Below are 1,153,433 nucleotides of genomic sequence, written 5' to 3' on the forward strand. Positions count from 1 at the left end.
CTCAGGAGAGCCCCTAGTGTGCACCCTTCTCGTTCGGGCACAGAGATCTAACTGAGGCTTGGAGGAGGGTCATAGGGGGAGGAGCCAGTGCACACCAGATAGTCCTAAAGCTTTCTTTAGATGTGCCCAGTCTCCTGCGGAGCCGCTATTCCCCATGGTCCTTACGGAGTCCCCAGCATCCACTTAGGACGTTAGAGAAATACGTATTAAAGTATATCTTTGTGAAAATCCTATATCAATATAAAACCTGACGCACCAAGCCCCCTCAGGTTATAGAATATAGGAATAGCAAGTTGAGTGAAAGACACGAAATGGACACCACTCAGCTATCTAATGCACACACACACAGATAGTCACAGTATGTACAATGCAGAGGTTATTACTAACAATAATACTGCACTGGTCTAGCTTATATATATAGCTATATAGTCAATAGATATAACACTACACAGTAAGAACTGGATGTATATCACAGGGTAATTGTACTAGAAAACCCTGACTAAATGCACTCTTTCTTAACTAGCACTGTCTAAAAGGCAGTTAGAATACTAAAGTGTCATGTAAAGTCACAGCACTGACAACCAGGCGGCTTTACACAGGAGGATTTGCCCAAGCAGTCCCAGGAACAGTGAAGCTGGGAGATGATGGCGCCCAGACACTGACAGGGAGTGAGGGAGAGACAGATATGCAGCTCCAGGGCGGGAACATTTGCGGGAAATGGCACCCAGGGGCTGGGGGAGGGGCTTCAGGTCTAAGCCTTATCCCCCTGCTGGCAAAACCACCAGGTACTGTGGGCTACTGAAAATGGTTTAGAGAGAAAACCTGACCTGCACCCATGCCCTGGTGATCTAGTGGGATCGCCAGTACTGCCACAGTGTCCACCGCCAGTGCGCGCGGCCCGCCTCCCGCCGGATCACGATAAAGACCGGGTCCCGCAAGCCGGACCCACTCACCACCTCCCGAAGCGCGGCCACGCGATCCCGGAGAGCCCCCATCGTGTGTGACTGACGTGAAGAAAACCGGAGCCTCCTGCTGTAGTTACCCAGCAACCAGGGCTCGGGAGTGTACAGCGCCGTTGGGAAGAGCTGGAGCTGCAGCAGTGAATGTCTTCTGACATTTACCACCGCTGCTGCCCTTGAAGTCTTCACAATTTTCTTCAAAAAAAGCTCTTCTTAGGGCTGCCTGGAGCAGCCCCTCTGTTATGTGCCTGCTTACTGCAGCACCAACTACAAAACTGAGCTCCTGTGCAGGGAGGTGGGGTTATAGAGCAGGCGGCGCTGTGCATTCTGGAAACAGTCAAAGCTTAGAGCCTGTTGGTGCCTCGGATCAAGATCCTACTCTACACCGCAATGTCTATCCTTGTGGAGCCCAGTGTACCCCGCAGCAGAAAGTTAAATAAAATGAAACAATGTTTTTTTTATTATGTTTCAAATACAGAAAAAGGAAATGTACACATAACAGGGACCATACAAAGAAAAAACAATGTTGAGTGTATCAAAGAATCGTGAATATCGCAATAATTCTTGATCAAAACACCCAATTCGCCAACAGTGTACATAGATCATTAAGTCACACATAGACATAAACATTCTTGGAAAAGAAAAGAAACGGAAAAGGAAAGGGAGGGGGAGAAGAAAGACAGTACAGTACAAAGACACACAAGCGGAAACATATAGACAAAAGGTATGACAACATATATGTCCAGGGGGGCATTATATACAGGTATTGAGACCTAAAAACAGAAGAAGAGTATCTATTACAGCAGGTTAGTTTCAGAGCATGGAGAATTTAAAATCGACATGTCAATGGGAACACTAAAGATTACGGAATGACCCTGCCTCTCCCGAAATTCACTCCATTTAAACCATCTCACATGAATGGAAGAAGGCGATGAAGAGTACACACAACCTGCTGTTTCGAACAGGAAATGTTTATGGGTATTATTATTATTAATAGTCTGAATACTAGGTATTAACTGCGATTTCCAGTTGACGTATTGCCGCCTTAGTAGACCTAAAGATATGGCCAACAATGTAGCTATCGCAGCTTGGTAAAGCATGTGGTGAGTAATGAAACAGGGCAAACACTGGGTCAAATGGCACAACCGCTCCCAGCACTTCCCGCAGAAGAGAGAACACTTCCATCCACAGCGGCCTCAGGACTGGGCATCCTCAGAAGAGATGACAAATGGTACCTATACGACCACAATTTCTCCAGCATACGTTTGATGTCGATGGCCAGATACGATGGAGCCGCTGCGGATTGAAGTACGCTCTATTACTTAGTTTATAAAACATTTCCGAATGCTGGAGATATTTAGAGATTTTAAAGAAATGGAAATAAAGTCCCAATCCTCCTCCTGGAGGACTACCGAAAGGTCCTTCTCCCACTTAATCTGCAAAGGTAATTTACCCGTTTTATGCATAAGAACAATATACTGATACCATCTAGATACTCCACCTCTATGACCGGGTGAAGACAGTCTAGAGAGTAAAAAAGCAGGCAGAGGAGAGGGACTACTAAACTTGTCAATGCAAGAGTATAGCCAGTGATGTAATTGTAAGTTCTTAAAGAAATCATGTTTCGATATACCAAAATGCGATTGAAGTTGAGAAAAAGGGGCCAAACCACCTTCAGGGAAAAGGTCTTTCAATTTCACAACACCAACAGCGATCCAGGCATCTAAGGTGAGATTAGGGATAATACAGGCTATGGTTCCAATAGGAAGCTCAGCTGGTAGCTTAACCGTAGAGTCAGACGCTATCACTGAATGCCAGAGTTTTAATGTACATATAACAGCGTCCCCCGAACAAGGCTACTTCGGGACGCTATGTACAGGTAGCAAAAATAGATCCATAAGATTTATTGATCCCAAGAAGGATTTTTCAAAAAGTAGCCATGGTTTGGGGGAATGTGCAACAAACCAATCCCGAGCCTGACTAAAGAGACAGGCAGAGTGATAAGCGTCTAAGTTGGGATAAGCCACCCCACCAAACCTCTTGGGCAGAGACAAAATGTGCTTAGCAATACGGGGTCTAGATCCTTCCAGATAAAATGTGAGAGAATTTTATTAGCTCTAATACTAAGAAGTTTGGGGAAATTGCGGGGGATGGCCCGGAACAAGTATAGAAGTTTGGGTAACAGAACCATCTTAAGTGCTGAAATATGTCCCAACCAAGAAATTTTGTGAAGAGACCACTCCTTAATTAACTTTTCAAAGGCACTTAACAAAAAGTACATAATTAGTCATAAAGGTCTTGGTCTAGCGATAGGTGTATACCTAAATAATTAATGGATCTCGTTTGCCAAGCATATCTATATCTGTCTTTAAGTAAAGCCAGGGTATGCAAAGGGATATGAAGTGGGAAAGCCTCAGTTTTGGAAGTGTTTAATTTGTAATATGAAATTTTGGAATATGCATCTAAAATAGTGTGGAGGCCAGGAAGGGAGTACACTGGATGGTTCAAACATAGCAAAATATCATCCGCGAAAAGGCTGACTTTATGACTTCACACTCCTATCTCAGGTCCTAAAACTACTGAATCAGTTCTAATAGTCTCGGCCAGGGACTCGATAGCTAAGGCAAATATAAGGGGAGACAGAGGGCACCCCTGTCTGGTGCCATTGAAAACCCCCGGACAGACAACCATTAATATACACCTTTGCGGAGGGAGAGGAGTATAAAGCAAAAATAGAGTCCAAAAACCTCCCCTGAAAGCCAAATTTACACAGAGCAGATCTCAGATACCCCCAATGGAGTCTGTCAAATGCCTTTTCAGCATCCAATGATAGAACCAAAAGAGGCGTTTTATGAAAATTACAGTATTCCATAACATTGTAAACTCTCCGGGTGTTGTCCGGGGCCTGCCTGCCTGGAACAAAGCCAACCTGATCAGCCGCTATAAGGGAAGGCAATAGTGGGCAAAGGCGATTGGCGATAAGCTTAGCAGAAAGCTTAACATCTGTATTCAACAGAGCGATCGGACAATAATTTTGGACTGATGTGGGAGGCTTACCCGGCTTAGGGATAGCAACTATTTGCGCTTCACGCATCTCCTTCGGGAACCTCCCAATGTCAGATGCCTCGTTAAAAACTGCCAACAGCACCGGCGCTACATCAGCTTTATAATGTTTATAGAAATTAGATGGAAATCCATCAGGGCCCGGTGCCTTATCTCGCGGGGGGCCATCAATAGCAGCTTCCAGTTCGACAAGAGACCAAGGGAAACTGAGGGACAGGCAGGCCTCGGAATACAGCGTAGGGAGGGACAAGTTATTTAGAAAAGACTGGATTTCAGCCTCCAGAGGTTGAGGGGTAGTAGGATCTGACTGCAAGTTATAGAGTTGAGAATAATACTCTGCAACATCGTATGTGTCAGAGACTCGAGCCCGTAGAAGAATATATAAAGTGAAGTCTGGCTTTAGCGCGTCGAACTTGCAGCTTCCGGGCCAAAAGGCGACCAGCCTTATTTCCAAAGACATAGAATCTCTGATTTAGACGAGCAATATTGCGTTGTACTTCCCGAAGAGAAAAAGCGTTCACCTTTTCCCTGGCGGCAAGCAAAAGCTTAAAGATAGAACCATTTTGCGAATCCGCCTTGTGTGCTAATTCTAATTTCGCAACCTCACGTTCAGCTAATATGCGTTCGGAGTGTTGGGAACGTTTAAGCCGCGCTGCCACCTGAATGGCTGACCCCTGCAGCACCGCCTTAAAAGAACACCAGTGATTAAAAACCGAAGTATCTTCGGGTTTGTTAGTCTCTGGGTACAACTCAAAAGTTTCACGTATAGCTGAAGAAGCTTCTTGATGACATAATAGGAAATTCCCTAGCCTCCAAGGGCCTGGAGATATTCTACGGGCCCCGGATTCACAAGCTAACATAAGCGGAGAGTGGTCTGACCAGGTTATTGGAAAAATATCAAATGTCTTAATAGCCGAGATCGACTCTTTATCGGTCGAGACAAGGTCTATTCTAGAATACGAGGAATGGACATGCGAATAAAAGGAATATCTAGCTGTAGGATGCTTAGTCCGCCACACATCGTAGATATCATATTCTCTGAGTAGCTGGCGAAAGCCATGGGTTTTATCAAAGGGAATCCTAGGCCTAGCCAAGGGATTTCTAGTGGGGAGAGACCTATCCATAGAGGGGTCAACAACTAAGTTGAAATCCCCCAGTATCATTATGGCACCCTTTGCATGCTTCTGTATCAGGGAGCATAGTTTCCTACAAATTGAAAGTTGACCAGAGTTAGGAGCATAACACGAAACCAAAGTAACAATACTATTGTCAATATGTCCTATTAACATTAAATACCGACCTTCTGGGTGTATGATTTGTAATTCTAAAGTGAAAGGGCAGTTATGGGAAATAAGTACAGCAACACCGGCTTTTTTCGTGGGACCATTCGCCATATAACAGGTGGGAAAGTGGTCATCATAAAATCTAGGAGGGTCTGATTTCATAAAATGAGTTTCCTGTATAGCCACTACATTCGCCTTCATTTTATAAAAGGAGGACAGGGCCAATCTATGCTTCTGAGGGGAATTCAACCCCTTAACATTCAATGATACCAAAATGACCATAACAATATAAAGAGAAAGAGAACCTTCCGCACAGACAAACTATTGCAAGTAGGAGAAATACTGCTCCCTGGACACACCCAGACATAAAAGATGAGAACATGGGGAGGACAAGACACACAGGGGAAACAGACAAGTAGAAAAGGAAAGAGGGGGGAAAAAACACTAAAAAAATAAATAAAAAAAAGACTCCGTACAGAGACAGAGTCACAGTAAGGCGCCAAGACATACAGCACCTCATGCAACAAAGTAAAGAGAGGTTACTGGTCAACCTCCCTGCAATCAAACAACTATAAACTGCAAACATTCGTACATGGCACAGCAGGTAAATAAAGTCAAACACCACCGCAATAGGCGAGATTGAAAGAGGAGGAAAAAAAAGGCATTTGTTTCCCCCAGCACCCTGAATAACCGTAACCAAATATAAATTCCACATAATAATAGAATTCAGAGATCTTCATTACACATATTTGCGCAAATGTGTGAATAAGCCCCAAAGCCGCATCAAGGCGTCTCTGTATATTTGGGGTCCCTAGCGCTATATCTAGGTGCAGGATGTGAGATTGAAAGAGGACACAGATTCTTAAATCCATCAAAAGGCAACACTGTAAATGGAGCAAGGAAGCAAAAACGAGTCATACAATGCAAATTGAGCTTCTGTGAATCCACTATAATCGGCATGTAAAACAGTCATTGCAAAACAACCTCTCAATAAACATTAATTATGAAGATATGTGACTATAACATAATCTCATCTAAGTAAACTTAAAGAGAACTTTATGAAAATCAGCATTAAGCCAAGAAAGGGCCATCCTAGACAATGAGGCTACGTCAGGAGCTAGGCCCTACTCCCCAACCGTCGACCAGTCCTGCTGAAGTCGGCGATCAGGAGAGCCGGTCTGTTGATCTCCAGAAATGTTCCATTTGTGAAGAAGTCTTGTACCGTCCTCCACAGTAGACACGGCAATAGTAGAGCCCTCATGCGAAATTAGTAAGCGCGTGGGGAAACCCCACCTATAGAGGATACCAGCTTTCCGAAGAAACGTAACAGGTTGGAAAGAACGTCTCTTGGTAAGGGTATGCTGTGATAGGTCTCCAAAAAGTTGAAGCGAGCCCAGAGCGTCTACCGTGTCGGAGGAAGGTCTAGCCGCTTTAAGCAAGGATTCCTTGATATGAAAAAAATGCACTCATTAAAACATCTCTCGACGCCCCTGCAGGGGCATTACGGGCTTTCTGAAGTCTGTGAATACGATCCAACAACAGATCTGATATGAGGTAGCAGAAGGCAGCAGCCGTTGAAGGATCTCGATAGTATAATCGTGCAGGCTGCTGTTGGAGACATCAGGAAACCCCCCCGCCCCCCCTTCCCGAAGCTTGAGATTATTCCTGCGCGAGCGGTCCTCTAAATCTGCTATTTTATGAGGCAGAGCTACCACTTCACCTTCAAGGACATCCTGAGAGTCCATAATGGTATTATGGGAGCCCACCACTTCACCCATCTTCGTTTCCAGATGTCCAGTCCTCTCACCGAGATCAAAAGAGCTTTGGCACGACTGCAGCATAACACGAAACTCAGAGGCCACTTCATCTTTACACTGGTGTAACAAAAGCTTCACTGTGCCCACCGTTAAGGCTTCGCTATCCTCCAAGCGTGGCAAAGAGGGGAGGGTATGGGATGAAGATAAGGCATAGAGGAGGAAGTAGTGGGCTGTGGGCCCGTTTCGATAGGAGTGACCCTATGCCCTTGAGACATATTACGATAAGGAGAAGGCTTAAAAAAAGCGACTTGAGAAATCGATTTGGAGGCTTTATTTTATTTCGGAGGCATGATGCATCACCGTCTAGACAAAAATAACACTAGTAAAAATGGAGAGTTCCGTATGAGCCCAGAAACGAAAGGTATCCTCTATGACACGTGTACAAATGTGTCGGCTAAGATGATTGCGGGGGGTTATGGAGAGGAGACATTATCAATATGTACTACATCCCGTCAAAAAAAAAGCAGCTCAGGTGACTACAGGAATGGAATAACATCCACGTCTCAACGTTAAAGGCTCAATAGGAATGTTGAGGAAGCAGCGCTGAGGGCAGGTGTAACAAAAGTCAGGCAGCTTAGTTAATAGGCTACCGTTCAGTGGAGAAAGCAGGCTGCCATGCAGAGGTTAAATGGCACCGAAACGGAGACCTATATACCAGGTGTAAATGCATTAAGGGATTGGGTGTACCCCAATTGTGGACTCACCACTTTCTAATAAGTGCCTCCAGGTATTTGTGTTGGGGCCAGAGTGTGCCAGTAGCCCGAGGTCCAGAGCCTGCAGGAGGTCAATTGCAATTGGAGAACAGCAGGCAAGCTGTATGAGGCAGAGCGCAGGAGTAGAGTTTCCCGTCCAGGTGTCAGCAGCGGGTCCCTGACTGCACAGAGACGAGTGCACCAGGTCCGGGGAGCGCTCCCCCCCCTCCCCCCGCGCGCTTAGGACCAGGGCGCCGGGGAGGTAAGATGGCCGCCGCACACAGAGATCCGCAGGCAAGGCCGGGAGAGACAGCCGCCGTCCAGAAGCCCGTCAGCGGAGCTCCCACCAGCGGAGGTCGCGGCTGTGGTCCAGGTCAGCGATCAGAGGCCAGGAGTCGCGGGAGAGCAGCGCCCAGGATCCGGCTCGGATGTCGCAAAAACGGAGGCCGCGGCTTCAAGACGGGTAGGCCGCAATCCGCGGGAGCTCCAGGAGTGCTCCCCGATTCCGCGAACCGCACCAGTCTATAGCAGAGATGATCAGTGAGAAGGGGCTTAGTAGGGACAGCGGGTAAAGCACCCGCAACATCTATAATTAGAGCCTGTAGTGTGCGGTAGGGCAAGAGCCCATGACAAGCACGTCCACTTCCCTGTGTATTACAGACCACGTCCCTATTTTATTTAACTTTTAATTTAATTCAGTTTTTTTTTTTTTTTATATATACACACACATTGTTTTGCCCTTTTCAGTGCAATTGTTTAATAGAATGCAGTATCCTTAGATTGCTTACAGACACATGGCAAAGCTACAACTGTGACAACTTTAGCACAATTGCTTTAAATCAAACCTGACATTTCCAGCCAGCAAATCTGCTTTTTTTTTTTTTTTTTTTCAGGAACTACTAGCTTAGGACTAAACTATTAAACTAAACAAACAACAAAAATTAGCACTAAAAACACCCCAAACAAATTAATACACAAGACACAAGAACTAGAAGTATTACATTTCCTCACTACACAAACTAGAAACATAGGGTGCGATGTAATGAAGTCCGAGTTCGACGGCCATGAGGGACGCCGGACGAACTCTGACCTTTTTTTAAAGGGATAATCATGTACAAGGCATCCCGCACAGCGCTGAACTTAGATTCATTACATCCCGGCCATAATATATAACCAAACAACTATCATTTGGATGCCAACATAAAAAAAACAAAAAAAAAAACAAGTTGGCTAACAAAGTATATTTCTAACAACAACTTCATAAGAGCATCAGAGGTGCAACACACATGGGGTCATCGAAGACAAGGCGGCACTACTTACTCTGGAAGTGTGGGCGTTGGTAATGGTGTAGGGGTACAGGGTGGGAGGGGGCTTTGATCCCCTGCTGTCTGTTCAGAGAGAGAGTATTTGATATTCGTATATTCATGTCCTTTCCTCTTACTTTTCTGAAAAAAAAAACCCAACAATGAATATAAATTTAAAAATTAACATATTGTGTAATTTATCCAATAAAACAGTACATATCTTGGGCACTTAATAATAACTGATCTTTATGTACATGCTGCAAAAAGGCAGCATACCCTTTCCCCATAGTGCATAATCTGTAAAGATAAATGCTTATTTTTTTTTCACAATGGCTGTGCAGGCATCCCCTCATATACACAACATTGCCATAAACAGACAATCATTTGTTTTCACATCAGTTATTCTGAATTGTAACACATCCAGCAAGTGTAACACCTTTTGACTACATATATTGATATTAACCCGATTCACCTGTCTGGTAGTTTTTCACGGAATCAGTATAATATCCCGGCTGTCGAGATCCCGGCGGTCAACAGACCGACGCCGGAATCCCGATAGCCAGAATACAGACAGCGAGCGCAGAGTGTCCGCTCGCCCTGCTTCGGGCCCGGTGGCAACCTTTAGACACACAGTAATCTTTTCCCCCTCAGATTGTGGCGTGGACCACCACCCAAGTGGGAGATCCGGGCGGTGGTTGGGATTCCGACCGTCGAAATTTCACTGGGTGTTGGGATTATGGCGTCGGTATCCTGGCTGCCGGCAACGTGATTGCCTCCTGTTTTTCACATCTACATACTACCTAAATAACTGGCAGTTCAGCGCAGAACAGGTTGTTAAAATACACACTGAATTTTTAGAGACTAATAGGAAAGTATTATGAACTATTCTTAACTGACACTTCTTTTTCTAGCCGACACCAAACATATATCGAAAACACTGATGAAGCGTGCGAAAATCATGAAGAGTAAGTGCACCTGGTATTTAATCTCACTCACGAGGCAACGTGGATTAAAGCCTTACTTCCTTTTCCAGCACAGTGATTTATATTGGGTTAGACAACTCATCATTTAATATTCTGGCCTTAAGAGGGCATCCCATGACTGTGTGTTAAGTGATCATGTGATCACTGGCACTCACTCACGCACCAAACGTGTCAACTAAGAATGACCGCACCTTCTGTCTCTCCTGATCGTCGTTGACGCAATGGGCCTAGTGTCACATTTTCTCCATGTGGCTCTCAACAACTGTCATGCCTTCTGAAACTAGGCCCTCTTATAACCTACAATACTTCTACAAAATATAGGTAACGTTTCTGTGACCTAGAAGAAAGTGGGTACAGGGACCTATAAGCTCATCTACTATACAGTTTGTCAATTTACCAGTCACAAGTGCACAATGAAAATACGTTACAGTCTTAAATGCTGGTTCAGCTCTCAAAAAGGCCTCCTTTAACAGTTACAGATAATGTAACTATGAAAATATGCTAAAGTTCTGTGCCTGTTTGACATATTGATTTATCTTCTGCTCCACTTTCTACTAGAGATGAGCGGGTTCGGTTCGTCGAGATCCGAACCCCCCCCCCCCGAACTTCACGTATTTTACACGGGTCCGAGGCAGCCTCGGATCTTCCCGCCTTGCTCGGTTAACCCGAACGAGGCCGAACGTCATCATCCCGCTGTCGGATTCTCGCGAGATTCGCATTCCATATAAAGAGTCGCACGTCGCCGCCATTTTCACTCGTGCATTGGAGATTGAAAGGAGAGGACGTGGCTACGTTCTCTCCCTGAAAAGCTCCATATCTGTGCTCAGTGTGCTGAAAATATCTGTGCTCAGTGTGCTGAAAATATCTGTGCTCAGTGTGCTGCATTGTGGGGACCACCAGTATATAATAGTAGTACAGTACAGTAGGCCATTGCTGTATCTTGCAGCTGTCAGACTCAGTTCTAGACAGTATCCTGATCAGTGCTCAATATCTGCTGCATTATTGTGTAACCAGTATACTATATAGTAGTACAGTGCAGCATTTTGGTGACCACCAGTATAGTACAGTACAGTAGGCCATTGCTGTATCTAGCAGCTCCGTGTCACTTCAAGTATCCATTCCATATCTGTGCTGCATTGTTGTGAGCAGTATATATATAGTAGTACAGTGCAGCATTTTGGTGACCAACAGTATATAGTTGTACAGTACAGTAGGCCATTGCTGTATCTTGCAGCTCTGTGTCACTGCAAGTATCCATATCTGTGCTGGTTTGTTGTGAGCAGTATATAGTAGTACAGTGCAGCATTGTGGTGACCAGTGTACTACAGTACAATAGTTCAGTGCTGTTCTCGCTGCTCAGTGTCAGTTCTCCATAGTATCATCAGTGCTCAGTAAAATCAGTGCTCAGTATAATCCATGATTGATCAGTATAATCAGTGCGCTGTTAGACGTGCGCCCGTTTTCCGCCATTAGTGTATTGGGATTTAGACAATTGATGAAGTTAGTGTGTCCCCGGTACAAAATCCCATCTAGATTCCACTTCACTAGGCAGGCGATAGCGAGATTTTACCAATTAATATCAGTGATTTATAATTAATTATTAATTACAGTGATCTTGCCAAATGATTCCAGTGATTTTGTCATTTTCTTCCAGTGATTTGGACCAATAATACCATTGATTAGAACAAATAATTCCTGTGATTTTGTCATTTTCTTCCAGTGATTTGGACCAATAATACCATTGATTAGAACTAATAATTCCTGTGATTTTGTCATTTTCTTCCAGTGATTTGAACCAATAATACAATTGATTAGAACGAATAATTCCTGTGATATTGAGGTGTTTGTGTCGCTTAGCTTAGCCGTACAGCGACCACAGTGCACCTCTTTTTATCTTTTCTTTGCATCATGTGCTGTTTGAGGCCAATTTTTTTTTAAGTGCCATCCTGTCTGACACTGCAGTGCCACTCCCAGATGGGCCAGGTGTTTGTGCCGGCCACTTGGGTCGCTTAGCTTAGCCATCCAGCGACCTCGGTGCAAATTTTAGGACTAAAAATAATACTGTGAGGTGTTCAGAATAGACTGGAAATGAGTGGAAATTATGGTTATGGAGGTTAATAATACTATAGGATCAAAATTACCCCCAAATTCTATGATTTAAGCTGTTTTTGAGGGTTTTTTGAAAAAAAACAAAAAACACCCGAATCAAAATCACACTTGAATCCAACAAAAAATATTAAGGGAGGTTTTGCCAAAACGCGTCCGAATCCAAAACACGGCCGCGGAACCGAATCCAAAACCCGAAAAATTGCCGGTGCACATCTCTACTTTCTACTATCCCTTTGTGCGTGCATGGAAACAATCATATAAAATTATTTGTTTTAGTGAGTTTTAATAAATGAGCAATGCTTCAGTGAGACAGTAGTTAGTACTGCTGCCGTACAGAGGTCACAAATTCAATTCCGACCAGGGCCCCATCTGTGTAAAGTTTGCACGGGTTTCCCAACTTCATCCCACACTCAGAAACATACCGGTAAGTTAACTGGCTCTAGAAAAAAATAGGATTTTAATACCCAACGGTAAATCCTTTTCTCGTAGTCCATAAGGGATATTAGGGGAAACTAATACAATGGGGTATAGAAGGGGTCCAAAGGAGCCAGTGCACTTTAAATTTCTTCACTGGGTGTGCTGGATCCTCCCCTCTATGCCCACTCCCACAGGCAGTTATAGGTTCAAAAACGTGCCCGAAGGAGAAAGGAATAGACATATACGAGAGAAGAAACATGATAACAGAAAGGGTGGGGACATTTATACACCAGCACACCACAAACATATAACAACCAGCAACGGCTGGTAACAACAACAACAACAACAACTGAACAGGTAACTAGAAAACAAGAACCTGTAGAAGAGTCCACGCACTGAGGTGGGCGCCCAATATCCCTTATGGACTACGAGAAAAGGATTCACCGGTTGGTATTAAAATTCTATTTTCTCTAGCATCCATAAGGGATATTGAGGGGAAACTAGTACGATGGGGATGTCACAAATCTTCCAGAACGGGAGGGAACGTGTGGAGACTGCTGCAGCACCACCTGCCCAAACTGGGTATCCTCTTTGGCCAGGTTATCAAACTTGTAGAACTTCACAAAGGTGTTCTTCCCCGACCAGGTAGCAGCTCGGCATAGCTGCAAGGCTGGGACTCCACAGGCAGCCACCCAGGAAGAGCCCACTGATCTTGTAGAGTAGGCCTTCAGAGATCTAGGAACAGATGAGGCTGCCGACACATACGCCTATTGTATAGTAAGCCTAATCCAACGAGCAATGGACTGCTTTGAAGCAGGGCAACCCTTCTTCTGCGCATCACAGAGAACGAACAAGGAATTAGTCTTTCTGACCCGAGCAGTGCGCTTGACATAAATCTTCAAGGCATTAACAGCATCAAATGCCTCCAGAGGAGCAGAAGCGTGAGAACTGGAAGGAATTACAATAGGTTGATTCAGGTGAAACGCGGAGACAACCTTCAGCAGGAACTGCTGTCTAGTACGGAGCTCTGCTCTATCCTCGTAAAAGACCAAGTACGGACTTTTACACGATAAGGCCTCCAATTCCGAGACACGTCGAGCAGAAGCCAGGGCCAGTAACATCACCGTCTTCCACGTGAGGTACTTGACTTCTACCGTCATCAGAGGTTAACACCAGGAGGACTGTAGAAATTTCAACACTACTGTACATCCAAATCCCAGGGCGCTGTAGGCGACACAAAGGGAGGTTGTATATGAAGTACCCCTTGCAAGAAGGTCTGAACTTTCGGCAACACCGCCAATTTCTTCTGAAAGAAAATTGAGAGAGCTGAAATCTGGACATTAATGGAACGCAGACATAAGCCCTTATCCACACCAGCCTGCCGGAAACGCAGGAAACGTCCCAAGTGAAACTCCGCAGGTGGATACGTGCGTTCCTCACACCAAGAGAAATATCTCCTCCAGATATGAGGATAGTGTTTTGACGTCACAGGATTCCGGGCCTTAACCATGGTAGCAATAACCTTCTTGGAAAGGCCCTTGTGAGCTAGGATATTCCGTTCAACCTCCATGCCGTCAAACGAAGTCGCCGTAAGGCCTGAATATCTCTTTTGAGTGGTAGAGGCCAAGGGTCTTCTATGGACATGTCCAGAAGATCCGCGTACCACGCCCTCCGAGGCCAATCCGGGGCAATGAGAATTGCCTGGACACCTTGATTCCTGATTCGCTTTAGCACTCTTGGGTGCAACGGAATCTGAGGAAACAGGTAGACCAGCTGGTAAGGCCAATGCGACGGCAATGCATCCACTGCCCTCGCCCGAGGGTCCCTGGTCCGCGAGCAATACCAGGGAAGTTTCTTGTTGAGACGAGAAGCCATCATGTCTATTTGTGGGCAACCCCACTGGTCGATGATCTGCTGGAACACCAGATGGTGGAGTCCCCACTCCCCCGGGTGGAGATCGTGACGACTCAGGAAGTCCTTGTCCCAGTTGTCCACACCCGGAATGAAGATTGCTAACATGGCTCTTGAGTTTCTTTCCGCCCAGAGGAGTATCTTTGACACATCTCGCATGCAGGCTCTGCTTTTTGTCCCTCCTTGTCGACTGATATACGCCACCACCGTGGCGTTGTCCGACCGTACCTGGATCACGTGATCCTGGAGCAGAGGAGACGCCTGAACCAAAGCATTGTAGATCGCCCGAAGTTCCAGAATATTGAATGGAAGGAGGCTTTCGTGGGATGACCACCTGCCCTGGAACTGGGCCCCTTGGGAGACAGCTCTCCATCCTCGAAGACTCGCATACGTCGTGAGGAGGGTCCATTCCTGAATTCCAAAACTCCTGCCCTCCAGGAGATCAGAGGACTGAAGCCACCACAGGAAGGAAATCCTGGCCTGAGGTGACAGCCGAATCATCCGGTGCATCTGGAGATGTGATCCAGACCATTTTCACAGGAGATCCAATTGAAATGTTCTGGCATGGAACCTCCCATATTGGATCACCTCGTATGAGGCGACCATCTTCCCCAACAATCTGATGCAAAGATGGACAGATACTCGAGCAGGTCGGAGCACCATGCGGACCATCTCCTGGAGTGTTCCAGCCTTGTCCTCTGCTAGAAACACCTTCTGTGACACAGTATCCAGCAACATCCCCAGGAACAGGAGCCTTTGAGTTGGCTCCAGGTGGGACTTCTGTAAGTTGAGGATCCACCCATGGTCGGACAGAAGACAATAGTGCGGTCGATATGGAACAACAAAAGTTCCCTGGATCTTGCCTTTATCAGAAGATCGTCTAGATAAGGCAACATATTGATCCCTTGGATCCGGAGCTGAAGCATCATCTCTGCCATCACCTTCGTGAGTACCCTCGGTGCTGTTGACAGGCCAAAGGTTAGTGCCTGGAATTGGAAGTGATCGTCCAGTAGGGCAAATCGCAAGTGCTCCTGGTGAGGAGACCAAATCGGAATATGGAGATAGGCGTCTCCCAGGCCCGCAATTACTTCTTGAACTTGAACACTTCCAGGACCGATTAATACGTTTGCGAACGCTGAGGGGATCCAGACACTACTAGTGTACACTGCCGCTCCATGTACCTATAGTGAACACAGACGCTCAGTGAACAGACGCACCAGTCACACAGCAGTCTATGCTGCGACTGGGTACCCTTCGTGTACAGCGTCTGAGACGGCAGCGGGAAACAGTTCATGGCGGGAGACTCGGAGGAAACTGGTCATGAACCAGGGGGAAGGGGCGACCAGGAGAGCATCTGACTCCCCACTGCTGACATCAACCCTAGGGATCGCGGCCTCATACTATTCCTGGAGCCTCTGATCCCTAAGGCCTAGCACTGGTGAACCCGAGGTGGCAGCCGCATCAGCGACTGTTTGTTAGTCTCCTCCCAAAACAGTGCAGCCGTGTCCGTATTACCCTTCTAAGCGGAACCGATGCCTTACCTTCTCACCGTGCTCCGGCCACAGCCTGGTAACATCTGCTGGACCTGCTAGTATATCCGACACATATGCCCGCCAAAACAGCACTGTACTCGTGGGTAAGCGTTGTCGTGACCCGACGGAGAGATGTTGGAACGACTCTTTCTAAAGTACATATAAGACGCTTTTTAGAAAGATCATTCAAGAAAAAAAAAAACTGATTTGTCTGAGCCAGGAAGCGGGGATATATGGACGGGTCCGTTGCATGCTGGGAGGCCGAAAAGCTTTGACCGATTGGTGCAAAACCGCTGTCGCTTCATCATATTCCAATGCTATCCTGTGGATAACCTGTGGACCCACCGGAGAAATAAGGATTTAAGGATTTCAGATTCAGAATGGGTCTGACCGAACAGTCTGGCTTCGGCACCACAAACAGGTTTGAGTAAAACCCCTTGGTACAATGATGTGGGACTGGACCAATTTTCGGATAGCCTGCTGTAACGTAACTTGCATATCCTCCAAAGCTGGTAAGCTTGATTTGAAAAATCATTGAGGGAGTGGGGGGTATTGTCGAACTCCAGCTTGTAGCCCCGAGAAACAAGCTCGATGACCCAGACATCCTGGCAGGAGGACTCCCAGACGCAGCTGAAGTGACCCAGTCGATCTCCCACTACGGGATCCCCTCGGGGTGGGTTGACACAGTCATGCTGAGGCGTTAGTGGAAGCAGAACTGGTGGACTGTTCCTGAGGACTGGTACTTGCAGGTTTCCTGGAGTTACCTCTTGTACCTCTAGCCGCATTGGAGGCACCTCTGGCCTTTGATCGAAATGTGCGAGACCGAAAGGACTGAACAGATGGTCCCGATAGGAACGTCTCGGCGGCGGGGCCCCAGAGGGGAGAAACGTGGATTTCCCAGCAGTAACCAGGCATCCAGCTCAAACCCAAAAAGCCATTCCCCAGAAGAGGGGAGGGACTCCACAGTACATTTGGATTCTGCGTCCGCAAGGCCCTGTGCACCGACACCACCATGGCCGACATCCGAGCATTGATGTTCCCCATCTCCTTGAGGGAATCACAGACGACACGAGTAGTGTCATGAATGTGTTTCAGGAGGGTAACCATGGTAACTAAGGGAATATCCCCAGAGAGGACCCCCTGAATTTGCATGGCCCAAGAATGAATGGCATGGGTCATCCAGCAACCCGCAATGACTGGTCTTTGTGGAAGGCCAGCTGCTTTGTATATAGATTTTAGAGTAGTCTCTATCTTTCTATCCCCAGGATCCTTCATGGTAAAGGAGCCTGGGGCTGGCAGCACCGCCTTTTTAGACAGGCGAGAGACAGACATCCACCCCAGGGGGTTCCTCCCCAAATTTTCTACCTTGAGGAGCAAATGGGAAAGCGCGCAAAAACTTTTTGGACACTTGGAATTTTTTGTTTGGATTCTTCCAGGCCTGTTTGAATAAGTCATCTAACTCTGGAGATTCAGGGAAAGTGACATTGGGCTTGTTTTGTACAAAGAAAAACGACTGCTATGACGAAGCGTCCTCTAGAGTAGGGGTGGGCAAAATGAGGCCCGCGGGCCGGATGCGGCCCGTGACCCGTTCCTGCCCGGCCCACTGCTTCCTCTTACCAGTGCGCAACAACAAGCAGCCCAATCGGCTGAGCCGCTAGTCATTGCGCTGTAGTACCTGCAAGTCACTGGTGCCGCTGAGGAGATCCTAGCTGCGTCGCGTCATGTGACACATAACGTCAGCCGGCAGCGGCGTAACTACCCCTTGGCCAAGGAAGGGGCGTCGCATGACAGTGCCACTCGCGGCCAGGGAGTTAGACAGCTGTAAGCCTGTAACTATGATGCTGCGAGCGGAACCCGCTATTGTCACCCGCCGCCGCTCAACTCCCTATTGCCGGGCCAATAGCAGAGCACTCGGCTCCTTTAATGTATGGGACATGTGCACTTGGGAGTCAGGAAGTAGACGGAGGAGGAGGAGCGCCCACTGACAGGCATTGCAGGCTCCTCCCACCATGCAGTACTCACATATCGGCCGGGATCCATCACTGACACCTCTCTCCAGCCCGGGCCGCAGTTGCACAGGAGGAGGCCGGAAGCATTTGGTATCCGCTCACCCCCAGCGCTGTCTGTCAGCAGCATTCACCTAATTCCTGGCTGTGGTGTGTGCACTACCCTAGCCTGGATGACAAAATAATGGGGGTGGGGGGGATGATAGTATATGTACATGGAAAAGTGATGACAGATGTATAGTGTTTTGTACTGGGGGGGGGGGGGGGGGGGGTGATGATAAGTGTTTAGTGTTATATGCACTGGGGGGGTGATAGATATATCTGCAGAGGTATTGTTTATACAAGATATTTTTGTGTGGCCCTCGAATAGTCACTAGAAAGTATTAAGTGGCCCCCCAGCTGAAATAATTGCCCACCCCTGCTCTAGAGGGAGCTGCAACACATCCCTTATAGCCAAAATGAGGCGTTCAATACCCTGAGTAGAATCGGGATCCTCACTAACGGGATCCGGGTCATCCCCATCATCCTGGACATCATCATCGGTATCAGAAAGCAGAGCAGGTAAACCATGCTTCTGGGGACCTGCATGAAAGAGAGGGGGGCTGTGCATCGGCCCTAGCAGCTAAATCTGCAACATTTTGATGCAGTAGTTGAGTCTTCTGCACATTAGCAGTGAGCTGGGATTACATATCTGACATTATAGTTTTAAGAGTGGGGCTCTGTACCCTCTCCCCCAGCCTCTTCACTAATTTGTGAAGATTGACTACATTGCTCACAAGAAACAGAGTCATTAGACAATGGAGAGAATCTGGTGTGACAGACACTGTGAAATATGGATAAGCACAAGATGTGCAGTAAGTACATACACTTACACACAGACAGTTATAATGCAAGCCTGCTTTTCCTACTGTATGTGAGAGGAGATACACAGAGAGGGAGAAATACCATACACCCAGAGCTGAACAGACCCAGTGAGACTGTCAGCTCTGTAATCACAATAACACTATTAAATGCAGTTCTGAATAGGCTCAGAATAGTGTACAACAGCAACTCTCCCACTTTAGCTACACCTTGTACCAGTTTCCAGCATGTCTGTGAGGCAGGAAGCGCTGAGTGTGTGCTGCTGTAAGCAGAGGAAGGCACCAAACGCCGCTGGTCCCGCTCTGAGAAAGCTCCACCCCCTCCATTGGCGCCGGAGCTGTACATCTTATTTATACTGGCAAAGTCTCCAATAAGCTGATAACCTAACACAAGTGCTTAGTTAAGCATGTTTGTGCCAGTGTGGTCACGGGGGATCCTAGGAGGACATCACGCCCGTGATCAGCCGCACTTTGAACCGGGGATTCCCCTAACAGGGCCCCCGGTGTGTAATCACCACCAATGTCACCTACAGGCAGCGTTAGGGGTGTGCGGCGTGCTGCAGCTGCGACAGCCAAGCCGCATTGCCCCGCTGAACAAACAGTCCCTCAGGAGGGTGGTCCTGCAGAGGGGAAGCGGCTCTGCACCTCGCAAGGCCGGTGACCGTCCCCCTCCCTAACTCCCACGGCGCAGGTATGCTGTTGCCCAGACAGCATATCGAAAAAAATAAAAGATTTAAATGAAATTGAAGAAAACTCTCTGGAGCTGCAGAAATGTGCATCCTCTCCTGAGGGCACTTGTTTCTAAACTGCCTGTGGGAGGGGACAGAGGGGAGGAGCACTGGCTCCTTTGGACCCAGTCTATACCCATCGTACTAGATTCCCCAATATCCCTTATGGATGCTAGAGAAAAAGTGATACCCAATGGTGCATGAATGAGCATTATATAAATTCTAATAATTATAAAATTCCATTCTCCGCTATTTTACACTTTGCTGTGTATTAGCTGGAAATGGCAGGAAGGCTTGAATAATAGTAGGCACTTGTAATTTGTTGCTTCTTTGGCTCATTTTTAGCAACAAGGTGGCTGTTTCCTAAATATATCATTTTTGGTGGATGTTCTGTCCTTTCAGCACTGAAATGTTAGGATGTCAGAGAAGGGCACAATTTACACAATATAAACAATTTACAACGTTGTAAGCCATGTTAAAAATGATTACATTTAGTCTATAGCTGCATTTGCATGTACAAAAAAAAAAAAGTTCTACTTTTCAACAATTTGGGCTTTATGGTGGGGGCCAAGAACCTAAAAAGATGTATGTGTTGGGCCCCTTCCCTGTATACATGTGTGCAATAGCCATACGCGGAACTTGGGACACTGTGCATGCTTTATTTAAAAACCACTCCTGAAAGATTTCAGAAAAATATCTATATACTGTATCTCTCTCTCTCATATTATATATATATATATATATATATATATATATATATATATATATATATATATATATATATATATATATATAATGAGAGGCCAGAAAGTGGGACACTTCTGTAAAGTAAATAAAATGTGCAATGAGGCAAAAGGGTGAGGCCAGAGTCCTGGAGAATAAATTTCCCAGGAGAGAAATGCTTTGGATATAGCCGTTAAATAACTTGGCTCCCTGTGGTTTAAAAGATTTTTTTTTTTTATCCTTTAGGTCTTATTATTTATATGTTGTATGTGGTATATGTTTCATGCTCATATAATATTGTTTTTATTCTGTGTATTGTTATAATATTGCATTTAAAGTTAGTGGCATGTATTACAGTTTATATTATGTGTAAACATAAAATGATCAAAATGAGGCAAAATGGCCTCCTTGATATAACATTTACTTCAAGAAAATTGGCGACTAACTTCATAGAAATGGCTGATCTTTTGGAGGGAAAAAAAGACTCCAATATTGTAGGTTGAGGTCCAATGATCTTAGATTACATTTTTTTGCAATGGATTTGATAGATGATTTGCCCACTATGGGACTAATTCAAGCCTGATGTTCACAAAATGGAGCGATTATCAGCAGATGCGCATGCATCAAGGTGGCAAGCGATCTCGCTCATAATGAGGTTTTAATTGACGGTGCTTGACGGTAAGTTACCGTTTAGAGGTGTTAACATGGAGTGGTTGTAAAAATTCAGGCATCTTGGACGTTTTTGGGGAATGATTTGCAGTCAACGGCAAACACGTATGTGCAAAAACATGGAGCCTGCGTCACTACTGCTGTGTCTAGTCTGCGTAGCTGTAGGCCTACCATTAACCTTGATGTTCCTTGTTTTAGTGTATAAGCCGCAAATGTGTACGTTATTGCGAATAAGATTACGATGGTGGGCATCTCATTTCATTTCTGGGCAACAGCTTCACTTGTATACATTAGCAGTTCCATAGCCAAGAAAATCTCAATTGCATCTGCATACAAACATGAATTAGGCACCATATACTGCGATTCACAAACGACATACACATTAAAAACATACATAAAGCACAAAATCATTAAGATCCCATACATACCTGCTCTTCTTCAATTCTTCGTTGCAAGGTTTCTATATAATGCTGTACAGCCATGTATATAAACCTGTATTGTGCTTCTGTCTGAACCATTCCTGATCTCTGAGATCTTACCATCTGAATAGTTTTGGGTACATCAATGTCACAGTCAACACCTAAATACCAGAATTTACAGTGAAATTAAGAAAGCTGACATTTTATTATCCAAATCCATAAAAGTTATTTATATAATTACAAGTAGAATATGTTAGATCTATTTTCAATTATTAACACATAAAATTATTAAAGAAAAATGGTTCAAGCTAATTTACGTATATTATATCCCAGCCAATGGTTGCAACGTGAGCGTCTGGGGTGGTAGCGCAGAACTAATCTGCACAAAACTGCTTGCCTGCCATATTTAACAGGGGTCTGGGACTCCAGGTCGACACCAAAAAGGTCGACACGCCTTAGGTTGACTCCAATTGGTCGACACCTTATGTCGACATGGACAAAAGGTCGACATGAGTTTTTAATGTATTTTTTTGGTGTCGTTTTCTTCGTAGAGTGACCGGGAACCACAAATAGTGCACTGCTTCGCTAAGCCATGCTTCGGGAGAGGTGCCTCACTGCACTCGGCACAGGTTACCGTTCCCAATTGTAGTCCATGTGGATCGTTAAGTATGAAAGCTCAAAAAATGGGGGGGGGATTGAAAAACTCATGTCGACCTTTTATCCATGTCGACCTAAGGTGTGAAAAACTCATGTCGACCCTTTTCCATGTCGACCTTTTGGCCATGGTGACCTAAGGTGTGTCAACCAATTGGTGTCGACCTAAGGTGTGTCGACCTGGAGTCCGGATACCGTGTGGCATACACTGCACAGCTTGTGTTTACCCATGTTTCAAGGTAAGCACAATGCCATACACACAGACAGTAATATATTGCAAGCCTGCCCTACTGTATGTGAGAGGAGACACAGAGGACACCAGCACACCCCTAGCTGTATAGCCCCAGTGAGTCTGTCAGCTAACTTTATCACAGTAAACACTAAAATTCTGTCATGTAGAGGACCCAGATAGTGTACAATAGCGTCTCTCCCCCTTTACCACACCCTGTACCAGATATCCAGCGTGTCTGAGGAGTCAGGAAGCGATGTGTGTGCTGTTCATAGCTGCAGTAAGCAGAGGAAGGCACCAAAATGCCTCTGGTCCAGCTCTGAGTTAGCTCCGCCCCCTCCAACGGCACCGGAGTTAGTTATTATTTATACTGGCAATGTCTTTCAGCTTAAAAACATCACAACAAGTCCTAGTCTAAGCGATTGTGAGCTAGTCTACACGTGGGATCTTAGCGGGACCCCCCCAAGAGGGTCTCGTACGCCGCGACCGCGTTCAGCTGCACAGTGCACCGGTTTGTACTCGCTACAGATGTCACCTTCAGGCAGTGTTAGGGGTGTGCGGCGTGCTGCGGCTGTGACAGCCAAGGCGCAGTGCCCCGCTGAACAACAACCCCTCAGGACGGTGGTCCTGCAGCGGGGAAGCGGCTATGCACCTCGCAAGGCCGGTGACCATCCCACTCTAACTCCCACGGTGCAGGTATGCCCAAACAGCATACCGAAAATAACAGACATTAAAAATAAATTGAAGAAAACTCTCTGGAGCTCAGAGATGTGCATCCTCTCCTGAGGGCACTTTTTCCTAAACTGCCTGTGGAAGGGGGCAGAGAGGGGAGGAGCCAGCACACCTAGTGAAGAAATTTAAAGTGCACTGGCTCCTTTGGACCCCGTCTATACCCATCGTACTAGATTCCCCAATATCCCTTATGGATGCTACAGAAAAGGGCAATATTTAGAGAGAGAGACTTGGTCAAGAGATGGGAAGTCAAAGAATAACTATAAGGATTAGGAGTTTAAGATTTCCTTGGCCAGCTTACTTATAAGATCAGTTCTGTTTTAGGACAAGCTTATTTCAGACAGTCTATCCAACTTATTGATAGTAGCAGGAGTGCACATAACTGCATACAAATAGTACTGTGCAAAATGATTTACTGCAATATTTTCCAATTTTTTTAGCTAGCTCCAAAACAGTTCTACAGCGGTTCCCTACTGTACCAGGAACCTTTTAATAAGAACTTTAGATAGCAGTAGGAATCCTAAACGTCCCATGGGTCTGCGCTGACTGAGCAAAGATGTAAATAAAATAATGTAATAGACTGCAATAATCAACTTTTCAAGGGTGCAATAGAAAGTAGTGGTCTTAATCGCCATTATATGCCTACTATTTTCAACAAACAATGCATCAAATTTGGGAGACAGCAAGGAATATACAGCTGGCAATCATCTCGAGTTTCCTGGTAGCAGCAGATGGTTGGAAATGACAAACTCACCTTTTTCTCGGATGACATCGATGAGAATATCAATCACAATAAAAGTGCCCGTACGTCCTATCCCTGCACTGTTAATAAAGAAAACAACAACGCAGTAAGCAAGACAGTCGTGTCCAGACAGACTTATTGTTTAGACTGAATACCAAACTGAAGCTGGCAGCACATAAATCCCTGTAAAGAATACAGTAATATGCCAACATGATAGTTTGCCACTATTGTATTAGAAGTGTCAGGTACTCCAAGAAATTTCTAAAAATCAACTCCAGCAAAGAAGGAACTATTCACAGCGCTGGATGCACTGCTATCACATTTACAGGACTTACAATATAGCAAAATAAGGATCAGAATCATCTCGCTATAGGAGAAGAAAATAAGAATTTACTTACCGATAATTCTATTTCTCATAGTCCGTAGTGGATGCTGGGAACTCCGTAAGGACCATGGGGAATAGCGGCTCCGCAGGAGACTGGGCACAAAAAGTAAAAGCTTTAGACTAGCTGGTGTGCACTGGCTCCTCCCCCTATGACCCTCCTCCAAGCCTCAGTTAAGATACTGTGCCCGGACGAGCGTACATAATAAGGAAGGATCTTGAATCCCGGGTAAGACTCATACCAGCCACACCAATCACACCGTACAACTCGTGATCTGAACCCAGTTAACAGTATGATAACCGTAGGAGCCTCTGAAAAGATGTCTTCCAACAATAAACAACCCGATTTGTTTGTAACAATAACTATATACAAGTATTGCAGACAATCCGCACTTGAGATGGGCGCCCAGCATCCACTACGGACCATGAGAAATAGAATTATCGGGAAAGGAAATTCTTATTTTCTCTGACGTCCTAGTGGATGCTGGGAACTCCGTAAGGACCATGGGGATTATACCAAAGCTCCCAAACGGGCGGGAGAGTGCGGATAACTCTGCAGCACCGAATGAGAGAACTCCAGGTCCTCCTCAGCCAGGGTATCAAATTTGTAGAATTTAGCAAACGTGTTTGCCCCTGACCAAGTAGCTGCTCGGCAAAGTTGTAAAGCCGAGACCCCTCGGGCAGCCGCCCAAGATGAGCCCACCTTCCTTGTGGAATGGGCTTTTACAGATTTTGGCTGTGGCAGGCCTACCACAGAATGTGCGAGTTGAATTGTACTACAAATCCAACGAGCAATCGTCTGCTTAGAAGCAGGAGCACCCAGCTTGTTGGGTGCATACAGTATAAACAGCGAGTCAGATTTTCTGACTCCAGCCGTCCTGGAAACATATATTTTCAGGGCCCTGACTACGTCCAGCAACTTGGAGTCCTCCAAGTCCCTAGTAGCCACAGGTACCACAATAGGTTGATTCATGTGAAACGCTGAAACCACCTTAGGGAGAAATTGAGGACGAGTCCTCAATTCCGCCCTATCCGAATGAAATATCAGGTAAGGGCTTTTATAGGATAAAGCCGCCAATTCTGATACGCGCCTGGCTGAAGCCAGGGCCAACAGCATTACCACTTTCCATGTGAGATATTTCAAATCCGCTGTGGCAAGTGGTTCAAACCAATGTGATTTTAGGAACCCTAAAACTACATTGAGATCCCAAGGTGCCACTGGAGGCACAAAAGGAGGCTGTATATGCAGTACCCCCTTGACAAACGTCTGAACTTCAGGCACTGAAGCCAGTTCTTTCTGGAAGAAGATCGACAGGGACGAAATTTGAACCTTAATGGATCCTAATTTTAGGCCCATAGACAATCCTGCTTGCAGGAAATGTAGGAAACGACCCAGTTGAAATTCCTCCGTAGGGGCTTTCTTGGCCTCACACCACGCAACATATTTTCGCCAAATGCGATGATAATGTTTTGCAGTTACATCCTTCCTGGCCTTGATCAGGGTAGGAATGACTTCATCTGGAATGCCTTTTTCCTTCAGGATCCGGCGTTCAACCGCCATGCCGTCAAACGCAGCCGCGGTAAGTCTTGGAACAGACAAGGTCCCTGCTGGAGCAGGTCCTTCCTTAGAGGTAGAGGCCACGGGTCCTCCGTGAGCATCTCTTGCAGCTCCGGGTACCAAGTTCTTCTTGGCCAATCCGGAGCCACGAGTATCGTTCTTACTCCTCTCCTTCTTATGATTCTCAGTACTTTTGGTATGAGAGGAAGAGGAGGGAACACATATACCGACTGGAACACCCACGGAGTTACCAGAGCGTCCACCGCTATTGCCTGAGGGTCCCTTGACCTGGCGCAATATCTGTCCAGTTTCTTGTTGAGACGGGACGCCATCATGTCCACCTTTGGTTTTTCCCAACGGTTTACAATCACTTGGAAGACTTCTGGATGAAGTCCCCACTCCCCCGGGTGGAGGTCGTGTCTGCTGAGGAAGTCTGCTTCCCAGTTGTCCACTCCCGGAATGAACACTGCTGACAGTGCTATCACATGATTTTCCGCCCAACGGAGAATCCTTGCAGCTTCTGCCATTGCCCTCCTGCTTCTTGTGCCGCCCTGTCTGTTTACGTGGGCGACAGCCGTGATGTTGTCCGACTGGATCAATACCGGTTGACCCTGAAGCAGAGGCCTTGCTTGACTTAGGGCATTGTAAATGGCCCTTAGCTCTAGGATATTTATGTGAAGAGACGTTTCCATGCTTGACCACAAGCCCTGGAAATTTCTTCCCTGTGTGACTGCTCCCCAGCCTCTCAGGCTGGCATCCGTGGTTACCAGCATCCAATCCTGAATGCCGAATCTGCGGCCCTCTAGAAGATGAGCCTTCTGTAACCACCACAGGAGAGATACCTTTGTCCTTGGAGATAGGGTTATCCGCTGATGCATCTGAAGATGCGATCCGGACCATTTGTCCAGCAGATCCCACTGAAAAGTTCTTGCATGGAATCTTCCGAATGGAATCGCTTCGTAAGAAGCCACCATTTTTCCCAGGACTCTCGTGCACTGATGCACTGACACTTGTCCTGGTTTCAGGAGGTTCCTGACTAGCTCGGATAACTCCCTGGCCTTCTCCTCCGGGAGAAACACCTTTTTCTGGACTGTGTCCAGAATCATCCCTAGGAACAGTAGACGTGTTGTTGGAATCAGCTGTGATTTTGGGATATTTAGAATCCACCCGTGCTGACGTAGCACTACCTGAGATAGTGCTACTCCGACCTCTAACTGTTCCCTGGACCTTGCCCTTATCAGGAGATCGTCCAAGTAAGGGATAATTAATACGCCTTTTCTTCGAAGAAGAATCATAATTTCGGCCATTACCTTGGTAAAGACCCGTGGTGCCGTGGACAATCCAAACGGCAGCGTCTGAAACTGATAATGACAGTTTTGTATCACAAACCTGAGGTACCCTTGGTGAGAAGGGTAGATTGGGACATGGAGATAAGCATCCTTGATGTCTAGAGATACCATATAGTCCCCTTCTTCCAGGTTCGCTATCACTGCTCTGAGTGACTCCATCTTGAATTTGAACCTTTTTATGTAAGTGTTCAAAGATTTTAGATTTAAAATTGGTCTCACCGAGCCGTCCGGCTTCGGTACCACAAACAGCGTGGAATAATACCCCTTTCCCTGTTGTAGGAGGGGTACCTTGATTATCACCTGCTGGGAATACAGCTTGTGAATAGCTTCCAATACTGCCTCCCTGTCGGAGGGAGACGTTGGTAGAGCAGACTTCAGGAACCGGCGAGGGGGAGACGTCTCGAATTCCAATTTGTACCCCTGTGATACTACCTGCAGGATCCAGGGGTCCACTTGCGAGTGAGCCCACTGCGCGCTGAAATTCTTGAGACGGCCCCCCACCGTGCCCGAGTCTGCTTGCAGAGCCCCAGCGTCATGCTGAGGACTTGGCAGAAGCGGGGGAGGGCTTCTGCTCCTGGGAAGAGGCTGCATGGTGCAGTCTTTTTCCCCTTCCTCTGCCCCGGGGCAGGAACGAGCGGCCTTTTTCCCTCTTGCCCTTATAGGGACGAAAGGACTGGGTTTGAAAAGACGGTGTCTTTTTCTGCTGAGAGGTGACCTGGGGTAAAAAGGTGGATTTTCCAGCCGTTGCTGTGGCCACCAGGTCCGATAGACCGACCCCAAATAACTCCTCCCCTTTATACGGCAATACTTCCATATGTCGTTTGGAATCCGCATCACCTGACCACTGTCGCGTCCATAACGTTCTTCTGGCAGAAATGGACATCGCACTTACTCTAGATGCCAGGGTGCAAATATCCCTCTGTGCATCTCGCATATATAGTAATGCATCCTTTAAATGCTCTATAGTTAATAATATACTGTCCCTATCCAGGGTATCAATATTTTCAGTCAGGGAATCCGACCAAGCCACTCCAGCGCTGCACATCCAGGCTGAGGCGATCGCTGGTCGCAGTATAACACCGGTATGTGTGTATATACCTTTTAAGATATTTTCCAGCCTTCTATCAGCTGGTTCCTTGAGAGCGGCCGTATCAGGAGACGGTAACGCCACTTGTTTTGATAAGCGTGTGAGCGCCTTATCTACCCTAGGGGGTGTTTCCCAACGTGCCCTAACCTCTGGCGGGAAAGGGTATAGTGCCAATAATTTATTAGAAATCAGCAGTTTTTTATCGGGGGAAACCCACGCTTTATCACACACCTCATTTAATTCATCTGACTGAGGAAAAACCACTGGTAGTTTTTTCACACCCCACATAATACCCTTTTTTGTGGTACTTGTAGTGTCAGAAATGTTCAATGCCTCCTTCATTGCCGTGATCATGTAACGTGTGGCCCTACTGGACATTACGTTTGTCTCGTCACCGTCGACACTGGATTCAGTATCCGTGTCAGGGTCTGTGTCGACCATCTGAGGAAACGGGCGTTTTAGCGCCCCTGACGGTGTCTGAGACGCCTGAACAGGCACTAATTGATTTATCGGCTGTTTTTTTTTTTTTTTTTTGCAAAGTGCTGACATTGTCACGTAATTCTTTAATTACTACCATCCAGTCAGGTGTCGACTCCCTAGGGGGTGACATCACTAACACAGGCAATTGCTCTGCTTCCACATCATTTTCCTCCTCATACATGTCGACACAATCGTACCGACACCCAGCACACACACACAGGGAATGCTCTGATAGAGGACAGGACCCCACTAGCCCTTTGGGGAGACAGAGGGAGAGTTTGCCAGCACACACCAGAGCGCTATATATATACAGGGATAACCTTATATAAGTGTTACTCCCTGTTATAGCTGCTGTATTTATATATTAGCTGCCAATAGTGCCCCCCTCTCTGTTTTACCCTGTTTCTGTAGTGCAGGACTGCAGGGGAGAGTCAGGGAGCCGTCCTTCCAGCGGAGCTGTGAAAGAAAATGGCGCTTGTGTGCTGAGGAGAAAGGCTCCGCCCCCTTCACGGCGGCCTTTTCTCCCGCTTTTTTCAGGAAACTGGCAGGGGATAAATGCATCCATATAGCCCAGGAGCTATATGTGATGCATTTTTTTTAGCCATATAAGGTTTTTATATCGTTTTTATTGCGTCTCAGGGCGCTCCCCCCCAGCGCCCTGCACCCTCAGTGACCGGAGTGTGAAGTGTGCTGAGAGCAATGGCGCACAGCTGCAGTGCTGTGCGCTACCTTATTTGAAGACAGGAACGTCTTCTGCCGCCGCTTTCTCCGGACCTCTTCGCTCTTCTGGCTCTGTAAGGGGGCCGGCGGCGCGGCTCCGGGACCCATCCAGGCTGAACCTGTGATCGTCCCTCTGGAGCTAATGTCCAGTAGCCAAGAAGCCCAATCCACTCTGCAGTCAGGTGAGTTCGCTTCTTCTCCCCTTAGTCCCACGATGCAGTGAGCCTGTTGCCAGCAGGACTCACTGAAAATAAAAAACCTATTTAAACTTTTACTTCTAAGCAGCTCAGGAGAGCCACCTAGCTTGCACCCTTCTCGTTCGGGCACAAAAATCTAACTGAGGCTTGGAGGAGGGTCATAGGGGGAGGAGCCAGTGCACACCAGCTAGTCTAAAGCTTTTACTTTTTGTGCCCAGTCTCCTGCGGAGCCGCTATTCCCCATGGTCCTTACGGAGTTCCCAGCATCCACTAGGACGTCAGAGAAAATAGCTTTATCCATTAAATAATACAGATCAATGCACATTTCCAAATATAACATTGAATATGTAGTAATGTGTAAGTTACCTGCAGTGAACGACTACAGGGCCAGGTTCAGTTATACTATCCTGCTTGTGATGAACCTCTTCTAAAAAGTCCAGGACACCACCAGGATCAGTAGGAACTCCGTGATCCGGCCAAGTTTTGAAATGGTATTGCCATACAGTTCTTTCAGTGTTCCCCTAGTCAATTAAAAACATATGTACAGTACATATCCATTAAGTTTGGAATGCTCTCCATTAGAACAGAAGTAAAAATAATTCGTTTTGGCCTTGATATACTAGTAATATCCGGAAAGTGACTGAGTGACAGCTCATATCTAAAGAAAGAAAAATAGATAGTCATACTCCTCATTTGGCAGCTCCATCTAAAGAACTTTATTCCCTTTCTGTGCAATAATTTGTCTTTTGTGACCGTCCTCTTTGGGTTTCACAGATGGTATGTAATCAGCATCTGTATACTAAGTGTAGTATAAGCAGGCAAGCCCCTCCAAAAGTACCACTAACATTTACTTACTTGTCCTACTTGTGAAAGTTTGAGCTCTCTTAATATATAGTCGTGTGCTGGTGTTTCTTTGACATTTCTCACACGCATAACCCCATATTCCTTTAGGGCAAACTCCTCTGGCCAGTATTTCACACATTTACTCTGCAAAATAGATAAAACTAGCTGTAAAATGTAATCAACAACAATTTGTAATAAAAAAACATGGTGATATTACCTATAAAAACTATTAGCTACACTTATACACACAGCAACCAATTCAGCCACTATGGTCAAATATACTTAAAACTACAAAGAAAAGTACCAAAAATATACGTTATGGTAAGAACTTACAGTTGATAACGGTATTTCTCCTAGGTCCACAGGTTTCCACAGGATAACAATGGGATATGATGGAGCGACAGCGGATTGGCACCAAACGATCACATGCTTTCAGTCCTCCCATATATCCACGCCCACTGGCTCAGGCAAATCAGTTGTATTCCAAAGCATTTAAGCAGGAGCATTATGTAGAACCCTATTCAGGCGAGAAGAACACACATGCACACCCTTTCATGCAAAAGGGAAGAGTTTAGTGAGTATAAAGATTCTCAAATCAGGTGCGTCAGGGTGAGATCCCTGTAGAAACCTGTGGACATAGGAGAAATACCGTTATCAACGGTAAGTTCTTACCACAACGTATATTTCTCTGGCACTGTCCACAGGTTATCCACAGGATAACAATAGGATTTCCCAAAGCAATTTTTAGTGGTGGGGACGCTCCTGATTGGACAGGAGAACCTTTTCGCCCAAAATCAGCATCATGAGATGCAAAAGTATCCAAGGCATAATGTCTATGAGTGAGTTAATGGAAGACCATATGGCTGCCTTACCTATCTGCTCTGTTGAAGCACCATGCTGTGCTGCCCATGAAGGACCTACCTTATGAGTAGAGTGAACAGAGACATTTGCCGGAACAGGGAGATCAGCTTGAGAATATGCTTCTGAAATAGTCATTCAAAGCCATCTTGCCAGCGTCTGTTTAGTAGCAGGCCATCCTCTCTTGTGAAATCCGTAGAGAATGAAGAGAGAATCTGTCTGACGGCACTGGGTTAATGGCCGGACTACGTCCAGCGACGCATCTCCCGAAGAAAGTCCCGGATACCTGGAAAAACCGGGACTACCATTTCTTCATTAAGGTGGTATTTAGACCCCACCTTAGGAAGATACCCAGATCTAGTTCTGAGAACTACTCTATCTGGATAATATCAGAAAAGGAGATTAACAGGATAGTGCTCCTAAATCGGATACTCTTCTAGCTGATGCTATAGTCAGCATAAAGAGAACTTTAGCTGTTAACCATTTAAGAACCACTTTTTTTTTTTTTTTTTAAGTGGTTCTTATGGAGCAACTTAAAGGGCTTTGAGGAATAGACTATAGTCCCAATGCACCGTAGGCGGAAAAAAAGGAAGGCTGAACACGCAGCATTCCCTGAAAAAAGTGTGCACATCCTGAAAACTTGCCATTTTCTTTCGGAACCATGCAGTCATTGCTGACACTAGCACTTTCAAGGAAGCCATCCTTAACCTTTATCCACTCCCGCCTGAAGGAATGCTAGAACCCTGGAAATTCTGAAAGATTTTGGGTCCATAATTCTTCCATTATACCAATGATTATAGACTTGCTATATTCGGTGGTAAATATGAGCCGAGGAAGTCTTTCCTGCTCTGAACATTGTTTGATTTACCTGTGAGAATCCTCTTGACTTCAAATATAGATTTCAAGAGCCATACCGTAAAAGACAGTTGATCCAGATGTCTTGTGATAACAAGGACCCTGCATTAGCAAATCTGGGCATTTGAGGAATCAGAAATGGAGCATCCATCGACATTCTCTGCGGATCTGTGTATCAACGCCTTCTGGCCAAGCCAAAGCTATTAGAATCAAGGCACCCTTAACTTCTTTTATCTTCCTCACTACCCTGTAGCAGGATGATTGGAGGAAAAAGATAAGGCACTTTTGTTGTATTTTTCCTCACCATCCTGTGGTGGCAGGATGATCTGAGGATACACACAAGTGAAATGAAATTCCCACTTTATCGAAAGACGTACACAAAGATCACTACCGGATTCCTTGTTCCTGACCCTTGTATGGGTCTTTTGCCGGTGGGACCTCCTGAGATCCATCTCTGACAAACCCCACTTGTCTACCAGAGTCTGAAATGACTTTTGGGTGTAGAGCCCATTCGCTTAACTGAATGGCGTGTCAACTGTGAAAGTCTACTCTCCAGTTTAGGACTGCTGGAACGAATCCTGTGGAAAAGGCTGGAAGATGGAGTTCTGCACACTTAGTATGTGACTTACCTCCTTCCTTCTTGTTTTAGCTGCATGTTACTCTCTGAAGGTTGAGGTACACTATTGACATTGCCTTGTCCTGCGGATCTGGACTAGTTTTCCTTTAGGAACGTCCCTTGCCCGACCATGATCATGTATGTGGCCCGAAATGCTAATAGGTTAATTAGCAGGCAAGTTTCTTCTGTGATTCATAGTCCCAGAATATTAATCTTTCGGACAATGGCCTTCCCCAGCCCGAAGACTGACATTTGTTATCAGGAACTGCCAACCTGATATCCAACAAAGCTGTCCCCTTGTTTAAATGGGATGTCTGTAGCCACCAGGTTAATGACTTTCTTACCTTCTGTGACAGTACCACTTTTGTTCGTTTAATGTCCATCTGGCCCACATACAACACTTGGTATTCACAGGTGGTCTGCTATCAGAGATTTTTAATCAGGCACAATACTGGTTGACTTCCAGCATCAGATGAGATTGGACCCAACAGGTGTGATGTGGCTGTAGACAGAAGCTGCAGAAGTCTTGAGTGGAATTGTTCATACTCCACCTATGTTGACACCATCAAACCCATCATTCGCATGCTGCGTGAATTGATATTGTTCGACTATGTATCACCTCCTGAGTTCTTGACTGTACCTTGGATATCTTATCCCGAGGTAAATACTTTCTACAGACTTTGATTCAGTTCAGCCTCCCCGTGAGTCATCCGTTGTGACGGAACCAGGGATGACCTTGCCCCATCTATGAACCACCCGTACCCCTACAGACAAGTTATTGTCTGTTCGGGATGACACAGAAACCTTTCCTGTATTTGTTCCAGAAAAAGGGTGGTCGAGGTATGGCAATTTTTCTTATCCCCTGCTTGCAGAGATAAACTGCCATAATTTATTTTAGAACATACTCTGAGGCTGTGGTTACTCAACGGGTAAGACCTAAAACTGAATGTTGCCAAAGGATGGTAAACATTGAAATAACACTGATGGACAATGCTATAGGAACCTGTAGTTAAGCATCCTGACTATCCAGGGATACTATGTAATATACTGGCTCCTTACCCAACTATGGAGTGCTTCCATGTGAACCGTGGTAACCAAAACTATCTGTTTAGGATTTTAGAGATTGATAATGGAGTAAATAATCCTTCTGAATCAACCCCAGGTTAAAGTAAACCCCCTGTCCCCATTGCATTGGTTACCAGGATTACTTCTCCTGACAAAAGCCATTTCTGAACTGCCTGCAATCCCCTTATCTTCACCTTTGCCCGGAACAGGCTGGAGCTGAAGAATCTTCGAGAAAAAGCATAAACTAGAGCTACAGCTTCTTGCACCCCAGCATCTGTTACCAGATCTGTGCAACATAAGAGGTCGGCCCTCTTCCCTGGGATCCCCCAGAAAAAGGCCTGTACCATCATGCTGATGGATTATCCTCTGGGTTGGAAGATGGCCCTCTGGTCGCTGTTACGAACCTATTGCTTTTCCTTTATGACCGAAAAAAGGCCTAAACCATACCCCTAACTAAGGGTTATATGTGGAAGGAAACGTGACCTTCTTGGAGTCTGCTTCTGACTCCCCACTATCTGCTTACTCAACAGAGACTTTAAACCAAAGTCAAGATCCCAGAACCTCCTTTGATTCTGAATCAGCTTTGCCTGTATTAAGCAAATTGATCTGTTAGCAGAAATTGTTAAGGTTGATGCCCCAAAAGCATAACCCATATTTGTAAACTTATATGGGATTCCTGCTCCCTTGCAGGTACAGAAAAACAGTCTTCCAGTACCTCAGCCCAGGCAGCTATTTGCTTTCATGCCAACTGAAGTCATGGCTGGCCTTATGACTGCCCAAAACAGAGACATTATGGGGTTTTTTGGGGGTTTTTTTGAAAACCATTACTCTATCGATGTTGACGGCAGAGGCCATATAGGTTTTTGCACTATCCAGTATGCATACCTATTTTAGGAGGCACTTTTTTTTTTTTCTCAGTCCCCAGCTGGAAAAAGATATTGGAACGTAGCCCAAACATTTTCCCGATTCTCAGCTGTTCGTGTTTTGGGACGTTTAAATAAGGGTGCCTTATTTTTAACCCAGGCTCTGCTGCCTCTATGAACAGACTAGCCTTTACTGCTCTTATTTTTTCAGTTTATTTACTGAGCTGATACCCTTTTATCTGTTCTTCGTGTGCCGAAGTAGAGCATATAGAGCTTTCATCGACTGATGAATTATCCTGTGTAGTCTGTGAAGTGATGATTTATTTTAACTCGGTTTATCAGCTTGACTTATTTGGAGAAGCTGTTGGGGATATACCGTAGGTAAGGAGCTGCATATATGGGTAAACAGTGAACCCTATTCCTGGTATTGAAGCTGTAAGAATTAACTTTCCAACTAAACTGGACAAGGTCTGTGTAAACATCGTATCTACACCTGATGTAGATCAGGGATGTATTATGGTGAACAGCAAACCATTTTACATATAAACCATGTACCAGATCATAGAGGATAATACAAAACAACATGATATGAATGTTGGTACTTACCGCCCCTGGTTTCCCAGGTGGTTTTCAAAAACGAACCAGGCCCGCCACTGCTTAGCTTCCAACATCAGATGATTGGAGATATCCAGTGTGACACAGCTGTAGCTTTTAGACATGATAATTAATCAGTACTTTCACAGTATACTACACCATTTGTGACTGTAACACTTTTATCTCTCTAAGGTGATATCAATCCGACCCTACTCATGCATTGAGGATCAGAAGATCAACTGAAAAACATATATAAAGTCAGTAATCACACTAGCAGTCAGTCACATTTATATATTAGTCATATGAGCATAATATCAACTACAAACACATTGTGAAGTATGTAGGAGTACATATTACTGATTTCTGTTTTATACAGATCTTAACGTATTCAGACGCATAGCGAAGAAAACCACAGTAATGTACACAGACTCATATGCAATAGGCAATAAATTTAACTATTCATACTAACTAAAGTAGATCAAAACTTAGTGCTGTATAACCCGTACTCAGTAGAGTGGGATACAGGGAGACTCACCTCACTTCAAAGATCGATCAATACGTTAGCGAACGCTGAGTGGATCCAGACGCTACTAGTGTACACTGCCGCTCCGGGAATTTTTAGTGAACACAGACGTTCAGTGAACGGACTTGTGCATGCAGACACACAGGTCTGCGACCCGGTCTCCTCGCGGTAACGCTTAGTGTACACAGACGCAGCGGCCTATGCTGCGACCGAGACCCCTCGTGGTAGCGTCTGAGACGGAAGTGAGGCAACAGTTCATTGCGGGAGACGCGTGGAAACTGGTCATGAACTGGGGGGAGGGGCGACCAGGAGAGCGTCTGACTCCCCACTGCTGACATCAACCCTAGGGATCGCAGCCTCAAACTAATGTTGGTGCTTTATGATCCCTAAGGCCTAGCGCTGGAGCACCAGTGGTGGCAGCACGCCAGCTACTGTTTGGTAGTCTCCTCCCAATACAGTGCGGCTGTGTCTGTATTCCCCTTCTAAGTGGAACCGATGCCTTACCTTCTGCCCGTGCTCGGCCACAGCCTGGTAACGTCTGCTGCCCCTGCTAGTATATCCGACACAGACGCCCGTCGAGACAGCACTTGTACCGTGGGTAAGCGTTGTTGCGACCCGGCGGAGAGTTGTTGGAGCGACTCTTTCCAATATGCGTGTAAGACGCTGTTAGGAAAGATCACTCAGAAAACATAGTAAGACTACAAAAATAAATTAATAAAGCTTAGGGCTGCCAAAGAACAGCAGCCCTGTGACCATGGTTCGGCTCCTGCCGCACCAAACAAAAAACGGATTCATCTGAGCCAGTGGGCGGGGATATATGGACGAGCCCGTTGCATTCTGGGAGGACTGAAATCTTGTGATCGTTTGGTGCCAATCCGCTGTCGCTCCATCATATCCCATTGTTATCCTGTGGATAACCTGTGGACCCTGCCAGAGCAATACCAAATATAATATATTTATTTATTTTTTGAGACAAGCCACACCCACTTCAAAGTCCAGTCACATGGAGCGCAGGTCTTGTAAATGTAATGTTTGTAAGCCAGCAATACCCAAATACATACATTTTTTAATCACCAAAAGAGCATAAATGCAAAAAGTGTTAAAATCCATAACAGCAACAAGATGGAGACTGGCCACATGCATATAAGCAGCAAAAGCATGGAAAAGCACTTATCCATAATGTCAAGAGTATAGTCAAAGCCAAAGTCATCCTGGCAAAACCCTTAACATCCACAATATATACTTAGTATAAATTGTGGAAGTGAAAAGTGTTTTGCTGAAAAATATCACTAGGCGATATTTTAAATAAGAATTTACTCACCGGTAATTCTATTTCTCGTAGTCCGTAGTGGATGCTGGGAACTCCGAAAGGACCATGGGGAATAGCGGGCTCCGAAGGAGGCTGGGCACTCTAGAAAGATTTATGACTACCTGGTGTGCACTGGCTCCTCCCACCATGACCCTCCTCCAAGCCTCAGTTAGGACACTGTGCCCGGACGAGCGTACACAATAAGGAAGGATTTTGAATCCCGGGTAAGACTCATACCAGCCACACCAATCACACCGTATAACTCGTGATATTATACCCAGTTAACAGTATGAAACAATTGAGCCTCTCAACAGATGGCTCAACAATAACCCGATTTAGTTAACAATAACTATGTACAAGTATTGCAGATAAACCGCACTTGGGATGGGCGCCCAGCATCCACTACGGACTACGAGAAATAGAATTACCGGTGAGTAAATTCTTATTTTCTCTGACGTCCTAGTGGATGCTGGGAACTCCGAAAGGACCATGGGGATTATACCAAAGCTCCCAAACGGGCGGGAGAGTGCGGATGACTCTGCAGCACCGAATGAGAGAACTCCAGGTCCTCCTTAGCCAGGGTATCAAATTTGTAGAATTTTGCAAACGTGTTTGCCCCTGACCAAGTAGCAGCTCGGCAAAGTTGTAAAGCAGAGACCCCTCGGGCAGCCGCCCAAGATGAGCCCACCTTCCTTGTGGAATGGGCATTGACAGATTTTGGCTGTGACAGGCCTGCCACAGAATGTGCAAGCTGAATTGTACTACAAATCCAATGAGCAATAGTCTGCTTAGAAGCAGGAGCACCCAGCTTGTTGGGTGCATATAAACTAAACAGCGAGTCAGATTTTCTGACTCAAGCTGTCCTGGAAACATATATTTTCAGGGCCCTGACAACGTCTAGCAACTTGGAGTCCTCCAAGTCCTTAGTAGCCGTAGGCACCACAATAGGCTGGTTCAGGTGAAACGCTGACACCACCTTAGGGAGAAACTGGGGACGAGTCCTCAATTCTGCCCTATCCGTATGGAAAATTAGATAAGGGCTTTTACATGATAAAGCCACCAATTCCGATACTCGCCTGGCCGAAGCCAAGGCCAATAACATGACCACTTTCCACGTGAGATATTTCAGATTCACGGTCTTTAGTGGCTCAAACCAATGTGATTTTAAGAAACTCAACACCATGTTGAGATCCCAAGGTGCCACAGGAGGCACAAATGGGGGCTGAATATGCAGCACTCCTTTTACAAATGTCTGAACTTCAGGTACTGAAGCTAGTTCTTTTTGAAAGAAAATCGACAGAGCCGAGATCTGTACCTTAATGGAACCTAATTTTAGGCCCATATTCACTCCTGCTTGCAGGAAATGCAGAAATCGACCTAGTTGAAATTCCTCTGTTGGGGCCCTTTCGGCCTCACACCATGCAACATATTTCCGCTATATGCGGTGATAATGATTTGCTGTAACCTCTTTCCTGGCTTTAATAAGCGTAGGAATGACTTCTTCCGGAATGTCCTTTTCCTTTAGGATCCGGCGTTCAACCGCCATGCCGTCAAACGCAGCCGCGGTAAGTCTTGGAAAAGACAGGGCCCTTGCTGTAGCAGGTCTTGTCTGAGCGGCAGAGGCCACGGGTCCTCTGAGATCATCTCTTGAAGTTCCGGGTACCACGCTCGTCTTGGCCAATCCGGAACCACGAGAATTGTGTTTACTCCTCGCCTTCTTATTATTCTCAATACCTTTGGTATGAGAGGCAGAGGAGGAAACACATAAACTGACTGATACACCTCCGGTGTCACTAGAGCGTCCCCAACTATTGCCTGAGGGTCTCTTGACCTGGCGCAATACCTCTCTAGTTTTTTGTTTAGGCAGGACGCCATCATGTCCACCTGTGGACAATCCCACTGATTTACAATCATTTGGAAGACTTCTGGATGAAGTCCCCACTCTCCCGGGTGGAGGTCGTGCCTGCTGAGAAAGTCTGCTTCCCAGTTGTCCACTCCAGGAATGAACACTGCTGACAGTGCTAGTAGATGATTTTCCGCCCATCGGAGAATTCTTGTGGCTTCTGCCATTGTCATCCTGCTTCTTGTGCCGCCCTGTCGATTCACATGGGCGACTGCCGTGATGTTGTCTGACTGGATCAGCACCGGCTGGTGTAGGAGCAGGGATTTTGCTTGACTTAAGGCATTGTACATGGCCCTTAGTTCCAGAATATTTATGTGAAGGGAAGTCTCCTGACTTGACCATAGTCCTTGGAAGTTTCTTCCCCTTGTGACTGTCCCCCAGCCTCAAAGGCTGGCATCCGTGGTCACCAGGACCCAGTCCTGTATGCCGAATCTGCGGCCCTCCAGAAGATGAGCACTCTGCAGCCACCACAGAAGAGACACCCTGGTTCTTGGAGACGGGGTTATTAAACGATGCATCTGAATATGCGATCCGGACCACTTGTCCAACAGGTCCCACTGAAAGGTTCTGGCATGGAACCTGCCGAATGGAATTGCCTCGTAAGAAGCTACCATCTTTCCCAGGACCCGCGTGCAGTGATGCACCGATACCTGTTTTGGTTTCAGGAGGTCTCTGACTCGAGAAGACAACTCCCTGGCTTTCTCCTCCGGGAGAAACACTTTTTTCTGGACTGTGTCCAGAATCATACCCAGGAACAGTAGATGTGTAGTCGGAACCAGCTGTGACTTTGGGATATTCAGAATCCAGCCGTGCTGACGCAGCACTTCCTGAGATAGTGCTACTCCCACCAACAACTGTTCCTTGGACCGTGCCTTTATTAGGAGATCGTCCAAGTACGGGATAGTTAAAAACTCCCTCTTTTCGAAGGAGTATCATTATTTCGGCCATTACCTTGGTAAACACCCTCGGTGCCATGTACAGTTTAAACGGCCGTGTCTGGACTTGGTAATGGCAAACCTGTACCACAAATCTGAGGTACTCCTGGCGAGGATGGTAAATGTGGACAAGCAGGTAAGCATCCTTGATGTCCCGGGATACCATGTAATCCCCCTCGTCCAGGCTTGCAATAACCGCCCTGAGCGATTCCATCTTGAACTTGAATTTTTTTTATGTATGCGTTCAAGGATTTTAAATATAAAATGGGTCACACCGAACCATGCGGTTTCGGTATCCCAAACCGTGTGGAATAGTAACCCAGTCCTTGTTGAAGTAGGGGCACCTTGAGTATTACCTGCTGGGAATACCGCTTATTAATTGCCTCTAGCACAGCCTCCCTGCCTGAGGGAGTTGTCGGCAAGGCATATTTGAAGAAACGGCGGGGGGGAGACATCTCGAATTCCAGCTTGTACCCCTGAAATACTATTTGAAAGAAACAGGGATCCACCTGTGAGCGAGCCCACTAATTGCTAAAATTTTTGAGACGGCCCCCCACCGTACCTGGCTACACCTGTGGAGCCCCCGCGTCATGCTGTGGACTCGCAGGAAGCGGGGGAAGAATTTTGATTCTGGGAACTGGCTGACTGGTGCAGCTTTTTCCCTCTTCCATTGTCTCTGTACAGAAAGGAAGCGCCATTTGACCCGCTTGCTTTTCTGAAGCCGAAAGGACTGTACCTGATAATACAGTGCTTTCTTAGTCTGTGAGGAAACCTGAGGTAAAAATATTTCTTCCCAGCAGTTGCTGTGGATACGAGGTCCCAGAGACCATCCCCAAATCATTCCTCACCCTTATAAGGCAGAATCTCTATGCGCCTTTTAAGTCAGCATCACCTGTCCAGTGACAGGTCTCTAATACCCTCCTGAGAGAATGGACATTACATTCATTTTGGATGCCAGCCGGCAAAATATCCCTCTGTGCATCCCTCATATATAAGACGACGTCTTTAATATGTTCTCATATTAGCAAACTAGTATGCTTGACAGGGTCACCGACCACGCTGCAGCAGCACGATCTGCAGGTCTCAGTCTAGTACCTGAGTGTGTAAATACAGACTTCAGGATAGCCTCCTGCTTTTTATCAACAGGTACCTTCAAAGTGGCCGTTCCTAAAACGGCAGTGCCACCTTTTTTGACAACCGTGTGAGCGCCTTATCCACCCTAGGGGATATCTCCCAGCGTAACTTATCCTCCTGGCGGGAAAGGGTACGCCATCAGTAACTTTTTTTAAAATTACCAGTTTCTTAACGGGGGAACCCACGCTTTTCACACACTTCATTTATTCATCTGATGGGGGAACAAAACACTGCCTGTTTTTTCTCCCCAACCTAAAACCCATTTTTAGAGGTGCTTGGGTTAATGTCAGAAATGTATAACACATGTATTATTTGCCGGGATCAAGTCACGGATGTTCCTAGTGGATTGTGTATATGTCTCAACCTTGTCGACACTGGAGTCAGACTCCGTGTCGACATCTGTGTCTGCCATCTGAGAGAGCGGGCGTTTTTGAGCCCCTGATGGCCTTTGAGACGCCTGGGCAGGCGCGGGCTGAGAAGCCGGCTGTCCCACAGTTGTTACGTCATCCACCCTTTTATGTAAGGAGTTGACACTGTCGGTTAATACCTTTCACCTATCCATCCACTCTGGTGTCGGCCCCACAGGGGGCGACATCACATATATCGGCCTCTGCTCCGTCACCATATAAGCCTCCTCATTCAACATGTCGACACAGCCGTACCGACACACCGCAAACACACAGGGAATGCTCTAAACGAGGACAGGACCCACAAAAGCCCTTTGGAGGGACAGAGTGAGAGTATGCCAGCACACACCAGAGCGCTATATAATGCAGGGACTAACTGAGTTATGTCCCCTATAGCTGCTGTTTCTATATAATGTATACTGCGCCTAAATTTAGTGCCCCCCCTCTCTTTTTTTAACCCTTTTCTGTAGTGTAGACTGCAGGGGAGAGCTAGGGAGCTTCCTTCCAGCGGAGCTGTGAGGGAAAAATGGCGCCAGTGTGCTGAGGGAGATAGCTCCGCCCCTTTTCCGCGGCCTATTCTCCCGCTTTTTTATGGAATCTGGCAGGGGTATTTACCTCATATATAGCCCCTGGGGCTATATATTGAGGTATTTTTGCCAGCCAAAGTGTTTTTATTGCTGCCTCAGGGCGCCCCCCCCCAGCGCCCTGCACCCTCAGTGACCGGAGTGTGAAGTGTGTGAGAGGAGCAATGGCGCACAGCTGCAGTGCTGTGCGCTACCTTGGTGAAGACTGATGTCTTCATGCCGCCGATTTTCCGTACCATCTTCTTGCTTCTGGCTCTGTAAGGGGGACGGCGGCGCGGCTCCGGGACCGAACATGAAGGCTGGGCCTGCGGTCGATCCCTCTGGAGCTAATGGTGTCCAGTAGCCTAAGAAGCCCAATCCGGCTGCAAGCAGGCGAGTTCGCTTCTTCTCCCCTTAGTCCCTCGCTGCAGTGAGCCTGTTGCCAGCAGGTCTCACTGAAAATAAAAAACCTAAGTCTATCTTTCTTTCTAAGAGCTCAGGAGAGCCCCTAGTGTGCATCCAACCTCGGCCGGGCACGAAATCTAACTGAGGCTTGGAGGAGGGTCATGGTGGGAGGAGCCAGTGCACACCAGGTAGTCATAAATCTTTCTAGAGTGCCCAGCCTCCTTCGGAGCCCGCTATTCCCCATGGTCCTTTTGGAGTTCCCAGCATCCACTAGGACGTCAGAGAAAATAATATTGCTTATTTTCACCCTTTTGAGCGCTATCGTTTGTAATATCGTCCAGTGTGTACACACAATATCATTAACAATGCGCGCTCTCGCAAGTCGTTACCAAGGGCTTCTGTCGTCTGTACATGCAGATCAATTTTGGCTATGTCAATGACGATGCACGTACAGGACAGAGGCAGGATGACATCCCTGAACGATATCGTTAGAAAGAGCGTACAGTGTATATGCACTAATTCATTTGCCCGGGATGTCAAGGGGAAACACTGATGTTATCGCTCATGGAGAGTATCGTCTAGTGTGTACCCAGCTTTTGTTCTATGCCTACATGTAGAGCAGGCATTCCCAACCACTTATCAAGACACACTAACAGTCCAGGTTTTAGAGATATCCATACTTGAACACAGGGGACTTAATTAGTACGTCAGTTATTTTAATTTAACCATGAGTTGAAGCCTGGATATCACTAAAACCTGCACTGTTAGGGAGGTATTCAATAAGTGACTTTTTTTCGACTGGTCAAAAAGCATTTTCGCCCTTTTTGTATTTACATTCGACTTATTGAATACCGCCCTTAGTGTGCCTTGAGGACAGAGGTTGGGAATGCCTGATCTAGATGGGCCCCAGCTGCAAAAAATAAAAAAGAGAAAAACATTAAAGGCGTATTCAATATTTGGGGCGCTTCAATTAGTGGTAGGGTTCTATCACAACATCTTGCGCTACTAGAACATGGGTTCCAGAAACAGAATAACCTTACTTATTCTTGCTCGCACCTAAAAGGGAGGGGAAGAAAAAAAAAACTTCTCCCTGGTCATATCTGAATTCATCAAGATCCACTACAAGCAGTTTTCACAGTACATACTGTACAAATGTGGCTGAAACTTATCAAAGCGATCAATAATCTCTACCATAACAGCATTTTTCATCCAGTATTGAAGTGATCCGCTTGTAATAAAAAAAGTTACTGTAAGCAAAATGCAGAAGGTTAGTTAAAGCCCTTAGGCAGGTCCCACGTTATTTATTTTTTTAAGCGCCAGTGTATGACAAACATGTGGTGCGCAGATTTCATTTGACACACATAATCACCATATAAGAACTAGTATATAGGACAAGGTCAATTTTCAGACCCCCTGCAGTGTGGTAGTTGTTGGCAGAGAATGGTGGGGGTCACAAGTGCCTCCATTCACACTGTGCATATCGATCTCGGGACATCCATGATTATTATATAGATGACACTCACCTTCCCTCGTTCTACTTCCTTTGTAGTCATGACGATGACCCTGGAGTTCTCTTGGAAAACCATTCTCCAGAAATCATTCACTGTATTTTGCAGGCAGCCCTGAGTAGCAATATAACGTTTCTTGGGTTTCAAATTGTTGCATTTTGTTTCAAATTCAGGCTGAAAAAAAGAGTGTTTGAAAGAAAAGAAAAAAAATTACAAATGACCGGCTACAGTTTTCCACCTTTGCTTTACAATTATACAGAGCTGTATTTAAACAGAAGGGCTGATCTCACCATTATGGTATTGGCATTGATGTAATCAGAGACCTGCTCGTTAGGGTCTCCATCATGAAGAACTACCCTTGTGTGATCAACTGTATTGAAAGAAAATCAGGAGTAAGGTTATAAATATTCTGAGGGAATATTCCTAGGACTACGGGGCATATTCAATTAGCCGTAGGGCTTACCGCAGGAGGATAACTTTAATGCTCAGGACTATTATATTTTCATTTCCTCCCACGGTAAACCCAGGGTTAACACTTATTACCCTATAGGTTCCAGGTTAAGTGCCCAAAGGGTTAATGAGCTCGCGGCCGACCCAGTAATGGCAAAAAGCTCTAATTACTGTGTATTTCTGTTTGGAGGGTACGAGCAGGAACCCAAGGCAAGTTCAGCCTCCGGGCTGCAATTGAATAGCTCCGGGCACTGCAACCAGCCTGTGGTAAACCCCATGGCTAATTGATTATGTCCCTACATGTTTGAAGCACTTGAGGCAGTAGCTGCAAGAAATATGCAGGTTTGTTCTAGGATAAATTACCTCTACCAGCTCCCGTAGGTACCTATTGTATGGAAGGACCTAGGCAAACAAATATATATTTGAAGAGTCACATTTTTCCATTAAAGAAAGAAATCTGAAATAAATTATCACCAGGTACAAACTATAAAACTTGACTGCAAGGCCTGCAATAGCTTCCCCTTCCCCTGCATTTTAATGTTCATTGCCCCCATACATCAGCAATCAATAGGGGCAATTTGCAAATGACTGGTTAAATAAATATGCAATGTATGGGATTCACAGATCGCAGATTCAGACCAAAAATTTATTGGAATTGTTAAATCAGGTTGTCTGGTATGGTGGATTTCACAGATCAATTGTGGCTGTAGATTGCTAATGTATGGTAACAATCAGACTTGCAGACCGTTTCTAGTAAACCGGTGAGCCTTTCAAGATTGGCAGATCTGTATTTGCTGAAAATTATCTGCAAATCACTGAAAAATATCTGTTAATCTGGGCATACACTGTACAATTATCTGCCAGATAATCTGTTAAATCTGTGATTTAACCAATTTGTCTGAACAAAAGATTTTGTCCATTTTCCAGTGTTTGGGAGCAAATAGTTGATTGTCATTTGCGGTCATCCATTACCAGATTTCCATTCCAACCTGCCAAATCTGGCAGATAATTGAATAGTGTATGCTTAGTTTTATGTATAGGCGCAGATTTATGGATTGGGGAATCTTTGAATCCAGTAAAAAAAAAAAATCATCTCAGAATCTGCAGATTGTTTTTTGTGATTTCTGATGTATGGGGGTCTTAAGGGTTGCCCGCATGTTGTAAAGTCACAACGTGCAAGCTCACCTGGTGTCATTCTGCAGCATTATAAGAATACTCACTGATCTCAGTGTACTGCAGTTAATCTTTTTATGAAGGATATGAAAATTAGTCACGGTTTTTACAAAGTATTGGCTATTTTACATAGAAATAAAATAAAAAAATGCAATAGAAATAAACAAAATCATTACATTAAGCAGCTGGAATAAACATAATTCAGATTTTTCCACATGCAAGCCCTTTCCAGCCAAGTCATTACTGGAGTATCTAGTAAGCCTGGAAGTCAGTGAAACCCATACAGAAGCACCCGGACACTATACTCACAAGGTAAAATATTCTTATAGCGATTTTTGTTCTTGTTTTCAGGTCTCTGTCCTTCTTTACGACTGTACAGTAGTTTGCATTCCTGTTGTTGCAAAGTCTGAAAAAGAAAAAAAAATGAATAGAACTGATTTTACAATAAACATTTATCTTTGTCATTTATAGCAGATGCTTTCCGCTTTCTCTCCACCTGCTGCAGCTACTTCTCCAGACTGAGCAATTACCTGTCAGTCAGAGCACAATGAGGTCTGTTTTCAACGTGTTCTTAAAATATACATCCCTCTTGAGGATGGTATCACCTTACACATGGATATGAAGTGAAAATAGCAGCAGCACCTCATTAACATCAGCATTTTGTTTCAAGGCCACTCACATCACTGAAAATATATATATATTTTTTTTGATCCGCATTCATTATAATATTCATTTTCAATTTGTTCTTGGGTGTACCACACTATGAAAGTTATAGAAAACACTTGAGATGAGTGCAAGATTTAATTAAAACAAAAACACTGCTATCAATCCTGCAAGGATAATGTTAAGAGACCTAGAAATAACTTTTAAAAGGTCTCCAAACAAACTTTCTAGCGTTACCAAGCAACAAAAGTAGTGATGCAAGTGCACAATTTCTGACAGTATGAGGTCTCCACAAAGTAACAGACAAGTACCTGTTTGCATACAGGATATTTTTAGTGTCTTCCATCTATTAAATGCTGAAAGATTGCACACAGCATGGAATAACCTTCAGATTGTATTTGTCAAGGGACCAGGCAATCAGAATAGGGAAACGGTGCATGGTGTGCTCTTGGCAATATACTAGATGCCATTTTTAATAGACTGATTAATTCTACAGCAGGACAGAATTTAGGATCCTCCAGCTTCTGTACTTTACATTGGAGGAAAATGTTCTAGAATAGATGGCAGAAAATAGAATAGTTCCCTGCAGAGCCACAATCAATAACCATTTCCATCTTCAATCAAAGTATGTAGTACAATGAATAACAGCAAAATACAACCACAATATAACATGCGAATCTACCAGTTCCTTTAAATAAAAAAGGTATTAAGCCCACACATGCAGATTGAAACCAGAATGAAACAAGCTAAATTGTAGTATGCGGAAAGTATGACCTGCAACCCCAATTCAACATCTGACAGGGATCAAACGTCATGTTGGCTAATAACTGTAATCTGTCTGTGTGAAACGATCAGGTGAGCACACTACCTGGGCCTCAAGTGACTCGATCACTCAACCAAGACTGCATCTGTTCAATCTGTATTCTGTATGTGGCCTAATTTTACATGGATAGGTTTGTTCAATGTACAGGCTGCTTTAGATAGTGCATGCCAATTTAAGATAATGTTATTTTTATGCCAATGTTTTCCAAAGCCATACTCCATAGTAAGAGGGATACAGTCAAATATATAACCAGTCACTCCAAGAGATCAATAAACCATTTGCTATGCTCAACATAAGCACTACCAATATACAACCAAGTGTTTACAGATGTTAAAAAAAAAAAAAAAAAAAAAAAAAAAAAAAAGGGAGAATTTCTGATTTGGATTATAAATCATTAAGCCTTGTTTTACCCTCAATAAGCAACTGGTTTCGTTATCCTATGTGGAAATGCACTATAAAATATTACATAGAAGTTATTATACACCCCACCCCCCTTCACCCAGACCTTCGTTATTTAACACTATCTCTGATAACTCTGTTGTAAATGCTCTTCCCCCTGACGCAGACATTATTCAATGTATGTGGGACTGCATTGTAGTCTATTTCTGGATGGAGGTGCAATCCTTCATTACCAATGACCTGCAGAGTTCGCTTGTTACTGATTAGAATTACAGTAGCAGCTAAACAGACTACCTTATCTAGTGGATTCAGTCGGACCCCATTTCTTTAATCGATCATATTGCGGAAACTTGCCTATCAAACCGACTGGGTGGAGTGCTCCTTAGATGTTGAATCTAAAGCACAAAATATTTTTTCAATCTGGCTTCCGTACTTGGCTACCTTATCGCCACTAACTAGGGAAATTATCAGGAAGGCTGTATGTTTGACCATATGGTATAATATGGAAGTACTTGATAGGGGATGCAGTCAATTTGTCGGCTGTTGGAATACCAGCGGTCAGGATACAGATGCCGAAATCCCGACAGCCGGCTATGCCGCCAACCAGTGCCGTAACTAGGCATTTTAGCGCTGTGTGCAAGAAACGGCATTGGTGCCCCCCACCCATATGCAAGATAGGAGCAGTGCGCGTCGTAGGCGCGCGAAAACTATATAGGGGCGTGGCTTCATGGGGAAGGGGAGTGGCCACAAAATAATATTAATTCATACTACAGTGCACAGTAGTCTCCATTATTCAAATTACGCTGCACACTAGCGCCACTACACCAGGTAGAGCACTTATACACATACACATGTAGGAATACGCTGATAAGAGATTAAACAAAAAAAAGAGTTACACGGCTTATATTGGGAGAAGATTGGCATATACCCATTAGTAGGCAACCAATGACTTCACATCTGAACCTAAAAGTTCCAGAGGCTGACATTTATTGTATCATCATGAGGCCTGCATATAATGGGACTTATGGTCCAATCACCCCTGTTGGGACATCATGCTGGGACTTTTGGTCCCCTCACACCCCCTAGCACGTCATGCTGGGACTTTTGGTCCCCTCACACGTCATGCTGGGACTTTTGGTCCCCTCACACCCCCTAGTGGAACAGTCTTAGCAGACAGACAGGAGCGTCCCCTCATTGAGCAGAGGGCTCAGGGTCACTTACTTGCTAGTGAGTTCGTCTCCGGCCCAGATGAGCTGCAGCGCTGAAAGACGATCATCTACTACACAGCAGGTGCCCCCGCTGATCAGGTAATCCGCCAGGCCCAGGAGAGCAGTTACACCATGAGGACCGGGCTCCTTCCTCTCCCGGCGGCTGCTAGGACGCTGTCACGGCAACGGCAGCGCGCCAGAAGACATGTGCCCGAGGAGCCGGGGGTTACCTCAGTTTATGTTATGACAAGCGCGGTCCCTGTATAAGTATAGACGGCTGGCGCCACAGCCCCCAAGTAAATCCGGCCGGGTCCCGTGCGGAGCGGAGGGAGAGGGAAGAGAAGGGAGGGAGATCACATGCTCCATGGTCTCCTCCCCTTCCTCTGCAGTTGGAGAGCAGAACTGATTGACGGCACAGGACAGCGCTGCTGATTGGTCAGAGCGCGTCCTGAGGGACCCAGCGGCAATTACAATTACTCGTTATATCATAGCACGTATTGGCGAACACTGGCCCGGCGCTACTCTCTCCGCTCCAGAGGCGGCATGTAATGAGTCAATTTGACTCATTACATGCCGCTGGCCGTTGCGCCCTCAGGGCAACTGCGCTGTGTGCAAGGCCCACCTGGCACACACGTAGTTACGGCCCTGCCGCCAGCCCAAATCCCGGCGCAGCAGGGCTATTCCCCCTCGTGGGTGTCGACAGCAGCCATAGAGTGGGAAAAGATCCTGCAAGGGGACTCTTAGCGCTCGCCCCGCTGCCGGCATACTGGCAGGAGAGATATGGACAGCTGGTATCCCGTCCACCCGGTTTTAATACCACTTGCTATGTGTATTCGTCATTGTGTTCTCCATTCATTTACTAATATGGCTTCCTCCTCATCAAATCACTGTATTGCAATGTTTTTGTCTCTTTGCCCTATTTGGGTTCTCTATGTATTGCTCTATTGGGCCATGTCGACCCTACACCATGTCTTTAGATGTCCAAGTATGCTGTATTTTCCTTGAATACATTTTTCTTTTCAAGTACATCTCTTGAAGTACGGGCTTCAATACAACCTATTTGCAAATGGTGCCTTTATCACTATAAAGCAATCATATGTTGCAGTAATAACCGACAACATGCCGATGTGGGGTGTGGGCGTGTGACCAAGAAAGAGATGTGTAGGTCTGTTGTGTCACATCATATATCTTCACTTCATAACATATATATATATATACACACACACACACACACACACACACACACACACACACATATATACACATATATACATATATACACTGCTCAAAAAAATAAAGGGAACACTAAAATAACACATCCTAGATCTGAATGAATGAAATAATAAGAATTTACTTACCGATAATTCTATTTCTCATAGTCCGTAGTGGATGCTGGGAACTCCGTAAGGACCATGGGGAATAGCGGCTCCGCAGGAGACTGGGCACAAAAGTAAAAGCTTTTAGGTCACCTGGTGTGCACTGGCTCCTCCCCCTATGACCCTCCTCCAAGCCTCAGTTAGGATACTGTGCCCGGACGAGCGTACATAATAAGGAAGGATCTTGAATCCCGGGTAAGACTCATACCAGCCACACCAATCACACCGTACAACTTGTGATCTGAACCCAGTTAACAGTATGATAAACGTAGGAGCCTCTGAAAAGATGGCTCACAACAATAAACAACCCGATTTTTGTAACAATAACTATATACAAGTATTGCAGACAATCCGCACTTGGGATGGGCGCCCAGCATCCACTACGGACTATGAGAAATAGAATTATCGGTAAGTAAATTCTTATTTTCTCTGACGTCCTAGTGGATGCTGGGAACTCCGTAAGGACCATGGGGATTATACCAAAGCTCCCAAACGGGCGGGAGAGTGCGGATGACTCTGCAGCACCGAATGAGAGAACTCCACCCTCAGCCAGGGTATCGAATTTGTAAAATTTTGCAAACGTGTTTGCCCCTGACCAAGTAGCTGCTCGGCAAAGTTGTAAAGCCGAGACCCCTCGGGCAGCCGCCCAAGATGAGCCCACTTTCCTTGTGGAATGGGCTTTTACAGATTTTGGCTGTGGCAGGCCTGCCACAGAATGTGCAAGCTGAATTATACTACAAATCCAACGAGCAATCGTCTGCTTAGAAGCAGAAGCACCCAGCTTGTTGGGTGCATACAGGATAAACAGCGAGTCAGATTTTCTGACTCCAGCCGTCCTGGAAACATATTTTCAGGGCCCTGACTACGTCCAGCAACTTGGAGTCCTCCAAGTCCCTAGTAGCCGCAGGTACCACAATAGGCTGGTTCATGTGAAACGCTGAAACCACCTTAGGGAGAAATTGAGGGCGAGTCCTCAGTTCTGCCCTGTCTAAATGAAAAATTAGGTAAGGGCTTTTATATGATAAAGCCGCCAATTCAGAGACACGCCTGGCTGAAGCCAGGGCTAACAGCATGACCACTTTCCATGTGAGATATTTCAATTCCACAGTGGTGAGTGGTTCAAACCAATGTGATTTTAGGAGACTCAACACTACATTGAGATCCCAAGGTGCCACTGGAGGCACAAAAGGAGGCTGTATATGCAGTACCCCTTTGACAAACGTCTGAACTTCAGGCACTGAAGCCAGTTCTTTTTGGAAGAAGATTGACAGGGCCGAAATTTGAACCTTAATGGACCCTAATTTTAGGCCCATAGATAGTCCTGTTTGCAGGAAATGCAGGAAACGACCCAGTTGAAATTCCTCTGTAGGGGCCTTCTTGGCCTCACACCACGCAACATATTTCCGCCAAATGCGGTGATAATGTTTTGCGGTTACATCCTTTCTGGCCTTGACCAGGGTAGGGATGACTTCATCTGGAATGCCTTTTTCCTTCAGGATCCAGCGTTCAACCTCCATGCCGTCAAACGCAGCCGCGGTAAGTCTTGGAACAGACAAGGTCCCTGCTGGAGCAGGTCCTTTCTGAGAGGTAGAGGCCACGGGTCCTCCGTGAGCATCTCTTGAAGTTCCGGGTACCAAGTCCTTCTTGGCCAATCCGGAGCCACGAGTATAGTTCTTACTCCTCTCCTTCTTATGATTCTCAGTACTTTGGGTATGAGAGGCAGAGGAGGGAACACATACACTGACTGGTACACCCACGGTGTTACCAGAGCGTCCACCGCTATTGCCTGAGGGTCCCTTGACCTGGCGCAATATCTGTCTAGTTTCTTGTTGAGACGAGACGCCATCATGTCCACCTTTGGTTTTTCCCAACGGTTTACAATCACGTGGAAGACTTCTGGGTGAAGTCCCCACTCCCCCGGGTGGAGGTCGTGTCTGCTGAGGAAGTCTGCTTCCCAGTTGTCCACTCCCGGAATGAACACCGCTGACAGTGCTGTCACATGATTTTCCGCCCAGCGAAGAATTCTTGCAGCTTCTGCCATTGCCCTCCTGCTTCTTGTGCCGCCCTGTCTGTTTACGTGGGCGACTGCCGTGATGTTGTCCGATTGGATCAAAACCGACTGACCCTGAAGCAGAGGCCTTGCTTGACTTAGGGCATTGTAAATTGCCCTTAGTTCCAGGATATTTATGTGAAGAGACGTTTCCATGCTTGACCACAAGCCCTGGAAGTTTCTTCCCTGTGTGACTGCTCCCCAGCCTCTCAGGCTGGCATCCGTGGTCACCAGAATCCAGTCCTGAATGCCGAATCTGCGGCCCTCTAGAAGATGAGCACTCTGCAACCACCACAGGAGAGACACCCTTGTCCTTGGAGATAGGGTTATCCGCTGATGCATCTGAAGATGCGATCCGGACCATTTGTCCAGCAGATCCCACTGAAACGTTCTTGCATGGAATCTTCCGAATGGAATCGCTACGTAAGAAGCCACCATCTTTCCCAGGACCCTTGTGCATTGATGCACTGACACTTGTCCTGGTTTCAGGAGGTTCCTGACTAGCTCGGATAACTCCCTGGCCTTCTCCTCCGGGAGAAACACCTTTTTCTGGACTGTGCCCAGAATCATCCCTAGGAACAGCAGACGTGTTGTTGGAATCAGCTGCGATTTTGGAATATTTAGAATCCACCCGTGCTGACGTAGCACCACCTGAGATAGTGCTACTCCGACCTCTAACTGTTCCCTGGACCTTGCCCTTATCAGGAGATCGTCCAAGTAAGGGATAATTAAGACGCCTTTTCTTCGAAGAAGAATCATCATTTCGGCCATTACCTTGGTAAAGACCCGTGGTGCCGTGGACAACCCAAACGGCAGCGTCTGAAACTGATAATGACAGTTCTGTACCACAAACCTGAGGTACCCTTGGTGAGAAGGGTAGATTGGGACATGGAGATAAGCATCTTTGATGTCCAGAGACACCATATAGTCCCCTTCTTCCAGGTTCGCTATCACTGCTCTGAGTGATTCCATCTTGAATTTGAACCTTTTTATGTAAGTGTTCAATGATTTCAGATTTAAAATCGGTCTCACCGAGCCGTCCGGCTTCGGTACCACAAACAGCGTGGAATAATACCCCTTTCCCTGTTGTAGGAGGGGTACCTTGATTATCACCTGCTGGGAATACAGCTTGTGAATAGCTTCCAATACTGCCTCCCTGTCGGAGGGAGACGTTGGTAGAGCAGACTTCAGGAACCGGCGAGGGGGAGACGTCTCGAATTCCAGTTTGTACCCCTGTGATACTACCTGCAGGATCCAGGGGTCCACTTGCGAGTGAGCCCACTGCGCGTTGAAATTTTTGAGACGGGCCCCCACAGTGCCTGAGTCCGCTTGTAAGGCCCCAGCGTCATGCTGAAGACTTGGCAGAAGCGGGGGAGGGCTTCTGATCCTGGGAAGAGGCTGCTTGCTGCAGTCGTCTTTTTCCCCTTCCTCTGCCCCGGGGCAGAAATGAGTGACCTTTTGCCCGCTTGCCCTTATGGGGATGAAAGGACTGAGTTTGAAAAGACGGTGTCTTTTTCTGCTGAGAGGTGACCTGGGGTAAAAAGGTGGATTTCCCAGCCGTCGCCGTGGCCACCAGGTCTGATAGACCGACCCCAAATAACTCCTCCCCTTTATACGGCAAAACTTCCATATGCCGTTTTGAATCCGCATCACCTGACCACTGTCGTGTCCATAAACTTCTTCTGGCAGAAATGGACAACGCACTTACTCTTGATGCCAGGGTGCAAATATCCCTCTGTGCATCTCGCATATATAGTAATGCATCCTTTAAATGCTCTATAGTCAATAATATACTGTCCCTATCTAGGGTATCAATATTTTCAGTCAGGGAATCCGACCAAGCCACTCCAGCACTGCACATCCAGGCTGAGGCGATTGCTGGTCGTAGTATAACACCAGTATGTGTGTATATACCTTTTAGGATATTTTCCAGCTTTCTATCAGCTGGTTCCTTGAGGGCGGCCGTATCAGGAGACGGTAACGCCACTTGTTTTGATAAGCGTGTGAGCGCCTTATCTACCCTAGGGGGTGTTTCCCAACGCGCCCTAACCTCTGGCGGGAAAGGGTATAATGCCAATAATTTATTAGAAATCAGCCGTTTTTTATCGGGGGAAACCCACGCTTTGTCACACACCTCATTTAATTCATCTGATTCAGGAAAAACTATGGGTAGTTTTTTCACACCCCACATAATACCCTTTTCTGTGGTACTTGTAGTATCAGAAATGTTCAAAGCCTCCTTCATTGCCGTGATCATGTAACGTGTGGCCCTACTGGACATTACGTTTGTCTCGTCACCGTCGACACTGGAGTCAGTATCCGTGTCTGGGTCTGTGTCGACCATCTGAGGTAACGGGCGCTTTAGAGCCCCTGACGGTGTTTGAGACGCCTGGACAGGCACTAACTGATTTGCCGGCTGTCTCATGTCGTCAACAGTTTTTTGCAAAGTGCTGACACTGTCACGTAATTCCTTCCATACGACCATCCAGTCAGGTGTCGACTCCCTAGGGGGTGACATCACTATTACAGGCAATTGCTCCGCCTCCACATCATTTTCCTCCTCATACATGTCGACACAATCGTACCGACACACAGCACACACACAGGGAATGCTCTGATAGAGGACAGGACCCCACGAGCCCTTTGGGGAGACAGAGGGAGAGTTTGCCAGCACACACCAGAGCGCTATATATATGCAGGGATAACCTTATATAAGTGTTTCTCCCTTCTATAGCTGCTGTATATGTATTTTCTGCAAATTAGTGCCCCCCCTCTCTTGTTTTACCCTGATTCTGTAGCAGGACTGCAGGGGAGAGTCAGGGAGCCTTCCTTCCAGCGGAACTGTGAGGGAAAATGGCGCTTGTGTGCTGAGGAGATAGGCTCCGCCCCCTTCACGGCGGCCTTTTCTCCCGCTTTTTTTAGGAAAACTGGCAGGGGTGAAATGCATCCATATAGCCCAGGAGCTATATGTGATGTATTTCTTTAGCCATATAAGGTTTAAACATGTTTTATTGCGTCTCAGGGCGCTCCCCCCCAGCGCCCTGCACCCTCAGTGACCGGAGTGTGAAGTGTGCTGAGAGCAATGGCGCACAGCTGCAGTGCTGTGCGCTACCTTATTGAAGACAGGAACGTCTTCTGCCGCCGATTTTTCCGGACCTCTTCGCTCTTCTGGCTCTGTAAGGGGGCCGGCGGCGCGGCTCCGGGACCCATCCAGGCTGAACCTGTGATCGTCCCTCTGGAGCTAATGTCCAGTAGCCAAGAAGCCCAATCCACTCTGCAGTCAGGTGAGTTCGCTTCTTCTCCCCTTAGTCCCACGATGCAGTGAGCCTGTTGCCAGCAGGTCTCACTGAAAATAAAAAACCTATTTAAAACTTTTACTCTAAGCAGCTCTGGAGAGCTACCTAGCATGCACCCTTCTCGGCCGGGCACAAAAATCTAACTGAGGCTTGGAGGAGGGTCATAGGGGGAGGAGCCAGTGCACACCAGGTGACCTAAAAGCTTTTACTTTTGTGCCCAGTCTCCTGCGGAGCCGCTATTCCCCATGGTTCTTACGGAGTTCCCAGCATCCACTAGGACGTCAGAGAAATTCTTATTAAATACTTTGTTCTTTACATAGTTGAATGTGCTGACATCAAAATCACACAAATATTATCAAAGGAAATCAAATTTATTAACACATGGAGGTCTGGATTTGGAGTCACACTCAAAATTAAAGTGGAAAAACACACTACAGGCTGATCCAACTTTGATGTAATGTCCTTAAAACAAGTCAAAATGAGGCTCAGTAGTGTGTGTGTGGCCTCCACGTGCCTGTATGACCTCCCTACAACCCACACAAGTGGCTCAGGTAGTGCAGCTCATCCAGGATGGCACATCAATGCGAGCTGTGGCAAGAAGGTTTGCTGTGTCTGTCAGCGTAGTGTCCAGAGCATTGAGGCGCTACCAGGAGAAAGGCCAGTACATCAGGAGACGTGGAGGAGGCCATAGGAGATCAACAACCCAGCAGCAGGACCGCCTTTGTGCAAGGAGGAACAGGAGGAGCACTGCCAGAGCCCTGCAAAATGACCTCCAGCAAGCCACAAACGTGCATGTGTCTACTCAAACGATCAGAAACAGACTCCATGAGGGTGGTATGAGGCCCGACGTCCACAGGTGGGGGTTGTGCTTACAGCCCAACACCGTGCAGGACGTTTGGCATTTCCCAGAGAACACCAAGATTGGCAAATTCGCCACTAGCGCCATGTGCTTTTCACAGATGAAAGCAGGTTCTCACTGAGCACATGTGACAGACGTGACAGAGTCTGGAGACGCCAAGGAGAACGTTCTGCTGCCTGCAACATCCTCCAGCATGACCGGTTTGGCAGTGGGTCAGTAATGGTGTGGGGTGGCATTTCTTTGGGGGGCCGCACAGCCCTCCATATGCTCGCCAGAGGTAGCCTGACTGCCATTAGGTACCGAGAAGAGATCCTCAGACCCCTTGTGAGACCATATGCTGGTGCGGTTGGCCCTGGGTTCCTCCTAATGCAAGACAATGCTAGACCTCATGTGGCTGGAGTGTGTCAGCAGTTCCTGCAAGACGAAGGCATTGATGCCATGGACTGGCCCGCCTGTTCCCCAGACCTGAATCCAATTGAGCACATCTGAGACATCATGTCTCGCTCCATCCACCAATGCCACGTTGCACCACAAACTGTCCAGGAGTTGGCGGATGCTTTAATCCAGGTCTGGGAGGAGATCCCTCAGGAGACCATCCGCCACCTCATCAGGAGCATGCCCAGGCGTTGTAGAGAGGTCATACAGGCACGTGGAGACCACACACACTACTGAGCCACACTACTTGTTTTAAGGACATTACATCAAAGTTGGATCAGCCTGTAGTGTGTTTTTCCACTTTAATTTTGAGTGTGACTCCAAATCCAGACCTCCATGGGTTAATAAATTTGATTTCCATTGATAATTTGTGCGTGATTTTGTTGTCAGCACATTCAACTATGTAAAGAACAAAGTATTTAATAAGAATATTTCATTCACTCAGATCTAGTATGTGTTATTTTAGTGTTCCCTTTATTTTTTTGAGCTGTGTATGTATGTATGTATGTATGTATGTATGTATGTATGTATGTATGTATGTATGTATGTATGTATATATATATATATATATATATATATATATATATATAGTGCATCCAGAAAGTATTCACAGCACTTAAATTTTTCCACATTTTGTTATGTTACAGCCTTATTTCAAAATGGAATAAATTCATTTTTTTCCTCAAAATACACATAATACCCCATAATCACAACGATTTTTGCAAATTTATTAAAAGTAAAAAAACTAAGAAAATCACATGTATATAAGTATTCACAGCCTTTGCCATGAAGCTCAAAATTGAGCTCATGTGCATCCTGTTTCCACTGATCATCCTTGAGATGTCCCTACAGCTTAATTGGAGTCAACCTGTGGTAAAGTCAGTTGATTGGACATGATTTGGGAAGGCACACACCTGTCTATATAAGGTCCCACACTTGACAGTGCATGTCTTCGCATAAGCCAAGCATGAAGTCAAAGGAATTGTCTGTAGACCACCGAGGCAGGATTGTCTCGAGGCACAAATCTGGGGAAGGGTACAGAAAAATATCTGCTATGTTGAAGGTCACAATAAGCACAGTGAACTCCATCATCCGTAAATGGAAGAAGTTCGGAACCACCAGGACTCTTCCAAGAGCTGGCCGGCTGTCTAAACTGAGCGATCGTGGAAGAAGGGCCCTGGTCAAGGAGGTGACCAAGAACCCGATGGTCACTCTTTCAGAGCTACAACATTCTTATGTGGAGAGAAGAGTACCTTCCAGAAGGACAACCATCTCTGCAGCAATCCATCAATCAGGCCTGTATGGTAGAGTGGCCATACAGAAGCCACTCCTTAGTAAAAAGTGCATAGCAGCCCACCTAAAGGACTCTCAGACCATAAGAAACAAAATTCTCTGGTCTGATGAGACAAAGATTGAACTCTTTGGCGTGAATGTCAAGCGTCATGTTTGGAGGAAACCAGGCACCGCTCATCACCAGGCCAATACCATCCCTACAGTGAAGCATGGTGGTGGCAGCATCATGCTGTGGGGAGGTTTTTCAGCGGCAGGAACTGGGAGACTAGTCAGGATAGAGGAAAGGATGAATGCAGCAATGTACAGAGACAACCTGGATGAAAACCTGCTCCAGAGCGCTCTTGACCTCAGACTGGGGCGACGGTTCATGTTTCAGCAGGACAACAATCCTAAGCACACAGCTAAGATATCAAAGGAGTGACTTCAGGACAACTCCGTGAATGTCCTTGAGTGGCCCAGACTTGAATCCGATTGAACATCTCTGGAGAGATCTGAAAATGGCTGTGCAGCGATGCTTCCCATCCAACCTGATGAAGTTTGAGAGGTGCTGCAGAGAGGAATGGGCGAAGCTGCACAAAGATAGGTGTGCCAAGCTTGTGGCATCATATTCAAAAAGACTTGAGGCTGTAATTGCTGCCAAAGGTGCATCAACAAAGTATTGAGCAAAGGCTTTGAATACTTATGTACATGTGATTTCTCAGTTTATTTTTAATAAATTTGCAAAAAATCTCAAAAAAACCTTTTTCACGTTGTCATTATGGGGTATTGTGTGTATAATTTTGAGGGGGGAAAAAATGAATTTATTCCAGTTTGGAATAAGGATGTAACATAACAAAATGTGGAAAAAGTGAAGCGCTGTGAATACTTTACGGATACACTGTATCTTTATATTTATCTATATATCAATCAATTATTACAGTGTTTGTATGGTATGTATACTAATCTAATAATAGTCAGAGCTTTATTTCCTTTCCTAAACACCAACTTTTTGCCACATGGAATTAGCAAGTCACAATGCTTCACATTCCAAATTTACCATTAATGGAAAGTACAATGAATAGGAATTAATAGTAAATTGGTCTGATGGCCAGGCTGTCGGGTTGTAGTGAATAATTGTGTACAAAACATAGGCCTGACCACTGAGTACTAGTCACAGGATCTCTTTATGCAGCACTACAGCCTGTATCAGACACTGCAGTAATAGCCTTTATAGCACAGGCAGTGCAGTGCTTTCTTGAATAGACTACTGCAATGCCACAAAGGGAGGAAAGAGTAAAAGGGGAGAAACAAATTGTGACTATCCCAACAATCTGAAGTGATTTTCATACAATTTACAACTAAAAACATACATCTTTTTGCGGGTAATGGACAGGAAAATACTTGTTTCTCATTAATTTCCATCACTAATTTGCAACGCACATGAAGTAGCAGAATAAAGGTTAGCTATTGCCAAACTACTGTCGACAGTCAGCATTTATGACTTGATGAGAAATTATGTCTACATCATTTGTTACAGAACATTTCAGGGCCAAAAAAAGTAAACCATGAAAACATATGTTCAAACGATATTTCACCTTGCTTACTGTAGCTTTGCCATTACGAAGAAAAAAACAATACACAAGTGGGGCAAATGTTATATGTGTAAGTAGATGTGCTATCTTTACGCAATATTATAATAACTGTTAAGCAAGTGCTTGTTATGTAACTGCTGGGAGAGTTCAGTGTTTCAGCTACTTAATCAGTGATACTAGCCTGGCCATAATCAGAGAGCTTCAACAAGCTGCAGATTCAATTATGTACGGAAGGCCGTGGAGCAGGTCTTGGCGGCTTCCACGCGTTAACTGCAGAAGGCAGACTTTTCTTGCAGCCTATGGAGGTGTTGGTGGAATCAGCCTACTGTAATAGCGCAAAACGTGCAATGTGGCTACATACATACCTCAAATTCTTCCCAAAATCCCTGCTTAAATTTATCAGCAGTTTCAGCAGGTTTACTCAGCTCCTTTACTCGACTCTCAATTTCTGCTGCATTTATACGTGTTGTATTTAGAGGCTGTAAACAAAAAACAAATGATGGGTTAAATTTGGATGTAGTTAATATCCCGGCGGTCGGGATCCGTTACATATACACTACTGGTTATGACTGCTTCTCAATGCTTTCTTTTTGTACCTGTTTGAGCTGTAGAACGGTCCCTAGCGTCTCTACCATTGGGTTCTTCTTATAGTGTTCAACCAGATCGGTCAGGGAGTCAAACTTCTCTCCACCTCCAACATCATATTTCAGTTCCTGGAGAGAAAAAACTAAATACATGACTAAAGAATCATATTGATACATTTGTTTCACAATTTTGCTGAATAACTGACTTTCGTGGGTTTTCTAGGAGAGAACTCCGTGACAAGATCTTTAGAACATGTTTGGCATAAAGACACAGTTTTGACAACAGACAATCTGCAGCTGTTGTTGAACGTTTGACTTGCGCCATTGGCAGCCTGTTTCTGGATTTTAATTTATTACTGAAAACGGCAGCAAAAAAATGCCAAGGTCAAGTAACTTTTTCCAGTGTTCCAAAGTTTTCAGGCAGTTTAAAGAGGAAAACAGAACCTGATACTATAACAAGCTAAGAAGCAAGAAAACTACATAAAATGCAGGAACTGGCCTGTACAGAAGTGTCTCGCTACAAGTAACCATGGTGGAAATTTACTAAGCTCCCGAATCCATTCTAGTTTCTCGGGTCTCATCTCGGGAACTTACTAAACACAAATATCGGCAGTGTTGGTGCTATTCGTATTGAGATACACTGACGTCCATAAAAATACGAATCAATAGACCATCGATCAAACACGGCTGTTATTTTATACAACAGGGGAATTTACTAAGAATTTGTAGTCTCAATCACTGCCGACAATAGCCAAACACTGCCGGGAAAGCATAGAATTCGTACAGAAATGCAGCTTTCAAATAGACCTTTTTGCTGCCGTGTTTTGATAGTCATGCATGGATCAGTGAGATCTGTGCATGCTTCTCTGTGTAAAAGTGTCTAAAAGTGTTAACATTTTTAAAAAGAATTGCGCGGGGGTCCCCCCTCCTAAGCATAACCAGCACCAGGTCCTTTGAGCCGGTCCTGGTTGTTAAAATACTGCGGAAAAATTGCATAGGGTTCCCCAGTATTTATAAAACCAGCACCGGGCTCTTGGGCCGGTCCTGGTTCCAAAAATACGGGGGACAAAAGATTTTTATTTTTAAAACCAGCACCGGGCTCCACTAGCTAGGGCGATAATGCCAAAGCGGGGGACACATTTATGTAGGTCCCTGCGGCTGTGGCATTTCCCACCCCCACCGACCCCATAAGGCACCAAAGGGCCAGGGGTGAAGCCCGAGGCTGTGCCCCCATCCATGGACAGTTTATTTTTTTTTTAACCCATGGAAGCCTCCAGGGAAAGAAGAGGACAGAGCTACACAAGATTTTTGTAAGTCTATATTTTTTATTTTAACAGGTACCCGACTGGATTCTACATGGACAAGTGGACGTGAATGGCGGCGTAGGATGTAGGTAAGTATATACGAGTGTGTAAGTGTGTTTTATTAAAATGTTATTGTCACAGTGTCTTGTGTTCTTATTTGGGTATTTCCTTTGTTGTGAAACTACAGGTACCAGCAGACCCGTTAACAGGTGCCTGGAGGGGGGGGGGGGGCACACCTTGATATTTTTGGGGTCCCCACTACCCCAGGAAACCCTGGACAGGGGTGACTAATTGGGGTGGTAATGCCATGGCCACAGGGACCTACATAAATGTGTACCCCGGCTGTGGTATTATCTCCCTGGCTAGTAAAGCCCGGTGCTGGTTTTAAAAATACATCTTTTGTTCCCCGTATTTTTTGAACCAGGACCGGTCCAATAGCCCGGTCGGTGCTGGTTGAATAAATACTGGGGAACCCTACTAAATTTTCCCCCTGGTATTTTAACAACCAGGACCAGCTCAAAAAGCCCGGGGCTGGTTATACTTAGGAGGGGGGACCCACAAACAATTTATTTTTTTTTTACTTGTGCCTATTGCACATACTGTACACAATGCAGCCCTGCACTGATCCGGCCGGGCTTCATTGTGTTAAATCCGGCAGTGTTTTACTATTCTCTCCCGTAAAACACTGTCAGCAATACGAGTTACATCGACATCGGTGAACTCGAATTGGAAAAACATGGTAGTTTTGTAAATTATCGTGTTTTTTCTCAAAATATTGCAATCACATACTGCTGATGTCAGCAGAGATTGATCTCGGCTGACATCTGCAGAAATACGGATTTTAGTAAATATACCCCCATGTCTTCTGTTAAACTTCTCTTTTTGCTGCTTAGTAAAACATCTAAAGTATGCTGTTATTCTCAGAACAGTCCCGTGTATATTCTATGTATGTACACATTTTATTAAAGTGGCCTTTCGACCTACATTTACATCTGCTTGGATCTTCTTCCAAGAATCTAGTATTCTACTATCAATAACTTGGAAGCGTTACTCAATTACACCTAGATACTATTTGTGGGAAAAACACAAAATACTTGTGTTAATACTATAAACTATGGTCTTCAACCTTGGCCCTCCAGCTGCTGTGGAACTACACATTCCAGCATGTCCTGTCACAGTTTTGCTATTAAGGCATGCTAAAACTGAGGCAGGGCATGCTGGGATGTGTACTTCTACAGCAGCTGGGAGGGCCGGGGTATAAAACCCATGCTATAAACGATGTAACAAATTCGAAATTCCAAACGTCAGTACTCACCAACGAGCACATTCATCAAAATAATTTTTCTAAAGTTATGTGTAAAAATAAGAATTTACTCACCGGTAATTCTATTTCTCGTAGTCCGTAGTGGATGCTGGGAACTCCGTAAGGGCCATGGGGAATAGCGGGCTCCGAAGGAGGCTGGGCACTCTAGAAAGATTTTGGACTACCTGGTGTGCACTGGCTCCTCCCACTATGACCTTCCTCCAAGCCTCAGTTAGGACACCGTGCCCGGACGAGCAGACATAATAAGGAAGGATTTAGAATCCCGGGTAAGACTCTTACCAGCCACACCAATCACACCGTACAACTCGTGATACTATATCCAGTTTGACAGTATGAAAAACAACTGAGCCTCTCAACAGATGGCTCAACAATAACCCTTTAGTTAACAATAACTATTTACAAGTATTGCAGACAATCCGCACTTGGGATGGGCGCCCAGCATCCACTACGAACTACGAGAAATAGAATTACCGGTGAGTAAATTCTTATTTTCTCTAACGTCCTAGTGGATGCTGGGAACTCCGTAAGGACCATGGGGATTATACCAAAGCTCCCAAACGGGCGGGAGAGTGCGGATGACTCTGTAGCACCGAATGAGAGAACTCCAGGTCCTCCTCAGCCAGGGTATCAAATTTGTAGAATTTTGCAAATGTGTTTGCCCCTGACCAAGTAGCTGCTCGGCAAAGTTGTAAAGCCGAGACGCCTCGGGCAGCCGCCCAAGATGAGCCCACCTTCCTTGTGGAATGGGCATTTACAGATTTTGGCTGTGGCATGCTTGCCACAGAATGTGCAAGCTGAATTGTACTACAAATCCAGCGAGCAATAGACTGCTTAGAAGCAGGAGCACCCAGCTTGTTGGGTGCATACAGGATAAACAGCGAGTCAGATTTTCTGACTCCAGCCGTCCTGGAAACATATATTTTCAGGGCCCTGACAACGTCTAGCAACTTGGAGTCCTCCAAATCCTTAGTAGCCGCAGGCACCACAATAGGCTGGTTCAGGTGAAACGCTGACACCACCTTAGGGAGAAACTGGGGACGAGTCCTCAATTCTGCCCTATCCATATGGAAAATCAGATAAGGGCTTTTACATGATAAAGCCGCCAATTCTGACACTCGCCTGGCTGAAGCCAAGGCCAATAACATGACCACTTTCCACGTGAGATATTTCAGATCCACGGTTTTTAGTGGCTCAAACCAATGTGATTTTAAGAAACTCAACATCACGTTGAGATCCCAAGGTGCCACAGGAGGCACAAATGGGGGCTGAATATGCAGCACTCCTTTCACAAATGTCTGAACTTCAGGTACTGAAGCTAGTTCTTTTTGAAAGAAAATCGACAGAGCCGAGATCTGTACTTTAATGGAGCCTAGTTTTAGGCCCATATTCACTCCTGCTTGCAGGAAATGCAGAAATCGACCTAGTTGAAATTCCTCTATTGGGGCCTTTTTGGCCTCGCACCATGCAACATATTTCCGCCATATGCGGTGATAATGCTTTGCCGTAACATCTTTCCTGGCCTTAATAAGCGTAGGAATGACTTCTTCCGGAATACCCTTTTCCTTTAGGATCCGGTGTTCAACCGCCATGCCGTCAAACGCAGCCGCGGTAAGTCTTGGAACAGACAGGGCCCCTGTTGTAGCAGGTCCTGTCTGAGCGGTAGAGGCCACGGGTCCTCTGAGAGCATCTCTTGAAGTTCCGGGTACCACGCTCGTCTTGGCCAATCCGGATCCACGAGAATGGTGTTTACTCCTCGCTTTCTTATTATTCTCAATACCTTTGGTATGAGAGGCAGAGGAGGGAACACATAAACCGACTGGTACACCCACGGTGTCACTAGAGCGTCCACAGCTATCGCCTGAGGGTCCCTTGACCTGGCGCAATATCTTTTTAACTTTTTGTTGAGGCGGGACGCCATCATGTCTACCTGTGGTTTTTCCCAACGGTTTACCAGCATCTGGAAGACTTCTGGATGAAGTCCCCACTCTCCCGGGTGGAGGTCGTGTCTGCTGAGGAAGTCTGCTTCCAGTTGTCCACTCCCGGAATGAACACTGCTGACAGTGCTAGTACATGATTCTCCGCCCATCGGAGAATTCTTGTGGCTTCCGCCATCGCCATCCTGCTTCTTGTGCCGCCCTGTCGATTTACATGGGCGACTGCCGTGATGTTGTCTGACTGGATCAGCACCGGCTGGTGTAGGAGCAGGGATTTTGCTTGACTTAGGGCATTGTAGATGGCCCTTAGTTCCAGAATATTTATGTGAAGGGAAGTCTCCTGACTCGACCATAGTCCTTGGAAGTTTCTTCCCTGTGTGACTGCCCCCCAGCCTCGAAGGCTGGCATCCGTGGTCACCAGGACCCAGTCCTGTATGCCGAACCTGCGGCCCTCTAGAAGATGGGCACTCTGCAGCCACCACAGTAGCGACACCCTGGTTCTTGGAGACAGGGTTATGAAGCGATGCATCTGAAGATGCGATCCGGACCACTGGTCCAACAGGTCCCACTGAAAGATTCTGGCATGGAACCTGCCGAAGGGAATTGCTTCGTAAGAAGCCACCATCTTTCCCAGGACCCGCGTGCAGCGATGCACTGATACCTGTTTTGGTTTCAGGAGGTCTCTGACTAGAGATGACAACTCCCTGGCTTTCTCCTCCGGGAGAAACACTTTTTTCTGGACTGTATCCAGAATCATACCCAGGAACAGTAGTCGTGTCGTCGGAACCAGCTGTGACTTTGGGATATTCAGAATCCAGCCGTGCTGGTGCAGCACCTCCTGAGATAGTGCTACTCCCACCAACAACTGTTCCTTGGACCTCGCTTTTATTAGGAGATCGTCCAAGTACGGGATAATTAAAACTCCCTTTTTTCGAAGGAGTATCATCATTTCCGCCATCACCTTGGTAAATACCCTCGGTGCCGTGGACAGTCCAAACGGCAGCGTCTAGAATTGGTAATGGCAATCCTGTACCACAAATCTGAGGTACTCCTGGTGAGGATGGTAAATGGGGACATGCAAGTAAGCATCCTTGATGTCCAGGGATACCATGTAATCCCCCTCGTCCAGGCTCGCAATAACCGCCCTGAGCGATTCCATCTTGAACTTGAATTTTTTTATGTATGTGTTCAAGGATTTCAAATTTAAAATGGGTCTCACCGAACCGCCCGGTTTCGGTACCACAAATAGTGTGGAATAGTAACCCCGGCCTTGTTGAAGTAGGGGTACCTTGATTATCACCTGCTGGGAATACAGCTTGTGAATTGCCGCTAGCACCGCCTCCCTGTCTGAGGGAGCAATCGGCAAGGCAGATTTTAGGAACCGGTGGGGTGGAGACGCCTCGAATTCCAGTTTGTACCCCTGAGATACTATTTGAAGGATCCAGGGATCCACCTGTGAGCGAGCCCACTGATCGCTGAAATTCTTGAGGCGGCCCCCCACCGTACCTGGCTCCGCCTGTAGAGCCCCACCGTCATGCGGCGGACTTGGAAGAAGAAGCGGGGGAGGACTTTTGCTCCTGGGAACCTGCTGTTTGTTGCAGTCTTTTTCCCCTACCTCTGCCTCTGGACAGAAAGGACCCGCCTTTTCCACGCCTGTTTTTCTGGGTCCGAAAGGACTGAACCTGATAAAACGGCGCCTTCTTAGGCTGTGAGGGGACATGGGGTAAAAATGCTGACTTCCCAGACGTTGCTGTGGAAACTAGGTCCGAGAGACCATCCCCAAATAATTCCTCACCCTTATATGGTAACACTTCCATGTGCTTTTTTGAATCTGCATCTCCTGTCCACTGGCGAGTCCATAAGCCTCTCCTAGCAGAAATGGACAATGCACTTACTTTAGATGCCAATCGGCAGATTTCCCTTTGTGCATCTCTCATATATAAGACTGAGTCTTTTATATGGTCTATGGTTAACAGGATCGTGTCTCTGTCTAATGTGTCAATATTTTCTGACAGTTTATCTGACCACGCAGCGGCAGCACTGCACATCCAAGCTGACGCAATAGCTGGCCTAAGTATAATGCCTGTGTGTGTATATACAGACTTCAGGATCGCCTCCTGCTTTCTATCAGCAGGTTCCTTGAGGGCGGCCGTATCCGGAGACGGTAGTGCCACCTTTTTAGACAAACGTGTGAGCGCTTTATCCACTCTAGGGGGTGTTTCCCAACGTGACCTATCCTCTGGCGGGAAAGGGAACGCCATTAGTACCTTCTTAGGAATTACCAATTTTTTATCAGGGAAAGCCCACGCTTCTTCACACACATCATTTAATTCATCTGATGGGGGAAAAACTACGGGTAGTTTTTTCTCTCCAAACATAATACCCTTTTTAGTGGTACCAGTAGTTATATCAGAAATGTTTAACACCTCTTTCATTGCCTCAATCATACAGTGAATGGCCTTAGTGGGCATCAGGTTTGACTCATCGTCGTCGACACTGGTGTCAGTATCAGTGTCGACATCTGGGTCTGCTTGAGGTAGCTGGCGTTTTAGAGCCCCTGACGACCCATGCGACGCCTGGGCAGGCACGAGCTGAGAAGTCTGGATTTTCTTATATAAGGAGTCTATACGTGCACTCATTACTTTCCATAAGCCCATCCACTCAGGTGTCTGCTCCGCAAGGGGTGACATCCCTTCTAAAGGCATCTGCTCCGCCTCCACATCATTATCCTCATCAAACATGTCGACACAGCCGTACCGACACACCGCACACACACAAGGAATGCTCCGAATGAGGACAGGACCCACAAAAGCCCTTTGGGGGGACAGAGTGAGAGTATGCCAGCACACACCAGAGCGCTATATAATGCAGGGACTAACTAAGTTATGTCCCCTATAGCTGCTTTTTATATTATATATGTATTGCGCCCAAATTTAGTGCCCCCCCTCTCTGTTTTTACCCTGTTCTGAAGTGTAGACTGCAGGGGAGAGCCAGGGAGCTTCCTTCCAGCGGATCTGTGAAGGAGAAATGGCGCCAGTGTGTCTGAGGGAGATAGCTCCGCCCCTTTTCCGCTGCCTATTCTCCCGCTTTTTTCTGGATTCTGGCAGGGGAATTTACCACATATATAGCCTCTAGGGCTATATATTGTGGTATTTTTGCCAGCCAAGGTGTTTTTATTGCAGCTCAGGGCGCCCCCCCCCAAGCGCCCTGCACCCTCAGTGACCGGAGTGTGAAGTGTGCATGAGGAGCAATGGCGCACAGCTGCAGTGCTGTGCGCTACCTTGGTGAAGACTGATGTCTTCTGCCGCCGTTTTTCCGGACCTCTTCTTGCTTCTGGCTCTGTAAGGGGGACGGCGGCGCGGCTCCGGGACCGAACACCAAGGACTGGGCCTGCGGTCGATCCCTCTGGAGCTAATGGTGTCCAGTAGCCTAAGAAGCCCAATCCGGCTGCAAGCAGGCGAGTTCGCTTCTTCTCCCCTTAGTCCCTCGCTGCAGTGAGCCTGTTGCCAGCAGGTCTCACTGAAAATAAAAAACCTAAAATTATACTTTCTTTCTAAGGGCTCAGGAGAGCCCCTAGTGTGCATCCAACCTCGGCCGGGCACGAAATCTAACTGAGGCTTGGAGGAGGGTCATAGTGGGAGGAGCCAGTGCACACCAGGTAGTCCTAAATCTTTCTAGAGTGCCCAGCCTCCTTCGGAGCCCGCTATTCCCCATGGTCCTTACGGAGTTCCCAGCATCCACTAGGACGTTAGAGAAAGGGTGTTTTCACACCCTTTTCACATTATTTTAGTATCACCAGAATGTACTTGTCATTTTTAGAGTTTGTTATGTATATGGTTTAGGACAGAGGTTCTCAAATTTGGTCCTCGTGGGCCCACACAGTGCATGTTTTGCAGGTAACCCAGCAGGTGCACAGGTGTATTAATTACTGACACATTTTAAAAGGTCCGCAGGTGGATCTAATTATTTCACTTGTGATTCTGTGAGGAGACCTGCAAAACATGCACTGTGTGGGCCCACGAGGACCAAGTTTGAGAACCTCTGGTTTAGGATCTTGGCTTGAAACTGGAACTGGAATCTGGAAAGCAGCTGGCTTGATGTACTGTTTGCTCATGAACTGGAGTTATTACTAAAGATAATACCAGGGGGCCCGGAGTAGAACACACCAGGAGTATTCGCCAGAGACCCCTGCAAGGGAATTTGGGCTGCGTTGCATTGAACGTGCAGGTTCGGGCCCCCTGTCTGGGTCACCTGATATAAGCACTGGACAATTATTGATGACAATCTGCAAACGTGGACATAGGGGTGTATTCAATTATAGTCGTAACTGCCATCTTGTTGGAAAGACATCAGTTTTCGACTTTTTTAGGTCGAATCGTGATTTGCCCTATTCAATGAGGTTGCCGTTTTTCCAACAGGTCAGCAATTCCGACTTGTCAGAAAACATGTGGATCGGCAGATTAGCCGCGGATCCACGTTTTGACGAATTTAGCGGCCAAATCAGTCAGGTTTTAACCCCATTTCCGACAATGTCAATCTGATTTTAAAAAAAGTCGGACTGGCATTGTCGGTAACTGCCAAAGCCAGTCAGATTTGGCCGTTAATTGAATAGTGAACTGTCGGAGAGGATCCAACAGCAATTGAATACACCCTTAAGAATAGTACTGAACCGGCTTGCTGGGCAGACTGGACTAATCCGGACTTGCGGAACTGAGAGAACTGGAGCGGACTAGTTGACCAGACGAACGGGACCAGATTTACTGAGCAGACAAACTGAACCGGACTTGCTGACCAGAGCGAACTGGTACGGACTTATTGACCAGATAACTGGACCGGAAACCCACTAAAGCAACAGATCAGGTTCTTATAAAGCACAATGGGGAGCTCAGAAAATTCACACACAGACTAGCTGTGAATAACGTTGCACTGGCAACTTGATACTCCTGGACTGTCCCCTAAATACCTGCTGGGAAGCAGGGATTGGTTTCTGAGGTCAGCTGCATGGGCAGTGGCCCTGTATAGGCCAGATCACATGATACACAATGGCGACACCCATGACCCAGTCCCGCCGAGCACCGGAACACTGCGATCAGCCTGCACACGGAGACCCTCTGCAATCTAATTTGCAGTGTAAAAATAAAGCAGCCAGTATTTACCATGCACAGAAACAAAAATAAGAATTTACTTACCGATAATTCTATTTCTCATAGTCCGTAGTGGATGCTGGGGACTCCGAAAGGACCATGGGGAATAGCGGCTCCGCAGGAGACTGGGCACAAAGTAAAAGCTTTAGGACTAGCTGGTGTGCACTGGCTCCTCCCCCTATGACCCTCCTCCAAGCCTCAGTTAGGATACTGTGCCCGGACGTGCGTACACAATAAGGAAGGATTTTGAATCTCGGGTAAGACTCATACCAGCCACACCAATCACACCGTACAACTTGTGATCTGAACCCAGTTAACAGCATGATAACAGAAGGAGCCTCTGAAAAGATGGCTCACAACAACAATAACCCGATTTTTGTAACAATAACTATGTACAAGTAATGCAGACAATCCGCACTTGGGATGGGCGCCCAGCATCCACTACGGACTATGAGAAATAGAATTATCGGTAAGTAAATTCTTATTTTCTCTAACGTCCTAGTGGATGCTGGGGACTCCGAAAGGACCATGGGGATTATACCAAAGCTCCCAAACGGGCGGGAGAGTGCGGATGACTCTGCAGCACCGAATGAGAGAACTCCAGGTCCTCCTCAGCCAGGGTATCAAATTTGTAGAATTTAGCAAACGTGTTTGCCCCTGACCAAGTAGCTGCTCGGCAAAGTTGTAAAGCCGAGACCACTCGGGCAGCCGCCCAAGATGAGCCCACTTTCCGTGTGGAATGGGCTTTTACAGATTTTGGCTGTGGCAGGCCTGCCACAGAATGGTCAAGCTGAATTGTACTACAAATCCAACGAGCAATCGTCTGCTTAGAAGCAGGAGCACCCAGCTTGTTGGGTGCATACAGGATAAACAGCAAATCAGATTTTCTGACACCAGCCGTCCTGGAAACATATATTTTCAGGGCCCTGACTACGTCCAGCAACTTGGAATCCTCCAAGTCCCTAGTAGCCGCAGGCACCACAATAAGCTGGTTTAAGTGAAATGCTGAAACCACCTTAGGAAGAAATTGAGGACGAGTCCTCAATTCTGCCCTATCCGTATGAAAAATTAGGTAAGGGCTTTTATAGGATAAAGCCGCCAATTCTGAGACACGCCTGGCTGAAGCCAGGGCTAACAGCATTACCACTTTCCATGTGAGATATTTTAAGTCCACAGTGGTGAGTGGTTCAAACCAATGTGATTTTAGGAATCCCAAAACTACATTGAGATCCCAAGGTGCCACTGGAGGCACAAAAGGAGGCTGTATATGCAGTACTCCCTTGACAAACGTCTGAACTTCAGGAACAGAAGCCAGTTCTTTTTGGAAGAATATTGACAGGGCCGAAATATGAACCTTAATGGACCCTAATTTGAGGCCCATAGACAGTCCTGTTTGCAGGAAATGCAGGAAACGACCCAGTTGAAATTCCTCTGTAGGGGCCTTCCTGGCCTCGCACCACGCAACATATTTACGCCAAATACGGTGATAATGTTGTATGGTTACATCCTTCCTGGCTTTGATCAGGGTAGGGATGACTTCATCCGGAATGCCTTTTTCCTTCAGGATCCGGCGTTCAACCGCCATGCCACAAACGCAGCCGCGGTAAGTCTTGGAACAGACATGGTCCCTGCTGGAGCAGGTCCTTTCTTAGAGGTAGAGGCCACGGGTCTTCCGTGAGCATCTCTTGAATTTCCGGGTACCAAGTCCTTCTTGGCCAATCCGGAGCCACGAGTATAGTCTTTACTCCTCTCCTTCTTATGATTCTCAGTACTTTTGGTATGAGAGGAAGAGGAGGGAACACATACACTGACTGGTACACCCACGGTGTTACCAGAGCGTCCACAGCTATTGCCTGAGGGTCCCTTGACCTGGCGCAATATCTGTCCAGTTTTTTGTTGAGGCGGGACGCCATCATGTCCACCTTTGGTTTTTCCCAACGGTTCACAATCATGTGGAAGACTTCTGGGTGAAGTCCCCACTCCCCCGGGTGAAGATCGTGTCTGCTGAGGAAGTCTGCTTCCCAGTTGTCCACTCCCGGAATGAACACTGCTGACAGTGCTATCACATGATTCTCCGCCCAGCGAAGAATCCTTGCCACTTCCATCATTGCCCTCCTGCTTCTTGTGCCGCCCTGTCTCTTTACGTGGGCGACTGCCGTGATGTTGTCCGACTGGATCAACACCGGCTGACCCTGAAGCAGAGGTCTTGCCTGACTTAGGGCATTGTAAATGGCCCTTAGATCCAGGATATTTATGTGAAGTGACGTTTCCATGCTTGACCACAAGCCCTGGAAATTTCTTCCCTGTGTGACTGCTCCCCAGCCTCTCAGGCTGGCATCCGTGGTCACCAGGACCCAATCCTGAATGCAGAATCTGCGGCCCTCTAGGAGATGAGCACTCTGTAACCACCACAGGAGAGACACCCTTGTCCTTGGAGACAGAGTTATCCGCTGATGCATTTGAAGATGCGATCCGGACCATTTGTCCAGCAGATCCCACTGAAAAGTTCTTGCGTGGAATCTGCCGAATGGAATCGCTTCGTAAGAAGCCACCATCTTTCCCAGGACCCTTGTGCATTGATGTACTGACACTTGGCCTGGTCTTAGGAGGTTCCTGACTAGATCGGATAACTCCTTGGCTTTCTCCTCCGGGAGAAACACCTTTTTCTGTACTCCAGAATCATCCCTAGGAACAGCAGACGTGTCGTCGGAATCAGCTGCGATTTTGGAATATTTAGAATCCATCCGTGCTGTCGTAGTACTACTTGAGATAGTGCTACTCCGACCTCTAACTGTTCTCTGGACCTTGCCCTTATCAGGAGATCGTCCAAGTAAGGGATAATTAAGACGCCTTTTCTTCGAAGAAGAATCATCATTTCGGCCATTACCTTGGTAAAGACCCGGGGTGCCGTGGACAATCCAAACGGCAGCGTCTGAAACGGATAGTGACAGTTCTGTACCACAAACCTGAGGTACCCTTGGTGAGAAGGGCAAATTGGGACATGGAGGTAAGCATCCTTGATGTCCAGAGACACCATATAGTCCCCTTCTTCCAGGTTCGCTATCACTGCTCTGAGTGACTCCATCTTGAACTTGAACCTTTTTATGTAAGTGTTCAAGGATTTCAGATTTAAAATGGGTCTCACCGAGCCGTCCGGCTTCGGTACCACAAACAGCGTGGAATAATACCCCTTTCCCTGTTGTAGGAGGGGTACCTTGATTATCACCTGCTGGGAATACAGTTTGTGAATGGCTTCCAATACCGCCTCCCTGTCGGGGGGAGACGTTGGTAAAGCAGACTTCAGGAACCGGCGAGGGGGAGACGTCTCGAATTCCAATTTGTACCCCTGAGATACTACCTGCAGGATCCAGGGGTACACTTGCGAGTGAGCCCACTGCGCGCTGAAATTCTTGAGACGGGCCCCCACCGTGCCTGAGTCCGCTTGTAAGGCCCCAGCGTCATGCTGAGGACATGGCAGAAGCGGGGGAGGGCTTCTGTTCGTGGGAAGAGGCTGTTTGCTGCAGTCTTTTTCCCCTTCCTCTGCCCCGGGGCAGATATGAGTGGCCTTTTGCCCGCTTGCCCTTATGGGGACGAAAGGACTGAGCCTGAAAAGACAGTATCTTTTTCTGCTGCGAGGTGACTTGGGGTAAAAAGGTGGATTTTCCAGCCGTTGCCGTGGCCACCAGGTCCGATAGACCGACCCCAAATAACTCCTCCCCTTTATACGGCAATACTTCCATATGCCGTTTGGAATCCGCATCCCCTGACCACTGTCGCGTCCATAATCCTCTTCTGGCAGAAATGGACATCGCACTTACTCTTGATGCCAGAGTGCAAATATCCCTCTGTGCATCTCGCATATATAGAAATGCATCCTTTAAATGCTCTATAGTCAATAATATATTGTCCCTGTCCAGGGTATCAATATTTTCAGTCAGGGAATCCGACCAAGCCACCCCAACACTGCACATCCAGGCTGAGGCGATTGCTGGTCGCAGTATAATACCAGTATGTGTGTATATACTTTTAAGGATATTTTCCAGCTTCCTATCAGCTGGTTCCTTGAGGGCGGCCGTATCAGGAGACGGTAACGCCACTTGTTTTGATAAGCGTGTGAGCGCCTTATCTACGCTAGGGGGTGTTTCCCAAAGCGCCCTAACCTCTGGCGGGAAAGGGTATAATGCCAATAATTTTTTAGAAATTAGCAGTTTTTTATCGGGGGAAACCCACGCTTCATCACACACCTCATTTAATTCATCTGATTCAGGAAAAACTACGGGTAGTTTTTTCACACCCCACATAATACCCTTTTTTGTGGTACTTGTAGTATCAGAAATGTTCAAAACCTCCTTCATTGCCGTGATCATGTAACGTGTGGCCCTACTGGAAAATACGTTTGTTTCCTCACCGTCGACACTGGAGTCAGTGTCCGTGTCAGTGTCTGTATCGACCTGAGGTAACGGGCGTTTTATAGCCCCTGACGGTGTTTGAGACGCCTGTACAGGTATTAACTGATTTGCCGGCTGTCTCATGTCGTCAACAGTCTTTTGTAAAGTGCCGACACTATCACGTAATTCTTTCCATAAGACCATCCAGTCAGGTGTCGACTCCCTAGGGGGTGACATCACTAACACAGGCAATTGCTCCGCCTCCACACCATTTTCCTCCTCATACATGTCGACACAGCGTACCAACACACAGCACACACACAGGGAATGCTCTGATAGAGGACAGGACCCCACTAGCCCTTTGGGGAGACAGAGGGAGAGTTTGCCAGCACACACCAGAGCGCTATATATATATATACAGGGATAACCTTATATAAGTGTTTTTCCCTAATATAGCTGCTGTATATATTAATATGCCAATTTAGTGCCCCCCCCTCTCTTGTTTTACCCTGTTTCTGTAGTGCAGGACTGCAGGGGAGAGTCAGGGAGCCTTCCTCCAACGGAGCTGTGAGGAAAAAATGGCGCTTGTGTGCTGAGGAGATAGGCTCCGCCCCTTTTTCGGCGGCCTTTCTCCCACTTTTTTGTGGAAAACTGGCAGGGGTTAAATACATCCATATAGCCCAGGAGCTATATGTGATGTATTTTTAGCCATTTAAGGTATTTTCATTGCGTCCCAGGGCGCCCCCCCCCCAGCGCCCTGCACCCTCAGTGACCGGAGTGTGAAGTGTGCTGAGAGCAATGGCGCACAGCTGCGGTGCTGTGCGCTACCTTATTGAAGACAGGACGTCTTCTGCCGCTGATTTTCCGGACCTCTTCACTCTTCTGGCTCTGTAAGGGGGCCGGCGGCGCGGCTCCGGGACCCATCCATGGCTGGGCCTGTGATCGTCCCTCTGGAGCTAATGTCCAGTAGCCTAAGAAGCCCAATCCACTCTGCACGCAGGTGAGTTCGCTTCTTCTCCCCTTAGTCCCTCGATGCAGTGAGCCTGTTGCCAGCAGGTCTCACTGAAAATAAAAAAACCTATTTAAACTTTTACTCTAAGCAGCTCAGGAGAGCCACCTAGATTGCACCCTTCTCGTTCGGGCACAAAATCCTAACTGAGGCTTGGAGGAGGGTCATAGGGGGAGGAGCCAGTGCACACCAGCTAGTCCTAAAGCTTTTACTTTGTGCCCAGTCTCCTGCGGAGCCGCTATTCCCCATGGTCCTTTCGGAGTCCCCAGCATCCACTAGGACGTTAGAGAAATAACCCACCCAAATCTAACTCTTTCTGCACATGTTATATCTGCCTCCCCTGCAGTGCACATGGTTTTGCCCAACTGCTAATAAAATTCCTGCTGCGATCAACTTGGAATTACCCCCTTTGTTTCTTTGTGTCCATTACTTTTTAATAGAGCCGAGCAAAAGGAATTTTGTTTTGTTTAATTTTTTGTTTGTTTTTGTCCTGAACACATTTCGGAGCATATACTGCAACAAAATACATATTTTACATTGTAATATAATAGGGAAACATTTGTTGCTAAAGATTACTTCACAACAAAATAGGGAAAGCATCTAAATTTACCAAGTTTTCCACAGCTAGGCTGCTCATAGTAAGGCGATGTGAATTATCGGCGTTCAAACAGGGCATGATAGCGAGTGACCGATGGATGGTACATTCCATTTCCGAAGTTGTGATGACATTCAACATTCCTTGATCTCTGGTATCAAGTGTGTACTGGGAATACTTCATGGAATGCATTATCACCCATGAATGGCACAGTGGTCGACCACAGGTGCTTTACGATCGTGATCAGTGGTAACTGGCCAGAATTGTCTGTAGTAACAGACAAGTAACAATGGCTCAAATCACATCCACATTCAATGCAGGAGGAACCAGATTCATATCCAGAAGGTCAGTGCAGTGTTCTATAGCTGCCAAGGGATATTGTACTATGGCCGCAGAAGACCCACCATAGTGTCTCAGTTAACCTTATGACACCGGACACATCGCCTCACCTGGGTTTGTGATGTCGCTAATTGTACTGGCAACATGTGGCGTGGTCCGATGTATCAGGGTTCCAGTTGTTTCAGGCTGATGGTAGTGCTTGGGTGTGGCACAAACCCCATAAGGTCATGTACCTCAGTTGTCAACAAGTCCCCGTGCAAGCTAGTGGTGGTTCCATAATGATGTGTTCACGTGGCATGGGTAGGGTGTGCTGGTCAGGCTGAACATGTGATTGACAGATAAACACTACGTGGCTGTCCCAAGTTGTACAGAATTGGTTCGAAGAACATTCTGGAGAGTTCCAATGAATGGCGTTGCCACAACGTTCACCTGACATGAACTCAATAGAGCATTTATGGGACGTGGTGGAGAGGTCCACTCGCACCCAAGATACTGCACCTACCAGTATCAGGTAGCTGTGGGAAGCTATTCAGACAGCATAGGTCAACATCTCTCCAGAGGTCTTCCATTCCCATGTGGAATAGATGCCACATCAAGTTGCTGCACTTCACCAAACTAGAGGGGGTCCTACAATATACTAGTCCTATGACTTTTAGCAGTTGGATCAGGATCAAGAGGCAATCATGGTTAAATCTAGAAGTGTTGAACTAAATGAAAATTAAACTATTCACAAAATGGAAAAGAAAAAACAACTTTCTTTCAAGATCTTTTTTTTTCACTGTTATTTGTAGAACAATATCCACCAATTTGTCCCAGATAAAGACACACTGGGACAGTAACCTAAAATGTTTCAACGTTTAAGGATTCATTGGCCAGCAAGGCAAAATGTATCGAAATGGACAGATCAGTCCTTCTTGGGACATCTATCAGATTAGCTTTGAAAAGCACAGTGCATGCTGTAAAGAGATTTCTTTAGATGTCCTTACAGCACACTATTGTAGAAGAGCTTGAAATAAATAAAATGTTTTTCAAGACAGATTACCTGGCACCGTATCATGACGTGTGTTACTTTGGATTTGCTATCATTGCTCTCTACTTTGTCATCACCAGTGCGAACAGACAAGACAAAATCTCCAGGATGACTTTGGCTTTCGCGCACCAGAAAGCTTCCATGTTTGCCTTTCTCGGTTAGCAACTTCTCAGCTTCTTTACCCGAAAGATGACCATGGAACCACCTTAAAGCCAATATAATACATACTTATGGTTAAGGAATTATATTCAGAATGCCCATTTACAAATGAATCAAGTACTCTTATTTCTCTCTGGCAGAAATAGAATTTTCATACTTTCCAAATATAATTATTTCCAAATATACAGGATTTTGCTCCCTTCATTAATATACACAATAATAGAGGAACATTTCAGCAATTAGCACCCAGCTGCTCAGAAAACTTCTCTCTAGGACAATGTATCTTTGGACATATACTAGGACATTGGCCCTCATTCCGAGTTGTTCGCTCGCAAGCTGCTTTTAGCAGCTTTGCACACGCTAAGCCGCCGCCTACTGGGAGTGAATCTTAGCTTATAAAAATTGCGAACGAAAAATTCGCAATATTGCGAAAAGACTTCTCTGTGCAGTTTCTGAGTAGCTCGAGACTTACTCTGCCAGTGCGATCAGTTCAGTGCTTGTCGTTCCTGGTTTGACGTCACAAACACACCCAGCGTTCGCCCAGACACTCCTCCGTTTCTCCAGCCACTCCCGCGTTTTTCCCAGAAACGGTAGCGTTTTTTCACACACTCCCATAAAACGGCCAGTTTCCGCCCAGAAACACCCACTTCCTGTCAATCACATTACGATCACCAAAACGAAGAAAAAACCAAGCAATGCCGTGAGTAAAATACCTAACTGCATAGCAAATTTACTTGGCGCAGTCGCTCTGCGGACATTGAGCATGCGCATTAGCGACTAATCGCTCCGTTGCGAGAAAAAAATAACGAGCTAACAACTCGGAATGACCCCCATTATTGTATATGTTTTATATTGTATAAAACAAATGGTCTTCACTGGCATAAAAGCGGAGATGCCTCATCTTATATAAAATGAGTTGTAGAAAAACAGTATACTGTACATAAAGGCATGTCCTGACATTTATCCGGCGCTGTGATCTGTGGATCCGCCAGGGTAATACAGGTCAGGCTCACTTCCGGAGTATTATTGGTTATATTCGGATAATATGCAGGCAAAGAAAAAGGGTTTATATAGTGAAGTACAGTAAAAACACCTTTTTAATTTACATATTAATACATATACAAAATCCTGCTCCACATAAAACAAATAAACAGCGAATTCATCCAGCACAGGTATAGTGAGTGCAATGACCAGAGTCTTGGTTCAAAACAGCATAAATATAGGTGACTCCCGGGCACCCTCGATGTTAAGAAATGCTGCAGCCAGTTGTCCGGTATCGCCGTCACACATCCGTCCTGGGTGGCCTCTGCTGTCACCTCCGACGCGTTTCCACCCCAGTCTGGGGTCTTTTTCAAGGAGTATATTTATGCTGTGTTGAACCAAGACTCTGGTAATTGCACTCACTATACCTGTGCTGGATGAATTCGCTGTTTATTTGTTTTATGTGGAGCAGGATTTTGTATATGTATTAATATGTAAATTAAAAAAGTGTTTTTACTGTACTTCACTATATAAACCCTTTTTCTTTGCCTGCATATTATCCGAATATAACCAATAATACTCCGGAAGTGAGCCTGACCTGTATTACCCTGGCGGATCCACAGATCACAGCGCCGGATAAGTGATACCTATTGTTGTTCTTTGCATATTGTGGTGGAGGTTGGAGGAATCCTCCTTATTTGGTATTCACATATTTTGGCTGCATAGTGATATTTTTAGCGCACCATACCTTAGTGTCACACCTTTTTCAGTATACATGTCCTGACATTTGACACAAGCCAGCTAAAACAATGCTATACAACGGTTTCTATTGTGTTTTCAATTGAACTCATAACATAAACCACTCACTCACCTCTCAGATGTAGGGTCAGCACAGTTTAATGGATATTTCAGCTCAATAACATCACCATTTTTTTCCTTAAGTTGCCCATGATGTTCCATGTAATACTGAACCAGTTCAGCCAGTGTAGCAAACTTCTCCCCTCCGTACAAATCATAGTAATCTCCAGTGTTCTGGATCTTTATGTGTGTCACTGCTCCATTCCTCCTGAAATGTAAGAAAAAAAACCCTTCAGTGTACCATCCTTCATTTCTAGGTATCCTCTGCAACATACCCCTCAGCTAGCTATAATCTCTACATAGTATAAAAAATGGTCACTGGCAGGCATCTGTCTGATTGTACAGGATATTCTAGAGAAACACTGGACGGATTTTGATGCAGTTTGCACAATTCTATAGAGCATTTGTCCAGGAACATGTAAGTGTATGAAACATTAATCTATGACAAAAGTGATACAAGCAGTGACAATTTTAGTGAAGCAAAGAACAACAATGGACTTTATTTTTTATCGCCAAAGGTGCGAGATGCTGGCCGATCGCAGACGTTTTTTTTTTTGTTTGTTTTTTAACAGGACAAGCACTTAAAAAGGTAAAATCTCCGGCGATCTCGGGCATCATTTACATCCGGCCCTATGTAGAGATTGATACATAATCCTATTCCATTTATGTGAAAAAAACTATTCATTTTCCTCAAAGTAACACGGATTTAGAATGTTTGTTCTTTTGTAAAATTTTTGTACACGTTTCAGCTAATGTCAGTAGAAACAGAAGTCAACAAGTGAAGGCCAAACCGATAGAAGACAGGAGATTGAACAATCGGAAGGTCACGCGCAGCCGGCCAGTGTGAAAGCATAAATGGAACTCACCCATAGTAAATCAATCTATTGTTGAGTCACATCTCTGAGGAGATCTTAAGAACACACATGCACACCCTTCCGTACAAGAAGGAAGAGGTTAGTAAGTGAAAGGATCCTCAAATCAGGTGCGTCAGGGTGGGATCCCTGTGGACTTAGGAGAAATAGAGTTATCAGCAGTAAGTCTACCATAACGATTATTTCTCCTGCAGGATCCACAGGTTATCCACAAGATAACATTGGGATTTCCCAAAGCAATTTAGTAGTGAGGACGCTCCTGATTGGACAGGAGAATCCTTCGCCCGAATTCAGCATTCTGAGAGGCAAAGGTATCAAAGGCATAATGTCTAATTAATGTGTTAACGGAAGACTATGTGGCTGCCTTACATATCTGTTCTGCTGAAGCACCATGTTGTGCTGCCAATGATGGACCTACCTTACGAGTAGAGTGAGCAAAGACATTAGCCGGAACAGGGAGATCAGCTTGAAAATATACTTCTGAAATAGTCATTCAAAGACATCTCACCTGTGTCTGCTTGTCAGCAGGCCACCCTCTCTTGTGAAATCCCTAGTGAACAAAGAGAGTGTCTGTTTCTGTGATGGCACTGGTACGATCCACATAGATCCTTAAAGCACGGACTACGTCCAACGATGCATGTCTCGCAGAAAGGTCCAGCCCTTGGAAGGCCGGGACTACAATTTCTACGTTAAGGTGGAATTTAGACATAGATATATATATATATATATATATATATATATATATATATATATATATATATATATCTATCTCAGAAAAGGAGGGCATAACATAACAATGTGCCTAACTCTGAAACTCTTCTAGCTGAAGCAATAGCCAGTAGGAAGAGAACTTTAGCTGTCAACTATTTAAAATCCACTCATTTTAGTGGTTCAAATGGGGCAACTTGAAGGGCCATTAGGACTAAACTTAAGTCCCACGGCACTGTAGGAGGAACAAAGGGAGGTTGAATGTGTAGCCTTCCCTGGAAAAAAGTGTACATATCCTGTAGGTTTGCAATTTTCTTTTGGAACCATACACTCAATGCTGACACTTGCACTCTCAAGGAAGCCACCCTTAGACTTTTGTCCATTCCTAACTGAAGGAATGCTAGGACTCTGGAACCTCTGAAAGACCTAGGATCAAATTTCCGGTCACTGCACCATTGTATATAGGCTTGCCATATTCGGTGATAAATGCGAGCTGAGGAAGGTTTCCTTGCTCTGAGCATTGTTTGAATAACCTGTTGTGAGAATACTCTTGCTTTCAGGATGAAAGTCAAGAGCCACGCCATCAAAGACAGTCAATCCAGGTGCTTGTGATAGCAAGGACCCTGAGACAGTAGATCTGGACATTGAGGGAGTAGGAATGGAGCATCTATCAACCACCTCTGCAGATCTGTGTACCAATGTCTTCTGGGCCAAGCCGGAGCTATTAGTATCACGGCGCCCCTTCCTTGTTTTGCCTTTCGCATCACCAACTGTAACCGGGCGATTGGTGGAAACACATAGACCAGATGAAAGTCCCATCTCACTGACAGGGCATCCACAAAGATCTCTTTGGGATCCTTTGTTCTTGACCCGTATGCGGGAACTTTGCTGTTCTGACGGGACGCCATGAGATCTATCTCCGGTAAACCCCACTTGTCTACCAGAATTTGGAAGACCTTAGGGTGTAAAGCCCATTTGTTTGCATGAATGGCGTGTCGACTGAGAAAAACCGCTTCCCGGTTTAGGACTCCCAGAATGAACACTGTGGACAAGGAAGGATGATGAAGTTTTGCTCACTTTAACGTGCGACTTACGTCCTTCATTGCATTTTGGCTGCGAGTTCCTCCCTGATTGTTGAGGTACACTACTGCCGTTGCATTGTCCGAGCGGATTTGGACTGGTTTCCCCTGAAGGATGTCCTTTGCCTGAATAAATGCCATATATATGGCCTGAAGTTCCAATACATTTATTGGCAGGCAACTCTCTTCCTTGTTCCACTGCCCCTGGAAGCAACTCCTTCCTGACACTGCTCCCCAGCCCTGAAGGCTGGCATTCTTTGTCAGAATATCCCGATCTGATATCCAAAAGGGTCTCCATTTGTCCAGGTGGGATGTCTGTAGCCACCAGGCTAATGACCTCCTTACTTCCAGAGGATGGTTGTCTGATGAAAACCATTCCATTTGGAAAGGATCAGACGTTGCAGAGGTCTCGAGTGGAACAGAGCATACTACACCATGTCAAATGTCGACACCACCAACCCCATCACACTCATTGCTGCGTGAATGGATACCCTTTGACTATGTATCAGCTCCTGAATTCTTGACTGAATTTTGGATATTTTGATCAGATGTAAAATTACTCTCTGAAGACTCGAAACCAACACAGCCCCCAAGTGAGTCATCTGTTGTGATGGAACCATGGATGACTTTGCCCAATTTATGAGTCAACCGTGTCTCTGCAAACAGGCTATTGGCTGCCGCAGATGAAACTGAAGCAATTCCTGAGATTGTGCAAGGATTAATAAATCGTCGAGGTATGGAAAAATCCTTATCCCCTGCTGACGGAGATAAAATGCCATTACCACCATAATTTTGGTGAACACTCTGGTAGCTGTGGCCAGTCCAAATAGTAGAGCCTGAAACTGAAAATGTTACTGGAGGATAGCAAAACGGAGATAGTGATGATGGGACAGTGCTATAGGAACATGAAGGTAAGCATCCTGGATATCCAGGCATACCATAAAATCCTCCACCTCCATGGCCAAAATAATGGAATGTAAAGTCTCCATATGAAACAGAGGCACCCAAATGTACTTATTCAGCACACTGAGATTGAGCATGGGCCGGAACGACCCATTTGGCTTCTGGACATAAAAACCTTGTCCACGTTGTACAGGGGAACAGGAATTATCAATCCTGACTGAAGCAACTTCTGAACTGCCTCTTGCAAAGGCCTGGCCTTCATTTCCACTGAAGACGGACTGGAACCAAAAAACCTTTGAAGAGGATGTTTCTTGAAGGCAAACGCATAACCGTGAGATACTGCTTCTTGCACCCAGGCATCTGTAGTAGACTGCTGCCAGATCTGTGCAAACTGAAGAAGTCGGCCTCCCAACCTGGGGACTCCCAGGTGGAGGCCTGCACCATCAGGATGATGGTTCATATACTGATTTGGAAGCCAGCCGTCTGGTAGCTCAATGCTTTTTAGTCTTACCAGACTTGTCAGATTGAAACGGTTTGCCATAACCCTTCCCTTTTGCTTTCCCTTGAGTCTGAAAGGGAGGAAAAAGCTGGAACTCTATGCTTGGATTTGTGTGGTAGGAAACTTCACTTTCTTGGAGTCTGCTTATGACTCCAAAATACTGTTTAATTCTTTACCAAAAAGAATATCTCCAGTAAAAGGCAAAGATTCCAGAACTTCTTAGATTCTGAGTCAGCTTTCCAAGTACGTAGCCAAACCGCTCTGCGAGCTGCTACTGCTGGGGCTGATGCCTGAGAAGCAATTGTGCCCATATCCAAGGCTACTTCTTCCATAAAAATAGCTGCCTAATTGATATGTGCAACATGGGATTTTTGATCTCTAGATGCCATTGAAAGGTCATCCTCCAATGCATCAGCCCAGGCCGCCACTGCTTTTGCCATCCAAGACGAAGCCATGGCTGGTCTTATGATTGCCCCAGACAAGGAGAAAATGGTTTTAAGAAAACCATCTATTTTCCTATCCGTGACATCATTTAATGATGTTAAAAGCAGACGTAATAGAGATTTTCGCACCAATCGGATAACATGATTATCTACTTTGGGAGCCACCTCCCTTTTTAAACAGTGCCCAGTCAGAAGATATTAATGGGAATTCCTTTTCCTTGGAATTCTAAACTTCTTACTGGGTGTAACCCAAGCCTCTTGCATAATTTCCGTTAGCTGTTCTGACCCAGGAAACTCCGTTCTAACTATTTTGGGACGTTTAAACACAGGTGCCTTAGATCTTAACAAAGGCTCTGCTGCCTCCTCTAAGGATGAAATGGCTTTCATAGCACTAATTAGCTCAGGAATGTCCACTGAGCTGAGGCCTTCCTCCTCATCTCTGTATGCAGACCCGGAGTGCAATGAGTCCTCATCCTCAGAAGAGTCCTCATCTGAAAGATGTGTGGACTGTGAAGATGTTGTTTCATGTCTATGTGATTTACTTACCACCGGCCTTTCAGACTGTTTCTGTTGAGAGGCTATCGATTCCTGTACTGGATGTGTTAACCCCCAAGGTGGAATGTTGCATGTAAGGGTTAATAGGGTAACCTATCCCTGGTATAGGAGCTGACATTGGGCCTAATTCAGAGTTGATCGCAGCAGCAAATGTGTTAGCAGTTGGGCAAAACCATGAGCACTGTAGGAGGGGCAGATATAACAACGGCTGGGTCTGGAGAGCGCCTAGAAAAGATACCTTGATAGGAGCAGCAGTCCACTTCAGAGTGTGAGTCAGGGTACGAGATATATGTGGATATTGTACATGCTAAAGATACCGTGATGTGTTTGATCTCTGCACCGTTTCTGTGAGTGTTGTGGTACGCATCCTTTAGTGATCAGTTTTCTTCTGGGGCTCTCATTTCGGTTTTTACATCTGCTAGGATAAGAACATCTAAAGATACCATTCCCTATTTGTGTGAGAGGGGGTACGCTTCGATCTGAATATTGTTGTTAAGTTTACCATCTTATTCCAGAACCTACTACACATTTTGTTCTTTTCCCTTTTTTCCCCATTTCTGAGCATATTAAGTTGTAAGATCGGAGACGTATGGATGTGAATAAACAGTGTTTGAAAGAAACCTTTATAGGAGTCACCGTACATCCTCCAGTGTGAGTTCGGGTACGCTGTACAATTTACCCCAAAGATACCTAGATGTGTTTACCAGCTGCATTCTTTCTGTGAGTTTTGGGGTACACATCCTACTCAGCTCTCTCTTTTTTGGATAAAACTCCCCTCTATTTTTTCCTCCACACTTTGTGGTGTATTTTCATTACACAAAGGAGTTAAAAGGAAGGACACACAAAAATCTTTTTGGCACATGTTATTTTTGGTGTGTAGGTACGAGTTGGTCCAAACTGCTTTTGTTGAATTTAAAAATTGACCCATGAGAACGTACCACACATTATTGTATATTTTGTTTTTCACGCTAACACTGAACACACAAGACATCTGGTTGGAGAAAGGACCGACTGATTACAACTCCTGAAAGATACCTTTATGGGAGTCATCTTGCATCGTGCATTGTGAGTTTGGGTACGCAGTGTGCTATACCCCAAAGATACCTAGATGTGTTTACAGCTTCCATCCTCTGTGTGAGTTTTAGGGTACGCTCCCAACCAGACTATCCTTCACCTAAATATTTCACTTCTACTTTCACATTCTTTGGTGAATTGAACACTGGATGATTGAAAAGAGAGGATAAAGATACCTTTAGGAGCACATATTAACCTTGATTTGTGTGAGTCTTGGTACGCTGGAGTTAAAAATCTCGATATAGAGATAACTGACATAGAGACTATTTACAAATAAGAAAGAACTACACATTGGTGGTTGTTATTCCTGTTTTTATTTTCACATTCTGGAGTCAACGGAATAGAGATTAGCTGTCAGAAGATCTGAAAGAAGGAGTCACCAACGTCCAAGGAAGAAAACAAAGGGACGTATATTTTTATGTTGCGCTGAGTGTGTAGAAAGGGTTGTTGTTGTTGTTTTTTTACACTGTGATCAGCTTGTGTCCATCGGACACACAGAGCTGATCACTGGAGCCGGGTCCCACTCAGCTTTCCCTGGCAGGGGAGAAAGCTGGGAAAATGCCTCCCTATAAGCAATGCCACCCTGTGATCTGGCGAGATTATCACAGGGCACACTGCGGTATTTTTTCACATTTTTTTTTAGTAAATTAGGCCATATCACATTTCCCTTTATAAGTATGGGAAATGCGATGTGGCTTACTAAAAAGAAGTGAATTAAAGGGTTTGGAGCAGTTTTACATGAAACAGTATTAACTACACAAATTGTGACTGCAATCACTTTCAAATTTGTTAAAGTGACATACAATCCGATCCCTCCCTGCTTTGCTTCCTCCTCACACCAGCATTGAGGATCGGAATACACAGAAACTGCCAAAAAATAGTAAAGTCAGCAATCACACTAGCAATCAGTCACAGGTAATACTTTAGTATAATAAGCAATATGAGCACTTGATCAACTACAGATACGTTTCAAGTATGTAGGAGAAACATATTACTGCATTAGCTTATATAGGAGTTTAAACGTATTCAGTCACACAGTGAAATAAAACAGCAATAATTTACAGACTCATAAGCATCAGACATCTATCCAACAATTCGTACCAAAGGTAGATAGAGACTTAGCGCTGTATCACCCAGCTCAGCAGAGTGAGATACAGGGAGACTTCACCCCGCTTCCAGGATCGATCAATACGTTAGTGAACACTGAGTGGATCCAGACGCTATTAGTGTACACAATCGCCCCGTGAACCTACAGTGAACACAGACGCCCAAGTGAACACCAATGCACCAGTCATACAGCTGCATATGCAGCGACAGGGTCCTTTTAGATACACAGCATCTCAGACGGAAGCGGGAACTCAGTTCATGGCTGGAAACTTGGAGGAAACTGGTCATGAACCGGGGGGAGGGGTGACCAAGGGAGCATCTTACTCCCACTGCTGACATCAATCCTAGGGACTGCGGCCTCATACTACCCCCCTGGAGCCTATGAACCCTGAGGCCTAGCGCTGGTGTACCCGAGGTGGCAGCTGCATCAGTGACTGTTCGGTAGTCTCCATCCTGAAACAGTGCGGCTGTGTCTCGCGTTTCCCCTACTAAGTGGAACCAATGCCTTACCTTCTCCCCGTGCTCCGGCCACAGCCTGGTAACGTCTGCTGGACTTGCTAGTACATCCTAAACAGACGCCCGCCGAAACAGTACTGTACATGTGGGTAAGCTTTGTCACAACCCGGCGGGGAGTTGTTGGAGCGACTCTAAGGTAGGTATAAGACACTTTTTAGAAAGATCGATCAAAAAATATAGTAAGATTATAAAAATGAAATAAAAAAAGCTTATGGCTGCTAAAAAAACAGCAGCCCATTGACCATGGCCCGGCTCCTGCCTCACCAAAACAAAAAACTGAATTGCCTGAGCCAGGAGGCAGGGATATAGATAACGGGCCCGTTGCATTCTGGGAGGCCAAAAGCTTTGATTGTGTGGTGCCAATCCGCTGTCGCTACCTTATATCCCAATGTTATCCTGTGGACAGCTGGTGGACCCTGCAGTAGAAAACAAAACATTTTTCGTGAGAAAAAGAGCAAAAAACAGGGATTAAGTTGCCCGATGCTAATCATTGGACAAAAATAGTGATAAATACCCATTTATTCCTCCCGAAATATCAGGGTTGAAAAAACAAAAAAGGTTTTATAAAAAAAAAAATTGGGTTTAAAGTAAACCAGTTTAAGTTTTTTTGCACGCATGCTTTAATTACAGTATTTTTCGGACCATAAGACGCACTTTTTCTCCCCAAAAATGTGGGGGGAAAAGTATGTGCGTCTTATGGAGCGAATAAGACGAGTTTGCGGGTAGCGCGGGCGGCCGGCGGGTAGCGGCGGGTCCTGGATGCTGCTGCGCCGTCTTCAGCAGAGCGCCCGCATCTCAGAGCCCATCTCGGCAGCAGAGCCGGCATCATGTGACTCCCCCGCTCCCCCCCACCTCCTCCCTCCTCAGGAGTGCACCGCGGGCAGCGTTAGCTGAGAGCCTGGACGCGGGGAACCACTGGTACTGTCAGTGTGTGTGTGTGTGTGTGTGTGTGTGTGTGTGTGTGTGTGTCTGTCTATGTGTATGCTGGCTCTGATGTGTGTGTCTATGTTGGCTCTGACAAAAGGCTGCACTGTACAGAATCCTTGTAGGAGTCTGAGAAAACACACAGAAATATCTCTTAGAGGTTGGTGAAAACTAGGGAGGCAGCGCAAGGATGATAAAGCAGAAATGGTTCAGAATATTTTTTTTTTCCAGTTTTCCTACTCTAAAAACTAGGTGCGTCTTATGGTCAGGTGCGTCTTATGGTCAGGTGCGTCTTATGGTCCTAAAAATACGGTACATTTTTTTTTTTTTTAAACATGTATTAGAAACCTTGATTAACCATGTTTTAATGCTTTCTAACATTAATAATGTTATTAGATGTAAAGATATAGGGGGGGCTAATACTGTATTTGTGGTGTTTCAATCTGTATAGCGTTTAATGTACTTTTTATTCCTTCTGTTCCCATGTCTCTCTGGCTTGTGTCACTATTACCCCATGTGTGTGTTCATCCATTACCCTATATATTCTGTACTATAATCTTACCCAGGTAAATACAGGTGTGCTGTGACCTGGCACCTAGTGCTGTCATGTTATGTTCTTGTAGGAGAATGCCAGTCTGGTATGAGGTTACTACAGGTTATCATTGCCATGCCTATTGAGTCCATCTATGATCCTTATATGGTCACACAGGAAATACATTTGAGGACCAGGTAATGTCTCTTTGAAGCTTCTCCTCCACAGGGGACAATCAGGACTTAAACCAATTTCCCTGTCATTGTTCCTTCTGTTTACTGTCCCCTGTCCCATCCTGGTCTCTCACAGACAACTCGGAGCCTGACCCAGCATGTGGTCAGCAGGAGAAGGCCAGCTGTGGGAGGGAGTAGGGAAATACCGGAGGTGGGGTCCCACCAATCAGGAACCTGCGTCTCCTCCCCAGGTGAGTGCGGCATGATGGGCATTTGGAAGGTTTTAAAAGAGGTTGCGCAGGTCAGCTCCTCATGTTAGTCGCAGGACTTTGGCTAAGGGGTGATTCTCTGCCAGGGTACCTTGTGGAACGCATCAACAGTGCTGTGTGGAGTTATATGTACTTACTACTACTGCATGGACTAATCTGCTATCACTGCTGTGTGGACTCAGTGATAGTTCTGCTGTATGGACTTGTTTATCTGGAACTTCTGCACGGAATTGCTGTGGACCTAAATCCTCTACTGGGACTTACTATCTGGACTGCTACCTGTATACTGTTTCTGGGCTATATTTACTTCTGCTTCCTGTGAATTATCTATTCCTGTGTGCTGTGAGAAATAAACCATCACTCTGGTTTCATCGGCTCTGTGTCTGAGTGATTAGAAGAACCCCGTATCTTCACATTTGGCGGCAGCGGTGGGATCATTCAGACACCAAACAACGACCGCAGGAAGCGTGAAGGCCCAGCAGAGAACAGAGGATCAGGCCATATGTAATGCAAGAGGATCTGCAGTGAGGTGGTAACAAGTGAGCAGGTGTCAGTCCTGTGCAAAATAAAATGTTTCCAAGGAAAGAAAATGAACGCCTCATGTCGCCCAGGGCAGTGGAGCTCGTGGATGGAGGTGTGTCGGTGTATCGGCAGGCTGGTAAGACGGATCTGTTATTGATTGCTATAAAGATGCAGTACATTTGGGAGTACTGGAACGAAGCTATGCGGATGATCAGTGGCTGGAGAGTATCCAGCATACAGGACAAGTTGTGTTACCTGGGGGATGCATTCCTGCACTGTAAAAGTGAGGCAGCCTCATGGAATCTGATGGGGGAGCCAGAGTTTGTAGAATTCACAGAGGAAGTGATTGCTACAGTGACCCAAATGATGCAGAGAAGTCAATATTCTGAGGCTGAAGGGCAAGTCCAGAATCAATTATCTTCTGGGCTAGAGCCAGAGGAAATATCCAAAATGGGGCCGCTGCAACCCAGGCAGATGACTGAGGGGTCCGCCTTGCAAGTGCCTGTTACCAAGGGAGCAAAGTCCTTGTCAGCGGGGCCCATAACCACATTGGAAGAAATGAGCATGGAGGAGCTGATAGCAGAATGCCAGCTGCGAGGCATCCCTTTCCAATTCTGCACTCGCAGGGAAATCCTCCAGCTTATTCTCCAGAATCAGCGGGATCCAACAAAAGCGTTCACCGATTACCGGACGTGGATCCTTCGTCTCGGCCCAGGGATGAGTGTGTTGGAACAGCTGGAGTGTCTGGAGGAGTGCTTCATTGTGGCAGAGGAAGAGGCAATGGATCGGGGGCTCCTGGATACCCCAGCATGGCTAGACCAGTGTTGCAGGGTGGATGCAGAAAGGCACCGTCTGCAACAGCTTCTCCCACACCCAAGGGAAGCAGTTGCCCGGTGTACTATGCTGGGAGAGGCTAGCGCTGAAGTGAAGGCTATGCCCACAATACAGACATCCCAGGAGGAGCTGTGCTACACCTTCCCTTTTGCTGAGGTGGAAGATGTAGACCTAGTAACCAGCTGCCAGGGAATCAATGAAGACTGTGCCCAAGAGATCACCATGGATGGGGGAGTATTGTTCCACTCCCCGACTACAAACATACCAGTCACGGATGGCCTCTTGCTCCAGGATGCCCAGCTTATTCAGCTGGGGGAGGCTCATCGCGACGGATTGGCAATGGCAGCCCCATTCATTTCACTGAGGAAGGCTGATGAGAACATGCCCTGTGTATCTCCTGCTACCCTAACTCCACAAGAAGTTTATGAAGGATTATTCCATTTTAACGATTTGGGGAATGAGGAGCTGCGATGTGAATACTGGTACGTACCCTGTGATTCAACAGTGACATTGGTAGCAGAGACTGGTAACATAATATCAGAGCAGGAACCAGAAAAGGATGTGTTGCACCACCGTAATACCTGTGACAGTGTGGACTGTAACTATGTGCCGAGGGATGTGCCTGCCATAAGCCAGATCCAAGCAACTACAGATCAAGTGGAGGTTGGGAGATGCCGCTTGCTATCTCGTCTCCTTTACCAGGGTGAAGGCACAGTGCCACCCACACCCCTTCCATCTGCAGAGCAAGAGCAAGTTGTGGAGATAATTGTGGAAGCTTCAGTTGTTAAAACCCTGACTGGTACCCCACCAGCTACCAAGCGCACAGGACTGGCGGGGGAGGAGGTTATCCAGGAGGAGGTGTGCGCAGAAGGAGCTGCAGGTGAGATACTGGCTTTTGAGGGGGGAGCGCGGGCACAGGACCAGCCTGTGCTGGTGACTCCCCTGCAGCCACCAGCTGAATTGTTTCTGATGAAGGGTCCATCCTCAGCACTAGGTATTGAGACCACGTGCTGTACGGAAATTTGCTAGCCCCCTAGTTGGGGTTTGAGGAAGGAAGGACTGGACAGAGTTGCGGAAGTGCTGGGGGCAGAACCCCAACATTGGCCTGCCTTTAGGCAGCTGTTCCTTGTGCAAGGGGGGGAGGTGGAAGGTACTCCCTGCCCCGTTGTGCCAGAGGCACAGGTATTAGTACACCCACTAGGTGGGCCGGGTGTAAAAGTTTGCAATGTTGCGGAGTGGGAATACCCAACATCTGAATTGCTAAATCCCCTGCTGGTGAAAATGAATGTGTCATATTGTAATATTGTCCTTGCTGGTTGTCTAACACTACTGCCTCTTACCACATAGGTCTGGTGTGACATCACCCTGTGGGACTCAGGTGGTACACACACATGATATTCTCTCACCTGCACCCACCGCTCCTTGGTGGTAATGTTTCCTCAACACTTAAGAACAGAAATAAAAAGTAGAGGAAGGAATGTAAAGATATAGGGGGGGCTAATACTGTATTTGTGGTGTTTCAATCTGTATAGCGTTTAATGTACTTTTTATTCCTTCTGTTCCCATGTCTCTCTGGCTTGTGTCACTATTACCCCATGTGTGTGTTCATCCATTACCCTATATATTCTGTACTATAATCTTACCCAGGTAAATACAGGTGTGCTGTGACCTGGCACCTAGTGCTGTCATGTTATGTTCTTGTAGGAGAATGCCAGTCTGGTATGAGGTTACTACAGGTTATCATTGCCATGCCTATTGAGTCCATCTATGATCCTTATATGGTCACACAGGAAATACATTTGAGGACCAGGTAATGTCTCTTTGAAGCTTCTCCTCCACAGGGGACAATCAGGACTTAAACCAATTTCCCTGTCATTGTTCCTTCTGTTTACTGTCCCCTGTCCCATCCTGGTCTCTCACAGACAACTCGGAGCCTGACCCAGCATGTGGTCAGCAGGAGAAGGCCAGCTGTGGGAGGGAGTAGGGAAATACCTGAGGTGGGGTCCCACCAATCAGGAACCTGCGTCTCCTCCCCAGGTGAGTGCGGCATGATGGGCATTTGGAAAGTTTTAAAAGAGGTTGCGCAGGTCAGCTCCTCATGTTAGTCGCAGGACTTTGGCTAAGGGGTGATTCTCTGCCAGGGTACCTTGTGGAACGCATCAACAGTGCTGTGTGGAGTTATATGTACTTACTACTACTGCATGGACTAATCTGCTATCACTGCTGTGTGGACTCAGTGATAGTTCTGCTGTATGGACTTGTTTATCTGGAACTTCTGCACGGAATTGCTGTGGACCTAAATCCTCTACTGGGACTTACTATCTGGACTGCTACCTGTATACTGTTTCTGGGCTATATTTACTTCTGCTTCCTGTGAATTATCTATTCCTGTGTGCTGTGAGAAATAAACCATCACTCTGGTTTCATCGGCTCTGTGTCTGAGTGATTAGAAGAACCCCGTATCTTCACATTAGACTTTGATTTATTTTACATATTTCAATAAAAACAAGTTTCTTATTTCTATTACATCTGAATATATGTAAATAGACCAAACATATTAATACATACAAAGAACACTCAGAGATTGAAACATGGAATCTTTCTGGTGCGTGAAATTGAAAATAAAAACAAGTTAATGTTAAGCATTTAGTCCTACTTATTACAATGAAATAATTCTGGATAGTAATACAAATTGGAAAAAACAAAAGCACTTTTTAGAGAAAGATACACACACAATGGAGCAGTTAGCATTAGCACTGGGTATGCCACTGGCATTAAACATTTTTAATAAAAACACTAGGTTTTTTTTTAGCATAATAGCCTTTTTAAGACGTTACTGCATTGTGCCAGTAGTCACAGCATAATAAAAAAAAAAAAAAAAACATTTGGTTTAAACCTGTGAAAAATGATTGGTGCCAATTGAATATCCCTACTAGTATAAGCGATATGTATAAATAAATATAATATAAAAATATCAACAAATGCTAGACAGTGATTACAATAAAAAAAGTCAACATTTAATCATTCTAAACATGAATATAGCACTGCATCCTACACTGAAGTCTCAAGCTGTAATTAAGGTGTTCAATTATAGAATATTGAGAAATTAATTGTGATCTAATAAGAAATTAGAAATGAAATGTGATCTAATAAGAAATTCCAAAATTATACTCTCTAATCCAAACCTTTTCTATGGACATTTGGCGGATTCCAATTTACATACTGAAGGGATCGAATTATATTGCTGTTCATAAACAATTTAACATAATACAAATGTTGAAAGGAAAAGAAAATAAATAAAAAAGTAACTTATCAGCTGAAAATCTGTGGAATATCTTTTATTCAGTATTCCATATTTCATAGACAAGAAACAGTATAAAAGTACATATGAACTCTTACCTTACAGAAAGTGTAAAATCGCCTGGATTACTCTTGCTGGGACGAGCCAAAAAACTACCGTCCACACCACGGGTCAACAAAAGATTTTCTGCCTCAACACCTGTGATATTCGGGTGGAACCATCTGTACCAGAAGGGAAGGGAATTCAACAGCATGAAACAGAACACTTAATTTTAGCAAACTTTGAGATGGACAAAAAACGAAACCGTGTACGCAATAAAAATATTTGGCAGCAAATTAAAATACAGGTTGAGTATCCCATATCCAAATATTCCGAAATACGGAATATTCCAAAATACGGAATTTTTTGAGTGAGAGTGAGATAGTGAAACTTTTGTTTTTTGATGGCTCAATGTACACAAACTTTGTTTAATACACAGTTATTAAAAATATTGTATTAAATGACCTTTAGGCTGTGTGTATAAGGTGTATAGGAAACATAAATTAATTGTGTGAATGTAGACACACTTTGTTTAATGCACAAATTGATAAAAAATATTGGCTAAAATTGACTTCAGGCTGTGTGTATAAGGTGTATATGAAACATAAATGCACTCTGTGCCTAGATTTAGGTCCCATCATGATGATATCTCATTATGGCATGCAATTATTCCAAAATACGGAAAAATCCGATATCCAAAATACCTCTGGTCCCAAGCATTTTGGATAAGGGATACTCAACCTGTAACAGATTTCCTTTAAACAAAAAAAGAGGGGGAGGAGATTTTAAACTAGGAGCCAGGGGGGAGGGTTTAGCTAGAAACTACGGGTCATGCAGTGAGAATAGTGGGGATGGTGGTAGTAAACGAAATGGGGGAGAAGTTGAGGGGAGGGTAAGAGCAGGCGGTAAGGTTACTAACATGGGTACTAAAAGAGATTTTACCAAAGCACTAACCAATGACGATTACAGGTCATCATTGCCACATAAGGTGAAAGATGTCCCTAACGCAAGGGAAAATACTTATCTTAGTTGTATGTATGTAAACGCCAGAAGCATTACTGGTAAAAAGGGTCAACTAGAAATACTTGCAGCAAGCAAACAGTATGATATTATAGGCATTACTGAAACTTGGTGGGACGAATCTCATGATTGGACAGTCAATCTAGAGGGCTATATACTGTTTAGGAGAGACAGACTAAATAAAAAGGGTGGAGGGGTGTGTCTTTACGTAAAGCCGTTTTTAAAACCTGATATACGGGAAGATATTCAGGAGGGGACTGTAGACACTGTCGAGACATTATGGGTAGAAATTGCATGCGGGGAAAAAGGAATAAAAAAGTTAGTATTGGGTGTATGCTATGGACCGCCTGGTATCAACGCATCTGATGATGAATTGTTACTAAAGCAAATTGAAAGAGCAGCAGGAGTAGGAGACATAGTAGTGATGGGAGATTTTAACTATCCAGAGATAAACTAGAAAAACGATTCATGTGATACTGCTAGGGGCAATATGTTTTTAAACACACTTAATGATAACTACTTAGTTCAACTAATTGAGGAACCAACTAGGTACAATGCAATCTTAGACCTGGTATTAACAAACAATGTGGATTTGGTATCAGGTATTATAGTAGGAGAACCCATAGGAAACAGCGACCACAATATGGTCACATTCAATATCAGTTTCCATAAACAGCCCTATACTGGCTCTAAACTTTAGCAAAGCAAATTTTGAAAAGATGAGGGTATTTTTCAGGGATATTGAATGGGAAGGTTCGTTTTTAGGAAAAAATACTACGGAGAAATGGGAGGTACTAAAATTCCTGCTAGCTAAAAATACACTCAAATTTATTCCTACGAGCAGCAAAAAAAGGAATAAAAATCATAAACCGATGTGGCTTAATAAAAAGATTAAGCAACTTATGGGCAAGAAAAGGCGAGCATTTAAAAAATACAAATCTGACGGGGAAGCAGAGTCATTTCAGCACTATAAGGAATGTAACAAAATATGCAAAAAGGAAATAAGAGCGGCTAAAGTAGAAACTGAAAAACTAGTAGCAAAGGAAAGCAAAGCAAATCCCAAAAAATTATTTAAATACATTAATAGCAAGAGATTAAAGAAGGATAGTATAGGCCCTTTAAAAGACAAGTTGGGAGCCTTAAGCAAAAATGATAATGACATAGCGGACACACTAAATGAGTTTTTTTTCAACAGTATTTACTAGAGAGGACCCAATTCAGGGACTAACATATAATCTCAATAATGAGAATATCCCACTGATAGGTACTTATTTAAGCGAGGAAGTAGTCTGTGACCGATTAAAACATTTAAAGATTAATAAGTCACCAGGTCCCGATGGTATTCACCCAAGGGTTCTAATGGAGCTTCATTCTGAACTTGCAAAACCGCTATTTTTGATCTTTAAGGATTCAGTAATATCAGGTATGGTTCCAAAAGACTGGCGTATAGCGGAAGTAGTGCCTATATTCAAAAAGGGAAGTAAAGCTGAACCAGGTAATTATAGACCAGTTAGTCTTACATCTATAGTGGGGAAAGTATTGGAAGGTATTCTAAGAGATAGTATTCAGAAGTTCCTTGAAGTCAATAAGGTCATTAAAAGGAATCAACATGGGTTTATGAAGGACAGATCCTGTCAAACCAACTTACTTGGCTTTTATGAAACAGTAAGCGCAAACCTAGACCAGGGTAAAGAGGTGGATGTAATCTTTTTAGATTTTGCCAAAGCGTTCGATACTGTACCACACATGAGACTTATCTACAAGCTACAAGAATCAGGGCTAGGAAGCACAATATGCACTTGGGTCAAAAACTGGTTAGATAATAGGGAGCAGCGCGTTGTGGTTAATGGATCTTTTTCAATTTGGACTGAAATGCTAAGTGGTGTGCTGCAAGGCTCAGTATTAGGACCGTGGTAACAAGAACAAAAATAACACCTACCTACTAAATGGGGTAAAATTAGGGGATTCTGTACTGGAAAAATAAGAATTTATTCACCGGTAATTCTATTTCTCGTAGTCCGTAGTGGATGCTGGGTACTCCGTAAGGACCATGGGGAATAGACGGGCTCCGCAGGAGACTGGGCACTCTTAAAAGAAAGATTAGGTACTATATCTGGTGTGCACTGGCTCCTCCCTCTATGCCCCTCCTCCAGACCTCAGTTAGGGAAACTGTGCCCGGAAGAGCTGACATTACAAGGAAAGGATTTGAAATCCAGGGTAAGACTCATACCAGCCACACTAATCACACCGTACAACTCGTGATAACTATACCCAGTTAACAGTATAAACAACAACTGAGCCTCATTCAACAGATGGCTCATAACAATAACCCTTTAGTTAAGCAATAACTATATACATGTATTGCAGAGAGTCCGCACTTGGGACGGGCTCCCAGCATCCACTACGGACTACGAGAAATAGAATTACCGGTGAGTAAATTCTTATTTTCTCTGACGTCCTAGTGGATGCTGGGGACTCCGTAAGGACCATGGGGATTATACCAAAGCTCCCAAACGGGCGGGAGAGTGCGGATGACTCTGCAGCACCGAATGAGCAAACTCAAGGTCCTCCTCAGCCAGGGTATCAAACTTGTAGAATTTTGCAAATGTGTTTGAACCCGACCAAGTAGCAGCTCGGCAAAGTTGTAAAGCCGAGACCCCTCGGGCAGCCACCCAAGAAGAGCCCACCTTCCTCGTGGAATGGGCTTTTACTGATTTAGGATGCGGCAGTCTAGCCGCAGAATGTGCAAGCTGAATCGTGCTACAGATCCAGCGAGCAATAGTCTGCTTTGAAGCAGGAGCACCCAGCTTGTTGGGTGCATGCAGGATAAATAGCGAGTCAGTTTTTCTGACTCTAGCCGTCCTGGAAACATAGATTTTCAGGGCCCGGACTACGTCCAGCAACTTGGAATCCTCCAAGTCCCGAGTAGCCGCAGGCACCACAATAGGTTGGTTCAAATGAAACGCTGATACCACCTTTGGGAGAAATTGAGGACGAGTCCTCAATTCTGCCCTGTCCATATGGAAAATCAGATATGGGCTTTTACATGACAAAACCGCCAATTCTGACACACGCCTAGCTGAAGCCAAGGCCAACAGCATGACCACCTTCCACGTGAGATATTTTAGCTCCACGGTCTTAAGTGGCTCAAACCAATGTGATTTCAGGAAATCCAACACAACGTTGAGATCCCAAAGTGCCACTGGAGGCACAAAAGGGGGCTGAATATGCAGCACTCCCTTAACAAACATCTGAACTTCAGGCAGTGAAGCCAGTTCTTTTTGAAAGAAAATAGACAGGGCCGAAATCTGGACTTTTATGGATCCCAATTTTAGGCCCATAGTCACTCCTGACTGTAGGAAGTGCAGAAATCGACCCAGCTGGAATTCCTCTGTTGGGGCCTTCCTGGCCTCACACCAAGCAACATATTTTCGCCATATGCGGTGATAATGTTTTGCTGTCACATCCTTCCTAGCTTTTATCAGCGTAGGAATCACTTCATCTGGAATGCCCTTATCCGTTAGGATCCGGCGTTCAACCGCCATGCCGTCAAACGCAGCCGCGGTAAGTCTTGGAACAGACAGGGCCCCTGCTGTAGCAGGTCCTGTCGGAGCGGCAGAGGCCATGGGTCCTCTGAGATCATTTCTTGTAGTTCTGGGTACTAAGTTCTTCTTGGCCAATCCGGAACGATGAGTATAGTTCTTACTCCTCTCTTTCTTATTATCCCCAGTACCTTGGGTATGAGAGGAAGAGGAGGGAACACATAAACCGACTGGTACACCCACGGTGTCACTATGGCGTCCACAGCTATCGCCTGAGGGTCCCTTGACCTGGCGCAATATGTTTTTAGCTTTGTGTTGAGGCGGGACGCCATCATGTCCACCTGTGGCCGTTCCCAACGATTTACAATCAGCTTGAAGACTTCTGGATGAAGTCCCCACTCTCCCGGGTGGAGGTCGTGCCTGCTGAGGAAGTCTGCTTCCCAGTTGTCCACTCCCGGAATGAACACTGCTGACAGTGCTAGCACGTGATTCTCCGCCCATCGAAGAATCCTTGTGGCTTCTGCCATTGCCATCCTGCTTCTTGTGCCGCCCTGGCGGTTTACATGGGCGACCGCCGTGATGTTGTCTGATTGAATCAGCACCGGTTGGTTTTGAAGCAGGGGTTCTGCTTGACTCAGGGCGTTGTAAATGGCCCTTTGTTCCAGAATATTTATGTGTAGGGAAGTCTCCTGACCTGACCACTGTCCTTTGAAGTTCCTTCCCTGAGTGACTGCCCCCCAACCTCGGAGGCTTGCAGTCCTGTATGCCGAATCTGCGGCCCTCGAGAAGAGGAGCACTCTGCAGCAACCACAGCAGAGACACCCTGGCCCTCGGGGACAGGGTGATCAACCGATGCATCTGAAGATGCGATCCGGACCATTTTTCTAACAGATCCCACTGAAAGATCCTTGCATGGAACCTGCCGAAAGGAATTGCTTCGTAAGAAGCTACCATCTTTCCCAGGACTCGCGTGCAGTGATGCACCGACACCTGTTTTGGTTTCAGGAGGTCCCTGACCAGAGATGACAATTCCTGGGCCTTCTCCACCGGGAGAAATACCTTCTTCTGTTCTGTGTCCAGAATCATGCCCAAGAACAGCAGACGCGTCGTAGGAATCAGCTGCGACTTTGGGATATTCAGAATCCAGCCGTGCTGTTGAAGCACTTCTCGAGATAGTGCTACGCTGACTAACAACTGCTCCTTGGACCTCGCCTTTATAAGGAGATCGTCCAAGTACGGGATAATTATAACTCCCTTCTTCCGAAGGAGTATCATCATTTCGGCCATTACCTTGGTAAATACCCTCGGTGCCGTGGACAGACCAAACGGCAACGTCTGGAATTGGTAATGACAGTCCTGTACCACAAACATGAGGTACTCCTGGTGAGGTGGGTAAATGGGGACATGCAGGTAAGCATCCTTGATGTCCAGCGACACCATAAAATCCCCCTCTTCCAGGCTTGCAATAACCGCCCTGAGCGATTCCATCTTGAACTTGAACTGCCTTACATAAGTGTTCAAGGATTTCAAATTTAGAATGGGTCTCACCGAACCGTCTGGTTTCGGTACCACAAACATTGTGGAATAGTAACCCCGTCCCTGTTGAAGGAGGGGAACCTTGATTATCACCTGCTGAAGGTACAGCTTGTGAATAGCCGCCAGTATTACCTCCCTTTCCCTGGGAGCAGCTGGCAAGGCTGATTTGAGGTAACGGCGAGGGGGAGTCGCCTCGAACTCCAGCTTGTATCCCTGAGATACCACTTGCAGAACCCAGAGATCCACCTGTGAGCGAACCCACTGGTCGCTGAAGTGCCGGAGACGCGCCCCCACCGCACCTGGCTCCACCTGTGGAGCCCCAGCGTCATGCGGTGGACTTAGTGGAAGCAGGGCAGGATTTTTGCTCCTGGGAACTGGCTGCCTGGTGCAGCTTTTTTCCTCTACCCCTGCCTCTGGGCTGAAAGGATGCGCCTCTGACCCGCTTGCCTTTCTGAGGCCGAAAGGACTGTACTTGATAATACAGTGCTTTCTTATGCTGTGAAGGAACCTGAGATAAAAAAGTCGACTTCCCAGCTGTTGCTGTGGATACGAGGTCCGAGAGACCATCCCCAAACAATTCCTCACCCTTATAAGGCAAAACCTCCATGTGCCTTTTAGAATCAGCATCACCTGTCCACTGCCGAGTCCATAATACTCTCCTGGCAGAAATGGACATTGCATTAATTCTAGATGCCAGCCAGCAAATGTCCCTCTGTGCATCCCTCATATATAAGACGACGTCCTTTATATGCTCTATGGTTAGCAAAATAGTATCCCTGTCGAGGGAATCAATGTTGTCTGACAGGGTATCAGACCATGCTGCTGCAGCACTACACATCCATGCTGAAGCAATTGCAGGTCTCAGTATAGTACCTGAGTGTGTACATACAGACTTCAGGATAGCCTCCTGCTTTCTATCTGCAGGCTCCTTTAGGGCGGCCGTATCCTGAGACGGCAGTGCCACCCTTTTAGATAAGCGTGTGAGCGCCTTGTCCACCCTAGGGGATGTCTCCCAACGTAAACTATCCGTTGGCGGGAAAGGATATGCCATCAGTAACCTCTTAGAAATCACTAGTTTCTTATCAGGGAAACACCACGCTTCTTCACACAAATCATTTAACTCATCAGATGGGGGAAAAGTCACTGGCTGCTTTTTCTCCCCAAACATAATACCCTTTTTAGTGGTAACCGGGTTAATGTCAGAAATGTGCAACACATTTTTCATTGCCGTAATCATGCATCGGATGGCCCTTGTGGACTGTACATTTGTCTCATCCTCGTCTACACTGGAGTCAGACTCCGTGTCGACATCTGTGTCTGCCATCTGAGGTAGCGGGCGTTTTTGAGCCCCTGATGGCCTCTGAGACGCCTGGGCAGGCGCGGGCTGAGATGCCGGCTGTCCCAAAGCTGTTACGTCATCGAACCTTTTATGTAAGGAGTTGACACTGTCGGTTAATACCTTCCACATATCCATCCACTCTGGTGTCGGCCCCGTAGGGGGCGACATCACACTTATCGGCTCCTGCTCCGCCTCCACGTAAGCCTCCTCATCAAACATGTTGACACAGCCGTACCGACACACCGCGCACACACAGGGAATGCTCTGACTGAGGACAGGACCCCACAAAGTCCTTTGGGGAGACAGAGAGAGAGTATGCCAGCACACACCAGAGCGCTATATAACAGAGGGATTTACACTAACACAGAGTGAATTTTCCCCAATAGCTGCTTATATCACCTTTTGTGCCTAAATTTATGTGCCCCCCCTCTCTTTTTTACCCTTCTTGTAGTGTATACTGCAGGGGAGAGCCTGGGGAGCGTCCTTCCAGCGGAGCTGTGAAGAGAAAATGGCGCCGGTGTGCTGAGGGAGAAAGCCCCGCCCCCTCCGCGTCGGGCTTCTCCCGCTTTTTTAATAATGTTAATGGCGGGGGATTAGGCCCATATACAGTTTATAACTGTATTATGTGCAGTTTTGCCAAAAGGTATACTTATTGCAGCCCAGGGCGCCCCCCCCCCCCAGCGCCCTGCACCCACCAGTGACCGGAGCGTGTGGTGTGCTGTGGGAGCAATGGCGCACAGCTGCAGTGCTGTGCGCTACCTTAATGAAGACCGGAGTCTTCAGCCGCCGTTTTTCTTCTGATTCTTCCGTCTTCTGGCTCTGCAAGGGGGACGGCGGCGCGGCTCTGGGAACGGACGATCGAGGTCGGGCCCTGTGTTCGATCCCGCTGGAGCTAATGGTGTCCAGTAGCCTAAGAAGCACAAGCTAGCTGCAAGCAGGTAGGTTTGCTTCTATCCCCTCAGTCCCTCATAGCAGTGAGTCTGTTGCCAGCAGATCTCACTGAAAATAAAAAACCTAACAAATACTTTCTTTTCTAGTAAGCTCAGGAGAGCCCACTAGGTGCATCCAGCTCTGGCCGGGCACAAATTCTAACTGAGGTCTGGAGGAGGGGCATAGAGGGAGGAGCCAGTGCACACCAGATATAGTACCTAATCTTTCTTTTAAGAGTGCTGTTATGAGCCACGGCTGTGGCTCATTCCTGTTTTGCATGTCAGTTATGTATTTTATGTTTATAAGTTGTCTTGCAGGCCAGGATTTCCCGTTGCTCTGTTTTAGAATACTCTTGGTTGCTGCCGCTGGTGAGTCTGTGTAATTGCAGCTTGTTCCCATGTGTTCAGCCTCACCTGGCTGCTAATTGCATCTCGTCAGTTTGGAGTCATGCAACAGGGCAGCTGCATGAAATTATTAATTAGGCCTCTCTGTTATATGCTGGCTCAGTGCAGTTCACAGACGCTGGTGATATTTCTAGGTTTTCAGTCTGCTTGAGTTCTGAGCTTGGTTCCTGCTCATTCCTGAGCTCCTGTGTAGCAGTGTCAGTCGAGCTGCTTCCTGTGTCGAATCCTGTGTCAGTCCCTGTGTCGATTCCTGTGTCTGATCCCGTGTCCTGCCGTGAGGCGTTCCTGTCCTGAGGTCCAGTGGCTTTGCCTGTGCCTGGTCAAGTTTCTGGCTTCTTGGTGTCCACCGGTCTGTCGTTTGGGATTCTGCCTGTCCTCCAGTTCTGAGAGTCTGTGTCAGCAGCATTGGGCGTTCCTGTCCGTTTGCCAGTATTCGTACCGGTTCCGTGAGTGCGGCTCTGCCGTGTCCGTCGGCCTAGGCCGCTGTATTCCGTTATTATTTCTGTCACTGGTGTTTTGCAGAGGGTTCTGCTTATGCTGTCACCGCCGGTACACAAAAGTATTGTGTCGGCGTGTGGTCAGCATTTCCTTTGTTGTTCTTTTCCTTTGGCGGCAAGCCGCACATACATTTAGTTTTTGGCTAGTTAGTAGCCCCTGGCTTTGGTTGTTTCAGCTAGAGGGCCCCTTGTTATCACCCTGTCTCGGTACACTCTTTGTCTCTCATTAAGACCTGAGGGGGCATCGAAGTTGGGCAGACGTAATCCGCCCTTCAAACGCGGCTGCCATGGGCTCAAGCAACCATAGTCTCGCAAGAGTGTACTGACAGCACGGGCGAGACAACGGAGATAGGGCGCCAGGGGCTATTCCCTTTCCATTCCCCTTTCCCAGCGTTACGTCCTGGTGCTCTGGACTCACTTCATAACATCTCCCTTGTTCTGAGCACCAGGAACCTAACATTATCACCAGCCATACCACAAAAAAGAAATAAAACTTTTTTTCCTTTTTTGGCCCAGTCCAGTGTCTAGTCTAGAATCCAGTCTTGTCTAGAATTCAGTGTGCAGAATCCAATCCGGTGTTTAGAATCCAGTCCGGTTTAGAATTCAGTGTGCAGAATCCAGTCCGGTGTTTAGAATCCAGTCCTGTTTAGAATTCCGTGTGCAGAATCCAGTCCGGTATTTAAAAAAAAAAAAAAAAAAGTCTTGTTTTGTCTAGTTTAAAAATTCAGTCTTGCCTTGTCTAGTCTTGCCTTGTCTAGTTTTAAATCCTCCTATGTCTACTATGCAAGCCCTGCAGGCATCTCTCTCAGCCCTGAACTCTGCTTTCAGTGCTTTGAGACCAGAGCGACTAGAAGTTTTGCAGCAATCCCTAAAGCAACTGCAAAACCTGACTAAAATCTTGCTCATCTTGCCAGAAGTCGTTGAGAGTACATCTATCTCTAAAGAGACTCTTGTTCACAGTATGGTGACAAGAGAATCCTCTGGTTTAATTGAAGAGAAAAGGTTTAAAAGTTTTCTGCGGCCCAGGCTCTCAGAAGAGGAGCGTCTGCATCGCAGAAATTTAAACTTATGCCTATATTGTGGGGGTTTAGGTCACTATCTGCAGACCTGTGAGTTGCGCAAGCCAAAGTGTGGTGACGAGTCTTGCCCTCTGGCCAAGGGGAGTCAGAATACTAGACCTACTCCTGTCTCTACTGTGGCAGAGGTACTTGTCACACAACCCACACTAAAAAGCTCTCTGTCCTATAATTGGGGTCCTTGGGCAAGGGAGCCCCATTATAGATTCAGGAATCAAAAGAGAATGTTTCTTTCCTCTCTTGAGGTTCCTGTTGAAGCAGAGTTGCAAGCCCCCGGAGTGGTGCCCGATGCTCAGGATCTTGGTGCGGTGCCCGATGCCCAGAGTGCTGGAGCGGTATCCGATGCCCAGAGTGCTGGAGCGGTACCCGATGCCCTAGCTTATAGAGGGACATCAAATATTATAGCTCAGGTTTCCATACCAGAAGGGGTCTCAGAAGCTGTTACCCCAGGTAGGGACTTGAAGAGCGCAACCCCAGAAAGGGTATCTAAAACCATAGTTCTTGAAGGGAACTCGAGAAGCAAAACCCCAGAAGGGATCTTTGAAGTAATATCCCCAAGTGGGGTCTTGAGAGACGCAGCCTCTAAGAAGGGTCTAGAGGTCGCTTTCCCAGGAAAGAACTTAAGAGGCGTAGCATTAGTGGAGGTGCTGAAGGTTATAACTTCAGCAAAAGTCCCGGAAGTCATAGTCCCGGGAGAAGTTTCGATAATTATCGACTCAGAGAGGGAGGCCAATGGGTCAGTCCCAGTGAAGGAAGTCGATGGCTCGGTCCCAGTTAGGGAGGTCGATGGCTCGGGCCCAGTGGGGGAGGCTGACGGCTCGGTCCCAGTAAAAGAATCCGAGGTGCTGACCCCAGCGGGGTTCCCGGAGGCCACTGCCCCAGCGGGGTTCCCGGAGGCCACTGCCCCGGGTGGGGTTCAGAAAGTCAGTGCCCCGGGTGGGGTTCAGAAAGTCACTGCCCCGGGTGGGGTTCAGTAAGTCACTGCCCCGTGTGGGGTTCAGAAAGTCACTGCCCCAGGTGGGGTTCAGAGAGTCTCAGCCTCGAGTAAGGTCAATAGTGACCAGGTCCTAGCAAAGCACTCCAGTCAGTCAGATGGGAAGGAAACAGATCCTGACTGTTGATATCTCAACATCCATAATCTTTGATGGGGACTTAGCCCAATTTCTGGCGCTTTACAAACACTATTACATTATTATGTTGTCTAGACCATTTCTGGGCATCACTTCAGAGAACATTGTGCTCTATCTGATTTATTCTTTTAGAGGAGAGCCTTTTGAGTGGGGGACCAGCCTAATGAAAGCTGAAGATCCCATTCTTCAGGATCCCCCAGCATTCAGTGATGCAATTATTAAAAGATATGGTTCCAAAGAAATTGGTTCAGGTTCCTCTAAGTCACCCGTCTTGTCTGTTGAGAGTCCACCAAATACTGTAAACTCGGCACAAGAGTCCCAGCCCGTGGTTTTGACTGCAGGATGTGCTTTTCTGACTTCTTCTTCTAATAATAGTACTTTGCCAGAAAGTTCAGCTCCCAAGGGTAAGAAACCTGTCTCTGATTTGAACGCAGCCTTGCTGGGTGGTACCATCAGTTCAGACAATGTTTGGGGAATTACCTTGGTCAGACCTAAAGAGCTTTGTAAAAAGAAGAAAAATAAATAATTTTTTACTCTTGCCTTCATATATAAAAAAAAAAAAAAAATCCCTTGTCTTGTGTCCAGTGGCCACCGTCAGGGGGAGGGCACTGTTACAAGCTGTGGTTGCAGCTTGTTTCTGTTTTCGTGTCTGTTAGACCAGTGTGTCAGGGTTTTTTTTTATTCCTTTTTCTTGGATAGTCTGTATTTTGGGGTCCTTTGACCCCTACTCAAGGGGGGGGTACTGTTATGAGCCACGGCTGTGGCTCATTCCTGTTTTGCATGTCAGTTATGTATTTTATGTTTATAAGTTGTCTTGCAGGCCAGGATTTCCCGTTGCTCTGTTTTAGAATACTATTGGTTGCTGCCGCTGGTGAGTCTGTGTAATTGCAGCTTGTTCCCATGTGTTCAGCCTCACCTGGCTGCTAATTGCATCTTGTCAGTTTGGAGTCATGCAACAGGGCAGCTGCATGAAATTATTAATTAGGCCTCTCTGTTATATGCTGGCTCAGTGCAGTTCACAGACGCTGGTGATATTTCTAGGTTTTCAGTCTGCTTGAGTTCTGAGCTTGGTTCCTGCTCATTCCTGAGCTCCTGTGTAGCAGTGTCAGTCGAGCTGCTTCCTGTGTCGATTCCTGTGTCGATTCCTGTGTCTGATCCTGTGTCCTGCCGTGAGGCGTTCCTGTCCTGAGGTCCAGTGGCTTTGCCTGTGCCTGGTCAAGTTTCTGGCTTCTTGGTGTCCACCGGACTGTCGTTTGGGATTCTGCCTGTCCTCCAGTTCTGAGAGTCTGTGTCAGCAGCATTGGGAGTTCCTGTCCGTTTGCCAGTATTCGTACCGGTTCCGTGAGTAGCGGCTCTGCCGTGTCCGTCGGCCTAGGCCGATGTATTCCGTTATTATTTCTGTCACTGGTGTTTTGCAGAGGGTTCTGCTTATGCTGTCACCGCCGGTACACAAAAGTATTGTGTCGGCGTGTGGTCAGCATTTCCTTTGTTGTTCTTTTCCTTTGGCGGCAAGCCGCACATACATTTAGTTTTTGGCTAGTTAGTAGCCCCTGGCTTTGGTTGTTTCAGCTAGAGGGCCCCTTGTTATCACCCTGTCGCGGTACACTCTTTGTCTCTCATTAAGACCTGAGGGGGCATCGAAGTTGGGCAGACGTAATCCGCCCTTCAAACGCGGCTGCCATGGGCTCAAGCAACCATAGTCTCGCAAGAGTGTACTGACAGCACGGGCGAGACAACGGAGATAGGGCGCCAGGGGCTATTCCCTTTCCATTCCCCTTTCCCAGCGTTACGTCCTGGTGCTCTGGACTCACTTCATATCATCTCCCTTGTTCTGAGCACCAGGAACCTAACAAGTGCCCAGTCTCCTGCGGATCCCGTCTATTCCCCATGGTCCTTACGGAGTACCCAGCATCCACTAGGACGTCAGAGAAAGGACTTAGGTGTCCTCATAGATAGCAAATTAAGCAGTAGTACCTAAGTAGGACTGCAGCAAAGAAGGCTAATAAAATATTAGCATGCATAAAACGGGGGAATTGATGCTAGGGACGAGAGTATTATACTCCCGTTATATAAATCACTTGTGAGGCCCCCCTTGAATACTGTGTACAATTCTGGGCACCTTACTACAAAAAGGATATCCTGGAGCTAGAAAAGGTTCAAAGGCGGGCGACCAAACTAATTAAGGGTATGGAGACGTGGAATACGAGGAAAGGCTTGCAAGATTAGGCATGTTTACACTGGAAAAGAGGAGATTAAGAGGGGACATGATCAACATTTACAAATATATAAGGGGACAATATACAGATCTTGTGCAGGACCTGTTTTTGGTTAGATCAATACAGAGAACTCGTGGACACTCGCTCAGGTTAGAGGAGAGGAGATTCCACACAATACGGCGTAAAGGCTTTTTTACGGTAAGGACGATACGTGTTTGGAATTCCCTGCCTGAGGGAGTTGTAATGGCCAACTCAGTCAACACCTTTAAGAATGGGTTAGATAAATTCCTAATGGATAAGGATATCCAGGGTTACGGGGCATAGTCACGCACTATGGTTATTATAAAAAAAGAGGGGTTAATCGGAACGGCAGTCAGCAACTTCAGTCAAAATTTTATACAAAATAATCGTGCATAGGAGACCACAAATAGGTTGAACCCGATGGACAATTGTCTTTTTTCAACCTTAGATACTATGTTAAAATGAAATAAGCCGAAAAGCCTCAGAACTTCCCTTAACCATAGCACAAGATAAAACGGTATCTGGTCTATAGGTCGACAACACCTACGTTGACACTCATTAGGTCGACCACTACTGGTCGACATGGTCATTAGGTCGACACATGAAAGGTCAACATGAGTTTTTCACCTTTTTTTTTCTTTCATTTTTTGAACTTTTTCATACTTTACGATCCACGTGGACTACGATTGAGAATTGTGACCTGTGCCGAAGCGCGAGCCATGCGAGGGAAGACAGTGCACTAATTGGGGTTCCTGGTCACTTTACGAAGAAAACGGCACCAATTTTTTTTTTTAAACTCGTGTCTACCTTTTTCCATGTCAATTTAATGATCGTGTCGACAAATAGTGGTTGACCTAGTTACACCTGATAAAACACCTATATTAAATATTCTACAGGTGTACTATTTTGTCGTGGATGATGTTCAAAGAAGTGATACTCTGATAGCAACATACCTGAAACGGAAATTAAAGAATTTTTGCAACATGCTCTGCAATTAGACAAAACCCATTACTAAAATGGTCAGATAAGAATAAGTAGCTGATGTTACTCCCATATATTTATAACCTGCCCCTTTTAATGAATCCACCAATACCCACAGAGCATTTCAGCAGACTGTTGCTGTCTGACATGCTGCTGCAGAAGGGTTAAAGAAAGCAGTGGGCACAGTGTTGTATAAATAATCCTGTTATATTATGGAGCTCTGTAATATGCAGATTGTAGTTTATAAATGACTGATTTGTTGATGTGCTCTGTAACTTGCTGCAGGAAGTGTAATTAGCAAAATGTTCTTAATTGCATCCCTTACACTGAAAACATGTGCAGACTGTCTCAGACATAGGGGCCGACTCAATTGTCGTGCGCACCACCTGCTGGCCGTTTATACTAATGGCCACCTATTGGAGCTATTCAATTGTTTCTCTAGCAGACACCCATTAGCAGCGGCAGTCACATTTTGTCTTGCAGGGTGATAAAAAAAAAAAAAAAGGTGTTAAAAAGTCTGTAGTTTGGACAACCAAACCATCCAAACCCGGACTTTGGAAGACCATTCATCCACTTTAGGTGAGTTTAGCAGATTTGCATGGCTAAACCCGGAGCTGTCAGGAGCCTTAACTGGTAATGGGAGTCTGATCTGAGAAACAATTGAATAGCTCTGACAGACATCAAATGCTAAAGACGGGCAGCAGGGGTGCGCAGTGAACAACTGAATCGGCCCCATAGATTCCTTCCTGACCTTTCGGTGGCCTTTACTATGCCACATACATTGTTGTAATTGTCAATGAAAATTATATCAACAATCTACCAAGAGAAAAATCTGGGTGTTTGACAGAGAATTAAGACTGTAAAATTTAATTTTTAGCTTATTAAAGAGTTATTTTTTATTTAAAGTTGGCAAATAGTGTTATAGCAGCACCATCTGTTTTGTATCCTATTGGGTTTTTGTTTTAGAGGACTTGCCCACCTCTACTCAGTTTGGCTGCCACACCTGCACTTAATTCCACACATTATTATGTACTATTGCTTGGTGCTAGGACCAGATTAACAACCATTGTAAGATGCAATGTGGCAGGGACTTATGTGAATGACAGACCCATCTAATAAACTATAACGATAAATAAACTATAGACCCATCTCTCACCTTCAAACTCCTTGAACGTATTATCTACAACCGCCTTACTGCCTTTCTTTATTCCTACTCACTGCTTGACCCATTTCCATCTGGCTTCCGTCCTCTCCGTTCCACTGAAACTGCCCTCACGAAAGTTGGCAATAACCTCCTTTCTGTTAAATACAAGGGCCACTACTCTGACCTCTCTGCTGCTTTTGACACTGTGAACCAGGACCACCCACTCCTTCACTCCCTTGGTCTGTGTGATACTGCCCCTCTCTTGGCTATCCTTCTACCTCTCTGACCGTTCCTTCCCAGTCTCCTCTCATGACTCACCTCCACCCCACTTCCACTAACAAAACTTCTTTCTCTACAAAACAAACGGGCTCTCAAAACCCACTTCTTCACTGAACCCAGCAGTCTCTCATCCTAAGCCATCTGTCCCACACTCACTTTCGACCCCATCTGTGTTGGGTGTAGTTCATAGGTTCGACCACACTTAGGTCGAAACTGTCTAGGTCGATCACTATTGGTCGACAGTTACTAAGTCGACAACCAAAATAGGTCGACACATGCTTTGGGTCGAAGTGAGCAAGGTCGACATGACAAAAGGTCGACATGAGGTTTTTGTATTTTTTGTGTAGTTTTCCTCGTAGAGTGACCAGGAACCCCAATTAGTGCACCGTGTCACCTCGCAGGTTTCAGGTTACCATTGCCAATTGTAGTCCACGTGGATCGTAAAGTATGAAAAAGTTCAAAAAATGGAAACAAATTGTGAAAAACTCATGTCGACCTAGTAACCATGTTGACCTAATGACAGTCAACCTAGAGACCAGATACCTCTGTGTCACCCCTGTCTGTGTGCCACTCTCCTTTAGAATGTAAGCATTCACAAGCAGGGTCATCTTCCATCTCTGACTTAACCTATCTTTTCAATAATCCATTCGACGGCACCAAATCCCCCAGTTTTCTGCCACCCTGATATTTATTTCAGTGTCGTCTGCTGATGCAGCTATGATTATATACCCTGTACTTGTCCTATACTGTCTTGGTCTGTAAGTCACTGTTTTCTTGTTTTGCCTGTTTGTTTATGTACTCTGTACCTGGGCACTGCGGATCCCATATGGCGCCATATAAATAAAGGATAATAATAATAATAATAATAATAATTAGATATTGTGCCGGATTGAAAGGATAGCGAACCCACTATCTCCCGTTTAAAGTGACAGGAGTTAGAGGGGTGATATTCAAATGTGCCCAGTTATCGCGCTTATCAGTCTGGTTTAGGCTTCACGACCGTGAAGAGACCCGTTTGGGCACACGCATTTCAGCTCGCTACCTCCTGGGGGTAGCGAGCTGAAATGAAGTTGTCGCGCCCGTTGGCAGTAACATTAGAATACTGCCGGTGGGCGCGATAGGGGGCGGCAGGGACAGACCAACATTTGAATCCTGCCTATTATCGATATATCGCAGCATAATATGGTGATACTATATGTTAAAATCCTGCAACCCTTACGTTGTAACGTTTCCTTTTACTAGGTCTGATTTACACTTGTGCTCTATATCCAGGTTGAAATGCATGCATCCAATAAAACCCTATGTATAATGACCAAGTCCCCCTATGTTGTGCTTTGTTATGATGAACGTGGGATTCGTAAGCATACGCAAGTTCTTATTAGGACCCTTTGTTACTTGCAACTGAACAAAACACCATGGAGGGAGATTAAATACAGTGCGATACTGTGTCGCAATGTGCGCACTACTGTATACTATGGTTTACTAGCAACTCCAACTTTCTGCACACCTCTATGGGTGCGAGACATAACTGGAGATGCTGTTTGCGATGTGCTGTTCTGGGACACAAACTGCAGTCATCGTACAGAATTAAATCACCCCCTATATCTGAAGTTTTAAATTAATAGAGGTTAGATGTGATTGGTCACTGCTATACTTCTATAACAGACAGCGATCAGAGCGAGGCAAACAAAACCTAACAGTAAATTGTAAACACAGGTCCACTAATAACACTTTGCAAGAGGTGACAGTTATATTATATTATTAATTATTATTATTATCCTTTATTTATATGGCGCCACAAGGGTTCCGCAGCGCCCAATTACAGAGTACATATGCACATAATCAAAGCAGGAAAACAGTGACTTACAGTTGAAGACAATTTAGGACAAGTACAGGGTAACTAAGCATAACTACACCAGTAAATGACAGAGATCAGTTCCAGGTGGCCAAAAAACTGCGTGATTTGGGCAGTTGAGGATTATTAAAGTAAAAAAAGGATAAGCACATAAGGGAAGAGGGCCCTACTCGTGAGAGCGTACATTCTAAGGGATATTATTAATATCATAGTGCACTTTGATTTTGGCTAGAACTCAAAGCACAGATAAATAGTTTGCCTTTTGCTGCAAACATTTGGTGATTTTGCAAGTATACTTTTAACATTTATAAACAAGTATAACACAAAGAACTGAAATAGATACAGTTCACTTTAAAAGTAATTAAGACTAATTTATTTGCTCACTTTCTTACACAAAACTTACTCAAGTCTCGATTCCTTCAAAGTAAAAACTGCTGAAGTACTACAAAGAATGCTCTCAAGGCAGGATAAAAAAAAAAAAAAAAAGAGACCTGCCTTTGGCCGAGCTTTACACAAACGCAGGTTTTTCTGTTGAATGAGGTTTGTACTGCAGACAGAATGGAGCAATTCTTTCCTTGACTGATCACCTGAACTACCAGAAATTGGGCGGTATTGATTCTGCAGATGATGAAAGGTAACAACTTTACTTGTCATGTTTTAGACAGAGCCCTGCAAATGCTTACATGCTCAACCACAGAAAATATAATAGGCCATTTTTATATTGTGTTTTGGAATGACAGACAAAACAGCATTTTGCACTACTAGTTCCATGTACAAACAGGTACTAGGCAGATGCAGGGGGGAGAAGGGGTCTAAGGCATAACACACCAGATCCACTTCATTCTCCAAACTCCAAGTAGAAAGTCACAGCAGTGAATAATAATATTGAAGGATGGTTCCCCTTTGTTCTGCAGTAGTTATACATTCAGTGGAACCTTCAGGGCTTGTACATACATGTGCGCTGGGAAGAGAAACAATTTTAGTGATGCTTTTTATTAACATATATTTCCAAACTCAGCTCCTTATTTGATGGCCGAAGCACAGCGTACCTATGTGGATAAGCCTGAGGGCCAGGCTGCGAATTATCAGCAATTACAGACCGTGATTTTGGAGCAGATAGGGGTGAAAGGGACTGGGAAGCCACAATGGCTTTATCACTGGCAATTTAGGCCGGGGTCTACAATGCGTGCTGAAATGGCTGACCTGGTGAAGCCAATCAAGAGCTGGTTAGAGCCCAACCAAAATCCTGTGCCAAGAAATAGTACTCGACCGAAACTGGCCGGACTTGCGAGCAACTGAATCACCAGCTGGACGACCGATCCTACATGATCCTGTTACTCACATCCCGAAACCGGAGGGAGAAGTTAGAAGCATCAATATCTGGAGCCTGCATACCAGGCTTTGGCTACAATTCCAAACCAGCATCACGTTCCAGAAGATGTGGGGAAGAAGGCCTGGTCAGAGAAGGATGGAATGAAATAGAAACCTTGCCAGCTGTTGAAGATTGGTCTCCTGTGTCGAGAACGGTAAAATTTTGTTTTGTGCATTGGAGTAAGCCTACAGATATGTTATGAGAGTGAATAGAATACGGAAAGCTGAGAGACCGACTAAGAGAAAACCATACTTTATAATGGAAAGGAACTTGCTACATAGGGTAGCAGTGATACAAGAGAAAAAAGAGAAAAAAAAAAATTCATTAGCTCTTGGTGCAACAAGTACATGTTCCTTTGGCAGCAGTCGAGAGATACTTGGACAGTCTGCCAACGACCTGTCTCTAAACCTGATTAAAGAGTTTCCTAGGTACCTATTCCTATAACCCCAGGTCCGTTAATAAAGCAACACTTAAAGGAAGCAGCAAAAGAGGATCCATACACACCTTCAATCCAAGTGACAAGGTGTTTGTCCAGGTCCCTCCTCCATCCCATGAGGACAAATTGTATGCACATGGGCACGAGGCTCGTATGAAGTAATAGAGGCCGTAGAACCAGTAAATCATTCAGCATGGCAGCTGGGCAGTCGATAAATAGAGTAAGTCTTTCATATCAACTGGTTAAACTTCAGCACCAGTTCAACCACCCTTCTTCCAGCTTTGCAATGGAATATAGAGCTGGTACTCTCCATAATAATCACGAGACCTTATCACGGAAGTTTGCACTTCACAGGACAGCCGTTTCACCAAAGTTGGTGAAGCTAAGAGAGGGGGAGTTGGGAAAAGGAAAATCTTTTCACCGTAAAGAGTCTGCTTCACTAAGTATGGCAAAGCTAAGCGGAAGGGTATGTGGCAAAAAGGGTACTTTGCCATGTTCTGATGTTCAGAGCAGCACTTGCTCCCTAGGACAAGGGAAAGACAGCATTAAGGATCCTGCAGTTTCCTACAGGAAAGGTTTTAAACACAGCTGAACTACTTGGGTGTGATTGCTATGGAGTGTGTTAAGGATAAAAGAAATGTGAGTTTCCAGTGGGCGGGGCTTTAGATGCCAACTAGAAGCCAAACGATAGCTAGGGCCTGGTCAAAGTCAACCTGTGTGAAATCACTCATTTGCAAGCAGATTCTTACTAGAGAGTGTGTGTGTGTGAGAGAGAGAGAGAGAGAGAGATTTATGGTAAGATTTACCATTGTTAAATCTTTCTGCGAGGTACACCGATTCCACGGGGAATAACATCGGGGGGTGTAGAGTTGGATCTTGATCCGAGGCACCAACAGGCTAAAGCTTTAACTGTTCCCAGGATGCACTGCACCGCCTCCTCTATACCCCCGCCTCCAGGCACTGGAGCTCAGTTTTGTTAACCAGTCCAATGCAGTAGCAGGTAAGAGAGACGACAGTAGTTAGTAGCCACAGATTACTACATTCTCACGACAGGAGAAGGTAGCAGCGGCTAATGCCATACAAACCCAAAGAAGCTAAGTGCGTCAGGTTGGGCGCCCTGTGGAATCCAGTGACCTCGCAGAAATATTTAACAATGGTAAGTCTTACCATAAATCTCCTTTTCTGCAGCGGGGTACACTGGTATTCCACAGGGAACAACATCGGGGATGTCCTAAAGCAGTTCCTCATGGGAGGGGATGCACTGTAGCGGGCACAAGAACCCGGCGTCCAAAAGGAAGCATCCTGGGAGGCAGAAGTATCAGAGGCATAGAACCTGATGAACGTGTTCACGGAGGATCACGTAGCTGCCTTGCACAATTGTTCCAGGGACACGCCACGGCTGGCCGCCCAAGGTCCAACAGACCGAGTAGAATGGGCCTTGATAGTAGAAGGAGCTGGAAGTTCAGACTGTACATAAGCTTGTGCAATCACCATTCTAATCCATCTGGCCAAGGTTTGCTTATTCGCAGGCCAGCCACGTTTGTGAAAACCAAAAAGGACAAAACAGAGAATCAGACCTCCTTAGAGAGGCAGTTCTCTTCACATTTATATGGAGAGCCCGTACCACATCCAAAGACCGTTCTTTGGAGGACAAACCAGGAGAGATAAAAGCCGAAACCACAATCTCTTTGTAAAGGTGGAAAGACGACACCTCCTTAGGTAGATAACCAGAGGGAGATCTAAGAACCGCACGGTCACAGTGAAAAATCAGAACGTGAGACCGACAAAGGCACCAAACTCTTCTAGCAGAGGCAATAGCCAGCAAAAATAAGACCTTAAGTGTAAGCCATTTAAGGTCCACAGACTCAAGAGGTTCAAACACAGACTCTTGTAGGGCATCCAGAACAACCAGCAAATCCCAAGGAGCCACAGGAGGAAAATAGGGAGGTTGAATCCGTAAAACGCCCTGAGTGAAAGTATGAACGTCAGGCAGAGTCACAATTTTTCTCTGAATCCACACAGACAAGGCCGAAATATGAACCTTGAGGGAGGCCAGACGAAGGCCTAAGTACAGGCCCTGTTGCAGAAAACTGAACTTGTATGCATCATAATTCTTAGCCGCACACCAGGTGAAGTAAGAATTCCAGACCCTATATTAAATCCGAGCCGAAGCCGGTTTACGGGCTTTCAACATAGTTTGAATGACCGCCTCAGAACTGAAGCTTCATGAGCCACGCCGTCAAAGCCAGCCGGGCCAGATCCTGGTAGACACAAGGGCCCTGAACGAGGAGGTCTGAGCATTGCAGAAGTAGAAGAGAACAATCTATCGAGAGACCCTGCAGGTCTGACAACTAATGCCATCTGGGCTACGCTGGAGTAATTAGAAGTAGTAATCCTCCTTCTTGCTTGAACTTCCTTATTACCCTGGACAGGAGTGACACTGGAGGGAACACGTATGGCAGCCGATAGTTCCATGGAATTGCCAGGGCGTCCACAAACGCTGCTTGAGGATCCCTTGTCGTTGCTCCGAAGACCTGAACCTTGTGATTGTGTCGAGACGCCATCAGGTCTACATCTGGTAGGCCCCACTTGTCCACTAGAAGTTGAAAGACTTCCAGATGAAGGGTCCACTCTCCGGCGTGTACGTCCTGATGACTGAGGAAGTCCGCTTCCCAGTTGAGGACCCCCGGAACAAACACTGCCGATATGGCTGGCAGATGGCGTTCCGCCCATAGAAGAATCCTTGACCCTTCCATCAATGCCATGCGGCTTCGAGTGCCGCCTTGATGATTTATGTACGCCACCATGGTGGCGTTGTCAGACTGTACTTGAACAGGCCTGTTCTGTACCAGAGGCAGGGCCAGTTTCAAGGCATTGAACACTGCCCGCAACTCCAGAATGTTTATCGGAAGGAGAGATTCCTCCCTGGTCCACCGACCCTGAAGAGAATGTTGCTCCAACACCGCGCCCCAACCCCGCAGACTGGCATCCGTTGTTAGAAGGACCCAGTTGGAGATCCAGAAGGGACGACCCCTGCTCAATTGTTAGTCCTGTAGCCAACAGCTCAGTGACAGACGGACCTCCAGAGTCAAGGAGATCATTTGAGACCTGATCCGGTGAGACAGGCCGTCCCACATGCAAAGGATTAACCTCTGTAGAGGGCGGGAATGAAATGGAGCGTACTCCACCATGTCGAAAGCCGATACCATGAGGCCTAGTACTTGCATCGCCGAGTGTATCGACACTCTGGGACGAGAGAGGAAGCATCTGATTCTGTCCTGAAGTTTTAGGACCTTCTCTGGGGCCAAGAACAAACGTTGGTTGTGTGTGTCTAGTAATGACCCCCTGGTGCACCATGCTCTGAGCAGGGACCGGCGAGAATTTCTTCCAGTTGATGAGTCAACTGTGGGCTTGTAGGAATTGGACCGTCAGTTCCAGATGACAGAGCAGAACCTCTGGAGAGTTCGCCAGGATCAACAAGTCGTCCAGATACGGCAGGATCCTGATACCTTGACGGCGGAGAAGGGCAGTCATGACCGCCATGACCTTGGTGAAGATTCGCGGAGCCGTGGTCAGTCCAAAAGGCAAGCCCTGGAATTGATAATGTAGCTTGCCAATAGCAAACCGCAGATATAGCTGAAGCGACATGGCAATAGGTATATGTAGGTAAGCATCCTGTATGTCCAGGGATACCATATAGTTCTTGGGCTCCAAGGCCAGAACAACAGAGCGAAGAGTTTCCATACGGAATTTGGATACCTTCACAAAGTTGTTCAAAGACTTGAGGTTGCGAATGGGCCATGAGGATGCATTCGGTTTCAGAGCTAGGAACAGCGTTGAATAGTACCCCCTGCCTCTCTGAGACAGAGGCACCGGCACTATCACTCCTGTGACCAGGAGGGACTGTACCACCAAATGTAGAGTTTTTGCCTTCCAAAAGGATATTTGTCAAGCAAAACTGGCGAGGGGGACGTTTCTTGAAAGAGATGGCATATCAGTGAGTGACGACTTCCCTCACCCAGGCGTCTGAAGTGGTCTGTAACCATACCTGGGCGAACCGCAGAAGACGGCCTCTCACCCTGGGGTCCTCCAGAGGGAGGCCCGCCCCATCATGCAGCAGGCTTGTCTGGTTTGGAAGCAGGCTGACGGGCAGCCCAGGAACGTTTAGGTTTGGGCTTAGATGTTTTGGAAGTGCGAGCCTGTTTCGGGTACGCCTGACCCTTTGCTTTACTTGGAGGTCAAAAGTTACGAAAGGTGGTACTTTTAGCCTTCGAAGACGAAGGATTAGTACACGGCAGACATGCAGTTTTAGCAGACGCTAAGGCAGCAACAATCTTGTTCAGATCTTCCTCAAAAAGGAGGTTTCCCTTAAAAGGGATCACCTCCAAGGTCTTTTTAGAGTCCAGATCCACAGACCAGGACCATAACCACAAAATCCGTCAAGCCAGAATGGACGTAGTAGACGCTTTGGCTGCCAGGACACCGGCATCAGAGGCCGCCTCCTGAATGTAATGAGAGGGCTGTGGCAATATATGAAAGACACTGTCTGGCATTATCAGAAAAATTAGTAGGTAGCTCCGCTTCAACTTCTTGAACCAAGTCTTCAATAGCTTTTGCAGCCCAATAAGCCGCTATAGTAGGTCTATGCACAGCACCCGCAATAGTGTAAATAGACTTCAAGCAACCCTCCACACGCTTATCAGTCGGTTACTTCAGAGAGGTGACGGTAGTGAGAGGCAGAGTAGATGACACCACCAGACATGCAACATGCGAGTCCACCGGAGGTGGTGTTTGCCAATTTTTACTTAACTCTGCAGCGAGGGGATAAACAGCTAGCATCTTTTTAGACAGGGAGAATTTCTTTCCTGGAGACTCCCAGGATTCCTGACATATGTCAACTAAATGGTCAGAATGTGGCAAAACTAATTTAGTAACCTTCTGACGTTTGAACTTATCAGATTTCTAAGACGTATCTGGAGGTTCAGTTTCATCACCGATCTGACGAATCAGTTTGATAGCCTCCAAGAGGTCAGGAACATCCACCTGTGTTGTAGATTCCCCATCAGAAGCATCTGCCTCTGATGAAACCGCCCCCTTTCGAGGCGGAGAAACGCGTCAGGTGACTCACACGCTGATGGAACGCAGGTGGAACGCAGCCGGAAGCACCGAACCCGGAAGTAGCGGAACGCGACGAGCGAGCGTCCCCTGTAGCTACAGACTTGCTTTCAACTGTAGCCACCTCGCGGCTGTGGCGGACACACGCTAGCCGAGCCCCAGGACACAACATTGGGGCACCGCCGCTGAGGGGCCACTACAAATCGGTCAGTGAGTAAGTGACCATATTACATGCACATGGGACTATATTATACACGTGGACACTATTCATTGAGAGGATATATGTGCATCTACATGTAACTGGATTATAGGATTGGCTTTACACTGGTAAACAGGCTTTGATAATACAAGAACTGCCGTGCCTACTAACATCTTATTTGAGCTCAAAGTGCAATATTAACCAGTGGTTACTAATTCCTAGTGCATGCATGCAATTTATGTTTATTTAACCAGCAATAATATGCTAAATTAGCAAGTTTTTAGCTTTAGGACACGTGTCCAAATCTATCACAGTTGTTCTTAAGTAGTGTTGTGAAGGATCGAAAGTTTTATCAATTATTGTATGTTTTAAGAATAAATTGTGTCTACAAAACCAGCAGCTGCCACTAAAGTATTTTCTATAGTGCGCCCACATTATTTTATTTTGCATCTGCATCAGTGTCTGATGGGTCAGTATATACGCCATCTTCATCGTATGAAGTATCCAAAGCATGCGTGGACTGTGAGGAAGAAATTACCCACTTAGAGGACCCTTTGGTCCTAGGGGGGGCGAGGGTCAGGCTTTTGTTTAACCAAAAAGACTGATTTAACTGCTGTAACTTTGACAACAGAGAATCCACCCATGGTGGATTTACAACAGGGACAATATGTGGTTGTACAGGAACAGAAGGTCCCACAGGGGGCGCATGTCTCGTTACTAGCGTAGTCAGTAGATTAGAAAAAAGCAGCCCAAGGTGGGTCTTGGTGTGCCACTGGTGCTGCAGGCTGACCGAGGGGTACAAAACCCCCAATACCTGGACCCTCAGCTGGAATATTTTCCTCAAATACGCGGCGTCAGCACTGCATGATGCAGGATCAGCCACAGATCTCCCGCCCTGTGACACAGACCTTATTGGAGAATGTAGCTCTAGGGCGTAACAGTACAATATAGCCAGACACAGTACCTGACAAAAAAAAACTGTGGAGTGCGATTGCAATGCAGAACACCAACAGAGGATATAAAGTGGTATAAAGTGACTGAAATACACAGAGAAAAATACCAAAGAGTATATCCTGTGAAACACTATAATACACTGCTCAAAAAAAATAAAGGGAACACTAAAATAACACATCCTAGATCTGAATGAATGAAATATTCTTATTAAATACTTTGTTCTTTACATAGTTGAATGTGCTGACAACAAAATCTCACAAAAATGATCAATGGAAATCAAATTTATTAACCCATGGAGGTCTGGATTTGGAGTCACACAAAATTAAAGTGGAAAAACACACTACAGGCTGGTCCAACTTTGATGTAATGTCCTTAAAACAAGTCAAAATGAGGCTCAGTAGTGTGTGTGGCTTCCACGTGCCTGTATGACCTCCCTGACCACAGCTTGAAGAAGTCAGCTGTGACGAAACGCGTTGGGCTCCCTGTGGTGACCCCCCTGTGCCTATTTTAAAAGTTAAGTTATAATTCCATATTATTATTTTTACTGAGATTTTTTACTGAGACATTTGTAACCTCTGGATTTTACTAGTAGTTTTATGGTGTAAACCTACCTTTATGTGATTAATAAAACTTGTTTGTATCATTTTATAGTTTTTTGGCTTTTAAATCAATCTTTTAACAATTGCATTTTAAATTACACCAGTCGCCGGTACCCTTATTCCCCCCTTTTTAAGTTTTCCCAGCAGTCCTGTACCAGTACTGCATTTTTAAGGGTTGGCAGACACCTTTGGTAAGGTCGCGTGTTTTTTAATAGCAATTTATTTACTTCATTTTTACATTTTACTGAGAACCCACCTCACAAGTGGCGCTGTGTCAATTCCCTTCTCTATATATATATATATATATATATATATATATATATATATATATATATATATATATATATATATATATATATATAGCGCTCTGTTGTGTGCTGGCATACTCTCCCTCTGTCTCCCCAAAGGGCTAGTGGGGTCCTGTCCTCTATCAGAGCATTCCCTGTGTGTGTGCTGTGTGTCGGTACGTTGTGTCGACATGTATGAGGAGGAAAATGAGGTGGAGGCGGAGCAATTGCCTGTAACAGAGATGTCACCCCCTAGGGAGTCGACACCTGAGTGGATGAGCTTATGGAAGGAATTATGTGACAGTGTCAGCTCTTTACAAAAGATTGATGACATGAGACAGCCGGCGACTCAGCCTGTGCCTGTCCAGGTGTCTCAAAAGCCATCTGGGGCTCTAAAACGCCCATTACCGCAGATGGCAGATACAGACGCCGACACGGATACTGACTCCAGTGTCGACGATTAAGAGACGAATGTGACTTCCAGTAGGGCCACACGTTACATGATTGAGGCTATGGAAAATGTTTTTACACATTTCTGATAATACCAGTACCACTAAAAAGGGTATTATGTTGGGTGAGAAAAAACTGCCTGTAGTTTTTCCTGCATCTGAGGAATTAAATGAAGTGTGTGATGATGCGTGGGTTTCCCCCGATAAAAACTGTTAATTCCTAAAAAGTTATTAGCATCATACCCCTTCCCGCCAGAGGATAGGGCACGTTGGTGGCACTACCGTCCCCGGATACGGCCGCCCATAAGGAACCTGCTGACAGAAAGCAGTAAAATATCCTAAAATGTATATACACTCACACGGGTGTGATACTGCGACCAGCAATCGCCTCAGCCTGGATGTGCAGTGCTGGGGTGGCTTGGTCGGATTCCCTGACTGACAATATTGATACCCTAGATAGGGACAGTATATTACTAACTATAGAGCATTTAAAAGATGCATTTCTATATATGCGTGATGCACAGAGGGATATTTGCCGACTGGCATCAAGAGTAAGTGCGCTGTCCATTTCTGCCAGAAAGGGTTATGGACAAGACAGTGGTCAGGTGATGCTGATTCCAAAAGGCATATGGAAGTATCGCCTTATAAAAGGGAGGAGTTATTTGGGGTAGGTCTAACAGACCTGGTGGCCACGGCAACGGCTGGAAAATCCACATTTTTATCCCAGGTAGCTTCTCAACCTAAGAAGACGCCGTATTATCAGGCGCAGTCCTTTCGGCCCCATAAGGGCAAGCGGGCAAAAGGCGCCTCATTTCTGCCCCGTGGCAGAGGGAGAGGAAAAAGGCTGCAGCAAACAGCCAATTCCCAGGAACAAAAGCCCTCTCCCGCCTCCGCAAAGTCCTCAGCATGACGCTGGGGCTTTACAAGCGGTCTCAGGCACGGTGGGGGCCCGTCTCAAGAAATTCGAGACGTCTCCCCCTCGCCGTTTCATAAAGTCTGCTTTACCGACGTCTCCCTCAGACAGGGAGACAGTATTGCAAGCCATTCACAGGCTGTATTCCCAGCAGGTGATAATCAAGGTACCCCTCCTGCAACAGGGAAAGGGGTATTATTCCACACTGTTTGTGGTACCGAAACCGGACGGCTCGGCGAGACCAATTTTAAATCTAAAATCCTTGAACACTTACATACAAAGGTTCAAATTCAAGATGGAGTCACTCAGAGCAGTGATTCCAAACCTGGAAGAAGGGGACTATATGGTCTCTCTGGACATCAAAGATGCTTACCTACATGTCCCAATTTACCCTTCTCCAAGGGTACCTCAGGTTTGTGGTACAGAACTGTCACTATCAGTTTCAGACGCTGCCGTTTGGATTGTCCACGGCACCCCGGGTCTTTACCAAGGTAATGGCCGAAATGATGATACTCCTTCGAAAGAAGGGAGTTTTAGTTATCCCTTACTTGGACGATCTCCTGATAAGGGCAAGATCCAGGGAACAGTTGGAAGTCGGGGTAGCACTATCTCAGATAGTGCTGCGGCAGCACGGTTGGATTCTCAATATTCCAAAATCGCAGCTGATCCCGACGACATCAGTGCATCAGTGCACAAGGGTCCTGGGAAAAATGGTGGCTTCCTACGAAGCAATTCCATTCGGCAGATTCCACGCAAGAACTTTCCAGAACTTTTTTGCTGGACAAATGGTCCGGATCGCATCTTCAGATGCATCAGCGGATAACCCTGTCACCAAAGACAAGGGTGTCTCTCCTGTGGTGGTTGCAGAGTGCTCATCTTCTAGAGGGCAGCAGATTCGGCATTCAGGACTGGGTCCTGGTGACCACGGATGCCAGCCTGCGAGGCTGGGGAGCAGTCACACAGGGAAGAAATTTCCAGGGCTTGTGGTCAAGCCTGGAGACATCACTTCACATAAATATTTTGGAGCTAAGGGCCATTTACAATGACCTAAGCCAAGCAAGACCTCTGCTTCAAGGTCAGCCGGTGCTGATCCAGTCGGACAACATCACGGCAGTCGCCCACGTAAACAGACAGGGCGGCACAAGAAGCAGGAGGGCAATGGCAGAAGCTGCAAGGATTTTTCGCTGGGCGGAAAATCATGTGATAGCACTGTCAGCAGTGTTCATTCCGGGAGTGGACAACTGGGAAGCAGACTTCCTCAGCAGGCACGACCTCCACCCGGGAGAGTGGGGACTTCACCCAGAAGTCTTCCACATGATTGTAAACCATTGGGAAAAACCAAAGGTGGACATGATGGCGTCCCGCCTAAACAAAAAATTGGACAGGTATTGCGCCAGGTCAAGGGACCCTCAGGCAATAGCTGTGGACGCTCTGGTAACACCGTGGGTGTACCAGTCAGTGTATGTGTTCCCTCCTCTTCCTCTCATACCAAAAGTACTGAGACTTATAAGACGGAGGGGAGTTAGAACTATACTCGTGGCTCCGGATTGGCCAAGAAGGACTTGGTACCCGGAACTTCAAGAGATGCTCACGGAGGACCCGTGGCCTCTACCTCTAAGAAGGGACCTGCTCCAGCAAGGACCCTGTCTATTTCAAGACTTACCGCGGCTGCGTTTGACGGCAGGGCGGTTGAACGCCGGATCCTGAAGGAAAAAGGCATTCCGGATGAAGTCATCCCTACCCTGGTCAAGCCAGGAAGGATGTAACCGCAAAGCATTATCACCGCATTTGGCGAAAATATGTTGCGTGGTGCGAGGCCAGTAAGGCCCCGATGGAGGAATTTCAACTAGGTCGATTCCTGCATTTCCTGTAAACAGGAGTGTCTATGGGCCTAAAATTGGGGTCCATTAAGGTTCAAATTTCGGCACTGTCAATTTTCTTCCAGAAAGAACTAGCTTCACTACCTGAAGTTCAGACGTCTGTAAAAGGGGTACTGCATATACAGCCTCCTTTTGTGCCTCCAGTGGCACCTTGGGATCTTAATGTAGTTTTGGGGTTCCTAAAGTCACATTGGTTTGAACCACTTGAATCTGTGGAGTAAAATATCTCACATGGAAAGTGGTCATGTTGTTGGCCCTGGCCTCGGCCAGGCATGTGTCAGAATTGGCGGGCTTTATCCTGTAAAAGCCCTTATCTGATCTTCCATTCAGACAGGGCGGAATTGAGGACTCGTCCTCATTTTCTCCCTAAGGTGGTTTCAGTGTTTTATCTGAACCAACCTATTGTGGTACCTGCGGCTACTAGTGACTTGGAGGACTCCAAGTTGTTGGACGTAGTCAGGGCCTTGAAAATATATGTTTCCAGGACGGCTGGAGTCAGGAAATCTGACTCGCTGTTTATCCTGTATGCACCCAACAAGCTGGGTGCTCCTGCTTCTAAGCAGACTATTGCTCGTTGGATTTGTAGTACAATTCAGCTTGCACATTCTGTGGCAGGCCTGCCACAGCCAAAATCTGTAAAAGCCCATTCCACAAGGAAGGTGGGCTCATCCTGGGCGGCTGCCCGAGGGGTCTCGGCGTTACAACTTTGCCGAGCAGCTACTTGGTCAGGGGCAAACACGTTTGCTAAATTCTACAAATTTGATACCCTGGCTGAGGAGGACCTGGAGTTCTCTCATTCGGTGCTGCAGAGTCATCCGCACTCTCCCGCCCGTTTGGGAGCTTTGGTATAATCCCCATGGTCCTTACGGAGTTCCCAGCATCCACTAGGACGTCAGAGAAAATAAGAATTTACTTACCGATAATTCTATTTCTCGTAGTCCGTAGTGGATGCTGGGCGCCCATCCCAAGTGCGGATTGTCTGCAATACTTGTACATAGTTATTGTTACAAAAATCGGGTTATTATTGTTGTGAGCCATCTTTTCAGAGGCTCCTCTGTTATCATGCTGTTAACTGGGTTCAGATCACAGGTTGTACGGTGTGATTGGTGTGGCTGGTATGAGTCTTACCCGGGATTCAAAATCCTTCCTTATTGTGTACGCTCGTCCGGGCACAGTATCCTAACTGAGGCTTGGAGGAGGGTCATAGGGGGAGGAGCCAGTGCACACCAGGTAGTCCTAAAGCTTTACTTTTGTGCCCAGTCTCCTGCGGAGCCGCTATTCCCCATGGTCCTTACGGAGTTCCCAGCATCCACTACGGACTACGAGAAATAGAATTATCGGTAAGTAAATTCTTATTATATATATATATATATATATATATATATATATATATATATATATATATATATATATATATATATATATATATATATATATCCAAAACTGTCCACAAAGTGGGGATGCACTCTCGCAGTTGAAGGAAAAAACTCAATTTTGAAAGGTCGAATATTCACCGTGGTTTATTGTCAACGTTTCGGCCTGTAAACAGGCCTTTCTCAAGACAGGTGAACCAGCAGATCAAGTATTCAATTGCATTATTCAATTCATACAATCTGTAGGAACAATGATTACAGTTAAAATCACATGCCTCACCGGTCCCCGAAGTACCAACACCAAACACTGTGCAAATATATAAAACTAAGTCCAGTGCAAATTAATGCTAACTGGGCAATAGGAAAACCCATGTGTATCCTCCACCTAGAAGTCAAAAGGTGAATCATACCTGAGACGCCTAATCCTTCACATAATGACACATAGTATCAGCACCACACCATGTAAACGAACAACCGGCAATCCAATGTATATCACACTGTAATAATAACAGGAATACATGACCTCATTATAAAACATACCACACAATGTGGAAGTATTGCTCAATTTCCATGGGCAACTACTTAGGCACAATAGACATTACCTACTGCGTGGTGTATAATCAATAAAGTCCCTGGATGCAGACACATCTGTTGCTGATAACAGGGCTGCAAAGGGAAAGCATCTGGTTTCAACATCAATTACAGACAAAAAGGGAAGCTATCTACACACAGAGACACATAAATCAAACAGTCAGTCACTTACTCTGGTCTGGAGGCGTCCTGCTTGTGTCTGCATGACCCTCCTGTTCCCAGAGTGGATTTAAATACCGCGCTTACCGGAAGTGACGTAATCGGCAATTAATCTTAACACACAAAGCGTTCTCAAGTCAAAAAGTGTCCATATCATCATAACTCGATGTTCATTATGGCCACCATCTACCTAGACTTGGCATATACCTGAACATATGGTGTTAGTGCTTCAAGCCGCCAGTCTTGTCCCTGCAAGCGCCGTAAGTATTAGTCAAAGCCGCAGTGCGTTCCAACAAGGCGGAAGTGACTCGTGCGCTGCATCATGTGTTGCGTTCCAAAGGGCGGAAGTGCCAATATGCGTTCCACACCATCACAGTGCGTTCCACTGGACGGCGTGCTCTGTGTGAATGTGGTATCAAAAACCAATCAAACTCTCGATATATCTAAAAAATTCAACTATATTGTGATACACAAGGATGGGCATATTCAATATGTCAAAGACAAACAATATGTGCATATCAAACAGTATGCACAGATAAAATGAGGTAAGACCTAATTGGCCATTTCCTCAAGAGGCCGTATTAATTATCGTAGTCAATATCAATAATACTAACCTTACGCCCCCCATAAATGCTGGCAATCCGCCACCAATAGGGAGGTGAACGGGTGTTGAACAACACCCATTCCACCAATATTTTCAGTGGGTCACTATGAACGAATGTAATAATATATATTCGATGTATGGTAAGACAGAGACCGGTGAGTTCACAGAGAGCGCAAACTATTACAGCTGTAAAATCATATTACCCACCATACATACTCATAATATAACTACAAAACATAAATTAAAACCCCAACCAATAACACACAAAAAAACACATAAAAAAACAACAAAAAAATTTATCCAAACAATCAGTGGGACGTTAATCCACTACAACTAATGAAGGCTACCACCACAGGTTTTGCCAACAATATATGCATGTCGCTTACCTGTTCTAGTGTCACAGACATAATCTCAAAATAAGAATTTACTTACCGATAATTCTATTTCTCGGAGTCCGTAGTGGATGCTGGGGTTCCTGAAAGGACCATGGGGAATAGCGGCTCCGCAGGAGACAGGGCACAAAAAGTAAAGCTTTTACAGGTCAGGTGGTGTGCACTGGCTCCTCCCCCTATGACCCTCCTCCAGACTCCAGTTAGGTACTGTGCCCGGACGAGCGTACACAATAAGGGAGGATTTTGAATCCCGGGTAAGACTCATACCAGCCACACCAATCACACCGTACAACTTGTGATCTAAACCCAGTTAACAGTATGATAACAGAGGAGCCTCTGAAAGATGGCTCCCTAAACAATAACCCGAATTAGTTAACAATAACTATGTACAAGTATTGCAGATAATCCGCACTTGGGATGGGCGCCCAGCATCCACTACGGACTCCGAGAAATAGAATTATCGGTAAGTAAATTCTTATTTTCTCTATCGTCCTAGTGGATGCTGGGGTTCCTGAAAGGACCATGGGGATTATACCAAAGCTCCCAAACGGGCGGGAGAGTGCGGATGACTCTGCAGCACCGAATGAGAGAACTCCAGGTCCTCTTTTGCCAGGGTATCCAATTTGTAAAATTTTACAAACGTGTTCTCCCCTGACCACGTAGCTGCTCGGCAGAGTTGTAATGCCGAGACCCCTCGGGCAGCCGCCCAGGATGAGCCCACCTTCCTTGTGGAATGGGCCTTAACAGAATTAGGCTGTGGCAGGCCTGCCACAGAATGTGCAAGTTGAATCGTGTTACAAATCCAACGAGCAATCGACTGCTTAGAAGCAGGTGCACCCAACTTGTTGGGTGCATACAGTATAAACAGCGAGTCAGATTTTCTGACTCCAGCCGTCCTTGAAATGTATATCTTTAAAGCTCTGACAACGTCCAACAACTTGGAGCCTTCCAAGTCGTTTGTAGCCGCAGGCACTACAATAGGCTGGTTCAGGTGAAACGCTGACACCACCTTCGGGAGAAAATGCGGACGCGTCCGCAGCTCTGCCCTATCTAAATGGAAAATTAAATAAGGACTTTTATAAGATAAAGCCGCCAGTTCTGATACTCTCCTGGCCGAAGCCAGGGCCAGTAACATAGTCACTTTCCATGTGAGATATTTCAAATCCACCTTCTTAAGTGGTTCAAACCAATGGGATTTGAGGAAATCTAAAACTACATTTAGATCCCACGGTGCCACCGGAGGCACCACAGGAGGCTGTATATGCAGTACTCCTTTGACAAAAGTCTGGACCTCAGGAACTGAGGCCAATTCTTTTTGGAAGAATATAGACAGGGCCGAAATTTGAACCTTAATAGATCCCAATTTGAGACCCATAGACAATCCTGATTGCAGGAAATGTAGGAAACGACCCAGTTGAAATTCCTCCGTCGGAACATTCCGACCCTCGCACCATGCCACATATTTCCGCCAAATGCGGTGATAATGCTTTGCGGTGACTTCTTTCCTTGCCTTAATCAAGGTAGGAATGACTTCTTCAGGAATGCCTTTTTCTTTTAGAATCTGGCGTTCAACCGCCATGCCGTCAAACGCAGCCGCGGTAAGTCTTGAAAAGACAAGGACCCTGCAGAGGCAGGTCCCTTCTCAGAGGTAGAGGCCACGGATCGTCCGTGACCATCTCTTGAAGTTCCGGGTACCAAGTCCTTCTTGGCCAATCCGGAGCCACTAGTATCGTTCTTACTCCTCTTTGCCGTATAATCCTCAATACCTTTGGTATGAGAGGCAGAGGAGGAAACACATATACCGACTGGTACACCCAAGGTGTTACCAGCGCATCCACAGCTATTGCCTGCGGATCTCTTGACCTGGCGCAATACCTGTCCAGTTTTTTGTTGAGGCGAGACGCCATCATGTCCACCATTGGTTTTTCCCAACGGTTTATTATCATGAGGAAAACTTCTGAATGAAGTCCCCACTCTCCCGGGTGAAGATCGTGTCTGCTGAGGAAGTCTGCTTCCCAGTTGTCCACGCCCGGGATGAATAGTGCTGACAATGCTATCACGTGATTCTCCGCCCAGCGAAGGATCCTGGCAGCTTCTGCCATTGCACTCCTGCTTCTTGTTCCGCCCTGTCTGTTTACATGGGCGACTGCCGTGATGTTGTCCGACTGGATCAACACCGGTCTTCCTTGAAGCAGAGGTTCCGCCTGGTTTAGAGCATTGTAGATTGCTCTTAGTTCCAGAATGTTTATGTGAAGAGACTTTTCCAGGCTCGTCCACACTCCCTGGAAGTTTCTTCCCTGTGTGACTGCTCCCCAGCCTCTCAGGCTGGCGTCCATGGTCACCAGGATCCAATCCTGTATGCCGAATCTGCGGCCCTCCAGTAGATGAGCCTCCTGCAACCACCACAGAAGAGATACCCTTGTCCTTGGAGACAGGGCTATCCGCTGATGCATCTGAAGATGCGATCCGGACCATTCGTCCAGCAAATCTCCCTGAAAATGTTTTGCGTGAGATCTGCCGAATGGAATCGCTTCGTAAGAAGCCACCATTTTTCCCAGGCCTCCTGTGCATTAATGCACTGATACTTGGCCTGGTTTTAGGAGGTTTCTGACTAGGTCGGATAACTCCCTGGCTTTCCCCTCCAGGAGAAATACCTTTTTCTGGACTATGCCCAGAATCATTCCTGGGAACAGCCGACGTATCATCGGAAAAACAGCTGCGAATTTTGGAATATTTAGAATCCACTCGTGCTATCGTAGAACTACTTTAGATAGTTCTTTTCCGACCTCCAACTGTTCTCTGGAACTTGCCCCTTTCAGGATATCGTCCAAGTAAGGGATAATTAAGATGCCCTTTTCTTTGAAGAGAGTCATCTTTTCGGCCATTACCTTGGTAAAGGCCCGGGGTGCCGTGGATAATTCAACGGCAACTTTTGAAACTGATATTGACAGTTCTGTATCACGAACCCGATGTACCCTTGTTGAGAAGGGCAAATTTGGACATGGAGGTAATCCTTGATGTCCCGGGACACCATATAGTCCCCTTCTTTCCGGTTCGCTATCACTGCTCTGAGTGACTCCATCTTGATTTGAACCTTTATGTAAGTGTTCAAAGATTTCAGATTTAGACTATGTCTCACCAAGCCGTCTGGCTTCAGTACCACCATATAGTGTGGAAGACTAATACCCTTTTCCTTGTTGTAGGAGGGGTACTTTGATTATCACCTGCTGGAAATACAGCTTGTGAATTTTTCCCAATACTGCCTCCCTGTTGGAGGGAGCCGTTGGTAACGCAGACTTCAGGAACCTGCGAGGAAAAGATGTCTCGACTCTCCAATCTGTACCCCTGGGATAATACTAGTACGATCCAGGGGTCAACTTGCGAGTGATCCCACTGCGCGTTGAGACTCTTGAGACTACACCCCCACCTAACCTGAGTCCGCTTACACGGCCCCAGCGTCATGCTGGGGACTTGGCAGACGCGGTGGAAGGCTTCCTTTCCTGGGAAGGAGCTGTCTGCTGCAGTCTACTTCCCTTTCCTCTATGTCTGGGCAGATATGACTGGCCTTTTGCCCGCTTGCCCTCATGGTAACGGAAGGATTGAGGCTGAAAAGACGGTGTCTGTTTCTGCTGAGATGTAACTTGGGGTAAAAAGGTTGGATTTCCAGCTGTTGCCGAGACCCCCAGGTCCGTTGGACCGACCCCAAATAACTCTTTCCCTTTATACGGCCATACTTCCATGTGTCGTATGGGATATGTATCACCTGACCACTGTCGTGTCCATGACATCTTCTGGGAGATATGGATCACGTACTTATTTTGATGCCAGAGTGCACATATCCCTCTGTGCATCTCGCATACATAAATATATAATGCATCCTATTAAATGCTCTATATTTTCAGTCAGGGAAACCGACCAAGCCAACCCAGCACTGCATCTCCAGGCTGATGGCGATCGCTGGTCGCAGTATAACCACCTTATGTGTGTATATACTTTTTAGGATATTTTTCCAGCTGCCTATCAGCTGGCTCCTTGAGGGCGGCCGTATCTGGAGACGGTAACGCCACTTGATAAGCGTGTGAGCGCCTTATTCATTCCCAACGCGCCCTAACTTCTGGCGGGAAATGGTATAACGCCAATATTTGCTATCGGGGTAAACCCACGCATCATCACACACTTTATTTTATTTTATCTGATTCAGGAAAAACTACAGGTAGTTTTTTCACTCCCACATAATACCCTTTTTTGTGGTACTTGTAGTATCAGAAATATGTAACACCTCCTTCATTGCCCTTAACGTGTGGCCCTAATAAGGAATACGTTTGTTTATTCACCGTCGACACTGGATTCAGTGTCGGTGTCTGTGTCTGTGTCGACCGACTGAGGTAAATGGGCGTTATTAAAAACCCCTGACGGTGTTTCTGAGACGCCTGGACCGGTACTAATTGTTTGTCGGCCGTCTCATGTCGTCAACCGACCTTGCAGCGTGTTGACATTCTCACGTAATTCCCTAAATAAGCCATCCATACCGGTGTCGACTCCCTAGAGAGTGACATCACCATCATAGGCAATTGCTCCGCCTCCTCCAACATCGTCCTCATACATGTCGACACACACGTACCGACACACAGCACACACACCGGGAATGCTCTGACAGAGGACAGGACCCCACCAGCCCTTTGGAGAGACAGAGGGAGAGTTTGCCAGCACACACCAAAAAAACGCTATAATTACATAGGGACAACCTTATATAAGTGTTTCTCCCTTATAGCATCTTTAATATATTTATATCGCCAATTTAGTGCCCCCCCTCTCTGTTTAAACCCTGTTTCTGTAGTGCAGTACAGGGGAGAGCCTGGGAGCCTTCTCTCCAGCCTTTCTGTGAGAGAAAATGGCGCTGTGTGCTGAGGAGATAGGCCCCGCCCCTTTTTCGGCGGGCTCGTCTCCCGCTATTTATTGTATTTAGGCAGGGGTTAAATATCTCCATATAGCCTCTGGGGGCTATATGTGAGGTATTTTTAGCCTTATATAGGTTTACATTTGCCTCCCAGGGCGCCCCCCCCCAGCGCCCTGCACCCTCAGTGACTGCCGTGTGAAGTGTGCTGAGAGGAAAATGGCGCACAGCTGCAGTGCTGTGCGCTACCTTTAGAAGACTGCAGGAGTCTTCAGCCGCCGATTCTGGACCTCTTCTTGCTTCAGCATCTGCAAGGGGGCCGGCGGCGAGGCTCCGGTGACCATCCAGGCTGTACCTGTGATCGTCCCTCTGGAGCTTCATGTCCAGTAGCCAAGAAGCCAATCCATCCTGCACGCAGGTGAGTTCACTTCTTCTCCCCTCTGTCCCTCGTTGCAGTGATCCTGTTGCCAGCAGGAATCACTGTAAAATAAAAAACCTAAGCTAAACTTCTCTAAGCAGCTCTTTATGAGAGCCACCTAGAATTGCACCCTTCTCGGCCGGGCACAAAAATCTAACTGGAGTCTGGAGGAGGGTCATAGGGGGAGGAGCCAGTGCACACCACCTGACCTGTAAAAGCTTTACTTTTTGTGCCCTGTCTCCTGCGGAGCCGCTATTCCCCATGGTCCTTTCAGGAACCCCAGCATCCACTAGGACGATAGAGAAATCAAGTTTACTAATACCAGGGAATTGACCTACAAGAATACATTGAGGGGGTTACCCTCATTAAGTCCTCTTGGGGTCACAGTATCTAATGTATGAATCCAATAGCACTCCCGACGCCTGAGGGCAAGTGCTCTATCGCCCCCTGTAGGTATCGGTGGTACCCAGTCTATAAGTCTGCATTTAAGGCTTGCTACCTGGTGTCGTGCCTGTACAAAATGTCGGGCCACCGGCTTGTCCGTCTGTCCCGTCTGTATTGCTGTATGAATCGAGGATCGATGGTTTGCCATCCGGTCCCTAAAGGTCCGTGTGGTAAGCCCCACATAACATAACCCACATGGGCATTTAAGCAAATAGACAACATGGTCAAGTCTGCAATGCAGATGGTACCTGATCCTAATCTTCCTGCCCGTATGTGGGTGATTAAAGAAAGGGCCAGTTTGCATAGACCGACATGTGGTACAATTACCACAGGAGAAACAGCCTGGCCTGGCCTGCATCAATGTGTTCGAAGTAGATTGCCCCGTGGACATGCCCGGGAATGTTGTAGGACGCATCAATAATTGCTTCAAGTTGGCTCCCTTCCGATACGCCATCATTGGTGCTCGAGTGTGTTTAAATGGGAGATCATCATCCGTTGATATAATCGGCCAGTGACGGTGTATAATTTTATTGATCGTAGAAGAATTCCCATCATATTGAATGGGAAAAATCATCCTACCATCCGTTTTCTTTTTCGGGATAGCACCAGAAAATATGCCCTGAGCTCTTTCAAGACATTTACGAAGTGTACCTGCTGCATACCCTCTCTCTAGAAAGCGAGATGTGATTTCGGCGCATTGTACTTGTCTAAGGTCCGCCTCTGAATTTATTCTCATTGCTCTTAAATACTGGGAGACAGGTAGACTGTCTTTCAATGCAGGTGGATGGAAACTAGTGGCTTGCAGCATAGTATTCCGATCCGTTATTTTACGGAAAAGTGTTGTTGTTAATCTGGAACCCGACACGAGTATTGTCACATCTAGAAAATTAATCTCGGAAGCAGAACACGTGGCTGTAAAACGGATGGGACTGGTTAAAGCATTAAGTTCCTTCACCATATCTTCAAATTCCCTTTGCGTCCCCCGCCATACCATGAAGATGTCATCAATAAATCTACGAAAGAATACAATCTTCTGTCCATAACGTGGTGTTATATGGAACTTCTCATACCAGGCCATATATAAATTGGCATACGATGGGGCCAAATTCGACCCCATCGCCGTGCCTGACAGTTGCATATAATAATCCTCCTTATACAAAAAATGGTTATTAGAAAGTACCAACTCTATAAGCTCTAACAAGAACTCAGTGGGAAACTCGGAACATGGATTTGCTTCAAATGCCTGTCTTAATACACGGAGTCCTTCTCCGTGTGGGATCACCGTATATAGTGAACACACATCCATAGTTGCCAAAAGCATGTCACTAGACATGTGGATGGTGTTCAAACTTTGTAGAAAATGCCCAGTGTCACGTAGGTAACTAGGAATCTGTGACACTAATGGTTGTAGCTGGCTATCCAGAAATTTTGCTAGTGGCTGAAGTAGTGAGCCCTCGGCCGATATTATCGGTCGCCCTGGTGGTTGTACTAATGATTTATGAATTTTGGGTAATAGGTAAATCACTGGACATCTTGGATGGTCAACTGTAAGGTATGCTTTAAGGTCGTCTGTGATCCAGCGGCGATCATGACCAAGATTGATAACACTATCAATTTTCTTCTTAATCCTAGGTACGGGGTTATGATCTAATTTTTCATATGTGGAAAGATCAGACAGTTGTCTAATGACCTCCCGGTCATAGTCGGCCCAATCTAAAACCACAACGGCACCCCCCTTATCAGCTGGTCTAAACACTAAATGTTGAGCGTCACGCAACTGTCGTAGTGCCTGACGCTCGGGTGCTGATAGGTTATCGTACATACGCTTAGTGGGTATAGTCTTGGTCTCTTGTTGTACTCGGCGCAGAAAGGTACGTATACTGGAGTTTGATGAAGGGGGGTCAAAACTAGACCTTGCCCTGAATGGAGATCTAACAGTACTAGGGGGTTGGTCGGAGAAGAACTCACGTAAACGGAGGGTTCTCCCGAATTTATATTGGTCAACGGCCTGTTGAAATGGGTTAGATTGACAGGTTGGTACAAATGATAAACCCCTGGAAAGCAACTTTAATTGTGCTTCATCTAAGGGGGTACTGGAAAGATTGAATACCAAATCTAATTGCGTCTGCGACGCCCTCTCCTTCGGTTTGTACCCCCCTCTCCTCGCATTCGGTCGGTGCCGCTTCTTAACAGGCGACTGTGTATTGTGTGACCATCTGCGCCCCGTTCTAAAAAAATTTTTTGTGTATCAGCCGCACCCTCATAGTAATCCGTATCTGATGTGGATGCTGAAGAGCCATAGTCCCTGGGGTATGGGGTAGTTCTCTGTCTTCTCCCTGGGCGCCCTTGTCTGTCGTGCATGGTGTTACCTAATAGCCACCTGTATACTGCATGATTCTGATAGTCATTGTTAACTGTGGCCAATTTTTTACGCTTAAAGGATATTAATTCCTTACGATACGTGTCAATTTGGGTGGTAAGACGCTCATTCCAATTTTGGGACTTATCGTCCCTAAGAGACGCCGTTAAGACCGCAATCGTGGTTTCAGATTCTACTTGAATTTTCTTCAATTCCTGACCTTATTGTGTACGCTCGTCCGGGCACAGTATCCTAACTGAGGCTTGGAGGAGGGTCATAGGGGGAGGAGCCAGTGCACACCAGGTAGTCCTAAAGCTTTACTTTTGTGCCCAGTCTCCTGCGGAGCCGCTATTCCCCATGGTCCTTACGGAGTTCCCAGCATCCACTACGGACTACGAGAAATAGAATTATCGGTAAGTAAATTCTTATTATATATATATATATATATATATATATATATATATATATATATATATATATATACACACACACATATATATATATATATATATATATATATATATATATATATATATATATATATATATATATATATATATATATATATATATATATATATATATATATATATATATACACACACACACACACACAAACTGAGCTCCAGTGCCTGGAGGCAGGGATATAGAGGAGACGGTGCAGTGCATCCTGGGGGGGGGGGGGGGGGGGGAATAGTCAAAGATTTAGCCTGTTGGTGCCTTGGATCAAGATCCAATTCTACACCCCGATGTTATTCCCTGTGGAATACCAGTGTACCCCGCTGTAGAAATTATATATATCCACACAGACAGACTATTCATAAAGAGGGCACTCACCAATTTCATTAAAAGCATCATAGGTCGTTTAATAGAATATCAGCTTACAGTTTTGAGTGAAGTCGACGTTTTCGATCAAATATAATGATCTTTTACAAGACATCCTTACAGAGTACAAGGAACAAGTCACCAGGAGCAGCATATCTCTATCTCTAGTAGGGCATACACACTAGCAGATCTGAACAAAATAGTTAACAATATCTATAGATCTGCCTGTAAGATCTGAAGATGCGATGAAAGACGCATGTGAGTGTGCAATAGTGTGTACACACATGATGATGTGGACGATTTGACGTTCCAGTACGGCTCAAAACAACAAATCGTCCAATATAACATTGAATGTGTACCCAGCGCTAGGGAAGTCTTTGGTGGCTTTAAGGAGCCCCTAAGGCCAGGAAGCTGATGCACCATGTTAGATAATGGGGCTTGAAGCCTGACTTGTGACACTAATAAAGTGTCCCCAATATTCCAAACCAAGTCTTTACCCTAATTATCACTTCACTTAAACTATTCAAAACACACATTATTTCTGTTATAGCAGTTTCTTTGCTCTCTGCATAATAAGCATTTCTTTTTTTGTGGATTTGGCTACCCTTTAAAGAACCAGACTACTGTACATCTCAAAGAACATCCCATGATAACTGAACAAAGCAAGAAATGTCATCCTCTAAATCAGGGGTGGGGAACCTTTTTTCTACAGAGGGCCATTTGGATATTTATAAAATCCTTCGGGGGCCATACAAAAATTCTCAACTTAAAAAATTACCCTGCCCCCCAGTAGGTCTGCCCCTTAGAGGCACTGTGTGTGCGCGCCGGAGGCGCATGCGCCAAAAAAATGGGTGTGGCCAGTTAAAATGGGACGTGATAAACATATGCCCCCAATAGTGCAGTGCCAGATCCACAATTGCCCCCACAGTGCCAGGTATACAAATGCCCCTCACAGTGCCAGGTATACAAATGCCCCTCACAGTGCCAGGCATACAAATGCCCCTCAACAGTGCAAGGTGTACAAATGCCCCCCCACAGTGCCAGGTCTACAGATGCCCCCCACAGTGCCAGGTATACAGATGCCCCCCCACAGTGCCAGGTATACAAATGCCCCCCCACAGTGCCAGGTATACAAATGCCCCCCCACAGTGCCAGGTGTACAAATGCCCCCCACAGTGCCAGGTGTACAGATGCCCCCCCACAGTGCCAGGTGTACAGATGCCCCCCCACAGTGCCAGGTGTACAGATGCCCCCCCACAGTGCCAGGTGTACAGATGCCCCCACAGTGCCAGGTATACAGATGCCCCCACAGTGCCAGGTACACAGATGCCCCCACAGTGCCAGGTATACAGATGCCCCCACAGTGCCAGGTATACAGATGCCCCCATGTTGGGCGGCGGCGTGTAGGACTTGAAACCAGCCGCCGGTTCGAGAGCCAATCAGAGCTCGCGGACCGGCAGCCGCGGCTCCTGATTGGCTCACGAACCGGCGGCTGGTTTCAAGTTCTACACGCCGCCCCCGCGCTCTCCTCCCTGTCCTGACACTGACAGCTGAGACACGCTGCCGCCGGACTGAGCGGCGGCGTGTCTCACTGAGAGAAGCGGGTGGGCCGGAGCAAACGGCTTTGCGGGCCTTATACGGCACGCGGGTCGGAGGTTCCCCACCCCTGCTCTAAATACTGTAAGGAGCTGACAAGTCTCTTGAAGAGCAATTTGGACTTGTGCTAAACAAAAAAAAACAAAAAAAAAACATACATATTAGAGCCTATTTTATTTAGGCATCCCATAGTTAAAAGCTACTTTACACATGATCTTGTTCCTTTAACATTTTTCACAGGCAACTGAATAGCCTACTGGGGCAGGGAGTGTCACATAAATGTCTCCTTATGTACACTGTTCATATTCTTTCTTTCTTTCTTTCTTTCTTTGCAGAGTACAATCATCCCTATTTTTAAGTTTAAAAATACTGACAAACAATATCTTAAAACGTAGAAAAAAAATACATATACTCATTTAAATACTGTGGATAGCCATTAGGCATCCACTACGGACTACGAGAAATAGATTTACCGGTAAGTAAAATCTTATTTTCTCTAACGTCCTAGTGGATGCTGAGGACTCAGTAAGGACCATGGGGATTATACCCAAGCACCCAAACGGGCGGGAGAGTGCGGATGACTCTGCAGCACCGAATGAGCAAACTCAAGGTCCTCCTCAGCCAGGGTATCAAACTTGTAGAACTTTGCAAAGGTGTTTGAACCCAACCAAGTAGCCGCTCGGCAAAGCTGTAATGCCGAGACCCCTCGGGCAGCCGCCCAAGAAGAGCCCACCTTCCTTGTGGAATGGGCTTTTACTGATTTTGGAGGCGGCAAGCCAGCCGCAGAATGAGCTTGCTGAATCGTGTTACAGATCCAGCGAGCAATAGTTTGCTTTGAAGCAGGAGCACCCAGCTTGTTGGATGCATACAGGATAAACAGCGACTCAGTTTTCCTGACTCTAGCCGTTCTGGCTACATAAACCTTCAAAGCCCTGACTACGTCCAGTAACTCTGAATCCTCCAAATCACAAGTAGCCACAGGCACCACAATAAATTGGTTCATATGAAAAGATGACACCACTTTTGGCAGAAATTGCGGACGAGTCCGCAATTCTGCCCTATCCATATGGAAAACCAGATAGGGGCTTTTATGTGACAAAGCCGCCAATTCTGACACACGCCTCGCCGAAGCCAAGGCTAATAGCATGACCACCTTCCACGTGAGATATTTTAACTCCACGGTTTTAAGTGGCTCAAACCCAGTGGGATTTCAGGAAACTCAACACCACGTTAAGATCCCAAGGTGCCACTGGAGGCAAAAACGGGGGCTGAATATGCAAGCACTCCCTTTACAAACGTCTGAACTTCAGGCAGAGAAGCCAGTTCTTTTTGAAAGAAAATTGATAGGGCCGAAATCTGGACCTTAATGGACCCCAATTTTAGGCCCAAAGTTACTCCCGACTGTAGGAAGTGAAGGAAACGGCCCAGCTGGAATTCCTCTGTAGGGGCATTCCTGGCCTCACACCAAGCAACATATTTTCGCCATATACGGTGATAATGTTTAGCCGTCACGTCTTTCCTAGCCTTTATTAGCGTAGGAATAACCTCATCCGGAATCCCTTTTTCTGCTAGGATCCGGCGTTCAACCGCCATGCCGTCAAACGCAGCCGCGGTAAGTCTTGGAACAGACAGGGCCCCTGCTGCAACAGATCCTGCCTTAGAGGCAGAGGCCATGGGTCCTCTGTGAGCATTTCTTGCAGCTCTGGATACCAAGTCCTTCTTGGCCAATCCGGAACAATGAGTATTGTTCTCACTCCTCTTTTTCTTATGATTCTCAGTACCTTGGTTATGAGAGGAAGAGGAGGAAAAACATAAACCGACTGGAACACCCACGGTGTCACTAGTGCGTCTACAGCTATCGCCTGAGGGTCTCTTGACCTGGCGCAATACCGCTGTAGCTTTTTGTGGAGGCGGGATGCCATCATGTCCACCTGTGGCAGCTCCCACCGACTGGCAATCTGCGCGAAGACTTCTTGATGAAGTCCCCACTCTCCCGGATGGAGGTCGTGCCTGCTGAGGAAGTGTGCCTCCCAGTTGTCCACTCCCGGAATGAACACTGCTGACAGTGCTCTCACGTGATTCTCTGCCCAGCGAAGAATTCTGGTGGCTTCCGCCATCGCCACCCTGCTCCTTGTGCCGCCTTGGCGGTTTACATGAGCCACTGCGGTGATGTTGTCTGATTGAATCAGCACCGATTGGTCGCGAAGCAGGGTCTCCGCTTGACTTAGAGCGGGTCTCCTGACTTGACCACAGACCCTGGAAATTTCTTCCCAGTGTGACTGCCCCCCACCCTCTGAGGCTTGCATCCGTGGTCACCAGGACCCAGTCCTGAATGCCGAATCTGCGACCCTCGAGAAGGTGAGCACTCTGCAGCCACCACAGAAGAGACACCCTGGCCCTGGGGGATAGGGTGATCAGCCGATGCATCTGTAGACGTGATCCGGACCACTTGTCCAACAGATCCCATTGAAAGGTCCTCGCATGGAACCTGCCGAAGGGAATGGCCTCGTATGATGCCACCATCTTCCCCAGGACTCGCGTGCAGTGATGCACTGACACCCGTTTTGGCTTTAAGAGGTCTCTGACCAGTGTCATGAGTTCCTGAGCCTTCTCCGTCGGGAGAAAAACCTTCTTCTGTTCTGTGTCCAGAATCATGCCCAGGAAGGACAGACGCATCGTAGGAATCAGCTGCGACTTTGGAATATTCAGAATCCAGCCGTGCTGTTGTAACACTTCCCGAGAGCGTGCTACGCTGATCAGTAACTGCTCTCTGGACCTCGCCTTTATGAGGAGATCGTCCAAGTATGGGATAATTGTGACTCCTTGCTTTCGCAGGAGCACCATCATTTCCGCCATTACCTTGGTAAATATTCTCGGTGCCATGGAGAGACCAAACGGCAACGTCTGGGATTGGTAATGACAAACCTGTACCACGAATCTGAGGTACTCCTGATGAGGTGGATAAATGGGGACATGCAGGTAAGCATCCTTTATGTCCAGAGACACCATAAAATCCCCCTCTTCCAGGCTTCCAATGACCGCTCTGAGCGATTCCATCTTGAACTTGAACCTTTTCAGGTAAATGTTCAGGGATTTTAAATTCAAAATGGGTCTGACCGAACCGTCCGGTTTCGGTACCACAAACATTGTGGAATAGTAACCCCTTCCCTGTTGAAGGAGGGGAACCTTCACCACCACCTGCTGGAGATATAATTGCCGCTAACACTATTTCCCTCTCCAAGGGGGAAGCTGGCAGAGCCGATTTGAGGTAACGGTGAGGGGGCATCACTTCGAATTCCAGCTTGTATCCCTGAGATACAATCTGTATAGCCCAGGGATCCACCTGTGAGCGAACCCACTGGTGGCTGAAATGTCGGAGACGCGCCCCCACCGATCCTGGCTCCACCTGTGGAGCCCCAGCGTCATGCGGTGGATTTAGTGGAAGCCGGGGAGGACTTCTGTTCCTGGGAACTAGCTGTATTGTGCAGCTTCTATCCTCTACCCCTGCCTCTGGCAAGAAAGGACGCACCTCGGACTTTCTTGTCTCTTTGTGATCGAAAGGACTGCATTTGGTAATACGGTGCTTTCTTAGGTTGTGAGGGAATATATGGCAAAAAATTTGACTTCCCAGCCGTAGCTGTGGAAACTAGGTCCGAGAGACCGTCCCCAAACAATTCCTCACCCTTATAAGGTAAAACCTCCATGTGCAGTTTTGAGTCGGCATCACCTGTCCATTGCCGAGTCCACAGGACCCTTCTGGCCGAAATCGACATTGCATTTATTCTAGAGCCCAGTAGGGTAATATCTCTCTGGGCATCTCTCATATATAGGACAGCGTCTTTTATATGCCCCAGGGTCAGTAATATAGTATCCTTGTCCAAGGTATCAAGTTCCTCAGATAAAGTATCTGTCCATGCTGCGACAGCACTACACATCCAGGCCGACGCAATTGCCGGCCTTAGCAGAGTACCTGAATGTGTATAAATGGACTTCAGGATCCCTTCCTGCTTCCTATCCGCAGGATCTTTTAGGGTGGCCGTATCCTGTGACGGCAGGGCTACCTTCTTAGATAAGGGTGTCAAAGCTTTGTCTACCCTAGGGGAGGATTCCCAACGTAACCTGTCCGTTGGCGAGAAAGGATACGCCATAAGCAACCGTTTGGAAATCTGCACTTTTCTATCTGGAGATTCCCAAGCTTTTTCACATAACTCATTTAATTCATGTGAAGGGGGAAAAGTCACCTCATGCCTTTTTCCCCCAAACATATAAACCCTCTTGTCAGGGACTGGGTTTTCCTCTGAGATGTGTAATACATCCTTCATTGCTATAATCATGTAGCGGATGGCTTTAGCCATTTTAGGCTGCAACTTTGCATCATCGCCACCGACACTGGAGTCAGAATCCGTGTCGATATCTGTGTCAACTATTTGGGATAGTGGACGCTTCTGAGACCCTGACGGCCTCTGCGTTGTAGGGTCAGGCATGGGTTGAGACCATGACTGTCCCAAGGCTTCAGCTTTATCCAACCTTTTATGCAAGGAATTAACATTATCATTTAAAACCTTCCACATATCCATCCAATCGGGTGTCGGCGCCGATACCACATTCATCTGCACCTGCTCTGCTTCCACAAAGCCTTCCTCGTCAAACATGTCGCAAGAAGCGTACCGACACACCACACACACAGGGGATGCTCTATTTGAGGACAGAACCCCCACAAGGCCCTTTGGAGAGACAGAGAGAGAGTATGCCAGCACACACCCCAGCGCTATATGACCCAGGAATCACACAGTAACTTAGTGTTTACCCAGTAGCTGCTGTATACACTGATTTTGTGCTAAATTTATGTGCCCCCCCTCTCTTTTTACCCTCTTTCTACCGTGATTCTGCAGAGGAGAGCCTGGGGAGCTTCCTCTCAGCTGAGCTGTGGAGAGAAAATGGCGCTGGTGAGTGCTGAGGAAGAAGCCCCGCCCCCTCAGCGGCGGGCTTCTGTCCCGCGATTTGTGTAAAATAATGGCGGGGCTCATACATATATACAGTGCCCAACTGTATATATGCTCTTTTATGCCAAGAGGTACTTAATTGCTGCCCAGGGTGCCCCCCCCTGCGCCCTGCACCCTACAGTGACCGGAGTGTGCAGGTGTAATGTGGGAGCAATGGCGCACAGCTGCAGTGCTGTGCGCTACCTCATATGAAGACTGGAGTCTACTGCCGCCGCTTTCGAAGTCTTCTTGTTTCTCACGCCGGCTTCTGGCTCTGCGAGGGGGACGGCGGCGCGGCTCTGGGATCGGACGACCAAGGGTGCGTTCCTGTGTTCGATCCCTCTGGAGCTAATGGTGTCCAGTAGCCTAAGAAGCATGACCTATCCACAGTGAGTAGGTCTGCTTCTCTCCCCTCAGTCCCACGTAGCAGAGTCTGTTGCCAGCAGATCTCTCTGAAAAAAAAAAAAAAAAACCTAACAAAATACTTTCTATTCAGCAAGCTCAGGAGAGCTCACTAAAGTGCACCCAGCTCGTCCGGGCACAGATTCAAACTGAGGTCTGGAGGAGGGACATAGAGGGAGGAGACAGTGCACACCAGTATTCCTAATTCTTTCTTAAAGTGCCCTGTCTCCTGCGGAGCCCGTCTATTCCCCATGGTCCTTACGGAGTCCCCAGCATCCACTAGGACGTTAGAGAAAAACTGCTAGCGAGCAATCAACTCGGAATGACCACCAAAGTCCATTTCCATGAAGCAATATTGCCATGACGTCAGACGCCTTTTGTCTGCTATGTATGGAGAGAACCTCCATCTTACCAACCTGCTCACAAGTGTAAAGGCGCTATATCTGAGCAGTACAGCTGGTTTAATGGTTAGCATTACTGTCTCACAGCACTGAGGCTGTAGGTTCAATTCCCCCCATGACCCTAACTGTGTGAAGTTTGTATATTCTCCTTGCGTGGGTTTCCTTCGGGTACTCCAGTTTCTTCACACAATCCAAAAATGTACTGGTAAGTTAATTGGCTCTGAACAAAAATAAACCCTAGCGTGAATGTGTCTGTGTGTACATATGATAGGGAATATAGACTTTAAGCTCCACTGGGGCAGGGACTGATGTGAATGCCCAAATATTTTCTGTAAAGCGCTGCGGAATATGTGTGTGCTATATAAATAACTGGTAAATAAATATCTGCTAAACATTAACACTCTGGTTACAGAATCCTTATTAGAGACAGCATTAATCTCAAATAACGGTTTTACTTGCATTTTCATATATACTTTTCTTGTGCAGCAGAAAAATGCACTTCTTAGGTAAAAACATTTTTGTTAATTTGATACAGAAGTAAAATGCTGAGGATGTCTATTATAGTCTTTTTGCTCCCTCTTGTGGTCTAAAGATGGAACAGAAATTGTCTTCATAGGTCAGGGAAACCTAACTATCTGCTTTTAGATCATGCTATTAACAATAATAATAATAATAATAATAATAATAATAATTAAAAAAAAAACTAAAAACAAAATCTCTCTTGGTGAAGCTCACCGATCATAGTAATGTGTATAATGAGAAAACATGCTTTGTAAGTGGTTTTTTTATAATAATAAATTACATTACACATTTACAGTGCCCAGCGATGGTGTAAAAAAAAAAAAAAAGAAAGAATTGCTACTGATGTAACATCATGCTTTGCTGTCAAATACATAGTAAAATCCACATTACAAAACACTGTGGTCAGAGAAATATTTTATTTCAAAATAACATGGTGCAGCTACAGTATGTTGAAGGGGGTAGTAAAACCACTAGCTCACATTCCTATACAGCAAATGCTGCATTACACTGAGCTGAATAATATCATGAAATAATATATCAATAATATCATGGCATTTATACATGATTACCATACTGAAAATCAGGGGTTAATATACAGAAACTCACCGATTCTGTGTGATCTGCAAAATCAATGGATTTTCCCTATCATTAACCCCCGATGGTGCCTTTATCTCACTGACTTTTCCTCACAACTCCTGAAGCTGCAAGGAAAAGTACATTCTCTGGGATTAGTGTGCGGGTTAAATACCTCTAATTGGGTTGATGCTAATTGAATATGTCCCTAAATGTCTGTAATGGAATGGGGAGATAATACTAGGATGGACATTATAGGCAGTGAACTGGATGCACGGGGTGGGGGGTAAGGTTTAGACACTAAAGGGGGTCTTAGATCTAGCCGCTACCCTCTGTGAATTGCCGTAGCCACCCAACCCCCCAACTAGGGGGGTTAGTGTGGGGGGGGGGGGGGTGGAAGGGTAAATTAATGAATTTAATTACCCCTTCCCATGTCGGGATTCTAAAAGTTGGGATGCCACAGTCCGTCATGTGACAGCCGGCATCCCGACTGTCAGGATATCATATCACACCCATTTGAACTACTGGAGGGCAGCACAAGAGCAAACGTTACCACAGTTGTTCAATCAGAAGGAAATCAGGGCTAAAGGTCAGCTACTGGGAGGAAACTCAGCCAGCGATGAACTCTGCCACTGACTGCAAAACATCGACCATTGTAATCAGTCAATAGTTTGCTAAACATCGATGGTCAATGTAGTACTTTACCTTTTACCACAGCAATACTGCCATTTGAAGTTAACACTAAAAAAATATAGTTTAGATTCATGGTTCATATCAGAAAAGGTAAACTTTTTGTTAAATGGCAGTTTCACTTGTGCTGCTTTCAGATCGCAAATGCCGGATCCCACCAAGTAAGAGAAACATGTCCTTACCGGGTGGGATCCGGCATTTGCTCTTCTTTGCTGGCTTTCCGACCCAGCAATATACCGGGTCGGTTGCCATAGCAGCGGGGGGCGCAGCAGCAGCAGGGGCGGGGGTGGAGGCGGCGCTGGGAGATAAGCTCATCTCCTGCGCCGCCTCTCCCTATGCTGTGAATGGGAGCAGTGTCGCATCGAAACGGCTCCCATTCACACTGCACCTGACCCGGTATTCAACCCGGTAATAACCCTTCTTTTTAACCGGGTTGAATTGCCGGGTCAGGCGACCCGCTAATTCGGCAAAAGTGCTTTCACATCGCACACCGACCCGTTTCGACACGGCAATATGCCGTGTCGATACCGGGTTATTTGTGCGATGTGAAAGGGGTATTACTTGGGGGCTGATTCAATTGTGGCACGCACCACCTGCTGGCCATCTAAAGGAATGGGCGTCTATAGTAGCTATTCAATTGTTTCTCAAATAGACGCCCAATAACTGCGGCGGTAGCATTTTTTTCTCACAGCCTCGGGAGGTGCAAGAAAATGTGTGTTAAGTCTGTAGTTTGTGCGCCCAAACCCAGACTTTGCACGCCCATTCAAGCGCTTTAGACAGGTTTAGCCGCTGTGCCTTAACTGGTAATGGGCGTCTGATCAGAGCAACCGTTGAATAGCTCTGATAGATGCCCACTGCTATAGACCAGGCATGTATAAACTGCGGCCCTCCGGCTGTTGTGAAACTACTTATCCCAGTATGCTCTGACACAGTTTTGCTGTCAGAGAATGCTAAAGCTGTGTCAGGGCATGCTAGGGTGTGTAGTTTCTCAACAGCTGGAGGGCCGCAGATTGGACATGCCTGCTATAGATGCTCAACAGGGAGCGCAGGACCCAACTGAGTAGGCCCCTATGACTCATACTCTAAACAGCGGTCCTGGCCATTCACTACTCATAACAAAGAATACTCTTCAGAGGGGAAACAGAATTTAACCAGGTCCATTAATGTCTTGCTTTACTACACAGTGCATTGTACCCGCTTTATCTAGGCCACAGCTCTGCTGCTGTACAAGTCTGCTGGAATAAAGCACAGCATGATAAAATCCTGGGTGACTATTAATACACCATCAGGTGACAGGTTTGCCCTATTAAAAAAAAAAAAAAAACTCAACTTTTAAAGTAAAACCTCTTCTTTCCCACCAGCCATTCATTGGATACCTATATAAAAGAAAATTCTCATTCCAAAGAGGGCAGCACACTTACACCATGTATATCATGGACTGTAGTCACTGCATCCACCGCATTCTCACGACACAGAGGAATGAGGTGCTAGGAAAGTAAAGGCCTTCTACATTACCAGACAGGAGAAGTGAGGTTACTATAGGACTCCTGGGTTGGAGTAGTTTTACTTATATTTTAAGGCTAGGGTGAAGTTAATATCCCTCTAATGATAGGGCCTTTCACCGGGTCCACATTCATAGATCTGTAATGGGTCGGTTTATCAGGAAGAATGTTTTATTATATTCTAAACAAATGTAACTAAGTTTAGTTATTTGTTTTTTTGGGGGGGGTTTTAAGTGGACAAATGAGGCATTTTTTAATGTAATATATAGGATATAATGAGGGTAAAAAACTTTCTTCAGGATTACAACAGATGTGTGTGGCCAATATGACTGATCTTGTTCAGTAATGAACGAGAAATCATTCATATCGCTCAGTGTGTATGCTTGCTATGCAGAACGAGGAAAAACCAACGATGAATGACTGCAGGGACACGCATGGTTCATCGTTGGTTTTTCCTCGTTCTGCATAAGAAAGCCAATTTGGACGACGGTCGTTAATCATTGAAATCGACTATCGTCCAATTTGGAAACGTCGGCGAGTGTGTAGGGCCCATTATTCTCTTACTTCCAGATGTGTTGGAAGCTGAAATTTAACATAGGCATACTTCAGGTGGGAAGTAGGAAAACTACGTAATTAGACTTTTAATAAACATCCCCTACGGGGATGAAAAAGGGGGTTGACATGACGCCATTACAGATGGGTGGCTTGCGTTGTGTGAACGATAACGCCCAATCGGGATAAAATTTGGATTGCACCTCCAGTGTGTAGAATTTATTAAACTACAAAAATTGTCCTGTCATTATTTACCGTCTCTGCTACAGGTGCTCCTCTGGTAACGCCAACAACCATGGAATATTTACTTACATGAAGACGTCTGAAATTTACATCTCTATAGATTTACCAAATGTTTAACACTCATTTAGTATTTACAACCGTGAAAATCATAAACTCCCGAGCGAAGAACGGATAGAACAGCTAGTATTTTTATATAAACAAAACTAAATATAGATTTATTTATTTTCAATAACCAGCAGACACCTTAAAGTCACAAAAGTGAGTAAAAAGGAAGGAAAACTATCTGCACAAAGACGTTTTATAATTTTCTAATGAGCAAGCATTTTACTCCCTATAAAGAATGATCATATGGGAGGTGCAACCTTTGTAGCCAAAATAAGGCTACATAGAGAAAAAACAATGTACACTAGCAGTTAAACAAACATTACAAAACGTAATATTCTTTACCAAGTTTTATTATAATCAATTTTAAATTATTTTTGTCTATTGACCACTTGCCTGGCATTGTTGAATGTGATGCGACCGGAAGCAGGTGTATGTTACCTGGCCAGGCTGCGTCATATGCGACGCGCTGCCAGCTGTGTGCCCCTGTTGTGTAGAATAGGAGATCCTTTCTGCTCTGTATCCCCGGATCCCCCGTGTGATGTGGCGGTCTCTGACCGCCGATATTAATTCTGGTATCGCATCCCAGAATACCATGCACCCAGCATTCTGGAGCACATGCTGGGAGGTACCCACCATTGAGGGTCGGGGGGAGAATATGTCCATGACCGTTGGAGTGGGGATAAACCTCTAGTGGGGTTATGGGAGTGATACAAATATAGTTAAATTATGCTGGAGAGGGGGTTAAATAAATAGTTCATTAATACCCTTTCACATGCAAACCCGGGTCATATCCGGGATTTGAACACGGCTCCAACCCAGCCCCGACCCGGGTAAGAGACGTTCACATCGCAATATTGACCTGGGTTATTCCCGGGTTATTGCCATGTTGGTGTCTTTTTGCTCAACCCTGGTCACCCATGTTAAAACCAGTGTGGTCATTTTATAAGGACTTGATTGGTTCCCAGTTTTCAACAAGAAAGGGAGGGGACTGGGGAATACTCACAGTGCAGCAATCATGGCTGACAGAGCACATGTTCCAGCACAGAGCCCGGAATTCATGATTGAACTCAGCATTTTACTGATGTTGCGATATTTTATCGCATCCCTGACTGTATCAGTTATCTGCCTACGTATTTCTTCTTCACCCCTGATCCACAGCAACTCCCTGACTTCCTCCAGTTTGCCATGGCTAATGAGGTCCAAAGGAGTGCAGAGCTGAGGTCCAAAGGAGTGCAGAGCTGAGGTCCAAACGAGTGCAGAGCTGAGGTCCAAACGAGTGCAGAGCTGAGGTCCAAACGAGTGCAGAGCTGAGGTCCAAACGAGTGCAGAGCTGAGGTCCAAACGAGTGCAGAGCTGAGGTCCAAACGAGTGCAGAGCTGAGGTCCAAACGAGTGCAGAGCTGAGGTCCAAACGAGTGCAGAGCTGAGGTCCAAACGAGTGCAGAGCTGAGGTCCAAACGAGTGCAGAGCTGAGGTCCAAACGAGTGCAGAGCTGAGGTCCAAACGAGTGCAGAGCTGAGGTCCAAACGAGTGCAGAGCTGAGGTCCAAACGAGTGCAGAGCTGAGGTCCAAACGAGTGCAGAGCTGAGGTCCAAACGAGTGCAGAGCTGAGGTCCAAACGAGTGCAGAGCTGAGGTCCAAACGAGTGCAGAGCTGAGGTCCAAACGAGTGCAGAGCTGAGGTCCAAACGAGTGCAGAGCTGAGGTCCAAACGAGTGCAGAGCTGAGGTCCAAACGAGTGCAGAGCTGAGGTCCAAACGAGTGCAGAGCTGAGGTCCAAACGAGTGCAGAGCTGAGGTCCAAACGAGTGCAGAGCTGAGGTCCAAACGAGTGCAGAGCTGAGGTCCAAACGAGTGCAGAACTGTGCAGATTGCTTTCCAACACGTGTGCTCATAGTGCAGTACAGTAAACATATTGAAATACCAGGTTGGATGTCCCGGGATATTCAGTTTGGCACTTTCACACCACACCTCAACCCGGGTCGACTCCGCAACAACCCGGTATAAAGCCGAGTTTTTTTGGCAATGTGAAAGGGGTATAATAGTAATAAATACATTGGCAACAGGGGAGGGAGGGCGGTACAAAAAAGGGTCTTTTTACAGGTGGTGGGGGTTTATAAAGCATGTTTTTTTTTTTCTGGCCACGAAGGAGGTGTGGGGATGCTATTATTAGGGTTTAAGACCACTGGGGGTCTATTGCAAAACACCCCCTAGATATAGTTTTTTAAATAAAATATTTTAACATTATTAAAAATACTTTTTTAACTTTATTAAGTCATTTAAAAAAAATGACAATTTCTGAGTGGTTTAGCAGGGGAAAAATTGTCAGTTAAGTGGTTAAGTAATTGCTGCTTTAAATCTAAGCGCTACATCCGTCTTAAGCTAGGTAAACACTAGACTATGTATGTATCCAGCGATATGAATACACACTTGCTGATGCTGCAGCCCTCGCTAGAGATATCGCTGGATTGACCAGCATGCACATCTGACGGGCGATGTCGCTGACACGTGGGAGTGTGTGTTGTCAGCGACATAGTGTATACATACTAGAAGATATTGTGAACAATGTGTTGGAATTACACACATCATCCACTATATCATCTAGCCAGTTTAACTCACAGGCTATTACAGTTCAGAAGACATGCACACCTATTGCAGCCATGTATATCTAAGTATCACTTCTCCACTCTATTAGACAGCTGAAGACCACTCCTCCATTTCTTGGGACAGCGTCTTAATGGAATCTGTTGCATGACAAAAGTCCATTTTATTTAAGCTATTGAGACATCACTGGCACTGGCCTTGTCCCTTAAGCTGGCCACACATTAGGACGACCAGCACTCGCTCAAATTCCTAATAAGATTTCCCTTTAACTCCCCTGGGAGCCCCTAGCACACGATTTGGCATTTCATGCGCATACGATGAAGCATACAATCTATCAATTGATTGTAAAAAGCACGTGATCACCTGGAAGGAAAAGCCACTCAAAAATGATGCTGATCGTATACGATGCATTGTATGTGTATAAAAACAAGGTACGATGTGCATACGATTACGATGGATAATATGGGCTGCACGTATGATCTGAGGATGCGACATTCAACCCACAGGGCAGCGCATCGTAATCATATCCAAAACACGTACGATGTGCACGCAATGCATGATACAATGCGTCTAAATCGTATATTTGTACGCGATATCGTACTTGTGTATGGCCAGCATAAAGCCGAGTACACACCTAAAGATTTATCTGTCTGGTGGGAACAAAAATCCGGCACTGTATGGGAGCAAATGACAATCAACCATTTGCTCCCAAACACTGGAAAGCAGACATAGGGGGATATTCAATTTGCCCCGAAGAGACATTGGGAGTAAAAAAAAACCCGATGATTCTTCAGGTGCTGCGGTCGGGCTATTTAATGAGCTCGGCAGGTAACAAGTGCATTTACACCCGTAAACACACAGTTCAGTGAAACCTGTGTTTTTGGGTGAAATGGCCCGGGGCTGTTATCGGGGATCTTGCTTTGCCTGCCGGAGGCAGGTGAAAGAAAATCTCTGATAAGCCGCGGCCCCCTGTCGGCTTATCGGGGCTAATTAGATAGCCCCCGGCGGCGATACATTACACCCGACTTGCTTCAGGGTAATTGAATATCGTTGATGGTTGTTCAGGCACATTGATTAAATCCGTTTGATTAACAAATGTATCCGAATATTTTGTCCGTTTCCAATGTTTGAGACCAAATGGTTTATTGTCATTTTCTCCGAAACAATGCCAGACTTTTGTACACACAACAGACAAATCTTTAGGCGTGTTCCAAGCGTAAAGGGACAAATACCAACTACACTATGTAATAATACACAAAAAGGCTTATTACCACAGCATTTAGGTGCAAAAGGTGCACTAAGCCATGCAGGCTTGGAAGCGGCATTTAAACAAACCATACAGCACAGGACACAAATGCAAAATGATGGGGGGGGGGGGGGGGGGGGGGGGGGGGGGGGGGGGTTTACATGCAGGTAAACTACATTCTCTTGCAAGCTACACATACTGTACATAGATACTGGCAACTCTATTTTTTACACAAGGGCAAGGAAGAGCTCCGGTCACAACTCTAAGGAAGGAGTACAATTGTTTATTGCGTCTGTAGCTCCTGTGTAATAGCTGGCAGCTACTCGATTGTTTGGGCACACAACACGAGCGACGCATTCTTACGTACAACTGCGCCAGGAGTTAACCACTTAAAGTGTCTTTGCCCATGTAAACTAATGTATGTGCTGCAGTTAAGGCATCCAAAAGCCGTCTCTAAAGGGGGGTACTCACGGAGCAATCGCTGCTTAAAATCTAAGCAATCTGACTAGATTGCTTAGATTTTAAGCAGTGATCACTCCGTGTGTACCCCTTAAAGCTATAGCGATGCGCAGCCCCACGCATCGCTCTCGCTGGGTGAAATGAGCTGCCCACACCCACCCCCCGTCTCCCCCCGCACGCTCAGCACACATCGCGCTGTGCTGAGCGGGGGGAGAGGTGTGTGCTGAGCGAACCGCTCAGCACACATCTCTCCCCAAGTCGGCCCGTGAATACGGCCCTTTAGACAGATTTCTGATTGCACCTCAGTAGGCTGTGATAAGGGACGGGTGCCCAAAGCAATTGAATAGCTCCTAGTCACTTTTGACGGGAGCGAGAAAAAATGTAATCCCCCCCTAAAGTAGTTCACTTTCATCCCCTCACCCTGTATCTCAAGGGATTCAGCAGAAATCTGGGATAAGTGAATCACAGGTAAATTAAAAGACCTACAGCACAGGTTACATTTTTCTTTAAATTGGAATTTTTAAACAGTTTAAAAAAAAAGCCTTAATGTTTATTTCATTGTATTTTTTTCTGACACAATGGGGTCGATTCAATTCGGCAACAGATGAATAGCACCGGGAATTAGCTCCCTGCGCTATTCAATTCAGCTAAAGTTAAGTCGGCGAATGCCCGTTCTCGCAGACTTAACAGGTAGTTTTGTCGGGAGAACGGGCATTCTCCGACTTAACTACCCGCGGCGATGCTGATTCCCGACAGAATCAGCCTCGCGCCGGCCGCACTTTTGTCGGTTTTCTTCTCTCACCCCCCGGGAGTGAGAGAAGAATTCACGACAATTGCGGGTAACTAGTAGCTGAACTGAATAGCGTCGGGAGCTAATTCCCAGCGCTATTCATCTGTTGCCGAATTGAATCGACCCAATGTGTATGAATTATTGGGGGTGATTCAGACCTGATCGATGGGTGCTAATTTTGCTGTCCTGCGTCAGGATTTGTTGTGCAAGTGTACGATAGCATGTGTACATCGAGCGGCAAAACTCCAGTGTGTGCAGTCTCTGCGCAGCCCAGGACTTACTCCTACAGTGCGATGAGAACAGGCTGACCAACGATGCCCATTGTTGTTGGCCGTGGTGCTGTGCGCGGTCTATTGCTGAAAGCCCACTGTGCAAAAACGCACAGCAGCGATCAGGTCTGAATCACCCCCCAATGTACGTTTATCTGCTTAAAACAGGTGCAAGCCCTGTAGCATTAGCAGCTGAATGGTGAATCTTAGCACGCCAGGTCCCTTGAGACTCTGCTAGCTTTGGGAGGCTTTTTTGTCGAAAATGCATCTTAGATGAAAAGCAGTGCAACTAGGATGCACCAGGAGATTGTGCTGATCCATTTGATATACAGTATGTCACTTGTATATCTGTGAGCGGACAGAGTCCCTGAATCTACATAGGAAGTGCTATGATGCAGCGGCCGTGACTTTTCTCCATACATATTGTGCTTCATATACTCAGTGTGGCATATCAAATTAATCCAGCACAGTCCTGTCAGCTCACTCACGCCAGGCATTTCCTCCGCTGCATGGCGTTTTGAGGCTCAGATGTATGAGGACACATCTGTAGTCCTAGACTCAAGAAAAATCCTATTCAGTATGGAAAGGACAATTTTCCTTTGCAAACAGCTCATGGTGTTGCAGTTACCATTCATTGATACTGGAATCAACCTGTAAACAGTACGTTCATGTAGGTTTCCGATTGCATGGCAAACAAGCCTTCCTATCATAGTGATCACAAGTCCTAGACTATCAAAGCAGCTGGTTTGGGAACACAAATGGCCATGGCCATCAATGTCTCACAGAAGCCTGGAGCCTCATCAGGAGCAGGTCTGTGTGAGCTATACTTTTACCGCCACCATAAATGAATCAATATTTCTCTCTGTATCCTGCGAGGCCTATGTGGTCTCAGGGACACACAGAACCTCCTGGAGGGGCTCAGGTTGCGGGGGCTTCTCGGGGCTACAGGGGCATCAGTCATACATGGTGGCTGCACTGTACCGGGGGGGGGGGGTCCCATCCCGGGAACACTGCTACACACACTGTACAGGACACATGCACAGTGCTGGGGATAGCCCGGTCACCACACAGAGGGAGCTTGGTGCAGCCAGGACGGAGACAGCTAAGAGCCTGCAGCTCTCCCCGGATGTGTAGCTGGCAGACTGGCAATGGGTGGCCGCAACACCGCGGTGCAGAGGGAGGCGCAGGGCTGCAGTGGTCTCACCTCCTGGATGTCATTGTACGGGCTCAGCGGCTCCAGTCTCCCCGCTATCTCCCGGCTCGGGTGTAATGAGGCGGCGGCAGCAGCAGGCGAGGCCTCCAGCAGTACCAGCAGCAGCGCCCGGGCGGCCACCAGTGACGTCATCACACGGCGCCACGGCGGCCCATTCTCCCTCACAGTCCCTCACAGCTGATGACACCGGGCATGGAGCGGGACGGCAGTGCCGGCTGTACGGGGGCACCAGCACAGTACCGTGCACGCCTCAGAAGCTGAGATCGGTGTCCGACGTCACCAGCAGCAGCGCCGGGAGGCGGGGACCCGTGTCACCAGCCGCACAGCACGGAGATGTGGCATCAGCTCCTAGCGCACCGACCGCAGCTCACCGTCACTAGCAGCAGCTGTACCGGTGACCGGCGCCGTAGCGTGACGTCATATGCGGTCGGCAAGCTCTCTCGTCTTGACCCCGGACAGTCGGGACTACATCTCCCAGAAGCCAGTGCGGCGGAAGTGACGCAGCACAACGGGTTCTTATATTCGTTCTGGCCGGATGTTGCTCCTTTTCCCTTTCAGCCAAGGTAGGCATGGCGGGCCGCAGCCTGCAGGTCGCGGGATCTGTGCGTTGTAATCCGCTGTCATCCTTCCCTTGGGGGGCTCCCGCACGCCCCGGACCCACCCTAGGCTGCACTGGGCGGTGTACGGGCTCTCATACGGCCGGTATTGTGGAGGCTGCTCCGGTTCCCGGCCGTGTAGTGCCAGTCTGACATGTCAGGGCCGCCTTCCGTAGTCATAGTCCCTATTTCTATGTAAGCTGTTCGCCTGCGGGTATTACACCCGTCTCGTCTTTCTGTCGCCGAGACAGTAATGAGGCAGCGGTGTGATGGCTACCCGGCTCCTTCTCTCACAGGCGCCTGATGCACTGGTGCCGGCTCTCTGCTCCTGTATCGCCCTCACCGTGCACCGCTCTGTGCTGTCTGTGGGCAGATGTGCTAAGCCTTGGAGAGTAGATACAGTATCAGGCAGTCTGCTCCTAACTGCAAAGAAGGACAGGAGCTGACTGGTACTCTTTCTCCACTTAACACTCACTAAGGCTCCATCCGGCTCCATCTGCGTGCGGTGTACTTTACAGTGGCTGTGTGATGTGCCAGTGTGTAGGTGACGGCACAGCTTTCCCTCTATGAGGTGTAATAGGGAGACTTTATGGCATGCTTGCGTGTTGTCATGTATATCTTTGTGCAGTTACCTGTCTCATTAAAACTATAGGGAGAGTAATGCCATTCCTAGCACTGAGCCAAGCATTAGTGTGATACCCAGCTCTGTGCACATAATGGCCAGTACCATCAACATAGCATGTTTCCTGTGCTCCTCTATGAAGTGATGTGCCACTTCGGAACAGTATATTGCATCCATTCCGCTGAATTGAATCGCACCCTAAATTACTTGCTTTTTCTAACAAAAATGCATTTCAGTGTTCCCTCTTGTATGTTACATTTAGGTTTTCATATACTTGATTTTTCTCACTCCTATACATTTATTGCAGATGGCAGGAGAGCAGCCTGTGAAGAAGGTTAAAAGGCATCATGCCAGTCGCAACCCAGTGTTGGCGCGTGGGATTGGGAAATATTCCCGTTCTGCAATGTTTGCCAGGAAAGCACTATACAAGCGCAAATATAAGGCCCCAGAGACGAAGGTAACAAATCTGTGCATAATGTAGAGTTGTGTATATTTTGTATGCTTTGGGGATATTCTTTTATTAACTTTGTTACTGCTTTTCTTAGATAGAAAAGAAGAGAGAGAAGCCCAAGGCTACAGTGAGCAAAACAGTTGGTGGAGACAAGAATGGTGGTACACGTGTGGTTAAACTCCGTAAGATGGTAAGTGTATGTTAAACACAACCCAAATTCCAAAGTGAATTAGATGTTGGTAGCCAATATGTAATTCCATGTTACAGTATTGCAGTAAAAGTTCTACATTTTCTGAAGACAGTAGTACAAAGTATGTGCTTTTGCTTGTTACATAAACTTGAAGTGTCGCTTGTGCTTCCTATTTAATGACCTTAACACGTTGTGCGATATAGGCAGTTACAGGCTGAGAAATTTTAATGTGCTCAATAGTATTTATTCTGTTTGGTCCTGGTGTTTAGGTGACGTAGTTAATGTAAATTAAACCTGCTGTGTTGGCTGTAAACTAAGTCATAGGGGTAACACTTGTTACGATATTACATCTCATTCAAAAACACCACTGTGACTTGGGTGGAAAAATTTTAGTACATTATAGGAGTTATGTAACGTTTTTTCTGTCGAAAAACTGTTCTGTGACAGGACTTAAGACTTATTTTGTTTCCTCCTTCCCCAGCCACGTTATTATCCCACTGAAGATGTTCCCCGCAAACTTTTGAGCCACGGCAAAAAGCCTTTCAGCAAACACAAGCGCAATCTGCGAGCTACCATCACTCCTGGGACTGTGCTGATCCTTCTTAACGGACGTCACCGGGGGAAGGTAAATGCACATTTTGGCGCAAACACCTTGATTGCATATTGGTGTTGAGTGATTGGATTGGGGCCTACTAACCTCTAGTGTGGTGTATAATGCAAAGGTTTTAATTTTTGGTCCTTAGTGGCCACACAAACCATGCTGTTTGATTAAGTATCAAATTACTAACCAGGTATGAGGGTGAAGATAAACTCTGCGTGGCCAGTGTTCATCAACCACTGAGCCATTTTTGCTGTGTATTGGTTGTATGAGGAAGAAAAAAGTGACATACATAAGTGGTTGTCAGTGACTAACTTTGTGGGGGTTTTTTTAATAGAATTTAATACAATAGTTTTGCAGAGATCCATTCAAATACGCAGTGTTGTCACAGTCCTGTTTGTATGTTCGGCTGTATCCACACAGATTAGAAAGTGAAAAAAAACAGGTTTTGTTTTTTTTTTTTTAAATAATGATAGATAGATTGTGTGTATGTGTGTATATGTATATGTATATATATATATATATATATATATATATATATATATATATATATATATATATATATATATACATACATACACACACACAAACAGAGAACCCAGCACTCGCCAAAGTAAACTCGCTTATCCTCAACAATTCAATAAATAAATGATGGGGGTTTAGTTGGTGGATTGGCCAATGCACGGAAGCCTGTATACCGATTCAAGGTACCCCACCTTCATACAGGTCCTACACTATCACAGAGTCTTAAAACCTGACTACCACACTGCTGCATCATCTGCCTGCTAGATGTAATGTGTACCTGCCACAGACTTTATGGCTTTTAAAGGCACACTAGTCACCTATTGCACTGGCTCAAAGATGATTGCTAAAAAACAGCTGAGACAGGTTCAGGATAATAAAGTCCACACAGGGGTGCATGAGAAAGCTAGTGGCCACGGTTAATAAGAGCTAACCATAGATTAACCCCTTCATATACACACAGAGTAAAAACCACAGCACTCACCGCACCAGAAGTGGGGCACAGCTATGCACTTACCACTCACAGGGTGGGGTGCATGTAACACTGCACTCTCCACCACAGAAGCGGGGTACACAGCTGTACTTACCACTCACAGGGCGGGGTGCATGTAGCCCATGACCACATCGCTCTAATAAATACAAACAGAGAACCCAGCACTCACCAAAGTAAACTCACTTATCCTCAACAATATATATATTATAAAAAATATACGCCACAGCTTGTGTAAAGTGAGAACTGTTGCATAATGGAAACAAATTGACAAATAAAAACAACGGGCGTGTTCTACTGAATGTTATATTTTATACAGTAGGCATTTTCAACACACCTCTTTTTAAAAATGACATCAGTATATAAGGTCCAGTTGATTAAATACATCTGTTTTTGATTACGTATGTGGCATACACAAGTGCTCCTTATTTTACTTTGTGCACTCCTATTTTCTGGTGTGCAGGATTGAATAACCAGGGTACAACATTATCTGCTGCTTGTGTGTTTTGTTGCTGTTTTGCGCTCCAGTGTTTTGTGAGTTAGTACTGGAAAATATTTGCAGCATTGAGGCCAAAATGTGGTGGCATGTCAATAATTCAGTTTTATAGAGGCCTAATATTGTCTCATCTAGTGCTTGTACTGCTGTCATCAAGATTAAGTGTATATTGATAGTTATTTTAGAACAGGCCTCTACAAGTAGAGTAAATTCCTAAAGAATTTTTTTTTTTTTTTTTTTTTTTTTTGTGTGGCTTCGATCATGATATCTATATTAAGGTTATCTTATATGCCTGTTACAGACTTGAAGTTTGTGCATTGCAATGGGTAATTAAATAACTGCACAAATCGTGTTGCGTACATCTAAAAGTGGGTACGGACTATGCGATGTGCTCCGTGAGCGACCGCCTAGTGTCTTGGGCCGCCCGCCAGCGGGCATACACACTGCGATATCGCACAGTGACGTCATGCAGCGGGCGGCCTGTACATGCAGCTTTGGACGATGCTTTGAGCTGCATGTAAGGCTGACAACGGGGGTTGTTAGTGGGCTGCGCAGCGGGCATCAGCTGCAAACACACTAGGCGATCTAGTAAACGATATCGCTCAGGAGGGGGAAGTGAGCGATATCGTTTACTGTTTTGCCAAGTGTGTCTGCACCTTAAGAATAAATGCATTAATAAATTGCAAAAAAAAATGATTTATGGGAACTTGAATTAGAAAATACAGAAGTGACTGTGGCATTATCCTGGTTGCTAGAGGAAAACTTCTCTAATGCTGATAAAAACATTATGTGGGCCTCCTTCCGGCATATAGTCATGGTGTCTGCATTTAACATGTCAACATTAATGATGTTGATATTGGCCACATGGAGGATTAGCAGTAAGGACAGAATGAGAAGAGACCCATTATATCAAAATTCTTTCAGTTCTTTCATACTGAATGTGTATATGGTCAATTATTACGTTATGACCCCAGTGTTCACGCTAGGCAGTTTCAGCCTGATTTTTTTTTTTTTTAAGGGCAAAACCCGCCCTGCCCTTTCTGCGGCGCCCTGCTAAATCTAGTATAAAAACAGAGAGGATATGAGTGCGCTGTCAGTGGCAGCCAGTAAAGGGGCGGTCAGACCCTATGGGAAGTGCAACTATAGTAAAGAAATATATACTGGCGCCAGCTGTAAAACCAAATAAGGGATGATAATATATTAAAGTGAAAATCACATTTTTAATATACATATAAGATAATATAATTAACATATATCTCGAGAATGATCACAATTACTTTATCTGTTCCTAGATCAAGAACACAAGGTGCTGATTAAGACCACTTAGATCCCACTTGTGGTATAGATTAAGTATACAGTCTCCGGTTAGGGCTCACTCCTCAATAAATTTTGGTTCACTTGAAATATTAGTAGTTACCCAGTCCTTATGGGGAATAAGTCCAGGTTCCAGTGGGGCTTGTAGTGTCCAATAGAGGTGAAGAGTCCAAGGGGTATATGCAATTGCGGTCGAATTCCCGAAATTGTCGAATTTCGGGTCATTTTCGACCAAAAAAAAAATTCACCTATGCAATTCAGTGCTTTCCGACCAAAAAACAGACTTTCAAAATTCGACTTTTTGAAATTCGAATTTTTGCAAATTCGACTTTTCTGCAATGATACAAGTGCTGCAATTCGACCAAAGCATATTCAATTCAAGTTTTGAAATTCGACAGCAGTGCTTTTAGACAGCAAATTCGTCTTTTTCAATCCGCCACACTTTGGAGGGTGAAAACAATAAAAAAAAAATTAAACGTGTTTTTTTTTGGTGTTTTTTTTTTTTTTAGGAATAGCATATCTATTTATATTAGAAGGGATTAGGTACTTTTTTTTTTTTTTTTTTGGGGGGAGGCACAAATATTATTTATATTTTTTTTTAAATATTTATTTATTTTTATTTTTTTATTGCTGGAACGGTAAAATCCTTAAAAAAAAATGGCGTGGGGTCCCCCCTCCAAAGCATAACCAGCCTCTGGCTCTTCGAGCTGGTCCTGGTTCTAAAAATGCGGGGGGAAAATTGACAGGGGATCCCCTGTATTTTTAAAACCAGCACCGGGCTCTGCGCCTGGTGCTGGTGCCAAAAATACGGGGGACAAAACGAGCAGGGGTCCCCCGTATTTTTAACACCAGCATCGGGCTCCACTAGCTGGACAGATAATGCCACAGCCGGGGGTCACTTTTATGCCGTGCCCTGCGGCCGTGGCATTAAATATCCAACTAGTCACCCCTGGCCGGGGTACCCTGGGGGAGTGGGGACCCCTTCAATCAAGGGGTCCCCCCCCCCCCCCCAGCCACCCAAGGGCCAGGGGTGAAGCCCGAGGCTGTCCCCCCCCCCCCATCCAATGGGCTGCGGATGGGGGGGCTGATAGCCTTTTGTGATAATAAAAAGAATATTGTTTTTTCCAGCAGTACTACAAGTCCCAGCAAGCCTCCCCCGCAAGCTGGTACTTGGAGAACCACAAGTACCAGCATGCGGGAGAAAAACGGGCCCGCTGGTACCTGTAGTACTACTGGGAAAAAAATACCCAAATAAAAACAGGACACACACACCGTCGACAGTAAAACTTTATTTCATACGTCGACACACATACTTACCTATGTTCACACGCCGACATCGGTCCTCTTCTCCATGTAGAATCCACGGATACCTGAAAAGAAAAGTTCAATATACTCACCTCAGCCATGGTCCAGAGATACATCCACGTACTTGGCAAAAAAACAAAGCGAACACCCGCTCCATGCCGGACTGAAAGGGGTCCCATGCTGACACATGAGACCCCTTTCCACGAATGAGACCTGTCAGTGACAGCGGTCACATAAAGGTCTCTAAAGCCAATCAGGAAGCGCAACTTCGTTGCGCTCACCTGATTGGCTGTGCGCTGTCTGAACTCAGACAGCGCATCGCACAGCTCCGTCCATTATATTCAATGGTGGGAACTTAGCGGCTAGCGGTGAGGTCACCCGCCGGTCAGCCGCTGACCGCGGGTTAACCCCCCCGCTACCCGCAAAGTTCCCACCATTGAAAGTAATGGAGCGGCTTTGCGATGCGCTGTCACAGCACAGACAGCGCACAGCCAATCAGGTGAGCGCCACGGAAGTAGCGCTTCCTGATTGGCTGAAGGGACTTCAGTGACAGGAGTCACGTGATGTCCCGGCATTCGGGAGAAAGGGGTCTGATGTGAAAGCATGGGACCCCTTTCTTAGTCCGGTGGATCAGTGTTCGTTTTTTTTTTTTTTGCCAAGTACGTGGATTATCTCTGGACCTGGATTTACCTCTGGACGCTGGAAGGTGAGTATAATTTTTTCACAGGTACCTCGGATCGTCGGAGAACGTGGCAGTCGGCGTGTCAACATAGGTAAGTATGTGTGTGTCGGTAGTGTGTAATAAAGTTTTACTATCAAGGTGTGTGTACTGTTTTTATTTGGGTATTTTTTTTCCAGTAGTACTACAGGTACCAGCGGGCCCGTTTTTCTCCCGCATGCTGGTACTTGTGGTTCTCCAAGTACCAGCTTGCGGGGGGAGGCTTGCTGGGACTTGTAGTACTACTGGAAAAAACAATATCTTTTTATTATCACAAAAGGCTATCAGCCCCCCCATCCGCAGCCCATTGGATGGGGGGGGACAGCCTCAGGCTTCACCCTTGGGTGGCTGGGGGGGGGGACCCCTTGATTGTAGGGGTCCCCACTCCCCCAGGGTACCCCGGCCAGGGGTGACTAGTTGGATATTTAATGCCACGGCCGCAGGGCACGGCATAAAAGTGACCCCCCGGCTGTGGCATTATCTGTCCAGCTAGTGGAGCCCGATGCTGGTGTTAAAAATACGGGGGACCCCTACTCTTTTTGTCCCCCGTATTTTTGGCACCAGCACCAGGCGCAGAGCCCGGTGCTGGTTTTAAAAATACGGGGGATCCCTGCCCAATTTTTCCCCTGCATTTTTAGAACCAGGACCAGCTCGAAGAGCCCGAGGCTGGTTATGCTTTGGAGGGGGGACCCCACGCCATTTTTTTTTCCGCGTTTTTCCCGTTTTTTCCAGTTTTTTAAAATCGCTGCAAAATCCGCCAAATCGGACGATTTTCGCCCGCGATTCTGGCGAACCCGTTTTTCATTGAATATGGTGAATTCCGGCAGCCACCTGCCGGAATTCACCTGGCGAATCGAGTCGAATTAAAAAACGCCGAAAAATTGCCGCGATTCGCCGTGAATTGCATATACCCCCAATTGTTTTGCCGGAGATACCAGGTGGATCCAAAGCTGGTGGTCAGTGTCCTTCGCTCAATGCGTTTCGCTGGTCTAATGGCTGCCAGCTTCCTCAGGAGCATATGCACAGGAGGAGTCTTGGACTCTTCACCTCCATTGGACACTACAAGCCCCTCTGGAACCTGGAGTTATTCCCCTGCTTCTAATTGGATCTTCACCTGCTAAACTGAGATCCTGGGGACAAAATCCATAAGGACTGTAGATGGATTTTTAGGTAGACTTTGATTTAAGTGAAATTCATAACTGTACACTAAGCGAGACAGAAGTACATGATCAAACTAATTCACTGCCATCTAAAAGTTCATGTACAGATAACCTTTACATTTTGGAAGCTCGATTCTTAAGAGGAGGAATTTCTTATTTACTCCATTACTGCATGCAGTTTTTCCATATATTGTTGCTGAATAATTCCCAGAATTCATTGGTGATCTTGAGGTTGCACTATAATAATTGGTCCCAGTGTGTGTTGGGCTTTTGTATGCATTCTTGGGTTGTTCATGTCGTCTATTGTGATGCATGTCATGAACTTCACGAAATGTTGGCTTTGATACTTCAAGTAAAGTTACTAACCCTGTCGTTTTGAATAGCTTGCTAAACCATTTCCTAATCGAAGACTAAATATACTTTTTGTATTTTACAGCGTGTTGTCTTCCTGAAACAACTGCAAACTGGTCTCCTGTTAGTAACAGGTAAACAGAATGTGTATGGCTTTTGTTTAGTAGGATTTATTTTCTTTACTCCTGCAAAAGCAGAGATTCCCAATTTATTTTTGGGTGAAACTCTGGTACATTTTTAAGACTGATGTATATAACAGCCTCTGCATTAGCATTCCATATGATTCCAAAGTTTGTGGTTCCTGCTACTCGTCCAAGTAATTAGAAGGAATTCTAAACCCCATACCTGTGCTGTATATAGTAGCTGTCTATGTGGTTAAAGATTATTTTATTTTCTTCAACTAGGTCCCCTGACTATCAACAGAGTTCCTCTGAGGAGGGCTCACCAGAAGTTTGTCATTGCCACTTCTACTAAAATTGATATCTCCACCGTCAAGGTACCAAAACACTTGAGTGATTCTTACTTCAAGAAGAAGAAGCTTCGTAAACCCAAACATCAGGAGGGAGAGATCTTTGACACAGAGAAGGAGGTAAGAAATTGTGATTAATAAAGTTGCTGTGGCCTATTTAGAGAGTAGTTACCGTCCTTGCTGTACAGCAGGACTGAAGGCTGGAGTCATTCTACAGAATTATTTAAACATTTTTTTCATTTAACCTTTTTTGTAGTCTTGCTGAAATTGTAGTTCTTTGAGCCAGTAACATTACATTTTTGGTTACATTCCCTTAACATCTACAGAGCATAGAGTAGTCATTCAAATGTATGTATTAGTCTCAGTCAAACACTTGCTGTATTAACCAGGAGTTGTTTGTGTAGTAACTTTTCTCACACCCCCTATTCTTCCCGTACATGCCAAACTTGAGCCTGGAAATAACTTGAAAGCACATCTTTGTGTGTAGATATTTAAACGTTTAAATTGCCTATCCTTTTATATCACTTTGGATTATTGCCCTTTCAATTAAAGTGTATATATTCAGAACAGTTCTTGGTGGTGATGATGATTTTGTTTCTTTCTTAGAAATACGCAGTGACACAGCAGCGCAAAGCCGATCAGAAGTTTGTGGACTCGCAGCTCCTGCCTCTCATCAAAAAAGAGCCCCAGCTCCGTGGATACCTACACTCAGTATTTTCACTGTCAAACGGAATGTATCCACACAAACTGGTTTTCTAAGAAACATCACAAAGGATTATTAAAATGCCATGTAAATCTACTGTGGAGTGTTGTGTTATTTCAAAATGTATACTTTATTTATTTATTTTTTTAATGGTGTTTTTGTTTTTGTTTTTTCTTTTCAAAAAAAGCATTGTGAATTTGATTTTGCCTACCTAAGGCAGAAATGGCAGCATGATGGCTAATTAACCGCTGTAAATTACTGCAACTAATGGAATACCGCCCTATATGTTTACACTGGGAACTAAGGTTATTGATAATACTGTAGAAGGGTTATCCATTTTAAAGAGATCCATCACCCAAAACACTTCTGGGTGGTTTAACCAAAACTGAAACAAGTGGTTATGTGCACATACCTCTCCCCAATGGAAAAAAAATGTGCTATATATTTTCAGTTCTCTTGTTAGATCTTTGGGAAAGAAAATTTATCTTCCAAAGTCAAGTGATGGGACTTTCCCAGCATAGAGAAATACTGTAAATACTGCATGCAGCCTCCTGAACGGTAGAGGAATTGTGTGGATGTAGTGGGTTTTTGTAACCAGAGTGCTAATAAGACAAACCATGCTACTTATACTAACCAAATGTTTAAGTGACACTCGTTAATGACTAGGGCATTGGTTCTCAAACTGTGTGCCGTGGCACCCTGGAGTGCCGCAGGACACTTGCAGGGGTGCCTCAGGTTGGTGGTCCAGGACAAATTCATACTATTTATTGTCATTGTAATAGGCAAAACTAGTGCTGGTGGCCGCCAATCCTAAAATATGTGGACAAACCGAAGTAAACCTTGTTACTCGTCACATAATTGAACCTAAGGATGACCTATAAACTTAATTTACTTAATTTTATTTCTCTAACGTCCTTGAGGATGCTAGGACTCCGTAAGGACCGTGGGGAATAGACTGGCTCCACAGGAGATAGGGCACTTTAAGAAAGCTTTGGACTCTAGGTGTGCACTGGCTCCTCCCTCTATGCCCCTCATCCAGACCTCAGTTTTACACTGTTCCCAGAGCAAGATGGGTGCACTGCAGAGAGCTCTCCAGAGTTCTCTGCCTAGAAGCATTTTTGTTTGGATTTTTTTTTCTCTGACGTCCTAGTGGATGCTGGGGACTCCATAAGGACCATGGGGAATAGACTGCACCGCAGGAGACTGGGCACATCTAAAGAAAGCTTTAGGACTATCTGGTGTGCACTGGCTCCTCCCCCTATGGCCCTCCTCCAAGCCCCAGTTAGATTTCTGTGCCCGGCTGAGCTGGATGCACACTAGGGGCTCTCCTGAGCTCCGAGAAAGAAAGTATAGTTTAGGTTTTTTATTTTACAGTGAGACCTGCTGGCAACAGGCTCACTGCAGCGAGGGACTAAGGGGAGAAGAAGCGAACCTACCTAAGTGGTGGTAGCTTGTCTTCTTAGGCTACTGGACACCATTAGCTCCAGAGGGATCGAACACAGGACCCGACCTCATCGTCCGTTCCCGGAGCCGCGCCGCCGTCCCCCTTACAGAGCCAGAAGCAAGAAGGTCCGGAAAATCGGCGGCTGAAGACTTCTGTCTTCTCCAAGGTAGCGCACAGCACTGCAGCTGTGCGCCATTGCTCCTCATGCACACCACACACTGCGGTCACTGATGGGTGCAGGGCGCTGGGGGGGGGGGCGCCCTGAGCAGCAATATTAACACCTTGGCTGGCAAACTAACACCATATATAACCCCAGAGGCTACATAGGTGTATATTAACCCCTGCCAGATATATTAAAATAGCGGGAGAAAGCCCGCCGAAAAAGGGGTGGAGTCATCTCCCTCAGCACACTGGCGCCATTTTCCCTCACAGTTTCGCTGGAGGAATCGCTCCCTGGCTCTCCCCTGCAGTCCTGCACTACAGAAAGGGTTAAAATGAGAGGGGGGGGGGGCACAAAATTAGGCGCAGTATAGAATATATATGCAGCTATAAGGGAAAACACTCTATAGGTGATATCCCTGTGATATATAGCGCTCTGGTGTGTGCTGGCATACTCTCCCTCTGTCTCCCCAAAGGGCTTTGTGGGGTCCTGTCCTCTGTCAGAGCATTCCCTGTGTGTGTGCTGTGTGTCGGTACTGCTGTGTCGACATGTATGATGAGGATAATGATGTGGAGGCGGAGCAAATGCCTGTGAATGGGATGTCACCCCCAGCGGGGTCGACACCGGTGTGGATGGACTTATGGAAGGAATTACGGGACAGTGTCAACTCCTTACATAAAAGGTTTGACGACATAGGACAGCCGGCTACTCAGCTTGTGCCTGTCCAAGCGTCTCAAATGTCATCAGGGGCTCTAAAACGCCCGCTACTTCAGATGGCAGACACAGATGTTGACACGGATACCGACTCCAGTGTCGACGACGATGAGACTAGTGTACCTTCCAATAGGGCCACCCGTTACACGATTGAGGCAATGAAAAATGTATTACACATTTCTGATAATACCCCAGGTACCACAAAAAAGGGTATTATGTTTGGTGAGAGAAAACTACCAGTAGTTTTTCCTGCATCTGAGGAATTGATATGAGGTGTGTGAGGAAGCGTGGACTTCCCCCGATAAGAAATTGATAATTTCTAAGCAGCGTACCCTTTTCCGCCAGAGGATAGGTCACGTTGGGAAATACCCCCTAGGGTAGAAAAAGCGGTTACACGCTTATTAAAAAAGGTGGCACTACCGTCACGGATACGGCCGCCCTAAAGGACCTGCTGATAGAAAGCAGAAAACTACCCTTAAAGCTATATACACACACACGGGCATTATATTGAGACCTGCTATTGCCTCGGCATGGATGTGCAGTGCGGCAGCTGCGTGGTCAGATTCCCTGTCTGATAATATTTATACTATAGATAGGGACAATATTTTGCTGAAAATAGAGCATATAAAAGACGCTGTCTTATACATGCGTGATGCACAGAGGGATATTTGCCGACTGGCATCACAAATAAGCGCTATTTAAAACCATTGCCGCCAGGCGGGGGTTATGGACTCTGCAATGGTCGGGCGATGCCGATTCAAAACGGCACACGGAAGTTTGCCCTATAAGAGGGTGGAACTGTTTGGGGATGGTCTTTCAGACCTCGTTTCCACAGCTACGGCTGGGAAATCAAAACTTTTGCCACAAGCTACCCCACAGCAAAAGAAAGCACTGTATTATCAGGTACAGTCCCTTTGGCCCCAAAAAAATAGAGGACTAGAGGCTCATCTTTTCTGCCAAGAGGAAAAGGTAGAGGGAAAAAGCTGCAGCACACAGCTAGTTCCCAAGAGCAGAAGACCTCCCCTGCGTCCGGTAAGTCCACAGCATGACGCTGGGGCTGCTCAGGCGGACCCGGGTACTGTGGGGGCCCGTCTCAGAAATTTCAGCGCACAGTGGGCTCTCTCACAGGTGGATCGCTGGGTTCTTCAATCAGTATCTCAGGGGTACAGGCTGGAATTCGAGTCGTTTCCTAAAATCTGCCGTACCGGCAACTCCCTCTGCCAGGGAGGCAGTGTTGGTGGCTGTCCAAAAACTGTATTCACAGCAAGTGATTATCAAGGTACCCCTCCTTCAACAGGAAAGGGGTTACTATTCCACAATGTTTGTGGTACCGAAACCGGACGGTTTGGTGAGACCCATCTTAAGTTTAAAATCCTTGAACACGTATAACAAAAGATTCAAGTTCAAGATGGAATCGCTCAGGGCGATTACTGCGAACCTGGACGAGGGGGATTACAGGGTCTCTCTGGACATCAAGGATGCTTACCTACATGTCCCCATTTACCCTCCTCACCAGGAGTACCTCAGGGTTGTGGTACAGGACTGTCACTATCAGTTCCATACGCTGCCGTTTGGATTATCCACGGCACAGAGGGTCTTTACCAGGGTAATGACCGAAATGATGATACTCCTTCGCAAGAAGGGAGTTTTGATTATCCCGTACTTGGACGATCTCCTGATAAGGGCAAGGTCCAAGGAGCAGTTGGTAGTGGGGGTAGCACTTTCTCGGGAAGTGCTGCAACAGCACGGCTGGATTCTCAATATTCCAAAGTCACAGCTGGTCCCGACGACACGTCTTCTGTTCCTGGGAATGATTCTGGAAATAGACCAGATAAAAGTGTTTCTTCCAGTGGAAAAAGCCGAGGAGTTGTCATCTCTAGTCAGAAACCTCCTAAGACCGGGACAGGTGTCGGTACATCAATGCACACGAGTCCTGGGAAAAATGGTAGCTTCGTACGAAGAAATTCCATTCGGAAAGTTCCACGCAAGGATTTTCCAGTGGGACCTGTTGGACAAATGGTCCGGGTCCCATCTCCAGATACAGCAGCGGATAACCCGGTCGGCAAGAACCAGGGTGTCGCTGCGGTGGTGGCTGCAAAGGGCTCATCTACTAGAGGTCCGCAGATTCGGAATACAGGACTGGGTCCTGGTAAACACAGATGCCAGCCTTCGGGGCTGGGGTGCAGTCACACAGGGAGTAAAATTCCAAGGACTGTGGTCCAAACAGGAGATTTCACTTCACATACATTTTCTGGAGCTAAGAGCCCTTTACAAGGCCGTAAGCCAAACAAGGCCCCTGCTTCAAAACCAGCCGTACTGATCCAATCAGACAACATCACGGTGCTCGCCCATGTAAACAGGCAGGGCGGCACAAGAAGCAGGAGGGCAATGGCAGAAGCCACAAGGATTCCCCGTTGGGCGGGAAATTCACGTGGTAGCACTGGCAGCAGTGTTCATTCCGGGAGTGGACAACTGGGAAGCAGACTTCCGCAGCAGACTCCACCCGGGAGAATAGGGACTTCATCCAGAAGTTTTCCAAATGCTGGTAAACCGTTGGTAAAGACCACAGGTGGACATGCTGGCGTCCCGCCTCAATAAAAAAGATATTGCGCCAGGTCAAGGGAACCTCAGGCGATCGCTGTGGACGCTCTAGTGACACCGCGGGTGTACCAGTCGGTTTATGTGTTCCCTCCTCTCCCTCTCATACCCAAGGTACTGAGGATAATAAGAAAAAGAGGAGTAAGAACTATACTCATTGTTCCGGATTGGCCAAGAAGGGCTTGGTACTCGGAACTTCAAGAAATGATCTCAGAGGACCCATGGCCTCTGCCACTCAGACAGGATCTGCTGCAGCAGGGGCCCTGTCTGTTCCAAGACTTACCGCGGCTGCGTTGACGGCATGGCGGTTGAACACCGGATCCTGAGTGAAAAAGGCATTCCGGAGGAAGTCATTCCTACCCTGATCAAAGCCAGGAAGGATGTCAGCCTGAAGTTCAGACGTTGTAAGGGAGTGCTGCATATTCAGCCCCTTTTTTTGTGCCCCCAGTGGCACCTTGGGTTCTCAATGTGGTTTTGGAGTTCCTGGAATCACATTGGTTTGAGCCACTTAAAACCGTGGATTTGAAATATCTCACATGGAAAGTGGTCATGTGTTGCCTCTGGCTTCGGCCAGGCATGTGTCAGAATTGGCGGCTTTGTCATGAAAAAGCCCTTACCTGATTTTCCATATGGATAGGGCAGAGTTGAGGACTCGTCCTCACCTTCTCCCGAAGGTGGTATCAGGTTTTCACTTGAACCAACCTATTGTGGTGCCTGCGGCTACTAGGGACTTGGAGGATTCTAAGTTACTGGACGTAGTCAGGGCCCTGAAAATTTATATTTCCAGGACGGCTGGAGTCAGGAAAACTGACTCGCTGTTTATCCTGGATGCACCCAACAAGCTGGGTGCTCCTGCTTCTAAGCAGACTATAGCGCGCTGGATTTGTAGCACTATTCAGCTTGCGCATTCTGCGGTGGGACTACCGCAGCCTAAATCTGTAAAAGCCCATTCCACAAGGAAGGTGGGCTCATCTTGGGCGGCTGCCCGAGGGGTCTCTGCTTTACAACTTGGCCGAGCTGCTACTTGGTCAGGGGCAAACACGTTTGCAAAATTCTACAAATTTGATACCCTGGCTGAGCAGGACCTTGAGTTCTCTCATTCGGTGCTGCAGAGTCATCCGCACTCTCCCGCCCGTTTGGGAGCTTTGGTATAATCCCCATGGTCCTTACGGAGTCCCCAGCATCCACTAGGACGTCAGAGAAAATAAGATTTTACTCACCGGTAAATCTATTTCTCGTAGTCCGTAGTGGATGCTTGGCGCCCATCCCAAGTGTGGATTGTCTGCAATACTTGTAAATAGTTACGGTTACAAAAATCGGGTTGTTATTGCGAACCATCTATTCAGAGGTTCCATTGTTATCATACTGTTAACCGGGGTTCCTATCACGAGTTATATGGTGTGGCTGGTATGAGTCTTACCCGGGATTCAAAATCCTTCCTTATTGTGTCAGCTCTTCTGGGCACGGTGTCCTAACTGAGGCTTGGAGGAGGGTCATAGGGGGAGGAGCCAGTGCACACCAGATAGTCCTAAAGCTTTCTTTAGATGTGCCCAGTCTCCTGTGGAGCAGTCTATTCCCCATGGTCCTTACGGAGTCCCCAGCATCCACTACGGACTACGAGAAATAGATTTACCGGTGAGTAAAATCTTATTTTTTTTTCTACCTTTTACTACTTTTTCACAGGGAGCACTGCTGGCAACAGGCTCCCTGCATCGAGGGACTGAGGAGAGAGGAGCAGACCTTCTTGTCAAAGATAGGCTCTGCTTCCTCGGCTACTGGACACCATTAGCTCCAGAGGGGGTGAACGCAGGTTCTTACTGGGCGTCCACCCCCGGAGCCGCGCCGCCGTTCTCCTCACAGAGCTAGAAGTACAGAAGACAGAAGTCGTCAGGCGGCAGAAGCCTTCAGCTTCACTGAGGTAACGCACAGCACTGCAGCTGTGCGTCATTGCTCCCATACACCTCACATACTCCGGTCACTGTAAAGGGTGCAGGGCGCAGGGGGGGGCGGCAATATAAATTTCTGCATGGCAAAAAGACTATATACATGTACAGGTGTGCTCTGTACATGTGTATATAAAAGAGCCCCTGCCATATTTTACGAAGTTTGAGCGGGACAGAAGCCTGCCGCCGAGGGGGCGGGGTTTCTCCCTCAGCACTCACCAGCGCCATTTTCTCTCCACAGCACTGCTGAGAGGAAACTCTCCGGACTCTCCCCTGCTTACACACGGTGAAGGGGTGCTTAAAAGAGAGAGGGGGGGGGGGGGGGCACATAATTGGCGGTTTACATATTATACAGCGCTGCTGGGGGAAAACATTTTGTGTTGGTCTCCAGGGTTATTGCGCTGGGGGGGTGTGCTGGCATACTCTCTCTCCAAAGGGCCTTGACAGGGATACTGTCTTCAGGAAAGGGGTTCCCTGTGTGTGAAGTGTGTCGGTACGCGTGTGTCGACATGTTTGACGAGGAAGGCTCGCTTAATGTGGAGGGGGAGTGCTTGAATGTCAGGTTGCTGTCTGCAACGCCGACACCGGAATGGGTGGATATGCTGAATGTCTTGAATGCAAATGTCAATCTTTTGCATAAAAGATTAGACAAGGCAGAAGCTAGGGATCAGTCATGTAGCCAGTCCATGCCTGTCCCTGGGGCGCCAGGTCCTTCGGGGTCTCAGAAGCGCACCATATCCCAGATCGATGACACAGATACTGACTCTAGTGTCGACTATGAAGATGCAAAATTACAGCCGAAGGTGGCTAAGGGTATACGGTACATGAGTATTGCCATTAAAGAGGTTTTGCATATTACTGAGGAACCTCCTGTCCCTGACACATGTATAAAGGGAAAAAGCCTGAAGTCACTTTTCTGTCCTCATTTGAATTAAGTGACTTGTGCGAAAAGGCTTGGGTATCTCCGGATATGAGACCACAAGTTCCCAAAAGGATTCTCGTGGCGTATCCTTTTCCACAAACTGATAGGATACGCTGGGAATCTTCGCCAAAAGTTGATAAGGCGCTGACACGTTTGTCCAAAAAGGTGGCACTGCCTTCTCAGGATACGGCTTCCCTCAAGGAACCTGCTGATCGCTGGCAGGAAATTACCTTTCTCTAACGTCCTAGTGGATGCTGGGGACTCTGTAAGGACCATGGGGGAATAGACGGGCTCCGCAGGAGACTGGGCACTCTAAGAAATAATTAGTACTACTGGTGTGCACTGGCTCCTCCCTCTATGCCCCTCCTCCAGACCTCAGTTAGAATCTGTGCCCGGAAGGAGCTGGGTGCATTTTGGTGAGCTCTCCTGAGCTTGCTATTAAGAAAGTATTTTAGTTAGGTTTTTTTTATTTTTCAGAGAGCTTCTACTGGCAACAGACTCTTTGCTACGTGGGACTGAGGGGAGAGAAGCAAACCTACTAACTGCGGCTAGGTTGCGCTTCTTGGGCTACTGGACACCATTAGCTCCAGAGGGTTCGAACACAGGAACTTAACCTTGGTTGTCCGGAGCCGCGCCGCCGTCCCCCTCGCAGAGCCAGAAGCCGGCGGATGAGGCAAGAAGACATCAAAATCGGCGGCAGAAGACTCCTGTCTTCACATGAGGTAGCGCACAGCACTGCAGCTGTGCGCCATTGCGCCCACACTAACCCACACACTCCGGTCACTGTAGGGTGCAGGGCGGGGCGCCCTTGGCAGCAATTGAGTACCTCCTGGCAAAAGCAGCATATATACAGCTGGGCACTGTATATATGCATGAGCCCCCTCCATTTTTTACACCAAATCGTGGGACAGAAGCCTGCCGCTGAGGGGGCGGGGCTTCTTCCTCAGCACTCACCAGCACCATTTTCTCTCCACAGCTCCGCTGAGAGGAAGCTCCCCAGGCTCTCCCCTGCAGACTCACGGTAGAAAGAGGGTAAAAAGAGAGGGGGGGGCACATAAATTTAGCGCAATAATCATATATACAGCAGCTACTGGGTAAACACTAAGTTACTGTGTGATTCCTGGGTCATATAGCGCTGGGGTGTGTGCTGGCATACTCTCTCTCTCTGTCTCTCCAAAAGGCCTTGTGGGGGTCCTGTCCTCATATAGAGCATTCCCTGTGTGTGTGGTGTGTCGGTACGCTTGTGTCGACATGTTTGACGAGGAGGGCTATGTGGAGGCAGAGCAGGTGCAGATGAATGAGGTGTCCCTGCCGACGGCGCCGACACCTGATTGGATGGATATGTGGAAGGTGTTAAATGATAATGTAAACTCCTTGCATAAAAGGTTGGATAAAGCTGAAGCCTTGGGACAGTCGGGGTCTCAGCCCATGCCTGATCCTACAGCGCAGAGGCCGTCAGGGTCTCAGAAGCGCCCACTATCCCATATTGTTGACACAGATATCGACACGGATTCTGACTCCAGTGTCGATGATGCAAAATTGCAGCCTAAAATGGCTAAAGCCATCCGCTACATGATTGTAGCTATGAAGGATGTATTGCACATATCAGAGGTAAACAGTGTCCCTGACAAGAGGGTTTATATGTTTGGGGAGAAAAAGCAAGAGGTGACTTTTCCCCCTTCACATGAGGTATGTGAAAAAGCTTGGGATTCTCCTGATAGGAAAGTGCTGATTTCCAAAAGGTTACTTATGGAGTACCCCTTCCCACCAACGGACAGGATGCGCTGGGAATCCTCCCCTAGGGTAGACAAAGCTCTGACACGCTTATCTAAGAAGGTGGCCCTGCCGTCACAGGATACAGCCTCCCTAAAGGATCCTGCGGATAGGAAGCAGGAAGGTATCCTGAAGTCTGTTTATACACATTCAGGTACCATACTGCGGCCGGCAATTGCGTCGGCCTGGATGTGTAGTGCTGTAGCCGCATGGACAGATACTGTCTGAGGTACTGGATACCTTGGACAAGGATACTATTTTACTGACCCTGGGGCATATAAAAGACGCTGTCCTATATATGAGGGATGCCCAGAGGGACATTAGCCTACTGAGTTCTAGAATAAATGCAATGTCGATTTCTGCCAGAAGGGTCCTCTGGACTCGGCAATGGACAGGTGATGCCGACTCAAAAAGGCACATGGAGGTTTTACCTTACAAGGGTGAGGAATTGTTTGGGGACGGTCTCTCGGACCTAGTTTCCACAGCTACGGCTGGGAAGTCAAATTTTTTGCCATATATTCCCTCACAACCTAAGAAAGCACCTTATTACCAAATGCAGTCCTTTCGATCACAAAGAGGCAAGAGAGTCCGAGGTGCGTCCTTTCTTGCCAGAGGCAGGGGTAGAGGGAAGAAGCTGCACAATACAGCTAGTTCCCAGGAACAGAAGTCCTCCCCGGCTTCCACTAAATCCACTGCATGACGCTGGGGCTCCACAGGTGGAGCCAGGATCGGTGGGGGCGCGTCTCCGAAATTTCAGCCACCAGTGGGTTCGCTCACGGGTGGATCCCTGGGCTATACAGATTGTATCTCAGGGATACAAGCTGGAATTCGAAGTGATGCCCCCTCACCGTTACCTCAAATCGGCCCTGCCAGCTTCCCCCATAGAGAGGAAAATAGTGTTAGCGGCAATTCACAAATTATATCTCCAGCAGGTGGTGGTAAAGGATCCCCTCCTTCAACAGGGAAGGGGTTTATATTCAACAATGTTTGTGGTACTGAAACCGGACGGTTCGGTCAGACCCATATTAAATTTAAAATCCCTGAACAGGACTGTCATTACCAATTCCAGACGTTGCCGTTTGGTCTGTCCACGCCACCGAGAATATTTACCAAGGTAATGGCAGAAATGATGGTGCTCCTGCGAAAGCAAGGGGTCACAATTATCCCATACTTGGACGATCTCCTCATAAAGGCGAGGTCCAGAGAGCAGTTGCTGATCAGCGTAGCACACTCTCGGGAAGTGTTGCAACAGCACGGCTGGATTCTGAATATTCCAAAGTCGCAGCTGATTCCTACGACGCTACACAAAATCTGCTATAAGCGCCTAATCGGATGGTTTTTAAAGCAACATCACGAGCGCTGCCAATAAAGCATTGTGTATATGCTTAATTGATTTGCTGAAAACAAGGAGAGGAGAATTGGCTGCGCTTGTAATGTGGCCAAAGAGACAACCTAGTTAATGGAGAGCTGACAAACACAAAAATAATAATAAAAATTGTTTATTTAAAATATAAATATACCAATGAAATTAGCACAATATCTTGAAATATTGATTATATTGGTGTACTCTGAGCTGACCCTGAATATCAAACAAGTAGCAGCATTGATACAATTAGTAGATGATTGAGAGAGATTGTTGTAACAAAAATGTAACAAACATATGGCTTCTCACTGAGATAAATCATTCACAGGATTCATGAGATTATATACTATCTAGAAGTACAGAGGCAACATGTACTCCGAGAAATGAGAGAGTCCCAGCAACAAATGGTTTGGCTTGAGGAAAATGATTAGATTAACTCTTATGGGCTATTTGTACCGGGCGTCCCCGGTAAGATCCAGTAATGCCCTTTTGGTGGATATATGATTCTGGCAGACTGCCCTAATGAGGGCTGTTCCCATAAACTGGGAAATAGCTCTGTTTTAACCGGCTTTATTTCCAGGGATCTCCCGTGAGCTGGTAGAAATCCTTTAAAAGTGCCCACTTACGTGCAGTGAGGAGTAACAAGTCCCTTGCCGTTAAATGCTTAATTAACAGAGCAAAAAGTACTTGCCGTGCAGCGGAGTTTTTCCAATCATCCCTCTGATTGCTGACCCATTCAACTCTGGCATTGCAAGCATCCATTACGGACGGCTCCGACCAGCGCTTCTCACTGAGCGGCTTTCCCCTGCTGCTAGCGGCGGCTGCCGAGTACGGACATCTCAGCTCCAGTGTGTTCATCCACCTCTTCACACCTGGCCATTCTGGAAAAACTCCGCTGCACGGCAAGTACTTTTTGCTCTGTTAATTAAGCATTTAACGGCAAGGGACTTGTTACTCCTCACTGCACGTAAGTGGGCACTTTTAAAGGATTTCTACCAGCTCACGGGAGATCCCTGGAAATAAAGCCGGTTAAAACAGAGCTATTTCCCAGTTTATGGGAACAGCCCTCATTAGGGCAGTCTGCCAGAATCCTATATCCACCAAAAGGGCATTACTGGATCTTACCGGGGACGCCCGGTACAAATAGCCCATAAGAGTTAATCTAATCATTTTCCTCAAGCCAAACCATTTGTTGCTGGGACTCTCTCATTTCTCGGAGTACATGTTGCCTCTGTACTTCTAGATAGTATATAATCTCATGAATCCTGTGAATGATTTATCTCAGTGAGAAGCCATATGTTTGTTACATTTTTGTTACAACAATCTCTCTCAATCATCTACTAATTGTATCAATGCTGCTACTTGTTGTTTGATATTCAGGGTCAGCTCAGAGTACACCAATATAATCAATATTTCAAGATATTGTGCTAATTTCATTGGTATATTTATATTTTAAATAAACAATTTTTATTATTATTTTTGTGTTTGTCAGCTCTCCATTAACTAGGTTGTCTTTTTGGCCACATTACAAGCGCAGCCAATTCTCCTCTCCTTGATTCCTACGACGCGTCTGCCCTTCCTGGGCATGATTCTGGACACAGACCAGAAGAAGGTTTTTCTCCCGACGGAGAAGGCTCAGGAGCTCGTGACTCTGGTCAGAGACCTCTTAAAACCAAAACAGGTGTCGGTGCATCTGTTGGACAAGTGGTCCGGATCGCATCTTCAGATGCATCGGCTGATCACCCTATCCCCCAGGGCCAGGGTGTCTCTTCTGTGGTGGCTGCAGAGTGCTCACCTTCTCGAGGGTCGCAGGTTCGGCATTCAGGACTAGGTCCTGGTGACCACGGATGCAAGCCTCCGAGGGTGGGGGGCAGTCACACAGGGAAGAAATTTGCAGGGTCTGTGGTCAAGTCAGGAGACTTGCCTTCACATCAACATCCTGGAACTAAGGGCCATATACAACGCCCTACGTCAAGCGGAGACCCTGCTTCGCGACCAACCGGTTCTGATACAATCAGACAATATCACCGCAGTGGCTCATGTAAACCGACAAGGCGGCACAAGGAGCAGGGTGGCGATGGCGGAAGCCACCAGAATTCTTCGCTGGGCGGAGAATCACGTAAGCGCACTGTCAGCAGTGTTCATCCCGGGAGTGGACAACTGGGAAGCAGACTTCCTCAGCAGACACGACCTCCACCCGGGAGAGTGGGGACTTCATCAGGAAGTCTTCGCACAGATTACAAAGCGGTGGGAACTGCCACAGGTGGACATGATGGCATCCCGCCTCAACAAAAAGCTACAGAGGTATTGCGCCAGGTCAAGAGACCCTCATGCGGTAGCTGTGGACGCCCTGGTGACACCGTGGGTGTTCCAGTCGGTTTGTGTTTCCTCCTCTTCCTCTCCTTCCCAAGGTGCTGAGGATAATAAGAAAAAGAGGAGTGCGAACAATCCTCATTGTTCCAGATTGGCCACGAAGGACTTGGTATCCAGATGTGCAAGAAATGCTCACAGAGGACCCGTGGCCTCTTCCTCTAAGACAGGACCTGTTGCAGCAGGGGCCCTGTCTGTTCCAAGACTTACCGCGGCTGCGTTTGACGGCATGGCGGTTGAACGCCGGATCTTAGCGGAGAATGGCATTCCGGAGGAGGTCATTCCTACGCTGATAAAGGCTAGGAAGGACGTGACAGCTCAACATTATCACCGTATATGGAGAAAATATGTTTCCTGGTGTGAGACCAGAAATGCTCCTACGGAGGAATTCCAGCTGGGCGGTTTCCTCCACTTCCTACAGTCCTGAGTGAATTTGGGCCTAAAATTGGGTTCCATTAAGGTCCAGATTTTGGCCCTATCCATTTTCTTTCAGAAAGAGCTGGCTTCTCTACCTGAAGTTCAGACGTTGGTAAAGGGAGTGCTGCATATTCAGCCCCCTTTTGTGCCTCCAGTGGCACCTTGGGATCTTAACGTGGTGTTGAATTTCCTGAAATCCCACTGGTTTGAACCACTCAAAACGGTGGAATTAAAATATCTCACGTGGAAGGTGGTCATGCTGCTAGCCTTGGCTTCGGCGAGGCGTGTGTCAGAGTTGGCGGCTTTGTCACATAAAAGCCCCTATCTGGTTTTCCAGAGCCGGCCCTAACCAATATGATGCCCTAGGCAAGATTTTGGCTGGTGCCCCCTAGCACCACCGCTGGTTCTGCCTCTGACTTTGCACATCTTTCCCAGCACCATTACCTCTCACCCATAGCAGTCCTTGTACCCCCTATTTTTTAAATAGGAACAGTTCGCACATTTGACGCACAGCCCAAAAAGGGGCATCTTCTTGCTGGAAAGGGACATGGCCACACAATAGTAACCCCAATTCCAATTACGCCACACAGTACTGCAACTTTATTCACATTTTATCATGCGATAGTGTCCATAATTCATATTACATCCCACAGTAGTATCACTTTACCTTATAAACGTTACTCCTCACAGTAGAGCCCCTTATTCACATTACATCACACTGAATTGCTCCTTATTCACATTACACCACACCTTATTGCTCTTTATTCACATTAGAGGACACAGTAGTGCCCTTTCTATTTGCAACGCCACATAGTAGAGCACCTTATACACATAATGCCACACATTAGTAAGTCATTTATACACAATTCCACACAGTAATGCCCCTTACACATATGAGACACATTAATGTCCTTATAAACATAATGCACCTTACACATTATGACAACCTTTATTAATGCCCTTTTACACATAATGTCCCTTACACATATGCCGCACATTATTAATGCCCTTATACACATAATGACACACAAAGTGCCCCCTACACATTTGCTGCACATTATTAGAGCCCCTATACACATAATGACACACATACAGTAGTACCCTGTTACACATATGCCGCACATTATTAATGCCCTTATACACATAATGACACACATAGTGCCCCTTACACATATGTTGCACATTATTAATGCATTTTTACATGACACACATAATGCTCCTTACACATATTCTGAACACTACTGCACAACCAACCCACTCACATGCACACAGCACTCACACTGCCACTAACACTGTGACCTCTGCCTCTGCTTGGATACAGATGTGTCCTCACAAATCTTGCATCAATGCTAACGTCGGGCACTTTTTTTAATGAAAATGCATCTTATTTGCATTGCTATGTGGCTAGGATGCACAATCAGCTTCTGCTGATTAAACTGATATGCAGCATGCCAATATACTGTGTGAGACTGTGGCTGTATCTGCATATGAAATGCTACATACAGAATATTGGCATGTCGCATATCATTTTAATCAGCAGAAGCTGATGATGCCCCTAGGCATATCAAATGCCCTAGGCAATTGCCTAGTCTGCCTATGCCTATGGCCGGCTCTGTGGTTTTCCATACGGATAGAGCAGAATTGCGGACCCGTCCACAATTCTTGCCAAAAGTGGTTTCATCCTTTAATATAAACCAACCTATTGTGGTGCCTGTGGCTACTACTGACTTGGAGGATTCCGAGTTGCTTAATGTGGTCAGGGCTTTGAAGGTTTATGTAGCCAGAACGGCTAGGGTCAGGAAAACAGAGTCTTTGTTTATCCTGTATGCTTCCAACAAGCTTGGTGCTCCTGCTTCAAAGCAAACTATTGCTCGCTGGATCTGTAACACGATTCAGCAGGCTCATTCTGCGGCTGGATTGCCGCTGCCAAAATCAGTTAAGGCCCATTCCACTAGGAAAGTGGGCTCTTCTTGGGCGGCTGCCCGAGGGGTCTCGGCATTACAGCTTTGCCGAGCGGCTACTTGGTCAGGTTCAAACACTTTTGCAAAGTTCTACAAGTTTGATACCCTGGCCGAGGAGGACCTTGTGTTTGCTCAATCGGTGCTGCAGAGTCATCCGCACTCTCCCGCCCGTTTGGGAGCTTTGGTATAATCCCCATGGTCCTTACGGAGTCCCCAGCATCCACTAGGACGTTAGAGAAAATAAGATTTTACTTACCGGTAAATCTATTTCTCGTAGTCCGTAGTGGATGCTGGGCGCCCGTCCCAAGTGCGGACTTCTTCTGCAATGCTTGTATATAGTTATTGCTTAAATAAGGGTTATGTTATGGTTGCATCAGGGTTGACCTGTTGCTCTGTTGTTGTTCATACTGTTGACTGGGTATGTTTATCTCAAGTTATACGGTGTGATTGGTGTAGCTGGTATGAATCTTGCCCTGGATTACCAAAATCCTTTCCTTGTACTGTCAGCTCTTCCGGGCACAGTTTCTCTAACTGAGGTCTGGAGGAGGGACATAGAGGGAGGAGCCAGAGCACACCAGAATCTAAATTCTTTCTTAAAGTGCCCATGTCTCCTGCGGAGCCCGTCTATTCCCCATGGTCCTTACGGAGTCCCCAGCATCCACTACGGACTACGAGAAATAGATTTACCGGTAAGTAAAATCTTATTATATATATATATTTATTCTATCTCAGTAGGGAACCCAAAAATGTGAGATTTTGGATCAGGGATACTCAACCTGTGTGTGTGTGTGTGTGTGTGTGTGTGTGTGTGTGTGTGTGTGTGTGTGTGTATGTATATATATATCAGATATAAAAGGCGGCACTCAGAGACTTGACTTGTACAAAACAAACTTAGTGCAAAAACTGCAGGTTACAGCATCAACGTTTCGGGGCACGTAGCCCCTTCATTCTGATGAAACGTTGAATCCGAAACGTTGATGCTGTAACCTGCAGTTTTTGCACTAAGTTTGTTTTGCACAAGTCAAGTCTCTGAGTGCCGCCTTTTATATCTGCTATATACATGGAGGTGCAAACCTCATTGGAGGGCACCAGAGCCAGTTAACCCTTGGAGGTTTTTCGAGTGCCAGCCACAAAAGGGGGTATATAATCCAATGCAATTTTATTGTCATGAAAATGATGATCTGCATTGCAAATGTGACTGTGCCTGTATCGGCTATGGGGTATCACTGCGGTGTATCCCAGATATGTCTATCACTGTATACTGTACCCAGGAGGACTAGGTGCATCTGGGTCAATATGTAGTGCATCACAGTATTTACCTTTTACATGTATTCTACTGTGTAATCGGTCACATAAAACTGGATTTATTTGCAGGTGTTGTGTACTGAGTACTCAGTCACATGCTAACAGATTTATTTGCAGGTATTGTACTCTGTCTGGGTTAATCATACTAAACTGCTCTCTGTTGCATTTGTGTATAATGTCTAACATGTAGGGCAGTAAATCTGGAGACACTCCTGCATCTTGCAGAGCATGCGCAATGGATTTACCTGAGGGGGAAGTTTTGTGTAATGGTCTGTGTACTATGTCTCATACATCTTCCAGTTAGTCCGCAGCTTCTGTAACCAATCAGAAGCCGCCCTGGGCTGCGTTCTCAAACCTACTGGCTATTCTAGTTGAACGCTTTATGCCCCCTATAGGACCACCTGTCACATTACAGTCACTGATGTCCCTATGGTTACTCCTCTTTGGGCGGGAAGACTTTGCCTCACAGGTTGCAGTGTATGACTCGTTCCTTTGTCAGGCAAAACTCAATGCCAGGTCACTCTTGTGTCTCTGGGTCTTCTAAAGTGGGCTGCTTCCTCCTCCCTATCCAATAATCTCTCAAATATTTTATCTGAAGAGAGGGGGAGTATGCTGTCCTGTCTGCCCCTATATTAGGTGTTTCTGACAAAGCTTTTTCATTGCTAAATGATGCCACTGCCCTTGTGGTTACTAGTAAGCAAATTCTTCAAATCACTGATAAGTGGATTCCCTTACTGTGGTTAAGAAAACGGATATGTTCACACGTCAGAAGGTAATTAAAACTGTTACCACAATCTGACCATTAAGTGGACTTCTGACAAGATCCCTTGCCTAATCCTGGGAAGACATTCCCCGTCTGCAATGGGCTTTAGCTTGCTATCCTCTGCAGAGTTATGTAACAAGTGGTTAATTCACTACTCGTGAATTAATGTATCGCCCATCTCTGGTGCTGTTCACGCTGCCTGTCACCCATGTCCCCTCAATGTAGGAACCGACAGATAAATGTGTGGAGGGATGCCTGAAGTCTTACTCCCTTACAGGTGTTGTACATAGACCACAATTGCGTCCTCTTGGGGCTGCAAAGTAGATTGATGACTGGATCAGGCATTAGAGGATGTGCTGCCCGAGGATATATCTCACCATGCCAGACATTCCCTGTCTTGCAATACCACCGCCACCTTTTTTACACCAGGATACGTCCCCTGAGGCAGGTGTGTCGGCTGCCAAGGCGTCGAATAAGTCTGTCCTGGCTCGTCAAATTCTGTGGTTGAAGTCATGGAAGGTGGAACTGGACTCAAAGTCCTTGGAGGTATTTTCCTTTACTGGGGAAGACCTAATTAAAAATTGGGTCTGGATCGGCGACTACTATGTCTGCCTTCCTCTCAAATGCTACTCTGCACAGAGGGTAATAGGTAGCACTTTCTGCAGTGGGGTACACTGGTATTCCACAGGGAATAACATTGGGGGTGTAGAGTTGGATCTTGATCTGAGACACTAAAGCTTTGACTGTTCGCAGGATGCGTTGCACGCCTCTTCTATAACCCTGCCTCCAGGCACTGGAGTTCAGTTTGTAAGTTGGTGCCTGCAGAGCAGGCAGCTAACAGGTGGGGCTGCACTAGGCAGCCCTGAGAAGAGCTTTTTCGAAGACCTCAAGGGCCGCAGCACTATTTATGTCAGTCTGACATTTTTGTGCTGCGGCTCCATCACCTCCCCCAGCAGCACTGCATACTCCCACGGCCTGGTTCCCGGGTACTTGCAGCGGAGGCGCACTGGATTTCATGCACACATTGCTGACGCTCTCCTGGATCGCGTAGCTGCACATCAGGGAGGAGGGAAGAGGGTAAATAGCAGTCTGGTCGCGGTTCCAGGAGATGGACTGCGCCGCTGGCGTGGACACTGTACTTCACAGGGACCCCACTATATCCACCAGGGCAGGGAGCACAGGTCCAATTTACGAAAATCCGTTTACAATAGGCTCCATAGTACTTGGTGGGGAAGTCTAGCAGAGGGGGGATAAGGTGCTGACCTGTAGCCCCTTACCCAGCTCCGGGCACCATTTACTGCTGGTGTTTCCACCCTGGAGCTGCATCTGTCACTCCCTGATCGAGATTTTGGCGCTATCTTCACTACTAACTGGGCTGCAGGGCTAAGTCTCCTCTGTAAAGCCGCCTGTCTCATCAGTGCTGTGCTTTTACAGACACTTAAGTATTCTTCATGTCATTTTAGACAGTGTTAGTTAAGAACAAGTGTACTGCTATCTGAATATTTGGTACAAGTATTCTGTGACATACATCCAGTATCTGCTGTGCCTTGTTATATCTATACTCGTATATAGTTATATGTAATTTACTAGTCCAGTGCAGTTTTATTGTTTATCTGTAATAACTTCTGCGTTGTACCTGTGACTGAGTGTGCCTGTAGCTGTGGTGTGGGATTCCATTCTCCTATATCACATTGCTATCACTATATTCTGTACCCTGAGGGGCTAAGTGTGTCAGGGTCCTATATGTATATATATGTGTGTGTATATATATATATACCCTCCAACTGTACCTTTTTAATAGGTACAGTACCTTTTTTTCATGGTCTGTACCTATTTTTGGCTCTCCAAACTTCCATTGAAAGTATAGGAAAAGGGATGTGACCACGCCCCCTTTACCCGTGGCCACTCCCCTTTTTCTAATTTGTACCGATTTGTGTGTGTAAAATGTTGGAGGGTATGTATGTATGTATATATATATATGTGTGTGTGTGTGTGTGTGTGTGTGTATATATATATGTATATATATATGTGTGTGTATATATATGTGTGTGTGTATGTGTGTGTGTGTGTGTGTATATATATATATATATATATATATATATATATATATATATAATATTCTCCACAATCTACCGGCACTCACCAACTTGCCCTGGTGCCAGTAAGAAGAGTAATAACAGTCCAGCAGGAATGGCATTCAGAGACGGGAAATATAATCAAAAGGTTTGTATTCTAATTAGAGATGAGTGGGTTCGGTTCTCCGAGATCCGAACCTCCCCCCGAACTTCACCTATTTTACACGGTTCCGAGGCAGCCTCGGATCTTCCAGCCTTGCTCAGTTAACCCGATCGCGGACGAACGTCATCATCCCGCTGTCGGATTCTCGCGAGATTCGTATTCTATATAACGAGCCAAGCGTCGCCGCCATTTTCACTCGTGCATTGGAGATTGAACGGAGAGGACGTGGCTGCGTTCTCTCCCTGAAAAGCTCCGTAATCTGTGCCCAGTGTGCTGCAAATATCTACGTTCTCTGCCTGAAAACGCTCCATATCTGTGCTCAGTGTGCTGCAAATATCTGTGCTCAGTGTGCTATATTGTGGGGACTGGGGACCACCAGTATATAATTATACTTATAGTAGTACAGTACAGTAGGCCATTGCTGTATCTTGCAGCTCTGTGTCACTGCAAGTATCCATTCCATATCTGTGCTGCATTTTTGTGAGCAGTCTATATAGTATTACAGTGCAGCATTTTTGTGACCCAACAGTATATAGTTGTGTACAGTGGGCCATTGCTGTATCTTGCAGCTCTGTGTCACTGCAAGTATCCATTCCATATCTGTGCTGCATTATTGTGAGCTGTATATAGTAGGACAGTGCAGCATTTTGGTGACCAGCAGTATACATATATAGTACAGGACAGTAGGCCATTGCTGTATCTTGCAGCTCTGTGTCACTTCTAGTATCCTGATCAGTGCTCAATATCTGCTGCATTGTTGTGACCAGTATGCATACTGTACTGTGTTATACACCTGGTGATTATACATCCTGTAATCTGTACTGAGCGATGTGTGAGATACACCTGGTGATTATACACCCTATATACTGTGATGTGTGAGATACACCTGGGGATTATACACCCTATATTATTATTATTATTATCCTTTATTTATATGGCTCCACAAGGGTTCTGCAGCACCCAATTACAGAGTACATAAATAATCAAACAGGAAAACAGCAACTTACAGTTGATGACAGTATAGGACAAGTACAGGGTAAATACACATAGTTACATCAGCAGATGACACTGGAATAAGTATCAGGTGGCAGAAGACTGCTGGATGGGGTAAAGTTGAAGATTATTAAAGTAAGACAAAGGATACGCACATGAGGGAAGAGGGCCCTGCTCATGAGAGCTTACAATCTAAAGGGGAGGGGGAGGGGTAGACAGACATGGGTGACACAGATGGGGTACAAAGAAAACGTGGAACAGAGGGTTAGGATGAGATTTGGCCGGGTCTGGTGAAGAAGTGGGCTATGCAGGAGAAAATTAAAAATAGGGGAAAATAAAAATTAAAAAAAAGAATCGATAACTTCTACCGCTTTCAAAAAGGTCAATGGAAGCTGAAATAATGGACAACTACCTCATGGAAGCCAGATACAGTATACCAAACAGTACTTAGCAGAGTTAGGAATGAGTGCTTATGAAATACAATAACATTTTGTCATAATATTTCAGAAACTGCATGGCTGGTCTCTTGCACTCTTTTGCTCTAATACACCACCTGCTTTAGGATTTATATTCAAAAACATTATGTCTCCATAATCCCAAAAACGTCAGTCTTCTTGAAAAGTGGTTTGTTCCTTTGTAAGGGAAAGAGAACAAACGTTCTCAAACAACGGTTTCTCAATTTCTTTTTCATCTGGGAAGGGATTGTGGATTCACAGGAATATCTGAGCATTTCTGTAATCAGAAAGCAGCGACTTTACAAATGTTTACAAATAATTCCAGTGATTTTTTTTCATTTTCTTCCAGTGATTTGGACCAATAATACCATTGATTAGAACGAATAATTCCTGTGATGTTGAGGTGTTTGTGTCTCTTAGCTTAGCCGTCCAGCGACCACAGTGCACCTCTTTTTCTCTTTTCTTTGCATCATGTGCTGTTTGGGGCCAATTTTTTTAAGTGCCATCCTGTCTGACACTGCAATGCCACTCTCTGATATGGAAAGACGAATTTATATAACTTAAGGATAATAGTATTGTATCGCTGGCATGTAACTGTATGTAATTGTATGTTTTAACTGCTTACTGTGTGAGTAACCATGTAACTATAGGTATACTGTACTTTGTAATATATATTGAATCCATATCCTTTTTAATAACAAATATATACATCAATAAGCTTTGGAACTCAGATAATGTGTGGGTGTATTGTTTTCTCTTATGGGATACAGTGTTTTGCGATGTACAGGGCACTTTTATCGTATATGGTAATAAGATGCACCTGGCGTCTGCAATATATATTAGAGCGGGCATTTTAAATATTTGTGAGAAATCAATTTGGCATTCTTAGATGGGGGCTGGTCCACGATATCACGTTCTTAATGATGCACTGTACATTATAAATGCGACGCTGTGGTCGATCAGCTTGTGATGGACGCATCCTAAAAGCTGAGAAAATCATATCCGTGTGTATTGTTGTGTTATTAGTAAGACGCTGATATGAAATTCAAGGGACAATGCGTTTCTCATAATATTTAAGATGCTAAAATGTATTTTTATTGTTGCAAAACAAGGTTCAAATAAGTCATATTGTGTTTGATTCAGATTGGATTGTTTATCTGTTTAAGTAGGTTTAAAAGTATATTTAAAAGTTGCTGCTTAGCCTTGATATAGTTTTTATTTTTAACTCAGGCCTAAAATAACTTCTGGTGCTTGTATGATGTGTGATTTCTTTGTGACAAAGGAAGCCGCATGGTCTGTCCTCCATTTTGGACTAACCACATGGCCTGTCCACCATTTTGTGTAATCCTCATGGATGTGGAAGGGGGAGGAGCAGCGGCCATTTTGGGAAGGTCATTTTCTAAATGGCTGATTTTCACTGCTCAGAATAATCAGCTCTCCTTGGTCACATCAAACACCATTTATGAGTTACCAATGCATTTATTTAACCCATGCCATAGTCAATTACAAATAGTTTCAGCTGGGCCTAGTGAGAGTTAAGAGATGAATACATGATGTAAGAATTACACACAGAGATTAAAAAAAAAAAAGTTTTTTTTTTCTTTTACCTCTAGGATTTAGTTAAAATCTGCTTGCTAGTTTTGGATAGCCATTGAAATGTTAATTAACCTGTCCCACTACCCTCTTGAACAGGCATATGAACCTCTGTTGATATGCAAATTAGAAGTACTGAATGGGTAAATGAGTCTCATAGGAGACCAGTGAATGGTACATATATATAATTATTATAATTATGTGTATATTTATATCAGTGTATGTTCTGCAAGATAGCTATCCAATCTGAATCATATCATTTAAATTATTGATTATTGCTAGTCATTATAGATCTGTGTGAAACCGGATACATTTGTTGCTATATAGTTAAAACAAAAATAAATATTTAAGGAGGTAAGTGTAAGACACAAACGCAGTCTGGCCTAGTTGTAAAGGTTTATACAGAAAGAAACTGTGTTTTGTGTTTAGTGAGCGATTATAGTTAATATTGCTCACATTTATAGAAGCTGTGTGATTTGTTTTATTGCGGACGCAGGGTTTTGTACACGTGTCTCGGGCAAAGTAAAGGACTGCGCACGCAGCATAAGAGACACGCACGGCCGCGTGTTTGCGCAAAGTGCGTAAGAATGCGGGCACTAAGTACAAATTATACTATAGTGTCGTTTAGTTCAAAGGTGGGATAGTAGACATTTAATACAAAAGCACATAACTATCAGATTTCAAAAGCAGGTTACTCTAAATTTAGTTTAAAAACTGTATTGCCTCTGGAGTAAAGCTGCCTATCTGAATGAATCCAAATTTTCTGTACAGAAAAGACAAAGTGTACTTGAGCGAGCGAACGTAGGAGTGAGTGGAACTGAACCCCGGAAGTCGGGTCCCGTGGTACATCAAGTAAGAGGAGGCTTGGTGGCGTGAAGTGGCTGACTCACGTTAATATAGATTGAAATACGCAAATCGTGAGGTGATTTGCAGAGGAGCGTGATAGTGCATAGTATTGCGATTGAAGTTAAAAGGTTTTTGTATTACGCTCCGAACTGAGGGTCGCAGTTTGTACATCGACCCGTGGTTGTACGGCAGATAGGTAACAAGTACCTATATGCTGTGCGATTGGACCGCGCATTTGTGGGTGCGATATAGTGCAACTGGATACCCCTTTAAGAGCTTTTGCGTAAAATCGTGGTATCATTAGCGCTGTATAGAGCATACGCAAGTGTGATTTGTGTATAGGGAGTTTTCGCTGGTCTCTCTCAGGAAAATCTCCAGCGGTGTATATTCACTGGAATAGGTAAGTCACTCCTAAACACTTCCAGTGAATAGAAACCAGATAGGGGCCTCACTGGGTTCGCGGTGGTCACTAATTGGAGTGAGTCGTGGTACTCAGCGGAGAAGGAGTGGGTGAAAGCGCTCTAAGAACTTTCACCGTCTATCTGCGGTGTGCATTGGGGATTGCTCAGAATATATATGCATCAGTGATAGTGTTATTATAACTAGGTAATCTACACTCCTTTGCATTTTGGATCTGCTCAGAATATATATGCCTCAGTGATAGTGTTATTATAACTAGGTAATCTACACTCCTTTGCATTTTGGATCTGCTCAGAATATATATGCATCAGTGATAGTGTTATTATAACTAGGTAATCTACACTCCTTTGCATTTTGGATCTGCTCAGAATATATATGCATCAGTGATAGTGTTATTATAACTAGGTAATCTACACTCCTTTGCATTTTGGATCTGCTCAGAATATATATGCATCAGTGATAGTGTTATTATAACTAGGTAATCTACACTGTCAATTTGTATATCATAAGCTATATTGTATTCTAGGATGAAACTGTTTTGCAGCTTTATATAGTTGGTAACTGCTATCTTAGTATTTGTTTTAGTTGAGTTTTATGGCATTCTCTGTAAACGGGGGTGGGATGTTAGGCCTTGATTGCAATTACTAGAGACACATGGATACTTACCATTCATAAGGAAAGATGCTTGGCTGAACAACAGCCAGCTGAACAGGGCTTTATTAGAAGGGCTTTTTTAAAAGGGTTATGAAAATATTACATTATAGACTTACCCAGGACGAAAACAGACGGAAACAACCCACCGACAAAACAGAAAACATCGTCCCTTCCTTACATTCCCAATCATCTGTGTATTTCAGCGTATGTAAATATTTTACCAACTAAAATCCTCATGACCTCGAAGAACAAAATGCAACCAATTTGGTAGACAACTATATACATTGTGATTTACATGTGATTGTACATACCTGTTTGTCACTTTGCTCTATAATGCACAGTTAACATACAGCAGAACAACACCAGTAGGCACCTGCACTTTTAACTTGAACAAGTAAAACCTTACACTCTCAGCCTAGAAAACACTGATTTCATCTCAAACTAACTATGTTCCACAAATTGATTTTCTGCATTGCTCTTCATGGAGTATTCATAAAGGCCATTGCATCATTCAGTCTCCCAGCAACTCACCCCTCTGTACATGTTGCCCCCTCAATTCTACACTCCCCTCTTATTAGCACTCATGAGCTTTTTACTTCCCTATACTCATTGACAATAACAGCTACAACCTCTCACCATAAAAAAACTTTCACAAACCTCTGACACCCACATTTATCTCTCTCTTCTGCTTCTGATAGCTGGTGACATTTCACCAAATCCAGGACCCAGCCACTTGCATCACTCGCATTCACCTGATTCACAGCAACATAGAAATCCAGCTAACCTCATAAACATCACATGTCTTCCATCACCCTCCAGATCACTAAAATGTGCCTTATGGAATGCACGCTCTGTTTGTAACAAATTAACATCCATCCATGACCTCTTCATATCTACCAACATCAATCTGCTGGCTATAACAGAAACCTGGCTCACACAATCTGACACAGCCTCCCCTGCAGCACTGGCACATGGTGGTCTCCACTTTACACACACCTCCAGACCCGATAACCATAAAGGAGGAGGAGTTGGACTTTTACTTTCCCAATCTTTTGCATATACTGTTCTACCACAGGTTCCATCACTCACATTTACATCATTTGAAGTACATTCCATTAGGGTTTACTCTCCTTTCTCTCTGCGTGTTGCAGCTATCTACCGCCCACCTGGGCATCCAAAACAATTTTTGGAAGATTTTTCTGCCTGGCTCCCTCACTTCCTATCTTCTGACATCTCCACCATTATCATGGGTGATTTCAATATTGCTATTGATTGTCCAAAATCTGCTGCGCATGCCTCCAAACTACTCTCTCTAACCTCCTCTCTTGGCCTCTCCCAATGGACTGACTCCTCTACTCATCAGGCGGGCCACTGCCTTGATCTAGTATTCACCAGACTATGCTCCATCGCTGAACTCACTAACACTCCTTTCCCCCTCTCAGATCACAACCTTATCACCTGCATGCTTTCCTCTGTTAATTCAAACCCTGTGTTGCGGAAGTTCTCCAATCTTCCTCAAACTCGCAGAAATATTAACACAATTAATCTTCAAGAACTTTCCACTCCACTCCAACAACTGCTTTCACCTATTTCTGCATTCACCTCTCCTGAGATGGCTGTATCACACCTTAATGAGACTCTAGAACTAGCCCTTGATGAAGTGGCTCCAGCTACCCATCACACTCCACGTAGGCCTAGATGTCAACCATGGCACTCCAAATTAACAAGACAACTACAAAAACTCACACAAAAACTTGAACGTCAGTGGCGTAAATCTCGTATTTCAAGTGACTTCCTCACATATAAGACAGTCTACCATTCTTATAAAAATGCCCTGGACACTGCCAAACAAACATATTTCCAAACTCTTATCTCTGCTCAAGCCTCTAACCCCAAACGACTCTTTAATACATTTAAATAACTTCTGAATCCTCCCGCACCTACCCCACCAGCCACTATCAAGGCACAGGATCTTGCTTCCTACTTCAAGGAGAAGATTGCTAAGATCCGAGATGAAATGGTATGCTCTTCGGCAGCCAGTTACCTGCTCCGTTCTTTACCTGAACCCTCTGGCACTCTTTCTTCATTTGATCCCACAAATGAAGATGAAGTATCATCACTCTTCTCATCCTGCTTCTCTACTACCTCTCCTCTTGATCCTTTACCCTCACAAATAAGTAAAGCTCTGTCTCTGGTGCTCATCCCTACCATAACTAACATCTGTAATCTCTCTCTCTCTACTGGTATTTTTCCTTCACTCTTCAAGCATGCAGTGATTACTCCCATTTAAAAAAAACAAAATTCTGACCCTAATGCTCTCTCAAACTACCGCCCTATCTCTCAGCTCCCTTGTCTCTCTAAGCTACTTGAGAGACTTGCCTACACTCGACTCACACACTTTCTTAACTCATACACTTTGTTGGACCCACTTCAGTCAGGCTTCCGTTCCCAACATTCCACAGAGACGGCACTGACTAAAGTGGTTAATGATTTGGTCACTACGAAGTCTAAAGGCCACTACTCACTACTTATTCTTCTAGACCTATCTGCTGCATTTGACACTGTAGACCACTCTCTTCTCATACAGACACTACAATCCCTAGGTCTTAAAGACACAGCCCTTTCTTGGTTCCTATCGTACCTATCTAATCGCTCCTTCAGTGTTCGCTTCTCTGAATCTACCTCCTCTTCGCTACCTCTTTCAGTTGGAGTACCGCAAGGCTCAGTCTTGGGTCCTCTGCTTTTCTCTATCTATACCTCATCTCTTGGTAAACTAATCAGCTCTTTTGGTTTTCAGTATCATCTGTACGCAGATGATACTCAAATCTACCTATCCTCCCCTGACTTGTCCCTATCTGTACTGGACCGTGTCACTGAATGCCTTTCTGCCATCTCATCCTGGATGACATCTCGCCACCTCAAACTTAATATTTCAAAGACAGAGTTAATTATATTTCCACCGGCCAATAGTAGGTACCAACCTGATATCTCTATCACTGTTGAAAACTCGACTATCTACCCTACCCCACAAGCTCGCTGCCTAGGTGTCATCCTTGACTCTGATCTGTCCTTTGTTCCCCACATTCAATCTGTCTCAAGATCATGTTACATGCATCTAAAATACATATCCAAAATACGACCATACCTTACACAAGACACTGCTAAAACTCTAATCCACGCTCTCATTATCTCCCGCATTGATTATTGCAATATTCTCCTAACTGGTCTTCCCAAAACGAGACTCTCACCACTACAATCCATTCTGAATGCAGCGGCGAGGCTTATCTTCCTCGCTAGACGTTCATCGTCTGCAGATCCACTCTGTCAGTCCCTCCATTGGTTACCTGTACTCTACCGCATTCAATATAAAATACTTTTACTCACACACAAGGCCATTAACCAAACTACACCAACGTACATCACTTCGCTTATCACAAAATATCTCCCAACCCGACCTCTTCGCTCTTCACAAGACCTGCGTCTCTCATCCACACTCATTACTCGCTTCCACTCACGACTGCAGGACTTTCATCGGGCTGCACCCACTCTGTGGAATGCCCTACCAAATACAAATAAGACTCTCCTCTAGTCTCCAAACCTTCAAGCGTTCCCTCAAAACTCACCTCTTTAGGCAAGCGTATCAAATTCCTGAACCGCCCACATAACTTTCATAAACCTTCCTATCAAATTACATCCACTCTGTACAGTCCACACATATCCTCACATGTCTTTTCATTCTATGCAATAGATAGCACCTTTCCTTGTGTACATATGCCTATTTCCCTATAGATTGTAAGCTTGCGAGCAGGGCTTTCCTACCTCTATGACTGTTATCACCCAGTTTGTTATTGTTATTTCAAATTGTAAAGCGCAACGGAATTTGCTGTGCTATATAAGAAACTGTTAATAAATAAATAATTGGAAAACAAAAAATTGGAAACCGCACTGGTATAATTGGTGTATGTGTATAATGATAATTATCTGTATTAACTGATAAATAATTTAATGTTCAAATCCTTATTTTGGGAGCAGATACGTAAGGTGACATATTCCTTATTTTTATGTATCAGAAAGCTACCCATCAGTGGTGCTCCCCCGAGTCAGTTATTCACAGTGTAAACATAGAAAAAAAGAAAAAAGAAGACTCTTGTTGGGAAGCACTCATATACAGATAATGTTATACGACTAAATGTCACAATAGCTAACTAAAATGCAATATTTTATTAATTCTCATTAAAATTAATTATTGAGGAGTTCAATGAGCGCCGATATTTGTTAAATAGTGACATTGCGAAAATATAGAGAAAAATATATAAATTGCAAGGTGCAAATACCTAATACAGGCCGAAATGGGTATATCTATGATTTTGTTGATAATCACACTCCAACTGTAGGACAACCTATGATAAAAAGTTGCTCATTTAGTGTAAATATATATGACCGTCATTTATAAACTGCTATATATCCCAAATGGGAATTTTGATCCTAGCAGATGGTTGAATCATAGGTCATAACCGAGATGTAAGACAATGCTCTATATTGGTGACAGATGGGTGGCAAATATTTGCAGTACCAGGGTGTTCCTTGGTAGTCTAATAAATAAATAAATAATTGCGTAAAAAGGAAAAAGTCCGCGGTGGGATCCAATTGCACAAGCAGTGGACGTTTGGTAACTAGGGTTCAGGTTGAGGTGCCGCGGCCCAGGGGGTCAGCGAGGTTTATTATGTGTGGTAAATATGGATCACACACGGAAGACTTTTTGTCTGAATGGGTATGTATGACTGACAAAGATAGGGTACCATTCCCTAAAGTGGGCAGCTATGAACCAGAGGTATTGCAGAACTTAAGGATAAGAATATGTCTGATAAAATCCCGAAAACAAAGGGTCAGACATACAAATTGTTTAAACCTGTGACAGCAAGAGGGGTTGGTGAGTTTGATCCTAAGGTATTGCAGGTGGTATGTTTAACCAAAGTCATATAAGACAAGAATGGAAATATAAGAACTGTTTGAACTTGTAGCAACAATAAATAAGTAGGAAAAAAAAAAAGAGAGAATGCAAGTACACCGCCATATGTAGATGTGGAAGCAGTTACGGCCAGCATACAAACTATAGAAAATAATAAAAATATGAAAAATATGACTGTTACCTATATATGTACTAATGAATGTTGAAGTTTTATTTAGGAGGAGAAGGTGACCTGATCGTTTTCAGCCATTTCTCATGCACCCAGAGGAGTATCCAACCGGTAAAAGAAGAGCAGTAGCCTGTGGGAGAAGTGGCTGAGACCAGTGGAACAGGTAAGTATGGTATCATTCGTGTACATATATAGTAAAAAATAAAAATATAAAATAAATAAAACCAAAATAATCAAGAAAGTAATGTCAGAAATGGAGAAAAATCTGTCCGCACATTAGTATTTGCCAGTAGGAAAGCGGACAGAGACAAGGTAACCCCAGGGTATTTCTTTCAGTTACCATATAAGAAGTATTCATTCCTAGTAATGCCCCTAGTAAAGATGAGCTCGGAAATTTTGTTGGACCATGTACAGACCCTTAATACGGGATGAGAAGGATTGAATGAAATACTTTGCATGACCTAGTAGCTTGTTAAACTTTTTTTTGTTTTTGTCTCTTGCAGTAATAGAAAACTCTCCATCTGGATAAGACCACTGGTAAACACTAATTCGACAAATGGGAGGTGGCTGTCTCTGTGCAAATGGACGGGCTCAATAAGGCATTGAGTGTCAGGGTGCAGACTTCTTTGCAAAATTGGAAAGGTCACAGTAGCTAATCTTAGATAGTGTGCTATTGAACATCACAATAATAGTGTTAGGCGCAGAGAACAACAGGTGGAGAGGTTGAGGACGGTAAGTATACTGGCACATACAGGAAAGACCCATCAGTCCAAACCCCAGATCCCTAATGGTCAATAATATGTTATACTTGTAGGAAGGAAGGGCATTTTGCCAGAGATTGTAGGAGTAGTAGGACACATAGTCAATATAGATCCCCTAGACAGAAAACACAAGGCACATTATTAAACACATAGACGGGACCAAGGGACATATAGTAAGGAATCACGAGCCATATAGAAAACACAAATTTGGTTAATGGGAAGAACAGAATAAATGCAACTTACTAATGTTACATTTCGCTGTTCTAGATGCATGTCCATCACAGGTAGAGAAAATTATCTCACAGATACCGGGTTCCCTATGAACTTAGGATGGACAGGACACTGGATTGATGGCTGGGATAGTCCCAATAGCGATACGATAAACACAGACATTTTTTAAGGGGAGTAGACCAAGTAGAGAATCACTTCCCCGTAGTGCCCAATACAGTTGTCAAATTTTTATAAAATCTCCACCTCTACAAACTCATCTGTCACCAACCTCTATTCTGTTTCTCTATAGTTTCCTCTTCATCTTTTGCGTTCACACAGGGTGGTACAATACATGGACCCAAGTACAGTTCAAACTCCACATGCCTAGGTCCTTCAGAGTTCTGCCCAAACCCAGTATATCTCAACAGCACGATGACACCAGTATTACTGCAGTGTGCCTTGTCATGCACAAAGGGTGAAGAATGGGAATACTGGTGAAGGGAAATTTTGTATAGACACTGATATGCCTGTTGGTGAATGGCAAACCTGACATTTTCTTTTTCATTTTCTTCTTTCTCTCCTCTAGAGATTTTTCTTTTTTCTTTTCTTTTTTTTTTGAGTTATGCTCATGGTACTCTACATTGCAAACACACGATAGTTAAATTAAGATACAAAAATTTGTGTTCCCTGCAGGAAGAGGCAGTCTGGGGGACTAAGGGGTATGGCCAGGAGTCCTCAGGACTGTGGGCAGGTGGACACGGTAAGCCAGTAGCCCCCAGAGCATACCTTCCAAGTCTAGCTGAGATGGCACACGGTCTGACTCATCTAGGCAAAGAGGGTAGGTGCAGGCTGATGAGAGTTTACTGGTGTGCGCCAGGATTCTATTCTCATGCAGGTAAGAGAGCAATGACCTGCTTTGCTTGCTTGAGGACGGATATTGGTAAAGCAATACCAACAGAGCTATCCCATATCCCTCCTGCAGACGGATCTTTTCAGGAAATACAAATCGACTTCGTACAGTTAACACCCTTTAGGAATTATTGTTCTGTATTGGTGTGCACTGATGTTATCTCAAATTGGGTAGAGGCATTTCCTGCCGCCACGGATGCTGCTGTGTTTACCGCAAAGAAAAATTGTGCAGAAATTTGTGTGTAGATAATGGTACCCCTAGAGGTAGGAGCAAAGCTTGAAATTGTACTATTGTGATCATAGATACTGCCACTAGTATTATGTAGCTTCGGAACCACTCCCAGATCTTCACTCAACGAATCACCCTCTTCGAAATTTGTTTTTGTTTTGGTATTTGTGTCTTTTGGTTGTTTTTGGAAGACAACCGCATGTCATGATTGATCCCCACAATGATCAGAAATACACCAATGAGGTGACAGTACAGTACCTTGTTGAGATGAGCCATCATTTGAGAACTTCACAAAAGAACTTGATACTGTTGATTGCTGGTATGCCAAATGCTAACTGTCTTGATTGTGAACCAAGAGACTGTGTGATTGTACTTACGCTCAGGTTGCCTAATAGGCAGGTCGGAAGGACCATACCAAGAATTGTTAACAGCACTAAAGGTCGCCGAAAGAGAGACTTGGGTCCACTCATCCCACTGCAAGAAGGTCGCTGACCCGGAGTTATTGCTCACATTCATCGAGTTGTGAAATGTGTGTTCCAAGTGAACTGTGTGTTCAAAGAGCAAGGTGGAGAGCAAAGTGAACTGTGTGTTCCAAGTGAACTGTGTGTCCGTGAAGACTGAGAGGCGGCACTGTTGAACACTACCTGAGTGTACTAAAGGACTGCAGAAAGACCAGTCATTGTAATTGATTTGTTATGAACAAGAGTTGTTTTGTTCTATTTCTCTTTTCTCTCTTTCCCGCTGACAAACATTTTCTTTCAGGATATTCTATTTTTGCAAGTTTTTTTTTTTTTTTATGAGTAGTCGAGTGTGGGACTGGAACTGGTTCTGTAGGAAGGAGTGATCTCCTTATAGGATCCCAGGGTTAGCCGATTAGTTTGTTAAAATCAGAGAAAAATCAAAGTTCTAGTAGTTATGGAGTTCAGAGGTAATCAGGAACAATCAGACAATGGCTATTCACACATTGCAGATAAAGAGCTCATTAATATATGTGGAAGAAAGGTTTATGAGTGGCTCTCCCCGAACTCTGAAGGTTTATGTTATTTAGGAAGGACACTACTTATAACCCTTGTTCAATGATTAAACAGACCTAGCATTCATTCCAGAAATGGAAACAATGTTCAGAAAATGATAGGAATATATAGATCATGAAAATTTTATATGTCACTTTCACAATTTGTTTGTGTCTTCTTCATCTACCCAGCAGAACCTCAATCAAATCCAAACATCAGTATACAAAGACGTAGGTACATGTATGTGTGAAATGTTCGTCGCAAATCAGACATTATAGGCCAAAGCACTGTCCCAGCATACTCTATAGCAGTGATGGCTAACCTTGACACTCCAGCTGTTGTTGAACTACGTATCCCAGCATGCCCTGCTACAGTTTTTGTTATTTGTCCAAGCTAAAACTGATGCAGGGCATGCTGGGATGTGTAGTTCAACAACAGCTGGAGTGTCAAGGTTAGCCATCACTGTTCTATAGGTTGAATGTTGTCCCACACCCAACCAGTGGTCCCGTGACCGCCGAGTGCATATAGAGGATGTCTCGTCCTTCTCCCTGTCTTCCCCAAATATAGTCAAGTGTCTGATTTGCGAAATGCATACATACTTGTGTCTAGGTCACCGATTATGGTATGAAATATTTTTTCTTATGTTAATAATTGATGGCAGTTATTGTGTACTGCCAAAGGGTGGACTGTCGAAGTCAAAAAAATATTACATAAAGAGAACATACAAACTACACACATATAAGTCGCTATACTTGCAAATACGCGCAGCGAGCACAGCCATACATGGTAACACACGCATTTACACGGACATGCCACAGAGATGGATTCGACACTTATCTCATACAGTACATAATTATAATAATATCAAGCGCCAGACATCATGATGATTTAAAATTATCTAATGAATTAATGTCATGAATGTGTATTATTTGAATGAAACAAGATAGGCCTGTCATGTTTACTATTGAAACGACCAGATTAATGTGTGGATTCATTTGATACTTGTTATTAAGTTGTAGGACATTGCAACACGGAATTATGATTAAATGTATAAAAGCTAAAATCACTTTTATTAGAACAATAGATATTCCAAACAGGTAATGAACAGGAAACTCAGGCCAGCCCCTTTGGACGTCCCCAAAGCTGAACCTGTTCAGCATATACAAAGAAACTAGTGACTCCTCATGAATGAGAGAGAGTCCCCTCCCCCAGAAACTAGTTAACACATTTTGCTGATCACACTGGAAGGTAGTTCCTGTTTTGGTCTCAGAGTTGCTGTAAGGTCTCAGAGGAAGATGGAGTCCCAGCATTACTTTACAGAGAGAGAGAGTGATATGGAAAGACGAATTTATATAACTTAAGGATAATGGTATTGTATCGCTGGCATGTAACTATGTAATTATATGTTTTAACTGCTTACTGTGTGAGTGTAACCATGTAACTATAGGTATACTGTACTTTGTAATTTATATTGAATCCATATCCTTTTTAATAACAAATATATACATCAATGAGCTTTGGAACTCAGATAATGTGTGGGTGTATTGTTTTCTCTTATGGGTTAGTGTTTTGCGATGTACAGCGCACTTTTATCGTATATGGTAATAAGATGCGCCTGGCGTCTGCAATATATATTAGAGCGGGCATTTTAAATATTTGTGAGAAATCAATTTGGCATTCTTAATATATATATATATATGTAAGAACAGAAAGTATGAGCGCAAACAAACGGTAATAAACTTTCTTATATATATGTATACATATAAATAAACACACATAGAAAGTCCCGTGGAACTAAAATGTCCACAGAATTGAATAAGAAGCAATGTTCCTCAGGTTCACTGACAGCCAATATCGTTTGGAAAGGAAGATTTGTCAGTGTGCACTTCTGGAGCTTCCAGCTGTCGCCTCCCCAATGTTACCCGATCCCGAACGGGTGATAATCCTGACAAAAGATTGAAGAAGCAGGGAGCGCCAATAGTGCATTAAAAGAGTACACTGGTTTTTATTTTTAAAAATCCAGATCGGTCACAAGTAAAAAACCCGTACCATAAAAGGCGGTCAAACCACAGCTTGTATAACCAGCATAAGATTTTACCCCACTGTGCGAAGCAGTATTCTCGATCTCAGATCCACAACGTCAGACCACGCCCATACGCGTTTCGCTGAAGAGAGCGGAGGGAGAGACATCCATTGTCGGCCGCTAAAGTGATTGCGAGTGCTGCGATTAATAAAGACCAAGCCTACTGACGAAGTCGAATGACGAAACGCGTATGGGCGTGGTCTGACGTTGTGGATCTGAGATCGAGAATACTGCTTCGCACAGTGGGGTAAAATCTTATGCTGGTTATACAAGCGGTGGTTTGACCGCCTTTTATGGTACGGGTTTTTTACTTGTGACCGATCTGGATTTTTAAAAATAAAAACCATTGTACTCTTTTAATGCACTATTGGCGCTCCCTGCTTCTTCAATCTTTTGTCATATATATATATATGTATGTATGTGTGTGTGTATGTATATATATATATATATATATATATAAAATCTGTGTGTGTGTGTATGTATATATATATATATATATATATATATTAAAAAATGAGTAGAGAGTTATATATAGGGTAAATAATTTTAGGCTACTCGGGATATATATATATATATACACACCATTTTTTGCTAGTATATTTATATGTAGAACTATGTCACCGGCTTTATAGTAAGGTATTTTATGCATGAATATATAATGTCTGGAGATTCTGTATCATATGCTGCAGAGGATCTATCTTCTCAGGAAGATACCATTCCATGTAATCAGGATTGCACTGTTGTAGCGCATATCCTGGATAGGGAACTTGGAGTGGTTAGCCTCTCTTAAGGGGGTTATTTCTCAGATTTCTGAGCGGGTTGCACAGACTGAGAATGTTACTCAGGCTTAACAATCCACTATGGCAGTATGGTCCGGTTCTGTTCTGGCCCTGAGGACGGGGTACAAGCCCCGAAACATGTCGGCTCCTAGACCACATTAACGGATTGCAAGAAGCCTGCTGAGTGCCGCCAAGTTTTTCTGCTACTTTATATATATATATATATATATATATACTTTCAGACTGGGATAGGCGCTGGGTGACAGCTGGCAAACTCCCTCTGTGTTTCTCTAATAGGCCTTATTGTGGGTCTGTCCCCTATAGCCCAGTGTGATAGTGGTGTCGGTACGAGTGTGTCGACATGTCTGAGGCTGAAGGCTCTTCCCAGGAGGAGGCTGGAGTGGAGACAGAACAGTGTGGGGGAGTGAATCTGGCGGCACCGCCAACTGCTGATTGGGTAAATATGTTGAGTGCTTTGAATGCAAATGTGGCTTTATTAAATAAGAGATTGGATAAATCTGAGGCTCAGAACCAAACATGGAGACAATCCATGGAAGATGCTTTATCCCAAACGCAGGCTCCCCTCAGGGTCACAGAAACGGCCGTTTACCCAAATAGCAGACACTGATACCGACACGGATTCGGATTCCAGTGTCGACTATGGTGATGCCAGGTTGAATCCTAAACTGGCTAAGAGCATTCAGTACATGATATTGGCAATAAAAGAAGTGTTACATATCACGGAAAACCCTGCTGTTCCTGAGACTAGGGTCTGTATGTTTAAAGGAAAGAAACCTCTGGTAACATTTCCTCCCTCTCATGAACTGAACACTCTTTTTGAAACGGCTTGGGAAATTCCTGACAAAAAGTTGCTGATTCCCAAGAGAATTATTATGGCATACCCGTTTCCCTCTGAGGATAGGAAAAAGTGGGAGTCGACCCCCAATGTGGACAAGGCTCTAGCACGGCTATCCAAGAAGGTGGCGCTCCCGTCCCCTGACACAGTGGCCCTAAAGGATCCTGCGGATCATAAGCAGGAAACTACCTTGAAATCTATTTATGTCACTACGGGTACACTGCTCAGACCTGCAGTGGCATCAGCATGGGTGAGTAGTGCAATTGAAAAGTGGGCAGATAACTTATCATCTGACTTGGACACCCTGGATAAGGGATAGCATTCGTTTGACGCTGGGTCATATCAGGGACACTGCAGTCTATCTAAGGGAGGCTGCAAGAGATATTGGCCTCTTGCGATCAAGTGCCAATGCCATGGCAATCTCGGCTAGGAGAGCATTATGGACTCATCAATGGAATGCTGATGCTGACTCTAAGAGGGCTATGGAGGCTCTGCCGTATAAAGGTGGTGTTTTGTTTGGTGAGGGCCTCGCGGACCTAGTATCTACATCTACCGCGGGTAAGTCATCTTTTCTACCGTATGTCCCTGCACAACAAAAGAAGACGCCTCCTTATCAGATGCAGTCCTTTCGGTCTAATAAATTTAAAAAAAGGACGAGGGTCCTCCTTCCTTGCTGCTAGAGGTAGGGGAAGAGGTAAAAAGTCGCCGGCTGGGGCAAGCTCCCAAGAGCAGAAGTACTCCCTGGCCGCTGCCAAATCCACATGACACTGGGGCTCCGCTGCTGGAGTCCGCACCGGTGGGGGCACGTCTTCAACTCTTCAATCAGGTCTGGGCTCGCTCGGCCCTGGATCCTTGGGTGCTAGAAATAGTGGTCCAAGGGTACAAACTGGAGTTTCAAGACGTGCCCCCTCACCGATTTTTCAAATCGGCCTTGCCAGCTTCTCTTCCGGAAAGGGAAGTAGTATGCGCTGCGATACAAAAGCTGTGTCTGCAGAAAGTTATTGTCACGGTCCCCCTGTCACAACGGGGAGAAGGTTTTTATTCAAGCCTGTTCGTGGTCCCAAAGCCGGATGGCTCGGTCAGACCGTTTCTGAACCTAAAATCCCTCAATTTCTTTCTAAAACAATTCAAATTCAAGATGGAATCTCTCCGAGCAGTGATCTCCTGTCTGGAAGGGGGGGGGATTTTATGGTGTCAGTCGACATAAAAGATGCCTACTTACATGTCCCAATATTTCCTCCACCAAAGTAATGGCGGAAATGATGGTGCTCCTGTGCAAGCAGGGTGTCACAATTATCCCGTACTTGGACGATCTCCTGATAAAGGCGAGATCAAAGGAGCAATTACTAAAAAAATCGTTGCGCTCTCCCTGACAGTCCTGCAACAACATGGTTGGCTCCTAAATTTGCCAAAACCACAGTTGGTTCCGACAACACGGCTGTCATTTTTGGGCATGATCCTAGACACGGAACTGCAGAGAGTCTTTCTCCCAGTAGAAAAAGCTCTGGAAATCCAGTACATGGTCAAGGAGATTCTGAAACTGGCAAGAGTATCGATTCATCAATGAACGCGGGTGCTGGAGAAGATGGTGGCTGCATATGAAGCCATTCCGTTTGGCAGGTTCCATGCCAGGGTATTTCAGTGGGACCTGTTGGACAAGTGGTCCGGGTCTCACCTGCACATGCACCGGAAAATAAGCCTATCCTCCAGGACCAGAGTATCTCTCCTGTGGTGGCTCCACAGTTCGCACCTCCTGGAGGGAAGCAGGTTCGGGATCCAGGACTGGGTCCTGGTGACTACGGATGCAAGTCTCCGAGGCTGGGGAGCAATCACACGGGGAAAATTTCCATGGAAAGTGGTCAAGCCAGGAAGCTTGTCTGCACATAAACATTCTGGAATTAAGAGCCATCTATAACGGCCTTCTACAAGCGGAACATCTTCGCGGTCTGTCCGTCCTGATTCAGTTGGACAACATTAAATCAGTGGCGTACATAAACCGCCAGGGTAGAACAAAGAGCAGAGCGGCGATGGCGGAGGCCACAAAAGTTCTCAGCTGGGCGGAGAAACATACAAGCGCTCTGTCAGCGGTCTTCATTCCGGGCGTGGACAACTGGGAAGCAGATTTCCTCAGCAGACACGATCTTCATCCAGGAGAGTGGGGTCTGCATCAAGAGGTCTTTGCAGAAGTGACAAGTCATTGGGGAATTCCTCAAATAGACATGATGGCGTCTCGCCTTAACAAGAAGCTTCGGAGATATTGTTCCAGGTCGAGGGACCCTCAAGCCAGTGCAGTGTACGCCCTGGTGACACCGTGGGTGTTTCAGTCGGTATATGTGTTCCCTCCACTTCCACTCATTCCAAAGGTGATAAGGATCATAAGAAGAACAAGGGTTCAGGCGATACTCATTCCAGATTGGCCACGGAGGGCCTGGTATCCGGATCTTCAGGAATTACTCATAGGAGATCCCTGGCCTCTTCCTCTAAGAGAGGACCTATTACAGCAAGGGCCGTGCATGTTCCAAGACTTACCGCGGTTGCGTTTGACGGCGTGGCGGTTGAACGGCAAATCCTAGCTCGGAAGGGTATTCCCGGTGAAGTCATCCCCACTCTACTTAAAGCTAGAAAGGAAGTAATGGCAAAGCATTATCACCGTATTTGGAGAAAATATGTGTCTTGGTGTGAATCCAAGAAGGCTCCTACGGATGAATTTCAGCTGGGTCGTTTTCTCCATTTTTTGCAAGCAGGTGTGGATGCGGGCCTAAAGTTAGGCTCCATTAAAGTGCAGATTTCGGCCTTATCGATTTTCTTTCAAAAAGACGTGGCTGCCCTTCCAGAGGTTCAGACTTTTGAGAAGGGAGTGCTGCACTCAATTTGTGCCCCCGGTGGCACCATGGGACCTTAACGTGGTGTTGGTTTCTTATGTCACACTGGTATGAACCTTTACGAAAAGGTTGAGTTAAAATTTCTCACTTGGAAAGTGGTCATGCTTTTGGCCTTGGCGTCCGCAAGGCGGGTGTCGAAATTAGCGGCTTTGTCTCACAAGAGCCCCTATTTGATCTTCCATGAGGATAGAGCGGAATTGAGAACTCGTCAACAATTTCTGCCAAAGGTGGTTTCTTCGTTTCACATAAACCAACCTATTGTGGTGCCTGTGGCTACTGCAGCCTTGGCTGTTTCAAAGTCTCTCGATGTGGTCAGAGCTTTGAAAATCTATGTAGCTAGAACGGCACGTATTAGGAAAATGGAAGCTGTGTTTATCCTGTATGCTCCCAACAATATTGGGGCTCCTACTTCTAAGCAGACTATTGCACGCTGGATCTGTGATACGATTCGGCATGCTCATTCTACGGCAGGATTGCCGTTACCGGATTCGGTGAAGGCCCACTCTACCAGAAAAGTGGGTTCATCCTGGGCAGCTGCCCGAGGAGTCTCGGCGGTTCAACTTTGACGAGCAGCTACTTGGTCGGGTTCAAACACCTTTGCTAAGTTCTACAAGTTTGATACCCTGGCTGATGAGGACCTCATGTTTGCTCAATCTGTGCTGCAGAGTTGTCCGCACTCTCCCGCCCGGTCTGGAGCTTTGGTATAAACCCCATGGTCCTTTTGGAGTCCCCAGCATCCTCTAGGACGTAGGAGAAAGTAGGATTTTAATACCTACCGGTAAATCCTTTTCTCCTAGTCCGTAGAGGATGCTGGGCGCCCGTCCCAGTGCGGACTCTAGCTGCAGTACTTGTTAGTAGTTATTGCTTATGTTACACTAAGGTTGTGTTTCAGTTGAGGTCAGCCTGTTGCTGATGTTGGTTCATGCCGTTAACTGGTGTTTAGTAAAAAGCCATGTTGTACGGTGTGTTGTGGTGTGAGCTGGTGTGTATCTCACCCTTGGTTTAACAAAAATCCTTTTCCTCGAAATGTCCGTCTCCCTGGGCACAGTTCCTGTAACTGAGGTCTGGAGGAGGGGCATAGAGGGAGGAGCCAGTTCACACCCATTTAAAGTCTTAAAGTGCCCATGTCTCCTGCGGATCCCGTCTATACCCTATGGTCCTTTTGGAGTCCCCAGCATCCTTTACGGACTAAGAGAAAAGGATTTACCGGTAGGTATTTAGATCCTATTTTTTGAAAAATCCTGGGAAAACCCGGAGAAAAAATTCCAGATCTGAAAAAGGGTTCTGGTTGCTTTTCCCTTCCCTGAGGAAGATAGGAAAAAATGGGAAACCCTGCTTATAGTTGACGCATCTGTCTCCAGACTGTCAAAGAAGTTGGTCTTGTCCCAGGATCTACCGCATTGAAAGAACCAGCAGATCGCAAGGTTGACACTACGCTCAAGTCCATATACACAGCTTCAGGGGCGATACTGCGGCCTACTATTGCCTGTGCATGGATTTCTAAAGCTATAGCAAAGTGGTCAGGCACACTACTGGAAGACTTGGCTACGATGGATAAGGGTGACGTTGAATTGTTTTTACGTAATATACAGGATTCTGCGTGATTTATGGTAAAATCCATGAAGGACCTGGGTTCCATGGCTGCAGGGATCTCCTCCATGTTAGCTTCGGGTCGCAGGGGTCTCTGGCTGTGCCAATGGTCTGCGGACGCGGAATACAGACGTATGGAGAACCTACCCTACACAGGTCAGGCTCTCTTTGGGGAGGCGCTGGATGCGTGGATATCCACGGCAACCGCTGGTAAGTCTCCTTTTCTTCCCTTAGCTGCACCGGCTACGAAGAAACCTTTTTCTCCGAATACGTCGCAGTCCTTTTGGCCCGCTAGGACTAGAAAGAACAAGCCCTCTAACACCGTCTTTAGAGGAGGTAGGGCTAAATCCAAAAAACCTGCACGAGCAGGATCCCAGGACCAGAAGTCTACTTCTGGTGCCTCAAAATCCTCAGCATGACGGTGGACCACACAGCCTGGAGGTCGGTCAGGTGGGAGCAAGACTCTGGCATTTCAGCTATGTCCGGTGTCATCTGGCCTTGATCCCTGGGTGCAGGATATTGTGTCCCGGGGATACAGGCTGGAGTTTCAAACTCTTCCACCTCACCGATTCTTCAAATCAGGCTTGCCAGCTTTGCTGGCAGACAGCTATTCTACAGGAAGCTGTCTAAAAATTGGAACTGTCGGAAGTCATTGTTCCAGTTCCACCTCATCAACAAAACAAGGGTTACTATTTAAACCTTTTTGTGGTACCGAAGCCGGATGGTTCAGTCAGGCCAATTTTGAACTTGAAATCGTTAAACGCTTATCTAAGGGAGTTCAGATTCAAAATGGAATCTCTGAGGGCGGTGATCTCAGGTTTGGAGGAGGATGAGTTTCTGGTGTCCCTGTACATCAAGAATGCGTACCTCCACATTCCCATTTGATAACCGCATCAAGCTTATCTCAGGTTTGCACTGTAAGACAGTCACTATCAGTTTCAAACCCTACCATTCGGTCTCTCCACGGCACCAAGGATCTTCACCAAGGTGATGGCAGAGATGATGGTTCTCCGCAAGCAGGGGGTGAACATAGTTCCATTTCTGGACGACCTGCTGATCAAGGCATCATCCAGGGAGAAGTTGTTACGGTCCATTGCTCTCACGACGCATCTGCTCAGGGAGCAGAGTTGGATCCTGAACCTTCCAAAGTCTCATCTGGAGCCGACAAGGAGGCTGTCTTTACTGGGGATGATCCTTGACATGGGGGTGCAGCGGGTGTTTCTCCCAGTGGAGAAAGTGTTGGTGATACAGTCAATGGTCCGGGATGTCTTAAAGCCTGCCCGGGTATCGGTTTATCAGTGCATCCGCCTTTTGGAAAAGATGGTTGCCTCCTTCGAGGCTCTGCAGTACAGAAAGTTTTATGCTCTGTACTTTCTGCTGGATCTCCTGGACCAGTGGTCGGGATCTCTCCTACACATGCATCGGAGGATACGTCTGTCGCCGAAAGCAAGGATTTCACTCCTCTGGTGGCTACAACTGCCACAACTTCTGGAGGGCCGCAGGTTCGGGGTTCAGGACTGGATCCGTCTAACCTTGTTGCAAGTCTCAGAGGTTGGGGAGCAGTCACTCGAGGTGAAACCTTCCAAGGAAGGTGGTCAAGTCAGGAATCCCTTCCTATAAACATCCTGGAGCTAAGAGCCGTGTACAACGGTCTTCTTCAAGCAGCACACCTTCTACAGGGTCAGGCTATTCAGGTGCAGTCGGACAACGTGACCACGGTGGCCTACATAAACCGACAAGGCGGAACGAAGAGCAGAGCTGCAATGTCAGAGGTGGCAAGAATCCTCCTCTGGGTGGAAAGGCACGCCCTAGCGATGTCAGCAATCTTCATTCCGGGAGTAGACAACTGGGAAGCGGACTTCCTCAGCAGACACGATCTCCATCCAGGAGAGTGGGGCTTCCACCCAGAGGTGTTAGAGGAGGTAACCGGTTGGTGGGGTGTACCTGACATAGACATGATGGCCTCCCGCCTCAACAAGAAGCTGCGGAGGTACTGTTCCAGGACGAGAGACCCACATGCAGAGGCGGTGGACGCATTGGTGACACCGTGGGTGTTCCAATCAGTGTATGTGTTCCCTCCACTTCCTCTCATTCCAAGAGTTCTACATCTTGTAAAAAGAACAAGGGTTCAGGCAATCCTTATTGCTCCAGACTGGCCAAGGAGGGCTTGGTAAGCGGATTTGCTGGATCTACTACTGAAAGACCACGGCCTCTACGTCTTTGGAATGATCTTCTGCAACAGGGGCCATTCGCTTATCAAGATTTACCTCTACTACGTTTGACAGCATGGCGGTTAAGCGCCAGATCTTAGCTCGGAAGGGTATTCCGAGCGCGGTTATTCCTACCTTGATACAGGCTAGGAAGGGTTGATATACTTGACGTGGTGGTATTCTTCAAATAGATGATGACATTGAGCCTACTACTGTGTCTAAGAAACCTGACAAGTTCAAATGTCAGAAAGTTGCTAAGGTAAAAATTGGTAATAAAAAGCGCATTTGCAGCATAATAGCTTTACTACATATCATGTTTAATAAATATACAGAGTAAAACACCACGATCACTGGTATAGTATGAACAATATATAGTATGGGTATACAGTTGCAGTCACGCAGATGGTATAAATGAGGATTTTTTTTAGAGTAATTCTCTAGCTGGCCAGCTTAAATAGAGATCGCAGTTAGCAATTCCTTAGATCTAAGGAGGTCATTCCGAGTTGTTTGCTCGCAAGGCGATTTTAGCAGAGTTGCTCACGCTAAGCCGCCGCCTACTGGGAGTGAATCTTAGCATCTTAAAATTGCGAACGATGTATTCGCAATATTGCGATTACACACCTCGTAGCAGTTTCTGAGTAGCTTCAGACTTACTCGGCATCTGCGATCAGTTCAGTGCTTGTCGTTCCTAGTTTGACGTCACAAACACTCCCAGCGTTCGCCCAGACACTCCTCCGTTTCTCCAGCCACTCCTGCGTTTTTTCCGGAAACGGTAGCGTTTTTTCCCACACGCCCATGTTTCCGCCCAGTAACACCCATTTCCTGTCAATCACATTACGATCGCCAGACCGATGAAAAAGCCGTGAGTAAAATTCCTAAGTGCATAGCAAATTTACTTGGCGCAGTCGCAGTGCGGACATTGCGCATGCGCATTAAGCGGAAAATCGCTGCGATGCGAAGATTTTTACCGAGCGAACAACTCGGAATGAGGGCCTAAGTCTTTGATGGAACACTCAACAGTAGGCAAAGGGATGTAAAGATAAAAATACACAACTCTTTGCCTACTGTCGAGTGTTCCATCAAAGACTTGGATACAGAGCGCTTCCGGTCGCTCATCAGGATTTATGCAGCACAGCTAAGTACTTCCATCCCCTCACATTCACCGTCACTGCATGAACGATAGCGCCATCTAGTCCACAAAATAACACTTTTTCTTTTGTCCAAATTTCTGGTCCTTTTTGGGATAGGTCAACTATTGGATTTAGAAGGCAGCAATCGACACACAAGAAGTGCCCCGAAGGATTTCTCCATTTTTTTTGTAGCTTACAGTTCCTTAGATGTATGCTTCCAGAGGTTAAGTGTAGAACAACTAGTCCCAGAATCTACATCTCACCGGGAGAATACGATCTCACCACCGCTGTTACAACTGGTGCTAAGAATGAACTTGGAGATCCACGTGTGTATTTAACAGTTGGATAACGTATTTCAGCACACACTCACAAGGCAGGGGGATCACCGATGCTGCTGGGTGTCCGCGGTTCAGGTGGAAGAGGTGAACGCCACTCTCAGAGCTGTCTGTGGAAGCTGTGTAGCAAGGAGCTTCGCTGTGATAGTAATGTCCTCAGTTAAGCGTCCTGCAAATATCCCAAAAGATCCTTAGCGCTTTTCTCCGCTACCATAGACAAGCGGTTTCATCAGAAGGAAATTCCAAGTACCCAAGATGTCCACAATTTAAATAGGATACAATAGGATTGTAGGTGTGGAATAGTTTTCAGGTGGGATCAATTAAAAACATCTATATGAATTCACTTTGTTAGGTAACAATTAGTAGATCACACTGATATAATCTAAAGGCAATCCATGAAAATAAAGATAAATACTTTACATAAGACACTTGGTAATTAGTTAGACAGTTCTAAATATGTATAAATATATGAATGGATAGAAACATATTTCTAATATAGGCATTAATTAGAGGTGTCGCTGAGGGAGAGAGGTATAGTACAAAGATAGAGGAGCAGCCCCTCAACTGTGTCGCCCGTGGCTGAATGGGTTGAAGCCTCAGATCAGCCAAGAGATGAAGCACAACGTCTCGGGTTCAAGCCCCGCAATTTTAATTTTGTATAATTTGTTATTATTTGTTTTTATATTTATTCATATTTTTACGATGTTAATTTATATACATACATACATATCCAGAGTTTTTCTATCCCGTGTATAAAGTTCATTTATGATCAATTTTAGTATTCGTGTTATTGATATACTGCAGCGTTCGGCCCCACAGTTTGAAGGGCTGCATAAACATATGTGTTCGTTTTCTTAATTTTAGAGCTGTTGTTACAGAGAGAAGAAATATTGACTGTTTTGCATATAGTTGATACCAGAATCCACTTAATATTCAGAATAATGTTGGTAAATTTCTCATACAGCATCCTTATAATCCCTCTTGGGGAAAGGCCCGACAACAAGAACATACTAATAGTATATCTAGTAATTTATAGTGCTGTGTATACCTAAGAAGTTTTATGTTTTTGTAATCCAATTACCCCTCATCGAGGTATTACAGTGTCTATACACGTGTTAAACTAGGAGAACAGAGTTCCACACATATAGATATATACGTATATCAATGACCATATAAGTAAATATGCACAATAAATTCTATATACACATGTACATAAAATGCACATGTATGAAGAAAAGAAAAAATAAATAAATATATATATATATATATATATATATATACACACTGCCCAAAAAAATAAAGAGAACACTAAAATAACATCCTAGATTTGAATGAATGAAATATTCTTATTAAATACTTTGTTCTTTACATAGTTGAATGTGCTGACAACAAAATCACACAAAAATTATCAATGGAAATCAAATTTATTAACCCATGGAGGTCTGGATTTGGAGTCACACTCAAAATTAAAGTGGAAAAACACACTACAGGCTGATCCAACTTTGATGTAATGTCCTTAAAACAAGTCAAAATGAGGCTCAGTAGTGTGTGTGGTCTCCACGTGCATGTATGACCTCCCTACAACGCCTAGGCATGCTCCTGATGAGGTGGCGGATGGTCTCCTGAGGGATCTCCTCCCAGACCTGGACTAAAGCATCCACCAACTCCTGGACAGTCTGTGGTGCAACGTGGCGTTGGTGGATGGAGCGAGACATGATGTCCCAGATGTGCTCAATTGGATTCAGGTCTGGGGAACAGGCGGGCCAGTCCATAGCATAAATGTCTTTGTCTTGCAGAAATTGCTGACACACTCCAGCCACATGAGGTCTAGCATTGTCTTGCATTAGGAGGAACCCAGGGCCAACCGCACCAGCATATGCTCTCACAAGGAGTCTGAGGATCTCATCTCGGTACCTAATGGCAGTCAGGCTACCTCTGGCGAGCACATGGAGGGCTGTGTGGCCCCCCAAAGAAATGTCACCCCACACCATTACTGACCCACTGCCAAACCGGTCATGCTGGAGGATGTTGCAGGCAGCAGAACGTTCTCCTTGGCGTCTCCAGACTCTGTCACGTCTGTCACATGTGCTCAGTGAGAACCTGCTTTCATCTGTGAAGAGCATAGGGCGCCAGTGGCGAATTTGCCAATCTTGGTGTTCTCTGGCAAATGCCAAACGTCCTGCACGGTGTTGGGCTGTAAGCACAACCCCCACCTGTGGACGTCGGGCCCTCATAGCACCCTCATGGAGTCTGTTTCTGATCGTTTGAGTAGACACATGCACATTTGTGACTTGCTGGAGGTCATTTTGCAGGGCTCTGGCAGTGCTCCTCCTGTTCCTCCTTGCACAAAGGCAGAGGTAGCGGTCCTGCTGCTGGGTTTTTACCCTCCTACGGCCTCCTCCACGTCTCCTGATGTACTGGCCTGTCTCATGGTAGCGCCTCCATGCTCTGGACACTACGCTGACAGACACAGCAAACCTTCTTGCCACAGCTCGCATTGATGTGCCATCCTGGATGAGTGGCACTACCTGAGCCACTTGTGTGGGTTGTAGACTCCGTCTCATGCTACCACTAGAGTGAAAGCACCGCCAGCTTTCAAAAGTGACCAAAACATCAGCCAGAAAGCATAGGAGCTGAGAAGTGGTCTGCGGTCACCACCTGCAGAATAACTCCTTTATTGGGGGTGTCTTGCTAATTGCCTATAATTTCCACCTGTTGTCTATTCCATTTGCACAACAGCATGTGAAATTGATTGTCAATCAGTGTTGCTTCCTAAGTGGGCAGTTTGATTTCACAGAAGTGTGATTGACTTGGAGATACATTGTGTTGTTTGTGTTCCCTTTATTTTTTTGAGCAGTGTATAGATCTCCCCAAGAAGTAACATAAAACTTATAATATCATAATTTCTAAAGCGTTAGCAGTCATAATATAATATAAATATCAATACCTTTTAATGTTGAAAAGATATTGTTCATAATAAAAAGCAATAAATAAGATAAAAAAAAACACTTCTATATAAAAAAAATAGGAAGGAGATCCTAAAGATAACTCAAGTGAAATTGCACTAAACTTTAAAGGAGACAAAATTGGTATTTATAAAGTGGACAATGGGGGTAATTCCAAGTTGATCATAGCAGGATTTTTGATAGCAATTGGGCAAAACCATGTGCACTGCAGGGGAGGCAGATATAACATGTGCAGAAAGAGTTAGATTTGGGTGGGTTATTTTATTTCTTTTTTTCATCAAATAAGTTTTTATTTTGTATTAGAAACATATTCATCAACTGCTAAAACATAAACAGTAAACAGGAGGCTGTAGTGTTTGGGTGGTTATTAATACAAAAAGTTTCTTGTTGAGAGTGGTAAAAGGGTGTGGTGTGATTGATAGAGGAATCATGTAGGAGACGAAAAACTCGAAACCAAGGGGTTCAGAGTTATGTAATAGGATAGAATGATTTCTTTGAGAGGATGTGGGTCCAGGGGGTAGGAGAAGAGAGAAAAGAGGGAGCGGGTGAGAGAAAAAAAAGCGGGTGAGAGAGGAAAAAAAAAAAAAAAGGGGGTGGAAGGGGGTTGAAGGAGGAGGGGCAGTAGTTGCGGGGCGGGGTCCTTAATTAATTTAATCCTGGGTGGGGGTGGTCATGGAATCTGAACCACGGGAGCCAGGTGGAGTGGAACTTTTTAACTGTGTTTTGGCGAAGACTGGTAATGTATTCCATGTTTGCAATAAACCAGATTCTGTTTGTGAGAGCCTGGCTGCTGGGGGCTTCGGGGTTCTTCCATTTACCTGCTATTTGGTATTTTGCTGCGCAAGATATGAAAAGAATCAGATTTTTAGAGTCCTTAGAGATGTGATCAGGTGGAAAACAGAGGAGGAGGTTTGCAGGCGATAGGGGCGCTGGTAGGTCGATCAATCGTGAGATAAGCCTGCGGACTTTTGCCCAGTATTGAACAATCACCGGGCAGGTCCACCAGATGTGATAGAACGTGCCTATGTGGCCGCAATTCCTCCAACAAAGGTTGGAGGTGTTAGGGTAGATCCTATGTAGTCGGTCCGGTACTAGGTACCATCTTGTGTATATTTTATATGAGTTTTCTCGGATGGCCACACTGATGGAGCATTGTGAAATCGCGGTACGGATTGTGTCCCAACCCTCGTCGTCTAAGTGGCATTCCATGTCGGTCTCCCAGGCTATCTCGTGCGATTCGAGAGGTGGGGGTGTAGGGCTGAGGATGGTTTTGTAGAGGAGGGAGATGGTGCCTCTACTGGTAGGGTTGTAAATACAGAGTCTCTCAAGAGGTGTGGGGGCCGATTGTGGAAACGTTAATTGTAAGGAGGAAAGAAAGTGGCGAATTTGTAGGTATTGATAGAACAGAGAGTTAGGTAGATTGTATGTAGTTTGTAGGTCAGAGAATGACTTAATGGAGTGTGTCCCTATGAAGTGGTGTATTCTGGTAGCTCCTACCGAGATCCAGGGGCGGGCCATTTCCCGAGAGAGTCCTGGGGTAAATGCTGGGTTGCTCCAGATGGGAGTCAGAGGGGAGGGGTGGTTTGATAATTTAAATTTTTTTGTCGAGATTCCGCCAATGTGCTAGTGTCAGTTCTATTGCGGGAGAGGTGCGGTGGGGCAAGGTGCGTAGATTATTAGAGAGCCAAGACAAGTGAGAGACAGATGGGAGTCCCGATAGATCGCTCTCTAAATCGACCCATCTTTTAGTGTGTTTTGGGGCATGCCAGGCAATCATTTGACTTAGTCTGGTCGCGTCATAATAGCGCTGGAGGATAGGAAGGCCCAGACCGCCATTTTGAGAGTGTTTGGCTAAGATATCCCGTCGAATTCTAGGCTTTTTTTGGTCCCATATAAATTTGCAGAGGGAGGATTGGAGAGTAGTGAGAGCCTGGGAGGGCACCAAAATTGGAAGTGTCTGAAACAAGTAGAGAAGTTTGGGAAGGATGTTCATTTTTATAGCGTTAATTCGTCCCACCCAAGAGAGAAAGTAAGATTTCCATTGTTGGATATCCGTGAGAATTGATGTGATGAGAGGGGGGTAGTTAGCCTTGTAAAGGGAGTTGTAGGATTTGGTGATGGAGATCCCGAGATATTTGAGGGAGCGTCTGCGCCAGGAAAAATTAAAGTTCTGTTGTAGTTGAGATTTAGTTAGTTTGGGGATATGTAAAGAGAGGGCTTCGGATTTTGATTGATTAATTTTATAACCCGAGAGGTTGCCGTACGTAGTTAGTTCTTGGAAGAGGTTCGGGAGAGAGATAGTTGGGTTTGTTAGGGTCAGAAGGATGTCATCGGCGAAAAGGGAGATGGTGTATTGAGTTTGGTTGATTCGGATTCCCGTGATGTCAGGATTGGTCCGAATGTGGTTTGCAAGGGGTTCAATGACGAGTGCGAATATGAGGGGGGATAGTGGGCAACCCTGTCGCGTTCCATTAGAAATATTGAGGGGTTCCGATAATAAGCCGTTAGAAAGAACCGATGCCGAGGGGTTCTGGTATAAGGCTTGTATGGCTTGAAGGAATTTGCCCTGAAGGCCGAAGCGTTGTAGGGTCTGCCGCATAAAAGGCCAAGAAACTCTGTCAAAGGCCTTCTCTGCGTCTAGGGCAAGAGTCAGGGACGGGTTCTTATGAAGGTTAATGTGGTCAATAATATCCACGACTCGCCTAGTGTTGTCGAGTGCTTGTCTAGACTGGACGAAGCCCACTTGATCGGGGTGTATGAGCGAGGGGAGGATAGGATTAAGTCTATTAGCTAGGACTTTGGCGAAGAGTTTCAAATCTGAGTTTAGGAGTGATATGGGCCTGTAGTTAGAGATGAAATGGGGGTCCTTGTTGGGTTTTGGAATCACGGTAATGACAGCTGTGGTAGTGTGGGGATGGAAGGGAGACCCTTCTAAGATAAGGTTGAATAATGACGTGAGGTGGGGAAGTAGTACAGGTTGAAATGTTTTATAATATGACATTGGGTAGCCATCTGGGCCCGGGGCCTTAGATGGTGGGTTATTTTATTTCTGTGCAGGGTAAATACTGGCTGCTTTATTTTCACACTGCAATTTAGATTGCAGATTGAACACACCACACCCAAATCTAACTCTCTCTGCACATGTTATATCTACCTCCCCTGCAGTGCACATGGGCCCTGATTCCGAGTTGTTCGCTTGCAAGCCGCTTTTCGCAGCAGTGCACACGCTAAGCCGCCGCCCTCTGGGAGTGAATCTTAGCTTAGCAGAATTGCGAACGAAAGATTCGCAATATTGCGAAAAAAATTTCTGTGCAGTTTCTGAGTAGCTCGAGACTTACTCTTCCAGTGCGATCAGTTTAGTGCTTGTCGTTCCTGGTTTGACGTCACAAACACACCCAGCGTTCGCCCAGACACTCCCCCGTTTCTCCAGCCACTCCCGCGTTTTTCCCAGAAACGGCAGCGTTTCTTCACACACACCCAGAAAACGGTCAGTTCCCGCCCAGAAACACCCACTTCCTGTCAACCACTCTCCGATCACCAGAACGAAGAAAAAACCTTGTAATGACGTGAGTAAAATACCAAACTTCTTAGCAAATTTACTTGGCGCAGATTCATAGGCAAGTGCATACAAAAATGAAGTAGGCCCAGTATATAACTCAAAGAATTATGAAGATTTAGCCAAATCCCCAGCTGAAGGTCTCAAATCTCTCAGCACTCCGGAAATTGCTCTTCACAAAGTCATACTGAATATTGGAGCCCCTATTATAATTATTATAATACAGGTTGAGTATCCCATATCCAAATATTCCGAAATACGGAATATTCCGAAATACGGACTTTTTTGAGTGAGAGTGAAATAACGAAACCTTTGTTTTTTGATGGCTCAATGTACACAAACTTTGTTTAATACACAGTTATTAAAAATATTGTATTAAATGACCTTCAGGCTGTGTGTATAAGGTGTATATGAAACATAAATGAATTGTGTGAATGTACACACACTTTGTTTAATGCACAAAGTTATAAAAAATATTGGCTAAAATGACCTTCAGGCTGTCTGTATAAGGTGTATATGTAACATAAATGCATTCTGTGCTTAGCTTTAGGTTCCATCACCATGATATCTCATTATGGTATGCAATTATTCCAAAATACAGAAAAATCCGATATCCAAAATACCTCTGGTCCCAAGCATTTTGGATAAGGGAGACTCAACCTGTACTGTGGAACTTCAACAATTTTCAATTCTGCAATGGTATCCGTCTGCAAGTGCACAGCTTACATCCCAGCTCCATTATTATAATTTATATGGCACCACAAGGGATCCACAGCACCCAATTACAAAGTACATAAAAAAATAAGCAAAACAGGAAAACAGTGACTTACAGTTAAAGACAATTTATGACAAGTACAGGGTACATAAACATATCTACATCCACAGACGACACTGAAATAAGTATCAGGGTGGCAGGAAACTGAGGGATTTGGTGTCTTCAAAGGTAGTATGAAGTAGAAAATAGTTTAAGTAAGAGGAGAAAAAGCACATGAGGGAAGAGAGCCCTGCTCGTGAGAGCTTACATACTAAAGGGGAAGGGCAGACAGACAGGTGACACAGATGGGGTAGACAATGAGTGTGGAACGGAGGGTTAGGATGAGAGTTGGTTAGGTTTGGTCAAGAAGTGGCTATTGAGAGCCTGATTGAAGTTTTGAAGAGAGGCTTAGAGTCTGAGGGGGAGCAGTGACGTGCGGTGAGGTCACTGGTTGGGGAGGCACTGGCAGCTAACAAGTCCTCTCCCCCCCCCCCCCCCCCCCCTGAAGAAAAAAAAAAAAGTGTGGTCCCCCAACACACCAGTAAAACCAGCACTAGGCAGAACCAGCCAGGGGGAGTAATGCCATAGCAGGGGAGACACTCAGTGTGGGATCCCCCTGCCATAACATTAATCTGCCCCCAGCCAGTCAGCCCAGGGTTGGAATTCCTCGGAAAGCGGGAACCCCAAAAAATAAAAATGGGGTCCCCCCTCCCGAGCAATAACCAGCACTGGGCTGATAGCCCAGTGCTATGCCCCGCACCCCTGGTGGCGGTGGGTGCGGGGTTCATTGTGTGTTAATATTGTTCTTTACAGGTGGCCTACAGGTCCCAGCAAGCCTGCCCCAGCATGCTGGCACTTGGAGAACCACAAGTGCCAGTATGCCCGGACACAAAGGGCCTGCTGGCACCTGTAGTCCACCTGCAAAGAATAGTAATATTGTTCTTTACAGGTAGCCTACAGGTCCCAGCAAGCCTGCCCCAGCATGCTGGCACTTGGAGAACCACAAGTGCCAGCATGCCCGGACATAAAGTGCCCGCTGGCACCTGTAGTCCACCTGTAAAGAAAATATTAAAATAAAAACACCACACTGTCTTGAAAATAAGCTTTATTAAACTGGGTCTTCACCTGGGGGCGGCGGCCTTCAAGCTCTTTTGCGTGGCCGCCGCCTTCCCAGGGCTTCCGGCGTCTTCACCTGGGGGGGGCGCCACCTCCCCAGGGCTTCCAGCGTCTTCACCTGGTGGGCGGCGGCTGCTAAGCTCTTTTGCATAGCCGCTGCCCAGCCAGGACTTCCGGCGTCTTCATTCTTCAGGAGCTCTTCACAGCTCCTCCTCCGCCGTCGGACTGACTCTCCTCCGCCTCGCGCTGACTTATATAAGTCAGCCGGAGGGGGCGGGGCGATGATGCGGCGAGCCGTGATTGGCTCGCGGCGGACATCTTGAATTTAAAAAATGACGCTGAGGCGCCATTTTTGAAACTGGAACCGCTCCGCAGCCAAACTCTGCAGGATAAAGGTAATTTACGCCGCCGCACCGCCACCGCAACCCGCACCGCCGCCGCCCGCTCCACCGCCGCATCCCGCCGCCCGCATCATCGCCGCATCCAGCCGCCCGCACCTCCTCCGCCAGCGTCGCCGACACAGTGATTGACAGCGGATCCAGTGACGGATCCGCTGGCCAATCACTGTGGCCTCACTGACAGGGACGTGCTTTCATAGGTTGAAAGCACGTCCCTGTATGAAAGCGGCACCACTAATGGTGCCGCTTTCCCATATATTTTCAATGGGCTTTTACAGCCCATGGCTAGTCCCCGCCCGTGCCCGCCCCCCGCTCCCCATACTTTTCCCAGTGACAACGGGAGGCACCACGATCGGTGCCTCCCAAACACATATAAAAAACAGCAACACTAAGAATAATATTAAGAAGATACATATGGCACAGAATATGTGTCATATGCATCTTCTTTGTATTATCTTAATCATTATGACAGGGGAGGCACTGCCTCCCCTGCCTCCCCTGACTGCACGTCCCTGAGGGGGAGAGGTAGGGAATTCCAGAGAAAGGGAGCAGCACGTGAAAAATCTTGGCGGTAAGAGTGGGTGGAAGTAATCAGTACGCAGGAGAGGCAGCGTGCAATAGCAGAGTAAAGAGGACAGATGGGAGTGTAAAATAAGATAAGGTCAGAGATGTAATTAGGAGAGGAGTGGGTGAGGGCTTTGTAAGTGATTGTGAGAATCTTTTATTGGTTTCTGAAATAGAAGGGAAGCCAGTGAAGGACTTGTATGAGAGGGGAGGTGGACGTAGTACATTTAGTGAGGAAGAGGAGGCATTGAGGATAGATTGGAGTGGAGAGAGGCATTTGTCATGGATGCCAGATAGGAATAGATAACAGTAGTCCAGTCTGTAGATGACCAATGAGTGGATATGGGTCTTAATAGCGGGATCCGGTCTGAAGATCGACAGTATCTAGGTCGACCACTATAGGTCGTCAGTCACTAGGTCGACATGTGCTAGGTCGACAGGTCTAAAGGTCGACATGAGTTTTTCACATTTTTTTTTCTTTTTTTGAATTTTTTCATACTTAACGATCCACGTGGACTACGATTGGAACAGTAATCTGTGCCGAGCGAAGCGGTAGCGGAGCGAAGGCACCATGCCCGAAGCATGGCGAGCGAAGCGAGCCATGCGAGGGGACGCGGTGCACTAATTTGGGATCCCGGTCACTCTACGAAGAAAACGACACGAAAAAAAAAATCCTCATGTCGACCTTTAGACCTGTCGACCTAGCACATGTCGACCTAGAAACCCTGTCGACCTTCCATCCATGTCGACCTAGTGACTGTCGACCTATAGTGGTCAACCTAAACATTGTCGACCTAGATACTGTCGATTTGATGAACCACACCCCTTAATAGCATCCTGCATGAGAAAGGGTCTGATCCTGGAAATATTTTTGAGAAGAAAACGGCAGGTTTTGTGAGAGGTGCTGAATGTGTGGTTTGAAGGAGAGGGAGGAGTCAAGGATTTCTTCAAGACAGTGCACTTGGGCGCTAGTGGAAATTGTGGAAGGCAAGGTTGTATGGGAGGGTGGGAATATGATCAGGGGAGGAAAGGTAGATTTCAGTATCATCAGCTTATAGAGGATATTGGTAATCAAAAGAGCTAGTGAACTCACCTAAACAAGATGTATAGAGAGAGCAAAAGAGAGGACCAAAAAACAGAACCTTGGGGGACACCTACTGTTAGTGGGGGGGAGGGGGGGGACTGATGCTTGACTGAATGGGTCAAGCAGTCAGTGGGAGGAAAGAAAGGCAGTAGGCAGTTGTAGACAATATGCTCAAGGAGTTTGGAGAAAAAGGGAGGAGGAGAGAGATGGGTCAGTAGTTATAGAGGGTGTTTGGATTAAGGATATGTTTTTTAAGAATAGTGGACATGAGTTGATGCTTAAAGGCAGAGGGTACAGTGCCTGATGAGAGGAAGAAATTGAGGAGGTGGGCAAGATGGTAACAGCCAAAAGGAGAGAGGTAGCGGGTGAGGCGATAGAAGTTAGGGTCATTTGGGGGGGGGGGGTGGAGTGGGGAGGAACCTTGACTTCCTCAACAGATAGATGGGAGAAAGATGTCAGAGTTAGTAAGAGGAATGGGGAGGGGTGGTAAGGGAAAGGAGGTGGCTGGTTGCTGATGGTCTGGTGTGTTGCGATGTCCTGACATATGGAATACATTTTGGATGTGAAGTAAGTGACAAAGTCAAGAGCAGAGATTGAGGAGAAGAGATGAGGTGGGCAGAGGAGGGAGTTGAAAGTGGTAAAGAGGCCCCGGGGGTTTGGAGATGAGGATCTTGAAGTAAGACTGCTTATCGTGTGGAAGGGCAGCACTGAAGAATAAGAGCATAAGTTTGAAATTATGAAAGTCTGCCTTAGAGCATGATTTCCTCCACTGTGCTTGGCAGTACGTAAGCATTTTTGCAGATATCTGGTGCATTTGGTGTGCCAGGGTTGAGGTGTTGATCTGTGAGTATGAATAGTGGTTGGTGGAGCAAAAGAGTCAACAGCAGATGTAAGAAATGCATTATATTGGTAAGTGACTTGTTCAGAGCATGAGATACAGAGAATAGTAGAGAGTAAATAATTTAACAGAGAGGATAGGAAAGTGGTATAGATAGCCTCAATGTTACACTTAGTGATGATAGCTTTAGGAGGTAGAGATAGAGAAACAGAGAGAGATAAGTTTAAAGAGAGCAGATGGTGGTCAGAGAGGGAAAATGGGGAGTTGAAGAAATCAGAAATATCACAACGGAGAGTGAAGGAAGTCCACCAGGAGAGACCAATCAAAGATGTGGGGTTAAGGAGTTTAGAGGTATGGAATTTTGTGGGGATATTGATTGGGATGTTGAAATCACCTAAGATAATGGAGGGAATGTCAGAAGAGAGGAAGTGAGGAAGCCAGGAAGAACAGTTGTCATGGAATTTGAAGGAAATGCCAGGGGGACGATAAATGACAGTTACTCCAAAATGAACAGGCTGGAAGAGGCATACAGCCTGGACCTCAAAGGTTCAGAATGTAAGGGATGGTTCTGGAGGTATAAATTGGTAGGAGTAGCTAGAGAGTAAAAGGACCCCAACACCACCATTATGGTGACCCCCGGGTCAGGTGGTATGTGAGAATGGGAGGCTCCCAGCAGAAACAGCAGCGGGAGAAGTGGTGTCAGAGGGGCTAATCCAGATTTCAGTAATGACTAGGAAATGCAGGGAGTTGGAGATGAAAAGGTCATGGGTGGGCACCAGTTTGTTACAAACAGATCTGGCATTCCATAGGGCACAGGACAGGGGGTATGAGCTTGTGGGAGGGTTGTGAATGAGATGATCAGGGTTGCTGAAGCATTGAGATGAGATTAATAGTGGAAGGCAGGGATACAGAGGATGCAGTGATGGCTGGCTGGCTCCTGAGCTAGGAAGGAAAACTGCAGGAGTTGGGCAAAGAGGGAGTACAGTTTGAAACTGATAGAGAATAGGTGAGGTGACGTAGAGGAGGGCGGGAGCAGAACTGAGTGGTGCGGTACAGGCCCCATGGTGGGGCAGAAGTGATTGACAGCGGGGTAACAGGAGAGGAGGGGAAGGGAAACAGTGGAGAGGATGGGAGACAGAGGAGAGGAAAGAGGAGGAGATGTAGGAGACTAGGAGAGAAGGATAGAGGTGGTACCAGGGGGCAAAATAATGGATTAGGTAAACAAGTAGTGTTGGGGGTGTTCTTGGACAGCCTGGATAGTGTTAATGATGTAAATGGGGGTGGTAAATTGAAAATAGAAGTGGTGGCTAAATGAGAGACAGATCAATAGAATTGCAGAAATGTATCCAAGATAATTCAGACTGGATTTGCAAGAATATAATGTGGTGAGAGGGCTTATGTCTAACCACAATTGCCCACATTTCTGTGGAGTCAGCTCCCTCTAAGAGAGAGGAATACAAGATCTGCACATTCTGTACCTTCAGTAGTAACTTGGTATTCCAGGTTTTCCAGCTTACCCAGTGCCAGCAGGATATCAGAAGCAGGAGAGGGGTTTAAAACTCCCATACACCCACTGTGCAGTGCACTGATGCCTGTTAAGAGGCCAGTTAGTAGCCCGGAGTCTCTGTAATACCAGGGACTGATGACACTGGCTGTGCCAGGAGAACATGGCAAGTGCGACATTGCAGCAGACTGACTGATGAACACAAAGAGTGCTGAGCAGTGGTGTAACTAGGGGCCCGCAGCCCCTGCGAACGCTTGGGGGCGCGTGGGGCTGTGGGGCGCCCTTGCCGCCGCCACTGATTTCTACTGGGAAGGAGGGACACGGAGGGCACAGCACGCGCCTCTCCTGTGTGTCCCTCCTGTGTGGGCTACGATCATGTCCATAGACATGCAGGTGGACGCCCAGCACAGGGCTATCCTGCCCAGCATGTCATGCCGTTCCGCCCCCCCCCCCCCCCACCCACCCAACGGCCGCCTCTGCCTTCAGCCGTCGGGCATGCACCGGCGCACCGCGGCGCCGGTGCATGCGCAGTTCTGACCTGATCGTGCCGCTGTGATAAACTGCAGTGTGCGATCGGGTCAGAATGACCCCCAGTGTTCACAGACAGAGTAAGGACTGCAGGGTGTTAGAAATGAACATACATGTGAAGTTGTGAAGCAGTCCAACTGTTGTAGCTGTAAGATGTTTCTGTTCAGTATAAGTCCATCTAAAGTAAGTTATGCAAAACTGTGCTATTGAGAAAGACCCACCAGAGCCTGTTGGAAGCAGCAGTACTGTATTAGCGGTAGCAGACCATTACCTAAAGCAGATGTTCTCAAGTGCAGTCCTCAAGGCACCCCAACCGTACAGGTTTTAGGTATATCCATGGCTCAGCACAGATGGTTATAGCAAATTGACTGAGGTGCTAATTAAGTTACCTGTGGCCAAGCATAGATATACTTAAAACCTGGACTGTTGGAGTGCCTTGTGGACCGCGCTTGAGAACCTCTTACCTAAAGTAAAACTGCGCTAACAAAACAAATGCATCAGAGCCTGTTGGGAGCACTTGTAGGAGCAGTAGTTGACCATCACCCAGTGCGCCTCAGATGGCTGCTTTGGATGGTTCCTCCATGGGAGAAATGTACTTTACGTTGATCTATTCATACAAGATATATCATACTACTACAAACGTGTCAGTTTTCCCATATATGCCATGTGTCCTTCCTTATATGGCTAATCTCCCACAGCTTAACCTTCATAATGCGCCCATCATAGCTGCCTCACCTGGTATGTTCATGGATGGGATGAATAGTGCAAGGACCTATCGCTTATGTTGGTACCCTACTCCTAGTGTTAGGACACAGCAACCACCCATTTCTGATCACCTGTTCTAGGCATGACCTATTCCACCCAGGGTAATCCTGCATAGTGCTCTCAACAATGCTGCCTCATCGGATACCTTTTGTGGGTGCAATGGATAACCCATGGAATGTATTACCCAAAATGCCTGCACCAACCCTGCATTGTGCTCTCTAAGGTGTGGAAGGTGGTGGAAAGAATTGAATACAACCCTTAGTGTTGTTTTTAATTATTTCTGTGTGGTTTTCTACTTGATGGAATTCCGAAACCTTTGTACAATGTATCATGTTTTTGATGCTTGTAATGCGACTGTGAGTCCTGCTGGAGAAAAGTGCTATATAAATAAAATTATTATTATTTCTCATCCTGACATACAGTGCATCCAGAAAGTATTCACAGCGCTTCACTTTTTCCACATTTTGTTCTGTTACAGCCTTATTCCAAAATGGAATAAATTCATTTTTTCCCTCAAAATTCTATACACAATACCCCATAATGACAACGTGAAAAAAGTTTTTTGAGATTCTTTCAAATGTATTAAAAATAAAAAACTAAGAAATCCCGTGTACATAAGTATTCACTGCCTTTGCTCAATACTTTGTTGATGCACCTTTGGCAGCAATTACAGCCTCAAGTCTTTTTGAACATGATGCCACAAGCTTGGTGCACCTATCTTTGGCCAGTTTCATACATTCATCTTTGCAGCACCTCTCAAGCTCCATCAGGTTGTATGGGAGCCCAAGTGAGATGTAGCAGCATCTCTGGGCTGCGATCGCCTCTGCCTGTTGGCGGGGCGCGGTCCGGACAACGCAGGCGTGCCTGGACCATTACGGGGTCAGGCCACGGCAGCTACGTGACGTCACATGCAGCCGCTGCGACCCGGGGTGTGGCAGGTGGCTCCCTGGCAGTACGCAGGAGCTGCGCAGGCAGGATGCTACTTGCCGGGTACAAAAGTATCGCCGCTTTGCGATGCTTTTGCACCCTTGCGGGGGTGGCAGAGCCAGATATGCGGGGGCGGACTAGGCCTGTGCTAGGCGTCCCCCCACATGTCTGAGTAAATGATCGTAGATGTGCACATCTACGATCAGATTTGAATTACCCCCTGAATTAGGCCCACAGTCCTAAAGCTGGGCATACACTTTACAATTATCTGGCAGATAATCTGTGGTTGGAATGAAAACCTGGTAATGGATGAGAGCAATTGACAATCAACCATTTGCACTGGAAAATGGACAAAACCTGTGTGTGGTTTAACCAATTTGTATAAACGACAGGTTTGTTTACTAGCAATTACATGCTGAGAATGTAGCATTCCACATGCCACTCCGCCCGTCGGACCTGGAATCAGCAAGTGTATATGCACTTACCACATGCAGGGTCCCGATGTTTGGCTGTGTACCCAGCTTAACACTGCCACTTTTCTTCAGTGCCAGAATGATGGCAAATTTGCAGAAGTAGTAACACATAATACCTATACTGTTTTGCCATGGTCGTATTTAACTAAAGTACACACATAGGGTTGCTATTTTTCAAGAATAAAAAAGGGACACATTCGCGGGGATCTCGCAGGCGCAGTCAACCCACACTACACCCTATTACATAAACCCCATAATATAGGAATTATATTGCCATGATGGCAAAATACAGGCTAAAATTTGGTTGCCTATGTAAACTTAAAGCACTTTAGGGGAGAATTCAATAGGTTTTACCTGCAGTCGCCACTAGATGGCGCCAAACATAGCAATTCAATTGTTTCTCCGTTTGGGTGCACTGAGCTGCGGGAATACACATTTCAGCTTGCAGCCCCCTGTGCTGGCGAGCTGAAATGTGAGAAAAGTGACCAGTTTGGGCGCCAAAACAGCACTTTTCGAGATAGCGCCCATTAGTTTAGTCGGGTTTAGCTGCTTTAAGTGCTAAACCAGACACTAATGGGCGCAATCAGCGCAATAAACAGCATCAATTGAATATCGCCCTTGCGATCTGCCGTCACTTTAGACGGGAGATTGGGTGGCGATATCAGTTGAATTCCCCCACAATTTTTCCTGACTATGGACCTGATTCAGGTTGGATTGCAGATTCTGCTAAAAAGCATAATCTGCAATCATTTCTATCGCATGCTGCGGGCCGCACAGTGCAGGGCAAGGCCGCCCAGCATGCTAAACTGCCCCTGTTTCTTGCATCCCACCCACACAACACTGCATCGCCGCCCTGCAAACACCTCTGCCTGTCAATCAGGCAGAGGCGTTCGCAGAAAATGCGATCCGATCGCATTGGCCAGACCGTGCACACGCAGGCTGGGACCTGCGCATGCACATTGTCACTAGATAAGGTAAATTACAGTCGCATCGCAATTGCAATGCGACCTGAATAACCCCCTATATGCATTCTAGACCAACGCCAAAATACAGATTGTTACCCAGGAAACCCAGCACTGAAAAGGGGGTTACTCATGGAGCGATCGCTGCTTAAAATCTAAGCAATCTGACTGTAGGTGTGTACCCCCTACAGCAATAGCGATGTGCAGCCCGCGCATCGCTATCGCTGGTGCTAGATTGGCCTGCATGCAAGCCAATCTAGCAGGTCGCTCACTTCCCCTGTTTCCCCCTGCACGCTCAGCACACATCGCGCTGTGCTGAGCGGGGGGAGAGATGTGTGCTGAGTGAACCACTCAGCACACATCTCTCCCCAAATCGTGCCGTAAATACGGCCCTAAATGCATGCATAACATACACCGCTGGCACTGACACACAGTAACATGTACCTATACACCACCAACAATCCACAGTATAGCGATAAAAGGCAACACTTCAGAGGGTATTCAATTGCCCGCGAAGAAGCATCAATTTTTCCTCTTTGTTTTTTTTTGGGCATATCCAAAAGGTCACCCAGATAAAAAAATGATGTTCACCTACAAACATACAGGTTTAGTGAAGCCTGTGTGTTTTCGGTAGAAACAGACCCATTTTTGAATAAAAACGGGGCTGTTTATGGGGATTTTGCATCGCCTGCCTGAGGCAGGTGAAACAAAATCCCCAGTAAGCCGCGTCTCACGCTGGTTTATGGGTGTTCATTTAATAGCCCCTGGTGAGACAATTACCCGTAAATCCCTGGTAAGCTGCGTCTCACATTGGTTTATGGGTGTTAATTTAATAGCCCCCAGCGAGACAATTACCCGCGATCAATGATTGTGGGTAATTGAATACTCTCCTTCATATTATAGCAATGGAAGGCAACCCTTCAAAATGACCAATAAAGACGTAATGAAAAGAAGGGATCCAGTCTCTAGGTCGACAGTAAGTAGGTCGACCACTATTGGTCGACAGGGTCTCTAGGTCGACAGGGTCTCTTTGTCGACATGTTCTCGGTCGACAGGTCAAAAGGTCGACATGGGTTTTTCACAATTTTTTTCCTTTTTTTAACTTTTTCATACTAAACGATCCACATGGACTACGATTGGGAATAGTAACCTGTGCCGAGCGCAGCGGTAGCACAGCGTGGTACCTTGCCTGAAGGATGGCGAGCGAAGCGATCCATGCGAGGGGACACGGTGCACTAATTGGGGTTCCCAGTCACTGTACGGAGAAAGCAACATTAAAAAAACATAAAAAACTCATGTCGACCTTTTCACTTGTCGACCTAGACCATGTCGACCTAGATACTGTCAACCTAGTTACTATCGACCAATAGTGGTCGACCTAGACACTGTCGACCTAGTTACTGTCGACCTTCCATACCACACCCAAAAAAGAAAACACAATCTATCAACCACTGACTATATAACATTTGTTCCCTGTGATGGAGTGTACTCTATCTTATGCCTCAGTACTGAGATTATACTGTAGTAGGTAAAAAATTGCACATTTTATATTGCTGCAAACCAGAGTGATGCTAAGTCGGGTATGTAATTAGGACACTGGTGGAGAGATGAGGTACTCGCCAGGCAATTTCAGCGCACACGGAACATTGCTGTACAGCTGCAGAAGTCACATCTCAGTCACTCTATATACTGTACACCACAGAGAGCTGAGCTGCCAGACACCATGGGGCTAATTCAGACCTGATCACTAGCAAGCGATTTTTGCACTGCTGCAATCAGATAGTCGCCGCCTACAAGGGAGTGTATTTTAGCTGTGCAAGTGTGCGAACGCATGTGTAGCAGAACTGTACAAACAGATCTTGTGCAGTCTCTGAGTAGCCCAGGACTTACTCAGCCACTAAGATCACTTCAGCCTGTCCAGGACCGGAATTGACGTCAGGCACCCTCCCCGCAAATGCATGGACACGCCTGCGTTTTTCCAGACACTCCTTGAAAACAGTCAGTTGACACCCACAAATGGCCTCTTCCTGTCAATCTCCTTGCAATCGCCCATGCGAAAGGTGCATACGCATGCGCAGTTTGGACCTGATCGTCCGCTGTGCGAGAATGTAAAGCAGCGATCAGGTCTGAATTACCCCCCATGTGCTGTCACACTCATACCCCTTTCACATTGCCAAAATAACCCGGGTTATTGCCGCGTTGTTGCTGAGTCGACCCGCGTTGAGTGCATTGTGAAAGCGCCAAAGTGAATAACCCCGGTCGAGCAGCCCAGCATTTCAACACGGGTTAACAGTAGGGTTAAACACGTCGGACCTGGCTCGTTGTGCAGTGTGAAAGCCTCTGACCCAGGATATTAATCCCAGGTCTTAGAAAAATGTGCTGATTGCTGTTTATGTGTCTGCTCAGAGGAGTCCCCAGTCCCTCCTTTTATTTCCTTTGAAACCTCATCAATGCATACTTGCCTACTTGGCCCTCTCCATGAGGGAGAAAATGTCCTGTTCCTGGACTTTCCTGGTAATGTATGATTACCATCACCTGTGGTGAGCTAGTTAATTGATAAGAAAGGTGTTTCACCACAGGTGATGGCAATCATACATTACCAGGAAAGTCCAGGAACAGAGCATTTGCTCCCTCATGGAGAGGGTCAGGTAAGCAAGTATGCATCAATGTGAGCCAGAAAAGTCAATTTTAAATCACATCACAGTGTTTAGCATGGGTGACCCGGGTTTAGTGTGAAAGGCACCAGCCCGGGAATAACCCGGGTCGAAACTGCAATGTGAAAGGGTCTGAGCCTGCTCGGACCTGGGTTGGACCTGGGTTCTAAAGCCGGGTCCGACCTGGATTTGCCATCTGAAAGCTGTGTCTGACACTGATAGAGTGTACTGCAGCACCTCTGTTCCCCAGTCAGCGTGTCAGATCACTATGCTGGCCATCCTACCCATTTTAAGTTTCTCTTATATGCTCACTCATTGGTGCATTGGCCATAAACTCCACTGGTGGGCCAATGGCTCAGGCAGCTGCTTTCTTTCGTTTCTTTCCTTGCGTGCCTGTCTGGACCTTGAATTCATATTGCTGATGTAAAGTTGCTAGAATTTCATCATTTTACTATTATTAGACAGTCTCAAATGCTTTAGAGCAGGTCTGGCCAACCTGTAGCTCTCAAAATGTTGTGAAACTACAAGTCCCGGCAGTGGCGGATCCAGGGAGGGGGCATGTGAGCGCCCCTGTCATTTCTGACACTTTTTAATCTCAAGGAGATCAGCAGCCTGTGCTATCTCTATATAATAGAACCCGCTGCCAGAGGTGGAACTAGTGGGGCCCGCCGCCAGTAACAAGTGGCAGACTCTGCACTGCAGAGCCGACCATCACCCATGACCCTACCTCTTGAACCTGCGTACACCCTTGTGATCCCATCCTCTCTTCCTGCATGCTGCGCTTGGCGGCAGGGTTGTCTCCCTGGGCAGTGTGGTATTTAAGTTGCTGCCACACCCCCATTAGTTACCCGGTAACACCACCCCTAGTGATGTCACTACCGTCGGCGCTGGGGATCTGACATCACAATATAGTGACTTTCCCCATCGCCAAATGTCGGAGGAGCAGCAGGGCTTGTGTTTGCCTGTATCTATGCTCAGGGACTAAGGCTGTCCTGAGTGCTGCACACTGGCTACTGCTGCCATTGGGTCACAGTAACTGGATTGTCTCTTTACTGGTCACTGCCTTTTTCCCATCACCCTTTCCTGTAAACCACTGCTTGTCCATCTCCCACTATCTCTCATCATCACCACTCTCTCCTGTCACCCTTTCCCTGTCACACTCTGCCTCTCCATTTCCTATTGTCTCTAGCCATCATCCACTGCCTCTCCCCTGCGTCGCTATCTCCCCATCACCCTCTTCCTCTCCAAGGCATCACCCTCTCCCCACATATATGAATACGGCATTCCCTTTGAGGCCACGTCCCATTTTTCAGGATCACAAATGACCCCCCACACCCCTTCTCCTATCAAGGTGCCCCCCCCTCCCCCATGTCATTTTGTTCTGGATCCGCTCCTGAGCCCTGGCATACTTGACCAGCTGATCAATGGAAGTGGATATACTGGGACACAACAGCTGGAGAGCCAAAGGTTGGCCAGGCCTGCTTTAGAACAAATTATTTATTTTGTTTTGCAAACTTAGACTGTTGTCTGTTTCTCATGTTTACAGCACGTGCATCTTGGAGTTCACATTGTTCTTTCTATGACTCCCTCTGTTTCATTTGGTGTAATCTGAAGTGCTAACTCCTTTGTATGGTGTTATTTTTTGGGTTACCCAATGGCATATATGATCTAATTAATGCAATGTATTGTGTTTGTACTCCTGTATGAAATGCAATAATGAATTGGTCTGTACTGGCTTTATGTACTTGCAGAACCTAGAATGGTGTATGCCAGCACTGTGAAAGGATTGCATGCTTTACAATGCAAATTCAGTTGCCAAAATTACTGTCAATAAAGCAAGCATGTGCATTATCATGATCTTATGGTACCAGTTGCAAGATTTTTTTTATATTTTGTAACGTGGACCCTTAAAATTGGGATATAAAATGTACAAGAGTGAAAATATGGCCACATGTTAAGATTAGTCTAATTCATAAACGCTTGGATCTATGTTCAATTCAGTCACATAAGGGTGGCTCTGGGGGTTATTCAGGTTTGTTAGCAAATCAGAAAAACGTAAGCAATTGGGACAAAACCATGTTGTACTGCAGGTGGGGCAGATGTAACGTGCAGAAAGATTTAGATTTGGGTTGGTTATATCATACCTCCCAACATGACCATCTCCAGGAGGGACAGAATGTTCTGTTCTTGGACCTCCCTCTTAATGTATTCTTTCCCTCACCTGTGCTGAAACACCTTTCTTATCCTTTTACCTGTTCAAAACAGGTGCTGGCAATCATAAATTAAGAGAAAAGTCCAGGAGCAGAGCATTTTGTCCCTCCTAGAGAGGGTCATGTTGGGAGGTATGGTTATATTGTTTCTTTGCATGGTAAATACTGGCTGCTTTATTTCTATACTGCACTTTAGATTTCAGTTTGAACCCACCACACCCAAATCAAAATTTCTCTGCACATGTTATATCTGGCCCACCTGTGGTGCAACACGGTTTTGCTCAGTTACTTACTTTTTTGGTTTACTAACAAACCTGAATAAGGCCCTCTATTAGGACATTGATTGGATTGACTCAAGGGAAGTCCAACAAAACCACATACCTTAGCATACTGGGTGAGCTAGAATGCTGACCCATTCCTGAGCACTATTCTTACGCATTATTTTCATTCATAGTTCATTTTATATATATATATATATATATATATATATATATCAAGGTAGTGTCCAGTCATCTTTCAGTTAAAATTAGCAGGATTGAAAAATGTACTTGTGTGTCACATAGCTCATGTGACCACATATTTGAAAGAGGAAAGCACTCCATGTCTTATATGGGATTCAGTATGATTTACTGTCTCTATTCCCAGCACAAAAGGCAGCTTCCCTGCTCTAGGGTTTTCCCTCCTAGTGTTAGCTCAGTGAAGGAGGAGGTGCTTTGTGCACAATCAGAGAGTTCTTCCTGGGAGAGACAACTGCACTGACGTGTGTGACCTTGTATACCCCACAGCTGGATCCTGTGTGTACTAAGATGCTGTGTTACCGCTGTACTGCTTCACATGTATACTATGAGTTCCTGCTGCTGCAGAACATCTTCTATGTACTACAAGCTGTTATCTCTGTTATCTGAATAATCCAATCATCCTGGTAAAGTGCCGTTGTGTGGACTAACATCCCTATCCGACACCGCAACACTCTGCCAACATGTTATGGGCCAAGGACCCCAAGTCGGAAAGGCATTCTAAAACAGAGGTACATAAGAAATAAAAGTGCATCTGATTAAAGAAGGAGTACTTTTTTTAAATATAGAGAAGAATGTGCTTGGGCGTGGAACAACACGTCTACTCAATTGTCAGTGGGAAAGTGTCAGCCAAAGACATGTGGGCAGCTCTGCAAATTGCGTATGAGGACAAAGGTCTGATGAGAAAAATAAACTTGAGGTGTATGCTGTATGGGACAAAGTTAAGTGCCTGTAAAGACATGAATGATTATATTGATAAAATACTATTAATAGCTCAGCAGTTGGCATCTGTAGGGGCACAGGTGGATGATGAGGAAGTGGCGGTGGTGATGTTACAAAATCTGACACCAGAATTCGATTTCCTGGTAGTAGCTTTGGAGTCCAATGATACCAAGCTGACAACAGAAATGGTAAGAGCCAAGCTGCTGCAGTTCCAAGAACGTATTCCTGTCGAGACACATGCTGAGGGTTCTGCCTTATTCACAAAAGGTACTAAGTTCAAAAAGCTCTAGTTCAAGTGCTATATATGTCACAAAGTGGGGCACAAGGCCTCAGATTGCAGACTGAGAAATTGCAGTGGTACGCAGAAGAAGCGTGACAAACCAAATGAGTCAGCATTGAATGTAGCAGATAGTCACAAGAAGGATTGCTGGTACATGGACTCGGGAGTCACTAGGCATTTCATTTGTAATCCGGAATAGTTTAAATCACTGACAGCATGTGAACCCATTACAGTAAAAGACAAAGTCCTTACTGCTTCAAAATTTGGGACAATCACAGTGCGTCTAAGAATTAAAGGTGACACAGTTATTACAGACATCCAAGACATCTTGTTTGTGACAGAATTGGGAAGCAATCTCTTTGCTATAAGCATCCTGGAGAAAAAGGGTTACAGAGTCCAGTTTGCAAAGGGCAAAGGTATGGTGCAAAATGAGAAAGGGACTGTAATTGCTTCAGCAACCCGATGCAACCAACTGTATGTCCTGGACACTGAGCAGTGTTCTGCAATAGAAACCTCTGATTCAAACCAGTCAATGGAGCTGTGGCACAGGCACCTAGGTCATCTGGGATATGACAACATCCAGAAACTACTCGATGGAACTGGAATCACTGTGAGTAATACTGAGAGACCCGTGTGTGAAAGTTGTATAAAAGGAAAGCAGACTCGCACCCCATTTTCTAAGTCTACTTAGGAAATACCACTAGCCCTAGTGCATACTGACGTATGTGGTCTGATGGAAATGGAATCAATGAGTGGCTACAGGTATTTTATAACATTTATTGATGATGCCACAAGGATGACACATGTGTATTTCATGAAAGCTAAAAGTGAAGTTGTTAATAAAATTGTGGCTACAAGAACCTGGTGGAGACTCAGACGGATCTGAAACTAAAAGTCTTGAGATCCGGCAATGGGGGAGAGTATGACAACAAAGTTTAAGTACAGTTCCTGAAAAAATATGGCATACAGCATCAACTAACAATTGCTTATACGCCAGAACAAAACGGTGTGAGTGAGCATCCAAATCATACAATTGTTGAGAGAGCAAGGACTATGTTGAGTGACGCAGGCCTGGAGAAAAGCTTTTGGGCAAAAGCAGTGTCTACTGCAGTACATCATAGAAACCGTGTGCCCACAGTAAATGTAAAAGGTAAAACGCCACTGGAGACATGGTCCAAGAAAAAGCCAGCTGTCAATCATCTCCGTGTCTTTGGCTGTAAAGCTTATGCACATATACCTAAGGAGAAAAGATGGCAATTAGACCCAAAGTCAGTGGAATGTATTATGCTAGATACTGTGAAGAAAGCAAAGGATACAAGCTTTGGGACATTACAAACAAACATCTTCTAAAGTCTAGAGATGTGTTCCATGAGACAGCACCAATCACTGGAACAGTGGAACAAGAATCACAGCAACAATATGTATCGCTAGATGTACAGGCAGCGGAAAGCGTGTCTGAACCTGAAAGTGTTAATGTGGATACCCAATCAGGAGACAGAAGTTCCATGAGAAGGAGCAATAAAGGTGTTCTATTCAAAATGCAAATATAGCTTACTGTAAACCGCAAAATATACAAGAAGCAAAATCAAGTAGTGACTGGAAATAATTTAAGTCAGCAATAGATACAGAGCTGTCAGCTTTGGATGATAACAGTACATGGACTGTAGTTGACAGGCCGAATAACTGTAAGACACTCAAGAACAAGTGGGTAATTTGCAGAAAGCTAAATACAGACAGGACTACTGCTCGTTATAAAGCCCGCCTTGTTGCTAAAGGATACACACAAAAATCCGGGATCGACTACGGAGAGATCTTTTCGCCTGTCGCAAGGTACAGCACCTTTAGGTTAGTCATTGCCATTGCTACACTGTCACAACTGAGGGCCTGAGCTGACGGGAGGCAGCCTCAGTTGTAGGGGCTGAGATGTAACGGAACCTGGGAGGTTGTATCAGACCCCTAGACATGTAAGTAACATGTAGAATAACTGCCCGAAGGCGTGACCACGACAACCAGGATAAAAGTCAATGATGTTTATTGTGACAAACTCCGTAACACAGCAGCAGTAAAAGGAAACATAAAAGTCAAGAGAGGATAAATACAATTCCTGGGTACTACAGGGTGGAAAGGGCCACAGGCACTGGTAGTGTGAGACAGTTCTTATAATCTTCTAGTTGGAAAGTCCTTACCAGGCCTGACTGTAGCAATGGAGAGAACCCAGGATCGTACCAGCTGATGTTCCAGGAAAGGCTGGGCTGCTGAAGGTAAAACGGCTGCTGTGGATACTGGCTGGAACCAGACTGTTGTTGGTACGGAGTGGATACTGGCTGGAACCAGTTAAATAATAAACGAACTTGAGAGCGATGAAATAATAATGAAGTTTGGAGTTTGAGAGCGGTGAAATAATAATACCGGTGGAGAGTGGTAAACTGCAGAAAAGGACACCGGCCCTTTAAGAGAAGCTGTACACTGCTGGAAGCTGGGCTGGAAGCAGGTGATTGTTTGAGAGCGGTGAAATAATAATACCGGTGGAGAGTGGTAAACTGCAGAAAGGACACCGGCCCTTTAAGAGAAGCTGTACACTGCTGGAAGCTGGGCTGGAAGCAGGTGATTGTTGTAGCTGGAAACAGGTGAGTCCAGAATGGATCGGAGAGTCAGGCTACACCGCAGATGGAATGCTGGTGCGGGTCTCTATAGCAGAAGTCTGGAGACAGGAGCTGGAACCTGGAAGACAACCACAGGAGAGAGACAAACTGGAACTAGGTTAGACAACCAAAGCACTGACGCCTTCCTTGCTCAGGCACAGCTTACTTATACCTGCAGCAAGGAAGGGGTTGGCTAGGCAATTATGCAAATCAACAATACAGACAGCAGATTGGTGGAAATGATCAGATGACAAAATCCAAGATGGCTGCGCCCATGCAGACACTTGGAGGGAAGTTTGGTTTGTAATCCATGTGAGAATTGAAGCAGCAATGGCGGCGCCGGCCACAGGAGACAGGAGACGCCAGACTGATGAATGCACATCCAAACCACGCGGGCACAGCGGAGGCCGCGGCTGACGTAATCGCCACTCTGACACTTTGCATGCAGAAACTCAGGGACGGCGGCGGAGGCCGCGGGAGACGCCATGCCAGATGTAATATGGCGTTTACTGTGACCGCGTCTCCGAGAGACAGGAGAGGATGCAGGAATGTAAACATCAGGATAACAGATGGGATCCGGTCCTGGAGCGCTGAGCCAGCCTTAGGAGGCATCTGAAGGGTAAGTATTGGCGTCCAGATACCCGGATTGTGACAGCACCCCCCCCCCCCCTTTAGGAGTGGCCCCAGGACACTTCTTAGGCTTTAAAGGAAACTTTGCGTGGAAATTTCGGACCAAGGCAGGAGCATGGACGTCTGAGGCATTGGTCCAAGAGCGTTCTTCAGGACCATAGCCCTTCCAGTCAATGAGGTATTGTAACTGACCGTAACGGAAACGTGAGTCCAAAATCTTGGCCACCTCGTACTCGACTCCCCGTTGAGTCTGAACTTTGGGAGCTGGAGGAAGTGCGGAATGAAACCGATTCAGGATCAGCGGTTTCAACAAAGAAACATGAAATGTCCTGGGTATTTTCAAGAAGGATGGTAACTGTAACCTGTAGGCAACAGGATTGATGACTTGTTCAATCTTGAAGGGTCCGATGTAGCGAGGTGCAAATTTCATGCTGGGAACTCTCAACCTCAAATTCTTCGTGGACAGCCACACACGATCACCCACCTTGAGAGCAGGAACCGCTCTACGCTTCCTATCGGCAAACTTCTTATACCTGAATGAGGCTTTAAGCAGGGCTGCGTGGACGTTCCTCCAGTTATTTGAAAACTGACGCAAGGTGACATCCACTGCTGGAACAGAAGTTGCGGGTAGCGGTTGGAATTCTGGGACTTTAGGGTGGAATCCATAATTAATGAAGAATGGTGTAGAAGAAGATGAGGAATGGTATTGATTGTTGTGGCTGAACTCGGCCCAAGGAAGGAGTTGAACCCAGTCATCTTGAGAGGAAGACACATATATACGGAGGAAGGCCTCCAAGTCCTGATTCACCCTCTCGGTTTGACCATTGGTCTGAGGATGGTAAGCCGTGGAAAACTTTAACTTGACTTGGAGGGCTTGACACAAACTTCGCCAAAATTTGGCTACAAATTGTACTCCACGATCCGAGATGATCTCTTCAGGAAGACCGTGAAGTCGGAAGATCTCTTGTATAAACACTTGAGCCAACTTGGAAGCTGACGGAAGACCGGTGAGAGGGATGAAATGTGCCATCTTGGTGAACCGGTCAACTACCACCCAGATGGTATTAAACTTGTTGCAGATAGGTAGATCGGAAACAAAGTCCATCGACAAATGGGTCCAAGGTCGACGGGGAACAGATAATGGAACCAGTTGCCCCGCAGGCGACTGGCGGGAGACTTTGTGTTGGGCACACTTTGGGCAGGAGGCAATAAATTCCATAACGTCCTTCTTCAGAGTTGGCCACCAGTAGGACCTAGAAATAAATTCAAGGGTTTTCTGAATGCCTGTATGTCCAGCAAAACGGGAAGCATGGGCCCAATGCATGAGCTTCTTCCTTAGAACTGGCTTAACAAAACTTTTCCCTGGTGGAGGTGTAGAGTCCATCCCTACCGTGGAGAATGCCAACGGATTAATAATAGGATGCTTGTCTGCAGACTCGGACTCATTTTCTTGCTCCCATGAGCGGGAAAGGGCATCGGCCTTACGATTCTGAGAACCCGGACAGAACTGGAGTTTAAAGTCAAACCTAGAGAAGAAAAGTGCCCATCTGGCCTGACGAGGATTCAGACATTGTGCGCCTTTGAGATATAAAAGATTTTTGTGGTCGGTAAGTATGGTGATTGAGTGGGAAGCTCCCTCCAACAGGTATCTCCACTCCTCCAGAGCGAGCTTGATGGCTAGCAACTCCTGATCGCCAATGGCATAGTTGCGCTCAGCTGGGGAGAACTTCCGGGAGAAGAAACTGCAAGGATGTAGATGTCCATCTTTGGCCCTCTGGGATAACACTGCTCCTACTCCAACGGAGGAGGCATCTACCTCTAAGATAAAAGGAGAGTCGGTGTCGGGCTGTTTCAGAACTGGTGCAGAGATGAACCGTTGCTTCAGAAGGTGAAAGGCCTGTGTAGCTTCCTCGGACCACTTGGACGGATTAGCACCTTTCTTGGTTAATGCAGTGATAGGCGCCACAATGGTGGAAAAGTCTCGTATAAATTTTCTATAATAATTGGCGAACCCTAAGAACCTCTGGACCCCTTTGAGGCTTAAGGGTATAGGCCAATTCTGGATTGCTTGGAGTTTCTCAGGATCCATCTCTAGTCCGGAACCGGACACAATGTAACCTAGAAACGGAATGGTTTTAACTTCAAACACACACTTCTCCAATTTACAATAGAGGTGATTGACACGGAGACGGGAAAGAACCTCTTTTACCCAGAAACGATGATCTTCGAGATTATTAGCAAAGATGAGGATGTCGTCTAGATAAACCACGACATGGCGGTACAAGATGTCCCTGAAAATCTCATTCACGAAGTGCTGGAAGACTGCTGGAGCGTTGCTCAATCCGAAGGGCATGACGAGGTACTCATAATGTCCGTCACGGGTGTTAAAGGCGGTCTTCCACTCGTCACCCTCACGGATTCGGATGAGATTGTAGGCACCCCTCAAGTCCAGCTTTGTGAAAATAGTTGCACCACTAACTCTATCAAAGAGCTCGGTAATCAGGGGTAAAGGGTATCGGTTCTTGACGGTAATATCGTTCAGACCTCTGTAGTCGATGCACGGACGCAGACCACCGTCTTTCTTCTTAACGAAGAAGAAGCCTGCGCCGGCTGGAGAAGAAGATGGTCGGATGAAACCCTTCGCCAGGTTCTCTTTGATGTACTCTTCCATGGAGTGTGTCTCAGGCAGAGACAACGGATAAGTTCGGCCTCGCGGTGGAACCTTCCCTGGAATGAGGTCGATTGGGCAGTCCCATTCTCTATGAGGAGGAAGGATATCAGCAGAGGCTTTACTGAACACGTCCGTGAAGTCTTGATATGGAGGAGGCGGAACATCAGATGACCTGGGGAAGGAAGAACAAACAGGAAGAACTTTGGCTAAACAAGTCTCAGCACAGGAGGGACCCCATGCCAGTATTTGCGTAGTCGTCCAGTCAATTGATGGGTTGTGGAGACGGAGCCATGGAAGGCCTAAAACCACTGGATGTGTGGCTCTTGGAATCACTAAAAAAGAAATATACTCAGAATGAAGAACTCCCACTCTCAGACGAACTGGAAGAGTCCTTAAGGAAATGACTGCGTCAAAAATCTTGCTGCCATCCACGGCAGTCAAAGAGATGGACGAGGACAGTCTCTCGGTGGGTAGGGACCACCGTTTAACATAAGCTTCGGTTATGAAATTCCCAGCTGCTCCGGAATCAAGGAGGGCAATGACGTTCCTGTAACGTTGAGCAATTTGGAGCGACACTGGGAGGTTACAGTCATGAGGAGATGGAGAGGAGATCATTACTCCTAGCCGGCCCTCTCCTTGGCGAGCTAGGATCTGGAGTTTCCCGGACGTTTGGGACAGGCATTGATAGTGTGCGACGGAGCTGCACAGTAGAGACAGAGAGACTCAGAGAGACGTCTTCGGCGCTCAGCGGGAGATAGACGGGAACGACTAATTTGCATAGGCTCATCCTTGGATGGAGATGGTTGACGAGGAGGAGGAGCAGAAGATTTAGGAGTAGATGATCTTCCTCGCTCAGTTGCTCTCTCTCTGAAACGTAGATCAACCTTCGTGCAAAGAGAAATTAGCTTATCCAACTTAGAGGGCAAGTCTCTGGTAGCTAACTCATCCTTGATGCGTTCTGATAAGCCATGCCAGAATGCAGCATACAGGGCCTCGTCGTTCCATGCCAGTTCGGATGCCAGGATTTTAAACTGTATAAGATACTGTCCCACAGTACGTGTTCCCTGGCGTAAACGGAGAATCTCAGATGAAGCAGATGTTATCCGGCCTGGCTCGTCGAAGATGCGCCTGAATGTAGCTACAAAGTCAGTATAGGAGGATAGCAGGGGATCAGACTTCTCCCATAAAGGTGATGCCCAGTCAAGGGCTGAGCCACTGAGAAGGGAGATGATATAGGCAATTTTGGTACGGTCACTGAAGAAATTGCCAGGTAGAAGCTCAAAGTGGATTTCACATTGATTGAGAAATCCCCTGCAGAACCTTGGAGATCCATCAAATTTTGCTGGCGTTGGAAGATGAAGATGTGGACTGGAAATGGGTAAGGTGGGTGGGGTTACAGCTGGTGTCACTGTAGTGGACGCACCGGACGTGCCAGGTCCACGGAGGGTCGTTTGAATCCCATCTAGCCGTGTAGAGAGATCCTGGAGACAGCGGATGATGTGGCCCTGTGCAGCCTCCTGATGTTCAAGTCGGGCTGCCAGTTCTTGCATTGGCCTGGCCGCTTGATCCTGGTCTCCGGCTGGATTCATTAGGTCATGTCACGATCCGGGTATCTGGACGCCATTTCTTACCCATCAGATGCCTCCTAAGGCTGGCTCAGCGCTCCAGGACCGGATCCCATCTGTTATCCTAATGTTCACATTCCTGCATCCTCTCCTGTCTCTCTGAGACGCTGTCACAGTAACGCCTTATTACATCTGGCATGGCGTCTCCCGCGGCCTCCGCCGCCGTCCCTGAGCTTCTGCATGCAGAGTGTCAGAGTGGCGATTACGTCAGCCGCGGCCTCCGCTGTGTCCGCGTGGTTGGATGTGCACTTGTCAGCCTGGCGTCTCCTGTCTCCAGTGGCCGGCGCCGCCATTACTGTTTTCATTACCACATGGATTACAAACCAAACTTCCCTCCAAGTGTCTGCATGGGCGCAGCCATCTTGGATTCTGTCAGCTGATCATTTCCTCCAATCTGTTGTCAGTATTGTTAATCTGCATAATTGCCTAGCCAATCCCTTCCTTGCTGCAGGTATAAATACACTGTGCCTGAGCAAGGAAGGCGTCAGTGCTTTGGTTGTCAAACCTAGTTCCTGTTTGTCTCTCTCCTGTGATTGTCTTCCAGGTTCCAGCTCCTGTCTCAAGACTTCCACCATAGAGACCCGCACCAGCATTCCACCTGCGGTGTAGCCTGACTCTCCAATCCATTGTGGATTCATCTGTTTCCAGCTACAACATTACCTGCTTCCAGCTCAGCTTTCAGCAGAGTACAGCTTCCCTTAAAGGGCCGGTGTCCTTTCTACACTTTACCACTCTCCACCGGTATTATTATTTCTCCGCTCTCAAGTTCTACATTTCAGTTCATATTTCATCGCTCCCAAGTTCATCTATTATTTAACTGGTTCCAGCCAGTATCCACTCCGTGCTAACAACAGTCTGGTTCCAGCCAGTATCCACAGCAGCTGTTTTACCTTCAGCAACCCAGCTTTTCCTGGAACACCAGCTGGCACAATCCTGGGTTATCTCCATTGCTACAGTCGGGCCTGGTAAGGACTTTCCATCTAGAAGATCATAAGAACTATCTCACACTACCAGTGCCCTGTGGCTCCTGCCATCCTGTAGTACCCAGGAACTGTATTTATTATTTGCTGACTTTTACGTTTTCTTTTACTGCTGCTGTGTTGCGGAGTTGTCATAATAAACATCATTGACTTTTATCCAAGTTGTCGTGGTCACGCCTTCGGGCAGTTATTATTCATGTTACTTACATGTCCAGGGGTCTGATACAACCTCCCAGGTTCCGGTACATCTCAGCCCCTACAACTGAGGCTGCCTCCCGTCAGCTCAGGCCCTCAGTTGTGACAGTAAGCACTGACCTAATGAATCCAGCCGGAGACCAGGATCAAGCGGCCAGGCCGATGCAAGAACTGGCAGCCCGACTAGAACATCAGGAGGCTGCACAGGGCCACATCATCCGCTGTCTCCAGGATCTCTCTACTCGGCTGGATGGGATTCAGACAACTCTCCGTGGATCAGGCGCATCTGGTGCATCAACCACAGTGACTCCAGCTATAACCCCACCCACCTTACCCATTTCTGCTCCACGTCTTCATCTTCCAACGCCAGCAAAATTTGACGGATCTCCAAGATTCTGCAGGGGATTTCTCAACCAGTGTGAGATTCAGTTTGAGCTACAACCTGGCAATTTTCCCAGTGACCGTACAAAAATTGCCTACATTATCTCTCTTCTCAGTGGCTCCGCCCTTGACTGGGCATCACCGTTATGGGAGAGGTCCGACACCCTGCTATCTTCTTACACTGCATTCGTGTCAACATTCAGGCGCATCTTCGACGAGCCAGGCCGGGTAACCTCAGCTTCATCCGAGATTCTCCGTTTACGCCAGGGGTCACGTACTGTAGGACAATATCTGATTCAGTTCCAGATCCTGGCATCCGAACTGGCATGGAACGACGAGGCCCTGTATGCTGCATTCTGGCATGGCTTATCTGAGCTTATTAAAGATGAGTTAGCTACCAGAGACTTACCTTCTAAGTTAGATGAGCTAATCTCACTCTGCACGAAAGTTGATTTACGTTTCAGAGAGAGAGCAACTGAGCGTGGAAGATCATCTGCTCCAAAATCTTCTGCTCCTCCTCCTCGTCAACTGTCACCATCTAAAGATGAGCCCATGCAAATTGGCCGTTCCCGTTTAACTCCTGCTGAGCGCCGAAGACGCCTCTCTGAGTCTCTTTGTCTTTACTGTGCAGCTCCGTCTCACACCATCAATGCCTGTCCCGAACGTCCGGGAAAACTCCAAACCCTAGCTCGCCCAGGAGAGGGCCGGCTAGGAGTAATGATCTCCTCTCCATCTCCTCATGATTGTAATCTCCCAGTCTCGCTTCAAGTTGATCAACGTTATCGGAACGTCATTGCCCTCCTTGATTCCGGAGCAGCTGGGAACTTTATTACTGAAGCCTATGTTAAACGGTGGTCCCTACCCACCGAGAGACTTCCTTCCTCCTTTTCCTTAACTGCCGTGGATGGCAGTAAAATTTTTGATACTGTTATTGCTCTAAGGACTCTACCAGTTCGTCTGAGAGTGGGAGTTCTTCATTCCGAACTTATTTCACTTTTAGTGATTCCAAGAGCCACACATCCTGTGGTCCTGGGCCTTCCATGGCTCCGTCTTCACAATCCTACAATTGATTGGACGACTACGCAAATCCTGGCATGGGGTTCCTCCTGTGCAGAGACATGTTTGTTTAAAGTATTGCCTGTCTGTTCTTCCTCCCCCAGGTCGTCTGATGTTCCACCTCCTCCATATCAAGATTTCACGGATGTGTTCAGTAAAGCTTCTGCTGATATCCTTCCTCCTCATAGAGAATGGGACTGCCCGATTGATCTCGTTCCAGGGAAGGTTCCACCTCGAGGCCGAACTTATCCGTTGTCTCTGCCTGAGACGCATTCTATGGAGGAATACATTAAAGAGAACCTAGCAAAGGGGTTCATTCGACCTTCTTCTTCCCCAGCCGGCGCAGGCTTCTTTTTTGTAAAAAAGAAAGATGGTGGTCTGCGGCCGTGCATTGACTACAGAGGTTTGAACGACATTACCATCAAGAACCGTTATCCTTTACCCCTGATTACTGAGCTCTTTGACAGAGTTAGCGGAGCTACCATCTTTACAAAGCTGGACTTGCGAGGTGCATACAATCTCATCCGGATCCGTGAGGGTGACGAGTGGAAGACCGCCTTTAACACCCGTGACGGACATTATGAGTACCTCGTCATGCCCTTCGGATTGAGCAATGCTCCAGCTGTCTTCCAGCATTTTGTCAATGAGATCTTCAGAGACATTCTATACCGTCATGTCGTGGTCTATCTAGACGATATCCTCATTTTTGCCAACGATTTAGAGGAATATCGTTTTTGGGTTAAAGAGGTTCTGTCCCGTCTCCGTGTCAATCATCTCTATTGCAAATTAGAAAAATGCGTCTTTGAAGTCAAGTCCATTCCGTTTCTAGGGTACATTGTGTCCGGTTCCGGACTAGAGATGGATCCTGAGAAACTACAAGCAATTCAGAATTTGCCGGTACCCTTAACCCTCAAAGGGGTCCAGAGGTTCTTAGGGTTCGCCAATTATTACCGAAAGTTTATACAAGACTTTTCCACCATTGTGGCGCCTATTACTGCTTTCACCAAGAAGGGTGCTAACCCGTCCAAGTGGTCTGAAGAAGCCATGCAAGCTTTTCATCTTTTAAAACAGAGGTTCATCTCTGCGCCTGTCCTGAAACAGCCTGACATCGACTCTCCTTTCATCCTAGAGGTGGATGCCTCCTCCGTTGGAGTAGGAGCGGTGTTATCTCAGAGGGCTAAAGACGGCCATTTACATCCTTGCAGTTTCTTCTCCCGGAAGTTCTCCCCAGCTGAGCGCAACTATGCCATTGGCGACCAGGAGTTGCTAGCCATCAAGCTCGCTCTAGAAGAGTGGAGGTATCTGTTGGAGGGAGCTTCTCATTTAATCACCATACTTACAGACCACAAGAACCTTTTATACCTGAAGGGCGCACAATGTCTCAACCCTCGTCAGGCCAGATGGGCACTTTTCTTTTCCAGGTTCGACTTTAAACTCCAGTTCTGTCCGGGCTCTCAGAATCGCAAGGCCGATGCCCTTTCCCGCTCATGGGAGCAAGAAAATGAGTCAGAGTCTTCAGACAAGCATCCTATTATAAATCCGTTGGCATTCTCCACGGTAGGGATGGACTCTACGCCCCCATCAGGGAAAAGTTTTGTGAAGCCGATGCTAAGGAAGAAGCTCATGCATTGGGCCCATGCTTCCCGTTTTGCCGGACATACAGGTATCCAAAAAACCCTGGAGTTTATCTCTAGGTCCTATTGGTGGCCAACTCTGAAAAAAGACGTCTTGGAGTTTATTGCATCTTGCCCAAAGTGTGCCCAACATAAAGTATCCCGCCAGTCGCCTGCGGGGCAACTGGTTCCACTATCCGTTCCCCGTCGACCATGGACCCACTTGTCGATGGATTTCATTACAGACTTACCCATGTGCAACAAGTTCAATACCATCTGGGTGGTAGTTGACCGGTTCACCAAGATGGCACACTTCATTCCTCTCACCGGTCTTCCGTCAGCTTCCAAGTTGGCTCAAGTATTCATACAAGAGATCTTCCGACTCCACGGTCTTCCTGAAGAAATTATCTCAGATCGAGGAGTTCAATTCACAGCCAAATTCTGGCGAAGTTTATGTCAAGTCCTCCAAGTCAAGCTAAAGTTTTCCATGGCTTACCATCCTCAGACCAATGGTCAAACCGAGAGGGTGAATCAGGACTTGGAGGCCTTCCTCCGCATCTATGTGTCCTCCTCTCAAGATGACTGGGTTCAATTACTTCCCTGGGCCGAGTTCTGTCATAACAACCAGTATCATTCTTCATCTGCTTCAACACCATTCTTCACTAACTTTGGATTCCACCCTAAAGTCCCTGAGTTCCAACCGCTTCCAGCAACTTCTGTTCCCGCAGTGGATATCACCTTGCATCAGTTTGCCAATATCTGGAAGAGCGTACGATCAGCTCTGCTCAAGGCATCGTTCAGGTACAAGAAGTTTGCGGATAAGAAGCGTCGAGCAGTTCCTGCTCTCAAGGTGGGTGATCGGGTATGGTTATCCACGAAGAATTTGAGGTTAAGAGTTCCCAGTATGAAGTTTGCACCTCGCTATATCGGTCCTTTCAAGATTGAACAAGTCATCAATCCTGTTGCTTACAGACTCCAGTTGCCTCCCTTCTTAAAAATACCCAAGACATTCCATGTTTCCCTGTTGAAACCGCTGATCTTGAATCGGTTTCATTCCTCACTTCCTCCAACTCCGAAAGTCCAAACTCAACGAGGCGTTGAGTATGAAGTGGCCAAGATCCTGGACTCACGTCACCGTTACGGTCAACTACAGTATCTTATTGACTGGAAGGGTTACGGCCCTGAGGAACGTTCATGGACCAATGCTTCTGATGTCCATGCTCCTGCCTTGGTCCGGAGATTCCATTCCAAGTTTCCTCAAAAGCCAAAGAAGTGTCCTGGGGCCACTCCTAAAGGGGGGGGTGCTGTCACGATCCGGGTATCTGGACGCCATTTCTTACCCTTCAGATGCCTCCTAAGGCTGGCTCAGCGCTCCAGGACCGGATCCCATCTGTTATCCTAATGTTCACATTCCTGCATCCTCTCCTGTCTCTCTGAGACGCTGTCACAGTAACGCCTTATTACATCTGGCATGGCGTCTCCCGCGGCCTCCGCCGCCGTCCCTGAGCTTCTGCATGCAGAGTGTCAGAGTGGCGATTACGTCAGCCGCGGCCTCCGCTGTGTCCGCGTGGTTGGATGTGCACTTGTCAGCCTGGCGTCTCCTGTCTCCAGTGGCCGGCGCCGCCATTACTGTTTTCATTACCACATGGATTACAAACCAAACTTCCCTCCAAGTGTCTGCATGGGCGCAGCCATCTTGGATTCTGTCAGCTGATCATTTCCTCCAATCTGTTGTCAGTATTGTTAATCTGCATAATTGCCTAGCCAATCCCTTCCTTGCTGCAGGTATAAATACACTGTGCCTGAGCAAGGAAGGCGTCAGTGCTTTGGTTGTCAAACCTAGTTCCTGTTTGTCTCTCTCCTGTGATTGTCTTCCAGGTTCCAGCTCCTGTCTCAAGACTTCCACCATAGAGACCCGCACCAGCATTCCACCTGCGGTGTAGCCTGACTCTCCAATCCATTGTGGATTCATCTGTTTCCAGCTACAACATTACCTGCTTCCAGCTCAGCTTTCAGAAGAGTACAGCTTCCCTTAAAGGGCCGGTGTCCTTTCTACACTTTACCACTCTCCACCGGTATTATTATTTCTCCGCTCTCAAGTTCTACATTTCAGTTCATATTTCATCGCTCCCAAGTTCATCTATTATTTAACTGGTTCCAGCCAGTATCCACTCCGTGCTAACAACAGTCTGGTTCCAGCCAGTATCCACAGCAGCTGTTTTACCTTCAGCAACCCAGCTTTTCCTGGAACACCAGCTGGCACAATCCTGGGTTATCTCCATTGCTACAGTCGGGCCTGGTAAGGACTTTCCATCTAGAAGATCATAAGAACTATCTCACACTACCAGTGCCCTGTGGCTCCTGCCATCCTGTAGTACCCAGGAACTGTATTTATTATTTGCTGACTTTTACGTTTTCTTTTACTGCTGCTGTGTTGCGGAGTTGTCATAATAAACATCATTGACTTTTATCCAAGTTGTCGTGGTCACGCCTTCGGGCAGTTATTATTCATGTTACTTACATGTCCAGGGGTCTGATACAACCTCCCAGGTTCCGGTACATCTCAGCCCCTACAACTGAGGCTGCCTCCCGTCAGCTCAGGCCCTCAGTTGTGACAGGTCAGTGCTTACTGTCACAACTGAGGGCCTGAGCTGACGGGAGGCAGCCTCAGTTGTAGGGGCTGAGATGTAACGGAACCTGGGAGGTTGTATCAGACCCCTAGACATGTAAGTAACATGTAGAATAACTGCCCGAAGGCGTGACCACGACAACCAGGATAAAAGTCAATGATGTTTATTGTGACAAACTCCGTAACACAGCAGCAGTAAAAGGAAACATAAAAGTCAAGAGAGGATAAATACAATTCCTGGGTACTACAGGGTGGCAAGGGCCACAGGCACTGGTAGTGTGAGACAGTTCTTATAATCTTCTAGTTGGAAAGTCCTTACCAGGCCTGACTGTAGCAATGGAGAGAACCCAGGATCGTACCAGCTGATGTTCCAGGAAAGGCTGGGCTGCTGAAGGTAAAACGGCTGCTGTGGATACTGGCTGGAACCAGACTGTTGTTGGTACGGAGTGGATACTGGCTGGAACCAGTTAAATAATAAACGAACTTGAGAGCGATGAAATAATAATGAAGTTTGGAGTTTGAGAGCGGTGAAATAATAATACCGGTGGAGAGTGGTAAACTGCAGAAAAGGACACCGGCCCTTTAAGAGAAGCTGTACACTGCTGGAAGCTGGGCTGGAAGCAGGTGATTGTTTGAGAGCGGTGAAATAATAATACCGGTGGAGAGTGGTAAACTGCAGAAAGGACACCGGCCCTTTAAGAGAAGCTGTACACTGCTGGAAGCTGGGCTGGAAGCAGGTGATTGTTGTAGCTGGAAACAGGTGAGTCCAGAATGGATCGGAGAGTCAGGCTACACTGCAGATGGAATGCTGGTGCGGGTCTCTATAGCAGAAGTCTGGAGACAGGAGCTGGAACCTGGAAGACAACCACAGGAGACAGACAAACTGGAACTAGGTTAGACAACCAAAGCACTGACGCCTTCCTTGCTCAGGCACAGCTTACTTATACCTGCAGCAAGGAAGGGGTTGGCTAGGCAATTATGCAAATCAACAATACAGACAGCAGATTGGTGGAAATGATCAGATGACAAAATCCAAGATGGCTGCGCCCATGCAGACACTTGGAGGGAAGTTTGGTTTGTAATCCATGTGAGAATTGAAGCAGCAATGGCGGCGCCGGCCACAGGAGACAGGAGACGCCAGACTGATGAATGCACATCCAAACCACGCGGGCACAGCGGAGGCCGCGGCTGACGTAATCGCCACTCTGACACTTTGCATGCAGAAACTCAGGGACGGCGGCGGAGGCCGCGGGAGACGCCATGCCAGATGTAATATGGCGTTTACTGTGACCGCGTCTCAGAGAGACAGGAGAGGATGCAGGAATGTAAACATCAGGATAACAGATGGGATCCGGTCCTGGAGCGCTGAGCCAGCCTTAGGAGGCATCTGAAGGGTAAGTAATGGCGTCCAGATACCCGGATCGTGACATACACTTTATGATTTATTGTTATACCAGTTAGACTTTGATTCTGCATTCCTAAATGGAGAGTTAATTGAGGAGATTTATAGGGAACCACCTGAACATTATGATGAAAATCTGTTCCAAGAGGGAAAAGTTTGCCTCTTAGAGAAATCTTTGTACGGCCTAAAGCAACGTGGTCATTGTTGATATGTAAAGCTGGATGCTGTGCTGCTAGATATGAACTTTGTTAGGTCAGAAACTGATCACTGCTTATATCACAAAACTATAGAAGAAAACCAACCGCAATAAATAAGGAATGACCTCTGCGCACTTGAAGCAGCTATAGTCAGTATGGGCGAAAATGTGTCACCGATCTCATATAGAATCTGTACAAACAAGTATATGCTCACACTTTCAGTAGCGCTCCACACGTATAGTACAAAGAATACAATCAACAATACCGGCCTGAATTAATTAAAAAAACGTCTCTTAGACCCAATCCTAATCTCGTCCAGTGGGGTTTTTGGTTCTTGAATCTCCGTGGAGGGGAAAATATGTAAAACAAAAGATGTAAACAATGTCTCAGTTCTTATTTTCCATATATCTACCACAATCATCAATATTCGTGGGAAATCCTATTCCTTTCCCAATATGGGTGGTGATCAGAAACTTTATGGGTTCACCTCTGTGCCTAGTATTTACTAGTTGCTCACACTATTCGTACACAGAACATGTAGATGATATATTCATAAAGGTATTTTTTCTATGTAATTTCTCCACCTTAGGGAATAACATGCATATAATGCTCACATGTGTGCTTACACAAATGTTGAGGTTACTATACACATAAAGGTATCTTTTGATCTTCGTTTTAATCCCTTTATTTCCACTCGTAGGGTTTGAGGTTGATATGACATACAAAGCAGAAAAGATAGTGTGAGTCTCACGTTAAAGGAAATATTACTCTCCCTTGGATATATGTTCCAAAACAATGGGGTCTGTGATATGGTTGTTCTTATAGGATCACATTTCGTGTGAAAATTGGACTATAGAACTCACATGTATGCTTAAATGTGAAACAGCAGTACCATACACGTAGCGGAATTTTCATAATTTATCAACGAACCAAATCACCATCTTAAATTCATACTGATTTCTTATGTGCTCACTTGTATGCTTACATGGACTAGGCAAAATCCCGCCTCTCAAGGTATCTTTTCGCAGCTTGGTGCTCAAGATTATATAGTACTCTGTTCACAATGGAGTCTGGACAGTCCACTTGATTAAAAACAATTCTTTCATATTTATTCCACAATGATAAAAAAATTCACAATGATAAAAAATGTATAGACACATGAAATTCGGCACTAAGCAACTCCAGACTGAATGCAAGGATGGAATCTAACAAACTTAGGGGAAGAAAAAAAAACACTGGGTCTCTCACCCCACCAGTTTGCTGCAGCAATAGTCCTTACGGTCTATGTATCCTTTCAGCTCCTCACCAACACGTTTCGACCAGTCGTTTGGTCTTTTTCAAGGTGTATGAGGGGAAGCTGAAAGTGGAACCTTATAAACCCTGTTCTATGGGTGGTACTTCCTGTATGGGCGTTAATATGAATAAACTGGAAATCTCTCAAACCTTATATATACACATGCGTCCCTCCTGGAAATGGTTAAAGGCTTCTATTTCCTTGTATATAGTGACATTTAAAATTTTAGAAGACTTTTGCATTCCAGCCATATGGAGTGTAAGTACTTCCACCGGATACCCTGCTTCTTATTAGCGCTGGCTAACATAATGGTGTACTACCAAATTGCATTCCAGCTGTAATGGAATGCAAGTACTTCCGCCAGATATCCTACTTTTTCTAAAAACTAGCTGACAAGACCGATAGGGCCGCAAATGCACCATCTATGTTATGCGGTGGTTCGTTCCAGCTAGCCTGATTCCTCTGCGCGAGTATCAATGTAACTGAGGTTTTCTATTTAGTCAGCGCATGCGTCACCATCCTTACTTGGCTATACATCTAAACACCATAAAATGAAACATTAAACATTAAAAAAAGCCTCCAACATGTTATTGTACGTTGACAATTTCCTGGATCATAATAAAAAATAGTTTCAACATATATTATGCAGTTAGTGCAAACATATCCTATACTGAGGGAGCTATATATATTATCCATATTATTTACTCTTATTTTTATATAGCAGGTTTCAAATTTTATTGTATAGCAGGTTTCAAATTTTATTGTAACACTACCTATTGGCCTGTGATATGGCACTTCACATTAGTTCACTGTGAATTCATATTTTCATAGCGCTCAATGGATTTATGGATTTTTAGTGAATTAATACTTTATACTTCATTTCTTTACATAAAGGCTATACCATGATTCCCCATTTTGGATGTGCATATGTGTATAAAATTCTATATACACATTCTTTATACGTTTCATTTCCCTACTAAAAACTGGATTAAATGACAGTAGGGATCCTAATACTAAAACATTTTATATTTTTGTTGTATCTTCTATTTTGATATAGGAGGAGAGGAAGTTTTGTGAATTGTGTTATTAAAACCACTTAGTTTCAAAATCTAGATTTAGACCACCCGGATGTAGAGTCCCTGCATTGAAAATACATTTCATTTCCATTTTAGCTAACGTCTTTTCTGTATATTTCTTTCTCCAATTATTCCTTACAGTTTGGATTCCACAGAAGCTTGTCAATTCCAAAGGATTACAGTTGTGTACCTCCTTGAAATGTGCAGATACCGCATGGGTGGTTAGTCCCTTCTTTATATTCCTAATGTGTGCTATCATTCTATCTTTAAATTTTCTTGTAGTTCTTCCTATATATTGTTTATTACGTGAACATTGTAGAAGATAGACCACATTTTTACTGTTGCGTGTGATAAATTGATTTATTTTGAAACTTTTACTTTTATTGGTGGATGTATATTCTGTAGTTTTGGTTGTATTGCTTCTACAATTTGTACACATTGCACAGCTCCCACATCGATGAAATCCTTTGGTAAGTATTGTTCCTTTCCTATCAGCTTCCTGCGTGTGACTTTTCACCAAGTGGTTCTTTAAATTTTCTGCCTTTCTGTATATAAATCTTGGTTTTTCTGTTAGTACATCTTTCAGCACTGGATCTCTGAGTAATAATCCCCAATTCTTCTTAATGATGCGATCTACTTGCTTATGATGACTACTGTATTTAGTAATGAAAGGGATAGTGGACATGTCCATTTTATCTTTTTCCGATCATCCTTTGTCTTTATTGAGGATGTTCTGTCTTTCTGTCTCTCTGTATTTTATGAACGGTTTTTCAACTACAAGGGGATCATATCCTTTAGCAACCAGTTGCTCCTGTAGAGTTTTCCCTTGTTCTACATAATCTTCTAATTTGGAGCAGTTCCTTCTAATCCAATGGAATTGGCTGTTCGGGACCGATCCTAGCCAATTCTTATGATGACTACTTTCAAATGGGATGAAGGAGTTGCAATCCGTGGGTTTCATGTGTGTTTTAGTATGTATTGTACCATCTTCCATAAAAATGTAGAGATCCAGAAAATTTACTGATATCTGACTAATTTCAAATGTTAGAACAATGTTTCTGTTGTTCGTATTTAAGTGAGTACAGAAAACATCTAGCGATGGTTGATCACCTCTCCATATAAAAAATATATCATCAATATATTTGGTCCAGGTCACCAGATCCACCCCTTCGCCACGTCCACCGTAAACGGCCTCGTCCTCCCAGTGTTCCATGAACAGGTTAGTGTAGCTCGGGGCGAACCTGGTGCCCATAGCTGTGCCATTAAGTTGAAGGTAATAAGTCCCATTATAACTGAAGAAATTGTTCTTCAATATTAATTCAATCCCTTCCATTGTAAAATCCGATTGTGGAAGGAGATTTGTATCAAGAGACATGAAATGAGAGACTGCACCCAGTCCATCCTTATGATTGATGATGGTATACAATGAAGACACCCTCTTTCTCCTGGGCTCGCCCCCTTTAATATTAAATTATAGTGTTTGATATTGCTTTATATAAAATTTAATATAAAATTTATAGAGCTCGATATTAAACTGTATTAAAAGATAATGGCTTTGAAAAGAATGTCACGTAACACCAGTTGCAGAATGTCACGAAACGCGGCGCGTCAAATCAAGCGGATGAAAGATGTATATTACACAGTGTTAAAACCAGGTAGTTTTAGCGGCATTGATAAAAATTATGGGTCTGTTAAAAATAAATTTAAAAGATCCGACGTAAGAAAGTGGTTACAAGAACAAGACGCATACACGTTGCACAAACCGTCAAGAAAAACCTATAAAAGGAACATGATTTGTGTATCGGGTGTAAATCAACAGTGGCAATGCGATTTGGTTTCACTGATAGATTTGTCAAAATACTAAATGAAATTAAATATTAAATACATATTAACAGTCATCGATATATTCAGTAAGAGGGCCCGGGCTGAAAGTCTGACCGCTAAGAATGCCGCAACAGTCGCTAATGCTTTTGAAAAAATATTCCAGCAGGGTGCTGTGCCAATGAAGCTACAAACCAATAACAGTAAAGAGTTTCTAAACAGAAACCTAAAAAAGGTGTTAGAAAAATACGTTATAAATCATTTCACGACCAATAACGATGTGAAAGCAGCTGTTATAGAGCGCTTCAATAGGACTTTAAAAACACGAATGTGGCGCTATTTCTCGGCAAAGAATACCTACAGATATATAGATGTTTTACAAGACTTCATACGCAGCTATAATAACACATACCATAGAACGATTAAGTGCGCTCCAAACGATGTGAATGACTCTAACGCATTGAGTGTCTTCAAAACGACCTACGGTGATTACTTTAGAAGTAAGAAAGCCCCCGTTTGTTTAGGAATCGGTGACCACGTCCGTATTTCTAAATATAAGGGCATATTTCAGAAAGGCTACGAACAGAGTTTTTCTGAGGAGATATTTGTTGTACATAGTGTGAACACTAAAAGGCTTAAGCCGCTTTATAAGTTGACAGATCTGTACGGTGAAGTTATAACAGGTAGTTTTTACCCCGAAGAGCTTCAAAGCATACCAAAAAACTATAACAGAGTATACAAAGTGGAAAAGATTTTAAAAAATAAGACGGTCAGAGGCCGAAAATATGCGTTAGTCAAGTGGCTCGGGTACCCCGCAAAATGTAACAGTTGGGTCGCGGCATCGGTGATAAAAGACATATAAAGCTCATCACTATCTAAACAAGATGAGCGATGGATGACAAGTCGTTCTACATAACATTACCCAGCAACGCCTCAGCGATTACTTTCCCGCAAAATAAGATTTCTAACTATACGACAAAGTTGGCTAAACCGATAGACTTAAATGGCGAATGAGAAGTCGCTCTTACTGAGATACAATATCCGCACACGTGGAATACATTGGAATTACAAGATTGTAGACTGCAATTATCATGGGATGGAACGGCGGATCAGCCGGTGGCTAGAGTCGCGAGTTTGTGCATTAAACCGGGTTTTTATGAAACAATCGAAGCATTACTGAACGTAATCAACTCTGAAATTGTACAACTGAAACTGGACGTTGGATTAAGACTAACGTACAATCCGTTTGCACGCGTCGTAATATGCGACAGTAAGCGGTTGTATCAAATCCACGCCGGTTCTTAGGTTCCAAGTGGTGCTTAACCACAACTGTTCTGTCATGGCTATAACAGCCGACCTGAAAGCCTCACAAGCTTTTTGTAATATTTTCACATCGTATTTACAGTATCGTATGAGCACTTTTTGAAAGTTAAACGGCATGTGTACGCTGGCATTGTACCAAGCTGTAAACTCAGATAATTCATCAGACATCATGTATTGTGGACCAAAATACTTTATTGATGGCATAGCCCCTATGTAATTTTGGTTATCAGCGGTGTTAAAAAAATGTGGGAAATAACCTTTGGTACCGTCAAACCCCATCACCTTTGGTAACTTGCTAAGCCGCAATCTTATCTTCAAATCTTTTACCGTGATGCACATTATGTTGCCGCCTCTAGATAATAATTCCATCTTTAATTTCTCCTTAATCAGCTGGCGCAGCATAAAATATGCATCATAACGACCTGCATTATGGGCTATGAATGTGTAATGCGCAAATGTTGGTTTCATGAACGTCTTTACAAAATCTTCGATACACGCAACACCCTTAAACTCCCAGTATTTCTCTCCCGTTAATGTTCGAGCGTAACAGTAGTTTGGTATGTGCACCCCCGTCTCCTGCATACACTCAAAATCATAAAAGATGTATTTCTTTGTGGGTTCTTCCGGCTTGATGGTTTGTATATAACACAAATGGTTCGAAAACCCATCAACGGTCACCTTACAGATGGGACACTTTAGGCCTCAGCAGTTATGGTCTGTTCACCGGTAGAGACAACACCCGTCACAATATACATGTTCAAGACAGGATATTTTGTGATCAAAAGCTAAAGCTTTGTGTAGCTCTAAACATTCGTTTGATCGATAAAATACCCTACACACCGAACACCTCAACGCCGTCACACTGTCGTCAATACAATCCGGCCTGTGACAAGCCTTACAAAAGAAAAGACAATCGTGATTATTTCTATGATGGTAAGCGCTATGACAACGGCTGCAATAATATCGGGCACCAGAAACGCTTTGATATCGAGTATCCCATAAAAGTGACAATCGTGATATAACACAAACAGCGTGTCTTTGTAACGGCTATCCGTACAGTAATATTTCCAATCGCCATTACTGTAATAGAAGAGCTTGATCGTAACATTTAAGTAATTTTCAAAAAATGCAATGTCACTAAAGCTGACCGCTTTATCAATCGCCAGATTCAAAGATTTATGTAGTTGGATCACTCTCTCCTGTATTACATGGTCATTGGCGTTGTTACCTTTATCCAGAAGTTTACAGACGCTAGCGGCCAAACACAGGTTATTAACAATATTTCTGAAATCATACAAGTATCTTTTACGCTTCTCAATAATTAAACTGTATGGTAGCGGCGTAAATCTCTACCTGTCAAACCCCTGCCCATCATGTTCCTAAAAACACTGATCACAAACCTTAAACCTGTGGATAATAAGAATTCAGCGTTACTTTGAAGTGCGTTTGTAATCTGGTTAAAAAAACCGGCAGCGTCTAATGTTTCTTGCAGCTTACGATGCTAATAGATAGCGTTGTGTAAACTGCCCCCCTCCAATCTAAGCTGAACGCGGTCGGAAGGATCCACGCCAGCTAGGAAACCATCAAGCATGGCCTGTATAGCAGTATGAACAGCTCGAACGCCCTCTACAAATGATGTAACCCGGTCCAAATTAACAAACCGATAATGGTTGTGGTACTCAATGGCTCTGAAATTTGGTCATTGTCGTTAATAACTGTTAATCGCTTCTAAGTATACATGTTGCCGACCTTCGTCATTACTGGGTGACTCAACCCGGCGTGCCTCATTATATAAGTTGCTTGCAATGAGCTCAATATTGTCAGGCTGTGACTCGTCAATCGGTAATGCTTGGGGTGGCGATTGTTCTAAATCTACATGCCTCGCGCTCTGCTCCCCGCCTATCACACGTTCCCGGGGTGGTGAATGTTCTAAGTCTACAAACCCCGCCCTCTGCCCACCGCCTACCACCCGTTCCCTGTGCCGTTTGCGCTTTCTCAATCTGGTTAATGTTGTTACAGCCTGTTTCACCTTTGCACGTCAGAATAACTGTGAGATTTTGTATGTTACACAAGGTTTAATTTGTGGGGGTTTTTTTACAGGCATTTAAATTTAAAACACGTTTCAAACCATTGCCTAACAAGTCTAGTCACGGTTCAGTTTCAATTATTTCTGCAAAATTATGTATGTTGGCTTTAATAAATTCAGTTGTCTTAAATGACCGATCTATGTATTTTGACATGACATTCATATACGTCTCAACAACTTCTTTATTAATGTCTTGTTTACATTTAACACCGTGGCTCACACCTTTAATATGTTTTAACAAATACCTGGCTTTTACACCCATGTTCTCAACATCTTCCCGTATCTTACCCAACAACGCGTAAAATTGTATTTCAGCGTCTTGGCCTACTTGTTCTGTATTTTGACTTCCATCAACTATGTCCGGCGCTATCCCTTGCGCCGTTGCACATGCATCTGCCTATGCGTTTGCCACGGTGTCCATTGTAAAAATATTGGGTGTTGCTGTTACCCAATCAACCGTTGTAGTATTACCAGGAATTCCTGCAACAGCTGATGACACTTCATCAGAACTATTCTGCTGTTCTTGTGTCGTTGACTCTACACAGGGAGTAAACATTTCTTGCGCATTTATATCACCAATATTTGATAACTCATCATTACCAGCTATGTGTCTTGTTTCTGTTTCAGAGCAATCCTGTGTATCAGGAATTATGATTACATCGGATTGCGACAATTGCTTAACTTTCATATCAGAGCAATCCTGTGTATCAGGAATTATGATTACATCGGATTGCGACAATTGCTTAACTTTCATATCAGAGCAATCCTGTGTATCAGGAATTATGATTACACCGGAATGCGACATTTGCTTAACTTTCATTCTTGAGAGGCGCGATGCCCTCTTAACCTTTACAGTCTTTGTATTACCAGCGACATCCCGGTCTGCAGTGTCAAATGATGTGTGCTTTGATGTTACATGGCCCTCGTTACTTACGCTTGATACAGTTTGTAACGCGATCCTTCTCCGTTGCGACGTATCATTTTCGGAATACGACAATTTTCTTTTAAGATCGTTAAATGCTGAATTATGACTTCTCTCAATCGTTCTTGGTCGAGTCGACCTGCGTTTGTTCGGGTTGATACAGCCATGCTGCATTCCCATAACCGATGGCCTAGCATTCTCCTTTAGGCGGTTATGTACGATCGACGGCGTTGCGAATTGATGGTTCTCCGTTTCAGCGAAATGTTGTTTTACTGCTTGTACTAGGCCTGTGTATTTGCGCAACTGTATCATGGCCTCCTGGTATCGTTGGATCATATCATGTTGCTACAGCATCATCTGTAATACATATATTATAAAATAAATATAAACACAGATACACGTAAATCAGCATTTAAGTCACCGCATAACAATATACCATATAACTGTGTTTGATTACACACCTGCTTTATATTTGAATGTTTGAGCCCGGCCCCCTGTCGAGCGGCGAAAAAATTATTACATACAGTATAAAATTAGAATAACATGAAAAGGAGCTGTATTATTGAGAACATAAGTGTGTATAGGTGACATCGATGCCACACAACATTACAGGCGTTTAACCTCATTATTTTTAATTTATTTTAAAATATAAATCTTTTTAATTATTATTATTTTTTTATTATTATTATTATTATTATTATTATAATAAGCTATTACATGTTACTCACAGGCAGGCACCAATTCCACCATGTTAGTGAAATCTGGTACGATATTGTAATCTGAACCAAACGGATTTCCTCCAACATCAACGAAATTCTCTGTGTTTGCTGCATCTGTCATTTAATTGTGAGAAATAACATTTTTAATTAGCTACTTATCAACTTTGTATCCAACTTGTTGTATGCTCATACTATTTAAACTTTTAAAAATAAGTAAAAATGAACAAATTGTAGGCCTTGGCTATAAGTTCGTACTATTTAAACTTTTAAAAATAAATAATAACGCGTCAATGGTATTTATAGACTTAGCTTACCATGGTTCATTTGATAACTTGGTAAAACATCATCTTCGGAACCGGATGTGCACATGTCTTTATCTTTGTTGGTAATGTTCTGCATTATCTGTCGCTGAACCAATAATGAAACTGAGATACGATTAATACCAGTGTTCTTTTATACTAGATTAAATGTTGATACGTTAAAATATCTTTAAAATATAACGTTTGAATAATATGAGACAGCCTATAGCATCTGTCTTCAAATGATATACATGAAATAATACAATACCATTAAATTGTGTGTATATATGTATATATTTAAATGCATTTCCAAATGTGCTGCTAGATGGCGCTATTATCACATATTTAAACATCCTTCAGTAAGCCACAAACAATTATGCATACCTCACAACCATATTTGTAAAATATGAGACAGCGTGAGCCATAATGATGATAATAATAATAATAATAATAATACAACACCGTTAAATTGTATATATATATATATATATATATATATATATATATATATTCATTTATTTATTTATTTTTTCATTTTAATACCATTGTTCTTTTAAACTAGATTAAAATGTAAATACGTTAAAATATCTTTAAAATATAACGTTTGTATAATATGAGGCAGCCTATAGCTTCTGTCTTCAAACAATATACATGAAATAAATACAATACCATTAAATTGTGTGTGTGTATATATATATATATATATATATATAGCAGGGAGAAGAACGTGGCACTCACGGCAAGTTTCAATAATCACAACCACAGCATATAGCGTAGAGCAACGTTTCAGTGGCACCCCACTGTCGTCAGGCTTTATTAATAAAATGTTAAAACAGTCCTACCTTTATAGAACACCCACGTGTATGTTGTACAGATCGTCCGGACCCAAACTTCCAGACAAAAAAGCGGAAATGATGTGATAGTGCCGTCAGCGCACTGAGAGATCAAAGCCCATCACCATGGAAACCTGATTGTTAGAAGTAGCAGAACATGGATACTAGTACAGCGTGTAGACATTTGTGGCAATCATTAGACACATAGTGTAAAATAAGTAGCAATCATGCGGCAATAACATAAAACAGCATTGACATACTGTAACAGATATTTGTATGCTAGAATACACATATATTTATCCCACAATCCGAAGATAATTCACAAAGTAAATGAAGCATGAGATATATTATATCAGCCCTCAGATATTGATTTAATCCTATAAATTTCAAATTGTTATAAGAAACAAGAATAAGAGAACTGTTCATTCAGTCCTCTCGGGTAAATCACATCAAGATAGGCTATCCACCTTGCCTCTACCTGTAATAATTTGGTAGCACGATCACCACCCCTGATGTGCATAGGGACATGGTCGATCATTCTGTAGCGAATACTGCTAATAGAATGTCTGCACGCAGCAAAATGTCTGGCCACAGGTTGCTCACTGGTTCCTGACTCCAGAGCATTTCTGATAGCAGATCTGTGGCAAGTCATCCTTTCCTTGAATTTGCGCTCAGATTTGCCAATGTAACTAAGGCCACACGGGCAGAGGATTTGATAGATAATGAAGGTAGAATTACATGTAAGTCGATGTTTTATAAAAATCCTCTTGCCAGTGTGTGGATGATTAAATGAATCACCTACCAGTAAATACTGACAGGTGACACATGTACACTTGAAACATCCCAATCTGACGTTCTGTGCTGACAAAAAATGGGTGGAACTTGGTGTCTCCATTCGTACCCTTGAGACATCAGTTTTAACGAGATAATCACGCAAATTTTTACCTCTGGAATAACAGGGCATCAATTTTGACTCAGTGAGATGCAATTGAGCATCTGTCTGCAACAATGGCCAATGTTTTTTACCAATTTTTGTAACTGTCTCAGAACTGGTGTTAAATTTGTTCACCCAGGGAAATTTAATTTGTTGTTTAACTGTCTGTGATTTTTTCTGCAATAGTGCTGTTCTATTCATACTCATAACTTTACTTTTAGCTAACTGTAGTGAATCTTGGGAATAACCCCTGAGCAATAGTTTAGCAATTAGCACATCAATCTGTTGTAAAGCTATTTCCCTATCACTATTGATTCTCATTATCCTGATCATCTGAGAGTATGGCAATCCTCTCTTTAGAGAGGAAGGATGACAACTGCGTGCATGCAGTAATTGACCCTGGTCAGTAGGTTTCACATATATAGAAGTACTGACGTGATTATTGTAAATCGTTACACTGACATCCAAATAGTTAATTGTATGTTGATTTAGTTGAAATGTAAATTTAATGGGACTGGTGCTTGAATTATAGGACTCTAACAAATCAATTAGTCCAGATTTATCGCCTTTCCAAAGGATGAACAAATCATCTATGTAGCGATTGAATAATAAAGCTGCAGATGTAAATGTCTTATTATTATAAAATAAATCCTCTTCAACCAAAAACATAACGATATTAGCATAGGTGGGGGAAACTGCAGATCCCATCGCACACCCTTGGACTTGCTGGAAGAATTGTCTACCATACAGGAAAAAATTATTAGTCAAAACTAATTCTAACAGCAGTAGAATTACTTCAATTTTAGCAGCATCAAAAGCTTGTTTTTTAGTAAGAAATTTTTTAACAGCAAGTAACCCCAGGTCATGGGGAATCGATGTATATAGACTCACTACATCGACTGTTGCCAACCAACAGTCGTCCGGTACGGTATCAATCGCCAAGAGGTTATTAAGAAATGCCGTTGTGTCAATCAAAAAACTGGGTTCATCCATCAACAAAGGCTGTAATAAATGATCTAAGAAAATCGACAATGGTTGCAATAGCGACCCCCGTGCCGACACAATAGGTCGACCAGGGGGAGGATTGGTTCCCTTATGGATTTTCGGAAGCAAATAGAACAAAGGAACTATAGGAAATTCCGGTATCAAAATATTCATAATCTCTTCAGTGATCAATTTGACATGCACAGCCTGAAACAAAGCATCTACCAAACGCTTCTTACATTTTGCAGTAGGATTGGTATGTAATTTAATATAAACATCAGAACAATCTAATTGACGTAAAGCTTCCAAATTATAGTCATAGAAGTCTTGCAAAACAATTGTACCCCCCTTGTCCGCAGGTCTAATAATCAAATTATCGTTGCTAGATAATTTATGAAGAGCTTCTTTTTCGGCTTTGGTAAGATTAGGATGTGAATATCCCCCGGTGTCAACAGCATCTTTCACATCATGTTCAAGTATTCTCATGAAAGTTTTTAAACTAGCATTATTTGATAACGGGTCAAAAACTGATTTAGGGCGAAAAGGGAGGAGTTTGGTAGGAATAGGATGATCAACCCCATTACTTCTCTGGTCACCAAAATGTTCCCGTAGTTTGACTTTGCGTTGAAGTTTATATTTTTCGATGTTCCATTGTAAGTTGTTAAATGGAACAGAAGGCACAAAAGAAAGTCCTTTGCTGAGAAATTACTCAGCAAAGGACTTTCTTTTGTGCCTTCTGTTCCATTTAACAACTTACAATGGAACATCGAAAAATATAAACTTCAACGCAAAGTCAAACTACGGGAACATTTTGGTGACCAGAGAAGTAATGGGGTTGATCATCCTATTCCTACCAAACTCCTCCCTTTTCGCCCTAAATCAGTTTTTGACCCGTTATCAAATAATGCTAGTTTAAAAACTTTCATGAGAATACTTGAACATGATGTGAAAGATGCTGTTGACACCGGGGGATATTCACATCCTAATCTTACCAAAGCCGAAAAAGAAGCTCTTCATAAATTATCTAGCAACGATAATTTGATTATTAGACCTGCGGACAAGGGGGGTACAATTGTTTTGCAAGACTTCTATGACTATAATTTGGAAGCTTTACGTCAATTAGATTGTTCTGATGTTTATATTAAATTACATACCAATCCTACTGCAAAATGTAAGAAGCGTTTGGTAGATGCTTTGTTTCAGGCTGTGCATGTCAAATTGATCACTGAAGAGATTATGAATATTTTGATACCGGAATTTCCTATAGTTCCTTTGTTCTATTTGCTTCCGAAAATCCATAAGGGAACCAATCCTCCCCCTGGTCGACCTATTGTGTCGGCACGGGGGTCGCTATTGCAACCATTGTCGATTTTCTTAGATCATTTATTACAGCCTTTGTTGATGGATGAACCCAGTTTTTTGATTGACACAACGGCATTTCTTAATAACCTCTTGGCGATTGATACCGTACCGGACGACTGTTGGTTGGCAACAGTCGATGTAGTGAGTCTATATACATCGATTCCCCATGACCTGGGGTTACTTGCTGTTAAAAAATTTCTTACTAAAAAACAAGCTTTTGATGCTGCTAAAATTGAAGTAATTCTACTGCTGTTAGAATTAGTTTTGACTAATAATTTTTTCCTGTATGGTAGACAATTCTTCCAGCAAGTCCAAGGGTGTGCGATGGGATCTGCAGTTTCCCCCACCTATGCTAATATCGTTATGTTTTTGGTTGAAGAGGATTTATTTTATAATAATGAGACATTTACATCTGCAGCTTTATTATTCAATCGCTACATAGATGATTTGTTCATCCTTTGGAAAGGCGATAAATCTGGACTAATTGATTTGTTAGAGTCCTATAATTCAAGCACCAGTCCCATTAAATTTACATTTCAACTAAATCAACATACAATTAACTATTTGGATGTCAGTGTAACGATTTACAATAATCACGTCAGTACTTCTATATATGTGAAACCTACTGACCAGGGTCAATTACTGCATGCACGCAGTTGTCATCCTTCCTCTCTAAAGAGAGGATTGCCATACTCTCAGATGATCAGGATAATGAGAATCAATAGTGATAGGGAAATAGCTTTACAACAGATTGATGTGCTAATTGCTAAACTATTGCTCAGGGGTTATTCCCAAGATTCACTACAGTTAGCTAAAAGTAAAGTTATGAGTATGAATAGAACAGCACTATTGCAGAAAAAATCACAGACAGTTAAACAACAAATTAAATTTCCCTGGGTGAACAAATTTAACACCAGTTCTGAGACAGTTACAAAAATTGGTAAAAAACATTGGCCATTGTTGCAGACAGATGCTCAATTGCATCTCACTGAGTCAAAATTGATGCCCTGTTATTCCAGAGGTAAAAATTTGCGTGATTATCTCGTTAAAACTGATGTCTCAAGGGTACGAATGGAGACACCAAGTTCCACCCATTTTTTGTCAGCACAGAACGTCAGATTGGGATGTTTCAAGTGTACATGTGTCACCTGTCAGTATTTACTGGTAGGTGATTCATTTAATCATCCACACACTGGCAAGAGGATTTTTATAAAACATCGACTTACATGTAATTCTACCTTCATTATCTATCAAATCCTCTGCCCGTGTGGCCTTAGTTACATTGGCAAATCTGAGCGCAAATTCAAGGAAAGGATGACTTGCCACAGATCTGCTATCAGAAATGCTCTGGAGTCAGGAACCAGTGAGCAACCTGTGGCCAGACATTTTGCTGCGTGCAGACATTCTATTAGCAGTATTCGCTACAGAATGATCGACCATGTCCCTATGCACATCAGGGGTGGTGATCGTGCTACCAAATTATTACAGGTAGAGGCAAGGTGGATAGCCTATCTTGATGTGATTTACCCGAGAGGACTGAATGAACAGTTCTCTTATTCTTGTTTCTTATAACAATTTGAAATTTATAGGATTAAATCAATATCTGAGGGCTGATATAATATATCTCATGCTTCATTTACTTTGTGAATTATCTTCGGATTGTGGGATAAATATATGTGTATTCTAGCATACAAATATCTGTTACAGTATGTCAATGCTGTTTTATGTTATTGCCGCATGATTGCTACTTATTTTACACTATGTGTCTAATGATTGCCACAAATGTCTACACGCTGTACTAGTATCCATGTTCTGCTACTTCTAACAATCAGGTTTCCATGGTGATGGGCTTTGATCTCTCAGTGCGCTGACGGCACTATCACATCATTTCCGCTTTTTTGTCCGGAAGTTTGGGTCCGGACGATCTGTACAACATACACGTGGGTGTTCTATAAAGGTAGGACTGTTTTAACATTTTATTAATAAAGCCTGACGACAGTGGGGTGCCACTGAAACGTTGCTCTACGCTATATGCTGTGGTTGTGATTATTGAAACTTGCCGTGAGTGCCACGTTCTTCTCCCTGCTATTATCCTGTATCTACGGAGGCACCGGCTCTTAAGGTTTACAAGCGTTTTGGAGTGCCTTGTCCACCGTTCTATATATATATATATATATATATATATAGCCATATATGTAGAGGCACTCTGCCGACTGTCCTTGATAATTGGGTCGTTGACGGTGTCTTCTATTATAATGCGGGCGCTCCTGTGTTGGGCCCGTATTGTTCAGCCAGGCATATACTCTTCTCTGTTGGTAGTCTTGCTGTACCTTGTACAGTTTTTCTTTTTTATATTTAATGAGGTCACTCCTATACTGGTCCATTTGGACCTGTAGCTTCTCCAGCCAATTCGTGCTGGTATCCTGTGCCAATGTCGCCTTGTGTAAATTCTCAAACTCAATCAGTTGTTCCTTAATGATGGTTAATTCCCGCGTCGATTCCTCCACTACTAACAGTAAAAGATCCATGGAACATTTATTTAGTATAGCTACCCATTTACGGCAGAAGGGAATGCTATACCGTCCAATTGTAGGGGTGTTCCGGATCCTAAAACCCCTCGGGATTTGGTTGTTGCGATAATAGTCGGATAGACTAATTCCACGGTACGTAAAGTCACATTCCCGTTGTTTCAGACGCTGCCAGCGGCGGTATAATTCCTCTTTTGTAACGGACTGGGGATCATCATCCAGTTTCCTCCTTATTAATATCGCCTGGGCTTCTGCGTCAGAGAAACTAAAACGTTCCTTAGCATCTGCTTGTGCTAATTCCCATGCTGACTCCATATCAGCATTTGCATCCGTCATGTTTATGACTGCAGTTAATGCTATCAGTATAGGTTAAATTTCAGCAAAAACTGTAGAAACAGCCAATGTCACCCTTGTGTATAAACACATGAAGAAGAAAATCTTGTCAAATGGAAGATTAGATGCTGACTGAAAATTAAATTGAAAATGACCCGTGGGTGCCTTAGCCGGAGATCTCACTCTGCACCTGTGGCTTAGGTGTGGACAGAGGAGATTCCTATGTAAGCAGCGGTCAGGCTCGGCACTCTTTGAAGGGAAAGATTACTTGCTGTGGTGCCATCTCAGGATGTGTGAAGTCCTTTGTATAGCCATATATGTAGAGGCACTCAGCAGACTGATAAAGTAAACGTACAGCCTTTATTACGGTCCTACGCCGTTTCGGGGTGATACTCCGTCTTCAGGGACAAGCAATACAAACAACATACAACAAACCACATCTAATATACCCTATCTAACAAGTGTTAACAATGTCTAACATCACTCACCTGTCCGGCACTGCCATTCCCGCCGCGTCCAGCCGCTAATCACGCGGGTCTCAGAACAGTGACGTCATCTGGCCGCGCCGGACTAGGAGAGCCAATAAAAGGATGTAAAAAGGTGTTGCTAAGTGACGCCTGTACACAAAAACAAAAAAACACAGTAACAACAGTGCGTATTAAAAGATCAGAGAGGATACATCCTGAAATACCTCTATAATACAGAAGTTAAAAACATCGGGTGTCAGTTGCTAATAGCGTCAACGACCCAATTATCAAGGACAGTCGGCATCTAGTACGTCGGCCAGTGACGGAGAGTCCTTCAATGCATCATCAGCCTCAGGAAATACATCTCACCCTTTGGGGGCAGTCACCCGCTCAGGCAATCAGCCAAAGTTCCTCCGCGGACGCGGAGGTCGGGGCAGAATAAAAGGTTACAACACTCGACGACCACCACATCCTTAACAGATCTGGTTATTAACCTCTCGACTTCCCCACTAACAGAAATAGAACATAAGGTCCTATCTAAAGGACTTTCATTTGTCCCAACGGTGAAACCAGATTCATTTATGGCCAAAGTGGAGAACTATAAGTTTAACAGGACTTTACGTTTAAAGGAACACTTTGGTGACAATTCAAGAATAACACCGGAGTCCACAGTTCCTGAAAAGCTTAAGAAAATTATACCAAGATCGAAATTTGATCCTAACACCAATAATCCATCAATCAGGACATTCTCTCGGTTAACAGAACAAATTTATCAGAAAGAAGTGATTAAACCATACCATTCCAATTTGAGCCGACAAGAATTATCAGCTTTGAACGATCTTTGCAAAAGGACAGATTTAGTGATTCGTAGTGCTGACAAGGGTGGAGCTATAGTTTATACAGGACTTGTCAGACTACTTGTTGGAAAGTAAGCGCCAACTGTCAGATCTAGAGACTTATAGTCCTTTGTCTTATGACCCCACTACACGGTTCAAACAGGAGTTGGATGAAGTGTTGACACAAGCCACTACATCAGGGATTTTATCTCTGGAGCAAAAACGGGCCATGACAGTGGATCATCCCAAGATTCCACTGTTTTACACAGTACCAAAAGTACATAAATCGCTGGATAATCCACCTGGCCGACCCATTGTATCGGCCAGGAACTCTTTGTATTATCCAGTAGCTATCTTTCTAGATGCTTATCTCAATCCATGTATCCAGGCGATTCCATCGTATTTGAAAGACACGACAGCTTTGCTGGTAACTTTACAATCGCTGGATACGCCACCAGAGGGTTTAACCCTTTGCAGTGCGGACGTCACTAGCCTCTACACCTGCATCCCTCATGATGCAGGTGTGGAGGCAGTTCGCCACCTGATTTCAGATAATCCTCTTTATCTAGGCCCATCCATAGAGTTGTTTTTGCAATTGTTGACTTTGGTACTAAAACGTAATTATTTTATTTTTGATGGTCGCATATACTTACAGGTATTTGGTTGTGCGATGGGGTCCCCAGTGGCCCCATCGTACGCCAATGCCTTTATGTATTCCATAGAGAACACACTGTTTGATCCATTATTGGCTCCTTCTATGTACCTCTACAAGAGGTACATAGATGATATTCTCATCTTGTGGCAGGGAACACGAGAACAACTGGAGCAATTGTTGGAGGCACACAACCAGACAGGGAGTCCAGTTCAATTTACATATCAGATGTCGACAGTGGAGATCCAATATTTGGATGTGATAATTAGGCATCAGGATGGCCGACTACATACGGCTTTACACACCAAACCTACTGATCGCAATTCACTTTTACATTATACCAGCTCCCATCCGGTATCATTACGTAAGGGATTACCACAATCACAATTTTTAAGAGCCAGACGCATTATCTCAGATCAAGAACAGGTGGAACCCACCTTGGACCAGATGGTGCATAAATTTGAACAGCGGGGTTATCCACGTACTGACCTATTAACCAGTAAGAACAAGGTTATGTCTTTATCTAGGGAAATATTATTGAATCCACCAGGTGAGGAAGACATAAAACAAGTGACCCGCAGAATACCGTGGGTTAATAACTACACGGCAGCCACCACCACTATTACTAAACAGGTCAAGCAGCTCTGGCCAATTGTAAACTCTGATAACACATTACCGGCATTATTGGGCTCCCGTGTATTACCCAGTTACACTAGGGGCCCCAATATAGCCGATAGGGTAGTTAAATTGGATGTGTTTCCCCTCACCAGACAGCAACAAACCCACTTTTTACGTCCGAAGGTTGGGTGTTTTCGCTGTTTAGGTTGCTCTACATGTAATACCTTATTGACAGGCTCCACATTCAGCCACCCCCATACGGGCAAAATCTTCAAAATACGACATCGAGTGACGTGTACGACCACCCATGTCGTCTATATGTTGAAATGCCCCTGTGGTTTTGCTTACGTGGGCAAGACACAGCGGCAATTCCGAGAACGGATGGCTCTTCATAGAAGTGCCATAAAACAGGCTAAAGAGAAGGGTACCAGTGAACAACCTCTGGCCCGCCATTGTTTAATAGCTAAACATAATGTAGCGAGTTTAAGAGCTATCATTATAGACCATGTTCCCCAGCACCACAGAGGCGGAGATCGCAACAGGATCTTATTACAAAGAGAAAGTAGATGGATACATGTATTAAACTTCAGTATCCCCAGGGGGTTTAAATGAAACTCTGGAACTACAGTGTTTTCTATAATATAATATCATTGCACTGCTCATTCCCAAGCTATAATTCATATTGACAAGCATCTCTTTATATTTATCTTATTCAGAAGCGCTAATTGTGTTCTACAGCGGGCTTAATTTAGTTTATATTTTACCCAGCATAGCATGCATTACTAGTAATAGTTTAGTTGATATTCCGCTATTAGCAACTGACACCCGATGTTTTTAACTTCTGTATTATAGAGGTATTTCAGGATGTATCCTCTCTGATCTTTTAATACGCACTGTTGTTACTGTGTTTTTTTGTTTTTGTGTACAGGCGTCACTTAGCAACACCTTTTTACATCCTTTTATTGGCTCTCCTAGTCCGGCGCGGCCAGATGACGTCACTGTTCTGAGACCCGCGTGATTAGCGGCTGGACGCGGCGGGAATGGCAGTGCCGGACAGGTGAGTGATGTTAGACATTGTTAACACTTGTTAGATAGGGTATATTAGATGTGGTTTGTTGTATGTTGTTTGTATTGCTTGTCCCTGAAGACGGGGTATCACCCCGAAACGGCGTAGGACCGTAATAAAGGCTGTACGTTTACTTTATCAGTCTGCTGAGTGCCTCTACATATATGGCTATACAAAGGACTTCACACATCCTGAGATGGCACCACAGCAAGTAATCTTTCCCTTCAAGGAGTGCCGAGCCTGACCGCTGCTTATATATATATATATATATATATATATATATTTAAATGCATTTCCAAAATGCACCACATCCCTCGCATCACAATCATTAGAGCCATAATGATAATAATAATAATAATAATTTTACCCCCCCTCACAACCCAAGCATTAGAGCCATAATAATAATAATAATAATTACAAGGCATTGCACACATCACAGCCCAGTTAGAGTAGTAATAATAATAATAATAATAATAATAATAATAATAATAACACTTACCATGATGTTGTGCGTGTGTATAGCAATGTAACTTCAGTTGAAATTCCTTCTCAGAGCTGTGTCCCAATTCAGAGCTGTAACTTCAGTTGAAATTCCTTCTCAGAGCTGTGTCCCATTCTTATAGTCATGGCTATGAGCCAACTGGCCCCCACCAACCTGTGATATGCCGTCCCACATTTCCAAGATGCAGGGGCGGGGATTTTAGACATATACACTTTGGACGTATAATTTATTAAGTATGATATTTGTTTTCAGTTACAATGAAAATATAATCTGTTAGCGGATTCTTAAACGTTGTACTCCGCACTTCAAAAATATACCAAATACTTAGAATTTACCCTGCTGTATTATGTGTATTGCTTGAGATCTAGTTGGCACTGTGGATGGCAGCCACGGTTCTGCTCTGCCATTGCAGCCTTCGTTTTTAGACATACATGCATAATATGTCTAATATGTCGAGTCTATTGTACAGTTGCAATGTGCAGTATGAACTCATATGTGTAATGTTTGTAATATTTGCCACATTTTTTCCCTTCTTATGTCCTGTATTCCCACATTCATGTTACTGCTTAGCGATGCATTGTACCACAAAGAATTCCTAGTGTGCGTGAGTACACATGTTCAATAAGGCCGATTCTGATTCTATTTAAACTATTGTGTTTTTAAATAAAAAAGATACATATATATATATATATATATATATATATAAAAAAATCACATCATAGCCTGTTACATCTCTATTTAAAATTAAGATGTAATTTTGAGGCAATACATAGACCTGTAGGTGGTGCTAATGTTCTTTTGCAGAGATTAACACATTGTGTACATTAATAATAACCAGATGCTTTTGTTACATGCTTGGCGTCCGTCAGGCATATTTTGAAATTTGCGCTGTCATCATTAATCATGCATGAACATGGTCATTAAAATCAATAAGCTTTTTAAATCAGTACCATGTGTGACATGGCATGATATTTTAACTGCGGGGTTGTGAGAACCCATTTGTGCTTCCGTACATCTAAGAAATCTGTAATTTGCGCTGTCATTATTAATCATGCATGGTCACGGTCATTAAAATCAATATGCTTTTTAAATCAGTACCATGTGTGACATGGCATGATATTTTAACTTCGGGGTTGTGAGAACCCATTTTGTGCTTCCGTACATCTAAGAATTCTGTAATTTGCGCTGTCATTATTAATCATGTTTGGCCACAGTCATTAAAATCAATATGCTTTTTAAATCAGTACCATGTATGACATGGCATGATATTTTAGCTGTTGTGCTGATGTTTATATTAACAGCGATGTATTTAACATAATAACTTGCTGATTATCTGTCAGATTTTCTACGATGTGCTACAACTTCAAAGCCACAATCTAGACTGGTGTTATGTGACATTCTTTTCAAAGCCATTATCTTTTAATACAGTTTAATATCGAGCTCTATACATTTTATATTAAATTTTATAAAGCGATATCAAACACTATAATTTAATATTAAAGGGGGCGTGCCCCAGGAGAAAGGGGGTGTCATACCTGTCAGTTTGACAGAAAGATGCTCTTTATCTACTTGCTGTTACCAAAAGGAATTCCGGTTCCCACATAATGTCTGATAGCTTATTAATCAGATCGGTAGAGTCCTTCAGAAATAGTGTTTTACTCACTATGGGCTGAAGAAGATGATCAATATAGTGAGATAAGTTGGATAATATCGATTCTGTCCCTGCCACTATTGGTCTGCCGGGGGGATTTTCTTTATTTTGTGTATTTTGGGTAATATATATAACACCGGTATCGATGGTTCTAATACGGTGATATATTTACAATTCTTTTCCGTGATGACTCCGTTTGTTTTATATTTCTCTAAATAGTTGTTTCATTTATTTTCAATGTTTGCTGTGGGGTTTCCTCTGAGTCTCTTATAGGTTTTTGTATCGTCAAGCTGTCGCATAACTTCCTTGTCATAATTCTCTTTATCCATGATGACTATCCCTCCCCCCTTATCCGCTGGTTTTATAACGATGGCGGAGTTGTTCTTCAAATCATTCAGTGCAAACCTATCCTTTTTCGTGAAGTTGTTCTTATTCTTCTTACGTTTAAACTCCTCTCGTTCCAAATCTTCTTTTACCACCTTCTCGAACGTTTCCACGAAACATCCCTTTTTGTGTGCTGGGTAGAAAATAGATTTGGGCTTAAATGGGTCCACCTGTGTTGTACTATCTGTTACAGGTTGGTCCACAAAGAATCTCTTTATGGTGAGCTTCTTAACAAATCTTTGTAAATCCACATACACTTCGAAGGGATCAACCATGTTCTCAGTGCAAATTTCAGTCCTCGTCTAAGGACTTTTCCTTCATTTTCTGTCAGCTGGTAACTACTGAGATTGATGATCCTAGTGTATTTTAGGCTGATGGTAGTGCCATCCTCTTTATGTTCATTCTCCATAGGGATTTGTGATTTGTTATTTTTCTTCTTTTTCTTTCTTTCTCCTACTTTCTTTATTCTTATAAGAAATAAGAATAAAGAAAGTAGGAGAAAGAAAAATAAAAAGAATAATAACAAATCACAAATCTCTATGGAGAATGAACATAAAGAGGATGACACTACCATAAGCCTAAAATACACTAGGATCTTCAATCTCAGTAGTAGTTCTTTGAAATGTCACTATATACAAGGAAATAGAAGCCTTTAAGCATTTCCAGGAGGGACGCATTAGTAAGAGCAAATAGAGAGACTCAGGATATATGTATATATAAGGTTTGAGAGATTTCCAGTTTATTGATAGTAACGCCCATACAGGAAGTACCACCCATAGAACAGGGTTTATAAGGTTCCACTTTCAGCTTCCCCTCATACACCTTGAAAAAGACCAAACGTACGGTCGAAACGCGTTGGTGAGGAGCTGAAAGGACACATAGACCGTAAGGACAATTGCTGTAGCAAACTGGTGGAGTGAGAGACCCGGGTTTTTTTTTCTTCCCCTAAGTTTGTTAGATTCCATCCTTGCATTCAGTCTGGAGGTTGCTTAGTGCTGAATTTCATGTGTCTATACATTTTTTATCATTGTGAATTTTTTTATCATTGTGGAATAAATCTGAAAGAATTGTTTTAATCAAGTGGACTGTCCAGACTCCATTGTGAGCAGAGTACTATATAATCTTGAGCAGTAAGCTGGGAAACGATACCTTGATAGGCGGGATTTTGCCTAGTCCATGTAAGCATACAAGTGAGCACATAAGAAATCAGTATGAATTTAAGGTGGTGATTTGGTTCGTTGATAAATTATAAAGCTACCGCTACGGTACTAAGATGCTGTGTTACCACTGTACTGCTTCACATGTATAATGTGAGTTCCTGCTGCTGCAGAATATCTTCCATATACTACAAGCTGTTATCTCTGTTATCTGAATAAACCAATCATCCTGGTTAAGTGCCGTTGTGTGGACTAACATCCCTATCCGACACCGCAACACTCTGCCAACAATATACACTATAATGTTACATAATATGAACCAGGGCACTGTAATGTTGCTCAATATGAACTGGGGCACTATAATGTGGCATAATATGAATTGGGGGCACTATAGTGTGGCAAAATGTGAACCGGGGATACTGTAATGTGGCATAATATGAAGTGGGGGCACTGTAGTGTGGCATACTATGAACTGGGGGCACTGTCATGTGGCATAATATGAATGGGTGTACTATACTGTGGCATAATGTGAACTGGGGATACTGTAATGTGGCATAATATGAAGTGGGGGCACTATAGTGTGGCATACTATGGGCTGGGGCATTGTAATGTGGCATAATATGAAGTGGTAGCACTATAGTTTGGTGTACTATGCACTAGGGCACTGTAATGTGGCATAATATGAAGTGGGGTCACCATAGTTTGGTATACTATGAACTGGGGCACTGTAATGTGGCATAATGTGAGGAGGAGGCACTATAGTGTGGCATACTATGAACTGGGGGCACTGTAATTTGGCATAATATGAAGTAGGGGCACTATAGTGTAGCATACTATAAACTAGGAGCACTGTAATGTGACATAATATGAACTGTGGACACTGCATGTCATAATGTGAATTTCAGGATACTGTGTTGCATAATGTGTACCTGCAGCTCTACAAGATGGCATAACATTAAATAGGGCACTATAATGGGGCATAGCATTAACCAATGCACTACTACGGTTCAGAAAATGAACTAGGGTACTATTATGAAGCAAAATATTAACAACTGCTGCTGAGAGGTGTCACTCTAGAAGAATTGGGACAGGGGGCCCTTTACAATGTTGCTATGGGGCCCACAAAGTTCTGGCTACACACCTGAAAGGATCTATTCCCACTCTATAGGTGTCGTGGACACCTACGAGTGGGAATAGTCCTGTAGTGTAGATATTCCAGCTGGTGGGATTCCGGCATCGGTATTCTGACCACTGGGATCCCAACTGCTGCAAAATTAAATGTATCCCACTGACGGAGTATTTGCCTTCAAGTGTACAAACATGTATACAATACAGAATATTTGAGGGTGAGGGGTGGGGTTGGACTGCACACCCTAATTCTAAACATAATTGGAGGCTCTACCATGTTGAGACTTGTAGTGCCACACAAAAAAAAGAGAAAATGCAGGGACACACTCTAAACACTAAGAACAGTTATAATCAGAATAATTATAATAAACTCTGCAATTTAACTGGGAGTAAATATGAGGTTCTACCATGGCCAGGTGACCTCATCAGGTGGATCCCTAACATTCTTAAGGTTTATGTCCAGGACACAGGACCCACCGGGCCAGCAAAACCAAACCACCTCAAGATATCACACTAGTTAGAAGTAGTTTAAATGTTAAAAGGTGTTACATTAATAAGAAGTAGCAGCTCAGTGCTAATAGTGTTACATAGGTGAGAAGTATTAAGAAACTGTAAATAAATAAATAAATAAAATAAAAAGTAGTAGGGTGTTAAAAACTCTTACATTAGTAAAAAAAGCAGTTTATGTGCTAAAAATAGGATTTTGGTTACCTACCGGTAAATCCTTTTCTCGTAGTCCATAGAGGATGCTGGTGTCCACATTAGTACCATGGGGTATAGATGGGTCCACCAGGAGCCATTGGCACTTCAAGAGTTTGAGAGTGTGGGCTGGCTCCTCCCTCTATGCCCCTCCTACCAGACTCAGTCTAGAAACTGTGCCAGAGGAGACGGACATCTTCGAGAGAAGGCTTTAACACAGATATTGGTGAGATTCATACCAGCTCACACATACAAGGCACATCAAGCTAACTTAGCTTGAAAACTCAGCAACCGCTGAAACAGTACTTACCCAGTACCAATGCAGTATGTAACTAAAAACAAAGTTGTACTGAACCAGATAACAATTGCAGGAAAATTAAGTCTATGGACTACGAGAAAAGGATTTACCGGTAGGTAACCAAAATCCTATTTTCTCTTACGTCCTAGAGGATGCTGGGGTCCACATTAGTACCATGGGGATGTACCAAAGTTCCCAGAACGGGAGGGAGAGCGCGGATGCTCCTGCAGAACTGATTGAGTGGACTTCAGGTCCTCAGAGGCCAAAGTATTGAACTTGTAGAACTTTGCAAACGTGTTCGACCCAGACCAAGTTGTTGCTCAGCAAAGTTGTAATGCCGAGACACCCCAGGCAGCCGCCCAGGAAGTCCCCACCTTACGAGTATAGTGGGCCTTAACAGACGTAGGACACGGCAGACCTGCCGTAGAATACGCATGCTGGATAGTGAACCTGATCCAGCGAGAGATCGTCTGCTTAGAAGCAGGACACCCAATTTTCTTGGGATCATACAGGACAGAGAGTCCGATTTCCTGTGACGAGCAGTCCTCTTCACATAGATTTTCAAAGCCCTTACAACATCCAAGGACTTTGATGAAATTGAGGAGTCAATAGCAACTGGCACCACAATAGGTTGGTTGATATGAAATGCCGACACAACCTTCTGAAGAAACTGCTGACGTGTCCGAAGCTCAGCTCTATCTTCATGGAAGATCAAGTATGGGCTTTTACATGACAAAGCCCCCAACTCCGACACACGTCTAGCAGAAGCTAAGGCCAACAAAGTGACAGCCTTCCACGTGAAAAACTTGACCTCAACCTACTGTAGAGGCTCAAACCAGTCCGACTGGAGGAACTGTAACACCACGTTAAGATCCCAGGGTGCCGTAGGTGGTACAAAGGGAGGTTGGATGTGCAGAACTCTCTTCAAAAAAGAAAAAAGATATACAGCGCTCAATGACACAGTGTAATCTAAAATGGTACATATTTAATAATACATTTTCTTTAAAAAAGACTTGGACAATTAAAAAACATGCAATTAAGATGTAGTGTGTCTCAATAGTGATTTCAGGTGGACTATAAATCTATTAATACTGACACCAACTGGTAAGTTTGGCGCTCATCAACATATTTTTAAACCAGCACATATACAGTCAAAATAACGGACCAGATGTATAATAATTCATCCAATTGGATGTGGTTACCAAGTCTGTGTTCCGTTTAAAGAGGCTCCCGTAAGGTGCAAGTCCGTATGGCAACGGCGACAGTTGTTGGGATCCTGGTTCACAGTTCACTCGGAACTCCGTGTTCCATTGTATGGGTTCTCCTATGGATGTACTAGGCAGTGGCAGTGCCGGTAGGAGTCCTGGTTCACGGAGGCAAAAGATTGCAAGGTCCTGACTGTAGATGGTGGCGTAGTGATGGTGCTGGTTGTCAGATGTCCACACAGGTTGAGACCTGTGTGGACATCTGACAACCAGCACCATCACTACGCCACCATCTACAGTCAGGACCTTGCAATCTTTTGCCTCCGTGAACCAGGACTCCTACCGGCACTGCCACTGCCTAGTACATCCATAGGAGAACCCATACAATGGAACACGGAGTTCCGAGTGAACTGTGAACCAGGACCCCAACAACTGTCGCCGTTGCCATACGGACTTGCAACTTACGGGAGCCTCTTTAAACGGAACACAGACTTGGTAACCACATCCAATTGGATGAATTATTATACATCTGGTCCGTTATTTTGACTGTATATGTGCTGGTTTTAAAATATGTTGATGAGTGCCAAACTTACCAGTTGGTGTCAGTATTAATAGATTTATAAGTCCACCTGAAGTCACTATTGAGACACACTACATCTTAATTGCATGTTTTTTAATTGTCCAAGTCTTTTTTAAAGAAAATTTATTATTAAATATTTACCATTTTAGATTACACTGTGTCATTGAGCGCTGTATATCGTTTTTCTTTCTCTTGTTATTTAAAGGGTTTGACTACCCCTTATTTATTCAGCTGCTAGGAAAAGCACACTCATCACAGCGCCTGTATATATACTTGATATATATAACTTTGCCTCTCTTCAAAAAAGTCTGAACCTCAGGGAGAGCAGCCAACTGTTTCTGGAAGAAAATGGATAAGGCCGAAATTTGGACCTTTATGGATCCCAACCTCAGGCCCATATCCACACCTGCTTGCAGGAAGAGGAGAAAATGTCCCAGTTGAAGCTCCACCGTGGGAAACTTCTTGGACTCACACCAAGATACATATTTTTTCCAAATACGATGGTAATGTTTAGACGTTACTCCTTTCCTAGCCTGTATCATGGTAGGAATAACCTTGTTCGGAATTCCCTTCCGAGCTAGTGTCTGGCATTCAACCTCCATGCTGTCAAACGCAGCCACGGTAAGTCTTGATAGGTGAACGACCCCTGCTGCAGCAGGTCCTCCCGAAGAGGAAGCGGCTTCAGCTCTTCTAGCAGTAGATCCAGAAGATCCGCGTACCAAGACCTTCTTGGCCAGTCTGGAGCAATGAGGATCGCTTGAACCCTTGTTCTCCTTATGATCTTTAGCACTCTCGGAATGAGTGGGAGTGGTGGAAACATGTACACCGACTGGAAAACCCACGCAGTCACTAGGGCGTCCACCGCCACTGCTTGTGGGTCCCTCGACCTGGAACAATATCGCCAAAGCTTCTTGTTGAGACGAGAGGCCATCATGTCTATTTGAGGTACACCCCAAAGAGCTGTTACCTGCTTGAACACCTCCGGATGGAGACTCCACTCTCCCGGATAGAGATCGTGTCTGCTGAGGAAGTCCGCTTCCCAGTTGTCCACTCCCGGAATGAAGATTGCTGGTAGCACCAACGCGTGTTTTTCTGCCCAAGGATGATTCTTGTTACCTCTGACATTGCAGCTCTGCTCTTTGTTCCGCCCTGTTGGTTGATGTAAGCCACCATGGGAACATTGTCCGACTGCACTTGAATGGCCCGATTTCTCAGAAGATGGGCCGCTTGGAGAAGACTGTTGTAGACGGCTCTTAGCTCTATAATGTTTATCGGCAGGCCGGCTTCCAGACTTGACCACCTTCCTTGGAAGGTCTCCTCGTGAGTGACTGCGCCCCAGCCCCGGAGACTTGCATCTGTGGTTCGAAGGATCCAGTCCTGAATCCCGAACCTGCGGCCCTCCAGCAGGTGAGTTAGTTGCAACCACCAGAGGAGTGAAATTTGGTGACAGACGTACTCTCTGGTGCATATGTAGATGGGATCCCGACCAGTTGTCCAGGAGATCCAGTTGGAAGGACCGAGCATGAAACCTCCCGTACTAATGAGCCTCGTAAGAGGCCACCATCTTTCCCAGAAGGCGAATGCACTGATGAACCGACACTCGGGCTGGCTTCAGGACATCCCGTACCATTGTTTGTATCACCAACTCTTTTTCCTCTGGAAGAAACATCCTCTGCACCTCCGTGTCGAGGATCATTCCAAGAAAGGACAACCTCCTGGTTGGTTCCAAATGTGATTTTGGTAGATTCAGGATCCAACCGTGTTCTCTGAGCAGGTGGGTCGTGAGAAGAATGGACTGTAACAGCTTCTCCTTGGACGACGCCTTTATCAGCAGATTGTCCAGATACGGAATTATATTCACCCCCTGTGTGCGGAGGAGAACTATAATTTCCGCCATCACCTTGGTGAATACCCTCAGTGCTGTGGAGAGGCCAAATGGCAGGGCCTGGAACTGGTAGTGACAGTCCAACAGTGCGAATCGGAGATAAGCTTGATGCGGTGGCCAAATCGGAATGTGGAGGTATGCATCCTTGATATCCAGATATACCAGAAATTCCCCCTCTTCCAGACCTAAACTTGAACTCCTTCAAAAAGGTATTCAGCGATTTTAGGTTAATAATGGGTCTGACCAAACCATCTGGTTTTGGTACCACGAAAAGGTTCGAATAGTAACCTTTGTTTTGCATATGAGGAGCGACCGGTACAATAACCTGTGCCTCCACCAACTTCTGTACAGCTGCCTGCAGGACCGTCCTGTCTGCCAGCAAAACTGGCAAGCCTGATTTGAAGAATCGGTGAGGAGGGAGATCTTTAAATTCCAGACTGTACCCCTGGGACACAATATCTTGCACTCAGGGATCCAGGCCGGACGACACCCAGACGTGACTGAAATGCCTGAGTCTCACTCCCACCGGCCCCACCTCCGGGGCGTGCAGTCCTCCGTCATGCAGAGGACTTTGGTGTACCTGAAGCAGGTTTCTGTTCCTGGGAACCTGCAGCAGCAGCGCTCTTGGACTTGGGCCGACCTCCCCAAAAGAAGGTGTTGGACAGCTTGGACTTTCTGGGCTTGGCAGGCTGAAAGGGCTGTGATGCAGTTGAAGAAAAGGGTTTCTTTGGAGCAGGTGCAGCTGAGGGAAGAAAAGGTGACTTACCCGCCGTAGCCGTGGAGATCCACGCATTTAACGCTTCCCCAAAGAGAGCCTGACCTGTGTAGGGTAGGGTCTCCACACTTCTCCTGGACTCCGCGTCGGCAGACCACTGGCGCAACCACAGTTCTCGACGAGCTGAGACAGACATGGAAGAAATTCCCGCAGCCATGGAACCCAGGTCTTTTATGGATTCTACAAGAAATCCTGCCGAATCCTGAATGTTACGTAAAAACAATTTAACATCACATTTCTACATAGTATCCAAATCTTCGAGTAACGTGCCTGACCACTTTACTATAGCTTTGGCAATCCAAGCACTGGCAATAGTGGACGTAGTATTGCCCCAGAAGCCATGTACATGGATTTGAGCGTATTATCAATTTTACGATTAGCTGGCTCCTTCAAGGCGGTAGATCCTGGAACAGTTAAAACCACCTTTTTTGAGAGTCTGGATACTGATGCGTCAACAATGGGCGGGTTTTTCCATTTTTTTCTATCCTCTACCGGGAAAGGAAATGCCACCAGAACCCTTTTAGGGATCTGGAATTTTTAATCAGGGTTTTCCCAAGCTTTTTCAAAAATAGCATTTAATTCCTTTGACGCAGGGAAGGTTAGCGAGGCCTTCTTATTCTCAGTGAAGTAAGCCTCCTCAACCTGCTCCGGTGTTGTATCAGCAATATTCAACACATCTCTAATAGCCTCTATCATCAACTGCACCCCTTTAGCAAGAGATGTGGCCCCCCGCAACACATCCCCATCGCCGTCTGTAGTGTCAGAATCGGTATCCGTGTCATCCTGCATGATCTGTGCAAGAGCATGTTTTTGGGAATATACAGCGGGGAGCCCTGAGGTACCAGAACTGGGCCAGACTGCCATAGAGTTCTTTAATGCCTGAGTTGCAGATTCATTTTGTGCAACCCTATTTGAAATCTGAGAAATCATAGATTTGATAGAGGATAACCACTCAGGCTCCCTTGCTGGTATCTGTGCTAAACCAGTGCAATCCTGATTACATGGAATGGGAATCTTCACACCGGCCCCCTGCTTGCAAGGGGGGTCGGTGACTCACTCGCCACCGATCTTCTGGCTCTGTAAGGGGGTGGCGGCATGCTGCTGGGGTGAGCAATCCCCTGTGGCGGGGAACGATCTATCCCCTCAGGAGCTCAGTGTCCTGTCAGCGGAGATAGTGGCTCAGACTCCGCAGGGCGGACACTAATCCCCCCTTAGTCCTTCGAAGCAGGGAGGCTGTTGCCAGCAGCCTCCCTGTAAAATAATAAACTCTAAAAAAAAACCTTTTTCTAATTCAGGTCTAAATCAGCTTCTGATGGGGTGGCGTTACCCTGCGGCGGGGCGCGATCAGACCCCTCTGGAGCCACCGTCCAGTCAGCGGGAGCAGTGGCTCAAGACCCCGCGGGGTGGACCCTGCTCCCCCCCCCCCCCCCCCCCAGTCCTACGCTGCAGGGAGGCTGTCGCCAACAGCCTCCCTGTAAAATAAAAAAGCCTGAAAGAAAAAATTACTCTTTACCAGAAGAAGTCTGTAGAGCTCCCCTAGCTGTGACCGGCTTCTCCGGGCACATTTTCTAAACTGAGTCTGGTAGGAGGGGCATCGAGGGAGGAGCCAGCCCACACTCTCAAACTCTTAAAGTGCCAATGGCTCCTGGTGGAGCCGTCTATACCCCATGGTACTAATGTAGACCCCAGCATCCTCTAGGACATAAGAGAAAGTATAAGATTAAATGTTACAAATTTGATTCCCCAAAGCAGCCCGGCCACACCAACGTAAGGGGCCCCACACCCCAAACCCTTTCCTAATACTGACATATGATCTACATTTACCCAGGACTTACCATTAATAGTGCCTATTCCACTACGTAGTCTGCAAAAACAAGGACTCTGTACTAATTAAAAACACCCAAGAGCAGGTGGGAGGGGTACTCCCAAGCTGAAGGAATTTCCGCTTTCAAGTGTACTACTAACACTATTAGCAGTGAGCTGCTACTTCTTATTAATGTAACACCTTTTATCATTTAAATGGGTACCTCTTAGTAGTGTGATGCGTTGTGGGCCATGTGTTTGACATGTCTGCTTTACATAGAGACACACAGAAATTTGGTTCCACTTGACCTGGGCTAATAAGGGATTCCCTCTTACCATCAGTAACCGCCTTTTACTGACCCCACCCACTGTGCAGTGGGTGGTTATTTTGCTGCCACTGCCAGGCTCCTACCATGAACACCTGATAACAACGCTTTTTCACGGTAAGGACAATACGTGTTTGGAATTCCCTGCCCGAGGGAGTTGTAATGGCGGAATCTGTCAACACCTTTGAGAATGGGTTAGATAAATTCCTAATGGATAAGGATATCCAGGGGTATGGTGCATAGTCATGCATTATAGTTACTATAAATAGGGATAAAATGCAACGGCTGACAGCAGCATCAGTCAGAAATTTTAGTCAAATCATCATGCATAGGAGACCACAAATAGGTTGAACTCGATGGACAATTGTCTTTTTTCAACCTCAGATACTATGTTACTATGTTACTATGTTACTATGTTACTGACTTCTATGTATGCATAAACACATTGCAACACCTCCTAGTTGGTGTCTGCTAATTCCCACTGTCCTTTACTCTGGACAAATCTGTGCTGAGTAGTTGGCAGAGGGCTGCACTTGGAGACACTGGGCTCACTCCAGAACAGCTGGGAAATGGGATAGTGTTTTGTGCATTGCTGTTGTCACAAGATACAGCAGATGAAGATTTCTTGAAGCAAGATGTTTATTGCTCCACAGCATACAAAATGTTACAGAAGCATTCTTCTCTCATAGTAGGGGAGATGTACTAAGCTTTGAAAAGTGATACATGACAGTTAGATGGTTGGTTGGTACTTTATCACCATGAAATTTAGCACTTTTTAATGCTTAGTACATTTGGCCCACTAAGAGAAGATATCTCTATTTAGAGCCAAATTAGCCCGTTTTATATAGTCAGAAGACACAATACAGCATGCTGGAATGAATCCTCCCCCATATACCTTTAGGACTCATATTTAAATCAGACTATCTTGCAAAATATAAATAATTACAGCTTACATTTCATAAGGGCAAAAAATGTCTTCCTTCCTTTCATATATCTGTGTACAATACACAGAAAATCACGTATTCCAAACCTACTGAATACTTTACATAGAGACACACGGAAGTCTCCTTGATTAACACCTTCCCACAGGATCTAGTTATGTGACCGCCGGTCACAATACCTCCACCTACATCCCACCCCCTCACAATTCTGAGGATCGGCATGCCCCAAGCAACAGGGACTATTCCCTCTCGTGGGTGTCCATGACACCCATAGAGTGGAAACAGAGCGAGCCCGTAGCGTGGCGAGCCCGAGCATTCCACACCACTTCCCACAGGAAATTACAAAATCCAGGCTCATCGATTGAAGTGAGTACCCTGACCATAATCAAAGGCCTGGTCATTCACCAGACCTCCTGCAAGGAAAGTACAATTACCATCTCATGGCCTACAATCTCAGATGGTCATGCCTTATACAGTCATATACAGTAAGTGCATTTTCTCTTACGTCCTAGAGGATACTGGGGTTCCATTTAGTACCATGGGGTATAGACGGATCCACTAGGAGCCATGGGCACTTTGAGACTTTTAGTGTGGGCTGGCTCCTCCCTCTATGCCCCTCCTACCAGACTCAGTTTAGAAAATGTGCCCGGAGGAGCCGGTCATGCTTATGGAAGCTCGTGAAGAGTTTTCTGTATTTATTTTTATGTTTGTTATTTGCATGCAGGGCTGGTTGGCACCAACCAGCCTGCTTTGTTGGACTTAGGAGGGGGAATGGCCCAACCTCTTGAAGGGTTAATGGTCCCGTTCCCCGCTGATAGGATACTGAGCTCCTGAGGGAACTATTCGCAAGCCCCACCATGGCAAGCGTACATTCCTGCAGCACGCCGCCACCCCTAATAGAGCCAGAAGAATGAATAGTGGTGAGTACTAAGCCGGTGTCCCGACTAGCGGGTCGCCGGCCATTATGGCGGCATGAGGGTACGGAGACGCACGGCTTCTAACTGGGGCGGAATGCGTCTTCAGACACAGTACACAGCTGCGTCTCAGTATACTGACTGTACACAGTACCCACACTGGCAAAAACAGCCTTAAAACGGTTTTCTCTCCATTTTAAGCAACAGATTACCTCAGCCAGTATAAAAAAAGCAGGAAGACTGCGCACCATTGAAGGGGCGGGGCTTCACTATGAGAGGATCCAGCAGCTCACCAGCTCCATTTTCCCTCTGCAGTGGACACAGATGCTGACTGACAGGGACACGCAGCTCCTCCGGTGTGACTCCAGATTACCTCAGCGGTACCAGGGGGGAGCAATTATTAGTGTACTAAGTCCCCTATCAGGGTACTTAGTCTGCGACCCGGCTAAGCTTGGCATTAACGATACGGGCACTATGGGGGCTGGCTCTAAATAACTCTGTTTCTCCCTGAAGGGCTCTTTGTGGGTTAATTGTGCTTAACGTGTGTGTGTGTGTGTGTGTGTGTGTGTGTGTGTGTGTGTGTGTGTGTGTGTGTGTGTGTGTGTGTATGTGTGTGTTGTCACATTTATATTATGTTGGGCAAAGAGTGTGTTTCTTGTACAGCAGAGTGTTCCTCTTCACCAGGGGGCTCACTACTGGGTACTCAGGGCAGTGCACCTTCCCAGAATTGCGGGCTGAACCGGAATAGATTAATTCCATTAAGGGAATGATCTCAAATATTTCTACGAAACTATCCCGCAATGAGACAGAGACACAATATTTAAGACAGACTGGATGAGTTTATGAACAGAGACTTAGCCCACAAACCAGCGTCTCAATCCCTTCCCATTTGTCCGCAAAAACAATCTCTGGCCCATATTCTGCAGCCTGACTCTGAGCTGACGGGTCAGACATGGAGGAGGGTGAGGCGGATTGGAGGGGAGGGGGATGCTACTCTGTCACAGGGAATAGATTCTCTTATAGAGGCTATCAGAGATGTTCTGCAAAATCATGATAAGGTGTCAGAGGAGTGTGAGGAATCTTATTTTAATGTAAAAAAGAAGTCCTCAGTCACTTTTCCTGCGTCAAAGGAATTGAATACACTGTTTGAAAAACCGTGGGTTAATCCTGATAAAAAATGTCAAATCCCTAAAAGGTTGCTCTCATCCTTTCCTTTTCCTCTTGAGGATAGGAAAAAATGGGAAAATCCACCGATAGTGGGCGCATCAGTCTCTGGGCTGTCACGAAAAATTGTATTGCCTGTCCCTGGTGCAGCCTCCCTAAAAGATACGGCTGATCGTAAAATTGAGACTACACGAGACTACACTCAAATCATTGTACACAGCTGCTGGGGTGGCCCAGAGACCCACTACTGCATGTGCGTGGATCACAAAAGCCATTGCTAAATACTCAGGTAACCTAATTGAGGGTTAGATTACTTGTCTAGAGGTGATGTTGTTTTTCTCCTGCAGCATGGAGGTCATTCCGAGTCGTTCGCTCGGAAAATTTCTTCGCATCGCAGCGTTTTTCCGCTTAGTGCGCATGCGCAATGTCCGCACTGCGACTGCGCCAAGTAAATTTGCTATGAAGTTTGGATTTTTACTCACCGCTTTTTCTTCGCTCAGGCGATCGTAGTGTGATTGACAGGAAATGGGCGGAAACAGGCCGTTTTATGGGCGTGTGGGAAAAAACGCTACCGTTTCCGGAAAAAACGCGGGAGTGGCTGGAGAAACGGAGGAGTGTCTGGGCGAACGCTGGGTGTGTTTGTGACGTCAAACCAGGAACGATAAGCACTGAACTGATCGCAGATGCCGAGTAAGTCTGAAGCTACTCTGAAACTGCTACGAGATGTGTAATCGCAATATTGCGAATCTTTCGTTCGCAATTTTAAGAAGCTAAGATTCACTCCCAGTAGGCGGCGGCTTAGCGTGTGCAATACTGCTAAAATCGCCTTGCGAGCAAACAACTCGGAATGAGGGCCCATATACAGGACTCTGCAAACTTTATGGTGGAAGCCATAAAAGATATACGTTATGGCAAGAACTTACTGTTGGTAACAGTATTTCTCCTAAGTCCACAGGTTCCACAGGATAACAATGGGATATGATGGAGCGACAGCGGATTGGCCCCAATCAGTCAAAGCTTTCCGGCATCCCAGCATGCAACGGGCCATATATCCCTGCCCCCTGGCTCAGGCAAATCAGTTGTATTCCAAAGCAGAAGGCAGGAGCATCATGTAGAACCCTAATCAGTCGAAAAGAACCCACATGCACACCCTTCCGTACAAAAAGGAAGAGGTTAGTGAGTAAAATGGATCCTTAAATCAGGTGCGTCAGGGTGGGATCCCTGTGGAACCTGTGGACTTAGGAGAAATACCGTTATCAACGATAAGTTCTTACCATAACATATATTTCTCTGGCAGGGTCCACAGGTTATCCACAGGATAACAATGGGATTTCCCAAAGCAGTTTAGTGGTGGGGACGCTCCTGATGCATAGGAGAATACTTTGCCCGAGTTCAGCATTGTGAGAAGCAAAGGTATCCAAGGCATAATGTCTATTGAATGTGTAAACGGCAGACCCTATGGCTGCCTTACAACCCTGTTCTGTTTAGGCACCAGATTGTGCTGCCCAAAAAGGACCCACTTTACGGGTAGAATGAACAGAGACATTAGCCAGAATAGGGAGATCAGCTTAGAGTATATGCTTCTGAAATCGTCTTCTGAAGCTATTTTGCCAGCATCTGCTTACCAGCCTGCCATCCTCTTCTTGTGAAGTCCATAGCGAATGAAAATGCAATCTCTTTCCTGATGGCACTGGTATATTACACGTAGATCCCTTATGCACGGATCACGTCTTGTGATGCATCTCCCGCAGCGAGGCCCGGAACCTGAAAAACTGGTTTATTTGGATAACAGATCAGAAATGGGGAACAATATGACCATGTCCCTAAGTCTGATATGCCTCTAGCTAACACCTTAGTCAGTAGAAAACACATCCATTTTAACTAATGGCTCAAATTGGGCAACTTGATGGGATTTAAGGACTAAAACCAGTCCCACGGCACTGTAGGAGAAACAACCAGAGGCTGAAAGAGCTGCATAACCTGGAAAAAAATACGCACATCCTGTAAGTTGGTTATTTAGTTTTGGAACCCTACAGTCAATGCCGACCCTTGCTTTTCCAAGGGAGCCACCTTCAAAGTTTTATCCATTCGTGCCCAAAAGTATGCTATGGCCCCAGAACTCTGAAAGATCTAAGATTCAACATCACTGCAAGCCTGAACATAGGCTTGCCATATTTGGTGATAAAGGCGAGCTAAGGAAGAGTCCCTTGTTCTGACCTCTTGTTTAAATCACCTGCTGCAAATATCCTGTTCCCGTCAGGATAAATGTATCAAGGTCATGCCATCAAGGACCGTAGATCCAGATGTCTGTGATAACCAGGACCCTGCGTCAGTAGTTCTGGACCTTGGTAGAGCAGAAATGGAGTATCCATTGCCATTCTCTGCTGGTTTTCCTGTTTAGCTTTCTCACCACCCTGGTAATAGGGTGATTGGAGAAACATAAAAACCAGAAGAAAGTCTCATCTCACTGACAAGACATCCACAAAGATCACTCTGGGATCCATTGTTTTTGACCCCTATCTGAGCACTTTGTTTTTCCGACAACAAAAAAAAACACCTCTAGTTCACCGAAATCCAGAACCCTCCGGGTGTAGAGCCCATTCATTTTTCCTGAATGGTGTGTCAAGTTGAGAAAGTCTGCTTCCCCATTTAGGATTTCCGGAATGAAAATAGCGGACCCGGTTGAACGATGAAGTTCTGCCCCTCTTAGTATGTGCTTTACCTTTTTCATCGCTTTTCGGCTGCGAGTTCCTTCCTGATGTTGAGGCATGCGCATAGTCCGCACAGCACTGGACTGGTTTTCCTTGAAGACTCTCCTGTGCCTACACCGGTGTCCTATATGTGGCCCAAGGTCCCACCTTTAATTGGTATAAAACCTACTTCTGTGGGAACACAACCTTCCTGACACTGTTCCTCAGTGTCAGAATTTTTCCAATCTGATATCCAAAGGGATTTCCCTTTGTCCAGGTGGGATGTCTGTTTCCACCAGGCTGACGACCTTCTTACTTTTATCGTAAGTACCATTCCGTTTTCATTATGTGAATCCTTCCATAATTACCTACATCACCTTGTATTCCCAGGTGGTTCCTCCCAATACCAACCAGGACAACACTGCCCATCTTCCACGATCCAATGAGATTGGGCACATTTAGTGTGATGTAACTGTAGATTCTATTTGGTAAAATTCAGACGCTGCATAGACGTTGAGTGGAATTGTGCATACTTCACTCTGTTGATGTAGATAACATCGAACCCATCACCTGCTTTGTTGCGTGAATGGATCCGTTTGACTGTGTAACCAAAACTTGAATCCTAGACTACACCCTGGATATTCTGTTGCAAGGTAAAAATTACTTCTTGCAGACCTGATCCAGTACAGCCCCCAAGTGAATCATCTGATGTGACGGAACTGGAGACACTTAATGGTTCATTATTGATTCACTTGTGCCTCTGAATACAGGTTATTGTCTGTTGCAGAGGACGTAAGGGTAATCCCTGCGTGCCAGGATTAAAGATTGTCTAGATCTGAGAAAATTATTAACCGCTGCTAGCGGAGATAAGATGTGCTCACCTTCATATGTTTGTTAAATAGTCAGGCTAACCGAAAAGGTAAGTCCTATAACTAAAAAATGCTGTTGGAAGATAGCAAACCCTTGAACAACACTGATGGACAGTGATATAGCACCTGAAGGTAAGCATCCTGTAGATCCAGGAGTAGCCTTAATCCCCTGGCTCTATGCCAAGCATAAGAAACATAACGATTGCAGGTGCAACCGAGGTTTCAAATGTATTTGTTCAGCATTTTCAGATTGAGCACAGGCCGAAATGACCTGTTTAGCTTCTGAATTTACCAGGTTGGGGTAAAAACTTTGTCCTCGTTTGTAAGAGGAATTGGAATGACTATTCCTGCTGAAGCAATTTCTGAACTGCTTCTTGCAAGCCTTGTCCTTCGTCTCTACCCGAGATGGCTGTGAAGGCGAGAACATACTTAGTACTGTGTCAGAACTGTATACCAGAAGAAAATCGCCCCCCCTCCCCCCAAGCCAGTGGTCCCCAGGCAGAGGCCCATACCATGCTACTGATGGCTTATTTTTCTACAGCACCTGTCCAGATGGTCTCGCATCCGAGTATCAACCAGGCTCAACACTGCTTATCTTCTGAACTCAGATGAGATTGGGCCTATCTAGTGTGGTGTAGCTGTAGATCCAACCGGACTTTTGGCAGCCCCGTGCCTTATTATGCAAAAAGGATATAAATATCAGGTTATATGAACCTTCTTTAGAGCACCTAGATTTAGACTGAGAAAGGAGAGATCTTCTATCTCTTTGTCCTGCTTCTTTCAATGATTTACTCAACAACGTATCTGGATAACCCTGGTCGAGAAACGCTTCTGTCAAAGCCTTTGCTTGTTCTACAAACTCCTTTTCATCTGAACAATTACGTTTCAATCTAAGGTATTGTCCTTTATATGGATATATAATGTGAAGGTCACTATTCTGCTCGTTTTGGTTTTTAAAAAGGATTTTTATAAAGACAGACATATGAACTTTATGTGTATTTATACTGCAACAGACACCACAGGTGTTTGGAATAATCAATTGGTTCTGATTGGTCCGTTTGGGTTTAAAAGAACAGCCAGGCTTGGTGATCATTACATCCCCTGATGAAACCGCCGTGGGATAAGGGCGGAGAAACGCGTAAGGAGCTTCACTAAACCCAATCAAAGGTGTCTCCATGGCCTTACAAAAAGGACAGCCGAATACGGACAGCATACAGCCGCCATCATCATGTGTGTTCACTGCAGAGATCTCACGGCGAGTGCGAGCTTTAAAAGTCCGGTAAGACTGACCCGTTGATATGCACTACAAACAACTGGATACTGTCAGCTCTGATTGAACTGAGGTGCAGCATAGCGCCTGACATCACCACTACGGCGCCCTCCCTCAGCTCATTCACACAGCGATCACTTAACGGTAACTACAGAGGAGTCACTGCATGTTGGTTTGCTTGCCACTAAAAATCCTCACGCTGTTGATTGACTGACAGTAAAAAATTTAAAGAAATAAGTATAAACGGGACACTCACGGTCTGTCAAAACCATATGGTCATATAAGCACCTTACATCCCTAAAGAATATCTAATAAGGGATTTGGTGCGGCTGAATACAATTGGAGACAATTAGGAGAGAAGTAACTATACAGCTATAAAAGTTATATGTCTGTTATTTTTTAATTGTTTTTAGAATTGTGTAATAATAAAATATTTTTATTTTAATACTACAGCGCTTCCTGATATTTATATCCTTTTTGCATTTAAGTTATAACTGGTATTTCAGTAAGTACCATTTGGGAGCAGCTTAGTATTAATAATTTAAATTTATAACATCTATGATAAAACGAGCAGGATAGTTGACCATACAAGCGCCAGGGAATCTCTTTTTTGGTTTTTCCGTGCCTTATTAGTCCTCCTTGGAATCAAACCCAGAGCCCGAAAAGCAGAACTTTAATTTTAAAACTGTATGTGGAAGAAAGTTGACCTTTTTGTAGTCTGCTCCTGATTTAAGAATATCTGTTAATTCTTTACCAAAGAAAAAACTTTCCAGAAAGGACAATGATTCCGAACTTCTCCTAAATTCTGAATCGGCTTCCACCTTCCAGCCAAAACTGCTCTGCGTGCAGATATGATTGGGGCTAATGCCCTGGAGGAACAATGCCCAAATCTATTGGTGCTTCTCCAGGATCATTGCACTATGGGGGTAATTCCAAGTTGATCGCACAGGATTTTTGATAGAAATTGGGCAAAACCATGTGCACTGCAGGGGAGGCAGATATAACATGTGCAGAAAGAGTTAGATTTGGGTGGGTTATTTTATTTCTGTGCAGGGTAAATACTGGCTGCTTTATTTTTACACTGCAAATTAGATTGCAGATTGAACACACCCCACCCAAATCTAACTCTCTCTGCACAAGTTATATCTGCCTCCCCTGCAGTGCACATGGTTTTGCCCAATTGCTAACAAAAATCCTGCTGCGATCAACTTGGAATTACCCCCTATATGAGAACTTTGCCATTATTGAAAAGATTCTCCTTCAATTGCATTAGCCCAGACAACCACTGTCTTTGCCATTTAAGGCAAAACCAAGACTTGGCCCTATGACTGCCCTAGGCATGGAAAGCAAAGATTAAGTAGATCACTTGCATAACTACTTTAGGAGCCACCTCTCTCTTTAGTATTCAATTTCTTAGGATTCTAACTTTTATTTGGGTATAGCCCGAACCTCTTCCCTGATTTCTGTCAGCTGATCTGACTCAGGAAACTCAGGTTTTTAGGATGTTCAAATGCAGGTGCCTAGGTTTTTAACCAGGCTCCCTCAATGCTTTATTTAGCTCAGCTATATTCCAGCTGAGACCTACCTCTTCTTTGTATAATGAAGTAGAATAAATTGGACTTTCATCTTCCGATTAATTCAACAATGTGTAGCCTGTGAATGTGAAGATTTTACTTACCATTGCTCTGAGAAGCTGCTGTTGGGAGTGATGCACAATAGATGGATCTGCATGTAAAGGCTCTAACTGGTACAGGATTATGAAGAGATTATCCATTCAGCTTATTGGATAAAATGTGTGCAAAGATAGCCCAAGGAGGATACATGTGTACCTGAATCTGCCTTGTATTTCTGCTGAAGCTAAACACTATGCACATAAACCAACCTGAACCAGATCATGAGAGGACAATAGTTTTTGTAAAACAAACATAATGAGTGTCCTCACCTTTGCCGCTCTTATACATGATAAATAATAGGATTTTAATACCTACCGGTAAATCCTTTTCTCTTAGTCCGTAGAGGATGCTGGGGTCACTTCCAGAACCATGGGGTATAGATGGGATCCGCAGGAGACATGGGCACTTTAAGACTTTCAAAAAGGTGTGAACTGGCTCCTCCCTCTATGCCCATCCTCCAGACTCCAGTTATAGGAACTGTGCCCAGGGAGATGGACATTTCGAGGAAAAGGATTTATTGTTAAACTAAGGTGAGATACATACCAGCTCACACCTCAAGCACGCCGTACAACATGGCATTCAACACAACGCAAGTCAACAGCATGAACAACATCAGCAACAGGCTGACTATAAACGTAACACAACATGTGTGTAACCATAACTAATAACTGCAGATACAGTACGCACTGGGACAGGCGCCCAGCATCCTCTACGGACTAAGAGAAAAGGATTTACCGGTAGGTATTAAAATCCTTTTTTCTCATATGTCCTAGAGGATGCTGGGGTCACTTCAAGAACCATGAGGTTTATACCAAAGCTCTAGAATGGGCGGGAGAGTGCGGATGACTCTGCAGCACCGATTGACCAAACATGAAGTTCTCATCAGCCAGGGTATCAAACTTGTAGTACTTCGCAAAGGTGTTTGAACCCGACCAAGTAGCCTCTCGGCAAAGTTGTAATGCCGAGACCCCCGGGCAGCCGCCCAGGACGAGACCACCTTTCTGGTAGAATGGGCCTTCACAGATTTCGGTAATGGCAATCCAGCCGTAGAATGAGCCTGCTGAATCGTATGACAGATCCAGCGCGCAATAGTCTGCTTGGAAGCAGGAGCCCCAATTTTGTTGTGAGCATACAGGACAAACAGAGCCTCCGTTTTCCGAAACTGAGCCGTTCTGGCCACATAAATTTTCAAAGCTCTGACTACGTTGAGAAACTTCGATTCCAGCAAGGCGTCAGTAGCCACTGGCACCACAATAGGTTGGTTCAAGTGGAACAACGATACCACTTTCGGCAGAAACTGCTGACGAGTCCTCAACTTTGCTCTATCTTCATGGAAGATCAAATAAGGGCTCTTGTGAGACAAGGCCGCCAATTCAGACACCCGCCTGGCGGATGCCAAGGCCAACAGCATGACCACTTTCCAAGTGAGGAATTTCAACTCCACCTTTTGTAAAGGTTCAAACCAATGAGATTGAAGGAATTGCAACACCATGTTAAGATCCCACGGTGCCACAGGGGGCACAAAGGGAGGTTGGATGTGCAACACGCCTTTCACAAAAGTCTGAACTTCTGGAAGGGAGGCCAATTGTTTTTGGAAGAAAATCGATAAGGCTGAAATTTGTACTTTAATGGAGCCCAACTTTAGGCCCGCATCCACACCGGCTTGTAGAAAATGGAGAAAACGTCCTAACTGAAATTCTTCCGTAGGAGCCTTCTTGGATTCACACCAAGACACGTATTTTCTCCAAATACGGTGGTAATATTTAGACATTACTCCTTTCATGGCCTGAATAAGAGTGGGGATGACTTCCTTGGGAATACCGTTACGGGCTAGGATCCGGCGTTCAACTTCCAAGCCGTCAAACGAAGTAACAGATCCTCCCTCTGAGGAAGAGGCCAGGGATCTCCTATGAGTAATTCCTGAAGATCTGGATACCAAGCCCTCCTTGGCCAGTCTGGAACAATGAGGATCACTTGAACCTTTGTTCTTCTTATGATCTTTATCACTTTTGGAATGAGTGGAAGTGGAGGAAACACGTACACCGACTGAAACACCCGCGGTGTCACTAGGGCGTCCACTGCTATTGCTTGAGGGTCTCTCGACCTGGAACAATATCGCTGAAGTTTCTTGTTGAGGCGAGACGCCATCATGTCTATTTGAGGAATTCCCCAAAGACTTGCCACCTCTGCAAAGACCTCTTGATGAAGACCCCACTCTCCTGGATGGAGATTGTGTCTGCCGAGGAAGTCTGCTTCCAAGCTGTCCACTCCTGGAATGAAGATCGCTGACAGAGCGCTTGTATGCCTTTCCGCCCAACGGAGAACCTTTGTGGCCTCTGCCATAGCCGCTTTGCTCTTTGTTCTGCCCTGGCGGTTTATGTACGCTACTGCTGTTATGTTGTCCGACTGAATCAAGACGGACTGATTGCGAAGAAGATGTTCCGCTTGCAGAAGGCCGTTGTGAATGGTCCTTAACTCCAGAACGTTTATGTGTAGACATATTTCCTGGCTTGACCATCTTCCCTGGAAGCTTTCCCCCTGTGTGACTGCTCCCCAGCCTCGGAGACTCGCATCCATGGTCACTAAGATCCAGTCCTGGATCCCGAACCTGCATCCCTCTAGGACAGGGGTGGGGAACCTCAGGCCCGAGGGAGGTATAAGGCCCTGAAAGCCACTTGATCCGGCCCGGCCAGGCTCACCTAAACGAGAGGAGATGCCGAGCGCCCGCTGAGATTTTACCACCAGCAGGCTCCCGGTTCCTCAGCAGCAGCCGGAGGCAGGAGGAGCTCACTCCTGAGCTCCAGCTTCTGGCTCAGGCAATGTACATGTGTGGCTGTGCGGTGCTATGGGAGAGACGTCATGACATCTCTCCCATAGTTTTGAGGAGAGGGAGGGCAGCGGTCTGGAAGCAGGAGCAGGGCTGGTGAGCTTTCTTTTAATGTGTGTGTGTGAGCGGCACTACTAGGGGGCATATTTAATGGGGCATAACTACAGGGGGCATATCTAATGGGGCATAACTACAGGGGGCATATTTAATGGGGCATAACAACTGATGGGGCATATTTAATGGGCCAAAACAAGTGACAGTGGGCAAATCTAATTGGGCATAGCAAGTGACTAGGGCAGGCTAATTTTTAAGTTAATAATTTTTGTATGGCCCCCGAAGGATTTTATAAATATCCAAATGGCCCTTGGTAGAAAAAAGGTTCCCCACCCCTACTCTAGGAGGTGAGAGCTGTGCAGCCACCACAGGAGTGAGATTCTGGTCTTGGAAGACAGGGTTATCCTTTGGTTCATGTGCAGATGGGACCCGGACCACTTATCCAACAGGTCCCACTGAAACACTCTGGCATGGAATCTGCCAAACTGAATGGCCTCGTAGGCCGCCACCATCTTCCCCAGCAACCGAGTGCATTGATGGATCGATACTCTTAGCGGTTTCAGGATTTGTTTGACCAGGTTCTGAATTTCCAGAGCCTTTTCCACTGGAAGAAAAACTATCTGTACTTCTGTGTCCAGAATCATTCCCAAAAACGACAGCGTCTCGTTGGAACCAACTGTGATTTTGGCAAGTTTAGGAGCCAACCATGTTGCTGCAGAATTGTCAGGGATAGCGTAATGTTCTGCAGCAATTGTTCCCTGGATCTCGCCTTTATCAGGAGATCGTCCAAGTACGGGATAATTGTGACTCCTTGCTTGCGCAGGACAACCATCATTTCGGACATTACCTTGGTGAAAACCCTCGGAGCCGTGGACAGACCAAACGGCAACGTCTGAAATTGGTAATGACAATCCTGAACTGCAAACCTCAGGTAAGCCTGATGTGGAGGATAAATGGGAACATGTAAGTAGGCATCCTTTATGTCTACCGACACCATAAAATCCCCCTCCTCCAGACTGGAGATCACTGCCCGGAGAGATTCCATCTTGAATTTGAATTTCTTTAGGTAGAAATTGAGGGATTTGAGGTTCAGGATTGGTCTGACTGAGCCGTCTGGCTTCGGGACCACGAACAGGCTCGAAAAAAGCCTTCTCCCTGTTGTGACGGGGGATCCCTGACAAAGATTTGATTGAGACACAATTTTTGTATTGCGGCGCATATCACCTCCCTGTCCGGAAAAGAAGCTGGTAAGGCCGATTTGAAAAATCGGCGAGGGGGAACGTCTTGAAACTCCAGTTTGTATCCCTGGGACACTATTTCTAAAACCCATGGGTCCAGGGCTGAACGAGCCCAGAACTGACTGAAGAACATGAGATGTGCCCCCACCGGTGCGGAGGAGCCCCAGCGTCATGCGGTGGATTTGGCAGAAGCCGGGGAGGACTTCTGCTCCTGGGAACCGGCCACGGCCGGTGATCGTTTACCTTTTCCCTTTCCTCTAGTAGCAAGGAAGGAAGACCCTCGGCCTTTTCTGTATTTATTGGGCCGAAAGGACTGCATCTGATAGTGATGTGCTTTCTTTTGTGGTGCAGGCACATAAGGTAAAAATGATGACTTACCCGCGGTAGCCGTAGATACCAACTCAGCGAGGCCGTCACCAAACAATACACCACCTTTATACGGTAGAGACTCCATAGCTTTCTTAGAGTGAGCATCAGCATTCCATTGATGAATCCACAATGCCCTCCTAGCTGAGACTGCCATGGCATTGGCCCTTGAACCCAAGAGGCCAATATCCCTCACAGCTTCCTTTAGGTAGACTGCAGCATCCCTGATATAACCTAGTGTCAAAAGAATGCTATCCCTATCCAGGGTATCTATTTCAGATGACAAGTTATCTGCCCATCTTTCGATAGCACTACTCACCCATGCAGACGCAATGGCTGGTCTGAGTAGCGTACCCGTGGTGATATAAATGGATTTCAATGTATTTTCCTGCCTACGATCCGCAGGATCCTTTAGGGCTGCCGTGTCAGGGGACGGAAGAGCCACCTTTTTGGACAGCCGTGATAGAGCTTTGTCCACAATGGGGGGTGACTCCCATTTTTCCTATCCCCAGAGGGAAACGGATACGCCACTGGAATCCTTTTGGGAATCTGAAACTTTTTGTCAGGATTTTCCCAAACCTTTTCACAAAGCGTGTGAGAGGGAGGAAACGTTACCTCAGGTTTCTTTCCTTTATACATACAGACCCTAGTATCGGGAACAGTAGGGTCCTGAGTGATATGTAATAAGTCTTTTATAGCCACAATCATGTACTGAATGCTCTTTGCCAATTTTGGATCTAATCTGGCATCACTATAGTCGACACTTGAGTCAGTGTCCGTGTCGGTATCCGTGTCTGCCAGCTGGGTAAATGAACGTTTTTGTGACCCCGAGGGGGTCTGGACTTGTAACAACACATCCTCTACGGATTTCTTCCAAGCCTGGTTCTGAGACTCAGATTTATCCAATCTCTTATTTATCAGAGCCACATTAGCATTCAGAGCACTCAAAACATTCACCCAATCAGATGTCGGCGGGGCCAACAGGGTCACTCCGACAGCCGTTTGTGTCCCTAACATCGTCTCCTCCTGGGAAGAGCCCTCAGCCTCAGACATGCCGACACACGTGCACGCAGCACACACAGACACACTGGGCATATAGGGGACAGACCCACAATAAAGCCTATCAGAGAGACACAGAGGGAGTTTGCCAGTTCACAACCCAACGCTTAAACCCGGTTCTGACACAGTTATAGAATGTCCCAGACCTGCAGCGCTTTTATAATAACTTATATTGCACCAAAATTCACTGTGCCCCCCCCCTCCCCCGTTTTGCACCCTGTTACTTGTACAGCAGTGTGAGGAAGGACCAGCGTCTCTGCAGCTCCTGTGAAGAGAAAATGGCGCTGATGTGAGCTGTGAGGACTAAGCCCAACCCCGAGAATGGCGCGCTTCAGCCCCGCTATTTTTCCAAAATCTTTATACTGGCGGGGGTTTGGACACAGGTTTGGCACCTTGTCCCCTGTTGCCAGTCACTTTTTTTGAGGTTAATATGCTGCCCAGGGCGCCCCCGCCCCCTCCCGCGTCCTTCACCCTGTAGTGCCGCTGAGTGTGGGAGCATGGCGCACAGCACAGCCGCTGTGCGGTACCTCAAAGCCGTCACTGAAGTCTTCTGTCTTCTTCTACTCACCTGTCTTCTGACTTCTGGCTCTACAAGGGGGGTGACGGCCGGCTCTGGGAACGAGCATCTAGGCGTACCTAGCGATCAGACCCTCTGGAGCTAATGGTGTCCAGTAGCCAAAGAAGCAGAGCCTTTAAACTCACAGAAGTAGGTCTGACTTCTCTCCCCTAAGTCCCACAAAGCAGGGAGACTGTTGCCAGCAGTTCTCCCTGAAAATAAAAAACCTAACATAAAGTCTTTTCAGAGAAACTCAGTAGAGCTCCTCAGTGTGCATCCAGTCTCACTGGGCACAGATTCTAAACTGGAGTCTGGAGGAGGGGCATAGAGGGAGGAGCCAGTTCACACCCCATTGAAAGTCTTAAAGTGCCCATGTCTCCTGCGGATCCTGTCTATACCCCATGGTTCTTGAAGTGACCCCAGCATCCTCTAGGACGTATGAGAAAATCAGCACTTCCACAGTATACTACACACTTTTGTGACTGTAATCTTTAAATGATATTCATCCGTCCCTCCATGCATCAGCACTGAGGATCTGCAAGACAGACTAAACAGCCATATAGTAAAGTCAGCCTAAATACTAGCAGACAGTCACATTAGTATAATAGGCAATATGAGTATATTATCAACTACAAATAATATATTATTTATGTAGGAGCACACATTTACTGAATCATGTTTAAAACAGATCTAACGTATTCAGACGCAATGCGAAAGAAACAACAGTAATGGTACAGACTCATATGCAATAGACACTTTATCTAACTATTCATACTCAAAAGGTAGATAGAGACTTAGTGCTGTATTACCGGTACTCAGTAGAATGGGATACAGGGAGACTCACCCCGCTTCCAAGATCGATCATACGTTAACGAACGCTGAGTGGATCCAGACGCTAGTAGTGTACACTGCCGCTTCCTGACCCAGTGATCACAGACACTCCGGTTACACAGCCGCCTATGCTGCGACCGGATCCCCTCATGATAGCGCTTAGTGAATACAGACGCTCTGGTCACACAGCTGCCTATGCTGCGACTAAGTCTCCTCGGGGTAGCGCTCAGTGAACACCGACGCACCGGTCATGCAGCCGCCTATGTTGCGACTGGGTCCCCTCGTGGTAGTGCTCAGCGAACACAGACACACCGGTCATGCAGCCACCTATGCTGCGACCGGGTCTCCTCAAGGTAGCGCTCAGTGAACACAGACGCACCGGTCACACAGCCGTCTATACTGTGACCGGGTCCCCTCGTGGTAGCAATCAGTGAACACAGACACCCTGGTCACAAAGCCGCCTATGCTGCGACCGGGTCCTCTCGTCTCCTAGTGCAGCTAGCAGCGTCTGAGACAGAAGCGAGGAAACAGTTCATGGCGGGAGACTCGGAGGAAACTGGTCATAAACTGGGGGGGGGGGGGGGGTAGCCAGGAGAGCGTCTGACTCCCCACTGCTGACATCAACCCTAGTGATCGCGGCCTCATGCTATTCCTGGTGCCTAAGATCCCTAAGGCCTAGCGCTGGAGCACCCGTGGTGGCGGCGCGTCAGCTACTGTTTGGTAGTCTCCTCCCAAAACAGTGCGGCTGTGTCCGTATTCCATCATGCTACGCGGAAGTGATGCCTTACCTTCTCTCTGTGCTCCGGCCACAGCCTGGTAACGTCTGATGGACCTGCTAGTATATCCGACACAGACACCCGCCGAAACAGCACTGTACTCGTGGGTAAGCACTGTCGCTACCCGGCGGAGAGTTGTTGGAGCGACTCTTTCCAATATGCATATAAGGCGCTGTTTAGAAAGATCACTCAAAAAATAGTAAGACTATAAAAATGAAATAAGAAAGCTTGGGGCTGCTAAAGAAACAGCAGCCCTCTGACCATGGTCCGGCTCCTGCCGCACCAAATAAAAAACTGATTTGCCTGAGCCAGGGGTCGGGGATATATGGATGGGGTCATTGCATGCTGGGATGCCGGAAAGCTTTGACTGATTGGTGCAAATCCGCTGTCGCTTCATTATATCCCATTGTTATCCTGTGGATAACCTGTGGACCCTGCCGGAGAAAGATTGGTTTGCTTAATGTACGAACCACCGCTATGGCTGTGTCAACATGTGTGGCTACGCCAGTGGAGTGCTGATGCAGACTCCAGGAAAGGCATGGAAGGCCTACCATTCACAGGAGAGGCCTTGTTTGGAGAAGAACCAGACGAATGGATCTCCAAAGCTACTGTGGTTAAGTCTACGTATCTTCCTTCCGTAGCTCCCCCAGCCAGGAAAGCTTATTCAGCTTTAACTTTACAGTCCTTTCGGACAGCCAAGTTTAAGGGAAAATCCAGAGGTGCTTCTATGGCCTCCAGAGGCGCAAGAGGTAAACCACGCAAACCAGCAACTGCAGCATGACAGTGGACTGCGAGGCCTGGAGGACTGTCAGGTGGGAGCCCACTTAAAAGTCTTCAGTCACATCTGGTCAAGTTCGTGCCGGGATCCCTGGGTAATAGATCTTATTTCCCAGCGCTACAGACTGGAGTTCCAAGAGCTCCCACCTCACAGATTCTTCAAATCAGGCTTACCAGCTTCACAAGAGGCAAGTATAACTTTACAGCAGCCCATTCAAAAACTGGAACAGACTCAAATCATTGTTCCAGTTCCAACTCATCTGCACAACTAGGGGTACTATTCCAACTTGTTTGTAGTACCGACCAATTCTGAACCTCAAGTCTTTGAACCCATTCTTAAGAGTGTTTAAGTTCAAGATAGAGTCTCTGAGAGCAGTTATCTCAGGTCTGGAGGAAAGGGAATTCCTAGTGTCTCTGGATATCAAGGATGCGTGTCTTCACATTCCGATCTGGCCGCCTCATCAGGCTTATGTACAGTTTGCACTACAGGACTGTAACTACCTGTTCCATGCCCTGCCATTTGGTCTCTCCACGGCACTGAGGGTGTTCACCAAAGTGATGGCAGAGATGATGTTTATACTCCGCAAGCAGGGAGTGAACATAGGCCCTCATTCCGAGTTGTTCGCTCGGTATTTTTCATCGCATCGCAATGAAAATCCGCTTAGTACGCATGCGCAATGTTCGCACTGCGACTGCGCCAAGTAACTTTGCTATGTAGAAAGTAATTTTACTCACGGCTTTTTCATCGCTCCGGCGATCGTAATGTGATTGACAGGAAATGGGTGTTACTGGGCGGAAACACGGCGTTTCAGGGGCGTGTGGCTGAAAACGCTACCGTTTCCGGAAAAAACGCAGGAGTGGCCGGAGAAACGGTGGGAGTGCCTGGGCGAACGCTGGGTGTGTTTGTGACGTCAACCAGGAACGACAAGCACTGAACTGATCGCACAGGCAGAGTAAGTCTGAAGCTACTCTGAAACTGCTAAGTAGTTAGTAATTGCAATATTGCGAATACATCGGTCGCAATTTTAAGAAGCTAAGATTCACTCCCAGTAGGCGGCGGCTTAGCGTGTGTAACTCTGCTAAATTCGCCTTGCGACCGATCAACTCGGAATGAGGGCCATAATTCCATACCTGGACGATCTTCTGATAAAGGATCCGTCCAGGGAGAGGTTGCTTGACAGCATTGGCCTCTCAACCAAACTTCTCCAGGATCATGGGTGGATTCTGAACCTTCCGAAATCTCACCTAGAGCCAACACGGAGACTCCCATTCCTGGGAATGATACTGGACACGGAGTCGCAGAAAGTGTTCCTTCCATTGGAAAAGGCACTGATTATCCAGTCGATGGTTCGGGATGTCCTGAAGCCAACCCAGATATTGGTGCATCTATGAATTCGCCTTCTGGAGAAAATGGTGGCCTCTTACGAGGCGCTTCAATATGGAAGGTTTCACGCAAGACCCTTACAGCTCGATCTGCTGGGCACATGGTCCGGATCGCATCTACGCATGCACCAGAGGATTCGTCTGTCACCAAAAGACAGGTTCTCACTTCTGTGGTGGCTACAGACCTCTCACCTCGTCGAGGGTCGGAGGTTCGGAATTCAGGACTGGATCCTGTTAACCACAGACGCAAGCCTCCGAGGTTGGGGAGCAGTCACTCAGGGAGTGCAGTTTCATGGAAGATGGTCAAATCAGGAAGTCATCCTTCCAATCAACATTCTGGAACTCAGGGCCATATACAACACCCTTCTGCGGGCCTCTTATCTTCTTCGGGATAGGGCCATTCAAGTCCAGTCGGACAATGTGATGGCAGTGACGTACATAAACTGACAGGGTGGAACGAAAAGCAGAGCAGCAATGTCAGAGGTGTCAAGAATTCTCCTCGGGGCAGAAAAAAATGGTGTGGCATTGTCAGTGGTCTTCATTCCGGGAGTAGACAACTGGGAGGCAGACTTCCTCAGCAGACATGACCTGCACCCGGGGGAGTGGGGACTTCACCCGGAAGTGTTCAGGTGCTTGACACGTCGGTGGGGATATCCACAAATCGACATGATGGCTTCTCGTCTCAACAAGAAGCTCAAGCAGTATTGTTCCAGGTTGAGAGACCCACAGGCAGTGGCGGTAGACGCTCTGATGACTCCATGAGTCTATCAGATGGTGTACGTGTTTTCTCCACTTCCCAAGAATTCTCAAAAGAATAAAAAGGGAAAAGGTTCAAGCAATCCTCATTGCTGCGGACTGGCCAGGAAGGGCCTGGTACGCTGACCTTCTAGAGATGCTTCTCGAGGATCCGTGGCCTCTACCTCTTCGCAAGGATCTTCTGCAACAGAGCCCGTTCGTCTATCAGGACTTACCGCGGCTACGTTTGACGGCATGGAAGTTGAACGGCTGATTCTAGCCAGAGGAGGGATCTCTAATAAAGTTATCCCGACTATGATCCAAGCCAGGAAGGGGGTAACTTCTAAACATTACCACCGTATTTGGAAAAAATACGTCTCTTGGTTTGAGAGCAGAACTTATTCTGCGGTGGAATTTCACCTGGGACGTTTCCTGCTTTTACTGCAGGCAGGTGTGAATGTGGGCCTATGTCTGGGCTCCATAAAAGTCCAGATTTCGGCCTTGTCCATTTTCTTTCAAAAACAATTGGCTTCTCTCCCTGAGGTCCAGACGTTTTTGAAAGGTGTTCTGCGCATCCAACCTCCCTTTGTGCCTCCCACGGCACCTTGGGATCTCAATTCGGTGTTGTAGTTCCACCAATGGGACTGGTTTGACCCATTACAGGAGGTGGACGTAAAATATCTTACGTGGAAGACCGTCACACTGTTGGCCTTGGCTTCAGCAAAACGTGTGTTGGAGCTGGGGGCTTTGTCTCACAAGAGCCCCTATTTCATTTTCAATGAGGACAGAGCTGAACTCAGAACGCGTCAGCAATTTCTTCCGAAAGTGGTGTCTGCATTTCAACCAACCTATTGTGGTTCCGGTTATCACCGACACTTCCACTACTTCAAAGGCTTCGGATGTTGTGAGGGCTTTGAAGGTATACGTAAAGAGGACAGCTCGTCACAGGAAATACGACTCGCCGTTAGTCCTATATGATCCCAATAAAATTGGGTGTCCTGCTTCAAAGCAGACAATTGCACGCTGGATCAGGCTCACTATCCAGCATGCTTATTCCATGGCAGGCTTGCCGGTTCCAAAATCTGTTCAGGCCCATTCTACTAGGTCGGTGGGTTCTTCCTGGGCGGCTGCCCGGGGAGTTACGGCTTTACAGCTCTGCTGAGCAGCTACTTGGTCAGGTTCGAACACGTTTGCTAAGTTCTACAAGTTTGATACTTTGGCCTCTGAGGACCTTCAGTTTGGTCAGTCAGTTCTGCAGGAACCTCAGCACTCTCCAACCTGGATTGGAAGCTTTGGTACATCCCCATGGTACTAAATGGATCCCCAGTATCCTCTAGGACGTAAGAGAAAATAGGATTTTAATTACCTACCGGCAAATCCTTTTCTCGTAGTCCGTAGAGGATACTGGACGCCCGCCAGATGCTTCGTTCTTCCTGCACGGTTACTTGGTTAAGTATTGTTGATTCAGCTGTTGCTGTTCCTGTTTAAAGTTGGGTTAGCTTAGCTTTCCTCTGTTTGTGTGTGCTGGTTAGGAATCTCACCACTATCTTTATCTATCCTTCTCTCAAAGTATGTTTGTCTCCTCGGGCACAGTTTCCTAGACTAGGTCTGGTAGGAGGGGCATAGAAGGAGGAGCCAGCCCACACTATCAAATTCTTCCCATGGCTCTTAGTGGACCCGTCTATACCCCATGGTACTAAATGGAATCCCAGTATCCTATACGGACTACGAGAAAAGGATTTACCAGTAGGTAAATTAAATCCTGTTTTTACCTTTCAAAAAATTGTAAACACATCTTAAATATAAATACATTTAAACATGTGGCTGCAGTCCTTACATGTACAACTGGCTCCTCAGCTCTGATTGATACATTCAAAAATAGCGCAGAAGCACGATGGTTAACCCCATCACTGCCACGCCGCCTACTTGGCCAGGTCTCTGGCCACATCAGCAGTCTAGTGTGCACAGCACACATGCCGCATTTACTGAGTTATGTACTTTTGTTTGCACACCTACTAAATTGCAGTGCCGTTGTTGTTTTTCTAATGCTGTTGCACTGACACATTGCAGCCATTGCCCGCAATTGAATTAACCCCTAAATGTTATTTATGGTATAACAAAAAAGTTTCACAAGAGAAGAAAAAATTATTTTGTTGATATACTAATAAATTCCCAGCGTCCAGCACTTCTGTAGCTAAGATACTATTGCATTACAAAAGGGAAAGCAGATGAGAAACCCAGTAACATTAAACAAACATTATAACATGAAGCTTTCACACAGAAACACCTTTATCAACGAGGCTGAAGTTAGCTTCTTATTCGGCCAGCTTCTTATTCACCTCTTATTCACTTCTTATTCGAACTCCAGCTTCTTATTCAGATCATTCAGTTTTGCAAGGGTTAATGAGTCTTGGGTCACAAATTTGACACCTGAAATCAACAGAGTAGGTTCCCTTACATATGACCCACTTGTATTTTGCCTGGCCCATCACTGTTTTGGGCATGAAATACACTGGCAAAGTGGGCACACACACCATATTTTACCATTTTGAATAAGTAGCTGTAGTTTTGCAAGGGTTAACCAGTCTTGGAACACAAATTTGACAACTGAAATCAACAGAGGGTGGTCACTTGCATGTGACCCACTTGAATTTTTCCTGGCCCAACGCTGTTTTGGGCATGAAATACACTGGCAAAGTGGGCACACACACCATACTTTACCATTTTGAATAAGTAGCTGTAGTTTTGCAAGGGTTAACTAGTCTTGGGCCACAAATTTGACCCCCAAAAACAACAGAGGGTGGTCCCTTGCATGTGACCCACTTGTATTTTGCCTGGCCCAACGCTGTTTTGGGCATGAAATACACTGGCAAAGTGGGCACACACACCATATTTTACCATTTTGAATAAGTAGCTGTAGTTTTGCAAGATTTAACCAGTCTTGGGCCACAAATGTGACCCGCGAAATCAACAGAGGGTGGTCACTTACATATGACCCACTTGTATTTTGCCTGGCCCAACGCTGTTTTGGGCATGAAATACACTGGCAAAGTGGGCACACACACCATATTTTACCATTTTGAATAAGTAGCTGTAGTTTTGCAAGGGTTAACCAGTATTGGGCCACAAATGTGACCCCCGAAAACAACAGAGGGTGGTCACTTGCATGTGACCCACTTGTATTTTGCCTGGCCCAACGCTGTTTTGGGCATGAAATACACTGGCAAAGTGGGCACACACACCATATTTTACCATTTTGAATAAGTAGCTGTAGTTTTGCAAGGTTTAACCAGTCTTGGGCCACAAATGTGACCCCCGAAATCAACAGAGGGTGGTCACTTACATATGACCCACTTGTATTTTGCCTGGCCCAACGCTGTTTTGGGCATGAAATACACTGGCAAAGTGGGCACACACACCATATTTTACCATTTTGAATAAGTAGCTGTAGTTTTGCAAGGGTTAAATAGTCTTGGGCAACAAATTTGACCCCCAAAAACAACAGAGGGTGGTCACTTGCATGTGACCCACTTGTATTTTGCTTGGCCCAACGCTGTTTTGGGCATGAAATACACTGGCAAAGTGGGCACAAACACCATAATTTACCATTTTGAATAAGTAGCTGTAGTTTTGCAAGGGTTAACCAGTCTTGGGCAACAAATGTGACCCCCAAAAACAACATAGAGTGGTCACTTACATATGACCCACTTTTATTTTGCCTGGCCCAACGCTGTTTTGGGCATGAAATACACTGGCAAAGTGGGCACACACACCATATTTTACCATTTTGAATAAGTAGCTGTAGTTTTGCAAGGGTTAACTAGTCTTGGGCCACAAATTTGACCCCCAAAAACAACAGAGGGTGGTCACTTGCATGTGACCCACTTGTATTTTGCTTGGCCCAACGCTGTTTTGGGCATGAAATACACTGGCAAAGTGGGCACAAACACCATCATTTACCATTTTGAATAAGTAGCTGTAGTTTTGCAAGGGTTAACCAGTCTTGGGCAACAAATGTGACCCCTAAAAACAACATAGGGTGGTCACTTACATATGACCCACTTGTATTTTGCCTGGCCCAACGCTGTTTTGGGCATGAAATACACTGGCAAAGTGGGCACACACACCATATTTTACCATTTTGAATAAGTAGCTGTAGTTTTGCAAGGGTTAACTAGTCTTGGGCCACAAATTTGACCCCCAAAAACAACAGAGGGTGGTCACTTGCATGTGACCCACTTGTATTTTGCCTGGCCCAACGCTGTTTTGGGAATGAAATACACTGGCAAAGTGGGCACACACACCATATTTTACCATTTTGAATAAGTAGCTGTAGTTTTGCAAGGGTTAACCAGTCTTGGGCCACAAATGTGACCCGCGAAAACAACAGAGAGTGATCACTTGCATGTGACCCACTTGTATTTTTCCTGGTCCAACGCTGTTTTGGGCATGAAATACACTGGCAAAGTGGGCACACACACCATATTTTACCATTTTGAATAAGTAGCTGTAGTTTTGCAAGGGTTAACTAGTCTTGGGCCACAAATGTGACCCCCGAAAACAACAGAGGGTGGTCACTTGCATGTGACCCACTTGTATTTTGCCTGGCCCAACGCTGTTTTGGGCATGAAATACACTGGCAAAGTGGGCACACACACCATATTTTACCATTTTGAATAAGTAGCTGTAGTTTTGCAAGGTTTAACCAGTCTTGGGCCACAAATGTGACCCCCGAAATCAACAGAGGGTGGTCACTTACATATGACCCACTTGTATTTTGCCTGGCCCAACGCTGTTTTGGGCATGAAATACACTGGCAAAGTGGGCACACACACCATATTTTACCATTTTGAATAAGTAGCTGTAGTTTTGCAAGGGTTAACGAGTCTTGGGCCACAAATGTGACCCCCGAAAACAACAGAAAGTGGTCACTTGCATGTGACCCACTTGTATTTTGCCTGGCCCAACGCTGTTTTGGGCATGAAATACACTGGCAAAGTGGGCACACACACCATATTTTACCATTTTGAATAAGTAGCTATAGTTTTGCAAGGTTTAACCAGTCTTGGGCCACAAATGTGACCCCCGAAATCAACAGAGGGTGGTCACTTACACATGACCCACTTGTATTTTGCCTGGCCCAACGCTGTTTTGGGCATGAAATACTCTGGCAAAGTGGGCACACACACCATATTTTACCATTTTGAATAAGTAGCTGTAGTTTTGCAAGGGTTAACCAGTCTTGGGCCACAAATGTGACCCCCAAAAACAACAGAGGGTGGTCACTTGCATGTGACCCACTTGTATTTTGCTTGGCCCAACGCTGTTTTGGGCATGAAATACACTGGCAAAGTGGGCACACACACCATATTTTACCATTTTGAATAAGTAGCTGTAGTTTTGCAAGGATTAACTAGTCTTGGGCCACAAATTTGACCCCCAAAAACAACAGAGGCTGGTCACTTACATATGACCCACTTGTATTTTGCCTGGCCCAACGCTGTTTTGGGCATGAAATACACTGGCAAAGTGGGCACAAACACCATATTTTACCATTTTGAATAAGTAGCTGTAGTTTTGCAAGGGTTAACCAGTCTTGGGCCACACATTTGACACCTGAAATTAACAGAGGGTGGTCACTTACATATGACCCAGTTGTATTTTGCTTGTCCCAATGCTGTTTTGGGCATGAAATACACTGGCAAAGTGGGCACACACACCATATTTTACCATTTTGAATAAGTAGCTGTAGTTTTGCAAGGGTTAACCAGTCTTGGGCCACACATTTGACACCTGAAGTTAACAGAGGGTGGTCACTTACATATGACCCACTTGTATTTTGCCTGGCCCAACGCTGTTTTGGGCATGAAATACACTGGCAAAGTGGGCACACACACCATATTTTGCCATTTTGAATAAGTAGCTGTAGTTTTGCAAGGGTTAACCAGTCTTGGGCCACAAATTTGACACTTGAAATGAATTGCTTGTGGTATAAACTGCATTCATCTTTACTTTTCCAATAATACCCCTTGGGCATTAAAAATAATAACTTACATTCAGAATTATGAGTAAAATGTGATGCTTCTGAAATCCATATTTTATGCCATTGAGTCACTCAGAATTGAAAGAACTATTATTTAATATATGAATGGTGCATAACAAAAATGAAAATTTAAATAGTATAAAATTTGTGCAAAACAGGAAGATCTATTCACAAATATCTAAAATAAATAAGAAAATATTAACAAAACAGAATACTTTACTACATTCTAAGTGATCACACAGGACTATTCAAATAACCCCGATAGCAGGCCGCTGCAGTTAACGTGGATCTATAGCCTGTTTGTGGGTAGTCTTCACTATGTTAACACATAGGTACGGTATCTTATCCCAGATTCTTGGTGTTAACTCTCAAAAACAAATATTTTACTGCATGAGAAAAGAGGCGGTAATTGAATAGCACCCTTTTTCACTATGGTAAATTAACAGTGCAAATTGAATTACTCCCTTAATTTGGTATGTACAAGCAGTTATTGTTTGTCTCTTGTCTCTCTAAGAAATTCTTCCATGTCATCTTTCTCTGTAAAAGTGAATATAAAATGCTGGCGACAGTCAGCTGCCTCATTATCAAAATTCTGGTCATTCTGATAATTTTTAATGCAATCTTCTGCATCGTTTTTGGTGTTTGACAGAAGTGATGGTATAAAAACTTGACCTGCAAATGTATGTTCATGGTCTTCCACCCATTTCTGTGCAGCAATCATGTCTTTTAATATTGCAGGTTCCTACAAAATAAAAAATATTTAAACAATAAAAATGAACATTCTAAATATTTTATACCTGTATACCATAACAATGTGTTTGAATGTACAAAACATAACAATTTTTTGTTTTTAACTGTTATACAGTTATTCAAATATGAGCATTTTGATTTTAAAATTATTGCATATTTATAGAATTAATAAATGGTTTATGTTTTTTTTATATATTTATCATGGACATGTAAAACAAGTTAAATTTTTAAAGAATAATAATTTTTACTTTGGAATTTCAAATTTTGTTTATTTGTTAATGAGGGTGCTTATCCTGACTCCAGATTTGGGTCTGCTTCCAAGATTATTTTTTGGAAACTGTTCCATGCACTTGAACAAACAGTATGCATTGTACAATACAATGCAGGCATGCTCCTGGTCTGTGGCATAACTAGGGGTGTTCAGGACGCTCACGGCCAGGGGTTAAAGTGAGCAGGAACTGGGCGGAACTGGGTTCCGTCAGTTCCACTTGGAGACGGAACGCAGTTCCGCCTCCTCCGGCTCACCTCACCTAATGTGTCCCGGTGACGCACAGGGAGATGCTGGGCGCCTGCTGAGATTGTGTTATCAGCTGCGCCCGGCTCTCCCTGCATAGTGGAAGCCGGCGGCAGGAGCTCAGCACTGCTTCTGGCTCTTGGCTCAGTGCGCACTATGAGAGAGACGTCATGATGTCTCTCTCATAGTGCTGGGGAGCAGGACGCCAGGAGATCACAGCGGTCAGACGCGGGAGCGGGCTTCATAAGTATAGTGTTTTGTTTTGTTTTTAAACATGTGTGACTGTACAGCGCATCTACTGGGGCAAGCTACAGGGGGCCAAACTACTGGGTGCAAGCTACAGGGGGCCAAACTACTGGGTGCAAGCTACAGGGGGCAAGCTACAGGGGGCCAAACTACTGGGGTAAGCTACAGGGGGCCAAACTACTGGGGAAAGCTACAGGGGGCCAAACTACTGGGGTAAGCTACAGGCGCCCAAACTACTGGGGCAAGCTACAGGGGGACCAAACTAATGGGGCAAGCTACAAGGGGCTAAACTACATGGGGCTAACTACAGGGGCACATTACTACTGGGGGCATAACTCCTGTGGGGCTAAACTACAGGGGGGCTAAACTACAGGGGGGCATAACTACTGGGGGCAAACTACATGGGGCTAAACTACTGGGGCATTAATACTGGGGGCTAAACTACATGGGGCAAACTACATGAGGACTAAACTACAGGTTCTAAACTACTGGGGGCATTACCACTGGGAGGCTAAACTAAAGTTGGGGTAAACTACTGGGGTCATAACTGCAGGGGCATTACCATTGGGAGCATAACTACAGGGTGCTAAATGACTGGGGGGATTACTACAGGCGACATTACTACTGGGGGCATTACTAATGGGGGCACTGCTAATGAGGGCATTGTAAAGGGGGCACTTCATAAGGGGCATCACTCCTGGGGACATAAAGGGGCACTACTACTGGGGGCATTGCAGACTGGACACAGAAGTAGCGACGCAGGCAGCATGTTTTTGCACATACAAGTTCACAGCCGTCAGCAGATACACAGCCCAAAAAAGGCCATGACATCAGGGCCGGCTCCAGGCATGTTCGACTAGAGCGGCCGCGCGGGGCGCCACTCTTACAGGGCGCCGCACGCTGCGGCCGCCATATTCCTGCCTGGAGCCAGCCTCTGTGTGTCCCACTCCCGGCCGCTTGTGTGCGCTATGCAGCGCGCTGTGCGGCGCCGGCGTCTGACGTTGGACGCCGGCGCCGCGCAGCGTGCATAGCGTGCAGACAGTTTCGATCCTCCGTCCGCGGCCCGCCCGCGCCCACAGCAGTATTCCCTGCTCCCAGCAGCACCGCAGTGACAGGTAAGTTAAAATCTGTCTGGCACTGTGTGGGGCCGTTTATGTTTCTGGCACTGTGGGGGCATTATTTTTCTGGCACTGTGGGGGCATTATTTTTCTGGCACCGTGGGGGCATATCTGCACTGTGGGGGCATTATTTTTCTGGCACTGTGGGGGCATATCTGCACTGTGGGGGCATTATTTTTCTGGCACTGTGGGGGCATTATTTTTCTGGCACTGTGGGGGCATATCTGCACTGTGGGGGCATTATTTTTCTGGCACTGTGGGGGCATTATTTTTCTGGCACTGTGGGGGCATATCTGCACTGTGGGGGCATTATTTTTCTGGCACTGTGGGGGCATATCTGCACTGTGGGGGCATTATTTTTCTGGCACTGTGGGGGCATATCTGCACTGTGGGGGCATTATTTTTCTGGCACTGTGGGGGCATTATTTTTCTGGCACTGTGGGGGCATATCTGCACTGTGGGGGCATTATTTTTCTGGCACTGTGGGGGCATTATTTTTCTGGCACTGTGGGGGCATATCTGCACTGTGGGGGCATTATTTTTCTGGCACTGTGGGGGCATATCTGCACTGTGGGGGCATTATTTTTCTGGCACTGTGGGGGCATATCTGCACTGTGGGGGCATTATTTTTCTGGCACTGTGGGGGCATATCTGCACTGTGGGGGCATTATTTTTCTGGTACTGTGGGGGCATATCTGCACTGTGGGGGCATTATGTTTCTGGCACAGTGGGGGCATTATGTTTCTGGCACTGTGGGGGCATATCTGCACTGTGGGGGCATTTATGTTTCTGGCACTGTGGGGGCATTTATGTTTCTGGCACTGGGGGCATTTATGTATCTGGCACTGTGGGGGCATATCTGCACTGTGGGGGCTTTTATGTTTTGTGGCACGGCGGGCATTTATTTATCTGGCACTGTGGGGGCATTTATGTTTTGTGGCACTGGGGGCATTTATGGATCTGGCACTTATGTATCTGGCACTGTGGGGTCATTGATGCATCTGGCACTGTGGGGGCACTTATGTATCTGGCATTGTGTGGTCATTTATGTATCTGGCATTGTGGGGGCATTTATGTATCTGGCACTGGGGGCATATCTGCACTGTGTGGCCATTTATGTATCTGGCACTGCTGGGGGGCATGTCACGTGTAGCTGGCACTGCTGGGGGTATGTCACGTGTAGCTGGCACTGCTGGGGGGCATGTCACGTGTAGCTGGCACTGCTGGGGGGCATATCATGTAGTGTATCTACTAGGCGTCTGTGGCTAGGCAATGTGTCTATCGTGCGCTGCCTGGCGCAAAGTGTCTATCGTGCGCTGCCTGGCGCAAAGTGTCTATCGTGCTCTGCCTGGCGCAAAGTGTCTAACGTGCTCTGCCTGGCGCAAAGTGTATAGGAGGTTCTACCTGGTGCAAAGTGTATTAGCTGCACTACTATGTGGTGTAATGCGAATTGCCACTATTCTGTGGTCATGCACCTTCCCCACGAAGCAACGCCCCTAAATTTTTGCTGCGCGCCTTCGGCGCGCACTGTCCCTGCTTCAGCATGTGGGTGGAGGAGCACCAAGCATTACAGTATGTACATCATTTTGCCCTCCTTACTTAAAAATGTGCCCTCCTTGTGATCAGCACCCTGCCCTAAAACGTGAACACTATCATGTGTAGCTGGCACTGCTGGGGGTCTATTGTGTGTAGCTGGCACTGCTGCGGGGCATGTCATGTGTAGCTGGCACTGCTGCGGGGCATGTCATGTGTTACTGGCACTGCTGCGGGGCATGTCATGTGTAGCTGGCACTACACTGGAGACATTGTGTGTAAGGAACACTACTGTGGCTGTTCTGCATAAGGCTGCTAATTGTGTGCATAGAGGGGGTGTGAAAAAATATATTTATTTATAGTTTAATAATATGAAGTTACGAGGCCACACCCACTTTCCCAGGAGGCCACGCCCACTTTTCCGAAGCGCGCGCCTTCGGCGCGCGCATAGGGGTTGGGGGGCGCTTTTACATTTTCTCGCTCAGGGTGCTAGTATGCCTGGAGCCGGCCCTGCATGACATGCATGCATTTTCCCAACCACTCCCCATTCACGAACTCACCATTCACACCTCGAAATGGTCTCTTCTTGTCAATCACTTTGCAAAGAAAAACTCATTGCAAGTGGAATCGCAGCTGCATTTTTGCACATTGCAATCACAGCACATGCACAGTCTGCCGATAATCTCTCAGTTGCGTGACAATTGGCCATTGTGTACAAACATGAATTAAGCTTTAAGGGATCTATTTACTAAGCCTTGGATGTAGTTAAAGTAGATGGAGATAAAGTACCAGCCAGTCAGTTACTAACTCCCATGCTACAGGCTTTGCTTGAAAAATGACAGTTAGGAGGTGGTTATATCCGGTCACTTTATTTCTCCTCAGAATGTCATAGCTATAGGGTCCTAGTTGAGTTATGATATTACTAGCAAATTTGGGGAGGATTGGATTAGACATGAAAATATGAAATTTGTCAATATTCATTTACCTGCACAATAGTCAATGAAGAATCATCAAGACGAACCATGATCACATGACCTACAGTGACTCCTGGCACAAGAACTTCTTTTGTAAGCTGTGTGGAAGATGTTTCAATTCCTTTTCCAGGATGTTTAAATTCTTTTATTCCATCATAGCAGTGCCAGGACTCATCACTTGTTAGTTTGAAGAAGCAAACAAAATGTTCTCCAACATTGTAGGTTACTGCTACTGGTTTATAGCTATGTAGGGAACATATACTATATTTTAGTTTTCTAAAAAAAATTTTTATCTTTAATATAGTTTCCATGTTATTTATTCAATGTAAACAGTAACTGACTTTCTTCCAGAAACTGTAACAACAGATTGAAGTGTAGTATGCTTAGAGGGACAGGTCAAAGGATTATTTTTTGGCTTTTTCACAACAGTAACAAACAACATGCAGGGTAAGCCATGTTTGAATTCTCTTCTTGAAAACGTTCTTAACCCGTCACAAGAACTTGTTCCGCTGGTAACATAAAAGATATTCATGATATAATGTTTTCATGTATATAGATTATGCTTAATATATATTTTGGCTATGCTTTTTACATTTTTGTCAACAATAATATATAACTATCAATATTAACTAGTAGTCCTTCTTCATAAAGTTGGAAGTAGGTAAAAAGATGCCAGCTATCTAACAGTGACCGTAGTAGGAAACTCTGTTAAAACTTAATAGCACTAATTGCAGAATCTTTAATCCAGCAATTTAGAGGATCCAAGGCACTATGGATTTACTGGGGGAAGATCAAATTAAACTAACATTTTAGCCACGCTCTCTCCATTACTGGTATCTCTTTATCCTGTTCACTTCATAGGGAAATGGATGGAATGCTGGTGATCTACCCACTCTTCTGGGGGTGTGGCAGAATACCAGAAAAATCTCCAGCACCTTCAGGATGGTAAACATTAGAGATGCGCGGGTTCGGATTTATTCGGTTCTTTATGTCAGAATTATCGCCATTTCTTATTTTCTGGAATTTACTTATTGGTTAACCAAAACACGTGACGTCCGACAGCCAGTAAGGATATTCGTGTAAATCTGAGTAAATCCCAGGAAAACCAAACCCGCTCATCTCTAGTAAATATGTGGTTAATATTTGCAATCCGTTTGCTTAAAATAAAAAACAAAACCCAATAATGAAACTGCCACTTTAACTTTGTACAAAAATTTTCTTTACCGTTTTCTTTTGCAATTGCTTATATATCCATCTGTCCAAGCATTAAGTACAGTTTGAATGTTCCCAAGGTCTTCACAACTGAGGAAAATATCAATGTTATTAACAAAAAACGTATTTTTATTATGTGTACATTTTAAAAATAGGATTTTAGTACCTACCGGTAAATCCTTTTCTCCTAGTCCGTAGAGGATACCGGGGACTCCAAAAGGACCATGGGGTATAGATGGATCCACAGGAGCTTGGGCACACTATAAAGACTTAAACTGGGTGTGAACTGGCTCCTCCCTCTATGCCCCTCCTCCAGACCTCAGTTAGAAAACTGTGCCCAGGAGAGATGGACATTTCGAGGAAAGAATTTATAAGTTAAACACAGTGAGTGTTATACCAGCTCACACCACGAACATACCGCAAGACATGGCCTTCAACAGAATACCAGCCCACGATATGAAACCCATACAGCCATATGCTGAAAGAATATGTAACACAACCCGTGTGTCAACCCAACCACCAATAAGAAAGCACATGCCAAGGCATGAACAACATCAGTAACAGCCTGAAAATTAAGAAATACCACAAAGTGTCACCAAAACCAATACTGCAGACATAGCACGCACTGGGACGGGCGCCACGCATCCTCTACGGACTAGGAGAAAAGGATTTACCGGTAGGTACTAAAATCCTATTTTCTCTCACGTCCTAGAGGATGCTGGGGACTCCAAAAGGACCATGGGGTCTAAACCAAAGCTCCAGAACGGGCTGGAGAGTGCAGACGACTCTGCAGCATCGAATGAGCAAACATGAGGTCCCCATCAGCCAGGGTATCAAACTTGTAGAGCTTAGCAAAGGTGTTTGAAACCCAACCAAGTAGCCGCTCGGCAAAGTTAACCTGCCGAGACACCTCGGGCATCCGCCCAATAGGTGCCCATCTACCTAGTAGAATGGGCCTCCCCCAACTTTGTCCACTGCAATCCAGCCGTAGAGCTAACACGCCGAATCGTATAACAGATCCAGAGTGTAACAGCCTGCAGAGACGCAGGCGCCCCAAGCACGCTGGGAGCATACCGGACAACCAAAGCCTCTGTTACCCCAAACGGAACCCAATTTTCGACATAAATCTTCAAAGCCCTGACTACATCGAGAGACTTAGAAGCAGCCAATGCTGAAGTTACCACAGGCATCCAAAAAAGGCAGGTTTTCCGAGAACACCGAAAACCCTTTCCAGCAGAACTAGTATCCGCGTCCTCAATTCTATCCACTTGGAAGATCACACAGGGCTCTTGTGAGACAAGCCGCTACTTCTGACAACCGCCTCGCAGTCACCCAAAGGGGAAAAGCATGACTACTCCCCAAGAGAGAAAATCTTTCATAACCATTAATAAAGGTTCCAATCAGTGAGACACAAGAAACCTCAACACCACGTCAAGATCCTACTGTGCCAATAGGGCACAAAGGAGGTCGCATGTGCAGTACTCATTTCACGAAAGTCCAAACTTCCGGAAAGGTGGCCTATTTTTTTTTTTCTTTTAAAATAAAAGTTATAAGGCCAAAACTGCCCTGAAAACCAAATAGTGTGGTAAGGCTATTCCGGTACTTCTTTTCTAGCCTGAATAAGTGTGGAAATGACCACCCTGGGAATACCCATTCGGACTAGGATAAGGCGCACAACCGCCCCGCCGTCAAACGCAGCCGCGGTAAGTCCTGATACACACCCGGATCTTGTTGTAACAGTTCCTCGCGTAAAGGAAAAGGCCAGGGATCTTATATGAACAAATCTTGGAAAACTGGATACCAAGCCCTCCTTGGCTAGACCGGAACAATGAAGATCGCCGGAACCTCCGTTCTTCTTACTTTCATCTGTCACTGACCTAGGTTGGGGGTATTGTGAACTCGGGGGTTCTCCCGATGGTCGGAACAGGGATGGCTTAATATAGGTCTTCCTCATACAGGACTCTGACAGTAAGGCTTGGTGAAAATATTAAATAACTTTATTGCAGGAAGAGAGCAACACAATGTCACATAGCAGGGAAGGAATGTATGGGGAAATGTCCAGGCCTATAGGAGAACTTGTAAGCAATGCTAAGGATTCCAGGAAAAGAAGTCCTTGTGAGTGTTGATACAAAATAATAATGACTGAAGAACTTGTAAGTGATGTTTTTAAAGAAACTGGTGATTTGAAGAACTGATGAACGTTGGTTAAAGACTCTGACGATTTGAAACACTTGTGAGCGGTGGTTAAAGACACAGATGATGTGTATGACTTGTGAGCGGTGACTAAAGATACTGATGATTTATAAAACTTGAGAGCGGTGGTTAAAGACACTGATGATTTGTAGAACATGAGAACGGTGGTTAAAGACACTGGCAATTTGCAAAACTTGGGAGCGGTGGTTAAAGACACTGCTGATTTGTAGAACTTGAGAACGGTGATTAAAGACACTGATGATTTGTAGAACTTGAGAGCGGTGATTAAAGACACTGAGGATTTGTAGAACTTGAGAGCGGTGATTAAAGACACTGATGATTTGCAGAACTTGAGAGCGGTGATTAAAGACACTGATGATTTGTAGAACTTGAGAGCGGTGATTAAAGACACTGATGATTTGCAGAACTTGAGAGCGGCGTTTAAAGACAGATGATTTGTATGACTTGTGAGCAGTGACTAAAGATACTGATGATTTATAAAACTTGAGAGCGGTGGTTAAAGACATTGATGATTTGTAGAACTTGAGAACGGTGGTTAAAGACACTGGCAACTTGCAAAACTTGGGAGCGGTGGTTAAAGACACTGCTGATTTGTAGAACTTGAGAACGGTGATTAAAGACACTGATGATTTGTAGAACTTGAGAGCGGTGATTAAAGACACTGATGATTTGCAGAACTTGAGAGCAGTGATTAAAGACACTGATGATTTGTAGAACTTGAGAGCGGTGATTAAAGACACTGATGATTTGCAGAACTTGAGAGCGGCGTTTAAAGACGCTGATGATTTGTAGAACTTGAGAGCGGCGTTTAGCCCGCAGCACACGCTGAGTCCAAGAAGCACTGGTGACTGGATTGCAGAGAAACAAACCAGCCGCAGTTTACGCTGAACTGTGTAGCAACTGGTACCTGGAAGTGCCGGAGACACTGGGGTACGACTGCAGAGAGATACGTCAGTGTCAAGAGCACTGGCATCCACGTCAGGGGAAAAGACGATACTCAGGCGCCGAGGCTCTGCCCGGCGTCTTTGAATCTCGCGCCTCCGCTGGATTGGCGGTACAGTCTGATGACGTCACCTGCTCCCCGCCCACGAGATGCCGGGTGTCATGGCGGCGCCCCTGCCCCGGGGAACCGCCGGGAGCCGCGCCGGCCAGACGCCGGAGCCCGTGGACCACCGAAGGCGGAGGCCGCAACACAGACCAGCAGGCACGCAGGGGTAAGCGCGGTGAATGCCGCCTATGGTGTGTGACATCATCGCCTTCCGCAGAGTGAAAACAGAGGGGACACACATACTGAAAACACCCAAGGTGTCACGAGGTCGTCCACTGCTATAGCTCGAGTGACCCTTGACCTGGAATCCTATTCCTGAGGTCTTTCGTTGAGGCGAGACGCCAACATGCCCAATTGAGACACTCCTCAAAAACTTGTCACAACTGCTAAACTTCTCGATGACGACAGTCTTTCTCCTGGATGGAGAGGGCGTCTGCAGAGGAAATCTATTTCTCCTTCGTTTACGTCCGGAAACGAAGACTGCTAATATAACCTTTACCAGTCTTTCCACTCAGGGAAACCATTTCAGCTTCTGCCAATGGCGCTCCGGTCCTTGTAGCGCCCTAGCAACTTACTTACGCCACTGCTGTCAAGTCGTCCGACAGACTTAATACGGGCAGATCACGAAGAATATTGTTCGTTGAAAACCGTTCTTAATTCAAGAAAGCTTGACCTGTTTCTCTGGAAATGCTTCCCATATAAGGACTACTCCCCAGCCTCGGCTATCCGCATACATGGACACCAGGATCTAATCCTGGATCTCGAACCTTCGTCCCTCTAGGAGGTGAGAACTGAGCAGACACCACAGGAGTGATATCCTGGCCATTAGAACTATATTCCGGTGCATGTGCCGGTGAAACCCGGACCACAACCCCAACAGGTCCCATGAAATCCACTCTGGCATTCGACCTGCTCACCGAAAAAGCTTCTTAGGCCGCACCCAACTTCCTCATTGACAGAACATGCAGATGGAGTGGCACCACAAATCTGATCTGACTCAGAATCCTCAGACCACTTTTCCACAGGAAAACACAGAACCTCAACAGTTCTGTATCTACCCTGATACTACCTTCGACATCTGCATCGTTGGGAACAACAGCCCTTCCCTGTGTTGAAGAACAATCAGAGAGAAACAACGATTTGGACCACTTGTTTCTTGACCTCGCCTCAAGCAGGCGAACATCTCAGTACAGAATAACAATGGCTCTTACTATTGCGAGAAAACAATCATACTACCATCACTCCAGGGAAATGGCCAAGACCATCCTGGCTATCGCTCCAGGTAATCTGAATGCGTAGAACAACACATGTAACTTTTTTATTTTATTTTTTTAACCGGGACAGGAGGACAAGGCCCGAACCTGACACACCCTTAGAATGGCGCCGCGTACTGCCTCCCCTTCCAGAGGGGAAACGGCAATAACTATTATAAAACCAGTGAGGGGAAACATCAGTAATCCAAAATGTCCCCCTTTGGATTCCATAAGTAACTCACCGGTCCTAGTCTATTCCCAGACTAACCGAAAGTAGTAACTGAGTCCTCACCGGAGCGGGGTCCCGCCATATAGACTCTGTGACATGTGTCGTATGTGGTAGAAAAAGAAACGACATCCTCTTCTGCGAACCTAACAAGGCTGCAGAACTCTTACCTTTCCACCTTTCACAGGCTGTACAAAAAGTGAAAAAAAAACCTGTATTTAACCGATCAAAATGACTGCATCCCCCAAAAGAATGCGTCACTACCTCCCGAAGTTAGATTTACCAGGAATATCCACCGAGATCGGCTGAACTGAGGCATCCCCCCAACCAGCGGTACACCGTCCCAGGGAAAAACTCCAGTAACTCTCGGAATCAGCCTCAGCCGTCCCCTGGCCATATTACCTGTATAAGTACGGGAGTCTGCTGCAACATTATAGCGAAGATCCAACATAAGGAACCTCCCCTCGCTCTTTAGGGTAAATCTATTTTATGACTTACCGAACACAAACACTCCCTCACGTGCCTGTAACGCAAAATCCTCACAGCATAGAAAATAATGATAACACTTAGCTTTCCTGTATACGATCCTTTGAGACAGGGCTCCGTGTCAACCAGTCGTTGATTTTCACAATATTCCATCCGTGGCAGAAAAGGAATAACCCTTCGGAGTTCTGGAGAGGGTGTGAGTCACGGTCGACGAGAGCTTCATCAACAGAGCGACCAGCACATGAGAAGAAATACTATTAATTCAGTATTCATTATAAATCATAATATGAATTTACATATTGTAATACACATGTAGCCACATATCCTAAATATATATATATCTATATCTATATCATACATATAATTGGTCCTGAGCCTTCTGGTCCCCAGTGACATTAATGTGGTCTGAACGTGTATGACCATGTACTGAAAAGCCCCAGTTGTGGATCTACCAGGAAACATTATATTCGACAGAAAACCCCAGTGTGACAGGACGGTCCCGTACGAAAGCACTCGCCGCTTTCGCGTCCCATCTCCTGCGCACAGAATGGAGGGTCAGGTCACACGAGGCCTGACCACATAGGGGATTCCCGCTTACCGTCAGTAACCGCCTGTTACTGACTCCACCCACTGCGCTGTGGGCGGGTTTATGCTGCCACCACCAAGCTCCTAACCTGTCGTGGCATTTGGAACCACGGTTCTGCTCTGTATGTGCCGACGCACTGCCTTACCACACCTGTGTGGTGTTGACGAATCCCCACTAGCCACTTGCTAGGCCTCTACTGGTAGCTGGCGGAATGCGGAACTTGGAGACGTTAGGTGCTTCCCTGGACAGCCGGAGGACGGGGCTATGTTTGGCATAACCCTGTAGGTCACAAGATGAAGCAATCTTCTTGAGGCAGATGAGATGTTTATTTGCTCAATAATCGCCTTAAAAAAGACTCTTCCCTATTGCTAGGGGCAACAGCATACAGCTAGATGTTCCAGCAGAATAAAGATGGTACAAATACAATACTGGAGGCACGCAGGCCTCCTTTTTATTTCAATTTTCCACACAGTACCACAGGGGGGTAAGCCCTCCCTGTCTTCTCCAACCAATCAGGTTATCGCACAAAATATAAATAAATTACATTTTACAAGGATGTCAGTAAGTGCAAAAAACAATATCCTCCTTCCTGTCACCCAGACAACGTTTGGTATCAGATTAACATTCACTATTGATAAATTTATCACATAGCTTCAAAATACAAATGTTTCTGGTCATTCACATATTCAGGCAAACCCAGTGTTTGGGATTACAACAGGAAAGGCTATACAACACATCAAACAGTCTTCCTTCCTGCATCTACCATTCAGGGTTCGTATATCAATTAAATCATTACATGAAACAGGTTCCAAGCCCAGAACTACTTTACATATGGGATAAGGAGATTCCCCGTCAGTAACATCCCTCTCTAAGGAACTTACACATCAAAAGGTTTTGTCATTCACACCTCTCTGCTAGGACAGGGCCATTAGCATGCCACTTCCTACTGACAGGAGATGATTATTCAGACATCTATAGTAAGTGCATTTTTCCTTTAAAATACAGGTGACCACATCTTAAATATAAATACACTTAAACATGCATTCCTGCAATTGTGCACAGAGCACTACATATGACATGTTAAGACACATCATTAAACATATTTTTAAACAGTCTGCGCCCAGCGCCGTAAGTACATTTAACAGTGACGCCAAGCGCCTATTGTCCGCAACATGGCGCCGGGCACTAGGGGTTTACCCCTTCAGTGCTGCAGCGCCCATTGTCCACGCGGGCTGGCCACACTCCTCCCCCCCCATTCAAGCGGGTCAACCAGGGACCCATGTCCCAACGATTTGGTCCCTGGTCCCGCAGTCCTTAATGAGGTTACCGGGAGTTCTTTGGGGGTTCAGGCTCCTCCTGACGTGACAGTCCATCCGCATTGCTATGAGCCTTGCCTTGCTTGTGGATAATATGAAAGTCATAAACCTGAAGATCAAGGCTCCACCGCAACAGTCTGCCGTTTTCCCCCGTAATGGATTGTGGTCCGTTACCACCGTAAAATGGCGGCCATACAAATAGGGCTGAAGCTTCTTCACAGCCCAAACAATAGCCAAACACTCCTTTTCATTTGTGGCATAACCCACCTCCCACGGTAGCAGCTTTCTGCTCAAATAGGCCACAGGGTGCTCCTGCCCATATGGCTCCTCCTGGCTCAGTACTACTCCCAGTCCGTGCAGTGGCGCAGTAGTTCGTAAAACAAGGTCCTGGTCAAGAATGTGCGCCATCAGCACTGGAGCGGGTACCAGAGCCTCCTTCAATGACTGGAATGCCAACTCGCAAGCGGGTGCAAAGTCCACTGACTTGGGAATGCCCTTCCTAGCCATCTCTGTACAGGGGTTCACTACAGGACTAAAGTCAAGGACAACGTGTCCGTAGGGCCTTACAGGTTCTAAGGTCAGTACCTGTCTGGGTGATGTGGGTCGGGGACAGCCTCTGGTGGCCTCTGCTTTGGGCCTACCCCTGTCTCCTCCCACATGGTGCCCCAGGCACTGCACCTCCGTCATTTCTATCTGGCAACTGTCTGCCCTCCAATCCTCCTCTGTCGACCTATGACTCGGGAAACCTACCCTGTCACCTAGGCCTACTCCTTCCTCCTCGTCTGCTACCTGTGCCACAGTGATGGCGGCCAGACCACCAGCCTCTGGATCCTGTGTGTGTTATGATTCTGATACTCAGGTCAGGGGTGATCTTATACGGTAGGACCTGAATACCAGAACGTAATGCTGGGAAAGGGGAATGGAAAGGGAATAGCCCCTGGTACCCTATCTCCGTTGTCTCACCCGTGCTGTCAGTACACTCTTGCGAGACTATGGTTGCTTGGGCCCATGGCAGCCGCGTTTGAAGGGCGGATTACGTCTGCCCAACTCCGATGCCCCCTCAGGTCTTAATGAGAGACAAAGAGTGAACCGAGACAGGGTGATAACAAGGGGCCCTCTAACTGAACAACAAAGCCAGGGGCTACTAACAAAGCTGAAACTAAAGTATGCGCAGATTTCCGCCAGGGAAAAGAACAACAAAATACTCCACTTGTTCACTCTCCTACACGGCACCGGAGAGGACTGTGGAAGCGGATACCTCCGCAAATGCTCCAATAACAGAAAACAATATAAAGCGGTTTAGGCCGCAACTCGCGGCGGAGCCGCCACTTTCGAGACCAAGCAAGATCCTCTATCAACTGCCACAGGTAAACGAGGACCAGAAGAACTCCTTAGGATAAGATGGCTACACCAAGACTCAGGAACTCAGAGAACTGGAAAGACCGGGCACAGCAGACCAGGAACAGACGTTCACCAAACATGAGCAGCATGCAGGAAGCTATCACCGGCGTCTGTGTGAGGCACTGAAGAGCCTAATTACCCAAAATGTTGTGCAGCTGCCTTGCTGCACGACCAGAGAACATGTGTAGTGCATATTAATTAAACACCAGCAACGGGGAACGCGGTCCACCTGTGGCGTCCCCGTTGCTATGGACCCGGCGGCTCGACACGCACGCGTCCTGGCGTTGCTAGGGACCCGGCGGCTCAGCGCGCACTGCGTCCTAGCGTTGCTAGGGACCCGGAGGTTCAGCGCGCACGGCGTCCCTAGCGTTGCCAGGTGCCGTGCAGAAAGGGAAGAAGGTGCAGCGGCCGGCTACGGACCGCTGCGCCTAACAGTACCCCCCCCCCTTGGGGAGGGGTTAAAGAACCCCTAAAGCCAGGTTTCCGAGGAAATTCCTGAAAAAATAATCTCTTGAGTCTAGGGGCATGTAGATCCCCATCCAGGACCCAAGACCTTTCCTCTGGACCATGGCCCTTCCAGTGAACCAAAAAATATTGTTGGCCCCGAGAAACTTTTGAATCTAAAACCTTCTCAACCAAGAACTCCTGTTGCCCCTGAACATCCACTGGAGATCTACCCTGGAAGGTCTTCCGAGGAAATCTCCTGGAAGAAACATATTGTTTCAACAGGGAACAGTGGAAAGTATTTCCAATTCTGAGAGATCTTGGCAAGCGTAGCCGAAAAGCAACTGGGTTGACCTTCTTAATGATAAGAAACGGTCCAACAAATTTGGGTCCCAGTCTAGCCGAGGGTTGTCGGAGCTTGATGTTGCGAGTTGACAACCATACCTTATCTCCCACCTTAAAAGTGCAAGGACGTCGGAGCCTATCAGAAAATTTCTTTTCTCGGAAGGCAGCTTTTCTGAGGGCAAGGTGCACTTTTCTCCAAATTGCTCTGAGGTGGGAGGTTAAGGTCAACGAGGAAACTGGAGAATGATGGAAAAAAAGAGTTGGCTCTAGGATGAAAACCAAAGACTGAAAAGAATGGGGACTCCTTAGTGGAGGAATGACAATAGTTATTATAAGCAAATTCGGCCAAAGGAAGAAACTCGGACCAATCATTCTGGAGTTTGGCCGAATACAAACGTAAGTATTGTTTTAATGACTGGTTGACTCGTTCGGTTTGCCCATTAGACTGTGGATGGTAACCAGATGTTAAGGACAGTCTCATCTTCAATGATGCACAAAAACGTTTCCAGAATCGTGCAATGAATTGCGGACCCCGATCAGAGACAATATCAGTGGGCAAACCATGGAGCCTGAACACATGGCGAAGGAACAAAACTGCCAACCCTTGAGCAGAGGGTAATCGGGGAAGAGCAATGAAATGAGCCATTTTACTAAAACGGTCCACCACCACCCAAATGACTCGAAATCCGGCTGAAAGGGGAAGGTCTACCACGAAATCCATGGAAATATGAGACCATGGCCTGAGAGGAACGGCTAAAGGCATGAGTTGCCCAATAGGCAACAAACGAGGGACCTTATGCTGTGCACAAACCTGACAGGAATGGACAAATTCCTTAACGTCTTTAGAAAGACTAGGCCACCACACTGAGCGAGAGACTAACTCCAAGATCTTAGTGATACCTGGATGCCCCGAGACTTTGTTGTCATGAAACTCAGTTAAAACAGTGCCTCTCAAAAATTCAGGGACAAAAAGACGACCAGCAGGAGTTAGCCTAGGAGCTTGGTGTTGAAGCTGGTTTAACTGAGTAAATAAATCCTGTGTGAGGCCTGCCCGGATGACTGAAGATGGAACTATGGGGGTAGTAACAGGATTGCTATTGTGAACCGGAAGAAAGCAACGTGACAGGGCATCAGCTTTCGTATTCTTGGAACCAGGCCTGAAGGTGATAATAAACCTGAAACGAGTAAAGAACAATGCCCAACGTGCCTGCCGAGCATTAAGCCGTTTAGCTGACTCAATATATTGCAGGTTCTTATGGTCAGTAAATACAGTAATAGTATGCCTAGCTCCCTCCAGCCAATGCCTCCACTCCTCGAAAGCCCATTTTACTGCCAGTAATTCCCGATTACCAACATCATAGTTGGATTCTGCGGAGGAGAATTTCCTGGACATGAAGGCACAAGGATGTAGTTCCAGAGACTCCGGATCTTCCTGAGAAAGGATAGCCCCCACTCCAACCTCTGAGGCATCAACCTCCACAATAAAGGGAAGCTCCGGATTAGGATGTCTGAGGATAGGAGCCAAGACAAAGGCCTACTTCAAGGCCCGGAAGGCAAACTCAGCTTCAGGCGACCAATTGGAAGGATCCGCTCCTTTTTTAGTCAAAGCTACTATGGGAGCGACCAGGTCAGAAAAAGTATGAATGAACCGCCTATAATAATTTGCAAACCCTAAAAAGCGCTGAATTGCTTTTAAATTAGTGGGTTGCGCCCAATTAAGAATGGCCTGGAGTTTTTTCGGTTCCATGCAAAATCCCTGGGGAGAAATAACGTACCCCAAGAATGACACTTCTGTGATGTGAAAATCACACTTCTCAAGCTTAGCATATAAATGATTCTCTCGTAGCTTTTGAAGAACCAGACGCACCTGGGTAACATGTTGTTCTATAGACTCAGAGTATATCAAAATGTCGTCTAAATAAACGACCACGAACTTCCCAAGGAAGTCACGGAGAACATCGTTGATGAGGTCTTAAAAAACCGCCGGAGCATTTGACAGGCCAAACGGCATCACCAGGTATTCATAGTGACCCGACTGAGTGCTGAATGCCGTCTTCCACTCATCCCCAGATTTTATTCGGATGAGGTTGTAAGCTCCCCTCAGATCGATTTTTGAAAAGATCACGGCGGAGCGTAACTGATCAAAAAGCACTGAAATCAATGGCAAAGGATAGGTGTTCTTCACAGAGATTTTATTCAGAGCCCTAAAGTCAATGCATGGTCTAAGCGACCCATCTTTTTTCTCAACAAAGAAAAACCCCGCACTCAACGGAGATTTTGAAGGCCTAATAAAGCCTTTCTTAAGGCTTTCCTGAATGTAATTATTCATGGCCGTGGTTTCTGGTCCGGACAGGGCATATAATCTCCCCTTAGACAAAGTGGCACCTGGTACTAACTGATTGCACAGTCATAGGACCGATGGGGAGGCAGAATGTCCGCATTGCCTTTGGAGAACACATCGGCAAAATCCTGATAATCCACAGGATTAAGTTCTGGGACGACTGCCGCAACCCGGACTGGATGAGAAATACATTCCTTAACACAAAAAGGACTCCATTGGGAAATTTCCCCAAACCGCCAATCAATGGTGGGATTATGAAAGGCAAGCCAAGGGTGACCCAAAACTACAGGGACTGCCCGACAATGTGTAAGGTAGAATTCTATATCTTCTGAATGTAAGGCCCCTACTGAAAGTATTACTGGAGGTGTGCGGTGAGTAATTATTCCATTGGAAAGCGGACCCCCATCTAACCCGTGCATGGTGATACGTCTATCCAAGGGAATCTGTGGAATGCCTAAGGCCTTAGCCCAAGCTAAGTCCATAAAATTTCCTGCAGCTCCACTGTCGACGAAGGCCGACACTAATGAACCGAGGCTGCCAAAGGAAATTTTAACAGGAACTAATAAAGAGTCATTTGAGGAGATAAGCTGCAGACCCAAATGAACCCCCTCACAATTCACTTGGTCAGAGCGTTTCCCGACTTGTTCGGGCAGTTGCGAGCAATATGTCCCTTACCACCACAGTACAAACAGAGACCAGAACTTAATCTTCTGGTTCTTTCCTCTGGGGACAGCCGGGAGAGACCCATCTGCATGGGCTCCTCGACGTCCTCAGGAAAGGTATAAACACTAGGACTAGGCCTAAAAGTTGTTCCTCTTTCAGCCCTCCGCTCTCGGAGATGACGATCTATTTTAATTGCAAGCTCCATGAGTTTGTCGAGAGTCTCAGGAGCGGGGTACTGAAGGAGACTGTCTTTAATAAGTTCTGACAAACCGAGACGAAACTGACTGCGCAGGGCCGGGTCATTCCAGCCACAGTCGTTCGACCAACGGCGGAATTCGGTACAATACACCTCTGCTGGATTTTTACCTTGTTTAAGAGCACGCAGGTGACTCTCAGCTGACGCCTCTCTATCAGGGTCATCATACAACAGGCCTAACGATTTAAAAAAGGCGTCTACTGATAACAAAGCAGGATCTTCCGTTCTTAACCCAAACGCCCAGGTCTGTGGATCACCCTGGAGCAATGACATAACAATCCCAACCCGCTGAGACTCAGTACCAGAGGACTTTGGCCTTAAACGAAAATAAAGCTTACAAGCTTCCTTAAAATTAAAAAAATCTTTTTGGTTACCCGAAAAACGGTCGGGTAAATGCATCTTTGGTTCAAGGACTACACTCGGGGAGGCTCGCAAAAGATCTTCCTGCGATCTCACCCGAAGAGAAAGGTCCTGAACCATCTGAGTTAGTTCTTGAATTTGGTTAACCAAAAGCTGACCGGGATTTGGTCCTAACCCTGCCGGATTCATGAAGCCGGATTTTACTCTCACCAAAACAGAATGGGGAAAAAATAAAAAAAACCTTTTTTTTTTTTTTAAGTTCGGGCCGGTGATAATGTTATGATTCTGATACTCAGGTCAGGGGTGATCTTATACGGTAGGACCTGAATACCAGAGCATAATGCTGGGAAAGGGGAATGGAAAGGGAATAGCCCCTGGTACCCTATCTCCGTTGTCTCGCCCGTGCTGTCAGTACACTCTTGCGAGACTATGGTTGCTTGGGCCCATGGCAGCCACGTTTGAAGGGCGGATTACGTCTGCCCAACTCCGATGCCCCCTCAGGTCTTAATGATAGACAAAGAGTGAACCGAGACAGGGTGATAACAAGGGGCCCTCTAACTGAACAACAAAGCCAGGGGCTACTAACAAAGCTGAAACTAAAGTATGCGCGGATTTCCGCCAGGGAAAAGAACAACAAAATACTCCACTTGTCCTCTCTCCTACACGGCACCGCCGAGTACCGGAGAGGACTGTGGAAGCGGATACCTCCGCAAATGCTCCAATAACAGAAAACAATATAAAGCGGTTTAGGCCGCAACTCGCGGCGGAGCCGCCACTCACGAGACCAAGCAAGATCCTCTATCGACTGCCACAGGTAAACGAGGACCAGAAGAACTCCTTAGGATAAGACGGCTACACCAAGACTCAGGAACTCAGAGAACTGGAAAGACCGGGCACAGTAGACCAGGAACAGACGTTCACCAAACATGAGCAGCATGCAGGAAGCTATCACCGGAGTCTGTGTGAGGCACTGAGGAGGCTTAAAACAGGGAACCCTCCAATCAGAGTCCAGAGCCTAATTACCCAAAATGTCGTGCAGCTGCCTTGCTGCACGACCAGAGAACATGTGTAGTGCATATTAATTAAACACCAGCAACGGGGAACGCAGTCCGCCTGTGGCGTCCCCGTTGCTATGGACCCGGCGGCTCGACACGCACGCGTCCTGGCGTTGCTAGGGACCCGGCGGCTCAGTGCGCACAGCGTCCTAGCGTTGCTAGGGACCCGGCGGCTCAGCGCGCACGGCGTCCCTAGCGTTGCCAGGTGCCGTGCAGAAAGGGAAGAAGGTGCAGCGGCCGGCTACGGACCGCTGCGCCTAACAGTGTGGCATCCACTACAGGGAGGCTGCGTGTCTTCCCCGATCTACTGCGCACAGGCAGGGGACCTGCTATGTCCACAGCAACTTGCTGCAAGGGTTCCCCTATGGGCAGAGGCCCAGAGACAACACAACCGCTGGAGTGCCCCAGCTGCCAACGCATGGCACCAGCCTTACAGTTGGTCTGGGCGTCATCCGACATTCCAGACCAGGGTAAGCACTGTGTCAGGCACTTCAGGGTACGGTCTATCTCAGGGTTACTGCCCAAAGGGGTTTCACTGGCAACCGACACCGGTTGCGCAGGAAAGTTCCCTGGGGGGACCAGTTGGACACATTCCCTATCTGGTCTATCCCCTCCCACTTTCCTGTCTACCCTGTACCTTAACCCTTCCCGCCAGCTCAAACTTCCTGCCCCAATCCTGTCAAGGCCGCTGCCTTTCGGGGATGGGTCAGAGAGTTGAGCCTCCCTAAACTCCTGCCTGTGGCCCTCAATCGCTCCTAAATTGGGACACTCTACAGGGGGATCTAGGTGGGGACTACTAGGGTCAGTCTGGTAGAGGTCAGTCATGGAAAAGTCAGTGTGGTTTCTCATACTCACCGCCGGAGTTGGCAAACCACTTGGGTCAGGAGCATCATTGGGCACCCCCACAGGATCAAACGAGCTGGAACTGACATCCTCTGCGTTGCTAGGGGACGTAGGCATACCAGAGGCAAAAGTCATGCGGGGTCGATGTGCCGATCTAGCCGCTGTAATCTTTTCCTCTGGGCTGGTTGATGCTGTGGTTGGCTGTGCTGGCAGTTGTCTAGCAGCTGTAGTCTTTTCCTCTGGGCTGGGCTGTGCTGGAGTAGCTGATGTCAACGGTGGTTGTGGAACTTGACTCCGGGGAATGGCGCCAGCAAACGTGGTGACGATCCCACCACCCAGGTCATTTCCTAGGACCACATCAGTTGGGAGACCATCCATGACGGCAACTTCACGCAACTCTGGTCCAGCTCCCCAGTCCAGGTAGACTCTTGCCATGGGAACCTCTTTCTCTGTTCCATCTGCCAGGGTGACCTTGGCAGTGCGACCCTGCAATACTGCAGCAGGATCTATAAGATGGGGGCTCACCACAGTGATTGAGGCCCCAGAGTCTCTTAGGCCTTCCCCCTGCAGGGATCCCACGTGGACCGGCTGCAGGTGCCTCCACATATTATGTAGGGGCTGTTTGACCATGCAGGTGACTCTCTCCGCAGAGTGCACCTGTCTCTCGCCACAATCCATCGGACTGACTGGAGGGGGAACAGTCTCTGTAGGCTCATCTCCACTCGTCAAACAAGCAAGCCGGGCTCCAGCACTCGGATTTGGGGCATGAGTCTGGGGTGCTTGGGATGCAGGACAGTTCATCCTCAGATGTCCGATTTTCCCACAGCCGTAGCACTTCTTCTCCAGTCGTGGCACCGTTGATCTCTGATCAGTTGCAGGGACGCTGCGGTGCGGTGCGGTTGCTGGCTAAGAGCACCCGGGTTGGAAGATGCTTGCTTTGGGGGGCGATGAGCTGAAGAGGGGTGTCCCCTGATGGTACAGTCTTTTGGAGCTGGCTGCTGGCGGGGCACTTCTGCCCCTGTGGCCGAATTGCCACATACTTGTCTGCTAACTGGGCAGCCATCTTTAAGCTGGGTGGCTCCCGGTCTAGCACCCACTCCTTCACTTCTGGGGCGCACCTGCGGTAGAACTGCTCCCTGCAGATCAGGTCGATCAGTGCGTCTCATGTAGTGGCTTCAGAATCCTTCACCCACTTCACCACATACTGCCGCAGCTGGGTGGCGAACTGCTCATGGGTGCTGCTAGGATTCTTGGGCAAGTCTCTGAACTTCTTCCTGTAAGACTCTGGAGTGATGAAGAATCGCTGGAGGAGGGCCCGTGAGACTTCGTCGTAGTCCCCACAGTCCTCCGTGGCCACTCCTCGATAGGCCTCCAAGGCCTCTCCATGCAGAGTGGGCACAAGGTGTCTCACCCACTCCGACTTGGGTAAATCGTGTAGTTTACAAGTCCTTTCAAAAACTTGTAAATGTCCATCAATGTCCCCATCACTGTCTGCAAACTTGGCAAACTGAATGCGTCCTGATCTGTGTACAACAGCTGACAACGGCTCCCGGGGTACCACGGCCTGTGGTGCCCGCTCCACATGCCACATCCGAATGACAAGCATGCGTTCTTGCTCCGTTGCCCTTTCCCCCAATTCCGCTAGCCGATCTGCTATGGTATCCGGGGCCCCCCCCCCCTGGGATGTTGGGATCCTGGCCCTGCTAGGGATTGCTGGGAAACATTGCTGCTGTGAGAGAGGGCGGGGGTTGTGGGTCTCACCGGTTCCTTACGAAGGTCCACTGTTGGGCCGTCCTCTGCGATGCTGAAGCCGTCAGTGCTTTCCACCTCCGCCCGATGGGACTCCTCCACGCTCATGAGCGCCGCCTTCATGACGCTTCTGGACGCGTTGAAAGGGATATCCACACCCTTCTCCTGGCACACGATCTCCAGATCATCCTTGGACATTCTGCTGAATTCCGCCATCTTCTGCGTTCTCCTGCGCTGCAGTTACTCCTCCCCTGAGTAACTCGGCTTCTCCAATCAGGTGATGAAAAGCCGCCTGGGATTATCCCACCGCTATGCCACCAATTTCTGTGACAGGATGGTCCCGTACGAAAGCACTCGCCGCTTTCGCGTCCCTTCTCCTGCGCACAGAATGGAGGGTCAGGTCACACGAGGCCTGACCACATAGGGGATTCCCGCTTACCGTCAGTAACCGCCTGTTACTAACTCCACCCACTGCGCTGTGGGCGGGTTTATGCTGCCACCACCAAACTCCTAACCTGCCGTAGCGTTTGGAACCACGGTTCTGCTCTGTATGTGCCGACGCACTGCCTTACCACACCTGTGTGGTGTTGACGAATCCCCACTAGCCACTTGCTAGGCCTCTACCGGTAGCTGGCGGAAGGCAGAACTTGGAGACGTTAGGTGCTTCCCTGGACAACCGGAGGACGGGGCTATGTTTGGCATAACCCTGTAGGTCACAAGATGAAGCAATCTTCTTGAGGCAGATGAGATGTGTATTTGCTCAATAATTGCCTTAAAAAAAGACTCTTCCCTTTTGCTAGGGGCAACAGCATACAGCAAGATGTTCCAGCAGAATAAAGATGGTACAACTACAATACTGGAGGCATGCAGGCCTCCTTTTTATGTCAATTTTCCACACAGTACCACAGGGGGGTAAGCCCTCCCTGTCTTCTCCAACCAATCAGGTTATCGCACAAAATATAAATAAATTACATTTTACAAGGATGTCAGTAAGTGCAAAAAACAATATCCTCCTTCCTGTCACCCAGACAACGTTTGGTATCAGATTAACATTCACTATTGATAAATTTATCACATAGCTTCAAAATACAAATGTTTCTGGTCATTCACATCTTCAGGCAAACCCAGTGTTTGGGATTACAACAGGAAAGGCTATACAACACATCAAACAGTCTTCTTTCCTGCATCTGCCATTCAGGGTTCGTATATCAATTAAACCATTACATGAAACAGGTTCCAAGCCCAGAACTACTTTACATATGGGATAAGGAGATTCCCCGTCAGTAACATCCCTCTCTAAGGAACTTACACATAAAAAGGTTTTGTCATTCACACCAGGGACGTGCAGTCAGGGGAGGCAGTGCCTCCCCTGTCATTAATGATTAAAATAATATAAAGAAGATACTTATGACACATATTCTGTGTCATAAGTAATTTCTTTATCTTATCCTAATCATTTTAAGCCTAAAAAATAGTTTGGGAGGCACTGATAACAGTGCCTCCCGTTAACTATAGGAACTGGTTAAAACGGGAGGGGCGGGGCCAAGTACTGGGCTGTCAAAGCCCATTGAAAACTGGAGCAGAAAGCGGCACTTATCCAAGTGCCTCGTTGACAGGGGAAACCCGCCCCTGTCAGCGAGGCAGATGTGATTGGACAGCGGATCCAGGCTGGATCCGCTCGTCCAATCACCCGAAGAGGCAGCAGGACCCGGCGCTACTGTGTGGAGCTGTCACCACAGTTACAGTAGCGCGGCGGGGCGAAGAGGCAGCGGGACCCGGAGTTGAAGCCAGTGCCGGCAGCATAAACAGCAGACCGAGGAGGGCGCTGCTGCGGATCTACATCGCCGCAGCCGCCCGCTGTGCCCGGATGCCGCTGGGTGTCCGCCTACTCCCAGCCCTCCCGCGATGCTAGGGAACTGGGGGAAACAGTGGCGGATTGCCCCCCCCCTCCTGTCCTCTGAGAAATGTGCCCTCAATGGTGTGACCTCCCGCTCCCAGCCCTCCCGCGATGCCAGGGAACTGGTGGGGGCAGTGGTGGATTGCCCTCCCCCCTGTCGTCTGGGAAGGGTCCCGCGGTGCCAGTGTGGAACAAGAGACCCTGAAGGGGCCATGGCTGCCCGCTGCTGCACTACTGGAGCAGGTACCGCCCGCCACTCACCGCCGCCAGCCACCTGCTACTCACCACCACCAGCTGCCCACCGCCGCCACCTGCAACAAATGGCAGTCAGAGGGACCTCACCGCCGCTGCCCATTGGTGCCTCCGCCGACCACAGTCAGGTAATGTTCCCCTGCTGTCACCCTCTCTCCCTGTCGTTACTGTCCCTGTCCCTATTGTCACTCGCTCTCTCCCTGCTGTCACTGTCGTCACTCTCTCTCTCCCTGCTGTCACTGTCGTCACTCTCTCTCTCCCTGCTGTCACTGTCGTCACTCTCTCTCTCCCTGCTGTCACGCTCGTCACTCTCTCTCTCCCTGCTGACACTGTCGTCACTCTCTCTCTCCCTGTTGTCACTCTCTCTCCTTGTCGTCGCTCTCTCTCCCTGTCCCTGCTGTCACTCTGGCTGTCCCTGCTGTCACAATTTCAGCTCATTCAGTGTGCTATAATGTGAATTTCGGCTCATTTAGTGTGCTACAATGTGAATGTCGGCTCATTCAGTGTGCTACAATGTGAATTTCGGCTCATTCAGTGTGCTACAATGTGAATTTCGGCTCATTCAGTGTACTATAATGTGAATTTCGGCTCATTTAGTGTGCTACAAGGGGAATTTTGGCTCCTCCTGTGTGCTATAATGTGAATTTTGGCTCATTCAGTGTGCTCTAATGTGAATTTCGGCTCATTTAGTGTGCTATAATGTGAGTTTCGGCTCATTCAGTGTGCTACAATTTGAATTTCGGCTCATTCAGTGTGCTACAATGTGAATTTCGGCTCATTCAGTGTGCTACAATGTGAATTTCGGCTCATTCAGTGTGTTACAATGTGAATTTCAGATCATTCAGTGTGCTACAATGTGAATTTTGGCTCATTCAGTGTGCTACAATGTGAGTTTCGGCTCATTCAGTGTGCTATAATGTGAATTTCGGCTCGTACCATATGCTATAATGTGAATTTCAGCTCGTACCGTGTGCTATAAGGTGAAAGGGACACGCCCCCTTTTGGGTGACAACGTCCCCTTTTCTGGAGCAAGCGCGTGCCTTCGGCGTGCATAATTGCGTCCTTGTCTTTTCCATAACCCCACTTCAAAATTTCAACTTCGACCAATATATATATATATATATATATATATATATATATTCTCAGTGCCTCCCCAGCCAGTGACCTCACCGCACGCCACTGATTCACACCTCTCTGCTAGGACAGGGCCATTAGCATGCCACTTCCTACTGACAGGAGATGATTATTCAGACATCTATAGTAAGTGCATTTTTCCTTTAAAATACAGGTGACCACATCTTAAATATAAATACATTTAAACATGCATTCCTGCAATTGTGCACAGAGCACTACATATGACATGTTAAGACACATCATTAAACATATTTTTAAACAGTCTGCGCCCAGCGCCGTAAGTATATTTAACAGTGACGCCAAGCGCCTATTGTCCGCAACATGGCGCCGGCACTAGGGGTTAACCCCTTCAGTGCTGCAGCGCCCATTGTCCACGTGGGCTGGGGGTCTCTCCGGCCACACCCAGTATTTGTCGACAGCAGGGATTAGTAACCAGGCAAGATTACCGTCTTGCGACCCCAAGCGGTCCGAGGGAAGCAACGTACAACAGTATATACACAGGTATAAGTCAGATACCGCATGTCCATTTACCCCGGCGACAACAGACGGTGCCGACAGGGTCACCCACATACCAGTTTGCCTCCCATATAATATTTACTTTTTATGTTGTAGCGAGTACCCACGTGCGTCGGCGATGCCGACAGGAAACCCCATATGTGTTTACAACAGAACACTCACACCTGCCGATACAAGTGTACTAAAATGGGTATATCTGACACTCTGACAGGGGGCACACAGAAATTACACACAAGAAATGAATTCATGGTCATTCCTAACTCAACTAGTGGTATATAAGTGCAACATAACACTAAAACACTATGCCCTCTCTTGTTTGTGCTTTACAAACTTCTTGGCAGGGACAGAGGGAAAATGGCGCTGACTGTATGTGTGAGGCTAAGCCCCGCCCCCCTCGGCGCCCTATAGCTCCACTATATTTTATAAAGTCAGGTCAAGCACCGTCAGGGCCGGCTCCAGGCATGTTCGACTAGAGCGGCCGCGCGGGGCGCCACTCTTATAGGGCGCCGCACGCTGCGGCCGCCATATTCCTGCCTGGAGCCAGCCTTCAATCAGTGTCCCGGCCGCTTGTGTGCGCGCTATGCAGCGCGCTGTGCGGCGCCGGCGTCTGACGTTAGACGCCGGCAGCGCGCATAGCGCGCATACAGAAGTGTTCATCCGTCCGCCCACCCGCCCGCGCCCACAGCAGTACTCCCCCTCCCGGCTCCCAGCATCGCAGTGACATGTAAGTGAAAATCTGGCACTGTGGGGTCATAGCTGCACTGTGGGGGCATTTATGTTTCTGGCACTGTGGGGGCATATCTGCACTGTGGGGGCATTTATGTTTCTGGCACTGTGGGGGCATATCTGCACTGTGGGGGCATTTATGTTTCTGGCACTGTGGGGGCATATCTGCATTGTGGGGGCATTTATGTTTTGTGGCACGGGGGGCATTTATGTATCTGGCACTGTAGGGGCATATCTGCACTGGGAGCATTTATGTATCTGGCACTGTGGGGGCATATCTGCACTGTGGGGGCATTTATGTTTATGGCACTGGGGGCATTTATGTTTCTGGCACTGTGGGGGCATTTATGTTTCTGGCACTGGGGGCATTTATGTATCTGGCACTGTGGGGGCATATCTGCACTGTGGGGGCTTTTATGTTTTGTGGCACGGGGTGGCATTTATGTATCTCGCACTGTGGGGGCATATCTGCACTGTGGGGGCATTTATGTTTCTGGCACTGGGAGCATTTATGTTTCTGGCACTGTGGGGGCATTTATGTTTCTGGCACTGGGGGCATTTATGTTTCTGGCACTGTGGGGGCATTTATGTTTCTGGCACTGTGGGGGCATATCTGCACTGTGGGGGCTTTTATGTTTTGTGGCACGGGGGCATTTATGTATCTGGCACTGTGGGGGCATATCTGCACTGTGGGGGCATTTATATTTTGTGGCACTGGGGGCATTTATGTATCTGGCACTTATGTATCTGGCACTGTGGGGTCACTGATTTATCTGGCACTGTGGGGGCACTTATGTATCTGGCACTGTGGGGGCACTTATGTATCTGGCACTGTGGGGGCACTTATGTATCTGGCACTGTGGGGGCACTTATGTATCTGGCTTTGTGGGGGCATTTATGTATCTGGCACTGGGGGCATATCTGCACTGTGTGGCCATTTATGTATCTGGCACTGCTGGGGGGCATGTCACGTGTAGCTGGCACTGCTGGGGGGTATGTCACGTGTAGCTGGCACTGCTGGGGGGCATGTCATGTGTAGCTGGCACTGCTGCAAGGCATGTCATGTGTAGCTGGCACTGCTGCGGGGCATGTCATGTGTAGCTGGCATTGCTGCGGGGCATGTCATGTGTTGCTGGCACTGCTGCGGGGCATGTCATGTGTAGCTGGCACTGCACATTATGTGTATCTGGCACTACACTGGAGACATTGTGTGTAAGGAACACTACTGTGGCTGTTCTGCGCAAGGCTGCTAATTGTGTGCATATAGGGGGGGTGAAAAAATATATTTATTTATAGTTTGATAATATGAAGTTACGAGGCCACACCCACTTTCCCAGGAGGCCACGCCCACTTATATACACAAGAAACTGTTAAATATACATGCTGCCCAGGGCGCCCCCCCCCCCCCCCCCGCCGCGCCCTGCACCCATGGAAGCCGGCGGCGGGGGAGAAATGGCGCGCAGTGCGCTATAACGCGCCGGCGGGGGTCTGTACACGGAGCCCTGGCAGCGCAAGTTGTCAGCCTAAAAAAAAAACTAACTCGCTGCCCAAGGCGCTCCCCCCCGCGCCCTGCACCCGTGTAAGGGATCACAGGTGCGTAGCGCTAAACCATGCTGGCGGGGGAATGAAACACGGTACCCAGGCACCGAAATGCTTATAAATGCCAGACTTATTAAGAAAACCAGTAACTTGCTGCCCAGGGCGCTCCCCCCCCCCCCCCAGCGCCCTGCACCCTATGAGTGCGTTGGTGTGTGGGAGCAATGGCGTGCAGCGTGACCGCTGCGCTGTACTTCCGTTACTGAAGTCTTCTGCCATCACTGAAGTCTTCTGTTCTTCACATACTCACCTGACTTCTTTCTTCTGGCTTCTGTGAGGGGGGTGACGGCGCTGCTCCGGGAACAAGCAGCTAGGCGCACCAAGTGGTCGAACCCTCTGGAGCTAATGGTGTCCAGTAGCCGAGAAGCAGAGCCCTTGAACTAAGAAGAAGTAGGTCCTGCTTCTCTCCCCTCACTCCCACGCTGCAAGAAGCCTGTAGCCAGCAGGTCTACCTGAAAATAAAAAACCTAACATAAAGTCCTTCAGAGAAACTCAGGAGAGCTCCCCTAGTGTGTGTCCCATCACTCCTGGGCACAAAGTCTAACTGAGGTCTGGAGGAGGGGCATAGAGGGAGGAGCAAGTTCACACTCAGTTTAAGTCTTTATAGTGTGCCCAAGCTCCTGCGGATCCGTCTATACCCCATGGTCCTTTTGGAGTCCTCAGCATCCTCTAGGACGTAAGAGAAATCCATTTATTTATTGAACTAGTTATGAGACCATCAAAATGATGAGACATTGGGGTATATTATTTACTAACATTCGTAATTTTCGGAAAAAGGTCAAAGTTCAATCACGAATGACATCAAAAGTGTAAACTTGCAACTTTTTGAATTGATTACGACTAATTTACTAAGCTGTCGTATTCTGCATTTTCATTTGTTCCGATGTCGATGTCATTCGTGTTTTTTTTACCTTTTTTACGGCAGTGATTAGCAAAACACTGGCGACTTTTTAAAAATGAATCTCGGCCGAATCTGTTTGATCCGTGCTGGGGTTCATTTTTTTTTTTTTTTTTTTAAACTGAACACTGTAAAATCGCAAAAAAAAATTGCGTGGGGTCCCCCCTCCTAAGCATAACCAGCCTCAGGCTCTTTGAGCCGATCCTGGTTGCAGAAATATGGGGGGAAAAATGACAGGGGTTCCCCCATATTTAAGCAACCAGCATCGGGCTCTGCGCCTGGTCCTGGTTCCAAAAATACGGGGGACAAAAAGAGTAGGGGTCCCCCGTATTTTTAAAACCAGCACCGGGCTCCACTAGCTGGACAGATAATGCCACAGCCGGGGGTCACTTTTATATAGTGCCCTGCGGCCGTGGCATCAAATATCCAACTAGTCACCCCTGGCCGGGGTACCCTGGGGGAGTGGGGACCCCTTCAATCAAGGGGTCCCCCCCCAGCCACCCAAGGGCCAGGGGTGAAGCCCGAGGCTGTCCCCCCCATCCAATTGGCTGCGGATGGGGGGCTGATAGCCTTTTGTGAAAATGAAAAGATATTGTTTTTAGTAGCAGTACTACAAGGCCCAGCAAGCCTCCCCCGCATGCTGGTACTTGGAGAACCACAAGTACCAGCATGCGGCGGAAAAACGGGCCCGCTGGTACCTGTAGTACTACTACTAAAAAAATACCCAAAAAAAGACAAGACACACACACCTTGAAAGTAAAGTTTTATTACATACATCCACACAAACATACATACATACTTACCTTATGTTCCCACGCAGGTCGGTCCTCTTCTCCAGTAGAATCCAAGGGGTACCTGTTGAATAAATTATACTCACCAGATCCAGGGTCCCAGGCTCCTCGTAGAATCCATTTGTAATCCACGTACTTGATTAAAATAAAAAAAAACGGAGACCCGAGCCACGCACTGAAAGGGGACCCATGTTTTCACATGGGTCCCCTTTCCCCGAATGCCATAAACCCACTCTGACTTCTGTCTAAGTGGGTTTCTTCAGCCAATCAGGGAGCGCCACGTTGTAGCACTCTCCTGATCGGCTGTGTGCTCCTGTACTGACTGACAGGCGGCACACGGCAGTGTTACAATGTAGCGCCTATGCGCTCCATTGTAACCAATGGTGGGAACTTTCTGCTCAGCGGTGAGGTCACTTTCGGTCAACCGCAGGGCAGAAAGTTCCCACCATTGGTTACAATGGAGCGCATAGGCGCTACATTGTAACACTGCCGCGTGCTGCCTGTCAGTCAGTACAGGAGCACACAGCCGATCAGGAGGGTGCTACAACGTGGTGCTCCCTGATTGGCTGAAGAAACCCACTTAGACAGAAGTCAGAGTGGGTTTCTGGCATTCGGGGAAAGGGGACCCATGTGAAAACATGGGTCCCCTTTCAGTGCGTAGCTCGGCTCTCCGTTTTTTTATTTTAATCAAGTACGTGGATTACAAATGGATTCTACGAGGAGCCTGGGACCCTGGATCTGGTGAGTATAATTTATTCAACAGGTACCCCTTGGATTCTACTGGAGAAGAGGACCGACCTGCGTGTGAACATAAGGTAAGTATGTATGTATGTTTGTGTGGATGTATGTAATAAAACTTTACTTTCAAGGTGTGTGTGTCTTGTCTTTTTTTGGGTATTTTTTTAGTAGTAGTACTACAGGTACCAGCGGGCCCGTTTTTCCGCCGCATGCTGGTACTTGTGGTTCTCCAAGTACCAGCATGCGGGGGAGGCTTGCTGGGCCTTGTAGTACTGCTACTAAAAACAATATCTTTTCATTTTCACAAAAGGCTATCAGCCCCCCATCCGCAGCCAATTGGATGGGGGGGACAGCCTCGGGCTTCACCCCTGGCCCTTGGGTGGCTGGGGGGGGGACCCCTTGATTGAAGGGGTCCCCACTCCCCCAGGGTACCCCGGCCAGGGGTGACTAGTTGGATATTTGATGCCACGGCCGCAGGGCACTATATAAAAGTGACCATGGCTATGAGGGTCTAGGGGGTGCATCTGTTGCAGGTTGCCTGTGCTGTGCGCTTCTCCTAGCCCTTATATCAGTATATATATGTATATATATATTATATATATATATATATATATATATATATATAGGATATACAAATAGGCGGCACTCTCTGACTTTTTTGTGTACAAGAAAAGAGATCACCCCCTCTTGTTAGCTTGACGTTTCGGTTTTATTAACCGTCATCAGAAGATACAAAAGATACAACAAACAATCTTACCTTAATATAACATTGACACAACACGTGCAGCGTCCCCGGAGCCCCGGCAGACCCATATCCGGTTGCGTCATCACATGTAGACACCACTGCCCACTTGATGACGTATACCCGGCTCTAAGTGCATACCCATCACCATGACAACACACAGCATTGGAGAAATGCAAATCAATAAAACTGCGGACTCTGTAAAACAAAGAGTACAGCAGACATTCTAAGAGATATCCATATAAAACAAACAGACTGAGTAATCACCCTTATATATTAAAGAAGAACACTTAGAGAAATTCCCCCTCATAGAAAACATGATAAAGATAGCGTCTAATTGAGGCCGTTTGGAGCCACCGTGTTCAATCGGTGTATCCAATTCATCATCTGTGTTAGTACAGATACGGTGTACCCTCAAATATTGCGAGTATGGTAACCCGTTTTTTAACGATTCCGGATGATGACTGGAGGATAGCAACAAACTGTTCACATCCGTGGGCTTGTTGTACACTGAAGTGATCAGTTTACCATGTGATTTGGTAATTTTAACATCTAGGAAATGTATGCTAGTGGATTGTATGTCAAAGGTAAATTTTATGGATTTATCTATCTGATTAACCCTTTGCATCATCTCTATGAAACCATCATATGTACCTGTCCACAGCATAAAGACGTCATCGATATAGCGGGTGTACATCACTATATCTGATGTTTGTTGATCATTAGAAAAGAAAAGAGCCTTTTCTACCCCAAACATTAAAGAATTGGCGTATGCCGGTGCGGCACAAGACCCCATCGCACAGCCTTTTTCTTGCTTAAAGAATTCGTTATTAAAAAGAAAATAATTTCTATAAAGTGTAAGGTGTATAAGCGACATAAAGAAATTAATTTCAGGACCAGTATAATTGGGGTTTCCCTCTATTAGTGTTCTAACAGCCTCCAGTCCCCGCTCATGCGGGATACTGGTGTATAGGCTGATTACATCTGCCGTACAAAGCCAACAGGTATCAGGAACCGTATCAATTTGTCTGAGTTTACTTAGAAAAGTGGTCGTATCCTTCAGGTATGTGGCTTCACATTGAATTACTGGCTGTAAAAAGTGATCAATATACTTTGACACTTGATAGTATAATGTTGTCATGGTGATGGGTATGCACTTAGAGCCGGGTATACGTCATCAAGTGGGCAGTGGTGTCTACATGTGATGACGCAACCGGATATGGGTCTGCCGGGGCTCCGGGGACGCTGCACATGGTGTGTCAATGTTATATTAAGGTAAGATTGTTTGTTGTATCTTTTGTATCTTCTGATGACGGTTAATAAAACCGAAACGTCAAGCTAACAAGAGGGGGTCATCTCTTTTCTTGTACACAAAAAAGTCCGAGAGTGCCGCCTATTTGTATATCCTACATTGCTGCCATGCTGTGGAGGGCACCGGGCAAGTTGATCTAATTATCTGGGAGTGCCAAATACCTGCTACTTATATATATATATATACATATATATATATATATATATATATATATATATATATACTAGGTGATTCATCACGCCCTACGGGCGCTCTTCACACCGTCATAAGGGGATGCGCCCCCTTAACCCTTGCACAACCATGTGGCGTGCAATATTTTTATTATATGGAGTATTACATCCAATCATAATTGTGTGAGTGGTTAAATATTACACGGACAAAGGGCGTGCAATGGTTAAGGGGTGGAAGCCCATTGCAATGGCGTGAACAGCGCACGCAGGGCCTGGTGAATCACCTAGTAGGTGCTTTGGTTGGGGGAGTAGGGGGTGCGGGGAAGAGGCGGATAGGATCCTGGGGTGCCACGGGAGGGGCGGTTGCGGTAGTGCCGCAGGTGGGGGAGGGTGCGTGGTGGTGGTCCGGAGCCACTGCGGGTGGGGGAGGAGCAGTTGCGGGGTTGCCCCGGGTGTAGGAGGGGCGGATGCAGTGGTGCAGCGGGAGGTACGGGTGTGGGTTCGCTGCGGGTGGGGGTCCGGAGCTATTGCGGGTGCTGGAGGGTGTGTGTGGGGGTGCCGCGAATGGGGCCTGGAGGTACTGTGAGTGGGGGAGGGGCGGGTAATGCTTATCCTGCTTCTCCTCCTATCAGCAGCTAAGCTGCTGTCCTCCCTTTGGCAGTGGTTCTCCCAGAGACTCGCACAGCAGGCAGTCACTATTGTTCACGTCGGTGTCCCAACGCGCCGCATTACAGGGAAGTACATGTACGCAATAAACTACAGCTACCAGCAGCCCTAAGGGGCGGAATGCTTCGGTGCTAAGGGCTGCTGGGAGCTGTAGTTTATGTAGTGCGTCTACTTCCCTGTAATGCGGCACGTTGGGACACTGGTGCTAACAATAGTGACTGGCTGTCAGAACTGTGTGAATGGCTGAATCAATGTAAAAGGTGAGACTGCACACAGGCCCGGCGCTAGCCACTCAGCAAAGGGATGCAGTGCAGGGAGGCACCAGGAAGGAGAGACGTTCTCCCTGCTCTACATCCCTGTGCTGAGCTTCTGCTGCTATCCCTGCCGCTGCCGGCTGCTGTCACACATGCAGCGGCGCCGGAAGCACAAAACCTTTTCTCCCCCTCGGCGCCGTCAGCACAAAACCTCCTCTCCCCCCTCCCCTCGCTGTGTGACATTCAGTGGCCGGGAGGGAGCCAAAGTGGGCGGAGCCGAATGGGAGTAAGGGGCGGAGCTGCACGGGACCATGCTGCAGCAGGAGGATGAGCTGCTACAGCTTCAGCCAGCCAGACTTCATTAGATAAGTGTCTGGAAAGAGAGTGAGTGTGTGTGTGTGTGTGTGTGTGTGTGTGTGTGTGTGTGTGTGTGTGTGTGTGTGTGTGTGTGTGTGTATATACAGTGTCTGTGTATACTGTATATATGTGTGACTGTGTATGTGTGTAATGTATGTACAGTATGTATGTGTGTGTTTGTATATATATGTGTCTGTTGTGTGTGTGTGTATGTGTGACTGCTGCATAATGTGTGTAAGCGTCACTGGTACAGGGGGCATTACATGTGTAAGCGTCACTGGTACAAGGGGCGTTACATGTCTAAGCGGCACTGGTACAGAGGGTGTTACGTGTGTAAGCGTCACTGCTACAGGGGGCATTACGTGTGTAAGCGTCACTCCTACAGGGGGTGTTACTTGTGTAAGCGTCACTAGTACAGGGGGCGTAACATGTGTAAGCGTCACTGGTTCAGGGGGCATTACATGTTTAAGCGTCTCTAGTACAGGGGGCATTACATGTGTAAATGTCTCTACTACAGGGGTCATTATGTGCGCTGTGCATTTGCAAAGTATGCGAGGGTGCAAATTTATAGTTTGCAGGGGGACGCCGAACACTCTAGCAACGTCCCTGACTGCACACCCACTGCACTGCACAGCACTGTCACCTTTTACATTGATTCAGCGTCCAGACATTACCCTCTGCTATATCATTAGCCATCTCGGGGCTTCCAGGTCGGCAGCCCAGGTGCTGTGTTGTGGAGTCAGGGCCTCTGGGGATCTGGGCGCGGCTGTGGCAGGGAGGCACTTCTGTGACATCACACACAGAGCAGGCCCCGGGGCTCAGAGAGTATGCGGCGCAGGGATGCCTATTAAAGTCTTCCGCTGCGCCGCTTTCATACACATCTCTGCCGGTGACCTCAGCAGCTTTTGTTCCACCTGCGGCGCGGCTAGGGAGTGGGGATTGTTGATGCCGGAGGGGGCAGGTGGACTGGCAGCAAGACATTGGTGGTCATTCTGAGTTGATCGCTCGCTAGCTGTTTTTAGCAGCCGTGCAAACGCTATGCCGCCTCCCACTGGGAGTGTATTTTAGCTTAGCAGAAGTGCGAACGAAGGGATCGGAGAGCGGGTACAAAAAAAATGTGTGCAGTTTCAGAGTAGCTTCAGACCTACTCGGCACTTGCGATCACTTCAGACCATTCTGTTCCTGATTTGACGTCATGAACACGCCTGTGTTTGGCCAGCCACGCCTGCGTTTTTCCGAACAGTCACTGAAAATGGTCAGTTGACACCCAGAAACGCCCTCTTCCTGTCAATCACTCTGCGGCTGCCTGTGCGACTGAAAAGCATCGCTAAACCCTGTGTAAAACTACATAGTTCGTTGTAATAGTACGCTGCACGTGCGCATTGCGCTGCATACGCATGCGCAGAAGTGCTGAGATTTTGCCTGATCGCTGCACAGCGAACGAATGCAGCTAGCGATCAACTTGGAATGACCCCCATAGGACGCTGCAGTAAAAGGAGTTTTTTTCCCCTATCTACAGCGCAGAGACTTGCTGCAGATGTAGTGGCATACCCTCCAGCTGCACCTTTTTGGCAGGTACAGTCCCTTTTTTTTATGGTCTGTACCATTTGTTTTTTGACTCTCCAAGCTTCCATTGAAAGTATAGGAAAAGGGGCGTGGTCACGCCGCTGTACCCATGGCCACGCCCCCTTTTCGAATGTGTATCAATGTTTATGTGTAAAGTGTTGGAGGGTGTGTTGCTGCAGATGCAGTGGGACTATTTTGGGGTGTGGGCCTGGAGCTGCAACTCCATCAGTCCCATTGCTAATCCTGCTCTCTGAAAACACACCAGGCAAAGGGCAGAGTCTCCCATTGGATGTAACCTGTGTGGGAGGGCGTTTCTTGCCCAATCAGCTGTGGACTGGGTGTGATAGACCTGCCACTAACCCAATGAGAGCTCCTAGCCCCGCCCAGCGTTAGGGACCCAGGCACAGAATCACAGGGCTATTATATAGGAGATATATATACACACACACACACATATACACTGGGGTATATTTACTAAGCTCCCGATTTTGACCGAGATGCCGTTTTTTCTTCAAAGTGTCATCTCGGTTAATCTCGGTAATTTACTAAACACTAATCACGGCAGTGATGAGGGCATTCGTAATTTTTTGCAAGTTCAGGTAAAAAATTACGAATGAATACACCATCGGTCAAAACGCGGCTGTTTAAGTATGAATCTCGGTCATTTACTAAGAAGTGCAAAGCCAAAAAAGAACAAACACTGCCGTGAAAAATTACAACTCGTAAAAAAGTGCTAAAAAAAAACAGACCTTTTTTTTTTATTCGTGATTGGATAGGCATGCACGGATCCATGAGATCCGTGCATGTATATCAGTGGGAAGGGGTGGGAAAGTGCTTATTTTTTCAAAAAAAATTGCGTGGGGTCCCCCCTCCTAAGCATAACCAGCCTCGGGCTCTTTGAGCCGATCCTGGTTGCAGAAATATGGTGAAAAAAATGACAGGGGTTCCCCCATATTTAAGCAACCAGCATCGGGCTCTGCGCCTGGTCCTGGTCCCAAAAATACGGGGGGAAAAAAGAGTAGGGGTCCCCCGTATTTTTAAAACCAGCACCGGGCTCCACTAGCTGGACAGATAATGCCACAGCCGGGGGTCACTTTTATACAGCGCCCTGCGGCCGTGGCATCAAAAATCCAACTAGTCACCCCTGGCCGGGGTACCCTGGGGGAGTGGGAACCCCTTCAATCAAGGGGTCCCCCCCCCCCAGCCACCCAAGGGCCAGGGGTGAAGCCCGAGGCTGTCCCCCCCCCATCCAATGGGCTGCGGATGGGAGGGCTGATAGCCTTTGTTGTAAAATAAAAGATATTGTTTTTAGTAGCAGTACTACAAGTCCCAGCAAGCCTCCCCCGCATGCTGGTACTTGGAGAACCACAAGTACCAGCATGCGGCGGAAAAACGGGCCCGCTGGTACCTGTAGTACTACCACTAAAAAAATACCCAAAAAAACACAAGACACACACACCGTGAAAGTATAATTTTATTACATACATACACACATACATACATACTTACCTTATGTTCCCACGCAGGTCGGTCCTCTTCTCCAGTAGAATCCAAGGGGTACCTGTTGAATAAATTCTACTCACGAGATCCAGGGGTCCAGGCTCCTCGGCAAATCCAGGGATAATCCACGTACTTGAATAAAACAAAAAAAACGGTTGCCCGACCACGAACTGAAAGGTGACCCATGTTTGCACATGGGTCACCTTCCCACGAATGCCAGAAACCCACTTTGCCTTCTGGCTAAGTGGGTTTCTTCAGCCAATCAGGGAGTGCCACGTTGTAGCACCCTCCTGATCGGCTGTGTGCTCCTGTCCTCACTGACAGGCAGCACACGGCAGTGTTACAATGTAGCGCCTATGCGCTACATTGTAACCAATGGTGGGAACTTTCTGCCCTGCGGTTGACCTAAAGTGACGTCACCGCTGAGCAGAAAGTTCCCACCATTGGTTACAATGTAGCGCATAGGCGCTACATTGTAACACTGCCGTGTGCTGCCTGTCAGTGAAGACAGGACCACACAGCTGATCAGGAGAGTGCTACAACGTGGCACTCCCTGATTGGCTGAAGAAACCCACTTAGCCAGAAGGCAAAGTGGGTTTCTGGCATTCGTGGGAAGGTGACCCATGTGCAAACATGGGTCACCTTTCAGTTCGTGGTCGGGCAACCGTTTTTTTGTTTTATTCAAGTACGTGGATTATCCCTGGATTTGCCGAGGAGCCTGGACCCCTGGATCTCGTGAGTAGAATTTATTCAACAGGTACCCCTTGGATTCTACTGGAGAAGAGGACCGACCTGCGTGGGAACATAAGGTAAGTATGTATGTATGTGTGTATGTATGTAATAAAATTATACTTTCACGGTGTGTGTGTCTTGTGTTTTTTTGGGTATTTTTTTAGTGGTAGTACTACAGGTACCAGCGGGCCCGTTTTTCCGCCGCATGCTGGTACTTGTGGTTCTCCAAGTACCAGCATGCGGGGGAGGCTTGCTGGGACTTGTAGTACTGCTACTAAAAACAATATCTTTTATTTTACAACAAAGGCTATCAGCCCCCCCATCCGCAGCCCATTGGATGGGGGGGGACAGCCTCGGGCTTCACCCCTGGCCCTTGGGTGGCTGGGGGGGGGGGACCCCTTGATTGAAGGGGTCCCCACTCCCCCATGGTACCCCGGCCAGGGGTGACTAGTTGGATTTTTGATGCCACGGCCGCAGGGCACTATATAAAAGTGACCCCCGGCTGTGGCATTATCTGTCCAGCTAGTGGAGCCCGGTGCTGGTTTTAAAAATACGGGGGACCCCTACTCTTTTTGTCCCCCGTATTTTTGGGACCAGGACCAGGCGCAGAGCCCGATGCTGGTTGCTTAAATATGGGGGAACCCCTGTCATTTTTTTCCCATATTTCTGCAACCAGGATCGGCTCAAAGAGCCCGAGGCTGGTTATGCTTAGGAGGGGGGACCCCACGCATTTTTTGGGGGGATTTTACATTGTTTAATTAAAAATAAAAAATAAAAAGAACCCCAGCACGGATCACACAGATCCGGCCGAGATTGATTGTAAAAAAAAACGGCAGTGTTTTGCTAATCACTGCCGTAAAATTAGGAAAAAAAAAACGAATGACATCGACATCGGAAGAAAAGAAAAACACGAATACGACAGCTTAGTAAATCCATCGTAATAAATTCAAAAAGTTGCAGTTTTACACTCTCTATGTCATTCGTGATTGAACTTTGACCTATTTTCGGAAATTACGAATGTTAGTAAATATACCCCACTGTGTCCTAGCATATAAATATATAGGGGGAAATTTACTAAGCTCCCGATTTTGACCGAGATGCCGTTTTTTCATCAAAGTGTCATCTCGGTAATTTACTAAACACTAATCACGGCAGAGATGAGGGCATTCGTAATTTTTTGCAAGTCCAAGTAAAAAATTACGAATGAATACACCATCGGTCAAAACGCGGCTGTTTAAGTATGAATCTCGGTCATTTACTAAGAAGTGCAAAGCAAAAAACAAACAAACACTGCCGTGAAAAATTACAACTCGTAAAAAAGTGCTAAAAAAAACCAGACCTTTTTTTTTTATTCGTGATTGGATAGGCATGCACGGATCCATGAGATCCGTGCATGTATATCAGTGGGAAGGGGTGGGAAAGTGCTTATTTTTTAAATAAAAATTGCGTGGGGTCCCCCCTCCTAAGCATAACCAGCCTCGGGCTCTTTGAGCCGATCCTGGTTGCAGAAATATGGGGAAAAAAATGACAGGGGTTCCCCCATATTTAAGCAACCAGCATCGGGCTCTGCGCCTGGTCCTGGTCCCAAAAATACGGGGGACAAAAAGAGTAGGGGTCCCCCGTATTTTTAAAACCAGCACCGGGCTCCACTAGCTGGACAGATAATGCCACAGCCGGGGGTCACTTTTATATAGTGCCCTGCGGCCGTGGCATCAAAAATCCAACTAGTCACTCCTGGCCGGGGTACCCTGGGGGAGTGGGGACCCCTTCAATCAAGGGGTCGTCCCCCCAGCCACCCAAGGGCCAGGGGTGAAGCCCGAGGCTGTCCCCCCCATCCAATGGGCTGCGGATGGGGAGGCTGATAGCCTTTGTTGTAAAAGAAAAGATATTGTTTTTAGTAGCAGTACTACAAGGCCCAGCAAGCCTCCCCCGCATGCTGGTACTTGGAGAACCACAAGTACCAGCATGCGACGGAAAAACGGGCCCGCTGGTACCTGTAGTACTACTACTAAAAAAATACCCAAAAAAACACAAGACACACACACCGTGAAAGTATAATTTTATTACATACATACACACATACATACATACTTACCTTATGTTCCCACGCAGGTCGGTCCTCTTCTCCAGTAGAATCCAAGGGGTACCTGTTGAAGAAATTATACTCACGAGATCCAGGGGTCCAGGGTCCTCGGGGAATCCAGGTGTAATCCACGTACTTGAAAAAAAAAAAAAAAACGCTTACCCGAGCCACGCACTAAAAGGGGACCCATGTTTGCACATGGATCCCCTTTTCCCGACTGCCAGAAAACCCACTCTGACTGATGTCTAAGTGGGTTTCCTCAGCCAATCAGGGAGCGCCACGTTGTAGCACTCTCCTGATCGGCTGTGTGCTCCTGTCCTGACTGACAGGCAGCACACGGCAGTGTTACAATGTAGCGCCTATGCGCTCCATTGTAACCAATGGTGGGAACTTTCTGCCCTGCGGTTGACCTAAAGTGACGTCACCGCTGAGCAGAAAGTTCCCAGCATTGGTTACAATGTAGCGCATAGGCGCTACATTGTAACACTGCCGTGTGCCGCCTGTCAGTTAGGACATGAGCACACAGCCGATCAGGAGAGTGCTACAACGTGGCGCTCCCTGATTGGCTGAGGAAACCCACTTAGACATCAGTCAGAGTGGGATTTCTGGCAGTCGGGAAAAGGGGATCCATGTGCAAACATGGGTCCCCTTTTAGTGCGTGGCTCGGGTAAGCGTTTTTTTTTTTTTTCAAGAACGTGGATTACAAAGGATTTCTCCGAGGACCCTGGGCCCCTGGATCTCGTGAGTATAATTTCTTCAACAGGTACCCCTTGGATTCTACTGGAGAAGAGGACCGACCTGCGTGGGAACATAAGGTAAGTATGTATGTATGTGTGCATGTATGTAATAAAATTAACTTTCACGGTGTGTGTGTCTTGTGTTTTTTTGGGTATTTTTTTAGTAGTAGTACTACAGGTACCAGCGGGCCCGTTTTTCCGCCGCATGCTGGTACTTGTGGTTCTCCAAGTACCAGCATGCGGGGGAGGCTTGCTGGGACTTGTAGTACTGCTACTAAAAACAATATCTTTTCTTTTACAACAAAGGCTATCAGCCCCCCCATCCGCAGCCCATTGGATGGGGGGGGACAGCCTCGGGCTTCACCCCTGGCCCTTGGGTGGCTGGGGGGGGGGGACCCCTTGATTGAAGGGGTCCCCACTCCCCCAGGGTACCCCGGCCAGGGGTGACTAGTTGGATTTTTGATGCCACGGCCGCAGGGCACTATATCAAAGTGACCCCCGGCTGTGGCATTATCTGTCCAGCTAGTGGAGCCCGGTGCTGGTTTTAAAAATACGGGGGACCCCTACTCTTTTTGTCCCCCGTATTTTTGGAACCAGGACCAGGCGCAGAGCCCGATGCTGGTTGCTTAAATATGGGGGAACCCCTGTCATTTTTTTACCCATATTTCGGCAACCAGGATCGGCTCAAAGAGCCCGAGGCTGGTTATGCTTAGGAGGGGGGACCCCACGCAATTTTTTTTAAGGATTTTACAGTGTTTAATTAAAAAAAAAAAAAAAATAGAACCCCAGCACGGATCACACAGATCCGGCCGAGATTAATTGTAAAAAAGTCGGCAGTGTTTTGCTAATCACTGCCGTAAAAAACACAAAAAAAACACGAATGACATCGACATCGGAAGAAAAGAAAAACCCGAATACGACAGCTTAGTAAATCCATCGTAACAAATTCAAAAAGTTGCAGTTTTACACTTTCGATGTCATTCGTGATTGAACTTTGACCTGAAACGGGAAAATACGAATCTTAGTAAATTTACCCCATAGTGTATGTTGTGTATTTATATACTGTAAATTTTCTATGTTTTTACGTGTGTGTGTGTGTGTGTGTGTGTGTGTGTGTGTGTGTGTGTGTGTGTGTGTGTGTGTGTGTGTGTGTGTGCGGTTGTGTGTGTATGTCAACACAGGAGCATATCAGTACTGGTGGTGCGCACGGGTGGGCACAGGGGTATTTGGCAGCAATTTTATTAGTAGGGTCCCCCACAACTTCATTGTTCCTGAGCCCCCACAAGCCTTAATCCGTCCCTGCTCGCAGCCACACTGGAGGTAATCTAGCTGTGGGTCTCCCTCCTGGCTTTCGTTTGCCCGCTGACGACAACTGTGGGAAAAGTATCCCTGGTGCTGGATCGCAGCTGCAGCCGCAGTTTACAAGCGGGTCCCACGGGTTGTCCTGTCTGGGGTTAAAGAAAGCCTGCAAGTGGCAGCGCCAAGCTCCGCCTTCCACCTCGACACCCCTGAGCCCTGACAACGAGCATTATCCCTGGCAACGAGCATTACACACCCCTGGCAATGATCATGACACCCATCCCAGAGCAGAAAACCGCTGGCAATGAGTATGGATCCCAGAGCATGAAACCCTTGGCAATGAGACAGACCTAGGTGGGAGTATTAGGTTGCAAAGTGGGGGATATTAGGGAGAGGGATGAAACTCACCTGACTGATGGGGGTCAGAGACATACACCGGAAGTCACAGTCACATGACCAATGTGCCCTGTAACCTGCTAGAAATGCTGCAGCCGCAAGGAGCAGGTGAGTCACCGTCGGGACACAAGGGTGACATGTTGATCTTTTAATAATATGTCAACATTTCATCACTGTCTACATGTAATGTTGATATGTTCAATGTTTTACATTATGAGACCATGTCACCATGATGAATGTCAACATTATGACTGTCTGCAAATCATACCACAAACAACCATTTAATGCAAGAACAAAAGAACAAAAATGGAAATTCTTCTTACCAAATTTCAATAAGATTAGTGTATCTAATGTTAACTGGGTCAGGGCAGAAAGGTCCATTGCAGATAGACTCAACTGTTGTTGTAAGCAGATAATTTAGACGACATACAACAAAATCCTCCTCACTTCCATATACGTCCCACACAGTTTGGCCTTGGAATCTATTTAGGTGCTTTAACCATTCATTTTTTCCTTTATTCCAATCTTTCCTCAGAAAATGCTGATGGACTTTCAGGAAAGTAGAGATACTTGAATCCTCTGTTTTTAAACTATCTAGTTCAGTTAAGAGCCAATCATATTTTCTTATTGCCATATGAATTATAAATAGCAAATTGTCAATGGTACATGTGTTTCGTAGGATAATATTTTTTTTTCCAATTTTCCCTTTGCCGGACCAAGCTGGGCAATTTGCTTGAGCCACTGGTTTTGTATTTTTTGGTGTGGGTGGTTGGTAGTATTTGGCCTTTTTACTTTTACCTACTTCTTTTCTCTTCTGCCACTTTTCTAACTGAGTAAGATTTTCCTCTTGTGGTCTATCGGTTTGATATTTTTCAGTCTCCAAGTTTTGGACAGATCTGAAATATTTCAATCCAATTTCTCTCACTCTTCCTTGCAGAAACTCATACATACATTGGCCCTCATTCCGAGTTGATCGGTCGCAAGGCGAATTTAGCAGAGTTACACACGCTAAGCCGCCGCCTACTGGGAGTGAATCTTAGCTTCTTAAAATTGCGACCGATGTATTCGCAATATTGCGATTACTAACTACTTAGCAGTTTCAGAGTAGCTTCAGACTTACTCTGCCTGTGCGATCAGTTCAGTGCTTGTCGTTCCTGTTTGACGTCACAAACACACCCAGCGTTCGCCCAGGCACTCCCACCGTTTCTCCGGCCACTCCTGCGTTTTTTCCGGAAACGGTAGCGTTTTCAGCCACACGCCCCTGAAACGCCGTGTTTCCGCCCAGTAACACCCATTTCCTGTCAATCACATTACGATCGCCGGAGCGATGAAAAAGCCGTGAGTAAAATTACTTTCTACATAGCAAAGTTACTTGGCGCAGTCGCAGTGCGAACATTGCGCATGCGTACTAAGCGGATTTTCATTGCGATGCGATGAAAAATACCGAGCGAACAACTCGGAATGAGGGCCATTGTACAAAATCTCCTGCCCTTCGATGAAGTCTATCATTTAAAATGACCTTCTTCGTAGTCCTGAACCAATTTTCAACTATTGCATTTGTGTCACGTGTTTTCAGAAGACTGAGATTTTTTAACATTATTCCGCTCCACAATGGGATGGTTGCAGCATATGACTGAAGCAGAGGTATTAATGCTGGACAGTATAGCAAATTATCAGCTGCTGTTGCACTATCATCATCTTCATCATCATCATCTGCTGTTGTTTTTGTTTGTGTGAACATTTTAGAAAATTTTTTGGAAAATGGGGTACCCCTCTTGATGTTCCCTTCTTCATTGGGGTCATTATCTATAAAATCTTCATTTGTCGTAGTTTCTGTAATGTTTTCCATTCCTTCTATTTTCTGAGTGCTGATAGCCTCATTCAATTCTGCAATGTGTTTCTTGTATGCATTGGTTTCTTTCTGCACTGAGAAAACATATGTCATTCGAAATAGTTGAATTTCAATTTCTCCAAGACTACTTGCATTCTGTAGTAATGCAAATGAGTAAAGGAAAAATAGTTTTGCAGCTTTGCTTGTCTTCAAATTGAAGAGCTTGATGCTTACAAGTTTTATCATGTGTGCAGCACATATATGTAGAATTGTAAAATTGCACAACATTTTTCTCTCACAAACAAGGAGACATTTCTTTAAATAGTCCATGATGTTATTTTGATTGAAAGTCTGTGTTGCTGCTTGGATTAGAGCCCAGCTAAAATCTATTTCAACCTTTTGCGGACTAAGTTTTCTCTTGTATACTTTAAAAAAGTCCCGACATAAACAGGATAGCCAATGTAGAATGGTTGGTGTACTTTGATCTGAAGACAACATTTCAGCCACAGGGATGGTGGACCTTGTTTCACTGGTCAAAGAAAGACAAAGTGTATAGTATAGAATTTTGTTTTGTATGTCCTTTGGCTTCATTACTACAGAGCCAGTTGCGTCTAGATACAGAAAACACTGACGGGCATCTTGCAAATCTTTCAACATATGCAACTGTGATTCTGAATACATATGGAGAACAAATAGCCTCATGCCTATGTGCTGTATGCATGCTTTGTGGCAATCAGATGTATTTCTTCTTCATCCATTTTTTTTTGGACTAACAAACAATTCAAGTATTCATTTGTGTCAAGCCTATTGTCAAGGTTGTTTTCACATGATATTTTCTGAAGCACATCAATCGATTTGATTTCATCCATGTTGCCTGCAATTAGTTGTTCCATGTCAGCATTAGCCAGCTTCTTGGTGTGCAGTAACATTGGTCTAATTTCTCTTAGCTGTGCCTTCAGCATATCCCTCTCTTCCCCACGTGTGTGCCTTTTGAATGTTTGGGTGCGCTTATGATTTATTGACCCATTAACATCTACTGACATAAACACTTGACAATGCTTTTTGCTAGGTTTTTGGGTTAGTATAATATTGTACTCCGTACATCCTTCAAACTTGCACTGTCCCCTAGCACGCCAGTACACACAATTTCTTTTTCTGGAACGAGCTTGTCTCACTCGATTGTATTTGAAAGTTAAAACGCAGAACTTATTAATTTATTTTTTATTTTTTTGCATATTGTCTCAGTCCAACCATCTTTTAGGACACGATAACCTGTCCTGTGTTCTGGTTTTATTTTGTTCCATTCCTCGGGTGACAGAGAAATTGTGAAATTGGATGTACATGTTTCAGTAATGAATTCTTTCATTGAGAGCTGATCTGCTTTAGTCATGGATTGAATAGTGTCTTTTTGAAAATATTAAGGAACAGTGATTTTTCTGGATTAATTGCACTATTTGTATTACTGCATTCCTCTTGTGGCTGCAGTTGCATTGATTCTGTTGCTCTCAGCTCACTTTCTAAGGACACACCTTTGTTATCTTTTGTTACAGAAACATTTTCAACTTCATCAGAAACATCAAATGGAATGTATTTACTTTGGGTTACAACTTCAGTTTTGTTTATTTCTTGTTCTCCAGGAGCTGTCTTAATGTCATATATGTCCAGTATTTTTCTTGGGGCTAGTTTTTTCTTTTTTTTTTTACATTATTTTCTGTTTCTTTGGCTTACAGAGAGGACACAACCATGGTGAAATGACCTGGATGTCAGTTATACTTTTGTAGCCAACACACAGTGGGTGAAACCAGTCTTTACATTGACTGCATTGTGCATAAGGTTCATCAGGGTTGTTTTTTTGTTTACATAAACAATACAGTCTGTCATCCTCTACTCCTGTATCCTTTATTATTGATGATTCATTACTATTTTGTGATAGACCATTTTATCTATATTCTCGACTTGTGGAAATTCGTCATAAGATGAAAAATCTAAGGAAAACTGTAAGGCTTTAGTAAGCAGTTTTCAACGGTCTTCCTTCCAAATATGATAACGCCACTTTCTTGTTTTTATATTATTTGCAGATAGCAAATATGCTATTTCCCCCCATACAGAGTTTTCTCTACGATAGCTGCCTTGATTGAAATGCAATTGATTTTTAAAAAATAGTTCGACTATCTTTTTCTCTGTTGCTTTTGGATCAGGGAACAATCTCCAAGACATTGTGCAGTTTGAAAAATGCTAAATGCAAAAGTATGGCCATTTACAGCAAATAAAACCACATGTATATGCAAAAATTATGATTAAAATTGCACCTCTAATAAGTCCATGACCTTAAATACCATCCAGTCTTGAGACAGTAAACTCTGCGCATGCCACTTGAGAGAAAATTAGTTATACTTGTAAGATGAAGACTGCACTGCTCCCACAATAAGATACACCCAGTTGTGTTGTAAATCACTGAGGCTGGGGAGGGTCAGTCAAGCCAGATGACCTCTCCTTAAAGCAACAGTCTAAGTTATCAGCATTCACTATATATATATTTAACATACTATCCCTTTAAACAAGGAAACTCATGAATTACACAGGTTCTGTGGCTGCTGACTTCAAGCCTGCATTTCACTTTGTTTTAATCAGCCACAGAACCTGTGCAATCTATGAGTGTCACAATTTATTTATTTTTCTGTAGCGGGGTACACTGCAGTGACGTGCGGTGGGGTGAGGCAGGTGAGGAAGAGCCTTTCCTGTCATACTAACGTTTGTGCCAGAGTTTTGACTGTATAAAGTATATAAAAAACACAAATAATATGTTAAAAATACCTTCTTTGCGTTATTCTAATACTTTTTATAGCCAAAACTCTGAAGCAAAAAGTCTATGGCAGCCATGAAAAGAGCTTTTCTGACAAGAAAGAAGACTTCAAGGGCCGCAGCACAGGCACTTAGAAATGCTATATGTCAGTCTGAAATAGCGTTCTGCGGCTCCCTCCTCTCCCCCAGCGGCGCTGTATACTCCCGCACCTGGTTGCCGGGTACTTACAGCGGAGATGCTCTAGCTTCATCAGGCACACACCCACCGCTGCTCTCCGGGATCTTGTGGCCGCAAGTGCAGGGAGGAGGTATGAGGGTCCCCCCAGGCGGGACCCACAGAAATTGCAATCCAGCGTGGTCTCCGGAGACGGACGGCGTAGCTGGCGTGGACACTGTGGTTGGGCAGGGACCCCACTATATCCACCAGGGCAAGGGGCACCGGTCAGATTTACTAAGATCCATTTACAATAGGCCACGCAGTACCCGGTGGTGAAGCCCATCAGAGGGGATAAGGCTTTGACCTGTAGCCCCTCTCCAGTAGCGGATCTTGCATCGGGCAAGCAGGACTTTTGCCTGGGGCGCCGCCTTCCGGAGGGCACCGCACCATGGCAAGATCCGCCACTGTGCCCCCCGCAGTGCCCCCCGCTGCGAAGGGAACCAGACGCTACGCGTCTAGTTTCCCTTCGTGGAGAGGACCTTTGCTGTCATCGCGCACCGCACAGCATTGTGGCACAGACGCTAGGGGTCATAATTGACCTCTAGTGTCTATGCTGTGCTATGGGAGAGACGTCATGACTGACATCTCCCATAGATCGGAGGAGAGGAGAGGAGAAGAGCGGCGCCGGCGGAGGTCTGCAGTGGTCTGGAATCAGGAGCGGGGATCGTAAGTATAATTTTTTCTTTTCTTTTTTTCTTTCAGCGGCGCTTCAAGGGTGAAAAATGGGGGCGTAACTGACCACGCCCCCATATGAAGCCACGCCCCTATATCTTTTGCCCGGGGCGCCACAAGGGCAAGAACCGGACCTGCCCCTCCCCAAGACCAAGGCAACATTTACTGCAAATGTTCCCACTCTGGAGCTGCATCTCTCTCTCTCCCTCACTCCCTGTCAGCATTTGGGCGCCATTACACATAGCTGCGCAGATTTGGGACTGCTGGGAACGGTCTCCTCTGTAAAGCCGCCTGTCTCATAAGAACTGTGCATTTACAGGACACTTAAGTATTATACATGTTGATTAGACAGTGTTAGTTAAGATCAAGTGCATAACTATTAGGATATTTAGTACAAGTATACTGTGATATACATCCAGTATTACTGTGCATTGTTATATCTGTATATATACATAGCTTTACTTAGTATTGCTAGTCTGGTGCAGTTTTATTGTTTGTAATAATTTGTGCATTGTACATGTGACTGTGTGTGCCAATAGCTGCTGTGTGGTTCTTATTCCATGTATCTCTCCCTATATTCTGTACCCTGAGGGGGCTATGTACGTCAGGATCATAAATATATATATATAGAGACGAGAGAGAGAGAGAAAGAGAGAGAGTTTCACAGGAAATACTACATCGGTATATTTTTCTGTCTATTTCAGTCACCATATACTGCTTAAATCCTCTGTTTGTGTTCTGCATCTGCAGTCACACTCCACAGGGGGTTTATGTCAGGTACTGCGTCTGGCTATGTTGTACTGTTATGCCCTAAGTCTACGTTTCTATATCATGTCTGCATCACAGGGCGGGAGATCCGTGGCGAATCCTGCGTCATGCAGTGCTGACGCCGAGGATTTATCTAAGGAAAATATTCCAGCTGAGGGTCGAAGTACCGGGGGCTATGTACCCCTCAGTCAGCCTGTAGCACTGGTGGCTCACCAAGAACCACCTTGGACTGCCTTTTCTAATGTGCTGACTATGCTAGTAACGAGACTTACGCCCCCTGTGGGACCTCCTGTGCCATTACAGCCACATATTGTCCCTGCAGTTAATCCGCCTTGGGCAGATATGCTGTAAACTCATGTACAGCAATTAAATCGGACTCTGGTTAAACAAAAACCTAACCCTCGCCCCCCCTAAGACCAAAGAGTAATCTAAGCGGACAATTACCTCCTCACAATCCACGCATGTTACGGATACTTCATCACATGAAGATGGCGTATACACTGACCCCACAGACACTGATGCAGTTGCTTCTGATGGGTAATCTATTTTACAGGTGGATGTTCTTGACCTCCTTGAGGCTATCAGGCTGATTCTTTTGATGATGAATCTGCACCTCCAGATACGTCTAAGAAACCTGATAAGTTCAAACGTCAGAAAGCCACTAAATTAATTTTGCACCATTCTGACCATTTAGTTGACATACGTCAGGAATCCTGGGAGTCTCGAGGAAAGAAATTTGCCCTCTCTAAGAAAATGCTAGCTCATTATCCCCTCGCCGCAGAGTTAAGTATGAATTGGGAAACTCTGCCACCAGTGGACTTGCATGTCTGGTCTGTGGATCCAGACTCTAAAAAGACCTTGGAGGTTATCCCTTTTAAGAGAGACATCCTTTTTGGGGAAGATTTGAACAAGATTGTTGCTGACTTAGCGTCTGCTACAACTGCATGTATGACGTGTACTAATCCTTCCGCTCCGAAGGCTAAAAGTACCACTTTTCATTCCTTTCTACCTCCAAGTAAAGCAAAGGGTCAGACGTACCCAAAACAGGCTTACACTTCCAAAACCTCTAAGCCCAAACCTAAACGTTCCTGGGCGGCCCGTCAGCCTGCTTCTAAACCAGAAAAGCCTGCTGCATGATGGGGTGGGCCTCCCCTTGGGGGATCCTAGGGTGGGAGGCCGACTTCTAAGGTTCGCACAGGTATGGTTACAGACCACTTCAGATGACTGGGTAAGGGAAGTCGTCACTCACGGATACGCTATCTCTTTCAAGAAATGTCCCCCTTGCCAGTTTTGCTTGACAAACATCCCCTCAGACCCGGTAAAAGCAAAAACTCTCCATTTGGTGGTACAATCCCTTCTGGACACAGGAGTGATAGTAACGGTGCCTCTGGCTCAGAGAGGTAGGGGGTACTATTCAACGTTGTTCCTAGTTCTGAAACCGAATGGATTCTCTTGGCCTATTCTAAACCTCAAGTTTTTGAACAATTTTGTGAAGGTTTCCAAGTTCCGTATGGAAACCCTTCACTCTATTGTTCTGGCTTTGGAGCCCATGGACTATATGGTATCTATGTACACACAGGAAACTTACCTACATATACCTATTGCCATATCGCATCAACAAAAGCTGCGGTTTGCTATTGGCAACCTACATTATCAATTCCAGGCCTTACCTTTTTGCCTGACCACGGCTCCACAAATCTTCAACAAGGTCATGGCGGTTATGACTGCCCTACTCCGCCGTTAGGGTATCAAGATCCCACCAGGTCTGGACGATTTGTTTATCCTGGGAAACTCCCCAGAGGTTCTCCTCCGTCATCTGGAACTGACGGTCCAATTTCTGCAAGCCCACGGGTGGCTCAGCAACTGGAAGAAATCCTCCCTGGTCCCTGCTCAGAGCATGGTGCACCTGGGGGCATTGTTGGACACACTCAACCAATGGTTGTTCTTGTCTCAGGAGAAGGTCCTGAAGCGTCAGGACAGTATACAATACTTCCTTTCTCGCCCACGAGTGTCGATACACTCGGCGATGCAAGTACTAGGCCTCATGGTGTCGGCTTTGAACATGGTGGAGTATGCTCAGTTTCACTCTCGCCCTCTGCAGAAGCTAATCCTTGCCAAGTGGGACGGCCTGCCTCACCGGATCAGATCTCACATGATATCCTTGACTCCAGAGGTTCGTCTGTCACTGACCTGGTGGCTACAGGACCAACAATTGAGCAGGGGTCGTCCCTTCTGGATCTCCAACTGGGTCCTTCTGACGACGGATGCCAGTCTGCGGGGTTGGGGTGCAGTGTTGGAAGTACATTCTCTACAGGGTCGGTGGACCAGGGAGGAATCTCTCCTCCCGATAAATATTCTGGAGTTGCGGGTAGTATTCAATGCTCTGAAACTTGCCCTGACTCTGGTACAGAACAGGCCTTTTCAAGTACAACTGGACAATGCTACCACGGTGGCGTACATAAACCATCAAGGCGGCACTCGAAGCCACATGACAATGTTGGAAGTGTCAAAGATCCTTCACTGGGCGGAACGCCATCTGCCAGCCATATCGGCAGTGTTCATTCTGGGGGTCCTCAACTGGAAAGCGGACTTCCTCAGTCGTCAGGACATACATGCCAGAGAGTGGAGCCTTCATCCTGAAGTATTTCAACTCCTAGTAGACAAGTGGGGTCTACCAGATGAAGACCTGATTGCATCTCGACACAATGACAAGGTTACGGTCTTCGGAGCAAGAATAAGGGATCCTCAAGCAGCGTTCGTAGACACACTGGCAATTCCATGGAACTTTCGGCTGCCATACGTGTTCCCTCCGGTGTCACTCCTGCCCAGGGTAATAAGGAAGTTCAAGCAAGAAGGAGGAATCCTACTTCTACTCGCTCCAGCATGTCCCAGAGTACATTGCTTCTCAGACCTACAGGGTCTCTCGATAGAGCGTCCTCTTCTACTTCCACAATGCCCAGACCTCCTAGTTCAGGGCCCCTGTGTCTACCAGGATTTGGCCCGTCTGGCTTTGACAGCGTGGCTCTTGAAGCTTCTGTCCTGAGTGGCAAAGTTTTTTCTGAGGCGGTCATTCAAACGATGTTGAAAGCCTGTAAACCAGCTTCAGCTCGGATTTATTATAGAGTCTGGAATTCTTACTTCACCTGTTCTGCGGCTAAGAATTATGATGCATACAAGTTCAGTACTGCAAAACTTTTGGCATTCCTGCAACAGGGCCTGGACTTAGGCCTTCGTCTGGCCTCCCTCAAGGTTTATATTTCAGCCTTGTCGATATGGATTCAGAGAAAAATTGCGTCTCTGCCTGACGTTCATACTTTCACTCAGGGTGTTCTAAGGATTCAACCTCCCTATGTCACTTCGGTGGCTCCTTGGGATTTGTCTGTTGTTCTAGATGTCCTGCATGAGGCTACATTTGAACCTCTTGAGCCTGTGGACCTTAAGTGGCTTATGCTTAAGGTTTTGTTTTTGCTGGCTATTGCCTCTGCTAGATGGGTTTCGGACTTGGGTGCCTTGTCATGTCGGTCACACTTTCTGATTTTTCACTGTGACCGTGCGATTCTTAGAACTCGCCCTGGTTATTTACCTAAGGTAGTGTCATCTTTCCACCTTAGCCAAGAGATTGTGGTTCCGGCCTTTATCTCTCCTGATTTGTCCTCCAAAGAGCGGTATTTGGATGTGGTACGGGCTCTCCGTATCTACGTTAAGAGAACCCTTCCATTAGGAGATCGGATTCTCTATTTCTCTAACGTCCTAGTGGATGCTGGGGACTCCGTAAGGACCATGGGGAATAGACGGGCTCCGCAGGAGACTGGGCACTCTAAAGAAGGATTCAGTACTATCTGGTGTGCACTGGCTCCTCCCTCTATGCCCCTCCTCCAGACCTCAGTTAGAATCTGTGCCCAGCCAGAGCTGGGTGCTCTTAGTGGGCTCTCCTGAGCTTGCTAGAAAAGAAAGTATTTTGTCAGGTTTTTTATTTTCAGAGAGCTTCTGCTGGCAACAGACTCTCTGCTACGTGGGACTGAGGGGAGAGAAGCAAACCTACTCACTGCAGCTAAGTTGCGCTTCTTAGGCTACTGGACACCATTAGCTCCAGAGGGTTCGAACACAGGTACCTAACCTTGATCGTCCGTTCCCGGAGCCGCGCCGCCGTCCCCCTCGCAGAGCCAGAAGTACAGAAGCAGCAGAAGCAAGAAGACATCAAAATCGGCGGCAGAAGACTCCTGTCTTCACTTAAGGTAGCGCACAGCACTGCAGCTGTGCGCCATTGCTCCCGCAGCACACCCACACACTCCGGTCACTGTAGGGTGCAGGGCGCAGGGGGGGGCGCCCTGGGCAGCAATTAAGATACCTGATGGCAAAAGTATACATATATACAGTCAGGCACTGTATATATGTGCGAGCCCCCGCCATTTTTACACATGAGAAGCGGGACAGAAGCCCGCCGCTGAGGGGGCGGGGCCTTCTTCCTCAGCACACCAGCGCCATTTTCTCTTCACAGCTCCGCTGGAAGGATGCTCCCCAAGCTCTCCCCTGCAGTATACAGGTGCAATAGAGGGTAAAAAAGAGAGGGGGGGGCACATAAATTTAGGCGCAGAGATATATATATATATATAAAAACAGCAGCTACTGGGTAAACACTAAGGTACAGTGTAATCCCTGGGTTATATAGCGCTGGGGTGTGTGCTGGCATACTCTCTCTCTGTCTCCCCAAAAGCCTTTGTGGGGTCCTGTCCTCAGTCAGAGCGTTCCCTGTATGTGTGCGGTGTGTCGGTACGCCTGTGTCGACATGTTTGATGAGGAAGGATAGGTGGAGGCAGAACAAGTGCAAATAGATGTGGTGTCGCCCCCGACGGGGCCGACACCTGATTGGATGGATATGTGGAAGGCAGGGCCGGATCTTGCCCTTGTGGCGCCCCGGGCAAAAATGGGGGTGTGGCTTCATATGGGGGCGTGGTCAGTTACGCCCCCATTTGTGCCCCCTGTAGCGCAGCTGAAAAAAAATAATAATAATAAATAAAAGTATACTTACAATCCCCGCTCCTGATTCCAGACCTCCTCCTCCGCCGGCGCCGCTCTTCTCCTGGACTCGGATGGTTGTGTCTGTCCTTGGATCTATGGGAGAGACGTCATTACGTCTCTCCCATAGCACAGCATAGACACTAGAGGTCAATTATGACCCCTAGTGTCTCTGCCACTATGCTGTGCGGTGCGCGATGACGTCATCGCGCACCGCACAGCAAAGGTCCTCTCCATGAAGGGAAACTAGACGCTTCGTCTAGTTTCCCTTCATGGAGAGGACCTTTGCTGTGCGGTGCGCGATGACGTCATCGCGCACCGCACAGCACAGTCCTCTCCATGAAGGGAAACTAGATGCTTAGCGTCTGGTTCCCTTCAAAGCGGGGGACCAGCGGCGGGCACAGCGGGGGGGCACTGCAGAGGGCACAGTGGCGGATCTTGCCATGGTGCGGCGCCCTCCGGAAGGCGGCGCCCCGGGCAAAAGTACTGCTTGCCCGTGGCAAGATCCGGTACTGGTGGAAGGTGTTAAATGATAATGTAAGCTCCTTACATAACAGATTGGATAAACCTGTAGCCTTGGGACAGTCGGGGTCTCAACCCATGCCTGCTCCCACAGCGCAGAGGCCGTCAGGGTCTCAAAAGCGCCCAATATCCCAGTTAGTTGACACAGACGTCGACACGGAATCTGATTTCAGTGTCGATGACGATGATGAAACGTTGCAGCCTAAAATGGCTAAAGCCATTGTGGCAATGAAGGATGTGTTACACATTTCTGAGGAAAATCCTGTCCCTGACAAGAGGATTTATATGTATTGGGAGAAAAAGCAAGAAGTGGCTTTTCCCCCGTCACATGAATTGAATGAATTATGTGAAAAAGCGTGGGATTCCCCTGATAGGAAGGTAGTAATTTCCAAGAGATTGCTGATGGCGTGTCCTTTCCCGCCAACGGACAGGGTACGCTGGGAATCCTCCCCCACGGTAGACAAGGCGTTGACACGCTTATCTAAGAATATGGCCCTGCCGTCTCAGGATACGGCCGCCCTAAAGGATCCTGCGGATAGAAAGCAGGAAGCTATCCTGAAGTCTGTTTACACACATTCTGGTACGCTGCTGAGGCCAGCAATTGCTTCGGCCTGGATGTGTAGTGCGGTAGCAGCATGGACGGATATTCTGTCTGAGGAGGGACGCGGTCCTATATATGCGGGATGCCCAGAGGGACATTTGCCTGCTGGGCTCTAGAGTAAACGCAATGTCCATTTCTGCCAGAAGGGTCTTATGGACTCGGCAATGGACAGGGGATACCGACTCTAAAAAACACATGGAGGTTTTACCTTATAAGGGTGAGGAATCGTTTGGGGACGGTCTCTCAGACCTAGTTTCCACAGCTACGGCTGGGAAGTCAAATTTCTTGCCTTATGTCCCGCCACAGCCTAAGAAAGCACCGTATTACCAAAAGCAGTCCTTTCGTTCGCAAAAGAGCAAGAAAGTCAGAGGTGCATCCTTTCTTGCCAGAGGCAGGGCTAGAGGAAAGAGGCTGCACCACGCAGCTAGTTCCCAGGAACAAAAGTCCTCCCCAGCTTCCACTAAATCCACCGCATGACGCTGGGGCTCCACAGGCGGAGCCAGGAGCCGTGGGGGCGCGTCTCCGACATTTCAGCCACCAGTGGGTTCGCTCACGGGTGGATCCTTGGGCTATACAAGTTGTGCCTCAGGGATACAAACTGGAATTCGAGGTGACGCCCCCCTCACCGTTACCTAAAATCGTCCTTGCCAGTTTCCCCCATGGAAAGGGAGGTAGTGTTGGCAGCAATCCACAAGTTATACCTCCAGCAGGTGGTTGTAAAGGTTCCACTCCTTCAACAGGGAAGGGGTTACTATTCCACTATGTTTGTAGTACCGAAACCGGACGGTTCGGTCAGACCCATCTTGAATTTAAAATCCCTGAACATTTCTCTGAAGAAATTCAAGTTCAAAATGGAATCGCTCAGAGCGGTCATTGTAAGCCTGGAAGAGGGGGATTTTATGGTGTCTCTGGACATCAAGGATGCTTACTTGCATGTCCCCATTTATCCACCTCATCAGGAGTACCTCAGATTTGTGGTACAAGACTGTCATTACCAATTCCAGACGTTGCCGTTGGGCTCTCCACGGCACCGAGAATATTAATTCGGAAATGGCGGAAATGATGGTGCTCCTGAGAAAGCAAGGAGTCACAATTATCCCATACTTGGACGATCTCCTCATAAAGGCGAGGTCCAGAGAGCAGTTGCTGATCAGCGTAGCACACTCTCAGGAAGTGTTGCAACAGCACGGCTGGATTCTGAATATCCCAAAATCGCAGCTGATTCCTACGACGCGTCTGCCCTTTCTGGGCATGATTCTGGACACAGACCAGAAGAAGGTGTTTCTCCCAGCGGAGAAGGCTCAGGAGCTCGTGACTCTAGTCAGAGACCTCTTAAAACCGAAACAGGTGTCGGTGCATCACTGCACGCGAGTCCTGGGAAAGATGGTGGCATCATACAAAGCCATTCCCTTCGGCAGGTTCCATGCGAGGATCTTTCAGTGGGATCTGTTGGACAAGTGGTCCGGATCGCATCTTCAGATGCATCGGCTGATCACCCTGTCCCCCAGGGCGAGGGTGTTTTTTCTGTGGTGGCTGCAGAGTGCTCACCTTCTCGAGTGCCGCAGGTTCGGCATACAGGACTGGGTCCTGGTGACCACGGATGCGAGCCTCCGAGGATGGGGGGCAGTCACTCAGGGAAGAAACTTCCAAGGGTTGTGGTCAAGTCAGGAGGCTTGTCTGCACATAAATATCCTGGAACTAAGGGCCATATACAACGCCCTGAGTCAAGCGGAGCCTCTGCTTCGCAACCAACTGGTGCTGATTCAGTCAGACAACATCACCGCAGTGGCTCATGTAAACCGCCAGGGCGGCAAAGAAGAGTGAAAACAATACTCATTGTTCCGGACTGGCCAAGAAGGACTTGGTACCCGGAACTGCAAGAAATGCTCACAGAGGAACCATGGCCTCTGCCTCTCAGACAGGACCTGTTGCAACAGGGGCCCTGTCTGTTCCAAGACTTACCGCGGCTGCGTTTGACGGCATGGCGGATGAACGCCGAATCCTAGCAGAAAAGGGCATTCCGGATGAAGTTATTCCTACGCTGATAAAGGCTAGGAAGGACGTGACAGCAAAGCATTATCACCGTATATGGCGAAAATATGTTGCTTGGTGTGAGGCCAGAAAGGCCCCTACAGAGGAATTCCAGCTGGGTCGATTCCTGCACTTCCTACAGTCAGGTGTGACTATGGGCCTAAAATTAGGGTCCATAAAGGTCCAGATTTCGGCCCTATCCTTCTTCTTTCAAAAAGAACTGGCTTCACTGCCTGAGGTTCAGACGTTTGTTAAGGGAGTGCTGCATATTCAGCCCCCTTTTGTGCCACCAGTGGCACCTTGGGATCTTAACGTAGTGTTGGATTTCCTGAAATCCCACTGGTTTGAGCCACTTAAGACCGTGGAACTATAGTATCTCACGTGGAAAGTGGTCATGCTGTTGGCTTTAGCTTCAGCTAGGCGTGTGTCAGAATTGGCGGCTTTGTCATGTAAAAGCCCCTATCTGGTTTTCCATATGGACAGGGCAGAATTGCGGACTCGTCCGCAGTTTCTGCCAAAGGTGGTGTCATCTTTTCATTTGAACCAACCTATTGTGGTGCCTGCTGCTACTCGTGACTTGGAGGACTCCAAGTTGCTGGACGTAGTCCGGGCTTTGAAGATTTATGTAACCAGAACGGCTGGAGTCAGGAAGACTGACTCGCTGTTTATCCTGTATGCATCCAACAAGCTGGGTGTTCCTGCTTCAAAGCAAACTATTGCTCGCTGGATCTGTAACACGATTCAGCAAGCTCATTCTGCGGCGGGATTGCCGCAGCCGAAATCAGTGAAAGCCCATTCCACAAGGAAAGTGGGCTCTTCTTGGGCGGCTGCCCGAGGGGTCTCGGCATTACAGCTTTGCCGAGCTGCTACTTGGTCGAGTTCAAACACTTTTGCAAAATTATACAAGTTTGATACCCTGGCTGAGGAGGACCTTGTCTTTGCCCATTCGGTGCTGCAGAGTCATCCGCACTCTACCGCCCGTTTGGGAGCTTTGGTATAATCCCCATGGTCCTTACGGAGTCCCCAGCATCCACTAGGACGTTAGAGAAAATAAGAATTTACTCACCGGTAATTCTATTTCTCGTAGTCCGTAGTGGATTCTGGGCGCCCGTCCCAAGTGCGGACTTTCTGCAATACGTGTATATAGTTATTGCTTAACAAAGGGTTATGGTTAGGTAGCATCGGTTGAGTGATGCTCAGTTGTTGTTCATACTGTTAACTGGGTAAGTTTATCACAAGTTGTACAGTGTGTTTGGTGTGGCTGGTATGAGTCTTACCCTGGATTCCAAAATCCTTTCCTTGTAATGTCAGCTCTTCCGGGCAGTTTCCTTAACTGAGGTCTGGAGGAGGGGCATAGAGGGAGGAGCCAGTGCACACCAGATAGTACTGAATATTTCTTTAGAGTGCCCAGTCTCCTGCGGAGCCCGTCTATTCCCCATGGTCCTTACGGAGTCCCCAGCATCCACTACGGACTACGAGAAATAGAATTACCGGTGAGTAAATTCTTATTTTGTTCTTTTTTGGTTTTCATAAACGTGGCTGGCCTGCTAATAAGCAGAAATTGGCCAGATGGATTAGAATGGTGATTGCACAAGCTTATGTACAGGCTGGTCTTCCAGCTCCTGCAACTATCAAGGCCCATTCTCAGGGCCGATTCAAGGGCGCTCTGCGCCCCGGGCAGGAAAAGGGCAGTGGCCTAATACAGGGGGCGTGGTCAATTACGCCCCCTGTACATTGCTAGCGCCGCTTGAATGCTGAGCGGTGCGCGATGACGTCATCGCGCACCGCACAGCAAAAGGTCCTCTCCACGAAGGGAAACTAGACGCTATGCGTCTAGTTCCCTTCGTGGAGAGGACCTTTGCTGTGCGGTGCGCGATGACGTCATCGCGCACCGCTCAACAAAGTTACTCTCCACGAAGGGAAACTAGACGCATAGTGTCTAGTTCTCTTCACAGGAGGCGGACGGGGACGGCAGCGGGCAGCGAAGGCGGACGGGGGACACAGCGGGCAGCAGTGGCGGATCTTGCCACGGTGCGGCGCCCTCCGGATGGCGCCAGCGCCCTCCGGAAGGCGGTGCCCCAGGCAAAAGTCCTGCTTGCCCGTGGCAAGATCCGCTACTGCCCATTCTACTCGGGCTGTTGGACCTTCTTGGGCGGCCTGCCGTGGCGCCTCCCTCGAAAAATTGTGCAAGGCGGCTACGTGGTCCTCAGTGAACACGTTCATTAGGTTCTATGCCTTTGATTCTTCCGCCTCCCTGGATGCTTCCTTTGGACGTGGGTTTCTTGTGCCCGCTACACTGCATCCCCACCCATGAGGAACTGCTTTAGGACATCCCCGATGTTATTCCCTGTGGAATACTAGTGTACCCAGCTGCAGAAAAGGAGATTTATGGAAAGAACTTATCCTTTGTTAAATCTCTTTCTGCGAGGTACACTGGATTCCACAGGGCACCCACCCTGACGCACTTAGCTTCTTTGGGTTTGTATGGCATTAGCCGCTGGTACCTTCTCCTGTTGTGAGAATGTGGGTCTGTGTGGCTACTAACTGTTGTCGTATCTTTTACCTGCTACTGCATTGGACTGGTTAACAAAACTGAGCTCCTGTGCATGCAGGCGGGGTTATAGAGGAGGCAGTGCAAGGCATCCTGGGAACAGTCAAAGCTTTAGCCTGTTGGTGCCTCGGATCAATATCCAACTCTACACCCCGATGTTATTCCCTGCGGAATCCAGTGTACCTCGCAGAAAGAGATTTAACAAAGTTAAGTTCTGAAAATACATCTCCTTATTATCAGATTCTTATACAGCGCAGCAAATTCCGTTGAACTTTACAATTGTAAACAACTGTGAAAAAACAAAACTGGGTAAAAACAGACAGATATAAGGTAGGAAAAATGTACAAACAAAAAACTAGTTAACCCTTGCAAAACTACAGCTACTTATTCAAAATGGTAAAATATGGTGTGTGTGTACCCACTTTGCCAGTGTATTTCATGACCAAAACAGCGTTAGGCCAAGCAAAATACAAGTGGGTCATATGTAAGTGACCACCCTCTGTTGATTTCAGGTGTCAAATTTGTGGCCCAAGACTGGTTAACCCTTGCAAAACTACAGCTACTTATTCAAAATGGTAAATAATGGTGTTTGTGCCCACTTTGCCAGTGTATTTCATGCCTAAACCAGCGTTGGGCCAAGCAAAATACAAGTGGGTCACATGCAAGTGACCACCCTCTGTTGTTTTCGGGGGTCACATTTGTGGCCCAAGACTGGTTAACCCTTGCAAAACTACAGCTACTTATTCAAAATGGTAAAATATGGTGTGTGTGCCCACTTTGCCAGTGTATTTCATGCCCAAAACAGCGTTGGGCCAGGCAAAATACAAGTGGGTCACATGCAAGTGACCACCCTCTGTTGTTTTCGGGGGTCACATTTGTGGCCCAAGACTGGTTAACCCTTGCAAAACTACAGCTACTTATTCAAAATGGTAAAATATGGTGTGTGTGCCCACTTTGCCAGTGTATTTCATGCCCAAAACAGCGTTAGGCCAAGCAAAATACAACTGGGTCATATGTAAGTGACCTCCTCTGTTGATTTCAGGGGTAAAATTTGTGACCCAAGACTCGTTAACCCTTGCAAAACTAAATTTTCTGAATAAGAAGCTGGAGCTTTAATAAGAAGTGAATAAGAAGCTGGCCGAATAAGAAGCTAACTTCAGCATCGTCCTTTATCAGCCATTATAATAATACTTCTAACATTAACCCTATACAATCTAATATGGCAGTGTGTGTAGATATGTGGATATACACAACACTGTAACAGCAATGTGTGCACTAGCCAGCCTCCAGCATGTATGTACAGTACAGCACAGCAGTCCCGCTGCTGTCACACACTAGTGACCCCATGGGCAAATCTGCTCAGCTGCTCTCTGTCTGTACAGCAGCCAGGTCTGTGCGGCGCGGTGCACGCCGGGAGCGCCTCCCCAGCCAACATGGCGTCTCGCTGACAGTTGTGCTGCAGCTCAGGTCCTGCTCACCAGTTTGTGTGCCACCCGGGGGCCTCTGGGAGAGCTCCTCCCGCCCTACCCGGGGCTTCGGTGACGGTTCACTGCTGGTGTCGTGTGGGCAAGGGCAGAGTAGCTAGGCAGCGGTCGCCACACCCTGCAGTGTATGTGTGCCTGTGATGCTGCGGGTCACCGGGTGTCAGTGAGAGACAGGGGATGAGGGAGCGGCCCCGGGGGCTGGGGAGGAAGACATGGGATCGGTGACGGCTGGAGATTCGGCTCAATGGCTGTCGGTGAAGGAAGAGACTATCTTTCTACATGATGGACTGATTCGGGTCACTGACTTGGCCGAGCTCCCGAGTGAGATCGGGGTTGCAGAAGCCGGGGACACGGACCTGGAGGTGAGGCCACTGCTCCTGCTGGGATGTTCTATCTATCTATCTATCTATCTATCTATCTATCTATCTATCTATCTATCTATCTCTTGTAATGGGTACATTCTCTGCCTCCAGAGATCCTCCCGGCCCTCTTTATCCTCTTGGCTGTATGCCCATGGGCACATGTGTGTAACCTGGGCACTGAGAGGAAATTAGCCCTGGACCCATGGGTTTTGCAGTTCAGAGTGATATAGGGGAAATATCTATCTATCTTTTATTTATTTAAAACACACATGAAATCTGGTAGTGTAAGTTGGACATTGCCGTGTTATTAGGGATATGGGGATAGCAGGGCTAAGCATATGTAGGTGACATTGTTCGAATACGTATACATCTATTGCAAATGTGTTTAATTATTTAGCAATTTCATATGCAAATAGAAATATCTAGGTAAAATGCTCAATTGTACTTTTTTCCTTGCTCCGTTGTATGAAATATTAAAATTTACATAATTGCAGAGGTCTCTCTATAAGCCACCACCTTTGTATATGCTATAAATACAGTCTAGTACAGATCGGGCACTGAATGCATTGCTGGCACATCATACAACTAGCATTTGCCTTTCCACACCCTGTAACCCAGCTCATGCTGCATGTGCAGGTCACAGGGATGCGTTAGTCCAATGAGCCTTTGTCGTCCAAGGATCACTGCCCTTGGATTTTCCCAGCCGTTCAGGCCTTTGTACTGATATGTCCTTTGGCTGAGAGAGCAGGTGCAGCATTCCCTTTGCTCCCTAATGATGGGCACACTTAATAATCTTTCTCTTGTCTCTCACTCTGTCTCTTGAAAGACAAGACATCTGTTCAAGTTGTCAAGCTATTTTTCCTGTTAAAATAATCCGATATTGGTATCTGCTAACATAACAAATATTTTAGTAGTTGGTCTTGTGCCTATGAACAATAAGCAGTGAAAAAACATGTTTTTGTAAATCCAGATATATTGTTTCTATAGAAGATTATCCCAGGCGTAGATCTGTTTAAACCAAACAGACATCCCTCTGTTGTGTTGACTAAATGATATCTCATTACACTTAAAGGGATTTTAAGATCAGCACAAATACATAAAGTGATTTCTAGTGGCTATTGCCTGTTCTCATTGTTTATAGAGGAACATAAAAGAATGGGTTTTAAAGGGTCAAAAATCAGTTGTTTGACTTTTTCTTTATTTGAAAATATTATTTGACATTTAAATAATAATAGCATTTCTGGAATGAAGTTTGTTTCCTTTTGTGAGCCATGCAGTGGGAGATCAAATGAGTGTTTTATGTTAGTCCTTGCTTGGACTGTAGGGCGTTAAACTTATTCATTGCCTGTTATGACTGAAGTAACTTTTCATGTCAAATTATATTTTTTTGTATTTTATTTTCCCCACTAAGTTGAATGAATACATAATTACTTATTACCGTTGCTTGGTAATGCAGCAATAGAGCAAAAATCCTATGTTTGTGAAAGGTCGAGGGCATACAGAAGTAATGCGCACAAATGTATGTAATCTTCTAGTGTAGTTTTGCAAGTGTTTGTCACATGTTCTGTTGCGTTTTAAGTGCTTTTTATTTTTACTGGCAAGTTATTTGTGTGCAACATAGTATGTTTTTGTTTTTATTTAAAATAGCATGTCCTACTATGTGATGTCTTTTGTTTGTTTATTGACATGTTATTAGCACATCTAAAATATCAACACATGGTTTTCATGAAATTTCATTATATATTTAGTAAAAAAAATAGAACACGCTGCATCCTGAAATTGCCAGTACTGGTATGTGAACCGATACATAGTTTCTCTTTTTGATCCCTTTCATGCCATTTTATTAAAGATAAGGGAGAACAAGCCTTGCTTCTTGTAATGCACAGTATTTTAAATGTTTTTATAGATCAGGTAAAACGGAATTAGGAGTACATTTACTAAGCAATGCATTTTTGAAACCCATGTTTAATGCAAATGTGAGTGAACATTTTTTTTTTATACTCAAACTACTGTATTTACATCATTTTATATGTATTTGTCTTTATTTTATTTGTTGCTACTTGCTGTTTTTTCTTTGTGCCGTAGTACAAATGGGCATTTTAAAACAAAGGGCCTAATTCAGCATGGATCGCTAAATAATACAGACGCAAGTAAATTTGCGTTTTTGTGATCAATTGCAAATCTGCTAATAAACACAATACACTCCCACAACGCAAACTTGCAATAAAAAAACTTCAGTACACAAAAGAGGAGGCACCCGGAGTACCTAGCAATTCAGCGATGCAAGTGTGTACTCTTTACCCCATTAAATGTTAAATAATTAAGCCATCAAGCATATCAAAATAGCATGTTTGAAGTCCTAAAGCTTAGCCAGGCATTAATTCATCAGCTGTGTGTGATTTTGCACTAATTGTGCGATTTTTAGCTGAAACATCGATGGTAGTGTATCTGTCATGGTGACTTCTACAGTCTGCACAGCTTCATAGCTACTCATAGGCTGCAATCACTTTGTGAGTATTTTAAGGTTGCCTCTTAGCAGATTTGCGAATGCACCGCCCAGTACACAGGCACATTACACTAACTACACGCCCCCGTTACATGCCCGGTTTTGCAGACTTGGGAAGCCATTCTACTGACACGCCTCCACCACGCCTTTTCCCCGTTATCTATTTGCGATCTCTTTTTGGTTAGCAAAGCTGCTAAGTTGTCGCAGTTTGTGATCTGACACATGCGCAATGTGCATGCGTAGTTTGCTAAAAATCGCCAACTGAGCGATTATTTGCAATTGCGACTGAAACTGAATCAGGCCCTAAGCCGGATAAATCATGCCAATTTCCCCTCACTTCAACGTGTTTACTTTTCAGAGCGCGTTCATGGATGTATCTTAAAGCAGTCACCCCTGCAGCTTCCCAGCTAGCTTAGGATAAAAATAACAAGCATCCTGTTAAATATATACTTACTCCAAAACACAGAATAGGGAATTGTGCGTATCAGGAAGCGTACAGAAAAGCTTTTGAAAGTATATTTAGTTTTTTATTTTTTATTATTTTTTATTCTGGTGTTTTTGCTTATTCCAAGTTTATTGTACAGTGTTTGAGGCTTAGGCTACAATTGAAGATTTTTTTATTTATTATTATTATCCTTTATTTATATGGCGCCACAAGGGATCCGCAGCGCCCATAACACAGTACATAATCAAATGAGCAAACAAGAAAACAGCACTTGCAGTACAAGACAATATAGGACAGGTATAGAAAACCCTGGGTTAGGTGCCATCAAAGAGAGTATGGAGTATAAGATAGAGTAAGAAAAGGCACATGAGGAAAGAAGTCCCTGCTCTTGCAAGCTTACAATCTAAAAGGTGAGGTGCTAACAGACCGGGGTGACACAGAAGGGGAAGACAGTGAGAATAGACAAGAGGGTTAGGAGGAGAGTTGGCTGGGTTTGGTGAAGAAGTGGGTCTTGAGGGCCCGTTCGATTAATTCCGTTTGAAGTTTTGTGGAGAGGTGGAGAGTTGGCTGGGGAGAGGTAGAGCACTCCAGAGAAAGGGAGCAGCACGTGCAAAATCTTGTAGGTAGGAGTGGGAGGAGGTAATCAGTTGGCATAGTATAGTATCACAAAATAGGGAAGCGGTTAGCATACCGCCAGTTGGGATCCTGGCAACACAGCTATTTTCCCTCCATGGGTATCCACGACACCTGTAGATGGAGAATATATCCCATGCCCGCAGCGTGTGGTGAGCGCAGAGAGTCCGCAAAGGGCATACTGGTGACCGGGTTGCTGCTGTTGGTATATGGACGGCCGACATCCCGACTGCCGGTATATCATGCTGAATCCACAAAAGAGAATGTCTAATTCACGCCATTCTGTGCCCCATTGCAGTCTAAATTCCCTATATTATACTAAGATAGATGTATATATCAAATACCGGCACTACTGGCATTTAACAGCTTGCTCCGGTGCCCTCCTTAGGAGTTTAGATCCCATATGTAGCAGGAGTTTGTTTAGACGGCACTCAGGAGACTTGTATTGCAGAATGTTAACTTAAACTTTTTTAGGTAAATTGACCAAAATGCCCACTGAATCATTCTGTATGTTAACCGAAGCTTGCGGGCTGATTGTATGTATGTATGTGTGTTTGAGTGGCACAAAAGATTTAGTGATGGTCATGAGGATGTTGAAGATGATGAATGTCCTGTAAGGTCTTGCATATCCAAAATGTTTAAAATTAACAGTAAACTCAGCATCTGAATGATATCAGAACTGGTAAACATCGACAAATTGTTAGGCAAGTTTTGCATCAAGATCTTAACATAACAAAAATTTGTGCAAAGATGGTTCCAAGGCTTCTCACTGCCAGAAAGAAAACCAAATTTGTACAGAGATTTTGGAACAAATTCAAGCGGATTCACATTTTTTTAAAGAAAGTGATTACCAGTGATTAAACATGAGTCTTCCATGACGATCCAAAAACAAAATGGCAGTCTATGCACTGAAAAACCCCATCGTCTTGAGAAATGGAGAAAGCACGTCAAAGCAAATCAAAATTCAAAGTCATAGTAATTGTTTTCGTTTATATCAGTGGTGTTATTTTGGCAGACTGGGGACCAGAAGGCCGTAAAGGGGGGTACACACGTAGAGATGGGTGCTGAGTGATCTATCACAGACCACTCAGCACACATCTCTCCCCCCACTCAGCGCGATGTGTGCTGAGCGAAGTGGTGGGAGAACTGGGGGTGGGGGGGTGGGGGGGGTGGCGGCGCAGTTCACACAGTGGTGAGCGACCTGACTGGGTTTTTCTGCATGCAGGCACAATCTACAACCGGCGATATTGACGTGCGGTGCTGTGCATCGCTATCGCTATGGGCATACACACAGAGAGATCCGTGCTTAATTTCTAAGCAATCTAGTCAGATTGCTTAGAAAGTAAGCACAGATCTCTCCGTGTGTACTCTCCTTAACAGTGAATTAACATTAATACAAAAATGTTTTAGAAACTTTGTGAAAAAATCAGAAGAGGCCAGAGTAGTGGAAACATGGTTTCATCCTCCATCAGGACAACGCACCAGCCCACACAGCTCTCTCTGTGAAGCAGTTTTTGTCTGAGAAACCGATTGCAGTGCTAGAACACCCTCCATACTCACCAGACCTAGCACCGTGTGACTTCTTTCTTTTCCCTAAAGTCAGATCTGTACTCAAGGGAACCCGTTTGGCTTAAGTTACTGAGGTAAAGAAGAAAACAGCAGAGCTGTTGAGACAGCTGACAGATAATGAGCTGCAACATGGCTTTGACCAATGGAAAATAAGAATGCAGCGGTGTGTGGATGCTGAAGGGGAGTACATAGAAAGGGAACAGAGTTTAAAATGTACCTAATATAATTAAACGTAAATTATAGCATCAGTCTTGTTATTTAATAGCCACACCTCGTACTGTTTATCTGAAACCTTACTAAGGAGTTGTAAAATAATAAAGTAAAGTATAATAATCTGAAGCCACAAGTAGAAGAACTGTTTACCGTGTTTGTGGCCCGCAAGGCTTTCTATTTAAAGCTATGTCCTAAAAGTGGGCGTGTCCTTGGCAGGAATGGAGTCGGACAAAAGCTACTGCGCTTTCCTGCCTGTGCATTCTGCTAAATTATCCTATAGCCACCTATGGTTGAAACTGTCTCAGCTGGCTGCTACCTATCATCTGTGCCTGGTAATACCTCTACTGCCCCTCCTGGTTTGGAGCTCTGGTACCTGTGCAGTTGTCTGGTGTGGGCCTGCTGTATTGAGAGGTGCGGCACCACTGTTAACTAGGGGCGACTGCTTCGGCTTAGACATTGCTTGAGGGACCAGACTCTCCTTTTTCCTGTTCCTGTTGTGCGTGACCTTCTTTGTGAAATGGGCAGTGCGGGCCTTCAGATTCACAGCTCCATCAACCACCATCTTGTGCGTCTTCTGCTGAGAGGAGCTCCAGCCTTTATGGGAGGAAGCTCTTACCGACTCTTGTGCGTGGAACGCCCTGGACACTGCCTTGTATACATCTCCTGCTGGTGATGTGTGTTGGGCTGCAACCTGCTCCTCATACAAAAGTTCTGTTGTAAAACACTGTCTGAACCACCACCGCCAGCGGGGCTTCTGACGGATGCCATTTTGGAGTGCATCCAATATTTATTCTACCACTCTCAGGACTGCCTGTTGTTTCTAAACTACTGCGGGGTTATACATGGCATAGGGTAGGGGTGTCACTATTTCTGCTCTCTACGTGTTGTCATTATGAGTTGCTGCAGTATCCGCAAGGCTGGAAAAATATGTTGAGTCCACTGCTTTGTAGGATCCCACTCCACCTCCTGCTGACTTTCCATCCTCTGCTGCCTTTATGGTCTATCTGAGTCTCCTGCACTATAAATGGAATAGTTGTTGCGGGCTATCACCAATTGTGAAGCAGGTCATTGACCGCATAGCTGAGGTACATATTAATGTATCACTGATGAGACAAAATATGCAAAGAATGAGGGGTTGTATAGGAGAAATTGAAAAGCAGGTTTCCACTTTTAACTGCATTTCTCCTATCCTTGGGTGCCTGACAACCTTGGAGGCTCAGAGTGCGGCCTGTTAGCAGAACGATGACTGCCGTAATAATATTCGTCTGGTTGGTTTGGCGAAGATGACGGAGGGCTCTGACCTGGTCTGCTTCTTAGACTCTTGGTTGCTTACCACCTCTGGGAAGCATTCACTCCTCAATTCACTATTGAAAGAGTCCTTTGCATCCCTACCAAGCCCCATCCTCCGAGGGGTGCTGCCCAGAGCTTCTATTTTAAAAATTCTGCATTATAAAGACTGGGACACCGTTCTTTGTTTTGCCCTTTGGAATATAATGGCCAGTCGATAGCCATATTTGGAAGTCTATCCATGTCAAGAAGCGTTTGTGGGATTTACAACTTCAATATGCCATGATCTTTCCTGCCCACTTAAGAGTTGTCTCGGGGAAGGGGGGGGGGGCTGATTGAGGTTGCTGTCTACTATTGGAATGGGTATACGTGGTGGTGGTGGTGGTTGTTATAAGGTGTTGAGATTTTTGTAGTTGTTTTTCTTTATTGTTTTCCTTACCATTGTTTCACTGTTGCACATGAGACTGTGGGGGTAACTCTCTCTGCACATATTATATCTGCCTCCCCTGCAGTGCACATGGTTTTGCCCAACTGCTAACAAAATTCCTGCTGCGATCAACTCAGAATTACCCCCAGTATGTTATATATATTTATGAGGCTGACAGGACAACTACATATACAGTATTGTACAAAAGTTTTAGTTAGGTGTGGAAAAAATGCTGCAAAGTAAGAATGCTTTCAAAAATCTAAGTGTTAACAGTTTATTTTAATCAATTAACAAAATGCAAAGTGAATGAACAGTGAATGAGAAATCTAAATCAAATCTATATTTGGTGTGACCACCCTTTTCCTTCAAAACAGCATCAATACTTCTAGGTATATTTTCACACAGGAACTCAGTAGGGAGGTTGTTCCAAACATTTTGGCTTGCTCAAATCCTTCTGTCTCTTTGTGTAATCTAAGACAGTCTCGATGATGTTGAGATCAGCGTTCTGTGGGGGTCATATAATCACTTCCAGGACTCCTTGTTCTTTACGCTGAAGATAGTTCTTAATGACATTGGCTGTATGTTTGCGGTTGTTGTCCTGCTGCAGAATACATTTGGAGCCAAGTTGGATCAGATTCCATTGGCCACTCTTGCCACTAGTAGTCAGGATTATATGGACTCCCCCATTTCCCCTGAGTAGGTGGAGGACACTATTAAGTTGTTTCCTGTAGTTCTTTCCATGAGTGGATCAAAATTGACAAAAACTTATATTCGTTACTTTGTCCACATTTTTTTTGAGAAACAAGACCCTGATAGTGGTTCTCCCCCAGCCTGGGAAAGATCCGGTTTATCCGGATCATATCAACCTATTGTCCACGGATGTTAAGAATCTGTCCAAAATGTTAACTATACATTTGAACAAGGTGATCTTGGAAATTATTCAGCCTGACCAATCCAGTTTTATGCAGGTAAAGTTATCTTTGACTAATCTCAGACACGTCTGTTCCTATTTACAACTGGGACATGAGGATCAGAATTACGCCTTGGTAGTGTCTTTGGATGCTGATAAAGTGCTTGATTTGTTTGACTGGTCATTTCTTTGGGCTGTGCTTTTCAGGTTTGGCATCTGTGAGGGCTTTATTGGGTGTATCAAACTCTTGTTTTGTCCAGTATCAAGGATTAATTTAAAGAAGTTTTATTACTGATTACATTACCCTGGGCCTTGCAGAGTTAAATCATTATTTACAAATTTATGTCATCATACTTTTGGCTCTTCAAGCCTCTTGCTCCTTGTATTGGTCTGGTTAATTTCACTGTATCTCATGATAGTTTCATGTACAGTGGTACTTGAAAGTTTGTGAATGCTTCAGAATTGTCTACATTTCTACTGACATTTTGCCTAAAACTACCTCAGATTTTCACACAAGTCTGAAAAGTAGATAAAGAGAACCAAATCAAACAAACAAAAACAAAAAATGTACATGTACTCAGTTTAGTATTTTTTTTTTTTATTGAGGAAAATGATCCAATATCCATCAGTATCTGAGTGGCAAAAGTATGTGAACCTTTAGACTTAGCAGATATTTTGAAGGTGAAATTAAATTCAGGGATCAATCAAAGTCTGATGTTCATAACATGTTTGTGGGGGTGTAGTACGGTATGCCGGCGCTCGGGCTCCCGGCGACCAGCATACCGGCGCCGGGAGCCTGACTGCCGGCATACCGACAGCGTGGCGAGCACTAAGGAGCCCCTTGCGGGCACTATTTTGTTCTCCCTCCAGGGGGGTCGAGGACCCCCACGAGGGAGAATAGCTGTCGGTATGCCGGGTGTCGGGATTCCGGCGCCGGTATAATGTGCGCCGGGATCCCGACATTCGGCATACTGAAGACTACCCGTTTGTGGAAGTGTAACATGTCTCGCACAAAGGAGAATTCTGAGGAGCTCAGTAGAAGAGTAGTTGATGCTCATCAGGCTGGAAAAGGTTACAAAACCATCTCTAAAGAGTTTGGACTCCATCAATTAACAGACAGACAGATTGGGTTTGATTCAGTTGTTTTGTGCATCTAAAAATACCGTCTAAACTGGACTTGATAGATGCCCTAACAACTGTCACAATTCACTTGTGTTTGGGTACCCAAACAGAGTTTAGCCGTCTAAAACAGCTAAACTCCCTGCTTTCCAAACTCCCATTTGGATGCCCAAGGTGTCCAGTTTACACACATTTTTTTTTCTCGCACAACATGAGGCTGCGAGAGAAAATATGTCCTTCACGGCAGCTGGGCGCCCAAATGGCAGAACAATTGAATTGCTGCTGCTGGGCACCCTCTAGTGGCAGCTGGAGAAAAAAACATTTGAATCGGCCCCATTGTGTACAAATGGAGGAAATTCCAGACCATTATTAGAGCAAGGCGTCACAAAGCAACCCAAGGAAATCTCCACCATGCAATTGAAGGCCCTTCTCACATTTGCTAATGTTAAAGAGTGCACCATCAGGAGGACACTGAACAACAACAACAATGATGTGCATGTCAGGATTGCAAGGAGAAAGCCGTTGCTCCCCAAAAAGAACATTGCTGCCCATCTGCAGTTTGCTAAAGATCACCTAGACAAGCCAGAAGGCTATTGGAGCAATGGACAGATGACTCCAAAATAGAGTTTTTTGGTTTAAATAATGAGAAAGGGGAACACTGCATTCCAGCATAAAAACTGTACCATCTGTGAAACATGTTTAGTGGTGGTATCATGGTTTGGGCCTGTTTTGCTGCATCTAGCCCAGGATGACTTGCAATCATTGATGGCATAATGAATTCTGAAACATACCAGAATATTCTAAAGGAAAATGCCAGGACATTAGTCCATGAGCTGCATCTCAAGAGAATGTGGGTCATGCAGCAAGACAACGGCACAAAGCACACAAGTCATTCGACCAAAGAATGGTTAAAGAAGAATAAATTTAAAGTTTTGGAATGGCCAAGTTAAAGTACTGACCTTAATTGAATTGAAATGTTGTGGAAGGATCTGACGCGAGCAGTGCATAGGAGGAAACCCACCAACATAACAGAGTTGAAGCTGATTTGTATGTAGTAATGGGGTAAAATTCCTCCAAGCTGATGTTTAGTACTAATCAACAATTACCGGAAACGTTACATACAGTTATTGCTGCACAAGGGGGTCATACCAGATACTGAAAGCAAAGGTTCACGTACTTTTGCCACTCACAAATGTGATATTGGATCATTTTCCTCAGTAGAAAAATTATGAGAATTTTTTATTTATTTTTTGTCTCATTTGTTTGATTTGGTTCCCTTTATCTACTAAAAATCTAAGGTAGTTTTAGGCCTAATTTCATCAGAAATATAGGAAATTCTGAAGGGTTCACAAACTTTCAACTTCACTGTATATAAAATGGAAATGCCCATAATTTACTTTCAAATTCCCAAGCAAACTGGAGGAGTTTAATCCTGTTTGCAGCAGATAGAATTTGTGCACGGGCAATCCTTTTGCTTCTGTAGCCCATTGAAACTGTGTGGCGTACTGTTTGTTGAGAGAACATCTGAATTGGTCCCTGATTTTGGTCTTCTGGTCCACTTTAACAACTGCCATCCTCTTATGGTTCGCCACTGTAGCCGGTAACGCTCGCACAGCTGCTGCGAGCGGCAGCAATCATTCCACGTTCAAAGTCTGTAGATTGCATTGTTTACCCATTATTTCATGAGTGATGCACTTAATTAGTCTCTGCATACCTTCGCCTTTTTATTCTTAGGATGTCTAAATCTGTATATATCATCATTTAGTGTCAAAGTCGATAAATATTGCAGTACATACATCACGTACAAACTACACACAGATGGCCTCCGTGCGTGTACTTGTTCTGCTGTGCGTGCGCATATTCGCAATTTGCGTATGGTCGCTTCCGCGGTCCTGCGCATTAGCGCGTGGTATGAGTATTTATGGTAGAGTTTGTGGACGCATGGAAAAGATATCAAAACACATTACATATTTAATCCAAATAGTGCACAATGTACACATAGTCTCCTCGCATCACACCAGCAAGTTACAACAGTTTAAATGGTATCAGAACAAAGGGATTCACCTTTACAGGATGGGAGGGGACAGAACAAGGTTATAAGGTGGTGTTTGGTATCCAGCTGTAGGGTATTTTAAGGGTAATATTCCGGTGTTGGTTTGCAGAAGATCTCACGTTCCTGCGAATAGTTATGTGCAGGAGCAGAATATAGATATAAACTGTATTTACTGTACATTAGGTATGCGGCGGGAACCCAGAGGAGACCACCCACAAGTGCATCTTGAACAGACATCGCCCACCTATTCAAACCAACCTATGACCTCTCCTGTACTGTAAATGACAATCCCTGTGTCCAATGGACAAAGAGATTACAGTATCCATTGTGTTAAGTTTTGGAAGATTGTATAAAAGGAGGCAGCTGCAGGCCTTGTCACACAAGACTCTCAAAGTTATCTATCTAGATGACCGAGGACCAGACTGGGTAGCGCGGCGAAATCCAAACAAGTATGTACCATTGACTGTAGCCATTATTCTCTTGTATTGTATTGCTTTGTTATTGTATCCCCTTTTCAGTAATAATATGTTGTGGTGTCGGAACCCAGCAGTTTAAATACAATCTGTTGTCGTGTTTTCCTTTCCCTGCTAAGGTTTAAAGTGTATTACTATCGCATGCATAGCTGTTAAGGGTTCACAGTGTATCTTTGGCTGTGTACGCGCTGCGTGTACTTTGTACAGTCAGCGCGGCGTTTGTACGCAAAGTCCGTACACGGTACGGGACTCTGTACGCTAATGGTGTAATAAGTACGTAGGTTGAGGATTAAGTATAGCGGCCGCATCGGCTTCATTTAAAGTGTATGAAATGTCTTTTTAAAGTGTTGTTTTTAGTCCTGTATGTAAATCAGCGTTTACAATTGGAGGCTCATCCGATTTCCACATACTCACAGCCTAACAGGTCATAGCAGACTTAATCTATCAGCAAAAGGGTGGACAGAAAGTATCCTACGTAACTTTTTCGTGGTCGATGGATACACTGAAAACCCTACTTGTGTGCTGATTAGATGACGTCTGCTCTGTAAGGTTTGCAACAGGAAAACAGTAAACAGTAAAACAACAGGAAAAAAGCTATTTAAAAATCTGTGAAAAATTGTTGGCGCCAAAAAGCGTACACAAAAGACACCCATACTTTGCATACCCTCTCACATTGTTGCAATAAGACTAAATCTTTTGTTTAAGCTGTATTGCCTCTGGGGTAAAGCTGCCTATCTGAATTAATTGAAATTTTCTGTACAGAAAAACCAAAGTGTATTTGAGTGAGCGAACGTAGGAGTGAGTGGATATTGAACCCAGGGAATTCGGGATCCCGTAGTGTGGTACATCAAGTAAGTGGAGGCTTGGTGGCGTGAGGCGGCTGACTCACGTTAGTATAAGGTTTAATACGCAAATCGTGAGGAGATTTGCAGAGGAGCGTAATAGGGAATTGTGCATTGTGTAGTATTGAAGTATAAAGGTTTTTTGTTATGCTCCGAGCTGAGGGTCACAGTTTGTACATTGACCCATGGTTGTACGGCAGATAGGTAACAAGTACCTATACGCTGTGCGATTGGACCGCGTGTTTGTGGGTGCGATACATAGCGCAACTTGATACACCTTTTACGAGCTTTTGCGTAAAATCGCGGTATCATTAGCGCTGTATAGAGCATACGCAAGCGTGATTTGTGTATAAAAAGTGTATAGGGAGTTTTCGCTGGTCTCTCTCAGGGAAAATCTCCAGCGGCAGATATTTACTGGAAAAGGTAAGTCACTCCTAACACTTCCAGTAAATAGAAACCAATAGGGCCTCACTGGGTACGCGGTGTTCACTATTGGAGTGAGTCGTGGTACTCAGCGGAGAAGGAGCGAGTGAAAGCGCTAGGTGTCTTTCACCGTCTATCTGCGGTGTGCATTGGGGATTGCGTTTATTGGCAAAAAGTCCGCGATGGGATCCAATTGCACAAGCAGTGGTCGTTTTGTAGCTAGGGTTCAGGCTGAAGAAGAGTTGTGAACGAGAAGGTCAGACTCGGGACCGAGAAGGTCAGAATTGCGACCGAGAGGGTCGGCAAGGTTTATTATGTGTGAAAAGTATGATTCACACACGGAGGCTTTTTGCAATGAATGGTTACGTATGACTGACAAAGATAGGGTACCATTCCCTAGGGTGGGCAGCTTTGAACCGGAGGTACTGCAGAACTTAAGGATAAGGATATGTCTGATAAAATCCAGAAAACAAAGAATTAGACATACAGATTGTTTAAACTTATGGCAGCAAGAGGGGGATGTGCAAAGGGAATTAGCTCGTGCAGCAGGTTCCAAGCCTAGCGGGAAAACAATGGCGACCGCACCACCACCACCATATATTGTTGGGGAGAAAGTGGCTACAAGCAATGGTGCATTGCTACAGGATAGGAATGGGATTGATAAATGTACTAACGCTAACCCTTGCCAGCTGTATCCCATTTTAAATTTTCCTCAGGATTGTGAGCAGGAGTATGATCCCAGCACGATATCGGCACTCTCTCTAGCAGCCACCATACAAGATACTCAAGTGGGCACGGTCCAACCATCAAGAGTTGTAGCAAGGCCCTCTAGCGGAGGGATAAGTGAGGTCGTGTCCACAGGCAAGTACGGTACCATACACTATGCAGAAACAATAGCTCTCCACATTGTAGAATCAAACCAGAAGGACGTAATTGAACTAAATCCTGTCAGGGTGATTGCAGTTCCCATCGGGAGAACTGACGCTCAGGGAGTAACTCCCATCAGGAACATTGCCATGCATTGTCCCTGGTCCCGGGCAGAGTTAACGTCAATTATGTCTGAATTTCCAGATCCCAGGAAAGATCTAGTCGGATGCCAGAGATTCATTAAAGAGTTAGGTAACGCCCATGAGCCTACAAATAAAGTGTTTACCCTCAAATATTGACACCACGAAATTCATAGCAGACAGTAAGTTAGATGCAGACGTACCTCTCACTGATGAATACAATCAGGAGAACGTAAAGCAAATCAATCTGCAACTAGGAGTGTATTTCCCTACTGTTGTCAAATGGAATTAAATTTTCTCCATAAGACAAAAGGAAGGTGAAATTGCATCCGAATATTTCCATCGAGCACTGCAGGAAATGGCTAGATATACTGGGATCGAGGACATTAAAGATAATGCACATCACAGGGAGGTAGCTGTTACTGTATTAATGGACGGGTTGAAGGAGGCATTATGAACAAGGGTACAAACCTCTCTACCTAACTGGAGAGGTATCTCGGTGGCTGCATTGAGAGAGTCCGCTATCGAGCACGACCGGAACATCAGTAAGCACATGGAGTCTCAGGGGGATAAGCTGATGACAGTGAGTATAAATGCTCTTACAACAAAACCACATCAGCCAAAACCCCAGACCCCTGATGGTAAGCCACGTGTAGTAAAATGTTATAATTGTCCGAAGGAAGGACATTTTGCAAAGGATTGTAGGGATAAAGGTACACACAACGTATACCGACCCCCTAGACCAGAATACGAACCACACTACAATTCACATAATTGGGATTAGGGACCATATAGAAGAGATTATGAACCACATAGAGGGGAAACAAGGAGGTACCCACCAAGGAGGGACTGGCAGGCCTCCGAAAAACCACAGCTACCCCCCTCACATATTGTAGCTGCCAATGCGCTGTGAGAGGGTACCCATACACAATAGGGGTTGGGCCACACCTGTAGTCTGCAGCCAGTGAAATTGATTGCTAGCCTTGGTAGTGAACCTGAGGTCACGGTTGATGTAGCTGGTGTACCATTACCATTTCTTGTAGACGCAGGGGCGGCCAGGTCAGTGATGAATTCCACATCAGGTATAAAAACCACTGGAAAAATGATTCGAGCAATGGGAGTAACAGGAACGGTGCAGCAATACCCTTTGAGTAGACCTGCAGATATTACGATAGGGCCCTTGCAAACCAAACATTCTTTTCTGCTGGCTGCATCGGCTCCGACTAATCTACTCGGCAGGGATTTATTGTGTAAAATGCGGTGTGTCATATACTGTACTCCTGAGGGTGTTTTCTTGGATATACCTGAGAACCACGCTCAAGAAGTGCAAGATATATTAGACACCCCTCAAAGGCTAATGTTGCATTCTACTGTTATAGACAAGTGTCCATCAAAGATAGAGGAAATGATCTCACAAATACCGGGTTCCCTTTGGACCAAAGATGGACAGGACACTGGATTGATGGCGAATGTAGCTCCAGTAGTAGTACAAGTAAAAGATGGTAGGATAGCTCCAAAAATCCCTCAGTATCCTCTGAAGCCAGAGGTAGAATTAGGAGTGTACCCTGTCATAGAGCGGCTGCTACAGCAGGGCATCCTAGTCAGGACGTCCAGCACCGCCAATAGTCCCATTTTCCCTGTGAAAAATAGTGGGGGGAGGGGTTAGAGACACTAGTGCAGGATCTAAGGGGGATAAACAAGATAGTTGAGAGCCAATTCCCCGTAGTGCCCAATCCAGCTGTCATCCTCATGCAAATTCCCTCTACTGCAAAATTCTTCACTGTCATTGACCTCTGTTCTGCTTTCTTTTCTGTCCCTCTTCACCCTGACAGCCAGTACCTTTTTGCTTTTACATACAGGGGAGTACAGTACACCTGGACTCGTCTACCCCAAGGTTTCATTGACAGCCCAAGTATTTTCTCCCAGGCTTTGCATGACTGTTTACAAACCTTTCAACCTGAAAGTGAATCAGTACTAATACAGTATGTCGATGACTTATTGTTGTGTTCTGACTCACTCGAATCGTCCTTGAAAGACACGAAACAGCTTCTGTTTCATCTTTTCCAAACGGGACACAAGGTTTCAAAGGATAAGTTGCAGTTGTGCCGGACCAGGGTCAAATATTTGGGACATTGCTTGACTCAAGGACTTCGACACCTCACTGCTGATAGAATACAGGCGATTCGCGACATGACTCTGCCACAAACGCAGCAACAGATCCGCACTTTCCTTGGAATGTGTGGGTACTGTCGAAACTGAATTCCAGGGTTCTCTATACTGGCTTTACCTTTGCAGGAAATGGTCTCTTCAAACAAACCAGAACGGATCTCGCACACAGATGAGTCCGAACTGGCATTTGAAAGATTCAAACAGTGCCTATCACAGGCACCTGCATTAGGTATGCCAGATTATGAGAAGCCCTTTGAATTGTACGGTACATTAAGTGCAGGGTGCGCGGCAGGGGTTTGAACTCAGACATGGTGATGCCAGCAGACCGGTAGCTTACTACAGTGCACAGTTGGACACTGTAGCGCGGTCACTCCCCACTTGCTTGCGAAGTGTTGCAGCGATAGCTTTGCTGGTAAGTAAAATTGAGGACGTAGTGTTAGGACATGACCTGACCATTCATACACCTCATGCAGTATCAGCCTTACTAAACTCAGCCCAAACCAGACATGTCTCATCTGCTCGGTTTACAAAGTGGGAATTATCACTAATGGCCCCGGTAAACATCACCATTAAGAGATGCAGCTCACTAAATCCTGCAACTTACTTGCCAAGTGTGCCTGGACAGGCACAAAGGGTGGAGGATGAGAATGTTGGTGAAGGAGGATTTAGTGCAGACACTGATACGCATGATTGTATGGAATACCTGAATCAGACTTTCACAGCGAGACCTGACATCAGTGACAACCCACTGGAAGGAGTAGACTTTACCTTCTACACTGACGGTAGTTGCCACAGACAGACAGAATCGGGAGACTTGTGCACTGGATATGCAGTTGTAGATGACGAAGGTATCATAGAAGCTGAACCCCTGGGCCCACCGCACTCAGCACAAGTTGCTGAGCTGGTCACCCTAACCAGAGCGTGTGAATTGGCCAAGGGTAAGTCAGCTAATATATACACAGATTCTAGGTACGCTTTTGGAGTAGTGCATGATTTCAGGGCCCTTTGGCGCCTCAGAAATTTCATGACTGCAGCTGGCACTCCTGTAGCGCATGCGTCCCACATCAAAAGGCTTTTGACAGCAATACAGGAACCAGACAGAGTGGCTGTTATCAAGTACAAAGCACACACTTACAACCAAGACCCAATTTCACTTGGTAACAGCCGGCAGATGAAGCTGCTAAAACAGCAGCAAGCACCCCCATACAAACGAACATCACATCACTGATGACATTTAACACGATCAACACACAACAGTTAATTGAAATGCAAAATTTGTGTTTCATACAGGAAAAGACAGTCTGGAGGGCAAAGGGGTATGGCCAGGAGTCCTCAGGACTGTGGACAGAGCATATCTTCCAAGCCTAGCTGAGGAGGCACACAGTCTGACTCATCTGGGCAAAGAGGGTATGTGCAAATTGGTAAGAGCCTACTGGCGTGCGCCAGGATTCTCTTCTCATGCAGGTAAGAGAGCAATGACATGCTTTACTTGCTTGAGGAAGAATATTGGAAAGACAATACCAACAGAGCCATCCCATATCCCTCCTACAGACGGACCTTTTCAGGTTGCCCCATAGACAGGTGGGAAGGACCATACCAAGTCTTGTTAACCAGCACGACAGCATTGAAGGTCGCCGAAAGAGAGACTTGGGTCCACTCGTCCCACTGCAAGAAGGTCGCTGACCCGGAGAGAACTCGTGACAAAGAGCAGAGTGTAGAGAATCTCGTATCACTGGAGTGTCTGTTCCGGGAAAGTTGAGTGGCAGGACTGTTGAAGGGCATCTGAGCACAGAGAGTAACAAGATCTAGAATGGTTGTCGCACCATTTTTCTTTTTTCACTTCCCCCTGCATTTTCCTTTCTTTTCTCCTTCTTATTTTCCTCCTTTCCCCTAACGAAATGGATCGATCACAAGAGACTGTATTTCGGGTTCTGTTAGTAATTCTGGTTTTGATCAGGACAGTTTGTTTTGGTGAGGGTCCTAGAGAGGTCGAGCAGGGATCTGGAATGGTTTCTGATGGCAAGCATGAATTTGTAGGATTTCAGGAGCAGCACATCACTTTAGTAAAGGCTGGCATCAGGAAGCGCTCTGGTAGTCAGGGAGCTCGGAGGCACTGTGAGGGGTTATTGTCTGATGAATATTGTATTTGTAGGAATTGTGAGAATATAGTAGAGGATGGGTGCATCCAGAGATGTCAGTCCAACCTTAAAATCAACATGGACCGCCATCCGTTGAGTGATAACCACTCACTAGTGGGTAAGGTCTTAAACCAGACAGAATGCTGGGTGTGCTCACAAGTACCTCAAGGTCAGAGTAAGTCAGGATTAGTACCATACCCTTTAGCAATAGATGAGGTACTCGAATTGTGGGGTGGGAGACCGGTGGACAAGAAATTCAATATCTCTAGGCCCCATAGTTTGAAGCTCCACCAGTATCATGTAGACAAGTCCTTACTGTGTTTTAATATTTCCAATTACCGAAAACCGGGAAATTGGGAAGTGACGTGGAATAACCAGACAATTACCTTTTCATACAGAGCTGATAGGATACCCATAGACTCTGAACTTGTACGCCAAATAGCCAACAGTGGGAGGTATTTCCGGTATAGGTATACTCGTGGAAGCAAGACCATGTGGGTTGGAAAAGTATCGTCAGGGTATTGTGCTCATATCATCCATCCCGATACTTGTACTGAGCAGATGGGAGAACTAGGGACTGGTTTCTTTACTTGGAAAATTTGTAATATGGTGATGTTATATCTTGTCCCCTATGTTCTCCCAGATGATGCCTATTTCATATGTGGGGAGGAAGGCGTACAAGTGGCTTGCTCAGAGGGATTGTGTTATATTGGGAGAGTACTACCAGAGGTCATGACCATAACCCATGATAAAATGAAAGACGTTCACCGCAGTGCTCAGGCTCCTTATACTCATACTCACTACGAACACATCATCAAGAGACACCTCATAGATAGGGCAGAGCACGCAGCCTCTGATTTGATCCACGAATCCACCGGGATTCAGTTCCTTCTTGCATTAGACATTACCCGTACTGCCAGAGGAACTATAAATTATAGGTATATCCATGCGCTAGCGAACTTGATAGATAATATCACTGAGATGTATGATGACACCTTCAGGTATACAGGAAGGGAGTTACAAGCTTACAAGAAGGAACTGATTCAGCACGGAATGGTCCTTAATTATGTCACAGCCGTGACAGGTGGGTACTGTATTACCCTGGCAACTCAATATGGTGTGAAGTGCTGTACTTATATTACAAACAGCACTGACGACCCAACGGAGATTATCGATCAAAAGATGGACGATATCATGCAGTTGAAGTGGGAGTTCAGGAGGAGGCACAACCTTACCTTAGCGACTGTGAGTAATGAACTGACTGGCTGGGTCTCATGGTTGAACCCACACAAATGGTTCTCAGGTTTAGGAGAGTGGGCTCAGAACGTCATTATGAGTGTGGGGAAGTTTCTCCTTTGTATCCTGGGAGTCGTCATAATTATTGGTTCGATATTTAGGTGTGTTCAAATTCTAATGCGGCGCAAGCACGGCACAAATTTGAGTCTAAGGAGCGAGGGCGCTGTTATAGCAGCAGATTTAATTTATGACCCATCCATAGAGACAGTGTTATGATAAGGATTGCAAATGAATTTCATGGCCTGTTTCTTTCACCCGTTTTTCTTTTGTTTCCCCCCTCTGTCCAGATACATCCATCCGGAAAAGAAATCAGTCCTACCCAAAATGTTTATGTGAATGTATTTTTATATATGTGTCTTATCTTCATCTCTGCAACCTCCAGCTAATGGCACACATAGTCGACAGGTGATATCCACATATACTAGCACTCGCATATGTTTCCCCATCCATGTATCATCAACTAAATGTGCACCCCATTTGTTGGAACAAGAAGCCGAAAAGAGCTCGGTAGTGTTTGTTGGCCCATTTACAGACCCATAATACGGGATAAGAAGGATTTAATGTATACTTCACATATAGCTCGAAGCTTATGTAGAACATATACGGCACGATGATACATGCCCCATAGACATGGATTCATACATACATGCATTTACTATCCCACTAGTTCATATATTTCCCACCTACAACTCTCTCCAGACCATCCAAACTTTTGTAGATATTGTGTAGATATTTTTCTGTTTGATTAGGTAGTGGCAGTTATTGGTAACTGCCAAAGGGTGGACTGTCAAAGTCGAAAAATATTGCAGTACACACATCACGTACAAACTACACACAGATGGCCTCCGTGCGTGTACTTGTTCTGCTGTGCGTGCGCATATTCGCAATTTGCGTATGGTCGCTCCCGCGGTCCTGCGCATTAGCGCGTGGTATGAGTATTTACGGTAGAGTTTGTGGACGCATGGAAAAGCTATCAAAACACATTACATATTTAATCCAAATAGTGCACAATGTACACATAGTCTCCTCGCATCACACCAGCAAGTTACAACAGTTTAAATGGTATCAGAACAAAGGGATTCACCTTTACAGGATAGGAGGGGACAGAACAAGGTTATTAGGTGGTGTTTGGTATCCAGCTGTAGGGTATTTTAAGGGTAATATTCCGGTGTTGGTTTGCAGAAGATCTCACGTTCCTGCGAATAGTTATGTGCAGGAGCAGAATATAGATATAAACTGTATTTACTGTACATTAGGTATGCGGCGGGAACCCAGAGGAGACCACCCACAAGTGCATCTTGAACAGACATCGCCCACCTATTCAAACCAACCTATGACCTCTCCTGTACTGTAAATGACAATCCCTGTGTCCAATGGACAAAGAGATTACAGTATCCATTGTGTTAAGTTTTGGAAGATTGTATAAAAGGAGGCAGCTGCAGGCCTTGTCACACAAGACTCTCAAAGTTATCTATCTAGATGACCGAGGACCAGACTGGGTAGCGCGGCGAAATCCAAACAAGTATGTACCATTGACTGTAGCCATTATTCTCTTGTATTGTATTGCTTTGTTATTGTATCCCCTTTTCAGTAATAATATGTTGTGGTGTCGGAACCCAGCAGTTTAAATACAATCTGGTGTCGTGTTTTCCTTTCCCTTCTAAGGTTTAAAGTGTATTACTATCGCATGCATAGCTGTTAAGGGTTCACGGCGTATCTTTGGCTGTGTACGCGCTGCGTGTACTTTGTACAGTCAGCGTGGCGTTTGTACGCAAAGTCCGTACACGGTACGGGACTCTGTACGCTAATGGTGTAATAAGTACGTAGGTTGTGGATTAAGTATAGCGGCCGCAGCGGCTTCATTTAAAGTGTATGAAATGTCTTTTTAAAGTGTTGCTTTTAGTCCTGTATGTAAATCAGCGTTTACATTAGCCACTCAGCGTATTAGTAGATTTTAATGGACTCATAACAGGGGTTTTGTTCATAGGTTAATAGGTAAAGTGTCTGGCTGTGCTCCCAAACCATTGAGTTTTAAAATACAGTCATAAGAGTGGTGGGAGATGCATATGCTAAGCGTGGTCTGTTTGCACAGAGCTCATGTTATGGAATGTACTGATGTGTCCTTATACACCTATCCTTTTTAGGCCACATGGTGGTCGCTTATCCATGCCTGCTTGGGTAGCAATTCATGGACTTTTATACATTTCCTGAATTTATTATCTTATTTGTATTGTAGCTGCACCCAAAATCACTTATAGTGTATAGTCTTCATTCTAGCACCCTGCACCTGTCACAACCCTTGCAGTTTCTCTTTCCTGCCTGGGGTGTTGCGGTCTGCTCTGGTGCTTCTAGCACACTCTGGTCTGTAACTCAGCACTGGGATACCGACTAGTGTGTGCTACAAGCACCAGAGCAGAGAGCGACACCCAAGGCAGGAAAGAGGAACTGCACGGGTAGTGTCAGGTGCAGGGGGCTAGAATAAACATAATACTGTCCTAGGCACTTAGGGTTAGTTTTTTTTTTTTTTTTTGGTACAATGGAAATGGTATACAGCTACATGGCCCATCTCACTTGTATTGGTCTACAGTATTTTACCTTTTTACCCATGTTAATATTAGCCTGCAGTTAATATTAGCTTAATTATCCAGTGTACCTATGCGTTGTTAGTTTGTTGCACTAGCAATGCATATTTTGAAAAAATGTGTGTCAGGACGCATAGTGCAGCTCTCACTTGAAAGTGCTTGTCATGTCAAACAGTGTTGTTTGGTGCACATTGAAAATATGTATATATGGACACATCTGTATGTATATTCTGGTGGGACTGCAGATATGTCTGTGATATTGATGTGGATATTGTACAGATCTTGGGTAATTGTATGAGTGTATGTTTTGGACACATTGGTGACCATCTCTGAGTAATAACTTGTTTAATGAAATAGGCTTTCAGGCAAAACTTTTCATCAGTGATCAATCAAACTTTTATAGAATTGTGAACTATTACAGTTGTTTTAGCTGACCCCTGTCCACTGCTGAAATCGCCTACTGTGGGCACGTGAGCATCAGAACTGGACCATAGAGCATTGAAAGAAGGTTGCCTGGACTGATGAATCATGATTTCTTTTACATCATGTGGATGGCTGGGCAGTGTGTGTCGTTTACCTGGGGAAGAGATGGCTCCATGATACACTATGGGAAGAAGGCAACCATGCAGAGGCGGTGTGATGCGCTTGGCAATGTTGGGAAGGGTTGGTTTGATTTGCCGGCAGTTGGAATGCCTGCAGTCAGAATACTGACCACTGCATCCCGACAGGGGAAGGTCGCTATACTAACCCTTCCTCCATGCAGCCTAACCCACGGCAGTGGTGCCTAAACCTAACCACAGTAGCCTAACCCCAACCTTCTCCTTGACAGCTTACCTCTCTTGAGTCCCGCTTGCTGGTCGTTCTGCATCCTGGCTGTCAGGATTCAGGCGCCGGGATGGTGAACCTGTTTGGGATGCTGGTGTCGGCATTCTGAATAGTGTCGGGATGCCGACGTCTGTATTCTGATAGCTGGGATCCTGCTGGGAAACCTTGGGTCCTGGCATTCATGCGGATGTTAGAGGTGGAATTCGTGATGAGGTAGATCTGTTTTGGAGGCATGATGGAACCTACACAATACTAGGAAGGTAGTTTATTTTTATACATTTTTTATTTTCAATTTTCTTAATCGAAAAGAAAGATACATACAATGTATATGCAATATAAACAATACAAAACCTGTATAGTACACTAGTACAAAAGAGCTGTTAGAGAACATATTCAAAAGCCAGAGGAAAACATTTCCATACTTGAAAAAATATTGATGTACTACACAGTAGAAATTTTGATGTAGAGGAGGAGGAGGAGGAGGAGGAGGAGGAGGAGGAGGAGGACTCTTGAAGGGTTAATGGTCTGGGTCCCTGCTGACAAGACACTGAGCTCTTGAGGGAACTATTCACAAGCCCCACCACGGCGAGCATACATTCCCGCAGCAAGCCGCCACCCCTAACAGAGCCAGAAGAATGAAGAGTGGCGAGTACCCGCTATTATGGCGGTATGAGGGTACGGAGACGCACGGCTTCTAACCGGGGCTGAATGCGTCTCCAGACACAGTACACAGCTACGTCACAGTACACTGTACACCAGGCATGTCCAAACTGCGGCCCTCCAGCTGCTGTGAAACTACGGTACATATCCCAGCATGCCCTGACACAGTTTTTTTTGTCAGAGAATGCTAAAGTTGTGTCAGGGCATGCTGGGATGTGTAGTTTCTCAACAGCTGGAGGGCCGCAGTTTGGACATGCCTGCTGTACACGGTACCCACACTGGCAAAAATAAGATTTTAAACCTACCGGTAAATCTTTTTCTTATAGTCCGTAGAGGATGCTGGGGACTCCGTAAGGACCATGGGGATAGACGGGCTCCGCAGGAGACATGGGCACTTTAAGAAAGACTTTAGGTATGGGTGTGCACTGGCTCCTCCCTCTATGCCCCTCCTCCAGACGTCAGTTAGAGAAACTGTGCCCAGAGGAGACGGACAGTACGAGGAAAGGATTTTTGTTAACCAAGGGCAAGATTCATACCAGCCCACACCATTCACACCGTATAACTTGTAATAAACCAACCAGTTAACAGTATGAAAAAACAACATATCATCAGTCTGAGACCGATGAAACTACAACATAACCCTTATGTAAGCAAAACTATATACAAGTCTTGCAGAAGTAGTCCGCACTTGGGACGGGCGCCCAGCATCCTCTACGGACTACGAGAAAAAGATTTACCGGTAGGTTTAAAATCTTATTTTCTCTTACGTCCTAGAGGATGCTGGGGACTCCGTAAGGACCATGGGGATTATACCAAAGCTCCCAAATGGGCGGGAGAGTGCGGATGACTCTGCAGCACCGATTAAGCAAACAGGAGGTCCTCCTCAGCCAGGGTATCAAACTTATAGAATTTTGCAAAGGTGTTTGAACTCGACCAAGTAGCAGCTCGGCACAGCTGAAGTGCCGAGACCCCTCGGGCAGCCGCCCAAGACGAGCCCACCTTCCTAGTGGAATGGGCCTTGACCGATTTTGGCAACGGCTATCCAGCCGTCGCATGCGCCTGCTGAACCGTGTTACAGATCCAGCGAGCAATAGTCTGCTTAGAAGCAGGAGCGCCAACCTTGTTGGCTGCATACAGGACAAACAGTGCTTCTGTTTTTCTGACTCTAGCCGTTCTGGCCACGTAAATTTTCAAAGCCCTGACCACATCAAGGTACTCGGAATCCTCCAAGTCTCGTGTAGCCACAGGTACCACAGTAGGTTGGTTCATATGAAAAGATGACACCACCTTAGGCAAAAATTGAGGACGGGTCCGCAACTCCGCTCTATCCATATGGAAAACTAGATAGGGGCTTTTATGAGACAAAACCGCCAATTCCGACACTCGCCTAGCCGAAGCCAAGGCTAACAACATGACCACTTTCCAAGTGAGATATTTTAACTCCACCGTTTTAGGTGGTTCAAACCAGTACGACTTAAGGAAACTCAACACCACGTTAAGGTCCCAAGGCGCCACCGGAGGTACAAAAGGAGGCTGAATATGCAGCACTCCCTTCACAAAAGTTTGTACTTCTGGGAGAGAAGCCAATTCTTTTTGAAAGAAAATGCATAAGGCCGAAATCTGAACCTTAATGGAGCATAATTTTAGGCCCAAATTCACTCCAGTTTGTAGGAAGTGAAGGAAACGGCCCAGATGGAATTCTTCCGTAGGAGCCTTCCTAGCCTCACACCAAGAAACATATTTTCGCCATATACGGTGATAATGCTTAGCTGTCACGTCCTTCCTAGCCTTTATCAGAGTAGGAATGACCTCATCCGGAATGCCCTTTTCCGCTAGGATCCGGCGTTCAACCGCCATGCCGTTAAACGCAGCCGCGGTACGTCTTGGAACAGACAGGGCCCCTGTTGCAACAAGTCCTGTCTTAGAGGAAGAGGCCACGGATCTTCTGTGAGCATCTCCTGCAGATCCGGGTACCAGGCCCTTCGTGGCCAATCTGGAACAATGAGAATTGTCTGTACTCCTCTTTTTCTTATTATTCTCAACACCTTTGGGATGAGAGGAAGAGGAGAAAACACATAGGCCGACTGGAACACCCACGGTGTCACTAGGGCGTCCACAGCTACCGCCTGAGGGTCTCTTGACCTGGCGCAATACCTCTGCAGCTTTCTGTTGAGGCGGGACGCCATCATGTCTATCTGGGGCAATCCCCACTGACTTGCAATATGTGCGAAGTCTTCCTGATGAAGTCCCCACTCTCCTGGATGCAGGTCGTGTCTGCTGAGGAAGTCTGCTTCCCAGTTGTCCACTCCCGGAATGAACACTGCTGACAGTGCGCTTACATGATTTTCCGCCCAGCGAAGAATCCTGGTGGCTCCCGCCATTGCCACTCTGCTCCTTGTGCCGCCCTGGCGGTTTACATGAGCCACTGCGGTGATGTTGTCTGACTGGATCAGAACTGGTAAGTCGCAAGGTCTCCGCTTGACGAAGGGCGTTGTATATGGCCCTCAGCTCCAGGACGTTGATGTGAAGACAAGCCTCTTGACTTGACCAAAGACCCTGAAAGTTTTTTCCTTGTGTGACTGCTCCCCAACCTCGGAGGCTCGCGTCCGTGGTCACCAGAATCCAGTCCTGAATGCCGAACCTGCGGCCCTCTAGAAGGTGAGCACTCTGCAGCCACCACAGGAGAGATACCCTGGCCCTGGGGGACAGGATGATCAACTGGTGAATCTGTAAATGTGACCCGGACCACTTGTCCAGTAGGTCCCATTGGAAGGTCCTCGCATGGAACCTGCCGAATGGAATGGCCTCGTAAGATGCCACCATCTTTCCCAGGACTCGAGTGCAGTGATGCACCTACAACTGTTTTGGTTTCAATAGGTTCCTGACCAGAGTCATGAGTTCTTGAGCCTTTTCCATTGGAAGATAAACCCTTTTCTGGTCTGTGTCCAGAATCATGCCCAAGAAGGTCAGACGAGTCGTAGGAACCAGCTGCGACTTCGGGATATTGAGAATCCAGCCGTGTTGCTGTAACACCTTCAGTGAAAGTGACACACTGTTCAGTAACTGCTCTCGTGATCTCGCTTTTATGAGGAGATCGTCCAAGTATGGGATAATTGTGACACCCTGCTTGCGCAGAAGCACCATCATTTCCGCCATTACCTTGGTGAAAATTCTCGGGGCCGTGGAAAGCCCAAACGGCAACGTCTGAAATTAGTAATGACAATCCTGTACCGCAAATCTCAGGTACGCCTGATGAGGTGGATATATGGGAACATGAAGGTATGCATCCTTTATGTCCAGAGATACCATAAAATCCCTCCCTTCCAGGTTGGCGATGACCGCCCTGAGCGATTCCATCTTGAACTTGAACCTTTTCAAGTATAGGTTCAGGGATTTTAAATTTAAAATGGGTCTGACCGAACCGTCCGGTTTCGGGACTACAAACAGGGTTGAGTAATATCCCCTCCCTTGTTGAAGTAGGGGAACTTTGACCACCACCTGTTGAAGATACAATTTGTGAATTGCATTCAACACTATCTCCCTTTCTGGGGGAGAAGTCGGCAGTGCCGATTTGAAAAACCGTCTAGGTTGCATCTCTTCGATTTCCTGCTTGAAAACCTGGGAAACAATTTCTATTGCCCAGGGATCCACCTGTGAGTGAACCCAGATGTGGCTGAAAATTCGAAGACGTGCCCCCACTGGGGCGGACTCCATTAGCGGAGTACCAGCGTCATGCGGTGGATTTTGTAGAGGCCGGGGAGGACTTCTGTTCCTGGGAACTAGCTGTGTTGTGCAGCTTTTTTCCTCTGCCCTTACCTCTGGCAAGAAAGGACACACCTCGTACTCTCTTGTTTCTTTGTGATCGAAAGGACTGCATTTGATAATGTGGTGGTTTCTTAGGCTGTGAGGGAATATAAGGCAAAAAATTTGATTTACCAGCTGTAGCTGTGGAGATCAGGTCCGAGAGACCTTCCCCAAACAATTCCCCACCCTTGTAAGGTAAAACCTCCATATGCCTCTTTGAGTCGGCATCACCTGTCCATTGCAGAGTCCATAGGACTCGTCTAGCAGAAATCGACATAGCGTTGATTCTAGAACCCAGTAGACCAATGTCTCTTTGAGAATCTCTCATATATAAGACAGCATCTTTTATATGTCCTAGGGTTAATAAGATGGTATCCTTATCCAGGGTTTCAATTTCCACTGATAAGGTATCTGTCCATGCTGCTACAGCGCTACACACCCAAGCCGACGCAATAGCCGGTCTGAGTAAGGTACCCGAATGTGTGTAAATGTACTTCAAAGTAACCTCCTGCTTGCGATCAGCAGGATCCCTGAGGGTAGCCGTATCTTGGGATGGTAGCGCTACCTTCTTGGATAAGCGTGTCAACGCTTTGTCCACCCTAGGGGAGGATTCCCACCGTATCCTGTCCGTTGGCGGGAAAGGATACGCCATAAGAATCCTTTTGGGAATCTGCAGTTTTTTGTCTGGAGATTCCCAAGCTTTTTTCACATAACTCGTTCAGCTCATGTGAGGGAGGAAAGGTTACCTCAGGTTTCTTTTCCTTATACATGTGTACCCTCGTGTCAGGGACAGGGGGTTCCTCTGTGATATGCAAAACATCTTTTATTGCAATAATCATATATCGGATACATTTAGCCAATTTTGGCTGTAACTTTGCATCATCGTAGTCGGAATCCGTGTCGGTGTCTGTGTCTACTATTTGGGATAGTGGGCGCCTTTGAGACCCCGAAGGTTCCTGCGACATAGGGACAGACATGGGTTGACTCCCTGACTGTTCCCTTGCTTCCGCTTTGTCTAATCTTTTGTGCAATAAATTTACATTAGCACTTAAAACATTCTACATATCCATCCAGTCAGGTGTCGGCGTTGTCGACGGAGACACCACATTCGTTTGCACCTCCTCCTCCCTAGGAAAGCCTTCTACCTCAGACATGTCGACACACGCTTACCGGCACACCACACACTCATTGAATCCTCTTACCTGAAGACAGTTTCCCCACAAGGCCCCTTGGAGAGACAGAGAGAGAGTATGCCAGCACACACCCAGTGCTATATGACCCAGGAAAAAACACAATATGTTTACCCAGATTGCGCTGTATGTATTTTGCGCCAAATATGTGCCCCCCCCCCCCCCCCTTCTTTAAAACCCTCTTTCACTGTGGATAAGCAGGGGAGAGTCCGGGGAGCTTCCTCTCAGAGCTGTGCTGTGAAGAAATTGGCGCTTGTGAGTGTTGTGGAAGAAGCCCCGCCCCCTCGGCGGCGGGCTTCTGTCCCGCTCAAATATCTAAAAACCTGGCTGGGGCACTTTATATAAACAGTGCCCAGCTGTGTATATATATATATACTTTTGCCAGAAAACAAGGTTTATTGCTGCCCAGGGTGCCCCCCCTGCGCCCTGCACCCTTACAGTGACTGCCGTTTGTGTGTGCTGTGTGGGAGCAATGGCGCACAGCGTTACTGCTGTGCATTACCTCAGTGAAGATCTGAAGTCTTCTGCCGCCTCTGAAGTCTTCTTTCTTCTCATACTCACCCGGCTTCTATCTTCCGGCTCTGCGAGGAGGACGGCGGCGCAGCTCTGGGACGGACGGCGAGGGTGAGACCTGCGTACCTATCCCTCTGGAGCTAATGGTGTCCAGTAGCCTAAGAAGCAGTGCCTTGATACTCACAGAAGTAGGTCTGCTTCTCTCTCCTCAGTTCCACGATGCAGGGAGCCTGTTGCCTGCAGGCTCCCTGAAAATAAAAAACCTAACAAAATACTTTCTTTCAGGAAACTCAGGAGAGCTCCCTGTAATGCACCCAGTCTCCTCTGGGCACAGTAGTAAACTGAGGTCTGGAGGAGGGGCATAGAGGGAAGAGCCAATGCACACCCATACCTTAAGTCTTTCTAAAAGTGACCATGTCTCCTGCGGAGCTCGTCTATCCCCATGGTCCTTACGGAGTCCCCAGCATCCTCTAGGACGTAAGAGAAAACAGCCTTAAAGCGTTTTTTTCTCCATTTTAAGCACCAGATTACCCCAGCCAGTATAAAAAAAGCTGGATGACCGTGCGCCATTAAAGGGGTGGGGCCTTCACTGTGAGCGGATCCACAAGCTCACCAGCGCCATTTTCCCTCTGCAGTGGACACAGACGCTGACTGACAGGAACGCGCCTCCGGAGACACTCCAGATTACCTCAGTGGTACCAGGAGGGGGAGCGATTATTAGTGTACTAAGTCCCCTATCAGGGTACTTAGTCTGCGACCCGGCTAAGCTTGGCATTAGTGATAAGGGCGCGATGGGGGCTGGCTCCAAATAACTCTGTCTCCCCCTGAAGGGCTCTTTGTGGGTTAATTGTCCTTAATCTTTTCCTGTTTACATAGTGGTCGAAGTGGAAATTTCTGCTGCGGGGTACACTGGGCTCCACAAGGAATGGACAATGGGGTGTAGTGTAGGATCATGATCCGAGGCACCAACAGGCTCAAAGCTTTGACTGTTCCCAGAATGCATAGCGCCACCTCCTATATCACCCCGCCTCCCTGCACAGGATCTCCGTTTTGTAGTTGGTGCTGCAGTAGCAGGCACTTAACAGAGGGGCTGCTCCAGGCAGCTCTAAGAAGAGCTTTTTTTCTGAGGAAAAAAGCGAAGACTTCAAGGGCAGCAGCAGTGTTACATGTCAGTAGACATTCACGGCTACAGCTCCGGCTCTCCCCAGCGGCGCTGTACACTCCCGAGCCCTGGTTGCCGGGTAACTACAGCAGGAGGCTCCGGTTTTCTTCTTGTCAGGCACACACGACGGGGGCTCTCCGTGGCCGCGCTTCTGGAGGTGGTAAGTGGGTCCCGTGGGGGGGGTCAGTGGGAGGCGGGCTGCGCGTGCTGGCGGTGGACACTGTGGCAGTACAGGCGATCCCACTAGATCACCAGGGCATGGGACAGGTCAGGTTTTCTCTATAAACCATTATATTAGAGCCCCCGCAGTACCCCGTGGTTTTGCCTGCAGGGGGATAGAGCTTGGACCTGAAGCCTCTCCCCCAGCCCCAGGGCGCCATTTTCTGCAAATGTTCCCGCCCTGGAGCTGCATATATGTCTCTCCCTCACTCCCTGGCAGTGTCTGCGGCGCCATTATCCCTCAGCTCACTGTTCCTGGGAATGCTTGGGCAAATCCTCCTATGTAAAGCCGCCTGGTTTGTCAGTGCTGTTACTTTACAAGACACTTAAGTATTCTACCTGCCTTTTTTAGTCAGTGTTAGTTAAGAAAGAGTGCACCTAGTCAGGGTTTCCTAGTACAATTACCCTGAGATATACATCCAGTTCTTACTGTGTACTGTTATATCTATTGTTATTTAGCTGTGTAAGCTAGTCCAGTGCAGTATTATTGTTAGTAATAACATCTGCATTGTATAGACTGTGACTATTTGTGTGTGCATTTGATAGCTGAGTGGTGTCCATTTCGTGTCTTTCACTCAACCTGCTATCCCTATATTCTATAGCCTGAGGGGGCTTGGTCCGTCAGGTTTTATCTAATATAGGATTTTCACAAAGATATACTGTATTACGTATTTTTCTCTGTGATTTAGTAACCATATCTCTCCTTTATCTCTGCTGGTGCTGACTACACTGCGCTGGGGTTTGGGCTAGAGGTATTGTGCTGCTGACAAATTATACTGCGTTACCTGACACTGCAAGTTATATCATGTCTGCTTCTGAGGGTAACGGTTCTGGGGCTGAACACACTGCCGATGTTGCTGAAGCCGCAGATACCTATGAGGAGAATATAGCAGCTTTGGGCTCTGGTGCTGGGGGCTCCTTGCCCCCCCAGTGGGACGGTGGCAACGGGAGCAAATAATGACCCGCCGTGGGCCGCTTTTTCCACACTTCTGCATACGCCAGTTCATAAACTAACACCGCCTATGGGACCCCCAATGCCGGTGCAACCGTTTGTGATCCCTGCAGCTAACCCGCCGTGGGCGGACGATTTATCTGCTCAAATAAAGACGTTGAACCAGTCCCTGACTACTAAAAAGTCTGACTGTCACTCGCCTACGTCCAAGGGGTCCACTAAGCGAGTGCTTGTCTCCTCACAATCCACTGCTGTCACTGACACCTCGTTGGATGAAGACGGCACTTACACTGACCCCACAGGTTCTGACTCAGATACGGCTGATGGGGAGGGTGGTTCACATTTGGATGTTCCTGATCTTTTGGAGGCCATTAAATTAATTTTACAGATTACGGATGATCCCGAGCCATCCGTTCCTCCTAAGAAACCAGGTAGGTTCAAGCGTCAGAAGCTGATTAAACAAGTTTTACCTCACTCTGACCACCTAATTGATATACGTCAGGAACCCTGGGAAAACCCGGGTACGAAGTTTGTGCCTCAAAAGAAGATGCTGGCTCGCTATCCCCTCGCGCTGGAGCTGTCTAAGAATTGGGAAACGCCTCCTCCAGTGGACTCACATGTAGCTAAGATGGTGGTTTCCTCAGCTCTACCGGTCACCACCGTCACGTCTCTAAAAGAGCCTACGGATAAACGTGTGGAGGGTTGTCTGAAAGCGATTTACACCCTCACGGGTGCTGCACAAAGGCCCACTTTCAGCTACTTGGGCTGCAGAGGCCTTTGAAGCATGGGCCTTGGAGTTAGATGCTGAAACCTCCTCTGACCATGCTAGACAATGCTTGTCTTATATTGTCACAGCTTCTCGTTATATTAAAGAGGCGGCTTCTGATGCCGGTATCCTGGCAGCCAAGGCTTCTACTACGTCAGACCTGGCTCGCCGGATATTGTGGCTGAGATCCTGGTCTGTGGATCTGGACTCTAGAAAAACCCTGGAGGTACTCCCTTTCAAGGGAGATATTCTGTTTGGGGTGGATTTAAGTAAGATTGTGGCTGACTTGGCTACTGCCAAGACTGCCTGTCTGCCAAGTACTGCTCCTTCTGTGTCGAAGGCTAAAGGTACTTCCTTTCACCCCTTTCGTCCTTCAGGTAAAGCAAAAGGTCAGGCGTACAACAAGCAGGCCCGCACTTCCAAACCTGGTAAGCCTAAGCCCAAAAGAGCCTGGGCGGCCCGTCAGCCAGCTTCCAAGACAGATAAGCCTGCCGCATGACGGGGCGGGCCTCCCTCTGGGGGATCCCAGGGTGGGGGGCCGGCTTCTAGGGTATACCCAGGAATGGTTGAAGACCACATCAGATGCCTGGTTACGGGAAGTCGTCACTCGAGGTTACGCTATAACCTTCAAAAACCGACCCTCTCATCGATTTTGACAGACAGATGTCCCGTTGGACAAGACAAAGGCAAACACTCTACATTCGGTGGTACAGACCCTCCTGGATACAGGAGTCGTAGTACAGGTGCCTCTTGCGCAGCGGGGCCGGGGGTACTATTCTCTGCTGTTTTTAGTCCCGAAACCGAATGGGTCCTCCCGGCCCATTCTCAACCTCAAGGCATTGAACAGGTTTGTGAAGGTTTCCAAGTTCCGGATGGAAACCCTTCGCTCTATAGTTCTGGCCTTGGAACCTGGGGACTTCATGGTCTCCCTGGATATACAGGATGCTTACCTGCATATTCCTATAGCAGTGTCTCATCAGCAATACCTGAGATTTGCGATTGGCAACTGCCATTACCAGTTTCGGGCGTTACCTTTTGGTTTAACAATGGCTCCGCGAGTCTTTACAAAAGTCATGGCGGTGATGACGGTGGTACTCTGCCGTCAAGGGGTCAGGATACTGCCGTATTTGGACGACTTGTTAATCCTGGCAAATTCCCCAGAACTTCTCCTGCATCATCTAGATGTGACGGTCCAGTTTCTGCAAGCCCACGGGTGGCTCATCAACTGGAAGAAGTCATCCATGATCCCTGCTCAGTGCATGGTGCATCTGGGAGCACTATTGGACACTCACAACCAGCGGTTGTTCCTGTCTCAGGAGAAAGTCCTGAAACTTCAGGACAGGATTCGTTGCTTCCTATCTCGTCCACAAGTGTCGATACATTCGGTGATGCAGGTGCTGGGCCTCATGGTGTCAGCATTCGACATGGTGGAGTACGCTCAGTTTCACTCTCGCCCTCTCCAGAGGCTGATTCTAGCCAAATGGGACGGCCTGCCTCACCGGATCAGGTCTCAAATGATCTCATTGACTCCGGAGGTCCGTCTGTTGCTGCTCTGGTGGCTCCGGGACTAACAACTGTGCAGGGGCCGTCCGTTCTGGATATCCGACTGGGTCCTGTTGATGACAGATGCCAGTCTAAGAGGTTGGGGCGCGGTGCTGGAGCAGCACTTCCTTCAGGGGCGGTGGACCAAGGAGGAGTCCCTCCTCTCGATCAATATTCTGGAGTTGCGGGCGGTCTTCAATGCCTTGAACCTAGCCCAGCATTTAATTCAGAACCGTCCTGTTCAAGTACAGTCGGACAACGCCACCACAGTGGCTTACATAAATCATCAAGGCGGCACTCGAAGCCGCCTAGCAATGAAGGAAGTCTCACGGATTCTACAGTGGGCAGAACGCCATCTACTGGCCATATCGGCAATATTAATTCCGGGAGTCCTGAATTGGGAAGCGGACTTTCTCAGTCGTCAGGACGTGCATGCCGGCGAGTGGGGCCTCCATCTAGAAGTGTTTCAACTCCTAGTGGAAAGGTGGGGTCTTCCAGACGTAGATCTGATGGCGTCTCGACACAATCACAAGATTCCGTTCTTCGGAGCAAGGATAAGGGATCCTCAAGCAGCATTCGTGGATGCGCTGGCGGTACCATGGAGGTTTCAGCTGCCGTACGTGTTCCCTCCGGTGTCACTCCTGCCCAGGGTGATTCGGAATTTCAAGCAAGAAAAAGGAATTCTGCTTCTCATAGCTCCAGCGTGGCCCAGACGGCACTGGTTCTCAGACCTGCAAGGCCTATCGTCAGAGCGTCCAATTCTACTTCCACAACGCCCAGACCTCCTCGTTCAGGGCCCCTGTGTCTACCAGGACGTAGCCCGGCTGTCTTTGACGGCGTGGCTCTTGAAGCTTCCGTCTTAAGGGCTAAAGGATTTTCTGAGGCGGTCATTCAAACTATGTTGCGGGCCCGGAAACCGGCTTCGGCTTGGATTTACTATAGGGTCTGGCATTCTTACTTTGTTTGGTGCGCATCTAACGATTATGACGCTTCCAAGTTTAGTATAGCCAAATTGTTGGCTTTTCTTTATTTTATTTATTTTATTTATTTATTAGAACGATAGGAAAGGAACAGCTTGGCTTGTTCGGCACAGAGCGTATCGTGAATTGATTTGGTGTCTTTGTATAGGGTTCTGTTAGGCTCGGATGGGTCGGCCAACAATCGAGAATAAGCAGAGGCAACCTGTAGGGATGCCTCGGCCAGCCTCTCCTGAATTTTCCTTTTCTTGGCAGCAACATATGAAATTATCTGTCCTCTAAGTACAGGTTTAGATGCCTGCCAGAAAAGATTTATGTCATCAATATGTGTGGCATTATCATGTGTATAATTAAGGTATGATTGTGTCAAATAAAGTTTGAAGTTCTCGGAGAGAGCTAGGTATTCCGGGAACCGCCATATATGAGAGTAAGCGCGGGGTGTAGTCAGAGCAATTGTCAGGGTGATGGGGGCATGGTCGGACAGGAGGATATTAGCTATGGTGGAGTCCATTATTCTATGGATCAGGGAGGCAGATATTAACCAATAATCCAATCTAGAAAATGTTTTATGTGGGTGTGAGAAGGAGGAGTTTTCTCTAGAGTCAGGATGGAGAAATCTCCAGGGGTCCAAAAGCTGTAGGGAATCCAGCATTAGGGACAGTGGGGGTGGCGTGGATCTGTTGAAGCTCAACTGTCTGGGGCCACCTGACACATCCAAAAATGGGTCTAGAACAATATTAAGGTCTCCCCCTAAAATCCGAAACCCCTCCATCCAGCCCTGTAACTTAACAAAGATATCAGAAAAAAAGGAAGCATTTGGTCCTGTGGGGGCGTAAATACAAGCTAGCGTAAAACGTTCCCCTTCGACCTCTACCTTTAGGAACAAAAACCTGCCCTCTGGGTCCACCCATTCATCCCTGATCTCATAGCGTAGGGATTTGTTAAATAGTAGGAGTACTCCCCTCATTTTAGTGGAGTAGGAGGCACTTCTAAAGTCCCCGACCCAGGTGTCTCTTAGTCTGTTAGGGTCAGTAAGGCGCCAGTGTGTCTCCTGTAGAAACACTATGTCAGGATGAAATTTTTTGAGGTGAGTTAAGATTTTTTTTTTCTCTTAACTGGTGTGTTCAAATCCTCCACATTCCACGAGACTAGTTTCAGAGCCGTCTTTGAGCCATCAATGGATGTCTGTGTCTCTAGGACCCGGAATTATCCAATACCCAGTCTAATGGAACGTAAAGAGAGAAGCCACAATCGAGAGTCCAATCCCCCGTCCCAGCACGCAAGGGGAGGACAAAAGGAGTGTATCGGGCAAACAAGTAGAATTGAAGCAAACATATAGTAATAACAAAACTGCGTAATGCATGCAGAAGACATTGACCAGTACAATATAGGCTACCAGTCAAAACTTTTTGTAAATTTTTGAACCCAAGAAGACAGTAGTAATAACCATCTATATACAACAGAAACTTTAGTTTGATTAGAGAGAGGGGAAAAGAGCAAGGCTGACAGGATGAAAGAAAGGTCTTCCACCACCCCTGCATCCGCAGTAGGTGGGGAAAGTTCTCATGTAACCGTAATTGCAAGAGCCAAATATAATTAATCAACAGTGCACTATCCATTAGAAAAGAAGAAGAGAGAAGATGAAATAAAGAGATACTTAGTTCTAAGAAAATCAATCCGCATTGTCCATTTGAGAGTCGGACTGTGACGAAGGCTAGGATTTGAGAAAGTTCCGAGCAGATTCTGGAGTGTCGAAGTGGTGTGGTTTGCCGGCATGGTAGACTCTCAGTTTTGCAGGATATAGGAGGGCGAATCTGACATTTTTAGTAAAGAGTTCCTTGCATATAGGAGAGAATTCCCTCCGTTGTGCCGAAACTTGGAAGGAAAAGTCCTGAAAAAGAAGAAGTTTAGAGTCCTCGTAACGTAGCTTAGAGCTCCTGCGGTAGGCTACCATGATCCTTACTTTGTCAAGATAGTTCAGCAACTTAAAAATTACTGGTCTAGGGCATGATTGGGAGGATTGTGAAAATTGTTTATCAGGGCCGATGCGATGGGCCCGTTCTACTAGATAGGAGGTGGGTGAGGATGGGAGATCCAGGGTTGTAGGGAGCCAGCGAGTAACCAAGTCCAGCAGATCTTTTTGTTTGACGGATTCTGGAAGACCAATCAAACGCAGGTTATACCGGAGATTCCGATTTTCCATATCTTCGATCTTATCGGTCATGGCTACTAGAGTGGTATTATGCTTTTGCTGTAGTGAGTGAATCGCTTGTTGGTCATCCTCCAATGTAGATATTTGATCCTCGGCCTCTGCCAAGCGTTGAGTGTGCTGGGTTAGCTGAGCCGCTGCCGACGTGATGGCCTTCATCAGAGGTGCCAGTTTTGCGTCTAGTAAAGGTGATATGATATCCGATATTTCTCTGGCTCTCTGTATAGAGGATGGGCTGGCCTGGATGTCGGTAAGTACCATGTCGTCAGTGCCCCTTCTGCCAGGAGAGGGTGGAGACCTTTGCTGAGTAGGGCTATGCTCTTTTTCTTTGGTTGCCGATTTATTTTTGTTTTGGGAATTCTTATTCGTGCGAGGTGTTTTGGCCACGTATTTTTCCATAACGGGAATTATAATTCAGTCGCTGTTCAGCAAGGAAAATGGAAAGTTCGTTACACGAGGAGTATAAGGAAGAAGAACTGTTATGAATATATGTAGGAGTGTCAGTGCGAGGTACGTTGCAATGAGGCACACGAGCAGTAATGAGTGAGGGTGGTGGGGGATGAGAATCCACCTGTGAGCGTTATCAGGTCTGGGGTCAGGCAGCGGCCAGCGCGGTACCTGTGAGACCTTGTGCGCGGTGTATGGTCATCGCCCACAGGGGCATAGGTGGGGAGTGACTGGATATTTACTTCGCCACCAGCGCCAGTCTGTCAGCGGCCCTGCTCGGTGGAATAGAGTGGGTGTTGTTGGAGCCCAGCGTATCCTCATCAGGGGCAGGAGGCTCTAGATGCTCTGGGGCTCCGACCAGGGGATCCAGGAATCGCGGCCGCTGCAGCGGTGAGGTGTGTCACACGCACCTGTTCAGGAGTGCGGGGGGGCGCCAGTCAGCGGTGTGGGGTCCGGAGGCCGGTGTGGAGACACAGCAGGATGCTGTGAGCGGCCGGAGATCCCTCAGGCGGCCTGGTCTCCGATTCTCATGAGACCTAAAATGGCCGCAGTCATCTGCAGCACACAGCGTGTGCGGACTTCGGTGGGTGCAGCGGGGGGGAGCGAGCCGAGACGCACGCCACTGTGCTCCCTGCTGTCTCCGGGGCCCGCTGGTGAATTTGCGGGGTCTCTTGTCCAGGGGGAGCCGCTGATTCGGGCTATCAGGGACGCCTGGATGGAGAGCTCGTGGTGGAGGCAGCCGGGTCGTTCGGCCCGCCCACCGGAAGTCCGAGGAATCTTATTTTAATGTAAAAAAATATGTCCTCAGTCAATTTTCCTGCGTCAAAAGAATTGAATACCCTGTATGAAGAACCGTGGGTTAATCCTGATAAGAAATTTCGAATCCCTAAAACGTTGCTCTCATCCTTTCCTTTTCTTCTGAAGGATAGGAAAAAATGGGAAAATCCACTGATAGTAGACGCATCCGTCTCTGGGCTGTCACGAAAATTTGTATTGCCTGTCCCTGGTGCAGCCTCCCTAAAAGACACGGCTGATCGTAAAATTGAGACTAAACTGAAATCATTGTTCACAGCGGCTGGGGTGGCCCAGAGACCCACTATTGCATGTGTGTGGATCATAAAAGCCATTGCTAAATGGTCAGGTAACCTAATTGAGGGGTTAGATTCCTTGTCTAGGGGAAATGTTGTTTTACTCCTGCAGCATATACAGGACTCTGCAAACTTTATGGTGGAAGCCATAAAAGAGATTGCTTTGCTTAATTCATGCACCACAGCTATGGCAGTGTCAGCACTCAGGGGCTTGTGGCTACGCCAGTGGACTGCTGATGCGGACTCCACAGTGGACTGCTGATGCGGACTCCAGGAAATGCGTGGAAGGCCTTTCCTGGAGAGGCATTGTTTGGAGATGAACTAGACAAATGAATCTCCAAAGCTGCTGCGTGTAAGTCTACGTATCTTCCTTCCGCAGCTCCCCCGGCCAGGAAAGCTTATTCAGCTTCAAATTTGCAGTCCTTTAGTATGGCCAAGTTTAAGGGCAAATCCAGAGTTGCTTCTACGGCCTCCAGAGGCGCAAGAGGTAAACCACGCAAACCAGCAACTGCAGGTACTCAGGAACAGAGCTCAGGCTCTACTTCCTCAAAGCCTTCAGCCTGACGGAGGACCGCGACGCCTGGAGGACTGTCAAGTGGGAGCCCGACTAAAATTCTTCAGTCACATCTGGTCAAGTTCATGCCAGGATCCCTGGGTCATAGATCTTATTTCCCAGGGCTACATATTGGCGTTCCAAGAGCTCCCACCTCACAGATTCTTCAAATCAGGCTTACCAGCTTCACAAGAGGCAAGTATAACTTTACAGCATGCTATCCAAAAACTGGTACAGACTCAAGTCATTGTTCCAGTTCCACCTCATCTGCACAAAAAGGGGTACTATTCCAACTTGTTTGTAGTACCGAAACCGAACGGTTCGGTACAACCGATTCTGAACCTCAAGTCCTTGAACCAGTTGTTAAGATTTTTTCAAGTTCGAGATGGAATCTCTGAGAGCGGTGATCTCAGGTCTGGAGGAAGGGGAATTCCTAGTGTCTCTGGATATCAAGGATGCGTACCTTCACATCCCAATCTGGCCGCCTCATCAGGCTTCAGGGAGTGAACCTAATTCCGTACCTGGACGATCTTCTGATAAAAGCACTGTCCTGAGGGCAATATAAGACACCTTGGCTGGCAAATCATCACAATATATAGTCCCAGGGCTATATATGTGATAAATTACCCCTGCCAGAATCCATAAAAAAGCGGGAGAAAAGTCAGCCGAAAAAGGGGCGGGGCTATCTCCCTCAGCACACTGGCGCCATTTTTTCTTCACCGTGCAGCTGGAAGACAGCTCCCCAGGCTCTCCCCTGTAGTTTTCAGGCTCAAAGGGTTAAAAAGAGAGGGGGGGCACTAAATTTAGGCGCAATATATGTATACAAGCAGCTATTGGGGGAAAAATCACTCAGTTATAGTGTTAATCCCTGCATTATATAGCGCTCTGGTGTGTGCTGGCATACTCTCTCTCTGTCTCCCCAAAGGACTTTGTGGGGTCCTGTCCTCAGTCAGAGCATTCCCTGTGTGTGTGTGCGGTGTGTCTGTACGGCTGTGTCGACATGTTGGATGAGGAAGGTTACGTGGAGGCGGAGCAGAGGCCGATAAATGGGATGTCGCCCCCTGTGGGGCCGACACCAGAGTGGATGGATAGGTGGAAGGTATTAACCGACAATGTCAACTCCTTACATAAAAGGCTGGATGACGTAACAGCTGTGGGACAGCCGGCTTCTCAGCCCACGCCTGCCCAGGCGTCTCAAAGGCCATCAGGGGCTCAAAAAACGCCCGTTACCTCAGATGGCAGACACAGATGTCGACACGGAGTCTGACTCCAGTGTCGACGAGGTTGAGATATATACACAAATCCACTAGGAACATCCGTTACATGATCTCGGCAATGAAAAATGTGTTACACATTTCTGACATGAACCCAAGTACCACATAAAAGGGGTTTTATTTTTGGGGAGAAAAAGCAGCCAGTGTTTTGTTCCCCCATCAGATGAATGAATGAAGTGTGTAAAGAAGCGTGGGTTCCCCCGATAAGAAACTGGTAATTTCTAAAAAGTTACTGATGGCGTACCCTTTCCCGCCAGAGGATAGGTCACGTTGGGAGATATCCCCTAGGGTGGATAAGGCGCTCACACGTTTGTCAAAAAAGGTGGCACTGCCGTCTTAGGATACGGCCACCTTGAAGGAGCCTGCTGATAAAAAGCAGGAGGCTATCCTGTAGTCTGTATATACACACTCAGGTTATATACTGAGACCTGCAATTGCCTCAGCATAAATAGTGCTGCTGCAGCGTGGTCTGATACCCTGTCAGATAATATTAATACCCTAGACAGGGATAATATTTTGCTAACATAGAGCATCTAAAAAGACGTCGTCTTATATATGAAGGATGCACAGAGGGATATTTGCCGGCTGGCATCCAGAATTAATGCAATGTCCATTCTGCCAGGAGGGTATTAGAAACCCGGCAGTGGACAGGTGATGCTGCCTTTAAAAGGCACATGGAGATTCTGCCTTATAAGGGTGAGGAATTGTTTGGGGAGGGTCTCTGGGACCTCGTATCCACAGCAACAGCTGGGAAGAAAATTTTTTACCTCAGGTTTCCTCACAGCCTAAGAAAGCACTGTATTTTCAGGTACAGTCCTTTCGGCTTCAGAAAAGCAAGCGGGTCAAAGGCGCTTCCTTTCTGCACAGAGGCAAGGGAAGAAGGAAAAAGCTGTACCAGACAGCCAGTTCCCAGGATCAAAACTCTTTCCCCACTTCCTCTGAGTCCACCGCATGACACTGGGGCTCCACAGGTGGAGACAGGTGCGGTGGGGGCGCGTCTCGGGAACTTCAGGGACCAGTGGGCTTGCCCACAGGTGGATCCCTAGGTTCTGCAAGCAGTATCACAGGGATACAGGCTGGAGTTCGAGGCGACTCCCCCTCGCCGTTACCTCACATCAGCCTTGCCTGCTGCCCTCGGAGGAAGGTAGTACTGGCGGCAATTCACAAGCTGTACTTCCAGCAGGTGAAATCAAGGTACCCCTCCTTCAACAAGGCCGGGGTTACTATTCCAAAATGTTGTGGTATTGAAACCAGACGGTTCGGTGAGACCCATTCTAAAATTGAAATCCTTGAACACTTATATACAAAGGTTCAAGTTCAAAATGGAATCGCTCAGGGCGATTATTGCAAGCCTGGAGAATTTCATGGTATCACTGGACATCAAGGATGCTTACCTGCATGTCCCTATTTACCCTCTTCACCAGGAGTACCTCAAAATTATGTACAGGATTGTCATTACCATTTCCAGACGTTGCCGTTGGTCTGTCCCCGGCACCGAGGTATTTACCAAGGTAATGGCCGAAATAATTATCCCGTACTTGGACGATCTCCTTATAAAGGCGATCCAGTCAGACAACATCACGGCGGTCGCTCATGTAAACCGACAGGGCGGCACAAGAAGCAGGATGGCGATGGCAGAAGCCACAATTATTCTCCGATGGGCGGAAAATCATGTGCTAGCACTGTCAGCAGTGTTCATTCCCGGAGTGGACAACTGAGAAGCAGACTTTCTCAGAAGACACGACCTCCACCCGGGAGAGTGGGGACTTCATCCAGAAGTCTTCCAAATGATTGTACACCGTTGGGAAAGGCCACAGGTGGACATAATGGCGTCCCGCCTCAACAAACAGCTACAAAGATATTGCGCCAGGTCAAGGGACCCTCAGGCGATAGCTGTGGACGCTCTGGTAACACCGTGGGTGTACCAGTCGGTGTATGTGTTCCCTTCTCTGCCTCTCTTACCAGGGTAATGAGAATAATAAGAAGGAGAGGAGTAAGAACTATACTCATTGTTCCGGGTTGGCCAAGAAGAGCTTGGTACCCAGAACTCCAAGAAATGCTCTGAGGACCCATGGCCTCTGCCGCTCAGACAGGACCTGCTGCAGCAGGGGGCCTGTCTGTTCCAAGACGTACCGCGGCTGCGTTTGACGGCCTGGCGGTTGAACGCCGGATCCTGAAGGAAAAGGGCATTCTGGAGGAAGTTATCCCTACGCTATTTAAAGCTAGGACAGAAGTGAACGCAAACCATAATCACCGCATATGGCGGAAATATGTTACGTGCTGTGAGGCCAGGAAGGCCCCAAAGGAGAAATTTCAGGTAGGTCGATTTCTGCACTTCCTACAGTCAGAGGTGACTATAGGCCTAAAATTGGGTTCCATTAAGGTCCAGATTTCGGCTCTATCGATTTTCTTCCAAAATAGAACTGGCTTCACTGCCTGAAGTTCAGATTTTTTTTAAGGGAGTGCTGCGCATAGTCAGCCCCCGTTTGTGCCTCAAGTGGCACCGTGGGATCTCAACGTGGTGTTGGATTTCCTGAAGTCGCATTGGGTTGAGCCACTTAAATCCGTGGAGCTACAATACCTCACGTGGAAAGTGGTCATGCTGTGGGCCTTGGCGTCGGCCAGGCGTGTATCAGAATTGGCGGCTTTGTCATACAAAAGCCCTTATCTGTATTTTATATGGATAAGGCGGAATTGAGGACTCGTTCCCAATTCCTTCCTAAGGTGGTATCCGTTTTTCATGTGAACCAACCTGTTGTGGTGCCTGCGGCTACTTGGGACTTGGAGGATTCCAAGTTACTGGACGTAGTCAGGGCCCTGAAAAGTATATGTTTCCAGGACGGCTGGAGTCGGGAAAACTGACTCGCTATTTATCCTGTATGCACCCAACAAGCTGGGTGCTCCTGCTTCTAAGCAGACTATTGCTCGCTGGATCTGTAGCACGATTCAACTTGCACATGCTGCGGCTGGACTGCCGCACCCTAAATCTGTAAAGGTCCATTCCACGAGGAAAGTGGGCTCTTCTTGGGCGGCTGCCCGAGGGGTCTCGGCTTTACAACTTTGCCGAGCTGTTACTTGGTCGGGTTCAAACATTTTTGCAAGAGTTTACAAGTTTGATACCCTGGTTGAGGAGGACCTAGAGGTTGCTCATTCGGTGCTGCAGAGTCATCCGCACTCTCCCGCCCGTTTGGGAGCTTTGGTATAATCCCCATGGTCCTTACGGAGTCCCAGCATCAACTTAGGACGTCAAAGAAAATAAGATTTTACTCACTGGTAAATCTATTTCTCGTAGTCCGTAGTGGATGCTGGGCGCCCATCCCAAGTGCGGATTGTCTGCAATACTTGTTTATAGTTATTGCTTAACTAAAGGGTTATTATTGAGCCATCTGTTGAGAGGCTCAGTTATATTTCATGCTGTTAACTGGGTATAGTATCACGAGTTATACGGTGTGATTGGTGTGGCTGGTATGAGTCTTACCCGGGATTCAAAATCCTTCCTTATTGTGTCAGCTCTTCCGGGCACAGTATCCTAACTGAGGTCTGGAGGAGGGTCATAGTGAGAGGAGCCAGTGCACACCAGGTAGTCCTAAAGCTTTCTTTAGTTGTGCCCAGTCTCCTGCGGAGCCGCTATTCCCCATGGTCCTTACGGAGTCCCAGCATCCACTACGGACTACGAGAAATAGATTTACCGGTGAGTAAAATCTTATTTTTTATATTTTGAGATGGGTATTTGAGTGAGATAACAGCCAGAAGTCTGGACCCAGAGGAATGGGATAACCCAAGATTTCCGAAGCTCATTTTTTAATTCCGTCCCAAAAGGGGGTGATCCTAGGGCAGTCCCACCAGATATTTATCACAGTCCCCTGATCCTTGCTACATCTACAACACAGATACTCCAGGGCAATACTTATGTACTATAGTTGGGGGGCAAAGCTGTGCAAAGGCAGCCAGGCATACGCAGCAGCTCCCCCCATAGACATTTCCTCATCTCTATCACTACCTTCTCATGCATGTGCTGAACGGTGACTGTAAATGATGCCCAATCGGAGATAGGGGGTAATTCCAAGTTGATCGCAGCAGGATTTTTGTTAGCAATTGGGCAAAACCATGTGCACTGCAGGGGAGGCAGATATAACATGTGCAGAGAGAGTTAGATTTGGGTGGGGTGAGTTCAATCTGCAATCTATATTGCAGTGTAAAAATAAAGCAGCCAGTATTTACCCTGCACAGAAACAAAATAACCCACCCATACCTAACTCTCTCTGCACATGTTATATCTGCCTCCCCTGCAGTGCACATGGTTTTGCCCAATTGCTATAAAAAATCCTGCTGCGATCAACTTGGAATTACCCCCCATAGGCTCTAATCACGGCAGACGGGTGGGCTTCTGTTTGCCGGCGGTCGGGCTCCCGGCGCTCAGTATACCGGCGCCGGGAGCCCGACAGCCGGCATACCGACACTTATTTTCCCTCGTGGGGGTCCACGACCCCCATAGAGGGAGAATAAAATAGTGTGGCGAGCGCAGCGAGCCCGCAAGGGGCTCATTTGCGCTCGCCAAGCTGTCGGTAAGCCGGCGGTCGGGCTCCCGGCGCCGGGATGCTGGTCGCCGGGAGCCCGACCGCCGGCCAGCCGTAGTGAACCCCGGCAGACAGGCCAGCAGTTACTCATCTGGCGTTGGCAGGCCGCATTCCATTATTTTAAAGAAAGTAAACTTGTGCTGCAAAAGTATGCATTGTGTTCTGCATGCGGCCCGTGAGTTTGATATGTCTGTTGCTAGAGGAACCACCCATTAATACCCCTTTTCCACTAGCTTTAAAAACACGGGTAAATGCGCGGGAGCGCGCATTTACCCGTGTTTTTTCCTAGTGGAAACGGCCCCCCCTGCAAATTACCCGATCAAATGATCCTGGAATCCTACCCGGGTTATCTTGTTGGGTTGAACACGTGTTCAACCCGGAAAGCTGTGTAGTGTGAACGGAAGCCGTGTCGATGCGACACGGCTCCCATTCACAGTGAATGGAATGGCGGCACTGGGAGATCATGTGATCTCCCAGCGCCGCCCCTGCCGTGTCACTAGCAGCGTCACCATCCCAGCAATATGCCATGTTGGTGAGCGCTGTGGGAAAGGGGGCTGTAGCACGGGTCGCAGCCGTGTCAGGCTCCCGGCTGCGACCCGTGCTACAGATGTAAAAGGGGTATTAGACTCATGATCCCGTATTAACGGTCATTAACTCTTTATGATATTTTTGATAATACGTACACATGCCGGAATTGTATTTAATTTTGATATGCATACCTGTACATGGCTTTCCACCTGTATTTTCAAACACTTAAATGAAGTGGCTAAAACATCAATGTCATAGTTCATTAATATTTCCTGAAATATAAATGTTTCTTTTAATAACATATAGAAATGTTTTTATTTGTTCCACCTGTTTCTTCATGTAGCGAATACATACTGGGCAGCTTTGTTTTTACACTGAACAACAACTAAGCCAGGACACCCCCTTTCCCAACTATAAATCTCTGCACATTTATAAAACTAGCCCACTGGCAGTGCAACATGGTTTTACTTTTTTCTTGTTTTGTGACTTATTCTTAACTCTGAATCAGGTTTTGTGCGCATTCATAATGAGACCTCTAAAATAATTTAGAAAATATATTAGTAACTTAAATCACCCTATATAAGTCTATTATGAAACAACAATTTATTCTCATTGCGTAGGAAATAAACAATATTAAAAAGACAGCTTAGTTTATATTTTTTCTCTGAAATCGCATTTGCAATATTATCTAAATTCATGTAAATTACCGTTGTACAACAGTACAGAATAATGAATTGGTAATTGCATAGGTAATTTCATAGGTAAAATAGTTTAGTTACCACCGTGTTAAGTGTTCATTAAACTAAAATCACTTGTTTATACATTTTTTTTTTTTTTTGGTAGATAAAAACGGGACTTTACGAAGAATTTTTTTTGTACTACATCTTTTTTGGGTAATTCAATTCCCCCTAGTTTTTAGTGCGTGGAAAATAATCTTGTTTTTGTGCGAAAACACACAGGATCCAGGAAAAATCACTGATACTTCCAGCTTTTGCTGCTAATTGAATAGCCTCCGGGATCAATTAGCCACGGTAATTTACCACTGCCAACTGAATTCCTCCATAGTGAAAATTGTTGCAGCAACATTCACTGAATAAAAATATTAAAATTTAAATCCACTTCCCATAACTTAAAGTATGTTGTAAATTGGTATTAAGTGTCATGTCCCAGGTGTGCACATTCCTGAACCCGGAAGCAGCACACTCCAGGGGATTTATTTTTAAATATACGAGGACCCTCGCCATGCATCATTATGCTTAATCTGTGACTTTATACCAATTCATTTCTGACGAAAAAACTACTACACTATTTGTGAACTAAGATGGAAGATTGAGGAAAAAGTAGCACAATAAACCAAATCGCAAAATTGAGGAACTGATGATGGTCCTGAAATAAATAAAAATAAATAAATAAAAAGTCGTGCAAAAGAGCAAGAAGCATATGCAATAGGTGCAGAAGGCACGTTAGCAAGATGGGAAAAAGAGCAAGACAGTGAAGTGGTGATAAGAGATAGAAGGCGTATTTATACATATAATTAATTGTCTGAGGATTCAGTATGATATACAGCGGGTCGAGCGCTTGAAAGCCCGTGGCGCGTTCGCTGCGCTTGCCACGCTGAAGGCACGGTGGCTCGCTGTGCTCGCCACAGGTTATATTCTCCCTCTATGGGTGTCGTGGACACACACGGAGAATAGCCTGTGTCGCTGGTATTCCGGCGTCTGTTTCACTGCTTGTCGTATGTATGCTTCACTGCATATGTATGTCGGGATTCCGGCATACATATTGTGATCGCCGGGATACCGACTGGCGGTATGCTAACTACTTCCCATGTCTGAGGTCAAGGCGCAAATCATTGGCTTTTTTTCTTGGGTCAGGTATCGCCTAATTAACAAAGCAAGTAATAGAAAATATAGTGTTCACGCTAGGGCGAACTGTGGGCAGGGCTACGGCTGGGAAGGGGGCAGCTTCTGCATGCTTTCCTGTAAATGGGGCGTGGCTATTTACCAGCAATGAGCACTACACCAGAAGAGAACAGGCTGTTTCAGCAAGATGTCACCATAATGGCAGGGTTCATATTGACATTTTATGATCAGGCAGGGCGCGGTGCCCCACTGAAACAGCCTAGCGGTAATGCTATCACAGAAACAAATAATTTTACAGCAGATAGAATTATTTGGCCTATCTAGTTTGCCCTAAATGTACATGCACACACTTACACACTAGGTCCAATGAGGAAACCCACGCAAGCACGGGAGAATATACAAACCCTACACAGTTAGGGCCGTGGTGGGAGTTGATACAATGACCTTGGTGCTGTGAGGCAGTAATTCTAACCATAACACCGTATGTACTGCCCTAATCAGTCACGTCCAGATGCAAATAGCTATACATTATTTATTCAGATTAAAATAGTATTACTGTACTTGAATTTCAAATGAAATAAAACTTTGACTGTTTTTCTGATTAATTGATAATCTGCATTCTCACGGATATTATTTTAGTCTACAAAAGGTTTGCATGCTTGCAGAATGTGTGTGGGAGATTGGTGTCGTTTGTAAAACGCACAGTGTGTATGCACAATATTGTTTGTTCGGGCGTTCAAGGGAAATCATTAGTGACATTGTATAGTTTGCATGTCGGCTAATTTGTACCCGGCTTTAGATATGTTTCTAGTACCATGCCCTATATATTTCCTCATTCAAGAAATCAATGACTGCCTAAGGGTGAAGATTACAAATTTAATCTGCTGACCTGCTGTTGGATAAAGTATGCAACCACTATATCTAATTTTTGCTAATATATTTAGCTTTATTTTAGGGGAGAGTGATCATTACAGAGCTTTCTAATTTTGTATTTTGAGGCATCCAGTATTCCTTCAAAATAACAGATCAGCTGCAGTGTGCAGAAGAGAGATAGCAAAAAACACACCTCCTGTTCTGAACCCGTGTTCTCATACACGCTAAGAAATGCCTGCTTCCAGTAATAAGTGTGTTCTTAGTGCCTAAAATAATCAAATAATGGCATTCTCTCTGGGAACGTGAGTGAAAGGTGATATTTCTGTTTCAGTTGTAATGGAAATGGTTTATAGATGGCAATCTGTATTTTATTGCAAAAAAAGCAGAATCTTCTTAGAGGCAGTTTTATATTCTTGTCAGTGTATTTTAACAGATCACATTAGCACCTAGCCATGCAGTCTCTATTTGCAAACATTTGTGATACAAAATGCGGCGCTCTAAAGAGCTCAGTGACTTCCCGTGTGGTACTGTGAGAGGATGCCACCTTTGCAATAAGACTGTTCGTGAGATTTAATTCCTGCTGGAAATTCCGTGGTAACTGTAAGTGATATTATTAGAAAGTGGAAGCGTTTAAGAACAGCAGCTAACGCTCTGCTGATTCCATAGTTAGAGTTCAGAAATTCCAGTGGCATTAATGTAAGCAAAGATACTATGCGTCGGGAGCTTAATGGAATGGGTTTCTATGGCCGAGCAGCTGCATGCAAGTCTCACATCACCGAGTCAATGCCAAGCGTTGGATGGAGTGATGTAAAGGATACCGACACTGGACTGTGGAGCAGTGGAAACGTGTAATGTAGAGTGATGAATCGCGCTTCTCTGGCAGTCAGATGGGCGAGTCTGGGTTTGGCAGATACCAGGGAGAACGTTACCTGCCTGACTGCATTATGCCAACTGTGAAGTTTGGTGGAGGAGGGATTATGGTATGGGGCTGTTTTTCAGGGTTTGGACTAGTCCTCTTTTCTCCAGTGAATGGCAATTTTAATGCTTCAGCATACCAAGACATTTTGGACAATGCTATGCTTCCAACTTTGTGGCAACAGTTTGGGGAAGGCCCTTTTCTATTCCAACATGACTGTGTTCCATTTACACAACAAAATTCAGTCTCTCCTAAAGAGGCTATACCAACGTTTGAGAAACCCACCCACTGCCATCTGATACTGTGTGATGGTGGGGAGCTGTAGTCTTAACCCTGGTTGCAGTGCTTTATGCTCAATTCTATGGATGCTTATTTGAGCATTTCCTTGTTTTTTCCCTGGAATAGGTGCACCTACTGACTTTAATCTATACCACAGCGTGTGTATTTCCCAGTCATGATGTCGACAGTGACTACAGATGTGTCCTCCTACATTTAGCCTGAATATGCCACACAACATGATATGCCTGGCACAGCGTGAGCCACCGTGAAACTCTGCGACTTCTTTTGCTGAAAATGCAGTAATGATGTATGTGGACACAACAGTGCTGGTGCTGGGATCCCAACACTTTATAACTTTGAACATGCTGCTTTACCAGTATGTTCAAAGTTATAATGCCCATATGGTTAAAATGCTTTAAGTAACATTACAACCATGTTGGGATCTTGATGCTGGCGTTGTTGTGTCCACATAGTCACTATTGACATAGTGATGATGACATGTCTTATGTATCCCATTCCCAGTTGAGTGAATGGATCTTTCTCTTACGTCCTAGAGGATGCTGGGGTCCACATTAGTACCATGGGGTATAGACGGGTCCACTAGGAGCCATTAGCACTTTAAGAGTTTGAGAGTGTGGGCTGGCTCCTACCTCTATGCCCCTCCTACCAGACCTAGTTTAGAAAATGTGCCCGGAGGAGCCAGTCACAGCTAGGGGAGCTCTACAGAGCTTCTTTAGAAAAAGTTTATTTTTAGAGTTTATTATTTTACAGGGAGGCTGCTGTCAACCGCTTCCCTGCTTCGAGGGACTAAGCAGGGAATCCGACCATGCGACTCCAGCACTGCACATCCAGGCTGAGGCGATTGCTGGTCGCAGTGTAACACCAGTATGTGTGTATATACTTTTTAGGATATTTTCCAGCCTTCTATCAGCTGGTTCTTTGAGGGTAGCCGTATCAGGAGACGGTAACGCTACTTGTTTAGATAAACGTGTGAGCGCCTTATCTACCCTAGGGGGTGTTTCCCAACGCGCCCTAACCTCTGGCGGGAAAGGATATAATGCTAATAATTTTTCAGAAATTAGCTGTTTTTTATCGGGAGAAACCCACGCTTTTTCACACACCTCATTTATTTCCTCTGACTCAGGAAAAAATATTGGTAGTTTTTTCTCACCCCACATAATACCCTTCTTTGTGGTACTTGTAGTGTCAGAAAGGTTCAATGCCTCTTTCATTGCCGTGATCATGTAACGTGTGGCCCTACTGGACATTACGTTTGTCTCGTCACCGTCGACACTAGACTCAGTATCTGTGTCAGGGTCTGTGTCGACCCACTGAGGTAACGGGCGTTTTAGCGCCCCTGACGGTGTCTGAGACGCCTGGACAGGCACTAACTGATTTGCCGGCTGTCTCATGTCGTCAACAGTTTTTTGCAAATTGCTGACATTATCACTTAATTGTTTAAATACAATCATCCAGTCAGGTGTCGACTCCCTAGGGGGTGACATCACCAACGCAGGCAACTGCTCCGCCTCCACATAATTTTCCTCCTCATACATGTCGACACACGCGTACCGACACACAGCACACACACACCGGGAATGCTCTGATAGAGGACAGGACCCCACTTAGCCCTTTGGAGAGACAGAGGGAGAGTCTGCCAGCACACACCCAGCGCTATATATATATATACAGGGATAACCTTATATAAGTGTTATTCCCTTATAGCTGCTGTTAATTATTGTTATTTGCTGCCAACAATGCCCCCCCTTCTCTTTTTTACCCTGATTCTGAAGCAGGACTGCAGGGGAGAGTCAGGGAGCCGTCCTTCCAGCGGAGCTGTGAGGGAAAATGGCGCTTGTGTGCTGAGGAGATAGGCTCCGCCCCTTCACGACGTCCTTATCTCCCGCTTTTTTGTGTAAAATGGCAGGGGATTAAAATACATCCATATAGCCCAGGAGCTATATGTGATGTATTCTGTTTTGCCACCTAAGGTATTCTGTTATATTGCGTCTCAGGGCGCTCCCCCCCCAGCGCCCTGCACCCTCAGTGACCGGAGTGTGAAGTGTGCTGAGAGCAATGGCGCACAGCTGCGGTGCTGTGCGCTACCTTAGTCTGAAGACAGGATGTCTTCTGCCGCCGATTTCACCGGACCTCTTCGTCTCTTCTGGCTCTGTAAGGGGGACGGCGGCGCGGCTCCGGTGACCCATCCAGGCTGAACCTGTGATCGTCCCTCTGGAGCTAGTGTCCAGTAGCCTAAGAAACCCGATCCACTCTGCACTCAGGTGAGTCCGTTTCTTCTCCCCTTAGTCCCACGATGCAGTGAGCCTGTTGCCAGCAGGACTCACTGAAAATAAAAAAACCTAACTAAACTTTTATTCTAAGCAGCTCAGGAGAGCCACCTAGATTGCACCCTTCTCGGCCGGGCACAAAAATCTAACTGAGGCTTGGAGGAGGGTCATAGGGGGAGGAGCCAGTGCACACCACCTGATCCTTAAGCTTTTATTTTGTGCCCTGTCTCCTGCGGAGCCGCTATATCCCCATGGTCCTTACGGAGTCCCAGCATCCACTAGGACGTCAGAGAAAAACATATACTTTTGTCGAAAAGCTGCATTTTGACCATTGCAGACACGTCGAATTTTGAAAATGTCGATTTGCAAAAAGTCGAGTCTGAAACAGAAGATATTTTGTCGAAAAGTACTGTATTGCATTGACGAATCCACTTCGACATGGTTTTTTTGTCGAAAATGTCCCGTTTTTCGACTTTCGCATCAATTCGACCGCAATTGCATATACCCCATAAAGAGAATGTTTGCCCAACTCATTTTATTATTTCTATTTTGACAGAACTAATCACAGCTAAACTTACTCCTTAATGTAAAACAAGCCTCATATAAATGTATTATTGGAGTCAAAAGTAAAGCCCCATACACACGGGGGAGATGTGTGCTGAGCGATCTAGCACAGAACGCTCAGCACACATCTCTCCCCCCCCCCTCCCCTCGCTCAGCCCACAGCATAATGTGCTCTTAGTGAGGTTTATAGATGGCAATCTGTATTTTATTGCAAAAAAAGCAGAATCTTCTTAGAGGCAGTTTTATATTCTTGTCAGTGTATTTTAACAGATCACATTAGCACCTAGCCATGCAGTCTCTATTTGCAAACATTTGTGATACAAAATGCGGCGCTCTAAAGAGCTCAGTGACTTCCCGTGTGGTACTGTGAGAGGATGCCACCTTTGCAATAAGACTGTTCGTGAGATTTAATTCCTGCTGGAAATTCCGTGGTAACTGTAAGTGATATTATTAGAAAGTGGAAGCGTTTAAGAACAGCAGCTAACGCTCTGCTGATTCCATAGTTAGAGTTCAGAAATTCCAGTGGCATTAATGTAAGCAAAGATACTATGCGTCGGGAGCTTAATGGAATGGGTTTCTATGGCCGAGCAGCTGCATGCAAGTCTCACATCACCGAGTCAATGCCAAGCGTTGGATGGAGTGATGTAAAGGATACCGACACTGGACTGTGGAGCAGTGGAAACGTGTAATGTAGAGTGATGAATCGCGCTTCTCTGGCAGTCAGATGGGCGAGTCTGGGTTTGGCAGATACCAGGGAGAACGTTACCTGCCTGACTGCATTATGCCAACTGTGAAGTTTGGTGGAGGAGGGATTATGGTATGGGGCTGTTTTTCAGGGTTTGGACTAGTCCTCTTTTCTCCAGTGAATGGCAATTTTAATGCTTCAGCATACCAAGACATTTTGGACAATGCTATGCTTCCAACTTTGTGGCAACAGTTTGGGGAAGGCCCTTTTCTATTCCAACATGACTGTGTTCCATTTACACAACAAAATTCAGTCTCTCCTAAAGAGGCTATACCAACGTTTGAGAAACCCACCCACTGCCATCTGATACTGTGTGATGGTGGGGAGCTGTAGTCTTAACCCTGGTTGCAGTGCTTTATGCTCAATTCTATGGATGCTTATTTGAGCATTTCCTTGTTTTTTCCCTGGAATAGGTGCACCTACTGACTTTAATCTATACCACAGCGTGTGTATTTCCCAGTCATGATGTCGACAGTGACTACAGATGTGTCCTCCTACATTTAGCCTGAATATGCCACACAACATGATATGCCTGGCACAGCGTGAGCCACCGTGAAACTCTGCGACTTCTTTTGCTGAAAATGCAGTAATGATGTATGTGGACACAACAGTGCTGGTGCTGGGATCCCAACACTTTATAACTTTGAACATGCTGCTTTACCAGTATGTTCAAAGTTATAATGCCCATATGGTTAAAATGCTTTAAGTAACATTACAACCATGTTGGGATCTTGATGCTGGCGTTGTTGTGTCCACATAGTCACTATTGACATAGTGATGATGACATGTCTTATGTATCCCATTCCCAGTTGAGTGAATGGATCTTTCTCTTACGTCCTAGAGGATGCTGGGGTCCACATTAGTACCATGGGGTATAGACGGGTCCACTAGGAGCCATTAGCACTTTAAGAGTTTGAGAGTGTGGGCTGGCTCCTACCTCTATGCCCCTCCTACCAGACCTAGTTTAGAAAATGTGCCCGGAGGAGCCAGTCACAGCTAGGGGAGCTCTACAGAGCTTCTTTAGAAAAAGTTTATTTTTAGAGTTTATTATTTTACAGGGAGGCTGCTGTCAACCGCTTCCCTGCTTCGAGGGACTAAGGGGGGAGTAGTGTCCACCCTGCGGGGTGTTAGCCACTATCTCCGCTGACAGGACACTGAGCTCCTGAGGGGATCGATCGTTCCCCGCCACAGGTAATCGCTCACCCCGGCAGCATGCCGCCACCCCCTTACAGAGCCAGAAGATAAGAAGAGGCGAGATATGGCGTCACAAGGGTAGGGGCGCAGCTCTGAGCGGCTGCGCTCCGGGAAGTCTCAGCGGCACACAGTGTTGGCGCTTTGAGGGGCGTCCTGAGCCAGCGTCTTAATATTGTACACTGGTCACAGACGCTAACCGGAGACTGAATCCCCAGTCTAGTGTCACAATCCTCCGTACTCAGACGCTCAACAGGGGATGGAATCCCCCGCCTTGTGCGGAGTCCTCAGGCCAGTATAAAAAATTTGTGTGGGAAGACGCGCCATCTTCAAGGGGCGGAGCTTCTCCTCAGAGCAGACCCAGCAGCGTTCAGCGCCATTTCCCTGCCTGCAGTTCCTGTACACAGACGCTGACAGAGCTGTCGCTCCAAGCAACTCCAGCTATCCTGTGCGGAACCAGGGGGTTGTAGAAGGGGGGGGACGGGGGACGGTGAATTAGATCTGTGTAACTAGTACAGTACACAGTGGGCGCTGATAAGGGGTGTCCTAAAATAAATAAATATATATATGCATGCACTGTGTGTGTGTTGGCTCTGAACTCTGTGTCTCTCTTGCCATTCTCAGGGGGGAAACTCTGTCTAACCTACCCTGTGTGTGTGTGGCGTGTTTGGGGTCTCCAGTTAGCTATGTCCAGGGACTCTGTGTCATATGCAACTGAGGACATGTCCTCTCAGGATGATCTCAGTCCATGTAATCAGGATTGCACTGTTGTAGCGCAGATACCAGCAAGGGTTATCCTTTATCAAAACTATGATTTCTCAGATTTCTGCTAGGGTTGCTCAGAATGAATCTGCAACTCAGGTTTTACAGAATTCTATGGCAGTTTGGTCTGGTTCTGTTACCTCAGGACCCCCCTCTGTAGGTTTCCACAAACGTGCTCTTGCCCAGATCATGCAAGACTACACGGATACCGACTCTGACACGGCTGACGGTGATGGGGACGTGCTCAGGGGGGCCGCATCTCTTTCAAAAGGGGTGCAGTTGATGATAGAGGCTGTTAGAGATGTGTTGAATATTACTGACACAACACCTGAACAGGTTGAGGAGGTTTACTTCACTGACCATAAGAAAGCCTCTCTAACCTTCCCTGAGTCCAAGGAATTAAATGCTATTTTTGAAAAAGCATTGGAAAATCCAGAGAAAAAATTCCAGATCCCTAGGAAGGTTCTGGTTGCTTTCCCCTTCCCTGAGGAGGATAGAAAGAAATGGGAAAACACACCCATAGTGGACGCGTCTGTATCCAGGCTCTCCAAAAATGGTGGTTTTACCTGTTCCAGGATCTACCGTCTTAAAAGAGCCGTCTGAATGCAAAATTGATAATACGCTCAAATCCATATACACGGCTTCAGGAGCGATACTACGTCCTACTATTGCCAGTGCATGGATTTCCAAAGCTATAGTAAAGTGGTCAGGCACGTTACTTGAGGATGGATACGTTCGATAAGAGTGACATTGAATTGTTTCTCCGTAACATTCAGGATTCTGCAGGTTTTATGGAGGAATCCATGAAAGACCTGGGTTCAGTCGCTGCAGGAATTTCTTCCATGTCCGTCTCAGCTTGTCGAGGACTGTGGCTGCGCCAGTGGTCTGCCGACGCGGAATCCAGGAGAGGTGTGGAGACCCTACCCTTCACAGGTCAAGCTCTCTTAGGGGAAGCATTGGATGCGTGGATCTCCACGGCTACAGCGGGTAAGTCCTCTTTTCTTCCATCAGCAGGTCCTGCTTCGAAGAAACCTTTTTCTTCACCTGCATCTCAGTCCTTTCGGGTTTCTAAACCAAGAAAGGCCAAACCGGCCGACACCTTCTTTAGAGGGGGCCGACCAAAATCCAAGAAACCTGCGGCGGGTTCCCAGGAACAGAAGCCTGCTTCAGGTGCGCCAAACTCCTCCGCATGATGGTGGACAGCGCAGCCTGGAGGTAGGGCCAGTGGGGGCGAGACTCAGACATTTGTCACGTCTGGGTGTCGTCCAGCCTGGACCCCTGGGTACTAGATATTGTGTCCCTGGGGTACCGGCTGGAATTTCAAGATCTCCCTCCTCATCGGTTCTTCACATCGGGCTTGCCAGCTTTGCCGGCAAACAGGGCTACCCTACAGGGAGCCATCCAGAAGTTGGTGGAGGCACAGGTCATTGTACCAGTCCCTCCTCAAATGCAACACACGGGTTACTATTCAAACCTTTTCGTGGTACCGAAACCGGATGGTTCGGTCAGTCCCATTCTGAACTTAAATTCATTAAACCCCTTTCTGAGGGAGTTCAAGTTCAAAATGGAGTCTCTAAGGGCGGTGATATCATGTCTGGAAGAGGAGGAATTCCTGGTATCCCTGGATATCAAGGATGCGTACCTCCACATTCCGATTTGGCTGCCGCATAAAGCTTATCTCCGATTTGCTCTGTTGGACTGTCCTTTTCAGTTCCAGGCCCTACCATTTGGCCTCTCCACAACACCAAGGGTATTCACCAAGGTGGTGGCGGAAATGATGGATCTCCTCCACAGTCAGGGGGTGAACATAATTCCGTATCTGGACGATCTGTTGATAAAGGCATCGTCCAAGGAGAAGCTGTTACGGTCAATAGCTCTCACGACCCAGCTTCTCAGGGAACATGGTTGGATCCTGAATATCCCAAAATCACATTTGGAACCAACCAGGAGGTTTTCCTTTCTGGGAATGATCCTCGACACGGAAGTGCAGAGGGTGTTTCTTCCGGAGGAAAAAGCATTGGTGATGCAAACAATGGTCCGGGATGTCCTGAAGCCAGCCTGGGTGTCTGTTCATCAGTGCATTCGCCTTCTGGGAAAGATGGTGGCCTCTTACGAGGCTCTGCAGTACGGGAGGTTTCGTGCTTGGTCCTTCCAACTTGATCTCCTGGACAAGTGGTCGGGATCCCATCAACACATGCACCAGAGAATACGTCTGTCGCCAAAGGACAGGATTTCACTCATCTGGAGGCTGCAATTACCTCACCTTCTGGAAGGCCGCAGGTTCGGGATTCAGGACTGGATCCTTCTAACCACGGATGCAAGTCTCCGGGGCTGGGGCGCAGTCACTCAAGAGGAAACCTTCCAAGGAAGGTGGTCAAGTCTGGAAGCCGGCCTGCCAATAAACATTCTGGAACGATGAGCCGTCTACAATGGTCTTCAAGCGGCCCCTCTTCTAAGAACTAAGAAATCAAGCCATTCAAGTGCAGTCGGACAATGTAACGACAGTGGCTTACATAAACCGAGAGGGCGGAACGAAGAGCAGAGCTGCAATGTCAGAGGTAACAAGGATGATCCTCTGGGCAGAAAAGCACGCGTTGGCGCTGTCAGCAATCTTCATTCCGGGAGTAGACAACTGGGAAGCGGACTTCCTCAGCAGACACGATCTCCATCCAGGGGAATGGGGCCTCCATCCAGAGGTGTTCAAGGAGGTAACAGATCTTTGGGGCGTACCCCAGATCGACATGATGGCCTCTCGTCTCAACAAGAAGCTTCAGCGTTATTATTCCAGGTCGAGGGACCCGCAAGCAGTGGCGGTGGATGCCCTGATGACTCCGTGGGTATTCCAGTCTGTGTACGTGTTTCCTCCACTTCCACTCATTCCAAGATTTCTCAAACTTTTAAGGAGAACAAGAGTTCAAGCAATCCTCTTCGCTCCGGACTGGCCGATGCAATGTATTTTAATGATTACTATGTCTTAAATTTCAGATAGATTGTTACCTGTCAGGAGTGTGTTGGCTGTACACATGTTCAGTTAGATAGATAGGGTGGCTATAGTATCTGGCTGATGATGATGATGGCTACAGTATCTGGCTGATGATGATGGCTACAGTATCTGGCTGATGATGATGGCTACAGTATCTGGCTGATGATGATGGCCGTTGAGTTCTTATTTACAAACCTCCAGTGTGACATAAGTGTAAAGAAACTACACACAAATCATACGCTAATGTTGTAGCAATTATTCTTTGTAGGATATGGGCCCTCATTCCGAGTTGATCGGTCGCAAGGCGAATTTAGCAGAGTTACACACGCTAAGCCTACGCCTACTGGGAGTGTATCTTAGCTTCTTAAAATTGCGACCGATGTATTCGCAATATTGCGATTACAAACTACTTTGCAGTTTCTGAGTAACTTCAACCTTACTCTGCCTGTGCGATCAGTTCAGTGCTTGTCGTTCCTGGTTTGACGTCACAAACACACCCAGCGTTCGCCCAGCCACTCCTCCGTTTCTCCAGCCACTCCTGCGTTTTTTCCGGAAACGGTAGCGTTTTCATCCACACGCCCATAAAACGCCGTGTTTCCGCTCAGTAACACCCATTTCCTGTCAATCACATTACGATCGCCGGAGCGATGAAAAAGCCGTGAGTAAAAATACTATCTTCATTGCTAAATTACTTGGCGCAGTCGCAGTGCGAATATTGCGCATGCGTACTAAGCGGATTTTCATTGCGATGCGATGAAAAATACCGACCGATCAACTCGGAATGAGGGCCATGGTCTTAACATAAAAGGCTACTAAAATATTTCTGTACTATTCTGTTCACTGGCAGAAGTATTATGGATCCTTTTAGAATAATATGTCTTCAGTTTAGGTGCTAAATAAATGTGTGATTCCTTTGTCAGCCACCTACTTGAATAGTACAGAATGCACATTTTACCCTCGAGCTTTTCTGTCTTCACTGATGGACATTTTCTTTGCTTAATAGTAATTAAAGATTACAAATTGTTACACACTTGCCGATAAAATGAGCAACGTCGCTCAGGGAGGGGGAAAATGAGCGACGTTGCTAATTTTATCGGCAAGTGTGTATGCCGCCAGCGATGACCGATGCGCGGCCCCACGGGTCGGCAACGATCGTCGCTGTCGGTAGGGCATGCATACAGGATCTGGACTGTCGTCCGTGACCTGCATGCAGGGCTGGCGGAGGCGTGACGTCACTGAGCGATATGATCGGTCATATCGCTCAGTGTGTACAGTCGGCCGCCAGCCGGCCCGGGAGGCGAATCTTTAGACTATTTCGCTCACAGAGCGACATTGTCCAATGTGTATTGACTTTTAGTTCACGCCATAATTATAACTTGTGGCAAAACTTTTTTCATTTTAAAACTGTTTTGCTCAATTCAAGTTTTGTTTTCTCTGTTTGTAAGGTCATAATTGACTATTTCAGTTGTACTACATAATATGCATAGTTGGTTTATGATGTTTTTGCCCTTCTGCTCGTGTCCATTTATTTTCTCTTGAGTTAAGGTGGGTGATTTTATATGGCAATTTCCTCTGTTTTAGACCTAATTAGCCATAAATAATAATTACAGTGTTGGTTCAACGGGACACGGTCATTAGGTCGTCAGTCACTAGGTCGACCACTATTGGTCAACATGCATTAGGTCAACGTGGAAAAAGGTCAACAAGAGTTTTTCACATTTTTTTTTTCTTAATTTTTTTGAACTTTTTCATACTTTACAATCAACATGGACTTCAGTTGGGAATGATAACCTGTGCCGAGCGCAGCAGTAGCAGAGCGAGGCACCTTGCCCGAAGCGAGGGGACACAATGCACTAATTGGGGTTCCCCGTCACTTTACGAAGAAAATGACACCAAAACCAGTAAAAAAAAACCCTCTTGTCGACCTTTTTTCATGTCGACCTATTGACCGTGTCGACCTACTGCATGTCGATCAATAGTGGTCGACCTAATGACCCATACCCGGTTCAACAACACCATAATTTGTAATTGATATGCATTATGTAAATAATTAGCTTTTGTCTGAAAATGAAAGGGGTTTATTCACAATCTAAAAGCTACAGACTCATTTATGCTGCAAGGATACACATTTTTTTCATGTCATTTATATGTGGTATGGGTGCTGTTCATGTAAGAAGATTCTTTTACTTGTATGTAATATGTTGCTTCTGTTTGTACTTGTTAGTGTTTTTTAAAATTGTGTTCTCATGATAGAAGGTTGGGAATCTGACTTCTAGGAGTACAAGACACCAGATGTCAGCCTGTCTCCTTTATCCGCTCCTGGATTTACATCTGATGGATTTAAGGGGGGTATACACTGAGAGAGCTGTGCTTAAATTCTAAGCAATCTGACTAGATTAGAAATTAAGTACGGATCTCTCCATGTGTACGCCCATAGCGATGTCTCTGACTCTAGATTTGGCATGCATGCCAAATCTAGTAGATCACTCACTTAACTGCTGTGAGAGGTGAGCCCCCCCCCGTCCTCCCAGTTCACCCCCCCCTCACTAAGAGCACATTATGCTGTGGGCTGAGCGAGGGGAGGGGGGGGGGAGAGATGTGTGCTGAGCGTTCTGTGCTAGATCGCTCAGCACACATCTCCCCCGTGTGTATGGGGCTTTACTTTTGACTCCAATAATACATTTATATGAGGCTTGTTTTACATTAAGGAGTAAGTTTAGCTGTGATTAGTTCTGTCAAAATAGAAATAATAAAATGAGTTGGGCAAACATTCTCTTTATGGGGTATATGCAATTGCGGTCGAATTGATGCGAAAGTCGAAAAACGGGACATTTTCGACAAAAAAACCATGTCGAAGTGGATTCGTCAATGCAATACAGTACTTTTCGACAAAATATCTTCTGTTTCAGACTCGACTTTTTGCAAATCGACATTTTCAAAATTCGACGTGTCTGCAATGGTCAAAATGCAGCTTTTCGACAAAAGTATATGTTTTTCTCTGACGTCCTAGTGGATGCTGGGACTCCGTAAGGACCATGGGGATATAGCGGCTCCGCAGGAGACAGGGCACAAAATAAAAGCTTAAGGATCAGGTGGTGTGCACTGGCTCCTCCCCCTATGACCCTCCTCCAAGCCTCAGTTAGATTTTTGTGCCCGGCCGAGAAGGGTGCAATCTAGGTGGCTCTCCTGAGCTGCTTAGAATAAAAGTTTAGTTAGGTTTTTTTATTTTCAGTGAGTCCTGCTGGCAACAGGCTCACTGCATCGTGGGACTAAGGGGAGAAGAAACGGACTCACCTGAGTGCAGAGTGGATCGGGTTTCTTAGGCTACTGGACACTAGCTCCAGAGGGACGATCACAGGTTCAGCCTGGATGGGTCACCGGAGCCGCGCCGCCGTCCCCCTTACAGAGCCAGAAGAGACGAAGAGGTCCGGTGAAATCGGCGGCAGAAGACATCCTGTCTTCAGACTAAGGTAGCGCACAGCACCGCAGCTGTGCGCCATTGCTCTCAGCACACTTCACACTCCGGTCACTGAGGGTGCAGGGCGCTGGGGGGGGAGCGCCCTGAGACGCAATATAACAGAATACCTTAGGTGGCAAAACAGAATACATCACATATAGCTCCTGGGCTATATGGATGTATTTTAATCCCCTGCCATTTTACACAAAAAAGCGGGAGATAAGGACGTCGTGAAGGGGCGGAGCCTATCTCCTCAGCACACAAGCGCCATTTTCCCTCACAGCTCCGCTGGAAGGACGGCTCCCTGACTCTCCCCTGCAGTCCTGCTTCAGAATCAGGGTAAAAAAGAGAAGGGGGGGCATTGTTGGCAGCAAATAACAATAATTAACAGCAGCTATAAGGGAATAACACTTATATAAGGTTATCCCTGTATATATATATATAGCGCTGGGTGTGTGCTGGCAGACTCTCCCTCTGTCTCTCCAAAGGGCTAAGTGGGGTCCTGTCCTCTATCAGAGCATTCCCGGTGTGTGTGTGCTGTGTGTCGGTACGCGTGTGTCGACATGTATGAGGAGGAAAATTATGTGGAGGCGGAGCAGTTGCCTGCGTTGGTGATGTCACCCCCTAGGGAGTCGACACCTGACTGGATGATTGTATTTAAACAATTAAGTGATAATGTCAGCAATTTGCAAAAAACTGTTGACGACATGAGACAGCCGGCAAATCAGTTAGTGCCTGTCCAGGCGTCTCAGACACCGTCAGGGGCGCTAAAACGCCCGTTACCTCAGTGGGTCGACACAGACCCTGACACAGATACTGAGTCTAGTGTCGACGGTGACGAGACAAACGTAATGTCCAGTAGGGCCACACGTTACATGATCACGGCAATGAAAGAGGCATTGAACCTTTCTGACACTACAAGTACCACAAAGAAGGGTATTATGTGGGGTGAGAAAAAACTACCAATATTTTTTCCTGAGTCAGAGGAAATAAATGAGGTGTGTGAAAAAGCGTGGGTTTCTCCCGATAAAAAACAGCTAATTTCTGAAAAATTATTAGCATTATATCCTTTCCCGCCAGAGGTTAGGGCGCGTTGGGAAACACCCCCTAGGGTAGATAAGGCGCTCACACGTTTATCTAAACAAGTAGCGTTACCGTCTCCTGATACGGCTACCCTCAAAGAACCAGCTGATAGAAGGCTGGAAAATATCCTAAAAAGTATATACACACATACTGGTGTTACACTGCGACCAGCAATCGCCTCAGCCTGGATGTGCAGTGCTGGAGTCGCATGGTCGGATTCCCTGACTGAGAATATTGATACCCTGGATAGGGACAATATTTTGTTAACTATAGAACATTTAAAGGATGCATTATTATATATGCGTGATGCACAGAGGGATATTTGCACCCTGGCATCAAGAGTAAGTGCTATGTCCATCTCTGCCAGAAGAGCGTTGTGGACGCGACAGTGGTCAGGGGATGCGGATTCCAAACGGCACATGGAAGTATTGCCGTATAAAGGGGAGGAGTTATTTGGGGCTGGTCTATCGGACCTGGTGGCCACGGCAACGGCTGGAAAATCCACCTTTTTACCCCAGGTCACTCCACATCAGCAGAAAAAGACACCGTCTTTTCAATCTCAGTCCTTTCGTTCCCATAAGTACAAGCGAGCAAAAGGCCACTCCTTTCTGCCCCGGGGCAGAGGAAGAGGAAAAAGACTGCACCATGCAGCCGCTTCCCAAGAGCAGAAGCCCTCCCCTGCTTCTGCCAAGTCTTCAGCATGACGCTGGGGCTTTACAAGCAGACTCAGATATGGTGGGGGCCCGTCTCAAAAATTTCAACGCGCAGTGGGCTCACTCGCAAGTGGATCCCTGGATTCTACAGGTAGTATCGCAGGGGTACAAACTGGAATTCGAGGCGTTTCCCCCTCATCGTTTCCTGAAGTCTGCTTTACCAAAGTCTCCCTCCGACAGGGAGGCAGTTCTAGAAGCCATTCACAAGCTGTATTCCCAGCAGGTGATAATCAAGGTACCCCTCCTGCAACAAGGAAAGGGGTATTATTCCACGCTGTTTGTGGTACCGAAGCCGGACGGCTCGGTGAGACCAATTTTAAATCTGAAATCCTTGAACACTTACATAAAGAGGTTCAAATTCAAGATGGAGTCACTCAGAGCAGTGATAGCGAACCTGGAAGAAGGGGACTATATGGTGTCTCTGGACATCAAAGATGCTTATCTCCACGTCCCGATATACCCTTATCACCAAGGGTACCTCAGGTTTGTAGTACTAAACTGTCATTATCAGTTTCAGACGCTGCCGTTTGGATTGTCCACGGCACCTCGGGTCTTTACCAAGGTAATGGCCGAAATGATGATTCTTCTACGAAGAAAAGGCATTTCAATTATCCCTTACTTGGACGATCTCCTGATAAGGGCAAGATCCAGGGAACAGTTAGAAGTCGGAGTAGCACTATCTCAGGTAGTGTTACGTCAGCACGGGTGGATTCTAAATATTCCAAAATCGCAGCTGATCCCAACGACACGTCTACTGTTCCTAGGAATGATTCTGGACACAGTCCAGAAGAAGGTGTTTCTCCCGGAGGAGAAGGCCAGGGAGTTATCCGAGCTAGTCAGGAACCTCCTAAAACCAGGACAGGTCTCAGTGCATCAGTGCACGAGGGTCCTGGGGAAAATGGTGGCTTCTTACGAAGCGATTCCATTCGGAAGATTCCATGCAAGAACATTTCAGTGGGATCTACTGGACAAATGGTCCGGATCGCATCTGCAGATGCATCAGCGGATAACCCTGTCGCCAAGGACAAGGGTGTCTCTCCTGTGGTGGCTGCAGAGTGCTCATCTACTAGAGGGCCGCAGATTTGGCATTCAGGATTGGATCCTGGTAACCACGGATGCCAGCCTGAGAGGCTGGGGAGCAGTCACACAGGGAAGGAATTTCCAGGGCCTGTGGTCAAGCTTGGAAACGTCTCTTCATATAAACATTCTGGAACTAAGGGCCATTTACAATGCCCTAAGTCAAGCAAAACCTCTGCTTCAGGGTCAGGCGGTGTTGATCCAATCGGACAACATCACGTCAGTCGCCCACGTAAACAGACAGGGCGGCACGAGAAGCAGGAGGGCAATGGCAGAAGCTGCAAGGATTCTTCGCTGGGCGGAAAATCATGTGATAGCACTGTCAGCAGTATTCATTCCGGGAGTGGACAACTGGGAAGCAGACTTCCTCAGCAGACACGACCTTCACCCGGGAGAGTGGGGACTTCACCCAGAAGTCTTCCACCTGATTGTAAACCGTTGGGAAAAACCAAAGGTGGACATGATGGCGTCACGTCTAAACAAAAAACTGGACAGATATTGCGCCAGGTCAAGGGACCCTCAGGCAATAGCAGTGGACGCTCTGGTAACGCCGTGGGTGTACCAGTCAGTGTATGTGTTCCCTCCTCTGCCTCTCATACCAAAAGTACTGAGAATCATAAGAAGGAGAGGAGTAAGAACTATACTCGTGGTTCCGGATTGGCCAAGACGGACTTGGTACCCGGAACTTCAAGAGATGCTCACGGACGAACCGTGGCCTCTACCTCTAAGAAAGGACCTGCTACTGCAGGGGCCTTGTCTGTTCCAAGACTTACCGCAGCTGCGTTTGACGGCATGGCGGTTGAACGCCGGATCCTGAGGGAAAAAGGCATTCCAGAAGAAGTCATCCCTACTCTGGTCAAAGCCAGGAAGGACGTAACCGCAAAACATTATCACCGCATTTGGCGTAAATATGTTGCGTGGTGTGAGGCCAAGAAGGCCCCTACAGAGGAATTTCAACTGGGTCGTTTCCTTCATTTCCTGCAAACAGGACTGTCTATGGGCCTAAAATTAGGGTCCATTAAGGTTCAAATTTCGGCCCTGTCGATTTTCTTCCAGAAAGAACTGGCTTCAGTACCTGAAGTTCAGACATTTGTAAAAGGGGTGCTGCACATACAGCCTCCTTTTGTGCCTCCAGTGGCACCTTGGGATCTCAATGTGGTGTTGAGTTTTCTAAAGTCACATTGGTTTGAACCACTTTCCACTGTGGACTTAAAATATCTCACATGGAAGGTGTCGATGCTGTTAGCCTTGGCTTCAGCCAGGCGTGTGTCAGAATTGGCGGCTTTATCATATAAAAGCCCTTACTTGATATTTCATTCTGACAGGGCGGAATTGAGGACTCGTCCTCAATTTCTACCTAAGGTGGTTTCTGCATTTCACATGAACCAACCTATTGTGGTACCTGCGGCTACCAGGGACTTAGAGGACTCTAAGTTGCTTGACGTTGTCAGGGCCTTGAAAATATATGTTTCCAGGACGGCTGGAGTCAGAAAATCTGACTCGCTGTTTATCCTGTATGCACCCAACAAGCTGGGTGCTCCTGCTTCTAAGCAGACGATTGCTCGTTGGATTTGTAGTACAATTCAGCTTGCACATTCTGTGGCAGGATTGCCACAGCCAAAATCAGTAAAAGCCCATTCCACAAGGAAGGTGGGCTCATCTTGGGCGGCTGCCCGAGGGGTCTCGGCTTTACAACTTTGCCGAGCAGCTACTTGGTCAGGGGCAAACACGTTTGCTAAATTCTACAAATTTGATACCCTGGCTGAGGAGGACCTGGAGTTCTCTCATTCGGTGCTGCAGAGTCATCCGCACTCTCCCGCCCGTTTGGGAGCTTTGGTATAATCCCCATGGTCCTTACGGAGTCCCAGCATCCACTAGGACGTCAGAGAAAATAAGATTTTACTTACCGATAAATCTATTTCTCGTAGTCCGTAGTGGATGCTGGGCGCCCATCCCTAGTGCGGATTGTCTGCAATACTTGTATATAGTTATTGTTACAAAAATTCGGGTTATTATTGTTGTGAGCCATCTTTTCAGAGGCTCCTTTGCGTTTATCATACTGTTAACTGGGTTCAGATCACAAGTTGTACGGTGTGATTGGTGTGGCTGGTATGAGTCTTACCCGGGATTCAATATCCTTCCTTATTATGTACGCTCGTCCGGGCACAGTATCCTAACTGAGGCTTGGAGGAGGGTCATAGGGGGAGGAGCCAGTGCACACCACCTGATCCTTAAGCTTTTATTTTGTGCCCTGTCTCCTGCGGAGCCGCTATATCCCCATGGTCCTTACGGAGTCCCAGCATCCACTACGGACTACGAGAAATAGATTTATCGGTAAGTAAAATCTTATTATTGACCGGTTTCTATATTTCCCTACTGTTTTCTCTGATAGACAATTGCGGACACATGAAGTTATTTTGATAACAATGCAGGGACATTCAATTAAACAGAACATTTGAAGGTTCTACTGTATTTATTTTATTTATTTTATTAGCAGTTTCTTATATAGCACAGCATATTCCGTTGCGCTTTACAATTAGAACAACAGTTATAGAACAAAACTGGGCAAAGACGGACAGAGGTAGGGAGGCCCTGCTCGTAAGCTTACAATCTATAGGGAAATAGGCATTGATACACAAGGATTGATGCTACCTATTACATATTGGTTCCCCAGATTGCTAGGTTCTTAATGGGTTGTATGATATGATCACCCAGCAATGTTGGAAGACAAAATGTGAGTTTATGTGGACTGTACAGAGGGGATGTAACTTTATAGGGAAGCATTGAAGGTTATGTGTGTGGGTCTGAAATTTGGTAGGCTTGTCTAAAGAGATGAGTTTTCAGGGAACATTTAAAGGTTTGGAGACTAGAGGAGAGTCTTATTGTGCATGGGAGGGCATTCCACAGAGTGGGTGAAGCCCGGGTAAAGTCTTGTAATTTTCAGTGGGAACAGGTAATACATGTGGATGAGAGACGCAGATCTTGTGCAGAGCGGAGAGGTCTGGTAGGGAGATATTTTGAGATGAGTGAGGAGATGTATGATGGTGCAGTTTGGTTAATAGCCTTGTATGTAAGTAAAAGTTTTTTATATTTGACACGGTAGAATACTGGTAACCAATGTAGGGACTGACAGAGCAGATCAGCAGATGAACGTCTGGCGAGGAAGATTAGCCTCGCAGCTGCATTTAAAATGGATTGAAGTGGTGAGAGCCTATGTTTGGGAAGACCAGTAAGGAGACTATTACAATAATCAATGCGGGAGATGATGAGTGCATGGATTAGAGTTTTTGCAGTGTCTTGTGTAAGATAAGGGCGTATTTTGGATATGTTTTTAAGGTGCATGTAACATGATTTAGAGACAGATTGAATGTGTGGAACAAAGGACAGTTCAGAGTCAAGGGTGACACCTAGGCAACGAGCTTGTGGGGTAGGGTGGATTTAAATACATTTCCTTTATTTACATAGAATACAGGAAGGTTTAATCTTCGACATCCAAGAGATAAAAATTGATTTGAAAGAGATAGCTATTTTAGCTGTCATTATTATCTCAAAGAAGCTTCCAGCATGAGCAAAGCCGTACATACTGTACTGTACCTAACATCATACTGCAGCTATATTTTATGACAGCTAATTAATGGCAGTCTTTAGTGCTAGCTTTCAGTATGCATTTTTACAGAGAAAAGGAGCTCATAATTGGCTGTACAAATTTATTCATGGAACCATCTTCTGAAACTGTATAGTTGGAAGATAAAAAAAAAGGTTTAGCTTCATTAAAAGTCAGGTTTGTTTCAAAGTTTGGAGTATGTTTACTGCTGGGTGCTTTGTCATTGCCAGCTTTGACCGGCAGTTTTAAAATGGCATTATGAATTCATGCCTAATTTAATCCTGCAAACCTAATGTAATCCTATCTGTTCGAAACAGCAAATTTGACAACCTATAGTAAATATACCCCTTTGTGTTAAATTGTTTAAATGTCGCTGTATTCTGTATACCATCTTTAACCCTTTTGGAAAAACTGTCCTCCGCAACAATTACTGGTTTTGGACTAACAACCTGTGTGTTTGAAAGTTGCATTGTTGAAATATAAATTACAGGTTGAGTATCCCATATCCAAATATTCCGAAATACGGAATATTCCGAAATACTGACTTTTTTGAGTGAGACTGAGATATTGAAACCTTTGTTTTTTGATGGCTCAGTGTACACAAACTTTGTTTAATACTCAAAGTTATTAGAAATATTGTATTAAATGAACTTCAGACTGTGTGTATAAGGTGTATATGAAACATAAATGAATTCTGTGAATGTACACACTTTGTTTAATGCACAAAGTTATAAAAAATATTGGCTAAAATGACTTTCAGGCTGTGTGTATAAGATGTATATGTAACATAAATGCATTCTGTGCTTAGATTTAGGTCCCATCACCATGATATCTCGTTATGGTATGCAATTATTCCAAAATACGGAAAAATCCCATATCCAAAATACCTCTGGTCCCAAGCATTTTGGATAAGGGATACTCAACCTGTATAGCTAAAACTTGACCCAAAACCAAAAATCATTTTTTTTTTGTGTTTAAATGTAAATATCCAGATTTTTGTTTGTTTAAACATCTCATTTTCTAATATGAAATTGCATTTTTCTACATCACAACTATATGTTAAACTTTTTAGTTTCTGATATTTTAGAGATAAAAGCTTGAACATTGAGCTTAGTGGGGCTTTCAAAGTGATTTAACTGTGTAATTGAAAACTTTTATTTTTTAAGCCATTTTTTATGTTTTTCAAGTGGCCAGAAAATCATGTGATGAAAGAAAACTCTGCGGGTGGGATGCACTAAAAGGAAAACGTGGACAAAAATTATGTAATTTGGGCGCATTTCTTCTTTCTCACATTCCTGAGAGGTATCCAGTGCGCATCCACAGAAGGACACCTGGGTCCTAAAGCTGTGAGCTCTTTTATCTCAGAGGGCTCTAAGCGGGAGAGCTGTCCTTTGCGCGTTTTTATGTACAAACCAACATTATTAACTATGCGTAGTGCATCCTGCCCTAAGAACCTTAAGTAAAATAAGGGACAAAATTCTTTTGCAAATTGCAGTTGACCAACCATGTATTATTTTTTATTTTATGTTTGTACTAACCATGTATGTGATCTGCACCTGCTGCATTTCCTTTAAAAACAAAATAAAAAAAAACAAAAAAAACCATCACACTTGCTTGTTAAAATAAAAACAATCTCTGTCCTTACATAGAAACACAGAACATAGACTTTGACAGCAGATAGCAACCTCTCTTGACTCATGTATCCCCACCCCCTTCCTTTATTTAACCTTTTGGTTGCCTCAACCCTGTTTGTTTGTTTGTTCCTTCGTTCTTTGTAAGAATTATTTTTATGTCCTTCATCCATTACTTTTATCATATACTCTCCAGACTTTTAGATGAACAAAGGGATATGTTTATTCTTCAACATAGCATACTTAGCGCAAACGTTTTCAGTCCCATCAGGACCTTCATCAGGAGGCACTACATCATCACTCCACTGCATATTCCACATAGATCCAGCAGCATGGTGGGATATGCAGTGGAGTGATGAAGGTCCTATGGGACTGAAAATGTTTAAGCTGCTGAGTATGCTATGCTGAAGAATAAACATCCCATTTTCATCTATCTATGATTTGGTACCTTGGCTGAGTATCGAGGGTGACACCCCAGCTGCTGTTACTACATGGAAGATGACAGTGCGACCTAATACGAATATATTTATATTTATTATAATACTTTATTTATCTTACGTCCTAAAGGATGCTGGGGACTCCGTAAGGACCATGGGGTATAGACGGGCTCCGCAGGAGATAGGGCACCTAAAAAGAACTTTGACTATGGGTGTGCACTGGCTCCTCCCTCTATGCCCCTCCTCCAGACCTCAGTTAGATCTTGTGCCCAGAGGAGAAAGGGTACAATGCAGAGAGCTCTCCAGAGTTTTCTGTTTTAAAGAATTTTGTTAGGTTTTTTATTTTCAGGGAGTCCTGTTGGCAACAGGCTCCCTGCATCGTGGGACCGAGGAGAGAGAAACAGAGCTGGCTTGTCGAGTTGGGCACTGTTTCTAAGGCTACTGGACACCATTAGCTTCAGAGGGAGTCGGAACACAGGTCTCACCTGGGGTTCGTCCCGGAGCCGCGCCGCCGTCCTCCTCACAGATGCCGAAGATAGAAGCCAGGTGAGTATGAGAAGGCAAGAAGACATCAGGCGGCAGAAGACATCAGATCTTCATGAGGTAAGCGCGCAGCGGTAAGCTGCGCGCCATTGCTCCCAGTACACACACACAAGCAGGCACTGAAGGGTGCAGGGCGCAGGGGGGGGCGCCCTGGGTAGCAATAGTCCTCATTTTGTGGCAATATAAGCAGGATTAGGCTGTGGCACAGTAAATCCACAAATCCCCCGCCATTTTTTATATAAGTTTACTGGGACCGAAGCCCGCCGTCGGGTGGGCGGGGGCTTGATCCTCAGCACTAACCAGCGCCATTTTCTCCACAGAAACTGCACGAGGAAAAGCTGGCTCCCTGATCTCTCCCCTGCTGAACCTTCACAGGCTGGAAAAAAGAGGAGGGGGGCACTTTGGAGACGCAGTGAGTGGGAATTAAGGCTATATATATAAAAAGCGCTATCTGGTATATATATTCCAGTGTTTTTAAGCGCTGGTGTGTGCTGGCATACTCTCTCTCTGTCTCTCCTAAGGGCCTGGTTGGGGTTTTGTCCCCTTATAGGTTAATCCCTGTGTGTGGGGTGTGTTGGTACGTGTGTGTCGACATGTCTGAGGCGGAAGGCTTCTCCAAGGAGGCGGTGGAGCAAATGAGTGGTGTGTCCCCGTCGGTTGTGCCGACTCTGGATTGGATGGACATGTGGCATATGTTGAATGCAAGTGTGGCATCTTTACATAAAAGGCTTTATAAGGCTGAATTACGGGGGACATCAGGGGGTCAATCCTCGGATTGGAACGACTCACTGGGCCCGTCGGGGTCTCAAAAGCGTCCCTTAACACAAGACACTACTACCGACACGGATTCTGACTCCAGTGTCGACTACGACGAAGTAAAATTGCACCCGAGGGTGAATAAAACCATTCAGTGTATGATTGTGGCAATAAGGGATGTGTTACTTATTGAGGATGAACCCTTGGTCCCCGACACAAGGGTACACATGTTTAAGGAAAAGAAACAGATTATTCATTTTCCCCCATCTCATGAATTAAATGATTTCTTTGGAAAAGCTTGGGAAACTCCGGAAAAGAGACCGCAGATCCCCAAAAGAATTTATATGGCATACCCCTTCCCTAAGCAGGACAGGGAGATTTGGGAATCATCCCACACTGTGGACAAGACCCTGACGCGCTTGTCCAAGAAAGTGGCGCTACCGTCTCCTGACACAGCGGCCCTTAAGGACCCTGCAGATCGCAGGCAAGAAACTACCTTAAAGTGTATTTATTCTCATACGGGGGCTGTGCTAAGACCGACAATTACGTCGGCATGGGTGTGTAGCGCAATTGCAGCTTGGACAGATGAGCTGACAGATCAATTTGATAATATGGATAAGGATACTATATTCTTAACTCTAGCCCATATAAAAGACGCAGTCTTATTTATGAGGGATGCTCAAAGGGACATTGGATTGCTGGCTTCTAGGGCCAATGCCATGTCTATCTCAGCGAGAAGATCCTTATGGACTCGCCAATGGACGGGTGATGCGGATTCCAAAAAACATTTGGAAGTACTACCCTATAAGGGTGATGTATTGTTTGGGGATGGGCTGACGGACCTGGTTTCCACAGCTACAGCAGGTAAATCAAATTTTTTACCATATATTCCCCAACAGCAAAAGAAAGTAACTATCAGATGCAGTCCTTTCGGTCGCACAAGTCCATAAGAGGTCGGGGATCCTCTTTCCTCGTCAGAGGTAAGGGCAGAGGCAAAAGAGCACCTGCTTCGGCAGGTGCCCAGGAACAAAAGCCCTCCCCGGCTGCTCCAAAACCCACAGCATGACGCTGGGGCTCCCCTGAGGGAGTCTGCACCGGTGGGGGCATGTCTTCGACTTTTCAGTCAGGCCTGGGTCAGATCAGACCTGAATCCCTGGGTGTTGGAAATAGTTTCCCAGGGGTACAAACTGGAATTCGACGAGGTGCCCCCGCGCCGATTTTTCAAATCGGCCCTACCAGCTTCCACATCGGAAAGGGATGTAGTGTTAGCTGCAATTCAAACGTTGTGTATACAGCAAGTGATAATCAAGGTTCCCCTGCACCAGCAGGGAAGAGGTTACTACTCAACCCTATTTGTGGTCCCGAAACCGGACGGTTCGGTCAGACCTATTTTGAATCTGAAATCCCTAAACCTGTACATAAAAAGAATCAAATTCAAAATGGAATCACTCAGAGCGATAAAAGCTAACATGGAGGAGGGGGAGTTTATGGTGTCTCTGGACATACAGGATGCGTACCTTCATGTCCCCATATATGCCCCCCATCAGGAATACCTGAGATTCGCTGTACAGGATTGTCATGACCAATTTCAGACGTTGCCGTTTGGACTTTCCACGGCCCCGAGGATTTTCACCAAAATAATGGCGGAAATTATGGTGGTCCTGCGCAAGCATGGAGTCACAATTATCCCATACTTGGACGATCTCCTGATAAAAGCGAGATCAAGGGAGAAATTGCTGAGCAGTGTGGCACTCTCTCTGAGAGTGCTCCAGCAACATGGTTCGATTCTAAATCTACCGAAGTCACAGTTGATTCCGACAACTCGATTACCGTTCCTAGGTATGATACTGGATACGGAACAAATTAAGGTCTTCCTCCCAATAGAGAAAGCCCAGGACATCCAGAACATGGTCAGAGACCTGCTAAGACCGAAAAGGGTGTCAGTTCACCAATGCACTCGAGTTCTGGGAAAAATGGTGGCGGCCTACGAGGCCATTCCCTTCGGAAGGTTCCATGCAAGGACTTTTCAATGGGACCTTCTGGACAAGTGGTCTGGGTCCCATCTGCACTTACATCGGAAAATAACTCTGTCTCCAGGGGCCAGAGTGTCTCTCCTGTGGTGGTTGCAAAGTGCTCACCTGCTGGAGGGTCGCCGGTTCGGAATTCAGGACTGGATCCTGGTTACCACGGACGCGAGCCTCCGAGGATGGGGAGCGGTCACACAGGGAAAAAAATGTTCAGGGACTTTGGTCGGACCAGGAGTCCTGTCTACACATGAATGTGTTGGAACTCATGGCCATTTACAACGGCCTACGACAAGCGGAGAGTGTTCTTCGAAACCTACCGGTTCTGATTCAATCAGACAATGTCACAGCAGTGGCTCATGTGAACTGCCAAGGTGGGACAAGAAGCAGAGTCGCGATGGCGGAAGCCACCAGGATTCTTCGTAAGCGCTCTGTCGGCTGTCTTCATTCCGGGAGTGGACAACTGGGAAGCAGACTTCCTCAGCAGACATGATCTCCATCCAGGAGAGTGGGGACTTCATCAAGAAGTCTTTACAGACATAACATGTCTTTGGGGAACTCCTCAAATAGACCTGATGGCGTCACGCCTCAACAAAAAGCTTCAGAGGTATTGTGCCAGGTCTCGGGACCCTCAGGCAGTGGCAGTAGACGCTCTGATAACACCGTGGGTGTTCAAATCGGTCTACGTGTTTCCTCCTCTTCCTCTCATCACAAAAGTGTTGAAGATCATAAGGCAAAGAGGAGTACAGACGATACTCGTTGTCCCACACTGGCCTCGAAGGGCCTGGTACTCAGATCTACAAGAGATGCTCACAGGAGATCCCTGGCATCTTCCTCTGAGGGAAGACCTGTTGCAACAGGGGCCCTGTGTATTTCAGGACTTACCGCGGTTACGTTTGACGGCAGGGCGGTTGAACGCCGAATCCTAGCGAAAAAGGGGATTCCGGAAGAGGTCATCCCTACTCTAATAAAGGCTAGGAAGGAGGTGACGGTTAAGCATTATCACCGTATCTGGCGAAAGTATGTGTCTTGGTGTGAGACCAAGAATGCACCTACGGAAGATTTTCATCTGGGTTTTCTCCACTTACTACAGACAGGAGTGGATATGGGCCTGAAATTAGGCTCTGTTAAGGTTCAGATTTCGGCCCTCTCGATTTTCTTTCAGAAGGAATTGGCTTCTCTTCCAGAAGTCCAGACGTTTGTAAAGGGAGTGCTACACATCCAGCCTCCTTTTGTGCCTCCAGTGGCACCGTGGGACCTCAACGTGGTGTTGCAGTTCCTAAAATCACACTGGTTTGAACCACTTAACAAGGTTGAGTTGAAATTTCTTACTTGGAAGGTGGTCATGTTGTTGGCCTTGGCATCAGCAAGGCGAGTATCAGAATTGGCGGCTTTGTCACACAAAAGCCCCTACTTGATTTTTCATGTGGATCGAGCTGAATTGAGGACACGTCAGCAATTTTTGCCTAAGGTGGTTTCTTCATTCCATGTGAATCAACCTATTGTGGTGCCTGTGGCTACAAGTGACCTGGAGGATTCCAGATCCCTGGACGTAGTCAGGGCCTTAAAGATTTATGTAGCCAGGACGGCTAGAATTAGGAAAACAGAGGCTCTGTTTGTCCTGTATGCGGCCAATAAGATTGGCGCACCTGCTTCGAAGCAGACTATTGCTCGCTGGATCTGTAATACGATTCAGCAGGCTCACTCTACGGCTGGATTGCCGGTACCAAATATGGTTAAGGCCCATTCCACTAGGAAGGTGGGCTCTTCTTGGGCGGCTGCCCGAGGCGTCTCGGCATTACAACTTTGCCGAGCGGCGACTTGGTCGGGGTCAAACACTTTTGCTAAATTCTACAAGTTTGATACCCTGGCTGATGAGGACCTAGCGTTTGCTCAGTCGGTGCTGCAGAGTCATACGCACTCTCCCGCCCGATTGGATGCTTTGGTATAAACCCCATGGTCCTTACGGAGTCCCCAGCATCCTCTAGGACGTAAGAGAAAATAAGATTTTAAAGCTACCGGTAAATCTATTTCTCGTAGTCCGTAGAGGATGCTGGGCGCCCGTCCCAGTGCGGAAACTCTGCAAGACTTGTATATAGTTGTTGCTTACATAAGGGTTATGTTACAGTTGAAATCGGTCTTGGACCGTTACTGTTGTTGTTCATACGGTTAACTGGTTCTGTATGATCCAGGTTACATGGTATGATTGGTGTGGGCTGGTATGAATCTTGCCCTTGGATTTCTAAATCCTGCCTTGTATTGTCCATCTCCTCTGGGCACTGTTCTCTAACTGAGGTCTGGAGGAGGGGCATAGAGGGAGGAGCCAGTGCACACCCATAGTCAAAGTTCTTTTTAGGTGCCCTATCTCCTGCGGAGCCCGTCTATACCCCATGGTCCTTACGGAGTCCCCAGCATCCTCTACGGACTAGGAGAAATAGATTTACCGGTAGGTTTAAAATCTTATTTTATATGACGCCACAAAGGTTCAACAGCACTTTACAAAGTATATAAGTAATTGAGCAAAACGAAACATCGCTGCATTAGATAAAAGTACAGTACAGCAGCAACCAATTGTTAGGTGCCGTTGTATGGAGTAGATGATAGTAAAAGTAAAGAAAGGAGAAGCACCAGAGGGAAGAGGGCCCTGCTCGTAAGAACTTGCATTCTAAACAGTAATGTATGTATGTCTAAAACTTGAAGCATAGGGATTATTCATTATAATTCAAACAATAGTTGTTCTGTCCTTAAAGCTAGGTATACACGTATACAATTGTCAATTTAGACCAGTTCATGCGATATCGCAGGAGTGTAAATGCACTTTTTGATCATGTTTTAGCAAATGAAAACTGGTCAGATCGCATCTTAGTCTTCACGCTAGGCTGTTTTAACAGACGCTGTGCCCTTCCCGCATCTTTAAACGTCAAAATTCTCCGTGCCCTTTTATCGATGCACTGCTAAAATGGCTTGCCCGGTGCCGTGCTGCCACTACGTGAATAGATGCCCTGCACACCACCACTAGTATTGATGCCCCTGATATATTTTAGACTGATGGTGTGCAACGATCGGTTGTTAGATTGTACAGGTGTAAATGCGCGTATCAGCTTTGTAGTCAGGACTTCCAAACGGGAGTAAGGTTGATCGCAACATTGCATCAAATAGTAATGGCAAAGGTATGTAGCCAGCTTAATACAGGACAGAACATTTCCCAAGAGCCCGTCAGTGTGCCTAAAATGGTTACTTCATGAATGAGTGCACATACCAATCCTTTTATTACCTCTTTCTATGTATTTATCAAATTCCAGAAACACCCACATAGGGTTATATTCAACTGATGTCGGATCCTTTCTGACGGAAAGGATCTAACAACAAAGTATTTAATGAGCGGCCAAATCCAACAGGATTTGTCAGTTCACGACAATCCCAACCCGACTTTTTTTAAAGTCTGATTGACATTGTTGGAAACTGGGCTAAAACCTGTCGGATTTGGCCGCCTTTCCCGACAAAACGCGTGGCCGCCGATCCACGTGCTTTCCAACAAGTCGGAATGCCCAACTTGTCGGAAAATCCGAGGCATCATTGAATAAATAAGAATTTACTTACCGATAATTCTATTTCTCGGAGTCCGTAGTGGATGCTGGGGTTCCTGAAAGGACCATGGGGAATAGCGGCTCCGCAGGAGACAGGGCACAAAAAGTAAAGCTTTAGGATCAGGTGGTGTGCACTGGCTCCTCCCCCTATGACCCTCCTCCAAGCCTCAGTTAGGATACTGTGCCCGGACGAGCGTACACAATAAGGAAGGATTTTGAATCCCGGGTAAGACTCATACCAGCCACACCAATCACACTGTACAACCTGTGATCTGAACCCAGTTAACAGTATGATAACAGCGGAGCCTCTGAAAAGATGGCTCACAACAATAATAACCCGATTTTTGTAACTATGTACAAGTAATGCAGATAATCCGCACTTGGGATGGGCGCCCAGCATCCACTACGGACTCCGAGAAATAGAATTATCGGTAAGTAAATTCTTATTTTCTCTATCGTCCTAGTGGATGCTGGGGTTCCTGAAAGGACCATGGGGATTATACCAAAGCTCCCAAACGGGCGGGAGAGTGCGGATGACTCTGCAGCACCGAATGAGAGAACTCCAGGTCCTCCTTAGCCAGGGTATCAAATTTGTAGGATTTTACAAACGTGTTTGCCCCTGACTAAATAGCCGCTCGGCAAAGTTGTAAAGCCGAGACCCCTCGGGCAGCCGCCCAAGATGAGCCCACCTTCCTTGTGGAATGGGCATTTACATATTTTGGCTGTGGCAGGCCTGCCACAGAATGTGCAAGCTGAATTGTATTACACATCCAACTAGCAATAGTCTGCTTAGAAGCAAGAGCACCCAGTTTGTTGGGTGCATACAGGATAACAGCAAGTCAGTTTTCCTGACTCCAGCCGTCCTGGAACCTATACTTTCAGGGCCCTGACAACATCCAGCAACTTGGAGTCCTCCAAGTCCCTAGTAGGCGCAAGGCACCACAATAAGCTGGTTCAGGTGAAACACTGACACCACCTTAGGGAGAGAACTGGGGACGAGTCCGCAGCTCTGCCCTGTCCGAATGGACAAATAGATATGGGCTTTTTTGAGAAAAAACCCACCAATTTGACACTCGCCTGGCCCAGGCCAGAGCCAAGAGCATGGTCACTTTTCATGTGAGATGCTTCAAATCCACAGATTTGACTGGTTTTAAACCAATGTGATTTGAGGAATCCCAGAACTACGTTGAGATCCCACAGTGCCACTGGAGGCACAAAAGGGGGTTGTATATGCAATACTCCCTTGACAAACTTCTGGACTTCAGGAACTGAAGCCAATTCTTTCTGGAAGAAAATCGACAGGGCCGAAATTTGAACCTTAATGGGCCCCAATTTGAGGCCCATAGACACTCCTGTTTGCAGGAAATGCAGGAATCGTCCGAGTTGAAATTTCTTCGTGGGGCCTTCCTGGCCTCACACCACGCAACATATTTCCGCCACATGTGGTGATAATGTTGTGCGGTCACCTCCTTCCTGGCTTTGACCAGGGTAGGAATGACCTCTTCTGGAATGCCTTTTTCCCTTAGGATCCGGCGTTCCACCGCCATGCCGTCAAACGCAGCTGCGGTAAGTCTTGGAACAGACATGGTACTTGCTGAAGCAAGTCCCTTCTTAGCGGCAGAGGCCATAAGTCCTCTGTGAGCATCTCTTGAAGTTCCGGGTACCAAGTCCTTCTTGGCCAATCCGGAGCCATGAGTATAGTTCTTACTCCTCTACGTCTTATAATTCTCAGTACCTTAGGTATGAGAAGCAGAGGAGGGAACACATACACCGACTGGTACACCCACGGTGTTACCAGAACGTCCACAGCTATTGCCTGAGGGTCTCTTGACCTGGCGCAATACCTGTCCCGTTTTTTGTTCAGACGGGACGCCATCATGTCCACCTTTGGTATTTCCCAACGGTTCACAATCATGTGGAAAAACTTCCCGATGAAGTTTCCACTCTCCCGGGTGGAGGTCGTGCCTGCTGAGGAAGTCTGCTTCCCAGTTTCCACTCCCGGAATGAAACACTGCTGACAGTGCTATCACATGATTTTCCGCCCAGCGAAAAGTCCTTGCAGTTTTTGCCATTGCCCTCCTGCTTCTTGTGCCGCCCTGTCTGTTTACGTGGGCGACTGCCGTGATGTTTTTCCCACTGGATCAATACCGGCTGACCTTGAAGCAGAGGTCTTGCTAAGCTTAGAGCATTATAAATTTACCCTTAGCTCCAGTATATTTATGTGGAGAAAAGTCTCCAGACTTGATCACACTCCCTGGAAATTTTTTCCTTGTGTGACTGCTCCCCAGCCTCTCGGGCTGGCCTCCGTGGTCACCAGCATTCAATCCTGAATGCCGAATCTGCGGCCCTCTAGAAGATGAGCACTCTGTAACCACCACAGGAGAGACACCCTTGTCCTTGGATATAGGGTTATCCGCTGATGCATCTGAAGATGCGATCCGGACCATTTGTCCAGCAGATCCCACTGAAAGGTTCTTGCGTGAAATCTGCCGAATGGAATTTCTTCGTAGGAATCCACCATTTTTACCAGGACCCTTGTGCAATGATGCACTGACACTTTTCCTGGTTTTAGGAGGTTCTTGACTAGCTCGGATAACTCCCTGGCTTTCTCTTCCGGGAGAAACACCTTTTTCTGGACTGTGTCCAGAATCATCCCTAGGCACAGCAGACGTGTCGTCAGGATCAGCTGCGATTTTGGAATATTTAGAATCCATCCGTGCTGTTGTAGCAGTATCCGAGATAGTGCTACTCCGACCTCCAACTGTTCCCTGGACTTTGCCCTTATCAGGAGATCGTCCAAGTAAGGGGTAATTAAGACGCCTTTTCTTCGAAGAAGAATCATCATTTCGGCCATTACCTTGGTAAAGACCCGGGGTGCCGTGGACAATCCAAACGGCAGCGTCTGAAACTGACAGTGACAGTTCTATACCACGAACCTGAGGTACCCTTAGTGAGAAGGGCAAATTTGGGACATGGAGGTAAGCATCCCTGATGTCCCGGGACACTATATAGTCCCCTTCTTCCTGGTTCGTTATCACTGCTCTGAGTGACTCCATCTTGATTTGAACCTTTGTAAGTGTTCAAATTTTTTTAGATTTAGAATAGGTCTCACCTAGCCTTCTGGCTTCAGTACCACAATATAGTGTGGAATAATACCCCTTTCCTTGTTGTAGGAGGGGTAATTTGATTATCACCTGCTGGGAATACAGCTTGTGAATTTTTTCCCATACTGCCTCCTTGTCGGAGGGATACCTTGGTAAAGCAGACTTCAGGAGCCTGCGAGGGGGAAACGTTTCGACATTCCAATCTGTACCCCTGGGATACTACTTGTAGGATCCAGGGGTCCTGTACGGTCCCAGCGTCATGCTGAGAGCTTGGCAGAAGCGGTGGAAGGCTTCTGTTCCTGGGAATGGGCTGCCTGCTGCAGTCTTCTTCCCTTTCCTCTATCCCTGGGCAAATATGACTCTTATAGGGACGAAAGGACTGAGGCTGAAAAGACGGTGTCTTTTTCTGCAGAGATGTGACTTAGGGTAAAAACGGTGGATTTTCCAGCAGTTGCCGTGGCCACCAGGTCCGATGGACCGACCCCAAATAACTCCTCTTCCTTTATACGGCAATACACCTTTGTGCCGTTTGGAATCTGCATCACCTGACCACTGTCGTGTCCATAAACATCTTCTGGCAGATATGGACATCGCACTTACTCTTGATGCCAGAGTGCAAATATCCCTCTGTGCATCTCGCATATATAGAAATGCATCCTTTAAATGCTCTATAGTCAATAAAATACTGTCCCTGTCAAGGGTATCAATATTTTTAGTCAGGGAATCCGACCAAGCCACCCCAGCTCTGCACATCCAGGCTGAGGCGATCGCTGGTCGCAGTATAACACCAGTATGTGTGTGTATACTTTTATATGATATTTTCCAGCCTCCTGTCAGCTGGCTCCTTGAGGACGGCCCTATCTATAGACGGTACCGCCACTTGTTTTGATAAGCGTGTGAGCGCCTTATCCACCCTAAGGGGTGTTTCCCAACGCGCCCTAACTTCTGGCGGGAAAGGGTATACCGCCAATAATTTTCTATCGGGGGGAACCCACGCATCATCACACACTTCATTTAATTTATCTGATTCAGGAAAAACTACAGGTAGTTTTTTCACATCCCACATAATACCCTCTTTTGTGGTACTTGTAGTATCAGAAATATGTAACACCTCCTTCATTGCCCTTAACGTGTGGCCCTAATAAGGAATACGTTTGTTTATTCACCGTCGACACTGGATTCAGTGTCCGTGTCTGTGTCTGTGTCGACCGACTAAGGTAAACGGGCGTTTTAAAACCCCTGACGGTGTTTTTGAGACGTCTGGACCGGTACTAATTGTTTGTCGGCCGTCTCATGTCGTCAACCGACCTTGCAGCGTGTTGACATTATCACGTAATTCCCTAAATAAGCCATCCATTCCGGTGTCGACTCCCTAGAGAGTGACATCACCATTACAGGCAATTGCTCCGCCTCCTCACCAACATCGTCCTCATACATGTCGACACACACGTACCGACACACAGCACACACACAGGGAATGCTCTGATAGAGGACAGGACCCACTAGCCCTTTGGAGAGACAGAGGGAGAGTTTGCCAGCACACACCAAAAAACGCTATAATTATATAGGGACAACCTTATATAAGTGTTTTCCCTTATAGCATCTTTTTATATATTTCTAACGCCAAATTAGTGCCCCCCCTCTCTGTTTTAACCCTGTTTCTGTAGTGCAGTGCAGGGGAGAGCCTGGGAGCCTTCCCTCCAGCCTTTCTGTGAGGGAAAATGGCGCTGTGTGCTGAGGAGATAGGCCCCGCCCCTTTTTCGGCGGGCTCGTCTCCCGCTCTTCAACGGATTCTGGCAGGGGTTAAATATCTCCATATAGCCCCCGGAGGCTATATGTGAGGTATTTTTTGCCAAAAAATAGGTTTACATTGCCTCCCAGGGCGCCCCCCTCCCAGCGCCCTGCACCCTCAGTGACTGCCGTGTGAAGTGTGCTGAGAGCAATGGCGCACAGCTGCAGTGCTGTGCGCTACCTTAAGAAGACTGAGGAGTCTTCTGCCGCCGATTCTGGACCTTCTTCTCTTTTCAGCATCTGCAAGGGGGCCGGCGGCGAGGCTCCGGTGACCATCCAGGCTGTACCTGTGATCGTCCCTCTGGAGCTAATGTCCAGTAGCCAAAGAAGCCAATCCATCCTGCACGCAGGTGAGTTCACTTCTTCTCCCCTAAGTCCCTCGTTGCAGTGATCCTGTTGCCAGCAGGACTCACTGTAAAATAAAAAACCTAAGCTAAACTTTTCTAAGCAGCTCTTTAGGAGAGCCACCTAGATTGCACCCTTCTCGGCCGGGCACAAAAATCTAACTGAGGCTTGGAGGAGGGTCATAGGGGGAGGAGCCAGTGCACACCACCTTATCCTAAAGCTTTACTTTTTGTGCCCTGTCTCCTGCGGAGCCGCTATTCCCCATGGTCCTTTCAGGAACCCCAGCATCCACTAGGACGATAGAGAAAGTCAGAACCCCTTCTGACCTAAAAAAAAAAGTAATAAATTGGCGTCTTTCCGACAAGACGGCAGTTTCTGTCAAGAATTGAATACACCCCGTAACCTCCATAAACTATTCTACACCATTACCTCCTCACTGCACAGTCAGAACATAACTTTACTATATGTTCTTTTTCTACACTCACAAAACCCACTGGGCCTGAGGCCAGCACGAGTGTGTGTGACTCGGTTATATAGCAACCTTTGCAATCTAGCTGGACAATATGTAGTACTTAAGGGCCCCATACACTAGAATGATCTCATGTCGGAGGTGATCTCAGGCGATCACCCTGGCAGCCTTCCGGGGGGCAGGATCGGCCAAGATACATTGGATGCTGTCCATTTGCATGCAATATATCTTGGTGTTCCCAAGCCATGCCCCCAGGTTGGACCAGATTGAATGTGCAGCACATTCAATCTGGAGGATCCGATCCGATGCTCACGGGAACGCGCATCGGATCGGTTCGGGAACACCTCTAAAATGCCCGATTTCAGCCGATATATCGGGCCGAATGCCCGAATTGGACTGAAATCGGGCATTATCGCTCTAGTGTATGGGGCCCTTTATTCTCATGTATCAAATTCCTGTTTCCTTACAGATGAGCTTGCTATCATGGCTCTCCTGCCTTGCTGCCATCTGCTGTTATTACCCAGTCTCGTTTTTATTACTGCTTTGTTCTCAATTGTAAATTACAACAGAATATTCTGGGCTGTTTAAATAACTGTTAAATATATTCAATTTGATTTGCTGTCTACTTAATTCTACATTATTATGTCCACCCATGTATTAATAAGGACAATATCATGTTGTCCATAGCGTATGTACCCTTACATTAGCTTCTGTATGTGTGTGAATGGATGTCATAAAGTTCTAACTGCTCTTTCAGAAATGCAGTAGACATGCACACACACTAATTCCATAAGAGAAATGTATCAAACCCCTTGGTAAGAGATAAAGTAAAAAACTATCGATTTAAACTGACCTATTTCAAACAGCCTGTACAATGACAGTTAGTAGCCGATTGGCTGGCACTTGATCTCTTTCCACTTTCTCTCTGAGCTTTGATACATCTCTCACCACCATGTCTGTCAGAGAGAAAAACATGAACTTGAAATGTTTTTATTACCATTTGATATGGAGCCTTTCAGACTTATTCTGTGGATGTTTTTTATTTTAATTGTTCTAAAGTTTGTAGCTTGCATGAAATTGATTGCTATACTTTTAGGAATGACTTGTACTCCCGTCATTCCCCTTTTCATCAATGTAACCTATATTGGTGCGCCTCAGAGTGACTAAAGTCAATACCTTCATGATCATGGGAGGGATGTTATGCCGCCCGAGTTCGGCTGCCATGTGGGATGCCGTCTGAACGCTGGCTTTTTTTTGAAGGGGCAACCACTTACATTACATGCAAAAATGTCCGCGTTTGCCTGGCATCCTGCACGGCCGCCGAACTCAGGAGGCATTACAACCCACCCCATGTCAGCTTTGCAGAAAGTGTTGCTGTGTAGCAGCAGTTATGTTCTACCTGCCTTTTCAGAACTTTCTGTATTCTGGGCTCCAAATAAAATATCCCATTCCTCTGTTTAAAACCCTAATTTAAAAACATAACATGAAACGTTTGTGTTTGTATTGTGACAAAGACCATTACTCTGTCATAGGACTCATGATTGTGGCCTTCCTCCATCTATTATGGCTACAGTACAGCCTGCATTTCACCACAGCCATCTCCTATTGTGTTTATTTAATGAATATCTTCACTTATCAGCAGCTGCCCCTCCCCTACGTAGAACAGTGTTATTGTACAGTACAGCACTATATCAGATGCACGCAGTCACATGAATTCTATTACAATGCAGACTGCAATTGTAGCTATTGAAACAAAACAAGTGAGCAGCTGGACATTGTGTTGTTTAACCGTGTGTATGGCTGACACTAGCTAGAATACAGAGAACATTTTTTATTTCTTACTTCCTATAGGCATAAGGTTAACACCGTATCCTACCTGCAGCGCAGGGTTATTGTGCCCGTGTAAATTGTATTTTCCATATCGTATAGGGAGACAGATTTTGGTTTAAAGCTTTACTTTCAGCTTCTGTAAATGTTAGTGATGAGCGGGTTCGGATCCTCGGGATCCGAACCCGCCCGAACTTCACCTTTTTTTTCACGGGTCCGAGCGACTCTGATCCTCCCGCCTTGCTCGGTTAACCCGAGCGCGCCCGAACGTCATCATCCCGCTGTCGGATTCTCGCGAGATTCGGATTCTATATAAGGAGCCGCGCGTCGCCGCCATTTTCACACGTTCATTGAGATTGATAGGGAGAGGACGTGGCTGGCGTCCTCTCCGTTATAGTAGAAAAGACTGAGTGACTTATAATTGTGGGGAGGATTGGGGACGGGGAGCAGCTGTTAGGGAGTACAGTGCAGGGTTTTGATTATACCACCAGTGAGTTTAATCCGTTGTTTCTCTGCCTGAAAAAAAACGCTCCACCATATCTGTGCTCACTCAGTGTGCTGCACTGCTGCATATATCTGTGCTGAGTGCACTGCTCACACTGCCTAATTGTGGGGACTGGGGGGCAGTTATAGCAGGAGTACAGTGCACAGTTTTGCTGACAGTGACCACCAGTCCAGTATACGTATGTCTGCCTGAAAAACACTCCTGTGGTGGCTTTTTTTTTCTTCATACTAGTTTAGCAGTCTGCTGACAGTGTCCACCAGGTCCGTTATTATTATACAGTATAATATATATATATATATATATATATATATATATATATATATATATATAGCAGTACGGTAGGCCACGGCTGTACCTACCTCTGTGTCGTCAGTGCACTCGTCGTCCATAAGTAATATAATACTAAACTATCCATCCATCTACATTGTATACCTGTGGTGGTTTTTTTTTTCTTCATACTAGTTTAGCAGTCTGCTGACAGTGTCCACCAGGTCCGTTATTATTATTATACAGTATATTATATATATATATATATATATATATATATAGCAGTACGGTAGGCCACGGCTGTACCTACCTCTGTGTCGTCAGTGCACTCGTCGTCCATAAGTAATATAATACTATACTATAGTATCCATCCATCTACATTGTATACCTGTGGTGGCTTTTTTTTTCTTCATACTAGTTTAGCAGTCTGCTGACAGTGTCCACCAGGTCCGTTATTATTATTATTATTATACAGTATATATTATATATATATATATATATATATATATATAGCAGTACGGTAGGCCATGGCTGTACCTACCTCTGTGTCGTCAGTGCACTCGTCGTCCATAAGTAATATAATACTATACTATAGTATCCAATCCATCCATCTACATTGTATACCTGTGGTGGCTTTTTTCTTCTTCATACTAGTTTAGCAGTCTGCTGACAGTGTCCACCGGGTCCGTTATTATTATTATACAGTATATTATATATATATATATATATATATATATATCAGTACGGTAGGCCACGGCTATACCTACCTCTGTGTCGTCAGTGCACTCGTCGTCCATAAGTAATATAATACTATACTATCCATCCATCTACATTGTATACCTGTGGTGGGTTTTAGTTGTGCGCATTAAAATATGGAGAACAAAAATGTGGAGGTTAAAAAAATAGGGAAAGATCAAGATCCACTTCCACCTCGTGCTGAAGCTGCTGCCACTAGTCATGGCCGAGACGATGAAATGCCATCAACGTCGTCTGCCAAGGTCGATGCCCAATGTCATAGTACAGAGCATGTAAAATACAAAACACAAAAGATCAGTAAAATGACCCAAAAATCAAAATTAAAAGCGTCTGAGGAGAAGCGTAAACTTGCCAATATGCCATTTACGACACGGAGTGGCAAGGAACGGCTGAGGCCCTGGCCTATGTTCATGGCTAGTGATTCAGCTTCACATGAGGATGGAAGCACTCATCCTCTCGCTAGAAAAATGAAAAGACTTAATTCAATATATATAATATATATCCTCCGTGGAGACATTCACCAGCAGCAATTGCCTCCAGAAAGTACACGGGGACCTGAGATGGTGGATTCCAGTGGGGACGAATTAATAATCTGTGAGGAGGGGGATGTACACAGTGAAAGGGGTGATGAATCGGACGATGATGATGAGGTGGACATCCTGCCTCTGTAGAGCCAGTTTGTGCAAGGAGAGATTGATTGCTTCTTTTTTGTGTGGGGCCCAAACCAACCAGTCATTTCAGTCACAGTCGTGTGGCAGACCCTGTCGCTGAAATGATGGGTTCGTTAAAGTGTGCATGTCCTGTTTATACAACATAAGGGTGGGTGGGAGGGCCCAAGGACAATTCCATCTTGCACCTCTTTTTTTCTTTCATTTTTCTTTGCGTCATGTGCTGTTTGGGGAGTATTTTTTTGAAGGGCCATCCTGCGTGACACTGCAGTGCCACTCCTAGATGGGCCAGGTGTTTGTTTCGGCCACTAGGGTCGCTTAGCTTAGTCACACAGCTACCTCATTGCGCCTCTTTTTTTCTTTGCATCATGTGCTGTTTGGGGAGTATTTTTTTGAAGGGCCATCCTGCCTGACACTGCAGTGCCACTCCTAGATGGGCCAGGTGTTTGTGTCGGCCACTTGTGTCGCTTAGCTTAGCCATCCAGCGACCTCGGTGCAAATTTTAGGACTAAAAATAATATTGTGAGGTGTGAAGTGTTCAGAATAGACTGGAAATGAGTGGAAATTATGGTTATTGAGGTTAATCAGAATCAGAATCAGAAACAGGTTTATTGGCCAGGTATACTTGCGTATACTAGGAATTTGTCTTCGGTTTGCTTTACAACAGCCAAGTAGGTAACAGATAAGCAGGTGGGGGGGTAAGCAAAGTCACACAGATAGGGTATACGGTAGGAACACAAGTGAGTTACATGTACGTCTAGTCAGTCAATGTTCAGGAGTTCAGCAGGCGGACCACTTGGGGAAAGAAACTTTTGAGGCTTCTGGCGGACCTGGCGGGGACGGCCCTGTAACGCCTGCCTGAAGGAAGCAAGTTAAACATGCTGTGGCCGGGGTGTAGGTGGTCTTTTACTATCTTCATTGCCCGCTTTTTAGCTCTGGACAAGTACAGGTCCTGGACTGAGGGAAGGTCGACCCCGATGATCTTCTCTGCGGTTCAGACCACCTTTTGGAGCCTGCATCTGTCCCTCGCGCTGGCGGAGCTGTACCATACGAGTATCGAGGAGCACAGTACCGACTCCACAATCGCGGAGTAGAAGAGGAGCAGAAGCTTCTGTGGGATGTTGAACTTCCTTAGTTGCCTGAGAAAGAACAACCTCTGCTGCGCTTTCCCAACAGTGGCGTCAGCGTTGGACCCCCATTTAAGGTCCCGGGAGATTGTGGTCCCTAGAAACTTGAAGGCGTCCACTAGCGATACCACACTGTCAGCAATCGTTAGCGGAGGTGCACTAGATGACTTCTTCCTGAAGTCCACTATCATCTCGACAGTTTTGTGGGGGTTGAGCTCGAGGTTGTTGTGGATGCACCACTGGGCCAGCCGGTCTACTTCCCGTCTATAGGCCGATTCGTCCCCATCCTTGATGAGGCTGATGACGGTGGTGTCATCGGCGAATTTGATGATCCTTACTGATTGCGCCTCTGAGGTACAGTCATTTGTGTACAGGGAGAAGCGCAGGGGTGAGAGGACTCAGCCCTGAGGGGCCCCTGTACTAATGGACCGCGCTTGAGAGATGAATTCCCCCGCTTTCACCACCTGTGTCCTATCTGTCAGGAAGTCTATTATCCAGGAACAGGTAGCTTCTGGGACCCCTAGGCGAAGTAATTTGGGGTGGAGGATGCTGGGGACGATTGTATTGAAGGCCGAGCTGAAATCGACAAACAGGACCCTCGCGTAGGTACCGGGAATGTCTAGGTGCTGTAGAATGTAGTGCAGGCCCAGGTTGACTGCATCCTCAACACACCGATTTGAGCGATAGGCGAACTGCAGGGGGTCTAGTTGGGGGCCAGTCACAGTTTTCAGGTGATTCAAAACCAGACGCTCAAACGTTTTCATGACCACAGACGTCAGTGCTATCGGCCTGTAGTCGTTCAGGTTCGTGATAGTGGGTTTCTTGGGGACCGGGACTATAGTAGACCTTTTGAGGCAGGAAGGAACTTTCTGTAGCTCCAGCGATTTATTGAAGATCTTGGTGAATATGGGGGCGAGCTGACCCGCACATGCTCTTAGGGCAGATGGTGACACTCCGTCAGGACCCGGACCTTTCCTGGTTTTGGCCCTTTTGAGCAATGCCTCCACCTCTTCTTGGGTGACTTGCAGTGCCTGGGGTTGGCTGTCGGTGTTCGGGGCATCGTAGAGGTGATTGTGTGGGTTGCAGGGGACTTCTTTTGCGAACCTGCAATAAAAGTGGTTCAGTTCATCTGCAAGGTCTTGGTGCATGGCGGTGGACTTTGATGTTTTCCTATAGTTGGTTATGGATTGCATTCCTTTCCAGATACGGGGTCATTGGTGGAGAGATCAATTGTCAGCTTGTCCGAGAACCGCTTTTTTGCTAGCCTGATTCCTTAAGTCAGAGAGTTCCTAGTACGGTTGTATAGTGCTCTGTCACCGCTGCTATAGGCCTCCTCTTTGGCTCGATGAAGTTGCCTGAGCTGGGCATTGAACCAGGGCTTGTTGTTGTTGTAAATGCGGTAAGTCTTGGTAGGTACACACATGTCCTCACAGTAGCTGATGTAGGATGTGACAGTGTCTGTCAAGTCATTCAGGTCGGTTGCCGAGGCTTCAAAGACCCCCCATTCCGTGCAGTCAAAGCAGGCCTGGAGCTTCATCTTGGCCTCATTGGTCCATTTCTTAACAGTCTTAACGACAGGCTTAACTGCTCTCAGCTTCTGTGTATAGGTAGGGAGTAGATGGACGAGGCAGTGGTCAGATAGGCCGAGTGCAGCACGCGGGATAGACCGGAAGGCAGACTTGAGGGTAGTATAGCAGTGATCAAGGGTGCGCCCTTCTCTAGTGGGACACGTGACTTGTTGTTTGTACTTAGGTAGCTCCTTGCTCAGGTTAGTTCTGTTGAAGTCACCCAGTACTATAAGCAGAGAGTCTGGGTGTTTTTGTTCTATGTCGGATATACATACAGCCAGGTGGTGCAGGGCTTCGTTCGCGCAGGCGAGGGGGGGGGGATGTACACTCCCACAAGGACAATTGAGGCAAATTTCCGGGGGGGAATAGAAGGGGTTGCAGTTGATACTCAGCATCTCCAGGTGAGGGCTGCATGATTTGCCTATGATCGTGACATTGGTGCACCATCCGTCGTTGATGTAGAAGCAGATGCCACCACCCTTCGTTTTTCCTGAGAGAACCTTGGAGCGATCGGCCCTGAAGAGACTGAAGCCCGGCAGAGACATCGGGTTGTCCGCAATATGGTCGTCCAGCCACGTCTCCGTAAAGCAGAGGACGGATGACCCTGTAATGCCTGACCCTGCGCTGCCCAGAAGGAGGGACAATTCGTCGAACTTGTTTGCCAGTGAGCGCACATTCGAAAGCAGGATCGCGGGAAGTGCAGACCGGTGCCCTCGCCGCCGCCACCTCACTAGGGTGCCTGCGCGACAGCCTCTCCTCTGAGTCCAGGTCCTTCTACTAGGGCCGACATGAGGGCCTCCATCATTCCGGGGCCTGTGATCCATTCGCCAGTCGCCACCTGGGCTGCGGGGGGGCGCGGCCGCTCGGTCATCCACTTCGGTCTCCACGTCTGCATCCTTGCCACACAGGGCAGCAAGGGCAGAGAGGGCTGCAAGGGCCGCTGATCCGCCCGCCGACGGGCCCGAACGTGTGGTAAGCACCTCGGGAGCGCTCCAACTTAGGAGGGCTTCCCTGCTGTATTTGGTCACCGGTGGGGTAGACAAGGGCAAGGAAAAACAAGGGGAAACAGGTATTTTGGCTGAGCTGCGTAGCTCCGAGGCAGCCATCTGCGGCGCCATCTTAGACTGTAATCGCTATAATCGTTGTTGCTGTAACCTATTGCTGCTCCTTAATACAATGGGTATATTTGAAACAAGTGATACTGTGAATAAAATAACTGCTTTTTCTGTTGCTGATTTAGTCAAAACTAAAAGCAGCCTTGTGGTGAGGTGTTAGAATCCAATTCCTGTTGTGTAGGTGTGAAAGATCTCAGTGTGAGAGGCCTTTGAAGTAAATTTCTTGTGGGGGGTAGTGATAACATGTGTCCTTTGGAATGGCTCTTGCAAATTGAAGTGAGCAGTGACCCTTCAGTGATTCAGAGCCTGAATATACTGTATATTAGTTGATTAATGCAAGAAGTCAGTTATTTTTTGCTCAGAGAACAGAGGTGAATGATGTCTAAGTGAGGGGCTGGATGGAGCCAAATATAGGTTGTAGTTCACAGTACCTTGTCTGGGATGTCCAATGCAGAGCTCAGTAGATTCCAAACTGAAGGACTTCTAAGTGGAGAGTTGCAGAGGTTTCAATCTAGTGTGTATCTCAGCGCAGGAATGCAATCCGTTGGTTTTGATCAGATGTCCGCGTAGAGTAGAACAAGTTAAAGGTAAGTCCTTGGAAATTTACGATGATTTATAGGTCAGTTGTGGTGAATTTCAGCTGTTTTATGGAGATGATCAGGAGCATGCAAAAGGTGATGCAGCCATCTTGGTGTTACTTGTATATAATACTATGGGATCAAAATGACCCCCAAATTCTATGATTTAAGCTGTTTTTTAGGTTTTTTTTGAAAAAAACACCCGAATCCAAAACACACCCGAATCCGACAAAAAAAATTCGGTGAGGTTTTGCCAAAACGCGTTCGAACCCAAAACACGGCCGCGGAACCGAACCCAAAACCAAAACGCAAAACCCGAAAAATTTCCGGTGCACATCACTAGTAAATGTAGACCCAATGAGTTTGAAAATCATCTCGCATTCTCAAAAGAAAGTCCCTTTTATAGATAGAGCTTATTTTAATGGTTCTGGAAGTGAGCAGTAGTCACTGTGCAAAGAGCACCTGATGTATGTGCAGATTTATTTATTAACCTCATTGTGAAAAGGAGTTTTCGTTACCGTGTCTCCAGAAACTGGTAGCTTCCTTAATTTTCTTTACATGGTAATATTTTTGGCATAACTTTATTTTGAATTTTTATGTATTTATACTTTTTCATTATCAAGAGCAGTTTCAGATGAGATAAAGCTTCAGATAACCTCATTTTGCTTTCCCCTTAAAAATTTGCCATTGGAACACCAAACGTTTCCTTAGCAGTCTGCTAAGAATGGAAGTGTGTACTTTAAGCAGCCCCTGATTTGTCAGGAACCATGACTATCCAGTCAGATGCTACATTCCTTTATTTCCTGTCCTTGAAAATTTGATTTACCTGTCCAGTTTAGCTCTGAACCAGCAATGTCTGACATAGTTTCTAAATAAACAGATGCTTTAGACGTTTTTGGATGTGTAAGGCTAATTTCATCTTTTCTCATACGTCCTAGAGGATGCTGGGGTCACCATTAGAACCATGGGGTATAGACGGGATCTGCAGACTGTAGGACTTTGATACTTTGAATGGGTGTGAACTGGCTCCTCCCTCTATGCCCCTCCTCCAGACTCCAGTTTTAGAATTGTGCCCAGGCAGACTGGATGCACACTGAGGAGCTCTACAGAGTTTCTCGGGAAAAGACTTTTGTTAGGTTTTTTATTTTCAGGGAGACTGCTGGCAACAGTCTCCCTGCTTCGTGGGACTTAGGGGAGAGAAGTCAGACCTACTTCTGGTGAGTTTAAAGGATCTGCTTCTTGGCTACAGGACACCATTAGCTCCTGAGGGTCTGATCGCTAGGTACGCCTAGATGCTCGTTCCCAGAGCCGGCCGCCACCCCCCTTGCAGAGCCAGAAGTCAGAAGCCAGGTGAGTAGAAGAAGTAAAGAAAACTTCAGTGACGGCTTCTGAGGTAGCGCACAGCGAACGCGCTGCGCGCCATGCTCCCACACACACAGGCACTGCAGGGCGCGGGGGGGCAGCATTTTATATATATATATATATATATATACCTCAAAACAGACTGGCAAGAGGGGACATAGGTGCGGAGACACTGTCCTACCCCTGCCAGTATAAACATTTACTGAAAAAACGCGGGTCTGAAGCGCGCCATTGCGGGGGCGGAGCTTAGTCCTCTCAGCTCACACAGCTCAGCGCCATTTTCTCTACACAGGCTTCAGAGACGCTGGTCCTTCCTCACACTGCTGTACAAGTAACAGGGTGCAAAACGGGAGGGGGGGGGGACAGTAATTTTGGTGCATATTATTATTATTATTATTATTATTATTATTATTATAATAATAATAGCGCTGCAGGTCTGAGGCATTAATTTGGGTTTCAGAACCATTGGTGAAGCGCTGGGTTGTGGGCTGGCAAACTCCCTCTGTGTCTCTGACAGACTTTACTGTGGGTCTGTCCCCTATATGCCCAGTGTGTCTGTGAGTGTTGGGTACACGTGTGTCGGCATGTCTGAGGCGGAGTGCTCTTCCCAAGAGGAGACTGTGTTGGGGACACAAACGGCTGTGGGAGTGACCCTGTCGGCACCGCCGACTCCTTATTGGTCTAATGTGTTGAATGCAAATGTGGCTCTTATTAGTAAGAGATTGGATAAATCTGAGTCTCAGAACCAGGCATGGAAGAAGTCTGTGGAGGATGCGTTGTTGCAAGTCCAGACCCCTTCGGGGTCACAAAAAAGATTGTTTGCCCAGTTGGCAGACACGGAAACTGACACGGACTCTGACTCCGGTGTCGACTATAGTGATGCCAGATTAGATCCAAAATTGGCAAAGAGCATTCGGTACATGATTGTGGCGATAAAAGACGTATTACAGGTCTCGGAGGACCCCGCTGTTCCTGACAAAAGGGTCTGTATGTTTAAGGGAAAGAAGCCTGAGATAACGTTTCCTCCCCCTCATGAACTGAACGCTCTATTTGATAAGGTTTGGGAAAGTCCTGACAAAAAGTTTGAGATTCCTAAAAGGATTCAGGTTGCGTACCCCTTTCCTCCTGGGGATAGGGATAAGTGGGAGTCACCCCCCATTGTGGACAAGGCTCTATCCCGGCTGTCCAAAAAGGTGGCTCTTCCGTCCCCGGACACGGCAGCCCTTAAGGATCCTGCGGATCGTAGGCAGGAAAATACATTGAAATCTATTTATATCACCACAGGTACACTACTCAGACCAGCTATTGTATCTGCGTGGGTGAGTAGTGCAATCGAAAAATGGGCAGATAGCTTGTCATCTGATATAGATACCCTAGATAGGGATAGCGTTCTCTTGACTCTAGGTCATATCAGGGACGCCGCAGCATATCTAAAGGAAGCTGCAAGAGATATTGGCCTTTTGGGATCAAGGGCCAATGTCATGGCTGTCTCAGCTAGGCGTGCATTGTGGATTCACCAATGGAATGCTGATGCTGACTCCAAGAAAAGAATGGAAGCTTTACCATATAAAGGTATGGTCTTATGTGGAGACGGCCTTGATGATTTGGTGTCTACGGTTATCGCGGGTAAGTCATCCTTTTTACCTTATGTACCTCCACAACAAAAGAAAACGCACCATTATCAGATGCAGTCCTTTCGGCCCAATAAATTCAGAAAGGGCCGGGGTTCTTCCTTTCTTGCTACTAGAGGAAGGGGAAGAGGTAAAAGATCTCCAGCCTTGTCAGGCTCCAAGGAGCAGAAGTCCTCCCAGGCTTCTGCCACCTCCACCGCATGACGTTGGGACTCCTATGCGGGAGTCCGCATCGGTGGGGGCCCGTCTGAAACTCTTCAGTCAGTTTTGGGTTCGTTCGAACCTAGACCCTTGGATATTACAAATATTATCCCAAGGGTACAAGCTGGAGTTTCAAGACGCCCCTCCTTGCCGTTTTTTTTAAAATTGGCCTTACCAGTTTCTCTTACCGACAGGGAGGTAGTTTGCAGCGCAATACAAAAATTGTGTTTTAAATCAGGTTATCATCAGGGTTCCCCAGGCACAACGGGGAGAAGGGTTTTATTCGAGCCTGTTTGTGGTCCCGAAGCCGGACGGCTCGGTCAGACCGATCCTAAACCTGAAATCCCTGAATTTCTACCTAAAGAGATTCGAATTCGAGATAGAGTCTCTCCGAGCAGTGATCTGCAGTCTGGAGGAAGGGGATTATATGGTGTCAGTGGACATAAAAGATGCCTACATACATGTTCCCATTTATACTCCACACCAGGCTTACCTGAGATTTGCAATTCAGGATTGTCATTACCAATTTCAAACATTGCCGTTTGGTCTTTCCACGGCTCTGAGGATTTTCACCAAAGTGATGGCGGAGATGATGGTTCTCCTTCGCAGACAAGGAGTCACGATTATCCCATACTTGGATGATCTCCTGATAAAAGCGAGATCCAGGGACCAGTTGGTCCAAAACGTTGCACTCTCCATGACTGTTCTCCAGCAACATGGTTGGCTCCTAAATTTGCCAAAATCACAGTTGATTCCGACGACGTGGTTGTCATTTTTGGGAATGATATTGGACACAGAACTACAGAGAGTCTTTCTTCCTGTGGAAAAGGCACTGGAACTTCAGAGTCTGGTCAAACAAATTCTGAAACCAGCAAGAGTGTCAATCCATCAATGCATTCGGTTGCTGGGGAAGATGGTTGCGCAGATTCCATGCTAGAGTGTTTCAGTGGTTCCTGTTGGACAAGGGGTCCGGGTCCCATCTACACATGCACCAGAGAATAATCCTGTCGTCCAAGGCCAGGATATCGCTCCTGTGGTGGCTGCACAGCTCTCACCTCGCAGGTTTGGGATACAGGATTGGATCCTGGTGACCACGGATGCAAGCCTCCGAGGTTGTGGGGCAGTCACACTGAGAAAAAGCTTCCAAGGAAGATGGTCAAGTCAGGAAACTTGTCTCCACATAAATGTTCTGGAGGTAAGGGCCATTTACAACGGCCTCCTACAAGCGGATCCAATCAGACAATGTAACAGCAGTAGTGTACATAAACCGTCAGGGCGGAACGAAAAGCAGAGCGGCAGTGGCAGAAGCCACGAGGATTTTTCGCTGGGCGGAAAAACATACAAGCGCTCTGTCAGCGATATTCATTCCAGGAGTGGACAACTGGGAAGCAGACTTCCTCAGCAGTCACGATCTCCATTCAGGAGAGTAAGGCCTCCACTAAGAAGTCTTCGCAGAGATAACAAGTCGTTGGGGAGTTCCTCAAATAGACATGATGGCATCTCGTCACAACAAGTAGCTTCAGAGATATTGTTCCAGGTCAAGGGACCCTCAAGCAATAGCAGTGGATCCACTGGTGACACTGTGGGTGTTTCAGTCGGTGTATGTATTCCCTCCACTTCCTCTAATTCCGAAAGTTCTAAAGGTCATAAGAAGAACAAAGATCAGGGCGATCGTCATTGTTCCAGACTGGGCAAGGAGGGCTTAGTATCCAGATCTTCAGGAATTACTCATAGGAGATCCCTGGCCTCTTCCGCTGTGCGAGGACCTGTTACGACAGGGGCCGTGCGTGTATCAGGATTTACCGCGGCTGCGTTTGATGGCATGATGGTTGAACGCAGAATCCTAACCCGTAAGGGTATTCCCAGTGAAGTCATTCCCACACTTATTCAGGCCAGAAAAGGGGTAACGGCTAAACATTACCACCGTATTTGGAGAAAATATATCTCTTGGTGTGAAGCCAAAGGGGCTCCTACTGAAGAGTTCCACCTGGGGTGTTTTCTCCATTTTCTACAAGCAGCTGTGGATGCGGGCCTAAAATTGGGCTCAATTAAGGTACAGATTTCAGCCTTATTGGTTTTCTTTCAGAAACAATTGGCCTCCCTTCCAGAAGTTCATACTTTCGTGAATTGAGTGTTGCACATCCAACCTCCATTTGTGCCTCCTGTGGCACCTTGGGACCTTAATGTGGTGTTGCAGTTCCTTCAATCACATTGGTTTGAACCTTTGCGGAAGGTGGAGTTGAAATTCCTCACTTGGAAAGTGGTCATCCTGTTGGCCTTGGCATCTGCAAGGCGGGTGTCTGAGTTAGCGGCCTTGTCTCACAAGAGCCCTTATTTGATCTTCCATGAAGATAGAGCTGAGTTGAGGACACGTCAGCAATTTTTACCGAAGGTGGTTTCCTCTTTCCACATAAACCAACCTATCGTGGTACCTGTGGCTACTGACGCCTTAGTTGAATCAAAATCTCTGGATGTCGTCAGAGCTTTGAAGATTTATGTCGCCAGAACGGCTCAGATTAGGAAAACAGAGGCTCTGTTTGTGCTGTATGCTCCCAACAAGGTTGGGTGTCCTGCTTCCAAGCAGACCATTGCGTGCTGGATCTGTAACACGATTCAGCAGGCCCATTCCATGGCTGGACTGCCGTTACTGGAATCGGTGAAGGCCCATTCGACTAGGAAGGTGGGCTTGTCCTGGGCGGCTGCCCGGGGGGTCTCGGCATTGCAACTTTGCCGAGCAGCTACTTGGTCGGGGTCAAACACTTTTGTAAAGTTCTACAAGTTTGACACCTTGGCCGATGAAGACCTTAAGTTCGGTCAATCGTTGCTGCAGAGTCATCCGCACTCTCCCGCCCATTCTAGAGCTTTGGTATAACCCCATGGTTCTAATGGTGACCCCAGCATCCTCTAGGACATATGAGAAAATGGGATTTTAATACCTACCGGTAAATCCTTTTCTCTTAGTCCGTAGAGGATGCTGGGCGCCTGTCCCAGTGCGTACTGTATCTACAGTCAATAGTTATGGTTACACATATGTTGTGTTACGGTTATTGTCAGCCTGTTGCTGAAATTGTTCATGCCGTCGGCTTGTGTTCTGTTGAATGCCACGTTGTGAGGCATGCTTGAGGTGTGAGCTGGTATGAATCTCACCTTAGTTAACAATAATTCCTTTCCTCAAAATGTCCGTCTCTCTGGGCACAGTTGCTATAACTGGAATCTGGAGGAGGGGCATAGAGGGAGGAGCCAGTTCACACCCATTCAAAGTCTTATAGTGTGCCCATGTCTCCTGCGGATCCCGTCTATACCCCATGGTTTTAATGGTGACCCCAGCATCCTCTACGGACTAAGAGAAAAACATTTACCGGTAGGTATTAAAATCCTATTTCTCTAACGTCCTAGTGGATGCTGGGGACTCCGTAAGGACCATGGGGAATAGACGGGCTCCGCAGGAGACTGGGCACTCTAAAGAAAGATTTAGTACTACCTGGTGTGCATTGGCTCCTCTCTCTATGCCCCTCCTCCAGACCTCAGTTAGAATCTGTGCCCGGCCAGAGCTGGGTGCTTTTAGTGAGCTCTCCTGAGCTTGCTAATAAGAAAGTATTTTAGTTAGGTTTTTTTATTTTCAGAGAGCTTCTGCTGGCAACAGACTCTCTGCTACGTGGGACTGAGGGGAGAGAAGCAAACCTACTAACTGCGGCTAGGTTGCGCTTCTTAGGCTACTGGACACCATTAGCTCCAGAGGGATCGAACACAGGACCTGACCTTGTCGTCCGTTCCCGGAGCCGCGCCGCCGTCCCCCTCGCAGAGCCAGAAGTCAGAAGCCGGCAAAAGCAAGAAGACATCGAAATCGGCGGCAGAAGACTCCTGTCTTCACATGAGGTAGCGCACAGCACTGCAGCTGTGCGCCATTGCGCCCACACACTCCGGTCACTGTAGGGTGCAGGGCGCAGGGGGGGGCGCCCTGAGCAGCAATTAGGATACCTCTTGGCAAAAAGACACATATATACAGCTGGGCACTGTATATATGTACGAGCCCACGCCATTTTATTACACCCGGGACAGAAGCCCGCCGCTGAGGGGGCGGGGCCTTCTTCCTCAGCACTAACCAGCGCCATTTTCTCTAAACAGCTCAGCTGAGAGGAAGCTCCCCAGGCTCTCCCCTGCAGTATCAAGGTAGAAAAAGGGTAAAAAGAGAGGGGGGGGCACATAAATTTAGGCGCAAATTATCATAAACAGCAGCTACTGGGTAAACACTAAGTTACTGTGTAATCCCTGGGTTATATAGCGCTGGGGTGTGTGCTGGCATACTCTCTCTCTGTCTCCCCAAAAGGCCTTGTGGGGTCCTGTCCTCAATTAGAGCATTCCCTGTGTGTGTGCGGTGTGTCGGTACGTTTGTGTCGACATGTTTGACGAGGACGGTTACGTGGAGGCAGAACAAGTGCAAGTGACTGTGGTGTCGGCGCCGACACCTGATTGGATGGATATGTGGAAGGTGTTAAATGATAACGTAAGCTCTTTGCATAAAAGGTTGGATAATCAGTCAGGGTCTCAACCCGTGTCTGATCCTGCAGCTCAGAGGCCCTCAGGGTCTCAAAAGCGCCCACTATACCAGTTGGTTGACACAGATGTCGACACGGATTCTGACTCCAGTGTCGATGACGATGAGGCAAAGTTGCAGCCTAAAATGACTAAAGCCATCCGATACATGATTATAGCAATGAAGGATGTATTGCACATATCGGAGGAAAACCCTGTCCCTGACAAAAGGGTGTATATGTATGGGGAGAAAAAGCAAGAGGTGACTTTTCCCCCTTCGCATGAGTTAAATGAATTATGTGAAAAAGCATGGGATTCCCCCGATAAGAAAGTGCTGATTTCCAAAAGGTTACTTATGGCGTACCCTTTCCCGCCAACGGACAGGATGCGCTGGGAATCCTCCCCTAGGGTAGATAAAGCTCTGACACGCTTATCTAAAAAGGTGGCCCTGCCGTCACAGGATACGGCCGCCCTAAAGGATCCTGCAGATAGGAAGCAGGAAAGTATCCTGAAGTCTGTTTATGCACACTCAGGTACTATACTGTGGCCGGCTATTGCGTCGGCCTGGATGTGTAGTGCTGTAGCAGCATGGACAGATAATCTGTCTGAGGAAATGGATACCTTAGACAAGGATACCATTTTTACTGACCCTGGGGCATATAAAAGACGCTGTCCTATATATGAGGGATGCCCAGAGGGACATTTGCCTACTGGGCTCTAGAATAAATGCAATGTCAATTTCTGCCAGAAGGGTCCTGTGGACTCGGCAATGGACAGGTGATGCCGACTCCAAAAAGCACATGGAGGTGTTACCTTACAAGGGTGAGGAATTGTTTGGGGACGGTCTCTCGGACCTAGTTTCCACAGCTACGGCTGGGAAGTCAAACTTTTTGCCATATATTCCCTCACAGCCTAAGAAAGCACCGTATTACCAAATGCAGTCCTTTCGATCACAGAGAAGCAAGGAGGTCAGAGGTGTGTCCTTTCTGGCCAGAGGCAGGGGTAGAGGAAAGAAGCTGCATCATTCAGCTAGTTCCCAGGAACAGAAGTCCTCCCCGGCTTCCACTAAATCCACCGCATCCACAGGAGCCAGGAGCGGTGGGGGCGCATCTCCGAAATTTCAGCCACCAGTGGATTCGCTCACAGGTGGATCCCTGGGCTATACAGATTGTGTCTCAGGGATACAAGTTGGAATTCGAAGTGATGCCCCCTCACCGTTACCTCAAATCGGCCCTGCCAGCTTCCCCCATAGAAAGGGAAGTAGTGTTAGCGGCAATTCACAAGTTATATCTTCAGCAGGTGGTGGTAAAGGTTCCCCTCCTTCAACAAGGAAGAGGATACTATTCCACAATGTTTGTGGTACCGAAACCGGACGGTTCGGTCAGACCCATATTGAATTTAAAATCCCTGAACATTTATCTGAAAAGATTCAAGTTCAAAATGGAATCGCTCAGAGCGGTCATTGCAAGCCTGGAAGAGGGGGATTTTATGGTGTCTCTGGACATCAAGGATGCGTACCTGCATGTCCCCATTTATCCACCTCATCAGGAGTACCTCAGGTTTGTGGTACAGGACTGTCATTACCAATTCCAGACGTTGCCGTTTGGCCTGTCCACGGCACCGAGAATATTTACCAAGGTGATGGCGGAAATGATGGTGCTCCTTCGGAAGCAAGGGGTTACGATTATCCCATACTTGGACGATCTCCTCATAAAGGCGAGGTCCAGGGAGCGGTTGCTGATCAGCGTAGCACTCTCTCAGGAAGTGTTGCAACAGCACGGCTGGATTCTGAATATTCCAAAGTCGCAGCTGATTCCTACGACGCGTCTGCCCTTCCTGGGCATGATTCTGGACACAAACCAGAAAAAGGTGTTTCTCCCGGAGGAGAAGGCTCAGGAGATCGTGACTCTGGTCAGAGGCCTCCTAAAACCAAAACAGGTATCGGTGCATCACTGCACGCGAGTCCTGGGAAAGATGGTGGCGTCATACGAAGCCATTCCCTTCGGCAGGTTCCATGCGAGGATCTTTCAGTGGGATCTGTTGGACAAGTGGTCCGGATCGCATCTTCAGATGCATCGGCTGATCACCCTGTCCCCCAGGGCCAGGGTGTCTCTTCTGTGGTGGCTGCAAGGTGCTCACCTCCTCGAGGGCCGCAGGTTCGGCATACCGGACTGGGTCCTGGTGACCACGGATGCAAGCCTCCGAGGATGGGGGGGCAGTCACTCAAGGAAGAAACTTCCAGGGGCTGTGGTCAAGTCAGGAGACTTGTCTGCACATCAATATCCTGGAACTAAGGGCCATATACAACGCCCTGAGTCAAGCGGAGCCTCTGCTTCGAAACCAACCAGTGCTGATTCAGTCAGACAACATCACGGCAGTGGCCCATGTGAACCGCCAGGGCGGCACAAGAAGCAGGGTGGCAATGGCAGAAGCCACCAGGATTCTTCGTTGGGCGGAGAATCGCGTACTAGCACTGTCAGCAGTGTTCATTCCGGGAGTGGACAACTGGGAAGCAGACTTCCTCAGCAGGCACGACCTCCACCCGGGAGAGTGGGGACTTCATCAAGAAGTCTTCACGCAGATTGCAAATCGATGGGAACTGCCACAGGTGGACATGATGGCGTCCCGTCTCAACAAAAAGCTAAAAAGATATAGCGCTAGGTCAAGGGACCCTCAGGCGATAGCTGTGGACGCACTAGTAACACCGTGGGTGTTCCAGTCGGTCTATGTGTTTCCTCCTCTTCCTCTCATACCAAAGGTGCTGAGAATTGTAAGAAAAAGAGGAGTGAGAACAATACTCATTGTTCCGGATTGGCCAAGAAAGACTTGGTACCCGGAATTGCAAGAAATGCTCACAGAGGACCCGTGGCCTCTGCCTCTCAGACAGGACTTGTTACAACAAGAGCCCTGTCTGTTCCAAGACTTACCGCGGCTGCGTTTAACGGCATGGCGGTTGAACGCCGGAGCCTAGCGGAAAAAGGCATTCCGGATGAAGTTATTCCTACGCTGATAAAGGCTAGGAAGGATGTGACAGCAAAGCATTATCACCGTATATGGCGAAAATATGTTGCTTGGTGTGAGGCCAGGAAGGCCCCTACAGAGGAATTCCAGCTGGGTTGATTCCTGCACTTCCTACAGTCAGGAGTGACTATGGGCCTGAAATTAGGGTCCATAAAGGTCCAGATTTCGGCCCTATCCATTTTCTTCCAAAAAGAACTGGCTTCACTGCCTGAGGTTCAGACGTTTGTTAAGGGAGTGCTGCATATTCAGCCCCCTTTTGTGCCACCAGTGGCACCTTGGGATCTTAACGTGGTGTTGAGTTTCCTGAAATCTTACTGGTGTGAGCCACTTAAGACCGTGGAGCTAAAGTATCTCACGTGGAAAGTGGTCATGCTGTTGGCCTTAGCTTCGGCTGGGCGTGTGTGAGAATTGGCGGCTTTGTCATGTAAAAGCCCCTATCTGGTTTTCCATATGGATAGGGCAAAATTGCGGACTCGTCCACAATTTCTGCCAAAGGTGGTGTCATCCTTTCATTTGAACCAACCTATTGTGGTGCCTGCGGCTACTGGTGGCTTGGTGGATTCCAAGTTGCTTGACGTAGTCCGGGCTTTGAAGATTTATGTGACCAGAACGGCTGGAGTCAGGAAGACTGACTCGCTGTTTGTCCTGTATGCATCCAACAAGCTGGGTGCTCCTGCTTCAAAGCAAACTATTGCTCGCTTGATCTGTGGCACGATTCAGCAGGCTCATTCTGCGGCTGGATTGCCGCATCCAAAATCAGTGAAAGCCCATTCCACAAGAAAGGTGGGCTCTTCTTGGGCGGCTGCCCGAGGGGTCTCGGCATTACAGCTTTGCCGAGCTGCTACTTGGTCGGGTTCAAACACATTTGCAAAGTTCTACAAGTTTGATACCCTGGCTGAGGAGGACCTTGAGTTTGCCCATTCGGTGCTGCAGAGTCATCCGCACTCTCCCGCCCGTTTGGGAGCTTTGGTATAATCCCCATGGTCCTTACGGAGTCCCCAGCATCCACTAGGACGTTAGAGAAAATAAGATTTTACTCACCGGTAAATCTATTTCTCGTAGTCCGTAGTGGATGCTTGGCGCCCGTCCCAAGTGCGGACTTTCTGCAATACGTGTATATAGTTATTGCTTACTAAAGGGTTATGTTATGTGGCATCAGTTGAGTGATGCTTGTTTGTTGTTCATACTGTTAACTGGGTAAGTTTATCTCAAGTTATACGGTGTGATTGGTGTGGCTGGTATGAGTCTTACCCTGGATTCCAAAAATCCTTTCCTTGTAATGTCAGCTCTTCCGGGCACAGTTTCCTTAACTGAGGTCTGGAGGAGGGGCATAGAGGGAGGAGCCAGTGCACACCAGGTAGTACTAAATCTTTCTTTAGAGTGCCCAGTCTCCTGCGGAGCCCGTCTATTCCCCATGGTCCTTACGGAGTCCCCAGCATCCACTACGGACTACGAGAAATAGATTTACCAGTGAGTAAAATCTTATTTTTCGTTTCTAATTACTTTGTTTTTTTTTGCCGGTTTTGTTCTAATTAGCATACAAATAACGAATAGAATGTGAACAAGGTTTAGTATTATCAAAAAAGCACAAGACAATTGTCATACTAGTGCTTAAATGGGGGTACTCACGGAGCGATTGCTGCTTAAAATCTAAACAATCTGACTAGATTGCTTAGATTTTAAGCCGCGATCACTCTGTGTGTATCCCTCACAGCGATAGCGATGCGCAGCTCCGCGCATCGCTGTCGCTGGTGCTAGATTGGCCAATCTACTAGCAGGTCACTCACTTCACCTGCTGGGTGAAATGAGGTCCCCCCCCCTTAAACCCCCCCCCCCCCCCCCCCCCACATGCTCAGCACACATTGCGCTTTTTGGAGGGGCTTTAACTTTTGTTTAGTAAACTGTACCCGATATCAGTGAGTATAGCTATTTTTAGTTCTATTAGGAAGCTTAACTCTTATTGCATCAGGCCAATGAAATGTTTATCAATTCAAATGAACAGGCAGAAGGTAAAGGGGGGTACACACTGAGAGATCCGTGTTTAAAATCTAAGCAATCTGACTAGATTGCTTAGATTTTAAGCACGGATCTGTCGTGTGTATGCCCCCCAGCGATAAGGGCGCGCATCGCCGGTGCTAGATTGAGCGGGTCGCTCACTTCAGCGCTGTGTGAATTGCGCTATGCTGAGCGGGGTGAAAGATGTGTGATTAGCAGTCTATGTTAAGATCGCTCAGCACACATTTCTCCCGTCAGTACTGGCCTTAACTTTATTAATATGGTAATGAATCAAGGTAATATATACGATCAACAAAACATCACATTGCTGTCACTAACTAATGTATAATAATCTATTCAGTTGGCAAAGTAAATTCTTAACATGTATGATACGAATAACTTATGTTTGATTCTAATTGAGCCTTTTTATATACTTGCATCTAATCTTATTCAGAATGGGTGGACTTGTGGTTTTCCAGACAGTTTCCAGAGTTCCACGCTAAACATCTACTAAAAACATGGTTTACAGATGTTTCCCCTCACTGACTTTTCAAATAGATCTTGCCGTTTCCCCTCTGGAAGGGGAGGTAGTACGCGACGCCATACCAGAGTTGCGTCAGGTTCAGGGCATTGTCCTACTGTCCCTGTTTTTAAAAAAAAAAACAAAACAAAAAAACTAAGGGGTTTAAAGGCGTTGTTCTCCGCATTCAGCTTACCTGGGTGGATATCCAGGATTGTCTTTGCCATTTCACCAGAATGATGGCAGTAGGATGGTATTCTTTCAATAGTAAGAGCCATTGTTATTCTGTACTGGGACACTCTCCTGGTTAAGGCGAGTCAAGACACAAGTGGTGCAAATCGTTGATTTCTCTCTGACTGTTCTTCAACACAGGGGAAGGCTGTTATTCCCAACGACGCAGACGTCGGAGGTGGGTATCAGAGTAGATACGGAACGGTTGAAGTTCTGTGTGTTCCTGTGGAAAGAGGTCTGAGGATCCGGAGTCGGATCAGATTTGCAGTGACAATCCATCAATATGTTCCGTTGATGAAGAAGATCGGTGCGGCCTAAGTGGCCTTTTCGGTGAGCAGATCAAATGCCAGAGTGGTTTTCACGGGGCCAGTTGGAAATGTGGTCCGGGTCTCACCTGTGCATGCGCCGGAATATAATCCTAATGGCACAGGTTTTCGTTCCTGTGGTGTCAGCTTAGTTCTCACCTCCTAGAGGGACGAAGGTTCGGAATCCAGGATGAGATCCTGGTGTCCATGCATGCAGATCTCCGAGACTGGGGAGCAGTCCTTGCAAGGGAAGTATTTCCAGAGGAAAAGGTCAAGCTGGGAAGCTTGTCTGCAATAAGCTTTCTTGAATTAAGAGCTATTTTCAGTGAAGATATGCTTCGTGATCTGCCCGTGTTAATTCTGTTGGACGACTTGATAGCAGTGGTGTAAGTAAGCTGCTAGGGCGGAACAAGAAGCAAAGCGGCAATGGCAGATGCCGAAAAAGTTTTCCGCTGGGTGGAAAGACTGGTAAACGCTATATTAGCAGTCTTCGTTCCGGATGTGAACGACGGAGAAATAGATTCCTCTGCAGACGCGATCTCCATCCGGGAGAAATACAGTCGTCATCGAGAAGTTTTCACTGAAGCGACAAGTCTTTGAGGAGTGCCTCAATTGGACATGTTGGCGTCTCGCCTCAACGAGAGATCTCAGGGATATTGTTCCAGGTCAGGGGACACTCAAGCTATAGCAGTGGACGTCCTCGGGACACCTTGGGTGTTTTCAGTCGGTCTATGTGTCCCCTCCGTTATCACTCGTCTGAAGGTGATAAATGTAAGAAGAACAAAAGTTCAGGCGATCCTCATTGTTCCGGTCTAAACAAGGAGGGCTTGGTATCCAGTTCTTCAGGATTTACTCATAGAAGATCCCTCGCCTCTTCCTCTACGTGAGGAACTGTTACAGCAAGATCCGGGCGTGTATCAAAACTTACCGCGGCTGCGTTTGACGGCGTGGCGGTTGAACGCCATATCCTAACCAGATAGGATATTCCAAGTGAAGTCGTTGCCACACTTCTTCGGGCTAGAAAAGAAGTAACGGCAAAGCCTTACCACCGTGTTTGGAGAAAATGTGTGTCTTGGTGTGAATCCAAGAAGGCTACTACAGAAGATTTCAGCTGGGTCGTTCTCCATTCGTTGCAAGCAGGTGTGGGTGCAGGCCTAATGTTAGGCTCCATTTCAGTGCGGTTTTGGCCTTATAAATTTTCTTTCAAGAAAGAATTGGCAACCTTTCCGGAAGTTCGGATCTTCGTGGAAGGAGTACTGCACATCCAGCCTCCATTTGTGCCCCCATTGGCACCGTGGGACCTTGACGTGGTGTTGCGTTTTCTTGTGTCACAATGTTTGGAACCTTTATGAAAGGTTGTCTTAAAATTGCTCTCTTGGAGAGTGGTCATGCTTTTGGCTTTGGCGTCCGCAAGGCGGATGTCGGAAGTAGCGGCTGGGTCTCACAAGAGCCCCTGTTTGATCTTTCCGGTGGTTAGAGAGGAATTGAGAACTCGGATAATAGTTCTGCCAAAAGTGGTTTCGGTGTTTTGCAGAAACCAGCCTATTTGATGCCTGTGGTTCCGTAAGCATTGGCTAATTCAGGGTCTCTCGATGTAGTCAGGGCTTTGAATATTTATGTCGCCAATTTGGCTCAGATTGGGGAAACAGAGGCTCTGTTTTCCAGTATGCCCCCAGCATGATTGGGGCGCCTGCGTCTCTGCAGTCTGTTACACGCTAGATCTGTGATACGATTCGGCGTGCTCATATTACGGCTGGATTGCCTTTACCGAAGTCGGTGGTGACCCATTCTACTAGGTAGATGGGCTCTTCTTGGGCGGATGCCCGAGGAGTCTCGCCGGTTCAAATTTGCCGAGCGGATACTTGGTCGGGTTCAAACACTTTTGCTCAGCTCTACAAGTTTGATACCCTGGCTGATGGGGACTTTGTTTGCTCAATCGGTGCTGCAGAGTCGTCCGCACTCTCCCGCCCGGTCTGGAGCTTTGGTATAAACCCTATGGTCCTTACGGAGTCCCCAGCATCCTCTAGGACGTATGAGAAAATAGGATTTTAATACCTACCGGTAAATCCTTTTCTCTTAGTCCGTAGAGGATGCTGGGCGCCCGTCCCAGTGCGTACTGTGTCTGGAGTTATTGGTTATGGTTACACTCTTGTGGTGGTTCTTTTCTGTCAGGCTGTTGCTGACGTTGTGCATGACATGGCATGCGGTGTCTTATTATTGGTTGTGTTGACACACTGGTTGTGTTACATATTCTCTCAGCATGTGGCTGTGTATTGTTCATGCCGTTGGCTAGTATTCTTTTGAATGCCACGTTCTGCGGTATGTTCGTGGTGTGAGCTGGTATGACACTCACCGCGTTTAAACAATAAATTCTTTCCTCGAAATGTCCATCTCCCTGGGCACAGTTTTCTAACTGAGGTCTGGAGGAGGGGCATAGAGGGAGGAGCCAGTTCACACCCATTCAAAGTCTTAAAGTGCCCATGTCTCCTGTGGATCCCGTCTATACCCCATGGTCCTTACGGAATCCCCAGCATCCTCTACGGACTAAGAGAAAAGGATTTACCGGTAGGTATTAAAATCCTATTATCGCGGCCTGCCTGTTTCAAGCAGTGATCGTCAAACCTCCCCTTTCCATGAACTTCCCATTAGCACGATGAAGAAGCTGACTGATGAGTGGCATTGACAACTTGGTGTATGTAATTAGGAGAGAAAGTAATGTCTCCAAACTCTTACAAGCATATGGGGGCCTGCTGAAATAGTAGGAACATCTGAACACATGGAATTAAAACACTATTATTGTTTAACTTACTGCACCTCACACACATGTATTTTGAAAGTTTTTTTTGTTTTTTCTTCATTTTCTTTTTCTCTTCCCTGTTTTTTAGATTTTAACATTTGAGACCAAGAATCCTACAGAGTTAGCAGAACGCTTGCGGGCAGTGTGTGGGAACCAGAGCAATGCTTATGCACGTTTACTTGAGTACCGTCTCAATGCCTTGCGTGGATTATGGAATGCACAGCGCCAGTTGGCAATGGAAGAACAGCATGAGAGGGAGGGCTCCGATGATGAAACCCTGGCATTGCTGAAGCGACAAGGCCTTTTACAGCAGCCAGAACAAGCTCCTTTTACATCTCGAATGGGACTCTTGCTGGTATTTCCTCTCATTCAATCTCAGAGTAAAACAGACCCCTCACTTTGTAATATAACAGCTGAGGTGCTGTTGAATTGCCTTCGGGACTGTCAGCCTTTGAGCCTAACTAAAGAACCAGCTGACTGCTTAAATGGAATTGAGTCTCTGCTTTGTTCCTGGTTGGAAGACACGTCTACTTTGGGCCAGCATGTACCTTTCAAGCAGAAGGAAAACTCTGCTGCAGCTCTGGTTGCTTTGGCATGTGCTAGGTAAGTGCTCTGAACAGATTATCGCTTTTATCTGTCTAGCAGCAGGTAAATACAGTATGATGTAACGCATACAGTGGGGGAGATTTAATTGTTGCAATTAATTGTCGATAATTAATGGTCACCCATTGTTGCAATTCAGTTTGTTTTTGGTTCCCTTTAATTATTAGCCGCATAAAGCAGCAATACATGACTAAACTGATGGGCACAACGGGAAAAGTGCTATTTAGGCACCAAACGGTCAACTTTTCACACATTTCAGCGCACCACCCCTTGTGGCTGCGAGCTGAAATGTGTGCAACTGTGGCTATTCACACCTTAACAGAGGCGCAATTTAATTCTCTGCTGGGTGGCCAAAACTAATACCCAACAATAAAATTGAATTGCCCCCATGACTGTCTTGGAGATTCCCTTAGTGCAAATTCCATATAGTTCATGGTACGTTTTGAACAAATTATTGTGTTTTAGCATTTAAAATGTGTTCCTTTTTGCATATGAAAAAGTGAAGGATTATATATACCCTAGAGTAATATCACTTTATAAAAAACCCAAAAAACTGTATCAAATGAAAGTGAGGATCATGGTATACATTTTGATTGAATTGCAGATGCATGTTTATAAGAACTGGGTTCAATATAGTCATGAAAAGAAAACCTTAAACTACATTAAAACGCATTTTTATTTTTTTATTTTGCTAGAGATTTTTTAGTATAAATATTGGTGTAGACATATTAATGTAAGAGGTATGTTAAACTAATTTTTTTAGCTGATGTGCATCTGGTCCAGGTATTGGATAGTTGTATTGTTTGTTGTACTGCTCTATCAGTTATTTATTTTTCTCTGGTACACAGAAATTAAACATTTAGCTTATGTTATCATGTTATCATTTTCTTCATTTCAGTGTTTTGATTACTATATTGTTTATGTTTTAGGGGATCATTGAAGACCTTCATTCATACTGTACATTTGCTACAAAAACAGACTGATTTAGGATCTCTGCCTGTAGCAGACGTATTGTATAGGTAAGTGCAACCCATTTGTATGCTGTCATTGGCAATGTGATTGATTTTATGTTTCTGGATCGCAAGTAAAATATTTATATACAAGCGTCACAAGGGTGTCCTGAGATAAAAAAAAACAAAAACACTTTTGAGTGCATTGATTAAATGTCTCTAATATTGACTTGCCTGTTTGTGTCACGCTGTCTAAGCTTTGCTGGTTAAGTACATTGTAAAAGCACATCTGTGAACACTACTTGAAATGTCCTAACCTTCCAGAAACACCTAAAAACTGGTACAGGTTGAGTATCTTTTATCCAAAATGCTTGGGACCAGAAGTATTTTGGATATCGTATTTTTCCGTATGTTGGAATAATTGCATACCATAAGATATCATGGTGATGGGACCTAAGTCTAAGCCCAGAATGCATTTATGATTCATATACACCTTATATACACAGCCTGAAGGTAATTTTAGCCAATATTTTTAATAACTTTGTGTATTAAACAAAAGTTTGTGTACACTGAGTCATCAAAAAACAAAGGTTTCACTATCTCACTCAAAAAATTCCGTATTTCGGAATATTCCGTATTTTGGAATATTTGGATATGGGATACTCAACCTGTATCAGCAACTTGCATCATGACCGTTGTAGTTATACTGTTATCTTTGCTCATATTTCCCAGAAATATAGCTGCTGCCAATAAACTTCCAAATGTAATTTATCCTCCTCCTTTGTGTGCTGTATGCATCCCATATTGTTTATAACCAATAGGAAGCTTGTTTCTTTTTGGAAACTACTCACTGTAGGGGGCAGTATGATGCTTTTCTTAGTAGATAAAATAGTCTTTCTCTAATTGCCAGTTGAGTTCACTATAGAGATTGACATACTCAAATCACATTCAGTGCAATGTTAGTACAACTGATTTACACATTTAATCATTTGTGATTTCAAATGTCCAGTTTTTATAGCCACATTAAAACTATACACGTGGTGATGAAAAATTATATCTGTGTCTACAAATATTCTAAACTTTACTTTTAAGTGTTTGCTTTTGGCATTCGTGGTCACTAGGTAAAAAAGGTTCGAAGGTAAATTGAAAAGTCTTGTTATGTAGAAATGGGAACAAGTAATGAGCAAGGATGAGAGGCTTACATGGTGGGCAGAGCAAAGGGATCAAATTAGGAGATATTGGTGCAATTTTTCTATTTCTCTGACGTCCTAGTGGATGCTGGGAACTCCGTAAGGACCACGGGGAATAGCGGCTCCGCAGGAGACTGGGCACAAAAGTAAAGCTTTAGGACTACCTGGTGTGCACTGGCTCCTCCCCCTATGACCCTCCTCCAAGCCTCAGTTAGATTTTTGTGCCCGGCCGAGAAGGGTGCACACTAGGGGCTCTCCTGAGCTTCTTAGTGAAAGTTTAGTTTTAGGTTTTTTATTTTCAGTGAGACCTGCTGGCAACAGGCTCACTGCATCAAGGGACTAAGGGGAGAAGAAGCGAACTCACCTGCGTGCAGAGTGGATTGGGCTTCTTAGGCTACTGGACACCATTAGCTCCAGAGGGACCGAACACAGGCCCAGCCTCGGAGCTCGGTCCCAGAGCCGCGCCGCCGGCCCCCTTACAGAGCCAGAAGCAAGAAGAGGTCCGGAAAAATCGGCGGCAGAAGACATCCTGTCTTCACCAAGGTAGCGCACAGCACTGCAGCTGTGCGCCATTGCTCCTCAGCACACTTCACACTTCGGTCACTGAGGGTGCAGGGCGCTAGGGGGGGGGCGCCCTTAGCAGCAATAAAAACACCTTGGCTGGCGAAAATACATCACATATAGCCCCCAGGGCTATATGGATGAATTTTAACCCCTGCCAGATTCCACAGAAAAACGGGAGAAAAGGCCGCCGAGAAGGGGGCGGAGCCTATCTCCTCAGCACACTGGCGCCATTTTGCTCTCACAGCTCCGTTGGAGGGAAGCTCCCTGGCTCTCCCCTGCAGTTACTACACTACAGAAAGGGGTTAAAAAAGAGAGGGGGGCACTAATTAGGCGCAGTATAACAATACAGCAGCTATAAAGGGAAAAACACTTATATAAGGTTATCCCTGTATATATATATATAGCGCTCTGGTGTGTGCTGGCATACTCTCCCTCTGTCTCCCCAAAGGGCTAGTGGGGTCCTGTCCTCTATCAGAGCATTCTCTGTGTGTGTGCTGTGTGTCGGTACGTTGTGTCGACATGTATGAGGAGGAAAATGAGGTGGAGGCGGAGCAATTGCCTGTAACAGAGATGTCACCCCCTAGGGAGTCGACACCTGAGTGGATGAGCTTATGGAAGGAATTATGTGACAGTGTCAGCTCTTTACAAAAGATTGATGACATGAGACAGCCGGCGACTCAGCCTGTGCCTGTCCAGGTGTCTCAAAAGCCATCTGGGGCTCTAAAACGCCCGTTACCGCAGATGGCAGATACAGACGCCGACACGGATACTGACTCCAGTGTCGACGATTAAGAGACGAATGTGACTTCCAGTAGGGCCACACGTTACATGATTGAGGCTATGGAAAATGTTTTTACACATTTCTGATAATACCAGTACCACTAAAAAGGGTATTATGTTGGGTGAGAAAAAACTGCCTGTAGTTTTTCCTGCATCTGAGGAATTAAATGAAGTGTGTGATGATGCGTGGGTTTCCCCCGATAAAAACTGTTAATTCCTAAAAAGTTATTAGCATCATACCCCTTCCCGCCAGAGGATAGGGCACGTTGGGAAACACCCCTTAGGGTGAATAAAGCGCTCACACGCTTGTCTAAACAGGTGGCACTACCGTCCCCGGATACGGCCGCCCTTAAGGAACCTGCTGACAGAAAGCAGTAAAATATCCTAAAATGTATATACACTCACACGGGTGTGATACTGCGACCAGCAATCGCCTCAGCCTGGATGTGCAGTGCTGGGGTGGCTTGGTCGGATTCCCTGACTGACAATATTGATACCCTAGATAGGGACAGTATATTACTAACTATAGAGCATTTAAAAGATGCATTTCTATATATGCGTGATGCACAGAGGGATATTTGCCGACTGGCATCAAGAGTAAGTGCGCTGTCCATTTCTGCCAGAAGAGGGTTATGGACAAGACAGTGGTCAGGTGATGCTGATTCCAAAAGGCATATGGAAGTATCGCCTTATAAAAGGGAGGTATTTGGGGTAGGTCTAACAGACCTGGTGGCCACGGCAACGGCTGGAAAATCCAAATTTTTACCCCAGGTAGCTTCTCAACCTAAGAAGACGCCGTATTATCAGGCGCAGTCCTTTCGGCCCCATAAGGGCAAGCGGGCAAAAAGCGCCTCATTTCTGCCCCGTGGCAGAGGGAGAGGAAAAAGGCTGCAGCAAACAGCCAATTCCCAGGAACAAAAGCCCTCTCCCGCCTCCGCAAAGTCCTCAGCATGACGCTGGGGCTTTAGAAGCGGTCTCAGGCACGGTGGGGGCCCGTCTCAAGAAATTCGAGACGTCTCCCACTCGCCGTTTCATAAAGTCTGTTTTACTGACGTCTCCCTCAGACAGGGAGACAGTATTGCAAGCCATTCACAGGCTGTATTCCCAGCAGGTGATAATCAAGGTACCCCTCCTGCAACAGGGAAAGGGGTACTATTCCACACTATTGTGGTACCGAAGCCGGACGGCTCAGTGAGACCAATTTTAAATCTAAAATCCTTGAACACTTACATACAAAGGTTCAAATTCAAGATGGAGTCACTCAGAGCAGTGATTGCAAACCTGGAAGAAGGGGACTATATGGTCTCTCTGGACATCAAAGATGCTTACCTACATGTCCCAATTTACCCTTCTCCAAGGGTACCTCAGGTTTGTGGTACAGAACTGTCACTATCAGTTTCAGACGCTGCCCTTTGGATTGTCCACGGCACCCCGGGTCTTTACCAAGGTAATGGCCGAAATGATGATACTCCTTCGGAAGAAGGGAGTTTTAGTTATCCCTTACTTGGACGATCTCCTGATAAGGGCAAGATCCAGGGAACAGTTGGAAGTCGGGGTAGCACTATCTCAGATAGTGCTGCGGCAGCACGGTTGGATTCTCAATATTCCAAAATCGCAGCTGATCCCGACGACACGCCTTCTATTCCTAGGGATGATCCTGGACACAGTCCAGAAAAAGGTGTTTTCTCCCGGAGGAGAAAGCCAGGGAGTTATCCGAACTAGTCAGAAACCTCCTAAAACCAGGCCAAGTGTCAGTGCATCAGTGCACAAGGGTCCTGGGAAAAATGGTGGCTTCCTACGAAGCAATTCCATTCGGCAGATTCCACGCAAGAACTTTCCAGTGGGACCTGCTGGACAAATGGTCCGTATCGCATCTTCAGATGCATCAGCGGATAACCCTGTCACCAAAGACAAGGGTGTCTCTCCTGTGGTGGTTGCAGAGTGCTCATCTTCTAGAGGGCCGCAGATTCGGCATTCAGGACTGGGTCCTGGTGACCACGGATGCCAGCCTGCGAGGCTGGGGAGCAGTCACACAGGGAAGAAATTTCCAGGGCTTGTGGTCAAGCCTGGAGACATCACTTCACATAAATATTTTGGAGCTAAGGGCCATTTACAATGCCCTAAGCCAAGCAAGACCTCTGCTTCAAGGTCAGCCGGTGCTGATCCAGTCGGACAACATCACGGCAGTCGCCCACGTAAACAGACAGGGCGGCACAAGAAGCAGGAGGGCAATGGCAGACGCTGCAAGGATTTTTCGCTGGGCGGAAAATCATGTGATAGCACTGTCAGCAGTGTTCATTCCGGGAGTGGACAACTGGGAAGCAGACTTCCTCAGCAGGCACGACCTCCACCCGGGAGAGTGGGGACTTCACCCAGAAGTCTTCCACATGATTGTAAACCATTGGGAAAAACCAAAGGTGGACATGATGGCGTCCCGCCTAAACAAAAAATTGGACAGGTATTGCGCCAGGTCAAGGGACCCTCAGGCAATAGCTGTGGACGCTCTGGTAACATCGTGGGTGTACCAGTCAGTGTATGTGTTCCCTCCTCTTCCTCTCATACCAAAAGTACTGAGAATTATAAGACGGAGGGGAGTAAGAACTATACTCGTGGCTCCGGATTGGCCAAGAAGGACTTGGTACCCGGAACTTCAAGAGATGCTCACGGAGGACCCGTGGCCTCTACCTCTAAGAAGGGACCTGCTCCAGCAAGGACCCTGTCTATTCCAAGACTTACCGCGGCTGCGTTTGACGGCAGGGCGGTTGAACGCCGGATCCTGAAGGAAAAAGGCATTCCGGATGAAGTCATCCCTACCCTGATCAAGCCAGGAAGGATGTAACCGCAAAGCATTATCACCGCATTTGGCGAAAATATGTTGCGTGGTGCGAGGCCAGTAAGGCCCCGATGGAGGAATTTCAACTAGGTCGATTCCTGCATTTCCTGTAAACAGGAGTGTCTATGGGCCTAAAATTGGGGTCCATTAAGGTTCAAATTTCGGCCCTGTCAATTTTCTTCCAGAAAGAACTAGCTTCAGTTCCTGAAGTTCAGACGTTTGTAAAAGGGGTACTGCATATACAGCCTCCTTTTGTGCCTCCAGTGGCACTTTGGGATCTCAATGTAGTTTTGGGGTTCCTAAAGTCACATTGGTTTGAACCACTTGAATCTGTGGAGTTAAAATATCTCACATGGAAAGTGGTCATGTTGTTGGCCCTGGCCTGGGCCAGGCGCGTGTCAGAATTGGCGGGCTTTATCCTGTAAAAGCCCTTATCTGATCTTCCATTCAGACAGGGCGGAATTGAGGACTCGTCCTCATTTTCTCCCTAAGGTGGTTTCAGTGTTTCATCTGAACCAACCTATTGTGGTACCTGCGGCTACTAGTGACTTGGAGGACTCCAAGTTGTTGGACGTAGTCAGGGCCTTGAAAATATGTTTCCAGGACGGCTGGAGTCAGGAAATCTGACACGCTGTTTATCCTGTATGCACCCAACAAGCTGGGTGCTCCTGCTTCTAAGCAGACTATTGCTCGTTGGATTTGCAGTACAATTCAGCTTGCACATTCTGTGGCAGGCCTGCCACAGCCAAAATCTGTAAAAGCCCATTCCACAAGGAAGGTGGGCTCATCTTGGGCGGCTGCCCGAGGGGTCTCGGCGTTACAACTTTGCCGAGCAGCTACTTGGTCAGGGGCAAACACGTTTGCTAAATTCTACAAATTTGATACCCTGGCTGAGGAGGACCTGGAGTTCTCTCATTCGGTGCTGCAGAGTCATCCGCACTCTCCCGCCCGTTTGGGAGCTTTGGTATAATCCCCATGGTCCTTACGGAGTTCCCAGCATCCACTAGGACGTCAGAGAAAATAAGAATTTACTTACCGATTTTCTATTTCTCGTAGTCCGTAGTGGATGCTGGGCGCCCATCCCAAGTGCGGATTGTCTGCAATACTTGTACATAGTTATTGTTACAAAAATCGGGTTATTATTGTTGTGAGCCATCTTTTCAGAGGCTCCTCTGTTATCATGCTGTTAACTGGGTTCAGATCACAGGTTGTACGGTGTGATTGGTGTGGCTGGTATGAGTCTTACCCGGGATTCAAAATCCTTCCTTATTGTGTACGCTCGTCCGGGCACAGTATCCTAACTGAGGCTTGGAGGAGGGTCATAGGGGGAGGAGCCAGTGCACACCAGGTAGTCCTAAAGCTTTACTTTTTTGCCCAGTCTCCTGCGGAGCCGCAATTCCCCATGGTCCTTACGGAGTTCCCAGCATCCACTACGGACTACGAGAAATAGAATTATCGGTAAGTAAATTCTTATTTTTTCTTTCTATGTTAGTAGATTTATTTTATATTGGATTCTTTAAAGTACAGTAAACGCATGTAGGGAATGGCAAAGCAGCAGTTGCACAATGTTTGGTGAAACTTATTAGGCTGGTATCCTTTGTAGGATGCAAGTCTGGTTAGGGAAAGGCCTTTAAGAGGGGATCCATAGCTGTCATAGATCTATAGCTAGAGACCTACATAGCGTGCGTCTGTCTGTCTGTCTGTCTGTCTGATATATTAGGCAGCAATGGAACAGTCAGTTCTTATAGTTGATGTATTGTATGGAGGAAAAAAGGGCAAGCCAAATTGTAATGGCTAGACAGCTGGGTTACAGCATCTCCAAAACAGCAGGTCTTGTGGGTTATTGCCAATGTGCAGGGGTTAGTACCCAACAAAAGTGGTCGTAGGAAGGACACCCGGTGAACCGGTGACGAGGTCATGGGCACCCAAGGCTCATTGGAGCGCATAAGGAGTAAAGACTAGCCTGTCTGGTCTGATCCCATAGAAGAGCTACTTTAGCTCAAATTGCAGAAAAAGTTATTGCTGGCTATGATAGAAAGGTGTCAGAACACACAATGCACCACAGTTTGCTGTGTATGGTGCAGCTTAGCCGTAGACTGGTTAGATTGCACATGCTGACCCTTGTCCACCGTCAGAAGCGCCTTCAAAGGCACTTGTGAATCCGAACTGGACCATAGAGCAATGGAAGAAGTTGGACTGGTCCAATGAATCATGTTTTCTTTTACATCATGTGGACGGCCGAGTGTGTGGGCATCATTTAGCTGGAGAAGAGATGGCACCCCGGGAAGCACTATGGGAAGAAGACAAGTTGGCGAAGGCAGTGTGATACTCCTGGCAATGTTCTGCTGGGAAACCTTGGGTCCTGGCATTCATATGGTTGTTACTTTGACATGTACCACCTACCTAAACATTGTTGCAGACCAAGCACACCTCTTCTTAGCAGCAGTATTCCCTGATGGCAATGGCCTTTTCAAAAGGATTTTTGTAGCCACAGAACCATCAAAATTTGATCAACTTGATGTAGTGAGCTTACGATTGGTCTCTCTGCCAACAAATAGATATAATAATGTTTCCAAGTACTTGGTGATCAAACTTGGTTGATAATATTTCTTCAAAAATATTGGTGTTTTTGTTTGTTTTTTCAAGTGTACCACATACCTGGTGATAAGTCATGAATCTCTAATTGAATATAAATAGACTGGGAAACAGATTGTGTGTGGGCACCTGTAAGGTAGTATCACTGTGTTACACCTGCATATGTATTACACAATAACTAGTATTTTCAGGCTATAAAAATCAAAGAATTTACAAGTATGTTTTGATAATAGAAGGGTATGCATAAAACACCACCATGCCATTACTTTTTTGTATACAGTATGTGATAATCTTGGTAATAGACTAGCTTTGATCAAATTGTGCACAAAATTCAGTTTTTCCTTGTATCTTTGCAAGCTGGTGTGACAGGTACAGATGTGTCCTCTAACATCCTTGCTGCAGTCATGCTAAACAACCCTTGAAGTCGTACCATGCCGTGGCGGGACTAAAATGCGTCTTAGACTCAAAGTACTGTAATAGGACTCACAAGCAGCTTCTGCTGATTAAAATGATACGCAGCATACCTATACTCTGTGTGTAATTGCGGCTTTATCTGCATCCGCAATGCCACGTTACAGTGTTTGCCATGAAAACATAGCACTTTGTATGCAAATACAGTCGCAGTCCCACACAAGGTATAAGCATGCCGCATATCATTTTAATCAGCAGAAGCTGCTTTCGTGTCCTATTACATTACTTTGTGTAACTCGACTTGTATCGCACAGAGCAAAGATGTAAGACGACACATCTGTACTATCCAATTTAGAGACTGGAATAGATGACCAAATTGGATGAGACCTGACCAAATGGCCCTGTGACGTCAAGCGTCATTGGGACCTTTTAATATGGTCACAAATAACCACATTCACAGCCTGATAGCGTTCATCCTCCAGTCGGTTTTATCATCTTGCACAATATCCTGATTTCCCTGTAGTATTGTGGTTAGCTGAAGCTCCACAACGTATTGTAACTGGAGGTAGAGCTCTTGAGTTTCCAACCTATTTATGGTTTGGTGACGTAAACTAAAAGGAATAGAACGCTCAGCCCTGTAAAGTAAATACAACAAGCCATGTTAACAGAAGGCTAGTATTTGTATGTGTATGCTATATTAAAGAAGTAATGCAGAAAATCAAACAAGTAATTTGATCCCCTCTAGGATTTGTGGGTGATGATATGCAATTATTCCTTCTATGCTCTTTGCCAACTAAACTATACACTCTTAAACCACCGGTTAATTCCACAGGCAGAGCCATGTAACCAGTATGTCTACAGTGCTTTTAAGATATTTAATACTTTTTTCTATTAGCAAATGAAAGGTTATCAATGCTATATTCTAGCAATCGTGTGAATACCTTCTAGTTAAAGGAAAAAAGAGCTTTACTGTATCTTTTAAGGTTTGCTTTTGGTGTATTTTAGTGTTCGCCCACCTCACGCTGATCTGTATGGAAAAAACCTTTGTTGGGAGCACTCACTCTTGGAAACAATGGAGAGTTAGATAATATTTGATAAATTAGGTATTTAAAACGTAACTTTTAATTATTTATAGGTAAAATACGGAGTACACCCTGTTTTGTTGTTTAAAATGTAATTAAATAAACGTGAATCATTGGTTTCGAATTACCGCTGTGAATATATAGGTGAAAACATGTATATATATATAAGGCCAAAAAATTGCAAAAAAAGGTTCGGCATGAAATATGGCAAAATCAAGGAATGTGCCCAACACAGGTCAGTACTTAGGTGGTTGACCACTAAGGAATACCTGGTGTTGTAGGTTTTACTTGACGGCAATACTCAGATTATTGCACTAACCTAAAAAACAATACCTGGTGGGCACATTCCTTGATTTTGCCATATTTCATGCCGAACCTTTTTTTGCAATTTTTTGGCCTTATATATATACATGTTTTCACCTATATATTCACAGCGGTAATTCGAAACCAATGATTCACGTTTATTTAATTACATTTTAAACAACAAAACAGGGTGTACTCCGTATTTTACCTATAAATAATTAAAAGTTACGTTTTAAATACCTAATTTATCAAATATTATCTAACTCTCCATTGTTTCCAAGAGTGAGTGCTCCCAACAAGGGTTTCTTTTTCTTTTTCTCTCTTCTCTTTATTACCAATGTAATAGACCCATGGGAGCACCATCGACAATCACCCTCCTTTTCTCTACCCACAACTTTGACAGCTTAATGGTAGATGGTGATTAATTCCGAAAGTTTTTTCGGTTGGTCGGTTTTCTTGGAAACTTACATTAATTATCTACTCATGCAACATCATTTACTCTTGTGCGGCATCCTTAACCCAATTTTCCTTTTGGAAAAAACCTTTTCAAGATTTTTAGGCTGTGGAGGTATTAAGTACAGTGGCACTGCTGTCATGACGGTGAATAAAATAAAAGCCTTCTGCGCAGGAGTACCGTCTCATTGACGTGGGGAAAGGCTATACCAAGCATCTAGGAGAACACAGGCCCTTTTGAAGCATCTAGCTATATTACACTGTTTGATATAACTATTGTTAATCCCACTGGTCTGGAACAAGTATTCCTTACTTGATTCATTATTATTAAGATTGAAATGGAATACTAATACATTTAGAAAATAAAACAATGAAAAATGTGTACATGTTACATGCGTAGCAAGTGAAGGCCTTTGCACAGTGTGTGACCTCTGTTAATGTTCATGAATTATAAATGTTGAGCTATTTAGTGTGGCTCAGCTTCATCTGGCTGCTATTTGATATATTGATCTGTAAGCTTGTAGAGCACACTGTATATGTTATTTCAGTCTTGTTAGGCATATTTTTGTTTTTTCTTCAGGTTGCTGCTTCTAGAAGGAGGGCCAGGATCTCCCTCTTGTTTACTGGGAAGCAAGCACATTGTATCCTGGGGTTTTGAAGATATGCTTCCAGCTCCTGATGGGTCCAGTGGTTCAAATAATGAGAATAAAGGTAAAAATCATTGGCAAACACTGGTGAAGTTCATTGGAGTCCTACTTGCCCTATCACCTGATTTTAATCATTTAACAGGTTTTTTGGGGATAAATAAATACATGTAAGCAATAAATCCAGATCCTGCATTACTATGTACTAATAATAAATGTAATTAAAAAGTTGGCAAGAGTACATTTTATATGGACAACCTATAACTCTCCTAAATGTACAGCTGTGAAGTTGAGAAAAAGAACGTGTTTTCTGTGTTGCATATTCTTATAGTATAAGTAATTTCAGAATTTCCTGTGATGACTTTAGAATTAGAAGAATAATTCTAGATAATGTCAATTTCTCAGGCAGGGTTCACAGGTTCTCCACAGGATAACAATTGGATATGATGGAGCGACAGCGGATTGGCACCAAATGATCACAAGCTTTCAGGCCTCCCAGGATGCAACGGGCCCGTCCATATATCCCTGCCCACTGGCTCAGGCAAACCAATTTTTTGTTTGGTGTAGCAGGAGCCGGAACATGATCCGAGGGCTGCTGTTCTAGGGCAGCCCTAAGCTTTCTTATTTTATTTTCTAGTCTTACTATGTTTTTGAGCGATCTTTCTTAACAGCGTCTTATACGCATATTGGAAAGAGTCGCTCCAACAACTCTCCGCCGGGTCGCAACAACGCTTACCCATGTGTACAGTGCTGTCTCGGCGGGCATCTGTGTTGGATATACTAGCAGGTCCAGCAGACGTGACCAGGCTGTGGCCGGAGCATGGGGAGAAGGTAAGGCATCGGTTCCCCGTAGTCTGGGAATACGGACACAGCCGCACTGTATTGGAAGGAGACTACCAAACAGTATTTGACGCGCCGCCACCACGGGTGCTCCAGCGCTGTGCCTTAGGGATCATAAGGCACCAGGAATAGTATGAGGCTGCGAACCCTAGGGTTGATGTTAGCGGTGGGGAGTTAGACGGTCTCTTGGTCACCCCTCCCCCAGTTCATGACCATTTTCCGCGAGTCTCCCGCCATGAACTGTTGCCTCACTTCCGTCTCAGACGCTAGCACGAGGGGTCTCGGTCGCAGCATAGGCCGGTGAGTCTGTGTTCACTAAGCGCTACCGCGAGGAGACCCGGTCGCAATACAGGTGTCTTAATGGCCGGTGCCTCTGTATGCACAGTGCGTCTGTGTTCACTTAAAGTTCCCGGAGTGGCGGTGTACACTAGTAGCGTCTGGATCCACTCAGCGTTTGCCAGCGTATTGATCGATCTTGGAAGTGAGGTGAGTCTCCCTGTATCCCACTCTACCGAGTACGGGTTATACAGCACTAAATTTCTATCTACTTTTGTCAGTATGAATAGTTAAGTTTAGGTGCCTATTGCATATGAGTCTGTGTACATTACTGTGGTTTTCTTCGCAATGCGTCTGAATACATTAAGATCTGTATAAAACAGAACTTTAAAATGTGTTTGTAGTTGATTATGTGCTCATATGACTAATATTTAACATGTGACTGACTGCTAGTGTGATTGCTGACTTTAATATATGTTTATCAGTTGGTCTTCTGATCCTCAATGCTGGTGCATGGGTAGGGGTCAGATTGATATCACTTTAGAACAATAAAGTGGTTACAGTTACAAATTGTGTAGTACACTGTGAAAATGCTGATTATTTATCATGTCTAAGAGCGGCAAAGGTGACGAGAGTACACTTAAAGTAACACCAACACTCATATCATGTTTGTCTTGTAATAACTGTATTATCCTCTCTGATCTGGTACAGGATGGTTCATGTGTAAAATGGTTTGCTTGTCAGCATAATAGATAAATCCCCTTTGGGCGATGTTTGCACAGACCTTGTCCAGTATAGCTGAAAGGTTAATTCCTACAGCTTCGATACCAGGAATAGGGTTCATTATTAACCCATACAGGCAGCTCTCTACCTACAGTATCCCCAACAGCTTCTCTAATAAAACAAGCTGAGAAACCAAGTGTAAATAAATAATCATCAACTGCACAGGCTACACAGGGTGATTCATCAGACGATGAAACCTCTATATACTCTTCTTCGGCATACAAAGAACAGGTAAATATAGCTGAGTTAATGAGAGCAGTAAAGGCTTTTCTGTCCTTAGAGGATTCAGTAGATCCTGTGTTAAAAATAAGGTACCTATGTTTTAACGTCCCAAAAAAATAGGGCCTCATCGTGGGGGACCCCAGCAGCTGATGAAAATCAGGGAAAAGATTTGGGCTACACCCAATAAACAATATAGGTTCCCAGTAAATGGGATTCCAAATATCCTTTTCCAGCTGAGGACTGTTTAAAAAGGGGAAATGCCTCCTATAGAGATACGCATATCATTTGATAGTGCGAAAATATATATGGCCTTTGCCGTCAACGTCAAAAGAGGGATGGTTTTCTGAAAACCATATTGTCTCTGTCTGGGGCAGTCATAAGGCCAGCCATGACTTCACCTTACAATCCACAGCACACCACACTGGATGGGCCCAATCTCACTAGATCTTGGAAGCTAAGCAGTGTTGGGCCTGGTAAGTTCTTGGATGGGAGACCACCTTGGAATACCAGGTGCTGTAGGTACTCTAGGCTGAGGTACTGGAAGACAGGTTTTTCTGCGCCTGCAAGGGAGCAAGAATCCCATATAGCTCATATGGACACGAATGTTCTAGGGCATCAGCATTAACAATAGTTGCGCGCAGAGCAGTGTTACTTACATACATGAAAAGCTGATTCAGAATCAAAGAAGGTTCTGGAAAATTTGCCTTTGGCTGAAAGTTTCTGTTTGGTAAGGAGTTAACAGATATTCTGGAGTCAAAAGCAGACTCCAAGAAGGTCACGTTTCATTCCACAAACATGGTCCGGTTTTCGGCCTTGTCGGTCATAAAGGAACATAACAGCCCCAATACAATAAGTTTGGTAAGGTAAAGAAGCAAAGGCAACCAGAGGGCCAGCTTCCAAACCTGAGGATAAGCCATCAGCCTCCTTCTGGGGGACCCCAGGATTGGGGGCCAACTTCAGTTTGCACAGATCTGGTAACGGTTTAAAAACCGATTCCTGGGTGCAAGAAGCGGTATCTCTAGGTTATGTTTCTCTTCAAGAAGCATCCTCCTCAAAGTTTTCTGTTCCAGTCCATCTCGGGTAAAGGCTAAAGACAGGGGTTTGCAAGAAGCAGTTCAGAAATTGTTTTGGTCAGGAATAGGCATTCCAGTATCCCCTGCACAATAGGGACAGGGGGGTTTACTTCAACCGGGTTTGGGTTCAGAAGGATCCTTTCACCCCAATCTCAAAATCCTAAACAAATAAGTTTGGGTACCACGGTTCACAGGGAGACGTTGCGCTCCATAGTTTTGGCATGGAGCCAAGGAATTACAGGGTATCCCTGGATAGTCAGGATATTTACCTACAGGTTCCTATAGCACTGTTCCATCAGTGTTATCTTAAGGTTCACCATCCTCCAGCAACATTTTCAGTTCCAGACCTTACCCTTGGTGTTAGCCACAGCCTCCAGAGTATTTACCAAAATTATGATGATTATGGCAGCTTAGAAGGGGATAAGAAAATTGTCATACTTCGACCACCTTTTTTTATCTTGGCACAGGAAAGGCTTCTGTGCCATCTCCAACAGACAATAACTTGTCTGCAGAGGCACTGGTGGTTCATGAATTGGCAAAGTCATCTTGGGTTCCGTCACAACGCATGTCTCACTGTGGGGCTGTACTGAATTCCAGTCTGCAGAAAATGGATTACCTCGGAACAAGATATCCAAGGTACAGTCAAGTACTCAGGAGTTGTTACACAGTCAAAATATATCAATCCACGCAGCTATGCGACTGATGGATTTGATGGTGTCAACATTCGACATGGTGGAGTATGCACAATTCCACTCAAGACCTCTGCAGCGTCCGATTCTAGCCAGATGGAATGGAATACATCAGACAATAAAGAAACAGACTATGGTACTTTCACACAAGGTAAGAAAGTCATCAGCCTGGTGGCTATAGACATCCCATCTAGACAAAGGGAGAATCTTTTGGATATCAGATGGGAGATCCTGACTACAGATGCCAGTCTCCAGGGCTGGGGAGCAGTGTCCGGAAGATTATGGTTCCAGGGACAATGGACCATAGAAGAAAGTTGCCTGCCAATAAATCTGTTAGAACTTCGGGCCATATACATTCCACTGATTCAGGAAAAGACACTCTTCAAGGAAGACCAGTCCAGATCCGCACGGACAACTTAACGACGGGAGCGTACCTCTACCATCAGGGAGGAACGCGCAGCCAAAAAGCAATGAAGGAGGCAAGTCACATTCTAAAGTGGGCAGAACTCCATCTTCCAGCATTGTCCGCAGTATTCGTTCCAGGAGTCCTAAACTGGGAAGCAGATTTTCTCAGTCGACACGCCATTCAAGCAAGCGAATGGGCTCTACACCCGGAAGTCTTTCAGACTCTGGTAGACAAGTGGGGTTTGCCAGAGATAAATCTCATGGCGTCTCGTCTGAACAACTAAGTGCCCGCATACGAGGCAAGAACAAAGGATCCCGGAGCAATCTTTGTTGATGCCTTGTCAGTGAAATGGGAGTTTTATCTGGCGTATCTATTTCTTCCGATCATCCTGCTACCAGGGTGGTGAGGAAGATAAAAGAAGCAAAGGGTGCCGTGATTCTAATAGCTCCGGCTTGGCCCAGAAGGCAATGGTACACAGATCTACAGAGAATGTCGATGGATGCTCCACGTCTGCTCCCTCAACGTCCAGATCTACAGATCTACTAATGCAGGTTCCTTGTTATCACAGGCATCTGGATCGACTATCGTTGACCGCATGGTTCTTGAAACCTCTATCCTGAAGTCAAGAGGATTCTCGTTACAGGTAAATTCAAACATTGCACAGAGCAAGGAAACCCTCCTCAGCTCGCATTTATCACCGAATATGGCAGGCCTATATTCATTGGTGCAGTGAAAGAAATATGGACCTGAAATCTGTCCAAGTTTCCTGGGTCTTAGATTTCCTTCAGGCAGGAATGGATAAGGGTTTGAAGGTGGATTCCTTGAGAGTACAATTATCAGCATTGACTGTAGGGTTCCAAAAGAAAAATTGCAAATTTACAGGATGTGCGTACTTTTTCCAGGGAATGCTGCGCATTCAACCTCCTTTTGTTCCTCCTGCACTGCCTTGGAACTTAGGTCTAGTCCTCAAAGCCCTTCAAGTTGCTCCGTTTGAACCACTTAATAAAGTGGATCTTAAATGGTTGACAGCTAAAGTTCTCTTTCTACTGGCTAAGGCGTCAGCTAGAAGAGTATCAGATTTAGGAGCGCTGTAATATTGTTCTCCTTTTCTGTTTTTTTATCCAGATAAAGCAGTTCTCAGAACTAGGTCTGGGTATCTTCCTAAGGTGGTGTCTAAATTCCACCTTAATGAAGAAATTGTATTCTCAGTTTTTCAGGTATCAGGATTTTCTGCGGGAGATGCATCGCGGGACGTAGTCCGAGCATTAAGGATCTTCGTGGATCGCACAAGTGCCATCAGAAAGACAGATTCTCTCTTCATTTTCTACGGAATTCACAAGAGAGGATGGCCTGCTACTAAATAGACGCTGGCTAGAGGGCTTTGAATGACTATTTCGGAAGCATACTCTCATGCGGATCTCCCTGTTCCGGCTAATGTCTCTGTTCACTCTACTCGTACGGTAGGTCCTTCATAGGCAGCTCAACATGGTGCTTCAGCAGAACAGATATGTAAGGCAGACACATAGTCTTCCATTAACACATTGATTAGACATTATGCTTGGATACTTTTGCCTCTCATGACGCTGAATTCGGGCGAAAGGTTCTCCTGTACAATCAGGAGCGTCCCCACCACTAAAATTGCTTTGGGAAATCCCATTGTTATCCTGTGGATAACCTGTGGACCCTGCCGGAGAAATATACGTTGGTAAGAACTTACCGTTGATAACGGTATTTCTCCTAAGCCCACAGGTTCCACAGGGATCCCACCCTGACGCACCTGATTTGAGGATCTTGCTACTCACTAACCTCTTTCTTCTTGTATGGAAGGGTGTGCATGTGTGTTCTTCTCACCTGATTAGGGCTCTACATGATTCTCCAGCCTAGATGCTTTGGAATCCAACTGATTTGCCTGAGCCAGTGGGCGGGGATATATGGACGGGCCCATTGCATCCTGGGAGGCCTGAAAGCTTGTGATCGTTTGGTGCCAATCCGCTGTCGCTCCATCATACCCCATTGTTATCCTGTGGAATTTGTGAACTTAGGAGAAATACAGTTATCAACGGTAAATTCTTACCATAACGTATATTTGTCAGTAATTGGGATGTGGCACGTGTCATTTTGCTGTGTTTTGGGGGAAAGGGCCCTAGCTGGGATGGGTCTGTACAAATAGCTGGGAATGGAATGACTTAATATGTCAGAAGTAATCCGTTTAGCTCATTTTTTCTTCATTACAAACAGACATTATTTTATAAGGATTTACCCCTTCTGCTTACATACACCTACATAATCCCAGGTTGTTTTGCTAAATCAAATAATTGATTGGAATCTATCAGGGTACAATCAATATTTCAGTCTAGTAGAAAGGTCCCACTGTTGATTAGTGCAGTTCAAAACCAGGTTTCCTCATTTAAGCTTAGTGCAGTTTAAAACCAGGTTTCCTTATTAAGCTGAAATAAAATTTAAAAGAAACCAAATGAAAGTTTATTGAAAGCTCCACTCTGTATGGATTTGAGATTTCAGACCGAATATCATCAGTGTAATCCACCACAAAGAATTGGTGAGCGTATTGGAAAACATAAGTTCCCTCCCTCACACTTAGTCTTGAGGCTCTTTTTCTTACCGCTGTTCCTCTGCGGTTCCTCTGTTACAGTTTCACAGAGTTACTGTTTCTCCTTTCCGGGTTCTTTTTAAGTAGTATTGTTCTACTGGGAGTTGGTGAGGGGAGCATCTTATATTTAAAGTAAGTTTTGTTAAAGTGCCTGCTCCCGTGGTCCCCATCAGCAATCCCATTGTCCAGTGTCCGCCAGCTAGATTCAGAGAAAAGGATTCAATGGAAATAATTTTGGATTGTTAATTAAAACTAGGGCTAATTATAAGATTAAGGATTATGCATTTTTTTCTCCAAGTGCCTGTAACTATGTAAACCTACAGTCGCTTCAGAAACATAAGAAGAAGAATTGTGCTTTCTCCTTTATTTGCTCTCTGAGCTCAGTTTTTTTTACATTTCAGATGTGGATTTAGGTCGCTGCTTGTCATCAGACGGGCTTTACCTCTATACAACTAACTCAGTGGGCAGAGGCTTGAGCAAATTGGGCTCTGGACTGCACGGCACTTTACGGTGAGTCTTCATTTTTACAACAGTGGCAATAAGAAGTGGATTTATTTCCACTTTATTGTCTGTAATCTTGAAACAAGGCTGAATTGTTACTTAATTCAGAGGTCGTTACCATGTGTCTTGCAATGCTTTGTGCATACAGCAGTAGTATAGTATTCACCAAATGTCCAATGCTGATCTGCTCTTGGGCAGATTAGCAATTTAAGCACCACAAGTAAGTCACACAAAGCACTAATTTCAGAACAGCATATTTTTAATTTTAATGCCTTGCAGTAAAGAAATTAGTAGCAAGTATTTATGATATTGAATTACTAATAAAAATAATAATAATTATTAATATTATTCGTTCCTTATAGACCGCAGCAAATTCTATGGCACTTTACAATTGGAAAAAACAGTGATAAAACAAACTGGGTAATAAAAGACAGTCATAGAGGTAGTCTAAATGATAATTGCATTAAAAAAAATTTTTTTATTACCACTACCCTCCTTCAATTAAAATAGGTTTTATTTATGCCACAGTCTACCTCCTAAACTGTATTAAAGCACTCCGTAAACTATACACATCACTACTTGACATTATACACTACAGTATAGGCAAGTGGTTCCCAAACTGTGTGCCTAGGTACCCTGGAGTGCCACAAGACACTTGCAAGGGTGCATTGGGTTGGTGGTCCAGAACCAAATCAAATTATTTATGGTCATAGTGATGGGCAAAGCCAGTGCTAGTGGCTGCCAATTATAAAATATGTAGACAGAACCACAGAAATGTCCACTACCACCTAACTGATCCTAAGGGTGATAGGTAAGCATCATTTACTTAATTTTATATTTAACTTTTGGACTAGGGATGCCCTGAAAACATTTCTGATACAATAGGGTGCTGTGATTCAAGAAAGTTTGGGAACCACTGGTTAGACTACAGGAAAACAATCTGTGGTTCTCCAGCTGGTATATATCTACAATATCTATCCAAAATGTGGGACTTACAGGATGTCTCCCAAGATATTTATGGAATTATAAGTTGCCTAAGCTTTCTGTGCACACTACAAAAGTGACTAATTAAGACTACCGTGGGCCCTGCTTAAACAATCATACCCCCAAATCCAACATTTTTATTTGCTGCTTACTCCCAGAAATAATCTACCGGATATTTTGGATTTTCAATTGTTCTAACTTAAAACAAACCTGTCATCTTCAATGTGTTAATGTATACAAGAACCACATTTTCCATGTATTTCTCAATAAATAAATGTATACAGTATAGAATAAGAAATAATCTCATCACTCCAACCGCTTAATCTTTTATCACTGGCTTACTTGCAGCACAAAATCTTGTCCTTGCTGCATTGGGCCTTATTATACCATGTTATAATCTACTACTGCACGAGTGTATATTGATCACTGCCCATTTACATTACATTGCACACTACATCGCTTTGCCGCCCCCTCTGATCAGAGTGGCGCTGGCATGCGCAAGATGTGGCTGTCCGCAGTTCCTGTCTCTCATCTGCCCATCTGTTGTTGCTGACTGCAGCTGTCCGTTTCTGGACCTGAACAGTCAGCGAGAGGAGAGACCTGTGAATGTTCATGTCGCTTCTCTCAGCACCTAAGAGTCTGTTCAGCAGTGAAGTAAGTAACATGGTAAAATGATATAATTTTTAATTAAACGGATGTGATGTCAAGACTCTTTTGAACAGAAATGTGTAACTACAGTATATTAATGGCCCCAACTCCAAGGCACTTAAAATTCTATGGGGTATATGCAATTGCCGGCGAATCGCTGCAATTTTTCGCCCGTTTTTTAATTCGACACAATTCGACCGTCGAATTCCGGCAAGTGGGTGCCGGAATTCAACATATTCAATAAAAAACGGATTCGACAGTCCCGCTGTCGAAAAACAGCCGATTTGACGGATTTTGATTAGACTTGTAAAAATGTAGGCAAAACGGTAAAAACCACGAAAAAAAATTGCGTGGGGTCCCCCCTCCTAAGCATAACCAGCCTCGGGCTCTTCGAGCTGGTTCTAAAAATCCGGGGAAACAACTGACAGGGGATCCCCCGTATTTTTAAAACCAGCACCGGGCTCTGCGCCTGGTGCTGGTGCAAAAAATACGGGGGACAAAAAGCGTAGGGGTCCCCCGTATTTTTTACACCAGCATCGGGCTCCACTAGCTGGACAGATAATGCCACAGCCGGGGGTCACTTTTATACAGCGCCCTGCGGCCGTGGCATTAAATATCCAACTAGTCACCCCTGGCCGGGGTACCCTGGGGGAGTGGGGACCCCTTCAATCAAGGGGTCCCCCCCCAGCCACCCAAGGGCCAGGGGTGAAGCCCGAGGCTGTCCCCCCGTTCATCCAAGGGCTGCGGATGGGGGGCTGATAGCCTTGAGTAAAATGATAGAATGTTGTTTTTTCCAGAAGAACTACAAGTTCCAGCAAGCCTCCCCCGCAAGCTGGTACTTGGAGAACCATAAGTACCAGCATGCGGGTGGAAAAACGGGCCCGCTGGTACCTGTAGTTCTACTGGAAAAAAATACCCAAATAAAAACAGGAGACACACACCGTGAAAGTAAAAGTTTATTTCATACATGCCGACACATACTTACCTATGTTGACCCGCCGACTGCCACGCCCCCCTCGTCACTGAAGAATCCGGGGTACCTGTGAATAAAATTATACTCGCCTGATCCAGTGTCCGGATCTTTTAAAATAATCCTCGTACTTGGCAAAACAACAAAGCGAACACCCGGACCAAACGGACTGAAAGGGGTCCCATGTTTACACATGGGACCCCTTTCCACGAATGCCAGGACCCCACGTGACTCCTGTCACAGAGGGTCCCTTCAGCCAATCAGCGAGCGCAACGTCGTGGCACTCTGCTGATTGGCTATGCACGTCTGAGCTGTCAGACAGCGCATCGCAAAGCCTTACCATTATATTCAATGGTGGGAACTTTGCGGTCAGCGGTGAGGTCACCCGCGGTCAGCGGCTGACCGCGGGTAACCCCACCGCTGACAGCAAAGTTCACACCATTGAAACTAATGGAGGGAGCTGTGCGATGCGCATATAGCCAATCAGGAGATTGGCGCTTCCTGATTGGCTGAAGAGACCTTTCTGTGACAGCAGTCACGGGGGGGGGGGGGTCTCTGCATTCGGGGAAAGGGGTCCCATGTGTAAACATGGGACCCCTTTCAGCCCGCTTGATCCGGGTGTTCGTTTTTTTTTTTTTTTTGCCAAGTACGAGGATTATAATAAAAGACCACAGGACACTGGATCAGGTGAATATAATTTAATTTTCAGGTACACCGTGGATTCTACTTGGACAAGTGGACAGAGGTCGGCGTGTGAACATAGGTAAGTATGTGTGTGTCGACATGTGTGAAATAAAGTTTTACTCTCACGGTGTGAGTGTCCTGTTTTTATTTGGGTATTTTTTTTTCAGTAGAACTACAGGTATCAGCGGGCCCGTTTTTCTCCCGCATGCTGGTACTTGTGGTTCTCCAAGTACCAGCTTGCGGGGGAGGCTTGCTGGGACTTGTAGTACTACTGGAAAAACCAATATTCTTTCAATTTTCACAAGGCTATCAGCCCCCCATCCGCAGCCCTTGGATGGGGGGGACAGCCTCGGGCTTCACCCCTGGCCCTTGGGTGGCTGGAGGGGGGGGACCCCTTGATTGAAGGGGTCCCCACTCCTCCAGGGTACCCCGGCCAGGGGTGACTAGTTGCGTATTTAATGCCACGGCCGCAGGGCGCTGTATAAAAGTGACCCCCGGCTGTGGCATTATCTGTCCAGCTAGTGGAGCCCGATGCTGGTGTAAAAAATACGGGGGACCCCTACGCTTTTTGTCCCCCGTATTTTTTGCACCAGCACCAGGCGCAGAGCCCGGTGCTGGTTTTAAAAATACGGGGGATCCCATGTCAGTTTCCCCCCCGGATTTTTAGAACCAGGACCGGCTCGAAGAGCCCGAGGCTGGTTATGCTTAGGACGGGGGACCCCACGCAATTTTTTTTCTGATTTTTACCATTCCATTTAAAAAAATATATATATTTTTAAAATATATAAATAATACTTGTGCCTCCAAAATTGACAAACCAAGTACCTAATCCCTTCTAATATAAATAGATATGCTATTACCAATAAAAAAAACACAAAAAAAAACATGTTTTTAAGATTTTTATTAGATTCCGCCAGCAAAGTGTGGCGGATTGAAAATGACGAATTTACTGTCTAAAAGCACTGTTGTCGAATTTACAATCTTCAATTGAATATACTGTTGTCGAATTGCCGCATTTGTACCATTGCAGAAATGTCGAATTTGACAAATGTCGAATTTCAAAAAGTCGAATTTTAAAAGTCCGTTTTTTGACGAAAAATACGGAATTGCATTGTCGAAAAAAAATTTTTGGCGAAAATGTCCCGTTTTTCGACATTTTCGGGAATTCGACCGCAATTGCATATACCCCTATAACTGGTAGAGAATAAGTAGTCTTTCAGTAGTTGCAGTGCAAGAACACCAAACCATAAAGAAAAAAAAAACTAATTTGACTTAACATTTTGCAATAAAAAATTAATAAGTTAACGTGACATGAATTTTGTTAAGTCTATAATGGCTTCCTATAATTCCATAAGAGTTCCAAATACAGTAAAATCATTACTGTAAACTGTTTCTGCTACAGTAAATGTTGTACTGCAGTGTCATCCGTATTCAGACTTGAAAAATGTTTGGCATAAGCAACATAGGTATTTTTATCACTGCGTTTTGAAACATGTAGGAAACATATACCACAAGTGCAGTGTAGAAAAGGTTGGGTTTCCATAGCAACTGGTCAGACATCTGATTGGTTGGTATAGACAACACCTCCCACTGTAGGCTGTAGAACATTTATCATTTTATTGTCTGATTTGTTCAAAAGTTATTTCTTTTTAATAAACAGTTTGCCAAATATTCAGTGAAATATGTAGCTTACAATTTAATTAAGGTAGATTTTTTAGTGGCACAAATATGGCTGTTCGTGTATAGGACATTTGGGGTTAATCTCGTAGGGTCCGGCATTTCGTCCGAAATTATACATATTTTTAAAGCGGCAATCATTTACAACCTCGTTTTGCTTGTGGTTGCCTCTTTAAAAAGACGTGCAATCTCGGCCGAAATTCCAGACCTCTGCAAACTTGGACACTTTTATATTTCACCCCTGAGGCAGGGTCGGATCTAGACTTTTCTTTTAGGGGGGGCGGTTTACGGTTTAATCTTGACCCCTCCCCTCTCCAGTCCCGACTCCTCCCCTCTCTCGTCTTGACTCCACCCCTCTCATCTTGACCCCTCCCATCTTGACTCCTCCCCTCTCCCGTCCAAATTCATCCATCACACAAATAGGTATAATTGCAGGTAAAGGATTTGTTAGTGGATGTTAGGTATAATAATCACTTCTACAACACATCAAAGCAAAGTTGCCCAATATGACATCTATCCAAATCCCTCCTTATGTTCATCATAATGTATGACACGTCATGTACAATTGTGATACCTACAGTATAAAAAGTTATAATCCCCTAATATTGGGGTATAGCAAAAGAAAATTAAATATAAACAAAATGTCTGGAGTAATTATTTGCAGCTATTTCTCATCTTAATATGAGGTACTGATATAGAGACAGTCAATCATCAAGGTTTATATGTCAACGTCGTTATGAAATACAGTATTATCATAAACCTTGATGATTGACTGAATCTATATAAGCGCATTATATTAAAATGAGAAACAGTAACAATGTGATAATACCTATAATTCCTTTCTTTGGGATACTAGCAACTTTTATGGATACAAATGGTAACAACTGGCATTTTATGTGTTACTGAACCAGGAAGGGAAGACACATTATAATACCCTGTTATATTATTATAATAAGGGGAACTGCTGAATAGTACCAAGGGGATTTTAGGCACAGAGTCTTGGGGGGTTAGACCAATTATTTGATAATCCCACACAGTACTCAACACTTGCCAACCCTAATAGATGAATTCCACATTTGTAATTGTCCAATAATGGAGTTTGAGACTAACCAGGATTAAGTGAGAGTACGTAATACTCGCAGGAGTTCACCTGTAGATTAAAATCCCTTTTGCATCTATGTGCCACATAGGTTTGGGAAATCCCCCCACCACCCTTTTTTTTCCAGAAAAATGTTGCAAGTATACCATAGTTATCTGATTGATACAATTAATTTAAGGAATTATAGGTATTATCACATTGTTGTATAGAATTTAGCCAGTGCTACTGCATATGTAGGTTGTTCATAAATATACCACTTCAGATACAGCAGATGTCATACTTCTTATTAGGCTCATTCAGCTATCTCCAATGAAAGGGATAAGCAAATATAGTGAAGTACTGTTTAATAATTGTAAATTTCAGCCAAACCTGAGCCTGCACCAGTGGGAGAACCCAGGACTTGCACTGTTTCAAGTGCATTCTGAACTGCTTAAATAACAGTTCATGTCTAGCTGGAATTGTCAAAATTTGGCCACTTGGAAATACATGTGATCTGTGTGGAGTTTATATGTTTTCGTTTTTCTCATATTAAATCTTACAATTATTAAACAGTGTTTCACTATAATTGCTTATCTCTTACATTTTGGGTATATCTGAATGAGCCTAATAAGAAGTATACTGTGAGATATGACATCTGCTGTATCTGAAGTGGTATATTTATGAATGACCTACATACTGTATGCAGTAGCGCTGGATAACTTCTATTCAACCTTTTTTGGCACATATTTGGTGAAGATGTGAGGATACCTTTAAGTAAAATATTGAGCTCACCGAGCTGCTTTTTTTCTGCTTGTGCGCACTGCTAGGATTGTCTATTTTATAAATCTATTATCAGATTGTTAATGTTTCTCATGTTAATATGAGGTGCTGATATAGAATAAGTCAATCATAATTAATCCAGACATTCTGCTTTAATTTAATATTTTTTTGTTATACCCCAATATTAGGGAATTACAACTTTGTATACTGTAGGTATCACAACTGTACAGGACGTGTCATAAATTATGATGAACATATGGATGGCATAATAGAGGGCCATCAAAATACGGCATTTGTGGCAACAGTAGTGACAAGACATTGGGCATAATTCAAACTTGATCGTAGCCGTGCAGCTACGATCAGTTACTCAGACATGCGGGGGGGGGGGGGGGGGACCCAGCACAAGGCTAGTCCGCCCCGCATGTCTGACTCCCCACCGTACAAGTTCAAAACCATCGCACAGCGGCAATGCTTTTGTACTTGATGAGTAGCTCCCTACCAGCGCAGCTCCTGCGCACAGGCAGGGAGCTACTAGTCACTGACCGGGTCACAGCGGCTGCGTGTGACGTCACGCAGCAGCCTGCCCCCCGCACGGTCCGGGCACACCTGCGTTGCCTGGACCGCACCCCTAAAAAGGCAGCAAAACGCCACCGGCCCGCACCCTCCTGCCCAGCGTCCGCCTCTGCCTGGCAGGGCTGAGATGGCCGTCGGCTGTCTGGCATGCACCAGCGTATATGTGCAGTTCAAACCTGAACGGCTGCTGTGAGAAAATGCACAGCAGTGATCAGGTGTGAATTAGGCCCCTTGTCTGTAATGACATCAGTTATAAGAGAGTGAGGCTCCCGAGGACGCACCATATCAAGCAATTGAAATATTTCTAGGGATTTGGATAGATGTTATATTGGGGGACTTTGATTTGATGTGTTGTAGAAGTGATTATTATACCAAACACCCACTAACAAATCCTTTACCTGCTTATCTTGCAATATATCCCTACCAGCTATTAGGGTGCCATTTATAATCAAGGGATCTCTCCCACTGATATATAAACTGATGCACATTATAGGACCAATGCTATACAGGAACTTGAAGACGTTAAACTTAATACTCATTTGTGAGGCTATAGTGAGGGCACCTTGTAGGGGAATTACACGGTGAGGACAATTCCGAGTTGATACCTTGTAGAAGGAGTATGGTGTTATGAGAAAGTAACCAAATAGAGGACAGATTAGCATACACCATATTTCTTGTATAGCATTTTTATACACATTTTCTGTACTTTTACACGCATCTCTCTATTATTTTAGTATTTCACTGACAGGACATGATATGTAATGTTTAATATTATGAAATACAAGGAATATTTTAAAACCTATAAGTGCATCTACTACAGACATCCTCTGTTCTACTGTATCGCACATATGTGAGACTCAACCTGTAATACCCTGCCTAGGGAATATGGCAAGAAGATCTCTTACTGGCTGGTTCCTCTGCAACAGGCTGGTAAGATGGTCCCTTTTCCACAGGCTGGTCAATGGCACAGATTGGCAGGAAAGTCCCTCTGGCTGGTCTCTGGGTGCAGGAATGCAGCATGCTCTCAGTGTGGAAAAAAGTAAACACACTATAGTATACTGTTTGTATTAGCCCACTAGCCTGTCTTATAAGTGAAGCCACGCCCCCAACACACAGCCACACTTCCTGGATCTGTTATCAGCAAGGAGACGCTGGGGAGATGAAAGCAGTCTCAATCAACAAACTATGTTGATTGATTAACTGCCGTGCAGGCCAAAAGGGTGAGTGAGGAGGAAGGGGCACCCGCTGTGAGCTGCTGCGACTCACACCACTGACTATAGCTGACTGACTATAGCTGACGGCCAGCTGAGATAGGAAGGGGTTAAGGAGCAGGACTTCACAGACAGATTGTCTGTAGGCAGAAGTGTGCTAGGGGGGGCGATCGCCCCCACCGCCCCCCTCTGTATCCGTGCCTGCCCTGAGGTTCATACTATGGGATCTATTTACTAAGCATCAAAGAGAGATAAAGTGGAGAGAAATAAAGTACCAATCAATCATCTCCTTGCTGCCATGCTATAGGCTGTATTTGTAAAAATGACTGCTTGGTTTGTAGTTTATCTCCATCCACTTTATCTTCCTTCAAGGCTTAGTAAATAAACACCTATATCACTAGATCATTATGCTTGGTCATGCCTAAAATGGTCTCATAATAGTCTTTTCAGAACTACTCCTGCTTTACCAAACACTTTTGAGTTATTTTTGGTATAGAAAACACCCACAATACTATGCAGACTCCCTGCTCAGATTCATTGTACACAGTGGATAGCAGGCAATGTAAAATTCTACATATGTAAAGTACATACTGTATTGCCCGCCACTTTCATTATTATTGGTATTGTTATTCTCATTTTTGTATAATGTCACCAAGGGTCTGTAGTGCCATGCAGGGAAGCAATGATATTGAAACGCTTGTATTGAAACACAGCCAATTCAAAATGAAAAGCACGACAAAAGCATACAAGAGGAAACATTAAACCATATAACTTTGACTCCATGCCCTGCAGTAAGTGGACAGAAAGGGACGTAGGGGCTAATTTATACCTGATTGCTGCTGTGCATGTTCGCACAGCAGCGATCAGGTCTGAACTGCGCATACTCTGGCGCTGCAGCTGTCTTAGACTTGCGCCGACGGCTGTCTTAGCCCTGCGATCGCCTCTGCCTGATTGACAGGCAGAGGTGGTCGCTGGCCCGGAGGGGGCGGTTCGCCGCTGCTGAGGGGGCGCAGTCCGGGCAGTGCAGGCGTACCCGGACCGTTGAGGGGGGCGGGCCGAGGTGTCTGCGTGACGTCACACGCAGCCGCTGCGACCCGAGCAGCAATGAGTAGCTCAGGTCTGAATCACCCACCATAGACTGTGAATGGCAAGGCATTGGAGACAGGGATAGTGCAGGGAGAGAACAGGAGGGAAGAAGGCACTGCTCATGAGTGGTTACAGACTTAAGTTGGGTACACAAGGGACAATATATTGTCCATTTTGTTGAACAGACAATATATAGTCCATGGATCAGTGGAGCGTACACACTATATGTCTGTGAATGGGATCATTTACAGACAGATTGCACTGGTCCTGCAGCACTTCCGATGCCTGATATATTTCTGCATCGGATTGTGTGTACGGGAAACCCACTGGCCACCCGTACACTTGCTGCAGGGACCACTGGTAACTGACATCTCTACTGGGTGAGCAAATTTAAATGCACACCCGGTTGTGATATCAGTGCAGACACATTGAGACAATGCAGACACATATAGAATGTACAATATAGAATGTACAAGAATCGCAATGGCGGGTCAGCAGATATATCTGCCAGGTGTGTAGCAATGCAGTAATTGTGAGGCTAGATGTAAGAAGGCATAGTTGGATGAAAGGAAGATCTAAAATTTGAAGGATGAAAATAGTCGATTCCAAACATGACACGGGCATTAATAAGAGAGTTGGTAGCCTTATGGATGAGGAAAGGTCATATTCTAGAGATGTGGAAGCAGCTGGAAAAGGAAATAGCATGACTGAAAAAGGTGAAGTAGAGGGAGAAGTAATATGGTTGTGGATTAATAGATTGACAATGTTTTTGTCGAAGACTGTTTAGGTAGACAGTGAATGGTCAACAGGTACAAAAGGTTGACAGATGAAGAATTGGCAGATTCAGTGAATGGTCGACAGATTTTTGAGGGGTTATTTTGTACCAGATCTTGGATTTTTACGGTTATCTGATCACCCTCTGTAGAAGCTTTGACCCTCGCGAGTTTGCTTTGCTTGCCACGTTTCGGGCTTGATGACTCGCTTCACTTGCTACAGTTTACTATACCCAATAGGTGTTCACATGGATAGTGAATCAAGTAGATGTTGAAAAATCATCATGTGTAAACCATTGAAAGCATGTCGACCATTTTCACATCAACCTTGTACCTGTCGACCAAATGCATATAGACCATATGCTGTCGACCTATTGACTGTTGACCTTTACATTGTGGATCTATCATTCGGATACCAAGTAATACCCCCAGACGGTATGGGACAGTTTTTGGTATCAGTGAAAGAGAGAGGAGTAGGAAAAGGAGTCCTGAATGGGAGGGCGATGATGATAAGGTCGGTATTAGACATGTGTAGTTTAAGAGAGTGCTGGGACATCCAGAAAGAGATAGAAGATACAGTTAAGACAGTTACAGAAAAAAGATCAGGTGTTGGGGAGAGGTCGGGTGGAGAGGTAAATTTTAGTAACTTTAGCATAAAGGTGGTATTGTAGACCAAGGAGCTAATGACTGCTCCAAGGGAGGGAGGTCTAGAGAGAGAAGGCAAGAGAGAGATTGATCAGATTATGACTAAACACTTTTCACTTTCTTTTCAGAGGTTTTGTTTACTGTCGAAATGAGGAGCTGGAAGCTGGTTGGATTGCCTACGGAAGTGGAAAACTCCTTCACAGACCAGTTTCTTTTGATAACAAGCCTCATTTTATTTTCCAGATAATCGATCAGCATACCCTTCAGGTAATAATGCTATATGAACTGATTAAATATGTAATAATATGGGCACAAATAAATGATAAACCGAGGCAGTGGCTACTCTAGAAAAAAACACAAATCATAAATATAAATATATTTAGCCAGAGAACATTTAGTTCTTCATTGTGTAGTCCATCACCAAATGCACAAATACAGCATATATAGTATGAAAACACTAGCCAAATTCATTGTGAAGTAAGCTGCCGATGTAGGTAAGCCAGCAAGTCACAGAAAAATACAGAATACAAATTTAATAAGTTCAGAATATATAGAAATGCTGAATCAAAGGTTGTGGTTACGTTTAAAAAGGTACTAACGACGAGTACAATTTTAAATGTTCTTTATATTGCGTAATGTACTATTACTGCATTTCTTTTGTTTTGGTTATTTTTCTTTTTTTTTCCAAGTCCTAAAAATGTTTTCAGTTGCGGTGTTTGATACTATGGGGTACATGTAACAAGAGGTGCTAACCCAAAACAGGTTGTTACTGCTTCTCTAAAATTAATTAAAAGACTTATCTTTTAATAAAGCGGCACCTACGGCTTTTGTAATAGCTGGGGCACTTATCAAGCGATGAATAGTTGAGCCTTTCGTCACTTGTCTTCTAACAAGTAGCTCCATCCTCTCACCAGACCCGGTGTGGCTTCCATTGCGCTTACAAAATTGGTAAAAAATGAGATTTCTAGGTTTTGCAAGCTCTCACATGTGCGCAGCGCATATTTCAGGGCTGGATTCAAAAGTCCCCCCCCCTACCCGCGTTCACGCCCACCGGCAGCTATTCTAATGGTGCTGCTGATGGGTGCGGCAAGTTAATTTCAGCTCGTTATCACCACGGGTAGCAAACTGAAATGTGCATAAAGAGACCAGTTTGGGCGCCCAAATGGGTCTTTTTATGCTCACACCCATTACTTTAGTATGGGTTAGGGGCTTTGCGCACCTAAACCCAAGTGTTATGGGTGCATTCAGCGGTATAACTGCCCCTCGATCTCCCATCACTTAATATCGGGAGTGTGATAACATTTCAATCCCCCCCAGGTGTAGTACTATATTGCATCAGCATTGGGCTGAGGCAATACAGCCTATCTAGCAACTCTGCTTTCTTTCACTCTATCTCTTTTTTAATACATCCCAGCACTAAGACATTCTGCATCGCCGTACAAAGTGGCGATGCTAGATGTCTCTTATCACTGAGAAAAGGGGAACCAATTTAACAACATATGTAATTTTAGTTTATTCTGAATGATGTTTATTCTGAGACATTATTTAATTTTTCATAGTACAGGCTCTTAAATAATTGTACCTAACATGACTGGTATTACGGTTTTGAAAATTTCAACTTTCAAACCTATAAACCAGTGTCGCTTATGTAGGTCTTGTGTGCTGTACTGTCCTGTGGCTTCGGGTTTACTTATACATGGAGTTATTCAGCTGGTGAATGCTGCATTCGCTTATGCCCTGAACATTGTGCTATGCTTAAACACTCCAAAAATGCTGGATCTCTAACTAAGCCATCATGTCTGTTTATTCTGTTATGTTTGACCTGGTTAGTAACACCCCTTCTATTAGGGCATAGGTCTGCAAACTCGGTCCTCATTACCCCACACAGTGCATGTTTTGCAGGTCTCCTCACAGAATCACAAGTGAAATAATTACTGTAACTCCACCTGCAGACCTTTTAAAATGTGCCTGTTTGTAATTAATACACCTGTGCACCTGCTGGGTTACCTGCAAAACATGCACTGTGTGGGGTAATGAGGACCGACTTTGCAGACCTATGTATTATGGCAGGGGTTCTCAAACTCGGTCCTCAGGACCCCACACGGTGCATGTTTTGCAGGTAACCCAGCAAGTGCACAGGTGTATTAATTACTCACAGACACATTTTAAAAGGTCTGCAGGTGGAGCTAATTATTTCACTTGTGATTCTGTGAGGAGACCTGCAAAACATGCACCGTGTGGGGTCCTGAGGACCGAGTTTGAGAACCTGTGTATTAGGGAGTTCTCACTTATTTTGAAGAAAAAAGTTTGTATGGTCCGTTCTCATTCAAAGCGTGTGTGTGTGTGTGTGTGTGTGTGTGTGTGTGTAATCAGTAATTCTGCCTGTTAAGATCACCCCATGTGGTTTATTTAATATGTAAAACTATTATATAAATATTAGGTGCTTGTATTTCCCACTTCAGTGACCCCACAATACTTTTTATGGTCCCATTTTTTTCATTTATCTTTTGTATTTTTCTTATTCTCTTCCCATCCCCCATCTGTAATATGCCATGATTATCTTTGCCTTTGTGGTTCGAAATTAAACTCCAAAACAAGTTGTTGTCACCCCATTCCTCGTAATATATAATTTTATAAATGGTCCATTTAATCCCCCCCCTCTCCCACCACGTGAGTCATATTAGTTTATTATTGTTTTGTTATACACATTGTTCATTGTTATTAATAGGATGAGGCAGATTGTTGCTACTAGCTACATCACACTCTGATAATGCGTAGGGCATAAGCTGTGTTACCACTATTTGTAATTTATTATAATAATTTATTTATATAGCACTCTTTCTCCAACAGGACTCAAGGAGGTTTACAAGCACATATGGGGTCATTTCGAGTTTATTGTAGCTGTGCTAAATTTAGCACAGCTACGATCATGAACTAGACAAGCGTGGTGACGCCAGCACAGAGCTAGTCCACCCCGCACGGCAGTGGCAGTCCCCCCCCCACAGAAGTGCAAAGGCAACGCACTTCAACAGTAGCTCCTGGCCAGCGCAGTTTTAGCGTGCTGCCCGGGAGCTACTCATCGCTCTCCGGCCCGCAGTGGCTGCGTGTGACGTCACGCAGCCGCTGCGGGCCACTCCCCGCACGGTCCGGCCAAACGCTGCCGTTTCGCTTCCTCCCGCCCATAGACCGCCTCTGCCTGTCAATCTGGCAGGCGCGATTGTAGCGCACTGCGGCGCCGGCGCATGCGCAGTTCTGACCCGATCACTACGCTGCGAAAAACTGCAGCATGCAATCGGGTCAGAATGACCCCCATAATACAGAAGATTTAAGTAATACAGCAATAGACAAGAAATAAAAAAAAGAAAACCTATAGTGCACAATAAGGATAATGCAGGGTTGCATAGGCAAACGCAGGGGGGGTTTCTGGTTGCATGGAAACCCCTCATATCTTGGCAAGTGGCTCAAATTATGACAATAATAGCAATGGTACAGTATATAATACGATTACTAGAGCTGCCGCCACATCATGCAGTTTAAAGGAGCAGAGCTGCTGCACATGCCCAGTTTCCTGTGTGTGTGGATCTGAGTTCTCAATCAGTGTTCTGGACCAGAGAGTAACTACCAGGAAGAAGAGACAGGAGCCTTGCCATGAGGTGGGAGAATGTGTGCGTAGAAAATACAGTCCTGTCTCCTACTGGTTCTATTATGTTTGTATATTTATTTATTATAGTATGTTTAACCTTTTCTCACCATTTATTTATATTATTTAAATATGTTTGATACAGCCTATACTATTGACCATCTATAGTGTTATATTAATACTGTATGCTATACAGTATCCAGTGTATAAATAGACCAGTGTTTACATTAATGTCCAGATTATTACTAGGTTCTTCTGCCGCTCTCCCAGACTCCCGCACTTGATCCAATGTTCCGCAGAGTGGGAGATTGTGGACTGCATTTGGAAACCCCCCTTTAGAAATCCTGCGTTTGCCACTGGGTTGGTGTAGGCATTTTGGGAAATAACTTCCCCAGGTTGTATATTCTGCCCCTCACGGGTACTGGGTGAGGCACTTGTCTTGGGTGCACTATGTAGGATTACCCTGGGTGGAATTAGTTACCCTAGAAGAGATGATACAAACTGGGGTGAAGCAGCAAACTAACGCTCAGAATAGAGTCCAAACAAAACCATCAGGTCCCTGTATTTTTCATCCCAACCACGAGCGAACCATATGAAGTAGCGATGTTGGGCGCACTGCGAAGGTTACACTGTGGAAGGTGTGCCAACGAGTACCAAGGCTTATATCAGAAAACTGATCCCTGTGTAGTGATACGGAAAAATCCACATGCACACGTGGGGTGGAGGTACGCTATAATGGGGGTGGGGGGTGGGCAGGGGAGAACCTATGGTAAAAACACTTTTGTAGGTAACCAAGAGAAAGCGGAAACTCAGGAAAACATTATTTTGATAAATTATTTATGAATGTTCTGGTCTCACAGAAGCAGTACAGGTGGGTGTGAGAATGTGGGAGCATGTTTTCAGTAGAAATGTCCCTGCTGAGCCTGGTCCTGGTGTTCTCCCCCCAAAAGCTTCCTGCTCACTTTGGGGTTAGTCCCGTGGGTAGTCCCCAATGTTCTCAGCCAGAGGGATAGTAGGCCCAGTCCCGGTGTTCACATGGCAGAGGTAAGGCTCGGGCACTGATGGGAAGCATCTCCAGCAACCCTGGCAGGCTGTGGCGGTTGTAGTTAGTAACTCAAGGTTGTGGCTGGAAGGGTAGGTCGCACTCTCTGGGCACCGCATCTTGTGCCCATACTGGGACCGGGCTGGAGGACTCCCAGTCTATAGGAGGCAGCAGGCTGGGTAGTGGGTCACTACTACTGGGTAGGGCACAGCCGAGTTTAATGCAGTAGCCTTGGCTTTAATTGGCAGCAGCAGTTGGAGTGTGGTGGTGCATGTAGTCTGCACGTGAGGGAGAATATATCTTATATATAAAATAAAATGTGAGTAGTAGTAAATCTTCTTAGCTTTTACCGTATATATTTATTTTGGGTCTGACTAGGGTTACGAGCCACATATTTTCAGTCTCTGGATATGTGTTTTTCTAATACATATTACAATGTTCTCTAGTAAACAAACTGTAGTTATCAATATATATTAATCAATTTGCCAGTGAATATATTTTCAAGGGTTGGAAACCCTTATGATGTAGCCATCTTGCTGTGAAGAGTTCCTATGTGTGATACGGCAGTGGTCTCTTATCAGGATGGTTTGAGTGCTGCAACTGAAAAAAGTTTGATGACCACAATAAGGCACCCTGTAGTAGAGTGATGGGGACTGCCATTCTGGTAGGGTGCACTTGTGTCTTCTGTAATGTTCTGCCTGTAGTGCTGTGAAGAAAGGATTGTACATGTTTGTTAAAAGCTAGCTAGTTCCCCCTATGTATGCTTTCAGTGAGTGCCACTTGTCTTGCATCCCACCCCTTGACCCTCTTCCAGTGTTATTCTGTTGCTGTCCAAACTGTCAGCCAGGAGAGGCTTTAGCTGTTAGCACTGGTAACATAAACTGTTTGGGCAGATTGGTAGCTGTGGAGTAATCGCGACACATAAGTGATTTCATCACTAGGGATTTGATCATTAGGCACCCCATTCACTTTTTACTTAATGAGAGGAGAGAGGCTCAGGCCAGTGTGTACATGGTTATGATATTCACACAAGGGGGCAAATGCTGTAGAAATGCCTGTCTTCACTGCACTGCAGAGCCGTTTGCAGTAATATAGCAACATGAAGTAGATGTGCAGTTAGGTGTGTTGGCAGGAAGGGTGAGAATGAAAGTTTTGAGCTGTATTGATAGCGTGTGTGCTTTTTGTATATAAGACAGTGTTAGCATCACTTGCCTATATATGGGGTGTGAATAATTTGCTTTGTACGTTAGTAGTTACACCTTACACCTCTTTCCCCAGCTGGCTGCTATCTTCCTCATTGCCAGCTCACTAGTAAGAGGACTTGTAGCTGGAATTAGCAGTTGCTCATGCTCTCAGTTCAGCTTTCCTGTATCAGACTTGTCTGTAGCGGATGTTCCTAGAATTTAATCAATCAAAATTTGCTGTGGGTTGCTGACCAGATGGAGATCTTCTGTTACTATATTGTTAGGCCAGTATAGAATCTAAATTGGGATTTGCCTTTAAACCCAACAGTGCTGAGTCTACTGTCAAGTCAGCAGTTTAACATTTTGCTGAACCATGTAGCAATTTGATATGCCAGCTAAAGCACTACTTGGGGTATAGTCAAATAAGGCAGCTCCGTATAATAATAGCCATCCTTACAAAGCAAGTTGCAATACGGTCTTCCGTATCTCACCACAGTATAGTAGATAAGTCTTACCGTTTTGCTTACATGACTGATGATGTATTGTGAGTGGGTATTGAACAACATGACTTTCATAAGAAATAAGAAACACTTGCGTTATTGCTGTGGTTTCATAATTGTAAGTTTTTTTAAATTAAGCATTTATAGAATTTGTTTTCTTTATTATGTAAAATAGGATTTTAATACCTACCGGTAAATCCTTTTCTCTTAGTCCTTAGAGGATGCTGAAGATGCTTCAAGGACCATGGGGTATAGACGGGATCCGCAGGAGACATGGGCACTTTAAGACTTTGAATGGGTGTGAACTCGCTACTCCCTCTATGCCCCTCCTCCAGACTCCAGTTATAGGAACTGTGCCCAGGGAGACGGGCATTTAGAGGAAAGAATTTATTGTTAAACCACGGTGAGCGTCTTACCAGCTCACACCTCAAGCATGCCACAGAACGTGGCATTCAATAGAACACCAGCCGACGGCATGAAAAATATGCAGCAATATGCTGACATAAAACGTAACACAACCTGTGTACAAATACAACCAATAACAGCATAACGCATGTTATGGCATGAATAACGTCAGCAACAGGCTGACTTAAACGCAACACAACATGTGTGTAACCATAACCAATAACTGCAGAAATAGTACGCACTGGGACGGGCGCCCAGCATCCTCTACGGACTAAGAGAAAAGGATTTACCGGTAGGTATTAAAATCCTATTTTCTCATACGTCCTAGAGGATGCTGGGGATGCTTCAAGAACCATTGGTTTTATACCAAAGCTCTAGAACGGGCGGGAGAGTGCGTATGACTCTGCAGCACCGATTGACCAAACAAGAGGTCCTCATTAGCCAGGGTATCAAACTTGTAAAACTTCGCAAAAGTGTTTGAACCCGACCAAGCAGCTGCTTGGCAAAGCTGCAATGCCAAGACCCCTCGGGCCGCCGCCCAGGATGAGCCCACCTTTCTAGTAGAATGGGCCTTCACCGATTTCGGTAACGGCAATCCAGCCGTGGAATGAGCATGCTTAATCGTATTACAGATCCAGCGTGCAATAGTCTGCTTGGAAACAGGCGTTCCAATCTTGTTGGGAGCATACAGGATAAACAGATCCTCCGTTTTCCTGATCTGAGCCATTCTGGCGACATAAATATTCAAACTCTGACCACATGGAGAGACTTCAATTCCGCCAAGGCGTTAGTAGCCACCGGTACCACAATAAAGGTTGGTTCATGTGCAACAATGAAACCACTTTTGGCAGAAATTGCTGACGAGTTCTCAACTCCGCTCCATCTTCACGGAAGATTAAACGGGCTCTTGTGAGACAAAGCTGCTAATTCAGACACCCGCCTTGCGGATGTCAAGGCCAACCACATGGCCACTTTCCAAGTGAGTAAATTCAACTCAACCTTGTGTACAGGTTCAACCAATGAGATTGCAGGAACTGCAACCCCACGTTAAGATCCTATGGTGCCACAGGGGGCACACAAAGGGAGGTTGGATGTGTAACACTCCTTTTACGAAAGTATGAACTTCTGAATAGGAGGCCAGTTGTTTTTGGAAGAAACCCGATAAGGCTGAAATCTGAACCTTAACCGAGCCCAACTTAAGACCCGCATCCACTCGATCTTGTAATAAAATTGGAGAAAACGACCCAACTGGAATTCTTCCGTAGGAGCCTTCTTGGATTCACACCAAGACACAAACTTTCTCCAAATACGGTGGTAATGTTTTAACGTTACTCCTTTTCTGCCCGAAGAAAAGTAGGGATGACTTCAGTGGAAATACCCTTTCGGGCTAGGATCCGGCGTGCAACCTCCAAGCCATCAAATGAAGCCGCGGTAATTCTACACGCACGGCCCCTGCTGTAACAGATCCTCTCGTAGAGGAAGAGGCCAGGGATCTCCTTTGAGTAATTCCTGAAGATCCGGATACCAACCCTCCTTGACCAGTCTGGAACAATGAGGATCACCTGAACCTTTGTTCTTCTTATGATCTTTAGCATCTTTGGAAAGAGTGGACGTGGAGGGAACACATAGACCGACTGAAAAAACCCACTAGGGCGCCCACCGCTATTGCTTGAGGGTTTCTCGACCTGGAACAATATCTCTGAAGTTTCTTATTGAGGCGAGATGCCATCATGTCTATTTGAGGAATTCCCCAATGACTTGTCACTTCTGTGAAAACCTCTTGATGAAGACTCCACTCTCCTGGATGGAGAACGTGTCTGCCGAGGAAGTCTGCTTCCCAGTTGTTTACACCTGGAACGAACATCGCTGACAGAGTGCGTATATGTTTCATCGTGCAGCAGAAATTTTTTCTGGCTTCTGCCATTCCTGCTCCGTTTTTCGTTTGTAGAAAACCGTTATAAACGGCCCTTAATTCTAGACCGTTAATGTGGTGACAAGTATCCTAACTTGACCCTCTTCCTTGGAAGTGTTCCTCCTGTGAGACAGCTCCCACGCCTTGGAGGCATGGATATGTGGCCACTAGGATCCAGTCCTGGAACCCGAACATGCGCTTAAGAAATGTGAACTGCGCCGCCACCACAGGAATGAGATTCTGGCCTTGAAAAACAGGATTATCCCAGGACAGAAAAAGATTGTCTCTTTTGTTGGCGCACTTAGAAAAGAAGAAAAGATTTTACATTTTTACATCTTTTTTAACAACTGAATGTATTGATGGATGGACACTGTTACAGGTCTGATCAGACTCTGGATCCTCAAAGCCTTTTCTACTGAAAGAAAACAACCACTTGTTTACTTGACCTTGCTGTAATCAGGCGAACGTCCCCTTACAGAACAATAATGACTCCTTATCATCGAAGGACAACTATCATACCACCCTCACCATGGTGAAATTGGTAATGACAATCCTGAATTGCAACCCTCAGGTTTGCCGAATGCGAAAGGGACCGTAATTAGACCTACTTTCTCCTTTTTCAGATTGGAGATCCCTGCCATGAGAGATTCCATCTTGGATTTTAACTTCTTTAAGCAGAAATACTGGGATTTCAGATATAGGATTGGTCTGACTGAGCCGTCCGGCCTCGGGAGGACGAAAAAGCTTGGATAACGGTCCTTTTATTTTTATTTTTTTATTTTTTTGTGTGACTAGGACACCAGGACAATGGCCTGGTCCTAACACAACTGTCGTATTGCGTTGCATACTACCTCCCCGCCCGCAGGAGAAGCGGTAAGGTCGATTTGAAAAATCGGTGAGGGGAAACGTCTGGAAACTCCAGTATGTCCCCCTAGGGACTCTATTCTTAAAACTCACTGGTCCATGTCCTTTCCAGGACTGACTGAGAAGTTTTAGACGTGGTTCCACCGGTGTGGGCTCCTGCAAAATAGACCCAACGTCATGCGGTGGATCTTACCTTCCTCTACCTGCAAAGAAAAAGGGGAAATCCGTATCTATTCAGATGAAATGACTGCATCCTACAAGAATGCGTCACCAACCGTTGTGAGTGAACATAGGGCACGAAGGTAGACTTACCAGTGGCATCTGCCGAGATCAACTTAACAAGACCAACACCAAACCAGGCTTCACCTTCATAGGGAAGAGACTCCATTTCTTCTCGGAGTCAGCATCAGCATTCCATTGGTGAATCCACAACGCCCTCCTAGCCGAGACCGCCATGGAATTGGCCCGCGAACCCAAGAGTCCCATACCTCTTGTAGTCGCACGGCAGTATGCTGCAGTGTTCCAGATATGACCCAATTTAAGGATTATCCCATCTCTCCCCAGGGTAATTATATCGGATGACAAGGTAACCGACCATTTCTGAATACAAGCACTCCCCCATGCGCATGTAATGCAAGTATAATCAAAGCATATAATTAAAATATCACTTAGCTTCCTGTATACGATTCTTTGTGACAGGGCCCCATGCAGAACAGGGGTTGACTCTCACTTTATTCTATCCACGGCGGGAAAAGAATAGACATTCGGACTCCTCGTGAGGATTTCAAACCATCTTGTCACGGCTGACCTAGAGCTTTTTCAACAGAGCGACCAGCACATGAGAAGGAATAACTTTACTTCAGCATTTATTAGAAATGTTAATATGAACATACACATTTAAATACACATATACACACATATATCTATATATATATATATACATATATATATATATATATCTCATATATATATTTTTGTCAGGAACAGCAGGGTCCCTAGTGACGTTAATACGTTCTTAATGTGTATGAAACATGTACTGAATGCCGATGTTGTGGATCTAATCAGGAAACATCATGGTCGACATAAGAAATAGTATTTGTGTCGATATCAGGGACATTCCCATAGCCGTTTGTGGCAGAGCACTCGGCCACAGACATGCGGACTATAAGGGATAGTGTCAGGGAAACAGAGAAGACGTTTAGCAGCTCTTTTACACCACTCTCATTACATATTGTGCCTTATTTTTTTTAACATATATTGCACTAAACAACTGTGCCGACCCCCCCCCCCGTTTTTTACTGTGATCTGTTCACTGTTCAGCAGTGCTTTGGCAGGGCCAGCGTCTCTGAGGAGAAAATGGCGCTGGATAGATCTATGAGGGCTAAGCCACGCCCCTTCATTTTCTATATATTTATACTGGCGGGGGTCTGTATTTAGTGCCCAGGCACTCAATATCTCTCTTGCCGGTCTGTATCTGAGGTATACATGCTGCCCAGGGCGCCCCCCTTGCGCCCTGCACCCTTGTAGTGCCGCTTGTGTGTGGGAGCAATGGCACGCAGCGTGGCCGTTGCGCGGTACCTCAGACACTAAACTCTTCTGCCGTCACTGAAGTCTTCTGTTCTTTTTTTACTCACCCGGCTTCTTTCTTCTGGCTCTGCAAGGGGGGTGACGGCGCGGCTTCGGGAACGAGCAGCTAGGCGTACCAAGTGATCAGACCCTCTGGAGCTAATGGTGTCCAGTAGCCTAAGAAGCAGAGCCTTTGAACTCACAGAAGTAGGTCTGCTTCTCTCCCCTCAGTCCCACGATGCAGGGAGCCTGTTGCTAGCAGTACTCCCTGAAAATAATAAACCTAACATAAAGTCTTTTGCGAGAAACTCAGTGTGTGACCAGTCTCTCTGGGCACAGAATCTAACTGGAGTCTGGAGGAGGGGCATAGAGGAAGGAGCCAGTTCACATCCATTCAAAGTCTTAAAGTGCCCATGTCTCCTGCGGATCCCGTCTATACTCCATGGTTCTTGAAGCATCCCCAGCATCCTCTAGGACGTATGAGAAATCTATTTTCTCTAACGTCCTAGTGGATGCTGGGAACTCCGTAAGGACCATGGGGGAATAGCGGGCTCCGAAGGAGGCTGGGCACTCTAGAAAGATCTTAGACTACCTGGTGTGCACTGGCTCCTCCCACCATGACCCTCCTCCAAGCCTCAGTTAGATTTCGTGCCCGGCCGAAGTTGGATGCACACTAGGGGCTCTCCTGAGCTCTTAGAAAGTTATAGTCTTAGAATTTGTTATTTTCAGTGAGACCTGCTGGCAACAGGCTCACTGCAGCGAGGGACTAAGGGGAGAAGAAGCGAACTCGCCTGCTTGCAGCCGGATTGGGCTTCTTAGGCTACTGGACACCATTAGCTCCAGAGGGATCGACCGCAGGCCCAGCCTTGATGTTCGGTCCCGGAGCCGCGCCGCCGTCCCCCTTACAGAGCCAGAAGCAAGAAGATGGTCCGGAAAATCGGCGGCATGAAGACTCTGTCTTCACCAAGGTAGCGCACAGCACTGCAGCTGTGCGCCATTGCTCCTCTCACACACTTCACACTCCGGTCACTGAGGGTGCAGGGCGCTGGGGGGGGCGCCCTGAGGCAGCAATAAAAACACCTTGGCTGGCTAAAATACCTCAATATATGGCCCCAGGGGCTATATATGAGGTAAATACCCCTGCCAGAATTCCATAAAAAACGGGAGAATAGGCCGCGAAAAAGGGGCGGAGCCTATCTCCTCAGCACACTGGCGCCATTTTTCCCTCACAGCTCGGCTGGAGGGAAGCTCCCTGGCTCTTCCCTGCAGTACAGTAAGAGGGAAAAGAGAGGGGGGGGCATTAAAATTGGCACTGTATACAGTATATTATATAAAAGCTATTAGGGACATAACTCAGTTAGTCCCTGTATATATATATATAGCGCTCTGGTGTGTGCTGGCATACTCTTACTCTGTCCCCCCAAAGGGCTTTTGTGGGTCCTGTCCTCGTTTAGAGCATTCCCTGTGTGTCTGCGGTGTGTCGGTACGGCTGTGTCGACATGTTGAATGAGGAGGCTTATATGGTGACAGAACAGAGGCCGATATATGTGATGTCGCCCCCTGTGGGGCCGACACCAGAGTGGATGGATAGGTGAAAGGTATTAACCGACAGTGTCAACTCCTTACATAAAAGGGTGGATGACGTAACAGCTGTGGGACAGCCGGCTTCGCAGCCCGCGCTTGCCCAGGCGTCTCAAAGGCCATCAGGGGCTCAAAAACGCCCGCTCTCTCAGATGGCAGACACAGATGTCGACACGGAGTCTGACTCCAGTGTCGACAAGGTGGAGACATATACACAATCCACTAGGAACATCCGTGACGTGATCCCGGCAATAAAAAATGTGTTATACATTTCTGACTTTAACCCAAGCACCTCTAAAAATGGGTTTTAGGTTTGGGGAGAAAAAACAGGCAGTGTTTTGTTCCCCCATCAGATGAATAAATGAAGTGTGTGAAAGCGTGGGTTCCCCCGTTAAGAAACTGGTAATTTATAAAAAGTTACTGATGGCGTACCCTTTCCCGCCAGGTGGATAAGTTACGCTGGGAGATATCCCCTAGGGTGGATAAGGCGCTCACACGTTTGTCAAAAAAGGTGGCACTGCCGTCTTAGGATACGGCCACTTTAATAGGTACCTGTTGATAAAAAACAGGAGGCTATCCTGAAGTCTGTATTTACACACTCAGGTACTAGACTGAGACCTGCAGATAGTGCTGCTGCAGCGTGGTCGGTGACCCTGTCAAACAGGGATACTAGTTGGAAAACATAAAAACATATTAAAGACGTCGTCTTATATATGGGGGATGCACAGAGGGATATTTTGCCGGCTGGCATCCAAAATAAATGTAATGTCCATTCTGTCAGGAGGGTATTAGAGACCTGTCACTGGACAGGTGATGCTGACTTAAAAAGCGCATAGAGAGCCTTATAAGGGTGAGGAATTATTTGGGGATGGTCTCTGGGACCTCGTATCCACAGCAACTGCTGGGAAGAAATAATTTTACCTCAGGTTTCCTCACAGACAAAGGTACAGTCCTTTCGGCTTCAGAAAAGCAAGCGGGTCAAATGGCGCTTCCTTTCTGTACAGAGACAAGGGTAGAGGGAAAAAAGCTGCACCAGTCAGCCTGTTCCCAGAATCAAGATTCTTCCCCCGCCTCCTGTGAGGCCACACCATGACGCGGGTGCTCCACAGGTGTAGCCAGGTACGGTGGGGGGCCGTCTCAAAAATTTCAGCAATTAGTGGGCTCGCTCACAGGTGGATCCCTGTTTCTTTCAAGTAGTATTTCAGGGGTACAAGCTGGAATTCGAGATGTCTCCCCCCAGCCGTTTCCTAAAATATGCCTTGCTGACAACTCCCTCAGGCAGGGAGGCTGTGCTAGAGGCAATTAATAAGCGGTATTCCCAGCAGGTAATACTCAAGGTGCCCCTACTTCAACAAGGACGGGGTTACTATTCCACACGGGTTGGGGTACCGAAACCGCATGGTTCGGTGTGACCCATTTTATATTTAAAATCCTTGAACACAAAAATTCAAGTTCAAGATGGAATCGCTCAGGGCGGTTATTCCAAGCCTGGACGAGGGGGATTACATGGTATCCTGGGACATCAAGGATGTTTACCTGCATGTCCCCATTTACCATCCTCGCCAGGAGTACCTCAGATTTGTGGTACAGGATTACCATTACCAAGTCCAGACACTGCCGTTTGGACTGTACATGGCACCGAGGGTGTTTTATCAAGGTAATGGCCGAAATGTTGATACTCCTTTAAAAAAAAAGGGAGTTGTAATTATCCCGTACTTGGACAATCTCGTTATAAGGGCGAGGTCCAAGGAGCAGTTGGTAGTCGGGGTAGCACTATTTTGGAAAGTGCTACAACAGCATGGTTGGATTCTAAACAGTCCAAAGTCACAGCTGGTTCCTATGACACGTCTACTGTTCCTGGGGATGGTTCTGGACATAAACCAGAAATAGTGTTTCTCCCGGAGGAGAAAGCCAAGGAGTTGTCATCTCTAGTCAGAGACCTCCTGAAGCCAAAATAGGTAGCGGTGCATCATTGCACGCGAGTCCTGGGAAAAATGGTAGCTTCCTACGAAGCAATCCCATTAGGCAGGTCCCATACAAGAACTTTTCAGAGGGACCTGTTGGACAAGTGGTCCGGATCGCATCTTCCGATGCATAGGCTGATAACCCTGTCTCCAAGGACCAGGGTATCTCTACTGTGGTGGCTGCAGAGTGCCCATCTTCAAGAGGGCCGCAGGTTCGGCATACAGGACTAGGTCCTAGTGACCATGGATTCCAGCCTTTGAGGCTGGGAGGCAGTCACACAGGGAAGAAATTTCCAGGGACTTTGGTCGTCAGGTTATTTCCCTACACATAAATATTCTGGACCTGAGGGCCATTTACAATGCCCTGAGGCCGGCAAGGCCTCTGCTTCAAAACCAGCCGGTACTGATCCAATCAGACAACATCACGGCAGTCGCCCATGTAAACCAACAGGGCGGCACAAGAAGCAGGATGGCGATGGCAGAAGCCACAAGGATTCTCCGATAGGCGGAAAATCATGTGTTAGCACTGTCAGCAGTGTTCATTCCCGGAGTGGACAACTGGGAAGCAGATCTTCTCAACAGACACGACCTCCACCCGGGAGAATGGGGACTTCCTCCAGAAGTCTTCCAATAGGATTGTACACCATTGGGAAAGGCCACAGGTGGACATGATGGCGTCCCGCCTCAACAAAAAGCTATAAAAGATATTGCACCGGGTCAAGGGACCCTCAGGCGATAGCTATGGACGCTCTGGTAACACCGTGGGTGTACCAGTCGGTTTATGTGTTCTCCCCTCTGCCTCTCATACCAAAGGTACTGAGAATAATAAGAAGGCGAGGAGTAAGAACGATACTCGTGGATGGCCAAGAAGAGCTTGGTACCCAGAACTTCAAGAATTTATATCAGAGGACTCATGGCCTCTGCCACTCAGACAGGACCTGCGGCAGCAGGGGCCCTGTCTGTTCCAAGACTTACCGCGGCTGCGTTTGTCGGCATGGCGGTTGAACGCCGGATCCTGAAGGAAAAGGGCATTCCGGAGGAAGTCATTCCTACGCTTACTAAAGCCAGGAAAGAGGTTACAGCAACTCATTATCACCGCATATGGCAAAAATATGTTGCATGGTGTGAGGCCGAAAGGGCCCCAACAGAGGAATTTCAACTAGGTCGATTTCTGCATTTCCTGCAAGCAGGAGTGACTATGGGCCTTAAATTGGGTTCCATTAAGGTACAGATCTCGGCTCTGTCGATTTTCTTTCAAAAAGAACTAGCTTCAGTACCTGAAGTTCAGACATTTATAAAAGGAGTGCTGCAGAGTCAGCCCCCGTTTGTGCCTCCTGTGGCACCTTGGGATCTCAACGTGGTGTTGAGTTTCTTAAAATCACATTGGTTTGAACCACTAAAAACCGTGGATCTGAAATATCTCACGTGGAAGGTGGTTATGTTATTGGCCTTGGCTTCTGCCAGGCGAGTATCAAAGTTGGCGGCTTTGTCTTGTAAAAGCCCTTATTTGATTTTCCATATGGATAGGGCAGAATTGAGGACTCGTCCCCAGTTTCTCCCAAAGGTGGTGTCAGCGTTTCACCTGAACCAGCCTATTGTGGTGCCTAGGCTACTAGGGACTTGGAGGACTCCAAGTTGCTAGACGTTGTCAGGGCACTGAAAATATATGTTTCCAGAACGGCTAGAGTCAGAAAATCTGACTCGCTGTTTATCCTATATGCACCTAACAAGCTGGGTGCTCCTGCTTCTAAGCAGACTATTGCTCGTTGGATTTGTAGTACAATTCAGCTTGCACATACTGTGGCAGGCCTGCCACAGCCAAAATCTGTCAATGCCCATTCCACAAGGAAGGTGGGCTCATCTTGGGCGGCTGCCCGAGAGGTCTCGGCTTTACAACTTTGCCGAGCAGCTACTTGGTCAGGGGCAAACACGTTTGCAAAAATTCTACAAATTTGATACCCTGGCTGAGGAGGACCTGGAGTTCTCTCATTCAGTGCTGCAGAGTCATCCGCACTCTCCCGCCCGTTTGGGAGCTTTGGTATAATCCCCATGGTCCTTACGGAGTTCCCAGCATCCACTAGGACGTTAGAGAAAATAAGAATTTACTCACCGGTAATTCTATTTCTCGTAGTCCGTAGTGGATGCTGGGCGCCCATCCCAAGTGCGGTTTATCTGCAATACTTGTACATAGTTATGGTTAACTAAATCGGGTTATTGTTGAGCCATCTGTTGAGAGGCTCTATTGTTTCATACTGTTAACTGTGTTTCATATCACGAGTTGTACGGTGTGATTGGTGTGGCTGGTATGAGTCTTACCCGGGATTCAAAATCCTTCCTTATTGTGTACGCTCGTCCGGGCACAGTACCTAACTGAGGCTTGGAGGAGGGTCATGGTGGGAGGAGCCAGTGCACACCAGGTAGTCTAAGATCTTTCTAGAGTGCCCAGCCTCCTTCGGAGCCCGCTATTCCCCCATGGTCCTTACGGAGTTCCCAGCATCCACTACGGACTACGAGAAATAGAATTACCGGTGAGTAAATTCTTATTTTAACACTTTCTTTTTGTGTACCTATGGAATGCACATAATAAAACCTAATTATTTTTTTATTGCATTAACTTTTTAGATGTACTCTTAATTTGCTAATATGACACTGGTCCTTTTTATTTGTAGATCTCTCAGATAATCACCATGCCAGCCAATCATTTTCCTGTCGGTAGCAATATGACAACAGTGCACCTATCCTCAGATGGCACTTACTTCTACTGGATCTGGTCTCCAGCAAGCCTAAATGAGAAGACTCCAAAAGGCCACTCTGTTTTCATGGACATCTTTGAACTAGCTGTAAGATATTATGTTCTCCATATTGTGTTTTAATGTATCCTGTAAAAAGTGTAAATTTTATGACAAGAACCTCAACATAACTCATTGTTTTTTGGGTTTCAAAAGTAATGGACGCCCATCAAAGCACCCCCCATGCAACTTTTCACACTGGAACAGAGCCACAATTGAATTGCTCCATCGGGCACCATCTAGTGGCAGCCGCAAGGCAAAAACAGTTGAATATTCCCCTGTGAACATTACTTTTGAAATGATGAAGGCTGGTTATAATGGAAACCATGTAGCCCCAACTACTGGAAGCTTATCAGTAGAGATCAGTGGGGCAAATGTATTAAGCCTGGAGAAATGATAAAGCAGTGATAAGTGCAAGGTGATGACACACCAGCCAATAACTACAGGTTTAGAAAAATGTCAGTTAGGAGCTGGTGCATAATCACTTTACACTTATCACTGTTTTATCACTTCTCCAAGCTTAAAACATCTGCCCCTAATACATCTGTTGTTCTCTTTGTTTATCTGCCATAAATATCTACATATTTAGAGTCTTAACCTAGTTTACTGTTATGTGCATTTAGTTGTTGGAAGTAGTGTACAAACAGTATTTAATTTTCTAGTGTGAGAAATCTACTGGGCATAGTTTCAGGACCTCCTAGAGTAGTTACTTGCTGTGTAGAAGCCAATTTTATTCATGCACTTAAAGTGCTACTTGATAAAAACAGAGCTTACTGCAAACATTGGCACACTACGAGATTGCACTCTAAAAGTGGTGATTAGGTGGGCATCTTGTTGTGCACGATATGGATCGTTGGTGTGGATCATTAGGTCAACCTGTAGGAGGTCAACACTCAATAGGTTGCCCCCATATGGTTGGCTGGGTCAGTAGGTCGAAATGTAAATGGAAAGGTCGACATGAAAAAGATTGATACAAGTTTTTTTTTTTTTGGGTGTCATTTTCAACGTTAGGCCCGTGCTTCACTGCCACGCTTCGGGTAAGGTGCGTCATTGCACTCTGCACAGTTTTCTGTTACCAGTCATAGTTAACGCATACTTGCCTACTCTCCCGAAAATCGGGTGACCCTCCCGGCCCCCCGGAAGAGCAGGCAAGTCTCCCGGAATCAGGGGTCCTCCTGCCCGTCCGCCCACTTAGTGTGTAATGTGGGCGGTCCGGGCAGTTGATGACGCGATTCTTGCTGAATCGCGTCATCATAGCCAGGCCCCCTGCAGTGTAATGCCAGGGATCGCGGCATTACAGAGCGGGGGGCGTGGCTTAAAGGATGTGGCATGGTAACTCCACCCTGCCCTGCCCCTGCTCCACCCCCGTCCCGCCTCCGGTCCACCTCCTCCCCACGTCACAGCCCTCCCCTGTCCCCCTGCTGAGCCGACCTGGCTGCTCTCTCCCGCAGAGAGCAGCCAGAATGTCTGCATGTATGAGTTAACGTGTATGGTAAAGTATGAAAGAGTTAAATAAATTAAAAACTGTCGACCTATCAACCAGATACCATGAAGCTTCCAGCTTTTCTGATACAAAACAAATTATAGAAGGAGTTCCTGTGTGCCTGCAGCAACCATGCACAGAACTAGGCCATTCCTGGTGGCAGGTGAATGATGCAGGCCTGGTCACACCTCAGCTAGTATTGTGTAATGTCCCAACAGCTAATGGGGGGTATTCTTGCTCCCCCTCCACTGTGGGGGAGTTAGTGTTCATGTTGTAGACCATGTTGGCTCAAAATGTACAGATATGCGACTTTACAGCACAAATGTAAAAAACATTTGAACATCTGATTACAATTGCAGTTTCACTGCTAAAGATAAAAAATCTATACACTTGTATTCAAATATCAGTATGGCTGACCACTGACAAAAGAATGCCAAGCGTATAGTGAAATATGTATTGTTTTCCATCTGTAAGGTTTTCTTTTTTCCTGAGTAATAGCTATTAAATAAACAGATATTTATTTCATAAATCAAAAGAAAATGTATTTTCTGTCCACGAAAAATAAAGAAAAATTTGTACTCGAATTATTTGTGCTACAGAAACAATATTCAGCTGTAAAATGTACATATTCTCTTTGCAATTTGAATGCATGATAAACAGTTCCACTTTTCAGAAATTTAAATCTCCACTCTCCTTATGGGGGGATTTCAGTGACCCATGATCAGTGACCGGGGGTAATTGTCGTGGCCTGGCTATCCGTTATACGCGAGCTGCGGCAAATCCGGGTTTATTCCTGGCAAAAACAAATCCCCGAAAACAGCCCTGTTTTCAGATAAAAATGGGTCAGTTTCTTGCAAAATCACACAGGTTTTACTGAACTGTTGTGTTTTCGGGAGCAAATTATAATTTTTTGGGGGCAACCGATTTGGATTGCCCTCCCCAAAACAAAATACAGGAGAATCATTGCAAAAAACGTCCGTTTCTCTTACGTCCTAGTGGATGCTGGGGTCCATATTAGTACCATGGGGTATAGAGGTGTCCACCAGGAGCCATTGGCACTTTAAGAGTTTAATAGTGTGGGCTGGCTCCTTCCTCTATGCCCCTCCTACCAGACTCAGTTTAGAAAATGTGCCCGGAGGAGCCGGTCACAGCTAGGGGAGCTCTACAGACTTTTTCTGGTAAAGAGTAATATTTTCTTTCAGGTTTTTTTATTTAACAGGAGGCTGTTGGCGACAGCCTCCCTGCAGCGTGGGACTGGGGGGGGGAGCAGTGTCCGCCCCGCGGGGTCTTGAGCCACTGCTCCCGCTGACTGGACGGTGGCTCCAGAGGGGTCTGATCGTGCCCCGCCGCAGGGTAACGCTTGCCCCGGCAGCAGGCCGACACCCCATCAGAAGCTGAAGTGTGGCGAGTCAGTCACTGTCCCCCCTGGCAAGCGGGGGGACAGTGTGAAGAGGGCGGCTATGGATCAGGCGCGCGGTTGTTCCCGCGCTCCTGGAAGGCTCAGCGGTACCTTGGTGCGGAGTTTGGAGGGAGCGCCCTGAGCTAGCTCCGGACCCTGCACTGGTTTTCTTCAGCATGTCGGGGTCTGCGGACCCAGGTCAGCATATTCCTCCGGCCAGTATAATCATCTTGTGAGCGGGAAGACAGTGCCATTGAAGGGGGCGGAGCTTCTCCTCAGAGAGGACCCAGCAGCGTTCAGCGACATTTTTCCTGCCTGCAGCCACGGTTCACTGGATCCAGGTCCCTCCAGAGCTTTCTCCAGCAGTCTGTACGGTACCAGGGGGCTGTAGAAGGGGGGGGGGGGGGAGGCTGCTTAAAGGCTGTGTCACCTATTAAGGGACACAGTCAGCGCTGGGAAGGGACTCCCTTTGCCTGAAAAGCGCTGTGTGTGGGTTGGCTCCAATCTCTGTGTCTCTCTGCCATTCTTGGGGGGGGAAACTGTCCTCAAAATACCCTGTGTGTTTGTGGGGTGTGTGTGTGTGTGTATGTGCAACATGTCTAGGGATACTGTTTTATATGCTGCGGAGGATTTGTCTTCCCAGGAAGACTCCATTCCATGTAATCAGGATTGCACTGTTTTAGCCCAGATCCCAGCTAGAGAGCCAGAATGGTTAGTCTCTCTGAGGGGGACTATTTCTCAGATTTCTGATAGGGTGCATGCCACTCAGGTCCTCCAGTCCTCTATGGTGGTATGGACTCTGACACTGCAGACGGTGATGGGGATGTGTTGCGGGGGACGGCATCGCTTGCCAGGGGGGTGCAGTTGATGATTGAGGCTGTTAGGGATGTTTTACACATTTCAGCCACAGCTCCGGAACAGGTGGAGGAGGCCTTCTTCACAGATAATAAGAAGCCCCCCCTCACTTTCCCGGCATCCAAGGAATTGAATGCTATCTTTGAAAAGGGGCTTTTCCCTTCCCAGAGGAAGATAGGAAGAGGTGGGAGTCCCCGCCTATAGTCGACGCCTCTGTATCCAGGCTGTCCAAACAGGTAGTTTTACCGGTCCCGGAATCTACCGCGTTAAAGGACCCGGCAGATCGCAAGGTGGATGCTACGCTGAAATCCATTTACACGGCTTCGGGGGCTATATTGCGGCCTACTATAGCCTGTGCTTGGATTGCTAAAGCTATTGCCAGGTGGTCGATCACTCTGCAGGATGAATCGTCTACGCTGGACAAAGGTGACGTTGATTTGTTTTTGCGTAATATTCAGGATTCTGCAGGGTTCCTGGTGGATTCCATGAAGGACCTGGGTTCCATGGCTGCGGGGATCTCCTCCATGTCAGTCTCGGCTCGAAGAGGACTCTGGCTGCGCAACTGGTCTGCGGACGCGGAATCCAGGAAGTGTGTGGAGGGCCTTTAGTACAAAGGTCAGACTCTATTTGGGGAGGCGCTGGTTGCATAGATTGCTACGGCTACCGCGGGTAAGTCTCCTTTTCTCCCCTCAGCTGCACCAGCTTCGAAAAAGCCCTTTTGATCTAACACGTCACAGTCCTTTCAGGCCGCGCGGCCTAGGAAGAATAAGCCTTCGAACATCTTCTTCAGAGGTGGTCGTGCCAAAGGAAAGAAACCCGCTCCCGCAGGTTCCCAGACCCAGAAGCCTGCTTCTGATACCCCTAAGTCCTCCGCATGACGGTGGACAGCTAGGCCTGGAGGAAGGTCAGGTGGGGGCGAGACTCCGGCATGTCAGCCACATCTGGGTGTCGTCGGGTCTGGACCCCTGGGTTCTGGATATAGTGTCCAGGGGGTACAGACTGGAGTTTCAAGAGCCCCCGCCTCACCGTTTCTTCAAGTCAAGCTTACCAGCGCTGCTGGCGGACAGGACAATTCTTCTAAAAGCCATCAGGAAATTGGTGGTGTCAGAGGTCATTGTTCAGGTCCCTCTTCAGCAACGGAACAAGGGTTATTATTCGAACCTTTTTGTGGTACCGAAACCGGATGGTTCAGTACGGCCTATTCTAAATTTAAAGTCTTTGAACCTTTATCTCAAGGAGTTCAAATTCAAGATGGAATCTCTGAGAGCTGTCATTTCAGGTCTGTCGGAGGGGGGAGTTCCTGGTGTCCCTAAACATCAAGGATGCTTACCTCCACATTCCCATTTGGGCGCCGCATCAAGCTTATCTCAGGTTTGCGCTGATGGAAAATCACTATCAGTTCCAGGCGCTGCCGTTTGGCCTCTCAACAGCACCAAGGATCTTCACCAAGGTGATGGCAGAGATGATGGTTCTCCTCCGCAAACAGGGGGTGAACATAATTCCATATCTGATTAAGGCGTCATCCAGGGAGAGGTTGTTGCGGTCCATCGCGCTCACGACACAGCTGCTCAGGAAGCACGGTTAGATCCTGAAGCTTCCGAAGTCTCATCTGGAGCCGACAAGGCGGCTGTCTTTCCTGGGAATGATCCTCGACACGGAAGTGCAGAGGGTATTTCTCCCGGCAGAGAAAGCGTTGGTGATTTAAACAATGGTCCGGGATGTCCTACGGCCTACCCGGGTATCGGTTCATCAATGCATACGCCTTCTATGGAAGATGGTTGCCGCCTACGAGGCTCTGCAGTACGGCAGGTTTCATGCTCGACCTTTTCAACTGGACGTCGGGCTCTCACCTACACATGCACAAGAGGATACGCCTGTCTCCAAAAACCAGGATTTCACTCCTCTGGTGGCTGCAACTTCCACACCTTCTGGAAGGGCGAAGGTTCGGAATTCAAGACTAGATCCTTCTGACCACAGATGCAAGTCTAAGAGGTTGGGGAGCGGTCGCTCTGGGGAAACCTTTCAAGGACGATGGTCGGATCAAGAGTCACTTCTCCCAATAAACATCCTGGAACTCAGGGCTGTTTACAACGCCCTTCTGCAAGCAGCACACCTTCTACAGGATCAGGCTGTTCAGGTGCAGTCGGACAATGTGACCACAGTAGCCTTCATAAACCGACAAGGCAGAACGAAGAGCAGAGCTGCCATGGCAGAGGTGTCAAAAATCCTTATCTGGGCAGAAAGGCATGCGGTGGCGATGTCGGTGATCTTCATTCTGGGCGTAGACAACTGGGAAGCAGACTTCCTCAGCAGACACGATCTCCATCCAGGGGAGTGGGGCCTCCATCCGGAGGTGTTCGAGGAGGTAACCGGTTGGTGGGGGGTTCCTCACATAGACATGATGGCCTCCCGCCTCAACAAGAAGCTACGGAGGTACTGTTCTAGGTCAAGAGACCCACAGGCAGTGGCGGTGGACGCACTGGTAACACCTTCGGTGTTCAAGTCAGTGTATGTGTTCCCTTTACTTCCTCTGATACCAAAGGTTCTTCAACTCGTGAGAAGAACAAAGGTTCTGGCAATCCTCATTGCTCTGGACTGGCCAAGGAGGGCTTGGTGCGCGGATCTGCTGGATCTTCTGCTGGAAGATCCACGGCCTTTGCCTCTTCGGGAGGAACTGCTTCTGCATGGGCCGTTCGCTTATCAAGACTTACCGTGGCTTCGTTTGACGGCATGGCGGTTGAACGCCAGATCTTGGCTCGAAAGGGTATCCCGAGTGAGGTCATACCTACCCTGATACAGGCCAGGAAGGGGGTAACGTCTAAGCATTACCATCGCATTTGGAAGAAATATGTCTCTTGGTGTGAGGCCAAGAAGTTCCCGGGCGGTGGAATTTCAACTGGGACGTTTTCTCCTTTTCCTGCAAGCAGGGGTGGATATGGGACTAAGACTGGGCTCCATCAAGGTCCAGATCTCTGCTTTGTCCATCTTCTTCCAAAAACAATTGGCTGTTCTTCCTGAGGTTCAGACCTTTTTGAAAGGGGTTCTGCACATCCAGCCTCCCTTTGTGGCGCCTACGGCTCCATGAGATCTTGATGTGGTGCTACAGTTCCTACAATCTGCTTGGTTTGAGCCTCTACAGGAGGCTGATCTCAAGTTTCTCACGTGGAATGTGGTCACCTTGTTGGCCTTAGCTTCTGCACGACGTGTGTCGGTATTGGGGGCTTTATCTTGTAAAAGCCCCTATCTGATCTTCCATGAGGACAGGGCGGAACTTAGGACTCGTCCACAGTTCCTACCTAAGGTTGTGTCGGCTTTCCACATCAACCAACCTATTGTGGTGCCAGTGGCTACTGACTCCTCAATTACTTCAAAGGCCTTGGATGTAGTGAGGACTTTGAAGATTTACATGAAGAGGACGGCTCATCACAGGAATAGTGACTCCCTGTTTGTCCTCTATGATCCAAAGAAAATTGAATGACCTGCTTCTAAGCAGTCGATTTCACGCTGGATCAGGTTCACTATCCAGCGTGCTTATTCCTCGGCAGGATTGCCGTGTCCGAAATCCGTAAAGGCCCACTCGTAAAGTGGGTTCTTCCTGGGCGGCTGCCCGGGGTGTCTCGGCGATACAACTCTGCTGAGCAGCTACTTGGTCTGGGTCGAACACGTTTGCCAAGTTTTACAAGTTCGATACTTTGGCCTCTGCTGACCTCCAGTTTGGTCAAGCAGTGTTGCAGGAGCCTCCGCGCTCTACCTCCCGTACTGGGAGCTTTGGTACATCCCCATGGTACTAATATGGATCCCAGCATCCTCTAGGACGTAAGAGAAAATAGGATTTTAATTACCTGAAACGGTAAATCCTTTTCTCGTAGTCCGTAGAGGATGCTGGGCGGCCCCGCCCAGCACTTCGTTTTCCTGCATTGGTTATGGTTCAGTGTTACCTGGTTCCTAGGTAAGTTCTGCGTTATTTATGTTTCAGCTGTTGCTGAGTTGTTCCGGCATGTTGGCTGGATTTTCATGTTTGTGTGAGCTGGTATGAATCTCGCCACTATCTGTGTAATTCCTTCTCTCGAAGTATGTCGTCTCCTCGGGCACAGTTTCTAGACTGAGTCTGGTAGGAGGGGCATAGAGGGAGGAGCCAGCCCACAGTATTAAACTCTTAAAATGCCAATAGCTCCTGGTGGAACCGTCTATACCCCATGGTACTAAAATGGATCCCAGCATCCTCTACGGACTACGAGAAAAGTATTTACCGTTTCAGGTCATTAAAATCCTATTTTTTCACTCCCGATGTTTCTTCTTCTTTAAATGAATTCCCCCCTATGTTGTAAAAGAGACATCTCTGTAAAGGGAGTCTAAACCATTTTTGTTTTTTTTATTTCCCCTTCTAGGTGCCTAGTTGTAATAATTTGGCGTGCATATGCAAAATATTCTAATTTGTAGACTTTACCTAATTTCTAAAGTGGCTCTAGTAAATCTTCTTGAAAAGCTGACCATTGAATATCTTCTCTTCCCCAGAATATGATTATCTCCACTCAGAGCTCTCGGTATTTATTACTGAGGTGTTGTTGTAGTCCTCTGATAATTAACTACATTCAGAATGGAGAATAGGCACTTGGGAACCCTTCTTCTCCTTCAACCTCATTACAAATATGTCCCTTTCCTTCCCATGCATCCATCCTTTATCATACAATTGCTGTTGAATCACTGAAAAAATCCTAACCTCTTTTTTTTCAGACTTTTCTATTGGATTCTACTTTTCTAAACCAGTATGGGAAGTGTTTTCAAAGTGGTGTCTGATTTGTGCCATTGATATCCAATCAGTTGTTTGTCTCATTAAACAGAACGTTACCAGAATTTACAGCGTCTCCATACCTCCAACTTTTGCAGGCCACAAAAAATGCCACCTGCATTGGTTCCAGTGGTGTTTGTGGGGTGGAAGGATAGGGCCCTTGCGAGGGTAAATAGATGTTTAATGGAATTCTTGAAAGTTGTGCACAGTTCCTAATTGTAATGCATTCATAAACAAAACAAGGGGAAACGCTTTATTTCACTATATACTGTATATTCACAGTTCTCTCATATAACGTGTCCACTGTACATTTCTGTTGTATTTTTTAGTACCAGTGAGTTGCTCTGTTTAGAAGAATTACAGGGAAAATATGTATTGTCACTACTGCCGTATTCTGGTGTCTTGTCTCAGCTCTGTTACGTCTTATGTTTATGTACACTACTCCTGAAGTTCCATGTTTGCAGTTCAAGATATTACAACTATAATTTGTGATTGCGCAGTTTAATCCTAGCATTTCTATATGTATGTGTTGCTCAGGTGGAAAATGGCGTGCACATGGCAAGCCCTCTTCATGAGCGCATCATACTAATGAGAAAAGAGGGGGAGTCTGCAAAAAGTATAAATGAAATGCTGCTCAGTAGATTGTCCAGATACAGAGCTTCTCCTTCAGCAACTCTAGCTGCCCTCACTGGATCAACTATTTCCAACACACTGAAAGAGGACCAAACTGGTAAGACTGCTCCTGATACTGGTTAGTGTAATAAGATGGTGTTCTGTATTCTGAAAATGTTAAATCAAATCACTTTTCTTGTCTTCAGCCAACAAAATGATTATATAAGTAGAGACCTTGAGAGTGCAGAGTGTGCTGCAGACCCTCTGGTACATGAGAGTGCAGAGTGTAATACAGACCCTCGGGTACATGAAAGTGCAGAGTGTACAGCAGACCCTCTGGTACACGAGAGTGCAGAGTGTAATACAGACCCTCTGGTGCAGAGTGTACAGCAGACCCTCGGGTACATGAAAGTGCAGAGTGTACAGCAGACCCTCTGGTACACGAGAGTGCAGAGTGTAATACAGACCCTCGGGTACATGAGAGTGCAGTGTGTACAGTGGACCCTCCGGTACACGAGAGTGCAGAGTGTAATACAGACCCTCGGGTACATGAGTGCAGAGTGTACTGCGGACCCTCCGGTACATGAGAGTGCATAGTGTACTGCAGGCCCTCGGGTACATCAGCGTGCTGTTTTTAGTTGAACTTCCTCCAGTGACATGTGGTGAGGTGAGGCAGAGCCTTTTTCTGTCATACTCCAGTATACGCCAGAGTTTTGACTATATAAAGTATATGGAAAATACAAAGAATATATTCTAGATAACTTCTTTGTGTTATTCCAATAATTTTTATAGTCAAAACTCTGGAGTCAAAGTCTATGACGGGTGAAGCAGCCTCCCCTGCCTGCCTTTTCAGCACATCTCTGATCAAAACTCACTAAATTTATAGTACCCGTATGAACCCTTTGGCTCACATAATGGGCACGGATGTAATGCCGCCTAAGTTCAGTGGCTGTGCTGGATGCCGTGCTGAACTCTGACTTATTTTAAAGGGGGCGATCATTTACAAGGCAAAACCATATAAGGGTTAGGTTTAGGCTGCGGGAAAGGTGGCTTAGGGATCAGGGTTAGCTTAGTTAATTAGTTTATGTCGGTATTTTAAACATCGGAATGCTGCTGTCAGTATTTTGACAGTCTGCATCCCAACCATCGGGATCCCGATACCAACCCATAAAAAACATGTCAGCAGTAATAACCACAGGTCCGAATGCTATAAACACCTTTTGTGTAAAAAAACACGTAATTAGCAGTTTACTTTCTTCATGCATGTTATTTATAGTGAGAATAAATCCTTAATGTTGAGTAGCATAAGGTTGGATGCGTAATGGTGCTGCAAGGTTAGGCTGCTATAAAATGATTTCTTGGAAGAAATTAAATGGACTACCAGGATTGACATGTGAATGTTCCATCCAAAATAAAGTCTTAAGATAGCTAGATAGCCATATCGTAACTATTCTAAACTGGAGTTTAATTGCGGACATATAGGGGGTTACTCAGGTTGGATTGCAGGTTCTGGTAAAAAGCAGAATCTGCAATCCTTTGTTTGGCCTGCCCAGTGGCTGCGACTGCAATTCAATTGCGGTCGCAGCGACTGTGAAAGATCCCATGCAGCCGCAGCTAGGCTGCATATGCAGGAGGTCTGCTGCCATTTTCTTGTTCGGATTGGCACGTGACGTCACGCAGCCGACCCGCCCCCATTTACGATGCGCCACCACCGCAAAGCTTGGTTGCCGCCTTACGCCTACCCCCATGAATGGCTCTGCCTGTCAATTAGGCAGAGGCATTCGCAGCCACTGCGATCAGATCACATTGGCTGGTAGTGTATGCACAGGACGGAGCATGCCTGTGTGCGCTGCGCCACTGCCGGGGTTGTTGTGGTTGCATCAATTAGCGATGCGACCAGAATAACCCCCATAGTTCTATTATGTGCAAGAAAGAAAGGATGTGTTGTTATCCTCTTAAATATGAGTTTTAACTCTACAATGTGTATGTCAGCTGAATTGCCTGGTAACTAGTGATATGGACATGAGGAGCTTTATGCCTTTAATACTAGGCTGAACATTGGTTCTACTAAATGGCTGTCTCCTCTGTGTATACGTGAAGGGTACACAAGTGATAAATCCAATATCTATTTTCTGTTTTGTTACAGCAGCAAATACAAGCTGTGGTCTGCCACTGAAAATGTTAAGAAAGACGCCAATGTATACATGTGGCACATACCTGGTACTTATTGTACCACCCCCTGGAGGTTCTGGAAGTTCAGCCACACGATCCCTATTTGGTGGAACAAGTGGCTTGTCATCTCTAAAAAGTAAGTGGCCAGATCAGTCTGCTCCATTTCTCATTTAGATACTTTAGTTTTCATTTTTTGCGCTTTGCTCTGGTCATCTTCTCTTGTACCCCATTTAGTAGCATCTGCATCTCTAATTCCTTCACCTTTCTCACTATTATTCGTACAATAACACTTTTTCTTTTCACCCATGCATTTTTACATATACTGTTACATATCCCATTTGATGAGAACCAAGTTGCAGGTAGTTTAGGTTTGAATGATAGGTAGGGTCAACTTTACAGGTTGTTGTCAAACCAATGGACCTTTTCTAATATACTGTACAATCTGATAAAATGTGTTCTGTGCAATCGAGTAACTATTATGGGCTCAATTCCTGTTATCTCTATATATAAAGTTTCTGGTAAGCAGGGATATGTTGTTCCTTCTGAGTCTCTTTTTACAGATGTTTCCACTTACATATAGCCTTCCTGTACCTCAAATAGCCCTTCACACTATGCTGTGGCGTGACTTGGTAGCACAGAGTGTTTTTTCATGCCACTTTCTCTGACGTCCTAGTGGATGCTGGGAACTCCGTAAGGACCATGGGGAATAGCGGCTCCGCAGGAGACTGGGCACAACTAAAGAAAGCTTTAGGTCACCTGGTGTGCACTGGCTCCTCCCACTATGACCCTCCTCCAAGCCTCAGTTAGATTTTGTGCCCGGCCGAGGTTGGATGCACACTAGGGGCTCTCCTGAGCTTCTAGAAAGAAAGTATAGAATTAGGTTTTTTATTTTCAGTGAGACCTGCTGGCAACAGGCTCACTGCAGCGAGGGACTAAGGGGAGAAGAAGCGAACCTGCCTGCTTGCAGCCAGCTTGGGCTTCTTAGGCTACTGGACACCATTAGCTCCAGAGGGATCGACCGCAGGCCCAGCCTTGGTGTTCGGTCCCAGAGCCGCGCCGCCGTCCCCCTTACAGAGCCAGAAGCAAGAAGAGGTCCGGAAAATCGGCGGCAGAAGACATCAGTCTTCACCAAGGTAGCGCACAGCACTGCAGCTGTGCGCCATTGCTCCTCATACACACTTCACACTCCGGTCACTGAGGGTGCAGGGTGCTTGGGGGGGGCGCCCTGAGCAGCAATAAAAACACCTTGGCTGGCAAAAATACCACAATATATAGCCCCAGAGGCTATATATGTGGTAAATACCCCTGCCAGAATCCCAAAAAAAGCGGGAGAAAAGTCCGTGAAAAAGGGGCGGAGCTATCTCCCTCAGACACACTGGCGCCATTTTCTCTTCACAGTGCAGCTGGAAGAAAGCTCCCCAGGCTCTCCCCTGTAGTTTTCAGGCTCAAAGGGTTAAAAAGAGAGGGGGGGCACTAAATTTAGGCGCAATATTATATATACAAGCAGCTATTGGGGAAATTTCACTCAGTTATAGTGTTAATCCCCACATTATATAGCGCTCTGTTGTGTGCTGGCATACTCTCTCTCTGTCTCCCCAAAGGGCTTTGTGGGGTCCTGTCCTCAGTCAGAGCATTCCCTGTGTGAGTGCGGTGTGTCGGTACGGCTGTGTCGACATGTTTAATGAGGAGGCTTATATGGTGACGGAGCAGATGCCGATAAATGTGATGTCGCCCCCTGTGGGGCCGACACCAGAGTGGATGGTTAGGTGAAAGGTATTAACCGACCGTGTCAACTCCTTACATAAAAGGGTGGATGACGTAACAGCTGTGGGACAGCCGGCTTCTCAGTCCGCGCCTGCCCAGGCGTCTCAAAGGCTATCAGGGGCTCAAAAACGCCCGCTCACTCAGATGGCAGACACAGATGTCGACACGGAGTCTGACTCCAGTGTCGACAAGGTTGAGACATATACACAATCCACTAGGAACATCCGTGACTTGATCCCGGCAATAAAAAAAATGTGTTACACATTTCTGACATTAACCCTCTAAAAATGGGTTTTTATGTTGGGGAGAAAAAGCAGGCAGTGTTTTGTTCCCCCATCAGATGAATGAATGAAGTGTGTGAAAAGCGTGGGTTCCCCCCCCCCGATAAGAAACTGGTAATTTCTAAAAAGTTACTGATGGCGTACCCTTTCCCGCCAGAGGATAAGTTACGCTGGGAGATATCCCCTAGGGTGGATAAGGCGCTCACACGGTTGTCAAAAAAGGTGGCACTGCCGTTTTAGGAACGGCCACTTTGAAGGTACCTGTTGATAAAAAGCAGGAGGCTATCCTGAAGTCTGCATTTACACACTCAGGTACTAGACTGAGACCTGCAGATAGTGCTGCTGCAGCGTGGTCGGTGACCCTGTCAAACATGAGAACATATTAAAGACGTCATCTTATATATGAGGGATGCACAGAGGGATATTTTGCCGGCTGGCATCCAAAATGAATGTAATGTCCATTCTGTCAGGAGGGTATTAGAGACCTGTCACTGGACAGGTGATGCTGACTTTAAGAGGCGCATAGAGATTCTGCCTTATAAGGGTGAGGAATTATTTGGGGATGGTCTCTGGGACCTCGTATCCACAGCAACAGCTGGGAAGAAATATTTTTACCTCGGGTTTCCTCACAGACTAAGAAAGCACTGTATTATCAGGTACAGTCCTTTCGGCTTCAGAAAAGCAAGCGGGTCAAAGGCGCTTCCTTTCTGTACAGAGACATGGGAAGAGGGAAAAAGCTGCACCAGTCAGCCTGTTCCCAGAATCAAAATTCTTCTCTCGCTTCCTCTGAGTCCACAGCATGACGCGGGGGCTCCACAGGTGTAGCCAGGTACGGTGGGGGGCCGTCTCAAAAATTTCAGCGATCAGTGGGCTCGCTCACAGGTGGATCCCTGTTTCATTCAAGTAGTATTTCAGGGGTACAAGCTGGAATTCGAGATGTCTCCCCCCCCGCCGTTTCCTCAAATATGCCTTGCCGACAACTCCCTCAGGCAGGGAGGCTGCGCTAGAGGCAATTAATAAGCTGTATTCCCAGCAGGTAATACTCAAGGTGCCCCTACTTCAACAAGTACGGGGTTACTATTCCACACGGTTTGGGGTACCGAAACCGCATGGTTCGGTGTGACCCATTTTATATTTAAAATCCTTGACCACATACATAAAAAAATTCAAGTTCAAGATGGAATCGCTCAGGGCGGTTATTGCAAGCCTGGACGAGGGGGATTACATGGGATCCCAAGACATCAAGGATGCTTACCTGCATGTCCCCATTTACCATCCTCGCCAGGAGTACCTCAGATTTGTGGTACAGGATTACCATTACCAAGTCCAGACACTGCCGTTTGGACTGTACATGGCACCGAGGGTGTTTACCAAGGTAATGGCCGAAATGATGATACTCCTTCGAAAAAAGGGAGTTTTAATTATCCCGTACTTGGACAATCTCCTTATAAGGGCAAGGTCCAAGGAGCAGTTGCTAGTCGGGGTAGCACTATTTTGGAAAGTGCTACAACAGCACGGTTGGATTCTAAACAGTCCAAAGTCACAGCTGGTTCCTACGACACGTCTACTGTTCCTGGGGATGGTTCTGGACACAGAACAGAAATAAGTGTTTCTCCCGGAGGAGAAAGCCAAGGAGCTGTCATCTCTAGTCAGAGACCTCCTGAAGCCAAAACAGGTATCGGTGCATCATTGCACGCGAGGCCTGGGAAAAATGGTGGCTTCCTACGAAGCAATCCCATTCGGTAGGTTCCATGCAAGAACTTTTCAGTGGGACCTGTTGGACAAGTGGTCCGGATCACATCTTCAGATGCATCGGCTGATAACCCTGTCTTCAAGGACCAGGGTATCTCTACTGTGGTGGCTGCAGAGTGCCCATCTTCAAGAGGGCCGCAGGTTCGGCATACAGGACTAGGTCCTAGTGACCATGGATGCCAACCTTTGAGGCTGGGGGGCAGTCACACAGGGAAGAAACTTCCAGGGACTTTGGTCAAGTCAGGTGACTTCCCTACACATAAATATTCTGGAACTGAGGGCCATTTACAATGCCCTGAGTCAGGCAAGGCCTCTGCTTCAAAACCAGCCGGTACTGATCCAATCAGACAACATCACGGCAGTCGCCCATGTAAACCAACGGGGCGGCACAAGAAGCAGGATGGCGATGGCAGAAGCCACAAGGATTCTCCGATGGGCGGAAAATCATGTGTTAACACTGTCAGCAGTGTTCATTCCCGGAGTGGACGACTGGGAAGCAGATCTTCTCAGCAGACACGACCTCCACCCGGGAGAGTGGGGATTTCATCCAGAAGTCTTCCAAAGGATTGTACACCATTGGGAAAGGCCACAGGTGGACATGATGGCGTCCCGCCTCAACAAAAAGCTATAAAAGATATTGCGCCAGGTCAAGGGACCCTCAGGCGATAGCTGTGGACGCTCTGGTAACACCGTGGGTGTACCAGTCGGTTTATGTGTTCCCCCCTCTGCCTCTCATACAAAAGGTACTGAGAATAATAGGAAGGCGAGGAGTAAGAACGATACTCGTGGTTCCGGATTGGCCAAGGAGAGCTTGGTAACCAGAACTTCAAGAAATTATATCAGAGGACCCATGGCCTCTGCCGCTCAGACAGGACCTGCGGCAGCAGGGGCCCTGTCTGTTCCAAGACTTACCGCGGCTACGGTTGAACGCCGGATCCTAAAGGAAAAGGGCATTCCGGAGGAAGTCATTCCTACGCTGATTCAAGCCAGGAAAGATGTAACGGCAAAACATTATCACCGCATATGGCGAAAATATGTTGCTTGGTGTGAGGCCAAAGAGGCCCCAACAGAAGAATTTCAACTAGGTCGATTTCTGCATTTCCTACAAGCAGTAGTGTCTATGGGCCTAAAATTAGGCTCCATTAAGGTACAGATCTCGGCTCTGTCGATTTTCTTCCAGAAAGAACTAGCTTCAGTACCTGAAGTTCAGACATTGTAAAAGGAGTGCTGCATATTCAGCCCCCGGTTGTGCCTCCAGTGGCACCTTGGGTTCTCAACGTGGTGTTGAGTTTCTTAAAATCACATTGGTGTGAGCCACTAAAAACCGTGGATCTAAAATATCTCACGCGGAAAGTGGTCATGTTATTGGCCTTGGCTTCGGCCAGGCGTGTATCAGAATTGGCGGCTTTGTCATATAAAAGTCCTTATCTGATTTTCCATATGGATAGGGCAGAATTGAGGACTCGTCCCCAGTTTCTCCCTAAGGTGGTATCAGCTTTTCACTTGAACCAACCTATTGTAGTGCCTGCGGCTACTAGGGACTTGGAGGATTCCAGGTTACTGGACGTAGTCAGGGCCTTGAAAAATTATGTTTCCAGGACGGCTAGAGTCAGGAGAACTGACTCGCTGTTTATCCTGTATGCACCCAGCAAACTGGGTGCTCCTGCTTCTAAGCAGACTATTGCTCGCTGGATTTGTAGCACAATTCAGCTGGCGCATTCTGCGGCTGGACTACCGCAGCCAAAATCTGTAAAAGCCCATTCCACAAGGAAGGTGGGCTCATCTTGGGCAGCTGCCCGAGGGGTCTCGGCTTTCCAACTTTGCCGAGCTGCAACTTGGTCAGGGGCAAACACGTTTGCTAAATTCTACAAAATTGATACTCTGGCTGAGGAGGACCTGGAGTTCTCTCATTCGGTACTGCAGAGTCATCCGCACTCTCCCGCCCGTTTGGGAGCTTTGGTATAATCCCCATGGTCCTTACGGAGTTCCCAGCATCCACTAGGACGTCAGAGAAAATAAGATTTTACTCACCGGTAAATCTATTTCTCGTAGTCCGTAGTGGATGCTGGGCGCCCATCCCAAGTGCGGATTGTCTGCAATACTTGTATATAGTTATTGCCTAACTAAAGGGTTATTGTTGAGCCATCTGTTGAGAGGCTCAGTTATATTCATACTGTTAACTGGGTATAGTATCACGAGTTATACGGTGTGATTGGTGTGGCTGGTATGAGTCTTACCCGGGATTCAAAATCCTTCCTTATTATGTCAGCTCGTCCGGGCACAGTGTCCTAACTGAGGCTTGGAGGAGGGTCATAGTGGGAGGAGCCAGTGCACACCAGGTGACCTAAAGCTTTCTTTAGTTGTGCCCAGTCTCCTGCGGAGCCGCTATTCCCCATGGTCCTTACGGAGTTCCCAGCATCCACTACGGACTACGAGAAATAGATTTAGCGGTGAGTAAAATCTTATTTTCTCCATTAAATTGTGTCTTATTTGCAAAATCTTGTGAATAGGATGCGTAAGCAGCTTTTGCTGATTAAATGATATGCGGCATGCCTATATTCTGTGTGCGACTGAGGCTGTATCTGCATACAAAATGCCATGCTACAGTGTTTTCCTAGAAATCACTGTTACGTAGTATTTTGTCTGCAGATGCATACGCACATAGAATGTAGGCATGCCACATATCATTTTAGTCAGCAGAGTGCATTTTTGGCAAAAAAGATGCCCAGATGCTAACGGAGTTGCACGGGACCTGTCAGTTCACTCACACCAGGTATCTCCTGCTGCTTGGCGTATTGAGGCAAGATGTATGTGGACACATCTGTAGGATCACTGGGATCTTATCAGCACTTCCTGTTTTAAATATGGCACTGGAAGCCACTGGCAGTATGATCTCAAAATCACTAAACCTCACAAACTGAGTACATAAACTGACATCCCATGTGATAGAGCTATGAATTACAGAGCTGCATATTAAGTTGAAGTATTTCATGCCAATATTTAAAAAAAAAAAAAAAAAAATCCTTGTCCCATTCCAGTTAGTTGCCATTGCTGCAAGCCATTGCTGCAAATTGGATCCTCAACTAACGTGACCTATGTGCTTGACTACACAAAATTCACCCTGTGCTCCCTTTACTTTGGTGGGTTAATAGTAATTGTTTCAGTGACCCATTACTTGGGACATTTTTAATGACTGCAAGAAATGCATGGGTACACGGGGAGCAAGGGAAACCGAATTCTGTTGGTTAGTGAAAGGCAATAAAAATAAATAAATAAATAAATTCAAGTATAATTTTTGAATTAGGGTGTCAACGTAAACAATTTCATTTTTTTTCATTCTCTTCCCTCTGAACACTTTTTTTCTTAGTTTCAGCAACTAGAGTATAAAACCTAATTGCCACATAAGTGTTAAAACTTGTGAATGCATTTACTCTCTTTCAGTTCTTGCTTCCAGCCTTGTGTTTAACATTTCTGATGGGCAGTTCACAAACCGAGCTGACCTTATTGATGCTGCTGGCAGCTCCCTTGGACGTGGGGCAATAGTGACCGGACTTGGTGAGTTGTAAACACTGTAGCTTTTCTTTTGTTTATATATGTAGTAATGTTCCTTTATTTTTATTTTTTATGTTCGTACTGTTGTACTTACATGTAAAGTCTATTAAATGGCTCTTGTTTTGTGTTCTACTTTTGTTAGGTGCTTGTTATGATACTATGAATAACATGATCTGGACCTGCTCCAATGATTACATTGATCAGTGGTGTAATCCAGGGAACCAGGCTTTCCATGTTGTGTGCCAGAGACTAGGCGTCACTCACATTATTGCTGACCCCAAAGGTAAATATGATTTTGTTCAAGACTTTCTAGGTCTCCAAATAAACAACACTTTTGGGAGAAATCAGTTCTGTGTGTTGTCAGGCTAAGGACATTAGCGGTTATTATGCACTATCTATGATCATTTTCAGCACTGCAGGGTGCAAATCTAGCAGTATACGGGTAGAGAAGATGCTTTGTTCGGCAACTGCTGAAGTATTTTGCTGCAGATTTGATGCCCCTGATTGGTTACATTGATATTATTGTTTTATGTAGGATATTGTATAGCACTTCCATTATTTGTCAATATTTTCTGATTTTTTTTCACTTATGTTCTTTTTTAACATATAAACTGAAGCCTATTTTCTGTCTGGCAGGACTTATACACAGTCTGGCATAATGTTAAAAAACATACATATATGATAACTGTGCAGTGCGTTCCCCTCTTTAATAGTGTTTAATTTTTGTTTGTATTCCTGTATAACTGATCACTAATATCCATATGCATATACAGCTCTGCTTCTTCATTGGGGTTATTATGAAATACTCCTGATATAACATCTCCACGGGCTTCCCTATGAGAGATGGTGTCATTAAAGTATTTTATGTAAACATACTGACTGCAAAGTACTGCTTTCTTTCCTAAATCCTCTCGTACTTGTACCAATGGCTCAGTTCAGTTAGGCATGTGGTAGTGCAGCTGTATGCCGCACATATGTAACTGCCGGACTCTAGATTGGGCAGTGAGGGGGTGAGTTCCTTTGCTGTTGCACGCATTTTTACACCATTGCAGCTGCCCCTCTCACTCCTAATTGAATTGACCCCAGGACTGTTCACTCGTTCCATGCAACTGACTGACTAATTTAACTTTATTTTGTTTTTGTTTTGGTCATGAAGTTTATTGCATGCATGTTCTGACCTTGAAATTCTGCATTTCCTGGTCTTGAAATGGTTCTCCCCAAAAAAGCCCAGAAATGGTTGAAGAATATGTAAACTAAAGTCACCGGTAAGGGTTAGGCTGTGGGGGTTAGGATGCAGTGAGGGAAGGTTTTGGGGGAGGTGAGGGTTAGGATGCAGTGAGGGAAGTTTTTGGGGGAGGTGAGGGTAGCTTGCTGGGGATTCTAAACAGCGAGATGCTGCAGTTGGTGTTTTGACCGCCAGTGTTCTGACCGTTGGCATCCCGTCTGCCGTCATTTCAGCCCCAACCCCATGGTAGGGACCTGCTCATGAGAGCTTACATTGTAAATTAAAGAGGGCACAACTGAAACAAGAGGAGCAAGTGTGGCTCAGCAATGAGATTGGGACAGTATTGATGGGAAATTAATGTGGTGGGAGTTGGGTAAGCAGTAATGAATTTTTAAAAACCTTTTAAAAATTTTAAATTGGTGTGAGAGACTGGCATTGCATGTGTTAAAGAGGGAGAATATTTTGAGACATTGTTAATAATTTGTAGAATCCGGGGGCATCTTCAGTGTAGGGTTGGTACTGCAGGCAAAATGAGTGGGAAAAATAGGCTGCAGAGAACATGACCTTGTGGGACACCAACAGATAGTGGGTGTGAAGGAGCGGATGAACCAGTGGTAAAGGAAGCAAGTTGAAGGTGGAAAAGAGATGACCAGTGTAAGAAGTTTGGGTGGATATTAAACAAGTAAAGTACACTACATGGCCAAACATATGTGAATGTCCTATCTTATAAAATGTTTGGCTATTTCGGCCACACCCATTCCATAGGATCAATCATACAGTCACACAGTCTTTATAGTGAGACATTAGTTATAGTGAGACATAGTTAAATGAGTTGACCTCATAGAATGACGTCTTTTAATCAGTCAAAATGTCAAATGTCTGCTTTTATTGTTAGAATGGTCTAGGAGCAACAACTGCACAACCGCAAAGCCACATGAGACCACAGAATGTGACCGGCGTGTGCTGAAGCATCTAGCACATAAAAATCATATTTTTGTGGTTGCAACACTCACTACTACTGAGGCCCTCATTCAGCATGAATCACATTTGTAAAGCTGCTCTCTGGCAGCTTTGCAATCCATGCACTGCTACTGCTTCGTAACCTGGTATCAACATAGTGTACAATGGTTTCTTGCAGACTGCCAGCTGAGTTTGCCTCAGCTTGCTCAGGCTGGCCGTCTCAGGGGGCCTTGTGAGGCCAAGAAATCTGCATCTGAGATGCAGACCTTGGCCTTACCATTCCCGTTTCTGGAAATGCCGGTCGTACCCGCCCACCCGAACGCCTCTACCTATCAGTTAGGCAGAGGCTGTTGATAAATTGCTAGCAACACCCAGGACCTGCAACACCACAACCTGCTCTGCATACAGTATGTGCAGAACGAGTCCTTCACCTGCACAGTTTCCCAATAATTGGGAAACTGCGCAGGGGATCACTTGTGCGATCCATTCTGATTGAGGGCCTGAGTTCCTAATTGCCTCTGAAAACCGCTTCAGCACAAGAACTGTTTGTCGGGAGCTTCATGGATGAGATTTCTATGGCTGAGCACTTGTAACCAAGCCTCAGGTCACCATGTGCAAAGCCAAAAGTCAACTAGAGTGATGTAAAGCTTTCCTGTTTGAGCATAACAATGGGCCTAATTCAGATCTGATCTCAGCAGTAAATTTGTTAGCTAATGGGCAAAACCATGTGCACCACAGGGGGGCAAATAGAACATGTGTAGAGAGAGTCAGATTTGGGTGGGGTATGTTCAAACTGAAATCTAAATTGCAGTGTAAAAATAAAGCAGCCAGTATTCACCCTGCACAGAAACAAAATAACCCACCCAAATCTAACTCTCTGCAAATGTTATATCTTGCCCCCCCCCCCCCCCCCCCCCCCACAGTGCACATGGTCTTGCCCATTAGTTAACAAATTTGCTGCTGCGGTCAGCTCTGAATTAGGCCCCATGACCCATGTACTAAGCGAGGTCCATCAGAAAATGGTTTTCCAGAGTTTGGTGTTAAAGAACTTGATTGTCCTGCACAGTGTCCTGACTATCTCCATTCCACTGAACACCTTTAGGATGAATTATAATGATCTGAGAGATAGGAATTATTGCCCAGTGTCCTTACTGAACCTTACTTCTGCCCTAGTGACTGACAATGAATGTGAATCCCTGCAGCCATGTTTAAAATCCCGTTGAAAGCCATTCTAGAAGGGATAACAAATTCCATATTAATGTCCATGTATCTGCAATTAGCTGTTCAATAAGAACATAGGTTACACTATATAGGGTTTTTTTTTATGTTCACATAGTTTTGCCAATTATATAGTGTGTAGGCGAGATGGTGGGGGTGTCAATGGAAATGTAGAAAACATCTATTTTAAGCATGTACCACCTGGATCGTATTCGTTAAAGTTTAATTGAACTAAGGATTTGTTCTTTGTCGAACTAGAACTTTATTAAAATTCTTCATGGGTATCCTTTATCTTCATGAGTTTTTCCCCACAACCAATTTACATAAACGATATAAAAACTGCTGCATAATGAATCATCACAGTTTTATAGTCTGACAAGCTTATTAAACAAAGCCAAGAAAGATTTATTTAATATTAGTGCATATGGAAGCAAATAATAAATGATAAAAAAAAAATTGTAAAGCTTTATTTATTTTATTTTAGCTGACTCTTCACACTTCATACAACAATTTTAATAGAACTGCATTGGTGTTCCTGTGGTCAAGTACAAATAATGCGTAGAGCGAACTTTCTGGCATATAATTTGCAGGGTTATATTGTTACTAATTGTTCCAAAACACCATCATCAGTCCAGCTCCACTGTGATAAAGTAACGGTACCTACAGAGCTATTTCTAGAGTCTTTTTAATCTGTTAAGGTTCAGTACAGCTCCACAAAGAGAAGATTATAAAGTACAATACAGCACTGTAGCTATCCTTTTGAGACTGGTTATTCAGCAAGAAGCTGATATGGCATTGAATTACAACCCTGCAAAGATATACCTACAGTAGTACTACTCATAATTTTGCACTAAAAATTAAGTATTACTTAATAATACCTACATCTTAACCTGTGATTATACAAATTACTAATAACCTCTAATAACCAGTTTCTGTGGGAATTTTGGAGCAGCTAAAAATCAATATAGCTTCATGATAAGAATATAAGAATGTATAATACAGCTCTATTGTTGTAGTACAGTTTGTAATTCAGTAGCTGAAATTAACCACATCTGCACAAAACCGACATTTGTAACTGTGACCACATAAGTTATTAAGAAAATTGAATAGCCTGTTTTGTGGGTAACGGAAATGATTGAAGGAAAATAAAGGATAATTAATTCAATAGGAGACAATCGAAAACATCCTGATTAATACATAAAGATCAAAGGTGGCTTCCAAACGCCACAACCTCTACTATTTCCTTGTTGATATGAGGAATACATAATACAGCTATAAAGTACACAGCTTCTGATAGTTATACTTCGGGAAGGCCATATACTGTTGTTTATTTCAGTATAAATATCTATGGGGATATTGTATTCTTCCCAAACAAACAAATTAGTAAGAAACTTGTTGCCATTAGTGCAGTACATTACCTTGCTTCTGTTTATGTTTCTAGTTGGAATTTAGCACATCTTTTCCACTTGTAGCATTACTAGTAATACTTAACATTTGTTCCAATAACATCTGAACAATGCTGCCAGGGCGGAAATCCCAACACGTTGGAAATCTCCAACTGCTCCTGATCTGATTGCAAAAAATAAAAAAGATAATCTGTCATCAAATCATGCAGCAACCGTTCTGAACATTCTCTGTTGGTTAATGGATATGAGAAATAATTTGCCAACACGGCAAGCAATAGTTGAGATCTCTTGATTTCAGTTTTCAGAGCGTTTGGTCTTCTAGGCTATCTTCAGCAGATACCTATCCTATTGAGCAAGTGTTTGGTGGATGTGGATGATTATCTGGATAGCATCCCAGATGAAATTTTTTATTTATTTTAATATTTTACTTCTTCTGTCATTTACATACATGCAGCTGCTGTTAGGGTAACCAACTCTGTAGACTTTACTAACTAGAACTTGTGGAACCATCGTGGTGAGACTGGGTTTGGATCGTTGGGTCAACAGTATCTAGGTTGATAGTCATTAGGTCGACCACTGTTGGTCGACATTGACTAGGTCGACACATGAAATAGGTCGACATGGTCTTTAAGGTCGACATGGATAAGGTCGACATAGAAAAGGTTTTTTTGTGTCATTTTATTTGTAAAGTGACCGGGAATCCCAATTAGTGCAGCATGTCCTCTCGCATGGCTCGCTGCGCTTGCCGTTCTTTGAGCAAGGTGTTTCGCTCCGCTACTGCTGCGCTTGGCACAGGTTACTATTCCCAAGGTTGGCACAGGTTACTAGTCCACGCGGATCGTACAGTATGAAAAAGTTAAAAAAATATATATATATCTCTAACGTCCTAGTGGATGCTGGGGACTCCGTAAGGACCATGGGGAATAGACGGGCTCCGCAGGAGACAGGGCACTCTAAGAAAGAATTAGGACTACTGGTGTGCACTGGCTCCTCCCTCTATGCCCCTCCTCCAGACATCAGTTAGAATCTGTGCCCGGACGGAGCTGGGTGCATTTTAGTGAGTTCTCCTGAGCTTGCTAATAAGAAAGTATTTTGTTAGGTTTTTTATTTTCAGAGAGATCTGCTGGCAACAGACTCTCTGCTACGTGGGACTGAGGGGAGAGAAGCAAACCTACTAACTGCGGATAGGTTGCGCTTCTTAGGCTACTGGGCACCATTAGCTCCAGAGGGATCGAACACAGGAACTCACCCTTGGTCGTCCGTTCCCGGAGCCGCGCCGCCGTCCCCCTTGCAGAGCCAGAAGACAGAAGCCGGCGAGTGAAGCAAGAAGACATCAAAATCGGCGGCAGAAGACACCTGTCTTCATATGAGGTAGCGCACAGCACTGCAGCTGTGCGCCATTGCTCCCACACTAACCCACACACTCCGGTCACTGTAGGGTGCAGGGCGCAGGGGGGGGGGGGCGCCCTGGGCAGCAATTGAGTACCTCCTGGCAAAATAGAGCATATATACAGCTGGGCATGGTATATATGCATGATCTCCGCCATTATTTTTCACAAAATCGCGTGACAGAAGCCCGCCGCTGAGGGGGCGGGGCTACTTCCTCAGCACTCACCTGCGCCATTTTCTCTCCACAGCTCCGCTGAGAGGAAGCTCCCCAGGCTCTCCCCTGCAGAAGCACGATAGAAGAGGGTGAAAAGAGAGGGGGGGGGGGCACATAAATTTGTCGTAAAAACAATATATACAGCAGCTACTGGGTTAACACTACGTTACTGTGTGATTCCTGGGTCATATAGCGCTGGGGTGTGTGCTGGCATACTCTCTCTCTGTCTCTCCAAAGGGCCTTGTGGGGGAACTGTCTTCAAATAGAGCATCCCCTGTGTGTGTGGTGTGTCGGTACGTGTGTGTCGACATGTCTGAGGTAAAAGGCTCCCCTAAGGAGGAGATAGAGCAAATATGTGTGTGTGAGGGTGTCTCCGTCGACAACGCCGACACCTGTTGGATATGTGTAATTAAGTGCTAAGGTGAATTTATTGCTCAAAAGATTAGAGAACAGACAGGAAATCTACCCATGTCTGTCCCTCTGTCGCAGAGACCTTCAGTGTCTCTCAATGCTCACTATCCAAAATAATAAACACCGATGTCGACACGGAGATTGACTCCAGTGTTGACTACGATAATGCAAAGTTACAGCCAAAATGGCAGAAAAGTATTCAATATATGATTATTGTAATAAAAGATGATTTGCATATCACTGATGACTCATCTGTCCCTGACACAAGGGTACACATGTTTAAGGGGAAGAAAGCTGAGGTAAATTTCCCTCCTCTCATGAGGAAAAAGAGCGGGAATCTCCAGACAAGAGACTGCAGTGTCCCACAAAGAATTCTCAGACAGTATCCTTTCCCCACTAGGGCCAGGATACGATGGGAATCTTCCCCTAGGGCAGGGGTGGGGAACCTTTTTTCTACCGAGGGCCATTTGGATATTTATAAAATCCTTTGGGGGCCGTACAAATATTCTCAACTTAAAAAATTACCCTGGCCCCCAGTAGGTCTGCCCCGTAGAGGTACTGTGTGTGCGCGCCAGAAAAATGGGTGTGGACAGTTAAAATGGGACGTGATACACATATGCCCCCAATAGTGCGGTGCCAGATCCACAATTGCCCCCACAGTGCCAGGTATACAAATGCCCCTCACAGTGCCAGGTATACAAATGCCCCTCACAGTGCCCCCTCACAGTGCCGGGTATACAAATGCCCCTCACAGTGCCAGGTATACAAATGCCCCTCACAGTGCCAGGTATACAAATGCCCCTCAGTGCTAGGTATACAAATGCCCCTCACAGTGCCAGGTATACAGATGTCCCCACAGTGCCAGGCATACAGATGCCCCCACAGTGCCAGGTATACAGATGTCCCCACAGTGCCAGGTATACAGATGCCCCCACAGTGCCAGGTATACAAATGCCCCTCACAGTGCCAGTTATACAGATGCCCCCACAGTACCAGGTATACAAATGCCCCCCACAGTGCCAGGTATACAAATGCCTCCCACAGTGCCAGGTATACAAATGCCCCTCACAGTGCCAGGTATACAAATGCCCCCCACAGTGCCAGGTATACAGATGCCCCCCACAGTGCCAGGTATACAGATGCCCCCACAGTGCCAGGTATACAGATGCCACCACAGTGCCAGGTATACAGATGCCCTCCCCCCTCCCCTCCGTGCTGCTTACCGTGGGACACGGAGGAGAGCGCGGCTGTCGGGTGGGAGCGGCGGCGTGTAGTACTTCAAACCAGCCGCCGGTTCGAGAGCCAATCAGAGCTCGCGGACCGGCAGCCGCGGCTCCTGATTGGCTGCCGGTCCGCAAGCTCTGATTGGCTCACGGACCGGCGGCTGGTTTGCAGTACTACACGCCTCCGCTCCCACTCGACAGCCGCGCTCTCCTCCGTCTCCCTGTTCTGACAGCTGAGACACGCTGCCGCCGGACTGAGCGGCAGCGTGTCTCACTGACACCAGCTGGTGGGCCGGACCAAACGGCTTCGCATGCCGTATACGGCCCTCGGGCCGTAGGTTCCCCACCCCTGCCCTAGGGTGTCACGTTTGCCCAAAAGGTAACCTGTCGAAACAGCTCTTCTCAGGGATCCTGCAGATAGCGTGCACATTCTGGTACACTACTCAGACCGGCGTTTGTGTCGGCATGGGTTTATAGCACTGGGGCAGCGTGGACAGGTACCTTATCAGCAGAGATTGAGACCCTAGTATGTAGATATATATAGATATATGTATATATAGAGATGTGTGTGTGTGTATATATATATATATATATATATATATATTAAAAAGATGCTGTCTTAAGAGATTTATATATATATATATATATATATATATATATAAAACATGCCCAAAGAGACATGAGTATGCTGGGTCCTAGAGACAAAGCTATGTCGATTTCTGTTTGACGTGTCCTGTAGAATATGCAATGGACAGTTGATGCCGACTTAAGAGGCATATGGAAGGCTGAGGATTGTGTGGAGAAGGGTTCACGGACCTGGTCTCCACAGCTATAGCTGGTAATTCTGATATTTTGCCCTATATTCCTGCACAGCCTAGGAAAGCACGACATTATCAAATGCAGCCTTTCGAGCAAAGAAACAAGAAAGTCCGAGGTGCGTCCTTTCTTGCCAGAGGCGGGGGCAGAGGAAAGAAGCTGCACAACACAGCTAGGTCCCAGGAGCAGAAGTCCTCCCCGCCCTCTACAAAAATCCACCTCATGTCGCTGGGGCTCCACAGGCGGAGCTAAGCCCGGTGGGGGCACGCCTACGTAAGTTCAGCCACAAGTGGGTTCACTCCCTGTTAGATCCCTGGGCAATAGATATTATGTCTCAGGGATGCAAGCTGGACTTTGAGAAGATGCCCCCTCACCGACGGCCCTGCCGGCTTCCCCCCACGAGAGGGAAACAGTGTTAACTGCAATTCACAAATTGTATCTTCAGCAGGTGGTGGTCAAGGTTCCCCTCCTTCAACAAGGAAAGGGTTATTATTCGACCATGTTTTTAGTACCGAAACCGGACGGGTCGGTCAGACCCATATTGAATTTAAAATCCCTGAACATATACCGGAAAAGGTTCAAGTTCAAGATGGAATCGCTCAGAGCGGTCATCGCAAGCCTGGAAGGGGGGGATTTTATGGTGTCTCTGGACATAAAGGATGCATACCTTCATGTCCCCATTTATCCACCGCATCAGGCGTACCTCAGATTTGTGGTACAGGATTGTCATTACCCATTCCAGACGTTGCCGTTTGGTCTGTCCACGTCACCGAGAATATTTACCAAGGTAATGGCAGAAATGATGGTGCTTCTGCGAAAGCAAGGAGTCACAATTATCCCATACTTGGACGATATCATAAAGGCGAGGTCCAGAGAGCAGTTGCTGATCAGCGTAGCACACTCTCGGGAAGTGTTGCAACAGCACGGCTGGATTCTGAATATTCCAAAGTCGCAGCTGATTCCTACGACGCGTTTGCCCTTCCTGGGCATGATTCTGGACACAGACCAGAAGAAGGTTTTTCTCCCGGCGGAGAAGGCTCAGGAGCTTGTGACTCTCGTCAGAGGCCTCTTAAAACCAAAACAGGTGTCGGTGCATCAATGCACGTGAGTCCTGGGAAGGATGGTGGCGTCATACGAAGCCATTCCCTTCGGCAGGTTCCATGCGAGGACCTTTCAGTGGGATCTGTTGGACAGGTGGTCCGGATCGCATCTTCAGATGCAGCGGCTGATCACCCTATCCCCCAAGGCCAGGGTGTCTCTTCTGTGGTGGCTGCAGAGTGCTCACCTTATCGAGGGTCGCAGGTCCGGCATTCAGGACTGGGTCCTGGTGACCACGGATGCAAGCCTCCGAGGGTGGGGGGCAGTCACGCAGGGAAGAAATTTCCAGGGTCTGTGGTCAAGTCAGGAGACTTGTCGGCAAATCAATATCCTGGAACTAAGGGCCATATACAACGCCCTAAGTCAAGCGGAGCCTCTGCTTCGCAACCAACCGGTGCTGATTCAGGCAGACAACATCACCGCGGTGGCTCATGTAAACCGCCAAGGCGGCACAAGGAGCAGGGTGGCGATGGCGGAAGCCACCAGAATTCTTCGCGGGGCAGAGAATCACGTAAAAGCACTGTCAGCAGTGTTCATTCCGGGAGTGGACAACTGGGAAGCAGACTTCCTCAGCAGGCACAACCTCCACCCGGGAGAGTGGGGACTTCATCAAGAAGTTTTCACACAGATTACGAGTCGTTGGGAACTGCCACAGGTGGACATGATGGCATCCCGCCTCAACAAAAAGCTACAAATGTATTGCGCCAGGTCAAGAAACCCTCAGGCGATAGCTGTGGACGCACTAGTGACACCGTGGGTGTTCCAGTCGGTTTATGTGTTTCCTCCTCTTCCTCTCATACCCAAGGTGCTGAGAATCGTAAGGAAAAGAGGAGTGAGAACAATACTCATTGTTCCGGATTGGCCAAGAAGGACTTGGTATCCGGAACTGCAAGAAATGCTCACAGAGGACCCATGGCCTCTGCCTCTCAGACAGGATCTGTTGTAACAGGGGCCCTGTCTGTTCCAAGATTTACCGCGGCTGCGTTTGAATGCATGGCGGTTGAACGCCGGATCTTAGCAGAAAAAGGCATTCCGGATGAGGTTATTCCTACGCTAATAAAGGGTAAGAAGGACGTGACGGCTAAGCATTATCACCGTATAGGGCGAAAATATGTTGCTTGGTGTGAGGCCAGGAATGCCCCTACAGAGGAATTCCAGCTGGGCCGTTTCCTTCACTTCCTACAGTCGGGAGTGACTTTGGGCTTAAAATTGGGGTCCATTAAGGTCCAGATTTCAGCCCTATCCATTTTCTTTCAAAAGGAACTGGCTTCTCTTCCTGAAGTTCAGACGTTTGTAAATATTCAGTTCGTAAATATTTGCTGCATATTCAGCCCCTTTTGTGCCACCAATGGCACCATGGGATCTTAACGTGGTGTTGAGTTTCCTGAAATCACACTGGTTTGAGCCACTTAAAACCGTGGAGTTAAAATATCTCACGTGGAAGGTGGTCATGCTATTGGCCTTAGCTTTGGCTAGGCGTGTGTCAGAATTGGCGGCTTTGTCACATAAAAGCCCCTATCTGGTTTTCCATATGGACAGGGCAGAATTACGGACTCGTCCGCAATTTCTGCCAAAAGTGGTGTCATCTTTTCATTTGAACCAACCTATTGGGGTGCCTGCGGCTACTCGTGACTTGGAGGATGCCAAGTTACTAGAGGTAGTCAGGGCTTTGAAGGTTTATGTAGCCAGAACGGCTGGAGTCAGGAAAACTGAGTCGCTGTTTATCCTGTATGCATCCAACAAGCTGGGTGCTCCGGCTTCAAAGCAAACTATTGCTCGCTGGATCTGTAGCACAATTCAGCAGGCTCATTCTGCGGCTGGATTGCCGCCTCCAAAATCAGTAAAAGCCCATTCCACAAGGGAGGTGGGCTCTTCTTGGGCGGCTGCCCGAGGGGTCTCGGCATTACAGCTTTGCCGAGCAGCTACTTGGTCGGGTTCAAACACACTTGCAAAATTCTACAAGTTTGATACCCTGGCTGAGGAGGGCCTTGTGTTTGCTCATTCGGTGCTGCAGAGTCATCCGCACTCTCCCGCCCGTTTGGGAGCTTTGGTATAATCCCCATGGTCCTTACGGAGTCCCCAGCATCCACTAGGACGTTCGAGAAAATAAGATTTTACTTACCGGTAAATCTATTTCTCGTAGTCCGTAGTGGATGCTGGGCGCCCGTCCCAAGTGCGGACTTCTTCTGCAATGCTTGTATATAGTTATTGCTTACATAAGGGTTATGTTATGGTTGCATCAGGTTGGTCTGATGCTCTGTTGTTGTTCATACTGTTAACTGGGTAAGTTTATCACGAGTTATACGGTGTGGCTGGTATGAGTCTTACCCTGGATTCCAAAATCCTTTCCTTGTAATGTCAGCTCTTCCGGGCACAGTTTCCTTAACTGAGGTCTGGAGGAGGGGCATAGAGGGAGGAGCCAGTGCACACCAGTAGTCCTAATTCTTTCTTAGAGTGTCCTGTCTCCTAAGGAGCCCGTCTATTCCCCATGGTCCTTACGGAGTCCCCAGCATCCACTACGGACTACGAGAAATAGATTTACCGGTAAGTAAAATCTTATTTTTTTTTAATAACTCATGTCGATCTTTGCCATATTGACCTAGTGACCATGTCACCTAATGCATGTCGACCAATAGTGGACGACCTAAGTGTTGTCGACCTAAAGACCGGATACCGGTGAAACCGACCCACCATGATTAGCTCTAGGTCAGCTGGTATCAGGGCTTAATTCTTAAGTGTTACCGGGGGGGGGAGACCCCCTTCTATGTTATACCCGTTCCTAGTGCCAAAAACATTAGGACTCTTCCAGCACACGTGATGGCATAGGTGCCGGATAATAGTAATGAAAGTTAGAAATATTTCCCTTTTTCCTTGGCGTATTATAGCTACCAGCATGACCTGGTTGCTGAAATAGCTGCTAGGGCATGCTGTCACATGGGCAGTCAGAAGTGCCAGCATGTCCTGACACCTAGGGCAACTGTCACCTGTATTGCACAAGGGGAAAACCGTAAAAAATACTCACAGTTCCCCCACCACACACACATATACATAAAACACACATTATTACACTTAAAAGAATTTAAGAAGATACATACCATGAGACACCTCTTTAATACTCTTTTTGTTAAACTTTTACTTCCATAGGGATTCTGGAGATTCCACATCAATTTTAGTCATAATTGTTGCGGGAAGAGGCCTAGGGCTGGGTATACCTTGGGAAGCAGGAAGGGGTGGTGGAGTGGATGCTTGTTTTTATAGACTCCCAAGTACCACTGGGCTAGTTGGAATCAAGTCCCTATCACCTCCCCCCCCCCCCCCCCCCCTTGATGGTTTTTCTTCTATGGTTCCACCTGCCCTGGCCGGTAAAGCATATTGCTGGTTATCCTAAAATTAGGCTGCTTCCCATGTTTGATTTTCCCCTAAATTTGGGGAAACCAGCCCTAGGCTGGAAGGGATCTGGTATGAAATGCTGGCTATCGTGATCTGGGCATTTAGGAGACCGACGGCGGAATCCCGACAGCCGGAATCCCAACTGTGAGTGCCCTCGTGTGCTGTTTACACTCGCAGTGCTTGCCATGCTTCGGGCCCGGTTTTCCCTTCGAATGGTGGCGTGGACCAAGTGGGAAAATAGGGCTTCACTCTGTATTCCGACCGCCAGCATTTTTCCCAACTGTCCGGTATCTGTATCCTGAATGCCGAGATCCCAACAGCCGGTAAATTAACTGCATCCTGCTGGAAGTGCTGGTTACAATATATTATTATTATTAGTAGTAGTAGTATGTTTTTTTTGGTTTTTTTTACAGTGGTGGAGCTTCCTTTTTTGCTTGCTTATGCTTGTTCTGCCCTACATTTACATTGTGTTTAAAATGTCATTCAGGAGATTCACTATAATCTGTAAATGTGTGGAGAAAAAAGATTTTCATTGATGGCCAATAGAGACAGATGATTGACTATACTCTGCAATAAATTGCTCTGTTATGGAGCCCACTTCTGTTGTGTATGGCCACCTTCCAGAACAGAATGTGCAACAAATTCATATATACACAAACCATTTAAACTAGTATTATATTATGTCATATATTCTTCATTTTCTCCAGGGGAGGCTGTAACCACCAATGAGGTTATAAACCAATTACTTCATCATGTGGGTGCAATGTGTATTCACCAGCTCAATCTCCTGGCTAACAGCAACAGCTTACCCATCACAACCTTCCTGGGCAAACAGCATCCAATTGAATCGCACCATCTGAGCAGCATATGTGACATCATGGAGAAAGCCATGGTCAATGGGGATAAATGTATCATCCGCTGTATCCTTGTGGTGTTTCAGGTACTGAACATCTCTTGTTCAATTTAGTTGCTAGGAATCTATCCATGTGTCTGTAAAAAATCTCTCACAAAGTAGGTACTGTATGTACAGCCAGTAGAGCTTTATCCCTTCCGTTAGAAAATTTTCACCAGTAATTTATGAAGGTTGATCTATAACTTCTTATACAGTAAATTCTTTTATTGCAAAACCCATACAGATGTTGTAGCGCTGCTTTAATACTCATGCCTCCACCACCATTAAGATATCTATGCAGGTGTGACTGCTCTCCCAATCATTTTATCCCATCCAGAAGCTGTCACATGTTGTACCTGCCACTAGGCTGTTCCCCAAGCTGGTTTTTTTTTATTTGTGAGAGGGTCAAATGTCTGTAACATAGAAAGTTCTGTACAAGCTTTTTATTAGCGCCAACATATAAACTACATAGAATCTCTTAGTACAGAAATATTTGTGTACTGTATTCCCTTAATATTTTCAGAAAATAAATCCTTTTTATGTGTTTGCTGAAATGTAGCAAAACATGTCTTTGTTATTAGAAAGGTCCTTATGTAGAACAGATCTGTGCTACGTGTTTTTTGTTGCTCATTGTAGACATTTGTTTATCTATAGGTCTGGTGCCAAACCAGGTCCATATTCCATTTAGACTAGACCTTCTTTTTATCCATTGCTAAATTATTGTGCACTGTCAGCTAATATGTTATCACACATGGATTAAGATTTCTATTCGTTATATTTTATTAATTCTACAGTACTTTGTTGACTATCATACAACAATTAAGGCAAATGATATTTATCTTAACTGAACTGTGCTGTGTTTGCAGGTGGTATTCAAATTTTTCCTTAACCCCCAAACTGAGAAGAACAGAGAGACCATCCGTAGGGCTGGATTGCTACTGTGGCAGTTGCTTATGGCACCAAAGGACCAAATCTGCCCTGAAATACAGAAGGAGGTCTGCTTGGCTATTAGGTAAACTTCTGCAACTATGTGAAAATAACCCAATGTTATTCCTTTATGTGAAATGTACTAGGTAGCATTGCATGTTTTCACAGCCTACATTTAGAATAAGTTTCTTTACATAGCATTGATGCAGTAAGTGTAATAATATTGTTCCGTATGACGTTTCCAATTTTTTCATTCTATGAAAAAATACTAGCGGAGAGACTAAGGGAACTATACTATTAGCCCTGGTAATTTACCATGGCTAATTGTCCCGCCTGGGGCTATCTAGTTAGCCCTGATAAGCCGGCTCAAGAAGCGACTTATTAGGAATTTTGATTCACCTGCCTCAGGCAGGCGAAACCAAATCCACGGAAACAGCCCCGTTTTTATGCGAAAATGGGGCTGTTTCTCACGAAAACACACAGGTTTCACTGAACCTGTGTGTTTTCGGGAAAAAGGGCATTTTTTTTTTCCATGCGATCTATCATGTAGCCTGTAAAAAATAAAAAATAAAAATAAAAAACCATAAGTTTCTTTTTCATCCACTAGGGGCCACTGGAGTACTCTTGGGATATGGACGGGGCGTTAGCAGGGACAGGCACATTTAAATATTTCAATTAGTAACCCTCCTCACCCTCCATACTCCCAAGATGCCTCAGTGTTTTTTGTGCCTCCACAGGGAAGACACGTTCTGGAACAGCTCCAGACTTTCTGTTTAAAACTTTTTTTATTTTTTAACCACAGCCCGTTCCCAGCTTACTAAGAAGTTGGGTTCCTTGACTGTGTGTGCTGCTACAAGCAGCAAGGCTTGTCGGCGCTTGGAGAGAAGCCCTGTCATAGACCTTAATCAGCTTAAGCTGAGTTCAGCTTAGAAGGAGCAGGACGGTGCTTGATAAGAAGCCCCGTCAGAGCATACAAACCTGGCAGAAGGTAAGAGCGAGCGTTCAGCGTGTGCTGCCGCCACTCTCTCCAGCCCTGCTGCTATGTAGCGCTCCGTATGTGGAGGAGATGCCACTGTAATGCTGCCCTGCATCACCACTCTCCCCAGCCCCACCGCTATGTAAGCGCTCCGTGTGTGGGGGAGATGCCACAGTAACGCTGCCCTGCTCCACCGCTCTGCCCAAGCCCGCCGCTATGTAAGTGGATGGTCAGCTCACGCTGCCGCTGTTTAGTTGAGTGATAGGCGGTGTGGGTAAAGATATTGGAGGCCCCAGTACAACAGGGGAGGTGCCCATGGCAGTGTGCTGTCTATCGGCTGAGTATTTGGCTACAGCATCTATGGATGTTGGACAAGTCAGTTCTCGGATTTCTGCCTCTATTATTGCAGCCCTTCGGGCACTTTGGTTGCGATCTTGACAGGTCAAAGCTGAGTCGAAATGAAGAATAGAGGCGTTGCCTTATACTGGTGATATGTTATTGAATTGGACAAGTGGATTTCGCAGGCTACTGGAGAAGAATCTGTGTTCCTCCCATTTCCCACACCAGTACTCTGGACTAGCGTTCAGATCTTTTAGACCTCAGTCCTTTCGAGGCCGTGCTTGAGAAACAGCTGTACACAGCAGATGTGGTAGAGGACGTGGTTTTCAGCAAACCACTAACCGCCGTCAAGAAACAAAGCCAGCTGACAAACCAGTGGCATCTCAGATCTTCAGTTGTGGGAGCATGCCTTCAAACATTTTGATTGGCATAGTTTCAGAAATCCACAGATGGGTGGATATGCAATTTAGTGTGCAAAGGTTACAAAATAGAGTTCGATTGTCTACCACCAAAGCGTTTTTTCAAGACAGGTCTGCTTGTGTCAGGAGACAAGAAGGCAGTTCTGCAGACCGCTATGCAGTCTCTTGTAGATTCAGCAGTTTTGATTCAGGTTCCAGTACACCAACAAGGTCAAGGTTATTATTCCAATCTTTTTGTAATACCACAGCTGGACAGCTCGGTCAGACCAATATTGAACCTAAAGGGGTTCAATCAGTACCTCACTTACTACAGATTCAAGATGGAATCGCTGCGGTTATTGATTGGCGGTTTAGATCCACAGGAATTCAAGGATGCGTACTTACACATTCCAATTTGTCTGCCACACCAGGCATACTTAAGGTTTGCAGTACAACAAACCCATTCTCAATTTCTTTTTCATCCACTAGGGGTCACTGGAGTACTCTTGGGATATGGACGGCTTCCATAGGAACAAGGCACTGAATAGTTAAATTTAGAACTCTCCTCCCCTCCATATCCCAGAGTACCTCAGTGTTTTTTCTGTGCTCATATTAGCAACAAGGCTTGTGGAGTTATCCACACTACTTTTTGAATATTTTTATTTTAGATTTTTCTTTTTACAACATTTTCCACATCCCTTCCCCCCTTCCAATAGGCGTGGGTCCGGGATAGTGGAAGCTGCTTACAAGCAGCTACTGGCGTGTCGGGCCTCTCTAAAAAGAGCTCCCTCACAGCCACGTGCAGGACTACCTGCAGGATAAGCTGGAACGGAGCTTGCAGAAGAAGCCCCATCATAGCCCTCACTACAAGGTGTCCAGGTATGTTGGGGACGGGGCGGTCAGCTCACGCTGCCGCCCCGCTGTGTGGGGACACTGTTGTTTGTAGCGTCGCCGCTTCCAGGAACCGCCGCTATGTGATGGCCCGCCGGCGCTACCTGGTCACCGCCGCTGTGCTGCCTCCCGCCGCTCACAGAGCCGCGCCGGCCGCATACACCATGCATAGCCGCCACTCCACGGCTCTATGCAGTGCGCTCCCCGGCTCCCGCTACCACTCCCCAGCTCCCTCTACCTCAGCTCCCCGCAGGTAATACCCGGCGCCGTGTAATAGATGGTGGTACACGGAGTACGGAGGGAAGGGGGGAGCACACACACAAGGGGGGAGAGTGTGCTCATAGCAGCAGCAGAAAGCTGCATGGGTTATTAGATAGAGAGGCTATTAAGCCTTTTTTAACAGGATATTCACTGATTATATCTGTTTGGGAAGTTATAATCTGCACTTTGTTTTATACTGTAAGCATGGGGGGGCCATTTTAACCATGCTTCTTGTTTCTTCCTGTTGTGATTCCAGACGTTCCTGCACTACATCTCTACTCCACAGAAGGCGCAGGGGTGTTAGTGGGAATTTCAGATCAGATTTCATATAGCGCCAGCACTGCACTTGGCCAGATATAAATATATATAGAGACACCTTAGTACAATTTTACTGAGTCGTGCAAGTTGTCTGTCTTTGTATTTTGTGTTGTCTGTCTGCATAATGAGTAAGGCACCAGCAAAAACAAAAAAGCAGTTTCACTGCCATGTCTGTAAGAGTGTGTTGCCGGATGGATCTACCACATGTACAGTATGTTTTGTGGATTCTGCTACGAATACAAGTTTGACTCCGGTTACAAAGCCGGTTTCATCCCCGGACACTCCATGGGCTATGCTAACACAGGTTATGGCTGGATTGCAATCAGAATCGGCGCCGCTCGACAAGAGCGGGAAGCGGCAAGATCTGAGTCTAGGGTGAGACCGCTAGTAGTACCGGAGGGGTCTCATCCTTGCCAAAAGTCCAAGTCCACTTTGGGTAAAAGGGAGAAATTTTATTTGTCTTATGATTTACAAGTTTCTGCTATGTTGCATTCTGACGATTCTATGCCAGACCTCTTTGCGCAAGATGACGGTGAGGAGGGCGAAGTAGACCAGCAGTCAGATAGTGACGATTTTGACAGCCTGGGCATTGATAATCTCATCAGAGCGGTGCGTCAGTCTCTGAAGTTTACAGAAACTGAGGAGCCTCTGACAAGTGATGAGGTCGTCTTTACTAAACGACAGAGAACTCCAATGTGTTTTCCTGTTTCGGAATCTCTTAATAAGATGTTACTAGAAACACGAAAGAATCCGGATAAACGGTTTTCTATACCTCGCAGATTTAAGTCTAGTTACCCGTTTCCAGAGTCTGTGACAGCTACATGGGAGAATCCGCCATTGGTGGATTCGTCTGTGTCTAAACTTACAAAGAAATTAACCATACCAGTACCAACTGCTACTACACTTAAAGACCCTTAGGACCGCAAAATAGAAGCTTTGCTAAAGTCCATGTATACAGCAGCAGGAGTGTTGCTTAGACCTGGGTTGGTTGGCATTTGGATAACTAAGGCGTTAATGGTATGGATAACAGAACTCAAGTCTGCCCTAAGTGACGATCACCTTATACTTCTCGCTGATCAAATCTGGGAAGCTGCTGATTATCTATGTACAGCTTCTACTGACGTCTGTCAGCTCACTTGTCGCCTTTCATCCTCGCTAGTTACAGCACGACGAGCACTCTGGCTGCGGTCTTGGCAAGCGGAGGTCAAAAAAGGTATAGAGGCGTTACCTTACGGTGGCGAAAAGTTGTTTGGTCCTGAATTGGACAAATGGATTTCTGAGGCCACTGGAGGAAAGTCTGTTTTCTTACCATTGCCTCCAACAGTACCTAGACGGAGATACTCTGGACCTGCGTTCAAATCCTTTAGACCTCAGTCCTTTCGCGGGCGTGGCAGAGGAACAGCCACGCCTGGTAGACGAGGTCGAGGACGTGGTTTCCAACAAACCAACACCAGTCGTCAGGACGCTAAGGTCACTAACAAGCCAGTGGCATGACGGGCTCCCAGCCCATCTCGGATCTCCAATTGTGGGAGCACACCTTCAGACGTTCCAGTTGGCGTGGCTCCAGACGTCCACAGATGGGTGGATCCGCAATTTAGTGTTAAAAGGTTACAAAAAAGAGTTTGAATGTCTCCCGCCACTGCGGTTTTTCAAGACAGGATTGCCTGTGTCGGACGACAAGAGGGCGGTTCTGCAAATTGCCATTCAGTCTCTACTGGATGCAGCAGTTTTGATTCCGGTCCCTGTACACCAACAAGGTCAGGGTTATTATTCCAGTCTGTTTGTGGTACCAAAGCCGGATGGCTCGGTCAGGCCAATATTGAACTTAAAGGGTCTCAATCAGTACGTTTCTTACTACAGATTCAAGATGGAATCTCTGCAGTCAGTAATTGCAGGTTTAGAGCCACAGGAATTAATGATTGCACTGGATCTCAAGGATGCGTACTTACACATTCCGATTTGGCTACCTCATCAGAGGTTCTTGCGGTTTGCAATACGGCAGAACCATTATCAGTTTCAGGCTCTACCGTTTGGCCTCTCGTCAGCGCCTCGGGTATTCACCAAGGTGATGTCTGTGATGATAGCTCATCTCAGATCCCTAGGAGTGATGATAGTTCCGTACTTGGACGATTTGCTCATCAAGGCTCCGTCTCACCAGATGCTCCTCCAACATGCGTTGCTAACGTACAATGTACTGGTTCAGCACGGTTGGATTGTCAACTTCAAGAAATCACATCTGATTCCATCTCAACGACTTCAATTCCTAGGTATGATTCTCGATACGGTAAATCCAAGAATTTACCTACCAGAACAGAAAGTACAGGTCATTCGTCATCTGGTACATTTAGTGCTCAAGCTACGCATAGTCTCGGTACATTTGTGCATTCACCTCTTAGGCACAATGGTGGCGGCTTTCGAATCGCTTCAGTTCGGGAGATTTCACTCACGTCCTTTTCAACTGGATGTGCTCGCACAGTGGTCGGGCTCGCATCTGCAGATTCACCACAGGGTGAGGTTGTCACCACGGGCCAGAGTGTCTCTACTCTGGTGGCTCAAAGTACACAATCTAACCGCAGGGAAACGGTTCGGCGCCTGGAATTGGATAATTCTAACGACGGACGCGAGTCTTAGAGGTTGGGGAGCTGTAGTTCAAAATTGTCAGCTCCAGGGTCTCTGGGCGGATCACGAAAGATTGCTGTCTATAAATGTCCTGGAACTCCGGGCAATTTACAATGCGCTACGACAAGTAGTGCACATGCTTCGGTCTCAGACTGTTCAGGTGCAGTCAGACAATGCGACGGCGGTCGCATACATCAACAAACAAGGAGGAACGAGAAGCCGCATTGCAATGCGGGAAGTAGCTCGAATCCTCAATTGGGTCGGATATCATCAAGTGATATTGTCGGCAGTGTTCATTCCGGGAGTGGACAACTGGGAGGCGGATTATCTCAGCCGTCGGGATTTTCATCCAGGAGAATGGGCATTAAATCCAGAAGTGTTTCACATGTTGGTCCAGAGGTGGGGTTACCCTCAAGTGGACCTGATGGCATATCGCCACAATCACCAAATGCCCCAGTATGTGTCCAGAAAGCGAGATCCAAAGGCAGTGGCGGTGGATGCTCTCACCATCGCGTGGCCGTACAGCCTCTTGTATCTGTTTCCACCGTTTCCGCTACTCCCTCTGTTGCTAAAACGGATCAAAAGAGAGTCCGTCACAGTAATACTAGTGGTGCCTCATTGGCCTCGGAGAGCTTGGTTCTCTGATCTCCGCGGACTACTCGCAGACGATCCTTGGCCGCTCCCACTACGTCCGGACCTGTTACAACAGGGTCCGTTCCTTTACCCCGATTTAGCGCGGCTGCGTTTGACGGGGTGGCTGTTGAGACCGCCCTCTTAAGAAGAGAGGGCATTCCAGAATCGGTTATACCAACCATGTTACGAGCTAGGAAGCCGGTTACGGCAGCTCATTATTACAGAATTTGGCGTGTCTATATAGCTTGGTGTGAAGATCGGAAGTTTCCGACTTCATCTTTCAAGTTATCCCGTCTTTTGTTATTTCTACAGACAGGGTTAGATGGAGGACTGCGTTTATCTACACTAAAGGTGCAGATATCTGCGTTGTCAATTTACTTTCAAAGACGATTGGCTCTATTGCCATCGGTACACACTTTTCTGCAAGGAGTCCTCAGAGTACAGCCTCCATTCATTCCACCTACAGCGCCATGGGACTTGAATCTGGTTTTAGATTTCTTACAGTCTTCATATATTGAACCCTTACAACAAGTGGATATTAGGTTTCTCACTTGGAAAACAATTTTTCTACTAGCCTTAGCTTCGGCAAGGCGTGTTTCAGATTTGGGTGCCTTGTCATGCAAGCCACCGTATTTGGTGTTTCATGATGACAGAGCGGAACTTCGGACGAATTCCACTTTCTTACCAAAGGTAGTGTCATCATTTCACATCAATCAACCAATAGTAGTTCCTGTGTTGACAGGAAATTCTGGAACCTTGGATGTGGTACGCGCATTACGCGTTTATGTATCCCGAACGTCTACAGTTCGGAAGACGGATACGTTTTGTTCTCTATGATGCTGCCAAGATGGGTTGGCCAGCTTCTAAGCAGACTTTATCCAGATGGTTTAAACTGACCATTCGTCAGGCTTACCTTCATGCTAGGTTACAGCCGCCTACATCAGTAACAGCTCATTCCACACGTTCTGTGGGAACTTCGTGGGCAGCTGGTCATGGGGCTTCTACGACGCAGCTTTGCCGTGCGGCTACATGGTAATCCGTGCACACGTTTGTGCGCTTTTATAAGTTTGATACGTTTGCGGCATCAGCATCTAGCTTTGGCCGCCTAGTGTTACAGGTGCCAAACAGCTCTCCCGCCCACAGGGGAAACTTTTGTACGTCCCAAGAGTACTCCAGTGACCCCTAGTGGATGAAAAATAAAATAGGATTTTGGTATTTACCAGGTAAATCCTTTTCTTTGAATCCATAGGGGGCACTGGACGCCCACCCAGCGCAGTTTTACCTGGTTTGTGGTAAGTTCAGGGGATCTTATGGTAACACATTCTCACCGACTGGTTCAAAGTTTCAAGTTCTAGCGGTTATAGTGCAAACTGTTTATTTGTCAGTCACGTTATGTGTCAACTTTATTGTTGTCCATTATGTTATATGTAATTCTCCATTGTCAACCTCTCTATAGCTCCTGTTCGGCTCAGTAAAAAACACTGAGGTACTCTGGGATATGGAGGGGAGGAGAGTTCTTTTTTTAACTATAAAGTGCCTTGTTCCTATGGAAGCCGTCCATATCCCAAGAGTACTCCAGTGCCCCCTATGGATTCAATGAAAAGGATTTACCTGGTAAGTACCAAAATCCTATTTTCAGGCACTACAATTTGGCCTCTTATCAACGCCTCGGGTATTCACAAAGGTGATGTCTGTGATGATTGCTCATCTCAGATCCTTGGGAGTGATAATAGTTCCGTATTTAGACGACCTACTCATCAAGGCTTTGTCTCAACGATTACTCCTTCAAACGGCCTTACTACCGTACAATGGGCCTAATTGAGACTTGATCGCTAGCAAGCGATTTTTGCGCTGCTGTGATCAGATAGTCACCGCCTACAGGGGGAGTGTATTTTATCTGTGCAAGTGTGCAAACGCATGTGTAGCAGAGCTGTACAAACAGATTTTGTGCAGTCTCTGCGCAGCCCAGGACTTACTCAGCTGCTGTGATCACATCAGCCTGTCCGGGACCGGAATTGACGTCAGGAACCTTCCCTACAAACGTGTGGACATGCCTGCGTTTTTCCAGACAGTCCCTGAAAACGGTCAGTTGTCACCCACAAACGCCTTCTTCCTGTCAATCTCCGTGCGATCACCCGTGCAAACGGATCCGTTGCACAAACCCATCACTGAGCGGCAATCCGCTTTGTAACCGTGCGACGCGCCTGCACATCAGTTTATACCTGATCACCCGCTGTGCGAAAACGCACAGCAGCGATCAGGTCTGAATTACACCCAATGTTCTAGTTCAGCACAGTTGGATTGTCAAAAAAAATCATGCCTTGTCCCGTCTCAACGAATTCAATTTCTGGGAATGATTCTGGATACGGTAGATCAATGAATTTATCTGCCAGAGGAGAAAGCACAAAGTATTTATTTGTCATCTGTTACAGTTAGTGTTCAAACCACGGACAGTCTCAGTGTACTTGTGCATTTGACTGTTAGGAAAGCTGGTGGCGTCTTTCGAAGCACTCCAGTTAAGAAGATTTCACTCACATCCTTTTCGGCTAGATATTCTCGTACAGTGATCAGGGTCTAATCTACAGATTCATCAAATGGTGCGTTTGTCTCCAAGGGCCAGAGTATTGTTGCTCTGGGGGCTTCAACTAAAAAATCTCACAGCGGGGAAAAAGGTTTGCAGTCTGGAATTGGATAATTCTGACGATGGATGCAAGTCTCAGAGGTTGGGGAGCAGTGTTCCTACATTGTCAGCTTCAGGGACAGAGAAAGATTACTGTCAATAAATGTCCTGGAACTCAGGGCAATTTTTAACGTTCTGCTACAGGCTGTTCAGGTTCTGTCAGACAACGCGACGGTAGTCGCATATATCAACAAACAGGGGGGGGACTCAAAGTCGCATGGCCATGCGAGAAGTTGCTCGAATCCTGAATTGGGCCGAGCATCACCAAGTGATATTTTCGGCAGTGTTTATTCCAGGAGTGGACAACTGGGAAGCAGATTTTCTCAGTCGTCAGGACTTTCATCCAGGAGAATGGGCTTTACATCCAGAGGTGTTCCAGATGTTGGTCCAACGGTGGGGTTACCCACAGGTGGATCTGATGGCATCTCGCCAAAATCATCAGACACACAAGTAAAGTTCATCAGGAAGGCTTGTGCCGTAAGGCTTGTGTCCATTAATTCTAAGGACATTATTCAAAGTAAAACTAAAATTTTAAACATAATTTCGACGTTATTAGATATATTGGTCACATCTTCAACTGATAATGATTGTGAAGTGACTCCTCCTTAATAATAACAATTTTATTTATATAGCGCTCTTTCTCCAATAGGACTCAAGGCACTTAACAGATACATAGCATAATATAGTACAGAAAAGCTTTTCATAAAATACAGAAGCATGTAGATACTAAAGGGACATTATGGAAATCCTTGAGTAAACAGGAAAGTCTTGAGTCTACTTTTGAAGGATTCTATAGTTGGGGCCTCTCGCACTGTGCTGGGAAGTGAGTTCCATAGAGTTGGAGCCGCATGACTAAAAGCTCGACCCCCAGATGAATTACGGGCGATTCTAGGTACTGCTAAAAGTTCTTCATCTACATATCGCAGTAATCGAGAGGGACAGTATGGGGTCAGAAGCTGCTTCAGGTACCTTGGGCCCTGGTCATGTAGTGCTTTGAAACTCAGTAAGCCAATCTTGAAGATGATTCGCCATTTTACAGGTAGCCAGTGAAGGGAGTAGAGGATGGGTGTTATGTGACTAGAACGGGACTGGTCGGTTAACAGCCTGGCAGCTGTGTTTTGCACCAGCTGTAAGCGGTGCAATTCCTTTGCTGGGAGACCAAGGTAGAGGGCATTACAGTAGTCTAATCGAGATGATACAAATGCATTAATGACTTTTGTCAAATCATCTGAGGAAATTAAGTGCTTGATTCTGGCTATGTTCCTCAGGTGAAAGAATGAGGATTTGATTGTGGCTGATATCTGATGTTTAAGTGTCAAGCCACCGTCCAGGACAACGCCAAGATTCTGAACACGATTAGTGGTTTGTAATTCTGAATCCATGAGTGTAAGGCCAGTTGGTTGGCTATGCTGCAGTCTTGTCCTTTGATGTTGTCCTATCATAAGGACCTCTGTTTTATCCGGGTTCAGTCGCAGCCAACTGGCACTCATCCACTCCTGAAGTTCAGTTAGACAGCCATTTCGGGTTGCTATTGGGTTATCAGTGGCTGGAGCAAAGGATAAGTACAGTTGTGTATCATCTTCATAGCAGTGGTAGACCAGCCCATGGCGCCTGATTATTTCACCCAGTGGGAGCATGTATAATGCAAAAAGCATGGGGGATAGTATAGAACCTTGTGGGACACCACAAGCCAATGGCACTAATGGTGATGAGTATACTCCAGACGATACTGGGACTGTGCCACCCAGTCCACAAAAAATATTCCTTCCTTCAACAGGTAATTCCATCTACTACCCTCCTGCAGAACATTTCACCCAAATGACTCCTTGTTAATATGTACTTGTCTAGGTAATACCATCTACTACCCTCCTACAGAACATTTCACCTAAATGACTACTTGTTAATATGTACTTGCCTAGGTATTTTGAAAATGAGAGCTGCAGATTATCACTACTGATTGCACTGAAATACTAATTAGCAAATTGGGTGATAAGAATTATAGCATTGCTATAGACATAAGGCATCTGCTTTTATATTAAATTGCTTATGCACATGATGGGTTGCTATTGATTAATTGGAATATTATCTCCTCAGTATAGGAATGAGGGCATGACTCTGATAAATCTCGGTTGGTATATTAGCTTGTTTTCTTTAAACTGTTTTATTACTAGCCATTGCTGGGGGAGGGTTCATTGGAGTTTGGGTGTAATCAGTCTGTTCACATGCTTGGCCCATTATTTAAAGAGCATCAAGAAGGCTTGTGTCCATTACTTCAAAGGATAACTACAATTTTAAACATAATTTCGACATTACACCGACGTTAAACCGAAGGAAAACAGAAGTACAACAGAAGTGGTCCACAATCTGGACCTCTGAAGGACAGCTTTCAAACAAATGTGATTCCAATTCCTCTACACATCAAACTACTGCAGTCTGAGTAACCCAGACACTTATAACTTAAACCTGTGTTAGGAACGCTGCAAGACCTTTCCACTTCATCCGCACCTGCTCAAATTTATGTCTATAGCTTACCAAAAACATTTGGATTTTCATCTGTACCAATGTTATCTGTCTTTTTAAACTATGAAAAGATATCCACAATCTGTTCACTACAGCTCTCTCTTATGCAAACTCATGTATGTTTTTTGATGTAATGATTTGCTTGTAATTGGCATTGCATGTGTGGGGAAGTTGCTCAGTGAAACGTAGTTTATTATTGTACAGCTGTCTGGTGTTTACCTCCTTTGATCATTTGGTCAGGTGTATTATATCTTTACATTTAGTGAGGTGTAGTCGTGGTGTAAAGGACAGAGTGTGAATCCTGATTAGTAAAAAAAACCCAACAAATAGCAGACACTGAGCAAAATCACCAAACAGGTAATTTCAACTTTAAACTTGTCATTTATTTTGTACTGTCTGGACATGGCTACTAATAACAGATGCACAAACAAAATTCTTAAAGCTATGTGTGCAAATGCTAGGAGCTTAGGAGACAAAATTCCACAGCTAATTGTGATAATGACCAGGGATAACCTGGATTTTGTGGTAATTACAGTCATGGTGCAGTGACAATCATGACTGGGACATAGCTATACCAGGATACAAAATATTTAGGAAGGATAGAATGGGAAGATTAATGCTACTTTTAATACAAAATATTGAAGATAAAACTGAGGCCCTTTGGTTCACCATAGAAACCGGGGAGAAGGACATTATTCGCATTGGGTTTATCTATAGACCACAAGGCCAGGGGCAGGATTTGGACAGGAACCTATTGTTGGACATCACTAAAATGGCTTTAAAGCAAAAAGTCATAATCATGAGAGACTTTAATTTACCTGATGTAAATTGGGAGGGGTCTTTTGCAAGTTCAGCTACAAGTAAAAAATTTCTACATTCCTTACAGGGATCATCTCTCAAGCAATTGGTGAGGGAGCCCACTCGCAAAGACTCAATATTAGATTTAATTCTTACAACAATATTAGATTTAGTTCTTACAAATGGTGACAGGATATCCGACATGCATGTGGGTGAGCACCTGGGATCCAGAGATCATCAAGCAGTATGGTTTAGTATAAAGACAGGATCCAACGCCTATCACACAAAAACAAAGGTGTTGGATTTTAGAAATGCTGACTTCGAAAAAATGGGGAGATGTTTAAGTGATTCATTGGCGGACTGGAGGAACTTGGAAGGAGTGCAGGAGAGGTGGGGAAAACTGAAAAGTGCAATACTAAGGGCAACAGACCTTTGTATCAAAAAGCACCAGAAAAAGGAAGCCAGTGTGGTTCACAAAAGAAGTATCAACTAGTGTGAAAGCAAAAAAGATGACTTTTAGAAAATGCAAACAGACTCAAAATAATAACGACAAAGAGGTGTATCTTGACAGACGGAAGGATGCTAAGAAAGTGATCAGACGTGCAAAGGCAGAAGCTGAGGGGAAAATGGCCCAGTCAGTAGATTAAGGGGGCAAAGCTTTTTTTAAGTATATAAGTGAAAGGAGAAAATCAAATGGAGGAATATTAAGACTTAAGACAGATAGTAAGCATTTGGTGGAGGGAGACAAGGCAATAGCAGATCACCTAAATAATTATGTTTGCTCTGTATTTACTACAGAAGGAGAAGAGATGGGGCCACAGTTAAGTTGCGAGGACATTCATAAAAATAAGGTAGATGAAAGTACATTTACAGAGGTGAAGGTCCTAACAGAACTTTCAAAACTAAAAGTGGATAAATCAGTGGGGCCAGATGGGATACACCCAAGGATACTCAAAGAGCTAAAAGATGTGCTGGTTACACCTTTAACAGAATTATTTAACCAGTCACTAAATACAGGTGCCATCCCAGTGGACTGGAAAAGAGCAAATGTAGTTCCACTGCAAAAAAGTGGAAGCAAGGAAGGAGCAAGTAACTACAGACCAGTAAGCCTTACATCAGTAAGAGGGAAAGTAATGGAAAAACTATTAAAAGAAAGAGTTGTGGAATATCTTAAATCAAACAACTTACAGGATCCAAAACAGCATAGATGTACTGCTCGGAGATCATGCCAAACAAATCTTATTGACTTTTTTGAAAATAATAGATCAAGGGGGAGCTGTAGATGTAGCATATCTAGACATTAGTAAGGCATTTGACACTGTGCCACATCGCAGACTGCTAAATAAACTTGAAAGTGTGGGGGTGGATTATAAAACAGTTAAATGGATAAGAACATTGTTGCAGGATAGGAAACAGACAGTTGTAGTAAATGGAGTGCAATCTATGGAGGGAAATGTTACCAGTGGAGTACCCCAGGGATCTGTACTTGGTCCAGTTCTCTTTAATATCTTTGTTGGTGACATTGCAAATGGTATTGAAGAGAATGTATGCCTTTTTGCAGATGATGCAAAGCTATGCAACAGGGTAGACACCCCGGGAGGGGTAAAACAAACGATTGATGACCTAGGTAGGCTTGAGAAATGGTCAAGAATATGGCAACTACAGTTTAATGCTAATCATGCACTTGGGTCTCAAAAACCCAAAGGCTAAATATACACTGCTCAAAAAAATAAAGGGAACACTTAAACAACACAATGTAACTCCAAGTCAATCACACTTCTGTGAAATCAAACTGTCCACTTAGGAAGCAACACTGATTGACAATCAATTTCACATGCTGTTGTGCAAATGGAATAGACAACAGGTGGGAATTATAGGCAATTAGCAAGACACCCCCAATAAAGGAGTTGTTCTGCAGCTGTTGACCACAGACCACTTCTCAGCTCCTATGCTTTCTGGCTGATGTTTTGGTCACTTTTGGAAGCTGGCAGTGCTTTCACTCTAGGGGTAGCATGAGACTGAGTCTACAACCCACACAAGTGGCTCAGGTAGTGCAGCTCATCCAGGATGGCACATCAATGCGAGCTGTGGCAAGAAGGTTTGCTGTGTCTGTCAGCGTAGTGTCCAGAGCATGGAGGCGCTACCTGGAGACAGGCCAGTACATCAGGAGACGTGGAGGAGGCCGTAGGAGGGCAACAACCCAGCAGCAGGACCGCTACCTCCGCCTTTGTGCAAGGAGGAACACTGCCAGAGCCCTGCAAAATGACCTCCAGCAAGCCACAAATGTGCATGTGTCTACTCAAACAATCAGAAACAGACTCCATGAGGGTGGTATGAGGGCCCGACGTCCACAGGTGGGGGTTGTGCTTACAGCCCAACACCGTGCAGGATGTTCGGTATTTGCCAGAGAACACCAAGATTGGCAAATTGTGCTCTTCACAGATGAAAGCAGGTTCTCACTGAGCACATGTGACAGACGTGACAGAGTCTGAAGACGCCAAGTAGAACGTTCTGCTGCCTGCAACATCCTCCAGCATGACCGGTTTGGCAGTGGGTCAGTAATGGTGTGGGGTGGCATTTCTTTGGGGGGCCGCACAGCCCTCCATGTGCTCGCCAGAGGTAGCCTGACTGCCATTAGGTACCGAGATGAGATCCTCAGACCCCTTGTGAGACCATATGCTGGTGCGGTTGGCCCTGTGTTCCTCCCTAATGCAAGACAATGCTAGACCTCATGTGGCTGGAGTGTGTCAGCAGTTCCTGCAAGACGAAGGCATTGATGCTATGGACTGGCCCGCCCGTTCCCCAGACCTGAATCCAATTGAGCACATCTGGTACATCATGTCTCGCTCCATCCACCAACGCCTCATTGCACCACAGACTGTCCAGGAGTTGGTGGATGCTTTAGTCCAGGTCTGGGAGGAGATCCCTCTGGAGACCATCTGCCACCTCATCAGGAGCATTCCCAGGCGTTGTAGGGAGGTCATACAGGCACGTGGAGGCCGCACACACTACTGAGCCTCATTTTGACTTGTTTTAAGGACATTACATCAAAGTTGGATCAGCCTGTAGTGTGTTTTTCCACATTAATTTTGAGTGCGACTCCAAATCCAGACCTCCATGGGTTAATAAATTTGATTTCCATTGATAATTTGTGTGTGATTTTGTTGTCGGCACATTCAACTATGTAAAGAACAAAGTATTTAATAAGAATTTCTCTGACGTCCTAGTGGATGCTGGGACTCCGTCAGGACCATGGGGAATAGCGGCTCCGCAGGAGACAGGGCACAAAATTTAAAAGTTTGACCACTAGGTGGTGTGTACTGGCTCCTCCCCCTATGACCCTCCTCCAAGCCTCAGTTAGGTTTTTGTGCCCGTCCGAGCAGGGTGCAATCTAGGTGGCTCTCCTAAAGAGCTGCTTAGAAAAAGTTTGTTAGGTTTTTTATTTTCAGTGAGTCCTGCTGGCAACAGGCTCACTGCAACGAGGGACTTAGGGGAGAAGAAGTGAACTCACCTGCGTGCAGGATGGATTTGCTTCTTAGGCTACTGGACACTAGCTCCAGAGGGACGATCACAGGTACAGCCTGGATGGGTCACCGGAGCCGCGCCGCCGACCCCCTTGCAGATGCCGAATAGAGAAGAGGTCCAGAAACCGGCGGCAGAAGACGTCTCAGTCTTCATGAGGTAGCGCACAGCACTGCAGCTGTGCGCCATTGCTCTCCGCACACTTCACACCAGCGGTCACTGAGGGTGCAGGGCGCTGGGGGGGGCGCCCTGGGCAGCAATGTAATATACCTATTCTGGCTAAAATACATCACATATAGCCCCTGGGGCTATATGGATGTATTTAACCCCTGCCAGGTTCCAAAAAAACCGGGAGAAGAAGCCCGCCGAAAAGGGGGCGGGGCCTATTCTCCTCAGCACACAGCGCCATTTTCCTGCCCAGCTCCGCTGCGAGGAAGGCTCCCAGGACTCTCCCCTGCACTGCACTACAGAAACAGGGTAAAAACAGAGAGGGGGGGGCACTTATTGGCAATATTTATAATATTTGAGCTGCTATAAAGGGAACACACTTATTAAGGTTGTCCCTATATATATTTATAGCGCTTGGGTGTGTGCTGGCAAACTCTCCCTCTGTCTCCCCAAAGGGCTAGTGGGGTCCTGTCTTCTATCAGAGCATTCCCTGTGTGTCTGCTGTGTGTCGGTACGTGTGTGTCGACATGTATGAGGACGATGTTGGCGTGGAGGCGGAGCAATTGCCTGTAATGGTGATGTCACCCCCTAGGGAGTCGACACCAGAATGGATGGCTTTGTTTATGGAATTACGGGATAGTGTCAGCACGCTACAAAAGTCGGTTGACGACATGAGACAGCCGGCAAACCAGTTAGTACCTGTCCAGGCGTCTCAGACACCGTCAGGGGCTGTAAAACGCCCTTTACCTCAGTCGGTCGACACAGACCCAGACACTGACACTGAATCCAGTGTCGACGGTGAAGAAACGTATTTTCCAGTAGGGCCACACGTTATATGATCACGGCAATGAAGGAGGCTTTGCATATCTCTGATACTGCAAGTACCACAAAAAGGGGTATTATGTGGGGTGTGAAAAAACTACCGATAGTTTTTCCTGAATCAGAGGAACTGAATGAAGTGTGTGATGAAGCGTGGGTTACCCCAGATAGAAAACTGCTAATTTCAAAGAAGTTATTGGCATTATACCCTTTCCCGCCAGAGGTTAGGGCGCGCTGGGAAACATCTCCTAGGGTGGATAAGGCGCTCACACGCTTATCAAAGCAAGTGGCGTTACCGTCTCCTGATACGGCCGCCCTCAAGGATCCAGCTGATAGGAGGCTGGAGAATACATTAAAAAGTATATACACACATACGGGTGTTATACTGAGACCAGCAATCGCCTCAGCCTGGATGTGCAGTGCTGGCGTGGCTTGGTCGGAGTCACTGTCTGAAAATATTGATACCCTGGATAGGGACAGTATTTTACTGACTATAGAGCAGTTAAAGGATGCATTTCTTTATATGCGAGATGCACAGAGAGATATTTGCACTCTGGCATCAAGAGTAAGTGCGATGTCCATATCTGCCAGAGGAAGTTTATGGACGCGCCAGTGGTCAGGTGATGCGGATTCCAAACGACATATGGAAGTATTGCCGTATAAGGGGGAGGAATTATTTGGGGTCGGTCTATCGGATCTGGTGGCCACGGCAACGGCCGGAAAATCCACCTTTTTACCCCAGGTCACCTCCCAGCAGAAAAAGCCGCAGGCTTTTCAGCCGCAGTCCTTTCGTTCCTATAAGAACAAACGAGCAAAAGGACATTCCTATTTGCCCCGAGGCAAAGGAAAGGGTAAGAGACTGCAACAAGCAGCTCCTTCCCAGGAGCAGAAGCCCTCCCCGGCTTCTACAAAGGCATCAGCATGACGCTGGGACCTTACAAGCAGACTCAGGGGCGGTGGGGGGTCGCCTCAAACATTTCAGCGCACAGTGGGCTCACTCGCAGGTGGACCCCTGGATCCTGCAGGTAGTATCTCAGGGTTACAGGTTGGAATTCGAGAAGTCCCCTCCTCGCCGTTTCCTAAAGTCTGCTTTGCCAACGTCTCCCTCCGACAGGGCGACGGTATTGGAGGCCATTCACAAGCTGTATTCTCAGCAGGTGATAGTCAAGGTACCCCTCCTACAACAGGGACAGGGGTATTACTCCACGCTATTTGTGGTACCGAAGCCGGACGGCTCGGTAAGACCGATTCTAAATCTAAAATCTCTGAACCTGTACATACAAAAATTCAAGTTCAAGATGGAGTCACTCAGAGCAGTGATAGCGAATCTGGAAGAAGGGGATTTTATGGTGTCCTTGGACATCAAGGATACTTACCTTCATGTTCCAATTTGTCCTTCACACCAAGGGTACCTCAGGTTCGTGGTCCAAAACTGTCATTATCAGTTTCAGACGCTGCCGTTTGGATTGTCCACGGCACCCCGGGTCTTTACCAAGGTAATGGCCGAAATGATGATCCTTCTTCGAAGAGAAGGCGTCTTAATTATCCCTTACTTGGACGATCTCCTGATAAGGGCAAGATCCAGAGAACAGCTGGAGGTCGGAGTAGCACTAACCCAAGTAGTGCTCCAACAACACGGGTGGATTCTGAATTTTCCAAAATCCCAACTGATCCCGACGACACGTCTGTTGTTCCTAGGGATGATTCTGGACACTGTTCAGAAAAAGGTATTTCTTCCGGAGGAGAAAGCCAGGGAGTTATCCGATCTAGTCAGGAACCTCCTAAAACCAGGAAAAGTATCTGTGCATCAATGCACAAGAGTCCTGGGAAAAATGGTAGCTTCTTACGAAGCGATTCCATTCGGCAGATTCCATGCACGAACTTTTCAGTGGGATCTGCTGGACAAATGGTCCGGATCGCATCTGCAGATGCATCAGCGGATTAAATTGTCCACAAGGACAAGAGTGTCTCTGCTATGGTGGTTGCAGAGTGCTCATCTGTTAGAGGGCCGCAGATTCGGCATACAGAACTGGGTCCTAGTGACCACGGATGCCAGCCTGAGAGGCTGGGGAGCGGTCACACAGGGAAGAAACTTCCAGGGCTTGTGGTCAAGCCTGGAGACGTCTCCACATAAATATACTGGAGCTAAGAGCAATCTACAATGCTCTAAGCCTGGCAAAACCTCTGCTTCAGGGTCAGCCGGTGTTGATTCAGTCGGACAACATCACGGCAGTCGCCCACGTAAACAGACAGGGCGGCACAAGAAGCAGGAGGGCAATGGCAGAAGCTGCAAGGATTCTCCGCTGGGCAGAAAATCATGTGTTAGCACTGTCAGCTGTGTTCATCCCGGGAGTGGACAACTGGGAAGCAGACTTCCTCAGCAGACACGGTCTGCACCCGGGAGAGTGGGGACTTCATCCAGAAGTCTTCCACATGATTGTGGTCCATTGGGAAAGACCAATGGTGGACATGATGGCGTCCCGCCTCAACAAAAAACTGGACAGGTATTGCGCCAGGTCAAGAGACCCTCAGGCAATAGCTGTGGACGCTCTGGTAACACCATGGGTGTACCAGTCAGTGTATGTGTTTCCTCCTCTGCCTCTCATACCAAAAGTACTGAGAATTATACGGCAAAGGGGAGTAAGAACGATACTCGTGGCTCCGGATTGGCCAAGAAGAACTTGGTACCCGGAACTTCAGGAGATGCTCACGGAAGATCCGTGGCCTCTACCTCTAAGACGGGACCTGCTTCAGCAGGGACCGTGTCTATTCCAAGACTTACCGCGGCTGCGTTTGACGGCATGGCGGTTGAACGCCGAATCCTAAGGGAAAAAGGCATTCCGGAAGAGGTCATCCCTACCCTGGTAAAAGCCAGGAAGGAGGTGACTGCACAACATTATCACCGCATTTGGAGAAAATATGTTGCGTGGTGTGAGGCCAGGAAGGCCCCGACGGAGGAATTTCAACTGGGTCGATTCCTACATTTCCTGCAAACAGGATTGTCTATGGGCCTCAAATTAGGGTCCATTAGGGTTCAAATTTCGGCCCTGTCGATTTTCTTCCAGAAAGAATTGGCTTCAGTTCCTGAAGTCCAGACTTTTGTAAAAGGAGTACTACATATACAGCCCCCGGTTGTGCCCCCAGTGGCACCGTGGGATCTTAATGTAGTTTTTGATTTTCTCAAATCCCATTGGTTTGAGCCACTCAAATCGGTGGATTTGAAATATCTTACATGGAAAGTAACCATGCTACTGGCCCTGGCTTCAGCCAGGAGAGTGTCAGAATTGGCGGCTTTATCGTATAAAAGCCCATATCTGATTTTCCATTCGGACAGGGCAGAACTGCGGACGCGTCCTCACTTTCTGCCTAAGGTGGTTTCAGCGTTTCACCTGAACCAGCCTATTGTGGTGCCTGCGGCTACTAGCGATTTGGAGGATTCCAAGTTGCTGGACGTTGTCAGAGCATTGAAAATATATATTTCAAGGACGGCTGGAGTCAGAAAATCTGACTCGCTGTTTATACTGTATGCACCCAACAAGCTGGGTGCTCCTGCTTCTAAGCAGACGATTGCTCGTTGGATTTGTAGCACAATTCAACTTGCACATTCTGTGGCAGGCCTGCCACAGCCTAAATCTGTCAAGGCCCATTCCACAAGGAAGGTGGGCTCATCTTGGGCGGCTGCCCGAGGGGTCTCGGCATTACAACTCTGCCGAGCAGCTACGTGGTCAGGGGAGAACACGTTTGTAAAATTCTACAAATTTGATACCCTGGCTAAGGAGGACCTGGAGTTCTCTCATTCAGTGCTGCAGAGTCATCCGCACTCTCCCGCCCGTTTGGGAGCTTTGGTATAATCCCCATGGTCCTGACGGAGTCCCAGCATCCACTAGGACGTCAGAGAAAATAAGATTTTACTTACCGATAAATCTATTTCTCGTAGTCCGTAGTGGATGCTGGGCGCCCATCCCAGGTGCGGATTGTCTGCAATTCTTGTACATAGTTATTGTTACAAAAAAATCGGGTTGTTATTGTTGTGAGCCGTCTGTTCAGAGGCTCCTACGTTTGTCATACTGTTAACTGGGTTCAGATCACAAGTTGTACGGTGTGATTGGTGTGGCTGGTATGAGTCTTACCCGGGATTCAAAATCCTTCCTTATTGTGTACGCTCGTCCGGGCACGGTATCCTAACTGAGGCTTGGAGGAGGGTCATAGGGGGAGGAGCCAGTACACACCACCTAGTGGTCAAACTTTTAAATTTTGTGCCCTGTCTCCATGCGGAGCCGCTATTCCCCATGGTCCTGACGGAGTCCCAGCATCCACTACGGACTACAAGAAATAGATTTATCGGTAAGTAAAATCTTATTATTTCATTCATTCAGATCTAGGATGTGTTATTTTAGTGTTCCCTTTATTTTTTTGAGCAGTGTAGTATCAAGGGGACTATAATGGAAACTACTGAGGAGGAAAGGGATTTAGGATTCTCTATTTCAGGTGACTTGAAGGCAGGAAAGCAATGCAACAAAGCAATGAGAAAGGCAAGTCAAATTCTTGGTTGCATAGGGAGAGGAATCAGTAGCAGCAAAAAAGAAGTGATAATGCCATTGTATAGGTCATTGGTACTGCCCCATCTAGAATGCTGTGTCCAGTTCTGGAGACCATATCTCCAGAATGATATACATACATTAGAGGGTTTACTAAGAAGGGCAACTAAAATAGTGCATGGCCTTCATCACAAAACTAACCCGGAAAGGCTAAAAGATTTTAACATGTATATTTTGGAGGAGAGAAGGGAAAGGGGGGATATGATAGAAACTTTCAAATATATCAAGGGTCTTAAAGTTCAGGAGGGAAACATTCTTCAAAGGAAGAGAAGTATTAGAACTCGAGGACATACACTGAGACTGGAGTGGGGGAGGTTTAGGGGAAATTTAAGTAAAAAATTACTTCATAGAAAGGGTAGTGGATAAGTGGAATAGCCTCCTATCAGAGGTGGTAGAGGCTAAGACTGTAGAGCAATTTAAACATGCTTGGGATAGGCATATGAATACCCTTCCAAAGAATGAAGGTTCAAAAAGGGTTGAGATTGCCTAAAGGATAAAAAAAGGGGCAGACTAGATGGGCCAAGTGGTTCTTATCTGCCGTCAAATTCTGTTTCTATGTGTCCAGGACAAGAGATCCAAAGGCTGTGGCAGTAGATGCTCTCACAATAGTGTGGCCTTACAGCCTTGTGCATCTATTTCCACCATTTCCGCTGCTTCCTCAGTTGCTAAAGCGGATCAGTAGAGTCCATGACCGTCATACTAGTGACGCCTCATTGGTCTCGGAGAGCTTGGTTCTCGGACATCCGCGGTCTACTTGCAGACGATCTGTGGCCGCTTCCGTGATATCCAGACTACTGCACCAGGGTCAGTTACTTTACCCCGATTTAGAGCGGCTGCGTTTGACGGATGGCTGTTGAAACCACACTCTTAAGATGAGAGGGCATTCCGGAGTCGGTTATACCAACCATGTTACGTGCTAGGAAGCCAGTTACAGCAGCTCATTATCGCAGGTTTTGGCAAGCTTATATTGGTTGGTGGGAATCTTGGAAGTTCCCAACATCATCTTTCAAGTTTTCCCATCTTATGCAGTTTTTACAGACGGGGTTAGATGGAGGACTATGTTTAGCGACACTAAAGGTGCAGGCCTCTGCTTTATTTTTTCTTTCAGAGCCGTTTGGCTCTTTTGCCAATAGTGCAAACTTTCCTGCAAGGTTTTCCTTAGAGTTACACTTTCGTTTATACCACCTACAGCTCCATGGGACTTGAATCTAGTTTTATACTTTTTGCAGTCCTCAATTTTCTAACCCTTACAACAAGTGGATGTTAAGATTCCAACTTGGAAAACAGTTTATCGCTTAGCCTTAGCTTCGGCAAGGCGTGTTTCTGAATTAGGTGCGCTGTCATGCAATCCACCGTATCTAGTGTTTTATGATGACAGAGCAGAACTTCCGACGAATACTACTTTTCTACCATTGGTAGTATCTTCTTTTCACATCAATCAACCAATCGTAGTTCCTGTTTTTTCAGAAGGTTCAAGAACTCCAGCTACTTTGGATGTGGTTCATGCGCTTCGCATTTATGTAGCTCGAACATCAACAGTACATAAAATAGATACATTGTTTGTTCCCTATGATGCAGTCAAGATAGGTTGTCCAGCTTCCAAACAGACCTTGGCTAGATGGCTTAAGCTGACCATTCGTCAAGCTTTCATGCTAGTCTACAACCGCCTGCATCTATTTTAGCACATTTCACGCGTTCTGTGGGAACGTCATGGGCAGCAGCTCATGGGCTTCCACAACGCAACTTTCCCGTGCTGCTACATTGTCATCAGTGCACACGTTTGTGCACTTTTACAAGTTTTTGCGGCATCAGCATCTAGCTTTGCCCGTCTAGTGTTACAGGTGCCAACCAGCTCTCCCGCCCAAGGGGGAAACTTTGGTATATCCCAAGAGTACTCCAGTGGCCCCTAGTGGAGGAAAAAGAAAAGTGGATTTTGGTACTTACCAGATAAGTCCTTTCTTTGAATCCATAGGGGGCACTAGACGCCCGCCCAGAGCAGTTTCACCTGTCTTGTGGTAAGTTCAGTTTGTCTTATGGGAACACATTATCACCTGTTTGAATGTTACGGTGATTATCTGTTGTCGTGTGAACTTTCTAGTTGCCCACTATGATATATTGTTATATGTAATTCTCCATTGTTCATCCTCTCTATCGCTCCTGAGGCATCTTGGGAGAGTTACTGATTTAAATATTTAAATGTGTCTATCCCTGCTAATGCCTCGTCCATATCTCAAGAGTACTCCAGTGACCCCTATGGATTCAAAGAAAAGGATTTATCTGGTAAGTACCAAAATCCACTTTTTTCACACCCAATGTTTTACTGAGCTAATAGAATATTCCCCTAAAGGGGATATTCAGTCGGCCTTAATAATTTTTTGGCAGGGAAAAGGGGAGTGTTGTTGCATTTTTTGACTGATTTTTAGCTTCTGCCATTCCAATTAATCCCCGTTTTTTTTTCTCTAAGTAAATTTTCAATTTTCATGTGAAAACACACAGGATCCACAATAAGTTCCAGGACTTATGTGTTTTCATAAAAAACTGGGGCTGATAGGGCTGGTTATTGGGGATCTTCTTTCGCTGGCAACGGGGACAATTGAAAATCCCTGGGAGATCAATTAGCAATTGAATTCCCCCCGAAAAGCTCATTGCACCACTCCCTCCTTTTCTAAAAATCTCTAAATATATATTTGGATAGTAGCCCTCCTTATAGACTTCTAAAAATAATATTTCTCTAATACTTCGTTCATGGTGACGCTGGATATCATCAGTCACAATGTTTTCCTCCTGGAGATAAACTTCTTGGCTGTCCAGAACCAGGTTCTTGCCCTGCTCTCTGCCAAGCGGGTGTCCATGTGTGTAGTATCTTGCTACATGCACACGTCCATTCACGGAAATTTCAGCTGCAGCTTCTTTCCCACTGGTCTTGTACAGATGACAACATGACATCTCAAGTGTTTCTGTTGCTGCAGACAACTCTCCACTCCACGTTGTGGAGGCTCAGCAGATGCACCCTGAAACAGGGTCAGCCTGGTAGTCTACAAGGTTGGTGTGCAGTGACATGGGGTCTTCGTCTCCAAGGGGTTTGGATCCGATCAGAGGCAAGACTTCTAATAAGTGTGTGTATATGTGTGTGTGTGTGTGTATGTATGTATGTATGTATATATATACATATATATATATATATATATATATTTATTTATTTATTTTACTAGAGCATAGTATGCATGTAACATAGGCTTATTGGGGAATGATTAGGTGGGTTTAAAGTCATATTCTTATTCCAGTTACTAATTCCTCCTGAGTTGCCCATTGCTACCAGGAACCCCCCTTTGTTAATACTGCTTTAATGGGGTTACTTGAGCAGCTGTAATTAACCTTGTGAGTTATAAGGAAGTTGCATTTAACAACTAGAATGAATTTGTCTATGGCCCTTAACTACAATTGTACTTGCTGGTAAATGCTTTTCTAGAACATCAATTTGGGGAATACTACAGTCCCACTCTTCATCAGTTTGTCGTTACCGTAAATGTTACAGTTCAATTCTTTATTTCTGCAGCGGGGTACATTGGTTTCCACAGGGAAACATCGGGGTGTAGAGATGGATATTGATCCAGGCACCAACAGGCTAAGGGGTATATGCAATTGCGGTCGAATTCGCGGCAATTATCGCCGTTTTTTAATTCGACCAAATTCGCCAGGTGAATCCCGGCAGGTGCCTGCCGGGATTCACCATATTCAATGAAAAACGGATTCGCCAGAATCGCGGGCGAAAATCGGCCGATTTGGCGGATTTTGCCGCGATTTTTAAAAACGGGGAAAAAACGTGAAAAACCCGGAAAAAAAATGGCGTGGGGTCCCCCCTCCAAAGCATAACCAGCCTCGGGCTCTTTGAGCTGGTCCTGGTTCTAAAAATGCAGGGGAAAAATTGGCCAGGGATCCCCCGTATTTTTAAAACCAGCACCGGGCTCTGCGCCTGATGCTGGTGCCAAAAATACGGGGGACAAAAAGAGTAGGGGTCCCCCGTATTTTTAACACCAGCATCGGGCTCCACTAGCTGGACAGATAATGCCACAGCCGGGGGTCACTTTTATGCCGTGCCCTGCGGCCGTGGCATCAAATATCCAACTAGTCACCCCTGGCCGGGGTACCCTGGGGGAGTGGGGACCCCTTCAATCAAGGGGTCCCCCCCCCCCAGCCACCCAAGGGCCAGGGGTGAAGCCCGAGGCTGACCCCCCCATCCAATGGGCTGCGGATGGGGGGGCTGATAGCCTTTGTGATAATAAAAAGATATTGTTTTTTCCATTAGTACTACAAGTCCCAGCAAGCCTCCCCCGCAAGCTGGTACTTGGAGAACCACAAGTACCAGCATGCGGGAGAAAAACGGGCCCGCTGGTACCTGTAGTACTACTGGAAAAAAAATACCCAAATAAAAACAGGACACAGACACCGTGACTTGTACAACTTTATTACATACTGCCGACACACACATACTTACCTATGTTGACACGCCGACTGCCACGGTCGCCGACGATCCGAGGGTACCTGTGAAAAAATTATACTCACCTTCCAGCGTCCAGAGGTACATCCACGTCCAGAGGTAAATCCACGTTCTTGGCAAAAAAACAAACCGAACACCGATCCATACCGGACTAGAAAGGGGTCCAATGTTTTCACATCAGACCCCTTTCTCCCGAATGCCGGGACATCACGTGACTCCTGTCACTGACGTCCCTTCAGCCAATCAGGAAGCGCTACTTCCGTGGCGCTCACCTGATTGGCTGTCCGCTGTCTGTACTGTGACAGCGCATCGCAAAGCCGCTCCATTACTTTCAATGGTGGGAACTTTGCGGGTAGCGGTGGGGTCACCCGCCGGTCAGCCGCTGACCGGCGGGTGACCTCACCGCTAGCCGCTAAGTTCCCACCATTGAATATAATGGAGGGAGCTGTGCGATGCGCTGTCACAGTGCAGACAGCGCTCAGCCAATCAGGTGAGCGCAACGAAGTTGCGCTTCCTGATTGGCTTAGAGACCTGTCAGTGACAGCTGTCACTGACAGGTCTCATTCGTGGAAAGGTGTCCCATGTGTCAGCATGGGACCCCTTTCAGTCCGTTTTTGGTGCGGGTATTTGCGTTTTCTTATTTTGCCAAGTCCGTGGATTTATCTCTGGACCATGGTTGAGGTGAGTATTTTGAACTTTTCTTTACAGGTATCCGTGGATTCTACATGGAGAAGAGGACCGATGTCGGCGTGTGAACATAGGTAAGTATGTGTGTGTCGACGTATGAAATAAAGTTTTACTGTCGACGGTGTGTGTGTCCTGTTTTTATTTGGGTATTTTTTTCCCAGTAGTACTACAGGTACCAGCGGGCCCGTTTTTCTCCCGCATGCTGGTACTTGTGGTTCTCCAAGTACCAGCTTGCGGGGGAGGCTTGCTGGGACTTGTAGTACTATTGGAAAAAAAACAATATCTTTTTATTATCACAAAGGCTATCAGCCCCCCCATCCGCAGCCCATTGGATGGGGGGGGACAGCCTCGGGCTTCACCCCTGGCCCTTGGGTGGCTGGGGGGGGGGACCCCTTGATTGAAGGGGTCCCCACTCCCCCAGGGTACCCCGGCCAGGGGTGACTAGTTGGATATTTGATGCCACGGCCGCAGGACACGGCATAAAAGTGACCCCCGGCTGTGGCATTATCTGTCCAGCTAGTGGAGCCCGATGCTGGTGTTAAAAATACGGGGGACCCCTACTCTTTTTGTCCCCCGTATTTTTGGCACCAGCACCAGGCGCAGAGCCCGGTGCTGGTTTTAAAAATACGGGGGATCCCCTGTCAATTTTTTCCCCGCATTTTTAGAACCAGGACCAGCTCAATGAGCCCGAGGCTGGTTATGCTTTGGAGGGGGGACCCCACGCCATTTTTTTTTATGATTTTACCCTTCCAGCATAAAAAAAAAATAAAAATAAAAAAAATAATATTTGAAAAAATATATAAATAATATTTGTGCCTCCCAAAAAAAAAAAAAAAAAAGTACCTAATCCCTTCTAATATAAATAGATCTGCTATTCCCAAAAAAAAAAAACACCAAAAAAAACATGTTTAAATTTTTTTTATTTGTTTTCACCCTCCAAAGTGTGGCGGATTGAAAATGACGAATTTGCTGTCTAAAAGCACTGCTGTCGAATTTCAAAACTTGAATTGAATATGCTTTGGTCGAATTGCAGCACTTGTATCATTGCAGAAAAGTCGAATTTGCAAAAATTCGAATTTCAAAAAGTCGAATTTTGAAAGTCCGTTTTTTGGTCGGAAAGCACTGGATTGCATAGGGGAATTTTTTTTTTTTGTCGAAAATGACCCGAAATTCGACAATTTCGGGAATTCGACCACAATTGCATATACCCCTAAAGCTTTAGACTGTCCCAGGATGCATTGAGGCCTCCCCAATTTCCCCGCCTCCAGGCACTGTGAGCTCCGTTTCGAGTTGATGCCTGCAGAAGGTCACTTAACGGGGGCTGCACTGGGCAGCCCTGAAAAAGCTTTTAGAAGTCTTCAAGGGCCGCAGCACTTACATGTCATGGTGACATTCTGTGCTGCGGCTCCGTCACCTCCCCAGCTGCGTCGCATACTCCCGCTGGCTCTGTTCCCGGATACTTGCGGCGGAGACGCTCTCCTGGTTCGCATGGCTGCTACTGAAGGGACAAGGCGGGACCCGCCATTAAATTGCGTTCCGGTCGCAGTCTAAGGAGACGGACTGCGACGCTAGTGTGGACACTGTAACAAAGCAGGGACCACACTATATCCACCAGGGTATAGGAGTACAGGGTGGATATGTAAATATCCTCTTTATTAAGGCTCCATAGTACCAGGTGGTGAGGACCAGCATAGGGGAGAAGGCACTTGACCTGTAGCCCCTCCCCCAGCTCCGGGTGCCATCTACTGCTGGTGTTTTTGCCCTGAAGCTGCCTCACACTCTCTCTGACTGAGACGCTGGGCTCCATCTTCTATGATTAGCTGCGACTGATCTCCTCTGTAAATCCGCCTGTACATCAGCGCCGTGATTTTACAGACACTTAAGTATTCTACATGTCACTATTAAGACAGCGTTAGTTAAGAACATGTGTACTTGTACCAGAATATATTGTACGAGTATTCTGATATATACATCCGGTCTCAAACCGTGCATTGAGATAGATATATATATATATATATATATATACCGTATTATACACTGCTCAAAAAAATAAAGGGAACACTTAAACAACACAATGTAACTCCAAGTCAATCACACTTCTGTGAAATCAAACTGTCCACTTAGGAGGCAACACTGATTGACAATCAATTTCACATGCTGTTGTGCAAATGGAATAGACAACAGGTGGAAATTATAGGCAATTAGCAAGACACCCCCAATAAAGGAGTTGTTCTGCAGTTTGTGACCACAGACCACTTCTCAGCTCCTATGCTTTCTGGCTGATGTTTTGGTCACTTTTGAAAGCTGGCGGTGCTATCACTCTAGGGGTAGCATGAGACGGAGTCTACAACCCACACAAGTGGCTCAGGTAGTGCAGCTCATCCAGGATGGCACATCAATGCGAGCTGTGGCAAGAAGGTTTGCTGTGTCTGTCAGCGTAGTGTACAGAGCATGGAGGCGCTACCTGGAGACAGGCCAGTACATCAGGAGACGTGGAGGAGGCCGTAGGAGGGCAACAACCCAGCAGCAGGACCGCTGCCTCCGCCTTTGTGCAAGGAGGAACCGGAGGAACACTGCCAGAGCCCTGCAAAATGACCTCCAGCAAGCCACAAATGTGCATGTGTCTACTCAAACGATCAGAAACAGACTCCATGAGGGTGGTATGAGGGCCCGACGTCCACAGGTGGGGGTTGTGCTTACAGCCCAACACCGTGCAGGACGTTTGGCATTTGCCAGAGAACACCAAGATTGGCAAATTCGCCACTGGCGCCCTGTGCTCTTCACAGATGAAAGCAGGTTCTCGCTGAGCACATGTGACAGACGTGACAGAGTCTGGAGACGCCAAGGAGAACGTTCTGCTGCCTGCAACATCCTCCAGCATGACCGGTTTGGCAGTGGGTCAGTAATGGTGTGGGGTGGCATTTCTTTGGGGGCCACACAGCCCTCCATGTGCTCGCCAGAGGTAGCCTGACTGCCATTAGGTACCGAGATGAGATCCTCAGACCCCTTGTGAGACCATATGCTGGTGCGGTTGGCCCTGGGTTCCTCCTAATGCAAGACAATGCTAGACCTCATGTGGCTGGAGTGTGTCAGCACTTCCTGCAAGACGAAAGCATTGATGCCATGGACTGGCCCGCCCGTTCCCCAGACCTGAATCCAATTGAGCACATCTGGGACATCATGTCTTGCTCCATCCACCAACGCCACGTTGCACCACAGACTGTCCAGGAGTTGACGGATGCTTTAGTCCAGGTCTGGGAGGAGATCCCTCAGGAGACCATCCGCCACCTCATCAGGAGCATGCCCAGGCGTTGTAGGGAGGTCATACAGGCACGTGGAGGCCACACACACTACTGAGCCTCATTTTGACTTGACATTACATCAAAGTTGGATCAGCCTGTAGTGTGTTTTTCCACTTAAATTTTGAGTGTGACTCCAAATCCATGGGTTAATTTGATTTCCATTGATAATTTGTGTGTGATTTTGTTGTCAGCACATTCAACTATGTAAAGAACGAAGTATTTAATAAGAATATTTCATTCATTCATTCATTCATTCATTCATTCAGATCTAGGATGTGTTGTTTAAGTGTTCCCTTTATTTTTTTGAGCAGTATATATATTGTAACACTGTAAGGGAACAAGGTGCCGTTTCCTGGGGTAAAAGGCAGCAAGCAGCAGCTGAGGAATCATACAAGTCCAGTAACTAAACACAAGACGTTCCTAACTGTCTCTAAACAAAAACACAACGTTTTTCAGTCAGTACTGTATGGCTCACTTGATGGGGAGATGGCAGCCTGAAATTTTGGTCTTGACAGACCTGGACCCTGTAAATTATGTGAGCTGAATTAAAGAAATCTTATTTTCACTATTGAAAAAGACTGGTGAGTGCGTCTCTTGTCACTTTTTCTATGTTTGAGACAGCTTCTGGAGGGGACTGATCTCTGGCTATTGCACCCCAGCAGTTGTGACAGTTCTGTATGCGAGTGCAACTTCTCTGGATATATATATATATATATATATATATATATACATCCACCAGATCCGGCACTCCTATTGTCCCAGTATAGAAACTTGCCAGGTGCCCTCCGTGACGGCCGTGTTGCAACGGCCCACAATATCCACACACCACTCGGCGGCACTCCGGACAAATAAAATGAAGACTACAAAGTCATCTTGGATTAAATCGACGTTTCAGTGCTCGGCGGCACTTTTATCAAGATTATCAGACAGCATAAGAAACCATTGTGTATACACCATATATATAGCATCAGTGAAACCACACATTGCACGTCAGGTCCCACCCCACTACCAATCAATGTGGTGTCGGGCGTGGCGTGCAGGCAGCTGAATCAAGTTCACAATTACAAGAAATGCACATTATAAACATCACAGTGATCAAAAATGTATAAATCACAGAACTCACACATACATGTGAAAAAACATCTAGATAAAAAAGGTGAAAAAATGACCATATTAAAAACCAACAACAAGCACTAGACTTTTTAGAACAAGTATTTCCTCATGTAGCTATATACAAAAGTAGCTACATATCCAACAGAACGGAATGCCTGTGCTAATAAACACTCCATAGTCTAAGACAATTCCTTACCTGGAGATAGCTTATAAAGTAACATGCTGTGTGTCCATCTATAATAATGTATTAAAGATGCAACAATCTTATTATCACAAGAAACAGTGTAACCCTAGTGATTCATTTAACCCTCGAGGGGAAAGTGTACCAAGCCTTTCAATCCACTGTGTCTCCCGCTGTAACAGCAGTTTTTTTCTATCACCTCCTCTACTAAGGACAGGAATATGATCGATCATTCTATATTTAATTGCTGTTAAGCTATGTTTAGCAGTAGCATAGTGGCGAGCTAAAGGCTGATCACTAGTGCCTTTGAGAATTGCGGCTTTAATCGCCGATCTATGAAGTGCCATTCTCTCTTTAAATTGGCGCTCCGTTTTCCCCACATATTGTAAAGAGCAAGGGCAAGTGATCACATAAATCACATATTGGCTTGAACAGGTAAGGTGGTGTCTAATAAAAAAACTTTTTTCCAGAATAGGGATGATTGAATACAGCACCTGTTTGTAAAAAACCACACGTCGTGCAGTTCGGGCAACGAAAACAGCCATGTTTAGGGGATCCCCAAAAGGTTGTGCCCCGTACTGTATCACCTCCCATACCTGTAATATCCATCCGAACCAGAAAGTTTTTAAGATTCTTGCCCCTGCGATAACAAGGCATTAATGAAGAATCAGACAGATTTAAATCCCTGTCAGTCTGGACAAGAGGCCAAAGTTTCTTGGCAGTTTTAGTCACAAAAGGACTTAAATGAGTATATGTGTTGGGCCACGCAAAGGGTTTAGTGGCCTTAGTTGCCTTCTTATTGCCCACTAGTAGCTTATCAATAGGTACTGCTAAAGCTTTACGTTTCATTAACTCAAGGTTCTTGGGACAATAACCTCTCTCCAAGAATTTTTTATACATTAGATCAACCTGCATCAGAGCTTCAGTTCTATTGCTGGAAATACGTAACACCCTTAAAAATTGACTATAAGGCAAAGAATCTTTTAACGCCTTAGGGTGTGCACTAGAAGCCAACAAAAGATTATTTCTGTCAGTAGATTTAGTAAATAATGACGTATCCAAAACGTCACCCTTTCTTGTGATGGTTACATCAAGATAATTGACTATCTCTGCTAATCTGGTAAGTAAATTTAACAGGGCTGTTAGACTGGTTATGTTCTTCAATTAAAGCCACAAATTCACATTCCAAACCCTGCCACAAAATGAGCACGTCATCTATATAGCGAAAATATGCAAATATTTTACTAGCAACTGTGGGGTTGGTGAAAAATACATCCTGCTCGATCATAAACATAAAAGAATTTGCTAGCGACTGAGCCACTGAGGACCCCATCGCCACACCGGATGTCTGCAGGTAATATTTCCCATCAAAATAGAAATAATTTTTGGATAAAATCATTTCTAACAAAGACATAAATAACTCTATATCTGGACCCACATATTTCACATTATTAGCCAGCAGCAACCTCACAGCCAACAGCCCCTGTGTATGGGGAATACATGTGTATAAATTACATACATCAACAGAAATAAGCAACAAATCAGTAGGTAATGAGGGTAACTTTCTCAACGACATAAGCAATGACGTGGTATCTTTCAGAAAAGTAGGTTTAGATTGAATTAGTGGCTGCAGAAAACCATCTAAATAAACGGATACCGGCTGGAAGATCGATCCCCGTTAGGAATTGTTTAGTGACTACCTGTCCCATTAAACCGATTCTATACACGTTGCCTAAGGTGCATAAGCACCCCACTAGACCACCGGGGCGACCTATTATATCTGCACGGGGATCGATCTTCCAGCCGGTATCAGTTTATTTAGATGGTTTTCTGCAGCCACTAATTCAATCTAAACCTACTTTTCTGAAAGATACCACGTCATTGCTTATGTCGTTGAGAAAGTTACCCTCATTACCTACTGATTTGTTGCTTATTTCTGTTGTATGTAATTTATACACATGTATTCCCCATACACAGGGGCTGTTGGCTGTGAGGTTGCTGCTGGCTAATAATGTGAAATATGTGGGTCCAGATATAGAGTTATTTATGTCTTTGTTAGAAATGATTTTATCCAAAAATTATTTCTATTTTGATGGGAAATATTACCTGCAGACATCCGGTGTGGCGATGGGGTCCTCAGTGGCTCCGTCGCTAGCAAATTCTTTTATGTTTATGATCGAGCAGGATGTATTTTTCACCAACCCCACAGTTGCTAGTAAAATATTTGCATATTTTCGCTATATAGATGACGTGCTCATTTTGTGGCAGGGTTTGGAATGTGAATTTGTGGCTTTAATTGAAGAACATAACCAGTCTAACAGCCCTGTTAAATTTACTTACCAGATTAGCAGAGATACAGTCAATTATCTTGATGTAACCATCACAAGAAAGGGTGACGTTTTGGATACGTCATTATTTACTAAATCTACTGACAGAAATAATCTTTTGTTGGCTTCTAGTGCACACCCTAAGGCGTTAAAAGATTCTTTGCCTTATAGTCAATTTTTAAGGGTGTTACGTATTTCCAGCAATAGAACTGAAGCTCTGATGCAGGTTGATCTAATGTATAAAAAATTCTTGGAGAGAGGTTATTGTCCCAAGAACCTTGAGTTAATGAAACGTAAAGCTTTAGCAGTACCTATTGATAAGCTACTAGTGGGCAATAAGAAGGCAACTAAGGCCACTAAACCCTTTGCGTGGCCCAACACATATACTCATTTAAGTCCTTTTGTGACTAAAACTGCCAAGAAACTTTGGCCTCTTGTCCAGACTGACAGGGATTTAAATCTGTCTGATTCTTCATTAATGCCTTGTTATCGCAGGGGCAAGAATCTTAAAAACTTTCTGGTTCGGATGGATATTACAGGTATGGGAGGTGATACAGTACGGGGCACAACCTTTTGGGGATCCCCTAAACATGGCTGTTTTCGTTGCCCGAACTGCACGACGTGTGGTTTTTTACAAACAGGTGCTGTATTCAATCATCCCTATTCTGGAAAAAAGTTTTTTATTAGACACCACCTTACCTGTTCAAGCCAATATGTGATTTATGTGATCACTTGCCCTTGCTCTTTACAATATGTGGGGAAAACGGAGCGCCAATTTAAAGAGAGAATGGCACTTCATAGATCGGCGATTAAAGCCGCAATTCTCAAAGGCACTAGTGATCAGCCTTTAGCTCGCCACTATGCTACTACTAAACATAGCTTAACAGCAATTAAATATAGAATGATCGATCATATTCCTGTCCTTAGTAGAGGAGGTGATAGAAAAAAACTGCTGTTACAGCGGGAGACACAGTGGATTGAAAGGCTTGGTACACTTTCCCCTCGAGGGTTAAATGAATCACTAGGGTTACACTGTTTCTTGTGATAATAAGATTGTTGCATCTTTAATACATTATTATAGATGGACACACAGCATGTTACTTTATAAGCTATCTCCAGGTAAGGAATTGTCTTAGACTATGGAGTGTTTATTAGCACAGGCATTCCGTTCTGTTGGATATGTAGCTACTTTTGTATATAGCTACATGAGGAAATACTTGTTCTAAAAAGTCTAGTGCTTGTTGTTGGTTTTTAATATGGTCATTTTTTCACCTTTTTTATCTAGATGTTTTTTCACATGTATGTGTGAGTTCTGTGATTTATACATTTTTGATCACTGTGATGTTTATAATGTGCATTTCTTGTAATTGTGAACTTGATTCAGCTGCCTGCACGCCACGCCCGACACCACATTGATTGGTAGTGGGGTGGGACCTGACGTGCAATGTGTGGTTTCACTGATGCTATATATATATGGTGTATACACAATGGTTTCTTATGCTGTCTGATAATCTTGATAAAAGTGCCGCCGAGCACTGAAACGTCGATTTAATCCAAGATGACTTTGTAGTCTTCATTTTATTTGTCCGGAGTGCCGCCGAGTGGTGTGTGGATAGATATATATATATATATATATATATATATATATATATATATTTACTAGTCCAGTGCAGTTTTATTGTATTGCTAAAATAATTATCTGCATTGTCACTGTGACTGTGTGCCTGTATTTGCTGTGTGGATTTCACTTTCATTGTAACCCAGCTATATCTATCACTGTATTCTGTACCCTAGGGGACTAGGTGCATCAGGGTCCATATATAGTGCTTCACAGTATTTACCGTTAAGTGTATTGTACTGTGTACTCAGTCACATACTACCAGATTTATTCGCTGTTGTGTACTATGTACGCAGTCACATAGTACCTGATTTAGACATTGGTTTTGTGTACTGTGTACGCTGTCACATACTAGGGGATCTATTCTCTGGTATTGTGCTGTGGCTGTATCGTACTCATACACTTTGTGGTTACATTCATTAAAATGTCTAACACAAAGTTTGGAAATTCCACGGACGCTCCTGTATCATGCAGCGCATGCGCCAGGGATTTGCCTGCAGGGGAAGCTTTGTATGACGGTCTGTGTACTGTGTGTCATATATCTCCCAGTCAGTTTGCTGCTCCTGTAACCAATCAGGAGCCACCTTGGGCGGCGTTCTCAACTATGCTCAATATGCTTGTGACACGCCATATGGGATCTCCTGTGCCATTGCAACCACATATTGTCCCTATGGTAAATCCACCTTGGGCGGGTTATTTGTCTACCCAGTTGCAGCAATTGAATCAATCTTTGATTAGACATAACCCTACCCCAAGTCACTCTCTCGTGTCAAGGGGTCATCTAAGCGGTCCACTTCCTCCTCACAATCCACTAATCTCTCGGAAGATTCTCCTGATGAGGATGGGGGGTTTACTGACCCGTCAGACACTGATACAGCTGCTTTTGACGAGGAATCTACTATTCAGGTTGATGTCCCTTATTTAGTGGTTGCTATTAAGCAGATCCTACAGATCACTGATGATGATGAGGATTCCACTACAGTTTCTAAGAAACCTGATAAGTTTAAATGTCAGAAGGTAACTAAAACATTATTACCGCATTCTGACCATTTAGTAAACATATGTCAAGAACCCTGGTCTTCGCCAGGAAAGAAATTCTTCCTATCTAAAAAGATGGTAGCTCGTACTCCTCTCCCTTCTGAGTTGTGTAAAAAGTGAGAAAATTCACCGCCGGTGGATTCCCATGTCATCCGTCTCGTGGTGTCATCTACTCTGCCTGTCACTACTGTCACCTTACTGAAGGAACCGACAGATAAGTGTGTTGAGGGTTGCCTGAAGTCTATTTACTCCCTTACAGGTGCTGTACATAGACTCACTATAGCAGCATTTTGTGTTGCAAAAGGAATTGAAGCATGGGTTCAGACATTAGAGGAAGAGCTGCCTCAAGATATATCTGACACTGCCAGACAATACCTGTCTCATTTTACCACCGCCGCCTATTACATTCAGGAGGCATCCTCTGATACAGGTGTTTTGGCGGCCAAGGCATCGAAGGTGGACCTAGACTCCAAAAAAGACCTTGGAGGTACTCCTATTTGGGGAAGGTCTCAATAAGATTGTGACTGACTTAGCGGCTGCTAAGACTGCATTTCTCCCGAACACTAATCCTTCTGTACAGAAGGCAAAAGGTACCACTTTTCGCTCCTTTTGGCCTCAAGGAAAGCAAAAGGTTAGGCATTCCTGAGACAATCTCTTGCTCCCAAAACCACCAAGCCCAAGGCAGAACAATCCTGGGCCGCCCGTCAGCCTGCTTCTAAACACAATCCTGCTGCATGACGGGGCGGGCCTCCCCCTGTGGTGGGACCCCAGGGTGGGAGGCAGACTTCTGCGTTTCACCCAGGTCTGGTTGAAGACCACTTCAGATGCATGGGTGCGAGGAAGTTGTCTCTCACGGTTACGCAGTCTCTTTCAAGAGACGTCCCCCTCGCAAGTTCTGCACAACAGTTATCCCTTTGGATTCGTTGAAGGCACAAGCTCTACAACTGGTTGTGCATTCCCTCCTGGGTACAGGAGTGGCAGTGCCGGTACCCCTGTCCCAGAGAGGCAGATGATACTACTCAACCCTGTTTCTAGTACCGAAACCCAATGGGTCTTACCAGCCTATACTCAACCTCGAATCACTGAACAAGTTTGTGAGAGTGTCCAAGTTCCGCATGGAAACACTGCGCTAAATTGTTCTGGCCATGGAACCCAGAGACTATATGGTATCCCTGGATATACAAGATGCTTCCCTGCATATTCCTATTGCCATATCGCATCAGCAATATCTGCGGTTTGCTATTGGCAACCTCCACTATCAATTCCAGGCTCTGCCGTTTGGACTGGCAACGGCCCCTCGGATCTTCACCAAGGTTATGGCCGTCATGACGGCTCATCTCCGTCGCCAGGGAGTCAGAATCCTGCCGTATCTGGACGACTTGCTGATTCTGGCAAACTTCCAAAATGTCCTCCTCAGTCTTCTACAACTGACGGTAAACTTACTACAAGCCCACGGGTGGCTAATCAGTTGGAAGAAGTCCTCGCTTGTCATTGCTCGATGCATGGTGAACCTCGGGGCACGGCTGGACACACACAGTCAACAGCTGTTTCTGTCTCCAGAGAAGGTCCTGAAACTTAAGGACAGGATCAGATACACTCGGCGATGCAAGTACTAGGCCTCATGGTGTCTGCGTTCGACATGGTAGAGTATGCTCAATTTCATTCCTGCCCTCTGCAGAGGTTAATCCTTTCCAAGTGGGACGGCCTACCTCATCGGATCAGGTCTCACATGATTTCCTTGACTCCGGAGGTTCGTCTGTTGCTGACCTTATGGCTACAGGACCAGCAGTTGAGCAGGGGGGGGGGGGGGGGGGGTATTCAGTTTGCCAGCTGCTGGGATCCCGGCGCACAGTATAGCGGCAGGCACCAGAATCCCGACACCTGGCATACCGACAACTTTTCACTCTCTTGGGGGTCCACGACCCCCCTGGAGGTAGAATAAATAGCGTGGCGCGCGTATCGTGCCACTGTGTTTGCAAGGGGCTCATTTGCGCTCACCCAGCTGTCGGGATCCCGGCGCCGATATGCTGGCTGCCGGGAGCTCGGCCGCCGGCATACCATGCTACACCCGAGCAGGGACTGTCTCTTCTGGAACCCCAACTGGGTCCTACTGACTACGGATTCCAGTCTGAGGGGTTGGGGCGTGGTGTTGGAGCAATACTTTTTCCAGGGTCTGTGGACCATGGAGGAATCACTCCTCCTGATAAACATTCTGGAATTGCGGGCAGTGTTCAGTGCTTTGCCTCTTATACAAAACAGACCTGTTCAAGTACGGTCAGACAACGCCACCACGGTGGCATACATAAATCATCAAGACGGCACTTGAAGCCGCATGGCAATGATGGAAGTGTCAAAAATCCTTCGTTGGGCGGAACGCCATCTGCCAGCAATATCGGCAGTGTTCATTCCGGGAGTCCTCAACTGGGAAGCGGATTTCCTCAGTCGTCAGGACGTGCATGCCGGAAAGTGGAGTCTTCATCAGGAAGTATTTCAACTCCTAGTGGACACGTGGGGCCTACCAGATGTAGACCTGATGGCGTCTCGACACAATCACAAAGTTCCGGTCTTCGGATCAGTAACCAGGGATCCTCAAGCAGCGTTCGTGGACGTACTGGCAATTCCATGGAACTTTCGACTGCCATACGTGTTCCCTCCAGTGTCAGCTCCTGCCCAGGGTACTGCAGAAGTTCAAACAAGAAGGAGGAATACTACTTCTAGTCGCTCTAGCGTGGCCAAGACGGCATTGGTTTTCAGACCTGCAGGATTTGATAGAGCGCTCTCTTCTACTTCCTCAACGCCTTGACCTCCTCGTTCAGGGCCCTTGTGTCTACCCGGAGCTGGCCAGACTGGCTCTGACAGCGTGGCTCTTGATGCTTCACTCCTGAGGACCAAAGGATTCTCCGAGGCGGTTATTCAAACTATACTGTAGGCCCGCAAATTGGATTCTGCGCGGATTTATTACAGGGTCTGGAATTCTTACTTTACCTGGTGTGCTGCTAAGAATTACGATGCCTACAAATTCAGCACTTCCAGACTTCTGGCTTTTCTACAACAGGGCCTGAATTTAGGTCTTCGTCTGGCCTCCCTCACGGTTCATATCTCTGCCTTGTCGGTGTGGTTTCAGAGAAAAATTGCGTCTATTCCTGACAATCATACTTTCACTCAGGGAGTTCTACGGATTCAGCCTCCCTTTGTCCCCCTTGTAGCTCCATGGGATCTGTCTGTTGTTCTGAGTGCCCTGCAAGAGTCTCCGTTTAAACCTCCTGAGTCAATGGACCTTAAATGGCTCACGGTCAAGGTCCTGTTCCTATTGGCTATTTCCTCTGCTAGGAGGGTGTCAGACCTAGGCGCTCTGTCCTGTAGTCCACCCTTTCTGATATTTCACTGTGACCGGGCAGTTCTTAGAACTCGCCCTGGTTATTTGCCTAAGGTGGTGTCATCTTTTCACCTTAAGCAGGAGATTGTGGTTCCGCCCTTTATCTCTTCTTATTTGTCCTCCCAAAGAGCTGTCTTTGGATGTGGTACGGGCTCTCCGTATTTATGTGGCGAGGACTGCCTCTATCAGGAAGTCAGATACCCTTTTTGTACTTTATGGTTTTCACAAACGTGCCTGGCCTGCGAATAAGCAAACCATGTCCAGATGGATTAGAATGGTGATTGCACAAGCCTATGCGCAGGCTGGACTTCCAGCTCCTGCTGCTATCAAAGCCCATTCTACTCTGTCTGTTGGACCTTCTTGGGCGGCCCGCCGAGGCGCGTCCGCTGAACAGTTGTGCAAGGCGGCTACGTGGTCCTCAGTGAACACGTTCATTAGGTACATTAGGTACAGTACTTTGCCTTCGATACTGCTGCCTCCCAGGATGCTTCCTTTGGACGCCGGGTTCTCATACCCGCTACAGCGCGTCCCCTCCCATGAGGAACTGCTTTAGGACATCCCCGATGTTTCCCTGTGGAAACCAATGTACCCTGCTGCAGAAAAGGAGATTTCTAGTAGACTTACCATTGTTAAATCTCTTTTTGCGAGGTATGTTGGTTCCACAGGGCACCAACCCTGATGCACCTAGCTTCTATGGGTTTGTGTGGCATTAGCCGCTAGTCCCTTCTCCTGTCGTGAGAACATGGTTCTATTTGACTAACATCTACCTTCTCTTTTACCTTCTCCTGCATTAGACTGGTTAACGAAATTGAGCTCACAGTGCCTGGAGGCGGGGTTATAGAGGAGGCCCCAGTGCATCCTGGGACAGTCTAAAGCTTTAGCCTGTTGGTGCCTGGATCAATATCCATCTCTACACCCCGATGTTTCCCTGTGAAACCAATGTACCTCGCAGAAAGAGATTTAACAATGGTAAGTCTGCCACAAATCTCCTTTTTAAACCTATCCTTGAGGGCTTTGTTAGAAAAGATCTAAGGAGCTATTGGAAGACGATGTTATATAGTGGAGGAGGTACACACTGCAAATGAGTTGCAACAATCTTTGAGCTCCATATCGTGCATTGTGCCCTTCATACCCCAAGCTTAGAAGTGTCCTCTAAATGTATGTATAGTAGGGTTCAGTATGATATACCGTCGGCCGGGATGCTGGCCATCAGTATACAGACAACTTCATCCCATCCGCTAGTATACCAGCAGTATGGTGAGTACAAAGAGTCACCTTGGTCGCTCGCTGCACTCTCCACAGGTTCTATTAGCACTCTATGGGTGTTGTGGACAACCCTCCGAGTGGAAATAGCCCCTGTTAGCCGGTATTTCTGCTGGCGGCTTTGTCATCGGTCGGGATTCCGGCGTCTGTATCCTGACCGCCAGGATCCTGACTGCCGGCAACTTAACTGCATCTCGTATAGAAAAGAAAAATATTATTATTATTATTATTATTATTATTATTATTATCAGTTTCTTATATAGCGCAGCATATTCCGTTGCGCTTTACAATTAGAACAACAGTTATAGAACAAAACTGGCCAAAGACAGACAGACAGCGGTAGGAAGGCCCTGCTTGCAAGCTTACAATCTATAGGGAAATAGGCATTGATACACAAGGATAGATGCTACCTGTTGCATAATGGCCCACCAGATTGCTAGTTTCTTAATGGGTTGTATGATTTGATCACCCAGCAATGTTGGAAGACAAAATATGTGAGGTTATGTGGACTGTACAAAGAGGATGTAATTGGATAGGGTAGCATTGAAGGTTATGTGGGTGGGTCTGGAATTTGGTAGGCTTGTCTGAATAGGTGAGTTTTCAGGGAATGTTTAAAGGTTTGGAGACTAGAGGAGAGTCTTATTGTGCGTGGGAGGGCATTCCACAGAGTGGGTGAATCCCGGGTAAAGTCCTGTAATTTTGAGTGGGAACAAGTAATACATGTGTATGAGAGATGCAGATCTTGTGCAGAGCGGAGAGGTCTGGTAGGGAGATATTTTGAGATGAGTGAGGAGATGTATGATGGTGCAGTTTAGTTAATAGCTTTGTATGTAAGTAAAAGTATTTTATATTTAACACGGTAGAATACTGGTAACCAATTTATGGACTGACAGAGCGGATCAGCAGACGAAGAACGTCTAGCGAGGATGATTAGCCTCGCAGCTGCATTTAAAATGGATTGTAGTGGTGAGAGCCTATGTTTGGGAAGACCAGTAAGGAGACTATAACAATAATCAATGCGATAGATTAGTGCATGGATTAGAGTTTTTGCAGTGTCTTGTGTAAAATACGGGCGTATTTTGGATTTGTTTTTTAGGTGCATGTAACATGATTTAGAGACAGATTGAATGTGTGGAACAAAGGACCGTTCAGAGTCAAGGGTGACACCTAGGCAGCGAGCTTGTGGGGTAGGGTGGATAGTCGCATTGTCAACAGTTGTGGAGATATCAGGTTGGTAACTACTATTGGTTGGTGGGAAAATAATTCTGTTTTGGAAATGTTGAGTTTGAGGTGGCGAGATGACATCCAAGGTGAAATAGCAGACAGGCATTCAGTGACACGAGCCAAAACAGATGGTGACAAATCTGTGGAGGATAGGTAGATTTGAGTATCATCAACGTACAAATGATACTGAAATCCGAAGGAGCTGATTAGTTTACCAAGAGATGAGGTATAGATTGAGAACAGCAGAGGACCCAAGACTGAGCCCTGCGGGACTCCAACTGATTGAGGTAGAGAAGAAGAGGTAGAATCAGAGAAGTGAACACTGAAAGAGCGATTAGATAGGTAGGATGAGAACCAAGTAAGGGCTGTGTTCTGAGGACCTAGGGATTGTAGCGTTTGTATGAGAAGAGAGTGGTCAACAGTGTCAAAAGCAGCAGAGAGATTTAGAAAACTAAGTAGTGTGTAATGGCCTTTCGATCCAGCAGTGACTAGAACTAGATCATTCACTACTTTGGTCAGTGCCATCTATGTGGAGTGTTGGGCACGTAAGCCTGACTGAAGTGGGTCCAATAAGTTGTGGGAGTTAGTGTATAAGGCGAATGTAGGCAAGTCTCTCAAGTAGCTTGGAGGGACATGGTAGCTGAATGGGAGTAATCACTGCATGCTTAAACAGAGAAGGAAAGATACCAGTAGAGAGAGAGAGAGAGATTACAGATTTTAGTTAAGGTTGGGATATAACTGTACTATGGTATCCAGAGCTGATCTCTCTCTCTCCCTTTACACTTCAGTTGTCTGGATCAATTTTCAGCTTTTGCATGCAAATAAAATTCAGTTGGATAAGGAAGAAATAGAAAAATGTTCTTGGGGTATCCTCATAAGGCACAATGTTGGCATATAACCCCTGGCAGCAAATGGTTTAAATAGAGAAACCTGCATGAAATAGTGGCCAAAATGTATCTCTGGCAGCAGGGAAGAGCGCACTATATGATATATCTCATATCTGTGGTTACCTGAACATGGTGCTGCAGGGGCATCCAAGGAGTGGTTCCAATATGTCTTGACAGTGCTGTTTCTGCTTTGTTTAAGAGGTCTGCACTTGTACTGTCACTTCTGTTTCTCCTATTCATTTGTTTCATAACTATTTTTTTTCCTCTATTATACTCTAAGGCTCTAAGCTGTTTTCCCTTTGTGAATATATATTATAAGTATACTTAAAGCTTTTGTCATGGCAAATTAATGTAAGATCAGAGTACTGTATGTATATCTTAATGGATGTCCTGAGCTTTTAGTTTATCTCAACACCCTCACCATGTGATCTTTGTTTTACTGCAGCTTTGGTTTAAACATCTTGAACCCAGGAGAGCTGGAAATCAATAACCTACTTAAGCTGATTCTGACAGAAGGTAAGAGTCCTTTTTAAAGTACATGATCTTGTAAAATGTATTTACTTTGTTTTTGTGATTAGCTGTATTGCTTTTTCTCTAACGTCCTAAGTGGATGCTGGGGACTCCGTCAGGACCATGGGGTTTAGCGGCTCCGCAGGAGACAGGGCACAATAATAAAAGCTTTAGGATCAGGTGGTGTGCACTGGCTCCTCCCCCTATGACCCTCCTCCAAGCCTCAGTTAGATTTTTGTGCCCGGCCGAGAAGGGTGCAATCTAGGTGGCTCTCCTGAGCTGCTTAGAATAAAAGTTTGTTAGGTTTTTTATTTTCAGTGAGTCCTGCTGGCAACAGGCTCACTGCTACGAGGGACTTAGGGGAGAGAAGTAAACTCACCTGCGTGCAGGATGGATTTGCTTCTTAGGCTACTGGACACCATTAGCTCCAGAGGGAGTCGGAACACAGGTCTCACCCTGGGGTTCGTCCCGGAGCCGTGCCGCCGACCCCCCTTGCAGATGCCGAAGTTGAAGAGGTCCAGAGGTCCAGAAACAGGCGGCAGAAGACTTTCAGTCTTCATAAGGTAGCGCACAGCACTGCAGCTGTGCGCCATTGTTGTCAGCACACTTCATACCAGCGGTCACTGAGGGTGCAGGGCGCTGGGGGGGGCGCCCTGGGCAGCAATGTATTATACCTTTTTTATGGCTAAAATACATCACATATAGCCCTTGAGGCTATATGGATGTATTTAACCCCTGCCAGATCTCACAAACTCCGGGAGAAGAGCCCGCCGTTTTAGGGGGCGGGGCCTATTCTCCTCAGCACACGGCGCCATTTTCCTGCTCAGCTCTGCTGTGAGGAAGGCTCCCAGGCTCTCCCCTGCACTGCACTACAGAAACAGGGTTAAAACAGAGAGGGGGGGCACTTATTTGGCGATATGATTACATATGTGAAAATGCTATAAGGGAAAACACTTGTATAAGGGGTTGTCCCTGTATAATTATAGCGTTTTTGGTGTGTGCTGGCAAACTCTCCCTCTGTCTCCCCAAAGGGCTAGTGGGGTCCTGTCCTCTATCAGAGCATTCCCTGTGTGTGTGCTGTGTGTCGGTACGTGTGTGTCGACATGTAGGAGGACGATGTTGGTGAGGAGGCGGAGCAAATTGCCTGTATTGGTGATGTCACTCTCTAGGGAGTCGACACCGGAATGGATGGCTTATTTAGGAATTACGTGATAATGTCAACACGATGCAAGGTCGGTTGACGACATGAGACGGCCGGCAAACAAATTAGTACCTGTCCAGGCGTCTCAGACACCGTCAGGGGCTTGTAAAAACGCCCATTTACCTCAGTTGGTCGACACAGACACAGACACGGACACTGACTTCAGTGTCGACGGTGAAGAAACAAACGTATTTTCCTTTAGGGCCACACGTTACATGTTAAGGGCAATGAAGGAGGTGTTACATATTTCTGATACTACAAGTACCACAAATAAGGGTATTATGTAGGGTGGGAATAATCTACTTGTAGTTTTTCCTGAATCAGATAAATTAAAGTGTGTGATGATACGTGGGTTTCCTCCGATAGAAAATTATTGGAGGTATACCCTTTCCCGCCAGAAGTGAGGGCGAGTTGGGAAACACACCTTAGGGTGGATAAGGCGCTCACACGCTTATAAAAACAAGTGGCGTTACCGTCTCCAGATACGGCCGCCCTCAAAGAGCCAGCTGATAGGAAGCTGAAAAATATCCTAAAAAGTATATACACACATACTGGTGTTATACTACGACCAGCAATCGCCTCAGCCTGGATGTGCAGCGCTGGGGGGGGCTTGGTCGGATTTCCTGACTGAAAATATTGATACCCTTGACAGGAACAATATTTTATTGACTATAGAGCATTTTAAGGATGCATTTCTATATATGCGAGATGCGCAGAGGGATATTTGCATTCTGGCATCAAGAGTAGATGTGATGTCCATATCTGCCAGACGATGTTTATAGACACGACAATGGTCAGGTGATGCAGATTCCAGACGGCACATGGAAGTATTGCCGTATAAAGGGGCGGTCCATTGGACCTGGTGGCCATGGCAACAGCTGGAAAATCCACTTTTGTTACCCCAAGTCACATCTCAGCAGAAAAGGACACAGTCTTTTCAGTCTCAGTCCTTTCGTACCCATAAAGGCAGGCGGGCAAAAGGCCAGTCATATCTGCCCAGGGTTAGAGGAAAGGGAAGAAGACTGCAGCAGGCAGCCCATTCCCAGGAACAGAAGTCCTCCACAGCTTCTGCCAAGTCCGCAGCATGATGCTGGGGCCATACAAGCGGACTCAGGTGCGGTGGGGGGCATCTCAAGAGTTTCAGCACGCAGTGGGCTCACTCGCAAGTGGACTCCTGGATCCTACACGTAGTATCCCAGGTGTACATTGGAAATTCGAGACGTCTTCCCCTCACAAGTTCCTGAAGTCTGCTTTACCAACGTCTCCCTCCGACAGGGAGGCAGTATTGAAAAAAAAAATTCACAGGCTGTATTCCCAGCAGGTGATAATCAAAGTACCCCTCCTACAACAAGGGAAGGGGTATTATTCCACACTATATTGTGGTACTGAAGCCAAACGGCTCGGTGAGATCTAAAAGATTTGAACAATTACATACAAGGGTTCAAATCAAGATGGAGTCACTCAGAGCAGTGATAGCGAACCAGGACGATATGGTGTCACTGGATATCAGGGACGCTTACCTACATGTCCAAATTTTGCCCTTCTCACCAAGGGTATCTCAGGTTCGTGGTACAGAACTGTCACTATCAGTTCAGACGCTGCCGTTTGGATTGTCCACGGCACCCCGGGTCTTTACCATGGTAATGGCCGAAATGATGATTCTTCCTAAAAGAAATATGGACGCTTTCCTGATAAGGGCAAGGTCCAGAGAACAGTTGGCGGTCGGAGTAGCACTATCTCAAGTAGTTCTACGACAGCACGAGTGGATTCTAAATATTCCAAAATCGCAGCTTTTTCCGACGTCACGTCTAATGTTCCTAGGAATGATTCTGGACACAGTCCAGAAAAGGATGTTTTCTCCCGGAGAAGAAGGCCAGGGAGTTATCCGAGCTAGTCAGGAACCTCCTAAAACCAGGAAAAGTATCAGTGCATCATTGCACAAGGGTCCTGTGAAAAATGGTGGTTTCTTACAAAGCGATCCCATTCGGTAGATTTCACGCAAGAACCTTTCAGTGGAATCTGCTGGGAAAATGGTCCGGATCGCATCTTCAGATGCATCAGCGGATAACCCTGTCTCCAAGGACAAGGGTGTTTTCTTCTGCGGTGGCTGCAGAGTGCTCATTTATGAAAGGGCCGCAGATTCGACATTCAGGACTGGGTCCTGGTGACCACGGATGCCAGCCTGAGTGGCTGGGGAGCAGTCACACAAGGAAAAAATTTCCAGGGAGTGTGATCAAGTCTGGAGACTTCTCTCCACATAAATATACTGGAGCTAAGGGCAATTTACAAGGCTCTAAGCTTAGCAAGACCTCTGCTTCAAGGTCAGCCGGTATTGATCCAGTGGGACAACATCACGGCAGTCGCCCACGTAAACAGACAGGGCGGCACATGAAGCAGGAGGGAAATGGCAGAAACTGCAAGGATTCTTCGCTGGGCGAAAAATCATGTGATACTCTCAGCAGTGTTAATTCCGGGAGTGGAAAACTGGGAAGCAGACTTCCTCAGCAGGCATAACCTCCACCCGGGAGAGTGGGGACTTCAGCGGGAAGTCTTCCACATGATTGTAAACCGTTGGGAAAAACCAAAGGTGGACATGATGGCGTCCCGCCTGAACAAAAAACTAGACAAATATTGCGCCAGGTCAAGGGACCCTCAGGCAATAGCGGTGGACGCTCTGGTAACACTGTGGGTGTACCAGTCAGGGTATGTGTTCCCTCCTATGCATCTCATACCAAAAGTACTGAGAATCATAAGAAGGAGATGAGTAAGAACGATACTCGTGGTTCCGGATGGGTCAAGAAGGACTTGGTACCCGGAACTTCAAGAGATGCTCACGGAAGAACCGTGGCCTCTACCTTTAAGAAAGGACCTGCTCCAGCAGGGGCCTTGTCTGTTCCAAGACTTACCGCGGCTGCGTTTGACGGCATGGCAGTTGAACGCCGGATCCTCAAAGGGCATTCCAGAGGAAGTCATCCCTACCCTGGTCGAAGCCAGGAAGGATGTAACCGCAAAACATTTTCACCGCATTTGGCGAAAATATGTTGCGTGGTGTGAGGCCAAGAAGGTCCCTACAGAGGAATTCCAACTGGGTCGTTTCCTACATTTCCTGAAAACAGGACTGTCTATGGGCCTAAAATTAGGGTCCATTAAGGTTCAAATTTCGACCCTGTCGAATTTCTTCCAGAAAGAACTGGCTTCAGTGCCTTAAGTTCAGACGTTTGTAAAAGGGGTACTGCATATACAGCCTCCTTTTGTGCCCCCAGTGGCACCTTGGGATCTCAATGTTGTTTTGAGTTTCCTAAAGTCACATTGGTTTGATCCACTCACCACTGTGGAATTAAAATATTTCACATGGAAGGTGAAGATTCTATTAGCCCTGGCTTCAGCCAGGCGTGTGTCAGAATGGGCGGCTTTATCATATAAAAGCCCTTACTTAATTTTTCATTCTGACAGGGCAGAATTGAGGACTCGTCCTCAATTTCTCCTTAAGGTGTTTTCTGTTTTTCACATGAACCAACCTATTGTGGTACCTGCGGCTACTAGGGACTTGGAGGACTCCAAGTTACTTGACGTTGTCAGGGCCCTGAAAATATATGTTTCCAGGACGACTGGAGTCAGAAAATCTGACTCGCTGTTTAGCCTGTATGCACCCAACAAGATGGGTGTTCCTGCTTCTAAGCAGACGATTGCTCGCTGGATTTGTAGTACAATTCAGCTTGCACATTCTGTGGCAGGCTTGCCACAGCCAAAATCAGTAAAAGCCCATTCCACAAGGAAGTGGGCTCATCTTGGGCGGCTGCCCGAGGGGTCTCGGCTTTACAACTTTGCCGAGCTGCTACTTGGTCAGGGGCACACCCTGACTGAGGAGGACCTGGAGTTCTCTCATTCGGTGCTGCAGAGTCATCCGCACTCTCCCGCCCGTTTGGGAGCTTTGGTATAATCCCCATGGTCCTGACGGAGTCCCCAGCATCCACTTAGGACGTTAGAGAAAATAAGAATTTACTTACCGATAATTCTATTTCTCGTAGTCCGTAGTGGATGCTGGGCGCCCATCCCAAGTGCGGATTGTCTGCAATACTTGTACATAGTTATTGTTACAAAAATCGGGTTATTCTTGTTGTGAGCCATCTTTTCAGAGGCTCCTTCGTTGTTATCATACTGTTAACTGGGTTCAGATCACAGGTTGTACGGTGTGATTGGTGTGGCTGGTATGAGTCTTACCCGGGATTCAATATCCTTCCTTATTATGCACGCTCGTCCGGGCACAGTATCCTAACTGAGGCTTGGAGGAGGGTCATAGGGGGAGGAGCCAGTGCACACCACCTGATCCTAAAGCTTTTATTATTGTGCCCTGTCTCCTGCGGAGCCGCTAAACCCCATGGTCCTGACGGAGTCCCCAGCATCCACTACGGACTACGAGAAATAGAATTATCGGTAAGTAAATTCTTATTTTCTCTAACGTCCTAGAGGATGCTGGGACTCCGTAAGGACCATGGGGAATAGACGGGCTCCGCAGGAGACATGGGCACTTTAAGAAAGACTTTAGACTCTGGGTGTGCACTGGCTCCTCCCTCTATGCCCCTCCTCCAGTCCTCAGTTTTTAGACTGTGCCCAGAAGAGATGGGTGCACTGCAGGGAGCTCTCCTGAGTTTTCTGCTAAGAAAGCATATTTGTTAGGTTTTTTCTTATTTTCAGGGAGCACTGCTGGCAACAGACTCCCTGCATCGAGGGACTGAGGAGAGAGGAGCAGACCTACTTAAATGATAGGCTCTGCTTCTCGGCTACTGGACACCATTAGCTCCAGAGGGAGTGGAACTCAGGTTCGTCCTGGGCGTTCATCCCAGAGCCACGCCGCCGTTCTCCTCACAGAGCCGGAAGAAAAGAAGAAAGAAGACTGAGGCGGCAGAAGCCTTTCGGGTGCTTCACTGAGGTAACGCACAGTACTGCAGCTGTGCGCTATTGCTCCCATACACCTCACACACTCCGGTCACTGTAAGGGTGCAGGGCGCAGGGGGGGGCGCCCTGGGCAGCGATGAATACCTCTCCTATGGCAAAATGACCTATATACATGTACAGGTGGGCACTGTACATGTATATAAAAGAGCCCCCGCCATGTTTTACAAAGTTTGAGCGGGACAGAAGCCCGCCGTCGAGGGGGCGGGGCTTCTCCCTCAGCACTCACCAGCGCCATTTTCTCTCCACAGCACCGCTGAGAGGAAGCTCCCCGGACTCTCCCCTGCTTGACACACGGTGAAAGAGGGTTTTAAAGTAGAGGGGGGGGGGGCACATAATTGGCGATTATACATTACAGCAGCGCTACTGGGTAAACATTCTGTGTTTTTCTCCGGGGTCATATAGCGCTGGGGTGTGTGCTGGCATACTCTCTCTCTGTCTCTCCAAAGGGCCTAAAGGGGAACCTGTCTTCAGAAAAGGGTTTCCCTGTGTGTGTGGAGTGTGTCGGTACGCGTGTGTCGACATGTTTGATGAAGGCTCACCTAAGGAGGAGGGGGAGTGCATGAATGTCAGGTCGCCGTCGGCAACGCCGACACCAGACTGGATGGATATGTGGAATTTCTTGAATGCTAATGTAAATTTATTGCATAAGAGATTAGACAAGACTGAGGCTAGGGATCAGTCAGGTAGTCAGACCATGCCTGTCCCAGTGGCACCGGGACCTTCTGGGTCTCAGAAACGCACATTATCCCAGATCACAGATACCGTCACGGATTCAGATTCCAGTGTCGACTATGAGGATGCAAAATTACAGCCAAAAGTGGCTAAAGGTATTCGTTACATGATCATTGCTATTAAAGAGGTTTTGCATATTACTGAGGAACCCCCTGTCCCTGACACGAGGGTACACATGTGTGAGGATACTGGGTTCAAAATCACTCAGTCATGGTGGTAGATGAAAAACCAACAGTGGTTTATTGAACAGAATGGGTTATAAACAGCTCAGCACACTTCTGTGATCCAATTCTACACGACAATCCCTCCTGGAACTCCTGACAGAACATTACTTCTTAGCCAGTCTCCTGCCACTCTCTGACCTTCTCTGTCAGATCTCTCTCCTCCAGCAGAGCTCACTCCTCTTGTTATACCCTCCCCTGTCTATTCATCACACAAGCTGGTCAGTCAGGAGTGGAGACGAGGTGTCTGAACTCTTGTACACAATGGAGTGCACAGGATCAGATTACCTGCATCTCCATACAGAACCTATTTACTACATAACCTACTCATCCTAATCACATCTGAGTGTACAGCTAGGGGACTTAAATTACAATGAACTGCTTTAACTATGTTACTAACACTCTGGCCTAGACTTATTCAGTTAACAATTACATTGAATATATAATAACCAAATAAACTACATATACCAAATATAACAGATAAAATATAACTGTACAATATAATAACCACACAATACAATACAATATTGCCTAACATATAACTAATAACATATTGGCAATTGGTGAAGTCCATGTGTAGGACCAGGGCTAGGAAAGTAACCACGTGTCTTTTACCACTGTGCGACACGACGCGCCGGCTGTGTCGTCACGTTACCTTCCCCTACTTTGTGGCCCTGTGTCCTAAGTAGCTTAAGCTTGCTGAGCGCAGTGATGCTCTTCTACATCAGACAGTCTGTGCCCCATCATAACAATGACTGGCTGGTTTCTCTTGTGGGTCTGGTGGTTTTTGTGAATGCATTTTACAGTTTGTACAGAGCCCACCAGCGTCCCATGTCCAAAGTCTGTGGTAATTGTCATGAGGCTTGTGTGGGAATTTCTTTCCCCGTTCTGGTGGATGCGTGGCCCACAGTACATAAATTAATACAGTCTTACCAGGGTCCGGTGGAAACGTGATCAGCAGCCCATAGTTCTTGTATTTCCCCGCGGTGTCCCATCCAAATACATTAATCAAAGTCCCCTTTGTAGACAGCCGCTGGGTTGGGGTAACAGCATGTGCAACAGTGTAATTCAGTAAGTCCAATAACTGCGCCTGGGGACTTAATAATTCCCCTACACCCAACTGGGTAACCTCAAATTTCAGATAGTCACAGTTTTCCTCCATAAACAAAATCTGATCTCTGGGGCCCTCACTCTCCCTCCCCAACAATGTATTCCCTGGGAACCCCACTTCCATCACCTCTGGTGCATCAGGACAGTGGCTTCCCTCCCCCAAACAAGAACCACAGGTATGGTAATTGTCAGGGCACAATGGGGATTCCTTCATGCCAGAAGTTTCTTCTGTGCTATCCTGGGTAAATGCTTCCTCCAGCCTGGCTGGCTGGGTAACTTGTGGGATCCTCTGAGTCTTGCATGCTTTGGCCTGGAGTACAATCTGCTCAGCTTCCTTGTGTGTACCCACCAACTCGACCATGGTTGTACTGGAATATGGATGTAGGTTCACAGGGACAGTGGCATTACCTTCTCCATTCACTGCTACATGTCCTGGCTGAACACCATTGTCCTGTTTAGAGTCAGTCATTTCACCTTGCACACAATGCCAGTCCAAAACACAATCAGGTTACCTAGAGTAGAGCAACATGTTCCCTTCCAGTTCCTGAGCTGATGCTATTTTCACCATGTCTGATACCTGGATTTTCTCAGAGTCATAGGGAAGATTATGGCAATCAGACTGCAGCTCCTTACCATCAAGTTCACTGAATGGGAACAGACCTCCAGAATCTTCTGGGAGAGATACAATAGCTGGGGATACACTGGGCCCTTCCTGAACATCCTTTTCTGATAAAATAACTGGGGCAGCCATGAACATAGCTTCATAATAGGCCTCCCTCAGCCGAATATGCTGATCAGCCTGAAGTGAGACACTGTCTGCACTAGCCATGCTTATAGTTGGGACATTACCACCTACTGCTGCCCTCGCAGAGATCTCCTCTTCCACCTCTGCAAATGGGAAGGCATAGTGCATCTTCTCCTGGGGTGTTTGAATGACAGACCCCACTTCCTTCTCATTTTCAGTAGCCTCCCCCAAACACAACACCGTAAATGGCTCAGTAGCCAGGACTGGTTGGTGCTCACCTGAAGGATTCCCTTGGAGGATCTGTTGCTCGAGTGGTGGTCGGGTGATAGTAGCGACTTCTTCCTCAATGTCTCGCCATGCTGGGGTATCTAGGGGCCCCCGATCCAATGCCGCTTCCTCTGCCTCTGTCCAGGAAGAGAATTTACTCTGCACTTGCCCTTCCGTCTCTGTATATTGTATACTTTGTGTCATTTGGGCCACTGTTTCGATCACTTCCTCCCTGAATTCCTCAAACTCTGGTTCGCCTAGCAGATTCCATGTGGCTGCTTCACTTCTGCAGTGCATGAACGCATTCACCCGATTGACACAACTTGTCCTGTATGCTGGATACTCTCCACCTGCTGATTACCCGCTGAGTTTCATTCCAGTACTCCCAAATGTACTGCATTTTGGTAACTATAAATAACAGATCCGGCTTCCCAGCCTGCCGATATGCTGACGAACTTCCAACCACAAGCTCCACTGCCCTGGTTCCATTACTGGTCTCCTCCGCTGAGGCCTGGACCATATCCTCCTCTTCCTCCTTATCACAAGGGTGCTCAAAGTCCCATTGAGCCAGTTTTCCAATTAGGGATTCCTTGGTATCCACTGTATTGATTACAATTTTGTTTCCATGACACAGTCCTTGCAGGACTCCCTTCTTGATGTCTTTGTAATATTGTGCTGCTGCCTCCAATCTGCTGTAATATCTTGCATCCATGCTTGTAACCTGAGTGATCCCTCTGCTTGCCACCAAATGTGAGGATACTGGGTTCAAAATCACTCAGTCATGGTGGTAGATGAAAAACCAACAGTGGTTTATTGAACAGAATGGGTTATAAACAGCTCAGCACACTTCTGTGATCCAATTCTACACGGCAATCCCTCCTGGAACTCCTGACAGAACATTACTTCTTAGCCAGTCTCCTGCCACTCTCTGACCTTCTCTGTCAGATCTCTTTCCCCCAGCAGATCTCACTCTTGTTATACCCTCCCCTGTCTATTCATCACACAAGCCGGTCAGTCAGGAGTGGAGACGAGGTGTCTGGACTCTTGTACACAATGGAGAGCACAGGATCAGATTACCTGCATCTCCATACAGAACCTGTTTACTACATAACCTACATAACGCGCCGGCTGTGTCATCACGTGTCGTCACAACATGTATAAAGAGAAAAAGCCTGAGATCACCTTTCCGTCCTCATTTGAGCTAAGCGAATTGTGCAAAAACGCTTGGGAATCTCCAGACAGGAGACTACAAGTTCCCAAAAGGATTCTTATGGCGTATCCCTTCCCACAAAAGGACAGGATACGATGGGAATCTTCGCCTAAAGTAGACAAGGCGTTGACACGCTTATCCAAGAAGGTGGCACTGCCTTCCCAGGATACTGCTACCCTCAAGGATCCTGCGGATCGTAAGCAGGAAGTTACCATGAAGTACATTTACACACATTCTGGTACTATTGTTAGGCCGGCTATGGCATCGGCCTGGGTTTGTAGTGCTGTCGCAGCATGGACAGATTCCTTGTCTACGGAGATTGAGACCCTAGATAAGGATACCATTCTAATGACCCTAGAGCATATCAAGGATGCTGCGTTATATATGAGGGATGCTCAAAGAGACATTTGTTTACTAAGCTCCAGAATAAATGCTATGTCTATTTCTGCTAGGCGACTCTTGTGGACCCGACAGTGGACGGGGGATGCCGACTCAAAGTGGCATATGGAGTCGTTGCCTTCCAAGGGGGAGGAGTTGTTTGGAGAAGGCCTCTCGGACCTTGTCTCTACTGCTACGGCTGGTAAATCTAATTTTTTACCTTATGTTCCCCCACAACATACTAAGAAGGCACCTCATTACCAAATGCAGTCCTTTCGTTCAAATAAAAGCAAAAAGGTACGGGGATCGTCCTTTCTTGCAAGAGGTAAAGGCAAGGGAAAAAAGCTGCACACAGCTAGTTCCCAGGAGCAGAAGTCCTCCCCTACGTTGGCAAAATCCACCGCATGCCGCTGGGGCTCCCCTGGGGGGGTCAGCTCAAGTGGGGGCACGTCTTCGATTTTTCAGCCACGTTTGGGTTCACTCACAGGTGGATCCCTGGGCAATAGAGATTGTTTCTCAGGGATACAGGCTGGAATTCGAAGAGATGCCTCCTCGCCGGTTTTTCAAATCGGCTCTGCCAGCTTCTCCGTCAGAAAGGGAGTTAGTGTTAACTGCAATTCAGAAATTGTATCTGCAACAGGTGATAGTCAAGGTTCCTCTTCTCCAGCAAGGAAAGGGGTATTACTCAACCCTGTTTGTGGTTCCTAAACCGGACGGTTCGGTCAGACCCATTTTGAATCTGAAATCCCTGAACCTGTACTTGAAAAAGTTCAAGCTCAAGATGGAATCGCTCAGAGCGGTCATCGCCAGCCTGGAGGGGGGGGGGAATTGGATGGTTTCCCTGGACATAAAGGATGCTTACCTTCATGTTCCGATTTTTCTTCCTCACCAGGCGTTCCTGAGATTTGCGGTACAGGATTGTCATTACCAATTTCAGACATTGCCGTTTGGGCTTTCCACGGCCTTGAGAATTTTCACCAAGGTAATGGCGGAAATGATGGTGCTCCTGCGCAAGCAGGGTGTCACAATTATCCCATACTTGGACGATCTCCTCATAAAGGCGAGATCTCGAGAGAAGTTACTGGACAGCGTGTCTCTGTCTGTGAGGATGTTGCAACAGCACGGCTGGATTCTCGATATTCCGAAGTCCCAGCTGGTTCCTACAGCGCGTCTGACCTTTTTGGGCCTGATTCTGCACACAGAACAGAAAAAGGTTTTTCTTCCAATGGAAAAGGCTCAGGAGCTCATAGCTCTGGTCAGGAACCTATTGAAGCCAAAAAAGTTTCAGTGCTTCACTGCACACGTGTCCTGGGGAAGATGGTGGCATCGTACGAGGCCATCCCCTTCGGCAGGTTCCATGCGAGGACTTTTCAATGGGACCTACTGGACAAATGGTCCGGGTCTCATTTACAAATGCATCAAAGGATCACCCTGTCTCCCAGAGCCAGGATATCTCTCCTGTGGTGGCTGCACAGTGCTCACCTCCTGGAAGGCCGCAGGTTCGGCATTCAGGACTGGATCCTGGTGACCACGGACGCAAGCCTCCGAGGTTGGGGAGCAGTCACACTGGGAAGAAATTTCCAAGGTCTCTGGTCAACTCTAGAGACTTGTCTCCACATCAACGTCCTGGAGTTGAGGGCCATATACAACGGCCTACGTCAAGCGGAGGCATTACTTTGGGACAAACCGGTTCTGATTCAGTCGGACAATGTCACAGCAGTGGCTCATGTAAATCGCCAAGGCGGCACAAGGAGCAGAATGGCCATGGCAGAAGCAACCAGGATTCTTCGCTGGGCGGAGAATCATGTAAGCGCACTGTCGGCAGTGTTCATCCCAGGGGTGGACAACTGGGAAGCGGACTTCCTCGGCAGACACGACCTGCATCCGGGAGATTGGGGACTTCATCACGAAGTCTTCGCACAGATCGCGGGTCGGTGGGGACTGCCTCAGATAGACATGATGGCGTCCCGTCTCAACAAAAAGCTAAAGCGATATTGCGCCAGGTCAAGAGACCCTCGGGCAGTAGCTGTAGACGCTCTGGTGACACCATGGGTGTTCAGATCGGTCTATGTGTTCACTCCTTTGCCTCTCATACCCAAGGTGTTGAGAATAATACGGCAAAGAAGAGTGAGAACAATCCTCATTGTTCCAGATTGGCCACAAAGGACTTGGTATCCGGATCTGCCAGAGTTGCTCACAGAAGATCCGTGGCCTCTTCCTCTAAGGCAGGACCTGCTGCAACAGGGGCCCTGTCTGTTCCCAGACTTACCGCGGCTGCGTTTGACGGCATGGCGGTTGAACGCCGGATCCTAGCGGAAAAGGTATTCCGGAGGAGGTCATTCCTAACCTGATTAAGGCTAGGAAGGACGTGACATCGAAACATTATCACCGCATATGGCGAAAATATGTTTCTTGGTGTGAGGCCAGGACTGCTCCTACGGAGGAGTTCCATTTGGGCCGTTTACTTCACTTTCTTCAAACAGGAGTGAATTTGGGCCTAAAATTAGGATCCATAAAGGTTCAAATTTCGGCCTTGTCCATTTTCTTTCAAAAAGAATTGTCTTCTCTTCCTGAAGTACAGACATTTGTGAAGGGAGTGCTGCATATTCAGCCTCCTTTTATACCTCCGGTGGCGCCTTGGGATCTTAACGTGGTATTAAGTTTCCTCAAGTCACCTTGGTATGAACCACTCAAAACAGTGGAGTTGAAATATCTCACTTGGAAGGTGGTCATGTTGTTGGCCTTAGCTTCTGCAAGGCGTGTTTCGGAATTAGCGGCTTTGTCATATAAAAGTCCCTATCTGGTTTTTCACGTGGATAGGGCAGAATTGAGAACTTGTCCTCAATTCCTGCCTAAAGTGGTCTCATCTTTTCATATGAACCAACCTATTGTCGTGCCTGTGGCTACGCGAGACTTGGAGGATTCCGAGTCATTTGATGGGGTCAGGGCTTTGAAGAATTATGTGGCCAGAACAGCTAGGGTCAGGAAGACAGAGGCGCTGTTTATCCTGTATGCAGCCAATAAGGTTGGCGCACCTGCTTCAAAGCAGACTATTGCTCGCTGGATCTGTAACACGATTCAGCAAGCACATTCTTCGGCAGGATTGCCATTGCCAAAATCGGTTAAGGCCCATTCCACTAGGAAGGTGGGCTCTTCCTGGGCGGCTGCCCGAGGGGTCTCGGCATTACAGTTGTGCCGAACAGCTGCTTGGTCGGGATCAAACACCTTTGCAAGGTTCTATAAGTTTGATACCCTAGCTGAGGAGGACCTCCTGTTTGCTCAATCGGTGCTGCAGAGTCATCCGCACTCTCCCGCCCGTTTGGGAGCTTTGGTTCTAATCCCCATGGTCCTTACGGAGTCCCAACATCCTCTAGGACGTTAGAGAAAATAAGATTTTACACTTATCGGTAAATCTATTTCTCGTAGTCCGTAGAGGATGCTGGGTGCCCGTCCCAAGTGCGGACTTCTTCTTCAACACTTGTATATAGTTATTGCTTACATAAGGGTTATATTATAGTTCATCGGTTTGTACCGAGACTATGTTGTTTGTTCATACTGTTAACTGGGTAGTTTATCACAAGTTATACGGTGTGATTGATGTGGCTGGTATGAATCTTGCCCTTGGATTAACAAAAATCCTTCCCTCGTACTGTCCATCTCCTCTGGGCACAGTTTCTCTAACTGAGGTCTGGAGGAGGGGCATAGAGGGAGGAGCTAGTGCACACCCAGGGTCTAAAGTCTTTCTTAAAGTGCCCATGTCTCCTGCAGAGCCCGTCTATTCCCCACGGTCCTTGCGGAGTCCCAGCATCCTCTACGGACTACGAGAAATAGATTTACCGGTAAGTGTAAAATCTTATTTTTGAGCGGTATAGAGCGGGAAGCTTGATCTTTTCTAGTATATTTAAGTGCCCAACCCCTGCACTCCACTCTAGTAATGTTCTCTGTTGGATTTAGAGACAAGGATTTAACGTACATACAAATATCCCATTATTTTTACAGTTCTATTTCTTATTTATAATAATAAGAGTATAATAGCAGTGTGTTTCTTTCTGTCGTGTATCTGTTATTTCATAACAAGTCACAGTCTTTTTAGCCAGCTGCTCTGTTAATGATAAAACGTTTTTAGTATCTATCAAAATCTATTGGCCAAGCTAATTTTGTTTTTTTCTTTTAAAAATGAGCCATTAGTACTGCATAGAATTTTTTGCTCTTTGCAGTGTGCCATAAATTTGACCATGAACATATTTGCGTATTTAGTAGGTCTCCTCTCCGGGAGAAGCCCAGAGAGGAGACTCTGCTGCCCATTTTGGGAGGGGGGCCAGAGCTGTCACGTTACTTAAGCCCTGCCCCTGTAGCTGCAAAATGCTATGATTCGCAGACAAGCGAGGCAGGGGCGGTGCTAAATGACCCAATTTTGCATAATGAATCACCACCACCTCCATGTGGTTCCACAGTTTCCTGCATTATCTCCCTATCCTATCCACTTCACTAGGAAGTAGTGTAGGATGCGGGAGATCTGGGCATTCTTCTGTGGGTGCTGGGAACTACCCAAAAAATCAATCGTGACTCTCCTGCAACTTCTGGAAGAGAAAGCAAGTATGCAGTGAGTAAAGGGTCTATTTACTAAGCCTTGGATAGAGGTAAAGGTGACTGAGATAATAAAGTACCAGCCATAGCTCCTGTTATTTTTCAAACCCAGCCTGTGACATGGCAGTTAGTAGCTGATTGGCTGGTACTTTATCTCCATCCACTTTATCTCCATCCAAGGCTTAGTAAACAGACCCTTAAGTGCTTTATGAACACTGCACTCTCCTCTATCTATATGGTCCATCTGATTCAATACAGGATTTTTATAGAGGGGTTTGATGGTTGATTGTGGGAGGGGGGGGGGGGTTCAGCATGGTCGTAAAAGACCCTTGTATGAATATAATTAACTGAACCATTCACACACATTTATTTTCTAGCTATTGATGCTGTAGAGACTTAACCAGGTAGCTTGCAGTCACTGAGCCTCCTTATTTAACTTAATACTGTTATCGGTTAGGGGGGAGGGGCTGATTCTCACTGATATACATAGTTCTTGGTCTAAAAGTGTGTATTCAGATGAGAAATAAGGATTGAAATGAAAAAGCACATGAGAGTCGGTATAGCTTATATTCTAAAGGGGAGGGGTGGACAGACGGGTGACACAGATGGGGTAGACAATAAGCATGGAACATAAGGTTAGGGTATGAGATGGATGGGATTGATGAAGAAGTGGGTCATGAGAGCCCGTTTGAAGTTTCGTAGAGAGGTGGAGAGTCTGGTAAAGAGAGGTAGAGAATTCCAGAAGCAAGTAGCACAACAGCCAAAAACTTGGAGGCAGGAATGGGAGGAAGTAATTAGTTGGCATGAGAGGCATCGTGAATTTGTGGAGCGTGTGGGAGTGTAAAAAGAGATAAGGTCAGAGATGTAAATGGGTGAGGAATGGGTGGACTATAAATGTATTATATATTAAGAAAGATGCTGAATGACTGGCAATAGAGTAAGGACAGGGCACTAGATTTGCTCATAAACCAAAGCTGTATTTTCACTTTTAAAATGTAGAGTAAATATGAGAAGACCAGCAAACTCCTCCTTATCAGACACACTGCTTTTTCATTTCAAATAAGCCTAGTTATTTTTTGTGCAGCTGTCCATCTGACATTGTTAAATATACCCAATCTCATTAACCGTTTAAATCAAGAGCTAATTTCCGCACCTTTTTAGTTGACACAGTAAATATAGCTTCTAATCGCACCACTTGCAGATGCTTCATCAAATAGCATGATAAATATGACTTTTAAATGAACCACAATGATGTTTTCTGCTGTTTGCGCACTGCACCCAAATCTGTGATTGAGGCCCCCCCACGCCCCAAGTGCACCACAGAACACTTTACATCTATGTTTTTGGACTATAAGAAATCAAGGTGAAACATTTTTTCATCTGAATTATGAATTAACACAGATTGCTTTTAATTATCTAATATTGTCCTTAAACACAACTCAGGAGAAATAGATTATTTTTGAAAAATGTAAATCATAGTTTGAGTTTTAGAATAACATATATATTTAAAAATAAAATTAAGACTCTTTAAAAAATCAATAAAAAAAAAACGATCTCCATGCTTATGAAAGATTGCACTGCATACGATAATCTAGGCCAGGGGAAGTCTTCTATTTACATATTCTGCAGAAATCATCTAAAATGTATAATCAACAATGTGGCTTCGTGGTAAGAATAACCGAATACCATCTGATGTCACTCTATCTGATAGGTGACAGGAATTGCGGACTTTCCCAACTCAAAGATGTTATTTTGACAAACCTGACTGAGCAGTTACAGAATAACAGGTTTGGGAGTGATGAAGATGAACATTACAGGTAAATCGGATACATACGCTATACCGTTGTTTATTAAATATCTGTAATCATTTTTTACATTTTTTTTTTACATTTTGGAGAATTAGTCCTGGGTGGCTGATTTTACTAAAGCAAAATACATTTAGTACAGTACTCTATTGGGCAGATATATTAAGCTTGGAGAAGGCATAAAGAAGTGATAAAGTATAAGTGATAAAGTGATAAGTACAAAGTGATAACGCACCAACCAATCAGCTCCAATATGTCAATTAACATATTAGATCAGATTGGCTGGTGCATTATCACCTTACACTTATCACTGCTTTATGCCTTCTCCAGGGTTACATATTAGGGTTAGGGATAGGGGAGAAATACTTCCTGGAATACAGGAGCATCACCTGTAGTTTTATGTATTTTCTCTAACGTCCTAGAGGATGCTGGGGACTCCGTAAGGACCATGGGATAGTCGGGCTCCGCAGGAGACATGGGCACTTTTAGAAAGTCTTTAGAACTGGGTGTGCACTGGCTCCTCCCTCTATGCCCCTCCTCCAGACCTCAGTTTGATACTGTGCCCAGAGGAGATGGGTGCACTACTACAGGGAGCTCTCCTGAGCTGCCTGTCAGAAAGTATATTTGTTAGGTTTTTTATTTTCAGGGAGCCTGCTGGCAACAGACTCCCTGCATCGTGGGACTGAGGAGAGAGAAGCAGACCTACTTCTGTGAGTTTCAAGGCTCTGTTTCTTAGGCTACTGGACACCATTAGCTCCAGAGGGAGTCAGAACACAGGTCTCACCCTGGAGTTCGTCCCGGAGCCGCGCCGCCGTCCTCCTCGCAGAGCCGGAAGATAGAAGCCGGGTGAGTATAAGAAGAAGAAAAGACTTTAGAGGTGGCAGAAGACTTCATGATCTTCACTGAGGTAACGCACAGCAGTAAAGCTGTGCGCCATTGCTCCCATTCACCTCACATACCACAGTCACTGTAAGGGTGCAGGGCGCAGGGGGGGCGCCCTGGGCAGCAATAGGACCTCATTTGGCAAAAATAAGTATATACATGTACAGGTGGGCACTGTACATGTATATAACAGAACCCCTGCCAGTTTTCAGTAATTTTGAGCGGGACAGAAGCCCGCCACCGAGGGGCTTCTCCCTCAGCACACACCAGCGCCATTTTTCTCCACAGCACAGCTCTGAGAGGAAGCTCCACGGACTCTCCCCTGCTTACACAAGGTGATAGAGGGGTTTTAAGAGGGGGGGGGGGGGGGGGCACAAAGCACAAATTGGCATATATATATATATATATATAAACAGCGCTGCTGGATAAACATTTATTGTTTTTTCCAGGGTCATATAGCGCTGGTGTGTGTGCGGGCATACTCTCTCTCTTTCTCTCCAAAGGGCCTGGTGGGGAAACTATCTTCATATAAGAGGTTCCCTGTGTGTGTGGTGTGTCGGTACGCGTGTGTCGACATGTCTGAGGTAGAAGGCTCACCTAGGGAGGAGGGGGAGCGTATGAATGTGAGGTCTCCGTCGGCAGTGCCGACACCTGACTGGATGGATATGTGGAATGTTTTAAGTGCTAGTGTAAACTTATTGCACAAAAGGTTAGACAAAGCTGAAGCTAAGGAACAGCCAGGGAGTCAACCCATGTCTGTCCCTATGTCGCCGGGACCTTCAGGGTCTCCGAAGCGCCCACTATCCCAATTAGGAGACACAGATACCGACACGGATTCTGACTCGATGATGCAAAGTTACAGCCAAAACTGGCTACATGTATTCGTTATATGATTATTGCAATAAAAGATGTTTTGCATATCACAGAGGAACCCCCGGTCCCTGACACGAGGGTACACATGTATAAGGGAAAGAAACCTGAGGTAACATTTCCCCCCTCACATGAGTTGAACGAATTATGTGAAAAAGCTTGGGAATCTCCAGACAAAAAACTGCAGATTCCCAAAAGGATTCTTATGGCGTATCCTTTCCCACCAACGGACAGGATACGGTGGGAATCCTCCCCTAGGGTAGACAAAGCTTTGACACGCTTATCAAAAAAGATAGCGTTGCCATCCCAAGATACGGCTACCCTCAAGGATCCTGCTGACCGCAAGCAGGAGATTACCTTGAAGTCCATTTACACACATTCTGGTACATTACTCAAACCGGCAATTGCGTCGGCCTGGGTTTGTAGCGCTGTAGCAGCATGGACAGATTCCTTATCAGCGGAAATTGAGACCCTATATAAAGGATTCCATTTTATTGACCCTAGGGCATATAAAAGATGCTGTCTTATATATGAGGGATGCTCAAAGAGACATTAGTCTACTGGGTTCCAGAATAAACGCTATGTCAATTTCTGCTAGACGAGTCCTATGGACCAAGCAGTGGACAGGTGATGCCGACTCAAAGAGGCATATGGAGGTGTTACCTTACAAAGGTGAGCAATTGTTTGGGGAAGGTCTCTCGGACCTGGTCTCCACGGCAGGTAAATCGAATTTTTTGCATTATGTTCCCTCACAGCCTAAGAAAGCGCCACATTATCAAATGCAGTCCTTTCATTCCAATAAAAGCAAAAGAGTACGAGGATCGTCCTTTCTTGCCCGAGGAAAGGGCAGAGGAAATAAGCTGCACACCACAGCTAGTTCCCAGGAACAGATGTCCTCCCCGGCCTCTACAAAATCTACCGCATGACGCTGGGGCTCCCCTGAGGGAGTCCGCCCCAGTGGGGGCACGTCTTCGAGTTTTCAGCCACATCTGGGTTCACTCACAGGTGGATCCCTGGGCAGTGGAAGTTCTTGCTCAGGGATACAAGCTGGAATTCGAAGAGATGCCTCCTCGCCGGTTTTTCAAATCGGCTCTACCAACTTCTCCCCCAGAAAGGGAGATAGTCTTAAATGCAATTCACAAGTTGTGCCTTCAACAGGTGGTGGTCAAGGTTCCCCTACTCCAACGAGGGAAGGGATATTACTCAGCCCTGTTTGTGGTCCCGAAACCGGACTGTTCGGTCAGACCCATTTTAAATTTAAAATCCCTGAACCTATACTTAAAACGGTTCAAATTCAAGATGGAGTCGCTCAGAGCGGTCATCGCTAGCTTGGAAGGGGGGGATTTTATGGTATCTTTAGACATAAAGGATGCATACCTTCATGTTCCCATCTATCCACCTCACCAGGCGTACCTGAGATTTGCGGTACAGTATTCTCATTACCAATTTCAGACGTTGCCGTTTGGGCTTTCCATGGCCCCGAGGATTTTCACCAAGGTAATGGCGGAGATGATGGTACTCCTGCGAAAGCAGGGGGTCACAATTATCCCATACTTGGACGATCTCCTCATAAAAGCGAGATCGAGGGAGCAGTTGCTGAACAGCGTGTCACTCTCACTAAAGGTGTTAAGGCAACACGGCTGGATTCTCAATATTCCAAAGTCACAGTTGACTCCTACTTGGGCATGATTCTGGATACAGACCAGAAAAGGGTTTTTCTTCCAATAGAAAAAGCTCAGGAACTCATGACTCTCGTCAAGAACCTATTAAAGCCAAAACAGGTATCAGTGCATCACTGCACTCGAGTCCTGGGAAAGATGGTTGCATCATACGAAGCCATTCCCTTCGGCAGGTTCCATGCGAGAATTTTCCAATGGGACCTACTGGACAAGTGGTCCGGGTCACATCTACAAATCCATCGGTTAATCACCCTGTCTCCCAGAGCCCGGGTGTCGCTCCTATGGTGGCCACAGAGTGCTCACCTTCTAGAGGGTCGCAGGTTCGGCATTCAGGACTGGATCCTGGTGACCACAGACGCGAGCCTCCGAGGTTGGGGAGCAGTCACAAAGGGAAGAAATTTTCAAGGTCTGTGGTCAAGTCAGGAAACTTGTCTTCACATCAACATCCTGGAGCTAAGGGCCATATACAACGCCCTACGTCAAGCGGAGACCTTACTGCACAACCAACCGGTGCTGATCCAGTCAGACAACATCACCGCAGTGGCTCATATTAACCGCCAAGGAGGCACAAGGAGCAGAGGGGCGATGGCGGAAGCCACCAGGATTCTTCGCTGGGCAGAAAATCATGTAAGCGCACTGTCAGCAGTGTTCATTCCGGGAGTAGGCAACTGGGAAGAAGACTTCCTCAGCAGACACGACCTACATCCGGGAGAGTGGGGACTTCATGAGGAAGTCTTCGCACAAATTGCAACTCGGTGGGGACTGCCCCAGATAGACATGATGGCGTCCCGCCTTAACAAAAAGCTACAAAGGTATTGCGCCAGGTCAAAAGACCCTCAGGCGGTGGCTGTGGATGCCCTAATAACACCGTGGGTGTTCCAGTCGGTCTATCTGTTTCCTCCTCTTCCTCTCATACCCAAGGTGTTGAGAATAATAAGAAAAAGAGGAGTGAGAACAATTCTCATTGCTCCGGATTGGCCACGAAGGACCTGGTATCTGGATCTACTGGAATTGCTCACGGAAGATCCGTGGCCTCTTCCTCTCAGGGAGGACCGGTTGCTACAGGGGCCCTGTCTGTTCCCAGACTTACCGCGGTTGCGTTTGACGGCATGGCGGTTGAACGCAGGATCCTAGCGGAAAAGGGCATTCCAGAAGAGGTCATTCCTACGCTGATAAAGGCCAGGAAGGACGTGACAGCTAAACATTATCACCGGATATGGCGAAAATATGTTTCTTGGTGTGAGGCCAGGAATGCTTCTACGGAGGAATTTCATCTGGGCCGTCTCCTTCACTTCCTACAGACTGGGGTGAATTTGGGCCTAAAATTAGGCTCCATTAAGGTTTAGATTTCGGCCTTATCTATTTTCTTCCAAAAAGAACTGGCTTCTCTTCCAGAAGTGCAGACGTTTGTGAAGGGAGTCCTACATATTCAGCCTCCCTTTATACCTCTGGTGGCGCCTTGGGACATTAACGTGGTGTTGAGTTTCCTTAAGTCGCACTGGTTTGAACCGCTTCAAACGGTGGAATTAAAATATCTCACTTGGAAAGTGGTCATGTTGTTAGCCTTGGCTTCGGCTAGGCGAGTGTCAGAATTAGCGGCTTTGTCTCATAAAAGCCCCTACCTGGTGTTCCATATGGATAGAGCAGAATTGCGGACCCATTCTCAGTTCTTGCCTAAGGTGGTATCATCTTTTCATATGAACCAACCCATTGTGGTACCTGTGGCTACACGAGACTTGGAGGATTCCGAGTCACTGGATGTAGTCAGGGCTTTGAAGATTTACGTGGCCAGAACGGCTCGAGTTAGGAAAACAGAGGCTCTGTTTATCCTTTATGCTACCAACAAGCTTGGTGCTCCTGCGTCTAAGCAGACTATTGCTCGCTGGATCTGTAACACGATTCAGCAGGCTCATTCTACGGCTGGATTGCCATTACCTAAATCGGTTAGGGCCCATTCCACCAGGAAGGTGGGCTCATCTTGGGCTGCTGCCCGAGGGGTCTCGGCACTACAACTATGCCGAGCTGCTACTTGGTCGGGTTCAAACACCTTTGCAAAGTTCTATAAGTTTGATACCCTGGCTGAGGAGGACCTGATGTTTGCTCATTCGGTGCTGCAGAGTCATCCGCACTCTCCCGCCCGTTTGGGAGCTTTGGTATAATCCCCATGGTCCTTACGGAGTCCCCAGCATCCTCTAGCACGTTAGAGAAAATAAGATTTTAAACCTACCGGTAAATCTTTTTCTCGTAGTCCGTAGTGGATGCTGGGCGCCCGTCCCAAGTGCGGACAACATTCTGCAAGACTTGTATATAGTTTTGCTTTCATAAGGGTTATGTTAGCGTTTCAGCAGTTTTTGGACTGATGCTTCGTTATTTTTTCATACTGTTAACTGTTTATTAGATAAGCAAGTTATACGGTGTGATTGGTGTGGCTGGTATGAATCTTGCCCTTGGAGTAACAAAAATCCTTTCCTCGTACTGTCCATCTCCTCTGGGCACAGTTTCTCTAACTGAGGTCTGGAGGAGGGGCATAGAGGGAGGAGCCAGTGCACACCCAGTTCTAAAGACTTTCTTAAAGTGCCCATGTCTCCTGCGGAGCCCGTCTATCCCATGGTCCTTACAGAGTCCCCAGCATCCTCTACGGCAGGCCTGGCCAACCTGTGGCTCTCCAGATGTTGTAAAACTACACATCCCAGCATGCCCTGCCACAGTTTTAGCCTTCCCTAATAGCAAAACTGTAGCAAAGCATGATGGGACTTGTAGTTTTACAACAGCTGGAGAGCCACAGGTTGGCCAGGCCTGCTCTACGGACTACGAGAAAAAGATTTACCGGTAGGTTTAAAATCTTATTTTTAACATTTGACTGTCTCTTTCTCCCCTGATAATGTATTTTTTCCATAGGCTAAATGATGAGCTATTGCACTATATTTTGAAGATTGTTGTTCGTGAATCTTGTGTTCTGATCACCAAGTGCCAAACTGTGTCTAAAGAAGAATTCCAAAGACTCCTATCAACCGTGCCTGTAAGACCAATGCCCTCTCATTTCCATAGACAGTCATTATTCTTTCTTTGTTTTTATTCCACATGTATTGAAGTTTATTTAAAAGGATTTTCATTCTTTAAATATGCTTTGTTATATTTCTGCTCTAGGATTTTGTATAGTCTTTTTCAGAAAATTGTAAGATCTATTTAGGTCTAGCTAATTTGTGTGCTTGAGCCATTATTCATTAGAACACAGTGTGCTGATGTAATGTACTAGGACACTGAGGCACTCAAGACACCAGTTACGCACATTCAACCCTTTACCCGTTTTTTGACAAACGTAAAGAAAATTATAGCTTTTGCACTTGTAGTTCCTTTGTAAAATAATGCCTTTGTACTAACAAAGAGAATATGTAAAATTCTTACTAATATGCTTTGCGCTGTTTTACAGCTGGCACAGTAAATTATAAATATACAGAACATAATGGTAAAAACGTACTAACCTTTTGCTTTGGCTATAGGTTAACCTATTCATTAGGTTATGTGAAGGTTATTCTGCTGGGAACCTCTAGGTATTGACTTAAGGCTGGTTTACACCACCGTTTTGTTTGCTCTATCTCACATGAAAGATAAAGACCCTAGTGAATTCCCACTTCTGCATTCTAAAATTGTGAATATGTATTTAAAATATACTAATGCATGTGCTGCAACTCATTCATTAATTTACTCAGCCACACTGTATTGGTAAATGTGCAGCGCACTTGTGTAATTTGTGTTATTAGTGTAGAGTATGTTTTGTATTACCCATTCTTCCAGCACATATGTCCGGAGGGGCCCTTGTTGCCCACTAGCATGTAGTACTGTTCAGATTGCTGAATTGCCTTTTTCTTCTTTGTTTGTATGACTTGTGCTAATTCCAGACATCTGCAAAACTTTCAGCAGTTTCCAGGGCTGGGTGGTATCATCTTTTTGCTCATCTTAAAGTTTTTGTGTATTTAAGGTTGCCTCTCCATGCCTGCGTTATCTGATGGCTGTACAAAATCACTTCCTTAGTAACACTGTCTTAATCAAACCTGATGAGAATGATGATAGTGACAGCTCCCTCCAGGGGGAGACATTGAAGGTACAGGTAATCACCAGATTTTATTCTAATAGTGTTTATTGTTTGTCATTGTCAGTTGTACAATACTCCATTGAAGTCTGTTCTGTTTATTATTATTATTATTATTGTATATTCGTATACAAATATATTGTAAACAATGAGCGCCCATAGTACATGTCACTTACAGGTACAGTAGTAATACATACCTAAAATCTCAATTGAAAGACGTGTGTTCGGTTTTAGTGCACATATATTACACTATTTTGGCAGACTGCACAGCACAAAGTTTTCTATTAAAGCCTGAATTTAACATAATGTGTATCATGTGAATAATCTGCATTATAATAAGTTAAAATACCCAAAAATATGTTAGGTGCTTTGAACCTGACCCCTCCCCTCCTTCCCATTAATGTAGCTGTTGTTTTACCATTTTAATTCTTCTCTTTTTAACAGTTGCATTATTTGGCAAAATACATTCTATTTTTCTTGTTAAAAATACATCACTTATGTTTTAGTTTTTTAAACTTCTAACATCATATGTGGTTAGTGACCCAGGGGAAGGGGAAATAGGATAAACCTAAGCACTGGTAATTTTGCTGCGTATAGTGATCTCAAGTAGGGAAATCCACCTGCGGACAAAAATCACGCCAATGTAGGCCAATTACAGTATACCATTGGAGGTGCATCCATCAGAGTAGAATTAGGAATTTTCTTTCCTTTGCGGCATACAGATGTGTCCTCATCATACACCACACAGCGGGAGATGTCTGGCATGAGTAAACTGTTTACTGTTTACTCAAGCATTTCCATAATGTCCCTTTAGTATCTACATGCTTCTGTATTTTATGAAAAGCTTTTCTGTACTTCATTATTTTCTGTACTGTATTATGCTATGTACAGTATCTGTTAAGCGCCTTGAGTCCTATTGGAGAAAGAGCCCTATATAAATAAAATTATTATTATTATTATTATAAACTGACAGGTCCCGTGTAACTCTGTTAGCATCTGGCATCTTTTTTTCCGGAAATGCATCTTATTCGCATTACTATGTGAATATGACACACAAGCTGATTATGCTGATTAAAAGGATATACAGCATGCCTACATTCTGTGAACATCTGCAGCAGTATCTGCATACAAAATTGTACATTACCATGTTTACAAGGAAAACACTGTAGTGTTGCATTTTGTACGAAGTTACAGTCATGGTCGCACACAGAATGTAGGTATGCCGCATATCGTTTTAATCAGCATAAGCTGCTTGTGTGTACTATTAGCATTACTTTGCGAATAAGACATATTTAAATTGATAAAGTCAACCTGAAAAGACGTTCGGCGCTACCGATTCACACCACGGCATGACGTGACGTGGACAAATCTGTACGTTGTTAGTAAATCTTAAAAGGTTTGTTTTATTTCAGCCAGTGATAGCATATTTATCTCCATTGACCTTGAAAGTGTTAGATACTTTTTACACATGCTTATATCTAGGCCGTAAAAATTCAGGCCTATTTGCTATTTTTGGCAACATACTCCCTAAAGCTGAACAGAGTACATGAGAGGCCTAGGTAAGCATACTGAGCTAGTAGGTATGACGTACACTGCCCATAAGTGCTCGCCGAAATACAGTATGGACCAGTGAGAGACAAATATAGGTATGGTGGCTCCTGTCATAAATTAATGATGCAAGCTATGTACTGGAATTTGTATCAAAGCCCATATGAAGTGAGAGGTGTGATATATTGTAATATTTTGTGGTAGTGATTGCGATAGGTGCAGTGTTTGTCCGGTAATATTTTGTAGATGAGAGTGTGATGAGAAGGTATTGGCCAGTTCAGGAAGCTACTGATAGAAGCAGAGAGAAATTAGTACAAGATATAGATGAGCATTGTAGGTATACTTTTAAGCAGTTAGTGTAGATTTTTATGCTACAATATTTCAATGCACTTTACATGCTATAGTCAGGATTTGCTGAACGAATACCTACATAAGGCATCAATGGTCCTTATGGTCACCGGGTCTGAAATCCATCATACCAAGTTTGCGCCATCAATTCTCATACGTTTTTAAAAAGTAAATACATGAGTGGTAGTTTGTAGACTCCTGCTTTTCACAGGATGTGTCCATCAAATGTCTGATATATTTTTCATTTTGTATGTCTCTTTTGTGAATGCTGTCTGTCCAGATATTATGTTCTATGTTCCCTCTAGTTAAAGTGTTGGAATATATCTTATATCACTCAAAATTGTTTGATGTGATGTACGGAACCTAAACATCCAGAGGGCTTCCCTGTAAAATTACTTCCTAAATGTATCAGCCCAAAAACAGTATACCCATCAGGAATACCTCAATGTTCTGTAGCATCCTCTTATCTACGTGTAGCACTAGTCAATAGTTTCACTGTTGTTGTTTTTTTGTTTATCTTTTACCGATTGCTACATAATTTAGTCAGCTACAATAAGAATTTGGCAGTAAGCTTAGTGACATGGTTTTCAGGTGTATACTAACTAATTCAGTGATTATTATTTTTTTTCTCTCTTGTCTTCTTTTTTGTTTTGCTTTTAGGAACTGCAGACTAGCATTTTGGGTCTGGCAACCCAAATATTAACTGGGTGTGATGAAGTTCTGGAAATGCTACAACGAGCCACAACCGCTCTTATCAACAGTGATCTTCCAGACAGAGATATTAGGTGTGCAACTTTCTGAACATATTTCTTTGGCAAAATCTGTTTGTTTGTTTTTTACATTTTATTCTAATAATAATTCATACATGCTCTTTCCTACAGATTTTACTCTTACTACTTTGCTCAATCAAAATCAGAATCCATACGCTACAAGTCGCGTTAGACATAACGCGTGAGTGCTGTGTGATTCATTTTTTTGTGTTGTTTCTGCGAAAATTCATCTTAGACGCAAAGTAATGTAATAGGATGCACAAGCAGCTTATGTTGATTAAAATGATATGCAGCATACCTATACTCTGTGTGTCACTGCGACTGTATTTGCCAGGGACATGCGGTGAGGTAAATGGCTAAGGAGGCACTTGCTAGCCCCACAGCCAGATTTACACACAATATAGGAGCCAAAGGGTTCATGTGGGCAATATACACAGGCGCAGAGGTATAAACTCCTGGATATTTGGTGAGTTTTTATCGGAGATGTGTGGAAAAGATAGGCGCACCTGCAATAGACTTTTTAGTCCAGAGCTTTTACTATAAAAAGAATTATAATAATACAAAGAAGATATTTCTAACATACATATTCTTGGTATTTCTCTAGCATCCATAAGGGATATAGAGGGAAACTAGTATGATGGGTATAGACGGGGTCCAAAAGAGCCAGTGCACTTTAAATTTCTTCAACTGGGTGTGCTGGCTCCTCCCCTCTATGCCCCCTCCCACAGGCAGTTTAGAAAAAAAGCGCCCTCAGGAGAGGATGCACATCTCTGCAGCTCCAGAGAGTTTTCATCAATTTATTTTAATCTTTTATTTTTTTCAGTATGCTGTCTGGGCAACAGCATACCTGCACCGTGGGAGTTGCGGGGTGGGGATGGGGCAGTCACCAGCCTTACGAGGTGCAGAGCAGCTTCCCCGCTGCAGGGCCACTGTCCTGAGGGGTTGTTGTTCAGCGGGGCACTGCGCCTTGGCTGTCAAAGACGCAGCACGCCGCACACCCCTGCCTGAAGGTGACATCGGTGATGAGTACAAACCGGAGGGCCCTGCCAGGATAGTCCCCTTGTTTAAAGTGCGGCTGACCTTGGGCGCAGCGTACGGGACCCTCCCGGGGAGGGTCCCACTAAGATCCCCTGTGTAGAACTGGCACAACAGGGCCTAACTAGTTTTAAGCTTAGAAGGAGACTTTTGCCAGTATAATATATGTTTGTAACTCGAGCGCCATTGGAGGGGGCGGAGCTACCTCAGAGCGGGACCTGAGGCGTTTTGACGCCTTACTCTGCTTACTACTGCAGCAGCAGATAGCGCTTCCTGATCCTCAGACACACTATATGTCTGGTACAGGGTGCAGCAAAGGGAGAGAGCCACTTGTGTACACTATCCTGAGCCTATTTAGGACAATAATTGTTAGTGTTTACTGTATTATAGAGAGCTGACAGCCTCACTGGGGCTGTGCAGCTCAGGGTGTGCTGGTGTCCTCTCTACATCTGGGTCTCCTCTCGCATACAGTAGGGCAGGCTTGCATTATAATTGTCTGTGTGTGTATATGTTATTGTGCTTCCTGTGAAATATGGGTAAACACAAGCTGTGCAGTGTGTGTCGCACTAGAATCTCTCCCTTATCTAATGACTCTGTTTCCTGTGAACAATGCAGTCAATCTTCACAAATCTGTGAAAGGGCTGGGGTAGAGGGTCCAGAGCCCTACTGGTTAGGGTCTCTTAAGACTATGATGTCAGTTATGTCAGCCCAGCTCACTGCTAATGTGCAGAAAACTCAGCTGCAGATTTAGCTGCTAGGGCAGATGCACAGCCCCCCTTCTCTCATGCAGGTCCTCAGACGCGTGGTTTACCTGCAATACTATCTGATACAGATGATGATATACAGGATGATGGGGATGACCTGGATCCCGTTAGTGGGGATCCAGATGCTGCTCAGGCTGTTGAACCCCTCATTTTGGCTATAAGGGATGTGTTGAAGCTCCCTCTAGAGGTCGCTGCATCTCAGCAGTCCTTTTTCTTTGTACAAAACAAGCCTAATGTCACTTTCCCTGATTCAACAGAGTTTGATGACTTATTCACACAGACCTGGAGAAATCCAGACTAAAAATTTCAAGTGTCCAAAAAGTTTTTGCGCACTTTCCCATTTGCTCCTGAAGGTAACATTTTTTGGGAGGAACCCTCTGGGGTAGATGTCTCAGTATCTTTCCTGTCTAAAAAGGCAGTGCTACCTGCCCCGGGCTCCTTTACCATGAAGGATCCTAGGGATAGGAAGATAGAGACTACACTAAAATCTATATACACTGCAGCCGGTATAGCACAAAGACCGGTCATTGCGGGTTGCTGGATGACCCATGCTATTCATTCTTGGGCCATTCAAATTCCGGGGGGCCTCTCGGGGGATATGCCTTTAGTTACTATGGTAACCCTCCTGAGGCACATTCAGGACACTAACCGTGTCCTCTGTGATTCACTCAAGGAGATGGGGAACATTAATGCTCGGACTTCTGCCATGGCTGTGTCGGCGCGCAGGGCCTTGTGGTTGCGTCAGTGGATTGCGGACGCAGAATCCAAACGCAGTGTGGAATACCTCCCCTTTTCTGGCAAATTACTTTTTGGGGTCGAATTGGATACCTGGATTTCCAAAGTTACGGCTGGGAAATCCACGTTTCTCCTGTCTGGGGCCCCGCCGGCGAGACACTCCTATCCGGGGCTGTCTTTCCAGTCCTTTCCGTCTCACAGGTTTTGCTCTAAGGCCAGAGGTGCCTCCAATGCGGCTAGAGGCACCAGAGGTATGTCCAGAAAACTGGCAATCACCAGTTCTCAGGAACAGTCCACCGATTCTCCTTCCACTAAGGCCTCAGCATGACAGTTCCCACCCAACCCAAGGGGTTCTCAAGGGGGGAGCTCGACTGCGTCACTTCAGCCGCGTCTGGGAGGTTTCCTGCCAGGATGCCTGGTTCAGAGATCGTTTCTTAGGGCTACAGGCTGGAGTTCGACAGTACACCCCCTCAAGGATCTTTCAAATCAGGCTTACCAGCTTTGGAGGATATGCAAGTTATATTGCAATGGGCTATCCGAAAGTTGGTCCAGTCCCACGTCATTGTTCCAGTACCACTACCGCAACGCGGCAAGGGGTTTTACTCAAACCTGTTTGTGGTGCCGAAGCCGGACAGTTCAGTCAGACCCATTCTGAATCTGAAATCCTTGAATCCTTATTTCTCTATCGTCCTAAGTGGATGCTGGGGTTCCTGAAAGGACCATGGGGAATAGCGGCTCCGCAGGAGACAGGGCACAAAAGTAAAGCTTTTACAGGTCAGGTGGTGTGTACTGGCTCCTCCCCCTATGACCCTCCTCCAGACTCCAGTTAGATTTTTGTGCCCGGCCGAGAAGGGTGCAATTCTAGGTGGCTCTCATAAAGAGCTGCTTAGAGAGTTTAGCTTAGGTTTTTTATTTTACAGTGATTCCTGCTGGCAACAGGATCACTGCAACGAGGGACAGAGGGGAGAAGAAGTGAACTCACCTGCGTGCAGGATGGATTGGCTTCTTGGCTACTGGACATGAAGCTCCAGAGGGACGATCACAGGTACAGCCTGGATGGTCACCGGAGCCACGCCGCCGGCCCCCTCACAGATGCTGAAGCAAGAAGAGGTCCAGAATCGGCGGCTGAAGACTCCTGCAGTCTTCTTAAGGTAGCGCACAGCACTGCAGCTGTGCGCCATTTTCCTCTCAGCACACTTCACACGGCAGTCACTGAGGGTGCAGGGCGCTGGGGGGGGGCGCCCTGGGAGGCAAATGTAAACCTTTAAAAAGGCTAAAAATACCTCACATATAGCCCCAGAGGCTATATGGAGATATTTACCCCTGCCTAAATGTACTAAATAGCGGGAGACGAGCCCGCCGGAAAAGGGGCGGGGCCTATCTCCTCAGCACACGGCGCCATTTTCTGTCACAGCTCCGCTGGTCAGGAAGGCTCCCAGGTCTCTCCCCTGCACTGCACTACAGAAACAGGGTATAACAGAGAGGGGGGGCAAAATAAATGGCAATATATTAATATAAAAGCAGCTATAAGGGAGCACTTAATCATAAGGCTATCCCTGTCATATATAGCGCTTTTTGGTGTGTGCTGGCAGACTCTCCCTCTGTCTCCCCAAAGGGCTAGTGGGTCCTGTCTTCGTATAGAGCATTCCCTGTGTGTCTGCTGTGTGTCGGTACGTGTGTGTCGACATGTATGAGGACGTTATTGGTGTGGAGGCGGAGCAATTGCCAAATATGAGGATGTCACCTTCTAGGGGGTCGACACCAGAATGGATGCCTTTATTTGTGGAATTACGGGATAGCGTCAACTCGCTTAAGCAGTCGTTTGCCGACATGAGGCGGCCGGACACTCACTTAGTGCCTGTCCAGGCGCCTCAAACACCGTCAGGGGCTGTAAAACGCCCCTTGCCTCAGTCGGTCGACACAGACCCAGACACAGGCACTGATTCCGGTAGTGAAGGTGACGAATCAACCGTATTTTCCAAAAGGGCCACACGTTATATGATTTTGGCAATAAAGGAGATGTTACATTTAGCTGATACTACAGGTACCACTAAACAGGGTATTATGTGGGGTGTGAAAAAACTACCAGTAGTTTTTACCGAATCAGAAGAATTAAATGACGTGTGTGATGAAGCGTGGGGTGCCCCGATAAAAAACTGCTAATTTCAAAGAAGTTATTGGCTTTATACCCTTTCCCGCCAGAGGTTAGGGAGCGCTGGGAAACACCTCCTAGGGTGGACAAAGCGCTAACACGCTTATCAAAACAAGTGGCGTTACCCTCTCCTGAGACGGCCGCACTTAAAGATCCATCAGATAGGAGGATGGAAAATATCCAAAAAGGTATATACACACATGCAGGTGTTATACTACGACCAGCTATTGCGACTGCCTGGATGTGCAGTGCTGGGGTAGTTTGGTCAGAGTCCCTGATCGAAAATATTGATACCCTGGACAGGGACAATATTTTACTGTCGTTAGAACAAATAAAGGATGCATTTCTTTATATGCGTGATGCACAGAGAGATATCTGCACACTGGCATCACGGGTAAGTGCTATGTCCATTTCGGCCAGAAGAGCTTTATGGACACGACAGTGGACAGGCGATGCGTAGAGGAGTTATTTGGGGTCGGTCTATCGGATTTGGTGGCCACGGCTACGGCCGGGAAATCCACCTTTCTACCTCAAGTCACTCCCCAACAGAAAAAGGCACCGACCTTTCAATCGCAGCCTTTTCGTTCCTTTAAAAATAAGAGAGCAAAGGGCTATTCATATCTGCCACGAGGCAGAGGACGAGGGAAGAGACAGCAACAGGCAGCTCCTTCCCAGGAACAGAAGCCCTCCCCGGCTTCTACAAAAGCCTCAGCATGACGCTGGGGCTTCGCAAGCGGACTCGGGGCGGTAGGCGGTCGTCTCAAGAATTACAGCGCGCAGTGGGCTCACTCGCAGGTAAATCCCTGGATCCTGCAGATAATATCTCAGGGGTACAGGTTGAAATTAGAGACAGAGCCACCTCGCCGTTTCCTGAAGTCTGCTTTACCAACGTCCCCCTCAGAAAGGGAGACGGTTTTGGAAGCCATTCACAAGCTGTATTCTCAGCAGGTGATAGTCAAGGTACCTCTTCTACAACAAGGGAAGGGGTATTATTCCACTCTTTTTGTGGTACCGAAGCCGGATGGCTCGGTAAGGCCTATTCTAAATCTGAAGTCCTTGAACCTGTACATAAAGAAGTTCAAGTTCAAGATGGAGTCACTCAGAGCAGTGATAGCGAACCTGGAAGAAGGGGACTTTATGGTATCCTTGGACATCAAGGATGCGTATCTCCACGTTCCAATTACCCCTCACACCAGGGGTACCTCAGGTTCGTTGTACAAAACTGTCACTATCAGTTTCAGACGCTGCCGTTTGGTTTGTCCACGGCACCTCGGGTCTTTACAAAGGTAATGGCCGAGATAATATTTCTTCTTCGAAGAAAAGGCGTATTAATTATCCCATACTTGGACGATCTCCTAATAAGGGCAAGGTCCAGAGAACAGCTAGAGATGGGTTTAGCACTATCTCAAGAGGTGCTAAAGCAGCACGGATGGATTCTGAATATTCCAAAATCCCAATTAATGCCGACAACTCGTCTGCTGTTCCTGGGGATGATTCTGGACACAGTTCAGAAAAGGTTTTTCTTCCCGAAGAAAAAGCCAAGGAGTTATCTGACCTGGTCAGGTACCTCCTAAAACCAGGAAAGGTGTCTGTACATCAATGCACAAGAGTCCTGGGAAAAAATGGTAGCTTCTTACGAAGCAATCCCTTTCGGCAGATTCCATGCAAAGGGATCTGTTGGACAAATGGTCAGGGTCGCATCTTCAGATGCACCTGCGGATAACCCTGTCGCCGAGGACAAGGGTATCCCTTCTGTGGTGGTTGCAGGAGGCTCATCTATTGGAGGGCCGCAGATTCGGCATGCAGGATTGGATCCTGGTGACCACGGGTGCCAGCCAGAGAGGCTGGGGAGCAGTCACACAGGGAAGAAATTTCCAGGGAGTGTGGTCGAGCCTGAAAAAGTCTCTTCACATAAGCATTCTGGAACTAAGAGCAATCTACAATGCTCTAAGCCAGGCGGAACCTCTGCTTCAAGGAAGACCGGTGTTGATCCAGTCGGACAACATCACGGCAGTCGCCCATGTAAACAGACAGGGCGGCACAAGAAGCAGGAGGGCAATGGCAGAAGCTGCCAGGATCCTTCGCTGGGCGGAGAATCACGTGATAGCACTGTCAGCAGTATTCATCCCGGGCGTGGACAACTGGGAAGCAGACTTCCTCAGCAGACACGACCTTCACCCGGGAGAGTGGAGACTTCATCCAGAAGTTTTCCACATGCTATTAAACCGTTGGGTAAAACCAATGGTGGACATGATGGCGTCTCGCCTCAACAAAACACTGGACAGGTATTGCGCCAGGTCAAGAGATCCGCAGGCAATAGCTGTGGACGCGCTGGTAACACCTTGGGTGTACCAGTCGGTATATGTGTTTCCTCCTCTGCCTCTCATACCAAAGGTATTGAGGATTATACGGCAAAGTGGAGTAAGACTAGTGGCTCCGGATTGGCCAAGAAGGACTTGGTACCCGGAACTTCAAGAGATGGTCACGGACGATCCGTGGCCTCTACTTCTGAGAAGGGACCTGCTTCAGCAGGGTACTTGTCTTTTTCAAGACTTACCGCGGCTGCGTTTGACGGCATGGCGTTTTGAATGCCAGATCCTAAAAGGAAAAGGCATTCCAGAAGAAGTCATTCCTACCTTGATAAAGGCAAGGAAGGAAGTCACCGCGAAGCATTATCGCCGTATTTGGCGAAAATATGTTGCGTGGTGCGAGCAGCGGAGTGCTCCGATGGAGGAATTTCAACTGGGTCGTTTTCCTACATTTCCTGCAATCAGGATTGTCTATGGGTCTCAAATTGGGATCTATTAAGGTTCAAATTTCGGCCCTATCAATATTCTTCCAAAAAGAATTGGCCTCAGTCCCTGAGGTCCAGATTTTTATCAAAGGAGTACTGCATATACAGCCTCCTGTGGTGCCTAAGGTGGCACCGTGGGATCTAAATGTAGTTTTAGATTTCCTCAAATCAAATTGGTTTGAACCACTAAAGAAGGTGGATTTGAAATATCTCACATGGAAAGTGACTATGTTACTGGCCCTGGCTTCGGCCGGGAGAGTATCTGAACTGGCGGCTTTGTTTTATAAAAGCCCTTATTTCATTTTCCATTCGACATAGGGCAGAGCTGCGGACGCGTCCGCATTTTCTCCCTAAGGTGGTATCAGCGTTTCACCTGAACCAGCCTATTGTAGTGCCTGCGGCTACAGACGACTTGAAGGACTCCAAGTTGTTGGACGTTGTCAGAGCCTTAAAAATATACATTTAAAGGACGGCTGGAGTCAGAAAATCTGACTCGCTGTTTATACTGTATGCACCCAACAAGTTGGGTGCACCTGCTTCTAAGCAGTCGATTGCTCGTTGGATTTGTAACAAAATTCAACTTGTACATTCTGTGGCAGGCCTGCCACAGCCTAAATCTGTTAAGGCCCATTCCGCAAGGAAGGTGGGCTCATCTTGGGCGGCTGCCCGAGGGGTCTCGGCATTACTACTCTGCCGAGCAGCTACGTGGTCAGGGGAGAACACGTTTGTAAATTTTTACAAATTTGATACCCTGGCAAAGGAGGACCTGGAGTTCTCTCATTCGGTGCTGCAGAGTCATCCGCACTCTCCCGCCCGTTTGGGAGCTTTGGTATAATCCCCATGGTCCTTTCAGGAACCCCAGCATCCACTTAGGACGATAGAGAAAATAAGAATTTACTTACCGATAATTCTATTTCTCGGAGTCCGTAGTGGATGCTGGGCGCCCATCCCAAGTGCGGATTATCTGCAATACTTGTACATAGTTATTGTTAACTAATTCGGGTTATTGTTTAGGAAGCCATCTTTCAGAGGCTCCTCTGTTATCATACTGTTAACTGGGTTTAGATCACAAGTTGTACGGTGTGATTGGTGTGGCTGGTATGAGTCTTACCCGGGATTCAAAATCCTCCCTTATTGTGTACGCTCGTCCGGGCACAGTACCTAACTGGAGTCTGGAGGAGGGTCATAGGGGGAGGAGCCAGTACACACCACCTGACCTGTAAAAGCTTTACTTTTGTGCCCTGTCTCCTGCGGAGCCGCTATTCCCCATGGTCCTTTCAGGAACCCCAGCATCCACTACGGACTCCGAGAAATAGAATTATCGGTAAGTAAATTCTTATTTTCAGGGTGTTCAAGTTCAAAATGGAATTCCTGCAAGCAGTGATTGCGGTCCTGGAAGAACAGGAATTTATGGTCTCCTTGGATATCAAGGACGCCTACCTCCATATTCCGATTTGTCGGTATTCCCTGCTGGAGGATTACTTCCAATTCCAAGCACTGCCCTTCGGCCTGTCAACAGCCCCGAGGGTATTCACGAATGTGGTGGCGGAGATGATGCTTCAACTCCGGGTCCAGGGGGTCAATGTGGTCCCTTATCTGGATGATCTGATAAAGGCACGATCCAGGGAGCTTTTGTTGCTCCATATCGACCGCACCATCCATCTTCTGTCAGACCATGGGTGGATCCTCAACTTACAGAAGTCCCACCTGGAGCCAACTCAGAAAGGCTCCTGTTCCTGGGGATGTTGTTGGATACTGTGGCCCAGAAGGTGTTTCTACCAGAGGACAAGGCGAAAACATTTCAGGAGATGGTCCGCATGGTGCTCGGACCTACTCGAGTGTCCATACATCTTTGCATAAGATTGCTTGGCAAGATGGTTGCCTCATATGAGGCGATCCAGTATGGGAGGTTCCATGTCAAAACGTTTCAGTTAGATCTCCTGAGCAAGTGGTCCGGCTCATATCTACAGAATCACCGGATGATTCAGCTGTCAACTCTGGCCAGGATTTCCCTCCTGTGGTGGCTACAGTCCTCCAATCTCCTGGATGGCCGGAGTTTCGGAATTCAGGATTGGACCCTCTTAGCGACGGATGTGAGTCTGAGGGGATGGGGAGCTGTCACCCAAGGGGCGCAGTTCCAGGGCAGGTGGTCAGCCCACGAAAGCCTCCTTTCGATCAACATTCTGGAACTTCGGGCAATCTACAATGCTCTGCTTCAAGCCTCTCCCATGCTCAAGGATCATGCAATCCAGGTGCAGTCGGACAATGCCACGGCGGTGGCGTATATCAATCGACAAGAAGGGACAAAAAGCAGAGCCTGCATGCGAGAGGTGTCAAAGATACTCCTCTGGGCGGAAAGAAATGCAAGAGCCATGTCAGCAATCTTCATTCCGGGTGTGGATAACTGGGAGGCAGACTTCCTGAGTCGTCACGATCTCCACCTGGGGGAGTGGGGACGCCACCATCTGGTGTTCCAGCAGATCATCAACCGGTGGGGTTGCCCACAAATAGACTTGATGGCTTCTTGTCTCAACAAGAAACTTTGCTGGTATTGCTCACTGACCAGGGACCCTCAGACGAGGGCAGTAGATGCACGGACGTCACCTTGGCCTTACCGGCTGGCCTACCTGTTAACTCTGATTCTGTTGCTTCCAAGGGTGCTCAAGCGAATCAGAAGTCAGGGAGTCCAGGCGAATCTGATTGCACCGGAGGGCGTGGTACGCGGATCCTCTGGACATGTCCGTCGAAGACCCTTGGCCTCTACCACTAAGAAGCGATCATCTTCAACAAGGACAGTCCGTCTACCCGGACTTACAGGGACTTTGTTTGACGGCATGGAGGTTGAGCGGAACATCCTAGCTCATAAAGGCCTTTCCAAGAATGTTATTGCTACCATGGTTCAGGCCAGGAAACCTGTAACTTCAAAACACTATCATCATATCTGGAGGAGATATGTCTCTTGGTGCGAGGAACGCACTTATCCACCTGCAGAGTTTCACCTGGGACGTTTCTTGCGTTTCCTGCAGGCTGGTTTGGATAAGGGCTTACCTCTGGGTTCCATTAAGGTCCAGATTTCAGCTCTCTCAATTTTCTTTCAGAAGAAATTGGCAGTATTGCCAGAAGTTCAGACCTACACATACAACCTCCTTTTGTGCCGCCTATGGCACCCTGGGATTTGAATGTGGTGTTGGAATTTCTACAGTCCTCCTGGTTTGAACTTCTGATGATGGTAGAAGACAAGTACCTCACGTGGAAGACTGTGATGTTGCTGGCCCTGGCTTCTGCTAGATGTGTCTCGAAATTGGGGGCCTTATTATGTAAAATCCGTACTTGGTCTTTTACGAGGACAGAGCAGAGCTCCGGACTAGGCAGCAGTTCCCGCCGAAGGTGGTCTCCGCGTTTCACCTGAATCAACCTATTGTAATTCTATTCGGTTCTGGCACCTCTGCTCCTCCAGAGGCATTGGATGCTGTGCAGCCTTGAAGATCTATGTCAAGCGCACGGCCAGAAATACGGATTCCTTGTTTGTGCTCTATGATGCGCAGAAAAAGGGTTGCCCTGCTTCAAAGCAGTCGATTGCTTGTTGGCTCACTATCCAACAGACCTATGTGTCGGCAGCCTTACCTGCGCCTAAGTCTCTGAAGGCCCACTCTACAAGATCAGTGGGCTTTTCCTGGGTGGCTGCCCGTGGAGTTTCGGCCTTGCAACTATGCCGAGCAGTTGCCTGGTTGGGGGCAGAACACCTTTGTGAAGTTCTACAAGTTTGATTCCCTGGCCAAAGAGGATACCCAGTTTGGGTAGGCGGTGCTGAAGCAATCTTTGCACGTTCCCGTCCGTTCTGGAAGCTTTGGGACGTCCCCATGGGACGTCCCCATCATACTAGTATCACCCAATATCCTTCATGGATGCTAGAGAAAATAGGATTTTAATACCTACCAGTAGTCCATAAGGGATATTGGGCGCCCACCTCAGTGCAGTGACTTTTCTGCAGGTTGTCTCTTTATGGTTACCTGTTCAGCTGTTGCTGTTTTGTTACCAGCCGTTGCTGGTTGTTGTATGTTAGTGGTGTGCTGGTGTCTAAATCTCACCACCTTTTCTGTTATCATGTTCCTTCTCTCATATATGTACTTTTTTACCAATAACTGCCTGTGGGAAGGGGCATAGTGGGGAGGAGCCAGCACACCCAGTTGAAGAAATTTAAAGTGCACTGGCACCTATGGACCCCATCTATACCCATCGTACTAGTTTCCCTCAATATCCCTTATGGACTACGAGAAAAGGATTTACCAGTAGGTATTAAAATCCTATTTTTTCATATAAATTATACAGTCAAAATTCTGGGGCAAACGTTAGTATGACAGGAAAGGCTCTGTCTCACCTGCCTCACCCACCGCATCTCACTGGTATTTGCATACAAAATGCTATGCTTCAGTGTTTTCATGGACAACACTGTAACGTGTCATTTCGGATGCAGATAGAGACCTAATTACACGCAGAATATTGGCATGCCACATTTCATTTTAATCAGCGGAAGCTGTGTGTTCGTCCTATTATGTTACGTCTAAGACACATTTTCGCTGAATAAAAGCAAAAAAAGCTGCTCGTGCTACCAAGTCCCACCACGACATGGCGCGACAGGGGCTGACTGCAGCAAGGATGTAAGAGGACACATCTGTAGGTACTAAAATAAAAATATGTTGTACAAATAAACACATTTATTCAGTAGTAATTGAACTAAAAATAGAACTGGTGTCCTGGGTACTTCAAAATGCAATATGATCAGACAAAATAGAAAATGTATAGTATAAAATGATTTTATTTAGAAGTTATGTAATCCATTATATTGCAAAATTGCAGTGTAAAGTTTACCTAGGCTCTAGATAGTGTTGTTTTTAAAAATAATCACTCACACTAGAGGGGATATTCAGTTAGCCGCAACTAATTTACACCCTCCTCCCCTCTGGGTCAGATGCGGGACAAGTGCTTTATTTGTGGGTGGGTTTTAGTCGCAGGCACTAATTTCTATGATAAAAAATACTTAAAATTACTAGTGATGTGCGGATTCGGTTTTACTCGGTTTTACTCGGTTCTCAAAACCGAATCTTATTGGCTATCCAAAACACGTGACATCAGTGAGCCAATAAGATTCGGTTTTGAGAACCGAGTAAAACCGAGTAAAACCGAATCCGCTCATCACTAAAAATTACCTTAAGATTGATTTAAAAGAATCCTTACTAAACTGTGGCCACCAAACACCTTTTACTATTTAAAATTTCTGTCAAAACGCTCATTTTTTAAATTTGTGCTTATTTATGGATTTTTAAGACTTTTACACCCACAAAATGGCAGTAAACAAAATATACAAGAGAATTGGGGATGTGGTCAATTTACCTACAGTCAAAATCCCGACAACCGATGGTCAAAATCACGACATGGTCAAAATACTGACATTTTCAATACCGACATTTAAAATGTCGACAGGTCAAAAAATTGACATGAGTTTTTCATGAATTTTCTTTATTGAAACTAACTTGTTCATACTTTACCATCCCAGTGGACCTTGAGGGGGAATATAATAGTGTGCTGAGCGCAGCGGTGCACTTATACAGTGTCCATGTCAACCTATGTCGACATATACACACAAAATAATGAAAAACTTGTGTCGACATTTTAAATGTCTGTATTTTGACCATGTGTGTATTTTAAATGTAGGTATTTTGACCGTCGGTCAATTGTTGTCGGGATTTTGATTGTAGGTATTTCATACTGATCTCGAGAATTGTGCTGCGGTACAAGGAATAATATATAACAATCCAGCACATGTGGAGTCAGGAGAATAAACAGAGAACAGAAAATATGGGAAACCCAACAGAAACACAGTACAAAAATGAGCAGCTCTTTCATAGTCCGAGACTCAGTATCCAGCATAGCTGACGGATTATACAGCAGTAGAGACATTAAAGGTGAAAGAGACTGTGGTAACAGCTTTCCAAACAGAGACAGATGCACAGGTATAAAGGTGTAATTCCAGTAGTATTCAAAAACTTAAATAATCAATGTCCGCGCTTCACATATACATCTGATAAAATCAATGGAAGAGAGTGATGGTGCTCCCTGAGATTGCTATATTTTAGACAAAAACACAAACCACTGGCGTGTGGTCCAAGCCTCCCATATATAGGGGCACGCCTGTTGTACTGATATGTACAGTAGGGATACAACAGATATATAATAAAACTTTACTTTTACTAGTAACTGCCCAAGGGAGTGTACAATCGCATGTGTTTTTAGAGCTGCAGAAATCCAGTGTGTGCAGTCTGTGCGCAGCCCAGGGCTTACTCCTCTAGTTCGATGACAACAGGCTTATCGGAGCCGGAGCCGACATCACACAGCCTCCCTAAAAACGCTTGGAAAACGCCTACGTTTTTCCGGACACTCCCAGCAAATGGTCAGTTACCACCTACAAATGGCCTCTTCCTGACAATCACCTTGGAAACGGCCACGTGCGCATTGCGGTGTATGCACAGTTAAAGCCTGATCGTCCACTGTGCGAGGTCTGAATCGGTCACCTAGAACTCACACAATAATAAAAGGTACACAGGTTCAAAAGAGTTTCATGAAGAAACGGTTCTTCTCTTTGTCATAATTCAAATATCCAGTGTTCTCTGGTAGCATAAAGTAAGAGATAGACAGGCAAGGCTACAGTCAGGTTCTCAGAATTCTGCTACCCCTCATTTGCATATCCAGAGAATGAGGGGTGAGTGATCTTTATTCACACTAGCCAATGAAAAATGATGTAAATATCAGGGATTTGCAAGTTTTTCGTTTCTTCTTTCGGCTGATGGTTAACAAGCCAGAGCAGCCAATGAGAGAACTACTCTACTGCGAATATTTCTGATATGAAAATATAGAGAGAGGAATAGATACATTCAGTGAGAAGGATACATTTTTCTTGTAACAAATATTTACAATGTGATTATATCAGGGGACTATGTATTATAAGCAGCCTCTAGTCTTAATTCAGTATATCCTCTGACTCTCAGTTAACATGGATAATAAAATTAGAAAAGCATTTTTAGTTGCCAGGGTAATGCAAAAAAGCCGCTGCATACAATCCCTTAGACTACTGATTAGATTATTATCGCATATACCACAGTGTCATTTTCATAATCATTAAACATTGCGTTAGTTGTTAATAAAGTCGCCAGTGTCTGTGTGAGACATAGGTATACTGCCTGTCTTGCACATATACTTATTAATCAAACAGAAGGTTGCTTGTGATAACATTATTAGAGTAAAGCAAGGTGAACAGCTCACTCCTTGTGAACAAGCCACCCCCCAGGGAGTTTGCGGGTGTTCCCATTATCTGCGCAGAACGGGACAAACGGTACACAGGGTCTGTATGCTTTCTCGTTTTCCTCTGGTAATAGGATTACAGCCTATGTCTAGGTAGCTAGTCTAAATACTTGACTATGCATTCTGATTGATTTATATCAGACCCCAAACTATGGCTTACCTGGATCTCCTAACAACCCTTCCCCCCAAACTACCTAACTACCTACCAGCTCAGGATGAAAGGGGCAACAAAGAGACTCCTAAAAGTAATACAAATTTCCCAACCAAAATTGAACAAATCAACATAAAATGCAGGAAAAGAATAAGAACACGGATCCAGAACCAAATACTAGTGGATGAAAAAAAGACAGACACCAGATATAACAGTAACAAAATATTCGAACAAAATGTAAAACCATATCCAAATAATGCAGTATTAATAAAACTGTCAGACATAAACAGGGATGATTACACAAATCACTTGAAGACCGTCTACAGTCCAAACAAGGCTTGGTAACGTGTGGGAGCTGATCGACGAAACAAGGACAACCTTCCAATTCCACCTGTAAAAAAGCAGGCGTTAACATAGAAGCAGAAAACCAATGGTCACTCAGATGTCTCTGTACTTGGGTAAATTAAGGACAAGACTTTTGGGCATCCGCAGACAAATTTTGGAATACCACTACTCTGACATCACACTCCAGCATGCCTCTAATCCTGAGTAGGCGAAGAACAGCATCTGGATCCGTATACAGAATCTTCACAATAAATGTTCTTAGATGATCTCCTGACAGAAGAGATTGTGTAGCTATATGGCAGACCCCTTACAGAAAACAGAAGAGTAAATGAGTCTTTCAGAGGTGTTCAATGGCGGCAAGTTTTTTCAAGCATGTCACCCTTTCAGATTCCAAGGGGGTCACCTGACCAATGGCAGTCACAGGAGCATTACAGTACTCAAGGGTGGATATACTATTCTAATCCTCGGCAAACCTCACCTGCAGACTCCTAACAGTTCAATATGGAACAGGACAGGAGCTGTCAGGACAGGCAGCGATTTCAATGGCAGGAGTCACACAAGGGACTAATCACAATTCCCCAAAATGGCAGTGAGAAGGAGGCCCTAGCAGGTAGCCAACGTCGCCTATCTCAGTGCAGGAGCAGTTACAGGATAGCAGCAATCACCTATTAGTAATCTGGCCGCAGCTTGTATGAGGTCCGTGCAGTGAGGCGGAGCTGCAGGTACTGAGGGAGACACGGGTACTGGTCAGCAACAGGACCCAGTAGACCATGCACTAATGGGATTGAACGATCATCAGGAGGGTTCCATGCAATAAGTGAGGAAGCTTCCAGGAGGTGGCAAAGATAGGCTCTCGGTGTACGCAGGAGGAGGAGGCCCCACAGCAGTACAGAGTGGCAAAGAGAGAGGCACACATCAACCGGAACCTGGCAAAATCACTTCCAGTCTGCCAGGGGAAGGTCCATCTCCAGTGTCTACAGGATAGATTATCAGAATGTACAGACTGGAAAGCATTAAGTCTGACGTCTTAACTCCATGCCTGCCCAAGCCATGCACCCTCCTGAAATGCTTATTTTTAACTATTCGCTACAAATGTGAGTTTGTGCAGATATGACCCCTAACTTGCAGGTTGTTGTATGTTAGGTACTTTCTTTAGCACAGTGTATCTCCCAGTTACCTTTACATAGGTTTTATTAGTGGGGTGAGTGCATGGTCCGATTTGAACTGCTAACACTTGTTGCATTTGTAAACTGTTTTTTTTTTTGTGGGTTTTTTTTTTAGATTAAAAGGTTTAGAGCAAATCACCAAGTCCACGATGCTTGGCCATCTTCTCCCAGTCCTTCTGACATCCCTCATGCACCCCAACCTACAGACCTTGATGATGGCAGATGCCCTGATGCCCCAGTTGGTACAGCTTGTTCTCTACACAAGTCAGGTAACACATGGAAATGGTCTTGTCCTTTAATCTTTACAGTGGGCATGTGTTACTCAGTTTAACACTTGTTCTTAATGCTTATTGAAGTGATCGCCTTTAAGCACAGTATAACAATAATATTATATGCTGGAAAAGGAGTACTACTATAGGTTAAAGCTACTAAGCTAACAATAAGTGTGCTCTGCTTTAGTAGGAAAAAAATAAAAAAAATTGTGATTTGCCTAATATAAAATGTTAGAGGAAACTTTTCTGTAGATTGAGATGTTTAAATGAGTGTTGATATGTTACAATTTAGATGCTATAATTAAAATATTATAAGCTGTTATAGTGAGAAATGAACTAGTATCTGGAGTACGACACTCATGCTGAATATAGAGTTTCATGATCTAAGCTGCTTTGTGTAAAGTTTTTTTCTTGGTAAACGAAAACATCTTTCTAGTTGTTCTAATTTTCAGAATATGACCAATAGGTGGCAGTGTGTTTTCTGTGGCCCATAATTTATTGTTCTCTGATCAGTAGGAAACGTATGGCACTTCTTTTTCATGTTAAAATTGTACATCTTAGTTCTGTATGTTTTCACTGTTAATACTTAACCTAATTCCTTTTTCTTAGACTGCCTTGCTACTTAAAACCCAGTGTACAGTTTTGGCAGACATTGGTAATTCTCCAAGTGGAATTTCAGAACAAAAAAGCAAAGTATTGGCAGATGACAGGTAATTACTGATAAGGAACTGCAGATGATTGCTTTTTTTTTTTTATACACATTTCTCTTACGTCGTAGAGGATGCTGGGGTCTATATTAGGACCATGGGGTATGGACAGGTCCACCAGGAGCCATTGGCACTTTAAGAGTTTAATAGTGTGGGCTGGCTCCTCCCTCGATGCCCCTCCTACCAGACTCAGTTTAGAAAATGTGCCCGGAGGAGCCGGTCACAGCTATGGGAGCTCTACAGAGCTTTCCTGGTAAAAGTTTTTCTTAGAGTTTATTTTTTTGCAGGAGGCTGCTGGCAACAGCCTGCCTGCATCGAGGGACTGAGGGTGGGAGCAGTGTCCGCCCTGCGGGGTCTTGAGCCACTGACTCCGCTGACTGGACATTGAGCTCCAGAGGGAACAGTTTGCGCCCCGCCACAGGGGAACGCTCACCCCGGCAGCCAGCCGCCACCCCCTTACAGAGCTGAAAATGGTGAGTGAGTCACTGTCCCCCCTTACAAGCGGGGGGTCAGTGTGAAGAGGGCGGCTTTAAGGGTAGGAGCGCGGACGGCTCAGCGGTACTGCGGTGGGGCGCCCTGAGCCAGCACATAACCCTACACTGACCATTTCCAGCCTGTCGGGGTCCACGGATCTCAGCCAGCAAACAAATCCTCAGGCCAGTATAATCTTGCAAGAGCGGGAAGACAGCGTCATTGAAGGGGTGGAGCTTCTCCTCAGAGCGGACCCAGCAGCGTTCAGCGCCATTTTCCTGCCAGCAGCTCACTGCCAGTGGATGAACAGGTCCTTCCAGAGCACCTCCAGCTATCTGTATGGTACCAGGGGGTTGTAGAAAGGAGGGGAGGATGTGTAAAGGCTGTGTCACCTATTAAGGGACACAGCGCTGGTTGGGGTCTCCCTATACATATAATAGCGCTGTGTGTGGATTGGCTCCAATCTCTGTGTGTCTCTGCCATTCTTGGGGGGGAAACTCTGTCTACCCAGTACCCTGTGTGTTTGTGGGGTGTTTGGTGTGTGTGTGACAACATGTCTAGGGACACTGTTTCATATGCTGCAGAGGATTTATCTTCCCAGGAAGACTCCATACCATGTAATCAGGATTGCACTGTTGTAGCGCAGATCCCAGCTAGAGAGCCAGAATGGTTAGTCTCTCTGAGGGGGACTATTTCTCAGATTTCTGATAGGGTTGCTAGGACTGAGCCTGCCACTCAAGTTCTGCAATCCTCTATGGTTGTATGGTCTGATACTGCTTCCTCGAGGTCCCCTGCTGTACATTCTCACAAACATGCACTTGCCAATCTTATGCAGGATGACACGGACACCGATTCTGACACTGCAGACGGTGACGGGATGTGTCGAGGGGGACGGCATCACTTGCTAAGGAGGTGCAGTTGATGATCGAAGCTGTAAGGGATGTGTTACACATTGCTGACACAGCTCCTGAGGAGGTGGAGGAGGCATTTTCACAGGCAGTAAAAAGCCCCCCCTCACCTTCCCGGCATCCAAAGAATTGAATGCTATCTTTGAAAAAGCATGGGAAAATCCGGAAAATAAATTCCAGATCCCTAAGAGGGTCTTGGTTGCTTTTCCCTTCCCAGAAGAAGATAGAAAAAAAGTGGGAGTCTCCACCGATAGTTGACGCCTCTGTCTCCAGGCTGTCCAAACAGGTGGTATTACCAGTCCTTGCATCTACCGCGTTGAAAGACCCGGCAGATCGTAAGGTGGATGCTACGCTAAAATCCATTTACATGGCTTCAGGGGCCATACTGCGGCCTACTATAGCCTGTGCTTGCATTGCAAAAGCTATTGTCAGGTGGTCAATCACTCTGCAGGAGGAATCGACTACGATGGATAAAGGTGACGTTGATTTATTTTTACTCCATATTCAGGATTCTGCAGGGTTCCTGGTAAATTCCATGAAGGAACTTGGTTCCATGGCTGCGGGGATCTTCTACATGTCAGTCTCGGCTCGCAGAGGTCTCTGGCTGCGCCAATGGTCTGCGGACGCAGAATCCAGGAAAAGTGTGGAGGGTCTACCTTATACAGGTCAGGCTCTCTTTGGGGAGGCGCTAGATGCGTGGATTGCCACGGCTACAGCGGTTAAGTCTCCTTTTCTCCCCTCAGCTGCATCGGCTACGAAGAAGCCTTTTACACCAGCCACGTCACAGCCCTTTCGGCCCGCGAGGTCTAGAAAAAAAAAGCCTTCGAACACCTTCTTCAGAGGTGGTCGTGTTAAAGGAAAGAAGCCTGCTCCCGCTGGCTCCCAGAAGCCCGCTTCTGATACCCCAAAGTCCTCCGCATGACTGTGGACAGCTAGGCCTGGAGGATGGTCAGGTGGGGGCAAGACTCCGGCAGTTCAGCCACGTCTGGGTGTCGTCTGGCCTGGATCCCTGAGTACTGGATATTGTGTCCAGGGGGTACAGGCTGGAGTTTCAAGATCTCCCGCCTCACCGTTTCTTCAAGTCAGGCTTACCAGCTCTGCTGGCAGACAGAACAATTCTTCTGGACGCTATCCAAAAATTGGCGGTGTCCAGGGTCATTGTTCCAGTTCCACCTCATCAGTGGAACAAAGGTTACTATTCGAACCTTTTCGTGGTACCGAAGCCGGATGGTTCGGTACGGCCAATTCTGAACTTTAAATCTTTGAACTCCTACCTCAGGGAGTTCAAATTCAAAATGGAGTCTCTGAGAGCTGTCATCTCGGGTCTGACGGAGGGGGAGTTCCTAATGGCCCTGGACATCAAGGATGCGTACCTCCATATTTCCATCTGGTCTCCGCATCAGGCATATATCCGGTTTGCACTGTTGGATGATCACTATCAGTTTGAGGCGCTGCCGTTTGGCCTCTCCACAGCACCGAGGGTCTTCACCAAGGTGATAGCGGAGATGATGTTTCTCCTCCGCAAGCAAGGGGTGAACATAATTCCGTATCTGGACGATCTCCTGATCAAGGCGTCGTCCAGGGAGAAGTTGTTGCGAACCATTGCTCTCACGACACATCTGCTCAAGGAGCACGGATGGATCCTGAACCTTCAGAAGTCTCATCTGGAGCCGACAAGGAGGCTGTCTTTCCTGGTAGTGATCCTAGACACGGAAGTGCAGAGGGTGTTTCTGCTGGTGGAGAAGGCATTGGTGATTCAATCAATGGTCCGGGATGTCTTAAAGCCTACCCGGGTCTCTGTTCATCAGTGCATACGCCTTCTGGGGAAGATGGTTGCCTCCTACGAGGCTCTACAATACGGAAGGTTTCATGCTCTGTCCTTTTCAGCTGGATCTCTTGGACCAGTGGTCAGGATCTCACCTACACATGCACCAGAGGATCCGTCTGTCTCCGAAAGCCAGGATTTCGCTCCTCTGGTGGCTACAACTGCCTCACCTTCTGGAAGGTTAGGAGTTCAGGACTGGATCCTTCTAACCACCGATGCAAGTCTAAGAGGTTGGGGAGCAGTTGCTCAGGGGGAAACCTTCTAAGGACGGTGGTCGGATCAAGAATACCTTCTCCCGATAAACATTCTGGAGCTAAGAGCCGTGTGCAATGGCCTTCTGCAAGCAGCACACCTTCTGCAGGATCGGGCTGTTCAGGTGCAGTCGGACATCGTGACCACAGTGGCCTACATAAACCGACAAGGCGGAACGAAGAGCAGGGCTGCCATGTCAGAGGTGTCAAAAAGCCTCCTCTGGGCAGAAAGGCACGCGGTGGCGATGTCAGCAATCTTCATTCCGGGTGTAGACAACTGGGTAGCAGACTTCCTCAGCAGACACGATCTCCATCCAGGAGAGCGGGGCCTCCATCCGGAGGTGTTAGAGGAGGTAACCGGTTGGTGGGGGGTTCCTCACATAGACATGTTGGCCTCCCGCCTCAACAAGAAGCTGCGGAGGTACTGTTCCAGGTCGAGAGACCCACAGGAATTGGCGGCGGACGCACTGGTTACACCGTGGGTGTTCACGTCCGTGTACGTGTTCCCTCCACTTCCTCTGATACCAGAGGTTCTTCAACTGGTAAGAAGAACAAAGGTTCTGGCAATACCCATTGCTCCGGACTGGCCAAGGAGGGCTTGGTACGCGGATCTACTGGGTCTTCTGCTGGAAGATCCAAGTCCGTTACCTCTTCGGGAGGATCTGCTGCTGCTGGGGCCATTCGCTTATCAAGACTTACCACGGCTACGTTTGATGGCATGGTGGTTAAACGCCAGATCTTGGCTCGAAGGGTATCCCGAGTGAGGTCATTCCTACCCTGATACAGGCTAGGAAGGGGGTAACGTCTAAATATTACCATCGCATTTGGAAAAAAATATGTTTCTTGGTGCGAGTCTAAGAAGTTTCCTGCGGTGGAGTTTCAACTTAGACGTTTTCTCCTTTTCCTGCAAGCAGGGGTGGATATGGGACTGAGATTGGGCTCCATTACGGTCCAGATCTCTGCTTTGTCCCTCTTCTTCCAAAAACACTTGGCTGTCCTCCCTGAGGTTCAGACCTTTTTGAAAGGGGTTCTGCACATCCAGCCTCCCTTTGTGGCGCCAACGGCACCCTGGGATCTTGATGTGGTGTAACAGTTCCTACAATCTGCTTGGTTTGAGCCTCTGCAGGAGGCTAATCTCAAGTTTATCACGTGGAAGGCGGTCACTTTGTTGGCCTTGGCTTCTGCATGACGCGTGTCGGAATTGGGGGCTTTATCTTGTAAAAGCCCCTATCTGATCTTCCATGAAGACAGGGCGGAACTTAGGACTCGTCCACATTTCCTGCCTAAGGTTGTATCGGCTTTCCATATCAGCAAACCTATTGTGGTGCCAGTGGCTACTGACTCCTCAATTGCTTCAAAGGCCTTGGTTGTAGTGAGGACTTTGAAGATTTATGTGCAGAGGACGGCTCGTCATAGAAAAAGTGACTCTCTATTTGTCCTCTATGGTCCCAAGAAAATTGGGTGCCCTGCTTCTAAGCAGTCGATTTCACGCTGGATCAGGTTCACTATCCAGCAGGCTTATTCCACGGCAGGATTGCCGTGTCCAAAATCTGTAAAGGCCCACTCTACTCGTAAAGTGGGCTCTTCCTGAGCGGCTGCCCGGGGGGTCTCGGCGGTACAACTCTGCCGAGCAGCTACTTGGTCTGGGTCGAGTACGTTTGCAAAGTTTTACAAGTTTGACACTTTGGCCTCTGATGACCTCAAGTTTGGTCAAGCAGTGTTGCAGGAGCCTCTGCGCTCTCCCTCCTGTACTGGGAGCTTTGGTACATCTTGTCAAAGTCGAAAAATATCGTGATTCACAATGCCTTGTACTAACCCCAATGCACATGCCCGCTGCTCGTGCACCCACTCCCCCGTGCGTACGCATCCCCTCAGGTTGCGTAAGGGACGCTCCGACGTCTCCTGCGCATGGAGATGTGTATTTACGGCGGAGTTTGTGAGCATCTAGCGAGCAACTCGATCGCTACATATTTAACCTAAATAGTGTGTTTTATAGATAGTATTTCCCTTAACAATGTCAGAAAGTATGTTTAGTGTAAACGGTTCTTGTACAGAGAAATTCCTCTTTGCATGATATGAAGGGTCAGACAAAGGTAGAACGGTGATGTCTAGTATCCAGCTGTAGAGTATTTTAAATGTAACATTTCGGTGTTGGTTAGGAAGAGATTGTTCGCTCCTGCGTATAGTTATGTTTAAAAGTAGTTTCTAGACATTTACTGTATTTGCGGTTCATTACCCATGCGGCGGGAATCCTGAGGATACCTCCCACCTGAGCAGTTGGAAATAGACACAGCCCACCTGTTCGAACCCACCTATGACCTTTTGTTATAATGCAGAGACACATTCCTGTGTCCAATGAACAATGAGATTGTAGGGACCATTGTATCGTACTGTATGCTGTGTATATAAAGGCCACCATTGCTGGACCAGCACTCACTCTCTCGACAAAGGTTTTCACACTGAAGGCTGAGGGCTGGTCCAGGACGCGCTTGCGAATCATTCCCACGTGTGTAAGTTTCTCTGTAGCCATTTTGTTATTCTTTATGTACGCCATTCGTTCTCATTTTGTTATCCTTTAAGTGTTTGCCATTTTATTCTGTTTGCGATCGTTCTTGTTATTCTGTTTAGATATTGATGTTAGGTCTGTAGTGTATAAGCTGTAACTGTTTTTCCCCTTTTTATACTAAAGTATCTTCTACGAAGGTGTTGGAACCTTACCAGGTCTTGTGTGTTTCACCAGTTATTGTAAAGGGTTTCTGAGCGTCTCAATCGCTCAAACAGCTTTCATATTATCAAGGTCAATAAGCGTTACCTTGTGGTAATATTACAGTACTAAGGTTTACAGTATAAGCATACCCTTACAGTGTGTTGTTAACAAGGTTTACTGTGTGTCATTCCATGAGCGTCAGCGCCGCTCGTGTCTCACTCTCACGGCACAGCGTCCACTACGCCAACAGCGTAGCAGTACGGTACTCGGGCCGCCTATAGCGTGCTCGATACCAAGCGTAAGCCCGTGAGCGTACGTGCCGCTCGTGCGTCGCGCCCACGGTTTAGCGTCTGCTACGCTAAGTGCGTACCCTTACGGTACTCCGTGCGCCGATTGCGTACTAGTCCATAATAAGTATATAGCTTATGTTCAAAGGTAAATATTTGACTTTATCAATCTCCATGGTACTAATATGGACCCCAGCATCCTCTAGGACGTAAGAAAAAATAGGATTTTGGTTACCTACCGGTAAATCCTTTTCTCGTAGTCTGTAGAGGATGCTGGGCGCCCGCCGAGTGCTGCGTTTTCCTCCATTGGTTTTATACTTCAGTACTGCCTGGTTCCTAGGTAAGTTCTGCGTTATTTACTGTTTCAGCTTTTGCCGAGTTGTTCCGGCATGTTAGCCGGATTTGACTGTTGTGTGAGCTGGTTTGAATCTCGCCACTATCTGTGTAATTCCTTCTCTCGAAGTATGTCGTCTCCTCGGGCACAGTTTCTAGAATGAGTCTGGTAGGAGGGGCATAGAGGGAGGAACCAGCCCACACTATTAAACTCTTAGTGCCAATGGCTCCTTTTGGACCCGTCTATGCCCTATTGTACTAATATGGACCCCAGCATCCTCTACGGACTACGAGAAAAGGATTTACTGGTAGGTAACCAAAATCCTTTTTTTATTGAGTGAATCCAAAAATCGTAACAGTACCATTGCAAAAGCAGATACATAGAACATTATTCTAACAGCAGTGAAGGTGATACAATTTTTAAGGTATGAGAGCAAGAAGAAATTCTCACTGCGATGGTGTGGCTAGCCGACAAAGGAAGTAGTAGATGGAGAAAAGAAGGGTGGGAGGGTGTAAATAGAAGAAAAGGAAACAACGAAAAAGGAGTTGAAGGACAAGTAGAGAGGTGGGGTTTGACCTCCAGGCTCGGAGCCTTTAAACATTCCATTTAAAGAGTCATGTGATAAACGGGAGGGAACGTGTTGAGAAGTTAGCCAGGGGGACTAGACTTTATTAAATGTTTTGGAGGAATTGAGTAATATGGCGGTCATATGCATATGATTTTATTAATTTTTGTTATCTATTTATGAATTTCTCCAACATATAAATAGTACATTGGATACAAAAGAACACGCAGCAAAAATTCCTTGTCCACTATAGTAGGTTTCTTAAGAAGGTTGATCCTTGGCCTCCAGTAACATGGCATGAAAATCTTTGTTTTTTGGGTGGACTCATAGCTATTTTGGGCAGATTTACATTTTTGATGGTCTCCCAAATGACCTGGATGTGCCAAAATGTAAACTTAGACTAACTTGCACTCAATAGTAAATACTATCACTAGATATTTTGGCACTTGCAAATACTGCCAGAAACACAAATAATGCTGATAGTAGACAGACAATATCTACTCTTGACATTAACTGTAACATACATACATATACTATAAAGCATTCTCCCTACTTCTGCCTCATAAACGAATTGTAGGAAGAAACTGGTATCTTACCCCGTACACTTACACTCCATGACGCTTCTCTGAGTCACTGAAAAGCATAGTGGGGGGTTTATTTAACTGAAGTGCTCTGCTCTTGGCCAGGACAGTAAGTGACACCAAGGAGGTCATCCCATACTTTACTGTACCTGCACTTTTTTATGAGGTATGAAGTGGGAGAGAGGCAAGAATTAATTTCTGGGGAAAGGTTTGTTATTTTACACCTTACAGTTTATTTATATATTTATTTATTAACAGTTTCTTATATAGCGCAGCAAATTCCGTTGCGCTTTACAATTTTAACTAACAATAACAAACTGGGTGATAACAAACAGTCATAGAGGTAGGAAGGCCCTGCTCGCAAGCTTACAATCTATAGGACAGTTGCGAGTAATGACTAAGTTAATAGGACAATGCACGTATATATCAACATTTCATTTGGTGTTCATTTCCCATTTGTTTGCATGGTTACAAATACATCTGTTGCCTTATATAGGATGTTGGAAGAGAAGGAGGAGCCTGGTTTTCTGACCGGACTGAAGATCCCGGCTCCATGGGCTGCAGGAAAAACTGTAGAAACAGCTCATCCTGTCAGAGACAACTACAAGTTTAAGGAGAGTGTTCACATACCTGGAGCCCGTTGTCTGTATCTCCGCTTTGACAGCAGGTGTTCTTCACAATATGATTATGATAAGGTTAGTGCAGAGAAATATAGAGACTGTCCCTTATTCCCAGACAATCTAGATTGTTGGTGGTATAGTACAAGTGTGTTTACCAGACCTTTTCTATCTGTTGTCATGTGCAGAGGTCTATCTAGCCTGTTCTGTCTAATTTATCCTATTCTGCTGTACCTCTCCTGTCTTATATTACCTACACTATACCAATCCACTGGCTGTTGTTCTTATCTTTCTATCTATCTATCTATCTATCTATCTATCTATCTATCTATCTATCTTTCTCTTTCTCTTTCTCTTTCTCTTTCTCTTTCTCTTTCTCTTTCTCTTTCTCTTTCTCTTTCTCTTTCTCTTTCTCTTTCTCTTTCTCTTTCTCTTTCTCTTTCTCTTTCTCTTTCTCTTTCTCTTTCTCTTTCTCTTCTTTCTTTCTTTCTTTCTTTCTTTCTTTCTTTCTTTCTTTCTTTCTTTCTTTCTTTCTTTCTTTCTTTCTTTCTTTCTTTCTTTCTTTCTTTCTTTCTTTCTTTCTTTCTTTCTTTCTTTCTTTCTTTCTTTCTTTCTTTCTTTCTTCCCTTTATTCCTCCATTACTTATTGTGGGTGATAAATGGTCTTTCTTCCATAAATATTTTACTTAGTCAAATAATATTATGTATTATAGCTGGTGATCTACGCTGGTCCCAATACAAACAGTCGGAAAGTAGCAGAGTATGGAGGAAATACACTTGGCTATGGAAGTAGAAGTGTATTGGGCACTGGTTGGCCAAAAGATTTGGTGAAGGTACCGTTGAACATTTTTGTACATGTATTTTGTCTTGGAGCAGTGTATTACCTATATTTGTATTTAACGTTACTGTGTTATGACATGATATATGCAAACTATGCTTCTTGTAAAAATCAAAACACAAAAACAACACTGAATAGACATCAAGAAAAGAGGATTACACATAAAATACATAAATGTAATCTTTACAGTGATTAAAACCACTTTCACATCGCCAAAATAACCTGGGTTATTACCAGGTTGACCTTAGGATTTCAATCTTGGATTAAAGCAGGGTTAAACATGGGTCAGACCCGGGCGGATGTGCAGCGTGAAAGGGTCTGTTGTGGGTTATTCAACCCGGAACTCAAAAAGGGCGCTGATTGATTGTTCCTGTGTATCCTTTATTTCCTTTTGACACCTTATCTTTGTTGGCCAGAAAAAGTCTATTTCTGCTGCGGGGAACACTGGGCTCCACAAGGATAGACATTGGGGTGTGTAGAGTAGGATCTTGATCCGAGGCACCAACAGGCTCAAAAGCTTTGACTGTTCCCAAGATGCATAGCGCCGCCTCCTCTATAACCCCGCCTCCCTGCCCAGGAGCTCAGTTTTGTAGTTGGTACTGCAGATAGCAGACAATTAACAGAGGGGCTGCTCCTGGAAGCCCTAAGGAGCTTTTTTGTGGAAAAAAGTGAAGACTACAAGGTCTGCAGCAGACTTTAGGTGTCAGGAGACATTCCCTGCTGCAGCTCCATCACTCCCCAGTGGCACTGTACACTACCGTGTCCTGATTGCCGGGTAACTACAGCAGGAGTCTTCGGATTTCTTCTACTTAGACACACACGGCTGGGGCTCTCCAGGATCGTGTGGGCCCGCTTCGGGAGGTGGTAAGTGGGTCCCGTTCGCGGGACCTGCGCTTTATCGCGATCCAGCGCAGCCGCTGGGAGGCGGGTCGCGCGCGCTGTCGTGGACACTGTGACAGTACAGGCGACCCCACTGGGCCACCAGGGCCCGGGCAACAGGTCGGTTTCTCCTATAAACCGTTTTTATATATGCCCATAGTACCGGTGGTTATGTCCAGCAGGGGGGTTAGGGCTTAGACCTGTAGCCCCTCCCCCAGCCCCAGGGCACCATTTACAGTAAATGTTCCCGCCCTGGAGCTGCATATCTCTCTCTCCCTCACTCCCAGTCAGTGTTTGGACGCCATTTCTCTCAGCTACACTGTTCCTGGGACTGTTTGAGCAAATCCTCCTTTGTAAAGCTGCCTGACAGTCAGCGTTGTGCCTTTACAAGACACTTAAGTATTCTACATGTCGTTTAGACAGTGATATTTAAGAAAGAGTGCATTTACTCAGGGTTTTTTTGGTACAATTACCCTGTGATATACATCCAGTCTTTACTGTGCAGTGTTATATCTATTGATTACATAGCTATATATAAGCTAGTCCAGTGCAGTATTATTGTCTGCATTGTACAAACTGTGACTAATTGTGTGTGCATTGGCCTGCTGGGTGACTTCCATTTTGTGTCTCTCACTCAGCTTGCTATCCCTATATTCTATAACCTGTGGGGACTAGGTGCGTTCGGTTTATTATAATATAGGTTATTCACAAGATATACTTTTATTGTATTTTTCTCTGTGATCTTAGTCACCGTACCACTCCTGAATCCCTGTTTGTGCTGACTACACTGTGCAGGAGTTTGGGTCAGGTATTGTGCTGCTGACAAATTGTACTGTGTCACCTTCTACTGCAAGTTATAACATGTCTGCTTATGAGGGTAACGGTTCTGGGGCTGAACACATTGGGAGTGTTGCTGAAGCCGCAGATACCTTTGAGGAAAATATAGCAGCCGAGGCCTCTGATTCTGGGGGTTCCTTGCCCCCCAGTGGGACTGTGGCAACGGGGGTCCAGAATGACCCGCCGTGGGCTACTTTCTCCACACTACTGACTACGCTAGTTACTAAACTAACGCCCCCCTATGGGACCTCCTATGCCGGTACAACCGTATGTGGTCCCCGCGGTTAATCTGCTGTGGGCAGATAACTTGTCCGCTCAGTTAAAGAAATTGAACCAGTCACTGACTACTAAAAAGTCTGACCCTTGCTCGCCTAAGACCAAGGGGTCCTCTAAGCGAGCCATTACTTCCTCACAATCCACTGCTGTCACTGACACTTCGTCTGATGAAGATGGTGTTTACACTGGTCCCACAGATTCTGACACTGATAATACTGATGGGGATAGTAGTTCACAGGTGGATGTTCCTGATCTATTGGAGGCTATTAAGTTGATTCTACAAATTATGGATGATCCCGAACCATCCTTTCCCCCTAAGAAGCAAGATAGATTCAAGCGTCAGAAGGTGGTTAAACAAGTTTTACCTCATTCTGATCACCTGGTTGATATACGTCAGGAATCCTGGGAAAATCCAGGTAAGAAGTTCGTGCCTCAGAAGAAGCTGCTTGCTCGCTATCCCCTCGTGCCAGAGCTGTCTAAAAATTGGGAGACACCTCCTTCAGTGGACTCGCATGTGGCAAGGATGGTGGTTTCCTCAGCTCTACCTGTCACTACCATCACGTCTCTGAAAGAGCCTACGGATAAACGTGTGGAGGGTTGTCTGAAAGCGATTTACACCCTCACGGGTAATGCGCAAAGGCCCACTATTGCAGCGACATGGGCTGCAGAAGCTATTGAAGCGTGTGCCCAAGAGTTGGAAGCTGAAATCTCTTCTGACTAGGCTAGACAATGTTTGTCATGTATTGTCACAGCTTCTCACTATATTAAAGAGTCGGCTTCTGATGCCGGTGTTCTGGCAGCCAAGGCTTCTACTACGTCAGTCCTGGCTCGCGTGATATTGTGGCTGAGATCCTGGTCTGTGGATCTGGATTCTAGAAAAACCCTGGAGGTACTCCCTTTTAAGGGAGATATCCTGTTCTGTGAGGACTTAAATAAGATAGTGACTGATTTGGCTACTGCCAAAACAGCCTGTCTGCCAAGCACTGCTCCTTCTGTGCCGAATGCTAAAATTACTTCCTTTCGTCCCTTTCATCCTTCAGGTAAAGCAAAAGGTCAGGCGTACCACAAACAGGCCCGCACTTCCAAACCTGGTAAGCCAAAGCCCAAAAGAGCCTGGGCTGCCCGTCGGCCAACATCCAAGACCGATAAGCCTGCCGCATGACGGGGCGGGCCTCCCCCTGGGGGACCCTAGGGTGGGGGGCCGGCTTCTAGGGTATACCCAGGAATGGTTGAAGACCACTTCAGATGCCTGGGTACGGGAAGTCGTCACTCGAGGGTACGCCATAGCCTTCAAAAACCGCCCCCCTCATCGATTTTGTCTAACAGACGTCCCTTCGGACCAAATAAAGGCAAAGACTCTTCATTCGGTGGTACCTACCCTCCTGGACACAGGAGTGGTAGTACAGGTGCCTCTTGCTCAGATGGGCCAGGGGTACTATTCTCCGCTGTTTCTAGTCCCGAAACCGAATGGGTCCTCCCGGCCCATTCTCAACCTCAAGGCATTGAACAAGTTTGTGAGAATCTCCAAGTTCCGTATGGAAGCCCTTCAATCTATTGTTCTGGCCTTGGAACCTGTGGATTATATGGTCTCCCTGGATATACAGGATGCTTACCTGCATATTCCTGTAGCAGTGTCGTATCAGCAATACCTGAGGTTTGCGGTTGGCAACCTCCATTACCAGTTTCGGGCGTTACCTTTTGGTTTAACCACGGCTCCGCGAGTTTTCACCAAAGTTATGGCGGTGATGACGGCTGTACTCCGCCGTCAAGGGGTCAGGATCCTACCGTATCTGGACGACTTGTTGATCCTGGCAAATTCCCCAGAAATTCTCCTACGTCACCTAGATCTGACTGTCTGGTTTCTGCAAGCCCACGGGTGGCTCATCAACTGGAAGAAATCCTCTCTAGTCCCTGCTCAGAGCATGGTGCACCTGGGAGCGCTATTGGACACTCACAACCAGCGGTTGTTCTTGTCTCAGGAGAAAGTCCTGAAGCTTCAGGACAGGATCCGTTGCTTCCTCTCTCGTCCGCAAGTGTCGATACATTCAGCGATGCAGGTGCTGGACCTCATGGTATCAGTGTTCGACATGGTGGAGTATGCTCAATTTCATTCTCGCCCCCTCCAGAGGCTGATTCTGGCCAAGTGGGACGCCCTGCCTCACCGGATCAGGTCTCACATGATCTCATTGACTCCGGAGGTCCGCCTGTCACTGACCTGGTCGCTCCAGGACCAACGCTTGTGCAGGGGTCGTCCCTTCTGGATACCCGACTGGGTCCTGTTGACAACGGATGCCAGCTTACGGGGTTGGGGAGCGGTGTTGGAGCAACACTCCCTTCAGGGTCGGTGGTCCAAGGAGGAGTCTCACCTTCCGATCAACATTCTGGAATTGCGGGCGGTCTTCAACTCATTGAACCTGGCCCAACATTTAATACAGAACCGTCCTGTTCAAGTACAGTCAGACAACGCCACCACAGTGGCTTACATAAATCATCAAGGCGGCACTCGAAACCGCTTGGCAATGAAGGAAGTCTCACGGATTCTTCAATGGGCGGAACGCCATCTACCGGCCATATCGGCAATATTCATTCCGGGAGTTCTGAATTGGGAAGCGGACTTTCTCAGTCGTCAGGACGTACACGCCGGAGAGTGGGGCCTCCATCCAGAAGTATTTCAACTCCTAGTGGAAAGGTGGGGCCTTTCAGCCGTGGATCTGATGGCGTATTGACACAATCACAAGGTTCCGGTTTTCGGAGCAAGGACAAGGGATCCTCAAGCAGCGTTCATGGATGCGCTGGTGGTGCCATGGAAGTTTCGGCTGCCGTACGTGTTCCCTCCGGTGTCACTCCTACCCAGGGTAATTTGGAAGTTCAAGCAGGAAGGAGAAATCCTGCTTCTCATAGCTCCAGCGTGGCCCAGACGGCATTGGTTCTCAGACCTGCAGGGACTCTCGTCAGAGCGTCCAATTCTATTTCCACAACGCCCAGACCTCCTCGTTCAGGGCCCATGTGTCTACCAGGACCTGGCCCGACTGTCTTTGACGGCGTGGCTCTTGAAGCTTCCGTCTCGAGGGCTAAAGGGTTTTCTGAGGCGGTCATTCAAACTATGTTGCGGGCCCGGAAACCGGCTTCTGCTCGGATTTACCATAGGGTCTGGCGTTCTTACTTTGTTTGGTGCGCATCTAACAATTATGACGCTTCCAAGTTTAGTACAGCCAAGCTTTTGGCTTTTCTTCAGCAGGGCCTAGACTTAGGCCTGCGTCTGGCCTCCCTCAAGGTTCATATTTCTGCCTTGTCGTGTGGTTTCAAAGAAAAATTGCGAACTTACCTGATGTTCATACCTTTACTCAAATGTGTTGCGTATTCAACCTCCCTATGTCCCGCCTGTGGCTCCTTGGGACTTGTCGGTGGTTTTGGAGGCGTTACAAGAGTCTCCGTTTGAACCTCTTGGTTCGGCTGATCTTAAGTGGCTTTCCCTTAAGGTGGTGTTTCTGCTGGCTATTGCCTCTGCTAGAAGAGTGTCGGATTTGGGTGCCTTATCTTGTAGTTCCCCATATCTGATATTTCACGGTTCTTAGGACTCATCCCGGATATTTACCTAAGGTGGTTTCTTTGTTCCACCTTAATCAGGAGAATAGTGGTTCCGGCCCTTGTCTCTCCTGACTTGTCTTCCAAAGAGCGGTCTTTGGATGTGGTATGTGCTCTCCGTATCTATGTGAAGAGAACTGCCTCTATTAGGAAATCAGATTCTCTCTTTGTTCTGTTTGGTTTTCACAAACATGGCTGGCCTGCTCACAAGCAGACTTTGGCCAGATGGATTAGAATGGTGATTGCACATGCTTATGCACAGGCTGGTCTGTCAGCTCCTGCTCACATTACGGCCCATTCTACTCGGTCTGTTGGACCTTCTTGGGCGGCCCGCCGTGGTGCGACCCTTGAACAATTGTGCAAGGCGGCTACGTGGTCTTCTGTTAACACGTTCATAAGGTTCTATGCCTTCGATACTGCCGCTTCCCAGGATGCTTCCTTTGGACGCCGGGTTCTTGTGCCCGCTACAGTGCGTCTCCTCCCTTAAGAAACTGCTTTAGGACATCCCCAATGTCTATCCTTGTGGAGCCCAGTGTACCCCGCAGCAGAAAACAAGATTTATGGTAAGAACTTACCGTTGTTAAATCTCTTTCTGCGAGGTACACGGGGCTCCACAAGGCACCCACCCTGACGCACTTATCTTCTTCGGGTTGGTATGGCATTAGCCGCTGACACTTCTCCTGTCGTGAGAATGTGGTGTATGTGGCTACTAACAGTTGTCGTCTCTTTTCCTGCTACTGCATTGGGTTGGTTAACTAAAAACTGAGCTCCTCTGCAGGGAGGCGGGGTTATAGAGGAGGCGGCGCTATGCATCTTGGGAACAGTCAAAGCTTTTGAGCCTGTTGGTGCCTCGGATCAAGATGCTACTCTACACCCCAATGTCTATCCTTGTGGAGCCCAGTGTACCTCGCAGAAAGAGATTTAACAACGTTAAGTTCTTACCATAAATCTTGTTTTTAAATTACATCCATAGTGTTTACGTGGGTGACTCGAGTTCAGCGTGAAAGGAGCCAATCTGGGAATAACCCAGGTTGAAAGTGCGGTGTAAACGGGTCTTTTCAATGTGAAAGCGGTATAAGCGGTTTGATGTTTTATAAAGGTAATCTTAACTTTAATAGGCGTACTCTAAAAGGTGTAATCACTTTTTAAAGCTGAGTTTTACTTAATCTTCTTGCATTCCCAGCAGTAGAACTTTTGTAAGGGTCTAAGATGCCAATCATTCACTGAATTTAGCAGAATCCTGGCACTTACTTATAGGCTGGTACTTCTTTCAGTCACCTACAATGCTACTCAGGGTCGCTGACAGCTGCCCTAGTAATGGAGGTGGTGTGGTCAATGAGGGGAGGTGTGACCACACACCCTCCTCAGAAAATACCGCACATCACTATTCACACAGGGAGAGAGGACTGACTGCTTCTGCCTCTCTCCCCAATCAGCACACAGCAGCGTGTGCTATTCTCAGGAGAGAGGCTGCTGCAGCAGCAGTAGTCTTCCCTCTCACTGCCCTAAGTCCTGCTGTGTGTAATAGGGTGGGGTAGGGGGCGGTGGGATTTGGGCCCCTCCAACAGACCTGGGACCGGGTAAAGAGTACCCGCTCTGCCCCCCCTCTCGCCGTCACAGGTGCGAATTGCGTCTCTCTGTAACAGGGAATATCTGACACAGTCATTCTTATACATATAATCATTTAAAGTGAAATCCCCCTTAATAATGATGATGGCTATTTGCTAATTATCATGTTTTCATTTTTATAGTACGTAATACATTTATGTTTTTAGAGGCATTCAACACCTCCACAAACCCATCACCCTCATAGCCAGATTAAGGGGGGGATGTAGGGCATACTGTACCCCGGGCCCCCCTTTGTCTGGCCAGAGCACACTGAGATCACTTTCCCTCTTAAGCAACTGCAGAACCAGCAGTCAGAATGCAAGCAGGACAGTATGCAGTGCAGCAGAGACACAGGAGTATCATGTTTCATGAGCTACTGACAGAGCTTTCCGACCATAGGAGAGACAGGAGGGTGGAGAGAGCTGTAAGTGACACAGGAATCCCAGCACCTCCTCCCTACTTGGGTGTCTGAGTCCTGTGTAAACTGTTATGCAACTAAACCATTTGGGTCTAGAGATAAAGACACACACAGAGAGTCCTCCTGACTCCTGTCCCAGTGTGTAAGTAGTAAAGAGGCTGCTGCTATTCTTGCATGTGACAAGATAAATTCTTTTCTTTTTCTATGTGTATTTTTCGGTTAAGTTGTCTTTGTTACTCTACAAGAAGTTTTTATTAAATAGTTGTTTTTCAATTAGGTGGAGCTATAAACAGTACCCAGACATTATTAAACTATTAGTTTAAAACTAATATACACCATTGGTTTAAATTTAATATACCCAATCCATACCTCCTACCCTCACCCATTTCCAGAAGGACAACATGCTCTATACCTGGACTTCTTTCTCAATTAATGATTGCAATCACCTGCGTTGAAATATTTTTCTTATCAATTAAATAGTTCAACATAAGTGACGCCAATCATATATTAAGTGGGAAGTCCAGGTAGAGAGCATTTTGTCCCTCCTGGAATAGGACATGTTGGGAGGTATGCACAATCTAATATACACCCTTTACCTTCCACTAGGGCCCCCCTGTTTTTTATGTGCCTCGGGCACCCCCAAGGCTTAATCCGGCCCTGATCACCCTAGTTACTGAGCCTTACACACATAGCCATCAGATAGGGCTTACCTCCATGGAAACTTCACCCCTCCTTAAGATTATACCACAGTGGTACTTTCTTTTACTGTACACTTACATTCATCTGGGTGACTCCGCTCTGCTTAGATGAGGCCTTAAACTAGGTACACTATACAATTATCTGGCAGATAATCTGCCAGATCTATCTGGTTGGAATGAAAATCTGGTAATGGATGAGAGCAAATGACCATTTGCTCCCAAACACTGGAAAACTAACAAAAGCTGTCGTTCATACAAATTGGTTAAACACAAATTCAACCAACTTGGATGAACGACTGTTTTGTCTATTTTCCAGTGTTTGGGAGCAAATGGTCGATTGCCATTTGCTTTAATCCATTACCAGATTTTCATTCCAACCACCTAGATCTGGCAGATTATCTGCCAGATAATTGTATAATTGACCAATATTTTGCATATGTGTGTCTTTTTTAATTATTGAAGTCAATGAACGCAAGTTTTCCTTTTCTCCTTAATGTATCGTGCTGGCCCCTGCCTCTATATAACCCCCCCTTCCTCCTTGTTACAGTTGCGCTTAGGTAGCCTTTGCCTGCTCATTAATGCTCAGAGCCTTTGTATTTGGTCACTTTAACAATGATTTTATATTACCCAATGATAAGGGTAGTCCTGCCACTGCCGCATGCTTACGGACTGTTGTATTGTAACAAATAAAGGAGACATTGGTTTTAGGAGTCAGAAATGTAAGTGATGGCTCTGTAGTGCATATATTTTTAGTATAATTATCAAAGCTGTAACAATATTACCAATAATAGCTATCTTATGTAATTATGTCCCCAAGCCAGATAGAAAGATAACCCAAAAACATGCATTGCACCCGTCTGCTGCTGATCTGTGTTAAGTTGCTTTATACACGCTCCAAGGCAGAATAAACTCATTAATAACTATTTACTGTAATTGAAGTGACTTCTACAATGCAAACATTTTTTTTTTCAATGTAATACATATGAAGGCTAAGCTCGGTGCATATTTGTAGCAAAAATCCTACAAATACTTGATGATTCAATCCTCATTATGCCCTAACACATTAACAACCATATCCTCAGCAAATGACTTTATGCCATGTGCCAGCAATGTCAGCAGCTTGTCATTAGTGTACACCAAATGGGAGATTGTCTGTTCTCACACCTCTCGTTATTACATTTAAACCCCAAATTCTCTGGCATGGGAGCTGCTGCTTTTCAGAAGCCTGAAGGTTTTAAACAAAAGGCTAAATTTATGTTTTGTTTAATTTTTGCATCTCTTAACCCAGTATAGTAAATGTTGTTTGCTATATGTTGCCAGGTAGAGGGCGACACCGTCACATTTTCTTTTGAGATGAGAAGTGGCCGTGAGCACAACACGCCTGATAAAGCAATGTGGGGCTTCTCTTGCACTGTCAGAGCTCAGGTGAGTCCTCACCACGTTGTTACAGGTCAGATGTCTCCTTTGTGTTCACACGTGGAAATAGATGTTTTCGGTTATAAAAGAACCTTGAAATAGTGATCAAATATATTTTCAGTATGCTTGTATTTTCCCACTCAACCATGGAGTATACTGTGTTATAGGGTTGTTTTTTATAAACAATATTTTCTAGTTGCGTTAAGAGTGTTGTCTAAGCTTTTAGCATTGTAGACATGGGCACTTCATGCCACACTGTTTTTATTGGCCCATATTAGTATTAGGGTGGAAATCAATTAGACCCTGTCATTTTCCGGGCATAAAAGAGGGTGATAACCTTCAGACTTTAACGCCTATTTCAACTACAGACCTTTTTTCTTGGCTGATAAATTAGCCTGTTATCAGGTGTTGACACACAGAATCTGGGATAAGTTCCTGGACCTATGTGTTAACGGTGTGCTGCTGTTCATTGGTGATTTATTTTCAGGTCTGCTCAGCACTAGTAGTATTAATCATTTCAGCAAAGTGGCTCTTCACTATTTAATTATATATATTATCAACCTTCTGACCACTATGGGGTCGATTCAATTTGGCAACAGATGAATAGCGCCGGGAATTAGCTCCTGACGCTATTCAATTCAGCTAAAGTTAAGTCGGTGAATGCCCGTTCACGCCGACCTAACAGGTAGTTTTGTCGGGAGAACGGGCATTCTCCGACTTAACTACCCGCGGCGATGCTGATTCCCGACAGAATCAGCCTCGCGCCGGCCGCGCGGCAGCACTTTTTTGTCGGTTTTCTTCTCTCACACCCCGGGGGTGAGAGAAGAATCCCCGACAATTGCAGGTAACTAGTAGCTGATTTGAATAGCGTTGGGAGCTAATTCCCGGCGCTATTCATCTGTTGCCGAATTGAATTGACCCCTATGAGTGATATTACAAACCTGCCAATCCTGTCATCTGGCAAAATGGGTCGTTCTGAATCGCAGTCAGTCAGATGAGATCTGTGCGCCCTTGCTCAATGCTGTATGTGCTGTTACATAAGTCAGTCATGTAAAGTCAATAAACAGGGCAGTTTCTAAACCATATGGCTCCCATTGTGAATATATGTCTCCTATTCACCCCGGATATTTTCAAAATGTATCATATCTTCCAACTTTTGGGAAATAGAGGTTTGGGACCTCTGCACAGACCAAAGATGTGTGCAGAAAAGGGGTATGTGGCCTTGCAGGAAAAAATTACCTTAGCCCAGAGGTTCTCAAACGCGGTGGTTCTCAAGGCATCCCAACATTCCAGGTTTTAACTTTTACCATGCTTGGCCACAGGTGACTTAATTAGCAACTCAGTCAATTTGATTTAACCATTTGTGCTGAGCCATGGATACAGGGCCAGCGACAGAGGGGGCGTCAAATTGGACAACTGTACCGGGCCCCAGGGATATGCCACTTTGTGCCTGGAAATAACGACTCATGAGGCAGGTCTTCCAGTTAAAATACAGTGCCTTTACTGGCATCAGACATTGTGCAAAGCTTACACACAGGTACATAACTGAAAACAAACATATGGGGGGGTATTCAATTGTTTAAAGACAGGAAAAATCAGACACCCAACCGACTTTTCAAAAAATTGAATTCCCCCCAATAAAGTCCTAGCACTCCTTGTGCTTGCAGCCACACATGCCATGCTCTCCTAGCATGGCAAATGTCCACAGTCCCTGCCACTACAAACTGTTCCCTACTCACTGGTTTCTAACAGGCATCAGTGCCATGTGCATTGGGTGAATGGGACTTTTAAACTCCGCTCCTGCTTCTGACTTCCTGCTAGCTCTGGAGAAGCTGGAAAACCTGGACTTCTGTTCTTCCACTTGTAGCTGTGCAATCCTGAAAGCCCGGAGTTATAAATCTCCACTGCAGGTGTAGAGTCAGGTTTTGTTTTCCTCTCCGTGGGAGGGAGAGCATCTCACCAGAATGTGGGCAATTGTGGTGAGACACAAGCCCTGTGTGCGTGTATGTACGTATGTGTGTGTTTGTGTGTGTATATATATATATATATATATATATATATATATATATATATGATACACAGGGTGCGGTACTCCAATGACTCACTGCGACTCTTGGGTAGAAAAGTGTTTTCTACCCAAGAGTCGCAGTGAGTCATTGGATTGCCTACAGTCGTCTCTCTGTGAGGGCACACAGTGCTAAGTATATAATAAGTGCTCTCCTGCTGGTCTGGTGATAAGATGCACTGTTGCTGGTCCTGATGATGGACCTTCGTGGACCGAAACATTACGTCGACAAATTATGTACGTTTGCACTTTACTCATGGTCTGTAAGTAATTAAAAAGACTTTTGTTTCTACTTCAGTCGGAATGTCGTTTTTTGACAGTGGGTGCCTATTTGAAACTGTTCTATATATATACACTGCTCAAAACAATAAAGGGAACACTAAAATAACACATCCTAGATCTGACTGAATGAAATATTCTTATTAAATACTTTGTTCTTTACATAGTTGAATGTGCTGACAACAAAATCACACAAAAATTATCAATGGAAATCAAATTGATTAACCCATGGAGGTCTGGATTTGGAGTCACACTCAAAATTAAAGTGGAAAAACACACTACAGGCTGATCCAACTTTGAGGGATCTCCTCCCAGAACTGGACTAAAGCATCCGCCAACTCCTGGACAGTCTGTGGTGCAATATGGCGTTGGTGGATGGAGCGAGACATGATGTACCAGATGTGCTCAATTGGATTCAGGTCTGGGGAACGGGTGGGCCAGTCCATAGCATCAATGCCTTCGTCTTGCAGGAACTGCTGATACACTCCAGCCACATGAGGTCTAGCATTGTCTTGCATTAGGAGGAACCCAGGGCCAACCACACCAGCATATGGTCTCACAAGGGGTCTGAGGATCTCATCTCAGTACCTAATGGCAGTAAGGCTACCTCTGGCGAGCACATGGAGGGCTGTGCGGCCCCCCAAAGAAATGCCACCCCACACCATTACTGACCCACTGCCAAACCGGTCATGCTGGAGGATGTTGCAGGCAGCAGAACGTTCTCCTTGGCGTATCCAGACTCTGTCACGTCTTTCACATGTGCTCAGTGAGAACCTGCTTTCATCTGTGAAGAGCACAGGGCGCCAGTGGCGAATTTGCCAATCTTGGTGTTCTCTGGCAAATGCCAAACGTCCTGCACGGTGTTGGGCTGTAAGCACAACCCCCACCTGTGGACATCGGGCCCTCATTCCACCCTCATGGAGTCTGTTTCTGATCATTTGAGTAGACACATGCACATTTGTGGCTTGCTGGAGGTCATTTTGCAGGGCTCTGGCAGTGCTCCTCCTGTTCCTCCTTGCACAAAGGCCCTCCGCAACAACACAGCAGCGGTCCTGCTGCTGGGTTGTTGCCCTCCTACGGCCTCCTCCACGTCTCCTGATGTACTGGCCTGTCTCCATGTAGCACCTCCATGCTCTGGACACTACGCTGACAGACACGGCAAACCTTCTTGCCACAGCTCGCATTGATGTGCCATCCTGGATGAGCTGCACTACCTGAGCCACTTGTGTGGGTTGTAGACTCCGTCTCATGCTACCACTAGAGTGAAAGCACCGCCAGCTTTCAAAAGTGACCAAAACATCAGCCAGAAAGCATAGGAGCTGAGAAGTGGTCTGTGGTCACCACCTGCAGAACAACTCCTTTATTGGGGGTATCTTGCTAATTGCATATAATTTCCACCTGTTGTCTTTTCCATTTGCACAACAGCATGTGAAATTGATTGTCAATCAGTGTTGCTTCCTAAGTGGACAGTTTGATTTCACAGAAGTGTGATTGACTTGGAGTTACATTGTGTTGTTTAAGTGTTCCCTTTATTTTTTTGAGCTATATATATATATATATATATATATATATATATATATATAATATTTCAAAGGCTTGTTGTCCGGCTCTCCCTCTGCATTAACCGTTCTGCGCCGGCTGCCCGCACAAGTAGATTCACATTGTATGCAGTGGTGCAGCACTCCTAGCGTCTTGAAAAACTTAAAAGGCATAGCTATGGCAACGTTTCAGTGCCCTTCATTGATATGGTACTTTCGTCAGGTATCAAGTGCAAATTAAAACTTAACTCATCTATATAGCAGTGTCCACCAGTGAACGCGCAATTCCGGGGGCGGGACAGGACTCCCGGACGGTCGGCACAACATGAGTGACATCACCCTCAGATGAGTTCTTTCAGTGCTCCCCATCACCATGATGACAGAAGATACAAAGGACAGTTGTCCACAGTACTTTTACACAATAGTTACAAAACAGTTAGTACACACAATTCGTATACACACGATATGTGGTTTAAAGGAGAAACTTGATCATTAATTTATTTTATAGGCAAATTAGAAGCATATTAACGTACCTATAGTAAGGGCATTATCTTTTTATGTATAAAATGGACATACTCTTATTAAAGAGCCTCAACTTCAGGAGGTGAAATGGAAAATATTGGCGTTAGACAGAAACCAATTACTTAACCCTGGAGTTGAAAAACAGGTTGAGACAATTATGCCCTGGGTTAATGAATGAATATAATTTTGCAAGTAGTGGTATATAACAAATCTCACACAAACTGTGGCCAATAGTACAATCTGACACAGACCTAAACCTTAACAGCACGAAACTCATGTGCTGCTTTATTAGAAATAGAAACTTAACAGATAGACTTGTCAGAGAGCTGATGTCACCGATAAAGCAGACGTCACAACATTTTTGGGAAATAAAGGGATACAGTAGGTGCACATGCACTACTTGTCAATTCCTTGTACGAGGGGATAAATTCCAAAGATAGAGTCCTCTCACTCCTCATTGGCATTCCGGTGCAGGTGTGATTCTTTTATACACTGCTGCACAACATAACGTCGCACCTTACTGTAAGGCAGATGCCGGGGTTGTGGATCTGCGTGGCCGGGCCTCTCATCTGGTTGCCAGTACAAGCAGGGTTCAGAGTGCCCACCCCTAGAAAACTGCACTGGTAATAAAAGCCAGAATATAGAGTCAATATTAAGCATATGCTATTGGCCGGAGTTAAAGCAATCTGAAGGGTAGAGTATGCTCAATTATACAGTCGGTCAGTATCTATGAGTCCTCAATAATCTTGTGAACACACCTCCTGTGCTAGAAATGTAAAACCAGTGCAGATTGGTGTTGCACAGATGGGTCTTTTGTGGAGCTAGGTATAGTTATGTGCTTTGCAGCTTGGTCTGCCTTGTGACTTGACTAACGTTGTTTTTATACGTGTGGGTTTAATACAGGTTGAGTATCCCATATCCATATATTCCGAAATACGGAATATTCCGAAATACGGACTTTTTTGAGTGAGAGTGAAATAGTGAAACCTTTGTTTTTTGATGGCTCAATGTACTCAAACTTTGTTTAATTCACAAAGTTATTAAAAATATTGTATTAAATGACCTTCAGGCTGTGTGTATAAGGTGTATATGTAACATAAATGAATTGTGTGAATGCAGACACACTTTGTTTAATGCACAAAGTTATAAAAAATATTGGCTAAAATTACCTTCAGGCTGTGTGTATAAGGTGTACATGTAACATAAATGCATTCTGTGCTTAGATTTAGGTCCCATCACCAGGATATCTCACTATGGTATGCAATTATTCCAAAATACGGAAAAATCCCATATCCAAAATACCTCTGGTCCCAAGCATTTTGGATAAGGGAGACTCAACCTGTATTTATAATATTCTATAGGACTAGACAAATGCATAACAGCAAGCAGATTTTCAGTGAAAGTTTTGATGACTACACAAGCAGACTTTTTTAAACTTCTGAATCACCAGAGCCTCTCACAGTTACAGATTACACCAAATGTATAGGGCAAATCTGTGTAAATATGAACAGTCTTGCCATCAGCCAGCTTGCATGCTTTTGTATGCTTTACTAGTTCCTTCTCTTGTGGGAGTTTGACAAGTGAAATCAGATGTTTTGATGAGCCCAACTTGACCAGTGTGTAGTTTTCTCTAACGTCCTAAGTGGATGCTGGGGACTCCGTAAGGACCATGGGGGATTAGCGGCTCCGCAGGAGACTGGGCACAACTAAAGAAAGCTTTAGGACTACCTGGTGTGCACTGGCTCCTCCCACTAAGACCCTCCTCCAGACCTCAGTTAGATTCTTGTGCCCGGCTGAGCTGGATGCACACTAGGGGCTCTCCTGAGCTCCTAGAAAGAAAGTATATTTAGGTTTTTTATTTTACAGTGAGATCTGCTGGCAACAGACTCACTGCAGCGAGGGACTAAGGGGAGAAGAAGCGAACCTACCTAACAGGTGGTAGTTTGGGCTTCTTAGGCTACTGGACACCATTAGCTCCAGAGGGATCGACCGCAGGACCCGACCTTGGTGTTCGTTCCCGGAGCCGCGCCGCCGTCCCCCTTACAGAGCCAGAAGCATGAAGAGTCCGGAAAATCGGCGGCAGAAGACTTCGGTCTTCACCAAGGTAGCGCACAGCACTGCAGCTGTGCGCCATTGCTCCTCATGTACACCTCACACTCCGGTCACTGATGGGTGCAGGGCGCTGGGGGGGGGCGCCCTGAGGGCAATATATGACACCTTGGCTGGCAAATCTACATCATATATAGTCCTAGAGGCTATATAGATGTAAAATTACCCCTGCCAGTATTCCAGAAAAAGCGGGAGAAAGTCAGTTGAAAAAGGGGCGGGGCTTCTCCCTCAGCACACTGGCGCCATTTTCTCTTCACAGTGCAGCTGGAAGACAGCTCCCTAGGCTCTCCCCTGTAGTTTTCAGGCTCAAAGGGTTAAAAAGAGAGGGGGGGCACTAAATTTAGGCGCAATATATGTATACAAGCAGCTATTTGGGGTAAAATCACTCAGTTATAGTGTTAATCCCTGCATTATATAGCGCTCTGGTGTGTGCTGGCATACTCTCTCTCGGTCTCCCCAAAGGACTTTGTGGGGTCCTGTCCTCAGTCAGAGCATTCCCTGTGTGTGTGCGGTGTGTCGGTACGGCTGTGTCAACATGTTGGATGAGGAAGGTTACGTGGAGGCGGAGCAGAGGCCGATAAATGGGATGTCGCCCCCTGTGGGGCCGACACCAGAGTGGATGGATAGGTGGAAGGTATTAACTGACAGTGTCAACTCCTTACATAAAAGGCTGGATGACGTAACAGCTGTGGGACAGCCGGCTTCTCAGCCCGCGCCTGCCCAGGCGTCTCAAAGGCCATCAGGGGCTCAAAAAAAAACACAATCCACTAGGAACATCCGTTACATGATCTCGACAATGAAAAATGTGTTACGCATTTTCTGACATGAACCCAAGTACCACATAAAAGGGGTTTTATTTTTGGGGAGAAAAAGCAGCCAGTGTTTTGTTCCCCCATCAGATGAATGAATGAAGTGTGTAAAGAAGCGTGGTTTCCCCCGATAAGAAACTGGTAATTTCTAAAAAGTTACTGATGGCGTACCCTTTCCCGCCAGAGGATAGGTCACGTTGGGAGATATCCCTTAGGGTGGATAAGGCGCTCACACGTTTGTCAAAAGGTGGCACTGTCGTCTTAGGATACGGCCACCTTGAAGGAACCTGCTGATAAAAAGCAGGAGGCGATCCTGAGGTCTGTATTTACACACTCAGGTTATATACTGAGACCTGCAATTGCCTCAGCATAAATAGGGCTGCTGCAGCGTGGTCTGATACCCTGTCAGATAATATTAATACGCTAAGACAGGGATAATATTTTGCTAACATTGAGCATATTTAAGACGTTGTCTTATATATAAAGGATGCACAGAGGGATATTTGCCGGCTGGCATCCAGAATTAATGCAATATCCATTCTGCCAGGAGGGTATTAGAAACCCGGCAGTGGACAGGTGATGCTGCCTGTAAAAGGCACATGGAGATTCTGCCTTATAAGGGTGAGGAATTGTTTGGGGATGGTCTCTAGGACCTCGTATCCACAGCAACAGCTGGGAAGAAAAATTTTTACCTCAGGTTTCCTCACAGCCTAAGAAAGCACCGTATTTTCAGGTACAGTCCTTTCGGCTTCAGAAAAGCAAGCGGGTCAAAGGCGCTTCCTTTCTGCACAGAGACAAGGGAAGAAGGAAAAAAGCTGCACCAGCAGCCAGTTCCCAGGATCAAAAATCTTCCCCAGCTTCCTCTGAGTCCACCGCATGACGCTGGGGCTCCACAGGTGGAGACAGGTGCGGTAGGGGCGCGTCTCGGGAACTTCAGGGACCAGTGGGCTTGCCCACAGGTGGATCTCTAGGTTCTGCAAATAGTATCACAGGGATACAGGCTGGAGTTCGAGGCGACTCCCCCTCGCCGTTACCTCACATCAGCCTTGCCGGCTGCCCTCGGAGAAAGGTAGTACTGGCGGCAATTCACAAGCTGTACTTCCAGCAGGTGAAAGCAAGGTACCCCTCCTTTAACAAGGCCGGGGTTACTATTCCAAAATGTTGTGGTACCGAAACCAGACGGTTCGGTGAGACCCATTCTAAAATTGAAAGCCTTGAACACTTATATACGAAGGTTCAAGTTCAAAATGGAATCGCTCAGGGCGATTATTGCAAGCCTGGAGAATTTCATGGTATCACTGGACATCAAGGATGATTACCTGCATGTCCCTATTTACCCTCTTCACCAGGATATCCTCAATATTGTGGTACAGGATTGTCATTACCAATTCCAGACGTTGCCGTTGGTCTGTCCCCGGCACCGAGGGTATTTACCAAGGTAATGGCCGAAGTACTTATCCCGTACTTGGACGATCTCCTTATAAAGGCGAGGTCCAGGGAGCAGTTGTTCGTCGGAATAGCACTATCTCGGGAAGTGCTACAACAGCACGGCTGGATTCTGAATATTCCAAAGTCGCAGCTGGTTCCTACGACGCGTCTACTGTTCCTGGGTATGGTTCTGGACACACAACAGGATAAAAAGGGTTTCTCCCGGAAGAGAAGTCCAAGGAGTTGGCGTCTCTAGACGGAGACCTCCTAATACAAATACAGGTGTCGGTGCATCAATGCACGCGAGCCTTGGGAAAGATGGTAGCTTCTTACGAATAATTTCCATTCGCCAGGTCCCATGCAAGGATCTTCCAGTGGGATCTGTTGGACAAGTGGTCCGGGTCGCATCCTCAGATGCATCGGCGGATAACCCTGTCTCCAAGGGCCAGGGTGTCGCTGTGGTGGTGACTGCAGAGTGCTCATCTTCTAGGGGGCCGCAGATTCGGCATACAGGACTGGGTCCGGTGCTGATCCAGTCAGACAACATCACGGCGGTCGCTCATGTAAACCGACAGGGCGGCACAAGAAGCAGGATGGCGATGGCAGAAGCCACAAGGATTCTCCGATGGGCGGAAAATCATGTGTTAGCACTGTCAGCAGTGTTCATTCCCGGAGTGGACAACTGAGAAGCAGACTTTCTCAGCAGACACGATCTCCACCCGGGAGAGTGGGGACTTCATCCAGAAGTCTTCCAAATGATTGTACACCGTTGGGAAAGGCCACAGGTGGACAGGATGGCGTCCCGCCTCAACAAAAAGCTACAAAGATATTGCGCCAGGTCAAGGGACCCTCAGGCGATAGCTGTGGACGCTCTGGTAACACCGTGGGTGTACCAGTCGGTGTATGTGTTCCCTTCTCTGCCTCTCATACCCAGGGTAATGAGAATAATAAGAAGGAGAGGAGTAAGAACTATACTCATTGTTCCGGGTGGCCAAGAAGAGCTTGGTACCCAGAACTCCAAGAAATGATCTCAGAGGACCCATGGCCTCTGCCGCTCAGACAGGACCTGCTGCAGCAGGGGGCCTGTCTGTTCCAAGACGTACCGCGGCTGCATTTGACGGCATGGCGGTTGAACGCCGGATCCTGAAGGAAAAGGGCATTCCGGAGGAAGTTATCCCTACGCTATTTAAAGCTAGGAAAGAAGTGAACGCAAACCATTATCACCGCATATGGCGGAAATATGTTGCGTGCTGTGAGGCCAGTAAGGCCCCAAAGGAGGAATTTCAGCTAGGTCGATTTCTGCTCTTCCTACAAGTCAGAGGTGACTATGGGCCTAAAATTGGGTTCCATTAAGGTCCAGATTTCGGCTCTATCGATTTTCTTCCAAAATAGAACTGGCTTCACTGCCTGAAGTTCAGACTTTTGTTAAGGGAGTGCTGCATAGTCAGCCCCCGTTTGTGCCTCCAGTGGCACCGTGGGATCTCAACGTAGTGTTGGATTTCCTGAAGTCGCATTGAGTTGAGCCACTTAAATCTGTGGAGCTACAATACCTCTCGTGGAAAGTGGTCATGCTGTGGGCCTTGGCGTCGGCCAGGCGTGTATCAGAATTGGCGGCTTTGTCATGCAAAAGCCTTATCTGTATTTTATATGGATAAGGCGGAATTGAGGACTCGTTCCCAATTCCTTCCTAAGGTGGTAGCAGTTTTTCATGTGAACCAACCTATTGTGGTGCCTGCGGCTACTTGGGACTTGGAGGATTCCAAGTTTCTGGACGTAGTCAGGGCCCTGAAAAGTATATGTTTCCAGGACGGCTGGAGTCAGGAAAACTGACTCGCTATTTATCCTGTATGCACCCAACAAGACGGGTGCTCCTGCTTCTAAGCAGACTATTGCTCGCTGGATCTGTAGCACGATTCAACTTGCACATTCTGCGGCTGGACTGCCGCACCCTAAATCTGTGAAAGCCCATTCCACGAGGAAAGTGGGCTCTTCTTGGGCGGCTGCCCGAGGGGTCTCTGCTTTACAAATTTGCCGAGCTGTTACTTGGTCGGTTTCAAACACTCTTGCAAGAGTCTACAAGTTTGATACCCTGGCTGAGGAGGACCTAGAGTTTGCTCATTCGGTGCTGCAGAGTCATCCGCACTCTCCCGCCCGTTTGGGAGCTTTGGTATAATCCCCATGGTCCTTACGGAGTCCCCAGCATCCACTTAGGACGTTAGAGAAAATAAGATTTTACTCACCGGTAAATCTATTTCTCGTAGTCCGTAGTGGATGCTGGGCGCCCATCCCAAGTGCGGATTGTCTGCAATACTTGTATATAGTTATTGCCTAACTAAAGGGTTATTGTTGAGAGGCTCAGTTGTTATCATACTGTTAACTGGGTATAGTATCACGAGTTATACGGTGTGATTGGTGTGGCTGGTATGAGTCTTACCCGGGATTCAAAATCCATCCTTATTGTGTCAGCTCTTCCGGGCACAGTATCCTAACTGAGGTCTGGAGGAGGGTCTTAGTGGGAGGAGCCAGTGCACACCAGGTAGTCCTAAAGCTTTCTTTAGTTGTGCCCAGTCTCCTGCGGAGCCGCTAATCCCCCATGGTCCTTACGGAGTCCCCAGCATCCACTACGGACTACGAGAAATAGATTTACCGGTGAGTAAAATCTTATTTTTATGATCAGAAAATGTATTAATTAGGGCTCATTGCACCATTCTACCTATAGTATGGAAACACCATTCTACCAGTAGCCATCTTATTCCGCAACCATAACCATTCCTGCATAAAGGTACATTTCCTGAACCATAAAAAAGTTATTAGAACACCTTCTCTCTTTAGGGTGTCCAATCCTTCACATTTGCAGCTTTTTGTTTGCTGTTATTGGGGTATATGCAATTGCGGTCGAATTCCCGAAAATGTCGAAAAACGGGACATTTTCGCCAAAAAAAAAAAATTCGACAATGCAATTCAGTACTTTCCGTCAAAAAAACGGACTTTCCAAATTCGACATTTGTCAAATTCGACATTTGTCAAATTCGACATTTCTGCAATGGTACAAATGCGGCAATTCGCCAAAAGTATATTCAGTTGAAGTTTGGAAATTCGACAACAGTGCTTTTACACAGTAAATTCGTCATTTTCAATCCGCCACACTTTGGTGGCGGAATCTAATAAAAAAATTTAAAAACATGTTTTTTTTGGTGTTTTTTTTTATTGGTAATAGCATATCTATTTATATTAGAAGGGATTAGGTACTTGGTTTGTCTACTTTGGAGGCACAAGTATTATTTACATATTTTTAAAAATATTATTTTTTTTTATTATTATTTTTTTTAATGGAATGGTAAAAATCTGAAAAAAAATTGCGTGGGGTCCCCCCTCCTAAGCATAACCAGCCTCGGGCTCTTCTAGCCGGTCCTGGTTCTAAAAATCCGGGGGGGGAAATGACTGGGGATCCCCCGTATTTTTAAAACCAGCACCGGGCTCTGCGCCTGGTGCTGGTGCAAAAAATACGGGGGACAAAAAGAGTAGGGGTCCCCCGTATTTTTTACACCAGCATCGGGCTCCACTAGCTGGACAGATAATGCCACAGCCGGGGGTCACTTTTATACAGCGCCCTGCGGCCGTGGCATTAAATATCCAACTAGTCACCCCTGGCCGGGGTACCCTGGGGGAGTGGGGACCCCTTCAATCAAGGGGTCCCCCCCCCAGCCACCCAAGGGCCAGGGGTGAAGCCCGAGGCTGTCCCCCCCCCCCCATCCAAGGGCTGCGGATGGGGGGCTGATAGCCTTGAGAAAATTGAAAGAATATTGTTTTTTCCAGTAGTACTACAAGTCCCAGCAAGCCTCCCCCGCAAGCTGGTACTTGGAGAACCACAAGTACCAGCATGCGGGAGAAAAACGGGCCCGCTGGTACCTGTAGTTCTACTGGAAAAAAAATACCCAAATAAAAACAGGACACGCACACCGTGAGAGTAAAACTTTATTTCACACATGTCGACACACACACATACTTACCTATGTTCACACGCCGACCTCTGTCCACTTGTCCAAGTAGAATCCACGTGTACCTGTGAATAATATTATACTCACCTGATCCAGTGTCCAGATTATAATCCACGTACTTGGCAAAAAAAAAAAATCCGAACACCCGGACCAAACGGACTGAAAGGGGTCCCATGTTTACACATGGGACCCCTTTCCCCGAATGCAGAGACCCCCCCGTGACTGCTGTCACAGAAAGGTCCCTTCAGCCAATCAGCGAGCGCAACGTCCTGGCACTCTACTGATTGGCTATGCGCGTCTGAGCTGTCAGACAGCGCATCGCAAAGCCTCTCCATTATATTCAATGGTGGGAACTTTGCGGTCAGCGGTGAGGTCACCCGCGGTCAGCGGCTGACCGCGGGTAACCCCACCGCTGACCGCAAAGTTCCCACCATTGAAACTAATGGAGGGAGCTGTGCGATGCGCTGTCTGCCAGCAGACGCGCATCCAGCCAATCAGGAGAGTGCCACGAAGTAGCGCTTCCTGATTGGCTTAAGAGACCTTTCTGTGACAGCAGTCACGGGGGGGTCTCTGCATTCGGGGAAAGGGGTCCCATGTGTAAACATGGGACCCCTTTCAGTCCGTTTGATCCGGGTGTTCGTTTTGTTGTTTTGCCAAGTACGAGGATTATTTTAAAAGATTCGGACACTGGATTGAGGTGAGTATAATTTTATTCACAGGTACACGTGGATTCTACTTGGACAAGTGGACAGAGGTCGGCGTGTGAACATAGGTAAGTATGTGTGTGTGTCGACATGTGTGAAATAAAGTTTTACTCTCACGGTGTGCGTGTCCTGTTTTTATTTAGGTATTTTTTTCCCAGGCGAACTACAGGTACCAGCGGGCCCGTTTTTCTCCCGCATGCTTGTACTTGTGGTTCTCCAAGTACCAGCTTGCGGGGGAGGCTTGCTGGGACTTGTAGTACTACTGGAAAAAACAATATTCTTTCAATTTTCTCAAGGCTATCAGCCCCCCATCCGCAGCCCTTGGATGGGGGGGACAGCCTCGGCTTCACCCCTGGCCCTTGGGTGGCTGGGGGGGGACCCCTTGATTGAAGGGGTCCCCACTCCCCCAGGGTACCCCGGCCAGGGGTGACTAGTTGGATATTTAATGCCACGGCCGCAGGGCGCTGTATAAAAGTGACCCCCGGCTGTGGCATTATCTGTCCAGCTAGTGGAGCCCGATGCTGGTGTAAAAAATACGGGGGACCCCTACTCTTTTTGTCCCCCGTATTTTTTGCACCAGCACCTGGCGCAGAGCCCGGTGCTGGTTTTAAAAATACGGGGGATCCCCTGTCATTTTCCCCCCCGGATTTTTAGAACCAGGACCGGCTCGAAGAGCCCGAGGCTGGTTATGCTTTGGAGGGGGGACCCCACGCAATTTTTTTTCCGTTTTTTTTAAAAATCGGATCAAAATCCGTCAAATCGGCCGTTTTTCGACAGCGGGACTGTCGAATCCGTTTTTTATTGAATATGTTGAATTCCTGCACCCACTTGCCGGAATTCGACGGTCGAATTGTGTCGTATTAAAAAACGGGCGAAAAAATTGCCGCGATTCGCCGGTAATTGCATATACCCCATTGTGTGGTTTCAAGTTCTCAGGCATAGAATGATGTTCAATAATAAGCAAGTTTTTCATTTGTATTTCATTTACATTGTATTTCTGCAGGAATCCTCAGAAGATGTATCTGGAGGGTTACCATTTCTGGTGGACCTGGCTTTAGGATTGTCTGTATTGGCTTGTTCCATGCTTCGGATATTGTACAGTGGTCCAGAGATCACAAAAGAAGAGTTGACTTGTCATGATCTTCTGAGGTCAAAGCTTTTACAGAGGCATGTGTATTTGCTTTTACTTCTAATGATGTACTGTTTATGTGTGTATGTAATGTTTAGACCAGGCTTGTCCAACCCGCGGCCCGCGGGCCGCATGCGGCCCAAGTCGGCTAGTAATGCGGCCCAGGAGCTGCGCTGCAGCAGAGGGTTTTTTTGTTTTTTTCCCCGAGTACGGACACCACATGTGAGGCTGATCCGGCCCCAGCAAGTTGTCAGCACATCCTGATTGGATTGCTGCTGCTGGGACCAGCACCAGCTCACGCCCTCTCCGCTGTCAGTCACAGTGTAGCCCTCCTCCGCTGCATAGCGGCACACGTGACTGAGCAGCGCGAGAGTAGAGGAGCCCAGCAGAGAAGTTGGTTGTACAAGAACACGTGGAGCGGCGGACGGAGACGGAGGCAGCGCTGCAGGAACGGTAAGTATGTGTCTGTGCGTGTGTGTTTTTTTTTTACAGCTACAAGGGGCACAGTACATGGGCGCAGCTACAAGGGGCACAATACAAGGGGGCAGCTACAGTGCCACAACTACAAGGGGCACAGTACAAGGGGGCAGCTACAAGGGGGCAGCTACAGGGCCACAACTACAAGAGGCACAGTACAAGGGGGCATCTACAAGGGGGCAGCTACAGGGCCACAACTACAAGGGGCACAACTACAAGGGGCACAGTACAAGGGTGCAGCTACAGGGCAACAACTACAAGGGGCACAACTAGAAGGGGCACAGTACAAGGGGCACAGCTGCAGGGGCACAACTACAAGGGGCACAGTACAAGGGGGCAGCTACAAGGGGGCAGCTACAGGGCCACAACTACAAGAGGCACAGTACAAGGGGGCATCTACAAGGGGGCAGCTACAGGGCCACAACTACAAGGGGCACAACTACAAGGGGCACAGTACAAGGGTGCAGCTACAGGGCAACAACTACAAGGGGCACAACTAGAAGGGGCACAGTACAAGGGGCACAGCTGCAGGGGCACAACTACAAGGGGCACAGTAAAAGGGGGCAGCTACAAGGGACACAGTACAAGGGGTCAGCTACAGGGGCACAACTACAAGGGGCGCAGCTACAGGGGCACAGTACAAGGGGCACAGCTGCAGGGGCACAACTACAAGGGGCACAGTAAAAGGGGGCAGCTACAAGGGACACAGTACAAGGGGTCAGCTACAGGGGCACAACTACAAGGGGCGCAGCTACAAGGGCACAACTACAAGGGGCGCAGCTACAGGGGCGCAGCTACAAGGGGCGCAGCTACAGGGGCACAGCTACAAGGGGCGCAGCTACAGGGGCACAACTACAAGGGGCGCAGCTACAGGGGCGCAGCTACAGGGGCACAGCTACAAGGGGCGCAGCTACACGGGCACAGCTACAAGGGGCACAGTACAAGGGGCACAGTACAAGGGGCGCAGCTACAGGGGCACAGCTACAAGGGGCACAGTACAAGGGGCGCAGCTACAGGGGCACAACTACAAGGGACGCAGATACAGGGGCACAGCTACAAGGGGCGCAGCTACAGGGGCACAACTACAAGGGACGCAGCTACAGGGGCACAGCTACAAGTAAGTTTAATATGTTAACTATGTTTTCTATGGTTTTTTGGGATGATCAGGTATCGTTACTGTTATTTTATTTTATGTGCGGCCCAATCTAAATTTTCATCTTCTAATGTGGCCCAGGGAAGGTGAAAGGTTGGACACCCCTGGTTTAGACTATATAATGACAAATATGTTTGACCAGTGTTTTTATGAAGTGTGAAAAGTTTTAAAGGTCAATTAAATCCTCAGATTGAACTGTTCATACATGATGCATAGTGGTAATTCGCCCTGAAGTGTTTTGCTCTAATTCCATTGAAAAATGTGTAGGGAAAACTGTTCCTTCAGCTCCCCCTACTCAGCTGGGGGAAGTTTACCAGCAAAGGATGTTGAGTTTGTTTCTTAATTCACTCATTACTTAACGAGGACAAATTGCTCTACTACTTTCTAACGGGTTGCGGTCGCTAGGTCGACATGCATTAGGTCGACAAGCAATGGGTCGACCACTAAAGGTTGACATGCACTAGATCGACAGGTTCATTAGGTCGACATGTGCAAGGTCGACAGGTCAAAAGGTCGACATGGGTTTTTTACAATTTTTTTCTTTTTTTTTTTACCTTTTTCATACTTTACGATCCACGTGGACTACTAATGGGAACGGTAACCTTGCCTGAAGCATGGTGAGCGAATGTGGTGCACTAATTGGGGTTTCTCTGACGTCCTAGTGGATGCTGGGGACTCCGTAAGGACCATGGGGAATAGACGGCTCCGCAGGAGACTGGGCACATCTAAAGAAAGATTTAGGACTATCTGGTGTGCACTGGCTCCTCCCCCTATGACCCTCCTCCAAGCCTCAGTTAGATTTCTGTGCCCGGCTGAGCTGGATGCACACTAGGGGCTCTCCTGAGCTCCTAGAAGAAAGTATAGTTTAGGTTTTTTATTTTCAGTGATACCTGCTGGCAACAGGCTCACTGCAACGAGGGACTAAGGGGAGAAGAAGCGAACCTACCTAAGTGGTGGTAGCTTGGGCTTCTTAGGCTACTGGACACCATTAGCTCCAGAGGGATCGAACACAGGACCCGACCTCGTCGTCCGTTCCCGGAGCCGCGCCGCCGTCCCCCTTACAGAGCCAGAAACAAGAAGGTGGTCCGGAAAATCGGCGGCTGAAGACTTCTGTCTTCTCCAAGGTAGCGCACAGCACTGCAGCTGTGCGCCATTGCTCCTCATGCACACCACACACTGCGGTCACTGATGGGTGCAGGGCGCTGGGGGGGGGGCGCCCTGAGCAGCAATAATAACACCTTGGCTGGCAAAACTAACACCATATATAGCCCCAGAGGCTATATAGGTGTATATTAACCCCTGCCAGAAACGATAAAATAGCGGGAGAAAGCCCACCGAAAAAGGGGCGGAGCCAACTCCCTCAGCACACTGGCGCCATTATTCCCTCACAGCTTCGCTGGAAGGAAGCTCTCTGGCTCTCCCCTGCAGTCCTGCACTACAGAAAGGGTAAAAAAGAGAGGGGGGGCACAATTTAGGCGCAGTATATATATATTATAGGCAGCTATAGGGGAAAACACTCTGTATAGTGATATCCCTGTGTTATATAGCGCCCTGGTGTGTGCTGGCATACTCTCCCTCTGTCTCCCCAAAGGGCTTTGTGGGGTCCTGTCCTCTGTAAGAGCATTCCCTGTGTGTCTGCTGTGTGTCGGTACTGCTGTGTCGACATGTATGATGAGGATAATGATGTGGAGGCGGAGCAAATGCCTGTGAATGTGATGTCACCCCCTGCGGGGTCGACACCAGTGTGGATGGACTTATGGAAGGAATTACGTGACAGTGTCAGCTCCTTACATAAAAGGTTTGACGACATAGGACAGCCGGCTACTCTACTTGTGCCTGTCCAAGCGTCTCAAATGTCATCAGGGGCTATAAAACGCCCGCTACCTCAGATGACAGATACAGATGTCGACACGGATACCGACTCCAGTGTCGGCGATGATGAGACGAGTGTACCCTCCAATAGATCCACCCGTTATATGATTGAGGCTATGAAAAATGTATTACACATTTCTGATGATACCCCAGGTACCACAAAAAAGGGTATTATGTTTGGTGAGAAAAAAACTACCAGTAGTTTTTCCTGCATCTGGCGAATTAAATGAGGTGTGTGAGGAAGCGTGGACTTCCCCAGATAAGAAATTGATCATTTCTAAACGGTTAATGGCTGCGTACCCTTTCCCGCCAGAGGATAGGTCACGCTGGGAAACACCCCCTAGGGTAGATAAAGCGCTGACACGCTTATCAAAGAAGGTGGCACTACCGTCTCCGGATACGGCCGCCCTAAAAGAACCTGCTGATAGAAAGCTGGAAAGTACCCTAAAAGCTATATACACACACACTGGCATTATATTGAGACCCGCTATTGCATCAGCTTGGATGTGCAGTGCTGCTGCGGCGTGGTCAGACTCCCTGTCGGAAAACATTGATACCATGGATAGGGACAATATTTTGCTAACGATTGACCATATAAAAGACGCGGTCTTATACATGCGTGATGCACAGAGGGATATTTGCCGGCTGGCATCAAAAATAAGCGCTATGTCCATTGCCGCCAGACGGGGGTTATGGACTAGGCAATGGTCAGGTGATGCCGACTCCAAGCGGCACATGGAAGTTTTACCCTATAAAGGGGTGGAACTTTTTGGGGAAGGTCTTTCAGACCTCGTTTCCACAGCTACTGCTGGGAAATCTACTTTTTTGCCACAGGCTACCCCACAGCAAAAGAAAGCACCGTATTATCAGGTACAGTCCTTTCGGCCCCAGAAAAATAAGCGGGCTAGAGGCTCATCCTTTCTGCCGAGGGGCAGAGGAAGGGGGAAAAAGCTTCAGCACACAGCTAGTTCCCAGGAGCAGAAGTCCTCCCCTGTGTCCGGTAAGTCCACAGCATGACGCTGGGGCTGCTCAGGCGGAATCGGGAACGGTGGGGGCACGTCTCAGGTTTTTCAGCACACAGTGGGCTCTCTCACAAGTGGATCCCTGGGTCCTTCAAGTAGTATCTCAGGGGTACAGGCTGGAATTCGAGACGTCTCCCCCCCGCCGTTTCCTAAAATCTGCCTTGCCGGCAACTCCCTCTGCCAGGGAGGCAGTGTTGGTGGCTATTCAAAAACTGTATTCACAGAAAGTGATCGTCAAGGTACCCCTCCTTCAGCAAGGAAAGGGTTACTACTCCACAATGTTTGTGGTACCGAAACCGGACGGTTCGGTGAGACCCATCTTAAATTTAAAAGCCTTGAACACTTATATCAAAAGGTTCAAGTTCAAGATGGAATCGCTCAGGGCGGTTATTGCGAGCCTGGAGGAGGGGGATTACATGGTATCCCTGGACATCAAGGATGCGTACCTGCATGTCCCCATTTACCCTCCGCACCAGGAGTACCTCAGATTTGTGGTACAGGACTGTCACTATCAGTTCCAGACGCTGCCGTTTGGGTTATCCACGGCACCGAGGGTCTTTACCAAGGTAATGGCCGAAATGATGATACTCCTTCGCAAGAAGGGAGTTTTAATTATCCCGTACTTGGACAATCTCCTGATAAAGGCGAGGTCCAAAGAACAGTTGATAGTGGGGGTGGCACTTTCTCAGGAAGTGCTACAACAGCACGGCTGGATTCTAAACATCCCAAAGTCACAGCTGGTTCCGACGACACGTCTTCTGTTCCTGGGAATGATTCTGGACACAGACCAGAAAAGAGTGTTTCTTCCACTGGAAAAAGCCGAGGAATTGTCATCTCTGGTCAGAGACATCCTAAAACCAGGAAAAGTGTCGGTACATCAATGCACACGAGTCCTGGGAAAAATGGTAGCTTCGTACGAAGCAATTCCATTCGGAAGGTTCCACGCAAGGATGTTCCAGTGGGACCTGTTGGACAAATGGTCCGGGTCCCATCTCCAGATGCAACAGCGGATAACCCTATCGGCCAGAACCAGGGTGTCGCTGCTGTATTGGCTGCAGAGGGCTCGTCTACTAGAGGGCCGCAGATTCGGAATACAGGACTGGGTCCTGGTGACCACGGATGCCAGCCTTCGGGGCTGGGGGGCAGTCACAAAGGGAAGAAATTTCCAAGGACTGTGGTCAAATCAGGAGATTTCTCTTCACATAAATATCCTGGAGCTAAGGGCCATTTACAATGCCCTAAGCCAGGCAAGACCCCTGCTTCAAAACCAGCCGGTACTGATCCAGTCCGACAACATCACGGCGGTCGCCCATGTAAACAGACAGGGCGGCACGAGAAGCAGGATGGCGATGGCAGAAGCCACAAGGATTCTCAGATGGGCAGAGAATCATGTGTTAGCACTGACGGCAGTGTTCATTCCGGGAGTGGACAACTGGGAAGCAGACTTCCTCAGCAGGCACGACCTCCACCCGGGAGAATGGGGACTTCATCCAGAAGTCTTCCAAATGCTGGTCAACCGGTGGGAAAAACCACAGGTAGACATGATGGCGTCCCGCCTCAACAAGAAGTTGAAAAGATATTGCGCCCGGTCAAGAGACCCTCAGGCGATAGCGGTGGACGCTCTAGTGACACCATGGGTGTACCAGTCGGTTTATGTGTTTCCTCCTCTACCTCTCATACCCAAGGTACTGAGAATAATAAGAAGGCGAGGAGTGAAAACCATACTCGTTCCGGATTGGCCAAGAAGGGCTTGGTACCCGGAACTTCAAGAGATGCTTACAGAGGACCCTTGGCCTCTGCCGCTCAGACAAGACCTGCTGCAGCAGGGACCCTGTCTGTTCCTAGACTTACCGCGGCTGCGTTTGAACACCGGATCCTGAAGGAAAAGGGTATTCCGGAGGAAGTCATCCCTACCCTGATCAAAGCCAGGAAGGATGTCACCGCAAGACATTATCACCGAATTTGGCGAAAATATGTTGCTTGGTGTGAGGCCATGAAGGCCCCGACGGAGGAATTTCAACTGGGTCGATTCCTGAACTTCCTGCAAGCAGGGGTGTCGTTGGGCCTCAAATTGGGGTCCATAAAGGTCCAGATTTCGGCTCTGTCGATTTTCTTACAAAAAGAACTGGCTTCACTGCCCGAAGTTCAGACTTTTGTCAAAGGAGTACTGCATATTCAGCCTCCTTTTGTGCCCCCAGTGGCACCTTGGCATCTCAATGTGGTTTTGGTATTCCTGAAATCACATTGGTTCGAACCACTTAAGACTGTGGATTTAAAATATCTCACGTGGAAAGTGGTCATGCTGTTGGCCTTGGCGTCGGCCAGGCAGGTTTCAGAATTGGCGGCTTTGTCTTGTAAAAGCCCTTATCTGATTTTCCATATGGATAGGGCAGAATTGAGGACTCGTCCTCAGTTTCTCCCAAAGGTGGTCTCCGCTTTTCACTTGAACCAACCTATTGTGGTGCCTGCGGCTACTAGGGACTTGGAGGATTCCAAGTTGCTGGACGTAGTCAGGGCCCTAAAAATTTATATTTCCAGGACGGCTGTAGTCAGAAAGACTGACTCGCTGTTTATCCTGTATGCACCCACCAAGCTGGGTGCTCCTGCTTCTAAGCAGTCTATTGCGCGCTGGATTTGTAGCACTATTCAGCTGGCGCATTCTGCGGTAGGCTTACCGCAGCCTAAATCTGTAAAAGCCCATTCCACGCGGAAGGTGGGCTCATCTTGGGCGGCTGCCCGAGGGGTCTCGGCTTTACAACTTTGCCGAGCAGCTACTTGGTCGGGGGCAAACACGTTTGCAAAATTCTACAAATTTGATACCCTGGCTGAGGAGGACCTGGAATTCTCTCATTCGGTGCTGCAGAGTCATCCGCACTCTCCCGCCCGTTTGGGAGCTTTGGTATAATCCCCATGGTCCTTACGGAGTTCCCAGCATCCACTAGGACGTCAGAGAAAATAAGAATTTACTCACCGGTAATTCTATTTCTCGTAGTCCGTAGTGGATGCTGGGCGCCCATCCCAAGTGCGGATTGTCTGCAATACCTGTACATAGTTATTGTTACAAAAATCGGATTTTGTTGTGAGCCATCTCTTCAGAGGCTCCATTTGTTATCATACTGTTAACCGGGGTTCCTATCACGTGTTATATGGTGTGATTGGTGTGGCTGGTATGAGTCTTACCCGGGATTCAAAAATCCTTCCTTATTGTGTCAGCTCTTCCGGGCACAGTTCCTAACTGAGGCTTGGAGGAGGGTCATAGGGGGAGGAGCCAGTGCACACCAGATAGTCCTAAATCTTTCTTTAGATGTGCCCAGTCTCCTGCGGAGCCGTCTATTCCCCATGGTCCTTACGGAGTCCCCAGCATCCACTACGGACTACGAGAAATAGAATTACCGGTGAGTAAATTCTTATTTTCCCGTCACTCTACGAAGAAAACGACACCAAAATAAAAAATAAAAAAAAACATGTCGACAATTTGACCTGTCGACCTTGCACATGTCAACCTAGACACCCTGTCGACCTAGTGCATGTTGACCTTTAGTGGTCGACCCAATGCATGTCGACCTATCGTGTGTCAACCCAACGACCCATACCCCTTTATAATACATCCTATTTAAACTTATAAAACATAAATGTAGTTTTAAGTAAAGAGTGTGAAAGTGTGGTATTGTATACTGATTGTATACTGTGTATCTGACATAATGTCTTTGTTTTTCAAGGTGTCAGTGGCAGGTAGAAGCCAATGGTGCGTTGTCCCCAGCACTGACTCCAAGTCCATCTCCACTGCCTCTTACCATAGACGAAGATCGAGAGTTTACCTATCCTTCTGACATCTTATTGCCCCCAATCGGCAATTACTTTGAGCTTCCCAGAATCAGGCTTCCTCCTGGTATCATGATAAAACTCAGAGAAATATCTGGACGTGCCCGACCTCAATTCAGACCAAGTATAAAGTAAGATGTATTTTCATGTCCATAGAATAATGCCCCCATTTTCTCTTAGTTTAGATAAAATGTGTGTTTTCTTTTTAACCCGGAAAGGTTTTCCCCACAGGTCATTTTCCATCTGTGGGGAATATCCAATTAGCCGTGGTACTTTACAGCTGCTAATTTGTTCTCTAGGGGATATCCCTGCCCCCCCTTCCTGTTTTATGGATTATTATGGCCAATTGGATATTGCTCTATAAAGGAGATGCACACATTATGCAGTGTGTTTTATTTATTTTGTGTAGTGTTTTTCAGAGCTGAAATATTGCTTACTTACCTTTCAATATATATTAAAATATAATAACTCTGTAAGGTCAACCAGATGACAAGGTCATAGTGGTGTGTGAACTGTTCCATATGCAGTAGACCTGTTATACTGTATTTAATTATGTATATAAAAAAAAGGGGGGGGTGAACATCTTTAATACCTTTACACTATGCCAATACACTACTATGACCAGGCCTGTTTTTATAGTCCGCTGTTGGCGCATTTGATCGGCGGTATCGGGGGATCGCGCCCGCAGTTGGGGGTCTTATCTTTGCCCATATATTCCAGATATTTTTCAGTGATTTGCAGATCATTTTCAACAAATACAGATCTGCCAATCTTGAAAGGCTCATCATTTACTAGAAATGGTCTGCAAATCTTCTGTTTGTTTCCATACACTAGCAATCTACAGCCCCAATTGATCTGTGAACCTGATTTAACAATTCTAATCGAATGACTCTACGATCGATGAATACCATACATTGCAGATTTATTTGCACAATTATCTGCAATATGTCAAATTGCCCCAATTGATTGCTGATGTATGGGGGCCTTTACATTGCAGAAACACCCCAGCTATTGCTTTATACTAGCTGCTCAGCATATTTCCATTATGCTATTTAAATACTTCTGACTATGGGATGGCACACACAGATATGGTATTGCTCAGTGTAATTATGCTAGAACAGCTTTCAGTGATATGCATTAGTTGTACCTGATCAACCATTAGCTAGGATGCAGGATATTTGGGGTGCGCTGCTGGGTTTGACACGGTGTCTCCTTACTCCACCCCGGTGTATCCTGTGAATTGTGGTTACATGTTGTGACGCTGCTGGTCTGTCCAGTGCTGAGAAGCATAACATGCCAGCACCAATACTGCCCAAGCAGCCCCTTAGTAGCCATGAAGAAGGAGGTGCTCAGGTATTTCCAGTTAGCAATAATGAGAAAGATAGCAGCAGTCTGGACGGGTGGTATTCATGTGACCGGCGGTCGGGAGACCGACAGTCACATGACCTCCTCCAGCATCCCGACCCCTCACTATCCCGATGGTCGGCATGCCGACCAACAGGGACTATTTCCACTCGTGGGTGTCCACGACACCCATAGACCTAGCCCGCAAGGGGCTTGTTGCACTCTCCCTGCCGGGATCCCGGCGTCGGTATGCTGCCGGGATCCCGGCGTCGGTATGCTGCCGGGATCCCGGCGTCGGTATGCTGCCGGGATCCCGGCGTCGGTATGCTGCCGGGGTCCCGGCATCTGTTAGCTGACCGGCGGTCTCCTGTGGCAATGCTGCTGGGCTGTGTAGTATACAGGACACTCTGCACCAGAGCTGTAACTAGACATTTTGGCACCCTTCAGCAGAAATTTAATTGGTGCTCCCCTTCGCATACCGCAAAGCATGTCCGAATTTTTTTTTTGGGGCGTGGCTTCATGGGGAAGGGGAGTGGCCACATAATAGTGCCATTTCACATTACACCACACAATAGTGCCGCTTACACACATTGTACCAGGTAGAACCTCCCATACACACTGAGTCAAGTAGAGCACGTTATACATATTGTGCCAGATAGAGCACGTTCTACACTTTTGCGCCAGATAGAGTACTTGTACACATTGTGCCAGGCAGAGCACATTATACACATTCCACAACACAGTAGTGCCACTTACACACTTTGTACCAGGTAGAACCTCCTATACACTTTGCGCCAGGCAGAGCACGTTATACACTTTGCGCCAGGCAGAGCACGTTATACACTTTGCGCCAGGCAGAGCACGTTATACACTTTGCGCCAGGCAGAGCACGTTATACACTTTGCGCCAGGCAGAGCACGTTATACACTTTGCGCCAGGCAGAGCACGTTATACACTTTGCGCCAGGCAGAGCACGTTATACACTTTGCGCCAAACAGAGCACGTTATACACTTTGCGCCAAGCAGAGCATATTATACACATTGCACCAGGTGAAGCACATTACATTGCACCTAGTAGAGCACGTTATACACATTGCACCAGGTGAAGCACATTACATTGCGCCAGGCAGAGCACGTTATACACATTGCGCCAGGCAGAGCACGTTATACACATTGCGCCAGGCAGAGCACGTTATACACATTGCGCGAGGCAGAGCACGTTATACACATTGCGCCAGGCAGAGCACGTTATACACATTGCGCCAGGCAGAGCACGTTATACACATTGCGCCAGGCAGAGCACGTTATACACATTGCGCCAGGCAGAGCACGTTATACACATTGCGCCAGGCAGAGCACGTTATACACATTGCGCCAGGCAGAGCACGTTATACACATTGCGCCAAGCAGAGCACATTATACACTTTGCGCCAGGTAGAGCACATTATACACTTTGCGCCAGGTAGAGCACATTATACACTTTGCGCCAGGTAGAGCACATTATACACTTTACGCCAGGTAGAGCACATTTATACACTTTGTGCCAGGCAGAGCACATTATACACATTGCACCAGGTAAAGCACTGTTCTGGATGGGAAGGGGGCAGAGAGATGGTGGTGGGATGCGGGATCACTAGGCAGTAGAAGGGGTACACTGGACTGAATGAGGGGGCACTGTAATGGGACTGGCTGGTGGGGTTCTTGCTGAGGTGCAGTGAGATGGGAGCAAGGGGCTGGTTGGGGGAGGGAAGAGGGAGTTAATGAGATGGTGGGGGATACTGGACTGTATGGGGGTACACTATGAATGGGGAGGCATTGAGCAGGATGGGAAGGGGGCAGTGAGATAGGGGTGTGACACTGAGTTGGGGGAGGGATCAGTGTGTCTGGACTGATTGGGGAGTTCTAGATGGGAGGGCAGTAAGAAAACACAGCGGGCTGGTTGGGGAGGGAAGGGGGAAACACTCTGCTGTCAGGGTCAGTAATGGTCTGGAACACTGGGCTGGAGAAGGAGCAGACACTGTGAAGGGTGCATTGGCCTGCTGCTGTTCAGTTTCTGCCTGGCCCCGCACACTGGCTCTATCACTGTACACTCACACCCCTTCCCCAGTGTCCCTGCACCCTACCTGTCCCCAGTTCAATTATCTCTGCACTGCCAGCTCTGTGCAGGGATCTGTTCCCCGGTGGCGGGTCCGGCAAACTTCTTTACTCTGCCGTGTGATGTCACGCGGCGGCTCCGGCTCTGACACAGACCCCGGCTCTCGTGTCACGGACCCCCCCTCGCCCCCACCTTCCCCCGTGGACAAGTGCAGCCAGCTATGACGGCGTTGTTATCCACCATCTCTTGCACCCGGAGCGCCGCGCTGCAGCTTCCCGTGGTCGGCGGCATGACTGTGCCGGCTCCCTTACTCCTCTCAACGTGAGCGTGTAACTCTCTCTCTGGCCGGCACCGCCGTCTCCCCACCCAGCAGCAGCCACCTGATGCATGCATCTGACCAATAAAGTCAGCAGAAAGTCAGCTAGTGACCAATCAAGCACCAGAGAGTCGGTCCCAAAGGAGCGCGTCCCCGGGGACCCTCCCATTCTTAGAAAGTGAGTCCCCAGTCCTCATTTTGGGGTAAAATCCGCGCTATAACGTGTTTTTGCGATCACTGCTACATATGGAGCAAGGGCCCAGGACCTTGCAACCTCGCCACCACAGAAAAAAAGCTGATGGAAAATATTGTGGACTCTGGTTGGAACCAGGTACCCTCTATATATTAATTTATATACCGTTTCCTTAATGGAAACGCAAATAGAGGACAGAAGCGCCAGACAATATATTAGACCAATCCTGTGCGTCCAGGAGCCCACCCAAATCCTGCATAACTATTAAACAGGTGTTTGTTCCCCTTTTTGCTATAGATGTCTGTAGTGATTTTAAACACTGATAAGTGGCAGAATTTAAAAGCTATACATCTCAATCCTCAAAACACATTTTATTTGTTTTCTAGATTGGAGGATTCTCATGGACATGTTAGGTCTGTGCTTGATTCAAATTTAGTAGATGTCTATGTTGTATTATTAGACAGACAGACCGTAGCTTAGATAACTTCTAGTTTGACCATTTTTGGAGAAGCACATATAAGAGTGTCAGAAGTCCATGAATTGGCACAACTTCAACTACATTTAAATCTAACTCATTAGGGAGGGGGTGTCCCGGTGTACGCACTGAGTACTGTCATGTGAAACACTACGTGAAAGAAAATTGGGTGTACTGTTACGTTTGTGCCTCCCCCTCCGGTAAATATTGGAGGAGTTGGGAACTGCTAGTTCTCTCCCTCTTTTTAGTTCCTACAAGCCAGATGCACTCTCCCTGCCTCCTGCAATCCAGCCTGTCCAATTCTCCTTCTGCCATGCTTTTCCCTTGTATTTAGTTTGTGTTCACAAGTTTCGTGGCTACTGAGCTGATATAATTAGTTAGTTTAAGATGTGCTATAGCCTCTGCCTACTAGTATTTTCCATGTGTTTCTCAATACAAACATTACAACACATCTTACTGTAGAAAGCTAGAGAAAAAGATACATGAAAATGAAAATTCTCTCACAGTATGGCATGATTAAAGTTGAAGGAAGTTTTATCTGTTAGACTTCAATTCTTTGTCATTTGTGGAATTTGAGGCATTTCTTTTCCTATGACAGGTGTCCTCTGATCTACCACAGAAGGTTAGCTGACACTACTTATGTCCCAACCCTTCCATTTCCTTCAGTGTCTTCCCACAATCTCAGGCTTTTTAGTACTGGTCCTGCAGCATTTGTTGTTGTCTTGTGTTAGGCACAGACGTAGGAGTCTTTATTACAGCATTTATTTTTGCAATGTTCATCATTGGCTTACTATTTAGGTCAATATCTGTTCTCTTTAACTGAATAACAATGACTTAAACATGTGACCTGTGATGACATTCTATTAGTAAATGACTGTGTGAATGTCTGTTCCTTGAGAAAATCTTGTTCTTCTCCGTGTCCTGCTAGGTTGCAAGGAAATAGTTTTATTGTGTTTATTATTAATATTATTATTGCATTTCATTTTTAAGGTGCCCTATAGTGGTAAAGTATATCTTAATTATTAAGACATAGTTGCAACAGTGCTGGACATTGAAGAAGCATAATGCAGTACATGAGACATAATGGGGGGATGTACTAAACCGTGGAGAAAGTACCAACCTATCAGCTCTGTCATGTTACAGGCTGTGTTTGAAAAGAAGACAGGAGCTGATTGGTTGTTTATCTCTCTCCACTTTAGCACTCTCCAAGGCTTAGTACATCTCATCCAATAAATGTTGTAAAGAACATGCTGCATGCAAAATAGTAGGATGCGTAGGTCAATGAGTTGGGAGCAGGCAAGAAGGAGGGAGGTCCTGTTCATGAGAGCTTACCAGCTAACGAGGAGGGACGAGGGTTTGACATAGTGAGGGTGGCATTAAGTGACAGATTAGTGGGCTTTGACGACAAGTTGGGTTTTCTGGAAGTGTTTTATACATTGGAAGCTGGTGTAATGTCTGGTTAATCATGAGTGTATTCCATGGTTGTGGTGTGGCATAGGAGAAGTCTTTAAGTTGGGAGTATTTAACAGTGAGTTGAGATGCAGTGCAGTGGAGAAGGGGGGTGGGTGGAGTTTGAAGTGAGAAGCGGTGTGTGATGTGGAGAGGTTTAGAAATTGCTGAGGGCGTTGTTTGTGACGGAGAGGAGTTGACATTGAATTCTGTGAGAGTTGGAGAGCCAGTAAATAAATTAGCAGAGCTAGCTTACAGGAGCAGAGTGCTAGGAGAGAAAAATTGTTCATGTGCAGTGTTGAGTATGGATTGAAGTGGGGAAAGTCTAGTGAGGAGGGCAAACTGGAGGAGATTTTAGTTGTTAAAGCAGGCAATAATGAGATTGTGGATCAGACTTATGTTAGCAGCATGAGGTTTAATTCTTGAGCTGTGGTGATGGAAGAAACAACAGTTTTCAATGAATGATTAGATGGTGGGGAGTGGAGTTGAGGTTGACTCCCAGGAAGTGGTCAAGAAGGGAGATCTGTCCACAGACAGAAATATTTGAGTAAGGAGGAAAGATACTGAGTTCAGTTTTAGACCTGTTGAGACAAGTTCATTTTTCCTGAAGAAATTCTAAAATAGAAAAAAATTATTTATACATCACCATCATAATGGCTCCTAGTATCAAGCTAAACCAAATGAAGAAATCACAGCTACAGAGGCTCCTGTGTCTAGCATCTCATGGTTCCCCAGCTAATACATTATGAAGTGTGTTTTTGTTTGCATAAGACATAAAGCAGTTTTGTACAACTTACTACACAGGGAAGTAATCCAGCCTGATGTGATGGAGGAGATGGTAGTGTCCTGTGTCATTAAGCACTTGAATTTGGTTGATGCCCTCCAGTCCTTGATAAACTATCAGTACAGAGAAGAACATCTTGAGGAGTATGACTTGCTGTGTAAAATTATGGGAGAAACATTCAAGAAACTGAACGCAATGGAAAGACAATTACAGGTAAAACATTAGCAATTCACAATTATCATTATTATTATTATTATTATTAGTCATAAATTGAAATCATATTACACGTTTCCTAAAACTGGATTAGACTGTTTATAGTACAGTTCACTTGTATTATTTTGCCTGCTTTTATAGTTGAATTTTATTTTAGTACCTTCTTTTTTGTTTTGTGTCAGATTTGTGACTTGTGAACTATAACATTATAAACATTGGGGAAATCCGTCATCCTGCACATAAAACCAATTTGGAAGTGGAAAACGCAGAAATAATAATATTGAAATGCTGCGAAGTGAACTGAATTGTCTTCTATTTTTCTGAATCTCAGAAAATTATTTTGTTCCTCACTGCGTGTTGCTGTAATATTTTTGTTTCTTTAAGTTGTCAGTTAGAGCAAAGGATTTCCTTTACTATGCAGATTTCTTTCTCTCAGTATAGCAGTACAGTATGGCACACTCTGGGGAATGTTATCATGGAGATCCATGGTTTAAAATGTAATAATGACATGGAGGATGTAGTAGTTAACGTTAGAGACTCGTGATTTTACGGCTTCTAGACCAGACCTGGCTAACCTATAACTCTCCAGCTGTTTTGAAACTACAGTTCACAGCATACCTTTCTACTGAACAGCTGGTAAAGCACCCTTGGACTTGTAGTTTCACATCAACTGTAGAGCCACAGGTTGACCAGGCCTGATCTCGATCATAGGTTCTCAAGTTTGGTCCACAGGACCCCAAACAGTTCATGTTTACCAGGTCACCTAGCACGTGCACAAATGTATTTATTACTTACCAACATATTTTAAAAGATCGACAAGTAATTATTTAAGTTGTGATTCCTTGAAGAGACATTTTTGGGGTACTGAGTACTGTGTTTGTGAACTTATAATATAGTTATTTCACTTTCCTCTTTTGCCATATTAACTTAAAGTTAAGTTCAATTAGCTTTTTTGAAGCTAGGAGGAAGTCTAAAGTTTCAGAACTAATTTTGAAATTGAGTAAGAGGCGTAAATCTTTGTGGGTTGCACACTACACAACCTTGCAAAGTGAAATCACTGGAATTACTCCTGGCTGGGGGTCATAGAATTCAGACCTGATCGCAGCAGCACAAATGTTCTCTAATGGGCAAAGTCATGTGCACTACAGAGAGAGATAGATTTGGGTGAGGTGTTTTTAAACTAAAATATAAATTGCAGTGTAAAAATAAAGCAGCCAGTATTTACCCTGCGCAGAAACAATATAACCCACCCAAATCTAACTCTCTCTGCACATGTTACATCTGCCCCACCTGCAGTGCACATGGTTATGCCTATTAGAGAACGATTTTGCTGCTGCGATCAGGTCTGAATTAGGCACTGAGTCTGTTCACCAAACAAGAAATTGGCTGTATTTCTTACTTTGTAATATTTTTTAGTTCTGCCACTTAAATGATCGTCAGGCTCTTTGAAAAGGATTGCTTTGCGTTTTCTTCTCGAGGAAGTCATAATTTATTAAATCATGACTTGAATTTATTCTTAATCTATCTTTTGATTTGCCTGATTTATAGTAGGTTTGTGATATTACATTATTATAGAAGAAGTACACTAAACTAAATGTGGTGAAATTGAAAACTTGCTGCTAATAATGTATTTACATTTGACAACATTATTTTAGCTTTCAGTAAGTAAATGATGTTAGAAAGTGAAAGTCATTAGTCATTTTATTTGCCAGAGTGTTGCTGAGCTGGAACAGAAATGGCAGAGTGAGGTGGAAGATGCATTGCATGGAAAGCTGGAAAACAATGCTCCCTTCTTCTATGACTATCACTTCAATGAAGTAAGCGGGCTAGAGATCCCTGAAATGTTATATTTTACGGTTCTTTTTGTTCTCCATACAATGGAGCAGCCAGTTTGTAATACCTCTTTGTATTCTTCATTTCTAGAGCAAAGTAAAAGAATTGGAGCTGTTATGTTCAATGAAAGAAATACTCATTGATGGAAGTGATCCTGAGAATATGGTTTTCTCTCTCAGGTGGGCTAAGCCAAACATTCCTTTCATTTATTTTGTGACTTTCTCTGAGCTATTTCTAAATATATAAAATTGCAGTACCTATTCTTCACTTCCTATCTTTCTGAACTTGTTTATTTATTTTTAGTTTACGTTGGGATAGATGAGAGTTTGGCTTATGTAAAGTCCAAAGTAATTTCCACAGATGTGTCTGTTGACAGTGGACCTCATTTACCATGTGCAGAGCTTGGCTTTGCACCAATGTGTGTTGATGGTCCAATTAAAGGAATAGCTGTTACAAAATGTAATAATTGTAATAATTTCATGTAATATAGGCCAGTGAAATCTCTTGCTCCTACACAACTACCAAATATGCTCTTTGGTGAAAATGAAAACGACCTGAGCCACTAATGAGGATCTTGCGCTGCATCTCTACTGTTTTCTGTGTTGTAAATGTAGCCTAGTGGCCCTTCTGTTGGCTTCGCTCATATTACAATGCCCTATCACAGGGAAATACATAGCACCAATGCAGTGTATTACATACTTTGTGGTTCTTAGAGACTAATTGCATTCTGTTAAATTCCAGTTTAGCCCCCAAAATACTGGTCACTCGTGTATGCAGGTGCGATATGCACATTAATTGTTCCTTATGCCTGATACTTCTGATTCACCATAGTGTAAATCTACTACAATCTTTCTAAGAGCATTTAAAAAGAAATGGATTTGCTCTTCATTATCAGTAATCTACTGGGATTTCAATTAATGTTGATATTCCGTGAGATATTGGGAATGAGATATTCCGTGAGATATTAGGGTAGGAAGGTATTACTTGTTCTTGCTTGTGCCTCATAGAAGTACAAGTAAAATGAAGCAATATTTTACCTACCACAGTACCTAATGCATCATGTAATTTTTGTGTGCACAGCAATCTTCTTATATACAAAGATGGGGGGTCAATAATTTGATTATTTTTATGGTGGATTTTAGGGACTACAGTTTTATTTGCGCTTTTTTTTTTTTTTTTACAATAGGGAGAAGTTTTTCCAAGAGGTAAATTCCCTGACTCAAAAAGCCTCACATCCTATGGCAAAAACAAAAACACTGGTGAAGAGCTTGATGAATCGAGCAGAGTTATTACTTCATGTTACTATTGCCGCACAATCTGGTATTACTAGAAGTATTTCTGGTACACCTACAGAGCCTCCAGGTATACAGTATTTCAAATATGCTTTATTGTTCTAAAGATCCTGTTCTGTGGTAGGGTTAGTCGCCAAATCAGAGTTAGGCCTTCACGTCTATCCAAACCTTTTTCCCCTCTGCTTCTTTAACTCCTCATGGGGCACAGACAATATTATATGGACATATACTGTATTTGTGCAGGCATTCCCCACCCTTTTGTCTTTATAAATCTCTCTACAACCAGAGACCCTATAAAGAGTGCAACATCTGACTGTGGTTTATGAATGGTGTGAGCAGAGGTTTGGCATTATTTTGCACTTGAAACCAATTTTCTAAAGACTACTGCTGGCAATATAGCCATAAAGTCTAAATTCTTACTACAGCTGCACCAGCACATACTGTATCACTGCTCACTGCCACATTGATGGGACTTGCCTTACAAGGGCAGATCATTGAATTTTACAGGAAAATCAGTAAGGTGATCATATTGATTAAACCATAATATCAAGAAAGTAATTCAGTTAACAATTACTGACTTTTGTGTTTTTTTATTACCTTTATGTAAAGTTAGTCGTTTAGTGTAAAGAAAATGAAGATTACTTCTTACTGTTAAATCCTGTTAGTTAATTGTATGTATTTATTTAAAGGCCCATACTGTCAGTGCGGGATACATTTGTTATCCCGTCAGATGGGATGTCAGCTGTCACTATACCGACAGCAGCATCCCGGTTGCCGGAATCCCGGCTGCGAGGCAATTGCGCACACCACAGGTTTTATTCCCACTCTGCCACTCTGTTGGTGGCGTGGACCTACCAACCGAGTGGGAATCCCGGGCAGATGCCGGATTCCGTTAGTTGTTAAAATGCCGGCTGATGGGATTCCGGCGTTGGTCTCCTGAGTGCCGGGATCCTAACAGCCGGTATATTGTCTGCATCCCGTCAGTGCTGTGTGTGGGTTATACTGTACCTGTAGTTGTCAGCAATGGAGGGAGGAGAAAACCAGAACTGAAGTTACAGAGCATGGTGAAAATCTATTCTTCTCTCCTCCCTCTACCAGTAGTATTTCATTCACAGATTGAGCTGCCAGAGAACTGAAAGCAGTAGTTCATTGTCTGCAAAAAATTGTTATTTTTGTAATTGTCATTTGAAAATTTTACAGCATGTAAATCTACATCTGAGGCTAAGGTGATTTCCAACGCAATGCGTCAACCGGTCTTCTTGCGCAGCATGTCAGCACCCTCTGATCTAGAAATGATTGGAAGCAATGACCTGGAGTTCAGCAGATCAAATCCACGGTAACGTTTTCTGCATGAACACAGTTTAGGGAAATGCAGAAGCAAAAAAAAGTGTGATTTCTTATACAGAAAAACAACATGCTTTAATATCTGATCTCTGTCATGTAACTTCTGTTGCTGTTTTCCAGAAGACGGAATGTAACCAGTCACAGGAGCAGCTCTTTCACTCTGCTGCAGTCTCTGGCTGTGGAAGACAGCAGAGATAAACCAACATACAGTGTTTTGTTAGGTCAGCTGTTTGCATTCATTGGAACCAATCCTGATCAAGCGGTATGCCATACTCTAGACCTGCACATGTTTTGCACTGTGTTTCTAGGAGTTTGATATTTAAATAGCTGTTATACAAGGTGGGATAAGGTTGATACAGTTACTTCATGTTAGTTTCTATTGCAGGTATCCAGCAGTAGCTTTTTGCTTGCTGCTCAGACAAGATGGCGTCGTGGGAATACACGTAAACAAGCCCTGGTGCACATGAGAGAGCTGCTGACTGCTGCTGTCCGAGTTGGAGGAGTAACACACCTGGTTGGGCCAGTTACCATGGTGCTACAGGGAGGACCAAGGCAGGATAATCTAACTTATCTATTTATTTTTGTGAGCTGCTCCTATAGTAAATGTTGTGAGACTTTATACAGGTTGAGTATCCCTTATCCAAAATGCTTGGGACCAGAGGTATTTTGGATATTGGATTTTTCCGTATTTTGGAATAATTGCATACCATAATGAGATATTATGGTGATAGGACCTAAATCTAAGCACAGAATGCATTTATGTTACATATACACCTTATACACCCAGCCTGAAGGTAATTTTAGCCAATATTTTTTATAACTTTGTACATTAAACAAAGTGTGTCTACATTCACACAATTCTTTTATGTTTCATATACACTTTATACACACAGCCTGAAGGTCATTTAATACAATATTTTTAATTACTTTGTGTATTAAACAAAGTTTGTGTACATTGAGCCATCAAAAAACAAAGCTTTCACTATCTCACTCTCACTCAAAAATGTCCGTATTTCGGAATATTCCGTATTTCGGAATATTTGGATATGGGATACTCAACCTGTATTAGTTTATGGTACTATTACAAAATCACTGAATGCTTAAATGTACTTTTTGTGGTATAACTGTGAAATGAAAATACACTGTTCAGTATTGCCTGATATTCCACTGTAGCTATATGATTTCCCCTGCCCTTCCATTACAGACACTTGCTTTGTGCAAAATACTGAGCTAATATATCTGGTCCTACAACTGTATCTGAATCCACACAGTGCGTTTCAGCAGATCAAATCTGCATGCCTGTCTGGTGTTCTGTATTGCTCCATTCATATTTTATACTGTGTTTATAAACAGCGTGTTCTTCACAGGATTGAGGAGCTCACATGTGGGGGGATGGTGGAACAAGTGCAGGAAGCTTTTGGGGAGACCATGACTTCAGTGGTGTCACTCTGTGCTCGCTATCCTATTGCCTGTGCTAACAGCATTGGCCTATTGTGCACCATACCTTATACTAGGTAAGTATATGCATAAATGTGCACAAGTAATATTCTTTAAATGGAGACGAACCTGCATTATTTTATTATTCTTTAAAACTGCTGCTATCCTCCAACTTGCCGAACCACGGTGGTCTTTCCATTGGGAAACGTCACCGTTTCGGCTTCTTCTCAGCTATTGAAGTAAGCAGTCATGAGTCGAGGTGGCATCTGAGTGGACAAGTCATTCTTGTTCTTGCTCTAAATAGAAGCAATGACTTACTGACATGCTGTTATTCCAAAAAGGATGCAGCATTGTTTCTCTGACGTCCTAGTGGATGCTGGGAACTCCGTAAGGACCATGGGGAATAGCGGGCTTCGAAGGAGGCTGGGCACTCTAGAAAGATTTATGACTACCTGGTGTGCACTGGCTCCTCCCACCATGACCCTCCTCCAAGCCTCAGTTAGATTTTGTGCCCGGCCGAGGTTGGATGCACACTAGGGGCTCTCCTGAGCCCTTAGAAAGAAAGTATAGTTTAGGTTTTTTATTTTCAGTGAGACCTGCTGGCAACAGGCTCACTGCAGCAAGGGACTAAGGGGAGAAGAAGCGAACTCGCCTGCTTGCAGCCGGATTGGGCTTCTTAGGCTACTGGACACCATTAGCTCCAGAGGGATCGACCGCAGGCCCAGTCCTTGGTGTTCGGTCCCGGAGCCGCGCCGCCGTCCCCCTTACAGAGCCAGAAGCAAGAAGAGGTCCGGAAAAACGGCGGCAGAAGACATCAGTCTTCACCAAGGTAGCGCACAGCACTGCAGCTGTGCGCCATTGCTCCTCATACACACTTCATACTCCGGTCACTGAGGGTGCAGGGCGCTGGGGGGGGGCGCCCTGAGAAGCAATAATAACACCTTGGCTGGCAAAAACTCCACAATATATAGTCCCAGAGGCTATATATGTGGAAAATACCCCTGCCAGAATATAGGAAAAAGCGGGAGAATAGTCCGCGGAAAAGGGGCGGAGCTATCTCCTGCAGCACACTGGCGCCATTTCTCCTTCACAGATCCGCTGGAAGGAAGCTCCCTGGCTCTCCCCTGCAGTCTACACTACAGAACAGGGTAAAAACAGAGAGGGGGGGCACTAAATTTAGGCGCAGTATATATATTATATAGAAAAAGCAGCTATAGGGGACATAACTCAGTTAGTCCCTGCATTATATAGCGCTCTGGTGTGTGCTGGCATACTCTCACTCTGTCCCCCCAAAGGGCTTTTGTAGGGTCCTGTCCTCATTCAGAGCATTCCTTGTGTGTGTGCGGTGTGTCGGTACGGCTGTGTCGACATGTTTGATGAGGATAATGATGTGGAGGCGGAGCAGATGCCTTTAGAAGGGATGTCACCCCCTGCGGGGCAGACACCTGAGTGGATGGGCTTATGGAAAGTAATGAGTGCACGTATAGACTCCTTATATAAGAAAATCGACGACATGCCAAATGTGGGACAGCCGACTTCTCAGCTCGTGCCTGCCCAGGCGTCGCATGGGTCGTCAGGGGCTCTAAAACGCCCGCTACCTCAAGCAGACCCAGATGTCGACACTGATACTGACACCAGTGTCGACGACGATGAGTCTAACCTGATGCCCACTAAGGCCATTCACTGCATGATTGAGGCAATGAAAGAGGTGTTACACATTTCTGATATAACTACAGGTACCACTAAAAAGGGTATTATGTTTGGAGAGAAAAAAACTACCCGTAGTTTTTCCCCCATCAGATGAATTAAATGAAGTGTGTGAAGAAGCGTGGGCTTTCCCTGATAAAAAATTGGTAATTCCTAAGAAGGTACTAATGGCGTTCCCTTTCCCGCCAGAGGATAGGTCACGTTGGGAAGCACCCCCTAGAGTGGATAAAGCGCTCACACGTTTGTCTAAAAAGGTGGCACTACCGTCTCCGGATACGGCCGCCCTCAAGGAACCTGCTGATAGAAAGCAGGAGGCGATCCTGAAGTCTGTATATACACACACAGGCATTATACTTAGGCCAGCTATTGCGTCAGCTTGGATGTGCAGTGCTGCCGCTGCGTGGTCAGATAAACTGTCAGAAAATATTGACACATTAGACAGAGACACGATCCTGTTAACCATAGACCATATAAAAGACTCAGTCTTATATATGAGAGATGCACAGAGGGAAATCTGCCGACTGGCATCTAAAGTAAGTGCATTGTCCATTTCTGCTAGGAGAGGCTTATGGATTCGCCAGTGGACAGGAGATGCGGATTCAAAAAAGCACATGGAAGTGTTACCATATAAGGGTGAGGAATTATTTGGGGATGGTCTCTCGGACCTAGTTTCCACAGCAACGTCTGGGAAGTCAGCATTTTTACCCCATGTCCCCTCACAGCCTAAGAAGGCGCCGTTTTATCAGGTTCAGTCCTTTCGGACCCAGAAAAACAGGCGTGGAAAAGGCGGGTCCTTTCTGTCCAGAGGCAGAGGTAGGGGAAAAAGGCTGCAACAAACAGCAGGTTCCCAGGAGCAAAAGTCCTCCCCCGCTTCTTCTTCCAAGTCCGCCGCATGACGGTGGGGCTCCACAGGCGGAGCCAGGTACGGTGGGGGGTCGCCTCAAAAATTTCAGCGATCAGTGGGTTCGCTCACAGGTGGATCCCTGGATCCTGCAAATAGTATCTCAGGGGTACAAGCTGGAATTTGAGGCGTCCCCACCCCACCGGTTCCTAAAATCTGCCTTGCCGATTGCTCCCTCAGACAGGGAGGCGGTGCTAGCGGCAATTCACAAGCTGTATTCCCAGCAGGTGATAATCAAGGTACCCCTACTTCAACAAGGCCGGGGTTATTATTCCACACTATTTGTGGTACCGAAACCGGACGGTTCGGTGAGACCCATTCTAAATTTGAAATCCTTGAACACGTACATAAAGAAATTCAAGTTCAAGATGGAATCGCTCAGGGCGGTTATTGCAAGCCTGGACGAGGGGGATTACATGGTATCCCTGGACATCAAGGATGCTTACTTGCATGTCCCCATTTACCATCCTCACCAGGAGTACCTCAGATTTGTGGTACAGGATTGCCATTACCAATTCCAGACGCTGCCGTTTGGACTGTCCACGGCACCGAGGGTATTTACCAAGGTTATGGCGGAAATGATGATACTCCTTCGAAGGAAGGGAGTTTTAATTATCCCGTACTTGGACGATCTCCTAATAAAAGCGAGGTCCAAGGAACAGTTGTTGGTGGGAGTAGCACTATCTCAGGAGGTGCTGCACCAGCACGGCTGGATTCTGAATATCCCAAAGTCACAGCTGGTTCCGACGACACGGCTACTGTTCCTGGGTATGATTCTGGATACAGTCCAGAAGAAAGTGTTTCTCCCGGAGGAGAAAGCCTGGGAGTTGTCATCTCTAGTCAGAGACCTCCTGAAACCAAAACAGGTATCAGTGCATCGCTGCACACGGGTCCTGGGAAAGATGGTGGCTTCTTACGAAGCAATTCCCTTCGGCAGGTTCCATGCCAGAATCTTTCAGTGGGACCTGTTGGACCAGTGGTCCGGATCGCATCTTCAGATGCATCGCTTAATAACCCTGTCTCCAAGAACCAGGGTGTCTCTACTGTGGTGGCTGCAGAGTGCCCATCTTCTAGAGGGCCGCAGGTTCGGAATACAGGACTGGGTCCTGGTGACCACGGATGCCAGCCTTCGAGGCTGGGGGGCAGTCATACAGGGAAGGACTATGGTCGAGTCAGGAGACTTCCCTTCACATAAATATTCTGGAACTAAGGGCCATCTACAATGCCCTAAGTCGAGCAAAAGCCCTGCTCCTACACCAGCCGGTGCTGATCCAGTCAGACAACATCACGGCAGTCGCCCATGTAAATCGACAGGGCGGCACAAGAAGCAGGATGGCGATGGCAGGAGCCACAAGAATTCTCCGATGGGCGGAGAATCATGTACTAGCACTGTCAGCAGTGTTCATTCCGGGAGTGGACAACTGGGAAGCAGACTTCCTCAGCAGACACGACCTCCACCCGGGAGAGTGGGGACTTCACCCAGAAGTCTTCCGGATGCTGGTAAACCGTTAGGAAAAACCACAGGTGGACATGATGGCGTCCCGTCTCAACAAAAAGTTAAAAAGATATTGCGCCAGGTCAAGGGACCCTCAGGCGATAGCTGTGGACGCTCTAGTGACACCGTGGGTGTACCAGTCGGTTTATGTGTTCCCTCCTCTGCCTCTCATTCCAAAGGTATTGAGAATAATAAGAAAGCGAGGAGTAAACATAATTCTCGTGGTTCCGGATTGGCCAAGACGAGCGTGGTACCCGGAACTTCAAGAGATGCTCTCAGAGGACCCGTGGCCTCTACCGCTCAGACAGGACCTGATACAGCAGGGGCCCTGTCTGTTCCAAGACTTACCGCGGCTGCGTTTGACGGCATGGCGGTTGAACACCGGATCCTAAAGGAAAAGGGTATTCCGGAAGAAGTCATTCCTACGCTTATTAAGGCCAGGAAAGATGTTACGGCAACGCATTATCACCGCATATGGCGAAAGTATGTTGCATGGTGCGAGGCCAATTAGGCCCCAACAGAGGAATTTCAACTAGGTCGATTTCTGCATTTCCTGCAAGCAGGAGTGGATATGGGCCTAAAACTAGGCTCCATTAAAGTACAGATCTCGGCTCTGTCGATTTTCTTTCAAAAAGAACTAGCTTCAGTACCTGAAGTTCAGACTTTTGTAAAAGGAGTGCTGCATATTCAGCCCCCGTTTGTGCCTCCTGTGGCACCTTGGGATCTCAACGTGATGTTGAGTTTCTTAAAATCACATTGGTTTGAGCCACTAAAAACCGTGGATCTGAAATATCTCACGTGGAAAGTGGTCATGTTATTAGCCTTGGCTTCAGCCAGGCGAGTGTCAGAATTGGCGGCTTTATCATGTAAAAGCCCTTATCTGATTTTCCATATGGATAGGGCAGAGTTGAGGACTCGTCCCCAATTTCTCCCTAAGTGTTAGGCGCCGGGGTCCGCTCGTCGGTGCGGCCCGGCGCCTAGCAACCAGGGACGCCGTGCGCGTACAGCCGCCGGCTCCCTGGCAACGCTAGACGCCGGGCGCACGGAGCCGCTCAGACCCTAGCAACGGGGACGCCACGTTCGGGCCGCGTTCCCCGTTGCTGGGTCTTTTCTAATTGTATAATGGTGTGCTGGCCGTGCAGCATGCAAGCTGCACGGCATTACTTGTGATTACCCAGTCTGGCTCCTGATTGGGGAGCTCACAGTTATAAGCACCCTTTGGACTTCTCACAGACGCCGGTGATAGCTTCCTGTTTGCCTGTGTCGGTTACAGAGAGTTCCAGTCCTGCTCAATCCGGTTGTTCCTGTCCTCAGTGATCCTGTACTCGGAAGTTGTCATCTGTTCCTGGAGTCTGACCGAGCACCTTTAACATCCTGTGGTGTTCGTGAGTCGCGGCGTAGCCGTGTGTTGCGGCTTGACCGCTTACTGTTTATTATTTTGTATCTTTGTGTTCTGGAGCTTTTGCGGAGGATTCCGCTCCCCCTGATCCACTCTGGTATCCAGCGGTGCTGGATAGGAGTTACGGATCAGTGGATCTTTGGTTGTCCTTTTCCCTGGCGGCTAGTCCGCACATACCTTTTGGTTTAGTAACCCCTGGCCTGGTTGCTTAGTCAGAGGGCCCCTTGTTATCACCCTGTCTCGGATTTCCCTTTGTCTCCCATTAAGACCTGAGGGGGCATCGGGGTTGGGCAGACATAATCCGCCCTTCGAACGCGGCTGCCATGGGCTCAAGCAACCATAGTCTCGCAGGGGATTTCTGATAACACGGGCGAGACAACGGAGTTAGGGCGCCAGGGGTTACTAGGCTCTCCTGCTCCCACAACCAGTATATCTTTCCAGTTGGCAATGCTAAATTCCTTTGTCATATAAACAACCCTTTATGAAGCTAAGAACACTGTACGCTGTTTACTTAAGAAGTACCGTAATGGTACGCTATCTGCGTAGCGATCGCTCAGCCGTAGGCGAGACGCTCAAGCGTCACGTTCGCTCACGGCCCAGTGATCACAGGACACGTTATTGGTTATGTCTAGGGGAATGATTCGCTGTAGCGTAGCATACGCTCGAGACCACGAGGAGGTCACCAGCGATGCAGACGCTTACAACACTATACCTTTATGATAAAACCTTATACCAATGAAATACACTGAATACCTTAATGTGAGTACAGGGTGTAAGTGCAACCTTGTGTAACCTGACTAACTACAAAGCTGCTTGAGCGTCACCGACGCTCAAGTGAACACTTAACACTATAGGAAATACACAGATACTGGTTTAGGTTCCAAGGCCTATTAACTGTATTATATCTAATATACTTGTAAAAGGGGATAACAGTACAAATGATACCCTACAATATAACAGAGACTTCCTAACCACAGAACTAAACAATAAATACAAAAAGACAATACTACACTGACCTAAATGCAATACAATACAATACTATCTAATACAATACAATACTAGCCTAGTCTAGGGGAGATATGAGAGAACAGAACAGAGAGAGAGAGAGAGAGAGAGAGATGAGATGAGAGAAATTGGCTCACAGAAAGACAATGATTACGGAGAGAAACTTACGCACAAAGGGTATGATCGCCTGCGCCTCGATATCCAGCTCCCGGCTATCAGCAGATAACCGTTGATGAGAGAGTGAGAGCTGGATGTGGTCGGCCTGCCTATTTATGCCCCACACACAATGCAATCTCCTGGTCCTACAATCCCATTGTCCATTGGCCGAAGGAATTCGGCCCTGTATCATAACAAAAGGTCATAGGGTGATTCATACAGGTGGGCTGTGACGATTTCCAACAGCTCAGGTGGGTGGGAAACTGGGTTTCCCGCCGCATACCTGAGTATGTGTAATTAATAGAAATGGACATAAACTTCTTATGTCCATAACTATTCGCACGAGCGATTAATACGCTCCAAACCAACACCGGAATATTGCTAATTAAATACTCTTCCGATGGGTACCAAACACTGCTGTATGATTCCTGTTAGACCCTTCGTACGATATAAAGAGGGATTCCTCAGCTCTGGGACATTGTATTTTAACCAAACTTTCAGAATCTATCAAAGGGACCATGATCTATAAACTACATTAATTGTGAACATTTGTAACGAATGAGTCGCACGCTACGACTACATAAACTCTACCGTAAATACGCATACCGCGCCTGCGAGTGCACGTTATTGCGGGTATGCGAATCCACGGGAGAGCGCATGCACGCGCAGCGCGGACCAGTGTGCGGTGCAAATATGGCAACGTGCATTGAGACATTTTTCTGACTTTGACACAGTACTCAGACCTCTGCCATAAGATCTCCTCTGGTCTGGAGTACGGGAATCATAACACTAAGGTGGTGTCAGCGTTTCACCTGAACCAGCCTATTGTGGTGCCGGCGGCCACTAGTGAATTGGAGGACTCCAAGTTGCTAGACGTTGTCAGGGCCCTGAAAATATATGTTTCCAGGACGGCTGGAGTCAGAAAATCTGACTCGCTGTTTATCCTGTATGCACCCAACAAGCTGGGTGCTCCTGCTTCTAAGCAGTCTATTGCTCGCTGGATTTGTAGTACAATTCAGCTTGCACATTCTGTGGCAGGCATACCACAGCCAAAATCTGTAAATGCCCATTCCACAAGGAAGGTGGGCTCATCTTGGGCGGCTGCCCGAGGGGTCTCGGCTTTACAACTTTGCCGAGCAGCTACTTGGTCAGGGGCAAACACGTTTGCAAAATTCTACAAATTTGATACCCTGGCTGAGGAGGACCTGGAGTTCTCTCATTCGGTGCTACAGAGTCATCCGCACTCTCCCGCCCGTTTGGGAGCTTTGGTATAATCCCCATGGTCCTTACGGAGTTCCCAGCATCCACTAGGACGTCAGAGAAAATAAGAATTTACTCACCGGTAATTCTATTTCTCGTAGTCCGTAGTGGATGCTGAGCGCCCATCCCAAGTGCGGATTGTCTGCAATACTTGTAAATAGTTATTGTTAACTAAAGGGTTATTGTTGAGCCATCTGTTGAGAGGCTCAGTTGTTTTCATACTGTCAAACTGGATATAGTATCACGAGTTGTACGGTGTGATTGGTGTGGCTGGTAAGAGTCTTACCCGGGATTCTAAATCCTTCCTTATTATGTCTGCTCGTCCGGGCACAGTGTCCTAACTGAGGCTTGGAGGAGGGTCATGGTGGGAGGAGCCAGTGCACACCAGGTAGTCATAAATCTTTCTAGAGTGCCCAGCCTCCTTCGGAGCCCGCTATTCCCCATGGTCCTTACGGAGTTCCCAGCATCCACTACGGACTACGAGAAATAGAATTACTGGTGAGTAAATTCTTATTTTTTCACCAATGTATTTAGTATTGCTGCACATACTGTAATGAGGGAAGAGTTATCATTTTCACAGAATACATGTATCAAATCCGTCTCATACAGCTGTTTCTGTAGAATACCAGCAGAAGTGTGTGAACGTGCTGAAGACTACTAAAACTGAGCATATTGTAATCTGGTCTTCACAATGTAATTGTAAAAGAATAAAGCACATTATTAGTGTGTAGATTTAAACTATTAAACTATTAAGGTATTGTGAAACTTGTGTATAATCTGTTATATAAGCTTGTAGAGCAAGTCAAACGACTAAAAAAAAAAAATATATATATATATATATATATACAGTATATATATATATATATATATATATATATATATATTGCTTGCACGGATTTATGACTAATGGGTTTCTGTATCTATTATTAAGGAGCGAAGAAAAGTGCTTGGTGCGCAGTGGATTAGTGCAACTCATGGACCGATTGTGCAGCCTGAGCAACCAGGCAGAGTCCAGCTCCAGTGAAAAACAGACCAAAAAACAGAAAGTGGCGACCATGGCATGGGCAGCCTTCCAGGTGCTGGCCAACAGATGTGTAGAGTGGGAGAAGGAAGAAGGTATAGATATCTTTTCTGAAAGTTATATGCTCTGTTCTGTTTTTTTACATTTCTTTTTTAATGACAATGTTTTTAATATCTTTTTCTATGATTTTTTTGGATACTGACACACATTGAAGGTGGTTCCACAGAGGCCGTACATTCTGGTTTAGCTCGACAGGTGTCCACCCTTTTAACCAACCATCTGGCACGAGCCACCGAATGTTGTGGAAACCAGGCTGCTGGAAATGATGCTTTGCAAGATGTTCTCAGCCTCCTGAATGACCTTTCTAGGTAATTGACAGTTGCCACCTTGAAGTGTCACTAGGATAGATAATATTATAGTGAGTAAAGTTACAATGCCAAATTAAGGTGTTAAGTAGGGTATAATTCTAAAACCTTGAGAAAAGGGATAATGTAATTGAGTGAAACATTGACTTCACTTTTTTTTAAAAACCATTGAGGATAAATTATACTGCTGAACAAATATGCAATTATCTGTGTATTTGACAATGTCCTTGGCTACACAGTGTAATCACAAATCATGTAGTCATCTGATCTGAATGGAAACTGAAACACAACTCATTCCCTCATGTTTTAGGTTAATCAGTCATTTATTTTAGTGACTGTGATATGGTTTGGTGCATTGTGGCTATTCTGCTGTTCCCAGACATACCAAGTACAATCTGTTATATAATCATGTATAATAATGTGTGTCTAGCATAGAGGCTATGGACATCATACACGCTGGCTCCCCGGTGGTGTCTGCCGCAGCGCAACAAGCAATGGCAAAACCAAAACCCCTGCAATAACTAGCGACTCGGCAAATGACGAGTCCAAAATGCTAGTTTAATATAAATTACAGCATGGGTAACTTAAAGGAGCCAGGCAATGCTTGTCTAAAGTCACATAAATGTTCAAAACACTAACTTAAGCAGTTCTAAAGTAGACTTAATGTATCCAGTCACTGCAAAGTGATACAGTAGACAGCATATTGACTTTAGTATCAGAGGCCTTTGAAGGTGTTAATGCTAGTCTTAATCTAATCAAATAAACCGTGAAATACATAGAATTAATACATTCAAATTAATAAATTAATTGTTGTAATCAGTTGCCTGTGTAAGTAGTCAGTAGATTCTTCTTGATACAGTTATAGTTATATGCTAATCATATTATTTTAATCATATAGGAGTCAAATAGGTAAAGCAATACTCAGCCAGCCAGCTTGTGTCTCCAAGCTTCTGTCGCTACTGTTGGATCAACGCCCTTCCCCAAAGCTTGTCCTCATCATCCTTCAGCTGTGCCGTGCTGCCCTGCCTCTGATGAGTGTGGAGGACTGTGGTAATGTGGAGCTTCCCCCTTGGAGCTACTCTGTATCCTCCCTGAACAGTGAGCAAGAAGATCCCAGTGATCCAGCCTCGAAGATTGCATCCTTGTTGTTGGCTAAACTAGCTGACTATGTTGTCCCAGGTAACGCTCAGTGTATTGGGCAGATGTGAAGACTTGTTGCTGAAATGAAACGCATTTTTCAAAACAGTAGCAATGAATGTCAGTATGACATTGTGTGTCTATCAATTGGTGATAGACACACAACATGCATGGCAGAGGGAATTCATACGTAATGCTGGTGGATGCGATGCGGTTGGTCATTTGACCGACACCGGCATCCTGATGCACTGAATCCGGACAGGTCAGCTAAGTATTTTACTCTCCTACCTTAACCCCCTAACCCTCCCTTCCCGCAGCCTAACCCTCCCAGGTGGTGCCTAAATCTAACCGTCCCTTCCCCACAGGCTAACCTTAACCCTCCCCAGGGGTGCCTAACCCTAACTTTCCCCGTCATTCTGACCGCCTCCCCATGTGAGATATCTGTATTTTCTTGAACACTCCTTTTATCTGTCTCTATAATTGACCACTAGTACAACTAAATATGTCAAATACATAAATACAAAAAATCATATTATGTCTTTGAGGATATTGGAAATCATCAATGCAATCAGCAGTAGCTAAAAGATGTATCTTGTACTAAAGCTGTGTTTTTCTGTGTTTTATTATTTTGCAGGATGTCAGACTGTACTTTCTCCCACTGCCTCTGAGCCAGACAATAACTTATCTAAAAGCAGTCCAAAGAGTTCTCAGAAGGGGGATAAGGATTCTGGGGAAGAGAGTGAAGCAGTAGACGGCAAGCTGTCAATTTTTATCCACAAACGAGAAGATCAGTCTTCTCATGAAGTCCTGCAGCCTTTACTGAGGTAATGCAGGGGTACAGTTGAAGAAATTGTGCAGCTGGTATTAATATACATTTCAGTTAAAGTATGCATAAATTATAATACCCCAATGTCAGGAGATCCTGTTAAAGCCCCTCCCCAATTCGTTTTCATTCATGCAAATTACAAATTCACTGGAGGTGGGGAAACTCTGAAGGCCTCATTACTATTTATGTAGTAAATATAAGTAAGTTTTTTTTTTCTGGGACCAGTTTGGCTTTTCATGGGTATTTCACTTGAATTAAATTCCACATTTTATGTTAATTTATGTGTAAGTAATGAAAATAAGGAAACAATGTATAATATATATGGTAAATATGGGTACATTTATTAATATATAAAAGTTTACTATGTAACAATCCCCATAACGGCAAACAGCATTGTTTCTGAAAGCATAATTTAAGTTTTATTTATTAGTGCTAGATAAAGGACATGAAATTAAACAGGTACTATGGTAATGTACTGTACACAGAAGTGCCACACAAAGATTACACAGATCCTTCTGGAGTATACAAAGTATATAGCTATAGTCAAAAGTTTGTAAAATGAGAATTATTAAGTTGCTAAGTACTGTAGTAGAATTAATGAACAAAAAAAAACAATTGTCATCGCTTCATAAATCTGACCAGCGATCTTCTGTCACCTGTTGTGTTTACACCTTCAGAACTCTATATAGCTGGTGTTTGGGTGAAATGTTTAACTTTTGATATGCACCCCAGTAAAAAACATTTGCAGTTGAATATTTCGTAGGACGTTCGTTATAATGATCAGTATACCGTACGTGCACAATGTAAATCTACAGATTCTGCTAAGTACATAGCTTCCATATATCATTGATGATGTTTTGCCAAATACTGTATACATTGTTGTGACTTAGTCCTCTGCTTTATAGTAGTTCAGAAGGACGACCCTTCCGTCTTGGCACTGGTGCAAACATGGAAAAAGTGGTGAAGATGGATCGAGATATGACTAAAGTTAGTATTTATTTATTGTCTAGCTTAATGGTCACTACCCCAGTGGAATCCCACCACTGTTCTACTTTGATTGGGGAGTCACCCCAGTGCACGTTTCAAGGCCCATTTCTCATACGTCCTAGAGGATGCTGGGGACGACATCAAGACCATGGGGTATAGACGGGATCCGCAGGAGACATGGGCACTCTAAAGACTTTTCATTGGGTGTGAACTGGCTCCTCCCTCTATGCCCCTCCTCCAGACTTCAGTTTTAGAAATGTGCCCAGGTCGACTGGATGCACTCTTGAGTAGCTCTACTGAGTTTCTCTGAAGAGACTTATGTTAGGTTTTTTTATTTTCAGGGAGATCTGCTGGCATCAGACTCCCTACTTCGTGGGACTGAGGGGGCAGAAGTAGGAACCAACTTCCTTAGAGTTTAATGGCTCTGCTTCTGGCTGACAAGACACCATTAGCTCCTGAAGGGAACTAAACGCTAGCCGTGTCTAGATGCTCACTCCCACAGCACGCTGTCACCCCCCCTCACAGAGCCAGAAGTCAGAAGACAGGTGAGTATCTACAATCAAGTAAGTGACGGCTAAAGGTACCACGCAGCTGGCGGGAACGCAGCGCGCCATGTTGCCCACACATACACAGGCACTGCAGGGTGCAGGGCGCGGGGGGGCACCCTGGGCAGCATGAAACCTATGGAAACTGGCATAAATAAGGGGCATAAGTTGCTGAGGCACAGTCCTACTCCCACCAGTATAAAAAATTATCTCATAAAAGCTGAGGAGAAACACACAATGGAAGAGTGGAGCTTCCTCCTCAGTCAGCCAGCACACTGCTCAGTGCCATTTTCTCTCTCTCCTCAGGCTACAGAGACCAGGCTGGTCCTCCTCCACTACTGAACAAGTATCAGGGTGCAAAACAGGGGGGGGGGGCCCACAGTGAATTTGGTGCTATATAATTGTGTGATTAACATTATAAAGCGCTAAATGTCAGTGGGCATTTTGCGTTCACAGACATTGTGTTACTGGCGCTGGGTTGTGAACTGGCAAATCCCATCTGTGTCCCTCTGACAGATTTTACTGTGGGTCTGTCCCCTATAAATCCCGGAGTGTCTGTGGTGTGGTTCTGCACGTGTGTGACATGTCTGTGGCTGGGAACTCTGTGGAGACATGGTAGGGACACAGAGGTGTAATATGACACCAAGAGCCTGATTGGGAGGAAGGTTAAATGATAGTGTGAATCATATCAGTAAGAGGTTGGACTGAATCTCATACAGAAAATGAAAATAATCTGTTGAAGATGTGATTTTTAATAGTTCTGCCTTTCATCCACAGGGACCTTTCTGGGTCACATACAAATTTGCACAAGTAGTACAAACTGATACCGACACGGACTCTGACACTAGTGATTCCAGGGGAAATAGGTCCTTAGTTAGCAAAAAAAGCATTCAAAACATGTTTTAGCTATAAAGGAGGTGTTAGAAGTTACGAAGCCCCCTCTTTTACCACAAGGAGAGGGTTTACTTTAGTAAAGAAGTAATGTAATTTTCCCTCCACCTCAGGTCTGATTTAACCTGAAAAGAAATTTCAGATTCCCAAAAGGAATTCAGGCAGCTTACCTTTTTCCAAAAAAGGTGCGAGTCACCCCGCATTTTAGACAGGGCCCTGTCATAAAAGAGAAAAGGTGTTTCTCCCTGTGCCTGGAATGGCTTTACGTAAGGAGCCGACAGACCGCAAGTGAGTGAGGTAATTTATTGATGTGGCCAATGGGACACTACTCAGGCCTACCATTGTCTGTGAGTGGGTGAGTAGTGCTATTGAAAAGTGGTCAGAAAACTTGTCATTAGACACTGACACAATAGATGGAGACGAGATACTCCTAACGTTAGCTCATATCAAAGACGCTGCTGCGTACGTACTAGAATCCATGAAATATATTGGTTTCTTGGGATCAAGAACCGCTACCATGGCAGTATCGGCTCGGAGGGCGTTGTGGATTCGACAGTGGAATGCTGATGTAGATTCCAAAATAAAATTTGGAGGCTCTCCCGTATAAAGTTGAGGCCTTGTTTGGTGATGGGCTGGATGCGTTAGTCTCGGCGGCTACCGCAGGTAAGTCGACATTCTTGCCTTATGCTCCTACACCGGCGAAAAAGACACCACTCTCACATACAGTCCTTTCGGCCCAACAAATACAAAAAGGCCAAAGGTCTCCCCTTTTTTTGCAGGTAGGGGAAGGAGAAAAGGAAAGAAATCTGCAGCGTCTCCCGGATCGCAGGGGCAGAAGTCCACCCCTGCTTCTACGAAATCTGCAGCATAACGCTGGGGATCCCTTGCGGGAGTCCGCTCGGGTGGGAGCACGTCTGAAACTTTTCAGCCAAATCTGGATCAATCTGGCCTGGACCAATGGGTCTTACAAATAGTGTCCCATGGGTACAAGCTAGCGTTTCAAGACGTCCCCCCATGCCGATTTTTCAAATCGACCTTGCCAGCTTCTCTTCCGGGAAGAGAGGCAGTAACAACGGCAATTAAAAAATTATGTCAGGATCAGGTCATTGTCCTGGTACCCTTGGCACAGTAAGGAGAAGGTTTTTTTATTCAAACCTCTTCGTAGTTCCGAAGCCGGACAACTCGGTCAGACCGATTTTAAACCTGAAAATCTGAATCTCTACCTGAAAAGGTTCAAGTTCAAGATGGAATCCCTGAGGGTAGTGATTTCCAGTCTGGAAGAGGGGGACTTCATGGTGTCAGTAGACATAAAAGATGCTTACTTGCATGTTCCCATTTATCCTCCTCACCAAGCTTATCTGAGATTCACAGTACATGATTGCCATTACCAGTTTCAGACGTTGCCGTTCGGACTCTCCACGGCACCGAGGTTATTCACCAAGGTGATGGCGGAGATGATGGTCCTCCTTCGTTAAAAAGGAGTCAATATAATTCCTTATCTGGAAGATCTCCTGATAAAAGCGAGATCCAGGGAACAGTTGGTACAGAACATTGCACTCTCCCTGTCAATACTCCAACAACACGGTTGGATCATGAACTTTCCAAAGTCGCAGTTGGAACCGACGACAAGATTGTCCTTTTTAGGGATGATTCTGGACACAGAAGTACGGAGAGTATTTCTTCCAGTGAAAAAGGCTCTGGAAATCCAGAAAATGGTCATACAAATATTGAAACCAACAAGCGTGTTGATCCATCAATGCATTCGGTTGTTGGGGAAAATGGTAGCGGCCTACTAGGCCATACAGTTTGGCCGATTTCATGCCAGAGTATTCCAGTGGGACCTGTTGGACAAGTGGTCCGGATCCCACCTACACATACACCAGAAAATAATCCTGTCGTCAAAAGACAGAATTTCGCTCCTGTGGTGGCTACACAGTTCTCGCCTACTAGAGGGACGCAGGTTTGGGATTCAAGACTGGGTCCTAATAACCACGGATGCAAGTCTCCGAGGCTGGAGAGCTGTCACACAGGGGGAAAGCTTCCAAAGAAAATGGTCAAGTCAGGAAGCCTACCTTCACATAAAAGTTCTGGAATTGAGAGCCATTTACAACGGCCTTCTACAAGCGGTACATCTTCTTCAAGATCCCGTGCAGATCCAGTCGGACAATGTAACAGCAGTCGTGTACATAAACAGGCAAGGCGGAACAAAAAGCAGAGCGGCAATGGCAGAGGTGACAAGGATTCTCCTCTGGGCAGAAAGACATGTTAGAGCTCTGTCAGCAATTTTCATTCCGGGAGTGGACAACTGGGAAGAAGACTTCCTCAGCAGACACGATCTCCATCCAGGAGAGTGGGGCCTCCACCAAGAAGTCTTCGCAGAGGTGACGAGTCTTTGGGGAGTTCCTCAAGTAGACATGATGGCATCTCGTCTAAACAAGTAGCTTCAGAGATCTTGTTCCAGGTCGAGAGACCCTCAAGCAATAGCAGTGGATACACTGGTGACCCAGTGGGTGTTTCGGTTGGTATATGTTATCCCTCCACTTCCACTGATTCCAAAAGTTCTCAAAATAATAATAAGAACAAGAGCTTGAGCAATCTTCATTGCCCCAGACTGGCCAAGGAGGGCTTGGTATCCAGATCTTCAGGAGTTGCTCATAGAAGATCCTCTGCTTCTTCCTCCTCGAGAGGACCTACTACAGCAGGGGCCGGGTGTGTATAAAGACTTACCGCTGCTACGTTTGACGGCATGGCTGTTGAGCGTCGGATCCTAGCCCGAAAGGGTATTCCCAAGGAAGTCATCCCCACTCTAATTCAGGCCAGGAAAGTAATAACGTCTAAACATTACCACCGTATTTGGAGAAAATGTGTCTTGGTGTGAATCCAAGAAGGCTCCTACGGAAGAGTTTGAGTTGGGACGTTTTCACCATTTTCTGCAGGCTGGTGTGGATGCGGGCCTTAGATTGGGGTCAATCAAGGTCCAGATTTCGGCCTTATAAGTTTTCTTTCAAAAACAATTGGCCTCCTTTCCAGAGGTTCAGACGTTCGTGAAAGGGTTTCTGCACATCCAGCCTCCATTTGGGCCTCCGGTGGCACCATGGGACCTTAATGTGGTGTTGCAGTTCCTTCAATCGGGTTGGTTTGAGCCTCTACAAGAAATAGAGTTGAAGTTTCTCACTTGGAAATTGGTGATGCTTTTGGCTTTGGCATCCGCAAGGCGGGTGTCTGAATTGGGGGCCTTGTCCCACAAGAGCCCTTACCTGATCTTCCATGAAGATAGGGCAGAGTTGAGAACTCGTCAACATTTTCTTCAAAAGGTGGTTTCCTCTTTCCACATAAACCAACCTATTGTGGTGCCAGTTGCTACTGACACGTTCGCTGAGTCAAAGTCTCTAGATGTGGTTAGAGCTTTGAAGATTTATGTCGCTAGAACAGCTCGAATACGGAAAAAAGAGGTTTTGTTTGTCCTGTATGCTCCCAACAAGATTGGGTGTCCTGCTTCCAAGCAGACTATTGCGCGCTGGAGTAGAGGTACGATTCAGCAATCTCATTCTACGGCTGGATTGCCGTTACCGCTGTCAGTGAAGGCCCATTCTACTAGGAAGGTGGGCTCCTCCTGGGCGGTTGCCCGGGGGGTCTCGGCATTACAACTTTGCCGAGCAGCTACTTGGTCAGGGTCAAACACATTTGCAAAATTCTACAAGTTTGACACCTTGGCCGATGAGGACCTAAAGTTTGTCAATCGGTGCTGCAGGGTCATCCGCACTCTCCCGCCCGTACAGGAGCTTTGGTATGGACCCCATGGTCTTGATGTCGTCCCCAGCATCCTCTAGGACAGGCATGTCCAAACTGCGGCCCTCCAGCTGTTGAGAAACTACACATCCCAGCATGCCCTGACACAGCTTTAGCATTCTCTGACAGCAAAATTGTGTCAGGGCATGCTGGGATGTGTAGTTTCACAACAGCTGGAGGGCCGCAGTTTGGACATGCCTGCTCTAGGACGTATGAGAAAATAGGATTTTGATAACCTACCGGTAAATCCTTTTCTCCTAGTCCGTAGAGGATGCTGGGCGCCCTTCCCAGTGCGTACTTTACCTGCAGTTTAGTTATTACAGTTACACAAGTTGTGTTATCTTGGTTTCAGCATGTTGCTGCAATTAGTTCATGCCTGTTGGCGTGTGTTATGTTGAATGCCTTGTGTGCGGCATGTTTGAGGGTGTGAGTTGGTAGATATCTCACCACTAGTTAAGTAATTCCTTTCCTCGAAATGTCAGTCTCCCTGGGCACAGTTCCTACAACTAAGGTCTGGAGGCGGGGCATAGAGGGAGGAGCCAGTTCACACCCAATGAAAAGTCTTTAGAGTGCCCATGTCTTCTGCTGATCCCGTCTATATCCCATGGTCTTGATGTCGTCCCCAGCATCCTCTACGGACTAGGAGAAAAGGATTTTACCGGTAGGTTATCAAAATCCTATTTTTTTTCAACTTGTCTCACACCCACCTCCCTGATCCTCCTCTGCTGCTTCCCAGCATTTGCTGTGTCACGTCACATAGTCACGTGCACCATGGTCAGGAATAAGGGGTTCTGAACCAGGGTGCTCCCACAAATTGAAAACTAGTGGACAATCCTTACATTAATGAAATGGGACAAGACATTGTGCAGTACCCCTGGGGCAACCCTATCAGTGAATAATAATAATATATTTAGAGGTTTTTAACTTGGTAAATATGGGCAATAAAGACAGAATATTCATGTTTTTTTCTCAAAAAAGCAGAAAAATTGGTATAATGATGAGGACTGGGTGTAATGATGTAGGACGTGTGTGGGGTGTTGTATTGTTGGAAAATGCGTTTTTTAACTTGAATGAGGGACCTAAAAGTATTTTTTCCAATATTTTGTGAAACTGTATGTGAACACTAAAATACATCCCTGTAGAGACAATTTAATGTACCCTTAAATACGCTTAACACTTTTATTTGCTGAAATATCCTTTACACGTTAATGTAACATGCAATGTAACACTATGAAAGTCATGTATAACTGAATTCAGTATTAGATGTGCAGGTTCTAGTTACCAGCCCATCAAAATGATGGAACAAAATAACTGTAATGTCAGTACTGGCGGCTGTGCACACCCGGACAGTGCAACACTTTAGATGCTCCCTCAGGCAACATTTGATGGCCACCAGCGCACAAAACACTTGAATTCCCGCCATGGAGGCGAGGAGCAGCGTTCGCCTTTTATTGTGTAGGATATGTGTGCTGCATGTATATATTTGAAGTACCGTATTGTATTTCACGACCAATTGTTTTTGTTGTAGAGTGGATGCTGTGAAGTAATCACTGAAGAATCGTCTGCTGCTCTCCGGAAAGCCACCAAATGGGCCCAGTCTGGTCTTATAGTTAGCGTTGGGCCTCCAGTTGAAATAGTGAGCCCAGAAGTTGCAAGCAACCTTTCTACTGGAGACAAAAAGAAAACTGCCCAAACCTCCATCTGCAGAGAGAGAAACTCAGAGCTTGCTAGGTACAAAGATTTTAAATCACACAAACAGCCCAACAACAAATTTGTTTCGTTGGCAAGGATATTTGAATGTATTTAGGGTGTTTTGGGGTAGCTTTTTTTAAATTGGATCTAGTTCTTGAGATAATGGATACCCTTAATTAATAGGGAACATAGCCATAATGCATGCAAATGGGAATCTACCAGAACATTCTAGATGGTTAGACACATGAATATTCTAGGTGTTTACTCTGCGATAATTGTAGAATATTTTAGATCTGTTTGAGAATCAGTAACATTCTATGGAACATTAGGGTTATAGCGGCTTAGCTGGAGTTTGGCCACTTTCAATTTTGCAGAACACCACCGTCTCTATACCCCTTCAGCCTACTGGGATATTCCATTTTTTTGTAAGGTGCTCGCCAGGAATTGGATTTCTCATCAGCTGTGGCAGCTATTGGAAGTCGGATGGTCTTTGCCTGTATTTCACACCCTCCTTCATCTGTCCTTTATCTTTCTTTATGTTTCCATTCATGCCTGATAAGAAGAAGGACATTACAAAGGTTTTTTTCCTACCTTCCCCAGTGGTCCTTCCAAATTGTCTAATGTGCAGTCTGGTGCTGGCATCCTATGCACAGCTTGCTAGGCTTTAGGTCTGTGGTAATGGTCACCTGCTTGGGATTCCACTGAAATAGCAGAGCCAGCCTAAGTAGAACCAGTCTATTGCAGAGCTTTTGCAGTGTTTCAGTTTTTTGTTTTTTTTATAGATGAAAGGGAAAAGGGGGGTTGCCATACTGGTGCCCAAACTCCCAGTGTTCCCTAAGGGATTCGGAGAAAAAGATTTAAAATTAGTAGAAGAGTACACTATTCAGCTACATTAGATGTGTATTGGTCCTGGTTCATGAGCACATAATTAAGCTAGCTCCACCTATTTTCTAGTCATGATTTTTGTTGTTGTTGCTTTACAATAGAAACAAGTTTTGTTGAAATGTGACTTCATATTGATAAATTTCTTTGTTCTATTAGAACTGATCCTGTGCGTCCTTTCATTAGTGGGCATGTAGCAAATAGCATGGCTGCAGAAGTCATTGCTCTACTTCACAGTTTGCTGATGGCCCCAGAGTCTAATGCAGCACAGATATGGACAACAACTGCAGAAAAGGTAGTCCAACAAAGCATGTTGTGATTTTTGTTTTCACTTTAGTTTTGTATGAAAAGAAAAGTCAGTCTTAAATTGTTGTCATGTATATCTTAAATTGTTGACCATGTATACCTGTAGTGCCCAGACTTTTGAAGTCAGTGATCTTTAAAAGCTAAAAAGCTTTTGTGATTTACCAGGGCGGGACATTAGTACATACCCGAAAAAGGAAGCGTGACCTTGCTGCACAAGGTGTAGGGATAGTATCGCGTGAAATAACACATTGACTGACCGACCACAGTAATAAACACACTTCCCCACACAGGAAAAACTAAAACACATTTTCCCCTAAAAGGTAAACCTCAAACACATTGCCCCACACAGGAAAAAGGCTCAAACACATTGCCCCACACAGGAGTAAAACACCTTGCCTCACACAGGAGTAAAACACATTGCCCCACACAGGAGTAAAACACATTGCCCCACACAGGAGTAAAACACATTGCCCCACACAGGAGTAAAACACATTGCCCCACACAGGAGTAAAACACATTGCCCCACACAGGAGTAAAACGCATTGCCCCACACAGGAGTAAAACACATTGCCCCACACAGGAGTAAAACGCATTGCCCCACACAGGAGTAAAACACATTGCCCCACACAGGAGTAAAACACATTGCCCCATACAGGAAAAAATTATTATTGTCCCCACAAAAATATGTTACTAATATATTAAATTGCACCAGCCAGATTGAGCTGTCAGAGAGGAGCTCCCAAGTACAGCAGCAGCCTCCGTGCGGCAGGCGGGATGGCAGACTGCTGCGGTTACCATGCCCACCAGTCTTGGTCCCTGTCAACCCGGCTCTTCAGCTGCATCACATGTGACAGCCTCAGCCAATAAGCATGAGCCTAATTCCTATTAGCTATTGCAGTCACAGAGACAGCCTACAATAAAAATCAGCTTGGTTCTTATTAGCTATTGCTGGGCTGGCTTCTGCAGACTGCGTCCACAGCATTTGACTGGTCACATGTTCGCAATCGACCTTTGGCCACCTCTAATGTATACCTCAAAATGTTTACATGTTAAACTTGCTTCATATGGAAGGTACTGGTGGTTTATAAAATAGTGTTTTATGTATCTTCCTATATATCATTCAGATGTAATGTATAATATGTGTTCTGGTTTCTTTTATTTCTTCAATTATGCAGGTTCTTTCCCGTGCCCTAATGCATATACCACAGCTGGGCAAGTATGCTGAGAGCATTTTGGAGAACGGGAGTGGTAGTGGCAGAAAGCTGGCCAAACTACAGGGCATAGCAAGGCAAGCTGTTGCTGCTCTGTGTGCTCTAGGAGGGTTCAAGGAGACTATTAAAATAGGTTCAGAAGTCCAGGTAACACCATTTCCATGTTGTGTGCTGTGTTGCTTACCAAAAATTCAGCTGTATGTTGGTCAAAACTATATTCCTCTGTTAGTCCTTATTCTAATTTTTTTTTGCGCAAAATCAGATACCACCTTAGGAACAACTTATGTTAAGAATGCTTTTTAGTTATCTCTAGACTCCCTGGTATGCTTCCTATAAACTGGTGCTCACAATGGTATATGGAGGTCTTACGAAGTCTCTATACAGAGAAAAGAAATACACTATACTTCTTTGAATCTAAACTATACCACTTATATGGCATCATATGAGCTGTGTGGCTTTGTTTGTCATAGATCATAGACCAGAGGTTTCCAAACACAGTCTTCAAGGCACCCCAATGGTCCAGGTTTTAAGTATATCCATGCTTGGCCATCTGTGACTTCATTAGTACCTCGGTCACTTTGATTTAACCATTTGTGCTGAGTCATGGATATCTTTAAAACCTGGACTGTTAGGAAACCTTGAGGACCCGGGTTTGGAATCCTCGGTCATAGACTGATATTGTATTCTCTTGCCAAGTCAACTTTCTACAAAAATAAAACCATGTGAAATTACATCTGGTGTTGGAGCTTTGTTCTCTTGACCAGATTAATCCTCAAGATCTGGCATTTTTTTATTCCTAAGTTATCTCATAAGGTTACTTTGAATATTCAACATATTTTTCTTCGTATTGTGTCATCCTTGTCACTTGTATGCAAGATGTTTATCAGGCTTGAAACAATTCCGAAATATGTCACCATTTTTTCCTGTTAGGTGCTTGGTAAAGGTGTATCGGGAAGTATTGGAGTAGTTGTATCCATTAATGAACAAGAAGGTATTGCAACTGTGAAATTCCCGCCTCTAGATTTTAGAAAATCTTCCAAGTCATCTGACACACTGACTATCCCATTGTTTAGACTCTTTGTTCCACGCTCAGAGGTAAGCAGTTGTATTGTAATGTACATAAATGATTAGTAAATATTTGGCCAAACTACATTGCAAATATAATGTACCTTTCAGCTCTTTTAATATACTAGTACTGTACTAGTATCCAGAAAAGAAAACTAAAGAATTTATTTTCTGCCATCATTACTGTACTTTGAAGATTGCAGACGTTAGTTTAAGCCCTACCATTAAGATGGTGGTAGATTTTATTTTTAAAGTGCTACCAAATGTTTGCAGTGCCATACAAAGTATATACAAAGTAATAGTGTAACCTGACCTATCATAAGTACAATACAGTGTAATATAGGAAATAACAGAGTAATATAATGACAAATTGGATAGGTCATGGGATGAGTGTAGGGCTGCTCACTGTATCTTGTAAAGCAAGCGGTGGTGAGTCTCAGGGAGGGGAAGATAATTAGTCCCTTGGTGAGCCTGTATCCAACTCAGTGGCACATGTACCCCTGGGTCCAAAGGGGCCCACGCCACACACCCTGCACCCATGTTTTCAGTACTTACCTCTCCAGAGTCCCGCGGCAGTGACAATGACTCTGAGCACTAGGTAGTGTCCGTGTCTCCGAGAAAATAGCGTGGCGCCCGTTTTCCTGGCAGTTTGCACATGCACAGGAGGGAAAACCGCTGGGAAAATGTTCACCGCGATATTCTCCCGGATAGTAGTGACGTGTGGTGGGGTGATGCAGAGCCTTTCCTGTCATACTAACGCGTGTGCCAGAGTTTTGACTGTAAAGTACAGGTCGAGTATCCCTTATCCAAAACGCTTGGGACCAGAGGTATTTTGGATATCGGATTTTTCCGTATTTTGGAATAATTAGATACCATAATGAGATATCATGGTGATGGGACCGAAGTCTAAGCACAGAATGCATTTATGTTACATATACACCTTATACACACAGCCAGAAGGTAATTTTAGCCAATATTTTTTATAACTTTGTGCATTAAACAAAGTGTGTGTACATTCACACAATTCATTTATGTTTCACATACACCTTATACACACAGCCTGAGGGTCATTTAATACAATATTTTTAATAACTTTGTGTATTAAACAAAGTTTGTGTACATTGAGCCATCAGAAAACAAAGGTTTCACTATCTCACTTTCACTCAAAAAAGTCCGTATTTCGGAATAATCCGTATTTCGGAATATTTGCATATGGGATACTCAACCTGTATATGAAATATACTAAGAATGTTAGAAATATCTTCTTTTGTATTATTCTAATCATTTTTATAAGCAAAACTCTGGAGTAAAAAGTCTATGGCGCCTATCTTTTCCTCACATCTCTGATCAAACATGGGCAGTCTCTTTATACGCTCCTAATCCATCATATAATAATACAATTAGGCATGCCTACACTAGGAATTAGTAGGCTAGATTGTGAACTAATTACATTTGTCTGTATATCACAAGGATATTACATATTTTATTTTACTTATTTTCAGGCGTTGAAAACTTACTTTTACTTTCTCTATCGTCCTAGTGGATGCTGGGGTTCCTGAAAGGACCATGGGGAATAGCGGCTCCGCAGGAGACAGGGCACAAAAAGTAAAGCTTTAGGATCAGGTGGTGTGCACTGGCTCCTCCCCCTATGACCCTCCTCCAAGCCTCAGTTAGATTTTTGTGCCCGGCCGAGAAGGGTGCAATCTAGGTGGCTCTCCTAAAGAGCTGCTTAGAAAAGTTTAGCTTAGGTTTTTTATTTTACAGTGAGTCCTGCTGGCAACAGGATCACTGCAACGAGGGACTTAGGGGAGAAGAAGTGAACTCACCTGCGTGCAGGATGGATTGGCTTCTTGGCTACTGGACATTAGCTCCAGAGGGACGATCACAGGTACAGCCTGGATGGTCACCGGAGCCTCGCCGCCGGCCCCCTTGCAGATGCTGAAACGAGAAGAGGTCCAGAATCGGCGGCAGAAGACTCCTCAGTCTTCTTAAGGTAGCGCACAGCACTGCAGCTGTGCGCCATTTTCCTCTCAGCACACTTCACACGGCAGTCACTGAGGGTGCAGGGCGCTGGGAGGGGGGCGCCCTGGGAGGCAAATGAAAACCTTTTTTGGCTAAAAATACCTCACATATAGCCTCCGGGGGCTATATGGAGATATTTAACCCCTGCCAGAATCCGTTAAGAGCGGGAGACGAGGCCGCCGAAAAAGGGGCGGGGCCTATCTCCTCAGCACACAGCGCCATTTTCCCTCACAGAAAGGCTGGAGGGAAGGCTCCCAGGCTCTCCCCTGCACTGCACTACAGAAACAGGGTTAAAACAGAGAGGGGGGGCACTAATTTGGCGTTAGAAATATATAAAAAAGATGCTATAAGGGAAAACACTTATATAAGGTTGTCCCTATATAATTATAGCGTTTTTGGTGTGTGCTGGCAAACTCTCCCTCTGTCTCTCCAAAGGGCTAGTAGGTCCTGTCCTCTATCAGAGCATTCCCTGTGTGTGTGCTGTGTGTCGGTACGTGTGTGTCGACATGTATGAGGACGATGTTGGTGAGGAGGCGGAGCAATTGCCTGTAATGGTGATGTCACTCTCTAGGGAGTCGACACCGGAATGGATGGCTTATTTAGGGAATTACGTGATAATGTCAACACGCGCCAAGGTCGGTTGACGACATGAGACGGCCGACAAACAATTAGTACCGGTCCAGACGTCTCAAAAACACCGTCAGGGGTTTTAAAACGCCCGTTTACTTTAGTCGGTCGACACAGACACAGACAGGGACACTGAATCCAGTGTCGACGGTGAATAAACAAACGTATTCCTTATTAGGGCCACACGTTAAGGGCAATGAAGGAGGTGTTACATATTTCTGATACTACAAGTACCACAAAAGAGGGTATTATGTGGGATGTGAAAAAACTACCGTAGTTTTTCCTGAATCAGATAAATTAAATGAAGTGTGTGATGATGCGTGGGTTCCCCCCGATAGAAAATATGGGCGGTATACCCTTTCCCGCCAGAAGTTAGGGCGCGTTGGGAAACACCCCTTAGGGTGGATAAGGCGCTCACACGCTTATCAGAACAAGTGGCGGTACCGTCTATAGATAGGGCCGTCCTCAAGGAGCCAGCTGACAGGAGGCTGGAAAATATCATAAAAAGTATATACACACATACTGGTGTTATACTGCGACCAGCGATCGCCTCAGCCTGGATGTGCAGAGCTGGGGTGGCTTGGTCGGATTCCCTGACTAAAAATATTGATACCCTTGACAGGGACAGTATTTTATTGACTATAGAGCATTTAAAGGATGTATTTCTATATATGCGAGATGCACAGAGGGATATTTGCACTCTGGCATCAAGAGTAAGTGCGATGTCCATATCTGCCAGAAGATGTTTATGGACACGACAGTGGTCAGGTGATGCAGATTCCAAACGGCACAAAGGTGTATTGCCGTATAAAGGAAGAGGAGTTATTTGGGGTCGGTCCATCGGACCTGGTGGCCACGGCAACTGCTGGAAAATCCACCGTTTTTACCCTAAGTCACATCTCTGCAGAAAAAGACACCGTCTTTTCAGCTTCAGTCCTTTCGTCCCTATAAGAGTCATATCTGCCCAGGGATAGAGGAAAGGGAAGAAGACTGCAGCAGGCAGCCCATTCCCAGGAACAGAAGCGTTCCACCGCTTCTGACAAGCTCTCAGCATGACGCTGAGACCGTACAGGACCCCTGGATCCTACAAGTAGTATCCCAGGGGTACAGTTTGGAATGTCGAGACGTTTCCCCTGTGCAGGCTCCTGAAGGCTGCTTTACCAAGGTCTCCCTCCGACAAGGAGGCAGTATGGGAAAAAATTCACGAGCTGTATTCCCAGCAGGTGATAATTAAATTACCCCTCCTACAACAAGAAAAGGGGTATTATTCCACACTATATTGTGGTACTGAAGCCAGAAGGCTAGGTGAGACCTATTCTAAATCTAAAAAAATTTGAACACTTACAAAGGTTCAAATCAAGATGGAGTCACTCAGAGCAGTGATAACGAACCGGGAAGAAGGGGACTATCTGGTGTCCCGAGACATCAGGGATGCTTACCTCCATGTCCCAAATTTGCCCTTATCACTAAGGGTACCTCAGGTTCGTGGTACAGAACTGTCACTATCAGTTTCAGACGCTGCCGTTTGGATTGTCTACGGCACCCCGGGTCTTTACCAAGGTAATGGCCGAAATGACGGTTCTTCTTCGAAGAAAAGGCGTCTTAATTATCCCTTACTTGGACGATCTCCTGATAAGGGCAAAGTCCAGGGAACAGTTGGAGGTCGGAGTAGCACTATCTCGGATACTGTTACAACAGCAGGGGTGGATTCTAAAGATTCCAAAATCGCAGCTGATCCCGACAACAAGTCTCCTGTGCTTAGGGATGATTCTGGACACAGTCCAGAAAAAGGTGTTTCTCCCGGAAGAGAAAGACAGGGAGTTATCCGAGCTAGTCAGGAACCTCCTAAAATCAGTGCATCATTGCACAAGGGCCATGGTAAAAAAAAATGGTGACTTCCTTCGAAGCAATTCCAGTCGGCAGATTTCATGCAAGAACTTTTCAGTGGGATCTGCTGGACAAATGGTCCGGATCGCATCTTCAGATGCATCAGCGGATAACCCTATATCCAAGGACAAGGGTGTCTCTCCTGTGGTGGTTACAGAGTGCTCATCTTCTAGAGGGCCGCAGATTCGGCATTCAGTTTTGGATGTTGGTGACCACGGAGGCCAGCCAGAGAGGCTGGGGAGCAGTCACACAGGGAAAAAATTTCCAGGGAGTGTGATCAAGTCTGGAGATTTTTCTCCACATAAATATAGCTAAGGGTAAATTTATAATGCTCTAAGCTTAGCAAGACCTCTGCTTCAAGGTCAGCCGGTATTGATCCAGTGGGATAAAACATCACGGCAGTCGCCCACGTAAATAGACAGGGCGGCACAAGAAGCAGGAGGGCAGTGGCAAAAACTGCAAGGACTTTTCGCTGGGCGGAAAATCATGTGATAGCACTGTCAGCAGTGTTTCATTCCGGGAATGGAAACTGGGAAGCAGACTTCCTCAGTAGGCACGACCTCCACCCGGCAGAGTGGGAACTTCATGGGGAAGTTTTCCACATAATTGTAAACCGTTGGGAATTACCAAAGGTGGACATGATGGCGTCCCGTCTGAACAAAAAACGGGAAAGGTATTGCGCCAGGTTAAGAGACCCTCAGGCAATAGCTGTGGACGTTCTGGTAACACCGTGGGTGTACCAGTCGGTGTATGTGTTCCATCCTCTGCTTTTCATACCTAAGGTACTGAGAATTATAAGACGTAGAGGGGTAAGAACTATACTCATGGCTCCGGATTGGCCAAGAAGGACTTGGTACCCGGAACTTCAAGAGATGCTCACAGAGGACTTATGGCCTCTGCCGCTAAGAAGGGACTTGTTTCAGCAAGTACCATGTCTGTTCCAAGACTTACCGCAGCTGCGTTTGACGGCATGGCGGTGGAACGCCGGATCCTAAGGGAAAAGGCATTCAGGAAGAGGTCATTCCTACCCTGGTCAAAGCCAGAAAGGAGGTGACCGCACAACATTATCACCACATGTGGCGAAAATATGTTGCGTGGTGTGAGGCCAGGAAGGCCCCACGAAGAAATTTCAACTCGGTCGATTCCTGCATTTCTTGCAAACAGGAGTGTCTATGGGCCTCAAATTGGGGTCCATTAAGGTTCAAATTTCGGCCCTGTCGATTTTTCTTCCAGAAAGAATTGGCTTCAGTTCCTGAAGTCCAGAAGTTTGTCAAGGGAGTATTGCATATACAACCCCCTTTTGTGCCTCCAGTGGCACTGTGGGATCTCAACGTAGTTCTGGGATTCCTCAAAACACATTGGTTTAAAACCAGTCAAATCTGTGGATTTGAAGCATCTCACATGAAAAGTGAACATGCTCTTGGACCTGGCCTGGACCAGGCGAGTGTCAAATTGGTGGTTTTTTTCTCAAAAAAGCCCATATCTGTTTGTCCATTCGGACAGGGCAGAGCTGCGGACTCGTCCCCAGTTCTCTCCCTAAGGTGGTGTCAGTGTTTCACCTGAACCAGCTTATTGTGGTGTCTTGCGCCTACTAGGGACTTGGAGGACTCCAAGTTGCTAGATGTGGTCAGGGCCCTGAAAATATAGGTTCCAGGACGGCTGGAGTCAGGAAAACTGACTTGCTGTTATCCTGTATGCACCCAACAAACTGGGTGCTCTTGCTTTTAAGCAGACTTTTGCTAGTTGGATGTGTAATACAATTCAGCTTGCACATTCTGTGGCAGGCCTGCCACAGCCAAAATATGTAAATGCCCATTCCACAAGGAAGGTGGGCTCATCTTGGGCGGCTGCCCGAGGGGTCTCGGCTTTACAACTTTGCCGAGCGGCTATTTAGTCAGGGGCAAACACGTTTGTAAAATCCTACAAATTTGATACCCTGGCTAAGGAGGACCTGGAGTTCTCTCATTCGGTGCTGCAGAGTCATCCGCACTCTCCCGCCCGTTTGGGAGCTTTGGTATAATCCCCATGGTCCTTTCAGGAACCCCAGCATCCACTAGGACGATAGAGAAAATAAGAATTTACTTACCGATAATTCTATTTCTCGGAGTCCGTAGTGGATGCTGGGCGCCCATCGCAAGTGCGGATTATCTGCATTACTTGTACATAGTTACAAAAATCGGGTTATTATTGTTGTGAGCCATCTTTTCAGAGGCTCCGCTGTTATCATACTGTTAACTGGGTTCAGATCACAGGTTGTACAGTGTGATTGGTGTGGCTGGTATGAGTCTTACCCGGGATTCATAAATCCTTCCTTATTGTGTACGCTCGTCCGGGCACAGTACCTAACTGAGGCTTGGAGGAGGGTCATAGGGGGAGGAGCCAGTGCACACCACCTGATCCTAAAGCTTTACTTTTTGTGCCCTGTCTCCTGCGGAGCCGCTATTCCCCATGGTCCTTTCAGGAACCCCAGCATCCACTACGGACTCCGAGAAATAGAATTATCGGTAAGTAAATTCTTATTTTAAATGCATCTGATTTTATTAAGATATTTATTTTATCTAATTATGTTTTTGATAGGGGTCTAACACCCTTTATTATAATACAGTGCTACCATATTTCTTTTATCATCCTTTCTAGAGATTGTTCTGCATTTAGAGTAATGTCTTTGCCTCTTAGTTCATTTTGTGATATGTGCAGATGTCGGGCTGGTGGGATGCTTTCAGCATGTATGCTGACCTCTTGTGCAGGGTGCAGATGCCATTCATTATGCCTGTAAATTGTGTACATACCTTAAAATTGTAATTGCCTTACCGTACAAAGATCTTTTCCAACCAAGTCAGTTATAAATCTGATTATTATCTGTTCACTCTGTATGTCTCTCTACTCCTTCAGTAGGTCTCTGCTTTAAAAAATAAACATGAAGGCCAATAGAGTGTCATGCTTGGGGTTTAGTCTATGGAGAAGGAGTATTTTAATAATGAAATGCTTTTACTTTTGGAATCATGAGTAACCACAACCTGTTACATATGAAATAAATCCAGGTCACAACATTATGGGGGGAATTCAATTGTTTTACCTCACGACAACCACCAGAAGGCGCAAACTGGAGCAATTCAATTATTGTTCTGTTTAGATGCCCAGTCGCCGCAGATATTACATTTCTTCTTGCAGCCTCCTGAGGTGCAAGAAGAAATGTGCGCTAAGTCGGTACTTTGGGTGTCCGAATGGGGAGCACAAAGCAGGATTTTAAAGGGGTTTAGCTGTTTTTTTACACAGCTAAACCTTGTCTGTATGGGCGCGACATGTGCGATATTCATGTGCGCCCAAATAACTATTGAATTGTGACAGTTGTTTGGGCGTCTAAAATGTCCTGTTTAGACGGGATGATTACATGCCCAAAACAATTGCACTCCCCCCGATATGTGATCTTGTAACCAAAAATATCTAACTAAACATGTCCGAGTGTTTTCAGGGTGGCTGTGGTTTTGGTGTCACCTCCACCTCATGTACACTTTTTGGGTGGAATTCAAATGTTTGAAAAGTTGGTTGGGTGTCTGTTTTTTCCTGTCTATTAGATAGGAAAAAACAGACTCCCAACTGACTTTTCAAACATTTGACTCTCCCCCTTTATGTTCAGGTTTAAAAAAATGTTTTTTATCCAAAACAAAGATCTGTGTGTAACTGACTATGCTATAAATATATTTGCGTATAGATAGATCACTTGTGAAGGTGCTAGTCTTCGCATAGCCCCAGGTGTTTTCACTTTATCAATCTACATAAGAATTTAGAGTTTAAACATTAGACCTTGACAGTTGCATTTACTAAATTCATGTTAAAGCATTTGTTTAAATTGTCAAATTAGTAAAACAAATAAATGCAGTTTGTTGTACTGTATGTACTTAATGTATAAAGGTCATGTCAGTCGTTAAGTTGAATCTGACATTTTAAAGACCTGAAACATTTTGAGATTATTGCAAATTAGATTTTTTTTAGTTAAAAAGGGTCTGCTTTTTTTAGTTAAAAAGGGTCTGTACACTGTATGTCTTCTGAAGAAAAATAAGATGCATCTTTAGTCTGCCTGAATAAACCGGATCTCTGTCATGCTGTGTACAGTGCTGTATTCTTTGGTGGTCTGGACACTACAGTCCAGTACAATAGGAAAACCATTTTACTCATGAAACAGATGTGTCCTCATGCATCTAGCCTCAGTACACCACACAGCAGGAGAGATGCCTGGCGTGAGTGAGCTGACAGGTCCAGTGCAACTCTGATAGTGTTCGGCGTCTTTTTTTTTTTTTTGCCAAAAATGCATCTTGGTTGCAACAATATGAACCGGAAGCCTCTGCTTATTAATTTGATATCCAACACTTGTATGTCTGTGTGCCACTGAGTCGGTATATGAAGCACAAAGGAACTTGGCATAGAAAAAAGCCACAGACGCTGCATCGTTAAACGTCGTATACAGAATCAAAGACTCAGTCGCACGCAGATGTACAATATATGTTGCATATCAAATTAACCAGCACAGTCTCTAGCGTTGCGACTAAGACCCCAAAAAGTCTCCTGACACTAGCAGTGTCTTACAGGACCTGGTGTGACAAGAGGGGCTGTTTGGTGCCACTGCAGCAAAGATGTGTGTATGTATATTTGTAGCTTTTAAGTGAAGCATCTCTCAGCAGTGACAGGCATTCCCTTTTTCTGTTCACCTCTGTCATTTCTACATGTTGGTTTATTCAGGCAGAAGAGATGCAACTCATTTTCCCATAAAATGGTGATACACTGTACTCCTGCTTTGTCTGCAAATTCTGCAGCTCCATCTAGCAGGACAGGAGACGACAGAACACCCTTTTATTGATAAACTACTTGTCAATTTTTTTTTTAATGGTGGAGAGTTATAAAGTAATTGAAAGCGCCAGTTAATGACATCCCTCATTACTTAGAAACTAACTGCTTGAATTTAACTTTTTGCCGCACCAACATCCACCCCCGTCAGGCATTGCCTCTTCATAAACTGTCCATTACTGAGAAGGTAGTGCAGGCAGTCCAGTCCATGTTACTCCCCCAGGAGGGATGCCTGTCTATTCACACCTCACTTCCTGCAACAGGAGACGCCTCAACTCCAGTTATGGCAGTGGTACGCCTTCTTGCAGAGATCAGGACAAGGTAAGCACCTGTGCTTCTGTTTATGTAATTTAACACACAGTATCTGCTAGCCACCCAAGCTGTATGTTCCCTATTGTCATTAAGAGTATTGCTTTATAAAACATTTCTCTTGAGTTATGTTGCTACTAAGGCCAGTATTCAATTACCCACGATCATTGTTCACGGTAATTGCGTTGGCTGGGGCTATTCAGTTAGCCCAGATAGGCTGACGTGAGCCACGGTTTATCAGGGATTTTGTTTCGCCTGCCTCAGACAGGAGACGCGTAATCCCCGAAAACAGCCCTGTTTTCGTCCAAAAACGGGTCTGTTTCTACCGAAAACTTAAAGGTTTCACTGAACCTGTGTGTTTTCAGAAGAATTTTTATTTTTCAGGTGACCTAGTTGGATAGCCGCAAAAAAATATCGCTCCCAATGTTTCTTTGCGGGTAATTAAATACTGGCGTAATTGCTTTGTCTATAGTTGGCACACTGTACTGAACTTATCTAATTTTTTATAGCTGATGCACTACTCATTACTAATTGTACTAATTTGCCATAGATAAGGATATTATAAACATCACAATAAAGTGTAAAGGTGGTTACACACTTGTCCAATTCTCATTCAGTCCAGTCTCTGACCTACTTGCTGATCAGTATGCTCATACAACCCCTGGTTTCATCCAGTCTTGGTCATATGGAACTGTCAGATTTTGAAACCTCCTAAATCAGGAGACCAGATCGCCAATCTTTAGACCAATTTAGAATTGTGTACGGTTCTGACACTGGTTTGTCCAGTTCTTCTCCCAATTCATCCCTGTGTTATTTGGTCTGTCAAATATTGGAAGAACTCAGGGAGGACAGAAATCTCCCGAGGAGCAAAACGCCTCCACTACAACCCTTCGGCAGATGGTTTCAGCAGATGCAGATTGGAAATCTGCAGCAAAATTGGACAGGTGTATACTCGTACTTAGGGTTGGTGTTTCTGCTGCCTGTTCTCCAGTAGGATTGTGTCAACAGTGTGCTCTGGAGTTGGATCCCAAGAGGATTGGACTAGGATGTACCCAGCTTATAACATTTTGTAGATAGTTGATCTGTGAGCAAATTGATCTGTGATTGTTTCAGTATTTTAATACTATTCTATTTACTTTCTTCTTGTTTCTTGACTGTTCTTTAATTGACTTTTCCCTATATTAGAGCTTGCCTGGTCATGGCTCAGCTGTTAGAGGACAGTTCATTTTGTGAAGAGTTCATTCAGCAGTGCCCCGCTGCAGTAGAAGTACTAAACCTGGTAGCACAGGAATGTAGTGCAGGTAGGTTTCTTAACAATTTTCTAAATAAAGATTTAGAAGGAACGCTTAATAGTGCAATATGTTTTTATTTTAAAAGTCAAACATATTTATAGATAAAATTCTCTGAGCAGAATTTGCTTGTACCTATATATTCATCTGAGTGGACTAGAACTACCACTTGGTTTAAATTGTTATATTCACCGGCATCAGCTCCACTGCTTGTCCGCTCTAGCGTCAGGACACCGCAAGCCGCACAGAGGGATTCCCCAGCATGCCGGGACACTGCAGCTCGCTGCACGGAGGGAGTTGATCCGGGAGGTTTGCAGACACGTCAACAGGTCACACTCCAACGCGTTTCGCCATCGGACTTCGTCAGAGGGTTGGCCTGGGTGACACTAACCCTGTTTTTTGTAGTAGCATTGCCCATTCGGACGTTTACAACACAGCCTATTCAATTGTAATCTAATTAAAAGTTTAGAAGCCAGCATTAGTACCATTAAAGTACACTCCCCTTTTACGAGGCCACCGTTCAATAACTCTTAAAGTAGAATTTTCATTATATACTTAAACCGCATTATACGGTATTTCACTGCGGCTGTCCGCCGCTCTACATTCATAAGTTCTACTAGAATCCTTATTCAAAGAATAGATCTCTCAGTGGATTTCTAAAAACGTGAGTACACCTTTTACATCATAATTATTAACACTGTGGACTCACAATGAGGATTCACGATGATAACCCGTATTCCTTTCAGAGTTCTATGACTCCAATTGGTAAAATAAAATTGGTAAAGAACTTATTTTAAAAATTGAATAAAGTTTAAATAAAGATTTTTTCATTATCAGGAATGGTTTCCGATACTATAAACAATCAACAAAATTATAAACCAGTTACAAAGAACAGTCATTCATATATCGAACTGAGGATAGAAGGCTTACTAATGATTAAAATGAATGCCACATGTATTGTGCTTATAACACGTTATTACAAAGCCCTTAATACAGGCGTATTTATAATAATATAGTATACCACATTAGCAATAAATAACCGCCCTTTATGGAGTTTAAAGAAAGTTAAAGTGGGAGTTAGGGATTTAACAGGAAATGTATCCATAGCATCTGTAATTTCCAGAGACCAGTGAGATAATTCATGGCAGATTAAACTGACATGTTAGTATTATATCAGACAAAAGATGAGAAGCATGATAATTAGTACCACACAGAAAAGACAAGTGCTGGAGGATATATATCAGAAGGCGTATATTACATAGTCCTTAGCATATTTATAATGAGGTTTGGAGAAGCTTAGAATGGAGACTGTGTACTCTTGCTAGAACAAATGTATCATTGTGAGTACAACTGACACACACGTTACAACAATTAGCAGAAGATGTATCCATAGTGTTCATGATTTTCAAAATACAATAGAATAATTCACGGCAGGTTAGATTAGCAGTTATTTTTCTCTAACATCCTAGTGGATGCTGGGGACTCCGTAAGGACCATGGGGAATAGCAGGCTCCGCAGGAGACTGGGCACTCTAAAGAAAGATTTAGTACTATCTGGTGTGCACTGGCTCCTCCCTCTATGCCCCTCCTCCAGACCCCAGTTAGAATCTGTGCCCGGACAGAGCTGGGTGCTTTTAGTGAGCTCTCCTGAGCTTGCTAATAAGAAAGTATTTTAGTTAGGTTTTTTTATTTTCAGAGAGCTTCTGCTGGCAACAGACTCTCTGCTACGTGGGACTGAGGGGAGAGAAGCAAACCTACTAACTGCGGCTAGGTTGCGCTTCTTAGGCTACTGGACACCATTAGCTCCAGAGGGATCGAACACAGGACCTGACCTTGTCGTCCGTTCCCGGAGCCGCGCCGCCGTTTCCCTCGCAGAGCCAGAAGACAGAAGCCGGCAGAAGCGGAGAAGACATCGAAATCGGCGGCAGAAGACTCCTGTCTTCACATGAGGTAGCGCACAGCACTGCAGCTGTGCGCCATTGCGCCCACACTAACCCACACACTCCAATCACTGTAGGGCGCAGGGGGGGGCGCCCTGGGCAGCAATTGATACCTCCTGGCGAAAGCTGCATATAGACAGTGGGACACTGTTATATGTATGAGCCCCCGCCATTTATTTTACAAAAAAATCGCGGGACAGAAGCCCGCCGCTGAGGGGGCGGGGCCTTCTTCCTCAGCACTAACCAGCGCCATTTTCCTTCCACCGCTCCGCTGAGAGGAAGCTCCCCAGGCTCTCCCCTGCAGAATCACGGTAGAAGGGTAAAAAAGAGAGGGGGGGCACAGAAATTTAGGCGTATTAATAATATTACAGCAGCTACTGGATAAACACTTAGTTACTGTGTAATCCCTGGGTTATATAGCGCTGGGGTGTGTGCTGGCATACTCTCTCTCTGTCTCTCCAAAAGGCCTTGTGGGGGTCCTGTCCTCATTTAGAGCTTCCCCTGTGTGTGTGGTGTGTCGGTACGCGTGTGTCGACATGTTTGACGAAGAGGGCTATGTGGAGGCAGAGCAAGTGCAGTTGACTGATGTGTCGCCGCCGACGGTGCCGACACCTGATTGGATGGATATGTGGAAGGTGTTAAATGATAATATAAACTCCTTACATAAAAGGTTGGATAAAGCTGATACCTCGGGCCAGTCAGGGTCTCAACCCATGCCTGATCCTACAGCGCAGAGGCCCTCAGGGTCTCAAAAGCGCCCACTATCCAAAATGGTTGACACAGATGTCGACACGGATTCTGACTCCAGTGTCGACGACGATGATGCAAAATTGCAACCAAAAATGACAAAAGCTATACGTTACATGATTATAGCGATGAAGGATGTTTTACACATATCAGAGGTAAACCCTGTCCCTGGGAGAAAAAGCAAGAGGTGACTTTTCCCCCTTCACATGAGTTAAATGAGTTATGTGAAAGAGCGTGGGATTCCCCCATAAGAAAGTCCTGATTTCCAAAAGGTTACTTATGGCGTACCCTTTCCCGCCAGAGGACAGGGTGCGCTGGGAATCCTCCCCTAGGGTAGATAAAGCTCTCACACGCTTATCTAAGAAGGTAGCCCTGCCGTCGCAGGATACGGCCACCCTAAAGGATGCTGCAGATAGAATGCAGGAAAGTATCCTGAAATCTGTTTATACACATTCAGGGACTCTACTGAGGCCAGCAATTGCGTCGGCATGGATGTGTAGTGCTGTAGCAGCGTGGACAGATAATCTGTCTGAGGAAATGGATACCTTGGACAGGGATACCATTATGCTGACCCTAGGGCATATAAAAGACACTGTCCTATATATGAGGGATGCCCAGAGGGACATTTGCCTACTGGGCTCTAGAATTAATGCAATGTCAATTTCTGCCAGGAGGGTCCTGTGGACTCGGCAGTGGACAGGTGATGCAGACTCCAAAAAACACATGGAGGTGTTACCTTACAAGGGTGAGGAATTGTTTGGGGACGGTCTCTCGGACCTGGTTTCCACAGCTACTGCTGGGAAGTCAAACTTTTTGCCATATATTCCCTCACAACCTAAGAAAGCACCGTATTACCAAATGCAGTCCTTTCGCGCACAAAGAAGCAAGAAGTTAGAGGCGCTTCCTTTCTTGCTAGTGGCAGGGGTAGAGGAAAAAAGCTGCACCTTACAGCTAGTTCCCTGGAACAGAAGTCCTCCCCGGCTTCCACTAAATCCACCGCATGACGCTGGGGCTCCACGGGTGGAGCCAGGAGCGGTGGGGGCGCGTCTCCGACATTTCAGCCACCAGTGGGTTCGCTCACGGGTGGATCCCTGGCTATACAGATTGTGTCTCAGGGATACAAGCTGGAATTCGAGGTGATGCCCCCTCAACGTTACCTAAAATCGGCCCTGCCAGCTTCCCCCATAGAAAGGGAAGTAGTGGTAGCGGCAATTCACAAGCTATTTCTCCAGCAGGTGGTGGTAAAGGTTCCCCTTCTTCAACAGGGAAAGGGATACTATTCCACAATGTTTGTGGTACCGAAACCGGACGGTTCGGTCAGACCTATATTAAATTTAAAGTCCCTGAACATTTATCTGAAAAGATTCAAGTTCAAAATGGAATCGCTCAGAGCGGTCATTGCAAGCCTGGAAGAGGGGGATTTTATGGTGTCTCTGGACATCAAGGATGCTTACTTGCATGTCCCCATTTATCCGCCTCATCAGGAGTACCTCAGATTTGTGGTACAGGACTGTCATTACCAATTCCAGACGTTGCCGTTTGGGCTCTCCACGGCACCGAGAATATTTACCAAGGTGTAATGGCAGAAATGATGGTGATCCTGAGAAAGCAAGGAGTCAGTTATCCCATACTTGGACGATCTCCTCATAAAGGCGAGGTCGAGGGAGCAGTTGCAGATCAGCGTAGCGCACTCTCAGGAAGTGTTGCAACAGCATGGCTGGATTCTGAATATCCCAAAGTCGCAGCTGATTCCTACGACGCGTCTGCCCTTTCTGGGCATGATTCTGGACACAGACCAGAAGAAGGTGTTTCTCCCGACGGAGAAGGCTCAAGAGCTTGTGACTCTAGTCAGAGACCTCTTAAAGCCGAAACAGGTGTCGGTGCATCACTGCACGCGAGTCCTGGGAAAGATGGTGGCATCATACGAGGCCATTCCCTTCGGCAGGTTCCATGCGAGGATCTTTCAATGGGATCTGTTGGACAAATGGTCCGGATCGCATCTTCAGATGCATCGGCTGATCACCCTGTCCCCCAGGGCCAGGGTGTCTCTTCTGTGGTGGCTACAGAGTGCTCACCTTCTCGATGGCCGCAGGTTCGGCATACAGGACTGGGTCCTGGTGACCACGGATGCGAGCCTTCGAGGGTGGGGGGCAGTCACTCAAGGAAGAAACTTCCAAGGGTTGTGGTCAAGTCAGGAGGCTTGTCTGCACATAAATATCCTGGAACTAAGGGCCATATTCAACGCCCTGAGTCAAGCGGAGCCCCTGCTTCGCAATCAACCGGTGCTGATTCAGTCAGACAACATCACCGCGGTGGCTCATGTAAACCGCCAGGGCGGCACAAGAAGCAGAGTCGCGATGGCGGAATCCACCAGGATTCTTCGGTGGGCGGAGAGTCACGTACAAGCACTGTCAGCAGTGTTCATTCCGGTGGTGGACAACTGGGAAGCAGACTTCCTCAGCAGGCACGACCTTCACCCGGGAGAGTGGGGACTTCATCACGAAGTCTTCATTCAGATTACAAATCGATGGGAACTGCCACAGGTAGACATGATGGCGTCCCGTCTCAACAAAAAGCTACAACGGTATTGCGCCAGGCCAAGAGACCCTCAGGCGATCGCTATTGACGCCCTGGTAACACCGTGGGTGTTCCAGTCGGTCTATGTGTTTCCTCCTCTTCCTCTCATACCCAAGGTGCTGAGAATCGTAAGAAGAAAAGGAGTGAGAACAATACTTATTGTTCCAGATTGGCCACGAAGGCCTTGGTACCCGGAACTGCAAGAAATGCTCACAGAGGACCCATGGCCTCTGCCTCTCAGACTGGACCTGTTGCAACAGGGGCCCTGCCTGTTCCAAGACTTACCGCGGCTGCGTTTGACGGCATGGCGGTTGAACGCCGGATCCTAGCGGAAAAAGGCATTCCGGAGGAAGTTATTCCTACGCTGATAAAGGCTAGGAAGGACGTGACCGCAAAGCATTATCACCGCATATGGCGAAAATATGTTGCTTGGTGTGAGGCCAGGAAGGCCCCTACAGAGGAATTCCAACTGGGCAGATTTCTGCACTTTCTACAGTCTGGAGTGACTATGGGCTTGAAGTTGGAATCCATAAAGGTCCAGATTTCGGCCCTATCCATTTTCTTTCAAAAGGAACTGGCGTCTCTTCCTGAAGTTCAGACGTTTGTTAAGGGAGTGCTGCATATTCAGCCCCCTTTTGTGCCACCAGTGGCACCTTGGGATCTCAACGTGGTGTTGAGTTTCCTTAAATCCCACTGGTTTGAACCACTTAAGACCGTGGAGCTAAAGTATCTCACGTGGACGGTGGTCATGCTATTGGCCTTAGCTTCGGCTAGGCGTGTGTCAGAATTGGCGGCTTTGTCATGCAAAAGCCCTTATCTGGTTTTTCATATGGACAGGGCAGAATTGCGGACTCGTCCCCAATTTCTGCCAAAGGTGGTGTCATCTTTTCATTTGAACCAACCTATTGTAGTGCCTGCGGCTACTCGTGACTTGGAGGATTCCAGGTTACTAGATGTAGTCAGGGCTTTGAAGATTTATGTAGCCAGAACGGCTGGAGTCTGGAAAACTGACTCGCTGTTTATCCTATATGCCCCCAACAAGTTGGGGGCTCCTGCTTCAAAGCAAACCGTTGCCCGCTGGATCTGTAACATGATTCAGCAGGCTCATTCTGCGGCTGGATTGCCGCATCCAAAATCAGTGAAAGCCTATTCCACAAGGAAGGTGGGCTCTTCTTGGGCGGCTGCCCGAGGGGTCTCGGCTTTACAGCTTTGCCGAGCTGCTACTTGGTCGGGTTCAAACACCTTTGCAAAATTCTACAAGTTTGATACCCTGGCTGAGGAGGACCTTGAGTTTGCCCATTCGGTGCTGCAGAGTCATCCGCACTCTCCCGCCCGTTTGGGAGCTTTGGTATAATCCCCATGGTCCTTACGGAGTCCCCAGCATCCACTAGGACGTTAGAGAAAATAAGATTTTACTCACCGGTAAATCTATTTCTCATAGTCCGTAGTGGATGCTGGGCGCCCGTCCCTAGTGCGGACTTTCTGCAATACGTGTACATAGTTATTGCTTAATAATGGGTTATGTTATGTTGGCATCCATTGTTGATGCCCTGTTGTTGTTCATACTGTTGACTGGATAAGTGTATCACAAGTTATACGGTGTGATTGGTGTGGCTGGTATGAGTCTTACCCGGGATTCCAAAATCCTTTCCTTATAATGTCTGCTCTTCCGGGCACAGTTTCCTTAACTGAGGTCTGGAGGAGGGGCATAGAGGGAGGAGCCAGTGCACACCAGATAGTACTAAATATTTCTTTAGAGTGCCCAGTCTCCTGCGGAGCCCGCTATTCCCCATGGTCCTTACGGAATCCCCAGCATCCACTACGGACTATGAGAAATAGATTTACCGGTGAGTAAAATCTGATTATATATCACACCGAGAATAAGAAACATAGGGGGAGAGTCAAATGTTTGAAAAGTCAGTTGGGAGTCTGTTTTTTCCTATCTAATAGATAGGAAAAAACAGACACTCAACCGACTTTTCAAACATTTGAATCTCCCCCATAGTGTTTGATACAAAGCAGATCATACTTGTATTTATATTGAAAGCACTTACTCAAGAGCATGTATCAGGGGGCATATATTCGATATCCCTTGGCATATTTATAGTAGTATACTGTACCACTTTAGTGATATATATATAGCAGGAAAAGAGATTTAGGAAGATTTAAAGAGATTTGGGGTGGAAATTATGCACTTTGCTGGATATAACTGACAGTTATTGTAGTCAGTATAGCAGACAATTAACAAGAAATGTATCCATAACATTTATAATTTCCGGAAGACAGATCAACTTGCAACAAGTTAAAATGACATCTGAAAAGGTACAAAAACCTGATAGGAGGACTACTGGTTTAGAATCTCGGAGCTTATTACACTATTATCATTATCCTAGGGTCTCATAACCTAGGAGTGTTTTTTGCTAGTGGAAACGGCTCCCTCTGCAAAAACCCGGATCAAGTGATCTGGGAATCCTACCCTGGTATCTTACCGTGTTGAACATGAGTTCAACCCGGTAAGCTGTGCAGTGTAAACGGAATAATGTGATCTCCCAGCGCCGCCCCTGCCGCGTCACCAGCAGCGTCACCAACCCGGCAATATGCCGGATTGGTGAGTGCAGTGGGAAAGGGGGCTCTGGTGCGGGTCACAGCCGAGTAGCGCCCGTGTCAGGCTCTCGGCTGCGACACGCATCACTAGTGGAAAAGGGGTATAAGTCCTCTTGGTGTTAGTGTATCCAGCATGACAATCCAGAATGTCTCTCTCTTTCTTAGTTTTTTATCCCTATCACCACCTCTTACATCTAGGATAACGTGCTCTATACCCTTAAACCTCATTAGTTTTGGATCACTATTATGAAATTGTTTAAAGCAGGGATGGGGAACCTTTGGCCCTCCAGCTGTTGTTGAACTACACATCCCAGCATGCCCTGCAACAGTTTTAGCATGGCCAAATAGCAAAACTGTAGCAAGGCATGCTGGTATGTGTAGTTCAACAACAGCTGGAGGGCCAAAGGTTCCCCATCCCTGGTTTAAAGTGTCGTGGCACGCTGTCATTTGTGACTCCATTTTTTATATTTCTTGTATTTTCTAGCATTCAGATTTTTAGCTCTCTTTTAGTTTTACCTATATACCTGTAGTGACAACCACATTGGCAAGTTAACATATAGATCACGTATGTTGTATTACAGTTTATGAAGCTTTTTATAATTTGCTTTTTCGCATTTTTATTTTTATTTTGGAAATCTTTAGTTTTTTCGCCAAGTGAGCATATCTTACATTGCCCACAGGTGAAGAAACTTCCACAGGTGAAGGCTTCTTAACAATACTAGACAATAGTGTAATGCTGAGAGACAACCACTTACATGCTTCCACCCATAGCAGCTGATTTTACACTCGTATTAAATTTGAATAGGGGACTTCAATTAGAGGTGATTGTGTTGCGTTTGAGTGCTAACTTATCGTGCATTTCACCTGTTAATTTCACTTATCGCCTATTATCGGCAGTTAACTTATCACGCAATCCAATTAGAAAATGGGTGTTAAGTGTTTCACCCAATAGTTCTGGCTGATTTTTTCAAGTGTCAGGTATACAGATGTGTCCTTACTCAGCTTGCATAAAATCACTTGCCACGTGCATATCGATTTTATGCAGCCTGTGGCGACTGCTTGCACCCGCTCCATACATTCCTGCAGGCATACTATTTGCAGCAACTATGCCACGAATACCTGCAACTTTCTGTAAGACGAAGAAGACGAGGATATCTGTAGGTGTAAACGGGGAAATCAGCCTGTACCCCAAAAGAGACAAACTAAAATTGGATAACAGTATAGAAGTCTATTAGTGGCCCTAATAAAAGTATTTGGGGTAAATGTGTCACATGGCTGTTATATGCATTTTTCTAAAACAGCGAAAAAATTATAGAAAGTGTTTTTCTGCAAAATAAATCTTTACTTAAATTAGGGTGTATAAAACAGTCTGTAAGTATATATTTGTGTCATTTTAAGCCACTTTTAAAAAGCAGCTCTAATGTCCACATGCAATCTTAAAAACATCTGACCCTGTCATACAGCACCTCCATATACCTGTCCCACATCTATTAACCCATTTTCCTGCATTTTGCACATTTCCTCCCCAAAAATTACATGTTATTGAGGTAATTAAAACATTCTAAGTTGCTAATCTTTAGAGAGAGTGCCCCAGAGATTCTGATTATAAAATAGGAATTTACCCCAACTTTTCACCTGTTCAAGTGGTGTTAGAAAAAAATAAGTTTTTAAATCCTACGGACAATTATTGTGTTACAGTAGCTTTAACTTTTCACATGAAAACACGCTATCACATGCAGTTGAATTCCTCCCTAGGTCTTAAAACTTTCTCTTTAACCAAGTACACATTGCATGGGCAGGAATGAGGAATTTTTGTTTCAAATTGCTTGCTGATGTATATATTAGAGGACATTTGTACAAATGATTCCACAGGTAACTGAGTAAATGGTGGAGTAAGCTGCGGCAGCCAATCAGAAGTTTGCTTTATTTTACTAAATTGTAATGGGATAATCTGTTTGCTATGTGTTGCCATCACCATTCTGTAAAACAGTTGTGCTATTCTGTCTATTTCTAATTGGATGTGCCAAGGAACCAGATTAAAATACAAGGCTCATAATTTAATAAGAAAATCTGATATATTATTGGCAGATGATCATTCCTGTGCATCGTCTTAAATGTAATGCTTTTTCATTACAGGTGAGCGTCTTTCTGTGGTTGAAGTACAATGTGAAAGACTGCGAATGCTGTATCGGGACTGCGCTCGTCCACCACCACCCCCTCTCCAGACTGAGCGCAGGCAGGTAAGATCCTACATAGTAGTTTTTCAAGGTTGGTAAGGTACTTTCAATTCTTCACAGTCTGCTTTCTTTGACAGCCAAAAGAGATTACCTGGAGCCCATCCCGTGTTTTCCCACCAGTTCGAGCCTGCATGTTTTCATCACATCTGACAGCTGTCACTTTTCTGGCAGACCCAAGTGCAGGAGGAGGTTTGCCACGGGGAACATTTATCTATGCAACGTCACCTGTACCAGTACAAGTAAGGATATGTTTGTATGTGCACATACTGACAGGCTTCTCATGATGGTGATGAATGGTAGTGAGGATCATTATTTCTATAACTTGTCAGTTTAGCAAATGAATGATCTTATAATATGTACTGTATGAACTAGCACAAATATAAGTAGCTTTTCTCTTGCAGCAACGATGCTGAACCATGGGATTGCAGGTTGGGGCTGGAGATGGCACTTAATGTGACTGTAACTTTAATTCTAAGCTCCTCCCCCCTCGCAACCCCAGAATGCCAACCTTTTTTAGATGCCTGTGGAGTAAGGCACATTTTAGGAAGGCTGCTATAAAATAATTTTATTTAACTTGTTTTTGAAAATGTTATTTTAATTTGTAGCTAGTTTACTGTGCGTTGTGGCAAGCGCTGTGTTACAGCGGTGTCAGTGCGGGTGAGAGGGAGACGCAGGCAGTCGGGACCCGCCCACAGTTCTCTGGTCTTTGAGACCACCTGGGCCCAGGGACCGGCACACGCTGTCACCCTTTTAGAGGTTATAGGTGGATAGTGGGGTCCTGTATTGCAGCCGCCATTTTGACGGATTTGAGCTGCGGCTCCACTCCGGGCAAGGAGGAGAAGCTTGCTCTAGAGGCCGCCTGTGCTAGACAGTCCTTTGACCAGTAATTTCCCCCTCACAGGGAAGTGCTCTCTGTCCAGGTAGAGTGGAGACTGGAGAGTGCGGAGCTTCACACGCTGCACTCCCTCTCCTGCAGTGGTGCAGATCAGACACATAAGCGTCTCAAGTCCTGCTTACAGCAGGAGAAGCAGCAGATTATATACTCCTGCACTTCACAGAATGACACCAGCTTCTCTCCTCTGTTGGCTCTCCATGAAGAATAGGTACTTTTATTATTGTATTCCTGCCAGTGTGGCACTGTCTGCATTTACAGCCTGCTAAGTGGAGAGGCTATGTACATTTAGGGCTGCATGCACTATTGCCATCCTTCCCACACAAGGAAGAGGGTCTGTATAGACAGCAGGGATTTTGCATTCCTGCAATGACCGTTCCTCTTCCACACATTAATGACAAAGTCACAGTAAAATTAGGAACTCTCCTAACATCCACAATGCTTCCCACACTCATACCTCCGATCGAGCAGCCTACGATGATATCTACACAAGCACGTGTCTGCTGCTGGAACACACTATTTCGCTTGTGCAGGGTTGTCCAATCACTTTTGTCCAATATAGTACTTCAGAATCAAGTTACATTTGATATCTTGAGTGCACTTTAAGTATCTGGGGGTGGACTTCGACACCTCTCTCTAGCGTGTTTTCTTGCCGGGGTACACGGACCCTGCGAAACTCCAAGGCCTTTGGTCACCTGCTGAGACTGCTCTCCCAATCAAAGGGCTCAAGCTCTGAGCCTTCTTTCTGATTCTTCTGAGTACACAGTGACAGTTCGTCCTAGTCGGCCGGCCAGTTCGTATTCCGTCGTACATCACTGTGCCAGTGGCATATCAGGGGAATTATCAGGGAACACAATGAGCATGGTAGCAATGGTGGAAGCAGCTCTAATTCTTTCCTGAGTAAAGACCTTGTTCTGGCACTCTCTGTAATGTTCATACTGGGTGTGGAAACACCGACCCCCAATGTTGCCTCAGGTACTCAATCGCTGCAAGATTCAAGGAGTAACCGTATTCCTAGTATCTCCAGACTGGCCACACAAAGGTCATCATTCGCCGACATTCTCATATGCTTAGAAGTGATCCTGTTCTATATGATATTTTACCATCAAAACCTGAATTTGTTTTTAGGAAAAACAAATCTTTGAAAACACTCTTGGCCCCTAGCCAATTGAAAGTTGATGTTGAAAACAACAAGAAGGGTCAAATATGGTTAAAGTTTTAAATCAAAGGTTATTACAAATGTGGACATTTGGACACTATGTGCACCCATTCATGTAATAGAACTTTAGTGATCTCATTTACCAATAGAATTAATGACTATCGGCATTACAAGTTTCATAAACTGTAACATCTCCTGGGCAGTCTATCTTTTACAATGTGGATGCCAACTTAAATATATTGGAAGAACCACAAGGATGATAAAAACAAGATTCATGGAACACCGTAGGAATATCATTAAAGGTGTAACTAAACATAGGGGGATATTCAATTTGGCCCGGGGTGCCGGGTGATAAGTATCGGCCGGTGGGGGCCATTTAATTGGCCCCGATAAGCCAGCGCGTGCCGCGGCTTATCGGGGGTTTTGCTTCACCTGCCTCCGGCAGGCGAAGCAAAATGCCCGATAACAGCCCCGTTTTCAACCGAAAACGGGGCTGTTTCACCCGAAAACACACAGGTGTAAGAGGACTTGTTACCGGCCGAGCAAATTAAATAGCCCGACCGCAGCACCCGAAGAAACATCGGGGGTTTTTACTCCCGATGTCTCTTCGGACCAAATTGAATATCCCCCATAGTGTCTGTAGACATTTCTTACATTTTCATAATAAAGATCCAACATCTCTTAGGATTACAGGTTTACAACATGTTCCCAAAACCAGTAGGGGAGGAGACCGGTTCACTAATTTGTGCAGACAAGAGATTTTTTGGACTTTCCAGTTGGACTCATTGTTCCCTAGTGGTTTAAATGAGGCACTGGAACTTAATGCTATGTTATGAGTACATGAACGGGTTAATCATAATCGATAACCCGTATGTACTAGAATCAGTGTGTGCAAATAGGGATAAAACCATAAAAAAAAGTAGATGTAATGTATTAAGCATTATGAACGAGTATTCTAAGATGTGGCCTCAAGATGGCACCAGATTACAATATCATGAACAATGATGTGCTTCTCCCTACTTGATTCTTGTTTACCTTTGTTTATTTTTGTGTATTTATGTGTGTATGTCTTAAATTCAAGTACATAAAGGAGAGATTCTCGATATGAGATAGGTTTTATAAAGGTATTGGCTACATAAGTTATGTATGTACTCCTATATGGGATTGTAGTATGTCCCATTATGAGATGCCAATTGGAATAAAAGGGTCTTATGATCCGGTCATGTGACTGGGGTTAAAAATGAAAGAGAGGCCTGGGAAACATAACATCCTTCCTAGTAGAGAACTATCTTACTATTGGATAAACTAGGACATGTGACCTCTGAGTCTAAATAACATTACCCATTGCTTATCCCATAATTATGTGACGGGTCCTGTGATCATGTGACCGGTGATGCTGGGTCACGTGACCACTCTGACTGCCAATCACACTGGACCTGTGTTCCACATACAGGAAGTGCAGTCTGGCAGGTCAAGTGACCGGGAGCCGATGCTTATGTTTAAACTTAGATTTAAGTTGAGATAAAGTTATTATCTCATTCCCTATGATGGATTATATATACTATGTCTGTCAATATTGCAAATAAATGGATATGTTTTGTTTTTTTAGAATATTAAAGTGTTTAGATTAATGATCACCTGTAAACAATGGGCAATCAGCACTGCTATAAAAAGGGCATCATGGCACTGAACTACATCACCTTGAAAAAGCTGTGGCATACAGTGAAACGCATTGGTGGAGAGCATGGCACACAATTGGATCAGTCTATTCCATCTGGAGATAAGCCTAGAAGTCCAAGTAAGGAATTTATTTTGATGAAGTGGACATTTGCGGTGTACCGGAGCTTTAACTAGGACTATGAGGAGTCCATAACGAAGCTACAAGAGGTCTCGCATCTTCCAACACAGTTGGTAATAACATCTTCGCACTATCTGCATTTCCTAGGACTGAGGCTACACTCATAAGATGAATTACAAGTCCCAGCTCATGTGTTAATAATTGAAATCATCCTAAATATAAGCGGTGCTCTGATATGCCCATATCATAATTTTTTAGATGATTTTTAAATATGTTGCAACAACCAATTATGTGGTATATGTAATAAATTTGTAATTTCTTTTAAACCTATCCAGTTCATTAGCGCTAATTTATTTGTTTTGGTATTGTTTCGTATTGGGACTAACTATCCCTATTTTATTGGCTGCTTACAGCAAAACTAGCCCATAATCAGCGCCAGACCAATTACTTGGTAATTTATTTTTTTGCATTCTCAAAATGTCAGTAGGTTCCTGGAGTCGCCTTCCACTTAGCACAGTCTACTGGGTCCATTTCTACAAGAGGAACTTCTTCCCTTGACTTTAAAGGCCTGTCTTTTCAAACCAAGTTTTTAAATGCTACAGGTTTTTCTATTTTGGTAGTCCATACTTTGCTGCGAGCTGGAAACTGGTTTCATCACACAATTACCACAGGACGTGCAAATACTACATCTTGTGATGTGAACAATAAAGGGTTCATACAGATGGAGCCATGCTAATCGTGGCTCCGTTTGTGCCTGCCTATCGCCGAGTGTCCCCGTCTATGCACCCGTGACGGAGATTCTCTCCTATTCTAATGAATGGGGCGCGTCCGTGACAGAGACACGCCCCATTCACTCAAATTGGAGGTCGTCTCTGTACACTCCCACCGGGGCTAGGCGGACGGGTTGCATAGTCACGCCGTGAGTGCACGCCTGTGATGGAGCCGACTCAGATGAGCGAGGCTCCATCTGTACCTCAAAGTTTTGGATCTCGTTTTTCTTAGCCTTCTTTCAGAAAAGGGGTTGAGGCTAGTTTAAGGCTTAGGTCTTTCAGAGTACAAATTCCTGCCCTGTCAATCAATTTCATTTCCAGCGTCATTTGGCCCCTTCCAGAAGTTTAAACCTTTTTACAGGGTGTGGTCTGCATTCAACCACTGTCTCGTCCGACAGTGTTATGGTGGAATATTAATCTGGTCCTATCAGCTCTCCCAACAGGGTATGATACAGTAGATAGACATTAAAAATATATACATTAGGTCGACAGTCATTAGGTTGACAGGGTGAAAAAGGTCGACAGCGTTAAAATGTTGACGCACAAAAAATAAAGCTGTTTTGTGTTTGTAAACATTTCTCTTACGTCCTAGAGGATGCTGGGGACTCCGTAAGGACCATGGGGATAGACGGGCTCCGCAGGAGACATGGGCACCAAAAAGAACTTTAGATATGGGTGTGCACTGGCTCCTCCCTTTATGCCCCTCCTCCAGACCTCAGTTTGATACTGTCCCCAGAGGAGACTGGGTGCATTACAGGGAGCTCTCCTGAGTTTCCCTGAAAAGAAAGTATTTTGTTAGGTTTTTTATTTTCAGGGAGCCTGCTGGTAACAGGCTCCCTGCATCGTGGGACTGAGGGCAGAGAAGCAGACCTACTTAAATGCTAGGCTCTGCTTCTTAGGCTACTGGACACCATTAGCTCCAGAGGGAGTCGGAACGCAGGTCTCTCCTTGCAGTTCGTCCCGGAGCCGCGCCGCCGTCCTCCTCACAGAGCCGGAAGATAGAAGCCGGGTTAGTATGTGAAGAAAGAAGACTTCAAAGGCGGCAGAAGACGTCGGATCTTCACTGAGGTAACGCGCAGCGGTAACGCTGCGCGCCCTTGCTCCCACACAACACACACACGGCAGGCACTGTAAGGGTGCAGGGCGCAGGGGTGGGCGCCCTGGGCAGCAATTAAACCTCTTCTCTGGCATTTTAAGATGTATATGGGCTTTGCTCGGTATATATGAGAACCCCCGCCAGTTTTTCAAATCAATAGAGCGGGACCGAAGCCCGCCGCTGAGGGGGCGGGGCTTGATCCTCAGCACTCACCAGCGCCATTTTCTCCACAGCACACGCCGAGAAGCTGGCTCCCCGGACTCTCCCCTGCTGAACACGGTGACAGAGGGTTTGAAAGAGAGGGGGGGGCACATAATTTGGCGTAGTGTTATAGATATAATTATAAAAAGCGCTATCTGGGTAATTTGTTTCCCTGGGTCATTGGCGCTGGGTGTGTGCTGGCATACTCTCTCTCTCTGTCTCTCCAAAGGGCCTTGTGGGGGAACTGTCTCCAGATAAAGAATTCCCTGAGTGTGTGGTGTGTCGGTACACGTGTGTCGGCATGTCTGAAGCGGAAGGCTCTTCTAGGGAGGAGGTGAAGCAAATGAGTGTGGTGTCTCCGTCGGCAACGCCGACACCTGACTGGTTGGATATGTGGAATGTTTTAAATGCAAATGTGAATTTATTGCACAAAGGGTTGGACAAAGCTGAGTCCAGGGAAGGTACAGGGAGTTTAGCCCTGCCTTCCTCTATGTCACAGGGACCTCCTGGGTCTCAAAAGCGCCCACTATCCCAAATAGTAGACACGGATACCGACACGGATTCTGATTCCAGTGTCGACTACGATGATGCAAAGTTGCAGCCAAAATTGGCTAAAAGTATTCATTGTATGATTATTGCTATAAAAGAGGTGTTACATATCACGGATGAACCCTCTGTCCCTGACACGAGGGTCCACATGTTTAAAGAAAAGAAACCTGAGGTAACCTTTCCTCCATCTCATGAGCTGAACGAATTATTTGAAAAGGCTTGGGAATCTCCAGATAAAAAACTGCAGATTCCCAAAAGGATTCTTATGGCGTATCCTTTCCCGACTAAGGACAGGATACGGTGGGAATCCTCCACAAGGGTGGACAAAGCGTTGACACGCTTATCCAAAAAGGTAGCGCTGCCATCTCAAGATACGGCATACCTGAAGGATCCTGCTGATCGCAGGCAGGAGACTACCTTGAAGTCTATTTACACACATACTGGTACTTTACTCAGACCGGCGATAGCGTCGGCTTGGGTTTGTAGCGCTGTAGCGGCGTGGACAGATACCTTATCTGCTGATATAGATTCGCTGGATAAAGAAACCATTATATTGACCCTGGGTCATATTAAAGATGCTGTCCTATATATGAGAGATGCTCAGAGAGACATTGGCCTACTGGGTTCCAGGGCCAACGCGATGGCGGTTTCGGCTAGGCGATGCCGACTCGAAGAGGCAGATGGAGGTTTTACCTTACAAGGGTGAGGAATTATTTGGGGAAGGTCTCACGGACCTAGTTTCCACGGCTACGGCAGGTAAATCAACTTTTTTGCCTTATGTTTCCTCACAGCCTAAGAAAACGCCACATTATCAGATGCAGTCCTTTCGTTCGCATAAAGCCAAGAGAGTGCGGGGATCTTCCTTTCTTGTCAGAGGTAAGGGCAAGGGGAAAAAGCTGCCAGCCACAGCTAGTTCCCAGGAGCAGAAGTCCTCCCCGGCCTCCACAAAATCCACCGCATGACGCTGGGGCTCCGCTGAGAGAGTCCGCCCCAGTGGGGGCACGTCTTCAACTTTTCAGCCACATCTGGGTTCAATCACAGGTGGATCCCTGGGCAATAGAAATTGTTTCCCAGGGTTACAAGCTGGAATTCGAAGAGGTGCCTCCTCGCCGGTTTTTCAAATCGGCCCTGCCGGCTTCTCCCCCAGAGAGGGAGATAGTGTTAGAAGCTATTCAAAAATTGTGTCTTCAACAAGTGGTGGTCAAAGTCCCCCTGCTGCAGCAGGGGATGGGGTATTACTCAACTCTGTTTGTAGTCCCGAAACCGGACGGTTCGGTCAGGCCCATTTTGAATTTAAAATCCTTAAACCTATACTTAAAAAGGTTCAAGTTCAAGATGGAGTCGCTCAGAGCGGTCATCGCCAGCCTGGAAGGGGGGGATTATATGGTGTCCCTGGACATAAAGGATGCGTACCTTCATGTCCCCATATATCCGCCTCATCAGGCGTTCCTGAGGTTTGCTGTACAGGATTGTCATTACCAATTTCAGACGTTGCCGTTTGGTCTTTCCACGGCCCCGAGGATTTTCACCAAGGTGATGGCAGAAATGATGGTGCTCCTGCGCAAGCAGGGTGTCACAATTATCCCGTACTTGGACGATCTCCTAATAAAAGCGAGATCGAGAGAACAGTTGCTGGACAGCGTATCACTCTCCCTGAGGGTGTTGCAACAGCACGGCTGGATTCTCAATATTCCGAAGTCACAGTTGATTCCAACGACTCGTTTGCCCTTCTTAGGCATGATTCTGGATACAGACCAGAAAAGGGGTTATCTTCCGATGGAAAAGGCCCAAGAACTCATGTCTTTGGTCAGGGAACTATTGAAGCCAACGAGGGTGCCTGTGCATCACTGTACTCAAGTTCTGGGAAAGATGGTGGCGACTTACGAGGCCATTCCATTTGGCAGGTTCCATGCGAGAACTTTTCAGTGTGACCTTCTGGACAAGTGGTCCGGGTCACATCTACAGATTCATCAGATGATCACCCTGTCCCCCATGGCCAGGGTATCTCTCCTGTGGTGGCTGCAAAGTGCTCACCTTCTGGAGGGTCGCAGGTTCGGCATTCAGGACTGGATTCTGGTAACCACGGACGCGAGCCTCCGAGGTTGGGGTGCAGTCACACAGGGAAGAAACTTCCAGGGTCTCTGGTCAAGCCAGGAGGCTGGTCTTCACATCAACGTCCTGGAGTTGAGGGCCATATACAACGCCCTTCGTCAAGCGGAGCAGTTGCTTCGCGACCTACCGGTTCTGATCCAGTCAGACATCACCGCAGTGGTGCATGTAAACCGCCAAGGCGGAACAAAGAGCAGAGTGGCAATGGCGGAGGTCACCAGGATTCTTCGCTGGGCGGAAAATCATGTAAGCGCCCTGACAGCAGTCTTCATTCCGGGAGTGGACAACTGGGAAGCAGACTTCCTCAGCAGACACGATCTACATCCAGGAGAGTGGGGACTTCATCAGGAAGTTTTCGCAGAGATTGCAAGTCGGTGGGGACTGCCCCAGATAGGCATGATGGCGTCACGCCTCAACAAGAAACTACCAAAGTATTGCGCCAGGTCGAGGGACCCTCAGGCAGTGGCGGTGGACGCCCTGGTGACACCATGGGTGTTTCAGTCGGTCTATGTGTTCCCTCCTCTTCCGCTCATCTCAAAGATATTGAGAATCATAAGACGAAGAGGAGTACAGGCAATTCTCATTGTTCCAGATTGGCCGCGAAGGGCCTGGTATCCGGATCTGCAGGAAATGCTCACAGAAGATTCGTGGCCTCTTCCTCTCAGAGAGGACCTGTTACAGCAGGGGCCCTGTCTGTTCCAAGACTTACCACGGGTACGTTTGACGGCATGGCGGTTGAACGCCGGATCCTAGCGGAAAAGGGCATTCCGGATGAGGTCATTCCTACTCTGATAAAGGCTAGGAAAGACGTGACAGCAAAACATTATCACCATATATGGAGAAAGTACGTATCTTGGTGTGAGTCCAGGAATGCTCCTCCGGAAGAATTCCATTTGGGCCATTTCCTTCACTTCCTACAAGCGGGAGTGAATTTGGGCCTAAAATTATGCTCCATTAAGGTTCAGATTTCGTCCCTATCCATTTTCTTTCAGAAGGAATTGGCTTCTCTCCCAGAAGTCCAGACTTTTGTGAAGGGAGTGCTGCATATCCAGCCTCCTATTGTACCTCCAATGGCACCCTGGGACCTTAACGTGGTGTTGCGGTTCCTTAAGTCTCGCTGGTTTGAACCACTTAAAACGGTGGAATTAAAATATCTCACTTGGAAAGTGGTCATGTTGTTGGCCTTGGCATCGGCAAGGTGAGTGTCAGAGTTGGCGTCTTTGTCTCACAAAAGCCCCTACCTGATTTTCCATGTGGATAGAGCAGAGTTGCGGACTCCTCCTCAATTTTTGCCCAAGGTGGTTTCTTCTTTTCATATGAACCAACCTATTGTGGTACCTGTAGCTGCACGGGACTTGGAAGATTCCGAGTCCCTTGATGTGGTGAGGGCATTGAAAATTTATGTCGCCAGAACGGCCCGGGTTAGGAAAACAGAGGCACTGTTTGTCCTGTATGCAGCTGACAAGGTTGGCGCTCCTGCTTCGAAGCAGACTATTGCTCGCTGGATCTGTAACACGATTCAGCAGGCTCATTCTACGGTTGGATTGCCGTTACCAAATTCTGTAAAGGCCCTTTCCACTAGGAAGGTGGGCTCTTCTTGGGCGGCTGCCCGAGGTGTCTCGGCTTTACAGCTGTGCCGAGCTGCTACTTGGTCGGGTTCAAACACCTTTGCGAAGTTCTACAAGTTTGATACCCTGGCTGATGAGGACCTCATGTTTGCTCAATCGGTACTGCAGAGTCATCCGCACTCTCCCGCCCGTTTTGGAGCTTTGGTATAATCCCCATGGTCCTTACGGAGTCCCCAGCATCCTCTAGGACGTAAGAGAAAATAAGATTTTAAACCTACCGGTAAATCTTTTTCTCCTAGTCCGTAGAGGATGCTGGGCGCACGTCCCAGTGCGGACTACATCTGCAAGACTTGTATATAGTTTTTGCTTACTTAAGGGTTATGTTACAGTTTTGATCAGTCTCGGACTGATGCTGTTTGGTTTCATGCTGTTAACTGGTTCGTATATTCCATGTTATCCGGTGTGAATGGTGTGGCTGGTATGAATCTTGCCCTTAGATTAACAAAAGTCCTTACCTCGTACTGTCCGTCTCCTCTGGGCACAGTTTCTCTAACTGAGGTCTGGAGGAGCGGCATAGAGGGAGGAGCCAGTGCACACCCATATCTTAAGTTCTTTTTGGTGCCCATGTCTCCTGCGGAGCCCGTCTATCCCCATGGTCCTTACGGAGTCCCCAGCATCCTCTACGGACTAGGAGAAAAAGATTTACCGGTAGGTTTAAAATCTTATTTTTTTATCCCTATTTGTTGATATGGAGTAAAAAGGGTGATAGTTTAAGACATGAATAGTCAATATGATGAAATGCGTTTGCTCACCATGCTTCGGACTCGGCGGTTCGCTTCACTCGCAGCAAGGTTACTAAAGGTAATAGTTTGTGTCATGGATAGTAAATGCAGCAAAAGTTTAAAAACAGGAAAAGCCCTAAAACCCATGTGTTGACCTTTTGACCCGGTTGACCTTTTGACCCTGTAGACATAGTGCGTGTCAAACATTAATGGTCAACCTATTGACTGTAGACCTTTTTAGTGTAGATTTATAGACCGGATACCCTCCCAACAGGCTCTATTTGAGCCTTTGGCTTCTGCGGTTCTTCAGTTGGTTACTTGAAAGCTTGTACTCCTTATGGCTGCTGTGTCAACCCAGCGAGTTTGCCTTGCAAGCCGCCCTTTCTTGTCTTCCATGATGATAGTGCGCAGCTCCTACATTCCAGTGACCGTTTCACCTTTTTTCCTAAACTAGGTCATTGTCTTTCCGTTTTTTTTTTCTCCTGCTTTTTTCCCAGGACCAGAATAATCTGGCTCTACTAGTTGTAGTTTAAGATCTGCGGATTCACTTGGACAGAACTGTCCGCCACACGTATTCTTTGCTTGTTCTTTGCGCTGCACTTACACGTGGATGGCTGGGTAGAAAGCAGACCGTTGCGCGTGAGTCCACTCGTTCCATTTTAGTGCAGGGTGACGACCTGGGCAATGTGACACGGAGCTTTGGCAGAACAGGTCTGTCATGCAGCCACTTCGTCTTCTGTCCACAAATTTTCATGTTTATGCCTCCTGCAATGTCCACTTTGGGCGTACAGTTCTCCAATCAGGCAGCCTGATCGGCTGTTGAACGTCTCATTGTCCAGTGTCCACCAGCCTTGCTGCAAGAGTAAACAGGATTTTTCCTCCCTCATGCTCAATCGTTCAAGGTGTTGATTTGACTGTCCTTATTCCCAATGGTTTATTTTAGCTGTTTCACAGGGATATTGCTACTCCTTACTGGGCTCTTTTCAAGAAGTACTGGCATTCTAGGGTTGCAGGGGAAAGGCGCTAAGAATTACAGCTACAGTTTACATTAAGTGCCATCTCCAGCCCCTCTCTTTACATTAAGTGCCATCTCTGCAATTTCATGGTTCAGTGTCCTGCATGTTCCTTAAGAGAAAAGGATTCAACAGTAAGTGACCAAAAATTCTGTTTTTAGCCTTCCTTTTTAGATTCAAAATTGTAATATTTACTACTAGTAAATGGACCCTGCAGCTGCTATTTCACATCAGCCACCTCCCATCAGCCATGCCCCTTCCCACTATACTTACCCCCTGTTCCAGGGGGGCCAGTTCCGTAATCACGACTGCAGTGTAACTGTATACATGCACAGTGGGAACCAGAGCGAGTGCCGTGTGAGATTGTCCTTTCTATCAGCATTTAGTTTTATTATAGATCAGTGTTTCCCAACCTCTGTCCTCAAAGCACACTATCAGTCCAGGTTTAGAGAATATCCATGCTTGAGCATGGATGATTAATCCAAAATAACTGACATACTAATTAGGTCACCTGTGCTCAAGTTTAGCTACTGTATCTTTTAAACCTGGACTGTTAGTGTGCCTTGAGGGCCGAGAAACACTGATATAGATTTTGCTTGGAAATCCTCATCAGGTTTCTTCGTCTGAATGTGACGCACAATCATATCATGCATGTCATTGAAGACTGTAAAATTGTTTTGTGAGGATACTTGAAAAGAGCTCTAGTTAAGACATTTAAGGAAAAAAGGAAGCAACAGCACTAGTTAGTGATAACCTGTGTCAAGTGTGATTTGCTTATCTATATGTTTTATGTATTTTTTTTTTCAGGCTCCATCTTTTTACTGGGAGATTGAAATAGTTTCATATGGAGACATAGATGATGACACTGGTCCAATTGTGTCATTTGGCTTTGCAACAGAAGCTGAAAAGCGGGATGGTGCATGGACTAACCCTGTGGGTACATGTCTGTTTCACAAGTAAGTGTTAGCGTCTGTATCACGAGTAAATGTTACTGTGGTCAAGGTTTTGTGTGACGTCTATGATCTGCAGATTTTTAATCCACATTATCTTCATTGTTCTATCTGTATGGTCCCACAGATACCGTAGCATTAGAAAATCATCAAACTGATAATACATATGTCATATGAATAGAATAAGCATAAACAGAAGCTTACATTCAATCCAGTATCATAGTCACAAATCCATGACTACAATGACACATGACTGCACCATGACTAGTGGCACGGTTTTGGTGCATGCGAGTAGGCAAATCTCATAACACTCACAGAAATTTCATCAAAAGACATGACCATTGGCTATTCTGGGCATTCTTCACCAGGTTCAAAGGATGTCCCAGGGTTGTCGCAAACTGTTATTCATTTTGAGTTCGGTGGCTAAAAAGACCATTCTACAAGTCTGGACTCATCCAGAAATTACCCCCATTTTCTCTATTTAAAGAAAAAGTGTTTTCTCTATTTCAAATGGATTGGGTTGAAGCGTCCTTGGAAAAGGAATCTAAAGTAGTCAAGTTTTTCGAACTTTGGGAAAGCTATATTTCAGTTCTCCCCATCCAGACTAAACATTTACTTATCAAATGTTTCTTGACCACTTCATGGTACTTAACAAGGCTGGTGGATAATGATCCACCGATATAATGTGGATGCTAACCATGGAGTCACTCAGCATGTCCCCCATCTTATCTTATTTTTCATATCCGTTATTACTTACTGTGTATATTGTTTTCTTGTATATGTTGTACTGAATATACTCCTCCTATGATTGTCACCCATGTAACAAATGTCATTAATATTATTTTGTATTACGCTTCAGAGTCGTCAATAAAAATATATATATATATATATAAAAAAAAAGACAGGACCAACGACAAATGAGGTGTACAGAGCAGTACATGCATGAAAGAAAAAGGGAGATAGGAATTTAATTCACCAAAATGGTTCACATTCACTGACGTGATACAGGACCGATTTCAGATGCAGTTGTTCTTGTGATTGCTGTTGCTATATTGTGCTGTTCACAATTGCGATTGTATGCTGATATGGGGAGAAGCTATCCTGAGTATAGGGATGCCCACTGCTGTCGCATGTTTTCTATCCGTCGGCGTACAACTGCTGGTACCGTGGTACTATCATTGCAAATCTGGTCATGTTGCAGATTCTGAGTACCTCTGACGGCGCGCAGGCTAGTTTTATGCACGCCCCGAAAACGCTGTATGAACAACCATGACACGCCTGCATTTATCCGACCACTCCTGGTTACCTCCCTCAAACGTTGTCTTCTTGGCTCTCACTCTGTGACTAATTCGTTGGTGTGAGCACAATCGCAATTAACTTGCACACTACGGCTCAGACATATGCGCCCTAAGAAAACATCGACCGCATCTGTATTAGGCCCATAGTTATTAGAAATGCATGTTTGTTGAAGAGATGACAATGAGCAGATCTTTTTTTCATGGTTTTAATATCTTATTGTACTGTTTGTAAATGTGACCTAAGAAGCTAATTATATGAAGAAATGCTTACTTTTAGTATGATATAGTGCATGTTGCCACAACTGTTATTCTTTAAGATATTTTGTTTAGTATTCCTTTATGTGCGACTCCATGCACAGAGTGTAAATTATTTTGTTTTAATGATACTGAATGGACTCTATTGCATACAGTGATTATGTAGTTGTGTACAGTGTTTAAAATGATGTACTGGCAAAGCAAACATACTGCCCACCTATGTGTTTATATGAAAGTACAATTTCTATTTCTCTTACGTCCTAGAGGATGCTGGGGACTCCAAAATGACCATGGGGTATAGACGGGATCCGCAGGAGCTTGGGCACACTGAAAAGACTTAATCTGGGTGTGAACGGACTCCTCCCTCTATGCCCCTCCTCCAGACCTCAGTTAGACTTTGTGCCCAGGACTGACTGGACACTCACAGGGGAGCTCTCCTGAGTTTCTCTGGAAAATACTTTTTGTTAGGTTTTTTATTTTCAGGGAGACCTGCTGGCTACAGGCTCCCTGCAGCGAGGGAGTGAGGGGAGAGAAGCAGACCTACTTCTTCTTAGTTAAGGGCTCTGCTTCTCGGCTACTGGACACCATTAGCTCCAGAGGGTTCGATCACTTGGTGCACCTAGCTGCTTGTTCCCGGAGCCACGCCGTCACCCCCTCATAGAAGCCAGAAGAAAGAAGTCGGGTGAGTATGAGAAGATCAGAAGACTTCAAGACGGCAGAAGACTTCAGTAACGGAAGGTACAGCACAGCGGTAACGCTGTGCTCCATGCTCCCACACACATCACCAACGGTAGTTACAGGGTGCAGGGCGCTGGGGGGGGGGGGCACCCTGGGCAGCATGTTACTGAGGTTGGGGACCGGCAGAAGGCTTTCGGTGCCTCGGCACCGTTTCTTAAAACCCCGCCGGCATCTTTTTTTTATTTTCAAATTTGGCGGGCCGAAGCGCGCCGGGAAGGGGGCGGAGCTTCGTCCCGCAGCTCACAGGCACCATCTTCTCTTTCAACACGCGGCTGAAGGAGACGCTGCCGGGACCTCCACATTCCTCTCACAAGTAACGGGGAGATATTCAGAAGGAAGGGGGGCGCAGTGTGGTGCTTCTTATCATTATAAATTAAGCAGCGCTGGGTACATATATCTTTTGTCGGGATATATGGGCGCTGGGGTGTGAGCTGGCATACTCCCTCTGTGTCCTCTATCTGGGCTTCATTGTGGGCATGTCACCTAGCTGGGACGTTCTGTGTGTATCTGTGTGTCGGTACTACGTGTCGGCATGTCTGAGGCTGAATGTTATTCACCAGAGGAGGTTATTGGGGGAGCGGATGCTGGGCTAGGTTTGGGACTGTCGACGCAGCCGACACCTGATTTACTCGCATTGCTCAGTTCGATAAATTCGAATGTAGCTTCTTTATCAAAGAGGTTGGATAAGTCTGAGTCACAGACACAGGTGTGGAAAAAGTCCATGAAAGAGGCTTTGTCTCAGGTACAGACCCCATCTGGGTCGCAAAAGCGGCCATTTACTCAAGTGGTAGATACGGATACCGACACGGACTCTGATTCCGAGGTCGATTTCACTGAGGCAGCTTTACATCCACGATTAGTTAAGAGTATTCAGTACATGATTGTGGCTATAAAAGATGTTTTACACATTTCTGATGAACCTGCGGTACAGGAAACAAGATTTGCTTGTTTAAGGGAAAAAAACCTGAGGTGAAGTTTCCCCCCTCTCATGAAATTAATTCTCTTTGTGAAAAGGCTTGGGAGTCGCCGGATAAGAGGTGGCAGATTCCCAAGAGGATTTACATGGCATATCCGTTCCCCTCTGATGACAGGGAAAAATGGGAGGCGTCTCCAAATGTTGACAAAGCTCTATCTCGCTTGTCTAAGAAAGTGGCGCTTCCGTCTCCTGACACGGCAGCTCTCAAAGATCCGGCGGATTGCAAGCTGGAGACGTCTCTGAAGTCCATTTTCGCTAATTCGGGTGCATTGCTCAGACCTGCTGTGGCGTCGGTATGGGTGAGTAGTGCTATTGCTAAATGGGCTGAGAATTTAGCTAATGATATGGATACCCTTGATAAAGATAATGTTCTTTTGACTCTTGGTTATATCAAGGACGCTGCAGATTACCTGAAGGATGCGGCAAGGGATGTCTGTCTCTTGGGATCAAGAGCCAATGCCATGTCGATATCAGCCAGGAGGGCGTTGTGAATCCATCAATGGAATGCTGATGCCGACTCCAAGAGGGCTATGGAAGCGTTACCCTTCAAAGGTACTGTCTTGTTTGGGGACGGCTTGGCTGCCCTGGTCTCGACCGCGACTGCGGGTAAGTCCTCTTTTCTTCCTTATGTTCCCACACAACAGAAAAAGGCACCACATCAGCAGATGCAGTCCTTTCGTCATAATAAATACAGGCGTGGAAAAGGTTCGTCCTTCCTCGCTTCAAAAGGTAGAGGAAGGTGAAGGAAACCACCTGCAGTGTCAGGCGCCCAGGACCAAAAGTCCTCCCCTGCTTCTACCAAGTCCACCGCATGACGCTGGGGCTTCCCTGTGGGCTAATTGGAGGACTGCCGCGCCCCCGAGAGCAGCAGTGGTGATATCTACGGGGAGTCACTCAACCCCCTAGAACATGAATACACAACAAAAAAATGAGAGATCACGTCTGCGCTCGTCGGAAAATACAATACTTATAGAGATGAAGTTAAATGTGCACAGTATCTAAATAGATAGTTCTCAAAGTGGGTTGAATAATAGTGTCACGTGGTGTAGTTAAAACGTGTGGAACCTTTCTTTGTGTGTCTTAATTTCTAATTCTCCGAATTGAATCTTGAATAGGTCTATGTCCTCGGTCGCGTCACAACGGAGTATATTTCTCCTTAGGGGTGTCTCATATATTCGTTCTCCGGGTTTTTCTCCTGTACTCGCGTCCGGGGTATCGGGATAGTTCTTATCCTCAGTAATTGGAGACAAAGAGACAGGGAAGGCCGCTGATAGTGTAGTAGGCGTATTATAGGTAGTGGAAGTGTCTTTAAATGAAATCTTTAAAAAGATGGTAACTGCTAATTGCGTACCAGTACTCACGTGAAAGACGTGATGTACCCCTCGCGTAAAGGTATCTTTGGTGTTCTTATGATTTTCTCCTCTTCCTCCAGACAGGGTCCTTTATAGTCCTTGTCCTCGGGAGTGAAAAAGGAAATGGAACAGTTGATAATGTAGTAAGTTTTTAAAGTGGAGTGGATAAATGCTGAAAGGCAATTCACTCCTCTAAACTTAGGATTTATAATGGGGGAGTGCGTACCGTACTCACATCCATAAAGGGGGGTGGAAAACACATAAAGGTATCTTTAGCTCGATATGTTGTCGTACACGGTCACATTCATGCAAATAAGGTAGATGAGAGGAATAATGGGCGTACCCAACTCACACTGCACAATGAGGGGACTTGTATATAATGGTATCTTTAAGGTGATCCTGCAGGTTCTAGATGCTCCTTATTCCAGGGTCCGTTCCTCTCGTATTAAACATGAAGAGAAACGAAGCATGGTGTCATGGAGTGACACATAAAATAATTTATTGTACAAAAACTTCTAAAACAACATAAAAAACTGCCAATGGACTCCAGGTAAGAGAGGGGGGTATACACGGGTGAATGAAAAGATGTTAATGTCCGGATTATTCTCACCTTAGTAAGTACCGTCCCAATCAGTCCCTGGTGGTCCTGGCCCTCACACCAACGCGTTTCGACTGGAAAAGTATTTTTCAAGGTGTGTAATGAGGGCACTGGTACCATTATTTATACCCCCTAACAGGAAGTCATGTGGTGGGGGTGTGGTTACCGAACATAACAATACATTGTAATATGCATGATAATACGGCTGAGTCTAAGGAAGATGGTGAGGAAACACTTTAAATAATAAAAATTGCTGTTAGTACAGTAAAAATGACATTTAGCACAGTAAAAAATGTATTTAAAAGACATTGTCGCGTCACTTCCGGTATTTGGAACGCATGTGGTTCCGGAAGTGACGTAATTAAAATGTTCCGAATGGTGGTGTGTTTACTGGAGACACTGGTAAAGTTTAACACAAGAGGTGACATTTCTAACAAGCAACTAGATGTTGCTGGGAGCGTTTCCCGGCGTCCGGGTGTACTGCGCCGCTGATAAGAGTGGTGGAACGCATGTACCGGAAGTGACGGTCATGCGTTCCACCTAAGGGGGAAACATGCATTTCCGGTGAGGGTTTCCTGGCGTCCTGGTGTACTACGCCGCTGGTTAGAGCGGTGGAACGCATGTACCGGAAGTGATGGTCATGCGTTCCACCTGGAGGGGGAACGTACACTTCCGGTGGGGGGGGTGCAGAGAAGAATGCGTTCCAGGTGTTACAAATGGAACGCACGCGAACCCGGAAGTGACGGGAGGTGCCGCGTACGTTCTGCTAAAGAGGGGCACATCCAAAAAGATTATGTTACTTAATATATGGGACGTTCAAGACCCAAAATAAAGAGCTACATTTAAAAGGCATTGAAAAAAATCAGATACTTGGGGTGGTAAATATGATAGTGAAAGATGCACAGTTTAAAACGAGATTGATATGAAAAGTAATCTATTGTAGGTGCATTTTCTTCTATGGAGGTGTAATATAGTGAAAAATTAGAAAATTAAAAAATTAAAATAAAAAATAAATTAAATTACATAGGGGAAGTCCCCAAAGATGATGGTAAGGACTGATGAAGAAATATACATAGGGCTGTGTTATAGAAAATATGGTGCCTTAATTCCGTCCGAGAGTAAAGGTCAAATAAAATGAGTTTACTGATAATATGGCAGGCAAAAGGTGGAGGTTACACTTGGACCCTCATTGTGCAGTGTGAGTTGGGTACGCCCATTATTCCTCTCATCTACCTTATTTGCATGAATGTGACCGTATACGACAACATATCGAGCTAAAGATACCTTTATGTGTTTTCCACCCCCCTTTATGGATGTGAGTACGGTACGCACTCCCCCATTATAAATCCTAAGTTTAGAGGAGTGAATTGCCTTTCAGCATTTATCCACTCCACTTTAAAAACTTACTACACTATCAACTGTTCCATTTCCTTTTTCACTCCCGAGGACAAGGACTATAAAGGACCCTGTCTGGAGGGAGAGGAGAAAATCATAAGAACACCAAAGATACCTTTACGCGAGGGGTACATCACGTCTTTCACGTGAGTACTGGTACGCAATTAGCAGTTACCATCTTTTTAAAGATTTCATTTAAAGACACTTCCACTACCTATAATACGCCTACTACACTATCAGCGGCCTTCCCTGTCTCTTTGTCTCCAATTACTGAGGATAAGAACTATCCCGATACCCCAGACGCGAGTACAGGAGAAAAACCCGGAGAACGAATATATGAGACACCCCTAAGGAGAAATATACTCTGTTGTGACGCGACCGAGGACATAGACCTATTCAAGATTCAATTCGGAGAATTAGAAATTAAGACACACAAAGAAAGGTTCCACACGTTTTAACTACACCACGTGACACTATTATTCAACCCACTTTGAGAACTATCTATCTATTTAGATACTGTGCACATTTAACTTCATCTCTATAAGTATTGTATTTTCCGACGAGCGCAGACGTGATCTCTCATTTTTTTGTTGTGCTTCCCTGTGGGAGTCCGGACCGGTGGGGGCCGTCTACAAATATTCAGTCAGGTCTGGATTCACTCAGAATCAGATCACTGGATCCTTGGGTCCTAGAGATTGTGTCTCAGGGATACAAGCTGGAGTTTCGGGAGATACCCCCTCACCGGTTCTTCATTTCGGCATTACCAGTAGCTCTTCCGGACAGGGAGGTGGTGCTGGCAGCGATACAAAAATTGTGTCTACAGAGGGTCATTGTTCCCGTTCCCTCGTCCCAACGGGGGGAGGGGTTCTACTCGAGCCTCTTTGTTGTGCCGAAACCGGACGGTTCGGTTAGACCAATTCTAAATCTAAAATCCCTCAATCCATACTTGAAAGTTTTCAAGTTCAAGATGGAATCTCTTAGAGCGGTAATTGCCAGCCTGGAAGGGGGGGATTTTACGGCGTCAGTCGACATAAAGGATGCCTACTTACATGTCCCGATATGTCCTTCACATCAGGCCTTCCTCAGGTTTGCGATACAGGATTCTCATTACCAATTTCAGACGTTGCAGTTTGGGCTTTCCACGGCTCCGAGGATTTTCACCAAAGTCATGGCGGAAATGATGGTTCTCCTTCGCAAACAAGGGGTTACAATTATCCCGTACTTGGACGATCTCCTGATAAAGGCGAGGTCCAAGGAACGGTTGCTGAGAAGTGTAAATTTGTCACTGTCGGTTCTGCGACAGCACGGTTGGGTACTCAATTTGCCAAAATCTCAGTTGATTCCGACCACTCGGCTGCCTTTTCTGGGCATGATTCTGGACAGGGATTTACAGAAAGTATTTCTTCCAGAAGAGAAAGCTCTGGAACTGCAGACGATGGTCAGGGAACTTCTGAGGCCGACGAGTGTGTCGATCCATCACTGTACTCGGGTTCTGGGGAAAATGGTTGTGGCGTACGAAGCCATTCCATTTGGCAGGTTTCATGCCCGGGTGTTTCAGTGGGACTTGATGAGCAAATGGTCCGGGTCTCACCTGCACATGCACCGGAAGATAAGTCTATCTCCCAGAGCCAGAATTTCTCTCCTGTGGTGGCTACAAAGTCCTCACCTCCTAGGGGGACGCCGGTTCGGTATCCAGGATTGGGTACTTCTGACAACAGATGCAAGTCTCCGGGGCTGGGGCGCACTCACCCAAGGAAGGAACTACCAGGGGAAATGGTCGCTCCAGGAAGCTTGTCTCCACATAAATGTTCTCGAGTTAAGAGCCATTTACAGTGGCCTGCTGCAAGCAAGAAGCCTTCTTCAGGGTCGACCTGTCCTGGTACAACATCACAGCGGTGGCACATATAAACCGTCAAGGCGAAACAAGGAGCAGAGCGGCAATAGCGGAGGCCACAAGAATCCTTCGCTGGGCGGAACAACACGTGAGCGCCCTGTCAGCAGTCTTCCTACCGGGAGTGGACAACTGGGAAGCAGATTTCCTCAGCAGACACGATCTCCATCCGGGAGAGTGGGCTCTTCACCAAGAGGTATTTGCAGAGGTGACAAAACGTTGGGGAATTCCGTTGATCGACATGATGGCGTCTCGTCTCAACAAGAAGCTCCCGAGGTATTGTTCCAGGTCAAGGGACCCCCAAGCCAGTGCAGTGGACGCCCTGGTGTCTCCGTGGGTGTTCCAGTCGGTGTATGTGTTCCCTCCACTTCCTCTCATTCCAAAGGTACTGGGGATCATTCGACGAGCAAGGGTTCAGGGGATTCTCGTCGTTCCAGATTGGCCAAGAAGGGCCTGGTACCCGGATCTTCAGGAATTACTGGTGGAAGATCCTTGGCCGCTTCCTCTAAGAGAGGACCTGTTGTTGCAGGGTCCATGCGTGTTTCCAGACTTACCGCGGCTGCGTTTGACGGCATGGAGGTTGAGCGCCAGATCTTAGCTCGTAAGGGTATCCCCAGGGAGGTCATTCCAACTCTCATTAAGGCTAGAAAGGAGGTTACGGCGAAACATTATCACCGTATTTGGAGAAAGTATGTTTCCTGGTGTGAGTCTAAAATGGCTCCTGCGGAAGATTTTCACTTGGGGCGCTTTCTCCACTTTTTACAGGCGGGAGTAGACGCAGGCCTGAAATTAGGTTCCATCAAAGTGCAGATTTCGGCTTTGTCTATTTTCTTTCAAAAAGAATTAGCTGTCCTCCCAGAGGTTCAGACTTTTGTGAAAGGAGTAATGCATATCAATCCTCCGTTTGTGCCTCCTGTAGCTCCATGGGAGCTGGATGTGGTCTTACGGTTTCTCATGTCTTCCTGGTTTGAACCTTTGCGTAAGGTTGAGTTGAAATTTCTCACTTGGAAGGTAGTTATCCTGTTGGCGCTGGCGTCTGCCAGGCGGGTGTCAGAGTTGGCGGCCTTATCTCATAAGAGCCCGTACTTGATTTTTCATTCGGATAGGGCGGAATTGAGGACTCGTCAACAATTTCTGCCGAAGGTGGTTTCTTCATTTCACATTAACCAACCTATTGTGGTCCCGGTGGCTACGGAGGCTGTGGCGATTCCAAAATCTCTGGATGTTGTAAGAGCGTTGAAGATCTACGTCACTAGGACAGCTGTTGCCAGAAAAACTGAGGCGCTTTTTGTCTTGTATGCTTCCAACAAAATTGGTCATCCTGCTTCAAAACAGACTATTGCACGCTGGATTTGTAGTACGATTCAGCAGGCTCATTCTTCGGCCGGACTACCGGTAAAAGCCCATTCTACCAGAAAAGATAGCTCATCTTGGGCGGCTGCCCGAGGCGTCTCGGCGTTACAGCTTTGCCGAGCAGCTACTTGGTCGGGTTCAAACACTTTTGCTAAGTTCTATAAGTTTGATACCCTGGCTGATGAGGACCTTGCGTTTGCTCAGTCGGTGCTGCAGAGTCGTCCGCACTTTCCCGCCCGTTCTGGACCTTTGGTATAAACCCCATGGTCCTTTTTGGAGTCCCCAGCATCCTCTAGGACGTAAGAGAAAATAGGATTTTGGTACTTACCGATAAATCCTTTGCTCCTAGTCCGTAGAGGATGCTGGGCGCCCATCCCAGTGCGGACTGTTACTTGCAGTGTTTTCTTGCTAGTTAAATTAGTTTATACACGGGTTGTGTATTTCTTGTTTCAGCTTGTTGCTGCTGTTAATTCATACTGTTATCTGGTTTAATGTTACTCTGGTTGTACGGTATGTTTGTGGTGTGGGCTGGTATGTTGGTAGCCCTTAGTTTAAACAAAAATCTTTCTTCGAAATGTCCGTCTCTCCTGGGCACAGTTCCTATAACTGAGGTCTGGAGGAGGGGCATAGAGGGAGGAGCCAGTTCACACCCAGATTAAGTCTTTTCAGTGTGCCCAAGCTCCTGCGGATCTCGTCTATACCCCATGGTCCTTTTGGAGTCCCCAGCATCCTCTACGGACTAGGAGAAAAGGCTTTATCGGTAAGTACCAAAATCCTATTTTCATCCCTGTGGAGGACACTGGAAACAATGATGTACTGTAGAGAGGCTCTGCACTGGAGCTTGGACATTTTTGAATTTGCCTCTAGAAATTCCAGGTCTTAACCCTATATAGTCTGCCCATAGAGTCTTTTTCAGAGTGGCTGCTGGAGGTTGGCATTCATTCATTGCTGCCACTGATTTATGTTTTTGTTTACCAAATATATATTATATATTTAGGAAAAAGTAAAGAAAGGCGCCAAGGTATATTCAAACCACAGGTTAAAAGTTTATAAGTGCACTCCTCATCTAGTATATGAGTGGCTGTTGGAAGCAAGTGATATTGTGTTTGTGAGCCACATTACATAGTATACAAAAAAGTAAATTATTCAAGCGCCTAATAGTGCAATGTGTATTTTTTGTGATTTTTTTTTTTTTTTGTGAAGAGGAACAAAGCAAAATATCTCAGATGACTTATCTTAAATGGTAATTCTTCAGTCCTAAAACCAATCATGAGTTGATTTTGATACATGAGAAATAAAAATACGGCAAAGACATAGTATGTACTGTTTTAACACTGCATAATTATAAAAAGAAAATGGAAATCTTAGTGGTTTAGGGCCAACAGCGGGTCCAATAATGTATGCCGATTCAAATATTTTATAGGTAAAAAATACAGTTTACAGTTCCCTGGGAGACTCCTGTATCCTGGACCATTGCTATGGACAGATAAGCTCAATTGTTCTTGTTTTTGTGTACGTTTGTTACCTGCATTTATATTGTGGATTGTGTCAATTAAACTGTATTTTTTACATATAAAATATTTGAAGTGGCATACATTATTGGACACGCTGGTGGCCTTAAACCACTGAGATTTACAATATTTTTAATAAGTATGCAGTGTTAAAACAGTACACACTGTCTTTGCGGTATTTTTATTTTTCATGTATCAAAATCAACTCATGATTGGTCTTAAGACTGAAGAATTACCATTTAAGATAAGTCATCTGAGATTTTTTGCTTTGTTCCTCTTTACAAAAAAATAACAAAAAGTACACATTGCACTCTTAGCCGCTTGAATAATTCACTTGTTTGTATATATTATATCTTTACCTAGTCAGATAGCAATCCTGGAGCACTGCTTTCTCAAGGTTCATGTAACCAGCGGAACCAGGTGACTGCTTTGTAGATGATTATGGAATTTGCCATACTGAGAACAAGGAAGCACAGTTTCTAAGTGTTAAAGATTATCCAACACCAAAATTTGGTGATTTCAGAAGACTCTGGGGTATATGCAATTGCCGGCGAATCGCGGCAATTTTTCGCCCGTTTTTTAATTCGACACAATTCGACCGTCGAATTCCGGCAGGTGGGTGCCGGAATTTTACATATTCAATAAAAAAACGATTCGACAGTCCCGCTGTCGAAAAACGGCCGATTTGACGGATTTTGATTAGATTTTAAAAAATGTTAAAAAAAACGGAAAAAAACTGTAAAAAACCCGAAAAAAAACTGCGTGAGGTCCCCCCTCCTAAGCATAACCAGCCTCAGGCTCTTCGAGCCGGTCCTGGTTCTAAAAATCCGGGGGGGGAAACTGACAGGGGATCCCCCGTATTTTTAAAACCAGCACCGGGCTCTGTGCCTGGTGCTGGTGCAAAAAACACTCGGGGACAAAAAGAGTAGGGGTCCCCCGTATTTTTTACTCCAGCATCGGGCTCCACTAGCTGGGTAGATAATGCCACAGCCGGGGGTCACTTTTATACAGCGCCCTGCTGCCGTGGCATTAAATACGCAACTAGTCACCCCTGGCCGGGGTACCCTGGAGGAGTGGGGACCCCTTCAATCAAGGGGTCCCCCCCCTCCAGCCACCCAAGGGCCAGGGGTGAAGCCCGAGGCTGTCCCCCCCCATCCAAGGGCTGCGGATGGGGGGCTGATAGCCTTTTGAATAATGAAAGAATATTGTTTTTTCCAGTAGTACTACAAGTCCCAGCAAGCCTCCCCCGCAAGCTGGTACTTGGAGAACCACAAGTACCAGCATGCGGGTGGAAAAACGGGCCCGCTGGTACCTGTAGTTCTACTGGGAAAAAAATACCCAAATAAAAACAGGAGACACACACCGTGAAAGTAAAAGTTTATTTCATACATGCCGACGCATACATACTTACCTATGTTGACCCGCCGACTGCCACGTCTCCAATGTCGCCGACGATCCGGGGTACCTGTGAATAAAATTATACTCGCCTCAATCCAGTGTCCTTTGATTTGTAATCCATGTACTTGGCAAAACAAAAAAACGAATACCCGGACCACACGGACTGAAAGGGGTCCCATGTTTACACATGGGACCCCTTTCCCCGAATGCAGAGACCCCCCGTGACTCCTGTCACAGAAAGGTCCCTTCAGCCAATCAGGAAGCGCCACTTCGTGGCACTCACCTGATTGGCTCTGCGCGTCTGAGCTCAGACGCGCATTGCACAGCCCCCTCCATTACTTTCAATGGTGGGAACTTTGCGGTCAGCGGTGAGGTCACCCGCGGTCAGCGGCTGACCGCGGGTAACCCCACCGCTGACCGCAAAGTTCCCACCATTGAAACTAATGGAGGGAGCTGTGCGATGCGCTGTCGGCCAGCTCAGACGCGCATACAGCCAATCAGGAGAGTGCCACGAAGTGGGGCTTCTTGATTGGCTGAAGGGACCTTTCTGTGACAGGAGTCACGGGGGGTCTCTGCATTCGGGGAAAGGGGTCCCATGTGTAAACATGGGACCCCTTTCAGTCCGTGTGGTCCGGGTATTCGTTTTTTTGTTTTGCCAAGTACGTGGATTACAAATCAAAGGACACTGGATTGAGGCGAGTATAATTTTATTCACAGGTACACCGTGGATTCTACTTGGACAAGTGAACATATGTGTGTGTCGACATGTGTGAAATAAAGTTTTACTCTCACGGTGTGCGTGTCCTGTTTTTATTTGGGTATTTTTTCCCCAGTAGAACTACAGGTACCAGCGGGACCGTTTTTCTCCCACATGCTGGTACTTGTGGTTCTCCAAGTACCAGCTTGCGGGGGAGGCTTGCTGGGACTTGTAGTACTACTGGAAAAAAACAATATTCTTTCATTTTTCAAAAGGCTATCAGCCCCCCATCCGCAGCCCTTGGATGGGGGGGACAGCCTCGGGCTTCACCCCTGGCCCTTGGGTGGCTGGAGGGGGGGACCCCTTGATTGAAGGGGTCCCCACTCCTCCAGGACACCCCGGCCAGGGGTGACTAGTTGCGTATTTAATGCCACGGCCGCAGGGCGCTGTATAAAAGTGACCCCCGGCTGTGGCATTATCTACCCAGCTAGTGGAGCCCGATGCTGGAGTAAAAAATACGGGGGACCCCTACGCTTTTTGTCCCCCGTATTTTTTGCATCAGGCGCAGAGCCCGGTGCTGGTTTTAAAAATACGGGGTATCCCCTGTCAGTTTTTCCCCCGGATTTTTAGAACCAGGACCGGCTCGAAGAGCCCGAGGCTGGTTATGCTTAGGAGGGGGGACCCCACTCATTTTTTTTTTCCTGATTTTTACCATTCCATTAAAAATAAAATAATAATAATAATATTTTTAAAAATATATAAATAATACTTGTGCCTCCAAAATAGACAAACCAAGTACCTAATCCCTTCTAATATAAATAGATATGCTATTACCAATAAAAAAAAACACTAAAAAAAACATGTTTTTAAAAAAATTTATTAGATTCTGCCAGCAAAGTGTGGCGGATTGAAAATGACGAATTTACTGTCTAAAAGCACTGTTGTCGAATTTACAATCTTCAATTGAATATACTTTTGTCGAATTGCCGCATTTGTACCATTGCAGAAATGTCGAATTTGAAAAAGTCTAATTTGAAAAGTCAGTTTTTTTGACAAAAAGTACTGAATTGCATTGTCGAATTTTTTTTTTTTGGCGACATTTTCGGGAATTCGACCGCAATTGCATATACCCCTCTGACCTTAAGGTTTTCTGGTGCCTTGTTGGGTACTTCATCAGGAAGCAGGTAATAGACTATTTAGTCACTGAGGATACTAGAAATATTATTCTCCATATAAGGTCTTTCGTAGCTTGTTTTGCTAAGACTACCACCATTTAGAATACTGCTACCATATGGGATAACACAGATAGAGTGTGACCACTCTTAAATCAATTTACATGGCAGCAGCGGCTTCCCTTAGACCAGCTTTCACTTCATCCAGATGATGAAAAAGTGTTATCTCATTTGAGCCACGAGTTGGAGCACTTCTGCTCCAAGATAAAGAATCTCAAGGCGTTGTTGGTTAACACCATCTTGATGCCTTGTGACTTTGATCTGTTTTAACTGATTTCACCAGTAACAAATCATCCACAGTTTCAGAAGAAGATTAAAAGAGGACAGGGGAGGTTTAATAGAAATGGGTGCCTGTGTGCAGAGTCCTTGTGCGCTCCCTCCTCTCTCTGCTACAGTAGACTCGGCCTTGTGCCAAAGTCTGCTGTGCATGTTCGGGTCTCTGGTAACATGGCTCCCGCACCTAGTTACCGGAGACTTCGCTTCTGCGCCATTTTCCTGGAGACTTGTGCTACTGCTGAGAGGTGAGGAAACTATTTAAACACGGGTTTGTGGTGTGTGCCCCCCACCTCGGAACCCAGGGACTCATGTGCATCATAGACCCTGCACCCATTATAGATGCCAATAAAAGAAGATGTGTAGCTTAGCCGACTTTAACTTTGGGGGTGTTGAAGCCATGATCCTCAGAGCTACTATAAGTGTCTCAAACCATGCTTTCAATGCTAGGAAACAAGTTTTAGACAAACATTACCAGAGAGTTTGGTAGACCAGTATCTCCTGGTGTGAAAGAGAAGCTTCCCTACCCCTTTCTTTTAGTTGGCCAGTCCCTCCTGTGTGGTTGCTGCTTGAAGGCTCAAGTTTAAATTTTCTCAGTTTTCTTTCAACGGAGACTATCCTTTTCACCCGTGTTGACCTTCTTACAAGGCATGTTCAACCTTCATACATCAGCAATTACTCCCGGGGACCTGGGTGTGGTGCAGACATCCTTATAGCAAATCTTTGAAAGACCTGTTGAAATTTCCTGTTGCCTATCTTCGCAGCTAGGAGAGCTCCAGAGCTGTAGGCTCTGTCCTGTTCTGTAGGTCTCGCTCATCTTTTATGAAGACAGCACTGTTCTTCGGACTAAACCTTCCTTTATGCCTGAGTTGGCCTCCAAGTTCCATCTAAATCAGTACTGAGGCAAGCTTCTTCAAGAAGAAGTGGGCTTTCTTCGCTCTCTGGATGTTGACAGACTTTTGAGAATCGATGTCTGTAGGACCTGTAAAATATCTTGAGTACATTTTTTATGCGTCTTCAGATACCGGTATTTTATTTTGTTGCTTTTTCTGAGCGCCATTTAAAAGGGATAGCTTTTGGAAGTCGCCAGTATTCCCTAAATGCATAAAAGAGAATGTGGGATTTTTAAAATTCTTTGATCAGGATGCACTGGGGGACTCTCTCTTTTCTTCCTAGCTCTGTACTTTGAATGAAAACCAAGAGGATTGAGACCTGAATCTTTTAAAACAATTTTCTGCAGCTCCCTGCCATTTACTGGAGTATTGATCTTTTGGAGGCAAATTCAAAAATTCCAATTCTACAGTGCAGTTTCTCTATAATGCGCTATTTCTGGTGCACCACAGTGAGATAATTTTAACTTAAGTATAAAATCTCATTTTGTAGGCCCTAACAGATTTTCCTGTTTTTTTGTTTTTTGTTTTTATTTAGCAATGGACGAGCTGTACATTACAACGGGTCCAGTTTATTGCAGTGGAAGAGTGTGCGGTTAGATGTGGCTCTATCACCTGGTATGGGACTAGTAATTACAGTGTTTATCCACTTCATAGATCACTTTCTTGCATTACTTATATTGTCTATAGGCCTCACTACTCATTTAGAACACCTGGAAAATGTTTGTAAAGAAACTATTCCTGATTTCATTTAGGGAGGAAGCAATCAGTGTGGTTTTTTTTTCCCTCTAGCATCCATAAGGGATATTGGGGAATCTAGTACGATGGGGTATAGACTGGGTTCCAAAGGAGCCGGTGAACTTTACATTTCTTCACTGGGTGTGCTGGCTCCTCCCCTCTATGCCCACTCTCACAGGCAGTTTAGAAAAAAGTGCCCTCAGGAGAGGATGCACATCTCTCTGAGCTCCAGAGAGTTTTCTTCAATTTCTTTTTAATGTTTTATTTTTGGTATGCTGTTTGGGCAACAGCATACCTGCACTGTGGGAATTAAGGGGGGGGGGGGGGGGGGCGGTCACTGTCCTTGCAAGGTGCAGACCACCGTCCTGAGGGGTTTATTTTGGTCAGCAGGGCACTGCGCTTTGGCTGTCACAATCGCAGCACGCCGCACACCCCTAACACTGCCTGAAGATGAGTACAAACGGGGGCCCTGCTAGGGGGGGTCGCCCCCAGTTTAAGGTGCGGCTGAACGCGGGCGTGTCATACGGACCGTCCTGGTGGGGTACCGCTAGGGTCCCCTGTGTAGACTGGCTGACAATCGCTTGAACTAGCACTTGTGTGATGTTTTTAATGAAACAGGAGACATTACCAGTATAAATAATCACTGTAGCTTCGGCGCCATTGGAGGGGGTGGAGCTACCTCAGCAGGGCTAGAGGCATTTTGACGCCCTCCTTTGCTTAATGCAGCCACAGACAGCGCACACATAGCGCTTCCTGCCTCACAAGACACACTGGCAAACTGGTACAGGGTGTAGCAAAGGGGGAGAGCCGCTATTGTACACTATCTGGGTCCTCTACAGGACAGACATTATTAGTGTTTACTGTGATATAGTTAGCTGTCATCCTCACTGGGGCTGTGCAGCTAGGATTGTGCTGGTGTCCTTCTCTTTGTGTGTCTCCTCTCACATACAGTAAGGGCAGGCTTGAGATATATTACTGTCTGTGTGTATGTGTATGTTATTGTGCTTACTGTGAAACATGGGTAAACACAAGCTGTGCTCTGTATGTCACACTAGATTCTCTCCAGTATCATCTGATTCTGCTTCTTGTGAACAATGCAGCCAATCTTCACAAATCAGGGAAGGGGCTGGAGAAGAGGGTCCATAGCCCACATGGCTAGGGTCTCTGAAAAATATGATGTCTGATATGTCATCCCAGCTCACTGTTCAGAAAACTCAGCTACTATAACAGGCTGTTGCAGATTTAGCTGCTAGGGCAGATATTACACAGCCCCCCTCCTCTCATACAGGTCCACAAAAGCGTGGTTTGCCTGCTTTACTATCTGACACAGATGAGGATTTACAGGAGGGTGGGGAGTACTTGGACCTCGGTAGTGGGGATACCGATTCTGCTCAGGGTATTGCACCCCTAATTCTTGTTATACGGGATGTGTTAAAGCTCCCTCTAGAGGGCACTGCGTCACAGCAGTCGTTTCTCTAACGTCCTAGTGGATGCTGGGGACTCCGTAAGGACCATGGGAATAGCGGCTCCGCAGGAGACTGGGCACAGCTAAGAAAGAATTAGGACTACCTGGTGTGCACTGGCTCCTCCCACTATGACCCTCCTCCAGACTTCAGTTAGAATCCTGTGCCCGGCCGAGCTAAATGCACACTAGGGGCTCTCCTGAGCTCCTAGAAAGAAAGTATATGTTAGGTTTTTTATTTTACAGTGAGATCTGCTGGCAACAGACTCACTGCAGCGAGGGACTAAGGGGAGAAGAAGCGAACCTACCTAACTGGTGGTAGCTTGGGCTTCTTAGGCTACTGGACACCATTAGCTCCAGAGGGATCGACCGCATGGAAACGGTCATTGGTGTTCGGTCCCGGAGCCGCGCTGCCGGCCCCCTTACAGAGCCAGAAGCAAGAAGAAATCCGGAAAATCAGCGGCAGAAGACATCAGTCTTCACCAAGGTAGCGCACAGCACTGCAGCTGTGCGCCATTGCTCCTCATACACACTTCACACTCCGGTCACTGAGGGTGCAGGGCGCTGGGGGGGGGGCGCCCTGAGAAGCAATAAATACACCTTGGCTGGCAAATATATCACAATATATAGCCCCAGAGGCTATATATGTGCTAAATACCCCTGCCAGAATCCATAAAAAAGCGGGAGCAAAGTCCGCGAAAAAGGGGCGGAGCTATCTCCCTCAGCACAATGGCGCCATTTTCTCTTCACAGTGCAACTGGAGGACAGCTCCCCAGGCTCTCCCCTGTAGTTTTCAGGCTCACAGGGTTAAAAAGAGAGGGGGGGCACTAAATTTAGGTGCAATATTGTTTATACAAGCAGCTATTGGGGGAAAAATCACTCAGTTATAGTGTTAATCCCTGCATTATATAGCGCTCTGGTGTGTGCTGGCATACTCTCTCTCTGTCTCCCCAAAGGACTTTGTGGGGTCCTGTCCTCAGTCAGAGCATTCCCTGTGTGTGTGCTGTGTGTCGGTACGGCTGTGTCGACATGTGGGATGAGGAAGGTTACGTGGAGGTGGAGCAGAGGCCGATAAATGGGATGTCGTCCCCTGTGGGGTCGACACCAGAGTGGATGGATAGGTCGAAGGTATTAAACGACAATGTCAACTCCTTACAAGGCTGGATGATGTAAAACAGCTGTGGGACAGCCGGCTTCTCAGCCCGCGCCTGCCCAGGTGTCTCAAAGGCCATCAGGGGCTCAAGAAAGCGCCCGTTACCTCAGATGGCAGACACAGATGTCGACACGGAGTCTGACTCCAGTGTCGACGAGATTGAGACATATACACAATCCACTAGGAACATCCGTTACATGATCTCGGCAATAAAAAATGTGTTACGCATTTCTGACATGAACCCAAGTACCACATAAAAGGGGTTTTATTTTTGGGGAGAAAAAGCAGCCAGTGTTTTGTTCCCCAATCAGATGAATGAATGAAGTGTGTAAAGTAGCGTGGGTTCCCCCAATAAGAAACGGGTAATTTCTAAAAAGTTACTGATGGCGTACCCTTTCCCGCCAGAGGATAGGTCACGTTGGGAGATATCCCTTAGGGTGGATAAGGCGCTCACACGTTTGTCAAAAAAGGTGGCACTGCCGTCTTAGGATACGGCCACCTTTAAGGAGCCTGCTGATCAAAAGCAGGAGACTATCCTGAAGTCTGTATATACACACTCAGGTTATATACTGAGACCTGCAATCGCCTCAGCATAAATAGTGCTGCTGCAGCGTGGTCTGATACCCTGTCAGATAATATTAATACTCTAAGACAGGGAAAATAGTTTGCTAACATAGAGCATATTAAAGACGTCGTCTTATATATAAAGGATGCACAGAGGGATATTTGCCGGCTGGCATCCAGAATTAATGCAATGTCCATTCTGCCAGGAGGGTATTAGAAACCCGGCAGTGGACAGGTGATGCTGCCTATAAAAGGCACATGGAGATTCTGCCTTATAAAGGTGAGGAATTGTTGGGGATGGTCTCTGGGACCTCGTATCCACAGCAACAGCTGGGAAGACTTTTTTTTTTACCTCAGGTTTCCTCACAGCCTAAGAAGGCACCGTATTTTCAGATACAGTCCTTTCGGCTTCAGAAAAGCAAGCGGGTCAAAGGCGCTTCCTTTCTGCACAGAGACAAGGGAAGAAGGAAAAAGCTGCACCAGCAGCCAGTTCCCAGGATCAAAAATCTTCCCCCGCTTCCTCTGAGTCCACCGCTTGACGTTGGGGCTCCACAGGTGGAGACAGGTGCGGTAGGGGCGCGTCTCGGGAACTTCAGGGACCAGTGGGTTTGCCCACAGGTGGATCCCTAGGTTCTGCAAATAGTATCACAGGGATACAGGCTGGAGTTCGAGGCGACTCCCCCTCGCCGTTACCTCACCTCAGCCTTGCCTACTGCCCTCGGAGAAAGGTAGTACTGGCAGCAATTCACAAGCTGCACTTCCAGCAGGTGAAATCTAGGTACCCCTCCTTCAACAAGGCCGGGGTTACTATTCCAAAATGTTGTGGTACCGAAACCAGACGGTTCGGTGAGACCCATTCTAAATTTGAAAGCCTTGAACACTTATATACGAAGGTTCAAGTTCGAAATGGAATCGCTCAGGGCGATTATTGCAAGCCTGGATGGTATCACTGGACATCAAGGATGCTTACCTGCATGTCCCTATTTACCCTTTTCACCAGGAGTACCTCAAAATTATTTTACAGGATTGTCATTACCAATTCCAGACGTTGCCGTTGGTCTGTCCCCGGCACCGAGGTATTTACCAAGGTAATGGCCGAAATAATTATCCCGTACTTGGACGATCTCCTTATAAAGGCGAGGTCCAGGGAGCAGTTGTTCGGCGGAGTAGCACTATCTCGGGAAGTGCTACAACAGCACGGCTGAATTCTGAATATTCCAAAGTCGCAGCTGGTTCCTACGACGCGTCTACTGTTCCGGAGTATGGTTCTGGACACAGAACAGGATAAAAAGGGTTTCTCCCGGAGGAGAAGTCCAAGGAGTTGTCGTCTCTAGACAGAGACCTCCTAATACGTATACAGGTGTCGGTGCATCAATGCACGCGAGCCCTGGGAAGGATGGTAGCTTCTTACGAAGAAATTCCATTCGCCAGGTCCCATTCAAGGATTTTCCAGAGGGATCTGTTGGACAGGTGGTCCGGGTCGCATCTTCAGATGCATCGGCGGATAACCCTGTCTCCAAGGGCCAGGGTGTCGTTGTGGTGGCTGCAGAGTGCTCATCTTCTAGGGGGCCGCAGATTCGGCATACAGGACTGGATCCTGGTGACCACGGATGCCAGCCTTCGAGGCTGGGGGGCAGTCACACAGGGAAGAAACTTCCAAGGCTATGGAAAAGTCAGGAGACTTCCATACACATAAATATTCTGGAACTAAGGGCCATTTACAATGCCCTAAGTCAGGCTAGACCCCTGCTTCAACACCGGCCGGTGCTGATCCAGTCAGACAACATCACGGCGGTCGCTCATGTACACGACAGGGCGGCACAAGAAGCAGGATGGCGATGGCAGAAGCCACAAGGATTCTCCGATGGGCGGAAAATCATGTGTTAGCACTGTCAGCAGTGTTCATTCCCGGAGTGGACAACTGAGAAGCAGACTTTCTCAGAAGACAAAGATATTGTGCCAGGTCAAGGACCCTCAGGCGATAGCTGTGGACGCTCTGGTAACACCGTGGGTGTACCAGTCGGTGTATGTGTTCCCTTCTCTGCCTCTCTTACCCAGGGTAATGAGAATAATAAGAAGGAGAGGAGTAAGAACTATACTCATTGTTCCGGGTTGGCCAAGAAGAGCTTGGTAACCAGAACTCCAAGAAATGATCTCAGAGGACCTATGGCCTCTGCGGCTCAGACAGGACCTGCTGCAGCAGGGGGCCTGTCTGTTTCAAGACGTACCGCGGCTGCGTTGACGGCATGGCGGTTGAACGCCGGATCCTGAAGGAAAAGGGAATTCCGGAGGAAGCTATCCCTACGCTATTTAAAGCTAGGAAAGAAGTGAACGCTAACCATTATCACCGCATATGGCGGAAATATGTTGCGTACTGTGAGACCAGGATGGCCCCAAAGAAGAAATTTCAGCTAGGTCGATTTCTGCACTTCCTACAGTCAGAGGTGACTATGGGCCTACAATTGGGTTCCATTAAGGTCCAGTTTTCGGCTCTATCGATTTTCTTCCAAAATGGAACTGGCTTCACTGCCTGAAGTTCAGACATTTGTCAAGGGAGTACTGCATATTCAGCCTCCTTTTGTGCCTCTAGTGGCATCGTGGGACCTCAACGTGGTGTTGGGTTTCCTAAAGTCACATTGGTTTGAGCCACTCAAAACCGTGGATTTAAAATATCTCACGTGGAAAGTGGTCATGCTTTTGGCCTTGGCTTCAGCAAGGCGGGTGGCAGAATTGGCGGCTTTGTCATGCAAAAGCCCCTATTTGATTTTCCATATGGATAGGGCAGAATTGAGGACTAGTCCCCAGTTTCTTCCTAAGGTGGTATCAGCTTTTCACTTGAACCAACCTATCGTGGTGCCTGCGGCTACTAGGGACTTGGAGGACTCCAAGTTACTGGACGTAGTCAGGGCCTTGAAAATTTATGTTTCCAGGACGGTTGGAGTCAGGAAGACTGACTCGCTATTTATCCTGTATGCACCAAACAAGATGGGTGCTCCTGCTTCAAAGCAGAGTATTGCTCGCTGGATTTGTAGCACAATTCAGCTTGCGCATTCTGTGGCTGGCCTGCCGCAGCCTAAATCTGTAAAAGCCCATTCCACGAGGAAAGTGGGCTCTTCTTGGGCGGCTGCCCGAGGGGTCTCGGCTTTACAACTTTGCCGAGCTGCTACTTGGTCAGGGGCAAACACGTTTGCAAAATTCTACAAATTTGATACCCTGGCTGAGGAGGACCTTGAGTTCTCTCATTCGGTGCTGCAGAGTCATCCGCACTCTCCCGCCCGTTTGGGAGCTTTGGTATAATCCCCATGGTCCTTACGGAGTCCCCAGCATCCACTAGGACGTTAGAGAAAATAAGATTTTACTCACCGGTAAATCTATTTCTCGTAGTCTGTAGTGGATGCTGGGCGCCCGTCCCAAGTGCGGACTGTCTGCAATACTTGTATATAGTTATTGTTAACTAAAAGGGTTATGGTTGAGCCATCTGTTGAGAGGCTCTGTTATGTTCATACTGTTAACTGGGTATAATATCACGAGTTATACGGTGTGATTGGTGTGGCTGGTATGAGTCTTACCCGGGATTCAAAATCCTTTCCTTATTGTTTCAGCTCTTCCGGGCACAGTATCCTTACTGAAGTCTGGAGGAGGGTCATAGTGGGAGGAGCCAGTGCACACCAGGTAGTCCTAATTCTTTCTTAGCTGTGCCCAGTCTCCTGCGGAGCCGCTATTCCCATGGTCCTTACGGAGTCCCCAGCATCCACTACGGACTACGAGAAATAGATTTACCGGTGAGTAAAATCTTATTTTTTCTTTATACACAAAACAAGCCTAATGTCACTTTCCCTGATTCTGCAGAGTTAGAGGACCTATTCTAGTTGGCCTGGAAAAATCCAGACAAAAAATTCCAAGTGTCAAAAAAGTCTTTGTGCACTTTCCCATTTGCTCCTGAAGGTAGGAAATTTTGTGAGGCACCGACGAGGATTGATGTATCAGTCTCTCTCGACTGTCCAAAAAGGTGGTGCTGCCTGCCCCGGGCTCCTTTACCATAAAGGATCCTGGGGATAGAAAAATAGAAGCTACGCTCAAATCTATTTACATGTCAGGAGGTGTATCGCAAAGGCCAGTCATTGCGGGTTGCTGGATGACCCATGCCATTCATTCATGGGTCACTCAAATTCAGGAGGGCCTTTCCAGGGCTATTCCCCTGGTCACTATGGTGACCCTCCTCTAACACAATCATGTGGAATCCCTCCCCTTTACTGGCAAATGGCTTTTTGGGGTTCAATTGGACACATGGATTTCCAAAGTTACGGCTGGGAAATCCACGTTTCTCCCCTCTGGGGCCCGCAGACGAGACGCTCCTACCCGGGGCCGTCTGTACAGTCCTTTCGGTCTCACAGATTTCGAGGTGCTTCCAATGCAACTAGAGGCACCAAAGTTAAGTCAAGAAAGCATGCAAGCACCAGCTTTCAGGAACAGACCACCAGTTCTGCTTTCACTAAGGCCTCAGCATGATGGTGCTCACCCACCCTGAGGGGATCTCGAGGTGGGAGATCGACTGCGTCACTTCAGCCGCATCTAGGAGGCTTCCTGCCAGGATACCTGGGTCAGGGATCTCGTTTCTCAAGGCTACATGCTGGAGTTCGACAGTGCTCCTCCCCAACGATTTTTCAAATCAAGCTTACCAGCTGTGGAGGATATGCAGGTTACGTTGCAACAGGCCATCCTAAAGTTGGTCCAGTCCCACATCATTGTTCCAGTACCAATACCACAACAAGGCAGGGGTTATTACTCCAACCTGTTTGTGGTACAGAAACCGGACGGTTCGGTAAGGCCCATTTTGAATCTAAAGTCGTTGAATCCTTATCTGAAAGTGTTCAAGTTCAAAATGGAATCCTTGCGAACAGTGATTGCGATCCTGGAAGAACAGGAATTTATGGTGTCCTTGGATATCAAGGACGTTTACCTCCATATTCTGATTTGGCCACCTCATCAGGCGTACCTGAGGTTTGCCCTGCTGGACCATCACTACCAATTCCAGGCCCTGCCCATCGACCTGTCCACGGCTCCAAGGGTGTTCACAAAGGTGATGGTGGAGATGATGTTCCAGCTCCGGATCCAGGGAGTCAATATTGTCCCTTACCTGGGCGATCTTCTAGTCAAAGCAAAATCCAGGGCGCTTTTGTTGCTTTATATCGACCGCACTATCCAACTTCTGTCACACCATGGGTGGAGCCTCAACTAACAGAAAATCCCACCTGGAGCTGACTTAGCGGCTCCTGTTCCTGGGTATGTTGCTGGATACTGTGTCCCAGAAGGTGTTCCTACCAGAGGACAAGGCGAGAACACTTCAGGAGATGGTCTGCATGGTGCTCTGACCTCCTCATACGAGGCAATCCAATATGGGAGGTTCCATGCCAGGACTTTTAGCTGGATCTCCTGAGCAAATGGTCCGGATCACATCTTCAGATGCACCGGATGATACGGCTGTCGCCTCAGGCCAGGATTTCCCTCCTGTGGTGGCTTCAGTCCTCCAATCTACTGGAGGGCCGGAGTTAAGGAATTCTGGATTGCACCCTACTCACAACGGATGCGAGTCTAAGGGGATGGGGAGTTGTCACCCAAGGGGCGCAGTTCCAGGGCGGATGGTCAGCCCACAAAGCCCTCCTTCCGATCAACATTCTCGAACTTAAGGCGATCTACAATGCTCTGCTTCAGGCCTCTCGTCTGCTCAGGGATCACGCGATCCAAGTACAGTTGGACAACGCCACAGCAGTGGCGTACATCAATCGGCAAGGAGGGACAAAAAGCAGAGCCTGCATGCGAGAGGTGTCAAGGATACTCCTCTGGGAAGAAAGAAATGCAAGAGCAATGTCCGCAATTTTCATTCCGGGAGTAGACAACTGGGAAGCAGACTTCCTGAGTCGTCATGATCTCCACCTGGGGGAGTGGAGTCTCCACCAGCAGGTGTCCCAGCAGACCATCCACCGGTGGGGCTGCCCACAGATAGACATGATGGCTTCTCATCTCAACAAGAAGCTTCACTGGTATTGCTCATGAACCAGGGACACTCAGGCGAGGGCAGTAGATGCACTGACGTCACCTTGGCCTTACAGGCTGGCCTACCTGTTTCCTCCGATTCCTTTGCTCCCAAGGGTGCTCAAGCGCATTAGAAATCAGGGAGTCCAGGCAATTCTGATTGCCCCGGATTGGCCTCGGAGGGCGTGGTACGCGGGTCTTCTGGACATGTCTGGCGAAGACCCTTGGCCTTTACCTCTCAGAAGAGATCTTCTTCAACAAGGGCCATTGGTCTACCCGGACTTACGGCGACTTCGTTTAACGGCATGGAGGTTGAGCGGAACATCCTAGCTCACAAGGACCTTTCCAAGAAGGTTATTGCTACCATAGATCAGGCCCGGAAACCTGTGACGTCAAAACACTATTATCATATCTGGAGAAGATATGTCTCTTGTTGCGAGGAATGCACGTATCCTCCTGCAGAGTTCCACTTGGGACGTTTCTTACGTTTCCTGCAGGCTGGTGTGGATACAGGCTTACGTCTGGGTTCCATTAAGGTCCAGATTTCAGCGCTCTCCATTTTCTTTCAGAAGAAATTTGCAGTGTTGCCAGAAGTTCAGACCTTCTTGCAAGGGGTGCTCCACATACAACCTCCTTTTGTGCCGCCTAAGGCACCCTGGGATTTGAATGTGGTGTTGGAATTTCTACAGTCCTCCTGGTTTGAACCTCTTGTGATGGTAGAAGACTAGTACCTCACGTGGAATACGGTGATGTTACTGGCCCTGGCTTCTGCTAGACGTGTCTCAGAATTGGGGGCCTTATCGTGTAAATGTCCCTGCTTGGTCTTTTACGAGGACAGAGCGGAGCTCAGGACTAGGCAGCAGTTCCTGACGAAGGTTGTCTCTGCGTTCCACTTGAATCAGCCTATTGTGGTTCCGTCCAGTTCTGGCACTTCTGCTCCTCCGGAGGCATTGGATGCTGTGCGAGCCTTTGAAGATCTATGTCAAGCGAATGGCTCGGATCAGAAAGACTGATTCCTTGTTCGTGCTCTATGATGCGTAGAAAAAGGGTTGCTCTGCTTCAAAGCAGTCCATTGCTCGTTGGCTTAGGCTTACTATCCAACAGGAGGGGAGTATGCTTTGCGCTTGAAACAATATATCAAAAATTAGATGTGCAGTCGGACAAAGAAGATAGACTCAGTACAACTTCAAAATGATAATAAAAAAACACTTTTATGGTATCAATTAAAGCAGAGTATGCCACATATAGAATGAATTAAAATAATGACAGTTTTACAATTTGTTAGATAAACTAAACTGAAAATAAAAATAAACATAAGAATAAAAATAAAACAGTTAAATGATTATATTCAAATGGTGATAATAAAAAAATCACAACACTGGCGTCCCAGTGTATTATTTTGGGTTTGTAATTCCCGCAGGGATAATTGACAGTCTCACAGTCTCAGATATTAATATAGTTCTTTAAAGGAAAGGTGCAATCTGTAATTAATGCTCCCGTGCTGGTTCCTGCGTTAGTGTAGAAACAGGGTCCTCATTAGATGAAATACACGAGGAGTAATAATGTGTGCTTTATTTCCTGTTATAATTACAGCTGGTAGTTGCCGTCTTTCCCGGTAAGGTTTTGTTAATTATAAATATAGCAGCAATGTTCAATTTAGATGGATTTAGCCGCCGTGAACAAACTACTGGGAACAGGTGTTAGGCCCCACAGCGGGGGTCACACAGAACTCACCCGACCAGTGTTTGTACAGCCGTGCGGCAATGATGAATCCAGCGTGCGGCAAAAAGCTGTGAACGAAGCTGTCACGGTTATGCTGAGCTGCGGACTGGGTCCTTTCGGCGGGTATCACCAAGTGAGAAGTGTATCGAGAGTGGGCGTCAACGCGTTTCGTCTCCTAGCAACGGAGACTTCCTCAAGACGGATACTTCCCCTCTCCATGATCACAAATATATACCTGTCTGATTGCTTTCATGGCAATCAGTTGTGGTTAATTGATACTTAAAATTATTATAAACGATTAAACACAAAATAAGAAACATACTGGAGGTATAAATGTAATAAAATTCATATACAAGTAATATTCTAAGATACTAACCATATGTACTGAGTCAATCTTGTATAGTTTACTAAAATGTAGACTTAATGATTTAATTAGGATCAATTTGGACTTCAATTGTCAAAGTCCATCTGGGTTTTTGTATCACTTAGTATCTGCATGCTTTGTAGCTTCTGATAGTAAACCCACGGATCATGTGTAGATGTTTGTTTTATATTGATATAGTACTTAATGAATAAATTGTGAATAGAGCTACAATAGCCAGTATTTCATTTTAAAAGACCAGACAAAAAAGATGAAAGAATAATGAAAAACTAATAAATAAAAAATAAATAATATATAAATGTATAGTTTACTAAAATGTAGACTTAATGATTTAATTAGGATCAATTTGGACTTCAATTGTCAAAGTCCATCTGGGTTTTTGTATTACATAGTATCTGCATGCTTTGTAGCTTCTAATAGTAAACCCACGGATCATGTGTAGATGTTTGTTTTATATTGATATAGTACTTAATAAATAAATTGTGAATAGAGCTACAATAGCCAGTATTTTATTTTAAAAGACCAGACAAAAAAGATGAAAGAATGATGAAAAACTAATAGATAAAAAATAAATAATAAAGAGATAATAAAAACCAATGAGGATTTTTTATGCAAAAAGAACATTTATGCTTGGATAATTTGTTGTCTTTGAGGGATCTTTTAAATTGTTCACAGAAAACACATATAAAGAAAAAATTACAGCCAATAATAGTAATGAAATATGAGAATAAAATAAAATAAAAAATGAAAAATGAAAAAATGAGATGATGAAGGATGAAAAAATACTTTTTAAGCTTTGAAATCAAAAGTGAAAAATATTCTTTGCTGCTCAGGAAAATATCTATGCTAAAAAAATATATATTAAACGGGACAGACTAATCTAATAAATTCCGCATATAGCTATAGAAAGTCTGACCTATTTTTATATATATGAGCAAAGATAAGAATTTTTGGACTATTACAGATGAAGGGTTACCTATAAATTTAATCTAGACATGAATAATCTAAAGCTTCATTAAGACCATTTGGATAAAGGGAATCCAATTTAAAAATCCATGATGTTTCCCCCAAACAGAGTTTTCGGAACCTATCACCTCCTCTTTTTGTGCTTGTAAACTGTTCAAGCCCTATAATAGAGAGGGATGATGGATCACCATTGTGTTCTCTTGAGAAGTGGCGGGACACGCTGTGAGTTTGAAGTTTTTTAATAATGTTAAGCCTATGTTCTCTAAATCTTGATTTAATTGATCTGGTAGTTCTTCCCACATACTGAAGAGAACATGCGCATTGTAATAAATATACGCAATATTCTGAGTCACAATTAATAAATTGTTTAATCTGAAAAGTCGTACCATTAGATTGAGAGGTTACACAAGATTCTTTATTCTTCATATATTTACATGTTAGACACACTTTTTTATTACATCGGAAATTACCTAGCGGTTTCTTTGGTAACCAATTAGAATCTGTATCTATATCTATTGGTCTAAGAAAACTAGGGGCCAGCATTTCTTTTAAATTGGTGTTTCTTTTGAAAATAATTAGTGGTTTATCCGATAGGCTTTTATTTAGGATTGGATCTTGTTTAACTATCTCAAAATTATTTTGTATTATCTTTTTTATAATATTAGATTTATTATTAAATTTAGAAATAAATTTAACAGAATCTCCTATCGAAAAATTATTCAATTTGTTTTGAGATTTCATTATTTTTTCTTTATTGGAGTTTTTTGACCTATCTGATAGATCAATATTGACCTTCAGAAGTGAATTTGCAAAGACCTGTGAATCCTCTAGGAGATGAGGAGGATAGCCTCTTTCTCCAAACTGTTTCAGAAGAACTTTGACTTGAGAGAGAAATGCTAAGTCCTCAGAACAATTACGTCTGAGTCTAGTAATTTGATTTTTTGGAATATTTTTTAACCATGGTTTGTAGTGGCTACTTGAATAGTGTAGGTAATTACCTGTACCTACCGGTTTAATATAGTTGGTAGATATAATTTTGTCATTGTCAATTGAGAACGTGATATCAAGAAAGTGAGTAGTGAAGAAATCAAAATTATAAGTGAATTTTAAATTATAAGAGTTGTCATTCAAAAAATTAACAAAATTAAGTGCTTGTTGGTGACCCCCTTTCCAAATAATGAACAAGTCGTCTATGTAACGGCCATAGAGAACCAGGTTCTCTCTATATGGGCCGCCCCAGATGTACTCCTCTTCGAAGCGGCCCATATAGAGGTTAGCAAAACTAGGTGCAAACCTGGTCCCCATGGCCGTTCCAAGGCGCTGTAGATAGTAACGAGTGTCGAACAAAAAATAATTGTGAGTTAAAATAAAAGAAATAGATTCCAATACAAAGTCACGTCTGCCCGATTTAATGTTAGGGTCTCTGTCCAAATAATATTTGGCCGCATTGATCCCTTCTTGATGAGGAATATTAGTATAAAGAGATTGGACATCTAGGGTTAAAAAACCCCAGTCCTTAGTCCAACTTTTTCCTACTGTTTGTTGTAATATTTGTTGTGTATCTTTAATGTATGATTTTAATGTGGCGACGTGGCCTTGTAAATGGAAGTCAACGAAATGGGATAAATTAGATGTGAGTGAATCCACTCCCGAAATTATAGGTCTCCCAGGTGGGTGTAACAAATCTTTATGAATTTTGGGTAAATGATAAAAAATGGGTGTGACAGGGTGTGAGGGCAACAAAAAATAATACTCATCATCTGATATCACGTCATCTTCTTTCACCTTTTGTAATAGATTTTTTAGTTCTGATATAAAGGGGGTACTTGGGTTACTCGGTAATGCTGTATAGTAATCAGCGTCATTGAGTTGTCTATGAGCTTCCGCAACATAGTCAGATCTGGATTGTAAGACTATCCCTCCCCCCTTATCCGCTGACTTTATAACTATTGAAGAGTCATCTTTGAGGGCTTTTATTGCATTTCTCTCTAATTTAGTTAAGTTTTGCATATGGTAGACTGAGGATTTCCTTTTATTCCTTTCAGATTTCTGACACACAGTTTTGAAGTCTTTTAAGGTTTTATTATAGAAAACAGTAATGGCAGCACTTTTTTGTTCTAAAGGGAAGAAATTTGATTTCCTTTTGAATTTTGAACATATAGGCTCAGAATTATTAGTCTTAATATCAAATAGTTTAATTTCTAGGTCGGTACTTTCTTGTTGTAGTTCTTCTAACATCAAAAGACCTGCATTGTCCATATCATCCAAGATTATAGGGGAAGATTCATTGTCTGGATCATGACTATTCAATTTTTTAATAGCGAAATATCGCTTCCTACAGAGGTCTCTGGTGAATTTATTCAAATCAACGAACAACTCAAAAATATTAGGTTCCTTACTAGGTACAAAATTTAGACCTTTTTTTAGTAATCGCATTTGGTCAGCAGTGAGATTGTGGGAGGATAGGTTATAGATCCCTTTGCTATCTACTTGTACCTCGCTTTTCTTGGGCCTCTTTCCTCCGCCTCTGCATCCTCGCTTTCTCTGTATCTTTTTGGGGTATGATTGGATAGGGGCCTGTATGGATTGGGGTGATGGAAAGTGTTCAATCTGGAAAAATCCCCTGACTGTTCAGTATGATTAGCCCCAGTCCAATGTTTTTTTTAAACAAGATCCAATCCTAAATAAAAGCCTATCGGATAAACCACTAATTATTTTCAAAAGAAACACCAATTTAAAAGAAATGCTGGCCCCTAGTTTTCTTAGACCAATAGATATAGATACAGATTCTAATTGGTTACCAAAGAAACCGCTAGGTAATTTCCGATGTAATAAAAAAGTGTGTCTAACATGTAAATATATGAAGAATAAAGAATCTTGTGTAACCTCTCAATCTAATGGTACGTCTTTTCAGATTAAACAATTTATTAATTGTGACTCAGAATATTGCGTATATTTATTACAATGCGCATGTTCTCTTCAGTATGTGGGAAGAACTACCAGATCAATTAAATCAAGATTTAGAGAACATAGGCTTAACATTATTAAAAAACTTCAAACTCACAGCGTGTCCCGCCACTTCTCAAGAGAACACAATGGTGATCCATCATCCCTCTCTAGCATAGGGCTTGAACAGTTTACAAGCACAAAAAGAGGAGGTGATAGGTTCCGAAAACTCTGTTTGGGGGAAACATCATGGATTTTTAAATTGGATTCCCTTTATCCAAATGGTCTTAATGAAGCTTTAGATTATTCATGTCTAGATTAAATTTATAGGTAACCCTTCATCTGTAATAGTCCAAAAATTCTTATCTTTGCTCATATATATAAAAATAGGTCAGACTTTCTATAGCTATATGCGGAATTTATTAGATTAGTCTGTCCCGTTTAATATATATTTTTTTAGCATAGATATTTTCCTGAGCAGCAAAGAATATTTTTCACTTTTGATTTCAAAGCTTAAAAAGTATTTTTTCATCCTTCATCATCTCATTTTTTCATTTTTCATTTTTTATTTTATTTTATTCTCATATTTCATTACTATTATTGGCTGTAATTTTTTCTTTATATGTGTTTTCTGTGAACAATTTAAAAGATCCCTCAAAGACAACAAATTATCCAAGCATAAATGTTCTTTTTGCATAAAAAATCCTCATTGGTTTTTATTATCTCTTTATTATTTATTTTTTATCTATTAGTTTTTCATCATTCTTTCATCTTTTTTGTCTGGTCTTTTAAAATAAAATACTGGCTATTGTAGCTCTATTCACAATTTATTTATTAAGTACTATATCAATATAAAACAAACATCTACACATGATCCGTGGGTTTACTATTAGAAGCTACAAAGCATGCAGATACTATGTAATACAAAAACCCAGATGGACTTTGACAATTGAAGTCCAAATTGATCCTAATTAAATCATTAAGTCTACATTTTAGTAAACTATACATTTATATATTATTTATTTTTTATTTATTAGTTTTTCATTATTCTTTCATCTTTTTTGTCTGGTCTTTTAAAATAAAATACTGGCTATTGTAGCTCTATTCACAATTTATTCATTAAGTACTATATCAATATAAAACAAACATCTACACATGATCCGTGGGTTTACTATCAGAAGCTACAAAGCATGCAGATACTAAGTGATACAAAAACCCAGATGGACTTTGACAATTGAAGTCCAAATTGATCCTAATTAAATCATTAAGTCTACATTTTAGTAAACTATACAAGATTGACTCAGTACATATGGTTAGTATCTTAGAATATTACTTGTATATGAATTTTATTACATTTATACCTCCAGTATGTTTCTTATTTTGTGTTTAATCGTTTATAATAATTTTAAGTATCAATTAACCACAACTGATTGCCATGAAAGCAATCAGACAGGTATATATTTGTGATCATGGAGAGGGGAAGTATCCGTCTTGAGGAAGTCTCCGTTGCTAGGAGACGAAACGCGTTGACGCCCACTCTCGATACACTTCTCACTTGGTGATACCCGCCGAAAGGACCCAGTCCGCAGCTCAGCATAACCGTGACAGCTTCGTTCACAGCTTTTTGCCGCACGCTGGATTCATCATTGCCGCACGGCTGTACAAACACTGGTCGGGTGAGTTCTGTGTGACCCCCGCTGTGGGGCCTAACACCTGTTCCCAGTAGTTTGTTCACGGCGGCTAAATCCATCTAAATTGAACATTGCTGCTATATTTATAATTAACAAAACCTTACCGGGAAAGACGGCAACTACCAGCTGTAATTATAACAGGAAATAAAGCACACATTATTACTCCTCGTGTATTTCATCTAATGAGGACCCTGTTTCTACACTAACGCAGGAACCAGCACGGGAGCATTAATTACAGATTGCACCTTTCCTTTAAAGAACTATATTAATATCTGAGACTGTGAGACTGTCAATTATCCCTGCGGGAATTACAAACCCAAAATAATACACTGGGACGCCAGTGTTGTGATTTTTTTATTATCACCATTTGAATATAATCATTTAACTGTTTTATTTTTATTCTTATGTTTATTTTTATTTTCAGTTTAGTTTATCTAACAAATTGTAAAACTGTCATTATTTTAATTCATTCTATATGTGGCATACTCTGCTTTAATTGATACCATAAAAGTGTTTTTTTATTATCATTTTGAAGTTGTACTGAGTCTATCTTCTTTGTCCGACTGCACATCTAATTTTTGATATATTGTTTCAAGCGCAAAGCATACTCCCCTCCTTTTTTTCTCTCTAGATTTTAACGTTGCAACCTGGCAAGTTGTTTATGCTTAGCTGCTGAAACATCTCAAATATATAACTATTTACACTATTACAGCGCCGGGTTATCACAAACGGTCTCCGTTTTGTGATCTCTTTCTTTTCTTACTATCCAACAGGCCTATGTGTCGGCAGCCTTACCTGTTCCTAAGTCTCTGAAGGCCCACTCTACAAGATCGGTGGGCTCTTCCTGGGCAGCCGCCCGTGGAGTCTCGGCCTTGCAACTATGCCGAGCTGCTACCTGGTCGGGGAAGAACACTTTTGTGAAGTTCTACAAGTTTGATACCCTGGCCAAAGAGGATACCCAGTTTGGGCAGGTGGTGCTGCAGCAGTCTCCGCACGTTCCCACACGTTCTAGAAGCTTTGGGACGTCCCCATCGTACTAAGTCTCCCCAATATCCCTTATGGATGCTAGAGAAAATAGGTTTTTAATTACCTACCGGTAAATCCTTTTCTCGTAGTCCATAAGGGATTTTGGGCGCCTGCCTCAGTGTGTTGAGTTTTCTGCAGGTTCTCTGTTATGTGGTTACCTGTTCAGCTGTTGCTGTTATTGTTACCAGCCGTTGCTAGTTGTTGCATGTTAGTGGTATGCTGGTGTATAAATCTCACCACTCGTTGTTATGTTCCTTCTCTCATATATGTCCTTTCTCCTTCGGGCACTGTTTTACCTATAACTGCCTCTGGGAGGGGGCATAGAGGGGAGGAGCCAGCACACCCAGTGAAGAAATTTAAAATGCATCGGCTCTTTTGGACCCCGTCTATACCCCATCATACTAAGTCTCCCCAATATCCCTTATGGACTACGAGAAAAGGAATTACCGGTAGGTAATTGAAATCCTATTTCTCTGACGTCCTAGTGGATGCTGGGGACTCCGTAAGGACCATGGGGAATAGACGGCTCCGCAGGAGACTGGGCACATCTAAAGAAAGATTTAGGACTATCTGGTGTGCACTGGCTCCTCCCCCTATGACCCTCCTCCAAGCCTCAGTTAGATTTTTGTGCCCGGCTGAGCTGGATGCACACTAGGGGCTCTCCTGAGCTCCTAGAAGAAAGTATAGTTTAGGTTTTTTATTTTCAGTGAGACCTGCTGGCAACAGGCTCACTGCTACGAGGGACTAAGGGGAGAAGAAGCGAACCTACCTAAGTGGTGGTAGCTTGGGCTTCTTAGGCTACTGGACACCATTAGCTCCAGAGGGATCGAACACAGGACCCGACCTCGTCGTCCGTTCCCGGAGCCGCGCCGCCGTCCCCCTTACAGAGCCAGAAACAAGAAGGTGGTCCGGAAAATCGGCGGCTGAAGACTTCTGCTCCTCATGCACACCACACACTGCGGTCACTGATGGGTGCAGGGCGCTGGGGGGGGGGGCGCCCTGAGCAGCAATAATAACACCTTGGCTGGCAAAACTAACACCATATATAGCCCCAGAGGCTATATAGGTGTATATTAACCCCTGCCAGAAACGATAAAATAGCGGGAGAAAGCCTGCCGAAAAAGGGGCGGAGCCAACTCCCTCAGCACACTGGCGCCATTATTCCCTCACAGCTTCACTGGAAGGAAGCTCCCTGGCTCTCCCCTGCAGTCCTGCACTACAGAAAGGGTAAAAAAGAGAGGGGGGGCACAATTTAGGCGCAGTATATATATATTATAGGCAGCTATAGGGGAAAACACTCTGTATAGTGATATCCCTGTGTTATATAGCGCCCTGGTGTGTGCTGGCATACTCTCCCTCTGTCTCCCCAAAGGGCTTTGTGGGGTCCTGTCCTCTGTAAGAGCATTCCCTGTGTGTCTGCTGTGTGTCGGTACTGCTGTGTCGACATGTATGATGAGGATAATGATGTGGAGGCGGAGCAAATGCCTGTGAATGTGATGTCACCCTCTGCGGGGTCGACACCAGTGTGGATGGACTTATGGAAGGAATTACGTGACAGTGTCAGCTCCTTACATAAAAGGTTTGACGACATAGGACAGCCGGCTACTCAGCTTGTGCCTGTCCAAGCGTCTCAAATGTCATCAGGGGCTATAAAACGCCCGCTACCTCAGATGACAGATACAGATGTCGACACGGATACCGACTCCAGTGTCGACGATGATGAGACGAGTGTACCCTCCAATAGATCCACCCGTTATATGATTGAGGCTATGAAAAATGTATTACACATTTCTGATGATACCCCAGGTACCACAAAAAAGGGTATTATGTTTGGTGAGAAAAAACTACCAGTAGTTTTTCCTGCATCTGACGAATTAAATGAGGTGTGTGAGGAAGCGTGGACTTCCCCAGATAAGAAATTGATCATTTCTAAACGGTTAATGGCTGCGTACCCTTTCCCGCCAGAGGATAGGTCACGCTGGGAAACACCCCCTAGGGTAGATAAAGCACTGACACGCTTATCAAAGAAGGTGGCACTACCGTCTCCGGATACGGCCGCCCTAAAAGAACCTGTTGATAGAAAGCAGGAAAGTACCCTAAAAGCTATATACACACACACTGGCATTATATTGAGACCCGCTATTGCATCAGCTTGGATGTGCAGTGCTGCTGCTGCGTGGTCAGACTCCCTGTCGGAAAACATTGATACCATGGATAGGGACAATATTTTGCTAACGATTGACCATATAAAAGACGCGGTCTTATACATGCGTGATGCACATTGCCGGCTGGCATCAAAAATAAGCTCTATGTCCATTGCCGCCAGACGGGGGTTATGGACTGGGCAATGGTCAGGTGATGCCGACTCCAAGCGGCACATGGAAGTTTTACCCTATAAAGGGGTGGAACTTTTTGGGGAAGGTCTTTCAGACCTCGTTTCCACAGCTACTGCTGGGAAATCGACTTTTTTGCCACAGGCTACCCCACAGCAAAAGAAAGCACCGTATTATCAGGTACAGTCCTTTCGGCCCCAGAAAAATAAGCGGGCTAGAGGCTCATCCTTTCTGCCGAGGGGCAGAGGAAGGGGGAAAAAGCTGCAGCACACAGCTAGTTCCCAGGAGCGGAAGTCCTCCCCTGCGTCCGGTAAGTCCACAGCATGACGCTGGGGCTGTTCAGGCGGAATCGGGAACGGTGGGGGCACGTCTCAGGTTTTTCAGCACACAGTGGGCTCTCTCACAGGTGGATCCCTGGGTCCTTCAAGTGGTATCTCAGGGGTACAGGCTGGAATTCGAGACGTCTCCCCCCCGCCGTTTCCTAAAATCTGCCTTGCCGGCAACTCCCTCTGCCAGGGAGGCAGTGTTGGTGGCTATTCAAAAACTGTATTCACAGAAATTGATTGTCAAGGTACCCCTCCTTCAGCAAGGAAAGGGTTACTACTCCACAATGTTTGTGGTACCGAAACCGGACGGTTCGGTGAGACCCATCTTAAATTTAAAAGCCTTGAACACTTATATCAAAAGGTTCAAGTTCAAGATGGAATCGCTCAGGGCGGTTATTGCGAGCCTGGAGGAGGGGGATTACATGGTATCCCTGGACATCAAGGATGCGTACCTGCATGTCCCCATTTACCCTCCGCACCAGGAGTACCTCAGATTTGTGGTACAGGACTGTCACTATCAGTTCCAGACGCTGCCGTTTGGGTTGTCCACGGCACCGAGGGTCTTTACCAAGGTAATGGCCGAAATGATGATACTCCTTCGCAAGAAGGGAATTTTAATTATCCCGTACTTGGACGATCTCCTGATAAAGGCGAGGTCCAAAGAACAGTTGATAGTGGGGTTGGCACTTTCTCAGGAAGTGCTACAACAGCACGGCTGGATTCTAAACATTCCAAAGTCACAGCTGGTCCCGACGACACGTCTTCTGTTCCTGGGAATGATTCTGGACACAGACCAGAAAAAAAGTGTTTCTTCCACTGGAAAAAGCCGAGGAATTGTCATCTCTGGTCAGAGACATCCTAAAACCAGGAAAAGTGTCGGTACATCAATGCACACGAGTCCTGGGAAAAATGGTAGCTTCGTACGAAGCAATTACATTCGGAAGGTTCCACGCAAGGACGTTCCAGTGGGACCTGTTGGACAAATGGTCCGGGTCCCATCTCCAGATGCAACAGCGGATAACCCGGCCAGAACCAGGGTGTCGCTGCTGTGGTGGCTGCAGAGGGCTCATCTACTAGAGGGCCGCAGATTCGGAATACAGGACTGGGTCCTACTGACCACGAATGCCAGCCTTCGGGGCTGGGGGGCAGTCACAAAGGGAAGAAATTTCCAAGGACTGTGGTCAGATCAGGAGATTTCTCTTCACATAAATATCCTGGAGCTAAGGGCCATTTACAGTGCCCTAAGCCAGGCAAGACCCCTGCTTCAAAACCAGCCGGTACTGATCCAGTCAGACAACATCACGGCGGTCGCCCATGTAAACAGACAGGGCGGCACGAGAAGCAGGATGGCAGAAGTCTTCCAAATGCTGGTCAACCGGTGGGAAAAACCACAGGTAGACATGATGGCGTCCCGCCTCAACAAGAAGTTGACAAGATATTGCGCCCGGTCAAGAGACCCTTAGGCGATAGCGGTGGACGCTCTAGTGACACCATGGGTGTATCAGTCGTTTTATGTGTTTCCTCCTCTACCTCTCATACCCAAGGTACTGAGAATAATAAGAAGGCGAGGAGTGAAAACCATACTCGTGGTTCCGGATTGGCCAAGAAGAGCTTGGTACCCGGAACTTAAAGAGATGGTTACAGAGGACCCTTGGCCTCTGCCGCTCAGACAAGACCTGCTGCAGCAGGGACCCTGTCTGTTCCAAGACTTACCGCGGCTGCGTTTGACGGCATGGCGGTTGAACACCGGATCCTGAAGGAAAAGGGTATTCCGGAGGAAGTCATCCCTACCCTGATCAAAGCCAGGAAGGATGTCACCGCAAGACATTATCACCGCGTTTGGCGAAGATATGTTGCTTGGTGTGAGGGCCATGAAGGCCCCGACGGAGGAATTTCACCTGGGTCGATTCCTGCACTTCCTGCAAGCAGGGGTGACGTTGGGCCTCAAATTGGGGTCCATAAAGGTCCAGATTTCGGCTCTGTCGATTTTCTTCCAAAAAGAACTGGCTTCACTGCCTGAAGTTCAGACTTTTGTCAAAGGAGTACTGCATATTCAGCCTCCTTTTGTGCCCCCAGTGGCACCTTGGGATCTCAATGTGGTTTTTGGCATTCCTGAAATCACATTGGTTCGAACCACTTAAGACTGTGGATTTAAAATATCTCACGTGGAAAGTGATCATGCTGTTGGCCCTGGCGTCGGCCAGGCGGGTTTCAGAATTGGCGGCTTTGTCTTGTAAAAGCCCTTATCTGATTTTCCATATGGATAGGGCAGAATTGAGGACTCGTCCTCAGTTTCTCCCAAAGGTGGTCTCAGCTTTTCACTTGAACCAGCCTATTGTGGTGCCTGCGGCTACTAGGGACTTGGAGGATTCCAAGTTGCTGGACGTAGTCAGGGCCCTAAAAATGTATATTTCCAGGACGGCTGGAGTCAAAAAGACTGACTCGCTGTTTATCCTGTATGCACCCACTAAGCTGGGTGCTCCTGCTTCTAAGCAGTCTATTGCGCGCTGGATTTGTAGCACTATTCAGCTGGCGCATTCTGCGGTAGGCTTACCGCAGCCTAAATCTGTAAAAGCCCATTCCACACGGAAGGGGGCTCATCTTGGGCGGCTGCCCGAGGGGTCTCGGCTTTACAACTTTGCCGAGCAGCTACTTGGTCGGGGGCAAACACGTTTGCAAAATTCTACAAATTTGATACCCTGGCTGAGGAGGACCTGGAATTCTCTCATTCGGTGCTGCAGAGTCATCCGCACTCTCCCGCCCGTTTGGGAGCTTTGGTATAATCCCCATGGTCCTTACGGAGTCCCCAGCATCCACTAGGACGTCAGAGAAAATAAGAATTTACTCACCGGTAATTCTATTTCTCGTAGTCCGTAGTGGATGCTGGGCGCCCATCCCAAGTGCGGATTGTCTGCAATACCTGTACATAGTTATTGTTACAAAAATCGGGTTTTGTTGTGAGCCATCTCTTCAGAGGCTCCATTTGTTATCATACTATTAACCGGGGTTCCTATCACGTGTTATATGGTGTGATTGGTGTGGCTGGTATGAGTCTTACCCGGGATTCAAAAATCCTTCCTTATTGTGTTAGCTCTTCCGGGCACAGTTCCTAACTGAGGCTTGGAGGAGGGTCATAGGGGGAGGAGCCAGTGCACACCAGATAGTCCTAAATCTTACTTTAGATGTGCCCAGTCTCCTGCGGAGCCGTCTATTCCCCATGGTCCTTACGGAGTCCCCAGCATCCACTACGGACTACGAGAAATAGAATTACCGGTGAGTAAATTCTTATTTTTTTCCCCCCCCTCCCTTCTATAAGTAAAATTTAAAATAAATGGATACCTTGGCAACAGGAACATTTTAAGAAATAATCTTTTCTGCTGTTCCCACTCAAGCCTCCTTTAGCTCTCTCATTCTTAATGAAACGACATCCTTCGTACACAACATTAACCTATGCCTATGTATAACCATATTGCTTGCATTGTAGGTGATGCTGCTGGTATCGGTTGGGAGAGAACAGAGGGCACACCTCCACCCCCAGGTCAGCCTGCCAAGGGCAGAGTTTACTTTACCTACTGTGGTCAAAGGCTTGGACCCTTCTTAGAAGATGTGTCAGGAGGAATGTGGCCAGTTGTGCATATTCAGAAAAAGGTAGGTGCTGATGTTGAAGAACTGCATGGATGAATGCTACTGAGTAACTGATATTAATATATATTTATGCCAAGTAGATACTGCTTGAAACATCCAGAGTAATATAGGAAATATTTACATTTTTTTCACGGCAGCTGTATATGTAATATTGGTGAATTTGGAACTGTGTTGTCACTGTGTACTGTACAGGGAGAGCAGCACATCAGTGCATCCACTGAAAGAATCTGACCTCTTTGTGTAGCTGCAGCTGCTTAATGAACATTTTGCGTCATTGGTTTCACCTAAGTCTGGCTAGGGCAGATGTGAACGAGTGTTGCATACATTTGGAAGCTGTGTATTGGCGTTCAGGAGGCTAAATTCTTGGATTTAGTATGAGATCTCATAAAGGCTCTGATACCAGTAAATTGCTGTTGAGTTTTTGTCCGTTTTTCTACCCTATGTCAGTTTTGTCTGTAAAGTGGGTTCTTCATACAAAATATATATAGAGAGAGAGAAAGAGAGAGAGATATTTTGCTATTTATATAAAGCGTGGCAATGGTACAGGAAACTGTTAGCATCTTTTCCTGAAGTACAGCAGGTGTTTTTATATGGGATTTAGAGACTGTTCATTTTCCCACTCCAGCTTTCAGAAAAGTAGGTGGGTGCTATTAATACGCTACTGTTCTAGGGTTTGGTTAACTGCTCAAAGTCTGTGTGTCCACCAGTTATGCCACCACCACCACTCTGCACCCAGATCTAGCGTCCTGGATTTCAAATCCAAATTATACATGGTACATATATAACACTCTTTGGTGGGAATCCTCTTTTCAGTTAAGCTTGAGCTTTTTGGCTGCACACTACATAGGTCTGCTTTGCTGCAATGGTTTAAACTGACAAATTCCTAATCTAACGCATGTAACAATGCAATATCTATAAAGACACCACAATGTGGTATAGCGTTTGTACCACTTTAGACCAAAAACCAGAAATCTTGGCACAGTTCCAGAGCGAGTGCCAAAATGTACCCTCAGGGGACCAATATAAGGATAGAAAGGATACCTGAGTGTGCAATAAAAACATGGGAGCAAAACTGAACTCTCCAACAATCATTGAAGAAATAGAGCTAATCCTAGGACTGGCGTGAGTTATGTTACGAGGTTCTTACCCCTTGTATTTTAACACAAATGATAGAAATCATTGAGTAGTACCTTGTACTCCTTATCTTTACCCAAATAATTGGGATTAGACACGATTAAAATAGTACTTGGTATCTAATCACATACACAGTAATGGTAGCAGACAAAAAACGTGAAAATGGCAGCATATAGGTTTACATACAAAACATGAGAATAACCACTGGATTAGAAATGTCAAAGTCCTTTTTCATTACATCCTTGCATGGGGCTGCGGTGGGCTTTCTTAAGCTTTTTAAGCTGAGAAGGTCCCCGGGCCATGAACAGCTCTGCACCACTGCAGCACTCTTGTCAAGGCCACATGGAGATGTGTACAAGGAGAATTCAGTCCTGGGTCCCAGTATTATCCGTGTGAAAACGCGTTTCGGAACAATTTCTTCATCAGTAATGGATACTGCTGTGGGTTTTTTTTTATACCTTCTGACCGGATATCCATTTTCCCGCTGGTTTCCTCCTTGCTGCGACCGGAAGTGAAACGTGCGTTCCACCCGACACCTCCATTTGCATTCCAAATTGCATCCATTTTCTTTTTTGCATTCTAATGCCATCCCGCGACCGGAAGTAGCGCTTGCAGCTTTTTTGTATCACTGATCGCGGCCATCCTTGATTGTATTGTTGATCAATGAAATGATGTACTTAAGAGATTCACCCCACATCTGTGTGTATCTGTGTAAAAAGGGCTCTGACGCAAGAGCCAAGATCCGTTGTGGTTAATGTGGGACTTTGTATGTATGTAAAAAAAATTATTCCTGTGTGCTGCTTGCCGCAGCCTAGCATCTCTAGCTTTACTCCGCCGCTGCAATGCGTATAATGCATAAAATTGAAGGAACAGTGCGCTGTGCTACTTCTCTCAGAGTGTCTCAGTCGTGCTGGGAGTCATGTGCCATATGACACTAGGTGCATCAGTACACACCTCTGCAGTCTGTTTCTGCAGTGCCATAGCTCTCTATCCCCAGGCCAACATTGCTGGGTGACTGCATCACACAACCCACCAAGAAACTTTCCTATCTGGCTGGCCCAGCTTGCAGTATGTAGCACTAATCCTCTTGTATTTCCCTACAGGACCCTCTCACCTCTTTGTCTGTCTGTTACTACCCAGTCTTGTTTTGTTACTGTTTTGTTCCCAATGATATGGTGGGATGTAATATGCTGGCACTCTATAGATAAAGGTTTATGAGTTAGTTAATAAGCTCCTCTCATTATGAAAATCAGTATATTTACATAGAGGGTTCCCAATATTTAATCACTCTCCTCATTCACTAGCTCTGCACTATTATATAGATACCCCTCCCCCCTCTTTACACCCAGACGCTATTCCATTGCTTTCTGTTTTTGGATTGCCTCCTAGACGTAGGTTGTTTTCTGTAAAAGAACCTATTAAACAAATGTTAACATATTTGATTTAGTAAACATAAAAATAATATTGTGTCGCAAAACTTCGGTGTGTCAGTTTATGAATATGAAGGTCACCTTTTATCCTCTTAATTTTTTCTTTAGAATACAAAAATCCGGGCAAATTTTGGATCACGGCAATTTGCTTTTGCAGAGGGGCAGGCGCATCGCAATGCTGCCGATTTATGTATCGACTTGGCTGAAGAGATAAGTGCAAATTTTGAGGCTTTGCCATTTGCCATGGCATCTGATAGTGACAACGATGCTGGAACTAGCATTGCATCTGATCCTGGGACCCATGGACCTCCATGCCGCATTGCTGCAGCAGCAACTGTGTTACAGCGTAAGGGAATATGTCTGGTTGACTCTTGGCCAGCATTGCATGTATCCACCTTTTTCTTGTACATAGTATTAAAACCAGGTTTAAAAAACATGTCTGTCTTCTTATTGTAGAATATGACAGCGATGCTTCATGCCGATATAAGATGGAACTGAGCTTTGAAAATTTAGTTACTTCTGGTCCTGATCCACATCCTCCACCTATTGCAGATGATGAGAGTGATGATGATGACGATGACGACGTACCACGGGTTAGATATTTTACATTAAATATGTGCCGTAGAGAAAAGAATGAGAGGACCCTTCTGAATTTAAGAATTGTACAATCTTTATATGTAGTATATTCTCAGCATCTACGCTGCTTTTTAAATTCATGCGTTAGAATTTACATGTTACTTTTATCTTTTTCTCATTAAATAGTGTTATCTGTGCAGAACTTAATTTACTGTAGCTTTATTAATGTTCTGAATCAATTGGTAGTCAAAAAATTCTATGAATGTCCTGTATTTTTCTGTCTTGGTTTTATTTGCACTCCCCTCATGTTTTTATGTCCCAAAGCAGATTACTTTGTATTTAATTATTAATTTTTTTGTTTATTAACAGTTTGTTATATACAGTAGCACAGCAAATTCTGTTGCGCTTTACAATTGGAAACACCAGCGATAAAACAAAACTGGGTAATAACAGAAATAACAACTCTATGTCAAGGTGGGCAATAAGCAGCCCTCCAGCTGCTGTTGACTGACATATCCCAGCATGCCCTGCCACAGTTTTAGCATGCCCTGACAGCAAAACTGTGGCAGGGTATGTTGGAATGCGGAGGAATGCTCATTTGCCCACCCCATCTAACCCTGACCCGTTTTTAGTGTGTTTTTTTAAATCTGTTTACCATTTAGTTGTATTAAATTGGCTTGTGTGTCAATGAGGAATTTGTAGGAGCCATCATCATTTTCTTTATTTCCATGTAATAGGAAGATCACTATGCTTTACTCGTCAAAGCCTGGGAGACCAAAGTCTTTCCAACAATTCGGAGACGTTTTCGCAATGAGGCCGAGAGAAAATCCGGACTGGACCAGATTAAGGGAGCTCTGCAACTTGGTATGGAGTTGGTGAACAATGTTCACAGTTGTCTAATTTGTGGAATTGACATTCGTGAGCAGATTCAGTTAGCCATGAGCTGCCTCCAGCATTGTGCATATTAGCCCATTACGGTAGCTGGTTTCTGCTCGCACCGCCATAGGCTGCTCAGCAATCAACCTCTGAGGACATACTGTATGCTGCAAAGCCATCAGGAAGCTGTTGCGGCAGGCGCTCTCCCTACTAAGTGTATCAGCCCCTAGAAACAACTTTAACTTGCTCTTAAGGTCCATATACGGAACAATATAGCTGAGCGATTTTGACTATATAGTCAAAATCGCTCAGAAAGTTAGTGCATATCGCTCTGTGTGCACACAGCCTGCGATAGCGATGCGTGTCCCCGCCAGGTCGCTATCGCTGCTAAAAATAGACTGTGCAGGCAAGTCAATTTTGGCTAGGTCGCGGGAAAAGAAAAAGCATCCCCTTGCTTAAATGAGTTAGCCAAAATCGCCCATAGCCAAAATCGCTGGTGAAGTTAGTCAAAATCGCTGGAAAAGTTAGTCAAAATCTCCTACTGCCAGTTCAAGGGAAAACGCTCAGTCAAAATCTCTCCGTGTGTATGCACCTTTAGACTGGGAAACCAGAAAATACAAAGATGCTCTCCTATCGCCAGATAAACATGTTTAAACCTATTTTCTTAACAATTATAGTCAATATTATTATTATCGTTATTATCATCATTATTATTATTAACTTTTATTTATATGGGGCCACCAGATGTCCTTAATGCTGTACAATGAAAAGATAATCCATGTAGCAAAAAATAAAGAGAATGAGCAAAGTACAAGTTAGGGAAAAACATTTGGGGAAGAGGGGAGGGTATGGAGACTTACTATGACCTGAAGCAAGCAGTAATAGGTCATACAAGGAGAGTAGGGAGCAAATAACCTGTACCCACTAGCTGGCAGACAGGCTCAGAGTCACTGGAGGGAAGTAAAGAGACAGGGATAGTTCTAGGAGGAGCGAACAGGGGAAGTAGCCGATTACAGTCTTAGAGGGAACAATATAGTACAGTGTTACTTTAATCTAGCAAACCAATAATACAGGGGCGTAGCAAGAACTTTGTGGGCCCCAAAGCAAAATTTTGAAGGGGCCCCTGTCCCAATGTTTCTAGAAAGACACCTTTCTTTTTCATCCACTAGGGGTCACTGGAGTACTCTTGGGATATGGACGGGGCGTAGCCGGAAATATATTTAAATATTTAAATTAGTAACTGGTCACCCCCTCCATCAGAGCCGGATTAAGGGGGGAGCTCCGGGGGTAAGTACCCCTGGGCCCCACGCTGTGAGAGGGCCCCCCGCCACCCGCCGCAGATCGGATCTCTATTACCGATCCGATCTGCGACGCTGCTCACCCCACTGACAGCCGTCAAGCAGCCGCCAGCACTGCAGACGGCTCAGCTGTTCAATGATAAGTGATTCTGCAACCTGCGGCTCCGTGACTGGATGGAGCGCAGGCTGCAGGGGAAGGAGGAGGGGTCCTGGACGTGCCTCGGCGCGGGTAGAGGACGGAGGTTGAAGTACCTGGTGGAGGAGAGAGAGGAACGGGCTCTCCTCCTGTTCACGTCGTCAGCAAAACAGTGCAAAAGTAAGAAAGGCTGCCTGAACTTTCTGTTATGCTACTTACAGTTTAAGTTAATGAGCTGGGTCTATTATATATATATATATATATATATATATATATTTGTGTGTTAATATATTTATATATGTACAGTATGTTTATATATATATGTATGTTTTTATATATATATATATATATATATATATATATATATATATATATATAGTGTGTGTGTGTGTGTGTGTGTCACAATCCGCTAATAAAAGACAGCAGTCATGGCATTTTGCAACGTTTCGGGCATTTAATACCCATCGTAAGGCAACCAGTAGTGGTTGCCCGAAGACGGCATTAAACGCCCAAAATGTTGCAAAATGCCATGACTGCTGTCTTTTATTAGCGGATAGTGAGACCATTGAGCACCATTTGTTCGGTTTGTGTATGCTACATATGCTAATAGGCACCGTGGCAGATGGATCTGTGATTGGGAATGCCAGCTGATCGGAACACACACACATATATATATGTATGTATGTGTGTGTGTGTGTCTGTGTGTGTGTGTTATGATTTTAATTTTAGACTTTAGGGCCCCCTTGTTTTACGTACCCCGGGCCCCCCGAAGCCTTAATCCGGCTCTGCCCTCCATACTCCCATAAACCCTTCAGTATTTTTCTGTGCCTCTAGTCGGAAGGTACATTGGACAGGATTGTCCTTCGATTCTTCTAGCAAGATTTTTTTTTTTTTCTACCCACTCCCTTCCCAACTTACCAGAGAAGTGGGGTCCGGGATGGTGGGTGCTGCAGAAGAGCAGCAGATAGTCTGCCGGTGCCCATGAAAAGGGCCCCGCCATTGACCACAATCAGCACAGCTGATTGCAGCCTCAGGCTGCACAGAGAAGCTGGACCGTGCTTAGTTAAGAAGCCCGTGATAGCCTCCCCTGGTACAGGTAATGAGCGGTTAGGCAGCTCACACTGCTGCCGCTCACTTGTGTTATATGCTGGTGGTGAGGGGCGCTATGTGGGGACAATATGTCTTGATTTTTATTTAAAAAAAAAAAAAAATACCGTGCACCCTCCTGCCCAGCCGCAGACTGCTCAGCAGCCGCCGCTGGGCGCCAAGCAACTGCCTGTATTCCACTGCCCAGCCGCGGACTGCTCAGCAGCCGCCGCTGGGCGCCAAGCAACTGCCTGTATTCCACTGCCCAGCCGCGGACTGCACAGCAGCCGCCGCTGGGCACCAAGCCGCTTCCCGGCCGTCCGCTCCCATACCTGCGCTCCCCAGTCCCTGGACCGCCGCTTCCCCCCCTCCCTTCCGCGGTTAGCTTCTGCTAGCCGCTACCCGCCAGAGCTCCGGAGCCGCGAACGGCGGCTCCAGCGGCTCTGTATGCAGCGGGGGGAGAGGTGTACGGCTGACCGCGGACAGCTCTCACTGTTCGGTCTGTCTTCAAGAAGGGAGATCGCGGGGAGAGAGGGGGAGTAATGCCCGCAGGGAGGCCCCATAACTAAGCTGCGTTTAAGGCAGCAAGCAGCTCAGGCTATTAAGCCTGTGAGGGGGTCAGTGATTTTTATGGCTGCTGGGCACTGTAAGATGTATATATAGGGGTATATATGTATATCTGTATCGGTGAATATGTATGTATATCTATGGATATATATTTCCAAAAGTATAATTGTGTGTGTGTGTGTGTGTGTGTGTATATATATATATATATATATAATATCGGGTTTAGACCTAATTAACGCGCTGTATGGATAAGCTACAACTTCAGGATTACCCCCTGTTAGGTGGGGTACAATACAGAGATAGAAAAAGAAGAAGATTTCCCAAAGGAGCTTGTATTAGTGCTCTGGTATATGACAGTATAAATAGTATCCTTATATTATTATTCTAAAAAAAAAAGAATTTTATTTCCTTTAAAGATACAATACATAAAATTGTTCAATTACATTCCATGATACTTTATACACGAGATGATTGAAAACAATGTTCCATTCTTAATCATATAGTGGTGCCTCTTGAAGAGCGCAATAGTTGTCTCAAAAACGCAACGCGTTTCGTCCAACGGACTTCATCAGGGGCTCTACAATCAAGAGACTTCAATACAGATATGTATTGTATGTGATACAGCTGATTGGAACAGTGTGAACTACAGAGAGGCATTGCGACAGTCATTCATACTGACTCTTTGTAAAAACAATTCTGGCCCAATCCTGGGAATTAATTGTCTTATAAGCTTTTGAATAAGCAAAGTGATAATCCATGAGGTGAATTTTATCCAATACTGTTCTGGCAATGTGTCTACTTATTGAAGATTTATGTGCTGATTATCTGTATTGAAGTCTCTTGATTGTAGAGCCCCTGATGAAGTCCGTTGGACGAAACGCGTTGGGTTTTTGAGACAACTATTGCGTTCTTCAAGAGGCACCACTATATGATTAAGAATGGAACATTGTTTTCAATCATCTCGTGTATAAAGTATCATGGAATGTAATTGAACAATTTTATGTATTGTATCCTTAAAGGAAATAAAATCCTTTTTTAAGAATAATAATATAAGGATACTATTTATACTGTCATATAACAGAGCACTAATACAAGCTCCTTTGGGAAATCTTCTTCTTTTTATATATATATATATATATATATATATATATATATATATATATAGACATATATATATAGACATATATATATAGACATATATATAGACATATATATATATATATATATATATAGACATATATAGACATATATATATATATATATATATAGATATATATAGATATATATAGATATATAGATATATATAGATATTTATATTTGTATATATAGATCTTTGTATATAGCTACATAATGAGTATGTATCAATGCACCTATCTTGCAATAAGCAAGCACATGGCAGACACCATTTTGACATTACTTCCTGGTTCTTCCCAGGAAGTGGCTGCACTACAACACTCGGCCTCTGGTGGAGCCGGGGTGTTGTTAGGTATTTTATTTTATTGGTTTTGTACACATAGTTTCATTATTGTAGGTTAAACACGTGCACTGTCATGCGAATTCATACACACCTTCCTTATGGGATACTAAGCACGGAACTGGTCTGTCCTGTGCTTACTTGTCGGTGTACATAATGAGTGCGTCTAATGCAAAGTCAAACAAGCAGCTTCGCTGCAAAATCTGTCAGACAGTATGTCGACCACAAACGACTGCACATACGACGCGTATACTGCATGGGGAAACTTTGTTATTATTTGTCCTATAAATTGACAGTTTCAGCTAGGTTGTTTTCTGTCGATTCAATGCCATCCATTATAACACAGCCGGCCATTGATAATTAACAGGGAGTACGTCAGGTTCTCAACGAAAACTGGAGAACATTTTTCCCAATAATGCAGTATGGTGGCTAAACAGGGAACTCTGGTGTGGTTTCCTTATTCAGCATATCTTACTAAGCAGCTCAGACGAATACGGACTCAAGCCGATCCTCTTTGGGGGATACTAGCGCGTGTTTGCCCTGGGTACAGCAGTAGGTGTATTGCTTAGCCCTGCTTTGGTGCGGGTTTTGGGTTACCAAGGCGGTATTTACATGGCAATTCAGTTCATGTTTGCCCTCCAAGAAGAACACCTTATACTTCTCGCTGATCACACTTGTGAATCTGCTTAATATCTCGGTACAGCTTCTGTGGACGTCGGCCAGTTTAGTTTCCTTTCAGCTTCACTAGTTGCGGCACGACGTGCACTTTCGCTATGTTCTTAACAGAACGAAGTCAGAAGCATTACCTTACGCTGGCTACAGGTTTTGTCCGGTCTTGGACAAACGCATTTCATACGATAGGCAAAAATCTAATTTCCTGCCATTGTCTACATAAATTCCTGATTAGAATACTCAGGATATAGTCTTTACACCGCAGTCCTTTTCAGGCCATGCTACAAAAACAGCCACATACAGGATATGTGGTAGAGGACGTGGTTTCAACAAACCACTAATTATCGTCAACACGTGTACGGTTAGGGTACTGCCGCCTACTTCAAGGCATCGTTAACCAGGTTTTCAGTGGCTTTTACAGGACGCGAAGCCCACTGACAGGCAAGTGCCATAATGTGTTTCCAGACCATCACCAATCGTCAGTTGTGGGCGTCCACAGTTGGGTGAATCTGCAATTTTGGGTTCTCCGCTTACATAATACGATTGTCTTCTACCATTGCAATTTGCAATTTAGGTCTGCCTGGGTCAGAAGACAAGACGGCGGATCTGCAGACCGCGATACAAACGCCGGATGTTTCTGTCAGTTTGATACTGAGCCTTAGAGAGGTCTATCAGTACGTAGTTTACTACAGATTCAACAGGAATACCTGTAGTTGGTGAATGCGGGTTGAAATCCTCAGTAGTTCTGGCTTTCCACAAACAAGAGTACTTAGACGCATCAAGCCTACTTATGTTTTGCAGTAGAAACCATTTTCACTTTCAGGCGCTACCGTTTGGCTTCGTATCGGCGCCTCTGGTGGTCACAAGTACTGGCTGTCATGATAGCTCATCTCAGATTCCTGAGACTGATAACCGTTCCGTGCTTTGCAAATCTGCTCAACAAAGCTCAGTCTCAACGCTTATTCCTGCAACGTGTCTTACTAACGTACAATGGCGTCATTCAGCACGGTTGTATTGTCAACCTAAAGTAATCAAGCCTCATTCCGTAACAAAGGATTCATGCATAGGAATGATTCCGTGGATCAACGGATTTACCTGTTTGAACGCAACACACAAAGGGTTCGTCATTGCGTACGGTTAGTACGCATTCCACGGACAGTCTCCATCCATTTGGGCATTCGACTGTTAGGAAGGAGGGTGGCGTCTTTCGACGGACTCTAGTTCGCAAGAGTTCACTCATGTCATTGTCGCCTGGATGTTATTGCACGCATCTACAGATTCATCAGATAGTGCGGTTGTCTTCAAGGACCGGAGTATCGCTACTCTAGTGGCTCCAAATACACAATCACCGCAGGGAGAATGTTCGGCGTCTGGAATTGGCAAATTCTAAGACGGACGCGAGTCTGAGAGGTTGGGAAGCTGTGGTCCCAAATTATCAACTTCACAGAAGATTGCTGTCAATAAAATGTCCTGTAACTCGGGCAATTTACAACACGCTGCGGCAGGCGGTGCACATGCTCCGGGCTCAGACTGTCCAGGTGCAGTCAGACGACGCGACGGCGATCGCATACATCACCAAACAAGGAAGAATTTGAAGTCGCATGGCAATGTGACAAGTGCTCGAATCCTCAATTGGGCCGAGCGTCACCAGGTGATATTGTCGGCAGTGTTCGTTCTGGGAGTGGACAACTGGGAGGCAGATTATCCCAGCAGTCAGGATTTTCATCAGGAAACTGGGCATTAAATTCAGAAGCGTTGCTGATGTTGGCAAGCGGTGCAGTTACCCACAGGGGGATCTCATGGCATCTTGCCAAAAATCATCAAACATTTCAGAATGTGTCCAGAACAAGACCTCCAAAGGCAGGGGCAGTGGATGCTCTCATGATTGCGTGGCCGTACAGCTTTGTGCATCTGTTTCCACCGTTTACGCTGCTTTCTCGCTTGCTAAAACAGACCAAACGAGAGTCCACGACGGTCGTACTAGTGGCGCCTCATTGGACTCGGAGAGCATGGTTCTCGGATCTCCGCGACCTACTCGCAGCCGATTCTTAACCGCTCCTGCCACGTCCAGATCTGTTACAACAGGCTCCGTGCCTTTACCCCGATTTCGCGAGGCGGCGCTTGACGCGGAGGCTGTTGAAACCGCCCTCTTAAGAAGGGAGGGCATTCCACAATCTGTTCTCCCAACCATGTAAAGTGCTAGGAAGCCAGTTACGCCAGCTCATTATCACAGAATTTGGCGTGTCTATTTAGGTTGGTGTGAAGCTCGGAAGTTCCGACATTATCTTTATCATTATCCCGTCTTTTAATATTTTTACAGACTGAGTTAGGTGGAGGACTACGTTTCTACACTTAAGGTGCAGGTCTTGGCCTTGTCAATTTACCTGCAAAGGCGTTTGGCTCTTTTGCTGACTGTACTTACTTTCCAGCAAGGTGTCCTCGGAGTACAACCTCCATTTATACTACCTACAGCGCCATGGGACTTGAATCGGGATGTTGATTTATTTTTTACAGTCTTCATATTTCGAACCCTTACAACAAGTTGAGGTTAAGTTTCTCACTTGGAAAAAAAAAATTTTTCTTAGCCTCAGCAAGGCGTGTTTTACATTGGGTGCCTTGTCATGCAAGCCACCTTATCTGGTGTTTTATAATCATAGAGCGGAACTTCGCACAAATTCCGTTTTCCTACCAAAGATGGTATAATGTTACACATCAATTACTCAATCGTAGTTCCTGTGTTATCAGTAGGTTAAGGAACTTCAGCTACTTTAGATGTGGTACTCACATTACGCGATTATGTAGCCAAACATCAATTGTACGTTAACCAGTTACATTGTTTGTTCTCTATAAGGTAGCTAGGATAGCTTAGACAGCTTCCAAGCAGACCTTACATCATACGTCAGGCTTAGTTTCATTATAGGCTACGACCGCCTACATCAGTGTCAGGCCATTCCACATGTTCTTCGGAACGTCATAGGCAGGCTACAAACGCCTACATCAGTGTCAAGCCATTCCACACGTTCTTTGGGAACGTCATGGGCAGCAGGTTGTGAAGTTTCTACGAAACAACTTACACGCGCTGCTACAAGGTCATGAGTGCATGGTCATCAGTGCACACGTTTGTGCGCTGTTACATGTTTAATACGTTTACGGCATCAGCATTTTGCTTTGGCCGTCTAGTGTTACAGGTGCCAAACAGCTCTCCCGCCCAAGGAGGAACTTTGGTACGTCCTAAGAGTACTCCAGTGACCCCTAGTGGATGAAAAAAAAAATAGGATTTTGGTACTTACCAGGTAAATCCTTTTCTTTGAATCCATAGGGGGCACTGGATGCCCACCCAGAGCAGTTTTACCTGTCTTGTGGTAAGCTCAGTGGATCTTATGGGAACACATTATCACCAATGGATACGTTGTTACGGTGATATCTATTCTGGTGTCAACTGTTTAGTTGTCAGTTACGTTATGTGTCAACTTTAGTGTTGACCGTTATATTATATGTAATTCTCTATGGTTCATCCTCTCTATCACTCCTGTTCGGCTCAGTAAAAATACTGAAGGGTTTATGGGAGTATGGAGGGGGTGACCAGTTACTAATTGAAATATTTAAATGTGCCATTTTCGGCTACGCCCCGTCCATATCCCAAGAGTACTCCAGTGCCCCCTATGGATTCAAAGAAAAGGATTTACCTGGTAAGAACCAAAATCCTATTTTCTGCAGCAGTTGTTACTGTTATGCCTCATAACAGTGTCCTAGTTCATATTATGTCACATTGCAGGGCTGCCAGTATAAACTATGTAACACAGCCTTCCCAACTCACATTATGGCAGATAGTGTACCCATTTCATACTGTATTATGCCACATTACAGTGTCCCTAGTCCATATTATGTGACATTATAATGCCCTCTAGTTCTTTTTATACCACATTACAATGAGTAGGCCCAGGAGCATATTGTAACTATAAATATTGCAGGCACCATGGCAAAAGGTTGTAAGGGCCATTATGTACTCCCAATAGTGAAAAATGTATATAACACACGTCATTTGACAGGGAAGGTGGGCCCCTCTTCAGCTCTGGGCCCCCTAGCAGCTGCACTCCCTGCACCTATGGTAGCTACGCCCTTGCAATAATACACACATACAACAAATTGAGCAGTAATAGCGTATGTAAAAGAGGGGCCGATGCTTCACAGGAGTATGTAACTATTTACAATAAGGGGCTGTTGGAGTTGGACGGATGTTTGTGCATGGATGCAGTGGGCAAGTGTTTGCTTACAGTACATGTGCAGATACAAGTTTATGCATCTCTGCACTATCCCTATGGTTGTCACATTAATATAAGGTAGTGGATCTGGCGTATGTTGCTGCCTGCATTGGACTCTGAGTCAGCCCCACAGTCTGCTACTTCAGCTACATGCTCAATACACCCAGTGAATAAAAAACATCACACACTCATTTAGCTAGGTCACTACTGATCACCTTTCTGTTAATTTGCTTTGCAGGAATGGTGGATATCGCACGGCAGACAGTGGAGTTTCTGTATGAGGAGAATGGTGGCATCCCGAGAGATCTCTACCTTCCTACCATCGAGGACATCAAGGATGAGGCAAATAAATTCACTATAGATAAAGTTCGCAAAGGTATATATTTATTTTGGGTAAAAATAAACAATGTCTTGTGAGTCTTTAGTATACTGTGTGCTTGTTATGTTGCTGTATTCAACAGTTATGATCACAGCCATCTGGGCCTTACCTGACAGAGCTGCATTACGTGCATGCCCCATCTGTTATGGAGGAATGTCCTCCTCCTGTGCCAGCTGGTACAGCTTCTCTCTCTCTAGCAGCCAGCACATGCTGCTGTGTGCTGGGCAACATGGGTCTGGGGAGGCTGCTGCAGATAAGCAGCAGCAGTACTGGTTGGGGGAAGCGATAAGGGGAGGGGGGCAAGCTATGTAATGGGTGAGTATCTTTTTGCATGAGGGGGGGGGGGGGGGGGAGGTCGGTTATGGCCCACTAAAAGGATTTTTGTCTGGGGAGGGAATATTTAAAAACATACTCATGCATATAAAGGGGAGTACAAGCATATGTGGGCCACTGATACCGGCGGTGGTGGAACTGCCCCTGGGATTTATTACGCTTAGGGGGGTGGAGGGCATTAGTGCTGGGGATCTTTTGCAACACGGGGGGGGGGAGCTTTCGTGGGGTGCATTTTGAAAAAAACAAAACCTTTATTAAATAAAACAATAAAGCAATTTTGCCTCGTTTTTGTGTAAAAACTTGTTCGTTAAGTGGTTAAATTGCCCTGTGCTGCATTCCTCTGAGTGTGAGACAACAGTAGTGGATCTAATAATAATGATCTGCTGATGATTGCTAGATGGTCCTGAAATCAGTTGCATGGTACACAAAAAATTGTGCTAATTTCTGCTGACTTTCTCTAATACTTTAGGTTTTAATTGCAAGATTGGTCTCTTAAAAGAAATTTCTCTTACGTCCTAGAGGATGCTGGGAACTCCGTAAGGACGGGCTCCACAGGAGACATGGCCACTCTAAAGACTTTAGATGGGTGTGCACTGGCTCCTCCCTCTATGCCCCTCCTCCAGACCTCAGTTAGATCCTGTGCCCAGAGGAGACTGGGTGCACTGCAGGGGAGCTCTACTGAGTTTCTCTGAAAAATACTTTTTGTTAGGTTTTTTTATTTTCAGGGAGCACTGCTGGCAACAGGCTCCCTGCATCGTGGGACTGAGGGGAGAGAAGCAGACCTACTTAAATGATAGGCTCTGCTTCTTAGGCTCCTGGACACCATTAGCTCCAGAGGGTCAGAACGCAGGTCTCACCCTCGCCGTTCGTCCCGGAGCCGCGCCGCCGTCCTCCTCACAGAGCCGGAAGATAGAAGCCGGGTGAGTATGAGAAGAAAGAAGACTTCAAAGGCGGCAGAAGACTTCAGATCTCCAATGAGGTACCGCTCAGCGGTAACGCTGCGCACCATTGCTCCAAACACACACACACACAAAAGGCACTGTACGGGTGCAGGGCGCAGGGGGGGGCGCCCTGGGCAGCAATTATTACCTCAAAAACAGTACTGGCACAGGTCTCAGATACTGCGGAGGCAGTATAGTATAAAATCCCCGCCAGTATAAAGAAATTGAGCGGGACCGAAGCCCGCCGTCGGGGGGCGGGGCTTGATCCTCCAGCACTAACCAGCGCCATTTTCTCCACAGCATGCTGCAGAGAAGTGCTCCCAGATTCTCCCCTGCTGAACAATAACAGGGGGCAAAAACGAGGGGGGGGGGGACATTTATTTGGTGCAGATTGTACATATATTTATATATAAAGCGCTATTTAGGCTGGGACCTTGGTTTCACTATATTGTGGTGCTGGGTGTGTGCTGGCATACTCTCTCTGTCTCTCCAAAGGGCCTTGTTGTGGGTCAGTCCCCATATTTATTTATCCCAGTGTGTGTGGGGGTGTCAGTACGTGTGTGTCGACATGTCTGAAGCGGAAGGCTAGTCTAGGGAGGATGCAGAACAGATGGTGGTGGTGTCTCCGTCGGCACAGCCGACACCTGATTGGGTGGACATGTGGAATATTTTGAATGCTAATGTGGCTTTATTACAGATTGGACAAAGCAGAGTCCAAAGACAAGCAGGGAATTAACCCATGGCTTTTACTGTGTCCCGGGACCCTTCAGGGTCCCATAAACGTCCCTTTACCCAGTTAGCAGACACTGATACCGACACGGACTCCGACTCCAGTGTCGACTTGGATGATTCAAGGTTGCACCCATGAGTCGCGAAAGTATTCAATATATGATTATTGCAATAAAAGATGTTTTGCATATCACAGAGGACTCCTATGTCCCTGACACGAGGGTCTACATGTTTAAAGAAAAGTAACATATCTCATCGCATGAGCTGACCCTTTTATTTTAAAAGCTTTGGAGACTCCTGACATTAGACTGCAGGTTCCCAAGAGAATTATTATGGTGTATCCTTTCCCCTCAAAGGACAGGTTACGGTGGGAATCCTCGCCCACGCTGGACAAGGCCTTAACACGCTGGTCCAAAAAGGTAGCACTACCGTCCCCTGATACGGTGGCCCTATAGGATCCTGAGGATCGTAGGCAGGAATCTACCTTAAAATCAATTTATGCGACTACGGGAGCCCTATTTAGACCTGCAGTAGCGTCGGCATGGGTACGTAGCGCAATTACAGCTTGGGCTGATAACTTGTCATCTGACATTGACACCCTAGATAAAGATAGTATGGTGTTGACTTTAGTTCACATCAAGGACGCAGCACTATATATGAGAGTGGCTGCGAGAGATATTGGGCTTTTGGGTTCAAGAGCTAATGCCATCGCAGGTTCTGCTAGTAGGTTCCTGCGGACCCGTCAATGGACAGGTGATGCTGTCTCAAAGAGACATTTGGAGGCTTTACCTTACAAGGGTGAAGTTTTATTTGGGGAGGGCCTCGTGGACCTGGTTTCCACAGCTACCACGGGTAAGTCGTCTTTTTTGCCTTACGTTCCACCACAGCAAAAGGAAACACCCCAATAACAGATGCAGTCCTTTCGGTCGCGTAAGTTCTAAATGGGGTGTGGCTTTCTTTCCTCGCAAGAGGTAGAGGGAAAAGAGCACCGGCTACGGCTAGTTCACAGGAAAAATGTCCTTCCTGGCCTCTACCAAATCAATCAAAGAGGTGCTTCCACACCGATTTTCAAATCGGCCTTGCCAGCTACTTCCCCGGAGAGGAAAATAGTTTTGGCTGCCATACTAAAGCTGTGTCAACAGCAAGTGATTATCATGGTTCCCCTAGGGCAACAGGGAAAAGGGTTTTATTCAACCCTATTTGTGGTCCCAAAGCCGGATGGCTCGGTCAGACCAATTCTGAATCTAAAATCCCTAAACCTATAGTTAAAAAGATGCAAATTCAAGATGGAATCTCTCAGGGCAAGGATATCCAGCCTGGAAAGGGGGCGATTTTTTGGTGTCACTAGACATAAAGGATACATACCTTCATGTCCCGAATATATCATCCTCATCGGGCGTACCTAAGATTCGCTGTACAGGATTGTCATTACCAGTTTTAGACGTTGCCGTTTGGGCTTTCCACGGCCCCGAGAATTTTCACCAAGATACTGGCGGAAATGGTGGTGCTCCTGCGCAAGCAAGGGGTCACAAGTATCACATACTTGGACGATCTCCTGATAAAGGCGAGTTCAAGGGAACAGTTATTAAAAAGCGTGTCTCTCTCCCTGAGAGTAATACAACAGCACAGCTGGATTCTAAATCTACGAAAGTCGCAGTTGGTTCCGACAACTCGGCTGTCTTTTTTGGGCATGATTCTGGATACGGAAAAACAAAGGGGTTTTTTCTCCCAGGGGAAAAAGCCCAGGAACTCCGGAACATGATCAAAGACCTGTTAAAGCCAAAAAGAGTGTCAGTTCATCAATGCACTCGAGTATTGGGACAGATGATGGCGGCCTATGAGGCCAATCGATTCGGCAGGTTCCATGCAAGGACTTTTCAGTGGGACCTTCGGGACAAGTGGTCAGGGTCCCATCTGTAGATAAATCGGAAGATGCCATGTCCCCCAGGGCCAGGGTCTCTCTCCTGTGGTGGCTCCAGAGTACTCCTCTTCTAGAGGGTCGCAGGTTCGGCATTCAAGACTGGGTTCTTGTGACCACGGACGCGAGCCTCCGAGGATGGGGAGCTGTCACACACAAAAAAAAAAAATTCAGGGACTATGGTCAAGCCAGGAGGCTTGTCTACACATCAGTGTACTGAAATTGAGGGCCATATACAACGGCCTACGACAAGCGGAGTATCTTCTTCGCGACCTACCGGTTCTGATTCAATCAGACAACGTCACAGCCGTGGCTCATGTAAACCACCAAGGCGGGACAAGGAACAGAGTGGCAATGGCGGAAGCCACCAGGATTTTTCGCTGGGCGGATAATCACATAAGCGCTCTGTCAGCAGTCTTCATTCCGGGAGTGGATAACTGGGAAGCAGACTTCCTCAGCAGACACGATCTCCATCCAGGAGAATGGGGACTTCATCAGGAAGTTTTTTGCAGAGACAACGAGTCATTGGGGACTTCCGCAAATAGACATGATGGCGTCACGTCTCAACAACAAGCTTCGGTGGTATTGTGCCAGGTCAAGGGATCCTCAGGCAGTAGCGGTGGACGCCCTGGTGACACCATGGGTGTTTCAGTCGGTCTATGTGTTCCCTCCTCTTCTGCTCATCTCAAAAATACTGAGAATCATAAGACAAAAAATAGTGCAGACAATACTCATTGTTCCAGATTGGCCTCGAAGGGCCTGGTATTCAGATCTTCAGGAAATGCTCACAGAAGATCCGTGGCCTCTTCCTCCCAGGGAGGACCTGTTGCAGCAGGGGCCCTGCGTGTTCCAAGACTTACCGCGGTTACGTTTGACGGCATGGGAGTTGAACACCAAATTCTAGCGAGTATTCCGGAGGAAGTCATCCCTACTCTGATAAAGGCTAGGAAGTAGGTGACAGCGAAACACTATCACTGTATCTGGAGGAAGTATGTATCTTGGTGTGAAGCCAAGAATGCTCCTACGAAAGATTTCCATCTGGGCCGTTTTCTCCACTTTCTACAGACAGGAGTGGATATGGGCCTAAAGTTAGGCTCCATTAAGGTACAGATTTCGGCCCTATTAATTTTCTTTCAGTAGGAATTGGCTTCTCTCCCAGAAGTCCAGACTTTTGTAAAGGGAGTGCTGCATATTCAGCCTCCTTTTGTGCCCCCAGTGGCACCATGGGACCTTACCGTGGTGTTACAGTTCCTAAAAATCTCACTGGTTTGAGCCTCTTCAAACAGTTGAATTAAAATTTCTCACTTGGAAGGTGGTCATGTTGTTGGCCTTGGCATCTGCAAGGCGGGTGTCCGAATTGGCGGCTTTGTCTCACAAGAGCCTCTATCTGATTTTCCATGTGGATCGAGCAGAGTTGAGGACTCGTCCTCAATTTCTGCCTAAAGTGGTTTCGTCGTTTCATTTGAACCGACCTATTGTGGTGCCCTTGGCTACGGGTGACTTGGAGGATTCCAAGTCCCTGGATGTATTCAGGGCCTTAAAAATTTATGTAGCCGGGACGGCTCGGGTTAGGAAAACAGAGGCACTGTTTGTCCTGTATGCAGCCAACAAGGTTGGCGCTCCTGCTTCTAAGCAGACTATTGCTCGCTGGATCTGTAACACGAATCAGCAGGCTCATTCTACGGCTGGATTGCAGTTACCAAATTCGGTAAAGGCCCATTCCACTAGGAAGGTGGGCTCTTCTTGGGCGGCTGCCCGAGGCATCTCGGCATTACAGCTTTGCCGAGCAGCTACTTGGTCGGGTTCAAACACATTTGCAAAATTCTACAAGTTTGATACCCTGGCTAAGGAGGACCTCATGGTTGCTCAATCGGTGCTGCAGAGTCATCCGCACTCTCCCGCCCGGTCTGGAGCTTTGGTATAATCCCCATGGTCCTTACGGAGTCCCCAGCATCCTCTAGGACGTAAGAGAAAATAAGATTTTAAACCTACCCGTAAATCTTTTTCTCCTAGTCCGTAGAGGATGCTGGGCGCACTAAATTCTGCAAGACTTGTGTATAGTTATTGCTTACATAAGGGTTATGTTACAGTTTTGATCAGTCTCTGGCTGATGCTGTTTTGTTTCATACTGTTAACTGGTTCGTATGTTCCAAGTTGTACGGTGTGGATGGTGTGGGCTGGTATGTATCTTGCCCTTAGATTAACAAAAATCCTTTCCTCGTACTGTCCGTCTCCTCTGGGCACAGTTCTCTAACTGAGGTCTGGAGGAGGGGCATAGAGGGAGGAGCCAGTGCACACCCATCTAAAGTCTTTAGAGTGCCCATGTCTCCTGTGGAGCCCGTCTATACCCCATGGTCCTTACGAAGTCCCCAGCATCCTCTACGGACTAGGAGAAAAAGATTTACCGGTAGGTTTAAAATATTATTTTTCCCAATATACATGTAATTTAATATACTGTACCATATTTCAGTACAATAGATGTAACATCACATGTCGGTGTATCTTTGTGTAGCAGGCATTCCCAGCCACGGTCCTAAAGGCACAGGTTTTAGGAATATCCATGTTTGAGCACAGGTGACTTAATTACTATCTCACTTGTTTAGATTTAACCATCTGTGCTGAAGCCTGGTTATCCCTAAATCTGCACTGTTTTACCCCTTTCACACTAGAAGCAAAATCCCGGATTATTGCAGGTGCTTGTGTAGCAGACGAAGATTTTGCTTAGTGTGAAAGCAAACCACCTAGGATTAAGTCCCGAATTCCTGACCTTGCACTTTACCAGGATTGGGGCTGAGACCCGGGAATTTGCCTGCTGCTAGACCTGGCAAATACCCAGCTGCAAGTCTGGAAGCGGCATAGTGTGCCTTGAGGACTGAGGTTGGGAATGCTTGTTGTATAGAGAGCCCTCTGAAAGTTGTCTAATCTTTACCTTAGTGTCATGTATGTTCCTCTTGTCAGTGTAAAGGTTGTATTTCTCTTTGATTCATTTTATTATCTAATAACTATGTGGTCACTGTGTATTTAGGGCTCACTGTCGTCATTCGATCTCCTGACACCAACAATGTTCCAAGTACTGCTGTGGGAACTTCTTTGCCAAAATTTGCAATCAGGGGCATGCTAAAAACCTTTTCCCTGCATGGGGTGGTCCTGGATGTGGATTCGGTAAGAATTTATTTTATTGACCAACTTTTCTGTGGTGGTATTTATAAATGAAAATTATTTTGTATTTATATTTGTCTTAAGGTACTATGAATTTCCACGTTGTGTTTCTTACGGTCATGGTCTTTTTCGTTGTGTTTTCAGGTAAATGAGTTAGTGCAAGTAGAGACCTATCTGCGGAGTGAAGGGGTCTTAGTGAGATACTGGTATCCCATAGATATGCTGGAGAGACCTCCTGCTGGATACAGAAGAATGGCCACCAATGGTTTGGTGACTTTGGATAGCGCAAACATCCAAATTCACAGGTAACTCACATTCAGAACAAAAGATGTGACGTGTGGGATAGGAGGATGATGAGACGCTGGGTGTTGCAGGTGTTCTCAATCCACATAAGGAAGGAGCAGTTGCATTGTGACATAAAATCTAATGTGTTATTACAGGCACAGGGTGACTAACTGATTATTACGGTATATGGGACCAGATAGAAAATAAAGTTTAATATTGGAAATCCTTGTATTATTCCTTGGGCTATATATGAAGATGCATTAGGCTGCAGTAAAGTGGGAAATTTACCATTAAGTGGTTAATTTGCCAGCAAATATAATAACCAGGCATTTTTTTCCTTTTTATAGGGAGCTGCTGAGATGTGAATCTGCCCTTGCCAGACTGTACTGCCGTGTTGCTTTACTCAATATCTTTGCGCCAAAGTCTCCACACACTTTTACTCGCTTATTCCACATTCCAGCCATCCGTGACATCACCTTGGAGCATCTGCAGTTGTTATCAAACCAACTTCTGACCCCTCCCCTACCTGGTAACTTGGTATTATTTATCTATCATTCTTTTATTTAAAATGTTTCAAATAGTTTTTATTTTTCTCAGTCATCCTATGGGAGATACTGGAAATACTTAACATAGAGGGCAGAGCAGGAGCTCATCCCTCTATACCACCACTGTCAAGAACAGTGGGCTGTGCAGGTAACACAATTGGTACCATCTACTGCCTACAGCCTGCTCCTAATGTGAAGTAGCCTCTTGGTAGGACCTGTTCACTGTCTTCATAGGTAATAACTGGCATTCCTCCAACCATTGTGCCCAGACCTGTGCTGGACTGTTCTAGTAAGTGGTTCTCTGTTCTCTGTAGTGTGTATCTGGGTGTTGAATTTGCTGATACCCACTGGCCAAAAGAATGGAGGTGTTGTCACAGCAGACCAGCAATAGGCAGGTCGAGACAGCACTTTTTTACTTTTATCTCAGTGTTATCCAATATTTAAAACCTATAAACATGCATCATAATATAGATACCGGCCAGTATCACATACATAAAATAAATACAATGCAATATAAAATGTGCTACCACAATTGAGCCCTTAAAATTGTAACCACCAATACCACAGGACTAATTCTCATTCAATCCTGTGTCTCTGAAACAGTTATACTAATCAATTTCAGTCTCAATGGAGCTTTCCCACACAGGGCATATTATCCTGGGTTAATCAAGCGAGTTCATTCAATATGCAGCTTACTCCAAACAATAGGCACTTTTCTTCCAAAAAGCAGCTAGTAAACATGCAAAGCAGCATATATAAGTCCAGCTAGCACTCCAGAATTGCACTTTGCCTTAAAAAGCAGTTAAGAGGCTGTCCTTTTGATGGCTGCCATTCCATCAATGTTGGCACCTCTGGGAAATAGCATTCCGTGAGGATCTCTTCCCTGATGTCAAAGTCTAATAGAATGGACACATAGTACATCTTGGTAGTTTTTGGGGTGACTAGTAGCTGACAGGACTGTCCCAGAAGTTCTTGGTATACAGACATGACAGAGAAAGTCAGCTTTCCCTTAGGTGGCTTTAAAGACTTTCTTTGGAAGCTATGATTCTTAAAGCTAAGGGTTTGTCTGACTGGGATAAGCAAACTGTGCTCAGTGTAACGGTTTAAACTTACCACAGGTTATGGAAGATAGTCTGGTGTGAAGTGAAGGTGTTTAGTCCCTTCTCTTTTCAGTATGCGGTTGCTGCAGGCCGATGTGGCAGGGAGTTTAACACTTTTCTTGAAGGTTCTCAATGAGTTATGCATGTCCAACCGCTATATTTCCATCCAGTACTTCCTTTGGATCTCGGTCTGCTGCTGACAGCATTACAGTACCCTGCTTTCAAACTTTGAATTTGTGGCATCTAAGAATTTATTTTTTACCTAAATGACATTTTTACATGTATGATGTCCAGAAGAAAGGCTGGCCAGCAGACCATTGTCACTGGTAATTTGTTGGACTTGCATTCAGGCAGGACTAATTATCTCTGAAAATGTGAGAGATCATTCTGTCAGACCAGTTGGTGCCTCTTGGAAATGGTGGCAAGGAGCATCAGCTGAACAGCTTTGTAGAATGGCCATATGGTATTCAGTGCATTCTTTCATGAAATTATACCAATGTAATACTTTTGTATCCAAAAATGTAAGATTTAGACTTAAGGTGATGTGTCCAGCATTTCCTCCCTTATGGACTGCTTTAGGATGCTCTGTCCTTGTTGTATATATGTTCAGGTGACCAGCAGAGACTGAAGTGCTTAAAAATAAAAAAGGTTCACCCAGTGCCGTAACTTCTTACACAGGAGTATAAGCAGCAAACTCTGGAACAGAGCAAACTTCATAAGAACACATTAATAAGAGGAGTCAGAGTATGCAGCATCCAGTACACAGAGGGTTGCTAAAGGTGCACAGCCTCCTATCTCTCCCTGTCAGTGATGCACGCAAGCAGGTTTATATATAATTTTGCTCCTCTTAATTGAAGAATGTGTGTGGTTCTTTCCTGAGCATTAACACTTTCTTCAAATGTTGGCAATTTCCATCCTGCCACAGTCCACATAGGACGGCTGAGAATATTGAATAAATCCTTTTCTTTACGTCCTGTGTGGGATAGTGGACTTATGCTCTTTGTTTGTGTTTATTTTTTTCTTTCCTTGTTATTCTTGTTAATGTTCTTATTCTCGCCTCTTCCTCTTGTTATATACTGTGTTATGTCCTTTGGGGCTTTAACAGAATAAAACTGAAGCCCCTTGGCTGTCAATTGAGGTATAGAGGAGACACTTGAGCCCTTTGCCCAAGCTCCTGCATCTGCAGTTTATAGCCAGTGTATCAAGTGCATACAGAGAAAAGGATTTAATGGAAGTACAAATTATCTAATTTTCAAACAGTTTAACAAAGGGAATAGTAGTACTTCATTATAAGTGTTAATTGACTAGCCTTACTTAAGGTGTTCCAGAACTGGCTTGTCATATATTACTATATGTTATAGCAGCGGTGGCCAACCCACGGCACTCGAGCCGCATGCGGCTCTTTCTATCTCCGCATGCTGCTCATAAGCTCCTGCGGCGCCTCCCGCTGCCCTAGTCTGCAGTGCCCAGCGCCAGCCTGTGAGCCAATCAGAGCTCATGGACCGGCAGCCAATCAGGAGTCTTAGCTGCCGGTCCGCGAACTCTAATTTGCTCACGGACCAGCGCTCTCCTCCCCTCACAAGCAGCAGACTGAGCAAAGCAGCGCGGCGGTGAGCAGCACTTGGGTGGGCGCAGTGTGTGGACATGGGTGTATCTTACACTGGGGGCATATCTGTCACTGGGATGATGTGTATCTGGCACGGGGGGCATATCTGGCAATGGGGGACGTGTTTCTGGCACTGGGAGCATATCTGGCACTGGGGGGACGTGTATCTGGCACTGGGGGCATATCTGGCACTGGGGGGGACGTGTATCTGGCACTGGGGCATATCTGGCACTGGGGGGACATGTGTTTCTGGCACTGGGGGCATATCTGGCACTGGGGGGAACGTGTATCTGGCCCTGGGGGCATATCTGGCACTGTGGAGACGTGTAGCTGGCAGTGGGGCATATCTGGCACTGGGGAGACGTGTAGTTAACAGTGGGGGCATATTTGGCACTGGGGGGGCATGTGTATCTGGCACTGGGGGAACGTGTATATATGGCAGTGAGGGCATATTTGGCACTGGGGCATATCTGGCACTGGGGAGACGTGTATCTAGCACTGTGGGCATATCTGGCACTGTGAGCATATCTGGCACTGGGGGTACATGTGTATCTGTCACTGGGGGCATATCTGACACTGAGGGGACATGTGTATCTTACACTGGGGGCATATCTGGCACTGAGGAGATGTGTATCTGGCAGTGAGGGCATATCTGGCACTATGGGGACATATATGTATTTGGCACTGTGGGGGCATATATGTATCTGGCACTGTCGAGGAATATATGTATCTGGCACTGTAGGGTCATATATGTATCTGGCACTGTGGAGGAATATATATATATCTGGCACTGTCGAGGAATATATGTATCTGGCACTGTGGGGACATATATGTATCTGGCACTGTGGGGACATATATGTATCTGGCACTGTGGAGGAATATATGTTTGTGGCACTATGGAGGAATATATGTATCTGGCACTGTGGGGACATAAATGTATCTGGCACTGTGGGGACATAACTGTATCTGGCACTGTGGGGGCATATATGTATTTGGCACTGTGAAGGAACCCATTTTTGGGTGTTTTTATATGTATGTGGCACTGTACAGGGGCTTTATTTGTATGTGGCACTGTACAGCATGACTAAAAATGGGGTAATGACACAAGGTCATACTCCTACAAATGTCAAACTGAAAGGTGTGCGCATAATAATGGGGTGTGGCTTTGTGACAACTATACCACGCCCCCATTTTTGCTTGCGCGCCTTCGGCGCACGCATGATATGGCTCTTACCCTTGACTACAGATCTTTTCTGGCTCTTTGCCACTGACTGGTTGGCCACCCCTGTGTTATAGGGTGAAAAAAATGAGTTGAAAATGTTACATAAATAATTGCATTTGCGGTTTATAAAGTGTGTTGCCTTTCATTTGCAGATGGTACCATCAGCTCCTCCTCTATTCTTATAGGACAGTCCTTGCAACATTGCTTCCATTCCCAGGACTGCTCTACCACCATACTGTTCTACCAGGGCAATGCTCAGGCAATCAGAGAATGGCTTGGTGTGGCCATCACAAGGGCCCTGCATCAGGGAGAAGACAGTCTTCTGGATTTAACAAAACAAATATGTTCCTTCTTGCAGGTCAGTGTTCCAAATAGCTTCATTCCTGTAAGAAATTCACATTTCCTTAGGTATCCCTATGAATATGGTGTACCTTTTTACTTAATATATAGAACTTTGTATTGCTAAATATTCCTGTGTTTTTTCTATCTTGTCTTTTTTACAGCATGCCCCAGAGCAGTTTCCATTAGAAGAATTCCCAATCACAGAATCCAAAGTCAGTATGGATGTGACTTTCCCTGGAGCAGCCTTTGTTGTGGTATCTTGCAAAGAAAGCCAATCTGGATTCCGCAAAGAGTGAGTGATTCAAGCAAACTTAGTGAAGATCTTTCGTGTAAAAAAAAAAAAAACACAAAAAGTTAACCCTTCATTATAGTTATAGCTGTAAAAGTAGCCCAAACCTTAGCAGGGCCAGTTCTAGACCGAGTGCTTCCCCCGTAGCCTCACACACACACGCACGCTGCCCCCATAGCCTCACACACAGCACGCTGCCCCCGTAGCCTCACTCAGACGCACGCTGCCCCCGTAGCCTCTCACAGACGCACGCTGCCCCCGTAGCCTCACACAGACGCACGCTGCCCCCGTAGCCTCACACAGACGCACGCTGCCCCCGTAGCCTCACACAGACGCACGCTGCCCCCGTAGCCTCACACAGACGCACGCTGCCCCCGTAGCCTCACACAGACGCACGCTGCCCCCGTAGCCTCACACAGACGCACGCTGCCCCCGTAGCCTCACACAGACGCACGCTGCCCCCGTAGCCTCACACAGACGCACGCTGCCCCCGTAGCCTCACACAGACGCACGCTGCCTCCGTAGCCTCACACAGACGCACGCTGACCCCGTAGCCTCACACAGACGCACGCTGACCCCGTAGCCTCACACAGACGCACGCTGACCCCGTAGCCTCACACAGACGCACGCTGACCCCGTAGCCTCACACAGACGCACGCTGACCCCGTAGCCTCACACACACACACACACTGTTTGTTCTTGCATCTTCACAGGCTGCAAACAATATCAGACGTATGATGCAGGTTCTACTGCTAATTGAATTCGTGCTTAAGTATTGCATTCAATTTACTTATTTTCATTGTTTTTATTCATATTTAAATTTTTAGTAAGTTATGAATGGCCATTGAGTAAAATATGAATTTTAAGACATTTATGGGTAGAAATTAATAATTTTTTAAGTTTTTGTTCCCTGGAACAATTTCTACCATACAATGCTTTAAAAAAAAAAAATGCAAGAAACTTTTCCTTGACCGTAGATTCATTGTACATTTTACTAATGTATAGATATCATGTCTCTTTCATCCTATGGGCATTACTGGAAACCCAGGAATATAGAGGCTTTTTTTCAGGAATGTTGACACTTTACATTCTTCTGAAGTGCTAACTGATTCATAGCCACATTCTGGTGGTTACTGTACAGTGACGAGATGTGGTACACCCTGTTTATGCTGCGTTTCTACCATTTAAAGTTAACCAAAGCGAAAAGTTTTATTTAAGGAGTTGTTTTCTCAATTTGTTATAATTTCTTCACTGGTTCTGTCCTTTGGGACTTGATTGAAAAAAAATAATATATATATATATCTGAGGGGTTAACACTTTAAGTCCATCATTCTGGAGGAAACAAAGGCCCTGATCAGCTTCAGTTGCAGTTTTGCTAATTTAGAAAAACTGCAACTGCTATCCGTTGCCCCCAGAATGCTAATGGCCGCCAGCGATGCGATCCTAATTCAATTGCGATCGCATCGCCGAATAATGAAAGCCCCCTGGCTGCAAAGGCAGTTAGGAAGCTGCCATTCCCTCCCCGTCACAGTGGACACTTGTGATATCACGCGGCCGCTCCAAAAATGACCCGTTTCCACGCAACCCCCCCCCTCACACACACACACACACACAATGCCGCATCGCCACCCCCGCAATTCTGCATTGCCACCCCCGACTGCCCCGCGAATGCCTCTGCCTGCCAATCAGACAGTCGTTCACATCAAAGCAATCTCATTACCCTGCCTGCTCATGCACAAAATGTACCCTGCGCGTGTGCACTGGGCAGGAAATCAACAGTATCATACTGACTAAAAAGAATATGTAATGTTAGTATAGAAATACAGGTTTTGTGCACAGTTAGAAGATGCACTTCTTTCACAACCCACTTATGTGATCTATTCCTAGAGTCCATTAATGTCTTAAATAGGCCTTTTAGAATTTTAGTTGTCTGAAATAATTCTTAATATTGGCAACCATTTTGTTCTAGCTCCTCTTTATACAAAGCTCCGTGGGCTCGAGTTTTCCTGTATGGTCTTGGCCATAAAGTAAAGCGAAATGGACAACTGAATTTAATAGAATCTGTGTGTTATCCACGAGATGCCTCTCCCAGTAACACAGGCCTCACACCACCACCAACCACGAACCAGTACCCAACAGCGATCATTCCCACTGACAAGATTCATGTCAAGCTAGGTGGGTATTGCTTCTAGTATATGCCCAGTAACGTTATAAAATGTATGTGTGAAACTAGGTGGTGGAAACTAATTTGTTGCATGTCAAAAGTGATACAAAGATTAACTATAGCAGTTACACACCATGCCATCTTACCTTCCTTTCAAATGAATATTAGGTTACATGTAGCTAAATATTCTCTCTGTGGTATAAACTTTTTTCCCTTCTTTAGGAAGTAGGAGAGACAGACTTAAGTGTTATATTTCCCATTTAAACTTGGTGCACTAAAAATATAGGGATGTGCCTTTTCTCCCACTCCTTTCCATCTTCCTGGTATTATAATGGCAATCTCTCTACACCACCTCTCACTGGGCCTAATTCAGATTGGGTGGTCTTCAAGTTGCCGAATGTCAGGATCCCGGCGCACAATATACCGGCGCCGGAATCCCGACACCCGGCATACCGACAGATATTCTCCCTCGTGGGGGTCCACGATCCCCCTGGAGGGAGAATAAATAGCGTGGCGCGCGTAGCACACCACCGTGCCCGCAGCATGGCGAGCGAAGTGAGCCTGCAAGGGGCTGTTTTGTGCTCGTCACGCTGTCGGTATGCCGGCGGTCGGGCTCCCGGCGCCGGTATGCTGGTTACCGGGAGCCCGGCCGCCGGCATTCCATACTACACCCATTCAGATCTGATCGCAGCAGCAAATTTGTTAGCTAATGGGCAAAACCATGTGCACTGCAGGTGTGGCAGATATAATAATTGCAGAGAGAGTTACATTTGGGTGGGTTATTTTGTTTCTGTGCAGAGTAAATAGTGGCTGCTTTATTTTTACTTTGCAATTTAGATTTCAGTTTGTACACACCTCACCCAAATCTAACTCTCTGCACATGTTATGTCTGCCACCCCCCACCCCCCCGCAGTGTACATGGTTTTGCCCATTAGCCAACAGATTTGCTGCTGCAATCAGATCTGAATTAGGCCCACTGACCTTAACTATGAAGTAAGTAGACCCTTAAACACATAATGATGATGGGTGGGGGGGGGGGGGGGTCTCTGCTGTGTATCCCTGTAGTACTGACCTATTTCACATCCTACCCAGAGGCCAAAGGGTGTATTTAGTAAGGTGTGGGTTTATAGAAGTGGAGATATTGCCCATAGCAACCAATGAGATTTGACTTGTCAATTATCCAGCGCCCTCTGTAGGATAATAGCTAGAATCTGGTTGCTATGGGCAACATCTCCACTTCTATAAACACACACTTTAGTAAATATACTTCCAGGTCTCACAGGAAGGGGTGTGCTCTAAAACTGGAACGCACTGCAGTACTTTCTTATTAAGAGAATAGCTTAACAGGGGAATGTGTGGCAGTACAGTGACAGCAATGTGCAGGAAGCTCTTGTGGAGGTGCAAGATGCCTACATGTGCTGACTTGTAGATTCTGCATACATAGCATGACCTAAACCAACAAAGAGATGCCTGATTACGGCTGCCTCTGTGCAGTCAACATGCCTTCAGTTCTTTATAGTCCTTGCAGTTTACATCCTGCCTCCCGGTTGCTACCTACCAGTCTCAAGACTTGATACAACAGTAGCCTACACAGCTACCACTTATCATTTCAGCCTTCCCACGGGACACAGTGGTGCCAGCTGGAAGCAAATGCCAAGTGAAGCTCATCCTTATTTTAAGGGCAGCAGAGCAGGATAGTACTGTACAGTAGCTAGCTTTTACTTCCTGAACAATTTATTTAAAAGTTAAGAGGCACCAGGGCCGCTGTGCCAAATGCGGAACCAAATTACCTGCAGGGCAGATGGCTGCAAATGCACTACATGCGTTGATCCACAGTGCCAGAATTCACTCCAGTGACTTAAAACCTCCAGGAAATGTCTGCGCCAAAGTGGGTCTATTCTGTCTAGCAGTCTGTGGTGTACGTTTCCTGCCTACTTATTCTGGCAGGGGATTGGAAGGAGGACCTAACTGGGTTATGACTAAGGGGGTCATTCCGAGTTGATCACACTTAGCAACTTTTTGCTGCCCGTGCGATCAACTAGACTCCTCCTATGGGGGAGTGTATTTCTGCATAGCAAGGCTGAGAACGCTTGTGCAGCCCTGAAATAAGACTAGAGTTGGCAAGTTAGATTTATATTTCCAACAATGTCCATACATCTAAAATCTTTGTTTTAATGGATTATTATTGAGATTAATGGGAGTTTTCCAGACTATAGATGCTAATGACTAATTTATGTTGTTACAGGAGTGTCTCCTGCGCCAGGAGCTGTTCTGGTTTTTCATTCTCTACCCCTGGAATTTCCTCTCGCAATGGCTTTCACAGAACAGCTCTTATCATGGAAACTAGAAGATGGGGATGAGAGATCAGAAGATGAACTGGATACCATCCCATCTTCTGTCCTATTGCAAGTGGTGGAACTTATAGGTAAAGTTGGAGATATAGATGTATATTATATACAGTCAGGTCCATAAATATTGGAACATCGACACAATTCTCATATTTTGGGCTCTATACACCATCACAATGGATTTGAAATGAAACAAACAAGATGTGCTTTAACTGCAGACTTTCCGCTTTAATTTGAGGGTATTTACATCCAAATCAGGTGAACGGTGTAGGAATTACAACGGTTTCTATATGTGCCTCCCACTTTTTAAGGGACCAAAAGTAATGGGACAAACTAAACAATCCTAAATCAAACTTTCACTTTTTAATAGTTTGTTGCAAATTTTTTGCAGTCAATTACAGCCTGAAGTCTGGAACGCATAGACATCACCAGACGCTGGGTTTCATCCCTGGTGATGCTCTGCCAGGACTCTACTGCAAATGTCTTCAGTTCCTGCTTGTTCTTGGGGCATTTTCCCTTCAGTTTTGTCTTCATCAAGTGAAATGCATGCTCAATCGGATTCAGGTCAGGTAATTGACTTGGCCATTGCATAACATTCCACTTATTTGCCTTAAAAAACTCTGGTTGCTTTCGCAGTATGCTTCGGGTCATTGTCCATCTGCACTGTGAAGCGCTGTCCAATGAGTTCTGAAGCATTTGACTGAATATGAGCAGATAATGTTGCCCGAAACACTTCAGAATTCATCCTGCTGCTTTTGTCAGCAGTCACATTATCAATAACTACAATGGAACCAGTTCCATTGGTAGCCATACATGCCCACGCCATGACACTACCACCACCATGCTTCACAGATGAGGTGGTAGGTTTTGGATCATGAGCAGTTCCTTTCCTTCTCCATACTCTTCTCTTCCCATCACTCTGGTACAAGTTGATCTTTGTCTCATCTGTCCATAGAATGTTGTCCCAGAACTGTAAAGGCTTTTTTAGATGTTGTTTGGCAAACTCTAATCTGGTCTTCCTGTTTTTGTGGCTCATCAATGGTTTACATCTTGTGGTGAACCCTTTATATTCACTCTTATGAAGTCTTCTCTTGATTGTTCACTTTGATACATATACACCTACCTCCTGGAGAGTGTTCTTGATCTGGGCAACTGTTGTGAAGGGGTTTTTCTTCACCAGGGAAATAATTCTTATGTCATCCACCACAGTTGTTTTCCATGGTCGTCCGGGTCTTTTGGTGTTGCTGAGCTCTCCGGTGCGTTCTTTCTTTTTAAGAATGGTCCTAACAGTTGATTTGGCCACACCTAATGTTTTTGCTATCTCTGATGGGTTTGTTTTGATTTTTCAGCCTAATGATGGCTTGCTTTACTGACAGTGGCAGCTCTTTGGATCTCATATTGAGACAGATTCCAAATGCAAATGTCACACCTGGAATCTACTCCAGACCTTTTACCTGCATAATTGATGATGAAATAATGAGGGAATAGCCAACTTCCGTCCATGAAATAGCTTTTGAGTCGATTGTCCCATTACTTTTGGTCCCTTAAAAAGTGGGAGGCACATATAGAAACCATTGTAATTCCTACATCGTTCACTTGATTTGGATGTAAATACCCTCAAATTAAAGCGGAAAGTCTGCAGTTAAAGCACATCATGTTTGTTTCATTTCAAATCCATTGTGGTGGTGTACAGAGCCCAAAATATGAGAATTGTGACGATGTCCCAATATTTATGGACCTGACTGTATGTGTGTGTGTGTGTGTGTGTGTGTGTGTGTGTGTATATATATATATATATATAATTTTCAAATAAGGGGAGCACTCACCAGTCTTCAAGCAGACATAAGATTTATTGAAGCCATCAGAAGTAGATAAATTAGATCGACGTTTCGGTCATGTTTCTGACCTTTGTCAGGATACCAGTACAGTGAACTAGTGCCACATATATACCCATATAAATCCCACCCTCCAATTAATCTCAGCAACTCCCCCACTCCCCATATCAACAACAGTTACTAATAGCATACTAGACATTTACACATGCTTATGTTAAAAACAGAGAATCATCATGTTATGATAGATAGATTAATCCATGAATCTATTTAACTTACCCCCTCATGCAATCTCTAACCTGCATTCACTATCGGTAAGGTCCACATGCGGCGTGCGTTCCACTGCGGGCCGAACTTCCGGTCTGTGGAACGCACATGCTGTATCCTCTGTGCGTACATCCTATGTGTTGTTTCTAATGGTTGCCTAGTAACCGCCTAGTCCCGGTCAGTCAGGAGGTAACCAGGCGCTAGTAGCAGCTATACTGTGTGTAAAGATCACATGTCTGGTTCTGCAGGTTGCTTAGCAACATCGGGCCGCTAGGATATTGAGCTTGAATATTTAAACATCAGCTCATGGACTATTAGGGGTGCCAAACCCCCGAATCGACAGATCATTTTTCTAGGTCCATTACATATGAGTCCTGTATATAGTCTAATCAACCCATATTAGGGGGATACAATTAAATCCATACATAGGTATATAATGTTATTTATAATATGTGATCAACACCTGGGTGATTTATACAGGGCATTAATTTAAGAGTGTGATGTTAGGTCATGACTGCAGAGGGAGCAAGTTATTGTTGGTGGAAGGTATAGAATTTAGGATATCATGATGATATTCATTACATAAAAAATACACATAATATTTTTAATTTCCTATTATATATGTAGGGATAGTCACCTCACCATCATTAATATATGACTGGTCCGGGACCTCCCATATATATATCGGGTTCATATAACCCATACTAAATTTTGGTTTCAAACTGTATAGAAAGATCAAAACTTTAAAAGGTTGACGACAGAAACAAAAAATGAAAAGATGAAAAAATGAAAAAAATAAAAAAAAATATATGAAAAACATATAAATTGAAAAATATATAAAAAAAATGAAAAATATTTTTAGTGTATATGAAAAATAATCAATATAGAGAACAAAAATGTACAGTAAAATATAAGTAAATAAGTATTTCTTCAAGAATCAGTATCGGTAGAGTCTTCCTGGATCCTTCCCTATAGGAAGATACTATAATGTATTCCATCATTGAGACCTCTTGGTCGTATGGTATCCAACCTGTGTATCCAAGACGCTTCCCGTTTTAATAGGAGTTTTGCTCGGTCACCACCTCTTTTTGGTGCCTCCACTCTGTCAATAATCATACTCCTCAGTGTTGCCAGAGGGTGTCGTGCTTCACAAAAGTGTCTTGCCACAGGTTTATCCGAGGTACCACTTGTTATGGCATTTCTGATGGAAAGACAATGATTAGCCATTCTCTCGCGGAATGGGCGAACCGTCTTCCCCACGTATACCAGGGAGCATGGGCATGTCAGGGTGCATACCACATGGTCTGAGGTGCATGTCACTCTATGACGAATGGGTATCCTCTCTCCCGTATGTGGGTGATGGAAGAATTGACCCGTCGTCATACTTCTGCATGTGGTGCAGTTTATGCATTTAAAACATCCTAATTTTTTAGGCATCAGCCACATATTAGATGTTTGTGGTATTACTCTGTCAGGCTGGTATCCTGACAAAGGTCAGAAACATGACCGAAACGTCGATCTAATTTATCTACTTCTGATGGCTTCAATAAATCTTATGTCTGCTTGAAGACTGGTGAGTGCTCCCCTTATTTGAAAATTGTATTGGAGTTGGATTTTTTCCTCTCATTGGATGTCACCCCAGCACTTTATATACTCCAACGTGAGTGTGGACCCTCTGCTTGTATATATATATATATATATATATATATATATATATGTGTGTGTATATATATATATATATATATATATATATATATATATATATGCAATTTCAAACAAGCAGCGGCACTCTGAGATGCAATACATCAGCTGGTAACAATCAAATGTGTTTTTGAATCCATCCTGTGATACACGGGATGGATTAAATAACACATTTGATTGTTACCAGCTGATGTATTGCATCTCAGAGTGCCGCTGCTTGTTTGAAGTTGCCTGCATATTACTACAGAACCCTGATGGCACCTGAACATTATGAATGACTATAGGGGGAGTGCCGATCCGTACATATTTTGTGTGTGTATAGATAGAGAGATATATAGATATATATAATTTCTCTGACGTCCTAGTGGATGCTGGGGACTCCGTCAGGACCATGGGGATTAGCGGCTCCGCAGGAGACAGGGCACAAAAATAAAGCTTTAGGATCAGGTGGTGTGCACTGGCTCCTCCCCCTATGACCCTCCTCCAAGCCTCAGTTAGGTTTTTGTGCCCGTCCGAGCAGGGTGCAATCTAGGTGGCTCTCCTAAAGAGCTGCTTAGAAAAAGTTTTTAGGTTTTTTATTTTACAGTGAGTCCTGCTGGCAACAGGCTCACTGCAACGAGGGACTTAGGGGAGAAGAAGTGAACTCACCTGCGTGCAGGATGGATTGGCTTCTTAGGCTACTGGACACCATTAGCTCCAGAGGGATCGAACACAGGCCCAGCCATGGAGTCCGGTCCCGGAGCCGCGCCGCCGACCCCCTTGCAGATGCCGAAAAGTGAAGAGGTCCAGAAACCGGCGGCAGAAGACTTTTCAGTCTTCATGAGGTAGCGCACAGCACTGCAGCTGTGCGCCATTGTTGTCACACACTTCACACCAGCGGTCACGGAGGGTGCAGGGCGCTGCGGGGGGCGCCCTGGGCAGCAATGAGAATACCTTGTTCTGGCTAAAAAATACATCACATATAGCCCCTGGGGCTATATGGATGTATTTAGCCCCTGCCAGGTCTCACAAACACCGGAGAAGAGCCCGCCGAAATAGGGGGCGGGGCCTATCTCCTCAGCACACAGCGCCATTTTCCTGCTCAGCTCCGCTGCGAGGAAGGCTCCCAGGACTCTCCCCTGCACTGCACTACAGAAACAGGGTAAAACAGAGAGGGGGGGGGCACTTTTTTGGCGTTTTTTGATATATTAAGCTGCTATAAGGGAGACAACACTTCTATAGGGTTGTTCCTATATATTTATAGCGCTTGGGTGTGTGCTGGCAAACTCTCCCTCTGTCTCCCCAAAGGGCTAGTGGGGTCCTGTCTTCGATAAGAGCATTCCCTGTGTGTCGGTACGTGTGTGTCGACATGTATGAGGACGATGTTGGTGTGGAGGCGGAGCAATTGCCGGTAATGGTGATGTCACCCCCTAGGGAGTCGACACCGGAATGGATGGCTTTGTTTATGGAATTACGTGATAATGTCAGCACATTACAAAAATCAGTTGACGACATGAGACGGCCGGCAAACCAGTTAGTACCTGTACAGGCGTCTCAGACACCGTCAGGGGCTGTAAAACGCCCTTTACCTCAGTCGGTCGACCCAGACACGGACACCGAATCTAGTGTCGACGGTGAAGAAACAAACGTATTTTCCAGTAGGGCCACACGTTATATGATCACGGCAATGAAGGAGGCTTTGCATATCTCTGATACTGCATGTACCACAAAAAGGGGTATTATGTGGGGTCTGAAAAAACTACCTGTAGTTTTTCCTGAATCAGACGAATTGAATGAAGTGTGTGATGAAGCGTGGGTTAACCCCGATAGAAAACTGCTAATTTCAAAGAAGTTATTGGCATTATATCCTTTCCCGCCAGAGGTTAGGGCGCGCTGGGAAACACCCCCTAGGGTGGATAAGGCGCTCACACGCTTATCAAAACAAGTGGCGTTACCGTCTCCTGAAACGGCCGCCCTCAAGGATCCAGCGGATAGGAGGCTGGAAACTACCCTGAAAAGTATATACACTCATACTGGTGTTATACTGCGACCAGCCATCGCCTCTGCATGGATGTGCAGTGCTGGGGTGGTTTGGTCGGATTCCCTGACTGAAAATATTGATACCCTAGATAGGGACAGTATTTTATTGACTTTAGAGCAATTAAAGGATGCTTTTCTTTATATGCGAGATGCTCAGAGGGATATTTGCACTCTGGCATCGAGAGTAAGTGCGATGTCCATATCTGCCAGAAGAAGTTTATGGACGCGACAATGGTCAGGTGATGCGGATTCCAAACGGCATATGGAAGTATTGCCGTATAAGGGGGAGGAATTATTTGGGGTCGGTCTGTCGGATTTGGTGGCCACGGCAACAGCCGGGAAATCCACGTTTTTACCTCAGGTCCCCTCCCAACAGAAAAAGACACCGTCTTTTCAGCCGCAGTCCTTTCGTTCCTATAGGAACAAGCGGGCGAAAGGACAGTCATATTTGCCCCGAGGCAAAGGAAAGGGTAAGAGAGTGCACCAAGCAGCTTCTTCCCAGGAGCAGAAGCCCCCCCCGGCTTCTGCAAAGCCCTCAGCATGACGTTGGGGCTTTACAAGCGGACTCAGGGGCGGTGGGGGGTCGACTCAAGAATTTCAGCGCACAGTGGGCTCACTCACAGGTGGACCCCTGGATCCTGCAGATAGTATCTCAGGGTTACAGGTTGGAATTCGAGAAGTCTCCCCCTCGCCGGTTCCTAAAGTCTGCTCTGCCAACGTCTCCCTCAGACAGGGCGACGGTATTGGAAGCCATTCACAAGCTGTATTCTCAGCAGGTGATAGTCAAGGTACCCCTCCTACAACAGGGAAAGGGGTATTATTCCACACTATTTGTGGTACCGAAGCCGGACGGCTCGGTAAGACCTATTCTAAATCTGAAATCTTTGAACCTGTACATACAAAAATTCAAGTTCAAGATGGAGTCACTCAGAGCAGTGATAGCGAATCTGGAAGAAGGGGACTTTATGGTGTCCCTGGACATCAAGGATGCTTACCTGCATGTCCCAATTTGCCCTTCACATCAAGGGTACCTCAGGTTCGTGGTGCAAAACTGTCATTATCAGTTTCAGACGCTGCCGTTTGGATTGTCCACGGCACCTCGGGTCTTTACCAAGGTAATGGCCGAAATGATGTTTCTTCTGCGAAGAAAAGGCGTATTAATTATCCCTTACTTGGACGATCTCCTGATAAGGGCAAGGTCCAGGGAACAGCTGGGGGACGTAGTAGCACTAACCCAAGTAGTGCTGCAACAGCACGGGTGGATTCTGAATTTTCCAAAATCTCAATTGACCCCGACGACACGTCTGCTGTTCCTGGGAATGATTCTGGACACGGTTCAGAAAAAGATGTTTCTTCCGGAGGAGAAAGCCAGGGAGTTATCCGAACTTGTCAGGAACCTCCTAAAACCAGGGAAAGTGTCTGTGCATCAATGCACAAGAGTCCTGGGAAAGATGGTGGCTTCTTACGAAGCGATTCCATTCGGCAGATTCCACGCACGAACTTTTCAGTGGGATCTGCTGGACAAATGGTCCGGATCGCATCGGCAGATGCATCAGCGGATAACCTTATCGCCACGGACAAGGGTGTCTCTTCTGTGGTGGTTGCAGAGTGCTCATCTGTTAGAGGGCCGCAGATTCGGCATACAGGACTGGGTCCTGGTGACCACGGATGCCAGTCTGAGAGGCTGGGGAGCGGTCACACAGGGAAGAAACTTCCAGGGAGTATGGTCAAGCCTGGAGATGTCTCTTCACATAAATATACTGGAGCTAAGAGCGATTTACAATGCTCTAAGCCTGGCAAAACCCCTGCTTCAGGGTCAGCCGGTGTTGATCCAGTCGGACAACATCACGGCAGTCGCCCACGTAAACAGACAGGGCGGCACAAGAAGCAGGAGAGCAATGGCAGAAGCTGCAAGGATTCTTCGCTGGGCGGAAGATCATGTGATAGCACTGTCAGCAGTGTTCATTCCGGGAGTGGACAACTGGGAAGCAGACTTCCTCAGCAGACACGATCTACACCCGGGAGAGTGGGGACTTCATCCAGAAGTCTTCCACATGATTGTGAACCGTTGGGAAAAACCAAAGGTGGATATGATGGCGTCTCGCCTCAACAAAAAACTGGACAGGTATTGCGCCAGGTCAAGAGACCCTCAGGCAATAGCTGTGGACGCTCTGGTAACACCGTGGGTGTTCCAGTCAGTGTATGTGTTTCCTCCTCTGCCTCTCATACCAAAAGTACTGAGAATTATACGGCAAAGGGGAGTAAGAACGATACTCGTGGCTCCGGATTGGCCAAGAAGAACTTGGTACCCGGAACTTCAGGAGATGCTCACGGAAGATCCGTGGCCTCTACCTCTAAGACGGGACCTGCTTCAGCAGGGACCGTGTCTATTCCAAGACTTACCGCGGCTGCGTTTGACGGCATGGCGGTTGAACGCCGAATTCTAAGGGAAAAAGGCATTCCGGAAGAGGTCATTCCTACACTGGTAAAAGCCAGGAAGGAGGTGACTGCACAACATTATCACCGCATTTGGAGAAAATATGTTGCGTGGTGTGAGGCCAGGAAGGCCCCCACGGAGGAATTTCAATTGGGTCGATTCCTACATTTCCTGCAAACAGGATTGTCTATGGGCCTCAAATTGGGGTCCATTAAGGTTCAAATTTCGGCCCTGTCGATTTTCTTCCAGAAAGAATTGGCTTCAGTTCCTGAAGTCCAGACTTTTGTAAAAGGAGTACTACATATACAGCCCCCGGTTGTGCCCCCAGTGGCTCCGTGGGACCTTAATGTAGTTTTGGATTTTCTCAAATCCCATTGGTTTGAGCCACTCAAATCGGTGGATTTGAAATATCTTACATGGAAAGTAACCATGCTACTGGCCCTGGCTTCAGCCAGGAGAGTGTCAGAATTGGCGGCTTTATCGTATAAAAGCCCATATCTGATTTTCCATTCGGACAGGGCAGAACTGCGGACGCGTCCTCAGTTTCTGCCTAAGGTGGTGTCAGCGTTTCACCTGAACCAGCCTATTGTGGTGCCTGCGGCTACTAGCGATTTGGAGGATTCCAAGTTGCGGGACGTTGTCAGGGCATTGAAAATATATATTTCAAGGACGGCTGGAGTCAGAAAATCTGACTCGCTGTTTATACTGTATGCACCCAACAAGTTGGGTGCTCCTGCTTCTAAGCAGACGATTGCTCGTTGGATTTGTAGCACAATTCAACTTGCACATTCTGTGGCAGGCCTGCCACAGCCTAAATCTGTCAAGGCCCATTCCACAAGGAAGGTGGGCTCATCCTGGGCGGCTGCCCGAGGGGTCTCGGCATTACAACTCTGCCGAGCAGCTACGTGGTCGGGGGAGAACACGTTTGTAAAATTCTACAAATTTGATACCCTGGCTAAAGAGGACCTGGAGTTCTCTCATTCGGTGCTGCAGAGTCATCCGCACTCTCCCGCCCGTTTGGGAGCTTTGGTATAATCCCCATGGTCCTGACGGAGTCCCCAGCATCCACTAGGACGTCAGAGAAAATAAGATTTTACTTACCGATAAATCTATTTCTCGTAGTCCGTAGTGGATGCTGGGCGCCCATCCCAAGTGCGGATTGTCTGCAATACTTGTACATAGTTATTGTTACAAAAAAATCGGGTTGTTATTGTTGTGAGCCGTCTGTTCAGAGGCTCCTACGTTTGTCATACTGTTAACTGGGTTCAGATCACAAGTTGTACGGTGTGATTGGTGTGGCTGGTATGAGTCTTACCCGGGATTCAAAATCCTTCCTTATTGTGTACGCTCGTCCGGGCACAGTATCCTAACTGAGGCTTGGAGGAGGGTCATAGGGGGAGGAGCCAGTGCACACCACCTGATCCTAAAGCTTTATTTTTGTGCCCTGTCTCCTGCGGAGCCGCTAATCCCCATGGTCCTGACGGAGTCCCCAGCATCCACTACGGACTACGAGAAATAGATTTATCGGTAAGTAAAATCTTATTTTTCATCAGTTTCTGAAATATGTATCTGGCTCTGTATACTTTTTAGTTGTGTGTGGTTCATTAGATTTACAGTAAAAAAAAAATAAAACAGTCAATAGGTCAACCTCAAATGGTTAACATGCAAAAGGTAGAAAAGGTCGACATGAAAATGATTGACACAACAAAGTTTGATGATAAGTTTTATTCTGGTTTTTTTGTGTGTGTCATTTTGTATATTTCACCATATCTGGGGCAAATGAGTGGAAACATGTACCCTTGCAGGCTTGCTTCACTCGCCACGTTTTGGGCAAGGTTACTATTCCTAATTGTAGTCCATGTGGCTAGTAAATGATGAGAAAGTTGACATTTCTTAAAAAAAACAAAAAACCTTCTGTTGACCTTTTAAACCTGTCAAACTTAAGCATGGCCTACCTTTTACATGTTGACCCTGTAGAGCGTTTGCATTTCGAGCATTAGGGGTCGACCTGTTGACTGTCTATCTTTTTACTGTAGCTCTATCAACTGGATAGCGTTTACGTTCTATACATAATACGACTTGACATCTCCACTGTGCGTGTCTCTCCTTCTTTTGCAATTTCTTTGCCTTCCTGGATATGTGTTCGGGCTGAGATAAAAGTAGGTCTGTTACATGTTGTATGTCCATGATTATTCACCTTTTCCTCTGTAAACTAGTATGAGCAAAAGAGGGTTTGTGTTGTGCATTTTTTTTTGTTTGGGGGGGGGGGGGATTTGGGGTTGGATTACTAACGCTATCTTGTTCTATGGCACCTGTTGTCAAAAGCACACATGCAGAGATTCAATTGTTTGAGCTGATGGCACCCAACGGGGCTGTTCCATTGTTGCTCCGTTCAGGCACCTGCATTTCAGCTCACACCGCCCAGAGGTTACGAGCTGAAATTAGTGAAAAGTGACCCCTTTGGGTGCACAAACTGAACTTTTCGCGTTGCGCCCAATACTTTGGTTGGGTTTTATCTGCTTTAAGTGGCTAAACCTAGACTTCTCTGGGCGCGATGTGCACGGTGAAAAAAAATAATTGAATATCACACACACCTTCTTTAGAGAGCAGATCGGGTGCGATAAAAAACTGAATCGCACCCATAGAGTGTGGGATCTTAGTCCAGATGTCTACACATGTCCTGCTGAAATGCAAGATTACTGCATAGTCTTCTCAAAAGATAAAATATGGATAATAACACAAATATGCATAAGTAGCTAGAAAAGTCACAGTATTAATACTCGAGTACAAATTATGTTGCTATGTATAGGAATGGAATATAAATTTAGTAAGGAATTCTGAGGGATATTTATCAAAGCTTAGAGAGAGATAGGCTACCAACCAGTCAGCTTCTGTCATGTTTCAAAAACAGCTTATAACAGTTAGGAGATGATAGGCTGGTACTTTATCTCTCAATTTTATCTCTATCCAAGCTTTAATAAATCTCCCTCTCTGTTAAAATTCATTGCAAGGAATACCACAAGCGATGTAGACTGCCAGCAAAGGGTATAACTTTAAAATCCTTGAATGTCACAATTGTTTAGTTTCCTCTTTTAATTCACTTTGAGTAAAAAGAGAAAACGCTGTTTAATTACCATACGGTGGCCCCTGAATTACCTACGGTAATAGCTCCAGCTTGATAAAAGAAGAATCTGTTTACATACAGTATAATCTAGTATACAGAACTTCATCCATTTCCTGATGTAATAGTTTCAAACTCTTTCATAACTAATTTTTTCCATTTTGCTGCTACTAGCCTGTTCAAATAATTGCATTGTTCAAGAGAATTCACCTTGAGCTTCCCATTTATGCAAAAGGATAGTTCACAGAGATAAAGCATTTGCAATACACAGTCTCTCTTATGGATATGCCCATCTTAGCAGAAACTACTGTAGGATAGTTTCAATGTCAATCAGGTGGAATACCACTTCCAGAAGCTTCACCCAAAGTGGAAGTTTAATTTTTTGGCGCAGATGTTATCCGTTCACTCTGCGGTTGTTACATTTGTATCCATCGCTTACTCAGAAGAATCAACTTTTAGTTTAAAGTTTTATTTTTCTAATCAATCGAATAAGAAGGCAGGATACTGTCTAGAGATAGCAGCTCTACATTTCAGCTACAAGCTCAGTATATTTTACCACTCAACAGAGAGTTTTATTAGTAAGGAAATAAATTACTTTATTGCAAATCACATTCAGTAGCCTAGCAGTAAGAGCTGCTTTTAAGGTATATTTAATTTATGTTGGAGTGTTAAGAATAATTTTGTTTTATCCATTATATTTCACTTAGGAAACTTGTTGTGGACAACAGATCTAGCTGCGATTATGAAGGAGCTGCTGTTCCATCTGCTAGCAGAACTACTTCGGAAAATTCATCATCTAGAGCAAAAGAAGAATCCTGCGGGCCTGTCATCCTCCATAGTGCTTCAGCTGAATCCATGTCTAGCTATGCTTATGGCTTTGCAGACAGAGTTGCGCAAGTTGTATGATGAGGAGACCCAAAGCTGGAGTTCTGGCAATGCGTGTGGGAGCTCTGTTCCTGGAGTTATTGAACAAGGGAGGTTTTCAACCTATTTTCATGCTCTCATGGAGGTTTGCCTGGCTGTGGCAGAAGTTACTCTCCCCATTAATATGAGTTCTGCAGTGAGTGTGATGTCAACAAATGCCACAAATCTTAGTGATTCATCATCATCTTCATCATCTTCTCCTGGGCAGACTCCACAAAGTCCAAGCCTCCTATCAAAGCGAAAGAAAGTCAAGATCAAACGCGAGAAAGCAGCAACTGCAAAGCGTACATCTTCGCGAGGGGCTGAGAATAATCCTGCCTTGCTTAGTATGGGAGGAAGCAAGCCAGAGGACATGCTGTGGTTCCACAGGGCACTGACTCTGCTAATGATTCTGCGACATCTCACTAATAAAGATCCACAAGGTTTGGGTGTCACAAATGATGCCATAGCAGATGCCAGTCAGGCACTGGTTGGACCTACTGCCCATAACCGCTTGCTTGTTATTTCAGGGATCCCTACTCACCTAGAAGAATCTGTTGTTAGAGGAGCTATTCGTAAAGCATGCAATGCCCATGGTGGGGTTTTCAAAGATGAGATTTACATTCCTCTTCAAGACTCAGAAACACCAAAACCTAAAGAGAAGACAGAAGGAGCTGAATGTAAAATTGAGGCAGGAAAAACAGTGATGATTCCTGATAACATGGATGTTAGCAGTTCTAGCAGTGTGACCCCTGCAGTGAGTGTCAGTGCATCTGCTTCGACAAGTCAGGCTTCCTTGTGCAGCTCTCAGGGAGTTTCACAAACTGCCAGTGAAACATCTATTGAGCAGTTTACTCCAGAACTTGCTGTACCATCAGGTCTTCTGGAGCCAAATGCAGTGTCTAGCCAGGAGAGTCTAGACCTTTCAATATGCAGCACTGGAAGCATGGGCAGTTTAGGCAGCCTCGTAGAGCAGCTGGACAATATAGAGACCACATCTTTGCCAGATGTTGGCACCATGTTTACAACTGCTTCACTGGACAATCATACACTGATGTCAAGACCAATCAAAGGATTTGCAGTTGTTGAGGTAATTTCTTTGTTAGATACAGCATCAAATTAACAAATTAATTAGTACAGAGATTATACCTTTAATGGCCTATCCAACACAGGCTCTACAATCTTTTTCAGCAGTATTATCTGTATACAGTTTAAATTGTTTTGGCCCTACTTGTGTTCTGGTTTATTTTACCACACTCTGCTGTCAGCCGTACATTTATTGTCGTTATAAAACAGTGTGTGGGACTAATTATGTATATACTAGTTAAAAGCCTGTCAAAATAACGGACACCAGGACCAATTATAGGGGGAGTGGTCGCTACTCACACAGGAGCTGCTGCTGGGAGCCGGGACTCTGTCATGCTGAGTGTGTGTGAGTGTGCCTTTTATATATAATATGCTGTATATCTGTAATGGGCAAGCTATAATGATGCTGCACTATATACACCAGTATTGGCACGTGTGTGCTTACCAGTCCCCGCACAGTCTTGGGGGTAGAGGAGGCCAGGAGCCACCAGCAGCTGGCTGGAGAGGTCTGGGCATGGCCTGTGTGGTGTGTAGGAGGGGCGAGCACAGGACCCAGCCACTACGTTGGTGCGCAGTGTATATAAAATAGCTGAGCAAGTTATCTGCCTCCTCACCCGCATCATCTGCAGCCCCAGCACCGTACCCTCCTCTTCCCGGTCACCGCACTGCTCAATCCACACAGGTTCTCACCCCTTCCTGCCGGACTGATTCACTTTCTCCCCCTGCCGGTAAGTGGCCACACATGTCCCCAGTGCCTCCGTTCCGAGCGTTGCAGGACAGTCTGGTGGTTCATGCATACGTTCCCTGGTAACTGCTACTACTTGTTGCCAAGTCTCAGATTTATTTTAGCAGTGTTGGTCTATTTTACTTGAAGTGCTGATCTTCTTCCAGTGTGGGATGCCTGTGCAGAGTCCATAAATCCCCTAATAGCTCCTTGGGATATCAGCATGGTGCTAACAGTATTTCAAACATGAGATTCAGTGGAGTTAAGGGTTTTTATTCCAGAAAGTCTCCTCATCTCTTAGCTTTCTCCTTACTGGGGCTTTTGTCTTGTGGGTCTTATATCATGTAGACAGGGCTCATTTTAAGACCAATTCTTTCTTCAGGTCGCAGGGGTCTCCAAATTACATCTAATACCCCTGTCACATCTCCAGTGTTTGATCCCACCCGGGAATTGCAAACGGGTCGGTTGCCATAGCAGCGGGGGGTGGGGTGGAGGCGGTGCTGGGAGATGAGCTCATCTCCACGCTGCCTCTCCCTATACTGTGAATGGATAGCGGGTCGCATCGGACCTTGGTTTAATAGCTGTGTCAAACAGCCATCTGGTCTTCAGTTTACAAATTCACAGGATGCTATGAAGTCAGCATTTTGCACTCAGAAGATGCCAGGTTTGACTGTAGTATACTTTACACTGAGCATGACCGTCAGTTGGTACAGTGTTGTTTCATCCTCAGCATATCCAGTGTATCTTATAGATAGAAGAGAACATTATTTTTTTGTACTTGTGCTAAATCCATTCCAGTGAAGAACACTAGAAGGCTTCTTTGTGTTTTTGTTTCTGTTACCCAAGTTATTGGTTTTCTTTTATCCTGTTTTTGTTGGAAACAGTTATTCTCTCCCTTTTCTTTTGTACTTCTGGTTCTGTATTTGGGGCTTTGTTAAAAAAAACTATTGTTGATCTTCCGGGGTATAGAGAAGGATGAGCTGGACCTTTTGAATGAAAAAATTGAAAGTGTGAAGCTTCTAAATCACACTATATAGTCCCAGCATATACAGTGGCCCCCATTGGGCTCAGACAAAAGGATTTAATGCAGATTTTAAAAAATTGACACGCAAGAGAAGACTGTCTAACGGAAACGTGCATTGCTGAAGTTAGGTGTGATTTCAGCTGATTGCGCAAAAATGATTAGTTGGTCTGAGAGTATGGCCTAATTGTTTTTTTTCAAGAAAAACAGAAAGATCAATCAGTTGGAGCTCTCTCCACATGTAATATATTTTTATGTTTCAATAAAACCTATATTTTCCGCTATTTACAATTCCTTTCCGGATAGCACCAGACATCATTATATATATATATATATAGAGCATTTTGGATTTCCTTCATAGAAATTAGCAGCAATTTATCATCTGTAGCAGTGCCAAATTAAGCCGCTTATCAGCTAGTGAAGCAATGCTTTCACAGTGAGTAGCCGTAATTCTGTTAGTAACTGTGGATAATAATTGGCAACTTTCCACAAGCAGCTTTTACAGCAGGTAAACAATGTGTCAAGCGTTTATCAACAGGAGCCTGAACAACTAGGAAAGTCTTTCCCATTTCCTTCAGCTTATCAGCACTTACACACAGTGTGCCGCTTCGTATTAGAGGTGCTCCTCTAGTGATTAGAATACAGGTATTTTTACAAGCTCGGCCGGACATCAGCACAGTCCTCCTCCGGCCAGCTCCAGACCGCAAGGTGTTTTAGCGGTATTGTAATAGATGCCCCTGCCGTGCTAGACTCTCCCGCTGTCCTCACTAGTGTGTCAATAGCGCTGCAGCTTAGAGACCCGCTGTGGAATGTGAACTGTTAAGCTCGGTGAAGTGATAAAGTGGAAGGTGATAAAGGACCAGCCAATCAGATCCTAACCTCCATGTCACAGGCTGGGTTTGAAAAATGACAGTTAGGAGCTGACCGGCTGGTCCTTTATCACCTTCCAATTTATCACTTCACCGAGCTTAATAAATCTGCCCCTGAGAATCATACCTCCTAACATGACCCTCTCCAGGAGGGACACAATGCTCTGCTTCTGGATTTCTCTTACGTCCTAGAGGATGCTGGGGACTCCAAAAGGACCATGGGGTATAGACGGGATCCGCAGGAGCTTGGGCACACTAAAAAGACTTAAGACTAGGTGTGAACTGGCTCCTCCCTCTATGCCCCTCCTCCAGACCTCAGTTATACTTTGTGCCCAGGAGTGACTGGATGCACACTAGGGGAGCTCTACTGAGTTTCTCTAGAAAATACTTTTTGTTAGGTTTTTTATTTTCAGGGAGACCTGCTGGCTACAGGCACCCTGCAGCGTGGGAGTGAGGGGAGAGAAGCAGGACCTACTTCTGTGAGTTTCAAGGCTCTGCTTCTCGGCTACTGGACACCATTAGCTCCAGAGGGTTCGATCACTTGGTGCGCCTAGCTGCTTGTTCCCGGAGCCACGCCGTCACCCCCTCACAGAAGACAGAAGTCGGGTGAGTATGAGAAGATCAGAAGACTTCAGGACGGCAGAAGACTTCAGTGACGGAAGGTAAAGCACAGCGGTAACGCTGTGCTCCATGCTCCCACACACATCACCAACGGTATTTCACTGGGTGCAGGGCGCTGGGGTGGGGCGCCCTGGGCAGCATGTTACTGGAGTTTTTCTTTGGGCGGCACAAAGATTATGGGTGCCTCGACACCATATACAGACCCCCACCGGCATTTTGAAACAATTTTGAATTTGGCGGGCCGAAGCACGCCGGGAAGGGGGCGGAGCTTCGACCCGCAGCTCACCAGCGCCATTTTCCCTGCAGCACGCGGCTGAGGGATTGAGACGCCGCGGGGACCTCCACGCTTCTCCAAGTAACGGGGGGCTTTTTCAGAGGGGGGCCGCAGGGTGGTGCTTCATAGTGTGTTTAGGCAGCGCTGGGTACATATATCGTTTTATGCGATATATGGGCGCTGAGGTGTGAGCTGGCATACTCTCTCTGTGTCCTCTATCTGGGCTTTATTGTAGGACTGTCACCTAGCAGGGACGTTCTGTGTGTTGTGGTGTGTCGGTACTACGTGTCGGCATGTCTGAGGCTGAAGCTTATTCACCGGAGGTTGTTATTGGGGGAGCGGATGCGGGGCTAGAGTTGGGACTGTCGACGCAGCCGAAACCTGATTTGCTAGCATTACTCAATACGATAAACTCGAATGTAACTTCCTTATCAAAGAGATTAGATAAGTCTGAGGCACAGACCCAGGTGTGGAAAAAGTCCATGGAAGAGGCTTTGTCTCAGGTTCAGACCCCATCTGGGTCGCAAAAGCGGCCATTTACTCAGGTGGTAGATACTGATACCGACACGGACTCTGATTCCGACGTCGATTTCACTGAGGCAGCGTTACATCCACGTTTAATTAAGAGTATTCAGTACATGATTGTGGCTATAAAAGATGTTTTACACATTTCTGATGAACCTGCGGTACAGGAAACAAGGATTTGCTTGTTCAAGGAAAAGAAACCTGAGGTGAAATTTCCCCCCTCTCATGAAATGAATACTCTTTGTGAAAAGGCTTGGGAGTCGCCGGATAAGAAATGGCAGATTCCCAAGAGAATTTACATGGCGTATCCTTTCCCCTCTGATGACAGGGAAAAATGGGAGGCATCTCCAACTGTTGACAAAGCTTTATCTCGTTTGTCTAAGAAAGTGGCACTTCCGTCGCCTGACACGGCAGCTCTCAAAGATCCGGCGGATCGCAAGCTGGAGACGTCTCTGAAGTCCATTTTACCTAATTCGGGTGCATTGCTCAGACCCGCTGTGGCGTCGGTATGGGTGAGTAGTGCTATTGCTAAATGGGCTGAGAATTTAGCTAATGATATGGATACTCTGGATAAAGATAATGTCCTTCTAACTCTTGGTTATATTAAGGACGCTGCAGATTACATAAAAGATGCGGCGAGGGACGTCTGTCTCTTGGGTTCAAGAACCAATGCCATGTCGATATCAGCCAGGAGGGCCCTGTGGATCCATCAATGGAACGCTGATGCCGACTCCAAGAGGGCTATGGAAGCGCTACCCTTCAAAGGTACTGTCTTGTTTGGGGACGGCTTGGCTGACCTGGTCTCGACCGCGACTGCGGGTAAGTCCTCTTTTCTTCCTTATGTTCCCACACAACAGAAAAAGGCACCACATCAGCAGATGCAGTCCTTTCGTCACAATAAATACAGGCGTGGAAAAGGCTCGTCCTTCCTCGCTTCAAAAGGTAGAGGAAGGGGAAGGAAACCTTCTGCAGGTTCAGGCGCCCAGGACCAAAAGTCCTCCCTTGCTGCTACCAAGTCCACCGCATGACGCTGGGGCTTCCCTGGGGGAGTCCGAACCGGTGGGGGGCCGTCTACGGAGTTTCAGTCAGGTCTGGATTCAATCAGGCCTGAATCCCTGGGTGCTAGAGATCGTGTCTCAGGGATACAAACTGGAGTTTCAGGAGATGCCCCCTCACCGGTTCTTCATTTCGGCATTACCAGTAGCTCTTCCGGACAGGGAGGTGGTGCTAGCAGCGATTCAAAAACTGTGTCTACAGAGGGTCATTATTCCCGTTCCCTCGTCTCAGCAGGGGGAGGGGTTCTACTCGAGCCTCTTTGTTGTGCCGAAACCGGACGGTTCAGTCAGACCAATTCTAAATTTAAAATCCCTCAATCCATACTTGAAAGTTTTCAAGTTCAAGATGGAATCCCTTCGAGCTGTGATCTCCAGCCTAGAAGGGGGGGATTTTATGGCGCCAGTCGACATAAAGGATGCTTACTTACATGTCCCGATATATCCTCCGCATCAGGCTTTCCTCAGGTTTGCGATACAGGATTCTCATTACCAATTTCAGATGTTGCCGTTTGGGCTTTCCACGGCTCCGAGGATCTTCACCAAGGTCATGGCGGAAATGATGGTTCTTCTTCGCAAACAAGGGGTTTCAATTATCCCGTACTTGGACGATCTCCTGATAAAGGCGAGGTCCAAGGAACGATTACTGAAAAGTGTGGAGTTGTCTCTATCGGTACTGCGACAACACGGATGGGTCCTCAATTTGCCGAAATCCCAGTTGATTCCGACCACTCGGCTTACGTTTCTGGGCATGATTCTGGACACGGAGTTACAGAGGGTATTCCTTTCAGAAGAAAAGGCTCTGGAATTGCAGACGATGGTCAGAGAACTTCTGAAGCCGTCGAGTGTGTCGATACATCATTGTACTCGGGTTCTGGGGAAGATGGTTGCGGCGTATGAAGCCATTCCATACGGCAGATTTCACGCCCGAGTGTTTCAGTGGGACTTGCTGAGCAAATGGTCCGGGTCTCATCTACACATTCACCGGAAGATAAGTCTATCTCCCAGAGCCAGAATTTCTCTCCTGTGGTGGCTACAAGTGAATCACCTCCTGGGGGGACGCCGATTCGGTATCCAGGAGTGGGTACTTCTGACAACAGATGCAAGTCTCCGGGGCTGGGGTGCAGTCACCAAAGGAAGAAATTTCCAGGGAAAATGGTCGGCCCAGGAAGCCTGTCTCCACATAAATGTTCTAGAGTTAAGAGCCATTTACAACGGCCTACTCCAAGCAAGAAGTCTTCTTCAGGGTCGACCGGTCCTGGTACAGTCAGACAACATCACAGCGGTGGCCCATATAAACCGGCAAGGCGGAACAAGGAGCAGAGCGGCAATGGCGGAGGCCACAAAGATACTTCGCTGGGCGGAACAACACGTCAGCGCACTGTCAGCAGTTTTCCTACCGGGGGTGGACAACTGGGAAGCGGATTTCCTCAGCAGACACGACCTTCATCCGGGAGAGTGGGCTCTGCACCAAGAGGTTTTTGCAGAGGTGACAGGACGCTGGGGAATTCCGTTGTTCGACATGATGGCGTCTCGGCTCAACAAGAAGCTCCCGAGGTATTGTTCCAGGACGAGGGACCCACAAGCTACGGCAGTGGACGCCCTGGTGTCTCCTTGGGTCTCCCAGTCGGTGTATGTGTTCCCTCCTCTTCCTCTCATTCCAAAGGTGCTGGGGATCATTCGTCGAGCAAGGGTTAAGGCGATTCTCGTCGTTCCAGACTGGCCAAGAAGGGCCTGGTACCCGGATCTTCAGGACTTGCTGGTGGAAGATCCTTGGCCGCTTCCTCTAAGGGAGGATCTGTTGTTACAGGGTCCATGCGTGTTTCCGGACTTACCGCGGCTGCGTTTGACGGCATGGAGGTTGGGCGCCAGATCTTAGCTCGTAAGGGTATTCCCAGGGAGGTCATTCCAACTCTCATTAAGGCTAGGAAAGAGGTTACGGCAAAACACTACCACCGTATCTGGAGGAAATATGTTTCCTGGTGTGAGGTTAAAAAGGCTCCTGCGGAGGATTTTCACTTGGGTCGTTTTCTCCACTTTTTACAGGCGGGGGTAGATGCAGGCCTGAAATTGGGTTCCATCAAAGTGCAAATTTCGGCTTTGTCTATTTTCTTTAAAAAAGAGTTGGCTGCCCTTCCAGAGGTTCAGACCTTTGTGAAGGGTGTAATGCATATCAATCCACCGTTTGTACCGCCTGTAGCACCATGGGACCTTGATGTCGTCTTGCGGTTCCTCATGTCTTCCTGGTTTGAACCTTTGCGGAAGGTTGAATTAAAATTTCTCACTTGGAAGGTGGTTATGCTTTTGGCGCTGGCATCTGCCAGGCGAGTATCGGAATTGGCAGCTTTGTCTCATAAGAGTCCGTACTTGATTTTTCATGCGGATAGGGCGGAATTGAGGACTCGTCAACAATTTCTACCAAAGGTGGTTTCGTCATTTCACATTAACCAACCTATTGTGGTTCCGGTAGCTTCGGAAGAAGTGGCGATTCCAAAATCTCTGGATGTTGTAAGAGCGTTAAAAGTTTACGTTTCTAGGACAGCTGTTGCTAGGAAAACTGAAGCGTTGTTTGTTTTGTATGCGGCCAACAAAGTTGGTTATCCCGCGTCAAAACAGACTATTGCACGCTGGATCTGTAGTACGATCCAACAGGCTCATTCTTCGGTGGGGTTACCGGTGCCGAAGGTGGTTAAAGCCCATTCTACCAGAAAGGTGGGCTCATCTTGGGCGGCTGCCCGAGGTGTTTCGGCACTACAGCTTTGCCGAGCGGCTACTTGGTCAAGTTCAAACACTTTTGCTAAATTCTATAAGTTCGATACCCTGGCCGATGAGGACCTGGCGTTTGCTCAGTCGGTGCTGCAGAGTCGTCCGCACTCTCCCGCCCGTTCTGGAGCTTTGGTATAATTCCCATGGTCCTTTTGGAGTCCCAAGCATCCTCTAGGACGTAAGAGAAAATAGGATTTTGGTACTCACCGTTAAATCCTTTTCTCCTAGTCCGTAGAGGATGCTGGGCGCCCGTCCCAGTGCGGACTATTACTTGCAGTGTGTTTTCTTACTGGTTAAGTTAGTTTGTACACGAGTTGTGTATTGGTTTGTTACAGCGGGTTGCTGGAGTTTTATGCATACTGTTATCTGGTTTGGTGTTATTCCGGTTGTACGGTATGTTTTTGGTGGGGGCTGGTAATTTGATAGCCCTTAGTTAAGACAAAAATCTTTCCTTGCAGTGTCCGTCTCTCCTGGGCACAGTTCCTATAACTGAGGTCTGGAGGAGGGGCATAGAGGGAGGAGCCAGTTCACACCTAGTCTTAAGTCTTTTTAGTGTGCCCAAGCTCCTGCGGATCCCGTCTATACCCCATGGTCCTTTTGGAGTCCCCAGCATCCTCTACGGACTAGGAGAAAAGGATTTAACGGTGAGTACCAAAATCCTATTTTTTCTCTTTATGTATGATTGCTGGCACCTGTTTTGAACAGGTTAGTGGATAAGAAAGGTAACATAGTAACATAGTATCTGAGGTTGAAAAAAGACAATTGTCCATCGAGTTCAACCTATTTGTGGTCTCCAATGCATGATGATTTGACTAAAATTTCTGACTGATGCTGCTGTCAGCCGTTGCATTTTATCCATATTTATAGTAACTATAATGCATGACTATGCACCATACCCCTGGATATCCTTATCCATTAGGAATTTATCTAACCCATTCTTAAAGGTGTTGACAGATTCCGCCATTACAACTCCCTCGGGCAGGGAATTCCAAACACGTATTGTCCTTACCGTGAAAAAGCCTTTACGACGTATTGTGCGGAATCTCCTCTCCTCTAACCTGAGCGAGTGTCCACGAGTCCTCTGTGTTGATCTAACCAAAAACAGGTCCCGCGCAAGCTCTGTGTATTGTCCCCTTATATATTTGTAGATGTTGATCATATCCACTCTTAGTCTGCGCTGTGTTTCAGCACAGGTGATGGCAATCATAAATTAAGAGGGAAGTCCAGAAGCAGAGCATTCTGTCCCTCCTGGAGAGGGTCATGTTGGGAGGTATGGAGAATCATGGCATGTATATTATTGGTCTGTTTTAAATAGACAAGTCTCATGGGTTGAAATGGGTTGGCTAACTACATAGTATTAAATGCTTAAAAACCGTCTAATATTTATTTGCTGACGTTATTTTCCCTGTCTCTAATGTTATTCAGTATGTAATATACACTTTTATGCACAAGGGTGTATTATCTGAAAGGAGCTAGATCACATAATTTATAATTTTACTATAAAATGTGACTTTAGTGTTTGGACATTATTGTAAACTGGTGCCTCTTTGTCAAACCTGCATGGCCTGCGCCAATATCATTACTGTCCATGCAAGTGGGATCTACACTTTGCTCAATAATTGGCAATACATTTGCAAGCACAAGTCTTGGCAAAAAAGTGAAATACTAGACCTAAAAGATATGAGAGCAGCTCCCAGGGGCAGATTGGGGCAGGGTTTGTTGAGAGGTGGGGTCTGTTGGGGGCAGGATTCGGCGTTGGATGCAGTTACAGGCCTCCTTGCTTCTTTTGCTGCAGTTGCATCTGTGACTTCAGGGTAATGCTGCTGTAGTTGGGGGAGGATGGGAGTAATAGTAGTGCAGAGTAGGGGGGGCAGACTGGAAATAGTGTAGTGCTGGATAGCAGTTGGCAGGATGGGAGTAATAGAAGGGGGAGCATGGGAGGCACGATCGTAATAGTAGTAGTGCAGAATGGGGGGGAGCATACTGGGGTAGTAGTGGTGGAGAGCAGGGGCGCAGGCTTGGAGTCGTGGTGGGAAGGAGTGGTTAGGATGGGAGTGAAAGGGACTTATTCAGCGAGAATAAGTTAGAATAAGGAACAAGGATCTCACCTCCTCCTCTTTGCAGGTCCTGGCCACCGTCACTCAATAACAGACTCACACAGAAAGGACTGTGTGTAAATGATAGATCCCTCTTCTACAGCAGCTCATCCATCTCTTAGATGCATGGTCCAAAGGGGTTTGGACAAGGGGGTGGACGCGGCCTGCGGTAAGGGGGACGGAGCCGCACCTCTGCAGCGAGAGGCAGGGGGTGGACGCTGCCTGCGGTAAGCAGGGCGGGACCGCACCTCCGTAGCAAGATACAGGGGGAGGAAGCAGCCTGCAGGCTGCAGTAGGGGGACGGTGCCGCACCTCTGCAGCAAGAGGCAGGGTGTGGACGGCTGGATGCGGCCAGCAGTAAGGGGGATGGGGCCTCAGCAAAGGACATCAGAGTCCCATTGAGCTTATGTGCATGCGCAGAAGCTGTCTCCCAACACTGCCTGATCGGAGCTGAGCTCCAGTCGAGGCAGCCAGCCAGCCTGGCGATGGGGGGGGGGGGGAGTAAAGGACAGTGAGGGGGCGTCGGGACCGGCCAAACGGGCACCGGTCCGGCATCCCGATCCGCCCCTGGCAGTTCCTACTTACCTTAGCAAATAAAACCAGAAATTGGTATGTGCTCTTAAATTAAGTACAATTAAACTACATTTTACATGTATGTTTTCATGATTGTAATTTAAAACAGATTTTCAGTGAGAGTGCACGGTGTAATGGTTAGCATTAATGTGCTGCAGAATATGTGTGTGCTATATAAATAAGTACATCTTAATAAAGTACATGGTAATAAATAAAGTACATGGTAATAAATAAGTACATCTTCAAAACCTAATGACTATATTTAAAAATTGGCTAAAGTGGACAATCAACAACTGTGGTTAAGGGTCTATTTACTAAGCCAGAGGTTCTCAAACTCGGTCCTCGGGGGCACACACAGTGCATGTTTTGCAGGTCTCCTCACAGAATCACAAGTGAAATAATTAGCTCCACCTGTGGACCTTTTAAAATGTGTCTGTGAGTAATTAATACACCTGTGCACCTGCTGGGTTACCTGCAAAACATGCACTGTGTGAGCTCCCGGGGACCGAGTTTGAGAACCTCCGGACTAAGCCTTGGATGGAGATAAAGTCGCTGGAGAGAAAGTACCAGCCAATCAGCTCCTAACTGCCATGTCACAGGCCGTGTTTGAAAAATGACAGATTGTCTGGTACTTTATCTCCAACGACTTTATCTCCATCCAGTGCTTAGTAAACACACCCCTAAGTGTACTGTCAGTAGTATTTTAGAGTCCGTAACAACATTCACACTGATTAAACCACTTTTTGATTTTTTTCTTAGGTGCGGTCACGGGCCAAAATAGAAAAAATCCGAGCAAGTTTATTTAACAGCAGTGACTTGATTGGTTTGTCTAGTCTAGATGGTGAGGATGAGCTTATGGAAATGTCAACTGAGGAAATCCTAACAGTCTCCACTGTAAACCAGAGCTTGTTTGATACTCAAGGAATTCCGGGTTTGGGAGATTATTTCACTGATAAATCCATGAAAGGTACATTAAACTGTTAATAAATCATGGTCTAATGCAGTGGTTCCCAAACCTTTTTGAAGCACGGTGCCCTAGGGCCTAGAGTATCAGAATTTTTCTCTAACGTCCTAAGTGGATGCTGGGACTCCGTAAGGACCATGGGGAATAGCGGCTCCGCAGGAGACTGGGCACAAAAGTAAAAGCTTGAACTAGCTGGTGTGCACTGGCTCCTCCCCCTATGACCCTCCTCCAAGCCTCAGTTAGATTTTTGTGCCCGAACGAGAAGGGTGCATGCTAGGTGGCTCTCCTGAGCTGCTTAGAGTAAAATAAAAACAGAAATACCTTAGGATGGCAAAAGAAATACATCACATATAGCTCCTGGGCTATATGGATGTATTTAACCCCTGCCAGTTTTCCAGAAAAAAAGCGGGAGATAAGGCCGTCGTGAAGGGGCGGAGCCTATCTCCTCAGCACACAAGCGCCATTTTCCCTCACAGTTCCGCTGGAAGGACGGCTCCCTGACTCTCCCCTGCAGTCCCTACATTCCCTGTGTGTGTGCTGGGTGTCTGTACGATTGTGTCGACATGTATGAGGAGGAAAATGATGTGGAAGCAGAGCAATTGCCTGTATTAGTGATGTCACCCCCTAGGGAGTCGACACCTGACTGGATGGTTGTATTTAAAGAACTACGTGACAATGTCAGCACTTTACAAAAAACTGTTGACGACATGAGACAGCCGACAAATCAATTAGTGCCTGTCCAGGCGTCTCAGACACCGTCAGGGGCGATAAAACGCCCATTACCTCAGTGGGTCGACACAGACCCAGACACGGATACTGAGTCCAGTGTCGACGGTGAGGAGACAAACGTAATGTCCAGTAGGGCCACACGTTACATGATCACGGCAATGAAGGAGGCATTGAACATTTCTGACACTACAAGTACCACAAAGAAGGGTATTATGTGGGGAGTGAAAAAACTACCAGTAGCTTTTCCTGAGTCAGATGAATTAAATGAGGTGTGTGATAAAGCGTGGGTTTCCCCCGATAAAAAAGTGCTAATTTCTAATAAATTATTGGCACTATACCCTTTCCCGCCAGAGGTTAGGGTGCGTTGGGAAACACCCCCTAGAGTAGATAAAGCGCTCACACGTTTATCTAAACAAGTAGCGTTACCGTCTCCTGATACGGCCGCCCTCAAAGAACCAGCGGATAGAAGGCTGGAAAATATCCTGAAGGGTATATACACACATACTGGTGTTATACTGCGACCAGCAATCGCATCAGCCTGGATGTGCAGTGCTGGAGTGGCGTGGTCGGATTCCCTGGCTAAAAATATTGATACCCTGGATAGGGACAGTATATTACTAACTATAGAGCATTTGAAGGATGCATTACTATATATGCGTGATGCACAGAGGGATATTTGCACCCTGGCATCAAGAGTGCGTGCTATGTCCATTTCTGCCAGAAGAGCGTTATGGACGCGACAGTGGTCAGGGGATGCGGATTCCAAACGACATATGGAAGTATTGCCGTTTAAAGGGGAGGAGTTATTTGGGGCCGGTCTATCGGACCTGGTGGCCACGGCAACGGCCGGAAAGTCCACCTTTTTACCCCAGGTCACCTCTCAGCAGAAAAAGACACCGTCTTTTCAAACTCAGTCCTTTCGTTCCCATAAGTACAGGCGGGCAAAAGGCCACTCATTTCTGCCCCGGGGCAGAGGAAGAGGAAAAAGACTGCACCAGGCAGCCTCTTCCCAGGAGCAGAAGCCCTCCTCTGCTTCTGCCAAGTCTTCAGCATGACGCTGGGGCTTTACAAGCGGACTCGGACACGGTGGGGGCCCGTCTCAAAAATTTCAACGCGCAGTGGGCTCACTCGCAAGTGGACCCCTGGATTCTGCAGGTAGTATCACAGGGGTACAAACTGGAATTCGAGACGTCTCCCCCTCGCCGGTTCCTGAAGTCTGCTCTACCAAAGTCTCCCTCCGACAGGGAGGCAGTTTTGGAAGCCATTCACAAGCTGTATTCCCAGCAGGTGATAATCAAGGTACCTCTCCTACAACAGGGAAAGGGGTATTATTCCACGCTGTTTGTGGTACCGAAGCCGGACGGCTCGGTGAGACCAATTTTAAATCTAAAATCCTTGAACACCTACATAAAGAGGTTCAAATTCAAGATGGAGTCACTCAGAGCAGTGATAGCAAACCTGGAAGAAGGGGACTATATGGTGTCTCTGGACATCAAAGATGCTTATCTCCACGTCCCAATCTACCCTTCTCACCAAGGGTACCTCAGGTTTGTAGTACAAAACTGTCATTATCAGTTTCAGACGCTGCCGTTTGGATTGTCCACGGCACCTCGGGTCTTTACCAAGGTAATGGCCGAAATGATGATTCTTCTTCGAAGAAAAGGCGTTTTAATTATCCCTTACTTGGACGATCTCCTGATAAGGGCAAGGTCCAGGGAACAGTTAGAAGTCGGAGTAGCACTATCTCAGTTAGTGTTACGTCAGCACGGGTGGATTCTAAATATTCCAAAATCGCAGCTGATTCCAACGACACGTCTCCTGTTCCTAGGAATGATTCTGGACACAGTCCAGAAAAAGGTGTTTCTCCCAGAGGAGAAGGCCAGGGAGTTATCCGAGCTAGTCAGGAATCTCCTAAAACCAGGCCAGGTGTCAGTGCATCAGTGCACGAGGGTCCTGGGAAAAATGGTGGCTTCTTACGAAGCGATTCCATTCGGAAGATTCCATGCAAGAACGTTTCAGTGGGATCTTCTGGACATATGGTCCGGATCGCATCTTCAGATGCATCAGCGGATAACCCTGTCGCCAAGGACAAGGGTGTCTCTTCTGTGGTGGCTGCAGAGTGCTCATCTACTAGAGGGCCGCAGATTCGGCATTCAGGATTGGATCCTGGTGACCACAGATGCCAGCCTGAGAGGCTGGGGTGCAGTCACACAGGGACAAAATTTCCAGGGCTTGTGGTCAAGCATGGAAACATCTCTTCATATAAACATTCTGGAACTAAGGGCCATTTACAATGCCCTAAGTCAAGCAAAGCCCCTGCTTCAGGGTCAGGCGGTATTGATCCAATCGGACAACATCACGTCAGTCGCCCACGTAAACAGACAGGGCGGCACGAGAAGCAGGAGGGCGATGGCAGAAGCTGCAAGGATTCTTCGCTGGGCTGAGAATCATGTGATAGCACTGTCAGCAGTGTTCATTCCGGGAGTGGACAACTGGGAAGCGGACTTCCTCAGCAGACACGACCTTCACCCGGGGGAGTGGGGACTTCATCCAGAAGTCTTCCAAGAGATGGTAAACCGTTGGGAAAAACCAAAGGTGGACATGATGGCGTCCCGTCTCAACAAAAAACTAGACAGATATTGCGCCAGGTCAAGGGACCCTCAGGCAATAGCGGTGGACGCTCTGGTAACACCATGGGTGTACCAGTCAGTGTATGTGTTTCCTCCTCTGCCTCTCATACCAAAAGTACTGAGAATCATAAAAAGGAGAGGAGTAAGAACTATACTCGTGGTTCCGGATTGGCCAAGAAGGACTTGGTACCCGGAACTTCAAGAGATGCTCACGGAGGACCCGTGGCCTCTACCTCTAAGAAAGGACCTGCTCCAGCAGGGACCTTGTCTGTTCCAAGACTTACCGCGGCTGCGTTTGACGGCATGGCGGTTGAACGCCGGATCCTGAAGGAAAAAGGCATTCCAGAAGAAGTCATCCCTACCCTGATAAAGGCCAGGAAGGATGTAACCGCGAAACATTATCACCGCATTTGGCGAAAATATGTTGCGTGGTGTGAGGCCAAAGAGGCCCCTACAGAGGAATTTCAACTGGGTCGCTTCCTACATTTCCTGCAAACAGGACTGTCTATGGGCCTAAAATTAGGGTCCATTAAGGTTCAAATTTCGGCGGTGTCGATTTTCTTCCAAAAAGAACTGGCTTCAGTGCCTGAAGTCCAGACGTTTGTCAAAGGGGTACTGCATATACAGCCTCCTTTTGTGCCCCCGGTGGCACCTTGGGATCTCAATGTGGTTTTGGGGTTCCTAAAATCACATTGGTTTGAACCACTCACCACTGTGGAATTAAAATATCTCACATGGAAGGTGGTAATGCTGTTAGCCCTGGCTTCAGCCAGGCGTGTCTCAGAATTGGCGGCTTTATCTTATAAAAGCCCTTACCTGATTTTTCACACGGATAGGGCAGAATTGAGGACTCGTCCTCAATTTCTCCCAAAGGTGGTTTCAGCGTTTCACGTGAACCAGCCTATTGTGGTGCCTGCGGCTACTAGGGACTTGGAGGACTCCAAGTTACTGGACGTAGTCAGGGCCCTGAAAATATATATTTCCAGGACGGCTGGAGTCAGGAAATCTGACTCGCTGTTTATCCTGTATGCACCCAACAAGCTGGGTGCTCCTGCTTCTAAGCAGACGATTGCTCGTTGGATTTGTAGTACAATTCAGCTTGCACATTCTGTGGCAGGCCTGCCACAGCCAAAATCTGTAAAAGCCCATTCCACAAGGAAGGTGGGCTCATCTTGGGCGGCTGCCCGAGGGGTCTCGGCTTTACAACTTTGCCGAGCAGCTACTTGGTCAGGGGCAAACACGTTTGCTAAATTCTACAAATTTGATACCCTGGCTGAGGAGGACCTGGAGTTCTCTCATTCGGTGCTGCAGAGTCATCCGCACTCTCCCGCCCGTTTGGGAGCTTTGGTATAATCCCCATGGTCCTTACGGAGTCCCAGCATCCACTTAGGACGTTAGAGAAAATAAGAATTTACTTACCGATAATTCTATTTCTCATAGTCCGTAGTGGATGCTGGGCGCCCATCCCAAGTGCGGATTGTCTGCAATACTTGTATATAGTTATTGTTACAAAATTCGGGTTATTATTGTTGTGAGCCATCTTTTCAGAGGCTCCTTCGTTTATCATACTGTTAACTGGGTTCAGATCACAGGTTGTACGGTGTGGTTGGTGTGGCTGGTATGAGTCTTACCCGGGATTCAATATCCTTCCTTATTATGTACGCTCGTCCGGGCACAGTATCCTAACTGAGGCTTGGAGGAGGGTCATAGGGGGAGGAGCCAGTGCACACCAGCTAGTTCAAGCTTTTACTTTTGTGCCCAGTCTCCTGCGGAGCCGCTATTCCCCATGGTCCTTACGGAGTCCCAGCATCCACTACGGACTATGAGAAATAGAATTATCGGTAAGCAAATTCTTATTTTTTCACTGTACCCCATGGCCAAAAGTTTATTGAGAATTGTAGGTTGAAATATTAAATTAAGTAAATTGTGTTTCTATGTCATCCTAAGGGTCAGTTGTGTGGTGAAGGACAGGATTTACTGCTGTTTGTCCACATTTTTTATGATTGACAGACACCAGCGCTGGTTTTGCCTATTACATTGACCATACTTAATTAGAATTGGTCCTGGACCACCAATCCAAGGCACCCCTTCAAGTGTCCGGAGGCACCCCAGGGAGCCACGGCGCACAGTTTGAGAACCACTGGTCTAATGTTATTTTGTCTTAATATAAAGGTTTATGTATTAAGTGTGTGTTTTACTGATACACTGATATGCTCTGATTGTGTGAAGCTGTAGAAATCATTATAATCCATTATTTTATTCTCAGGTGATAAATTAGTCCCAGAAGCTCGAGAGATTCTCACAGAAATATTCAAAAGCTGCATTCATGCTGAGCAGATGCTAAGCTTAACTCCTGCCAAGTTCATTAAAGTATCAGACATGTATCTAAGCAAGGAGCAGATCAATACACAGACCCCAGGAAACCTGCTACACACCTTCTTCACAAATGTTCGCCCCCCAAAAAAAGTTCTGGAAGATCAGTTGACACAGGTAATAACTTCCTTTTATTACATACATTTGATATCTATAATACAAAGTCTTCTCATAAACCCGGGAATAGTACATTTTAGATCCAGCAACAACTACAGATAGTTTGTTACATTTTAAATTAAATTATAGCTTATCCTATCACAGTACAGATTGCGGCAGTAATCAGCTGCCTATTTTATACTGCCAAAAGCATTATGTATTAACCTACAGTTTCACCAGTCCGTTTCCTGAAAAAGTGCCTTATTCAGATAATGATTTTCATCTATTATCACTATGCTAACAGACCGATAACCAGGCCCGGTGCTACCCGCTCAGCAAAGGGATGCAAAGCAGGTAGGTGCCGGGTAGGAGAGGCGCTCTGCCTGCTTTGCATCCCCGTGCTGCACCTGGGACCCTGATGCTGCCGGCTGCTGTGCCTGTCACACTGACAGGCAGCGGCGCTGGCAGCAGGATGAAGCCTCCTCCTTCCTATGAGAGCATTACGTCACACTCCACGGCCCAGCCCGAAAAAGGGGCGGAGCCACATGGGACCAGGCTGCAGAGGAAGACAAACAGCATGGTAAATTGGGGGAGAGTGATTGAAAACCTGTGTGTGTGTTGGGGGGGGAGGGGGGGGGTGCGTGTGTGTCTGTGTAAGGGGGAGGGTGTGTGTGTGGGGGGAGGGTGTGCGTGTGTGTGGAGGGGGGTGGGGGAAGTAAGGGTGTGTGTGCCAGGTCAGCATTCAGCAAACCCCACCCCTCCAGCTCACCCAGTGTGATTGCAGCAAGCACCGCCCCCTTAAGCACCTCATATTGCTGCTGCTGAAATCAGCCACGCTGTACCCCTCCGCTGCCGCCATGGAGCACCCCCCCAGTGTCTTTATAGCTGCGGTGAGTGATTGGCGCACAAGGGGAAACACGCTCGCCTGGCCCCAACTGCGTCACCACACCCCCCTCGTGTTCTGTCACTGCGTCACCCCCCCGTGTTCTGTCACTGTGTCACCCCCCCCCCCCCCGTGTTCTGTCACTGTCACCCCCACCCCCCGTGTTCTGTCACCCCCAACGTTCTGCCACTGTGCCAACCCCCCCCCCCCCGTCTTCGGTCACTGTGTCACACCCCCCCTCTGTGCCCTGTCACGTCACTCTGTCACCCCCCTCCCCCAGTTTGTGTTATGTCATTGTGTCACAATCCCCCCCTCTGTGTTCAGTCCCAGTCACTGTGTCACCCAGTTGCTGTGTCGACCCCACCCCCACGTGTTCTCTCACAGTCACTGTGCCGCCCTCCCCTAGATACCATGCACAGGGCCGTAACTAACGCTGTGCCAGTGTTAGTTACTGGCACAGTAACGCGCTCGCCTGGCCCCAAGTAAGTAGACCAGCATTGTGGTGGCCGCTGTGGGCAAAGAGAGACAGGCAGCGCTGAGGCAGATATCTGGTATCCCGAGTGGGCGGCTCTGAGCGATGCACAGCAGGTCAGGTCATTCGGCAGGGGGAGGGTACGGCTCGGGCTGCAAGCTCCTAGGGTAACATACCCACTGAGACTCCAGGATCTCGTGATATTACAGACACCCTGATGTCATGCTGTGCCCCACCCCCCCTCTGTGTTCTGTCACTGTCACCCCCCCGTGTTCTGTCACTGTGTACCCCCCCCATGTTCTGTCACTGTGTGTGTGTGTCCCCCTGTGTTCTGTCTCTGTGTGTCCCCCCCCCATGTTCTGTCACTGTGTTCCCCCCCATGTTCTGTCACTGTGTTCCCCCCCATGTTCTGTCACTGTGTTCCCCCCATGTTCTGTCACTGCGTCACCCCCCCCCTCGTGTTCTGTCACTGCGTCACACCCCCCCCCCGTGTTCTGTCACTGTGTCACCACCCCCCCCGTGTTCTGTCACTGTGTCACCACCCCCCCCGTGTTCTGTCACAGTGTCACGCCCCCCCCCCCCCCCCCGTGTTCTATCACTGTCACCCCCAACATTCTGTCACTGTGCCCCCCCCGTATCTTCTGTCACTGTGTCACACCCCCCCTCTGTGCCCTGTCACGTCACTCTGTCACCCCCCTCCCCCAGTTTGTGTTATGTCATTGTGTCACAATCCCCCCTCTGTGTTCAGTCCCAGTCACTGTGTCACTCAGTTGCTGTGTCGACCCCACCCCCACGTGTTCTCTCACAGTCACTGTGCCACCCTCCCCTAGATACCATGCACAGGGCCGTAACTAACACTGTGCCAGTGGTGCCTGGCACAGTGCATATGTACTGTGGGCACAGAGCCGCTGACAGTAGCCTCACTGACCTGCCACCGCTGCACCATCAAACACATGGGAGGGAGGGCGCAAATTAATAGTTTGCAGGGAGGCGCCGAACACCCTAGCACCGGCCCTGCCGATAACAAATCTTGTATCACCATGATACGTGTTATTCCTCTAGCATCCAATCTGGGGGACACTGCCTGAATTGACTGTGGGTAGAGGGGCCGGCCAGGAGTATAGGCACTAAAAGGTCAAATAAAAACTTTGTACCCCTCTAACCCCTTCCACCTCCTTGAGACCTAAGTTTTTACTTTTAGTGCCTGGGAGTAAGGCACGGTTCTCAGTCAGTCAGTTAGGTGTTTATTTTATTTTATTAGTTTTTGGTTCTGTGCACCTCAGCTCTTGCTTGCAGGGCACAGAGCGCCTGGCAGAGCGACTTGTAACTAGTTATGGCACTACATTGTGATCCTGCTGCTCTGCTTTATCTCCAGAAGGGATCTTCCTTCTACAAACACCAGCCTGCTGGAGCATTTGTGATTTATGGTAGGGAAGCCACAATCTACCGCTAAATTAGCGCTGAGCTGTGGCTTACACCCACACACAGTTTTCCCAGTATACAACACCTGCGGGCATCCATCACCCAATGTGTGACGTGTAGGTGCATTTTTCCCAACACGGAACGGCAATTTGCTCCTCCCAATCCCTCCATGGCTGGCAACTAAGAATTCCATTCCTCAATGGATTACAGCTACTATCCATCAGGCTTACCTCTCCTCAGATAATCTAGTTCCCACTTCGCTATGGGCTCATTTAACTCGAGCTGTCTGCCTCCTCGGTGGAATAGTTCTGCTGAGCGGCTGCCTGGTCTTTTACCAATTTTTTCCGGTTTCACTCCTACAGTGTATGTGATGCTAACCTTGGGTGTACAGTTTTACGTGTGGCTTTGCTGGACGGTCTCCGCAGTCTTCCCAACTTCCAAGTTTGCTTTCTTTATGAAGTCCCACAGTCAATTCACACAGTGTCCCCCCAGATTGGGTGCTAGAGGGAATTGGCAGAACAGTTCCAGGAAGCAGCATCGCAGCTCGGAGGGCACTTTGGCATTGCAGTTGGGATGCAGATTTTCAATTCCCGCGCATTCTGTAGAAGCACTTCCCCTTACTGAGGGTGTTCTTTTTGGGCCCAAGTTGGATGCTATTGTTACCCAGGCTTATTGGTGGGAACAGAACCTTCCTTCCTGTGGATGCCGGACTGCAACAGCGTCCACATTTCTGGGCATCTAACTTATCCTTTTGGGGGTGTTCAATAGTGTTCCATCTGCAAAATACAGGTTTTTTCCCGGTAGGGAATTGGCACCAATAGGCAGTTTGTATGGTGCCAACAGATTCTCTGGAGCCAGTGCTCCTGAGTAGCCTAGTGAATGTTGAGGTCTCTTTCCACCCAGTCTGGTCGTGGGTCGGCGATTGCTTGCTCCAGTTCAGAGACCAGTGGGTGGAGTTGTCGTTGGCCACCTGGGTATTGGCCATCTTTCCAGAGGTTATGTCACCGACCTTCAAGGTCCTCCACCACAAAGTTTCTTCGCTTCCATTCTTGTCTGAAGTATGGATAAGGGAGTGCCGTTAGTTCATGCTATCTATTCACTGCTTTACAAAAAGCTCAAGTTCCAGTGATGCGATGGACATTGGGGTATTCCTACACTCCTATTCCTCGTTCAGAGGCCAGCCAGCTACTTCGGGCGATTCTGACTGAATCTTCGCGCCGTAAACATCAGTCTCTAGGTGGATCTTTTTCGTCTGGATTCTCTTCAGTCGGTGGTCCATGGCATGGGGGGCACCGATTTTAAGCCTAGCTCGATGTCAGGGATGCTTGCCGTCACGTTCCTACATGGGACGGTCATCATTCATCGTAGGGTACACGGCTGGATCCTGAATTTGGAGAAATATTGCCTCTTGCTTGTCAGTGCTTGCTGTTTCTAGGGGTAGTCATTGACACCTGTCTACAGTGGATTTGGTCACAAGGTACTGTCTGTTCCTCCTCCATCAATATTGCAGTGCATGACCTTGTAAGGTACAATGGGCCTAATTCTGAGTTGATCGCAGCAGCAATTTTGTTAGCAGTTGGGCAAAACCATGTGCACTGCAGGAGGCGCAGATGTAACGTGTAGAGAGAGTTAGATTTGGGTGGGGTGTATTCAAACTGAAATTTAAATTGCAGTGTAAAAATAAAGCAGCCAGTATTTACCCTGCACAGAAACCAATCTAACTCTCTCTGCACATGTTATATCTGCCCCCACTGCAGTGCACATGGTTTTGCCCAATTGCTAACAAACTTGCTGCTGCGATCAACTCAGAATTACCCCCAATGTTCTCCACCTTTGAGACCATTCAGTACACCAGGGTCCACTCACAAGAATTCCGGTGGGACATTCTCTAGAATTAGTCGGGGTCCACAGAGTTCCTCCCATCTCATTTTCTTGGTCTGTCCGCCAGCACTTACCTCCACTGATGGCTTCTGGGTCACCCCAGCTTGGGCCCACTGATGTGAGTCTCCATGGTTGCTGATCAACCTGGGCTAAAGCTTCCTCCTTCTGCCGCACAGGTTTTCTGCTTGTTCTTTACGCTGCTCAGAAACATGGTTGGTTGGCATGCTACAAATCAGACCATTGCACCTTGGATCCATTCCATCATCACTCAGGCCTATTCTAGTTGGGGGCGGTTGGCCCCCACATACTGCTAGGCAGGTGGCGACCTTCTGGGTGGCGTGGCACGGAGTTTTCATGGCACAAGTCCGCCAGGTAGCTTCCTAGTCTGCACGTTCGCTCATTTTTCCTGGTTTCATATTTTTGCCTCTGGCGATGCCTACTTTTTGTGTCCAGTTCTTCGATCAGGCAGGCTGAGCGTTCACTCCACTGTGGGAGGCTGTTGAATGTCCCATGGTCCAGTGTCCCCCAGCCTGGATGAAAGAGAAAAGGGGATTTTTGGTAATTACTGTAGAATCCTTTCCTCTAAAACCGTCCGGGGAACACTGCGTTCTGTCCTTGATGCCTAGTCGTGCAGTGTTTTGTTTTAACAGTCGTTTTCCCTACTGTTCTATTGCTTCTCCTTCTGACCGCTTTTAAAGTTGTACTGGCCAGCTGGAAGTTGTAGAGGTGAGAAGCTTACGTTTTAAAGCAACAACGTAGTTAGGCCAGCTCATGCAGACCCATTTGTAAACCCATGGTCCAGTGTCCCCCAGCTGGATTCAGAGAAAAGGATTCAACTGTACGTGCCAAAAATCCTCTTTGTACTCACCATAAAATCCTCTCCTTGTAATCCATCTGGGGGACACTGCAGTCCCTCTCTGTTTTGTTGTTTGCTCCATGTTCTGGTTGTTTTTCCAGATTCTGGATTTCTGGTTGTTTCATTGTCTGTTTCTTCCTCCATTTGGCTTAGTTATTCAAGAACTATGGTCTCATGGAGGTGGGAGGGGATAGAGGGGGCGGAGTTCTTAGTTAACCTTTTAGTGCCTATACTACTGGTGGCCACTCTACCCACAGTCAATTCACGTGGATGCAGTTAATTTCCCGAACGACGGTATCCCGGCGGTCGAAATACCGACGCTGGAATCCAGACAGCAGGGAAAATGTCGGCTGTCGAAATCCCGACAGCCGCGTGGTATTCCCTCTAGACTGTTGGTCCACGCCATCAGAGTGGGAATATAATAGTGTTGCTGGCGAAGCTCGCCACTGAGCCAGAAGCGTGGCAAGCACAGCGAGCCTGCGAGGGGACACACTGCGCTCAAGGTCAGGATTTCTATTGTCGGGATTCCGACATCGGTGTATTGACCGCCGGGATCCCGACAGGATTTCATACTGAATCCATTTCATGCAGTGCCCCCCAGATGGATTACGAGGAAGGAATTTTACAGCAATTGCAAAGATCCAATTATAAACTTCAACACTCAGAATAGTGTTAATCCTTTCATGTGTAGGGCAAATAAATTGATAAATCGTTCCCTTAAACTTATTTCTTAGAGTTTTCTCTTGTATACTTTATATCATATGTCCATCCTCACACTTTTAGGATCTCTTCTTTAAACTATACCTTAAAAGATATCCCATTACTAGATATTGCCTGAAGATAACAACCCTAAATATTCTGACTTGTGCTGACTATCTAATATTTCTCTCTTTGAAGATTCTGCGGAAATACGGCATTCCTAAACCAAAATTTGACAAAAGCAAATATAGTAAATCTGGAAAGGAGCAGCACCCAGTAAAAGTTGTGAGCACTAAGCGGCCAGTGGGCAAACCTTCCACTAAAGACAAAGCTGTTTTGAACAGTGTACGGTGAGTATACGTTTACATCCTAAATGAAGTCTTAATATAATGTAATGTGGTATGGTATAAAATTATATAGTCTTCCAATAGACATTTTTGAGAATTTCAGACTCTTTCACTATATAAAATATTTTCCTTAGTAGAGGCTGTAAGAAACTTCACACATTATTATAATATTCTATGGGGTATATGCAATTGCGGTCGAATTCCCGAAATTGTCGAATTTTGGGTCATTTTCGCCCCAAAAAAAAATTCGTCAATGCAATTCAGTGCTTTCCGTCAAAAAAACGGACTTTCAATATTCGACTTTTTGAAATCCGACTTTTTGCAAATTCGACTTTTCTGCAATGATACAAGTGCTGCAATTCGAGAAAAATCGGGAAGAAACGGGAAAAAATGGCGTGGGGTCCCCCCTCCAAAGCATAACCAGCCTCGGGCTCTTCGAGCTGGTCCTGGTTCTAAAAATCCGGGAGAAAAATTGACAGCGGATCCCCCGTATTTTTAAAACCAGCACCGGGCTCTGCGCCTGGTGCTGGTGCAAAAAATACGGGGGACAAAACGAGCAGGGGTCCCCCGTATTTTTCACACCAGCATCGGGCTCCACTAGCTGGACAGATAATTCCACAGCCGGGGGTCACTTTTATACAGTGCCCTGCGGCCGTGGCATTAAATATCCAACTAGTCACCCCTGGCCGGGGTACCCTGGGGGAGTGGGGACCCCTTCAATCAAGGGGTCCCCCCCCCCCAGCCACCCAAGGGCCAGGGGTGAAGCCCGAGGCTGTCCCCCCCCATCCAAGGGCTGCGGATGGGAGGCTGATAGCCTTGAGTAAAATGATAGAATATTGTTTTTTCCAGAAGAACTACAAGTCCCAGCAAGCCTCCCCCGCAAGCTGGTACTTGGAGAACCACAAGTACCAGCATGCGGGAGAAAAACGGGCCCGCTGGTACCTGTAGTTCTACTGGGAAAAAAATACCCAAATAAAAACAGGACACACACACCGTGACAAGTAAAACTTTATTACACACTGCCGACACACACATACTTACCTATGTTCACACGCCGACATCGGTCCTCTTCTCCATGTAGAATCCACGGATACCTGAAAAGAAAAGATCAATATACTCACCTCAGCCAGGGTCCAGAGATAAATCCACGGACTTGGCAAAAAAAGAAAACGGACACACGGACCACCGGACTGAAAGGGGTCCCATGCTGACACATGAGACCCCTTACCCCGAATGAGACCTGTCAGTGACAGCTGTCACACAAAGGTTTCTAAAGCCAATCAGGAAGCGCAACTTTGTTGCGCTCACCTGATTGGCTGTGCGCTGTCTGAACTCAGACAGCGCATCGCACAGCTCCGTCCATTATATTCAATGGTGGGAACTTAGCGGCTAGCGGTGAGGTCACCCGCCGGTCAGCGGCTGACCGCGGGTAACCCCTCCGCTGACGGCAAAGTTCCCACCATTGAAACTAATGGAGCGGCTTTGCGATGCGCTGTCTGACAGCTCAGACAGTGCACAGCCAATCAGGTGAGCGCCACGCAAGTTGCGCTTCCTGATTGGCTGAAGGGACTTCAGTGACAAGAGTCACGTGATGTCCCGGTATTCGGGGTAAGGGGTCTCATGTGTCAGCATGGGACCCCTTTTAGTCCGGTGGATCGGTGTTCGTTTTCTTTTTTTGCCAAGTCCGTGGATTTATCTCTGGACCCTGGTTGAGGTGAGTATATTGAACTTTTCTTTTCAGGTATCCGTGGATTCTACATGGAGAAGAGGACCGATGTCGGCGTGTGAACATAGGTAAGTATGTGTGTGTCGGCAGTATGTAATAAAGTTTTACTTGTCACGGTGTCTGTGTACTGTTTTTATTTGGGTATTTTTTTTCCAGTAGAACTACAGGTACCAGCGGGCCCGTTTTTCTTCCGCATGCTGGTACTTGTGGTTCTCCAAGTACCAGCTTGCGGGGGAGGCTTGCTGGGACTTGTAGTTCTTCTGGAAAAAACAATATTCTGTCATTTTACTCAAGGCTATCAGCCTCCCATCCGCAGCCAATGGATGGGGGGGACAGCCTCGGGCTTCACCCCTGGCCCTTGGGTGGCTGGGGGGGGGGGACCCCTTGATTGAAGGGGTCCCCACTCCCCCAGGGTACCCCGGCCAAGGGTGACTAGTTGGATATTTAATGCCACGGCCGCAGGGCACGGCATAAAAGTGACCCCCGGCTGTGGCATTATCTGTCCAGCTAGTGGAGCCCGATGCTGGTGTGAAAAATACGGGGGACCCCTACTCTTTTTGTCCCCCGTATTTTTTGCACCAGCACCAGGCGCAGAGCCCGGTGCTGGTTTTAAAAATACGGGGGATCCCTTGTCAATTTTTCCCCTGCATTTTTAGAACCAGGACCAGCTCGAAGAGCCCGAGGCTGGTTATGCTTTGGAGAGGGGACCCCACGCCATTTTTTCCCGATTTTTAAAATCCCGGCAAAATCCGGTAAATCAGCCGTTTTTCGCCCGCGGGAATGTCGAATCCGTTTTTCATTGAATATGGTGAATTCCGGCAGCCACCTGCCGGAATTCACCTGTCGAATTGTGTCGAATTAAAAAACGGCGATAATTTGCCGCGATTCGCCGTGAATTGCATATACCCCTATGTCTTAAATCACATCTATTCAACGAGACCATAAGATTTCTCTGTAAAGAACATGGCCTTACTTAAATGGGTAGTGATATAAAATGCCCACATTCAGACTGTTGATATTGTGACTGTTGACATGGCCTTTTTACGAGATGTGTGGGTTCGGATTTACTCAGTTCTTAAAGCTAAATTACCGCAAGTTCGGATTTATCCAGATTTTTTTATTGGCTATCCAAAACACGTGATAGCCAGCTAGCCAATAAAATGCTGTTTTTGAGATCAGAGTTAATCCGAACCGCACATCTTTAATTTTTCTGCAATTAAGCCCTAACCCACAGCCTTACACTAACATGGACTGTCGACATAATGTCAGTTTGTCATTCTGAATGTCAACATTTTTTAATAAATACCATTTAAATGATGACCATCTTTTATGTCCTTCATTTTATGAAAATAAGTTTCCATTTACAGAACCGCTTTAAGTGAGAAGAAACCAATTGTGAAACCAAAATCTCCAGATAAGTGCCGACCAGATGAGAAGGACCCTGACAAATCTCCTACTAAGAAACAAGAAAGTATGTCACAAAATTGTTAGATTTTTATTTTCAGCCACTTTTTTCGGTACCTAATAAGTTGAATGTGTTTTGCCAAAATTACATCTTTCAGTTGCTGAGGAAAAGTATTTGACACTAGAAGGGTTCCATAAGTTTGTGGTTGATAAATCTAAACAGGACATACGGAGCATCTGGAGAGCCATACTAGCTTGTGGATACGACCTCCACTTTGAAAGGTATTAATATGTTACTGACAACGTTTGCCTGTAAGTTGCTATTTTCCAGCTGTTTAAATTACAGTCATGCGATAAACACTATTCATCCGTTTAGTCTACTCTATGTTTGCAGCAAACTTGTTGCCGGTATAGACAGTCGCTTCTCTCTTTTTCCAGGTGTGCCTGCATTGATACGCGACATGCCCAGAAATACAGTAGAAAATGGAATCTTGAAATGGACGTGGCTCTAGTTCAATATATCAACCGGCTGTGCCGTCACCTTGCAATAACACCGGCCCGGCTGCACCCTCATGAGGTCTATTTGGATACTTCGGACACTGCTGACCCCAGGGTGTCCTGTCTGCTGAGTAAGTGGCTTCAGTAGTCATGTTGCACATGTTTATTGACTGTTTAACAGAGCAATGATAAGTTTGGGGAAACACAAACTGGTCTTTGTCTTTGCACTGATAGATAGTACCCAGCCTGCTGGATATATGGCAAGCAAATCCTTTCATGTTTGGTGTATGTTAAATTGTTCGTGCATATAATTTAATTTGATTTGCAAATGTCTTGTATTGTCCAGATGTTCCCATAGAAAGTCTCCGGCTCAGATTTGCTCTTCTTCAGTCGCTGAACACCACTCTGGAAACCTTTTTCTTGCCACTTGTGGAGTTACGGCAAACAGACATGTACATGCACAGTATTCCAGCATTGCTGCAACAAGCTAAAGGTGCGCAAGCATTTCCATGTTGCCCTATAGAAAATAAATTGCATGTTTACAGACTGCCTGTCATTTGTTTTCCAGCTATAGCAAACATTACTAGGGCAGATCATTGTTTCCGTTTCAGAGCAAGATTTACAGCAGCTCCTGTAAAAGTCTCACATTTTCTTAGATGTTTTTGGTGATTTGAGATTTTTTTATAGTACAGTATAATAGTTTGGTATTTTATTCTGTTTTCTTTTCAGCTAGCATGTCATTAATCTGTATATTGGGAGACCAAACTTCTATCCTGCCTTGAGTCCCCTTAGCTCTGGAATTTATGTATTTTAACAGTGATTTGTTCAAATCCAAAATAAAATTGGACAAATGTATGATAGCATATCCTTGAAAGTCTAAAGCAGGCATGTCCAAACTGCGGCCCTCCGGCTGTTGTGAAACTACATATCCCAGCATGCCCTGACATAGTTTTGCTGCCAGAGAATGCTAAAGCTGTGTCAGGGCATGCTGGGATGTGTAGTTTCTCATCAGCTGGGGGGCCACAGTTTGGACATGCCTGGTCTACAGCATCAGTGAGTTACTGATATAGGAATATAAGAAGCTGCATATGTCTCTATTGGTATTAAATACTTGGCGTAAAGTTACTGTTATCTGGTGACTTTCTCTCCTTCTGAAACCAGGACTAATCTTCTATGATACAAAAGTAACTGTGATGAATCGTGTGTTAAATGCAACTGTGCAGAGAACGGCTGACCATGCGGCACCAGAGATCAGCCTCGACCCCCTGGAAATTGTGGGAGGTAATTTACATTCCGCAGCTAATTATTATTACTTGTCAATCTGCACACTTCGTCAGTTAAACTACAATATATTAGAAGCCAGCTGTTGCTCTGTATCACATTGTTTGTGCCATTATGGTGTTCTCCACAGTAGTGGGTCTATACGTTAGGCTTATGTCTCACCCCTATGGCACAGGGCACTGGAGAATGAACTCCTATTCATAATTCCCATTCCCATGTAATATTTCATTTAAGAGTTAGCATTTTGCAGAGTTTATATTAGTTACTTGAACCAAAGTGCTCCCATGTCCAGTCTTTTAACCCATTCATAAACTGAGGTATCTCCCATCTAGCTGAGCATTACTATTTTAGTGTGTTTGTACTGCATTTTGTTTTGAATTGGTCTTTGCAGATTAAATGGTGCTTTCATTTTGTGGCATATTTTACTTTATAGGAAATAGGTTAAATGAAAAAAAAATTCAAAAAGTAAAAATTTTCCTCACTCATGCATTTACAATGTCACAGTAATTTCCTTTTAAAAATGTGAATGTGCATTGCGTTTCAAAATTACCATTGTATGTTATGTAGAACACCAAACACCATGTGTAATGATTATGGGCCTGGAACCACAAAATCACTCTGTGGCACCTGAGCCACCATTGAACTCCACGGCTTCATTTATAGTGAGCATTCTGGGTATGATATGATATGTCGACAATGTCAACATTGACTATGTTGACATTCATCATATAGACACCCGATGAAATCAATGTCAACATATCATTCCTAGTGCCTCCAGCGCAGCTTTTGGTTTCTGGCAGTCATGTGACTGTCACTTTCAGTGGAGTCATCTGATGCTCCAGCATTCTGATAAGTATTCTTCCCATACCCCTGACTCTAGTACCTATCCCCAACCCTCCTGTCCCACAGAAGTACCCTAATGTCAACATTCTGTCAATTCTGAGAATGTCAACATATTGCCTGCTTATATCAAAACTGTCTACATTGTAAATTTTGCCTAATAACTACATCCCGAGCAATTGGCTTAGAAGCTGTCATGGCAGCGAATGACCACCATTTTCAGGTCACGTCTAATCATGGCTAAAGGACACTACTACAGATGTGTCCTAATGCATCTTTGTGCATTGCAGGCGAAGATTCCCAGTTTAATGTGGCATTCACACACATGCTTCCACTAACGCTTTGTAACAAACACTGTGCAGTCACAGGCAGCGGGATTGGGACGTACAACTGCTTGCCATAGGGAGGGGGACCAAGTAGCACAGTGTGGGCACGGGTAGTGGGCTGTCATACTCCCATTATCCATAGTAATTAGTGGCTCTACTCGGCGGCAGTCGTTGGTGCGTGCATCAGGGTTGGCGGCAGTGCGCATCACAGGAACGCCACGCCATGTTGTATTACTTGATAAAGATGCGTGAGAACACATCTGTAAGTTGGTAATAAACAAGGTTGGCCTTGGAGAACTTTGGTGAGGAGGAAGGTGTTTTTTCTTATGGAAAATGATGACATGTTCAGTAGCTACTACCACTGTCCAATAAGTAGAGGATGGACAACGTATTGCCACAGCCTCCAAACGTGACAGTACAGTCTCTTCTTCCTTTCATATTTCTCCAAGGAAATAGGGAGTCGGTAGAGAAATAAAATTAAGAAGAGATGAAAAAAAAACTGTTTTAACCCGTTCACACCGATCTGGTACAATCCTGAATTATAAGAACTGCAAGCTGTACATGGAATTATAGTTATGATAATATTTTCTTATTTCTTTAGTTGTATCTACTGTTAAAGATATTCCCGTTGTATCATATATGCTTTTCTGCTTGATTCTCCTCTAAAAGGTAATGTGTTTACTTCCATAGGTGAAATTCGGACCTCTGAGAACTCCTACTTTTGCCAAGCAGCTCGCCAACTGGCATGTGTGCCATCCTCCCAGCTTTGTGTCAAACTAGCAAGCGGAGGAGATCCTACTTACGCTTTCAATATTCGTTTTACTGGAGAAGAAGTGCACGGAACAAGTGAGTGACACAGCAGTTTTCTCATACGTTCCTCACAAATGGTCCCTTAGGCCTTTAGTATGTAATACTGTTATAAATATTAAAACTCAACCTGTGTTGTAGGAGAACATTATGTACAAAGGAGTGTTTTACTCTTCTAAAACAGCAAAACTATTACTTAAAGCAGTGATCTAAATTTTTCATTAAGAATTCAACCATCTTAATAATAATTTGATATGGTACAAGAGCTGCCCCTCCTGTTAGTCACTGCTGAGACATAGTGTGACTCTATGGATTGCATTCATTGCATGAGGTGGTACTTTTTAACGAGCGCTTATATATCGGTAGAATACAGTGTTTAACCAATAGTATTTACCTGTGATCACATGGAGTAAGTATACGTAATTCTATGATTTTCTGTTCATTAGGTGGCTCTTTCCGACATTTCCTCTGGCAAGTGTGTAAAGAACTACAGAGCTCCTCCCTGTCCCTTCTTCTGCTTTGCCCCAGCTCCGCGGTCAATAAAAATAAGGTAGGCTGCAATGCCTGTTATACTGGTCATCTTCCCCATGGCTGTAATGCAGTGCAGCAAGACAATGTGCACAGGGAGTTAAGATACTTTGGGATAATAACTTTACTACCTAAAGGAGAAAATAATATTTGTAAGACAAAAAAATCAGCAAGAAAAACAATTGACTATTACAGGTATTACCAATCTTGATTCAACTAACTTTTATACTAAATAATACCCCCAGAGTGCAGCACATTGGTGGGGTCCCATCTATGAAAGCCATACCAGACACTGAGGATGTATTAGAGGGGCTGTGTCCTGATAGCAGTCAAAATGATGACCTGGTTACAAAGTGATGCTTAGCAGAACAGAATTTTCTGCATTTACTATGTCTGTGTATTTGTGTCTTCCACAGGGGAAATTCCTTCTGACCCCAAGCCCTATAACCTATGCTGAGGAGCAGTTACTCCATTTCTTTGGTCAGCTCCTTGGTATAGCGATCCGAGCAGACGTGCCCCTACCCCTGGATCTGCTGCCTTGTTTTTGGAAGATGCTTGTGGGAGAGGCGCTGGATCCTGAAACTGATCTTTATGAGGCAGATATTCTAACCCACAACTATATCAAGAAGTTTGAAAATGTACATATTTCCATCGCTTTAACTTAGCAGTACTTTCACTTTATCACTGGTCTAAAATATATCCTTTTCAATTAACCCCTCCAGCTTTGTTACTATTGCACTTATCCCTACTGTATGTCTTTCTTTTCCTTTATCACCTTCCTTTCCTTTTCTGTATAGCATACTCCAGTGCTGAAAGGGCTACAGATCTCATCTGTAGAAAGTATGGCCAATGGGATATTTCAGCTTTACAGCACATGATTTCTCTGCCTGATGTTCTAGGTAAATGATGAGGCTGATCTGGAAACGCTCTGCGCTGAAATAGCGGCACAACATCTTCCTACTGAGAGCCCAGACTCCCCCAACAAACCAAGCTTGAAATTTACATACCTGACAATGACAGGGGAAGAGGTGGAACTTTGTGCAAAAGGAAGACACATCCCTGTTGTGTGAGTATCTATGAAATAGAAGCTTTATTAATAATAACTAATGAGCTAATGGCAGAGAAAGCAGACACTTATCTGTTGAGAGATGTCCGTTTAGCAGCATCAGGTTTCTAAGGTATACATGTATCAAAGCTTATGAAGGGTGAGAGGTTTTGCCCATAGCAACCAATCAGGTGTTAAAGCTCTTTCCAGGTCCACCTACAGCTTTACGTTGGTGAGTAGAATCCAGTTACCCATCTGAGATATCAAACATACAGAGTGGTAGGCGGATAAAACTGGAAATTCCAGCCCACCTTGACTTCTAGACTGAGTAAAGCGAGTATAAGCTAAATGAGGAGGTTTGCTTTTCCATATCGAGGAAAGCATAAGCTTGTGCACAAGTAGGAATCATTTAGGGGTAAAGTATGGCATGGTGCAGAAAAAGGTACATTAGTTTTGATAGAACCGTCATTTTAAAAGTCGATAAACAGCCTAGCCCAGAGTCCTCAAAATCCAACCAACACTGCACAAAGTCTGCTATATGTTGTAACACTGGGTCAAAATTAACCTCCGCATATCCTGTAGATTTATTCAGAACATAAATACCCAGATAGAGAAGAACATAAATACCCAGATAGAGAATTACACCTATACAGATATTGGAGCTTAAGCCAGAAGAGTGTCTATTCAGAAAGACTGAAAGATTCCCTTTTCATTGTTTTAACTTATACAAATATGCTGTACTAGAACTATTGGCTGGCTTGTGTAGGGTTGGCAGGGAGGTCTCGAGGCTAGCTACAAACATGAGAATATCGTCAGCAACAATATATAATTTGTGAGAAGAGAATACGACAGTAATATCCAGAAATATATGTAAATTGTGTATCGTTGCAGAGCAGGGTCTCAACAGGCTTAGACTTCATTGTCGTTAGCATCAGTAGGGTAAGCTTGTCGGCAGCGTGACAGCCAAAGGCAGGGAATCTCCAATAATCGCACGCTGCTAGGATCAGTTTAGGGTGGCTTACTTGGCATCATCAATATGGAATTGCAATGGTTGAAGGTCTTGGACAATCTGCTTTAGCTATGTTTTCTTTTGCGCATCACGTGCTATTTTCCATCCATCCGGGAGTGTTTTATTTAGGCACTGGCATGGTGTTCGTTTAGCCACCATTCTGCAGACATGTCCGAACCACTTTATACACTGTCTTTTAATATAGAATTCAATTGCGGGTTGGTCTTGGCATGGTTCCTGATGTTTTAATTTCTTCAGCGGTCTGTTCGTTTTACTTGCCGTATGTTTCGTATGCACCTCATTTGGAAAGGATCCAGCCTTGTTATGTGGGTTTTAAGGATTGTCCTTGATTCTGAACTATAAAGTAATATTGTTCTAACTGATCAATACCTTCATTTTGATGGACCAGCTATGAGATTCACATAGGCTGGGTTAGAGGCTCAACAGCCAGTACATACATAAAAGGGAAGAGTGAACAGCCATGTATCATGTCATTCATAATGGGGAAGGAAGAAGAGAAAGACCATTAAGACCCTTGTTATAAGACTGCTGTATAGAGCTGTAATCGATTGCAGAATTGCTCCCTGAAAGCCAACCAGGATAGAGTCTCATTAAGGAAAAGCCAATCGGGACGATCAAACACCTTTTCGGTGTCTAAGAAACGAAAACATATTTCTGACTGTGCTTTAATAGGTATTCGGTAAGTTTAAGAACCCTAAAGATGTGTCCTCACACATCTTTGCCTATAATTGCTGCATGGCGTGGTGTTGCCGCGATGATTACGCATCCCGGCAAGGCATACCAGCATCAGGCTTTTTTTATGCTAGTGTTCACGTTAGCGTGCGTATGCCTGCTCCCTCGAACGCTGCGACAGACACAGCGTCAAAGTACCTGTTGTGGGAGCATAGCTCCCCGCTGCCTGCTCCTATGAAGTGCAACCGCCCCCCTCTCCTATCTGGCAGCAGGATCATCACTCCCCCACTGCCTGCGGATGCAATAGTACGCTCCCGGTACGCTATGTTGGGCAGGGAGTTATAGCCTGCGATGCAAAGATGCATAAGGACACATCTGTACAGGTATTATCAGAGGCTAGTTTCCCACCAGTAAAAATCCCACCTATTCTGGATGGATAAGGCGAGGGAGTAAAGAGATAAATGGTTAGCAAAGTTTGGCATAGATTTTTAAAACGGCGTTAAGGAGTGCGATAGGCAAGAAATTTTGGCAAGTAGAAGTCCCCTGGTTTGGGCAGAGTAACAATTTTAGCTGCCAACATCTCATAAGGAAATGATCCCTGTTAGGAAGCAGAATTGAACAGAGATATACAGTAAGTATGGGCACTAGAGGATCTGCAAAAAATGTGTTCAAAGAATTGGTGAATCCATCTGGACAAGGCACCTTACCCACTGGCAGAGCCTTAATAACATCCTGGGCCATGGGGCATTAAGGTGACTAAGCAGCCTGCGTCTAAGACAGGAAGGTTAATGATCTCTTAAAAAGAAGTACCAGCGTGTAGATGGTGTAAATACGTAGAGACTTGTAGAAAGCATCAAAAGCATTTACTACAATATGTCAGCAGGGTTCATTCATTTTTTTTTACCAACTGAGGATAGGAAACACCTACTTATATTTCTCCTTCATCCACTAGGGGCCACTGGAGCGTAGTTACAATGGGGAAATAGTAGGTAGTAATTGGGAGCTGGCACTTTAAAATTCTCACACTATGGCTAGCTCCTCCCCTACTATCTCCCCTCCAAGCCAGTCTTAGTTTAGTGCCCGAGGTAGCTGGTTCACTTGGGTTTAGCTGAAGAATTTTTTCTTTTTTCTTTATTATTTTATTTTTCTTACTTACACACACAGACTGGCAGCTCTGCCACTGCCAGTCTGCACCGCGGGAGCTGCCGGCGGGGTCCCATCGCAGCTGCGTGCGGCTCGGGATGGGCCCCGGCTGAGGGAGACACTGAGCTCTCCTGAGTTGGCGGACACCGCTGCGTGCGGCGCGTGTCGGGACCACTCCATCCAGCAGAAGATTCCGGCAGCAAGGCAGCGGTGAGTATCAAAAATGGCCGGACACCGCTGCGTGCGGCGCGTGTCGGGCCCGCTCCACAACGACCGGACACCGCTGCGTGCGGCGCGTGTCGGGGCCGATCGGTCGGGCAAGATTCCGCTGAGTGCGGCTCCTGACGACACTACATCAGGACAGCGGTGAGTACAATCTCCCCCCCTCCAGACTGATGTATGTTTTTACTTGATTTAATGTATGGCACATCATGGTCTCCTAGTTTGGGGGACATGGTGCGGAATTGATATCAAGAGATTCGGAAGCATAAATTTTGCTATCAGGAGCTTGTGAGTGACTCTAAACGTCCTAAAAGGCGCACTTACTGATTTAAACTTGGCGCCATTATGTGGGGGGCGGAGCTTCATCCCGCTCTGTAAGCGGGCTTAGCGCTCTTACTACCCGCAGGAGTAGCCTGTGTAGCTCAGTGGGCTAGTAGCTGCTCCATATACTGATCAAATCCCATGATGGCTTCCCTTTAGGGTGATATACAAATACATCTCCCCGCGGGTAATACAAGGGGCGGAGCTAACTCCCGCTCCGTTCGGCGGGCTCAGACCCCCTCTCTCCGGCCGCATTCTCCGTTCCCCGGCCGCAGCATACAGACGGCAGGGAAGATACACTCCGTTCCCCGGCCGCAGCATACAGGCGGCCGGGGGATAAATTTACATTCTCCGTTCCCCGGCCGCAGCATACAAGCGGCCCGGGGAGATACATTTTATAAGTGAGGCGGCCGGGGGATACAGGGACCCTTTCCGCTGTCTATGCAGCGGATTCAAATTTGGCGCCGAAGCAGGGGGGCGGAGCTAACTCCCGCTCTGTACGGCGGGCTCTCTCCGCTCCCCGGCCGCTGCAGCATGACATCGCCGCTCCACAGTCCCCCGCCCTCCGGACCGCTCAAAGCTCATTTCCTCTCCTGGCTGTGCAGGGAGGATTTATTATGTGCATAGTACAAGGTATGAGGGGGGGTGATGGCTTATAACAGTGGGCTCCCAGCTCGGTTACTGTCTCTAGGCAACAGATCCTGTCTCTGGGGTTTTTAGTTTTTGTATGCATTGTGGTGCTGAAATATAGCTACATTCCTCCCTACAGGGCAGTCCCCAACATTTTATACATGTAGATCAGGGAACCTGCTCTATTACATAGACAGTATTTATCTACCCTATTAGGTTCACAAACACAGTATTTCTCTACCCGGTTGGGTTCACTGTGGTGTGTGTGTATGTATGTATGTATATATATATATATATATATATATATATAGATAGGTTTATGTATATATATATTTAAGTGTGTGTGGGTATGTATATAGATATATCCATACAATACCATATATAGGGGATAAAACAAACACTTCCGCAATGTTTTCTAATAACAGAATACCTCACCTTGCCACATAACATTTTCCCCCCATCTTTTCTCGCAGGCTGGTCACCATTTTGGAAAGCCAGCGGAACCTCCGAGAAACATCTGGTACACCTAAATTAGCGGTACACTACATACAGGGCGGGGTGTTGCCTTCCCTTTATGATTCCTTGGTGTCACTAGTTACTAATGCTATTAGTAATTTGGGAAATGTGTTTAAGGCATCAGACAAATAACGCTGTGGCTCAGTACGCTAGTAGCGGGTATCTGAACATCCAAAAAAAAAAAAAAACCTTTAAGGGGAGATCCTATAGCCTAGGGCTAAGACTCCGGTCCCACAGCGCAGCGCTACTGGTTCAGGTCTCCGCTGCCCCAGAGAGTTTATTTGAATCGTGTACGTCTCTACACATTATAGTGCAGACCTTACATAGGGCTGTGTTTATTTAACCCACCTTTTCTCCTTTCGTTTGTCTCACCTGGGATAGTCAAAGAACTCCCTCTTAGGTGTGAAGTATGCGGTGGAGCCATCTGCTTAGCCCTCCACGCACCTGCATGACACTCCTGTTTGAACAGCTCAGATTATGCAGGTAATGTCACTATTAACCAGAGACCTGGTACGTCATTTCACCTCTCCAGGTTTCTAAAGGAACCTTGTTAACCTTCCATGTTACAATACTAATGATGTCTGTTTTCTGTGGAGTCGGAACCAGTGTCTCCGAATATCCAGGTGCATTAGACAGCAGTTCGGCTGATACTGCAGGTAAAGGAGACGGACACGTCAAGTCCATCAGGGTTCGACGCCGATGACGAAATGACAGCGACTAGTCCAGTTTCGGATGAGCTGGGCAGGCTCCGGTAGACGGCCGGCAGACACCCGAATACACCATTTCAGGTATCAAACAATGTTTGTTTTCCTATCCTTTCCCCGCAGATGGCAGGAAAGGGTATCAGAACCTCTCCAGGGTATACCCCTCGATGTATCGCCGGTCCAACAAACTGCCGTTTTCCTGAGGCAACCTGGCTCAGGGATCCACTGAAGACACATATACGGCAGCGGGGTTTCTACCTGGTCCGGAGCAGGTAGGTTGTGGAACAATTGTCCTCTAGGTTATAGGTTGTTTCGCATCAGAATCAATTGATACTTCGGTACAGGTCAGAATTACGATTCTGCTTTATGTTCTTTGGAGGTCTCCACGTCTGCAGACTCGGAACCTGCATTTTCGATTGGGCTGTCTTAACCCGACGACCTCCGGGGCTGCGACAGTGACAGGTGAACATGAAATCCTACGGGGCAGATGGTTCAGGGGAAGAAACTTTCTGCAGGATTTCTTGAACCATTGGAGGTAAGTCCACTTTGATTTCTCCTACTACTGCCCAAGCTCCAAGACAGACCTTTATCGGTCTTTCCTTTAGATTTTTCCGTGCCCTTTCAAGTTTTTGACTCCACACGGGCGATATCTCCGTAGCCAGGGGATCTCGGGGTTAAAAGGCTGAAGCAGAGGTTCAACATCCTCGGTCCAGTCTGATTTTCGATCATCCTATACACCCACTACAGGGGGACAAGGCTTGGGCGGTTACAGACTAGATTTTGGGGTACAACCGTCTCAGGAGTCCCTCGGCATGGATCAGCCGATTTACAATGACAAGAGAGTCATAATGCAGGCGGCGCTCCATATGCTTCTAATCGCAAGGGGTGTTGTTCCCTGTTTTTCACAGATCATTTGAATCGGGATAGTTCTCAGGCCTTTGTTTTCTTTTCACGTTCCGAAGCAAGTTGGCTCGGCCAGGCCTATTCTGGCCTTAGAATCCTTTCAGTCTGTGATCGCTAGTTTGAACAAAAAAGGGAGTTTTACGTGTCCTTTGTCTTCAGAGATGCCTGTTTACGGTTTTCCGCTGGGTTTTCCTTATCAGGCTGTTCTCAGATTCGCATAACAGGATTCTTATTTTCACTGTCAGTCCTTTCCTTTTGATCTCTCTTCCGCTCCCACAGGGTTCAGAAAGATCACAGAATAACTCTTTTTCAAGGGCAGGAGGGGACGTTGGTTCCCTAATGGGACAATCTACTACTACTATCCCACTCTGTACATTAGGGGCTTCTGAATATCCGGAGGATCCAGGAGCTTCTGGTTCGACACAGATCCAATTTATGCTCCTCATAGACGTTTTTTCAACAGGGTCCGTCGGAGGATTTTTCCTTCCTCGGTACCAGGTACTCTATTTCTTCAGTCAAGCTGCAATGCAATGAGTGGTCGCCTACATTCCCCTCTGAGCGGGGGACAACAATTTTCTTTCCAGGTCAAGCTACCAGGTCAGACTCCCGGGTGAGGGAACATTCCCCGGAGTTTTGTCAGCTGGTCCGCTGTGGGCGAAGATTTTGGATCGACCTCAGGGCGTTCTGACTGACTCTTTAACCTTTTCCTACTCTCGGACGTGAGCTCTGGCGGCAATAGCCGAGGATACCCTCAGGGTTCCTGGGAGTTTCGGGTTATTCTATCCTGCCTCCTTTTCTAATTCTACCTCACGGTCGATAACACAGGAGGGAAATATGCGTGCTAGTCCTCTCCGTGGCTCTTGTTGGGCCGCACATGACTTGAAGATACAGACACCTGTTGTTAGTAGAGGAGCCTTGGCTCCTACCTCGACTGGACTGTCTACTTCAACAGGGTCCTTTTCTTTGTTCATCTTACACTGAGTTCGTTTAAACGTGTGACTGTTCACGAGACCTCAGAAGGGAGGAGTTCCCTAGTTCGGTTATGCCTACTGGGCCCCGATTTCAGAAGTCTGTTATCTCTTCTCGCTTTTGCCACTTTTGGAAAACTTTAAGGGACATAATAAGGATAAAAAGGGGTTTTCCTCTTCTTTCAGTTACCATTCAGCCTTCATCTTGGTTTTCTCTGGGAGGTTTTGCATGGCTGCGCTTCAAACCACATTGACCTGAAATTTTGGGTCTCTTCCTTTTTCGGTTTTCTTCCAAAAGAGATTTGCCTGGCGGCCGTAAGTTCGGGCTCTCTTTCAGGGAGTACTCTATTGGCAACTCCCCCGGCTGAGCTTCAGCCTCAGCGGTCGTTCCTTCCAGAGGGGATGTACGTTTTTCATATAAATCTGACACTAGTGTCTTTCAGTCCTCTTTGAATATTGTCAGGGCTCGCCGACTCTCTCTACAGAGGTCTTAGGCTATTCGACAAAGTGTTTTTCCTCTTTGTTCTGTACGATACTCCCGTACTAAATAACCAGGGTCCCAGCATATGCTGGGCTGTTGGATTCATCTGACCTTCAGACAGTCTTCTTGGCGGTTGCTCGGGAACCTCCGTTTTCCTTTTCAGCGCACTATATGCGTGTTGTGGGACCTTCGTGGGCAGCTGCCCGTGGGGTCTCCATGAATACTTTGTCGGGCGGCTACTTGGTCGGACCGACATTCGTTTTGTCAAATTCTACAAGTTTGACACTTTTGCGGCCTCTGCATCACAGTTTGGCCGAGTGGTTTTACAGGACTCTCAGCGCTCTCCCACCCGTTTTTGGGAGCTCTGGGACGTCCCCATTGTAACTACGCTCCAGTGGCCCCTAGTGGATGAAGGAGAAATCAGGATTTTGGTACTTACCGATAAATCCCTTTCTCCGATTCCACAGGGGCCACTGGACGCCCGCCCAGCGCTGTTCCTCCTTGTTTTTTGCTAAACGGTTTGCAGATCACCATATGACTGCTTGTTGAGTTCAGGCTAGCCTGGTTTTTTTGTCAGGTTCTGTTCCAGGTTTGGTTTAGGTTATCCTGGTTTACAGGGCGTCATTAACCTCCTCTACCTTACGGTTTGTTTATTCCAGCTCTCCTCGGGCACAGTTTTACGTAGACTGGCTTGGAGGGGAGATAGTAGGGGAGGAGCTAGCCATAGTGTGAGAATTTTAAAGTGCCAGCTCCCAATTACTACCTACTATTTCCCCATTGTAACTACACTCCAGTGGCCCCTGTGGAATCGGAGAAAGGGATTTATCGGTAAGTACCAAAATCCTGATTTCCAGCCTAACATACAAAAAGTTTAAGAGCCAGGAGATTGCTGGGTTTGTTATCAAAGTTATATAATTTTTGTTGGAGTTTGGTAAGGGCGCTTTTCATGCAGGAGAGAAATAGCTTTGAAAATTGATTTCAGATAGAGGGGGTAATTCCAAGTTGATCGCAGCAGGAATTTTGTTAGCAGTTGGGCAAAACCATGTGCACTGCGGGGAAGGCAGATTTAACATGTGCAGAGAGAGTTAGATTTGGGTGGGGTGTGTTCAATCTGCAATCTAAATTGCAGTGTAAAAGTAGGATTTTGGTACTTACCAGGTAAATCCTTTTCTTTGAATCCATAGGGGGCACTGGAGTACTCTTGGGATATGGACGGCTTCCGCAGGAAACAGGGCACTGAATATTTAAATTTAGAACTCTCCACCCCTCCATATCCCCGAGTACCTCAGTGTTTTTTACTGAGCCGAACAGGAACTATAGAGAGGTTGACAATGGAGAATTACATATAACATAACTGACAACAACAAAGTTGACACATAACGTTACTGACAACTAAACAGTTGACACCTTAACCGATAGAACTTTATAATTTGAACCAGTCGGTGAAAATGTGTTACCATAAGAACCCCTGAGCTTATTACAAACTAGGTAAAACTGCTCTGGGTGGGCGTCCAGTGCCCCCTATGGATTCAAAGAAAAGGATTTACCTGGTAAGTACCAAAATCCTACTTTCTTTTTCATCCACTAGGGGTCACTGGAGTACTCTTGGGACGTACCAAAGTTTCCCTTGTGGGCGGGAGAGCTGTTTGGCACCTGTAACACTATGCGGCCAAATCTAGATGCTGATGCCGCAAACGTATCAAACTTGTAACAGCGCACAAACGTGTGCACTGATGACCATGTAGCCGCACGGCAAAGCTGCGTCGTAGAAGCTCCACAACCAGATGCCCATGAAGCTCCCACAGAACATGTGGAATGAGCTGTTACTGATGTATGCGGCTGTAACCTAGCATGAAGGTAAGCCTGACGTATAGTCAGTTTTATCCATCCGGATAAGGTCTGCTTAGAAGCTGGCAAACTTATGTTGGCAGCATCATAGAGAACAAACAACGTATCCGTTTTTACGAACTGTAGATGTTCGGAATACATAACGCGGAATGCGCGTACCACATCCAGAGTTCCAGAATGTCCAGTTAACACAGGAACTACTATTGGTTGATTGATGTGAAAAGATGACACTACCCCTTGGTAAGAAACCGGGATTCGGACGAAGTTCCTCTCTGTCATCATGAAACCCCAAATACGGTGGCTTGCATAACAAGGCACCCTAACTGAAACACTCCTTGCCGAAGCTAAGGCTAGAAGAAAAATTGTTTTCCAAGTGAAAACTTATATCCACTTCTTGTAAGGGTTCAAAATATGAAGACTGTAAGAAATCTAAAACCAGATTCAAGTCCCATGGTGCTGTAGGTGGAATGAATGGAGGCTGTACTCTGAGGACACCTTACAGAAAAGTGTGTATAGACGGCAATAGAGCCAATCTTCTTTGAAAGTAAATTGACAAAGCAGATACCTGCACCTTTAGTGTAGATAAACGCAGTCCTCCATCTAACCCCGTTTGTAGAATAACAAAAGACGGGATAACTTGAAAGATGATGTCGGAAACTTCCGAGTTTCACACCAACCTATATAGGCACGCCAAATTCTGTAATAATGAGCTGCCGTAACTGGCTTCCTAGCTCGTAACATGGTTGGTATAACCAATTCTGGAATGCCCTCTCTTCCTAATAGGGCGGTCTCAACAGCCACCCCGTCAAATGCAGCCGCGCTAAGTCGGGGTAATGGAAACGGACCATGTTGTAACAAGTCCGGACGTAGTGGGAGCAGCCAAGGATCGCCTGCAAGTATCCGCGGAGATCCGAGAACCAAGCTCTCCGAGACCAATGAGGCACCACTAGTATGACTGTGACGGACTCTCTTTTGATCCGTTTTAGCAACCGAGGGAGCAGCGGAAACGGTGGAAACAGATACAAGAGGCTGTACGGCCACGCGATTGTGAGAGCATCCACCGCCACTGCCTTTGGATCGCTCGTTCTGGACACATACTGGGGCGTTTGGTAATTGTGGCGAGATGCCATCAGGTCCACCTGAGGGTAACCCCACCTGTGGACCAACATGTGAAACACTGCTGGATTTAATGCCCATTCTCCTGGATGAAAATCCCGACGGCTGAGATAATCCGCCTCCCAGTTGTCCACTCCCGGAATGAACCCTGCCGACAATATCACCTGGTGGTATTCTGGCCAATTGAGGATTCAAGCTACTTCCCGCATTGCCATGCGGCTTCTCGTTCTTCCTTGGTTGTTGATGTATGCGACTGCCGTCGCGTTGTCTGACTGCACTTGGACAGTCTGAGAGCGAAGCATGTGTACTGCTTGTCGTAGTGCATTGTAAATTGCGCGGAGTTCCAGGACATTTATAGACAGCAATCTGTCGTGATCCGCCCAGAGACCCTGTCGCTGACAATTTTGAACTACAGCTCCCCAACCTCTGAGACTCTCGTTCGCCGTTAGAATTATCCAATTCCAGCCGCCGCCTGCGGTTAAATTGTGTACCTTGAGCCCCAGAGTAGAGACACCCTCGCCCTTGGCGACAACCTCACCCTGTGGGGAATCTGCAGATGCGAGGCCGACCACTGTGCGAGCACATGCTGTTGAAATGGACGCGAGTGAAATCTTCCGAACTGAAGCGCTTCGAAAGCCACCACCATTGTTCCTAATAGGCGAATACACAAATGTATCGAGACTGTGCGTGGCTTGAGCACTAATTGTACCAGATGGCGAATAATCTGTACTTTCTCTGACGTCCTAGTGGATGCTGGGAACTCCGTAAGGACCATGGGGAATAGCGGCTCCGCAGGAGACTGGGCACAAAAGTAAAGCTTTAGGACTACCTGGTGTGCACTGGCTCCTCCCCCTATGACCCTCCTCCAAGCCTCAGTTAGATTTTTGTGCCCGGCCGAGAAGGGTGCACACTAGGGGCTCTCCTGAGCTTCTTAGTGAAAGTTTAGTTTTAGGTTTTTTATTTTCAGTGAGACCTGCTGGCAACAGGCTCACTGCATCGAGGGACTAAGGGGAGAAGAAGCGAACCTGCCTGCTTGCAGCCAGCTTGGGCTTCTTGGCTACTGGACACCATTAGCTCCAGAGGGACCGAACACAGACCCAGCCTCGGAGTCCGGTCCCAGAGCCGCGCCGCCGGCCCCCTTACAGAGCCAGAAGCAAGAAGAGGTCCGGAAAATCGGCGGCAGAAGACATCAGTCTTCACCAAGGTAGCGCACAGCACTGCAGCTGTGCGCCATTGCTCCTCATACACACCTCACACTGCAGTCACTGAGGGTGCAGGGCGCTGGGGGGGGGCGCCCTGAGCAGCAATAAAAACACCTTGGCTGGCAAACATACATCACATATAACCCCCAGGGCTATATGGATGTATTTTAACCCCTGCCAGAATCCATAAAAATGCGGGAGAAAAGTCCGCGAAAAAGGGGCGGAGCCTATCTCCTCAGCACACTGGCGCCATTTTCTCTCACAGCTCCGTTGGAGGGAAGCTCCCTGGCTCTCCCCTGCAGTTACTACACTACAGAAAGGGGTTAAAAAAGAGAGGGGGGCACTAATTAGGCGCAGTATTAATAAAACAGCAGCTATAAGGGGAAAAACACTTCTATAAGGTTATCCCTGTATATATATAGCGCTCTGGTGTGTGCTGGCATACTCTCCCTCTGTCTCCCCAAAGGGCTAGTGGGGTCCTGTCCTCTATCAGAGCATTCCCTGTGTGTGTGCTGTGTGTCGGTACGATTGTGTCGACATGTATGAGGAGGAAAATGGTGTGGAGGCGGAGCAATTGCCTGTAATGGAGATGTCACCCCCTAGGGAGTCGACACCTGAGTGGCTGAGCTTATGGAACGAATTACGTGACAGTGTCAGCTCTTTACAAAAGATTGATGACATGAGACAGCCGGCTACTCAGCCTGTGCCTGTCCAGGTGTCTCAAAAGCCATCAGGGGCTCTAAAACGCCCGTTACCTCAGATGGCAGATACAGACGCCGACATGGATACTGACTCCAGTGTCGACGATTAAGAGACGAATGTGACTTCCAGTAGGGCCACACGTTACATGATTGAGGCTATGGAAAATGTTTTACATATTTCTGATAATACCAGTACCACTAAAAAGGGTATTATGTTGGGTGAGAAAAAACTGCCTGTAGTTTTTCCTGCATCTGAGGAATTAAATGAAGTGTGTGACGCTCACACGCTTGTCTAAACAGGTGGCACTACCGTCCCCGGATACGGCCGCCCTTAAGGAACCTGCTGACAGAAAGCAGGAAAATATCCTAAAAATGTATATACACTCACACGGGTGTGATACTGCGACCAGCAATCGCCTCAGCCTGGATGTGCAGTGCTGGGGTGGCTTGGTCGGATTCCCTGACTGACAATATTGATACCCTAGATAGGGACAGTATATTACTGACTATAGAGCATTTAAAAGATGCATTTCTATATATGCGTGATGCACAGAGGGATATTTGCCGACTGGCATCAAGAGTAAGTGCGCTGTCCATTTCTGCCAGAAGAGGGTTATGGACAAGACAGTGGTCAGGTGATGCTGATTCCAAAAGGCATATGGAAGTATTGCCTTATAAAAGGGAGGAGTTATTTGGGGTAGGTCTAACAGACCTGGTGGCCACGGCAACGGCTGGGAAATCCACATTTTTACCCCAGGTAGCCTCTCAACATAAGAAGACGCCATATTATCAGGCGCAGTCCTTTAGGCCCCATAAGGGCAAGCGGGCAAAAGACTCCTCATTTTTGCCCCGTGGCAGAGGGAGAGGAAAAAGGCTGCAGCAGAAGCCATTCACAAGCTGTATTCCCAGCAGGTGATAATCAAGGTACCCCTCCTACAACAGGGAAAGGGGTATTATTCCACGCTGTTTGTGGTACCGAAGCCGGACGGCTCGGTGAGACTTATTTTAAATCTGAAATCCTTGAACACTTACATACAAAGGTTCAAATTCAAGATGGAGTCACTCAGAGCGGTGATTGCGAACCTGGAAGAAGGGGATTATATGGTGTCTCTGGACATCAAGGATGCTTATCTCCATGTCCCAATTTACCCTTCTCACCAAGGGTACCTCAGGTTTGTGGTACAGAACTGTCACTATCAGTTTCAGACGCTGCCGTTTGGTTTGTCCACGGCACCCCGGGTCTTTACCAAAGTAATGGCCGAAATGATGATACTCCTTCGAAGGAAGGGAGTTTTAGTTATCCCTTACTTGGACGATCTCCTGATAAGGGCAAGATCCAGGGAACAGTTGGTAGTTGAGGTAGCACTATCTCAAGTAGTGTTGCGGCAGCACGGTTGGATTCTCAATATTCCAAAATCGCAGCTGATCCCGACGACACGTCTTCTATTCCTAGGGATGGTCCTGGACACAGTCCAGAAAAAGGTGTTTCTCCCGGAGGAGAAAGCCAGGGAGTTATCCGAACTAGTCAGAAACCTCCTAAAACCAGGCCAAGTGTCAGTGCATCAGTGCACAAGGGTCCTGGGAAAAATGGTGGCTTCCTACGAAGCAATTCCATTCGGCAGATTCCACGCAAGAACTTTCCAGTGGGACCTGCTGGACAAATGGTCCGGATCGCATCTTCAGATGCATCAGCGGATAACCCTGTCACCAAAGACAAGGGTGTCTCTCCTGTGGTGGTTGCAGAGTGCTCATCTTCTAGAGGGCCGCAGATTCGGCATTCAGGACTGGGTCCTGGTGACCACGGATGCCAGCCTGCGAGGCTGGGGAGCAGTCACACAGGGAAGAAATTTCCAGGGCTTGTGGTCAAGCCTGGAGACATCGCTTCACATAAATATTTTGGAGCTAAGGGCCATTTACAATGCCCTAAGCCAAGCAAGACCTCTGCTTCAAGGTCAGCCGGTGCTGATCCAGTCGGACAACATCACGGCAGTCGCCCACGTAAACAGACAGGGCGGCACAAGAAGCAGGAGGGCAATGGCAGAAGCTGCAAGGATTTTTCGCTGGGCGGAAAATCATGTGATAGCATTGTTAGCAGTGTTCATTCCGGGAGTGGACAACTGGGAAGCAGACTTCCTCAGCAGGCACGACCTCCACCCGGGAGAGTGGGGACTTCACCCAGAAGTCTTCCACATGATTGTAAACCGTTGGGAAAAACCAAAGGTGGACATGATGGCGTCCCGCCTAAACAAAAAATTGGACAGGTATTGCGCCAGGTCAAGGGACCCTCAGGCAATAGCTGTGGACGCTCTGGTAACACCGTGGGTGTACCAGTCAGTGTATGTGTTCCCTCCTCTTCCTCTCATACCAAAAGTACTGAGAATTATAAGACGGAGGGGAGTAAGAACTATACTCGTGGCTCCGGATTGGCCAAGAAGGACTTGGTACCCGGATCTTCAAGAGATGCTCACAGAGGACCCGTGGCCTCTACCTCTAAGAAGGGACCTGCTCCAGCAAGGACCCTGTCTATTCCAAGACTTACCGCGGCTGCGTTTGACGGCAGGGCGGTTGAACGCCGGATCCTGAAGGAAAAAGGCATTCCGGATGAAGTCATCCCTACCCTGATCAAGCCAGGAAGGATGTAACCGCAAAGCATTATCACCGCATTTGGCGAAAATATGTTGCGTGGTGCGAGGCCAGTAAGGCCCCGATGGAGGAATTTCAACTAGGTCGATTCCTGCATTTCCTGTAAACAGGAGTGTCTATGGGCCTAAAATTGGGGTCCATTAAGGTTCAAATTTCGGCCCTGTCAAATTTCTTCCAGAAAGAACTAGCTTCAGTTCCTGAAGTTCAGACGTTTGTAAAAGGGGTACTGCATATACAGCCTCCTTTTGTGCCTCCAGTGGCACTTTGGGATCTCAATGTAGTTTTGGGGTTCCTAAAGTCACATTGGTTTGAACCACTTGAATCTGTGGAGTTAAAATATCTCACATGGAAAGTGGTCATGTTGTTGGCCCTGGCCTCGGCCAGGCGCGTGTCAGAATTGGCGGGCTTTATCCTGTAAAAGCCCTTATCTGATCTTCCATTCAGACAGGGTGGAATTGAGGACTCGTCCTCATTTTCTCCCTAAGGTGGTTTCAGTGTTTCATCTGAACCAACCTATTGTGGTACCTGCGGCTACTAGTGACTTGGAGGACTCCAAGTTGTTGGACGTAGTCAGGGCCTTGAAAATATATGTTTCCAGGACGGCTGGAGTCAGAAAATCTGACTCGCTGTTTATCCTGTATGCACCCAACAAGCTGGGTGCTCCTGCTTCTAAGCAGACTATTGCTCGTTGGATTTGTAATACAATTCAGCTTGCACATTCTGTGGCAGGCCTGCCACAGCCAAAATCTGTAAAAGCCCATTCCACAAGGAAGGTGGGCTCATCTTGGGCGGCTGCCCGAGGGGTCTCGGCTTTACAACTTTGCCGAGCAGCTACTTGGTCAGGGGAAAACACGTTTGCTAAATTCTACAAATTTGATACCCTGGCTGAGGAGGACCTGGAGTTCTCTCATTCGGTGCTGCAGAGTCATCCGCACTCTCCCGCCCGTTTGGGAGCTTTGGTATAATCCCCATGGTCCTTACGGAGTTCCCAGCATCCACTAGGACGTCAGAGAAAATAAGAATTTACTTACCGATAATTCTATTTCTCGTAGTCCGTAGTGGATGCTGGGCGCCCATCCCAAGTGCGGATTGTCTGCAATACTTGTACATAGTTATTGTTAACTAAATCGGGTTATTGTTGTGAGCCATCTATCCAGAGGCTCCTCTGTTATCATGCTGTTAACTGGGTTCAGATCACAAGTTGTACGGTGTGATTGGTGTGGCTGGTATGAGTCTTACCCGGGATTCATAAATCCTTCCTTATTGTGTACGCTCGTCCGGGCACAGTATCCTAACTGAGGCTTGGAGGAGGGTCATAGGGGGAGGAGCCAGTGCACACCAGGTAGTCCTAAAGCTTTACTTTTGTGCCCAGTCTCCTGCGGAGCCGCTATTCCCCATGGTCCTTACGGAGTTCCCAGCATCCACTACGGACTACGAGAAATAGAATTATCTGTAAGTAAATTCTTATTTTCTGTTGTAGTAGGTAAATTGCTTGATTTACCGTATCGAGAATCATACCTAGGAATTGAAGTCGTTGAGACGGAATTAGATGCGATTTATTGAAGTTGACACTCCAACCGTGGTGTACGTTAGCAGCGCAAGTATGAGGAGCATCTGTTGAGACGGAGCTTTTATGAGCAGATTGTCTAAGTACGGAACGATTGTCACTCCCAGGGATCTGAGATGAGCTATCATCACAGACATCACTTTGGTGAATACCCGAGGCGCTGACGAGAGGCCAAACGGTAGAGCCTGAAACTGTTAATGGTTGTGGCGTATTGCAAAACGCAAGAACCTCTGATGAGGTGACCAAATCGGAATGTGTAAGTACGCATCCTTGAGATCAAGCGCAATCATGCAATCTTGTGGCTCCAAATCTGCAATTACTGACCGCAGAAATTCCATCTTCAATCTGTAGTAAGTGACTTACTGATTGAGACTGTGACGGAGCCCTCCGGCTTCGGTACCACAAACAGACGGGAATAATAACCCTGACCTTGTTGATGTACCAGGCCTGGAATTAAAAACTGCTGAATCCAGCAGAGACTGAATGGCAATCTGCCAAAACGCCTTCTTGTCGTCCGACAGAGGCAGTCCTGTCTTGAAAAAGCGCAGTGGCGGGAGACAGCTTTCTTTTAACACTAAATTGCGGATACATCCATCAGTGGATGTCTGGAATCCCGGCAAATGTAACGCCTGAAGGCGCGCTCCCACAATTGGAAATCCGAGATGGCCTGGGAGCCCGTCAAGCCACTGGCTTGTTGGTGACTTTAGCGCCCTGGCGTTACAAGGCGTGACTGTTTCTGTACCACAGCCTTGAAAGGACTGAAGTCTAAAGGATTTGAACGCCGGACCAGAGTATTTCCGTTTTGGTACCGGTGGAGGCAATGGCAGGCAACTAGACTCCCCCCCCCCCCCCCCCCCACACGGAACGATTGTCACTCCCAGGGATCTGAGATGAGCTATCATCACAGACATCACTTTGGTGAATACCCGAGGCGCTGACGAGAGGCCAAACGGTAGAGCCTGAAACTGTTAATGGTTGTGGCGTATTGCAAAACGCAAGAACCTCTGATGAGGTGACCAAATCGGAATGTGTAAGTACGCATCCTTGAGATCAAGCGCAATCATGCAATCTTGTGGCTCCAAATCTGCAATTACTGACCGCAGAAATTCCATCTTCAATCTGTAGTAAGTGACTTACTGATTGAGACTGTGACGGAGCCCTCCGGCTTCGGTACCACAAACAGACGGGAATAATAACCCTGACCTTGTTGATGTACCAGGCCTGGAATTAAAAACTGCTGAATCCAGCAGAGACCGAATGGCAATCTGCCAAAACGCCTTCTTGTCGTCCGACAGAGGCAGTCCTGTCTTGAAAAAGCGCAGTGGCGGGAGACAGCTTTCTTTTAACACTAAATTGCGGATACATCCATCAGTGGATGTCTGGAATCCCGGCAAATGTAACGTCTGAAGGCGCGCTCCCACAATTGGAAATCCGAGATGGCCTGGGAGCCCGTCAAGCCACTGGCTTGTTGGTGACTTTAGTGCCCTGGCGTTACAAGGCGTGACTGTTTCTGTACCACAGCCTTGAAAGGACTGAAGTCTAAAGGATTTGAACGCCGGACCAGAGTATTTCCGTTTTGGTACCGGTGGAGGCAATGGCAGGAAACTAGACTCCCCCCCCCCCCCCCCCCCGCCTTGGCCTGAGAACTGCATTTGTCCAATTTAGGACCAAAAAACTTCTGGCCACCGTATTCTTTTGACCTCTGACTCCGCTTGCCAAGAACGCAGCCAGAGTACTTGTCGTGCTGTAACTAGCGACGATGAAAAGCGGGAAGCGAGCCGGCAGCAGAAGCTGTACATAGATACTCAGCAGCTTCTCAGATTTGATTAACGATAAGTATAACATGATCGTCATTGTTCCCATACAAAGAGCGCCTTAGTGACCCAAATGCCCTTCTATCTTACGGCTGAAGGGTCTTTATAAAGTTTGACACAGACGAATCCACCAATGGCGGATTCTCCAATGTATATGTCACTGTGTGGAAACGGGTAAGTAGACTTAAATCTGTGAGGTATAGAACCGGTTATTCGGTTATTTTGTGTTTCTACTAACATCTTATTAAGATATCCTAAATAAGAACCCCATTGGAGATCTCTGTCGTTTAGTAAATACGACTTATTATATGTTAGAGGCTCCTTAGTCTCTGTAAACTTCAGAGACTGACGCACTGGTCATTATCAATGTCTGGGCTGTCAAAAACCGCACTATCTGACTGCTGGTCTAATGTGCCCTCCTCACCCTTATTTAGCGCCGTGAGGTTTGGCATAGAATTGTCAGACTGCAACATAGCAGAAACGGTTAAATTATAAGACCAATTAAATTAATACCTTGTTACCCAAAGTGAAGTTGGACCTTTGCAACGGCTGAGACTCCTCCATTAGATGTGGCGGTCTCACCCAAGACTCCGATCTTGCCGCTCGTGTCGAGCGGCGGCCAATTCTAATTGCAACCCAGCCATTACATTTGCGTAACATAGGAATGAAACCGGGTTCCGGAGTGGAAACCTACAAAACATACTGAACATGTGGTAGATTCATGTACAGACATTGCAGTAAAACTTCATTTTTAGTCTTTGCTGGTGCCGTACTCATTATGCAGACAGACAACACAATAGACAAAGACAGACACATGCACGACTCAGTAAAATTGTTACTTAAGGTGTGTAATATACATATATATATGGCCGAAGTGCATTCACATGGCCAGCCTATATAAAACCTGAACCAAAAATTCCCACTAACACCCCTGCGCCTCCGGTGGAGTAGAGATGTAGGACAGGAACGTTCTGGAATTACAAACAGGAAGAAACAGGAAGCATGGTTAAAATGGCCCCCATGCCATGCTTACACTGATAATCACAGGTCAGGTTACAATACATGCCTCCTGTGTTTAATATAGGCTCAATAGTCTATTAATATAACCTATGGTGCATATGAATCTGGCAGCCTGTCATGCAGCATATTATAAGTTTTTCTTCCCTTGCAGCAGCGCTGCCTGATCAGACTTGTCCCCCCCCCCCCTCCCCCTGTGCTCCGTGTGTCTCAGCGGGGAGCGGGTGCCGGGAAGCTGACCTGGTCATTGCAGGGAGGCGGGGGACGCTTGTGAGGAGAGCGGCCGAGTGAACTGAGTTCGGCTGGCTGGAGCGGCGTGTAGCGGCTTCCGGCGGCGCTAGTGATAGCGCTGTGCTGCGGCGGTTCTCCCCCTCGTAGCGCTGGCTTTGAAGTCCGTACAGCGCGGACGGAGCTGCTGGGGCGGGCGCTGGTATTAGCGGCGGGTGCGGGCGGCGGTGATGAACACGGACCCCACACAGCGGGGCGGCAGCGCGCGCTGACCGCCCCGTCCCCCCCTTCATACCTTGTCTCCTTGTAGGGAGGGCTGCGACGGGGCTTCTTTCTGTAAGCTCCGTCCAGCTGTTGCATCAGTTCATGGCTGCGACGGGGCTTCTTTCTGTAAGCTCCGTCCAGCTCTTGCAGCAGTTCAGTGAGCTGCATGTGGCTGTGAGGGTGCTCTTTGTGAGGACCGACACGCCATGCGCTGCTCCGTGCAGCGGCACTATCCCGGACCCATGTTTTTAGTAGAAACTGGGAAGGGATGTGCTGGAGTAGTATAAAAAAGTAAAAATTAAAATCAATATTCAAAGAAAAGTGTGGGAACCCACACAAGCCTCTGTTAGTGCATGAGCACAGAAAAAACACTGGGGTACTCGGAGATATGGAGGAGTGGAGAGTTCTAAATTTAAATATTCAGTGCCCTGTTTCCTGCGGAAGCCGTCCATATCCCAAGAGTACTCCAGTGACCCCTAGTGGATGAAAAAGAAAATAAAGCAGCCAGTATTCACCCTGCACAGAAACAACCCACCCAAATCTAACTCTCTCTGCACATTTTATATCTGCCCCCCCCCCTGCAGTGCACATGGTTTTGCCCAACTGCTAAAAAAATTCCTGCTGTGAACAACTTGGAATTACCCCCAGAGACAGGGGGGGGGGGAGGGGGGGAGGGGCTATCCAATTCTTACAGGTGAAAATAAATTTATTTATTTTTGCGTGTTTTTTTTTTTTTTTTTTTCCCTATGCTTCAGCCGTATTTTTTTTTACAGGCTATGCAATTTAGTCGCCTGTAAAACAATACATTATCTCCCAAAAACACACAGATCAGTGAAACCTGTGTATTTTTGTGAGAAACAGCCCCATTTTCAAACAGTAGCCACACTAGAGCATCAGTAAAACTAAGACTTACATAAGTAAAGCATAATTGTAAGGTAGCAAACCTAGAGCTATAACTGCAACAAGAGGATGATACAAGTTACAGAAACAGTACAGGTGTATAGCATGTTCAACGGCTTACTACTGAGAAAAAGGAAAGTGTCACTGAGCATATATGTATGTATGTGTATAGATACGTGTATATATATATATATATATTTATATATATATATATATATGTGTATGTATGTATATATATATATATATATATATATATATATATAAAAGCAATACCCAATATGAGCTAGGACAGCCTATTGTTTGATCAATATTAGACAATTGTTTCTAGACTAAAGGCGCAATCCTCAGGTAGTCTCTCCGCTAGCAAAAGACAATAGTATTTTACATGAAAGATGGGTGGGTCCTGAGGTGCGCCTGTGATTAATTGGTTGTTAAATTACACCACCATTACCATTTGATTTATCATATATTAAAAATAATTTATATGCAAAAAAACGTATTAAAGATGATGTCTAGAGTACACTGGATATATGAATAACAAATGTATTTTAAAACATATAAAAAGTTTAAGAAAGACAAAAATGTACTAGTTATACTGTAAAATTCATAGATATCATATTAAGTCAATTGATGGAAACTTTAACTTGAGGTGCCTCCCAGAGTTTTTTTGATAGTTATCAGAGCGGCTGTGGCTTATTTAGTACAGAGGTGGCCAAGCAACACACATCCACAGTCCCCGTGGTGAGTAGGGGACTGAAGGTGCAGTCAGACACTGTGCTCAGGGCCTAGGTACTGGCTGGCAAAATGGTGCTGACTGTACATGCAGCGGATCACCACTCATGTTGTAGTAGCCATCTGGAGCCGAAGGCAGCCTCTCTACGGGGGGCTCTGGCGCTGTGCTGACAAACTTCTCGAACCTTGCAAACCACTCCTCAAGGGACCTTGGGTTTTGACAAGGAGTCTGAAAAATAGCATGGATTGGATGATATAATGTGGGCAATTTGGAAAGCACTACACATTAAGATAATGAGGAGTCAGGCAATCTGGAAATAAACTGTTAAGAGTAAGAAAAAGCAGATGATTTCATTCACTCCTTCACACATAGGAGCCTTTGTTGATAAGATATTAATCAGACCTGAATATATTCATATATATTTTGGGGGATGCTTAGAAAAACAACATATAGCCAGTAGTTTAGGGAATATGAAAGATGTTTAAAGTTGCAGCATACTCTAGGAGACTCAAAGATCAAGTGTCATCTGATGGACTCAAGGAAAAACAAGTAACACAAGTGTAATAATCCTTTTTTCTCTTACGTCTTAGTGGATACTGGGGTCCATTTAGTACCATGGGGTATAGAAGGGTCCACTAGGAGCCTTGGGCACTTTAAGAATTTGATAGTGTACGCTGACTCCTCCCTCTATGCCCCTCCTACCAGACTCAGTTTAGAAAATGTGCCCGGAGGAACCGGTCACGCTTAGGGAAGCTCCTGAAGGTTTTCTGCATTTATTTTCTATTTGTTATTTTCAGGAAGGTCTGGTTGGCACCAGTCTGCCAGCTTCGTGGGACTTGGGGGGGAAGGACTGCCCAACCTCCTATAGGGTTAATGGTCCCGTTCCCCGCTGACAGGACATTGAGATCCTGAGGAACCATTCGCAAGCCCCATCACAGCGAGCGTACATTCCCGCAGCACGCCGCCACCCCTAACAGAGCCAGAAGAAAGAAGAGTGGTTAGTGGGTCGCCGGCTATTATGGCGGCATGAGGGTACAGAGCGCAGCGCTGAGGAGCAGGCTGCGTCTCCAGGCTCAGATCAGCGTAAGCTTCACAGCTATGAGGGGCAAGCTGAGTCATCCTGTACAGTACCCACACTGGCAAATACGCTTACAGGGGCTATGTCCCACTGTTTAAGCATCTAAAACACCTCAGACAGTTTAAAATAAAACCGGGAAGACCGCGGGCCATTAAGGGGGCGGGGCTTTACTATGAGCGGCTCACCAGCGCCATTATCTCTCTGCAGTTCCATACAGACAGACTGGCAGGGAAGCACAACTTCTCCAGAAGGACTCCAGCTTGCCTCAGCGGTACCAGGGGGTCATAGTAAAGGGGGGAGCATTATTAGAGTACTAAGCCCCTATCAGGGTACTTAGCCTGCGACCCAGCTAAGCTTGGCATTAGCACTAACTGCGCGGTGTGGCTGGCTCCTATATACTCTGTCTCTCCCTGGAAGAGCTTTGTGTGGGTTAACTGTGTTTTAACCTCGTGTGTGTGTGTGTGTGTGTGTGTGTGTGTGTGTGTGTGTGTGTGTGTGTGTGTGTGAGATCAGGCAATGAGTGTGTTTCATGCACGGCAGAATGTCTTCCTCATGGGGATCACTACAGTGTACTCAGGCTAGTGGGTCCGAACCAGCATGGTTGGATTCCCTTAAAGGGATGATCTCAAATATTTTGAATGAATTATCCCATAATGAAAGAAAGATGCAATACTTAAGGCAGGCTGTGGATGATCTGATGAATAGAGATTCAGTTCCGATACCGGCGTCTTAGACCCCTACCATTTGTCCGCAAAACCGTACACTGGCCCAGATCCTGCAGGCTGACACTGATGAAGACGTATCAGACGCAGAGGATGGTGAGGTGGACTCAGGAGGGGGGATGCTTCTCTGTCACAAGGAATACAGGCCCTGATAGAAGCTATTAGAGATGTCCCTCACATTCCTGATAAGGTGACAGAGGAGGATGAGGAATCTTATTTTAATGTAAAAAAGAAATCCTCTGCTACTTTTCCTGCATCAAAAGAGTTGAATTCCCGATTTGAAGAGACTTGGGTTAATCCTGACAAGAAATTTCAGATCCCTAAAAGGTTACTCAAATCCTTCCCTTTTCCTCAGGATGATAGGAAGAAATGGGAAAATCCACATTGTTGATGTATCTAGATTTGACCACTCTCAAATCTGTATATACAGCTGCTGGGGTGGCCCAAAGACCCACTGTTGCTTGTGCATGGATCACTAGGGACATTGCAAAAAGGTCAGGTAACCTAATTGAGGGATTAGATTCCTTATCCAGGGGGAAGGTAGTTTTACTCCTACAACATATACAGGACTCTACAAATGTTATGGTGGAGGCCATAAAAGAAATAGAATTGCTCAACGCACACACCACTGCCATGGCAGTGTTAGCATGCAGGGGCTTATAGCTACGCCAGTGTACTGCGAATGCAGATTCCAGGAAAGGCGTGGAAAGCCTACCATTCACAGGTGAGGCCCTATTTGGAGATGAACTGGATACGTGGATATCCAAGGCTACGGTGGGAAAGTCTACATATCTTCCTTCCGCAGCCCCTCAGTTAGGAAGACCTACTCGACTCCAACTTTGCAGTCTTTTCGGACAGCCAAATTTAAAAATAAAACCAGAGGTTCTTCTACAGCCTCCAGAGGCAATAGAAGTAAACCCAGAAAACCAGCAACTGCAGGTTCACAGGAACAGAACTCAGGTTCTGTTTCCTCAAAGCCTTCAGCATGACGATGGACCGCACTGCCTGGAAGACAGGCATGTGGGAGCCCGATTAAGAGATTTCAGTCACATATGGGCGACATCATGCCAGGATCCCTGGGAGAAAGATCTTATCACCCAGGGGTACAGGCTGGACTTTCAGAAACTCCCACCTCACAGATTCTTCAAATCAGGCTTACCAGCTTCTCAGGAAGCAAGTATGACTTTACAGGAAGCAATTCAAAAACTGGTACAGACTCAGGTCATTGTTCTAGTTACACCTCATCTGCGCAACAAATACTTATCTTAGTTGTATGTATGTAAACGCCAGAAGCATTACTGGTAAAAAGGGTGAACTAGAAATACTTGCAGCAAGCAAACAGTATGATATTATAGGCATTACTGAAACTTGGTGGGACGAATCTCATGATTGGAAAGTCAATCTAGAGGGCTATACTCTGTTTACCCGAGACAGACTAAATAAAAAGGGTGGAGAGGTGTGTCTTTACGTAAAAAGCCGTTTTTAAAACCTGATATACGGGAAGATATTCAGGAGGGGACTGTCTCGACTGTAGACACTGTCGAGACATTATGGGTAGAAATTGCATGCGGGGAAAAAGGAATAAAAAAGTTAGTATTGGGTGTATGCTATAGGCTGCCTGGTATCAACGCATCTGATGATGAATTGTTACTAAAGCAAATTGAAAGAGCAGCAGGAGTAGGAGACATAGTAGTGATGGGAGATTTTAACTATCCAGAGATAAACTGGAAAAACGATTCATGTGATACTGCTAGGGGCAATATGTTTTTAAACACACTTAATGATAACTACTTAGTTCAACTAATTGAGGAACCAACTAGGTACAATGCAATCTTAGACCTGGTATTAACAAACAATGGGGATTTGGTATCAAGTATTATAGTAGGGGAACCCATAGGAAACAGCGACCACAATATGGTCACATTCAGTATCAGTTTCCATAAACAGCCCTATACTGGCTCAACTAGGACTCTAAACATTTAGCAAAGCAAATTTTGAAAAGATGAGGGTTTTTTTCAGGCATATTAAATGGGAAGGTTTGTTTTTAGGAAAAAATACTACGGAGAAATGGGAGGTGCTAAAATTCCTGCTAGCTAAAAATACACTCACATTTATTCCTACGAGCAGCAAAAAAAGGAATAAAAATCATAAACCGATGTGGCTTAACAAAAAGATTAAGGAACTTATGGGCAAGAAAAGGCGAGCATTTAAAATACAAATCTGACGGGGAAGCAGAGTCATTTCAGCACTTTAAGGAATGTAACAAAATATGCAAAAAGGAAATAAGAGCGGCTAAAGTAGAAACTGAAAAACTAGTAGCAAAGGAAAGCAAAGCGAATCCCAAAAAATTCTTTAAAGAGATTAAAGAAGGAGAGTATAGGCCCTTTAAAAGACAAGCTGGGAATGATAATGACATAGCGGACACACTAAATGAGTTTTTTTCAACAGTATTTACTAGAGAGGACCCAATTCAGGGACTAACATATAATCTCAATAATGAGAATATCCCACTGATAGGTACTTATTTAAGCGAGGGAGTAGTCTGTGACCGATTAAAACATTTAAAGATTAATAAGTCACCAGGTCCCGATGGTATTCACCCAAGGGTTCTAATGGAGCTTCATTCTGAACTTGCAAAACCGCTATTTTTGATCTTTAAGGATTCAGTAATATCCGGTATGGTTCCCAAAGACTGGCCTATAGCGGAAGTAGTGCCTATATTCAAAAAGGGAAGTAAAGCTGAACCAGGTAATTATAGACCAGTTAGTCTTACATCTATAGTGGGGAAAGTATTGGAAGGTATTCTAAGAGATAGTATTCAGAAGTTCCTTGAAGTCAATAAGGTCATTAAAAGGAATCAACATGTGTTTATGAAGGACAGATCCTGTCAAACCAACTTACTTGGCTTTTATGAAACAGTAAGCGCAAACCTAGATCAGGGTAAAGAGGTGGATGTAATCTTTTTAGATTTTGCCAAAGCGTTCGATACTGTACCACACATGAGACTTATCTACAAGCTACAAGAATCAGGGCTAGTTAGCACAATATGCACTTGGGTCAAAAACTGGTTAGATAATAGGGAGCAGCGCGTTGTGGTTAATGGATCTTTTTCAACTTGGACTGAAGTGCTAAGTGGTGTGCCGCAAGGCTCAGTATTAGGACCGCTATTGTTCAATATTTTCATTAACAATCTAACAGAAGGTCTAGAGAGCATGGTGTCAATTTTTGCAGATGATACCAAATTGTGTAAAGTTATAAATGCGGAGGGGGATGCTGAGTCGCTTCAGAATGACTTAGTTAAATTAGAAGCTTGGGCAGAATGCGCTTCAATACAGACAAGTGTAAGGTAATGCACTGTGGTAACAAGAACAAAAATAACACCTACCTACTTAATGGGGTAAAATTAGGGGATTCTGTACTGGAAAAGGACTTAGGTGTTCTCATAGATAGCAAACTAAGCATTAGTACCCAAAGTAGGATTGCAGCAAAGAAGGCTAATAAGATATTAGCATGCATAAAACGGGGAATTGATGCTAGGGATGAGAGTATTATACTCCCGTTATATAAATCACTTGTGAGGCCACACCTTGAATACTGTGTACAATTCTGGGCACCTTACTACAAAAAGGATATCCTGGAGCTAGAAAAGGTTCAAAGGCGGGCGACCAAACTAATTAAGGGTATGGAGACGCTGGAATACGAGGAAAGGCTTGCAAGACTAGGCATGTTTACACTGGAAATGAGGAGATTAAGAGGGGACATGATCAACATTTACAAATATATAAGGGGACCATATACAGATCTTGCGCAGGACCTGTTTTTGGTTAGATCAACACAGAGAACTCGTGGACACTTGCTCAGGTTAGAGGAGAGGAGATTCCACACAATACGGCGTAAAGGCTTTTTTACGGTAAGGAAGATACGTATTTGGAATTCCCTGCCTGAGGGAGTTGTAATGGCCAACTCAGTCAACACCTTTAAGAATGGGTTAGATAAATTCCTAATGGATAAGGATATCCAGGGTTACGGGGCATAGTCACGCACTATGGTTATTATAAAAAAGAGGGGTTAATCGGAACGGCAGTCAGCAACTTCAGTCAAAATTTTATACAAAATAATCGTGCATAGGAGACCACAAATAGGTTGAACCCGATGGACAATTGTCTTTTTTTCAACCTTAGTTACTATGTTACTATGTTATTATTCCAACCTGTTTGTGGTACCGAAGCCGGACGGTTCGGTAAGACCCATTTTTCAACCTCAAGTCACTGAACCCGTACTTACGGGTGTTCAGATTCAAGATGGAGTCTCTGAGAGTGGTGATCTCAGGTCTGGAGGAGGGGGATTTCCTGGTGTCTCTGGATATCAAGGATACGTACCTTCATATTCCAATCTAGCCACCTCATCAGGCTTATCTAAGGTTTACATTACAGGACTGTCACTACCAGTTCCAGGCCCTGCCATTTGGCCTCTCCACAGCACCGAGGGTGTTCACCAAGGTAATGGCAGAGATGATGTTTCTCCTCCGCAAACAGGGAGTGAACATAATTTCGTACCTGGACGATCTGCTGGTAAAGCCACCATCCAGAAAGAGGTTGTTGGACAACATTGCCCTCTCAACTCGTCTACTCCGGGATAAAGGGTGGATTCTGAACCTACCAAAAGCTCACCTGGAACCAACACGGAGGCTACCGTTCTAGGGGATGATACTAGATACGGAGGCACAGAAGGTATTCCTTCCATTGGAAAAGGCTTTGTAATCCAGTCGATGGTACGGGATGTTCTGAAACCAACCCAGATATCTGTGCATCTATGCATTCGCCTTCTGGGGAAGATGGTACCCGCTTACGAGGCACTAGAGTATGGAAGGTTTCACGCAAGGCCCTTCTAGCTAGATCTGTTGGACAAATGGTCCGGATCGCATCTCCACATGCACCAGAAGATACATCTGTCGCCAAGAGCCAGGATTTCTCTTCTGTGGTGGCTTCAGACTTCTCGCCTGACAGAGGGCCAAAGGTTCCGGATTCAAAATTGGATTCTGCTAACCACAGATGCAAGCCTCAGAGGTTGGGGAGCAGTCACCCAAGGGGAACAGTTCCAAGGAAAATGATAAAGTCAGGAAACCATTCTCCCAATCAACATTCTGGAACTAAGGGCCATATACAACGCCCTTCTACAGGCTTCACATCATCTTCAAGATCAAGCCATTCAGGTTCAGTAGGACAATGTGACGGCAGTAACGTACATAAACCGGCAGGGCAGAACGAAGAGCAGAGCATTAATGTCAGAGGTGACAAGGATTCTCCTCTGGGCAGAAAGACACGCTGTGGCGTTGTCGTCAATCTTCATTCCTGGAGTGGAAAACTGGGAAGCAGACTTCCTCAGCAGTCACGACCTCCACCCAGGAGAGTGGGGCCTTCACCCGGAGGTGTTCGGGTGCTTGACACGTCGGGGGGGGGGGGGGGGTCCTCAAATCGACATGATGGCCTCTCATCTCAACAAGAAGCTTAAGCTGTATTGTTCCACAGGCTGTGGTGGTGGACGCTCTGGTGACTCCATGGGTTTACCAGATGGTGTATGTGGTGATGGTGTACATTATTAGTGTACTAAGTCCCTTACCAGGGTTCTTAGTCTGTGATCCGGCTAAGCTTGGCATTAGCGATAAGGTCGCGGTGGGGGCTGGCTCCAAACATCTGTGTCTCCCTGAAGGGCTCTTTGTGGGTTAATTGTGCTTAACCTTTCCTCTGTGTGTGTGTGTGTGTGTGTGTGTGTGTGTGTGTGTGTGTGTCACATTACATTATGTCAGGCAAAGAGTGCGTGTCTTGTACCGCAGAGTGTTCCTCTTCACCAGGGTGCTCACTACTGGGTACTCAGGGTTCACAGACTAGCGGGGCTGAACCAGAATGGGTTAATTCTCTTAAGGGGATGATCTCAACACTTTCTACAAAATTGTCCCGCAATGAGAAAGAGACGCGATACTTAAAACAGACTGTGGATGAGTTTATGAACAGAGACTCCCCAAGACAGCATCTGAATCCCCTCCCATTTGTCCGCAAAAGCGATCTCTGGCCCATATCCTGCAGTCTGACTCTGACAGGTTAGACATGGAGGAGGGGGAGGTGGACTCAGAGTGCGGGGGATGCAGCTCTGTCACAGGGAATAGAGGCTATCAGAGATGTTCTGCATATTCCTGATAAGGTGTCAGAGGAGTGTGAGGAATCTTATTTTAATGTAAAAAAGAAGTCCTCAGTCACTTTTTTTACTGCATCAAAGGAATTGAATACCCTGTTTGAAGAACCATGGGTTAATCCTGATAAGAAATTTCAGATCTCTAAAAGGTTGCTCTCTTTTCCTTTTCCTCTGGAGGATAGGAAAAAATGGAAAAGTCCACCGATAGTGGAGCATCAGTCTCTAGGCTGTCACGTAAAATTATATTGCCTGTTCCTGGTACAGCCTCTCTGAAAGACACAGCTGATCGTAAAATTGAGACTACACTCAAATCATTGTACACAGCTGCTGGGGTGGCCCAATTACCCAATATTGCATGTGCGTGGATCACAAAAGCCATTGCAAATTGGTCAGGTAACCTAATTGAAGGGTTAGATTCCTTGTCTATGGGGGATGTTGTCTTACTCCTGCAGCATATACAGGACTCTGCGAACTTTATGGTGGAAGCCATAAAGGAAATAGGCGTACTTAATGCATGCGCCACCGCTATGGCAGTGTCGGCACGCAGAGGCTTGTGGCTACGCCAGTGGACTGCTGATGCGGATTCCAGGAAAGGCGTGGAAGGCCTACCATTCACAGGAGAGGCCTTGTTCGGAGATGAATTAGACAAATGGATCTCCACAGCTACTGCGGGTAAGTCTTCGCATCTTCCTTTCGCAACTTCCCCAACCAAGAAGACTTATTCAGCTTTTAAGTTACAGTCCTTTTGGATGGCCAAGTTCAAATCCACGGGTGCTTCTACGTCCTCCAGCGGCGCAAGAGGTAAACCATGCAAACCAGCAACAGCAGGTGCTCAAGTACAGAGCTCAGGCTCTGCTTCCTCAAAGACTTCAGCATGACGGTGGACCGCAATGCCTGGAAGGCTGTCAGTTGGAAGCTCGCCTACAATTCTTCCGTCAAATCTGGTCAAATTCGTGCCAGGATCCCTGGGTCATAAATCTTATTTCCCAGGGTTACAGACTGGAATTCCAAGAGCTCCTACCTCACAGATTCTTCAAATCAGGCTTACCAGTTTCACAAGAGTCAAGTATAACTTTACAACATGCCATCCAAAAACTGGTACAGACTCACGTCATTGTTCCAGTTCCACCTCATCAGCTAAACCAGGGGTACTATTCCAACTTGATTGTAGTACCGAAACCGGACCGTTCAGTAAGACCAATTTTGAACCTCAAGTCTTTGAACCCGTGCTTACGTGTCTTCAAATTCAAGATGGAGTGTCTGAAAGCGGTGATCTCAGGTCTGGAGGAGGGGGAATTCCTAGTGTCTCTGGATATCAAAGATGCGTACCTTTACATTCCGATCTGGCTGCCTTATCAGGCTTACCTACGGTTTGCACTGCAAGACTGTCACTACCAGTTCCAGTCCCTGCCATTTGGTCTCTTCACGGCACCGAGGATGTTTCTACTCCGCGAACAGGGAGTGAACATAATTCCGTACCTGGACGATCTCTTGATAAAAGCACCATCCAGGGAGAGGTTGCTGGACCGCATTGCTCTCTCAACCAAACTTCTCCAGGATCATGGGTGGATTCTGAACCTTCCGCAATATCACCTAGAGCCAACATGAAGGCTCCCATTCCTGGGAATGATACTGGATACGGAGTCGCAGAAGGTGTTCCTTCCGTTGGAAAAGGCATTAGTGATCCAGTCGATGGTTCGGGATGTCCTGAAGCCAAACCGGATATCGGTGCATCTATGCATTGGCCTTCTGGGGAAAATGGTGGCATCTTACGAGGCTCTTCAATGTGGAAGGTTTCACGCAAGACCCTTCCAGTTCGATCTGTTGGACAAATGGTCCGGATGGCATCTTCACATGCACCAGAGGATCCGTCTGTCGCCAAAAGCCAGGATCTCCTTTCTGTGGTGGCTACAGACTTCTCACCTCATCGCGGATCGGAGGTTCGGAATTCAGAATTGGATTCTGCTAACCACAGACTCAAGCCTCAGAGGTTGGGGAGCAGTCACTCGGGGTGCAGTTTCAAGGAAGATGGTCCAGTCAGGAAGTCGTCCTTCCAATCAACATTCTGGAACTCAGGGCCATATACAACACCCTTCTGCAGGTCTCACATCTTCTTCAAGATCAGGCCATTCAGGTCCAGTCGGACAATGTGACAGCAGTAACGTACATAAACCGACAGGGCGGAACGAAAAGCAGAGCAGCAATGTCAGAGGTAGAAAAAAAAGGAAATTTACACAGTTCTCCACATGCGCTCACATATAATGAACAATCTAAATTCCTTATACTTAGATAGATAGGGGGTTCATCCACATCGGTCACAGTAAGTCCAAGAACTTCAGCTGAAACTTCCTCTGGCCCGTTTATCAATAAAAAAAGGGGACAAGAGAAAAAAACAATATAGTGTAGTATGTTTTTCCAATGTTCAAGAGAAAGTCTTATCAGTGGATTATTTATGAATAGTGGAGGCGTAGTGCTTCATAATAGTTATTCTTCCATCAAAATTTATTCGTACCGTACTCACACCCAAGTGCAATAGGAATCCTATTGCACTTGGGTGTGAGTACGGTACGAATAATTTTTGGTGGAAGAATAACTATTATGAAGCACTACGCCTCCACTATTCATAAATAATCCACTGACAAGACTTTCTCTTGAACATTGGAAAAACATACTACACTATATTGTTTTTTTCTCTTGTCCCCTTTTTTTATTGATAAACGGGCCAGAGGAAGTTTCAGCTGAAGTTCTTGGACTTACTGTGACCGATGTGGATGAACCCCCTATCTATCTAAGTATAAGGAATTTAGATTGTTCATTATATGTGAGCGCATGTGGAGAACTGTGTAAATTTCCTTTTTTTTCTATCAGTTTCATAGCACGTTAGGTGAACGTGCCTACAGAGTTTACCATTTGCAGCTCCCGAGTGCGCAGTAGGAGATATCTATTTGTTTTTTCTGTGTATCAAATGTCAGAAGTGTCAAGAATTCTCCTCTGGGCAGAGAGAAACGCTGTGGCATTGTCAGTGGTCTTCATTCCGGGAGTAGACAACTGGGAAGCAGACTTCCTCAGCAGACACGACCTGCACCCGGGGGAGTGGGGCCTTCACCCGGAAGTGTTCAGGTGTTTTACAAGTCGATGGGGATATCCACAAATTGACATGATGGCCTCTCGTCTCAACAAGAAGCTCAAGCGGTATTGTTCCAGGTTGAGAGACCCACAGGCGGTTGCGGTAGACGCCCTGACGACTCCATGGGTCTATCAGATGGTGTACGTGTTTCATCCACTTCCTCTGATCCCAAGAATTCCAAAGAGAATAAAAAGGGAACAGGTTCAAGCAATTCTAATTGCTCCGGACTGGCCAAGAAGAGCCTGGTACGCCGACCTTCTGGAGATGCTCCTCGAAGATCCTTGGCCTCTTCCTCTTCGCGAAGATCTTCTGCAACAGGGCCCGTTCATCTATCAGGACTTACCATGGCTACATTTGACGGCATGGAAGTTGAATGGCTGATTCTAGCCAGGAGAGGGATCCCTAACAAGGTTATCCCGACTATGATCCAAGCCAGGAAGGGGGTAACGTCTAAGCATTACCATCGTATTTGGAAGAAATGCGTCTCTTGGTGTGAGAGCAGAAAATTTTCTGGGATGAAATTACATCTAGGACTTTTCCTGCTTTTTCTACAAGCAGGAGTGGATGTGGGCCTACGTCAGGGCTCCATAAAAGTCCAAATTTCGGCCTTGTCCATTTTCTTTCAGAAACAATTGGCTTCTCTCCCTGAGGTCCAGACGTTCTTGAAAGGTGTTCTGCACATCCAACCTCCCTTTGTGCCTCCCACGGCACCTTGGGATTTCGATGTGGTGCTGCATTTCCTCCAATCGGACTGGTTTGAGCCGTTACAGGAGGTGGACATAAAATATCGACCAACCTATTGTGGTTCCAGTTGTCACCGACACCTCTGCTACTTCAAAGTCTTTCGATGTCATGAGAGCTTTGAAGGTGTGTGTGAAAAGAACAGCTCATCACAGAAAGACGGACTCGCTGTTTGTTCTTTATGATCCCAATAAAATTGGGTGTCCTGCTTCAAAGCAGACAATTGCATGCTGGATCAGACTTACTATCCAGCATGCTTATTCCACGGCAAGTTTGCCGCGTCCAAAATCTGTACAGGCCCACTCTACTAGGTCGGTGGGTTCTTCCTGGGCGGCTGCCCGGGGTGTCTCGGCTTTACAGCTCTGCCGAGCAGCTACTTGGTCAGGTTCGAACACGTTTGCTAAGTTCTACAAGTTCGATACTTTGGCCTCTGAGGACCTTCAGTTTGGTCAGTCAGTTCTGCAGGAACCTCGGCACACTCCCACCCGGTTTTGGGAGCTTTGGTACATCCCCATGGTACTAAATGAACCCCAGTATCCTCTAGGACGTAAGAGAAAATAGGATTTTAATTGCCTACCGGTAAATCCTTTTCTCGTAGTCCGTAGAGGATACTGGGCGCCCGCCCAGTGCTTCGTTCTTCCTGCACTGTTACTTGGTTAAGTAATGTTGGTTCAGTTGTTGCTGTTACTGTTTCAAGTTTGGTTAGCTTGGCTTTCCTCTAATTGTGTGTGCTAGTTAGAAATCTCACCACTATCCTTATCTATCCTTCTCTCAAAGTATGTCCGTCTCCTCGGGCACAGTTTCCTAGACTGAGTCTGGTAGGAGGGGCATAGAGGGAGGAGCCAGCCCACACTATCAAATTCTTAAAGTGCCCATGGCTCCTAGTGGACCCGCCTTTACCCCATGGTACTAAATGGACCCCAGTATCCTCTACGGACTACGAGAAAGGTTATCGGTAGGTAATTAAAATCCTATTTTCTGGGTGTCCTAATAGGATTAGTGTCAGCGTAGTAGTGTACTGTCAATCACTGGTTCTAACTGCAGCTACAGTACATCAAAACATGTAATTATAGACCAATCCTGTTTTTACAGCTGCCTCTAGCTGACAACCTCTCATTCAACCTCCCTTACCCCCTCACAGGTGCCATGAGTCTCTCTTACTCCCTCACATTCCCATCCCTGGTGTTTTGAGATAACACCAAAATTTCACCCTCATATTCCTACCTGTCCTAATCCACCCTTTTCCCTACACCTATAAGGAGCAAGACCTAACTTTTGCCAGGAATGCCACATATGACATTTCTTTCTGCTGCTTTGGTCAGACAGGTAAGTATTTCTGAATTCCTACTTAAAACTACTATAGATCCTATTGATATGATGAGATATTTAGTAATAATGAACACTTTCAGCACTGCACCCCATAAAGACATGGAAAATACATTAGTAAGGATATATAGTCTCTCCATAGTGTATGTGTGCGCATGGAAAGACGTGCCTAAATATTGTGTTATATTTCCCCTTGTAGCTGGGAAAACAAAGACATATATGCAGCAGGAATCCGAAACCTCCGTGTGCGGGAACTGAAGAACCAAGACTGTATGAATGCAGTACAGGCTGGCCTGGGTTCCATCATCCCCCTGCAGCTTCTAACCAATCTGACTGCCCTGGAGATGGAGCTTAGAACCTGTGGGCTGCCATTTATCAATCTGGAGTTTTTAAAGGTACAGTCGCTAAATTGTTGATGCATACTTGGACATCCAAGCCCATTCTATGGGTATATGTTGAATTTGCCGGCTGTCGGGATCCCCGAGTTCAGGATATGGATATCGGAAGCCCGACAGCTGGCAATGCCGGCAGCAGGAATACCGGCGCAACAGGACTATTCCCACTCGTAGGACACCCATAGAGTGGGAATAGAACCAGTGGCGAGCGCAGTGAGCCCGCAAGGGGACTCTTTGCAATCGCCCCAATGCCGTCATACTGGCGGCCGGGATGCTACTGTATGTGTATTGACGTCCGGCATCCTGGCTGTCGGTAAATCATACTGAACCCATTCTAGGATGTTCACATTAGCGTATTTTACTTGATTAGTGCTGCTTTAAACATGCTTTTATCTTCTAGGCTCACACGATGTATCAGGTGGGTCTCATGGAGACTGATCAGCACATAGAGTTTTTCTGGTGTGCTTTGGAGATGTTTACTCAGGAAGAACTTTGTAAGTTCATCAAATTTGCTTGCAATCAGGAGCGTATTCCCTTCACATGTCCATGTAAAGATGGGGGACCAGACACTGCACATGTCCCACCATATCCCATGAAAATAGCGCCACCCGATGGAGCAACAGGTAAAGTGAATAGGAGTGAATGAATCACTACTCATTAAAATGCTATACTATTGTTGTCCTAGAACAATAGGGCTTTGTGGTATGTAATTAGTGATCTACATCATAAAGCAATATAATAGTTTTCTGGATAACAGGTGATGACGCGCTTCTGAGAGTAATGGACTCTGTTTCTGGTACATCATTTTATAACATGTTATAATGGGAGAATGAAATGTTGTATTCGTGCTAAGTGTGATTAAGGTTTGTTTGTTCCCACTTAGCACTGTGTGCCCCCAGGCTGGGGTTGCTGTAATATCCATTTTATCAGGGACACATGAACTGCACAGGTTCTGTGGCTCGCTGACTTTAAGTCTACATTTTACCTGATTGAAATCAGCTATACAGCCTGTTTAATTTATGTGTACCTTTTTTATAGGGGTATTATAGCAACCCTAGCCAAGACCCTGGATTTTTTGGAGTATCCACTCCTAAACAAATCCAAGGAAATGCCAGAGTATCTTGTCATGTGCGTTTTTTGGCGTATCCGCCCCTATATAAATCCTGGGAGGTAAGAGCCACCTTTTATGCATTTTCTGAGATATCGATCCATAAATTCTGGGAGGTGAGAGTCCCCTTGTCATGTATGTTTTCTGGAATATATACCCTTCTTTAAATAAAGAGGCTTTTTGAGATAACAGAATAGTGTCACCTGTGATCTTAAGGCTGAACATTAACAGGATAACTTACGCTGCAAACACATTTCATCACTAAATTCTATACATATTTATTTTGCTTTTCTGGCCCCGTGTTCTCTAACACAAGCATGGCCAACCTGTGGCTCTTCAGATGTTACAAAACTGCAAGTACCAGCATGCCCTGCCACAGTTTTGCTATTAAGGGATGCTAAAACTGTGGCAAGGCATACTGGGATGCAGCTAAAGAGCCACAGGTTGGCCAGGCCTGACTAACATTTAGCAGTGTACACTCAGGATTCTAATGGTTACTTTCATTTGGCTAAACATGGGAAATATGTTTTTCAGGTTCCCCTGACTCCAGATACATCCGTGTGGAAACCTGCATGTTCATGATAAAGCTCCCTCAGTACTCTTCCCTTGAAATAATGCTTGAGAAACTGAAGCACGCCATCCACTATCGGGAAGACCCACTCAGTGGTTGACCATAATCTGACCAGCAGAGGAGTAGGTGAAAGAATGGAGGACACAGTCCATTTAGGACTTATAATTGCTCACAAGCAAGAACTGTCACGTACCCCGTGGACAGAACACAGAGGAAACAAGATTACTGAACTTTTATTTTTTATTTTTTCCTTTCTGCCCAAACTCGCACAATTACCTCTTGTATTTGTGAAGTCTCTGGTGGGGTTTTTGCCTTGTTTGTGAATTGTTTTGTAGAATAATTTTAGTACTGATTGATGTGAGCAGAATACTTGATTTTCTCCCCAAATGCTACGCTCTAGAGTCTTTAGAACACCTAGTATTTGGGGCAAAACTTAAAGAAAAACAATGTCCAGTTATTTTATACCGTGACTGGAGGAACAGGAGATAATAAGAAATAACAGGCTTTCTGTAAATAAGAATACACACCGTAATATTATTTAATGATAAATTATTTCCAGAATACAGGAATGTATCACACTGGATATGGAGCTGTGAAAAAAAAGTATGTTTTTTTATTTTAGTTATTTTGCAAAGTAATATTTAAGTTATAATAGTTCTAATAAGCACTGGATTCGGCTGGCTGTACATAGTCTAATGTTGTGGGAAATATTCATCTTACTATCTTGGCAATTTTGGTTGGTCTTTTCTCAGTATTTAGAAATATATAGGAACACGAGCTGCACAGGGATATTTTTTTTATTAAGAAGTATTTTTATTTAAAAAGTTGTTTTTATTTGAAATATATGACTCGGCTCAGCTTCTTAGACTGATGGGGTCCAGGTGTGAGGGAGCATTCTCCGGAGAACTTGAATCTGTGGCCTTATGGTGCTGAGAATGGGAAGGTGTCTGGGCTCGTACAGAGTTATACAATGCACTGTATTTGTTAAGGGCTCTGTTCATATGCAGCACGTAATGTGATGGCAGAAGAGAGTGTTATATGTGGGTGGATCCTCGTGGGAGCTGTGAGACTAATGTACACAAAAGGATTTTAATAACATCCGTAAAAAAATTTGGATAATACCAGCTCATGTCATCAGAGATGGACTTTCACAGAGGGCAAGGAAATACGTGCATTTTGATTTTACACAGTAGACCTAATATGTATTGGAAGGAAAAATTGTTTTCCTTGTAAACCACAAAAGTAGGCGCAAGCGAAAGCTGCCGATGGAAAAAAATTGACCCAATTGGATCTCACCCCTGATCCAGAACAATTTACACACAAAATCATACAAGGTAGGGTCAATGAATTCCTTTGGCAATATGTATTGGTCTCACTTGTCAAATATGCAGAGAACCTGGAGTCATTATTATGACCAGTGTACAGTAAACTAAGTTATTTGCAACCACACGTTGCAGCACCAGTAAGGCTGTATAGAGCGCTGTGTGCCAGGGGGAAAGAACGGTCAGCACCAGGTAAAAAGTGTGACCGATAAGAGGTAAGTAACTTGAAGCCTAGACATTTGGCAGAATATTATTAGTGCAACATAAGCCGTATATCGTTTGTTCCTTCTAATTGACCAGCACTTATTTAGGTAAATAAAGGCACCAGAAGTAATAGTATAATCAGTCTCCGATAAGTATATTACATATTGGAGCAGATACACTCTTGCAACCTTAACTCACTAACAGAACATTGAGCTAAAGTGAAAATGGCCCAAACTGAGTGGGATGATGCCTTACTCAGAGATTATTGCAGCTCAGACTTAAGCCCGTTAAAGTCTTCTTTAGTGGTGGATGCAGTCTGGGAGTAAAGGTTCAGGTGCTGCTGGAAATGACAACACTATATCTATGCAGTGACAACATGTGAGTGGCACAGTCCAGTGATGGGGATACAGTTCTACAGGATACATAGCCTGAACTAATGACACGGACAGTATAACTGTAGACCATGATAATGTAGTGTGGGAATAAATTGCTTTACTATGTTAGCCAGGGAGATATTGCTACATTATTTATATCACTAAAAGATTTTAAGCCAATTAACTATCAGATTAAGTTGTTTGTCCCTCCGCTGATATTAATTCAGTATACATTATATACGTCTGTTCTCCCATTACATACATGCTTATAAGACGTTGAGCACCACATTAATGGCATTACTATGCAATGCGTATTATGCCATACTATTACCTTTATGTCTGGGTACATGTAATGCAGCAATTATTTAGCTTTGGCAATATTGGACATGTTCTCTGTTCAGGAAGTACCCATATTATCAGTAGGACTTACAGATGTACTTAGGTTGTTGTGGGCTCTTCTTAGCTTTGCTTGCTAAATGGTCACTGAAGGTTGTTGGAAGTGGAGTTTTGGTAAAGCAGACGTGACAAATCCCAGTTCAGGACCTGTGCATGCTGTAGAGCCAACAGGACAGCAAAGCTGCATTGTTTCAGGGGATCACTAAACACTAATGTCAAAGAAACCAACAAAAGAGTCTGAGTTCTGCAAATGTTATAGGTTATGTTTATATTATTATTCCAGTCACCAACACTACAACATCCTACAACATCCTCCCCAGGAAATTAGCTACTCTGAAAAGATCTTTGTTTTAGCAATTTGCAGAGGGTCCTGGCCATCAGACTGGGAAAGGTAAATGTGCTGCTACCGTGAGTTAGAAGTGCTCCTTTCTCCCGCACTACCGCCTCCAATAAACGCCACCAGTTTTGCCAGGTAAAAGATTATTATGGCGCCGGAGGAGAATGACTCACTTGAAATAGAAACACTTTTTAGCATGGGTTTAAGTGCAACATATCTACTTTTTGAGCCCTGAAAGTGTGCTGTACAGTTGATGTATATTTATTATTGCAGTTATCTATGGTTGCATATAACAAATCCTTTAACTCAATGCCATTTCCCTTGTCTGTATTGGTATTAAAGACACTGCTCTCTGTACATGAAGCATAATAAATAAGGAAAAGTGTCATAAGAATAAACATTTGAATTTGAATGTCCTTAGTTTATTGTGTTGTTTGTAAATACATATACTACATACTCGGAGGTCAAGAAAAATATCTACAGTAAGAGCCAGAAAAAGACATTTTGTGGGGGGCGTGGCCTAGCCGGCAACAGGGGAAGACGTGTCCCTGGAAAGCTCCAGCCTGCTTTTCCCCTTTCTAAGCCCTAACCTGGGCCCCTGCCCACTCAGCAGCACAGAAATTGCTCCCTGGACCCTCCAGATCTCCCTGCTCTGAGGGACCGAAGCCGCGGAATCGGGGGGGACCTGCGCTGCCCCCTGCGGATTGCGGCCTACTCCATCCACAAAAGCCGGGGCCTCGATTTTGGAAGCGGGCCGCCGAGAACGGCCGTCACCCGGACCCGACCCGATCGCCACCGCGGACCCCCAGCCTCACCTGGACGCCGCTCCTCGGCCCCCGACGGACCCCGGTGCCCTGGAGGGGAAGGGGGAAAGGTGAACCTGCTGGGTGCATCAGCCGAGGCGCCTGTGACTGGCGGCCGGCGGCCATCTTGCGGCTGGCACCGCTCGGCGCCTGAGACCTCCTGCAGCACGCTCGCTTTGACCCCCCGGAGATCCAGCACCCTCGCTCTCTCCTACTGAGACCCGGCTGCACTGCTCTAGATATAAAAAGGGTGGAGGACTGCTGGGAAACCCATAGAGGAAACTGCTGTTTGCTGCTGGATGGCAGACATCTTGTGACTGGCACCATACTCACACTGCTTCACAGGTGGGAGCTGAAGGTCTCACTGCAGTCCCTGGTCCCTGTGCTCTGTCACATGTAGTGTAGAGCTCACTCCTGCTGTCATCTCTGCCATTTTCGCGCTCAGTCCCTACTGTGTCACCCAGCCACCATTTCTTTGCCGTAGAGGACCCGGAATTTTCTCTTAACCCATGGCCCTGCGGCCTGACTGTCTCTTTTTTGCAAGTTTACTCTTATACTGATGGCCGGCTAGCCACCTAGACTCTGGGGTGGCGCGCTGGTGCTGACCCTGACGGGATGATGCTCTAATCACACAACGTTACTTCTGATGTTCTACTGACGTACCCAAGGTGCCCCATGGTGAGAGGAAAGAAAGGACCGCAAGGGAGAGGAAGGAAGTCACATACACTCACCCCGAAGCGTTCAATGGATACCCCGACCTCGGTTGACATGAGGCAATTTCTTCTCCCCCAGGGCTCCGCCCCCACGGCGGACGCCTCACTACCCTCGACCCCACGTCTCTCGCCTGTCTCGGACTCGGCTTCCCAAGTGGGATCACAGGCGGCAGCTCCACACGCCACGACGGACCCGGGAAGTCTCGCTCAGATTCTGACCCTGCTTCAGGCCCTCCCAACTAAGCAGGACTTTGAACACTTGGAAGGTAGAGTCAGGGAAACGGTCCGCTCAGAGATTGCTGCGGTTCAAGCAGAAATAACGCACATCGGCTCCCACCTGTCTACGCTCGAAGGCTTCTCTTCAGACACAGCAGCTGCACATAACGCCCTCAGGGCCACCGTTATCAAGCAGGCGTCCTACCTCCAACAGCTCCAAGACCGTGTAGAAGATTTGGATAACCGCGGAAGGAGAAATAATCTGAGGGTCAGGGGGGTCTCGGAGGATATCGCACCTGCTTGCCTCATTGACTTCCTCACAACGGTTTTTAATGAAGTTCTGGGCCGTGATCCCGCTTCAATAATCGAGTTCGACAGGGCCCACCGAGCCCTGCGACCCAGGGGCGCACCATCTGATCGCCCCCGCGACATCATCTGTCGTCTACATTATTACACGGAAAAAGAGGAGATCCTTCGCAAAACCCGCCGCATGGATGTGATAGAGACGGCCTCTCATAAACTTCAGATCTTCCAGGACCTATCGTGGACGACCCTGCAAAAGCGTAGAGCCTTACACCCGCTCACTGCAGAACTCCGGAAGCTGGGCATTAAATACAGATGGAGCTTCCCTTTTGGCCTCCAGACCTCGCACAATGGGACAATATACACCTTTAAAGACTCCTCCGACTTGCCCCTTTTCTGCCAAGCACTGGGGATACCACAGGTCTCTCTTCCAGAATGGCAGGAGCCTCTGACCGACGGTGCCCCACCTGAACTCTCCCACCCCGACAACGACTGGCACCTTGTCCACCGCAATCCGAGACCCCCTAGAGAGCAGCGTTCCTCTACGCAGTCGACGAAGAGATGAAGGTTTCGACCTGGTTTGGAACATTCACTGAAGCAATTCCGAGTGATCCTTCCTTAGCTTAATAGAATTGTTGCCGACTCGAGGGATCTCCTTGTCGTGCGACACACTCTCCCCGTGGGGAGGTGGCCGGGACATCGAGATCGCACTCGACTCGACGAACGTTCACCAGCTGAGCGGGTAGGAGATACCTGCTCCTGTTTAAAGGACATTTCTTTTCAGTGGTTGTTTTTCTTCGTTGTGTGATCAAACCGTTAAGGTATATTACTGATTGTGATGTTATATTTCCTGTTGGGGCTGGCGCTGACCCCCCCAGTTCGCCCCAGCACCGCCCGAGTATTCTTGGTCTCCGACGCGATTAGCGCGTCCGAGCTCCCGAGAGGCGGTAGAGTTTTCATTTATTCAGTTTAATTCTTCAGCTGATATTTGAGTATGTTAGGTCTATCGACCTACCTTCTTTATGTTTTCTTTGCTTCTGTTTCCTTCTTTCCCTCTCCTCCCCCCCTCCCCCTACTGTGTGACTCTCTGCTGAGCGAGTTGTCCTGTCTTCCTGGTCGGACTAAGCATTCCCGACGTGTTTCTAGACGATGGCGGTAGACCCTAAGGTGACAAATATAAAACTGGTTTCCCTTAATGTGAAAGGCCTCAATGTCCCGGAAAAACGCTCAAGGTTGCTTAGGGACCTCTTTGCATTCAGAGCTGATGTGGCTTTCTTACAGGAAACCCACTTCAAAGGGGGAGTGGCCCCGGGTCTCAAGGATCGTAACTACCCACATTCCTTCTACAATAATAACAGCAAAGGTAAATCTTTGGGAGTAGCCATTTTGCTATCTAAACGTCTGCCTTTTCGAGATATAACGTCTGAGTCTTTGGGGGAGGGCAGGATACTCTTAGTGAAATGTACACTGTTCGATCAGCTGAATACATTTATTAATCTATACGCTCCCAATCAATCACAACCCAGTTTCTTGGCGAAGGCTCTCAACCGCATTGCCCCCTTGGTAGCGGGTATTCCAGTTATTGGAGGCGATCTTAATTGGACCCTCCAACCTGAGGTGGACATCTCTGGGACGCCGGCAAGACCCTCCCTAGCATCGCACCGTAGAGTCCACGACCACCAGCTGATCGACACCTGGCGGCTCCAACACCCCGGGGACAGGGACTATACGTTCTACTCCAGACCCCACGACACTTACTCTAGATTGGACTACTTCCTCCTACCTCACAGATTCCTGCATCTAGTTAAGGGAACAGCCTTTGGACTAATTACTTGGTCGGACCACGCTCCCGTCTACCTGACCCTGGGGACATCCCATCCACACTCCAAGCAATGTACCTGGCGGTTGAATGAACAACTTCTAATGGATACAAGGTTCCAACCCCAGCTGCTTGAGACTTTGGAGAATTATTTTCTAAATAATGAGACACCAGATGTCTCCAGGGTCACGGTGTGGGAGGCCCACAAGTGTGTTCTGAGGGGGAAGCTCATACAGCTAGGCTCCATGCTGAAAAAAGAGAGACTCGGGGAAAAGACCGCTTTACTCCAACGGCTTAAGGACTTAGAGACAACACACAAAACAAATCCCTCCCCATCGGTGCTGACCGCCTTGACCGAAACGAGATCTGCTCTCAACACGTTGTTTGCAGACATTAAGAGGGACTATAGGCTCTGTAGAAACCGCTTTTATCAATGGGGCAACAGACCGGGGAAGCTACTGGCTAGGGCGCTCAGAGCACAGAGGGCCACGCTATTTATACAGTCGATACAGGATGCGGCGGGGACCCGCCGCACTTTTACAAAGGACATCGCCGAAACCTTCCACGCTTACTACACCAAACTATATAATCTCCAGCCACCTAGAACCCCGACATCCCTGTCGACAACTCGAGACCTGGTGGAGGGATACCTGGGTGACGCGGGACTCCCTAGAATATCAGCGGATGAGAGTGCTTGGCTAGACTCCCCCTTTTCCCTCCCGGAATTGGAACAAGCCCTTAAGGAAGCTCCTTCCGGGAAAAGCCCAGGCCCAGATGGCTATACAGTTTCTTATTATAAGCTCTTTAAGAATACTCTCCTGCCTAAAATGCTACTGGCATTCAACGAGATCTCTGATGACCGTGGTTTCTCCCCTCAATCATTAGAGACCTTCATTACAGTTATACCAAAGGAGGGGAAAGACCCGGCTCAATGTGCTAGTTACCGACCCATATCCCTCCTCAACACAGACGTCAAGCTGTTTGCTAAACTTATAGCAAACAGATTGAAGCTGCTACTCCCCAACATTGTGCATTCGGATCAGGTGGGTTTCATACCCGGAAGGGAAGCGCGCGATAACACCACCAAGATCATTGATTTGATGCACTTGGCCTCGAGCAAACATGAACCAATGGTGGTGCTTTCAACCGATGCCGAGAAGGCTTTCGACAGAGTTGATTGGATATTTATGGAGGGGGTCCTGCGTCACCTGGGGCTGGGACCGGTCAGCTTGGGCCGCATTTTAGCACTTTATAACTCCCCCTCTGCAAGGATCAAAATTAATGGAGACTTGTCCCGCCCGGTTCCGATACGGAATGGTACTAGACAAGGATGTCCCCTCTCGCCCCTAATTTTTGTCCTCTGTATGGAGGCCTTGGCGGGAGCCATTAGATTAAATCCGAACATCTCGGGACTCACGACGGGGGGCAGAGAATTCAAACTCGCACTGTTCGCAGATGACCTGCTAGCTATCTTGTCGAACCCGGTGGTGTCTGTCCCCAACCTGATGTCCGAACTTGATAGATATGGCTCCATGTCAAACTTCAAGATTAACCTCTCTAAGTCAGTGGCATTGAACGTGTCGATGCCCTCCCAAGCCCTTGATAATCTTAAACAATCTTTCCCCTTCCACTGGCACCCCTCAAGCTTCAAATACTTGGGGATCACGCTGCATAAAGACCTATCACGCCTTTTTGACGAAAACTTCAAAAAACTATTGACCTCACTCCGTTCTGAGTTCCGGGATTGGGGTAACAGAAGGCTGTCCTGGTTGGGGAGGCTTAGTGTCATTAAAATGAATGTTCTGCCGAGAGTCCTTTATCTTCTCCAGGCGCTCCCGATATCCATTCCCAAAGCGTGGTTTAAAGATTTACATAATCTGGTGAGGGACTTTGTCTGGGGAGATAAACGGCCCCGTTTCCAACACGACATCCTTTTTCGCCCTAAACACAAGGGAGGTCTCCAGCTACCGCACTTTACACTCTACTATGAGGCTATTATCCTTCACCGAATTATGGAATGGTCGCGCCCACATGACATAAAACAGTGGGTTCATATCGAGGGATCAGTGATGCCTGCCCCCATTGCATACTACCCATGGCGCTCAAGGCTGCCACAGGTAGACCATCCTACTATTGGCCCTACACTTACACGCTGGGGTAGACTTAGGGTATTACCACATATTTCTTCTAAATATTCCCCTTTGACCCCACTGTTCAATAACCCAGATTTCCCACCAGCAGCCTCAGGCCGGGGATTCGACTCTTGGAAAAGGGCGGGGGTGACACGTGTTGGCGGACTGGTGGAGCGTGGATAGATGATCCCTTTCCCCTTAATGCAATCCAAGTGGAACCTTTCACCTTCAGAGATTTGGAAATACCTCCAATTAAAACATTTTGCCATGGGGAGTACTATACGCCCGAGCCTGAGTAGATCATTAACAGCTTTTGAGAGCCTCTGCCTGGAACCTTCTCGCCCATCACACTTTCTCTCAAAGTGCTATAGACTTCTGATTGAGAATAAATTCCCAGATCTACCCAAGTATGCTAGAGACTGGGGCCATGATGTGCAGATGGACTTGTCAGAGGAGGACTGGGAGAGGAGCTTCCAGGCCACCTTTGCCGGCTCCTCTAGTTATTCGGTCCTCGAGACGCATTTTAAAGTCTTATCTCGTTGGTACAGGTGTCCCCAAACATTAGCTAAAATGTTTCCCAATGTACCAGATATATGTTGGCGATGTAATAACCAACCGGGCTCCCCGATGCATATCTGGTGGAGCTGCCCCGAACTTCGTCCCTTTTGGGACAAAGTTATAGCAATTTCAAAATTGATAGTGGACCCAGGGGTTCCCTCGGAGCCTACTTTCTGGCTTCTTAACTGTACTTCATGGCCCCTGTCAACATATAAAAAATCTCTATTAAAGTTTCTCAATAGCGCAGCCAAAGCGGTCATTCCGGTTCATTGGCGATCTATTCAACCTCCTACCGTGAGAGAGTGGGTCTCCAGGGTAGATTGGTATATGACTATGGAGGAACTGCGGGTGACCCCGGAGACGAATCAGAGGTTTACGACTACTTGGTCCCCTTGGCTGGAATTTAAGGCCTCGCAAGATTACTCGACATTGCTGTAGTGACCTAGACCATTGGTCTTAGTCCTCTGCCTGGGCTCTCCCGCTGTCCTCTTGGGAACGACTGAAGCTAGAGGCATATACTTCGGATCCCCGACCAGATTAGACATGGAAGGTTCGATATGACCTTCCCCCACCCCCATCCCCCCTCTTCTCAGATTCTCTAACCTCCCCCCCCCCCCCCCCCTTTTTCCCTCTTTTTTTCTTTTCTTTCCTTTTTACCCTATGCTCTCCGCTGTCCTGTTTTCTTGAACTGCTTTAAAATTTGGAAATGTTTTATTGAGACAGCCTGCACCTAGAACGGCCAGAAGCGACCTTGAATTTAAGATAAGGCCCCGGCCAGGGAGTCCCCCAACAGTAGGCCTTGTTAAGTTTGTACACAGTTATTGCTTGTATCAAACAGACTTATTAATACTTGATTTGTAACTGCTGTCTTTTATAACTTGCAATAACTTGTTATTACCTTTAATCAATAAACATTTATTGAAAAAAAAAAAAAGACATTTTGTGAACCAAAAAAATTCAACATTATTATTGAATACGGTATGCAGTACCTAGTTGCCAATCTGTACTGTAGACCTCTGGTATAGTTCCTAGTTCTCAACTCATGATATACACCTCTGATATGCAGTACTTAGTTGCCAATTGTACACATCTGATATGCAGTTCCTAGCTCTGAACCGGTACTGTAGACCTCTGATATCAGGGGCGTAGCTATGACTAATGGGGCCCCATAGCAAATTTTTCATCACCCCCCCCCCCCACACACACCACCCCAGGTCCTGCTGCATGGCGCAAACATAGGGTACTGCAACCCTCTTCAGCTTTCCTCTGCCCCCACCACCACCGCCGGACTCTGTACGGGCGGGCACTCCCCTCCTGTGCACCGTGGCTTTTCCTCTAACGGCAGTGTGCTGCTGCATGCACTTCTGTCAATGACCCATCCACCTCTGTGTCTTTCCATCCTCACTGATGCTGGGAGGAGTCAAGCTAAGCAATGCCACGGCTCCTACCAGCATCAGTGAGAAGGGGGAGACAGCCATCTGTAACACTGTCAGAAGATGTGCCTGCAGTGGCAGGAGCACTCTGCTGATAGAGGGGGAGCAGGTCTCTGGTGAAGTTAGTGTGTGGCTAGCAGGCAGCATATCCAGGTGAAGGGGGAGGGCCGGGCCCTGGAGGTGGCCAGGGCCCCGTAGAAACCGCACTCCCTGCACCTACGATACCTACGCCTATGTCTGATATGCAGTTCTTAGCTCCCAACTCATACTGTTCACTTCTGATATGCAGTACCTAGTTCCCAACCTGTATACATCTGATATGCAGTTCCTAGTTCCTAAGCTGTACTGTACACATCTAATATGCAGTCCCTAGTACCAGACCTGTACTGTACACATCTGATATGCAGTTCCTAGTTCCCCATCTGTACTGTACACATCTGATATGCAGATCCTAGTTCCCCATCTGTACTGTACACATCTGATATGCAGATCCTAGTTCCCCATCTGTACTGTACACATCTGATATGCAGATCCTAGTTCCCCATCTGTACTGTACACATCTGATATGCAGATCCTAGTTCCCCATCTGTACTGTACACATCTGATATGCAGATCCTAGTTCCCCATCTGTACTGTACACATCTGATATGCAGATCCTAGTTCCCCATCTGTACTGTACACATCTGATATGCAGATCCTAGTGCCAAACCTGTACTGTACCCATCTGATATGCAGTTCCTAGAGCCCAACACCTCTGTAGATGAGCATAACAAATTTTCCAAAACACAAGCCTAATCAAACTGTATTCAATGGTGAAAGCACCCAATCTCTCTAACATCTTAGTGGATACTGGGGTTCTGTACTTTAGTACCATGGGGTACAGATCGGGTCCACTGTAGCCTGGCACTTTAAAAACCTTTAGTGTGTGTATGTGTGTGCTGGCACCTCCCCTCTCTGCCCCCCCCCCCCCCCTTCCCTACCAGACTCAGGTTTAGAAAATGTGCCCAAGGAGCCGGGTGCATTTCTCTGGAGCTCCAGAGAGTTTCCGTTATTTTTGTTTTAGTTTGTTATTTTCAGGTAGCCCTGGTTGGCAACCAGGCTACCTGCTTCATGGGACTTAGAGGGGGGGGGGGGGGGGGGGGGGGGGCGAACGAACTAACCTCCTGAGGGTTAATGGTTCGTAATCCCAGCTGACAGCACACTGAGCTCCTGAGGTACTGATAACACATTGTTGGTGTGTGTGCCCACACCGGCAGCTAGCTGCCACCCTCTAACAGATACCAAAGTTTCAAGGTGTCATGAGTGTTACACCGGGGTCCCGGTTAGCGGGTCCCCAGTGCAGTTTGGTGGCAAGTCATGGGCCCAGAGCTGTGGTGCCTGCTGTGGACAAACTGGCTCAGGCCTGATGCCCACCTGTGTTCACTGTCACTGAAGGCTTTGTGTGCACTATATACATTTTCTGATGTGTAAATAGTGTGGCCAGTATAATCTATTACTCAGGGACCATGACCCATTACAGGGGGCGGGGCTTCCCGAATCAGGACCTGAGGCAGGAAGGCGCTATTTCCTGCTGCTGCGGATCATTCAGGCTGCATGTACGCTGCTCCTCCGTTGACCCACGCTGCTACAAGACTCTACTGGTACCATGGGGCCATAGAAGGTGGGAGCACGCCAGCGGTAGCGCCACTGCACTATCGTCAGGTCATACACTTACGTTACACATTTTGCTACTGTGTTCTGTGTGCTGGTGTCCGCGCCTCAGTGTCACTCCAGGGGCTCTGTAGGGTCTGTGTGGAGTGTTGGTCAGTTACAGTTGTGTAAGATGTCTGTTGACATGGTTATGTGTGCTGCTTGCAACTCAACCCCGTCTTCAGCGGGGTCACTCATGGGTGAACAATGTTCCTTATCTTCACAGGGACACAGTTCACAGGCACCTGACTGACTAGATAACTTTAAAAGCATGATTCAAAATGTAAATTCGGAATTAGCTTCAGCTAAAACAGAGAGACAGGTATTAAAACACTCTATTGATAGTGTGGCTAAAGCAGCAGATGCCAAGAAGGCTACACACCCCCGTCTAGTGGTGTCACATAAACACTCACTGCCACAGGTGCTCCAGTCTGATTCTGATATGGATGAGGACAGCTCTCTGTCCCCTGGGGTGGAGGCTCTCATTTTTGCTGTAAGAGAGGTTCTACACATACCGAATCAGGAGGCAGAACCAGATGAGGAGTTATACTTTAATGTTAGATCCAAGAGCTCAGCAACTTTTCCGGTGTCTAAAGAATTTAACTCCTTGGCCAGGGAGGCTTGGTTAATCCTTGATAACAATTTTTTTAATTCCTCAGAGGTTTTTAACTACTTTTCCCCTACGTCCTAGAGGATGCTGGGGACTCCAAAAGGACCATGGGGTATAGACGGGATCCACAGGAGACATGGGCACACTATAAGACTTTGAATGGGTGTGAACTGGCTCCTCCCTCTATGCCCCTCCTCCAGACTCCAGTTAGACTCTGTGCCCAGAGAGACTGGACACACACTAGGGGAGCTCTACTTAGTTTCTCTTAAAATACTTTGTTAGGTTTGTTATTTTCAGGGAGACCTGCTGGCTACAGGCTCCCTGCATCGTGGGACTGAGGGGAGAGAAGCAGACCTACTTCTCTGAGTTTCAAGGCTCTGCTTCTTTGGCTACTGGACACCGTTAGCTCCAGAGGGTCTGATCACTTGGTTCGCCTAGCTGCTCGTTCCCGGATCCGCGCCGTCACCCTCTCACAGAGCCAGAAGAAAGAAGCCGGGTGAGTAAAGGAAGAACAGAAGACTTCAGTGACGGCAGAAGACTTCAGAGTCTCTGAGGTACCGCGCAGCGGTCGCGCTGCGCGCCATTGCTCTTACACACAAGCGGCCCTACAAGAGCGCAGGGGGGGCGCCCTGGGCAGCAATATACCTTTTATATATGGCCTGGCAAAGAGGTATATAGTGCATAGGGACTGGAATCTGGAAGTGCTCGGACTGGAAGTGAGATTGACGGTGCACGTGTGCGTGCACAGGAGGAGACTGGGGCCGGGAGCAGGGTGCTGGGGGCCGTGACCAGGGAGACTGGTGACTGGGAGCAAGGTCTCGGGAGGCCGCGATCGGGGATACTGGTGCCGGAAACCGAAGCCGGGGGGCAGTGATCGAAGAGCCGGGCCATGACCTGGGAGCCACAAGTGCCAGGAGGGATGGCGGTGCAGGGAGCCTGAGCTGAGCCGTAGCAGCAGTGATCAAGTGCAGGAACGGTGCCAGGAGTGGGAGAAAGGAGCTGGTAGCTGTGCTTGAAGGGCTTTGAGCACTCTCCGGATACGCAAGTATCATTACTGCCACACTTTCCACTGTTATACACCGTTACACATTCCCTTGATTATGCTGTTTGTATTTTCAACTACTATTCTGTTGTGAATATTCTCTCTCCTCTGTCACACATTTTTTTTATTGTTTTTTTCTCTGATGTCCTAGTGGATGCTGGGAACTCCGAAAGGACCATGGGGAATAGCGGCTCCGCAGGAGACTGGGCACAACTAAAAAAAGCTTTTAGGTCACCTGGTGTGCACTGGCTCCTCCCACTATGACCCTCCTCCAAGCCTCAGTTAGATTTTGTGCCCGGCCGAAGATGGATGCACACTAGGGGCTCTCCTGAGCTTCTAGAAAGAAAGTATATATTTAGGTTTTTTATTTTACAGTGAGACCTGCTGGCAACAGGCTCACTGCAGCGAGGGACTAAGGGGAGAAGAAGCGAACCTACCTGCTTGCAGCTAGCTTGGGCTTCTTAGGCTACTGGACACCATTAGCTCCAGAGGGGCCGACCGCATGGAACTGGCCTTGGTGTTCGGTCCCGGAGCCGCGCCGCCGTCCCCCTTACAGAGCCAGAAGTAAGAAGAGGTCCGGAAAATCGGCGGCAGAAGACATCAGTCTTCACCAAGGTAGCGCACAGCACTGCAGCTGTGCGCCATTGCTCCTCATACACACTTCACACTCCGGTCACTGAGGGTGCAGGGCGCTAGTGGGGGGCACCCTGAGCAGCAATAAAAAGACCTTGGCTGGCAAAAATACCACAATATATAGCCCCAGAGGCTATATATGTGATAATTACACCTGCCAGAATCCATAAAAAAGCGGGAGAATAGTCCGCGAAAAAGGGGCGGAGCTATCTCCTTCAGCACACTGGCGCCATTTCTCCCTCACAGCTACGCTGGAAGGAAGCTCCCTGGCTCTCCCCTGCAGTCTACACTACAGAAAATAAGAATTTACTTACCGATAATTCTATTTCTCGTAGTCCGTAGTGGATGCTGGGAACTCCGTAAGGACCATGGGGAATAGCGGCTCCGCAGGAGACTGGGCACAAAAGTAAAAGCTTTAGGACTACCTGGTGTGCACTGGCTCCTCCCCCTATGACCCTCCTCCAAGCCTCAGTTAGGATACTGTGCCCGGACGAGCGTACACAATAAGGAAGGATTTTGAATCCCGGGTAAGACTCATACCAGCCACACCAATCACACCGTACAACCTGTGATCTGAACCCAGTTAACAGCATGATAACAGAGGAGCCTCTGAAAAGATGGCTCACAACAATAATAACCCGATTTTTTGTAACAATAACTATGTACAAGTATTGCAGACAATCCGCACTTGGGATGGGCGCCCAGCATCCACTACGGACTACGAGAAATAAAATTATCGGTAAGTAAATTCTTATTTTCTCTGACGTCCTAGTGGATGCTGGGAACTCCGTAAGGACCATGGGGATTATACGCTCCCAAACGGGCGGGAGAGTGCGGATGACTCTGCAGCACCGAATGAGAGAACTCCAGGTCCTCCTCAGCCAGGGTATCAAATTTGTAGAATTTAGCAAACGTGTTTGCCCCTGACCAAGTAGCTGCTCGGCAAAGTTGTAAAGCCGAGACCCCTCGGGCAGCCGCCCAAGATGAGCCCACCTTCCTTGAGGAATGGGCTTTTACAGATTTTGGCTGTGGCAGGCCTGCCACAGAATGTGCAAGCTGAATTGTACTACAAATCCAATGAGCAATAGTCTGCTTAGAAGCAGGAGCACCCAGCTTGTTGGGTGCATACAGGATAAACAGCGAGTAAGATTTTCTGACTCCAGCCGTCCTGGAAACATATATTTTCAGGGCCCTGACTACGTCCAGCAACTTGGAGTCCTCCAAGTCCCTAGTAGCCGCAGGTACCACAATAGGCTGGTTCAAGTGAAACGCTGAAACCACCTTAGGGAGAAATTGAGGACGAGTCCTCAATTCCGCCCTGTCTGAATGGAAGATCAGATAAGGACTTTTACAGGATAAAGCCCGCCAATTCTGACACGCGCCTGGCCGAGGCCAGGGCCAACAACATGACCACTTTCCATGTGAGATATTTTAACTCCACAGATTCAAGTGGTTCAAACCAATGTGACTTTAGGAACCCCAAAACTACATTGAGATCCCAAGGTGCCACTGGAGGCACAAAAGGAGGCTGTATATGCAGTACCCCTTTTACAAACGTCTGAACTTCAGGAACTGAAGCTAGTTCTTTCTGGAAGAAAATTGACAGGGCCGAAATTTGAACCTTAATGGACCCCAATTTTAGGCCCATAGACACTCCTGTTTACAGGAAATGCAGGAATCGACCTAGTTGAAAATTCCTCCATCGGGGCCTTACTGGCCTCGCACCCCGCAACATATTTTCGCCAAATGCGGTGATAATGCTTTGCGGTTACATCCTTCCTGGCTTGATCAGGGTAGGGATGACTTCATCCGGAATGCCTTTCTCCTTCAGGATCCGGTGTTCAACCGCCCTGCCATCAAACGCAGCCGCGGTAAGTCTTGGAATAGACAGGGTCCTTGCTGGAGCAGGTCCCTTCTTAGAGGTAGAGGCCACGGGTCCTCCGTGAGCATCTCTCGAAGTTCCGGGTACCAAGTCCTTCTTGGCCAATCCGGAGCCACGAGTATAGTTCTTACTCCCCTCCGTCTTATAATTCTCAGTACTTTTGGTATGAGAGGAAGAGGAGGGAACACATACACTGACTGGTACACCCACGGTGTTACCAGAGCGTCCACAGCTATTGCCTGAGGGTCCCTTGACCTGGCGCAATACCTGTCCAATTTTTTGTTTAGGCGCGACGCCATCATGTCCACCTTTGGTTTTTCCCAATGGTTTACAATCATGTGGAAGACTTCTTGGTGAAGTCCCCACTCTCCCGGGTGGAGGTCGTGCCTGCTGAGGAAGTCTGCTGACAGTGCTATCACATGATTTTCCGCCCAGCGAAAAATCCTTGCAGCTTCTGCCATTGCCCTCCTGCTTCTTGTGCCGCCCTGTCTGTTTACGTGGGCGACTGCCGTGATGTTGTCCGACTGGATCAGCACCGGCTGACCTTGAAGCAGAGGTCTTGCTTGGCTTAGGGCATTGTAAATGGCCCTTAGCTCCAAAATATTTATGTGAAGTGATGTCTCCAGGCTTGACCACAAGCCCTGGAAATTTCTTCCCTGTGTGACTGCTCTCCAGCCTCGCAGGCTGGCATCCGTGGTCACCAGGACCCAGTCCTGAATGCCGAAACTGCGGCCCTCTAGAAGATGAGCACTCTGCAACCACCACAGGAGAGACACCCTTGTCTTTGGTGACAGGGTTATCCGCTGATGCATCTGAAGATGCGATCCGGACCATTTGTCCAGCAGGTCCCACTGGAAAGTTCTTGCGTGGAATCTGCCGAATGGAATTGCTTCGTAGGAAGCCACCATTTTTTCCCAGGACCCTTGTGCACTGATGCACTGACATTTGGCCTGGTTTTAGGAAGTTTCTGACTAGTTCGGATAACTCCCTGGCTTTCTCCTCCGGGAGAAAAAAACTTTTTCTGGACTGTGTCCAGGATCATCCCTAGGAATAGAAGGCGTGTCGTCAGGATCAGCTGCGATTTTGGAATATTGAGCATCCAACCGTGCTACCGCAGCACTATCTGAGATAGTGCTACCCCGACTTCCAACTGTTCCCTGGATCTTGCCCTTATCAGGAGATCGTCCAAGTAAGGGATAACTAAAACTCCCTTCTTTCGAAGGAGTATCATCATTTCGGCCATTACCTTGGTAAAGACCCGTGGTGCCGTGGACAATCCAAACGGCAGCGTCTGAAACTGATGGTGACAGTTCTGTACCACAAACCTGAGGTACCCTTGGAGAAGGGTAAATTGGGACATGTAGGTAAGCATCTTTGATGTCCAGAGAGACCATATAGTCCCCTTCTTCCAGGTTTGCAATCACTGCTCTGAGTGACTCCATCTTGAATTTGAACCTTTGTATGTAAGTGTTCAAGGATTTTAGATTTAAAATTGGTCTCACCGAGCCGTCCGGCTTCGGTACCACCAATAGTGTGGAATAGTACCCCTTTCCCTGTTGCAGGAGGGGTACCTTGATTATCACCTGCTGGGAATACAGCCTGTGAATGGCTTGCAATACTGTCTCCCTGTCTGAGGGAGACGTCGGTAAAGCAGACTTTATGAAACGGCGAGGGGAAGACGTCTCGAATTTCTTGAGACGGGCCCCCACCGTGCCTGAGACCGCTTGTAAAGCCCCAGCGTCATGCTGAGGACTTTGCGGAGGCGGGAGAGGGCTTTTGTGGGAATTGGCTGTTTGCTGCAGCCTTTTTCCTCTCCCTCTGTCACGGGGCAGAAATGAGGCGCCTTTTGCCCGCTTTATGGGGCCGAAAGGACTGCGCCTGATAATACGGCGTCGTCTTAGGTTGAGAAGCTACCTGGGGTAAAAATGTGGATTTTCCAGCCGTTGCCGTGGCCACCAGGTCTGTTAGACCTACCCCAAATAACTCTTCCCTTTTATAAGGCGATACTTCCATATGCCTTTTGGGATCAGCATCACCTGACCACTGTCTTGTCCATAACCTTCTTCTGGCAGAAATGGACAGCGCACTTACTCTTGATGCCAGTCGGCAAATATCCCTCTGTGCATCACGCATATATAGAAATGCATCTTTTAAATGCTCTATAGTTAGTAATATACTGTCCCTATCTAGGGTATCAATATTGTCAGTCAGGGAATCCGACCAAGCCACCCCAGCACTGCACATCCAGGCTGAGGCGATTGCTGGTTGCAGTATCACACCCGTGTGAGTGTATATACATTTTAGGATATTTTACTGCTTTCTGTCAGTAGGTTCCTTAAGGGCGGCCGTATCCGGATACGGTAGTGCCACCTGTTTAGACAAGCGTGTGAGCGCTTTATTCACCCTAAAGGGTGTTTCCCAACGTGCCCTATCCTCTGGCGGGAAGGGGTATGATGCCAATAACTTTTTTATCGGGGGAAACCCACGCATCATCACACACTTCATTTAATTCCTCAGATGCAGGAAAAACTACAGGCAGTTTTTTCTCACCCAACATAATACCCTTTTTAGTGGTACTGGTATTATCAGAAATGTGTAAAAACATTTTCCATAGCCTCAATCATGTAACGTGTGGCCCTACTGGAAGTCACATTCGTCTCTTAATCGTCGACACTGGAGTCAGTATCCGTGTCGGCGTCTGTATCTGCCATCTGCGGTAACGGGCGTTTTAGAGCCCCAGATGGCTTTTGAGACACCTGGACAGGCACAGACTGAGTCGCCGGCCGTCTCATGTCATCAATCTTTTGTAAAGAGCTGACACTGTCACATAATTCCTTCCATAAGCTCATCCACTCAGGTGTCGACTCCCTAGGGGGTGACATCTCTGTTACAGGCAATTGCTCCGCCTCCACCTCATTTTCCTCCTCATACATGTCGACACAACGTACCGACACACAGCACACACACAGGGAATGCTCTGATAGAGGACAGGACCCCACTAGCCCTTTGGGGAGACAGAGGGAGAGTATGCCAGCACACACCAGAGCGCTATATATATATATACAGGGATAACCTTATTTCTCTAACGTCCTAAGTGGATGCTGGGGACTCCGTAAGGACCATGGGGAATAGCGGCTCCGCAGGAGACTGGGCACATCTAAAGAAAGCTTTAGGACTAACTGGTGTGCACTGGCTCCTCCCCCTATGACCCTCCTCCAAGCCTCAGTTAGATTTCTGTGCCCGACGAGAAGGGTGCACACTAGGGGCTGAGCTTCTTAGTGAAAGTTTTAGTTTAGGTTTGTTATTTTCAGTGAGACCTGCTGGCAACAGGCTCACTGCATCGAGGGACTAAGGGGAGAAGAAGCGAACTCACCTGCGTGCAGAGTGGATTGGGCTTCTTGGCTACTGGACATTAGCTCCAGAGGGACGATCACAGGTTCAGCCTGGATGGGTCCCGGAGCCGCGCCGCCGGCCCCCTTACAGAGCCAGAAGAGCTAAGAGGTCCGGAAAAATCGGCGGCAGAAGACGTTCCTGTCTTCAATAAGGTAGCGCACAGCACTGCAGCTGTGCGCCATTGCTCTCAGCACACTTCATACTCCGGTCACTGAGGGTGCAGGGCGCTGGGGGGGGGGCGCCCTGAGACGCAATAAAACACGATAAAAATACCTTACATGGCAAAAAATGCATCACATATAGCTCCTGGGCTATATGGATGCATTTAACCCCTGCCAGAATATACAGAAAAACGGGTGATAAGGCCGCCGAAAAGGGGGCGGAGCCTATCTCCTCAGCACACTGGCGCCATTTTCCCTCACAGCTCAGTTGGAGGGAAGCTCCCTGGCTCTTCCCTGCACTACAGAAAGGGTTAAATAAAAAGAGAGGGGGGCACTAATTAGGCGCAGTATTAAAAAATACAGCAGCTATAAGGGGAAAAACACTTATATAAGGTTATCCCTGTATATATATATAGCGCTCTGGTGTGTGCTGGCTTACTCTCCCTCTGTCTTCCCAAAGGGCTAGTGGGGTCCTGTCCTCTATCAGAGCATTCCCTGTGTGTGTGCTGGGTGTCGGTACGTTTGTGTCGACATGTATGAGGAGAAAAATGATGTGGAGACGGAGCAGAGTGTCTGTAACAGTGATGTCACCACCTAGGGGGTAGACACCTGAGTGGATGTACTGTTGAAAATTACGTGACAGTGTCAGCTCTGTATAAAAAAACAGTGGTTGACATGAGACAGCCGGCTACTCAGCTTGTGCCTGTCCAGACGTCTCATAGGCCGTCAGGGGCTCTAAAGCGCCCGTTACCTCAGATGGCAGATACAGACGCCGACACGGATACTGACTCCTGTGTCGACGGTGAAGAGACAACCGTGTTTTCCAGTAGGGCCACACGTTACATGATTGAGACAATGAAAAATGTTTTATACATTTCTGATAATACGAGTACCACCAAAAAGGGGTATTATGGTGAGGGAAAAACTACCTGTAGTTTTCCTGAATCTGAAAAATAAAATGAGGTGTGTGATGATATGTATACCCTTTCCCGCCAGAGGTTAGGGTGCGTTGGGAAACACCCCCTAGGGGGGATAAGGCGCTCACACGCTTGTAAGAACAAGGGCTCTACCTTCTCATGAGATGGCCGCCCTTAAGGATCCTGCTGATAGAAAGCAGGAGGGTATCCAAAAATGTATTCACACACATACTGGTGTTATACTGCGACCAGCAATCGCCTCAGCCTGGAGGTGCAGTGCTGGGTTGGCATGGTCGGATTCCCTGACTGGAAATATTGATATCCTAGATAAGGATAGTATATTATTGCCTATAGAGCATTTAAAAGATGCATTTCTATATATGCATGATGCACAGCGGAATATTTGCCGACTGGCATCAAGTATAAGTGCGTTGTCCAATTCTACCAGTAAAATGGTCAGGTGATGCGGATTCCAAACAGCATTTGGAAGTATTGCCTTTAAAAGGGGACATTTGGGGTCGGTCTTTTAGACCTGGTGGCCACGGCAACAACTGGGAAATCCACGTTTGTACCCCAGGTCGCCTCTCAAAATAAGACGCCGTATTATCAGGCGCAGTCCTTTGTTGGCAAGCGGACAAAAGGTTCCTCTTTTCTGCTCGTGACAGAGGGAGAGGAAAAAGGCTGAAGAGATTACCCAGTTACCAGGAACAGAAATCCTTTCCCGCCTCTGCAAAAGCCCTCAGTATGACGCTAGGGCCTTACAAACTCAGGCACGGTGGGGGCCCGTTCTCAATGAATTTCAGTGCGCAGTGGGCTCACTCGCAAGTAGACCCCTGGATCCTTCAGGTAATATCTCAAGGGTACATATTGAAATTCGAGACGTCTCCCCCTCGCCGTTTCCAAAAGTCGGCTTTACCGACGTCTCCCTCTGACAGGGAGGCAGTTTTGGAAGCCATTCACCCAGCAGGTGATAATCAAGGTACCCCTCCTGCAACAGGGAACGGGGTATTATTCCACACTATTGTGGTACCGAAGCCAGACGGCCCGGTGAAACCGATTCTAAATCTAAAATCTAAAATCTTTGAACACTTGCATACAGAGGTTCAAATTCAAGATTGAGTCACTCAGAGCAGTGATTGCGAACCTGGAAGAAGGGGACTACATGATGTCTTGGGACATCAAGGATGCTTACCTTCATGTCAAAGTTTACCCTTCTCACCAAGGGTACCTCAGGTTATGGTACAGAACTGTCACTATCAGTTCAGACGCTGCCGTAGGGATGGTCCACGGCACCCCGGGTCTTTACCAAGGTAATGGCCGAAATGATATCCCTTCGAAGGAAGGGAATTTTAGTTATCCCTTACTTGGACGATTCCCTGATAAGGGTAAGATCCAGGGAACAGTTGGAAGTCGGTGTAGCACTATCTCAGGTAGTGTTGCGGCAGCACGATTGGATTCTCAATATTCCAAAATCGCAGCTGGTTCCGACGACTTGTCTTCTGTTTCCTAGGGATGTTCCTGGACACAGTCCAGAAAAAAGGTGTTTCTCCCGGAAGAGAAAACCAGGGAGTTATCCGAGCTAATCAGGAACCTCCTAAAACCGAACCAAGTCTCAGTGCATCAATGCACAAGGGTTCTGGGTAAAAATGGTGGCTTCCTACGAAGCAATCCCATTCGTTAGATTCCACGCAAGAACTTTCCAGTGGAACCTACTGGACAAATGGTCCGGGTCGCATTTTCAGATGCATCAGCGGATAACCCTGTCACCAAGGACAAGGGTGTCCCTCCTGTGGTGGTTGCAGAGTGCTCATCTTCTAGAGGGCCGCAGATTCGGCATTCAGGACTGGGTCCTGGTGACCACGGATGCCAGCCTGCGAGGCTGGGGAGCAGTCACACAGGGAAGGAATATCCAGGGCTTAGGGTCAAGCCTGGATACATCACTTCACATAAATATCCTGAAGCTAAGGGCCATTTACAATGCTCTAAGCTTAGCAAGACCTCTGCTTCAAGGTCAGCCGGTGTTGATCCAGTCGGACAACATCATGGCAGTCACCCACGTAAACAAGAAGGACTTGGTAACCGGAACTTCAAGAGATGCTCACGGAGGATCCGTGGCCTCTACCTCTAAGAAGGGACCTGCTCCAGCAAGGACCCTGTCTGTTCCAAGACTTACCGCGGCTGCGTTTGACGGCATGGCGGTTGAACGCCGGATCCTGAAGGAAAAAAGGCTTTCCGGATGAAGTCATCCCTATCCTGATCAAAGCCAGGAAGGTTGTAACCGCAAAAACATTATCACCGCAGTTGGCGAAAATATGTTGTGTGGTGCGAGGCCAGTAAGGCCCGACGGAGGAAATTCAACTGGGTCGATTCCTACATTTCCTGCAAACAGGAGTGTCTATGGGCCTGAAATTGGGGTCCATTAAGGTTCAAATTTGCGGCCCTGTCGATTTTCTTCCAAAAAGAACTAGCTTCAGTCCCTGAAGTTCAGACGTTTGTAAAAGGGGTACTGCATATACAGCCTCCTTTTGTGCCTCCAGTGGCACTTTGGGATCTCAATGTAGTTTTGGGTTCCAAAAGTCACATTGGTTTGAACCACTTAAATCTGTGGAGTTAAAATATCTCACATGGAAAGTGGTCATGCTGTTGGCCCTGGCCTGGGCCAGGCGCGTGTCAGAATTGGCGGCTTTATCCTGAAAAAGCCCTTATCTGATTTTCCATTCGGACAGGGCGGAATTGAGGACTCGTCCTCAGTTTCTCCCCAAGGTGGTTTCAGCGTCTCACCTGAACCAACCTATTGGTGGTGCCTGCGGCTACTAGGGACTTGGAGGCCTCCAAGTTGCTAGACGTTGTCAGTGCCCTGAAAATATATGTTTCCAGGACGGCTGGAGTCAGGAAATCTGTCTCGCTGTTTATCCTGTGTGCACCCAACAAGCTGGGTGCTCCTGCTTCTAAGCAGACTATTGCTCGTTGAATTTGTAGTACAATTCAGCTTGCACATTCTGTGGCAGGCCTGCCACAACCAAAAATCTGTAAATGCCCACTCCACAAGGAAGGTGGGCTCATCTTGGGCGGCTGCCCGAGGGGTCTCGGCTTTACAACTTTGCCGAGCAGCTACTTGGTCAGGAGCAAATACGTTTGTAAAATTCTACAAAATTAATATCCTGGCTGAGGAGGACCTGGAGTTCTCTCATTTGGTGCTGCAGAGTCATCCGCACTCTCCCGCCCGTTTGGGAGCTTTGGTATAATCCCCATGGTCCTTACGGAGTCCCCAGCATCCACTTAGGACGTTAGAGAAAATAAGAATTTACTTACCGATAATTCTATTTCTCATAGTCCGTAGTGGATGCTGGGCGCCCATCCCAAGTGCGGATTGTCTGCAATACTTGTACATAGTTATTGTTACAAAAATCGGGTTATTATTGTTGTGAGCCATCTTTCAGAGGCTCCTCTGTTATCATGCTGTTAACTGGGTTCAGATCACAGGTTATACGGTGTGATTGGTGTGTCTGGTATGAGTCTTACCCGGGATTCAAAATCCTTCCTTATTGTGTACGCTCGTCCGGGCACAGTATCCTAACTGAGGCTTGGAGGAGGGTCATAGGGGGAGGAGCCAGTGCACACCAGTTAGTCCTAAAGCTTTCTTTAGATGTGCCCAGTCTCCTGCGGAGCCGCTATTCCCCATGGTCCTTACGGAGTCCCCAGCATCCACTACGGACTATGCGAAATAGAATTATCGGTAAGTAAATTCTTATTATAAGTGTTTTTCCCCTTATAGCTGCTGTATTGTTATACTGCGCCTAATTAGTGCCCCCCTCTCTTTTGTAACCCCTTTCTGTAGTGTAGTAACTGCAGGGGAGAGCCAGGGAGCTTCCCTCCAACGGAGCTGTGAGAGAAAATGGCGCCAGTGTGCTGAGGATATAGGCTCCGCCCCCTTCTCGGCGGCCTTTTCTCCCGTTTTTCTGTGGAATCTGGCAGGGGTTAAAATACACCCATATAGCCCTGGGGGTTATATGTGGTGTATTTATGCCAGCCAAGGTGTTTTACATTGCTGCTCAGGGCGCCCCCCCCCCTAGCGCCCTGCACCCTCAGTGACCGGAGTGTGAAGTGTGCCTGAGTAACAATGGCGCACAGCTGCAGTGCTGTGCGCTACTTTGTTGAAGACTGATGTCTTCTGCCGCCGATTTTTCCGGACCTTTTCTTGCTTCTGGCTCTGTAAGGGGGCCGGCGGCGCGGCTTCGGGACCGAGCTCCGAGGCTGGGCCTGTGTTCGGTCCCTCTGGAGCTAATGGTGTCCAGTAGCCTAAGAAGCCCAATCCACTCTGCACGCAGGTGAGTTCGCTTCTTCTCCCCTTAGTCCCTCGATGCAGTGAGCCTGTTGCCAGCAGGTCTCACTGAAAATAAAAAACCTAAAACTAAACTTTTCACTAAGAAGCTCAGGAGAGCCCCTAGTGTGCACCCTTCTCGGCCGGGCACAAAAATCTAACTGAGGCTTGGAGGAGGGTCATAGGGGGAGGAGCCAGTGCACACCAGGTAGTCCTAAAGCTTTTACTTTTGTGCCCAGTCTCCTGCGGAGCCGCTATTCCCCATGGTCCTTACGGAGTTCTCAGCATCCACTAGGACGTCAGAGAAAAGGGTAAAAAAGAGAGGAGGGGCACTAAATTTAGGCGCAGTATATATAACAGCAGCTATAGGGGACATAATTCAGTTAGTCCCTGCATTATATAGCGCTCTGGTGTGTGCTGGCATACTCTCACTCTGTCTCCCCAAAGGGCTTTTGTGGGTCCTGTCCTCTGTTAGAGCATTCCCTGTGTGTGTGCGGTGTGTCGACATGTTTGATGAGGATAATGATGTGGAGGCGGAGCAGATGCCTATAGAAGGGATGTCACCCCCTGCGGGGCAGACACCTGAGTGGATGGACTTATGGAAGGAATTGCGTGCACGCGTCGACTCCTTACACAAAAAAATTGACGACATGCCAAATGCGGGACAGCCGGCTTCTCAGCTCGTGCCTGTCCAGGCGTCTCAAAGGCCTTTGGGGGCTCTAAAACGCCCGCTACCTCAGATGGCAGACGCGGATGTCGACACGGATACTGACACCAGTGTCGACGACGATGAGTCTAGTCTAATGTCCACTAAGGCCATTCGTTGCATGATTGAAGCAATGAAAGAGGTGTTACAAATTTCTGATATAAACCCAGGTACCACTAAAAAGGGTATTATGTTTGGGGAGAAAAAACTACCCGTAGTCTTTCCCCCATCAGAAGAATTAAATGAAGTGTGTGAAGAAGCGTGGGCTTTCCCTGATAAAAGATTGGTAATCTCTAAGAAGTTACTAATGGCGTTCCCTTTCCCGCCAGAGGATAGGTAACGTTGGAAGACACCACCTAGGGTGGATAAAGCGCTCACACTTTTGTCTAAAAAGGTGGCACTACCGTCTCCGGATACGGCCGCCCTCAAGGAACCTGCTGATAGAAAGCAGGAGGCTATCCTGAAGTCTGTATATACACACTCAGGCATTATACTTAGACCTGCTATTGCGTCAGCATGGATGTGCAGTGCTGCCGCTGCGTGGTCAGATTCCCTGTCAGAAAATATTGACACCCTAGACAGGGACACTATTCTGCTAACCATAGAGCATATTAAAGACTCAGTCTTATACATGAGAGATGCACAGAGGGAGATCTGCCGGCTGGCATCTAAAATAAGTGCACTGTCCATTTCTGCTAGGAGAGGCTTATGGACTCGCCAGTGGACAGGGGATGCAGATTCAAAAAGGCACATGGAAGTTTTGCCTTATAAGGGTGAGGAGTTATTCGGGGATGGTCTCTCGGACCTAGTTTCCACAGCAACTGCTGGGAAGTCAGCATTTTTACCCCATGTTCCCTCACAGCCTAAAAAGGCGCCGTTTTATCAGGTACAGTCCTTTCGGACTCAGAAAAACAGGCGTGGAAAAGGCGGGTCCTTTCTGTCCAGAGGTAGGGGAAAAAGGCTGCAACAAACAGCAGGTTCCCAGGAGCAAAAGTCCTCCCCCGCTTCTTCCAAGTCCGCCGCATGACGGTGGGGCTCCACAGGCGGAGCCAGGTACGGTGGGGGGCCGCCTCAAAAATTTCAGCGATCAGTGGGCTCGCTCACAGGTGGATCCCTGGATCCTGCAAATAGTATCTCAAGGGTACAAACTGGAATTCGAGGCGTCTCCACCCCACCGGTTCCTAAAATCTGCCTTGCCGACAACTCCCTCAGGCAGGGAGGCTGTGCTAGAGGCAATTCACAAGCTGTATTCCCAGCAGGTGATAGTCAAGGTGCCCCTACTTCAACAAGGACGGGGTTACTATTCCACACTGTTTGTGGTACCGAAACCGGACGGTTCGGTGAGACCCATTTTAAATTTGAAATCCTTGAACACATACATAAAAAAATTCAAGTTCAAGATGGAATCGCTCAGGGCGGTTATTGCAAGCCTGGACGAGGGGGATTACATGGTATCCCTGGACATCAAGGATGCTTACCTGCATGTCCCCATTTACTATCCTCACCAGGAGTACCTCAGATTTGTGGGACAGGATTGCCATTACCAATTCCAGACGCTGCCGTTTGGACTCTCCACGGCACCGAGGGTGTTTACCAAAGTAATGGCGGAAATGATGATACTCCTTCGAAGAAAGGGAGTTTTAATTATCCCGTACTTGGACGATCTCCTAATAAAGGCGAGGTCCAAGGAGCAGTTGTTGGTGGGAGTAGCACTATCTCAGGAGGTGCTACACCAGCACGGTTGGATTCTGAATATTCCAAAATCACAGCTGGTTCCGACGACACGTCTACTGTTCCTGGGTATGATCCTGGACACAGTCCAGAAAAAAGTGTTTCTCCCGGAGGAGAAAGCCAAGGAGCTGTCATCTCTAGTCAGAGACCTCCTGAAACCGAAACAGGTATCGGTGCATCACTGCACGCGGGTCCTGGGAAAGATGGTGGCTTCTTACGAAGCAATTCCTTTCGGCAGGTTCCATGCCAGAATCTTTCAGTGGGACCTGTTGGACCAGTGGTCCGGATCGCATCTTCAGATGCATCGCCTAATAACCCTGTCTCCAAGAACCAGGGTGTCTCTGCTGTGGTGGCTGCAGAGTGCTCATCTTCTAGAGGGCCACAGATTCGGCGTACAGGACTGGGTCCTGGTGACCACGGATGCCAGCCTTCGGGGCTGGGGGGCAGTCACACGGAAGAAACTTCCAAGGACTATGGTCGAGTCAGGAGACTTCCCTACACATAAATATTCTGGAACTAAGGGCCATTTACAACGCCCTAAGTCAGGCAAAATCCCTGCTTCTACACCAGCCGGTACTGATCCAGTCAGACAACATCACGGCAGTCGCCCATGTAAATCGACAGGGCGGCACAAGAAGCAGGATGGCAATGGCAGAAGCCACAAGGATTCTCCGATGGGCGGAAAATCACGTACTAGCACTGTCAGCAGTGTTCATTGCGGGAGTGGACAACTGGGAAGCAGACTTCCTCAGCAGGCACGACCTCCACCCGGGAGAGTGGGGACTTCATCCAGAAGTCTTCACGCTGATTGTAAATCGATGGGAACGTCCACAAGTAGACATGATGGCGTCCCGCCTAAACAAAAAACTAGAGAGATATTGCGCCAGGTCAAGGGACCCTCAGGCGATAGCTGTGGACGCTCTGGTGACACCGTGGGTGTACCAGTCAGTTTATGTGTTCCCTCCTCTGCCTCTCATACCAAGGGTACTGAGAATAATAAGAAAACGAGGAGTAAGAACAATACTCGTGGTTCCGGATTGGCCAAGACGAGCGTGGTACCCGGAACTTCAAGAGATGATCTCAGAGGACCCATGGCCTCTGCCGCTCAGACAGGACCTACTGCAGCAGGGGCCCTGTCTGTTCCAAGACTTACCGCGGCTGCGTTTGACGGCATGGCGGTTGAACGCCGGATCCTGAAGGAAAAGGGCATTCCGGAGGAAGTCATTCCTACGCTGATTAAAGCCAGGAAAGATGTAACTGCAAAGCATTATCACCGCATATGGCGGAAATATGTTGCTTGGTGTGAGGCCAAAAAGGCCCCAACAGAGGAATTTCAACTAGGTCGATTTCTGCATTTCCTACAAGCAGGAGTGACTATGGGCCTGAAATTAGGCTCCATTAAGGTACAGATCTCGGCTCTGTCGATTTTCTTCCAGAAAGAACTGGCTTCATTGCCTGAAGTTCAGACGTTTGTGAAGGGAGTGCTGCATATTCAGCCCCCGTTTGTGCCTCCAGTGGCACCTTGGGATCTCAACGTGGTGTTGAGTTTCTTAAAATCACATTGGTTTGAGCCACTTAAAACCGTGGATCTAAAATATCTCACGTGGAAAGTGGTCATGTTATTGGCCTTGGCTTCGGCCAGGCGTGTGTCAGAATTGGCGGCTTTGTCATGTAAAAGCCCTTATCTGATTTTCCATATGGATAGGGCAGAATTGAGGACTCGTCCTCAGTTTCTCCCTAAGGTGGTATCAGCTTTTCACTTGAACCAACCTATTGTGGTGCCTGCGGCTACTAGGGACTTGGAGGATTCCAAGTTGCTGGACGTAGTCAGGGCCTTGAAAATTTATGTTTCCAGGACGGCTGGAGTCAGGAAAACTGACTCGCTATTTATCCTGTATGCACCCAAGAAGCTGGGTGCTCCTGCTTCTAAGCAGACTATTGCTCGCTGGATTTGTAGCACAATTCAGCAGGCGCATTCTGCGGCTGGATTGCCGCATCCTAAATCAGTAAAAGCCCATTCCACAAGGAAGGTGGGCTCATCTTGGGCGGCTGCCCGAGGGGTCTCGGCTTTACAACTTTGCCGAGCTGCTACTTGGTCAGGGGCAAACACGTTTGCAAAATTCTACAGATTTGATACCCTGGCTGAGGAGGACTTTGAGTTCTCTCATTCGGTGCTGCAGAGTCATCCGCACTCTCCCGCCCGTTTGGGAGCTTTGGTATAATCCCCATGGTCCTTTCGGAGTTCCCAGCATCCACTAGGACGTCAGAGAAAATTAAGATTTTACTCACCGGTAAATCTATTTCTCGTAGTCCGTAGTGGATGCTGGGCGCCCGTCCCAAGTGCGGATTGTCTGCAATACTTGTACATAGTTACTGTTAACTAAAGGGTTATTGCTGAGCCATCTGTTGAGAGGCTCAGTTGTTTTTCATACTGTTAAACTGGGTATAGTATCACGAGTTATACAGTGTGATTGGTGTGGCTGGTAAGAGTCTTACCCGGGATTCAAAATCCTTCCTTATTATGTCAGCTCGTCCGGGCACAGTGTCCTAACTGAGGCTTGGAGGAGGGTCATAGTGGGAGGAGCCAGTGTACACCAGGTGACCTAAAAGCTTTCTTTAGTTGTGCCCAGTCTCCTGCGGAGCCGCTATTCCCCATGGTCCTTTCGGAGTTCCCAGCATCCACTACGGACTACGAGAAATAGATTTACCGGTGAGTAAAATCTTATTTTTTTCTTTCAATTACTGTACTCTTGTTGAATATTGTTTTTCTCCACAGCTAGGCTATAGTACTGTATTGTATTACATAGTTTGTATTGTTTTTCTAAAGGTAACAGGGAGTTAGGCTTTACAAACAAAATAGGTGGAGCTGTGATTGAGAATCTAACTCAGTACATGTCGTGCATGATGTATGCACTCCTGGAGCAACCGTCCCAGTCCGAATACATCTGCGCGAGGTACATACGAACGGTTGCACTGGAAGCCCAGGTAACTGATCTAGACCTAGAGCACACCGTTACACGATTGAGGGATATTCACAATCTCGAGCAAAGCTTAGATAGAACGGTGGAGGAGTTGCAGGGGGGGACACCGGTAGACGAGGATGAACAAGTAGCCAGTTGAGTCACGGAAGGAAGAAAAAGAGGGGTAAGAACGACATCTCTGAACTACCAAACCCGAACAAATTTGCCCGATTGGACGAAGCTTCGGTAGATGGTAGTGAAGAAATGGCGGAGCTGGAGGAGACTGTTCCCTCTAGCAACCGGAGGAGCGGTCCCTCCGGCACTGATGGGACAAAGGTAGCTAATCAGATTGTGGTGGTAGGGGATTCTATTATCAGGAAGACAGATAGGGCAATCTGCTACCGGGACCTTGATCACCGTACAGTCTGTTGTCTCCCGGGCACTCGGGTGCGACTAAGCAGAAAGATTGTTTGGAGGGGCTGGGAAAGACCCAACGGTCTTGGTGCACGGTGGCACCAACGACAAAGTTAGTGGTAGGTGGGATGCCCTGAAGAGAGATTATAGGGACTTAGGCCATAAACTAAAGGCAAGGACATCTAAGGTAATATTCTCCAAAATATTAGCTGTAAGGAGGTGGATGTAATCGTTTTAGACTTTGCTAAAGCTTTCGACACAGTACCGCACATGAGACTTATCTATAAGTTACTAGAACTAGGTCTAGGGAGCACAATATGCACTTACTGTAGGTCAGAAATTGGTTAGATAATAGTGAGCAGCGCGTTGTGGTAAAAGAAACTTATTCAAATTGGACTGAAGTAGTAAGTGTTGTGCCACAAGGGTCTGTACTTGGACCACTTTTGTTTAATATTTTCATTAATGATCTTGCAGCAGATCTAGAGAGCATGGTGTCAATTTTTGCAGATGATACCAAATTGTGTAAAGTTATAAATACAGCGGGAGATGCCGAGTCTCTCCAGAACGACTTAGTTAAACTGGAAGCATAGGCAGCAAAATGGAGAATGAGCTTCAATACAAACAAGTGTAAGGTAATGCACTTTGGTAGCAAGAACAAAAATAACACCTACATACTAAATGCGGTAAAGTTAGGGGATCCTATTCTGGAAAAAGACTTAGGTGTTCACATAGATAGCAAACTAAGCAGCAGTACCCAAAGTAGGATTGCAGCTAAGAAGGCAAACAAGGCATTAGCATGTATAAAGCTGGGAATTGAGGCAAGGGATGAGAGTGTTATACTCCCATTATATAAATCCCTAGTGAGGCCACATCTTGAATACTGTGCACAATTTTGGGCACCACACTACAAAAAGGATATCCTGGAACTAGAAAAGGTCAAGAGGTGGGCGACCAAACTAATTAAGGGGATGGAGACGCTGGAATACGAGAAAAAGCTTGCAAGGCTAGGCATGTCTCTGGAAAAGAGGAGACATGATCAACATTTACAAATATATAAGGGGACAATACACAGAACTTGCGGGGGATCTGTTTTTGGTAAGATCATCACAGAGGACGCATGGACATCCGCTTAGGCTAGAGGAGAGGAGATTTCGCACACAGAGGCGAAAATATACGTTATGGTAAGAACTTACCGTTGATGACGGTATTTCTCCTATGATGGAGCGACAGCGGATTGGCACCAAACGATCACAAGCTTTCTGGCCTCCCAGGATGCAACGGGCTCGTCCATATAATCCCACCCACCGACTCAGTCAAATCAGTTGTTTCCAAAGCATTTAGGCAGAAGCATTATGTAGAACCCTATTCAGGCGAGAAGAACACACACATGCACACCCTTCCAGGCAAGTGGGAAGAGGTTAGTGAGTATAAAGATTCTCAAATCATGTGCGTCAGGGTGGGAAACCTGTGGACATAGGAGAAATACAGTTATTAATGGTAAGTTCTTACCATAACGTATATTTCTCCTGCAGGGTCCACAGCTTATCCACAGGATAACATTGGGACTTCCCAAAGCAATTTTTAGTGGTGGGGATGCTCCTGATTAGACAGGAGAACCTTTCGCCCAAATTCAGAGTCATGAGAGGCAAAGGTATCCAAGGCATAATGTCTAATGAAAGTGTTAATGGAAGACCATGTGGCTGCCTTACATATCTGTTCTGCTGAAGCACCATGTTGTGCTGCCCATGAAGGACCTACCTTACGTGTAGAGTGAGCAGAGACATTAGCCGGAACAGGGAGATCAGCTCGAGAGTATGCTTCTGAAATAGTCATTCGAAGCCATCTTGCTAGCATCTGTTTAGTAGCAGGCCATCCTCTCTTGTCAAATCCGTAGAGAATGAAGAGAGAATCTGTCTTTCTGATGGCACTGGTACGATCTATGTAGATTCTTAATGCACGGACTACGTCCAGCGATGCTTCTCCCGCAGAAAGTCCCGATAACAAAGAAATTGTAGTCCTGGCTTTTCAGGTAAGGTGAAACTTAGAGACCACCATAGGAAGATAACCAGACCTAGTTCTGAGAACTGCTTTCTCTGGATAAAAAATCAGAAAAGGATATTTACATGACAGCGCTCCTAAATCTGACACTCTTCTAGCTGATGTCATAGTCAGTAGAAAGAGTACTTTAGCTGTCAACCATTTAAGATCCACTTTCTTAAGTGGTTCAAATGGAGCCCCTTGAAGGGCTTTGAGGACCAGACTTAAATCCCAAGGTACTGCAGGAGGGACTAAAAGGTGGTTGAATGCGCAGCATTCCCTGGAAAAAAGTGTGCACATCTTGTAAAGTAGCCATTTTCTTTTGAAACCGTACAGTCAATGCTAAAACTTGAACTCTCAAGGAAACCACCTTCAAACCCTTATCCATCCCTGCCTGAAGGAAATCAAAGATTCTGGATACTCTGAAAGATTTTGGATCCATATTACTTTCACTGCACCAATGAATATAGGCTTGCCATATTCGGTGATAAATGCGAGCAGAAGAGGTTTACCTTGCTCTGAGCATTGTTTGAATTACCTGTTGTGAAAAATCTCTTGACTTCAGGATAGAGGTTTCAACAGCCACGCCATCAAAGACAATCGATCCAGATGCCTGTGATAACAAGGACCCTGCATCAGAAGATCTGGACGTTGAGGGAGCAGTATTGGAGCATCCATCGACATCCTCTGCAGATCTGTGTACCAATGCCTTCTGGGCCAAGCCGGAGCGATTAGAATCACGGCACCTTTTGCTTGCTTTATTTTCCACATCACCCTGGGTATCAGGAAGATTGGAGGAAACAGATATGCCAAATGAAATTCCCATTTCACTGACAGTGCGTGCACAAGGATCGCTCCGGGGTCTTTTGTTCTTGACCAATACTACTAATACTAGAGTCTGAAATACTTCCGGGTGTAGAGCCCATTCGGTTGCTCGAATGGTGTGTCGACTGAGAAAGTCTGCTTCCCAGTTTAGGACTCCTGGAACAAACACTGCGGATAATGCCGGGAGATGGAGTTCTGCCCACTTTAGTATGTGACTTACCTCCTTGATTGCTTTTTGGCTGCGAGTTCCTCCCTGATGGTTGAGGTATGCTACTGCCGTTTGTTTGTCCGAGCGGATCTGCACTGGTTTTCCTTGCAGAATGTCCTTTGCCTGAATCAGTGCTATGTATATGGCCCACATTTCTAACCGGTTTATTGGCAGGCAACTTGCTTCTATGGTCCATTGTCCCTGGAACCATATTTTTCCAGACACTGCTCCCCAGCCCTGAAGACTGGCATCCGTTGTCAGGATCTCCCACTCTGATATCCAAAAGGGTCTCGCCTTGTCTAGATGGGATGTCTGTAGCCACCAGGCTAATGACCTTTTCACCTTTACTGGAAGTACCATCATTTCTTTTTGGATTCTGAATCAGCTTTCCATGTACGTAGCCAAATTGCTCTGCGAGCAGCTACCGTTAAGGCTGATGCTTTAGAAGCAATCGTACCCATATCCATTGCTGCTTCTTCTAGGAATAGCGCAGCCTGTTTCATATGGGCTATACTAGATAAGGTTTGTGCAAACATGGCCCAAGGTGGATCTACTTGTCGTTGAACAGGGATCTGCCTTGCAATCTGCTGAAACGCAAAACAATTTGTACATAACCCGTTGTTTGCCAAAGTTTGAGTTAATAACCCCACTTTGCAGGATAAACATGTTGTTTTGAGTGTTGGTGTTACTGTTAATGTAACCTCGTCACCTTTGCCGCTCTTAGACATGATAAACGATCAGCTTTTCCACAGTATACTACACAATCTGTGACCGAAAACACTTTATATGCATAAAAGTGATATCAATCTGACCCCAACCCAAGCACCAGTATTGAGGTTCAGAAGAAAACACTGACAAACATACATAAAGTCAGCAATCACACTAGCAGGCAGTCACATTACATATTAGTCATATAAGCATAATATCAACTACGAACACATTTCAAGTATGTAGGAGTACATTTACTGAATTCTGTTCTATACAGTTATTTTAATGTATTCAGACGCAACTGCGGTGAAAACCACAGTATTGTACAAAACTCATATGCATTAGGCACTAAACTTAACTATTCATACTAACAACAGTAGATAGAAATTTAGTGCTGTATAACCCTTACTCCGTAGAGTCGGATACAGGGAGACTTACCCCACTTCCAGGATCGATCAATACGTTAGCAACCGATGAGTGGATCCAGACACTACTAGTGTACACTGCCGCTCCGGTAATTTTTAGTGGACACAGACGCTCAGTAAACGTTAGTGCATGCAGACTCATGTCTACGACCCAGTCTCTTAGCGGAAAACCTTAGTGTATACAGACGCAGCGGCCTATGCTGCGACCGAGTCCCCTCATGGTAGCGTCTGAGACGGAAGTGAGGCAATCCGTTCAAGGCGGGAGAAACACGGAAACTGGTCATGAACTGGGGGAAGGGGCGACCAGGAGAGCGTCTGACTCCCCACTGCTGACATCAACCCTAGGGATTGCAGCCTCAAACTAATCCTGGTGCCTTATGATCCCTAAAGCATAGCGCTGGAGCACCCATGGTGGCGGCGTGCCAGCTACTGTCTCTTCCCAAAACAGTGCGGCTGTGTCCATATTCCCCTTCTAAGCGGAACCGATGCCTTACCTTGTCTCCGTGCTCCGGCCACAGCCTGGTAACGTCTGCTGGACCTGCTAGTAACATCCGACACAGACGCCCTTCGAGACAGCACTTGTACCGTGGGTAAGCGTTGTTGCGACCCGGCGGAGAGTCGTTGGAGCGACTCTTTCCAATATGCGTGTAAGATACTGTTAGGAAAGATCACTCAGAAAACATAGTAGGACTATAAAAAAATAAATCAAATAAAGCTTAGGGCTGCCAAACACAGCAGCCCTGTGACCATGGTCTGGCTCCTGCCGCACCACTCAAAAAATAGGATTTTAATACCTACCGGTAAATCCTTTTCTCTTAGTCCGTAGAGGATGCTTGGGACTCCAAAAGGACCATGGGGGTATAGACTGGATCCGCAGGAGATATGGGCACACTATAAGACTTTGAATGGGTGTGAACTGGCTCCTCCCTCTATGCCCCTCCTCCAGACCACAGTTATAGAACTGTGCCCAGGGAGACGGACATTTCGAGGAAAGAATTTATTGTTTAAACACGGTGAGTGTCATACCAGCTCACACCTCAAACATGCCGCAGAACATGGCATTCAATAGAACACCAGCCGACGGCATGAAAAAATATACAGCAATATGCTGACCGAAATTGTAACACAACCTGTGTGTAAACATGACCAATAATAGCATACCGCATGCCATGGCATGAATAACGTCAGCAACAGACTGACTGAAAGGAAACACAACATGTGTAACCATAACCAATAACTGCAGATATAGTACGCACTGGGACGGGCGCCCAGCATCCTCTACAGACTAAGAGAAAAGGATTTACCAGTAGGTATTAAAATCCTACTTTCTCATACGTAGTAGAGGAGGCCGGGGACTCCAAAAGGACCATGGGGTCTATACCAAAGCTCTAGAACGGGCGGGAGAGTGCGGATGACTCTGCAGCACCGATTGCCCAAACAAGAGGGCCTCAACAGCCAGGGTATCAAACTTGTAGAATATTTGCAAAATTGTTTGAACCCGACGAAGAAGCTGCTCTGCAAGGCTATAACCCGAGACCCCTCGGGTAGCCGCCCAGGATGAGCCCACCTTCTTGGTAGAATGGGCCTTCACCGATTTCGGTAACGGCAAACCAGCCGTAAAACAAGCAAGCTTAATTGTAATTCAGATCCAGCGTGCAATAGTCTGCTTGGCAGCAGGAACCCCAATCTTGTTGGGAGCATATAGGATAACAGATCCTCCGTTTTCCTGATCTGAGCCAATCTGGCAACACAAATTTTCAAAATTCCGATCACATTGAGTCACTCCGATGTCACCCAAGCATCAGTAGCCACCGGCACCACAATAGGTTGGTTCAAGTGAAAACGATTAAACCACTTTTGGTAGAAACTGTTGCCGAGTTCTCAACTCCGCTCTATCTTAATGGAAGATTAAACAGGACTCTTTTGAGACCAAACCGCCAACTCAGACACCCGCCTTGCAGATGCCAAGGTCAAGCGCATGACCACTTTCCAAGTGAGGAATTTCAACTTAACCATACTGAAAAGTTCAACCAAATAAATTGCAGGAACTGCAACACCACGTAAAGATCCCATGGTGTCACAGAGGCACGAAGGGAGGATGGATGTGTTAGACTCCTTTTATGAAAGTATTAAACTCTGGAAAGGAGGCCAATTGTTTCTTGGAATACAACCGATAAGGCTGAAATCTGACCTTAATCGAGCCCAACCAAAGATCGCCTCCACACGATCTTGTAAGAAAAGAAGGGAGAAAACGATCCAACTGGAATTCTTCCGTAGGAACCTACTTGGATTCACACCAAGACACAAAATTCCCCCCCCCCCCCAATATGGTGGTAATGTTTTGACGTTACTTCTTTCCTGACTGAAAAAGAGTAGGGAAGACCTCACTGGAAATACCCTTGCGGCCTGGAATCCGACGTTCTATCTCCAAGTCTTCAATGGAAACCGCGGTAAGTCTAGGAACACACACGGCTCCTGCCATAACAGATCCTCTCGCAGAGGAAGAGGACAGGGATCTCCTATGAGTAATTTGGTGAAGATCTGGATACCCACCCTCCTTGACCAGTCTGGAACAAGGAGGATCATCTGAACTCTTGTTCCTCTTATAATCTTTTAACATTTTTGGAAAGAGTGGAAGTGGAGGGAACACATAGACTGACCGAAACACCCACGGTGTCACTAGGGTGTCCACCGCTAATGCTTGAGGTGACCCCCGACCCGTAACAAAATTTCTGAAATTTCTTGTCAAGGCGAGATGTCATCTTGTCTATTTTCGGAATTCTCCAAAGACTTATCACTTCTGTGAAAAACCGCTTGATGAAGACTCAACCCTCCTGAACGGAGAACGTGTCCACCGAGGAAGTCTGCTTCCCAGTTGTCCACTCTTGGAATGAACATTGCTGATAGAGCGCGTAAATGTTTTCGTCGCCCAGCGGAAAATCTTTCTGGCTTCTGCCATTTCTTCTCCGGTTCTTGTCTATTGAAAACCGTTATAAACGGCTCTTAACTCTAGACCGTTAATGGGGCGACAAATATTCTAACATGACACTTGTCCTCAGTGAGAATTGCGCCGCTACCACAGGAGCAACATACTGGTCTTGAAACCATGATTATCCCAGGTGGGAACCGGACCACTTGTCCAACAGGTCCCGCAAAACACTCAGGCCTGGAACCTGCCCACTGAATGGCCTCGTAGGCCCCAACCATCTTTTTTCAGCAACTGACTATCGACGGATAGACACCGTTGCAGGCCTGCCAGACTCTTCCCCTTTTTTTTTTTGGAAGCAAATAAACTCTTCTCAGTACTGCCTCTAATAATATTGCCCAAGCTGATCACTGCATCGTTGGGACCAACAGGGATTCTGGCAAGTCCTGTTGTTGAAGAACTGTCACGGAGAAAACAACATTCGCACCATTTGGCTTTTCGATCTCTCCATAATTCGGAGAGCGATCCAGTACAGAATAAATATGACTCCTTACTAACGAAGGAAAACCATCCTACCGCCACCACTCTGGTGAAATGGTAACAACAATCCTGAATCGCAAACCTCAGGTAAGCCTAAAGTGGAAGAAACCATAATTAAACCTCCTTACTCCACTTTCAGAGTGGAGAACCCGGCCATGAGAGATTTCCTCATGAAGGTTAAGTAGGAAAAATTAGGATTTATCTGACCGAGTCGTCTGGCCTCGGGAGCACGAAAAAGCTTGAACAACAGCTTCTTCTTTTATGACCGGAACAACAGGACAATGATCTGTTCCAGACACAACTCTTGTATTGCGTCACATACTACCTCCCTGTCATGAGGAGGATCGGTAAGGTTGATTTGAAAAAATCATTGAGGGGAACGTCTGGAACTCCCGTATGTCCCCCTAGGGACTCTAACTTTAACTCACTGGTCCATGTCCTTTCCGGGACTGACTGAAGAGTTTTAGACGAGGTCCCACCTGTGTGGGCCCCCGCAAGATAGACCCAACGTCCCACTATGGACGTGGCAGAAAGAATGGATGATTTCTGCACCTGTGAACCTGAAAAGGCAGCTGACCTCTTACCTTTTTTCACCTTCCTTTACCTGCAAAGAAAGGGGAATCCTTATCTATTCGGTCGAAATGACTGCATCCTACAACAATGCGTCACCAACCGTTGTGAGGGAACATAGGGCAAGAAAGGTAAACTACCCGTGGCACCTGCTGAGAGCATATTAACAAGGCCATCACCAACCAGGCTTCCCTTCATGTGGAAGAGACTCCACTTCTTTTCGGATTCAGCATTTGCATCTCTTTGGTGAATCCACAACGCCCTCCTAGCCGAGACCGTCATGGAAGTGGCCTGCGCACCCAAGAGTCCCATCCCTTGTAGTCGCACGGTAGTATGTTGCAATGTTCTAGACATGACCCAACTCAAGGAGTAACACATCTCTCCTCAGGGTAATTATATCGGATGACCAAGTAACTGACCATTCCTGAATACAATCACTCCCCCCTGCGCATGCAATGCAAGTATAATCAAAGCATATAATTAAAATATCACTTGGCTTCCTGCAAACGATCCTTTGTGAAAGGGCCCCGTGCAGAACAGGGGTCAACTCTCACTTTATTCTATCCATGGCGGGAAAAGAATAAACACTCGGAATCCTCGTGATGATTTTAAACCATCTTGTCACAGCTGACCTAGAGTTATCGAACAGAGCGACCAGCACATGCAGGGCCGGCGCCACCACTAGGCAGCTGCCTATGAGCGCCGGCCACTGGAGGGCGGAGCCGCATGCTGCCGATGAAAGATTGCTTCCTTCATTCTCTTCCTTAAGAGACTATGGAGCAAGGATGCTGCTGTTATCAACCGCCACGGCACTGATGTCTGTGTTACATTGGTAACTGGTAAGTGTAACCCATCAGGTGATGAGCAGGGCAGACATTGTTATGTTAAATCAGTAGTAACACTGTCAGTGTCTGCGTGCTGACTGCTCCTCTGTCTGAAATTCAACCCTCCCTCCCCCGCGCGCGATGGAACCCGGTAATTTCCTGCCCCGCACTACGACTGCACCCTCGTTAATTCAGACGCCCTCATTGCATTCTGCATATTAGCTGTGCCCCTCCCGCACTTGCCTCCCGCATGTTACCCACCCCCCTTCCAGCGATTGCCAGCCGCATGTTACTCACCCTCCCTCCAGCGCTTGTCTCCCGCATGTTACCTGCCCCCCTTCCAGCCAGGGCCGGATTAAAAATGGGGCGGGTGGAGCTGCAGCTCCAGGTCCTCAGTAAAAAAAAAGGCCCACAGCAGGAGAGTCACCAGTAAGACTGGCCAGGCAGAGAATGGGGTAAATCCTTTGGGGCTGTACTGCCTAAGATGCAGGGCCAGTTACCAGCGGGTGCTGTCACTGCTCCTGTGCCTTGTAGACATGCTTGCTCTCAAAAGCATGCACCGGCCATCCATGAGAACTGACAGGCATAAGGAGCAGGGCGGGAGGTGCCTGAAGCTAGAGGTCGCCTGATATTATGTATGTACAGGAGGTAGTGTGGGCAATGCAGGGGTTAATGGGATGCACTGGGTTAATCTGCTGCTGCACGACCACGGTGCACGGGACAGTGGAGACTGGGACATGGAGATTCTCAGCTCCCCAATACAGGTCTGAGTGCATGTCCATAAAGAAACTTGAGACAGACAGCTGATGCAGTGTGCACACTGGGACGACTCCTGTAGAGCTCCTCCCTGCTACTACAGTACCCGGGAGTTACTAGAAGATTACTCTGCCTGCCTTTGGAAGCACTGCCTATAGAGAGCACTTCATTCTCTGTACATGGAAGCATTGTTGTAAGTAACCTGTCCTGGACAAAGTAACAACATGATTGTCTCAGTAGCACATGGGAGGGACGGAGGACACAGTCTGCACTATCACTCACTAGCAGGAATACCCCCATATCTTCACAATCAGACCCACTACTCCCATTCTGTCACCATGAGGTATGCTGTCAGCCCCAGCAGGACAGAACCAGGTATCTGGAGCCTTCTCCCTGCAGTTTTATCCCCAATCATGATGGCACTCTAGTTCAAAACATCATTCATGCACTTTTTCACTCTCCCTACCCCCCAAACAGCTGCTGACATAAGTGTGTGTGTGTCCTCCATACCAACCACTACCACTCTGCACTACCCCATGACCCAGTACTACCACACTGAACTACCTCCTGTCACCCCGTGACCCACTACTACAACTCTGCACTACCCCCCTGTCCCCTCCATGCGCACCACTACCTCTGTACACTACACCTGACCCCCCCTTGCTAATCACTACCACTCTGCACTACCCCCTGTTACTCCATGCCCGCCACTACCTCTGTACACTACACCTGACCCCTCATGCCTCATCACTACCACTCTACACTACCCCCTGTACCCTCCATGCCCATTACTACTTTTCTTCAATACCCCCTTGACCCAACCATACCTAAAACTACTTTTTTTGTATTCACATTACATGCTCCTTAACCAGCATTACTTTACTGCACTACATCACAAGCCCTACATAATTGCCCCCTCCACACCCAGCACTATAACACTGATCACTCCATATTAAGCAGTGCACCTTCTTCTTCCTCTTCTCCAGATAAAGCTAGATTGAAGTGAGAGTGCAGGGGTCTGCCTGCTGTTTACTCATAAACAAATCATAATTCAATTTATCTGCCCTGAAAGGCAGTTATGTTCAAGCTACAATTTTCTATACCCTGATTTAGTGTATTGATTGCGGTAGCTTATTGTAGCCTATGGGCTACAGTTTGCATAAAAAAGTTCAGTTTGGGTTCCTCGGTACCCTGTGCCGGAAATGGCTTCAGTGCATTGCGGTCACTTGTGACCGTGCTTGTTGCAAGAACCCCAGCAGTAGGCAGAGCACATCGCAGGGACAGGCTCCTTTCGGAGCTCCTGTCCCTGCGGGTGCCGGGTGATACATCCACCCGAAGGGATCACATATTGCAATGCGATCCTGGGTGGTAAGATCCTGCACAGTTCGCATTCAATATGTAATCCATGATAAATGGAGCCCTTAGTGCATACTTCCCTACATTTTATTTCTCCTCTCCGGGAGAAGCCCAGAGAGGAGACGCTGCAGGTGTCTTCGGGGGGCGGGGCCGGACTGTGAGATCACTAAGCCCCACCCCCCACATTGGGAAATGCCGCGATCCGTGGGAAGGGGGCGGGGCAAAAATGACGCGATTTGCGTCATTTTAAGCCCTTCTCCACCCGACGGACCCGCGGATGCGGGAGGTAATCTCTCCATCCTGCCCGCATCACTAGGGTGCGAGCAGGATGTGGGAGACCTGCCCACTCTTCCTGGGGTGCGGGGGGCTACCCCAAAAAACGGGAGCCTCCCGCAGCTTCCGGGAGAGTAGGTAAGTATCCCTTAGTGATGTAGTGTGGCGAGGTAGTGATATAATGCAGGGATGTATCAGTGATGTAGTGTGAGGCGGTAGTGCAGCAGTATGAGACCAGGGATGCCCGAGTTTCTCCAAGGTTCATGCGCTTGTGTCTACCCTCGAAAGCAGACATTTCCCTCTGGTAGGGGTCCAATTATCTGCATTGTCATTTGGATATACTTGACTGTTTTATGCTTTTTTGTCTGCTTTTACTGGTAGACAAATTACTTTGGTAAGCATCCTTTTTGCTGTTTGTATGTTTTTAATAAATGTCATGTTTGGTTTTACACTATGGAGAGTCTTCTTTTGAATTACATGTGATCCGGAGTGACTACCGACTAAAGAACTAATAAAAGTGGTGACCCGGTCCCTTTAAACGGCTTGTTTCCGCTCACATTGGCTACAATTGTCTACATAAAGGGGGTGATTCCGAGTTGTTCGCTCGCTAGCTGCTTTTAGCAGCATTGCACACGCTAAGCCACCGCCTACTGGGAGTGTATCTTAGCATAGCAGATTTGCTAACGAAAGCTTCGCTAATTTTCTCGTAGCGATTTCCCTGCAGTTTCTGAGTAGCTCCAGACTTACTCTTTCATTGCGACCAGCTCAGTCCTTTTCGTTCCTGGTTTGACGTCACAAACACGCCCAGCGTTCACCCAGCCACTCCCCCGTTTCTGCAGACACTCCTGCGTTTTCAACCAGCACACCTGCGTTTTTCCGCACACTCCCATAAAACGGCCAGTTTCTGCCCAGAAACACCCACTTCCTGTCAATCACACTACGATCAGCAGAGCGATGGAAAAGCTTCGTTATGCCGTGACTAACGTCAAAGTCGAAAAATATCATGATGCATACCCCTTGTACTAACCCCTCATGCACATGCACGCTGCTCGTGCACCTGTTCCCCCGTGCGTGCACATACCCGCAAGTTGCGTAGGATCACTCCGGCGATCGTGCGCATGAGATGTGTATTTACGGCTGAGTTTGTGAGCGTGTAGCGTGCGACTCGATCGTAGCATATTTAACCCAAGTAGTGCATTTTGTAGTTAATATTCCCCTAGACCATGTCAGCGAGTATGATTAGTTTAAACTGTTCCTGGACGGAGAGATTCCTCTTTGCATGATAGGAAGGGTCAGATAAAGGTTGAAAGGTGGTGTCTAGTATCCAGCTGTAGGGTATTTTAAGAGTAACATTCTGGTGTTAGTTAGGAAAGGATCGCTCGCTCCTGCATATAGTTATGTACAGAAGTAGATTATGAACATTAACTGTATTTGCTGTAAATTACACATGCAGCGGGAATCCTGAGGATACCTCCCACCAGAGCAGTTGGGGAAAGACACAGCCCACCTGTTCAAATCCACCTATGACCTTTCTTGTAATGTAGAGACACATCCCTGTGTCCAATGAACAATGAGATACAGGTACCATTGTATTGTAAATGTATGTTGTGTATATAAAGACCACTGTTGCCTGGCCAGCCTCATGCCTCTGAAGGCTTTCTACCTGATAGCTGAGGACTGGATTGCAGGTCGCGCATGCGAAAGATTCCCCACGTATGTATATTCTCTGTAGCCATTGTTCGCCATTTGTTCGTTTTACTCTCTGTTATTCTGTTAGATTTCTGTGTTAGCTTGTAGTGTATAACTTGTATTGTTTTTCCCTTTTTCTCTGAATAATCCACGGCAGTGTTAGAGCTGCTGTGGTTTTAACCAAACCCGGTGTTGTGTTTTCACTTTCCTGCAAAGGGCTCTCTTAGCGTCTCAATCACTCAAACAGCATACACATTGTTAAGGTTTTTAAGTGTTACATCATTACAGTATTTGACTACTAAGGTTTAGAGTATAAGTATATTCTTACTGTGATTTATTAACAAGGTTTAAAGGTTATCAACTGTGTGTGCGCCCGCTGTATACTCCGTACACTCAGCGCAGCGTGTGTACGCCAAGTGCGTACCACGTGCGGGACTCTGTACGCAAATAGCGTACAAAGTGCGTAGCACGTGCATGTGGTCTAGCGGCCATAGCGGCTCCACGGTATTAGTGTATAGCTTTATGTTTATAGATAATAATTGACATTATCAATTGGGGGCCACGTCCTGGTTTTCATCATACCCACAGCCTAGCAGGTTAAAGCAGACTCTATCTATCAGCAAAAGGGCAGACAGGTATCCTACGTAAGTTTTTTGGCTGTAGAATACACTGGTAAACCCTATTTCATTGCTGATAAGATGGTGTCTGCTCTGCAAGGTTTGTTGGGATGCTGGTGGGATCCGGAAGATAAGAACGCAAAGCTATTTTAAATCTGTACATTTCTGTTTTGCGCCAAATGCGCACACAATACAAGCATACACCTGTACTCTGCATATCTGATCATATTGTTGCAAAACAAGGTAAAATAACTTCAGGGGCTCGCATGATGTGTGATTTCTTAGTGACAAAGGAAGCCGCATGGTTTGTCCTCCATTTTGGACTAACCACATGGCCTGTCCACCATTTTGTGTAACCCTTATGGATGTGGAAGGGGGAGGAGTAGCGGCCATTTTGGGAAGGTCATTTTTTTCTAAATGGCTGATTTTCACTGCCCGAATAATCAGCCGTCCTTGGTCAAAAAGAAATCACCATTTATGAGTTACCAATGCATTTATTTACCCCATGCCATAGTCAATTACAAATAGATTCAGATGGGGCTTAATAAAAGTGAATAGTAAGATGAATACGTCATGTAAGAACCACATACACATATAAACAAAGTTTTTTTCTTTACCTCTAGGATTCAGTTAAACTCTGCTTGTTGTAAGATAGCCATTGAAATGCAAATTAACCTGTGTGGCTGCTTTTTCCTGGCAGTGAAAAACCACCTTCACAGACAGTCAAAAGCACATTCATATGCAAATTATAAGCACTTAATGAGTAAATGAGTCTCAGGAGACCAGTGAATGGTACATAGATATAATATTGTAATTATGTGTGTGTTTATATCAATGTATGTTCTGCAAGATAGCTATTCAATATGAATCATACTATTGGAAGCATTGATTACTAGATTAATTTAGACCCGTATTTTGTGTATTCTGCATATCTACTCGCTTGTTGCCATTAGCATTGATTATTAGATCTATTTTGACCCGTGCTGAAAAATTTGTTGCTATTTAGTTAAAAATATAGAGTAATATTTAAGGGAGTACGTGTAAAACACACACGCAGCCTGGCCTAGTGTTAAAGGTTTATACAGGAGATACTGTGTGGTGTTTGGTAAGCGATTATAGTTAAATATCGTTTACATTTATAGAAGTGTGGTATTTGTATTACTGCGGATGTATCCGGCCTTTGTACACGTGTCCCGGACAGCGTGCGGGACTGTGTATGCAACGCAAAGGCCTACACACGTGGCGTATATTACGCAACGTGCGTACAGATACGCCCACTAAATACAAATCACACGATAGCATTGTTTTAGTTTAGGCGAGACGGTAGCCACGCGATAATAGCACAAATTGATCAGTATCCAATATTTAGTTTAAAAAAAAACAAAAAACCTTTTTTTTCTGTATTACCTCTGGCGAAAGCTATCAGTTAACAGGAAAGGATTTTTCTGATCAGAAAACTATAGAATGATAGCGTGGGCTGAAAAAGGTATGAGTGTATTGAACCCCTCTTGGTGATCTTGGTGAAGCTTGGTGAAGCACGGTCTAGGTGAAAACGTGCGAGCACGGTCCAGGTGTACACGTGTGACGGAGTGTGATAAAAGTTTTCGTGGTATTACACTCCGGCTGTTGTGGAGCACAGTAGGGAGACTCCAATGATCCTACCATTTATGGATAACAAGTGTCTATAAGTGGTACGATTGGACCGCACGATTGTATGGGCAACACGTGACGCAACGTGATACGAGGTTTTGCATATTTGTGCGTAAATCTTGTCATCATACGCATTGTAGAGAGCACATGCAAGCGTGATTTGTGTAAAGTAAAGGTTTAGGGAATTGTCGCCGATCTCTCAGGAAAATCTTGAGAGGTAGGGCCTGCAACGGCTACACGAGTCTGCTAGAAGGCGGACCGGGGATACTCGGAGCAGAAGAAGTTCAGTGGAAGAGCTTTAAGGATTTTCACCGTAAACTACTGTGTTTGGTGCATTTTAGGAAGTTTTTCTGTGTTAAAAAGGTCCACAATGGAAGCCAAGTGCACAACACAGGGACGTTTAGCAGTCAGGGTTCAGACTGCAGAGCCCAGACCCCGGGGGTCAGCTCGGTTAGTAATGTGGGGGAAGTATGGTCCCCACACTGAGACCTTTTGTGATGAATGGACACGAATGACTGTGGGGGATAAAGCACCATTTCCTGGGATAGGTAGTTTTGACTCAAAGGTATTGCATAATCTAAGGCTTAAGGTCCATACACACTTAACGATATAATGAGCGACGTCGCTCATTTTCCCCCTCCTTGAGCGACGTCGCTCATTTTATCGTTAAGTGTGTATGCCGCCAGCGATGACCGATGCGCGGCCCCGCGGGTCGGCAACGATCGTCGCTGTCGGTAGGGCATGCATGAAGGATGTGGACTGTCGTCCACGACCTTCATGCAGGGCTGGCGGGGGCGTGACGTCACTGAGCGATATGAGCGGTCATATCGCTCAGTGCGTACAGGCGGCCGGCCGGCCGGCCCGGGAGGGGGAGACGTTAGACGATGTCGCTCACAGAGCGACATCGTCTAATGTGTATGGGCCTTTAGGATCTGTCTCATAAAATCCAAAAAACAGAGGATCAGACACACACACTGTTTACATTTATGGCAACGAGAGAGTGATATGCAGAGGGAATTAGCTTACACAGCTGGTTCTAACCCTAGCAGGAAACTGATGGCAACTGCACAACCACTGTACATAACAGGAGAGATGATGGCTACAGAGAATGGCATACTGGTATATGATAATAATAGTGCACTTAATAAATGTATTAATGACAATAAGAGTAAACGTAATAAATGTATTAATGACGATGAGAGTAAAACTGATAAATGTATAAATTCTAACCCGTGCAAGTTGCACCCCATTTTAAACTTCCCTCAGGATTACAAGCAAGAAAGTGATTTTCTTCCCAAGATTCACAAATCCCTCACCACACCTCTTGGGAGACCTATTATTTCTGGTATAGGGTCTATCACGTCTAATCTTTCTTTTTATGTTGATTCGTTTCTCCAACCACGTGTGTCTGCGCTGAGGTCACATCTCAAGGACACAACTGATTTTCTCAACAAAATTCTCAATATACAATGGAAAGATACTTATCATTTTCTAACACTTGATGTACAAGCACTGTATACGCACATTCCTCACTCAGCAGGAATAGATGTGATTTCAAGAAAACTGTCCTTGGATGGTGACCTCAGTGCAGAACACCAGGAATTCCTACTTCAGTCAATTTCCTTCATATTGTCACATAATTATTTTTTGTTTCTATCCACTTATTATTTACAAATCATGGGGACGGCCATGGGGACCAGGTTCGCCCCCAGCTATGCGAACCTATACATGGGGGACCTTGAGGACTCACTTGTGTGGGGGAGCGGCTGGGAGGCGAACCTGGTCTTCTATGGTCAATATATTGACGATCTTTTTATTATTTGGGATGGAGATCCACTGAGTATTTCTTCTTTTGTATCACATCTTAATCACAACACTTATAATTTGACTTTTACTTCCACGTATAGTCGGGAACACGTTAGTTTCCTGGACGTGACCCTCAATGTCATAGACAATCATATTGTTACATCTAATTACATAAAGCCAGTGAGCACAAATTCTTATCTGCATTTTGATAGTGCACATCATGCCCCTTGGAAACGAAACATCCCCAGGGGGCAGATGATGCGCCTTAGACTAAACTGTTCTGACCTTGACACGTTTTCATTACAGGCTAAAGAATTAATGGACTCTCTGAGACGAAGAAACTATCCAGAGAGTCTATTGAAACAAGCCTTTGATGATGTGTATCATATGGATAGAATGAAATTACTCACTCCTAAAATTCAAGATAAAAGTAATAAAAATAATACAGCTAGTATCAATAATGAGAAACAGCTGGCTTTTGTGTGTAAATTTAATAGTTCAGCATCAGAAATTAGATCTATTATTTCTAAAAATTATCGAGTCTTAAAACAAGATCGAACTCTTAATCAAGTGCTCCCCCCTAAACCCATGGTGATTTTTAGGAAAAATAAATCCCTAAAAACCATTTTAGCACCTACCTTTCTGGCCCCCATGGAGAGAAAAAACGAGACACCCATAGGATGCAAGTGGTTACCTACTAAACCAATTGGGTGTTTCAACTGCGGGAAGTCCCGGTGCACAACTTGTACACATATGCCTAGAAAAACAAGCTCTTTAACTCTATCAGGTAATGAACAATACAAATTAAAATCTTTTATGAATTGTGACACAAAATATGTAATTTATTTACTTCCGTGTTGGTGTGGCCTCCATTACGTTGGGAGGACCACTAGGCTCATGCACGTCAGGTTCATGGAACATCGTAGGAACATCATTAAGAAATATGAGAGACATAGTGTATCGAGGCATTTTACACAGATCCACCTAGGGGACCCAAAGAGTCTCTCTTTGGTATGTGTCGAGCATGTCCCCCCTACACCTGGGGGGGGGGGGGTAGGTTCAATAAACTTTGTTCAAGAGAAATATACTGGATATTAAAATTTGGATCCCTATACCCGGATGGGTTAAATGAAAGCATCAAGTTAAATACAGTACAATAAAAACGTAACGCCCTTTGGGTTTGGGATGTTTGATAAATTTTATTAGGATTCCAATTTGTTATTATTTTTTTTATTTCTGAATTCTAAGTAGGACCATGTCATTGGCAGGTATGTATGCACGAGGGCGTGTGTTCTCACTGATGTGGGTAGCGCATGCCTCACGTGCATTCATGCACATGTCATAGATTAACACTGGCTCTGTCTTCTGTATCTCCGAGATCCTCCTGTCTTTCCTCTAGCCCATTATATTATATTGGGCACTTTTATCCTCTTAGGCTCTGGGATATATAATTATTAAACATTAAATGAAAAACTAAGTATTTATACCCTCTCTTTCTGATAATGTTATTAATTATATATCTATAACATGGAAAATTGATTCATACTGCATGTTAATATTGGTAATTGAATATGGTGCATTATTAATGTATGATATCTATAGAAATTGCTTTATAAATATGATAATTGTAGGTTAGATCTGACCTTTTGCCAACTAATGTACTGTTGAATGTTTTAGTATATACATTACGTACTATAGTGTGTGGATCCAAATCTAGGCATTTGAGATACACTGCTAGTATAATATGTGTAACAACTGTGCCTGTGACCGTTAGCAATATTCTCTTGTCAGAAATGATACCTTTTAACTGTAGGCTATTTAGCCTTTATTCTCCCTTCTTTTTCCTTATCTCTTCCACCTTCCTCCTCCCTGTGTATATATTGAATACATTCCATTTAAAAGATACTAGGTATCCGCGATGGGTTCCATTGAGAATGGAACGCAGCGCCTACTCTTTCTCTATGCGTAATGCGCTCCATCCAGCGCACCGCTATTTCCGGGTCCGTGGACCGCAAGGAAGAGACTCGGCAAGCTTCGGGCATCACGTGATCGGAGGAGGTCACGTGCCCACGGGCGGAAATTTACGAACACTCCATAGACAGTGTTCATTGGTAGATAATGGTCATGTGATCGGGATCGATCACATGACATTAATCCAAATAAATACTTTTAGTGTTTTATAGTATTTCCTAACTTCGTTTTTCTAAATAAATACACTGTCTCTTTGAGACTTATGGATGATTGTCTTCTGCTGTGTTTTAAAGTGAGTTATGTATAATATTAGTCAATGTATCAGAATGGAGACAACAGATGTTCTGCGTTATTCCTTAATTGTAAGGGTATATAAAGGGCACTGGCAATACACTAGTTCATGCTCCTGAGGAAGCTGGCAGTTACAAGACCAGCGAAACGCGTTGAGCTATCTCTTTAAGGACCACAAGGTGTTTCTCCAACAACAACTCTGACGCTATGGACTCTTTTGCATCCACCGGATAAAATCCCAGCACAAGTCACTTACAGACCCGGATACATCCCTGTTTGCCAATTTGGATCTTCATGTATGAGATTCCTAGGGGGTTCTTCTTCCGGAAGCAAGTCTGGTAACAATACATGTCATCAATTGAACTTGTGAGCTTAAGTGGAATAGAGTCCTAGTCAGAAATTTGGGACATTACACCTAAAGGACATAACCAGTGGTACCTTATAATCTCAATCTTTTATTTTACTACTCCTAGCAATTGCTATAATATTTTAATAATTTACATCTGTTAAGATTGTTTAATAAAATAGTGGTCATATTTTACCTATTCTTATTTGTATCATGTCCATCATTATTTGATTTACAGCCGGCGCCAGTATACACATCTTTTTCTATTTTTCTAATTACCCAGGGAATTGACCTTCCCAATACAGGCTGCCGTTGATAGCGCACTCTTTTATTTATTTCTCTGTAAGCAAGAAAGTGAGCCCAGCACGATGTCGGCACTTTCTCCAGCAGCCACCATACAGAGCACCCAGGTGGGCACGGCCCAATTGGTAAGGGCAGTAGTAAAGCCCCCTAACGGAGGGTCAGGTGAGGTCGTGTCCACAGGTAAGTACGGTATTGTATATTATGCACAGACAATTGCACCTCACATTGTAGAGTCAACACAAGATGGTGTAATTGAACTAAATCCTGTCGGGGTGATCACAGTCCCCAATGGGAAGACTGACGCTCAGGGAGTCACTCCCGTCAAGGACATTGCTGTGCATTGTCCCTGGTCCCGGGCAGAATTGAGAACAATTATGTCAGAATTTCCCGATCCCAGGAAAGATCTAGTTGCATGCCAGAAGTTTATTAAAGAATTAGGTAATGCCACCGAACCCACAAACAAAGATTGGCGAATAGTGCTACGAGTATGTCTACCCTCCAATATTGACCCTGCGAAATTCATCACTGATTGTAAGTTAGACGCAGAAGTACCTCTCACTGAGGAATACAATCAGGAGAATGTACGACAAATCAATCTGCAATTAGGAATCTATTTCCCAACTGTTGTCAAGTGGAAGAAAATTTTCTCCATTAGACAAAAAGAAGGTGAAACTGCTTCTGACTATTTCCACCGAGCACTGCAGGAAATGGCTAGATATACTGGGATCGAAGACATTAAGAATAATGTGCATCATAGAGAGGTAGCTGTGTCCGTATTAATGGAAGGTTTAAAAGAAACGTTGAGAACCAGAGTACAAACCACTCAACCTAACTGGAGAGGTATCTCAGTGGCTGCATTAAGAGAGTCCGCTATCGAGCATGACCGTAATATCCAAAGAATCAGGGAAGCACAGGGAGAGCGATTGATGGTGATGAGCATCCAAGCACTGGAAGAGGCATCAACTCGACCAAAACCCCCGGCCCCTGGAGGAAGCCAAGGGTTTGTTATCTGTGTAAAAGGGAAGGGCATTATGCCAGCAACTGTAACAGCACACAGTCAGACCCCCTAGACAAGAACACGAGCAAAGTTATGACACACGTAATTGGAATCAGGGATCATATAGGGAAAATTTTGGGCCGCACCTGTAGTCTGCAGCCAGTGAAGTATAGTTGGTAGATCATATCTTGTAGATACAGGGGCGGCCAGGTAAACTCTGTTATTTATCTTTAAATGCTTCCTCTTCATCTCTGACGTTCACCAGCAGAACTACAGCTCAAACGTCCCATGTCTACTTGGTCTTTTCAGAGGTCTGCCCAACCCCAGTATATCTTACCAGCATCATTGTGCCTGGCCATGCACAGAGGGTGGAGAGTGGAAATACTGGTGGGGGAGACTGTGCAGAGATACCGATAGACATGTTGGTGTGACAGCCTGATGGTGAACGGAAATCTGACAATTTTTCTCTTTTTCTATTATTCTCTCTCTTTTGTTTTTTCATGTTCTAAGGATGGTATGTCACACAACAGTTAAACAAATGGTAATGCAAGATTTATGCTCCTTACAGAAAGGTCGCTGATTCGGAAAGAATATCGTATCACTGGAGTGTCCGTTTTGGGAAGACTGAGAGGCAGCACTGTTGAGACGGCATCTGAGCAAGAAGAACAACAAGACTAGAGGACAATTATCGTACCAATTTTCTTTCCCTTCTAATTATTTTCTTTACCTCCCATTACCACTCTTTCTTTCTCCTCCTGCAAGATGGACTTACCCCAAGAGACTGCGTTCCGGGTTTTCCTGTTGACCCTGTTGTTGACCAGAACAGTCCATTTCGGTGAGAGTACCAGAGAGGTCGAGAAAGGATCTGGAATGGGTTCTGATGACAAGGACGGATTAGTAGAATTCTAAGAGCAACACAGTCACCGAGCAAAGGCGAGTATCAGAAAACGATCTGGTAGTCATGACACTAGGAGACATTGTGAAGGATTGTTAGCTGAAGAAAATTGTATCTGTAGGAATTGTGAAAACATAGTTGAGGACGGGTGCATCCAGAGATGTCAGTCCAGCCTTGATATCAACATGGACCGTCATCCATTGAGTGACTATCACTCATTAGTGGGTAAGGTTTTAAACCAAACAGAATGCTGGGTGTGCTCACAAGTACCTCAAGGTCAGAGCAAGTCAGGACTAGTGCCATACTCTTTAACACTAGATGAGGTACTTGAATTAAGGGGTGGGAGACCGGTGGACAAGAAATTTAATATTTCTAGGCCTCCTAGTTTGAAACTCCACCAATATCATGTGGATAGGTCCTTAGTATGTTTTAACATTTCCAATCCCCGAAAGCCGGGAAATTGGGAAGTGACATGGAACAACCAAACCATGGCATTTTCACACAGAGCCGATAGAATGCCCGTAGACTCAGAACTTATATGCCAAATAGCCAACGGTGGGAGATATTTTCAGTATAGGTACACTCTAGGAAGTAGGACCATGCGGGTTGGAGAAGTATCACCAGGATACTGTGCGCATATCATACAGCCTGATACGTGTACTGAACAGATGAGAGAGTTAGGGATAGGATTTTTCACCTGGAAGGTTTGCAATATGGTGATGTCATATTCTGTCCCATATGTCCTCCCCGATGATGCATATTTCATATGTGGGAGGAAGGCGTATAAGTGGCTTGCCCCAAACTCAGAGGGATTGTGTTACATTGGAAGAGTGTTGCCAGAAGTAATGACCATTACCCATGATAAGATGAAAGACGTTCACCGCAATGTTCAAGCTCCTTACACTCACACTCACTACGAACACATTGTTAAGAGACACCTTATAGATAGGACAGAGCACGCAGCCTCTGATTTGATCCACGAATCCACTGGTATTCAATTCCTACTCACGTTACATATCACCCGTACCGCCAGAGGAATTATAAATTTTAGGTATATTACTGCGCTAGCGAACCTGATAGACAATATCACCGAGATGTATGATGACACCTTCAGGTATGCTGGGAGGGAATTGCAAGCTTACAAAACGGAACTGATCCAGCACAGGATGGTTCTCAATTACCTCACAGCGGTGACAGGTGGGTATTGTGTCACCCTAGCAACTCAGTATGGAGTGAAGTGCTGTACATATATCACAAACAGCACCGATGACCCAACCAAGGTCATAGATCAAAAGATGGACGATATCTTGCAATTGAAGTGGGAGTTCCGAAGGAGACACAACCTTACCCTTACTGCTGTGAGTAATGAACTGACCGGCTGGGTTTCATGGTTGAACCCACGCAATTGGTTCTCAGGTTTAAGAGAATGGGCTCAAAATGTTATCGTGAATGTATGGAAATTTCTCCTTTGTATCCTAGGAGTTGTCATAATGATTGGAATGATATTTAGATGTGTTCGGATTTTAATGCATTGCAAGCGCAGTACCAAATTGATGAGTTTAAGGAGCGAGGGCATTCTTACAACAACAGGTTAAAATTTATGACCCATCAATCGAGACAATGTTGTGATAAGACGTGATTCCATGGTCCGTTTCTTTCACCCGTTTCTCCTTTGTTTTTCTCCAAGGTAAAAAGACATCCACTCGGAAGAAGATTTTGATGCACATTTCTACAGACCGTTGATGAACTTTTTCACAGACTTTGCGAGACACTTTAGAGACTTTAACTTTCTATGGACACTTGAAAAACTTTGCTTACCACTTACAGCAAAGATACAGCAATCCGGACAAGACTTCAACAGATGCCCAAGGACAATCACACACATTACCATATGAATGTATTTATAACACGTTTCTTATCTTCATCTCTACGATCTTCAGGTAGTGACACACATAGTCGACAGGTGATATAGGTACATATATCAGCACTCATATTTTACCCCTCCATGTATCATCAACTAATGTGCACCCCATTTGTTGGAACTAAAAGCCGAAAAGAGCTCGGTAGAGTTTGTTAGCCCACTTACAGACCCTTAATACGGGATAAGAAGGATTTAATGTATACTTCGCAATACTTCGAAGCTTATCTAGAACATGTACGGCACGATGGTACATGACCCCTCAGACATGAATTTCATACATACATGCTTTTACTATCCCACTAAGTCATACATTTCCCACCTTCTCCTCTCCTCCCTCCACCCAATCATTTATAGGTATTTCATTGTATTGTATATTTTTCTGCTTAATTGTTTAGATAGTGGCAGTTATTGTTGACCGCCAAAGGGTGGACTGTCAAAGTCAAAAAATATCATGATGCATACCCCTTGTACTAACCCCTCATGCACATGCACGCTGCTCGTGCACCTGTTCCCCCGTGCGTGCACATACCCGCAAGTTGCATAGGATCGCTCCGGCGATCGTGCTTCATGAGATGTGTATTTACGGCGGAGTTTGTGAGCATGTAGCGTACGACTTGATCGTAGCATATTTAACCCAAGTAGTGCATTTTGTAGTTAATATTCCCCTAGACCATGTCAGCGAGTATGATTAGTTTAAACTGTTCCTGGACGGAGAGATTCCTCTTTGCATGATAGGAAGGGTCAGATAAAGGTTGAAAGGTGGTGTCTAGTATCCAGCTGTAGGGTATTTTAAGAGTAACATTCTGATGTTAGTTAGGAAAGGATCGCTCGCTCCTGCGTATAGTTATGTACAGAAGTAGATTATGAACATTAACTGTATTTGCTGTAAATTACACATGCAGCGGGAATCCGGGGGATACCTCCCACCAGAGCAGTTGGGGAAAGACACAGCCCACCTGTTCAAATCCACCTATGACCTTTCTTGTAATGTAGAGACACATCCCTGTGTCCAATGAACAATGAGATACAGGTACCATTGTATTGTAAATGTATGTTGTGTATATAAAGACCACTGTTGCCTGGCCAGCCTCATGCCTCTGAAGGCTTTCTACCTGATAGCTGAGGACTGGATTCCAGGTCGCGCATGCGAAAGATTCCCCACATATGTATATTCTCTGTAGCCATTGTTCGCCATTTGTTCGTTTTATTCTCTGTTATTCTGTTAGATTTCTGTGTTAGCTTGTAGTGTATAACTTGTATTGTTTTTCCCTTTTTCTCTGATTAATCCACGGCAGTGTTAGAGCTGCTGTGGTTTTAACCAAACCCGGTGTTGTGTTTTCACTTTCCTGCAAAGGGCTCTCTTAGCGTCTCAATCGCTCAAACAGCATACACATGGTTAAGGTTTTTAAGTGTTACATCATTACAGTATTTGACTACTAAGGTTTAGAGTATAAGTATATTCTTACTGTGATTTATTAACAAGGTTTAAAGGATATCAACTGTGTGTGCGCCCGCTGTGTGTACTCCGTACACTCAGCGCAGCGTGTGTACGCCAAGTGCGTACCACGTGCGGGACTCTGTATGCAAATAGCGTACAAAGTGCGTAGCACGTGCACGTGGTCTAGCGGCCATAGCGGCTCCACGGTATTAGTGTATAGCTTTATGTTTATAGATAGTTGACATTATCAGTACAATACCTAAGTTTTGTGTTAAATAACTTGGCGCAGGCGCGCTGCGTACCATGTGCATGCGCATTTTCGGGCTATTCGCTCCGTTGCGAAAATCTGCAACGAGCGAACAACTCGGAATGACCCCCAAAGTGTACACCATAGGTTCTGATACGATTATACACTGCAGTATGTGTTTCTACTTGTGAATTTGGTTACCAGTATTACACTAAGGGCCTAATTCAGACCTGATCGTAGCAGCAGAATTTTTCTCTAATGGGCAAAGCCATGTGCAGTACAGGTGGGACAGGTGTAACATGTGCAGAGAGAGTTAGATTTGGGTGAGTTATAATGTTTCTGTGCAGGGTAAATACGGTCTGCTTTATTTTTACACTGCAATTTAGATTTCAGTATGAACACACCCCACTCAAATTAACGCTCTTTGCACATGTTACATCTGCCCCACCTGCAGTGCACATGGTTTTGCCCAATAGAGAACAATTTAGCTGCTGCGATCCGGTCTGAATTAGGCCCTATGTCTGTGTATTTGTTTTGTACCTTTTGAGGTATTAACAACTGATACAGAGTGAACTCCAATGAGGAATCGTCTATGATGTTTAAGGAATCTGTATTCTAAGTACTTGTGTGTGGGCTTTTTGTGTGGTGAATCTGTCTTCAAAAACCCAATTTCTTGAGTGTGGGTGACACTCTTTCCACTGTGACGATTAGCAGCCTCTTTGCGCACCCACGGTATTCACCCTTTGTTGTTGCCTCCTGCATGTATTTGTGATCCATTGCTACATCCAAGGATCACACATGACACCATCGGCCAGCTGCGTCATCCAGGAGGTCACACAAGCCAGCCACCGCATCTCCTACGAAGAGGCCAGGAAATCGCCGTTAGTAGACAGAGACTCCCGGGAGTTGTTCTGCACATGCACAGAGTGATGGGGCGGCCGCAGGGCATGTTGGGAGGGATCTTGGCAGCCAGCTGTTGGTACATTCGGAAAATGTGGTAGATGGTGGTTTACTGCATTTTCTGTTTAGTACATCCCACCCATGGTGTGCAAAAATAGTGCAGTGATATAGTGCTCCACCACATCCCTCCCTGCTTGCCCAGGAGTACATCTGTGAGGCGGCACACAATAGGCCCTTGTTAAATGTCAGCTCCATGCCCATGTGGACCTTAATCTGGCACTGCTTCCAGCGATTGCCTGCCGCATGTTACTTGCCCTCCCTCCCGCGCTTGTCTCCCGCATATTACCCTCCCCCCTCCCTTGATTGCCTGCTGCATGTAACCCGCCCCCCTCCCGCATTTGCCTGCCGCTTGTTACTCCCCCCCTCCCCCCTTTCCCACAATTGCCTCTGGCATATTACACCCCCTCCCGAGATTGCTTTCATCACGTTACACAGGGCTGCAATATTCAAGTGTTCTGTGGAGAAATGTCCAGGTCAAAGAATGTTTTGAGACGATGTCAGTGTGAAAGTTTCAGGAGATGGTAAGAGATTTTACTCTAGCCTGCAGGCTGTCAGTAAGTGGTGTCTGTGCATTTGTGTCAGTAAGTGGTGCGTGTGTGTCAGTAAGTGGTGTCTGTGCGTTCGTGTCAGAAAGTGATGTCTGTGTAGTATGTGCATTTGTGTCAGTAAGTGGTGCGTGTGTGTGTCAGTAAGTGGTGTCTGTGTTTGTGTCAGAAAGTGATGTCTGTGTAGTATGTGCATTTGTGACAGTAAGTGGTGTCTGCATTCTTGCCAGTAAGTGGTGTCTATGTAGGGTGGGTGTGTGTGTGTGTGTGTCCGTCAGTAAGTGGTGTCTGTGTTTGTGACAGTAAGTGGTATCTGTGTAGTTTGTGTGTGTCAGTAAGTAGTGTCTGTGTGCATTTTTGACAGTAAGTGGTGCGTGTGTGTGTGTGTGTGTGTGTCAGTAAGTGGTGTCTGTGCGTTCGTGTCAGAAAGTGGTGTCTGTGTAGTATGTGCATTTGTGTCAGTAAGTGGTGTCTGTGCATTTGTGTCAGTAAGTGGTGTCTGTGTAGTATGTGCATTTGTGTCAGAAAGTGGTGTATGTGTAGTATGTGCATTTGTGTCAGTAAGTGGTGTATGTGTTTGTGTCAGAAAGTGATGTCTGTGTAGTATGTGCATTTGTGTCAGAAAGTGGTGTATGTGTAGTATGTGCATTTGTGTCAGTAAGTGGTGTCTGTGTTTGTGTCAGAAAGTGATGTCTGTGTAGTATGTGCATTTGTGACAGTAAGTGGTGTCTGCATTCTTGCCAGTAAGTGGTGTCTATGTAGGGTGGGTGTGTGTGTGTGTGTCAGTAAGTGGTGTCTATGTAGGGTGTGTGTGTGTGTGTGTGTCCGTCAGTAAGTGGTGTCTGTGTTTGTGACAGTAAGTGGTATCTGTGTAGTTTGTGTGTGTCAGTAAGTAGTGTCTGTGTGCATTTTTGACAGTAAGTGGTGCGTGTGTGTGTGTGTGTGTGTGTGTCAGTAAGTGGTGTCTGTGCGTTCGTGTCAGAAAGTGGTGTCTGTGTAGTATGTGCATTTGTGTCAGTAAGTGGTGTCTGTGCATTTGTGTCAGTAAGTGGTGTCTGTGTAGTATGTGCATTTGTGTCAGAAAGTGGTGTCTGTGTAGTATGTGCATTTGTGTCAGTAAGTGGTGTCTGTGCATTTGTGTCAGTAAGTGGTGCGTGTGTGTGTCAGTAAGTGGTGTGTGTGTGCGTGCGTGTCAGTAAGTGGTGCGTGCGTGTGTGTGTGTCAGTAAGTAGTGTGTGAGTAAGTAGTGTGTATGTGTGTGTCAGTAAGCTTTTGTGTCGGTAAGTGGTGTCAGTAAGTTGTATCTTTGTCAGCAAAGGGTGTCTATGTACATGCCAGTAAGTGGTGTCAGTAAGGGGTATACTGTATATCAGTAAGTAGTGTGTGTATCAGTAAAGGGTATATGTCAGTAAGTATCTGTGTCAGTAAATGTGTGTGTCAGTGAGGAATGTCTGGGTATGTATGTGCCAATAACTGGTGTCTAGGTCAGGGGTATTTGTCAGTAAGGGTCATCTGTGTCAGTAAGAGGTATCTGACAGTAACTAGTGTCTATGTCAGTTAGGGGGTGTCTGTCCGTAAGTATGTATGTGCCAACAAGTGATGTCTGTGTCAGTAAGTGCTGGTAGTGTATCTGTGTCAGTAAATGTGTATGTATCAGCGGAATCTGTGTCAGTAAGCGTGTTTTTTTTTTACATATTTTTTTTAGGGGACGGGCTCTTTTTGACAGCTGTGGAACTTCTAAGAAGCCACTTCCACACTTTGACCTGAAGGGCGGGTGGGTGTGGGTAGTGTGGGGAGGGGAGCAGGCAGAAGTTTTGCCTAGGGTGGCGAGAAGCCTTGCACCGGCCCTGAGCACATGAGAAGGAAAAGTTTACTTCAGCACTCATTATATATACACATTTAAATACACATATATCCATATTATATATATATATATATATATATATATATATATATATATATGTATATGTATATATATTTGTCAGGAACAGCAGGGTCCCTAGTGATATTAATGTGTTCTTAATGTGTATGAACAGGTACTGAATGCCGATGTTGTGGATCTAATCAGGAAACATTATGGTCGACAGAAGACATAGTAGTCGTGTCGACAACAGGGAGTAGTAACTGGGCAAAATAACATCTTTTGCGACCCTGAGGGGTCTGAGGGAAATATATACATAATTTTAATATTACGCCCCCACTTACCACGTCTGTGCTCGAGCTACAGATCAATGCAACCGTACCATACATATACATATATACAAATATATACAGGTATAGCCTTTTTATCTCAAATTGCATCACCTTATCATAATAAGTTATATCCAGTCATATTAGTTGGTGCAGACAGGGTCACCCACATACGTCTGTCTCCCATATAGTTTTTTCTTTGGAAAAACCTACAACTACTGACATGCTGACACTTAATCTCATGAATCAGGTACCATCAGGAGTCGGTGGTGCCGACAGAGGGATTCCAATACCCATTTGTGGTAGAGCACTCACACATGCCGACACACGTGTACTAAAAACCCACCAACAATGCACTGACTCTAATGGGTAGATCCCAGTATCTGACCGGGAAAACACATAATACGTTTACCAACACATCTACCACACGCTCACATTTTATATATATATATATATATACATATATATATATACACACATCTCTTTATTTTTGCACTAAACAACTGTGCCCCCCCCCCCCCGCCGTTTTACACAGTGAGCTGTGCAACAGTGTTTTGGCGGGGCCAGCATCTCTGAGGAGAAAATGGCGCTGAATAAAGTGGTGAGGGCTAAGCCACGCCCCCTTATCAGCGCACTTCAGTCCCGCTAGTTATTTACATTATACTGGCAGGGGTCTGTATACAGTGCCTACGCACTGTATACCACTTTGCCAGGCTATAAACATGAGGTATATTGCTGCCCGGGTCGCCCCCCCCTGCGCCCTGCACCCTTGTAGTGCCGCTTGTGTGTTGGAGCAATGGTGCACAGCGCGACCTCTGCGCAGTACCTCAGACTGTGAAGTCTTCTGCCGTCACTGAAGTCTTCTGTTCTTCCTTTACTTACCCGGCTTCTTTCTTCTGGCTCCGTGAGGGGGCTGACGGCGCGGCTCCGGGAACAAGCAGCTAGGCGCACCAAGTGATCGAATCCAATGGAGCTAATGGTGTCCAGTAGTCTAAGAAGCAGAGCCCTTGAACTCAGAAGTAGGTCTGCTTCTCTCCCCTCACTCCCATGAAGCAGGGAGCCTGTAGCAAGCAGGTCTCCCTGAAAATAATAAACCTAACAAAGTCTTTTCAGAGAAACTCAGGAGAGCTCCCCTAGTGTGTGTCCAGTCTCTCAGAGGTCTGGAGGAGGGGAATAGAGGGAGGAGCCAGTTCACACCCATTCAAAGTCTTATAGTGTGCCCATGTCTCCTGCGGATCTCGTCTATACCCCATGGTTCTTTTGGAGTTCCTAGCATCCTCTAGGACGTATGAGAAAAACTGATTTGACTGAGTCGGTGGGCGGGATTATATGGACGAGCCCATTGCATCCTGGGAGGCCAGAAAGCTTGTGATCATTTGGTGCCAATCCACTGTCGCTCCATCATATCCCAATGTTATCCTGTGGACCCTGCCGGAGAAAGTTTTTTTCACAGTTAGGACAATACATGTTTAGAATTCCTTGCCGGAGAGTATAGTAATGGTATACTCAGTCAATACTTTTAAGAATGGGCTAGATAAATTCCTAATTGATAAGGATATTCATGGTTATGGTGCGTAGTCAAGCACTATCGTTCTTAAAAAAGGGGAATAAGGAATAAATACAACGGCCGACATTAGCAACGGACAAAATCAGTCCTAAAAAAAATAATACAGCATAGGAGAACATACGTAGGTTGAACTCAATGGACAAATTGTCTTTTTTCAACCTCAGAAACTATCTTACTATTAATGACAGTGGAAGTTTGGAATGCTTCAGCTATGGAATCAGCAGAGCGTTGGTGACTTGTATGCACCATGTGCCTTAGCAGTCGTTGACCCCGCTCTGATTTTACATGGTCTTCAGCTTCATGCCTGAGTTGCTGTTGTTCCTAAACGCTTCCACTTTCTAATATCATCATTTACAGTTGACCTTGGAATATCCAGCAGGGATGAAATTTCACGAACCATCTTGTTGCAACAGATTACCAGATGGAGAGTTCTATGAATTATGCCTTACGCCTAACTAAAACTTGTGTGGCTTAGTGTAACTAAACTGCTTCAGTGAACTAATTTAACACTTAAACTGCTACTTCTTACAAATGTAGCCCTTTAGAAAACGGTTACTTACTAATGGAACTTTTTTCTGTATCCTCTCATTCCTTCCCACTTTAAACACTTTTCAGTGTCTTAACTGTCCACACGCTGTGTATACCAAATTCGAGATACAATTAACGTTAACGAAGGGAGAGATAGTCCATTCAGTGGCTGTGGCTGATAAGTAATAGCAAAAACTGTGACGTTTTGATGCTTAGCTGTTGTTGGGAGACTGTCAAAGTCGAAAAATATTGTAATGCATATACCTTGTACTAACCCCATGCACATGCCCGCCGTGCGTGCACATATCCGCAATTTGCGTAGGATCACTCCTGCGATCATGCGCGTGGTATGGGTATTTACGGCGGAGTTTGTGAGCGCGTAGGGGGTTATTAGAACATTATATATTTAACCCAAATATTGTACATTTTAGATATAACTCCCTTGCACCACATCAGCGAGTATCAATAGTTTAAACAGATCCAGGATTAAGGGATTCGCCTTTGCATGATAGGAAGGGTCAGATAAAGGTTAGAAGGTGATGTCTAGTATCCAGCTGTAGGGTATTTTAAGGGTAACATTCCGGTATTGGTTAGAGAAAGATCGCATGTTCCAGCGTATAGTTATGTGCAAAAGTAGAATATAGATATTAACTGTATTTACTGTATATTATGTATGCGGCGGGAATCCAGAGGATACCACCCCCAAGAGCAGTTGGGGAAAGACATCGCCCATCTTTTCAAATCAACCTATGACCTCTCCTGTAATGAAAAGACACATCTCTGTGTCCAATGGACAATGAGATTACAGTGACCATTGTATTGTGTATGTAAGTTGTGTATAAAAAGACCGTTGTTGCCTGGCCGGTCAGAAGACTCTGAACGCTATCTATCTGACAAGCGGAGGACCGGCCGGGTTGCGCATGCGAACATTCTCACGTATGTACATTCTCTGTAGCCATTACTCTGTTTAAGATTTATCTTGTTAGCCTGTAGTGTATGATTTGTACTGTTTTACCTTTTGAAATAATCCACAGTGGCCTTAGAACCCTGTGGTTTCAACTACAAATCGGTGTTGTGTCCTCACTTTCCTGCAAGGGTTTAAAAGCATATTTGACTGTATAAGGTTTATAAGCATTGATAAGGTGTATGCACTGCGGGTACTTTATACCGTCAGCGCTACTTAAGGTTTAAAGGTATAACATCGTTGCAGTACTTTGCTGCTAAGGGTTTAAAGTGTAATCATATCATTGCATTGTATCACTAACAAGGTTTAAAGGTTATCAATTGTGTGTGCGTGCGCTGTGCGTACTCTGTACACTCAGCGCGGCGTGTGTACACCAAGTACGTACCACATACGGGACTCTGTACGCAAATAGCGTACAGAGTGCGTAGCACATGTATCCAGTCTAGCGCCATAGCAGCTCCACGGTAAAAGTGGATCTAGAGGTATAGCTTTATGGTTTAAGATAATATCGACAATATCAAGACTCAAAGGGAGGAGGAAAAACACGGGATGGGAATTTGTTTGGGATATGATATTAATAACTTCCTGCCAGAGAGTCAATATTTTTGTGCATGACCACTAAATTTGGAGAAAAGTACCTTCAGAAGTGCAGCCTCTCCAACATCTGTTCGCTGTGTCTGGGAACACTTTATCGAGACAGGTTGGTACATAGTACCATCTGTACAGCAACTTGTAAATGTTTTGTTTTAATTTTAACACAAATCGAGCTGGAGGCAACATTTTCCCAATTATTTGACCAGTCATCCTCATCCAATGCGCCACCCAAGTCGGTCTTCCAATCAATTTTGTAGGGCTCACATGAAGAGGATAATTCCTCAGACAGTAGTGAATATAAACAGGCAAGTCTCAATAAAAGGTTTAATCTCTTAAGGTGTAGAGTTTCAAAGTCATAGGGGTCTATGAGAGAGATGCTGTTTTACCTTACAGTAATAGTGTCTATAGAAAAACAGGAGAAAAAGGGGGTTGTATCGACAAGGTGCACACACAAATAGTTGAAATATCACTTGGTATTTTAATTTAAAAAAAATTCAATCAGATTATTACACAGCAGCAAAATAACGAGATTTATGGTTAGAACTTACCGTTGTTAAATCTTTCTGCGAGGTACACTGGGCTCCACAGGGAATGACATTGGGGAGTAGAGTAGGATCTTGATCCGAGGCACCAACAGGCTCAAAGCTTTGTCCTTCTTCCAAGAATGCATAGCGCCGCCTCCTCTATAACCCCGCCTCCATGCACAGGAGCTCAGTTTTTGTTAACCAGTCCAATGCAGTATTAAGCAAAAGAGACAACAACTGTTAGTCGCCACATACACCACATTCTCTCGACAGGAGAAAGTGTCAGCGGCTAATGCCATACCAACCCAAAGAAGCCAAGTGCGTCAGGGTGGGTGCCCTGTGGAGCCTAGAGTACCTCGCAGAAAGAGATTTAACAATGGTAAGTTCTTACCATAAATCTCGTTTTCTGCTGCGGGGAACACTGGGCTCCACAAGGAATGACATTGGGGATGTCCTAAAGAAGTTCCTTATGGGAGGGGACGCACTGTAGCGTCCAAAGGAAGCATCCTGGGAGGCGTAAGTATCGAAGGCATAGAACCTTATGAACGTGTTCACTGAGAACCACATAGCCGCCTTGCACAATTGTTCAAGGGTTGCACCACGGCGGGCCGCCCAGGAAGGTCCAACCGACCGAATAGAATGGGCCTTTATGGTAGCAGGAGCTGGAAGGCCAGCCTGTACATAAGCATGTGCAATCACCATTCTAATCCATCTGGCTAGATTCTGCTTGTGAGCAGGCCAGCCATGTTTGTGAAAACCAAACAGAACAAAGAGAGAAGCTGACTTCCTGATGGAGGCAGTTCTCTTCACGTAGATACGGAGAGCCTGTACCACATTCAAAGACAATTTAGGAGAGGCAAAGGCCGGAACCACAATCTCCTGATTAAGGTGGAAAGAAGACAGCACCTTAGGTAAATACCCAGGCCGTGTTCTAAGAACCGCCCGATCACGGTGAAAAATCAGATATGGTGACCTACAAGATAAGGCACCCAAATCCGACACCCGTCTAGCAGAGGCAATAGCCACCAGAAACAACAACACCAGAAACAACAACACCAGAAACAACAACACCAGAAACAACAAGAGAAAGCCACTTAAGGTCTGCAGATTCAAGAGGCTCAGACGGAGACCCCTGCAACGCCTCCAAAACCACCGGCAATTCCCAAGGGGCCACAGGTGGGACATAGGGAGGTTGAATCCGCAACACACCCTGACTGAACGTATGTACATCAGGTAGCGTCGCAATTATTCTCTGGAACCAAACCGACAAGGCAGAAATATGAAACTTGATGGAGGCCAGACGAAGGCCCAAGTCCAGGCCCTGTTGTAGAAAGGCCAAAAGTTTGGCTGTACTAAACTTGTAAGCGTCATGATTGTTAGATGTGCACCAAGCAAAGTAAGAATTCCAGACCCTATGGTAAATCCGAGAAGAAGCCGGTTTCCGGGCCTCCAACATGGATTGAATGACCGCCTCAGAAAATCCTTTGGCCCTCAAGACGGAAGCTTCAAGAGCCACGCCATCAAAGCCAACCGGGCTAAATCCTGATATACACATGGGCCCCGAACAAGGAGATCTGGGTGCTGTGGAAGTAGAAGGGGATGCTGTATTGAGAGACCCTGAAGGTCTGAGAACCAATGCCGTCTAGGCCACGTGGGAGTGATAAGTAGGATTCCTCCTTCTTGCTTGAACTTCCTTATTACTCTGGGCAGGAGTGACACTGGAGGGAACATGTATGGCAGCTGAAAGTTCCATGGAATTGCCAATGCGTCCACGAACGCTGCTAGAGGATCTCTTGTCCTTGCTCCGAAGACCGGAACCTTGTGATTGTGTCGAGACGCCATTAGGTCCACATCTGGAAGGCCCCACCTGTCCACGAGGAGTTGAAACACTTCTGGATAGAGGCTCCACTCTCCGGCGTGTACGTCAAGACGACTGAGAAAGTCCACTTCCCAGTTCAGGACCACCGGAATGAATACTGCCGATATGGCTGGCAGATGGCGTTCCGCCCACTGAAGAATCCTTGGTACTTCCCTCATTGCCATGCGGCTTCGAGCGCCGCCTTGATGATTGATGTACGCCACCGTGGAGGCGTTGTCCGACTGTACTTGAACAAGTCTGTTGTGTATTAAATGCTGGGCCAAGATCAATGAGTTGAACACCGCCTGCAATTCCAGAATGTTTATCGGGAGGAGAAACTCCTCCTTGGTCCACGACCCTGAAGAGAGTGTTGCTCCAACACCGCGCCCCAACTTCTCAAATTGGCATCCATCGTCAGAAGGACCCAGTTGGAGATCCAGAAGGGATGACACCTGCTCAATCGTTGGTCCTGAAGCCACAAGCTCAGTGACAGACGGATCTCTGGAGACAAGAAGATCATTTGCGACCTGATCCGGTGAGGCAGGCCGTCCCACTTGGCAAGAATCAGCTTCTGCAGAGGGCGGGAATGGAATTAAGCGTACGCCACCATGTTGAAAGCAGACACCATGAGACTTAGCGCTTGCATTGCCAAATGTATCGACACTTGCGGACGAGATAGGAAGTATTGAATCCTGTCCTGAAGCTTCAGGACTTTCTTCTGAGACAAGAACAACCGCTGGTTGTGAGTGTCCAACAACGACCCCAGGTGTACCATGCTCTGAGCAGGGACCAGGGAAGATTATCCAGTTTTTGCAGTCAAATCCAGATGGTGTAGGAGAATTTCTGGGGAATTTGCCAGGATCAACAAGTCATCCAGGTATGGTAGGATCCTGACCCCTTGACGGCGGAGTACAGCCGTCATTACCGCCATGAACTTGGTGAAAACTTGCGGAGCCGTGGTCAAACCAAAAAGGTAATGCCCGAAATTGGTAATGGAGGTTGCCAACCGCAAACCTCAGGTACTGCTGATGCGACACTACAATGGAAATATGCAGGTAAGCATCCTGTATGTCCAGGAAGACTATATAATCCCCAGGTTCCAATGCCAGAACAATAGAGCGAAGAGTTTCCATACGAAACTTGGAGACCCTCACAAATTTGTTCAAGGACTTGAGGTTGAGAATGGGCCTGGAGGACCCATTCGGTTTTGGGACTAGGAACAGCGGTGAATAGTACCCCATGCCCCCAGAGGCACCTGTACTACCACTCCTGTATCCAAGAGGGACTGTACCACCGAATGAAGAGATTTTGCCTTCACCTGATCCTAAGGGACATCTGTCAGGCAAAATCGATGAGGGGACGATGCTTGAAGAATACGGCGTAACCTCGAGTGACGACTTCCCATACCCTGGTATCGGAAGTGGTCCTCAACCATTCCTGGGTAAACCCTAGAAGTCTGCCCCCCACCCTGGGATCCCCCAGAGGGAGGCCCGCCCCGTCATGCGGCAGGCTGGTCAGTTTTGGAAGCAGGCTGATGGGCAGCCCAGGCCCGTTTGGGGTTACTGGGTTTGGAAGTGCAAACCTATTTAGGGTACGCCTGACCTTTTGCTTTCCCTGAAGGACGAAAGGACCAAAAGGGAGTACTCTTAGCCTTTGGCACCGAAAGAGCAGTACTAGGTAGACATGCTGTTTTAGCAGAAGCCAAGTCAGCTACTATCTTGTTGAGGTCTTCTCCAAAAAGAATGTCTCCCTTAAAAGGGAGTACCTCCAGGGTTTTCTTAGAGTCCAGACCCACAGATCAGGACCATAACCAGAGAATCCGGTGAGCCAAAATGGACGTAGTAGAAGCCTTGGCCGCCAGAATACCGGCATCAGAAGCTGCCTACTTAATATAATGAGACGCTGTGACAATATGACAGACATTGATCAGACATGATCAGAAGAGTTGGAAGGCAACTCTGCCTCCAGCTCCTGAGCCCACGCTTCAACAGCCTCTGCAGCCCATGTCGCTGAAATGGTGGGCCTATGCGCAACACCAGTTAGGGTGTAAATTGCCTTTAAATAACCCTCCACACGTTTATCCGTCAGTTCTTTCAAAGACGTGATGGTAGTTACAGACAGAGCCGAGGATACCACCAGCCTCGCCACCTGCAAATCCACTGGCGGGGGTGTTTCCCAATTTTTGCTTTGCTCCACTGCGAGGGGGTAGCGAGCCAGCATCTTCCTGTGAGGCGTGAATTTCTTTCCTGGAATTCCCCAGGACTCCTGACGTATGTCAACTAAATGGTCAGAATGATGTAAAACTTGTTTAACCACTTTCTGACGTTTAAACCTGTCTGGTTTCTTAGGGGCAGCATTAGGATCCGGGTCATCATGAGCCTGATAGCCTCCAACAAGTCAGGGACATCCACCTGTGAAACAGCTTCTCCATCAGAGGCGTCGGGATCAGAATCTGTGGGGTCAGTATAAATGCCATCCTCAACAGACGAGGTGTCTGGGACATTGGTGGATTATGAGGAAGTAATGGCCCGCTTAGAGGACCCCTTGGTCTTAGGCGGGCGAGGGTTAGACTTCTGAGTAGTCAGTGATTGGTTCAATTGCTGTAACTGAGCGGACAGTTGATCTGCCCATGGCGGGTTAACCGCGGGGACCATAAGCGGTTGTACCAGCACAGGAGGTTCCCTAGGGGGCATTAGTCTAGTTACCAGCGTATTCAATAGCGTGGAGAAGGTAGCCCAAGGTGGGTCATTTTGAACCCCCGTTGCTACAATCCCACTTGGGGGTAAGGATCCCCCTGAACCCTCAGCTGCTATGTTTTTTTCAAATGTGTCTGCAGCGTCACCACCATGCAATTTGGGATCAGCCCCAGCACCATTGTCCTGTGTAGCGGACATATCTGAAAGCTCATGCAAGGAAACAGTATAATGGCCCTCATTCCGAGTTGTTCGCTCGTTGCCGATTTTCGCTATGCTGCGATTTGTTGCAAAATGCGCAAGGCACGCAGGGCGCATGCGCTTCGTTATTTAACTAAAAACTTAGTAGATTTGCTGTGGATCCTGCGGCGCTTTTCAGTCGCTCTGCTGATCGGTGAGTGATTGACAGGAAAGGGGCGTTTCTGGGTGGTAACTGAGCGTTTTCCGGGAGTGTGCTAAAAAAACACAGGCGTGTCAGGGAAAAACGCGGGAGTGTCTGGAGAAACGGGGGAGTGGCTGGCCGAACGCAGGGCATGTTTGTGATGTCAAACCAGGAACTAAACGGACTGAGCTGATCGCAATCTGTGAGTAGGTCTGGAGAAACTCAGAAACTGCAAAGAATTATTTAGTAGCAGTTCTGCTAATCTTTCGTTCGCAATTCTGCTAAGCTAAGATACACTCCCAGGGGGGCGGCAGCCTAGCGTGTGCAATGCTGCTAAAAGCAGCTAGCGAGCGAACAACTCGGAATGAGGGCCAATATCAGCAGCACAATATCTGACAAGAACCCCCTGTGCAGTGTATGAGCACAAACAGGGAATTCAAGAGGTATACGGTGACTAAAAATCTGAGAAAAAACGAGTTTTATGGTAAGAACTTACCTTTGTTAAAACTCTTTCTGCGAGGTACACTGGGCTCCACAAGTCTGGACAATGGGGTGTAGAGTAGGATCTTGATCAGAGGCACCAACAGACTCAAAGCTTTGACTGTTCCCAGAATGCACAGCGCCGCCTCCTATATCACCCCACCTCCCAGCACAGGAGCTCAGTTTTAGTTAACCAGCCCAATGCAGTAGCAGGAAAAGAGACGACAACGGTTAGTAACCACATACACCACACTCTCACGACAAGAGAAGTGTCAGCGGCTAATGCCAAAGGAACCCAAAGAAGCTAAGTGCGTCAGGGTGGGCCCTGGTCAAGGGTCACACCACGTTGGGCCGCCCAAGAAGGTCCAACAGACCGAGTAGAATGGGCCGTAATGTGAGCAGGAGCTGACAGACCAGCCTGCACATAAGCATGTGCAATCACCATTCTAATCCATCTGGCCAGAGTCTGCTTGTGAGCAGGCCAGCCATGTTTGTGAAATCCACACAAAACGAAGAGAATCAGATTTTCGAATAGAAGCAGTTCTCTTCACAAAGATACGGAGAGCCCGTACCACATCCAAAGGCTGCTCTTTGGGAGACAAATCAGGAGAGACAAAGGCTGGAACCACAATCTCCTGATTAAGGTGGAACGAAGAAACCACCTTAGGTAAATATCCGGGACGAGTCCTAAGAACCGCCCGGTCACGGTGAAAAATCAGATATGGGGAACTACAAGACAAGGCACCCAGATCCGACACTCTTCTAGCAGAGGCAATAGCCAGCAAGAACACCGCCTTAAGGGAAAGCCACTTAAGGTCAGCTGAACCAAGAGGTTCAAACGGAGGCTCCTGCAACGCCTCCAAAACCACCGTCAAGTCCCAAGAAGCCACAGGCGGGACATAGGGAGGTTGGATACGCAACACACCCTGAGTGAAAGTATGAACATCAAGTAAAGTCGCAATTTTTCTTTGAAACCACACCGACAAGGCAGAAATATGAACCTTGAGGGAGGCCAAACGCAGGCCTAAATCTAGGCCCTGCTGCAGAAAAGCCAAAAGTTTAGCTGTACTAAACTTGGAAGCGTCATAATTGTGAGTTGTGCACCAAACAAAGTATGAATGCCACACCCTATGGTAAATCCGAGTAGAAGCCGGTTTCCGGGCCCGCAACATAGTTTTAATGACCTCTTCAGAAAAACCCTTAGCCCTCAAGACGGAAGCTTCAAGAGCCACGCCGTCAAAGATAGCCGGGCTAGGTCCTGGTAGACACAAGGGCCCTGAACGAGGAGGTCTGGGCGTTGTGGAAGTAGAAGTGGACGCTCGGACGATAGGCCTTGCAGGTCTGAGAACCAGTGCCGTCTGGGCCACGCCGGAGCTATGAGAAGCAGATTTCCTTTTTCTTGCTTGAACTTCCGAATTACTCTGGGCAGGAGTGACACCGGAGGGAACACGTACGGCAGCCGAAACCTCCACGGCACCGCCAACGCATCCACGAATGCTGCTTGAGGATCCCTTGTCCTTGCTCCGAAGACCAGAACCTTGTGATTGTATCGAGACGCCATCAGATCCACATCTGGAAGACCCCACCTTTCCACGAGGAGTTGAAACACTTCTGGATGGAGGCCCCACTCGCCGGCATGTACGTCCTGTCGAATGAGAAAGTCCGCTTCCCAATTCAGGACTCCCGGAATGAATATTCCTGATATTGCCGGTAGATGGCGTTCTGCCCAACGTAGAATCCGTGAGACTTCCTTCATTGACAGACGGCTTCGAGTGCCGCCTTGATGATTTATGTAAGCCACTGTGGTGGCGTTGTCCGACTGTACTTGAACAGGCCGGTTCTGAATCAAATGCTGGGCTAGATTCAACGCATTGAAGACCGCCCGCAATTTCAGAATGTTGATCGAGAGGAGAGATTCCTCCTTGGTCCACCGACCCTGCAAGGAGTGTTGCTCCAGCACCGCGCCCCAACCCCTTAGACTGGCATCTGTCGTCAACAGGACCCAGTTGGATATCCAGAAGGGACAGCCCCTGCACAATTGTTGGTCCTGGAGCCACCAGAGCAGCGACAGACGGACCTCCGGAGTCAAAGAGATCATATGAGACCTGATCCGGTGAGGCAGGCCGTCCCACTTGGCTAAGATCAGCCTCTGGAGGGGGCGAGAATGAAATTGAGCATACTCCACCATGTTGAATGCAGAAACCATAAGGCCCAGCACCTGCATTGCCGAATGTATCGACACTTGCGGACGAGAAAGGAAGCAACGAATCCTGTCCTGAAGCTTCAGGACTTTCTCCTGAGACAACAACCACCTCTGGTTGTGAGTGTCCAACAGCGCTCCCAGGTGCACCATGCTCTGAGCAGGGACCAGGGAGGATTTCTTCCAGTTGATAAGCCACCCGTGGGCTTGAAGAAACTGGACCGTCCTGTCCAGATGACGCAGGAGAAGATCTGGGGAATTTGCCAGGATTAACAAGTCATCCAGATACGGCAGTATCCTGACCCCTTGACGGCGGAGTACCACCGTCATCACTGCCATAACTTTGGTGAAGACTCGCGGAGCCGTTGTTAAACCAAAAGGTAACGCCCAAAACTGGTAATGTAGGTTGCCAATAGCAAACCTCAGGTATTGTTGATGTGACACTGCTATAGGAATATGCAGGTAAGCATCCTGTATGTCCAGGGAGACCATGTAGTCCCCAGGTTCCAAGGCCAGAACTATAGAGTGAAGGGTTTCCATACGGAACTTGGATATCTTCACAAACCTGTTCAGTGCCTTCAGGTTGAGAATGGGCCTGGAGGACCCATTCGGTTTCGGGACTAGAAACAGCGGAGAATAGTAGCCCGGCCTCTCTGAGCAAGAGCCACCTGTACCACGACTCCTGTATCCAGGAGGGTCTGTACCACCGAATGTAGAGTGTTTGCCTTTATCTGGACCGACGGGACGTCTGTTTGGCAAAATCGATGAGGGGGTCGGTTTTTGAAGGCTATGGCGTAACCTCGAGTGACGACTTCCCGTACCCAGGCATCTGAAGTGGTCTTCAACCATTCCTGGGTATACCCTAGAAGCCGGCCCCCCACCCTGGGATCCCCCAGGGGGAGGCCCATCCCGTCATGCGGCAGGCTTATCAGTCTTGGCAGCTGGCTGACGGGCAGCCCAGGCTCTATTGGGCTTTGGCTTACCAGGTTTGGAAGGGCGGGCCTGCTTATGATACGCCTGACCTTTTGCTTTACCTGAAGGACAAAAGGGGCGAAAGGACGTGCCTTTGGCCTTCGACACAGAAGGAGCTGTATTAGGCAGACAGGCAGTTTTGGCAGTAGCCAAGTCAGCCACTATCTTATTTAAGTCCTCCCCAAACAGAATATCTCCCTTGAAAGGGAGTACCTCCAGGGTTTTTCTAGAGTCCAGATCCACAGACAAGGATCTCAGCCACAATATCCGGCGAGCCAGGACTGACATAGTAGAGACCTTGGCTGCTAGGATACCGGCATCAGAAGCCGCCTCTTTAATATAGCGAGAAGCTGTGACAATATATGACAAGCATTGTCTAGCATGGTCAGAGGAGATTTCAGCTTCTAACTCCAAGGCCCATGCTTCAATTGCCTCTGCAGCCCATGTAGCTGCAATGGTGGGCCTTTGTGCAGCACCCGTGAGGGTGTAAATCGCTTTCAGACAACCCTCGACACGTTTATCCGTAGGCTCTTTTAGAGACGTGACGGTAGTGACAAGTAGAGCTGAGGAAACCACCATCCTAGCCACATGTGAGTCTACTGGAGGTGTTTCCCAATTCTTAGCTCTGGCGCGAGGGGATAGCGAGCCAGCATCTTCTTTTGAGGCACAAACTTCGTACCCGGGTTTTCCCAGGGTTCCTGACGTATATCCACTAGGTGGTCAGAGTGAGGTAAAACCTGCTTAACCACCTTCTGACGCTTGAACCGGAGCGTTGGTCAGACTTTTTAGTAGTCAGGGACTGGTTCATCTTCTTTAATTGAGCAGATAAATCATCAGCCCACGGCGGGTTAGCTGCAGGGACCACATACAGCTGTACCGGCATTGGGGGTCCCATAGGGGGGTGTTAGTTTGCGAACTAGCATATGTAGAAGCGTGGAAAAAAGCGGCCCACGGTGGGTCAGTATGTGCCTCCGTTGCCACAGTCCCACTGGGGGGCAAAGAGCCCCCACAACCAGAGCCCACAGCTGCTATATTCTCCTCATATGGGTCTGTGACTGCGGCAACACCGACAGTGTGCTCAGCCCCAGAGCCGTTACCCTCAGAAGCAGACATGATATAACTTGCAGTATGAGGTAACACTGTGCAATTATTAGCAGCACTATGGCCCTCATTCCGAGTTGTTCGCTCGCAAGCTGCTTTTAGCAGCTTTGCACACGCTAAGCCGCCGCCTACTGGGAGTGAATCTTAGCTTATCAAAATTGCGAACGAAAGATTAGCAAAAATAAGAATTTACTTACCGATAATTCTATTTCTCATAGTTTGTAGTGGATGCTGGGGACTCCGAAAGGACCATGGGGAATAGCGGCTCCGCAGGAGACTGGGCACAAAGTAAAAGCTTTAGGACTAGCTGGTGTGCACTGGCTCCTCCCCCTATGACCCTCCTCCAAGCCTCAGTTAGGATACTGTGCCCGGACGAGCGTACACAATAAGGAAGGATTTATGAATCCCGGGTAAGACTCATACCAGCCACACCAATCACACCGTACAACTTGTGATCTGAACCCAGTTAACAGCATGATAACAGAGGAGCCTCTGAAAAGATGGCTCACAACAACAATAACCCGATTTTTGTAACAATAACTATGTACAAGTAATGCAGACAATCCGCACTTGGGATGGGCGCCCAGCATCCACTACGGACTATGAGAAATAGAATTATCGGTAAGTAAATTCTTATTTTCTCTAACGTCCTAGTGGATGCTGGGGACTCCGAAAAGGACCATGGGGATTATACCAAAGCTCCCAAACGGGCGGGAGAGTGCGGATGACTCTGCAGCACCGAATGAGAGAACTCCAGGTCCTCCTCAGCCAGGGTATCAAATTTGTAGAATTTAGCAAACGTGTTTGCCCCTGACCAAGTAGCTGCTCGGCAAAGTTGTAAAGCCGAGACCCCTCGGGCAGCCGCCCAAGATGAGCCCACTTTCCGTGTGGAATGGGCTTTTACAGATTTTGGCTGTGGCAGGCCTGCCACAGAATGTGCAAGCTGAATTGTACTACAAATCCAACGAGCAATCGTCTGCTTAGAAGCAGGAGCACCCAGCTTGTTGGGTGCATACAGGATAAACAGCGAGTCAGATTTTCTGACTCCAGCCGTCCTGGAAACATATATTTTCAGGGCCCTGACTACGTCCAGCAACTTGGAATCCTCCAAGTCCCTAGTAGCCGCAGGCACCACAATAGGTTGGTTTAAGTGAAATGCTGAAACCACCTTAGGGAGAAATTGAGGACGAGTCCTCAATTCTGCCCTGTCCGTATGAAAAATTAGGTGAGGGCTTTTCTAGGATAAAGCCGCCAATTCTGATACACGCCTGGCTGAAGCCAGGGCTAACAGCATTACCACTTTCCATGTGAGATATTTCAAGTCCACAGTGGTGAGTGGTTCAAACCAATGTGATTTTAGGAATCCCAACACTACATTGAGATCCCAAGGTGCCACTGGAGGCACAAAAGGAGGCTGTATATGCAGTACTCCCTTGACAAACGTCTGAACTTCAGGAACAGAAGCTAGTTCTTTTTGGAAGAATATCGACAGGGCCGAAATTTGAACCTTAATGGACCCTAATTTGAGGCCCATAGACAGTCCTGTTTGCAGGAAATGCAGGAATCGACCCAGTTGAAATTCCTCCGTAGGGGCCTTCCTGGCCTCGCACCACGCAACATATTTACGCCAAATACGGTGATAATGTTGTACGGTTACATCCTTCCTGGCTTTGATCAGGGTAGGGATGACTTCATCCGGAATGCCTTTTTCCTTCAGGATCCGGCGTTCAACCGCCATGCCGTCAAACGCAGCCGCGGTAAGTCTTGGAACAGACATGGTCCCTGCTGGAGCAGGTCCTGTCTTAGAGGTAGAGGCCACGGGTCTTCCGTGAGCATCTCTTGAATTTCCGGGTACCAAGTCCTTCTTGGCCAATCCGGAGCCACGAGTATAGTCTTTACTCCTCTCCTTCTTATGATTCTCAGTACTTTTGGTATGAGAGGAAGAGGAGGGAACACATACACTGACCGGTACACCCACGGTGTTACCAGAGCGTCCACAGCTATTGCCTGAGGGTCCCTTGACCTGGAGCAATATCTGTCCAGTTTTTTGTTGAGGCGAGACGCCATCATGTCCACCTTTGGTTTTTCCCAACGGTTTACAATCATGTGGAAGACTTCTGGGTGAAGTCCCCACTCCCCCAGGTGAAGATCGTGTCTGCTGAGGAAGTCTCCTTCCCAGTTGTCCACTCCCGGAATGAACACTGCTGACAGTGCTATCACATGATTTTCCGCCCAGCGAAGAATCCTTGCAACTTCCGTCATTGCCCTCCTGCTTCTTGTGCCGCCCTGTCTGTTTACGTGGGCGACTGCCGTGATGTTGTCCGACTGGATCAATACTGGCTGACCCTGAAGCAGAGGCCTTGCCTGACTTAGGGCATTGTAAATGGCCCTTAGTTCCAGGATATTTATGTGAAGTGACGTTTCCATGCTTGACCACAAGCCCTGGAAATTTTTTCCCTGTGTGACTGCTCCCCAGCCTCTCAGGCTGGCATCCGTGGTCACCAGGACCCAATCCTGAATGCCGAATCTGCGGCCCTCTAGGAGATGAGCACTCTGTAACCACCACAGGAGAGACACCCTTGTCCTTGGAGACAGGGTTATCCGCTGATGCATTTGAAGATGCGATCCGGACCATTTGTCTAGCAGATCCAACTGAAAAGTTCTTGCGTGGAATCTGCCGAATGGATTCGCTTCGTAAGAAGCCACCATCTTTCCCAGGACCCTTGTGCACTGATGCACTGACACCTGGCCTGGTCTTAGGAGTTTCCTGACTAGGTCAGATAACTCCCTGGCTTTCTCTTCCGGGAGAAACACCTTTTTCTGTACTGTGTCCAGAATCATCCCTAGGAACAGCAGACGTGTCGTCGGAATCAGCTGCGATTTTGGAATATTTAGAATCCATCCGTGCTGTCGTAGTACTATTTGAGATAGTGCTACTCCGACCTCTAACTGTTCTCTGGACCGTGCCCTTATCAGGAGATCAGGAGCAGCCCCTCTGTTAAATGCCTGCTTACTGCAGCACCAACTAACAAAACTGAGCTCCTGTGCTGGGAGGCGGGGTGATATAGGAGGCGGCGCTGTGCATTCTGGGAACAGTCAAAGCTTTGAGTCTGTTGGTGCCTCGGATCAAGATCCTACTCTACACCCCATTGTCCAGACTTGTGGAGCCCAGTGTACCCCGCAGCAGAAATACACACTGAGTATATCCTGTGAACTACCTATACTAAATGATAAACCTGACACACTTAGCCCCCTCAGGTTATAGAATATAGGGATAGCAATCTGAGTGAGATACACGTAATGGAGGTCACACAGCAGCTATATGCACACACACACAGTCACAATGTACAATGCAGAAATTATGACATGCAATCAAACTGCACTGGACTAGCAATACAGAGTAGTACTATGCATAGCTATACACCCAATAGATATAAAAATGCACAGTAAAGACTAGATGCATATCACAGGGTACTTGTACTACATAACCCTGAGTAAATGCACTCTTTCTTAACTAACACTGTCAGCAGACATGTAGAATACTTAAGTGTCCTGTAAAATGCACAGCGCTGACATGCAGGCAGCTTTACAGAGGAGGATTTGTCCAAACAGTCCCAGGATCAGCTCAGCTTGTCCTAATGGCGCCCAAACGCTGACAGGGAGTGTGGGATATGCAGCTCCAGGGCGGGAACATTTACTCTAAATGGCACCCTGGGGCTGGGGCTACAGGTCAAAGCCTTATCCCCCCTGCTGGACTTCACCACCGGGGCGTAGTATTGTATGCCGGCGCCAGAACCCCGACAGCGTGGCGAGCGCAAATGAGCCCCTTGTGGGCTCGCCACACTGTGGGCACGGTGGCGCACTGCGCTGTTTTTATCTCCCTCTTGGGGGTCCACGACTCCCCTGGAGGGAGAATAGTGTCGGTATGCCGGCTGTCGGGATACCGGCGCCGGGATCCCGACAGCCGGCAACCTGAAGACCACCCCACCATTGGGTACTGTGGGCTTATATAAACGGTTTATGAGAAAACAGACCTGTGCCCTTGCCCTTGTGGTCTAGTGGGGTCCCTGTACTACGAGTGTCCACGCCAGCGTGCGCGGATCGCGATTTACAGCGGGTCTCACCGGGGGGACCCACTTACCTCCTCACTGAGTGCGGCTACGCACTCCAGGAGAACAGCGGTCGTGTGTGTGACTAATTGGTAGAAAACCAGAGCCTCCGCTGTAGGTACCCGGCAACCAGGGCACGGGAGTGTACATCGCCGCTGGGGGAGGTGATGGAGCTGCAGATGTCTGACTGACATCTAACACAGTCAGTGTCTCTGCTGCAGCCCTCTTCATTTTTCTTAAAAAGCTTCTTCTCGGGGCTGCTGTAGCAGCCCCCCTGTTGTATGCCTGCTTACTGCATGGCACCAACTACAAAACTGAGCTCCTGTGCACGGAGGTGGGGTTATAGAGGAGGCGGCGCTAGGCATTCTGGGAAGGTCAAAGCTTTGAGCCTGTTGGTGCCTCGGATCAAGATCCTACTCTACACCCCAATGTCATTCCCTGTGGAGTCCAGTGTACCCCGCAGCAGAAATTAATCTAAAGAAGCTCCCCTAGCTGTGATCGGCCCCTCCGGGCACATTTTCTAAACGGAGTCTGGCTCCTAGTGGACCAGTCTATACCCCATGGTACTAATGTGGACCCCAACATCCTCTAGGACATAAGAGAGAAGTTATTATTGCTATATTACACTTCTGATAAGAGAACTAAAGACTAGAAGTGACGTCATCCTTAATGTAAACAATATTCTATACCTGTGGCACTTGTAGAGTATTGTTTACATTTAGGAAGACAACTTCCAATCTTTATTCCTCAGATCAGAAGTGTAATAAGGAGATTTATGTTTTTACCTGTTAATTATTTTCTTCATCTCCATAATGGACACAGGGATCAAAGGGTTAGCCTGGAGAGGAGTCCGCAGCAAACTGTAAAGCTGTTGACAGCCCGCCTGGAGTATCATGTGATTAGATGGATATCAGGCACATCATCTACTTTTTACCCACTACTGTGCGCTACTGTGGGTTGTCGGGTGTGCAGCATGCCTGATGGGACAACAGGGCAAACCACGGCATTCAGATGAATGTGTCCATGATTAATATATTATATGATCTTATTCAGTGCATACGAGGCAGCTGATGTGTTAATTTGTCAGCTGGATACACACATCGTTAAGTGTGCACCCAGCTTTAAAAGTTTATTTCCCAGAAGCCCAGTGTCCCTCTCCTCTATAATCCACCCCCAGCAGCCAGTTAAGTTAACAAGCCCACGGCAATGAGTGAGACCACCAGCACACACTCAGAACCACACACATAGGGAAGGTGAGCAGAGAACCAGTATCCGAAGAATCAAACCCACAAGCCAGGTGTGACCGGGTGGGTGAATATCTGAGCAGTAATAAGATTTACAGGGTGTTACTCCAATCATTAAGAGTACCGGGTATGCATAATCAGTATTGTTAACCCTATGTGTGTATACGTAAGATAATCAGATACTGCACATACAAAGACCTCTGTGGTCACAGGCTAGTTTGCTTACACCAATCTACATAGAATTTGACGGCAGATAAGAACCACTTGGCCCATCTAGTCTGCTCCTTTTTTTATCCTTAAGGTAATCTCAACCCTTTTTGAACCTTAATTCTTTGTAAGAATATTCATATGCCTATCCCAAGCATGTTTAAATTGCTCTAAAGTCTTAAGGAGGGTACTCACGGAGTGATAATCTAAGCCAGAGGTTCTCAAACTCGGTCCTCGGGGGCACACACAGTGCATGTTTTGCAGGTAACCCAGCAGGTGCACAGGTGTATTAATTTCTCACTGACACATTTTAAAAGGTCCACAGGGGGAGCTAATTATTTCACTTGCGATTCTGTGAGGAGACCTGCAAAACATGCACTGTGTGTGCCCCCGAGGACAGAGTTTGAGAACCTCTGATCTAAGCAATCTGACTAGATTGCTTAGATTTTAAGCAGTGATCTCTCCGTTTGTACCCCCCACAGTGATAGCGATGCGCAGCCCCGCGCATCGCTATTGCTGGTGCTAGATTGGCCTCCCCCCCCCATCAACCCCCACACGCTCAGTACACATTGCGCTGTGCTGAGCAGTGGGAGAGATGTGTGCTGAGCGAACCGCTCAGCACAAATCTCTCCATGAATACGGGCCTTCAGCTTCTACCACCTCTGATGGGAGGCTATTGCACTTATCCACTACCCTTTCTGTGAAGTAATTTTTCCTTAAATTTCCACCGAACCTGCCTCCCTCCAGTTTCAGTGTATGTCCTTGAGTTCTAATACTTCTCTTCCTTTGAAGAATGTTTCCCTCCTGAACTTTGTTAAGATCCTTGGTATATTTGAACGTTTGTATCATGTCCCCTCTTTCCCTTCTCTGCTCCAAACTATACAGGTTAAGATCTTTTAGCCTTTCCGGGTAAGTTTTGTGATGTAGGCCATGCACCATTTTAGTCGCCCTTCTTTGTACACTCTCTAATGTATTTATATCCTTCTGGCGATATGGTCTCTAGCACTGGACACAGTATTCCAGATGGGGCCGTACCAATGACCTATAAAGTGGCATTATCACTTCTTTTTTCCTGCTGATTCCTCTCCCTATGCAACCAGGTATCTGACTTGCCTTTCTCATTGCTTTGTTGCATTGCTTTCCTGCCTTTAAGTCACTTGAAATAGTGACTTCTAAATCCCTGTCCTCCTCAGTAGTTTCTATTATAGTACCCTTGATACTATAATTAGCCTTTGGGTTTTTGAGCCCCAAGTGCATGATTTTGCATTTTTTAGCATTAAACTGTAGTTGCCACGTTCTTTGACCATTTCTCAAGCCTAGCTAGGTCATCAATCATTTGTTTACCCCTCCCGGTGTGTCTACCCTGTTGCATATATATGTATCATCTGCAAAAAGGCATACTTTCCCTTCAATACCATTTGCAATGTCACCGACAATGATATTAAAGAGAACTGGTCCAAGTACAGATCCACAGGGTACTCCACTTGTAACATTTCCCGCCATAGATTGCACTCCATTTACTACAACTGTCTGTTTCCCATCCTGCAACCAGGTTCTTATCCATTTTATAACCCACCCCCATGCTTTCAAGTTTATTTAGCAGTCTACGATGTGGGACAGTGTCAAATGCCTTACTAAAGTCTAGATATGCTACATCTACAGCTCCCCCTTGATCTATTATTTTCTTGGAAAAGGGTAGACCTGCAAGTGAGCAGGACAAAAGAAGACTAAAAGTCTAACCCGGGGCACGCTTTATATATGTAGAAATTAAAATTTAACTTTTAATATAGCTATTTAAAACTATGAACTACACAATATCACTAGACAAATACATTAACACATATACTCTGCCATAGGGCAGTACCTAAATTTTGAGTAATGAATAATATATAGCTCTTGCCTTCAGGCTCGTAATAAGAAATAAATTCTGACTATTATGGCAGACCTTTCACTACCATGAGCGAAAATATTTTTTGGTAATAATGCTCAGTGCTTCTATATAATAAAGAAGTCTTGCAGTATATAATTATAGTTTCATGTGAAGGTATATGGATTCACCAAAAGAATTGGCGAGCATTATTGCAAAAATTATGAACTCCCCAAGGTCTATAACCTGGTTACTACAATAATAGGGAGAATTGGCTTCACTGCGTCTAATTCCCAGCCATCAGACCTAGATTCTTCCATCATCTGTGTAAAGTTTATATGTGCTTCTATCCTATCAGTATTAGTATAATTACTCTGGAGCGATCATGATTACTAGGAATACACATAATGAATTCCAAAGTGTCCCTGATGAGTCACCAAAATCCCACCCAAAATGGCCACTGGACTGAATAAATACTCGTATCTGGGAGGAGGATCACTAGGCGACCAAGTGACCAAGCTCTAAGAGCGAAACGTACGTCTTCCGGTATAGGCCGGGTCCGACTTCCGGTTGCGGACCGCAGGCGCCGGCGGCTTCCTGGCGTCTCTCTCAGACCATCAGACGTGTACATCCCAGTTACACCAGACTCGCTGCAAACATGTTTTGCCCCCTTTATCTACTGACTGGGCCATTTTCTCCTCAGTTTCTGCCTTTACACGTCTGATCACTTTCTTAGCATCCTTCCATCTGTCAAGATACACCTCTTTGTCATTATTTTGAGTCTGTTTGTATTTCCTAAAAGCCATCTTTTTTTATTTCACACTAGTTGATACTTCTATTGTGAACCATACTGGCTTCCTTTTCCTGGTGCTTTTCCGAACCCTTTTGATACAAAGGTCTGTTGCCCTTAGTATTACTTTTCAGTTTTTCCCACCTCTCCTGCACTCCTTCCAAGTTCCTCCAGTCCGCCAATGAATCACTTAAACATCTCCCCATTTTTGCAAAGTCAGCCTTTCTAAAATCCAAAACCTTTGTTTTCGTGTGACAGGAGTTGGATCCGGTCTTTATACTAACCATACTGCTTGATGATCACTGGATCCCAGGTGCTCACCCACATATATGTCTGATATCCTGTCACCATTTGTAAGAATTAAATCTAATATTGAGTCTTTGCCAGTGGGCTCCCTCACCAATTGCTTGAGTGATGCACACTGTAAGGAATTTAGAAATTTGCCACTTGTAGCTGAACTTGCGAAAAACTTCTCCCAATTTACATCAGGTAAATTAAAGTCTTTGATGATTATGAATTCTCCCTTTAAAGCCATTTTAGTGATGTCTAACAATAGGTTCCTGTCCAAATTCCTGCCCCTGGCCTGGTGGTCTATAGATCACCCCAATGAGAATAATGTCCTTCTCCCTGGTTTCTATGGTGACCTAAAGGGTATCCGTTTTGTCTTCAATATTTTGTATTAAAGTAGCATTTATGCTTTTTTTTCACATACATTGCTACCCCTCCTCCTATTCTTCCCATTCTATCCTTCCTAAATAATTTGTATCCTGGTATAGCCATGTCCCAGTCATGATTCTCATTGCACCATGACTCTGTAATTGCCACAATATCCAGGTTATCCTTTGTCATTATCGCAATTAGCTCTGGAATTTTGTCTCCTTAGCTCCTAGCATTTGCACACATAGCTTTAAGATTTTTGTCTGTGCATCTGTTATTAGTAGCCATATCCTGACAGTACAAAATAAAGGACATGTTTAAAGCTGAAATTACCTGCTTGGTGATGTTGCTCAGTGTTTGCTATTTGTTTTTGTACTAATCAGGAATCACACTCTGTCCTTTACACCATGACTACACCTCACTAAATGTAAAGATATAGTACACCTGATCACAAATGGCCAAATGATCAAAGGAGGTAAACACCAGAGAACATGCAATAATAAACTGTGTTTCACTGAGCAACTTCCCCACACATGCAATGCCAATTACAAGCAAATCATTACTTTAAAAAACATACATGAGTTTGCATAAGAGAACTGTAGTGAGCAGATTAGGGATGTCTTTTCATACTGTAGTTTAAAAAGACAGATAACATTGGTACAGGTGAGAATCCAGATAGTTTTGGTAAGCTATAGACATAAATTTGAGCAGGTGCGGATGAAGTGGAAAGGTCTTGCAGCATTCCTAACACAGATTTAAAATGTAAGTGTCTGGGTTACTCAGACTGGAGTAGTTTCATGTGTAGAGGAATTGGACTTACATTTGTTTGAAAGCTGTCCTTCAGTGGTCCAGATTGTGGGTTGAATGCTGTCCTTCTGTTTACCTTCGGTTAACATCGAAATTATGTTTAAAATTGTAGTTATCCTTTGAATAATGTCCTTTGAAGTAATGGCCACAAACCTATCGGTTCAAGCCTCCTTAATGCTCTTTAAGTAATGGACCAAGTATGTGACTACACCCAACTCTAATGAACCCTCCCCCAGCAATGGCTAGTAATATAACAGTTTAAAGAAAACAAGCCAACATACCCACCAACTAAGATTTAACAGTCATGCCCTCATGCCTATACTCAGGAGATAACATTCCCATTTATCATTAGCAACCCATCATGTGCATAAGCAATCTAATACAAAAGCAGATGCCTTATACCTATAGCATTGTCATAATTCTTATCACCCAATTTGCTGACTAGTATTTCAGTGCAATCAGTAGTGATGATATGCCGCTCTCATTTTCAATATACTGTACCTAGACAAGTATCTATTCACAAGCAGTCATTTGGGTGTAATGTTCTGCAGGAGGGTAGTAGCCTCAATGATATTACAAGATTTATGACTGGTTGTTTTACAGGATATGGAGCCCCACTGTGGAGACATCCGGTATCCAACTGATAAAAGCACAGTAGTGAAATGGTCAGTCTCGAAGGCAGTAGGGCGCCCCGCAGTGCACAGCAGGTCACCCAAAGCAGCATGTCTATTTGAAGTAGATTACATACACAGCATCACATCTGCAATGCACAATACTCACAGGTATCTTTCTATTCATAAGTACTGGGGGCACTCTTTTATAAATTGTTCAGGTCCAAACAAATAAGAGTTCCTTTCTCCCTCATTTTTGTGTGTGACTTCAAGGTCATGTAAATAAACACAGGCCCTCTTCCCCATTGTTACTATCCCAACCATGACAGACAAGTTTGGTATTAGTGTATTTGATTGGGTATACACCCCTTTAGAATGTAGAAAAAACAGTTACTAAATAAAAAAAAAATAAAAAAAAAAAGGCTGTGCCTCCTTTCTAGAAACAAATGCAAACGCAAATTGCCATTGCATTTAAATGCTGGCAAAGGCACTCCGTTTAGTACCCTTCTCTTAGCCGACTGAATGCAAGATCCGCAGAAAAGTGCTCTCTACCCTATGGGGTAGCGAAACACTTTTGTGCTTGTTTGCGTTGCTGTACAGTACAGAAGATGCTATGCAGATTCAGCCGGCGAAGGATTCACTGGCCACTGAATTGCTCCCTAAGCCTCTTGCTCAACAACCTTTTATACAGAGAAATCTTCTACATCTCATAGGGACTGAAGGTATAACTTGTGTCAAAATACAGAATGAGTAGTAAACTAACATACAGTAATTCACTCCATCTATAGGATCTGTATCTATAAAAGTATTTTCATCAAAACCAGCCAAACAAATTGTTTATTTAATGTTGTATAAAATACATTTAAATCAAAATGCAAAACACACTATTTACACTCCAAGATAAGGAAGTCAATTCTGGGATTTAACAAATAATGTACCTGTCATTTACATGCAGTCCAGACAGTCTGGAAGACTGAGGCACTTTGTGAGGTCAATCAATGGTTTCCAGCCAATGAATGCGGTGCTTTAGTGTGGATATTGTTCAGGTTACAAAATGTTTGCTTCCATTGTGTGTATGTGGTGAGATCATAAATTAAATCATATTCCCATGCCTATAAATCAACCAGTACTCTTTATATTCCAAATAGCAGGCTGCTTTTCTGAGTAATTCATGTGAAAGCTTATTTGACATTAATATATATATATATTTTTTTTTTAAAGGAATCACTGATTAAAATAATCTACAGCATTAACAATTAGCATTATAATTTGTAAGTGTCTAAAAGCAATCCCCAGCATTTAGTAGTAGCCCATTTGTTTTATACAGACAGCCAGCAGCCATTTGATATTCTGTTGTCTGCAACAAACCATAAGCTGAAGTCAGTCCACATGGCTGCATTTGCTTAAATAGGTGTATCAGTAACAATGTGATAGCATGTGCAATTAGTGGAAGGAACAAAATACATACAAATAAATCTTATATATTACTCTGAAAAATGGGTTCACTACGATATGCCGGAGCCCGACCGCCGGCTTACCGACAGTGTGGCGAGCGCAATTGAGCCCCTTGCGGGCTCGCTGCGCTCGCCACGCTACGGGTACGGTGCTATTTTATTCTCCCTCCAGGGGGGTCGTGGACCCCCACGAGGGAGAATAAGTGTCGGTATGCCGGCTGTCGTGATCCCGGCGCCGGTATACTGTGCGCCGGGATCCCGTCAGTCGGCATACTGAAGACCACCCCTGAAAAATAACTAACAAGTTTGTTTCTAACCGCCCCTCAGGTGGAGCACCACAAAATTTTAATGTTGCACCAAATGTCTTTTGAAAACACTGCTTAGGAACTTTTGGTTTTCAATTAAACACACATAATAGACACAACATACTCAGAGGAAAGCTATTACTTTCACCAGTGGTCTGTACTCCAACCAGTAATAACGTGGATGTTCTGACATTGAGCTACATTATGCATATGCTAAATCAGCCTTATTTTTCTTGTTACATGAGTAAATATTGATTTAAAAATAGATTTTTTTATGTAAATATATAAAGGGGCTTAGCAAAGACATTCAAAATTAGATACGGATATTATTGTAGAAAATATTTTTAAGCAAGTTAGTAGCAATAGTGTTCCTGGTTTACGTTTTAGTGCTTGCAATTTTTTTTTTTCCTTTTTCCTTTTGGACCTAAAAGACATCCTGCTTTTCCACCTCAAAGAAACAAAACAAAAAAAGGCCACACAAAACCTATACCTTCTCATATCTACTACTGCTTCTATATTTCATATACAATAAGAAAATAGTAGAGGCATGACTACATTACAGTACCTGTGGGTCCTGTCTTCATAATAGGATTATTACAAAACAAAATGCATATAAAAGCATTATTAGTAATAATGTGGCTATAGAAAAGCGGATATGATAGAGCAATATATATATACATAGATATCACAGAAGTGGAATAAAAAAAAGTGTAGTACAGGAGCATCATACAGAAAATAAATGACCATAACATTATTCTGAAAAGGACATAAAAATATCATTCTTCTTTATCAACATCTTCTGCTCCTGCTCCCGCGTTTATCTTCTTTTTCGGCTGAACAAGAAAGATAAAATAAGAATTTACTTACCGATAATTCTATTTCTTGTAGTCCGTAGTGGATGCTGGGAACTCCGTAAGGACCATGGGGAATAGCGGCTCCGCAGGAGACTGGGCACAAAAGTAAAGCTTTAGGACTACCTGGTGTGCACTGGCTCCTCCCCCTATGACCCTCCTCCAAGCCACAGTTAGGATACTGTGCCCGGACGAGCGTACACAATAAGGAAGGATTTTGAATCCCGGGTAAGACTCATACCAGCCACACCAATCACACCGTATAACCTGTGATCTGAACCCAGTTAACAGCATGATAACAGAGGAGCCTCTGGAAAGATGGCTCACAACAATAATAACCCGATTTTTGTAACAATAACTATGTACAAGTATTGCAGACAATCCGCACTTGGGATGGGCGCCCAGCATCCACTACGGACTACGAGAAATAGAATTATCGGTAAGTAAATTCTTATTTTCTCTGACGTCCTAGTGGATGCTGGGAACTCCGTAAGGACCATGGGGATTATACCAAAGCTCCCAAACGGGCGGGAGAGTGCGGATGACTCTGCAGCACCGAATGAGAGAACTCCAGGTCCTCCTCAGCCAGGGTATCAAATTTGTAGAATTTAGCAAACGTGTTTGCCCCTGACCAAGTAGCTGCTCGGCAAAGTTGTAACGCCGAGACCCCTCGGGCAGTCGCCCAAGATGAGCCCACCTTCCTTGTGGAATGGGCTTTTACAGATTTTGGCTGTGGCAGGCCTGCCACAGAATGTGCAAGCTGAATTGTACTACAAATCCAACGAGCAATAGTCTGCTTAGAAGCAGGAGCACCCAGCTTGTTGGGTGCATACAGGATAAACAGCGAGTCAGATTTCCTGACTCCAGCCGTCCTGGAAACATATATTTTCAGGGCCCTGACTACGTCCAGCAACTTGGAGTCCTCCAAGTCCCTAGTAGCCGCAGGTACCACAATAGGCTGGTTCAGGTGAAACGCTGAAACCACCTTAGGGAGAAATTGAGGACGAGTCCTCAATTCTGCCCTGTCCGTATGAAAAATTAGGTAAGGGCTTTTATAGGATAAAGCCGCCAATTCTGAGACACGCCTGGCTGAAGCCAGGGCCAACAGCATTACCACTTTCCATGTGAGATATTTTAAGTCCACAGTGGTGAGTGGTTCAAACCAATGTGATTTTAGGAACCCCAAAACTACATTGAGATCCCAAGGTGCCACTGGAGGCACAAAAGGAGGCTGTATATGCAGTACCCCCTTGACAAACGTCTGAACTTCAGGAACTGAAGCCAGTTCTTTCTGGAAGAAAATCGACAGGGCCGAAATTTGAACCTTAATGGACCCTAATTTTAGGCCCATAGACAGTCCTGTTTGCAGGAAATGCAGGAAACGACCCAGTTGAAATTCCTCTGTAGGGGCCTTCCTGGCCTCGCACCACGCAACATATTTACGCCAAATACGGTGATAATGCTGTGCGGTTACATCCTTCCTGGCTTTGATCAGGGTAGGGATGACTTCATCCGGAATGCCTTTTTCCTTCAGGATCCGGCGTTCAACCGCCATGCCGTCAAACGCAGCCGCGGTAAGTCTTGGAACAGACAGGGTCCCTGCTAGAGCAGATCCCTTCTTAGAGGTAGAGGCCACGGGTCCTCTGTGAGCATCTCTTGAAGTTCCGGGTACCAAGTCCTTCTTGGCCAATCCGGAGCCACGAGTATAGTCCTTACTCCTCTCCTTCTTATGATTCTCAGTACCTTGGGTATGAGAGGCAGAGGAGGGAACACATACACCGACTGGTACACCCACGGTGTTACCAGAGCGTCCACAGCTATTGCCTGAGGGTCCCTTGACCTGGCGCAATACCTGTCTAGTTTTTTGTTGAGGCGGGACGCCATCATGTCCACCTTTGGTTTTTCCCAACGGTTCACAATCATGTGGAAGACTCCCCCGGGTGGAGGTCGTGTCTGCTGAGGAAGTCTGCTTCCCAGTTGTCCACTCCCGGAATGAACACTGCTGACAGTGCTATCACATGATTTTCCGCCCAGCGAAGAATCCTTGCAGCTTCTGCCATTGCCCTCCTGCTTCTTGTGCCACCCTGTCTGTTTGCGTGGGCGACTGCCGTGATGTTGTCTGACTGGATCAGCACCGGCTGACCTTGAAGCAGAGGTCTTGCTAGGCTTAGAGCATTGTAGATGGCCCTTAGCTCCAGGATATTTATGTGAAGTGATGTCTCCAGGCTTGACCACAAGCCCTGGAAATTTCTTCCCTGTGTGACTGCTCCCCAGCCTCTCAGGCTGGCATCCGTGGTCACCAGGACCCAGTCCTGAATGCCGAATCTGCGGCCCTCTAGAAGATGAGCACTCTGCAACCACCACAGGAGAGACACCCTTGTCCTTGGTGACAAGATTATCCGCTGATGCATCTGAAGATGCGACCCGGACCATTTGTCTAGCAGATCCCACTGGAAGGTTCTTGCGTGGAATCTGCCGAATGGGATTGCTTCGTAAGAAGCCACCATCTTTCCCAGGACCCTTGTGCATTGATGCATTGAGACTTGGCCTGGTTTTAGGAGATTTCTGACTAGCTCGGATAACTCCCTGGCTTTCTCCTCCGGGAGAAACACCTTTTTCTGGACTGTGTCCAGGATCATCCCTAGGAATAGAAGGCGTGTCGTCGGGATCAGCTGCGATTTTGGAATATTGAGAATCCAACCGTGCTGCCGCAGCACTATCTGAGATAGTGCTACCCCGACTTCCAACTGTTCCCTGGATCTTGCCCTTATCAGGAGATCGTCCAAGTAAGGGATAACTAAAACTCCCTTCTTTCGAAGGAGTATCATCATTTCGGCCATTACCTTGGTAAAGACCCGGGGTGCCGTGGACAATCCAAACGGCAGCGTCTGAAACTGATAGTGACAGTTCTGTACCACAAACCTGAGGTACCCTTGGTGAGAAGGGTAAATTGGGACATGTAGGTAAGCATCTTTGATGTCCAGAGAGACCATATAGTCCCCTTCTTCCAGGTTTGCAATCACTGCTCTGAGTGACTCCATCTTGAATTTGAACCTTTGTATGTAAGTGTTCAAGGATTTTAGATTTAAAATTGGTCTCACCGAGCCGTCCGACTTCGGTACCACAAATAGTGTGGAATAGTACCCCTTTCCCTGTTGCAGGAGGGGTACCTTGATTATCACCTGCTGGGAATACAGCTTGTGAATGGCTTCCAATACTGCCTCCCTGTCTGAGGGAGACGTCGGTAAAGCAGACTTTAGGAAACGGCGAGGGGGAGACATCTCGAATTCCAATTTGTACCCCTGAGATACCACCTGAAGGATCCAGGGGTCCACTTGCGAGTGGGCCCACTGCGCACTGAACTTCTTGAGACGGGCCCCCACCGTGCCTGAGTCCGCTTGTAAAGCCCCAGCGTCATGCTGAGGACTTTGCGGAGGCGGGAGAGGGCTTTTGTTCCTGGGAACTGGCTGTTTGCTGCAGCCTTTTTCCTCTCCCTCTGCCACGGGGCAGAAATGAGGCGCCTTTTGCCCGCTTGCCCTTATGGGGCCGAAAGGACTGCGCCTGATAATACGGCGTCTTCTTAGGTTGAGAAGCTACCTGGGGTAAAAACGTGGATTTTCCAGCAGTTGCCGTGGCTACCAGGACTGATAGACCTACCCCAAATAACTCCTCCCCCTTATAAGGCAATAACTTCCATGTGCCTTTTAGAATCCGCATCACCTGACCACTGCCGCGTCCATAAACCTCTTCTTGCAGAAATGGACAGCGCGCTAACTCTTGATGCCAGTCGGCAAATATCTCTCTGTGCATCACGCATATATAAAAATGCATCTTTCAAATGCTCTATAGTCAGTAATATACTGTCCCTATCTAGGGTATCAATATTTTCAGTCAGGGAATCCGACCACGCCACGCCCGCACTGCACATCCAGGCTGAGGCGATTGCTGGTCGCAGTATAACACCCGTGTGAGTGTATATACATTTTAGGATATTCTCCTGCTTTCTATCGGCAGGTTCCTTTAGGGCGGCCGTATCAGGAGAGGGTAGTGCTACCTGTTAGGCAAGCGTGTGAGCGCTTTATCCACCCTAGGGGGTGTTTCCCAACGTGCCCTATCCTCTGGCGGGAAAGGGTATGATGCCAATAACCTTTTAGGAATTATCAGTTTTTTATCGGGGGAAACCCACGCCTCATCACACACTTCATTTAATTCCTCGGATACAGGAAAAACTACAGGCAGTTTTTTCTCACCAAACATAATACCCTTTTTAGTGGTACTTGTATTATCAGAGATATGCAATACATTTCTCATTGCTTCAATCATGTAACGTGTGGCCCTACTGGAAGTCACGTTTGTCTCCTCATCATCGACACTGGAGTCAGTATCCGTGTCTGTGTCTGCCATTTGAGGTAACGGGCGTTTTAAAGCCCCTGATGGCGTTTGAGACCCCTGGACAGGCACAAGCTGAGTAGCCGGCTGTCTCATGTCGTCAACTGTCTTTCGTAAAGAACTGACACTGTCACGCAATTCCTTCCATAAGCTCAGCCACTCAGGTGTCGACTCCCTAGGGGGTGACAACTCTATAATAGGCAATTGCTCCGCCTCCATCTCATTTTCCTTCTCAAACATGTCGACACAATCGTACCGACACACCGCACACACACAGGGAATGCTCTGATAGAGGACAGGACCCCACTAGCCCTTTGGGGAGACAGAGGGAGAGTATGCCAGCACACACCAGAGCGCTATATATAGACAGGAATACCACTATAAAACGTGCTTTTCCCTTTATAGCTGCTGTTATTATTAGAACTGCGCCAAATTAGTGCCCCCCTCTCTTTTTTACCCTTTTCTGTAGTGCAGGACTGCAGGGGAGAGTCAGGGAGACGTCCTTCCAGCGGAGCTGTGATGGAAAATGGCGCCCGTGTGCTGAGGAGATAGGCCCCGCCCCCTTCTCGGCGGCCTTTTCTCCCGCTTTTTGGTGAGTTCTGGCAGGGGTTAAAATACATCCATATAGCCCTGGGGGTTATATGTGGTGTATTTTCGCCAGCCAAGGTGTTTACATTGCTGCTCAGGGCGCCCCCCCCTAGCGCCCTGCACCCTCAGTGACCGAAGTGTGAAGTGATCCTGAGTAACAATGGCGCACAGCTGCAGTGCTGTGCGCTACCTTGTTGAAGACTGATGTCTTCTGCCGCCGATTTTTCCGGACCTCTTCTTGCTTCTGGCTCTGTAAGGGGGCCGGCGGCGCGGCTCTGGGACCGGACTCCGAGGCTGGGCCTGTGTTCGGTCCCTCTGGAGCTAATGGTGTCCAGTAGCCTAAGAAGCCCAAGCTGGCTGCAAGCAGGCAGGTTCGCTTCTTCTCCCCTTAGTCCCTCGATGCAGTGAGCCTGTTGCCAGCAGGTCTCACTGAAAATAAAAAACCTAAAACTAAACTTTCACTAAGAAGCTCAGGAGAGCCCCTAGTGTGCACCCTTCTCGGCCGGGCACAAAAATCTAACTGAGGCTTGGAGGAGGGTCATAGGGGGAGGAGCCAGTGCACACCAGGTAGTCCTAAAGCTTTACTTTTGTGCCCAGTCTCCTGCGGAGCTGCTATTCCCCATGGTCCTTACGGAGTTCCCAGCATCCACTAGGACGTCAGAGAAATACTCATTAAAATACAAAACAAGAAGCCTTCCTGCCCCGCCCTCCATGCTGTGAGCAGCTCCCAGATCCCAGCGAAATCCTCTTTTCACAGCTGTTTTACAGTCTCCAGCTCACCTCCAGAGTATCCCCTGACTCCCCTACCCTGTATGGAGAGGTTTCTTACCCCTCAGTTGCCGGGAAAAGCACAAAGAAATTGTGCTGAATCCAAGATGGCGCCCGCAAATGTACAGCTGGGACCTGAGCTGCTCTCCACAGAGGAAAGTCTCTCTTCTCACACCCCTGCAGGTACCTCTAATGCTTATATTAACTTATGGGGAAGTGGTACATGCGATTGCTGAGGCTATGGAGCCGATGTTTAAAAAACAAACCGACCTCCTCCAGCAGAGCATAGCTACAATTGAGGGTCAGGTGCAGAAGCTGGCTGAACGCGTGTCCACTACTGAACATACTGCTGGGAATAATTTCCAAGATCTGCACTTTAAAAACTGACTTTTCTGCATTGCGGATGTCTCATTTCCAGCTACTTTCTAAGGTTGACGACCTAGACAATAGGTACAGCAGAAATAACCTCCATGTCGTGGGGTTACTGGAGACTTTAAAAGGACCTGATCACTTTAAGTTTCTCAGCATGACCCTTCCTCAATTACTGGAGATACCCATTGGCAGTCCGGACCTCATTATTGAAAGAGCACACCGCTTAGGCCCGCAGAGGAATAGCCCTGATCGCAGACCGCGAGTTGATTTATTTAAATTGCCTTAACTATGTCCACAAAGAGCAGATCTGGTCTGCTTCTCGTAAGCACCGGAATCTTTCCTGGTACGGACACAAGCTGCTAATTTTTCAAGACTTTTCTACAGAAGTCACCAGGGCTAGAAAAGTTGAGAACTCTCTCCTGTCAGTCTCGGATACAAAAAGGCTGCAAGTTTGCTTTCCTGTTCCTGACTCGCCTCTGGATTTACGCTGGTGACAACTTCACTGATTTCACATCTGCCCCTGACGTGGAGAATTATCTACAGGAATTGGACGCATCTTCTCGTGCTCAGTCCCCTGCGTCCCTGGCTTTAAGTAATGCAGATTTATTATCCTGATCCTATTTTTGGTCCCTGTTTTTGCTACTCTCCTTACAGCCTTCTACACATGGTTGTTTGTTTGTTTTTCTTTGGAGGAGACTCTGGACGTTTGTTTCATCTACAGCTGGGTGTCGTTAGGAGCTATTAAGCCGGACACTTGGCGGTGCACTTAACACCTGTGCATGGTTTACGGTTTGGGCAGTATGCATGTCATGCTGCCATGTTTTGTTTATTCTGTGTACTATATGTATGTTTTTCTCTTCTGTTTGTTCTTCTCTCCCTCCTGTGCGTCTTTTTCCATCTGTTCTTCCCTGTCCCATTCCCACCCCCCCACGTGGCTGGCAAATATCTGTTCTGGGGCTCCTCCCCATGTATACCATGATATGGTTTCCTTCTATGTTAGTATAACTGTATACTCTGTGTACTCTCTATATGCTTTAATGCTTTCTTATGGCTCAATTTAAATTAGGCACTTGGAACATTGGGGGATTAAATTCCCCCCATTAAATGTAATAAAAATAAGAATTTACTTACCGATAATTCTATTTCTCGTAGTCCGTAGTGGATGCTGGGGACTCCGTCAGGACCATGGGGAATAGCGGCTCCGCAGGAGACAGGGCACAAAAGTAAAAGCTTTAGGATCAGGTGGTGTGCACTGGCTCCTCCCCCTATGACCCTCCTCCAAGCCTCAGTTAGGATACTGTGCCCGGACGAGCATACACAATAAGGAAGGATTTTGAATCCCGGGTAAGACTCATACCAGCCACACCAATCACACTGTACAACCTGTGATCTGAACCCAGTTAACAGCATGATAACAGCGGAGCCTCTGAAAAGATGGCTCACAACAATAATAACCCGATTTTTGTAACAATAACTATGTACAAGTATTGCAGACAATCCGCACTTGGGATGGGCGCCCAGCATCCACTACGGACTACGAGAAATAGAATTATCGGTAAGTAAATTCTTATTTTCTCTGACGTCCTAAGTGGATGCTGGGGACTCCGTCAGGACCATGGGGATTATACCAAAGCTCCCAAACGGGCGGGAGAGTGCGGATGACTCTGCAGCACCGAATGAGAGAACTCCAGGTCCTCCTCAGCCAGGGTGTGCCCCTGACCAAGTAGCAGCTCGGCAAAGTTGTAAAGCCGAGACCCCTCGGGCAGCCGCCCAAGATGAGCCCACCTTCCTTGTGGAATGGGCATTTACATATTTTGGCTGTGGCAGGCCTGCCACAGAATGTGCAAGCTGAATTGTACTACACATCCAACTAGCAATCGTCTGCTTAGAAGCAAGAGCACCCAGTTTTTTGGGTGCCTACAGGATAACAGCAAGTCAGTTTTCCTGACTCCAGCCGTCCTGGAACCTATATTTTCAGGGCCCTGACAACATCCAGCAACTTGGAGTCCTCCAAGTCCCTAGTAGCCGCAGGTACCACAATAAGCTGGTGCAGGTGAAACGCTGACACCACCTTAGGGAGAAAATGGGGACGAGTCCGCAGCTCTGCCCTGTCCGAATGGACAATCAGATATGGGCCTTGTGAGACAAAGCCGCCAATTCTGACACTCGCCTGGCCGAGGTCAGGGCCAACAGCATGGTCACTTTCCATGTGAGATATTTCAAATCCACAGATTTGAGCGGTTTAAACCAATGTGATTTGAGGAATCCCAAAACTACGTTGAGATCCCACAGTGCCACTGGAGGCACAAAAGGGGGTTGTATATGCAGTACTCCCTTGACAAACTTCTGGACTTCAGGAACTGAAGCCAATCTTTTCTGGAAGAAACTTGACAGGGCCGAAATTTGAACCCTAATGGACCCCAATTTGAGGCCCATAGACACTCCTGTTTGCAGGAAATGCAGGAATCGACCGAGTTGAAATTTCTTCGTGGGGCCTTGCTGGCCTCACACCACGCAACATATTTTCGCCACATGTGGTGATAATGTTGTGCGGTCACCTCCTTCCTGGCTTTGACCAGGGTAGGAATGACCACTTCCGGAATGCCTTTTCCCCTTAGGATCCGGCGTTCCACCGCCATGCCGTCAAACGCAGCCGCGGTAAGTCTTGGAACAGACATGGTACTTGCTGAAGCAAGTCCCTTCTTAGCGGCAGAGGCCATGAGTCCTCTGTGAGCATTTCTTGAAGTTCCGGGTACCAAGTCCTTCTTGGCCAATCCGGAGCCACGAGTATAGTTCTTACTCCTCTACGTCTTATAATTCTCAGTACCTTGGGTATGAGAAGCAGAGGAGGGAACACATACACCGACTGGTACACCCACGGTGTTACCAGAACGTCCACAGCTATTGCCTGAGGGTCTCTTGACCTGGCGCAATACCTGTCCAGTTTTTTTTTTGTTCAGGCGCGACGCCATCATGTCCACCTTTGGTCTTTCCCAACGGTTCACAATCATGTGGAAGACTTCCCGATGAAGTCCCCACTCTCCCGGGTGGAGGTCGTGCCTGCTGAGGAAGTCTGCTTCCCAGTTGTCCACTCCCGGAATGAACACTGCTGACAGTGTTATCACATGATTTTCCGCCCAGCGAAGAATCCTTGCAGTTTCTGCCATTGCCCTCCTGCTTCTTGTGCCGCCCTATCTGTTTACGTGGGCGACTGCCGTGATGTTGTCCCACTGGATCAATACCGGCTGACCTTGAAGCAGAGGTCTTGCTAAGCTTAGAGCATTGTAAATTGCCCTTAGCTCCAGTATATTTATGTGGAGAGAAGTCTCCAGACTATATCACACTCCCTGGAAATTTTTTCCCTGTGTGACTGCTCCCCAGCCTCTCAGGCTGGCATCCGTGGTCACCAGGACCCAGTCCTGAATGCCGAATCTGCGGCCTTTTAATAGATGAGCACTCTGCAGCCACCGCAGAAGAAACACCCTTGTCCTTGGAGACAGGGTTATCCGCTGATGCATCTGAAGATGCGATCCGGACCATTTTTCCAGCAGATCCCACTGAAAAGTTCTTGCGTGAAATCTGCCGAATGGAATCGCTTCGTAAGAAGCCACCATTTTTCCCAGGACCCTTGTGCAATGATGCACTGACACTTTTCCTGGTTTTAGGAGGTTCCTGACTAGCTCGGATAACTCCCTGGCTTTCTTCTCCGGGAGAAACACCCTTTTCTGGACTGTGTCCAGAATCATCCCTAGGAACAGCAGACGTGTCGTCTGAAACAGCTGCGATTTTGGAATATTTAGAATCCACCCGTGCTGTCGTAGAACTACTTGAGATAGTGCTACTCCGACCTCCAACTGTTCTCTGGACCTTGCCCTTATCAGGAGATCGTCCATTTTCTTTGAAGAAGAATCATCATTTCGGTCATTACCTTGGTAAAGACCCGGGGTGCCGTGGACAATCCAAACGGCAGCGTCTGAAACTGATAGTGACAGTTCTGTACCACGAACCTGAGGTACCCTTGGTGAGAAGGGCAAATTGGGACATGGAGGTAAGCATCCCTGATGTCCAGGGACACCATATAGTCCCCTTCTTCCTGGTTCGCTATCACTGCTCTGAGTGACTCCATCTTGATTTGAACCTTTGTATGTAAGTGTTCAAATATTTCAGATTTAGAATAGGTCTCACCGAGCCGTCTGGCTTCAGTACCACAATATAGTGTGGAATAATACCCCTTTCCTTGTTGTAGGAGGGGTACTTTGATTATCACCTGCTGGGAATACAGCTTGTGAATTGTTTCCAATACTGCCTCCCTGTCGGAGGGAGACGTTGGTAAAGCAGACTTCAGGAACCTGTGAGGGGGAGACGTCTCGAATTTCCAATCTGTACCCCTGGGATACTACTTGTAGGCTCCAGGGGTCCACTTGCGAGTGAGCCCACTGCGTGCTGAAACTCTTGAGACGACCCCCCACCGCACCTGAGTCCGCTTGTACGGCCCCAGCGTCATGCTGAGGACTTGGTAGAAGCGGTGGAGGGCTTCTGTTCCTGGGAATGGGCTGCCTGCTGCAGTCTTCTTCCCTTTCCTCTATCCCTGGGCAGATATGACTGGCCTTTTGCCCACTTGCCCTTATGGGGACGAAAGGACTGAGGCTGAAAAGACGGTGTCTTTTTCTGCTGAGATGTGACTTGGGGTAAAAAAAGGTGGATTTTCCAGCTGTTGCCGTGGCCACCAGGTCCGATGGACCGACCCCAAATAACTCCTCCCCTTTATACGGCAATACTTCCATGTGCCGTTTGGAATCTGCATCACCTGACCACTGTCGTGTCCATAAACATCTTCTGGCAGATATGGACATCGCACTTACTCTTGATGCCAGAGTGCAAATATCCCTCTGTGCATCTCGCATATATAGAAAATGCATCCTTTAAATGCTCTATAGTCAATAAAATACTGTCCCTGTCAAGGGTATCAATATTTTCAGTCAGGGAATCCGACCAAGCCACCCCAGCGCTGCACATCCAGGCTGAGGCGATCGCTGGTCGCAGTATAACACCAGTATGTGTGTATATACTTTTTAGGATATTTTCCAGCCTTCTATCAGCTGGCTCCTTGAGGGCGGCCGTATCTGGAGACGGTAACGCCACTTGTGATAAGCGTGTGAGCGCCTTCATTTAAATTATCTGATTCAGGAAAAACTACAGGTAGTTTTTTCACACCCCACATAATACCCTTTTTTGTGGTACTTGTAGTATCAGAAATATGTAACACCTCCTTCATTGCCCTTAACATGTAACGTGTGGCCCTAAAGGAAAATACGTTTGTTTCTTCACCGTCGACACTGGAGTCAGTGTCCGTGTCCGTGTCGACCGACTGAGGTAAATGGGCGTTTTAAAGCCCCTGACGGTGTTTGAGACGCCTGGACATGTACTAATTTGTTTGCCGTCCGTCTCATGTCGTCAACCGACCTTGCAGCGTGTTGACATTATCACGTAATTCCCTAAATAAGCCATCCATTCCGGTGTCGACTCCCTAGAGAGTGACATCACCATTACAGGCAATTGCTCCGCCTCCTCACCAACATCGTCCTCATACATGTCGACACACACGTACCGACACACAGCACACACACAGGGAATGCTCTGATAGAGGACAGGACCCCACTAGCCCTTTGGGGAGACAGAGGGAGAGTTTGCCAGCACACACCAAAACGCTATAATTATACAGGGACAACCTTTATATAAGTGTTTTCCCTTATAGCATCTTAATATATAATCATATCGCCAAATAAGTGCCCCCCCTCTCTGTTTTAACCCTGTTTCTGTAGTGCAGTGCAGGGGAGAGCCTGGGAGCCTTCCCTCCAGCAGTTCTGTGAGGGAAAATGGCGCTGTGTGCTGAAGAGAATAGGCCCCGCCCCCTTTTCGGCGGGCTTCTTCTCCCGTTTTTCTGACAATCTGGCAGGGGTTAAATACATCCATATAGCCCCAGAGGCTATATGTGATGTATTTTTAGCCAGTATAGGTACTTTATTGCTGCCCAGGGCGCCCCCCCCAGCGCCCTGCACCCTCAGTGACCGTTGGTGTGAAGTGTGCTGAGAGCAATGGCGCACAGCTGCAGTGCTGTGCGCTACCTCATGAAGACTGAGAAGTCCTCAGCCGCCGATTTCTGGACCTCTTCTCTCTTCAGCATCTGCAAGGGGGTCGGCGGCGCGGCTCCGGTGACCCATCCAGGCTGTACCTGTGATCGTCCCTCTGGAGCTAGTGTCCAGTAGCCTAAGAAGCCAATCCATCCTGCACGCAGCTGAGTTCACTTCTTCTCCCCTAAGTCCCTCGTTGCAGTGAGCCTGTTGCCAGCAGGACTCACTGAAAATAAAAAACCTAATAAAACTTTTACTCTAAGCAGCTCTTTAGGAGAGCCACCTAGATTGCACCCTTCTCGGCCGGGCACAAAAACCTAACTGAGGCTTGGAGGAGGGTCATAGGGGGAGGAGCCAGTGCACACCACCTGATCCTAAAGCTTTTACTTTTGTGCCCTGTCTCCTGCGGAGCCGCTATTCCCCATGGTCCTGACGGAGTCCCCAGCATCCACTTAGGACGTCAGAGAAATACTGTTGTATCTGAATAAACTGCACTAAGATATGATTTTATTTTACAAGAGACATATCTACTTAGAAACTGTTAAGCTAAATACCATGGGATGGAAAGTTTTGGGGGCAGCGCCATTTACTTCAAAATCAAGAGGAGTTATCCTCTTAGGAAAAAACACCCTTCCCGTCTCTGACGTACACAATTGTAGACCTGGCGGGTCGCTACCTTATTGTAGACCTGGCGGGTCGCTACCTTATTGTAGAGGCACTACTGTATGGCGTCCCATATGCTTTGTGCAACATTTATGCTCTTAACCGCTATGATAAGCTGTTTTTACGTACTGTATTGGCTAATTTGTATCCTTTCAATTTAGCTAATTTGTTTGTTTGTGGTGGTTTCCCATGCAATGGATTGCGAGTACCCTGAGCGGCGATCCTCACACCAGCCTAAATTTGGCATTTCTTATTTTATGAAACAATTGAATTTGACAGATGTGTGGAGGGCCAAACACCCAATAGACCGGGACTTCACCTGCCTTTCAGCAGCACATGGGTCGTTGTCCAGTCTTGATTATATATTCACTTCCGATGTCCCCTTTCTGAGGGTATTAGACTCTCACATAGAACCAATTAGCCTTTCTGACCACGCCTTAGTGTTGATCTCCTTGGCAGCACCTGTAGACAAGTGCTCCTTAAAGCAGTGGAGATTTCCCACCCATTTAACTTCCTCCCTGAAATTTCGTGACAGGGTTCTTACAGCCTGGTTGAACTATGCTCACGCAAATGCTGCTCATGCTACAGATAATCCTGCACTGTTTTGGCAAGCCGATAAGGCGGTGATCCGGGGAATTATTATTTGGTTTGTAACAGATTTAGAGACTTTCAAGTTGGCACAGTTAAGACTTATGGACTCATTCCACAGATTCAAATCTGCCCCTACCCAGTCTACTACAGTTATTTGGAATGTAAAACCCACCCCAATTGTCATCCGATTCTGCGGCTTCCCTTACAGTTCCCATCACCTTGGAAGAGGTCCAGGACTATTACAGGGTTAAAAGTGGGTAAGGCCCCTTGGCCCTGACGGGTTTAGCGAAGAATACTACAGACTTCTTTCTGATAAAGTTAGTGGACCCCTTACTAATATGTATAATTATATATTATCTACTCACTCGTTACCCCTTTACTTTAATTCGCCTATTTTGAACGTTATCCACAAACCTGGTAAGGATCCAGACTCCCTGGCCTCATATAGGCCCATCTCCCTCCTCAATAATGATTACAAAATATTATTAAAAAGATATTTGCGGAGAGGGTGAAGCTACTTTCGCCCTCCCTCATTCATGAGGAACAGATGGGTTTTATTTGGGGGAGGCACTCCACTGCTAATATTCGAAGGGTTCTGGCTGCTGCCCAATGGCAGCGCTCCACTAATGCCCCGGGCTTATCGGCTATTATTTCCTGCTGAGAAGTCCTTTGACCTGGTGTCCTGGAACCATTTATTTACTACCCTTTATCGGTTTAGATTCACTAAGGATTTTATCACAATCTTGAGCACGCTTTATACAAATGCTGCATTGCATATTGCCTGTAATGGCTATATTTTTAACCCCTTTTCTATTTCCCGGGGCACCACTCACACAGAATCAAGTAAGTGGGTGCCCATTAAAAAAAATAAATAGGATTTTAATACCTACCGGTGAATCCTTTTCTCTTAGTCCGTAGAGGATGCTGGGGACTCCGTAAGGACCATGGGGTATAGACGGGATCCGCAGGAGACATGGGCACACTAAGACTTTGAATGGGTGTGAACTGGCTCCTCCCTCTATGTCCCTCCTCCAGACCTCAGTTAGAAAACTGTGCCCAGGGAGACGGATATTTCGAGAAAAGAATTTATTGAATAAACACGGTGAGTGTCGTAGCAGCTCATACCACGAACATACAGCAGAACGCGGCATTCAATAGAATACCAGCCAACGGTATGAACAATATACAGCCACATGCTGAAAGAATATGTAACAACCTGTGTGTCAACACAACCAATAATAAGACACCGCATGCCATAGCATGAAACAACTTCAGCAACAGCCTGACAGAAAAGAAACACCACAAGAGTGTAACCATAACCAATAACTGCAGATTAACTCACAGGTCCTAGACCATTCCCGGACCGACTGAAAGGCAGTAGACGAGTTTCCACCGGAGTGGATTGCAGCCCGATAGACTCGGCGACATGTGGCGGATGTGGTGGAAACAGAAGATGACATCCGCTTCTGTGAACCTAACAAGGCTGCAGAACTCTTACCTTTTCACCTTCCACTATCTGCACAGAAAAAGGAAAAAATAAGATTTTACTTACCGATAAATCTGTTTCTCGTAGTCCGTAGTGGATGCTGGGACTCCGTAAGGACCATGGGGAATAGCGGCTCCGCAGGAGACAGGGCACAAAATAAAAGCTTAAGGATCAGGTGGTGTGCACTGGCTCCTCCCCCTATGACCCTCCTCCAAGCCTCAGTTAGGATACTGTGCCCGGACGAGCGTACATAATAAGGAAGGATATTGAATCCCGGGTAAGACTCATACCAGCCACACCAATCACACCGTACAACTTGTGATCTGAACCCAGTTAACAGTATGATAAACGCAAGGGAGCCTCTGAAAAGATGGCTCACAACAATAATAACCCGAATTTTTGTAACAATAACTATATACAAGTATTGCAGACAATCCGCACTAGGGATGGGCGCCCAGCATCCACTACGGACTACGAGAAACAGATTTATCGGTAAGTAAAATCTTATTTTCTCTGACGTCCTAGTGGATGCTGGGACTCCGTAAGGACCATGGGGATTATACCAAAGCTCCCAAACGGGCGGGAGAGTGCGGATGACTCTGCAGCACCGAATGAGAGAACTCCAGGTCCTCCTCAGCCAGGGTATCAAATTTGTAGAATTTAGCAAACGTGTTTGCCCCTGACCAAGTAGCTGCTCGGCAAAGTTGTAAAGCCGAGACCCCTCGGGCAGCCGCCCAAGATGAGCCCACTGTCCTTGTGGAATGGGCTTTTATTGATTTTGGCTGTGGCAGGCCTGCCACAGAATGTGCAAGCTGAATTGTACTACAAATCCAACGAGCAATCGTCTGCTTAGAAGCAGGGGCACCCAGCTTGTTGGGTGCATACAGGATAAACAGCGAGTCAGATTTTCTGACTCCAGCCGTCCTGGAAACATATATTTTTAAGGCCCTGACAACGTCAAGCAACTTAGAGTCCTCTAAGTCCCTGGTAGCCGCAGGTACCACAATAGGTTGGTTCATGTGAAATGCAGAAACCACCTTAGGTAGAAATTGAGGACGAGTCCTCAATTCCGCCCTGTCAGAATGAAAAATTAAGTAAGGGCTTTTATATGATAAAGCCGCCAATTCTGACACACGCCTGGCTGAAGCCAAGGCTAACAGCATCGACACCTTCCATGTGAGATATTTCAAGTCCACAGTGGAAAGTGGTTCAAACCAATGTGACTTTAGAAAACTCAACACCACGTTGAGATCCCAAGGTGCCACTGGAGGCACAAAAGGAGGCTGTATGTGCAGCACCCCTTTTACAAATGTCTGAACTTCAGGTACTGAAGCCAGTTCTTTCTGGAAGAAAATCGACAGGGCCGAAATTTGAACCTTAATGGACCCTAATTTTAGGCCCATAGACAGTCCTGTTTGCAGGAAATGAAGGAAACGACCCAGTTGAAATTCCTCTGTAGGGGCCCTCTTGGCCTCACACCACGCAACATATTTACGCCAAATGCGGTGATAATGTTTTGCGGTTACGTCCTTCCTGGCTTTGACCAGAGTAGGAATGACTTCTTCTGGAATGCCTTTTTCCCTCAGGATCCGGCGTTCAACCGCCATGCCGTCAAACGCAGCCGCGGTAAGTCTTGGAACAGACAAGGCCCCTGCAGTAGCAGGTCCTTTCTTAGAGGTAGAGGCCACGGTTCGTCCGTGAGCATCTCTTGAAGTTCCGGGTACCAAGTCCTTCTTGGCCAATCCGGGACCACGAGTATAGTTCTTACTCCTCTCCTTCTTATGATTCTCAGTACTTTTGGTATGAGAGGCAGAGGAGGGAACACATACACTGACTGGTACACCCACGGCGTTACCAGAGCGTCCACTGCTATTGCCTGAGGGTCCCTTGACCTGGCGCAATATCTGTCCAGTTTTTTGTTTAGACGTGACGCCATCATGTCCACCTTTGGTTTTTCCCAACGGTTTACAATCAGGTGGAAGACTTCTGGGTGAAGTCCCCACTCTCCCGGGTGAAGGTCGTGTCTGCTGAGGAAGTCTGCTTCCCAGTTGTCCACTCCCGGAATGAAAACTGCTGACAGTGCTATCACATGATTTTCCGCCCAGCGAAGAATCCTTGCAGCTTCTGCCATTGCCCTCCTGCTTCTCGTGCCGCCCTGTCTGTTTACGTGGGCGACTGACGTGATGTTGTCCGATTGGATCAACACCGCCTGACCCTGAAGCAGAGGTTTTGCTTGACTTAGGGCATTGTAAATGGCCCTTAGTTCCAGAATGTTTATATGAAGAGATGTTTCCATGCTTGACCACAGGCCCTGGAAATTCCTTCCCTGTGTGACTGCTCCCCAGCCTCTCAGGCTGGCATCCGTGGTTACCAGGATCCAATCCTGAATGCCAAATCTGCGGCCCTCTAGTAGATGAGCACTCTGCAGCCACCACAGGAGAGACACCCTTGTCCTTGGTGACAGGGTTATCCGCTGATGCATCTGCAGATGCGATCCGGACCATTTGTCCAGTAGATCCCACTGAAATGTTCTTGCATGGAATCTTCTGAATGGAATTGCTTCGTAAGAAGCCACCATTTTTCCCAGGACCCTCGTGCACTGATGCACTGAGACCTGGCCTGGTTTTAGGAGGTTCCTGACTAGCTCGGATAACTCCCTGGCCTTCTCCTCCGGGAGAAACACCTTCTTCTGGACTGTGTCCAGAATCATTCCTAGGAACAGTAGACGTGTCGTTGGAATCAGCTGCGATTTTGGAATATTTAGAATCCACCCGTGCTGACGTAACACTACCTGAGATAGTGCTACTCCGACTTCTAACTGTTCCCTGGATCTTGCCCTTATCAGGAGATCGTCCAAGTAAGGGATAATTAAAATGCCTTTTCTTCGTAGAAGAATCATCATTTCGGCCATTACCTTGGTAAAGACCCGAGGTGCCGTGGACAATCCAAACGGCAGCGTCTGAAACTGATAATGACAGTTTTGTACTACAAACCTGAGGTACCCTTGGTGAGAAGGGTATATTGGGACGTGGAGATAAGCATCTTTGATGTCCAGAGACACCATATAGTCCCCTTCTTCCAGGTTCGCTATCACTGCTCTGAGTGACTCCATCTTGAATTTGAACCTTTTTATGTAAGTGTTCAAGGATTTCAGATTTAAAATTGGTCTCACCGAGCCGTCCGGCTTCGGTACCACAAACAGCGTGGAATAATACCCCTTTCCTTGTTGCAGGAGGGGTACCTTGATTATCACCTGCTGGGAATACAGCTTGTGAATGGCTTCCAAAACTGCCTCCCTGTCGGAGGGAGACTTTGGTAAAGCAGACTTCAGGAACCGACGAGGGGGAAACGCCTCGAATTCCAGTTTGTACCCCTGCGATACTACCTGTAGAATCCAGGGATCCACTTGCGAGTGAGCCCACTGCGCGTTGAAATTCTTGAGACGGGCCCCCACCATATCTGAGTCTGCTTGTAAAGCCCCAGCGTCATGCTGAAGACTTGTCAGAAGCAGGGGAGGGCTTCTGCTCCTGGGAAGCGGCTGCATGGTGCAGTCTTTTTCCTCTTCCTCTGCCCCGGGGCAGAAAGGAGTGGCCTTTTGCTCGCTTGTACTTATGGGAACGAAAGGACTGAGTTTGAAAAGACGGTGTCTTTTTCTGCTGATGTGGAGTGACCTGGGGTAAAAAGGTGGATTTTCCAGCCGTTGCCGTGGCCACCAGGTCCGATAGACCAGCTCCAAATAACTCCTCCCCTTTATACGGCAATACTTCCATGTGCCGTTTGGAATCCGCATCCCCTGACCACTGTCGCGTCCATAACGCTCTTCTGGCAGAGATGGACATAGCACTTACTCTTGATGCCAGGGTGCAAATATCCCTCTGTGCATCACGCATATATAGTAATGCATCCTTTAAATGTTCTATAGTTAACAAAATATTGTCCCTATCCAGGGTATCAATATTCTCAGTCAGGGAATCCGACCATGCGACTCCAGCACTGCACATCCAGGCTGAGGCGATTGCTGGTCGCAGTATAACACCAGTATGTGTGTATATACTTTTTAGGATATTTTCCAGCCTTCTATCAGCTGGTTCTTTGAGGGTGGCCGTATCAGGAGACGGTAACGCTACTTGTTTAGATAAACGTGTGAGCGCCTTATCTACCTTAGGGGGTGTTTCCCAACGCGCCCTAACCTCTGGCGGGAAAGGATATAATGCTAATAATTTTTTAGAAATTAGCTGTTTTTTATCGGGGGAAACCCACGCTTTTTCACACACCTCATTTATTTCCTCTGACTCAGGAAAAAATATTGGTAGTTTTTTCTCACCCCACATAATACCCTTCTTTGTGGTACTTGTAGTGTCAGAAAGGTTCAATGCCTCTTTCATTGCCGTGATCATGTAACGTGTGGCCCTACTGGACATTACGTTTGTCTCGTCTCCGTCGACACTAGACTCAGTATCTGTGTCAGGGTCTGTGTCGACCCACTGAGGTAACGGGCGTTTTAGCGCCCCTGACGGTGTCTGAGACGCCTGGACAGGCACTAATTGATTTGCCGGCTGTCTCATGTCGTCAACAGTTTTTTGCAAATTGCTGACATTATCACTTGTTTAAATACAATCATCCAGTCAGGTGTCGACTCCCTAGGGGGTGACATCACCAACACAGGCAACTGCTCCGCCTCCACATCATTTTCCTCCTCATACATGTCGACACACGCGTACCGACACACAGCACACACACCGGGAATGCTCCGATAGAGGACAGGACCCCACTTAGCCCTTTGGAGAGACAGAGGGAGAGTCTGCCAGCACACACCCAGCGCTATATATATATATATATATATATATACAGGGATAACCTTATATAAGTGTTACTCCCTTATAGCTGCTGTTAATATATTTATTTGCTGCCAAACGTGCCCCCCCTTCTCTTTTTTACCCTGATTCTGAAGCAGGACTGCAGGGGAGAGTCAGGGAGCCGTCCTTCCAGCGGAGCTGTGAGGGAAAATGGCGCTTGTGTGCTGCCCCTTCACGACGTCCTTATCTCCCGCTTTTTCTGTGTAAAATGGCAGGGGTAAAATACATCCATATAGCCCAGGAGCTATATGTGATGTATTCTTTTTAGCCACCTAAGGTATATACTGTAATATTGCGTCTCAGGGCGCTCCCCCCCCAGCGCCCTGCACCCTCAGTGACCGGAGTGTGAAGTGTGCTGAGAGCAATGGCGCACAGCTGCGGTGCTGTGCGCTACCTTAGTCTGAAGACAGGATCGTCTTCTGCCGCCGATTTCACCGGACCTCTTCGTCTCTTCTGGCTCTGTAAGGGGGACGGCGGCGCGGCTCCGGTGACCCATCCAGGCTGAACCTGTGATCGTCCCTCTGGAGCTAATGTCCAGTAGCCTAAGAAACCCGATCCACTCTGCACTCAGGTGAGTCCGTTTCTTCTCCCCTTAGTCCCACGATGCAGTGAGCCTGTTGCCAGCAGGACTCACTGAAAATAAAAAATCCTAAACTAAACTTTTATTCTAAGCAGCTCAGGAGAGCCACCTAGATTGCACCCTTCTCGGCCGGGCACAAAAATCTAACTGAGGCTTGGAGGAGGGTCATAGGGGGAGGAGCCAGTGCACACCACCTGATCCTTAAGCTTTTATTTTGTGCCCTGTCTCCTGCGGAGCCGCTATTCCCCATGGTCCTTACGGAGTCCCAGCATCCACTAGGACGTCAGAGAAAAGAACGGCATTGAACCGGTTAAAATTACTGCATCCCACAAAAGAATGCGTCATCCACCGTTGTGAAGGAGTCTAACTCACGAAGTTAGATTTACCAGAAGTATCCGCCGAGATTGACTGAACCGAGGCATCCCCAAACAGCGGTACACCGTCCCAGAAAGAAACTCCAGTATCTCTCGGAGTCAGCCTTAGCATTCCCCCGGCCACACCTCCTGCATATGCATGGCAGCCTGCCGCAATGTTACAGAGAAGAACCAACGTAAGAAAACAACCCCTCTCTTTTTAGGGTAATTCTATCGGATGCCTTTCTGAATATAAACACTTCCCCATGTGCATGTAATGCAAATAACTCCAAAGCATAGAAATAAAATATCACTTAGCTTCCTGTGTACGATCCGTTGCGATAGGCTCCGGGTCGACCAGGAGATGACTTTCACAATATTCTATCCGCGGCGGGAAAAGAATAAACATTCGGACTCCTTGAGAGGATCTGAGACAAACTCGACAGGGCCGACCTAGAGCTTTATCAACAGAGCGACCAGCACATGAGAAGGAATACTTTTACTTCAGCATTCATTATAAATCATAATATGACTATAGATAATGTAATACACAATTACACACATATCCTATATATCTATATATATCTATATATATATCTATATATCTATATCTATATCTATATATATATATATATATATATATATATATATATATATATATATATATATATAAATAATCAGATTGTCCGGAACCGTCGGGTCCCTAGTGACAATAATGTGTTTTGCATGTGTATGACCATGTACTGAATGCCCCAGTTGTGGATCTACCAGGAAACGTTATGGTCGACAGAAAACCCAGTATTAGTCGACAGCAGGGAGTAATAACCAGGCAAAATAACATTCTAGTAATCCAGAGAGGTCCTTACGGGAAGTATACATATATAATTTTAATAACACTCCCCCACATATAAAACCATGTCTGTGTTTGAGCTACAGGCCCATGGAACCGTACCATACATATAAATATATATATACAGGTATAAGGCAGTTACAGCATGTTAATTTACACCCAGTAAAAGCAGTTGGTGCCGACAGGGTCACCCACACACTACTGTGTCTCCCAAACAGTGTTTACTTTTGACAAGCATACAACTACCGACCTGCTGACACTGCATCTACTGAATCAAGTACCAATAGACGTCGGCGATGCCGACAGTGATCCCCACAGGTGTTTGTGACAGAGCACTCACGCATGTCGACATATGTGGCTAAAAAAACTATAGTGGGTATATCTGACAGGGAACACACAGAGATATATGCACAACAATGATTATATGCCCATTATTTAAAAATAGTGCTTTATCTTTCTCTATATAGCACTAAAACACTGTGCCCCCCCTCGTTTGCACTGTATACATTGCTTTTGGCGGGGACATGGAGAAAATGGCGCTGAATCGTGTTGTGAGGGCTAAGCCCCGCCCTTCTCGACGCGTTTCAGCCCTGCTATTAATATAGCTTATAATGCTGGCCGGGGTCCGTATACAGTGCCTACGCACTGTATACGTGTTTTGCCACCCTTAAATGAGGTACATATTGCTGCCCAGGGCGCCCCTCCCTGCGCCCTGCACCCTTGTAAAGCCGTTGGTGCGTGGGAGCAATGGCGCGCAGCGCGACCGCTGCTTTACACTGGCGGTGGTATCCCCGGGCACAGAATAGCATCTCATGCCAGCGGTAAGACCCTCAGTAACTTGCTGCCCAGGGCGCTCCCCCCCAGCGCCCTGCGAGTGCCGTTGGTGTGTGGGAGCATGGAGCGCAGCGCGACCGCTGCGCTGTACCTCCGTTACTGAAGTCTTTTGCCGTCACTGAAGTCTTCTGTTCTTCTCATACTCACCCGGCTTCTTTCTTCTGGCTTCTGTGAGGGGGGTGACGGCGCGGCTCCGGGAACAAGCAGCTAGGCGCACCAAGTGATCGAACCCTCTGGAGCTAATGGTGTCCAGTAGCCTAAGAAGCAGAGCCTTTAACTCAGAGAAGTAGGTCTGACTTCTCTCCCCTCAGTCCCACGAAGCAGAGAGCCTGTAGCCAGCAGGTCTCTCTGAAAATAGAAAAACCTAACAATAAAGTCTTTTAGAGAAACTCAGTAGAGCTCCCCTAGTGTGTGTCCAGTCACTCCTGGGCACAGAATCTAACTGAGGTCTGGAGGAGGGGCATAGAGGGAGGAGCCAGTTCACACCCATTCAAAGTCTTATAGTGTGCCCATGTCTCCTGCGGATCCCGTCTATACCCCATAGTCCTTACGGAGTCCCCAGCATCCTATAGGATGTCTGAGAAATTTGGGCCAATTTATTGGTGATGTTTCGGGGTATAATTCCCCTTCCTCGAAACGTCACCAATAAATTGGCCTGGTGGGGCTTTTTTTTTTTTACATATACTGATTGTAAAAGTCTCTGAGTGCTGCCCTTATAAAGACACTATACAGGGATGCAAATCTGCAGGGAGGGCACCGGAGCCAGGTATGCGTAAGTCCGGAGTGCCAGGGACCTTTTTGTGCAATATATATATATATATATATATATATATACACACACATATATATATATATATATATATATACACACACACATATATACACACATACATATACACACACACACACTATAACTATATATATATATATATATATATATATATATATATACACACACACACACACATACATATACACTATAACTATATATATATATATATATATATATATATATATATATACACATATACATATATATATATATATATATACACACACACACACACACACACACACACACACACACACACACACACACATATAATTAAACTTTTTGTCTTTTTCATTTTTGTATTGACTCATGTATGTATGGTGGTATTTCCTGTACTTTTTGGATTGTTCAGAATACATTTTTTATACGTATGGAAACAGAATTAGTTCTATTTCTCATATTGCTCCGGAGAAAGAAGTCCATTTGATTCCAAAGGAAAGAGTTTCTAGAGATACCTTTATATGAGTCATCTATCCATTACGGAGTGAGTTGAGGTAAGCATATGATTGCCATTGTAATTGAAAAAGATACCTCTATATGAATTTTCAATCCCTCATTTATGCGAGTTGGGGTACGCATTCGTTGAATATTCTGTTTTCAAAGATACCTTTATAGGAATTTATCCTCCCTACCCAGTGTGAGTTTCGGGTACGCCTAGTTACTTGATTTCCATTTTGAATTGAAGGGAAACACAGACGTTCCTTTTTGAACCCCATCTGAAAAGATACCTTTATGGGCACCCAGTTACTTGATTCTGTGTGAGTGGGGTACGCCCTTTCTATTTGTGGAGTTGATGAGGAAATGAGATTTTTCATTTGAAGCTGTTCTACACGTTTCTTTCCTGTTTTTATCTTTACATGAACTTGGAGGAATTTATTCCAGATTGGTAGAAGATCACCAGAAACGAAGAACACTGACCCTTGGTACTACCACTGAAGGGAATCATTCATCTTTATAATAAGGGATGTATTATATTCCATGCTAAATTATATGACCTTTTATGTATGCGCCCTGGACACAGATTAATATCACTTCTTTCTTCCTATGCTGCTATTTATGTCTGACCCGGCTTCCTCGATACCGGAGGCTCTTAGACTTATAGACTTCTATGGTTCATTTTCAGGTTACAAAATTAATGTGGCAAAATCAGAGTATTTACTCTTATCAGAGGACCCCAGTGAGTTCCGTAAACTTCCCGTTCTATCCCATTTAAGTTTAGCCACCCCGGTCCTTAAATATTTGGATGTTCATTTCCCTCTGGACAACCGTCCTACAGGCTATCCCCAAATTACTAGATTCTTGGTCGTTTCTCTATTGGGTAGAGTTGCAGTTCTCAAGAGTGTAATATTTCCCAAGATCACATATGTCATGCAAATGCTTCCCATTGCCATAGCTAAACAGGATATCCTCCTTTTACAAAGAATTTTCACAACATTTTTATGGGACAGTGGCAAACCTAGGATAGCACCGGCCAAGCTTCAACAGCATCGGGTAGATGGTGGACTGGGTGTCCCTGACATTGTTTTTTTTTCTTTAGCTGTTTTTCACAGGTATACTATATATCTGATTGGTTACTAGACAGGTCTACCTACACGTAGGTACAACTTATTAACTTATTGCAGACCCATTCTTATCATACTAAAATGTTGGTTGGCCTGTTAGCTGTTAATAACCATGTTACTTTGTGGAGGGCAACATACGACAGTTGGTCGAAGGATATCCCCTCCTTCCCCAAATTTGACAAGTTATTACACTGACTCTGATACGAGACACCTTTGCACCGCTATGCTGCAGTAGGTCCACATCAGAGTTTCAAACAGGGCCTATATTTCTCAATATCAAAAGGAGCCATCTGGTAGACGCAGAATCTGGACACTGCCCTAAATGCAAAATAACCCAAGGCATCTTTCTACCATAATTTCTGGCAGTGTCATAAGATCACTCGATTTTGGCATAAAGTTGTGGCCTACATTAATAGACTTTTCTTCATAGCAGCTTAAACCAGACCCTTTGGCCCTTCTCTGCTTATATTTCTCTTTCATCCACTAGGGGACACTGGAGTTCCATTATACATTAGGGGTGTGAAGCTTGCAACCGGAGGTGTGGCACAATCTAAAATTAGCATTGTCTGCACAGCCGGTTCCTCCCCCTTCACAGCCCTCCTCCCTCAGTTTGGAAAATTGTGCCGAGGAGGTGCAAGTACAGAAGGGAGCTCCTGCGCCTTGAAGATTTATTTGATTATTAATTTATTTTCTTTTTTCTTTTTTATACTGACCCAATCCCTCCTAACTAAAGGGAGGGTGCAGGTTTTTAAAATAAATGGTAAATGCCCGATCCCACCTAAATGAAAGGGGGTGCAGGCTTTACCAGATAAAAAGACTGCGTCCCCCTAATAAAAGGGGGACAAAGTTCAGGAGTGGAGACAATGATTCCGGATGAAGGAGTCTGCATCTCTATACAGGCGCCGACTGTAAGTACAGATTGTTTTTAAAATGGCCCCCGCAGCAGGTTAGGTAGTATATTTATTTTATTTTCCTTATAACAGCTATTACAGCGATATGTAGCCACTGTGGCTCAGTACACTAATAGCCAGTGCTACTAAGCACTGAGACCTGGTTTTGAATCCTACCCAAGGATATAAATTTTGGTAATTAGCTCCCCACTAGGCAGCGGTCACAGTGCTGGATCTTTTCAGCGGCAAGGCAAAAGAGGCGCCGCTACGGGACTGAGTGAGAATGGTCCCGTAGCGTCCATCACAGGCAGACAGGGGCGCCGCTGCGGGACTGAGTAAAATGGTCCCGTGGCGTCCATCAACAGGCTGACAGTGGCGCCGCTGCGGGACTGAGTGCAACGGTCCCGTAGCGTACATCAGACAGTGGCGCCGCTGCGGGACTGAGTGAAACGGTCCCGTAGCGTGCGTCACCAGGAGGAGACGGAAGCGCCGCTACGGGACTTGGTAAGCGGTCCCGTAGCGTGCAGAGAGCCGCATAGAGCAGTCAAGGACCCTGCGCCACTGCGGGTCTTAGGGAGAAGCGGTCCGTAGAGTGCAGAGAGCCGCGTACAGGACAGGATCCAGCGCCGCTACGGGACTTGGTATGAACGGTCCCGTAGCGCGCGCCATAGACACTGAAGTTTTCAGAACGACTGAAGAGATCATTCAGCCCGTGTGAACTGTTTAAACTTAGATGACCCTGTGATAAAAGAAAAATGGAGGGCACTCCGTACATAGGCGCGCCTCCCCATATGTTTAAATCATATCCCTGAAACTAGTGGCCAGTACATAATGAAGTGTCATGAAAATTTCAATGTCGGCCATTTTATTAATCCCTATCTGGCGCCAGCTACAGGGAAGGGTAAGCCCTCCCACTAGTATAACTATCATGAGGGATGTTGCATGTGTAGCACTAGCTCCCTCTACTGGTGCCAACATATACTCAGAAATGTGAGATCTCCTGAACATATACATTTTACTATACTAATTATATTTTCAACGGACTTCTATTATAAAGATCCTAACGAAAATACTAAGAAGCAAGCGTATACAAACCCTACCATCGCAGCATGGAGGTCGCATGTCGGCTGGTGTTTCACTTTATTTATTTATATAAATATATTTTTGTCCTGTTCTTGTTTCTATATATAGAAAGAAATAGTAATTCCAGCCGGATCCGATAACTTTGCTTCCGTCATCTCTCACAGCCTTTCTCTTCCTTGTTAAAGGGTGAAAGCGCCACGAAATATCCTCGTAGGGGGTTTCCATGACAGATTTCATGCAAAGGCCTCCAACGGGAAGAGACCTGGTATGTTTGTACATAATGTATCAAGAAGAGCACACAAGTTCAAGCCCGAGGAAGGCAGTCCCGGGATGTGCGATTCCTACTTAGACGCTCCACCCGGGAGCAGTGCTCCAGCTAGGACAAGGATAACCTTGCAGATAGGATCTCCAATGGGATACCGGAATCCCGCACGCAACAATCAGTGCTGCGGGATTCTCAAAGACGATGGATGAATTTCTCATCAGGTTAACGCCTCTCACACAAGCGGTAACAATGTGCAAGGCGGTAAAAAGACGGGCCTCTTCCTCTCGTACCGGAAACTAGAAGGAAGCAGGTCTTTTCATTGATACAATGGGTGAGTTCATTGAATTTAACCTAGACGCCGGTTTTCCAGAAGAGGACACGGCAATCACAACAATCTGTGATCCTAGACTTTAAGGTCCAATAAGTAAAGGAGCCCATAGATTCGAATTGTTCGAATTCCAGAAACGTTTTCCAATTCCTAAATCCCTCCAGTCTCAAATGGAGGAGGTTTTGGAACCAACCTGACTAACGTTTTCAATTTCCAAAAGGGGTTTCCAGTAACTTATCCACTTCCTAAGAGTATAAGCATAAGTGGGAGTTTCCGCCGCTTGTGGGTGTTTTCCTAGGAAGGTTGTCGAAGAAGACAATCTTACCGTTACCTCATATAACGACCTTAAGAGGTTGACGCAGCTTTAACGTCAAAATTTTGTGGCAGGTGCAGCACAGAGGCCTACGGTCGTCTGCCGTGGGTTGACAAGGCCATGGGAGTATGGTCTGGACGCATAGTACAGGCTATTTAGGGGGAAAATGGCTTGGAAGAAGTTACCCAACTGGCGTAACACATTCGAGATTCAGCTTCACACTTGTGTCAAGCCTCAGGGGATATTCACAGAATAGCATCACACATCTCTATATCAGCCAGATCGGCTAGACGGACAGAGAATGGCGTGGAGACTCTGACACCATGGTGCGGTAGAATACCACCCTTTGAGGATGAGATGTTTTTCGGTCCAGTGTTGGACAAGTGGTCTGCCTACTCCTTATACAAGAACCATTACACAGGTTAGGAAAGGTTATCAGGACCAGCGTGTAATTCCTTTAGAGCTCAGTCCTTGCGAGCCCGAGGAAGAGGGTTTTTTTTTGGTACACAAGTACGTGGGGGCAGAGGTAGAGGCCGCTCACAGGCAGCCAGAAAGCGGGATAAATCTGCTGACAAGACCGTGGCAGGACGGTCTCACGGCTCACCTGGGATTCCCCTTGGTGGTCGAAGGTCTGGAGTTGCCTCGGTGCCATCAGGAAGTATAAGAGCTACTGCAGACAATGGAAAGAATGCTACGTTCAGAGGTCATTCTCCCGGTTGCCGCCTTTCAGTGAGGAATGGCTCTCTACCCCAATCCTTTTGTCATACCAAGTCAGACAGGACAGTCCGGCCGATACTCAATTTAAAAGTTTTAAACCGGTCGCTAAGTGTCTACAAATTCAAGCTGGAATCAATCCAGTTGATCATTGCTGGTTTAGAACATGCATATCTGTATATCCCAATCTGGGCCCCTCACCAGGCTCTCTTAAGGTTTGCACTGCTGATGGATCGCTACCAATTCAGGGCCTTGCCGTTCAGTCTCTCACTGGCCCCAAGAATCTTTACAGAAGATCATGGCATTCATGGTTGCAGACTCGGGACTGTTGAAGTCACGATAGGTCCTTATCTAGGTGACCTGCTAATCAATGCATCCTCTTGAGATCAGTTGATCAGAGATGTTCAGACATCCCATCCACTTCTCGTTCAACATGGGGAGATTATGAATTTCCAGAGATCCAACCTCTGGCCAACTCAACGGATTCAATTCCTCAGTCTCCTCTTGGACAGGGTACAACTGAGAGGATTCCTACCAAAGAACAAGGTCCAGGACCTACAGAGATTAGTGGCTCAGGTACTGAGGTCACAGATGATTTTCTACACCTCTGTGTGGAAATTTTCGGGCAGTGGGTGGCAGGCTTCATTCCCGTCCATTACAGATGAACCTTATTGCTCAGGGAGCAAGGTCAGACTCCGTCTTCCACCACGCATACGCGCTTCCTTACTTTATTTGTCATTGCACAGGAATCTCGTAGCAGGCTAGAGATTCGGCAGTTGGAATTGGTGGTTCCTGCCAACAGATGTCAGCCTCAAAGGTTGGGGTGCTGTCTTAGAATAGCATTAGTTTCAGAACAGTTGGACGCTCCTGGAGAATACCTCTTTCTTGGCCAAAGGGCCAAGTCATGGGTCAACACATAAGGATGCAGTCGAACAACGTCACGACGATGGCATACGTAAACCGTCAAGGAGGAAAGAGGAACGGAATGGTGTTAGAGAAAGCCACAAAGGATGTGTCCAGGACAAGAGATCCAGCAGCTAAAGGAGTGGACACATTAGAACTTTCTTGGTGTTATAGGAAGGTTTACATTTTCCACCTTTACAACTCATTCTCAGGGTTCTGAAGTGGGTTGAAACGAGAGCGAGTGTCGGTGATTCTATTCGCACCAGATTGGCCCGCTGCGTGGGTTACTAACGGAAGATCCTTGAAAGTCACCTCAGTGAGGGGCCCTGCTATCTCAGGGACCGTTGCCAACATCCAGAAACGGGCTGCTTTTAACGGCGCGGTTATTTAAACCCGGATCCTCTGAAACAGAGGGATACCGGGATCAATTATTCTTACGATGATTGCCGCTAGGAAGCCGTTAACAGACATACATTACTACAAGAATTGGTAGAGGTTCTACTAGGACTAGTGTCATGAGGTGGGTGAAATTCGGCGTTCTTCCACTTCTCTTGACTTCTACTTCTCATTTCGGCAGGTCAGGAAGTAGGACAGAGGCTGGGTTCTCTGAGCGGTCAAGTTTCGGGTCCATCCGTCCTATTTCGACAGCGGTTGACATCCTTGCCAGAGGTTCAAACCTTTTTACAAAGGGTTCGAGGTATCCAACCCCCTTCTTCTTTCTCCTACTGCGTCTTGGCACTTAGATTTTTGTGTTTAAACAGACCTGAGATAGCTATCTTTGACGGTCACGTTACTGCTGGCCTTGGCTCCGGCCAGGCGGGTTTCTAGGTTGGGAGCTTTAGGGCAGTACTCCGTACAAAAGCAGTTTTCCTTCCTATGGTTGTTTCGGAACTTCGAGTAACTCAACCAATTGTAGTATCATATTTTCCGAGTCTCACAGATAGAGACGTGTCCTGGGCTGTTGCCCGAGTTTACCGAGTTTGCCTACAGGTTACATCATCCTTCAGAAAGTCGGACCATGTCTTGGTTCTTTGTGATGAGCCTCAAAAGCGTTAGCCAGCATCTCAGCAGTCTTGGTCTAGTCTTGCCTTTCGGCAAACTTACATTCCATGTGGCAAACAGGTTCCGTTTCAGACGGGTGCTCCTACCACCCGACCAGTGGGCGACTCATGGGCGGCGGCCAGAGGGGTTTCCAAGGCTCAACTTTGCAGGGCGGCATTGTGGTCCTCAGCCCACACGTTCGCGAAATTTTACAAGTTTGATACCTTTGCGTCCGAGGATTCTAAGTTCGGACGTTTGGTTGTACAGGCAACAGACAGCACTCCCTCCCTGGGGGATAACTTTGGGACGTCCCCTAATGTATAATGGAACTCCAGTGTCTCCTAGTGGATGAAAGAGAAAAGAGGATTTTGGTACTTACCAATAAATCCATTTCTCTGAATCCTCTAGGGGACACTGGACGCCCGCCTCGGTGCTGTCAGTCTGCTGGGTTCACACTTCCTGTTCAAATGACTCTTGTGGCTCATGTAGTTAGTCCCTGCACTTTGACAAACAAGGTCATAGGATCAAATCACATTGTGGATCTGTGCCTAATATGGATTTTACAAAGTTTGTCCAAACAGCGTTAGTTTTTCAGTTAAGAGTTCTTGGATGCTGTTTGATGGGTTGTACGGTTCGGTTCCTCGCCATGTGCTCAAGTATCATGTCCTATTCTCTCAGACAAATTTCCAAACTGAGGGAGGAGGGCTGTGAAGGGGGAGGAACCGGCTGTGCAGACAATGCTAATTTTAGATTGTGCCACACCTCCGGTTGCAAGCTTCACACCAATAATGTATAATGGAACTCCAGTGTCCCCTAGAGGATTCAGAGAAATGGATTTATCGGTAAGTACCAAAATCCTCTTTTCCGTAACTGGAATCTAGGCCCACATGGTAACTCTATTATGCCGTTACTTGTAATTATTAGAACTGCCGCCAGAAAGACTATCCTTTTGCATCGGATTGATGAGCGCCCACCCTTTCTATCCTCAATGCAACAACTTCTGCTTAACCACTTAACTGACAATTCCCCCCCCCCCCACCCAAACCACTCCGAAATTGTCGGTTTTTTTTTTTTATGAGTGAATTAGGTGAAGAACATAAATTTAACCCTATCCAAAATGATTTTAGTTAAAAAATAAATAAAAAATAATGTGATTTTTTTTCTCCCCCCCCCCCAAACATTGAAACCTCAAATCGGAAACATCGCGACCATCACGGCTTTCATTTTGAAAGCCGGGATAACCTCCAGGTACACAGGGGGGTTAATTTACACTTCCCAGCGGATGCTATTGTCTGCAGCCACTGGGGGTGGGGGATCCTGCCGCGCTGACCGATCAGCAGTGATCGGCAGCATGGCAATCAGTAGGGGGAGAGTGCGGGGAGGCAGAGGTTTTCGGTCCCTCTGGCAACAGCAGCGGAGGAAAGTTTCCCTTCCCTGCTGCTGCTAACACTGTATCTGACTGGTCGCATCCTGTGCGACCAGGTCAGATAAAGCACTTGCAGGCATGATCGCATCAGCCAGGCAATGGGTTAAAATATTATATTATGACAGAAGGGCAGCCTTCCCTGATGTAGAAAAGGGGGTAATTACATTTTACAAGAAATGTGGCCTTTTCATTGAATCCCTACCTCCACAAACGCAATCTCCAATACTACAGGCATTTGACTCCACCAGCTGGTTTATGCTAAGACAGCTTTCTTAAGGGATCTGGCTTATATATGGCAATTTATAACATGTACTCCCTCCTCTGATTCTCCTTATTTGTTTGACTGCCTACCATATCACGATACTAAGTTATTATTGTTCTGATCTACTGTATATCCTACTGGAGATGCCCCACCCGTCCCGCATCTTAAATTCTGGGATCTTTGTTCGTACTTTGTCTATTACTTGCCACTCCTCCCCCCCTCTCTTCTCCGTCTCCCCTTGTCTTGCTCTCTGTATGTTTTCACTGTTTGTTAGGTTTTTATATATTTATTGGCACGCTCTCAGTATATTGGAAAGTATTCTTTCAATTTTAAGTTGAGCCTGGCCTACGGTTCTTTTCCTGTATATATTATGTATGCCACTTTTTATTCTTTATAGCTATGGATGGTCTCTACTTTTCAAATGTGGACTTTATACAGATGAAGCCTTTGTCCATCTTTGCTCTGTGTCTAGGCGCGCCCACCTGGGCGCATCTAGTCACTGAGCGTCTCCGTCTGGACAGGCATGCTTGGACGGAGATGCGTCCCATTCACTTGAATGGAGAGCGTCTCTGTCTGCGCGCCCGGACAGACGCTCTGAATGGGAGCCTCTCTGTGCACTCCCTGCATGATAGGCAGATGGATCACATAGTCACGCCGGGAGTGCACGCCTGCGACTACGCAGGCAAAGATAACGGAGGCTTTATCTGTATTTTCGATTACCCTCATCATCGAACTTCTTGGCATACGTACGGACAGATTTGAGCTACTTGCTTGGTTTGTAAGCCCACGTTTTGCCTACTTTCAAGACCTGACCCACTGCTCTGTTTTGTACAGATTTTCCTTTTTTGTATCTTGTGATTTGTTTGCTGAAAACCCTTAATAAACCTATCTGTTAAAAAAATAAATATATATATATATATATATATATACATATATACACACACATATATATACACATATATATACATATACACACACAACAAATTGAACTCCGGCACTTGGATTTGTCCCTGCTATGGGACTGTCTTGCTCAGGTGCCCTCCTCCGTGGACTAAGTCCATATGGAAACCAGCATACAATGACGAGGCGGCACTCAGAGTCTTCAAAACGGCAATAAACTTTATGTAAAGTGCATATCAACGTTTCGGGGTCTCCCCCTTCGTCAGGATTAGTGCAAAATGACAATCTGTGCAAATAAATACCACTTACCCCCAATAAGAACATCCCCACGTGCATATGCCGCTGGCCGCGCTGTCCCGGCCTCCAGACTGACGCCGGCGCGTCACTTCCGCGGAGACGCTAGTGACGTCAGTCTGGAGGCTGGGACGGCGCGACCAGCGGCATATGCACGTGGGGATGTTCTTATTGGGGGTAAGTGGTATTTATTTGCACAGATTGTCATTTTGCACTAATCCTGACGAAGGGGGAGACCCCGAAACGTTGATATGCACTTTACATAAAGTTTGTTGCCGTTTTGAAGACTCTGAGTGCCGCCTCGTCATTGTATGCTGATTATATATATATATATTATATATATATATATATATATATATATATATATATAATAAATATGGGAACACACTAAGGGCCTAATTCAAGGTTGATTGCAAAACATTTTCCACTAATGGGTAAAACCATGTTGCACTGCAGGGGGGAGGGGGGTGGGGGTCAGATATAACATGTGCAGAGTTAAAATTGGGTGTGGTGTTTTCAAACTGAAGTGAATTGCAGGGTAAAAATAAAGCTGACAGTATTTATCTAGCACAGAAACAATATAACCCACCCAAATGTAACTCTCCCTGCCCATGTTATATCTGCTCCCCTTGCAGTGCACATGGTTTTGCCCATTAGAGAAAAATGTTGCCCATTAGAGAAAAATGTTGTTTTGCAATCAACCTTGAATTAGGCCCTATATGCAGCAGTGTCAGTAGCAGTAGATGGCTGATTATGATTGGAAATGTGCTCTTACCTTGTCTCTGGTGCCAGCATGCCTGTGAAATGAGCGCAAAACCTTTAGTTAGAGAGGATATGGATGGTTCATATCAATATCTCAATGCTGTATTCTATACAAAGTAAGACTAACTTTGAACAACTACCATGATGCTTGGCTTATAGGCATCATCAAACTGGTAAACTGGTCACTCAGGTTAATTCCATTAACGACTATAGCTGTGAGGTGCCGGTGTTCTGTTCTCCAGCACTCCACAACTACCAACATCTCATTATTTCCTTGCAATCCAATGTTGGGGTTTCTGAATAAGCAGCAATGTGCACAGCTGCCCACTGCCATCAATAGAACTGCCCTCTAAAATGCGTTTTACTGCTTAACTGTGCACACTAGCAAAAACCATATAGCAGGCCTGGCTAACCTGTGGCTCTCCAGCTTTTATGAAACTACACATCCCAGCATACATTGCCAGTTTCAGCATTCCCTAAGAGTACATGCTGGGATGTATAGTTTCACAAGAGCTGGAGAGCCACAGTTTGGCCAGGCCTTCCACATACAGTAGGTACAACCTAAGAGTATTAGTGTCAGCTGCTAGTCCAAGTGAAAGCATTTTAGGTCAGAAAGGTCACACCATGTAAATGCAGGTATCTGAATGTCCACAAATAAAGCCCTTAGTAAATACCATAGTATAGATAAATTCTTACATCCACCAGTAGAGCACATCAGGAGTACAGTAGGTGGATCATGAAATAGGCTCCTTAAAACCCCAAACACAGAACTGGCAACAACAAACATCTAAAAAAAAGTGTCAAAAGAGCAGGCAAGTTCCCAGATAGTTTCGCTCATCACATAAACTTCATAAGTGTCACTCTCCAGAGATGCATGTGACATAATACAGTTTCATGAACTTTACCATGCAAGAGACACTCTACCTATTTGATGCTGCAGAAGAGAGAGCAGGCCTATGGAGATCATTGTGATGGCTTGAGAGTACACGGGAATTCTCTTGTATGTTCCTTTTTCTCATCTCATCCAGATTGGAGTAACGCAGGAGGGAGTTGTTCATCTCGGTCTGGCGATACAGACCTCCCAGTGCATCATTGGCTTTTGCAGGGTGCAAAGGGTTACTCGCATTCTCCCTGATCTGGTATCGGTTACAGCTGGCAGTAGTATTGTCTGCAGAGAAAACCAGCAATTTTTTTGTTTGGATCATGACCTCCAGACAATGACTGCACACAATCGTTGTCCGGGGTGTAGGGGACCGTACAGTGACACAGATAAAAATCATTAGAGGAAAGCCTAGATTTTTGTTTAAAAAAACCCTACTGTATAAATTACATGTTATGGGGTAAAAAACAAGAATTTGGCTGCAGTAATTTAGAATTAATCAACATTATGTGCAGATATGTACATCTCAGGTAGCCAAATGCTGCCATCCCACACCATGCTTCCCCTCCCTTCCCAGAATTTCCTCCCCCGAGGTCCTTGTAAAGGAGTAGTAGCCTAGCAGCTGTAGCCCCGTGCTCTCTCCTTTAGTAACTATGTGAAGCACCTGTATTAGCATCCGTGACTATGAGCGTAATGTAGTGTAGGTACAGGAGATCTTTACCCTCGCATTTACACACCAGTATCCTTATAATACAGTGACCAAGAAGCACCGCTCTACCGCTGAGTGGTATGGATGTCTACGGCTAGGGTACACACTTAAGAGACATAGCGACTTGCCGATTAGGCAAGCTATACACACCAATCGGTTATGTTTGGCCAGACGTCACAACTGGGCAGGCATTTAAATTTGCCCGCCCAGCTTCGATGTCAGTGTACAGGCGGTAAGCAGGTTGCCTGTACACATAGGCATTGGCAGTGCTATAGGGCCGATCTGATATAGGTCTGTTCACACACACACTGATCAGCTCGCGATATATCATTCGTTGCTATATGTGTACTCAGTGTGTACTCAGCAATACTTTTAAGAAGACTGCCTTAGACTTCCAATTATACACGCACAATACATGAAAGGGAAATTTGTATAATACACCCCCCCCCCCCAACATACACACTGGATTTCTCTTCCGGTTCTTCGCTAATTGTACAATGTCATTATGTACTGTCATCCATAGCACTACATCCGGTATTACAGCAAGGCTAAAGGCTAATTAAAATTGCACAAACATTACAAAATCGTAACATACTAGAACCATAAAGCAAAAGCATCAGTACAAACCTGCTCTATGTCCCTGGTGTGACTGGGATGCTGAAGGAATGTCAGGAGTTCTGTACTCTTCAACTTGTGAATCGTCTGTAAGCAATGATGTTAAGTGGGGAGAGCTTTTTCCAGCATTTGGACCCATGTCACATTGATCCTAAGACACCAATAATAAGTCACTTTACATGTATTGCAATGTGGGGTTTATCTGATCTACTGTAGAGCCAACAGATGAACTACATACTTGAAACTAGAGCTTCACTAACTCTTCCATTATAGTGCAGGTTGTAAGTCTACCCATGCTTAAATAGTACCTCAGTCAGTCTATATGATTTAACCATCTTGACTCAGCATGGATAGCCTCAAAACCTGGACTGTAATGGCGGTGTTTGGGAAACTCTGCTCTAAACCAAACATTTTTCTCAGGACCCCAAACAGTTTGGTTTTCCAGGTCTCCTCACAATTACAAGTGAAATAATTAGCACCACCTGCTGGAACTGGAAAACGTGAACGGTGTGGGGTCCTGAGGACAGAGATCGAGAACCACTGCTCTACATTTTACAGATCAGATAAGCTGCATGTGTATGTATAACTGTTCAATATGTTCCATATATTAAACCCAAAATCAACTCTTGTAATAAACAATCATTCAGTTGACATGTAGGGGTATATTCAATTGTTTGAAAAGTCGGTTGGGTGACACCCAACTGACTTTTCAAATAATTGAATTCCCCCCATATAGTAACATACTAGACTGCTCCGCTTGTGATTGCAGTGTATGACATAATACATAGACAATGTTGGCAAAAATAGCACATGTTGTGCAACCGAGATGGTAGTTAATGTAATGCTGGGGACACACTGGCTGATATATTGGCCGATCTATTGAATGACCGATATATCACTGGTCCGTCGGCAAGTATGTACCAACGTTATGTTTGAAAGCAGTCAAAAGCTGGCTTAGGGGTATATTCAATTGAAGTCGGAATGGATCCGACCAGGGCTCTTCAATGCCATCTCAATTCGACTTTTTTAAAGTCGAATTGAGATGCGGGAGCTGAGACGGGGAAGAGCCGCGGGCAGACGGGGGAGAGCAGCGAGGTCTCGCTTGCTGGAGCCAGGTGGACGCTGCTGTAAGCGGTGACTGTGACACATCCTCCGGCTATGCTGCTGTAGCGCTGCTCTCCCCCGTCTCTGCTCCTGCATCTCAATTCGACTTTTTTTAAAGGGGAAAAGGGGGCCAAAACCGACAGCTATTCCGCCGACCCACGTGCTTTTCGACAAGTCAAATTCCTTGACTTGTTGAATAATTTGGGGTTAGATTGAATAGGTCGGAACCCCTTCCGACCTAAAAAAGTCGAAAACTGACGTCTTTTCGACAGACGGCAGCTTTCAACTACAATTGAATATACCAGTTAGACATAAGCAGGTCTTTAATTAAACTAATTTACCTTAACCCAGAGTTGCCCAAACTCTGCCATTAGAGTTCAGGTTTTAAGGATATCCATGCTCAAGTCCAGATGGTTAAATCAAAAATTGACTGAGGTACTAATTAAATCACATGTGCTCAAGCATAGATATTCTTAAACCCTGGACTATAATGGAGGAGTTTGGGAAACTCTGCCTTACACCTTTACTGTTGAGTCTACTTTTACACTTTTTGATGCGGTCACATTCCAACATCAAAACCTGTACAAATATGATTTCTCAAAAACTGAAAATAAGATTATTTCAGGCCTAACAAGTCATTAGTGTTGTTCCTAATTATTAGATAGTAAAGGGGGGTACTCACGGAGCGATATTCTAAGCAATCTGACTAGATTGCTTAGAATATCAGCCTGATCGCTCCGTGAGTACCACTTACAGCGATAGCGATGCGCAGCCCCGCGCATCGCTATCGCTGCTGCAAGATTGGCCTGCATGCAGGCCAATCTAGCGGGTTGCTCACTTCACCCGCTGGGTGAAGTGAGCGTCCCCCCGTCTCCCCCCGCACGCTCAGCACAGATCGCGCTGTGCTGAGCGGCGGGAGAGATGTGTGCTGAGCGGTTCGCTCAGCACACATCTCTCATGCATCGGCCCGTGGGTACTGGGCTTAAGGACGCAGGAGTGCAATATGTAAATGAGAATGTGGGAATGGAGAGGGAGGCATTAGAGATCTAATTAACCAGACCGGAAGCAGATTTACTAAAGCTTCTAAATATAAAAAGTGTTGGTGTGGGTTATCATTTCCTAGGATGCAACAGAGAAATGAGAGATAATCTGACTGCTATGGACAATACCACCACTTTGTATAATTACAAGCTTTATTAAATCTCATGCGGGGGTGTCAGATATGCAGACGAAAAGGGACTGGGCGTGGAATTCTAAATTGTAGTTTATAGGAAGATTTGACCAAATATATAAAAACATATATAAAATTTATTTATTTACACACACAGCATTTCTGAGACATTTTATTGCAAGTAATAAAGACTGGCTTTTGTTTCGTTGTCTTTTTAGAGGTAACCTATTTTCTCTATTGTCTGCTGCAAAAGTTCCTTTTAAATTAATGTACCACTGTGCCAGGGGTAAATTACAGTTGTTTCTCAACACAGAAATGACAAATTATAAAACTTGGGTTTTATTTCTGAAATACTGCATACAGGACACAACTGTTTATGTAACAGCATAAACTTTTTTCATGAAAATGACCCCCTAACCAATGCATAATCCAGTCAAAGTGTGAGGCATTGTCTTTCCTTCTTGCAACTAGTTGAATAGCTGCATCTATAGCAACATCAGTTTAGCCACAATCCTTAGCAAATGACAGTACCTGGTGATGAAACAGAATCTCTCCCTCCATCAGTACACCACAAAACTCACAGGGAATCAGGATACTGTGTGAATAGTCAACAGCTGGTGGGGATGATCTGGGATTCTGTATCAAGTCCTCTAGTGGACTAGGAGAAGGTCTTCTGTTGAAGAATGATGCACTAGGCTTGCAACCAGACTATAAACCAAAAAGAACATTGTGACACAAATGTCCCACTAACATATCAGACAGCAGGAATATATGGAAAACGGGTGGTCTTCAGTATGCCGAATGTCGGGATCCCGGCGCACATTATACCGGCGCCGGAATCCCGACACCCGGCATACCGACAGCTATTCTCCCTCATGGGGGTCCACGACCCACCTGGAGGGAGAATAAAATAGTGTGGCACGCGTAGCGCACCACCGTGCCCGCAGCATGGTGAGCGCAGCAAGCCCGCAAGGTGCTCCTTAGCGCTCGCCACGCTGTCGGTATGCCGGCGGTCAGGCTCCCAGCGCCGGTACGCTGGTCGCCGGGAGCCCGAGCGCCGGCATACCGTACTACACCCATGGAAAACCATTGTAAATTCTATTAAAACCAATCATTACATATAGCATTTTTCTTCTTTTGTGGTGTTCCATTATATCAAACCCCAATAATATATGCTGGCTGACTCTTAAGAGAGACAATCCTGAGGAAAAATACAGCAGAAAATCAAAACGCTAATTTTGAAAACTAGTTTGCCTTTTAGATCAAACTTAGGGGGGGATTCAAATGTTTGAAAAGTCGGTTGGGTGTCTGTTTTTTTCCAGTCTATTAGATAGGAAAAAACAGACTCCCAACTGACTTTTCAAACATTTGAATCTCCCCTAGTATTTGGGTTTAAAAAAAAAGAAAAGAAAGAAAACAAACACAAATAAAACAAAAACAAAACCTGCATGTCGCTCAAAAGCCTTTACCGATTGGGAAATCTCTCAAACATATTTGAATAAAGAAAAAAAAGAAGAAGAAAAAAAATAAGATTTTAAACCTACCGGTAAATCTTTTTCTCCTAGTCCGTAGAGGATGCTGGGGACTCCGTAAGGACCATGGGGTATAGACTGGCTCCGAAGGAGATATGGGCACTATAAAGAACTTTAGAATGGGTGTGCACTGGCTCCTCCCTCTATGCCCCTCCTCCAGACCTCAGTTAGAGAAACTGTGCCCAGAGGAGATGGACAATACGAGGAAAGGATTTTGTTAATCTAAGGGCAAGATTCATACCAGCCCACACCATCCACACCGTATAACCTGGAATATACGCAACCAGTTAACAGTATGAACAAAAAACAGTATCAGTTAAAGACTGATCTCAACTGTAACATAACCCTTATGGAAGCAACAACTATATACAAGCCTTGCAGATTTTGTCCGCACTGGGACGGGCGCCCAGCATCCTCTACGGACTAGGAGAAAAAGATTTACCGGTAGGTTTAAAATCTTATTTTCTCTTACGTCTTAGAGGATGCTAGGGACTCCGTAAGGACCATGGGGTTTATACCAAAGCGCCAGACCGGGCGGAAGAGTGCGGACGACTCTGCAGCACCGACTGAGCAAACGCAAGGTCCTCATCAGCCAGGGTATCAAACTTATAGAACTTTGCAAAAGTGTTTGAACCTGACCAGGTAGCTGCTCGGCAAAGTTGTAAAGCCGATACGTCTCGGGCAGCCGCTCAAGAAGAGGCCACCTTCCTAGTGGAATGGGCCTTTACCGAATTTGTTAACGGCAATCCTGCCGTAGAAAGAGCCTGCTGAATCGTGTTAAAGATCCAGCGAGCAATAGTCTGCTTCGAAGCAGGAGCGCCAACTTTGTTGGCTGCATACAGGACAAACAGTGCTTCTGTTTTCCTAACCCGAGCTGTCCTGGCTACATAGATTTTTAAGGCCCTGACTACATCCAAGGACTTGGAATCCTCCAAGTCACCCGTAGCCACAGGCACCACAATAGGTTGGTTCATATGAAATGAAGAAACCACTTTAGGCAAAAATTGAGGACGAGTCCTCAACTCCGCTATATCCACATGGAAGGTCAAATAGGGGCTCTTGCGAGACAAGGCCGCCAATTCGGACACCCGCCTTGCAGATGCCAAGGCCAACAACATGACCACCTTCCAAGTGAGAAATTTCAATTCAACCGTTTGAAGAGGTTCAAACCAGTGAGACTTCAGTAACCGAAACACCACGTTAAGGTCCCAAGGAGCCACTGGGGGCACAAAAGGAGGCTAGATGTGCAGCACTCCCTTTACAAAAGTCTGGACTTCTGGGAGAGAAGCCAATTCCTTCTGAAAGCAAATAGGGCCGAAATCTGTACCTTAATGGAGCCTAATTTTAGGCCCATATCAACTCCTGTCTGTAGAAAGTGGAGAAAACGGCCCAGATGGAAATCTTCCGTAGGAGCATTCTTGGCTTCACACCAAGAAACATATTTCCTCCAGATACGGTGATAATGTTTTGCCGTCACCTCCTTCCTAGCCTTTATCAGAGTAGGGATGTCTTCCTACAGAATACCTTTCCCATGACGTCAAACGTAACCGCGGTAAGTCTTGGAACACGCAGGGCCCCTGTTGTAACAGATCCTCCCTGAGAGGAAGAGGCCATGGATCTTCTGTGAGCATCTCCTGAAGATATGAATTCTTGTTGAGGCGTGACGCCATCATGTTTATGTGAGGAATTCCCCAAAGACTTGTTATCTCTGTAAAAACGTCTTGATTAAGTCCCCACTCTCCTGGATGGAGATCGTGTCTGCTGAGGAAGTCTGCTTCCCAGTTGTCCACTCCCGGAATGAAGACCGCTGACAGAGCGCTTACGTGATTTTCCGCTCAGTGAAGAATCCTGGTGGCTTCCGCCATTGCCACTCTGCTCCTTGTCCCGCCTTGGCGGTTCATGAGAGACACGGCTGTGACGTTGTCTGATTGAATCAGAACCGGTAGGTCGCGAAGAAGATTCAATGCTTGTCGTAGGTCGTTGTATATGGCCCTCAATTCCAGTACGTTGATGTGTAGACAAGCCTCCTGGCTTGACCATAGCCCCTGAAAATTTCTTCCTTGTGCGACTGCTCCCCATCCTCGGAGGCTCGCGTCCGTGGTCACCAGAACCCAGTCTTGAATGCCGAACCTGCGACCCTCTAGAAGGTGAGCACTTTGCAGCCACCACAGGAGAGACACCCTGGCCCGGGGGGACAGGCTTATCTTCTGATGTATCAGTAGATGGGACCCGGACCACTTGTCCAGGAGGTCCCACTGAAACGTCCTTGCATGAAACCTGCCGAAGGGGATGGCCTCATAGGCTGCCACCATTTTCCTCAGAACTTGAGTGCATTGATGAACAGACACTCTTTTTGGTTTTAGCAAGTCTCTGACCATGTTCTGGAGGTCCTGGGCCTTTTCCATCGGGAGAAAAACCCCTCTTTTGTTCCGTGTCCAGAATCATGCCTAGGAATGATAGTCGAGTTGTTGGAATCAATTGTGACTTTGGCAGATTGAGAATCCAACCGTGTTGTTGTAGCACTCTCAGGGAGAGCGACACGCTCTTCTGCAATTGATCTCTCGATCTTGCTTTTATTAGGAGATCGTCCAAGTATGGGATAATTGTGACTCCCTGTCTGCGCAGGAGCACCATCATCTCCGCCATCACCTTGGTGAAAATCCTCGGGGACGTGGAAAGCCCAAACGGCAACGTCTGAAACTGGTTATGACAGTCCTGTACAGCGAAAATCAGGTACGCCTGATGAGGAGGATATATGGGGACATGAAGGTATGCATCCTTTATGTCGAGTGACACCATAAAATCCCCCCCTTCCAGACTGGAGATCACAGCCCGGAGCGATTCCATCTTGAATTTGAACTTTTTCAAGTACAGGTTTAGGGATTTTAGATTTAAAATGGGTCTGACCGAACCATCCGGCTTCGGGACCACGAACAGGGTCGAATAGTACCCTTTCCCGTGTTGGACTAGGGGAACATTGACAATCACTTGCTGTTGACACAGCTTTTGAATTGCAGCTAACACTACTTCCCTCTCTGGGGAAGAAGCTGGCAAGGCCGACTTGAAAAATCGGCGAGGGGGCACGTCTTCGAATTCCAGTTTGTAGCCTTGGGATACAATATCCATCGCCCAAGGATCCACGTCTGACAGAACCCAGACCTGGCTGAAGAGTCGAAGACGTGCCCCCACCGGTGCGGACTCCCTCAGTGGAGCCCCAGCGTCATGCGGTGGATGTAGTAGAAGCCAGGGAGGACTTCTGCTCCTGGGAACTAGCTGGAGCAGGTGCTCTTTTTCCTCTACCCTTACCTCTGGCGAGTAAAGATGAGCCCCGACATCTTCTGGACTTATGCGACCGAAAGGACTGCATCTGATATTGTGGAGTTTTCTTTTGCTGTGGGGGAACAAAAGGCAAAAAGGTAGATTTACCCGCGGTAGCCGTGGCAACCAGGTCCGCGAGACCTTCCCCAAATAAAACTTCACCTTTGTATGGCAAAACCTCCATATGCTTCTTTGAGTCGGCATCACCCGTCCATTGGCGGGTCCACAGGGCTCGCCTAGCAGAAATCGCCATGGTGTTGGCTCTCGAACCCAGCAGCCCAACGTCTCTTTGAGCGTCCCTCATATATAAGACTGCGTCTTTAATGTGGCCTAAGGTCAATAAAATGGTATCCCTGTCTAGGGTATCAAGGTCAGCTGACAAGGTATCTGTCCAAGCTGCAACTGCACTACACACCCATGCCGATGCTATTGCCGGTCTGAGCAAAGCACCTGTATGCGCATAAATAGACTTTAAAGTAGTTTCCTGTCTGCGATCAGCAGGTTCCTTGAGGGCTGCCGTGTCCGGAGACGGTAGCGCCACCTTCTTAGACAGGTGTGTTAAAGCCCTGTCCACCCTGGGTGAGGATTCCCAACGTACCCTGTCCTGTGCAGGGAAAGGATACACCATAAGAATCCTTTTGGGAATCTGCAGTTTTTTATCTGGAGTTTCCCAAGCTTTTTCAAATAACTCGTTAAGCTCATGGGATGGGGGAAAGGTTACCTCAGGTTGCTTTTCCTTATACATGCGCACCCTCGTGTCAGGGACCGAGGGGTCATCTGTGATGTGCAAAACATCTTTTATTGCAATAATCATATAATGAATACTTTTGTCCACCCTTGGGTGTAACTTCGCATCATCGTAGTAGACACTGGAGTCAGAATCCGTGTCGGTATCAGTGTCTGCTATTTGGGATAGGGGACGTTTTTGAGACACAGATGGGCCCGGTGACCCAGTCGAAGCGGTGGATTGACTCCCAGCTTTTTCTCTGGACTCTGCTTTGTCCAATCCCTTATGTAATAAGGTCACGTTTGCATTTAAAACATTCCACATGTCCATCCAATCATGAGTCGGCGTTGCCGACTGAGACACAACAATCATCTGCTCCACCTCCTCCTTAGCTGAGAAGTAAGAATATAACCAAGCGCTCAGTCACTCCAAACCCATGTGCTGCCAGCAAATTAAGGCTACTCAACCTTAAAGATCATAAGAAAAAGTAAAAAAATTTTGCAGCGCACATAAGTTGGGCAAAAGATTTTTATTCTTATTTATTATTTGCCAGTATTATTATTATATTCTAAAATTTACATTCAAAAAATCCAAAACCACCGGCCGGTGTATTTAAATTCCTTTTATATATATATATTAAAAAAAGAAACAAATTACATAACACAGCCTATAAAATTATCTCATGTAAATAAACACACTGAAATTTGATTAATACAACCACAGAGAATCACTCTCACCTAAAATAACTGTCTAAATAGACACAAGAATATATAGAGGCTCAGTCAGAAATTGATATCACTAAATCGCTACAAAATGTATCCATATGGCACTCTGAATACTTTCTTTTGTAGCTAGTAAATAGCAATCACACTTCTCGTGAATAGCTTCACACTCTGCTTAGACACATTAAATTAATCAGTCCATTATATCACTGGAAATCCATTCAGTGCTTGATAATATTATGTCACTATATCAACGTGACATGGAACACACTGATTCTACGGCTGGTTGGTGTCCCTGATATCCGTGATTGGATGTTTCTTGAAAAACACAGAGTATTATAACGATCCGTTTAGCATTCAAATGACCGTAATAATAAGTCTGACAGGATAGACTTATTTAAATCGTCTGGCCAGACAAAGTGATTATTCTCACCGCACTCTCCCGTTAATTATGTCCACAGGACTCCTCTCGGCTGCTGGTGCTTGTAACCTTAGAGAGCAGTCATCTCTGGAGAATAAAGTCCATATATAGATGTGGAACGGCTTGGGGCTGCAGTTGGCGGTGAGCGTATCCACTAGCGGTGGTATGGATTAAGGTATCGTGAGTCTTTTTACGCGTTTCTCCGCCTCCCTCCGGGTTCAGCGGCTTCATCAGAAATGCATTTCTGATGAAGCCGCTGAACCCGGAGGGAGGCGGAGAAACGCGTAAAAAGAGGACATAATATATCTGTACCTGATATAGTGTTTATGTCCTCATAAATCTTCACTGCAGTCATGACAAACAGTCCCTCTTAGCATGCCGAGTCACGTGAAAATCTTTCAGCGTTAGACGTCTTTTCACTTTTGTCAAAAATGGATCTTGCAACAAGGAAACTCTACTGCAGTGGTTCCGAGGCACCCTGGGGTGCCTCAAGACACTTACAGGAGTGCCTGGGATTGATGGTCCAGGACAATTTATAATTATTTATGATCAGTGTAATAGGCAAAACCAGTGCTGGTGGCTGCCAATCAGACAATATATGGTCAAACAGAAGCAAATCCTGTCCCACACCACATAATTGAACCTAAGGATGACATATAAACACAATTTACTTCAATTAATACTTACTCTAAATCTCTCAATAAAAAAGTTTTGGCATAGGGGTGCCGTGAAAACAATTCTGATACTCTAGAGCGCCGTGATTCAAAAAAGTTTGGGAACCACTGCTCTACTGATTAATTTGACATATGACCCTTGTATATGTGTGCGTCAGAGTCCCTGAATCTGGACACTAAGTGCTACAAAGTAGCATCCCTAGCTTTTTTTCCAATAAAAGTTCTGTTATGCTCTGTACACAGACTCATTTGCATTGCGACTAAAACGCATTTCTGACAAAAAAAAAAAAAAAAAAGATGCCGCCCAACGTTAAAGTTTCACGGGATCTGGCGGCTCACTCACAACAGGACCCCGCACTGCATGGTGTACTGAGGTTAGATGTATGAGGACCCATCTGTATTTCATTCTAGGGACATGAAAAAAAAAAAAGGTTGTGGTTCCCCAAAGTTTGTTTGTTCAAATAAAAATAGGATTTTAATACCTACCGGTAAATCCTTTTCTCTTAGTCCGTAGCGGATGCTGGGGATGCATCAAGAACCATGGGGTATAGACAGGATCCGCAGGAGACATGGGCACACTATAAGACTTTGATTGGGTGTGAACTGGCTCCTCCATCTATGCCCCTCCTCCAGACTCCAGTTATAAGAACTGTGCCCAGGGAGACGGACATTTAGAGGAAAAGGAATTTTTTAATTATTTTAAAACTAAGGTGAGATACATACCAGCTCACACCACAAACACGCCGTACAACATGGCATTAAAAACGACGCTTGCAACGGCATGACCAACAGTCACAGACTGACTGAACTCAACATGAGCGTAACTATAACCAAACTGCCGATACAGCCCGCACTGGGACGGGCGCCCAGCATCCTCTACGGACTGTCACGATCCGGGTATCTGGACGCCATTTCTTACCCATCAGATGCCTCCTAAGGCTGGCTCAGCGCTCCAGGACCGGATCCCATCTGTTATCCTGATGTGTACATTCCTGTATCCTCTCCTGTCACTCTGGGACGCTGTCACAGTAAACGCCATATTACACCTGGCATGGCGTCTCCCGCGGCCTCCGCCGCCGTCCCTGAACTTCTGCATGCAGAGTGTCTGAGTGGCGATTACGTCAGCCGCGGCCTCCGCTGTGTCCGCGTGGTTGGATGTGCATCTGTCAGCCTGGCGCCTCCTGTCTAAGGTGGCCGGCGCCGCCATTACTGTTTTCATTACCACATGGATTACAAACCAAACTTCCCTCCAAGTGTCTGCATGGGCGCAGCCATCTTGGATTCTGTCAGCTGATCATTTCCACCAATCTGTTCTCAGTATTGATAATCTGCATAATTGCCTAGCCAATCCCTTCCTTGCTGCAGGTATAAATACACTGTGCCTGAGCAAGGAAGGCGTCAGTGCTTTGGTTGTCAAACCTAGTTCCTGTTTGTCTCTCTCCTGTGATTGTCTTCCAGGTTCCAGCTCCTGTCTCAAGACTTCCACCATAGAGACCCGCACCAGCATTCCACCTGCGGTGTAGCCTGACTCTCCAATCCATTGTGGATTCATCTGTTTCCAGCTACAACATTACCTGCTTCCAGCTCAGCTTCCAGCAGAGTACAGCTTCCCTTAAAGGGCCGGTGTCCTTTCTACACTTTACCACTCTCCACCGGTATTATTATTTCTCCGCTCTCAAGTTCTACATTTCAGTTCATATTTCATCGCTCCCAAGTTCATTTATTATTTAACTGGTTCCAGCCAGTATCCACTCCGTGCTAACAACAGTCTGGTTCCAGCCAGTATCCACAGCAGCTGTTTTATCTTCAGCAACCCAGCTTTTCCTGGAACACCAGCTGGCACAATCCTGGGTTATCTCCATTGCTACAGTCGGGCCTGGTAAGGACTTTCCATCTAGAAGATCATAAGAACTATCTCACACTACCAGTGCCCTGTGGCTCCTGCCATCCTGTAGTACCCAGGAACTGTATTTATTCTTTGCTGACTTTTACGTTTTCTTTTACTGCTGCTGTGTTGCGGAGTGGTCATTATAAACATCATTGACTTTTATCCAAGTTGTCGTGGTCACGCCTTCGGGCAGTTACTATTCATGTTACTTACATGTCCAGGGGTCTGATACAACCTCCCAGGTTCCGGTACATCTCAGCCCCTACAACTGAGGCTGCCTCCCGTCAGCTCAGGCCCTCAGTTGTGACAGTAAGCACTGACCTAATGAATCCAGCCGGAGACCAGGATCAAGCGGCCAGGCCGATGCAAGAACTGGCAGCCCGACTAGATCAGGAGGCTGCACAGGGCCACATCATCCGCTGTCTCCAGGATCTCTCTACTCGGCTGGATGGGATTCAGACAACTCTCCGTGGATCAGGCGCATCTGGTGCGTCAACCACAGTGACTCCAGCTATAACCCCACCCACCTTACCCATTTCTGCTCCACGTCTTCATCTTCCAACGCCAGCAAAATTTGACGGATCTCCAAGATTCTGCAGGGGATTTCTCAACCAGTGTGAGATTCAGTTTGAGCTACAACCTGGCAATTTTCCCAGTGACCGTACAAAAATTGCCTACATTATTTCTCTTCTCCGTGGCTCAGCCCTTGATTGGGCATCACCGTTATGGGAGAGGTCCGACACCCTGCTATCTTCCTACACTGCCTTCGTGTCAACATTCAGGCGCATCTTCGACGAGCCAGGCCGGGTAACCTCAGCTTCATCCGAGATTCTCCGTTTACGCCAGGGGTCACGTACTGTAGGACAATATCTGATACAGTTCCAGATCCTGGCATCCGAACTGGCATGGAACGACGAGGCCCTGTATGCTGCATTCTGGCATGGCTTATCTGAGCGTATTAAAGATGAGTTAGCTACCAGAGACTTACCTTCTAAGTTAGATGAGCTAATCTCACTCTGCACGAAAGTTGATTTACGTTTCAGAGAGAGAGCAACTGAGCGTGGAAGATCATCTGCTCCAAAATCTTCTGCTCCTCCTCCTCGTCAACTGTCACCATCTAAAGATGAGCCCATGCAACTTGGCCGTTCCCGTTTAACTCCTGCTGAGCGCCGAAGACGTCTCTCCGAGTTTCTCTGTCTCTATTGTGCAGCTCCGTCTCACACCATTAATGCCTGTCCCAAACGTCCGGGAAACTCCAAATCCTAGCTCGCCAAGGAGAGGGCCGGCTAGGAGTAATGATCTCCTCTCCATCTCCTCAAGATTGTAATCTCCCAGTCTCGCTTCAAGTTGCTCAACGTTATCGGAACGTCATTGCCCTCCTTGATTCCGGAGCAGCTGGGAACTTTATTACCGAAGCCTATGTTAAACGGTGGTCCCTACCCACCGAGAGACTTCCTTCGTCCATTTCTTTAACTGCCGTGGATGGCAGCAAAATTTTTGATGCAGTTATTTCTTTAAGGACTCTACCAGTTCGTCTGAGAGTGGGAGTTCTTCATTCCGAACTTATTTCTTTTTTAGTGATTCCAAGAGCCACACATCCTGTGGTCCTGGGCCTTCCATGGCTCCGTCTTCACAATCCTACAATTGATTGGACGACTACGCAAATCCTGGCATGGGGTTCCTCCTGTGCTGAGACATGTTTGTTTAAAGTATTGCCTGTCTGTTCTTCCTCCCCCAGGTCGTCTGATGTTCCACCTCCTCCATATCAAGATTTCACGGATGTGTTCAGTAAAGCTTCTGCTGATATCCTTCCTCCTCATAGAGAATGGGACTGTCCGATTGATCTCGTTCCAGGGAAGGTTCCACCTCGAGGCCGAACTTATCCGTTGTCTCTGCCTGAGACGCATTCTATGGAGGAATATATTAAAGAGAACCTAGCAAAGGGGTTCATTCGACCTTCTTCTTCTCCAGCCGGCGCAGGCTTCTTTTTTGTAAAAAAGAAAGATGGTGGTCTGCGGCCGTGCATCGACTACAGAGGTTTGAACGACATTACCATCAAGAACCGTTATCCTTTACCCCTGATTACTGAGCTCTTTGACAGAGTTAGGGTGACGAGTGGAAGACCGCCTTTAACACCCGTGACGGACATTATGAGTACCTCGTCATGCCCTTCGGATTGAGCAATGCCCCAGCTGTCTTCCAGCATTTTGTCAATGAGATCTTCAGAGACATTCTATACCGTCATGTCGTGGTCTATCTAGACGATATCCTCATTTTTGCCAACGATTTAGAGGAACATCGTTTTTGGGTTAAAGAGGTTCTGTCCCGTCTCCGTGTCAATCATCTCTATTGCAAATTAGAAAAATGCGTCTTTGAAGTCAAGTCCATTCCGTATCTAGGGTACATTGTGTCCGGTTCCGGACTAGAGATGGATCCTGAGAAACTACAAGCAATCCAAAATTGGCCGGTACCCTTAACCCTCAAAGGGGTCCAGAGGTTCTTAGGGTTCGCCAACTATTACCGAAAGTTTATACGAGACTTTTCCACCATTGTGGCGCCTATTACTGCTTTCACTAAGAAGGGTGCTAACCCGTCCAAGTGGTCTGAAGAAGCCATGCAAGCATTTCATCTTTTAAAACAAAGGTTCATCTCTGCGCCTGTTCTGAAACAGCCTGACATCGACTCTCCTTTCATCTTAGAGGTGGATGCCTCCTCTGTTGGAGTAGGAGCGGTGTTATCTCAGAGGGCTAAAGATGGCCATTTACACCCTTGCAGTTTCTTCTCCCGGAAGTTCTCCCCAGCTGAGCGCAACTATGCCATTGGCGACCAGGAGTTGCTAGCCATCAAGCTCGCTCTAGAAGAGTGGAGGTATCTGTTGGAGGGAGCTTCTCATTCAATCACCATACTTACAGACCACAAGAACCTTTTATACCTGAAGGGCGCACAATGTCTCAACCCTCGTCAGGCCAGATGGGCACTTTTCTTTTCCAGGTTCGACTTTAAACTCCAGTTCTGTCCGGGCTCGCAGAATCGCAAGGCCGATGCCCTTTCCCGCTCATGGGAGCAAGAAAATGAGTCAGAGTCTTCAGACAAGCATCCTATTATAAATCCGTTGGCATTCTCCACGGTAGGGATGGACTCTACGCCCCCATCAGGGAAAAGTTTTGTGAAGCCGATGCTAAGGAAGAAGCTCATGCATTGGGCCCATGCTTCCCGTTTTGCCGGACATACAGGTATCCAAAAAACCCTGGAGTTTATCTCTAGGTCCTATTGGTGGCCAACTCTGAAAAAGGACGTCTTGGAGTTTATTGCATCTTGCCCAAAGTGTGCCCAACATAAAGTATCCCGCCAGTCGCCTGCGGGGCAACTGGTTCCACTATCCGTTCCCCGTCGACCATGGACCCACTTGTCGATGGATTTCATTACAGACTTACCCATGTGCAACAAGTTCAATACCATCTGGGTGGTAGTTGACCGGTTCACCAAGATGGCACACTTCATTCCTCTCACCGGTCTTCCGTCAGCTTCCAAGTTGGCTCAAGTATTCATACAAGAGATCTTCCGACTCCACGGTCTTCCTGAAGAAATTATCTCAGATCGAGGAGTTCAATTCACAGACAAATTCTGGCGAAGTTTATGTCAAGTCCTCCAAGTCAAGCTAAAGTTTTCCACGGCTTACCATCCTCAGACCAATGGTCAAACCGAGAGGGTGAATCAGGACTTGGAGGCCTTCCTCCGCATCTGTGTGTCCTCCTCTCAAGATGACTGGGTTCAATTACTTCCCTGGGCCGAGTTCTGTCATAACAACCAGTATCATTCTTCATCTGCTTCAACACCATTCTTCACTAACTTTGGATTCCACCCTAAAGTCCCTGAGTTCCAACCGCTTCCAGCAACTTCTGTTCCCGCAGTGGATATCACCTTGCATCAGTTTGCCAATATCTGGAAGAGCGTACGATCAGCTCTGCTCAAGGCATCGTTCAGGTACAAGAAGTTTGCGGATAAGAAGCGTCGAGCAGTTCCTGCTCTCAAGGTGGGTGATCGGGTATGGTTATCCACGAAGAATTTGAGGTTAAGAGTTCCCAGTATGAAGTTCGCACCTCGCTATATCGGTCCTTTCAAGATTGAACAAGTCATCAATCCTGTTGCTTACAGACTCCAGTTGCCTCCCTTCTTAAAAATACCCAGGACATTCCATGTTTCCCTGTTGAAACCGCTGATCTTGAATCGGTTTCATTCCTCACTTCCTCCAACTCCGAAAGTCCAAACTCAACGAGGCGTTGAGTATGAAGTGGCCAAGATTCTGGACTCACGTCACCGTTACGGTCAACTACAATATCTTATTGACTGGAAGGGTTATGGTCCTGAGGAACGTTCATGGACCAATGCTTCTGATGTCCATGCTCCTGCCTTGGTCCGGAGATTCCATTCCAAGTTTCCTCAAAAGCCAAAGAAGTGTCCTGGGGCCACTCCTAAAGGGGGGGGTGCTGTCACGATCCGGGTATCTGGACGCCATTTCTTACCCATCAGATGCCTCCTAAGGCTGGCTCAGCGCTCCATTACCGGATCCCATCTGTTATCCTGATGTGTACATTCCTGTATCCTCTCCTGTCACTCTGGGACGCTGTCACAGTAAACGCCATATTACACCTGGCATGGCGTCTCCCGCGGCCTCCGCCGCCGTCCCTGAACTTCTGCATGCAGAGTGTCTGAGTGGCGATTACGTCAGCCGCGGCCTCCGCTGTGTCCGCGTGGTTGGATGTGCATCTGTCAGCCTGGCGCCTCCTGTCTAAGGTGGCCGGCGCCGCCATTACTGTTTTCATTACCACATGGATTACAAACCAAACTTCCCTCCAAGTGTCTGCATGGGCGCAGCCATCTTGGATTCTGTCAGCTGATCATTTCCACCAATCTGTTCTCAGTATTGATAATCTGCATAATTGCCTAGCCAATCCCTTCCTTGCTGCAGGTATAAATACACTGTGCCTGAGCAAGGAAGGCGTCAGTGCTTTGGTTGTCAAACCTAGTTCCTGTTTGTCTCTCTCCTGTGATTGTCTTCCAGGTTCCAGCTCCTGTCTCAAGACTTCCACCATAGAGACCCGCACCAGCATTCCACCTGCGGTGTAGCCTGACTCTCCAATCCATTGTGGATTCATCTGTTTCCAGCTACAACATTACCTGCTTCCAGCTCAGCTTCCAGCAGAGTACAGCTTCCCTTAAAGGGCCGGTGTCCTTTCTACACTTTACCACTCTCCACCGGTATTATTATTTCTCCGCTCTCAAGTTCTACATTTCAGTTCATATTTCATCGCTCCCAAGTTCATTTATTATTTAACTGGTTCCAGCCAGTATCCACTCCGTGCTAACAACAGTCTGGTTCCAGCCAGTATCCACAGCAGCTGTTTTATCTTCAGCAACCCAGCTTTTCCTGGAACACCAGCTGGCACAATCCTGGGTTATCTCCATTGCTACAGTCGGGCCTGGTAAGGACTTTCCATCTAGAAGATCATAAGAACTATCTCACACTACCAGTGCCCTGTGGCTCCTGCCATCCTGTAGTACCCAGGAACTGTATTTATTCTTTGCTGACTTTTACGTTTTCTTTTACTGCTGCTGTGTTGCGGAGTGGTCATTATAAACATCATTGACTTTTATCCAAGTTGTCGTGGTCACGCCTTCGGGCAGTTACTATTCATGTTACTTACATGTCCAGGGGTCTGATACAACCTCCCAGGTTCCGGTACATCTCAGCCCCTACAACTGAGGCTGCCTCCCGTCAGCTCAGGCCCTCAGTTGTGACACGGACTAAGGAAAAGGATTTACCGGTAGGTATTAAAATCCTACTTTCTCCTTACGTCCTAGGGGATGTTTCAAGAACCATGGGGTTTATACCAAAGCTCTAGAATGGGCGGGAGAGTGCGGATGACTCTGCAGCACCGATTGACCAAACAAGCCAGGGTATCAAACTTGTAAAACTTTGCAAAGGTGTTTGATCCCGACCAAGTAGCGGCTCGGCAAAGTTGTAACGCCGAGACCCCTAGGGGAGCCGCCCAGGATGAGCCCACCTTTCTGGTAGAATGGGCTTTCACCGATTTCGGTAATGGCAATCCTGCCGTAGAATGAGCCTACTGAATTGTATTACAGATCCAGCGCGCAATAGTCTGCTTAGAAGCAGGAGCCCCAATTTTGGGGTAAATTTACTAAGATGGGAGTTCTATTTAAGATGGGATGTTGCCCATAGCAACCAATCAGATTCCAGGTATTATCTTCTAGAAGGTGCTAGCTAAATGAGAAGTAGAAGCTGATTGGTTGCTATGGGCAACATCCCATCTTAAATAGAACTCCCATCTTAGTAAATTTACCCAAAAATTGGGGCTCCTGCTTCTAAGCAGACTATTGCTCCCCCTTGTTGGGAGCCCAAACAGAGCCTCTGTTTTCCTAACTGACATAGATTTTCAAAGCTCTGACCACATCGAGAGACTTCGATTCCGCCAAGGTGTCAGTAACCACTGGCACCACAATAGGCTGGTTTACGTGAAATCATGAAACTACCTTAGGCAGAAATTGCTGACGAGTTCTCAACTCCGCTCTATCAGCATGGAAGATTAAATAGGGGCTTTTGTGAGACAAAGCCGCCAACTCAGACACCCACCTTACGTACGCCAAGGCCAACAACATGACAACTTTCCAAGTAAGGAATTTTAACTCAACCTTACGCAAAGGTTCAAACCAATGAGATTGCAGGAACTGCAATACCACATTCAGATCCCACGGTGCCACCGGAGGCACAAAAGGAGGTTGGATGTGCAGCACGCCCTTCACGAAGGTCTGGACTTCTGGAAGGGAGGCCAATTCTTTCTGAAAGAAGATTGATAAGGCCGAAATTTGTACCTTAATGGAGCTTGCAAAAAATGGAGTAAACGCCCCAATTGAAATTCTTCCGTAGGAGCCTTCTTGGATTCACACCAAGACACATTTCCTCCAAATACGGTGGTAATGCTTTGCCGTTACTTCTTTTCTATCTTGAAGAAGAGTGGGAATGACTTCACTGGGAATACCCTTCCGGGCTAGGATTTGGCGTTCAAACGCCATGCCGTCAAACGCAGCCGCGGTAAGTCTTGATACACGCACGGCCCCTGTTGTAACAGGTCCTCCCGAAGATGAAGAGGCCAGGGATCTTCTATGAGCAACTCCTGAAGATCTGGATACCAGGCCCTTTTTGGCCAATCCGGAACAATGAGTATCGCCTGAACCCTTGTTCTTCTTATAATCTTTATCACCTTTGGAATGAGTGGAAGTGGAGGGAACACATATACCGACGGAAACACCCACGGTGTCACTAGGGCGTCCACCGCTATCGCTTGCGGGTCCCTTGACCTGGAACAATATCTCTGAAGTTTCTTGTTAAGGCGGGAAGCCATCATGTCTACTTGAGGAATTCCCCAACGACTTGTCACTTCTGCAAAGACCTCTCGATGAAGACCCCACTCTGGATGGAGATTGTGTCTGCTGAGGAAGTCTGCTTCCCAGTTGTCCACTCCTGGAATGAAGACTGCTGACAGAGCGCTGGCATGTCTTTCCGCCCAGCGAAGAATCTTCGTGGCCTCAACAATCGCCGCTCTGCTCCTTGTTCCGCCCTGGCGGTTTATGTACGGCACTGCTGTTACGTTGTCTGACTGAATCAAGACGGGCAGACCTCGAAGATGTTCTGCTTGCAGAATGCCGTTGTAAATGGCCCTTAATTCCAGAATGTTTATGTGCAGACAAGCTTCCTGGCTTGACCACTTTCCCTGAAAATTTCTTCCCTGTGTGACTGCTCCCCAGCCTCGGAGGCTTGCATCTGTGGTCACCAGGATCCAATCCTGAATCCCGAACCTGCATCCCTCCAGAAGGTGAGAACTGTGCAGCCACCACAGAAGGGAGATTCTGGTCCTGGAAGATAGAATTATTTTCCCGGTGCATGTCCAGGTTAGACCCGGACCACTTGTCCAATAGGTCCCACTGAAACACCCTGGCATGGAACCTGCCATATGGAATGGCCTCGTAGGCCGCCACCATCTTCCCCAGCAACCGAGTGCATTGAAGAACGGACACCTTTGCTGGTTTCAGAATCTGTTTTACCATGTTCTGTATTTCCAGAGCCTTTTCCACTGGAAGAAAAACTCTCTGCAATTCTGTATCCAGAATCATACCCAGGAGCGACAGCCGAGTCGTCGGAACCAACTGTGATTTTGGCAAGTTTAGGAGCCAACCATGTTGTTGCAGAATCGTCAGTGAAAGGGCAACATTTTTCAGCAATTGCTCCTTGGATCTCGCCTTTATGAGGAGATCGTCCAAATACGGGATAATTGTGATTCCCTGCTTGCGCAGGAGAACCATAATTTCTGCCATTACTTTGGTGAAAATCCTCAGAGCCATGTACAGACCAAACGGCAACGTCTGAAATTGGTAATGACAATCCTTAACAGCAAACCTCAGGTAAGCCTGATGTGGAGGATATATGGGAACGTGTAAGTAGGCATCCTTTATATCGACCGACACCATAAAATTCCCCTTTTCCAGACTGGAGATCACTGCTCGAAGAGACTCCATCTTGAATTTGAATTTTTTTAGAAAGAAATTGAGGGATTTTAGGTTCAGAATCGGTCTGACTGAGCCATCCGGCTTCGGGACCATGAACAGGCTCGAATAAAAGCCTGCTGTGACGGTGGTACCGTGACAATTACTTGATTTTGACACAACTTCAGTATTGCAGCGCATACTACCTCCCTTTCTAGAAGAGAAGCTGGCAAGGCCGATTTGAAAAATCGGTGAGGGGGCACGTCTTGAAACTACAATCTGTACCCTTGGGTTACTATTTCTAATATCCAAGGATCCAAGTCCGAGTGCACCCAGACCTGACTGAAAAGTTTGTGACATGCCCCCACCGGTGCGGACTCCCGCAGAGGAGCCCCAGCGTCATGCGGTAGATTTGGTAGAAGCCGGAGAGGACTTCTGCTCTTTGGACCTTGCCCCAGCCTTTTTCCCCTTCCTCTCGCAGCAAGGAAGTAGGACCCTCGCCCTTTTTTTAATTTATTGGGCCGAAAGGACTGCATCCGATAGTGGGGCGTTTTAATGACGACTTACCCGCGGTAGCCGTAGACTCCAGGTCAGTGAGGCCATCGCCAAACAGGACACTACCGTTAAACGGTAACGACTCCATCAACTTCTTAAAGTCAGCATCAGCATTCCATTGATGAATCCACAATGCTCTCCTTGCTGAAACAGCCATGGCGCTGGCCCTTGATCCCAAAAGGCCAATATCCCTTACAGCAGGGCTGGCCAAACCAGTCCTCGAGATCTACCAACAGTTCACATTTTCCAGACCACCTAGCTGGTGCACAGGTGTAGTCATTACTAATTAAGATGTGCTGCATTCATTCCTAACTGACAATTCTACAGCTCTCCAGGAGGCCTGGAAAACATGAACTGTTGGTAGATCTCGAGGACCGGTTTGGCCAGCCCTGCCTTACAGCTTCTTTTAAATAGGCAGCAGTGTCCCTGATATGACCCAGAGTCAAAAGCATGTTATCCCTGTCTAGGGTATCCATCTCAGATGACAAGTTATCTGCCCACTTTTCAATAGCGCTACTCACCCATGCCGAAGCAACAGCAGGTCTGAGTAGTGAACCCGTAGTGACATAATGGATTTTAGTGTAATTTCCTGCTTACGATCCGCAGGATCCTTTAGGGCTGCCGTGTCAGGAGACGGAAGCGCCACCTTTTTGGACAGACGCGATAAAGCTTTGTCTACCGTGGGGGTTGACTCCCACTTTTCCCTGTCCCCAAATGGAAACGGATATGCCACTGGAATTCTTTTGGGAACCTGTATCTTCTTGTCAGGATTTTCCCAAGCCTTTTCAAAAAGAGCGTTCAGTTCATGAGAGGGAGGAAACGTTACCTCAGGTTTCTTTCCTTTATACATACAGACCCTAGTATCAGGAACAGCAGGGTCCTCTGTTATATGCAACACTTCTTTAATTGCCACAATCATGTACTGAATGCTTTTAGCCAGTTTTGGATTTAATCTGGCATCACTATAGTCGACACTGGAATCAGATTCCGTGTCGGTGTCTGTATCTGCTATCTGGGTAAATGCACGTTTCTGTGACCCCGAAGGGGTCTGAGTTTGTGACAATGCATCCTCCATGGATTTCCTCCATGCCTGGTTCTTAGACTCAGATTTATCAAATCTCTTAGTCAAACGAGTCACATTTGCATTCAAAACACTCAACATATTTACCCAATCATCCGTCGGCGGTGCCGACATGGTCACTCTCACAGTATTTTCTGTCCCCACTCCAGCCTCCTCCAGGGAAGAGCACTCAGCCTCAGACATGTCAACACACACGTACCGACACCCACAACCACACTGGGGCTATAGGAGACAGACCCACAACAAAGCCTGTAAGAGAGACACAGAGGGAGTTCTGCCAGCTCACAACCCAGCGCCTATCCCGGTACTGAAGCAAGTAAAAGACTGCGCAGACCTTTTAGCACTTTTATATATAAATCTTTTGTGCCCCCCGTTTTGCACCCTATTACTTGTACAGCAGTGTGGGAGACCAGGCTCAGCGTCTCTGCAGCTTCTGTGAAGAGAAAATGGCGCTGGTCAGAGCTATAAGGGCTAAGCCACGCCCCCCTAATGGCGCGCTTCAGTCCCACTTAAAATACATATTTATACTGGCAGGGGTCGGTAATTAGTGTCTAAGCACTGTTTACCCATCTGCCAGTGCTATTTGAGGGTCATATGCTGCCCAGGGCGCCCCCCCTGCGCCCTGCAGTGCCGTGATATGTGTGGGAGCATGGCGTGCAGCGCGGCCCCTCAAAAGCCGTCTTCTGCCGTCACTGAAGTCATCTGATCTTTCTATACTCACCCGGCTTCTTTTTTCTGACTCTGCGAGGGGGGTGGCGGCGCGGCTCCGGGGACAAGCAGCTAGGCGCACCAAGTGATCGAACCCTCTGGAGCTAATGGTGTCCAGTAGCCTAAGAAGCAGAGCCCTTGAACTCCGAGAAGTAGGTCTGCTTCTCTCCCCTCAGTCCCACGATGCAGGGAGCCTGTTGACAGCAGGTCTCCCTGAAAATAATAAACCTAAGTCTTTTTTCTGAGAAACTCTGGAGAGCTCCTCAGTTTGCATCCAGTCTCACTGGTCACAGAATCTAACTGGAGTCTGGAGAAGGGGCATAGAGGGAGGAGCCAGTTCACACCCATTCAAAGTCTTATAGTGTGCCCATGTCTCCTGCGGATCTCGTCTATACCCCATGGTTCTTGAAGCATCCCCAGCATCCTCTAGGATGTAAGGAGAAATGTTATTTACACAAATAGACTGGAGGAAAAAAAAAACCCAACCGCTATTGAGGAAAGACTAATGTTTCAATGATAAACTGTTGAGTTATGAAAGCCTACGAAAGTGATGATGTAATATAATAAAATAAAAAGTTCTACGTGGCTTGTTATAGCAAGAAGTAATAACTGTTCATAACTGTGGTACCTGATGCAAAATAAGATCCTGTTCAGGGAAGAGCTCTTCACAGAACTCACAGGGCAGCTGGATGTCATCAGCTAAAGCAACAAAAAAAAGGAAACACAAGAGCAAAATAAGGATCAGTTTTAATTTTGTATGGAACCACAAGCAAGACAATCCATGTATTAAAAGTAGAGTAGATTGGAGTGACAACTGCAATCACACTTCCAGCTGTGAGGAATGGAGGCAGCTAGCCCAATGCAGTCTGCTTTGGTGCCTGTCTCCAGACTTGAACTTGTTAACTGCGCTAACATAAAATATTGCAATTCTATAGGCAGCAATTACACAACACACATCATACTGTACTTCCTATTAAAGGATATTCAAATCAAGCTCTTTAGTGGGTAAACTCAGCTACACAAGTTACATTAAATCATTATGCAACAGTTCATCATAACAAAGGAAGTAGTAATTTCCCAAACAAATCATCACTGCAGCATAGTTCTAGCGGTTCTGTGATATCTTAAATCTACAAAACTTGCCTAACAGAGCGTAGAGATGGTCGCCGCATGGCACTTCATTCAATCAATGCCGCTGCAGTTGTGATCTAACAGCCAGAAGATTCTGACAAAAAAGACGCCTAACCTAAAGCAGTCTAATACTACGCTACAACAATGTATTAAGCACCATTTTTTTTTCTTTAATGTAATTAATAGAAAGTGAAAATCTCATTTAAGCTTTGCTCTGGGCAAGTGTGTTGCCCCATATCACAGCTTGTGGTCAGCATTGCACTTTGCCACTTCTTATTTCCACACTGGACTGTTACAACTGCCACCTGTAGAGTAGAAAGGCATCACAAAGGTGAACCACAAACTGCTCTATAAACTGGTGTTTATATTGGGTATATCAAAAATTGGTACCAGAATTGAATAGCGAGCAAAATGAAAACTATCACTGCAAATCTCAGCTCATAGCAATATGGACAAGAAAGCTACTTACTGGTAGGAGGGCTGGGTACATCTATTGGCAGTGGGTCATCTTCATAAAAGTAGTTAGGACTGCTCTGCTCGTGGGAAGTCATTTTCTTTACACTGTCTTTAGAATAAAAGTTCACCCAGAAATCTTTTCCTCTTCCAGTATAAGGAGGATCAGGGCCGGGGTTGAAGAGTGTAGCGTCCCGATTACTCAGAGATTGGAAAGTGTCATAATCGCGTTGTGCGTTAGGTCTTTCTTCAGGTAACTGTTGCCATGTGTGTACTGGGATATCTCTGGGCACATTGGTTTGTTCTCTAACTAGAAAAAAGAAGGACTTTAATAAGAAACATGCTGGTAATCATACCCAATGTATAAAACCGCAGCATACTGTAGTAAAAAAATAGGATTTTGGTACTTACCAGGTAAATCCTTTTCTTTGAATCCATAGGGGGCACTGGAGTACTCTTGGGATATGGACGGCTTCCACAGGAAGTAGGCACTGAATAAATTAATTTTGGGACTATACCTCCCCTCCATATCCCTGAGTACCTCAGTGTTTTTTACTGAGCCGAACAGGAGCGATAGAGAGGTTGACAATTGAGCATTACATATAACATAACGGACAACAATAAAGTTAACCCAACATTACTGACAACTAAACAGTTGACACCATAACTTGTTAATCTGAACCAGTCGGTGAAAGTGTGTTACCATAAGATCTACTGAACCTACCCCAAACCGCTCTGGGTGGGCGTCCAGTGCCCCCTATGGATTCAAAGAAAAGGATTTACCTGGTAAGTACCAAAATCCTATTTTCTTTTTCATCCACTAGGGGTCACTGGAGTACTCTTGGGATGTACCAAAGTCTCCTCCGTGGCGGGAGAGCTGTTTGGCACCTGTAACACTAAACGGCCAAAGCTAGATGCTGATGCCGCAAACGTATCAAACTTGTAGAGGCGCACAAACGTGTGCACCGAAGACCATGTAGCCGCCCGGCAACGCTGTGTCGTAGAAGCTCCACGACTCGCTGACCATGATGTTCTCACAGCACGTGTGGAATGAGCTGTTATCGATGTAGGTGGCTGTAACCTAGCATGAAGGTAAGCCTGACGTATGGTCACTTTAATCCAACTGGATAAGGTCTGCCTAGAAGCTGGCCAACCCATCTTGGCAGCATCATAGAGAGTAAACAACGTATCCGTCTTACAAACGGTCGACGTTCGGGATACATAAATGCGTAATGCGCGTACCACATCCACCTACCAGAGTCTCCTGTTAACATAGGAACTACTATTGGTTGATTGATGTGAAAAGATGACACTACTTTTGGCAGAAAAGCAGAATTTGCTCGGAATTCCGCTCTGTCATCATGAAACCTAAATACGGTGGTTTGCACGACAAAGCACCCAAACTGAAACACGCCTTGCTGACGCTAAGGCTAAAAGAAACATTGTTTCCCCAAGTGAGAAATTTAATATTCACTTGTTGTAAGGGTTCATAAAAAGACTAAGAAATCTAAAAACCAGATTCAAGTCTTATGGCGCAGTAGGTAGAGTGAATGGAGTCTGAACTCTGAGGACACCCCCTAAAAGGTGTGAACCGACGGCAATAGGGCCAATCTACTATGAAAATAAATGGACGCCGCCGATATCTGCACCTTTAGTGTGGATAAACTCAGACCTCCATCTAACCCCATCTGTAGAAATAACAAAAGACGGGATAACTTAAAAGATGATGTCGGAAACCTCAGAGCTTCACACCAACCTACATAGGCACGCCAAATTCTGTAATAATGAGCTGCCGTAACCGGCTTCCTAGCTCGTAACATGGTTGGAATAACCGATTCTGGAATGCCCTCTCTTCTTAAGAGGGCTGTCTCAACAGCCACCCCGTCAAACGTGGCTGCGCTAAATCGGGTAAGAGGAATGGACCCTGCTGTAACAGGTCCGAACGTAGTGGGAGCGGCCAAAGACAGACTGCGAGTAGACCGCGGAGATCCGAGAACCAAGCTCTCCGGAGGCCAAAGAGGCGTCACTAGTATAACTGTGACGGACTCTCCTTTGATCCGTTTTAGCCACAGAGGGAGCAGCGGAAACGGTGGAAATAGATACACGAGACTGTATGGCCACGCGATTGAGAGAGCATCCACCGCCACTGCCTTTGGATCTCTCGTTCTGGACACGACCTGGGGCGTTTGATGATTGCGGCGAGATGCCATCAGGTCCACCTGCGGGTAACTCCACTTCTGGAGCAGCATGTGGACACATCTGTACCTCCCGCATTGCCCTCCGGTTTTTCGTTTCTCCTTGTTTGTTGATGTATGCGACTGCTGTCGCATTGTCTGACTGCACCTGAACAGCCTGAGCCTGCAGCCCGTGCACTACTTATAGTAGCGCATTGTAAATTGCCCGGAGTTCCAGGACATTTATAGGCAGCAATCTTTCGTGATCCGCCCAGAGACCATGGAGCTGATAATTTTGAACTACAGCTCCCCAATCTCTGAGACTTGCGTCCGCCGTGAGAATTATCCAATTCCAGGCACCGAACCGTTTCCCTGCGGTTAGATTCTGTACTTTGAGCCACCAGAGTAGAGACTCTCTGGTCCTTGGAGACAACCTCACTTCTGCAGTAAATCTGCAGATGCGAGCCCGACCACTGTGCGAACACATCCAATTGAAAAGGACGAGAGTGAAGTCCTCCGAACTGAAGCGCTTCGAAAGCCGCCACCATTGTCTAATAGGCGAATGCCCAAGTGACCGAGACTGTGCGTGGCTTGAGCACTAATTGTACCAGATGACGAATGACCTGTACTTTCTGTTCGGGTATGTAAATTCTTTGATTTACCGTATTGAGAATCATACTTAGGATTTGAAGTCATTGAGACGGAATCATCCAGAAATTCGCGTAGACAATGGTAGGAAATCAGATTTTCCTCCCCACTTGGTCTGCGATCTATCTCGTTTGGAATCCGACTCCGCCTGTTAGGAACGTAGCCAAAGTGGACGTTATGCGCTACTAGCGAAGCTAGAACGCAAGAACCAACTGCCAACGTCCAAAGAAGCTGTAGGCAGCAAGAAGTGTAAGGTGGTCTTTATTTAGGGCAAACCTGAACCGGAATGCCCTGCCACTACAGCCTTGTTACCTCAAACCCTTACCAAAGCAGGGCGAAGCAACAGCCCTACTGCTGTGTAGGGTATACTCCGATATGTAGTAAAACCCCCAATAAATGCAATTGTCTCTGATTGGAAATTGTTCAGCCTTCGCTGAGAACCTGACGTACTGGCTTGGTGCTATGAGGGCTGGTGGCAATCGACCGCAACAATCTAACTGAAACTGTCTGTGCAGTCTTTACACAGAGTACTAACCACTATATGATCACGGCAATTTAAACAAGCCAGGTCGGAGACGAACCTACAATCTTGTTATGCATAGTCAGATGCGATATACATTGCGCCACTGGCCCAGATTCGTATTTGTCCGACACACTGTGTGACCGACTTTGCAGCGAAGCTGCTTGTTTGATTATGCATAAATGCATATAGCAGAGGATAGTTTCAATCTGCCTACCTCTGGGTTATGGGCCCAGCATGCATCCATTGCAGTACTCTGCTGCACATGTAAGTGCAAGAGATCATGTACTCCAACCAGTAAGTACACCACGGAAATAACGTGTGTATAAACCTGCATTACCGTGCATGTGGTTACCAGCAATAGTGAATCTTCCTGTAGAGTCATGCTGTACAAAAACAATTAATAAATTAAACACCTAACAACACCCCGCTCCTCCAGAGTCTAAGTGTTGTAGGGCAGCAACTTCCGAGAAAGAACCAGGAAGTAACATTAAAAGAAAAAAAAAATTGTCCTACTTTTAAAACACCTGTTAAACCAGGATCTGAACCAGTGTTCATGCAAACACAATGTTCACTGTGGCCGGAAAGCCTAACCACTTGGCTACCGAGCCACCTGTAAAAACAATAAGCAAAACTGCTGTGGTGTGGCCATGTCTGCAGTGCTCAACAGATAGTGTTAATAAGTACTGAGTGCTGATCAATTATTCTTGCTTACTGCAAAATAGACTTTTAATGTCAGCATATTATATATACATATATACAACAATGTATATTCACACATGTTCAGACTTTAATAAATATATATATATATATATATATATATATATATATATACACACATAGTATCTACAGCACCTTGTATTCCCAGGTGGTCTCCCATCCAGGTACTAACCAGGCCCAACACTGCTTAGCTTCCAAAATCAGTTGAGATTGGGCGTATCCAGTGTGGTGTGGCTGTAGATCCCCTATACACATATCCTGTACACAGGTATAACACATTTTTACAAGTCTGAACTAAATGTGACCTCTCACGGGCTTAAAACCTGAGATGACTGCTGCTTGACCACAGCTTAGTTAATGGGCCCTTCTAGTGGCCGGCGCCGGGAGCGCGCTCTGGAGAGCTATCCTGACTGTAAAACCTATAGTAGGTTTATATTGATAGTGTAAGCCCAAACTGAGCTATTTTTAACAGTTTAAACTAGCATGTATTAGTATGCAATCTAGTTGGATCACCAGTTTCCCAGATGGTAAAACAGTATGCAACCCTGCTTAGCTTCCAAGCTCAGATGAGTTAGGGCGTATCCAGTGTGGTGTGGCTGTAGATTAAAAATACCTACAGCACCTTGTACTCCCAGGTGGCTAATCAGGCCCAACACTGCTTAGCTTCCAAAATCAGAAGAGATTGGGCGTATCCAGTGTGGTGTGGCCAAGTGATTTAAGCCAAAGCTGCTGCAGGTGAGTGAACTCACACGGCTCCACAGATACTGATTTATAAGCACCATGTGCTTTACAATTGTTATAATATACTTACTTTACAACAAATGAACAAAACCAGTATTTGGCTGCCACAACCATGAATCAGATTTGCAGTGTTTAGGATAATATCATTATAAACAGTTATGATATAAATAATTATGTATATCCATGTTTTAGACATGGCAGGGAAACTGCTTATTAGTAATTGCTGGTGTCTTACTTATGCAGACAGACAATACAACCAAAACAAAAACAAAGACCGACAACTTGCACGACTCAGTAAATAGCACTAAGGTGTCTCTATTATATCTGGCCAAGTGCAGTGCACGCCAGCCATATGCCTGCTCCCAAATTCCCCTTAACACCCCTGCGCCTTCAATGGAGGAGAGATGTAACACAGGAATTTCTGGAAATACAACAGGAAACATGGTTAATCTTGCTTTAACCAGGACTTCATAGCCTTTTGTAAAACATATGCAGCTCTGCTGTATTCCCTTATCAATAAGAGTTTAATCATGAGATTTTATCCAGGGACCCTGACATTTCTGTGTGCAGGGAACATCACTGTGGCAGCAAAGTTACTCACTAGGCTAAGAAACCTGCCTTTTGACTCTCATTTGTGTGTCCCCCCATGCTCCGTATACCATTCTCTATACACGGAGCCGGGCTATGGTGGAGAGGGAGCCCGAAGCGGCATCGAGGGCCTGGGCCACACACACACACACACACACACAGTGTCCCACACAGTGGGGCGGCAGCGTGAGCTGACCGCCCCGTTCAACATACCTGGACCCTGTGGTGAGGGCTATGACGGGCCTTCTCTGTAAGTTCCGTCCAGCCTTTACTGCAGGTCTTAGTCCTGCAGGTGGTAGTGAGGGAGCTCTTTTTTTGAGAGGTCCGACACCCACAGCTGCTAAAGCAGCCTTCACTTATCCCGGACCCACCTATTGGAAGGGGGGGAAGGGATGTTGAAAATCGTTGAAAAAAGAAAAAACTTAGAAAAAAATCCAATGAAATGTGGACCTCTGTGGCAGCAAAGCCACAAGCCTACTAACTGTGTCGAGCACAGAAAAAACACTGAGGTACTCAGGGATATGGAGGGGAGGTATAGTCCCAAAATTAATTTATTCAGTGCCTACTTCCTGTGGAAGCCGTCCATATCCCAAGAGTACTCCAGTGACCCCTAGTGGATGAAAAAGAAAATTCCTGTAAGAAATGTGTGACAGAGGGAATTCAAGTATGGACTCCGACAACAGACACATCCAGGGACATTATAAAAATGAATGCACAAATAATGGAAGAGGGAAACAAAAGACAGGAAACTGTGTTGTTTATGTCCCTATCATGTGAACTCTAACCACTTGCCTGGAGTGGCCACACCAGGCTGTGCTTTCCCTGACAATGTTGCATGATGCGACCAGTCAGAGGCACCCCAGTGGCCAGTTGGTGGAAGATCATCTTCATGCAGATGCCAATCTTATATCTCACAGCCCCTTCTTCACCCTGAGATACTCTTCGTGTGCATATCACTGCTAATCATAGTGATCGGGCAACCCAGTCGGCAGCAGCCCCCATCCAGCAGCTGCAGACAGAAGCAGCCACTGGGGAAATACAAAGTAAGCAACAAGCCATCTTCCCGTGTATACCCAGGATGCTGCAGAAAGAAGCAGCTGCCGGGGAAAACTAAATCAGGCAGCACACTGTTCCCCTCTGTATACCTGGCTGCTGCAGAGGAGCATCCATCAGGGACATACATATAAACATTGCCAAGACTCAGCCTCCAGTACCTATCACGATTATCAATATTTACCAGTTACATGATAGAGCCCCCTCCCCACAAAAAAAAAAAAAGGATAGAGATTTAAGATACAGATAAGCGGCACTCACCAGACTTTTCTTAAGAATAAAATTGTCCTTTATTTAGATCCTACGTTTCAGGGACGGACCCAGTCGACGTACGATCTCAGTCTCAATAAAGGACGATCTTATTCTTAAGAAAAGTCTGGTGAGTGCCGCTTACCTATATCTTCTACAAATAGCTCTTCCAGAGCTAACGATAGCACCGCAGCTGGTATAAAAGTTATCCAGAGTGGAGTGCCGGGCATTTGGACACCAGCGTTCACAATGTTCTCTTAACAAGGGTGCTATCATCGATGATAGGTCGTCTGTGCTCAAGGAAAAGAGAACCAAGAACTAAAATGTTTCCCAGCAAACCACCTGATTCCTGCATTGGTGGATTAGAGATCACATAAATTTAATGGAAATCATAGGACTATTAAATGTATTTATCTGCTGCTCTGGAATCTCACCTCTGTTTTGTGCTCTTCTCGTGTTTTGGGCTACTTCATCATCAAATGCCTTTAGGGACTGGGTTAATATGGAATTCCCATAAAATCTACTAGGCAAATGCTTAGGCATCTGTGAGTACATGTTGTCTGTAAAAGTGGATCTGCTACTAAAGGGTTCAAACCATGAACCCTCATAATCTGTCTCTGTCCAACTATGTACTCGTGCAGGTTTCTTTGGTGCCGTTACTTTGCCACAATGAACAGGGTGATCCTGAAGGTCCTTGGTCATCACACTGCACCCACAGTTATCACAGCGCTCAGTCCGAGCTCCACAGTATTCTTCATGGTCTTCCAGTTTATTGACTGCAAGTTCTAGCTCACAAAACTGGCACTTAAGCAGGCGGAGAGGACAAGCAGATCGCTGGAAAAGACAGACACATTCAAATTGAGCTTCCAGACTTTCTGGATACTTATGTACCTAAAAAAACACTGAAGGACAGTGAAGCGATTTCTGGAACCCACATAAGAAGTCACAGGGGTAAATTTACTAAGGTGGGAGGTTGTTTTTTTTTTTAACTGGCGATGTTGCTGATAGCAACCAACATCTACTTGACATTTATCTAGTTGCTTCTAGAAGATAATGGATAGAATCTGACTGGTTGCTATGTATACACATATACATATACACACACACACACACACACACACATACACACACATACATATATATACACACACGTCACTGTTTATGTTTTTAACATTGGTGTAAAGTAAAAGGATTTGTTATGCATGTATTAAGTGGGACTTGATTCCACGGGTTGTTGATGGTTGCCATGGTGACTCTGTTTACAGTCCCAACACGCTGGTTGGTCGGGATGTCATCACTTCCGGTGAGACAAGTCCGGAACCCGGGCGACATGACTGGAGGCCGAGTGGAGTATCCACGTGGAGACAAGTATTTAAACAATGTTTTCTTGTTATGCATGTTATCCTGACGAAGGGGCTGTGACCCCGAAACGTAGAATACTGCATTAAAGCACTTTATAGTCTCAGAGTGCCACCTATCTCTGGATATGTATACACACACACACACACACACACACACACACTCACACATTAAAAAACAAAAAAAACACACACACTGCAAAATTTTATAAATCAACATTTAAATTACAAGCTTTTCAGCTCCGCATTTTAGTTCCGCTTGAGCTAATTATTTGTCATAACGTTGCATTTTAACTTTCGGACTTACCAACCATTTGTAAATAAAATATACATACTGCCTTCTGCTTTCATATTTTCACCACTTATTGCAAGCCTCAGGCAGCAGCTGAGTTATTATGGCTATACAGTAGTTTGCACAGCAAAGAGCCAGCCCTAGGCATAGGTAAACTAGGCAAATACCTAGGGCATTTGGTATGCCTAAGGGCACAAGCAGATTCTGCTGATTAAAATGATATGCAGCATGCCTATATTCTGTGTATAACTGCGGCTGTATCTGCATACAAAATGCTAAGTTACAGTGTATTCCTGGAGATCACTGTAACGTAGCATTTCGTATGCAGATACAGCCACACACAGACTACAGGCTTGCCACATATCATTTTAATCAGAAGCTGCTTGTGCATCCTAGCCATATAGTAATGCAAATAAAATAAATTTTCATAAAAAAAAAAAAGGCACTCTACGTTAGCAGAGCTGCAAGTCAAGATGTATGAGGACACAAGTGTATCCAAGAAGAGGCAGAGGTCACAGTGTTAGTGGCCATGTGAGTGCTGTGTGCAGTAGTATTCGGCATATGTGAAAGGGACACTATGTGTGCCATTATGTGTATAAGGGCATTAATAATGTTCGGCATATGTGCAAGAGACATTATGTGTATAAGGGCATTAATAAAGGTTGGCATAATGTGTAAGGCACATTAGGTTTATAAGGACATAATTAATGTGTGTCATATGTGTAAGGGGCATTACTGTGTGGTACTATGTGTATAAAGGCATTACTAAAGCGGCATTATGTGTATAAGATGCTCTACTGTGTGGCGTAATGTATAGAAAGCACTACTGTGTGGTGTAATGTGAATAAAGAGCAATATTGTGTGGTGTAATGTGAATAAAAATCAATTCAGTGTGATGTAATGTGAATAAGGGGAACTACTGTGAGGAGTAACGTATATAAGGTAAAGTGGTACTACTGTGTGTTTTAACGTGAATAAGGGACACTATAGCATGACAAAATGTGAATAGAGTTGCACTACTGTGTGGCATAATTTGATTTGTGGGTACTATTGTTTGTCCATGTCCCTTCCCAGCAAGAACACACCTCTTTTTGGGTTGTGCGCCAAATGTGTGCACTGTTCCTATTTAAAATATAGAGGGTAGGAGTGAGGACTGCTATGGGTGAGGGATGATGGTGCTGGGAAAGGGATGCAGGGACAGAGGCAGGACTAGCAGTGGTGCTAGGGGGCACTAGCCAAAATCTAGCCTAGGGCATCATATTGGTTAGGGCCAGCTCTGGCACAGCAATGACAGTATTTTAATTTAACAGTGCAACACAATGAACTGTCGGAACATATCCTGTGTTAATATTTGAGAACAGAAGGAGCGTTCGGTAAATTTTGTTATGTTTGTTTTGCAAGTTAGTTACTGCATATAAACCGAACAGCTGTCTGTGAGCAGAGGACAGGCTGGGAAAAGCATGGGACAGAGTACTTCATATTTACAAATATCTGCCCACACTGTAACAGATACTCCAAAAATTACATAAACATATTCCAGAACTTACACTAATTGGAATTTACTGTGCCACAACCACTGTACAAATAAGAGGTTAATGTATGCTTTCGGTTTCACACTAAAGATAGAGGCGGGCAATTAGTTGAGGACGGTTCCTCATTAAGGGCCAGATTTATCAAGCCTTGGAGAGTGATAAATAGCACAGTGATAAAGTACCAACCAACCAGCATCTGTCATTTTTCAAACACAGGCTGTGACATGGCAGTTAGAAGGCGATTGGTTGGTTCTTTATCACCATGCTATTTATCACTCTCCAAGGCTTGATAAATCTGGGCCTAAATCTCAGTTCAGCCATGCTTAAGTATGACACAATGCACATGCAATGTTATTTTATCAGTCTGGGACTTACCAATAGCACTGTCTGTTATTAAATATAACTAGGGGAATTATGGAACTGAACTAAAATACTGACCCCAGGCAGTTTTACTGAATGACACAAAGCCATATAATATTTATGTGTTTTTGTGATTATTCCATATCTGACCACATGGATCGTTTCATTATAGTTTAAAGTTTTGTTCTACACGATCAATTAAAACAGTCAAAAAATCAAAACACAGTTCGTCAATCAGTATAAAGCCATTAAGTAAGTAGATCAGTATATAATAAGAATTTACTCACCGGTAATTCTATTACTCGTAGTCCGTAGTGGATGCTGGGAACTCCGTAAGGACCATGGGGAATAGACGGGCTCAGCAGGAGACTGGGCACTCTAAAAGAAAGATTAAGTACTATCTAGTGTGCACTGGCTCCTCCCTCTATGCCCCTCCTCCAGACCTCAGTTAGGGAAACTGTGCCCGGAAGAGCTGACACAACAAGGAAAGGATTTGGAATCCAGGGTAAGACTCATACCAGCCACACCAATCACACTGTACAACTTGTGATAACCATACCCAGTTAACAGTATGAACAACAACTGAGCCTCCTTTTACGGATGGCTCATAACAATAACCCTTTAGTGAAGCAATAACTATATACATGTATTGCAGAGAGTCCGCACTTGGGACGGGCGCCCAGCATCCACTACGGACTACGAGAAATAGAATTACCGGTGAGTAAATTCTTATTTTCTCTGACGTCCTAGTGGATGCTGGGAACACCATGGGGATTATACCAAAGCTCCCAAACGGGCGGGAGAGTGCGGATGACTCTGCAGCACCGAATGAGCAAACTCAAAGTCCTCCTCAGCCAGGGTATCAAACTTGTAGAATTTAGCAAATGTGTTTGAACCCGACCAAGTAGCAGCTCGGCAAAGCTGTAAAGCCGAGACCCCTCGGGCAGCCGCCCAAGAAGAGCCCACCTTCCTTGTGGAATGGGCTTTTACTGATTTAGGATGCGGCAGTCCAGCCACAGAATGTGCCAGCTGAATCGTGCAACAGATCCAGCGAGCAATAGTTTGCTTTGAAGCAGGAGCACCCAGCTTGTTGGGTGCATGCAGGATAAATAGCGAGTCAGTTTTCCTGACTCCAGCCGTCCTGGAAACGTACATTTTCAAAGCCCGGACTACGTCCAGCAACTTGGAATCCTCCAAGTCTCGAGTAGCCGCAGGCACCACAATAGGTTGGTTCAAATGAAACGCTGATACCACCTTTGGGAGAAATTGGGGACGAGTCCTCAATTCTGCCCTGTCCATATGGAAGATCAGATACGGGCTTTTACATGACAAAGCCGCCAATTCTGACACATGCCTAGCTGAAGCTAAGGCCAACAGCATGACCACCTTCTACGTGAGATACTTTAGCTCCACGGCCCTAAGTGGCTCAAACCAGTGTGATTTCAGGAAATCCAACACAACGTTAAGATCCCAAGGTGCCACTGGAGGCACAAAAAGGGGGCTGAATATGCAGCACTCCCTTTACAGCCGTCTGAACTTCAGGCAGTGAAGCCAGTTCTTTTTGAAAGAAAATAGATAGGGCCGAAATCTGGACCTTTATGGACCCCAATTTTAGGCCCATAGTCACCCCTGACTGTAGGAAGTGCAGAAATCGACCCAGCTGGAATTCCTCTGTTGGGGCCTTCCTGGCCTCACACCAAGCAACATATTTCCGCCATATGCGGTGATAATGCTTTGCTGTCACATCCTTCCTAGCTTTTATCAGCGTAGGAATCACTTCATCTCGAATGCCCTTTTCCGTTAGGATCCGGCGTTCAACCGCCATGCCGTCAAACGCAGCCGCAGTAAGTCTTGGAACAGACAGGGCCCCTGCTGTAACAGGTCCTGTCTGAGAGGCAGAGGCCATGGGTCCTCTGAGATAATTTCTTGTAGTTCTGGGTACCAAGTTCTTCTTAGCCAATCGGGAACGATGAGTATAGTTCTTACTCCTCTCTTTCTTACTATCCTCAGTACCTTGGGTATGAGAGGAAGAGGAGAGAACACATAAACCGACTGGTACACCCACGGTGTCACTAGTGCGTCCACAGCTATCGCCTGAGGGTCCCTTGACCTGGCGCAATATTTTTTTAGCTTTTTGTTGAGGCGGGACGCCATCTGGTTTTGAAGCAGGGGCTCTGCTTGACTCAGGGCGTTGTAAATGGTCCTTAGTTCCAGTATATTTATGTGCAGTGAAGTCTCCAGACTTGACCACTGTCCTTGAAAGTTTCTTCCCTGAGTGACTGCCCCCCATCCTCGGAGGCTTGCATCCGTGGTCACCAGGACCCAGTCCTGTATGCCGAACCTGCGGCCCTCGAGAAGATGAGCACTCTGCAGCCACCACAGCAGAGACACCCTGGCCCTTGGGGACAGGGTGATCAACCGATGCATCTGAAGATGCGATCCGGACCATTTGTCCAACAGATCCCACTGAAAGATCCTTGCATGGAACCTGCCGAAGGGAATTGCTTCGTAAGAAGCCACCATCTTTCCCAGGACTCGCGTGCAGTGAGGCACCGACACCTGTTTTGGTTTCAGGAGGTCCCTGACCAGAGATGACAATTCCTGGGCCTTCTCCACCGGGAGAAACACCTTCTTCTGTTCTGTGTCCAGAATCATGCCCAGGAAAAGCAGACGCGTCGCAGGAATCAGCTGCGACTTTGGGATATTCAGAATCCAGCTGTGCAGTTGCAACACTTCCTGAGAGAGTGCTACGCTGACCAACAACTGCTCTCTGGACCTCGCTTTTATGAGGAGATCGTACAAGTACAGATAATTATAACTCCCTTCTTCCGAAGGAGTATCATAATTACGGCCATTACCTTGGTAAATATTCTCGGTGCCGTGGAGAGACCAAACGGTAACGGCTGGAATTCGTAATGACAGTCCTGTACCACAAACCAGAGGTATTCCTGGTGAGGTGGGTAAATGGGGACATGCAAGTAAGCATCCTTGATGTCCAGCGACACCATAAAATCCCCCTCTTCCAGGCTTGCAATAACCGCCCTGAGCGATTCCATTTTGAACTTGAACTTCTTTATATAAGTGTTCAAGGATTTTAAATTCAGAATGGGTCTCACCGAACCGTCCGGTTTTGGTACCAAACACATTGTGGAATAGTAACCCCTTCCCTGTTGAAGGAGGGGGACCTTGATTATCACCTGCTGGAGGTACAGCTTGTGAATTGCCGCCAGTACTACCTCCCTTTCCCTGGGAGCAGCTGGCAAGGCTCATTTGAGGTAACGGCGAGGGGGAGTCGCCTCGAACTCCAGCTTGTATCCCTGAGATACAATTTGTACAGCCCAGAGATCCACTTGTGAGCGAACCCACTGGTTGCTGAAGTTTCGGAGACGCGCCCCCACCGCACCTGGCTCCGCCTGTGGAGCCCCAACGTCATGCGGTGGACTTAGTGGAAGCAGGGGAGGATTTTTGTTCCTGGGAACTGGCTGCCTGGTGCAGCTTCTTTCCTCTACCCTTGCCTCTGGCCAGAAAGGATGCTCCTCTGACCCGCTTGCCTTTCTGAGGCCGAAAGGACTGCACTTGATAATACGGTACTTTCTTAGGCTGTGAGGGAACCGGAGGTAAAAAAGTCGACTTCCCAGCAGTTGCTGTGGATACGAGGTCCGAGAGACCGTCCCCAAACAATTCCTCACCCTTATAAGGCAAAACCTCCATGTGTTTTTTAGAATCAGCATCACCTGTCCACTGCAGAGTCCATAATACTGTCCTGGCAGAAATGGACATTGCATTAATTCTAGATGCCAGGCAAATGTCCCTCTGGGCATCCCGCATATATAAGACGATGTCTTTTATATGTCCGAGGGTTAGCAAAACAGTATCCCTGTCGAGGGAATCAATGTTGTCTGACAGGGTATCAGTCCATGCTGCTGCAGCACTACACATCCAGGCTGAAGCAATAGCAGGTCTCAGTAGAGTACCAGAGTGTGTATACACAGACTTCAGGATAGCTTCCTGCTTTCTATCCGCAGGCACCTTTAGGGCGGCCGTATCCTGAGACGGCAGTGCCACCCTTTTAGATAAGCGTGTTAGCGCCTTGTCCACCCTAGGGGATGTTTCCCAACGTAACCTATCCGTTGGCGGGAAAGGGTACGCCATCAGTAACCTCTTAGAAATCACTAGTTTCTTATCAGGGGAACTCCACGCTTCTTCACACAATTCATTTAATTCATCAGATGGGGGAAAAGTCACTGGCTGCTTTTTCTCCCCAAACATAATACCCCTCTTGGTGGTAACCAGGTTAATGTCAGAAATGTGTAATACATCTTTCATTGCAGTAATCATGCATCGGATGGCCTTTGTAGACTGTACATTTGTCTCATTCTCATCTACACTGGAGTCAGACTCCGTGTCGACATCTGTGTCTACCATCTGAGCTAGCGGGCGTTTATGAGCCCCTGACTGCTTCTGAGTCGCCTGCGCAGGCGCGGGCTGAGACCCCGGCTGTCCCAAGGCTGCTGCGTCATCGAACCTTTTATGTAAGGAGTTGACACTGTCGGTTAAGACCTTCCACATAGCCATATAATCAGGTGTCGGCCCCGTCAGGGGTGACACCACACTTATCTGCCCCTGCTCCGCCTCCACGTAACCCTCCTCATCAAACATGTCGACACAGCCGTACCGACACCGCACACACACAGGGAATGCTCAGACTGAGGACAGGACCCCACAAAGTCCTTTGGGGAGACAGAGAGAGAGAGTATGCCAGCACACACCACAGCGCTATCTCTCCCCTCAGTCCCACGTAGCAGTGAGTCTGTTGCCAGCAGATCTCACTGAAAATAAAAAACTTAACAATACTTTCTTTTCTAGCAAGCTCAGGAGAGCCCACTAGGAGCACCCAGCTCTGGCCGGGCACAGATTCTGAGGTCTGGAGAAGGGGCATAGAGGGAGGAGCCAGTGCACACCAGATAGTACCTAATCTTTCTTTTAGAGTGCCCAGTCTCCTGCGGAGCCCGTCTATTCCCCATGGTCCTTACGGAGTTCCCAGCATCCACTAGGATGTCAGAGAAAGTTAGCATTAAGTTAAGAGATGATGTAAACATTAACTCAGAAGAAGAATCAGAATCAGCTTTATTGGCCAGGTATACTTGCGTATACTAGGAATTTGTTTTCGGTTTACAGTGCAGCAGACACAAAGGGAACAAGTAAACAGGAAGGGGGGACATGTGCAGTCTTCAGATAAAGGAACCATAGGGAACAGAGTGTGCATTTACTAATTAAGAAAAGCTTAATTCTGCAAATACGTTAAGATTTTTTGTGTGGTATTTGCGTACAAACCAAATAAAAATGATGAAAAGTATACATGTTGCTGTAGTTACTTTAATTTTTTTTTATTTTGCTGTAGGAAAAAGGAAGACAAAACTAAATACAGGTTGAGTCTTCCATAGCCAAAATGCTTGGGACCAGAAGTATTAGATTTTGCCATACCTTATGGAGATATCTTGGGGATGGGACCCAAGACTAAACACAGAATGCATTTATGTTTCATATACACAAATCGTGAAGGTCACGTTATACACTACTTTTAATCATTACGCCATGCGCATAATGATTAAAAGTAGTGTATAAAATGACCATTGCTTTCTGATTGATTACACAAACTTTGTTTCATGCAAACAAAGTTTGTGTATTCTGAATCATCAGAAAGCAAAGGTGTCACGATCGCAGTTACACTAAATTAGATAAATTATGCTACTTAAACCCTCCAAGTGCATGTTCATTCATTAGAAGGGTTGCACAAGAAGTACTGCAATGTGTCCCAACATTTCTGCCTTGAAATAAACAGTTTCCTAAATTAAAAAATAAATAAATAAAAAAAAAAAACCCACCACAATAACATGATTTTCCTCTGAAAAAGCAACGCAGATTAGCATTGGATTGCAAATGAAATTTGCCATGAGAACTGTTCACAATCAAACCTCGCAATGAACCCAAATCACATCTAATTGTATTGACCCCTAAGAGTATAATGCAGTGTACTGACCTCATGCTCTTCCAACTCATACTTCTCCATGGTCATTTTACATTTACAAGTCACCTACGATACATTAAAACAATCAAATCGTCATTAACTGCCATTATACAGATAACAGGATAACTGACAACTCTAAGAGAAAAGTTTCCGATCCCACCACTCTAGTCATGCCTGGAAAACGAGATTTATGGTAAGAACTTACCGTTGTTAAATCTCTTTCTGCGAGGTACACTGGGCTCCACAAGGAATAGCATCGGGGGTGTAGAGTAGGATCTTGATCCGAGGCACCAACAGGCTCAAAGCTTTACACTGTTCCCAAGATGCACAGCGCCGCCTCCTCTATAACCCCGCCTCCATGCCAGTGAGCCCAGTTTAGTTAACCAGCCCAATGCAGTAGCAGGTACCAGAGACGACAACCGCTTGTAGCCAATTACACCACACACTCACCGCAGGAGAGGGTGTCAGCGGCTATGCCAATACCAACCCAAAAAAAGCTAAGTGCGTCAGGGTGGGCACCTTGTGGAGCCCAGTGTACCTCGCAGAAAGATTTAACAACGGTAAGTTCTCATCATAAATCTCGTTTTCTGCTGCGGGGTACATTGGGCTCCACAAGGAATAACATCGGGGATGTCCTAAAGCAGTTCCTTATGGGAGGGGACGCACTGTAGCGGGCACAAGAACCCAGCGTCCAAGGGAAGCATCCTGGGAAGCAGCAGTATCAAAGGCCTAGAACCTAATAAACATGTTCCCCGAGGACCACGTAGCCGCCTTGCACAATTGTTTAAAGGTCGCACCACGGTGGGCCGCCCAAGAAGGTCCAACCGACCGAGTAGAATGGGCTTTGATGGTAGCAGGAACCGGACGACCGGCCTGTACATAAGCATGTGCAATCACCATTCTAATCCATCTGGCCAATGTCTGCTTAGAAGCAGGCCAGCCACGTTTGTGAAAAGCAAACACGAAAAGAGAATCGGATTTCCTAACGGAGGAAGTTCTCTTCACATAGATACGGAGAGCCCGTACCACATCCAAAGACCGCTCTTTGGAAGACAACTCAGGAGAATTAAAGGCCGGAATCACAATCTCCAGGTTAAGGTGGAAAGAAGACACCACCTTGGTGAAAAATCAAATAGGGAGACTTATAGGATAAGGCACCCAAGTCCGAGACCCTTCTAGCTGAAGCAATAGCCAGCAAAAACAACACCTTAAGGGAAAGCCACTTAAGGTCATCAGAGGTAAGCGGCTCAAACGGAGACTCTTGTAAGGTCTCCAAAACCACGACAGATCCCAAGGGGCCACAGGTGGCACATAAGGAGGCTGAATCCTCAGCACACCCAGAGTGAAAGTATGGACATCAGGCAGGGTAGCGATCTTTCTCTGAAACCAAACCGACAAGGCCGAGATATGAACCTTGAGGGAGGCCAGACGCAGGCTTAAATCCAGGCCTTGTTGTAGAAAGGCCAATAATTTGGCCGTACTAAACTTGAAAACGTCATGATTGTGAGACGCACACCAAGTAAAGTAAGCATTCCAGACCCTATGGTATATCCGAGCAGAAGCCAGCTTACAACATAGTTTGAACGGGCCTTCAACATAGTTTGAACGACCGCCTCAGAAAAACCCTTGGCCCCCAGGACGGAAGCTTCAAGACAAAGCTAGACGGGCCAAATCCTGGTAAACACAAGGGCCATGAACGAGGAGGTCTGGTCGTTGTGGAAGTAGAAGGGAACGATCCAACGAGAGGCCCTGTAGATCGGAGAACCGGTGCCGCCTGGGCCACGCTGGAGCAACTAGAAGTAGGTTTCCTCCTTCTTGCTTGAACTTCCGTATTACTCTGGGCAGGAGGGACACCGGAGGGAACACATACGGCAGATGAAAGTTCCACGGGACTGATAGAGCATCCACGAACGCTGCTTGAGGATCCCTTGTCCATGCTCTGAAGACCGGAACCTTGTGATTGTGTCGAGACGCCATCAGGTCCACATCTGGGAGACCCCACTTGTCCATGAGAAGTTGAAAAACCTCCGGATGTAGGCTCCACTCTCCGGCGTGCACGTCCTGACGACTGAGATAGTCCGCCTCCCAGTTCAGAACGCCCAGAATGAACACTGCTGATATGGCCGGCAGATGGCGTTCTGCCCACTGAAGAATCCTTGATACTTCCCTCATTGCCAAGCAGCTTCGAGTGCCGCCCTGATGATTGATGTACGCCACCGTGGTGGCGTTGTCCGATTGTACTTGAACAGGTCTGCTCTGTATCAGATGCAGGGCCATTGTCAACGCATTGAACACTGCCCGCAGTTCCAGAATGTTTATCGGGAGTAGAGACTCCTCCTCGGTCCACCGACCCTGGAGAGAGTTTTGTTCCTACACCGCGCCCCAACCTATCAGACTGGCATCCGTTGTCAGCAGGACCCATTTGGAAATCCAGAAGGGACGGCCCCCGCTCAATCGTTGGTCCTGAAGCCACCAACTCAGGGACAGACGGACCTCCAGAGATAGGGAGATCATGTGAGATCTGATCCGGTGAGGCAGGCCATCCCACTTGGACAGAATCAACTTCTGCAGAGGGCGAGAATGGAATTGAGCATACTCCACCATGTCGAAAGCCGACACCATGAGACCAAGCACTTACATCGCTGAATGGATCGACACTTGCGGACGGGATAGGAAGTATCAGCTCTTGTCCTGAAGCTTCAGGACTTTCTCCCGAGACAGGAACAACCGCTGGTTGTGGGTGTCCAATAACGCTCCCAGGTGTAGCATGCTCCGAGCCGGAACCAGGGAATATTTCTTCCAGTTGATCAGCCATCCGTGGGCATGCATGCACTGGATTGTCAAATCGAGATGACACAGGAGAAGTTCTGGGAAACTCGCCAGGATCAACAAATCGTCTAGGTATGGTAGTATCCTGATCCCCTGACCGCGTAGTGTGGCCGTCATGACAGCCATAAACTTGGTGAAGACCCGCGGAACCGTTGTCAAACCAAAAGGTAAAGCCCGAAATAGGTAATGAAGGTTGCCCACTGCAAACCGCTGGAACTACCGATGAGATACCGCAATAGGAATATGTAGGTAGGCATCCTGTATGTCCAGGGAGACCATATAGCCCCCAGGCTCCATGGCCAGAACAATAGAGCGCAGCGTTTCCATACGAAACTTGGAAATTCGCACATGCTTGTTCAAGGACTTCAGATTGAGAATGGGCCGCGAGGACCCGTTCGGTTTCGGGACTAGAAACAGCGATGAATAGAACCCCTTGCCCCTCTGAGTCAGAGGCACCTGTACCACCACTCCTGTGGACAGGAGGGAATGTACCACCGAGTGAAACGTGTTTGCTTTTGCCGGATCCAGAGGTAAATCTGTTAGGCATAATCGATGAGGGGAGCGATTCTTGAAGGATATAGCGTAACCTCGAGCAACGACTTCCCTCACCCAGGTATCCGAAGTGGTCTTCAACCATTCCTGGGTAAAACCTAGAAGTGCCCCCCCCCCCCCTCCCCCGTCATGCGGTCAGCTTATCAGTTTTAGAAGCTGGCTGACGGGCGGCCCAAGCATGCTTCAGTCTGGGCTTGGCAGGCCTGGAAGCACGGGCTTGCTTCGGGTACGCCTTACCTTTTGCTTTACCTGGAGTACGAAAGGGCCGAGGGAAAGTACTTTTAGCTTTCTGTGCTGAAGGAGCCGTACTAGGTAGGCAAGCTGTTTTAGCAGTAGCCAGATCAGCCACAATCTTATTGAGGTCTTCTCCAAAGAGAGAATGTCTCCCTTGAAAGGAAGTACCTCCAGGGTCTTTCTGGAATCCAAATCCAAGATCTCAACCAAAGGATACGTCTGGCCAAAACGGACGCAGTAGCAGGCTTGGCCGCGAGCACCCAGGCATCGGAGGCCGCCTCCTTAAGGTACAGAGAAGCCGTGGCAATATAGGAGAGACATTGTCGAGCATGCTCAGATGCATCAGAAGGCAGTTCCGCCTCGAGTTCCTGAGCCCACAAATCAACAGCTTCAGCAGCCCAAGTCGCTGCAATAGTTGGCCTTTGTACAGCCCCAGAAAGGATATAAAATCGCATTTAAACAGCCCTCCACCCGACAATCCGTCGGTTCCTTCAGAGAGGTGGCGGTAGTACTGGCAGGGCAGAGGAAACAACCATACACGCCACATGAGAATCTACAGGCGGAGGGGTTTCCCAATTTTTTACACACCTCCGCAGAGAGAGGATAGCGAGCCAACAGTCTCTTATTCGGTGTAAACTTTGTCCCCGGATTTTCCCAGGATTCCTGATGTATGTCAATCAGGTGTTTAGAGTAGGGTAGAACCTACTTAACAACCTTCTTACGCTTAAACCTATCCGGTTTCTTGGAGACAGTCTCAGGCTCAGAATCATCAGACACCTGAAGAATGAGCTGTATCACCTCAATCAAATATGAGACATCCATGGATGATTTCCCCTCCAAATCTGAAACATCCGCATCAGTGTCCGAGGGGTCAGTATAAGCACCGTCCTCCTCGAAGGACGTGTCCGTTAAGGTCGCGGATCGGGAGGAGGTAATGGCCCTTTTAGAAGACGACTAAGTCTTATGCGGGCGAGAGTGACCCTTCGCTTTGGACATGGATCGGTTCAAATGCTGTAACTGAGTGGAAAGCTGATCCGCCCATGGCAGGTTCATAGTGGGGACCATAATCTGTGGTAGCTGCACAGGTGGTCCCACAGGGGGCGTCAATTTAGTTACAAGCGTGTTTAACAATGTGGAAAATGTAGCCCAAGGTGGTTCTTGTGATGCCCCGGGTGCTACCGATCCACTGGGGGGCAAGGAAGCCCCTGAACATGAACTCTCAGCTGCTAAATTATCTTCTAATAAGAACTCTCAGAGAAACAGCCGAAGCTGGCACAGACCTAGGGTTCAATTGGTTATAGAACATATGGTGTATAATTCACAAGTAAAAAATACTCCAGTAGTATATCTTGTGAAACAATCCTATATTATCATCAGAGAAAACCTGAAACACTTGGCCCCCACAAATATAGTACTATAGGAATAGCACGCTGAGTAAAATACCCTGCAAAAAGGCAACCATGCAGCAGCTACATGCACACACACATATATAGTCACAAACGTACCATGCAGAAATTATGTACCATAAACTGCACTGGACTAGCAATACAAAGTAATACTCAGTATGGCTATATGTGATAACAATAGATATAACAAACGCAGTAGGCACTGGATGTATATCACAGGGTATTCGTACCACACAACCCTGACAGTATGCACTCTTTCTTAACTAACACAGTCGCAGTGACAGGTAGAGTACTCAAGTGTCCTGTAGGAAGCACAGCACTGGCAGTCAGGTGGTTCCACAGAGGAGGATTTGCACCCAGCAATCACAGGAACAGCAAGGCTCTGTTTGTAATGGCTGCTGACCGGGAGTGAGGGAGAAGGAAGCAGCTCCAGGGCGGGAACATTGCAGAAATGGCACCCTGGGGCTGGGGGGAGGAGCCTCAGATCCGGCCTGCTCCCCCTGCTGGCATCACCACCGGGCGTGCAGGCAGTAAAGAAAGCGGGGGGGGGGGGGGGTTGTAATGATACAACGTCCCCACTGACCTGTGCTCATAAAGAATCACCCTGGTGGCTAGTGGAACATAAGCCCAATAATCTGTGTACACGCCTCCTATGGGCGCGCGGGCTCGCGGTGCAAAGTGCGGGACAGAAGCCCCTTACCTCCCCCTTGTCAGCTGCCCCGCGATCCGGGAGACTGCAGCGTGTGTGAGACTCACGGGCAGAGAGAGGAAGAAGCCGGCGCCTCCGCTGTATTGACCCGGCAACCACGGCTCGGGAGTATACAGCGCCGCTGGGGGTGATGGAGCTGCGGCAGAGACGTATATCAGACACAGCCTGCTGCAGCCCTTGTAAAATCCTCTTCTTTTCGTTAAAGTTAAAGCTAAGAATAGGCTGCCTGAAGCAGCCTCCTGTTAAGTGACCTGCTACTGCAGGTACCAACTACAAACTGAGCTCACTGGCATGGAGGCGGGGTTATAGAGGAGGCGGCGCTGTGCATCTTGGGAACCGTCTAAAGCTTTGAGCCTGTTGGTGCCTCAGATCAAGATCCTACTTTACACCCCCGATGTTATTGCTTGTGTGGCCCAGTGTACCCCGCAGCAGAAATCAAGTTCGTGTTCAACCAAAATGCATTATGGTGACACTTCTCACACAATGCAGGGAACAGTATTTCTCTTTCATCCACTAGGGGACACTGGAACAGCATATACAGTACGGGGTGTGAAGCTTGCAACCGAAGGTGTGGCACAATCTAAAATTAAACATTGTCTGCACAGCCAGCTCCTCCCTCTTCACGCCCCTCAACCCCCAGTTTGAAAAACTGTGCTTGGAGGAAGCACATAGGAGCTATTGCTATACATACATATATATATTGTTTTTTAATTCTGTAATATGAGAGCCTAATCCCACCTAGCAAAAAGGAGGGTGCAGGCAAGACCCAACTTGAAAGATGAAGCCCAATCCCTCCTAACAAAAGGAGGGTGCAGGCATTACTGGAAGGAGACTAAGGTCCCAGCTAAAGGGATCTGCTTCTCTCTTCAAAAAAAATCTGGAGCACCGAGACAGTGAGTACTGGTTGTTTTAAGGGCCCTAGTCTTATACATATAGAGGGTGAGAGTGGCTGTGGCTCTCTGCACTAATGTTACCAGGGGCTAGTGTGTGTAAAAAAGGCTGAGGGAACAATAGGAGTCCCAGCTGTATAGACTTGAGACATCACAGCCGTTCTGACACACGCTGCTGCTATCTTCCGGACAGTGCAGCAACCCCTCACCACCCACCTCCTTCCGCAGGACATTGATCAGAGCTGGCAGCCGAAGCATCTCTCACGGAGGGAAAGCGAGAGGCTGTCCTCCCACTCTCCCAGGGGACTCCAGGACGGCTGAGGAGGGAAGGAGTTTACTACAGTACTTCCCACCGCCGGTTAGAGCGCAGCCGCCCGCTCGGCCACTCCCGCAGGCCGCACAAGCAAGGGAGTGGAAGGCTGAGGGGAGACGGCGGGCATATTAACAGAGCGCTATAGCAGGTCGTCAGCGCTGGGCGGTCGGGCTGCAGTTATGGGGGATATATGAGGCAGTCTGAGAGCACTAGAAGGCTATAGGTTTTAATGATGTGAATAGGAAATTTTAGGGCGGCCATCTTTAAATAAAGTAAGAGGCGCCAAGTTGCTTCTCAAGGAAGGATAACACCCCCATTAGTGGAGACATTTTCCTCAGCCAGTGAAAACAGAGGGAGGGGTTTTATGCCTAGAAGAGAAGTTAAGAAAAATAGTTATTACTCCCTCTGCTGGTAGTTTTTATTTTAGGTCTCTGCTGCAAAGGATTTTCCATGTGTTTTAAATCAAGCATGTTTATGCTTTAGAATTTCAAAGGACTTCTAATACAAAGATCCTGTGAAAATAAAGGGAATGTCTGGATGTCAACCCCGACCTCAGAACTGAATCACAGTCAGGTGGGCGAGGGTTGCAACGAGGCTGTATAGAAGAGTTTTTATTTATTTATTTCTCTCTCTGTGACTCCAGCCAGGTGAATCCAGTGTACAATTGTTCTTGTCATCTACTACGGTATTCCGTTACCTATTATAATGATGAGATGCACTGCAAGTATTCTGTGGGTGTGCATTGTCAACATCAAATGCACAACCAAAAACTTATTATCAGCACAGTAACTCCAGTTACCTTTGGCGTCCATCTAATTATACATTATATATACATAAAGATTGTAAGCTTGCGAGCAGGGCCTTCCTACCTCTATAGGGGGGTACTCACGGAGCGATCGCTGCTTAAAATCTAAGCAATCTGACTAGATTGCTTAGATTTTAAGCACGATCGCTCTGTGTGTAGCCCCCTCAGCAATAGCGATGCGCAGCCCCGCGCATCGCTATCGCTGCTGCTAGATTGGCCTGCATGCAGGCCAATCTAGCGGGTCGCTCACTTCACCCGCTGGGTGAAGTGAGCGCCCCCCCCCCCCGTCTCCCCCCCCGCACGCTCAGCACAGATCGCGCTGTGCTGAGCGCCGGGAGAGATGTGTGCTGAGCGGTTAGCTCAGCACACATCTCTCTGACATCGGCCAGTGAGTACTGGCCTTAAGACTGTTTGTTATCACCCATTTTGTTATTGTTATTTCAAATTGTAAAGCGCAACGGAATTTGCTGCGCTATATAAGAAACTGTTAATAAATAAATAAATAATAATACCTCCAACGGACGCTGATGACAGGTCTGGTGGAAGAGGGAGCATCAGATACTGTCATCCAATTCAACTCTATCTGTATCAACAGTTGGTGGTCTGGTGGGTGATGGTTAAATGAGTATTTATATTATTTATTTTTTACTAGAAAGAAGGCAGATTTCCAGCTAATTTAAAATACTCTTCAGAGCTCCCAATAGGTCTACAGCCTTTCTCCTCCTATGCTAATAGGTGAAAGTCTGGCGGAGTGGTATGTATATGTTTATATTAAGGTAAATAGGACCGCAAGGATTACTTTAGTTGCTCAAATAAATGAGCACCAACGTTGACAACCCTCGGGTGCGTGACAGTTGAGAATGGGAACACAACCAGGGGGGCAGTGGCCGTCAAGGTTAGGAAAGCATAACCTGACACATATTTCAACAACCGAGTATGCGAGCCCATCCGAAACAGGGTGGAATTCATAGTTAAAATTACTCCATCCGCACGGGTATAATAAAAAGGACCAAAATGGCAATGTGACCCCTTTCCTACCTTAAGGTAGGAGTGGACAAAGGTGCTGACTCTCGAAACGGTGGACTAACCATTAGAGGCGTAACTAAATTGAGGCGATCAGTACATGCTTCCAAAATTCCCAAATCTAATTTTTGACTAGCGGAGCATATCCGAGAGTTAACCACATATACTTATCAGGCTACTAGGGAGGTTAGCATCCCGATCTCAGCTATATCTCTCAATGGTTTTTGTGACAACAGAATTTCGGATCCCACAGAAGGGGAAAGGATCCCATAACGAAGGTGGCTCACCCCTGCCTAGTCTGTTAACGGGACATTCGTACGTATTAGTCCCACTACAAAACAAGGGTCGTATATAGGTTGGAATTGACATGGAAATCCAACCTCTATTTGCAAGACCATCTCAAACGGACCCGGGAGGTTTGTGTTTTGGTAAAGAGGCTATAGTTACCGGGTTGGAAGGCGATTTCCTTGGGAGGGAATGCTTTCCTTGGGCCTATAAATTTCAGACGAGTGGAGTGAAATCAGATCTTCTGCCTACCGGGTATCATAGAACTATACTAATAGACAGTAGCAGTTACTTTGGTCCATTATTCAACTAGTTTGGTTCTTCGTCTCGTGCTGGAGGTGTCTCAGATAACAGAGACTATTCCCAAAAGCCAGTAATCGCGTCTCTACACAAACTCACCTTGGACCTCTTATGGGGGGGTAAGGGTTGGAAAGGTCTAGGGAGACCAGGTCAGAGACTTGAGAAGAGAATTTTGTATCAAGGTTTGTCTCCCTATATTAAAAATAGATATTGACAACACCTAGGCTGTCATTCCGTTCAAAAGCGAAGGCATTACTGACGACAATTCGGAAATTGCTACATATCCCTACTCTCAAGGAGGAAAGGGGTTCTCTTAGAATCTTTTTTGTCGTGCCCACAGACAGTCACACTGATACTCAATGTAAAGTTTTTGACCCAGTTTCTACCGGCCTACAGATTCAAGATGGAATCAATCCAATCGGTCATTGCAGGCCTAGACCCAGGGGAGTTCGTAGTGTCTTTGGACATAAAGGATGCATTCCTTCATATCCCGATGTGGACTCCTCATCAAGCATACTTAGTATTCGTACTGGTCAAAGATCATTACCTGTTGGGGCCTTTCCATACGATCTATCATCAGTCCCGAGAATTTTTACAAAAATAAGGGTCACAAGTTTGAGACTGTTAGGGGTCACGATCATACCTTATCTAGATGATCTGCTGATCTAGGGTACCTTCCAGGAACAGCTGATCAAGAAGACAACTCATCAATTTCTCACTCAACATGCGTGGATTGCGATTTCCAGAAATCTAACCTAGTACCAATTCAAAGGTTTCAATTTCCAGGTCTCATCTTGGACACAGTACAATTGAGGGTAGTCCTATTGGAGACATACAGAGGCTGGTGGCTCAGGTACTACAGACACAGACTGTTTCTCTACACCTAGGTGTACAACTTCTCGGGAAGAATGTGCCGTCTTTGGAGGCTCCACAGTACGGCAGCCTTCACTCCCAACCTTTCCAGGTGAACCTCATTGCACAGGGAGCAGGTTCGCACTGGTTTTCTATAGCACAGTTTTTGGCTTTCACACAAGTCAAAGCTTCCCTAATATTGGTGGTCGTTACTCACGAATCTCGCAGCAGGTAAGAGATTCGGCATTTTTGGATTTGGGAATCCTCACAATAGATGCCAGTTTCACGAGTTGGGGTGCCATCCTAGAGGAACATCAGTTTCAGAAGAGATGGCCGTCAATAGAGAGCAGTCTACCCATAGACCTTCTCGAGCTGAGTGCAGTTACACTACAACTTCTCTTAACCAAAAACCTAGTGATGGGTCAACACTTAAAGATGCAGTCGGACAGTGTCACAACGACGGCTTACAAAAACCGTCAAGAAGCAACAAGGAGCAAGATGGCATTAGAAGTAGCCACAAAGATCTTGTGGGTAAGAAGGCGCAAGATCGTCCTTTTCAGTATAGTTCATTCCAGGAGTGGAGAACTGGGAAGCAGATCATCTCAGTCGCCAGGACATGCATCCAGGTATCGAGATGGTGATAGGGAGATAGGGGCTAACTCAAGCAGACCTAATGGCCTCTCGACACAACCATCAGCTGCCCAGGTAAGTAGCTAGCACATGAGATCCAGCAGCGAACGGAGTGGATGCATTGACACTTCCTTGTCTTACAGAAGTGTTTACAATTTTCCACCATTTCCTCTTATATCCAGGGTACTAAAGACGGCCAAACGGAAAAGAGTGTGGAAATACTCATTCCACCAGACTGCACCCACAGGAGTTGGTACTCGGTTTTGAGGGGGCTACTAGCGAAAGATCCCTGGAGACTATCTTTCAGAGAGAAGACCTGCTATCAGAGGGGCCGTTCCTCCTCCCAGACCTGAACGGTTTGCGGTTAACTGCGTGTCTATTGAGACTCAGATTTTGAGAAAGTGGGGATACCAAAGGCGTCTATTCCTACAATGATAGCTGCAAGGAATGTGGAGGCCACACACACTACTGAGCCTCATTTTGACTTGTTTTAAGGACATTACATCAAAGTTGGATCAGCCTGTAGTGTATTTTTCCACTTTAATTTTGAGGGCGACTCCAAATCCAGACCTCCATGGGTTAATACATTTGATTTCCATTGATAATTTTTGTGTGATTTTGTTGTCAGCACATTCAACTATGTAAAGAACAAAGTATTTAATAAGAATATTTCATTCATTCAGATCTAGGATGTGTTATTTTAGTGTTCCCTTTATTTTTTTGAGCAGTGTGTGTGTATATATATATATATTTTTATTTATTTATTTATTATTAATAATTATAATTATATAATTATCTCTCTATTAACCACATTTTTTTCTGCATTTTTTATTTTCTCCTAGCTATATTATATAATTGAAAACATCACCAGGCATATATGATAAGTTAGTCATGACTCAATCATTTTCAACAAATACGTAAGATCATCGAAAGGGAATAGTCAAAATGTGATTACCGGCGTATGTTCTCTAGTCATGTGCTCCTCCATATCGCTGGTGGGAAACGGCTCCTTGCATACTTTACACATACTGATATTGCGTCTACAGTGAATCTCGTGTATAGTGAAATTAATCACAGGAACGTCATGTTTACTAGAAACAAAGCACAAAAAAAAAGCAACATATTAGAATGAAAACATAATTGTTTGTTGTGTAAATGATCTGATTCTCATGCTATCAAATTGCTCCCAAATGCTTTTTTAATTATATAGTATATGTGATCTTGGGTAACCAAACCTCTTTGCCTCTGGTCCTGGCTGTGGGCGATAAGGGAGTGTTTCCTAACCATAGTCACAAAGACACACACCTGGCCGACTGCCAACCTATCTAATCTGCATACACACTTACCAATCGTCTGCCCGATATGGCATGCCTGACTTTACAACTGAGTGGACATTTCAGAGTCCCACCCAGTTGAGAGGTCAGTCACTGGCGGTATCTTATAACAAATACAGTATATGAGAGCGCATACCAAATTAAAATTGATTATAGGTTTAATTCATACATAAAACATGATACATAAATGTAATAAATTGGTTGCTAATCACCTCCCATGGAGAGTAAACAGTTCTTTAGAGTTCCGGAAGAAAAGTATTAATTGTAAATATGTATATCCAGTGTGAAGTCTGTAACTGGCCACACCACTTAGCGTAGCAAAGTCACACAGTGTAACAAACCGGACACTAACAGCTTCAGTCAGTAGTTGTAAGTCTATGCTCAACGCTGTACGGGTTCTTTTCTGTAACTTCCAAAGGCAAATCAGCGGTGTTCCTCAGTGTGAAGCAACTGCTAGATCCAGTGCAGCAATTAGCTGATGCAGGACAAACGGGTTGAGGCCAGCAATTACCCTCAGCAATGAGACGGCATCCAGGTCTCGGTTACCGGCGTAAGAGCACAACAGCGGTGCGTGCTGCAGCTACTATATACTGGAGAAGGTAGGCTGTGGTACAATCATACCTTCTGAAGAAACCGCTCCACCTTAACAGCAGAGAAATGCGTAAAGGTTACTTCCTGTAGAGTTAGTGATGGTTATCTGGACTGAGGGTAATTGCCGGACTCGCCCCGTTTGTCCTGCATCAGCTAAGTACTGCACTGGATCTAGCAGTTGCTTCACACTGAGGAACTCCGCTGATTTGCCTTTGGTAGTTACAGAAAATAGGATTTTGGTACTTACCAGGTAAATCCATTTCTTTGAATCCATAGGGGGCACTGGAGTACTCTTGGATATGGACGGGGCATAGCCGGGAATGGCACATTTAAATTAGTAACTGGTTACCCCCTCCATACTCCCATAGAGACTTCAGTATTTTTACTGAGCCGAACAGGAGCGATAGAAAGAATGAACCATAGAGAATTACATATAACATTATAATATAACGGTCAACACTAAAGTTGACATAATGTAACTGACAATTAAGCAGTTGACACCATAATATATATCACTGTAACATCGTATCCATTGGTGATAATGTGTTCCTATAAGATCCACTGAGCTTACCACAAGACAGGTAAAACTGCTCTGGGTGGGCGTCCAGTGCCCCCTATGGATTCAAAGAAAAGGATTTACCTGGTAAGTACCAAAATTCTATTTTCTTTTTCATCCACTAGGGGTCACTGGAGTACTCTTGGGACGTACCTTGGGCGGGAGAGCTGTTTGGCACCTGCAACACTAGACGGCCAAAGCTAGATGCTGATGCCGTAAACATAGCAAACTTGTAAAAGGGCACAAACGTGTGCACTGATGGTCATGCACCGATGACCCTGTAGCAGCTCGTCTAAGTTGTTTCTTAGAAGGTCCACGACCTGCTGCCTATGACGTTCACAAGGAACGTATGGAATAGTCTGACACTGATGTAGGCGTTTGTAGCCTGCCCATGACGTTCTCAAGAACGTGTGGAATGGCCTGACACTGATGTCGGCGGTTTTAGCCTATGATGAAGCTAAGCCTGACGTATGACATAAGGTCTGCTTGGAAGCTGGCCAAGCCCTCTTAACTACATTATAGAGAACAAACAATGTGTCTGTTTTACTTACAATTAATGTTCGGGCTACATAAACGCGTAGTGCGTGTACCACATCTAAAATAACTGTAGTTCCTGAACATACTGATAAACAGGAACTACGATTGATTAAGTGATGCATAACATCTTTTGGTGAGATAAAGGAATTCGTGCGAAATTGCGCTCTATGAGCACAAGATACGGTGGCTTGCATGACAAGGCACCCAAGTCTAAAACACGCCTTGCTAAGGCTAAGAGAAACTGTTTTCCAAGTGAGAAACTTAAGATCCATTTGATGTAAGGGTTCAAATATAAAGATTGTAAAAAAAAAAACTAAACCCATGGCGCTGTAGGTGGTAGAAATGGAGGTTGTAGTCTGAGGACACCTTGCAGGAAGTTGTGTGCAATCGGTAAAAAAAACAAAAACAAAAAATGCCTTTGAAGGCGAATTGACAAGACAAAAACCTGCACTTTGAGTGTAGAAACACAGTCCTCCACCTAACCCAGTCTGTAAAAATATAAAGAAACGGAATAGATGTCGGAAATGTCCGAGCTTCCCACAAACCTATATAGCTAAATACTATGATAATGAGCCGCCATAACTGGCTTCCTAGCACGTAACATGGTTGGTAGAACAGATTCTGGAACGCCCTCTCTTCGTAAGGGGCAGTATCAACAGCCACCTCATCAAACGCAGCCGCGCTAAATCGGGGTAAAGGAACAGACCGTGTTGTAACAGGTCCGGACGCGGCGGAAGTGGTCAAGGATCGGGTGCGAGTAGTTTGCGGAAATCCGAGAACCATGCTCTCCGAGGCTAATAAGGCACCACTTGTATGACTCCCGTTTGGTCCGCTTTAGCAACAGAGAAAACAGCGGAAACAGATGTACAAAGCTGTACGGCCACGCGATCGTGAGAGCATCCACTGCCACTGCCCTTGGAGCTCTTACTCTGGACACATACTGGAATGTTTGATGATGATTTGTTTTTTTTTGCGAGATGCCATTAGATCCCCCTGTGGATAAATCCACTGCTGGACTAACATCTGGGACGCTTCTGAATTCAATGCCCAGTTTCCTGGATGAAAAACCTGACAGCTGGGATAATCTTCCTTCCAGTCGTCCACTCCAGAACAAACACTGCCGACAATATCACTTGGTGACGCTCGGCCCAATTGAGGATTCGAGCAACTTCCTGCATGCCATGTGACCTCGAATTCCTCCTTGTTTTGTATGCGACCGCTGTGGCGTTGTCTAACTGCATCTGGACAGTCTGAGACCGGAGCATGTGCACTGCTTGTTGCAGCGCGTTGGAAATTGCCCTGAGTTCCAGGTAATTTAATTGACAGCAATCTTCCGTGATCTGTGATAATTATCCAATTCCAGACGCCGAACATTCTCCCTGCGGAAAGATTGTGTACTTGGAGCCACCAGAGTCGTGATACTCTGGTCCTTGGAGAAAATCGCACTATCTGATGAATTTGTAGATGCGTGCCATAACATGCAGGTGAAAAAGTCATGAGTGAACTTCTGCATACTGGAGTACGTCGAAAGACGCCACCACCATTATTGCAGGAATAAGCGTTGAGACGTAGTGTTGACGAGCAGATCTCCAAAGTACGGAACTGTTATCCTTCTTAGGAATTTGAGATGAGCTATCATGCCATCTTCTATATGTGACTACCCGAGGCGCCGATAAGAAGCCAAACGGTAGCGTTTGAAAGGAAGAATAGTTTTTACAGCAAACCATAAGTAGGCCCGATTCGTCGAAATACGAGATCCATCGAAATCCGGTATAACTGCGGATCCCACCTGCAGTCACCGACTGCCATTATTCGACGTTGAATCTATAGCAAGCGACGTACTGTCTGCAGGGTCAGTACCGAACTGACAGCGTCATCTAGTTTTGGAACTATCCCAAACCAAAATATAACCGCGACTCGGGTGTTGCCTGCGGTATCAACTACTGAGACTACGAGCCTGTCTGCAGAACCGCCGTCTTGCAAATGGCAATGATGGGAAACAGTCGACCGTATTTTCATAATCTGTGAATTCAAAGTTGTGGTTCCACCTTACTGTGGATGTCCACAACTGACGATCGGAGATGCTGGAATCTCATTATGGCCCTGGCCTGCTAGTGGGCTTAGGTGTAAAGGCCACAGAACTTGGTTATAGATATCTCGAAGTAGGTGGCAGTACCATAACCGTAGTCTACCATATGTGTGTATGGCTGCTCCTGTAGCACGGCGCCGAATGGACTAAGGTGTAAAGACAATATCCTGAGTAGCCCCTTCAGGAATTCGCGTAGACAATGGTAGGAAATCAGATTTTCCCCCTCGTGGTCTGCGAAAGGCAGGTGTCCAAGACAGGACCAAACCTCTAGCCAGCGTAAGGTAATGCCTCTTTCTCGTTTGGAATCCGACTCCGCCTGTTAGGAACGTAGCCAAAGTGGACGTTGTGCGCAACTAGCGAAGCTGAAATGCGAGAACCAACTAGCCAACGTCCACAGAAGCTGTAAGCAGCAAGAAGTGTAAGGTGGTCATCGTGTAGGGCAAACCTGAACTGGAGTGCCCTGCCCCTACAGCCTTGTTAACTCAAAACCCCTAACAAAGCTGGGCGAAACAACAGCACTACTGCTGTGTAGGGTACACTCCGATGGGTAGTTAAACATCGTAGACTGAAACGGACAAGGGATAACACCAATAATTGCAATGGTCTCTCATTGGAAATTGTTCAGCCTTCGCTGAGAACCTGACGTACTGGCCTGGTGCTATGAGATCTAGCGGCGAATCGACCGCAAACAATCTAGCTGAAACAGTCAATTTATAAGACAAATAAACACAATTTGTCCCTCAGGCAGTACATGCGCCCGTATTCCCCCCCAAAGAGGATCGGTAAGGATCTGCCTGTGCAGTCGTATTTGTCCGACACATTGTGTGACCGACTTTGCAGCGAAGCTGCTTGTTTGACTAGGCATTAGACTTAGTGATCATGTACACCGACCAGTAAGTACACCACGGAAGTAGAGTGTGTATAAACATGCATTACAGTGCATGTGGTTACCAGCAATAGTGAATCTTCCTGTAGAGCCATGCTGTACAAAAAACAAATAAAATAAAATAAAATTCCTAACACCCTGGCACCTCCAGAGGCTGTGTTGTAGGGCAGCAACTTCCGGGGAAGAACCAGGAAGTAATGTTAAAATGGTGGCCGCCATGTGCTTGCTTATTGCAAGAATAGACTTTTAATGACAAAAATGTATATGCACACACACTCAGACCTCTGTAAATATATATATATATATATATATATATATATATATTACATACTTATATACACACACCCAGATATAATACTGATTGAGAGGTATCAGAGGCTCTAATATCGCCCAGCAGACAAACTAATTTTCGCCCCTCACAGGCTTAAAATCCTGAGCTGTCTGCTGCCTAACCGCAGCTTAGTTACTGGGGCCTACCTGCGGGCATTCCTCCCTCTCTACTGCAGCGTCGGACCGCGGCAGCAATGAGAACTGACCGCGGTCTCGGCACTCACCTCCTCTTTGAGCTCTGTCGGAGCTGCGCTGCCAGGAGCCGGCGCTGATCGGCGGGAGCAGGGACCGGGGAGCGGCAGGTGTACTGAGCGGCTCGGCACTGTTCTGACAGTGGCTGGGCTAGGGAGCGTCCTCTCCCCTGCAAGCCGGAGACTGGGGAGCGGAGTAAAGAGCCTGCCGCGGTAGAAGCTGTCCGCGGCTAGCTCGCCCGCTCTCCCCTCCAGAGCCGCCTGGCCTTCCTGGCTTTGATCAGGGTAGGGATGACTTCATCCGGAATGCCTTTTTCCTTCAGGATCCGGCGTTCAACCGCCATGCCGTCAAACGCAGCCGCGGTAAGTCTTGGAACATACAGGGTCCCTGCTGGAGCAGGTCCTTTCTTAGAGGTAGAGGCCACGGGTCCTCCGTGAGCATCTCTTGAAGTTCCGGGTACCAAGTCCTTCTTGGCCAATCCGGAGCCACGAGTATAGATCTTACTCCTCTCCTTCTTATGATTCTCAGTACCTTGGGTATGAGAGGCAGAGGAGGGAACACATACACTGACTGGTACACCCACGGTGTTACCAGAGCGTCCACAGCTATTGCCTGAGGGTCCCTTGACCTGGCGCAATTTCTGTCTAGTTTTTTGTGGAGGCGGGACGCCATCATGTCCACCTTTGGTTTTTTCCAACGGTTCACAATCATGTGGAAGACTTCTGGGTGAAGTCCCCACTCCCCCGGGTGGAGGTCGTGTCTGCTGAGGAAGTCTGCTTCCCAGTTGTCCACTCCCGGAATGAACACTGCTGACAGTGCTATCACATGATTTTCCGCCCAGCGAAGAATCCTTGCAACTTCCGTCATTGCCCTCCTGCTTCTTGTGCCGCCCTGTCTGTTTACGTGGGCGACTGCCGTGATGTTGTCCGACTGGATCAACACCGGCTGACCCTGAAGCAGAGGCCTTGCTTGACTTAGGGCATTGTAAATGGCCCTTAGTTCCAGGATATTTATGTGAAATGACGTTTCCATGCTTGACCACAAGCCCTGGAAATTTCTTCCCTGTGTGACTGCTCCCCAGCCTCTCAGGCTGGCATCTGTGGTCACCAGGACCCAGTCCTGAATGCCGAATCTGCGGCCCTCTAGAAGATGAGCACTCTGCAACCACCACAGGAGAGACACCCTTGTCCTTGGAGACAGGGTTATCCGCTGATGCATCTGAAGATGCGATCCGGACCATTTGTCCAGCAGATCCCACTGAAAAGTTCTTGCGTGGAATCTGCCGAATGGAATCGCTTCGTAAGAAGCCACCATTTTTCCCAGGACCCTTGTGCATTGATGCACTGACACTTGGCCTGGTTTTAGGAGGTTCCTGACTAGCTCGGATAACTCCCTGGCTTTCTCCTCCGGGAGAAACACCTTTTTCTGGACTGTGTCCAGAATCATCCCTAGGAACAGCAGACGTGTCGTCGGAATCAGCTGCGATTTTGGAATATTTAGAATCCACCCGTGCTGTCGTAGTACTACTTGAGATAGTGCTACTCCGACCTCTAACTGTTCCCTGGACCTTGCCCTTATCAGGAGATCGTCCAAGTAAGGGATAATTAAGACGCCTTTTCTTCGAAGAAGAATCATCATTTCGGCCATTACCTTGGTAAAGACCCGGGGTGCCGTGGACAATCCAAACGGCAGCGTCTGAAACTGATAATGACAGTTCTGTACCACAAACCTGAGGTACCCTTGGTGAGAAGGGCAAATTGGGACATGGAGGTAAGCATCCTTGATGTCCAGAGACACCATATAGTCCCCTTCTTCCAGGTTCGCTATCACTGCTCTGAGTGACTCCATCTTGAACCTTTGTATGTAAGTGTTCAAGGATTTCAGATTTAAAATAGGTCTCACCGAGCCGTCCGGCTTCGGTACCACAAACAGCGTGGAATAATACACCTTTCCCTGTTGTAGGAGGGGTACCTTGATTATCACCTGCTGGGAATACAGCTTGTGAATGGCTTCCAATACCGCCTCCCTGTCGGAGTGAGACGTTGGTAAAGCAGACTTCAGGAACCGGCGAGGGGGAGAAGTCTCGAATTCCAATTTGTACCCCTGAGATACTACCTGCAGGATCCAGGGGTCCACTTGCGAGTGAGCCCACTGCGCGCTGAAATTCTTGAGACGGGCCCCCACCGTGCCTGAGTCCGCTTGTAAGGCCCCAGCGTCATGCTGAGGACTTGGCAGAAGCGGGGGAGGGCTTCTGTTCCTGGGAAGAGGCTGCCTGCTGCAGTCTTTTTCCCCTTCCTCTGCCCCGGGGCAGATATGAGTGGCCTTTTGCCCGCTTGCCCTTATGGGGACGAAAGGACTGAGCCTGAAAAGACGGTGTCTTTTTCTGCTGAGAGGTGACCTGGGGTAAAAAGGTGGATTTCCCAGCCGTTGCCGTGGCCACCAGGTCCGATAGACCGACCCCAAATAACTCCTCCCCTTTATACGGCAATACTTCCATATGCCGTTTGGAATCCGCATCACCTGACCACTGTCGCGTCCATAACCCTCTTCTGGCAGAAATGGACAGCGCACTTACTCTTGATGCCAGAGTGCAAATATCCCTCTGTGCATCTCGCATATATAGAAATGCATCCTTTAAATGCTCTATAGTCAATAATATACTGTCCCTGTCCAGGGTATCAATATTTTCAGTCAGGGAATCCGACCAAGCCACCCCAGCACTGCACATCCAGGCTGAGGCGATTGCTGGTCGCAGTATAATACCAGTATGTGTGTATATACTTTTAAGGATATTTTCCAGCTTCCTATCAGCTGGTTCCTTGAGGGCGGCCGTATCAGGAGACGGTAACGCCACTTGTTTTGATAAGCGTGTGAGCGCCTTATCTACCCTAGGGGGTGTTTCCCAACGCGCCCTAACCTCTGGCGGGAAAGGGTATAATGCCAATAATTTTTTAGAAATTAGCAGTTTTTTATCGGGGGAAACCCACGCTTCATCACACACCTCATTTAATTCATCTGATTTAAACTTTTACTCTAAGCAGCTCAGGAGAGCCACCTAGATTGCACCCTTCTCGTTCGGGCACAAAAATCTAACGGAGGCTTGGAGGAGGGTCATAGGGGGAGGAGCCAGTGCACACCAGCTAGTCCTAAAGCTTTTACTTTTGTGCCCAGTCTCCTGCGGAGCCGCTATTCCCCATGGTCCTTTCGGAGTTCCCAGCATCCACTAGGACGTCAGAGAAAAAATATTAACAGTAAAGTAATAGAAGTGAGTGAGCGGCGGCAGTGAGAGCTGCCTAACCGCTCAGTACCTGCACCACCCGTGGAGGCCATGACGGGGCTTCTCTGCTAAGCACCGTCCTGCTTCCATGTGCAGCTGGAGGCTGCAGTCAGCTCTGCTGATAGTAGTCAATGGCGGGGCTCCTTTTATGAGCACCGGCAGACCATCTGCTGCTCTTCTGCAGCACTAACAAACCCAGACCCAAATTTCTTTATAAACTGGGAAAGGAGTGTGGAAAAAGTAAGAAAAAATAAAAAACCTTGAAGTTTCTGTGGAGCTCACATCCACTAGTACCTTCCCGACTGGAGGCACAGAAAAATACTGAAGTCTCTATGGGAGTATGGAGGGGGTAACCAGTTACTAATTTAAATATTTAAATGTGCCATTCCCGGCTACGCCCCGTCCATATCCAAGAGTACTCCAGTGACCCCTAGTGGATGAAAAAGAAAAGAACCCCTACAGTGGTGAGCATAGACTTACAACTACTGGGTGAAGATGTTAGTGTCCAGTTTGTTACACTGTGTGACTTTGTTACGCTAAGTGCTGTAGCCAATTACAGACTTCACACTGGATATACATATTTACAATTAATACTTTTCTTCTGGAACTATAAAGAACCGTTTACTCTCCATGGGAGGTGATTAGCAACCAAACTACATTTATGTATCATGTTTTATGTATGAATTAAACATATAATCAATTTTAGTTTGGTATGCGCTCTTATATATTTGTTATAGTGTATCTTTAGTGTTTTGATAACTCCTAACACATATTGAGAGCTGCATGCACTTAAATACTCTTAAGTGCTCATTTTTTAAATCACTTATATTGCTTGCATATTAGTTGCGTCCAATAAGCATTCATTTACTGGCGGTATCTGCAGCAAGTGCCGACTGCCCGTACATACAGCCAGATGTGCCAACATATCTGCAGAACTACATCAGCCGTGCAGATGGGATATGTCTGAACGAGGTAATTTACAGACATATCAGGGGTACACACCTGGCGATGGGCACGTGATATTTCAGCCATTCACTTGAACAGCAGTCATAGCGGCCTGTGGGTACCGAGCATAACAATCCAGGATTTAGTGATATCCACGCATGAGCACAGATGGTTAAATCCAAATAACTGAAGTACTTATTAAGTCACATGTGCTCAAGCATGAATATCCTTAATAGCTGGGCTGTTCGTGTGCGAGGACAGTGGTTGAGAAACCCTGTGATAAGTTATAATTCCTTTGAGTTCAATGATGCTGTGGCAATTGCTAAATGCAGTTGGTCATTCAATATGCTGAATGGTTTTCACACTTTCAGATGACATTCATTGTCTTATACATACCCTGCTACATAATTTATTATATAGTTTTGCTTTCTATATACCTTCTGTGTTTCAGCCATACATTTACAAATCTACCCGATGTTTATTCTGCAGATCTTCTGATGACTGAGAACCAATCAGGGGAAATCCAGTCTTTGAAATAAGGGGGCTTACCGTTATTTAGATTCAACAAAGGCTACTTGCATTTGTAAATCAGTAAGGGTGTGTACACACGGTGAGATATTTTCTTTCGATTTTGACTATATAGTCAAAACCGCAAGAAAAGTTAGTGAAAGTCACCTTGCGATCCCGATTCGATCCCGATGCGCGGTCCCGCCAGGTCGGCATCGCAAGAAAAGATAAACTGTGCAGGCAAGTCAATCCTTGCTAGATCGGTGTACTATCTAGTTCATCTCACATGTCAATGACATCTCACACAAGCCAAAATCGTAAGCACACATAATCCATATCTCAAGAAAAGTTAGTCAAAATCTGTGCTATCTGGGCTCCGGGGAGTTCAAGGGAAATCGCAAGTGAAAATCGGGCATAGCAAGGATCTCACAGTGTGTACACACTCTAAGAGTTATATGCTTTTGTATGTGCTTTACTCCAAGTTCTGAAGCTTTTAGCCCCTGGAATGGCAATATAGTTAATAGGAGGAACATAGAGGCTCCGTACTGGTGTATATTGCTCCCAATGCACACATGTATTGAATACGGATTCATAAAATGTAGCATTTGTCATTTATAAAAAGATTTTTTGTTTCACTCAAACTACTCAATAGTTTAAAAATAATAATACTGATGCATTATAATGTCCCATACTCCCTGAGGCTGACAAAGAAAACAGCACAGCTTAGAAAAGAGCTAGACAGATAATAGGATTTTAATTACCTACCGGTAAATCCTTTTCTCGTAGTCTATAGAGGATGCTGGGGTCCACATTAGTACCATGGGGTATAGACTGGTCCACTAGGAGCCATTGGCACTTTAAGAGTTTGAGAGTGGGCTGGCTCCTCCCTCTATGCCCTCCTACCAGACAGTCTAGAAACTGTGCCCGAGGAGACTGACAACTTCAAGAGAAGGATTTTACACAGATAGTGGCGAGATTCACACCAGCTCACACACAAGGCAAACCAAGCTAACCAGCTTGAAACATCCGCAACGGCTGAACAATATTACTTAACCAAGTAACAAAAAACAGTACTTAGTTCAGTACTACTTAGTACTTGGTTAAGTAACCACTGCAGGATCACGAAGTGCTGGGTGGGCGCCCAGCATCCTCTACGGACTACGAGAAAAGGATTTAACGGTAGTTAATTAAAATCCTATTTTCTCTTACGTCCTAGAGGATGCTGGGGTCCACATTAGTACCATGGGGATGTACCAAAGCTCCCAGAACGGGAGGGAGAGCGCGGAGGCTCCTGCAGAACTGATTGACTAAACTTCAGGTCCTCAGAGGCCAAAGTATCGAACTTGTAGAACCTTGCAAACGTGTTCGACCCAGACCAAGTAGCCGCTCGGCAAAGCTGTAAAGCAGACACACCCCGGGCAGCCGCCCAGGAAGTACCCACCTTACGAGTAGAGTGGGCCTTAACAGACGTAAGACACGGCAATCCTGCCGCAGAATACATATGCTGGATAGTGTACCTAATCCAGGGAGAGATCGTCTGCTTAGAAGCAGGACACCCAAGTTTCTTGGGATCATACAGGACAAACAGTCAGATTTTCTGTGATGAGCAGTCCTCTTCACATAGATTTTCAGAGCCCTTACAACATCCAAGGACTTTGATGAAATTGAGGAGTCTGTAGCAACTGGCACCACAATAGGTTGGTTGATATGAAATGCAGACCCAACCTTCGGAAGGAACTGCTGACGTGTCCGGAGCTCATCTCTATCTTCATGGAAGATCAAGTAGGGGCTCTTACAAGACATAGCCCCCAACGCCGACACACGTCTAGCAGAAGCTAAGGCCAACAAAGTGACAGCCTTTCAAGTGAGAAATTTGACCTCAACCTCCTGTAGAGGCTCGAACCAATCCGATTGGAGGAACTGTAACACTACGTTAAGATCCCAGGGCGCTGTAGGCGGCACAAAGGGAGGCTGGATGTACAGAACCCCTTTCAGAAAAGTCTGAACCTCAGGGGGGGAAGCCAACAGTTACTGGAAGAAAATGGATAGGGCCGAAATCTGGATCTTTACGGATCCCAACCTCAGGCCCATATCCACACCTGCTTGCAGTAAGAGGAGAAACCATCCCAGTTGAAACTCCACTGTAGGAAGCTTCTTGGACTCACACCAAGATACATATTTTTTCCAAATACGATGGTAATGTTTAGATGTTACTCCTTTCCTAGCCTCTATTAGGGTAGGAATAACCTTGTTCGGAATGCCCTTCTGAGCTAGTATCTGGCGTTCAACCTCCATGCCGTCAAACGTAGCCGTGGTAAGTCTTGATAAGCGAACGGCCCCTGCTGCAGCAGGTCCCCCCGAAGAGGAAGAGGCCTCGGCTCTTCTAGCAGTAGATCCAGAAGATCTGCGTACCAAGCCATTCTTGGCCAGTCTGGAGCAATGAGGATTGCCTGAACTCTTGTTCTCCTTATGAGTTTTAGAACTCTTGGAATGAGTGGAAGTGGAGGAAGCATGTACACAGACTAGAACACCCACGGAGTCACTAGGGTGTCCACCGCCACGGCTTGAGGGTCCCTCGACCTGGACCAATACCGCCGAAGCTTCTTGTTGAGACAAGAGGCCATCATGTCTATTTGAGGTACACCCCAAAGATCTGTTACCACCGCGAACACCTCCGGATGGAGTCCCCACTCACCTGGATGGAGATCGTGTCTGCTGGGGAAGTCCGCTTATCAGTTGTCTACTCCCGGAATGAAAATAGCTGACAGCGCCAACACGTGTTTTTCTGCCCAGAGGATGATTCTTGTTACCTCTGACATTGCAGCTCTGCTCTTCATTCTGCCCTGTTGGTTTATGTAAGCCACAGTCCTTACATTGTCCGACTGCACTTGAATGGCTCGATCTCGCAGAAGATGGGCCGCTTGGAAAAGACCGTTGCAGGCGGCTCTTAGTTCCAGAATGTTTATTGGAAGGCTGGATTCCAGGCTTGACCACCGTCCTTGGAAGGTTTCCCCGAGTGACTGCGCACCAGACCCGGAGACTTGCATCCGTGGTTAGAAGGACCCAGTCCTGAATCCCGAACATGCAGCCCTCCAGAAGGGGAGGTAGTTGCAGCCACCAGAGGAGTAAAATCCTGGCTTTCGGCGACAGACATATTCTCTGGTGCATGTGTAGAGGAGATCCCAACCACTTGTCCAGGAGATCCAGTTGGAAGGGCCGAGCATGAAACCTTCCGTACTGTAGAGCCTCATAAGAGGCCACCATCTTCCCCAGAAGGCGAATGCACTGATGAACCGAAACTCGAGCTTCGGGACATCCCGGACCATTCTTTGTATCACCAGCGCTTTCTCTTCTGGGAGAAAAACCCTCTGCACTTCCGTGTCGAGGATCATTCCCAGAAAAGACAACCTCTTGGTCGGCTCCAAATGTGACTTTGGAAGATTCAGGATCCAACCGTGTTCCCTGTGCAGATGAGTCGTGAGAACAATGGACTGCAACAAATTCTCCCTGAACAATGCCTTTATCAGCAGATCGTCCAGATATGGGATTATGTTCACCCCCTGTCTGCGGAGAACCATCATCTCTGCCATCACCTTGGTGAACACCCTCGGTGCTGTGGAGAGGCCGAATGGCAGTGCCTGGAATTGATAGTGACTGTCTAACAGTGCAAATCTGAGATAAGCCTGGTGAGGCGGCCAAATCGGAATGTTGAGATACTCATCCTTGTATCCAGGTAAACCAGAAACTCTCCCTCCTCCAGACCTGAAATCACTATTTTGAGAGACTCCATTTTGAATTTGAACACCCTCAGGTAAGGGTTCAACGATTTCAAGTTCAAAATTGGTCTGAACGAACCATCCGGTTTCGGTACCACGAAAAGGTTTGTATAATAACCCTTGTTTTGCATATGAGGTGGAACTGGGACAATGACCTGTGACTCTTCCAATTTCAGGATGGCTTCATGTAGGATAGCCCTGTCCGCAAAGCTGGCAAGCCTGATTTGAAGAATCGGGGATGCGGGTGTTCTTGAAACCCCAGTCTGTACCCCTGGGACACAATATCCTGTACTCTGGTATCGAGGCCGGACGACACCCAGACATGTCTGAAACGTCCGAGTCTCGCACCCACCAGCCCGTCCTCCAGGCTTTGAGTTCCACCGTTATGCTGAGGATTTTGAGGAACCAGAAGCAGGTCTCTGGTCCTGGGAGCCTGCAGGTGCAGGCTTTTTGGATTTTGCATGACCACCTCTAAAGAAAGTGGTAGGAGGCTTGGACTTTTTTGCCTTAGCGGTCCGAAAGGACTGCGGCACAGCTGAAGAAAATGGTTTCTTTGTAGAAGGTGTAGCTGAGGGAAGGAAAGGTGACTTACCCGCTGTTGCCATGGAAATCCACGCATCCAACACTTCCCCAAATAGAGCCTGACCTATGTAGGGTAGGTTCTCCACTCCTGGATTCCGCGTCTGCAGACCATTGGCGTAGCCAGAATCCCCTGCGGGCTGAGACAGACATGGAAGATACAGTATCTGTGTAGTCGGCATACCCTGGTCCTTCATCGATTCCACCACGAACCCTGCAGAATCCTGTATGTTACGTAAAAACAATTCAATGTCACTTCTATCCATTGTATCCAAATCCTCTAGTAATGTGCCTGACCACTTTACTATGGCTTTAGAAAACCATGCACAGGCAATAAGTGGGCCTTAACACCACTCCTGAAGCAGTATAAATGAATTTGAGCGTAGTGTCAATTTTTACGATCAGCCAGTTCTTTTAACGTGGTGGATCCAGGGACAGGTAAAACCACCATTTTAAACTGTTTGGAGACAGATGCGTCCACAATGGGTGGGTTTTCCCATTTTTTCCTATCTTCCTCAGGGAAGGGAAAAGCAACCAGAACCCTTTTTGGGATCTGGAATTTTTTCTCCGTGTTTTCCCAGGATTTATAAAATATAGCATTTAATTCTTTAGGCTCTCTTATTGTCAGTGAAGCAGGCCTCCTCAACCTGCTCAGGTGTGGTGTCATTAATGTTTAACACATCTCTAATGGCCTCAATCATGAGCTGCACCCCCTTTGCAAGGGATGCCACCCCCCTCAGCACCTCCCCATCACCGACTGCAGTATCAGAATCCGTATCCGTGTCATCTTGCATAATTTGGGCAAGTGCACGTTTCTGTTGGAACATGCTAGGGGATTTTGCAGGAATAGGGACAGAGCCTGACCAAACTGCCATAGACTGCTTCAACGACTGAGTTTCAGTCTCAGTATTAACTACCCTAGTAGAGAGCTGAGAGATCATTCCTTTGATAGAGGTTAACCACTCAGGTTCAACAATAGGTATCTGAGACAAAGCATTGCAATCCTGTGCACAAGGAATGGATCCCTCCTCAGAGGAAACATCTTCTGCAGCATATGACACAGAGTCTCTAGACATGGCTATGTGAGATATTAAACACCCACACACAGGGAAATGTCAGACACAGTACCCCCCCCCCCCCACCCCCCACCCCCACCCCCAAGTATGCCACAGAGAGACACAGAGATTGGAGCCAACACACGCACAGCGCTTTTCGAGGTGGAACTAATGAAACTACCAGCGCTGTCTGTGTTCCTTAACAGACTTCACACAGACCCCCCACCCCACCCTTCTACAACCCCCTGGTGCCGCACAGGATAGCTGGAGATGCTTGGAGGGACAGCTCTCCCTGTCAGCGTCTGTTGTACAAGAACTGCAGGCAGGAAAATGGCACTGAACGCTGCTGGGTCCGCTCTGCCCCCCTAACATGGTGCTGCTTCCCGCTCTTCATTATATTATACTGAATTTCTGCTGGCAGCGATCCGGGGACCCTGACAGGCTTGCTGACCAGTGTAGGGTATAGGCGCTGGCTCAGGGCGCCCCTCACAGACCCGCACTATGTACCGCTGAGCCCCAGAGCACAGTTAGTACTGTGCTCCCTACCCTGTTGCCGCCATCTTCACACTGGCTTCCCGCTTTCCAGGGAGGCCGCTGACTAACTCGCCACCGAAGTCTTCTGGCTCTGTAAGGGGGTGGCGGCATGCTGCGGGAGTGAGTGGTCCCCTGGAGCGGCTAACGATCAGCACCCTCAGGAGCTCAGTGTCCTATCAGCAGAGATAGTGGCTCAGACCCCGCAGGGCGGACACTACACCCCCCCCCCCCCCCTCCCTTAGGGTGTGTACACACGGTGAGATATTTTCTTTCGATTTTGACTATGTAGTCAAAATCTCAAGAAAAGTTAGTGCAGAGCGCAAGGTGAAAGTCACCTTGCGATCCCGATGCGCGGTCCCGCCAGGTCGGCATCGCAAGAAAAGATAGACTGTGCAGGCAAGTCAATCCTTGCTAGATCGGTGTACTATCTAGTTCATCTCACATGTCAATGACATCTCACATAAGCCAAAATCTCACATAAGCCAAAATCGTAAGCACACATAGTCCATATCTCACGAAAAGTTAGTCAAAATCTATGCTATCTGGGCTCCAGGGAGTTCAAGGGAAATCGCAAGTGAAAATCGGGCATAGCAAGGATCTCACCGTGTGTACACACCCTTAGTCCCACAAAGCAGGGAGGCTGTTGCCAGCAGCATCCCTGTAAAATAATAAACTCTAAGAAAACTTTTACTAGAGAAACTCTGGAGAGCTCCCCTAGCTGTGACCGGCTCCTCCAGGCACATTTTCTAAACTGAGTCTGGTAGGAGGGGCATAGAGGGAGAAGCCAGCCCACACTCTCAAACTGTTAAAGTGCCAGTGGCTCCATCTATACCCCATGGTACTAATGTGGACCCCCAGCATCCTCTAGGACATAAGAGAAAGGATGCTAATTCAAAAAGCTATGCAGGTTACAAAGTAAATAGATTTAATTATTATTATTTTTTTTCCCTGGTGACCACAATTATGGGACATTTGGGGGGATTCAATTGTGCCATGTGCTATTACATTAGACGGCCATCAGAGCAATTCAATTGTTGCTCTGATCAGACACCCATTAGCATTTAACACGACTGAAATAACAGGGTTTAGCCATGCAAAGCGACTAAACCCGTTTAAAGATCTCTTTTGGGTGTCAAAAGTTCCAAACTACGGACTTCACACACTTTCTCGTACCTCGAGGCTGCAAGTAAATTAAAAATAAAAAAATAAGATTTTAAACCTACCGGTAAATCTTTTTCTTGTAGTCCGTAGAGGATGCTGGGGACTCCATAAGGACCATGGGGATAGACGGGCTCCGCAGGAGACATGGGCACTTTAAGAAAGACTTTGGATCTGGGTGTGCACTGGCTCCTCCCTCTATGCCCCTCCTCCAGACCTCAGTTAGAGAAACTGTGCCCAGAGGAGACGGACAGTACGAGGAAAGGATTTTTGTTAATCCAAGGGCAAGATTCATACCAGCCACACCAATCACACCGTATAACTTGTGATATACTATCTAGTTAACAGTATGAAAAAACAACATATCAACGGTCCAAAACCGATGAAACTATAACATAACCCTTATGTAAGCAATAACTATATACAAGTCTTGCAGAAGTAGTCCGCACTTGGGACGGGTGCCCAGCATTCTCTACGGACTACGAGAAAAAGATTTACCGGTAGGTTTAAAATCTTATTTTCTCTAACGTCCTAGAGGATGCTGGGGACTCCGTAAGGACCATGGGGATTATACCAAAGCTCCCAAACGGGCGGGAGAGTGCGGATGACTCTGCAGCACCGATTAAGCAAACAGGAGGTCCTCCTCAGCCAGGGTATCAAACTTATAGAACTTTGCAAAGGTGTTTGATCCCGACCAAGTAGCAGCTCGGCATAGCTGTAGTGCCGAGACCCCTCGGGCAGCCGCCCAAGACGAGCCCACCTTTCTAGTGGAATGGGCCTTAACCGATTTCGGTAAAAGCATTCCTGCTGTAGAATGCGCCTGCTGAATCGTGTTACAGATCCAGCGAGCAATAGACTGCTTTGAAGCAGGGCCGCCAACCTTGTTCGCTGCATATAGGACAAACAGTGCTTCTGTTTTTCTGATCCTAGCCGTTCCGGCCACGTAAATTTTCAAAGCCCTGACCACATCAAGGGATTCGGAATCCTCCAAGTCAAGACAATAGGTTGGTTCATATGAAAGGATGAGACCACCTTAGGTAGGAATTGAGGACGGGTCCGCAATTCCGCTCTATCCATATGGAAAACCAGATAGGGGCTTTTATGTGATAAAGCCGTCAATTCCGAAACTTGCCTAGCCGAAGCCAAGGCTAACAACATGACCACCTTCCAAGTGAGATATTTCAACTCCACTGTTTGAAGTGGTTCAAACCAATGTGACTTAAGGAAACTTAACACCACGTTAAGGTCCCAAGGCGCCACCGGAGGTACAAACGGAGGATGAATATGCAGTACTCCCTTCACAAAAGCCTGTACTTCAGGTAAAGAGGCCAATTCCTTTTGAAAGAAATGGTTATGGCCGAAATCTGAACTTTAATGGAGCCTAATTTTAGGCCCAAATTCACTCCAGTTTGTAGGAAGCGAAGAAAACGGCCTAGATGGAATTCTTCCGTAGGAGCATTCCTGGCCTCACACCAAGAAACATATTTTCGCCATATTTGGTGATAATGTTTAGATGTCACGTCCTTCCTAGCCTTTATTAGCGTAGGAATAACCTCATCCGGAATACCCTTTTCCGCTAGGATCCGGCGTTCAACCGCCATGCCGTCAAACGCAGCCGCGGTAAGTCTTGGAACAGACAGGGACCTTGTTGTAACATGTCCTGCCTTAGAGGAAGAGGCCACGGATCTTCTGTGAGCATTTCCTGCAGATCCGGATACCAGGTCCTTCGTGGCCAATCCGGAACAATGAGTATTGTTCTCACTCCTCTTTTTCTTATTATCCTCAACACCTTGGGTATGAGAGGAAGAGGAGGAAATACATAGACCGACTGGAACACCCACGGTGTCACTAGGGCGTCCACAGCTACCGCCTGAGGGTCTCTTGACCTGGCGCAATACCTTCGTAGCTTTTTGTTGAGACGGGACGCCATCATGTCTATTTGGGGCAGTCCCCACCGACTTGCAATCTGCGCGAAGACTTCTTGATGAAGTCCCCACTCTCCCGGATGCAGGTCGTGTCTGCTGAGGAAGTCTGCTTCCCAGTTGTCCACACCCGGAATAAACACTGCTGACAGAGTGCTTACATGATTCTCCGCCCAGCGAAGAATTCTGGTAGCTTCCGCCATTGCCACTCTGCTCCTTGTGCCACCTTGGCGGTTTACATGAGCTACTGCGGTGACGTTGTCTGACTGGATCAGAACTGGTCATCGCGAAGTAAGATCTCCGCTTGACGTAGGGCGTTGTATATGGCCTTAAGTTCCAGGATGTTGATGTGAAGACAAGTCTCTTGACTTGACCAAAGGCCTTGGAAATTTCTTCCCTGTGTGACTGCTCCCCAACCTCGGAGGCTCGCGTCCGTGGTCACCAGGATCCAGTCCTGAATGCCGAACCTGCGACCCTCTAGAAGGTGAGCACTTTTCAGCCACCAGAGGAGAGATACTCTGGCCCTGGGGAACAGGGTGATCCGCTGATGCATTTGCAGATGTGACCCGGACCATTTGTCCAATAGGTCCCATTGGAAGGTCCTTGCATGGAATCTGCCGTAGGGAATGGCCTCGTGTGTCGCCACCATTTTTCCCAGGACTTGAGTGCAAAGACGTATTGACACTTGTTTTGGCTTCAACAGGTTCATAACTAGAGTCATGAGTTCCTGCGCTTTTTCTGTCGGAAGAAAAACCCTCTTCTGGTCTGTGTCCAGAATCATGCCCAAGAAGGGCAGACGAGTTGTAGGATTCAGCTGCGACTTTGGAATATTGATAATCCAGCCGTGTCACTGTAACACATTCAGTGAAAGTGATACGCTGTTCAGCAACTTCTCCCGTGATCTCGCTTTTATGAGGAGATCGTCCAAGTACGGGATAATTGTGACACCCTGTTTGCGCAGGAGCATCATCATTTCCGCCATTACCTTGGTGAAAATTCTCAGGGCCGCGGAAAGCCCAAACGGCAACGTCTGAAATTGGTAATGACAATCCTGTACCGCAAATCTGAGGTACGCCTGATGAGGAGGATATATGGGAACATGCAGGTATGCATCCTTTATGTCTAGAGATACCATAAAATCTCCCCCTTCCAGGCTGGCGATGACCGCTCTGAGCGATTCCATTTTGAATTTGAACCGTTTTAAGTAAAGGTTCAGGGATTTTAAATTCAAAATGGGTCTGACCGAACCGTCCGGTTTCGGGACCACAAACAGAGTTGAGTAGTACCCCTTCCCTCTTTGAAGCAGGGGAACCTCGACCACCACTTGTTGAAGACACAATTTGTGAATCGCATGTAACACTATCTCCCTTTCCATGGGAGAAGTCGGTAGCGCCGATTTGAAAAACCGGCGAGGAGGCACCTCTTCGAATTCCAGCTTGTAACCCTGGGAAACAATTTCTATTGCCCAGGGATCCACCTGTGAGTGAACCCAGATGTGGCTGAACAGTCGAAGACGTGCCCCCACTGGAGCGGACTCCCTCAGGGGATCCCCAGCGTCATGCGGTGGATTTTGCAGAGGCCGGGGAGGACTTCTGTTCCTGGGAACTAGCGGTGTTGTGCAGCTTTTTTCCTCTGCCCTTACCTCTGGCAAGAAAAGACGATCCACGTACTCTCTTGCTTTTATTGGAACGAAAGGACTGCATTTGATAATGAGGCGCTTTCTTAGATTGTGAGGGAATATATGGCAAAAAATTCGATTTACCTGCCGTAGCCGTGGAGACGAGGGCCCTCATTCCGAGTTGTTCGCTCGGTATTTTTCATCGCATCGCAGTGAGAATTCTCTTAGTGCGCATGCGTAATGTTCGCACTGCGCATGCGTCAAGTAACTTTACTAAGAAGAAAGTAATTTTACTCACGGCTTTTTCGTCGCACCGGAGAACGCATTGTGATTGACAGGAAATGGGTGTTACTGGGCGGATGTACGGCGTTTTAGGGGCGTGTGGCTGAAAACGCTACCGTTTCCGGAAAAAACGCAGGCGTGTCTGGAGAAACGGTGGGAGTGCTTGGGCGAACGCTGGGTGTGTTTATGACGTCAGCCGGGACCGAAAAGCACTGAATTGATCGCACAGGCAGAGTAAGTCTGGAGTTACTCAGAAACTGCTAACTCGGTTTTGATCGCAATATTGCGAATACATCGGTCGCACATTTAAGAAGTTTAGATTCACTCCCAGTAGGCGGCGGCTTAGCGTGTGTAACTCTGCTATAATCGCCTTGCGAGCGAACAACTCGGAATGAGGGCCCAGGTCCGAGAAGCCCTCTCCAAACAATTCCTCACCCTTGTAAGGAAACAACTCCATATGTCTCTTGGAGTCAACATCACCTGACCACTGTCGGGTCCATAAGACACGCCTAGCAGAAATAGACATAGCGTTTATCCTGGAACCCAGTAAACTAATGTCTCTTTGAGCATCCCTCATATATAAGACAGCATCTTTTATATGCCCTAGGGTCATTAAAATGGTATCCTTATCAAGGGTCTCAATATCCGCTGATAAGGAATCTGTCCATGCTGAAACAGCACTACAAACCCAGGCCGACGCAATTGCCGGTCTGAGTAACGTACCAGAATGTGTGTAAATGGACTTCAAGGTAACCTCCTGCTTGCGGTTAGCAGGATCCTTGAGGGTAGCCGTATCTTGGGATGGAAGCGCTATCTTTTTTGATAAGCGCGTCAAAGCTTTGTCTACCCTAGGGGAGGATTCCCACCGGATTCTGTCCTGCGACGGGAAAGGATACGCTATTAGAATCCTTTTGGGAATCTGCAGTTTTTTGTCTGGAGTTTCCCACGCTTTTTCGCATAATCCGTTCAGCTCATATGTGAGGAGGGAAAGGTGACCTCAGGTTTCTTTCCCTTATACATGTGTACCCTCGTGTCAGGGACAGGGGGTTCCTCTGTGATATGCAAAACATCTTTTATTGCAATAATCATATATCGAATACATTTAGCCACTTTTGGCTGTAATTTTGCATCATCGTAGTCAACACTGGAGTCTGAATCCGTGTCGGTATCTGTGTCAACTATTTGGGATAGTGGGCGCTTCTGAGACCCCGAAGGTCCAGGCGACATTGGGACAGGCATGGGTTGACTCCCTGACTGTACCCCAGCTTCAGCTTTGTCTAATCTTTTGTGCAATAAATTAACATTAGCACTTAAAACATTCCACATATCCATCCAGTCAGGTGTCGGTACTGCCGACGGAGACCTAACATTCATACACTCCCCCCTCCTCCTTAGGTGAGCCTTCAATCTCAGACATGTCGACACACGCGTACCGACACACCACACACACACACACACACACACACGGAAGCTCTTTTCTGAAGACAGGTTCCCCACCAGGCCCTTTGGAGAGACAGAGAGAGAGTATGCCAGCACACACCCCAGCGCTATATGACCCAGGAAAAAACACAGTATGTTTACCCAGTAGCGCTTTTGTTATGTATATGCGCCAATTATGTGCCCCCCCCCCCTCTACTTTAAAACCCTTCTGTCACTGTGAGTTAAGCAGGGGAGAGTCCGGGGAGCTTCCTCTTAGCGGTGCTGTGGAGAAAAATGGCGCTGGTGAGTGCTGAGGGAGAAGCCCCGCCCCCTCGGCGGCGGGCTTCTGTCTTGCTCAAATTTCTCAATAACATGGCGGGGGCTCTTTATATACATGTACAGTGCCCAGCTGTATGTGTGTATATATATATATATATATATATATATATATATAATAAGAATTTACTTACCGATAATTCTATTTCTCGGAGTCCGTAGTGGATGCTGGGGTTCCTGAAAGGACCATGGGGAATAGCGGCTCCGCAGGAGACAGGGCACAAAAAGTAAAGCTTTAGGATCAGGTGGTGTGCACTGGCTCCTCCCCCTATGACCCTCCTCCAAGCCTCAGTTAGGATACTGTGCCCGGACGAGCGTACACAATAAGGAAGGATTTATGAATCCCGGGTAAGACTCATACCAGCCACACCAATCACACTGTACAACCTGTGATCTGAACCCAGTTAACAGTATGATAACAGCGGAGCCTCTGAAAGATGGCTCACAACAATAATAACCCGATTTTTGTAACTATGTACAAGTATTGCAGATAATCCGCACTTGGGATGGGCGCCCAGCATCCACTACGGACTCCGAGAAATAGAATTATCGGTAAGTAAATTCTTATTTTCTCTATCGTCCTAGTGGATGCTGGGGTTCCTGAAAGGACCATGGGGATTATACCAAAGCTCCCAAACGAGCGGGAGAGTGCGGATGACTCTGCAGCACCGAATGAGAGAACTCCAGGTCCTCCTTAGCCAGGTTATCAAATTTGTAGGATTTTACAAACGTGTTTGCCCCTGACTAAATAGCCGCTCGGCAAAGTTGTAAAGCCGAGACCCCTCGGGCAGCCGCCCAAGATGAGCCCACCTTCCTTGTGGAATGGGCATTTACATATTTTGGCTGTGGCAGGCCTGCCACAGAATGTGCAAGCTGAATTGTATTACACATCCAACTAGCAAAAGTCTGCTTAGAAGCAAGAGCACCCAGTTTGTTGGGTGCATACAGGATAACAGCAAGTCAGTTTTCCTGACTCCAGCCGTCCTGGAACCTATATTTTCAGGGCCCTGACCACATCTAGCAACTTGGAGTCCTCCAAGTCCCTAGTAGGCGCAAGACACCACAATAAGCTGGTTCAGGTGAAACACTGACACCACCTTAGGGAGAGAACTGGGGACGAGTCCGCAGCTTTGCCCTGTCCGAATGGACAAACAGATATGGGCTTTTTTGAGAAAAAAACCACCAATTTGACACTCGCCTGGTCCAGGCCAGGTCCAAGAGCATGTTCACTTTTCATGTGAGATGCTTCAAATCCACAGATTTGACTGGTTTTAAACCAATGTGTTTTGAGGAATCCCAGAACTACGTTGAGATCCCACAGTGCCACTGGAGGCACAAAAGGGGGTTGTATATGCAATACTCCCTTGACAAACTTCTGGACTTCAGGAACTGAAGCCAATTCTTTCTGGAAGAAAAATCGACAGGGCCGAAATTTGAACCTTAATGGACCCCAATTTGAGGCCCATAGACACTCCTGTTTGCAGGAAATGCAGGAATCGACCGAGTTGAAATTTCTTCGTGGGGCCTTCCTGGCCTCACACCACGCAACATATTTTCGCCACATGTGGTGATAATGTTGTGCGGTCACCTCCTTTCTGGCTTTGACCAGGGTAGGAATGACCTCTTCCTGAATGCCTTTTCCCTTAGGATCCGGCGTTCCACCGCCATGCCGTCAAACGCAGCTGCGGTAAGTCTTGGAACAGACATGGTACTTGCTGAAACAAGTCCCTTCTTAGCGGCAGAGGCCATAAGTCCTCTGTGAGCATCTCTTGAAGTTCCGGGTACCAAGTCCTTCTTGGCCAATCCGGAGCCATGAGTATAGTTCTTACTCCTCTACGTCTTATAATTCTCAGTACCTTAGGTATGAAAAGCAGAGGATGGAACACATACACCGACTGGTACACCCACGGTGTTACCAGAACGTCCACAGCTATTGCCTGAGGGTCTCTTAACCTGGCGCAATACCTGTCCCGTTTTTTGTTCAGACGGGACGCCATCATGTCCACCTTTGGTAATTCCCAACGGTTTACAATCATGTGGAAAACTTCCCCATGAAGTTCCCACTCTGCCGGGTGGAGGTCGTGCCTACTGAGGAAGTCTGCTTCCCAGTTTCCATTCCCGGAATGAAACACTGCTGACAGTGCTATCACATGATTTTCCGCCCAGCGAAAAGTCCTTGCAGTTTTTGCCACTGCCCTCCTGCTTCTTGTGCCGCCCTGTCTATTTACGTGGGCGACTGCCGTGATGTTTTATCCCACTGGATCAATACCGGCTGACCTTGAAGCAGAGGTCTTGCTAAGCTTAGAGCATTATAAATTTACCCTTAGCTATATTTATGTGGAGAAAAGTCTCCAGACTTGATCACACTCCCTGGAAATTTTTTCCTTGTGTGACTGCTCCCCAGCCTCTCTGGCTGGCCTCCGTGGTCACCAACATCCAAAACTGAATGCCGAATCTGCGGCCCTCTAGAAGATGAGCACTCTGTAACCACCACAGGAGAGACACCCTTGTCCTTGGATATAGGGTTATCCGCTGATGCATCTGAAGATGCGATCCGGACCATTTGTCCAGCAGATCCCACTGAAAAGTTCTTGCATGAAATCTGCCGACTGGAATTGCTTCGAAGGAAGTCACCATTTTTTTTTTTTACCATGGCCCTTGTGCAATGATGCACTGATTTTAGGAGGTTCCTGACTAGCTCGGATAACTCCCTGGCTTTCTCTTCCGGGAGAAACACCTTTTTCTGGACTGTGTCCAGAATCATCCCTAAGCACAGGAGACTTGTTGTCGGGATCAGCTGCTATTTTGGAATATTTAGAATCCACCCCTGCTGTTGTAACAGTATCCGAGATAGTGCTACTCCGACCTCCAACTGTTCCCTGGACTTTGCCCTTATCAGGAGATCGTCCAAGTAAGGGATAATTAAGACGCCTTTTCTTCGAAGAAGAACCATCATTTCGGCCATTACCTTGGTAAAGACCCGGGGTGCCGTGGACAATCCAAACGGCAGCGTCTGAAACTGATAGTGACAGTTCTGTACCACGAACCTGAGGTACCCTTAGTGATAAGGGCAAATTTGGGACATGGAGGTAAGCATCCCTGATGTCTCGGGACACCATATAGTCCCCTTCTTCCCGGTTCGTTATCACTGCTCTGAGTGACTCCATCTTGATTTGAACCTTTGTAAGTGTTCAAAATTTTTTTTAGATTTAGAATAGGTCTCACCTAGCCTTCTGGCTTCAGTACCACAATATAGTGTGGAATAATACCCTTTTTCTTGTTGTAGGAGGGGTAATTTAATTATCACCTGCTGGGAATACAGCTCGTGAATTTTTTCCCATACTGCCTCCTTGTCGGAGGGAGACCTTGGTAAAGCAGACTTCAGGAGCCTGCGCAGGGGAAACGTCTCGACATTCCAATCTGTACCCCTGGGATACTACTTGTAGGATCCAGGGGTCCTGTACGGTCTCAGCGTCATGCTGAGAGCTTGTCAGAAGCGGTGGAACGCTTCTGTTCCTGGGAATGGGCTGCCTGCTGCAGTCTTCTTCCCTTTCCTCTATCCCTGGGCAGATATGACTCTTATAGGGACGAAAGGACTGAAGCTGAAAAGACGGTGTCTTTTTCTGCAGAGATGTGACTTAGGGTAAAAAAACGGTGGATTTTCCAGCAGTTGCCGTGGCCACCAGGTCCGATGGACCGACCCCAAATAACGCCTCTTCCTTTATACGGCAATACACCTTTGTGCCGTTTGGAATCTGCATCACCTGATCACTGTCGTGTCCATAAACATCTTCTGGCAGATATGGACATCGCACTTACTCTTGATGCCAGAGTGCAAATATCCCTCTGTGCATCTCGCATATATAGAAATGCATCCTTTAAATGCTCTATAGTCAATAAAATACTGTCCCTGTCAAGGGTATCAATATTTTTAGTCAGGGAATCCGACCAAGCCACCCCAGCTCTGCACATCCAGGCTGAGGCGATCGCTGGTCGCAGTATAACACCAGTATGTGTGTATATACTTTTTATGATATTTTCCAGCCTCCTGTCAGCTGGCTCCTTGAGGACGGCCCTATCTATAGACGGTACCGCCACTTGTTCTGATAAGCGTGTGAGCGCCTTATCCACCCTAAGGGGTGTTTCCCAACGCGCCCTAACTTCTGGCGGGAAAGGGTATACCGCCCATATTTTCTATCTGGGGGAACCCACGCATCATCACACACTTCATTTAATTTATCTGATTCAGGAAAAACTACGGTAGTTTTTTCACATCCCACATAATACCCTCTTCTGTGGTATTTGTAGTATCAGAAATATGTAACACCTCCTTCATTGCCCTTAACGTGTGGCCCTAATAAGGAATACGTTTGTTTATTCACCGTCGACACTGGATTCAGTGTCCCTGTCTGTGTCGACCGACTAAAGTAAACGGGCGTTTTAAAACCCCTGACGGTGTTTTTGAGACGTCTGGACCGGTACTAATTGTTTGTCGGCCGTCTCATGTCGTCAACCGACCTTGCCGCGTGTTGACATTATCACGTAATTCCCTAAATAAGCCATCCATTCCGGTGTCGACTCCCTAGAGAGTGACATCACCATTACAGGCAATTGCTCCGCCTCCTCACCAACATCGTCCTCATACATGTCGACACACACGTACCGACACACAGCACACACACAGGGAATGCTCTGATAGAGGACAGGACCTACTAGCCCTTTGGAGAGACAGAGGGAGAGTTTGCCAGCACACACCAAAAACGCTATAATTATATAGGGACAACCTTATATAAGTGTTTTCCCTTATAGCATCTTTTTTATATATTTCTAACGCCAAATTAGTGCCCCCCCTCTCTGTTTTAACCCTGTTTCTGTAGTGCAGTGCAGGGGAGAGCCTGGGAGCCTTCCCTCCAGCCTTTCTGTGAGGGAAAATGGCGCTGTGTGCTGAGGAGATAGGCCCCGCCCCTTTTTCGGCGGCCTCGTCTCCCGCTCTTAACGGATTCTGGCAGGGGTTAAATATCTCCATATAGCCCCCGGAGGCTATATGTGAGGTATTTTTAGCCAAAAATAGGTTTTCATTGCCTCCCAGGGCGCCCCCCTTCCAGCGCCCTGCACCCTCAGTGACTGCCGTGTGAAGTGTGCTGAGAGGAAATGGCGCACAGCTGCAGTGCTGTGCGCTACCTTAAGAAGACTGAGGAGTCTTCATGCCGCCGATTCTGGACCTTCTTCTTGTTTCAGCATCTGCAAGGGGGCCGGCGGCGAGGCTCCGGTGACCATCCAGGCTGTACCTGTGATCGTCCCTCTGGAGCTAATGTCCAGTAGCCAAAGAAGCCAATCCATCCTGCACGCAGGTGAGTTCACTTCTTCTCCCCTAAGTCCCTCGTTGCAGTGATCCTGTTGCCAGCAGGACTCACTGTAAAATAAAAAACCTAAGCTAAACTTTTCTAAGCAGCTCTTTAGGAGAGCCACCTAGATTGCACCCTTCTCGGCCGGGCACAAAAATCTAACTGGAGGAGGGTCATAGGGGGAGGAGCCAGTGCACACCACCTGATCCTAAAGCTTTACTTTTTGTGCCCTGTCTCCTGCGGAGCCGCTATTCCCCATGGTCCTTTCAGGAACCCCAGCATCCACTAGGACGATAGAGAAAAAAAAAAAATATATATATATATATATATATATATATATATATATATATATATATATATATATATACACACACATACATACACATACGTACATACATACACATACATATACCACAGGAGAGGTTTATATTGCTGCCCAGGGCGCCCCCCCCCCCCTTCGCCCTGCACCCTTACAGTGACCGAGGTGTGTGAGGTGAATGGGAGCAATGACGCACAGCTGCAGTGCTGTGCGTTACCTCTATGAAGATCAAGGTGTCTTCTGCCGCCTCTGATGTCTTTTCCTCAATACTCACCCGGCTTCTATCTACTGGCTCTGCGAGGAGTACGGCGGCGCGGCTCTGGGACGGACGGCTAGGGTGAGACCTGCGTACCGATCCCTCTGGAGCTAATGGTGTCCAGTAGCCTAAGAAACACAGCCCTGAAACTCAGAGAAGTGGGTCTGTTTCTCTCTCCTCAGACCCTCGATGCAGGGAGTCTGTTGCCAGCAGGCTCCCTGAACATAAAAAACCTAACTAAAATGCTTTCTTTACAGGAAACTCAGAAGAGCTCCTGAAATGCACCCACTGGGCACAGTATCAAACTGAGGTCTGGAGGGGGGGCATAGAGGGAGGAGCCAGTGCACACCCAGAGTCAAAGTCTTTCTTAAAGTTCCCATGTCTCCTGCGGAGCCCGTCTATCCCCATGGTCCTTACGGAGTCCCCAGCATCCTCTAGGACGTTAGAGAAAACAAAAAAATAGGGTGACTGCTGCGGCTAATGGTCACCTGATCAGAGCAACAACTGAATTTCTCCGATAGATGCCCATTACTATAGACGGCCAGCAGTGGGTGCAAAGCACAACTGAATTCACCCCTTTGTGTCAAGAGTCATAGAATGGGGACTATCAGATTATGGAGGATTCAATACATTAATTTTCATAGGAAAAAAACTTGCTCATTTAATTTTGTTTATTTGGTGCTTGTTCTAGCCTGTAGTATATACAATTGCTCCAAGAACTCACTCACTGCCACCCCAGTGTTTAGCTTACTCGCCTGGTATCTACACTTGTGGAAGCGGAGGCTTCTCTGTATGGCAAGCACTGCGCTCTACTCCTGTATACATCGCAGCACCACAGGCAGTGTGTAGCCAACCACCTCTCATACACAACAGACATGAAGCAACTTTCCAATATGTTTTTCAGCCTTTATTACTAAAAATAATCTTTTTTTTATATATGTCCCTAAAGGATAGAATATTTAAAAATACAAAATACTCATATCTACAGGGGTGCAGGTAGCGTATTATGAATGCTTGTACTCACCAGTTTCCACACAAGCGTGTCTCCTGCTTAGCCTCGGATGCCATGATCAGTGTCTTTAAGCAGAGAAATTACTATCACTTTCAGTTCTCTGAAAAGACAAGTATATGTGATTCATTTCTTGGAAAAGTCCTGTGAATGCCTTCCACACTATAGAAACCTAGCACACAACACACATTCAGAGGATTACCAGCGTCATCTATGTGGAAACCTTAGCAGACTGGAAAACATAGGTATATATTAGTATATTTCAGTATACATGAAACTTTCTTGGGCAGATTCATTGCTGAAATTCTTTGAAATCTTAATTATAACTATCATTTTGTAGTATTTCTGAACGGGTTGAGTACGATTTTAAAACAAGTGGATTATAGAAAATTACTTAGTGCGCAAAACAGCAGCTAAAGAAAGTGTTTTTCTCCTATGAGGTTCCTTTTACCCTCACCACAAGTGCAAAAAAAATAGAGTATGGAGATTTCCACTTAACTAGCGCTATGTGTGGATTCTTCTTTGTTCCAAATCATTCCATCGTATTTATCCAGATCAATTTGACATATGAAATAAAAAAGTTATGTATAGTGTAATACCGTTTTAATTACAATAACACATTTACATAACATACATAAAACATGGATAGAATAAATGAGCTTTACAAAAAATGTGGGATCAAATATTCAGCCAAATCCCCTGGAGAGGCAAGTGAGGCAATGTGTAATTACCAGAATTTTAGGGAACTGTGGTTTAGACAGTCCCTAACAGCGCGTGTGTCCCGTAATGGGTGTTCCGGATCAGCCCATCCACCACACAGATTGTCACTGCTGGATCCTGGATAAGTGCACTCTCCTCACAGGCGTCTTTAGTGGGAAACCAACGCGTTTCAACTCTTAACTAGAGTCTTTTTCAAGGTTTGGGATGAATAATGACCCTCTTAACAGTTACCTATTTAAATATCCCTCCACCAATCACACTCCCTAGTTAACAGCAGGAGCCGATTAGGTGATTAGTCCTTCCTTGATGACGTTAACTCTGATCTCAGCGTCCGTTACCGTGTATAACGGTTGTCATAGTGACCGTTGTCATGACAGCAGTTCCCTCCTCTCCTGCGTCTGTAATGTTGCCGAGCGTCTCTGTTCCGGCTTCCTTGTTGTCCTGGCAACCCGTCCGTTCTCTAGCGCGACGTCATTTCCGGTATCGCTTAGCCGAGATATAAGATAATACTTTCCAGTGTTCGTTCTATAAGTCCTCATCCGTCCTGATATTAACATCTATAATACCTACTTCACTGGTACTAAATTGTACCAATCCAAAAAAACATCTATTGCTGAAACGGAACGTCACTTCCGGTGACGTGAGTACGATTTGCTGGAAGTCGGTATGGCGGCGGGCAGAATACAGACTGCGGCATCCCGAAGATCGTAATCATGATAAGTGAAGGTAAGTGTACTTACCTTCCCCTACCCGCTTAACCATCCCCCACCCCGCAGCCTAACCCTAACCTCTCCGGCGGCTTGTTGTTTGGCAACTTGGGTCTCAGAATTACGGAGCCGGCATGTTGAACCTATTCAGGATGCCGGTGTCAGCATTCCGAATAGCACCAGCATTCAGACAGCGAGGATCCTAACCGGATCCCCTCCTGAACATTGCTGACAAATGTTCTACAGTGTATTATTGCTGACTGGCAAAATTGATAATGTATCCTAGCCTTGAAAACAGGAGGATTAGTAGAAAGATTAGATCTACATAATGCAGAGCTGTTAAATCCCCCTGTGAATTTGTAGATGTACATTTGTAACAAATGGAATAAATGACTGGAAAATATGAAGTTCACTCAGGACACAGTGAATGAAGTAATTTAATTTCTTGAGTGCGAAGTCTGCAGATCAATTAAATAAATTATGATCTGTATGGAATTGGCCAACATTATCCCTGTCCATGAGAGGAAAACCATAACACACACATTCAATTAGCTGTGATCACTAATGAATGGCCACAGCTACTCATTTAACCGCATCGCACCCTGCACCTAAGTTGTTAGATGCAGGTTATCGTGCAAACAAAATGTCAGTCGTGGTAAACGTCATTTTCAGACTTAAGTGCCAGGCACAATGAAAGTCGTGAGTTTACATTGCAGCTAATTGAATAGCTCTGGGCACTCATTCCGGCACTATATAATAGCACATTCAGTTGAATTCCCCCAATGGAGAGACTCATTTAGGCAAGGCCATTTGTTTTTAGATTCTGGTTGCTCACCAAATCAGTAGTCAAATACAGTAAAACCAAATGACATCAGAATAAATCCCCTTCTTATGTGGGTGTACCAAACTCACATTTTATCTAAACAGAACTGACCTGCAGTACACAAGCAAAATCAATACGTAGACTGGGGGCAAGAGTCACAGTCTTGAGCATATCATAAAGAGGGACAAGTTGCTCCTGGAACAAATCATTATGCAATACAAAGGGTGCAAATGCATTTAAATTTGTTGCATGCAGGGAAAAAATAAGATTTTAAACCTACCGGTAAATCTTTTTCTCGTAGTCTGTAGAGGATGCTTGGACTCCGTAAGGACCATGAGGATAGACGGGCTCAGCAGGAGACATGGGCACTTTAAGAAAGACTTTGGATCTGGGTGTGCACTGGCTCCTTCCTCTATGCCCCTCCTCCAGACCTCAGTTAGAGAAACTGTGCCCAGAGGAGATGGACAGTACGAGGAAAGGATTTTTGTTAATCCAAGAGCAAGATTCATACCAGCCACACCAATCACACCGTATAACTTGTGATCTACTAACCAGTTAACAGTATGAAAACAACATAGCATCAGTCCAAGACCGATGAAAACTATAACATAACCCTTATGTAAGCAAAACTATATACAAGTCTTGCAGAAGAAGTCCGCACTTGGGACGGGCGCCCAGCATCCTCTACGGACTATGAGAAAAAGATTTACCGGTAGGTTTAAAATCTTATTTTCTCTAACATCCTAGAGGATGCTGGGACTCCGTAAGGACCATGGGGATTATACCAAAGCTCCCAAACGGGCGGGAGAGTGCGGATGACTCTGCAGCACCGATTGAGCAAACAGGAGGTCCTCCTCAGCCAGGGTATCAAACTTATAGAACTTTGCAAAGGTGTTTGACCCCGACTAAGTAGCAGCTCGGCACAGCTGTAGTGCAGAGACCCCTCGGGCAGCCGCCCAAGACGAGCCCACCTTCCTAGTGGAATGGGCCTTAACCGATTTTGGTAACGGCAATCCTGCCGTAGAATGCGCCTGCTGAATCGTGTTACAGATCCAGCGAGCAATAATCTGCTTTAAAGCAGGGCCACCGACCTTGTTGGCTGCATACAGGACAAACAGTGCTTCTGTTTTTCTGATCCTAGCCGTTCTGGCCACATAAATTTTCAAAGCCCTGACCACATCAAGGGACTCTGAATCCTCCAAGTCACGTGTAGCCACAGGCACGACAATAGGTTGGTTCATATGAAAGGATGAGACCACCTTAGGTAGGAATTGAGGACGGGTCCGCAATTCCGCTCTATCCATATGGAAAACCAGATAGGGGCTTTTATGTGATAAAGCCGCCAATTTCGAAACTCGCCTAGCCGAAGCCAAGGCTAACAACATGACCACCTTCCAAGTGAGATATTTCAACTCCGCTGTTCTAAGTGGTTCAAACCAATGTGACTTAAGGAAACTTAACACCACGTTAAGGTCCCAAGGCGCCACCGGAGGTACAAAAGGAGGCTGAATATGCAGTACTCCCTTCACAAAAGTCTGTACTTCAGGTAGAGAGGCCAATTCCTTTTGAAAGAAAATGGATAAGGCCGAAATCTGAACTTTAATGGAGCCTAATTTTAGGCCCAAATTCACTCCAGTTTGTAGGAAGTGAAGAAAACGGCCTAGATGGAATTCTTCCGTAGGAGCATTCCTGGTCTCACACCAAGAAACATATTTTCGCCATATTCAGTGATAATGTTTAGATGTCACGTCCTTCCTAGCCTTTATTAGCGTAGGAATTACCTCATCCGGAATACCCTTTTCCGCTAGGATCCGGCGTTCAACCTCCATGCCGTCAAACGCAGCCGCGGTAAGTCTTGGAACAGACAGGGACCATGTTGCAACAGGTCCTGTCTTAGAGGAAGAGGCCACGGATCTTCTGTGAGCATTTCCTGCAGATCCAGATACCAGGTCCTTCGTGGCCAATCAGGAACAATGAGTATTGTTCTCACTCCTCTTTTTCTAATTATTCGCAACACCTTGGGTATGAGAGGAAGAGGAGGAAATACATAGACCGACTGGAACACCCACGGTGTCACTAGGGCGTCCACAGCTACCGCCTGAGGATCTCTTGACCTGGCGCAATACCTTTTTTAGCGTTTTGTTGAGACGGGACGCCATCATGTCTATTTGGGTCAGTCCCCACCGACTTGCAATCTGTGCTAATGACTTCCTGATGAAGTCCCCACTCTCCCGGATGCAGGTTGTGTCTGCTGAGGAAGTCTGCTTCCCAGTTGTCCACTCCCGGAATGAACACTGCTGACAGTGCGCTAACATGATTCTCCGCCCAGCGAAGAATTCTGGTGGCTTCCGCCATCGCCACTCTGCTCCTTGTGCCGCCCTGGCGGTTTACATGAGCTACTGCGGGGACGTTGTCTGACTGGATCAGAGCTGGTCGGTCGCGAAGTAAGGTCTCCGCTTGACGTAGGGCGTTGTATATGGCCCTTAGTTCCAGGATGTTGATGTGAAGACAAGTCTCTTAACTTGACCAAAGGCCTTGGAAATTTCTTCCCTGTGTGATTGCTCCCCAACCTCGGAGGCTCGCGTCCGTGGTCACCAGAATCCAGTCCTGAATGCCGAACCTGCGGCCCTCTAGAAGGTGAGCACTCTGCAGCCACCACAGGAGAGATACCCTGGCCCTGGGGGACAGGGTGATCCGCTGATGCATTTGCAGATGTGACCCGGACCATTTGTCCAATAGGTCCCATTGGAAAATCCTTGCATGGAACCTGCCGAAGGGAATGGCTTCGTACGTCGCCACCATTTTTCCCAGGACTTGAGTGCAATGATGTACTGACACTTGTTTTGGCTTCAACGGGTTCTTGACTAGAGTCCTGCGCTTTTTCTATCTGAAGTAAAACCCTTTTCTGGTCTGTGTCCAGAATCATGCCCAAGAAGGGCAGACGAGTCGTAGGCTTCAGCTGCAACTTTGGAATTTTGAGAATCCAGCCGTGTCGCTGTAACACCTTCATTGAAAGTGATACACTGTTCAGCAACTTCTCCCGTGATCTCGCTTTTATGAGGAGATCGTCCAAGTACGGGATAATTGTGACACCCTGCTTGCGCAGGAGCACCATCATTTCCGCCATTACCTTGGTGAAAATTCTCGGGGCCGTGGAAAGCACAAACGGCAACGTCTGAAACTGGTAATGACAATCCTGTACCGCAAATCTCAGGTACGCCTGATGAGGAGGATATATGGGAACATGCAGGTATGCATCCTTTATGTCCAGAGATACCATAAACCCCCCCCCCCCCCCCCCTTCCAGGCTGTCGATGACCGCTCTGAGCGATTCCATTTTGAATTTGAACCGTTTTAAGTAAAGGTTCAGGGATTTTAAATTCAAAATGGGTCTGACCGAACCGTCCGGTTTCGGGACCACAAACAGAGTTGAGTAGTACCCCTTCCCTCTTTGAAGCAGGGGAACCTCGACCACCACTTGTTGAAGACACAATTTGTGAATCGCATGTAACACTATCTCCCTTTCCAGGGGAGAAGTCGGTAGCGCCGATTTGAAAAACCGGCGAGGAGGCACCTCTTCGAATTCCAGCTTGTATCCCTGGGAAACAATTTCTATTGCCCAGGGATCCACCTGTGAGTGAACCCAGATGTGGCTGAAAAGTCGAAGACGTGCCCCCACTGGAGCGGACTCCCTCAGGGGAGCCCCAGCGTCATGCGGTGGATTTTGCAGAGGCCAAGGAGGACTTCTGTTCCTGGGAACTAGCTGTGTTGTGCAGCTTTTTCCCTCTGCCCTTACCTCTGGCAAGAAAGGACGATCCACGTACTCTTTTGCTTTTATTTGAACGAAAAGGACTGCATTTGATAATGAGGCGCTTTCTTAGATTGTGAGGGAATATAAGGCAAAAAAATTCGATTTACCTGCCGTAGCTGTGGAGACGAGGTCCGAGAGGCCCTCTCCAAACAATTCCTCACCCTTGTAAGTCAAAAACTCCATATGCCTCTTTGAGTCGGCATCACCTGACCACTGTCGGGTCCATAAGACTCGCCTAGCAGAAATATAGCGTTTATTCTGGAACCCAGTAAACTAAACTAATGTCTCTTTGAGCATCCCTCATATATAAGATAGCATCTTTTATATGCCCTAGGGTCATTAAAATGGTATCCTTATCAAGGGTCTCAATATCCGCTGATAAGGAATCTGTCCATGCTGCTACAGCACTACAAACCCAGGCCGACGCAATTGCCGGTCTGAGTAACGTACCAGAATGTGTGTAAATGGACTTCAAGGTAACCTCCTGCTTGCGGTCAGCAGGATCCTTGAGGGTAGCCGTATCTTGGGATGGGAGCGCTATCTTTTTTGATAAGCGTGTCAAAGCCTTGTCTACCCTAGGGAAGGATTCCCACCGTATTTTGTCCTTTGGCGGGAAAGGATACGCTATAAGAATCCTTTTGGGAATCTGCAGTTTTTGTCTGGAGTTTCCCACGCTTTTTCGCATAATTCGTTCAGCTCATGTGAGGAGGGAAAGGTGACCTCAGGTTTCTTTCCCTTATACATGTGTACCCTCGTGTCAGGGACAGGGGGTTCCTCTGTGATATGCAAAACATCTTTTATTGCAATAATCATATATCGAATACATTTAGCCACTTTTGGCTGTAATTTTGCATCATCGTAGTCGACACTGGAGTCTGAATCCATGTCGGTATCTGTGTCTACTATTTGGGATAGTGGGCGCTTCTGAGACCCCGAAGGTCCCAGCGACATTGGAACAGACATGGGTTGACTGCCTGACTGCACCCTAGCTTCAGCTTTGTCTAATCTTTTGTGCAATAAATTAACATTAGCACTTAAAACATTCCACATATCCATCCAGTCAGGTGTCGGAGCTGCCGACGGAGACCTTACATTCATACACTCCCCCTCCTCCTTAGGTGAGCCTTCAACCTCAGACATGTCGACACACGCGTACCGACACACCACACACAGGGAAGCTCTTTTCTGAAGACAGGTTCCCCACCAGGCCCTTTGGAGAGACAGAGAGAGAGTATGCCAGCACACACCCCAGCGCTATATTACCCAGGAAAAAACACAGAATGTTTACCCAGTAGCGCTTTTCAAGTATGTATATGCGCCAATTATGTGCCCCCCCTCTACTTTAAAACCCTCTTTCACCGTGGTATCAAGCAGGGGAGAGTCCGGGGAGCTTCCTCTCAGCGGTGCTGTGGAGAAAAATGGCGCTGGTGAGTGCTGAGGGAGAAGCCCCGCCCCCTCAGCGGCGGGCTTCTGTCCCGCTCAAAATTCTTAAAAACATGGCGGGGGCTCTTTATATACATGTACAGTGCCCAGCTGTACATGTATATATGTACATTTGCCACAGGAGAGGTTTATATTGCTGCCCAGGGCGCCCCCCCTGCGCCCTGCACCCTTACAGTTACCGATGTGTGCGAGGTAAATGGGAGCAATGGCGCACAGCTTCACCGCTGTGCGTTACCTCTATGAACATCAAGCGGTCTTCTGCCGCCTCTGAAGTCTTTTCCGCTCATACTCACCCGGCTTCTATCTTCCGGCTCTGCGAGGAGGACGGCGAGGGTGAGACCTGCGTACCGATCCCTCTGGAGCCAATGGTGTCCAGTAGCCTAAGAAACAGAGCCCTGAAACTCAGAGAAGTGGGTCTGTTTCTCTCTCCTCAGTCCCTCGATGCAGGAAGTCTGTTGCCAGCAGGCTCCCTGAACATAAAAAACCTAACTAAAATACTTTCTTTACAGGAAACTCTGGAGAGCTCCCTGAAATGCACCCAGTCTCCACTGGGCACAGTATCGAACTGAGGTCTGGAGGAGGGGCATAGAGGGAGGAGCCAGTGCACACCCAGATCCAAAGTCTTTCTTAAAGTGCCCATGTCTCCTGCGGAGCCCGTCTATCCCCATGGTCCTTACGGAGTCCCAGCATCCTCTAGGACGTTAGAGAAAAGACTGGCTGCTTTTACAAATACTGGGAAGCTTTGCTTTTACATCAAAATATACAATGAAGACGGGATGCGGTTAGATTGCCAGCAGTCGGGATCCCGGCGGTCACGACACAGACGCCGCAATCCCGACCACTGACAATGCCCACAGCCAGAAACTCTGTTAACAGGGGCTATTCTCACTCGTGGGTGTCTACGACACCCATACAGTGGGAATAGAACCTGTGGCAAACACAGCGAGCCTGCAAGGGGCTTGGTTGCGCTCCTCCCCCTGCCTGCATTCTGGCAGTCAGGATTCCCAGCGTCAGTATGCTGACCGCCGGGATCCCGGTCACTGGCATATCATACCCAACGTGTTAGGACACACCATCCCAACTCTGGTGCCGATTCTGAGTTTGGAGCAGAACAAAAGAAAGCAAGTAACTATATAACTGGCAAAAATAGGAATTTACTTACCGATAATTCTATTTCTCGTAGTCCGTAGTGGATGCTGGGGACTCCGTAAGGACCATGGGGAATAGCGGCTCCGCAGGAGACAGGGCACAAAAGTAAAAGCTTTAGGATCAGGTGGTGTGCACTGGCTCCTCCCCCTATGACCCTCCTCCAAGCCTCAGTTAGGATACTGTGCCCGGACGAGCGTACACAATAAGGAAGGATTTTGAATCCCGGGTAAGACTCATACCAGCCACACCAATCACACTGTACAACCTGTGATCTGAACCCAGTTAACAGCGGAGCCTCTGAAAAGATGGCTCACAACAATAATAACCCGTTTTAGTTAACAATAACTATGTACAAGTATTGCAGACAATCCGCACTTGGGATGGGCGCCCAGCATCCACTACGGACTACGAGAAATAGAATTATCGGTAAGTAAATTCCTATTTTCTCTGACGTCCTAAGTGGATGCTGGGGACTCCGTAAGGACCATGGGGATTATACCAAAGCTCCCAAACGGGCGGGAGAGTGCGGATGACTCTGCAGCACCGAATGAGAGAACTCCAGGTCCTCCTCAGCCAGGGTATCAAATTTGTAGAATTTTGCAAACGTGTTTGCCCCTGACCAAGTAGCAGCTCGGCAAAGTTGTAAAGCCGAGACCCCTCGGGCAGCCGCCCAAGATGAGCCCACCTTCCTTGTGGAATGGGCATTTACATATTTTGGCTGTGGCAGGCCTGCCACAGAATGTGCAAGCTGAATTGTACTACACATCCAACTAGCAATCGTCTGCTTAGAAGCAAGAGCACCCAGTTTGTTGGGTGCATACAGGATAACAGCAAGTCAGTTTTCCTGACTCCAGCCGTCCTGGAAACATATATTTTCAGGGCCCTGACAACATCTAGCAACTTGGAGTCCTCCAAGTCCCTAGTAGCCGCAGGTACCACAATAAGCTGGTTCAGGTGAAACGCTGACACCACCTTAGGGAGAAACTGGGGACGAGTCCGCAGCTCTGCCCTGTCCGAATGGACAATCAGATATGGACTTTTGTGAGACAAAGCCGCCAATTCTGACACTCGCCTGGCCGAGGCCAGGGCCAACAGCATGGTCACTTTCCATGTGAGATATTTCAAATCCACAGATTTGAGCGGTTTAAACCAATGTGATTTGAGGAATCCCAGAACTACGTTGAGATCCCACAGTGCCACTGGAGGCACAAAAGGGGGTTGTATATGCAGTACTCCCTTGACAAACTTCTGGACTTCAGGAACTTAAGCCAATTCTTTCTGGAAGAAAATCGACAGGGCCGAAATTTGAACCTTAATGGACCCCAATTTGAGGCCCATAGACACTCCTGTTTGCAGGAAATGCAGGAATCGACCCAGTTGAAATTCCTCCGTGGGGCCTTCCTGGCCTCACACCATGCAACATATTTTCGCCAAATGTGGTGATAATGTTGTGCGGTCACCTCCTTCCTAGCTCTGACCAGGGTAGGGATGACCTCTTCCGGAATGCCTTTTTCCCTTAGGATCCGGCGTTCAACCGCCATGCAGTCAAACGCAGCCGCGGTAAGACTTGGAACAGACATGATCCTTGCTGAAGCAAGTCCCTTCTTAGTATCTCTTGAAGTTCCGGGTACCAAGTCCTTCTTGGCCAATCCGGAGCCACGAGTATAGTTCTTACTCCTCTCCGTCTTATAATTCTCAGTACCTTGGGTACGAGAGGCAGAGGAGGGAACACATACACCGACTGGTACACCCACGGTGTTACCAGAGCGTCCCTGCTATTGCCTGAGGGTCTCTTGACCTGGCGCAATACCTGTCCAGTTTTTTGTTCAGACGGGACGCCATCATGTCCACCTTTGGTCTTTCCCAACGGTTCACAATCATGTGGAAGACTTCCAGATGAAGTCCCCACTCTCCCGGGTGGAGGTCGTGCCTGCTGAGGAAGTCTGCTTCTCAGTTGTCCACTCCCGGAATGAACACCGCTGACAGTGTTATCACATGATTTTTCGCCCAGCGAAGAATCCTTGCTGCCATTGCCCTCCTGCTTCTTGTGCCGCCCTGTCTGTTTACGTGGGCGACTGCTGTGATGTTGTCCGACTGGATCAGCACCGGTTGACTTTGAAGCAGAGGTCTTCCTAGGCTCAGAGCATTGTAAATTGCCCTTAGCTCCAGTATATTTATGTGGAGAGAAGTCTCCAGACTTGACCACACTCCTTGGAAATTTCTTCCCTGTGTGACTGCTCCCCAGCCTCTCAGGCTGGCATCCGTGGTCACCAGGACCCAGTCCTGAATGCCGAATCTGCTGCCCTCTAGTAGATGAGCACTCTGCAGCCACCACAGAAGAGACACCCTTGTCCTTGGAGACAGGATTATCCGCTGATGCATCTGAAGATGCGATCCGGACCATTCGTCCAGCAGATCCCACTGAAAAATTCTTGCGTGAAATCTGCCGAATGGAATCGCTTCGTAAGAAGCCACCATTTTTCCCAGGACTCTTGTGCATTGATGCACTGACACTTGGCCTGGTTCTAGGAGGTTCCTAACTAGCTCGGATAACTCCCTGGCTTTCTCCTCCGGGAGAAACACCTTTTTCTGGACTGTGTCCAGAATCATCCCTAGGAACAGCAGACGTGTCGTCGGAATCAGCTGCGATTTTGGAATATTTAGAATCCACCCGTGCTGTCGTAGAACTACTTGAGATAGTGCTACTCCGACCTCCAACTGTTCTCTGGACCTTGCCCTTATCAGGAGATCGTCCAAGTAAGGGATAATTAAGACGCCTTTTCTTTGATTTCGGCCATTACCTTGGTAAAGACCCGGGGTGCCGTGGACAATCCAAACGGCAGCGTCTGAAACTGATAGTGACAGTTCTGTACCACGAACCTGAGGTACCCTTGGTGAGAAGGGCAAATTGGGACATGGAGGTAAGCATCCTTGATGTCCAGGGACACCATATAGTCCCCTTCTTCCTGGTTCGCTATCACTGCTCTGAGTGACTCCATCTTGATTTGAACCTTTGTATGTAAGTGTTCAAAGATTTCAGATTTAGAATAGGTCTCACCGAGCCGTCTGGCTTCAGTACCACAAATAGTGTGGAATAATACCCCTTTCCTTGTTGTAGGAGGGGTACTTTGATTATCACCTGCTGGGAATACAGCTTGTGAATTGTTTCCAATACTGCCTCCCTGTCGGAGGGAGACGTTGGTAAAGCAGACTTCAGGAACCTGCGAGGGGGAGACGTCTCGAACTTCCAATCTGTACCCCTGGGATACTACTTGTAGGATCCAGGGGTCCACTTGCGAGTGAGCCCACTGCGCGCTGAAACTCTTAAGACGACCCCCCACCGCACCTGAGTCCGCTTGTACGGCCCCAGCGTCATGCTGAGGACTTGGCAGAAGCGGTGGAGGGCTTCTGTTCCTGGGAAGGAGCTGCCTGCTGCAGTCTTCTTCCCTTTCCTCTACCCCTGGGCAGATATGACTGGCCTTTTGCCCGCTTGCCCTTATGGGGACGAAATGACTGAGGCTGAAAAGACGGTGTCTTTTTCTGCTGAGATGTGACTTGGGGTAAAAAAGGTGGATTTTCCAGCTGTTGCCGTGGCCACCAGGTCCGATGGACCGACCCCAAATAACTCCTCCCCTTTATACTGCAATACTTCCATGTGCCGTTTGGAATCTGCATCACCTGACCACTGTCGTGTCCATAAACATCTTCTGGCAGACATGGACATCGCACTTACTCTTGATGCCAGAGTGCAAATATCCCTCTGTGCATCTCGCATATATAGAAATGCTCTATAGTCAATAAAATACTGTCCCTGTCAAGGGTATCAATATTTTCAGTCAGGGAATCCGACCAAGCCACCCCAGCGCTGCACATCCAGGCTGAGGCGATCGCTGGTCGCAGTATAACACCAGTATGTGTGTATATACTTTTTAGGATATTTTCCAGCCTCCTATCAGCTGGCTCCTTGAGGGCGGCCGTATCTGGAGACGGTAACGCCACTTGTTTTGATAAGCGTGTGAGCGCCTTATCCACCCTAGGGGGTGTTTCCCAACGCGCCCTAACTTCTGGCGGGAAAGGGTATAACGCCAATAATTTTCTATCGGGGGAAACCCACGCATCATCACACACTTCATTTAATTTATCTGATTCAGGAAAAACTACAGGTAGTTTTTTCACACCCCACATAATACCCTTTTTTGTGGTACTTGTAGTATCAGAAATATGTAACACCTCCTTCATTGCCCTTAACATGTAACGTGTGGCCCTAATGGAAAATACGTTTGTTTCTTCACCGTCGACACTGGAGTCAGTGTCCGTGTCTGTGTCGACCGACTGAGGTAATGGGCGTTTTAAAGCCCCTGACGGTGTTTGAGACGCCTGGACAGGTACTAATTGGTTTGCCGGCCGTCTCATGTCGTCAACCGACCTTGCAGCGTGTTGACATTATCACGTAATTCCCTAAATAAGCCATCCATTCCGGTGTCGACTCCCTAGAGAGTGACATCACCATTACAGGCAATTGCTCCGCCTCCTCACCAACATCGTCCTCATACATGTCGACACACACGTACCGACACACAGCACACACACAGGGAATGCTCTGATAGAGGACAGGACCCCACTAGCCCTTTGGGGAGACAGAGGGAGAGTTTGCCAGCACACACCAAAACGCTATAATTATACAGGGACAACCTTATATAAGTGTTTTCCCTTATAGCATCTTAATATATTATAATATCGCCACACAAAATGCCCCCCCTCTCTGTTTTAACCCTGTTTCTGTAGTGCAGTGCAAGGGAGAGCCTGGGAGCCTTCCTAGCAGCGGAGCTGTGTAGGAAAATGGCGCTGTGTGCTGAGGAGAATAGGCCCCGCCCCCTTTTCGGCGGGCTTCTTCTCCCGTTTTTCTGACAACCTGGCAGGGGTTAAATACATCCATATAGCCCCAGAGGCTATATGTGATGTATTTTTAGCCAGCATAGGTACTTTCATTGCTGCCCAGGGCGCCCCCCCCAGCGCCCTGCACCCTCAGTGACCGTTGGTGTGAAGTGTGCTGAGAGCAATGGAGCACAGCTGCCGTGCTGTGCGCTACCTTAAGAAGACTGGGAAGTCTTCAGCCGCCGATTTCTGGACCTCTTCTCTCTTCAGCATCTGCAAGGGGGGCGGCGGCGCGGCTCCGGTGACCCATCCAGGCTGTACCTGTGATCGTCCCTCTGGAGCTAGTGTCCAGTAGCCTAAGAAGCCAATCCATCCTGCACGCAGGTGAGTTCACTTCTTCTCCCCTAAGTCCCTCGTTGCAGTGAGCCTGTTGCCAGCAGGACTCACTGAAAATAAAAAACCTAACAAAACTTTTACTCTAAGCAGCTCTTTAGGAGAGCCACCTAGATTGCACCCTTCTCGGCCGGGCACAAAAACCTAACTGAGGCTTGGAGGAGGGTCATAGGGGGAGGAGCCAGTGCACACCACCTGATCCTAAAGCTTTTACTTTTGTGCCCTGTCTCCTGCGGAGCCGCTATTCCCCATGGTCCTTACGGAGTCCCCAGCATCCACTTAGGACGTCAGAGAAACCATGTTACACTGCAGGCGGGGCAAATTTAAAATGTGAATCGCTATTTAGATATGAGAGGGGTGTGTCCAAACGGAATTCTAAATTAGTGTCAAAATAAAGTTGTTTAGCACTTGTGGCTACAAGCAAAATCAGCCAGTATTTCCCCTACATGCATTTGCAGCCTTGCAAAATGGTTTGTCCAGGCACACAATGACTTGCTTTTTTTTGTTGTTGCAGTACTCCCAACTCAAAATAGTCCCTCAATATACGCACATTTAAAATCTGCCCACGCACAGTGCAACAAGTTGCAAATTGCTCCTTTACATAAATTTGCTCACAACTCTGAACGTCTACAGCGGCATGTCAAACTCGTGGTCCTCCAGCTGTTGTGAAACTACAAGTTCCAGCATGCTTTGCCAGCATACCTTCCAACAATCCGCTGGTAAAGCATGCTGGGACTTGTAGTTTCACAACAGCTGGATGACCAGGGGTTTGACATGCCTAGTCTACGGTCTCCGTTTACGCACACTTTTTCCAAACCAGGATGAACCAAGATAGAAGAGATGTGTGAGCAAAATAATACAGGGCTCTGGAACCTTGCAATCAAACCTAAGAGCTAACAGTATCTCTGGAAAGCCATGGAAGACTCACAACCACTGACACAGATAGGGATGACACCCAAGAATTAAGCAGCATAATCGGATATATGACTTGTGTAATTGTCAGCCCTATTAAAGAGACAGCTGATGTAGAGTTGAGCCCAAGTCTGCTGTAATTACACCCGCGTTTTGTGTATGTACATAAATGTGGATATATACCTGTACAGTATTATCATCATCATCATCCTTTATTTATACGGTGCCACAAGGAATCCGCAGCGCCCATTACACAGTACATAATCAAATGAGCAAACAAGAAAACCGCACTTACAGTACAAGACAATATAGGACAGGTATAGAAAACCCGGGGTTAGGTGCCATCAAAGGGAGTAAGGAGCATAAGATAGTGTAATACCCCTTTTCCGCTAAAGCACGGGTCACAGCCGTGTCGCCTGACACGGCTGCGACCCGTGCTACAGCCCCTTTTGAACAGCGCTCACCAACCCGGCATATTGCCGGGTTGGTGATGCTACTACTGACGCGGCAGGGGCGGCGCTGGGAGATCACATGATCTCCCAGCGCCGCCCTCCCTATACACTGTGAACGGGAGACGTGTCGCCTTGACATGGCACCCGTTCAGACTAGACAGCTAGCCGGGTTGAACACGTGTTCAACCCGGCTAGCTACCCGGGTAGGATTCCCGTATCTCTTGATCCGGGAATTTGCCGGGGAACCCTTTTCCACTAGGGCAAAACACGGGTAAATGCGCGCCCTCGCACATTTACCCGTGTTTCTAAGAGCTAGTGGAAAAGGGGTATAAGTAAGAAAAGGAAAGGCACATGAGGAAAGAAGTCTCTGCTCTTGCAAGCTTACAATCTAAAAGGGGAAGGGCTAACAGACCGGGGTGACACAGAAGGGGCAGACAGTGACCATAGACAAGAGGGTTAGGAGATTTGGCTGGGTTTGGTGAAGAAGTGGGTCTTGAGAGGCCATTTGAAGTTTTGTAGAGAGGTGGAGAGTCTGATAGGGAGAGGTAGAGAATGCCAGAGATAGGGAGCAGCACGTGTAAAATCTTGTAGGTAGGAGTGGGAGGAGGTAATTAGTTGGCAGGAGAGACGGCGTGCATCAGCAGAGTGAAGAAAATGACTTGTCAAATGTGAGCACACTGGGTTTATGTGCACTTATTATGGGAGCAGCCTTCAGACAGGCAGCCCTTTACAGCTCAGTGCTGTTACCCCAGTGTCCGGTATAGGTCGGGAATCACACAGTAAGGCAGTGGATTCCAAACTTTTTTGAATCACGGCACCCTAAAATATCAGAATTTTTTTCACGGCACCCCTAGGCCAAAAATTTCTTATTGAGAAATTTTGAAAGAAATATTACATTAAGTAGATCGCGTTTATATGTCATCCTTAGGGTCAGTTATATGTCATCCTTTATATGTCATCCTTAGGGTCATACTTGACCTTTAGCGTCAGGGAGCGCATAGAGCTGGCCCGGCCGGCGGCACCCTGCAGCCCTGCTACCCTGGCACGGCAACAGCAACAGGGGAGGGATCGGGCAGTGATGCCGGCGGCATACTAAACAGCGGGGAGCAAACCGCTGCATTACTCCCCATGACACCCAGCGCATGAAATCCCTGACAACAAGCATTACCCCCTGGCAACGAGCTTGACACCCAGCGCATGAAACCCCTGGCAACGAGCATGACACCCAGCACATGAAACCCCTGGCAACGAGCATGACACCCTGCACATGAAACCCCTGGCAACGAGCATGACACCCAGCGCATGAAACCCCTGGCAACGAGCATGACACCCAATCCCTGGCAATGAGCATGACACCCAGCACATGAAACCCCTGGCAACGAGCATGACACCCTGAGCATGAAAACCCTTAGCACCGTGCATGGAACCATGATCATGAAACCCATGGCAACAATCAGGTAATTTAAAAGTAATTAGAAGCCTTACTGTAGGGCTTAATGTGTAATGGGCATTGCAGTGTGTGGTATAACAGGTATTGCGGTGTGTGTCATAATGTGTCACAGACATGACGGTGTGTGGTGTACTGTATCACAGGCATTGTATGTGGCATAATGTCTTAGGGGCATTGCAGTGTGTGGTATAACGGGCATTGCGGTGTGTGTCAATGAGTCACAGGCATGACGGTGTGTGGTATACTGTATCACGAGCATTGTATGTGGTATAATATCTCAGGGGCATTGTAGTGTGTAGCATAATGTATAATGGGCATTGTGATGCATGGCGTAATGAGTCACAGGCATTACTGTGTGTGTGTCATAATGTGTCACAGGCATTATGGTATGTGGTATAGGAGTATATGCAATTCCGGGCAAATTGCAGCTTTTTTTCGCCGTTTTTAAATTCGACCGCCGAATTCCGGCCGGCGGGTACCGGAATTCGACATATTCAATAAAAAACGGATTTGACAGTCCCGCTGTCGAAAAACGGACCAATTGACGCATAAGTGCGTCCTGGATTCGACTTTTCCGACTGCGCAAAAATGGTTAAAAAACACAGAAAAAATTGCGTGGTGTCTCCCCTCCTAAGCATAACCATCCTCGGGCTCTTTGAGCCGGTCCTGGTTGTAAAAATACGGGGGGGAAATGGACAGGGGATCCCATGTATTTTTAGAACCAGCACCGGGCTCCATTAGCTGGAGAGATAATGCCACAGCCAGGGGACACTTTTATATCGGTCCCTGCGGCCCGCTGGTACCTGTAGTTCTTCTGCAAAAAAAATACCCAAATAAAAACAGGACACGCACACCTTGAAAGTAAAACTTTATTACATACATGCCGACACACACATACTTGCCTATGTTGACACGCCGACTCTGGCCACGTCTCCAAGTAGAATCCGGGGTACCTGAAAATAAAATTATACTCACCTAAATCCAGTGTGTCCTGTTCTTTTTTTTGTAATCCGTAACTTTGCGGTCAGCGGTGAGGTTACTCGCGGTTAGCCGCTGACCGCGGGTGACCTCACCGCTGACCGCAAAGTTCCCACCATTGAAGATAATGGAGAGGCTGTGCGATGCGCTGTCTGACAGCTCAGACGCGCATAGCCAATCAGGAGAATGCCACGACGTGGCGCTCCCTGATTGGCTGAAGGGACCCTCTGTGACAGGAGTCACGGGGGGTCTCAGCATTCGGGGAAAGGGGTCCCATGTGTAAACATGGGACCCCTTTCAGTTCGTGGTCCGGGTAAATGCGGTTTGTTTTTTTAGCAAGTACGTGGATTACAAAAAAAAGAACAGGACACACTGGATTTAGGTGAATATAATTTTATTTTCAGGTACCCCGGATTCTTGGAGACGTCGACAGACTTGGAGACGTGGACACAGTCGGCGTGTGAACATAGGTAAGTATGTGTGTGTCGGCATGTATGTAATAAAGTTTTACTTTCAAGGTGTGCGTGTCTTGTTTTTATTTGGGTATTTTTTTTGCAGAAGAACTACAGGTACCAGCGGGCCCGTTTTACCCCCGCATGCTGGTACTTGTGGTTCTCCAAGTACCAGCTTGCGGGGGAGGCTTGCTGGGACTTGTAGTTCTTCTGCTAAAAAAACAAACAAACAAACAATATTCTTTGATTTTACACAAGGCTATCAGCCCCCCATCCGCAGCCCATGGATGGGGACGACGACAGCCTCGGGCTTCACCCCTGGCCCTTGGGTGCCTGGAGGGGGGGACCCCTTGATTTAAGGGGTCCCCACTCCTCCAGGGTACCCCGGCCATGGGTGACTTGTTGGGGATTTAATGCCACGGCCGCAGGGACCGATATAAAAGTGTCCCCCAGCTGTGGCATTATCTCTCCAGCTAGTGGAGCCCGGTGCTGGTTCAAAAAATACGGGGGACTCCTACGCTTTTTGTCCCCCGTATTTTTTGCACCAGGACCGGACGCAGAGCCCGGTGCTGGTTCTAAAAATACGGGGGATCCCCTGTCCATTTCCCCCCCGTATTTTTACAACCAGGACCGGCTCAAAGAGCCCGAGGCTGGTTATAATTAGGAGGGGGAACCCCAAGCATTTTTTTTCTAAATTTTAACCCATTTCAACCCCTTCACACTGAAAACCATGCTCTCAATTTTAGTCAGTTAAAAAAATATATATTATTTTAAAAAATATATAAATAATAGTTGTAAATCCTAATAGACAAACCAAGTACCTAATCCCTTCTAATATAAATAGATATGCTATTAGCAATTAAAAAAACACTAAAAAAAACATGTTTTAAAATTTTTTGATTAGATTCCGCCAGCAAAGTGAGGCGGATTGAAATTAACGAAATTACTGTCGAAAAGCACTGTTGTCGAATCGACATTCTTCAATTGAATATACTTTTGTCGAAAAGCCGCAGTTTTACCATTGCAGACATGTCGAATTTGACAACTGTCGAATTTGAAAAAGTCAGTTTTTTTGTCGAAAAGTACTGTATTGCATTGTCGAATATTTTTCTTGTGTCGAAAATGCCCTGTTTTTCAACATTTGTGGCAATTCGACCGCAATTGCATATACCCCATAATGTCTCAGGGACACTGCAGTGTGTGGCATAATTTATAACAGGCATTACGGTGTGTGGCATAATGTCTAAGGGCCATTGCAGTGTGTGGCATAATGTGTAAGGGGCATTACTATAAGGAGGAATAATGACAAATAATGTAAGGGGCATGAACAAGGATAAAAAAAAAAAAAAAAAAAGATTCCTGTGGTCGCCAATGTCTCGGCGTGCAGGTTGCAAAACTGGGGTATAAGGTAGTCTTTTCCTGCAACGCCACGCCACTTTCAGCGAAGCCACACCCCTTTTTTGGCGCCCGCAAATTCTTCACTTTGCTAGTGCCAATTATGAGGAGGAGGGGGAGGGGGGGGGGGTGGCAGATAATTTTTTGGCTTGGGGAGCAAAATTTCTAGTTACACCACTGACAGACAGCATAACAAGGTTCCAGAGATACACCCTAAATAACCTTAGCCTAGGTTCCTGACTTTACATGCCACTTAGAAATGATAGGTTGGCAAATAAATATTTATTCAAACTGTATTCGAGTCCAGCACTCACTATTTGGTATCAGAGTCACAAACTCTAAGGCGAGATTCAATTGTTTTCTGCGCCAGTAGATAATGCCCAATGGAGCTATTCAATTGTTTCTCAGTACGTGCATGATCAGCTTCTGGCTCCAGCATATTATCTCGCTACCCCATGAGGTGGCGAACTAAAATGAGCTAAAAGTGACCCATTTGAGAGCCCAAACGGGACTTTTTGTGTCACGCCCAGTAGTTTAGTCTGGTGTAGCTGCTTTTCGCGGCTAAAACCGACACTTATGGGTGCAATAAAAAAATAACAAAAAGAAACCGAACAATTAAATATCACCCAGTGACCCCCCCCCCCCCCCCCCCCAAATCAGTTTAGATGGGAGTTTGGATGCGATATAACAACTGAATTCCTCCCTATATATTTCTTAGGGTGTCAACCAAAACTCAAATGGAGCTCAAACACAAAATACCTGTGACACTACCGCTGTAGTCACGCAATACAGAACCCAGTTGGAAACAGGTTTTTATAGAAACTCCCTGTGGTTGCCTTTCCTGTTTGTTGGCATTTGCAGATTAAGAAACAAAACTACAAGTAAAGCGGCATCTTTAGAATAGAAAAACAGAAGTGAGATAATAATTGTTTGGTGACAAAAAACTTTTTAATAATTTTATCATTTACATTACAAAATAAAACACATGCCACTTCCTGCACATGGATTTTTCTTGCTAATCTTGTATTACTGCTGCCACGCTATCCGGTCTCTAGGTCGACCACTATTGGTCAACAGTAACTAGGTTGTCAGGGTCTCTAGGTCAACATGCGTTTTTCACAATTTTTTTTATTTTTTCATACTTAACGATCCATGTGGACTACAATTGGGAATTGTAACCTGTGCCGAGCGCAGCAAGGCACCTTGCCCGAAGTTTGCTTGCCATGCGAGGGGACACAGTACACTAATTGGGGTTCCCGGTCACTGTTCGGAGAAAACGAAACCACATTATTTTTAAACTCATGTCGACCTAGAAACCCGTTCGACCAATACTGGTCAACCTAGACACTGTCGACCTAAGTGTGGTCAACCTTCCATACCACACCCGCTGCCACAATTACACACTGCATACTTGAAATACGTGAGCATCACAGTTGAAGCCATAGAAGTGACTGTATGCCACACCATTGTATTACAGGCCCACTTCAACAAGTGAATAGGCAATATATAAAGATAGTGCTTTATCGCTGCTTACACTCAGTCAGCAGGATACAGTATCTAAACCTTTTTAGGATTCCTTGGGTATAATCTTATAACTAGTGGCACATACAGGAATAAAGTGAATTTCGGAACTGCTTAAAATAAGCATTTGAAGACTTGCCCATAGCAAGGCAGCAGTTGGGAATCCTGCAGACACATGCACTGAGCAGTTACCTGCTTTCTGTGAACAGCACCATTGTCTATTTATGTTAAACAGGGAAATGCATATCAGCAGCAGCACAGGGGCGGGCACTGAGCGCCCAAACCTGTCACCTGTTGCTGTGGAGAAGGAAGCTGCGCGGGTGACGTGAGTCACAGGGATGACACAGGGGAAATGCAGCCAGCAACAGCCCATAGCTGTGGAGGAATAGAAGTCCCAGCATGCCCTACGAAGCATGCTGGGACCTATAGTCCGGCAACATCCGATGAGCCGCGGACTTGATTCTAGCATCTACCGGCAGCCTATGCCTGCGTTGGATACCAATCCGGTGCTGCCCTGCTAGTGACCCCGGGCACCAGGAGACCCCATAAGATTACCGAGCACAGAGGACCGTACCGTCCGGACACCTATTGGTGGATAATTACGTTCACCCCCTTCCTCTTACCGGTCACGGCGCACAGTGCTCACCTGTCAACAAGGGAAACACCGCCGCCCGCAGCCACTGAGAAGACACCAATGCAGCCTGCCTGCTGCAGCCACTTCCTACAGCCCGCCGCCCTGCCACTGCCATTGGCCGACGGACTTGTCAGTCACTATAAAACCTTCCACCCGGCTCTCGGCATTCGATTGGCCAGGCCTACTTTTGTATTTAACCCTGTAGTTGCCATGTGTTAGTGGATTTTTTGGGATTTTCCTTGTATAATAAAAAGATCACTACTCTGAGTCGGATGTACGAAGTGGTCTAGTTCCGGACAGGTCCTTGCAGACTTCCACTCGTCGTCTGTCAGCTGGTCCCGACCCACTTCTGCGCATGCAGGGGGCCAGTTAATCTGTGGGGTTGGGATGGAAATCCCGGCAGTTACAAAGCTGACAGCACATACTGTAATACCCCTTTTACACCGCCAGCTAGTAACACGGGTTATTGCGCATGAACGTGCGTAACCCATGTTGCTGGCTGGAGTGAAAGGGTTGAGTTGGAATAGTCCGGGTCGAGTGACCCGGTGTTCCAACTCGGGAAGTTTGCGGGGATGAACATGTGTTCAACCCGGCAAACTGTGCAGTGTAAACGGTAGCCGGGTCACATCCGTTTTTACGCTCTATGTGCGGGCGGCTCTTGGAGATCATGTGATCTCCAAGCGCCACCCCCGTCACGTCACCTACCCGGCAATATGGTGGTTGACGCGGGTCGCAGCCGGGTAGCTCCCGTGTCGGGGCTCCCGGCTGTGACCCGCTATACTTGGTCTAAATGCGGTATAACTGTACCTCCCAACCCTCTCCAGGAGGGACAAAATGCTCTGCTCCTGGATTTTCCTCTTAATTTATTATTGCCGGCACCTGTTTTGAACAGGTGACTGGATAAGAAAGGTGTTTCACCACAGGTGATGACATTCATAAATTAAGAGAGAAGTCCAGAAGCAGATTTTTCTGTCCCTCCTGGAGAGGGTCATGTTGGGAGGTATGCAGCGTGCCGATGGTCAAAATTAATTTTTAATACATTTTTAACCCTAACCATAACTGTGCGCTCCTACAGTCTAACCCAGGGGTGGGGAACCTTTGGCCCTCCAGCGGTTGTGGAACTACACATACCAGCATGCTTTACTACAGTTTTGCTGTTTGGCCATGCTAAAACTGTTGCAGGGCATGCTGGGATGTGTAGTTCAACAACAACTGGAGGACCGAAGGTTCCCCATCCCTGGTCTAACCCTTACCTCCCCAGGGCTGTATTATCCATTAGGCTGAAGCCTAGGGCCCCGCAGGGACTATCAATTTTTTTTATGAGGCACTGTTACCTGCATCCATAAGCAGAACTACCATTGGTTCAGATGCATTGCACCAGGGCCCCTGAGCACTAAGGGGCCCACTGCTGCCCAGACCAGCAATGAGTTATCCTTTGGCCCACCTGCAGACCATTTTGAGCAATTCTGAATAAATGGCCCAGTGCAGAGAGCAGGGTGGGCCACTCTGCTTGAGGGTGGCAGGGCAGACCTTGTGTGTGCTGGACTGATAGAGGAGTCCTGCCACCTATCAATGCTGATGATCACAGCCACTTACTGCCTCTTATTAACAGACAGCTATACAATTTTTTCTGATTCTCTGCTGTCTGTGAATTAAAGGCTGCCCATAACCGGTGTAACTGGCACTGTCAGAGTCTGCCTGACCGAGTGCCAAGCTGAAGAAAACACAAGGGGTGGGGGCCCTGTCACAGAGCAAATGCCGACGTGTTCCTGCCCCTGCCAAGGTACATGCTACCTGTTCTCCGAACTGTGCAAGACATTGTACTTGTACCCCTGTTACCCACTGCCTCCCCCTGCATTCTGCTGTCCCCTCTCTGCCTCCCCTTGCCTTTCGTTGTCACTCTGCTTTAATCTGTCACCCTTTGTCTCTCATAGTCACCCACTAGTGTATTGTGACCTCAGATTGGGGAAGGAGGAGGGGGCCCAAATTATATATTTGCACCTGGGCCCACCACTTGCAAGTTCCGCTACTGTCTGCCCCCCCTATCCGTTTGATAGACAGTGTCTAGTTAGACACCATATATTAGACAGACATTAGGTCGACAGGGTCAAAAGGTCGACAGGGTCAAAAGGTCGACATGAAAATGGTCGACATAAAAAAGATAGACAATATTTTTTTTTAATGTAACATGTTTTTGGATTATTTCATACTTTCTCTATCCATGTCGGCATAGAGTTGGTTATAAACCTTGTGGCGAGCGCAACGAGCCACCGTGCACGAAGCGTGGCGAGCGTATGCCGTTCTACAATTCGGGGTCCCAGATGACAAAACTATCCACACAAACCACAAAAATGCAAAAAACATGGTGTCTACCTTTTTTCATGTCGACCTTTTGACCTGTCGACCTTTTCCATGTCGACCTAATGTCTGTCTAACATATGGTGTCTATCTATTGACTGACTAACTAGACAATATCTATCTTTCATACCGGAACCCTGCACCCTAGGGCTCCAATGCTGAAAGACACATTGCATTGTGCACTATAACAAGGCACACTCATAGTCAATTGAGGTTTGTTTTGAGATAATGGGAGGAGGGGGGAGGGACTGTGTCAGCAGACTTTATTTCAACTGGGTATCAGTGTCCATGTGAATGCTGAAAGTGTAAATGATGGCATAAGCTCTGCTTCCCGAACATCAGCTGTAGTGAGCAGTGACGTTCGGTGAGGTAAATGGCCCAGGAGGCATTTGCTAGTACCAGAGCCAGATTAACACACAATTTATGAGCCAAAGGGTTCATGTGGGCATTATACACAGGTACAGCAGTATATATCGCTGGAAAATTGGTGAGATTTGATCAAAGATGTGTGTACAAGGTAGGCCTGCCATAGACTTTTTACTCCAGAGTTTTGACTTAAAAAAGGAGATTTATGGTAAGACTTACCATTGTTAAATCACTGCGAGGTACACTGGTTTCCACAGGGAATAACATCGGGGTGTAGAGTTTGATCTTGATCCGAGGCACCAACAGGCTTAAGCTTTGACTGTTCCCAGGATGCACTGCACCGCCTCCTCTATAGCCCCGCCTCCAGGTACTGGAGCTCAGTTTTGTTAACCAGTCCAATGCAGTAGCAGGTAACAGAGACGGTAGATGTTAATCACATAGACCCACATTCTCACGACAAGAGAAGGGACTAGCGGCTAATGCCATACAAACCCAAAGAAGCTAAGTGCGTCAGGGTGGGCGCCCTGTTGAAACTAGTGTACCTCGCAGAAAGAGATTTAACAATGGTAAGTCTTACATAAATCTCCTTTTCTGCAGCAGGGTACACTGATATTCCACAGGGAATAATACCGGGGATGTCCTAAAGCAGTTCCTCATGGGAGGGGACGCACTGTAGCGGGCACAAGAACCCGGCGTCCAAAGGAAGCATCCTGGGAGGCGTAAGTATCAAAGCCATAGAACTTGATGAACGTGTTCACTGAGTACCACGTAGCCGCCTTGCACAATTGTTCAGTGGGCGGGCCGCCGAAGAAGGTCCAACAGACCGAGTAGAATGGGCCTTGATAACAGCAGGAGCTGGGAGTCCAGCCTGCGCATAAGCTTGTGCAATCACCATTCTAATCCATCTGGTCAAAATTTGCTTATACACAGGCCAGCCACGTTTGTGAAAACCAAAAAGTACAAAAAGAGTATCGGACCTCCGGAGAGAGGCAGTCCTCTCCACATAAATACGGAGAGCCCGTACCACATCCAAAGACCGCTTTTTGGAGGGCAAACCAGAAGAGATAAAAGCCGGAACCACAATCTCTTGGTTAAGGTGAAAAGATGACACCACCTTAGGCAAATAACCAGGGCGAGTTCGGAGAACCGCCCTGTCACGTGAAAAATCAGAAAGGGTGCACGACAGCACAAAGCTCCTAAGTCCGACACCCTCCTAGCAGAGGCAATGGCCAGCAGAAACACAACCTTAAGCGAAAGATATTTAAGGTCCACAGACTCAAAAGGTTCACATGGAGAATCTTATAGGGCATTCAAGACAACAGACAGATCCCATGGAGCCACAGGAGGGACATATGGAGGCTGGATCCGAAAAATGCCTTGAGTGAAAGTATGAACGTCAGGAATAGACGCAATTTTTCCCTGAAACCACACCGACAACGCAGAAATATGATGTCACAACTGAGGGTTTAGGTTGACGGGAGGAAGCCTCAGTTGTAGGGGCTGGAATGAAGTTAAACTTAGATGGTTTAATCAGACCCCTGGACATGTAAGTGTGGAAGGAAACCCGAAGGTGTGACCATGACAAGCAGGTTAAAAGTCAAATGAAAGTTTATTAAACAGACTCTGTATAATCACAACAGTGTTCACAGTCAGTATTAGCAGTGGCAGATAATACAGTTCCTGGATCACTAAACCATAAAAGGTATCACAGGGCACTGGTAGATTGCAGAACAGGTGTTATAGTCCTTTGGTAGAATAACCTTACCAGGCCAGGCTGTAGTAGTGGTGATAACCGAGGAACATGCCAGTAGGTGTATGAGATGATGCTGGTAACTGGAATGCACTGTAGGAGTCACTGGACGGAACCAGCCAGATGGTGGAGACACAGAGTTAAAACTGAAAGATGCTAGGGTGCGTGGAAACAGATGAAATGAAGAGTGGTTACCGGTGGTAGTGGATACTGCTGGTAAGTAGAAATCCGCTGGGAGAACACCGGCTCTTTAAGGAGGCTGAATTCTGTTGGAAGCAGGTTGCTGGAAACAGATGGGTTAATAGCTGAAAGCTTGGAAGCTGGAAGCAAACGAAGTAATAGCTGAAAGCTGAATCAGTCACAGAGGATTGCAAAGTCAGGCTGCACCGCAGGATGGAAAGCAGGTGCGGGTCTCTTTGTGGATGCTGGAGACAGGAGCTGGAACCTGGAGAAACAAGCCACAGGAGAGAGAGACTGGAACAAGGTATGACATTCAAAGCACTGACATCTATCTGGCCCAGACACAGGATACTTATACCTGCTGCTATGCAGGCATTGGCTGGGCAATTATGCAGATTCCAGCAACGGTGGATTGGAGGAATTGGAGCATGTGATCAAATCCAACATGGCTGCGCCCATGCTGGAACCTGGAGGGAAAACTGGTTTGAAATGAAATGTGGTAAAATAATAATAATGGCGGCGCCGGCCGCGGAGGACAGGAGACGCCAGATGACAATTATATGCTGAGACACTTGGAGGGCAGCAGAGGCCGCGGCAGGCATGATACATGATTCTGAGAACCTGCAGCAATAACACAGTAACGGCGGCGGAGGCCGCGGAGGATGGGAGACGCCATGTTGGATTCAAACATGGCGCCGCTGTGGTAGTGTCTCAGAATGACAGGAGGGATGTGCAGAGTGTTGACACAGATGAGATCCGGATTTGGAACGCTGGGCCAGTCTCAGAAGACACCTAAACGGCAGGTAATGGCGTCCAGATACCCGGATCGTGACAGCACCCCCCCCTTTAGGAGTGGCCCCAGGACACTTCATAGGCTTTAAAGGAAACTTTGAGTGGAAATTTCGGATCAAGGCAGGAGCATGGACGTCTGAGGCATTGGTCCAAGAGCGTTCTTCAGGACCATAGCCCTTCCAGTCAATGAGATACTGTAGCTGACCGTAACGGAAACGTGAGTCCAAAATCTTGGCCACCTCGTACTCGACTCCCCGTTGAGTCTGAACTTTGGGAGCTGGAGGAAATGCGGAATGAAACCGATTTAGGATCAGCGGTTTCAACAAGGAAACATGAAATGTCCTGGGTATTTTCAAGAAGGGTGGTAACTGTAATCTGTAGGCAACAGGATTGATGACTTGTTCAATCTTGAAGGGACCGATGTAGCGAGGTGCAAATTTCATGCTGGGAACTCTCAACCTCAAATTCTTCGTGGACAACCACACACGATCACCCACCTTGAGAGCAGGAACCGCTCTACGCTTCCTATCGGCAAACTTCTTATACCTGGATGAGGCTTTAAGCAGGGCTGCGCGGATGTTCCTCCAGTTATTTGAAAACTGACGCAAGGTGACATCCACTGCTGGAACAGAAGTTGCGGGAAGCGGTTGGAATTCTGGGACTTTAGGGTGGAATCCATAATTAATGAAGAATGGTGTAGAAGAAGATGAGGAATGGTATTGATTTTTGTGGCTGAACTCGGCCCAAGGAAGGAGTTGAACCCAGTCATCTTGAGAGGAAGACACATATATACGGAGGAAGGCCTCCAAGTCCTGATTCACCCTCTCGGTTTGACCATTGGTCTGAGGATGGTAAGCCGTGGAAAACTTTAACTTGACTTGGAGGGCTTGACACAAACTTCGCCAAAATTTGGCTACAAATTGTACTCCACGATCCGAGATGATCTCTTCAGGAAGACCGTGAAGTCGGAAGATCTCTTGTATAAATACTTGAGCCAACTTGGAAGCTGACGGAAGACCGGTGAGAGGGATGAAATGTGCCATCTTGGTGAACCGGTCAACTACCAACCAGATGGTATTAAACTTGTTGCAGATAGGTAGATCGTAAACAAAGTCCATCGACAAATGGATCCATGGTCGACGGGGAACAGATAATGGAACCAGTTGCCCCGCAGGCGACTGGCGGGAGACTTTGTGTTGGGCACACTTTGGGCAGGAGGCAATAAATTCCATAACGTCCTTCTTCAGAGTTGGCCACCAGTAGGACCTAGAAATAAATTCAAGGGTTTTCTGAATGCCTGTATGTCCAGCAAAACGGGAAGCATGGGCCCAATGCATGAGCTTCTTCCTTAGAACTGGCTTAACAAAACTTTTCCCTGGTGGAGGCGTAGAGTCCATCCCTACCGTGGAGAATGCCAACGGATTAATAATAGGATGCTTGTCTGCAGACTCGGACTCATTTTCTTGCTCCCATGAGCGGGAAAGGGCATCGGCCTTACGATTCTGAGAACCCAGACAGAACTGGAGTTTAAAGTCAAACCTAGAGAAGAAAAGTGCCCATCTGGCCTGACGAGGATTCAGACATTGTGCGCCTTTGAGATATAAAAGATTTTTGTGGTCGGTAAGTATGGTGATTGAGTGGGAAGCTCCCTCCAACAGGTATCTCCACTCCTCCAGAGCGAGCTTGATGGCCAGCAACTCCTGATCGCCAATGGCATAGTTGCGCTCAGCTGGGGAGAACTTCCGGGAGAAGAAACTGCAAGGATGTAGATGTCCATCTTTGGCCCTCTGGGATAACACTGCTCCTACTCCAACGGAGGAGGCATCTACCTCTAAGATAAAAGGAGAGTCGGTGTCGGGCTGTTTCAGAACTGGTGCAGAGATGAACCGTTGCTTCAGAAGGTTAAAGGCCTGTGTAGCTTCCTCGGACCACTTGGACGGATTAGCATCTTTCTTGGTTAATGCAGTGATAGGCGCCACAATGGTGGAAAAGTCTCGTATAAATTTTCTATAATAATTGGCGAACCCTAAGAACCTCTGGACCCCTTTGAGGGTTAAGGGTATAGGCCAATTCTGGATTGCTTGGAGTTTCTCAGGATCCATCTCTAGTCCGGAACCGGACACAATGTAACCTAGAAACGGAATGGTTTTAACTTCAAACACACACTTCTCCAATTTACAATAGAGGTGATTGACACGGAGACGGGAAAGAACCTCTTTTACCCAGAAACGATGATCTTCGAGATTATTAGCAAAGATGAGGATGTCATCTAGATAAACCACGACATGGCGGTACAAGATGTCCCTGAAGATCTCATTCACGAAGTGCTGGAAGACTGCTGGAGCGTTGCTCAATCCGAAGGGCATGACGAGGTACTCATAATGTCCGTCACGGGTGTTAAAGGCGGTCTCCCACTCGTCACCCTCACGGATTCGGATGAGAATGTAGGCACCCCTCAAGTCCAGCTTTGTGAAAATGGTTGCACCACTAACTCTATCAAAGAGCTCGGTAATCAGGGGTAAAGGGTATCGGTTCTTGACGGTAATGTCGTTCAGACCTCTGTAGTCGATGCACGGACGCAGACCACCGTCTTTCTTCTTAACGAAGAAGAAGCCTGCGCCGGCTGGAGAAGAAGATGGTCGGATGAAACCCTTCGCCAGGTTCTCTTTGATGTACTCTTCCATGGAGTGTGTCTCAGGCAGAGACAACGGATAAGTTCGGCCTCGCGGTGGAACCTTCCCTGGAATGAGGTCGATTGGGCAGTCCCATTCTCTATGAGGAGGAAGGATATCAGCAGAGGCTTTACTGAACACGTCCGTGAAGTCTTGATAAGGAGGAGGCGGAACATCAGATGACCTGGGGAAGGAAGAACAAACAGGAAGAACTTTGGCTAAACAAGTCTCAGCATAGGAGGAACCCCATGCCAGTATTTGCGTAGTCGTTCAGTCAATCGATGGGTTGTGGAGACGGAGCCATGGAAGGCCTAAAACCACTGGATGTGTGGCTCTTGGAATCACTAGAAAAGAAATATACTCAGAATGAAGAACTCCCACTCTCAGACGAACTGGAAGAGTCCTTAAGGAAATGACTGCGTCAAAAATCTTGCTGCCATCCACGGCAGTCAAAGAGATGGACGAGGACAGTCTCTCGGTGGGTAGGGACCACCGTTTAACATAAGCTTCGGTTATGAAATTCCCAGCTGCTCCGGAATCAAGGAGGGCAATGACGTTCCTGTAACGTTGAGCAATTTGGAGCGACACTGGGAGGTTACAATCATGAGTAGATGGAGAGGAGATCATTACTCCTAGCCGGCCCTCTCCTTGGCGAGCTAGGATCTGGAGTCCCGAACGTTTGGGACAGGCGTTGATAGTGTGCGACGGAGCTGCACAGTAGAGACATAGAGACTCGGAGAGGCGTCTTCGGCGCTCAACGGGAGATAGACGGGAACGACCAATTTGCATAGGCTCATCCTTGGATGGAGATGGTTGACGAGGAGGAGGAGCAGAAGATTTAGGAACGGATGATCTTCCTCGCTCGGTTGCTCTCTCTCTGAACCGTAGATCAACCTTCGTGCATAGTGAAATTAGCTCATCCAACTTAGAAGGCAAGTCTCTGGTAGCTAACTCGTCTTTAATGCGTTCTGACAAGCCATGCCAGAATGCAGCATACAGGGCCTCGTCGTTCCAGGCCAGTTCAGATGCCAGGATTTTGAACTGTATAAGATACTGTCCCACAGTACGTGTTCCCTGGCGTAGACGGAGAATCTCAGATGAAGCAGAGGAAACCCGGCCCGGCTCGTCGAAGATGCGCCTGAATGATGCTACAAAGTCAGTATAGGAGGACAGCAGGGGATCAGACTTCTCCCATAACGGTGATGCCCAATCAAGGGCTGAACCACTGAGGAGAGAAATAATATAAGCAACTTTGGTATGGTCACTGGGGAAGTTGCCAGATTGAAGCTCAAAATGGATTTCGCATTGGTTGAGAAATCCCCTGCAGAACCTTGGAGATCCGTCAAATTTTGCTGGCGTTGGAAGATGGAGACGTGGTATGGAAATGGGCAAGGTGGGTGGGCAAGGACAGCTGGAGTCACTGTGGTGGACGCACCAGACGTGCCAGGTCCACGGAGGGTCGTCTGAATCCCATCCAGCCGAGTAGAGAGATCCTGGAGACAGCGGATGATGTGACCTTGTGCAGCCTCCTGATGTTCGAGTCTGGCTGCCAGTTCTTGCATAGGTCTAGCCGCTTGATCCTGGTCTCCGGCTGGATTCATATGGTCAGTGCTTACTGTCACAACTGAGGGTTTAGGCTGACGGGAGGAAGCCTCAGTTGTAGGGGCTGGAATGAAGTTAAACTTAGATGGTTTAATCAGACCCCTGGACATGTAAGTGTGGAAGGAAACCCGAAGGTGTGACCATGACAAGCAGGTTAAAAGTCAAATGAAAGTTTATTAAACAGACTCCGTATAATCACAACAGTGTTCACAGTCAGTATTAGCAGTGGCAGATAATACAGTTCCTGGATCACTAAACCATAAAAGGTATCACAGCGCACTGGTAGATTGCAGAACAGGTGTTATAGTCCTTTGGTAGAATAACTTTACCAGGCCAGGCTGTAGTAGTGGAGATAACCGAGGAACATGCCAGTAGGTGTATGAGATGATGCTGGTAACTGGAATGCACTGTAGGAGTCACTGGACGGAACCAGCCAGATGGTGGAGACACGGAGTTAAAACTGAAAGATGCTAGGGTGCGTGGAAACAGATGAAATGAAGAGTGGTTACCGGTGGTAGTGGATACTGCTGGTAAGTAGAAATCCGCTGGGAGAACACCGGCTCTTTAAGGAGGCTGAATTCTGTTGGAAGCAGGTTGCTGGAAACAGATGGGATAATAGCTGAAAGCTTGGAAGCAAACGAAGTAATAGCTGAAAGCTGAATCAGTCACAGAGGATTGCAAAGTCAGGCTGCACCGCAGGATGGAAAGCTGGTGCGGGTCTCTTTGTGGATGCTGGAGACAGGAGCTGGAACCTGGAGAAACAAGCCACAGGAGAGAGAGACTGGAACAAGGTATGACATTCAAAGCACTGACATCTATCTGGCCCAGACACAGGATACTTATACCTGCTGCTATGCAGGCATTGGCTGGGCAATTATGCAGATTCCAGCAACGGTGGATTGGAGGAATTGGAGCATGTGATCAAATCCAACATGGCTGCGCCCATGCTGGAACCTGGAGGGAAAACTGGTTTGAAATGAAATGTGCTAACATAATAATAATGGCGGCGCCGGCCGCGGAGGACAGGAGACGCCAGATGACAATTATATGCTGAGACACTTGGAGGGCAGCAGAGGCCGCGGCAGGCATGATACATGATTCTGAGAACCTGCAGCAATAACACAGTAACGGCGGCGGAGGCCGCGGAGGATGGGAGACGCCATGTTGGATTCAAACATGGCGCCGCTGTGGTAGTGTCTCAGAATGACAGGAGGGATGTGCAGAGTGTTGACACAGATGAGATCCGGATTTGGAACGCTGGGCCAGTCTCAGAAGACACCTAAACGGCAGGTAATGGCGTCCAGATACCCGGATCGTGACAGCACCCCCCCCTTTAGGAGTGGCCCCAGGACACTTCATAGGCTTTAAAGGAAACTTTGAGTGGAAATTTCGGATCAAGGCAGGAGCATGGACGTCTGAGGCATTGGTCCAAGAGCGTTCTTCAGGACCATAGCCCTTCCAGTCAATGAGATACTGTAGCTGACCGTAACGGAAACGTGAGTCCAAAATCTTGGCCACCTCGTACTCGACTCCCCGTTGAGTCTGAACTTTGGGAGCTGGAGGAAATGCGGAATGAAACCGATTTAGGATCAGCGGTTTCAACAAGGAAACATGAAATGTCCTGGGTATTTTCAAGAAGGGTGGTAACTGTAATCTGTAGGCAACAGGATTGATGACTTGTTCAATCTTGAAGGGACCGATGTAGCGAGGTGCAAATTTCATGCTGGGAACTCTCAACCTCAAATTCTTCGTGGACAACCACACACGATCACCCACCTTGAGAGCAGGAACCGCTCTACGCTTCCTATCGGCAAACTTCTTATACCTGGATGAGGCTTTAAGCAGGGCTGCGCGGATGTTCCTCCAGTTATTTGAAAACTGACGCAAGGTGACATCCACTGCTGGAACAGAAGTTGCGGGAAGCGGTTGGAATTCTGGGACTTTAGGGTGGAATCCATAATTAATGAAGAATGGTGTAGAAGAAGATGAGGAATGGTATTGATTTTTGTGGCTGAACTCGGCCCAAGGAAGGAGTTGAACCCAGTCATCTTGAGAGGAAGACACATATATACGGAGGAAGGCCTCCAAGTCCTGATTCACCCTCTCGGTTTGACCATTGGTCTGAGGATGGTAAGCCGTGGAAAACTTTAACTTGACTTGGAGGGCTTGACACAAACTTCGCCAAAATTTGGCTACAAATTGTACTCCACGATCCGAGATGATCTCTTCAGGAAGACCGTGAAGTCGGAAGATCTCTTGTATAAATACTTGAGCCAACTTGGAAGCTGACGGAAGACCGGTGAGAGGGATGAAATGTGCCATCTTGGTGAACCGGTCAACTACCAACCAGATGGTATTAAACTTGTTGCAGATAGGTAGATCGTAAACAAAGTCCATCGACAAATGGATCCATGGTCGACGGGGAACAGATAATGGAACCAGTTGCCCCGCAGGCGACTGGCGGGAGACTTTGTGTTGGGCACACTTTGGGCAGGAGGCAATAAATTCCATAACGTCCTTCTTCAGAGTTGGCCACCAGTAGGACCTAGAAATAAATTCAAGGGTTTTCTGAATGCCTGTATGTCCAGCAAAACGGGAAGCATGGGCCCAATGCATGAGCTTCTTCCTTAGAACTGGCTTAACAAAACTTTTCCCTGGTGGAGGCGTAGAGTCCATCCCTACCGTGGAGAATGCCAACGGATTAATAATAGGATGCTTGTCTGCAGACTCGGACTCATTTTCTTGCTCCCATGAGCGGGAAAGGGCATCGGCCTTACGATTCTGAGAACCCAGACAGAACTGGAGTTTAAAGTCAAACCTAGAGAAGAAAAGTGCCCATCTGGCCTGACGAGGATTCAGACATTGTGCGCCTTTGAGATATAAAAGATTTTTGTGGTCGGTAAGTATGGTGATTGAGTGGGAAGCTCCCTCCAACAGGTATCTCCACTCCTCCAGAGCGAGCTTGATGGCCAGCAACTCCTGATCGCCAATGGCATAGTTGCGCTCAGCTGGGGAGAACTTCCGGGAGAAGAAACTGCAAGGATGTAGATGTCCATCTTTGGCCCTCTGGGATAACACTGCTCCTACTCCAACGGAGGAGGCATCTACCTCTAAGATAAAAGGAGAGTCGGTGTCGGGCTGTTTCAGAACTGGTGCAGAGATGAACCGTTGCTTCAGAAGGTTAAAGGCCTGTGTAGCTTCCTCGGACCACTTGGACGGATTAGCATCTTTCTTGGTTAATGCAGTGATAGGCGCCACAATGGTGGAAAAGTCTCGTATAAATTTTCTATAATAATTGGCGAACCCTAAGAACCTCTGGACCCCTTTGAGGGTTAAGGGTATAGGCCAATTCTGGATTGCTTGGAGTTTCTCAGGATCCATCTCTAGTCCGGAACCGGACACAATGTAACCTAGAAACGGAATGGTTTTAACTTCAAACACACACTTCTCCAATTTACAATAGAGGTGATTGACACGGAGACGGGAAAGAACCTCTTTTACCCAGAAACGATGATCTTCGAGATTATTAGCAAAGATGAGGATGTCATCTAGATAAACCACGACATGGCGGTACAAGATGTCCCTGAAGATCTCATTCACGAAGTGCTGGAAGACTGCTGGAGCGTTGCTCAATCCGAAGGGCATGACGAGGTACTCATAATGTCCGTCACGGGTGTTAAAGGCGGTCTCCCACTCGTCACCCTCACGGATTCGGATGAGATTGTAGGCACCCCTCAAGTCCAGCTTTGTGAAAATGGTTGCACCACTAACTCTATCAAAGAGCTCGGTAATCAGGGGTAAAGGGTATCGGTTCTTGACGGTAATGTCGTTCAGACCTCTGTAGTCGATGCACGGACGCAGACCACCGTCTTTCTTCTTAACGAAGAAGAAGCCTGCGCCGGCTGGAGAAGAAGATGGTCGGATGAAACCCTTCGCCAGGTTCTCTTTGATGTACTCTTCCATGGAGTGTGTCTCAGGCAGAGACAACGGATAAGTTCGGCCTCGCGGTGGAACCTTCCCTGGAATGAGGTCGATTGGGCAGTCCCATTCTCTATGAGGAGGAAGGATATCAGCAGAGGCTTTACTGAACACGTCCGTGAAGTCTTGATAAGGAGGAGGCGG

The 1,153,433-nt window shown here is 46.2% G+C and overlaps 4 protein-coding genes, 1 non-coding gene and 1 pseudogene across 11 annotated transcripts in view; 3 read left to right on the forward strand and 3 right to left on the reverse strand.

Annotated features, from left to right (window-relative positions):
• Positions 1-154,490, reverse strand: part of PTPN11 (protein tyrosine phosphatase non-receptor type 11) — a 209,001-nt gene extending 54,511 nt beyond the window's left edge. Inside the window, exons 1-14 of one of the 2 annotated variants that reach the window (XM_063964356.1) lie at positions 153,951-154,490; positions 93,641-93,763; positions 79,245-79,436; positions 77,246-77,438; positions 60,179-60,295; positions 59,948-60,061; positions 45,919-46,015; positions 44,277-44,356; positions 44,002-44,160; positions 30,461-30,592; positions 29,972-30,126; positions 23,845-23,912; positions 21,485-21,636; positions 9,135-9,259 (exon numbers count right to left, since the gene is read on the reverse strand). In XM_063964356.1, coding sequence (XP_063820426.1) covers positions 9,135-9,259; positions 21,485-21,636; positions 23,845-23,912; positions 29,972-30,126; positions 30,461-30,592; positions 44,002-44,160; positions 44,277-44,356; positions 45,919-46,015; positions 59,948-60,061; positions 60,179-60,295; positions 77,246-77,438; positions 79,245-79,436; positions 93,641-93,763; positions 153,951-153,964 — 1,721 coding nt within the window. In that variant the 5' untranslated portion in view covers positions 153,965-154,490. Of the gene's footprint in view, positions 1-9,134; positions 9,260-21,484; positions 21,637-23,844; positions 23,913-29,971; positions 30,127-30,460; positions 30,593-44,001; positions 44,161-44,276; positions 44,357-45,918; positions 46,016-59,947; positions 60,062-60,178; positions 60,296-77,245; positions 77,439-79,244; positions 79,440-93,640; positions 93,764-153,950 lie in introns of both variants that reach the window. The other variant, XM_063964355.1, reaches the window with a different exon arrangement.
• A 965-nt stretch (positions 154,491-155,455) lies between these two features.
• On the forward strand, positions 155,456-164,040 carry RPL6 (ribosomal protein L6). Its single transcript, XM_063964357.1, has 6 exons — positions 155,456-155,634; positions 155,723-155,818; positions 156,300-156,443; positions 162,858-162,906; positions 163,177-163,361; positions 163,848-164,040. Exons 1-6 carry the CDS (start codon positions 155,485-155,487, stop codon positions 163,998-164,000), a joined length of 777 nt encoding a protein of 258 aa, XP_063820427.1. The 5' UTR covers positions 155,456-155,484; the 3' UTR covers positions 164,001-164,040.
• A 204,178-nt stretch (positions 164,041-368,218) lies between these two features.
• On the forward strand, positions 368,219-915,550 carry HECTD4 (HECT domain E3 ubiquitin protein ligase 4). 4 transcript variants are annotated; one of them, XM_063964358.1, is made up of 76 exons: positions 368,219-368,703; positions 476,261-476,775; positions 477,705-477,794; positions 488,517-488,647; positions 495,879-495,987; positions 507,216-507,354; positions 524,415-524,585; positions 533,598-533,790; positions 535,819-535,980; positions 543,083-543,196; positions 543,336-543,476; positions 557,251-557,483; positions 558,302-558,447; positions 601,862-601,932; positions 619,045-619,150; positions 625,468-625,588; positions 626,549-626,677; positions 629,216-629,340; positions 645,939-646,092; positions 646,705-646,805; positions 655,228-655,426; positions 656,062-656,181; positions 665,808-665,912; positions 680,359-680,522; positions 688,728-688,961; positions 695,507-695,699; positions 697,412-697,516; positions 697,623-697,711; positions 698,719-698,894; positions 700,025-700,160; positions 700,289-700,430; positions 700,554-700,720; positions 701,536-701,682; positions 710,460-710,644; positions 710,764-710,917; positions 711,813-712,093; positions 712,686-712,875; positions 713,783-713,864; positions 720,618-720,820; positions 721,823-721,958; positions 723,145-723,327; positions 724,111-724,275; positions 733,775-733,944; positions 735,118-735,233; positions 745,225-745,328; positions 745,403-745,564; positions 758,070-758,218; positions 774,608-774,687; positions 798,896-799,059; positions 801,729-801,966; positions 802,077-802,213; positions 802,934-803,060; positions 812,806-812,943; positions 819,893-820,029; positions 820,171-820,331; positions 820,659-820,840; positions 824,937-825,142; positions 825,288-825,418; positions 827,385-827,590; positions 829,825-830,004; positions 842,012-843,297; positions 854,574-854,781; positions 860,404-860,627; positions 867,018-867,169; positions 870,260-870,363; positions 870,455-870,578; positions 870,735-870,925; positions 871,141-871,287; positions 871,956-872,075; positions 873,932-874,087; positions 874,495-874,598; positions 874,993-875,214; positions 875,476-875,642; positions 910,627-910,822; positions 911,223-911,445; positions 912,465-915,550. In XM_063964358.1, exons 1-76 carry the CDS (start codon positions 368,554-368,556, stop codon positions 912,599-912,601), a joined length of 13,206 nt encoding a protein of 4,401 aa, XP_063820428.1. In that variant the 5' UTR covers positions 368,219-368,553; the 3' UTR covers positions 912,602-915,550. The 4 variants fall into 4 exon arrangements, with proteins under 4 accessions (XP_063820428.1, XP_063820431.1, XP_063820429.1 ...); XM_063964361.1 differs by having other exon boundaries at positions 626,549-626,671; XM_063964359.1 differs by having other exon boundaries at positions 535,822-535,980.
• On the forward strand, positions 491,106-491,223 carry LOC134944811 (5S ribosomal RNA; annotated as a pseudogene).
• Positions 915,551-997,857: 82,307 nt separating the features above from the next.
• On the reverse strand, positions 997,858-1,139,766 carry TRAFD1 (TRAF-type zinc finger domain containing 1). Of its 3 annotated transcripts, none has more exons than XM_063964366.1 (12): positions 1,139,581-1,139,766; positions 1,117,892-1,117,979; positions 1,087,980-1,088,115; positions 1,076,209-1,076,262; positions 1,067,061-1,067,460; positions 1,059,950-1,060,243; positions 1,058,978-1,059,048; positions 1,038,696-1,038,872; positions 1,035,902-1,036,040; positions 1,034,610-1,034,853; positions 1,033,699-1,033,720; positions 997,858-999,631 (listed from the first exon to the last, which is right to left on the reverse strand). In XM_063964366.1, exons 2-12 carry the CDS (start codon positions 1,117,933-1,117,935, stop codon positions 999,575-999,577), a joined length of 1,638 nt encoding a protein of 545 aa, XP_063820436.1. In that variant the 5' UTR covers positions 1,117,936-1,117,979; positions 1,139,581-1,139,766; the 3' UTR covers positions 997,858-999,574. The 3 variants fall into 3 exon arrangements, with proteins under 3 accessions (XP_063820436.1, XP_063820435.1, XP_063820437.1); XM_063964365.1 differs by having other exon boundaries at positions 1,139,604-1,139,765; XM_063964367.1 differs by lacking the exon at positions 1,139,581-1,139,766 and adding an exon at positions 1,139,513-1,139,534.
• Positions 1,064,119-1,064,237, reverse strand: LOC134937617 (5S ribosomal RNA). Its single transcript, XR_010180576.1, has one exon. It is a non-coding gene; the product is annotated as a 5S ribosomal RNA (ribosomal RNA).
• Positions 1,139,767-1,153,433: the final 13,667 nt, after the last annotated feature.

Source organism: Pseudophryne corroboree, chromosome 1 (assembly GCF_028390025.1).
Source record: "Pseudophryne corroboree isolate aPseCor3 chromosome 1, aPseCor3.hap2, whole genome shotgun sequence".
Classification (NCBI taxonomy): domain Eukaryota; kingdom Metazoa; phylum Chordata; class Amphibia; order Anura; family Myobatrachidae; genus Pseudophryne; species Pseudophryne corroboree.

Bases quoted from the DNA above. Each gene is read 5' to 3' on its own strand.
- TRAFD1 (XM_063964366.1), bottom strand. From the start codon at position 1,117,935: ATGGCATCCGAGGCTAAGCAGGAGACACGCTTGTGTGGAAACTG. The intron at 1,038,873-1,058,977 runs GTACCACAGTTA...TTTGGTTTATAG, and splicing joins AGGATCTTATTTTGCATCAG to TCTGGTTGCAAGCCTAGTGC. The intron at 1,033,721-1,034,609 runs GTAGAGTGTCTC...CTCATTTCACAG, and splicing joins TCTTCTGCAGCATCAAATAG to GCATGCTGGCACCAGAGACA.
- HECTD4 (XM_063964358.1), top strand. From the start codon at position 368,554: ATGGGATCGGTGACGGCTGGAGATTCGGCTCAATGGCTGTCGGTGAAG. The intron at 646,093-646,704 runs GTAACACATGGA...CCTTTTTCTTAG, and splicing joins TTGTTCTCTACACAAGTCAG to ACTGCCTTGCTACTTAAAAC. The intron at 812,944-819,892 runs GTATATATTTAT...CTGTGTATTTAG, and splicing joins TATAGATAAAGTTCGCAAAG to GGCTCACTGTCGTCATTCGA.
- RPL6 (XM_063964357.1), top strand. From the start codon at position 155,485: ATGGCAGGAGAGCAGCCTGTGAAGAAGGTTAAAAGGCATCATGCCAGT. The intron at 155,819-156,299 runs GTAAGTGTATGT...CTCCTTCCCCAG, and splicing joins TGGTTAAACTCCGTAAGATG to CCACGTTATTATCCCACTGA. The intron at 163,362-163,847 runs GTAAGAAATTGT...TTTCTTTCTTAG, and splicing joins TCTTTGACACAGAGAAGGAG to AAATACGCAGTGACACAGCA.